Raw genomic sequence first — 1,120,714 nt, forward strand, 5'->3', positions numbered from 1 at the left:
TCTTTAAACATTGTTCAAAGTTTTTATAAAAAGAAAAATATCGATCTTCGGACATAATTTTTTTTCAATAAGTATTTTTCTTTTCACTTCATTCAATTAGTGGTTTATAAAATAGTTCCATTTATTGATTTGTTTGCATGTTAGGCAAATTTAAGAGTTCGACTGATCGTGAAATCCTATTCACTTCTGAAGGAACAAAACACATATTTTTGTTAGATATTAATACACGTTCATGGTTTTGTTATAAACGAATAATCTTAGGCCTCCAAAGTTGACAAATGATCTCGAATTTATTACGATGTAAATCCAATTTTTTGAAATTGCGAAGTACATAAATTTACGACTTTTCCGATTATTTTCCGGAAATGTGACAGATGTAAGATTCGCAATAAAATTGTCTATATCTAAGTCTGTCAAGTGACCCGACAGTTTCCCGTTGTCTTGAAACGATTAAATCTAAACGCAATTAGACTAATTAACATAAATTGATATATGTAATATATTTGCCACTGATAAACAAACCAGTTGGATGCATGTTACAGTCATTTATATGTAAGTATGTATACTCGCAATTTAAGCTTTGGAACAATCATGATAAATACAAAAAGTACATATACATTCACTTCCGTCAAAATTTCTAATGGTATTGCATATATATGATAAAATTTTCACTACGGCCGGTAAACGAGCCTTTTGTATTGTTCCAACTCAGAAAGGAGATTGACATTGTTATTTTACAATTATTTTTTACAATTATTTTACTTTATTAACCAAGAGGTTGTCCAAAGCGTAAAGCATCAAGCAAGCGGAGAAAGGCTCTGAAAAAAAAAACAAAAAAAACAACAACAACAACAACAACAAAACAAGCGCTATAAAACAGTTTTGGTTACAACTGCAGGTAGATATTTAAAAGTACTACACCCTCTCTAGCTAAATCCATGTATTGGTGTCAAAATATAATGATTTTTCAACATCTCAAGTGCAATTTGGGACAATTCCCCAATTTAACCCCCTTCTTCAAGCAATTAATGTTATCTGTTATGAAAATGCGCGTTTTGTGGTTAGCAAATCCGTTGTTTTTCCTGTTGAATACATCAGAAAAATATTTATGAACACTTGAAAACAATTGTCATGAAAATGTTAATTACGACACAGTCAAGTAGCGGACATTACAAAGTTTCCTTCACTAATATTACACCCCAAAAAGTTCGAATCAGCTAGTAATCCAACAAATGCAATCGTGTTATTAATTTATATATGTCGATCTTGTATATAAAAAAAGGTTTCTCCAAGCATACATATAATTGCTCATTCCGGGCTGACCAAATTTTCGAGAGAGAGGCTTATTAACGCGTCCGTTGAGTAGAAGGACCTTGCGTTTAAAGATACAATATAATCTTTACTTTTTACGACCGACGCAGGCAAGTGATGTGGGTGGAAGGAGGTTCATGTCGTACGAAAGTCATCCCTATTGATAACGCCTAGCCTGACTAGATGAGGTGGGTACACAGGAGTTGGGAGGGATTGTTTTTTTTTAAAGTGTTTTGTACTTGTCAGCCAAATAAGGTCTGTACATACGACTTGACGATGGTTTGCACTACCACTATATACGTTAAAGCACACTTGATCGTGTCACGATACTTAGGCTACAACAGTTGTTGGCTATTTACACTTAACGTGAAGCCACTGACTAACTTGACTGTATACCGGATCACTCATGCGCTTGTCTACTCGAGGTTACTAGAGATTCTTAACGGTCTTGGCTATCTTTGGGCGGATCCAGAGATTTTGAAAGGACGGGATTAGTAGAGGGGTTCTAGAAAAGGGGATTCCAGGTTATTATGTAACAAACATTTGATTTTTGGGAGGGGGCTATGGATTTTGTCATGTTTTAGAAAAAAATGATATGTCGCCAGCAATGTGAAAATAAATGTGTGTTTCCCTCCGAAAAATATCCAAACCCAGCAGAAAATCAAATGGCTTCTGCATTATCAGCTTATTAGCTCATTTTTGCCAAAAATAAAAAATCAAGATTAGGGGCATTCATCCCGGAACCCCTCCCCTCGGGTCATCCACTGACTATCCTCGTGCATCACAAATAAGTTCTTTAAGTTCTGACATGTAAGAACACCTTTTGTATGGTGGAGCCAAGCTTTGTGCTAGCTGACTGAAATATTCAGTCTGAGAGTGTCGTACAATCGGAGCTCGACAGAAGCACTGGTCTACTCCACACAGGAAGTCCCAATGTGGTTCTTCGAATCGTTCTCTTTCTCTGATAGTCGTTGAGATACGATATTCAACTAAATAGTATTATATTCAACTTCATACACCCTGACAACATAGATTTAAACTATAGTCCAATTATTTAGGCTTTTGGGGTCCGTTCGCCCGTCTGTCATGCTTTATCATTAAGGGTTGCGTTGATGCTATTTTTATACCTACATTTACTGGAAGGTGACATCATCATAAACTCGTTAATCTTCTGAACTTGTGTTTCAGGCCAGAAAGTACTGATACAATCTCCGGGACGTGCAGTTGTCGAAGTAGTTCGTTTTTGTTTGTTGGTTGGGCATGCATTTTGAGGATTTTTAGAGTTTTTTTTCAGAGCAATATTACGTGCCTTTTCACATCACATGCATGTGTAGAGGTACTTGGCTCTTGATATGCATCAGGGGCAAGTCCAGACCCTTTGAAAAGGAGGGGTCCCAGCCAGGGTTCCTCAAAAAAGGGGTGCTAGGACATTATTTTCCTTTTTTGTCATTTTTACACATGAAAATGACAAATAAATTTTCAATAAGAAGGAGGGGTGCCAATCTCCTGCACCCTCGCACTGAATCCGCCACTGTGCATGTCCATACTTCGTTGAAAATGATATATTTCATAATCCTGGATCAAGCCGTCTAGCCGGATCTAGGTCCATGGGCATATTGAAAAATGTCGAATGAAATAGCAGCAAGATTTGCCAGAAAAAAATAAAAACATCAATTTGACTCCAAAATTAAGGAATGCAAATCAGATTTGCTGCTTTTTTGTTCAAGTGATATGTAAGTGTGGATGAACAACTCCAGGACTGATAACTCAATCAAAAGCACAATGGTCGAAAATTATTCAAATATACCTACTTTCCACAAAGTAGTAGAATTCAAATCAATGGTATAAAGAAGAACCCTCTTGAAAAAAAAATAAAATCAGTTTTTTCTAAGTCGTACATGTAAACAAGGACACACCTTGATACGACTTTTTGTGAAATCGCTTACTGATTACATAATTCGTCTTCCCTGTGAACAGGTTAGATGTGTGTAGTTTTTTCTCGTTTGCCTTCCATCGTCTGTTAGAAAAACTCAGTAGTTTTCTTCTCCATCTACTTTCCAATTAGGACGTAACCATTACCTTTCTTGATTAAGCAATACTAATAGGCGGAATATCGGACCATGTAGTGGCGGTTCCAGAAATTCCGAAAGAGTGTACCAGCTACCCTAAGGAATCCGCTCTGTTGATTTCCATTTTTCCTATGAATTTTTATGTGATCAAGTACTTTTTAGCATAAAATGGGCGGCTTGGGTCCGACTATACCATGTATATTTTTCTTGGTTACTGGGAGCACAGGCAACATTAATAGGTGTATCATGCCTTCTGGATGGACGAATCGATACATGCGCATAACTTTAGCTTGCAATGTATAGCATATTGGGTGCCAGGCTATCATTCATTTCAGATGAACTTGATAGGAAGATTTTAAAAACTTGTGATACATTCTGACGAAATAAGCTGTGACAAGAGGCTTATAACAATAAGATCTACGTGACAATAAACGGCATTACACCCCAAAATTTAAAACTTTTCCCACGTGATAAATATAAATGACGTAAGTAAAAAAATTTGACAAAAAGAAAAGCAATATAAGAAAAAAGCATTGAAATTTTCTATAAAAATGAAGACAGATTTCGTAGCACATTTACATTACAGTAGTGTAACATAAAATCACACTTCACCAGAAATGTATTTGGTAAAATATCAAGGTATACTAGTATGTATTTTGCTGAAGTTAAATATTCTAAAACGTGTACATATGAATAAATAGTGAAATTCGTTTTCTTTTTGGTGCAAATGGTGGTCTGTATGTTAATACAAGGAATAAAATCAGAAGGATGGTTTCAACTGCTAAAAACAAAACAAAACAAAACAAGTTGTCGAAATTTTGCTGACTTTGTTATATTTTCATGTGAATCAAGGTTGTGAATGAAAGCTCGAACACTTGACTTTTGAAGCTATATATCATTATCTTGTTATTTAATAATTAAACAAATCGCGGCAAATTTTAGCTTAATATGAAATTACATTTATCTAACAGTATATTTTTAAACTTGAATGTCGAATTATCTTCCTTGGAAAATATTCATATTAATTAGCATCAATTCGCAATCCCCTTTCCCCAATTTGTATATGCATTATGCTCGTTTTAGTCAAGGAAACCTAACTTCTTGATTCGCTTCTTTCCTCAAATCATTTAACACCGGTAATTATTTCTGTTAACAAGTTGTATCTGGTCAACTATTTGTATCTACATTATAATAAACAAAATATATGCAGTTGTATCAATAATTTTCTTCTTCTTTATAGTCAATCCTTTTTTATTTTAGGAAAATGTATAAATATACGAATTTCTAAAATAATTATACATCAACTTGACATTCAATATTTGAATAAAAAAACCAAATGAATACATTTAAGCTGCATGTTTGTCCAGAACTGAGTGCTATCTTTCATTCGGTATTTTCTCACGAAGTAGTCCCAGTATCCTAAGATAAAAGTATTTATTACTCCACCACAAATTGAAATAGTATTGTTGTGTATAATTAAACCCATTGTTTATCATTCAGATCGAGGCTTTATTAAGATAGAGTATCGCAAAGTTTGGGCTAGCCACAAATGAAGAAATACAAAATTTTTCTCGTTCTAAAGATAACAAATTGTAGATCTGAGGATTTACTAGAATATGAAAGAATTGTTATCAAGCAAATTAGGAAGTTTTTCTGTCTCTAAATGTAGTATTAAATATTTAGTCGGTTGTTTATCAAGTTTTGTTAAAATCCTATGTGTAAATAAATTCGTTTCTAAGTTTTAAGATAATTATTACGTTTGAGCGTTCCTTTTGATTTCAATCAGATGTTTTGGAGAAATGTGTTTGTTTCTATTTTTATCTTTATTTACATAATTATTTTACTTCTTTCAAACGCTATAGGATGTTTAAAAAGTCGTTCAACAAATGTCATTTTTATAGTTGATGCAGTATTTGCTCAAGAAATCGATCTTTGTTTAAGGGGGCGGACCTGAGTTGTCAGTAATAAGATGTTGGTTTCTGATTGGTTGAATTATCAGGAGTAATTAGACTGTTAGCCTATTATCGCCTTCTGTAACATTACGAGAAGAAAGAAAACGACATCCCACAAAACATACATTTATCTACAATTGTATTTATCAGTGTTAAAAACATTTAACTTTTGACTTTATTTGTGCGTGCAGTTGCATCCATAGTTTAAAGAATTTTTATGGATCCAGCTTTGGCCCACAAAGTTGAACACCTAAGATCGCCGCCGCAAGCTCATTCTAGCCACGGAACTACCCCCGGGACAATCAGCCTAGCCCACGGGACGATGTTGCCAGCTCTAAATCTCAACAGCAGTCTTATGAACAAACTTCATAAACCGACTTCTTACAGTTCTCCGCCACCAGTAGCAAACAATCCGGACAATAATGTGTGCAAGCTTATAGACTACCGTGGGGCAAAAATTGCTGCTTTTGTCGTGGAGGGTCGGGAGCTTATTTGTCTCCCTCAAGCTTTTGAACTTTTCCTGAAACATCTAGTTGGAGGACTTCACACAGTGTATACAAAGCTAAAGAGGCTCGATATTACTCCTGTCGTGTGCAACGTAGAACAAGTGAGGATCCTAAGAGGCCTAGGGGCTATACAGCCTGGGGTCAATCGATGCAAACTCATCTCTTGTAAAGAATTTGACGTACTTTATGAAGATTGCACAAACTCCAGGTACGTGTATATTTTATTCAATCAATTACTTCTATGTACACTTTTGCTATATGTATATAATGTAAACAAATCATACTGTTTTCTTCCTTCTTCAAATTTCAACCACCACACCATTTAATATGAATACCAACTACATTTCAAAGAAAAACAATCTAGTGAAAATCAATGAAATTATAAAAGTATTCGATCTATATTGTTTGTGTATATGTGTTCAAGTTTCAGTTAATCTCTGTTTATTTCAAGATAGTCCAATAAATAAATCTCATTGTATTGCAGTCCATTTGGTTATTTACAGTTGATACCTGTTAGATATTTTGTAAACAAATCCAGAAAATGTCAACAAAAATCTAACAAATGTTTATTTGAAACAAAGAAAGTGATAAAAAAAAAAAAATACGTGTGGTCGTTCAGCTCCATAAAAAGATCTAATCGATATTTAGTGTTTAATTGAGGTTAGAAATCCGTTAAACTGATTTTTAGCTTAAAGACATGATCATATGATTTTAATAAAAACTGTCAAGTCATATCAATCTACATCTTTGCATATTTTAAAATTCATAAGTTACGAAAGCAAACGGTGTTTATATTGTTTCATTTACTGCCTTATTCTGACGGTCCGTGGCCTCCAGTTGGGTTTCATATGGAAGACTCAAGTATCCATATGGACCAGTCTCGTTAAAATAGATAAAGAGGCACTTTAAACTAACAATCAATAGAATTGACAATTGTACTCTTATTGCATATGATAACTAATACCAAGTACCAAGATGTCCTTCACAGCGTGGGTAGGTCAGAAATATTTGGTAGGGGGTCCCTGTTCCGGTGAAGTGTCAAATTTATACCCATATCGTATAATTTCCCGCTGCCACAATTTGCCTTTCATGATATCGAACGAAGCAGTGTCAAATGTCAAATTATGTATAATTAATACATTTCCTCGTAATTGGCAATATATAGATACGAAAAATATTTATTTCTAATTTATGATAAATTTTATCGGTCTAATACAAAATGAAATGGCCTAACTTATCTATCAATGAATTCTTATCATATATTAAGCTCAATATATCTAATCTTTCAATAAACAGACAAATTTTTATAGAAACAACGACTTTTCTTGCTAATAAATCTTAAATACGAGTTTGCATTATTTGTGAAAAGAATAGAAAGATAGCCCTAGAACTTAGTAATTGAAAAGTTAACTTTTAATTTATTGCAATAGGTTTTAAAGGTTTCTAGGGATTTTGTGACTTAAACTCACAAAACAAGAATTTTAAGCCCAATAAATTTGCACAAGTGTTTGCGCATTGCGTTATAATTTTGTCTTACGTTTGTAAATACAAATATGTGAAGTGTTAATTACTTTAGAATGACATTTTTCAAATTCGCTTTTATCTCGATGATGAACATCTTCGTTTGCCAATATGTGCAGAAATTTGAAAGTTAATGTAGTTGCAAATACATTGTAGTACGATTCTGTTAGTTTTTAATGTTTTTTTTTTCAAAATTCCTGCAATAATCAATCTATATATTCATATCATTTTGTCTCAGGACTGTTGGGATTGCGAGCTACACCGATATTCATTTTTAACAATGAAGAAATCATGAGCTTGAATTCTAAATGTGTATTTGATATAATTTGCATCAAATGAATACAAATTTACCAATGAATTAGAATTAAATAAATATTGCAGCTGATTTAAACTGATTCTGTTAAATTCAAATATTAGAATTCGAAACAAACTTCTAGGCATTGTATGACTTTTCCACATGGGTAAAGATAAGCTTTGCATTTGTAAATAAACTTTTAATAAATTTCCAACCGATTCAAATTAAATTTAATACGGACAATTTGCTTCTCAATTTAATTCGGTTCACGAGAATCCTATACGTTGAAATGATTGATACAAATACAGCTACTTTTCTATAAATCTGAATTTAATGTCTATTTGATCTTGTCAGCGGTAATTTCGCTTCCTCCAAGTTTTAAGGCCTGCCATGGCGGTCATGAATATTCAATAGTAACAGTGTTTGTATTTTTCATTCGCAATAATAGTAATGATAAAAAAGAATTCTACAAATTACGAAAGGTCACAAAAATGGTTACATATAGAATGTAACATTAAACCCAACTTCGTTCTTTAGAGTGCCATTTTCCTTTATTTGATGTCAAAGTACTGATTATTCGTTGGAGGACTGCGATTTTGTGTGAATTTGCACGGACATGCTTCGAGACGCTGATTTTCTCTTCAATTTTTATGTCTTAAGTACTGGACGAATTATCGCCTACCTAATGTTAGTTTCAACTTCGAGTTTATAATAAGATTACAGGTGCACTTGACTCGCGAAGTAATGTACCTGTGCAAAAACTTATCACTGGGATATCGAATATTATTGCAGAACGTGAAAACAACTAATTAAACCAAAACATATATTTACAAATTGTTTTATTTATGGTGTGAACACACATCCAAGAAATCATTAATTTAGGCATTAATTCTTATTTTTACGTTATCACGTAGAATTTATTTCTTGCACCTTGATTTTATCAGGATAAGAACAGAGGATCTGAATTGCTGTACAATAAAACAGATTATGAATCACCTTCCTAATGATTCTTTATCATTTACGATTATTAAGCGTCAATACGCCATATTTCTTTAATAATTCTTATCGAAATTAGAACCTATATAGCCGCTTGCATCGTGCCAAATTGTAACTTTTCTCCTCATAAACAAACGATTCGGACCGACCTCTCGATACCCTTGAATCATTTTCTTATATTTACTCCGTATATTTCCTGACAATTAAACAATTATCATTCCGTTACCATAGCAACACTTCTAATTGGCATTTTTATACCAAAATTAAATAATTTGCACGAAAATATACATCGTTTGAAATACTAGGCCTGGAAGAGTTTCGGTGATAGATTCTATATGAATTCCATCCTTAATTTATCTTCTTAACATATTAAGAAAGATAGTAGGTAATTTATTTAAGAAGTTAGTCTTCTTTATGTTACAAATGTCATTGCAAAAATATGTCCGGTAATCCCGGATAAAGATAAACTCGATTGCGCTATCATAACAACCATATTGAAGCAAGTGACTTCTAATGATTAAATTTATCTGTTTCCTTTGTCATTTAATATCTAAATTTGTACCAAAGAATTGGAATCGCATTGATTTACAATCATTTTTCTGATAACCGTATGATTTGGAATGATCTTAGATTTGAGACCCCCCAAGGATGGGAACCAAAAACCGAAAAGATAGAAGCTACCGCACTTGTCAAAATTGAAAAGTAATCATTCAAATTTATCCAATACTTAGGATTTGAATAAATCCATTTTCTCTCTGTAATATTGACGGCAGATAAGACATATTAATTCATTTTGACATATCAAAAATTGTGATTTTAAAATTAGGTTCAATATTTGACCATTTGACAAAATGGATTAGGGTACGCAATTGATTTTCTCCTAAGTCTCGTAAGTGTAAGATCATGCGTGTTTTCTTACTACAAACCACAGACTTTTTAATGAATGTTGCAAGAATTGCGAAACAAAAAGCGGTGATTGTTTTAACTACAATCAAATTTTAGTATGCACCGAGAGAGTGGAAGGATACGGTTGACTCAGCCAGTTCGTCAAGGATAAACTGTCAGGAAAAGTTGTCTTGTTACTTTTATGTTTTTAAAGTGATATTGGTTAATGGCAAGGTAAAGGCAGAGGCTGCCGGGAGGGGGGGGGAGCATGGTCCGACCTCTTAAAACCCCTTCACTTGAAAAGTTGGTGCAAAATTTGGTTAAAATGATAGCCAGAAAACCTCTTTCAAATCTTTCGATTGAACACAGTTGAGGGATTCCTTATTGTTCCCCATACAAGGCCTCTTATGCGTTCAAATGATAGGATACACAATTCTAACAAACATAAGCAAAGAGGGACGAAATGCTGGCAGTGTATCTGTTTTTAGTAAACTTGATCTTGCCTCTTTTTCTGTGTTTATTTAACTTTCGTTTGTAGCCTTAATTATGCATTTTGCACAATGTTAGGTTCAACGGTAAGTATTTTAGAAATAATTCACATTGGCGGATCCAGAGGGGGTGCTGGGGGTTTGCACCCCCTCTTGGAAATTTTGTCATTGTCATTTATAGAATTGACAAAAACGGGCAAATAATGTTCTAGCACCCCACTTTTCTAAGGAACCTCGGCTGGCACCCCTAAATTTCAAAGTGTCTGCTTCCGACCCTGATTCATGGAAGTGATTTTCATGTCCATTTTGTCAGTAAGAAATATCCACACAGTTTTTCGAACTGTACTGCAGGTCGACTAAATTTTCCCGTTTCTCCCCTCGGTAAACGTTTTATCGTAGCTATAGAGGAAAATTATGACCCACTCAAGAACACTTCATTGAATAGAAATATCAAATTTTAACAAATTTGTCGAGAAGAGGTATTGTTTTGATAACAGAATGTGAACAATTGATAAAGTGCATTTTCTAGTTGACAAACTTCGATTTGAATTGTAGACTACTCGTATTTTTTATATTTTTTCCTTATTTTGGAGACCAAACTGTGTGATTTTCGCTTCTCCAAGGTATTTACTTAAAGTATTCGCTCTGGGATCGGATAATGATATGAATCGAGGCGCAGCCGAGTTTACCGACGGGACAATTGTGCTACAACAGAAAAAGGGGTGTCATGATGGCCATCGAACTTAATACTGTCTGCATGCTTTTGTAAGTGGCTGTCTTTCTATAAATATGAAAAAAAACTTAAAAAATCACACGAAAGTTATCTTATCTACGAAGTTTTCAGGTAGATGTATCTTAAACAGTGAACTTTAGTACAGAAAAATGTTAGTTCTTTTGTCGTTTATGGAATACATCTTTATAACACCTCCAATTTGAATGTCTAGTCAAATTTGACACATTTATTTGTTGCGTAACTAAATGCTTTCTAATTTATCACTGAAATGTACAAATGAAATCTTTTATTTAAATGACTGCAATCAAATAAGATTTGAAATAATTCAATACGATTATTAAGAAAATGTCTCCATCTCCCGAGAAGAAGCAATTACCGCGCACAGGATGGGATCGTTGAGCGGAAGCGGTACGATCGTCTGCTAAGAATCGTCGAAATGTTAATCCAAAAAAATTAGTCGGACAAAGAATGTTTGAAAAGAATAAATAAAAACATTGAGTCACATTTTCATCAATTTCGCCACCTTTTATGCATTTGTACAATAAATTGTGTCGAAAAATTAATTTGTATCATAATAAATTGCGTTCTTGATTCAAAATTATTTGACTATCTGCCAGTCTTTAACATGTTCAAATGTAGAATGACAAACGAACAATACATTGAACTATAGAAACAAGAGACGCTTTGATTGAATTCTGACTGAAAGTGTCTAATGTTAAGAAAATATATATTTTGATGGTTTCTTAAAAGGAATATTAATTTGAATTAAGCCATAAACAATTTGTTTTGCATTCTTGGTCAGTTTTCTAGTAGGTATAGTTCTGGGTGTATCCGGAAAGATGTCCCCTTTTTGCACCCGAAGCCAACAAAGTTACATAGGTTCAGGGTTACAAAAAAAAAGATTACAGAAAATTGACGATTCAATATTCTTGCACATCATATGTAGGTTATTTTCGCCAATGAACTTATTTCACAACTGCAGCAGGTACGTTTAATCATATAATACTGCGCATAGCGTATGGACATTTTGTTTCTCACAGTAATGTATGATCTTCGTATTTCAAAGTATACCAAAACTGGACCTCGTTTGACAGGCAGATTTGAAAACTGAAATGTCTAGGAAAAGGTATTTATAAACGTAAAAAGATGTCATTTATAACCGTATTTATATTTCAATGCAAAATTTCACATGGTTTCAAAAAACACCATCTGAGCTGCGACAGTATTTTAATAAAACACTCCAAAAATTCATTTAAATGAGGTCTTCTTTTTCTAATATTTATCTCTGTAAAATTTATTGTCATAAAAAATTACAACCTATGCTTTAAAGATGACACTTTTTGTAATTTAAAATAACATTAACAATTTGAATGCATAGATGTGAAACGTTCTTTTGTTAGAGATGCGAATAAATTTATCGGATGAAAAAGATGAATTTTAAAAAGAATAAATTTGGAACAAATAAACAGTGACCTTTTCTATGGACATGGACATTTTTCTTTTTTAGAGATGACAATAGACTATGTCATTTTCTGTCATCTGCAGTAACCGTTGCATCTGTGCCCTTTCGGGGCACAGAGTTCACCCATAACAATGCCAAGTTGTAAGATTACTAGATAAATATCAGTCTCGAGTACCCCTTTACAAAAGAGCATGCCATTTTATATTTCATCCTATTCAAATATTTGGTCACATTCAACTGAAACTTGAGTCCCACCTGCATTAAAATCAAAGTTATTTTTCTGGTCTCGTTTTCTGAGATGCATTTTAAGGGGACAGATGTTCGTAAAGAGATAATTTTTATTTCTTTAAAAGACACCACTGACAATTTAAACACCGAAAGAAAAAAGTTCCCACGAAATAGCCTTTAGCCAAATTATAGGGTGGACCATGGAGAAATATGAAGACTTTTATAATTCTATGAAACATTATCTCATATTGTTTCACGAGCCTACAAGCAAACTTTCATTATCAAGCGCCATGGATGGTCACAAGTGGTTACAACTTTTAATTGGAAAAATGGCAAGCTTTTCGGCAAAGCATGTCATATGTTCCTTAATGCTGTGTTAAAACGCTTCCTTTTGAAAGAAAAATGACGGAACATTTATCTAAGAAAAAGAGTACTCATTGGAACCAAGATTCCAGCTGTAATCAAAAGAATATTTTCAAGGGTGTAGACTGGACGAGGAAATAGACACACATAACAAAAAGCATGAAATAACCGAAATAAAACGCACAAAGAAACAACAGTAAATGAAAAAAACTGGACTGTAAAAACTAAGAGCATGGACCAGATGCACTGGTAGGGTAAAAGTTTCTAAGACAGCATATGTTGATCCAGGGGGCGTCTGGATATATTAGCCCTACAAGTAATGCCAATGCAAATTTTACAAATTTAATACGTTTACAATTTGACTCTACGAATATACATATAAATGATATATAAACATATTGAATGTTAAGATTGAGGTTCGATTAAAATTTTTGTCTCAAAAGCCCCTCCCTTGAGTGATTGCTATTATAAAGAGACGATCGTTCACTTTAAGTGACATTCATGTTTACTGTTTTTATAATCAAATATAATAAGGAAATTTAAAATGATATCTAAACCAAATCAATTTCTTTTTGTTTATCTACATAATAAAAACAAGACAGCGCAAGCCTTCGTGATTTAATTTGATGTAAATACCGCTTAATTCTTTATTTGCATAAATAGTTGAAGCCCGGTGTTTTCTTTGAACGTTTGCCTCTTCAACGCGTTCAAATAGAATGAGTTATCCGGAAAGGGTAAGAATAAACATCGGGTTGTCTACCATTAAACAAAAAAACAATCCTCATAATGGGTATAGGAAGAACACAAAAGCATAATTAAATACAAAACGTTTTGATATATAGAGTTCTCTTATTGCACTGTTTACTTAGAAGTCACGAAACGGTAACCCTCCTTAGCTAAACGGAAACTTTACCATGCCTTTCCGTATTCGACTCAATTTGACAGTGTCCTGTGCATGTCCGTTTCTAAGTTAAACATAATTAGATTTGTATCTATTCACTACTATTCTCAATAAATTTATCACTTTCTCTTATTTGCGCAACAATAAAATGTAACTTTCGTGCTACCGTAAGTTTTTCTCTATGTACACTTGGTTGATTTTTTTTGTCATGGCTATGTCCACGTAATTTAGTGGCGATGGTAGGATTACCACGTAAGATCACATATGTTTCGAAGTCAAGTTACAATCGGTAGAAACATGATAGATGCATTATTTGTTATACAAATAATTTTATTTGTATTTATAAAATGAATTTATTCATACCATGTAAATTGAATCAGATTGTTATCATTTAATTGTGTGAAAAGTCTAAATAGTCGCATGTGCATTTCGCAGCCAAGCAGAGATCTTTATTCTTTGTCTGAGTGGTTTTTATTTAGAGAATATTCATTTGTTTTGTGTCAAATTTTGCGCCAGAATTGATACTTCTGGTTAACAAACGAATGATAAACAAATAAATCGCGAATCAATTTACCCAAACTGTTTCAATCATTATTCCAATTCATATCGAATTTCTATCTTAATTAGCTTTAGTTGTATTTAATCAAATTATTCAACAGAAACAACAGGTTTTTACAAGTTATAAATATTTGAAAGATTGACAGTTGATCCTTTGTTAATATTTTGTCAATTTTCTGCACACGTGGTACGAAAAGGTTTGAGTTTCCAGGGGTGTTTTGAGAGACTTTGAAAGAAGGATCCTAACTACTATTCGCTCATTTATTTCGAAGATTTTGCACGAAATTAATAAAAGAAATAAATCAAAAGGGGAGGAGTCCAACCTCCGGACGGCCACTGGTTTCAAGGGGTTCTCAATTATCCTACTACTTTTTCTACTATCTACACATGCGAATTGCTTATAAAGCTACAATCATCGCCTGGCAAATTCTATAACGCAGTCATCCCACTTCACAAAACATATAAGCCATGTAATTTGAAATTCTAAAAAAAAATTATTCTATCTTCTCTTTGAATTAGACATAATCCATTAGGTAAGTCTGTAGAATTAGAAGAAAAACACTAACATCGAGATAAGGTGTAACAAAATTGAGTCATATAACTGGATCCGTTGAAACATCTTTACTCAAACCTCTTCTGAAGGAACTTATGCCGTCAGAATCAAAATTATTTTTTTTAATAAATCAAAAATCGTACACAAGCCAGCTTCTGTCGACGACTTCAAGGAATAAGATGCAGTGACAACGATTTTTACATTTCTTCACCTCAAGCTTCGTTTAATTTAGCCTTCCTAATAAAACCGATCCTGCTATTATTATTCCCGAGATTATTAATGCAAGGATCTCCCAACGAATAGAGTCGAAATATTTTTTTTCGTTATTTTGTTATATCTTTTGAATTATTTATAGGTACCATTTGTAAATCACGATCTCATCCGCCGACCTTATAACTTCTTCCTGATTTTGTACTTATCAATCTGCTAGGTAAATAGTCTTGTTATCCAGAATATGATTTTTTTTAAGGACACACACATGCGCAGCACTTTCCGGTGTACTAATTTTCATAAACGGAGTGGTTAGAGCCGATGTGTAAAAACTTTAAGGCAGCGAACATATCTGTGCTCTGAAGATTGCATAATCTGACATTATCACAAGGACAAGCTAGCCTGTAAATACGATTTATATGGTGGTTGTTGTTTGCTATCACTGTTCCATACTCTTTTTTTAACCTTCTGCTTTTTTGATGAATTGCTATGGTTTTTGATATGACCGCAAAAAAGTCTTTTCATGTGTCAAAAAAGTTAATTTACTTGTAATCGCAATCCAAATTCAGAGTTTTATCATGCTTGGATGGTGTGCCCATATGTGCTTAATTGTTCAGGGTTCGACCTCTTCGATCGTATCAAGCTGCGCCCTGTGAAGCTTTTTAAAATATATTTTCTAAAATTATTTTTTTCTCTCTATTCAATGTTTTGTTGTTATAAACTGGCTGTCTATAAAGTTTTGTTTTGATTCTGACGGCAGAAGTTCCTTCAGAGGTAGCATGGACATTTCTGCTGACTAAACTTCTACTAAAAATTTGTTAAAACCGTGAAAATTTCAACTTCGAATTCGGAATATCGGGTGACATTGTAAATAAATAATAATAAAAAAGAAAGTATCGATTCCCAAAAACAAAAATTAGGATGGCCAACAATAAAAGTACTGTTTTTAAAATAGGATGCACTTAATAATTTGAAATCCGACAGCTGAATTAACGATCCTATTTTTTCGTAGAAACATAATAGTTTTGGATATACCGCAAATGACTAAATCTCCTATTACAATACATCATATCTTTGTTAATAAAATTCAACATTTGTGTTATTCAAAACTGTCGAATTTATCTTTAAATTAGTGGTATAATTTATGGTATTTAATTGAAAGATTTCTATCGTTGAACTGATACTATTTGGGTGTATCCGAATTTTATTTCGAATCCAATTAGAAATCCTTGTGAGGAACGCTAAGAAAAATACCATGAGGTCGAAAGTTCATAAATTTGACGAGTCGAATGTTTTTACATATGTATATTTCTTTAGAAGGGGCATCGTTTTTCACCGTTTTAAAAGAAGAGCTCATTCTGTTTTATGGTTTGAAATGATTTAAAAATCAATTACAAAGAATTGAGAAAAATTTCGACACAGATCCGATTTCAGAATCTAAAAAAGCGGGTATTTGTTTATTGTCGGAACAAAAAGAGGCATAAATAGGTGTAAAGCGGTCAAATAAACATACTGTTTTATTTTTTATGAGTGTCACTTCGGTACAAAGTCAACTGTCACCATTCATAAAATTAAAACTTAAGATATAATTCACTGCGAAGAACTAGACTCGGATTTCTAACGAAAGGGGAGATAATTCCGACGACAGTTGATCTGATTTAAAGTTAATTGCGACTGCACTAAGATTGGGCGTATTATTTCTCAGTATTAAAATTTGCCTTTATTTATTACTTCAGATAAGAAATTCATTCATCGCAAAACGTTATGTAACCGATAACTTAAATTTAATGGCCCCATCAGTATTATTTTACTTTAGTAAAAGGTACATTATTCCATTTCATATCAACAAGTTCAACGTCCATCTACAGTGGCGGAACCATTGCAAATAAAAAAAATTGCAAATAGGGTCCTAGCATCCCTTTTTTTCCCCGAGCAACCTCGACTGGTACCCCTCCTTTTCAAAGTGTCTGGATTCGCCTCTGATTTGCTTGTTCATACATCAAAATTTAGTTTTTAGATAGGCTAAAATCACATATTGCGAGAAAGATGAAGATAGTTTTGGGTTAATCACGATCGCTATGGTACATGGTTATATCAAATTCAAGATTAATTGCCTATGGACAGTGTAAAATAAGTGAGGGGGGGGGGCGAAGGCCGGGAAGCGCAAATTAGGAGAATGGGAACTGAGAGTCAAGTGTGAGCGACTTTTTTTATATTATTGTTTTAAAACTGATGTAGGGGTGGGTTGGGAATGGAAGAGGTCAAGGGAAGTGCGAATGTTTTACCCCCTTTGTTTCACATCCGCCGCATATCGCTCTTGATGATTATAAGGTACTCGATATAAATACCCCCTTTAGGAAAATGTTAGTGGGTTTTTCGGAACAGCGTTATACAGAATTATGTTACATATGAATATTTCTTGGCTATCACACTAGATTGATAGCACAATCACTTACCTGGCACCTGACTCGATCAGATAAAAAGAAAATGGTTCTTTTTTGTTGTTTCTCCCATTTGAAATATTCAAATATTTATCATATGTGCAAGCGTCTGCATACGATGTGTATCTTTTAACATTTGAAAGCTGCAAAGTTTTCATTTGGGGTCAAACCCTCCTTGTAATAGCAATCTTAATTACATATTTTATACTAATTCAATAAGTATTTTGCATCTGTGACAAAAGATACCGATTTATTTATGGTAATTTTGGATAGGCTATCGAATGGATTTAAGCGACAAGAGGCGGTGTCGAATTAATAATGCGTGCGGGCAGACAAGGAGATGATTGCTCCGTTTTGCAAGTTTGAATCACGTTGAATATTTTCATTCACCATTACAATAAAATTAAACATTCAAATCAAATCCCAGAATGCTCGATGGAATACAATTATCTTCCCACAAAGGGTTTTCAGACAAAAGAATTTCAATTTTCAAAAAGTAAACTTATACTTTTTAAATGAGCATTTTTAAGTGTTACAATCTTATTGACAATAATTGGAGCCCTATTTGACGAACAGAATTAACTACCAGAACGTGTCTTGTGATAATGTTGCTCTCTCCGATTGTAACATTTGTTAAAATGTCCATTGTAATGCAGATACGAAAACGTGGCTTGACACCTGCTGCTTAAAAAAGTTGTGACTTTTTTCTTTAGCTGTCTCTCCCTCTGTATTTGCGACTTTTTTTTTAAATGAAGTATGTCCTGACATTTTAAACATTTGAAATTTACGAGACCAAGAGGATATTAGCAGCAAATCAGAATGATTATCTGTAAATCTGGGCTTGATTGCTAAAAAATTATCAATTAACTTATTGAAATCGAGAAATTTCGTATTAAGATATTGGTAGTGGTTACTTCACAAGTTCAAATCCTTCCTTTCTCGACTATAAGGCTATCTTGCTATCATCAACAGTTCAAAGTTCATTGCAAGAATGGATTAAAACTAGAACTTTATGCATTATTTAATGAGCAGCTATTTGAACCATTCAGCATTTGAAATGAAATTGTTAATGTGACAAAGATGCACGAGAAGCTGGGATGTATTATGCCAATACATTCGAAGAGAGGTCAATAGCCCATGTTATATGACTATCATTATGTGCATTTATCAAATATTGTCTGTACATTAATAAGTTTAAATGCATTTGAAAATAATGTCAACGCTAACTTTCTATTACTTTAATAGAAAAATGACACTTCTTTTGCAGGCGCGGATCCACGTATTTAAAAAAAAAGAGCTTCCTATGCTATTATTTACTCAGTTTTATAAAAAAAAACTTTGCTCAAAAGTATTAACTTTTTTTAAATAAGGTTATTTATTTTTTCAATGAATTCTAACCTCCGGAATCCAAAGACACGCGCTGCAGTTTGTTTAGTAAAATCTTGCAGTTTAAGAGTGAACATGGCTGAGAAAATGGTGAGATTCGCTGGAACTGATCATATGCGTATAGGGTCAGTTTAAGTTCCATTGCGAATCGATGCTTCAATTTTCCTTATTTAAAAGAAACTTTTTTAAAATCCAATCAAAATTTAATGCATTGAAATTTTCATAGTTTTATTTCTTTACAGTCCCCAGTCTTTTGTATCCTCCATCAAAACTAGTCGGACAATCAGTCCAGACACATGATGTAATATGATTAAGGTAGAGCTGTTTGTTTGTTAGAGGCTATACTTTGCAAAACAGAGTGTTTCACCTTAAGAAAATGTAGCATCGAATTTTCTTCGTTTCTGTTCAAGAAATCTTGCAAGCTGCAAACATCGTCAATCCTCTCAGAAAATGCAAGATTCTTACAAACTCTGGGAAAATTGAATGATATTATGATGACGTTATCCAATGGTAAAACGACAGTTGATTTGTAATTATGTCTGAGAATTACGAAAGGTCTGTCAGCAGCAGTTGGTGACAGAGGAAACGAACGTCTGCTGCTGCATGGAGCTTGGAAATCTTGATTGTAAAACTTTGTGGTGCTGTTCATATGGAATCCATTATTCTGCACATTTTTTCTTCGCCAAAAAACTATGCAAAGTTAAACTTTCGTCAGTTGTACAAAAATTTAAATCCCATGTATTTTTGTGAACTACATGTATATTTGCCTGCATACCTAGTTAACATTAGTCTTATTGAGCATTTTGGTATAGAGATGGAACTGTAAGGTCCCATATTCTTTAGCCAAAAAATTGTCAGTGTTAACTGGGACACATCAGGGTGTTTCACCAATCTTCTAACCAGGAACTATTTTTCAAGGATTGTTCTTCACCCCACAAAACATACATGTATACTAGTAACTATGTGAGTCCATCATTTCCACTTTGGTAGAGTAGTCCCGTAATCTCTTAACTACTTGAAACAAATTCATTTGAAAGGTCTAAAATGGCTTAAGTGTCAAGAAATGAGTTCCATGACTTTTAACTCTCATGTGGAGTCTCACATAAAATGCAATCTTCCATTACAACAAGACAAATAAAGACAGTATTTATCTTCCAAATTTAGCTGTAAAGGTTTAAAATAATCATGAAATGTTTTATATTTTATTTACTTTATAATGTAAATAAAACATAACCCACATTTTATTGGAATTTATTTGAATTTATTCAAATTTGAATAAATCATCCTCTGACTTTTCAAGTAATTTAACTTATTTGCTCAACATAAACATCTAAATGGCACCAGAATTAAAGCTTCTTTGATGTTTCACTAATTGTGGTGTACCTTACTGACAAATGTTGAATTTATGGAATCCTTGGACAAACTACAAATAGTTCTTCAGTAAATAATATGGCATATACTTCAGACAACTCCTTCTAGGTAATAAATTAATGAGATTTATGCTGAAGCAGGTTGTAATGACATTCTTGAAGTGTTTGACTGGAGTACACCTTAAAAAAGCAAAGAAATGCATTATTTGGCTTTGATGTAAATAGAAAAATCCATCTTGTAGAGTTGTATATATTCCTGCATTTTAACATAAGGTCAAGCTTAAAAAAGTAACTAAATTCTATTAGTTTATACAGTAAAACCTGTCAAAACCAGGCCCTGATGAATCTATAAACTGTCAAAACCAGGTCCTGATGAATCTGTAAACCTGTCAAAACCAGTTCCTGATGAATCTATAGACCTGTCAAAACCAGGCCCTGATGAATCTATAAACCTGTCAAAACCAGGCCCTGATGAATCTATAAACCTGTCAAAACCAGGTCCTGACGAATCTAAAAACCTGTCAAAACCAGGCCCTGAAGAATCTAAAAACCTGCAAAACCGGGTCCTGATGAATCTAAAAACCTGTCAAACAAGGCCCTGACACATCTAAAAACATGTCAAACCAGGCTCTGACAAATCTAAAACCATGTCAAATTAGGCCTTGATGAAACTAAAAACCTGTTAAACCAGGTTTTGATAAATCTAAAAACCTATCTATTCCAGACACTTTAATATGAAGTCCCTTTGTATCAGATTAAATGTATTTTGAACCATGGTAGACCAATCACCAAAAAGGATTTGGTTTAGACAGGTTTCACTGTATCTATAATTTTTTTCAATCCCATTGCTTTGTTGGCCTGTATGTTTAATACCATTAAATTTTATTTTTTTATCACATTTTAAATCTAGTAGATAAGAGTACTTTAAATGCACTCCATAAAAGAAAACTTGACAAAAATGGCACTGTAGAAAATGAAAGATCTTCTTGTAGTGTGAAATAATTGTATCAGGTTCCATTTTCTTAATTTTGCTTCTTTGATAACTTAGTGAGTTAAATTTTATATCTTTTCTTACAGTGCCAGACCAGGAAGACCCCCAAAACGTAGCCCCTCCATCCATGCCAGCCCAGATACATTGGAGAAGCTAAAGAAGAGTCGATTAGACACTGATTTCCAGTATGATCCAAGAATATTTGGTAAGTTACAAGAAACAGCTATTTGTAAGCCTGGCCTAAAGCTTGAAATATGGCAATACCTTATACTAAGTTATAGACATACATGTACAGTATGTTTTTTGCAGTTGATTGGTTATTATAGGTTGAGGCCATAACCAATAAAATCCTTGTTTGACATGTAAGCTTTTTTTTTTATTTTGGTGGAAGGAATATTTTTTATTTGACCTTTTTAGGCTTTTTAGATGCCACATGCTCATCCATAGCCATTCTTTGATTCATTTCTCATTTTCTATTTTCTATTATGGCGGTAAAAATATGAAAAAAAAATAGTCTTATTATTAGAAATATACATATAAACATATCTAATTTCAAAAGCTCTATTGTTGAAAAAGCATATGCAACATTGCTGAAACTATGATTTTTAAACAAAATGCAAAAATAAATGGTCTACAGCATTTGTTTATATAAAATTAATAAATTTTTGACAGTTTGAACTGAGGTATAAATTTTGTTGCAAATCTACGCTCATTCTGCATTGTTTTGAGCTAATTATCCATATGAATAAAATCAAACAATTTTGACAGTAAATGTAAATTTATCCTATTCTAATCTAAATACCTCCCAGCAAATACATAATATCTCATTAACACTGAATCATTTTGTAATAGAGCGCACCCTTCAATTATTGGCATCTTGTCATTTGTGTAAACAATAGAAGTCAAACGCTCCTTTATAGTTTAATTGAAAGTGTATTTTTCATTTGAAATATCACAAATGGATACAAATAACTTTCTCTCTATTAGATATATTTCTTGCGTTTAATGTATATTTAATTAGCAAATTTTTGGTATGAATTTGGTTTTATGTAAATAAGTGAATTCTTGCTCAAAGGAAATGGATGTGTTTATTAGGGTTTGAATAATACAGCTACTTGCAGCTGTTTGCTGAAGAGCTTCGTCTTTTTCATTCTAATTTTACAATATTACAATGTGCCTTTTTCATTTCAAATGATTATTTCATCACATTTTGTTTATTGAGGAGTGAGTCCTCTTCATTCTGATTCTACAATATTGCATTGTGCCACTTTTCATTGCCAATTTAGCATCATTTGGTTGAAGGGTAATCATTTAATCATAAATCAGTCTATCAACTATTAATGCCTCTATTGAAAACTGTAATGTCTTTTTTCTTGACCAAAGGGAGATAACTACCATTAATGGAGAGATAACTCTTCCTGCTGATATCAGAATGTCAGTGTGCTTTTCAAAAACTTTAAAGAAGAAAAAAAAAAGAACATTTTAGATTTTTAGAGTAATCTATGAACAATATTGGCAATTTCTTCTCAGTACAAAGAATTTCCCTTCTCCTTTCTTCTTTAACCTTCAAAGGTAATTCTAGTAAGTATTGCAAAAGAAACAATATTGTAGCAAAGTTTTCTTGTATATTGGTCTTGTTTATTTTTAATTAAGAAACATCGTGTGAAGATGAGGAAACACAATTCTTATGTAACTAAAATACAAATTGTGAATTATTTTTTGACATTTAAATCTGAAAGATTGGACACCTGTTCTAAAGCCATGAAATTATATAATCTGTTTGAACAAATTCAAACATCATTTTCCAAACTTTCTAGAAATCAATTCGATTTTATAAAGGTAAGTGGCAGAAAAGCTAAGTGGTAGAAATTAAAATATTTAAGGATAGGCCAATCATTGATATGGAAAGAAGTCCACTTAAAGTTTTGGATTGGTGTCTCGCTGGTAAGTCCTAACTTTGTCCAGTCTTGGAACTTGTCTTTAGCCAGGCAGTGTCTTGTGGGACAAAATCACTAAAGACATGGCCTTGGGGGAAAACAGTCTCTGTGTCCCAAAGAATTTATGTGAGTGAATTTCTTCAATGAAAGGCTTTAATTTTCAAAGAAAATGCTTGCTTTTGAAGCAGTGCTCCATTGTAAAGGGAGATAATATTGACTCAAGAGAGACAATTATTCATACTTGTCATCAAGTCACAAAGTGACCATCCTTCCAAGTCATACTTACACTATTCATAAATGTCAATTTTCTTCTTCTTTCTTATAAAAATAAAGCATTTGACAAATAAACCAATTCCGACATGTCCCGCCACATTTCTGAATCAGAAAACTGCATAGATTGATACATCTTGTATGGACCTAATTCAAAAATACAATCTGTGGTAGAACTTATCATAACAAATGTAATAAATTTTTCTGCTACACTTGAAGTGGATTAGATTTCTGGGTGTTTATAAAGAGGGGAGTGTTGTTTATCAGAACTGAAGTAATTGGCTGGTAGATTGTTAGACAGATTTGATTGAAATTTGTGGTGACAGCTCTATTAACATCAACTGACCTGGGTTTCTTTGTTTGTATGCACATCTGAGGCTATCCAGTTGATTCATTGACAAATTTAAAACAATGGAATGAACTCATGATTTGTAATTAATTGAGTATTTCCTCTGCGAAAATGAGACACTTTTCCTAAAGGTCAAAAAGAGAAAATGATTTCTTCCATATTGTGGTAAATTTAAGGTGTGTAGCAAACATAATTGCTTAGACTGTCTCCTTTTCAAATATATAGTTTCCTTCATATATTTTTCACTCAAATTTTACATTTTGGGTGAAACATTAGGTCAAAGGTTAGGGTCAAAAGAAATAATTTTGCTATAATAATTCAGTTGTGCAGTCTCTGCTTCATATAAAACACTGTTTTTTTTGGTTAAAAACAACTTCTTGAATACAATTCATTTCTATTTCTGCAGGGTCAAAGTTCATATAAAAAACTATGTACCATTCTGTTTCAAAACTTTTATTTACTTTTATGAAATAAAGCATGTGCACTGAATTTACCTCTATAAATATTTTGCCCTTGACAATTTTTTGCTTGCACTGCAAACAAAATATCAGAACATGGAGGAGAACAAATTAATGTGAGTAGAAAAACAAACAATTACACGAAAACTTCAAAGTCGTGAAACAATTTTAAAAAATTGAAAAAGTGTTAAAGGAAAAGTTTAGCTTATTATAGAAAATTGCTACGACTAATTACAAAATGCTTATCAAAAGCTTATCAAATCAAATGGAATTTTGGTTCTAATTTCGTGCTATAATTCGTAAGTAATTTCGGGATAAGATAACTTGAATTATTGTAGAATAAGTTAAGAGATTGTATTACTAACATTTATGCATGAGTTAATGATAATTTGTTCATTTTGTATAAATAATTATGGGACCTGATTGATAGAGCAGATCTGTAATGATTTATATCAATCTGATTATGTTTCAGGCTCCATGCACCCAGTTGACTCATAATATATTACAAGATGTTTGCTAAACTCGTTAAAATATTGAATTTGTACGGTGCAAATTAGCTCTTAAATGCATCACCCTACTATTTGGTTGAAAGAGGTACGTCAACACTTGTATGTCCATCTGTCTGTCTGACTCTCTATGCACGTCACACCAATCAGATGAGTTAAAAATTCTAGATAAGTGATGGAAATGGGAAAATTAGCAAGATCTAAGCTAAAGTTGTTTGCAGAATTTAGATGATACATTTTCTTTGAAAGGCAAAACTTGTCAATGAACTTGCTTTGAACTGAACCAGTTCGTTAAACATAGGTCATTTTTTTTACCAAATTACTGTTTTTGCTGTTTGTTTTCAAATCATAATTTGTTTGTACATTCAATTATGAATTCTTTCGCTTAAGTAAAAAATTGTTCTTGATCAATGATCATTGGAAGGCACAAACGGAAATGAACATTAAAAATTATCTGAATGAAAAATATCGTTAACTAATGAAGTACATTTGATTTTTATCTTAAGAAGTAATTAGACGTTTTCTAAGATAAGCCTGGGGTTATTCCGTCCACATCCACAAGTTTAGTCACATTTGAAGAGTCAAGCGATGCATATGAATCAAAGAAAAACCTATAATTATGAGTTTTGAACAAGAATGTGTGTGTTTAAGTGTTTTTACAAAAATCATTCTTTCGTAAGTTTCTTAATTAACCTTGAATTGGCAAACAAGTTCTTACAACTTAATGTTGTGTTGTCACAGACCAGTTGGCAGAAATAATGTACAATGTATTTCAATTTTTTTGTTTGTAAAGTTTTACCTAATGGCATTTCTGTTACATTGGCTAAGATGTTAAAGTTAAGCCTGGTACACACGGTACAATTTGTCTTCGATACAAAAATCACACATCCTTCTTGATATACCTGGATTTATACAGATACAGTATGATGGGATTGAAGTAATAACAAAGTTACTGAACTGATAAACTCTAGGTTATAGTCAAAAGGAAAGTCCTTATAACGTATTAAGTACCATTCTGTGTAAGAATCAGGCAATGGGTGGCACATTATTTTCCCCAATTTAGTCATTTTTGCCTAAAATATATTCTGTACACGTAGAAAACAACCAAAACTGAAGCATCTGTGACATAGATATTTTTTTACTACTTATATGATGGTTTGATGTGGTGGTTATCTGGTATAATTCATTGGTTAATGCTATAAAATCTGTTTTTTCCTTCATGTACTACACCTTATATACATTTTGCCCGATTCTTAAACTTGGTACTGGCATTTCCGATGTGTAGGTGTATATGTTTGTGTATGAACGTCTTGATGTTCCAAAAAATACTAATCTAAAAGTTTGACTGAGGTTTATTGCTCTACGAAAAGCTGTCACGTTACAAAGAAAGTTGTACATTAATAACTATTGGGCCTTGGTGGCCTGGTGGGCAAGAAGATGGACTTGACAGCACCGTTGGTTCAAGCTGAACATGTGTCAAGGATACCAGGCACCTCCGTAAGCCCAGAGATTTCATAGATTTTATGGTTAAAATGCTAGGTGTTTCACCCCAAAGAGCCTGGAAACTATAATTTGGATGTTTAGAAGCTTTATAGAGCTTATGTTAATTATTTAACTTAACAAGCATGGGCAATCACCAATGTTAAATATAAGTTACTGCTACCTTTATAGATGCAGATCCAAGATAAGAGGTTGGGGGGTGGGGGTGTAAAAACAATCAGTTGCCAAGCAGAATATGGTTCAAAATTTTGTGGGTCAAATTTTAGGGAAAATCATGATTTTGTACTGAAAATGTTAAATAGAAGATTTTTTGGAGGTAAATTTGTGTAATAACCATACTGCATGCAATATGTTACATTTTTTTCTATTTTTAAAAGTGAGGGAATGTCCCATCTGCCCCCACCCCCTGAATTTATATTTTACAAATCCTCTAGCCCACCTACTGAAAACTATGCAATATACTAATTAAAAGAATGACAAAGTGCTCAAGAATTTAAACAGTGTGCATATGTCAATTTCTGCTTTGAAATATATGACTAAGAATGCATCACAACAAACAATCATTTAATAATTTGCACTGATAATGAAAATCTGCACAAAAAGATAAAAAGAATTTTTTTTCGTAAATAATATGATCACGGAAAACAGATGTGCATTCAGATATGTGCTGCTCTTATGTCAAATTTATTTGCCCTCATCTTTCAAACGTTGTAATAAAATAATTGATAAAAGAAATTCTATATTTTTCGAGATTTTTATTTGTCCATTGAAACATCTTGTATTGTCAAATTGGCAAAATGAACCCAGATTAAACTAAAATACCTTCTTTTTTATTTGTTTTAGTGAGAAACATATTGCGGTCACCACAGTTTTATTGAAATGTTCTTATAAAAATAGCACCAATTACTCTTTTGATGAAAATGATTATTCAGTTTTATGTAATTGGGGAACATGTTATGCTGATTCTTTCCTTTATCCAATATAACTCTTTTTATGATGTAAACAGATGACAATGCGAGTGCCTTGAGTGGTTTTTGATATATTTGTACGACTGACTGGTAGAAAGGAGTTATTATTTCTCATTGTAAATCTATTTTCCCCTTGCTGCACCAGTGAATGCGTTCTTTTATCCAAAAAAATTTGCTTTTGAAGAATGGAAAGGGGAGGTAACCCCAAAATATTGGTTTTGCATGAAACAATCTGAATCATTTTTTAACTCCTCTGACATCTTGGATTATGAGGTACATCTTGGTAATTCATAATTTTTTTATCATTGACAGAAGGCATATTTGTTGGTTTTGTATTTATCAGCTGACTTTTTTGGCTTGGTAATTATCAGCTGCCTTTTTTGGTTTGGTAATTATCAGCTGCCTTTTTTGGTTTTGTAATTATCAGCTGACTTTTTTTTTGATTTTGTAGCTATTTGCCAACTTTTTTGGGTTTGTATCTTTTAGCTGACTTCCCATTGTACAAAAAAAAGCAAAGAGTTTGACCCTCCAGTTTAAATCTAACAAAGAATTTTTGGGAAGAATTAACAAATTGCAAAGGTTGGCACACAAAGGAATTTTATTTTCAATAGCTTTTTTATATGAAAATTAAAAATTAATATGTGTTCAATATTCATTTCTCTTTAGGAGTCTTATTGAGTCTTATTGAGTCTTATTCAGGTCTACAATGCTAAGAAAACTGATTGGATAAAATTTGAATTGAATTTGAATTTGAGAGAAAACTTACATTTAGATTCTTATAAAACTGGGCCCTGAGTTTTTGAATGTCATTTCATGCTGGTGACTTTTCTATTTTCAGGCAATGAATACACTTTTTGATAGGCATGCAATACTTTTCATTTTACTTTAATTAACTGATGGTGGAAAAGACATCTTTTTCAATTTTTTTCTATTTCTCTGATTTAATTGCACAAATCTTGGAAAACCACAAAAGTTGGATGAAGTATCACCAGATTTGAACAACAGATTAATTCTACATCCATTAAGAAAATTACTAATTATTTGAATGCAATCACAGTTTCTGTTAATCAGTGTTCTTTTACATTTTTCTTTCATGTTACAATTCATTTGTCACACAGAAATGTCACCAGTTATTGGCATGCAGAAGTTACTTCCCTTTATGTTGCTTAAAATATGAAGAAGCATTGGATGGATGGATGTTTTTGAGTTATTTTATCTTTATTGCAGCATATATACTTAAAAATTGTAGATTCTGTGCTCTTCAAAATAGTCATGAAATCATGAGATAAATTGAAAATTGCATCAAGGAAAATTAACATGTCAATAATGTTAAACAAAACAGTTGATGCTGGCTTGTGCTCACTGCAAATACTCTTAAAGGGAGTTGTGCTTTTTATGTTAATGTTTATTTGTTAGCTTTTCAATGACCAATTTCACAATGTCTGTCTGTTTGTTACACTGTATCTCCCCTTAAGAGAGTGTCAATTTCATTATTTTTGTTTGTTTGTTGAGTTATCTCCCCTTAAGAGAGTGTCAATTTCAAGTTTTTACATTGTCAATCAATTCATTTTAGTTTCTCTATGACCAGATTGTGATAATATTGCCTTTTTGTATTGTAATCAATTACAAAATAACAACATTTTAATCTAAATGAAGAGATTAAACAGTAATTTCCAACGGAAATAAACATATGAGATTTCTTTCATAGAATCAATGTTTTTTGCAAATGATGAAAATTGAGTGCATAAATTTTACATTTATAGGAAATGATTTGTGAAAAATTGACGTACGGGGATTTTGACATTTCATTATATTAGATTATAGGAAAATCAGCGGATGTGTTTCAGCAGAGATTTACAATAAATATGTTATTTGAAAGCATTATTCCTAATTTCTGCTGTCAAAAGCCTTTACTGAATTATTTTACAATAAAATTTCCAAATTTTCATTTCCTCTTCAGGAGGAAATGGGAGTTATACGTAAAAATTATGACATTGTAACTTAGAGAAAAACTCAATAAAGAGAAAACAAATGACATATTTATAATTACATATTAAATCCATTTTTCATTCTTTGGCGTAACATTAATGCTAAAAAAATTGATAGCTTTTTGAAATGACACTCAGTGTTGATTCTGTACTGTTAAAATATTGCTTACTTTTGATTAACAGTTATTCAATAGTTTTTAATTTAATGCAATAAAACTGAGACTTGTGTTTTTTGGGGGGTTGAAAATAAATTAAAGTCATAAATCTTCTGGCAAATAAAATATACAGTTACAGCATCAAAGTGCTTGATCAGGTGCAGAGTAGATAAGGAAAGTATAAACGTAGTAGAGACCTTATGCTAGTTTATTTCTTCAATATGGCAATTTTGAATTTCAGGTCACAGGAAGAAGTTACTTTCACTAGATTTTTATTTATGATTAAAAAAAATTACTCAACAAATTAAAAAGCAAATCCACAAATTTCCAAATAATTTCTGTTGTAATGGGGCCAATTCAATTTATTGTGTAAAATTACAAAAAGTAAAACATTTTAAGCAATATCTGAAGATGTCTTCAGTAGCTAAATCTGAGCCATGGATGCAGGAGTTGGAATCCCTTTTTCGTTGGAAAATTTTGACCAAAAATTGAAAAAAAATGAGCACACAACACCCTGGAACCCTCCCCTTTCAAAATCTGGAGCTGTGCCTGTGTCTTTATTCTTACATTGCAACAAATGCATTTAGGTCAAAAATAAAGATTGAGTTATCTTTACGGACAAGGTCATACTTCATGTTTTAAACTTACAACTAGCAGATATGTTAATAAAACCAAAAATTATATTTAGGTAAAATAAAAATGTAGACATTAAAAAAAAAAAAACACCTTATTTTGATTTTAGAGATTTCATTCCCTTTAAGTATACATGTGCATGTATTCTTCAGTTAATTTTTGTGTAAAAAGAATACAATTTTACAGCAGAGGCTAATTACATGTCAATACACGAGTGCAAATTTCTGGTAATTGGCGCATGTGTACAACCTCTTGGGTTATCTTGATGCTTGATTATGACATTGTAGCTGAATGAAGTTATATCACCGGAAACAGCGAAGCACCACAATGCACCCAATAACTTGTACCTGTCTTTAGTTTATTTGGCCAATTTCTCTTATTACATATCATGTCAGCCTGTCAGAATCGATGTGTTTTTCTGATGATTGACATTTTATTTCTTTTGGAAATGTAATGCACCTGTAATTGCCCATGGAATTGGCACCATCTGCAACATGGTATGCTGATATGGAATGGAATGTAATAGGGGTTTGAATAAAGAAAGTTGAGTTAAATTTGTAAGGTTACAAAATAAAAAATTAGCATGCGCCCTGTAGAAAATTTTTCCTAAAAGACTGAAATAAGCATATATGTTAGAACTACTATATATCTTGTGGTGGGATCCATCTTAATAGAGCTCAGTTAAATAAATTCTAATGAATATAAAGACATGTCAAATTTCAAAGAAGACAAATTTACTAAGTAGACAAAATTTATTATATTTGATAGCAAAAAAAGACCTTAAAATGTCAAAAAGCAAAAATAAACAAAACAAAAAACACAAACCCCCTCCCTAAAAACCTCAAGGTCTAAGTCACTAGCTCTGTATGCCACACAGGATCTTATTATCCATCATAGTGGCAAATGTGAAAAAAGCTCCTTAAAGACCCCAAAGAAAAAAAAAAAAGAACAGCATGTTCATAAATTGTTATGAGAGGATGGATAGATATTTTTCATGAAAACTCACATCAAATATAATTATCAATATATTTCAACATAATTTCTTTCATCAGGTCATTTTTCTTATAAATGATACTTTTTTTTTTCAAATCAGCATATTCTTTATATTATCTTCATTCAGTTCTTTTTGCATGTCATATATTTTCATTGTTTTGTGTTAAATATTACCTTTCTCCAAATTAATTCCATTGTTTTATCATTGAAATGGATTACTTTCAGCAATACTAATGTTTGGTTTAAAAAGAATATATCGTAACATTATTTCCATTCTAGAGGCCCATGCTGTAGATTACAGTATTCCTTTGCACTTCATCAATTCTTTGCATGCATAAGATGAAAATAATTTTGTTTGTTTTATTGTTTGGTAAAGTTTACTGAGTTTTGAAGCCTTCTGATAATCATTTAGTTTCTACTTTTACATCAGCGCTTACGAAAGTTTCTATAATTTGCTTGTATGATGTCTTTTTGGAGGTTCGAAATGTGTATACTTGCAACTAATATTCAATTATTGCGTGCAGATTTAGAGAATTTATTCAACAAGGCACTTTGCATAAATCACAATTTTCTCCTCTTTTACAATTATAAATTTATAGAAGTTAAGTATTTGAAATGAAAACTTTTAATTGAGACGGAAATCATTTGATTGAATGTAATCAACACTGATATGTACGTCTTAAGTTTTTTTTAGTTTTACTGATTTGAAATGATCACGCACTTGAAAATTCCTCCGCACCTATTTGATGTGCACTTGCATCGACAAAACTCTTGAACAAAATCGTCTTAAGTTGTTAGTGTACACATGAACAAAAAAGAAACATGACAAATAAATCGTTGAATTAAAGAAATATCGGAATCAATCTTTTCCCTATAAAACTGTGGACCATTTGTTAGTATGAGATATTTTATCTCAAGTGTTTCTAATTTGACAAACACCTAAGTGCAGCCTCTTTAGTAAGTTCAGTGGGTTCCATTTTTATAACTTTAATAATTTTTTTCAAATATTTACTGTTCATTGGTTTTGCACAAACTTTTTCCTGGTGTGTCAATATTTTGGTGGAAAGTTGATATTGGGTTATCATTGATAATGTTATCCATCTGTAATGAAAAATGAAAAATGAAAACATTTTGTTAATCTGAATATCATGGATTGATCAATGAATTTTAAAACCACACGAAAAATATTTGGGTACTTAAAAGAAGTTAAGAAAGAAGAACCTTTTAGAAAAGGAAGACATAGAGGGTTCTGAGTGAAAAGACAGGGCTCACTTTGGTCAAACCCAATATTAAGAAAAAAAAAACAACTGAAAAAGAGATAAGAATTTTTTGTCTTCTACCCAAGAGCCTTGAATTTAATCTACACATAGGGAGGGTGTTCCAATCAAGAATATCATAATAAGAGGGGGGAGTTTGCAGGTAAAAATTTACTTATTTTTGTCAGAATGTTACACAAGGTTAGCAATATATTCAATAGAGCAAGGTTCCAACCTTTGAACTTTCTTCCTGAATCCATGATTGGATTTCTTCCTAATGTTTACCTCAATCTTTGATCAGATTTCTTTGTTTTGATGTCTTTTTTTGTGTTCTGTTGACTATTTCTTTGTAACCCACATGATTTCTTTGTTTTGATGTCTTTTTACCCTTTGTGTTCTGTTGAGTATTTCTTTGTAACCCACATGGTTTCTTTATTTCTATTTTGAATCTTAATGTCTAATATTGAGGAAATTAATTTAATTAGAAGAATTTAATTTTCTAGTTTTTGTTGCATTTGTATGGGTTCATGAATACTTTGGTTTATCCTCTGCAATTAATTCCCAAATAACAATACACATAAACATTTGGCCTAAAGAATATTTTCCTTTGAGGTAATTACTTGACTGATTTCATGAAACTTTGATATAAGACTATTTCTGTTTTATCTCAAATTTCAGCATTTTTTAACAAAAGTCAAAATGATATAATTTTGACTTACAACAGATATTAGAATTTTATGATTAGATGCAATAATATTACTCTTGTAATCTGTGGGATAAACTAATAATTAATCATGGAAAATCCAAATTGCAGTTCAGAAATTAATGAACTTCTGCATGTGACATCAGAGTTGCATTTTATTTTTTTTTGTTTCTTTGATTTTAGATTTTTAGATTTTTAAAACAGATTTTGAAACAAATTTTGAGTGTAGTTCTTCAAGCAGAGAACTTTTATTAAATTTGCTTTATTTATTTTACAGTATGAGATATATTTATTTCATACATCTATTTTAAGCTGTGTGCTAGTAATTTCTCTACCAATGTGGCCTCTTACATGACTGAACTCTCTTAAAATGTCAAGGATAATATTGATCCAGAAAGTGACCTAAGGAGGTCAAGTCATTAGAAATAAAGTTCAAGGACTTTTGGTGGTTGTTTGATTAAGGTTGAATTGAAAACTATTACATGTATTTTAAGAACACATAACTTAGGCAAAAATGGGGGAAGGGCCAGATAGAAAATTTTAAGTTGAATGTTGATTAAATAGAAAATCACTAGAGCTGCCCCTTTCCTCCATTTGGGAATTTCTTGACCTTGAAATTTATGTCAAAACTGTGTTGTATAATTTTTTGTTGGATTTTTTATTTAAAAAAATGATGCTCATATTCAAGGAAACATTGATTTACAATTGAAAGAGGAAGTCCATGTACTATTGCTAAATTATGTCTCCCCCTCCACTGGTGCGGAGAAATATTGTTTTTGTCCTGTCTGCCATATTTTTGTAAATGCAACTACTCAGAAACTACTGCATTGAATTTCATGACAATTTGTAGGTAATTAGGACATGATATGTAGTTGTGCATATTACAAGGAAGTTTTAATCTGCTGGTTTGTAGGAGTTATACCCTTCAAACTTTTGGACAGAACATGGTGTTAGTAGGGAGAATATGTGTTCATAGGCAAAAACAAACTTTAATTTTTGGCTGATATGTGGCTATTTTTTTTTCAAACTTTGATTTATAGCAATATTGGTTTTATATAACTTGAAGGACTTTGCATAACCACAATAAGGTTATCAAATTATATTGTGTAAATTAGAAGAAAAAACAACACCTAGTTTCATTAACATTGTAAGATATAGAGAAGAATTAAAAGCTAATCTCTTGATGTTTCAAGATGTTTCTGATAATTTGGAATTTTTTTCTCAAATTTAACATGAAATGCTAAAAATTTTTAGCATCTTCATTACTATGAATGCATCTTAATTAAAAAGTTTCTGCACCTGATTGCCGCGGTAATCCAGGACGAAACAGCGTGAAACCTTAAAAATAACACTTATCAAATGACGCAGTAATAGAAATGGAGTAGTAGAAATATATTGAAATTAGTCGATTTAATGAAATTTGTTTTTTGTCTGATCATGAACATTGAAAAAAGGGAAATTTAATTGGTTTCCAAAGCACTGTTTTTTTTCATCGTATCAACGAATAACAGAAGTAAAAGATAATTCTTTCGGATAAAACTTGTCAATTTGAAAATGATAGAGAGAAAGTAACATAAGCTACGTATGGAGGCAATACAAGGTTTTGTAAAGGGGCAAGCCGATTAATTCCGCCAGAAAATGCTAAAAATTGGATTCCATTGCCAGCTATTCAATTCAATTGTGACAATTTGATATCATTAATTTAATAACAATGTACTGTCAAATTGCATTCGTAATGCTTTTAAATTGTCGATTGATGAAATTGATGATTCTCGTTTCCAAATGAAATGTACATTTAATGGGGATTTAATAACATTTGTTCATATTGCAGTTTTTTGTCTGCTGAAAGTTTCTGGCTGATCAAAATAACACGATTTTTTCCCATTTCAATCAATCATTAGGTAATCAATTTCTTAATCTGAATAGTCATGTCAATTTCTCTAATTGAGGTTAAATTCCCCTTTATCAGTGCCTCTTTGGTTGTCAATTTCAGTAATAGGGAATCATATTTGTCATAACACATGTTTTGTGATCGAATCCTTTTCCTAATTCTAGATACCATTTCTCCTGTCAAGGGCAGATAATAGGCATATTGTATCAATCGTAAAAATGACACATTTGATCAATAAATAGTTTACAAACTAAGTTATTAGATTTAATAAAAAGGGAAATATATATCCTTGAGATCAATTCATATGAAATTATTACATTATGAATCTATCGGATTTTGACTTCTTCTCAAATAACAATCGAAGACGGATCAAATTTATCACGGAACAGGTTAGAATTTGGTGATTGTGTTTATTTATTTTCCCTGAAGAGGTCTCGCAATGATATCGTAGGATAAAATAACGGGTTTATTTAAAATGCATTGTCACTGATCTGTTTGACCAGGTTCGTCAATCGTAGGGAATCTTTCAATTTATTCTTATCATATTGTACAAAATCTTCATTTTATTCTTATCGCTTTAAAGTGTTTTATGAGTGAGGATAGGGCTTTAGAGAGATTGACAGTAAAGTCCAGTGAATGCTTGCTTGGATTGTGACAGGATACTTGTAATTGAAATATAATCCAGGTGACATTATTGATACACTTTTTGACTATTGCTAAAAAATACCATCGTCATTGCTGAAAAATGTTACTCCTAGGAATTTTTATACCCCAGCTTTGAAGAAAGGAGAATTGTTTTTTTTTTAATTTATTTTTTTCACTGCTTTTATGTCTTTTGAAGACAAATCTTTGGAACACAACATATACTTTCTAAGTGACTTCAGGAGCAAATCAAGGGGATGGGGGTGGGGGGGGGGTTGCAGTTGGACCTCCCCTTTTTGTTGGACCAGACTTATGGTAAAAATATGTCCAGGGGAGGCAATTGGTCCTAAAACCTACGTTTCATATAAAAAAATCTCAAATTGATAATTATTAGTGGTCAGAATAGTTTTAATTAACTTAAAGAAGGATCTCTATGAATTATTTTATGAAATTGGCCCAGGTCTTAATTTCAAGAAGAAAAAATTTAAGTGTTAAGATTGGAATCTAGGCCAAAATGCTTTCTCAAATCAAAGGGTTCCAAGTCTATGATTCACTGACCTGTAATAGTGATAAATATTTACCTTTCACATAAAATTTTGATGCCATTTATGATACATGTACATTGTACAAGAATGCCAGTATCTTTGATGAAGCTGAAGCTAGGAGATTTTTTGTTATATACTGCTTGGGCAAAAATGGAGGTTAATCTTTTTATTTCTCAACTTTTGTGAAATATACTTTTGTGGGCTTGCACATAGTATTTCTTCCAATGGTGTATAAAGTCAAATATTGATATTTTAATCTGAAGTATTTTTCTCTCTAATTCATTTTAAAAAAATACATCCAATCAAAATTTTCTGCATCTGAGAAATTGGGTTTTCAAATAAAGTTTACACACTTGACTTTTTTCTTTTGAATGATTATTTTAGAAATAGATTTGAAGTTTCAATTGAGTTTAAAAAAATATCAATATAAATGCAGTGCTTTCTATTCTTTCAAGAATAGAAATAAAGAAACAGACAAGACAATCGAAATGAAAATCATTTCAGAAACAATGGAGAAATTGTATTTCACAAAGAGGATCAATTTTCTTTTGTTACATTAGTTGTATGGGATTTATTTATCTACATAAAATCATAGGTTTCTAATGTTGACATTTCTTGCTTTTCACATCTTCTCAACTTTTGTTTTCATTGTATTGATACAGTTTTACAGTATTTTAATATGACAGCAATCGTATTTTACGTCAGGGCGATATCCGCTGTAGCCTTACGATATCAGCCCATTTCCTGTTGGCAGACGTATCGGCAAACATTTCAAAAACAATTGTAATATAGAATCATCAACTTCTGTGTATTCTTATTCCTGATTTTACTTCTAGTTTTTTCATTTTTGTTGATTCCATGAAATTATTATTGTCTAATGACAAAGCCAGTAATTTGGGCTTTAGAATTGGTTTTGGTATTTTAAGGTTTCTTAATGGACAGTAATATCATATTCAATTGTATTTTGTGGTATTTTTTGAATTATATTTTTTTCTGAAATTGACAATGTCTGCTTTGTTTCATATTGAATTACATTTTTTTCTTTCAAATTAAAGACCGTCTGCTTTTGTTTTCCATTCAAGAGAATGGACAAATTCACTCTCCTTGTGATAAAAGGAAGTTATTTGCACTCAGTCGACAGTTCATATATATTGTTATATTGAATGGCTGTGTTTGAGACAATGTGGTTTTAAAAGATTATTTTTACACCCATATGTAACTGAAAAACCTTGATTTAAAAAAAATTAAATATAATTAATATTCTACCAAACTGAACATAATATTCTACTAAACTGAACATGATATTGATTATAATGATGAATTAATTTGTTGGTCAAAGAAGTGTTCTATAGAAAACCCTTGAATAGTCAAAAATGCAGACCCTTAGCCAGAATTTTTTTGGACAGTTTGGAGGTGGTAATTTTAACAAAACTTTCTCAACTTCTATAGTGCTTAGGTAATTTAACAATCTTTTACTTCCAAGGAGAGGGGGTTATTCTAACCCCCTTCACTAAAGGGCTATACACCACAAATGCTTCCCTCCTGAAACTGTTTTAATGATAGGTTTACAAAAGTTATGGAAGTTATTCTTATTTTAGACATCTTTACAATTTTGCTAATTTGATTTTACTTAAGTTATTTAAAAATTCATTTCCAGTAGCAAATTTCAACATTCATTGCTTGTGGAAATGAATACTTCAGATTCAATTTCATTGTTTGTATTTATCCAGGACATGCAGCATTTAAGTGATATTCTTCTTCTTTATCATTCCAGCTGATAGAAAAGCACTCTTCAATGGATTTGCCCATCATCCATATGCCATGGGGCCTCTGCCTTTCATGCCATTCAACAATCATATGCTGTCTCCTCCTGTATCCTTGGCAATGGCCTCTCACCTTGGCTTACGACCTGATGGGGCAATGCTAAAAGAAAGGTCAAGCTCAGATTCAGATGTCATTTCACCAAGGTATGTGAAAACAGAAGGGTGGCTTTAAGTATGGGGAATGAAATGAACTTTGTATTGTATTTGATATAGTCTTGCACAAGAAACATTTCCAAATATTGAGATCTTCATGTTCATTTTATCATCCATTTCATGTTCATGGCCTGAATATAGCTGAAATATTGCTGCTCGGGCATTAAACCCCAACAATCAATCAATCAATCAATCAATCCAAATATTGAAATCGAATGAGCCTTAATATCTTGAAGTAATAATACCTTCAATAGAAATGAAGCACTATCAATACTGCATCAATTCTTTTGTCTAGATTCACTTTTAGAATAACCTTTTATTCCATTTATTTGTATGGTTATTGGGAGTTATATTTTAACAGAAGCCTCTCATTACGATCATACTAGCAGTCAATATAGTATCAGTTGTAGTCAGACCTGACAGACAGTAATCTAGCCCCAATAATACAAACGTGCCATTATTACTATTTATTCCATCACATTGAACAACGTCTGTTTCCCAATGTCATTTTATTTTGCCCATTTCCTGTGTGCTGCTTCAACAAACTTACAATTATTATACAATTTATACTCGTCATGAAAATGTCTTGCCGTTAAGTGGCAGAAAATCAGATCTTCTGAGAGAGATTCTCTGTAAATGATATACATTTACGATATTCGTAATCGGAGAAAATGATCAGGTTTCATTGTCGATCTGTAGAAATTGTCTCCCCTTTCCTGTCACAATTAACATGTTTATGGCAATCATACTTGAGTGATTTTATTTGTCTTTCATAAAGTGGGGATGCATTAAGTTGTGGCTGAGATGGACTCTAAATTACACCAAATTGAATCATTTGTGTCGGGAAGAAAATAGATGTGTTGGAATGATTTGGTTTCATGACAAGTGCAATAATAGTGAGAGTTATTGCATGAGTAGTCTTTTCTAACCAAGGTTTACAACAGCACAAGCACTTAAGGTAGACCTAGGGTAGGGGACACAACTCTTACAAATCATTCAAATGTTTGTATTCACAATTTTTATCAATCTCATGTAATCATCGAAGTAACTTGAACTGATTTCAACTGTTTCAAATGAAAGCTTGATAGGCTTTGGTGAAATTGAATATGATACAAACATATCACTGATTTCAAGAGTTGTTTCAGTTGCACCTGGTTTTTAGTGGAGTCTGAGTTGCTCATTTGCTTTTGTTACTTTGTATGTATGATTTTAGTTACTTTATGTTCTTTGTTGTGTATGTCTGTTTTCCATGTCTGGTCTTTGTCCCAGGATTACATTCTTTTGATTACCGCTATAACATTGGTTCCCTTGATTACTCTTATATTCTGTGAGTGTTGGCTTTATGTCCCATTTGAAATCAAAGTCACAGGTCCATTCATGTTAAGTCAGACATAGAAAACAAACCATTAATTTTGATTATTATATTCCTATAAGTATTTAATTCTCCACATCCTGTGTCTGTCTGTCTGTCTGTCTGTCTGTCTGTCTATCTGTCTGTCTCTCTGCCTGTTTGCCTGTCCATCATGGATATAGAGTATCTCCTTTAATCTTTGAAATAAACTGCAGTCATTGATATTGAATTTAACTTGGCACACTAATTGCAAGCCTGCAAGTCTTCTTTTAGCTTGATTCAGAAACTTTGATTATTTTATTATTTTCTTCATTTGAGCCAACCTCAGATTTAAATGATAGCCCATCCAGTTTATGTATTTCCATGAATTACATGCCTTGAAACCAAATACATAAAATTAATTTCTTCAAAGATGCATAAATTTAGCATGAAACTGATGACACACATTAGAAATAAGAAATTATATCAAAATGCTTAAAAATTACATCGCAAAGACATTAAGTGCCTCCCTGATTCAGATCAGCATATTAAAACCAAAGAATAAAATTCTTTTATTTGTTTGAAGATGGGGAAATAAAGATTTTATTTAAAAGAAAATCATAATCAGTAAATGTGAATGATATTCAATCAGTGGTTAAAAGAGAGATTTTATTATTTCTTTGATTTTAACGACCATCTTACATCATAAGGCCTGTATCATTCAGGTATCTTTTGAAATTAATCTGAAAGAAGGGATAAAACCATTTCATCATGAAAGCATTAATTAGCACAAAACCATTTCTCGAAAATATTATCAAAAGATTCATATGTATCTTTGTGTAATTTATGGAGTAATATTTTGAATTATGACAAATCTTTTGATGCAGGAAGATTTCAAAAGAACCATGATTTTTCCAACAAACTTATTAAGAATATTTGTACTCTAGTTCACAAAGAGGAAAATGTTTTTCTGCACTGAGAAAAAGAAAGCAAAAATAACATGAAATAGAAAAAATGGGTAAGGATTTGTAGTAGAAATAATTATAAAATCTTCCGAGTGATATTTGTTAAAAAACATATGGTATAAATATTCAGCATGACATAATGTCTTTCTGCTAACAGGTTAATAAAATTACATTTATACAGAGATCTTAAGCCGTAATGATTTAAAACATCTTTTCGTAATTATTGTGAATATATTATCTACCGCTGGAAGATGTGATGGCAAGCTTTTTACATCTGAGCTTGAGGGGGTTGGGTGTACTTGGAGGCTGAACTCTTTTCTGTTTAGAATACTGAAAACTACAAGGTTTTTATATATTCCTTTGACTGTTTGAAGAATTGCTCACCTTTTTTGCCCACACAAATATGAAGACAAGATTTTTTGGGAAGATATTTTTAACCTGGGTTTGTTGCATTACACTTAATCACACAAATGTACAAAGATCATTAATGTAAATATCTTATATATGTTAAAATCACAAGTTAATTCTTCGGATGATTTTTGTGAATATTATGTAAATAAAATAAATCTTCATGACCACTACGACAGGTTTTTTGGGGTGGGGTAGGGGAACCATGACTGAATTAATATGTATTTGTTGCTGTCAAAGTACTGATATATGTCCACATTTGAAAGGAGGACTGAGCCTAATTCTAAAAAATTCTGAACTTTAGATTATTTTCATCAAATCTTGACCCAACTGAAAATTGAAATATCTGTACCAAGTCATGACCATGACCTACTGCACTCTACTTTGGTGGTGTGCAGGTAATATCTATTTTGTCAAATTTAATTTGGACTTGACTTGATTAGGGATCAGATTAGTTAAATTTGTTGTTACCCTTATTTTCCACATGTCAGATTATTTAGATTTAAGGAAGTAGACCTGGGGTGAGGGATATAATTCTTGAAATCAGTGAAATGTTTGCATCATATTTGTGGCAAATTTCACTCAAGCCTGTCAAGCTTTCATTTGAAAAAGAATGAAATCAATCCAACTTTCTTTGATGTTTAAATGAGATTGATGTAAAATGCTTTAGACAATTCAGTTGATTTGTTAAGAGTTATGTCCCTACCCTAGGTCTTCCTTCTTAAGATTTGAGGAAAAATTTGCTGATTTTAGGGAGATATTTTATGAACCCAAGGCTATATTAATCTCTCTCGTCATAAACATCTTAAATAAATCATCAGACATAAAATAACATGGATCTATTGGTTTTTCACGTCATTTTTTTTTTCAGAATTAGAGAAGACAGATATGAAGGGGTACCAAAACCAATGAGACCATCTTCACCTTCATATGACCTTGACAACAGAAATTCAGATTATGACAGTAAGTATTTAAACAATTCACTTACTGACTGTACTTAAGCTGTATCTTTTTTCTGATAATAGAATGTAAACCAATTTTTGCTGCTTAGAAAATACCAAAAATCTGGAGTTTCCCATTTTTTTTTGCAGTCTTAAAATGTTTACATTTGGCATTTTCAGATTTTTTCCTTTGTTTATGTTGTTAACTGAAGTCCACAAGTTTTGCTTAAATGACCTACAGGACCATGATTTTTGACCTGTGACCTTTTTAATAAATATTGAAGGTATGAACAGGGATTTTTCTTAAGTACTGAATTCTTTATTTTTTTCAGTAATTAAATGTCAACTTTCCGTTTTTGTTGGATTTCAGATTTGATAATTCAAGATCAGGGAAAAACAATTTCCTAAAAAAAATCAAATAATTTTATAAAAGATTTCAACTTTGATGTGGATAAATACCAAAATTCCATGAATTGTGATGAAATTTTACATTTGCTTGATTTACAAAGAATGAAAACAAATTGTGTATTTTATCAGTTTTGTAGATCTATTAAGGGGTACATATATCATTGAATGTTTTCTCAGAGGTAATAGTATTATTATTAAAGACCCTAACATAATGACAATTTGATAAAGATTTAGCAAATTCAAAGCAGATAGAATCTAAGTAATAAAATAGAAACAGGCATATTTGATTTTCTGCATTTGAAATGTACATTAAGAAGCAATATTGTCCCGATTAGATCCAGTCATAGAAACATTCATAGCTATCATGGGTAATAGCCAAATGAGTTTTTTAATATAAACCACAACATTTTGACACTCTGATTTCGTTAGATATGTGAAAATTGTTTTTTTTTCTTTTCGTTTCTCCCATTACATTACGATTTTTAACAGGTTTAAATTAATGTTTTCTGTTTTCTGTATTGGATTGAATTGTTAGTGAAACGATTTTGATTACTTTTGTTACATATTAACCATCTGTATTTTCCATACTTTTTCATTCCCAGGAACATTAAAAGAATTGAAATAGTTAGATACAATGTCAATAAAAACATAGTTAAAAGTAATTTCTTTTGAAGTTATACAAATTAGAATTTTTCCTTGACTGTTGATTTTGTGCTGTTAACATGTTATGATATTATTTGTGTGATGCCACTTGCTATGGTCTTCAAAGTATGTTTTATTTGTAAAATTCAGGGTCAAAACCAGAAATATTTAAAAAAAAAAAAAAAAAAAAAAAAAATCAGGGGATGGGAAGAGGGGAGGTGGTGGTATTCTAAGCACCCAATTTTTCGGAAGGGAATTCTCTGCCACTGCAATGGAATCCTCCATTCAATGTTAATATCCAATATGATAAATCAGTGATTTTGGTAACTTTAATATGTTGAAAATCTGGATAAAAATAAAAACACACGTTCTCTCCAAAAGTTTATTATAAGTATAAAACAAAAATAATATCCAAGCATCCAACCATAGATATATCTTCTACTCTCATCCTTTTGAAGAAATAGAAAAAACCTACTTATAAGTGTTGAGTACAAAAAAAATTCTCCCTAATGGCGAGGAAATTTTACCCCATGAGAATGGGGAAAACATTTACACTTGATGATAAGTATGGTGAGAACTAAAAGATGGTAAAGAAGAAGTAAGTGGGGAGAATACATTGTATTTACACTTGTCCTTAAGTGTAGTGAGTACAAAAATATAGAGGCAAGTGAGTAATTGGGCAGAATATTGTATAGTGGTGAGTACAGAAAATTTATGTTCATTAAACCGTCGTCACATCATTCCATTAGATATAATCACCTGTATTTGGATTCTTACTTGGAATATTTTTTAACTTTAAATGTTGCTGAATTTTTTCATTTATTTCAGATAATCGACCTTTGAACCTACATATCAATGGCCATGCAAAGGACTTGCCAAATAATAAAAGTGATGATGAAATGGATGATGATGATGATAGATTGACAGATGATGAAAGAGGTGATGAAGGTATGCAAATAGGAAAGAAGATATCAATGATGGGATTCCAAGGTTTTGTGGCTTTTTTGGAGGGGGGTGTAGATGAGCATGATTTGTGCATGTTAAGGCATATTTTAAATGACTGTGTAAGGATTTGCATGACTTGAGGCAAAAAAAAAGGAGGCAGAAAGCAGATGAGATAGAAGTGGGGTGTAATAGCACTAAAAATTAGTTGTAGATATTACATAATGAAAAACTAGAGTATAAAATTACTGACAGACAGGCAGTGAAGAAAAGTATAATGAAGGCTTCAAGAGCAGAGCAAGAAATGATAGCACTATAATTAAGTTCTAGAATGTTATTGAAGTCCATGATCAACAGTTTTTAGTTGAAAGCTATTCATCAAAAATGAACTTTGATCCATATGAAGGGTCTGGTACGGAAAAAGAAAGACTTGTTTAAACTTGAGGAGGTATTTATCAAAAGACTGTAGGTTTGGTACAAGTTTGTTCATCTTTCACTACTTTTTTTAGTTTTAGCATGTGTTCCAATATTAGTCTGTCTTTATGTTATGTAGCAGTCTTTGTAAAAATCATGCAAATTCTGTATTATGTGATACACCCCCAAAAAGGCTACATATTTTTATTTTTGTCATAAAGTTGCTTTATAGATCGATATGATGAAATATATAATTATTCATTCTAACCTGTCTGCTCTTAGGAGATAATCCACATTGGAAATCCAAAAGTTTCTATTATATTTTAGTATCATTTACAGAGTTGCCTCACTTAATTTTGAATTCTACAGTGCAGTCTATATAACTTTTATGTCCTAAGAACAGTTTCTATGAAAAGCCACATAATATTTTCTGTTTACTTAAGCATTTTAAATAAAATACCAAAAAATAAAAATATGAAGGCTTTCCAATCATGTATTACATTTTGCATGATTCTTAGCTGGAGTGCTACTTAAAGATTGAATGGGGCCCTCAGTTTTAAGTTATGTGGTACCAGTCTCAAGACTTTTCTAACAAATAATTGTAGTATTAACAGGAAATGACAAGAGACAGACCAAGATAGTCATAATAAGACTTATGCATGTTAAACTGAACTGTGATGCAATCTCAGAAAAATAGTACTGAGTTATAGTATCGCCAAGTTCAACGAACTAAGGTTCTTAAGTGCACTATATTTAACGCCAACGAGAGAAACAGTAGTGTGTTTTTTGACAGAAGACAACAGTCTTATTAGATCAAAAACTCTAATTATAAAAATCACCGAGATTTGATTAAAAGAAAGCAGTTTTTAAAATGGTTCTAAATCAGATGAGTGCTTTATACTCATTATATGTTGTGTTCCGTCATTTTCTCGCTCCGCAGGATTGAACAAAATAACTCGTCGCCAAATATAACCCAAATGGAATGGTTTCCATTTAAACTATTTTATTGAAACATTCAAATTATAAATTTGAAATCTCTGCATGTAAAATTCTTAGAACACGGCAAGATATATATAATAATATTTGTTAATTATTAGTCTCATGCATTTTTCTGCATCTGTATGACTACTGTAACAGCATGTGCTGTTAATGTTCGTATTATCAAATTGTTATTTTTTAATTTCTATCTGTTCATAGTGAGTATTTATTCAGTTCTTTCTCTGAAGAAAGTATTTGGGCTCACTTTGATACAAATGAGCAGGCACAAGATAAAAAGACATGTTTTAAATCTTCTAATGAGGGAACTCAGTAGGATAGCAGTTTTGTTCTTAAAATCCTCTTTTGGACCACGCTTTCCTCATTAGAACAGCAAAATTATATTTATTTCTCAACAGAAGTTGAAGAAATTGGATTGTAATTACTTTATAAAATCTTCGTTATACAAAATTCAATGTTACAAAATAAGTTAGGAGAATTTACTAATTTTAATGTGTTTTTCACAGACGGAACTCACGTTTTCTAATTTTCTCCTAAACGATCAGTCGCCAGTTTAGAAATGTTGTACTTATTTTGTTGAGTACTTGCTGCCTCGACATTTGAGTTGTAAACTGCCTGTTATTATCCTGTTCACTTATAATTTTCTTTCATTAGGTTTGCTATGATATGTGGCAATGTTTCAGAATGGATTATTTTGATTTTATGGAGAGATTAGCATTAAAGTTCTGTTTAAAATTTGGTAAAAAGGCTGTGATGGTTTTCATTCTTTTTATATTTTAAGGACATTGTTTTTGTAATGATTTAAAAAAAACTTACCTTTTAAGTAATAATTAGTATATTAAGCTGTCAGTCTGTCTGTCTGTGTGTAGATCTAATGGGTGATTATTGGGTCTGCTGATTTTTAATTTTCAAAAAAACATTATTTTTTCATGAAGTAAAATCTGTTTGTTTGTGTCAAATTTTGCTGATTATTTCTTTCTATAAAAAGCACTGATATTTCACAATGATATATGATATATGATGGCTGGTTTTGTCAGTGGTCAAGCAGGTTTCATACCTAATCTCTTTTCATTAAATTTACTTAAGAAGTTATGTTATTCAGTTAGAAATAAAATTGTTTGGAGAAAAATTGTTCTTACATCAGAACCCTGCAGTTCCTCATTCTAAATAGAAGTGCTCCTAAGTTTGGAGAAAAATATGTTTTTACATCATTAGAGTTCTTTTTCATTTCCTTATCACAACTAATTTTATAGAATCTGGTGTAAAATGGTTAGAACTAATGAAATGAGTAGATTGTCTTTTACTGGAGTGTAAATCTAATCCATGATGTTCCTTCCTTGAGGATACTCCGTTGCCATTGTCGCGTAATATTAGCAAATTCAATCATTCACGACAGATAGTAAAAGACATTATCGATAACGAGGAAAAAGCCATGATCGTCAAATTAATAAATCCACAATTAACAGAATAAATTTATGACATGTTATTAGAAGGTCTGTCATTTTCGCGCGGTTGATTTCTCGAAGTGCTTTGAGGGACGACGTTTATGATGACGATTTGATAGGAAAATCATTCAGATGAATAAAATGATTTGTGCATTTGTTATAGAGCTGTTTAGTTCATAATCGGAAAAGTAAATTGGTTAAAAGAAAGATATACCGGGAATAATGATGCCTGATTGGTTTATAGTGTTAGAAACGAATGGAATAGAAAATTAACGGATGATCTTAGCAGAAAATTATATATCTCCAAGCCCTTTACATTATTATAGAACACCTCTGTTATTTTGCCTGAATAGAAGCAAATCATTTTTGAAAGTTGGATACTGATAGTGTGGCATGGATTGGAACAATTTTTCAGACATAATTTAAGTTTGCTATAGTGAGCAGTCATTTTAAGATTTCCTTTTACAATAGTAGGGAGCAGTCCTTTGGGTGTAAGTTGGAATCAAAGGTGTAGGGGCATTAGGCTATAAATATCACCTTAAAAATATCAACTTTGTTGTAATATACAAATTGTTCATTGTGTGGTAAAATTTATAAATATTAGGAAAAAAGAAAGTTTTGTGGCATTATTTCATTTTAATGATGTCTTTTTAATGATGCCTCAATTTTACTTCATATAACAAAAACTGCTAAGAACTGTAAGTTTTTGTTTCAGACAAATTTTCATCAAAAAAAATACATCTACAACTAAGAAAAAACTTCATGTTTTAACAAATGATAAACTCTGGAATAATGAATGTATTCACTAAATATGAATTTGTTTCTAGTTTGTGGACACCATTTTCCTGCCAAAAATATGAACAGAAAGTGACCAAAAAGTACAAAATTGACAGAATATGTGAATTTTGGTCAACTTCAAGCAATTATTTGCTCTTTTAATGCAAGATTTGTCAGAACTATTTTTATTTTCGCATTTGTGATGGATCCATGTCTCCTAATTATCAATTAAACCTTTCTACACTTTATAAATAATTTTAAGTGGTACCAGTATTTTAGGCCTTTGAGAGCCTTTATCGCCCCTTTTCCTTTGTTAAAGGCAGTAGATGCTGGTTTCACAGGATAAAATATCTAGTGTTGTGGTATTATTATTTGCTTCTTATTTTAAAACAAATCTGTTTACATAAATAAAAAAATCATATTAACTCCCCCCCCCCCAACCTCTTTTTTTTACTCTTTTTTTAGTAGTTTTTTAAAAATTACCAAGTTCACTCATGTGTTCACCTATATTGTCCTGCAAAAAATCTTTCATAAACAAACTTTTTTTCTGCTTCAAGGCTATTTCTATTTCTCGCTCTATTTATTTATTTTGACCTTTTTAACTTTAAGAAACAGCAACCCTCAAATAAGTACCTTTAAAAAAAATAAGTTCAACATACATGTATATTGATGTTTTTACAAAGATACTGGAATCAATCCTCATCTTTTCTTGAGAAATAAATGACAAATGAATTCGTAAACAAAAAAGAAAAAGGAAAAGTCAGTTAGAGAGATGAAAACATTAATTCTATATCATATTGCTTCCATATTGTTTTGTTGCAAAAATTTTGAAAGTAATCATTATGTAACATATGCATAAAAGTTGTCATAAATCAGCACATGTTTTATTCTGATTCGTTTTGTTATATTTTTCATTTTTATAATTATGATCTAAGTTAAAACATCTGGGTATTATGTAAAAAGAGAAAAAAAGGTACAAATTGATATGACTCCAAATTTATTTTATCAAGTTAGATAGCTTAGCTTTCAGATTCCAAAGGATATATCTCTGCATGTTGTAATTATTTTATGATTTGTTAAAATCCACCTCCCCCCTTCAAATTTTAGTGGTATGTTAAACATTACTTACAATCTGTCTCAGGTTTGATATAAAAAGGGTTTGAAATTAGCAGGGGCCCATTCAAAAGTTATCCCTTAAATTAAGTGTGGGCTACTAAAATTATACATTTATACATATTGCCAACCAAAAATTTAGCTGTGGTCTAGCTAGACAAAATTTCAGGTTCAAAGTCTGAAATGTTTTACCATTATATCTATAAGAAAATAAAGTGTTGATGATTCTTGAATTGAGAAAGAAATGTTTTCTGACTTTTTCTTGTTTGTTCCAACCAAAGTTGTAGTGAAGAAGACCAAATTATTCCTTGATTATGGAAACTTTCCTGATTTTAGGAGAGTCCGATTACCAATTTCATTGGGATACCAATAAAACAATAACAAGAAACCAGTTGACACTCTCACATTAGGGAGTAAACTCCCTCAAAATTAATGAAAAATTAAGAATCTCCTACATCAAAATGTAAGATTTTTGGGAGGTTATTTGTTACAATTACTTTATTTTCTTTGAAAAATATTTAACAATTTAATTTTTACATAAACAATTTGCTTTTATGTAAAAAAAAACTCCCACAGGAGACAATGTCGGTTTGGAGAATCTCCCACATAAACTGTTTCAAAGATTAAATGGTGTGACTCCCTTTTCACTATGTCTAACTATAAAAGCACCCTCATCACTTTTTAGGGTTATAAAAACAAAAACCGTCCCTTTCTCTCTCACTGATCACCAAGACCAAACATAAGATTTTATGACTAAGCTCTACTTAGAAAATGAAGTAAAGACCCTTTCTTTCCCTCCTAGGAGCTAATGACTCATGGTTTATCGAAAATTTCATACTATTACTCAAAAATTTCAACTTTCAAAAACAAAAATACTCATGTAAAAATTATTTTTCTCAATTCCTCCTTAATATTCGTAATACATTATAAAGTTACTCGGTTCTTTCCATCCATAAATCACGCTGAAAACCATCTTTTTGCATTAAACAATATCGCTTTGCCGAAGTATACAAGTCCTTATACACTTGTGTGATTAGTTTATGTACTCCTTCTTGAGATATCTTGAAAATATTAATAATTGTAAACCAGAGCTTTATTATTCTGATTCAAGAGCTTAATTTGTGCACTTGTGTTTATTATTTTCTTTTTATGTATTTGCAAGTGTTACTTGTCGTAAAGAAAACTTTTAACAGCAGTTTATTTCTTGAAATCTGGTTTTTATCCTATCTTGAATAATATTATGTTGATTTTGAGTTTTGTTGATTTTAAATTGAAAAACCATAAATAAGAAATTTTATTTGGCATGAAATATGATATAGATTCGGGACACATCTTTTGAAATCAAGGAATTAATTGGTAGCAGTGAGGTCATTTGAAGTTTGCATTTAAGGAGGTAGACTTAGGGTTAGGGACACAACTGTTACAAATCATTGGAACATTCGTATTCAACTTTTCACATAAAACTCATGTAAGCATCAAAGTAACTTGGATTAATTTCATTCTGTTTCAGAAGAAAGTTTGATAGGCTTTGGTGAAATTGAATTTGATACAAACAGATCACTGATTTCAAGAGTTATGTCCCTTACCCTAGATCTACCTCCTTAAAATATCGTCCCTGCCTACCCCTAGAAAAGTTTATTTGTTCCTTATAAATGTCCTACAAATTCTTTGCAATTTGTATATTGAATTTTGAATTCTTGTTAACAGAAAACAAAAATCCTTGTTTCGAAAATTTAGAAATTATCCTCCACATCGATTATTTTTGTTTTTGGGGCAGAAATGCATTTCAGGTATTTTCGATATTGAGTAAAATTCAAATAATGTTGCAAAATTTCAATAGTACAGCTGAAAATCATTGCAATAACAATTTATGAGCAATTTTTGTAATAAGAAAAATCATTATAATATTTTTGAACTGATCATTTTATCTTCACAGATCTTGACAACAGCCATGATGATAGTGAAGTTGGCCATCTCAGTGAAAATGAAGATAAAACACCAACACAGCCCAGCAGCTTTTCTAACCCTCTGCTAAATGGCGAGACTGCATCAATATCATCGATAGAGACATTACTCCTCAACATACAAGGCTTACTTAAAGTGGCTGCAGAGAATGCACGTCATCATGAAAGACAACTCAGTTATGAAAAAGGTGAGTTTTTGGAACACAAAAATATGTCAAAAAGTATTTAACAAGAAATGCTTTGAAAAGGTTGTACTGAAGTATGCTGCTCTATTTTGCAGCAAAATCTTAACTTTTGTATAACATAGAATTTTGACCCCAACCCGACCTATCAATATTCAAATAAAAAAGGTGAGGGTTGAAGGGTCAGATGCAAATATAACTAGGTTTCTTATAAAAAATCAGTTTGTCTCATTATATGCAGCCTTACATTTATCTGCTACCCCTCCCCTGAGATTGCACCTCTTTTTAAAATGACCTTCAGCTTTAGTAACTCTTTTGCAAGTTGTTCTAAGAAATTGTCTCCCTTGCTATCATTCATACCGTACGTTGATAGTCATTGATCGCGTAGGTGTGGGATAATTTTGACAAAGGTCAGGATTTTCATGCTTCAGTTTATTATCAAATTTTCTGCCATAAGATTATGAATGAATGTTGTTTATTTGTTTGAAATGAATCAACGAGAAATGAAGAAATTGCACCGATTAACTTGAGATGTGCAAACGATTAAATTTACACATTTTTTGGCAATTGGGTTTTAAATGGCAAATTATAGTATTTGGTAAACATGAGAAAAATTTTATTGTATAAAATCCTCACGTGATACCCTTGTTCAAAACCAATGATCATTTTTTGTTTGAATTGGCATAACAAAAAGTATTATATTAATTTTCTGCATGTATATATTGGATACCAGGGTTTTAAAATTCATGAAATTTTTTTTATAAGGAAATTGTAAGCAAGAAAAATTGATGCTTTGTTGTGTGCACCTAATATTTGTGAAATAAATCCCTGAAAAAATTATTATTAATTGTATTTTGAAATAATTAAATTAACAACTAAGCTTGATGATATTGCAGCTTCAATTTTGTTGCTCCAAGTACTCCACATTAAAATGTAATCATTGAAGAATTAAAAGAAACATTCAGGAAAAAAAATTATAGAGAGGCTTATTGTTTTTCTGCATTTTTTTCAAGAGTTAATACCACATGTATGACAAATTGATCCTAATGAAAATTTTATAAATTTTTCGCCCCATTTATTGTACAGGTGTGCAGATGTCATGAGTTGATGCATCCAAGGTCATTTCATTTTAAATACCACCATTTGTTGTGACACAAGCCTAGCATAAAAAATTATAGAGAGCATACACTGCTAAATTTATAATGTTACCAAATGCTATACTTAACTCTCCTTCAAGTTATTGCAATTTTACAAACATATAGTTTACAATAGCATTTGTTTTGTTCTGTGAGAACTGCTTTTTCTTGAACCGTAAAAAACGTGTTCAATGAACATGTCATAAAATGCAGTAAAATGCGTATAAGAAACATAAAAATTGTATGTTATGGGGGCTATTAGTACTATTTTTCTGATTGTTCTTCATGGTTGAGTGAGTTAGTACTGAATCACCGTGGTATCATTTCAATTCATCCAAATTGTACCACTTTTGTTCAAAAAGAAACTTGTGTATTATCAGCGAATCGTATATTCGTTTGCAATCTGATTCTAATTTTCCAATATTCAGTCGTAGGAAAATTTGACGCTAGACTGATATTTAAAAAGAACATTGGGTACATTCGCGATCGCTATACACTTGAATAAGATTAGCTTCAAGAGTTAAATGCCTCATAAATCAGGGTTTTCTTTATATGTAAATATTTTAATTCTAACGATTAAATTTCATTAACTTCATCAGTCCGATTCTAAGTCTATAATATTGTTTTGCGGTATCTAATTTGCATAATCACTCTGACTTTATTAAATACAGATAAAGTATTATTTCTTGCAATTATGTAAAGTTGTGCATTTTATTCTAAAGATATTTCAGTTAATGATTGAAATGACATTGATTTAAGTAACATACCTGTAAAATTTGATGAGTTTCTGTTGCAAAATTTAATTGATGGTTTGGGAATGTTCGGAATCTGTGAAATTATTCGATTGTCATTCTAAGTACTACCATCGACATCAAAGAGAATTTTGGGATGTTAGACTTGTATTTGTGGATTTAATTTATTTTTCGTATCGTAATTAGCCGTAATTTGATTTGGTATCATAGATTTAGGGATTAATGATTAGCTCTTTTCCGTTTCTTTCATTAAAACCTTTTCACTTTCATTTATTTCATCCAACATTGCAATTGAATATGAAATGAAGCCTGTTTCCTTTTTCTCCTCATAAGCAATGGGAAAAAATACTGAGCATTAAAGGGTAGAAAAGGCTTTAAAAGGACATCGAAATTAAATACAGATCCTTCTAATTAACATGCAGACACAAAATTAATTGAAATTCAGTGCACTGAGATATTGATTTAGTTGATATGTAGCCATGTAAAATGGGGATTAGATATTACCAATTTGTCCAATCAGAGTAATTTTTTTGCGAAAGGACAGCTCCCTTTTGTTACTTTGTATGTATGATTTTAGTTACTTTATGTTCTTTGTTGTGTACTTCTGTTTTCCATGTCTGGTCTTTGTCCCTGGATTACATTCTTTTGATTACTGCTATAACCTTGGTTCCCTTGATTACTCTTTCCCAATAAAGTTGCAATGATTTTTAGTGTTGTAAAGCTGTTAACTTAGCATATTTTGTCTAGCAAACATATTTGCTGGAAACAATTTGTACAGTTTCAAAAAATGATAACATGTAATATAATGTATAATGTAAAAAGTAAATTTTTTTCCACTTACATGCATGTTCACTGCAAAAATAGTGAATATTAGTACACCTTGAAAATTTATGCTGAAACAATAAATTACTAGGAATTTAGAAAGACGGTATACATTACAGTTTATTTTCCATCATTTCATTTTGAATTAGTAAATTTTTTATTTGTTGACTGACAAAAACTCTCTCATAAATATAAAACTTTGGGTAAAATGTATTTCATGGATCTTGTCTCAGTTGAAAGTTCTCATTTTTGGCTGATTTTTCCTTGGCCATCACAAATATCTCCCTTAAACCAAGGTTCATGATAAGTTTAGATAATATGTAAAATAAATATCAAGCAAACATGTGAACAAAATAGTAAAAAAAAATTTCATATTACAAGAATACCAATATCAGAATACAGTATTTCATAAAGCATTTATGTTTCAAACTGAGTGCATATAGATTTGCAGATGATTTGCACTTTTTTTTTATTTCATTGATGTATGTGGAGAAAGTTATTTAGATGCACTTTGTGCAGTAAATAATAGGAAGACAAGTTTCTTTTATGGTTTTGGATTTCCATTAAGTTTTATGCTAAGCGAATTTCAATGATTTAAATTGTTGGAAATATTTTACTTTCAAATAAAACCATTTCGAATACATTTATGTACTCCAGACTGCGAAATGATAAAAAACTAATTTTATTAACTTTTATTTTGATCTCCCCTCAATAAATTATATGCTAATTTAAATTCACATTAAAATAAAATAATTTTGGCTCGAGTTTTGTAACGTGTCATCAATTTCAATTTTATATTTGTTTCATGCTCAGCGTAGCATTAAGAAATAAAAATGAGAATTTATTGAGAAGTCCTGCTGTTCACTGTTATTTTTATCTACTCATTTGCATAATTTAGGAACCTTACATTTTCTCAATTGTTGAAGTCACAAATTCTCAATAAGTTTTATATTTTTATTACTATCATATTTATTTCAGAATATATTTAGATGAAATTTGAGCATTTAATTTATTTGAACAAAATGTATATTATAGTAGTCAAAAATGATTTACGAGTTGGTGATGAATTTCAAGATTTGCTTGACAAAAACATGTTTACTTCAAAAATAACTTTCCTTTCAAAATAGAATGAATTTATAAAAAGAGAAATTAATTTAATTGATTGGAAGTAAAAAATAACACTGGGTGGTCATAAGCCTTAATGGGAAGAGTCAGTGTCTGTCTTCCCAGTTATCATATTTTCATGGGGAGATGAAAAAAAACGATATCATAAACTTTAAGTCAAATTAACATCCATTGAGGAAAGCTTTTTTATGAAAAAAAAAACGTTGTTTAGCTAATAATCTCTCAAAAGCTCAAATGAAGAAATTAATGTCATAAAATCAGCATCTTCTCAAAGCCAAAATGGTGAAATAAATGTCATGAAATTAGCATCCTCTCAAAGCTAGTATGGTGAGGTTTACATTCTCTCAAAGTTAATATGGTGATATTAACATCATCTAACAGCTGATATGGTGATATTAACATCACCTAACAGCTAGTATGGTGATATTAACATCACCTAACAGCTGATATGGTGATATTAACATCACCTAACAGCTAGTATGGTGATATTAACATCACCTAACAGCTGATATGGTGATATTAACATCATCTTAAAGCTAGTAAGGTGAGGTTAACATCATCTTAAAGCTAGTAAGGTGAGGTTAACATCATCTTAAAGCTAGTAAGGTGAGGTTAACATTCTCTCAAAGCTAGCATGGGGAAATAATGATGTGAAATTACATCATTTTGATGCTAATTGGTTGTAAATATTGATAGTTCTTTAAGGGATTTGGGCAAAGATTTATACATGACATTATTTCTTTAAGGGTTTTTACATAACATTAGATCTTTAGGGGTTTTGGGCAAAGATATGTATACAGGACAGTAGTTCATTAAAGCATTTTATACATGACATTAATTCTTTAGGGGTTTTGGGCAAAGATTGTGTACATGACATTAGTTCTTCAAGGGTTTTTGGCAAAGATTGTGTACATGACATTAGTTCTTCAAGGGTTTTGGGCAAAGATTGTGTAGTAGGAGGTTCACAATGGGAATATATAATACAGATTCTGTGAAAGTTTTGTTTAATGTCATTCAGCGGTGTTGGAGGAGTAAATGATAAGAGATGGGGACCCCTATGTGTAATGGGAGGAAGGAAGTACAGACGGAAGGACATCGGATACCCCTATCACTCTATAAAGGAAAGAATGACTGATGATTGTATTTGAAATCTTCAGAACCTGAACAACAAAAACAATGTGAAAAAAATTATCATTTTTTAATGGAATTCAAATGTCATCCTAAGATTAAATATGATCAATGGTGATTGACAATATTTTCATTCATTTGCAAGAATCTCCCTGGAGAGAACAAACTTCCTTACACAACCATTATTTCAAATTAAACCCCTATTTAACTTGGAATCATGAAAAAAAATAATAATTAGTATTTTCAGGTAATGGATTTGATAATGGCACTAGAGATTTCATTTCTGGCTAACATCCGTATGTGAACCACACTGGTAATATAAGAATGGTTTCCTATTTTGATGATTTTGACTTTGGCAGGATGCACGACACTTTATGGAATAATTCGGTAAAATAATTACGCCGTATCATCTCGTATTTAACAATCATATACTTTCCTATTAGAAATGTAAATGAAAAGGCAATCGTTCTAATGATTTAATACTGTAGCACAGTAATAGTTTTGTCTTTGGCTAAATGGAAATTAAAGGGACAAATCTCTATGGACTTCTTGTGTTATTTTAATAATAGGCTTATAGCATGGAAACCATTGTGATATCTCAGCTTGAAGATCGTAGGTTGATGGTTTTATTTGTTGTGCATCACAAATCCAGTCAGTGTTTAGGAAATGAAATATTTAATAATTTCTTCAATGACAGTAAAAGCCGGAAATTTACTGTTCCTTTTTTGTAAAATTTGAGAATTTAAACATGTATTAGGATTAAGTAGCCACATTATATGGTTCTATGACTTGAGTCCTTAAATATACCAGCAAAATTTGACCACAATTTAAGTAGAAAAATGCAAAGAACTTTGAAATAGACTGTAAGATGTGAATTAAGAAATGGACTATAGTAACAAAAATGTTTGTATTGAATAAAAAGTAAAAAAAGTAGAGAAAAAAAGTTTTAATGCAGTTTAATGAGTCAAATTGTCTTTTAGCATATGTGGTCAGAATATCTTATCTACTCTGAACAAAAAAAAATGTCTGTTCAATTCTGAAACTTTGGTGATATTCAAATGGAATAATGACTTCTATACTATAAGGATGATAGGTCAGAGCTTTTATTTCTAATTACTTTTTAATACAGACGAAATCCCATTAGCTTTTTTAACATCAGACTAAAATAAAATAATTTTATACCGATCTTTATGTCAATTCTCATCTTGTTTCTCATCTTCGTCTTGATAGTCCTCGTGTTCCATTGGGTTTTTATGCTCTATGAATGGCCAGTTTTATTCAGTGCTATTTGTCAAAGGGAAATAAAATGGACGTGTCTTTACGATTGATGTCTCCAATCAAATGAATTTTCGTAATCTTACGCTATAGATGATAATTAACATGGTACTATACTGCAATAAGGAATTAGAAAAAGAGGTTTCTTTGGTGACATTTCCTTGTAAACTTGTTGAAGTGCATATGGATTTTAGTGCAAAGACTTATTTTTAACAATTTTCTAGCTTTTTTTAAATATTTTTTTTCATAAAAAGAATATTTACACAAGCATTGCTTTCCTGATGAATTAAAACCCAGAATGTTTGTATACTTCCTACATGGTTGTTGTACAAGAGTAATCAAAGGAACCAAGATTCTAGCAGAAATGAAAAGAATGTAATCCAGGGACAAAGACCAGACATGGAAAACAGACAAACACAACTAAGAACATAAAGTAACTAAAATGATATATACTAAGTAATAAAAGTAAATGAACAACTCGGACTCCACTGAAAACTGGGAGCATGGACCAGGTGCACCAGTAGGGTAAGTGTCCTCTGCTTTTCTAGAAACACCCGCTGAGTTGCTTACAAAAGTCATGTCCATTAGTTATGATGCCACAAAAACTATTTTCCATAATGACAACTTAACTTATGACTGAATTTAAACTTACAATTTTTTTTTGTGAAGGACAATTTTGCAATTAATAAAGTGCCAGATTATGGAGGTTTCACTGTTATGTATGTATTTAGTAAGGGAGATAATTTTAACTTTGTGCTATGATTTGTTCTATAGTGTGCTCAAATAGGCCTAAATAATAGAAAACTATTTGAATTGGGATTTTCTGTTGGATATATACTGTTTTTGATAGGTAGATCTTCTTGTTTTGAAACTGAAATTAGAAACATTCAGATGTTTGAATTGTTTCTTGAAATGGAAAAAAAATTGTACGTCAAATTAGTAGTACAATATGAAAATAAATAGGTTAACAGCATTGAAATGAATGAATGTGTACCACAGTTTTAACTTTCTGGAATAATGAATAGTTCTTGATGTCAAGTATCATTTTATTTGCATAACAAATAATAAATGGTAACTTCATTAGTAAGGACACATCATTGAAACAAATCCACAGATCCAAAAATGACAAAGAAATAAATACAGGAGATTTGTATATTAAATCTAGCAACATAAGGAATTAGAAATATTCCTAGTCAGCAGACGGAAAAATAAATATTCGGATTTGTAAATATAATAGCGTAATAGGGAAATAATGAGGAGATTGATGTTGCAGCATTACGAAGATTTGCGGAATTTACGATGACATTTCCATTTCTATGATCTCCGTTACGAGTTATGAATTCACAGACTGATATGAATGCACAAATCATATTTTTGTGTGTATTTTTGACACAAGTCATTTCTCCATTGTCTGTAATCTTGATTTATGAATGTCATTGTGAAGAGACTTGTATTGTCTGTGATTCTTTTATGATATTTATTCCAATGTATTTAGAATATTAATTTCCTTAGTTTCATGTCAGTTCTTACTATTTCAGATGATAATTCTTTTCACAGTTTAAATAACTTACTTCATGATGCTATTGCTGTGGTTGTTCAGCTAAGAGTTTATCCAGTGCTACAGACTAAATAATTTGTCATTGGCAGATCTAGAGATTCTAGATAAATTCTTGCATTTAATAAACAAAACTTATTAAAAGGGGGGGAGTGGGGTCCGATTCCCTGGATCCAAAACTTTTTATTTTCCTTTTTTTTTTTACTGAATCTTTATGATTAAGCTATAGTTTTTATCTATGCAATCATTATTTTTTGTCATATTCCCTTTTATTTTGTCTGGGGAATATATAATTTAATAATTTTAATTGCAGCTGAATTGAAAATGGAGCTGTTGAGGGAACGAGAGATGAGAGAAGGAGTCGAGAAACAACTAGAGGAGGAAAAGAAATCCAAGGGTAGGATATTCTAAAGGCCCATATGGGGGGACTCCTCCCTCTTTTGGGAAAAAAATTCAGTTCCTTGCTGAGAATTTAAAGATTTATTATAGATTTAAAGCAAACTAAGATATTAAAATATATAAAAAAAACTCCTTAAAAAAGAAGTCTGGCTCAATTTTTTTTTATTTCTTTCATCACCAAGATATATTCTGTAAAATAAGCTGGAGTAGACTTTGGCATTCTTCACAATGGACAAAAGTGGGCTTATAATAGACTTTATGTACAGTAATATAGCTCATTATTATCAAAACAAAAACATTTTACCCTATCTAACCCAACCAAAGTTAGTTTGTCAGGTTAATTCTTCCAGTTTACGTTTGTTCTTCTAGCTGTCCCATTTATTGACTTCCCTTAGTTAAGAATAAAAATGCCTTTAGGAATTATGTAATTTATTTCCATATATATATGATCATAGATACATGTATATTCTGACAAGTGTAAAATGTTGGCCAGATTATATTGTTGAGTCATCAGATAATTTTAATTTATAACTCTCACCAAAAAGAAGCAATTTACTATTTTCTCACAAGAATTTCATTGAAGTGATGTCAATATACATCTCCATGACAACTTTGCTTTTACCCCTCTTGAACATTCAATTTGCCCCATTTTCCTCCACCTCAGTTGAGGGGTTAATTTAGCCCAGGTTTGCCCTTGTTTAAAGCATTCAGCAAACTCAAATTTAATCTTTATCTTCTTAATATGGGTCTTACCTGATAAAAAGTGGAAACTCACTTACCAGAAATCAGCATAATGGTTTTTTTTGGTACCTATTGTAGGCATGATGATCAGGAGGCTGAAGAAGGAAAGAAGAATAAGAAAAAAGTTCCAGGAGAAATTTGAAAAGAATCCATTGTCATCAGAGGTAGTGAAAGAGGTGCAGGAGAGAGGGTCAGCTAGTCCACAGTCTATCAAAAATTGTAATGGCAATGGTAGGTTATTGTCAAAAATTTTCTTGCAATAATCTCAATTTGTGATTTTTTATCACATCAGCCCCTGATTACCCGTGCAGGTCTGGGTGTTAAAAGAATAGGCCTGCAGCAGCGCTAAGCTTGTCGTAAAAGGCGACTAAATAGTGCTCAGAACCATAGCCGGGGGCTAGGGCACTCTGCCCACAGAGCAACTGGGATGTGTGCCCCAGGTGGTGGAATGGGGTACCCCTGGCATGTTACATGCTGGGGTTGTCAGGCTATAATACGGAAAACCTGACCGCAAACCATAGTGGTGTTGGGGAAAGATGCCACGTTCCTTGCACATTAAAGAACCTTACTGTGGTATTTTCCCGGAGTAGGAACCATAGGGCTCCGCCACAGGAAGCTAAATTGCCCGACCCTACCCACCTCTCCCTATTTCCAGTGGCAATCAAAATTTGTCGACCCCATTGTCCTTGTGTCCCATCCCTTTTTATTCATTTCATGTTCATTTTTTCATCCATTTCATGTTCATCGTCTGAATATAGCTGAAATATTGCTGCTTGGGCATTGAACCCCAACAAACAACAACAACATGAACACCAGAGTGTTGAAAGATCTTAAAAGCAGTGACTGAATAGAACAGTTATTGTAATCAATGAAAATTTTGCACCAGTTTTATGGTGGCTATTGCTGTGGTTAAACCTTTAAAGCTAAATTTTACTTTCATGAATATTTTCTTCTAAAAGAACTTCATAAAATGATTTGAGGAATGATAGCAAATTTAAATTTATACAAAAATAGAATGGTTGCAAAAACAACAAGAAAAAAAAGCACAAAAATTTCTTAGTTTGTAGTATGTAAAATTTTATTGTACCTAATCGACATTTTTGTTTTCTATTTACATCTTCTCACCAATACCAGTTACATGTAGCTAAAAACCCCTTTTCTGCTTTACAGAATCCCCAGTTGACAGAGAAACAGACAAAGAAAGTAGTAACTCAGATTCAGAAGCAAAGCATGTGACAGGTAGTTGTATTGATACACTTGTAACGCTCCCTTTGTAGGGTTTAGACAGGTGTCATTGTAGAGAGGTACCTGTCTATTCCATTGCATCTTTGGGTCAGAAAATGATGTCAGATGAGACAGAATATTGGAATCTTGATTTTAATACACATATTCAGACAAGTTAAAGTCCAGATGAAGGACCAACCAAGAATGTCAACTATTAATGCATACAAGAATAATCAGATGTCAGTTTATATTTGTTCTGGACATGGGAATATTCTGGTGTCAGTTTATACTTGTTCTAGACATGGGAATATTCTGGTGTCAGTTTATACTCGTTCTGCACATGCAAATATTCTAGTGTCAGTTTATACTTGTTCTGGACACAGGAATATTCTGGTGTCAGTTTATACTTGTTCTGCACATGCAAATATTTTGGTGTCAGCTTATACCTGTTCTGGACACAGGAATATTCTGGTGTCAGTTTATAATTGTTCTGGACACAGGAATATTGAGATGTCAGTTTATACTTGTTCTAGATACAGGAATATTCTGGTGTCAGTTTATACTAAATTTAGAAATATTTTGGTGTCAGTTTGTACAAGATTATTCAGGTGGTTGATTAGTTAAACATCACATTTTAAACAGTTGTTTATGGAAGAGGACATATAAATACAGGTGTCCTTCTATGTTTGCATGAAGGTGTCCAGCCACACTTGAGTACACAATGCCTCAAAGACTGCATGACAGATTGTGTTCAAATTTTGTAGGATTGTAAGTCACTACTTATTGTTGATCATATTTTGCCTCCATGTCAATTTGACAAATTTTACAGGAGTTGTGGGACTTTTGCATTTTGTCGATGGCGGGGACATTCGGCCATGAGTTGCTTATTACTTTTTTAATGTAAAATTGTCTTGTCATGTAGATTATAGCTTTTATAATTCTCTTATTTCAGAATCACCAGAAAGAAGTTCAAGACCATTATTTGAAAATTTCCTGTCTCATAGCAACAACCCAAACCGCTACCCTTACCTCCCAATGGTGAAGAGTGCAGAAGTGCAATGACTGTATACCTATTAGCAGTGACTTTTGGTGCTGTTATAAAATTCTATTAAGTAACCAGTAGAAAAAAAAGACATTATCTGGTGAAAGGTTGTTGAATGTGTGCTGAACATATTGATAATGTGTTTATGCATGTTGTCCTGGTTATTGACCCTCACATGGTTGAGATGTAAATATATACAGATTAAGATTTAGTGTATGAAGATTACAGACTGGGAACATTCATGCTGAATAATTATAACTCAGCAATCAGTCTTTAATTGGCAAATAACAGTTGAGATGGTCATAAACATGTGAAGTTTCAACAAATATGCCATATAGACAATTATTGAAAGGATTCTTGTATATATTTAAAGCAATAAGTCTTAAAGGGGTTCAAATAAAAATTTGAAGGCCAGTGTTTACCCCAGGTTCGGCATTGTTTAGTTCCCTTTAAGTATGAGCAGAAAAATAAGAGCAAAATTTGTTGTTGTGTACAAGTTAATTATATGTCAGTTTTATTATGTATTACAAGATCTATTGTAAGATAATTTAATTATACTTATATCAGTTATTGATATTGAAAATAAATGTGGTGTCTATATTGCTCCCTCTGAGTTGCTGTTTTTGGAATATATTTGAATTTAAGAATATACCATTCATTGATATTGAAAATAAGCATGGTATTCATTTTACTGGTACTCCCTATGACTTGATGTTTTTGGAAATTAAAAAGAAAAGGCTTTGCATATATAAATATAAAATTTCACCATTTACTGTATCATAATAAATTTTTGTTTAGAAATGATTCTTGATGGCCTTTAATGGTACCAAAATATGATTAGTTTTATATGCAGGAAAAGATAAGATTATAATCATGATAAAGGTTTTTTTTACTCTTAGAAGTAGCTTTTATATGCTGTAAATAACAGTTAAACTATAGTGCAATATGGTGTTTAGATATAAGGTGCTTAGTGACAACAGAAGTTCTTAGAAACTAACATCAATATCATTTTTTTTTAATTTAAGTTTTCTTTTATTTTGATAAGGGCATTTTAAATACAAATCATATGTTTGTCTGCCTGCTATCCACACAGTATGTTAGATGTTTGTAGTTTTTTTCAGTGATATCACTTTGAAACATCAGATTTTAAAGTCAAGAAATATCTTGTTGATAAAAGCAAGTCAAGTTTGACAAAAACGTAGTTTTAATGTAAAAAGGGAGATGATGCTATAATCTTTATGTGTTGCAGGGAGATAACTCCTGGTATTATATGTATGTGTATTTATTTGTACAGAAAGTACACATTCCTCACATATTTGTTCATTATAAACCAATAAAATTGAAATAAAACAATAGTTTAATTTTTTTCAGTTTTTAAAAATATTCTTTTACAAATCAAATGTATGCTTGCCTTTGATAATCCAAATTTACACATCCATACACATCTTAAAGACTTTTTTACAACCATGCACATCTTTAGACTTTTACACATCCATACACATCTATAGACATTTACACATCCATGCACATCTTAAGAAATTTACACATCCATGCACATCTTAAGACTTTTACACATGCATACATGTCTTAAGACCTACACATCCATACATAACTTAAGACTTTTATACATCCATACATTTCCAAGACTTTTACACATGCATACACATCTTAAGACTTTCACATCCATACACATTTTAAGACTTGCCCATCCATACACATTTTATGACTAACACATACATACACATCTTAGGACTTTTACACATACATAGTACACATTGTAAGACTTTTACACATGCATATCTCAAGACATTTACACATCCATATGCATCTTATGACTTGTACACATGCATGCACATCTTCAGACATTCTCATGTTCATACATGCCTATAAACTTTTATACTGGCATAAACATCTTAGGACTATAACACACAAATACTCATCTTAAGACTTTCACACATACAAACACCTCTGAAGAATTTACACATGCATTCATATGTAAGACTTACATAAACATGCACATCTTAAGACTTTTACAGGTACTAACATGTCTTAAGACTTACACATACATACATATGAGTTATACTTGTGGAATATGATTAAGTAAAACCTTAAGTTTGATTATCTCCCCAATTAACAGTTTTTGTCGAAATTTACTGTCAGATTTGATGTCTAAACTTGTTATTGAATTTGATTGAAATCTGTTGAATAATTTAGGAGCATGCATCGTAGATGCACTTACCAGATGTGAACATTAACAAAAAATAAGTGGAATGATCTCCCCTTGATTACCTACCTCCTTCACATACATCAACTTTTGATGCCTAACTTTTCAATACAATTTCATCTCATACTCAGTGATGTTTCGAGACGCTCCAAAATAGAGATTTATTTGAACTATCAACTCTTCGTAGACATCTAAAAAAGGTGCATTTACGTAATTGCATATATTTATAATTAATCCTTTCGGGATAAGTTGCGATAAAGGCGTTTGGAAAATAGCCTATATACCCCGAAACTTTGTTTCTGGACAGAATATAATAATTTCTGATAAAATAACAAATTTTATTTTTATTCCACTGCACTGAGTAATATAATTTGCAAATTTGTCCATATGACAATCCGCAAAAAAAAAAAAAATCCCCATGAAAATATGTAAATGCAACTTGGTTAGTTCCCTTTTCAGAAAGCGCCTTTTTAAAATATATTAAATAGGCCAAATCTTGGCTATGTCACCGCTTTTAATAACATATGTTTGTGTATGCATTATTTTGCATGTAGGTATACCTCCTTTCATTTTAGGAGCACCGCCAAAATCGCACAGATGATACCACATTTTCTGTTTCTCTGGTTTGTAGCCTGTTCTGAGCTTTCTGAACAATCTGCAAACAGAAACAAGGTTTCTGCGTCAGGTGTGATTAGTTATCAAAGCACTGCAGATCACTGTTAGGAGAAATTACATTTGCAATGCTCAAATAAAAAATGTTAAGTTGGCAAAAATAGGATTAATGACAAAATAACAAAATACTTTTTATTGGGGTGCATTCCTTTGTATTTTGGCACATAAAACCAATTAGACTCCAGTTTCAAAGTACGGCGTACTTTTCTATAGCATGTTTCTTGTTCATTTCAAAGATATATTTCAATTTTGTCTGTTCATTCACTATTAAACATTTAATGGTGAAACAAAAGAAACAAATACAATGCAATTAACAGGTAGAACCAGAAACACGTGCCTAGGGTCGATTGGTGCGTTCGCCACTTTTATGTTGGCCCACCTGCATCTCCGACCCGCTTCGGATGATTTAAAAAGGGGACAATTTTAATGTTTGTATACCAGAATCGGGCAATTAAGAAAGACAGTCAGTAAATGAAATCTAATAAATTAAAGTATACTTATTGCAAAGGCAATGAAACAGTTGTGAATTGCTTTTATTCTTGTGAAGACTGAAATACACATCCCGTTAGTGCTATATGGATCCTCTTTTTCTCTAATTTTGTTCCGTTAGTCGAACTTTATTGCAATTTCGTGGTTATTTCAAGAAGGAAACCGAGTTTTGTTAAAGTCGCAATCCAATGGTCGAGGGCGTCACGCCATTATTGACAGCTTCGATCTTGGCCATCATATTACTGTACATGTGTCTATAGTTATCCAGGCGGATATATATCCGTTACATAAATCTGTATATTGCTGGCGCTTTGGCATCAGTTATTGATATCAAATTCCCGCGTGTGATAAAGAACAAAAAACATCGTCGAAGGTTAAAACCCACAGAAACAAAATTCAATTTTGTCCTATTTATAAAGAGTGGGTAGAAGGAGTTAACCTATAAAAACTTAAGCTCAATGAATAAAATATTTAACATAAAAAGATTTAAATGAAATTATTTTGCAATGAGTCTAAAATTCTTTTTATCATGACAAAAATCATATTTAATGATATGATCTGTAAAAACATCTGAAACCAGTAAAAATGGCTGACAAAAGCATTACAATTGAAATTAAAATTTTATGCCATTCATATTATATTTCAATTCTCATTTGGCATCATATTAAAGAAAAATTATAATTTTTACGATTTCTCGTCTGCATTTCGTACAAGATTTCCATAATTAGAAACTTAGTAACTGTCATGTTAAGATGACTCCATGAAAGAGTTGTCTCTCATTACATTCTATATTTCTTTTCATTTAGATTTATTGTAAAATTACACAAGTTGAAATTTCTGATTCCTCACATGATAATTTTGAATAATTATTACACTTTAAGCATATAAATTAACTATATAGGGATTATTTTTCATATGATCCAACATTTAGTCACATAAATTTGCGATTTCTCAGATAACTTTACCATGAGCGTCATATTTTACATAAATTTTCCCTTTTTGTTCATTTATCAACTCGTATATTTTTCTCTCTGATCTGCTCGGACTTATTCACCCCTTTTGGTATACAGGTGGTCTTTTCTTTGATACATGAACCCAAAACTCACAATAACTCGTTGTGTTCTTGTCTTATTTGTGGCATGGTTCCACACATATATAGGCTATAGGGTCTAGGGCCCTAGACTTTGTGCAGGCGATGTTGCCATAGATGTCACAGAAGTACGAGTTCGAGTCCCGCGAGGGAACGACCACAAATTTGCATCGCAAATTTGACAGTTCTAACATCGTTGGGAATTTTTCAGACCTTTCTATAGGTTTATATATCTTCCCTGTATCAATTTGATCCGATGGAGCAGTGTAGCAAATAGAGTCGTCACATTCTGAGATGTATATATATATATATATATATATATATATATATATATATATATATAACGGACAGACAGAGACAGAAATACACCACATCAAATGCCCTGTGGGCTTATCAGTTCAAAAGCTTTATCTTTTAGTGCAATTGACTTCTTGAGCACTTACCGATCCCACAGAAGCTAAAAAAGAAACTCAATAATTACGGACAATTTATAAAGATTGAGAAATTATCAAAATTATCTCTATTTAATTGTGAAGATTGCGATATACGGCGTGCTTTTAAACAGTTTCTGTGTGACAGTTGGCATATAAATTTCTCCTCTGTATTTGAGCTGAGGAAATGAAAGGTAGAAATGTGATAAGAAATAAAAGAAACAGTGACTACAGAATGATAAAATTCAATTAAAATATGTCGTATTCCTTTTATTTATTCACATTTAAATATTTTGATTGAGAAAACGTTCTCGTTACGACTGAGAGAAATTACAAGACAAGCAAGCTTGCCTTCATAATTGAGCACTAGATCTTCCATTCTCAATGATTTTATTGCATTACAAATTGTATGACAACAAATAAATAAAAGTTGCCGGGATTTCAGGTCCATGAACTTCCGATAAAATGGCTTTGATGTTGGGTACTAGTTAATCACAAATCAAACCTGTATTAACGGTAACATTATCCTCTTTGTCAATTGTACATAAATTGTCACAAAAACCATCTTGAACATGAAAAAAATGTTTCACCTGCTTCGCCTACTTAGGTGAGAAGTCGCATATTACACAACGGTTATATATTGTTAATAGCAGTGGCGGATTCAAATGGAAGGGGGGTTCTAGGGTTAACTATAAAAGACCCATTTTTGGAAAATCTTTTTAATTTACAGCACAATCTGGGCGAGATTGAACAAATGGTATCCTTGAAGCCCCTATGGTTAAAAGAGCCATTTTTGGAAAATCTTTTTTAATTTACATCACAATTTGGGCAAAATTGAGCAAATGGTATCCTTGAAGCCCCTTTAACTTTTTACAAATTTCTAGATTTACCCTCCTACCTCCTTGAAGCGCCCCCCTTTTTTCAAATTTCTAAATCAACCTTCCAACCCTTTTCACAAATCTGTTTTAAAGTTGGCTTCAATGGTCAATGCTACAAATTCTAATGTACTGGTTTCGTTAGAAAAAAAAAAGATTAATACTCGATTCGTTTGACGATACGACTTGTATTTTTGGTATATTTCTCACGATATCGTGCGTCCGCCTCTTATTTCTCTCGTTCGCAATCAATTTGGTAAGTTTCAGAGCTAACTCTAACACGACTAAAACATTCAAGTGATGCAACGTTCAAATGCAACTTGCAAACCGTTCAATAGGGGGATAATTTATTATATAAAGACACATTTTTTTCGAGATTTGAACTTTAATATCAAACTGTGATACACGTACAATAAAATTACCGTGTTGTAGTTTTTGCTGTAAGTAATTTCGCATAGAGGCAGTAAATTCTAAGAGGAAGATGCATGTATTGTACTAAAACAAATTGAAATAAATAGCTTAAATACTCAATTCCAACCACATGTCGAATTAGAATTAACAAGTCCATGAGACGAACCGTTCATTGTTTTACCGTCTGTACGACATTTCACGTTTTTCATCAAATTAAACAACTAAAAGGGAAAAAAATCTTATACACGCCTGGCACCATTCTAAAATGTCTCTGATTATACCAATGAGGAATTAATGGTAAATATTTCTACGATTAAATGAACCGAAACGGAAGTGGATCTGGTCGGCCTTCTTTAATTTAATCAATGTATTTTTATGATGAGTTGAAGAGGTACAATTCTTCCAGATTGACTGGCAGTTATCATCAATTATTGTGTCAAACAAACAGAGTATATTAACACATCTTGCAGTTATTTTAATCTATAGAAAAACAAACCGTGCACTTGTAATTATGAGATATGGATTTTTTCTCTCTTTCTTATACGATTTTTGCCTCCTGATCAGAATGCATGGAGTGATGGGTTATCGTACTGAACACATTGGTGTGCATGATGCATGATGGATTGATTTGTCAATATATACTGTATTGCTGTGTTTAAGTTATACTTGCCAGGTTATATTCTTTATCAGACAATAAAGGATAAGAGAGAGCGAGCGAGAGAGAGAGGAGTTGATTTAATTTGCATTTGGAAGTACATATATCAAAATATTGATTGTAAACTTTTTGAAAGAGTTTATAAATGACAAAATTACTCATTTTTCCCCGAACTGCACATGCGTGTATATATATATATATATACAAAGGTCTGAAAAATTCCCAACGATGTTAGAACTGTCAAATTTGCGATGCAAATTTGTGGTCGTTCCCTCCTTGGGACTCGAACTATCTATGGCAACACCGCCTGCATAAAGTCCACCGCCTAGACCACTCGGCCAGCTAGGCTATTAAAATAGAGCTTTTGCAGGCCGGGTCATTCCTCCTCGTAGGACTAATCTAGGGCTGTAACTTCGTACACGATGTATGGTAGTACGGGACAGTAGGTGTTATCATGTAGGATAGATATATCGTGATATTTGTTGTCTATACGCCATAATTAGAATTGTATTGTTAAATCCTCGTTGAACTTTTGCCACGCTGGGTTAAATTCAAAAGTCTTCACTAATGTTTCTAGGGTTACCAATCAATACTACCGTTTGAGTGTATGTTTTACTCATTCTTTTCCAAGTTTTGAACGAAATTAACAAAATTATACAACAAAGGGTGGAGGGGGTCTGATCCCCTGGAAAACCCCTAGATCCACTTAAAATGAAAATATATATTTATTGTTTGATGAAGAGTTCTTAAGTGCACGAGTTTAAGTATGCCATGATGTCTGTATGGACACTTGACCCCTGACCCGAACAATTGTTCGACCTCATTCGACCGCTATCACTTAAACAAGAGTAGCAATAAAAAAAAAAACTTTCTGATTGCTTATTTATAACTACACTTCAAAGAGTTCCTTATCAAAATCTAGATTTTTTTTCATGCTTTGAAAACATCCAAAACAATAAAAAGTATTGTTACTTTTTTCCTCTTTTCTGTTTTTGATGTTTTTATCTAATATCAAATAATTCCACAGAATTGTCACCTTTATCTGCGTTGGATATTTAAGAAGACTGACATTATCTCGGTATGTGATAAACCTGTTCATGAAAAGAGTTTGTTTATGATCAGGGGGGTCTGGTGATGTGTATATTTCATTTCGGGGAAGCAGAAAAATTAAATGCGGAAAAAACTTGCGACACTTCCACATGTATTATTGCACTGCGGAAACTGAAGTCTTATTGAAATTTTAACGTAAGCAAATGGCGATATGAATCACGAGAGCCGGCGTTTTGGATGATATGATTCGAAACCACTATAAAAATCGAAGCTTGCAGTTGTCTAAAATTCTTAGCCTGATATGCTAAAATCTTCCAAGGATTGAAGTACCATGTAAAATTCAAAAATTTTGTCAGACTAAAAGCTGATTAGAAAACTGTGGCGGATCCAGGGTAAGGTGCAAGGGATTGGAACCCTTCCTTTTTATTGGAAAATTTGTCATTTTCATGTGTAAAATTGACTAAAAAATGGCAAATAATGTTCTAGCACCCCCTTTTTCTAAGGAACCTCGGCTTGCGTCTCTCCTTTTCAAAGTGTCTGGATCCGTTCCTAGAATACAATGCTTTTCTCTGAAACCAAATACTTTTCACATAACCAAACTCTTGGAAAAAAATCAAAATCTCTTAAAATGCCATCGCTTTTTGCTTTATTGGAATCCCGTCGCCATGTGTCCCGTGTACTTTAGAACAAAAGTTAACAGTCGAAAATAAAAGAACGCAACCAGCAGGGATCCAGGCAACAAACAATAGAAAAAATACAATTATATTACAGAAGGAAGCAACTTGTCATAATAATTACAAGTGATGCAAAATTCGTCATCTTTTGTTACGATTATAACACTCATATTAACAAGTGTTCCATACGTAAGCGGCTGGAGGTCTTCTGGTCATAAATTCGAACGCAACTATCCAGAACGAAGCGGACCTGATTATGTCATTAAAACCGGAAAGAAACAGCACTTTGATTATTTTTGCATGAGACAAATTATGATGTAGAGAATACAATAAATTATTTAGTGAGTGTTTTATAGGAGCATCAAGTTTTGGCAAGAACTTTGTGACTTTTGTACAATTAATTTACCATTCAGAAGCTAAAATGCACCTCCTTGCTTTTTTATTTCATCTTTATATTAACGTGTCCTGTTTCTTGTACTTAACACGATACCCAGTTCAACAAAATAAAAACCAAAATCAAAATAATTGCATGATAAAACAAGAATCACTAAAAAAGAAACTGAACGAAAGAAAACAACAAAAGCAAAAAAAAATTAGAAACCAAAAACACATCAACACAACAATTAAACAATTAAATCAACAGATTCAAAACACACACACACTTTCAATCAAAACACAGATAAAAAACGTGTATAACAAAAAGAGAACTCGGAGGTTTGTTTAGGTTAAACAAATGTTTACGCGTGCTATATTTATTATTTGTGGTAGCAGTTTTGCTATACGTGCTTGTCGATTCTGCCAAATCTAAAAGTAACCCGTGTAATCCAAAACCGATAAAACCAAAATTATACCGTATCCAGTCGGCTTCTAGAGTCCTGCCATACTAATCGTTATAACTTTTCGAGGAAAATGTGTATATCTACATAGAATAGATCGGCTTGTGCATATCATTATATTGTGATTCCCTGCATCAGACTCATGTTGACATCCCTTTTTAAAAAGAGGCAGGCGCGTAGCTGAGGCCAAATTGAATTGTAGGCAAAATTGCGGCAGGGGGTCTGGGGCCCCCCGGAAGATCCGCGGAGATAGCGTTTTAGAGCATCATTTATGCCTCTCCTGGATGTATTTTATCTCAAAAAAAAAAAAAAAAAAAAAATTGGCAAAATTAAGTGCAGGCAAAAACTTTTTTGCCTAACGGCAGCTACGCGCCTGGGAGGCTACCTAATAGTGTTATGAAACGGGAGACCTTAGGTAAATCTAATGGGGTGTCCCCTGGGGTCACTCAGCCTTTTCTTTTCCGGGATACAAATTTTGATCCGCCGCTAGAAACTTGGGATGCGTTAATGCCGCGACTGAAGACGACGAGGTTCAGAATATCAAGAAATCACTTTTACATATAAGCATTTTGAAGATTAAAATTTTGTACAGGCATTTATTGAACTGATAAAACTTTTAATAATTTTTTTATCTGATATTTTGTAGTCAAGAAGATTGTCAAAGACAACTAACCACAGGTGATGGAAGTTATTATGTCTATTTTTGTTATTATTCTTTTGTATTGTATTGTATTGTAGTGGATTGGATTATATTGGATTGGATTGTAGTGTAGTGTAGTGCAGTGTAATGGATTGTATTGTATTGTATTGTATTGTATTGTAGTGTAGTGTAGTGGATTGGATTGGATTGTAGTGTAGTGTAGTGGATTGTGTTGTATTGTATTGTATTGTAGTGCAGTGTATTAGATTGGATTGTAGTGTAGTGTAGTGTAGTGGATTGGATTGGATTGTAGTGTATTGTATTGTATACTTGATTTCTGTTATATTTATAAATGTGTAATAAGGAATATAAACCAAAGCTTACAATGATTACCTATAAAGAGCAGTCGATGAGTTGAGAGATATTTTAATAAATTCATTTCTTGTAACAAAGATGAAAATCATGATATCATCACACTACAAACTCTGCTTGGACATTTCAAAAACACCTCAATAACAAAGACGACGACGATAACGAAGTTCAGGCGCGGATCCAGGGACGGGCTGCCGGACGTACGCCTCCCCCTTAGAATTGAAAAAAAAATTGGCATAAGATCTTCATTTTTAACACAAAATTTTCTTGAGTTCTATTACCTCCCCCGACCTGAGAGCCTGTATCCGCTCCTGAAGTTTAACCGGACTTCGATTTGGATCATGTCGATGATGACGAAGGAAGGTCTCTTTATACTAGTGGTCAGATAACTAAAGAAGAAATCAGAAAAAAAAAGCCGTATCGAAGCTAAAAAAACTATTTAGCGTTCGAAACTGATGGTATATTGAACGAATATATCAAAAACACTGCCACCAATTTATTGTCAATTTATATCCAACTTTTCAACATTATACTTAATACGGGTTGAGTACCTGACCGGTCTCTGTTGGGAAGGGGCAGGAGATAAACATCATTATCTGTTCTTGTGTCAATAGGAAGAAGTGAAAACCATTCGTCAGAAGTGCATATCTAAATATATCATACTTTAAACTCTACAGGATATGTTAATGCTGAATTGTACTGTAACTTGTCAATTTGAAAAAATATAGGATCCGGTTTTTATAATATGCAAGATCTTGTATATATATATATGTGTGTGTGTATGTGTGTGTGTGTGTGTGGTTGTGTGTGTGTGTGTGTGTGTGTGTGTGTGTATTTGTTGTGCCATCTTCTACACCTGTTTTTTTTCCGTTGTTTATAAATAAAATATTTTTTCATCGTTGTACTATTATTGTACTGTTAAGTGTATTAGTCTATCCACAAGGATCAATTTGTACAAAGCGAAATAACTCTAGTTAAAATGTCTTTCAAAGTTCGCTTATCTAGTACTGAAATGTAACTAAAATTAAAACAATCTCTCATACCTATTTAAATAATATGATTTGTGATATTTGGCGTCCAAATATATTTCTGAATTAATAAATCGTTATATTGGGTACTTGCAATTATACAGCAGAATACTGTATATTATTAGTATTTTAGATCCCCGAGGGCATTTACCAACCCAGTAGTCACACAAACTGAGATTTGCCGTTGCACACAATTCGAAAGCGCTAAAACACAGAGGCTCCGTTCCTTGTTTCAAACACGGGGCTACAGTAACGTAGCTCCTACTATGGTAGAATTTGTTTGTGCTGGATTTGAAATTCGATATTTTTGCGTTTGTATCATTTACAAATTATTCTCGAATCTTGAGCTTCCTACGTATTAGATTCCAATGCTGCTAATGAGAAGTTACTTTTTCAAGTGTTGTACAGCATACCGAAATTTGCAATATTTATTGGATCCAAACCGATATACACAAGTCATTTTAAGTCGACACGTCTAATCTAGACATACATTGTCACCCTAAACCGATACCAAAGACTTGTTGACTACTGTCCAATCTTGACAAATATTGTCATCCTTAGGCGACACCTAAGTTTTAATTTGCCTAATAAGAATCCCAAATATTGCTTAGTCCTGTTTATTTCAGTTCAAAATATATGTGCACAAGTCTTGTTAAGTCCTTTCATGTTTTGTGGTTCCTAGACACCCAAATCTTGCTAAATTCTGTCTTATCTTTTGCAATTATTGTCTGTTCTGAAGTATATATGTATTGATTATTTTACAACTTGACTGACCTTATCTTGACAACTTTTGGTCCTAAGGTATGTCGGTTTCATTCAATCATTAAGTGTGGTCTATTGAACCAGGCAGTAAACAAAAAATCCAAAATTGGATTAACTTGTTTGAAACTTTAAATAAAGTAACAAACTTTTAACGAAACATGATGTGTTCACCCTCTATGTAGTCGTTTGTATCTTTTTAGAAACAGTGTAGTCCGCGATCAATTTCCAACTGTGTCGGCGCAGTCTATTTTTCATGTAAGATAGGAGGACGCGATAATGTGACGACTTTTGTAAACTTATTTCTCTTCCACTACATTCCCCATTCCCAATAGACTCTCACAGCAAACACGAGATTTATTTTTATCTTTGTCGAGCATGACCTCACCATGGCTGTAAACCTAGAAGACCCATCTCATAATAGAAATGTAAATCTTATAGCTTGAAATCGTTTTGAATTACATAACGAATTTTGTCTGTTTGGGAGTTGAAACAATTTGAACATTTTGCTTGAAGGACAGAATAATGACATTATTTTCTCGTACATGTAGAGTTAATAAGTTTAACCAAGAGAGATTTTCCCTTAACTTTCTAATTATGGCCATAGAGATGTGGTAAAAGGATGTTCAGAATGCAGAATTTATACCATTTAGTTATCACTGTCTGACTCTGGGTGCCTAAGATTAAGAAGGATGCCCTGGAGCTGGGATCATGTATAAAAAATGTACATGAATCATGATATCCAATATACTGGAAAAAATGTCACATCAAAAACTATCTGAATCATGAACACCTAACTGTGTGAACTCATTTTATCTCGCAAAAACCAAGCCCCACTTTTTACATAGGAAAAATAACCCTAAAGGAAACCCAACAGACACATAAATGGAATTTAACAGCATAGGAAACATTTAACTATTATGAAATATCTCTGGATTAAATTTGATAGTTTTTATTCTGGGGAAAGTATTTGACACAGGATACTATTGGATGTCACTGACATGTACATTTATAACAAAATTCCAGCCAGCTATTTAAATCTTACTGTTAAAACAGAATAGTGTATTGAAAAAAGATTTACATGTAAACAAAATAATTTAAGGAACCAAGCTATGGAATTGATCCCTTTGCATTTTAAGGGTTTTTTTTTTTTTAATAAATATACTACTGGCACAATATAAAAAGTGAAATATTTCTTGTTAAATAATTGAATTTGTGTCTGAAAGAAATGCATATGACAGGTTTTTCCTAAACCCAGATACCCTCTGCCTTGGATGGACGTAACAATGTTATCTAACACTGTGTATGTAGGGTACTACCTAAATACTGAATTATTTATTTACATATCACATTTTGATTTACTTCTAGTATAAGATGCTAGATTGATAACAAACTATATTGTCAGTAGTGGATGCGTTATGAACTTTGATTTTAAAACTTTTTAGGGAAAGGTGTAGTTAAAAAAAGATTTTTTTTTATTATTTCAATCTTCACTTGGAAAAAGTGAAACCAACCAGTTAGTTTTTTAATTCTCTTTTTATAAAATTTTTAGAAGAAATTTAAGCTGACTGTATTAACATGTTTCTCATATATCATCATTGTATATATTGTAGCTCCGTGATTTTCTACTGCTGTACAACATCTTGACAGAACAATGTTTTGAAAGATGTGTTAAAAGATTCCATAGCAAGAATTTGTCATCAAGCGAAGTAAGAAAACATACAAATGTAAACTGGGATAGAACATAGATGATGGAAAAAAAATAGGATGATAGGTTAATTGAATCTCAAGAATTTTTTTATATCTTGGAAGATATCCTTTTTGAATTTTTAGTTTCTTTGAAAAAATGATATCTTTAGCTGCATATAAAAATGATGACTACAACTACATATGTAAAAATGATTAGTATGGCTACAACTGTTCAAATAATGACTACAAGTGCAATACATAGGTGAAAATGTTGAGTACAGGTATGTATGTAAAAATGTCAACTACGTATGATATAATGTACTAAAAAAATGTTTCTGTTTAGCCACCAAGCAAATTTTAATTATAGGATAGTTAATTTTAAATCATCAGTGATGTCAAATAAACTTACAATAACTGAGTTATGTTACATTTTAGCAGGAGAAAGTGAGTCAGAAAATACACAGAATTTATTCCACATGTGAAATACTGAAATTTATTTCCATGTAGTAGAATATATACATATGTAGAACAGAAATAGTTGCAGTAGTATAGCAATGAATTAAAATCTTATTATTTGAAAGCTGAGTAACTTCATCATGAAACTTATGCACAAGTACATGTGCATATTATAAAATGACCTTTGAATTTTTCTGTGTGTTTGGCACAAACATTCCTTAATGTATATGTCAATATTGCATTCTTGTTTATGCTTTGGCACCAGTATAATATAGTATTATTATATTTTTTATTACATCCATGCTTATTTAAAAGATATGAACATTTATTTTTTTCTATTTCAGAATGAGTGTGCTAACCAGTGTACAGATCGTTATGTGGCTTTTAATCAGAGACTAATGTTTACATTTGTTGAACACCAAAACAAAAAGAACAAAGCTTTAGAAGAAGCAACTTTAGCTGCCATGGGAAAAAGTCCACTTTTACAACAAGGGATGGGAGACAACTCTAGCACTCAACCAAAACAGAAATCCTGATATTGTAATGACTGCAGTTTTTTACAATGTTAGTTCTGAAATATACACCTACACTCAATATATTGATAATTTCTTTTTTAACTGCCTTATGCAAAGTTTGTCTGTTGGTCCATCAGTCAGATTGATTTTATAATCCCATATTCTGTTTATCTGTTCAATATATTCGAATTAACTTCATATATTGAGTAGGCAGCATACTATAGTTGTGCATGGAGCAAGAAAATAGTTGTGGGATGCTTGAAAGGTGAATAACATGCAAAAAAAAACATGTGTTTTATATTAATTGAACTAGAAAGCAGAACAATCCAAAACAACATGAACAGGAAAGAAAAGAAAGCCAACATAGCAAAATTTTGTTCTTTATACTTAAAATGTTCTACTATTTGAAATAATGAAATGACACATTAGAAACAACTTCAATTCCCATACAGTTTTTTGAAGACCACTAGGTTTAATTATCAATATTAGGCCAATCAAAAACAAAATTTTGAACTGTTAACTTAATTGCATTTCCATAGAAGAGAATCTTTAAGATCAAAGGGTAAAATAGGGCATTAATGGAGCATTATTGATTGATACCCTGTCACATAATGGTGAAAAAAATGGGGATGTGAAAATGTTCAACATGGCATGTTGAAGCTACATTTTCGGAATTTGCTGAAAATTGATCTAAAACTGTTATTTTTTATGGTACTAAACAACTAAACAAAATTAAAAAAAAATTATAGTTTCATATTTAAGTTATCATCAGGGAACTGTTGGGGACAGACAGATGGATGGACATACACACAATGTTGCTAAGGGTATTATATAATATATTGCCACATCATTTACCTTTCCAGAACATGCATGCATTGAAAAATCACCGCATCAAGGCCCCCCTCCATTTTGACAAGGTATCCATATAGTTCTTGGTATTTTGTGTTTACATTTCTCCAAAATTTAATAAAATGAAAACAATATTCAGTTAAGGTAAGAAATTATATGGGATCCTTAAAAGGGATTAATGTTTAAAATTTACCTGTACTTGACCTTTTCCAATATAAAATGTTAGTTGAAATATTTTAAATAATGATATTACTTTCGATACAAAATATTTCTGTTTTGTGATATTTTTTTTTATAACATATATTTTTTGTCTGTTTTTCCAATTATTATTATTAAATAAAATTTCAAAACAATAAAGATTAATAAATATTTCACCTAAGTTTTTTTTTTATTAAATTCTTTATTTCATATTTGAAATGAATAAGTTTTAAAAATATTTTTTGCAATAGTAATTTTATCATGCATTTACAAAAAATGATTATAATTGATTATTTTTAATGACAAGATACACAGGCAAAATTATTTCACATGATTTCCACACGAATTTCACATGAATTGAGTAAATAAACTAAGTGACAGAGTTCATGTGAAATTTGGGTGAAAGGAGCCTTCATGTGAAATTCACACAAAATGTTCACATGAAATTTGTGTTTAGGGAATTTTACATGAAAATCATGTTAATTTCACATGAATTTCACGTGAAGCTCGATTAACATGAATTTGATGTGAAAAATATTTGCCAGTGTACACAAAAACATAGTCCAAATGTAATTTCTTTTATATCATTCAACACCTCTTTGATAACAAGTGAATATGTTTCAGGCAATTATTTAGCTCAGTAATATTCTATTATTTCTGCACAAAAAAATTTAGATCCATAATCTTCAATTCAACTGAAGATTGCCTTGAAAAATATTTAGTAGTAAATTTGCATTTAGGGAATTCAGTTCTTGCAGTAACATGTCAAGAAGCATTTGATGTGTTAAGCATGTTCCATATAAGACACTTATCAGTCAAAATCTCCATCCTATCATTTATATTTTACCACTAATAATCAGGAAGTGAAGAACAGTGATTTTAATCAAGTAAAATTGGCAGGAAAATTAAAATTGATAAAAAGTGTCTAGTTTTTGAAAATCTTTTGTACATCAAGAACATGATTTTCTTTGGCTGAAATTGGTTTTATTTGAGTATAATTACAGTGTACATTAAATCTGTTAATATTGTTTTTGAATATAAATGCAAATTATAACTTCGGGAACTGTTAAAAAATTGGGAAAAGGGGGAAAGGGAATAAAATTTGTAAATGTGTGTGAAGTTGGCTACTGTTTAACTATTGATTACAGGTTATACTTCAGAAATCAATGTTATTGATTGACATTCAGTTTATACATATTAGGATATTAATCCAGTTCTAAATATTATAAAAAATGCAGTTTTATATTTTAAATCATGATAAATATGAAATTTTGTTCATGCTACAATTTTCACAAGAATCAAAAACTTCCAGTGCTAACAGTGCTTTGATTTTAGATTTGTAGTTGTGTTGGGCGAGGTAATTTCCAACCGAAATGTGGGAGACTTTTATGACACATGCTGTGCATTTTTGTCGAAAGTTCAAACAGTCACTTCCAAACTACATGCATCATTTCCACTTCAGGTCATTTCCGACAAAGATTTTTAGCCATTCATTATATTAGGATATCCCTGACATTCTGTCCCTATTATTTACCTAAATCAGAAAAGTATCAAGAAATGTATTCAATTGCAGCAAAAGTCAGCTTGCATTGCATATGACACATGGCTCACATGACAAATTGAGCGGAGCAAAAAAAAGTAAAAAAGATGGAAGTTCAAAAGAATTATGTGTCAGTCTAAGTAAGAATGAGGCAATGGGTGGAACATGGTATGAAAAAAACCATCATTTTGATAGTGTAATTTGACTATTTGCACCATAGTAATCAAGAGAAAAAAGACAATATTTTCCATATCATGTTAGTACATTGAGTAATAATTTCATTGAAACACACTGAAAATGAACATTTTAAGGGCAGGTAACTCTTGTCAAAAACCTCATTTTTCTAACATTCTATTGAAAAATTTCTTAGTAACGCCAGTGATGCAGAGATCAAATAATGGTCTTTTCAAGTAAAGAAGGCATCCTTGAGTGATGTTACATTGTCAGATTGGTGGGGTTTTGACATGCATGTTTCTGATTTTTCCCATTTTGCCTGATTCTTACAAACACTTTCACTTAAAACTGTCATGAACGGGAGATATCCATTTGCGCCAGTCACAGGGGCTAGCTCCCACTATCAAATATACAGCCCCATTAGTATCTAACCTAGAAAAGGGTTTTTCCAGTTTTGGGGGTGCCTCGCTTCAACTGTTTTTTTTCGAATAAAATTGAATATATCACTATTTACTGCTCAGCAATCACTTGATATATGATGAATCTAACGAATAAACACAGGTATCACCATCAAATACTTATAATTAAATCAACACAATGATTTGAACATTCAAACTCCATATTTCTACAATCGCTCGGACCAAAAGTGAAACTACTGCAAAACAATATCAGTTTATTTATAACAATCTTTAACGACGCTTTTACTTTAGGACGCTTACCCTACCGGTGCACCTGGTCCATGCTCCCAGTTTTCAGTGGAGTCCCAATTGCTCATTTACTTTTGTTACTTTGTATGTATGATTTTAATTACTTTATGTTCTTTGTTGTTTATATTTATTTTCCATGTCTGGTCTTTGTTCCTGGTTTACACCCTTTTGATTACCGTTATAACCTAGGTTCCATTGATTACTCTTTTACCAATATTTCAAAATTCCTTGCTCCCGCAAAATATACATTGGCAGGTAACCAAGATCACCGAATAAACAAAATGTTGGTGTAGATCTTAGGAGCTTAACAAAATCTACAAAGTTAATAATGTGTTTGTTCGACTTCATTTGCATAGTGAAATTCCCATATCTCTGCTGCGTAGCACAATACTGAGGTGATCAAACTGTCAAACATATCACGTTTTTGATGAGATAAATATAACGTCTTTAAAATGTTTAATAACGACGAAAGAGCTCTTCCTCCCTGTTGAGCAACACGCTTTTGGATAGATTGAAATTTGCCGCTATAATCCAAAAGGAAACCTAGATAGACGAAGGAATTTACAACTTTTAATTCTTCATTATTTAATGTTACCATCTATACATAACTGGTTTCCGTCCATTGCGAAAAATAACTATTTCTGTTTTACTTTTGTTGACGTCTATATGTCACTCTTTGTCCCTGGATTACATTCTTTTGATTTCAACTATAGAATCTTGGTTCCCTTGCTTACTCTTACTACAAAACGAGTGCAGACTATTTAACCGAATTTGAAGAAATTTCGGAGTTTTTCTAAATAGCACAGTGTCGTTCGCAAATAAAATCAAGTATAACAAAGCTTCATTCAATGCGAAAAAAAAACTGGTTATCCCCACCCTGGTAGGAGCGAATGCCACCAGAAATGCCTTTAATAAAAAAAAAATAGAAATAATAGAGGTGGTAAAATATCGCCTTGTTTTACACCAATATAATTAGCAAAATTATCCGATATATTTCCATCACATCTAACACTAAGTTTTACAGAAGAATATATTGTTTGTATCATAGATGTCATGTTACCGCTAATACCAATGCTTATCAGTTTATACCACAATAAACGACGGTTTACACGATCAAAGGCTTTTCAAATGCCTATGAACGCAGTGCATAATTTTTTCATTCCTACTCAATACAGACGTAATTATACCGTGTAGCACGAAGACAGCATCAACTGTTGACTTTTTGGGACGAAAACTAAACTGATTAGCAATTAGAGTGTCATTTCTCTCGGCCCAATCTAGTAAATTTTTATACAAAACACCCATGAAAATCTTTGAAAAAATACCATTTTTAAAAAGTTATTGGCCTATAGTTATTCGGAATATTAAAATGGCCTCCATGGTACATAATATTATGCACACTACCTGTAGAGGTAGACTGACGCAAATATGAGTTCCCAATAAACAAATAAAAAAAGGCTTGTGACTCGAATGATCTACAGATAAGAAAAAATAATTGGCGCAAAAGGACGCTTCCCTGATTTATACGTATGTTTAATTGGGCCTATTAATCCCCTGTTTTGATTGATTGTTGTTTTAAACTAAGGTCTGAAAAATTACTATGTTGGAGAAACACGAACTTAACGCCCTGTAGACCCGTGGTGACCATGTAATATTGGGAAAAATCTGTTCTGACCTTAATAACATGAATGAAAAGGACCCTAAAGCTTTTTGGGACGAATAACTGATTTTTCAACTCTTTATACTTCTATTCCCCATATATACTCCGACTAAAATTCGGATTAAAAACATTATACATCGTTGTTATTAAAAAAAAAGACGGTACACCTAGACATAAATACGTAGTTCTTGGTAGAGATTCCTCATACTTTGAAAAAAAAAATTCCAAATCATCTTCCAAATATACCGAAGATGTTTTCAAAATGCTGAACATATTTGTTCAGTGTGGTAGACGCGTTTTTCAACCAACGGTCGGCATTCCAATGGGAACAAATTGTGCTCCTCTACTTGCTGACATATTTCCCTGATGAGGCTGACTTTACAGCTGATCTGATTAAAAAGAAGGAACATTGTTTAGCTATAGATCATTTAATCAATCTCAGTTTCTGCTATATAGATGAATTATCGTTAAACTATCCTAGTTTTGGGAATTTTAAACATCGCATCCACCCCAAAGAACTTGACATACACTGTGAAGTCAGTCTCATATCTATGCAGACTTTTTGTACCGCGCCAGCCTTCTTGCAGTTAGGCTTCTGGAACAGGGTTAATTTGCAACAAGATTGAAAATTTTATGGTCGTCCCCACGAACTCGTGGATTGTTACAGTGAATCCATCTGCTTCATGAAAATCGTCAGAGTTTTTCTTTTCTCTTTCGTCTACCCCGGACTTGATTTCTGACACTGTATGAGCAATTAACTCGGCGGGTATTTCTAGAAAAGCAGAGGACATTTACCCTTCTGGTGCACCTGGTCCATGCCATGCTCTGAGTTTTTTTTTTAGCGTAGTCCCGAGTTGTTCACTTACTTTCGTTGCTTTGTCAGTATTGTTTTGGTTATTTTGTGTTCATTGTGGTATACATATGTGTCTTTTTTCAATGTCTGGTCTTTGTCCCTGGATTATATTCTTTTGGTTTCCGCAGGAACCTTGGTTTCCTTGATTACTCTTATAACTCCCGGAAAACACTAATAAACTAACATAAAATTATGTAATATTATCAACATATTGACAGTTTATTAAATAATAACTGTTATAAAATACAAAGATAGGCCTCCTCTTTCACCAAATTGTTTGAGCATCAGAAATAATCTATTATAAATGATAATGAATACTGTGTCATCATGATTACGTTTCAAATATGCATGTGCGTGTGGGTTATAAATAATTGTTAATTATAACTGTTGAGGGTAGTTTAATGGTGGTTACTTTATTTTGGATTCTATGCGATCATAAAAAGCGATTGATATATATATTAGCTGTCGACATGGAAACTAATTTGTTTACGGATATATATCCGGTCCCGGTTGAACATTAGACCACTGCCGGTTACGCATGCGTATACGTGTTACGATAGTACGATGAAAACGACAAACCAATGAACGCAAACTAGAATGTTGTCATATTTATTGCCAATCTGCGTTTCATGACAAAAAGAACTTTCAGGGGAACGACACTATTTGATTGGTAAATACTTTTAATGTCTGTATAGTGCTTGCACCCATAAGTGCACATTCCACCTGCTGCTTCAACACTTCTGTCGTACTGGTCCCCTCTCACTTTTGTTGATTATGGACATGTCACATGGTGACATGGTGCATGCCCCGGGGTACCTGGTAGAAAAAAATTACAGGAGTGTTCTTTCGATGGTTTAAACACTGATCCCATTCCAGACAGGTTTTGTTGGAGCAATATTATTCGAAACATACCCCATAAACATGGGACTGGGACTCAGTGGGAGACCGTCAAGTGGGTGAAATTTTATACAGACCCCTTGCCAGAGGAACATATGAATGATGCACAGAATCTTCCAGTAAAACTTATTTTTGTATTGTTTTTGTCAAATAAATCACTTCTCATTCCAGATAAACTTAATAATATGAGAAGGACATATGCCTTCAGTGTGAGCAGAGCATTTAGTAAGTTCCCTTTAGATAAAATGGGTTTCATATCATTTACCTTTATCTCCTGGATATAGTTGAAATATTGCTGCTTAGACTTAAAAAAAAAACAAAAATCAATCAATCATCCTGGCTTAATTTGGTTTAGAATAATTTCCTCAGTGGGAGCCTATAAAAGATATTCCAAGTATTTTGTCATACAGTTTTGGAATCTGCAAAGATCATGTACATTATAGGATTTTTGGAAAATGTTCTAGGAGTTCTGATCAAATAAACTTTTTGAAACGTTTCGTCTAGCAGGTGTTTTGACTACATTATTTCATGGATAGAGATGTAGTGTTTATCTTTGATGAAAGTTTCTCAAGTGATTTCTGGACAAATTTTTATACATTTAAGAGCGACTTTCGGACGCTTATTAATATACACCCCATTCTAGAGTGTCTTATCTGACCCCTTCCAAGACAAGGTGATAAAATAGTACCCCATTTTAGACTATTCAGCTGAATAGGAATCCCATTTGGCAGAACATACCTGGTACCATCTACATGTATATAGTGAGTAACCCTTCCAGGGGGACATACATGTACACATTTGTAGTGTGTGGTTGGCTATACCTACCCCTCCCCAAAACCAAACGGTTTATAGTTTTTCACACACTATGGTTTCCATCATAATGTGATACCTATTAAATGATACATGAGTATGTACAAAATGTGTAAATTGTAAGCGAGCCAAACTCTAGTGCTTGTACTGTAGTCAGCAGTGTTTAAATGAGATTTATTGAGGTGTTTTTTTACAACCTACTTTTTCTAAACAGAACATATTGTCTGTCCTCACACTGCACTATAACTAAAAAAATCACAATCAATGATTTCAAAGTTACTCTTTGCATTGTTCTTTTGAGCTCCCTTTAAATTTTTATTTTAAAATTATAGATTTTTTGCATGGAGTTGTACATGTACATATAGTATGTAACTAACAAAAAAACACTACATTTCATGTACAGTACATTTGTACATACACTGTATATACTTTACATGCACTTTTTATGAGCAACTCAGCGGTTGTTTTTAGAAAAGCAGAGGACGCTTACCCTACCGGTGCACCTGGTCCATGCTCCCAGTTTTTAGTGGAGTCCGAGTTGCTCATTTACTTTTGTTACTTTGTATGTATGATTTTAGTTACTTTATGTTCTTTGTTGTGTATGTCTGTTTTCCATGTCTGGTCTTTGTCCCTGGATTACATTCTTTTGATTACTGCTATAACCTTGGTTCCCTTGATTACTCTTGCATGAAATGTAGTGTTTTCTTGTATTTGGCCAATAACTAAACAGCATTTATATTTATATGTATATATATTTATTGAAACATGAAAATATTAGGAAATTTTCATGTAAGAGTTCTCTGCATACCCTTAAACTTAAGTTATTCCTTATAAGTTATTCATTGTTTTGAAAATTTAAACCACAATAAAAATGTATGTGGACTTTAGAAAACACCCATGAAACATTAACAATACCATCTACATCACAGGCTGTATAGGAAAGCCTTTGCTTTTCTGAAGGATTTTCCATGGGGCAAATTGTATTGTACATGTATTACATGTTACATACTATATACTGTGAAACCTGTCTAAACCAAACCTCAAATAAGCCAAAAATTTCTGTTCAAACCAGACATATTATGAGTAACTTCAAATCAATTTGAACATATTTATACCCCACACAATGAAGTTTCAAAGGTTTTAATGTTTTTAATCTGTCCGTCAGTCCATCTTCAGTTTTTCCAGACATTTTTCAAATGCTTACAGATATTGACATGAATTTTAGTATATGAATTCACCATGAGAAGTTACAAGACAAGTGTGAAGTCGGTTTTGCTACAATGATTTTTACCAAAATTACGGGCCTACATTTGTAGAACTTAACTAAATTCACAGAAATAACCGTTTTTCAGACTTTTTTCTAAACGCTTGCAGATTATGACATGATTTTTGGTGTAAAAGTTCACCATGATAAATTACAGGTCAAGTGTATGTTTTGTTCCGTTATGATGATATTTACTTTGGATTAACTAAAACAAAGAAATCAGAGTTTGGAGTTTGAAACTACCATTCTGAAGAAGAGAATTTAGTAAGAAGATAAAGGTCTAAAGCCTGAAAAGCACTCTTATTCCTTTTTTTTATGGGGTCCTTCTACGTGTATTTCTCTTACGAACAAATTTACTTGAGTATCCAACATTGGGACACGTGGGGTATGTGAGCGCACTCACTAAGGTTGTTTAATTTTAACCTATGAGCATTATCAGGATGACCATTTCACCTTTGTTACCAAGGAGCATGAGCTGTGGTTGATATTTTTGAAGATCAGTTGTAGCTGGAGTTCATTGAGCTAAGAGATGGTTTAATGATCTCACAATCGACCATTGAACGTCTGACCATGAATCAGATTAAAGACTCATTGACTTAAATTTATCACTTATTTACTTTATTGTGATAACTACATATAAAATCATTTCAAGGTAGCGTTGATTTTAAATATACTGCATGGACTACCTATATAAATGCAAGTACATGTAAAGTGCATTTTCTTGCCTCATGTTTTATGATGGTTCTTGACAAAACATGCTTGAAGGATACATAATGTGTATATTTTGGTATATTTACATTGTATGGATAAATTGAAATGTTGAAAATATTGCAATTGCATAAAGTAAGTTCATAACATGTATAAAAACATTTTTTTTCAATATAGAAAACAATTACTGGAAGTAAACAGTTCAACTTCATGTTTAGTCTCTTGTAAATAAAGTCAATCTAAAATAAAATGTTTGCTTTTTGCAGGCAACAAACTGGCCCTTTTACTTCAACACTAGATTTCTTGTTTGCAGTACCTGTGCTTTTGTCTCTTCGAAGCATTTTTATTGTCAATTGTCATAATTATTTTTGTTGAAATTTGTTAGCAAGTCAGGGGTTGAAAATTCCTAAAGCCTGACGCCCTGGACTAAAAAAATTGCACCTCGGACTTGCCGTTTTCCAATGAAATAAGTCCGTCAGCATGGCGAATGTAAAAAATAAAAAACCCTTTTTTGAAAGATTTTGTTGTCATTATTTGGACCATGTATCTCGATCTATTCCCTAACCTATGAATACTATAACTTTATTTTTAGAATGGGTATTCACTAGATCGATCTATTGATTAGTCATCCTCCAGTCAGAATCACACCTGCACTTGATCATACACATTTTTTGACATACTACAAATTTTATAAATCAAGCGCTGGAATGATGAAGATCAAATTTCGTTGATAAACTTTTGAGGAAAATATTGTTGCTCAATTACAATATCATGGTTAAAAAAATGCAGAAATGTAAAGTTGATGACAAGGCATCCGACCTGGAGACGGAATCAATTGACACTGTGTCTTCTTCCCTGCAAACATAGAATTATACATAAGAATATCAGATAACAAAATTGCATTTATATCAGTTGGGACTTGACACAACATTGTTCAGGCTTAGCGTACAAAAGATGAAAAGTCCAGGGCTCAGGTCTTCCCAAAAAAATTGTCAACCCGTGCAAGTGCAATGTATTGTTTAAAATTTATAAGCAAATATGTACATGTATCTGTTTGACAAAGCAATTTTAACATGCATGGCCACAAATCTTAAATACATATGTGTATGTCTAAAATAAGTTAATGATGCATTTTTGAAAGTGTACAGTATTTATTTTTATGCAGATCAGTTAGAAATATTTTAACTTTCTTTTTAAGCATGCGACTATAAATACATATAATTTTAGTGATTTCTGAAGATTTTTTCAGCTACTTTGATATGATGTGCTCAAGATTTCTTTTGTTACAAATTAAGAACTGTACCTGAAGTTTCATCATAGTATGTACAATGTACATTCAATTGCATGCATGTACATTCATACATTTCAAGTAATCAGTTTTGAAAAGTATTTTTAAGTAAACAGAATTACATCATTTAACCAGACATACAATGTACAATCCAAAGTCTATTGTTAACACTTGTTCTCTATTTGAAACCACTCATCGTTTAAAATTTACATTGAAACCTGGCTAACAGGAGATGATGTTTACAATTTTATTTTTTGAACCTTGTCCTGATAAGTTGATGAAAATTCTACTTGCCCAAATTGAAATCTAGGTTGTCCTTAAGGAGGTAGGCCTAGGGTAAAAGAAATAACTCTTGAAATCAGTGATATGTTTGTATCACATTCAATTTCAACAGAGCTTATCAAGCTTTCATTTGAAACAGAATGAAATCAATCCAAGTTACTTTGATGTTTATATGAGATTAATGTTAAATGTCCAATGATTTGTAAGAGTTATGTCCCTTACCTTAGGTTCACCTCCATAGTAAATGAATGTTGAAAAATGACTAAAATATGCTTCACAGTCCTCCAGGCAAATATGATTTACTTGTCTGAATGATAATTGTACTGGTCCCGGGCAATAACGTCATACCCCTGTCTAAACCAACCTCTGTTTGGACTGAAGGATTTGTTAGGGTAAGGTTGACAGGGATTGAATTTCAGAATTTTTTCCACTAGCTAAATTTAGCAAATACTGAAATTTCCACTTGCTAAATTTCATTTTTTGGGATATTTCTGGACTTTACCTATATGACATATAGAATTCCACTTGCAAATTTTAGCAAGTGAGCCAATATGGTCATAAAATGTTAAGAGTAGGCACAGGAATACTTTTTAATAGGGTAGATAGGGTAGCAGAAAACAGACATTATATATTTTTTGCTTACATGAAGGGACTTAACATGTGATAGTGATTAACCCAGGGTTCAGTTCTAAAAGGTTTCACTGTAAAATGCTAAACCTAATCCTTTTGTATGATACAGCTTAAATATGATGAACAATATTCTATTCATAATGCACCGTGACATCATAACGTATGTTTGTACTGCAAACATTGAACATACATGTACATGAATATTTGAACTGTAAACTAATGCACTGATTACAGACTGAATTCTATATGATATATTGTGCATGTTAGACGCTAAGGTTGCTCGCACGCATGATACCCACGTACATACACACGATAGACGTATGCTCATATTTCGCGTTGAAACGCATGATAGACAAACGAGGAAAAATAATAATATTGACATATAATGAAGACAGAAAAAATAGAAAATAAAATTAATGAAATTATATTAATTAATAATAGCAAAAAATAACAGTTAATCAAGGAAATAATCAAAGTATAAAAATAAACAAATGCATCTATCGTGCATTTAAACAAACTCAAAACGATGTGTAAACGCACAATAAACGATGCACAAACGCTAAAAATGGGAAACTTGAATGTCTCAAGGAGTGTATGTAATGTAGTCACAATTATAATATTTAGGAACATTAGTATTTTAAAAGTACACTGTACTGTACAAAATGTACATGTACATTTGACCATGTACATGTACTTTACCTAACATGAGAGTGACTGATTAGAAATATGCATGTAGTATGACAGCTTCAGCATGATTGTACATTGTGTACAACTAGTACAATACTGTTGTCTATTAAAGTTTCCCTTTATGGTATTGATACCATTTTGCTTCAGTGTTATATGAAGTGTTATGATCTAGTTTTCTACATGTATAAAAACTCAATATGAGGTCAGGATTATGTATATTCATCTAAGTCTATGCAGGCTTCCTGGTAGGCTTGTACTTTTACCTTTTTAAGATTTTAAAAGATTTTTATGAAAGATGAAAAATGCACATACCGTATTTTGGTGTGTATAGTGCACATTTATGTATTGTGTGCAGTGCAATTTTGAATGTCTAAAGTTTTTTAGACTAAGGTTGCAGTAAAATTTTGTAAGACACAAAAATTGATATTTTGCACTTGATCGGTAAATTTATTTACCTTAATGCGTTATTTCCTATGAAAATGTGAAGGAAAGAAACTTCCATGCAGACTAAAACATCATGTAAACATCAGTAGCTAAATAAATTGGATAATTTTAATTTCGAAGCATGATAAAATTGACACAGGATGTATGAAATGGATTAAACAAAATTGAAAGTCAGGAAAATCAGACATTTCCGGTTTTGGTTGTAACTCAAGTTTCAAAATTTTTCATTTAAAAACATACTTTTAAGAAAGAAAATTGTAAGAAACAACCAAAATAAGTATCAGAATAATCATTTTCAGCTGTAAAACCATTTGATAAGGAGGGTTTGACAAAAAAGGAATGAGTTACTTTTTGGTTTTTAGTTGTTTCATATTATTTTCTAACCATTCTTCATAGAAGGAAATATTGTACAACCTTTGTTTGAAACATTTTGGTTTTAGATAAGTTTTGAAGACCTCATGATCAGTGTAAAGAACTACATATCCTCACATACCATTACATAATTAGGATGAGAATAGCATTTTTATCGTAATTTGTACATCACATCTGTGCCCAGTTTATAGTTATTGTAGTGTGTTTGATCATTTGCAGAAGGTAAAGTCCATTTACACACATAATTCCTGACAGCAAAGAAAAAAATACAGTTGTCTCTTGATCTTTCCATTTCTTATTTTTTCCCAATTTTATTTTTGCGAGGAAAAATTTCCAATTGTTTGAATGGGGGACCCAGTTGAAAAAAGTCAAAATCATCCCTGGGCTAGTCATTGAGTATTTTGAAGGGAAGGACTGCAAACATGTGTATACAATGTACATTGTACACGTGAGCAATGTACTTTGTCAGTGTTGAACTAAAGTAGGTTATGTATAGCAAAGGATTAAATTGCGAAGCAGAAATTTATTTTCCTGTCCTTATATTGCCATTGGTCAAAATATTGAAAAAAAATTTACGTTCAGCCGCACACAATCAGGTTCCATTAATTTTGAACAAAGTTTATAAGTACATGTAACTTGTTTTTGGCAAAAAGTTCCTTTATGTTACATTTTAGGACTCAATCAGTTATTGGACATGCATGCACAGTTGAATAAAAAGAATGGATGTCTTCTGTCTAAATGGTGTACACAAAAGTACAAAATGTACATGTTTATTTATGTTTAGTACTCTTCCTTATGAAATACATGTACTGGTATTTTTTGTTATGAAAAAGCCCTCAAGTTGTAGACATTTAAACAAGTGGAAAATTACAGATATACATTTGTACATACCATAAATTTGATTTAACCGTGAAATGTAATTTAATTCTTTTAGAAGTACCTGTAATATACGCACTAGTGCTTGAACTAGCTTATTTCCAGAATCGTTCACTATGTATTACAATTAAGTGGAATATTTTTTTCAAAGAACTGATTTTGTTTCAGTGGAGTGTAATTTTTCATCACTCTGGTAAGATTGATAGCTGTCATCTTTGTTGTTATACTTGAATGGAACCCTTCTGCACTTACTTTTATAGCATACATGTACAAATGTACATGTATGACTGAGACTGGGTCGAAGTGGGTTTCATATTCTGTCTGTGACTCACTGTTCTATACTAGCATGGCATGCACATGCATTTGGGAACCAACTGCTACAGGGTATCATATTTTTGCATGTCATAGGTCTGCAACATACTGTTCTATACTTGCATTGCATTTTTCATCCTGGTGAGGTTGTTGTCTCTTACTTATTCACCATATCCATTCTCTTAATGTGTACATTAGGAAACTGACCAAGACAGGGATTTTCATCTGTGATTTACTATTCTATACATGCATAGCATACATGTACATGTTACATTAGAGGACTGACTGATGACAGGGTTTAATGTTACTGTGGGTCATATTTTTTTCATTTGTGACTCAATTACCGTTCTGTACTAGCATAGCTTAACTGTACATTGTAAGGAACCAACTGAGACAGTATCACTTGGTGTCACATTTTTAATCCTAAACTGTAACCATTGTTCACTTGCTTGAATAGCATATATGTATATACACATGTACATGTATGTACTTGTATTAGAAAAGATGAAAAAATGAATATGATCGATTAACCATGCGAGATATACATGTACATGTAATCAATACCTATTTGATACTCCTTTCTCTTTACATTTGATCTTAATTTGCTTAATTTGCAGATATTCAGTTTGCTGACAGGGATATTCAGAAAAGTTTTTTATAGGTAAAATTTTGTATTTCTGCAGTATTTGTCAAAGCTTATTTATCGTCTGAATATAGCTGAAATATTGCTGCTCGGACATTAAACCCCAACAAACAAACAAACATCAAAGCTTATTTGTTATTTAAGTACTTACATGTACCAACTTAAAATATTACAGTAGTTTGTGTAGACTGTCTGGGACAATGTACATGTATATGTATATGTAATTTCTCTCTCAGGTTATTGTTGTAAAACAAATGTTAGATTTTTTTTAGTTATTGCTTAGAGATGGTTATGACATTAATGCCCAGGTCTGTATTCAGTTGTACAATGGGGGTTTGGGGGGGGAATTACAACAACACCTCTAAATAAAACAGTAAGTTAAAAATGAGCTTACAATGAAGCACTTTTTGTTAAAGTTGGGAAAATTTATCTGATTAACTCCTTTTTGAAATACTCTAAATTTTTCTGGCTATGTGCCTGTTGTGTGTTATGAATGTCTTAACAAGTGCCAGTCTGTTCATGTATCTTTGACCTGGCTTGCTGTGATTCCAGTTACCATGGCAAACATTTCAAAACCTGCCATTGGTCTGTATACATGTGCATGTAACATATAGAAGTTAAAGGGAGGTAATCACTTTAAATGTGCCTACATGTAAGTCTGTTGCATAGTAAAAAACTGACAATGCACGGGTCTATAGTAAATTTACAGTGCTTGAAAAAGAGAAGAGCACATTTCATTGGTCAAAAGTGGCATTCTTAACTTTGAAGTAGCTGAACTTTTTCTTTGGCATCCCCCCAAAAAAGTAAAGGACATTATCAAAAATGGACTCGTATCAAATTAAGTTTCTTATACTTTCAAATAGCCTAGTGTTCATGTGTTTAAACATGTACATTACATATTTATCTTTTTTTTTGTTTTTTTCTGCTTAAATGTCTGTATAGTTCCCATTCAAAGCACCGTGCATAGAGGTGAAAGAAAAAGTTCTTGGCATACCTCCCATTATTGGTTTAGAAAAATTAGAATTCAGATGTTAGGATCAGTTTTACGCAATGTAAATAAACTTATTTATTGGTATTTAAATGTAGCATAGAAGGCGGATTGTAGTAGAAATACTATATTCGGGTACATTTCAAACAAAGAGTCCACCTTTTGAAGTTGTCACCGACTTTTGGAAAAATCCAGACTTTTAAGTTTTTACATGTAATTTATTGCCACTATCTAGAGTCTTCAAATCACAAACTCAAGGTCACCAGTTTCTTTTGAATGTAAGATAACCTATTGTATGGGTAACTCAATGATCTTATAGCCTTAGGTGAAACAACATTTATATGTCGAGTTAATGTGCATTAGGGAGCATACATTTATGGTTAATTTCCTAATAAAGAATTTAATTTAGTTTTTTTAGCCTCTTGCAACCTTACAAGTACAAAAGGGGGTTTAAATTTAAATAGCTTGGGGTGCAAATTGACAAATTGAAGTAGGGTACATTGCATTGTTTATACATGTACATGTAGTTGCCATTATTATTCAAGATCCATACAATTGTCCAATTGTACTTTTTTACCAGTTAAGAAATTTTTATGAAAAAGAGGTTGTCCTTTGGCCGGTGAGTAATTTCTCATAATCCTTATTTAAGAGAACAATTAAGTACAATGACCTTCATTGACTTAAATGGGTAAGAATTTGTGTTATAAACAGATACAAGTAAATGTATTGCGTAAAAATGGAAAATGAAAGACAAATAAGGAAGTTGCAGTTGTCAAGGAAGGAAAGACAGTGATTCAAATCTTTGAACAAACAATGGATTCAGCATCAAGTGTCCTGGTTGTTTTGTTGGCCAGTAATATAAGATCTGAAACTGTTGGCTGTTAGCCATATTTTTCATATTGACAGATTTTATGAAATTGATGCACGATATCAGGACCGATTATGCAGGTTTGTTATAAGTAAATTAAGTTTGTGAACTCTGTTCTTTACTTATACATGAACATGTACCTGTACAAGTGTACATGTAAACAAAACCTTCCATGTTCATTAAAAGACATAAGAATTGCTTCACTGTAGCACTAGCACTGCATTTTGATCATTTTAAGGGCTGATTAATTTGCTGTATCTTTCCAACTGCCTTCATATATAAAGTCTTTGGTCTGAAAGATTCATCATAAAAAAAAGAAGGTTTTGGTGGGATATACATGTATTGCATTGGTATATGAACTACAGAAAATTTGCCAAATTATTGAAAATAAACATGGTGAAACCTTTTCAGCCAATTCAGGACATGGCCTTAATCATTGATGCAAAGTCACACAATAACTTTGCTATTTTGTCCAAATATGACATATTGAAATGTTAATATGCATTTATTTATTAGCCTTATGGAGTCTACATATGTATATTAGGTGTAAAGGTTTGTTTAGGAATTTAAATTCATTGTTTGTATTATACACTGAAAAGGGTCAGTATTTGGAGTGGTGCTTTGGTAATTCAATAGAATTATTGCCAATATAAAAGGGATTAATTAATTGCTGATTAATGACATTATATACATGTACAGCAATTAGTTTCTACTGTAATTACAAACTGTACTGTACTGTAAGTTGTACACAGTTATTGGTCTGACTGAGTATTAGAAAGTAATTAGAAAGGTACTAACATCTAACTGGAATAGTATACCTACACATTTCTTTTTTTTGGTGATCATTGTACATATGTACTCAGCAGAGAAAATAGTTGGTACACAGTGTACATACTATACAGTAAGTGTGAAAGTACTTTTATTTGTGGGTATCAATTTTCATGGTTAAGGGAAAGACATCAATTTGTATGTTCTTGAATTTGTATAAGTAAAATAAGTTTATACTGCTGGACACTGTGATTGAACAGATTGTACTGATATCCAAAATCTTTTCTTAATTCCAGACTTTATCATAAGTCTAATTCAAAAATAGTGTTTTTTTGAAAGCTATTTTATAGAAGTTTTATGATTAAAAAAAATGTCTTCCATTGGCAGAAAAAGAGGGAACTTTGACCCCAAAAATAGAAAAAAAAAATCAACAGTTTTGCTATGACTTCGCTCACATTTTTATTTGGAAAAATGGTAGACATAACTTGTAAAAAAGTCAGTTTATAGCTCTACCATTGTTTTAAAGGGATGATAGTTTAAATAGTTTCATTATTGTTTCCTGTGGGGAAAAATAACAGCAGTAACTTTCTACCTTCAGTAATGTCACTATTGAATGCCAAACTACTTTGTATAATTCAGTCATGAAGGGAAGCATATACTCACTTTGTTCTTTTTTTTCTTTTTCTTTGTTTTTAAAGATTTATACATGTACATATATGTACCATTAATGATGTCCAAATGTTGGCATTAATGAAAAATATTGGTACATGTTTTAGTAGAATTTAGTACAACTACATACTAGATATGGGAAATTCTAGAAAGGGGATCTATTTATTAATTGGACAAGTTAATTGGTCTGTAATATAAGATAATCATCAAATGATATATTGTCAATTTTCAGTATAGTACACTGCATCATGTTAATATGAATACTTGATTGTGTTTCATTTTATTGATGGGGTTTTGACTATGACAAAAGTACATGTACAGGTACAGGTAGAATATCCTGTAATTGTAATGGAGAGATTTTCACTATTTTGGAGTTTTAATTGACTATTGATAACTCTGTTAGTTATACAATAATAGGTAATTACATGTTACCAGTTAAAACATGTTATATAAACAAGATCTTTTTGTGTTGAGGATTGTATGTGTGTACAGCTGTATGTATGAAAAACATTTTAGGCAGAACATTAATACATTGTATTAATTTATGGATGTAGGATTTAATGTCGGAGTGAAAACATGGTAAAGGACTGATTTGACTGTCTTAATACACTATATATTTTTGGGAAGATGTTTTACTTGTACATACATGTACTTGATTATTTTTTTTATATATTTAGCTTGAATTTTTTCATCATTGGTTGTCAGTATGTACTGGTATAAATTTAAGAAGCATTTTTGTCTCACAAACTTAATTTTTATTAAACATTATCTACATATACAATCTACCAATGTATATGAAGAATGATTTTATCTTGAATATTCAACTCAACAGGTATGGATCCATTGGTGGGGAGTGTTCTGTGGGTTTGGTAATTGAACCCTCCCTTTTTTTTATATTTGTATTTTATTTTGCATACGTTTACAGTAATGGTCAAATGGTGTTCTGAAACCCTCTCCTTATATATTTTTATGCATTACAACCATTTTCTAAAAAAAAACAAATGTGGATCTGTTTATGCTGAATATTTGAACATTGTCCAACTGAGCACTGTAAGACACTTTCTAAGTTATTCTTATGGTAAAAAATGAATACTAAACACTCCTGTGCAAGTTTTCAAGTTATTGTTCTTTTTATATTTTCAGGTTAAACTCAACTGCCAGAATTATTGGATAGACGCCAAGATGATTCCTCAGATTCTGCGATCAGAACGTAACTTATGCTGCCTATTCTTCCTTCTGGTGTTTAGCTACTATATTTCTATGGATATATTATTGTACATTTCAATACAAGACTCGACATTTACCGATCAGACGCGGGGCGAGAGTTATTCAGTATTCCATCCACTCAGTGCTAAACTTGTGATGAGTGATCACACTAATCATTACTTCATGGTTCCAACCACCGAATATTTTGACGAATTGACACGGTTCAGTAAAGTTTTCTTTTTCATTACGCCGAACATGGTGACGATTCTTCACTTCATTCTTGCACTAGTTGCTGCCAAATTTGCGTCATCAGAAAATTTAAGAGATAGGAGAATTGGCGTTTTGATTTATGAATTCCGAATTTGGTTGGACAGTCTTGACGGAGTTATTTATAGAAGTCATGCAAATGACCCAGTATATAAATCTAATAAATCAACTCTGGGTTATTACATGGACACAACCTTAGATGTGTTGGGAGGTTTTGCCTTTAATGTTGGGGTATTGTTTTACTTATTCAAATGTGCGCCACTTGTTAGCAAAGCGCAAGAATACATTCTTCCATGTTGTAAACAGGCTTTGATGCCATTAAGTGAAAATGGAAATGGGAACGGGAATGGTGAAAAATTTGTTAAACCAAGCAAACGATTTATATTTTGGAAGTGTTGGTGTTTCGGGTTCCAGATATTCATTGCCTCTGGTTCCTGGGATAGACGTACTGAACAGATGGGAGAAGTTTTAGAAACAAAACTGAAAAATGATTCTCAAACAGTAAGTTTAGCCCTTCAGTTTTGGTTTGGATGAAAATGGCATGGAAAAGAGCACATAGAATTTATTTTACACCACATATATCTGACTTTATTTGGAATCTTCACATGTATTCTATGCTGCAATCATTCTATCCAATCCAATACTTTAACCAGATGTCTACAAGTGACAAGTCACTGATTTAACCTTAAAGCAACCATTTCTGGTGCATCACAATCAAAACTCTTATTTCAGTGGAAATGATAATTTATGGTGGTAGAGGTATATTGTAATGAACGTGTGTACATAATTGTGTGATTCAGATTAGAAGGGGCCATGCATCTTTTATCACATTCTAAATATAACTGAAAATGTCCCATTAGAATCAGGAACTGTAGAACATGTACATGTAGAATAGTAAAGAATAGTCCATTGAAAATATAGTGTTAGAGAATAGCCTATTCTCAAAATTGTAATGGCAAATCGCACGTCAATGTACAGTTTGTAAATGTACAAAAATGTAAATACAATGTACATGTAGGTTCAGTACACTATGGAGTAATGTCAAATTCTACATGTAAAGTTAAAGGTATTTCACAACTTGTCCTTTATTTGTAACACAGTAATAGGTAGTTAATTAATTATTTAAGGAAAAATTGATTTTCTTTGAGACATTTATTGCTTGATGCAAATATTGTCATTTGGTATTTGTTGTAATATAATAATGAATATTTATTTCAGTTTGACATCATCTAAGGTTTAAATGATACTTGATTGATTTTGAAATTTTAAATGTATTTTTGAACATGTTGGAATGAATGGCCCAAAAGAGCAGGCTTTACAAATATCAAAGTTGGATATAAAGGATCACAGCAGCAGTATTCAATATTTGTCATGGATTTTATTACATAACCAGCTGATTTGCTACATGTACCAAATGTAGTTACAAAATGTCATGGTTTATTCAGTATTTGCTCTTTATGTTCATATACATTCATGTACATGTAGTGCAGACATTTGTACATGAATGTACAGGATGTTTATTTTAATATACAGTAAACCATAATATGTACTTTAGTACATTACTCATTCACAATGAGTACTTGTATATAAATTTTATAAAAAATTGTTTAAACCTACACTGAGTAATATGTACATGTACAATATGTGCATGGTACATACATGTATGTTCAAAAGTACTAACTGGTACATGTATTACACCTTTTGTACATGTGCAAGATGCTTACATGTACATGTATATTATATCTACATGTACAATGTACACTGTACTTGTTTGGTACATTTAAGTTCCAGAAAAATATATGTTAAAATGTACATTGTATAGTATTAAAAGGTTTATCCTACAGTGTATACAAAAGACCATTGTGGTATTCTTATTTTGTATTATTTTCTGCAGGCATTACAGACTTCCATGTTGCATTCGTTCAGTACCTGGTTAGTCATGTATTTATGGAGACTGTGTGATGGACAGTCCATTTTCCAAGTATTCTTGGTTGTCATTTTTATGGATAAAGTTTGGGTAAGATATTCAGAAACTTAACACCACAGAAAGTACAAGACTGAAATGTGGTCCCTTGATATTTTGAATGACTTGAAAAGAAGAAATTTTTCTTCTTTAAACTTCATTCTCAACTGCTGTCACAAAATGTAAATGGAGACAAACTGATTAAATCAATACTTTGTTTTTTTCTGTCATATTAAAGAAAGGGTGGAACAACACTTTCAAATATACCAGTACAATGTACATGTACTATGAAAAAAATATAAGGTACAATATAGCTTTTGCTGGCCGGGTCATTCCTCCTGGTAGGATTTATCTAGGGCTGTAACTAAGTACACGATGTATGGGACAGCTCATCTTGTTTTTATTATGTAGGATAGAGGATCAAATTAAAGATACATGTCACAACAAATCAATATTATTATTAAGTCATAGAATGTGATCCAGCTGTATAGCGAATAGAGTCGTCATGTTCTGGGGATTGTACTTCTCAAAACAGTTTCGGACTTTCCGTAAATGCACAAGAAGAAAATATATTTACATGTACACAACTGTTCATACTTGTATTCTAAAATATGTATTAGAATAATTATGTGTACACATTTTAATCATTTTATGACGAGAAAGTTAACATGTTCATGTAATTTCAAAATGAAATGGTGTGCTTAGTGTATACTTCTTTCTGTACAGTCTGATACTTCATAACATCTTAGATTTCTCAGTTGAAAAATATATCTTGGAAATTGGAACACATATTATATCTGCATTACCTTGGCAAAAAAATTTATGTGAAGTTATTTTACAATTGGAAATGGATTTTTGGACCTATTCTAATATAATGTGCTTCAAAGGTCTTAAGACCACAGCCATTGTAATACTTTGTTCAACATTTAACCAATGTGTGTCTATTACATGTATGTTCATGAGTCTTATTTCTGATGTCATAGATATATGTATGTTTTACCCACCTTGCAACATAGTTTTCTTCCGTAATGGACGTCATTTCATTCAACACATATGATGTATGCTGCTTCTTTTTTTTAAATATAAAGAAATCAGTCCTATTAGAATCCAAATAAATTATGGAAAAATCTCATTATCATTGTTTAACCATGAACTAGCCATTTATGTCAATTTTTAACCCCTATCTAACACTCAGGGTAAAATAATGTAATATAAGTGGCCAGCTGGAGGTAAAATGCAGTTTCCATGATTTATTTCTTCAACAATTTTTGTAAAAAATGCCCATGGAGCCTCAATATATCATTTTTACATTGAAACTTGCAACATAACATACATTTGCAATGTAAAATGCACTATTTCGTAATGTGGGAGAGGTGTGAAGTTTGCACATCTTATATTGAAAATATTTTACAAAATACCATAAAGTATGTGAAATTAGTACATAAAAGTCACATGAACTCATTTTATTTTGTCTTTGTAACATATAAATATGCTGTTTATATTTTTCAGGAGTTTATTAACTTCGTGCAGTACGTCGGTTATGTAGTTTTATTATCTGTGAATGTTATAACAGTCCTTCATATAAACCATGTAAGTAGATGTCTTCATCCAGATAAATAATAGCTTCTCATCATGAGATGGAATACAGAATTTTAAGCCAAAGCATTGAAATCCTTGTAATTTATCTATTGAGATGGGAAAATTTAGGTTGTCAACTAGTAAGAATAGCCTTTGTAAGGCATTGAAATCCTGAAATTAAAATTATTGAGATTGGAGAAATAAAGTTATTCTCATGTCAAAGTGAAAGACACTGTTTCTTTAATGACTGGTTCAGAAATATTTATTCAGAATAGATTTTTTGGATGACATGAAGAGACTTACTGGTTAGAATGTCAATTTCTCCTAGAGTTCAATCTGTCAAGGTTTACTTAGATAATGTTATAAGAGTGGTTTTAATAGCTACCAGCCTGACAAAGAAAAAATTGTGTTGAGAAAGTATGTTTTTTATTTGGGCTTGTAAAACTTATCTACTACAAAATGTACTTACTTTCAAGAAACAGTGTTTAGATACACCATTTTTACACAATAGTTAGGTTATCAAAATACTGTACTTGGGTATCAAGTCTGCCTTTTTAAATGTATGGACTGTTACTCTGATAACTAGCTAGGTAGGAATTCTCAGTGTGGGTAAATAGCTTTGAAAATGGTGTAAGTTTGGTGTAAGAGTTCAATAAAAAAGGAAAAAAATAGCAATTTTGTTAATATTTCCAGTGATTTCCATTGAAAAAAAAATCTTAGTACATTCCAATTTGGGAAAAATGTTGAAATATTAAACAAACTGGTAAATTTGAAAGACAGTTATATTTCATCATACAGCTACCGACATGAATCCCTAAATTGACATTTTTCTAAACAAAAGATGAAAATTAAATGAATTTTGGAGTTTTTTAATAAGTAAAAATAGAAAATAATAACCTTATGTAGTTAGCCCTGACTGGACATATCATATTTAAAAAAAAATCAATAGTAGGATTTAGGGATTTTTAGGGACACAGCCTCACTTTGGCACTTCAGGAGGAAGCCCTAGGGTAAGGGTCACAACTCTTACATATCATTGGAATGTTTGGATTCACTATTTTACATCAATCTAATATAAGCATCAAAGTAACTCACTGATTTCATTCTGTTTCGAAATTTAATATGATACAAACATATCACTGATTTCAAGAGTTATGTCTCTTACCCTAGGTCAACCTCCTTAATTCATGCATAGAAAAATCTCTGTAATTTTACTTCTTGTTTCAGATAAAGTCAGTCATTGGGATGAAATAGTTCATTGACAGATGAATGAGATACAAGAACAGTCTACCTTACCACATATAGAACTGCTTGTGATAACTAGACATGGTCAACTTTCATATTGAATTATCAAAGCAGCATGTTTAAATCAACTCGTCATATTGTGTGAAAGTTGGCGGTGACTGTGATGCAAGAATTACAAATGTATTTTCATTTTGAATTGTGGCGTATCTAATATTATCTCCCTTTATCTGGTATATCTTTTGTAAAAGATTTGGGAATTTCTAGAAGTTATTGCAATTGATATTCAGAATTTATTGCACTATTTATTCAGATATTTTTCAACTTCTTTTATTCAGGAGAAAAAAATTTTCTTGGGTAATACAGATATGTATATCAATATTTTTACCATTTGCAGAAATGGGATTTTTAAACCAAATCTTAAATTGTAAGATGACATTTTAGTTATTGAAAAATAAGAGTAAAATCCACTAACAGAAAGTTCAAAGTTGGCTTAATTTACCGAATATGGCCAAAATCTAAATGTATTTGTTTAAGCACGAATAGCCCATAGAAGATTTTACCTTTATCTTCTCATACTTAAATATTGAAGAAATTTCAAGCTTACTTTTATTGAAAAAGTTTTTTTTTTTTTTTTTTCTGAAAGCAAAAGAGAAGACATGATAAGAGCTAGTTTTGCCCCAGTCTTAAAATCTTAAAACGTACAGTTAATGGTTACAATACCTTGACTATAAACTAAGGTTATATAGAAATTATTTTTAAAATGGTTACTTAGCAACAAAAAAGAAAAGATAATAAAGTTTTGATTCTCTTAATAGAAACTTTTTCGGAATGCATTTAAATTGGCTGGAGTTGGGCTTAAAATGATTTTTTGGTGATAACATGAGAAGGTACCCTGTTTCTATATTTTTTTTTAACATTTGTTTATAGTCAAGGTATGTCTTTGTTGCTTAGCAATAAGAACGGGAACGTAATGACACATGGACCCTCCTTTAAAGAAATCACTTGCCTATTAAAGCATAACATGGTTGTTTTTTTTTCTGGTTTACCCTGTGTGAACAAGAGTTATTCCCCTTTGCCCATGGTGCACTGTCTTTGTATGTTGAGATAGTCAGATATTCATCCATGTATTTGAGAATCATATTCTAGTCTGTCAGATTCTGTCCAATGTAAATACATATAACTTATAGTGAAAGATTTTAGAATTTGTCTATAGAGAATTATTTTAGATTGTGTATTTTATTGTTATTCTGGTATTGTTTTTTTGAAGTTATTAGTTAAGAATAATTGCTTCTTTTTTTTAAAAGCGTGTTGTTAAATTTACACTCAGATATACCGTGAAGATACTTATATTTATGGTTTTGTCAATTTTTCATTACTCAGTGTTCACAATGAACCATACCAGTTGGAACAGTTCATGGGGGAGATTCTCTGCTATTGTTACTGTCTCATTAGGAGATTTTTTTTTACATAAAAGCAAATGTTTGGTTTAAAAATTCAATTATGTAGTAATTTTTACAAAAAAAGATAGTAATTGCCACAAACCACTTTTTTTCATTGATTTTTTTAGATTCTCTCGCCCTCTAAATGAGGGTTAATAGAAATGTAATGAACCAGTAGTCTGAAGCCTTAAACTAGTAAACATGATGTTCGGCCTGTAATAAATTAACTTACAGGCGGGTAATATCTTCACAGTTGAGACCTGTGGATCAAAAAAAGTTTACTGTGAAGACTGATTACTTTCCTTGATTTTGAACCAGTGGATTTTAGTAGTTTTTTAGTTCCTGATGAATACTTTTTAAAATTTATCAGGAAAAACTGACTTTGTTAATGCTGAACTGTGGAAATCACATAAATCAGTACCCCATGAAAAAAAAAATCTTCTACAGCACATTTAGTTATTGAATAAATGTTTACTAAGTTATGCAGTGAAAGATGTTCAATTTACTAGTTGCTATGGTAATTTAATTAAATAGTGCATTTTAAGTACTAAGTTCATACAAAAATCTCACTAAATTCATGTACATTGTACATGTATCATAATTACTAATCATTTTAAAATTTTTCCTTTTGTAGAATTTTGATTAGTTGTGATTTGATGAAGTTGTGTACTTGTACAAATCGTTTTAACTTAGTCAATTCATTGTTTTAATATATCCTCATTTTCTATCATAAACATATTAATTTTCATGGATTCTGTCATGTAAATAAACATGTATCTGCTGTTATCAATTTTCGGAGTTTCAAAATGTGATTAGCCTTATATAGTTTTAAAAATGACTAAAGTAATACTAGTTTTCATGTTGATTTATATGTACCATCTCTGAAAATAGCGAAAATTAGTACACCACGAAAATTAATATGTTAATTGTAAGTAGTCAGTTGTTTGATTAGTTGATCAGTTAATCAATTATTTGTTCACTTAAGTAGCACTCCAGATAAGAATCATGCAAAATGTGATACATGGTTGGAAAGCATACATATCTTTATTATTGATATTTTGTTTAAAATGTTATAGTTAACAGAAAGTAACATGTGGCTTTTTATGTAACCCTTGTTCATAGAAGATAAAAATTACATAGATTATATTGTAGAATTCAAAATTAAGGGAGACAACTCTGTAAATGACATTAAAATTTGATAGGAACTGTTGAATTTTCGATGTGAGTTATTTCCTAAGGGAAGGCAGATTGGAATGAATAATTATACATTTCATCATATAGACCTACGAAGCAACTTATTAATAAAAATAAAAGTATGTATCCTTTTTCGAGTGTATCACATGTGACAGAATTCTTCATGATTCTTACAAAGACTGCTACTTAATTTTATCACTTATTAATGTGTAAGTACATCTTCAAATACATGAACATCTACATCTGTATCACTATATTTTTACCACCAAGTGTAGTCTTTTATAGCTGAAGAACTTGCCGATGGTTTTCATTTCAACGGATTAAAATCTACTTAGCCAGCACCAAAGATATTAATATTCACATAACGAACAACAGGAAAGCTCAAACTACAATGTATTAACAAGTATAATAACTTTCTTGCTCTTACTAAAAAAGAGTTCCATTTTCTGTTTTTATGGCAGAGTGAAGAGTATTTGTGATTAGATGCTAATGAATACACCAGATGATATTATTTTTAGTCAGTGTTCTGAGAAAAAGTTCTTTACAAGTTATGATTTCCAAACTTAATTTGTAGATATATTTATGTAAATATGCATCATTCAGATTAATTTAACTTTTTGTTTTTGTAATAATCAGGCAGAATTTTGAAAATTCATGAACATGCTTGTTGAGTATCATTAATCTGACAGTTCTTGATAGGAAAAAATAATTCACTTGAGTAAATTCCTTATGTGAGAAAGGTAATTTTCCCTGAATTCATTAGCACTGCATATCATTAAAATTTATCATATTTCATCCCCCCCATATAATTAATAAATTATACGGCCAGGTGTCAATTTCACAGAAAGTTGTAAGTGTCAAAGTCAGTACGTTTTACCATCAATGACATTGACAGTGTCAAATTGTATTTTTTTTCTGATCATGTTTTACTCACTGCCTGGTTCTTACTAAAACTTGTTCTTAATCAGAATAATGATAATAACCATTGACAGGGATTTTTTCATTTCATTGCAGGGTATATTCGTCATTCCTTTATTGTTGTGCCAGACCTTTGTATATATGTGTAGTGTCACAGTATATTTTTATGCCATATTTACCTAAGCTTTATTTTGAGATACTGAGTTAGAATACTACAGCTCTTATGAATCTTGTCATTTTCATGTCTCTGTGGTGATAATTTTTTTTAAAAACAAAGCTGCCCCATTTTTTTTTTTTATCAGCTTAACATAGGAATGCATTTACCATGCTGTGTTTCAGAAAATCACTTTAAATTTTGATAAAGAAAATTTCTTCGCCAGTAACTTTGGAAGCCTTCATGAACATGATTTTGCAATTCAGTCACACTTTTACTCCCTTTTTACAGGAGTGACAGGTTAGTCTCATCAATTTTACAGGTTTTATCCCTGTTTTGAGCAGGATTTGCTGTAGTCTGTAAGCAGCTCCTTTAAAATGGTTGTTCATTTTTTTGCTCACTCTCACCACACACAAACTGAAATTAGTAAGATCCACCAGTGCTGTAGTGTAGGCTTTATTTGGTTGGATAACATGTTACTGTAAGCATAATACTTTTCACAAAGTATTATTGTTTTGCTTTTTTTTATTGTAAACAAATATGTATTAAAAGTATAACCTACAAATTAGATATTACAATATGGATAACTAAACCACTTTCCATAACTGCAAACATTTGTATATGTGAAACAGTGAATATGTTAATGTGACTTGAGTCAGTAAAAGTGAATATGCTCACAGTTCATTGTAGCTTTTCTATTTAGAGTTCAGTAATATATATGTTTTGTTATGATTTATTGTTGATTATGAAATAAGCTTTTTGTACAATGGCAATATAATACCATTTACTGTAGTTTGTGTTTTATCATTGATTGTTAAGGGTCAAGCTAGAGTTCAAAGTTCATAATATGGATTGTTAGAATTTCAGATACTACAAATATTGATATAGTTAATGTTTTTTTTGTTTGTTATTGTTTTTTAACTATTGTTTTTAAACATAACACATAAGCCTCAATTTGTATCTTGATTTATCAGGGGATGACTACTGTAAAAGAAGCATTGTTTGTGGGATATCAATTTTCCTGGTTTTTGTGTGCTTTGTAAACTTTAACTATGAAATTAGATTCCAAATGAAATTTCCTATTCATTTATTAGATGGAGTTGTCAAATCCATGAATTCAAGAATCTACCAACTAAAAGGTTTTCCCTAAACCACAAAAATTGGCACCCACAACAAAAGCACTTTCAATATATTTTAATGTTTGGGCAAACTTCTTCACATCTGTGGCAAATGACCCAAAATATTTTCTTGTTGCTATGTTATACTTTACTTTACTTATATATAGTTATCTAAACCATTGCTTCCTTTTATACTTTGTGAATGAGTGAATGACCAAAATGTGGTTATGAGAGCCAAGATTCCAAGGATTTCAAGACTGAATGGAACTTACTCTGTGTAGAAGTTAAATCTCCAAGCATTCTTGGCACAAATAACTATATTTTGGTTATTCGCAATAACTAATTGGATCTCCAAACATTCTTGCCACAAGTAATTAAATTTTGGTTATTCACAAGAACTAATTGGATCTCCAAACATTCTCGCCATGAGTAATTAAATTTTGGTTATTTACAATAAATGGATCTCCAAACATTCTCGCCACCAGTAATTAAATTTTGGTTATTCACAATAACTAAATGGTTACAGGTATCCTATTTACGACATAGATTTTCTCAATAATTAATTGTTATTAATTGGCTTATTGATATACTGAATCACCAGTTACGTCAAATTTAAGATCGTAGAGCGAATATACAGAGATTATTTAACATGAAAATTATTGCAATTTTGAACACATTTTACATGTAAATTAATGCCATTTTTAACACCCGTAACATTGTCAAGTTTGCTGTTATCTGTATAATAATATGGAAGTAATAAACAGCTTTCTGAATACAATAAAAATCAAATAAACTAAATATCAACACAAAAGTTATCTTCTCTACATAGTATATTGATTGAAAGTCTGTTGAAGGTGATATGAACCATGGGCAGATTCAGGGATTTTGGAAAGTGGGTGCCAGGCTGTCTTTTGCACATTTTTGCCCTAATTTAATATAATTTACCAACCTCATTATGTACTCCCCCATGGTCAGCCAATAATGTTTTCTTCTATAACAGTAACCTCAATTTAAAAGAGTTTGTTACTATGAAAATAAGTTTCCAAATCCATTCTATAAGGACTTCATGAATGAAAGCAATATTATTTCTGAGTTTGAAATTTGCACAAATGATGTTTATATCTAAAGTCTGTGCTGTGTTTTGACAGTGTACTACGATTTTTGAGTCAGTCAAATTAAAATTAGACTATTGTTTCATTCGGTCACTGCAGGTAGGATCTATCAACATTCTATTGTATTTTCTGTTCAGACGACCTTTTCAGAGTCCTCTGGTTTTTCCCTTTGAATAATGCTTTCAAAATCATCCAAAATGAATTCTGATTGGCTGATTAGAAAGTTCATTAGAACAGAAAGTAGAATGGAGTATTGTTATATCTACATGCAGTGACTGAATGGAACAATTGATAAGTCTAATTTGATAAGTTTGACGTAATGTGGAAGTATTGTTCATTGATTTTCCAAATTTATGTATGTTTGATGGTTTGACAAAGTATTTTTCATACAGTGTAAATTGTCATACTTGGATGTTACACTAATTTATGGCCAAATTGGGTATTATCTCCCCCGCCTTTTCAAGAGTAGGTATATAAAATTGATCCCATCTTTTAATGTTTAATTCAGTTAAATTTACACAGATGAAAACTCCATTGATAAGGACAATGGTAATTAGGTTAGTATGTCAAAGGTCAAGGTCATTTGTAATTTGGTCATTATAAAGGCCATTTCCCAACGTTTCTGACCAAAAGTAGAGAAATTTGACAGATGTTTCAATTGTATGAAATTCTGATTGATATCAGAAGAAAATATATTCTTATTTTTCATAAAAGGATTTTTTAAGAAGAATCAAATTTCGGGAAAGTACAAACAGCTGTTAGCAACAAAATATCATTTAAATTGCATCTATTGAATTTTGCACTCTTTCACTTGAATGTTTCTCAAGACAGCACTTTTTCAAACATTACAATTTACGGTTTTTATTTTCTAAACCTATTTCTAGCACCTCATTATGCTGTAGTTTGACTTGTAGCTTTTTCAGATGGCCTAATAACAACATTGATTTCACTTGAGCATATAGTTTTTCTGTAAACATTGTACTGAGCAAGTTGGCCCAAGTCCTTTTTAATTTGAAAATAACTTCCTTATTGTTTTGCAAAAACCATGAAGAAATGTGATTCATGGCTAACAGCACAGAAATCTATGATTTTTTTCCTGCTTTTATTTCTATGGTTTTAGGTATTTTATTCAATTTCTTTGTGTATTGTACCTATCTGCCTAACTAAAATGGTATTGCCTTATTTGTTGTGAAGACAAAAGCTTTAAATCATTGTGTCTTCTAAAACTTCTGCTGCATCTATTCATATTAAAAGATTATTTATACACGAATTAAATTGTTAGTTATTTCAATTTCTCCGCCTATTTTTGACACAACACACACCCATGTACCTAGATGACTCCCAACTGAATGCATTTTATTACTAGAATACTTCTTTTTATTTCCTTTCTTTATTCTCCAGTATCTATATCACTATTTGTGTCTCTGAATGATGACACGCTTACTTGTGAGCTAACACATTAAAAAATCCGACTATCTAAATAAGTCTGCCACATACTGCAGGTATAAAAATAAACCATTTTATTTCTAAAGGGTAATGAACAGAAATTCTTTTAAAATCAGATTTTCATCCGAGTTTTTGGCAAACACATTCTACCATCATACGAGCTCTGAAACCCTTTACCGAAAAAAAAATCATAAAATAAAGTTTCCCATTACCCCCATTTCTTAGCCTAATTGTAAGAGTGCTCAGGGAAATGTGAACAAATTAAAGCACCTCAGTGAGCGCGCTCACTTATTCCACGCGTCCCCATGTTGGATACTCAAGTAAATTTGTTCTTAAGAGAAATACATGTAGAAGGACCCCTATAAAAAAGGAATAAGAGTGTTTTTTTAGGCTTTAGACCTTTATCTTCTAACTAAATTCTGTTACTCAGAATGGTAGTTTCTAACTCTACACTGATTTGTTTTTAGTTCTAGTTAATCCAAAGTAAATTTCATCGTAGCGGAACAAAACGTACACTTGACCTGTAACTTATCATGGTGAACTTGTATACCAAAAATCATGTCAATATCTGCAAGCGTTTAGAAAAAAAAATCCGGAAAACTGTTATTTCTGTGAATTTTGTTACGTTCAAGGCCCGTTAAAGTCATCAGAGCGGAATGAAACGTGAACTTTACCTGTAACTTATCATGGTGAACTTATATACCAAAAATCATGTCAATATTTGCAAGCGTTTAGGAAAAAAGTCTGGAAAACTGAAGATGGACTGACGGACTGACAGACGGGTCAAAAACATTATACCCTTCGCAACTTTGTTGCATGGGGTATAAAAATGGAAGCCATGTGCTTTTGACACTTTCTTTTTGCTTGGCATGTGTTCAATCCATTTAGTGGCTTTTGATATAAAATAGGTCATCACATGCCATGCTTAAAAAAAGACAAAAAGCACGTGGTTATTTATATTCAAATGGCTATTAGTTAAACTTAGTCACTCCTACAAAATATTGTGGACGTTTTAATTGATAATTATGCATTAGGGGTAATGGAAAACTTCTTTATTTCTAGATGAAAGTTCTGGATAAATGTTTTATGAGTCCGTATGATATTGAAAATGTGTTGGTCATTTAAAAAAAAAAATAGATAAAAATCTGATTTTTAAAGATTTTCTTACAATCCTATAAAAATCAGATGGACTTTACAGAAGTATAAATATTGATTGATTAATTGTAGCTTCGCGTTCTATGGTCTATATTTCAAATAATTCTGGACGAGTTAGAATTAGCAATCGTACAGACCCTGTTTGATACTTGTCCGAAACCGAGTCGGATAATTAAAAGGGAGAACGGGAGCGGGACATACGGTATGCGCTTTTGTCAGCTGTTTACTTTTGATAGCACTAACAAGATTGAAATGCACGTAAACAGATAGACTAGACACGCAGAAGCTACAGCCCAACACACCACAACAAGTGTTTTAAAGAGTCTTAATAGTTTCCATGATATTTTCACTACTATGAGTTCGTTTCATTCAGAAACTATACCAATATTGATGCTCTATTAGTCCACATGACTGACCGAAGGCAGGTATTGAACACAAAAAAGGCCACATTTTTTTAATGTTTGAACTTGATAATTTTAGGGCATCTCTTCTGTATCGGGAGAACTGTATCCGGTTGAATCTATATACTTTCTTTTATTTCGTCACAGAACCAGATAAAACAAGACGATTATCCCAGAGATATTACAAGATTATCTAATTAAACATTCTTTACATTTCTGCCTTAATCAAACAATTATAACTTCATTTGGGGTCAAGAAGTCATGTTGATACTGAGGAAAATAAAAATTCCATACCACATGTACCGCACTTACCGGATCTTCAGTATCAACCTACTCCCCGGGTAACCTCGGCATTTGTATCTTTATAATTGAGATGGTAATACACATCATATACACCAGGAGCTTATGAACTGTCCCTATCAGTTCTTTAATACATGTTCATGTTTTGTTTGTTTCATTTTCAAATAGAAGTGATGGCTCCTTAAAAATCTCTTGTATGGCAGTGTGACCTGCATTTTGCGGTGTGTTCATATCTTTATTTGTTGGAATATTCAGAGTTTTTAGAGTAGTTTGCACTGTAGTATGCAGTTTGTGAAGTAATCTAAAATTTCGGATTGAAAAAAAATATGTGCATGACCCGAATGTCAGGGAATTAGAGATATACGCATAGTTACTATTGGGAACGTTTGAAGTAATGTTTTACCGACAATAATCTCACTGTTCTCGACAGTTGTACCGTGTATTGAAACGGTTTCACTGAAACGCAAGTAAATGTCTTTTAGACCGCTCAGAAATTAAGACCGACTTCAGGACCAAGTCAAAGACATTAGAACTTTCAATTCGATCTGCCTAAAGCGCTAAAGATTTGGTAGCGGAGAAGGAAGCCGGAAGTAGCAATATGAATGCAACGAAACTTTTAGTAGTTGTTTCATTCTTTGGCATGACTCTAGTACAATCTTCAAAAGGTAAGTATTTAATGGTCTTCATTATGGTTGATGGACTAACCCACGATTTAACAGTAATTATTACAACGAATGAAAATAATAAATCCAAAAAGTGGAAATTCTTTTTCAGTAGAATCATAGACCTGTAATTAAATTTAATTACAGGTATATGGTAAAATCCATGTATGGAAGAGAAAAAAACTAATATAATTGTGTTTTCGGTGAATTTACATTTGATTATAAAGCGTTCTTAGACTACCGGTATATCAAAAAAAAAAACCACAAAATTTTATCAAAATAAATACTTCATATTTGAGTGCAATAAATGCTTTTAACTTGCCTTTTATGGTTTTATTCTGAAATACTAATCTCGTACTTTTACTCCGTGTACAAATTAAAAGTCATGTGCTTTTTTCTCTAATTGGCTGCATGTTTGCGTCTCTGAGAAAACTACATGATATATTTCAAACAACAAAAACGAGTAAGTTTTCATATAATTATGTTAATACTTTCATGTAAAGATAAATATAATTTTTATCATTTTCATTAACATTTTTTTGTCACCGGGAAAATCCTTCCTGGTTGTGATATGTTTTGAGTTTTATAATTCTTTGATGGACACCGTTGGTTGGAAAGGTGTAGATTTATAACACGAGGAAACTATTCAATTCGTCAGAGGTTTTTACACTTTGCATTAGTTTTAACTTGAAACGCGCAACTAGACCAGATTCTGTAACAAAACAAAAAAAAAAAAAAAACAAAAACAAAAACAAATAAACAAAAAAAACAAAAAAAAAAAACCAAAAACAAATTAAACAAAACAAAACAGAACACCTATCCTCCCGAAGCAGCTGGTTTATTGTTTTTTTTAAGAATAAGGTCAAAGTTCGGTTGGGTTGTTCATTTCCTTTTTTTTATGTTTCAATTCTGTATGTTGTTCATGGTTTCAGACTCCTATTTTACAACACGTCTGTCCATTGCATTACAGTTGAATGTCTTTTTGCACTTTTCAACTTAGCGTCATGCATACCTAGTATTCGGTCATTTCGATATACTTAAAAGATTTTTTAATTTGGAGTTAATACGATTTTCCGTGTTTTTTTCACAGACATTTACTTTGGTATTTGAAGACACGTGCGCAATATATTTTAAAAGAAAAAGTTCAGTTCTTGTTCTAAGTGCCAAAGTACGACAAACACACAAAAGAAAACCAAAAAAAAAAAAAAAAAAAAAAAAGAGAAAAAAAAGAGACATTGAACACAATAATTATAACTTTTGAAGAAATTATATTAGAGTTGTTTCACTTTGGAAATTTAGATGATATAAAATTGCGTCATGTTCTGAACTTTTTACCTGGAGATAAGAAAAGTTGAATAATGGTTTAATCTAACATTTCCATCGGAAGTGTCCGTACCTATTAAGTCAGGACCATTGCCGTGGTCCGGTTTCACCTTAGTATTGCTATTTTCACTATAAACGAGAGTTAACTGTTCAGCAATTTTGTTATTACCTTTCCTTGACAATCGAAACATAAAATTTACGCTATACACAGGTTTGAATAGTAATTTGTAAAATGGATTCTACTAACCCATTTTGGTAGAAAAATATTGTCATATTTACCAGAGCTTTTCGGTATAGTCAGAATGTGCGAGTACTTGAACTATATTTTCTGGTGTTGCGAGTATGTGAAGTTTTTGTGAAGCTTTATGGGTATACCTTTTAGAGCTAATAATTTAGCTGTTTGACTTCAACGTATCCCAACGTATACAGAGTCACTTGAATATGGTAATCACAATTTTGAAGGCGTTAGAATTGTTACACTTCGGATTTTAATGTGTTTTCATCTGTTGCTTGATTTTAAGGATATATCAGAATTTGAACTTGTTTTCCTTTTCAACTCTGAGTACTCTTTCAACTAACTTGACCCTCAAAGAGCAACAAGACGGTGTCTTGGAAGAAGCATACAGGAACTGATCACTTCAGTGCTGGAATCTGTAAGAATTGACAGTTCGTTTGTCTTAGAAGTGTCAGAAAATGCAGAAAATCAAGTTCAAAATTACAATTGAATGATGGGGGAAAAGTCAGTTATTTCCCTTTTATGTTGAAATTGCAATGTCTTTCATATAATTCATACCTCAAATTACCTTTAGAATTAAAGTTAAAACAAAAAGAAATGCCATTTCTGCTTTTCAGATATCATTTTGAACAAAGTTTGCAAGGAGAGACTTGTTTGTATTTCAATTTACCATGATTCACCCAATGCCTAATTCTTAGGGAGAGTAAACCACCTCGGGTAATTTAGTGGGATTCGAGCTGTTGGTTTATCTGTGTGTAATATGTATCTCCTTTATGTTGTATGATTTGTCCTGTGTTGTCATTTTGATGTTTTATTTTGATTTTCTTCGCTACAGTCTAATTCTTAGTCCAAATTTCTTCTGACCCTGCAACCTGCAACATATCAATATCCAAATAAAAAAAGAGGAGGGTTTCAGGGTCAGAGGAAATTCGGACTATCTAATTACTTTACCTGTTTCTGATGAAATTACTCTAGAGTTATTTTCCCGTGTCTAAAAATAATAGATAGATGGTTTTATTCGATTAAATATAAACAGAAAACAATACTGCATAAATACACATAAATCAATAACAGGATAAATCAGTGGTGATAAAAGGAAAATCACGAGAACTAGGATTCAAACGATCGATTATTTGATATAAAAAAAGAACATAGACTAGACAAATAAAATACACTAACACACACAACAAAAACATGAAAAACACAAAAATGACATACACATGAAAACAAAAGTAAATGAGCAATCCAGACTCCACTAAAAACCGGGACCAGCTGCACTGGTAGACTAAGCGTACTCTGCTTTTCTAGAAATACTCGCCGGGTTGCTCATAAAATATGACGTCCAGAGTATACGAAAGAAAGAAATCTATGACACGGTGAACCAATCATGTTTTCATGTGCAGACGGATACTCCATGACGATCATCGAGATCATGATGACGACCATATAACTATTGTAGTGGTGACTCTGATATTTGACTAAGATATTCCAGAAGCCTTTATTGTAACGAAGAAGTCTAGCACAGTACAGACAGTCCGCGTAGCCATAGTCACCAACACATAGAATACATAAATGTATAAAGATATTAAAAAGTGTATAATATTTTTTCAGTGAAACTTCTTGAAAGCTGCAGGTCAGACGACGAATGCCCCAAGTTTTCGAAGTGCCGAGAGCGAGGATGTGATAGAACGATTTGTCTTTGTGACGACGGGAAGATGCCATCACAGGGTGATAACGCCACATGTGTCGAAAGTAAGTGCAATTAAAACCACTTTATTTTATCGTAAATTTCCAACTTGATATAACGGGTGTATATAATATTGATACTAATTGGCATATGACACTAATATATTCTGAGACTTATATGCCTGTATCGGAGACTGATATTTGTTTTTTATCTAATATTTGAATGAATAAAAAAATAACAAATTATCATATTTTTCTTATTACAATACCCATTCAATTAAGCGAGGTATCCTAATACCAATTATTTTAATTTGCATATTTAAAATAGTGGATTTCTACACCAAAAAGGTCAGACGAATATATTTTGGTAAACTCCAATTTTCTGTTACAAAAAAGTTAATTTTCTGGTCAACTTAATACCGCATCAATCTTCATATTTTTGACTCTCCATTAATCATCATGATACATTCATGAAATACTTCGTAGTGTCCTAAATGAACTCAAAGTGCCCTCAACCTTTAGTAAAGTGAATTAAATTTCATTCATTCCAAAATAATGTGCCCGGAGATTAAAAAGATGAAGATTGATACAGCATTAAGAAAGTTTCCTATATTTACAAACAATCAATTACTCGGCATTTAAACAGTCCCGGATGACAAGAGATTAGCGGATTAATTTCACCTTGAGAACTTGCGTACATCCGTTATCAAAAGAGAGTTCTTCAATCTAGAGAACGGAACAGTATCCGAATCAGACACCCGAAATGTAAATAAAGACACACACGCAAATCCTGAGATTGACAAACTTTACTAAACTTTGTGGCCGGCTTTCCTAAAAATTGCACTAAAGAATAAAATTGTGTGTTTTGAAACAAAATTTGAGGATTAAGGTCTTCGAAATTAGTTCTTGAAATCCTTTCAAGATCTAGCAAGACACTTGAAGATCTAAATTTTTCCCATGTCAATTAAGTTTGAACCAGTTTAACTAAAAAACAAAATGCGATTCGTATAACCATTTCATGGACCAAGGTCGATTTGGTGCTTCACGTTTTTTATATGATCCAAACAGCATCACGTGAGTTTGGTGTCACATGATTCCACGCCGAGATTTCATGTACGCACGTCATCCATTATTCTGGCTTTCGTTGTATATATCAAGTTGTGTTTCAGGGTGTTGAAATAAGACATTATGTCATCAATACTCATATTTGATAGTGATGTGCCTGTGAACAATATGCATTATTTTCAGCTTTGTAGGAACAGTTGCATGCGTTATATGCAACAAAGCAAGAAAGTAATAAATTTTATAACCGAAACAAGACATTTTGATTTACAATTACGATTGTACCATCACTTTCTTCAGTTCGAAACAATTTGTTCATCATCATTCAGTTTTGTTGAATTTTGAAATTCTCAGTCCCGAAATTCAACCGGATACTATATAGTGCTAAATAAAATTGATAAAAAAACTTGTGTATTCGATATTTTTTTTATCTTTCAATATCCGGATGGTATTTACCATTACGTAATTTTTTTTGACGAATTTAGTTCAATTATAAGGCACATTCAAGGAAAGAAGAATTCACGATTTTGCCTGCGGATTGAAGATTGTTTTTTTTGCTTGTCATTTGGGTTGATGTAGGAAATAAAGATTCAGCATAATAATAAACCCGAAATTGCCATGGTTTAGTATGTAAATGTACATTATTTTACCGATTGGTCAAAATAGTTTGAAGTATATTTCATGTAAAATGAAATTATTTTATACCCTTTAAAAAATCCATCCACGTAAATTCATGTGAAATTTGCTTATTTGTGTTATATTTTAAAGGTCTTTCTTCAAATTGTTTAAAAAAATTGTGTTTACATCCGATCCGCATTTGCTTATGACCTGTAATGTTATAATTTCAGTTGCTGAAATCGGTGAACAATGCAGTCGCACGAGGCGATGCCGAGGGCTCTATAGCCGATGTAATGACACGAACATGTGTGTCTGTAATAATGGTTACACTCCGATAAAAGTTCTTGGCATTACTTACTGCAAACAAAACCCAGTCTTTGAGACAAAGCCACAATTGTTAGGACAGGAATGTGACGACCAGAACAACATCTGTTCAGACTCCTTCCTGACAACTATGTGTAGGAATGGCATATGTCATTGTATAGCAGGCTACAGAGCAGCCAACAAAACGGAAGTGAATATGTATCCGTTTCGTCTCCTACAATGCGTACCAGAAACATTTACTATAGGTATGCGAAATAATCAAAACACTGAAGTTTTATTTCATATTGTATTTTTCCCGTTTTTCCATTTAAATTGGTATTTCGATTCTTTGATAAAAGATAAGACGGTAAATAAAGACGAATATGATAAAGCCGACTCTCACATTGAAATTTGTTCTTTCCTGAATATTTTACAATATTTCACATCGATCATTTGAAAAAAGATACCCACGAATTCAAAAAAGTATGATAACCTTTTTCAATAACTGAAACAGACAAACAAAGAAGGTAAAAAAACGAAATTAGTCAACAAAAAAATAAGGTTTTGACCTTTCATTTTACTTGAAATAGCTATATATATCATGAAGTGTAATCATTTAAGAGGGTGTCCAGGGAAAAAAAACCAGGCAGTGGGTGGACCATGTCAAATTTTGTATTAGAAAAAAAACGTGTTGACTCATTTCATATCACAGATGCATCCTTGAATATTGGTTTTGGAATAACTGCAACGGTAAAAGAGAATACATTACATAAAAAGCATTAAATTCATTGAAAAGGGAATATAACTCTTTAATTTGAGCATATTTGGTTGTTTTGTCAGGGAACTTTAAAATCTTTTTCTGAGCAATCCATTGTCGATTTAAAACAAACTTTATTCTTTTTGGCATGTATGTGGTATATACATTAAATAAGAAAAAAAAATAGTGGACTAAAATTTGCCCTGTGCCACTCATATCTTAGGATCTGCCTGATTTTTACATGGACAGCCTCTTAAAATGAAATCGTCGGTCGCAGTACACCTATTTTGATTTTTTTTTCTTTCCTTTCAGATAAACCATTTCCTCCAAGTTTATGCATTCAGGGTAAATATTCAATTCTTTCGACTCTTGCCAACACAAATTATTGATCATGTGTGCGTTTAACATACTTGTTTCTATTTGTTCGTCTGTAAGATCTCAGTTGAAAAAGGAAGGATTTTTTTTTATGATTTCCCTATGAAAACACCTGTTGATAACACAAAAGGCATGCACGTTTCTCGATGATTAATGACACATAATAAAAAATGCTTTCCATGATTTGATAAGAATTAGTAATGAAGTAAATAGAATTTTTAGCAAAAATAGTAATTTTTATTGACAGTAGAACGCCGAAGTCCATAACGACTTTTTTTTTTTATAAAAGCTTTGCTGTTAATTACAAACGTCGGTATTTTAGTGTAAATCTTTAACAAAAATGTTTCTGATTTAATTACATGTGTTGGAAACTATTTGCAATTCATTCGGTTTAAGCAACAAACCAACAAACAATATAAAGAAACTGACATTTGATCTGATTTTTTAACTATTAAAGCCTATTTATCTTTGCATATATGTTTTTAATTATAGTTCAACTAACGACCGAATCAGCTCAACAATCTACCTCAATTACGCCAGTTATAACTAAGCAATTTCATTCATCCGTCTCCAAGTCAACACCAATATCGTTTTCATCATTAGTTACTACGACATTTATTTCGTCGACTTCCTACATGTTGACTTCGTCTACATCATCGGAAGCATTTAAACCATCGTCCTATAATCTGTTGACGTCTCCATCATCAACGGTTTCAGAGATGTCATCGTCTTTTGTGTCATCAGAATCGTTTAAACTTCCAATAGCACCAACTACAACGACAGATGTCATCGGTTCGGAATTAGAATCTACTTCCTTATCAGCTCAACAATCACTTCTGCTTTTATCATCATCATTTAACTTATCATTGTCATCATCATCATCATCATCATCATCATCATCATCATCATCATCATCATCATCATCATCTTCAACATCATTGTCTTCGTCGTTGTCATTGTCATTGTCATTGTCATCAACAATGTCAAAGTCACTACAAACAACCAATTATTTACCAATAAATGTTCAAAATAAATATTCCGTGACATTGGTAATGCACGAGAGTATTCCATTTTCGCTAGAGACGTTGAGACAATATTCGTCAGAGCAACCAGTTTTGAATTCCATTTACTCATCTATGACAACTGCAAGTTTAACTAAACCAGAAAGCTCTCTTGTTTTGTCGAAAACATTATCACCAAATGCGTCATCACCAATCTCTGAGACTAAACCTGTATCGTCTGCGTCAACATTTGCAGCGCATTCTGCGTCAACAAAACTGACAGGGGTAACAACGGCGACACAAATTGAACCCTCTATCTCGTTTGATATTAACCAATCTTTAAAACGCACGGTAACATCAAATTTTATAAGCATTACGGCAAAAAGCAAATCATCAATATTTATAGAACCCTCAAAGACTGTAATTGAAAGCACACCAACGATGCCAGAGAATTCTATTGAAAGATCTAATACATTTAATGGCATCTCAGTATTTCCCTCAAGAACTGTAACAGATCCTATCATAAATTCAGTTGGCCATACAAAAATCGCAACACAGTCCACAAAGGCTGTCATAACAGCAACACTACCACTGATAACAAAGCACATATCAACAACGCTGATGAGTTCAAAGATCGTTCCATCAACGCATTTGATTTATTCATATACAGCTAATACAATATCAGATGGACCAACAACAGTATCCAGTTCACCTCCTATAACAGGTTCACCACCAACCACATTGACATCTACAAAAAAATCCACTGGAGTAGTTGGTATGTATGACTAAAAAACGGCTTATGATTATATGCCGGTGAAATAACATTTGTTTCAACATTTCACTTGAAGGAGGTAGACTTAGGGTAAGGGACACAACTCTTACAAATCACTGGAATGTGTGTATTCAGCATTTTACATCAATCTTATGTAAGCATCAAAGTAACTTGGACTGATTTCATTCAGTTCCAAATGAAAGCTTGAAAGACTTTAGTGAAATTGAATGTGATACCAACATATCACTGATTTTATGAGTTATGTTCCTTACCCCAGGTCTACCTCCTTAATTGTTAAAATTAAGTATTTTGACATCCACAAGAATTGGAATTATTTCTTTCCTTTATATCTTCAGCATTGTACTGGTTAACTGAAATATGTATTAATAAGTTCATGAAATTGTTTCTAAACACTACTGGTTAATGAAATCCGTTGAAATACCGAAACATTAAAACTCTTACATATAGTAAACAGTAGTTATTCGCCAACACAGTTGTGTAGATAGTTTTTATTTGCAATATTTGTTTTCTTCTCTAATTATGACAGTATCAGATGGTGAATCATGTAATATAACACATACCTGTCCAGAACACGGTGTCTGTGAGAAAGATAAATGCGGACAACACAGATGTCGCTGTCAAATAGGATACAGACCGGAGAGAAACAGAAAATCTTATGCAGCACGTAAGTGGTCATGTCTACTTCGATAGCATGGTGTGGAATAGGTACACTGGAATATAAATGTTTATTTTCGTGCATCTGTCTCTATGTCCGTTCGTCATCACTTTCATATATCAGTTTCTTTGGGTCTGAAGAGAATATTTTTCTCGTTTTACAGCTGTCACCTTTCTCTGTATACAAAGGTAATAACAGAATTACTGAACTCGAACTCATAATAAAAAGTCGGGAAGCAAGGTACAAAGAGCAATCAAGGGAACCAAGATTCTAGCGGAATTCAAAAGAATATAATCCACCGACAAAGACCATTTGGGAGCATGGTCCAGGTGCACCGGTAAAATGAGTGACCTCTGCTTTTCTAGAAATACCCACTGAGTTGCTCATAAAAAGTGTTGGTCAGGGGCAAACGAAAGTAGAAAGGAAACATTTGACACGTTGAGAAAATCGTTCTCATGGTGCAGATTATACACCGTTACGATCCTTTTTCTGTCGTGATGATTTCAATCTTCGAGCAACATAACACTGTTCCAGAAGCCTAACTGTAAGAAATAGAGCGCGATACAAAAAAGTCTGCGTATTTACGACAAGCTCTGGCATAACGTATGAGTCGTGATATGAAAACTCTATACGCAGGTGCTAAAGGGAAGTTGCTACAGATGAAAGGAAAGTTGACTATACGAAATATAGCAACATAACAAATTTGCAAAATTGAGGATAAACACGTAATTGATTGGTAAATCTGTTTCCATAAAAAAGTTTTTTTTTCGTTGAAAAATATTAAAATTGAATGTAATAGTGACAACTCATGTGCGGAGATATATTCAATTATCTGTTTACTACATTTACTTTTTAGTAAACATTTAAGGGAAGAGTGATTCTTGCGGAAATCAAAGGAATGTTGTGCAGGGACAAAGACCAGAAATAGAAAACAGACATACACAACAAAAAACATAAAATAACAGAAATAACACATACAAAGTAACAAAAGTAAATGAGGAACTCGGAATCCACTAAAAACTGGAGAAGAATGTATAAGTGCCACCTCATGTACCAGAACCTTTCTCTGTAGACTAGTATTAATTTAAAAATGTAAATGTTGGCACTTCATATTTTTCCATATTTTTTTTCTAGTGAAGAACCTTGGGGAAGTGTGTGATAACGATATCTCGTGTATTGGACCTTTTGCTGTATGTAGTGATGGTATCTGTACTTGCAGAGAAAATTACGTCAGGAGCTCAAATGGCCTCTGGTGCACGCATGAATCTGCCTGGTTTATTAAATTTCCTCTTCTCGGTGACAAATGCATGTCATTCTTCGCAGAATGTTTCCACATCTTGGAACAAGAATGTAAAAAAGGAACTTGTATTTGTAAGGACGGACTAAGGGAGGCATCAAAGTACGACCTCAATATCAGTGTCTCAGGTTTTTATCAATGCCGGAATGTTTCAGTTGACATAGGTAAGTGAAGCCCATATTTAAACAAGAAATAAGTTTGACATAAGGTTTATAACCTCCTTTTGTAAATAGATTGAATATATTCAAAGTTCTGCTATTAGAAACTTTTTTTTGCAGTAAATATCACATTATATTAAAATAGAAAATAAAACCTATTTGAGTTTATAATAATATGTTTGTATGTAGACAAATGTTGAGCATTTTATTGATGAACGTAATGTGTTCAGCATTATCAAATAAACAAAAATAGTACTAACATCTACAACATCAACAAATGCTAATAGTAATATGTTTCACATATAAAACCATGTCTCTTTCAGGTTCAAGAGAACCGCGAAATTGTGAAGATAATAATGAGGACGACGTTTCTGACCCACAGTATAACACAGCCATCAAAAGTAAGATAGTACCCAGAAATAAGTACCTGATAATGAATATGAAAATTGTTTTCCTGTAGAAAAACGAAGTAAAACAAAGTTAAACAAATGAAACGGACAAAGAGAACTAGGGTAATTCCACAGCAGATAAAGAGAACGAGGGTAATTCTACAACAGATAAAGAGAACGAGGGAATTCTACAACAGATAGAGAGAACGAGGGTAATTCCACAACTGATAGAGAGAACGAGGGTATTTCCCCAACAGATAGAGAGAACGAGGGTAATTCCACAACAGATAGAGAGAACGAGGGTAATTCCACAACAGATAGAGAGAACGAGAGTAATTCCACAAATTGAGATGCAGACAGAGCAGCTAGTAACAAAAGAGGAAAAAAAATAAATGAACAATAAAATTGAAGTTGAAGACAAAACTACATTTATGTCATGTTATTAAGTATAAGTTTCTGTAAGAATCAAGCATTAGGTGAAAATCACATTGTATGAAAAAAACCCATCACTTTGAAAGTGTAAATGATAGTGACTATTTGCATTATCAGAATTAAGGATAAAAGACAAGTTTTTCCACATCATTTTGGTAAATTAGGTTATAATCACTGTAAATGGCAAATAACTTTCAAAACCCTCATTTTTCTGATATATTTTGTTTAAAAATGTCTGAAAAAATCCGGTGGTGCAGAGATCAAATAGTGGTCTTTTCAAACAGAGAAATTATCATCGAGTGAATTATATTGTTAGGTTGGTTTTGATTTGATTCCCATTTAGCCTGATTTTTACAAAGACTTAAATTTTTACCATTGTTTATTTTTGAGACCATCGAACAGAAGCAGTTACAATACCACTCTTACCATAATCTACCATTCAAATAATATTTCCAGGAATCCATAAAATGCAGGGTATAATATTTGGTGTGATTGCTGGTATTGTTCTAGTTATTTGTTGCATTATCGGTGGGATCTGTTACGTAAGATACCAGAAAAGGTAATTGAATTTTATTTTGACGGTATTCAAAGCTTTCCATTCAGCTTCGTAGATATGATTGAATTTATTCAAATTGAAGGTATGAAAATTTGCATATGGTAGAATTTTAGGAATAATGTTAACGTATTAATTTTCGCAGTGTTCTTATTTTTGCCTTTTTTATGGTGGACAGAAAAGCGCGAAAAATAGTTCCCACAAAATTGTTTCTTAACACTATCTAATGCTCATAACTTTTTGAAACCGCGGAAATTGATACTTGCAAATATGCTCACCTGACAGAATCCGCAAAAATTAACCACCGCGAAGATTAATACGTTTATATTAAATTGCAAAGAAGTGTTAGCCGTCTTAAGATGACAGCTTTCATACTAACTGGTTTAGATACACAGTCATATTTGGCGCTTTCACTGTGATCAATTCTTAGAGTTTAACATGAGTATAAAGTTCTTACTCTTGCTGAAAGTTAAATGAAAAGTATTTGCAGTATTGTGAAACAAGAATCATTGAAACATACTTTATCACATATTTCTTCTTTTAATTTTATTTTAATTACAGCCACGTGGTTAAAGATATGACTAGCGACAATGGATCAGAAGTTTCATTTGATCGGCAATCTAGTGGAAAATATTCTTTTAGACTTCCACGACCGTTTTTACATTATGTAAAAGACTGGGAAACGTCAGACCAAATGTCATATGCGAATTCAGCGTTCATGGCTGACGGTGACCTTCAAAAAAACGAAGATAATGATATACCAAATGGTGACCGGACGTTAAGGAGCAGCCGAAGCATTACACTTCCGGATTCTGATACAGAGGGTTATAATAGACCTAGTGAACGGAACAGGACAATTTCGTCTTCTACTGTAGAAGCAGATTTAAGTGATGTGGATTTCATTAGCAACGGCGAATCGCCATTACCTCCTAGAACAAATAGAACAAATGAAGTTAACATAGATCCGGAAAATGTAGAAGTCTGAAGTTAGACTTTTGCGCCATAAATACATTTGTTACGACTACAGACGATAACGATATCGTCGAACACAGTTGTCGAGACGAAGTGATCAATCGAATTCACTTGGTTTAAGTGTACATCTGACAATTTTGTACAATCTCGGAGATGCCCTAGGATTATATAGGCGAACATTAACAAAATCACGTGGTCAGCACAATAGTTTCATTTAAAATGACTATATAATATCAAAGTACTATAATTGACTTTCTATAGCAGAACAATCTATAGTTATTTACATGCTTTTCAGTTTATTTTTGTTTTTGTTATTGTATAATCAGGATTATTGTGTGTTGTCGGTTTTGTACAAATAGATTAGTTTACAACTACAAAAGGTATTCAAATGTTAATTTTTTTCACCGATGTTAATGCATGATGTCTACTTTTTGCCTCGATTGTTTACTGGAAGGGTTCTAGCCTCGAATACTGGAGGTTCAGGGTTTATCAACAACCGAATCATAGGAAGTCACTGCTTTGCCACCATGCTTGCGGTATAAGGAGAGTGACAACTGGTTGGTTTGGGGTCAGAATAATGTGTCCGATTCGAGTGATATGCCTGTCTGTCTGTACTACAGGCGTTTTTTTTCTTTTAGCTAACAAAGCAGAAGTCCGGCCAAGCGTGTTAGACTATTGCAAAGCAGGATTTGATCGTTTGATTTAACGCTCTCGTTCTGACATATCTACCATAGGGCGTTATACCACAATCAATCAATCAATCAATCAATCAATCAATCAATCAATCAATCATATATTAAATGGTATACAGACATTCCCAGTTACATGGAAGACATATAACAAAATCACCCTCCTCTTGCTTAAATAGATCTAAAGTCAAGTGTTTTGACAAGATAATCTTTATTGAAAGAGTAATCGAGGGAAGCAAAATTCTAGTGGAAATCAAAAGAATGTGACGAAGGGACAAAGACCAGACATTGAAAACAGACAAACACAACAAAGAACATAAAATAACCGAAACAATATACAAAAAGTAACAAAAGTAAATGAGCAACTGGGACTTCACTCAAAACTAGGAGCCTGGACCAGGTGCACTGGTAGGGTAAGCATCCTATACTTTTCTAGAAACGCCCGCCAGGTTGGTCATAAAATTGACTACGATGTTGTTTAAAACCCTTTGTAGGCAATATTGACAAGGCGCAAATGTAGAAGTCATCAATAACCATTCATTTCGCGCTTCTTAATATATTTTACATTTTGGATCCTTTTTACTTCACCGCAGGGCCATGTGAGCTATTGCCATCATGTGTCCGTCGTCGCCCATAAACTTTTTCAAACATATTCTCCTCTGAAACGTGTTGTAATTTGCTTTTAACTATGTTTTTTGGCAATTGACAACAGTAAATTAACATAACCAGGAATTACTATGGTTAATACAAATTGTCTTATGATAGTTTATTTTTATGGTTAATCAAAATCATGATCAGTATATACTAGCGCAACTATCATTATCAATTATAACAATCATGTGCAAAAACATGCATAACGTATCATCATCATCATCATCATCATCATCATGAATTCAAAGAACGGTAGAAGATTATAGAGAGAATATTGAAGGGAAAGTTTCAATACCCAAGAAGCATCTTAGACAAGGCAGCAATAGGAAGAACAACAGACAAACAACACAAAATTTATCAACAGACCACACTAAACATTTCTAAGCTTAATTTGATTTTAAAAACTGTGTTTTTATAGACTGTTACTATCCCAAATATTTCATTTTTAAAGTCTTCATGAATTGTATCGAACCTCCTCTTGATCAGCTGATATCGCGGAAAAAACTTAGGCAAGGGAACTGTCGTATTTATCTAAGACGCTGTTCTCATTTATTTTATAGCCCTCGGCAAATTAATATGTACTGAATATTACATGTCAAAATCTGTATCGCATGCTATATCAACACGAGACTCCTATATCATCCCAACTGCCACCGGCCCTCGGATGATATAGGTCGAGGGTTGATACAGCATGTGTTACAGATTTTGACATGAAATGTTCATTATATCATATATTTTAACCATACTTCAAGTTTGGTCTGTAAAGAGGTGCAATATAGGGTATACGATATAGGTCTGGAGGTTTGATATAGGGTATGCGATGTAGGGTAGACGATATAGGATTTAAACAAACACTTATAATGCATATATACAAAAAAAGTTTTATTTTAATCTAAATATCAATAGGATAATTACTTGGAAAGAGTGAATAACCAGAATATGATCACGAGTGCCGAAGAACGCCCGTCTAGATTTAACGACTGTGCGGAACATGTTCCTTTGACGAGTTAAATCTTAATGCGTTCTTGGCACGAGTGATCATATTTTGGTTATTCACGATAACCAATTGATTATCCTATTTATTATATAGATTTCCTGCATTATTCATTGTTATTTTCAACATAAATTTACAATTTAGTGAACGGCGGATTGATATTCGTGTTGTGACATTTTGCAGGAGAAAGCGCGACAGTGAAATTACCGAATTTATTTCACAATGTGAATTATCGAAAAAAATCTACACTGGGAACATTCGATAAAACACTGCTATCTATCTAATAAATGATAATATTTTATTAGTAAAACGAATTTATAAAATGTTATTGTAATCATTCACGCATTATATTTTTCAAGAACCGTTTAAAAAAATGTTAATTACGTTAAAGCTGCTAAAATTAAAGACAATGTGAGGTAATTCTTCATATATGTACATTGTACTTTATTTTCTATAAATGTCTTTTGGTTGAAACAATTTGATTAAAGGTTACTCCTGGAAAATTATGAACAGCATACCCATATTTGCAGTATTTTTGTAAGAGATATAGTTACCTGCAAATCTGATACTGACAATACCATGTGGAATATATCGACAAGCGTGAAGGCGAGTGGAGATATTCCATTTATGATACTATCAGTATCAAAACCAAAGAACAATTATTCTATATCTCTTAGACTTCTGTCAACAAAATCAGAGAAAAAAAGTACAGATTACCGATAAAAGTTTTTTTTGTAGTTAGATCTACTTAGAAATATATGTAACTAATTTGAGTTGTGAATCTTTGCTCGTTGAATGTGGAGACGGTTGAAACACGTGACAGAGAAATAAACCACTATTGAAATTTGTGAAATACAGTGATTACATTGTTTATCCAACTATGTACAATACATCTTCAATTAGAATGACCTCTGGATAAATATAAAGTTCATTTCCTGAAGCTCACGGCTACGCAGTCTTTCAGCCTTGAGTAACAATATTCATATGTAAACATGCTATCAATTCACAGAGTTTTCTCAACAGCGATTGCTTAGTAAAGAGTAAATATCGTCCTTGACATTAAAAAGTAAATAAAGTCTTCGACATTAAATGACAAACTATTATGTCTTCTGTTCAACTTTTAAATGATGAAACATTTGAAATCTATGTATAACGTTATTTGTAGTCTGTTACTGTTTTTCTCTTCGTAACGTAATACGATGAAAACGTTTTTATTGCTACAATAAAATAACAAAAATGATAGCAAAAAACCCCAGTAATAATGCTCTAACAATATACACATGACTTAACAAAGGCACTTATCAGTGCAATAAAACTGCTTTCAATTAATCAGCCATCGGAATGTCACTGATATTTGTCCACTAATCTTCGTTATAAAGAATCAATTTCGATTCATTACTATCTTCAATTTCCTTTAGAACCTCCAGCAAGTCCATCTTCTCTATACATTTTTGTAAGAAACAAACAATCACATCATTTAATAGGAACGCTGGGATGATGTCTACCATAAAAAAAGAAATATATTTCTTCATTTAACACTGGTCAATAGTCTTACTGATCGAGGGCTTCATATATGTTATTGCTTTGGACTAATGCTCAGCATAAACATGTCGTGGTCACTAAAAGTGTCATTAGTGTTTGAGTTGATTCGTAATATAGATGTAACGATACGATATAAAGCCTTGTCTACAAAGGAAATTAAAGCAGTATATAGAGAAACATGAGTCTGCAGTGAAAATATCGTATTATGTGGTTTTTAATCATTTGTGGTTTATTTTGTAAAGTTATAGTTTACTGTGAAAGTACTTTAATTGGTGGGTACCAATTTTCGTGGATTAGGGGAGTAACACAAGTTCATGGATTCTTGAATTCGTGGTTTTTAGGTTTTTAGTATCCAGATCGATGGAAATCTCTTTTTCGACGAGAACTAAATTTTTGTTTGGTCTATCCACGGAAAACACGAATTGATACACCACGAATAATAATAATTTCACAGTAGTATATTTCAGTAGAGTAGCTTGGCTTCCGATTTAAAACTGAATTTTCTGTGAATTTTGGTTCTGCTGTTTCACCTTTCAACAATTCCCGCGAAAATCGAATCCAACGTAAAAGAGTAAACATTTTTGCGGCCTACGTTGGTCAACATTGTCTACAATAATTTAGAATAGGTAGACACCGAACTTTGTAATGAGTAGTTAAAATAAACAATGACTTATTACTATACAGCTATGATAAATATTGAGCAGAAGTTTTCCAACACTATCTTCGCACAGGAAAACATAATTACTTATTATTTAGTCCTACATCTTATTTATAGAAGTTTGTCATGTACATAATGACAAATAAAATATATATTTATACCATAAAATTAATTATAAAAGAGGTATCAGTATACAATTTTACCAACATTTACCATTCACTAAAATATTGAGATTATTTTGTTTTGCCGAATTTATTTACTCTACTTAATACTTGTTGGGATTCAAGGAAACGCGAAATGGTTCTATTTCCAAAAATCAACTACGTATATCGTTTTTAAGGTCAATGGTAATTTCATACTCAACAACAAAATGGATTACTGCGACTTTAACTTCTTCAAATAGCTTTTGGAAAAATATGTTTTACGCTAAACATAAAATACTCGAATAGTAAATGTAATTCAATTGATTAGTAACAGATTTTTCCATATCATAACGTTGGAAAATTAAAATGGAAAATACTGTCCTTGACATCAACTAATGTACATCAACATTTACACAACAGTAAATCGTCCTTGATTTTAACGGTAAGTATAGTAAAAAATGCCTACTCTTAATAAAAAAAGTGGTTAATTTTGTATAACCGATGTTGTACCATTTTGAAATTAAGTTGCATTGTTAAAAGTATCGGCCAGGAATCTTTGTCCAAACAAATGCAAGGAACGTAGAAATACAACAGATATATTTGTGCTTTGATTAATCATGGTAGCAAGACTGAAGGCTTGCAACAATAACTGTCCAAATCTGTAGGCATGCAACAATAGCTGTCCAAATCTGTAGGTATGCAACAATAGCTGTCCAAATTTGTACAGGTTGGTCATTACATACCTACCTAATCATCTTCGTACTGTCAATTCAATACACACGGCCTTCACTGAGGATCGCCATCTCTGTCAACTGCCACATTTTGAATTTGACCCCATGTCCACCCACTCTTTCATATCTTTTTTCTACAGATTGCTTCAGCCATATTTCTTCAGGTCGATCTCCGCTTCTTATACTCGTTGATGTCCATCTCATTGCAGTTTTTTGTTGGTTCCATCATGGTTACCTGCATAATACAGATCCAACGTCTGTTCTTCATCATCACTGGTACTGCTTCTTTTGATTGACTTCTTGCCACTGATGGTATTTTACCAGAATATTTGGAGTATTCTTCTAAGACGTCCTGTTTAAAAGACGTCTAGATTTGTTATAAGATTTTTGGTGGTCGACCTTCCAGGATCAAGACTAGTTCAATAGAACTCCAAGGATGTTACGCTTGGAAATTCTGACCGTTGTTTTGATGGTAATAAACATGTAAGTCATTAGCAAGAGGAAAAACAGGATCAGTATAGGAGACTGTTAATTTTTGCATCATCTAGTTTTGCTTAATGGTTTGTTGTTTTATATCTTACCATTCACTAATTGAAATTTTATATAAATTGTGAATGGAATGGAGATAAGCTCTTCTCAACAAGGTTGATCTTAGACGTTATCTGCATATTCAATCAATCAATCAATCAATTCCTTATTATTATATAAATTGATATTTTCTTTGAAATTTAATCTGAACCACTCCTTCACCCCAGCATCACATTTGTGGAGAGAATTTTTCTAATTTCCTTTAGGATGCAATCACTGGTTACTGTCACGCGATAAATGGAGTCGACATGTCCGGTTATATCTTTTGCAAATTAAATCCGATTTAATTTGTTCTTCATCATTTGTTTCTTCTTTTTATTTGTTAGCGATTATTTTTATAGCGAGACTTGGTAAAACAATTTCAAAGGTGAAATCAGTGTTTTAGAAAGAATAAACGGCGTGCAAGAAATACATCGACCAATTAAATTACCATTTCACATGATTACTTATTGAATTGTATTTCTTTTTTTAAAAAGGGCTTTTCATGCTTTAATATAAAATATATAAAATATATTGTTTTTCCATATAAGCAACTTAATAGAAATAAAAAATGGGGTACACACTTTGGTCCCAGTTTATCTAAGGGTTTCTAATGATATAAACGAGTCTGCGTGTTCTAATATAGAAAAACAAAAATTAGTTATTTTTGTCATCATTCTCTCGTAAACCACATCTAAAGAAATGTTAAGATTTCAGGATACCTAAGTTCATCCGGTGTATTTGGAGCATGTTTTTTGCTTTTCGGTGTGCACGTGTTGATTCATTCGTGTTTTATGTTTTTTGAAGTATTGTAATTTCCGTGTTGCAGTATTATGTAGTCGAAGGCCCCCTGCCTTTGCACCCCAGTTTACATGACCACCTTACAAAGCACCCCTTCTTGTCATGTTGTGATTGGAAAATGTTTTGCATACTTAATATTTACTAAAGTTAATTAGTAAAAGCACCAGTGTCATCAATTTTAATAATTTGTAACTGTTTCTGATATTTCTCAGCAATTCAGTCGTATAGTACGATGTTTAAGGATTAATTCTACCTGTCAGTACGAGGTTATTTGTTGTTAAAAATATTATTCAGCTTTAAACACATTCACAGAAGTCAAAGTTTAACAAATTGACGAACAACGGTCTCAAAGTAAACAATATCTGAATGAAATCATAAATTAGTGCCTAATTTATCATTATCACACAATTTATTTAATTTCCTGTTTTGCAGACAACACGACACCATTAGTCGATGTAAGACTATAAAATCAAAATTATCTTCTTTCAGTTTTTATTGTTTATATAAATCAAAATGCCGCTGTGACATTTTATGAAAGTACGAAAATAAAAGTTGTAAAAAACAAGCAATTTTCTAGAAGACGAGGAATATGCTGAGGAAAAACTTCAGTTATGCAATAATACAACAATATAACACTATTTAATGGGGAGATGAACAAATTATCAAAATAATTTTCTTTTATTTTAAAAAGGAAATGCAAGACTTTTTAAAAAAAATGTCGGTTGATGTAAGTGTAATTAAAACATGTGATTTAGTATATAGATGTACAAATAAATCTTCAAATATGTATATGTAACAGTCGGAAACATCGTATTAAAAAACTTGAATGTAAAAAGATAATCACTAATTCCAAATTGCCAGGGGCACAATCCCCAACACTGAAGGGTAATCATAAAACCCACTGATAAAATCTAGGCAGTAGTGAAAGGTAATGGCCAAAAGGAAAGTCCGTATAACAAATGGAAATATCAGTATGAAAAACACCATAATGGTCCGATTTGGTACAGGCATTACAAAAGATTGGTTTAACCAGGATTTATAGCACATTAAAACTAAGTAACAAAATGACATAAAAACCCTACAAAATCAGACGATTCGACATATGTATTGTTGTCTTTTTATAACAGTTGTGATGACGTAAACACAATAAGAGTTATATTATTAAGATGTAGATCTTAGGTAATCCGATTTAAATAGTTTCTTTGAAATAAAATATTCAAATTGAAATATGAAATATTGTCTTCCATAAGACAGTAGCACATGCCAGTGTTTTAACTCCATAACCTTTTAGACTCGAGAAATTTGTTTTTATAATTCCTTATGATGTTCCATTCTTAAGTTTTCATGTTTTAGCTGTGATTGGCATATCACTATATTTATGATATAACTATGACCATCATTTTTTTCCGTCATGCAGAAAATGAACAGTTGGTAGATCGTTAGATGTATCATGTTGTGCTCAGCAATTACTTGGAAAACTTTTTTTTAATAATAGTACTTTGTTTGTAGTTTTGTATATGAATAGTTCTTCAAATAACATTTTTTATGTACGAAAAAGTGAATTTTGGGTTCTTTGCATGGCTGAAAATTTCACCCTTTTTGCTATTTATGAAAATAAAAGCAATATAATAGAAAAATAATATAAAAATCGTTTTTAATCCTGTATACTAATAATGCCTAAATTAATTTGACTTAATATTCAGTTGTTTATTTGAATATTATGTAAAAATACCGTCCAAAACCAGATGTGCTTCAGATTACCAAAATATCAATTTTTGGACCGCTCTAGATTTCTTACATTCAGGCTTCTGAAACAGGGTTACATCCCGACTTAAAAACATTATACATCGTTGTTTTTCCAAAAAAGATACACCACCTAGATATAAATATATAGTTCTTGGTAGAGATTCCTCATACTTTGTAAGAAATAATTCCAAGTCATCCTCCAAATATACAGAGGAAGATGTTTACAAAATGCTGGAATTTTTAATCGACAACATATTTGTCCAGTGTGGTGGACGTGTTTTTCAACAAACGGTCGGCATTCCAATGGGAACAAATTGTGCTCCTTTACTTGCTGACCTATTCCTTCACTCTTATGAGGCTGACTTTATAGCTAATCTGATCAGAAAGAAAGAATATCATTTGGCTAGATCCTTCAATCTCAGTTTCCGCTATATAGATGACGTATTATCTTTAAACAATCCTAATTTCGGGGATTTGATACATCGCATCTACCCAAAAGAACTTGAGATAAAGGATACTACAGACACTGTGAAGTCAGCCTCATATCTTGACCTACACTTAGAAATCGAAGCTATTGACCACACTTTACGACAAATGTGATTACTTTTCATTCAGAATTGTTAACTTTCCTTTCCTTTCATCTGTGGCAACATCCCTTCGACTCCTGCGTATGAAGTGTTCATATCACAACTCATACGTTATGCCAGAGCTTGCCGGGACTACGCAGACGTTTTGTATCGCGCTAGAACTCTAACAAATAGGCTTCTGGAACAGAGTTATGTTGCTACAAGATTGACGTCATCACTACAGTTTTACTAAAGTTTTATGGTCGTCATCATGAACTCGTGGATCGTTATGGTGTATCCATCAGCACCATGAAAACTGATGTATTCAACGGGTCATAGTTTTCCTTTCCTCGTTTTACCCCGGACTTAACTTTTTATGAGCAACTCGGCGGGTGTTTCTAGAAATGCAGAGGACGCTTACCCTACCGGTGCACCTGGTCCATGCTCCCTGTTTTTAGTGCAGTCCGAGTTGCTCATTTACTTTTGTTACTTTGTATGTATGATTTTAGTTACTTTATGTTCTTTGTTGTGTATGTCTGTTTTCCATGTCTGGTCTTTGTCCCTGGATTTACATTCTTTTGATTACCGCTATAACCTTGGTTCCCTTGATTATTCATTGCTACTAGATAGAAGTAATCAATACAGAAGATTTATGGTCGTCATCATGAACTCTTGGACTTGCCTTTTTATGAGCAACTCGACGGGTGTTTCTGGGAAGGCAGAGGACGCTTACCCTACAGGGCACCTAGTCCATGCTTCCAGTTTTTAGTGGAGTCCGAGTTGCTCATTTACTTTTGTTACTTTGTATGTATGATTTTAGTTACTTTATGTTCTTTGTTGTGTATGTCTGTTTTCCACGTCTGGTCTTTGTTCCTGGATTACATTCTTTTGATTACCGCTATAATCTTGGTTTACTTGATTTTCTTGGAGTCCTTATTGTTCAAAAGTTGCACCGGGGATTTTATTTTAAATTTGTTAGAAGAATTATTGCATGTGCAGTATGAATGACATTATTAACAACTTTTAAGACAACTTAATTGTGAGAAAATGTCTGGAGTACTCTACTACTTTTATTAGGTTGAATTCTATTGAATAATATTTCCATTAATACTTATGCCACAATTTAAGTTCTTTTCAATGACAAAATACTATGATTTATGCAGTATTTGTTGTATACAAAGGTATTTGTAATTCAATCTTCTGTGCAGAGGGTACATTCGCTAATTCAAAGCTTTACACCTCTGCCACACCAGTGTTAAACCTCCCTCCATTTATACAAATAAGTGCATAATAGCTTCGCAGATCAGTAATGAGTATTGGTTATGCCCTGTAGTTTTGTTTTCGTATCCTGCTTATAAGCTAGCGGAGTGATACGTAGTAAACCAGGAAGCGGTCACAGGTCTGCGGAGGAGATTACTTGTAATCCAACTTTCACACCTACTATAAATATGTACTATATCACTTATACTGGTTCTGAGGTTACACAGTGGACTCATTTACACTACTAAAATGTATTTAAACTTATCACCGACTGTCTAATAAGTTCTTGAAAGAATATACAAGGAAACCCAGATTCTAACGGAAATCAAAAGAATGTAATCTAGGGATAAAGACCAGACATGGAAAACAGACAAACAGAGCAAAAAACATGAATTTAACAATTAAAGTTTCAATTAAATGAATGGAGAAGTACATTTGTTTATTTGGGTAAAAATAAGGAAAAACAAGCTAGTAGCTTAGACCATACTCATGTTTAATATTATCTATATATATAACTTAATTTCGCCTGGTTTTGGTGGACATGGGTTCATGGGCGACTGCTAATTTCGCCTGGTTTGGTGGACATGGGTTCATGGGCAACTGCTACTTTCGCCTGGTTTAGTGGACATGGGTTCATGGGCAACTGCTAATTTCGCCTGGTTTGGTGGACATGGGTTCATGGGCAACTGCTAATTTCGCCTGGTTTGGTGGACATGGGTAAGCGAATGTTAAAAAGTAATTGTGGAAATTACAAAAGAATTCACAAAAAAGAAATAAAATAAAATAAAATAAAAAAAATAAATATAAAATTTCAAAAGATATAGTCTAACTAAAAATAATAAGTTTATATTTTTATTATTCCTTTGTATTTTATGATAAAAAATGTTTTTGTTAGTGTGTATACAATGATATGGACTGGTCTTGCATTTAAAAACTTGCTGAAGATGCTATATGCATCATTCCTATCTTGCGTTAATTCTCTCCACTGAATTAAAAAAAAAAAAGAAATTCAGCAATATCAAATATGAAACGATCGTTTGATGTAAATTTTATGATGGTTTACTTGTAACGAATAAGAACTTATAACATAAAGATTATAGACAAAATGTTCCAATACCATGCAAACAATGTATATAGGGTTTTAGAAGATTCATCACTTCATTTTCAGATTCAATCTGATTAACATGATATTGTAAGAGCACCAACACAATAAAATATGCATAAAGGACTATTTATTAACTCAATAAGAGTAACTTTAATCCCTTCAGATTAAAAAAAAGTTTTTTTTTCGCTAAACTACTACGTTGACATAATGAAATATTATTACCACACAAACGTTAAAGGCAATCAAATTTGTTTTCTAAAAGCAATACGGAATTTCAGATATTTAAGATGTTTGAGACTTTTCAGAAGTTTCAGATACCTGAGATGTGTCAGACATCAGAGACCTAGATATCTCAGAGACATCAGAGACCTAGATATCTCAGATGACACTCCATAAGTTTGTGTTCCTTTTTTCTAATATCGAAATATTTTTATCTATCAAAACATATTCAAATGTATCCACAAGCAAACATCCAACTTAAATAAATGATTAAAATAGAACGGATTTTGTGAAACGTTACAAATGTACTATGGTATAAACTAAATACATAATTGTAAATTCTTTCAGAAAGGTCTTCAACAAGTGTAAGTTCACCTTTTACTAAACTATTAAAGGCCCAGACAACAAATGTAATAAAATCTACCCACATAGAAAACCATTCTAAGAATTGTGTGTTATGTTTCAGTCTCTAATCTATGAAATGGCAACTTTGGTTTTGTTCATTGTATGTTAATCTGAAAGAAGTGTTGAAAGCATTGAGCAGGAATCGAATGGTTACGAAGATGGATACCAATCATCAATTTGTAGAAGATGCACTTATATATTCGAATTAATTCAATAAAAATATCAGAAATCAATTGAAATTGTGCAATTTATTTAAGAAAAAGGATTCATTTTACATTCAGCAAGATTAATTAAACATATTTATTTTACGTTGTGACAGCAAGCCAATTTACAAGTTTAAATGGATTGCATACTATATTGTATTACTGATATTGACGTGATCTCAGATTTCAATCTCAAGGCCTTATATATACAATATAAGAATATTGGCGAAAAATACAGCAAGTATTTGTATAAGGTTGCACTCTATAGAAGGGCCAATGCAGATAATTTTATGTCAGTGTGTTGAAACAAAGTGAAACTAAGACACTGAAACACACAAAACCAACCTTTTTGTCCGACTTTTAACATTAAAACTGTCAGTAAAAGAAATTATGAACTGTTGAGAATTAGCCATCTGGTACAAAGAAGATAGATGATAGATAACCAAATGTAGTGAGGTCCTGAATCTATCCATATAGCTCAAAGCATGCATTTCTCTTTACACCTCTTCAAAAATATTGCTTTTCCGCACTCGGCGGATGTTTCAAGAAAAGCAGAGAAGGCCTACCCTACCGTTGCACCTGGTCCATGCTTCCCGTTTTTAGTGGAGTCCGAGTCGCTCATTTACTTTTGTTCTTTGTACGTATTATTTTAGTTACTTTATGTTCTTTGTAGTGTTTGTCTGTCTTTGTATCTGGATTTTATGCTTTTGATTTCCCCTAGAATCTTGGTTCCCTTGATTATTTTCTCATACACAAAACTCTTTGATTTGTAAGTTTTTCAAAATGCTAGTAAATAACAGTGTACCTCAATTGCATCTGTATATAGCAACCTCCGACGTAGGACCGGAACAGAATGATATGTGTTGTACGGAATGCAGGGGGCTTCATAGTAAACTTGGATAATGATGGGTGTTGCCTTATTGGTGAAAATGTACATAAATACAGCAAAGCTGTATTCTACACATTGTTTTTGTATACAAAACGGTGGTTCAAGGAAAACAATGTTATGTCATATAGAACTTGTGATAACAAAACGGAGCAATAAAATATCTGTTCATATTAACATTGAATTTCTCTTGAGTGATCTGTATAGGATTTGGCCAATTTATTACTGAAATATGCATAATTCCAAAAATAAAAATGATTTTTCCCAGAGAGGCGATAAACTTGTCTTGATTTAGAGAATACACATTATGGCAATTGATCTGCACGAACATCCCCGACGAAATATCCATATAATTAAATCTTTTGTTAGAAAGAGTAACCAAGGGAACCAAGATTCCGGCGAAAATCAAAAGAATGCAACCCAGAAACATAGACTTGACATGGAAAACAAACATACACAAAAAAGAGCATAAAATAACCAAAACAGACAACAAAAGTAAATGAGCAACATGGACTCGTTAGCCCTAAATATATATATTTAATAAGGTTAACGCATTGGTCTTAAGAGGGTATATAGGGAAGGCCAAGGTAGTTAATGAAAAATACCAAATTCAAAGGATAAAATATACCCTCTACCACCCATTGTCTACTATACATGATAAATATGTTGTCGTACCAGCAGACAAAGCCCAAAACAACATTGTTTTTGTCTGCAAAACGTTTTATATCCAATGTTTATTATCAGAGGTAGACGTAGATAAATCTGTGCTATCCTCTTTTGGTCTCTCTACCAAGGACGATGATTGTGATTTACCGTCTATGTACTGGATTCCTAAACTTCACAAGAATCCATACAAACAACGTTTCATAGCTGGATCTGCAAAATGTACCACCAAACCTCTTTCAAGACTTTTAACTTCTATACTCACAACTGTCAAAGAGGGTCTACAGTCCTACCACAACACTTGTTACTCCCGTAGTGGTATTAATTCAATGTGGATCCTGAAAAATTCAGAAGATCTATTGGAGACAATCAGTTCAAGACTATTATCTGAATATAATAGCATTAAAACCTATGATTTTTCAACACTGTATACTTCCATTCCCCATACTCAGTTAAAATCCCGACTTAAAAACATTATACATCGTTGTTTTTCCAAAAAAGATGGTACACCTAGATACAAATATATAGTTCTTGGTAGAGATTCCTCATACTTTGTAAGAAATAATTCCAAATCATCTTCCAAATATACAGAGGAAGATGTTCACAAAATGCTGGAATTTTTAATCGACAACATATTTGTCCAGTGTGGTGGACGTGTTTTTCAACAAACGGTCGGCATTCCAATGGGAACAAATTGTGCTCCTTTACTAGCTGACCTATTCTTTCACTCTTATGAGGCTGACTTTATAGCTAATCTGATCAGAAAGAAAGAACATTGTTTGGCTAGATCCTTCAATCTCAGTTTCCGCTATATAGATGACGTGTTATCTTTAAACAATCCTAATTTCGGGAATTTGATACATCGCATCTACCCAAAGGAACTTGAGATAAAAGATACTACAGACACTGTGAAGTCAGCCTCATATCTTGACCTACACTTAGAAATCGATGGTAAAGGAAAACTATTGACCAAACTTTACGACAAACGTGATGACTTTTCATTCAGAATTGTCAACTTTCCTATCATCAAAAATAGGCTTCTGGAACAGGGTTATGTTGCTACAAGATTGAAGTCATCACTACAGAAATTTTATGGTCGTCATCATGAACTCGTGGATCGTTATGGTGTATCCATCAGCACCATGAAAACTGATTTATTCAACGGGTCATAGTTTTCCTTTCCTCGTTTGTCTACCCTGGACTTGACTTTTTATGAGCAACTCGGCGGTTGTTTCTAGAAAAGCAGAGGACGCTTACCCTACCGGTACACCTGGTCCATGCTCCCTGTTTTTAGTGCAGTCCGAGTTGCTCATTTACTTTTGTTACTTTGTATTTATGATTTTAGTTATTTTATGTTCTTTGTAGTGTATGTCTGTTTTCCATGTTTGGTCTTTGTCCCTGGATTACATTCTTTTGATTACCGCTATAACCTTGGTTCCCTTTATTACTCATCCACATCAAAGGATATGCCTGGTTTCTATATGGATACTCTCTTAGTGTTAAATGAAAAAATATCTTTTGAAAAGTGTTCAGTCATTCTTTTCCTCCCCCTTGTTATAAACGTATCTACCACCATTAAACAAATCTGTTAAAAAATTGTTTTCATACTTATTTGTTATACATGTACGTGTATATAATGATATAATCTTATCCTCCAGTTTTTTTTACCGATCTCTCATCAAACGCATACTCAAACGATTTTTTTTTCAATTATACTGTCACATTGCGTGTTTCATGATGGAGGAAAATTTTATTGAAGTAGAAAAAAAGTTTGAACTTTAGATCATCTTGAGGATTTGTCTGTTTTAACCACTTTAAAATATCTTTGAATTCAATATGAGAAAACTCATTTCCTTTTTGAAAGGTCTACACGTTTAAGACTAGGGCCATCATATATAACTTAATGGTTATTGATGGAAGTAAACGTCGAATGCTTTGCTAAGCATTCCATGAAATTATCCAATCCATATACGTTTTTATTTTACCTTTAGATGAAAAGGAGAATAACCCTATTTGACCTTGTCATGGTGTTTTCCCAGAATACTTTTTTGTCACCGTTAACTCATCTTCAAATATGGCATGTTCTGTTGTGCCATATGAATATACATTTCGTCAACTTGCAATTTTTTCACCGCCTTTAAAAATTTGTATAACATTAGTATTTCAGTTGGTGTATTTTTGCAAGAAAAAATAATCCAGGGGACCAAGATTCGTGTGATATTCCAAAGATATATTGCAACGATAAAGACTAGATACGGAAAATAGACACAACAAAGAACATGAAGTAACCAAAATGATGAGTACAAAGAAAAAATAATAAACTGTACTCCACTTAAACTCGGAACATGGACTGAGTTCATCGGTAGAGTAAGTGTCCTCTGCTTTTCTATAAATACCGCCGAGTTGCTCAGAAATTGTGACGACGTCCTGGGTAGACGAAAGACGAAAAGAAAGGTAAACTGCGACACAGATGGATACACCGTAACGATCCACGAGTTCATGATGACTACCATCAAACCTCTGTAGTGATGACTTCAATCTTGTAGCAACAGAGCCTTTTTTCAAATGCCTATTTGCAAGAAATCTAGCACGGTACAGAAGGTCCACGTAGTTTCTGCAAACTCTGGTATACCCTTTAATTTATGATATAAAACTTCATACACGGGTGCTGAAGGGATGTTGCCATAGATGAAAAGAAAGCGAAAATACAGAATAAAAATAATCATATTTGTTGTTTCATTTGGTAAGGAGTTTTCTTTTCCCATTAATCTCTAAGTGAAGGTCAAGGTATGAGGCTGACTTCGTAGTGTCTGCAGAGTCGTTTATCTAAAATTCTTTGAGGGAGATTCGATGTATAAAATTTTCGATTTTGTTTGAAGACGAAACCACCTCTATATGCCATAAACTGAGATCAAAGGATTGATGGAATATATCAGCGAGTAGGGAGCGCATTTTGTTCCAATGGAAAGTCCGCCACACTGGACAAATATGAGTCGGTGATGTATTATTTGTACATTAAGGAGATGATCTGGAATCGGTTGTACTTAACAAAATGTTAAGAATCTCTGCCGAGTACTACGTATTTGTATCAAGATGTTCAATCGTTCTTAGAGTAATAAAAGAATGCTTATCTATCGGTTCATACAACCAATGCTTCTGAAACGAGTTTGGTCGGTTTAAATGTGATACAGTTTTGTCTGGCATTGTCGTTGTTGTTATTCAGTATCAGTCACCATTTTCGTCGCTTCATTTTCGTATTTGGATCTCCTTAAAACATTTATTTTATTAGTGCCATTTATTCTGGTGCGAAGATATTGTCTTGGGTACCTCATGAATTCAATTTTCTAGCTATTATGAAAGAGATGTAAATCTTTTGGCTTCCTTATAGTTTCCACAAATTTAAACATCACAAATGCATTCAACCAATAATAAAGTAAAAAAAGTGTACATACTTGGTATTTCGTCTGCAAACGAGCTCATAGTTTTGTTTTGCAAACACGCAGCCACTTTTTTCTAAGTTATAGCTAATGTATACATGAATATTTATATTATGTCATATATGGAGAGATATACAAAGTATTGCTTCGAGAACTTAAATCATTTAATTGTTAAAAAATAATTGATTATCATCAAATTCTAGAACTAGACCATCTTAATTTTAGTAATAAAAGCAGATTCATTACAATAAAAGTACAAACAATTTGATATTTTTACGAGTTCGCGTTTGTAATTTTCTGTAAGTCATATTTGGTAACTTTTCCTCGTGTCATGACAATTTTAAAAGATTCACATCTATCCCCAAAAACATGGGACGACCTACTTTCCTTTAACTAATGATGCATCTCGCATAGGAACACTGAACCTAAAAATAGTTAGGTAAGATAAAGGGGTATTTTCGTTTATATCTTTTTCCGGTCATCTTATTTATTGAAAAGTGCAGCTCTGTCATTTAAAAAAAACTTATTGGCCTATTTTTGTGATCTTGATGACTTTACAAAGACAAAATATTTACTAGTAGTTACAGAATTTACACGTCAAAATGACGCCACAAAGTACCGTTTCTATGGGATTTTCATTAAATTATTACCAGATTCGGAGGTTTGCTGATGTTTTTTGATCCTTTACATCGGCCAAATGCTTCTAAAAAGGAAATATGCTGTCATTCATATAATGGTCGTAATAATTGAGTTGCTGAAGAATGTGGCCATAATGTCCTGCATAGAAAAATATTATGAAATCGAGTGTTTTCCTAAATTTGACATTTCCATTTTGGCTCAGTGTTGCACCTGCAATAAAGGATTTTTGGCTAAGTAAGGAAATAGTTAACTAAATATCAAACAGTGTTCCTACTAATTTGACTAATTGAATTTAATACAAATCGAACTTACGTCTTCGAGCTTATATTCTATGCAAAAAAATAAATAATATATGTATGGAATCTCAAATGGAAACATAACTATGCAGTTTTATTGAATATTTCATTATCATTGACAGTTTTTACAGAATATCGAATGGATTGAAATCTTTATTATCACGATTTTAATGGCATATTAAATATTATAGGAAGAACTTATATACAAGAATTTGCAATGAGAATCCTTTAATGAGATGTCAAATATGTCAATGATATGTTATATATAAAACATTACAATATCAACAGATAAGAACAGAAAAAAAAGAAAGAAGTTTAATGAATTCTTCGCAATATTAAAATCGAAAGAGAGTTGGAAACTGCAACAATTTCCGGTAAAAAATTTGGTTTTAACTAAGATTATCGTGCACTAACTAAGACAAAGTACCAAAAGTAACATAAATAACAAATTAATTGAAAGATTACACACAAAAACTAAATGATAAATATATCTCCGGCACAACACTCACCACGTTTTGGATGTAAGGACAAGATGCATAGGTATGGTAAGCATTCTCTGCTTTTATAGAATGATCAACCGAGTTTCTAATATGATTTCAAAAAAGGAATTTTCCGCTTTCTACCCACTAAAATTTGGAAGTAAGGACTAGGTGCACCGATAAGGTAAGAATCATTTGCTTTAATAGAAACATCCACCGAGTCTAGGTTAAAACAAAAGAAGGAAACTACGACATTGTGAGATGGATTTTGACTTTGATTAGCACCGAATTTGTTTCGATAGTAAACTGAATTCAACGATCGGAACACTGTAGTTTCCATTACTATAGGTCATACCTTACTTTACGTGGATATCAATTTAATCATTCATTTCGTTTAAAGCCTTCAAAAAAGATTAACACAGTTATACATAGTTTTTATATTTTGCTTTTCTTATCATTCGATTGGATTGCCATTTACGTGTAGCTACATTAGTTTATATAGAAACAAAAGTTTCAAATAGCAGCTTTTTTTTTAAAAATCAGACAGGAGGTGATTCATGCATGTCAAAACACTTTTATTTCCAATTCAGTAACAATTACATACACCATAACTACTCTTGCCATATTTTTTGTTGCACTTTCGAGATAAAATTGTATAGATTGTGAATGAAATTATCACTTTGCAGTTATCGTTCTTGATTCGGTTTAATTTTGTTGCTTTTACTGGTATACTGCATTGTATAGAGCACAATGTTATGTCTACATACTTATTTTTGCATATAAATAGGTACTGTAAATATGTTGGTTTTCGATGTTGCTAATGTTTTGCAAGTTCCATCAAGTGGACATATACGTGGATATTATCTATGCGGTTTCAACAAATGATATCGTTACATAGTGAGTGTTAAAATCATTTTCGTGGGTACTTTTCTGGTGGTTTTCTGTCCATCGCGAAAATAGCAAAAATGAGAACACCGCCAAAAATCAATTCGTTTACAGTAATTGATCTGGAGCAGAATCTTCTAAATATTTTTACCGTATGCTTCGAAAAAAATAATCAATGTACTTAAATAGGAATATCAGCTCAGGCCAAAATCTCCGTTGAGTAAAATATTTATTTGTCAATTCTGAAGGTGATACTTTAATTGTCAGTCTCTGTAAGAATCAGAAATCGGATGAACCATGGTATGATAAAACCAATCGTTTTGATAGTAAAATTTGACTATTTGCACCAGCAGAATCAATGAAAATATCATATCATATAGGTGCATTGAGTTATAATTTCTTTGAAATGCGCTGGAATAGATCATTTCAATGACTGATGACTCTGCTCTGCCAAAACCTCATTTCTCTAACATTCTATTGAAAAATTTGTGAGCAAAGCCAGTGGTGCAGAGATCAAATGATGGTCTTTTCAAATAAAGAAAGCGTAATTGAGTGAAATTTTATTGTCAGATCAGTGGGGTTGTATGTTTCTGATTTTTCGAATTTTGCCAGATTCTTACAAATACTATCACTTAAGTTGTGTTATGTGTGTACAAAGTTTATATACTTAATTTTTCAGCGGATTACACATCCTTGCCATTATCACATACTTTCTAAACAATAAAATCCATGTAGCTATAAGTTAACAAAAATCCATCTGTCACAAGAAAGTAGACCTAGGATAAGGGACATAACTCTTGAAATCAGTGATATGTTTGTATCATATTTAATTTCACCTAAGTCTTTCAAGCCCTCCTTTGAAACAGAATGAATTCAGTCCAAGTTACTTTGATGCTTACATGCGATTGATGTAAAATAGTAAATACAAACGTTCCAACGATTTGTAAAAGTTGTGTCCCTTACCCTAGGTCGTCTACCTCCTTAAATAACATTATTTTAATTCATTTTATTTTAATTTTGAGAAAAAATATTAAATGTCGGTAAATGATTCAAGACGTGGACCATAATGCGCTTGAAACTATGTTTTAAATCATAAAATTTCAATTTCACATAGAAACATTAGATACAAACGTTTAGAACAAAACATAAATTTCATATAATGTTGGTAAACATTGAACTAAAAACACAAATAAGCTAGTCTGTATGTAAACCCATTTATATGTAATAAAAAAATAAAACCAGTTACCACTTCTTGTTTTTTGTCGAATTGTATACCAGGCTAGGAAATGCGATTTCATACAGTATTTGCATTACCTTTTATCGCAATCTTTAGTGGCGTTGGAAAAATGTATTGAGCTTAATTTTAAGCCAACCGTATGAAATTGATTTGAAACAACAGATTTTACTTGACAAATGTCCGATTGTACTTAAATTTTCTTAAACCTTTTATCATGATTTTCTGTGATTTCACTAAAAACAATTTATCATCAGTAATACAACTCCAGTGTGATTTGTAGATAACCAGTCTTTAATTGCTGCAATTACCATCAAAGAAAGGAGCTCAAACGTAAGACAAATTTATCTGAAACACGCATTTCCTGAAATCAACAGGACATCATTATCATTTATATCACGTTAATTTTCAATTCAACCAATGACAAATTATTTCATTTATATAACAAAACGTCTTTCTTTGAAAAATAAAACCAACGAAAATCGTGACCGATCATTTTTTTAGAAGAACGCTAAAATCCGATAAAAAGAAGATAACGAAACTGTGGTGAAAAAAATAGCAAAGTTCTAAATTTGATATTGTTTTTCTCTAGGGAATGACAATAATGCTTTTGTAACATAATCTGTCTTAAATAAGCCAAAATATATGACGTAACCACTTGACTTTGGCCTTGACCTATTGATCCTTACTAGAATGATTATTTTGATCACAGCTAAACATGTAGACAAAGTCAGGTTTTAATATTTTATCAAATGAACGTGTACTCATTTGCATGAATTATATACCATTGTACATCAACCAATTAATTAAAAATTGTACAAGTGTTTTGAAAGTAAAGGTCACAAGTTTTTTTTTTCTAATTTTGGGAATCGCTGTTTCTCAAAGACTAAGTCACGTGATAAACAAAGTTTAAATGAATAAATGACTTCAATAATTTATTCATAAAGAAGCTAAATGAAAATATTGTTTGATGTAGATAAACAATTTTGATTTATTTAGGTGGATTCTGTGTTTGTTTTCGCGTTATATACATAATTGTAAGGTATCAAACATTATTATTTTTATAATTATTATTTTATGATAATGATAATGATAATTATCATTATTATCAGAATAAAAAAATTGTATATATTGGCTGCAATTGTAGAAATATTTCAAATAAAGCTTAAAACATTTATTAACTTCCAGTCCTTAACAAATATAAGATATGAACGATACAACAAATTAATGTGACAGGGAAATACCTGAGACGCTTCCGAAGAAACAAATATTCATAGTCTAAAATAGTCTCGTAACTGACTGGTCAGACCAATTCCATCCGAAATTTTTGACATCATAAAAAAGTGAAAGTTGAAGTAAATCCACGTGTCGGAAACCCATCTTCGGAAACCAACATTTTGTGGACTCATTTGTATCATGCCATCGGAGCATATTAGAATGACTTTATTCATCAAATCAATTCCTGAGAAGGCCTATTGATGAAACATTACAATTTTAAAACAAGTGAAAGGAAATGAAGTAATGTTTACATGGAAGGAAATGCTATAATTTGACATTTCACAATCAATGCTTTTTCAGATAAAAAAGAACACGGTTAATAGCGAAAAAAGTAACCTATTTTAGGATATAAATATAGTAACAGTTTATCTAAAAGCGCGTTTTATCAAATTATCAAATTATTTAATATCTTGATTCAGACATATTTTTGATTTTGATCTTCCTACATATTTGATTCTAATTGCTGCCGATGAGAGGTTACTCCTTGAAACACGTGTACAGTAAATCGAAATTTGCTACATAAATGATTGGTATTTCTGTATTATATATTACGAAGATGTGTAATGAATATTTAGAATAGTCGGATAAGCTTTAGCTAATAATATATGGCTTCAAATTACAACAACAACAACAACATCAATAACAATAACTATGATAATAATCGTAATTACTCATACAAATACGTTTAAAATAGATGTATACAAATATGTTGCTTTAACGTTTCAATGCAGACAATTACGAAATTCTGAAAATTGAATGCTTAAAATTCCCTGCAAGATCTTCATGTAATTAGTTAAACACCAAAACTTACTGATGTCTAACAAAAATAAAAATATCTAGTAATAGCAAACAATAGATAAAAAATAACCAAGAATATGGTGATATATACACAAAGTAACATAAAAATAAAAACAAAAACAAGCGAGTGTAGCCAGTTAGGAGATTTCATACAAAATTTGTAATATCTTTTATATTTTATTTTTTTTACATTCGATCAAAAATACATTGAGCGTAAATATGAAGTATCAAAAAAGTTGTCATGAATTTTGGCGCGATAATTACAACATACAAACGCTATCTTGGGCTATACTTTTATGCGTTTGATTTCGAAGAAAGCAATATATTATAAAGTCTAAATAATTAGCCATGGTCGGATCTCTGATATTTGTCCACTACTCTTCGTTATAGAGAATCAATTCAGTATCATTACTGTCGGTCATTTCCTTTTAAATCATCCATCCAGCAAGCGTCAATAAATGTCTGGATAGATACTAGTAATCAAAAAGAGTTTATATGGAACTTTTAGAAGAGACTACTCTATCATTTGATTATAGAAATAATACCTCAGGTTATGCTTTGTTCGTTTTTCTTTCATATGGGCAAAGTAGCTAATAGGACTATCAATGAATCTATGTCTATGGAGGGATATATATCTTGAAGGACTATGTATTTTAGTTTTAAGCTAAATTGTAATTAATAGATTTTTTTTTACAGAATCTACAAATTCTCAAAAAATTAAATACGCAAACAAAGATTCATTAGAGTAAAAAAAAAATAAAATCCTTCCTTTAATGACCAAATAAAAAAAATCATACGACTTTTTCAATTTTCAAGCTGTAATTTCTAATTGACTTGATTATGAACTAAGAGGCTTTACCTTTATCCTCAATTATATTCGGAATCGGGTGAAACGAGGTCTAAATTCACGCATAACCTCAAATTAAAGATGTAAAAAGATAACATTTGGCTGATGATTAACTGTGATTCTTCTTGTTTTACGTGTTAATAGAAGTATTTCAAAGCTGCTGAAATTATTTGAATTCTAGGGTGATATCAACGTGTTAGTCTTGTTTGATTTTAAAGAACTGACGGTTGTATTATTAACAAAAATTAGCTTTTCAAGTACAAAAGGAAAAAGATATTTTAGTTATTGAACAACAACAGCAAAATTTTTTCACAAGAGTATTACATGAATTTCACACGATTTTCAACGAAATTTAACAACACAGTTCTTGAAAAAATTCATGTTAATCGAGCATGCATGTAAATGTCACATCAACTTTTCACACAGATGTCATGTCAGGTGAATTTGACGTGAAAATCGCACCAATTCATGTGAAGTTTGCATTAATTACCGTGAAGCTCGATTGACATGTATTTCACGTGAACAACATTTTCTGTGTACAATTAAGATACAGTGATGTGATTGTGGTAATATTGATTTAAAGGCACAATACAGTACTTGTATGCAGAAAACTTCACATAACATTCTTTGTTATATGCGGGATATGAGATTCGGGATGGGGATGAGGATAATGTATGGGGGAATGGATTTTTAATGGGGAGGATGGGGAAATTAGTTTTAAAATATTTACTGATAAGAAAGAGAAACCAAGGGAACCAAGAAATCAAAAGAATATTATCCAGGGACAAAGAACAGAAAATGACAAAAATAATACACACACAGTGACAAAATTAAATATTATCCAGGGACAAAGACAAAGAACAGAAAATAACAAAAATATTACATACAAAGTGACAAAATTAAATATTATCCAGGGACAAAGACCAGACATGGAAAATAGACACACACAGCAAAGAACAGAAAATAACAAAAATAATACATACATAGTGACAAAATCAAATATTATCCAGGGACAAAGACCAGACATGAAAAATAGACAAACACAGCAAATAACATAAAATAACAAAAATAATACAAACAAAGTAAGAAAAGTAAAGGTACATCGGTAGAAAAAGCGTCATCTGCTTTTCTAGAAACACCCGCCAAGTTGCTCATAAAATTTCAAATCTAGGGTAGATGAAAGAGGAAAGGAAAAATAAGTTTTCATGCTGCAGATTGATACACCGTAACGATCCACGAATTTATGATGACGACCATAAAACTTCTGCAGTGATGACGTCGATCTTGTAGCAACATAACCCTCTCCCAGAAGCCTTATTGTAAGTAGTCTAGCGCGATACAAAAAGTATTTGTAGTTACGGCAAGCTCTGGCATAAAGTACGAATTGTGATATGAAAACTCCATACAAAGGTGCTGAAGGGATTTTGCCACAGAACAAAAAATGTATCAAATTAAATTAAAAAAAAAAATCTGCCAACATGTTGGAAAATTATATAAAAAAATGTAAAATTTCATTTGATAATGTAAATATTTGATAAGAAATTTGCAATGCGGATTCTATGGGGGATGAGGATTTTGCTATAGGGAATTGTAAATGAATTTGGGTACAATAGGAATGGTGAATGGTGAGGTGGAATATGGTGTAATAAGGAAGCTGATACCATTACGTACTATAGGCATGATGTGTGGAATTTAAGGCACCACGAATAATTGGATTCATGACGTCAAATTTATTCTTGATATTGTTTAATTTCTTGTTAAACTGAACTACATTTTCATTTTTATTTACAATTTATTTACAATTACAAAGTGAACATTGTTTGTAAATTGGTTGTCGTTATAAAGCTGCTTATACCATTTTGCGCCAGGAAAAATAACTATGTAACCCAGATTTGCAATTTGTTGTATCCCTTTAACCCCTAAACCACATAATCGTACGCCCCATAACGAGAAGAATACATGATAAATCTATCTTTGACATTGTATGGGACACTTAATGTTTGTTTAACCAACATATCTACAATTGGTTATATGTGTCTTTGTATAGTAACCAATAGAATAGATTATAGTTAAGCATTACTAAGAAACTATTCTCGTGATATATATTATTAAATCACAAAAAAGACTAGTCTGTGTGTCTTATTTTATAGCACCTGCCAAACATATAAGTCATTTCCTGTTTTACAGACTTCTCACCAAATTATTCAATGCTACATTTCCAATTTGTAAACATTTATCTTGAAGTTTCTGTTTTTATTGCCAACATTAAACCTCGATATTTCTCTTAAACAGATTCTGCTGACGCCTTATATAATTAAATTTTTTAAAAAATAAACGAACTAAATGGAAGTAGAAAAACATTGCTTACATAAATATATTGCATGATAAATATGTAAACGCATAAATAAGTTTATTTGTACACGACTTTTTTTTCTATAAAACAATATTTAAATAGCTGTAATAAAATGATAAACTATCATAAAAGTCAAAACAAAAAGGATAAAATTTAAATATGATAAACTATTTACAAGGGTCATTTACAGGTGGACTGACACATTGGTAACTATATACTTCCCTTAAAAGGGGTGGGGCAAATAATGATAAATATTTCAAATACAAAACGAAATGCCCATGTGGCGACTACTCATGACGTTCAATAAGATTAGAATATAAAATGAGCACACCAGCCTTGGTTTTAATGCAATAGCAAAATCCTAATCATGTATGTAAGCAGTTATAAAATACAAACAAAAAGGACAAAATAGAAGAAAAAATAAACAAATAAACAAAAAAAAAAAAAAAAAAAACAAAACAAAACACACACACACACACACACACAAATAATTACAAAGAAAAAAAACCGCGCTTAAACTTATTAAAACAAAACCATTATTTTTAAGTCTTAACTCTTAACATTGTTTTTGTCTGCAAAACGTTTTACATCCAATGTTTATTATCAGAGGTAGACGTAGAAAATGCCAGCTGTGATAAGACCTATACTGCTACCACTCTCTTCAAAGAATAGATTGTGGAAAGCCATTAATCTGTGCTATCCTCTTTTGGTCTCTCTACCAAGAACGATGATTGTGATTTACCGCCTATGTACTGGATTCCTAAACTCCACAAGAATCCATACAAACAACGTTATATAGCTGGATCTGCAAAATGTACCACCAAACCTCTTTCAAAACATATAACTTCTATACTCACAGGTGTCAAAGACGGTATGCAGTCCTATCACAACACTTGTTACTCCCGTAGTGATATTAATTCAATGTGGATCATGAAAAATTCGAAAGATCTTTTGGAGACAATCAGTTCAAGACTGTTATCAGAATATATTAGCATTAAATATGATTTTCCAACACTGTATACTTCTATTCCCCATGGTTAAAATCCCGACTTAAAACATCATACATCGCTGATTTTCCAAAAAAGATGGTACACCTAGATACAAATATATAGTTCTTGGTAGAGATTCCTCATACTTTGTAAAAAAATAATTCCTAATCATCTTCCAAATATACAGAAGAGGATGTTTACAAAATGCTAGAATTTTTAATAGACAACGTGTTTGTCCAGTGTGGTGGACGCGTTTTTCAATAAACGGTCGGCATTTCAATAGGAACAAATTGTGCTCCTCTACTTATTGACCTATTCCTTCATTCTTATGAGGCTGACTTTATAGCTGATCTGATTCGAAAGAAACAAATATCTTTTAGGTAGATCTTTTTCCGCTATACAGATGACGTATTATATTTAAACAATCCTAATTTTGGGGATTTGATACATCGTATCTACCCCAAAGAACTTGAGATAAAGGATATTATAGACACTGTAAAGTCAGCCTCATATCTTGACCTACATTAGAAATCAATAGAAAAGGAAAACTATTGACCAAACTTTACGACAAATGTGATGACTTTCCTATTATCTGTGGCAACATCCCTTCAGCACCTGCGTATGGAGTGTTCATATCACAACTTATACGTTATGCCAGAGCTTGCCGAAACTACGCAGACTTTTTGTATCGCGCTAGACTTATAACAAATAGGCTTCCGGAACAGGGTTATGTTGCTACAAGATTGAAGTCATCAAAACACAAGTTTTATGGTCGTCATCATGAACTCGTGGATCGTAACGGTGCATCCATCTGCGCCATGAAACTGATTTGTTCAACGTATCATAGTTTTCCTTTCCTCTTTCGTCTACCCCGGACTTGATTTTTTATGAGCAACGCGGCGGGTACTTCTAGGAAAGCAAAGGACGCTAACCCTACCGGTGCACCTGGTCCATGCTCCAAGATTATGGTGGAGCCCCAGTTGCTCATTTGCTTTTGTTACTTTATATGTATGATTTTAGTTACTTTATGTTCTTTGTTTTGTATGTCTGTTTTCCATGTCCGAACTGTGTCCCTGGATTACATTCTTTTGATTACCGCTATAACTTTGGTTTCCTTGATTACTCTTGCATTGGATTTTGAATTACATTTGTTATTGTTAATATACAGTATAAAGATAATTCAATAAAACATTAACACGGAATTGAAAGATATTTTGAAGCACAAGCAATTAATTTTGTATATTGTATACTAATTCCGCATAAAAACGTTAGACATTCGCCATGTTGTCAAATTGAAACTTTAAGCAAATACAAACACTAGAATATGACAACTTGATTGTTAAGGACTGTCGTAGAAATAGGATAATTAATTGGAAAGAGAAAATAACCAAAATATAATCACGAGTGCCGAAGAACCCTAACTATTTTGGTTATTCATTGTAACCAAGTGATTATCCTATTTATTAAATAGATTCCCTCCGTCATTCGTTGCTATTTTCAACATGAATTTTGAATTTTGTATACGGCGGATTGATATTCGTGCTGTGACATTTTGGCAGGAGAAAGTCCGAGAGTGATATTACAGTTTGAATTATATACACAAAGAACATTCCGTAAATCTCATCTATCTTTAGAATAATAAATAGAATAATCGGTTTCATGAGGTAAACATCAAGTTCTATATATTCAAGTTTAAAAAAAGGAAACAAAATCTATGACTGTTAAGAGAAGTATTCTTATACATTCAATCAACTATAAATTATCGGTGATCGACCAGTTTCACTTCATTCATGGGTCTGTCGAACAGATCAATTTCTGCAGTTATATAACACTGTTGTATAACACCCGATTACTGTTGACTGACTCTCAAATTTAACGTTTTGCACAAATATCTAAAATTAAAAAAAGAGAAAAAAAAATATTGATTTTTCTTTCAAATTTGCTTTTGTTAATTAACCGCAAAACTTAAATTTAAAATTTAATAGTCCGATACGGTTAAATTAAAGTAAATCGTTCGATCGTTATTTTTATACCAGAACCCCGATCAGTCAACAAGCCTAAATCGATTGTCAAACAGGCAACAGACAATATTTAAGAATATGACAGGCGACAATCGCTAGTATCTTTTACTTTATTTTAGTGGAATACAATAATAGTTGAAAGTAAGAGACATCTGGTATGAATTCAACGAAAGTATCAATTGCTTTATTTGATAAAATGAAACGAGATCCGAAGAAATTAAAATCTACGATGTAAATATTTTGTTAAAATGACAAATTCAATATCAGCAAACGCTCTTTTAAACTAATTGAAGTGTTCAACAATTTTGTATTACGTTTTAGTCTTTTTATTACCTCTGAAAAGTACCATAATTCTACACAATCACCTACACTGACGATATGTTCCCTATTTTAAAGTTTTACACCTACCTATGTCACACATTACTTAACGTAGGATCTTTTTTTAAATTAGTACCAAACAACAGAAACAGTTTCGCGGATATGGGATGAGTAGTGCGCATGCCTTGTGTGTTTCTTCACATCCTGAAAAGCAAAGCCTATAAGCTAGCTGAGTGGTTGATAGTTAGTCAAGGACTGATTTGTATTTAGTCAGGGAGTAAATTCTTAGTTAGTCAGGAAGCGGTTGTAGCTATGCAAATAAGATAACTTTCAGGCAGTTTAATCGTTCCAAATACTTCTTTTCTTTCTGATGATAATGGTTAGAAATCATCGTATAAAAATCGATTGAACATATAGCAAGTTGGTTGTATAAGTCAGTAATATATTAACGTTAATTGAAAAGAGACATTTATTTCAGATTTAAACGACCTATTTCTTTAATGTTTTGTACAGTTAATGCAGTAAATTGGAAATGGCGTAGTCTTGAATTGCAAATTACTACAATTTATGTTTCAAGAGGAAAGCCTTGTCAGTTATCATATTTTATCTTTTGTTTTTAACAAGATTTATACAAAGATCAATTGTGTGTTTCAACTTGACTTGCGAGTTTTCCGGTAGCAGCGACGTAAGCTAGATATTATCGTTTCTAAGCGTCAGTCGACCGTGCACTCTAAGTTCAGTGATCAATTAAAGCGTTCTTTTTACAAGAAATCCGAATTAATTATCTGCTTTTATTTTTGCTTTATAAAAATACTTTCCATGAACAATTATTTCAAAATTATCAAAAGTACAGACGAAATATTTTGAAACTTATCACAATGGTTTACAACTTAACCAATCAACAACCACTGACAGATGACCCAGTGGGATGCACTAAAAAGTTAAGTTGCTTTTGGCAAAAATAAAATCGAACTTTCTGAAGATGAAATTACTTACTCCGACCGGTATTAATTGATAATTGATTTCATAATATCCAGGGACTGATTATAAATAATTGTAAGAAGTTTTAAGTGGTTTGTATATAATAATGTCAACATTATTATTTTCTACAATGGCAACATAAGGAACATCAAATTTTATATTTTATAGTCGTTATTTGCAAATTATAAGTGTAGGCAGATGCTTTGCTAAAAATGGATTCACATTTAAATCTAGACTTTTTATTTTACTTAACTACTTTGAAGCTTCTACACAACTCTCGTTATTCTAAACTACTTTTATTTCTGCTTGCATTCTTAGTAGACAAAAAACACACACACAAAAAAATAATCAATAGTATTATTAAAGATATAATTACTTTAGTGTATTATAAAAGAGTATTCAAGGGAACCAAGGTTATAGCGGTATGCATGGATGAATTGGCTTTAAATACATAAATGTCTTGAAATATTTCGCTGACAGGATTTTTGGAAACACTTATTTATTTGAACACACATCTATGTCAGATACATTGCATCTAGCAGAAGGTTTTCAATAGATTTCAATATCAAATGTCAGTCTCTGCAATAATAAATCAGTAAAACATGGTATGAACAAAAACGCCACTTTGAAAACTTAATTTGACTATTTGCACCATCAGAATCAAGACAAAAGACAATTTATCATAACAAGTGATAATTGAGTAATAATTTCATTGAAATGGACTAAGAATGGACATTTCAATGATAAATCCAACCTCATTTTTCTATCTTTCTATTGAAAAATTCCTGACCAAATCCATTGATACAGGGAATGAATTATTGTCTTTTCAAAAAAAGAAAGCATCCTTGAAATTTTGGTTATTTTATGTTCTTTGTTGTGTATGTAAATTTATTTCTACTATTAGTTATCCCATGGATTATATTCTTTTCGATTACCCGATTCGCTGTGTTCCTTAAACAGTTAATTTGTTCAGTACATTAAGACGTTAAATAGAGGAAGAAAATGAATAGTAGGTTTTTACATTTATAATTGATTTATTTTCATACCTTTGAATCTTACCCAATAAAAATACACTACATATTCGTTACTTAAACCTCTCTGAGGAGCAATAAACGCCGAAAAATGGTTATTTGTCATCTATCAAGCGATATCTTAAATATCATCATTTTTCTTTTAATTGGCACATTTGAGCAAGTAACTTCAAATCTACTTTTTTCGTGTATTGATTTGTTTTAGATACAACAGCGATTTTAAGTTTAATTCGTCTTGATATAAAATTTTCTATAAAAAATAAAATACTACTTGTCCAGAGTTTATCACTGTATAAAATCAGATTATCAACTTACAAATTAGACTATATTTTAGTTTAGTTCGATTTCGAAGTGGTAGCGTTTACATATGCTTTTTTTGTTGACAAGGCAACTGTAGTCATATTTGTTGACAATATTTCAAGGAATTCAAACAGATGTAAAAAAAAAATCGTCACCCCTGAGGCCATTGAAGGCATACAACCAATCATAATATATAAGATATATGCTTATGATATTGGAAGTACAAGTGACCTGTCCGAACTAAACGCTAAATAATTCGAAATTCTGTCGAAAGCAGACACCTTTTTAAGGAGGTAGACCTAGTGTAAGGGACATAACCCATGAAGTCAGTGATATGTTTGTATCATATTCAATTTCACCAAAGGCTATCAAGCTTACAAATGACACAGAATGAAATCAGTCAAAGTTACTTTGATGCTTACATGATATTGATGTAAAATGGTGAATACAAACGTTCCGATGATTTGTAAGAATTGTGTCCCTTACCCTAGGTCTACCTCCTTAAATGAACTGTATTTTATACCTTGATATACAGTACTAATTTGAAAGTATTTGAAAGATGTATTTAGTCCCATTTAATTAGGAAGATTGTTATAGTTATTTTTTTCCATTTTCTACTTTTAAAATAGTAAACTTACTCCATGAAGTCTTGGCATTCAGTTTATGCCCAACATGAGTCCCCAATTTGCTCTACTTCGTTAAAAAATCTTCAGGAATCGCAAAAAGGACTCTGTTACTTATTGTTAGACCAATTTTGTATGAATTATGTCTAATAAGAAATGAAATCATGGGAATCATTTGCAGACCGGTAATCAAAAAGTACATAATCCATGGGTAATAACTATACAAAGAAAATAGACACACACAACTAAGAAAACGAAATGATCAAAATAACACGTACATAGTAAAAAGGGTAAATGAGCAATCTAGACTGCACTTAACACTGAGAACATGGAACGGCCAGGTACACTTGTAGGGTAAGCGTCTTCTGTTTTTCAAGTAGTGAAAACAAATTTAATCTGCAAATAGAGGTGCACAATAAATGCAAACCTACAAACAGAACGTAAAACCCGAAAAGTAAAATCCCATAAACCTTATTTAATTGGAGCACGTTAACTAAGCAGAGACTCAGTAAAGTGAAAAAATCAACATTTTTTTTCTATCATGACTATGGTGGTAAAGAAAAAAAATGAAAACGGTACAATTTGTACAACGACAAACAACTTTTATCTCATTTAAGAACGAAATTATTGTTTTGCCTTTTATATTCTTATGGCCAGGTTAAAGATAGCTTTTAATCAAGTCGTTCAAAAGGAAAATGATTCCATGGATTTACCATCACAGGATTTCATTGCACTTGCTAATGGGTTCTTCCTTTTCAAACATTAATTTGAACCGTCGTAGATCATTTAGATCCAATTTTAGTAAGTAGAATCCTTTTAATTTAGGTATAATTTATTGTAAACTGAGTTAAGTGCATTGGGTTTAATGAAAGAATTTAAACATTGTACATTTCTTATTTAACGGTTTAAACGAACTAATTATATGAACAACACGCTAATAAGATTTAAAACATCAAATCAGGCATTTTTATTTTTTAAAATGTTTCCTATGAAATGAGAATTAAAACAGTAATCAATGTCGAAAGAAACGAAACTGTTTTTGTCTCGTTCTTCCTATACTTTTTACTCTTATACTGTTTTTGTTAAGATAAGGCAATGGGTGGCACATCATTTTTCTCAAGTTGGTCTTTTTGCCTCAAATATATTCAATGCATCTAGAAAAGTAATTCAAATTTATCCTTAGGCATCTGTGACGTAGATATTATTTGACAGCTTATGTAGTGGAAAAGTGCTGGGAAATCTTCTCGCCATTTTCCCCATTGCCTTTTAGCAAAAATTTACCTATCAATATCCAAAGAAAACCAAACTTTACAATCAATTTGAAGCTTGTTTCTGGAATTTAAACAAGTGAACAAATGAAAGCTTGATAGGCTTTGGTGAAATTGAATATGCTACAAACATATCACGGAAAATGTCCTTAAACGGGCTCTGCTCTCATAGAAGGATCTGTTAACTTGAGTGCAACCTGAAAAAAATGATTAAACATATTAGATTGTTTAGATAATAAGTTACACACCGTAATTCTATATGTTCTCTGTACTGTATAAAATGCAATTATGGCTTTGACATTTTTATTTATTTGCCTTGTGGTTACAAATGCCATTTATTGACCAAACTTTACGACAAACGTGATGACTCTTCATTCAAAGTTGTCAACTTTCCTTTCAGCAATTGTAACACCCTGCGTATGGAGTGTTCATATCACAACTCATACGTTATACCAGAGCTTGCCGAAACTACGCAGACTTTTTGTATCGCGCTAGACTTCTAACAAATAGGCTTCTAGAACATGGTTAATATATTGGTACAAGATTGGAGTCATCACAACCGAAGTTTTATGGTCGTCATCATGAACTCGTGGACCGTTACGTTGTATCCATCTCCGCCATGAAAACTTATTTGTTCAACGGGTCATAGTTTTCCTTATCCTTTTTTCGTCTACCCGGACTTTACATGAGTGCAACCTGAAAACAAAAATGATTAAACCCATTAGATTATTTAGATAATAAGTTAAAAACATTACTGACTGTAATTCTATATATTCTCTGAATAGTTTAAAATGCAATTATGGCTTTGGCATTTTTGTTTATTTGCCTTGTGGTTTCAAATGCCCATTTATCATAACCGATTTAAATGAAACGAATTGACATCCGATTGTTTTGAACGTAAAATTAATCCAACTATCTTTGTGTCATCTGTCTAATTTATATAAACATTTACAGAAATGCAATTTTGATTGTAATTTAATTTGTTAGGATTGACAACTTTCAGACTCCAATTACAGAAAGTTTTTTTTTGTGATTGTACAATACTGTCATTTGATAATAACGGTGATTTGATTTACATTTGATAGAAAAGTTAATCTTAAATATTTGTAAATATTTTAGTGTTTCTATATTATCAGAGGAAACAATTACAAAATGATACATAACGATAGAAATTGGCATGCCATATTAACCGACACGTTCAGAATTGTTCAGGAACATTAGCACTAAAAATTCCATGTTCTACGAAGCGGTAGTCGTTCGTTTTCTCTCTTACTAATTGCCAAAAAACAGGCCTTTCGAAATGCATTTTGTTCCCGTTATTTCATCTATGACAATCGGATAACGTTGTGCTAAATAGTTCAAATTTCCACAACTTTGCAAGAGTCTTGCAATTTCTAATGAGGGTTGTCTGCAGCGTCTAGTGTGGGCCAAAAGCTTGTAAAAGTTCAGTTAGTGATGACCGCTGTTAAATACTATATTTTAAATAAACGAAAAAAGAATATTGATACAAGTAGCTCTGAAGTTTATTTTTGATATACAACTTGTAATAAAAATCATGCTATTTTTTAGTTGTTATTTAGTATTGTATTGAATGATTTTAATTGTGGTTAAAACACTTCAAAGTATATACATAGTAAAATCTGTTTGAACAAATATGTTTGAATGTTTACTTTCTTTAAAGGATTGTACGCACATGTAAAATTAATTAGCCGATACCTGCCTCTTATAAACACCTAGATACAAATATATAATTCTTGGTAGAGATTCCTCATACTTTGTAAGAAATAATTCCAAATCATCTTCCAAATATACAGAGGAAGATGTTTACAAAATGCTGGAATTTTTAATTGACAACATATTTGTCCAGTGTGGTGGACGTGTTTTTCAACAAACGGTCGGCATTCCAATGGGAACAAATTGTGCTCCTTTACTTGCTGACCTATTCCTTCACTCTTATGAGGCTGACTTTATAGCTAATCTGATCAGAAAGAAAGAATATCGTTTGGCTAGATCCTTCAGTCTCAGTTTCTGCTATATAGATGATGTATTATCTTTAAACAATCCTAATTTCCGGGATTTGATACATCGCATCTACCCAAAATAACTTGAGATAAAGGATACCACAGACACTGTGAAGTCAGCCTCATATCTTGACCTACACTTAGAAATCGATGGTAAATGAAAACTAATGACCACACTTTACGACAAACGTGATGACTTTTCATTCAGAATTGTTAACTTTCCTTTCATCTGTGGCAACATCCCTTCGGCTCTTGCGTATGGAGTGTTCATATCACAACTCATACGTTATGCCAGAGCTTGCCGAAGCTACTCAGACTTTTTGTATCGCGCTAGAACTCTAACAAATAGGCTTCTGGAACAGAGTTATGTTGCTACAAGATTGAGGTCATCAATACAAAAGTTTTATGGCCGTTATCATGAACTCGTGGATCGTTATGGTGTATCCATCAGCACCATGAAAACTGATTTATTCAACGGGTCATAGTTTTCCTTCCCTCGTTTGTCTACCCCGGATTTGACTTTTTATGAGCAACTCGGCGGGTGTTTCTAGAAGAGCAGAGGACGCTTACCCTACCGGTGCACCTGAGCCATGCTCCCAGTTTTTAGTGGAGTCCGAGTTGCTCATTTACTTTTGTTACTTTGTATGTATGATTTTAGTTATTTTATGTTCTTTGTTGTGTATGTCTGTTTTCCATGTCTGGTCTTTGTCCCTTGATTACATTCTTTTGATTACCGCTATAACCTTAGTTCCCTTGATTACTCCTTGATGACCATGTCGGCGTTATATACCTGGTCCCCATTTTAGCAATACCCGGTCAATGCTTGGGTTATCATTCTTTCCAATTTCAACTAAAAAATATATGGTGACAAGAATTTCGTTCAAATGCAAATATTTTGACTGCATGTGTAGGTCATCGATAGGGTTAATTCATTACATAGGCATTTAGTGATCGGCGACTAAATTTACCCTGGTCAGTATGTTTTAATCATGCGTATAGAAAGTCGCAGTAAATGCCATACGCAGTCACTAAATGACTATATTACTTATAATAACCTGCTTTGCGGTTGCTATATCGACCATGATTTCTTATCACAAGCACTTGATGATTTGAATGCTGTTTTATACACGTACATTATTATACCACATCGTTGGAGTCGGTTTAAGACCGAAAAATCTTCAACTTTGCCTTTGTCGGTGTCGTTTATGTTTTTTAAACAAGGACATTGTTTAGAACGATTTTCATAAAGTTCTACTAGTTAAACAGATGACCCTGTTCAACTAATATAAAGTTTGTTATGTCACCATTTTATGAAAGAAACTAATGAAAATAATTTGATATCTTTTTATCTTTATCCAGTTGACGTTAATTTTCTGCTAGTTATTTCAAACAAAATCGAATGACCTTAAATGAAAATAGCTTTATAATAATTGGACATTTGAGCTTTTGATGCCATCTGTTTTTCTTGCATCTTACACTTATTATCGAATTTGCTATTAACGTCTGGCGTATGATATTGAGTTATGCGTTATCGATCGCGTTCAGTGATCGAAAGTCACGTTATGCACTGTCGTTTAAATGATCGATAGATCGGGTAATGCGCTATCCTTTAGCGATCTATACGTCAGGTAATGCACCATCTTTTTTTAGTGATCTATGAGTTAAGTAACGCTTTATCTAGTTTTAGTGAGTTATCGGTCAGCTAATGGGTTTTTGCAGTGGTTGATCTGACTTTATTGTTTGATATATCAAGTAATGCATAAGCTTTTTTTTAACAAGCTGATTTTCATGGATCTCTCTTAACAATGAATGGACGTGCAAATCCATGTGTGTCCATAATATACATTAACGTACAATTGTTTTCTATCATTATACCAAAAATAAAAAAAAATAAATAAAAAATACAAATTTCCGTTTGAGTAAATGATATATTTAAGTATTGATTTCACATATTTTCCCCATTTTCACGTTTCAGCAATGCACTTTGATTTCGAAGTCCCCTGATTGACTGTTCATTTTGATGCTTCGAATAGTAAATTATTTTGTTGATATTCAAAAAATATTCTAAACATATGCACTCAAATATTGATTCCGCTTATGGATGCTTTTCGACGTTTGAAATCGGTAATTTCCCTTTATACTTGGCGTCTTGTATTTTGTTTCACTTTGCTACCGTTCTAATTTAAGTACCTATCCGTCTAAAACTGAGGTAGGTGACTAAAAACATAGAATTATTTACTTATTCAAGTACAGCACACCTCGATATAGGAAAAAACTGCTGTTTTTGCTTTTTGGCTGATTTTACAGGGAATATAAATGGCGGAAAAATCCGAAAAACAAAAATTATTCTTCAACAATAGAAATTCAGTCTTAATAGATCACTATTTCTACAGGACCTGCCTGAGTGTTACATGAAACTGTATTAAACAACTTAGTATATAAATATTACATGCAATTAGTCTTTGTTTGGCTTGATCAAGCTTGTAGTATGTGTTTACCGAGTTTACTGTACTAGATATATCCTGTTCGCATGAACAAAATTCCTTATGAAATACTCAATTATTTGCATCATTTTCATAATATCACGTCTATACCTCCTAACGATTAATTACCCAAGATTCGGTCCATTAGATAAACATGTTGTGAAATTGCGGTTATCAGGTAACATCTTCAAATCACATCCAGTTTGAACTGGGTTTATTGTTTGGTATTACATTTCTTTTACAGCTATGACAGCAATATAAAATGCATTTAAAATTGATTCTCTTTATTGCAGCTGATTAAATTAGTTAGAATTACCTCGTTGTTGGCATCAATAGATGCTTAGATTATATTATACTTTGTATTTGTGTAACTAATTCACTAGAAAATTATAAGAAACATAACGTAAGTTAGAGCTTTAGATATTATGAGAAGTATAATAATTCATTTTATTGTTATTCATAAAGGGTTTTTTAAACAATGAATAATTAAAACAAATTTCAGACAATTTGATTATCTAATGTTCTAATATAAATATTTTTTTGAAAAAAATGTACGGAATGTTATACATAATTTTGCAAAGTCATCTCCCAAGCAGTTACAATCCCCTTTACGTCTCCAAAACAATTGCTGTTTCTATGGCATTGGTCGTGGTACCCATAAACATTATGGAATGGACCAAAGATATATTCAACATTATATTATGATTGATAATAACCAAAATATAAAGTAACAAGTGTAATCTAGTTAATGCTTATTGATGCTTATATTTTGCGCCTGTCCCAAGTTCTGGTCTCTGTATATCTTGTTTCATTTTCACCTTAAATTTTTTTTTTATCGTACGTGTTGTTCTTTATTGTGATTTGGGGTTTCCGATATTGCCTTGTGCCTTTTTAACCTTCGCTCATAATTGATATTGAAAAAGGATTTTTTTTTTTACATTTAAGCAGACCTCGTTTTGTATGATACACACGAATTGAAGGGTTAAATCAGACAAGAATGACCCTGGCATTCTATTCCTAAAGTACAGTGACATTTCTGAGATCAAATCGTCAAATTAAACACCCCAAATATGGTTAATTTGATTATTTTAATTAAAAAAAAATAAAATAAAAGTTAACATTTTAAAGTACTAATGTAACATTGATAGCAGAATAATTGAGCTGCATTATCGTAAAAAAATGAAAACGGCGTCTTTAGGGTCGGCTCAATGACATCAGATGCCATAACCATAGCATAAAATACGCTATTATATCCTTTCATATTATACGAAATTGATATATGTTTGTAGTCTTTTGTTAAAGTTCTGATGATGTATTGCAGAGGTGACTTTCTCCCACACTCTTTGGGAGATTAATATAGAAAATGTTTAAAATGTAATGCTAAAACACATCTTACCACTTTCAACAAAGGTTGTGAACACTCGGTAATTATATATTTCTTCTATTCCCCATACTCAATTAAAATCCAGACCTAAAATATTATACATCGTTGTTTCTCCACAAATATGGTACAACTAGATATAAGTATATAGTTCTTGATAGAGATTTCTCATACTTTGTAAAAAATAATTCCAAATCAATTTCCAAATGTAAAGAAGAAGTTTTCAAAGTGCTGGAATTTTTTATCGACAACATATTTGTCCAGTGTGGTGGAAACGTTTTTTAACAAACAAACTTTCGGCATTCCAATGGGGACAAATTGAGCTTCTGTATTTGATGACATATTCCTTCACTTATGAGAATAACTTTATAGCTGATATGATTTGAAAGAAATAATATCGCTTAGCTAGATCCTTTGATCTCAGTTTCCGCTATATAGATGACATATGTTTAAACAATTCTAGTTTCGGGGATTTGATACATCGCATCTACCCAAAGAACTTGATAGAGGATACTACAGACACTTTGAAGTAGGTCTTATATCTTGACCTACACTTAGAGATCGATGGTAAAGGGAAACTATTGACCAAACTATACAAATGTTATGACTTACTTATTTACTTCTGTTACTTTGTATGTATCATTTTAGTTACTTTATGTTCTTTGTTGTGATTGTCTGTTTTCCATGTCTGTTTTTTTCCCTGGAGTACATTATTTCCGCTAGAATCATGTTTCCCTTGATTACTCTCAATTGAAAAGTCTAATTGTTGGTCACTACATGTAAATGGTGTTGGAAACTGTTTTCGATCTAAGAGAATGCTGATATACAAATATTAGACAAAATATTGACTGATATGATCATTCACAGTTGTCTTACGAGTCGTACTACCTAACGGATCTCCGCCGCTAATCGCGAGCGAACATATCACATTTTTTAAAACCACATCTTAGTGACACTTTACAACTTGTGTAAAAAAGTACAATAAATGAGTTCTTTCTATCGTTTTTTCTCACTAGTAGCCTTCCGTTTGTGTGTACAATCTACCAAAAACATATACAGTACAACCTATCTAAACCGAAGATTGGTTCAGTAAAGAATATTAACATAATTAGCTAATTAATTCAGAAAACTAATCAAAGAAAGAACAATATGTATTCAAGAAGATTAATTGTTATCAAAGATATAAATGTGAAAAGCAAATGCTCATGAAAAATGTTATAACTTTAAAATTTACAATGTCAAATCAGAAAAATAAATGCACAAATAAATAAGCACAAAAACATACGAAACTACAGACACAATTGGTAACGATATTTTGCTGATCTGTCACGTGTACATTTAGGAGGACGTCCATGAAAATATCAGGCAGATTCTGTGACATATGTGGCACACCATTAATTTTATCCCACTGATTTTTTTGTTTCAATGTAAAGTATACCATATGTATTTCAAAATGCCTAAACACATCTCTATCAAAGCAACCAAATTGTGCTAAAATTAATGAGTTATCTCCCCTTTTTTAATGAATTTTAATGCTTTTCATGTAATTTATTTCTCATTTATTGTGGCAGTTAAACCAAAAGCAACATTTAACTTTGCGAAATGATGCATTCATGATATAAATGGGTGAACATTTTTTTCTAAAACAAAATTTGACATGAACACCCTCTAAATACTTCATCTCTGCTTATCGGTTCTGGACAGTATTTGGGATTTTGATATATATTTTTTAACAACTAGTTTCTTTCCTTCTGATGGAAAAATCTGAAAACCAATCTGTTTGAGTCTGTCATAACAACTTTGGTAGTCAATAATTTAATTAAGCAATGCACAATAGATAGATTGAGTTCACAGAAAGGTTTCCTGTAGTTCCTTTTGAGTTTTAGAAACAAATTACAAAGTATTCACCAAATGTTGTTTTGGCACGCGAAAGATCGGAACACAGACATAGAAGATGGAAAATACATTAGGCATACAGTTCGTAGTAAGAAACATGCAAAACACTTTGATGACTACTAAAACAAGATATCAAAGGAGGCTATTTCTTTATTTGAATTTAAATTTATAACACAAAAAATCTTCCTCTCTTCATAGCTACAATATAGATATGTTAAATTATTTAAAATTCATACACTAACTAATGTATCCAAACATCAGTCGAAATGAAAAAAATCCACTCGTATCAATAATGATAATTTTGGTATGCGGTGCATGTGTTGGCCCGTGCTCCAAGTTTCTAGTGTCCATTGACTTTGTACGTATTATTTTGGTTATTTCATATTCTTTGTGTGCGTCTGTTTTCAATGTCTGGTCTTGGTCCCTGATTTACATTCATTTGGTTTTCGCTAAAATCTAGGTTCCCTTGATTACTATTTAACACATCATCAGCAGAGTTAGACACATTAGAACGCAATTATTTATTCAAAGTGTTCAAAACCATAAATATCGAAATGGAAAGCCAAAGTCATAACAAAGAATGTTTTACAATTAAGAACTGAATTTGTCATTTTTGCTGTTTTAAGGGCGTGTAAAAGCGTTGAGTGTAGCACACAATATCTCAATAAAGCGCATTAGATCTTCATATCTGAAATGTGCGACCGATCTACGAAGATGTGTGCCATTAAACATCACGTGTAAAGCCCATTATCCAATGACATTAGCGCATTTTAATGATATGCACAGTGAATGTTATTACTGTGCAATAAAGTCTCCTATCTCCATCTACGCCATGAAAACTGATTTGTTCAACGTGTCATAATTTTCCTTCCTCTTTCGTCTAACCCAAACTTGACTTTTTATGAGCAAATCGGCGGGTGTTTCTAGAAAAGCAGAGGACGCTTACCCTACCGGTGCACCTAGTCCATGCTCCCACTTTTAGTGGAGTCTGAGTTGCTCATTTGCTTTTGTTACTTTGTATGTATGATTTTAGCTACTCTATATTCTTTGTTGTGTATGTCTGTTTTCAATGTCTGGTCTTTGTCCCTGGATTACATTCTTTTGATCACCGCTATAACTTTGGTTCCCTTGAATACTCTTTAAAGCTTTTGGCAAATAATCTGAAAATTAAATCGAGTCAAACAAAGCTGGCTATTGAGTTTATGAAGACCTTTGATTGCATTTGTTTCACTTGTAATGTAATTGACTCAGTGGTTGCTCAATACAAACTGCCACTCATCTTAATTTTGTTATTTTCGGTATTGGTTTGAAAGAGTAACCTCCCATCAGCATCTTTATAATCAAATTTTTATGAAAGTTTAAATCCAAAAGAAAGATTTTATATAATTAGAACTGCAATCAAAAAAATATACAATAAGAACTTAAAACAGAATTAACGGGAGATAAGAAGGAGACGAGACTGCTTTTAATATTAAAGATACCTGGTAACACCCTATTGGAATACATTCTCCATTTAGGAAGATTTAAATGAAGATATAACTTACATATAAAAAGATGATCTTTTGATATATAAAGAAACCTTTGTTGGACGATATATGAGTTTGATAATTATGATTTTAATGAAATAATAAATTTCAAAATCAATTTGTTCTGTGGATAATTAAAACGTAACGATATTCAAATTTTCTTTGAAGGCATGTTTTATTCAAAAACATTATATAAGATATCTTTTCTTCAAGCTTATAATTGACTTGATACAGCTAACATCTTTAAATCGGACGCCCGAGGGTCCATAAATACAGAGTAAGTTCCATACCCCTGCATGACCTGACTTCTATGAATGCTTTCATTTTGTTAAATTTTGAAACATTTCACGATCAGGGTATAATTACTTTCATAGTTTTCCATTACTTTTCTTGTCAAATAGGTTTCAGGTCACATCTGCCGTAAAAAAAAGATTCTACTGAATAAGCTTTTGAAAATAAAAGTTTATCTTAAATTTAGTAACCCCTTTATCGAGCTTCATCGTGTCTATATTTTGTGTTTATTTTGATAAATTGGGACTCCATAACACTACGCAGTAAAACTGTTAATGTCTTGAATAAGTGATACACCAATGTCAAGTTTGATTGAACCTGATTTAACAGGTTCTGTAAACAGTAAACAATTCCTTGCAGATACAAAAGTAATCAAAATTTCATCATTTCTGAGACAAGCATGCAACATGATGGCAATAATTAGAAGCTACACCTCTCTAACACGCGAGAAGTTTCATGTTACCAAGAAGTAAAATTTGCAGAAACATGCTATCCCGAAATTCGTAACTGTTACTTGATTAAATTCTTCATAAAGAAAGTTCACTTTATGTTGATTCTCTCCTGGCTAAAAATTCATTTGAATATAAATGTGTGATTTATGTACTTTAATTTTGTTTACATTTTGAATTATGTTTTAAGAAAGAGATTCACTTAAACAGACTAAATTGTCGATCGTACATAAAAAGTAACTGATTTATTATTGTACTGCATAAAAAGAAATTTAAACAGCAAAATAAAACAAATTTTAATCACAAAGATGACGTCGACTTACTGGTTATCAATAGAACATTTGTCTGCCAAATTTCGCTTTCGCATGCGCATTTGTCATTTTAAAGATTTGTCAATCCTAATGTATTGATTGCAAATAATCGTATGTAAATTTACCACTGCGCCTGCAATCAATTTATTTTGCGACGTTCAAACCACGATTACCACTTCCAAATACAATATAGTGATGTCATAACTTCATAGGATAAAGGTCCAACGAACATACTGGGTTACTGTAGTCAACAAAAATCTGGCAAAATATTACACCACTGAAGCAACTGGTACCGCAATGGTCCTGACTTGGTACAGACACTTTAAATGAAATGATGGGTAAAACATAGATTTCACAGCGCGCTAAACATCCCTCCATCGCGGCTGACTATACCAGTGGTGATTTAAAAGCATTTGCATGCTTTTGTCATAAGCGGTACATCAGCGGCCATATCAGCACAAAGAACAATTTACAAAAACAATCATTACTTATTGTTTTAGAAGAAACTCAGTATTTTTCAACCAAGGACTGATTAAAAAAAATAATTTGATAAGGAACCTTTTGAGATGCATTTCCTCATACCCCCGATTCAGGAGTCTGTTTATGGCGTTCAAGGAAATCAGTAGTTAGTACTTGCTCTATCGTAGTGAATCAATTATGAAATATGAACACCATATGCAGGAAATTAAGGAATATTGCTGCACAAGTAGAGAAAATTTATGATATTTAAATTAAAATTGTCTCTTTTATCATAAATCTTAGTGCTGAGATTTCCACGTTTGTCAAATACGATATGTAGGTCAAAAAAAAGATAAAAAAAATATTAGGTCTATACACGTAGCCTAGTTATTTATCTATTAAATGTCGAAGAAAATTTTTAAGATTGTAAATGCTGATCTACCTAAGGAATGTATGAATGAATGAATGCATGAATGAATGTGAAGGGTCATTATGTAATTTTCACTTGATGATTACATTTTAGGTATCGACTAGAATTTAAATAAAAAGGGGTTTCGCATGGATATTGTTTGTTTACTCTGCTTAGTTAAGATTATGATATCGACGAAAGATTTCATTTTACCGTTACTGTACATTAACTGATGAGTAGTTTAAACGAACAAAAAAACAAACAAAAAACAAAAAAAAAAAAAAAAAAAAAAAAAAAAACAAAAATAAATGTAAACCCAATTTAAGCAATTGATATTTAACAACGGCACGGTCTCTACATCCAGTCAAAAGAAACAAAAGCACTAAACAAACTAAACTCATCGACTCACATACAACTTACAAGAAACAAAAAAAATATTACAATACATGCAATTAGTCAAAAACGATTATTTTTGCTAGACGAAATTTTCTATCTTAAGTCTAGTTAATGGCTCGAAGCGTCCCAGTGATAGAAAAAAAAATATGTTTAACGTGTAAATAAAAGAAGCCGATATTGTTAATGATTATGTAGCGTCATAATTTATTTGATTTCTTTCGTCAACAATCGAAAAAAGACACACATGCGCATCATATGAACTACATATTGTTTCATGAGTGCCATATGATAATCAGATATATAAGTTAAAAAGTAAACATGGGAACCAAGATTTTAGCGGAAATCAAAAGAAAGTTATCCAGGGAAAACATACATACACAACAGAAACATAATATAACCAAAGTAATACGTACAAAAGTAAATGGGCGACTCGGACTCCATTAAAGACTTTGAGCATTGAACAGGCGCATTGGTAAGGTAAGCATATTTTGCTTTTCTAGAAATAACCACCGACTTGATCATTAAGAAGTCAAGTTCTGGGTAGACGTAAGAGAAAAGGAAAACTATGACACACTGAACAAATCGGTTTTCATGGTGCAGATGGAGACACCGTAACGATCCACGAGCTCATGATGTCGAAAACCTCTGTAGTGATGACTTCAATTTTGAATCAGCAGTACCCTGTCCCAGAAGCCATATTGTAAAAAGTTCAGCGCGGTACAAAAAGTAGATCGAATGAGTTGGGATATCAAAACTCCATAAGCAGTTGCTAAAAGGATGTTGCCACACATGAGAGGACAATTGACAGAATAGAATGAAAAGTCATTGCGTTTGTCGTACGGTTTGGTCAATAGTTTTCCTTTACCATCGATATTTAGGAGTAAGAATTATTTTTAATTTTTGACTTAAGTATGCAAAATAACCAAAGTGGGTCATTTTATGAACATCTGTACAAATATTTGTATATCTGTTGTCATACGATCATTTCTCCGTCATGAATTAACATTAATCCTGATAAATCAATTCTGATCGATTTCGTAGAAATCAAAATGTTATTCATTGTGAATTTATTTAAATTGCCAAATATGGACCAATCAATATTAATGATATCTTAATACCTTGATAGGCGATAAAACACGTATGCCTTAAAAATCAAATCAAATTAAATTACATATTACTATTGTGAATTACAAAAACAATGATCATATATTATCAACCCATTCTCATACATATATGTTCATATGTAAAAGATAATTTATTATAATATGAATCTATCAACATTTTAATACGTGACATATTTGGCTGTAAGCAGATGCTAAACAGTGAAAGTATCTTCTCATTCCGTTGGAAACTGCCTATGAGGATAATAACAGCATCTATCCGATGTGATCATCAAAATGTCTTCAACAAGTGTAGACACATCTTTAAGGCCCCGACAACAAATGAAATAAATCTAAGATAACAGATCAAATAGACTAAAAAGTAAAAGAAAGATACACAAAGACGCATTAATGACTAACATCTTTGAATTGTGGACAGGCGCGTGTCTGTGTTGGGGTTAAACTTTAACTAGTTTTACAATGCTTTAACCACCCCTTTAAGGTCAAAATGAACTGAAACTACAAATCAATACACCATAAAATTAACTCAATGATTCAGCCATTGTCGTCAAGGAATATTTTAACAAAACCGTACAGACGAAATGAGATATTCACTTAAAGGACGCCTGCAGGTACTGAAAGCTAGCTCAGAACATATTAAAAATGACAATACCCTAAAAACTACCAGTACTCAGTGATCGGTCACTACAATTCCGGTGGAATGGATTTGGACGTATAAAGTAAAGTACTTAATAGGCAAGATTTGATGTAGTGTAATTTAAAAGATTACCTAGCTTTTACGTATGGACGCAATGAGGGGTTGAATATCTTTATTTGTGATAATATGCTTCAAAGAATAGATAATTATGTAGAAATTGTACCCTTTTCGATCAAATCCATTAAGAGCAGTTGATAAATCCTACAGATTTTGTTTGAAAGAATAAAATAATTGTTCTTTTAAAAAAGGTAAAAGTGGAAGTATGGAAGTACTTGTTAATTGAGATTTATTTGAATGAACTTTTGTGATATAAAATAGACCTTTTTTATATTCCCGGTCTTAGGTAAAGTTTTTGTTTAAACTTTGAGCAAAAGAAAAGTAACTCTCATACCAGACAGACTGGTTTACTGTCCGATGGGAGCAATGGACAACAGCAGACTTCAAATACAAATATTTGATTTTTTGTAGCAGCTGTAAGTACTTAGACACTTTTAGATAACTTATTTTAAACCATTTAGATACTTATCGAAGTGCAAATATTTACTGTTCTTCCTTTACCCAATGAATTGAAAGACAGTTTGTCGTGCGTTTGTGGGTTTTCCCTTTGACAAAACTTGTTTAAATGGCTTGCATTTCGTGAATATAAAAAAGACAATTGTCAGTTTACCTGTGATTCACCCAATTTCGACAGGTACTAGCATACAAGTGATTGTTATTTGTGAAATCTTGAATTTTAAGTTTTTTTTAAACCACTTTGCCTAAAGGCCGTGCGAGCTATTGTCATCACTCTGCGCCCGTCGTCGTCGGTCGTCGTTAGATATTTTCAAACATCTCCTCCTATATATTAATAAAAAAACATGACCACTGTTACTCAAAATAAAGTTTTTTTTTCGCAAAAACAGTTGAATTTATCAAAATTCTGACATATTGTATTAGTGTTCACCATCCTAAGATGGACCTATGCAGAAATTTCCAAAATGATTCATCACCTTTTTTAGGAGTTATGACCCCGAAAAAGATTTTATTGTTGTTTTTCACATGTACAACTTTGAAAACCTTCTTCTCCAAACCCATGCGACAAAATTTATTTGAAGTTGGCATAATTGTTTCTTAGGGTATCCTGCACAAACTGAAATTAATTTTTTTCATCGTGACTAAAAGAGAACAGAAGGGTCAAAATGCTTTTTCTTACTATTTTTTCTTCTATAGAAGAATGAAAGATGAAAGCTACTCATAAAATAAACATGATATTCTGAGTTGACTGGCAGTATTGAAATTTTTTGTTAGGCGACCATTTTCAAAATGGTCACAAATTGGCTGCCATTTTGAAAATGAGTTACTCGGATTCAAGCGATTTTTTGGTTTCTTAAGGAAACATGGTATTCAAAGTTGAATGGTGATGACGAAAATTTGTTCTGGGCGACTATTTTCAAAATGGCTGCCATTTTCCTGATTATTTGTACACTTGATTTTATTTAAATGGTATTCCGTTTATATAGTAAACTTGGTCTTCTGAGTTGAAGTAATGAGGAAAATATTATATAGCCATGATTTAACTTCATCTTATGTTCTTTTTTCAGCAAATGTATAGTGCGCTATTGTCACCACCTCACAACCGTTGGGATAACAGGGCTTTGGTGCTGCTTCCCATTTTTTTCAAGAGATTCTAAAAACACTTGGAGCGCATTTCAAACAGCTTTCGTGCCTTAGATACTCATTTAAACTTACAGCAATCATCAGTAGATGCTCATTTTCAGCAGTTTTTTAGTCAAATATGGTAACAAAGCATAATACTTTTACTTACTTAATTAATAATACATAGTTTGCCAGGTGAGCGATTCAAACTCTTCCAGAGCCTCTTCTTTACTACAAAAAGCCTTGATTTATTGAATATTTGTTTAAGGTGGTCAAATAAGAAAACAATTGTATTAAAATACTTTTCATATTTATCATTGTTTCCATGACTTTAACACGATTCTAATTTTTCGTTGAAAGCATGTTTCAATATTGCCAAATAATTTTAATCAAAATAGATATTAAAAGGTTTCATACTAAAGTGCCGGCCATCAAATCTCAACCTTTCATTAAATGAATTCTTTGATAGTATTCCTATGGGATTATGCTATAGTACTAAATTGTTTAACTAAGTCAATGACCTTATTCAGAAAACTGCAAGCCGGAAATTTAATCAAAATTCGATAATTTTGATGAAATGATATTTTTTTTGCTTTTTATCATGAGCTCCTTAAAACAAGTGTTTTGAAATTTGTAAGCTGATTAAAATGATGAAACAGCATATAATGCTGTTTAATAAAATATCTAGATAATCGGATTGAAATTGCAACAGATAAATAGCATTTAAATTCGTTAGGAATAAATAAACTATGAAGTATTTCTCCATATGATACCCAGTACCGTGTCTCCATTGTTAATACGTAAACAATTATTTAAATAATCAATTATTCAATATTACTGTCCTGGAATGAAACAAATAAGCATCTCAGTTAATGTTTATAGTTAAACACTTGCTTAGTTTTATAAAATAAATGTTAATTTACAACATGTTTGACGTAATCTCTGAAATGTACGTATACGACTGTGCCATTATTCATACATTCTATTTCTTTCCGGCTCTTTTCTTACGGGATGCATTTTTTGTATGTAATTTGATGCAGGTGTAACCACGTGAGAGGACAAAGTTGGGTGTATATTGGAATTTTGAAGAATACTTATTCTACAGGTTTAATGCTCTAACTAGAATATATATTTTTCATAACTTTTGAGGTTAAGATTTGAGATGAGAGCTAATTATTTGATACAAAATAAGAAAAATCCTAACTTTGTTTTACTGGTTGCAGACTGTTACTGAACATATTTATGTTATCCATATAGGTTACCAGGTTCCATGCTCTAACTAATTTTAACTTCCTATCAGACTGAAATCAGGCTTCCGGTGCTTCTAAAGTCATAGATTAAATTCGTATTGATTTCCAGTATAATGATTTCGTCCTCTAATATCGTAGGTACCTTGTGTTGTTAATGTTTCTAATTGTTGCCTTTTGACGCGTGGTTTATGAAGCATTTTTCTTCATTGTTCTGCTGATCTTTATTGTCAAAATATTCATCTGCAATCTATTCATAGATTTAAAATGTACACATGAAAGATAAATCATATAAAAGTGAGGTGCACATGAAATTCACACAGGCCAAAGATGAAATTTATATAATGTTCACTTGAAGGTCGCTTCACATGTTTTCAGACGGTTGCTTCAGGCGAACATCCTATAAATGCTCAATTGATATGAATTTCACGTGATCTTCAACAAAATATTTTTTGCTCAATTCGGGTGAAAATTGTTTGAAATCTATATGAAAAGATGAAAACAATAGAGTATACCAAAAATAGAATATACCAAACACCTATGAAGTCGGAATATTTACAAATAATGAAACTAATTAATAGCAATCCATTACATATGCTACATATTTGTAAAGCTATATAGATATCATCAGCATAACTCCTACTCAACTTGTCTAGCGACAATTACTTTTTCTGATATTATCATTATACCTAATTAGATTTTCATTTTGATGTACTCAATTAACTTGCAAAAACAAATAAATGAATTATAGGTCATCTAAAAATGCGTCATGAGCCAGTGCTGTGATACAACCTTTTAAGGTAATAACAATCATATTGGAGAAATGCTATGAATTATTCACAGGATAAGCATCTATTTCAATGAATGCATTTTTAAAATATAATAGGATTCTTTTGCAACATAGAGGTTACACTATTTCATCGATATTTTTTATTTCGTTTTGGCGGTCAATAATATTACTCAGAACTTGAATTATCGCGATGATAAAGAGGCGCGCTTGCCGATATCAGTGTAATCATTCGAGATGTTTAAACAAAGTAAGGGCGCGATAAAAATATTAATGGTATTCTTCATTTGTAGCAAATTTCTCGCTTTCTCTGTTACTGTGTACGCAAGATAACTCTACTGATAATGGTAATAGAATAATTCTAGTTAACTGAATACAACCAATCCATACATGTGAAGTGCAAAGGGTGTGATTATCAAAAGAATAATACATTCAGTGAGGCGCAAGTATCTTAAGTACTTACTTGATCACAATGGTGCTAAAAGCCACATAACTGAAAAGGACTAATAATCATTGCTCTATATTTATATTTAGAATGGTACATGAATCCAAAGCAGGAGGGCGTACACAACGTGCTAACAAGAGTGAAATTTTTTAAAACGCCAACATACACACAGACAGTTACTGTTTAGTTCTGCAAAATTAGTCTGTTTATCCCACATTTGCTGGCACAATTGTAAAGTACATCTAACGTACGTTATTCATTATAAATAAATGTCGTAAAATGTATGACTTTATCTATTCTGTAAACTTTTTAATAATGCATTGTGCATTTCATATTACCTTTAATGTGAAACATTCCATTAACAAATGGTTATCATTTAAAAATGAAAAAAAAGCGATGAATAGCCACATGATTACACAGAGCATAAAATCCTATAAGTTAAGTCTATGCATTACAGTTAGTAGAATGAAACCTGTATAAATTTAAAAGTTGTTCGCTTTACTAAGGTGTTAAATAAACCAGAATAGATATAAAGACAGTGTTAAATGTTTCTAAATTAGAGGGGTTTTCAGATGATTTAGACTGGTTAATACAGGTTTTACTGACGCCATAAAAAATAAATAAGTGAATTTGTAGCTTAAATAGTAGTTTAGTGTAAGAAGAAGGGTGATTTAATGTGTAATATTATCCGACGATTAACTTTGATCATAAAGTATTTCTTACTAGTGTGCTTAAGTATCCAATTACGATGGAATATTTTTGACAAAGTTGTTTCAATAAAATGCAAAATACCTTTTAACTGTCACTGAAGGTTTTTAAAAAGTGTCTGTTTTAGATAGGATTATTCAGAGCTCGGTTTTGACAGGTTTCACTGTATTGATTCGGATTTGATTTGATTACTTATTTCTCCATTTACATTTAAAATTCTCCATCTCTTTTAAATTTGGCAACATATAACAAAATACGTCGAGTCAATAAAGCAATAAAGGTAAAAAAAAAACAAAAACAAAAACAAAAAAACAAAAACAAAAAAAAACTAAAAAAAAAACAACAAACAACAAAAACAAAAACAAAAACAAAAAAACAAAACAAAAACAAAAAAACAAAAAACAAAACAAAACAAAAAACAAAACCAAAACCAGACAGTGAGACAATATCAGGTGCACGTTGAAAAGACAAACCTACTTAAACAACGCCAGGGGTATATCCAGATAACCGAGACATTGAGACATTTAGTAGTTACAAGCATAGTAACAGTACTAGCCAATACAGCTTGTTTTAGTTAAAGTGATAGCCGAGTTCTTGGCGACCCTAACACTATAACCAAATTGTATTGATTAAGTAAAATATTGGTCAAACATTTTTGTAAAGTCAGGCTCATATCTTGACCTAAACTTGATGGTAAGGGAAAACTTTTTACTAAACTTTACGACAAGCGTGATGACTTTTCATTCAGAATTGTCAACTTTTCTTTCATCTGTGGCAACATCCCTTCAGCATCTGCGTATTGAGTGTTCATATCACAACTCATACGTTATGCCAAAGCTTGCCGAAACTATGCAGACTTCCTGTATCGCGCAAGACTTCTAACAAATAGGCTTCTAGAACAGGGTTATGTTGCTACAAGATTGAAGTCATTACTACAGAGGTTTTATGGTCGTCATCATGAACTCGTGGATCGTTACGGTTTATCCATCTGCTCCATGAAAACTGATTTGTTCAACGTGTCATAGTTTTCCTTACCTCTTTCAACTTCCTTGACTTTTTATGAGCAACTCGGCGGGTGTTTCAAGAAAAGCAGAGGACGCTTACCCTACCGGTGCACCTGGCTATGCTCACAGTTTTTATTGGAGTTCGAGTTGCTTTTTTACTTTGTTTGTATTATTTTAGTTACTTTATGTTCTTTTTTATGTTTGTTTGTTTTCCATGTCTGGTCTTTGTCCCTGGATTACATTCTTTTGATTACCGCTAGAACATTGGTTCCCTTGATTTGATTACTCTTTCGTGAAGATGTAACCATGTTTATCAATGCAGTTTGAGAAATGAAAGATATCATATGAAATTCTGAAGTCCTTCAATGCTCTTTTGATCACGGTGGTGGTAAAACGGTGACGAACATTTGCCCAACGTCAATGATTTTGGATAATGTTTAAAGATTAAATTAAGTTAAATGAATTGAATCGTCGAATCATTAAAATAGATACAATAACCACAACATGTATGAACCGGAAGTGTAAAAATACCAAGAACGGCTACCTAGACTGTAAAATTAATTCTTTCAAGTATTATGTAATATATAAAATAGTGTTTTGAGTATGACATTTTGTAAAAAACTTTGAATAGTCAATAAATTTACTTCGCAGAGCAAACTCCACGATACTGTATGTTATTTATTTCTTTAAAAATAAAATATCTTTTCCCGACGTAAGCCTTTATTAATAAAGTTATTTTCATGTACAATAACAACGTTTCAAGCCCATAGTTAAGAATATTACAAACTTCTTACTTTAGTTTATATCTGATCAGTGTAGCAATATCTGGTACAACTTTTGTCCTTTGTTAAGACATTATCACATATTTGATATTTCTGTTATCACAATAATTCATCCAGCGCCAATTAATTTGGCTGATTACTTCGTCTAAAGCAATTATATTTCTATTTTGATGTATTTTTAATCATAATGTAAAACTATAGTTTCAGATGATGCAAATTGTCACATATGTGGAAATTGATAAGGAAAAATTTTATTGTCGCGCCACTTAGATAATTTGCCATTTGATATAAGTTTTACGATACTGGGGAGATGGAACAGTGTATGGACTATAGTCCACACTTTTCCTGTAATATTTGTAAATTTGGAACCGTCCTAAAAAAATGGCTAATTGCTTCTAATTTATCTCAATTTATATCAGTTCGAAAATTGTTCATAGCCGGAGTTCAGAAATCTAATATTTTGATCTTGCTGAAATTATATTTCGTTGCGTTACATGAACAAATTGAACAACCACGACGGCCTAGATGTTGCTTTTCATCACTGAGTTTGTTCAAATTGAGCCACAGATTCATTCGTGTTCCATTATTGGTTTGTACCCAATTGTTCACCTCAGATAACGTAAAAGAGGAACAGGAAGTAGAATTAGTGAAAAATATTCGTACCGGTTAAAGGGTAACAAGATGTTGTGCATATTAACATATTTATCTATTGAATTAGCGGCATTATGCAATCGACAATAAAGTACTCATTAATCCATCATAATTAAATTCAGCGTTTTGCAAGCAATTCTAGGCACATTTCCATCTCCTCCTAATGTAAACTTAACAAAATCAAGTGTTTAACCGTAATAAAATGCGAAATCGGGAGTAATTTGACCAGAAGCTCGACAAGAAGAAAGATTTTCAACTGTCATATTTAAACAAGTACTAAGGGAATCTTTAGTAATGTAGATTTGCAATGGCGATAACTGTGTTATTTGTATATCACCGAAGTATGTATTAAAAGCTTTATTCGAATATAATACTATAAAATATAATCGCATTATAATACATTTATATATATAAAAAAAACTTAATTTGTGTCAGACTTGTCTCAAATATCATATTTGATTCGATAGATGGTGCTCACAATATGCTTTCACGCTATCGTTTGTGTTTGATTTCAATACTCTTGACGCGTATCTAATTAGTACAATTGCAGATTCAAAGACTTGTGGACTATTTGACATGGTTATAAAATTAACTGCAGTCTACTGATAATGAGGAAACAAGTATCTGATGAAATGAAACTTGAAATTTCTGATAATTGCTATAGGAAATTAGTTTTTCTCCTTACGGGAAAAGGTGTAATAATATTTTACTAGTGCATGGAAAAGTAAAACTGTAGTGTTTTTACTCTAATGGAAAAAAAACTAATACTGATGAATATTTCTGTTTGTGTATAACAAATTTTGATGTATTTGAATCATAACTAAAACAACAAAGTCAAAGATAAATTGAAACGTGTATAGATAATTGTTCAAGTGAAAATCATGTGAATCGAAGTCTCATTAAATGTCCATGATAATTGACATTCGCAATTTTCGTGAATTTCACGTGAAAGATCAACACCGAAATAATTGCATTTGCATTACAAACTTTATTTGTTCAATTCAGGTGAAAGTAATATTGAATTCGCGTAAACAATATTTTTGAGTAATTCTTGTTTATTTTGTTTTAACTTGAACTTCCTAAATTTGTTGATGAGTGGTTTCTCACTGCAACACGTGTACAGCATACTGACATTTGCAATATTAATATGAGTGGTAGTTGTGTATTTAGCAACAACTGGGTCGTCGCCAGTACTGGTGAACCAAAACTCTCGGTATATTCACTAATCAAGTGGTCAGACCCGGCTCGGTTTTTATAATGGACTATTAATATTTGCAGGATTACAAAATTTAAAAGCGCTATAATACTAAGGCTTCGTTACTTATGCTAGACATGGTAGAACTTCCTGGGTTTTGAATTGGCTTCCAAATTCGATATTTTGTTTTGTTTACTTATTATATACAATTTAATATTGACAGAGTAATCAAGGGAATGTAGGTTCTAGCGGTAATCAACAGAATGTCATCCAGGGACAAAGACCAGACATTGAAAACAGACATACGCAACAAAGAACGTAAAGTAACTACAATAATACATACAAAGTAACAAACGTAAATGAGCAACTCGGACTCCACTAGAAACTGGGAGCATGGACCAAGTGCACCGATAGGGTAAGCATCCTATGCTTTTCTAGAAATACCCACCGAGTTGCTTCTAAAAAGGGGTAGAGGAAAGGAAAACTATGACACGTTAAAAAAATCAGTTTTCATGACGCAGATGAACTAAGTAGTTGGTGTTAATGTTGCTGATGAGAAGTGAACATTCTAAAACACAAGTACAAGTACAGCATTCTATAATTTTCAATACTAATGTGACTTGTATTTTGATCAAATCTATCTGAAAAAGTAAATGAAAATATTTGTAATGAATAAAATCCGAGTTTTTAATTACAAATCTGAGAAATATTTTAAATAATACATGGACTGACAAGTCAACTTGGGGATTCGTTGCTAGATGAAAGTAGCCAATATATGTTGTTGACTTGGTACATGCATTTTAAAGAGAAATGGTGGGTTCAACGAAGTTTCATGGTTAACCAAACCTCCCGATTCAATAATGGCAAATCGAGTTCAATTTTCGTTTAAGTTAGGTACACAAATGTCAAAACTGGTAAGACAATTTTCAACTTTGTGTAAGATTTAGCGACAGTTGTAGTTAAAAACACGGTGGAAATAATCTGCAATAAGATCTTGAAATCGAAAGGAAAACATTTTTTTCAGAAATCAGATAAGGCGTATTTTTTTCGTATCCTTTGTTGATAAGTCAGATGACAAGATCACGATGACATTTTCGAAACTCTACATAATAATTTAAGCTTTAGAATATCTTACTATCTGTGAAAAGTAAACCCAGGATTCTGGAGAAACTGGTATATAGCTGCAAAAACGAGGACAATTAATAACATTGGAAATCAAAATCGTCTCTTTTGTCAAAAAATCTTATGCTGAGGTGACCACTGGTGTCAAATTCGAAAAATTTGGCTGCAAATTAGGCGGAGGAAGCCGTGCCTGTTGTCTTCTCAATTTTCAGCTGTGGAGGAGGGTATATTTACAGGATCCGTTCAGTAAACTTTGTTCATGAATACAACTTGTCAGTATACTTGTTTGTTTCCTACCATTTTTATGTCTAGTGAAAACAACAAACAATTTACTAGGAACAGACAAAATGTGAAGGTTTTTGAATCCTAATCCTTAACGTTGAAGTAAATTGCTTCACAGTGTAAAATAGTTTAACAAAAATAAATTGGTCTTTTATTTGATGTTCATCTGAACTATATGCAAAGCGATGTATACAATATTCGTATGTAAAAAAATTATGTAAAAACACGAAGAATTAATTGACATCCAAATTATTATAAAAGAAATGAAATAAGGTTTTATGTCGAATTACACAAAATTTAAATGTATACAAGAAATAATCAAGGGAACAAAGGTTATAGCGGTAATCATAAGAATGTAATCCAGGGACAAAGACAAGACATGGAAAACAGACATACACAACAAAGAACACGAAGTAACTAAAATCATACATACAAAATAACAAAAGCAAATAAGCAACGCGGACTCCACTAAAACTCGGAGCATGGAGCAGGTGCGCCGGTAGGGAAAAGCAGGCATCATATTTATACCTGAGGTTTATTAACCAACTTTTGGTCATAGGTTTTGCCTAAGATGGACGTAACGTTTTGTTATCAAATTATTACTTTTGTGATAAACTAAAGCACAGGCATATTTCTATATGAGGAATATAATGACCCTCACAAAAATGGAAGACTTTCTTGAACATTCATTATGCACCTGTATTAGAACCTTAAAAAGTCACTTACAAATTACGCATGTCAGTTCCAACAGATCGGTTTTGAAGAATTTGTTTTCCCACCACTCACATGGCGATCAGTTACGTTTTCATGTGATTGATAGATTGTTGCGGTTTAACGCCAGAGCAGCAATGTTTCATATATGTTCTGGTGATGAACATGAAATGAATGATAAAATGAACATGAAGTGATGATGAATTGAAAAATGGGACGGAACACAAGGGTAACGGGGCCGAAAAAATTCGATTGCCCCTGGAAAGAGGTGAGCAGAGTCGGGCAATTTAGCCTCCTGTGGTGGAGCGCAAAGGTTCCTACTATCGAATACCACAGCGGGGTTCTTTTACGTGCTACGAACGTGGCATCTTTCCCAACACGGGGCACCACTATGGTTTGCGGTCAGGTGTTTCGTATTATAGCCTGACAACCCCAGCATGTAACACACCAGGGGTATCCCATTCCACCGCCTGGGGCACATAATCCAGTTGCTCTGTGGGCAGAGCGCCCTAGCCCCCGCCAAGGGTTCAGAGCACTATTTAATCGCCTTTTACGACAAGCTTAGCGCTGCTGCACCCTTTTGACACCCGGACCTGCACCTGTGAAATCAGTTCTTGTAGTTGGTACTATATCTTTCGATGTGTGAAGTCGTAGAACTGTAGAAGAACGCAACATACGAATTGCCCTTAAGGAGGTCGACGTAGGGTAAAGGACATAACTCTTGAAATCAGTGAATTTGACCAAAATATTTCAAGCTTTACTCTGAAACAGAATGAAATCAGTCCAAGTTACTGTGATGATTACATGAGATTGATGTAAAATAATGAATACAAACGTATCAATGGTTTCTAAGAATTCTGTCCCTTACCCTAGGGCTCCCTCTTTAAAGTGTATCTCAGATTGATTTAGAATAAATCAAAATACTTAATCCCAAGGAAAGATAAAAAGACAAACACAAATATAGTTTTTTTTCCAAGTTTGAAGTTGCACTTAAGATATTGAAGCTTACTTTCAAGTCTTTGTACTTGAAGAGGACGGATACAGTAGAGTGCATTCAAGTAAATACTGCCTTATTATGTACGTCGGTAATTATTAATAACAAATAAACCCCCTGTAGACTGACGAATCAATTGCAACATTATTTCTAAATAATTACAATGCGTTTCACTTTCTTTGATGTTTCCATTTCAATATTATATAGAAAATATGTTGCAAAATCTGATTGGCAAAAAAAGTTTAGGCAAATGTAGGAGAAATTTGTTCATGAAAACAAAAAAGATGCTTTTTTAGATATTATTTTGTGCAGGCCCACACCAACAAAAAAAGCAAAACAAAAAAAAAAAAAAAAAAAAAAAAAAAAAACCGCTAACATCATACTATAAACATCTAGAAGCCCCACTTACATTCGCAATAATCAACCATACATTCATATACATAGTCATGTTCTGGAAGGGTAAAGTATACATACAACAAAAGTGTCTATGAACGATGTGCTAGATTTTTCACATTTAAACTTTTCAGCTCTGTAAACCAGGTCACTGCTTGAATTACTACGCATGACACACCTTGCCAATACATTTTACTTTCAAGGATGGAAAAAATTTTCCTAGGCATAATCACTGCCCAACACATGTACAAATGTTCAAATCTATTATCGTTGGAATATACTTACATTCATTAAAATCAGTGTTTACCGTGTATATGGCAAAAAAAGGTTTAAACAGCAAAATTTGCTACGTAGTGGATCGTTTTAGAATCAAGTTTTGATAATCAATGAAAGATTGACTGGTTTGGCTTATGTACACGTATCAGCAGTAAGTTTAATGACCAAGTAAAGGTAAAAGTGTTTATTAATGATTAAATTTGCGCTGATGTTATACTTAAAATTTGAATATCTAAAGCAAACATTTTATATATTTGGTCAGCATGTTAGAGATTTATTTATTTATTATGGTCGGTCATATCATATACGGAATAAAGTACATATAGACTGCAATTCTCAGTAAAAAAAAACAAGCCTTACGCATTCTTTATGTACCCGATGCATGTCATAAACGATCTTAACGGTCATTGTTTAATTAAGTCACATGTAAGGCGTGATGTTAGTTTTACAGTGATGTATTCTTGGAAGCTTTATCGTGTACTTTCTACCTTAAATCACCATCCTTAAAACAATTGACATGATAACTGTTACCTGTAATAAATGGATTGTGCTACGTTCAGGGACAAAGTGCAGGGTAGTTGGATTAAACAAAAAATACTTCGGTAATACTACTGAGTTCATTGCGTGCGATATGTCTGCTTCATAGTTCAGATACCAATTCTAATGTCAAATTTATCCTTGGAATAAATTATTATCCATCTGCATCATGAAAACTGATTTGTTCAACGTGACTTAATATTACTTTCCTCTTTCGTCTATCAAGGACTTTTTATGAGCAACTCGGTGAGTGTTTCTAGAAAGTAGAGGACGCTTACCCTACCGGTGCTCCTGGCCCATGCTCTAGTTTTTATTGTAATCCGAGTTACTCATTTACTTTTGTTACTTTGTATGTATCATTCTTTATTTTGTGTTCTTTGTTGTGTTTGTCTGTTTTTCATGTCTGGTCTTTGCCTCCTAGAATCTTGGTTCTCTTTATTGCTCTTTGATCACTGCTCGGATCTAGCTGAACATGAATACTTTTTCGGACTACCGTAGAGCGGTATATTTTTGCGAAGTTCTTATTCAGGCTAAATTTGTGAAGTTTGTTGAAATGGAAAGATAAAAGCTCGCCAAATATAAGTCCAGATATTTTGCATTTATTTTTCTTTCGCGAAAAATAAATATCGCGTAAATTTTATACCTCTATTCACAGTGAAAATCTAAAAAATTGGCTATACGGTTTAGATCATGTATATTTATCAGTAATTATACTTTGCATGATTTTTTTCTCATCTGCTGGGTTCCCAGTGATTTTTCAACTCATTACACCTCGTTTGTAACTTCGGTTTTGCTTTTTCTTCTTCAAACCATTCAGGAATGAAAGGTTCATCGGTGTACCTGGTCCATGCTCCTAGTTTCTGACGACGTGTGTCTTGCTTATTTGCTTTTGTTACGTAGTTACGTTATTAATTCGTTACAACCGGTGCACCTGCTCCATGCTCCAAGTCCGAGTTGCTCATTTGCTTTGTATGTATTATTTAAGTTCTTTGTTGTGTATATCTGTTTTTCATGTTTGGTCTTTGTTCCTGAATTCTTTTGATTATCGGTAGAACCTTGGTTCCCTTGATTACTCTTTTCCATTTCTGGTATTCATCCTTGAATTATATTCTTTTTATATCTGTTCGAATGTTGGTTCTTTTGATAACTCTTTATTGATAGATATTAAAAAACATTCTTTGTTGCAAATGGAAACAAAAGTCATGAATATTATATGATTTTGCTATTTCAAATAGACTAAAAAGACTTGAATTTGTGATGTACTATTCTACGTGTTACATTTATACAAACATCTTACAGAGGAAAACAAAACATCAGAAAAAAAATATAAAAATTCTAATCACTCCCTGTATTTAATATTAAAACGAACGTAATATGAACAGCAATAGCCTAAATGGAGTTCTTATTTAAGTAGGTATGTCTACTATGAACATAAATAGTTTAGAAATAAACATACTTTGTCTGTATAAATATAAATATGAAAAGGTAAATTCCTTCCAAGTGCACCTGAATATAAAAAAAAATTAATAAATACGAAACGTCAGCAGTAGGATGATTCAATACGCTAAAATTAAAAGACATGGCCTAAACGTGAATACATGAAACAGGAAGATCTATATACACAGTGTACGAACCGTTCTTTCTATTCCGTATTTTAGAATATAAATAGCAAGCTGACGCATCAAGTATTCAAATTGATAAAGGACTGATATACACAAGCCCAGAAAAATATAAATCTATATGTTACAAGGATGAGATCTAATTATCGCTCTTTTTGTTGCTAGCTTTTCACTTGTAGTAACTACTCGTCTATTATTTATGAACCATGCTTACATTTCAAAGCAAAGGAAGGACGCTCATTTACAAATAGTCCCGTCAGAGATATAAATCATCTGTGTGTGATAAAACGCAATCATGATAAAGAATATTTCTCCTGCTATAACCTATATTACCTAGTGTGTTATTCATACACTCAAAACCGGTTTAGGCATCATGCTGCTTCTATTCAGGGATTATGATAATATTACTTAAATAGCATTTTGAGTTATTAACAATTAGAGGCTTTCTTAAAACTCTAAATTTCAACAAAACTATAATATTAATAACATACTATTAATAATCTCCTTTTCGTATGGAACCAAATTGTGCTTTTTCCTACCCACGAAAACCACGAACAAAAGTACTTTCACAGAACTATAAAGTAAAGTGTAACAAAACTGAACCGAAGAGCAAAATGCAATAGTAAAGCGTAAGTTTGACTAAACTTGTTAAAACAAACACCCACATGAATTTCTGACCTGATTCCCTATAGGAAATGTTCATCGTCGCGTAGAACACTGAGACATTTAGCTATGGAAACAAGACCGTTTTAGACAATAGCGAGTCGATTCTGTTGCCAATTTGACTGCAAAAATCTGCGAACCGTAAAAAAAACCAAACAAACAAAAATAAAGAAAAAACGATTGAAGTATGTACACAAACGTGAACTCATGACGTCAGTTCCACACTCGCATGCCGTTACATATTTGTTCGGGTGAAGTAAGTCATCCATTGATTATGCCAGTATGCTACGGTTTTTTTTAAATTGCTGTAGGTATTTTCGTCTATATAAGCGGAAAAAGTTAAGTAATGACGATTCTGGTAGGGGCAATATTAGATGTTAACAGCAGTCATTGAATACAAGTAGTTCAATATGAACGACAAAACATATAATTTATCGATATCAAGGGATTTTATTACACAAGTTGACCTACATCTTTTACCTCTTTATAAGCATACTTAGCAATGAAACGCACTGCTGAATACAAATTAAAATATCAAATAAGATAAGTTACAATACCGTACGAGCCTTGGGTGCATTAACTGGCTGATGCTCTTTATACATTATTATGCAATACTTTATAATGTTAATTGCCAAGGGGTGGCGAAATGCCAATTAATTCATGCAGAGTACTCTCGGTCTACATCATGTATATAGTTCGTCTTTGTTTCGTGTTTTCACGTTTAGGTCATATTTTTGGATTTGGTCTTTATTCAATCCATGTGGACTCGAAAGGAATTTGGCCTTATCATAAACATTTGTCGATCTATAAATGAGGACTTCAGCGATCAGAATCATATAAAATACAAGTGAAATCTCTTATAAGATGCACTCATGATCGCTAGCATATAAGTGATATTCTTCTTTATAAAATGACATTGTATATATTTTGATATAAATGTTCGTTTCTCCTATATATAAATAAAGAATATGATGTCATTCGTTTTGATGGAAGAAAGATTTACAATTGCAATCTCTTTTAACCTCTCTTTGATCCTATCATGATTTGCTGTCACAGAACAGTTATAAACCGTCAGAAACTGTTCTGATCCGCCACACACCTTATCAGGGCCTGTCAGGACTTCAGACAAGCTCTGTCATAATTTGTCATGGGTCCCGACACCTTCCTGTCGGGAACTGTTCTAAGTAGAACAGACACGTGAATTAGAAGAGTTCCTGACAGTCATTAGATCGAGAATACTTCTCTGACTGAATTACATACAGTACATGTATGTGATTACGGAAAAAAAAAGACGTAACACCCGAATCTCGATTCGTACGACGGGAAGGAAGCCCTGCTATGTTTAAACTTGATTTGCTTTTCAATTTTTATCCGCCTTTTATGTATGGCATGTAGTACCAACAAAAATTATTGCCTGTCGTACTTGCTACGCCCCTGACTTTAAAGAATTTGGACTGAATTCTTTTTGATTGCAGATCTAGACACCGGTATGATAAAGATTACCTATATATATTGACATTTTTAAACAGTTTATACAGAAATTTTTGACCTTTATGGAACTTTAAATGTTCACACTTATACAATTTGAAAGAATAGTACATTTTGAAGAATTTTGACCGAAATATATTAGTCGCAGTTACCCACATGGAAGTTATATTACAAAAAGATAGCATTTTAGTCAATAATTTTAGGCTCTCATGGAAATCAAAAGTGCTCGCACTCATACATTTTGCAAGAATAAGATTTTTTTTAAAGAATTTTGACTCAAACAAATGTGTCACAGCCAGCCACATGATAATTATATTGATAAATTTAGCATTTCAGTCATTCTTTTTAGACCCTCAAGCAAATTAAAAGTGTGCGCACTCATACATTTTGCAAGAATATGACATTTTTAAAGAATTTTGACTCAAATTTATATGTCACAGCCGCTATATAATAGCTATATTGAAAACAAATTAGCATTTTAGTCAATAATTTTATCCCTCAAGCAAATTAAAGATGTGCACACTCATATATTTTGCATGAACATGACATTTTTAAAGAATTTTGACTAAAAAAATGTGTCACAGCCACCAAATGATAGTTATATTGAAAAAAATTAGCATTTCAGTCATTATTTTTAGACCCTCAAGGAAATAAAAATTCTCGCACTCATACATTTTGCAAGAATATGACATTTGTAAAGAATTTTGACTCAAATTAATATTTCAGAGCCACTATATGATAGTTATATTGAAAAATTCAGCATTTAATCATTAAGTTTAGACCCTCCTAGAAATTAGAAGAAGTGTGGGAACTCATACATATGCTTGAATATGACATTTTTGAAGAATTTTGACAGAAATGTATGAGTCACAGTCACCCACATGATAGTTATATTGAAAAAATAAGCATTTTAGTCAATAGTTTTATACCCTCATGAAAAATAAAACTGCCCGCACTTATACATTTTGCAGAATTTTTACTGAAATAATGGTGTCACAGTCAAAAATATGAAACTAACATTTTTAGTTTCTACATATAAGACTATGTAGGGAAATTGTGTTATCACTCATATTTGTTGCTAATAGTGTATTTTGAAGAATTTTGACCGAAATATTTAGGTATCAGTCACCCATTTAATGCAAAATTGTCAATTTTAATATTTTTAGAATGATTTTTGACCCTTATGTCATTAAAAGTAGCTTTCATTAAAAAAGTACTTTGTCAATCTTGAACTTCGTGAGTATTACCGAACATCTATAAGTTATTTGTTACGACTTTTACACTTAGAACAGAAACATAGACCTTTAATTTTGTAATTAAATAATTTGATTTAATTAATATCACAGGTGTATGATAGAATGTAAAAAAATATACATGTAAACAATGATAGTTTTTGAACGATGAGTGACTGGACCGTGATCGACGAAAATTGGAACATGAACAACGTTCGAGTGATTATGGGATGATGATCACGACTAGCTCTCTCTATATATATTGGAAATTCAATGTAAATTTTGAAATCAAGATTTGTTTCCTAACTAATCGGGTTAGCTAATTTACATTAGTCACACCGTTTCATTTATTAATCGCGGACTTCCTGTTCTAAATTACGTCACACAGAATAGGAAGATTTAGTGTCAGGAACTGTCCAGGGGTATGACAGTTTAGAACAGCTTTTCGTATTTTCTTTGTCACGACCCAGGACAGTTTCTGTCAGGATCTGTCAGGGAATAGGGCAAAATGTGTCCTGACCCAGGACAGCCTCTTTCAGGATCTGTCAGGATTTCTGTTCTATCTGCTGTCGTAGAACAGAAATCCTGACAGATTCTGAGAGAATTTAAGAGAGGTTAGAAGTGATCGCAACTGTATCAATAACTTATAATTATTTTCGTGAAAATGCAAACTAAACATAGCTTAGAGACTAGAGAAAGATTCCCTTAATCTCTCTTATCAGATACAGTCTCGAAAGTCTTTGCTTTTAAGTGTTATAACATGAACAACTCTGCATACTGGAGAGATAATTATGTCAAAATGATTTCCATATCAAAATATTATCTATTAATATATAACTTGGAAGACTGGTGTTAAGAATGAAAACTACTCTACAGAATTGTAAAAGGAAAATCAAGAAATAGTTATCAAAACATATGCTAATCGAACAATAACGACAAAACAGGGACAATAGACCCACGCAACACTTACGTCATATTTGTTTATTGCAGTTGATTTCATATTAAAGTCAACACATTTTCAACAGCATTCAGGCAAAACGACCAGAAAACGAGGCATTGAATATTACAGAAACTTCCACAGACTAAATAATATAAGTTATGAGTCAACTGGATAATTTATTGGAGAGAGGAAATAACTAGTTGATTATTCTATCAATAAATAGGCATTATCTTTCATTTATTTCAACTTTCAACATATATTTAAAATTTTGAGATCGGTATTTTGATTTTAGTGTTGTGACGTTTTTGGTGGACAAAGTCCGAGGCAGATTGTATCGAATTTTATTTCATAATGTGAATTATTGTAATTTTCTACACAGGGAAGATTCATTAAATCATTTTTTCTGTATTATAATGAACAAAGATGTTTTTGATTTCTTAAAAGTCATATCTTTGCTATTATATTATATGTGTAGGAACTTTATCAAAAGAAATAACCTAAATTGAAATCCTAACAATTTCATTACTGATAGTGCACAAGATGCTGCAAAATATAAATATTGCTTTTTTTAGCAATTAAATGTCTCAAATGAATAGTTTTTAAGAGCAGCCAATGACCAATGATAAAATATCCAATCATTTTATTGTAATCGATTACTGTCAGGACATGTTATCAAATCATCAGACAATTGCATTAATATCAAATATACAATGAATCCGGTCTAAACAGAACCAGGACTGTCGAATTTGTTCGGTTTATACAGATGTTGTGTTTACCCAAGCTCCACGCAGTTGCAGACATTCGTTTCGTCTCATACAATCAGATAACGTTATTTAAAGTCATTAACTATTTCCGGACTTTGCAAGATTCTTGCATTTTCTGAGACGGCTGGCTGCAGCGTCTAGAGTGAATTTCGAAAGTCAGACACTGTATGAAGTTTGCTTGTTTACCTAGGTTCAAACTGAAATATAGGATTAAAAAGTGTTTGATGTAAAGAGGGTTTTTGGTTTGTTAAGGGTTCGATTTCACTGTATTTAGAAGTTAAGTGTAAGTTTTTGTAAGAATCAGATACATTAGGAAAGTCAGAAACATGTCAAACCCAACCGATCTGACAATATATTTTCAATCAAGGATGATCTTTCTATTTGAAAACACCTTTATTTGATCACTGGATTTGCTCAGAAAATTTTCAAAATAATGTGTGAAAAAAAATGATTTTTTGACAGAGTTATCTGCTATTGCAAAGTTAAATTACTCTGCTTTTCTACCTTAAATTAACTTAAATTACCAAAATGAACTGGAAAATCTTTTCTTTTTTCTTTGATTCTGATGATGCAAATAGTAAATTTAAAATTTCAAAATGGTTGTTTTTTCATACCATGTTTCACCTACCGCCTGATTCTTACAACGACTGACAATTTACCTGCAGTTACGTCTAAGATCAGAATTCTACACACCAGCTTCAATTCTATACATTCACGCCGAATTGTTAATCTTAGAGTTTATATTAGTAGTATATCATTGATATAAAAATTTCGTATGAATGAAATTTCTGCTAATGGTAATTTGTTTTACTCCAATATTAGGTACTAATGCATTTTTGTAGCCTCATCAAGGCAGAATATGTAACAGAAACTATGTAATTGTAGAAATTTGAAGTGGATGATTTAAGGTAAATTATTAGTTTATTTATCTGCAACACAACTAGTATGAACTGGAATTTTAGAACAAGACTAGATGTTGACGTTTAGATTAATTACAATAGTTGTCAAATCAACCTGTTTTTTCATATTGAATATATGTTAGGCCAGAAAGTAATAGTCTTGTTTTCTGCTACCAGCAATAAAAACATAGGGTAGGTAGGTTGGGAAATTATTTTATGTTTCAAACACATTTTACATTGAATTAATATGGACACGATCTAGACTTTAACGGTGCTTGAGCCTAAATGGCCATAAACGTTAAGGGTAGGCAAAAAAAATAAAAGAAGGTAGGCTAGCAAGAAACAAGCATATATAAATCCATTTTTAAACATTATTTATGTTAACGAAATTATAAAAGGCAATCTTATATCTGTGATAAATTTTATAATCACTTTTAAAAAGACATAGGGACACATGCAACTATTCTGTCGTACAAAGTAATTCCGATAGTCGACCTAAAATATATAGTTATAAAACGTCTAAATGCTTCTTCAATTTTCATATCAAACAGTAGTGCTTCGTACTAGAGTGTTAAGAATTCAATCTCTTATTTAATGAATTCTTTAATAGCCCTTTCAAGTGCATCAATACACTTAAACGTTTGGCAAGGTCAAACAAGGTCACGTAACTCATTTCAATTAATTGAAAGCGTGAAATTTAATTTAAATGAAACTCTGCTGATCAATGAAGACCCTACGAACCTTACAATAGAAGTTATATTGAAATGATAATATGGTATCGGATAAAGTGATGTTTATGTGTTGAAAACTGTAATGTTAGGGACTGTAACGACACGACTTATAGAAATTAAGCAATATCATAGGTCTAAACTAAGGAAACTTACAAGACAAAACAAAGCTTATGGAAACAGGCAGAGAAAGAGTACACAAAACAAAATAAAATAAAATAAAAAAAATATATATAAATATCAGTTATTTGACAGATAAATGGTAAATAAATCATATAGGTATGGAATCTAGTAAAATATTTATGGAAATTTTTTTTAACAACTTGATATTGATGTTTTATGTTTTGATGCTCTTCTAACCCTTTTTTGAATTCGATTTTATAAACTCTTGCCTAATTTTATGTTAAAAATAAAATAAAAAAAGAAAAAAAAGAAAAAGAAAATGTACAGCTTGCATTTTTCCTCTTTGGATTGCAGATAGATAGAAAGCAATCCTTGAAAAAAAAACAAATATGCACAGCGCGTCAACATACATGTACCCCGAAGATATATACATCATGGTTAATACAACGAAATAAAAGAGTAATAAAACCAAGTTCAATTAGTGAGCCATGATAAAATATCTGATATTTGTCCACTACTTTCTGTAATAAAGAATCAATTCCGACATGTTATAGTGTTCATTTCCTTTTAAATCTACAGGAAGTCCATCATTTCTATCTTCTTTGTAAGAAGCAAATAATCAAGGAAAGAAAAAACATCAGCAGACGACGACAATAAAGTTTTGGATGCGATTTATTTGAGCAGGGTCATATTGCTTATGGACTCGTTTGTTTGCAAAGTTGTTCAATCTGGTTTTGTTGATAAAAATGTTTTAAGAAGTTAAATGTATAAAAGTATACTGGAAGCTAAACCTGATAAAAAGTACACAGACATAATTGTTTTCCTAAATAATAGTATATGCAAAAGAAGATTTTTATAGTTTTTAATTTCCTGATTTCAGACAGCGTTTAGACAGGTTATAAGAGATAACTTATTTCCTTTTTTCATCGTTTGGTTTTATGAAACCTATAAATCAAAGCTCCATAAAAAAAAAACCAAACAAATAAAGAACCAATGTTAAGAAAGAGACACATAATATACCGGTATGATGTTACAAAAATGCCAGCCACAATTCTTGTTTTAGCGTACAATAAAACAACTCCCATCTTTGCTAAGCGTAATACATAGGACAGAAAGCGTAATACATAGGTCAGAAAGCGTAATACATAGGTCAGAAAGCGTAATACATAGGTCAGAAAGCGTAATACATAGGACAGAAAGCGTAATAAAGGCAATATGAAGATCACATATTTGGTGCAAGGGAAAGCTTAAGACGCATTCATGAAAGGAAAATGGTTTTGAGAGGACATGGCGTATATTGAACCAGTGCAACCTGATCCAGAGGATGTTTACCTAAAGACTAGGCTGTAATAACTTATTCAAAACCAGTTATACAAGTAATGTGTAATGCATCATCGGTAAATCTAGTTCTTGAATAAGGACACAATTAGTCTAACTAGACTGCAATGATGCTAAGAACATGAATTAAATGTTACTATAACGCATAATAAGAAAAAGGAGCTCGACGTGTACCTTACTTAGGAAACGTGTATCTAACATCTTGTTAAGAGGATGTCCATGTAAAAATCAGGCAGATCCTATGATATGGGTATTTTATCCCACTGAATTGTTTGTTCCAATGTATTATCATTAGTATGTCAAATAGTATAAAGTTCGTTTTAAATCGACAATGTATAGCTCAGAAATGATTTTAAGGTCCCCCCCCAAACCCCCCCCCCAAAAAAAAACCAATTTTGCTCAAATTAAAGAGTTATCTCCCTTTCTTCAATGACTTTCAATGCTTTTTATGTTATTTATTTCTCTTTAACAATTGCACTTAATTAGAAACCAACATTGAACTTTGGATTTGTGGTATAGAATCGATGATTTTTTTTTTTTAACAAAAGTTGTTATGTGCCATCTACTGACTGTAGACCATGTAAATAATTACATGTAGTGTATCATTGCAGATAAGTTTAGGTTTGGATTTTGAATTTAACTTTATATTGATACACATTTCGAACCTATGTCATAAATATTGGATGTCAGTGCAAAATGAAAATTAAAAGAAATATATCATTTCATTTGGTACCGTGTTTTTTGCAAGATGCATATCAGCTGTGTAAATGAATCGAACATAATTTGAACTGTTTCAAAGGATAAACAGGACAAAACCTTGCCTGGGTAAACATTGTTTAAAAAGAATATTAAACTGAACAGAGCATAAATATAATTTTTTTTCAGGAATTTATCACATCTTTGATTTGTCTACAACTTAGGCTTTGTTTGTAACACTTGAATTGTGTAAAGAAAACCTCCACAAATTAACAATCATTCTAAAAGGCGACACAGTATTTGTTTGAATATTGACTACTTTGCAATGTTAACAATTCTGTGTCAATTTACTTTTCATAAAATACAAAACAAGATATACTTTGGATTATGATGTTAATTTTAAATGAACAAAGTACTATTTAGAAAAGTCATTAGTTAAATAAATTCTATTGTGTTTTTTGTGCGGCAAAACCTGTTTGATGTACAACTTTTGAATGGAAACTTACCAGTTGTATAAAAACATATGATATATATGTTATATATCATTTGTATTGCCAACGCGCAATGAAGGAGTATAAGTTAAAGAGTAAAGCAGTTTTTTTTTCTATTTCAGAGCATAGTTATACAATGAAGAAGTGAAAAAAAGTAAAAGGTTTGTCCTCCATTAACAGGTACAAACCAACTTTCGCTGATTCTATTTCCGGTTCGTTTTGTTCGTCGTCTGGAACGAACCATCGTACAAACCAATAATTGAACACAAATTTACGGTATAAGTTAAATGAACCGTATAATGGTAAGTACCCCTGATTTAGTAATAGTGTATGCATGTCCTGCTCATATACTCTCAAATATTCTATAATGACTTAGAGCTGCACAGAGTTAATTGACACATTTCGTGTGTATATATTGACATCAGCATTCCATCATTAATTGTATCATCCTCTTTTCTAAAACTAGTCATGCACTTTTAAAATAATGTATTCTTATCATCTATAAGGCAGTACGTTCATTTCTAAAGTACATTAGTACTCCACTACCAGCGCTAAAATCATTTAAATTAACAAAAAAGGTGACAATAGACAGCACAGAGCATGTATGCATAAACCCATTGAAATATAAAAAATATGTATCAAATTTTTGGAATGTAGTTACCTTCATCGATATCATCAGAAAACCTCTCGTTTTAGCAGAAAATTCGTAAAGGACATATCTTAGAAAGATCTAGAACAAATGATTATATGATTTTTAAAGTTTGCATTCGAATTTCAAATTTTGAATGGAATGATAATGGTACAGCTTAATATTATATACACGGTTCTTTACAATTTGTCCTTAAGATTTTATGATACATTTGACCCCCATGTAGCTGGTATGCGCGATAATAAAATTATGAACGACCTACTCAGTGTATGAGATATAACAGTTGCCTGTCTTTCTAGATATAATGAGATATGATCGGAAATTTGGAAATGTTCCATATACTTCCATAAATACAATTTCGATAAAATATAAAGGGAATTCAAACGCTGCACAGCTTTAAAACCATTGCTCCAAGTGAATGAATGGTTCATATCCAAACTACGTAAGTGAAGTAAATATGCATATGCAAATTTAAAACTACAATGTTATTTCCACCAAAAGGGCTATAAAATAGTCTTGATCTTTACGCAAAATAAACGTTTTCAAGCCCAGACGTCACGAGACATCCATTTTTTAAGAATAATTGAACATCTGGGTCTAGTTTATAAGAAATAAAATCGTGCTGCACATGCACATCAACAGTTAAACTGTCTACAAAAAAATGGCATACCATTAAAAGAGATATTGATCATTTAAAGATACATAGCAGCAATGGCAGATCCAAAAATTAAAAAAAGGAGGGTGGGGATCCAGACTATCATTTGATCAATTACCCTACCAATTTTGCTTAAAAATTAAACATATTTCCAACAATTGGGGTCCAACTTAAGAAAATTAATCGGCAATTGTAATAGCATTTTCAGTGTTGAAATTTCCAGTTAAATCAGGCAGTTATAAAATTTTGAAATGGACTCGTATGTGCTAATTTTTCTGTGCAGGCTTAGGTGTTATTTCACCGTGGTAAATGCAACATATCATTCCCATTCATATAATATTAAATATCTATTGCTATAATATTGGTTGTAAGAACAATCATTGTTCGCTCTAAAAATAAATACTGATATGTCTCAAATAACATAACAGCAAGGAATATTCAAAGGTACACGGATTCGTGTGAAAACAAAATATATTCCAAGAACAAAAGATTTGACAAGGGAAATACACACACAGAACCATGAAATAACAAACAAATAACACAAAGGAAAAGAAACACAATGTAAATATACAACCCGAACTCACCTTAAACTTGAAACAACATAAACCAGGTGCACATGACGATCCGCGATTTCATTATGACGATCATAAAATTTTTGTACTGATACATGTAACTTTAATCTTGTAGCAACAAAACCTAATTGTAAAAACGAAAAGTCTGAATATTTTCGGCAACGTTTTGCATATCGATTATACGAATACATGTTTTTTTTGATAAATTAATCAAAATTTTGCATTTTTCTTTACAATTACTAATACAAATTCAAATACCTTTCATCTTGCATATATAAAAAATATGAAATGCCGAACCTGAAAAAATGTTGTCTTTAGCTTGTACACACACCAAACACAGGTATTAGTCGTGTAATTGGTTAAAGTCATACCCTGACAACACTCTAAGCCCATGGGATTTAAATGACCTGCAGATATGCATTTATCACTTTACCAATATCTATTGAGTGTAATGTGTTGAAGCTTTAGTATGTTTGATTTTAATTTTTCATTGACGCTATAAATGTCAAGAAAGAAAACTGTCTGATCAATTTATGAGATATATGTATTCTATACAACAGGAAATCATAATTAAGCTAATGTTTGTAGCCAAAGTTACTATTGATTTAGCATACACAAACTACCAAGTGAAGAACTATATGATGCTTAGAAGCATTCTCCAAACAACGAATGACGTTCGAAACTTACTCCAGAGGTTAAAAACAGCCTTGTAAAAAATGGAAGAATCTTGCAAAGTCAAAACAAACGATTGTTTGAATTAAATAATGCTTGTCCGCAGCGGTCTGTAAGGGAGGAGTATTGGACAGGTGGCACTAACAGATCCGGTATACTTAGCATACTTAAATGTCTAGATAACCAATGTAAAAATCACAACACAAACAGTGTCATCTAAGAATATATGACCGTCATTATGTTTCAGCAAAACGTATCTATCTTCATCTATTTTTTTTCAAATGGATATTTATTGAGATATAAAATGATAAAAGAAAATAAGGGTAATATACATTAGATATCCCAGTTATTCTTCAGTAGGAACAGCTTTTTCTCCTTAGTGCTTCATTTTCGAGCACAAAACCATCCCAACATATGTATCGTCGTAACTTAAGGTATTAGATATGTGGGTTTAACAATAATTACATTTTTAAAAATTATTTCTTGATGATTAATAGAAATTGTTTAGAACATATATTGATAATGAAAATCAAACACACAGTATAATTAAGGTTATTTGCGATTCCTAGTCAAGTCTCCAAATTTAACATATGTATAGAATACATGGGTAAAAACAAACAACAACGTAAACCAAATTGTTTTATTTTAGAAAAAAAGAGTTATTTTCTTGAAGCAATTATAAAATATGGACGCTCTCATTCAGTTGTCGTGATTGAAGCATAAAACATGACATAATCCATTTAAATGCTTACATAAAATGTAAGTATGATGAAGATAGTAGCACACAGCATATATCAAGCTTTGAAGTTTATTGTATATCCTTTTAGGTGCACACCTTATCTGAAAAAAAGATAAATAGATGAGATCAGTAATATTAATCAAAATACATAATTGTAAACACCACGTAGGATATCGACAATTTCCTTTGAACAAAAGAGTAATCAAGGGAACAAAAGGTTATAGCGGTAATCAAAAGAATGCAATCCAGGGACAAAGACCAGACATGGAAAAAAGACATACACAACAAAAAACACAAAGCAACTAAAATCATACACACAAAGCAATAAAAGCAAATGAGCAACTCGGACTCCACTAAAAACTTGGAGCATGGACCAGGTGCACAGGTAGGGTAAGCTTCCTCCGCTTTTCTAGAAACACCCGCCGAGTTGCTAATAAAAGGTCAAATCACAAGTAACGTCAAAATTATGACTTCGCTGATAGACTAAAACGTACGATTTGAACGTTTAGACAGAAAATGTAATCGAATCTGTTTTTTTTTTCGACGGCAATACTAAGATCAGTTATAATCAATAATTATGTATATCGTTCTTTCTTATGATTTATCAGATTTCATAAAATGCCCTATAAATATTTCTACCCACACAATCATAACAAAGGAGAACAAGTTAATTCATCTTAATTTCACACTAAGATAATACAAAAAACAGTAATGAAATTCATGATATGACTACGTACCATTATCTCAAACTCCGTCTTCGATTTCCCTGTACCTTATCGTCGCTTGCTCAGCAATCTATGCATTGTCCCTTGAAAATACAGTACCGTGTTATGAGTTTCTACTTATCTGTTCATTAACTGAAATAAATGGGTTTAAATAATGCTTTAGAGTTGTAAAGGAAACAGAAGCTGGCGAAAAATGATAAGGACAATCATTTACAGTATAATTATAAAGAACGGACGAGATTTTCCATACAGAACTTGGGTGCGAGAAAAGAAAGGCGTTACCTGTGAACGTACATATGAGAACAATAAACGCATATTTCTTTAAACAGGATTATATTCGGTCACCAGAAGCTGAAAGTAGCGTTTGAGAAAAGTGAATCGTTATTAACAAGTATTGTTTCATTGAGTTATCATCTAAGAGTAATTTTTCACGGCAGTTTCGAAAATTACTCCATTTATGATCAACCATATATATTATACAAAAAGACCATTTAAACTAAGATATCTTTGTACTACTCATCGTATATCTTGTGTTTAAAGAAAGAAAAATAAGGCATACCTTTATACTGCATATCACGTTGCATAGAACATCCTTTGGAAGCCTGGAAAATAAATGGAAGAACTAAGTTAACAACACCCACAAATGCTATTTGACATTTGATATTTAAATCATTAAATAGCACTGATTAAGATAAACATCTGCATTTACTATTTTGGATTAAAGAACTAACTTTTGAATGTCTCTGACCAAAGCTTTAATACTTTTGTTTGAACTTTGAACCTTTAAATCAAAAGAGATTATATAACCATATTATACAATAAAAAAATCCCTTGTCCACAAAGAATGCTACAATATTTTGTAAATCTAAATTAGAAACAAGAAAATATCAAATGCCTAAAAATTGAGATAAAAATAGTAAGTTGAATTGACATTTTACGCTTACAAAATTAATATTCGTTCGAACAGTCCGTTGATTAATTTCCTGTGTTGGTCTGTAGTTATTGAACATTAAAGCCTGTGGATTTTCAGGAGTATCCTGTCGTAATGTTCTAAATGCACTTATCTGAAATATACAAAGATAATTTACAAACTTATTTTTCCTTACAACGCAACAGTTGCAAAATTGAAATTATTTAGAGTTTTCTTTTTTCAATCTTACTTTTTTTCACATACATTGTTTTTGTTTTTATCTTCATCCTTCTCCATGACTACCTATTCTAATTCATACTTGTTCATATATGTTTTACAAATTCTGGACTTCGTTTTAAAGAATATCAACTCATTACACTGTCATAGGAATGATTCGAAATGTTTTAGAAGAAAACTTTGAAAAGTAAAATGCAGGATAATGTTATATATACAATCTTATAAAGCATGTTAAACCAAAGTCTTCCAAAATATAGTTATATTTGAAAGGCCATAAAAGTTATACACACATGTTTTAAGAATTAAAAAAAAAGACAAAGAATATATATATATATATATATATCGAACACAACTTAAATGTAAAACAGTGTAATCTACCTGTTTTTTATTGATGGAAATAGGTCTATTCATAATAATCCACGTCACCGTTTCATGGCATCCGGGTTGCGTTAAAGAGCCCTCATAAGTCATGAAATGGTGACTGCCAGGTATTAACTTTCCTATATTTAAACTAGTTATGTTGACTTTGTCTCCTGAAAAGAAACTAATAAGCCTAGTACCTAAATATCAACTTAATGTTATTATGAGATATAGGAAAAAAATATTTTGTATTTTATTTTCTTAAAAAAATGGATATGAAAATTGTGAAAAAGGTTTAAAAAGGACAAAAAGAAACTTTTAAAAACTTTAAAGAAAAATACTAACAACACCCCGTAAAAAATTCTATGTAAAGGTTACAAAGTTGTTTTAAATGATCTAACATTACATTCTGATTAATTTCAGATCGTTAAACAGAAATTAAAAGCAATTATTAATGTTGACTCAAGGAGGTAGACCTAGGGTAAGGGACATAACTCTTGAAAAAAGTGATCTTTTCGTATTATATTCAATTTCACCAAAGCTTTTCAAGCTTTCCTAGGAAACAGAATGAAATCAGTCAAAGTTACTTTCATGCTTACATGAGATTGATGTAAAATGGTGAATACAAACGTTCCAAGGATTTGTCCTTTACTATAAAACTACCTCCATAAGGAGACAAGGTGTGGGGTTAATTGAGCGTCTTTCCTGTTATAATACGAAAGCTATGTCACGTACCTTTGTATTGAATATGTTTCATGGAAGACGTCAATTTTGAAATTTCATGCTCTTGATTCTTTTCAGAAACCTTCAAGAAAATTGATCCCTTTAATGCTTCTAAACCTAGTACTTACTTTTCCAATGTATACACAAAATGGACGAGTTCACCAAACCAGTAGTCAGACATGTCTGATCCCGAAACATATCAGATGTCTTTTTCTTATTAATCAAAATTTGCAATCTTAAACATTTCAAAATACCTAAAACTCATATGCTTAATTCCTTGTTTTGTCATGGTAGAACCTCTTGGCGACGAATTAGGCTTCCTATTCTGATATTTTAGTTTTAAGTATTTCAATTAATTTTTGGATTTTGATCTTCATATATATTGTCTTCATTTTTGCAGAATTAAAAACATGGTACTTTTTTATATAAAATTGAGAAAATTCATTGTAACGGGTTTGTGTTTCCCGGTAATGTCAGTTTTAAATAAAGGTCAGTCCGACCCGAAGAAAGAAAGCTACTTAAGTTGTTGTAATATAAAATATAACGTAACTTTGTAATGTAACCTTGGTTCCCTTGATTACTCTTTTGCCTATTCATGTAACATTGTAGCTTAGCTTACCTGGAGAAATATTGCTAGTATAACTATTCCTCGTGAAAAATTTACGGCCTCTGAATAATTAAGATATAAGTCTGAATTATAAAACATCAACTGCATCTGGAACGAAATGACAATGAAAAACTGTATGACGTTCCATTCATCATTTTTTTTTCAAATACTGATACTTTATATTAATTACTAATTAGCTTACTGAGAAAACACCTAACGGATATCGGCCTGGTTTGAAAGAAATGATTATGTGATTGGTACTTTTGTACTTTTAAAGAAAAACAGTTTGTGTACAAACGTAGTGTTCCAATCTTAACTTATTTAGCACAACTTGGTCAAAAAAAAAAAATTCTATTTACAAAATTAATGAAGGTTTAATCTCAGAGATATAATTGAATTTAAAACACAACAAAATAAGATTGTAATGGGGTGATATGTACCTCAGCACTAAAATGTTTCCCATCGACCACGTGTTCCGATCCAAAACTGTCATGACCTCCGAAATGAAATTTAATTTGATGAAGCTTGTAAACGTATGACAGCGGTCCTAATGAAATTAACACTTTACTTGACGTATAGGGTTGAAAGGTCACATCTGTTCCCTTGTTTATAAGGGTACCATTTATCTGAAACGTTAAGTAAATTAATAATAAAACAATACATCTAAATCGTTTTTCTTTGCCTTTTGTGTCCTGTTTTTATTTTTACTTATTTCTCTTATATTCGCTGTATGTCATGTTTTCATTAACTATTGAATTTATAACATGATTACGCTTAACAGCACTCGTACTTATTTTTTTCCAATAAGCAGGTTTATCGAATGCTATGTTAGAAAAAATAGGAGTACAGTATGGTCCATTGAAACCTATGCTTATGTTTAACCACAACTTGATTCAACTCTTGAATGGTACAAACCTCCCATTTACACCACAAAATATCCCCATTCCTCATTAGCCCCATCCCAATTCCCCATAAAATCACCATGGCTTTTATCTTCAAAATATTATACTAAATTAGATTTATCAACTTGAATATTTATAATCCTTGGACATTCAAACTATTGTTTTTTAACTAAATTAAATACATTTTCAAACTTATTTTCCTATTATTACCATTCCTCATCCCCAATATACCACAAATGAAAAGTTTTTCGATACAAGAACTGTAAATATATAACAGAATGAATGAACATAAGTCATTTTAAAATAGGATCTTGCCGTATGGAAGCGTTTAACATCAATTATATCAAATATATTTGGTAATATTGTATGCATTCGAAAATATAATCTATAATAGTGTCCCATTATTGAAATCAGTTCTGAGGTTATCAATTATTAGTTAAAAAAAGAATTTACGTATCGAAAGTTCATTGCTCTTTTGCACCTTCAAGAATATTGTTACGGAAATATAGGATTTTCTACAAAGTTTACCGTCACCTTTATCTTATCAAAATATAAAATAATATATCTTCTCATCCGGGTACTAGAATCAAACAAATTTGTATACTAAAATATTGGATATTGATGAAAATATCGAAGTCTCAAAACAGAAGGCGAAGGGAAATAACATGACCCAAACATGAAAGCAAGAAACAAGGACGATCCATTATCACAATGTAGTTAACAGAACAAAGTACAATTGTATATGTAAAAACAGAAAACAAGAAGTCACTACAAAATCTAAAGCATTAGTGATATAAACTCCCACAAAATGGGTCGAACTAAATGTCTTTAATTTTGTTCCCAACATTATGTAATGTTTCAGAGTTCTCCTTATCATTATCTTCATTTTTTTTAGTGCCAATTCAGGACTTTTGGAGTACAAGCTGCTTCGGTGGTATTATGTCTATTTTGCCAAATTTGTTTCGACTTTACTTGATAATGGATCAGGTTAGTGTTTGGTAATTTTGTTGTTATCCTTATCCGAGAATACATCAGCAGCTATGTCATTTAGTATTACGTTCTTACTCGTTCGTAAAAAGTATGTAAAAGTTTTTACAAGATTGACAACGACTCTTACCGTTTCTCCTGTAATTTTTATTGGTCGTAATCCTGGGTCAAATAGTAAATCCTTTGGTACAATGTTGATAGGAGACTGATTCTTTCCTTTGGAACACAGCAACCAGTTTGTATTAATTTTTCCCCAGTTATGTGGACCTAATAGAAATAACAGAAAATAGGAATGATAAAGCTTCACTGGCAAGCTTATACAATTGTTGGTATCGCTGCGGTATTAACAATGATTTGCAAAAGAACAAAGATATCATAATGTAGAAAAAACCTGCACTTACCTGAAACGCGAGTTCAATTTCTGTTGTTATAATTAGCTATCAGATGACTCTCCAAAACGATATACTCTCATATCATATACAAATACGATGCATTGATACCATTCTTTAACCAGCATTTTATTCAGACCAGGAAAAGCAACAGACAAAGAAAGGTGTTAATCGTAAATGAAACAAAACAGCAAAAATAATTTTATTAATAGTTTTATTAGAACTGTCAACACCATTTTATTGTTTTTAACGAAGTTTAAGAATTGTTGACATCAACGATGAAACCATATTAACAGCCAAATTTGCGAAGAAAAATGGGCTGTGATTCCTGATGAATGTAATCTATGATCGACCTTGGCCGGCAGTTTGATATAATTCGTAACTTTATTTAAACCTTTAATTAGATTTAGTCGTACAATTTATTTTGACGCAAGAAAACAACAGCTGTGACAGACAGACAGACTTAAATGAAGCTCCTTATTAGTTAAAAACCTCCAATTCAGAGTAAAGTATAATTGATCATATGCCTTCTATCCTGAATCCTATACAGTTCATGAAAAATTAATTAATTTCCTGAACATTAAAACAAACTGTGTATCACTTCTTTGTGACATGACATGACATTGATAAAATCAATTCGTCTTCGTCACATGTAATTTTGTGAGAAAATAAAACAAAATGAATTCCTTCAATTTTATATCGGTTCTCTATTATTTGAATACAAGCTTATCTAATGGCTTTTTGTTGCCTGATGCTGACTTAATATGGTGAGAAGGATAGTTATTGTTCGAAAGATCGTACATGGCATTAATCACTAGAGAATGATATTGCATTATCGTAAATAATAATTATGGTGTTACCAGAGTAAGACCACTGACAACGGCTGTCATAATTGTAGCGGAAAACGACTCCATTTAATTACACTTCAAGAGATTTATGTTATAGTATCCTGGTTCCGGGACTACGTTCCAGGGATTAGCTACTAGCAATACACTATCACGATATTTGTATATGTATATTGCGATCGGGAACCAGTCTAATGTTATAGTTAGTTAGTAGTGTCGGTATTAGATTTACAACTGTTTAAACTGAACCCTTCCGACTAACAAGTTATTTGGTTCAGACTGGTGTTCGGTTTGCCTGGGTTGAAAATACATGAAGTAGGTAGACCTAGGGTAAAGGATATAAATCAGTGATATGTTTGTATCATATTCAATTTCACTTAAGCCTTTCAAGCCTTCCCTGGAAACAGAATGAAGTCAGTCTAAGTTTGATGCTTGAAAGCGATAGATGTAAATGGTGAATACAAACGTTCCAATGATTTGTAAGAGTTATGCTCCTTATCATAGGTCTACCTCCTTAAAGTCAGTATAGGGACTTCAAAAAGTGTCTGGGATAGACAGATTTTTTGATAATTCAGGGTTTGGTTTCGACAGGTTTTTCTGTATTTGTTGAGCAAGGTATTATTGCTAGTATCTCTCAAGCTTGGAGAACATAGACTGAGATAATAGAAGTAACTGAACTGAAATTGCCAAATCTCTACGGCTCAAAAATATGTTTTTTTGATAAATCATTAGGACGTGGTGTTGTGACTGATAGAAATACATTGAATAAATAACTTTGACTTCGTGGGTGTTATAGAAGTATAATTAAATACGATATGTCTCGAGACTCAAATAGATGTATGAATACGATTTCGCGGCTCTGATAAAAGTACTTTGAATAATACAATGTCATGATCATGTAATACATGTAAGTACAGCATGAATAAATGACAACAACATGTGGTGGCTATTTCAGAAGTACTTTGAATAAATGACTTCAATTTTTTATTGCTTTCTAAAGTGGGAATGAATCTGTCGAAACAATAATCACTCAACTAATTTTATGTCAATACAAAAATACCAATCATATATATTGCAGATTTTGATATTCAGAACACGTGTTCCAGAAGTAATATAAATATGTAAGGTGATCTAAAACAAAAAATCAATTATAAGAACTTATAACCAAAACTTTTGAAATAGGAAGCCATATCAATCACTGAAATGTCCTACCATGTGGAATACAAGGAATGAAGCCTCGGTGTTTCAGGTTTGAAATTAATTTGTAAGACTTCAAACACTACGAATGCAATTTAGCAGTGTAGTATAAATCAGTCATTTAAATGTATAAAGTGCAACTTAAACCAGAATCCCTTTCTGACTTTAAGACTGGCTTGGTTTAGACAGATGTTCAGTAGACCAAGGTTCAAAATACATTTAAATTGATAGAAACGTGGTTTAAAAATTATGGGTTTAAACATATTATAGACATGTGTAATTGTATATTCACTTGGTTAATTACCCGGTCGTCTGGATGTACTGAAATATTGCTGTTCGGGCGTTAAACCGGAACAATCAATCAATCAATCAATCAATCAATCAATCAATCAGCTTAATTACTCCCTTCCTTTAGAAATGAGATTTGTATCAAGTTTTTAAATGGTATAGGCGGAGTAGCCAAATGAAGCAAGATAACGTGCAGAGTACCAGAGACAAAATGTAAACAAATCAATATAAACGTGTAATATTTTAACGTTACATATAAGTAAAAAAAGTCGTAATGGTTATTTTTGCATTAAAAACAATGAGCAAAAGTTTCAAATAGCATATTTTACAAATGAATAAACTGATTCTAAAGCTGAATATGCATATATCCTCATGTTTATTTTCTAATTGCTCATTTACATGACTGCATTATATACTTTTACACATGAGATAATTCTAAAGCCAATAAAATGTTTTTACCAGTTGATAAGTTAAATGTATTTACCTGATACTCCTTCGTACATCCACCATTCCTGCCAAGGTGAATTACATTCTGAAATCACATTATTTTACCTATAAAACACCATAGCTAGCTTCTGTAAAAAATTGTATACGTATGCAAACTTGAAAAACGTGAAACATAACGTCATTCTTCAATGGGGAAATAGACATTAAAATGATAAACTTAATACTACATATTCAATGTATCATAACTTTACGTTTACTGAAACGTATTTGTTTAGGCAGATTACTAGGTTTTCTTTTTAAAGTACTTACATCTAATCACTAAGCAACACAATCTATATAACACAATAAGATTGATGTAATTCTGGGGAAATGTCTGGCAAGATGTCGTGTTGACCCTTATATAAAAACTCCATTAAGTATTTCAGCAAACATCCTTATATTCAATATATTTCCTCAGTTCATTCACAATTCATTAGATAATTAAAATACCATATGGTTGAATTCTTTTGAAAGATTAACTGATTGAAACAACTTTTAGTGACTTGGCTTTGTATTAGGAAGGATTGACGATTTGACGGTTTTTTTTATATTGAACTGGATAGGTATATTCAATTAACTAGTGACATACTAAAAAGTCGTGCAGGGAGAAAAACGTTTTATTATTCAAAATCAAGCGATAGAAAACGGAGAATACGAAGAATTCCTACTTATTTAAAGTAACTAATGTCATTTGTATAGGAAAATAACGTTATATTTGAAAGACTTTGGTTAAGCAATTAATTGCTGTCTTTGTAGTTCATGTTCATTGAGATCAGAGAAAAACTGACTTAACATTTATTAGTAATTTTGGGGATTCAGACCAAAAGCAGTCAACATTTGAAAATGTAGCTTGTCAAAAAGTGCATTATTCATTGGATTATAAAAGATATTCTTGATAGGATTTTAAAAAAAGATTCAATTGACTTCCTTTTCATAATTACAGAATTAAAGTCAATAATTTTGGGTTTGTGTCTATTTACAAGTTACATTAAGATACTTTTGTACGATTTTACGAATCATGCTATGTGCTACCATGCATTGAAGAATTTTTATTCTATACGTCATACCTTAAAAAAATTGATGATTTTTCCTGATGTTTATGATGAATGATAACTTTATAATATTAATGGTAGAACTTCAACTTTAACCATTTTAAATTCATTTTACATTTTTAATGAACTTTACTCCATTCTTTTAAGTTGTCAGTCTTGTTTCAATGAGAGGATGATCAAAACATTTTTCTGCAGAAAACAGTTCTATAATAATTATTTAAAACAATTATTGGCAATATTTACATAACCAAACAACTATCCAGCCATCTATCTCTCAAGATAAATTAGTCAAGGCAATGTTTCATTTAAAGCATCATTTATATTGATGATGTTCCTCAGAGGACACATAAAAACAATTACATGACATGATTCCTAGTTATCTTGAGGGTTCTATTCGTTGTTTCCTTGCAAAATTGAAACGTTCTTGAATGATGTATTTTCAATAATTCGGAGATATCCGACTGATCAATTGAACTGCTTCACCTGATAAATATACCGTTAGAACGTTTAAAGTTTTTTGGTGTATTGATGTCAAGATGATTTTTAGATATAGGAAACTATTAGTTATTGAATACAGATTTATCAAGTGGAGCACGGTGCATTAAGGTTGCATTAAGAAGTATCTAACTGAACTGGGCCATAGGTATTGTACGTTGTCATCTGACTTGTATTCCTAATTGTGAAATCGCGAGAATCAAAATATCATTAAACACCCAGATTTCTAAAAGAAAATAACTTGACGGAGTCCAAAATAAGAAATTGATATAACGAGCAGCTCTGAACAGGTAATATGGTATCACGATTAACGGAAGACTCAATATTTTTTGTGTTTCGAGATATAATTGGTGAGAATTATCATGACGAGCGTAATGCATAGAATGAAGTGAGCAGTTAACCTATTATACTTTAGGAGTGATCCGGCAAAATATCCCATGATCTAAAAAATTTAAAAAAGATAACTTACCCCCACACAAACAAAATAATAAAAAAACAAAAAAAAAAAAAAAAAACCAAAAGAAAAAAAAAAAAAACCAAACAAAACAAAACAAAATCAAACAAATTAAAACAGTAACAATACAAACAAAACTTAAAACAAAATCAGAAATCGTATAATATAGTACTTGGATTATAGGTAAACCAAAATGTAATGTTTTATTGGTTTCCAGATCAAAGTCGACACAGCTGGCACTTCGATGAAAATACGTGAAATGTAATATAATTAAACTAAAACAAGGGCTACGTACTAGTCATTTAACGCAAAAATAACTTTAAGAATCACAGAGTGAATAGGAGCTTCGAAATAAACCAGTTTTCACTCTTAAATCATATGGAATTCAATGACATTGAATTGTGTTTTCAAGCTGGCATTGAAAGAGGGATATCATGAACTGATCGCGTTATTTTATTATTCTTTAAAATTAATTGAGATATTGGATTATTATTTGAATATATTGCAGGACTCCAATATCTTTGAAAAAACGTCCGTCAGACAACGAACCAAATAGTACCCTACTTGTTAAAAACCATGCCATGGTTTAGGCTTTTATATATTGTAGGGCTATTACTTAACCACTAGATCTTATCAATACCTTTATTTTCACAAAACATGCTATAAGCTACTAATTGTAAACAATACTCAAACCAGTGATGAGAAATTAAAACTAATAAGACAAATAAGCAAAGCAAAGAAAGGAAATATAAAACTCAAGAAAACAAATGAAACTCTTTTTTAGTGAAGTCCAAGACGCTCATTTGCTTTTGTTACTTTGTATGTATGATTTTAGTTACTTTATGTTCTTTGTTGTGTATATCTATTTTCTTTGTCTTTGTCTGGTCTCTTTGTCCTCGGATTACATTCTTTTGATTACCACTATAAGCTTGGTTCCCTTGATTACTCCTAGACATGTGTATGAACTATAAAAGGCTTGACTAATGTTTGCCGATTACCGTAACCACTATCAACTATCATATCCTATTATGCAAAAAAGAAAACCAAAAAACAAAAGTAGATTTTTTTAACAAATTTGACTTACTTTTTCTTATTCTAAAGGTTGATATACAATGGGCCGACCTCAAGTAAGTCTAAAGTATTCTACTTTGCCCGTTTGTAAAATTAATATATTTCATGTATCATCGCACGAAAGTATCAAACTATAATCTTCTAAATATATCTCAAACGAATGAATAACATTGAATAGATATCATTTTATTATGTTATTCATTACTAAAATGAGTCTTACCTGCTACTATAAATAACTTGAATATTAGAAATCCATATGACAATTGAAAATAACACAATGATATATCTATAAGCATTTTACACTAATATACCAAACACTTATCGAGTTAGCACCAAAATGATATAACTTAACCAAGCAGTCAAATAAAACGTAAAGCAGGTATTCACAAATAAGACAACGTTTTCAATTGGATCGATGGTAAACTCAGAGAACCAATCAAAATAGATTTACATAGGTTTTGTCTCGAATATGTTTGGATTTTCATTACGGTTGTCAATTAATTTAATAAGGTAATACACAATACCTAGACTGGGTTCACACAGAGAGGTTTCCTGTCGTTCTTTTTGTTCTTTTTTGTGTTGTAAAAACAAATTATGAAGTATTCATTGAATGAAGTACCAGCACGCAAGCTATTGGAAAGCTGACACGAGAGATGAAAATCGTATTAGTATATCGTTCCCAGTAAGAATTAAGCAGGACAAAATTATGAATGTAAATAAGACTTCAAGGAATACCTGAACAACGTTTCACTCAGCGGGTGTTTTATGAAAAGCAGAATATGAGCATTCTACTGGTGCACCTTGTCCATGATCTCAGTTTCTAATGGTGTCTGAATTTGTACGTGCTATTTTGGTTATTTTTATTTGCTTTGTTACACGTTTCTGTTTTCCCTGTCCAGTTTCTGTCTTTTGATCATTTTATTTTTATTTCCGCTCAAAGTTAGGTTCCCTTGAGTACTTTTTCAAAGCAATATTAACAACACTTCATTACTACAGATGTATTGTTTTACCATAATATACAATTTTTATATAAAGAATTACTTTACAAGCATTTCGTTTCATTTACTGTTCACAATCCAAATCGATGCATACAGATGTCACAGTGGTACGAGTTCGAGTCCCGCGGAGGGAACGACCAAAAATTTGCTTCGCAAAATTTGACAGTTCTGACATCGTTGGGAATTTTTCAGACCCTTCTATAAGTTTACGTATCTTCCTTGTATCAATTTGATCTGATGGAGCAGTGTAGAGAATAGAGTCGCCACATTCTGAGACGTATAATATTTCGCAAAATTTGACAGTTTTATATACTGTGACGTATATTAACAATTTAGAATGGATCTGTTTCAAAGCGTTTTACACGGCTCTTACTATGAGTGAAAGTGTAAAAGAAAAAAATACTATGCTTTCACGGAAGGTGGTCAATTATTGAACTACAATCTAGTTGTATCATCACATTAATGAAATAACATTTATGTTTTCCGAAAGCAATGAAGTATTTTGTATTTCAACTCTTTCATCGATCAACCACCTTTTATTTCATATGATTTAATTTAATTACTTTGTGGTCTGAATTGAAGCTATGAATCGGAAACAATTTCGGTGACTATGCTCATCTGTTTGTACTTAATTTTTAAATTGAAAAAATGAGTAATGTATTTCAGTCTTTGATGCACTTTGATAGAGTAAAATAATTGCAAATAAAGCCTTTTTGATATTCGCGAGCTATAATTGTATCTTGTTCTAGTTTTATAGCATGACATGTTTGTAAAATACAGGTAACTTTTTAAAGTACATGGATGTGTTCGTTAAGGGAAGGTATGGTTAAAATGATGACATGTTTGTAAAATATAGGTAATATTGTAAGAACTTTTAAAAGTACATTGATGTGTTCGTTAAGGGAAGGTATGTTTAAAATGATGACATGTTTGTAAAATACAGGTAACTGTTAAAAGTACATGGATGTGTTCGTTAAGGGAAGGCATGGTTAAAATGATTCGCAAATTGTGAATTTTGGAACTGATCTACAACCGCGAATATTATGTTACGATTTAAGTAGTAGGTTTTTTCAGTTTGTTTACTGTCCAAGTTAATTTTGTGTACGAACCGCCACTATACTTGAAGAACTTGTAGCTTTTAAGTCTCTATCTTTGTAAGAATCATGCAAAATCTGAAAAATGTGATACACCCCAAAAAAGGCTACATATTTTTATTTTTGTAATTAAGTTGTTTTATGGCTCGATACTATGAAATGTGTATTTATTCATTCAAATCTGCCTGCTCTTAGGAGATTATCCACACTGAAAATCCAGTAGATTCCATTGTATTTGAGCACAATTTACAGAGTTATCTCCCTTAATTTTGAAGTCTACAGTGCATTCTATATGATTTTTATCTCCTAAGAGCACGGGTTATATGAAAACTACATATTAATTTCTGTTTACTATGACACTTCAAACAAAATATCAAAAATAAAAATATGTAGGCTTGTTACCCATGAATCACATTTTGCATGATCATTAGCTGGAGTACTACTTAAGTATCTCGCCTCATTGGTTTTTTGTCCTCCTATAATATAAACAGTAAAATCTGTCACTTCACTTCACCACTTTTTGTAGGTAAGTTCGGATTAGACAGGTGTTTGGTCTTACAAGATTCAAAATGCACTTTAATTACTAAAGGGGACTGTACAAAGTGTTTGGTTTAAACAAGTTTTAGAATTTTTCAGGGTTCAGTGCAGGTTTCGCTGTACTTGTATAAAAAACTAGCGTTGCCAACACTAGCTTTATTACGTACTATATCCATCGTTGTTATAGAACTTGCTGGATTTAATTACATCAATTTTGTTATTTCCATTGAAGGTTTCAATTTGTACTCAACAAAATTCTCTAATAGGCAAAAGTAAGAATGCAGTTTTTCTCTCCGACTGAAGTTAGAAATTTTGCATTGAGGTTTAAAGTCTTAGTGATAAGATTGAATAATAAAACAACAAAATATTAGATCTTTCTTACAAATGACTGGTTTGTGCAAACAACATTCTGCATCGTCATCAGGCCATCAAATTTCACGATTTCGGCACATGCATCTTAGGATGGAAGCTTTCTTATTGCTTATATGCTTAAAAGTCTTATATATTTAATATAAATATTAAAAACACCACTTACCACCCTACGAAATGGTAAGGCATATCTTGCTTTTCAAATTAATAATTCATATTGCCTACGAAATTTCACAAAAAAAGATGTTTACGTGAATGTTTTTCGTAGATAATTTCGTATTTTTTGTATTTTTCTTGAAATATAACATTTCATGATGATTTATTTCAAAAGAATCAATAAAAACAACAAAACTTTGCAGAGCTATATTGGAGTACAGATGTACCTTCGAAGTATGTAGATGCAATGAGTCCATATTCGTATAAAGTTTCCTAATAGTTTCAATGCAATTCAAATTTGAGAAAGTTATAAAACTGCTTAGAAAAGATAGTAATACCAAAGGTATACACGGAAGTTATTCTTTGACATTTTTAAGATTACCGAAAGAACAGCACATGAAGAACAATCCGTACACCAATACATAAAAAAACACAAAAAGCAAAAAAAAAAAAACACAAAAGACAAAAAAAACAAAAAAAACAAAACAAAAAACCCAAAACAAAACAAAACAAAACAAAACAAAACAAAAAACAAAAACAAAAACAAAAACATCAACACAGAAAAACAGCATAAACCCCACTAACACTGTAGTGAACTAGAGGGCTCCTGCTTTGTGTCAGATATTCACCGTTGCTGTTCATCGTAGGTCATTTCCAGTGGGGAGGAAAGGCATGTATAGCAATTTGAGGTCGCAAATCAAATTGGAAACATTCGCCCCATATTCTTTAATTTAAATCAGGTCATAGTGACAAATGCAGAACATTTGAAATGTATAGTCCTATCGTTGAGGTGTACGTAGGTTGTTACAGGCGTAATTGTCATAGTCTGAAAAAGTGCCGAATATGTGTTTGCTGTCTTACATTACATTTGCCAAAAATCTACTACAATATCAACATATGATAAGGTTTGGACTGTTTTCGTTCATTCTAACAAATGGTTAGTTCTTATATCAATTGTAAGAAGTTGTAAGAAATCACAAAGTTAATGGACATTTCATATCGTCAACCCGGCTTTATAAACAAATCGAGTGCTAGAAAGGTGAATCAATCGATTGGGATTATTTAAGAAGGTAAACCAAGAGCAATAACACGTCCATAAAAATACATAAACAAGGATAAACAACAGGAAAGATAAAAAATAAAAAAGACACACAAAGACGAACAGCACGAACTTCACCATGATAACCCGGGGAAGGGATGGTGAACTCAGGTCCACCGGAAGAGTGAGCAATTCCAGCATATTGTGAGACTCTTGTCGTGCTGCCTGATAATGAAGTGCATGTAGACAGTTTGTCATAACGAATGAACTAGTCATTCAATTAATATATTATTTATCCTGCCATTCGTAAAATTGCTCTTGCATATTTGTTGTCTTAGGTACCAGTGGAGATTCATGGTGTAGAAAACCCACCGAAAAAATTTTGCTTTTTTTTCAGTTTACGTATGCCATATATTTTACTGAATATAAAATCTGTACTTTTTAGAAAAAAATATACATTTACCTACCTCTAAAATAAATGAAATAAGACAAATTCAAGAACGATAACTTTTGAATAGTGTCAACTGCATACACAATCTATACATTCTTTTATCTCGAACGTACAACAACAGAATGACTGACTATAACTAACACTATGCAGTCAGTAACTGATTCTGAATCAGAAATAAAGTGAAGTCGGTATAGTTTCTCTTTTTACCCTTTGACCTTAGGGACGTTTCTCTATGGAAACGCAAGTCATCTGATCGCAATTCAGTTTCCCGATTGGCCAAATACTGATAACTCACTGGCGTTCGAAAAAAGCCGTATAGAAAATTGAAATCGCGGTGCACGTGCTATTTCATTGAATGAAATGTAGAAGAAAATTAGTAATTAGAACAAAATTTTACTGCTTCGGCTATCTTTTAGATACTACTTCATAGTACTTGTTTCAAATGCATGAATCACCTACTGTCAGATTTTTAATATGGACTTCTACTAAAACACGTGATTATGCTTCCACTACCAAGCTCTTTGTTTATATTAACTGTTCATGATATCATTCTTATAAGATATTTGTTTAATACAGAAGTATACATTTTTTTTCAAACACAGATATTAGTTTTGACAATGCAATAAATCTGATATTAACTCTTTTGACTATTTACAAACTAAAAGAGTCATGAAATTATATTTCTCGAGGGTTAACTTTTATTACCAATGTTCTTTCCATGACGATGTAATTTGTTCAGCAATTTTAAATATTCTTGCATGTTAAGTATATTTCATTGGGCAATTTTCAATGCAATAAAGGATAATAAAAACATTTTCTTCCATAGTAGTTATCCTGTGCCAATTTAAAGTAAATTATTATATGCAAAAACTTTAAATATCAATGCATAAAATCCCAAGGGAAGATAAGGTTAAGCAACGTTTCGATAAAAGAATAAAAACTGAAACAATAACAAAATAAAGCTCAATAGAAGCGGAGAGTACCTTCATCAAAACCTTTATCTAATTTGTAGGAAACACAAAATAAAAAATGGATAAAAAATATATATACAAACAAACAAATAATATCGCATTAACGACGTCCTACATGAAAGACCCTCCGTCAAAAAACAAGGCTTTGAAATATCGCAAAATGGCTAGAAAAGGAGACTATTTTCAAAACCACATTAGTAATTTACTTTCTGATGCAAGCACCTTTTTCATATATTATTTATGGAGGAATAAATTAAAAACTGCAAATCCCATTTACTATCTTGGTTCAAGCTTGAAGTGTGGTGTTTGTTTAATTGGTGGAACGTATAGTCCAATAGATGTAGTTTGTATTGTGGTATCTTTCATTCCAAACCCGTTGTTATAAATAATTTCAGTTAAATTTGAAATACAACGAAAAAAAATCCCTTTGATTTCAATATAAAACTGTTTTCCATTATGAACAAAAAAATGATTTAGTTCAAATGGTTTCAATTTTATTGCCATTAAACGAAAACGGAGGAAATTAAATTAAAACTTGTTTCATAATTCATATGCTTTTTTGCTCTTAAAATTTGAAATAAAAAAAATCAAAGTATGTAGTTTCATGTAAAATGCTTGGTAGATAAGCCACTAACAGGATTAAATGAAATTAACGTTTATATATTAATTACTTTGCGCATATTAACTGCACATATATAAACACCTGCTGTAGATAATACAGTGCCGTCGAATTTCTAATGCATAGGAATATGAGAATAACTTTATTAAATACTGGAAATCAAGACACCATTGATCTTTCTTCTTGAACTTTTTAATATTCGTCATTAAAACTGATGTTGTTTGCTTGTTTAACGTGCCAACTGAAAACAAAAGAATTCTATAATCCGAACAAAAATCGTTTCTCTGTATAGCAACCTTTTGTAAGGTTTTCGTATGTATTTCTAAAATATCTATTGGAAGCAAAAGGAAAAAATAAGAAAACTACATTGTATTTATATAAAACGTGAATAATTTATATAAGTAACAGTGCGCTGACTTGAAATAACACCTATAATCTTAAGACGGATTTTAAAACCATAGGAATTTACAACGCCATACGCAAGCATTTCTTCCGATTAAATTGATATGGTAACATGTTGTTTTTCGCTGTAATAGTCTTTATATATTGTATACCATGTAACGTTTGTGTGGTCAAAAGAACAAATTGTGTCAAACTGTTACGGTATATCAGTGATAGTTAATTTTAATATGGTTTATTTATTTGATTTCCGAAAGGGAAACGTTATATAGTTTTAAGCTTTGCCTACAAATGATAGGACTTATTTCTTCAAAAAAGGCCTTGTTATGGATGTTGTTTCATCCAAAGGGAATACGGGAGACTTCCTATGCCGTGCGTCTGTGTTAAAAATTCCAGTAATAACTTTCTAACTACATATGCATCACTTCTGACAGAACAATTTGAGCTATGCATGATACAGATAATCTGCATATATATATGACGTAACTGACGCTCCACCCTATTTTTTTCGTAATACCAGTTTTAACTTTTTATCTGTTTGCCATTCGCTGTCCATTAAATGCCGATACATGCTTTTGTTCACAAATTTACTCAATCATCATGTAAAAAGGTCAAATGAAGAAAAAAAATTGAAGAGGCAAATAGTTATCACATCTTGAAGATTTGCCAAATTTTTACTACTTCCTGGAGATTTGCGGAGTTACTACCTTCATTTCATGTTGATTTGCAAGATCTCTACCACGACTTTTTGTAGATTTGCCGAATTATTATCATCACTTCTTTTTCAGATTTGCAAAACTGTCACATCTTCCCGCAGATATCACGGACATTTAATCACGACTTTCATAAAGAGATTATGTCGGCCTGTCATGTGTTTAACATTAAAATTTTCAGTATCAATTAAACAATAATGTATTCAAAAATTCATAATTTAATGCATTGTTCTGCTGTCCTTGTCTTTAATTGAAAACTACTCACAACTTCGTGATTATCGTATTTGACTATATATCCCGAAGACCGAGAAATGAATAAGTTGATTTATGTTGACCTTTTTATTTGTCGAAGATTATTGAATATTAGCTACAAGTTAATATTCATATTTAATTAATGCTAATTCAATGTTTAAATGTTTTAATTCAAATGTTTTCGTAAGCAAAATATATTTTAAAAGAAGCTTTCCAAAAGGACCAAACATACCACTATATATTTTGTTAGTACAAAAATACAAACAGTACAACACTTAATAATGTGCGTTAGACATTTGTCTAAATATCAGGTTTATTGACAATAACAACATATCATGGTCTGGTATTTTTTGTCCTGGAATTTTAAAACCAAATTATATCAACTGAATTCAAAATGGCAACTTCTCCATTAATACTAGGATTTATGGCGTAACAATACCGAAGCAAGCTATACAAAATAAATTTGTCTGCTAAAAAAGAACAAGCAAATCAGATGGCTTGTTACAAATGAAATCAAAACTTTGTCTTTAATTTAAATGTCTAAGCAATCCCAATACATTGGGAGTTTTGAACGAGGCGAAACCCTTGATTAAATGTTATGATTAAATGTTTACATACCCCTGTATAAGGCTTGATGTTTGCAGACAATAGACGAAAGATACAAAGTATACATACATAAAAAAAAATAAAAGCCCACGTAGATTTTAAATGTACGACCATGGTCAAAATCCATTTATAAAACAAATTATTAATAATAAAAAACGCAATCAAGAGACAAAGACAAGACAGGAAAGACAGAAAAACACCAAATAAAAAGTAATACGTAAAAAAAAAAACAAAAGAAAGTGAGTAACTCAGACTCAACTAAAAACTTGGAGAATGACCCAGGTGCACCGGAAAGGTAAGCAGCGTCCTCTGTTTTTTTCAGTAACACCCACCGAGTTGCCCATAAAAAGTTAAGTCCGGGATTACAGAAAGAGGAAAGGGAAACTATGACACGTTGAGCAAATCGGTTCTCATATTGCAGATGGATACATCGTAACGATCCATGAGTTCATGGGTTGTGATATGAAAACTCCATACACAGGTGCTGAGGGGATATTGTCAAATAAAAGGAAAGTTGGCAATACGAAACGAAAAGCCATCGCGTTTTTCGTATAGTCAGCATGATAGTTTTCTTTTACCATCGATCTCTAAGTGTAGGTCAAGATATGAGGCTGACTTCACAGTGTCTGCAGTATCCTTTATCTCAAATTCTGGCGAGAGTAAAAGTGTTCAGCATGATTAAATCTATTTTTGGCCAAATTTGGAGAAAATTTGTAGACCAATATTGGAGTTATTGCCCTTTTTATATTTTTGTAAATGATATTACTTTAAAAAAATCTCCTCATCAGAAACTGCATTACAGAGTTCATTGAAAATTAGCATGATTGATTTTTCAGGTATTCTGGACAAAATGAGCATTTGGAATTTTAATCCGTGGAAAAACATGGCTGTCGTTACTAAAAATAGAACGTAAGGGGTCAGACAGCAGTTTTTTGCATTTATCTCCAAAATTGTTAGGTTTAACCAAATTCTGATGATTCATAGTGTTCAACATGACGAGATCTATATGTGGATATGTTTTGGTGAAAATCTGTTTAATCATGGTGGATTTATTGTCTTTTTTGGGCGTTTCTTTGGGTATCCTGCACAAAATGATCGCTTTGATTTTTATCTGTGGAAAACCATGGCAGCTAGTAACTTGAAAACGGTTGAATTTGGCAACTTGTTTTGATTTCAACGAAAATGTTTTGTAACCATGGTGTACATTTTTAAACCCTCAGTTTTACCTAGATAATGCAATATGTTATAGGGGTTTTCCTTTTTAAGTTTTTTTCTTTTGACCATTGAGTAAATTATATCAAGTCGGTAATCTTGTTATTACCCTTCATCCCTTACATCGACACGTATATGTCACTTATACGTCCCCCTAAAAGAGCATACCAAACGCAAACAGTTGCTTTTTTCAAATTCTAGATATGGTCAATTTAAGTTTCTTTGATCGAATTCCTCTTTAGCTTCCGGTTTGAAATGTACAAATTAATATGCCAACTCACCCGTGTACCGGATAGACAATCAAAATTGATTTGTCGGAAATTGAATGTATTTTGAAATATGTTAAGTGTCAGTATATAAAAGAATCAGGCAAAATGGGAAAATCAGAAATATGCATGTCGAACCCCACCGACCTGACAATATGATTTCCTCCAGGATGTTTTCTCTAATTCAAAAAACATTATTGATCTCTGCGTTACTGGATTTGCTCTACAACTTTTCAATGGAACGTTTGTTTTTGGCTGAATTATCTGCTCTTGAAATATTCATTTTCAGTGCATTCAATGAAATTATAACTCAATTTACCAAAATGTTAAGGAAAATCCTTTCTTTTTTGCTTGATATTAATGGTAAAATATAGTCAAATTATAACTTCCAAATGGTCTTTTTTTGCATTTGATACATTGCATCTTATATCAGCCTCATATCTTGACCTACACTTAGAAATCGATGGTAAAGGAAAACTATTGACCAAACTTTACGACAAACGTGATGACTTTTCATTCAAAATTCTCAACTTTCCTTTCATCTGTGGCAACATCCATTCAGCACCTGCGTATGGAGTGTTCATATCACAACTCATACGTTATGCCAGAGCTTGCCGAAACTAGGCAGACCTTTTGTATCGCGCTACAATTATAACAAATATGCTTCTGGAACAGGGTTATGTTGCTAGAAGATTGAAGTCATCACTACAGAAGTTTTATGGCCGTCATCATGAACTCGTGGATCGTTGTGGTATATCCATCTGCGCCATGAAAACTGATTTGTTCCACGTGTCATAGTTTTCCTTTCCTCTTTCGTCTACCCCGGACTTGACTTTTTATGAGCAACTCCGTGGGTGTTTCTACAATTGCAGAGGACGCTTACCCTACCGGTGCACCTGGTCCATGCTCCCAGTTCTTAGTGGAGTCCGAGTTGTTCATTTGCTTTTGTTACTTTGTATGTATGATTTTAGTTACTTTATGTTCTTTGTTGTGTATGTCTGTTTTCCATGTCTGGTCTTTGTCCGTGGATTACATTCTTTTGATTACCGCTATAACCTTGGTTCTCTTGATTACTCTTTCATACTATGTCTCACTCACTGCCTGATTCATACAGGGACTGGCACTTAACACAATATGATAACCATCATTACTGTTCTTCAATGCATATTTTGATACCTGGTGAAACATATCAACTAATTTGTCTTGATTTATCGTCTTGTTATCTTAAAATTGATGTTGTTTCATAATTGATTTCGTAATTGTTCACATGTTTAGATTATAATGGGGTCTTTTGTTCAGGAAATCTACATTAAAAGCCATAATTGAATATTTCTTTTATTGACATAGTTAAACAAATTTATGTTTGAACTGTTAAAAGATACATGTACGATTTTAATATTTTTGTAATCTCTGAAAGGGACAGAAATACAAACACACACGCACTTACACTTCAGCACGAGCACTATGAACTCCTGTAAAAAAACCGGAAGTGACATCAGTTGCTCCGGAAGGGTATGCATGTCCTTCTCCGCCAGCAGAACCCTTCAAATTACAAGAGAGTATAATCCGGTAATAATTTATACTAGTAACAATAACGCAATCCCGCAACACGTGCACTATTGACATAAGGGCGTAGTCTTTTAAATAAGAATCACGTTGCAAACGTGGTAGATAACTTTGAAATTGGCTATTTAATAAGAAAACTCATTTCACGTACTAATACCGTTCTTTATTCAGATGCAAAATCAAAAACAGTCCAAATCTTATCCAGAGTTTTTCAAATGCAATCAGGTTACCCACAGATCTACCACTAAATCGTTGTATTCTTGCAATCAAACTCAGGAAAACCGATACGAACACGATCTGTTTGTTCAGGGAACAAGAACGCACCATTGTTACTCTTGTCGCATTATAAATCTGTACCAGAAGCCTAATTGTAAGAAGTCTAGCATGGTACACAAAAAAGGCCACATAGTTTCGGCAAATTCTGGCATGACATATGAGTTGAGATATGTCAAATCCATCATGGCAGGCACTAAAATGATATTGTCACACATGAAAAGGAACTTGAAAAACGTCAATACATTCCATTGCCTCCTTATATTAAAAAATAATCTTCAGTGTAAGCAAATTTGTTACATTAATGGTGACTTCATTCCAATTTTAGGCATCGTGTGTGATTTTTTGTCTTCATTATTTAATATTGCTTATACATGTATACATCAGCAAAACTTTGAATTAACTGTAACACTAATCTCGATCAAAATCTCTATTGAAAGGAAAAACTATTATTGAATAGAAGGAATAACAGGAATAACAGGAAGTCAAATCAAATAAATTCATTATGATTCTCAATCATATCTTGTGTGATGTTTGATCATAAACGGTTGATAGAATTTGCATTTTCGAACATTTCATTAGTCCCAAGATGCACTATTTCTTTTTAAATTATGAATAATTGTACTATAAAACAATCAACTTATTTGCAGACTTTGACGGTCAGTTAATTTTGCAATAAAAAATTCCTTTTACGTAGATTTTTATCATACATTTTTAATTCTAAATTTCTAGAAACGGTACACTTTAGAAAGTTAACAAAACCTTGATAACGTTTACTTTGCCCCTATGTCAAATTTACTAAGAAATTATTATGCAATAATAAATGATAAAAACGCAAGCATTTTAACAAGCCATATTTAAAGAATCATAAAATATAACATCAATTAAGACAAACAAAGAACGACAAACATAAATTACTGAACGTAAGAAACAAAAACAAATTGTGATGTAAAACGTTTAGTATTACAATACTCATTGATCAATTTAATTTAATTTCATTTCATTTCATGTGTTTTAATTGGTTTCATAAACTAATAATTTGAGATAAAATAAACATTATTTTGTTACATAATAAAGACCAAAATAGCTCAATAATTTTCAAGTATTAGGAACACCAATATAAATATCTATTTTTATAACATCATTGAATCGCTACGTACGGTATTGATGCGCCAAAAAAAAACTATTCATTTTTTTCAAGCCCGAAAATTAAATTTTAATCATAAAAAACATTCAAAATAAATGGAAACTAGATAGTGTATCTTTTGAAAACAAACAAACAAAATTACAAAAGTAAAAAGTAAAAAGGAAGGAGAAAAACCAAACAGATTTATTTGAAGGAGTAATAAGTGTAAAATGTGTATTCGGCAAAATGATATCTAACTTACACCATCTATAATACAGTATCGTAAAAAAGATATTGATAAAAAAAAAACTATAAGACCACAAAGCAAAATGTGAATTATATCTTCTATAAAAGGTCTTTCATTTTTTGTAAATGTCTTAAACTTTATTTTTCATAGCAAAATAATGCTCTTGGTGTGTTTTTGAGCCGTTTGTAATAAAGTAAAAAACAAACTTTTCCCTTATCATCCATGATGACTATGCAAGAATTCAAAACAAAGTAATCAGTGGAAATTTCTTTCACCAATTCTTTTATCAAATGTTTATATCGGGCTTCATAAACATGCAATACATCACAAAATTGTCACAGAAATTTAGAAACATTAATGAGATATCAAATGCAATATGCCTACAAACGTGATTACGTGAACAACGTTAACAAATGGACATTTCTGTTATCACACACAATTTTTAATGTTTGAGGTAAAGGTTGCAGGGTTACTTTAATGCATTACATAACATACATTGAATCGACATCAGTCTCATCTACATAATATCATTCTGGCAGTTATAACAACACATAAATGCACTATGGAATGAATGGCATCTACCAGTTTATGTTTTCTATTAAAAACAATGCACTTCAGATGTAGAACGCTCTGATTATATAGCTTATATAACGATAAATTCAAAAAGGATTCGAATTAGACAGCTTTCACTGTATATCCCTTCAACATTGATCTATTTACCACTTGAGTTCTTCAATCGCCAATTGCAAGTAAAAATTTTCAGTCCGAATATCTACTCATTTTTCCTCCTCAAATGTTCCTTTCCCCTTTACATCATAGATCGAGATGTTAACAAAATTTAAGTAGGAGTCTTAGTAAGAATCATGTAAATTCCGTTATGTGTGATACACACCAAAAAAGGCTGCCCGTGTTTATTTTTCTAAGTTGCTTAATAGGTTCAAATGATGAAATATGGAATTATTCATTCAAACAGTCTTTGTCTAAGGATAAAGTTCACATAAAACATCCAAAATTTCTTTTATACTTCAGTGTCATTTACAGGGTATATTATAAAATACTAAGTACTTAATTTTAACGGCTAAAACCAAGGATTATACGAAAAGCTACGCGTTATTTTCTGTTTATTATATCATTTAAAACAAATAAAAACAAAAAAACAAAAAAAAAACAAACAAACAAACAAACAAACAAAAAGAAAGAAAACAAAACAAAAACCGACACAAACAAAACAAAAACAAACAAACAAACAAAAACAAAAATATGTAAGCTATTCAACCATGTATCACATTGTGCATGATTTTTGGCCGGAGTGCTACTAAAGTATTGTACAACATCTTTTCCCGTCGTTTTCAATAAAGATAACATCTGAGTTTAAGCTATGTGAATTTCTTTGAATTTAAATTATCTTCCATTAATTTAAACCTTAATAAAAATACAAACTCGCATAAATGACTTGCGCTGCATCAGGCTGACTTTATAAGTGAAGAATAATAGCTACTCTTCTAGAGATCTTATTTGGCTTTAATCACCAGAGAATGATGTTGCATTACCGTAAACAATGATTACAGCATTATAAGTTACATTGCTGACATCAGTTGTCATAATTGCGGTGGAAATGGACACTATTTAATACGCTGTTAATAACTTTTGAGGTGATTTATGTGAACAGTATTAATAAAGGCCTTTTGTTTTTGCTAATGTTACATCTCCATAGAGTCCTGTTTGGTACAAAAGAAAAATTCTCTAGAAACTCGTTATTTTGCTGCTTAAGACAATTAATCTGTACAACTGTCAACGACCAATCACGTACAAGACTGCGAGGGAGTGCAATATGACCATGATTTTCATTGAATTATTTAATTAAAAAGCTTAGCTAAGAAACAAGAAAAGACTGACAAAAGAACCTCACCTCCCGAAAATACTACCCTCTTTTAAAGAACAAAATAATTTAAGACAATAGCAAATAGATAGAAAAGAATCATCTTACCATTCCTATGTTACTTTCCATAATACATACTTTTTCCAAGTCATTCCTTATGAAGTACGTGTAGATGACACCAATTTTTTTAAGAAGTTAAAATCAGTTTTATTCCTGCTTGCTGTTATTTTTTTTTAATGTTTAGTTGTTTCTGCCCTTTTCTGTTCTGTTCTTTGTCATTTGAATTTATGGAATTTTAAATCATTCTCTACTAGATTTTTTTTAAAAATAACAAATTGGTGAGTCGATATAAAATAAAGCCAATAACAGTATGAGGGCTTGACTGATATTCTATAAATGGATAAGGTTCTCTACCAAAAGCAAAATGGATGTCATTCGAACCCAAGTCGTTTATCTATTAAGTACTTTTCGCACTGAGATAAACAATTAAGGGAATGTATTTAATCAGTAAACAAAATGATTGTACCGAAAGTGGGCGACGTTCTCGCACATTTAAGACAGGGTTAACAATACTTAGTAAAAACGATGAATAGTAATATTCGATCACCAACAACTGTTCAATTTCTAAATATACTTTAAACACATTATGACGAATCAAACAGAATAATAGAATTATGAATAGTACTTGTTGCTTATGAAGTCGTTTATATGATTTTTAAGACGATATGAAATTAGGAGATGTTGTGTGAATGTCAATGAGACAGTCGTCCACCAAATACCAAGCAACAAACAATAAGACTTCACAGGTCCGTCTGTTTTATTGTTGTATATTACAAGGATAATTTTACAACCCGATAGTAGAAGAATTAAGCAACATAAAATGCATTCCCTTGTTATAAAAATTGACTTGTATAATTTGAACGTAAAGGTATAGTCAATAATCTGTAATTAAGGACTTTGAGAACCTACAATTTTTTTTTAAGTATTCAAGTGATATAGAAGACTTCTTTTAGTGGGGCAAGATTGCTGTCTTTTGATATGAAGCATACATTCAAGATAGATCGTAAAACACATATTACAAAATAAAGAATATCAATTGGCTCGGAGTTAAAATAAACGGTCCAGGTCACTTGGCATACTTTCCAATGAATTACCATTTAATTCTTCTTATTATTGATAAACCTTCCCTTTACGATTGTTGCTTCAAAATTGTTACCGTATGTCTAAATGTCGTGATATGAGAAACTAAACGAAATGAAGGCGCTCATATTTATTTTATTGCATAAATATTTGCACTCGTTTCCGTAGTTTTTTGCTTGTATAATATTATTTCATACTGAACTTGACATACCTTAACCAACAAAATTCAAGACCCTATCTTGTAGCTCATTCTTGGATTCACTATTTTGTTTTATTTTGTGTTTTTGTCTTTATTTTACTAATTTATTGTTCACATCTCCTGTACTGTTTTGGCTACTATTTTACCGATTTTAACTAGAGGCAATTCTATCATTTATAAATAATATGACGTATTAAACCGTAATAGCGGTGGTAGATTAAACGAACTATAAAACCTGGTTTAACTCATTTTTGATTTCGTAAATGCCTGTAACATGTCGGGACCATGGCCAAATTTTTTTCTGATATTATTAGGACTTTCCTTTTGTCCTTTTCCTCTTGACTACTACCTACATTTTATCTGATCGCTAATTTTATCATTACACTTCATAAAGTCAATAATCGCAACACATTTTCAAACCTATGAGCGAGTTGTTCATATTAGCAAAGCATTCAAGTAACCAGAAACATTTTGTTTGGTTTCCGATGCTATAGAACTCTCATGTAATTGTCGTATCACTGTACAACTTATTTACACCTCCTTGACTAATCGAACCTAAAGTACATATGACTTGAAGCTGAAAAATGGTTTGTAATGTAAAAGCAAAATATCGAATTACAATCAGAAGTGTGGTTATGTAATAATAAAATTCCTGTACTAATAAAAACCCACAACATGCTGTCAACAAATGCGCATAAACTGCTTTCAGTGGTTGATCAAAGGAATCACATAAGGAGAGGGGGAGGGGGTTGGGGTACAAAAATCTTTGTTCAAACACATTTTTATGCGTGCATAAGCACACAAAAATATGTTATTTTCATAATTTTCCAAATTCATCAGTGCCATCTCCCAATTTCCCCTATGGCTTCATTTGGAGCTTTGACAAAAGATGTTAGAAGCATCAATGATTAAAAATATGTTATTTTTGCATCCAATGAAAGGGGTTGTAATCATTTAGTCAAATTTAATTTTTGGTATCCAGGCATTGGTGAGCATGTTAAAATATACTTAAGCAATTGAAAGTGAAGCTGTCCTTTAAAATCAAGACTTGTAGACAAAACAATCAGTTTCTTCCATGCAAATGTAGAAACTCTAGAAAATATGTAAAATATGTAAAATATGTAAAATCACTCGTAAAAACTTAAAAGTTTAAAAAATCAATTAGCCATTAAGTGAAAACGAAAACTCTTGTTATAAATATTTGAAATTTGTACTGTAATGCACACACTATTCTGACATATTTAGCTTACATTTATACTTAAAAAGTTATGTAATTAAAGGTAAAAGAATCACGCTTCTGGTTTCAAGTGATTTGCAATGTCCCTCCAAACTAAACTTGTAACAAATATCATGATATTCAAATCCGATTTTCCTCCCTATAAACGCTAGAATATAAGATTGAAAGACAACATTTATTTACATGCATGGAATGAAATTAAATAAATTAAAGCATAAATTTCATTCATGGTAACATGGTTCATGTAAGACGACAAATGCGGTAACTTGTGTTTTACGGTCCAAAATTTGTTTTACTAAACCTGAACATGTGCAAAAACGACAAGCACTCCCTAGAAAGAACATTTTGTTGTGACTGTCATCCAATTTACATTACGGTTGTCATATTAATCAAATTAGGCGTTACACATAGCGTTCATATAATGCTCTGTTTGTTCATTTTTGTATTGTCAATATTAACTATTGAGCATTCATAACTAAACTTGACAAATAGCATGGGTGATGACAATGTTTCTATTGACATATATCAAAATTAATATTACTTCTGCAGGATAACTACTAACTCCTCCATGTCCCCTAGGATAAGGACTTTTCAACAAATTTATTGATGAAATAAAATGAAAATTATCCAAATCGATACCCAAGAATTCAACGTCTTTCCCATTGCATACATTGATATATGTTATAAACAAAAAACCTGGTCGGAACGATTAATCGTAAAGTAAAATGTTTTTTTTTATATAAGCTATCAACAGCTAAACTTTATTTCCTTTGTATTTTTTTCTTTTTTGTATGAATCAATTGAATGAATTATTCAAGCACCGAGATACGGCGATCAAATTTCAGTTTAAATAAGCATAAAAGCTGTGTTATTGGTGGAAAAACGGACAAATTTATATGCTTGGGCTTTATCATATATCAAATAACATTTCACATTTATTTGTTGTGGTAGTTTTTAGAAACAATGTTTCAAGATGGAGTATTTTTATCAATTTCGGCAAATATAAAAAAATGCGTAAATATTAATAAAATAATGATATTAGATAAATGAAGAACAGATATAATCATTCACAGTAGACTGTTACAAGCACAATATTTCTATGAAAGAGTAATCAATGGAACCAAGGTAATAGCGGTAATCAAAAGAATGCAATCCAGGGACAAAGATCAGACATGGAAAACAGACATATACACAACAAAGAACATAAAGTAACTAAAATCATACATACAAAGTAACAAAAGCAAATGAGCAACTCGGACTCCAGTAAAAACTGGGAGCATGGATCTAGTGCACCTGTAGGGTAAGCGTTCTCTGCTTTTCTAGAAACACCCGCCGAGTTGCTCATAAGAAGTTAAGTCCGCGGTAGACAAACGAGGAAGGGAAAACTATGACCCGTTGAATAAATCAGTTTTCATGGTGCAGATGGATACACCACAACGATCCCCGAATATGAATAAATAGCGTTTGATTTTGATAGTGACTTAATCATGGTTCATATCAGGTGAGCCTACTTGGGCGAGCCCTGATCAGGTGAGCCTGCTTGGGCGAGCCCGGATATTAACCGCGATAGTCACTATCTAAAACAAAATGTAATTTATTTCTTTTATCAGTAATTTGCTATTTATAGAAGAAAATCGTGATCGTTATATGAAAAATGTTAAAGATTTTACACAAAAGCATAAATTAAATGGGGAATGTATTTTTCATATGACCACTGATCGTCATGATCTTTATACTGTCCGGTCAAAATTTAGCATGGGTGTCAGTTGATGAATCGATATAACAAATGAAGGTTGGCATGCCACAAGGTTAATTTGTTAATATCTGTTATGCATTACAATCAGGATTATTTTAAGGATTATATAAATTCTACAATGGTGAGATACAACATTGCTAGTTCTCTTCAAAATAAAGTCACCCTTGTGTAATAAGAATAGCTGAAGTCCAACGGATGATAAACATTATTTGAGTTATCTGGTTACCATCCATGTACAATGATTTATTTTAAAATAGTATTTTATTGTAACTTATTTACAAGAAGTGATTAAAATTAGCTACATAGCTCGTAATTATTTCTCTTCAGCCCGCCCTAGAGCAGACGATTTACATGTACATGTAAAAAAGCAACAAATCTTCATTGTGGCTTAAGAAAGTATACCGTATTGATTTATTATACCATTCCAAGATAAGTTTTAAAGAGATTTGTGATATTTTTTGTACATGTACCGTATTTTCTTTTGTTAATTTTACATAAAACTGTTTACAGTAACGGTTGCAAGTACGAATTTTCCTGTCATTGCAAAGTCATAGTAAAAATGTAATCTCCCTAAAAAGGGGTCTCTTAGCGGGTAATTGGCGCATACTTATTGCAAACTGACCCGATATTTTTTGTATGAAATCAGGTTGTCGATCAAAGCATTATCAGCATGTACACATCAAAGGAATTTTGCTCAAATTACCGATAAAACACTTTATCTGTCACTGAAAAAACTACTTTGTCTCACAAAAGAGTACTCAAGGGCACCCAGAATTTAGCGGAAGTCAACAGAATGTGATCCAGGGAAAAAGACCAGACATGGAATACACTCACACAAAACGAAGAACATAAATAACAAAAACAGTGCATGCAAAGTGAAAAAAAGTAAATGAAGAACGGGTACTCCGCAAAAACTGGAAGCATGGACCAAGTACATCGGTAGGGTAAGCGTCCTCTGCTTTTCGAAACACCCCCGAGTTTCTCATAAAAGTAAAGTCTAGGGTAGACGAAAGAGGAAAGAAAAACTATGACACGGAGAACAAATAATTTCTCATGGTGCAGATAGATACCTCGTAACGGTCGACTAGTTCATGATGAAAACCATAAAACTTATGTATTGCTGACTTTAATCTTGTAGCAACATAACCCTGTTCCAGAAGTCTAATTTAAGAAGTCTAGCGCGGTACAAAAAGTCCAACAAGATATGGCATTAGGCATGAGTTGTGATACGAAAACTCCATACGCGGGTGTTAAAGGAATTTTACCACAGATAAAAGGACAATAGTTGACAATACGGAATGAAAAATCATTGCGCTTATCATATAGTTTTGTCAGAGAGTAATCAAGGGAACCAAGATTATAGCGATAATCCAGACATGGTAAACAGACATACACAACAAAGAACATAAAGTAACTAAAATCATACATACAAAATAACAAAAGCAAATGAGCAACTGGGAGCATGGACCTGGTACACCTCTAAGGTAAGCATCCTCTGCTTTTCTTTGAAACACCCGCCGAGTCAGAGTGTTGTGACAGTCAAAGAAACGTCAATGCTTTTTGGGTAGAGGAATTAAAACCATGTCCGTTATTTTTTGTTTTGTTTTTGCATTGAGGTTGACAAGGCGTGTCTAACTTTTTCATTAAATGTTGCAATATTTGGCACAAAATATTAGCCTTAGCGATTTAATGTCAAAATCAACACTTAATATGATTTGATGCTTCAAGTGTTTCTCTGACAATGTTTCTTTCTGTTTGGCAACTTATTATGATGTCAGGAGGAACATAATTGTTTTTTTTGTATCAGATATGAATGAATCGGAATATATCCTAAAAGTTTCCTGATCGACTAGATTATCAACATATGAAACAGATTTTATCCTCAATTTAAAATGCTTTCTTTTGTAAGTTAGGTAATTGAAACTATATCAGTAAATTAAAACCAACATTCATTTTTTGACAAAACATGAGTTAGTGGTCTTTTATGGTTACAAATCTTTTGGAAACAACATTTGGCATTTGCCACCAACTGCTCCTGTCTTCCATGGATACTCGCTTAACGTAAAAAAATGTCGAACTTCACGAAAAGTAAAGGCTGATATCCTTAGTATATAATATGCGTAACTCAAAAAGTTAGATATAAATGCGATTTAATATCATATTTATAGCGGATATTTATTTATCGACAATATCAGACATTTCGTGCAAGACTACAGTTATTAATCGTATGTTCAAAGATGTTGTTTGACGAAAAAGACCGTTACGGCGATCATTTACTTTGGATTTTTCAGATCAAACAATTGCTTCTGTACATTCTATAACCAGGAAATTGTTTTCTGTCGTTTCCTTCCGTGACAGTTAAGTAATGTAATTCAAACAACAAATCGTATTTCAATTGGTTTACGCTTCTTAAACTTGCACATGGGGTGGATTTTATTCTAAATTTCGCACGCAATGCAACGTAAAGATTATATCATTGAAATGAAGGCATGGTTTTCATTATTTTGAAGTGTTTTCTGATAAAGATAATCAGAAACATTTCAAAAGAAATAAGAATTTATATTACTTTTCGTCAATGCTGTGTTAAGATATTGTCGGCCTAATAAAGTTTTTAAGGGCTACACAAAATGATTTAATTTACATTGCCACAGGTTTTGCTCATGAAAACCATGAGCAATGTAAATGTATGTTATAACACACGATTCGAACTGATGTATGGTTGACATATGTATAGATTATCATAAGATCCTGGCACTTGATCACAATAACAAAAACTGTGTTTGATATATGATCAATAATCCCTTTATCGTTGATTTAAGTGTGATTGCCTGTATTCTTTTGTTTACAATGTTTTATCAAATGATTTAACACAGCCGCAAATTTTGTCACAGGTCGGTGACCAGTGGCTTTTGTTGCTATTCTGTGATATAGAATTTTTGTTTCGTATTCGGTTTGGGATATTTGCTGCTCATGTTCATACATTTTTTCAGATTTTCGGACTCCTCTGGTTTCATCCTTTTCAATGGATTGATATGATCAACCATACTACTACAAAATCTCTGGAAATCCAGAAAAAATCCTTTTCATGCCAAAATTTCAAATGCTTATATATAAAAAATAAGCACACTGACTCATATTTTTTCTCACTTATATTGTTTTAACATGAAAGATCTTAAAAGAAATCACAACCCTATATTTCATATTCATTTAACTTCCTGATTGATTCATTAAGGGTTCTTAGGTTGCCCTTGGTTTTTTTCACAATCAGGTAGAACTGTCGTCTAATCTGGGTTCCTGGTCAATACCATTAGCGAAACAAAGAATCGCTAATAATATAGACTCAGATCAACAGCGATACAGCGATGGATATGCACAATTTATTATTATTTTAAATTAACTTCATTCTTGTGCATTTGTATAAAAAAGATATGAAAAGTAATTTGAAAGAATTACTTAAACACATTTCCTAAAGTATTAGGACGTTTAAAAGTAAGTAAATGAGTCATATATACACCCAGACAATCAAAAGACAGAATACGTCACTGGTGACCCGGAGTAATATTTGAAAGAAACTTTGAACGAAAAAACTACCCGGGCATCTAGGTTAGGTTGTTGCCTCGTTGATACACTTCCTGTATCTACTTTTTGTTATATCTTATAAATTAATAGTATTTTATGTTCTCACAACGACGTTTACTTCCTGTTTGGTTTGCAGATATTTGAGTGGTTTATTGCCCGTCTTTCTCAGTGATAGTCTTCCTCTTCTTAATATCTTACCTCGAACAACATATACAGGAGAAGAAATTTCTGCCTTGATTTTGAGTGCTAAAAGATCGGAAATCGATGAATTCATACTTCACATTAAAAACTTTAACAACACTATGTTCTTCATGAGACCCAACTTTCACAGTGTAATTTATGTAGCATTTAAATGGCCTACGTCTCTCATACAAAAACTATTTTGATAACGTGATTGGATTGCCGATTGTACAGATACAATTATTTGTGGCAGTTTTAACATGCAATCATCACCGTATGAACTTTATACTTCTTAAATAATTTAATATTTTTCTTTAAAAAAGACGGCATCTGTCGAACTGTTTGGGTAAAGTAAATGAAAAAGGTGGGCACGAAATCTCATTATTCATCACAATGAACAGTTGTAGTAATGTCAGTAACTTTCAATGAAGTACTTTTTTAATAGCAATACTGTCGTTCTTTATCTAATTGTCCATATACCGACTATCCTTTCTCTTTCTAAAGCAAACAAACAATAAAAAAGCTACCACACGTAATCACTACCTCACTACCAAAAATTGTAAGACAGTTAGAATATAACGATTTTATATATATTTTTTTTATTTAAAAAAAACAAAAACAAAACCGAAACAAAAAAAAAACAAAACAAAACAAAAAACAAAACAAAACAAAACACACAGCAAAAATAAAACAAAAAAAACAAAAAAAACCCCAAAAAACCCATAAACCAAAACCAAAAACAAAGAACCCAAAACCAAAGGAAACAACATAAAAAACACAAAATGATACGTTGTCGTTGCTTTTATGAAGTTTACGTTCAAATTGTCTTTACCTGTATCATGAGAAACACAGTTTAAAACTATGATATTAGTATCTATGTTTATGTTTGCGAAGGGACACAAGATGTAGGCAATTCATAAACAAAACAACTATATGTAACTAAGTCAATCTCAAATATAAAGACATTATGGTTTGAGTTTTTTCTTACGTATCAGTCCATATAAAATGCAGACAGTGTCAATGGTAAAGAGATTCAAGGTGTAGAAAAACCCACCAAACAGACAAAGGTTTTTTTCAGTATACATGTGCAATATTTTTTACATCACAATAATTATTTCCTTATTCAGATCTGCACTTTTGAGAAAAACATACATTCATCTCCCACTGAAATCAACCAAATCAAGAGCGATAACTCTTGCAAAGGGACAATTTCATGTTCAATATAAAGGATTTTTATCTGAAAAGCACAATGAACAAATGAAAATCTAAGACTGATTATGTGACGAGAAACGTATACTGAACAAGAAATAAAAGTGAGTTTGATGGGTTCTCAGCATGAATCACCTTCTGTCTGATTTTTATTAAGATTGCTACACGATGTACTTAAATTTATTATTTAATATTACTCTACCTGAAACGGTCTAAAGTTAAACAAACAAAGTTATTCTGTAACAAAATCTATTTTTTTTTATATCAGATTTAAAAATATATAAATATATAAATTAAGGTTTCTACAAAAGTTTATATGATTTAGAATATTATTCAAATGAAAGAGGCACAAGCTTTAATAAGATGTTAATCAAGAACTCAGTAAATCAAACCAGATAAATCTGCTCAAAATCAATTTAGAAAACAATTTGCACTGATGTTACGTTATGAAGTAATTGTTACATATCTGAATTACACTGCGTTTAACCGGAAGTGATTTTAAGATGTTACCCGATAACAACAATTCTGAGAAATGTATCTAATGGACCGAATGCTTTATTGGTCTGTAAACAGAAAAATAACAAACCTGTCAATAATATACATACATATATACATATATATATATATTCAACGTCTCAGAATGTGACGACTCTATTCGCTGCACTGATCCATCGGATCAAATTGATACGGTGAAGATAATGTAAACTTATATAAGGGTCTGAAAAATTCCCAACGATGTTCGAACTATCAAATTTGTGAAGCGAATTTTTGGTCGTTCACTCCGATTGACTTGAACTCGTACCGCTGTGAAATCTATTGCAACACCGCTTGCACCAAGTCCGGCGCCCTAGACCACTCGGCCAGCTAGGCTATATAAAATTATAGCTTTCGCTGGTGGGGTCATTCCTCCTCGTAGGATTAATCTAGGGCTGTAACTTAGTACACGACGTATGGAAGTACGTGACAGTTCATCTAGGTGTTATTATGTAGGATAGAGGATAAAATTAACGATACACGTCACAACAATTCAATATTATACAACGTTTCAGAATGTGATGGCTCTATTCGCTACACTGATTCATCGGATCAAATTGATACAGGGAAAATAATGTAAACTTTCAAGTTAACGCCCTTAAATAATTGTCAAGGCGCGACAAAAATAAACATGGAGGTACACGTGTTATAGTGTTAGGCTTACCCCTACTCCTACAGCAATGTTGACATTGGATAGCAACCTTAATCGATTTAAACATACCCCATATTATACAAAACCACGTCCATTATAACTGAGACAATTGCGACAAATTCGGATGGTCGGAAGGACAAGGGGATTCCAATATACCACCCACTCTTTGACAGTTTTGACGGGGTTAAAATCTTATTATTTAACTATAGCAAGTGATAACATTTTCTATTAAAATTATAACATAATAGTTCAACTTTGAATTTTTTTCCTTCCGTCACTTTTGTTGTCTATATTCTATTTGTTGTGTAATGGAACAAATGTATACATGGTTCAATAATTAAACGAATCTGTAAAAACATCTGTATAAAAATTGTTCGGCCCTCAATTGTACTGTAGCCTCGGGATGACACTAAGTCCGATATGATTTCGTCATGTATTTATAACTGAAGTTGTATTATACCTGAGCTCTATGATACTAGGATAGTACAGGCAAAAGTGTACTTTCATAAACGATTATTAAAACGATTATACTATTTTGTTCATAACCACTAATTAATAAGTACTTTTGTTGTTGGTTGAAAGAACAAGCTTCAGCATTTTTAAATTAAGCTGAGATGAAACAAAATAGAATTGCTGATATTGTAAGTTATTTTTATATTACGCGACATCATATTGTAAAGGATTTTTTTTTATATCAAACAAAAATAAAAAGTTCGAAATCAAATTTTATTTACTTGTCAACAGCGTAATGTTTCTAATTTAAATAGTTATTTAAACTTTAAGATCATCGCCATATTGAACATTGGCCTATACTCTTTTGATTTTAACATCTTCAGCAAGATATGCCATGGATGTTACCTCTAGTTTGTTCATAAATCTATGTTCTATCCATGTTGTATTATAAGATTATAAAATAGTCTTTTTTGTATTATGTAAAAAAGGTCGTATTCGGTCTGACAGTTGTATTGAACCGAGGCTTCGTCAAGGCCTTAATACGACTATTCAATGCCCAATATGGTTTCTCTAGTCCTGAAGATATCATACAAGCACCAATCAGAAAAATAAATAAACATATAGAACCTGATCGTAATGCGCATGTTCTTCCGTATTTATCTTATTTTTCCGTATTGAGCATATTAGTTCATATATGTTGGTGCAATAATTGTGTTTACTTCTTTCTTTCAGTATTAAATTAAGTCATTGCATACACATTTCACTCAGTTGGTTAACAATGCTAAGTAATTACTTTTATTGACAGAACTACTCTCTACTGGATAAATCCTCTGCCAATTCGTATAAAGTATTCACTGGACAGTATTAAAAGTATTAAAAGGACACTTTTATCATATGCGTATAGTATAGTTTTTCTTCAAACGTTCTTTAGGCTGAAAGTCTTGTATCCATAAAAACTGTAATAATTCAATAACACACACACACGCTAATTAATAATGTCACATAAATTCTATTTAAATATGGCTAGGCGTAAAAACATCTAAATAACAAAACAGAGAAGGGAAATGATCATTGTTAAGAATACCCATCCATTTACAATACCCCCCTCAAAGCTATCAGATTTAACATGGGTTTTTCGGGATTGTTTTGCCATTAGGTAGGGAAAAATCATATGAAATAACAATTGACCAAAAAGGTCTTTGGATACGTGTTGTCTTCTTGCTGAATCTGTTTCTTTTTCAAACAATTCTGTTCTAAAATTGAGATATAAAAATGCAATAGTACACTTTGGCTCCCTTAGTGCAACATACCCATGAAACAAAGTTTTAGTTTGTCATGAATGGAGTGAATTTATTACATGTAAGACTGTTTATAACATACTTCAACGAAAAATCTGTTTACGTGTCACCCAAATTTTTAATTAGTGCGTGCTCTTTTTCTGTGAATATTTTGGACTAAGACTAGAGTTAGTTACGAAAAGATTACAAAATAATGACTAGAACAAAACATTGAAAAGCATTACAGTCATGGACCAAATTAGTATTTAAGTACCATCTCCTGTAAAATTCAGACATTGTCTATATCAAAGTGATATATAGTAAAGAAAAACCCATCGAACAAATGATAACTTTTCAATCTACATATGCTATATTTTTGAGTAACAATTGCCCTGTCTATATTCATTTCTGTACCTTTGAGAAAATCATACATTAATCTCCCACTAAAATAAACCAAATCAAGAACAATAAATTTTGCTTGAAGAGTGCCAAATGCATGTGCAATCTAATTTTTCTCAAAAGCGCGTCAACCATATGAAAAAACTATGACTGGTTATGTGGTCAGTAAATGTTCCTGAACAAGAAATAAAATAGATTTCGTTGGGTTTTTGACATGCATGAATCACCTCCTGTCTGATTTTTTTTATAAAGACAGCTTCTTCAGCAAGACAAAAACTTGTTTCAGATAATTAAGAGTACAATTTGGGTTATTAAAATACTTATATATTGAATGATGAACTTAACATTTTAGTTTTCTTGCATGATATACTTTGAAATACTTATTACGTCAGAATAAGATCCTGCTAAGTTTCATTTTACTAAAATCACATAACTTAATTCACTTTCTTTTTATTGTGTAGGAGGTTAATAAATGAAGTACAAAAACATTGAAAAAATAAGAATAAGAACACTGTGGTCCAAAGCAGACAATAAAATCATTTACAACTTGTAAAGGGGAAATCGACATCATTTTCGTTATTAAATAAAGCAACACAGTCGTATACAAAAAGGAACTGAATGACAGAATGACATCTGAAACTTAAGATAACATCTAACTAATTTACTCCGAATTTCAGGACATCAATAATAAAATGATGGATTGTGTTGTAATTGGAATGGCTCATGTTTCCCAATTATTTATCTCAAATGTATAAAAATTTGATAAAACGTTTAGATAGACCATTTATTTTGGAGAATTAATCTGCTAATACAGTAATAGTCAGTAATATATCGAATAAACTTTTTTTTTCTATTGGAAAAAATGCATGTAGTAAGTACAGTTAGCAGTTGATCATTAGTACGTTATATAGTATAGGCTCTTATTAACCATGGCAAAAAAATTAAAGAAAATATATTATTACTGTACTTATTTTTGGCGATTTATTTATTTTCATATTAAGTAATTAATCGCTTAAAAATTAATAAGTTCTAACGAATATGCAAAGAGTAATCAAGGGAAACAAGATTAAAGTGGAAATTAAAAGAGCGCAATCCAGGGACTAAGACCAGGCTGGGAAACTAGACACATGAACAAAAACATAAAATAACCAAAAACAAAAACAAAAACAAATCCAAAACAAACAAAAACAAAAAGAAAAAAAACAAAAAACAAAAAAACAAAAAAAAAACAAAAAAAAACAAAAACAAAAAACAAAAACAAAAACAAAAACAAAATACGTAGAAAGGAACGAAGGAAAATTAGCAACACCTTAACGATCCACAAGTTCATAATGACGACCATAATACCATCATAACCCTGTTCCAGAAGCTAGATTTAAGACGTCTAGCGGGGTTTAAACAGCATTTATTGTGTTATACTGGAGTAAGGCATGAGACATTCTTCCAAGACTTGTCTGGGAATATAGTGTTGGCACAAGGTTTGCAGGATCACATTTCACACTCATAGTGCTGGTTAACTATCCTTGTGCTTGTTTAAAACACATAAAAAGAATAAATTGTTTTTAAACGTTTTTTTTTAACAAACTCCTGTGCCAGAAGCCTAATTGTAAAAAGACCGCATAGTTTCGGCATGTTCGTGCATAACATATGAGTTTTGATATAAAAACTCCATACGCCGGTGCGGAAGGGATATTGCCACAGATGAAAAGGAAGTTGACAATACGGAACGAAAAGTCGTCGCGATTGTCGTATAGTGTGGTCAATATTGTTTCCTTTCCTATCGATCGAAATTTAGCGTTTATCATATTGTAACTTTCAACATAATGGAACACTTAAGTACTCGCAAAAAGCACAAAAATCACTAATTGCGAAAATAAACACTCGCGTAACTAAGTAAAACTACAGTAGAAATTTTAAATACCAATGAGAAATTAACAATTATTTTTTTTCGACGCAGTCTGTATATTTTCGCGTTGTACCCCTTAACCTTAAAGACGCTTTTCCATGGAAATGTAAGTCATCTGATCACAATTCTGTTTCCCGATTCCCTTTTACTGCGTCGGCCCTCTTTATTTTTTAAGATAGTACTTGTTTTTACTTTTTTCTGCAAAAAGTATACTCGAATATGCTAATGAGCGTTTGGAATATATTTAAATTGAGAATTATGTAACATGGAAACACAATAGGTGTTCATTATATTTTTGTTTATTTCTTTATACTTAGTCTTATTAGAACTAAAATATGTCACAAATGATAAATGACAAATTACATTTGAAATGATATACTAAGAAGCAACAATGTGTAATTCGATAAATTAGGGTTAAATCATAAAAAAATTAAATTGAATGTTGAGAAGGAAAAGTGATTTCTTATAATGAAATTAATCATAATTATAAATACCTTAATCTCTGATAAACAAAATGTCGGTCAATCAGATACCCTAAACCGAGACAAAAACCATATTACTGAACTACAAGGCAACTGTCAAAACGAAAGGTAAACAGGTAAAGTCATGTAAATCGCCGGAAAGTGAATATAAACGCATAAGGCCTGACTTGAAATAACCAAGGTAGTACAGCGCACTGAACCTTCTGCTTCCGGTAGATTTGAATGCATTAGTTGAATACAAAATGTTGTATAACATGTAATGATTATATCAACCCTGCAATTAAAGCAATACCGAGCAGGAAATAAGTAATGGGTGTTATCAAACGTTTCCGTAAGTTTTTGAAAACTTCCTTTCCAGTTTATAGTCGTTTTTTTCTTTAATGGCGATCCTTTCATCTGTTTACAAATACTTTTGCTAATCATCGTAAAAGGAGCGGTATCTTTTAGTTTGATTTTATAAACAGTAGTGTTTCTTTTCATCACAAAAAATACACGACTAGTCTAAAGAATTTTTAAAGTGAAGGACTAAACTTGATAAAAGGGTGTCTTTTACAAAATTTAGTCCTTCACTTTAGAAAAATGTTCAGATAGCTTTGTTTGATTTCTTAACTTGTTAAACGGTTAGTCATTTATATTACTCTCTTATTGTAATATAATGATACATGGCAAAATCCGTATCGCATGCCGTATCGACCACAAAAGATACCAATACATGTATTAGACAAGGGGGGCCGCAGGCCCGAGGGGTAAATATTAATCGAGTGTTGATGCGGCATGCGAAACCAATTTTGTCATGTATTGTTCTGTATATCATATATTTTAAAAGGTAAAAAAAGCATTTTTGTCAAATCAAGTATTCCTGCTTGTGAGATCAATGAAAATGCAAATTAGAATGGGGTTAAGTACATATATGTTCTTGAACGGTTTTGTTGTATTTAAGCTTCTTGACAAGTTCATATGCTATATTTTGATGACTTCTCTATATATTTTACAATTTCTTGAGCTATAAGCCATTTGCGATGTTTTACTGAATAAACAGAATGCTTACTGTACCAATGTGAATTGCTGGTAGTCCCTCATTTATTATTTTATGTTTCTCCATATTAAAGATTTTATTTGCGTTACTTTAAGTGTCGTCTGCTCCTGATAGTACCCCACCCTGAGAGACGTCGGATGATAAAGAACGAAGGATTTTGAAAGGGATGCGATATGGGTATGCGGTACAGGGTAAATGTACTGCCTTAATAAGACGCAGTCAGTCTAAACCAAATTTATTGATGCTTGTTACCAACAAAAAGCGGTGAAGAACTACAAAACAAAAATAAAATGCAATGTAGTACAATTCACAAAAATAAACTCACATATATCAATCAAAAATACATGAAAACCCTTAAATGGTGTATGAATAATAAATCAAAAATAATTTCAATACATATAAAAAGAGTATTAAACATCATGTAGAACCTTGTAGAACCATATTAATTCCATTTTACGCCAAAAAATATTTTTATTGATATCAAAATTGAGTTATAACTGACGTCAAATTGTTTGCGTGTACAAACGTAAAAGAGTAATCAAGGGAACCCAAGTTATAGCGGTAATTAAAAGAATGTAATCCAGGGACAAAGACCAGACGTGGAAAACAGACATACACAACAAAGAACATAAAGTAACTAAAATCATACATACAAAGTAACAAAAGCAAATGAGCAACTGGGACTCCACTAAAGACTGGGAGCATGGACCAGGTGCACCGTAAACAATCGTTTCCTACGATTAATTATCAATATATAATGTGTGCAAATAATATATAAAGTTTCTATAAAATGTTAAAAATAAGTAACTTACGTTGCGGCCAGCCTTAGCTCACAAAATTAATGAAAATATTCCTTGCGAGATTTGACATTGCCCTTGATCTTATAATAACAAAAGTCCTATAACTCTAGAAAAAGTGTCTATGGAGCGCATGAAAAACATGAAACTCATAAACGTCAGAAAATTAATTTCAAGGGGAAAAAATGATGAAAACAAGTTTCTAAAGTCTTAAAATAAATGGAAAAAAATACTTAAGCATAGAAATATATATTTCAACGTTTATATCGACCAAAGTTTTAATAACTAAATGTGTACTTCCACTGTTCCAGTACACTCCCCGCATGATATCATTACTTTGATATCATTCCTAAGAATCTAAGAAGTTCTGTTACTGGTCGAATGTATGTTGTTGGTTGTCCTTCACGAATTACACGGATTTCGGTCTTACGAACTTTACCGTCATCATTAAGAAATGTTACAATTCCCATAGGCCATTCACTACGAATGAGTGATTTGTCCCTTATTAATACAACGTCACCTTCCTTGATATTAGGTGTGTCGGACTTCCACTTTCTCCTTGACTGGATACTACTTAAGTATTCACGACACCATCTTGTCCAAAACATATCTGAGAATACCATCACACGTTTCCATTCAGCACGCAACAAGTCTTTCTGATCAAGGTCACCAATTACATCTGTACGATCAGAAGTATTCGTCTTCTGAGTAAGAAGTATTCCTGGAGATAATACAAAGGGATTGAAACTGGTACAATTGGCCTGTGGTTCACAATACTACAAACTTCGGCCATGAAAGTTATTAAAACATCATGAGTCAAGTATCTAAGTATCTAAAAGAATCGAGTCCAATATCCTTCAGTTCACCCCAATAAGTCTTTCCCATGCCCCTTCCATATGTTGGGGTGGATTGAAGATTCAAACGGCTCGATAGTTTGTTAGATAGTTCCTGACTGTATCGTCCTCAACGTTTATCGCATCTACTTGAAGAGCCTCAGTGGTACCCACAAAATTGGTGCCACAGTCCGACCTAAATGAACTAACTTTACCCCTGATAGCAACAAAGCGTCTCACAGCATTAATAAACGCACTTGATGATAATTCTTCTACCACCTCGATGTGGATGGCACATGTACTGAGGCATGTGAAAACAATTGCCCATCTCTTAGCGTTGGCAACTCCTCCACGGGTCTTTCTATGAACAACTGTCCAGAGTTCGAAGGCATCGACACCTACACTTGTGAAAGGTGGAGATAGTTCTACTCTTTCCTTTGGGAGATCTGCCATAATTTGATACTGTATTGTTCCTCGGAGTTTACGACAGTGAACACAATGATGAATCACTGATGACACGATTTGTTTCATGCCAACGATCCAGTATTCTGCTACACGTAGAGCGCCTTCCGTAAGGTGACTCCCTTGATGCTTAACTTGAGCGTGAATGTGTCTAACTAAAAGTCTTGTTATATGACAATGTCCTGGTAGAATCAATGGATTCTTTTCACTATATGGTATATTAGCTTTGTTCAGCCGTCCTCCTACTCGGAGTAATCCTCGTTCGTCTATGAAAGGATCCAATGATGATAAAATATTTGACTTCGGAATGTGTTGTCCATTCTGAATACATTCTACTTCTGTTTCATAAACTTCTCTTTGTGCAACTTTCACTAAATAAATCTCAGCTTTGTCTTGAGATTTCAATGTATCTGAAGTGTCACTATCACGTTTAATCCATGTCTTTGAATGCGCACACCTTATCAGATAAGATATACCCTTGACGAGCCTATTCCACTCTGAAAACTTATCGAACGTAGACGAAAAGACTGTTAAATGTCATAACCACGTCTTTATTTGAAGTTTTAACTACTAATACAAGAGGTCGCACGTCCTTTTCTGACTCTGAATCGACAAATGAAGAATAGTCCTCTTGATCGTCAATGTTCTGTTGTCTATCCAGGAATCTACACGTTACTTGTACCCAACTACTAGAGCTCAAGTCGTCTGACGACACCGATCTTGTACCGATATCTGCAGGATTTATAGAAGTAGGAACATAGTTTCATTGCTTTCTTTTCGTATAAAATATTTCTCTACTTTGAAAAACTCTACCAGCGGAGAAGATGTGTTACAACTATGGTAATCTACTTGTGAGGGAATCTTGGAAGATTTGATGGAGTTTAGAAAGCGTAGTCGTCGCAAACAAAACCTTTCACATTTAACATTTTTTTTTTAAATTTGAATTTCTCAGCAAAAAGATTTATGAGTTTTATGCTGAGGAAGGATATCTGTTATCCGAAATATTCAATTTAAATTTTACCATTTTCTGGTGATGTTAAACATATTTAGACGTTTATATATATATATATATATATATATATTATAATCAAGTCTAAACTACATCTAGAATCGATGCGTGGTTGCAAATTTGCGATGCAAATTTGGTCGCTCCCTCAGCGGGATTCGAACCCCTTCTCTTCTCTGACAGTCCAACGCTCTAGACCACTTGGCCAACTTGGCTATATATAAATATAGCTTTCGTTAACCGAGTGATACTTCCTCGTAAGTAAATCTAGAGCGCGAACATTAGCACATGATGAAACTGAACAGGACAACCTCTGATGGTATCGAGTAAGACAATACAGGAGCTGTAACAGTATACAAATACAGCCACACCAAGTACATATAAGAAGTCTAATGGGTTGAGGCAACTCTACCATCTTACTTGCTAGTACATTACTATGTAGATACATAGCAAGCACGGGGGGGATCAACATAGTATGTTAATACAAAGATGCATATATGCATCGCAAATTTGACAGTTCTAACATCGTTGGGAATTTTTCAGACCTTTCTATACGTTTACATATCTTCCCTGTATCAATTTGATCCGATGAAGCAGTGTAGAGAATAGAGTCGTCACATTCTGAGACGTTGTATATATATATATATATATATATAAAGGTCTGAAAAATTCCCACGATGTTAGAACTGTCAAATTTGCGATGCAAATTTTTCGTCGTTCCCTCCGCGGGATTCGAACTCGTACCGCTGTGACATCTATGGCAACACCTCCTGAACAAAGTCCAGCGCCCTAGACCACTCGGCCAGCTAGGCTATATATATATATAGGTCACATTCTGAGACGTATTCAGAATCAATGTGAGGTTGCAAATTTACGATGCGAATTTGCGATGCAAATGTGGTCGCTCCCTCAGAATACATATATATATTCTATGTGCAGCTTCTCGAATCTTAAAGATGATATCACTGCATTTTCATGTTTAGATATTGGTGATGGAACAAAAATTCATCCCTAAGTATAGCATATAATTTTGTTCAAAAATAAAGAACGATTTAAAGCCAAGATGACATTGACCTTATTTTGTAATCATTACTCATATGTTACATTTAGCAGTTGCTATTTCGATCAAAACAGGTTTTAAATTGTCAAGGGAAAGTTGAACACAGGTGATCAAACTTTCTATCAGAGACGATATATTTTAAGATAAACTAGATTTTAGTGTGTTATTTTACAACATAATTGTGCTGATCAATATAGTAACCTAGTTTGTTTTGGTGATACCATCCATGTTGTCGCCAGATGAGTTAATGTTAGCTCTGATAGATAATTTGTACGTTTGAGATAATATCTATGTCATTATAAGTAGCAGTCTTTATAAATATCACACAGAAGTGCTTCATACATGTCAAAATTCCACAAAGTTCTTCACTTTCATTCAGTCATTGTGTTCTTACATTTGAGCTCGAATTTTATAGATTGTACATGAAATTACAAGTACAAGATGTCGCTAACAATATTACCGACTTAAAAGGGTTTGAACAACATCTAATGATAATAACTATTATTGTTTTGAGAGTGGTCTTTCTTAAAACGGGGTTGATTAAAGAGGGAGACGGTTTTCTAAATATATATATATATATAAAAACATTTTAGACACTCTTCACGTTGACGTACTCCCAAACAGTTAGAGTGAGGAAACGCTGTCGGACCCACATGGGGTCTGGGAGTAGGTCAGAGCGTCAACACAGCAGCCCAGCCGCTAGTAGGACATAATCTGAACGAGTTCGTCGGTCAGGTATCCCGAAGGCTGGGCTCCTCCACCAACACCAGTTGGTTCTACTAACCCACTAGCATCGACCTTGAAAGGCCTGTATTGGTATTCAAGGTCGTTAAAAAATCCCAATCATCATCGTCATCATCATCTAAAAATTCAGAAATGACCATATTTGCGTAAAAAATGTGGTGTATGTAGATAGAAAAAGCATTGTTTGGTGGGTTTTCTCCACCCTTAAAACACCTTCTCAATTTTATATGGAGAGGTACTTCATATGCTCCCGAAGGAAGCGTAAATGGCTGTATTATCAACTGGATTCTGCATACTTACGGACAGAAAAAGCATCAATATTCGGTTTCTGCATGTAAAATCCGGAGCTGAAGAGCAGTATAATGGCAGCTTTATTTTCGTATACTTAGTAAATGCGATTGAGAGCAACACAAGTCAAGGAAACATAAACTAGCTTCGATGATTAAATAGAAATCGAATCTGAGCTTTTTCCAAGACAGGGATGGTCAAAACATGGCACACGAATGTTTACGAAAATGACGTTATCAATACCAGACAATTCGACCCAAAGTCATTTCGGACCATGACAACCCACTGTTTTTTACCAAAGCTGGACATTTCAGCCCATACGTATTTCAGACCATGGAAATAGGACAATGTATAAGGACAAAAAAAAAACCGTATATCATGACAGCTTTAACCAATTTTGAAGTTAATAATAACAGGGCTGATAAATATTATTAAAGAACTTAGTTATTTTAATTCATACGTAATTTTTTCCTGAGCGTTCGAGGTTTCACCTTTCTCCTATTAAGATAATGTCAAATGTCGTAACGTCTTTGTTACGAGTTTTATTTAGGTCATACAAATACTGTATCACATGCCGTATCAACACGAGACTCCTATATCACCCTAGGTCCCCAAGTCAACGGTTGATTATAGGTCGAGGGTTGATATACTGCATGGGATACAGAGTTTGACATTTCATGCTCATTATATCTGCTATGATCATATATTTTAACTATACTTCAAGTGTGTTCTGTGGAAGGGTGTGATATAGGGTGAACGATATAGGGTTCAAACAATTACTTATAATGCATTTACAAAAATGGTATCTTCTAATCTAAATATATGATATAAATTTGTATCACTGCAGTAAATTAACATGATCAGCCATTGTCTTGTTCCGACACGCTTCATTAAAAAGGGTCAAATCGTCTTTGACGTAGTTGATAAACTGAATTGGTTATGAAATATTATTCATGATATATGTGTTGTGACGTACATGTGTATCACCGGTAGAGATCGAACTGATAAAATATAACGTGAATTGACCATGATACGGCCGTCTGCTCTTTTTAAAAATATAAGATGAACTCCAAAAGCCTATGATTTTGTCGATAAGGGAAGAACAAATATGGGGAGATAAATTTCTTTTTTCTGTTATCTTTACTCCATTGTAGGGAAAAATAGCAACTGTCTGTACTTATATCTGTATAGTTTAATCACTTATGCATTGTGTTTCTTCCTTGAAATCACTTCTTTGATCCAGTACTTCATTTTCTATTTATCGTTTAACGAGTTCTCTGTAATTGGCAATCATTTTAGAATCAAAGTTCTCTAGCAAACACTACCAAAAGTATTAAAGCGTACAGAAAAGTACTAAAAATTTATGAAAATATGAGGGATTTCGAACTGTTGACCTTTACGTGTTAAATCAAAATGGCGAAAACGCTTTCTGGTGTCGCACAGTGAGAAAAAATAATGTTTGGACAACATCTAATACTTATATCTATTATATCTATTCAATTTCAAATACCGTTTTAATTCCTGTGAATATGACCATTACCCCTGTGTAAAATGTAGAATAATATTGCTGAGTTGAAAGAAGTAGTATGCATTTCCTATAACTGTTTGTTTAACAAATCAAAACGACCTAGTTCCAGATATGATACCAGTAACTGTATACACCGTTTCAACCAAACTAAAAATATAATACTAAAAACGGGAAATTTACAGTTGAGTATCTATTATACATTATGGTCATCACGTGGTTCCAATAATTGGTCTAGACTGTTTTTTCTGTAGGCGTTACAAAGCAATTATATTAGTCTTGCATGTTTGGGCCCATGAAAAGCCATGTTCCAGACATGTATTTTTTCATTCGCGTGAAAAAAAGTTTTCTGTCAAAACTTCAGACTAAATAAAGGTCAAGATTTATCTCTGCGTGTCTGGAAGCGGTCAATTAAAATCATTGCCGCCCAAATGAGATGAACTATACATCATTTTCATTATTAAGGAAAGCAATGAATTAGCAGACTACAGGATCCGAATGACAGAGTGACATCCGAGATTCCAGGAAACATTAAGTCAATTTAGTCCCATCTCGGGGTTTTTCATAATAAAATGATGGATTCATTTGTAATTAGTGCTCCTCATATTACCTAGTTAATTAACAACAAATGTTGTAAAGCTGGATAAAAATGGCGAGAGGTATTATTTGATGGTGAAGTACTGGTACTATTTTGAAAGTACCATAGTACCTTGAACGGTTTGATTAATCGATTGATTTTAAGCAATTGTTTATTCAAAATCTAAGTATTTCATATGACGCTGTTTTTTTCTTCCACTGTTTCACTGTTTCACTCTCTACATGCACATGCGTATAACACGGATTTTCATGTTTCTTCAAAGTCGTAATGTTAGTCATAGTTTCAACTACGTAGTAATTTAAATTCCGTGCGTTTTAGAACATCAAATTTTCCCGATGAAGTCGGATATAATTACTGCCTTTAACCATAACAACAATAATTTACGTGAAGAGTGGAGGTTAACAGTTCTCAAGGTTAGTAAAAGAATGGTCTTTTGTGACAAGCACAGTACAGTGCTACAAAAAAAGTTAATTTGTAAGTACCCTTTCATGTCTGTTATAAAACGTGTGCAGACTGATTCTTTGATTGAACATTCTAATCGTTTCCTTCTTTGCGTGTTAACATAACATTGCTCCTAGTAACTGTCCACAGATTGCGTGTTAAATCTGAATATGATCTGATATTGATGAAAAATTGACGACCTTTGGCGCCTTAGTGCAATTATTATCAAATATATTATCCGTTCACTCCAATTTCCTTCATTTAAAAATAGTAGATACATGATGTTTACATCTGTAACACTGTTTTATTGATTTTTCCTAAAAAGATGTAAACATTTCAGTTAGTCTATTCACAGTTAATCTTGGTTTCGATTTAACCATATTCAACAAAATTCTCGAAAAAAAACCCAACCCCCCCCCAAAAAAAAAAAAAAAAACCAACCAAAAAAAAAAAAAAAAAACAACAGAAACAGAAACATTAGACTTCAAGGTTAACATCTGAGTTGACAAAGCTCCACCAAGCAGCAGACTCAGTGGTGTAAGAGATAAGAGATGGGTCCCCTTATGCACAAATGACGGTCCATGTCTTGATATGTAGAACCCCAAAATTAGTTGGCATCAAAATCTTAAATTGGAGTAGCACAATGGGAACATGTAATAAAGATTCTGAGAGTTTCATTCAATTACATTCAGTAGTGTAGGAGTAACGGTTTAGAGATGTACCCCCCCACCCCGTGTAATTGAAGGAAGCCCAGACGGACACCTCTTTCACTATACAAATGTACCCCCTATAAAAAATCAGATGTTAAAACAACTGTAATAAGTGCTTTGTCATTTAGCTATAGGTAATAATAAACTTCTTTTGTGAGATTTCTCATGTCAAACAATCGTCATATTTCAAGTAACATACATTTAATTACTATTGTTTTACATATATTATGCAATACACAAATAAAGTGCTGAAAATCAGGCAACATTCATACTACAGTGATAAAAACAAAATACAGTCTTAGTGGTATGAAGGATATTTCCGGTTACCAGTTCCTTTATTGGAATAAGAATTCATCAGCTAGTAATACTTTGAGTAGGTAATGTGATGGCTACCATAAAACTGACAAAAAAGGAGTGGGATGATGTCATGCGGCTAATGATACAAACAGCTGATAAAGTACTGTTTTTATTTACAGAACACAAGTTACTACATTAGGAAAAATTCAAGCAATGATGTGGGTAAATAAAATAATAGAAAAAAAAGAACCGATACAGTAAATAAAATAGAAAAAAAAAGAACCGATACAGTAAAATGCAACAAAATGTTAATACAAATTAATGAAGAGTTGTTTTTTTTAAATCTTAGTAGTAATATGAAACCGATGTCATCTGACTGAAATAGCTAATATTTTAATCTGGCTATTGGAAGTCACTGATATTTGAGTGATGAAAGTATACGTAGTCATAATCACATGTTTGCTTTAATCATATCTACCAGTAAAATGAAATATTAGCTGTAACCTACAAGAAATTATACTTGACAAATGACATGAAAATAAAATGTGGGTCAGAGACAAAAATGGCTGAATTTTGTTAAACAGGAAGTAGATGTCGGACAGGCCTGAAATCGGATCCCATGATATTTACGTTACAGACCACCAATTCAACCAATGGGCATTTGGTACGCAAAAAATAGTCCTGCGCAGAAATTACCCGTTCCTCATGTGAAAAAAGTTCTCATCTTATTTAAAAAATTTAAACAGTTTCTGAAAGGAAAAACATTTCTGTACATTTTATAGGTGCATTTTGCTTCTTGTGATGTGAAGCCTAATCTCCATAATCGTTCTAAATATACTCCTATCTTGTGAAAACACTGGGATTTCCCATGCTATTTATAGACCCTTCACTTCCGGCGACCAGTACTGCACTGCAAGTCCGCTAACCCCACATGCCATTCTGAGGATTGTGAGTTGACATATGTAGAATCATGCTGATGTATAGTCCTCTGCAGGTTAAAGTTAAGGTAAAGTCCAGAGAAGCCATTGAATATTGTGAAATTAGCATAGAAGCCTATGGGAAGTCGAATTAGTGGTTTCTAGCCTTAATGGGACTTGTACCCGATGCTGGATACCAAATATTAAGAGGCTGTGATTAGTATTTGTTGAGAAAAGTGTAAGGAAAATATTTTTCCTGCCTGCCTAACTGCTGACCAGCATTCACCAGACTTCAACCCAATTTTTACCAAGTAAAATTCAACCAAAAAATCAACGACAATGCAGGAAAAAATAAAGAGACAAAAAGAAAAACGCTGCTAAGAAAACAGACTAAATTAAACGTAGGTTAAGAAACATTTTTTGTTAACTATGAAAAGCACATTTCTTCCTGGAAATCAATGTTGGTGATTTTTCCTTATTACCTGTATTCTTGATTTGTGGATTTATTTACACAATCAAAGTTTTCAGCTGAAGCTTAACATTCCATTGGTAATTAAAATTCACAGTTAAACTATGTCAAGGAAAACTACAGAATGGGGCACCCCGACAGTATTTTTTTTATCAATCATCAGGGGAGGTAATCCTACTCGCCTATTAAAATAATTCTTTAAAGAAGACAAAAATATGCTATATATTGACCTTTATTCAGAAATTCTTTTTTGGAAAATGCTTGTATTTGTGGTAAAAAACATCACATTTCTTTTGTTCAATTTATTTTGTATCAAGAGAATAATTTGGTGATTATTTTATGTAATTTTTAACAACAAGTCAGTATTGTTTTGAGAAATGTTTTTGCTTCCATTTTAAATTATCAATAATAATTGGAAACTTATGAAATTTAATACAGTACCTGAACTGATCCGTGCCACAGAAATTGTGACTGGTCATCGATCAGTTTCCAATCAGTCATCGATACGTCAAACCGATCCATTAAACTGTAAATCGCATCATGTGACCACAGAGCGGTCACTGTATTTTATGTTTTTTGTTGTTTTCTTTGTCAATTTTACACATATTTACATGATGCAATAGATTTAAACATCAATTTATATTTTTACTTCACAATTCATTTGTTTTAAACAGATCATCCCTCATTTTACATAACAAAAAACTGCCATCAGATCGGTCACCAGTCATCAGTTATTGATCCATTAGGGTCAGCAATTCGTCAAATCGTTGTACGGATCGGTTCAAGGACTGTATATTATGGCAATTCACCAAAACAAATTAAATATAGATTTTGTACTTTTTTTTTATCTTTGTAAGCTTTACATTGCGTTTCAATCCTTACTGTAAATTTTTCATTTCATAAATGAATGTAATAATATTTTTTTTCATATTTATTCAATATAAAGTAAGGAAATCAATGTCTGAAAAATAAATTTGAATTGAAACACTTGTAACTATATATTTTATTTATATTAATAGCACTATAAAAGTTATGCCTTAAATTGTACACGAGTTACTATCACAAATGAATTTTCAATCAGATGTATGAGAAAATTATGAATTTGAAGAAACTGAGAAATGGTGCCAAACCAATATAGAACAATACTGTTCTTTACAAAGTTGTTACACAGTTCAACTCATCAAACCATTTTTTTTTTATATAAATTATGTAAAGAAACCATTTTCATAAAGTGATGAAGTAGGAAAAAATATCCATGTCAAATGATACTGAAGAAAGAATGATACAGTTAACTAAAAAAAAAAACAAAAAAACAACAAAAGTCTGGCTTCAGATCAGCAAATCTTATGTTTATGTTCAAATAGCTTAAAAATTCCAATAATTCTGGAACAAAATGGAACAAAGAGTAACTTATCATTATGTAACAGTTGAAAGTGTGGCATTTTCAAATTATAATCAAAAGTTGAAAATCTGAACATGAAAGGTGAAATTTATATACATTGTCCTACATGATGCACAAATTATCTAAAATATAAACACAAGTTAAAATATAGTGACTAGACATGCTCAAAGACAACAAACACACAAATACATTTAATTGTTCCCAGTTTCCATGACAACCTACAAAAGGAATAACTAATTTCATTCCTCCTTCTCCTCTTTAAAATATGTGCCGGATTGTTTTTGGATTTTTTACTTCTAGATTATCATTTTCAAATCATGTAAAATGATATATATATATATATATATATATATATATATATATATATATATATATATATATATAAAAAGATTGAAAGACTCACACTTTGCAATACACTGGTTTTAAATTCTTTCATTTTAACAATCATTTAAAATTTTCAATCAAACAAATTTTTTATAATTTGGTACACAAAATGTTCTTTTCAGATAAATAAAGAAAAAAAATTAGAACAATACACTTGACTATAATTTGTATAAATACATAATTTAAATATGTATAAGTGAGTTTAGATAGAGAGGTCTGTGACTCAGTAATTTTGGCACATCAGTACAAAATTTCATTAAAATCACATTTCAATAATGCCAGTATAGACAATATTCATTATACAACCTCTTCTTTTCATAATAATAAACCAACAAGCACCAAAAATATTTCTACATTAAATATAAATTCCATCATTTTCAACACAGCCGACTTAAAAAATTCTGTTCATAAAAAAATATTCCTTCAAAATTTCATTATTTGATTGTCTCCCCTTACCACACTGAAGGAGCTTCAAAATAATCCATTCAGTCAAAAAGATGTTTGTTTCTTGCTACCTAAGAAAGTCTGCATTTTGTTCAAGTGCTTCATTGCTCTAATTCACAATGTGCTGGAGTCTGGGGTTTTAGGAGCATCTTCAACCGTCACAACCTTGTCCAATGAACTTGTCAGGGTGTTCAAGGTCATTATCTGAGTATTGACAGGTCCAAGGTCAAGGTCAAGTCCAAACAACACAAACACACCTGCATAAAATAAACATTATCTAATGGTAATTGACCTTTTTATTGTGTTAACATACACAAGTGAAATAAATGGTGGCATAGCAAGTTCATAATTATAGAGATTTCAAAGATTCCATCAAAATAAATATACTTGCAATGAATAAATTGTGATTTTGGATACAAATGCTCAATGTTTTATATGAAAAATAACTTTCTTCATGCTTTGGGAAATCAATACATCAAAAAACAGTCTGTCCACTGAGAAAATATACTGTGAAAGTACTCTAATTTGTGGATAACAATTTTCATGGATTAGGGAAGAATCACAAGTTTGTGGATTCTAGAATTTGTGGTTTTGAGGCTTCCAGTTTACATATCAATTGGATTCTCCTTTTTGTTAGGAACCAAATTTCAAGGTTTGGCCTACCCATGAAAACCGAAAAAATTGGTACCCCACAAACAATAGTACTTCCACAGTAGTAAAATTTAATGCACAACAAAAAATTACATGTCCCTCCCCCAATAATCTTAAAGAGAAGGAATCTAAGCATGTACTGTATTTTGATGAGTATAATGCACACGTTTTTCCATAGAATACATTTCCAGAGCACAGGGTGGGTATTATGCATCAATATATAATTTTTGTATGAGAAAAGAGATCATGTAATGTAAACAAACCAATGGAAATGAAATGATACTGAAAAAAAATCCATCTTAAAGTATTGAATTTTAAATGACATTTTCTTCAAATCATGTTTGAATGTTTTTTTTAATCATCTTTCAGACAGTATATCGTTCTTATAAAACACTGTACTTTTGATCTTCTCTTGTGATCAGAAAAGTTGGGTATAAGTATGCTATTCTTTTTTTCAAGTGCTTTGAATCCTATAAAAAAGGTCACATACTTTTATTTTTTTATGTTGGCTCGAGGCATTTCATCAATGGAATGGACAATCATTTTTCATATGAATAATTCTAATAGCAGGTATCTAAGGTGATAGTTACAATAAAATGTGTTTGCAAAATCAGAATTGTCTCCCTTTACAATAAAAAAATGACTGCATTTCAATAGTTTTTTTTCAGCAACTAGAAGAAAGATTATATGAAACATTTGACAAGATTTACTGAAACTCTCATGACATTTTATTCCCCTAAAAAGATCTTTCAATGCTTTGCATAATTCTTACATGGACAGCTACTTAAGGTCACTGATACCAACCTGATGCTTTTTCAGCTTGGTAAGCACAGTAAATGTTCAGTAAAGACAAAATGTCTTCTTCATTTACTTGTCCAAATATATCATTGGGCCATAAAGACCTGAAAAAGAAAAAGTGTGCAATAAATATAAATACTTTGTATTGAATTTTAAAATTATGACTATATCAATGATTAACTGTCAAAGAGTTAAGGAAATTCCAGAATGGGGTAAGGTTAATTAAACAAACTTTTTTTTAAAACTTTCAGCGATCTTATTTGATTTTAATTCCATTTTTAACAGTGTTTTAACACTTTCATACCTCTAAAGAGATGGGATTGGGGATTGATGTAGCACTACAAACCCTTGGTTACAGGCCTGCAAAATCTACAGAAGCATTTACTTACTGTAATCTCAGAAATTATTTTTCCATTCTTTTAAATTTGTAAAACATAAAATTGCTCAACAAAGATCTTTCTTCATTTGACATATCCCAACATAGAGCATCCAATAGGACATTAAATGATATCCAGCTATGTTTATAGTTGATTTTGTGGGTAAAATCAACTATAAACAGTGTTTTCTTTTTGTAAATAATCAAATCAAATTGAAATTTCAACTTTATCTGTATTTAATGATACTCAGTAACTATACAAAGTTTGAAAAAGATCTTTCAAAATATTTTAAAATTGTTATCTAGAAATGGTGAGGGGATATGCATAAGACTGGAGGGATGGAGGGTATCACATTATACCTGGCCAATTCGTGTAGTGCAGAATAAAAACTACAAATCACTCTTTGAATAAAACTGCAATAATTAACAATTTCTTATTTCTAATACATATATTTACCTAAATGACCTCATTAGTTACCAGCCTTAACCTATATTTATGTAAATGACCTCATAGGTTGCACAGCCCTGACCTATTTTTAGCTAAATGACCTCAACAGTTGCAAGCCTTGACCTATATTTACCAAAATGACCTCATTAGTTGCACAACCTTGACCTATATTTACCTAAATGACCTCATTAGTTGTACAGCCTTGACATACTGTTGACCAGATATATACTCCAACAGACTTTTAACAGCCTCTTGTTTTGTGACAGGTTTAGTTGAGTCAATATTTATTGGTGACACTTGTCCATTTTCTAGTTCATCCAATGCATGATTGAGTTCCTCTTTTAGAGAACACAACTGCAGGGACATATCTGACACCTTAAAAAAGAATGAAAAAAATAAATACACAGCTGTGCTGAAGCAGATGATATGCCAAACCAACTTCTTCAATATTCAATTGTTCAAAAACTCTAAAGTGTACACAAGCATATACGTTTCTAGTGTGCAATGTTGTACATTGATAAATTGATATAAAAGATGTGTACATGAAGTAGATTGACTGATTCGAAGACATTTGGTGTGTTATAACACTTTTGAGGAATTTCCCTTTCAATTATACATAGCACTGCCATAAAAAACTTAGGATTCATGCAAGATAAAATAATGATCCTTAACTTCAACATATTCAACATTGGTTTAATCAGAAGTAGCATAACATAATAATGTCAGTTTGAACTTAAAAAAAATTACTCAGGCTCCTGTGACATTTTCTGTCAAGACCTTTCCTGCCACTTTAAATTAGTCCACTTTCTGCCAGGGAACTAATGCATGCATCACATGGGATTTTCTTACATGGCAAGTTACAGTTTACATTCAAATACTTAAATTAAGGAACTTACATTTAAAGAGCCTCTAATTCATCTAAATATATCCATTTAGCATCTTACCTGTGGAGAGCTACCCAATGATTTAAATATATCCATCAGTTTCACATAATTATCAAACAGCAGTATCAGTTGAAATATTAACCGATACAATCTACGACACAAGTCCAATTTCTAAAAGAAATAAACAAAATATTCATATTCCTATGGATTACTTTAAAATAATGATTTTGTATTTTAAGGCTGTTTACAATAAATTAAGGAAACTTCAAGTTACATGTGGAAACCATGCTAATAGACATATTAACACTTGTGGAAGCCTTTGACAAAAATAATACATTTTCCCATTGTTTTTGTACTGAATTCTCCTTAAACTTAAAGATAAACGACGTCACTATTTAAAATTACATTGTTTCATTGATGTCAAAAGGTTATTCAGAGACATATCTGGGGTCATTTGGAGCAAACTGACAATTGTGAATTCATGTATTGTCACTGATATCTTGAAGATAATTCTATTAATGGGATCCAATTTACTTCAAGATTTGTCAAAATTAAAAAAAAAACTCATACCAGAAAATTCATAACGAGATTTCATGCTTATTGAGCTAATCAAGGGGAGTTAAGACATACCTGGTCCTCACTACAAACAGCTGTTAGTGTACCACCATCACCAAGTGACTGTTGTTTAATGGTAGATTTGATTGTTTCCAAACTCTAAAAAAAAACCAATAAAATTTTCTTTTATAAAACAAAATAAACATTTCACAGTCAAATAAAATAAAAGTTAGGATGTCACACTCTAATTTGACTGGTTAATCAAAGAAATTCAAATTAACCAGAAGCCATTTATGGAAATGCAAGTCTGTTTACTGAAAGGGAAAAATCCATATATTGCAAATGAAATGTCTTAAAATATGCAATTTTCAATATTCACAATGCCCAGGATCGTTAAGAAGAAGATTTTATGTAAATAAAGAAGATTGCAGCATAACTTTCTAAGTAATTCAATTGATGGCAAATGTAAAGTGTCACAAATCTACGCTTCCTAGATTTTGAAGCGCCAAATTTTTTCGAAAGAATAATCAACCTTTGCGACATTCCATTCCTTACCCTAGCTATTGAATATGTTTAAACATCAACATACTGCCCAGTATGCAAGAAGAAAGTACATGTATTTAAGTAGCACTCCAGCTAAGAATCATACAAAATGTGATTCCTGGTTGGAAAGCCTACATATTCTTATTTCTGATGTTTTAAATGAAATATTAGAATAAACAGAAACTAACATGTGGCTTTTCATATAACCCTTGTCATACAAGATAAAAATATATAGAACATACTTTAGAATTCAAAATTAAGGGAAATAACTCAGTAAATGACACTAAAATACAATAGAAACTGATGAATTTTCCAAGCAGATTATCTCCTAAGAGCAGACAGATTGGAATGAATTATTATACACTCATCATAAGCAACTTAATAACAAAAATAAAAATATGTATCCTTTTTTTTGGTGTATCACATTTTACAGAATTTGCATGCTTTTTACAAAGACTGCTACTTAACAAACACCATAACCAAGTATGAATAGCTTTTAAAATAAGTACTTAACAAAGGAAGAAAAAACATTGATTTGTTTTCAGATACCACTCCATACAAGAAACAGACAGGTTCATATGGGTACATTGAAAAGTATTCATCTAATAAAAGTAGTAAAAAAGAAGATTTAGAATGGATTCTCACAGCCTTTTTCTTAAGTGGAGAAATACATAAATTCTATACCTGTTCTGCTTGGTCCTTTCTCAGACAATAGGTATCTAAACATTCCTGTATCTCTAACAAACTAAACTTGTGCTTCTCTATTACACGACTTCCTGTCAGCTGATATGAGAGGAATAAAAAGAGATTAAAGTGAGAATGATCTGTGTGAATTATCATAAAAGTACATCTTATTTCTCACTTTTGAGCCAAAGGTATTTTTAGTAATTTTAGATTTCTTTAAGTCAACCATAATTGAGAAAAAACATGATGTTTGTAATGTTGCATTCTAATACAACATGCACTTTTTATGAGCAACTTGGCAGGTGTTTCTAGAAAAGCAAAGGACGCTTACCCTACCAGTGCACCTGGTCCATGCTCCCAGTTTTTAGTGGAGTCCGAGTTGCTCATGTACTTTTGTTACTTTGTATGTATGATTTTAGTTACTTTATGTTCTTTGTTGTGTATGTCTGTATTCCATGTCTGGCCTTTGTCCCTGGATTACATTCTTTTGATTACTGCCATAACCTTGGTTCCCTTGATTACTCCTTCAAAGCTTTTTAGACCACATCCATGGTAAAAAAGTGATAAACATATGACCAACATTTCGAGCAAACCACATGAATTAAATGCTGTGTCAATTAAAAAAAATATGAAGAAACCAGTCCTATTAAGAATTAAATAAATCATGGAAACTATTGCTTGGGGTTAAATAATGAGACATAATGGCCACCTTGTGCTAAAATAATGATAGAATGGAGTGTCTCTGATTTATTTTCTAATTAAAACACCGCAAAAAAATACAAGTCTAGGAGATTTCTAACACCCTTGGGTAAGATTTTAATGTTTCTATGCTTAGGTAACTGCTGTCGATTTCACAAAAAGTCATAAGTGTAAAGTTGATCGTAAATACTGACGTCACAACCTAAAATAGTGTTGTGATGTCATAATTTACGATCAATTTCATACTTACGACCTTTTGTGAAATCGACGCCTGAGATTTCTCTATCTACAACTCTCTGTGGTGTTAAATTTGGACTTTTTAACTTTTTTAAGAGATTGCACATCATCCAATCAAGTAGAACAAAGAATATTTTACAACATTTAGATTTGGCTTATTAAATCACATCAATCAAATTTAGCTGCCACTAAGAAACTAGCTTCAGAAAATGTAGGCCACTATATCTTTGCCATATTCTCAATAACAGCTAGTTGAAAATCCATAAGAAACAATTAAAACATCCAGTGGGAGGAAATATGTTTGAGATGAAAATTTTCTTTATCATTAAAAATAGTGGAAAAAAGGAAAGTCCCAAAAACAGGAAGTTCATATTAGATGGTAACCAAAATCCCTATCAATGTTTTTCCTTATATCTATATAAAGTCACATACTAAGTTTGAAATCAATCTGTTTTGGTGACGAAAATTTGGATTGACAAAATCACGATAATGACAGATTAACAGACAAACAGGGTGATTTCAATACCACCACTGGTTGAGTGGAGGTAAAACAAATTATTATACTTCAATACTTATTTTACTGTATAAAAGTATTACAATAATTTGCTGTTTCATTCTTTTACGTCGTCTAGAAAACTATTTCCGCTCCTGGTCTAATAGTTTTGACTATTTTCCCTCTACGGTAAATTTCACAATCAATTTCCAAGACTTTTTTTGTCTCATTCATGTCATTGGTTTAAATCAAATGATGTCATGGGAGAGAACTCAGGCGTTTTGAAAGAAGGAGGTTAAATACTGCAACCGCAGAAGACAACAACAAAATGTCTGAGGGATGTAGGTTTGTTACCCTAGTTTTCAGTATAATAAAACACTTATTAACTGGATATGAGGGTAATAGCAGTTTTATTGTCCCCTCTGTACTAACTTTTGTCTGCGGACAATAGTTAGTACCTCTGGGACAATAAAACCACTATTACCCTCAAACCCAGTCAATAAGTGTATTTTATTGTACTTAATGTCTTCCGTATAATTCATCAACACAGTTTTTACACTTTTGGTTTCTTTTCAACTATTATTGGTATATTTATGATATATGTGGCTTTCTGAACAATATTCAGCTTAGAAGGTTGACAGAAAATTTTTCACTTTTACCTGATTGTTTTGCATTATACTTAGTGAAGTCTATACCTAAATTACTTACTGTCTCACTGTCACAGAAGAAGAAAGGACATTCCATATGAACGAACATCTGATCCAAAACCTGTCGTAAACTTGTTAAGAAAACTATATAAACTATTTGTCTCTAAAATCACATAAGCATGAAATCTGTGAGTGATGGTTCATTACTGAAACCCCAGCTTTCAATCACGATATAAGGAAAATAAACAAACAGGTAAACAGGAAGTTGTTGTCAAATGTTTCCTAAAATGGAACCCCCTACATGGCATACCTAATGAAGAATATGTAAAAATTTCAAGCTGCTGTTATGAGTAGTTGCTATGAAATGTGTAAAGAAAAATTCTAACTTTTCAAAAATATAAAGCAAAAACAAAGTCCTTGGTAAACAGGAAGTTGCTGTCCCTTTTTTCCCAAAAATGTGTTAAAATATCAAGCTGCAGTGATGAGTAGTTGCTGAGAAAACTGGGATGGAAAAAATTGTTATGGACACAGAGAAACATGGGCAAGAGTAAAACAGTACACCCCTCTCCTTTGGAGTGGGGGTATAACAGTATAATTATGTTATTAGCAAGGATATTCAGCTGTGTGGCAATATGTCTGAGGGAGTCTGTCTTTGCTATATAATAACAGGCTTCCTTTGTCATTGTATCCAGCCTTCGTCTCAGTTCCTGTAAATGCAAAAAAAACAATAAACATATTTGAGTGTGTGGCATTGGTCCTCACCATGTACATGTATAAAATATAAGTCCACTGAGTGCAACTTTAAATCAGGTCTTTCATACAATCTAAAGGCATCTTGAATTCAATATTGAAAATACCATTCTCTCCAGAAGAAGCTGAGAAATCTGTCAGGAAAATTTCCATTATACTGCACCTAAAAACTGTGAAGTCAATTGATAAACAGTAAGTAGATGACCCACAAACCTGATAAGGGGAGAAACATTACAAGTCATAATGAGAGAGCAAAAAACAAATATCTAAGCATTCTCTCCAAAAGAAGCTGAGAAATCTGTTACAATAAAAGTGTAAAGGACAGACCAATGGACAAGGTGATTGTAATATAGCCCCACTCTAATGAGTGGGGAATAATAATATGGATGGTGTTGCTTTGCTAACTTTATTACAAAAGGTCTCAGGCTTTAAGTCCTGAATCTGGTTTCATAGAATAATAGAGATTTTCCTCAAGATCATTCTAAACTCAAACTGCTTGAAATATCATGTTTGAGAAAAAAATTCAAGGATTTGAGAAAAAATTTTTCATGAAAACTTGACAGCGCTTTAGCTACATTTACATTGTATATGCAACATTGCTCTCACCATAAAATCAAAATTTTTCATACCAAAAATCAAGAATTCTTAAATATCTAAGTTTCAGGGAATCTATGGAATCTACCATATACAACTTTTGAAAAATATTGATGGTGTTCACACTCAGTAATCATGATACATGTACATGAAGTCAACTTACCTTGTACAACTTAGGAAATATATGAGTAGTATTCAGTGTCAAAAGAGCAGACGATTCTGACATCACTTTTGAAACATGTGTTCTCCATGTTTCCTCCACCTCATCAGTTTGTATAGTTAAGTACATAAAGGTTGTCTGAATCTGTGCGAAGCCAGGTGATGTTGCAGTGGAGCTGAGCTCAATCTGTTCCATGTCACTGTCAGAACTGGCGATACTTTGTCTACAAGTGTCATTAATTAACTGACAATCATTTAACATTCGTTGGCATATTATTTTATATGGATTTCAGGATGAGAATGGCTGATTTTTTGGTAGACCCTACTTCAAACTGGTACAAAATCTAAGGCAGGCTTTAAGGTCCCATAACTCATGGCAGCAATAACATGCAGCAAGGAACTACACCTAAATTTAACACAAGGAAGTGGTGCAGTCGGAATTACTGTAAACACAGTGATTTGGTGATTGCTTATTTTCATACATTTTGGTTTTTACAGGTTTTGTTTTTGCTGTTTTGAAAAATAATTACTGTTTCAAAGAGAAATAATAAAAAAAAATTTGTGGGTACTATTTTATAACCTTATTTCTTGATTGCTAAAATGGGAAAATAGTACACCACAAAAATTATTAAATTTACAGGCTAAGACAGGAGACAATCTACATTGAACATGTTGGTATTCATATTTGTCTGTTGTCTTCTTGCTCTGGCTTTCTGTGAATCACCAAAATAGTGAAAAGCAGTATACTGCAACAGCTGGTACCTTTACAGCATATAACTGGGAAATCACTTACGTTGAACATGTTGATATACTTGTCCGTCTGCTGTCTTCTTGCCCTGGTGATCTGTGAGTGATGATAATAGATGTTACAAGAGGCAGCTTAGGTATCCCATCATCCGCTGATGGCTAAAAATAGAATGAGGTAAATGTTGTGAAATGCAACTATTTACAGTGAAACCATTCTAAACTGAACCATGAATAATAAAAAGCTGCCTAAAGTGGACACTTTTTGAAGTTTTTTTATTATATCAGTTTAAATGCATTTTGAACCTTGCTAAACCAGCAATCTGTCTCAGCTAAACACACCTTACAGTCCAAAAGAGATTAATAAGTTTCAATGTATACAATGTATATACATAGATAATAACAGTGCACTGACTTGACATAAAACTGATATACAGATGAGGCTTAGAACCTCGCCATGCCGAGTATTTTCACCACTTAAGAAGAATTTGTATATCAATGTTTTTGTCACTGTTATTGTCTTTATACTGCAACAAAATTTTAAATGAAAAATGACCTCTTGAGCAAGGAAAACATACATATTTTTCCAGGCGGGCAATATAATGGCAACTTCAAAATAATGTAACCTTCATGATGTCACAACAGCAAAGTTATATTCATTCAGTGACTGTATATCAATTGTAAGTATAAGGTCAAAGCATTTTGAATGCTCAAATAGAACAGTTGTAGTATAAATATATATTGCAAGCCGTTGCCTTTTTAAAGTTGAACATCATATCATCATTAATTTGAATAATTTTCCACATCATGGACCTACACATGTTACAAAATAATATTGCATAACTCACAAAATAAAATTAGTAAACATCATAATTTCTTCTCGACTTAACAAGGAGGCCAACTTTTTAAAAAAATGTCTAGCCCTTGACTTTTTAAATTTCAGTGACATATCTTCCCTGCTTTCTACAGATTTCACCTTTGAACTTTGCCCTATCAAACAAACCTCGGTGTCGACAATTTTCTCTTCTTGTAGACTGATACTGTCAGCAGGTGAGACAGGTGATTCGGCAAGACTCATTGCTCCAAGTAACTTCAAATCTGGTACGCTGCCAAAATGTGGATGCCCCCTATTATCAGTTGGTGTCATCTGCAGTGAGTGTCGTCTGCTGTCAGTTGACATGAAGAAATCATTATCCTGAAATTAGAAGATAAAGTATGTTTCATATGGTAATTACACTGCTTTATTGAAAAGCTTGTAATATCTAATGCACTGGGAAACCTATCTCAAATCTGTCTAAACCAGACACTTTTTAATGTCCTGAATCTCGGTAAACTAAACACCTGTCTTAACCTATCAAATCCTAAAGTCCAACAGAAGTTTGCTTTAGACAGGATTTAATGTATTGGATTTTAGAGAGATGATAGTGAAATCATTGTGCATAATAAATAACATGACATCATGTGATGTCTGCTAAAAACGTTTAAGACAAAATGTGAAATCTACCAAACTATTTAAGAAACTCAAAAGTTCTTTTTCAATGGACTGTGAACACATTGCATTAAAGTTTAATCAAGCTTCAGAATATTGAAACAATCTTTCAAGAATAAATTTTACTTTCAAAAAATCATTTACAAAAAGGCAGTCTCTTACTGAAGATTCACAATGTCATATCTCAGACATGAAGAAATATTTAAATAAAAGTACTAAAAATAAGAAGTGCATAATATATTCATGTGAGTTTTCAAAGGTCTGTGAAATAAGTTAAGAGAAGCTATAAAAATTAACTTAACAAAAATAAAGATGAAAAAATATCCATGTAAGGACATATTCAACTGATTCAAATGGATATGAGGTTTTATCAGATTAACATCCTTATGCTTGTTAAATGATTAAGACATTTTTTGTTATTACAAGTATCATGTTATGTCCCTTTATTTACATTCTAATAATTCCCCTTGCATTAAGTTATGAACCATGTGATATAATTGTTTCACAGAGTTATTTCCCTTGTAATGAGTTATGAGTCATGTGATATATAGTTTCACAGAGTTATTTCCCTTGTACAGTATGTTCCCTTTTTTTACAGTGAGTGAATCAGACCCAAATTATGTAAATAAAGCATATTTAAATTCTGTCATGTTACTCCATTCTAATTTTGTTGGTGTTTGCCATGTTATACATGTATGTCCTTGTTGCATTTAACACATTTATGGTAAGACTGTGCCCCCTTTTGCTGTGTTTTTAAAGTTTGATATCTCCGAAATACAAGACAATGAAATAATGAAAAAATGGGGCATTAAAGATACCCCCATACTATGGTGAAAAAAAGGAGGTACCAAAATGTGAAAAATTGCCTAACTTGAAAGAACATTTTGGATTTTGCTGAAAGAGTAATCAAGGGAGCCAAGGTTATAGCGAAAATTGAACTCTACCTGTACTTTATGGTACTAAACTACCGTGCAAAGTGTCATAAAAAAAAATGTCATAGATATGTTCTCAAGTTACCATTTGGAAACTGTCTTGGAATGGACACTCTGACAGATGAACAGAGGATGGTGGAAAAACATGTTTTTGGAAGAAAAACAAAATACCTTGCCACTAAATGTGGGAGTTTTCTTCCAAAGAGAAAAATGTTGAAAAAATAATCTGCCTAGAGTTGATAGAGATAATGAATGACATTAGAGTGGACAAAAGCTGCATACTCTAATTTATAAGATGAGGTTATAAAATTGTGATAATTTTTAAAAAAACACTTCATACATACACATCCTGAAAAATGTAAATTACCCATCTCAAGGATATGAACTCTATACTGTAAGCACCAAGTACACATATTCTATGCAAAAAATCAACACAATGCACAAAACCTATTTGTGCACTGAATGTAAGTTGAATGAAATAACATTCTACAAATAAGAAATTCATTTCAAATTTTTACATTATAAAATATAAGACAAATTAGACAGATCTTAATAAAAATACACCAAAACTGTGATAAAAACTTATATACATGTATTGATAAAATGTGATGCACAGTTAACATTTCAAAAGAGACAAATATTCTAAAAAAGTACACATTTCAGGAGGTATAAAATTAATGCATAACTTCAAATTCACTGTCAAGTTTTATATGCATTAAAATCGTTACCTCATAGAAGTGTATGTATTACGAAAACTGTCCTGAAAGTACCACAACATAAGTGTCTTTTTTAAGTTTAAACTTGTACATTGTTTCATAAATGTAAATCTTAGTGTATCATTCATTTTGCATTCACAATATGTAGTTCTTTCAACTATATCATGTAAACATTTTATTTTAAAACTTGCAATTTTTTATATCATTTACCTGATATTGTTTCCCTTTCAAAATACATGTATTTTTGACATTTTAAGTCTAAAAAGGATAAGTGTATGAATACTATATACAAACCTTGAAATTAAGTGCTCATAAAATTGTATATGCAAAATAATTCCGAGTATATTGTAAAATAGTCTACATACAGTACAGTACTTGTAAGGAGTGAGCTTTCCTTGTTATGGGAGATTGTTAATTCTTTATTGAAGGTGAGGAAAGGACAGTGAGGAATAGTGATAAAGGCAATATGTATTATCTGTGAATGTAAAAAAAACCCAAAATTCGTGCATGCTTCAATTCAAAATGTATCAATTTCTCCACTATTTAATATGCACTTTGTAAGTATCTGTGGGTTTTTGGACATGCCATATGAATGCTTAGTACAAAAAAACAGTATAACGAACTATTAACAAGAAATATTTTTTTGTAATGATGAGACAAAAAACATGAACTTAGGGGATGGTGAAACTGGGAAACTCTCTCCATGGGAGTATTGTACTGGTTATTCCACCCTCATAATAAAAGTTCATGCATATGGGCAAAGAATGAAAATAATAAAAATTAACACAATTCACTTTGTGTAATATCTAATTTGAAATTGAGAAAATGGCTAATGTAACTTTATCCAACATAACTGTCTTGTCTTTGTTCCTGGATTACATTTTTTTATTTCTGCTAGGTTCCCCTGATTACTCTTTAATACTATAGTTTCATCCCTTGGCTCTTTCTGCTGGTGGTGTGGGAATTTATTAGAAAGCTTTCTAGCCATCTTGGTAGGACACCATGTCAAATGATCAGACAAAGGGAGCAATTAAGTATTTAAGAGGCTGTCCATGTAAAAATCAGGCAGATCCTATGATATGAGAGGCACAGGGTAAATATCAGGTCACCTTTGTTTTTGGTTCCAATGTTTTGTTTATATCATATGTATGTCAAAAAGTATAAAGTTTGTTTTGAATTGACAATTGATGGCTCAGAAAATGATTTTAAAGTTCCATAAACAAGAGGCTCCCAGCAGCCTGAATCGCTCACCTTCTTGAATTTTGCCTTTCAAAGGCAATAAATTAGACAAAAAGTTTCCCAACAATTTTGACTAAAGAAGTCTTTGGTAAGACTATCATAAGATCTTTTCAACAATTGAAAGTTTCTTTTAATCTATCATAGTTTTCAAGATATTTTAACTGAAAACTATTAAAAAAAAAGTCATTTTTCCCCTTTCAAGGGCAATAACTCTTTCAAGGAGTCTGAAGACTTTTGTAGTCCTAAAAATAAGGATCATTTCAGCTATTGAAAAAATTGTATAAACTTAATGGTTTAGGAGATATATATGTGAAAAACTACTGTCTGACCCCTATGTTCTATTTTTAGTAATGGCAGCAATGTTTTTCAACGAATAAAAAATCCCACCACCAGTTCTATGCAGTATACCCCAAGGAACATTCATACCCAGTTTGGTTTCAATTGTTCAAGTAGTGTCAGAGGAGAAGATTTTGGAAAGAAATAATATTAAAAATAGCAAAAATCATTGAAAAAAGGCAATAACTCCAACATAGCTTAATGGATTAAAAAAAATGTGACCAGAGATATATCTCATCATGCTGAACACTTTTACCCATGTCATAATTCAGCTAAACCTAACAGTTTAGGAGATATATGTGAAAAACTACTGTCTGACCCCTACATTCTGTTTTTAGTAACGGTGGCCATGTTTTTTGAAAAATCATAAATCCCCACCACAATTCTATGCAGGATACCCCAAGGAACATTCATACTAAGTTTGGTTTCAACTGGTCAAGTAGTGTCAGAGGAGAAGATTTTGGAAAGAACTAAAGGGCCATAACTCCTACATGACTTAACATATTAAAACCAAACGTTGACCAGAGATAGATGTAATCATGCTGAACACTTTTACCCACTTCAGAATTCAGCTAAATTTAACGGTTTAGGAGATATATGTGAAAAATTACTGTCTGACCCTATGTCCTATATTTAGTAACAGCAGCCATGTTTTTAATGAATCAAAAATCCCCACATCAGTTCTACGCAGGATACCCCAAGGAACATTCAAACCAAGTTTGGTTTCAATTAGTCAAGAAGTTTCAGAGGAGAAGAGTTTTGTATACTTGTTAACGACGACGGACGATGACGACGACAGACGCCAAGTGATGGCAATAGCTCACATGGCCTTTGCTCAGGTGAGCTAAAAAGCAACCAAATTTTGCTAACATTGCTAAAACCAAAGAGTTATCTCCCTTTTGCAATGCATTTCAATGATTTCTATGTAATTTATTTCTCCTTAACCATTGCAATTAATCAAAAACCAACAGTCAACTTTGAAAAAGGATGCATTTGTGATATAAATGGGTAAAAATTTTTGGAAAACAAAATTTTTCATGTGCCACCCACTGCCTGATTTTTGCCTGGACACCCTCAAAAATGACATTTCAAAATTTGAAATAGAAGTGTACTGTGGTAATTTGTACAAATTGAGTTCAATGTGGATGGGCTAGAAAAAATAAACAAAAACAAATTTCCAATGATTGTAGTGAAAGTTGAAAATACATAGTATTTGTTATCCAACTAACCTTCTCCCTGAGTTAACCTCTTAGAAGATAAATTTTGTATATATTATTTTTTTTACTTATTTTTCTTAAATCCAAAATAATTCCGAATTCAAATAACATCTTGTTATAATAATGCAAAAAAAACAACCATATTCTATAAGAATGAATTAAATGTTAATTCTAAATTGAACATAATTACATTGATAAATGAAATTACAGACACGTTGTAGCTGAGAAAGTAACACTGTAACCAAAAAAAAAATAATTAGAGGTTAACAGTTAAAGCTGACATCATTATTATTGAGATTAAAAATACAACTCAAATTAATTCAAATCAAAGATTTAGAGATGTTAAAAATAAGCTATTATGGTTTTGTAGTCAATGCAAACATTATAGGAGAACAAAAATTAACATATATATATAAAAGCATTATTTGACACCAAGGGGATTTCCTTAAAACGAAGACTTGAGGCGTGATATTTTGCTGAACCTAGCATGATAGTCCATCCCAAGTGTAAGCTAATCTTTCTGAAGCGTTTTTTGGCCTAGTCATCTAAAAACATTTCTAAACATCCTAGATTTTCCTTCATATTCGAGTATTAGGTAAATTTGATCTTTTTTTTTAATTTCAAACCCATATTTTTTTTTTGAAATCTCTTAAAATTTGATATCTTAAATGCAATGTTGAAATTATTCAAACTATAACTGTAATTTAAAAGCTGATTTATAAAAAAAATTAATATACTTTAGATATTTATGATCTTGGTCTGGATGGTCATAGCTTGTGATAGAGCAGTTTAGCATTTGTTCAAGAAATTGTTGAAATATATACACATATCTTAACATTCAAAAGCACCCGTTTTTTCCCCTTTTTTAATCACCTATAAAAATCTACATTATATAATATGCACAGTTTTGAACAAAAAAAAAATCTTTTCCTCCAAAAGTTGAACACCTTGAGACAAAAATTGAAATTTTGTTTTACATGTTATGAAAAAGAATATAGCAACATAGAGTTATTTACCATTTCATTCTCATGATATAGAGTTATATCCCTTTAAAGATATAAAGAAAACATACGACGTTATTCCCCTTGTATTAAATCATTGCAAAGTGATACATAATATAGGAGTTATTTCCCCTCTACAATATCGTCTCCTTTTTACAGTGAGTAATGTGACAGGAGAAAGGACAGTTAGAAGCAGTTTGTGTTAGTTCTCTTACCTTACACAGAGAATCCTTTATTAGATATAAAGTTATAAAGGGTTAATCTAGGAACATAAAGCAGTTAAAGATATAGTACAGACCTAAGCAAAGGTCAGGCAAGCTGATATTTTTGTGTTAAGGTAAATTTCATTACTTTACATCTTTTGATTAATTATGATTTTGTATATTTCCTGCAATTCTTCTAATGTAAGATTCTATAATAAAAATACTTTACCTGTTGATTTTCCAGGATAAAATATAAATTTAGAAACAAGCAGATGTCATACATACTAGTTGAGGTGTTAAAAACTGTATACACTACCAATCATGTGTTTATTTTTTACATTTCTACTTTTCATGATGAGAACAATTGACAATTGACCATTTGAACAGACCCTGCTTTGTACAAGTCGGACATGCTAACTTTTGTGCTACCTCAAAGAAGCAGCAGGTAGACACATTAATCTGATTCCATGCCGATTAGACATCCTTCTATTCCAATGCCATGGCTTGGCAAAGAAGCAATGACTACCAATTTTTAAAAGTCCTTGGTGTGACTATGCTGGGGATCCAACCTACAACCTCCCTCATTCCAAGCAAGCATACTACCCTAAGACAAAGGAGGTGGTTGGAACCATAAGTCTGGAACCCTAAATATAATGTGCATTAAAATATAAATTAACCTGCCTATTTTGCAGTTTTGTTAAATTTTATGGAAATCATGTACTGTATTCAAGAATTTTCCATTATTTTTTGGCAAAATTATCAAATTAGCTTCAAAGGAGAAAATAAAACCTTTGCTTGACTCTTTGGTAGACCTGTATTATACCTTTGCATATCAATATCATATAAAACTCTGATGGTATCAAACACAGCTAAAGAAACACATTCTCAGGTAATTTAAAGGTGCGTGTGGTTAGCCAAGCACCAGTGTTGAAGCAAGTAAACATAGCAGGGCCTGATTTCATAAAACATCATCAAAATCTTCCTCAACTCAAATACTGACCAATCAAATTGGTAGATTTAAAAAATTAAGATAAAACTCAGAAATTTGAGAAAACTTTAAATTAGAAACATTTTACAAACCAGACCCTGATATTAAAATGTCCCTTAACCAGAAAAACAGAATTAAGAAATTAGACAATAATATTTAGAAAGAAATCATACACCAAAGAAAATACATTAAAACACAAGTTTATCTTAAAACTAAACAGATTTTCTAATACATATAATCTACATCTACTACAAAATTTTGAACTACAGGATAATATTATAAGAAACATTTCTGGGGCTACAACAATATGCTTAACTTGTGCTTTAACAAAACTCAAGGCTCAAATCTATTATATGGGATTGCAAGACTAAAACATGCCAAAACTGCCATTTGTTTAACAAAAATGCATAAAACTATTATAAAAATTATTTTTGCTTCAGTGGCAGATTCAGGGAGTGGGGGTTCAAGAGGTTAGAATCCTCCCCACCTTTCTTGAAAAATGTTGTTAATTCTGTGTATTAAGTAGCTGTCTTTGTAAGAATCATGCAAAATCTGAAAAATGTGATACACCCCAAAAAAGGCTACATATTTTTATTATTGTAATTAAGTTGTTTTATGGGTTTATATTATGAAATGTGTAATTATTCATTCAAATCTGTCTGCCCTTAGGAGATAATCAACACTGAAAATCAAACAGATTCAGTTGTATTTGAATGTTATTTACAGAGTTATCTCTCTTAACTTTGAAATCTATAGTACTTCTATATAATTTTTATATCCTAACAGCACAGGCTATATGAAAAACTGAATGTTAATTTCTGTTTACTATGGCAATTTAAACAAAATATCCAAAATAAAAATATGTAGGCTTTCAAACCATGAATCAAATTTTGCATGATTCTTAGTAGGAATTCTTCTTAACTTTTGGGACAAAAATCACCAACAGTAGCCCAGAAGCTTCAAACTGTGGATCCACCACCGGTAGCTTCATCCTTACTTATTCCTAACAAATGAAAACTTTAATATTTCCTAATCAAATGAAAGTTTGAGTCAATACTTGTCAATCAAACGTTTTAATCAATAGTAAAAACATAAGTAAATACAAACCTCTGAGTCATTCAGCTCGTTGTCAAGGAAATCAAATCCTTTGATTGTCAAGTTGATGTCATTGACATTTGGATCATTATCACCTGAAAAAAAAATTAAACGAATAACAAGAGGCTGTCAAATTAACAGTAAACCAGATTTTCAACAGAGAAAGTCCTTATTTCTGTAACAAAAATGAAACAATACATCCAAATTTAAAAAGAATCTGCCAAATAAATGCATTGACAAGGGACAAAATTTCTAGTTTTGCAACAAATATCGCCACAACTTGGAAACAACATTAGCAATATTTGTAAAACCCAAACTTGATCTCCATTTCATCAGAACAACACATCAAAATTTACAAAAGAATTAATCAAATACTTTAATTGTTGCATGGACAAGTCTCTGTTCTTGGAACATAATTGCGCCCACTAGGAAACAACCAAAGTGATATTGAAAATCAAACATGACTTTCACAGGAAACAACATACTGGTATTCAAATTTTATAATATCTGCAAAATGCTTTTCAAGTTATTGCATGGACAATCTTTGGCAGTTGATTGCCGAACATCAACAGCAATGCTCACTAACTTGATACTCCCACTCCCCCATTTGATAAGATGCACCTTTTAACCTCCATATCGATTTGATCAAAATCCAAAATAGAAGGTGCACAATGGGAACATGCAATTCTGTGAAAGTTTCATTCAATTCCAATCAGTGGTATAGAAGGAGTAATGGAAGGAAAGACAGACCGTCAGAAGGAAGGATGGAAGGACAACCTATCACTTGCAAAGTGGGGGGGGTATGAAAACATGAAGGACTTAATCATGAGGAGCATGGTCAAAATTCATGGAGGATGTTGATTCTAAAATGTTCCAAGGAATTTGTGGAGGGAGACCCTGAATCATTGGGTAGGCAGGAGTTCAAATTTACTTTTAATTGTTCACAGGGAAGTTATGGATGGAGACTTAGAAAGGATGGGTAGACAGGGGTTCAAATTTACTTTCAACAGTCAAAGGACTTGGACTTTTCCAACTTGAGAAAAATCAAAGTCCTCCATAGAATGTAAATGAAATGGTTGAAGGCTCTAAACATAATTTAATAAAATTTCAAAGGTCCTGTATCATAAAATGAGGGTCCTGAACCTTGGACAATGGTAAACTTACTTGACATAATCCATTTCGTCCCATGGGATAATAGCGCCCAATGGGATAATAGCGCCCAATGGGATAATAGCGTCCCATGGGATAATAGCGTCCCATGGGATAATAGCGCAACTTGGGATAATAGCGCCCCATGGGATAATAGCGCCCCATGGGATAATAGCGCCCCATGGGATAATAGCGCAACTTCAATTTCTGTCCATTTTTCCTATCCATTGTTGATATTGTCAACCTTTTTTCAAAACTACCCAATATGAAAAGAATTATACTTACTAGAGTTGGCATCTGGCAGTGAAGTTTCTTCTCCACTGGAGACAACACTGTGTTGGTGGTCTAATGTGTCACTTGACTGACTGAATATTACCTACAATAAAAAAAAGGGAACGAATATGGTGAAACTTAACAAATGCACCGGCTTTTGATCTAAATCTAAAATAGTAAATACTTTCAGAGATTACCAAAAGTTTTACAGGAAGAAAGTGATGTTCTAATCGATTGATTGATTATGTTGACCCATGGATATTTTATCTACATGTACATACATTTTAGGACCTGAATCTTTGGTTGGCTCTCAGATTGGTATTATTTGTACACTCAGAGACAAATGCCTAATGGAAACAAAACCTTGAATCATTTTTTTATCCTTGATTTTTAAACTTGCTATATATCAGTTATATAAACTTACTGAAAATATGAAAACTGCACTCTTACATTTGGTAGCATTTAATATTAGTGATAAATTTACATTATTCAGGACATGGATGCATGTGTATTAATTTGATTATCGTCTTCCAATCTCACAGAATATAAATTTAGCTAAATGAACATAAATCCATCTATTTCAAGGGACACAACTCCTCAACAATAAATGCAATATTCACCATATTCACATTTTAATAATGTTATTTGTTTACTTTCTAAGATATATTTAACCTTATACGGACTGTCTAACTTTCAATCAAGAGCATGAGGTCACGATTTAGAAAGTGATATATCTATGTTCTTTTCTTTTATTCCACATGAATCCAATGAATACGGCTCATCATATACCTGTCTAGTTGAGTGTAGGTTTTAAAACAAAAATGATTAGAATTGGCAAACTGAACAATTGCAGTAAAAAACCCTTTTGCACCAAGCACAGGGACTTTGGTCTAGAAAAGCTGGAGAAAAGAGGGGTGTATTAGCATTTTATACCATCACCATAGAAACCAAATGTTTATACCTTGTTGATTATTGTATCCTTATATTGCAGCAAAAATTACAAATAATAAATAAGTATATAATTAATATGATGTTTGTATTACATAAACATGATTGTTAGGTAACTACCCATGTAAGAATCATGCAGGGGTGGGTTATGAGTCAAATGAATCACTCATACTTTTATTGAAATCCACTTTAAGGAGTCATATAATCTGCCTTCAGGTAGAATAACATATTTTATTGAAATCCATCAAGGGAAATCATATATCACTTTCTTACAAAAGGGAGATAACTCAGATTTGCATTACATTCAATCACGTTTTATGTAATTTTCTCCTATCTATAACTATAAGGCTCCAAACAAAACCATTGTGTTCTCAACTAGCTAACCACAAAAAAAAAAAAAAAAAAATGAAATTAATGAATCATTTAATCCAATTTTGCATGACACTTAGGCAGACAGATACCTTATTTATTTTAGGATGACTGGACACAGAAAAGTAAGCACATGTATAAAGATATAATACTTTTCAAAGGTACTGATAGTACAAATTTTGCTGAGGAAACATTCAATTTTGTAGTTTTAGAACAAAAACTGATTCCATGGCTTTAGGAACAATCTTTTTTTTTTTTTCCAACATTCAGAAAATATATGACTTTAGGCTTTCTCTATGAGGGACAGAGCTATAATTACATTTAAGTTTATTGAAAGTGCAGTTATGTTGTTGATATTTCTGCAGTGATATGCAAGACTTCCTATTACACAAGATGTACGTCTGTGTTAAAATAATCACATCCTAACTGCATATTACAGTACTGACAGAAAGATTTTGAGTTTTTCATGTTTTGAAAGAGGATCTACATATGAAGGACACAGCTAACACTCTGCCCCTATTATTCTAATTTAGGATGACTTCATTAATAATGACTATCCATGAAATCCCCAAGGATCATTTCAGCTTTCACAGAACTAGCGTGTGTTGGGTACAAATTGTCATGGTTTAAGATTTTTGCCGTTTTACTATAAAGCAGTTTTTTTTCTATTTATCATTTACGAATAATAATAAATCTTAAAAGCTGCTTAAAAAGGAGGTCAAATTATGTCATGACCCTATGTACCTGAGATCAAACTGATATGTACTTTTCTCAGTTTGCATAGAGCGAAACTATGTTCTGATAATACTTACAGATGGACTCTTAGGAAGTTTCTTCTGTCCATAGCATGTCAACAAATCAGCCAATCTCTCTCTTACACGACTCTGAAATACATGCACTGGTACATAAATTGAAAAAAAAAGAAGAATATTACATACTTGTGGATAAGCATACACATACCTGATGAAAGCAAGTCAAACCAACAATGAGAGACCTTCAGTACATTTTGATGTTCCTTCTTTTTTTTTATCTTGAGGCCAACTTAAAATATTTTCTTATGTGCTTCCTCGTTTCTTTTTTGAAGTGCCTCACAACCAATTCTTACTGCCATATCAATAAAGTGAAAACAAAAACTGAACACCTCCAAGATAATTTTTCTGGCAAAAAAAAGAGAGAAAAAAAACTTGAAAAAAAACCTGCATAAATCACAAGAAAATAAAAGGTAATAAGATAGACCTTCCTTCCTCACAGTGGTTTTCATGAAAAAATGACCTGACAAACAATAAATTTACTTTGAATGGCCTATTTAATGTAACAAACCTTTAAATTTAGTCGATTTTTCTCACTAAAATAATTAATGAAAAGGTTTGTAATACGCTGAAAATTAAAACTTATCTTTAATTCATGCTTCAGTTACTCCTAAGAGGATGCTAAAGATGAGATAGCAATATGAAATGGGTACAGACAGACATACATAGATAGTACTGCTAAAATGTCATTTAACAAGCTCATATCCATTTGTATATGAAAAACAACATTAAAGTCCCTTGAAATCATTTAAAGCAAACCTGTGAAGCTTGGGGTCTTCTCCAGTTGGACTCAACATCAATATGACTGGATCCCTTCCTAGTTGGTGACAATGGGGGACCAGTTTCTGCAGCTTCAGGAATACTGACAAATTTTTGTCCAATAACAGACAAATTGGAGAGGTCTACATTAAAGTCTAATGTTCTGCCTGATATAAAGAAATATGTCATATGATTACATGATTATTTGAATATAGGTCAAGAACAATGACTACTGATTACATGCCTAGTGTGTGATGGGTAATGAGCACCAAATAAGGATAAACCATATACATGACTTTAAGTAAGGGCTACTACTAAAATTTCTGGGTTTAAAAGAGGCCCTGCTTTGTATCTCATGATGGTACCTTATTACTCATTTTCTTTATATAGCAGGAAGTGAATTGTCCAATGATCTCTGTGCAATAAATTTTTATGATTCACCCGTGAAATTCAATCTCACAAAATTTTTTTTCTTGTGATATTAACTGCATTTGATGTCAACTGATTTGGAATATGAATCTGTCAATTACTAAATTTAATATTAATTAAAAAATGACAATAAATTATTACATCTACACAATAGATGGGATAATCAACTGATTATTGTAAACCACCAATATACATGTATAATAACTAGTACTGAGAATTCTATGTGACTATACTCATGCACAGAGCCAACTTATTAAATATTGTTGTTCTTCAGCACTTGTAATCAGTATTTGGCTACTTTGTCTTTGGTCACTTTTTTGCAATTAGTTACCCTATTCTTTTTGCAATATCCACAAATAAAATATGTAAACAATTAGGAAGTTGAGCTAACCTGGAAGTTCCTTCTTGGTGAATATTTCAGCCTCTGCAAATGATGTATGTGTAACATAGGTACTGCTCATTTCCCCTAGGCCAAGGTTAGGAGGAGCAGCTGCCAGGGTTGAGGATCTGGTCACAGCAAGTTTCAGAATCTTTAAAGCATCCTTCCAATGGGAAGTCTTAAGAAGAGAAAGACATATATGTCAAAATAAAAGAAAGTATATCTATCTAAACCAATTGTATTTTAATGGAATCAGTTATAAACCTACATGTAATGTGGTTAAACCAACTAGAAAAATGAGGAGTGGGCTCATGAAAAGGCTCCCACTTCACTTAATCTTAAAACAAGATCAAGATATTACATGGTATTTCACAGGATAATGTTTTGACCATTTACCTGTAACCTGGAATGGTGAGACACACAATTCAAGTCATCATGAAGAAGATATATAACAAATATCTCTCCAATACAACCTAAAAAATCTGTTATAGAAAAGTGAAACAGATGGACGAATTGACAGATGAGGTGAATGCTATATTTATCTCCCATTGAAGGCTTTAAATAATAATAATCTTACACGTACCTATGTATGATGTCTCACCTTCTTAAATAGTTTTATAAAATCAATTAAGTAGTTTAAGGGAAGTTAGGGGTTCAAGGATTGATCATAAACTTAGTTTGATTATCTCCCTTCGATATTTACTTTAAGCACATCTTCAAATGATTCCTTGCCCTTCCAATAAAGTTTTGTCAAAATCCATTAAGGAGTTGTGCAATGTTGTGCATACCAAAAATGCAGATGAATGAATGAAGAGAGGCTTGTTTTAGACATTTTTGGTAAACAGTCTTGATAGTAAGTGCTATAAGGTCCTCTGATAACTAATACAATCTTTACTATTGTAATATTAAAAAATACATGACAGATTTTTTTTTTCAGTTCTAGTGATACTACACAGTCTTGTCCTGAAGCAAACAATATGCTTCCCCTTTTCAAGATTTAATGTCCTATTTTTATAAGAAATTTCAGCAAACAATTGAAAACAAAAGGGCTTTGCTTCCAGGAATAAATAGCATACTGAAATAATAAAAAAGATGTTAAACTCAGTCAGTTTTTTGTGAAGACATGTTGATGGTGAAAATTCAGCAGTACATGAATACCATAATTAGTCTATCAAATGCTAGAATACTGACCTGGACATGACGACAGACTGTCCTGAACAGCTCTGAGTTGAGTATCATACAAGGGTTATTTAGTTCTATATAATGGACCATACAATGCAGAATTTGGAATACCGATCGTTGGTAGGCAGAGGGTCCTTTCTCTAAAACCTGTTAATAATAAATAATATATACATGTAGTGTATAAAGACATGAGTTTCAAGAAAAATCTCAAATTCAGAATTTCCTAAAATATTTGAATTTATCCTTGAACTTCTAAAAATAAGCGATTGGTCTATTAAAAGTCTAATTAAGTTGAAGAAGATTAAAGAAAAACTGTTCAATTTTCTCCATTTGGAGTCCTAAAACAGTATTTAAATTCCTTCATGCACATCTACATATAACATGTATAATGGCAAATCTTCCTATAAAATTTCTCAAGTGCTTTAGGAAGAGTTGCTCTTACAAGAAATATGGACTGACAGAAAGACATATAGGATGATTCCTAAACGCTGTATAAAAATTACTTCTTCCAGTGATTTTTCTATATTTGTATTAGAGCTGAAATAAGACTGTTACCCAATGCCAATAACAGGAACATTTTCTAAAATTTTTTCCCTTAAAGTCCCCAAATCTTGCTTTTGATTTTTTTCAATAGACATCTCAAGTCTTAGCTCACCAAATAAGATAAAAGTTTTTCTTTTTTCTACCTTTAATAAAATTCCAAAGTCACTTTTCCCTCCTTCGTACCCTTTTGTTACAAAAGGTATCAATTGTGGGGTTCATGTTACCATCTCTTTGATGAATTACAATTGTCTTACAAATTTCCATGCTTGTTTTATACATTTTTTTAATGATGTTTTTTTAAATTGAAAGGCACAGGCACCTTTTAAAAAAGACTGAAAAATCAATGTCTTTCATTGCTTTACTTATGGAACAAACTACATGCATTTATACTAAGCATCGCATGTGAGGCTAACAATAGTCATTCAGTCAAACTGGAATAGGTATCAGACAGGCCCACAGAAATGGGTCAGAGAAGTGAATTCAAAGTGAAAGTAGCCATTTAATTGGTTTATAATTAAAATATGCAGTTCACAAAGAAAAAAAATTAAATTATTTATTATTTTTTAAATGGACAACTGTTTTACCTATCCATCTCGTCCCTTTCAGCAATCATCCCTTTTTCCCTTTTATCAATGACATCACAAAGGTAAAAAAAAAAAAATGTATAAGTGCCATGTTCGATTGTAGGCTGTGCCTAACTCATATTACTATGAAAGCGTTGACAGAAATTATGGACTTATCATCACCTGAATGACTCTTTCATTAAGCTGTACTTAAATATTTCTTACAAAAATGACAACAATGTAAGCCTGACTCTTAGGCAAATATTTTCTTACCTCAACTAGAAATGACAATAAAGTAAGACTGGTATAGGAGTAAACATCGAGAAGATATTTGACAACACACTTAGTCCACTGGAAACTATCTTTACCAAAGGTCCCGTGACTATAAAGGGACATCACTGTACCAAGATTGTCTAATCTTTCGGATTTTTGTGAACACACCTACAAAAAAAATTGAAGTAAATTTTTTTTAAAAAGCAGAGGTAATGAAATCACTTTTTGGTACCTAAATCCTTAATGATAAGTGAAGAACATACTATAAATCGTGAAAAATTGCAGCAATTTTAATTTCCCTATTGTTGTGGCATGACCTGTAACTAGAAAATTAAAGCATCAAAATTTTTTTTCTCACAAGAACATTACAATACAATTTGAGAAAGGGTTACAAATAATAATAGAGAAAAAGTGAATGACTAAAATTTGATCATGAGTTCTCAATAACACCCAGATTCAACAAGTTTAAATTTAATGTGTTCTTTGGCATATTATTATATTTTTGTTATTGACGCTATAACCAATTTATTGTCCTATTTATCATATAGATTTGATCCGAAATTTATTTGTATTTTCAACATTAAATTCAAAATTTGTGATCAATGGATTAATATTCAGGTTGTGACCTTTTGGTGTAAGAAAGTGTGAGAGTGAAAGAACAGAATTTATTTCATATGTGAATTTCCCAAATTTGTTTATGGGGAACACTCTATAAATCACTGCTACATGTAGATATATAAAAATAATCATTAATCATTACCAATTCTTTAGCCTATTTAAAGTTTTGCATCAATGATTGGTATATTACTGCCCACTTTTTCTAGGCATTTGTGGACAGCATGAACTTTACTTTTGAATGGATAAACATAATTTTTATTGGCATTTTCAGGTCAGAAATTAATTCTGAAAATAAAGCTTACTTGGGCAATATGATCAGCTGTATCCCTGCACTCAGGTGTCAAATTCTCATAGTTTTGTACCAAGAGGGGTAACAATGATATTACATTGACAGGGAAACCTAAAAATAGACATTATGTAAGAATATACAATAAAGTATCAGTCATGATTTTGTCATAAAAGTACACATTTAAATGCATTCAGCAACTAAAATCAAAGGAATAAGGTATAAATTAAACATGTTAAAGTAAATAATTCTCACATTGGAAACCAAGATATTTACTCTCTAAGGTCTTCTACTGCATACAATGAACATCACAGGACTTTTTATAGACTCTTTTACTCACTGAAATTACCATTTGCGGCATACCACAAGAGACTGTACTTACCAAACTATATGTGGAGTCAAACCCATGGGATCAAGTCATTAATAGTTAGAGAAAAAAATTGTTTATCATTAATGAGAGCCTAATACTTAAAAGTATCAATTTTCATAGTGTATTAATTTTCGGTATTTTCACGGTAAACGTTAATAATGCGAAAAACAGTACCCATGAAATTGATTTTTAACACTTCATAAACCTCATTGTAGGGGTGTTATAAGACTTAACTCACTAAGATTGTCTGTACATCTACCAAAATGGTGTAACAAGACTTAATCCACCAAGATTGTCTGTGGGGTTCACCATAGGGTTGTACATAAGACTTATCTTACTAAGATTGTCTGTGGAGTTTGCCAAAGGGATATGAGACTTAACACACCAAAATTTTCTTTGGGGTTTACCATAGAGATATAATAAGAATTAACTCACCAAAAATGTGGTGGGTGTCTAGCCCACCTAGATTGTCTGTGGGGTTCAACATAGGGATGCTATAAGAAATGAACTCACCTAGATACCAGCAAAAAGACTTAACTCACCAAGATTGTCTGTGGGGTCCACCACAGGGGCTGATATTGAGACAATTAGTCTTGAGACTAGAGACCAGGTCACTTCAAAGGTGACAGTAGAAGTAAAACCCTGAAAAACATAAAAACAAAATGTTAGAACTTATTATAAAGAGCTTTTACTAAAGAGTCATACACAAGGTATTTCATATGCAAAAGTATATAATGATGTACATTGATTGGATGATTAATTTATTTTAGTATTAGATCCTTGGGCAGATTATTCATGAAATTAAGGACAGAGATTTGTCTATCAATTGAATACACCCAGCTTTGTAATAATCTGACCTGCTGAGACAGATTTTTATTGTGCTAGCTCACAGGAGCAAAGCACGAATGAAAGCATATCACTCAGACACTATATTCTGACTTAAAAAAAACTCGCGGTTTTATCTCCTATATGTCACTGGTGCAGAGGCAGTGACTAATTACTGAGCATTGCATGCGAGGCTACTGATTTATGTCAAGCCAACCTGAATAGGTATCAGACAAGCCTGCAGAAATGGGACAGGGAAGTCAATTCAAAGTGAAAGTAGCCTTTAAATTCAAATTAAAATTATAAATGGGCAACTGTTTACCTATCCTTTTCTCATTATCGGCATTACTTTACACAATGTGTTTGTCAAGGTGGCCACCATGTTGCCGAGGTAATGCATTACAATGTTCTGATAGGCACCTTCAGCTATTGTTCCTTTTTGCAATGACTTAACAAACATAATAAAAATGTCAGTGTGATGCTAGATTGTTTGCTGTGTCCAATTTATATGAATTTGATAAGTCTTTGTGTGACTCAGTCAGGGAATCAACCAAAAACCTCCCAGAGTCATAGGGGTGACGTTACTATGTGTAGAATGTATACTGGTCAGTGAAACAAACAAGACAACAGAATGATATCTTCCCACCTTTAACAGCAGTGTCTGTACACCAGGGAAGTTTGTCCATTTCAGCTGTTGTTGTATTTTCTCTAATCTCTCCCTACAATCTGGTCTCTCTGGCTGTAAATGCTTCAGAATCTGCAGTTCAAAAATGGTGTAGACCATCTTTTCAGATTGGATATACGAGTAAGAAGATTACTTCTCTTTTATATCATTTTCTATTTCAGCAAACATGTGAACCTTTGAAACAGTTCATGTCTGAGAATTCTCCCAACTGAAACTGTCTCATACCGGAGATTTCTATGAAAAGGCAATTTTTTTTTTATGTAAACATTCAATAATTTAGTAATTTTTAACTAAAATATATTAATTTTAACTAAAAATCTTCAACAAATCTTCCATGTTTATATGAAGGAGGAAAACAATTATTTTTCTTAGACAATATGAAGAGGATGTTTTTTTTCATGGTTCAGAGCCAGAAAAAATGATGAGGAGAATGCTCTCTTACGTTTATTATATTGACATGGCAATACAAAGAGGTAATGAGGTGCCTGAAGGAGGGCCTGAGAACAAAGTTAATATATATAAAGTTCGCCTAACATATTGAGCTTACCTTATCCAACAACCTGACAGCCAATGAGAATTCATATTCATAATCTGACTCGAGCAAAGTGACAGCAATCCAAAACATCTGAGACACAATCGTCAACTTATCCTCATTCCCTGCCTGGTCCATATTTCTCAATGACTGAGCACTTCTTGATCTTGTCATACTGAGGCGGAACCGACTCTCAACATCAGTACTGCTACGGAGTCGTAGATCATCTGACAGTCAAAGAAATAGATAGCATCTAAATTTAGCAGAACAATTAAATTGTTTGGTAGTTTATTATTAAACTCATAATTTTGTCACTTTTTTACAGCAAAACATCTTAAAGAGTAGTAACTAAAACAGGTTACATGCAAGATGATTTAAGTACTCCTCCGTCTAAGAATCAGGCAAAACATGTATAAGGTGTGGCACATGAAGAAAAAATACACAGTGATTTTATTGCATTAACCAAGTATTCAAACCAGATAACCTCCAGAAATAACCATCAAAGTGTTTTTAAAATTTGCCTTTTCAAGATATTGATAGGTTAAATTTAGTTGAAATGGTGGGAAAATTTTCCCGCACTTTTTCCTTTTATAAACAGTCAAAAAATATCTGTCACATATGCTTCAGAATAAATTTAAATACCATTTCAGTTGTTTGTTAGATGTATTGAATATATTTGAGGCAAAAAAGACTAAATTCAGAAATATGATGTGCCACCCATTGCCTGATTCTTACACAGAATGGTACTTAAATTCTTATTGAAAGTTGACTAAAAGTTGGCAGCATAGAAACAATTAAATATACTGAAATCTTTCATTGATTATAGTTGAGATTTGTCTGTAAATTGTATAAACATTTTTTTCACACTGAAAAGTTTTCAAAGGCATTGACTTAATGCATGAAAAGGTTATTCTAATGAACTATTCATTGTTACAACTCATTGGAAAATGTAATAAATTTCAGGGTATAAGTTCTACAATTAACTGCTTCAATTTATTTATGCATGTTTTAATTTTTTAAGAAGTTCATTAGACGTATTTGTACTTTCATTTTGTATTTTCACAAATCAATTCAGCTGATTTTAATTTTGGATTTGTCTACATCAATCTCCATTTGACAACAGCAATTATAACCATTTACAATCTCTAATAAAGTGACAAATATTAACTTCATTTGCCACCATCAAATCCTCCATTGGTGCTATAAACCTTCAAATATACATTGGTTTTCACCTTTAGTTTATTCTTTAATGTTACTTAAGTATATAGGAGCAAATGTTTTGCTGTACCTGTGTATAATGATGTTTTTGGGCTAGCTACAACCTGTCCTGTGGAACATGTATGAGGGTTTACTTGTAGTTCATTGAAGACCAACCGGTGGCTCTGTGCTGACATTTGCATCCCTGTGGGGTTTTTGTCTCTTTGACATATACACCATACCTATTCTCATTATATGTAATAGTTTAAAATCTCCTTAGCAGAAAGGTATATCAGAACTTACAAGGTTTAGCTCTATGGGCTGGTGGTCCAGCCACAGAATAACTGGTACTTCTAGCATGGTGATGGACATCTTGTCTTGGGCCAAGGACAGAGGATCTCTTATTTATTCCCTCGCCTACTTGGTCCTTTGCCAGGTTCGGTGTAGATTTAAATATCTCCTTCATGATGTCAAATGACCTCACCTCAAGGTCAAGGTTATCTACTGCTGATTCCAAGGTCAACATAATCTCTGTTACATAACCCTGTGATAGTAAAGGTCAAGGTAAATAAGCCAGATGTTTTGCAAACATATTAGTGTTAAGTCCACTTTATGAAAAACAAAGGCAGCAATTTTTTGTTTGTGGCAACCCAACAAGTGTGCAAGTACTATTCTTTGTAGGGTACAATGTAATATCAATAGAAGAGAAAGTCCTCATAATCGTAATCTATTTAAATTTAAACTATGACCTGTGCCACTGTGGGTCAGATTTCTGCCTGACAAAAAATGATCTGCTGCAAATTACAAGATGGAAGTTAAACACATGGGTTAAGTTGGTTCCTAGTCTACTTGGACCTGTTAAGTGTCATACACAACCTGAACACATCCATGCAACCAAAATCGTGATCCATCATTGATCACTGATCAGTTTCCGATCAGTCACTGAACCGTCAAACCTATCCATTTAACTGGTGATTCCATCACATAACCACAGAGCAGTCAATATATATTACAGAATCTGTTCTTTCAGTTCTCAATTTTTATACATATTTACATAATGCAATAGATTTAAACATCAATTAGTTACTTTTACTTTACATTTGTTTTATTTTTAACAAATTACAAGAAGTTAAATATATATAAATCCTTGCAATATACAATATGGGGATTTAAAATCTTAAAATTTAAGGTAAATTTATTATGGTAATATTGGATGAGTTTCAATAGAAATTCTTAAATATACAAAAACCGATCATCAGTCATTTTACATAACAATACTGTGATCAGGTTGGTCACAGGTCACCAGTTATCAATCCATCAGAGTTCAATCAATCAGTCATTGGTCCGTCGTTGTGAGGCTCGGTTCAGGGACTGTATCAGTTGTTAAGGCCTTTCTAGCTTAATTGCTGCTTATAACTTTGTCGCCTTGTAACTCCTTCCTTATATTATTACCTGCATATCATTTCCTTGTTAAACCTTCGTTATATTGTAACCTGCACATCATTTCCTTGTTACACTTTCGTTATATTATTACCTGTATATCATCTCCTTGTTACACCTTCCTTATAATATTATCTGCATATCATATCCTTGTTACACCTTCCTTATATTATTACCTGCATATCATCTCCTTGTTACACCTTCCTTATATTATTACCTGCATATCATCTCCTTGTTACACCTTTCTCATTACTATTACCTGCATATCATTTCCTTGTTACACCTTCCTCATATTATAACCTGCATATCATTTCCTTGTTACACCTTCGTTATATTATTACCGGCATATCATCTCCTTGTTACATCTTCCTCATACTATTACCTGCATATCATTTCCTTGTTACACCTTCGTTATATTATTACCTGCATATCATCTCCTTGTTACACCTTCCTCATACTATTACCTGCATATCATCTCCTCTTTACACCTTCCTCATATTATAACCTGCATATCATTTCCTTGTTACACCTTCCTCATATTATTACCTGCATATCATCTCCTTGTTCAGCCACTGTTTCTACCAGTCTAGACAATATATCAGCCAACACTTGGGTTGATGGTCTGATCTTTAATGCTCTCAATACCTACAAAATAAGTTTATTGGTATACAAAAGCAAAAAAAAAAAAAAAATAATGGCATCCACTGGTCTAATTGATTTCTTTTTTTTTTAATCAGTATTAAACATCAATACTGTTTAAGATCTTTAAATGGACAAACTATGTGTGATAACAAAAAATGTTCTACAAGCAGACCTTAAGGCAAAAATTAACAAAACACATTAAATCTAAACCAGTTTCTCTGTTTTCTTTATGAATAATTTTCTTTTTAAGATCCTTTTTTTTCTAATATTTATACCTTATTTTCTTTTTCACAAATGTTCTCATTATTTGCGTATGCTTATATTCTTTTCGGGTCTATTTAAACAGTACACATCATGTCTGTTTTCATTTAAGAAGTCTAATTTTGGTTTTAATGTCTACTATTTAATATTTTTTTCCAGTTTTGCGAGAATGCCTAGCTGGTGTTCAAAGTTAGTGTCTAGTTCTCAGGTCATTTTTCAGGTTAACAATTCTTTCTACATTATTAATGACCCAAAAGTCATGACGGAGCTTTTCAATATGGTTCTTATATACACATGTGAAGAACTGGGAAACTCAGATCCAGAAATTTGGAAAATTTGGCCAAAAGTTAAGACATCAGAATAGAAGGTTTTAAAAAGTTTTTTTTTTCAGTTATACTCTTAATTTTCTGATTGAAGTTATCAGAATTTTTTGCACACAGAAGCAATGTTGCTAGAATTACAACCCATAATCTGTCAATTAATTACTGTGAAAGTATTATTATTTGTGGGGAACCATTTTTTGAGGTTTTGTGGGTTTCGTCAACCACAAAATTCGGTTCCTAATGAATAGGACACTTTCCATTCCTTTGTATGATAAAGTTGCCAAATACATGAATTCCAGAATCTACGAACTGATAATTTTCCACTAAACCACGAAAATTCTTATCCACGAGTAAAAGTACTTTCAAAGTACTCTATATGACACTATTTTTCACATTATAACAGTACACTTGTTCATTTGCCTTAAAATTTTAAATTAAACAAGAGATTTAACTCTCCAGGCTTCACATATGTATTTATAGACAGAAAAATGAATAGCAAGGTGCTTATTTAGTTTCACCTGATATCTCTTCAAGGCATTACATCATAAAAATACAATGTACCTGAAATGATCGACCAGCATAATGCCGTGATGAACAAGATAGGGCCACTTGGAGAGCAACTTGTGACCAACGCTGCTCCACAAATGCTTTTGGTGACAATTCTTGGAAATATCTGATGATAAGCTTCAAGAAATATTCCACTTGTACAGCACTCAGTGTGTTCAGTGTACGGGGAGTGATGTCTTCACAGCTCCATAATGGCCTGCCTCGCCTGGCGAAAAAATGGAGAAAATTGTATACAGAATGAAATTTGTTTAAATGATAGTTAACAACATCTTTGAGATTCTTTGGTCAATGACTGCTTGAACACATGTCTTTAGAAAGATTTTGAAATTTTTTAACAAGCCTAGCTATGCAATTAGAATTGATCATCATGGAAAAATTCCTGGGTGGTCTACGATAACAAAACCTTCTATTACTTGCAATGTACTGACTTAAAAGTCCAAACATTCTTTTTTTTTAACAGGAATACTTATATGTCAAGATTCAATCCAAAACATAATTTTTTAGAATCCAAAATTATCTGGTGTCAATAATACAAAATCATGCATGTGTAAAGCTGATTGTATGTATTAAGGTCACAATAAAGAATTGATGAGGCAGTGGATATGGGTGGTAACATCCCCTATCTTCCACTCCCAACTCCCAACCCCCTTTCCCCAAATTTTATTAGCCACCCTTCCCCAATCTCCCATCTCTCACTCCCCCCCAAAAAAAACAAAAAACAAAAAACCAAAAAAAAACAAACAAACAAAAATGACAAAACAAAAAAAAAGTTCTTATGGATGCCATTGAGGAATATGAAAGAAAATGGATTAAACGAGAACAAGAAGACATTGATTCTCTGTCAGAGTGGTTAAAGGCCGTGAAGTTTCTAATTTTGAAACAAATGGAAGTTTTAAGTAGGTCAATGAGAGCCATGGCTACATTGGTTTTCAAAGACCCCGATGTAGAAAAAAACATTGAATACTATACATGACAAATATGTAGTCGTACCAGCAGTTACCTATATCTAACTAATTGTTTTGACCTTGTGACCTTTGACCTTATGCTTAGACAGGGCTCACTGTACCTTATTTCCATAAAATCAAGAATAGCTTTAACAACTTCTTCTACAGACTGAAGCAGTTCTGGGTCACTGGGGTGTTCAATGGGTGTGGCTACATCAGGGATCATTGTCTGGCTACTGTCCACAGATATCATAGACCGTAACATCACCTCTTCTCCTTGGCCCTCTATAAAATATCATTACTAGCTGATAAAAGATAGTATTAAAATAGTTTTTCAATATAAAAGCATATGTAACAGGACCCCCCCCTAAAAAAATATGTAAAGTTGCACACCTTATCCTGTCAGGTATATCTCAACTCTTTCTATGTAGCAAAAATGTGGTAATTCTCACTAAACAGGAAATAAATATCAGACAGTCTGGGTGGTGACAGTAAACTTTTGTGAAGTAATAACCATCTCCTGTTAAACAATATTCAAAATGAAATTAACTCAATAACTTTCTTAACAAACCTATAGCTCCAGGAATGTCCCGGTCTTCCGCTATAAGAGTCAGTGTGTCTGTTATATTACTCCGATACTGCAACAATGTTCTAGCGACATTCTCATTATCCTGGGCTGCCAGCAGCATGAGATTCTCTAAAAGTTTCTTACAATGCTCATAAACCAAAGCCCTCATGTGATCTAGACCTGTAAAAGGAAAAATGTTTTCAAGTAAATCATGTGATATTGGTAGAAATTGTTTTATCATGTCCAGGGGTGGATGCAAGATTCCTGAGTTAAGGGAGTGTAATTAGAATTAGTGGCCAAATCAAGTGAGCCAATATTTCATGTATAAAAGATACTTTATTCCAATTTTATTGAATCAGAGCCTGGTACCATTAATATACAACTTTATATCACATTCACAGCCTGAAACTACTGGCAATGACCTGGAAAATTCTTTGCATTAATGTACAAACATTTCTCAAATGAAAAAGTTAAATTGAACTGCAAGGTTTTCAAAACAATAACTATTTTCCTTACAGCTGTCTAAATTTGTTTGTAAAATATAACAGTAATTAAAATCCTAGAAAAGACATAGTAGTTATTTTCAAAACTTAGCTTAAAAATTTAACTATTTGAATAATTAAGTTTTTTTGAGGCAATACATGTACACGAATCTAACATGATGGAAACTTGAATGCAACATGGGCTACACCTTTCAAAAAAAAAAAATGTACGTAAAAAGGTTTCCAAATCTACTAATGTAGTATTCATTAATTCTAGGCAGCTGTTTCATGCATTTAAGGTCCATCAACAGGGGTGTAGCCCCTGGTATGGCAGAAACAGCTAACCCTGTACCAATAATTTTTGTTGATATGGCATGTCGTATCTAAAATTTCTGTCAATTTTTTTTTTTTCAAATAAGGCATTATGACTGCCTCCAAGAACCTCCTGGCAGGGCTTTATTCTCCTAACTAATCCAGAAACTTACATCTACATGTAGTTCCTGTCCTGCTTTGTACTTGTCATACACATTGCACAGCGTGACAGCCGGTAAAAGCAACAGCCAATGGGAGCCATGTAACACTCTGATACATATAATAATCTGACTCTGAACCAATTATTTGTTATAAAGTGAGAAATAAGTCAAAAGTATGATTATTTAAAGAGGGCCTCAAATATATTTGGACCAGTACAAGTCATTCCCATTTTAGGAGCTCCTAAAATAGTTTTGGACCTTAACTGGCCTAAAAGGGGACCACTCATCAGATTTCTAGTGAATTCACTATATGATTGACCAAAATATTTTAGTATAAAGGGCCACTTTCTCAGATCTGTTTTAACCTTGGTGTCAGAAGTGAGTTGAAGTATTTGAATATCAGCTCACTGGTTTAAACCTTTGAAAACTCTTGAATTAACATATATATCCCAGTGTAATAATATGGTAAAATTGAATTTAATTATTTTCAAAATTGCACTTTTTTCAGTTAAATATGAAGACTAAATATCAAATTTCCAACAAATCAAAGTATATACCACAAATTAAAAATTGTTTTATTAAGTATTGTATACAAGGGAGGTGAATTATTATAAGACATTTGAAATAAAAAACCAAAGTGTCGTTAGCAGTGGGAGTTTTTGATTCTTGTGAGAACTTGAAAGATTATATGATATAAAATAAAAATATAATCATACATCTGCACTTCCCCTATTAACAAGAACTGTGTTTTTCCTAATATATATAAACTGAATATCAATTAAAAACAATTTCTGGAGTAAAAACTGTAATTGATATTTAAACTATATTCAACTTCACACGCATCTACTAATTTTGTCCTGTTTCACCTTTTCCCCAATTTTTTAAACCTGTCCATCAGTGAATTTGCAATCAGGTTCAAAAGTATTATCCTACACTATAATTATACTCAAATGAACCTAATTTCAGTTAAGAAAATAATTTCCTTGATTAAAATATAAAGATCTTTAAAACTAAATACATTTTATCAATTTGAATTTACCTGCCAATTTTACTTGGTTAAAATGACTGCTCTTCACTTGATGTTTATTAATCATAAAATATTGATGATAGGATGGGGATTTTGACTGATAATTGTATTAAATGGAACATGCTTGGCATATTTAATGCTTCTTGGCACATTATTGCAAGAACTTCATTCCCAAAAATGCTGATTTATTACCAAACATCCAAAAAGGAGTCCCTCAAATCTTCATTTAATTTGAGGACTAGATCTTTTTTTCATTTGCAGAAATAATAGGATTTCATTTGCAGAAATAACAGAATATTATTGAGATGAGTTATAATCAAAAACATATCTACAGGTTATAAAAGATGTAATTAATGATATAAAATGAATTACATTTGGACTACATTTTTGTGTAGTTTTCAGATACAGCAGGGAAGTTCCAGGCATGAATTAGCAACATAAGGTATTTTGATAAATCAAAAACCCCAAAAAGTTTGGCTAAGCTAAAAGAATATAGTATGCTATACCTCATTTCAGACTGATAATTTAAACTGACCAACCTACGCATTGATTAGCTAAAAAAATCAGTAAGTAAAAATTCACACTGTCATAAATTGCCTGAAGTTTTAAAATGGTTTCCCAACAATAAGTATCAAAAACACACATCTACTACATATATTTTTTAAAGAAAAATTGAAATATTTACAGGATTTGAGGTAAATTACTGTTCTTTATTTCAAGAGATATCTAACTAAAATTGTTAGCAAGACCAGTTGGATGAAACTTTTTTGATTGGAACTAATCAGCAATTTCCAATTACCTTAAAAATGACGTTGGATTTCTTCTTGACTGATTTTCCACCACACGGCACTAAAATTTGTAGTTTAGATATCACTACGTAGAAAAAAAAGAACTACAACCCTTCACATTCTGGTATGAAGTGAGAAGTTAGATATAAAGTAATGGTAAAAAATTCAAAAAGTTCAAATATAACTTTAGAATAGGATCGAACAAAAATCCAGGCAGATTCTTCCACCTAAGGTATAATGGCTTTTCTCCTGCGTTATGAGATAGCCTGAGTAATTCTGGGTAACTCATTTTAAGATGAACTCCACATAAGAATCATACAAAATGTGATCCATAGTTGGAAACCTACATATTTTTTATTTTTGATATTTTGTTTAAAATGTCATGCTAAACAGAAAGTAGTATGTTGCTTTTCATATAACCCTTGTTCATAGGAGATAAAAAGTATATAGAATGTACTGTAGAATTCAAAATTAAGGGAGATGACACTAAAATACAATATAAACTATAGGACTTTCCATGTTGATTATCTCCATAGAGCAGGCAAATTGGAATGAATAATTATACATTTCTTCATATAGACCTATAAAGCAACTTAATAACAAAAATAAAAATACGTAGCCTTTTTTCAGGTGTATCATATTTTACAGAATTTGCATGATTCTTACAAAGACTGCTACTTAATCTAGTTGGTATTCAGATATAAGTGTAAGTAAACTTTTTCCATGGAAGTTAGATGTACTTAGTCTTTGAGGTAATAAAACATTTTTAAGTAGGAAGCATGTCAATTCACGCTCCAAAAAGTAAATGGCGCCCACGTCGGCGTGGGTATCTGTATTCTTTCCTCTTCTAACTACTTGTGACTGACTATCAGCACACCGATCTCAATAACTAAAAAATTACATAATTAGGTAATTTGTCACTTTGAATTGTAAAAGCTTTGAATGCATCAATTTTTGGCAAAATTCTATTGTCTTATAGGTTTGATAGTGTCATCAATTTCAGGTTTATACCTATACAATGTGTAAATGTGTAAAATGATATCCATTGAAAATTAAAATAATATGAAATTTTCAAAATTAAAATTTTTAAAATCTTTGCAATAAAATAATTCTTTCAATGTACTAGACCTCAAATTAAAAGAAAGAGGGATAACTCTATTTCAATCATTTAACAAACACTTTTATGGGTATCTAGTATTGGTTCTTGAGTACTGTAAACATGTTAACTTTTGCAATACACTAATTTTTGCTATTTTCATAGAGGACAGATAAGCACAAAAAATAGGCAGACCCAAAAACACCTGAAGAAGGGATCTAACATCTGAAGTAAATAGGATCGGGAAGACATGGGGAAAAATAAAGATGTTCGCTAAAGACAATGACAGTCTGACAGGAAGAAGTGGAGAGCAGCAGAGATCACACTATGTTCTCCATTGGATGAAGAGGACAACAGCAGAGATCATGCTATGTTCTCCATTGGATGAAGAGGACAACAGCAGAGATCACGCTATGTTCCCTATTGGAAGAAGAGGAGAGCAGTAGAGATCACCCTATGTACCCCATTGGATGAATGAAGTGGAGGGCAGAAGAGATCACCCTACATGTACGTTCTCCATTGGATGAAGAGGAGGGCAGCAGAGATCACCTTATGTTCCCCATGGAATAAAGTAGATTAAGTCAGGTAAGTAACTTCTACAAACCTAAGAATATTAGATGTAACATTAAGGGAAGATGTGCCGACCAGTCGATCTCCAATCCGTCCAGTACCAGATCAGTCAGGAACATTACCGCCATGTTACTTCTATAATGATAAGTGGAACAAATTCTAAAAAAGCAAGCTAAGATTCATAAATAATTACTTTATTCATAATTATAATTACATAAAAAAATCTTGCCCAACTTTTCAGCTCTCATTTTCTACTGTAATCCAAATTATTTTCATGAATAATTAATTTTTTGCTACTTTTGCAAAAAAGAAAAAATTGTGAAAATGAATAAATCAATGTGATACTCAGTAGTCTTTCTGAAATAAATCAATGTGATACTCGTAGTCTTTCTGAAATAAAATACATCTTTAAGAGAGTGTAAGATGGAAAACTCTATATTTGCTGAATTAAATGAACAGAGATGAAGGCTTACAGTCCTTAAACCGATCCACGCAATGATTTGACGGATCGATGACCGTTGACTGATTGATCGCTGACGGATTGATGACCGGTGACCGACCTGATTGCAGTTTTGTTATGTAAAATGACTTAAGATCTGTTTTAAATTAAAAAATGTAAAAAAAAAAGTATAAATTAATGTTTTATATCTATTACATTATGTAAATATGTGGAAAATTAATAAAGAAAACAAGAAAAACAGTAAAATACATTGACTGCTATGTGATACAATCAGCAGTTAAATGGATCGGTTTGATGGATCGATTACTGACCGGAAACTGATTGGTGATCAATGACCGATGGCAATCTTTGTTGCACGGATCGGTTCAGGTACTATAACTAATATTCATTTCTTAGTGAAAACAAATCAATATTTGAATATACAACAAGCATACATACATGCTAGAGAAAAAGATTAGAAAAGACATTTAATTGTGTTTTTTTTTTAAATTCATTGCTATGAAATTAAGGCATTAATGGAACATAATGGGGAAAAAGGGGGTGGCAAAATGTAGCAAAGGCCTAACTCCAAAACTACATTTTTGAATTTACTGAAAGTTGAACTTACTGGTACATGTAATCTGCATTCCATGATAAAAAACAACTGTGCAAATTTAAAAAAAAATAGTTCATTGGTCCATTCTCAAGTTATCATCTGGAAACAGTCAGGGACAAATTAATGTAGAAATGAGCAAGGTTTTGAATGGTATCACATAATACCTGGACACTCCATGTGTATAAAATGGTAATGAGTCACCCTTAAAAGAGATAGCAGATGACCTGAAAACAAAGAAATCATTTTCAGCTGGTCTTAGCTAGTTGTCAGAAGAGTATGCCACACATGTCTGTTTAATTATTAGAGGAAGAAAGCTTACCTATGAAATCCTGGAGTTGGTGGAAGATTCTCTGGTAGATAGTCAGTCAGGGGGGCAAAGTATCCTCCATAAGCAGGCATGGGGAGGGGGTATGGTTGTGGTGTCTCACTCCTCCTGGCCTCCCTGGCTGGGGATGTCATGTGGAGATCTACATCTTCTTCAATAAGGAAAAACAAAACAATTACAGGCACCAAAAACCAGGTTTAGTGTCGATGAAAAAAACCCAATAGATTTGTATTACAACAGAAAATTCAAGACTTTAATCAATAAATATTTCAAAATTTAATAATACATCCTCTGTTTTAAAAAAATCTGTCAAAATAGACCAAAATAGATCAAAATTACTGGAACATATAATAGTGCTGTTAGAGTGAAACAAAACGAAAATGAAAATATTACATTATACCTCAGTACATATTATCTAGAGTAAATCAAGAATAATCAATTACTGAAAACAGCCTTGATGGTTTTATTTACCCATTCAACCTTTTTTTCTTTGTTTTTTTTCTCTCCCATTGTCCCTGGCTTATCAAAGTACAGATGTTTGTTGGGTTTATACAGTATACATTTGTTGAACAGTCATGATGGGGACAGTATACAGTTGTTGAATGGTCATGAGGGGAACAGTATACATTTGTTGAACAGTCATGAGGGGAACAGTATACAGTTGTTGAATGGTCATGAGGGGAACAGTATACATTTGTTGAATGGTCATGAGAGGAACAGTATACATTTGTTGAATGGTCATGAGAGGAACAGTATACATTTGTTGAATGGTCATGAAGGGAACAGTATACAGTTGTTGAATGGTCACAAGGGGAACAGTACACATTTATTGAATGGTCACGAGGTAAACAGTATACATTGGTTGAATAGTCACAATGTGAACAGTATACATTTGTTGAATGGTCATGAGGTGAACAGTACACAGTTGTTGAATGGTCAAGAGGGAAACAGTATACATTTGTTGAATGGTCATGAGTGGAACAGTATACATCTGTTGAATGGTCACGAGGGGAATAGTATACATTTGTTGAATGGTCATGAAGAGAACAGTAAATTTATAACCCTGAGGTACCTTATATTACCCAAGGCAATACCAAAGGTTATAGTTGGTATTAGGAGGTAATCAATTGACTATTTCCCGAATGAACAGTGAACAAATGTAATATTAAACTGAACCATAATAATGCTTCCATAATACTTGAGAAAATGTTGAGCGACCATGATTGATTAACGTTGTCTGATCATGCTGCATTAGATTTTGACGTTGTTCAAGAATAAACCCTAAGATCATCTGAACTTTAATTAGCCAATGAGAATAAATGAGGAAAAATTTGTGAAACAGGATTACAGTACAATTACCCCAGTCAGTAATAAAAACTGTTGAGCAGGTAAACGGAGCTATCAAGGTTTTTTGGAGTAACTAGTTCAAAAAAATGTTACACTTGATTTACTGTAAAAAAATAAACACTGAAGTATAATGTGTTAGCGGAACCAAGTTCTGCATATGAGTTAAATCTTAATGCATTCCTGGTACAAGTGATCAAATTTTGGTTATTCAAGATAACCAACTGATTAACCTATTCATTAAATAGATTTCCTCCATTACTTGTTGTTATTTTCAACATAAATTTTAAATATTGTGAACCAAGGATTGATATCAAAGTTGTGACGTGGGAGAAACTGTGAGAGGGATATTACCAAATTTATTTCACAGTGTGAATTATCAATTTTTTGTACACTAAGAACATTCGGTTAATCACTGCCATCTATATGATAATAAATTGATTACCCCCTGGTACCAAAGAGTAATCAAGGGAACCAAGGTTATAGCAGTAATCAAAAGAATGTAATCCAGGCATGGAAAACAGACATATACAACAAAGAACATAAAGTAACTAAAATCATACATACAAAGTAACAAAAGTAAATGAGCAACTCGGACTCCACTAAAAACTGGGAGCATGGACCAGGTGCACCGGTAGGGTAAGCGTCTTCTGCTTTTCTAGAAACACCTGCCGAGTTACTCATAAAAAATCAAGTCCGGGGTAGATAAACGATGAAAGAAAAACTATGACCCGTTGAATAAATCAGTTTTCATGGTGCAGATAGATACACCATAAACGATCCACGAGTTCATGATGACGACCATAAAACTTCTGTAATGATGACTTCAATCTTGTAGCAACATAACCAGAAGCCTATTTGATAGAGTTCTAGTGCGATACCAACTATAGCCTTCAGCATTGCCTCGGGTAACAGTAGGTACCTCACAGTTATAAATTTATTGTTTACAATACTGTAAATTGGAATATTTTGGTTGTAGTTTTATTTCGGTTTATTTGGATGCTCTTTTAAGAGTGCCAAAATTAAACACACCAGATGGAAAATTATCCCAATTCACGGTAGCCTTTATGAATATTGCAGTAATTCTGAATGAACCCATTACAAATAAAAGGTAAAAACTATTTTCCTATGAGGAACAAAAGTTATGATGGTCTTAACAATAAAAAAAAAAAGGAATCTGCAGTAACTTAACCACAAGGAACAAAAAGATGCAATGACCTTACCCATGAGGAACTCAAAATGTAATGACCTAACCGATTAGGAACTAAAAATGTAATGACCTTACCCATATGGAGCTAAAGATATAACGAACTTTACCCATAAGGAAATAAAGATATAACGACCTTACCCATTAGGAACTCAAAATGTAATGACCTTACCGATTAGGAACTAAAAATGTAATGACCTTACCCATTAGGAACTAAAGATATAACAACCTTACCCATTAGGAACTGAAAATGTAATGACCTTACCGATTAGGAACTGAAAATGTAATGACCTTACCCATTAAGAACTAAATATAAAATGATCTCACCCATTAAGAACTAATATATATAATGACCTTACCCATTAAGAACTAAAGATATAATAATCTTACCCAAAAGGAATTGATCTTGTGTCGAATCAGAGCTAGAATTACTTCTGATGGACATGGTAGAATCTGTCAAAATTGTACTGGAATAATAATAAAAAAAAATCATAATTTGTCATCACAACTTGATTATTTTTCTTGCTTATATGTTCACAACAAAATCTATAGATTAGGTTGATTTTCATCTTTTCTGAATTGTTTTACATCATTTACTTTGGAGCCTTTTACAGCTCACTTTATGGTATGGGTTTTGCCCATCATTGAAGACCATGAGGTGACTTGTAGTAGTTGAATTGTTCGTTGCTTGGCTTTTTATGGCCGACTATCTCATTGACAATCATACCACATCTCCTATTTCTAGATAATACCACTGAAGGATTAATAGTGCTTTCTTATGATTATGTATCAACATTTTTGAAACATTTAAAAAACCCAAGGTTGTTGTCTTGCAAGATTTCACTTCAAGCATGGTTCCAAACATTTTGAAAAGGGGGAAGGTCCAGTAAAATCAAAGATTTCAAAGCAGATGTCTTGCTAGAAGCTGAATTATTTTACTTTTCCAAAGGACCTGACTTTACCAAAGTTTTAGTGGGGGTTTATTACTCTTCCAGAGAACCTAATTTTACCAAAGTTTTTAGTAGGGTTTTCTACTCTACCAGAGCACATAATTTTATCAAAGTATTTTAGTGGGGTTTTCTCATTCTTCCAGAGCACCTACGTTTACCAAAGTTTTTTAGTGGAGTTTTCTACTCTACCAGAGCACCTAATTTTATCAAAGTATTTTAATATGTTTTTCTTATTCTTCCAGAGCACCTTAGTTTACCAAAGTTTTTAGTGGGGTTTTCTTACTCTTCTAGAGCACCTGAGCATTCCAAATCTTGAGTAGTTTTTTTTTACTCTTCCAGAGCATATAAGTTCATCATTTGTATTATTAAGGTTTTTCTTACTATTCCAGAACACATTTCGGAAACAAACCACCTACCTCTCACTAGGAACATCAGTCTCATTTGCACTGTGCCGTTTAGTATGTAATGTCCCTTTCTCCAATGGAGTGTCTGTCTGATTGACAAGTTTTTCGTCATCAGTTGTATTTGAAGCTACTGTAGATCGTTTCTGATGTGACAGCCTGAAGTATGGGGGAGTTTGGGTTCGCTCTATTGTCATGTTCAGTGTTTCGACTGTCTGTAACTCATTCATGAGTTCATCAACCAATCTCTCTGGTTTTGCCCTACCAAGGTATGTTATTATTCTCTTTGCCTGCAAACAAATATCAAACTTATCATGCTATCATGTGACAGCAATCAACCAATTATAATTATCATTTAAATTTTCTATACATTTTCTGGCAAAGCTGATTTGAATGCATATTTATCACTTATTATATAATCAAGAAGTAATAGAAACATTTTTCAAAATTTTCAATGTCCTTGAAAAATCCTTGTATTGCACATGGTAGATTTTGTTTGAATGATTTGACTTCCTTTATTAATTGTTTTGTTGTGAAGACTTTTGGTAGTTATTCATATTAAATCTGAACTTCCATACTTTCAAATTAGTACTTGAAAAAAAAATATATTCTAACAATTATCCAGTAGCCTGCCGGGACATTATCATTTTTTTTTTCACTTACATATTGCATGAGTTCTGAAGCAGCCATGTTTGTTATGATTACAAGATAATGTATGACGACACGCAGATTATTTGGCCAGCACACAACCAAAGCTGACCACAGATCTTCAAGCTCTCGAGGATGGTCATCTCCATACTGTGAATAAAAAACAAGATGTTTACTAACAAAAAGTATAGTGAGAATTTGAGAATTCACACATGATTACACTGGTGTTTTTCTCAAACCCATTGATACAAAGGCTCTACAAAATCTCAAAGAGAGGTGAATGTCCTAAGAGTAATCAAGGAAACCAAGATTCTAGCTGAAATCAAAAGAATGTAATCCAGAGGACCAGACATGGAAAACAGACACACACAACAAAGAATATAAAATAACCAAAATAATATGTACAAAGCAACAAAAGTAAATGAGCAACTCAGACTCCACTAAAAACTGGGAGCATGAACCAGGTGCAATGGTAGGGTATGCGTGCTAATTCAGGAACTAGTTTGGTATGGTCTTTTCCTGTTTTGTAGATTTAGCAAAACGAGCAACTATAATTGTAAATTCTACACTGAAATACATGCTTGAAAGTGCCCTCTTGTATTTTGTGAAAAAATACTATAGCCCTCATCCTATGGGTATTCCACAACTCACTTGTTCCTCTCTTATTTAAAACTAATACTCATATGTACATGTATACAACATGGCCAATCACTACAAGATTACATGCATGTAGCTAATAAAATGTTTGCCTCTAATTTATAACAGAACACATTTTGTTCCATTAATTCAGGTAAGTAATTTTTAAAACATAATTTTTATGTTACCTTAACAGTCAGGTAAAACATGTTGTTAAGAACCATCTTAGTTCCCTCTGGTGAACCCCACCCCTCTCCTTTCAATGGAGGTTTGAAACTATCAGGTTGGTTGTCATGGAGACGAATCAGGAAATTGCTCAAGGGAGAGGATTGTGGGAGTGATGGATCAACCAGCTCCATATTGTGTAACCATGGCAACAAGTTTCTCAACAGAATCTGCCTTACTGCTGATTTTGCAGTTTGGAATCTGTGGGTAATTTCTACAAATAAAAATAAAATGTATGCAACTCAGTGCTTAATTTGTATCATACATCCCAAACAAATTGCAACAAATGTTTTCATATGTTTCAAAACATATGGAGATATATATATTTTGTACCTACAAAATGACATGGAAACAAATGTTTCTCAAATAATATAAAACCCATACTTTTTCTATTAAGATGTATAATTACCAAATGATTTTTACTTATTTTTCAAATATGTTAGTCCTTAACATATATTTTTGATGGCCGCCCTAAACATATGAAAAACACATGATAAACATATGTTGCAATTTTTCCTGTATAATAAAATTCAGACTTTTCTTGTGGCTAAGGAAATTTCTTATGCTGACAATCAATAACTAGAATCAACTGATTCTGGGGTAGTTTGAAAATAACTGAAACAATACTTAAGTATAAAAATTTGAACATCATAAATACTTTTTTCTGCTGTATAGTAATGATAATTAAAAGAAAATGATGTAAGTTTGTGTATTGCATTAGAAACTCTTACAAAACACAGATTGATTTCCAGAGCCTACAGCAAATCAATATTTGGCAGTATCCCCTCATTCAAAGTATTTTTTTTCTAATGTGTGTAACCAGAACTCCCCAAACAGTGTTGATAGTTCATTTGCTGAACTTTACAACCACTAAGAAAAATGGAAATTGCAAAATTTACCTGCACCATAGTGTATTTACCTGAAAAAATTGGCATAGTCAGTTCAGGATGGAGTCTAGCCAGTTGGTCAGAGAGATACATCTGTGAATGACAGTATGACACTGACAACAGGATGTCATTAAGTGGCATCCTCTGTTGATGTTCTTCAGAAGGATCACATGTAAATATTGGTTCTTCTTGGAAAAATCGAGTGTCCAACAAATGGAGCAATTGTACCGCTGTGTCATGAGTCTGCATTCTAGGGCTACCAACATTCAACAGGGCAAGATTCAACATGGCAACATGGTCACATGGATATTCTCTGGTCTGAAACACGGCAGCTAGAGCATTGAAGCACCCGTCCGCAACTTCATTAGCACCTGTGTAGCACCTGTCAATCACCCAGTCCAGCAAGCCCTGAGTGTCTGGATTGAAGTCCAGTAACAAGACAACAGTCTCCTTTGCTAGGTCATAAATCTGTGTATAAAAACGTGGAAAAAGATTATTAAAATACTTAAAGAACTGGATACTTAATAAATCTACAAATGTCAAATGTACACAGTCCAGTCCAAATTTTTTTATTAATATAATATCAAAACAACAGACAAAATTCTGGGACATAATAAAATTCAAGATCATTTTCATACAAATTTTCAAATTCATTGTTCTTTGGAAAGTTGACACAATATTGTAACTTTTCAAATTCTGCGAAAAAATCAAAATTCAATACTTTTATGTATTCTTCTTTTCATTCATTTTTTGTTGTTTTTTTTCAGTTATTTAGGCCATTCAAGTATAATTCCTAAGCTCTAAGGCTATTTTTCATTAGAACTGACGAGGGAAGAGAACATTTTCTCCTTCATTTCCCCTAGGATTAGTTTTTTTTTAAATTGTTCATGGCAGACAAGAATGGGTAATGAAAAAAAAAAATTGCAGACATGGTAAAATTTGTTCTTTGTACTTAAAATTTTCTTCATTTCATTCAAGAAATAATACATGGCACTCAACGTCAATTTTCGATACAGTTTTTTTCTAACACCATTAAGTTGTTTGTATTTGACCAATCAGGAAACAGAATCAGGATCAGGTGACTTGCATTTCCATTGAAGAGCATCTTTAAGGTTAAAGGGAAAAAAGCCAAACTTTACCGAATGTGTCACAAAAAACAATAGAACCTATGAACATTAAAAACTATATTTAATTGGCTATGAGACAAATAGTAACATGTTTTAAGTGATAAAATATAAAACTGTGTCAGTGCTGTGCAGCTTCGTACTCTTCTACTAGGCACAGGCAATTAGCAATTAATAAAATCATAAGTTCACATACAATGTTTTTACATTTTATTTAAGTTTGATACAGTGATCTCATCTTTAAAAAAAGTGAAGGTTTGCAGTAATTGAAAAATAGATGAAAAATATCTAAACAAGTCTGTAAAGCCATTAATTTCATGCACTTCGAACTTTTCAAATACTGAAGGTTTGCTTTATCTTTATGCATGTGACCTGTTAACCTTGGAGAATGGTTATGCAGGAGATCTCCCACATTTGAACTATTTTATGTGGGAGATTTTGTGTGACAATTTTTTTTCCCCCTAAAACTATAAGACACTCAAACAAAACATTAAACAAAGTAAACACAAAACAGTAAGAAAAGCTTTATTCACCCTACCGGTGCACCTGGTCCATGCTCCCAGTTTTTAGTGGAGTACGAGTTGCTCATTTACTTTTGTTACTTTGTATGTATGATTTTAGTTACTTTATGTTCTTTGTTGTGTATGTCTATTTTCCATGTCTGGTCTTTGTCCCTGGATTACATTCTTTTGATTACCGCTATAATTTGATTCCCTTGATTAATCTTTCAAAAGGGTAACTTTTCATGAAATGATGCACAATTCTGGGGAGGTATGTGCACTTATTCATCTTCCGATCTTTTGGTGGGATATTATTCAAAAAAAAAATTAATGGAAGCTGTATAATACAAGACAAATCTTTATGAAGTAGGAATTTTCAGCCTTCAAAGGAAAAGGCACACTCTTTGTAGGAGAAACTAATCTCAAATGTGGGAGTCTCCCTCAAAATGTGATAGGGTTAACAGGTAAGGGTAGGACAATGTAGCTTCAGGACTATGAAGGATTTGACTCATGTCATAAAAAACAAGTGCTTACCAATTTACTTATTATCACATTTAATGATGAAAAAATTCTGTGTATGAACTTGTTTCAATTTATAAGTATAGAATAATAGTTTCTTTCGATTTGATACTGACGATATTGTAATTGAAAGTAATTCTTGTTCTGTGTATCAGTAATCGAATAATTGCCTTTTTAATCATTTTAAAGTACAATTAGAAAAAAAAGCTAGTATTTTGACTACAAACTGTTGGTGCATTACGTCATTTTCATTAAAAAAATCAAATAGGTCTGATGATGTCAAAATCACTCTGAATGTTTTGACAGATATTTTCAAATATCTGGTCATGTATTAGAGATAAAACAATGTCTGTCAATAAGATCAAAGGAAAAAAGTACAGATTACTGATAAATAGCAATACCATATTAACATGAACTTAAGCAGCACTCCAGCTAAGAATCATGCAAAATAAGAAACATGGTTGGAAAGCCTACATATTTTTGTTTTTGATATCTTGTTTAAAATGCTTTAGTAAACAGAAATTAACATTTGGTTTTTCATATAACTCATGCTCATATGAAAAGTAAGGGAGATAACTCTGCAAATGACACTCAAATACAATAGAATCTATTGGATTTTCAATGTTGATTATCTCCTAAGAGCAGGTAGATTCGAATGAATAATTACACATTTCATAATATAGACCCATAAAACAACTTCATTACAGAAATAAAAAATATGTAGCCTTTTTTGGGGCATATCACATTTTCCAGATTTTGCATGATTCTGTCAAAGACAGATACTTAAATCATCTAAGGAAATGAAATAGCGAAAGAAAAAAAAAACCTGAATGTGAATGGAAAACACTGAAACACAAATTGATGTGACAGGAAAACCTGGACAAGCCAATTGACATAACACATAGACTTACATGACTGTTCCACAAACGCTGCATCAATATTAAGCAATAAATTAGTCAAACTTCACAAATTAGGGCTTTAATTAAAAGCTATTCATAAAAAAAATATGGAAAGCTTCAAAATGACAGAGAAATAAAAAAAAAAAACGGTTCACCATTGCAGTTATTGTATCTTTTCCCAATTAATCAGAATGGTACCATAAGAGAGAAAAATATGAAAAATTATCCATGCACAAAATTTTTATTTTATTTATTTTGTTGTGATTGCTGATCTGAAAACTGAACAATCGAGTGCACATGTACTTACAGGTCAACATTAACAGAACGAAACATTTTCAACATGTGAGTTAAAATGCGAATAGGCCTAAGGAGAATTGGATTCTCCCATGAAATCAGTAGAAAACATGGGATATGGCTGGAAATCTCTCGAAGTCAAAACGTCATGTGCATTTTAAATCACTGGCTCAGCATGGGAGAAAACGATTTTTACTACTCCGTAAGTTTCAAAAATATTTGTTGATTGTGCTTATAGCCATTTAACTACATCAAAATTGCTGAAAATTTTGATATCTTATTTGAGGTTTTGTTGTAAGGCATACCTGAAATCTTTATTCTAAAACAATAGTTATTGTACAACTGAATTATGTAACTTAACACTTTAAGGTACATATTCCACAATTAAAATTGATGGGTGCTGCTGTCTGAGCAGGACAAGCTTTACTATTCTGGAACACTCCAGTCTTAGTGGGGATCATATTGCAAGTGTTTCAGTCTTCTTTTTCATATCTTCAGTTTTTATGTTTATGTATTTAATCTGTTATCTATGTTGTGTATGTGGATCATCAAGTCTTTGAATTGTACATGTATAAAGTTGTATTTGAAACTTTCCTATAATCACTTTCAATATTTTGGTCACAAATAACTGTTCATCGTTACTACTAATGAATAGCCAGTAAACTCATTTTGTGCTAACTGAATACAGCATAGATTTGCATATTATTTTTTTCATTTCATAATAAAAAACTAAACACCTGCCCTGACTTAGAACTTGAACTCAAGATTCCAAACCACAAAAATCTATGTTTACTAATAGTGACCTTGACTTTTGACCTCCTGATCATAAAATCAGTAAGTTATGTATTTGTCACTTGAACATCCACATGAAAAATTTTACTTTAGTTCCATCACAACAAGTTTGTTGTTGAAGGAACCTAATACAGTAAAGCTTTCTAAACCAAACCCTGAATAAAGAAAAAAAACTTGTCTAAACTGAACTCTGAATAAAAAAAAACCTGTATAAACTGAACTCGGAATAAACAAAAAAACCTGTATAAACTGAACCCCGAATAAGCAAAAAAACTGTATAAACTGAACCCTGAATAAACAAAAAAACCTGTATAAACCAAACATTGAATAATCCATAAACCTGTCTAAACTAAACATTGAATAATCCATAAACCTGTCTAAACTAAACATTGATTGATCCATAAACCTGACTCAAACCCTGAATAATTCAAATCTTGTCTTAAACAAACAATGAATTATCCAGTCCTATCTTAACCAAATCTTGAATAATCCATAAACTTATCTGAACCTAACCTTTAATAATCCACAGTCCTGTCATAACGGAACACCTCTTGTAACAATAAAGTGGGGTACATAAGAGAATAGTATATTCTAATATAATATAGAGTCTTATTACAAACCTTGCTTTATTTCAAAGACAATCCATGCACAAAATTCTAAAATACATGTACATGTATCTAAACTGAACTGAAAAGCTGAGACAAGAAAAACACATGCAAATATTGAAGCTACAAAGTAATAGCTAAGCTAAAATAAACTAGCTAAATATCAACTGAAAAGAAACTAAAAGTAAAGTATACAAAAACAGAAACTGAAAACAGACCATGCAAAAATGATCATGGTGTGCAGTTTGTATGGAAATGTCTGATCATGGAAAACTAAATTTGACACAACTATCTAGAGCAAGCATATCTTAAGATCATCGGCACAAATTGAACTAATGCACTGCATTTTAAGTAAAATCTGGAAAATACAATCCAGGACAGATCTGGGAATTTTGAAAAGGGGGGTTCCAGGCTATTGTTTGCTAATTTTTGTCAAAATTTTGCATGAAAATCGACAAAATGAAACACATTTTGGTGTGATTGTCTTTATCTCAAAATCATAATGAAAGTTAAGATTTCAACATTGGAAGTTAAAGTAGACACCATTTTCATGCTTTTCAAAAATGTACATGAACATCATAACAGAGAGGACTGAGCTTTTATTTCTCGCCAATAGGGACAATAATCCCTTAAGATTAACTCTAGTTGTTTGCTGATCAAATCTACTGCTCCAATTTTAAAGAGAAAAGCAAAAGCAAATTTGTAAATGGAATGCATTTCAATTTAAACAAATTAACATCTACTAAAAATGCAGTGCATAGCTTGAGATACCAAGGACATGCATTCCCACAATGCATTGGTAATAATTATTACATTCACTGCACACCATAAAAAGTGACCTTACCTCTTCTTTAATCTATGGGAAGCAATGTGGGTCATGAAAACAATTGATAGATGAAACATTAAATGAATTTCAATTCATGAATCCAATTCATGCTTACAACATGATTTTACAGTCTTTAATTTACTGTTTTGAGAATCTATTTTATTTAATTAAATAGTTTAGTTTTTTTAAGCAAAATTCATAACTGTAGATTTTCATTTGACCGTTTGACCTTTTGTACCACCATCTACTGATGTACTAATTTTCTCCTCCATAGCTATTAGCAAATATTTACATGTTAGTATATTATTAATAATGAGAGCAAATATAATTGCTACCAGTAAATTTCCCCAAAACATGTAATTAATATCTTGTTAGTAAAGACCAAGAGCCATATAAAAATACATTCCTTAACCCTTACATTACTAAGAAACAACACATTTTATTGGCTAACCTACCCTGTCGTCATGGGAACTAAGTAACATGTCCAGCCATTGGTAAATATAACCATCATCATTTAGACCATTAGGGTCAAAAACTGGACCACAACATAAAACAGCTGACATAGCTCTAACTGCAGAGAGCTCTAATTCTGTGCAGCTTTCATCTTTGGCAGGTCTGAATAAAAAGGAAACACATGTAAATGTTTTTTTTTAAGGTGGAGGACACTAAGGCAGTTATAGACAATTTGAGTTTTAAATAGCTTCATTTTATAAATTTTCCTGTACTTTTTCAAAGTAGAATGCAACATAAATTTAGTGGCAAATATCTTCTTATCCTGACTTTCACTTTCCATAGCTAAAAAACATGGTCTATTAGACATTGTTTGGGGGGAGGGGGAGGGGGGTTCATAACAAAACTAATTACATAAATAGCAGTGATTTACTAAAAGTTTCCTGTGTACAAAATAATTGAATTATCCACACTATGAAATAAATTTGGTAATTCCACTCTCACATTTTTTCCTGCAAAAATAGTAATCTGCTTATCACTAAATTCAAAAACTTATGTTGATAATAGCAATTAATTATGGAGAAAATCTGTACGATAAATAGGATAATCAAGTCCCATGAGTAACCACAATATAATAAGCCAAGATAGCATTAAGAACAAACAAGTTCTGCACACTTGTTTAAATCTAGGTTTTCTCCATCACTTGTGATCATATTTTGGTAATTCACTCTTTTCAAGTATCTATTCTACTAATATTTGGGGGATAAGAAGCATGAATCACTAACTCTGAGCATTTGCATGATTCTTAGCTTGAATTATACGTGAAAGTGTGAAAGGTAAACCCCTGTTACATTTTCCTATCTTCTTTATCATTGTTTTTAACATTTTTATTTAAAATGAAGATTATGAAGATTAAAACAGGACAATTCAAATTTAAAAAAAAAGACCATGTATGTAACTTTGATATTTTCAATTTGGTATTATCCAAACAGATCTAATTATACAGTGAAACCTTCCAAAACCAAAGCCACTATTGGACTTTTAATTTGGTTTGCTGTAGACAAGTGTTCCATTTACTAAGGTTCAAAATAGGTCTCAGTATCGTATTAATTTTCCCATAGACTTCTATAGTGAAGTGCATATTTTTAGGATTTTTTTAAAAATATGTAAATTGATTCAATAAAACTTTCACTTATGTAGCATTTCTAAGGACATGTGAAAAAATAATTTCCCGCAAAGAAAATAGGGTGAGTCCACGAAGATTGGACAGAAAAGTACTCTTGAACTATAAATAGCCATTTTCCCTACTTTCACTTTCGTTTTGCACTCACCAAACCAACCTTTTCAGTGGAACATTTTTATGATATTATGTTAGATTTTCTTTTAAAAAAGTTCTTCATCTTACAGTGTGATGTTTGCTCTATTTTTTAAGTCATTGTTCATGTCTTTTGACAAAACATTAGTTTGTAGAGAGGCAAAAAGAAAATGCACTATATTTTTATGGCATCCATGTTTTGACGTACACCCGCTCAGGGATATGCAATACGATACTGGTACCAATACATAAAAGGTAAGACTTTATAAAGTATCTGGTTCAGACAGGTTTTTTGATTATTCAGGGTTCATTTTCTTCATAGAATATCAGAATACTATTTCAAAAGCTATTACAAATTAAGGAGGTAAACCTAGGGTAAGGGACACAACTCTTAAAAATCATTGTAACGTTTGTATTCAGCATATTACATCAATCTTATGTAAGCATCTAATTAACTTGGATACATTTTATTCTGCTTCAAATGAAAGCTTGAGAGGGTTTGGTGAAATTGAATATGATACAAACATATCACTGATATCATGAGTTATGTCCCTTACCCTAGGTCTACCTCCTTAAAATCTGTGTGAAAAAAGATTGATACCAGAAACCGTAAATAAAAATAGCGTGAAAATGTCTTGGTTTACAGTAGTAGAACCAAATATACTATTGAATGTAATCCATCACTACACATTAACATATTTACAAAAATTTATCGCAATACCTAGAGGCATTTAGAAAAGTGTCTGGAAAATATAAATGAGAGACAGACAGACAGACTGACACACTGAGTCAAAACATATAGATCCCTTCCACCAAGTCAGTACGAGAACAATAAAAATCTCAAATGGTATGACCAGTCGAAGGATACACTGAATCAAGTTCTTTCATACCAATATTACTACTATGAACAGGAATTCAGACAAGTAGTTACCGAAAAAACATACATAAACATGATAAAAAAAATTGTTTACCTTCTATCAATGGTATCTCCAATTGTATGGCTAAACTTTCCACTCCAGTTGGCAAACAGATGAAACAGACTGTATCGCAGGTCTCTCGTTAGTAAAGTTCTTTTATATTCCACTACAAATTTATAAATATTGCAATAAGAAAAAAATTTTCTCCATTCAAAAGAAGTAGTTAAAATGCAGCAGGGATAATTAGTTTTCCTTATGAGGATCTCACCCTCCATTTCAGTACAAGTCTTTATAAAATTCAGACAGGAGGTGATTTATAAGTGGCAAAAACCTAACAAAGTCACTTTTATTTCTTATTCAGGAATATTTACAGACCACATAACCAATCTTAGTCTGTCAATCCGTTGTTGCACTTTTAAGATAAAAATTTTGCAACAGTTATTGTTATTTACATGAACCAATCAACAGTCATTTTACTTAACAAAACTGTGATCAGATCCATCACCAGTCAGCGGTCATTGATCCGTCAAATATATGCACGGATCATTTTGGCTTGTAATCATAAGATAGCCATATTTTTGAAAAAAAAAAAAAAAAACATATGATAACTATACAATAATCACATGATAATTGAAACATATGGTTATAATATCACACTCATTTCATAGGGTTATCATATGTTGCAAGCCATATGATTTTAATGTGTGGCACTTATGGCTTCGTAACTCATCATGCTCATGAAAAAACATTGTATGTTTTCTTGTAGATAAATTAATATTTTGAAAGTATTTATACCCATGTTATATTTGTGGGTATCAATTTTTGTTGTTATGGGAAAAAGTATAAGTTTGTGGATTCTTGAAATCATGGTTTGAATGATACTGTTATACAATTTACAGAAAATAATAATTTTTGTTAAGAATCATATTTCGCTGTTTATCTTACCCATGAAATGCACGAAAAACAATAGTACTTTCACAGTAGATAAAAGCACTCAATACTGAAATAACTTACTTGGAGTGTTGGATATTAGTTGTCTAATAAATCTGCTAAAATGAAGTCGGATATCTTGCAGGACTGGAAGATCTTTATCACTCTCGCTCTCTAAATACTGTCTGGCTCCGTCAATATATTCTACAAATGTCTTGTTCAGGGAATTCTCATGCTTGTCTATTACAAAATCACTGGCAAAAATAGAAATTATAATTTGATAGAAATTCCTTAATGACTGAACAGAAATAAATAGACGAAAATGTAGACATGGGCAGATGACAGTTGAAGTCATAAAATACAACCAAATTTCAATCATGCAAGCTTATACAAGGTTTAAAAGTATATTTTAAATAAACAAACAATTTTACTAAACAGAGCTGGATACACAAAAACCCAAACAAAGACCAAGTTGAATAAAACAAAAAAAGAGACACATTAGAGCTAACAGCACCATTAATTCAAGTAGAAGTGGGGCATTAAATGATAACCTGCCATGTCGCAAAAAAATTTTTTGGGTCAAAACAACTTAAAAAGGCCATAACTGTTGTGTAAACAATCTAATTAAACTGAACTTTGAACTTGATCTGTATTTTATGATACTCAATAACTAAGTTTGAAAAAGATTCTTCAATATCGTTTTTAAGTTATCATCTGGAAACTTTCAGCTGTTAAACCAACCAACAATCAGACAACTTTGTGGATGGTCTCAAAACTGTTGGTGAACCAAGCTAATGTAGAAGGGTGAACAGTTTTTTTTTTTGTAAAACACTTATCATTGCCCATTGAAATTTCAGTCCAGAATAGGAGAAAGAAAGTGTTTGAAAGGTGGAGGTGTATGTCAATAGTAAGCAGACATTTCACTTTGGTGATGACTATAAAACTTAAGACTGATAACTTAAATCTATTGGCAATATATCCTTGTCCCAGTATGAAATGAGAGACAAAGAACAAAAACAAAATCCAAATATATGTATTTAGAAGCAGGTATGTTCACAAAGGATAGGAAAGTTGACAATCAGAAAATCAGTCAGTGTGATTGACTTACAGTTTAGTTAAAAACTGCTTTTCTCTTATTTTATCAAAATCTAGGATTTAAATTCTTAACATGCTTAAGGAAGGTAAACTTAAAAAGATATGTAATTTAATTTTAATTTTTTTGTTCAATGATACCTTTGGGCAAATGTTTTATGAGATGCAATAAGTTCAAACACATGAGCCAACTGAACGCGAATGATGTCTTTCTTTCTGCGTCGCTTAACATTCTCCTGTTTCCTCTCAACAGCTTCTTTTAAATATGGAACCAGTTCTTCAACTAAATCCCTGTAATAATAAAAACAGACTTTGACTACAGACTTTTGTTATTATTATGCTTCTTTCTAGGGGACAAATATAGAATTATAACACTGTGAAGTACTTTTATTCCTAGGCATCAATTTATGCGGTTTAGGGAAAAAATATCAGTTACTCAATTCTTGAATCGTGAATTTGACAACTCCATCATACAGATGAAAAGGCAATTTCCTTTTCCGTTAGGAACTAAAAATTTCATGGTTTACTGAAGTCACAAAAACCACACAAACTGGTATCCCATGAACAATGATACATCTTTCACAGTACCAGCCAAAAAGGTAGCAATAAACAACACATAAATATAAACATACATTACGACATTATTTAACTAATGACACTGAAGAGATATATAAATATACATATAACTAGTCTTTGCATGTATTTAAGACTTCAAAAAATTGTGAAGAAGTTATATCTGAAAATTCACAAAAAAAATCAATATCAGTTTAGCATTTAAAATAAAGGACAAAACTAGAAAAACTAACTTGATACCCCCTACTCCCCCTATTTAATAGCATGCCCCTATTGGCCTTCATATCAATTTGGATCAGAATCTTAAAATAGGAGGTACACAATGGGAATATGACATTAAACTTCTGTGAAAGTTCATTCAATTCCATTCAATGGTATAAGAGGAGTAAAGGATAAGAGATCTGGTCCCCCCTGTGTCCTGGATGGCAGGAAGATGAACTGACACCCCTATCACTAATACCCCATCTTTGCAAGTGTGTGTGGGGGGTGGGGGTTAGAATAACAAAATATGTTATGTAAACAATTTAATTGGGTCCTATGTAAACATTAACATAAAATTAAGTATAAAATCAATGTATTGAAAAAATTACATTTCTCACAACAGTGAAGCAGTTCCTATACAAAAATATTTTCAATATTCTGATCTTGAGACTAAATTCCTGTCATTATAGAGGACAAAATCCTCGTAACAGTAATCTATATGAATTTAACCTATGACCGTAGATTCAATGAGGGTCTCATTTCAGTCTAACAGAAAGTGATCTGCTGTCTTAATATGTAAGATAAAATACGGGACAACTCAGCTTGTGGACAAATTATCTAAAGTCAATTAGCATGATTATGACCTAAGACCACATCCAATTAAAAATAAGTGACAAATCTGTGGATCAGGCTATCTAGCTTATAACTTCATCCTCTTACAGGTTACATCTGTCTCATTTATAAACTGTACATACTTAAATACAGCTGGATTAGTGTATCCAAGACCATTGACAATAGTATCCCTCATGTCCGAGATTTCACATTTGAGTAGCGGTACGATCAGGTGAAACAACCCTAAGGCTGTAGCTCCGTTCTGTTTACTCTCAACTTTGTCGGAAGTATTGCTCTCTGGTGAAGACCTGAAAGAACAAGACAAATACATGTCTGGAGTCTGGACCTGCATCACCATCATATAAAGTGGAACCCTGAATAATCTGAATAACTGTCTAAACCAAACCTTGAGAAATCTGAAACCTGTCTAAATCAGACACTTTACAAAATCCCTTTTTATCAATTTAAATGTATGGTGACCATGGTAAACCAAACACCTGTCTAAACCAAACTAATTTTATTCAATGTCCAAAAGGGGTCGATTTAGACTCTTCAATATGTATATAAACACTAAGCATGTTAAAACACTAAAGAAATGTACTAATCTAATGATAGCAAATAAAATCTACACATACTGATATAGTTAACATACTGAACTGTTTTGAACCAGGTTTTCTTAAATTCACCCAACGTGAAAGAGTGAAAGTGGTAGTATTAACTATAACTGCAGTGTACTTACGCTGGATCCGGAGATGCACATCGGAGAGGAGCAATAACATCTCTTTGAGCTACAGCACAGGCTAATATTACATAGTTCTGCCATAACTGCATGTGCATGTCTTTCTCTGATGCTGGTTTCTTACTTGAGGTTCCAGATCTCAACAAAGATGAGGTGCGATATTCACTCATCATTGTCCTGTTTGAAGGAAAGAATAATCTTAATTTTCGACATAGAGAGTTATATGTACCTTCAATCAGCACAAATATGTCTTTCCTTTGAGCAAAGATTTTTATTGGGATCAAACAGAGAAACATAACTTTTTATCCTTGATTTAAACCTTTAGATATTTCCTCTGCATAATTCTAACAGCATTTGAAATGTTTTGTGGACTTTTGATATTATATTGGATTTTATATTGGAGCATGGATAAATTACTAAGAGTTTAAAAAAAAACACACTTTAAAAAAAAATCCATATTTATAAATAAGGTTTTTTTACGGTAGATATTATCTTATTTTTAAATTTAGATCTCAAACTTACGTTGGGTCAACCATGGAAAACAGACTGTTTAACCTTGAATACACAATGGGCCATGCAGCTCCAACAGCATGGGGGCACATTGTCATCCCAAACTCATTAGACACAAAAGTGGCTAAACAGTGGTTCCATGGATCAACTTTGGCAAACATGGGAATAGAATGTTCCTCCAACTTCTTGTCATGTGATGTTGGGTTCCAAATGGAAGCTGATCTATCAATGACCCAGGCAAGGTCAATGTTGGCAGATGTCAATACTATAGGCTGTATTAAATAAAGGAAGATATAGAACACTGATAGAGGCAAAAAAAACCAAAAAATTCAAATGAATATGATACAAAATTGTGAGTAAACCCAACAAAAGGGAGGAGAATCTCATCCACCTCTCTGGATTTTTTGTCAACTATCACTCATATATATATATAATATGGAGTAGTCATTGACCATAAGCGAGCACAGCATTTCGTTTTGACCAATATAAGGTTTATCTATAAATGACAAATAGTTGTAGGCACATGCATAAACAGAATTAAGTCAACAGAGGACATTGCCCATTAGTTTTTAGTATCATTAAAATATCTGAATTATCATTGAAATATATAAAATACATATGGGTGTTTAGTAAAGCAAATGTATTATTTGTTCATTTACCTAAAATTCTGGTACTTTAATATTATTAGTCTTCAGAACTGAGTTGAGGACGAAATAAAAAGGGACGACACTGACTTTCTCATAACGTAAACATTGTATGTATTTCCAATCCTCTTTTACTTTTAAAGATTTTCAGATGGTCAAGAAATCATTTTAGTTCTTAAAATAATTATCAGGGATACTTATTACTATTTTACATTCTATATGCGACATATCACTTCCTGACAATGAATGTTTGTTCTCATCATTCTGCACCTGCTAACTTCTATATGCATGTTGCCCTAGAGCTCTCTGCTCTTGCTGCTGCTTTGCCGCAGTAGAGCTATGCACGCAATTACTTCATTTTAATTTGTCATGTAAGCATGCAATGTGGTGATGTTATTACTTGTAAATTCAAAAGACTTCCTAAGGGTGTTTTTCTTAAGTTCTATCCATTTTGTAATATATTCATGCAAATAAATATGTTCAAACTAAACAAAAAAGAAATTTCTTTTTTATCAAAATTATCAAAACAAACTTCCAATAGAAATTTCAGAAAAAAATTCTCAAAGCCTTTATTATACAATGTGTAGACAGATGAACAGACAGAAAACAGTACTCCACGATATGCCCATTCTTTTCATGTACCTTTTCCGTAGCAGGTAGAGATGATAAAAGTCTTTTGACAACTTCTGGACAGGCTTTATCTATCACTTCTAGTAAACAAGGTTCATTACTGCATACACCCTGAAATATTTATTGACTTAAATAGCAGTCTTTATAAATATCAGGCAGGAGTTGCTTCATGCATTTAAAAAAAAAAATCAATAATCATATTCAGAAACATTTACAGACCACATAAACAGCCTTAGTTTGTACAGACCACATGACCAGTCTTAGTTTGTACAGACCACACGACCAGTCTTAGTTTGTCATTCACTTATTGTACTTTTGAGATTAAAACTATACAGATTATACATGATATTTGTGATTGTCAGCATGATTGTCTTGACTTGGTTAACATGAAAGAGTAAACATGGGAACGAAGATTCTAGCAAAAATCACAAGAATGTAATCCAGGGACAAAGACCAGACATGGAAAACAAACAGACACAACAAAGAACAAATGAAGGGCTATTTATGCAAATGTATTGTCTTCTTCAAAATACAGACCTGTATGTAGAAAAGACTATAGTTACATAAAAATTATGGCATACATAGACTGACAAAGCATCACTTGTTTGGCAGATTTTTCTGAACAGGTTGAGAGACCCACTGTATGTAATCCAATTAAGATTTATAATATTTTCTATTTGTATTGAATGCAAAAATTGTAATTTGGTGTATACATAACAATTAAATTAAACACTTATAAAAAATTTATTTCTTTTCCTAATTCAAAATGGAAAATCAAGTTAAATCACCTAAGAGTATTTTTTTTCTTTTTTAAAAAGAATTCAATAATGTTCTAATATAACAAACCTGGGCAGCTGAAGCAAAAAATATATTTCTGACTTCCTTCAGAAGATGAAGAGCTAGTTTTCTTGTGACCACTCTGTTACTACACAACAGAACAATAGCTAAACCTTCAACTTCATGTAAAACTCCCAAGTTGGCAGGCTCAAGTCGATTAATTATTATATTGTTGTCTGTTGAAGGTTTATCCTGAAAAAAGGCAGAGTAGATCAAAATATGCTAATAACAGACCCAACAATGCCGCTTGTAGCCAAATGTCTCAAAAACTGGTGAAATGTCAAACATACAGAAAAATGTTTTAGTATTTGTTTGTATTCAGCATTTTACACCAATCTCACATATCAATCAAAGTAAGATGGACGGATTTCATTCTGTTTCAAATGAAAGCTTGATAGGCTTTTTAGAAATTGAATATAATACAAACATATGACTGATTTTAAGAGTTATGTCCTTTACCCTAAGTCTACCTCCTTAAAACTATTGTTATAATGACTGTAAGCTTTATACAAGGTCAAACAAGGTCAAAAAATCATAAAAAAAACTTACTGGATTTTTATTACAAGAGATGTTAGCAATAAACTGCAGTTGCATTTAAAACATATAATGTTCTAAAATATTGTTCTTTATACAAATATGAAGAAAAGTTTGTTTAATTCAATGCATTAAGCAATTGTAAAGTCCAATGTTGGATGTATAATCTCATGACATTAATAGAACAGACTATAGATTTACAGTCAACAAGTTTATTCAACCAAAGTTGCAATTTTAATACACTGTAGCTGAAAGTATATAAATATTTGTATGAGTGAGTTTACCTTGCTAGAATTGACATTAGATTTCCATTGAACCAGTAACTGCATTATGAGTCGTACTGTACTGTCTAAAATCTGGGTCTGTGTGTCTGTAATCTCTTTTTGCACAAAGCTCACAAAGCCTGAAAGGTTATTGTTAATTTTGCTAACTATATTTCTATTTCTATAAAAGCGATATCAGATATTTTAAATCAAAAGATTAACACTAAAAATATGGTTAGAATAATTCATGAAAAAACTGCTGTTAAGCCTACACTCCTTCATTTAGTGATATAGTGATAAAATTATGATTATTTGGAAATAATAATAATAAAAAAAAACACAGGCAGGAAATGAAAAACAAAAGTTAAATTGAATTTATTCAGGGTTTTTTAAGATACTGTATAATGCAAATGAAGTCATATCAGCAATATTCAAATTTTAAAATAAACATGCAACTTATAGCCATGTGTTCCCTGCCACCTAAAAAAGTTGAAGAGCAAAAGTCCCATAACTTCTGTAAAATTTATTGAATCAAAATGGTAGCTAATTATTATCAACTACAAATGGTGACTAACAATCCTACATAATTTGTACAAATTTTGTCAATCAGTTTCTGAGGAGTTGCAACCAAAGCAAGGCATGTAAGATCATTGTGGCAAAATTTCATATCTCTATTTATTTAGCATTTATTTCATGTGTCAGCCTCTTTAAGAAACAGGCAATGGATGTAACATGATGTGAAAAAACCCAATGTTTGAAAGTGAAATTTGATTATCAGAATCAAGGAAAAAAGACAAGATTTTGATATCATTTTGGTAAACTGAGTTTTAATTACAAAATGTGCATTGAAATGCACAGAAATGAACATTCATGGGCAGATACCTCTGTCAAAGATCTAATTTTTCTCACCTTCTATTGAAAAAAATTCTGCACAAATCCAGTGATGCAAAGATCAAATAGTGGTATATTCAAACAGAGAAATCATCTATTGGAGAAATAGTATTGTCAGATCAGTAGGTTTTAGACATTCATGTTTGCTTGATTCTTACAGAGAATTATACTCCATAAGTTCATATTAGTCAAAGAAAGATTTTAAATTTGTAGAATCAATAAATCCGGTATAAAGCCTTTTTAATATTTTTTACCTGAAATAACATGTTCCCTCCAAACATTTGATTCCAGCATCAGGTTCTGTAAAGCTTGAAAAGCATGTCTGTAAAATTGAGTACAAACAAGAAATGGGTAAACTTAGGAGTAAAAAGGACAAAAATTTCCATCTGAATACATACTAATATTGCATAATTCGTTATTCTGTACATTTGTTTCAAGGTGCAGCCTTAAAACTAACTTGTAAACAAGAAGTACTTAAAATAAAAAAAATAGGAAGCCAAATCTTTAAATGAGAAATATTACAATTGCTTTCCAAATGTATAAGATCTCTGATTTCTTCATAACCACTGTTCAGATCTTGATAAAACTTGAAACATCCATCTATTTCCCCGACTTCTGCACAGTCAAATGCCAAGATAAGATACCTAATTAATTTGTATAAAGTTACCACATACCCTTTAAGTTCCTCATCCATATGGACTGTTAGCCTGGTTAGTAATTCTATCAGCTCTTGGCTCGTCATACCATCTGGTATCAGTCTAGGAATGGCTGCCACACATGTTCTAAATAACTCTATTTTGGCTTTTCTGTCCCCACTGTAAATATAAATCATATTCAATATGAAAAAAATAAATCTTAGGTCAATAATGTCTTTAACTACAACATTAATAGTGTATATTGACACTATGGTTAATGAAAAATTGATATGTAACCAAGAAAACAGTCATACATTACGTAATGCTCTTTGGAAAGATTTACTGAAAAAGTCACGCTTAAAATTATAGGATACTTAGTTGGAAAGATTGAATAACCAAAATATAATCAAGGAAGGAAGGATGTTTGGACAGACAAATACTCCTATTACAATATACCCCTACCTTGTAAGAGCAATCATTTCAGCATTTAAGTGTCAGTCTCTGTAAGAATCATGCATTCTGTGAAACATGGTATTAAAAAAACACATCATTTTGAAAGTTTAATTTTTCAGAATATTTACACCATAAAAATCAGGAAAACAGATAAAATTTGGTAAATTGAGATCTAATTACATTGAAATGCACTGAAAATGCAAAAACCTCATTTTTCTAACAATCTATTGAAAATTTTCTTAGCAAATCCAGTGAAGCAGAGATCAAATAATGGTCTTTTCAAAGAGAGAAATCATTCATGAAAGAAATCATACTGTCAGATTGGTGACTTTTTGACATGCATGTTTCTGATATTTCCCATTTTGCCTGATTCTTACAGAGACTTACACTTAAAATGGGGAAGCAAATTCCTTCTTTATATATTCCCTTGACTATTTAAATAGGTTAAGGGATGGAAATTGAAAATAAATATACAATTAATATAAATCCTAGTTACAGTCCCTGAACCGATTCGTGCAACGATTTGATGGATCGATGACTGTTGACTGATTGATCACTGACGGACCGATGACCGATCTGATCGCAGTTTTGTTATGTAAAATGACGTTAGATCTATTTGAAATAAAAGAAATGTAAAATAAAAATATGAATTGATATTTAAATCTATTACATTATGTAAATATGTGTAAAATTGACAAAGAAAACAATAAAAACCGTAAAATACAGTGACTGCTCTGTGGTCACTTGATGCAATCACTGGTTAAATGGATTCGTTTGACGAATCGTTGACTGACTGGAAACTGATCGGTGACCAATGACTGATCACAATTTTTGTTGCACGGATTGGTTCAGGTACTGTATGGCATCTGATATTCTGTCTCAGAAGGGATTCATCCATCAGTTACTTGACAGACACAGACTCTTACTACATACATGACATATGTACATACAGTCGACTCTCGTTGTCTCGAACTCGGATGACTCGAAATTTCGGTTAAGTCGAAATTTTGTCGAAGTCCGGAAAAAAATGCCTATTTGTCTATGTTATTTTACTTCTTTTTAGTCGAAACTGGATGAGTCGAAATTTCGGTTTTCTCGAAGTAAAAATTAAGTCCCTTCAATGAATTTCCTTGTAAAAGTCAATGGTTATCTCGAACTAATTAGGGTAAATTACATGTCAAAGTGTCAAATCATTTTACCTGTCGAGGCCCTGTGTCACCATTAATTAGTTTATTACACCTTTCGATGATGATTTTGATTTGATGACTTGTTACCTGTATTTCTATAATTAATAAAACTATGAAATATTTTATTAATGCAATTAGATTTCTTTTATTTAATGATCAAAGACCATTGTCGGCATTTGTGTTTTTGACAAGATGTCTACGCTTGGGTGTGTATAAAATAATTACCGTTATCCGAACTCAATGGGTCGTTAAAATAAGATTGTTGTTATTAAAATCTTGATGTTTTATTAATTACAATTTTAAACAAACATATACGCTTGTGGATGAATAGCAATTGGCCAAGCGGATCTTGAACATTTTCGGCGTTTCTGTGAAAGCAAAGGATTTAATGTTTTTACTTGATTTGAGAAAATTAATGAGATTTCATATAAAAATGGTATCAATGTGGCTTTTGGTATGCCTTTCAGAATGTCTTCTGATGATACTGTTACACGTGATCTTGGTGAAGGACCCGGGCCTAGTCTCGGGGGGATAGCCAATATTACAAATGCTGATCAAACCAGTGAAGGACCCGGGGTAAAACCCGGGGGGATAGCTGGTTCGGCAGTAGCAGGTAAAGGTATAAAAAGAAAGTTAGATGCTAAGTCAAAGTACAAACAATAACAAAAATAATTTACGACAACCCAGTATACACAGAATATGTAACCGGATCCAGTTGTACTTATTTTGTCATTCTCGTCCATGGTTATCTCCCCTTTCTGCTGCTCGAACTTCATTGATTTCGTTAAGTCGAACTTCGGTTGAGTCGAACTTTTCTCCTGGTCCCTCCAATTTCGAGATAACGAGAGTCAACTGTATTTTGTATGTCCCTACATCCTGTTGACTGATCCTGGGACTAAAGAATTACAAAAAAAATATATAATTATTTCCTACACATACGAATTGCAGCTTGCAAGATAAGACTTACGACATAAGTTCCTCAGGTTCTTTACTGCTATTCTCAGATTTGGTCATCAAGAACTGTCTTCCAACCTGAAGATCTAGTGCTCTCAAGATGGAATCAAAAGCCTTCAGTATGTGGGGGTAATACTGAGCTAAACCAATGACCTTAGCAGTTGGCTCTGAGAGCATCTTGTTGAGGAAAGTTCTTTTAACTCGCACAGTACTTCCAGAAGGAAGAATTGGTTGAGACTGTGGCATGGGTGGATCTCCATCCTTTTGTTGCAGACTGTCTGCTATAACCAAGAATGCTCGAAGCCCAATACTCATTCTCTGTAAAGATAATGAAATGTAAAGGACTCCTTCATTTCATCATATATGTACTTCAGTATTTATTTTCTCTATTTATCAAGTGTATGTTTTAGCAAATTATTCCAAAAGACCTTGACTGTTTACCTGGTTATTAGTTTTATTAATGATGACTGAGGGAACAATGCATTTATACTCATTTCACCTTTTTCTTTCTCTGATTCTAAATTGGCTCCAATATTAGCAAGTACCCCGGGATAATTAATCAATTGACTCCAGCAATAGCAAGTACCCTGGGATAATTAATCCACTATTCCTGACATAACAATTCAACAAATGCATAATTCTTACAGCACATCCCCAAAGTAAATCAATCCCAAATAATATCTTATATGGTTTTGTAAAACAAAAACAGGTCCAGTCCCACAAGGTAAATAGCATGCTAAAACTAATTTGTTCTATACAGAATCCTAATCGAGAACAAACAGACATACAGACATAAAGATTCAAGAGCACCCAAAAAGGGTTCAAAAACTAAGTCTTTATAAAACTCAGACAGGAGGTGATTCATGCATGTCAAAAACCTATTGAATTCAGTTTTATTTTTAGTAACAGATCACATAACCAGTCTTAGTTTTTCATTTGGTTGTTGCACTTTTGAGATAAAAATTATATAGATTGTACATGAAATTGTTACTTTGCAAGAGTTATTGTTCTTGATTTTGTTTGATTTGGTTGGTTTAGTTGGAGATAAATGTACGATTTTCTCAAAAGTGCAGATCTGGATACAGAAATAATTATCATTATGAGAAAATATAGCATATGTAGACTGAAAAAGCATTGTTTGTTTGGTGGGTTTTTCTACACCATGAATCACTTTACCATTAATATTGGTAGTGTCTGAATTTTATATGGACTGGTACTTAAATACTAACTATTTTACAAATACAGACCTCAGGTGTAAGTCCAACTTTTGCTTGTCTGCCAACACAGAGTAGGTCAAATATTATCTCCTTCATTGCAAAGTCAAGCCTCTCCTGGAAAATAAATAAAAGGAAATCAAATTTCTTATTGTTTTTTTTTAATCAGCATATGACATATTTTCATACCTCCTATAAATTGAATCTCATGGAAGACACACACACTAACTCACTTTCACTAAAAATATTGCTTTCCTAATAAATTAGCACTTGCTTGTATGCATAATGAAATAACAAATTATAAATTATACATGTATTTAAGTTGAGCTAAAATTAATATCTTTGTTTACTGGGTTTCATTGTATTTAAAACACCATTATAAACAACTCACTTCCCAATTCCATTGTCATATCAATGAAATAAATGTGAAAAGACCTTCCACATCATTTTACAATACTTAGTATAAGCAATGCATCTCAACACTGTTTTAGGACAATTAAGGAAGTAGACCTAAGGTAAAGGACTCCTAAATCAGTGATATGTTTGTATCACATTCAATTTTACCAAAGCCTATCAAGCTTTAATTTGAAACAGAATGAAATCAGTTCAAGTTACTTTGATGCTTAAATGAGATTGATGTAAAATGCTGAATACAAACGTTTCAATAATTTGTATGAGTTGTGCCCCTTACACTATGTCTACCTCCTTAAAAAGCAAAAAATTTCCTCTCTCAATTATTTCATGACAAGTAGCCTCACCCAAGTTTTCCATAAGATTTCCCAAATTTTCCTGAGAATATTCAGAGGTTACTAATTTCCAGCCAAATAATTGGTATATATGTGAGCTGAGGATGAATTAGAAATTCTTAATATCAGATAATTTTTTTGGAAACAGGGTCCTAGAACCAGGCAAATAATAATAAATGACAAATATATTTCATACCTTAGCAATAAATTGAATAATTTTGACGAAGAAGTTCAGAGGAACATCTCGTGGCATCACCATCTTTGAACCTCGAGGAAATAGACTGCTGACAATGCTCTGTAGTCTACTGTGAGTTGCTGTGTTACTTTCACACTTTATACGAACCATGTATACCCTGAAATAATCAAACAAATGAAACTTTTGCTCTTTCAGTGAGTTTGGGGATATACTGTAACAGTATTATTGTTTGTGGGGTACCAGTTATGCATGGTTTTTATGGGTTTGGAAAACCATGGATTTAGATTCCCAATGAAATAAATGTCCCTATACATTTGTACAACTGAGTTGTCAAATCCACAAGTTTAAGAATCTATGAACGAAGGTTTTTTTTTTTTTATTTATTAAACCATGAAAGTTGTACCCACAAATAATAGAGTACTCACAGTATGATGTAATTTGTCAAATATTCTTTGTTCTTGTATTTTTGAATAAGTGGATATACCAAAAGTTCACATTTGTTAATGAAAACTTAACCTTTTGTTGAAAATAAGAATTTGTGGTTTAAGTTAGCTATAAATACCATGAAAATTGTGACTATGAAATATAGCTGTTCCATGGTATTCTAAAGCATCCCTAAAAATTCAATCAGCTTTGATATCTTAACTTTAAAAAAAATGAACATTGCATTGTACTTCATACTTTTCTCATTGTAAAAAATAAGACTTGAATGCACATATAAGTAAATGAATGATCTAAAAATTACATTAAGAAATTTCTTACATATCTGAAATCCCAATTTGGGGTCTTAAATGACAAGTTAATGCAAGAAACAATTTATTTATGCCACCATCTTACCATAATAGCCTATGTAGAGAATCCAGGGCAATTCTGGACATTTTTGTGTCTTTAGACCTCAGCTGGGATAAACACACTGTCAGAAAATATGGCCAATTCTGTAGGAAGAACTGCTTCTGACTGACACACAATAAACAGGTTACTAACGGAAACATGTGCTGGAAAAATGAATGATACATATAAGGCTAAAATGACAACTAACAATATTTTCCCTGGTCATTTATGAAAGCTGAATTCAAGTTTCAAATTACATAAATGTGCATACCCATTGCAGATAGTTTTTTGTTTTGTTCATGTAGATCATGAGGCATTACCATAGTCTAAAACTCTGGACCTTACACAATTGTTGATTTTAAATAGAATATGTCATTTAGATAAAAGTCAATCATGCATGCACCCATTACACTTAAAGTCCCTGTTTTTGGGCATCATTCTATAATATATAAATCATATATAATTAAAATATATAAATTTCTATAAAAATCAACATTTGCAATGACCAAATAGTGTTTAATATGAAGTTAAACATTCTCCTTAGATGATTCTAAAAGAATTTAATACACATTGCTATAAAAAGCAGAACTATGAACATATGATCCAAAAAAGACCCTTTCAAGGTGGAGAAACTGTGGAAGTATTTAATTTGCGGATACCAATTTTAGGGGATTCTTAAATTCATGGTTTTGAGGTTTCCAGTATACACATCAATGGAAATCTCCTTTTCATTGGGATCCTAATTTCGCTTATCCATGAAAAACCATGAAAATTGATACCGCACAAACAATAGTACTTTCACAGTAACTGGCAGGAAAAATGTATACTAGAAATGTATTCTAGCTTTGAAAATAACAGTGGAGAAGGTTTGCTGACCCCAAACTTTGTATAAGAATCTAACAGAATTTCAGATAAAAATAATTGTTCTTACACATAACTATAAAAAACTTAAGACCCAATTTTTCAAATCGTCAAACAATATAAAAAAATCACCATACCTATATGTACCTGTATAAAGTCTATATTTAATGAAATCATGAAATGAGATTATTCAGGGTGCAGTTCATGAACTCAGAACATTTGGCTCTTTTCTGGTGAAACAAGCCCATATAATATGAGAAAAATACTTCTCTATGAGTTCCAACAAATTCAATCATCTCTCAACTAGTAGTGTAAATACTGATAATTTAATGTGCAAGTGTTTTGATCTTGACAAATGATTTGATTGAATCTATGGTAATGTGATCAGAATAAATTGCTATGCTTTAAGACATCACAAATCAGTTTGAAAGAATTTGAACTTCAATTGTAAATTACGATGTTTTAAGAAATAAGAAAAAGAGTGTCTTATGTACAATTCTAATGGATGAACAGAATTCTCCAATCTTGACAGTTCAATGATGACATTTTAAGGAGGTAGACCTAAGGTAAGGGATACTACTCTTACAAATCATTGGAATGTTTGTGTTCAGTATTTTACATCAATCTTATTGAAGCATCAAAGTGATTTGGATTGATTTCATTCTGCTTCAAATGAAAGCTTGACAGGCTTTGGTGAAATTGAATATGATACAAACATATCAATGATTTCAAGACTTATGACCCTTACCCTAGGGTCATCCTCCTTAAGACTGTGCTTCAGCTTGTGCTAAAATCACTGTTATTTATCTATCTTGATTGCAGAAATTGATATTCCGTTTGATTCGATGTGAGAACCTAAATACAGAAAACCATTTATAACATCTTGATTTTTAAAATAAAATATGAGATAAGAAAAAGAAATGTCACCTCTTTTAGGTAGCTAAAACAGAGAGAATTACTATATCAACTCTATACAGAAGATTGACAAAAATTATTATGATCACTTACAAAGTTGTGTTTTTTCTTCATTGTCATGTCAACAGTTTGGGTATACAGAGAATCTACAAGGTTCTTTAAAACTGGAACATTCACCTCATTCTTAGCAGCCTGCAAACAAAAGTATTTTATCATATTCACTTCCATGGGAAACTTTAGCCATCTGAGTTCAGTATTCCTTTCAACAAAGCAACGTAACTGTAAACTTAGATGTTAGTTATGACATCAAAATAGATCAAAGTACTGTGACATCATAATTTACAACTTATTTTACTCTAACAATTTTTTGTGAATAGGGCTGCAGGATCCTAAAAAAAAACAAAAAAAAAACAGAAGTTACTGTACATGTATATTTGACATGAAATGAAAATTTTCAATAATGTCAATATTACGGAGATCCTGATAAGTTATGCAAAAATCGACACTGCTAGTTCTATTTATTGTTATATCATATATGTGATATTCCTTGAAACTCAGATTGGGAGATTTTTCAGTTTTTTTTGTTAGGAGTTAAGACCTTTGAACGGCAGCATGGGTAGGTTATAAATTAACAAGATGTTGCATACCTCATTCTATATACAATACAATAGTTTCAGAATACACATAATAAGGATAATGATAATTTCAAGAAACATATGTAAAATTAACAAAATGGAGTAATATAACACAAGATTAATTAGACAAACTGTAAGCAAGGCCCACTTGGTGATACTATCTGATTCCCTTCGAAAATACCATACAGGATACCTCATCAATTTAAGCATTCAGATGGGAAAACAAAACGGGAGGTGCAAAATAGCATCATGTAATAAAGAATCTGAAAGTTTCATCAAATTCTATTTTGTTGCGGAGTTGCGGATTAGAATAAGGGATGAAAGGAGAAATGAATAAAAGGACTAACTAATTGGATGGACACCATGATCACTATATACCTCATGCTTTTTAAGTGTAAGGAAGGGGGGGGTATAAAATATACAGACATAGGATTACAGATTCTACTGTAGAGATTCCAATGTATAAGAGTTTTTACTGTATTTTTATACTCACAGCTGCTACTGGTAGGAGGATATCAACAAACAACTGGGCTAAAGCATGTTTAATATCTCTGTCCTTGACCTCCAAGAAGTAATGAGCAAGTTCATGTAAGAAAGAAACGCAGGCTTCGAAATCTTCAATGGGGTGCATCTACAAAGTCACATAAAATATTAGTCACATGTAACTGCTACAGCATCAAGAACACATCAAACTTATCTTCAAAATCACAAAACAATGATTGGCATAGATAAAATTCTGCAGTCAATTTCACAAAAAGTCTTAAGTGAAAATTTAATCTAAAGTTATGACATTACAATGCTATTTTCTGTCATGACATCATAACTTACTTCTATCTTTACATTTCGAAGTTTTTGTGAAATCAACCATTGACTACATTTTGTTGCTGTTATTATAACTATTTTGCCATAACTCAACTGACAAAAAAAAAAGAATAATGAATAAGTGAACAATAGCAAAGTTTAACTGATGTGGAGACTTCAAAAGACTTTGATTGGAATTACCATCGAATTTAAGAATATTCTAAGTGTTCTTTTAAGTATTGTGATGCCCTATCTAGTTCTTTGTTCCAAACAAAATAACAGAAGTCACCCATAGAAAAGTTTGAGAAATCCAAGCATACTGTTCACATATTATTTTTTGCAGTGTATTAATCTTTGCTGTTTACGTGGTGGAAAGAAAAAGTGCCAAAATTGGTAACTGCAAAATAAGTTTTAACACTATATAATGCATATCATTTCTTGACATTTCCAAAAATATATGCAGGGTTATATCACCACTAGACAAAATATACAAGAATTATCGACCCTGAAAATTAAAAAGTTTACAGTATCTTCCACAATTATAATGGAGAATATATTGGTATTTAAAAGCATGCTTGAGAAATTCAGGGTCTAGTTTCATAAAACATCTCAAATTGAGATTTTCCTCCAAGCCTTCCTCAACTAAAATTTCGACTAATCAGATCCCTTTAAAGTTGAAGATTTAATGAAAAACAAAAAAATAAAAATAAAAACTTGAGGAAATTCTCAACATGAGATTTATTTATGAAACCCAGGCCAGGTGTTCAAGCCATCTGAGTTCAAGTGAGTGAATTAAGTCTGAATATTTTTATTTTAAGACCTCACCTTAACCTTGAAATACTTGAGTCCAGTCAGTAGACTTATTATACTTTGAGCTGTGTAGGGAGTTTGGTCTCGAATCTTCAACTCTCGTAATTCTAAATTGAAATGTTTCTTTACTGCTTGGAACCTATAGATCAAGAAAAAAAATAAAATATAAAAATAAAAGAATAGTGCTCCATGTATTCCACAGACCTTGCCATCGTAATTCTAAATTGAAATGTTTCTTTACTGCTTGGAACCTACAGATCAAGAAAAAAAATAAAATATAAAAATAAAAGAATAGTGCTCCATGCATTCCACAGACCTTGCCAATCAATTTTGAATTATAATAAAAGAACATGAGAACAAGTATAAAATAAAAAAAAATAAATCAGTTTTAAGGTGAACAGGTGATAAGTCATATCTGAAATTCAGCATGATTTACACCATTGGAAACACAACAATCATATTCACAGAAAACCAGAATACAGTTTATTACAACGAAATGTAGTACCTGTAGTTGCAGTATATATAGACAAATCACAATTTATTCCTATAATTATCCCAATACCTGGACAATGTCAGAACTCCAATCACTTCGGCATACAGGTCACTTATAATGCTGATGTTTCCAGAATTAGGGTTTGTCTGAATACTACAAAAACAAAACAAATAGTATAGAACAAATAAGTCTGAGAATACTGTTTTCAGTAATTTCTATTTATGTTAGTTAGAAGAAATTTGGATTGGTAATTTTAATTACAGATTCTAGTTAAAGGAAATGTTACATATTTTGTTTGCAATTAGAACTTGTGGTTTGACTAAACAAGGTAAGTAGAACTTGTTTTTTTGAATAACCAGGTCAAGGGAAGTAGAATTTGTGGTTTGACAAAACAAGGTAAGTACAACTTGTTGTTTGAATAACCAAGTCAAGGGAAGTAGAATTTGTGGTTTGACAAAACAAGAAAAGTAGAACTTGTGGTTTGACCATACCAAGGCAGTAAAATTTGAGGTTTGACAAAACTTGTGGTTTGTTTAAACCAGGGAAGTAGTATTTTTGGTTGGACTAAACAAAGACAGCAACAAAAACAGTTCTCTACAAAAATACTTCCTCTGCATCTGTCAAAACAGGAACTTATTCTCCAAAAGCCAATATACAAGTATATGTACATGAAGAACAGCTTTCAACTGAGTTATCGAATTTAGAAATGTGCTATATAAATATATTGGTAAAAGCCAAATGGGCATTATGCTATAATGTACAAAAAAATCTTTATGCTTCATTATATAGACAAAATTTTTATGCCACAACTTATATGAAAAGCTTTATGCTATAACAACTCAGGAAAATTTTAGTATAATTTTAGAGAAATGTTATGCCTGTTAATACAACTACATCAATGTTATCATAATTATACATGAATAATTACAATATATTGTAAACCAAATTGTTTTTGCTAATTCTCTATTAAGCAAAAGTAAATAATGAAAATATATGGTTGCCAATTATTATGAATTAGATGCAAAAATAAAAAGCAGCAAATTTGATTTGATGAAAAAAAAATATATATATATGTATCTGTGATAATTATTTAGTTAAATGTAACTCTTCTCATTTTTCTTTTGGTTAATCTAAGTTTTCCTCATTATATGATGGTCATGCGGGCTAATAAGAGCTTTCCTTTAAAGCTTTGGTCAAGTAAAAAGTATTGGCAACTTTTTTCTTTTACATTTTTCATACTGCCTGATTTTTTTCAATTTCAGGCAACTGCCATTATAGGCAATTTCCAATAAAAACATACATCAAATCAACTGTCACAAATAAACAGAATAATGCCATGTTTGAATATCTCAACAGAACTTTGCATCTTGCTCTATGGAGCTTACTATTTTCTATCTCGACTTCAAAACAGTAATTCTGTATTTATGCCCACAGATACAATAACAGAACAGAAGTTTAAAGGATTACAGACATTATTCTGTTTGAAGCTTACTTGTCTCTGTATTTGAAATGTTTGAAAGCCTGTGCTATGACATGTTGTACAAGATCATCATGACCTGGGTGGAAATTCAACTGAAAAAGACAACAGATTCATAAAACAGGAATATACACTAAAAGAACTAGCATAAAACCCTGTATGGTTGGTGCAAATATATAGTCCATGATACACAATTTTCTAGTTGGTATGGCAGTCATAATGGAAGTTTGATCTTTAAGCATACATATATCTATCAAACAAGTACATACATCTCCACTACAGTTATAAGGTGTTATTCAAATGTTGATTACTCAATAAAAAATACAAAATTGACCTTACCATATTTTTCCAAAAAGCTATGTCTATATTAAATGATTTTTTTATATGTAACGGCACAATACAAACCTGATTTTAGGAGGTCAACAAACAAAGGGGGAAATTGGCAAAATCAGAAGTAAATATACAGTAAAAAAAGGAATCGTAACAGTACAGTGCATATTTGAAATAGCAGAATTCCGCTAAAAAAAACAGACAAAAATCGCCCCTGACATTAAAATTACTAACAATTTAGTGAAAACAACATACTGTTGTTACAATATTGATTTTTATATTCATACAGATTGGCTTTCTCAGCTGTGAAATGATTTTTTAAAAGGTAAAATATACTTCGTTCCAGCCTTGAGAGACTTTGGTTAATACATGTTTCACTTTCTTACCTTAGCTAATACTTCAATCAGAACCAAACAGTAAACAAACTCTACAGCAAGCTTTCAAAAGGAAAAAAAATAATACATGTACAATAATTTCTAGAAACCGATTCTTTTTAACAGGTATTTTTCTGCTAATTTGATAAAAATGTTAAACAGTTTAACTGTGAAAAATGACTAATTGTTAAACCTTTGATGTTGTACTACTTAAAAAAAAAACTACAGGTTGTTACGAAAGGAAATGTTACCAAATGTCAGTAGTGTTGGGTACTTCACACCAAGCATCTCATGCAAGGCTAACAGTGTTCTAGGATTTTTTGGCCAACTTGACTTACCACGGGAAAGTGGCCTCCTAAAAATGACTTACCCGGACTTTAAATGAACTTACCCATATTGAAAGTAACATTTCAAAGACAAAATATGTGTCATATGATTTGGTAACAAGTGCAATCATTTCTAAGAAGCAGATAATATGATGTATTTTTAGCCTAACACTAGATGTTCAATCAAAAACGAATAGGTATTACGGAAGTGAATTCAAAATGAAAGTAGCCTTTAAATGTATTTATAATTAAAATATGCAATTCAAAAAACAAAAAAATATGGCGAGAAAACTTTCTGGTTAACCAAAGATATGAATTAAAACAGTTTCTAAATAATCTGTAACTTACATCTCTTCTTTCAACCAAAAAGTCTTTACTTCTGAAAAAGAACAGACATTACGGAAGTAGATCTAGGGTAAGATACATAACTCTTAAAATCAGTGGTATGTTTGTATCATATTCAATTTCTTGTACATGTAGCAACGTAACACAGTTCCAGAATAATATGCATAAAATAGATATGATACTATGATTTAGTTATGTTAATGTAACTGAATACCAAATATGGCTGACATACACTATGCACAAGTGGTTCATATTAAACTGATGTAATTAGAAAACTTAACATTAAAATCTTAACATGGACACCAACAGTGCTATAAAAGAAACACATTAGTCTTGCTTTCTACATCTGTTAGATGAGGCAAAAAACTTTAAAAAAAACATCTAAAGTCCCCAGATAAACAATAAATGGTATATTTGGTTTATAACCAATAATTTTGGTAGAAAAAATTCCTTCATTGGGAGCTAAATCAAGTAAAAATGCATTATATGTCTTAACCTAATACTGCATTAACAGGGAACCTGAATAAACCAGACATTTTTTTAAGTTTAAATACATTTTGCACCTCTGTATACCAATCCCTTATCTTAACAAGAATAAATCTTCAGTCCCAAGAATTCTTGGTATTATAAATTCCACTGTTTAATAAAGTAGACTGAAATACATGATTACTGTTTTGGGAGACGCTTTACAAGTTTTACAAGTTAATATTGTATTTCAACTAATATCCAGGAACACAGGAGAATAAATGATTAAGACAGATTTATGGTTAATTCCGGGTTAAGTAAGAGTGTATTCAGGGTTTAGTATTACCATATTCAAGAGTATATACAATATTATACAATGGATCAGTATGACTGTATTCAGGGTTCCAGTAAGACCCCATTCAGTGTTCCCTAAGACTGTAAGGCCATATTTAGGGTTTTGGTAAGACTGCATTCAGGGTTTTGGTAAAACCATATTCAGGATTCGGTAAGACTGTACTCAAGGTTTGGTAAGACCTTATTCAGGTTTTCTGTAAGACAGTATTCCTGGTTTCATAAAACAATATTCCGGGTCTGGTTAGACTTTACATTTTGTGTATTTAGTGTAAGACCGTATAAATGAAATTTCAATCCTGTTACTCATTGTTTTCATTTTTTAAAGTCTACTAAAAACCCATAATGTGAACTGCGATTAATCAAATTTCCAGTGTCTGTTTGTCTGTCTTACCCTTTACTTCTATGCCTTTGTCGGACTCCCCCCTCATCTTGAAGCATCTGCTTATCAAACCAGGCAAACAAATTCCTCAGCAGAGATGGTAGAGTCTGCTCAGCTACACTGCCTAAGGCATTCAGTAACTGATAAATATAAAACTCAAATTATGTTATCTGCTCAGCTACAGTTCCTAAGGCATTCAGGAACCGATACTTAGTGAGCACAAAGTAAGCTCAACAGCAATGTGTGTGTTTGTGAAAATAGTATTTTTGAGATGGTCCCCAGTGATGGCTATCAACCTAACCAGAATACATTCGATAGTTAGCAATAACAGCCTTAAAATGAAAGTTCCGCAGCAAGAAATTCAATAATGTAAACTCACCAGGGTCAATAAACAAAAATAGATCAGAAATATTTTAATCATTGAAAATATACAGTCATTTACAATGCATTCCTTTTTCCTACTTCATGAAATATTCATGGAAAAGTTCAGATAAGGTTGCATGCACTGACAAGTGTACTTATGCGTCTCTTCCCTGTTCCACTTTCTGTTTAAGAACTTAACCTGCCTTGGAACAAATATAGCCCTGACTGAATTTTTCAAATCAAAGCATAACTAGGGAAAGCAATTACATTTGAAATTTTTTTCTATAGGAAATGTACATGCCTACATCATGTAATTTGACCTAGTCCAGTACTATTTCCTGTTTCATTCTTTTCTTCAAACTTCTGATTATTTCCCAATATTCATTAATTGAGGTTATGGAAATATAATATGAAGAGATACCTGATCAAAATGAGGATCTTCTCCCCTTTGCAGTGACTTTGTTAAAGACTTCTCCTAAAATAAAAATGAAGAGAATGTGTAACTACATTTAGCAATTGTTTGTACTTTAAGCAGGTCAAGACACATTACAATGTATATAGACCTTATAACTTGATATAGATTAAGGAGGAAGTCTGAGGTCAATATCACTTTACAGTCCTATTAAGAACACAGACCAAGTAAAAAGTCTATTATAACTGTTAAACTGCACATGAAAGAATACAATGTATCTTTCAACATGCTCTATAAATCTGCAATTAGGGCTGTAACAATACACCTATCTCATGATAGGATACGTATCGTGATACAAGGGTGACGATACGATACATGTATCAAATTGTACCTTGACCCAAAGTATGGTGATACATCGATATTGTGATGAATCATTTCATCCTATCTCCAGTATTCTTCATTGGAATGACGTAAATTACAGAAAATTTAAAATGCAATGCTTCTTATCATATTGATACCATCTTATCATCTAATTAAATATTATAGTGTTTACTGCATTTTTGGCAATTTGCAATTAACCTCAAAACATAAAGGGCAATTACCATAAAAATCAATAACAACCTTCCTATCATGGTTTGGGACATTAACAGTAAAATTTAGTAAAGATCAACCAAATGGTATTCACATTATAGCATGACAATCATGTACACTATCAATGGATGACGGCATGGACAACAACATTGCCGTAACTTTTACAGTCCCGTAAAAAAAAAGTTTAACATCTATTTAGGGACAATTGATAAAAAGGAGAAAAGGAAAGGGTTGCCACCTAGCTACATGTAAAATGGTTTGTGGAAAACATTATATTACCCGATATACATACATGTATGTTCAGTAGATGACCAGTAATGAATCATCTCCTTTAAGACATCCAAAAATGTGCAGGCTGGACTCTATTTGTTGCATATGTTTAAAAAGTAGTTGAGAAATTAAGTTGCTTTTAAGACTATAGACTATAGACAGTCTTCGCTATTTTTTCTACTAAAAGTTTACAAATTTAATAAATCTTAATTGAATATATGTATTTTCTTTCAGCTTGAACCAGACAGGTATTTGAAGCATGAAAATTGGCCTCTAGCCTGTACCTAGTGAATACACTGCATAGATATCTAGCTCCTCATAATAATAATTAAGAAGTTGGATTTTTGAACTGGTTTAATGCCATTATCTGAAGACTTTCAGCACCGCTTTAATCAGACAAAGAAATCTTACTATATCTCCGAAATTTTTGGGCGCTTCTAATTGTTACTTCATTTGAGATGTTTTGTGAATTGAGAAAATCACAGCTTGCCAAATTTAAGTGTAGATATTATATATACATATTATTTAATTCCATTAAATCTGCATATGTGTAAAATAATGACCATGAAAATTTAATACCCCTTTTCAAAGAGCAAATCATGAAATTTGACACCCCCGAAAATTACTGCTGTACAACAGGAAAAAAATTCACCTCTTTTTATTTTTATACATACCAAAGCTTCCCCAAGAACTTGTTCTATTTTCTTTTCTGCCAAACCACAAAATTCTAAAAATAATGTCCCCAAGATGTATTCTCCTGGTTTCTTGCCAAAATCCTCATTTCTGTTGCCATGACCCACATTTTCATGTCTCCATGGAAACCTAATTACAGCAGTGTCAATATCTTTCTCCATGGCTTCAAAACTACCTGTAAATTTAAATAAGGAAATCACCATAAGAAATGTCACAATATGTTGCTTTTGACCAATCAGATTTGTTGCAATGCAACAAAATCACACAAAAACAAACAGCAATGGTAAAATTTTGATATCACACATTGCATATCACAATAATTTCATTTCATTTATAACAACTTTTCTCAATGGTCAGTTCTCTTAGAACAAACCATGTTATTTTGTATAACCCGACTTGGTACTATAATGCTGTTTACATCAATTGGTCCACACTCTTCAATTCAAATAATCCCAGAAAAAATACTGGTGATGTTTTAATTAGAGTTCATAATATCACTAGAAATCAAATTATAAGGAATGTATCAAATTTTCGAACAGATTATACTCCATAACCTGGTTTGGGCAACTAAATCAGATATCTTCTGAAGGAACCATGGAACAAAGCCTGCTTTAAACTAGAATCATACTTAAAAAATAGATCATGATGCTGAGGCTCATATTGGGTATCATTTCAAAATGCTTCACAAATTCATACTGACTGTGGAAACCAGAAGCGTAATTTGACATGTCGATTTTAGCATATATAATTAGGTCTGATTTTTAAATATTATATTATAATATATAATGTAGACAAGAGGAGACACCTAAGAAAATAAATGAATTAAAATCTTTTAAGTATTACACATACCTTTCTCCTCTTTCAAGGCCATGTCTTCATCACACTATTTCTAAATAACCTACATATTGGACACACATATGTTCCATGTATCACATTGCTGTAAACGTTGGCCTAAAATACCAGTAGAACAAATAAAAGCACATTCTTCAATTATATAAAATGTGTTTCATAGTGTTCTCAATCAGCCATTAGGACTTTGTTTTGCCTTGGTATGATCCTTACTCTTTGGCACTATGCTATAATTTTGGAGAATAGCCTCTAATAAAAAGAGCTGTATGCTAGCATGCACTATAATTTTTCATATTTATGGGTAAGTATAAATACATTGATATGTACAGGGCTCAAGCTACTTGAGAAAAACAGGGAGAAGTGACTTCTCTTTAAGAGAGAGACACTAGGGAGAAGTGGGAATGAACAGGGAGAAGTGGATGAATATGCTCATCATTTACTAATGCTTTTTTAAAATATGTTACTTAAATGTACACAGTATAAGTAAGCATAATGTATAAACATTTAGGCAGTCCAATCTTAAGCAGAGTTGTAAATTTACACATACATTTGTACAGTACAGTTAATTAATCAACCACGTGGCCTATAGGGTATGTAAGTCTAGTCATGTGACCACATGACTTCATGAAAATGGGTCTTTGTCTACCATTCAAAAGCATGGAGATTTGTCATTTAGAGAGTGTTAAATTCAGTGTTGAGGGCAAAACATCTTTCTGCATAAAAATACCGATAATAAATAAAAAATATCTATTTCTACATGATAAATATTTAAGAAAACACATCAAATTGAAGATTTTACATTGCTGTACAGTGTTTCGAGTACCCGGAAGTAAACAATAAAATGTAGATCGATCTCGTAAATTCCGGTAAAGAAAATGAAACTAGAATAAGACTTACATACCCTATTTCATTGGAAAAAACTCCATATTTTCGATTTTTCAGTGTGTTGTGTTCTTAAAATTCTTTTCCATATGTCATTAGGTTGTCTTAAGTGAACAGTCAAGGAAAAAAGAAATTATTGATGTAAAAAAAAAAACAGACAGTTACATGCAAGATCATGCTACAAGTAGGTATATCCTCAATCTTTGACCTACATGCAGTTGACATCAGACAGCAACTAAAATCACTTACATTATGGACATGTACGCCCAATGTACATACCACAACTGAAATCACAATTTTCAGTGGAAGTGTGAGTTTGGTTTTTTACTTTGTTTTACACATTATTAACCAACTACCCAAAATATGTTAAAATATGTCAAAAACTGACCAATTGATATGAACTCAAACCGGGCATCTATACAGGGTTGATATGAAAAAAGAAGGCCAATATGGATCAAACCAGGGCCAAAATGACATCATAACTTCCGGTCGTTTGACACCGCCATTCTGAGTTAGAATTGGATTTAATGAACTGTGATCACCAGGACTAAAAGCTGCAGAAAAATAAAAAAATCTTCCATTTTTGTACAAAAAGGATATTTCAGACTGAATAATGCAAATAAACCTACATGTTCTTGGTAAAACACGAAAACAATTGTTCTACAAATCGTATAGTTAAGTTAGTTAATAAAATTGTAATTAATTATATATTGGCCGTGTTATAGGTTTCGGTCAATCATATTGGCCTCGACATCCGTATAGGCCCTCGGCGATGCCTCGGGATCAAGAAGACCGCCTTGACCAATATGACAGACCTCAAACCTATAACAGGGCCAATATGAAATTACATATTTATTAACATATAGTATTGACTAACATTCGAATACTAGCCTAAATATGATCAAAATGCCAATACAATACAAAATACAAAAGTGTGTCGATAAAGAATTATGTCATCTAATAAGGCTTTTACCTATATAACTGAACTTACAACATAAAATATCATTAACCTTAAAATGAATCACTCAGCCTACTTGAACTCTGGATACTACTGTAATTAAGTTGCACTCCAGGTAAGAATCATGCAAAATGTGATACACGGTTTGAAAGCCTACATATTTTTTTTTTTTATATTTTTTAAAATGCTTAAGTAAACAGAAAATAACAAAAGGATTTTCATAGAACCCATGTTCATAAGATATAAATTGTATAGAATTCAACATTAAGGGAGATAACTCCGTAAATGACACTGAAACACAATAGAAACTAATGAATTTTCAATGCGATTTATATCCCAGACAGACTGGAAAGATTGATTATACATTTCATCATTCTTACAAAGACTGATACTTAATTTCAATAAAATAGTGATAATACATGGTGCAACATGGAGAGATAACCACAGATGTTGAACAGTTGGTCATACAAAAATTAGAATGACTGATCACCAAGATAGTGGTACACCTCTTTAGAGTGGTAGCCAATAATATTATCATTTCTTAAGATTTTTTACAAATTCTTTTGGGAAGTTGTTTGGCATAACCTACAATTAAAAAAAATAATTTGGGAATATCTCTTCCAATAAAAAAATAAATTGTGGGTTACCACTGTCAAAGTGGTGCACTGCTATGTCAATGATCAGTCATGGTATGTCTCTTTCTGTACTGTACCACAAAACAGTTCTTTGATATGTGTGTTTGTTTTCCATGTCTGCAAACCTGCCAACTTTTGAAAATCCCCATGGGGGTTTTTATGCAGGATAACATGTAAACCAATATTTTCGGAACATATTTTGCAAACTGCATGGGTTTTACTGTAGTAATGTATTAATGAGACAATCACTATAGCATTAAAGGGTCTTTTTTCAAATGAACATGTGCATGCACTGTAACTGTAACTGATTGAAGTTTGTAAGCCCCCCTTTTTTGGGTTGGACTCCTCCAAACCTGATTAAAATTCTTAAGTTTTATCAATTAAAATTTTAAAAAAAATGAGAAATTTTTATTGACATTCAAATTCATTTCTTATCTTTGAAAAAAAACATTGAGCTCTTAGTTGAAGTGTTAAAGTTTTGAACTTGAAGTGACGGTACAGCTAATTTTTTGGCCAAGATAAGCCTAGCTTGGATTGTGGGACAGTATGATGTTGAACAGTTTCTCCAGAGGTAGAAGGGAACTTGGGCAACTCTTAATTTTCATTAAATGCAAACCTTGAGGTACAGTATACGAGGAAATGAAACAAATAATCAAGAATGTTGCAACTGAATTTCCAAAATCATCACTATTTAAAAGGAATAGTATTTCTTTTAACTATTGAAAACAAAAGTTTTGGGAAAAATACTGCACTGTTGAAATTACAGAAAATGTGAAGACTGTAGGGGAGGTTACAACTCATTTTGTATTTTAAAATTTGTTCACATATGTGGTTCTACAAATTTGAGACCTGTTAAAATGACAGTATTGTCAAATTATTTGTGGAGTAGAAATCAAAATTTGGAAAATGATTGGAAGATCATAAAATATTGGTAGATCCAATCAGGATTCATTTTCTAATTGTCAAACCCTGATCAGCTGACTACTCCTCTAAAATTATTTACCTGTCACAAAACTTACCCTTACCTGTTTAGACAGCAATTAACACCTTTTGTCACATTTATGACTCTTCTAATTAAAGAAATTAGATTGAGACACAAATTTAAGGGTTTGATTTGCGAGTTTTTAGGTATATTTGACAACATCAGGTTTCAGGTCAAATTTGACCTGTACAATCGTGTTAGCGGGACAAATGGTCAAAATTGTGAAAATATGATTAAATCGTGTATGTTGGCAGTTATGTGTCTGGTCTGGTTTTGTCCCTGGATTACATGTACATTCTTTTAATTTTCGCTAAAATCTTGGTTCCCTTGATTACTCTTTGTGAGTGTAATTGATTGGGAAAATTTTTTTCCGGCACATACCTTTTTGATGAGAAATTAGTGAATGTTAAAGATGTGCATCAGTAAATAAATTTAATCGAATGAAAAAACAGATGTTCTACAAAAAAAAATGGAACTTCAGAAAAAATGCCAATTTATTCTACGTATATTTTGTACCCCATTTCTTCCCGAGATGAGATAACAATTAACTACAGTGATTCTTTGAGACATCATTATACATTGACCATAATTTTCACAGACCTATTTTCCCCCCCCCGTCAGGATCCATAGAAGCTTCAGAAATATTAAAAATGCATGCTTTACAAAACGTTTAAATAATGCATGTTATTTTTCAAAAAAGCTACTTCAGGTTGGAAGGATATTGAGAAAACCCTGCAACCAAAACTGTACACAGTACAGTTATTCTGGTAATTTTACAAATATTTGGAATTTCCTGTGCCGTCTCCCAATTACACATGTGTTACTAATGTTGGACGAAAAATTCCTAAACAAACTTGGAAAAAAATGTCTCAAAACTCTACTAAATATAATCCCTTTTAGGATTCGGTGCTGGAGATATTTTTTTTGGTTTGACCACAACTGATGTTGGTGGTCAAAACAGAAAATAGTGGTCAAACCAAAAAAATATCTCCAGCGCCGAATCCCCTAAGGGATTATACTATATAATGCTTTTTTCAGAGACTTGTTCGTGCACAGGTTTTCTATAAAAGATTTTTTACCTCCTGTCCTCGGTCATAGTCAAAGCCTACTTCGTATAAAATATATATATATATATAATTTGTGAAAGAACTATACTGACACGTCGAAGAAATTCGTCAATCTTATAACTGGTAAAAATTATCAGAAAATGGAAACCGGAAATGTTATTTTAATAAAGGTACATAACTCTTCTTCGAACGAATAGCATATCACCATGTGATATGTTTTCTTGACAAAGCACTTAAACGGACACAAAAAAAGAACTGTTTTAAAATGTTTTCTTATACTTCTTTCTTTCTTTGTAAACTATAAAAAAACCTTGATTCAAGTAAGATGACTTACGAATAAGGGAGCAACCACGTGATATTTTCTAGTAGGATTGCTAGATCCCATATCTCTACGATAGGGCCTCTACTTTAACCCCGTGGTAACTTAATTCAGAGGAAGAGGCGTGCCAAATATTAGTCCGAATTTCCTCTGACCCTGCAACCATCCTCTTTTTTATTTGGATATTGATATGTCGGGTTGGGTTCAGAACGATGTGCCATACAAAAAGTTTTAGCGGTACCGCGGAGTATCGCCCTTCAATCGCTTGTAACGACTTTCAAGTTGAAATTGTGCATGTCACACCTACCTAGTTCGATTCCGGAATCATTTTCCCGTATGCTGATACCAAATTTGCTGGAAAAATTACATTTATTATTGAAGTTTCGATAATTTTCCACGAGAGACCCTGTTTTGTTGACATTTTGAGCCGTATTAGAGAGTAGGCGGGGCTTGTTAATTTTGGAACGGAAGGGTAGCGGGCACGTAATTTTTCAGCGAAATTTTGAAATATTCTGTTAGATTCCGGTTTTAAAAATCGTTTCTGCCCCGTTCCGTTCCAAAGGTAACAAGCTCGGCCTACTCTCTATTACGGTTAATGCCATACCAATTTTTTGGCGCTTCAATTTTGTTTCCATACTATGCATACTCCATATATATATACTTAATGTAAATGCTTGGTAAGACACGTTACTGAGATAGCAAGTATAATCGATCTCAAAGCAAGCATATGTGAGTATAATCGTCTAGCTCGATGACATCTTATTCCGCATTGTCAACTTTTCTATCATCTGTGGCTAAGTCCCTATATATTCGTATGAATTTCAAATCAAAACTAATACGTTATGCAAGACCTTGCCATAGCTACGCAGATTTGTTTTGTACAGTGCTAGATTTCTTACTATATAAGGCTTCTGGAAAAGCGTTGTGCTCATTACTACCATTTCATAGTTTTCCTCTTTTGTCTGCTATGGGAATGACGTTTTATGACCAACTTGACGGATGTTTTTAGAAAAGCAGAGGACGCTTACCCGCCGCTACCAATGCACCTGATCCATGCTCCAAATTTCTAGTGAAGGACAGGTTGCTCATCAACTTCTGTTTCTATGTGGGTGTAATTTTGGACCCAACAAAATGCATTAGCATGTGTTTTTTTCCTATTCACCAGCTATTTTGTGGTTTATTACTTCGATATTTTGATTACTCAGTGTGTTCTCTTACTTCACAATGAAATGCGTCAAGATATGCAAACTTCCTGTCACTTGTAAGAAAGTAAAAATGGTGAATAGAATTTAAATAGATGCAAATTAAAGTTTGACGCCAGGCATCTCGTCGCCGCAGATCACTTGTAGATATTTTGTTGAACCATGTCGAAGTCAAATTATGTCAATAATTAAATAATAGTCTTTGTAAGAATCATGCAAATTCTGTATTATGTGATACACCACCAAACAAGGCTACACATTTTTATCTTTGTTATTAATTTGCTTGATAGGTCTATATGATGACATGTATAATTATTCATTCCAATCTGTCTGCTCATAGGAGATAATTCACATTGAAAATCCGGCAGTTTCTTTAGTAATTAAGTGTCATTTACAGAGTTTTGAATTCTTCAGTGCATTCTATATACCTTTTATCTCCTATGAAAAGCCACGTGATTCTTACTGTTTACTTTGACATTTTAAACAAATATCAAAAAATAAAAATAAAAGAAGGCTTTCAAACCATGAATCACATTTTGCATGATTCTTATCTGCAGTGTTACTTAACAAATTATTTTACTTTAAACGATCAAAACTGTCATGCCATGAAAACTGTTTTATTTTGACTATCGTTTAGTTTGTCAAACGTCTTCATTCGTTGAGATTATTTATGTTGTTCCGGTTTGAAAATAAGTGCAGCCGATATTCCTACTTGTATCTTTTCCACCTCTGTTCACTGAATGACTTGTATTAAAAACTAAAAAGGAAAAAAACTAGTTCATAGCTACACACCAGTTTGTTTGTTTGCTTTTCGTACATTACAAGTTTGTATCTATCATATGGTGTCCGGATAAATTTCTGCAGCATTTATTCATTGTGCAAATGTGCTGAATTTCAATATATTTCCAATGTATATGTGGTTTCTGTTGTTACATCTTTCTTTCTTAAGCAACGAGCATCGTATATATGACTTTATTATTGATAACTTATATAAAGTATTACTGACGAATCAAGGTATTCAAATTTCCTTCTTCACAGAGATAGGCATACAATTCCAAAAATCCTAATGGCTCAATCAGCTTTACAAAACTGCGAAATTTGTGTTATTACCCCTGGATTGTACCACTGCCAGCAGTGTGACCAACTCTTTTGTCACAGTTGCAAGATTGAACACTTAAGATCAAACTTAGCAAAGAATCATATATTTCGGACTGACGAAGAAATAAGCAAGGAATCAAATTTGTACTGTAAACAACACGACGAACTTTTTATTTTCGAATGTCTGCAGTGTAACGCCGAAGGTTGCAAAATATGTGCCTTAGAATCACACAATGGTCACAAGATTTCTGAATTGTCTAAATATCATGCAAAATTATTAAATGTTGTAAATGAAAAAATAAAGCAAAAACTACAATCAATACAGTCAAATACAGAGAAATTAGAAAAAGAAACCTGTAGCTACCAACAAGGAGCCGCTACAGCTATTCGCTCAATAACTGACGAGGGAGATCGCTTGAAACAACTTATTGAGATAATGGTCGAGGATCTCATTGAAAGGATAAATAAATACGAATCAAGACAGATGAAGTTATTGAATAAGGTCATGGAGGACCGTAAAAGAGACGGGGGTAATTTAAAAAATATAATCAGCAAATGCAAACCTTTCAACAAACCTATCAGCTAGATGTTCACGATGAAACAAGAGAATGAATCAACTGAGTTCAGATGTTGAAAAAGTTACAGTATGTACAGATCCTACCGTCCATTGAAAAAGTGACGTACCGACCCCAACAAAGAGAGGCGTCATTTCTGATCTGTTTGGATCCTTTGATATAAGCTTGGTTCAAGTCATTGAAATGAAATTTTAGAATAAAAAGCCAGTGGGAAAACAAATGCGCTCTATGACCTATTGACAATATTCAGTTTTGTTTGATACCCTTTCTTCTGTACTTCACACAGGCTTTTTTATATTCAAACACAATTATATAGTATCTTAGCCTTCTAATGATCCCAAGTAATAAATATTCGAACTTTTCCAAGACCAATTAGGTGAAAAATTGCCACTCCTACCCATGAGAAGAATACCTTAACATGGAACAATATGTTAAGCGAAATAATGGTACCTCATACCCACTCAAATTTCCATAAAAAACCCACAATTCCTGTATTTTAGATTAGCATTTTCAAAGTGGCGTTGGATGCATATATGCCAGTCATTTATCGTAGCTGCTTCTTTGAAACCTTATCCTTTTATGTATAAAGATAATGATAGCAAACAAAAGCAAATGTTCTTAAAACTCTGATACCTTAAACAGAAATATACAATTTACGTTCTAAAATGCTTGAAAATCTGTTTTTCTCAAATGTCCCTTGTCTAACCCCGAATAATATCATATTTTATTTTCCCTTTTTATGGAATCTTGCAGTATTCCAAATTTTAAAATACGCAAAACACCGAGGCTTCATTCCTTGCATTGCATATGGTAGAACCTCTCGGTGATGGATTTGGCTTCCTTTTTCGATACTGTTGGTTATGAGTACTTCTTGTATACAACTAATACTTTGATTGTGATCTTCCTACATATGTGATTTAAATGCTGCTGATGAGAGGTTTTTGAAACACGTGTACAGCATATCGAAATTTACAATATATAAAACTAGTATTTTTGTATTTAAGAACCGCTGGGTCGATACCACTGCTGCTGGACCTGAGGTCTCCGAAGGTATTCACCAACCTAGAAGTCAGACTTGTCTGACCCCGAATAATATCATATTTTATTTTCCCTATTTATGGAATCTTGCAGTAATCAAAATTTTAAAATACGATAAACAACGAGGCTTCATTCCTTGCATTGCATATGGTAGAACCTCTCGGTGATGGATTTGGCATCCTTTTTCGATATTGTTGGTTATGAGTACTTCTTGTATACAACTAATATTTTGATTATAATCTTCCTACATATTTGATTTTGATGCTGATGAGAGGTTACTCATTGAAACACGTATACAGCATATCGAAATTTACAATATATAAAACTGGTATTTTTGTATTTAATATTTTGTCTTCTTCGGGACAATAAAGCAAATTTGACTGACGATATGATTGATACATGATCTGGCATAATAAATATAGTATAGGCAATGTGTACTATTTGTGTATGCTATAAACGATCATTTTCTTCCACACTGGGGTAGATTATAGTGGTTAAGGGGTACCATTCTTTCGCCAAATGGCCATGAAAACGTTTAATTGTGCATTGTCTTGGCTCATTAGAAAGGTAAGTTGCTCCATAAATATATTTGAATACACAAAAGCTTGTTCAAAGTATGTAACTTGAAAACACAACACCCATTACATGTGAGATGGAAGAACATATGAAATTCCGAAAATTCCCCATTTTATGAAAAACTCATTACTGTCGGCTTCAAACTGAAATATACTCGCCTGAAATAAGAACATATTTTTAATATAAAACACAAGTACCCAACATGTCTTTTTTGCATCGATTATATGCTTAAAATTAACATTTTGGTTCAAGTTGAGGTATTCTTCTCATGGGCAGTGTTGGCAATTTTTCACCTAATTGGTCTTGGAAAAGTTCCAATATTTATTACTAGGGCTCATTAGAACACTAAGAAACTATATAATTGTGTTTGAATATGCACAAGCTTGTTTTAAGTGCAGTATTTGTTGATTTGTTGAAGCAGAATCTATGTATGTTTCTTTCTGATTTCGTATTAAAGATATAACATCGATATAATTGGCCAAACCATACGTCTTTTATCAGTTTTTTTGGTTTAAAAAAACGGGAAAACGTCATGAATATTTATATATGAACATATGCTAAATAATACCTTTTTGAAAGGGAGCCATCGCCACGATTACTGAGACCCTGCCATAACAAATTGGCCATAGTCGATCATTCAAAAGTGTAGTTATCTGTTGTTGATACTGCCAGATTGCTACAAATGCGAAAGGGTTAATGTGGATATCCATCAGAACAATTTGTATAAGTGTCTGAATCAGAATTCTTTCATTGTAAATGAATAGATTTGAAAACACTGGTATTCGCTTAAGCAAGAATCATGGACATACACTTACACCTAGTATATATATATATATATATATATATATATATATATATATATATATATATATATAGAGAGAGAGAGAGAGAGAGAGAGAGAGAGAGAGAGAGAGAGAACGGGTATTGTTAACCTTAAAATTCACAATTTTAACCTAAAAACAAAAGAGTAAATAATTTCAGAGATCATCACAAGTTCTTCAAAAAATCAACACACCTATCAGTAATACATTCAAAGCCCGACAACAGATATCATAATTCACTGTAAATTATGAACGAAAACAATTCTTCAATCCAAAATTAAAAAGTAGTATAACGGCCATTAGACGCATTCATGATCAGCATTTCGTGACATTGGACGGGAGCATGACATTTGCGGTAGAGTTAAAGTAGTTTTAAAAGGCCTTAAAAATTTCCCTTTAATGTCAGATAAAAATGAAAACACCAAACAAGCATACCATGAAAATGAGTCAATAATGCATTTGTATATATATATATAAGTCTAAAAGATTGTACAACGATACCGATAGAGATGTTAACACACTATAATAAAGCATTTGTGGACTTAAAATTTTGCCCATTATATACTATTAACATCTCTATCGGTATCGTTGTACAATCCTTTAGACTTATATAATTATTTTTGTTTGGGCTGCATCGTCATGACTGGACGATCCTATACCCATTAAGTTTGCTGGTTGGCAGATTCCTTTAGACTTTATATATATATAATCGATATATGTATACACATTATTAGTTAATTTTCAAATGTACATAGGTCCTTTAGATACATATATGTTCAATTGGTCTTAGTTTAAACCCAGCTTTACTTGTGGTATTCTACTTCCCTATTTGGTTGAAATTTTCCATGACGTTTAGTTGTATGTAAGTTCTGGCGAATAGCCGAATAGCGGTATGTATTTAAAGTTTCTGTTCTTCATTTTAATTACATAGTTTATTTTTTGAAACAAATACTCAGTTTAGTTAATTATATTGTTTCGGTTTGCATTAACATAATACAGCATGAGCTTATGTTTGACTTACTACTCACTTATAACGCTAGCAGCACGTTACAAACAATTATAGTTTGATCGTACATAGTTGGCCAATCCTTTATAGTGTAAGGCACATTTTCTAATTTTAGATTGAGTTGATAGATGTGATTATCCATTAATCTTTGTTTTTAATTGAAGATATGTTGCTCTTTCTTTGGGTTTTCTATAAACTACCGATTTGTATGCAAATGTATCTTATGAATGAATTTAGGATACATTTCTCAAACTGTTCCAAATCAGCCAGTAAAAGTTTGCTTCCCTGCTTTTTGGAAATTTCCAGTGACGTATAGATCTCATTGAAATTGCTTCATTGCAGTTTTCAAGGAGTAGCTGCAACCTCTCTTAGCATTGATGGGGAGTTTGTCTCTTCCCGATATGTATTGATGGGGAGTTTGGAAAACATTCGCAGCTTATATAAATATTTGTTTATTTATTTTTATTTGATTCAAACATTTACAAAAAAAAAATAGATATATAAATATAATCTTGATAAGTATTCCAGAACATGCAATAGAGTCCCAGTTGAATTCCATATAGTTGGTCATTTCGTTATAGTTTTTCCTTTACAAAATACATGTTCATTTTGTAATGAACTTTTATATTGAATAAATCGGGGTAATTATCTTATACATACATTATAGTTCTTTATTTGTTTGTTTGAATTAGTTCATTTGTTTTTGTTTTTATCTATTTTATTTACTATAAATTACGAATTTGCATGCAAATGTACGTAAAAAAAATATACAAATGCCTATTCAAATCAAACTGTAATAATTCTTTTTTTTACTTCCCTGTCTAATGAGAATTTCACAGGACGTATAGTTACAATTAAAATCGCTTCATTTTAAAGCTTATTGTTTGATCTTTGGAATGTTCGGAATGATTTTTATCATAGTTTGTTTGTTTTTTTTTAATATATTTATTTATCGATTATAACACTTATATCGTTGTGTTGTTACAACAATACATTGAAAATGTGTATTTTGTTTTCAAGTTTTTTGTTTTTTTTTTGTATTTGGTTGTTTTTGTTTGTTTGTTTGTTTGTTTTTTTTTTCATATCAAGCATTTCCAGATACATACATATATTGCTAGTTTATAAAAAATTGTAATTATCGATTTGTACACAAACTTTACATATCTATTCGTAGGTTCTTTAAATAGTTTCAATGATCTAGATTTTAACATACCTATGATATTCTTCTTACCTCCCTTGTCGTTGGAATGTCCTATGACGTATAGGTCGAATGACTTACACAGACGTAACATTGATTTATATAGTAATGCTAATTTGGATAGACACAAAACATGCGACCAGGTTGAAGCACGATCATTCGAAACATGCACACGAACCACACAATACACGAAAGCCACACGAAACACGTCGCACGAAGCACGATAAACGAATGATCGTGTTCGCCGGAAGTATTCTTTTCAGGAATTGGTATATTTTGAAATCTAACTTACAAAACGAAACTAATAATACTTTATGATATACAGTGTACGTGTTCGTCGTATTGTGTTGATTTTTAACATATTGCATGTAATTTCATATAAATGTAAATTATGCTTTGATAAACACATTCGATATACACAATTTTTAAAATGTTTAATACATCGTACATTGCGAAAACATTGTCATTGGTCTGGAAGTATGAAAATGTTTTGAAAGTTCTTAAGGTTGAAAAATATTTCTTAAAAAAAATAGTTGATAAAGTTTTTTTTACGATACAATCCTATTGCTCTGCATATGAAACCGATATTTTAATGTGTGAAATGTCCATATTTGTTGAATTTGGAACATTGTCATAAAAGTACTGTATTTTGAAATAATTAAGCTATTTTAAATAATGCGATACCATCTTACTTGTCTGAAAAAAAAAACCCCAAAAAAACATTATTGGCATAAAAAATGTCCATGTTCATTTTACATTGTACATTGCGTAAACATTTTCACTGGTCTTTGAGTATAAAAATATTGAAATTTTATCACATTAATGTTGTTATACTCAATTTTTAGATAAAGGGTATTTTTGACATGCAATACCATCTTACTGCTTTAAATATGAAAAGAAAGTTTTTTTTTCAGTAAAAAAAAATGTCTGTATTTGTTGCATGTGAATCACAAGAATAACAATCTTAAAATTTCATAAAATATTGGTAAAAAGTACTCTTTTTTAAATAATTAAGCTATTTTAACTAATGCGATACCATCTAATTAGTCTAAAAAATAACATTGCATTGTTGGTATGAAGTAGGTCTATTTTATTAAACATGGTGCATTTTCACTGGTCTCCAAGTAGTTTTCGAAATTTCAATAAATGTGGGTAAAATATACTTAATTTTTAGATACTAGAGTATGTTTGATTAATCTGATACCATAGAAATGCTTTCAAAATGAAAATAAAGTAATTTTAATGTGGAAGAATGTCCATATTGTCCATACAATGTTGTATATAGATAATTGAAAACACATTTTCCTTCTTCCAGGAGAAAAAAATGTGATAAAGTATTGGTAGAATGCACTCTGTTTTTTTTTAAATTAAGCTTTATAAAAAATTGTGATATTCATTTACTTAAAAAAGAAAAAAAATAGCATTGTCGATGTACACAAATGTCCATTTTTATTGTACATGGTACAATGTGAAAACATTTTCACTGCTCATAGAATAAGGAAATATTTGAAAAATCATAAATTTGGGGTAAACAATACTCAATTTTCAGATAATAGGGTATTTTTGGCTTATGCATTACCATCGTATTGCTCTAAATATGAAAAGAAAGTAATCTTTTTATGTGATAAATATCCATATTTGTTGCATAAAGATCATTGGGAACACATTTCCCTTGTTCCAGGAGAATAAAAATACACAAATTTCTAGAAGTACTGGTAGAAAGTATTATTTTTTTAAAAAATAATTTAACTATTTTAACTAATGTGATGCCATCTTATTAATCTAAAAAAGATAAAATTGCATTGTTGATATGAAAAATGTCAATTTTATTATATATGGTACATTGCAAAATCATTTTCCCTGGTCTGGGAGTATGAAAATATTAAAATTTCCTAAAATTTGTGTAAAATATACTCAATTTTTTTGATAATAGAGTATTTTTGACTTTTGCGATACCAACTTATTGCTTTAAATATTAAAAGAAAGTAGTTTTAATGTGAATTGTGAAAAATGTCTATATTAATTGTATATGGATCATTTGGAACACATTTTCCTGTTTAAGGAGAAAAAAGACACAAATTTCATTTGGTATTGGTGAAAACTACTCTATTTTGAAATAATTGCAATATTTTAACTAATGTGATACCATTTCATTAGTCTATCAAAGAAATATTGCACTGTTGTATGAAAATTGTCCATTTTTGTAATATGTGGTACATTGCAAAAACATTTGAAAAAATTAAAATTTCATAAAATTGGGGTAAAATATACTCAATATTCAGATAAAAGAGTAATTTTGGCTTATGCATTACCATATTTGTGCTCTAAATATTAAAAGAAAGTAATTGTATGTGAAAAATGTCCATACTTGTTCCATATAGATCATTGAGAACACATTTTCCCTGTTCAAGGAGAATAAAAATACGAAATTTCTAAAAGTATTGGTATAATGTACTCTTTTTTTTTAAATTATTAAGCTTTATTTTAACTAATTTGATACCATCTTATTTACCTAAAAAAGAAAACATGGTATTGATGATGTTTAAATGTCCTTTGTTATTGTACATGGTGCAATGTGAAACTGGTCTTGAAATAAGAAAATATTTAAATTTTATAAATTTGGGGTAAAATTTACTTAATGTTTTGATAATTTTTGACTAAAGTGATACATACAATCTAATTGCTCTAAATATAAAAGATAGTAATTTTAATGTGAAAAATGTCATGTCCGTATTTGCTGTATAAGGATCATTTGGAACACATTTCCCTTGTTTCAGGAGAATAAACGTACAGAAATTTCAAAAAGTGTTGGTACAAAGTACTCATGATTTTGAAAATAATTGAGCTATTTTTACTAATGTGATAACATCTTTTGCATTTTTGATATGACAAAGGTCCATTTTTATTTACCTGGTGAATTGCGAAAACACGAACCCACGCTGCACGATCTCACGAAATATGCACACGTAGCACACGATACACACACACACGCTAAAATGGGAATGTTACACGTTTCAGGAGGTGTAAATGTATTTGACTATAGGACAGCGTAATTCTAAACATGTGTTGTCAGCATTGTTTTCAACCTCAAACATTTTGCTTCATGTTTTCGGGGTAGGGATGGGGACGTTTCACCTAATTGGAATTTACAAAATTCAAATATTTATTACTTGGGCTTATATGAAAGCAAAGATACTACTGTAAATTTATTTGAATATACAAATGCTTGTTGAAATATTGCAATCGAATAATATGCGTCTTACATGTAAAATTGAAGAAAACACATAACATTTCGAAAAAAGTATAAAATGTACATTTATCAGTCAAAAATCACAAAATTCTCATTTTAAGATGAATAAAAAAAGTACACGCACAAAGTGTTTTGTGTTTTGTCTATGGATGATATTAAGCTTCAACTTAGGTTGCCTTATAGATAAGAAGAAATGTTCGTTCTGCCCCGTGTATTTTCAGACTATTTTCGTTTAAATGTAGTATATCAGGTGGAAGGGATAATATATAAGACAAATCAAGGGAAACAATTTTATAGCGGTGATGAAAATAATGTAATCCAGGGACAAAGACCAGACAAGTAAAACAGACATACATAACAAAGAACATTGAGTAACTAAAATCATACATACAAAGTCACAAAAGCAAATGAACAACTCGGACTTCACTATGAGTTGTAATATGAACATGTCATACGCAGGTGCTGAAGGGAGGTTGCCACAGATGAAAGGAAAGTTGACAATTCTGAATGAAAAGTCGTTACGTTTGTCGTAGTGTTTGGTCAATAGTATTTCTTTACCATTGATTTCTAAGTGTAGGTCAAGATATGAGGCTGACTTCACAGTGTAGTATCCTTTATCTCAAGTTCTTTTGGGTAGATGAAATGTATCAAATCCCCGAAATTAGGATTGTTTAAAGATAATACGTCATCTGTATAGCGGAAACTGAGATTAAAAGATGTAGCTAAACGATATTCTTTCTTTCGGATCAGATCAATTATAAAGTCAGTCTCATAAGAGTGAAGGAAAAGGTTAGGAAGTAAAGGAGCACAATTTGTTCCCATTGGAATACCGACTTTTGATAATAGTCTTAAACTGATTGTCTCAAAAAATCTTTCGAATTTTTCAGGATCCACATTGAATAAATACCATTACGGGAGTGGCACAATTTGTTCCCAAGGGAATACCGACCGTTTGTTGAAAAACACGTCCACCACACTGGACAAATATGTTGTCGATTAAAAATTCCTGTATTTTGTAAACATCTTCCTCTGTATATTAGGAAGATGATTTGGGATTATTTCTTACAAAGTATGAGAAATCTCTACCAAGAACTATATATTTGTATCTAGGTGTACCATCTTAAAAAAACAACCATGTATAAAGTAGGGATTTTAACTGAGTATAGGAATAGACGTATACAGTGTTGAAAAATAATAGGTTTTAATGCTGTTATATTCTGATAATAGTCTTGAACTGATTGTCTCCAAAAGATCATTCGAATTTTTCAGGATCCACATTCAATTAATACCACTACGGAAGTAACAAATGTTGTGGTAGGACTTTAGACCCTCTTTGACAGTTGTGAGTATTGAAGTTAAAATATGTTCAAATATGTCCAAACTTAAACAACGTACACACTTAATTCAAAATGTATATATTTACTTATAACTACATGTTTTCTTCATTGTCAAAATTAAGCAAAGCGCACATTTTCAGAGGCACCAATATAATATTTTGTTTCTATATCGTATTATCTGGACGAAAACATGTTATTGTTTATAATAGTGGTCAGTAGTTTGATATACAAGTAATCAAGTGATTGTGTAAAAAGTGAAAGAGTAATTAAGGGAACCAAGGTTATAGCGCCAATCAAAAGAATGTAATCCAGGGACAAAGACCAGACATGGAAAACAGACATATACAACAAAGAACATAAAGTAACTAAAATCATACATACAAAGTAACAAAATTAAACGAGCAACTCGGACTCCATTAAAAACTGGGAGCATGGACCAGGTGCACCGGTAGGGTAAGCGTCCTCTGCTTTCCTCGAAACACCCGCGCCGATTTGCTCATAAAAAGTCAAGTCCGGGGTAGACAAACGAGGAAAGAAAAACTATGACCCGTTGAATAAATCAGTTTTCATGGTGCTGATGGATACACCATAACGATCCACGAGTTCATGATGACGACCATAAAACTTCTGTAGTGATGACTTCAATCTTGTAGCAACATAACTCTGTTCTAGAAGCCTATTTGTTAGAGTTCTAGCGCGATAATAGATTCCTAGTACAATAAGTAGGAACTTTCCTGTATGTTTAATACCGATATTACCAACATGGTCAAGACATTAAAATTCATTACAAATAATACGTTGTCATTTCCGTATAACTTAAAAGGATACTTAAAAGGCAGAAACATAATTTTTTAAGAAAAAAAAATGTAATTATTTGAATAATGAAGTTTTACTGTGCATGCTCATAATAAAAATATAAACCCCTTATGTCAAAGCTATTTTTATATGTGTTTTTTTTATTATTATTCATGAACAACAGATTGTACTGGTTCGTAGTTATGAGTTTTGTTATATTACTACTTATATGTATGATTAGTTGTAAATTGTTATTTTAACAATTACAAACAACAAAAAAAAACAATAAAAAAAATTATTATTTTTTTTTTGAAATTAAAAAAGAATAAAAAAAAAAAAATAATAATAATAAATGTGTTGTATTCTTCCATATTCATTCAGAAATGTTGTGATCCCTTAGGTGCCAAGCTTACATTTGATTTAAGCTAGATACTGGATATATCATTTTTTGGGTTTTTTTTGCTCCAAATTCAGTACAAAAACTATTATCCTTTGTTAATTTTGTAAAATTATATATATTGTATATATATATATTTTTTATTTACCCATTTTTTTATCAGTGAAAGACAGACTTGTTGCTATTTATTCAAAGACTGTAGCTGTTTTGTTTGTACTGTTTGGTGGGGTTGTCCTTAACGCATTGTCTTTCCGAAAAGGTATCTAGTACAAGGGCTGGGTACAACTTCAATTCCATTTTCAGGTAAAGGGGTTTCCTCAACTTTTTCGAATTGTTTAAATGCATATAAAACTCCAATACATTAAGGTTCTTCAATGAACGACAATTGATGTAATCCCAGAGTCTGAATGGCAATTATATTCAACATTATTTTTTACAGGACTATTGAGATAAGCAATGGCCCAAATAGCTTCTAAAACATGTGAAATCTGTGTCAGTGCTCCAGGTCAGTATCACTGTCAGCAGTGTGAGCAACTGTTCTGCAATAACTGTAAAGTTGGACACCTTAGATCAAAGTTGGCAAAGGATCATACATTCGTGACTGGAGGGGAAATTAACAAAGATGTAAAACTGAACTGTGGACAACATAAGGAACTTTTCATTTACCAGTGTATGCAGTGCAAAACACAAATATGCAGAATTTGTGCTGTAAAATCTCATAAAGGTCACGATATATCGGATTTGTCTGAATACACCGAAAACCTCCGACAGAACGTGATAACAGTTGTAGAGAATAAGATGAGGAACTTGCACTTTAATGCAAACCATATTGAGAAGGGAATCAGTCAGTACAGACAGGAAGTCAAAACTGCTATTCAAGCCATCACTGAAGAAGGGAATAAACTTAAGCTACTTATCGATAGAAAGGTTGATGAACTCATTCAACAGGTCAAACAACATGAATCAGGACAGATGAAGCTATTGATCAATAGGCAGAATGACTTAAAAAGAGATATCGACAATTTAAACAAGTACAACATTCAAGAAGGGTAGTCATGATGAAACATTACACCAGCAAATGAATCAACTAAAATTAGACGTTGAAGCGTTAACAGAGCAACTCCTAACCATGCCCACATTGTCCTACCAACCCAAACAAAGAAATGAGGATGACATTTCCAAGTCGTTTGGATTGCTGGATATGAGGTTAGTTAAACTAGAAAATTAAGAAAGAGTAATCAAGGGAACCAAGGTTATAGCTGTTGAGTGCTTTGGAAAACATTAATTATTAACCAGTTTGTTATCGTATTATAAACTACAGCATCCTTATCAGTTAACACTTCCAAATTATAATGACAGTTTCAATGGTGTGTCCCAGTTGTTTATGAATGAATTATGCTGGGGGTTAAGTTAGGGTTAGATTATTTCTTGTCTGTTTTGCTATAGTCTGCAAATGTACTGATTAGACTTTAGTTTTATATAAACCATGTAACCAACAAGTTGTGTTGTTATAAACTGAAATACATCACAATAGCGGTTATCAAATGAATGTGAATGTAATCCAGCGACAAAGACCAGACAAGGACAACAGACATACACAACAAAGAATACAAAGCAACTAAAATCACATACACAAAGTAACAAAAGCAAATGAGCAACTCGGATTCCACTACAAACTTGGAGCATGGACCAGGTGCATCGGTAGAATAAGTGAATAAGTGTCCTCTGCTTTTCTAGAAACACCCGACGATTTGCTAATAAAAAGCCAAGTCCGGGGTAAAAGGAAGAGGAAAGGAAGACTAAGACATCTTGAACACATCAGTGTTCATGGCGCTGGTGGATACACCGTTACGATCCACGAGTTTGTGGTAGCAACATAATCCTGCTCCAAAAGCCTTTTTTTAATAATTATAGTGCGATAAAAAAATCTGCCTAATCTTGGCAAACTCTGGCATAACGTATGAGTTGTGATATGAACACGTCATACGGAGGTTCTGAAGGAATGTTGCCTTAGATGAAAAGAAAGTTTACAATTGTCAATGAAAAGTCATCATGTTAGTCGTAATGTTTGGTCAATAGGTTTCCTTTACCATCGATTCCTACGTGTAAGGGTCGAAATATGAGGCTGACTTCACAGTGTCTGTAGTATCCTTTATCTCAAGTTCTTTGGGGTAGATGCGATGTATCAAATCCTAAACATTAAAATTGTCTAAAGATAATACGACATCTATAAAGCGAAAACTAAGATTAAATGATATAGCTAAGCGATATTCTCTCTTTCGGATCAGATCAGTTATAAAGTCAGCCTCATAAGAATGAAGGAATAGGTCAGCAAGTAAAGGAGCACAATTTGTTCCCATTTAAATGCCGACCGTTTGTAGAAAAACGCGTCCACCACACTGAACACATATGTTGTCGATTAAAAATTCCAGCAGTTAGTAAACATCTTCCTCTGTAGATCCAAATCCAGCTATGTAACGTTGTTTTTATGGATTTTTATGGAGTTTAGGAAGTTAAGGAATCCAGTACATAGACGGTAAATCACAGTCATGGTCTTTGGTAACGAGACCAAAAGAGGATAGCACAGATTTATGGTTTTCCATAATTTCTTCTTTCAAAAGTGTGGTAGCAGTATAGGTCTTATCTCCGCTATTATTTTCTTGGTCTAACTCTGTTAATAAATATTGGATGTAAAACGTTTGTTTCAGACAAAAACAATATTGTTTTGGGCTGCTTTGTCTGCTGGTAGGCAAATAAAAACTTGCGAGGATTATAAAAAAAAATCCTAACTAATATTGTATTTTTTTTTATCAATTTCAGTGTGCAGAATCTGTGTGATTTAAAACTTTATATTATATATCTAAACTGAAATATAGTATCTTTAATAGTTGCACAAAAGGTCTCATACATTTCACGAGTATAACATTTAAAACAAATTATATTCGAGTATATGTATACTGCACTCTTTATTTGTAAGCATTTGTCCATCACACAATAATGTTATACCTTATTTCATATGAAGTCTTCAACGTGTTCATGTTTTGTCTTATTACTGATTGATCTCTATCATTATTCCCTTGTGATCGCACCAGTCGTAATGCTGCTAGCCTTAATGACACTATTGAATATATTTTGTGGTCCTACATGGCTTTATTTTGATCTCTATTTAAATTTTCCCGTTACATGGTGAATAACCAAACCTTGTTTGTGTGTTATGTATTAATACTTTGGCTACCAATTTTTTTTATCGACTCGTAGTTGGATATTTGGGATTTAAACATGTGATTACAAAGTATCGATCACCCCTATGCCATATGCTAAGATACTTATAAATAGCTATGGTTAGTGTTTAGGGCTTTGTATTTATGAAAACACTGCAAAGCTTATTATGTATACCGCTTTCATTTACACTGTTCATGAAAACTCTAAAAAAGTTTGACTCACTTGCGAAAATGTCTAACATTCACAACTGGCTATAAACGTATGAATATCAAATATCAAGGATAAAAATCGTCAGGACCTATGTGTCTTAAAAACTAATTATTAATTCTGTGTTCTTTACAGAAATATGTCTAAATCAGCCGATGAAAAATCACCTCTTCAACAAAACCCGTACGTATTACATTTATTGTTTAATGTTTTTTTTACATTTGTTGTCCATGTTTGTTTGATTTGTATGTTTTTTATTCCGTTTTTTTTTTTGTATTCACACGACAAGAACTATGGTCTCACTCACCATATCCCTGTAAAATAACTTATGAGTTACACAATCTCAAATTTGCCCTTGATGTGTGCATTGTTAGTGCATAATGCCTGTATGTGTTTATGTTGGTCGAGAATGGTTTATCTGACAGTTTATATTTAACGTTATTTACCACACATATGTATAGGTATTGTGGACTTTCAGTTTCATATCGTTTCTACATTTGTTGACAATTGTTTAAAGAGTAATCAAGGGAATCCACATTCTAGCGGAAATAAAAAAAAAGTAAACCAGGGACACAGACCAAAAGTGGAAAACAGAAACAAACAAAACATAGAAATGAATGAACCAAATTAACACATACAAAAAAAAAACAATATCAAATGAGCAACAAAAGCTCCTCTAAAAACTGGATGCATTGACAAGATGAACCGTTATGGTAAGCGTCCTTCACTGATGTAGATATACCCTCCGAGTTTCCATAAAATGTCAAATACGTGGTTGAAATTGATCATACTTTCTATATGCTGGTTTGAAAACAAATCCTTACGGTCCCGTCATCGTAGCTGAATGGACGTTTTTCTTTCCATAATAAACAGTGCTTTGCACAATGAACGCTACAGATTTTAACGTATGTGCAAGGCACGTAAAGCAAAACTTGGTATTTCAAGAATGTTACAAATATACAAGATGGGCCCAAAGTAACAAACATCCATTTCTTTGCAGTTTTTCGTTTGATTTTGATACATTTAGACCCATTGAAGCACAATCGTCATAAGAAATAGGCAGAAAAAAAAAACACATGTATTCCGAGAATGTTTTAGGTGTTTGTGAGAAAATAGTAAATACAACAATGAAATGGTTTGTGCTCACTATAATTTATTGTTTTTAGGACCAAACAAAGTGGGAAATATCTTTACAGATGTCACGTTTGCAGGTATGTTTGTGGTTCATTTCTTGTTTTTCATTGGGCTACCATCGATATGAAAAATAAGAAAATAATTTTTTGCATTTTATTTCTTTAATGTCCGTCTAGCATTATAGTGCAGTGTAACCGATGTTCATTGAACAACAGACGAAGACAATGACAGAATACACGTTACATTTTATAAAACTTAATTTTGTGAAAGAACAAAAATGTATTGCATTTGTAATGATTATGTTAAAATCAACATTAAAAATAATAATAAAAAAAAAACATATGTATTTCAATATTAATGATTTTAGTACAATATTCTTGTTATTACTCAAACTAAATTTTAATGATTTATTTTAGATTCATCAAAATTCGTTTGGCAGTTACAAATCGATCACAAAATATTAGTTCTTGTCATTGGTAAATCCAAACATTGCAATACAGACAATTTACGCTTGATAATCCCATATGCATAAAATATGGTGTGAATCGTTTATCGTTTATTGCCAATGTGTAAATCGTAAATGTTACATAGTACACCGCAGGAAGATAATTTATGCGACTTGAGTAAAAAGTTATAGATAAAAAAAAAAGCGACTAGCGTATAACCTTTATATTTGGCAATTGCCTGAATCAGAAAAAAACTTGCAATGAACATTCATTGGTATCAGAGTAACGGAAATGATCGCTGCGACTGTTTTTGATTTGTTTCCTGTCTGAAACAATTGTTCTTCTTGTTTTGGATGTAATTAACATCGCCATATAGTCGTATTATGCGGCTTCAGAAATAATCCAGTTGGCAATCAGGCGTCGTATTCGTGATATTTGAAAATGTAGGTGAGTTCTCAAAGTTTACTACAGTCAAAGTTTTTTTTCTCCATTTTTACGCCTATAAATTTTAGATAATATAATTGGCATGTGTTGTTTGATTTAAATATACTTTTACTTGAATAATATAATATTGAAATGGCTTTTCTATTTCAGTACAGAACAACGATCAGAGTAAGTACCATACTATAATGTAGGGTCAATTTATACACAAAATATATATAACTTATTACTGCTTGTTGAGTTGCACTTTTTTAAAAATATTTATCTTTTAAAACGAATGTTTTTGAATTTTAGTCTAGGTTTACATATTTTTTTATCTTCGCATAAACAATTTGAAAGAAAGGTTTCGATATCATTATATCCAAACTTTACGTTAAAACACTGACATTATTGCAGCTTCGTAAACATGTCTAACAATTCAAAAAACCTTACAGAATTTCGATGTATATTGTTTTGAATGAATTATTTCAACAAACTCAGATAGCTGTGTGTCAAAATTTAATGTCCATAGATAGCACAATTCTTAACTCTATACAGAACAGTTTTCATTAAGGCATGGATGCTATTCATTATTTTGACCTTATAACAATATTGTTTATTATTGCAAAGATAAAACAAAATCACAAATTTAGTTCCTCTATCTTAGTATTGTGTAGTTGATTCATTTAGTCAAAATATGATACAAAAGATGATTTTTGAATTGCAATAGTGCCTGTTTATTTTTGTCAAAAACATACCTACTGTGAATAATATTGAACTAGACTAAAATGCATTGTACTTCAGACAAGAGTTAAAGATTTTGTTCCAGGAATTCAAATTAATTTGGTATATATATTTTTGTCATTTCAAAATGTTGAAAATGTACACTTTTTTTCTTATGTCCATATTTTGTTTACATTTAAGGCGCAAGGCATGCTAAAAGAATCAGATAAAAATATGCATGCTGATAAGTGTAGATCAAAGAAAAATAAATAATATGCACAGAATAACCTTTTGGGCGCTTTTTAGAACAAACAGCGCCACCTTTGTAAGACGCCCAAATAGCCCGTAATTATTCAAATTCATGTTATTTTCTTAATGATAATATTATTTGAATACATGAAATTAATTCTAGTTTAATAAGCTTGTAGCAGATGGCTGTTTTTTAATACCTGAAACAAAATATAGTGTTCCATATTGATGATTTTATATCTTACCTGTTTTTCCTTCAAAGTATTACATAATTTGATCTTGGGAGTTGTTCATTGGAATGCGTATTAGATCTTTTTGTTGCAAGAGAATTTATTCTCCTTTGTTACTTTTTGTTTTATATTTTAATAAAGATATTATAATGGCACATTCCAATACTACATTTATTCAGTTCCTTTTTTGACTTCTAATGTCATGTTTGTTAAGGCATTACAAATATTTTGATTATAATTCAGTAAAAAGGAATGAGTTAGACTCAAGTTTTAGTAATAATTGTGTTTGTAGTTAAATCAATATATTACAGTCCTTGAACTGTAATATATTGATTTAACTACACGATTCCCATTTTAGTGTTATTGCAACGTATTTCGTGCATTTACACATCGTTTGGGGTTTGTTTAAACGTACGATAAACGCTTTCCTATAAACGCACGATATAATCGTATGTTTAATTATGTACATTGATTATCCCCTTATTCAGCTATCATTTTTATAAGCATAAAATCAGATATAAAACATAACTGATATCATATGAAGATATGCTACTTACAAAGAGTGGATATTATCCACAATGTGATATGCACAAATAGTATTAAAGCAGATCCACAAAGTGTCAATCAGTGACAATTTTTGCCAATATCTTCATTTAGATCAATAGGAAGTTAATTAAATTTTATTATATAAACTTTCAAAATTTATCTGAATACTTTGACGATTGATAAAATTTTAGTGCTTTTGTTCAAGTAATGCAATATTGTTATTAAGCTGTACGACTTAGCCATGTTGAATATTGCATGCGTGGGCAGTCTAAATATCACGATATTGAATAGTTTATCGACACTTATTATATAAACCGAATATGCATAATTTAATATTTGGCTGTTTTTAGATAACATTAACTGCATCGCACAACACTATTTACAATTACATTGATAGTATTACTTGCATTGGCAGTTTTAATATTATAGCAAATATATAACCTTTTTTTTTTTTCTTTTCTGTTTTTACCAAAAACTAGGGTAAGTTATATTTTTCAACGCCAATTTATTTTCAAATATGTTTGTCTAAACGGCTTCATATAAGTTTCTTTGAATGAAGAGAGTCACGTTTTTGAAATTTAAAACAAATTAAAAATATATGTATGTACGCAGGCTTTGTCTACCGCAATACACTACTTACAATTAGGCTTATGGAACATGGGTATGTTACTATACGATTGAAGTCATCACTACATAAGTTTAACAGTCGTCATCATGAACTCATGGATCATTACGATACATCCATCTGCACAATGAGACCTGATTTGATCAATGTGTCAAATTGAAGTTTTCCTTTCTTCTTTCGTCAACCATGAACATTTTTATGAGCAACTTCGCGGATATTTTTGATAATTTGAACAATAGATCCTTTAAATGTAAATGAGTAAAAACTTTTGCCCAATATTTTCATTCAGATCAATATGAACTTAGCTTAATTTTAAATAATTTTAATATATGAATTTTGAAATATGAATACTTTGACGATAATTACATGTTAACGCTTAAGTACTTTTTTTTAAAGACATACAATTGTGTCATTGTCATTTACCCTTACCCAATGTCGTATTGCACGGATCGTATCAATTGAGATTGCTTTTTTTTTCTTATTTGTTGTTGTTGAGCATTCTCTGTTAGCATAAAGCACACAATTAAATACGGTATCCAACAAAAATGTTAAAATAATGATGACTGTTTGACTTGTTTTGCTGGTTGACAAAATATATAACAATTTCCTATTAATAATACACGCAACGTGGACACTCCTATGAATAACACACTCAACATGGACACTCCTATTAACAATATACTCAACATGGACACACATTTTAATAATACACGCAACGAGGACACTCCCATTAATAATACACTCAGTGTTGAAACCCCTCTTAATAATACACTGACCGAGGACATTCCTATTAAAAATATACACAGCATTCAAACCCCTCTTAATAATACACTGACCGCGGACACTCCTATTAATAATATACACAACGTGGACACTGTTTTTATTAATACACTCATCGTGGACACACTTGTTAATAACACACTGAACGAGGACACACTTGTTCATAATACACTGACCGCGGACACTCCTATTAATAATATACACAGCATTGAAACCTCTACTAACAATACACTGAACGAGGACACCGTATTAATAATAAACTCAACGAGGACACCCATCTTAATAATATACTCAACGTGGACACTCCTATGGGGAATACACTCAACGAGGACATCCTTGTTAATAATACATTGAACGAAGACACCCCTATGAATAATATGCGCAACGTAGACACTCCTACTAATAACACACAGCGTTGAAACCCCTATTAATAATACACTGAACATGAACACCCCTTTTAATCACTTAAACCACGTTGCTAGTTATATGATTATTTTCCAAGTAAATAAAGGAATTTTGTTGCATCTATATACAGCAGTATATGTATGTTATTGACTATTTATGCTGTGGTTTGTTGTATCGTGACTTTTTATAACGTGTGTGACTTAAGACAACCATATCTGCCATAAATGTATGCGCTTTTATTATAGCTAAATACATATCAATAAAAGTATCATGGAAGTTGTTATACACCCTAATTTTTAAACTGTTTAGTTAAAGATTGTGTAACCATAAATAAGTTTACACACATTCTTACGTATATACAATGATTTTATGCTGAAGTTTTGTTCTACCTGGTGTTACGTTCAAATTTTGACGGTAATTTTATAAATAATTTCGAAAATTTAAACAGAAACTTTTAGTTTGAAAAATAAAGATACCGGTAAGAATTACATTCGCCGTATCATTGCCAAATATATCAATTGTGTTTTTATTGGCTCCAAAAATGAATCCTTTAAAAAACAAATTAACTTTGCAGTTGCACAAAACCATTGTTTTTCTTAGACATTTTCAATGTGTTTAATAAATTCTGTTGGACGTGTCTTAACTGATATTTTTATATTCATTATATCTAAAAGGCATACAATTGTCACCCAGTAGATGATTCGATATTGCATCTTTTGAAGACTGACTAAAATGCTAAGAAAGTGTAGCAAGGATGTACATGTTTTCAATGGGGAATACTTAAAATAAGAATATAAGGATCATTTAATATGCAAAACATGTTACTGAAATTTCCTACAGACTCCCTGCTCAACTCATATCCAGGTTTTCGTTTGTTTTTATTACTTTCGATAATCTGTAATTTGTTTTTGCATCAGTTGCCATAAATATCTCTATATAGTGATATTTCTAGTAGTTTCGAACCATCGGAATGCAATAATTTATGCAATAGCACTAATGATTAAAAATGATTTAATTTAACAGGGTCGTAAAACTATTAACTGGTTATGTTTCCGTATTTTTAGTTGAATCTTTACGATCTAAGTCAAGTGCATTGTTCATATTCTGATGTAAATATCTCATTCATAAATGATGCCTTGTTTCATGTAAAATCATGTAATCCTTAGATCATTTTCACAGAACAGGAGTTTTTTTTTATACTTTGTTTCTACATATACTGCTTACTTCTGTAGACATTCTGTTGAGAAGATGATATATATCGTAACGTTTTTGTTCTCCCATTATTATGTTATGGCAGTGGTTATACATTGACAATTTGCAACATAAATGTAAGCAAACCGTAGACAGAAATTCGAGAAAAGTGAAATATATAACACTAATAATCAGCGATTTCTAACTTTTATACAAATAGACACTCGCAAGATTAAAGATTGAGTCTGAGTTAATGTTCTCTCTCCCAACTCGTTTAGAATATAGTATACATATCCCAGCTATTAATTTAGAAAACTAAATGTATTTTGTCATATTAGAGCGATTATAATTCATAGTTAAATAATATCACAATCTGCTACAGGTTTACCATAGTAATGTATGTGTTTGACGTTGATGGATTTTTTTAAAAGTGACAAGCATTTTTGTGGTACTTCATCATTAACAACAGTGCGTTTCTTAATTATACAATCGTTATTTATAGATGTTTTATGTTTGATTAAAAGAAAATAAAAAAGAAAAAAATGAATTTTGACGACAATTGAAATACTTTTTGATATAACAATTTGTTTAAAATCGATATTTGATTATGCAGAACTGCAATGAACTATAGCATGATTAACATTATACTTAATTACATCCTTACTTCTTCGCAAATCATAGTGAATTAATACCACTTCCCTAACAAATATATCAAACAAAGACCAATGCCGTTCTGCGATTTCCGTTTATTATATATACAGATTGTATTCAGTTACCTCTTTTCACAATAGTAAGACGTTAGATGAATACATTGAGTTATTTACGTGTTGATCAAGTCTATGTCAAAAGAGCTATAGACCCACAGAATAATTGATATAATGCGTAGAAAATCAAAGGGAATGATATGAGTTTAAACATTCATATCAAAAAATTGTCAGCTTCGAAAAAGATAAAAAGATAAATCTCAACACCATAGTATGTAAATTACATATAGTTTTAGTATTATATGATAGAAATCAAATCTGGGATAAATCCTACACGTTTTGATATGGCGTTAATGTTTGATAATGTCATTATTATGAGTGACAACTTTTGCCCAATATCTTCAATCAGATCAATATTAACTTAGCTTAAAATATTATTAATTATAATTAATTTAGATATATGAACTTTGAAATGTGAAAACTTTGACGATGGTTAACGTTTTAGTACTTTAGTACTTTTGTGTTCAAGTAAAACACTCGTATCATTATGCCTAACGACTGCCCAATGTTGTATTGCATGCGTCGTGGAAATATGTTGTACATGCAACGTGATTGCGTTTTTGTTCTTGAGGATTCTGTATTAGCATAAACCTCAATGAAATACACATAATAGTTGTCAATAACGTTTATTGTCTTTGTCAATACTGTTCTTCTGTGGGCAGTCTAAATATGACGACATTGTCCAGTGTATCGACAACTATTATATAAGTAAGTTTGACTATACAAATGAACCGAAAATGGATTATTTAACATTTGGCTGCTTTAAGATAGCATTAACTGGTGTGCTTTAAACAACTATAGCTTTATGGACTGAAAACACAGTGAAAAGAAGGTAATGGTTCACAACAAGGATTTTAAAAACATTTTAAAAGGCAATAATAAAATAACAATAATTGTACAGAAACTACTGTATGTTCTTTTTTATATGGAAGATGATGTCCTAATAATTCATATTAACCAGTTATTAAATATGTTCAAATGAAAAAAATAAACAACTATAAAAAATACTTACTCAGGTACGGATTAGTCGATAACTGTTAGAAGATTATCTTACTAGATAAAAATGTAAAACTTTTTAACTGGTATCTTACATTCGTTATTTTCATGGGAAATGTCACTTAACCATTTGCATCTGCTTCCGGTTTTGAATTGAAAGAAAACAAACATAAAATATCAATCTCTTTTTTATTTGTTTTTTTTTAATTTCTAGATGACCTCCTTCACCATTTCACACCACATAATAATTTAATTATCAAACGAAATGATTAATAATTATAGTCATACTTCATCAATTTAGAAATAATACTTATTTACTGGAATGAAACTTGGCATCTTTAACCAGTAATATAAGTCTGTCTCTTCATGTGGTTGTTCCTGATGCCATGTGATGTAATCATGTTTGTGATAGAAAAACTTATATATCAACCGTAAACGTTTATTCCTTTCTCATAACTAAATAAATAGCACTACAATTTGCAAGATACACCTGAATTTTTTTAACAGAGTTGTCTGAAAAATTTTAACAAATTTCAGCCCATACAAGCATCATTCATTATAAGAAATAATCAAATGACTTTATTTCAAGCAAGCAGTAGTACCACTGCATTTTTTCTGCAATTATTTCTGAAAAAAAGCAAAACTTGATACAAATTTAAATGCTTATGAATCATAATTAACTGTATTACCAGTCAACTTTCCGGAGACATTAAAGTAACGACACTAATGAGAAAAGGGATATTCGAGTACGTTTAGTATGCAGCGACTTCACATTTGGTGTAAAGTTGATATGTTTAAGAGATTGCATGTTTATACACGTACAATTTGAACTTTCTTAAGCATTTGTTTTATAAAGGTACACGAGGTATCATATATATATATATATATATATATATATATATATATATATATATATATAAAGGTAATATTTTTATGTTCCTTATTTCCTTATTTGTTTTGACCAGCAAATACATATTGCAGAACTGAAAAGCGGCTTTAAAGAATCTTTAATAGCGATAATGGTTTTATTCTATTGATTCTCAATACACATTGCACTTGTTTATTAATCATCAGCTAATGTCTTTTTTTTTAAATAAACTATTGCTTTTTTGGACTAAAACAACACTTCAACCAACCTTATTCAAACACGGATTAGTCGATTATTGTAAAATAATAATCTTACTTAATAATACTAGTCAAATGTAACACTTTTTAACTGGTACTTTACACCAAATTGCGATTCAGATCCTTTTTAAATATACCTTCCGGAGCGGAACGGGAGTATTTGAACGTCCAACGTATTTTAGCGTTGACCATCGGAGATCAGCGCGACCCTCGCACTTCGGCGTCCTATTTACTGAAACTGCTCTTGACAATTCTTAACGACATATATTGAATTTGCACTGAACTGCCACTGAAATTCCACTGAAACTCATAAAACTACTGAAATTAAGTTTTTTTTGAGTTTTCAGTAGATGTTAACAAGGAAATGGCGAATGCAGTAAAAAAATATCGGCAACTAATGAACAGGAACATTACATTTTTTAATGTGTTGTATGTTTGACTATACAATTAAACCGAAAATGGACGTTTTAATATTTGGCTGCTTTTAGATAACATTAACTATTGTGTCTTTTTTAATCAAATAAACTTTACCATAGTACATTTTTTTGTACTAAGTTCAGCATCATCATTCAAGGAATACATGAATATAACACTTACTTTAAGGGGTCCATAATTTTCATTAATATAAGGCAATTATAAATATTAGCATTTTTTTTCCATGTTGCCTAATATTTGCAAAAACAAAATGATTTAATATCTAAATACTAGAAAATAATTTGTGTGCAAAACCGTTCCCATAGAAGCCAACTTTTGATGTTTACCTCATCCACTCCAAGGTAACTTTAGTTGTCTTCTATGGACTTGTTTCCATTGAAACCATTAACTCAGATATTATAATCTGATGATTTTAGTATATGTTAACATTTTTTTCCACTTGATGGTAATGAAACATTATTTAAATGTATAAAAGATATCAAAAGACTAGTATACATTTAAAATAGTATGCATTTTGCCATGGTAATCATATTGAAGGAAATGTTGTCTTCAAATAAATAAATAGCACTGTAATTTTCTAACTACAATTCTGTTACATATTGATAGATGTCAGTGTTTTATTGTGTACTTGATTCATTCGCTAAAAGTTTTGATATAGTAGCGAATTACTGCTTCGTAGCAACAGATAACTGCTGTCACGTTTTAATTTTAAATCTTAAAGAAAACATTTCTCTTATTTATAGCATGTGATAATACCCCTCCATTTTGTTGCTGAACCTGTTTTCAATAATTCCAACCAATAAATTGTAAAGAAATGTCAACGAAAATTCCGTGTATATATAAAGTATAAATTATTTCATCAAAAAGGAAAGGAAAGAGAATCTTGTAGTTCATTCATGTGAATTTTCATTGAATCGTTCGTTGTATCAAGTCATGTTTATTATATTTATAAAACATTATTTAAAAAAAGTGTTCACGGAACCTGGGCATTCATTTCTTTTGGTTTATTTATGGGTTATTTACATTAAGAATTGTTTTTAGACTTGAATTTCTAATAATTTTCTAGAATATTTTTCGTTAGAAAATGATGTTGTGTTCAACTCAAACCAAAATAGTATGACAACTGCATCAACAAAAATGCAATCATATGAAAACCAATACATAAAAGAGTCTTGTCTATTTGGTGATAAATTAAACTGAAGTAGATATTGCCTTCAAAGCACAATAATAAAATAATCTAAGGAACGATCAAGAATTAAAAACTGCGCGAAAGCAAATACAGCACAAAGCCGCGAAAATTATGATTCCATAGGGATAGTTGGCCGCTTAACAATCAGCATCTGCAATAGAATACATTTTAACGTTCGTCCGTGTATGAAGTCACCAGTTGTTTCGGCAGAACAACGCATGAAACGTCACAATTAAAATTGAGGAAAGTTAAAACATGCATGTTTAACCTATTATGACGAATGTTAGATAAGACAAAACAACAACCTTTGACACACTTCTAAACTTGACATTTTTTTTCAAATTTGGCATACAGGTAATATTATTTATAGTACATAAATAATTTCTGCTCATTGTGTCCAAATAAAACATTGGTATTCTTGAACCTTACTCAATGCTTCAGAGGATATTGAATACGTTGAAATGCATTAAAATATGATATTTGTGTGATATACTTGTGTATTTGTGTGTACATGTAGAAATTAAGAGGTCATGGAATAAGAGGAAAACGACAATATTTCAACCTGCATGTAACAATTATTAATGTAAGTTTAAAACAGAAATCTAATATTCTTTTTTTTAATTTACATATCCAGTTCATATCACACTACGATATTTAAGAGTAAAATGGGACAATTTGTCCTGAAAAAATCGCGGGAAATTTCGAAGTAAAATGAAATAAGAGTCTAAATCTTATCTGCTGTACAAACAGTTAATGTAATATGTAACTGAATACTACACACCAGTTTGACATAAAGAGCCATAATTTGGACTGACAAACAGTTTAGCCAATTTGTGATAATTAACACTTTGGATCAGAAATGAGATGGAGTAGATGCAGTTTTATTTTTATGTCACTTTAAAACGTAATAATTGTCTGCGTTATCCAGCATGTACATATTGCAGAACTGACAAACCATTTTCTGATCAAGCATCTCGGTCTGATAAGAAAAAAAATATTATAAAATCAAAGTAAAGTATCTCAAACATATATTAAAAAGATATGTAAATCAATCCCCTAAAAAATGAAAACTGTCATTAAGACCAGATTTTGGTATTAAATTTCCGATATTCATTTAGTCAAATGTCAAGAACAAACAAATACAAACTGTAAAAGGCTTACAGTTAAGCATACAATTCAGCGTCTTATGCAATAAGCAGATTGTTGGAAACATGAATTTGACAATGTCATAGTTCATAAAACTAAATTCCAATACCTTTGGAAATGAGTTGTATTTGTTTAATTAGATAAACATATCTGTCTGATTCCTCCTAAGGATTGAACTACAACCTATTTACGTTTATGTTGATCTTTATTTTGTTCCTCAATATTTATTTTCACTTGTTGGGTTAAGCATAGTTTCTAGTTAGCTATTTACTGCATATTTAAAATAAGTTAATATATAATTTATATATATGAAGAAGCAGTTACCTTTCTTCTTATATATAGTCAGTAGGAACTTATATTTTTTTTTATCTGTTCACCTTGTGTTTCGGATATCAATTAGGTCAAGATGACCAAGGACGTACATCTTCATCAGGTACCCTGCCTTTTCCTATCGATATAGTCAAATATATTTTATTTTGACAGAGAGTATTTCATCAATTTATAAATAATACTGATTTACCGAAGTATCGATGCTTTGCATCTATGTAATATAATGTGTTCTTGTTTCCTCATCTTGTTATAACTGTATAACAGCGTATTTTAAGGTATATACGGGTTTGATATTTTACAAGAAATGCCACAGAAATGTGAAATCAGGCACAAGACATTTGCATTTAATTGACTGTTGAGTTCAAGGACGTGTGTTCTTTGTTGTTGTTGTCGTTTTTTTTTTTTTTTTTTTTTTGTTTCCTTGATTTATGTATGTATTCATGATAATTTGTATTGTGTCCAACAATTGTGCTATAGAAACAGTTTTTCAATCAATTCGTGTTCTGTTCTCACTATGTTTTACCGTTTACCATATCTTTTATTTATATAAAGATATTAATGAGATTTATTTTACAAACAAGTTATAACATGTCAATATCTGTTGCTTTATTGGTTAGGATCCTAATTACTCAGATATCATAAATTCATGGTTGAGATAGTTGTAATAATAATACACCGATAGGCTATGTTAGGCTACGGTCGTAATTAAAAATACCAGTCTATCAAAAGTGTTTCATTTTCAGTGTCATGCTTAATACATTTTTTTAAATTCCAAACAGTAAAGAAAATGCATCCATAGGTATGTCTTAACCAACAAAATATATTTGTTTACTTGCTTTTTTTTCTCTGTGTTTGTTTGTTTGTTTTTTTTTCTCTGTGTTTATTTCTTTTGTTTTTGTAGATATATTATGTCTCAGTGTAAACATTTCCACCATAGAGATGTCATTTTTCCTTAATTAGAAAAGAAGATAGCGATTTCATTTCAAAACTAATGTTTTAATGAATAGATATTGATACTAAGGATAATGCACTGATCCTGTTAAGTAACATACCACTAATTCAACCAATGACCTTTTAGAATGTACTTCAAAATAGTCCTACACTAGTTTTAATGTACTTGTGTTATGTTGCTGCGGAAAAATGCACATCAGATCTAAACAAGTGAGCTTTTGTTTTGCAGAAAATTACATTCTCTTCATTTTGTATGAGTTCTGCATTGAAAAACCCCCTTTTAAAAAAATGGAGGGGGCTTCCCATTCTATTGTTTACGGATTGTCTTCTAGGAGCCAGTGTAACACTGCAAGGTAGTAAACCCCATATAATATGTTCAGGGCTATTAGTGTTAACATGCAGCTTTTAGGCGATAGATAGTCTTCTTCAGGTTAAACTTAAGATAAAAGATCCATAACACACTGAACTTAGTGAAAGTAGCATTGGAGGCTATGGGAAGTGACATTAGTGGTTTATAGCGTTTGTCACTTTTTGGTCCGAAATTTTAAACTAAACCTTTCACTTATTATTAATTACAAATCTATATTAGTATCAAGCATCCGGGAGTACGCCTACATTTTGTTGCTATGTACGCTGAAGGCCATTAGGGAAATCTTTATAAAATGGTTCATTTCGTCTTACCTAGTAATAACTATTATGTTCATTATCCAATATATAACAATGGCTATTCATCAAACCTGTGTATCCATTTCTTTTTGTTTACTAGTAATTCATATATTTAGATAACAATATATTTTCCAAATTTAGTTTCTCAATACTTGTCAATTGTTAAAGCATTTCAGAGTATTTTGAAGATGTTAAAGAGTAATCAAGGAAACCAAAGTTATAGAGGTAATCAAAAGACCAGACATGGAAAACAGACCTACACAACAAAGAACATAAAGTAACCAAAATCATACATGCAAAGTAACAAAAGCAAATGAGCGATTCGGACTCCACCAAAAAAACTGGGAGCATGGACAATTTTGAATGAAAAGTCATCACGTTTGTCGTAAAGTTTGTTTGGTCAATAGTTTTCCTTTACCATCGATTTCTAAGTGTAGGTCAAGATATGAGGCTGACCTTACAGTGTCTGTAGTATCCTTTATTTCAAGTTCTTTCGGATCAAATCAGCTATAAAGTCAGCCTATAAGAGTGAAGAAATAGGTCAGCAAGTAAAGAAGGGTAATTTGTTCCCATTGGAATGTCGACCGTTTGTTGAAAAATACGCCCACCACACTGGACAAATATGTTGTCGATTAAAAATTCCAGCATTTTGTAAACATCTTCCTCTGTATATTTGGAAGATGATTTGGAATTATTTCTTACAATGTATGAGGAATCTATTCCAAGAACTATATATTTGTATCTAAGTGTACCATCTTTTTTGAAAAAAAACGACGATGTATAACATTTTTAAGTCGGAATTTTAACTGAGTATGGGGAATAGAAGTATACAGTGTTGACAAATAATAGGTTTTAATGCTTTTATATTCTGGTAATAGTCTTCAAAAAATCTTATTATTAAAAAAAATATTAAACAATACATTTAAACAATTCTTATCATGATTAAAATTTCATAAACACTTAAAGCGATTGACCATCAAGTAATGTATATTACTTATAACTGAAAAAAGTATATACTTCTAAACAGACTCCAATGAATCACAAAATACGAAGTGTCCGATATCCTTCCAGGCTTTCAGCTGACTAACATCAAATATATACTTAGTATATAAACTTACTCCCTTGACCAGTTGCAACGATGTCTGTATATTAAAATGATTTGACCGTTATCAAAAATGTCTATATTGAACGTGCTATATAGTCATTGATAACGTGCGTAGAAAATCAAATGGATCGATTGGTGTTTACCAAAGTTTCTATATGAACAAAATGGTAAAATAGTTCCGACGGAATGTTGATAGATATCAGCGTCTTTATTAGGTGCGAATTAGTTCAATATTCCACAACACGTTATGCAAAATCATGCTTTTGTTCGGTGTACATCTGTTTTTAAAGTCATTCAATTTGTAGCAATACGGGTAATTTTTTTTTTAAATTATTCTGTATTTTTCCGACGCAGTCAGTATTGCTTTGCTCTTCCACTCTTTAGCCTTAAGGACGCTCTTCTATGGAAACGCAAGTCACCTGATCGCAGGTCTTATTCCCGATTTGCCAAATACTGATAACTTAGTGGCGTTCGAAAATTTGGAATAGCGTTCGTAAAAATCTTTATTGGAACCTTAAAAATTGCGTGGGGTGTTCGTTTCTTGAAAGAAGTGTCGAAACTTAGAAGTAAAACAGAACACAATTTGACAGCGTCGGCTATCTTTTTTAAAGATAGTGTTTGTTTTTACTTATATTCATAATTGTGAACAGTTACCCCATAAAATGGTGATTATCTATTAGACAACAAATGCTTATAATTTATTTGTTGATAACCTTAGATCAAATCATGATATAGGGAGAAATATTGTGATACAATTACCATTTCATAATTTGTCATGTAATGGTCAGTTTATTTCAACGCAGATCTATAATTTCCATTTTGTTGTTCGGCCGTGGACGGTACATTTTGGTATTTTATTTTAAAACATAATTTCACGAATGGTTGTAATAACTTTGTTCTAGCAAAGAAAAAATATGTGAATTATTTGCATATATATAGAAGTAGATTATTATCCTGAAAATACTTGAAAACACAAAGAATACATTTCATTATGTTTAGTTCTACTATTTATTAATTATGCACCTGATTTAAGTGAAAGTAAACGATATAAGCAATATTTCACGTGTATTATAACAGACATGGTATATTTTACAATGGCGAGAAATTTTAGTAGTGTTTATATTAAAATTAGTAATACTACCAATTTACTCGTGGAATGTGTTTATACACGTAACAGGCCATTACAATTTACAGAAAGTGCTGCCTGTTTTCTTTTAATGGTAAACTCAAGATGATGTCAAATCAATTCATATTTTCCGATTGTAGCAAATTTTCAGATAAAACCCATCTTAGGCAATAATGTATATAGTATCACAGATGTTATTCTGGGTCGGGTAAAATTGCAAAACATTGACTAGAATTGATTTGAAACATTTCAAGAATGAATTCAAAATGATAAAGGAAAACTTGTTTCGCCGATAGTCGTATCTGATTTTTATCTCCAGAAATGAATAGAAATATAAGGTAAAAAAGGGGATGTTTTCATTGTCTAACAAAACATATGTAAATCAGGGGCATTCTAATACCAATGTCTTGAAATGCCAAATTAAAACGAAAACAGTAGCACTTAAAATATTAGATTGGGTTCAAATATGAAGAAATCGGGTATATTTTTAATTTACAAAGAAAACTGATTTTTCCTGATGGGACGTCTGCTGTCATCTTGGCACAAAAAATGGGTTCTTATTTAAGTATGTGTCTGATTCCTATTTAACAACACGCTATTGATTGAAATTAGACCTGATATGTTAATTCTGTTTGAAACAATCACATAATATGACAAAAGTATTTGATAAGAATTTGATTAAAAATGTTGTAATTTAAAGCTTTAAACTTTGCATACTCAGTGTTATTTTTTTTGTGTGCTTTTTTGAGTGTGCGGAACAAATTACACACACTCTAAGCATTTTTCGCCACTCGTGACCATATTTTCCTTTTTCACTACATGTAGTTATTTAAAATATTAATCATGTTATTGTTTTGGTTACTTTGTGTGTTATTTTCGGAGTTATTAAAGGCAACACGTGGCATCTATTACAGTAATGGATGAATGTCGCCTCGTGCTGCTGTTCATGGTATCATGACATATTATAACGTTTGTGATGTATGACAGATAAAACGTAAACGTAAATGCTTTTCTTATAACTTATTGCAAAGAAGTACTACCAGTATCTAGTAAAGATGTGATAAACCCGATTTTTTGGAGGCATTTTTAAAATTTATAAATAGTGAAACCAATAATAGTGAATATAATGTTGATCGCCCTTTAGTTTTTATCATTTATTATATATCCTATAACTAGATATTTCAATGTGATTTCTTTATCATGATAAATGATATTATATATGTATCAAAATAAATTGACTGCCCAGCTATTTATGCAGGTTTTCTGTTGTTTGTAATATATTGCTGATTAATTTCCCCCTGCACATTCTAAACTATAGCACTTTATGATGTTTATAAAAGTAAAACTATTATTTTGTTCAAAATAACCGAACTTGACTTCCCTTTCCAATCTCTGATACCTATATATTTAGCTTTTTTTTTTAAATTTTTATCAGGCATTTATATAATAATTTTTTCTATTTCTCCGTAATTGTTTCCGTTAAAGGTGTAAATTAATTAATGGTGCATGACTTTTAATTGAGCGGTAATATAAGATAAACTGGAATGTTAGTTTCTGTATACTGGGTATTTTACAGGGACAATTATTATTATTGTTTTAATGCACACAAGTAATAAATAAATACAGACATGAAATTCACTACCTCTCCGTAATTGTTTCCGTTAATGGTGTAAATCAATAAATGGTGCATGACTCTTGATTGAGTTTTAGTCTAATTTGAGACAGACAATGTTTTTTATTTATTTTATATTTATATTTATCTTTTATATTGAAAAAAAATATATAAGAAAATTGAGCTTTGTGACTAGATATGATTGCTTTCAAGTAAGGAAGTATCACAGGAAAGCAATTATTGCATGTACATAATTATGAATCATTGCAAAACATAGTTTACTCAAACTTGGATGTAATGTATTCAGTTTGTTGATAGCGACATACTGAATAACGTATTTTTTTTTTGTGTTCTCAGATTCAATATGTAATAATACATATTAAAATTTAAACGTATGATGATAAAAAAAATGTCGATAGCCCAATAGTTCTTTTCATAATTAATTTTGATTAACTTTTCTCGTACTTTGCATCAAAACTTATTGACTGCAAACCCAAATTCATAAAAAGAGCTGGTAATAATCAACAGTTTTACAAATTATGCAAATCGCTGAGGGATGTATTCGCCATTTATGTAGGTTTTTTTTCTGTTATTGGTAATATATGGCTGAATAATTTCCACCTACACATTCTTAGCCTATTGCACTTTAGGCTGCTGATGACAGTAAGGCTATCATCTTGTTCAAAATAACCTAACAATGTCGTTCAATTTTACTATTAAAAATGATTGGAAAATTATCCCTTCTAAATGTTTGAACAAATTATCTTTAATTAAACTTACGTTCGCTAAAAAGAAAAAGTGTGGCAAAACGAACGTTAAAACTAACGATATTTTACTTTGTATTGACTGGTTCCTTCTTCCATGATTTGAGTAAGATATTTGGCTTGTTCAAATTTCTTTTCCTCAATTTAGTGTGTCTTATTCATATGTATTATTCCCAAAATATATCCCTAGATTTGGTGAATTTGATGTAATCGTAGTCGTCATGTTTCGTGTTATAGCTTACCTACTCCTTCTGTTTCTTCTTTCTTTATTAGTTAATAAGTTGACGAAGATTTCTAGGTTTAGAACAGTGCCGATATCATCCTTAGTTTAAAAAAAAATAGAGTTGTATCGTTTGCTACTTGAGTTATACAACGATTTCCATTTTTTAATTGAATTTGTATTTCCTGATTATCATTATTGACGTGCTAAATTTTCTGCCGCCATTACAAAAATGAGGGATTATCACGAATATCCTTGGCGGATCCCTCTGATAGTAGTAGGAGGCGCGGATAGCCACTGCAAAATACAGTACTATTTATATTTGAAGATACGTTTCGTATCCAACTGATATATCGTTCATTGAAACAAAGATGAGACAGAGTATGCTATGAAATATTTCATTCTGGCGTGTCGAACGTTCCAGAAAAAAAATGAACAATTCAGTTTTTTTTTCATTGAAATCCTCTGTGTTATGGATTATATCTTGTATGTGTCATAAATTAAATTCAATCAACTAGCTTTTAACATACCCCGTTAGATTTGAATTTATGGTTATGTTTGGCAATGGCTTGATTATTGAGGGAGGTATAACATTTTGTAGATAGAATGATAGATAAAAATGATATGGGTGTATAGCATTATAGTACAGTTGGGTCATTTTTTCTTACATATTAAATATATAGCAGACTTTGTATATGTGAAAAGGCGGGTTCTGTTATAGTATCAATGATTAAACATTTTTTTTCCAACAGATTACTGATTTTGGGCAAACATTCTTGTAAAATTGATATTAATTCCGTCTAGCCCTGAATTGTTGTCCAATTTTAAATTTCTATGTCTTCGTTTAATTCAGCCTTTTCGATCTGACAATCACAGTTTACTATCTTACATGTCGATTTAGTTGCACTGATATAGTTGTAAACTTGATCATCTTCTATTTAGCACCCAAACTACCATAGAACCATGCATTATGTGCTACAAGGGGGGACTTATATTTTCAGCTGGAATCTTTCTCTGTTACGAGCAATGGAGTATTTCAGAATAGTAATGCAGATTTTCCAGGTTGTCTTATAATATTGAAATTGAAAAATAGAGAACAGGATACAAGTCAGGTGTATAAATATTTTATTACCATACATTTTAAAAAAGATCATAAAATCTTATTCATTGTTGGCAGCAGATAACACCACATGGTACTGCAAAGGTAAAGTATAGTACAAACTAATTTTAGAATCAAAAAAGTGAACACTCTTGTTCCTGACATTGATTCTCTGTCAAAGTGGTTAAAGGCCGTGATGTCTTTAATTTTGAAACGAATGAAAGTTTTAAGTAGGTCAATGAGTGCCAAGGCTACATCAGTTTTCAAAGACCCCGATGTAGCAAAAAAATTGTCTACTATACATGACAAAAATGTTGTCTTACCAGCAGACAAAGCCCAAAACAACATTGTGTCTGTCTGCAAAACGTTTTACATCCAATGTTTATTATCAGAGGTAGAAGTAGAATATAATAGCAGTGACAAGACCTATACTGCGACCACTCTTTCCAAAGAAGAGATTGTGGAAAAGCATAAATCTGTGCTATCCTCTTTTTGGTCTCTCTGCCAAGGACGATGATTGTGATTGACCGTTTATGTACTGCATTCCTAAACTCCACAAGAATCCATACAATCAACGTTTCGTAGCTGGATGTGCAATATGTACCACCAAGCCTCTTTCACAACTTTTAACTTCTATACTCACAACTGTCAAAGAGGGTCTGCAGTCCTTCCACAACACTTATTACTCCCGTATCAATTGGTATCAATTGAATGTGGATCCTGAAAAATTCGAAAGATCTTATGGAGACAATCAGTTCAATGCTATTATCTGAATATAATAGCATTAAAACCTATGATTTGTCAACACTGTATACTTCTATTCCCCATACTCAGTTAAAATCCCGACTTAAACACATTCTACATCGTAGTTTTCTCCGAAAAAAATGGTCACCTAGATACATATAAATAGTTCTTGGTAGAGATTCCTCATACTTTGTAAGAAATAATTCCAAATCATCTTCAAAATACATGAGGAAGATGTTTACAAAATGCTGGAATTTTTAATCGACAATATATTTGTCCAGTGTCGTGGACGTGTTTTTCAACCCACGGTGGGCATTCCAATGGAAACAAATTGTGCTCCTTTACTTGCTGACCTATTCCTTCACTCTAACGAGGCTGACTTTATAGCTAATCTGATCAGAAAGAAAGAATATCGTTTGGCTAGATCCTTTAATTTCAGTTTCCGCTATACAGATGACGTATTATCTTTAAACAATCCTAATTTCGGAGATTTGATACATCGCATCTACCCAAACGAACGTGAGATAAAGGATACAATAGCCACTGTGAAGTAAGCCTCATATCTTGACCTACACTTAGAAATCGATGGTAAAGTAAAAGTATTGACCAAACTATACGAACGTGATGACTTTGCATTCAGAATTGTCAACTTTCCTTTCATCTGTGACAACATCCCTTCGGCACCTGCGTATGGAGTGGTCATATCACAACACATACGTTATGCCAGAGCTTGTAGAAACTACGCAGATTTTTGTATCGCGCTCGAACTCTTACTGGAAGAGGGTTATTTTGCTACAAGATTGAAGTCATCACTACAGAAGGCGGATGTTTCTTGAAAAGCAAAGGACGCTTACCCTAGCGGAGCACCTGGTTCATTTGCTTTTGTTACTTTGTATGTATGATTTTAGTTAATTTATGTTCTTTGTTGTGTAGGTCTGTTTTCTATGTCTGGTCTTTGTCCCTGGATTACATTCTTTTGATTTCTGCTATAACCTTGGTTCCCTTGATTACTCTTGTATATCTAACGCAGACATGAAAATGATGAAATTTTGCGTTTTTCAGACAACGGTAAAAACACATCATTTCTTCATAACACAAAATACAATTCAAACAAATCACTAAATATCATGGACTTATCATTTGGGGTTCATGTTTAAATTAACTTGTCAGAAAACTTAATGTACAGTTTGTGACGCCATCCCTGTTGTCAACGCTGCGAAAAAAGCAAAACCCACGTCTCGCCTTCTGCAACTTTTTATGTAGGCTAGACCAAAATCAAAGCATGGTAAAGGAATTTATAAAAGTTCTGCGTCACTTGTTTTCCAATTTCCAATGTGTTCATTATAATGTTAACATATTCTTTCCTTAATAAAATGTTTACACTAAGATTATAGCAGACAAAAGGGGTTGCCCATGCACATCAAAGTTGGCGTTTTTGGTCTGCAAGGTATCAAGTTATCATGGAATGACAATTTCCATTACAGATCAATAACTTCATTGTAACAAGTAGTTGGATTTAAGTTAAAATTTACAAACAAATGCACAAATGAAGGAGGAAAAATGAAGCCTATTACATTTTAATAAAGAAAACCCTTTTTTCTAAATTTCAAATAAATATGTACAATGTAAACCATTAACGTACATGTATGTGTAAAAATCCATATTTGTACTGAGTTTAGTTTTTTTTAAAATATTTTGTTCTGTACAGATAATTTCAGGACAACAAACCAATACACTGACAGACAGACTAAGTGAAAACTATAGGTCACAGCATCCGTGGTGTGAGGTCCTAAATAATGCAAAAAAATGTATATTGTTTCATAACACAATTCAAGTCAATCATGTTTTTGTGATGATTGTGACATTTCAATTATCTACTGGTACATGAAATTGGTCAAGATATGTAGACAAAATCTTATCAGTTAAGTTAGACATGTTCTCCTGCATTTCTAAACTATTTCATGCAACATATTCCTTAGTTCAAGGTCATTTACAGTGTCAATTTCTTATGCCATAAAATCTTCAACACGGGGGATGTCCTGCATTGAATGTTGCCTAGATATAAAACTTGCAAACGAGCTTTTAATTCGGCTAACAGATAGCCATTTTTGTGAGGAAAACATTTTTGATCTATTATCCACTCTTTGCTTCCTTAACCTCTCACAAATCTCATCATAACGTGGGTGCTTCCCTATTCTTTCACCTTCATCATAAATGTTTTTTCAAGAAAGTTTTAACTTGGGAGAAAAACGAATTGCTTGACGGGTTTTCTTTAAAGGCCATCTTTCATCAACAGTATCCTCTTTGAAACATGAAATACAAGATTGTTCAAGATATACAAAAAAACTACTGTTTGACCTGTACGTTCTATTTTTAGTATTTTTTTCAACGAATAAAACATCTCGTTATCAGTTCTATGCAGGATACTCCAAGAAACATCCATAAAACGTTTGGTTTTAATTAGTCAAGTAGTTTTAGAGAAGAAGAGTTTCGTGTAATTGTTAACGACGAGAGAGACAGACGACGACGACGGGCAACGACTATAGCTGAGAATGTGAACTTTAAAATCATATTTGTAAATTACTACAAAAATGTTCTGCAGACGACAATGGATGTCAAGTGATAGAAATAGCTCACATGACCTTTGTCCATGTGACCTAATAACACCCACTGACCCTAACAATGTATCTTACACATCTTTTGGTATCCAATTTTTAAGAATATGTCTACTCACATGTTGCACAATTCCCAAATTGAAGATTGTAACCTTCTACCGCAGAGAGCTTGCAAACTTCATCAGTTGTAAGACAAATTTTCTTAGTTGGTGGGGCATCTAAACGGTAAAACAACTCACCGAGTGATTGTACCATCAAATACAGTAAAAAATAGACAAAATGTAATAAGCAATACTAATCAAATAAACCTTTTGAATGATATTTATATTATTTCAGCTACATAGGAATTATCACTTTTCATGGATATCCTAAGTCATGAAATTGCATGTACATGTAGGATTTTAAAAAAAAAAATAAGACCTGCCCTGATGTAACTCAGAGATATGGACCTTACCCTAAATCTTAACTTAAGCAAGTCTTGGTTATTTGACCTTATTCCGGATTCTGGTTCCTACTGAAGTTGAATATCATGGACTAGAATTAGCTGAGATATGGACTCAAACAAAAACCATATTGTATATTCAGTGCTACTGAACAAACCCAGGGGGATCTATGTATAAAAACACTCTCACGAAATATGTTAAGCTTCTGAAGGAAAAATGATCTTCCAAGCCTCCCACTGAAAGTCAAATGGTTAAGAGTTATTTTTGCTGGAGGCAAATTTTACTGCTTATCTTCATGTTTATTTAATCTTTATTATCATATATCAATGGTTATTAACATCCATGTTTGTATAGTATATATAAATTGTCTCTATAAAATAGTTTCATTTTCGTTGATGAAAAGAATTTTTTCACATGCACTTATTTACATACATACATACCATCCTTAGTATTAAAATCCTCATTTTCTTCTTTGAACTTAGATACAACTTTGCTGTGTTCTTCTCTACAACCTCTGCGTATACCTGTAAAGTAGTGATCAAAGTTAAGATTTTTAAATGAAAAAAAAAATAAGAAGAAGAAGTTTGTAACAAGAAAACTTTGTTATACATTAGAGAAATTGTGGCATTTTTACAGAGAAAGTTATTACTTACGTAGTTGTTTTTGTTTAAGTCTGTATATCTACAACTGTAAGTTTTACTGACTTTGCAAAGGGCTTGAAAGATTTTCACACTAAAAGTCTGTGAGCAAAGCCCACTATATATGATACCACAACCCTTACATGTTATCTTATAATGTAAGAGTCATTTAGATCTAAATCCAAAATAGAGAGGTAAAAATTTACATTATGTTAAAGTTTCATGAAATTTTATTCAGTTGTCAAAATGTCACGACTAAGGGATGGTAACCCATAGCCCGCCCCTAGCTGATGTATCTAGGTATATTTGTACAAATATCTAAATTATGTAACAAAGGTTCTGTGAACATTTCATGACATTTCATTCAGAAATCAAAAAATACAACAAAAACATCTATACAGCAGACTAAGGGTAGTTTTGGATAAGGGATGGTAACCATCCTTACTAAATAATGGCAAAGTCCATGTTTTACTATGGGAAACCCCGTATATCATTCAAATCAAAATCAAGGAGGTGCACATTTACATAATCTAACAAAGTTTCATGAAATTTCGTTCAGTAGTTCATGAGTTGTGGATTAGAGATGGGCACCATCAAATGTTACGAACTGACTGACAGACAAACACTTAATTACTGTATAACACCCACTTTTCAAGGGAGAGGTACTTCAAATACATGTATTTTAAGGCACATTTGAAATTAAGTTTGTTTTCTAGAGAAGATTATTTTATGAAAATGGGCAAATCTTTATTTTCAACATGAATATTGATTGTATAACATGTATTATAAGATTATGAAAATGGTTGCCCTGAAAATAACCGAAATAATCTTGTTGATATAACTATATTTTGTATGTAAGGCATTAGACGACCGGCCACTTTGGTTCCGTAAAAACACATTTCTTTTGCACATCCAAAATTGTCATAGATAGATGAAAAGTCACTTACATTGATTGAATGGCATGTCGGTGATTTTACCTCGAATACAATTTTCTTCAGCACTGTAAGCATGTACAAATGTTATAAGGATCTTGACACCTAATAGTCACATCACTTTAAGAGGTTAGACAATTATAGCATTGAGACGAGAATCATTTTCATTTTTTTTTTGTATTTGAGTTTGATTACCCATATACAAGGTTTTCTGCAGCAGGAGCAGGTTAACCCAAACCTAATTTTGTCCATACTTGTAATATATTTTTGGTGGGGCAAATTCGATATGGTAGGGAGAAACATTATTTTAAATGGTCTTGTTGCTACCTTTTTTCTTTTTATCAAAATCAATATGGAGAAAAAGGACTACATTTGGACTTATTCTTCTGCAAAGAAAAAAATACCCCCCTTTTTTCCTCAAATCAAATGTTTGTCCTTAAATGTTGCTTCATTTATTATAATCTTACCTTCACCAACTAAAACTGTACATTTCTAGTACAAATAAATTTCTACTGCCTTGGCGTAGGATATCCCTCTGTCAGCTTTTCGTTTGGACTCTCCATGAAGTGGGTGTTTGCATTTTGACGAATGGCATTTCTAGTACAGTCCAAATGTATCAAGATGCAATTGGCATACTTTGACATGTGTATAGTTAGTTGGATCAATATAAACATGATAAAGTCCAACACGAGCTAATATCAAAGAGGATTCAGTTATGTGGCTATTTGTTTGTTCTGATGCATTTATGGATCTGAGGCGTGCATAAACACTTTTGTTACAATCACTAAGTCGTATGTAAAAATCTTTGTCATTTTAGTGTGTTGATAAACTGCATGGATAACTGTCATGAATACTTAGAATACACTTGTTTACATATGTAGCCATATGCTATGACTAGATAAATATATATTCATGTATTCTTTATCATCCCTCTGTCTGTGTGTCTAGTCCAGATGTTATTCTTGTTTTCATAGTTACAGAAATGGAGAGTTACGCAAGGGGAAATTACTCCTTCATATTTTGTACTTATTTTCAGCAACATTTTTGCACTGGTACTAAATGTTTAATTTATTTATTAGCAATAAATTTTATTAAGAATATGATTAGCACCAACATATGTGCATTTTCGTCATGATATATCATAATTAGGGTAAATTTGAGACTAGTTTACAGACTGGAAAGCAGATTTTTCAGAAATTTTTCCAATAATTTGGTACTTAAAGAAAAATAAACAGCATCAACAATTGTCACAATGCAACTGTATTAGAATAAGATGGTAGTTGTTTATGAAGGAAAAGATCGGACTAATTATTGCCTCAAAATAATGTGTTTCTGTAAAGCTAAAAGTATGAAATCGCTGAGATATATATTAGAAATAGGGGTTCTTAAATGGTCACTATAGTGGCATATATAAAAGCCCAGTTCAAATTTGTTTGTATGGTATGAAAGAACCTATTTTCTAAAAGTTTCATTCCAAAAATAAAACAAAGATACGGTCCAATTGAAGTTTTAAGCTTTTAATGGATAAGAGTTTAAAGGATATTTAAAATAGGCCAATTTAAGCCATTTTTAATCAGTTGTTATGGAAACAGGACCATCAGATAGATTTTTTCTGGGTTGAATATTGACGAATAGTTCATACTGCTTGTAGAGAAGAATGCATGTCAAGTGAAAATACAATTTTCATTAAACAGTTTTTGGATCTACGTATATCATATTTTAACAAAATAAGCAGAAAAAAGTACGGGAAATCATGTCAATCTAAACATGGCGCTGTAACACCTATACTAAGAGCACACAAAAAATCTGGATTGTTTATGTTCATACCCATATAATCATATTAACAAATAAAATAAAATCCATTGACCTATCATGTGGACCCATTTGTAATGCTTTTGCATGGTTTTATGGTAGATTGGTGTTAATCAGAAGTATACAGATTTTATCAAAATTACGTTTTTCAATTAAGTATTTCTGGCTGATCAATTGCTTATTTTTCCTTTTAGTGTTTTTAACCTTTAAGATGTGTTTTCTCTCCTTTTTCTAACCCTACGATATATTTGTTATTTGGTTTCTCCCTTTTCAAACCATTCTGTTCTTGATTTTATTTATGCACCCCTAGTTTGTGATGTTTTCTAATTCTTTTTAACACTCTTCCAAGCTTTAACATTCGTTTGTTGTTTTCTTCGACTTAACCAGACAATAATTTATTCACAAGTTTTAAACTTTTATTTGCATCATATCTCATAACAAGCAAAGCTCAAATCTGCTTGATTTTAACTCCGTTCTAAGGTTTTTAATTAGAAATGTCTACCATTTTGACGAAAACCGTCGTCAACGAACGTAACTAAACGAACCTAGCCATAGGAAAACCTTTCTGCGACCAACCGTGAAAAAACGGATGAAATTATTCATGATAAGTGCAGATAAAAATCGTTTAACAATTCACATCTATTTCACAGTTCGTATATTTATTGGTGATCAACAATATTAACACGATTTTTGCACCATATGCTTGAATCTCATATTCATGGGGAAGGGGTGTCCAGAGATTAAAACAAAGGAGGGTCTGTCGGAGATAAAGCTAGATACAAGGCCATTAATTTCTCGTCTTTTCATTTATAACTATTTAGCTATAGTCTGTAGCGCGAGAATTAACAACCCGATTGTCGTTGGAATGGATACAGGCTTAAGTGCAAATATATATATACATATTTCAACTTGAATGTTTTGGACAAATTTCATATTTTGGACGATTTTGTAGTAGATTGATTATGTCAGAGTATGGAATAAAGCACATGTTTATTTACCACGGGATATGTTTTCCCTTTCCTTGAAAATTTGCAGAATCTACAACGCAACTAAAAGCAAATGTACTTGAAATGTCACTTTTTTAAAGCCCAATGACAACGTGATTGCTCCGCTACGTATGTCGTGATTTCGTATTGAAAATAAACGTGAGTCTAAAGTTTATATGTTAGGAATAAGATTGGAGTTGAATTACGGTATTGTTATTGTTCCTGCATCTATAAACAACACACACACACACACAATTATAATTGAAGTACGAAAAATAAACACAGAAAATGCTAGATCGCCCTAATATGAAATGACTTTTCAAAAGTAAAAAATATCTTATGTCTTTTTTTTTCTTTTTTTTTGTTTGATATGACGACGCCTCACATTATGTTTTTTTGTTTTTTCTTAGAGTTTCGTTAAAACAAAACTGTAAGAAAATTAGATGAAAATAAAGAAATAATGAGCATGAACTAACAACTAAAAGTTACCGTTTCCACCCCTTTATTTTATTATTTCTTCGTTTATGAACGAAAGGTACGTATAAAGTTAAAACTCGGTCTTCAGTCTAATGAATAAAATATCACGTTTGTAAAGGCATTACAAATATTTTGATTATAATTCAGTAAAAAGGAATGAGTTAAACGTAAGTTTTAGTTATGATTTTTTTTGAAGTTAATTCAATATATTACAGTCCTTGAACTGTAGTATATTGATTTAACTACACGTTTTTCATTTTAGCGTTATTGCAACGTATTTCGTGCATTTACATATCGTTTGGGGTTTTTTAAATGTACGATAAACGCTTTCCTATAAACGCACGATATAATCGTTTGTTAAATTATGTACATTTGATTATTCCCTTATTCAGCTATCATTTTTATCTGCATAAAATCAAATATAAAACATAACTGATATCATATGAAGATATGCTACTTACAAAGAATGGACATTATCCACAATGTGATGTGCACAAATAGTATTAAAGCAGATCCACAAAGTGTCAATCAGTGACAATTTTTGACCAATATCTTCATTTAGATCAATAGGAAGTTAATTAAATTTGATTATATAAACTTTCAAATTTTATCTGAATACTTTGACGATTGATAAAATTTTAGTGTTTTTTTTCAAGTAATGCAATATTGCTATTATGCTGTACGACTAAGCCATGTTGTATTTTGCATGCGTGGGCAGTCTAAATATCAACATATTGAATAGTTTATCTACACTTATTATTTAAACCGAATATGCATAATTTAATATTTGGCTGTTTTTAGATAACATTAACTGCATCGCACAACACTATTTACAATTACATTGATAGTATTACTTGCATTGGGCAGTTTTAATATTATAGCAAATATATAACCTTTTTTTTTTCTTTTCTTTTTTTTTTGAACAAAAACTAGGGTAAATCATGTTTTTCAACGCCAATTTATTTTCAAATATGATTGTCTAAACGGCTTCATATAAGTTTCTTCGAATGAAGAAAGTCACGTTTTTGATATTGAAAACAAATTGAAAAAAAATATATGTATGTACGCAGGCTTTTTCTACCGCACTACACTACTTACAATTAGGCTTATGGAACATGGGTATGTTACTATACGATTGAAGTCATCACTACATAAGTTTAACTGTCGTCATCATGAACTCATGGATCCTTACGATGCATCCATCTGCACCATGAGACCTGATTTGATCAATGTGCCAAATTGAAGTTTTCCTTTCTTCTTTCGTCGACCATGAACATTTTTATGAGCAACTTCGCTGATAATTTTCGAAAGGCAGCGGACGCTTACCCTACCTGTGTACCTGTTACATGTTCCGTGTCTTTAAAGGAACACAAGTTGCTCCTTTAGTTTTATTTCTTTGTATTCATTACTTTGGTTCAGTTATGTTCTTTGTTGTGTATGTCTTTTGTCCATGCTTGTCTTTCATATCAGCCTAGATTTATACTTAACTTAAAGCATTTTAGTAATGATTGTATTTGTTGTTAACACAATTTATTACAATCCTGAAACTGATATGAGCGTTTGTGTATATTGCGTTTGTCGAGCGTTTATAATATGTTTAGGGGTCGTGCACTTAGGACACCTAAGGATATCACGAAATGTAGATTGCATATTTGAAGCATTTCTTCTTTTATGCTAAGGTTAAGCTACGGTTCGTTTTAAAAGTTAAAATAAGCATAAGATCAGATATAAAACATAACTGATATCGTGTGAGGATATACAAGCTTACAAAGACTGGATACTATCAACAATATGATACGCACAGATAGTCTGAAAAATAGATCCTTTAAACGTAAATGAGTAAAAACGTTTGCCCAATATTTTCATTCAGATCAATATGAACTTAGCTTAATTTTAAATAATTTTAATATATGAATTTTGAAATGTGAATACTTTGACGATAATTACGTGTTAACGCTTAAGTACCTTTTTTTAAAGAAATACAATTGTGTCATTGTCATTTACCCCTACCCAATATCGTATTGCACGCATCGAAGAAATTGTACATACAATGTGATTGTTTTTTTTTTTTTTTTTTGTTGAGCATTCTCTGTTAGCATAAAGCACACAATTAAATACGGTATCCAACAAAAATGTTAAAATAATAATGACTGTTTGACTTGTTTTGCTGGTTGACAAAATATATGACAATTTCCTATTAACAATACACTGAACAAGGACACTCCTATGAATAACACACTCAACATGGACACTCATTTTAATAATACACGCAACGAGGACCCTCCTATTTATAATATACACAACATGGAAACCTCTAATACACTGAACAAGGACACCCCTATTAATAATAAACTCAACGAGGACACCCATCTTAATAATATACTCAACGTGGACACCCATCTTAATAATATACTCAACGTGGACACTCCTATGGGGAATATACTCAACGATGACACCCTTGTTAATAATACATTGAACGAAGACACCCCAGTGAATAATATACGCAACGTAGACACTCCTACTAATAACACACAGCGTTGAAACCCCTATTAATAATACACTGAACATGAACACCCCTTTTAATCACTTAAACCACGTTGCTAGTTATATATTTATTTTCCAAGTTAATAAAGGAATTTTGTTGCATCTATATACAGCAGTATATGTATGTTATTGCCTATGTATGCTGTGATTTGTTGTATCGTGACTTTTTATAACGTGTGTGACTTAAGACAACCATATCTGCCATAAATGTATGCGCTTTTATTATAGCTCAATTCAAATCAATAAAAGTATCATGGAAGTTGTTATACACCCTAACTGTTAAACTGTTTAGTCAAAGATTGTGTAACCATAAATAAGTTTACACACATTCTTACGTATATACAATGATTTGATGCTGAAGTTTTGTTCTACTTAGTGTTACGTTCAAATTTTAACGGTAATTTTATAAATAATTTCGAAAATTTAAACAGAAACTTTTAGTTTGAAAAATAAAGATACCCGTTATAATTATATTCGCCGTATCATTGCCAAATATATCATTTGTGTTTTTATTGGTTCCAACAATGAATCTTTACAACAAAATAACTTTGCAATTGCACAAAACCATTGTTTTTCTTAGACATTTTCAATGTGTTTAATAAATTCTGTTGGACGTGTCTTAACTGATACTTTTATATTCATTATATCTAAAAGGCATACAATTGTCACCAGATAGATGATTCGATATTGCATTTTATGGAGACTGAATAAAATGCTAAGAAAGTGTTACAAGGATGTACATGTTTTAAATGGGGAATACTTAAAATAGGAATATAAGGATAATTTAACATGCAAAATATGTTACTGAAATTTCCTACAGACTCCCTGCTCAACTCATATCCAGGTTTTCGTTTGTTTTTATGACTTTCGATAATCTGTAATTTGTTTTTGCATTAGTTGCTATAAACATATCTATATAGTGATGTTTCTAGTAGTTTCGAACCAACGGAATGCAATAATTTATGCAACAGCACTAATGATTAAAAATGATTTAATTTTATCAGGGTCTTAAAACTATTAACTGGTAATGTTTCCTTATTTTAGTTGAATCTTTACGATCTAAGTTAAGTGCATCGTTCATATCTCTCGTTAGTATCACATTTCCTAGTTCTTGCTTCATTATAAAAGGAGTATTACGTTCTCGTTCTTTATTTGGCGCATACATATTTACAAATGAGAATATTGTATTTTCTATTTCAACATTGACTAAAATAACTATTCCTTCGTCTATGAATTGATCTATCAATTTGTTGTCTGTACTAGTGTCAATATTTTAACTCCACGACCACCGGTAGTAGATTTTTATATACATAGAAGTAACCTGTAATTTCAAACAATCAATACATAACTTTCATGAACAGATGTTTATAATAACTATCTAGTCATATTCTGATGTAAATATCTCATTCATAAATGATGCCTTGTTTCATGTAAAATTATGTAATCGTTAGATCATTTTCACGTAGCGGGAGTCTTTTTGATACTTTGTTTCTACATATTGTGTTTACTTCTGTAGACATTCTGTTGAGAAGATGATATATATTGTAACGTTTTTGTCCTCCCATTCTTGTGTTATGGCAATTGTTATATATTGACAATAGGCAACATAAATGTAAGCAAACCGTAGGCAGAAATTCGACATACGTGAAATATATAACACTAATAATCAGCGATTTCTAACTTTTATACAAATAGACACTCGCAAGATGAAAGAGTGGGTCTGAGTTAATGTTCTCTCTCCCAACTCGTTTAGAATATAGTATACATATCCCAGCAATTAATTTAGAACACTAAATGTATTTTGTCATATTAGAGCGATTATAATTCATAGTTAAATAATATAAAATTCTGCCACAGGTTTACCATAGTAATGTATGTGTTTGACGTTGATGGATTTTTTTAAAAGTGACAAGCATTTTTGTGGTACTTCATCATTAACAACAGTGCGTTTATTAATTATACAATCGTTATTTATAGATGTTTTATGTTTGATTAAAAGAAAATAAAAATAAAAAAAAATGAATTTTGACGACAATTGAAATACCTTTTGATATATATATATATTCTTGAAACTAGACATTTTCCTGAACTTTGAGTAAAATGTGCAATAGTACCTATTTTTAAGAAGGGTGATGCTAATGACCCGGGAAATTACAGAGGCATATCGCTGGTGTCAAACTTAGGTAAACTGTTTACTTCTATAATAAATGCAAGACTTACTAAGTGGAGTGAAGAATATAGTGTACTCACTGATGTGCAGTTTGGATTTAGACCGGGGTATGGTACCCACGATGCAATATTTGCTCTACATTCCATCGTATCTAAATCTTTAAGAAACAAAAAAAGGTTGTATTGTTGTTTCATTGACTACAAAAAAGCCTTTGATAGTGTTAACCATTCAAAATTATGGCTCAAATTATCTAGATCAGGTATAACTGGTAAATTGTTAGATTTAATCAAATCCATGTATGCAAAATTGAAGTCATGTGCTAAACATAACGGTACTTTTTCCGAATTCTTTGAGTGTAATTTCGGCTTAATGCAAGGGGAGTCTTTATCACCTTTTTTATATGCACTGTATGTAAACGATATTGAAATAGAATTGATAAAACAAGATTGTATTCCATACGAGTTGCAAGCTCTTAGTCTATATCTACTAATGTATGCTGATGATACAGTGATTTTTAGCGAAAGTAAAGAAGAGTTGCAAAAAATGATTGATGTCATTAATACATGTTCAAACCAATACAACTTGTATGTTCAATTATTAAAGACTAAAATTGTCGTGTTTAGACATCGAGGTATTGTCAAGACTGAAGAAAAATGGTTCATAGATAGAAAACCTATTGAAATATGTGATGAATTTGTATATCTTGGAATTATGTTGAAATATAATGGTAATTTTACTGAAAGTCAAAAATTATTGTCTGATCAAGGACGGAAAGCTGTTTATCATTTATTCAGCAAGGTACACGATGACTATTTCAACACAGAGACAATGTTGTCCTTATTTGATACATATGTAACACCTATTTTGAATTACGGTAGTGAGGTATGGGGTAATCACAAAGCTTTAGATATAGAAACACTCCATTTGCATTATTTGAAAAGAGTTTTAAACGTAAAGAAAAGTACTACGAATTATATGGTATATTTTGAATTGGGCAGAGTCCCTCTATATATAAGTAGATACTGTAAAATGATGAAATGTTGGATAAAACTTTTAAAAACAGAAAATTGTGTGTTGAAAGGTTGTTCTAATGAAATGTTAGCTTCCAGTTATGGAAAGCCAAATCATAAGATGAACTGGTCATGTAGAATAAGAGAGCTATAATATATAATATATAACGACGATTATTCATCAAACATGTATATCAATTTTCTTTTGTTTACTAGTAATTTATATATCTAGATAACAAAAATCTTTCAAAATTTAATGTATTATTACTTGTAAAGTGTTTATACTTCATTGATATTGTCTTAAAATATTTTAGAGTATTTTGAAAATGTTCAAAAAATTATTTAACAACGTATTTTAACAATTCTTATCACGATTAAAATTTCATTAACACTAAAAGCGACTGACCATCAAGTAATGTATGCCACTTAAAACTGAAAAGTACATACTGCTAAGCATACTTCAATGATTCACAAAATACGAAGTGTCCGATACTCTTACAGGCTTTAAGTTGGCTAACACCAAATATATACATAATTCTATGTAAAATTACTCCCTTGACCAGCTGCAATGATGTCAGTATATTAAAATGAGTTAACCGTTATCAAATATGTCTATATTGAATGTGCTTTTGAGTAATTAATAAAGTGCGTAGAACATCAAATAGATCGATTGGTGAAAATAAGAAAGAAATGATGTTACTTATACTTGAAAAGTATATACTTCTTATCAAAGGCCAATATGATTCACAAAATACAGTGTCTAATATCCTTCCTGGCTTTCAGTTGACTAACACCAAATATATACATTCTATATAAAATTACTTCCTTGACCATCTGCAATGATGCCAGTATAGTACAATGAGGTATCAAATATGTCCATATTGAATGTACTATAGAGTCAGTGATAACGTTCGTACGTGCGTAGAAAATCAAATGGATCGATTGGTGTTTAGCAAAAGGTAAATATGAACGAAATAGAAAAATAGCTTCAAATGAATATTGATAGATATCAGTGCCTTTATGAGATTACGAATGAGCAGTATTCTACAACACGTTACGCAGAATCATATTTTAGTTCGGTGAACATCTGTTTTTAACGTCATTCTTTTTGCAGTAATACAGCTACTTATTTGATTTTATTCCGTATTTTCCGTAGCAGTCGGTATAGCTTCGCTTTTTACCCTTTGACCTTAGTGGAAATCGCTATGAAAACCTTTGTTTGAATGACGTAGTTATCGTCGTATAATATCGAGTTATTTATGTTCCAATAGTCTAGCCCTTTTATATCTTTCTTTTAAACATTGAATTAGTAGAGACACTGGTAATTCATCTGTTGAATTGGTCATTATTGGTCTTGTATCGCGAGATTCAAGGTTTTGTATAAAATTTATTTCAACAAAAATTATTTCAATTCGACAAGCTTAAATTATTTGATTGTATGAGTGTCTTAAGACCAGTAACGGGTTATGCTTTCGTATTTTTATGTCTTAAATCTTAACGTTCTGGGTCAAGTGTATGGCTCATATATCCCGCTAGTATCAAATTCCCTTTTGTGTTTACGTTAATAGAACTGCTTGTTTGCTTTGAAAAAAAAATATCATATTCTCTTTCTTTATTTGGCACATAAATATTAACTAATGGGTGGATTGTATGTTTGATTTCAAAATTGACTAAATTGTTTTCCTTTTCCGTCAATTTGTAGTCTATACTATTTTCAGTCAATATTGCAACTTCTCGACCAGCGCTAATAGATTGTTATACATAATGAAGTGGAATTTCAAACAATCAATTCATTACTTTTATAAAGAGTTGTTTCTAATAACTATCTGGTCATATTCAGATGTAAATATCGTATTCGTTAATAAAGGATGTCTTGTTTTATGTAAGAACCTGTAATTGTTAAATAGTTTTTGCAGACCAGGAGCCTTTCGAATATGTTTTGATATACATATATTACTTACTTCTGTAGACATTTTGTAGAGAACATGATATCTATCGTAAAGTTTCTGTTCTCCCATTGTAATAAATATGATTATTGTTATATATTAATATATTGTAGCATAAATTTAAACAAACGGTAGGCAGAAATTCAACAAACTTGACATATATAACACTAATAATCAGCGATTTCTAATTGTTATACAAATAGACACTCGTAGGATAAGACATTGAGTCAATGTACTCTCTCCCAACTCGTTTAGAATATATGATACATATCTGAACTATTTATTTAAAAGACTAAATGTATTTTGTCATATTGGAGGGGTTATAATTCATAGTTATATAATGATTGTTTTAAAAAGGGATACAAATTTTGTTGTATGAGACAATTGGCACTTGGTTATTAACAACATTGCGTTGATTAATTATACAAAGAAAACTGCATTTCGAAAGACAATTGAAATATCTTGAGATAAACCAGTTGTTGATTTTGATATTTGAGTATACAGAACCGCGATGAACAATAACAGAATAAACATAATTAAATTAAATGCTTACTTCTTCACAAATCTTAGCGAATAAATACCACTTCCCCTGCAAATATTTAAAACAAAAACTATATATCGTTCTACGATAACCGTTAATAAAATAATTCATATTGGTATTAACTTACCTCTTTTCACAAAAATAAGTCCTTAGATGAATAGAATGGGTTGTTTAGCACGTATTGAACAAATCTGTGTCAAAAAAGCTATAGACCGATATAATAATATATAATGCGTAGACATTTAAGGACAATGATATGAGTTTAAACATGAACATCTTAACATGGTCAAACAAACAACTAAAAAAAATGATAAATTTCATCCCCATAGTATGTCAATTATGCATAGTTTTAGTATAATATAATAGAAAACAAATCTGAGATAAATCTAACACATTTTCTATATCGCATTTTGTTTTTTGAATGTCACTATTATCTTAAGCGGTCATGTCGTTATTGTGTAGAATTTTTGATGTTTCGTTTTTTTATCAAGTATAAAGCATATTGATTTGCTTCATGTTGGCATTGGCTGGATATGTCATTTAGTCGGTATATTTATTTATTTATCGAAAAGATTCAAGTATAAACGTAGTGATTATTGCAAGAATGCAATTACCATTGATAGTATTACTTGAATTGAGCAGTTTTAATATCATATTAAAAATATAATCGTTTTCCTTTTTCTGTTTTACAGCTACTATGGGTAAGTAATATTATCAAGTTTTTGATATTTGTTAGAAATTAAATATATATATATATATATATATATATATATATATATATATATATATATATATATATATATATATATATATATATATATATATATATATATATATATATGCAGGCTTTTTGTACTGCACTACACCACTTACAATTACGTTTCTGGAACATGGATATATTGCTACAAGATTGTAGTCATCACTACATAAATTTTACAGCCGTCATCATGATTGATTGATTGTTGGGTTTTAACGTCCAAGCAGCAATATTTCAGCTATATTCAGACAATGTACATGAAATGGATGATAAAATGAAATGAATGATGATGAAATGAAAACAAAAGGATGGGACACAAGGAAAATAGGGTCAACAAATTTAGATTGCCAGTAGAAAAAGAGAGGGATGGCTAAGGTCGGGCAATTTAACCTCCTGTGGCGAAGCACAAAGGTTCCTACTCCTATCGAATACTTCAGCAGGGTTCTTTAACGTTTCTTTAAGAAATGTGACATCTTTCCCAACACAGTGCACCACTACGGTTTGCGGTCATGTTTTCCATGTTATAGCCTGACAACCCCAGGATGTAACACGCCAGGGGTACCCCATTCCACAACTTGGGGGCACACATCCCAGTTGCTATTTTGGGAAAGCGCCTGGCCCCCGGCTAGGTTTCTGAGCAGTATTTAGTCGCCTTTTACGACAAGCTTAGCGCTGCTACAGGCCTATTCTTTCAAAACCCGGACCTGCACGGGGCACCGTCATCATGAACTCGTGGATCGTTACGATGCATCCATCTGCACCAAGAGAACTGATTTGATCAATGTGTCAAATTGAAGTTTACATTCATCTTTCGTCGACCCTGGACTTTGTTTATGAGCAACTCTGCGGATATTTTTTGAGAAGCAGCGGACGCTTACATTACCGGTATATCTTTTTGTGCTCCGTGTTTTTAAAGGAGTACAATTTGCTCCTTTACTATTATTACTTTGTATTTACCACTTTTGTTTAAGTTATGTTCTTCGTTGTGTATGTCTTTGTCCATGCTTGTCTTTGTTCATGGATTAAATTAGATTTTCTTTAGAATATTAGTTTTCTTGATTACTGTCTTATACTAAGCATACATATTAACAAGATTTCGGTACTGTTGCTAATGTGTACATAAATTCAGCCCCTGATTTAAGTGAAAGTATAATAGATGGGACAAATGTTCTCTCTCCCAACTCGTTTAGAATATAGTATACATATCCCAGCTATTAATTTAGAAAACTAAATGTATTTTGTCATATTAGAGCGATTATAATTCATAGTTAAATAATATAAAATTCTGCCACAGGTTTACCATAGTAATGTATGTGTTTGACGTTGATGGATTTTTTTAAAAGTGACAAGCATTTTTGTGGTACTTCATCATTAACAACAGTGCGTTTATTAATTATACAATCGTCATTTATAGCTGTTTTATGTTTGATTAAAAGAAAATAAAAATATAAAAAAAAAAAGAATTTTGACGACAATTGAAATACCTTTTGATATATATATATTCTTGAAACTAGACATTTTCCTTAACTTTGAGTAAAATTTGCAATAGTACCTATTTTTAAGAAGGGTGATGCTAATGACCCGGGAAATTACAGAGGCATATCGCTGGTGTCAAACTTAGGTAAACTGTTTACTTCTATAATAAATGCAAGACTTACTAAGTGGAGTGAAGAATATAGTGTACTCAATGATGTGCAGTTTGGATTTAGACCGGGGTATGGTACCCACGACGCAATATTTGCTCTACATTCCATCGTATCTAAATCTTTAAGAAACAAAAAAAGGTTGTATTGTTGTTTCATTGACTACAAAAAAAGCCTTTGATAGTGTTAACCATTCAAAATTATGGCTCAAATTATCTAGATTAGGTATAACTGGTAAATTGTTAGATTTAATCAAATCCATGTATGCAAAATTGAAGTCATGTGCTAAACATAACGGTACTTTTTCCGAATTCTTTGAGTGTAATTTCGGCTTAATGCAAGGGGAGTCTTTATCACCTTTTTTATATGCACTGTATGTAAACGATATTGAAATAGAATTGATAAAACAAGATTGTATTTCATACGAGTTGCAAGCTCTTAGTCTATATCTACTAATGTATGTTGATGATACAGTGATTTTTAGCGAAAGTAAAGAAGAGTTGCAAAAAATGATTGATGTCATCAATACATGTTCAAACCAATACTACTTGTATGTTAATTTATTAAAGACTAAAATTGTGGTATTTAGACATCGAGGTATTGTCAAGACTGAAGAAAAATGGTTCATAGATAGAAAACCTATTGAAATATGTGATGAATTTGTATATCTTGGAATTATGTTGAAATATAATGGTAATTTTACTGAAAGTCAAAAATTATTGTCTGATCAAGGACGGAAAGCTGTTTATCATTTATTCAGCAAGGTACACGATGACTATTTCAACACAGAGACAATGTTGTCCTTATTTGATACATATGTAACACCTATTTTGAATTACGGTAGTGAGGTATGGGGTAATCACAAAGCTTTAGATATAGAAACACTCCATTTGCATTATTTGAAAAGAGTTTTAAACGTAAAGAAAAGTACTACGAATTATATGGTATATTTTGAATTGGGCAGAGTCCCTCTATATATAAGTAGATACTGTAAAATGATGAAAAATTGGATAAAACTTTTAAAAACAGAAAATTGTGTGTTGAAAGGTTGTTATAATGAAATGTTAGCTTCCAGTTATGGAAAGCCAAATCATAAGATGAACTGGTCATGTAGAATAAGAGAGCTATAATATATAATATATAACGACGATTATTCATCAAACATGTATATCAATTTTCTTTTGTTTACTAGTAATTTATATATCTAGATAACAAAAATCTTTCAAAATTTAATGTATTATTACTTGTAAAGTGTTTATACTTCATTGATATTGTCTTAAAATATTTTAGAGTATTTTGAAAATGTTCAAAAAATTATTTAACAACGTATTTTAACAATTCTTATCACGATTAAAATTTCATTAACACTAAAAGCGACTGACCATCAAATAATGTATGCCACTTAAAATTGAAAAGTACATACTGCTAAGCATACTTCAATGATTCACAAAATACGAAGTGTCCGATACCCTTACAGGCTTTAAGTTGGCTAACACCAAATATATACATAATTCTATGTAAAATTACTCCCTTGACCAGCTGCAATGATGTCAGTATATTAAAATGAGTAAACCGTTATCAAATATGTCTATATTGAATGTGCTTTTGAGTCATTAATAAAGTGCGTAGAACATCAAATAGATCGATTGGTGAAAATATGAAAGAAATGATGTTATTTATACTTGAAAAGTATATACTTCTTATCAAAGGCCAATATGATTCACAAAATAAAAAGTGTCTAATATCCTTCCTGGCTTTCAGTTGACTAACACCAAATATATACATTCTATATAAAATTACTTCCTTGACCAACTGCAATGATGCCAGTATAGTACAATGAGGTATCAAATATGTCCATATTGAATGTACTATAGAGTCATTGATAACGTGCGTACGTGCATAGAAAATCAAATGGATCGATTGGTGTTTAGCAAAAGGTAAATATGAACGAAATAGAAAAATAGCTTCAAATGAATATTGATAGATATCAGTGCCTTTATGAGGTTACGAATGAGCAGTATTCTACAACACGTTACGCAGAATCATATTTTAGTTCGGTGAACATCTGTTTTTAACGTCATTCTTTTTGCAGTAATACAGCTACTTATTTGATTTTATTCCGTATTTTCCGTAGCAGTCGGTATAGCTTCGCTTTTTACCCTTTGACCTTAGTGGAAATCGCTATGAAAACCTTTGTTTGAATGACGTAGTTATCGTCGTATAATATCGAGTTATTTATGTTCCAATAGTCTAGCCCTTTTATATCTTTCTTTTAAACATTGAATTTGTAGAGACACTGGTAATTCATCTGTTGAATTGGTCATTATTGGTCTTATATCGCGAGATTCAAGGTTTTGTATAAAATAGATTTCAACAAAAATTATTTCAATTCGACAAGCTTAAATTATTTGAGTGTATGAGTGTCCTAAGACCATTAACGGGTTATGCTTTCGTATTTTTATGTCTTAAATCTTAACGTTCTGGGTCAAGTATATGGCTCATATATCCCGCTAGTATCAAATTCCCTTTTGTGTTTACGTTAATAGAACTGCTTGTTTGCTTTGAAAAAAAAATTATCATATTCTCTTTCTTTATTTGGCACATAAATATTAACTAATGGGTAGATTGTATGTTTGATTTCAAAATTGACTAAATTGTTTTCCTTTTCCGTCAATTTGTAGTCTATACTATTTTCAGTCAATATTGCAACTTCTCGACCAGCGCTAATAGATTGTTATACATAATGAAGTGGAATTTCAAACAATCAATTCATTACTTTTATAAAGAGTTGTTTCTAATAACTATCTGGTCATATTCAGATGTAAATATCGTATTAATAAAGGATGTATTGTTTTATGTAAGAACCTGTAATTGTTAAATAGTTTTTGCAGACCAGGATCCTTTCTAATATGTTTTGATCTACATATATTACTTACTTCTGTAGACATTTTGTAGAGAACATGATATCTATCGTAAAGTTTCTGTTCTCCCATTGTAATAAATATGATTATTGTTATATATTAATATATTGTAGCATAAATTTAAACAAACGGTGGGCAGAAATTCGACAAACTTGACATATGTAACACTAATAATCAGCGATTTCTATTGTTATACAAATAGACACTCGTAAGATAAGACATTGAGTCAATGTACTCTCTCCCAACTCGTTTAGAATATATGATACATATCTCAACTATTTATTTAAAAAGACTAAATGTATTTCGTCATATTAGAGGGATTATAATTCATAGTTGTATAATGATTTTTTTAAAAAGGGATACAAATTTTGTTGTATGAGACAATTGGCACTTGGTCATTAACAACAGTGCGTTGATTTATTATACAAAGAAAACTGCATTTCGAAAGACAATTGAAATATCTTGAGATAAACCAGTTGTTGATTTTGATATTTGAGTATACAGAACCGCGATGAACAATAACAGAATAAACATAATTAAATTAAATGCTTACTTCTTCACAAATCTTAGCGAATAAATACCACTTCCCCTACAAATATTTAAAACAAGACCTATATATCGTTCTACGATAACCGTTAATAAAATAATTCATATTGGTATTAACTTACCCCTTTTAACAAAAATAAGTCCTTAGATGAATATATGGGTTGTTTAGCACGTATTGAACAAATCTGTGTCAAAAAAGCTATAGACCGATATAATAATATATAATGCGTAGACATTTAAGGACGATGATATGAGTATGTAAATTATGCATAGTTTTAGTATAATATAAGAGAAAACAAATCTGAGATAAATCTTACACATTTCCTATATCGCATTTTGTTTTTGAATGTCACTATTATCTTAAGCGGTCATGTCGTTATTGTGTAGAATTTTTGATGTTTCGTTTTTTTATCAAGTATAAAGCATATTGATTTGCTTCATGTTGGCATTGGCTGGATATGTCATTTAGTCGGTATATTTATTTATTTATCGAAAAGATTCAAGTATAAACGTAGTGATTAATGCAAGAATGCAATTACCATTGATAGTATTACTTGTATTGAGCAGTTTTAATATCATATTAAATAAATAATCGTTTTATGGGTAAGTAATATTATAAAGTTTTTGATATTTATAACAAATTAAATATATATATATATATACGCAGGCTTTTTCTACCGCACTACACTACTTACAATTACTTACAATTAGGCTTATGGAACATGGGTATGTTACTATACGATTGAAGTCATCACTACATAAGTTTAACAGTCGTCATCATGAACTCATGGATCGTTACGATGCATCCATCTGCAGCATGAGTCCTGATTTGATCAATGTGTCAAATTGAAGTTTTCCTTTCATCTTTCGTCGAACATGGACTTTTTTATGAGCAATTTCGTGGATATTGTTCGAAAGGCAGCGGACGCTTACCTTACCTGTGTACCTGTTTCATGCTCCGTGTCTTTAAAGGAGCACAAGTTGCTCTTTTAGTTTTATTTCTTTGTATTTATCACTTTGGTTAAGTTATGTTCTTCGTTGTGCATGTCTTTTGTCCATGCTTGTCTCTCATATAAGCCTAGTTTTATACTTAACTTAAAGCATTTTAGTAATGACTGTATTTGTAGTTTAATGTGCATTTACACATCCTTTTGGGATCGTTTAATTGGGCAATAACGATAAAAAAACGATATAATCGTTTGTTTAAACGCCTGATTGTTCACTTGCGTACATTAATGTATTCATCTATCCTGCGTATATTTTTATATATTTTTGCTTTAATTATTTATATATTTTTTTCGATTTTATATTTGTTCGTTGCTTGTCAATCTTTATTAATGTTATAGTTCGTCTATCGTTGTTTTAAACGCACGTTGGAAGCGTCCGTTCATCGCACGTTTAACGCACGATATGAGCGTTTGTGTATAGTGCGCTATGTTGAGGGGTCGTGCACTTAGGACATCTATCACGAAATGTAGATTGCATATTTGAAGCATTTCTTCTTTTACGCTAAGGTTAAGCTACGTTTCGTTTTAAAAGTTACAATGAGCATAAGATCCGATTTAAAACATAACTGATATCGTGTGAGGATATACAAGCTTACATAAACTGGATACTATCAGCAATGTGATACGCACAGATGGTTTGAAAACTAGATCCTTTAAATGTAAATGAATAAAAACATATGCCCAATATTTTCATTCAGATCAATATGAACTTAGTTTAATTTTAAATAATTTTAATATATGAATTTTGAAATGTGAATACTTTGACGAAGATTACATGTTAACGCTTAAGCACCTGTTTAAAGAAATACAATTGTATCATTGTGCTTTATCCCTACCGAATGTCGTATTGCTTGCATCGTGGAAATATATTGTACATACAATCTGTACAATCTCAACGTGGAAACTCCCATGACTAATACACTGAACGAGGACACCCTTATTAATAATTCACTCAACGTGGACACCCTTGTTAATAATACACTAAACAGAATACCCTTGTTAATGATCCACGCAACGAGTACACCCCTATTAATAATATACTCAACGTGGACACTCCTATGAATAATACACTCAACGTGGACACTCCTATGAATAATACATTCAACGTGGACACTCCTATGAATAATACATTCAAGGTGGACACTCCTATGAATAATACACTCAACGTGGACACTCCTATGAATAATACATTCAACGTGGACACTCCTATGAATAATACATTCAACGTGGACACTCCTATGAGTAATACACTCAACGTGGACACCCTTGTTAATAATATACTGAACGTGGACACCCTTGTTAATAATACACTGAATGTGGATACCCTTGTTAATAATATACTGAACGTGGACACCCTTGTTAATAATACACTGAACGTGGACACCCTTGTTAATAATATACTGAACGTGGACACCCTTGTTAATAATACACTGAACGTGGACACCCTTGTTAATAATACACTGAACGTGGATACCCTTGTTAATAATACACTGAACGTGGATACCCTTGTTAATAATACACTGAACGTGGATACCCTTGTTAATGATACACTCAACTTCTATTAAAATACAAATAAATAGAAGTATCACCTAAATTGTTCGTATAACGAAATACAAATCAATAAAAGTATCATGTTAGTAGTTCTACATCCTGATTTTTAAACTGTTAAGTCAAATATTGTGTAACCATAAATAATTTTACACAAATTCTTACATATATACAATGATTGGATGCTGAAGTTTTGTTGTATTATAAAGCTCGAACTTTAACAGAAACCCTGATAAAAAACGATATTTCACATCAAACTTTACCCGTAATTTAACAAAAAAAGACAAAAATTTAAAAAGAAACCTTTAGTCTTGAATAATAAAGATACCCGTAAGAATTATATTTGCCGTATCATTGCTAAATATTTGATTTGTGTTTTATTGACTCTTTTTTAATGACTCTTTAAAACAAATTAACTTTGCAATTGTTTTTCTTAGACATTTTAAATGTGTTTACTAAATTCTGTTGGTCGTGTCTTAACTGATATTTGTATACTCATTATCTCCAACGGCATACAGTTGTTACCCAATAACTGATTCGATATTGCATCTTTTGAAGACTGAATGAAATGCTAAGAAAGTGTAGCAAGTATGTACATGTTTTAAATGGGGAATATTTAAAATTGTCTTTATGGCCTTGATCTCTTTTCAATGGCTTAAGAATCATTTTTTTACAATATAATATGAATGTAGATTAACTATTTTCAATAAAAAAAAAATACGTATATTGTATTAGTTTGGAATTGTCCTAACGAAAGTCATGAATACCCATGAACCGACCATCCGTTATAGCTTAATACATATCAATACAAGTATGATGTAAGGTGTTCTACACCCTAATGTTTAAACTGTTAAGTCAAATATTGTGTAAACATAAATAAGTTTACACAAATTCTTACGTGTATACAATGATTTGATGCTGAAGTTTTGTTGTATTTGATAAAAAAGAAATTTTAAATTTTATTTGATAAATAAAGAAATACGTATAGCTAAATGCAAATCAATACAAGTATCATGTAAGGTGAAATTCATTATCACTAATGGCATACAGTTGTTACCCAATAGCTTATTCGATATTGCATATTTCGAAGACTAAAATGCGAAGAAAGTGTAACATATACTTTTCAAGTCAAACCCGGGATAAACGAGGAAAAGAAAAATATGACCCGTTGAATAAATAAGTTTTTATGGTGCAGATGGATACTCCATAACGATCCACAAGTTCATGATGACGATCATATAATTTCTGTAGTGAGGACTTCATTCTTGTACCAAAATAACCCTGTTCCAGAAGCTTATTTGTTAGCGTACTAGCGCGAAATAAAAAAGTCTCCATAGTTTCAGCAAGGTCTGGCATATGAGTTGTGGTTCGAACACTAGCAGGTGCTGAATGGATGTTGCCACAGATGAAAGGAAAGTTGACAATTTTTAATGAAAAGTCATCACGTTTGTCGTAAAGTTTGGTCAACAGTTTTCGATTTCTAAGTGTAGGTCAAGATATGAGGCTGACTTCAAAGTGTCTGTAGTAACCTTTATCTCAAATATTCTTTGGGGTAAATGCGATGTATCAGATCCCCAAAATTAGGATAGTTTAAAGATAATACGTCATCTATATAGCGGAAACTGAGATTAAAGGATATAGCCAAATGATATCTTAATTTCTGATCAGATCAGCTATAAAGTCAGCCTCATAAGAGTGAACAAATAGGTCAGCTAATAAAGAAGCACAATCTGTCCCATTGGAATGCCGACCGTTTGCTGAAAAACACGTCCACCACTCTGGACAAATATGTTTTCGATTAAAAATTCCACTATTTTGTAAACATGTTCATCTGTATATTTGAAAGATGATTTAGAATTATTTCTTACAAAGTATGAGAAAACTCTACCAGGAACTATATATTTGTATCTAGGTGCACCATCGTTTTTGGAAAGAAAACAACGATGTATAATGTTTTAAAGTAAGGGTTTTAGCTGAGTATGGGGAAAAGAAGTATACAGTGTTGAAAAATCATAGGTTTTAATGCCATTATATACAGATAACTGAACTGATTGTCTCCAAAAGATCTTTCGAATTTTTCGGGATCCAAATTGAATTAATACCACTACGGGAGTAACACGTGTTGCGGTAGGTTATTGTATTTTTGATTTCAACATCGACTAAAATAATTACTCCTTCGTCTATGAATTGATCTATCAATTTGTTGTCTGTACTATTGTCAGCCAATATTTTAACTCCACGACCAGCAGTAGTAGATTTTTATATACATAGAAGTAACCTGTAATTTTAAACAATCAATACATAACTTTTATGAAGAGATGCTTATAACAACTATCTAGTCATATTCTGATGTAAATATCTTATTCATTAATAAATGATGCCTTGTTTCATGTAAAATCATGTAATCGTTAGATCATTTTCACATAACAGGAGTCTTTTTGATACTTTGTTTCTACATATATTGCTTACTTCTGTAGACATTCTGTTGAGAAGTTGATATATATCGTAACGTTTTTGTTCTCCCATTATTATGTTATGACAATTGTTATATATATTGACATCTTGCTACATAATTGTAAGCAAATGGTAACTAGAAATTCGTCAAACTTTACATATATAACACTAATAATCAGCGATTTCTGACTTTTATACAAATAGAAATTCGCAAGATAAAATATTGAGTCTGAGTTAATGTTCTCTCTCCCAATTCGTTTAGAATATGTTATACATATCCCAGCTATTAATTTAGAAAACTAAATGTATTTTGTCATATTAGAGCGGTTATAATTTATAGTTAAATAATATCAAAATCAGCTGCAGGTTTACCATAATACTGTACATGTTTGGCGTTTATAGATTGTTTAAAAGTGACAGACATTTTGTTGTAGGAGACAATTAGTACTTCGTTATTAACAACAGTGCGTTGATTAATTATACAATCGTTATTTATGAATATTTCATATTTGATTAAAAGAAAATTAAAAGGTTAAAAATGCATATTGACAACAATTGAAATACTTTTTGATAAAACAATTTGTTTAAAGTCGATATCTGATTATGCCGAACTGCGATGAACTATAGCATATATAACATTAGTGAATAAATGTCATATTCATGTTAATATTAGTATATATAAGTTCATATTTTGAAATTGGGCATGCTATTAAAATAAATTCCTTTTAATCTGAATGAAAGATATTGGGCAAAAAAAAGTTGTCACTCATTTACATTTTATTCAAGAATGATGTCATCACAAAATAAGTTCAATGGTCGACATCGTGAACTCGTTGGTCGTTACGGTGCATCAATCTGTACCATAAAACTTGTTTGATCAATGTTTCACAGTTGTCCTTTCATCTATTGTTTACCATGGACTTTGCATGAGCAACTGGACGTTTATTTCTAGAAAAACAGCGGACGCTTGTCCTGCCGGTGCTAGTTTTTCACGCTCCAAAATAAACATTTGATATATAAGGAAAAAACCTAAACTTAATCTCTCTTTCTTTTTCACGGTAGCAGAAACTTGTATTTAATTCCGTTTGTTCTTGGCATATTAAACATATAAGCCAAGTTTTATACTTATCTAAATGCATTTAAATAATGATTTTGTTTGTAAAAAAATCAATTCATTACATTCCTTGAAACTGTAAGAAATGATCAGTTCACTAGGAGAATTGAATTTAGCGTTCTTGCATTACTCATCGTGCATTTACACACCCATTTTGGTTCGTTTAAAAGCTCGATACTAACATTCGTTTAAACGCACAATAAAACCGTTTGATTGCGGACATAAATTTATTCCTTTATTCAGCTATTATTTTTATATTTTTTTTTTTGCTTCAATGACTTTTGTATTTTCATATTTGTTTTCTATTGTAATTGTTTTCACTACTTGTCAATCTTGTTTTTTTTTGTTCGTCTGTCTTCGGTTTAAACGCACGGTGGAACTGATATCGTGTGAAGATATGCAAGCTTACATAGACTGGATGTCAATCACAGTGTGATATGCACAACTGGTTTGAAAATTAAATAAATAAAATGTAAATGAGTGAAAACTTTTTTGCCTAATATCTTTCATTCAGATTAAAATGAATTTATTTTAATAACATGCAAAATTTTAATATATGAACTTATATATACTAGTATTAACATGAATATGACATTTTGTTAATTTGTTTTATGTTTTACAAATGAACCAAACATGGAATATTTAATATTTGACCCATTAAATTGGAGAAAGAATGATTTTATTTGCATGATTTGTTTGGGGGGAGCGGAAATTTTTCTTCAAAATTTGCATTACCTCGCTTCGCTTGGCATTTGATCTTAACCTGAAATCCATGACCCATCACGTTAATACTTTTTTTCTGAAAATGGCTTAGGTAAAGGGTATTCAGAGAATACAAAACAAAACAAAACAATACAAAAAAAAAGAAACAAATGAACAAAATCAAATAAAAATGCAGCTAAATAGGACTGATGTAATCTTGTTCGTTGTTGGTCAAGTAATATACGCTAATAACCCCTGAAGTTTGTACTTGAGATTCCTTTTCCCAATGTTTTTGTTATCTTGAATGATTCCGATGACTATTAGATATGTATTATAATTTGGATGAAAGAAGAACACATTATCTTCATAGACACATGAAAGCAATTATATACTTTATTCAAATATACAAATATAGCAATTAAATATAAGTAAAGAATTAAAGACTTTTAAATATGGTTCAATCAATTTTCCTTATAAATTTCAAGTAATGTGCACCTTTTGCAACTGTTTTTGCAAAAAAAGAATAATTCACATTTTAAAAATTCAAATACACTAAGTTTTATGTATTATCTTTAAACAATCCTATTTTCGGGGATTTGATACATCGCATCTACCCCAAAGAACTTTAAAGATAATACGTCATCTATATAGCCCTTCTTCACTATATCCCTATGCAATAGCTTGTCTTTTAATTCGTTCAATTTTGCTATTTATTTTTTTTTGTTGAAAATTTTGCTTTCTAAATTGTTTAGTAAATTATCTGAAATTATACTAACGTTCGGTAGATAGGAAAATTGACCTAAAACCAAAGTTTGAACTATGGATATGTTACTTAATATTGACTGGTTTCTTTTTGCTATGATTTGTGTAGGATGTTTGGCTTTTTCAATTTTTTTTTCATAAAATTAATCGGTCGCATTTATCTTTATCATCTCCAAAATTCTTCCTTCGAATCTTCACGGGTTATTTCGTGACTCTGATGTCATCAGCGTCGTCTTTGCTGTGTTTTAGCTTATCTATCCATACTCCTTTGTTTTCTTTATTCATCTTAAGACCAGAAAAGTTATCGGCGATATTTGTGATAGTTTCAGTAGAGTTTTGCACTGACAACAAGATATAAATGAGTCATATACACCGGTTTGACACAAATAAACACTTTTCAATTTAGATAAAAAGCTAACATATAGAAGATACAAGTGTTTTTATTTCATATTTTTTAATATCGGGCTATATATTTGTTAAGTTCCCCAAGATGATATTGCAAAAATATTTGGGGCATACATATTTACCAATGACAATATTGTATTTTGGATTTCAACAATGACTAAAATAACTATTCCTTCGTCTATGAATTGATCTATCAATTTGTTGTCTGTAGTATTGTCAGCCAATATTTTAACTCCACGACCAGCAGTAGTAGATTTTTATATACATAGAAGTAACCTGTAATTTCAAACAATCAATACATAACTTTCATGAAGAGATGTTTATAATAACTATCTACTCATGTTCTGATGTAAATATCTCATTCATTAATAAATGATGCCTTGTTTCATGTAAAATCATGTAATTGTTCGATCATTTTACATAACAGGAGTCTTTTTGATACTATGTTTCTACATATATTGCTTACTTCTGTAGACATTCTGTTGAGAAGATGATATATATCGTAACGTTTTTGTTCTCCCATTATTATGTTATGACAATTGTTATATATTGACATCTAGCGACATAAATGTAATCAAATGGTAGCTAGAAATTCGTCAAACTTTACATACATAGCACTAATCATCAGCGATTTCTAACATTTATACAATTAGACACTCGATAAATAAAATATTGAGTCTGAGTTAATGTTCTCTCTCCCAACTCGTTTAGAATATATTATACATATCCCAGCTATTAATTCAGAAAACTAAATGTATTTTATCATATTAGAGCGGTTATAATTCATAGTTAAATAATATCAAAATCTGCTACAGGTTTACCATAATACTGTACATGTTTGGCGTTTATAGTTGTTTAAAAGTGACATCATTTTGTTGTAGGAGACAATTAGTACTTCGTTATTAACAACAGTGCGTTTAGTTATTATACAATCGATATTTATGAATGTTTCATGTTTGATTAAAAGAAAATTTAAAGAAAAAAAATGCATATTGACCACAATTGAAATAATTTTTGATATAACAATTTGTTTAAAATCGATATTTGATTATGCAGAACTGCGATGAACTATAGCTTAATTAAAATTATACTTAATTACATGCTTATTTCTACACAAATCTTAGTGAATAAATACCACTTCCCTAACAAATATATAAAACAAAGACCAGATATCGTTCTACGATAACCATGAATTGAATATATACAGATTGTATTCAATTACCTCTGTTAGCAATAGTAAGATGTTGGATGAATACATTGGGTTGTTTCGTCCGTATTTAACATGTCTATGTCAAATAAGCAGTACACCGCCAATATAAATTATATAATGCGTAGAATATCAAAGGGAATGCTATGAGTTGAAACATTAATATTCCAAAATGGTCAAATATCTTCGAAAAAGATAGAAAGATAAATCTCAGCACAATAGTGTGTAAATTACATATAGTTTTAGTGTAATATGATAGAAAACAAATCTGGGATAAATCCTTTGTTTTTTTGATATGACGTTTATGTTTTATAATGTCATTATTTTCTTAAGCAGTCATCTCGTTATTCTGTAGATTTTTTTTAAAACCGCATTTCTGTTAAATTATCGAAAAGAAGAAAGTATAGATTCAAGTTATAAACGTAGTGATTAATGTTAAAACAACAATGACCATCGATTTTTTTTCTTTTTTCTTTTTTGTTTTTGTTTTTATCATTATTATTTTACAGCGACATTGTGTAAGCAGCATCATTTTAACTGTATTTTTTTTTCAAAAATAATTGTGTAGACGGCTTTATATCAGGTTGTTCGAATGAAACGAGTCAGATCAAGTTAAAAATAATTATATGCACAAACTTTTTGTTCCGTCTTACAATTCTTACAATTAAGCTTCTGGAACGGGGTTATGTTACTACAAGATTGAAGTCATCACTAAATAAGTTTAATGGTCGACATCGTGAACTCGTTGATCGTTACGATGCATCAATCTGTACCATAAAACTGGTTTGATCACTGTTTCACAGTTTTCCTTTCATCTATTGTTTACCATGGACTTTGTATGAGCAACTGGACGTATATTTCTAGAAAAGCAGCGGACGCTTGTCCCACCGGTGCAATTTTTTCACGCTCCAAAATGAACATATTATATATAAGGAAAAAACCTAAACTTAATCTCTCTTTCTTTTTCACGGTAGCAGAAACTTGTATTTAATTCCGTTTGTTCTTGGCATATTAAACATATAAGCCAAGTTTTATACTTATCTAAATGCATTTAAATAATGATTTTGTTTGTAAAAAAATCAATTTATTACATTCCTTGAAACTGTAATAAATGATCAGTGCACTAGGGAAATTGACTTTAGCGTTCTTGCATTACTCATCGTGCATTTACATACCCGTTTGGGTTCGTTTAAAAGCTCGATACTAGCATTCGTTTAAACGCACAATAAAATCGTTTGATTACTTGTGAACATAAATTTATTCTTTTAGTCAGTTTTTATTTTTATATTTTTTTTGCTTCAATTACTTTTGTATTTTCATATTTGTTTTCTATTGTAATTGTGTTCACTACTTGTCAATCTTATTAGTTTAGTTCGTCTGTCTTGGGTTTAAACGAACTGTGGAAGCGTCCGTTTATTGTGCGTTTTAATACATGATTCGAGCGTTTATGTGTCGTGCATTTGGTGTGCCTTTACAATATGTTTAGGTGTCGTGCGCGGGAACACGCGTATTACTGAATGTAGATAGCACATCTGAAGCGTGTCTTTTTATACGCTGAAGTTAAACTACGTTTAGTTTTGAAAGTTACAATAAGCATTAGATCAGATTTTAAACATAACTGATATCGTGCGAAGATATGCAAGCTTACAAAGACTGGATGTCATCCACACTGTGATATGCACAACTAGTTTGACAAATAGATAAATAAAATGTAAATGAGTGACAACAATCTTTCATTAAGATGAAAAGGAATTTATTTTAATAACATGCACAATTTTAATATATGAACTTATATATACCAATATTAACATGAATATGACATTTTGTTAATTTGTTTTATGTTTGACAAATGAACCAAACATGGAATATTTAATATTTGGCCCATTAAATTGGAGGAAAAATGGAGGGGAATTTTCGATCAAAATTTGCATTACCTCACTTCGCTTGGCAGTTGATCTTAACCTGAAATCCTTGACCCATTATGTTAATACTTTTTCTAAAAATGGCTTAGATAAAGGGTATTCAGGGAATACAAAACAAAACAAAACAATACAAACCAAAAAAAAAAAAAAAGAAACAAACGAACAAAATCAAACAAAACTGTAGCTAAGTAGGACTGATGTAATATTGTTCGTTGTTGGTCAAGTAATTTACGCTAATTACCGCTGAAGTTTGTACTTGAGATTCCTTTTCTCAATGTTATTGTTATTTTAAATGATCCCGCTGACTATTAGATATGTATTATAATTGGGAAGAGAGAGAAGTATCTAATATATTTACAGACAGATAAAAGCAAACGACATATATACTTCAAATATACAAATATAGCAATTAAATATAAGTCAAGAATTAAAGACTTAAATATGGTTCAATCAATTTCCTTTATAATGTTCAAATGATGTGCACCTTTTGCAATTGTTTTTGGAAAGAAAGAAGAATTCACATTTTAATTTTTTTTTTGTTTTGGTAGTTTTAGAAAATTAGATTAAAATAAAGAAATAATGAGCGTTAATTAACAATTACAGTTTCCTCCCCTTTATTTCATTATTTCTTCCTTTATGAACGAAAGATGCGTATGAAGTTGAAACTCGATTTTCAGTCTAATGAATACAATGTCCTGTTTGTAAAAGCATTACAGATATTTTGATTATAATTCAGTAAATAGGAATGAGTTAGAGTTACGTTTTAGTCATTATTGTGTTTATAGTTAAATCAATACATCACGGTCCTTGAAACGTCCACGTTACAAAGAGTGGATATTATTCACAATGTGATATGCACAACTAGTATAAAAGCAGATCCACAAGATGTCAATCAGTGACAACTTTTGACCAATATCTTCATTCATATCAAGAGGAAGTTAACTAAATTTTATCATATAAACTTTCAAATTGTATCTGAACATGTGAATACTTTGACGATTGATAAAATTTTAGTGCTTTTTCAAGTAAAGCAATATTGTTATTATGCTGTACGACTTAGCCATGTTGTATATTGCATGCGTGGGCAGTCTAAATATCACGATATTGACCAGTTTATTGACACTTATTATATAAGTATGTTTGATTGTACATTGCATTTCGCAGTTTTTAGATAACATTAACTGCACCGCACAGCACTATTTACAATTACATTGATGGTATTAGTTGTATTGAGTTTTAATATTGTAGCAAATATATGACCGTTTTTTTTTTTTTTTTTTGTTTTATTTTACCATGAACTAGGGTAAGTTACATTATTCCAACGCCAATTAATTTTCAAAGATGATTGTCTAGACGGCTTCATATAAGAAAGTCATGTTTTTGATATTTAGAACAAAGTAAAAAAATATATCAACGCAGGCTTTTTCATGGGTATGTTACTATACGACTGAAGTCATAACTACATAAGTTTAACAGTCGTCATCATGACCTCATGGATCGTTACGATGCATCCACCTGCACCATGAGACCTGATTTGATCAATGTGTCAAATTGAAGTTTTCCTTTCATTTTTTGTCGACCATGGACTTTTTGATGAGCAATTTTGCGGATTTTTTTCAAAATGCAGCGGACGCTGACCCTACCTGTGTACCTGTTTCATGATCTGTGTCTGTAAAGGAACACAATGGGTCCTTTAGTTTTATTACTGTGTATTTATCACTTTGGTTAAGTTATGTTCTTTGTTTTGTATGTCTTTTGTTCATGCTTGTCTTTCATATAGGCATAGTTTTATACTTAACCTAAAGCATTTTAGTAATGATTGTGTTTGTAATTAACACAATTTATTACAATCCTTGAAACTATAATAAAAATCAGTGTACCACGAGAACAGATTTTAGCATTCTTGTATCGTTTAATGTGCATTTACACATTCTTTTGGGATCGTTTAATTGGCCACAAAACGCACGATATAATCGTATGTTTAAACGCATGATTGTTTACTTGTGTACATTAATGTATTCCTCTATCCAGCTAATATTTTTATATAGTTTTGCTTTAATTATTTTTATATTATAAGCATAAGATCAGATATAAAACATAACTGACATTGTGTGACGATATACAAGCTTACATAAAGTGGATATTATCAAAAATGTGATACGCACAACTAGTTTGAAAAAAAAGATCCATTAAATGCAAATGAGTAAAAACGTTTGCCCAATATCTACATTCAGATCAATATGAACTTTGCTTATTTTTTAAATAACTTTAATATATAACTTTGAAATGTGAATACTTTGACGATTATTACATGTTAACGCTAAAGTACCCTTTTTTTTTTAAGAAATACAATTGTATCATTGTGCTTTACCCTTATCTAATGTCGTATTGCATGCATCGTAGAAATATATTGAACATTCTCTCTGTTAGCATAAAGCAAATAATTAAATACGGTATCCAAAAAACAGTCATTCAAGTTTTTCTTAGAATATATATGTATATTTGTTTTACTTAGGTCTACTGTTTACAATAAAAGTAAGAAGAACATTTTGTTACATGCAATTTGTTTTATTTCATATCAGTAAAAATTAGTAAATTAGTAATTTTAATCGGATGAAACCTTTGCACGTGGTACTAATTAACATACAGTATAAAGTTTTACCAATCAACATCATAATGTGATAATGCCTCGTTACGAATTAAGAATTACATTCCCTCATTTAAACGCATTCATAATCAGTTGTCAATATCAATATGCAGAAACACGATTTGCATGGCTTTTTGAAAAAACAAAATCGAGGATATGGTTCCGCAATGAAGTAAACGTAATGACTGTCAATATTGTGATATTTAGACTGCCCATAGGACAGTGGTATTGGCAGCGATAATGACCGAGCCGTAGGACAGCGGTATTGTCTGTCAATTCCGCTCTCCCGTGGACAGTTTAAATATCACGATTTCGACCAGTTTATCGACACTTATTATATAAGTATGTTAGACAATACAAATACCGAAAATGGAGTATTTAATATTTAGCTGCTTTAAGATACCATTAACTAGTGTGCTTTAAAAACAAACTATAGCTATTTTGGACTGGAAACATACTGACAAGTAGGTAATGGTTCACAACAAGGATTTTTAAGAACATTTTAACAGGCAGTAATAGAAAAGTGTACAGAAACTACTGTCTGATATATATGTAAGATCATGCATTATTAATTCATATCAACATATAATTAGATATATTCACATTGAAAAAAAAAACAACAACTATAAACAATACTTCCTCAGATACAGATAAGTCGATTACTGTAGAAATATTATCTTACTAGATAAAAATGTAAAACTTTTTAACTGGTAACTTACATTCGTTATTTTTATGGGAAGTTTCTCTAAACAAAACTTAGTTATCAAATGAAATGATTGATATTTATATTCATACTTCATCAATTTGTTTACCGGAATATGAATACTTAGCATCTTTAACCAGTAATATACTCATCTCCCTTCATGCTGATGTTCGTGATGCCGTAACATGTAATTACGTCTGTGATAGAAAACTTACATATAAACGGTACAAAGCACTACATGTAACAAGTTAAGTAGTGATACACCTGACTTATTTTTTCAACAAAACTTTCTGAAACAATTATAATAAATTTCAGCCCATATAGGCATAAATGATCATAGGAAAAAATCAAATGAAATTATTTCAAGCAAGTACCAGTACCGCTGCATTTTTCTGCATTTTTTTCCGAATAAAAATAGCACGCATTTAAGTGTTTATGAATCATAATTAATTGTATGACTAGTCAACTTTCCGGAGACATTAAAGTATATCTCCTCCATTTTTTAATCGATTTATTAATGCGTTTCATTTAACCTTAAAGTTAACACATGGGAATGGTTATCTACTTAATTTTGTTGAATTTCTTGTAATTGAAAACAACTGAATTCATATTCAATATATTAAGTAAACGTTCATCTTGCAATAATCGGAGGATTGTTAGCTAGATCAGTTTAAGTGCCTATATACGATATCAAGTAAAATTAAAATTTTGCAATTCATTTTAACCAATGTTTAAAATATATATGTAATCGCATATTTATAGTCCTACCTTTATTATGACACTGATAAGAAAAGCGGTTTCCTGCATTGGTTTGAATATATACATTTTAAGCAATGAACTGCAGTCTGATCTTCGTCTGTTATGCATCCTGTTATAACTGTTTAACAGTGTATTTTAAAGCATTTACGGGTTTGACAATTTACAAGCTGGAAATGCCACAGAAATTTAAAACCATGCACTCTACGTTTGCCTTTAATTAACTGTTGATTTTATGGACGTGTTTTTTTTTTTTTTTGATTTTATTTTTTTTCAAACAGTAACGAAAATGCATCCATAGATATGTCTTAACTAACAAAAGTTAAAAGCATGAATCCTCTTAATCATTTAAATAAGCAGATTAAAAGTGTAACTGCGGATAAATTCAAAAGAACAGAATCATTACTGATATGAAAAAAAAGGGAAGAAGCTAGATTTAGAAATCAAAGGTAATGCTATGCTACATTTCAAGGTCATATAATGAGCCGACATGAAAATGTTTGTTTTTTATAAAAAAAAAAAAAAAAAAAAACAAAAAAAACAAAAAAAAAAAAAAAACATGCATTGTCCTTATGGCCTTGATCTTTTTTTACAACGAAATATATTTGTTTACTTGTTTTTCGTTTGATTGTTTGTTTGTTTTTATCTCTGGGTTTGTTTGTTTTGTTTTTGTATTTATAGTATTTCTCAGTATAAACAGTTCCACCATAGGTGTCATCTTTCTTCAATTAGAAGATAGCGATTTGATTTCAAAACTAATGTTTTAGTGAATAAGTATTGATACAAAGGATATAGTGCACTGATCTCTTTAGGTTGCATACCACTATTCCAAGCAATGAGCTTTTAGAACGTACTTCTAAATAGTCCTACGCTAGTTTTAGTGCACTTGTGTTATGTTGCTGTGGCAAAAGTGCACATCATATCCATATAAGTGAGCTTGTGTTTTGCAGAAGATCATATTTTCTTCATTTCTACATAAAATTGTCACTGTAACGTACTGAATTAAATATTTTTATGAGTTCTGCATGAAGACCCCTTTCTATAAAATGGAGGGGATTTCCCATTCCACTCCTATTGTCTTCTAGGAGCAAGTGTCACTTTGCAAGGTTGTAACCCCACATAACATTGTCAGGGCTATTAGTTTAAACATGCAGATTTTAGGTGATACATAGTCATCTTCAGATAAACTTAAGGTAAAAGATCCGTAACACATTGAGCTTAGTGAAATTAGCATTTGAGCCTATTGGAGTGACATTATTCGTTTGTACCCTAAAAGCATTGTTTACTCCTATGGGAAGTTACACTAGTAGTTTGTAGCCTAAAAGTAATCTTTAATGCTTCGTATTCAAAGATAGATTCTGTCACTTTTTGTCGCGAAATTTTCATCATGATTAAAATTTCATAAAAACTAAAAGCGATTGACCATCAAAGGCCAATATGATTCACAAAATACGAAGTGTCCAATATCCTTCCTGGCTTTTAGTTGACTAACACCAAATATATACATTCTATATAAAATTACTTCCTTGACCAACTGCAATGCCGTCAGTATATTAAAATGAGTTATCAAATATGTCTATATTGAATGTGCTATAGAGTCATTGATAACGTGCGTAGAAAATCAAATGGATCGATTTGTGTTTAGCAAAGTTTATATATGAACGAAATGGAAAAATAGCTTCAAATGGATATTGATAGATATCAGTGCCTTTATGAGGTTACGAATAAGCAGTATTCTACAACAGTTTACGCAGAATCATATTTTAGTTCGGTGAACATCTGTTTTTAACGTCTTTCTTTTTGCAGTAATACAGCTACTTATTTGATTTTATTCCGTATTTTTCCGTAGCAGTCGGTATAGCTTCGCTTTTTACCCCTTGACCTTAGTGGAAATCGCTATGAAAACCTTTGTTTGAATGACGTAGTTATCGTCGTATAGTATCGAGTTATTTATGTTCCAATAGTCTAGCCCTTTTATATCTTTCTTTTATACATTGAATTTGTAGAGACACTGGTAATTCATCTGTTGAATTGGTCATTATTGGTCTTATATCGCGAGATTCAAGGTTTTGTATAAAATTTATTTCAACAAAAATTATTTCAATTCGACAAGCTTAAATTATTTGATTGCATTAGTGTCTTAAGACCATTAACGGGTTATGCTTTCGTATTTTTATGTCTTAAATCTTAACGTTCTGGGTCAAGTGTATGGCTCATATATCCCGCTAGTATCAAATTCCCTTTTGTGTTTACGTTAATAGAACTGCTTGTTTGCTTTGAAAAAAAAATATCATATTCTCTTTCTTTATTTGGCACATAAATATTAACTAATGGGTAGATTGTATGTTTGATTTCAAAATTGACTAAATTGTTTTCCTTTTCCGTCAATTTGTAGTCTATACTATTTTCAGTCAATATTGCAACTTCTCGACCAGCGCTAATAGATTGTTATACATAATGAAGTGGAATTTCAAACAATCAATTCATTACTTTTATAAAGAGTTGTTTCTAATAACTATCTGGTCATATTCAGATGTAAATATCGTATTCGTTAATAAAGGATGTCTTGTTTTATGTAAGAACCTGTAATTGTTAAATAGTTTTTGCAGACCAGGAGCCTTTCTAATATGTTTTGATATACATATATTACTTACTTCTGTAGACATTTTGTAGAGAACATGATATATATCGTAAAGATTCCGTTCTCCCATTGTAATGGATATGATTATTGTTATATATTAATATATTGTAGCATAAATTTAAACAAACGGTAGGCAGAAATTCGACAAACTTGACATATATAACACTAATAATCAGCGATTTCTAATTGTTATACAAATAGACACTCGTAGGATAAGACATTGAGTCAATGTACTCTCACCCAACTCGTTTAGAATATATGATACATATCTCAACTATTTATTTAAAAGACTAAATGTATTTTGTCATATTAGAGGGGTTATAATTCATAGTTATATAATGATTTTTTTAAAAAGGGATACAAATTTTGTTGTATGAGACAATTGGCACTTGGTCATTAACAACAGTGCGTTGATTAATTATACAAAGAAAACTGCATTTCGAAAGACAATTAAAATATCTTGAGATAAACCAGTTGTTGATTTTGATATTTGAGTATACAGAACCGCGATGAACAATAACAGAATAAACATAATTAAATTAAATGCTTACTTCTTCACAAATCTTAGCGAATAAATACCACTTCCCCTGCAAATATTTAAAACAAAAACTATATATCGTTCTACAATAACCGTTTATAAAATTATTCATATTGGTATTAACTTACCTCTTTTAACAAAAATAAGTCCTTAGATGAATAGAATGGGTTGTTTACCACGTATTGAACAAATCTGTGTCAAAAAAGCTATAGACCGATATAATAATATATAATGCGTAGACATTTAAGGACAATGATATGAGTTTAAACATTAACATCTTAACATGGTCAAACAAACAACTAAAATAAATGATAAATTTCATCCCCATAGTATGTCAATTATGCATAGTTTTAGTATAATATAATAGAAAACAAATCTGAGATAAATCTAACACATTTTCTATATCGCATTTTGTTTTTTGAATGTCACTATTATCTTAAGCGGTCATGTCGTTATTGTGTAGAATTTTTGATGTTTCGTTTTTTTATCAAGTATAAAGCATATTGATTTGCTTCATGTTGGCATTGGCTGGATATGTCATTTAGTCGGTATATGTATTTATTTATCGAAAAGTAAAGATTCAAGTATAAACGTAGTGATTAATGCAAGAATGCAATTACCATTGATAGTATTACTTGTATTGAGCAGTTTTAATATCATATTAAATATATAATCGTTTTCCTTTTTCTGTTTTACAGCGAATATGGGTAAGTAATATTATCAAGTTTTTGATATTTATTAGAAATTAGATATATATATATACATATATATATATATGAATATCCCTCCGCGGGACTCGAACTCGTACCGCTGTGACATCTATGGCAACACCGCCTGCACTAAGTCCAGCGCCCTAGACCACTCAGCGGTGTTGCCATAGAGTTCGAGTCCCGCGGAGGGAACGACCGAAAATTTGTTTCGCACATATGACAGTTCTGACATACTTGGGAATTTTTCAGACCGTTCTTTAAGTTTACGGTATATTTCCTGTATCAATTTGATCCGATGGAGCAGTGTAGCGAATAGAGTTGTCACATTCTGAGACGTTGTATAATATTGATTTGTTGTGACATGCATCATTAATTTGATCCTCTACCTACATAATAACACCTAGATGAACTGTCCCGTACTACCATACATCGTGTACTACGATACAGCCCTAGATTAATCCTACGAGGAGGTATGACCCGGCCAGCGAAAGCTATATTTTTATATTGTCTAGCTGGCCGAGTTGTCTAGTGGCTGGACTTAGTGCAGGCGGTGTTGCCATAGATGTCACAGCGGTACGAGTTCGAGTCCCGCGGAGGGAACGACCAAAAATTTGCTTCGCAAATTTGACAGTTCTAACATCGTTGGGAATTTTCAGACCCATATATATATATATATATATATATATATATATATATATATATATATATATATATATATATATATATATATATATTTAACAACGTATTTAAACAATTATTTCAATGATTAAAATTTCATAAATACTTAAAGCGATCGACCATCAAGTAATATATGTTACTTATAATTGAAAAGTATATATTTCTAAGCAGACTCTAATGATTCACAAAATACGAAGTGTCCGATATCCTTCCATAATTTTAGTTGACTAACACCAAATATATACATAATTCCATATAAAATTACTCCTTTGACCAGTTAAAATGACGTCAGTATATTAAAATGAATTAACCGTTATCAAATATGTCTATATTGAATGTGCTATAGAGTAATTGATAACGTGCGTAGAAAATCAAATGGATCCTTTGGCAAAGTTCAAATATGAACAAAATGGTAAAATAGCTTCAAATGAATGTTGATAGATATTAGCTTCTTTATGGGGTTACGAATGGCTTCGATATTCCACAACACGTTATGCAGAATCGTACTTTAGTTCAGTGTACATCCGTTTTTAAACGTCATTCTTTTTGCAGTAATACGGCTACTTATTTGATTTTAGTGAATATAATGTTGATGGCCCTTTAGTTTTTATCATTTATTATATATCCTATAACTAGATGTTTCAATGTGATTCCTTTATCATGATAAATGATATTATATATTTATGAAAATAAATTGACTGCCCAGCAATTCATGCAGGTTTTCTGTTGTTTGTAATATATTGCTGATTAATTTCCCCCTGCACATTGTAAACTATAGCACGTTATGCAGTGTGTAAAAGTAAAACTATTATCTTGTTCAAAATAACCGAACTTAATTTCCCTTTTTCAATCTCTGATACCAATATATTTAGCTTTTTTTTGGTTTTTATAAGGTATTTATATAAAAAAATCTATTTCTCCATACTTGCTTCCGTTAAAGGTGTAAATAATTAATGGTCGATGACTTTTGATCGAGCGGTAATGTAAGGTAAACATGCAGGGTATGCAGGGTATACATGTATGCAGGGTATTTTACAGGGAAAATTATTATTATTGTTTTAATACACACAAGTAATAAATAAATACAGACATGAAATTCACTACTTCTCCGTAATTGTTTCCGTTAAAGGTGTAAATTAATCAATGGTGCATGATTCTTAATTGAGTTTTAGTCTAATTTGAGACATGCAATGCTTTTAATTATTTTATATTTATATTTATCTTTTATATTGAAAAATGTATACGAAAATTAAACTTTGTGACTAAATATGGTTGCTTTCAAGTAAGGAAGTATCACAGGAAAGCAATTATTGCATGTACATAATTATGAATCATTGCAAAAGATAGTTTACTCAAACTTGGATGTAATGTATTCAGTTTGTGGATAGCGACATACTGAATAATTTATTTATTTATTTTTGTGTTCTCAGATTTGTTATGTAATAATACGTATAAAAATTGAATCTAATGATGATCAAAAAATGTTGATGGCCCAAAAGTTCTTTTCATAATTAGTTTTGATTAACTTTTCTCGTACATTGCACCAAAACCTATTGACTGCAAACCCAAATTCATAAAAAGAGCTGGTAATAATCAACAGTTTTACAAATTATGCAATTTGCTGAGGGATGTATTTGCCATTTATGTAGGTTTTTTTCTGTTTTCTCCCTCTGTTTCGTCTTTCTTTAGTAGTTATTAAGTTACGTGCTAAATTTTCTGCCGCCATTACAAACATAAGGGATTAACACGAACGTCCGTGGCGGATCACTTTGATAGTAGTAAGAGGCGCGGATAGCCGCTGTAAAATGCAGTACTATCTATATTTGAATATACCTTTCGTATCCAAATGATATATCGTTCATTGAAACAAAGATGAGACAGAGTATAAAATATCCCGTTCTGGCGTGTCGAACGTTCCTGAAAAACTTTTTTCATTGAAATCCCCTGCGTTATGGATTATATATTGTATTTGTCATACATTAAATTAAAATTAGCTTTTAACATACCGAGTTGGATTTGAATTTATGGTTATGTTTGGCAATGGCTTGATTCCTGATGAAGGTATAACATTTTGTAGATAGAATATAAAAGTGATATGGATGTATATCATAATAGTTCAGTTGGGTCATTTTTTTTTAAATAGTAAATATAGCAGACTTTGTCTTTGTGAAAAGGCGGGTTCTTTCATAGTATGATTGATTAAACATTTTTTTCCAACAGATTACTGGTTTTGGGCAAACATTCTTGTAAAATTGATATTAATTCCGTCTAGCCCTGAATTGTTGTCCAATTTTAAATTTCTATGGCTTCTTTTAATTCTGCCATTGCGATCCGACAATCACAGTTTACTATCTTACATGTCGATTTAGTTGCACTGGTATAGTTGAAAAAACTTGATCGTATTCAATTCTACACACAATTTACCATAAAACCATGCATTATGTGCTACAAGAGGTGGGGGGGGGTACTTCAAATCAAAATGAAACTTTGTGATTATTGAAACCTAAGTTATATAAGAATTCGACAAACATATTTCAGCTGGAATCTTTCTCTGTAGGAACCAATAGAGTTTATGCGACAGGGAACCAGTTTTTTCAGAATTGTAATTCAGATTTTCCAGGTTATTTTACAATATTGAAATTTAATAAATAGAGAACAGGATACAAATCAAGTGCATAAACCTTTTATTACCAGACATTTAAAAAAAAGATCATAAAATCTCATCCATTGTTGACAGCAGATAAAACCATATGGTACTGCAAAGGTAAATTATAGTAGAAACTAATTTCAGAATAAAAAAAAAGTGGTCACTCTTGTTCTTGACATTGATTCTCTGTAAAAGTGGTTAAAGGCCGTGAGGTCTTATATTTTGAAACGAATGAAAGTTTTAAGTAGGTCAATGAGTGCCAAGGCTACATAAGTTTTCAAAGACGACGATGTATCAAAACCATTGTCTACAACACATGACAAATATGTTGTGGTACCAGCAGACAAAGCCCAAAATCCCATTGTTTTTGTCTGCAAAACGTTTTACATCCAATGTTTATTATTAGAGGTAGACGTAGAAAATAATAGCAGTGATAAGACCTATACTGCTACCACTCTCTCCAAAGAATGTACCACTAAACCTCTTTCAAAACTTATAACTTCTATACTCACAACTGTCAAAGAGGGTCTGCAGTCCTACTACAACACTTGTTACTCCCGTAGTGGTATCAATTCAATGTGGATCCTGAAAAATTCGAAAGATCTTTTGGAGACAATCAGTTCAAGACTATTATCTGAATATAAAAGCATTAAAACCTATGATTTTTCAACACTGTATACTTTTCCCCATAATCAGTTAAAATTTATTAAAAAAAGATGGTACATCTAGATACAAATATATAATCCTTGGTAGAGATTCCTCATACTTTGTAAGAAATAATTCCAAATCATCTTCCAAATATACAGTGGAAGATGTTTACAAAATGCTGGAATTTTTAATCGACAACATATTTGTCCAGCGTGATGGGCGTGTTTTTCAACAAACGGTCGGCATTCCAATGGGAACAAATTGAGTTCCTTTACTTCTGACCTATTGCTTCACTCTTATGGGCTGACTTTATAACTGATCTGATCAGAAAGAAAGAATATCGTTTGGCTAGATCCTTCAATCTCAGTTTCCGCTGTACAGATGACGTATTATCTTTAAACAATCCTAATTTCGGTGCTTTGATACATCGCATCTACCCAAAAGAACTTGAGATAAAAGATACTATAGATCAGCCTCATATCTTGACCTACACTTAGAAATCGATGGTAAAGGAAAACTATGGACCAAAATTTTAACTTTACGTCAAAGGTGATGACTTTTCATTCAGAAGTGTCAACTTTCCTTTCATCTGTGGCAACATCCCTTCGGCACCTGCGTATGGAGTGCTCATATCACAACTCATACGTTATGCCAGAACTTGCCGAACCTACACAGACTTTTTTATCGGGCTAGAACTCCAATAAATAGGCTTCTGGAACAGGGTTATGTTGCTACAAGATTGAAGTCATCACTACAGAAGTTTTATGGTCGTCATCATGAACTCGTGGATCGTTATGGGGTAACCATCTGCACCATGAAAACTGATTTATTCAACGGGTCATAATTTTCCTTTCCTCGTTTGTCTACCCCGGACTTTTTATTAGCAACTCGGCGGGTGTTTCTAGAAAAGCCAATGACGCTTACCCTACCGGTGCACCTGGTCCATGCTCCTAGTTTTTAGTGGAGTCCGAGTAGCTCATTTGCTTTTATGACTTTGAATGTATGATTTTAGTTACTTTTAAGTCTTTGTTGTGTATGTCTGTTTTCCATATCTGGTCTTTGTCCATGCATTATATTCTTTTAATTTCCACTATAACGGTGGTTCCATTGATTATTCTTGTATATTGAACACAGACATACAAATGATGACATTTTGAGTTTTTTAGACAACGCCAAAAACAAACACAACATTTCTTTATAACACAAAATACAATTCAAACAAATCACTAAATATCATGGACTTATCATAGGGGGTTAATGTTTAAATGAGTTTGTCAGAAAATTTAATGTACAGTTTGTGACGCCATCCCTGTTGTCAACGCTGCCAAAAAAGCAAAACCCATGTCTCGCCTTTTGCAACTTTCCATGCAGGCTAGACCAACATGAAAGCATGGTAAAGGAATTTATAAAAGTGTTGCGTCACTTGTTTTCCAATTTCCAATGTGTTTATTATAATGTTAACATATTCTTTCTTTAATAAAATGTTTACACTAAAATTATAGCAGACAAAAGGGGTTGCCCATGCACACCAAAGCTCGCGGTTTTGGTCTGCCAGGGATCAAGTTATCATGGAGTGACAATTTCCATTATAGATCAATAACTTCGTTGTAACAAGTAGTTGGATTTAAGTTCAAATTCACAAACAAATACACAAGTGAAAGAGGAGAAATGAAGCCTATTACATTTTGATAAAAAACAAACATTTTACAAATTAATATGTACAATGTAAATCACTAACGAACATGTATGTGTAAAAATCCATATTTGTACTGTGTAGTTTTTTTGAAATATTTTGTTCTATACAAAAAATTTCAAGAACAAGAGGCCAATACACTGACAGACAGACTAAGTGAAAAATATAGGTCATAGCATCCTTGGTGTGGGGTCGTAAATAATGCAAAAATGTATATTGTTTTATAACACCAATCAAGTCAATTATGTTTTTGTAATTGTGACATTTCAATTATCTACTTGTACATGAAATTGGTCAAGATATGTAGACAAAATCTTATCGGTTAAGTCAGACATGTTCTCCTGTATTTCTAAACTCTCTATTTCATGCAACACATTCTTTAGTTCAACGTCATTTAAAGTGTCAATTTCTTCTGCCATGAAATCTACAACACGGGGGATGTCCTGCCGTGAATGTTGCCTAGATATAAAACTTGCAAACAAGCTTTTAATTTGACTAGCAGATAGCCATTGTTGTGGGGAAAACATTTTTGATCCATTATCCACTCTTTGTTTCTTTAACCTCTCACAAATCTCATCATAATGTTGGCGCTTCCCTGTTCTTTCTAGAAGAAAGTTTTAACTTGGGAGAAAAACAAATTGTTCGACGGGTTTTCTTTAAAGCCCATCTTTCATCAACAGCGTCTGTTTTGAAACATGAAGTACAAGACTGTTCAAGATATACCCCAAAAAATTACTGTCTGACCCCTACGTTCTACTTTTAGTAACGGCGGCAATGTTTCTCAACAAATCAATACCCCCCACATCAGTTCTATGCAGGGTACCCCAAGAAACATCCATACAAAGTTTGGTTTTAATTAGTCAAGTTGTTTTAGAGAAGAAGAGTTTTGTGTAATTGTTAATGACGAGAAAGACAGACGACGACGACCGGCAACGACCATAGTTGAGAATGTGAACTTTAAAATCATATTTGTAAATTACTAGAAAAAATGTTCTGCAGACGGATGTCAAGCGATAGCAATAGCTCACATGGCGTTTGTCCATGTGAGATAATAACACGCACTGACCCTAACAATGTATCTTACACATCTTTTGGTATCCAATTTTTACAAATATGTCTACTCACATGTTGCACAATTTCCAAGTTGAAGCCATCTACCACAGAGAGGTTGCAAACTTCATCAGTTGTAAGACAAATTTTCTTAGTTGGTGGGGCATCTAAACGGTAAAACAAAGCGCCGAGTGATTGTACCATCAATTACAGTCGAAAATAGACAAAATGTAATTAGCAATACTAAACAAATAAACCTTTTGAATGATATTTATTTTATTACAGCTATGTAGGGATTATCACTATACATGGATGTCCTAAGTCATGAAATTACATGTACATGTTTCATGATATTTTATTCAGTTGTCAAAATGTCACGGCTAAAGGATGGTAACTCCTAGCTCGCCCCTAGCTAATGTATCTAGGTACATTTGTACACATATCTAAATTATGTAACAACAATTCTGTGAACATTTCACGACATTTCATTCAGAAATCAAAAAAATCTATACAGCAGACTAGGGGTAGGTATAGATGAGAGATGGTAACCATCGTTACTAAATAATGGCAAAGTCCATGTTTTATTATGGGAAACACCGTATATCGTTCAAATCAAAATCAAAGAGGTGCACATCTACATAATCTAACACAGTGTCATGATTTGATTCAGTAGTTCAGGAGTTGTGGATTAGAGATGGGCACCATCAATTGTTACGGACTGACTGACAGACAAACACTTAATTACTGTATAACACTCACTTTTCAAGGGAGGGGTATTTCAAATACAAGTATTTTAAGGCACATTTGAAATTAAGTTTGTTTCCTAGAGAACATTATTTTAAGAAAATAGGCAAATCTTTATTTTCAACATGAATATTGATTCCATAAAATGTATCATAAGATTATTAAAATGGTTGCCTTGAAAATAACCAAACAAATCTTGTCGATATAACTTCATTTTGTATGTAAGGCAATAGACGACCTGCCACTTTGGTTCTGTAACAACACATTTTTTTGCACATCCGAAATGGTCATAGATAGACGAAAAGCCTTCTACATTGATTCAATGGCATGTCAGTGATTTTACCTCGAATACAATTTTCATCAGCACTGTAAGCATCTACAAATCTTTTAAGGACCTTGACACCTAATGGTTACATAAGTGTAAGAGTTTAGACAATTTTAGCATTGAGACGAGCATCATTTTTATTATTATTTTTTTTTGTATTTAAGTTTGAGTACCCATATACAAGTTCTTTTCTGCAGCAGGAGCGGGTTAACCAAAACCTAATTTTGTCTATACTTGTAATATATTTTGGTGGGGCGAAATTGACATGATAGGGAGAAACATTATTTTAAATGGTTTTGTGGCTATTTTTTTTTCTTTTTATCAAAATCAATATGGAGAAAAAGGACCATATTTGGACTTATTCTTCTGTAAAGAAAATAAATACCCCTTTTTTTTTTCTCCAACCCCTCAAATCAAATATTTGTCCTTAAATGTTGCTTCATTCATTATAATCTTACCTTTGTCAACTAAAATTGTACATTTCCGGTACAAATACATTTCTACTGCCTTGGTGTAGGATATCGTCCTGTCAGCATTTCGTTTGGACTCTTCATGAAGTGGGTGTTTGCATTTTGACGAATGGCATTTCCAGTACAGTCCAAATGTATCACGATGTAATTGGCATACTTTGGCATGTGTAAAGTTAATTGAATCAATATATAGTCCAACACGAGCTTATATCAAAGAGGATTCAGTTATTTGGCTATTTGTTTGTTCTGATGCATTTATGGATCTGAGGTGTGCATAGACACTTTTATTTGTCACAATCATTAAGTCGTATGTAAAAATCTTTGTCATTTTAATGTGTTGGTAAACTGCATGGTTAACTGTCATGAATACTTATAATACACTTGTTTACATCTGTAGCCATATGCTATGACTAGATAAATATATATTCATGTGTTTTTTTTATCATCCCTCTGTCTGTGTGTCTGGTCCACATGTTGTTCTTGTTTTCATGGTTACAAAAATGGAGAGTTACGCAAGGGGAATAACTTCTTCATAGTTTGTATTTATTTTCAGCAACATTTTTACACTGGTACAAAATGTTTATTTTTATTAGCAATTTTTTCAATAATTTGGTACTAAAAGATATATAAACAGCATCAACAATTGTCACAATGCAACTGTATTTGAATAAGATGATAGTGGTTCATGACGAAAAAGATGGGAAAAATTATTGCCTCAAAATAATGTATTTCTGTGAGGCTATAAGTATGAAATCACTGAAATATATATTAAAAATTGGTGATTTTCAAATGGTTACCATAGTAACATATATAAAAGGCTCAGTTCTAATTTGTTTGAATGGTATGAAAGAACCTATTTTCTAAAAGTGCCATCCCAAAATTTGAAAAAAAATACGGTCCCTTTGAAGTTTTTAAGCTTTTAATGGATAAGAGTTTAAAGGATATTTAAAATAGGCCAATTCAAGCCATTTGTTAATCAGTTGCTATGGAAAAAGGACCATCAGATGGATTTTTTCTGGGTTGAATATTGATGAATAGTTCATACTGATTGTATAGAATAATGCATGTCACGTGAAAATACAATTTTTGTTACACAATTATGGGAATAACATATGTCATATTTTAACAAAATTAGCAGCAAAAAGTACGGGAAATCTTGTCAATATCTAAACATGGCGCTGTAACATCTATACTAAGAGCACAAAACAAAATCTGGATTTTTTATGTTTATACCCATATAATCATATCAACAAAACTTCAATAAAATCAAGTGACCTATCATGTGGACCCATTTGTAATGCTTTTGTGTGGTTTTATGGTAGATTGGGTGTTAATCAGAAGTATACAGATTTCTTCAAAATTAGGTTTTGAATTTAGTATTTCTGGCTGATCAATTGCTAATTTTCCTTTTAGTGTTTTTAATGTTTAAGATGTGTTTCCTCTCCTTTTTCTAACCATACGATATATTTGTTATTTTGTTTCTCCCTGTTCAGACCATTTTTTTATCTTATATATGCACCCCTAGCTTGTGATGTTTTCTTTTTTTTATAATTGGGTTAGCCACACTGTAATCTCTTTAAGTTCTTTTTAGCACTCTTCCAAGATTTAAAATTCGTTTTTTTTGCCTTTTTCGATTTAACCAGACAATAATTTATTCACAAGTTTTTAGCGTTTATTTGAAACATATCTTATAACAAGCGAAGGTCAAATCTGCTTGATTTTAACTCCGTTTTAAGGTTTTCAATTAGAGATGTCTACCAGTTTGACGGAATCCGTCGTCAGCGAACGTAAATAAACGAAACTCGCCATAGCAAAACCTCTTTGCGACAGACCGTGAAAAAAAACGGATGAAATTATTCATGATAAGTGAAGTTAAAAATAGTTAAACAATTCACATCTATTTCAAAGTTCGTATATTTATTGGAGATCAAAAGTATTAACACGGTTTTACACCCTGTGCTTGAATCTCATATTCATAGGGAGGGTGTGTCCAGAGATTAAAAACGGAATGTCAGTCGGAGATAAAGCTAGATACAAAGCCATTAATTTATCGTTTTTTTGTTTTTGTTTGTTTGTTTGTTTTTTTTCTTTTTTTTTCATATTTCATATTTGTATTCAAATAGCAAAGTTTTCCAATAAAAAAGTTTTTCAAACCCTAATCCCCCTTGAGGTTCCACCACTGCGGAAATTAAAAAAAAAATGCATATATTTATTTATAACTATTTAATCATAGATTGTAGAGCTAGAATTATCAACCGATTGTCGTTGGAATGGATACAGGCTTAAATACATTTTATAAATGCATATTTCAACTTGAATGTTTTGGATAAATTTCATATTTTGGACGATTTTATAGTTGATTGGCTATGTCAGAATATGGAATAAAGCACACGTTTATTTACCACGGGATATTTGTCCCTTTCATTGAAAATGTACAGAATCTACAACACAACAGAAAGCAAATGTACATGAAATGTCACTTTTTTTAAAGCCCAATTGCAAGGTGATTGCTCCACTACGTATGTCGTGATTTCGTATTGAAAATAAACGTATGTCTAAAGTATATATTTTAGGAATAAGATTGGAGTTGAGTTACCGCATTGTTATTGTTCCTGCATCTATAAACAACACACAATTATAATTTAAGTACAAAAAAAGTAAACACAGAACTTGCTAGATCGCCCTAAAATGAAATGACTTTTCAAAAGTAAAATTTATCTTATTTTTCTTTTTCTTATTTGATTTGACGAACCTTACATTTCGTTTTCTTTAGAGTTTCGTTTCATAAACAGTTACTTCTTTCCTATAAATACTACATGTACACGTTTGGAAGTCTAAATTCCCAGCTGCCTACATTACATGTTTCCCCGAAAGATATTTGAAATTATTGTTTTCAAACCTCAACTATTCTGAATGCAAAGTGTTCCGAGTTCCTAAATCAAAAATGCCCTTAATTTTAGCACGCTAATCTCACTTTGAATACTAGTAATTAATTATAAGAAAGTCATGAGTATTTTATCTGAATATGTAAATCCATGCAGATTGCTCAGTATAAAAACCACGTGTGATGTGAGGTATTGTATCTGACGCAGATCAAATGGCAACAAATTAAAACAAAACTGTAAGAAAATTAGATGAAAATAAAGAAATAATGTGCGTTAATTAACAACTAAAAGTTTCCGTTTCCTCCCCTTTTTTTCCATTATTTCTTCGTTTATGATCGAAAGGTACGTTAAAACTCGATTTTCAGTCTAATGAATAAAATGTCATGTTTGTTAAGGCATTACAAATATTTTGATTATAATTCAGTAAAAAGGAATGAGTTAGACTCAAGTTTTAGTAATAATTGTGTTTGTAGTTAAATCAATATATTACAGTCCTTGAACTGTAATATATTGATTTAACTACACGATTCCCATTTTAGTGTTATTGCAACGTATTTCGTGCATTTACACATCGTTTGGGGTTTGTTTAAACGTACGATAAACGCTTTCCTATAAACGCACGATATAATCGTATGTTTAATTATGTACATTGATTATCCCCTTATTCAGCTATCATTTTTATAAGCATAAAATCAGATATAAAACATAACTGATATCATATGAAGATATGCTACTGACAAAGAGTGGATATTATCCACAATGTGATATGCACAAATAGTATTAAAGCAGATCCACAAAGTGTCAATCAGTGACAATTTTTGCCAATATCTTCATTTAGATCAATAGGAAGTTAATTAAATTTTATTATATAAACTTTCAAAATTTATCTGAATACTTTGACGATTGATAAAATTTTAGTGCTTTTGTTCAAGTAATGCAATATTGTTATTAAGCTGTACGACTTAGCCATGTTGAATATTGCATGCGTGGGCAGTCTAAATATCACGATATTGAATAGTTTATCGACACTTATTATATAAACCGAATATGCATAATTTAATATTTGGCTGTTTTTAGATAACATTAACTGCATCGCACAACACTATTTACAATTACATTGATAGTATTACTTGCATTGGCAGTTTTAATATTATAGCAAATATATAACCTTTTTTTTTTTTCTTTTCTGTTTGTACCAAAAACTAGGGTAAGTTATATTTTTCAACGCCAATTTATTTTCAAATATGTTTGTCTAAACGGCTTCATATAAGTTTCTTTGAATGAAGAGAGTCACGTTTTTGAAATTTAAAACAAATTAAAAATATATGTATGTACGCAGGCTTTGTCTACCGCAATACACTACTTACAATTAGGCTTATGGAACATGGGTATGTTACTATACGATTGAAGTCATCACTACATAAGTTTAACAGTCGTCATCATGAACTCATGGATCATTACGATACATCCATCTGCACAATGAGACCTGATTTGATCAATGTGTCAAATTGAAGTTTTCCTTTCTTCTTTCGTCAACCATGAACATTTTTATGAGCAACTTCGCGGATATTTTTGATAATTTGAACAATAGATCCTTTAAATGTAAATGAGTAAAAACTTTTGCCCAATATTTTCATTCAGATCAATATGAACTTAGCTTAATTTTAAATAATTTTAATATATGAATTTTGAAATATGAATACTTTGACGATAATTACATGTTAACGCTTAAGTACTTTTTTTTAAAGACATACAATTGTGTCATTGTCATTTACCCTTACCCAATGTCGTATTGCACGGATCGTATCAATTGAGATTGCTTTTTTTTTCTTATTTGTTGTTGTTGAGCATTCTCTGTTAGCATAAAGCACACAATTAAATACGGTATCCAACAAAAATGTTAAAATAATGATGACTGTTTGACTTGTTTTGCTGGTTGACAAAATATATAACAATTTCCTATTAATAATACACGCAACGTGGACACTCCTATGAATAACACACTCAACATGGACACTCCTATTAACAATATACTCAACATGGACACACATTTTAATAATACACGCAACGAGGACACTCCCATTAATAATACACTCAGTGTTGAAACCCCTCTTAATAATACACTGACCGAGGACATTCCTATTAAAAATATACACAGCATTCAAACCCCTCTTAATAATACACTGACCGCGGACACTCCTATTAATAATATACACAACGTGGACACTGTTTTTATTAATACACTCATCGTGGACACACTTGTTAATAACACACTGAACGAGGACACACTTGTTCATAATACACTGACCGCGGACACTCCTATTAATAATATACACAGCATTGAAACCTCTACTAACAATACACTGAACGAGGACACCGTATTAATAATAAACTCAACGAGGACACCCATCTTAATAATATACTCAACGTGGACACTCCTATGGGGAATACACTCAACGAGGACATCCTTGTTAATAATACATTGAACGAAGACACCCCTATGAATAATATGCGCAACGTAGACACTCCTACTAATAACACACAGCGTTGAAACCCCTATTAATAATACACTGAACATGAACACCCCTTTTAATCACTTAAACCACGTTGCTAGTTATATGATTATTTTCCAAGTAAATAAAGGAATTTTGTTGCATCTATATACAGCAGTATATGTATGTTATTGACTATTTATGCTGTGGTTTGTTGTATCGTGACTTTTTATAACGTGTGTGACTTAAGACAACCATATCTGCCATAAATGTATGCGCTTTTATTATAGCTAAATACATATCAATAAAAGTATCATGGAAGTTGTTATACACCCTAATTTTTAAACTGTTTAGTTAAAGATTGTGTAACCATAAATAAGTTTACACACATTCTTACGTATATACAATGATTTTATGCTGAAGTTTTGTTCTACCTGGTGTTACGTTCAAATTTTGACGGTAATTTTATAAATAATTTCGAAAATTTAAACAGAAACTTTTAGTTTGAAAAATAAAGATACCGGTAAGAATTACATTCGCCGTATCATTGCCAAATATATCAATTGTGTTTTTATTGGCTCCAAAAATGAATCCTTTAAAAAACAAATTAACTTTGCAGTTGCACAAAACCATTGTTTTTCTTAGACATTTTCAATGTGTTTAATAAATTCTGTTGGACGTGTCTTAACTGATATTTTTATATTCATTATATCTAAAAGGCATACAATTGTCACCCAGTAGATGATTCGATATTGCATCTTTTGAAGACTGACTAAAATGCTAAGAAAGTGTAGCAAGGATGTACATGTTTTCAATGGGGAATACTTAAAATAAGAATATAAGGATCATTTAATATGCAAAACATGTTACTGAAATTTCCTACAGACTCCCTGCTCAACTCATATCCAGGTTTTCGTTTGTTTTTATTACTTTCGATAATCTGTAATTTGTTTTTGCATCAGTTGCCATAAATATCTCTATATAGTGATATTTCTAGTAGTTTCGAACCATCGGAATGCAATAATTTATGCAATAGCACTAATGATTAAAAATGATTTAATTTAACAGGGTCGTAAAACTATTAACTGGTTATGTTTCCGTATTTTTAGTTGAATCTTTACGATCTAAGTCAAGTGCATTGTTCATATTCTGATGTAAATATCTCATTCATAAATGATGCCTTGTTTCATGTAAAATCATGTAATCCTTAGATCATTTTCACAGAACAGGAGTTTTTTTTTATACTTTGTTTCTACATATACTGCTTACTTCTGTAGACATTCTGTTGAGAAGATGATATATATCGTAACGTTTTTGTTCTCCCATTATTATGTTATGGCAGTGGTTATACATTGACAATTTGCAACATAAATGTAAGCAAACCGTAGACAGAAATTCGAGAAAAGTGAAATATATAACACTAATAATCAGCGATTTCTAACTTTTATACAAATAGACACTCGCAAGATTAAAGATTGAGTCTGAGTTAATGTTCTCTCTCCCAACTCGTTTAGAATATAGTATACATATCCCAGCTATTAATTTAGAAAACTAAATGTATTTTGTCATATTAGAGCGATTATAATTCATAGTTAAATAATATCACAATCTGCTACAGGTTTACCATAGTAATGTATGTGTTTGACGTTGATGGATTTTTTTAAAAGTGACAAGCATTTTTGTGGTACTTCATCATTAACAACAGTGCGTTTCTTAATTATACAATCGTTATTTATAGATGTTTTATGTTTGATTAAAAGAAAATAAAAAAGAAAAAAATGAATTTTGACGACAATTGAAATACTTTTTGATATAACAATTTGTTTAAAATCGATATTTGATTATGCAGAACTGCAATGAACTATAGCATGATTAACATTATACTTAATTACATCCTTACTTCTTCGCAAATCATAGTGAATTAATACCACTTCCCTAACAAATATATCAAACAAAGACCAATGCCGTTCTGCGATTTCCGTTTATTATATATACAGATTGTATTCAGTTACCTCTTTTCACAATAGTAAGACGTTAGATGAATACATTGAGTTATTTACGTGTTGATCAAGTCTATGTCAAAAGAGTTATTGACCCACAGAATAATTTATATAATGCGTAGAAAATCAAAGGGAATGATATGAGTTTAAACATTTATATCAAAAAATTGTCAGCTTCGAAAAAGATAGAAATATAAATCTCAACACCATAGTATGTAAATTACATATAGTTTTAGTGTTATATGATAGAAATCAAATCTGGGATAAATCTTACACGTTTTGATATGGCGTTAATGTTTGATAATGTCATTATTATGAGTGACAACTTTTGCCCAATATCTTCAATCAGATCAATATTAACTTAGCTTAAAATATTATTAATTATAATTAATTTAGATATATGAACTTTGAAATGTGAAAACTTTGACGATGGTTAACGTTTTAGTACTTTAGTACTTTTGTGTTCAAGTAAAACACTCGTATCATTATGCCTAACGACTGCCCAATGTTGTATTGCATGCGTCGTGGAAATATGTTGTACATGCAACGTGATTGCGTTTTTGTTGTTGAGGATTCTGTATTAGCATAAACCTCAATGAAATACACATAATAGTTGTCAATAACGTTTATTGTCTTTGTCAATACTGTTCTTCTGTGGGCAGTCTAAATATGACGACATTGTCCAGTGTATCGACAACTATTATATAAGTAAGTTTGACTATACAAATGAACCGAAAATGGATTATTTAACATTTGGCTGCTTTAAGATAGCATTAACTGGTGTGCTTTAAACAACTATAGCTTTATGGACTGAAAACACAGTGAAAAGAAGGTAATGGTTCACAACAAGGATTTTAAAAACATTTTAAAAGGCAATAATAAAATAACAATAATTGTACAGAAACTACTGTATGTTCTTTTTTATATGGAAGATGATGTCCTAATAATTCATATTAACCAGTTATTAAATATGTTCAAATGAAAAAAATAAACAACTATAAAAAATACTTACTCAGGTACGGATTAGTCGATAACTGTTAGAAGATTATCTTACTAGATAAAAATGTAAAACTTTTTAACTGGTATCTTACATTCGTTATTTTCATGGGAAATGTCACTTAACCATTTGCATCTGCTTCCGGTTTTGAATTGAAAGAAAACAAACATAAAATATCAATCTCTTTTTTATTTGTTTTTTTTTAATTTCTAGATGACCTCCTTCACCATTTCACACCACATAATAATTTAATTATCAAACGAAATGATTAATAATTATAGTCATACTTCATCAATTTAGAAATAATACTTATTTACTGGAATGAAACTTGGCATCTTTAACCAGTAATATAAGTCTGTCTCTTCATGTGGTTGTTCCTGATGCCATGTGATGTAATCATGTTTGTGATAGAAAAACTTATATATCAACCGTAAACGTTTATTCCTTTCTCATAACTAAATAAATAGCACTACAATTTGCAAGATACACCTGAATTTTTTTAACAGAGTTGTCTGAAAAATTTTAACAAATTTCAGCCCATACAAGCATCATTCATTATAAGAAATAATCAAATGACTTTATTTCAAGCAAGCAGTAGTACCACTGCATTTTTTCTGCAATTATTTCTGAAAAAAAGCAAAACTTGATACAAATTTAAATGCTTATGAATCATAATTAACTGTATTACCAGTCAACTTTCCGGAGACATTAAAGTAACGACACTAATGAGAAAAGGGATATTCGAGTACGTTTAGTATGCAGCGACTTCACATTTGGTGTAAAGTTGATATGTTTAAGAGATTGCATGTTTATACACGTACAATTTGAACTTTCTTAAGCATTTGTTTTATAAAGGTACACGAGGTATACATATATATATATATGTATATATATATATATATATATATATATATATATATATATATATATATATATATATATATATATATATATATATATATATATATATATAAAGGTAATATTTTTATGTTCCTTATTTCCTTATTTGTTTTGACCAGCAAATACATATTGCAGAACTGAAAAGCGGCTTTAAAGAATCTTTAATAGCGATAATGGTTTTATTCTATTGATTCTCAATACACATTGCACTTGTTTATTAATCATCAGCTAATGTCTTTTTTTTAAAATAAACTATTGCTTTTTTGGACTAAAACAACACTTCAACCAACCTTATTCAAACACGGATTAGTCGATTATTGTAAAATAATAATCTTACTTAATAATACTAGTCAAATGTAACACTTTTTAACTGGTACTTTACACCAAATTGCGATTCAGATCCTTTTTAAATATACCTTCCGGAGCGGAACGGGAGTATTTGAACGTCCAACGTATTTTAGCGTTGACCATCGGAGATCAGCGCGACCCTCGCACTTCGGCGTCCTATTTACTGAAACTGCTCTTGACAATTCTTAACGACATATATTGAATTTGCACTGAACTGCCACTGAAATTCCACTGAAACTCATAAAACTACTGAAATTAAGTTTTTTTTGAGTTTTCAGTAGATGTTAACAAGGAAATGGCGAATGCAGTAAAAAAATATCGGCAACTAATGAACAGGAACATTACATTTTTTAATGTGTTGTATGTTTGACTATACAATTAAACCGAAAATGGACGTTTTAATATTTGGCTGCTTTTAGATAACATTAACTATTGTGTCTTTTTTAATCAAATAAACTTTACCATAGTACATTTTTTTGTACTAAGTTCAGCATCATCATTCAAGGAATACATGAATATAACACTTACTTTAAGGGGTCCATAATTTTCATTAATATAAGGCAATTATAAATATTAGCATTTTTTTTCCATGTTGCCTAATATTTGCAAAAACAAAATGATTTAATATCTAAATACTAGAAAATAATTTGTGTGCAAAACCGTTCCCATAGAAGCCAACTTTTGATGTTTACCTCATCCACTCCAAGGTAACTTTAGTTGTCTTCTATGGACTTGTTTCCATTGAAACCATTAACTCAGATATTATAATCTGATGATTTTAGTATATGTTAACATTTTTTTCCACTTGATGGTAATGAAACATTATTTAAATGTATAAAAGATATCAAAAGACTAGTATACATTTAAAATAGTATGCATTTTGCCATGGTAATCATATTGAAGGAAATGTTGTCTTCAAATAAATAAATAGCACTGTAATTTTCTAACTACAATTCTGTTACATATTGATAGATGTCAGTGTTTTATTGTGTACTTGATTCATTCGCTAAAAGTTTTGATATAGTAGCGAATTACTGCTTCGTAGCAACAGATAACTGCTGTCACGTTTTAATTTTAAATCTTAAAGAAAACATTTCTCTTATTTATAGCATGTGATAATACCCCTCCATTTTGTTGCTGAACCTGTTTTCAATAATTCCAACCAATAAATTGTAAAGAAATGTCAACGAAAATTCCGTGTATATATAAAGTATAAATTATTTCATCAAAAAGGAAAGGAAAGAGAATCTTGTAGTTCATTCATGTGAATTTTCATTGAATCGTTCGTTGTATCAAGTCATGTTTATTATATTTATAAAACATTATTTAAAAAAAGTGTTCACGGAACCTGGGCATTCATTTCTTTTGGTTTATTTATGGGTTATTTACATTAAGAATTGTTTTTAGACTTGAATTTCTAATAATTTTCTAGAATATTTTTCGTTAGAAAATGATGTTGTGTTCAACTCAAACCAAAATAGTATGACAACTGCATCAACAAAAATGCAATCATATGAAAACCAATACATAAAAGAGTCTTGTCTATTTGGTGATAAATTAAACTGAAGTAGATATTGCCTTCAAAGCACAATAATAAAATAATCTAAGGAACGATCAAGAATTAAAAACTGCGCGAAAGCAAATACAGCACAAAGCCGCGAAAATTATGATTCCATAGGGATAGTTGGCCGCTTAACAATCAGCATCTGCAATAGAATACATTTTAACGTTCGTCCGTGTATGAAGTCACCAGTTGTTTCGGCAGAACAACGCATGAAACGTCACAATTAAAATTGAGGAAAGTTAAAACATGCATGTTTAACCTATTATGACGAATGTTAGATAAGACAAAACAACAACCTTTGACACACTTCTAAACTTGACATTTTTTTTCAAATTTGGCATACAGGTAATATTATTTATAGTACATAAATAATTTCTGCTCATTGTGTCCAAATAAAACATTGGTATTCTTGAACCTTACTCAATGCTTCAGAGGATATTGAATACGTTGAAATGCATTAAAATATGATATTTGTGTGATATACTTGTGTATTTGTGTGTACATGTAGAAATTAAGAGGTCATGGAATAAGAGGAAAACGACAATATTTCAACCTGCATGTAACAATTATTAATGTAAGTTTAAAACAGAAATCTAATATTCTTTTTTTTAATTTACATATCCAGTTCATATCACACTACGATATTTAAGAGTAAAATGGGACAATTTGTCCTGAAAAAATCGCGGGAAATTTCGAAGTAAAATGAAATAAGAGTCTAAATCTTATCTGCTGTACAAACAGTTAATGTAATATGTAACTGAATACTACACACCAGTTTGACATAAAGAGCCATAATTTGGACTGACAAACAGTTTAGCCAATTTGTGATAATTAACACTTTGGATCAGAAATGAGATGGAGTAGATGCAGTTTTATTTTTATGTCACTTTAAAACGTAATAATTGTCTGCGTTATCCAGCATGTACATATTGCAGAACTGACAAACCATTTTCTGATCAAGCATCTCGGTCTGATAAGAAAAAAAATATTATAAAATCAAAGTAAAGTATCTCAAACATATATTAAAAAAGATATGTAAATCAATCCCCTAAAAAATGAAAACTGTCATTAAGACCAGATTTTGGTATTAAATTTCCGATATTCATTTAGTCAAATGTCAAGAACAAACAAATACAAACTGTAAAAGGCTTACAGTTAAGCATACAATTCAGCGTCTTATGCAATAAGCAGATTGTTGGAAACATGAATTTGACAATGTCATAGTTCATAAAACTAAATTCCAATACCTTTGGAAATGAGTTGTATTTGTTTAATTAGATAAACATATCTGTCTGATTCCTCCTAAGGATTGAACTACAACCTATTTACGTTTATGTTGATCTTTATTTTGTTCCTCAATATTTATTTTCACTTGTTGGGTTAAGCATAGTTTCTAGTTAGCTATTTACTGCATATTTAAAATAAGTTAATATATAATTTATATATATGAAGAAGCAGTTACCTTTCTTCTTATATATAGTCAGTAGGAACTTATATTTTTTTTTATCTGTTCACCTTGTGTTTCGGATATCAATTAGGTCAAGATGACCAAGGACGTACATCTTCATCAGGTACCCTGCCTTTTCCTATCGATATAGTCAAATATATTTTATTTTGACAGAGAGTATTTCATCAATTTATAAATAATACTGATTTACCGAAGTATCGATGCTTTGCATCTATGTAATATAATGTGTTCTTGTTTCCTCATCTTGTTATAACTGTATAACAGCGTATTTTAAGGTATATACGGGTTTGATATTTTACAAGAAATGCCACAGAAATGTGAAATCAGGCACAAGACATTTGCATTTAATTGACTGTTGAGTTCAAGGACGTGTGTTCTTTGTTGTTGTTGTCGTTTTTTTTTTTTTTTTTTTTTTTGTTTCCTTGATTTATGTATGTATTCATGATAATTTGTATTGTGTCCAACAATTGTGCTATAGAAACAGTTTTTCAATCAATTCGTGTTCTGTTCTCACTATGTTTTACCGTTTACCATATCTTTTATTTATATAAAGATATTAATGAGATTTATTTTACAAACAAGTTATAACATGTCAATATCTGTTGCTTTATTGGTTAGGATCCTAATTACTCAGATATCATAAATTCATGGTTGAGATAGTTGTAATAATAATACACCGATAGGCTATGTTAGGCTACGGTCGTAATTAAAAATACCAGTCTATCAAAAGTGTTTCATTTTCAGTGTCATGCTTAATACATTTTTTTAAATTCCAAACAGTAAAGAAAATGCATCCATAGGTATGTCTTAACCAACAAAATATATTTGTTTACTTGCTTTTTTTTCTCTGTGTTTGTTTGTTTGTTTTTTTTTCTCTGTGTTTATTTCTTTTGTTTTTGTAGATATATTATGTCTCAGTGTAAACATTTCCACCATAGAGATGTCATTTTTCCTTAATTAGAAAAGAAGATAGCGATTTCATTTCAAAACTAATGTTTTAATGAATAGATATTGATACTAAGGATAATGCACTGATCCTGTTAAGTAACATACCACTAATTCAACCAATGACCTTTTAGAATGTACTTCAAAATAGTCCTACACTAGTTTTAATGTACTTGTGTTATGTTGCTGCGGAAAAATGCACATCAGATCTAAACAAGTGAGCTTTTGTTTTGCAGAAAATTACATTCTCTTCATTTTGTATGAGTTCTGCATTGAAAAACCCCCTTTTAAAAAAATGGAGGGGGCTTCCCATTCTATTGTTTACGGATTGTCTTCTAGGAGCCAGTGTAACACTGCAAGGTAGTAAACCCCATATAATATGTTCAGGGCTATTAGTGTTAACATGCAGCTTTTAGGCGATAGATAGTCTTCTTCAGGTTAAACTTAAGATAAAAGATCCATAACACACTGAACTTAGTGAAAGTAGCATTGGAGGCTATGGGAAGTGACATTAGTGGTTTATAGCGTTTGTCACTTTTTGGTCCGAAATTTTAAACTAAACCTTTCACTTATTATTAATTACAAATCTATATTAGTATCAAGCATCCGGGAGTACGCCTACATTTTGTTGCTATGTACGCTGAAGGCCATTAGGGAAATCTTTATAAAATGGTTCATTTCGTCTTACCTAGTAATAACTATTATGTTCATTATCCAATATATAACAATGGCTATTCATCAAACCTGTGTATCCATTTCTTTTTGTTTACTAGTAATTCATATATTTAGATAACAATATATTTTCCAAATTTAGTTTCTCAATACTTGTCAATTGTTAAAGCATTTCAGAGTATTTTGAAGATGTTAAAGAGTAATCAAGGAAACCAAAGTTATAGAGGTAATCAAAAGACCAGACATGGAAAACAGACCTACACAACAAAGAACATAAAGTAACCAAAATCATACATGCAAAGTAACAAAAGCAAATGAGCGATTCGGACTCCACCAAAAAAACTGGGAGCATGGACAATTTTGAATGAAAAGTCATCACGTTTGTCGTAAAGTTTGTTTGGTCAATAGTTTTCCTTTACCATCGATTTCTAAGTGTAGGTCAAGATATGAGGCTGACCTTACAGTGTCTGTAGTATCCTTTATTTCAAGTTCTTTCGGATCAAATCAGCTATAAAGTCAGCCTATAAGAGTGAAGAAATAGGTCAGCAAGTAAAGAAGGGTAATTTGTTCCCATTGGAATGTCGACCGTTTGTTGAAAAATACGCCCACCACACTGGACAAATATGTTGTCGATTAAAAATTCCAGCATTTTGTAAACATCTTCCTCTGTATATTTGGAAGATGATTTGGAATTATTTCTTACAATGTATGAGGAATCTATTCCAAGAACTATATATTTGTATCTAAGTGTACCATCTTTTTTGAAAAAAAACGACGATGTATAACATTTTTAAGTCGGAATTTTAACTGAGTATGGGGAATAGAAGTATACAGTGTTGACAAATAATAGGTTTTAATGCTTTTATATTCTGGTAATAGTCTTCAAAAAATCTTATTATTAAAAAAAATATTAAACAATACATTTAAACAATTCTTATCATGATTAAAATTTCATAAACACTTAAAGCGATTGACCATCAAGTAATGTATATTACTTATAACTGAAAAAAGTATATACTTCTAAACAGACTCCAATGAATCACAAAATACGAAGTGTCCGATATCCTTCCAGGCTTTCAGCTGACTAACATCAAATATATACTTAGTATATAAACTTACTCCCTTGACCAGTTGCAACGATGTCTGTATATTAAAATGATTTGACCGTTATCAAAAATGTCTATATTGAACGTGCTATATAGTCATTGATAACGTGCGTAGAAAATCAAATGGATCGATTGGTGTTTACCAAAGTTTCTATATGAACAAAATGGTAAAATAGTTCCGACGGAATGTTGATAGATATCAGCGTCTTTATTAGGTGCGAATTAGTTCAATATTCCACAACACGTTATGCAAAATCATGCTTTTGTTCGGTGTACATCTGTTTTTAAAGTCATTCAATTTGTAGCAATACGGGTAATTTTTTTTTTAAATTATTCTGTATTTTTCCGACGCAGTCAGTATTGCTTTGCTCTTCCACTCTTTAGCCTTAAGGACGCTCTTCTATGGAAACGCAAGTCACCTGATCGCAGGTCTTATTCCCGATTTGCCAAATACTGATAACTTAGTGGCGTTCGAAAATTTGGAATAGCGTTCGTAAAAATCTTTATTGGAACCTTAAAAATTGCGTGGGGTGTTCGTTTCTTGAAAGAAGTGTCGAAACTTAGAAGTAAAACAGAACACAATTTGACAGCGTCGGCTATCTTTTTTAAAGATAGTGTTTGTTTTTACTTATATTCATAATTGTGAACAGTTACCCCATAAAATGGTGATTATCTATTAGACAACAAATGCTTATAATTTATTTGTTGATAACCTTAGATCAAATCATGATATAGGGAGAAATATTGTGATACAATTACCATTTCATAATTTGTCATGTAATGGTCAGTTTATTTCAACGCAGATCTATAATTTCCATTTTGTTGTTCGGCCGTGGACGGTACATTTTGGTATTTTATTTTAAAACATAATTTCACGAATGGTTGTAATAACTTTGTTCTAGCAAAGAAAAAATATGTGAATTATTTGCATATATATAGAAGTAGATTATTATCCTGAAAATACTTGAAAACACAAAGAATACATTTCATTATGTTTAGTTCTACTATTTATTAATTATGCACCTGATTTAAGTGAAAGTAAACGATATAAGCAATATTTCACGTGTATTATAACAGACATGGTATATTTTACAATGGCGAGAAATTTTAGTAGTGTTTATATTAAAATTAGTAATACTACCAATTTACTCGTGGAATGTGTTTATACACGTAACAGGCCATTAAAATTTACAGAAAGTGCTGCCTGTTTTCTTTTAATTGTAAACTCAAGATGATGTCAAATCAATTCATATTTTCCGATTGTAGCAAATTTTCGGATAAAACCCATCTTAGGCAATAATGTATATAGTATCACAGATGTTATTCTGGGTCGGATAAAATTGCAAAACATTGACTAGAATTGATTTGAAACATTTCAAGAATGAATTCAAAATGATAAAGGAAAACTTGTTTCGCCGATAGTCGTATCTGATTTTTATCTCCAGAAATGAATAGAAATATAAGGTAAAAAAGGGTATGTTTTCATTGTCTAACAAATTATATGCAAATCAGGGGCATTCTAATACCAATGTCTTGAAATGCCAAATTAAAACGAAAACAGTAGCACTTAAAATATTAGATTGGGTTCAAATATGAAGAAATCGGGTATATTTTTAATTTACAAAGAAAACTGAATTTTCCTGATGGGACGTCTGCTGTCATCTTGTCACAAAAAATGGGTTCTTATTTAAGTATGTGTCTGATTCCTATTTAACTTGGATGTAATGTATTCAGTTTGTTGATAGCGACATACTGAATAATTTATTTTTTGTGTTCTCAGATTCAATATGTAATAATACATATAAAAATTTAAACTTATGATGATCAAAAAAATGTTGATAGCCCAATAGTTCTTTTCATAAATAATTTTGATTAACTTTTCTCGTACTTTGCACCAAAACTTATTGACTGCAAACCCAAATTCATAAAAAGAGCTGGTAATAATCAACAGTTTTACAAATTATGCAATTCGCTGAGGGATGTATTCGCCATTTATGTAGGTTTTTTTTCTGTTGTTGGTAATATGTGGCTGATTAATTTCCACCTACACATTCTTAGCCTATTGCACTTTAGGCTGCTGATGACAGTAAGACTATTATCTTGTTCAAAATAACCTAACAATGTCGTTCAATTTTACTATTAAAAATGAATTTGAAAATGATCTCTTCTAAATGTTTGAATAAATTATCTATAATTAAACTAACGTTCGCTAAAAAGGAAAAGTGTGGCAAAACGAACGTTAAAACTAACGATATTTTACTTTGTATTGACTGGTTCCTTCTTCGATGATTTGAGTAAGATATTTGGCTTGTTCAAATTTCTTTTCCTCAATTTAGTGTGTTTTATTCATATGTATTATTCCCAAAATATATCCCTAGATTTGGTGAATTTGATGTAATCGTAGTCGTCATGTTTCGTGTTATAGCTTACCTACTCCTTCTGTTTCTTCTTTCTTTATTAGTTAATAAGTTGACGAAGATTTCTAGGTTTAGAACGGTGCCGATATCATACTTAGTTTAAAAAATAGAGTTGTATCGTTTGCTACTTGAGTTATACAACGATTTACATTTTTTTAATTGCATTTATATTTCCTGAATATCATTATTGACGTGCTAAATTTTCTGCCGCCATTACAAAAATGAGGGATTATCACGAATATCCTTGGGGGATCCCTTTGATAGTAGTAAGAGGCGCGGATAGCCACTGCAAAATACAGTACTATTTGTATTTGAAGATACGTTTCGTATCCAACTGATATATCGTTCATTGAAACAAAGATGAGACAGAGTATGCTATGAAATATTCCATTCTGGCGTGTCGAACGTTCCAGAAAAAAATTGAACAATTCAGTCTTGTTTTCATTGAAATCCTCTGTGTTATGGATTATATCTTGTATTTGTCATAAATTAAATCCAATCTAGCTTTTAATATACCCCGTTTGATTTGAATTTTTGGTTATGTTTGGCAATGGCTTGATTATTGAGGAAGGTATAACATTTTGTAGATAGAATGATAGATAACAGTGAAATGGGTGTATAGCATTATAGTACAGTTGGGTCATTTTTTCTTACATATTAAATATATAGCAGACTTTGTATATGTGAAAAGGCGGGTTCTGTTATAGTATCAATGATTAAACATTTTTTTTCCAACAGATTACTGATTTTGGGCAAATATTCTTGTAAAATTGATATTAATTCCGTCTAGCCCTGAATTGTTGTCCAATTTAAAATTTCTATGGCTTCTTTTAATTCTGCCTTTGCGATCCGACAATTACAGTTTACTATCTTACTGTTCGATTTAGTTGCACTGATATTGTTGAAAACTTAATCATCTTCTATTTAACACCCAAACTACCATAGAACTATGCATTATGTGCTACAAGGGGGGGGGTGGTCTTATATTTTCAGCTGGAATCTTTCTATGTTAGGAGAAATGGAGTATTTCAGAATAGTAATGCAGATTTTCCAGGTTGTTTTATAATATTGAAATTGAAAAATAGAGAACCGGATACAAGTCAGGTGTATAAATATTTTATTACCATACATTTTAAAAAAAGATCATAAAATTTTATTCATTGTTGACAGCAGATAAAACCACATGGTATTGCAAAGGTAAAGTATAGTACATACTAATTTTAGAATAAAAAAAGTGGACACTCTTGTTCCTGACATTCATTCTCTGTCAAAGTGGTTAAAGGCCGTGATGTCTTTAATTTTGAAACGAATGAAAGTTTTAAGTAGGTCAATGACTGCCAAGGCTACATCAGTTTTCAAAGACCCCGATGTAGCAAAAAATTGTCTACTATACATGACAAAAAATTTGTCGTACCAGCAGACAAAGCCCAAAAAATCATTGTTTCTGTCTGCAAAACGTTTTACATCCAATGTTTATTATCAGAGGTAGATGTAGAAGATAATAGCAGTGATAAGACCTATACTGCGACCACTCTTTCCAAAGAAGAGATTGTGGAAAAGCATAAATCTGTGCTATCCTCTTTTGGTTTCTCTACCAAGGACGATGATGGTGATTGACCGTTTATGTACTGCATTCCTAAAGTCCACAAGAATCCATACAATCAACGTTCCGTAGCTGGATCTGCAAAATGTACCACCAAACCTCTTTCACAGCTTTTAACTTCTATACTCACAACTGTCAAAGAGGGTGTGCAGTCCTTGCACAACACTTGTTACTCCCGTATCAATTTGTATCAATTGAATGTGGATCCCGACAAATTCAAAAGATCTTATGGAGACAATCAGTTCAATGCTATTATCTGAATATAATAGCATTAAAACCTATGATTTGTCAACACTGTATACTTCTATTCCCCATACTCAGTTAAAATTCCGACTTAAACACATTCTACATCGTAGTTTTCTCCGAAAAAAAAGGTCACCTAGATACATATACATAGTTCTTGGTAGAGATTCCTCATACTTTGTAAGAAATAATTCCCAATCATCTTCAAAATACAAAGAGGAAGATGTTTACAGAATGCTGGAATTTTTAATCGACAACATATTTGTCCAGTGTCGTGGACGTGGTTTTTAACAAACGGTCGGCATTCCAATGGAACAAATTGTGCTCCTTTACTTGCGGACCTATTCCTTCACTCTAATGAGGCTGATTTTATAGCTAATCTGATCAGAAAGAAAGAATATCGTTGGGCTAAATCCTTCAATTTCAGTTTCCGCTATACAGATGACGTATTATCTTTAAACAATCCTAATTTCGGAGATTTGATACATCGCATCTACCCAAAAGAACTTGAGACAAAGGATACAGTAGATACTGTGACGTCAGCCTCATATATTGACCTACACTTAGAAATCGATGGTAAAGTAAAACTATTGACCAAACTGTACGAACCTGATGACTTTGCATTCAGAATTGTCAACTTTCCTTTCATCTGTGGCAACATCCCTTCGGCACCTGCGTATGGAGTGGTCATATCACAACACATACGTTATGCCAGAGCTTGTCGAAACTACGCAGACTTTTTGTATTGCGCTCGAACTCTAACAAATATGCTTCTGGAAGAGGGTTATGTTGCTACAAGATTGAAGTCATCACTACAGAAAGCGGGTGTTTCTAGAAAAGCAGAGGTCGCTCACCCTACCGGAGCACCTGGTCCATGCCCCCAGTGCTTTAGTGAAGTCCGAGTTGTTCATTTGCTTTTGTTACTTTGTATGTATGATTTTAGTTAATTTATGTTCTTTGTTGTGTAGGTCTGTTTTCTATGTCTGGTTTTTGTCACCTTCATCATAAATGTTTTTCAAGAAAGTTTTAACTTGGGAGAAAAACGAATTGCTCGACGGGTTTTCTTTAAAGGCCATCTCTCATCAACAGTATCCTCTTTGAAACATGAAATATAAGACTGTTCAAGATATACAAAAAACTACTGTTTGACCTCTACGTTCTATTTTTAGTATTTTTTTTTCAACGAATAAAAAATCTCGTTATCAGTTCTATGCAGGATACTCCAAGAAACATCCATAAAAAGTTTGGTTTTAATTAGTCAGGTAGTTTTAGAGAAGAAGAGTTTCGTGTAATTGTTAATGACGAGAGAGACAGACGACGACGACGACGGGCAACGACTATAGCTGAGAATGTGAACTTTAAAATCATATATGTAAATTACTACAAAAATGTTCTGCAGACGACAATGGATGTCAAGTGATAGAAATAGCCTTTGTCCATGTGACCTAATAACACGCACTGACCCTAACAATGTATCTTACACATCTTTTGGTATCCAATTTTTAAGAATATGTCTACTCACATGTTGCACAATTTTCAAATTGAAGACTGTAACCTTCTAGCACAGAGAGCTTGCAAACTTCATCAGTTGTAAGACAAATTTTCTTAGTTGGTGGAGCATCTAAACGGTAAAACAACGAACCGAGTGATTGTACCATCAATTACAGTCAAAAATAGACAAAATGTAATAAGCAATACTAAACAAATAAACCTTTTGAATGATATTTATTTTATTACAGCTACATAGGAATTATCACTATTCATGGATATCCTAAGTCATGAAATTGCATGTACATGTAGGATTTCAAAAAAATAATACCAGCCCTGATGTAACTCAGAGATATGAACCTTACCCTAAATCTTAACTTAAGCAAGTCTTGGCTATGTGACCTTATTCCGGTATGGATTCTGGTTCCTACTGAAGTTGAATATCATGGACTAGAATTAGCTGAGATATGGACTCAAACAAAAACCATATTGTATATTCAGTGCTACTGAACAAACCCAGGGGGGATCTATGTATAAAAACACTCTCACGAAATATGTTAAGCTTCTGAAGGAAAAATGATCTTCCAAGCCTCCCACTGAAAGTCAAATGGTTAAGAGTTATTTTTGCTGGAGGCAAATTGTACTGCTTATCTTCATGCTTATTTAATCTTTATTATCATATATCAATGGTTATGAACATCCATTTTTGTATAGTATATATAAATTATCTCTATAAAATAGTTTCATTTTCGTTGATGAAAAGAATTGTTTCACATGCACTTATTTACATACATACATACCATCCTTAGTATTAAAATCCTCATTTTCTTCATTGAACTTAGATACAACTTTGCTCTGTTCTTCTCTACAATCTCTGCGCATACCTGTAAAGTAGTTATCAAAGTTAAGATTTTTAACTGAAAAAAAAAATAATAAGAAGTTTGTAATAAGAAAACTTTGTTATATATTAGAGAAATGGTGGCATTTTTACAGAGAAAGTTATTACTTATGTAGTTGTTTTTGGTTAAGTCTGTATATCAACAACTGTAAGTTTTACTGACTTTGCAAGGGGCTTGAAAGATGTTCACACTAAAAGTCTGTGAGCAAAGCCCACTATATATGATACCACAACCCTTACATGTTATCTTATAATGTAAGAGTCATTTAGATCTAAATCTAAAATAGAGAGGTAAAAATTTACATTATGTAAAAGTTTCATGAAATTTTATTCAGTTGTCAAAATGTCACGGCTAAGGGATGATAACCCCTAGCCCGCCCCTAGCTGATGTATCTAGGTATATTTGTACAAATATCTAAATTATGTAACAAAGGTTCTGTGAACATTTCATGACATTTCATTCAGAAATCAAAAAATAAAACAAAAACATCTATACAGCAGACTAAGGGTAGTTTTGGATAAGGGATGGTAACCATCTTTACTAAATAATGGCAAAGTCCATGTTTTACTATGGGAAACCCCGTATATCATTCAAATCAAAATCAAAGAGGTGCACATCTTCTTGATGACATTTCATGAAATTTAGTTCAGTAGTTCAGGAGTTGTGGATTAGAGATGGGCACCATCAAATGTTACGAACTGACTGACACAAACACTTAATTACTGTATAACACCCACTTTTCAAGGGAGAGGTATTTCAAATACATGTATTTTAAGGCACATTTGAAATTAAGTTTGTTTCTTAGAGAAGATTATTTTAAGAAAATATTTTCAACATGAATATTGATTCCATAAAATGTATCATAAGATTATTAAAATGGTTGCCTTGAAAATAACCAAATGACCTACCACTTTGTTTCTGTAACAACAGATTTCTTTTGCACATCCGAAATGGTCATAGATAGACGAAAAGCCTTTTACATTGATTCAATGGCATGTCAGTGATTTTACCTCGAATACAATTTTCATCAGCATTATAAGCATGTACAAATGTTATAAGGATCTTGACACCTAATGGTCACATCACGTTAAGAGTTTAGACAATTATAGCATATACAAGTTTTTCTGCAGCAGGAGCAGGTTAACCCAAACCTAATTTTGTCTATACTTGTAATATATGTTTGGTGGGGCCAATTCGATATTATAGGGAGAAACATTATTTTAAATGGTCTTGTTGCTACTTTTTTTTTTTTATCAAAATCAATATGGAGAAAAAGGACTACATTTGGACTTATTCTTCTGCAAAGAAAAAAAATACCCCCCTTTTTTCCTCCAAACGCTCAATTCAAATATTTGTCCTTAAATGTTGCTTCATTTATTATAATCTTACCTTCACCAACTAAAACTGTACATTTCTAGTACAAATAAATTTCTACTGCCTTGGCGTAGGATATCCCTCTGTCAGCTTTTCGTTTGGACTCTCCATGAAGTGGGTGTTTGCATTTTGACGAATGGCATTTCCAGTACAGTCCAAATGTATCAAGATGCAATTGGCATACTTTGGCATGCGTAAAGTTAGTTGAATCAATATAAACATGATAAAGTCCAACACGAGCTAATATCAAAGAGGATTCAGTTATTTAGCTATTTGTTTGTTCTGATGCATTTATGGATCTGAGGTGTGCATAAACACTTTTGTTACAATCACTAAGTCTTACGTAAAAATCTTTGTCATTTTAGTGTGTTGATAAACTGCATGGATAACTGTCATGAATACTTAGAATACACTTGTTTACATATGTAGCCATATGCTATGACTAGATAAATATATATTCATGTATTCTTTATCATCCCTCTGTCTGTGTTTCTGGTCCAGATGTTATTCTTGTTTTCATAGTTACAGAAATGGAGAGTTACGCAAGGGGAAATAACTCTTTCATATTTTGTACTTATTTCCAGCAACATTTTTACACTGGTACAAAATGTTTAATTTATTTATTAGCAATATATTTTATTAAGAACATGATTAGCACCAACATATATGCATTTTCGTCATGATATACCATAATTAGGGTAAATTTGAGACTAGTTTACAGACTGGAAAGCAGATTTTTCAGAATTTTTTCCAATAATTTGGTACTTAAAGAAAAATAAACAGCATCAACAATTGTCACAATGCAACTGTATTAGAATAAGATGGTAGTTGTTTATGAATGAAAAGATCGGACTAATTATTGCCTCAAAATAATGTGTTTCTATAAAGCTAAAAGAATGAAATCGCTGAAATATATATTAGAAATAGGGGTTCTCAAATGGTTACCATAGTGACATATATAAAAGGCCCAGTTAAAATTTGTTTGTATGGTATGAAAGAACCTATTTTCTAAAAGTTTCATCCCAGAAAGAAAACAAAAATACGGTCCAATTGAAGTTTTAAGCTTTTAATGGATAAGAGTTTAAAGGATATTTAAAATAGGCCAATTCAAGCCATTTTTAATCAGTTGCTATGGAAACAGGACCATCAGATAGATTGTTTCTGGGTTGAATATTGAAGAATAGTTCATACTGCTTGTAGAGAAGAATGCATGTCAAGTGAAAATACATTTTTTATTAAACATGTTTTGGATCAACGTATGTCATATTTTAACAAAATAAGCAGAAAAAAGTACGGGAAATCCTGTCAATCTAAACATGGCGCTGTAACACCAATACTAAGAGCACAAAAAAAAATCTGGATTGTTTATGCTCATACTCATATAATCATATTAACAAAACTTCAATAAAATCCATTGACCTATCATGTGGACCCATTTGTAATGCTTTTGCATGGTTTTATGGTAGATTGGTGTTAATCAGAAGTATACAGATTTCCTCAAAATTACGTTTTTCAATTTAGTATTTCTGGCTGATCAATTGCTTATTTTCCGATATATTTGTTATTTTGTTTCTCCCTTTTCAAACCATTCTGTTCTTGATCTTATTTATGCACCCCTAGCTTGTGATGTTTTCTAGTTCTTTTTAGCACTCTTCCAAGATTTAACATTCGTTTGTTGTTTTCTTCGACTTAACCAGACAATAATTTATTCACAAATTTTTAACTTTTATTTGCAACATATCTCATAACAAGCAAAGCTCAAATCTGCTTGCTTTTAACTCCGTTCTAAGGTTTTCAATTAGAGATGTCTACCATTTTGACGAAACCCGTCGTCAACGATCGTAACTAAACGAAACTAGCCATAGGAAAACCTTTTTGCGACCAACCGGGAAAAAACGGATGAAATTATTCATAATAAGTGCAGATAAAAATTGCTTAACAATTCACATCTATTTCACAGTTCGTATATTTATTGGTGATCAACAATATTAACACGATTTTTGCACCATATGCTTGAATCTCATATTCATAGGGAGGGTGTGTCCAGAGATTAAAACAAAGGAGTGTCTGTCGGAGATAAAGCTAGATACAAGGCAATTAATTTCTCGTCTTTTCATTTAAAACTATTTAATTATAGTCTGTAGCGCAAGAATTATCAACCCGATTGTCGTTGGAATGGATACAGGCTTAAGTGCATTTTATATATACATATTGCAACTTGAATGTTTTGGATTAATTTCATATTTTGGACGATTTTGTAGTTGATTGATTATGTCACAGTATGGACAAAAGCACATGTTTATTTACCACGGGATAGTTTTTCCCTTTCCTTGAAAATTTGCAGAATCTACAACGCAACTAAAAGCAAATGTACTTGAAATGTCACTTTTTTAAAGCCCAGTGGCAACGTGATTGCTCCACTACGTATGTCGTGATTTCGTACTGAAAATAAACGTGGGTCCAAAGTATATATTTTAGAAATAAGATTGGAGTTGAATTACGGTATTGTTATTGTTCCTGCATCTATAAACAACACACACACAATTATAATTGAAGTACGAAAAATAAACACAGAAAATGCTAGATCGCCCTGAAATAAAATGACTTTTCAAAAGTAAAAATTGTCTTATGTTTTTTTTTCTTTTTTTTTTTTGTTTGATTTGACGACGCCTCACATTATGTTTTTTTTTCTTAGAGTTTCGTTAAAACGAAACTGTAAGAAAATTAGATGAAAATAAAGAAATAATGAGCGTTAACTAACAACTAAAAGTTTCCGTTTCCACCCCTTTATTTTATTATTTCTTCGTTTATGAACTAAAGGTAAGTATAAAGTTAAAACTCGGTCTTCAGTCTAATGAATAAAATGTCAAGTTTGTAAAGGCATTACAAATATTTTGATTATAATTCAGTAAAAAGGAATGAGTTAGACTTAAGTTTTAATAATGATTGTGTTTGTAGTTAATTCAATATATTACAGTCCTTGAACTGTAGTATGTTGATTTAACTACACGTTTTCCATTTTAGCGTTATTGCAACGTATTTCGTGCATTTACATATCGTTTGGGGTTTTTTAAATGTACGATAAACGCTTTCCTATAAACGCACGATATAACCGTTTGTTAAATTATGTACATTTGATTATTCCCTTATTCAGCTATCATTTTTATTAGCATAAAATCAAATATAAAACATAACAGATATCATATGAAGATATGCTACTTACAAAGAGTGGATATTATCCACAATGTGATATGCACAAATAGTATTAAAGCAGATCCACAAAGTGTCAATCAGTGACAATTTTGGACAAATATCTTCATTGAGATCAATAGGAAGTTTATTAAATTTTATTATATATACTTTCAAATTTTATCTGAATACTTTGACGATTGATAAAATGTGTTTTTTTTTTCAAGTAATGCAATATTGTTATTATGGTGTACGACTTAGCCATGTTGTATTTTGCATGCGTGGGCAGTCTATCAATGTGTCAAATTGAAGTTTTCCTTTCTTCTTTCGTCGACCATGAACATTTTTTATGAGCAACTTCGCGGATATTTTTCGAAAGGCAGCGGACGCTGACCCTACCTGTGTACCTGTTTCATGTTCCGTGTCTTTAAAGGGACACAAGTTGCTCCTTTAGTTTTATTACTTTGTATTTATCACTTTGGTTAAGTTATGTTCTTTGTTGTGTATGTCTTTTGTCCATGCTTGTCTTTCATATAAGCCTAGTTTTATACTTAACTTAAAGCATTTTAGTAATGATTGTATTTGTTGTTAACACAATTTATTACAATCTTGGAAACTGATATGAGCGTTTGTGTATAGTGCGATTGGCGAGCGTTTATAATATGTTTAGGGGTCGTGCACTTAGGACACCTACGGATATCACGAAATGTAGATTGCATATTTGAAGCATTTCTTCTTTTACGCTAAGGTTAAGCTACGGTTCGTTTTAAAAGTTAAAATAAGCATAAGATCAGATATAAAACATAACTGATATCGTGTGAGGATATACAAGCTTACAAAGACTGGATACTATCAACAATATGATACGCACAGATAGTTTGAAAAATAGATCCGTTAAATGTAAATGAATAAAAACTTTTGCCCAATATTTTCGTTCATGAATTTTGAAATGTGAATACTTTGACGATAATTACATGTTAACGCTTAAGTACCTTTTTTTAAAGAAATACAATTGTGCCATTGTCATTTACCCCTACCCAATGTCGTATTGCATGCATCGTAGAAATTATTCATACAATGTGATTGTTTTTTTTTTCCTTTTTTGTTGTTGTTGAGCATTCTCTGTTAGCATAAAGCACACAATTAAATACGGTATCCAACAAAAATGTTAAAATAATGATGACTGTTTGACTTGTTTTGCTGGTTGACAAAATATATGACAATTTCCTATGAATAACACACTCAACATGGACACTCCTATTAACAATATACTCAACGATATATAATGTTTTTAAGTCGGAATTTTAACTGAGTGTTGGGAATAGAAGTATACAGTGTTGAAAAATCATAGGTTTTAATGCATGCTATTATATTCTGATAGTAGACTTGAACTGATTGTCCCCAAAAGACCTTTAAAAAGAAATTATTTAACAATGTATTTAAACAATTCTTATCATGATTAAAATTGACCATCAAGTAATGTACGTTACTTATAACTGTAAAAGTATATACTTTTAAGCAGACTCCGATGATTCAGAAAATACGAAGTAACGTCAGTGTATTAAAATATGTTAACCGTTATCAAATGTGTCTATATTGAATCTGCTATGGAGTCATTGATAACGTGCGTAGAAAATAAAATGGATGGATTGGTGTTTAGCAAAGTTTATATATGAACAAATTGGTAAAATAGTCTTAAAGGAATGTTGATAGATATCAGCGTCTCCATGATGTTACGAATTAGTTCAATATTCCACAACACGCTACGCAAAATCATGCATTAGTTCGGTGTACATCTGTTTTTAACGTCATTCTCTTTGTAGTATAACGGCTAATGTTTTTATTTTATTCTGTATTTTTCCGACGCAGTCGGTATAGCTTTGCGTTTTTACTCTTTGACCTTAAGGACGCTCTTCAATGAAAACGCAAGTCCCCAGAACGCAGTTCTTATTCCCGATTGGCCAAATACGGATAATTTAGTGGCGTTCAAAATATCTGTATCGAAAATTTGGAATAGCGTTCGAGAAATCTATGTCGAAAATTTGGAATAGCGTTCGTAAAAAAATTTATCGGAACTTTATTTTTTTGTAAGCTCAAGATGAAGAAATCGAGTACATTGTATATTTTTTATTTGAAAGTAAACTGATTTTTCTTCATGGGACGTTTGCTGTCATCTTGTCAGAAAATAATGGGTTCCTATTTAAGTAAGAGTCTTATCCCTACTTACCAATACGCTATTGATTGAAATTAGACATGACATGTTAATTCTGTTTGAAACAATAACATAATATGACAAAAATATTTGATAAGAATCTGATTAAAAATGTTGTAATTTAAAGCTTTAAACTTTGCATACTCAGTGCTATGTTTTTTTTGTGCTTTTTTGTGTGCGGAACAAATTCCACGCACTCTAAAAATTCTTTGCCACTCGTGATCATATTTTCCTTTTTCAATCTATCTAGGTAATTGGAATATTAATCATGTTATTAGGTCGGCTACTTTGTGGTTTTTTTTTTGGGAGTTATAAAAAGCAACACTTGGCATCACTAGTAACGTACATTGAGATATTAGTACTGTAAATAGTATTTCAATTTCCTCAAAAAAAAAAAAAAAAAAAAAAAAAAAAAAAAAAAAATATAATATCAATTTATTTCTCTATCAGACTTGATATGTAATAATATAAATAGTAAAACCTATAATACTGAATATATGGCCCTTTAGTTTTTATCATTTATTATATATATGTTATAACTAGATGTTTCAATGTAATTTCTTTATCATGATAAATAATATTATATATTTTATCAAAATAAATTGACTGACCAGCAATTTATGCAGGTTTTTTGTTGTTGGTAATCTATGGCTGATTAATTTCCCCCGTACATTGCACTTTATGCTGTGTATAAAAGTAAAAGTATAATCTTGTTCGAAATATTTGTTTTTTGTTTTTTGATTTTGTTTTTTGTTTTTTGTTTGTTTTTGTTTTTTGTTTTGTTTTTTTATTAGGTATTTATATGATGCAATTGTCTTGTTTCATTCCGTTACTAAGAACGTTTTCACTTATATTGGCTTACATTTGTCTTGGCTCCTCGTTCTTTTTAATGACGGTCACCATAACTTTAACAGTTTAAATTTCCGAGATTCAGTTTCGATAACCTTTCAATTCACCTTATATTTTTTTTTGCAGACATCTCCGTTTTCGTTTCTAACATCATTTACGTGGAAAATATTACAGTCAATCCATTTTCGAAAAATACGTTTTTGTTTGTTTTTTTTTCAAAATGTAATTTCCTTGTTTTGGATAACAATAATTGTCTAGCACTTCCTAAATTTTTTGTTGTTTTTTGTAAGATTATGACCAGTTATTTTTAGGCAATATTCAATTATATCGGTACAGAAATCTGGGATTCTCTTTTTCTTTTTTAGTTCAATTCTATTTCAGTAATTCTTGATGTCCGTCATGTTGAACCCTTCTTCACTATATCTGCATGCAATGGTTTGTCTATTAATTCGTTCAATTTTGCTATTCATTTTTTAGGAAAATTTTCTCTCTAGATTGTTTAGTAAATTATCTGAAATTATACTAACGTCCGCTAAATAGGACAATTGTGCCACAACCAACGTTTCAACTATTGATATATTACTTATTATTGACTGGATTCTTTTCTCTATGATTTGAGTAAGATGTTTGGTTTTTTACTTTTTTTATAAAATTAGTCGGTCGCATTTATATTCATCATCTCCGAAATTCTTTCTTTGAACCTTCACGGGGTTTTTCGTGAATCTGATGTCATCAACGTTGTCTTTGCAGAAAAAGTTATTGCGCGATATTTATGATCAACTATTTAAATTATAACAATGGATCGATTAAAACTTATACAACATTACTAAAGCAAAGTTAGATATTTTAAAGGTTAATTATTCACTTTTAGTGAAGTAAATTGGAATGAGTCTATTGGTTTTATTGATGGCTACTCTTAGGGAAAAATTCGATTTAAATTTATAATTGAAAAAAAACATATGTTTCTCTAAACAGACTCCAATGATATACATCATTTTCATATACGAAGTGTTCGACTATGTAAACTATGTAAGGTACATTTCACATGAAAACAACGATGTATAATGTTTTAAAGTAGGGGTTTTAGCTGAGTATGGGGAATAGAAGTATACAGTGTTGAAAAATCATAGGTTTTAATGCCATTATTTACAGATAATAGTCTTGAACTGATTGTCTCCAAAAGATCTTTCGAATTTTTCGGGATCCAAATTGAATTAATACAACTACAGGAGTTGTGGTAGGTTATTGTATTTTTGATTTCAATATCGACTGAAATAACTTCCTTTGTCTATGAATTGATCTATCAATTTGTTGTCTGTACTATTGTCAGCCAATAGTTTAACTCCACGACTAGCGATTTTTATATACAAAGAAGTAACCTGTAATTTCAAACAATCAATACATAACTTTTATGAAGAGACGCTTATAACAACTATCTAGTCATATTCAGATGTAAATATCATTCATTAATAAATGATGCCTTGTTTCATGTAAAATCATGTAATCGTTAGATCATTTTCATATAAAAGGAGTCTTTTTGATACTTTTATTTCTACATATATTGCTTACTTCTGTAGACATTCTGTTGAGAAGATGATATATATCGTAACGTTTTTGTTCTCTAATTATTCTGGTATGACAATTGTTATATATATTGACATCTTGCTACATAATTGTTAGCAAATGGTAACTAGAAATTCGTCAAACTTTACATATATAACACTAATAATCAGCGATTTCTAACTGACACTCGCAAGATTGAGTCTGAGTTAATGTTCTATATCCCATTCGTTTAGAATATGTTATACATATCCCAGCTATTAATTTAGAAAACTAAATGTATTTTGTCATATTAGAGCGGTTATAATTCATAGTTAAATAATATCAAAATCTGCTGCAGGTTTACCATAATACTGTATATGTTTGGCGTTTATGGATTGTTTAAAAGTGACATTTTCTTGTAGGAGACAATTGGTACTTCGTTGTTAACAATAGTGCGTTGATTAATTATACAATCGTTATTTATGAATATTTCATGTTTGATTAAAAGAAAATTAAAAGGTTAAAAATGCGTATTGACGACAATTGAGATACTTGTTGATAAAACAATTTGTTTAAAATCGATATCTGATTATGCCGAACTGCGATGAACTATAGCATAATTAACATTAGTGAATACATGTCATATTCATGTTAATATTAGTATATATAAGTTCATATATTAAAATTGTGCATGCTATTAAAATAAATTCCTTTTAATCTGAATGAAAGATATTGGGCAAAAAACGTTGTCACTCATTTACATTTTATTCAAAAATGATGTCATCACTAAATAAGTTTAATGGTCGACATCGTGAACTCCTTGATCGTTACGATGCATCAATCTGTACCATAAAAACTGGTTTGATTAACGTTTTACAGTTTTCCTTTCATCTTTTGTTTACCCTGGACTTGAATTTGTATGAGCAACTGGACGTATTCTTCTAGAAAAGCAGCGGACGCTTGTCCTACCGGTGCAATTTGTTCATGCTCCAAAGTAAACATATTATTTATAAGGAAAAAACCTAAACTGAATCTCTCTTTCTTTTTTACAGTAGCAGAAACTTGTACTTCAGTCCGTTTGTTTTTGGCATATTAAACATATAAGCCAAAATGCATTTACGTACTGATTTTGTTTGTAAAAAAATCAATTTATTACATTCCTTGAAACTGTAATAAATGATCAGTGCACTAGGAGAACTGAAATTAGCGTTCTTGCATTACTCATCGTGTATTTACACACCCATTTGGGTTCGTTTAAAAGCTCGATACCAGCATTTTCGTTTAAACGCACAATAAGATTGTTTGATTGCTTGTGGACATAAATTTATTCCTTTATTTAGCTATTATTTTTATATTTTTTTTTGCTTCAATTACTTTTGTATTTTCATATTTGTTTTCTATTGTAATTGTGTTCACTACTTGTCAATCTTATTTTTTTAGTTCGTCTGTCTTGAGTTTAAACGCACGGTGGAAGCGTCCGTTTATTGTGCGTTTTAATGCATGATTCGAGCGTTTATGTGTCGTGCGTTTGGTGAGCCTTTACAATATGTTTAGGTGTCGTGCGCGGAGACACTAAGCGTATTACTGAATTGAGATAGCACATATGAAGCGTGTCTTTTTATACGCTAAACTAAGTTTAGTTCTAAAAGTTACAATAATCATAAGATCAGATTATAAACATAACCGATATCGTGTGAAGAAATGCAAGCTTACATAGACTGGATGTCAATCACACTGTGATATGCGAAACTGGTTTGAGTAATAGCTTTTGCCTAATAGCTTTCATTCAGATTAAAAGGAATTTATTTTAATAACATGCAAATTTTAATATATGAACATATATATATATATATATATATATATATATATATATATATATATATGAATATCCCTCCGCGGGACTCGAACTCGTACCGCTGTGACATCTATGGCAACACCGCCTGCACTTAGTCCAGCGCCCTAGACCACTCGGCGGTGTTGCCATAGATGTCACAGCGGTACGAGTTCGAGTCCCGCGGAGGGAACGACCGAAAATTTGCTTCGCAAACATGACAGTTCGAACATACTTGGGAATTTTTCAGACCCTTCTTTAAGTTTACGTTATATTTCCTGTATCAATTTGATCCGATGGAGCAGTGTAGCGAATAGAGTTGTCACATTCTGAGACATTGTATAATATTGATTTGTTGTGACATGCATCATTAATTTGATCCTCTAGATCCACCTAGATGAACTGTCCCGTACTACCATACATCGTGTACTAAGTTACAGCCCTAGATTAATCCTACAAGGAGGTATGACCTGGCCAGCGAAAGCTATATTTTTATATTGTCTAGCTGGCCGAGTTGTCTAGTGGCTGGACTTAGTGCAGGCGGTGTTGCCATACATGTCACAGCGGTACGAGTCTACCGCACTACACTACTTACAGTTAGGCTTATGGAACATGGGTATGTTACTATACGATTAAAGGCAGCGGACGCTTTCCTTACCTGCGTACCGTAACTGTTTCATGCTCCGTGTCTTTAATTGAGCACAAGTTGCTCCTTAAGTTTATTACTTTGTATTTATCACTTTGGTTAAGTTATGTTCTTTGTTGTGTTTGTCTTTTGTCCATGCTTGTTTTTCATATAAGCCTAGTTTTACACATCCTTTTGGGATCGTTTAATTGGGCAATAAACGCACGATATAATCGTTTGTTTAAACGCCTGATTGTTTACTTGTGTACATTAATGTATTCCTCTATCCAGCTCATAATTTTATATATTTTTGTTTTAATTATTTTTGTATTTTTTTTCGATTTTCTATTTGTTCATTGCTTGTCAATCTTTATTAATGTTATAGTTCGTCTATCGTTGTTTTAAACACACGTTGGAAGCGTCCGTCCATCTCACATTGAACGCACGGTATGAGTGTTTGTGTATAGTGCGTTTGCTGAGTGTTTATAATATGTTTAGGGGTCGTGTACTTAGGACACCTAAGGAGATCACGTAATGATGATTGCATATTTCAAGCATTTCTTCTTTTACGCTAAGGTTAAGCTACGTTTCGTTTTAAAAGTTACAATAAGCATAAGATCAGATATAAAACATAACTGATATCGTGTGAGGATATACAAGCTTACAAAAACTGGATACTATCAACAATATGATACGCACAGATAGTTTGAAAAATAGATCCTTTAAATGTAAATGCGTAACAACGTTTACCCAATATTTTCATTCAGATCAATATGAATAGAGCTTAATTTTTATTAATTTTAATATATGAATTTTGAAATGTGAATACTTTGTCGGTAATTACATGTTAACTCTTAAGCACCTTTTTTTTTTTAAAGAAATACAATTGTATCATTGTGCTTTACCCTTACCCAATGTATTAACAATACACTGAACGAGGACACCCATCTTAATAATAAACTCAACGTGGACACCCATCTTAATAATATACTCAACGTGGACACTCCTATGGGGAATACACTCAACGAGAACACCCTTGTTAATAATACATTGAACGAAAGACACCCCTATGAATAATATGCGCAACGTAGACACTCCTACTAAAAATACACAGCGTTGAAACCCCTATTAATAATACAATGAACGAGGACAACCCTATTAATTGAACACTGAACATGAACACCCCTTTTAATCACTTAAACCACGTTGCTAGTTATAGTTTCGAAGGAACGAAATGCAATAATTTATGCAGTAGCACTAATGATTAAAAATGATTTAATTTTATCAGGGTCTTAAAACTATAAACTGGTTATGTTTCCGTATTTTAGTTGAATCTTTACGATCTAAGTTAAGTGCATCGTTCATATCTCCCCTTAGTATCACATTTCCTAGTACTTGCTTCCTTATAAAAGGAGTATTACGTTCTTGTTCTTTATTTGGCGCATACATATTTACAAATGAGAATATTATATTTTCTATTTCAACATTGACTAAAATAACTATTCCTTCGTCTATGAATTGATCTATCAATTTGTTGTCTGTACTAGTGTCAGCCAATAGTTCAACTCCACGACCAGCGGTAGTAGATTTCTATATACATAGAAGTAACCTGTAGAACACTAAATGTATTTTGTTATTTTAGAGGGATTATAATTCATAGTTAAATAATATAAAATTCTGCCACAGGTTTACCATGGTAATGTTTGTGTTTGACGTTTATGGATTTTTTTAAAAAGTGACAAGCATTTTTGTGGTACTTCATCATTAACAACAGTGCGTTTATTAATTATACAATCGTTGTTTATAGATGTTTTATGTTTGATTAAAAGAGAATAAAAATATAAAAAAAAGGAATTTTGACGACAATTGAAATACCTTTTGATATAACAATTTGTTTAAAATCGATATTTGATTATGCAGAACTGCAATGAACTATAGCATAATTAACATTGTACTTAATTACATCTTTACTTCTGCGCAAATCATAGTGAATTAATACCACTTCCCTAACAAATATATCAAATAAAGACCGATACGGTTCTACGATTTCCGTTCATTAAATATGTACAGATTGTATTCAGTTACCTCTTTTCATAATAGTAAGACGTTAGATGAATACATTGGGTTATTTAGCCCGTATTGATCAAGTCTATGTCAAAAGAGCTATAGACCCACAGAATAATTTATATAATGCGTAGAAAATAAAGGGAATGATATGAGTTTAACATGTATATCCACACATTGTCAGCTTCGAAAAAGATAGAAAGATAAATCTCAACATCATAGTATGTAAATCACATATAGTTTTAGTATTATATGATAGAAATCAAATCTGGGATAAATCTAACACATGTTTTGATATGGCGTTAATGTTTGATAATGTCATTATTATCTTATGTCGTTATTGTGTACAATTTCTTTTTAAAATCTGTTTTCATCTTTTCATTGTCATATTTACATTTTTCATCATGTATATAGAACATTGATTTGGTTGTAGTTGGCATTAAATGACTATATCATTAAAACAATATTTTTGTTTATCTATAATAAAGTATAGCTTCAAGCATAAACTGACTGTTATTTTTACAGAAGCAGAAACTTGTAGTTAGGTCCGTTTGTTCTTTGGCATATCAAACATATAAGTCTTATACTGAAATTAATACATTTAAGTAATGATTTTGTTTGTAATTAAACCAATGTATTACTGTCCATGAAACTGTAGTAAATAATCAGTGCTCCACGAATACTTATTTAAGCGTTCGTTCTTGTATCCTTCATCGTGCATTTACACATCACTTTTAGTTCGTTCAATTGCTCGATAAACGCACGATAAAATCGTTTGTTCAAACGCGCGACACGAGTTTATTGTTTATTTGTGTACATTAATGTATACCTCTATTCAGAATATTTTTGATATATTTTTGCTTTAATTATTTTTCTATTTTCACTTTTTTTTATATTTTACATTTGTTCATTACTTGTAAATCTTTATTGTTTTATAGTTCGTCTCTCGTTGCTTTAAACGTTTGTTGGAAGCGTCCGTGTATCGCACGTTTGAACGCAAGACAGGAACGTTTTTGTACAGTTCGTTTGGTGAGCGTTTACATTATGTTGAAGGGTCGTGCATTCGGGACACATAAGCTTATCAGGGAATATGCATTGCACATTTGAAGCATTTCGTCTTTTACGCTAAGGTTTCGTTTTAAAAGTTACAATCAGCATAAATTCAGATATGAAACATAACTGATAGCGTGTGACGATATTTAAGCTTACAAAGACTGGATATTATCCACAATGTGATACGCACAGATAGTTTGAAAAATAGATCCATGAAATGTTAATGAGTGACAACTTTTGCCCAATATCTTCAATCAGATTAATATTAACTTAGCTTAATTACAATTAATTTAGATATATGAACTTTGAGATGTGAAAACTTTGACGAAGGTTAACGCTTTAGTACTTTAGTACTTTTGTTTTCAAGTAAAACACTCGTATCATTATGCTTACCGACTGTCCAATGTTGTATTGCATGCGTCGTGGAAATATGTTGTACACACAATGTGATTGCGTTTTTCTTGTTGAGCATTCTGTGTTAGCATAAACCACACAATTAAATATGGTATCCAGAAATGAACAAGCATTCTATTTTTTTTCTGAGAAAAAAATAAATTGTCTTTACAAAAATAGAATATATTTATTTTTACTTTAGTCTTTTTTTAGTAAATGATAGTAAAAAAATATGACATTGTGTTACATTGTTACATCTAATTTGTTTTATTTCAAATCAGTAAAAAATCAATAATTTTGATTGGATAAAACATTTCCATGTGGCTTTAATTAACCAACAGTAGAACTTTTATCAGTCAATATCATAATGCGATAAACCCCGGTTACGAATTTAGAGTAACATTTCCTTATTTAAACGCATTCGTGATCAAGCAGTTTTAAATGTCGTTATGCATAAACAAGAATTGCATGGCTTTCAAAAAAAAATCGAGGATATGGTTCCTCAATGAAAAACACATAAAATTTGTCAATAACGTTTATTGTCTTAGTCAATACTGCTCTTCTGTGGGCAGTCTAAATATGACGACATTGTCCAGTTTATCGACTACTATTATATAAGTATGTTTGACTATACAAATGAACCGAAAATGGACTATTGAACATTTGGCTGCTTTAAGATAGCATTAACTGGTGTGCTTTATTAAATATGTTCAAATGAAAAAAAAATAAACAACTATAAACAATACTTACTCAGATACGGATTAGTCGATTACGGTTAGAAGATTATCTTACTAGATAAAAATGTAAAACTTTTTAACTGGTATCTTATATTCGTTATTTTCATAGGAAATGTCACTAAACCATTTGCATCTGCTTCCGGTTTTGAAATGAAAGAAAACGAACATAAAATATCAATCTCTTTTTTATTTGTTCTTTAATTCCCAACTGATCTCATTGATCATTCTACACCACAAAATAACTTAATTATTAAATGAAATGATTAATAATTATATTCATACTTCATCAATTTATAAATAATACTTATTTACTGGAATCTGAAACTTGGCATCTTTAACCAATAATATAATTCTATCTCTTCATGCGGTCGTTCTTGATGCCGTGTAATGTAATCATGTTTGTGATACTTATCTATAAAGTGTAAACGTTTATCCTTTTCTTATAACTAAATACATAGCACTAAAAATAGCAAGTCAAGCAGTGATACACCTGAATTTTTTTAACAGAGGTTTCTGAAAAATTTTAACAAATTTCAGCCCATACAAGCATAATTGATTATAAGAAATAATCAAATGACTTTATTTCAAGCAAGCAGTAGTACCACTGCATTGTTTCTGCAATTATTTCTGAAAAAAAAGCAAAACTTGATACAAATTTAAATGCTTATGAATCATATTTAATTGTATGTCCAGTCAACTTTCCGGAGACATTAAAGTATATTTCTACCATTTTGAAATCAATTAAATAATGCGCTTGATCTAACCTTGCAACTTTAACACATGGGAATGGTTATCCACCATAATTTTGTATTTCTTGTGAGTAAAAAAAAATACTACATTTATATTCAATATATTGAATAAACATTCGTCTTGCAATAATCGGAGCATTAGTAGCTAGATAATTTTAACTGCGTATATACGACATCAAATAAACGTGAAATGTTGCAATTCATTTTTACCAATGTTTAAATTATATATGTAATCACATATTTCTAGTTCATCATTTATAACGACACTAATGAGAAAAGGGATATTCGAGTACGCTTAGTATGCAGCGTCTTCACATTTGGTGTAAATTCGATATGTTTAAGAGATTGCATGTTTAATCAAAGTAAAGTATCTCAAACAAATATTAAGAAAATATGTATATCAAGTCTTTAGAAACAAAACTTTCATTAAGACCAGATTTTGGTATTAAATTTCTGATATTCATTTAGTCAAATGTAAATATCAGATCCGTTTGAAGCTTTCAAGTGAGTGAATGTATAACACATGTAGTTTTATTATAAAATTAAAGAAAAAAAAAATAAAACAAACTACTGCCCTCCTCCAAAATTTTCAATTATAAATTCTTAATATTTGGAGACCTCCATTGGACAGTATAGACCGACAAGACCTCAAAGGACTGTTTCTGAAGTAGGCATTTCCTTAAAACCTTGTTGTAATGCAACAACATCTTACTAATTTTTCTTTTTTTTCTGTAGAAAATATGAATCAGTCATGACTATTTCTCTTTTTTTTAAATATAAATAGTGTTATCTTTGATGAGACATTTCAAATTGGTGTTTAAAATCAATTCATAGTTTGACTTGTATTGAGTTGTTTACAAAGTAATATTTTATTAAATATCTAGCAATTTTCTTGTTTTTGTCTATATCATATATGGGTACATTTTATAAATAAATCGCCAATTTATGTTCAAGTTTGTTCTATATAGTAATAAAATTACCGAACTGATAAAATCAAGATAGTAGTCAAAAGGACAAGTCTACATGAAAAGTCAGTATAACATATTATTCATAAGGATAAAACCCGGAATATTAGAACACTACCGTATTGGACATACCTTAGTACAGGCATTTCACAATTAAAGGTATATTAAACCAGGTTTAATGGCGCACTAAACGACCCGCTTCCTTCACGATTCGTTATATCCTGAATATTTCAAAACAAGTGGCCAGCATTGTTTTATCCACTGCGAAATTTAAATAAACGATATACTTATATTAATATTGTATCTTAATCATCTTATTATTGTTTGGTTTGTTTTTGTAGATATATTTTATCTCAGTATAAACATTTTCACCACTTGATGTCATTTTTCTTCAATTAGAAGATAGCGATTCGATTTCCAGACTAATGTTTTATTGAATAGATATTGATACACAGAATATAGTGAACTGATCCCTTTACGTTACATACACTGATTCAACCAATGAGGTTTTAGAACCTACTTCAAAATAGTCATATACACAAAATATTTTCAGGACTATTATTGTAAACATGCAGAATTTAGGTGTTATATAGTCTTCCTCGGGTTAAACTTAAGGTAAAAGATACATAACACATTCAACTTAGTGAAATTAGCATTGGAGCCTACGAAAAGCGACATTAGTGGTTTGTAGCCTAAAAGTAATTTTACTGCTTCGTATTCAAAGATAGATTCTGTCACTTTTTGTTGTGAAATTGTAAAGTAAACCTTTCTTTTATTATTAATTATAATCTTTATATAATAGTTCATTTTATCCAACCTACTAATTATTATAATGTTCATTTACCAATATATAACGACGATTATTCATCAAACATGTATATCAATTTTTTTTTGTTTACTAGTAATTTATATATCTAGATAACAAAAATCTTTCAAAATTTAATGTATTATTACTTGTAAAGTATTTATACTTCATTGATATTGTCTTAAAATATTTTAGAGTATTTTGAAAATGTTCAAAAAATTATTTAACAACGTATTTTAACAATTCTTATCACGATTAAAATTTTATTAACACTAAAAGCGACTGACCATCAAGTAATGTATGCCACTTAAAATTGAAAAGTACATACTGCTAAGCATACTTCAATGATTCACAAAAAACGAAGTGTCCGATACCCTTACAGGCTTTAAGTTGGCTAACACCAAATATATACATAATTCTATGTAAAATTACTCCCTTGACCAGCTGCAATGATGTCAGTATATTAAAATGAGTTGACCGTTATCAAATATGTCTATATTGAATGTGCTTTTGAGTCATTAATAAAGTGCGTAGAACATCAAATAGATCGAAAAATATGAAAGAAATGATGTTACTTATACTTGAAAAGTATATACTTCTAATCAAAGGCCAATATGATTCACAAAATACAAAGTGTCCAATATCCTTTCTGGCTTGCAGTTGACTAACACCAAATATATACATTCTATATAAAATTACTTCCTTGACCAACTGCAATGATGCCAGTACAGTAAAATGAGGTATCAAATATGTCCATATTGAATGTACTATAGAGTCATTGATAACGTGCGTACGTGCGTAGAAAATCAAATGGATCGATTGGTGTTTAGCAAAAGGTAAATATGAACGAAATGGAAAAATAGCTTCAAATGAATATTGATAGATATCAGTGCCTTTATGAGGTTACGAATGACCAGTATTCTACAACACGTTACGCAGAATCATATTTTAGTTCGGTGAACATCTGTTTTTAACGTCATTCTTTTTGCAGTAATACAGCTACTTATTTGATTTTATTCCGTATTTTCCGTAGCAGTCGGTATAGCTTCGCTTTTTACCCTTTGACCTTAGTGGAAATCGCTATGAAAACTTTTGTTTGAATGACGTAGTTATCGTCGTATAATATCGAGTTATTTATGTTCCAATAGTCTAGCCCTATTATATCTTTCTTTTAAACATTGAATTTGTAGAGACACTGGTAATTCATCTGTTGAATTGGTCATTATTGGTCTTATATCGCGAGATTCAAGGTTTTGTATAAAATTTATTTCAACAAAAATTATTTCAATTCGACAAGCTTAAATTATTTGATTGTATGAGTGTCTTACGACCATTAACGGGTTATGCTTTCGTATTTTTATGTCTTAAATCTTAACGTTCTGGGTCAAGTGTATGGCACATATATCCCGCTAGTATCAAATTCCCTATTGTGTTTACGTTAATAGAACTGCTTGTTTGCTTTGAAAAAAATATCATATTCTCTTTCTTTATTTGGCACATAAATATTAACTAATGGGTAGATTGTATGTTTGATTTCAAAATTGACTAAATTGTTTTCCTTTTCCGTCAATTTGTAGTCTATACTATTTTCAGTCAATATTGCAACTTCTCGACCAGAGCTAATAGATTGTTATACATAATGAAGTGGAATTTCAAACAATCAATTCATTACTTTTATAAAGAGTTGTTTCTAATAACTATCTGGTCATATTCAGATGTAAATATCGTATTCGTTAATAAAGGATGGCTTGTTTTATGTAAGAACCTGTAATTGTTAAATAGTTTTTGCAGACCAGGAGCCTTTCTAATATGTTTTGATATACATATATTACTTACTTCTGTAGACATTTTGAAGAGAACATGATATCTATCGTAAAGTTTCTGTTCTCCCATTGTAATGAATATAATTATTGTTATATATTAATATATTGTAACATAAATTTAAACAAACGGTAGGCAGAAATTCGACAAACTTGACATATATAACACTAATAATCAGCGATTTCTAATTGTTATACAAATAGACACTCGTAGGATAAGACATTGAGTCAATGTACTCTCTCCCAACTCGTTTAGAATATATGATACATATCTCAACTATTTATTTAAAAGACTAAATGTATTTTGTCATATTAGAGGGGTTATAATTCATAGTTATATAATGATTTTTTTAAAAAGGGATACAAATTTTGTTGTATGAGACAATTGGCACTTGGTCATTAAAAACAGTGCGTTGATTAATTATACAAAGAAAACTGCATTTCGAAAGACAATTGAAATATCTTGAGATAAACCAGTTGTTGATTTTGATATTTGAGTATACAGAACCGCGATGAACAATAACAGAATAAACATGATTAAATTAAATGCTTACTTCTTCACAAATCTTAGCAAATAAATACCACTTCCCCTACAAATATTTAAAACAAGACCTATATATCGTTCTACAATAACCGTTAATAAAATAATTCATATTGGTGTTAACTTACCTCTTTTAACAAAAATAAGTCCTTAGATGAATAGAATGGGTTGTTTAGCACGTATTGAACAAATCTGTGTCAAAAAAGCTATAGACCGATATAATAATATATAATGCGTAGACATTTAAGGACAATGATATGAGTTTAAACATTAACATCTTAACATGGTCAAACAAACAACTAAAAAAAATGATAAATTTCATCCTCATAGTATGTAAATTATGCATAGTTTTAGTATAATATAAGAGAAAACAAATCTGAGATAAATCTAACACATTTTCTATATCGCATTTTGTTTTTTGAATGTCACTATTATCTTAAGCGGTCATGTCGTTATTGTGTAGAATTTTTGATGTTTCGTTTTTTATCAAGTATAAAGCATATTGATTTGCTTCATGTTGGCATTGGCTGGATATGTCATTTAGTCGGTATATTTATTTATTTATCGAAAAGTAAAGATTCAAGTATAAACGTAGTGATTAATGCAAGAATGCAATTACCATTGATATTATTACTTGTATTGAGCAGTTTTAATATCATATTAAATATATAATCGTTTTATGGGTAAGTAATATTATCAAGTTTTCAATATTTTTAACAAATTAAATATATATATATATATATATATATATATATATATATATATATATATATATATATATATATATATATATATATATATATATACGCAGGCTTTTTCTACCGCACTACACTACTTACAATTACTTACAATTAGGCTTATGGAACATGGGTATGTTACTATACGATTGAAGTCATCACTACATAAGTTTAACAGTCGTCATCATGAACTCATGGATCGTTACGATGCATCCATCTGCAGCATGAGTCCTGATTTGATCAATGTGTCAAATTGAAGTTTTCCTTTCATCTTTCGTCGAACATGGACTTTTTTATGAGCAATTTCGTGGATATTGTTCGAAAGGCAGCGGACGCTTACCTTACCTGTGTACCTGTTTCATGCTCCGTGTCTTTAAAGGAGCACAAGTTGCTCCTTTAGTTTTATTTCTTTGTATTTATCACTTTGGTTAAGTTATGTTCTTCGTTGTGCATGTCTTTTGTCCATGCTTGTCTCTCATATAAGCCTAGTTTTATACTTAACTTAAAGCATTTTAGTAATGACTGTATTTGTAGTTTAATGTGCATTTACACATCCTTTTGGGATCGTTTAATTGGGCAATAACGATAAAAAAACGATATAATCGTTTGTTTAAACGCCTGATTGTTCACTTGCGTACATTAATGTATTCATCTATCCTGCGTATATTTTTATATATTTTTGCTTTAATTATTTATATATTTTTTTCGGTTTTATATTTGTTCGTTGCTTGTCAATCTTTATTAATGTTATAGTTCGTCTATCGTTGTTTTAAACGCACGTTGGAAGCGTCCGTTCATCGCACGTTTAACGCACGATATGAGCGTTTGTGTATAGTGCGCTATGTTGAGGGGTCGTGCACTTAGGACATCTATCACGAAATGTAGATTGCATATTTGAAGCATTTCTTCTTTTACGCTAAGGTTAAGCTACGTTTCGTTTTAAAAGTCACAATGAGCATAAGATCCGATTTAAAACATAACTGATATCGTGTGAGGATATACAAGCTTACATAAACTGGATACTATCAGCAATGTGATACGCACAGATGGTTTGAAAACTAGATCCTTTAAATGTAAATGAATAAAAACATATGCCCAATATTTTCATTCAGATCAATATGAACTTAGTTTAATTTTAAATAATTTTAATATATGAATTTTGAAATGTGAATACTTTGACGAAGATTACATGTTAACGCTTAAGCACCTGTTTAAAGAAATACAATTGTATCATTGTGCTTTATCCCTACCGAATGTCGTATTGCATGCATCGTGGAAATAAATTGTACATACAATCTGTACAATCTCAACGTGGAAACTCCCATGACTAATACACTGAACGAGGACACCCTTATTAATAATTCACTCAACGTGGACACCCTTGTTAATAATACACTAAACAGAATACCCTTGTTAATGATCCACGCAACGAGTACACCCCTATTAATAATATACTCAACGTGGACACTCCTATGAATAATACACTCAACGTGGACACTCCTATGAATAATACATTCAACGTGGACACTCCTATGAATAATACATTCAAGGTGGACACTCCTATAAATAATACACTCAACGTGGACACTCCTATGAATAATACATTCAACGTGGACACTCCTATGAATAATACATTCAACGTGGACACTCCTATGAGTAATACACTCAACGTGGACACCCTTGTTAATAATATACTGAACGTGGACACCCTTGTTAATAATACACTGAATGTGGATACCCTTGTTAATAATATACTGAACGTGGACACCCTTGTTAATAATACACTGAACGTGGACACCCTTGTTAATAATATACTGAACGTGGACACCCTTGTTAATAATACACTGAACGTGGACACCCTTGTTAATAATACACTGAACGTGGACACCCTTGTTAATAATACACTGAACGTGGATACCCTTGTTAATAATACACTGAACGTGGATACCCTTGTTAATAATACACTGAACGTGGATACCCTTGTTAATGATACACTGAACGTGGATACCTTTGTTAATGATACACTCAACTTCTATTAAAATACAAATAAATAGAAGTATCACCTAAATTGTTCGTATAACGAAATACAAATCAATAAAAGTATCATGTTAGTAGTTCTACATCCTGATTTTTAAACTGTTAAGTCAAATATTGTGTAACCATAAATAATTTTACACAAATTCTTACATATATACAATGATTGGATGCTGAAGTTTTGTTGTATTATAAAGCTCGAACTTTAACAGAAACCCTGATAAAAAACGATATTTCACATCAAACTTTACCCGTAATTTAACAAAAAAAGACAAAAATTTAAAAAGAAACCTTTAGTCTTGAATAATAAAGATACCCGTAAGAATTATATTCGCCGTATCATTGCTAAATATTTGATTTGTGTTTTATTGACTCTTTTTTAATGACTCTTTAAAACAAATTAACTTTGCAATTGTTTTTCTTAGACATTTTAAATGTGTTTACTAAATTCTGTTGGTCGTGTCTTAACTGATATTTGTATACTCATTATCTCCAACGGCATACAGTTGTTACCCAATAACTGATTCGATATTGCATCTTTTGAAGACTGAATAAAATGTTAAGAAAGTGTAGCAAGTATGTACATGTTTTAAATGGGGAATATTTAAAATTGTCTTTATGGCCTTGATCTCTTTTCAATGGCTTAAGAATCATTTTTTTACAATATAATATGAATGTAGATTAACTATTTTCAATAAAAAAAAATACGTATATTGTATTAGTTTGGAATTGTCCTAACGAAAGTCATGAATACCCATGAACCGACCATCCGTTATAGCTTAATACATATCAATACAAGTATGATGTAAGGTGTTCTACACCCTAATGTTTAAACTGTTAAGTCAAATATTGTGTAAACATAAATAAGTTTACACAAATTCTTACGTGTATACAATGATTTGATGCTGAAGTTTTGTTGTATTTGATAAAAAAGAAATTTTAAATTTTATTTGATAAATAAAGAAATACGTATAGCTAAATGCAAATCAATACAAGTATCATGTAAGGTGAAATTCATTATCACTAATGGCATACAGTTGTTACCCAATAGCTTATTCGATATTGCATATTTCGAAGACTAAAATGCGAAGAAAGTGTAACATATACTTTTCAAGTCAAACCCGGGATAAACGAGGAAAAGAAAAATATGACCCGTTGAATAAATAAGTTTTTATGGTGCAGATGGATACTCCATAACGATCCACAAGTTCATGATGACGATCATATAATTTCTGTAGTGAGGACTTCATTCTTGTACCAAAATAACCCTGTTCCAGAAGCTTATTTGTTAGCGTACTAGCGCGAAATAAAAAAGTCTCCATAGTTTCAGCAAGGTCTGGCATATGAGTTGTGGTTCGAACACTAGCAGGTGCTGAATGGATGTTGCCACAGATGAAAGGAAAGTTGACAATTTTTAATGAAAAGTCATCACGTTTGTCGTAAAGTTTGGTCAACAGTTTTCGATTTCTAAGTGTAGGTCAAGATATGAGGCTGACTTCAAAGTGGCTGTAGTAACCTTTATCTCAAATATTCTTTGGGGTAAATGCGATGTATCAGATCCCCAAAATTAGGATAGTTTAAAGATAATACGTCATCTATATAGCGGAAACTGAGATTAAAGGATATAGCCAAATGGTATCTTAATTTCTGATCAGATCAGCTATAAAGTCAGCCTCATAAGAGTGAACAAATAGGTCAGCTAATAAAGAAGCACAATCTGTTCCCATTGGAATGCCGACCGTTTGCTGAAAAACACGTCCACCACACTGGACAAATATGTTTTCGATTAAAAATTCCACTATTTTGTAAACATGTTCATCTGTATATTTGAAAGATGATTTAGAATTATTTCTTACAAAGTATGAGAAAACTCTACCAGGAACTATATATTTGTATCTAGGTGCACCATCGTTTTTGGAAAGAAAACAACGATGTATAATGTTTTAAAGTAAGGGTTTTAGCTGAGTATGGGGAATAGAAGTATACAGTGTTGAAAAATCATAGGTTTTAATGCCATTATATACAGATAACTGAACTGATTGTCTCCAAAAGATCTTTCGAATTTTTCGGGATCCAAATTGAATTAATACCACTACGGGAGTAACACGTGTTGCGGTAGGTTATTGTATTTTTGATTTCAACATCGACTAAAATAATTACTCCTTCGTCTATGAATTGATCTATCAATTTGTTGTCTGTACTATTGTCAGCCAATATTTTAACTCCACGACCAGCAGTAGTAGATTTTTATATACATAGAAGTAACCTGTAATTTTAAACAATCAATACATAACTTTTATGAAGAGATGCTTATAACAACTATCTAGTCATATTCTGATGTAAATATCTTATTCATTAATAAATGATGCCTTGTTTCATGTAAAATCATGTAATCGTTAGATCATTTTCACATAACAGGAGTCTTTTTGATACTTTGTTTCTACATATATTGCTTACTTCTGTAGACATTCTGTTGAGAAGTTGATATATATCGTAACGTTTTTGTTCTCCCATTATTATGTTATGACAATTGTTATATATATTGACATCTTGCTACATAATTGTAAGCAAATGGTAACTAGAAATTCGTCAAACTTTACATATATAACACTAATAATCAGCGATTTCTGACTTTTATACAAATAGAAATTCGCAAGATAAAATATTGAGTCTGAGTTAATGTTCTCTCTCCCAACTCGTTTAGAATATGTTATACATATCCCAGCTATTAATTTAGAAAACTAAATGTATTTTGTCATATTAGAGCGGTTATAATTTATAGTTAAATAATATCAAAATCAGCTGCAGGTTTACCATAATACTGTACATGTTTGGCGTTTATAGATTGTTTAAAAGTGACAGACATTTTGTTGTAGGAGACAATTAGTACTTCGTTATTAACAACAGTGCGTTGATTAATTATACAATCGTTATTTATGAATATTTCATATTTGATTAAAAGAAAATTAAAAGGTTAAAAAGGCATATTGACAACAATTGAAATACTTTTTGATAAAACAATTTGTTTAAAGTCGATATCTGATTATGCCGAACTGCGATGAACTATAGCATATATAACATTAGTGAATAAATGTCATATTCATGTTAATATTAGTATATATAAGTTCATATTTTGAAATTGGGCATGCTATTAAAATAAATTCCTTTTAATCTGAATGAAAGATATTGGGCAAAAAAAAGTTGTCACTCATTTACATTTTATTCAAGAATGATGTCATCACAAAATAAGTTTAATGGTCGACATCGTGAACTCGTTGGTCGTTACGGTGCATCAATCTGTACCATAAAACTTGTTTGATCAATGTTTCACAGTTGTCCTTTCATCTATTGTTTACCATGGACTTTGCATGAGCAACTGGACGTTTATTTCTAGAAAAACAGCGGACGCTTGTCCTGCCGGTGCTAGTTTTTCACGCTCCAAAATAAACATTTGATATATAAGGAAAAAACCTAAACTTAATCTCTCTTTCTTTTTCACGGTAGCAGAAACTTGTATTTAATTCCGTTTGTTCTTGGCATATTAAACATATAAGCCAAGTTTTATACTTATCTAAATGCATTTAAATAATGATTTTGTTTGTAAAAAAATCAATTCATTACATTCCTTGAAACTGTAAGAAATGATCAGTGCACTAGGAGAATTGAATTTAGCGTTCTTGCATTACTCATCGTGCATTTACACACCCATTTTGGTTCGTTTAAAAGCTCGATACTAACATTCGTTTAAACGCACAATAAAACCGTTTGATTGCGGACATAAATTTATTCCTTTATTCAGCTATTATTTTTATATTTTTTTTTTTGCTTCAATGACTTTTGTATTTTCATATTTGTTTTCTATTGTAATTGTTTTCACTACTTGTCAATCTTGTTTTTTTTTTGTTCGTCTGTCTTCGGTTTAAACGCACGGTGGAACTGATATCGTGTGAAGATATGCAAGCTTACATAGACTGGATGTCAATCACAGTGTGATATGCACAACTGGTTTGAAAATTAAATAAATAAAATGTAAATGAGTGAAAACTTTTTTGCCTAATATCTTTCATTCAGATTAAAATGAATTTATTTTAATAACATGCAAAATTTTAATATATGAACTTATATATACTAGTATTAACATGAATATGACATTTTGTTAATTTGTTTTATGTTTTACAAATGAACCAAACATGGAATATTTAATATTTGACCCATTAAATTGGAGAAAGAATGATTTTATTTGCATGATTTGTTTGGGGGGAGCGGAAATTTTTCTTCAAAATTTGCATTACCTCGCTTCGCTTGGCATTTGATCTTAACCTGAAATCCATGACCCATCACGTTAATACTTTTTTTCTGAAAATGGCTTAGGTAAAGGGTATTCAGAGAATACAAAACAAAACAAAACAATACAAAAAAAAAAGAAACAAATGAACAAAATCAAATAAAAATGCAGCTAAATAGGACTGATGTAATCTTGTTCGTTGTTGGTCAAGTAATATACGCTAATAACCCCTGAAGTTTGTACTTGAGATTCCTTTCTCAATGTTATTGTTATTTTGAATGATTCCGATGACTATTAGATATGTATTATAATTGGGATGAAAGAAGAACAAATTATCTTCATATACACATCAAAGCAATTAGATACTTTATTCAAATATACAAATATACCAGTTGAATATAACTAAAGCCTTAAAGACTTTTAAATATGGTTCAATCAATTTTCTTTATAATGTTCAAGTGATGTGCACCCTTTGCAACTGTTTTTGCAAAGAAATAATAATTCACATTTTAAAAATTCAAATACACTAAGATTTATGTATTATCTTTATACAATCCTATTTTCGGGGATTTGATACATCGCATCTACCCCAAAGAACTTTAAAGATAATACGTCATCTATATAGCCCTTCTTCACTATATCCCTATGCAATAGCTTGTCTTTTAATTCGTTCAATTTTGCTATTTATTTTTTGTTGTTGAAAATTTTGCTTTCTAAATTGTTTAGTAAATTATCTGAAATTATACTAACGTTCGGTAGATAGGAAAATTGACCTAAAACCAAAGTTTGAACTATGGATATGTTACTTAATATTGACTGGTTTCTTTTTGCTATGATTTGTGTAGGATGTTTGGCTTTTTCAATTTTTTTTTCATAAAATTAATCGGTCGCATTTATCTTTATCATCTCCAAAATTCTTCCTTCGAATCTTCACGGGTTATTTCGTGACTCTGATGTCATCAGCGTCGTCTTTGCTGTGTTTTAGCTTATCTATCCATACTCCTTTGTTTTCTTTATTCATCTTAAGACCAGAAAAGTTATCGGCGATATTTGTGATAGTTTCGCTGGCATTTCAGTAGAGTTTTGCACTGACAACAAGATATAAATGAGTCATATACACCGGTTTGACACAAATAAACACTTTTCAATTTAGATAAAAAGCTAACATATAGAAGATACAAGTGTTTTTATTTCATATTTTTTAATATCGGGCTATATATTTGTTAAGTTCCCCAAGATGATATTGCAAAAATATTTGGGGCATACATATTTACCAATGACAATATTGTATTTTGGATTTCAACAATGACTAAAATAACTATTCCTTCGTCTATGAATTGATCTATCAATTTGTTGTCTGTAGTATTGTCAGCCAATATTTTAACTCCACGACCAGCAGTAGTAGATTTTTATATACATAGAAGTAACCTGTAATTTCAAACAATCAATACATAACTTTCATGAAGAGATGTTTATAATAACTATCTACTCATGTTCTGATGTAAATATCTCATTCATTAATAAATGATGCCTTGTTTCATGTAAAATCATGTAATTGTTCGATCATTTTACATAACAGGAGTCTTTTTGATACTATGTTTCTACATATATTGCTTACTTCTGTAGACATGCTGTTGAGAAGATGATATATATCGTAACGTTTTTGTTCTCCCATTATTATGTTATGACAATTGTTATATATTGACATCTAGCGACATAAATGTAATCAAATGGTAGCTAGAAATTCGTCAAACTTTACATACATAGCACTAATCATCAGCGATTTCTAACATTTATACAATTAGACACTCGATAAATAAAATATTGAGTCTGAGTTAATGTTCTCTCTCCCAACTCGTTTAGAATATATTATACATATCCCAGCTATTAATTCAGAAAACTAAATGTATTTTATCATATTAGAGCGGGTATAATTCATAGTTAAATAATATCAAAATCTGCTACAGGTTTACCATAATACTGTACATGTTTGGCGTTTATGGTTGTTTAAAAGTGACATCATTTTTTTGTAGGAGACAATTAGTACTTCGTTATTAACAACAGTGCGTTTAGTTATTATACAATCGATATTTATGAATGTTTCATGTTTGATTAAAAGAAAATTTAAAGAAAAAAAATGCATATTGACCACAATTGAAATAATTTTTGATATAACAATTTGTTTAAAATCGATATTTGATTATGCAGAACTGCGATGAACTATAGCTTAATTAAAATTATACTTAATTACATGCTTATTTCTACACAAATCTTAGTGAATAAATACCACTTCCCTAACAAATATATAAAACAAAGACCAGATATCGTTCTACGATAACCATGAATTGAATATATACAGATTGTATTCAATTACCTCTGTTAGCAATAGTAAGATGTTGGATGAATACATTGGGTTGTTTCGTCCGTATTTAACAGGTCTATGTCAAATAAGCAGTACACCGCCAATATAAATTATATAATGCGTAGAATATCAAAGGGAATGCTATGAGTTGAAACATTAATATTCCAAAATGGTCAAATATCTTCGAAAAAGATAGAAAGATAAATCTCAGCACAATAGTGTGTAAATTACATATAGTTTTAGTGTAATATGATAGAAAACAAATCTGGGATAAATCCTTTGTTTTTTTGATATGACGTTTATGTTTTATAATGTCATTATTTTCTTAAGCAGTCATCTCGTTATTCTGTAGATTTTTTTTAAAACCGCATTTCTGTTAAATTATCGAAAAGAAGAAAGTATAGATTCAAGTTATAAACGAAGTGATTAATGTTAAAACAACAATGACCATCGATTTTTTTTCTTTTTTCTTTTTTGTTTTTGTTTTTATCATTATTATTTTACAGCGACATTGTGTAAGCAGCATCATTTTAACTGTATTTTTTTTTTCAAAAATAATTGTGTAGACGGCTTTATATCAGGTTGTTCGAATGAAACGAGTCAGATCAAGTTAAAAATAATTATATGCACAAACTTTTTGTTCCGTCTTACAATTCTTACAATTAAGCTTCTGGAACGGGGTTATGTTACTACAAGATTGAAGTCATCACTAAATAAGTTTAATGGTCGACATCGTGAACTCGTTGATCGTTACGATGCATCAATCTGTACCATAAAACTGGTTTGATCACTGTTTCACAATTTTCCTTTCATCTATTGTTTACCATGGACTTTGTATGAGCAACTGGACGTGTATTTCTAGAAAAGCAGCGGACGCTTGTCCCACCGGTGCAATTTTTTCACGCTCCAAAATAAACATATTATATATAAGGAAAAACCCTAAACTGAATCTCTCTTTCTTTTTCACGGTAGCAGAAACTTGTACTTAATTCCGTTTGTTCTTGGCATATTAAAACATATAAGCCAAGTTTTATACTTATCTAAATGCATTTAAGTAATGATTTTGTATGTAAAAAAAAATCAATTTATTACATTCCTTGAAACTGTAATAAATGATCAGTGCACTAGGGAAATTGACTTTAGCGTTCTTGCATTACTCATCGTGCATTTACATACCCGTTTGGGTTCGTTTAAAAGCTCGATACTAGCATTCGTTTAAACGCACAATAAAATCGTTTGATTACTTGTGAACATAAATTTATTCTTTTAGTCAGTTTTTATTTTTATATTTGTTTTGCTTCAATTACTTTTGTATTTTCATATTTGTTTTCTATTGTAATTGTGTTCACTACTTGTCAATCTTATTAGTTTAGTTCGTCTGTCTTGGGTTTAAACGCACTGTGGAAGCGTCCGTTTATTGTACGTTTTAATACATGATTCGAGCGTTTATGTGTCGTGCATTTGGTGTGCCTTTACAATATGTTTAAGTGTCGTGCGCGGGAACACTGAAGTGTATTACTGAATGTAGATAGCAAATTTGAAGCGTGTCTTTTTATACGCTAAAGTTAAACTACGTTTAGTTTTAAAAGTTACAATAAGCATAAGATCAGATTTCATAACTGATATCGTGTGAAGATATGCAAGCTTACAAAGACTGGATGTCATCCACACTGTGATATGCACAACTAGTTTGAAAAATAGATAAATAAAATGTAAATGAGTGACAACAATCTTTCATTAAGATGAAAAGGAATTTATTTTAATAACATGCACAATTTTAATATATGAACTTATATATACCAATATTAACATGAATATGACATTTTGTTAATTTGTTTTATGTTTGACAAATGAACCAAACATGGAATATTTAATATTTGGCCCATTAAATTGGAGGAAAAATGGAGGGGAATTTTCGATCAAAATTTGCATTACCTCACTTCGCTTGGCAGTTGATCTTAACCTGAAATCCTTGACCCATTATGTTAATACTTTTTCTGAAAATGGCTTAGATAAAGGGTATTCAGGGTATACAAAACAAAACAAAACAATACAAACCAAAAAAAAAAAAAAAAAACAAACAAACGAACAAAATCAAACAAAACTGCAGCTAAGTAGGACTGATGTAATATTGTTCGTTGTTGGTCAAGTAATTTACGCTAATTACCGCTGAAGTTTGTACTTGAGATTCCTTTTCTCAATGTTATTGTTATTTTAAATGATCCCGCTGACTATTAGATATGTATTATAATTGGGAAGAGAGAGAAGTATCTAATATATTTACAGACAGATAAAAGCAAACGACATATATACTTCAAATATACAAATATAGCAATTAAATATAAGTCAAGAATTAAAGACTTAAATATGGTTCAATCAATTTCCTTTATAATGTTCAAATGATGTGCACCTTTTGCAATTGTTTTTGGAAAGAAAGAAGAATTCACATTTTAATATTTTTTTTTGTTTTGGTAGTTTTAGAAAATTAGATTAAAATAAAGAAATAATGAGCGTTAATTAACAATTACAGTTTCCTCCCCTTTATTTCATTATTTCTTCCTTTATGAACGAAAGATGCGTATGAAGTTGAAACTCGATTTTCAGTCTAATGAATACAATGTCCTGTTTGTAAAAGCATTACAGATATTTTGATTATAATTCAGTAAAAAGGAATGAGTTAGAGTTAAGTTTTAGTCATTATTGTGTTTATAGTTAAATCAATACATCACGGTCCTTGAAACGTCCACGTTACAAAGAGTGGATATTATTCACAATGTGATATGCACAACTAGTATAAAAGCAGATCCACAAGATGTCAATCAGTGACAACTTTTGACCAATATCTTCATTCATATCAAGAGGAAGTTAACTAAATTTTATCATATAAACTTTCAAATTGTATCTGAACATGTGAATACTTTGACGATTGATAAAATTTTAGTGCTTTTTCAAGTAATGCAATATTGTTATTATGCTGTACGACTTAGCCATGTTGTATATTGCATGCGTGGGCAGTCTAAATATCACGATATTGACCAGTTTATTGACACTTATTATATAAGTATGTTTGATTGTACATTGCATTTCGCAGTTTTTAGATAACATTAACTGCACCGCACAGCACTATTTACAATTACATTGATGGTATTAGTTGTATTGAGTTTTAATATTGTAGCAAATATATGACCGTTTTTTTTTTTTGTTGTTTTATTTTACCATGAACTAGGGTAAGTTACATTATTCCAACGCCAATTAATTTTCAAAGATGATTGTCTAGACGGCTTCATATAAGAGAGTCATGTTTTTGATATTTAGAACAAAGTGAAAAAATATATCAACGCAGGCTTTTTCATGGGTATGTTACTATACGACTGAAGTCATAACTACATAAGTTTAACAGTCGTCATCATGACCTCATGGATCGTTACGATGCATCCACCTGCACCATGAGACCTGATTTGATCAATGTGTCAAATTGAAGTTTTCCTTTCATTTTTTGTCGACCATGGACTTTTTGATGAGCAATTTTGCGGATTTTTTTCAAAATGCAGCGGACGCTGACCCTACCTGTGTACCTGTTTCATGATCTGTGTCTGTAAAGGAACACAATGGGTCCTTTAGTTTTATTACTGTGTATTTATTACTTTGGTTAAGTTATGTTCTTTGTTTTGTATGTCTTTTGTCCATGCTTGTCTTTCATATAGGCATAGTTTTATACTTAACCTAAAGCATTTTAGTAATGATTGTGTTTGTAATTAACACAATTTATTACAATCCTTGAAACTATAATAAAAATCAGTGTACCACGAGAACAGATTTTAGCATTCTTGTATCGTTTAATGTGCATTTACACATTCTTTTGGGATCGTTTAATTGGCCACAAAACGCACGATATAATCGTATGTTTAAACGCATGATTGTTTACTTGTGTACATTAATGTATTCCTCTATCCAGCTAATATTTTTATATAGTTTTGCTTTAATTATTTTTATATTATAAGCATAAGATCAGATATAAAACATAACTGACATTGTGTGACGATATATAAGCTTACATAAAGTGGATATTATCAAAAATGTGATACGCACAACTAGTTTGAAAAAAAAGATCCATTAAATGCAAATGAGTAAAAACGTTTGCCCAATATCTACATTCAGATCAATATGAACTTTGCTTATTTTTTAAATAACTTTAATATATAACTTTGAAATGTGAATACTTTGACGATTATTACATGTTAACGCTAAAGTACCCTTTTTTTTAAGAAATACAATTGTATCATTGTGCTTTACCCTTATCTAATGTCGTATTGCATGCATCGTAGAAATATATTGAACATTCTCTCTGTTAGCATAAAGCAAATAATTAAATACGGTATCCAAAAAACAGTCATTCAAGTTTTTCTTAGAATATATATGTATATTTGTTTTACTTAGGTCTACTGTTTACAATAAAAGTAAGAAGAACATTTTGTTACATGCAATTTGTTTTATTTCATATCAGTAAAAATTAGTAAATTAGTAATTTTAATCGGATGAAACCTTTGCACGTGGTACTAATTAACATACAGTATAAAGTTTTACCAATCAACATCATAATGTGATAATGCCTCGTTACGAATTAAGAATTACATTCCCTCATTTAAACGCATTCATAATCAGTTGTCAATATCAATATGCAGAAACACGATTTGCATGGCTTGGTGAAAAAACAAAATCGAGGATATGGTTCCGCAATGAAGTAAACGTAATGACTGTCAATATTGTGATATTTAGACTGCCCATAGGACAGTGGTATTGGCAGCGATAATGACCGAGCCGTAGGACAGCGGTATTGTCTGTCAATTCCGCTCTCCCGTGGACAGTTTAAATATCACGATTTCGACCAGTTTATCGACACTTATTATATAAGTATGTTAGACAATACAAATACCGAAAATGGAGTATTTAATATTTAGCTGCTTTAAGATACCATTAACTAGTGTGCTTTAAAAACAAACTATAGCTATTTTGGACTGGAAACATACTGACAAGTAGGTAATGGTTCACAACAAGGATTTTTAAGAACATTTTAACAGGCAGTAATAGAAAAGTGTACAGAAACTACTGTCTGATATATATGTAAGATCATGCATTATTAATTCATATCAACATATAATTAGATATATTCACATTGAAAAAAAAACAACAACTATAAACAATACTTCCTCAGATACGGATAAGTCGATTACTGTAGAAATATTATCTTACTAGATAAAAATGTAAAACTTTTTAACTGGTAACTTACATTCGTTATTTTTATGGGAAGTTTCTCTAAACAAAACTTAGTTATCAAATGAAATGATTGATATTTATATTCATACTTCATCAATTTGTTTACCGGAATATGAATACTTAGCATCTTTAACCAGTAATATACTCATCTCCCTTCATGCTGATGTTCGTGATGCCGTAACATGTAATTACGTCTGTGATAGAAAACTTACATATAAACGGTACAAAGCACTACATGTAACAAGTTAAGTAGTGATACACCTGACTTATTTTTTCAACAAAACTTTCTGAAACAATTATAATAAATTTCAGCCCATATAGGCATAAATGATCATAGGAAAAAATCAAATGAAATTATTTCAAGCAAGTACCAGTACCGCTGCATTTTTCTGCATTTTTTTCCGAATAAAAATAGCACGCATTTAAGTGTTTATGAATCATAATTAATTGTATGACTAGTCAACTTTCCGGAGACATTAAAGTATATCTCCTCCATTTTTTAATCGATTTATTAATGCGTTTCATTTAACCTTAAAGTTAACACATGGGAATGGTTATCTACTTTAATTTTGTTGAATTTCTTGTAATTGAAAACAACTGAATTCATATTCAATATATTAAGTAAACGTTCATCTTGCAATAATCGGAGGATTGTTAGCTAGATCAGTTTAAGTGCCTATATACGACATCAAGTAAAATTAAAATTTTGCAATTCATTTTAACCAATGTTTAAAATATATATGTAATCGCATATTTATAGTCCTACCTTTATTATGACACTGATAAGAAAAGCGGTTTCCTGCATTGGTTTGAATATATACATTTTAAGCAATGAACTGCAGTCTGATCTTCGTCTGTTATGCATCCTGTTATAACTGTTTAACAGTGTATTTTAAAGCATTTACGGGTTTGACAATTTACAAGCTGGAAATGCCACAGAAATTTAAAACCATGCACTCTACGTTTGCCTTTAATTAACTGTTGATTTTATGGACGTGTTTTTTTTTTTTTTTTGATTTTATTTTTTTTCAAACAGTAACGAAAATGCATCCATAGATATGTCTTAACTAACAAAAGTTAAAAGCATGAATCCTCTTAATCATTTAAATAAGCAGATTAAAAGTGTAACTGCGGATAAATTCAAAAGAACAGAATCATTACTGATATGAACAAAAAGGGAAGAAGCTAGATTTAGAAATCAAAGGTAATGCTATGCTACATTTCAAGGTCATATAATGAGCCGACATGAAAATGTTTGTTTTTTATAAAAAAAAAAACAAAAAAAACAAAAAAAACAAAAAAAACATGCATTGTCCTTATGGCCTTGATCTTTTTTTACAACGAAATATATTTGTTTACTTGTTTTTCGTTTGATTGTTTGTTTGTTTTTATCTCTGGGTTTGTTTGTTTTGTTTTTGTATTTATAGTATTTCTCAGTATAAACAGTTCCACCATAGGTGTCATCTTTCTTCAATTAGAAGATAGCGATTTGATTTCAAAACTAATGTTTTAGTGAATAAGTATTGATACAAAGGATATAGTGCACTGATCTCTTTAGGTTGCATACCACTATTCCAAGCAATGAGCTTTTAGAACGTACTTCTAAATAGTCCTACGCTAGTTTTAGTGCACTTGTGTTATGTTACTGTGGAAAAAGTGCACATCATATCCATATAAGTGAGCTTGTGTTTTGCAGAAGATCATATTTTCTTCATTTCTACATAAAATTGTCACTGTAACGTACTGAATTAAATATTTTTATGAGTTCTGCATGAAGACCCCTTTCTATAAAATGGAGGGGATTTCCCATTCCACTCCTATTGTCTTCTAGGAGCAAGTGTCACTTTGCAAGGTTGTAACCCCACATAACATTGTCAGGGCTATTAGTTTAAACATGCAGATTTTAGGTGATACATAGTCATCTTCAGATAAACTTAAGGTAAAAGATCCGTAACACATTGAGCTTAGTGAAATTAGCATTTGAGCCTATTGGAGTGACATTATTCGTTTGTACCCTAAAAGCATTGTTTACTCCTATGGGAAGTTACACTAGTAGTTTGTAGCCTAAAAGTAATCTTTAATGCTTCGTATTCAAAGATAGATTCTGTCACTTTTTGTCGCGAAATTTTCATCATGATTAAAATTTCATAAAAACTAAAAGCGATTGACCATCAAAGGCCAATATGATTCACAAAATACGAAGTGTCCAATATCCTTCCTGGCTTTTAGTTGACTAACACCAAATATATACATTCTATATAAAATTACTTCCTTGACCAACTGCAATGCCGTCAGTATATTAAAATGAGTTATCAAATATGTCTATATTGAATGTGCTATAGAGTCATTGATAACGTGCGTAGAAAATCAAATGGATCGATTTGTGTTTAGCAAAGTTTATATATGAACGAAATGGAAAAATAGCTTCAAATGGATATTGATAGATATCAGTGCCTTTATGAGGTTACGAATAAGCAGTATTCTACAACAGTTTACGCAGAATCATATTTTAGTTCGGTGAACATCTGTTTTTAACGTCTTTCTTTTTGCAGTAATACAGCTACTTATTTGATTTTATTCCGTATTTTTCCGTAGCAGTCGGTATAGCTTCGCTTTTTACCCCTTGACCTTAGTGGAAATCGCTATGGAAACCTTTGTTTGAATGACGTAGTTATCGTCGTATAGTATCGAGTTATTTATGTTCCAATAGTCTAGCCCTTTTATATCTTTCTTTTATACATTGAATTTGTAGAGACACTGGTAATTCATCTGTTGAATTGGTCATTATTGGTCTTATATCGCGAGATTCAAGGTTTTGTATAAAATTTATTTCAACAAAAATTATTTCAATTCGACAAGCTTAAATTATTTGATTGTATGAGTGTCTTAAGACCATTAACGGGTTATGCTTTCGTATTTTTATGTCTTAAATCTTAACGTTCTGGGTCAAGTGTATGGCTCATATATCCCGCTAGTATCAAATTCCCTTTTGTGTTTACGTTAATAGAACTGCTTGTTTGCTTTGAAAAAAAAATATCATATTCTCTTTCTTTATTTGGCACATAAATATTAACTAATGGGTAGATTGTATGTTTGATTTCAAAATTGACTAAATTGTTTTCCTTTTCCGTCAATTTGTAGTCTATACTATTTTCAGTCAATATTGCAACTTCTCGACCAGCGCTAATAGATTGTTATACATAATGAAGTGGAATTTCAAACAATCAATTCATTACTTTTATAAAGAGTTGTTTCTAATAACTATCTGGTCATATTCAGATGTAAATATCGTATTCGTTAATAAAGGATGTCTTGTTTTATGTAAGAACCTGTAATTGTTAAATAGTTTTTGCAGACCAGGAGCCTTTCTAATATGTTTTGATATACATATATTACTTACTTCTGTAGACATTTTGTAGAGAACATGATATATATCGTAAAGATTCCGTTCTCCCATTGTAATGGATATGATTATTGTTATATATTAATATATTGTAGCATAAATTTAAACAAACGGTAGGCAGAAATTCGACAAACTTGACATATATAACACTAATAATCAGCGATTTCTAATTGTTATACAAATAGACACTCGTAGGATAAGACATTGAGTCAATGTACTCTCACCCAACTCGTTTAGAATATATGATACATATCTCAACTATTTATTTAAAAGACTAAATGTATTTTGTCATATTAGAGGGGTTATAATTCATAGTTATATAATGATTTTTTTAAAAAGGGATACAAATTTTGTTGTATGAGACAATTGGCACTTGGTCATTAACAACAGTGCGTTGATTAATTATACAAAGAAAACTGCATTTCGAAAGACAATTAAAATATCTTGAGATAAACCAGTTGTTGATTTTGATATTTGAGTATACAGAACCGCGATGAACAATAACAGAATAAACATAATTAAATTAAATGCTTACTTCTTCACAAATCTTAGCGAATAAATACCACTTCCCCTGCAAATATTTAAAACAAAAACTATATATCGTTCTACAATAACCGTTTATAAAATTATTCATATTGGTATTAACTTACCTCTTTTAACAAAAATAAGTCCTTAGATGAATAGAATGGGTTGTTTACCACGTATTGAACAAATCTGTGTCAAAAAAGCTATAGACCGATATAATAATATATAATGCGTAGACATTTAAGGACAATGATATGAGTTTAAACATTAACATCTTAACATGGTCAAACAAACAACTAAAAAAATGATAAATTTCATCCCCATAGTATGTCAATTATGCATAGTTTTAGTATAATATAATAGAAAACAAATCTGAGATAAATCTAACACATTTTCTATATCGCATTTTGTTTTTGAATGTCACTATTATCTTAAGCGGTCATGTCGTTATTGTATAGAATTTTTGATGTTTCGTTTTTTTATCAAGTATAAAGCATATTGATTTGCTTCATGTTGGCATTGGCTGGATATGTCATTTAGTCGGTATATTTATTTATTTATCGAAAAGATTCAAGTATAAACGTAGTGATTAATGCAAGAATGCAATTACCATTGATAGTATTACTTGAATTGAGCAGTTTTAATATCATATTAAATATATAATAGTTTTCCTTTTCTGTTTTACAGCGGCTTAAGGTAAGTAATATTATTTTAACGCCAATTTATTTTCAAACATTATTGTCTAGACGGCTTCATATAAGTTTGTTCGAATGAAGAAAATATATATATGCAGGTTTTTTGTACTGCACTACACCACTTACAATTACGTTTCTGGAACATGGATATATTGCTACAAGATTGTAGTCATCACTACATAAATTTTACAGCCGTCATAATGATTGATTGATTGTTGGGGTTTAACGTCCGAGCAACCATATTTCAGCTATATTCAGACAATGAACATGAAATGGATGATAAAATGAACATGAATGATGATGAAATGAAAACAAAAGGATGGGACACAAGGAAAATAGGGTCAACAAATTTAGATTGCCACTAGAAAAAGAGAGGGATGGCTAAGGTCGGGCAATTTAACCTCTTGTGGCGAAGTTCGTTTATCGTTGCTTTGAACTCACGTTAGAACCGTCCGTTTTTCGCAAGTTCGAACGCTCGATATGTGCGTTTATGTATAGTGGGTTTGCTAGGCGCTTATAATATGTTTAGGGGTCGTGCACTGTGGACACCAAAGCTTAACATAGAATGGGGATTGTACATTTGAAGTATTTCTTCTTTTACTTTAAAGTTGAGCTACGTTTTATTAGTTACAATAAGCATAAGATCAGATATATAACATCACTGATATCGTTTGAGGATGTACAAGCTTACAATGACTGGACACTATCCACAATGTGATACGCATAAATAGTTTGAACAAATAGGTCCATTGAATGTAAATGAATGATAACCTTTGCCCAATATTTTCATTACAATCAATATGAACTTAGCTTAACTACAATTAATTTAATATATGAACTTTCAAATGTGAATACAACGACGATGTTAAGGATTTAGTAATTGTTTTCTTTTTTCAAGAATCACAATCGTATCATGATACCCCTACCCAATTTTGTATCGCATGCATCGTGGAAATATGTACAACATACAATGTGATTTTGTTTTTGTTGAACATTCTCTAATAGCATAAAACACACAATTAAATACGGTGTCTAAAAATAAACAAGCATTTACGTTGAGAAAAAAATTAAATTGTACTTACAAAAAAAAAAAAAAAAAAATAGAAATGCCTTTTTTGACTTTGGTCTACTGTTCACAATAATAGTAACAAGAATATGACATTTTGTTATACATGCAATTTGTTTCATATCAGTACAAAATCGGTAATTACAATTGGATGAAACCTTTGCACGTGGTATCAATTAACCGACAGTATAAAGTTTTACCAGTCAATATCATGATGTGATAATGCCTGTTTACGAATTTAGAGTTACGCCCCATTTATTTAAACGCATTCGTGACCAAGCAGTTGTCAATGTAAATATGTTGAAACGCGAATTGCATTGCTTTCTGAAAAAAAAATCGAGGATGTGGTTCCTCAATGAAATTAACATAATAGTTAACAATATCGTGATACTTAGACAGTGGTATTGTCTTAGTCTCCTGTGGGCAGTCTAAATATCACGATATTGACTAGTTTATTGACTATTATATAAATATGTTTGACTATACAAATGAACCGAAAATGGACTATTTAATATTTGGCTGCTTTCAAATAGCATTAACTAGTGTGCTTTAAACAATTATAGCTTTATGGACTGATAACACGTTGAGAAGTAGGTAATGGTTCACAACAAAGATTTTAAGAACAATTTAGAAGACAACAATAGAAAAGTGTACAGAAACTACTATCTGTTCTTTTTTATATGTGTAAGATGATGTCTTATTAATTCATATTAACCAATAATAAGATATATTCATATAAAAACGACTATAAACAATACTTACTCAGATACGGATTAGTCGATTACTGTAAAAAAGATTATCGTACTAGATAATAATTTTAAACTTTTCAACTAGTATCATGTATCTTACATATCTTAAAAATAATACTTGTTTACTGAAATCTGAATACTTGACATCTTTAACAAGTATTACAATTCTGTCTCTTTATGCAGTTGTTTGTGATGCCGCGTTATGCAATCATAATTGTGGTGGATAACTTACATATGAAGCGTAAACGTTAATCTTTTTGCTTCTAACTAAGTACAAAGCACTACAGGTAACAAGTCAAGAAGTGTTACACCACAATTTTTTTCAAAAGAAATTTATGAAACAATTTTAACAAATTTCAGCCCTTAAAATTAATTATCAGAAAAAATCAAATCACTTTATTTCAATCAAGTATTAGTACCGCTGCATTTCTCGGCAATTATTTCTGAAAAAAAGTAAAATTTGACACAAATATATGTGCATAAAAAGCATGATTAACAGTATTCCCGGAGACATTAAAGTATATTTCTACCATTCTGAAATCGATTAAATATTTCTCTTCATCTAACCTTACAACTTTAACTCATTTGAATGGTTATCTACCTTAATTTTATTGCATTTCTTGTCATTGGAAACAACTACATTTATTTTCAATATATTGAAAGAACATTCTTGTAATAAACCAAGCGATGATAGCTAAATCAGTTTAACTGCCTATTTACGACATAAAACAAACGTGAAATTTGGCAATTCATTATAATCAATGTTTAAATTACATTTGCAGTTACATATTTCAAGTGCATCATTTATAACGACAGTAAAGGGAAAAATGATATTCTGTGCTGAATTGAATGTATACGTTTATTAATAATGAAAATGTGTGCAGTCTATTCTTCGTTCTTTCATCTTGCTGTAACTGATTAATGCCCTTTTTAATGTACTTACGGATTTCATATTCTACAGTACAGTATGTAATTGGCACAGAAACGTGAAACGATTCACTCTACATTTGCATTTGATTTACTGTTGACTGAGTTCAAGGCCGTTCCGTTCTTTTTTTTCTATCATGTATGTATTCGTGATAATGTGTTATTGTGTCCATCGTTTGTGCTATAGCAACAGTTTGCCAATCAAGCAATGTTCTGTTTTTATTTTGTTTTACTTGTAACCTTTCTTATTTATATATTAAGATAAATTGGTTTTATTTTACAACCTAGTTATTAAATGTTAATTTCTTTTGTTTTTTTTTTTTTTTTGTTTTTTTTTTGTTTTGTTTTTGTTTTGTTTTTTTTGTTTGTTTTTGTTTGTTTTTTGTTGTTGTTTTCTTTGATTTAAAATGTTTTATTTCAAAGAAAAAATCAATACATGATATGACAATGTAGTAAGTAAACACAAGGATTCGGAAATAATACATATGGCTTATGCTAATCCGTCTCCAAATAAAGGACAAAATTTATCGTAATACATTAAGAAGCATGCTCTGGAATTTTTACTAATACATGTACTATATGTGTAATGAATTTGGAAAGGGTTAACTTATTGAGGAAGTATTAATTACAGAAAAAAAAATTATAAGGAGAAAAAAATGAATTAAAGAGAAGACAAAAATTATAAAATAAAATAGTTGAAATGCACTCAAATGATACATGTAGCATGTATACAATTTAAATTTTTAAGCGTTTACAAATCGTTTACTCTCTATAATACAGGATTTCACCTCCTGAAAAAGTTCAATATTTTGATCTGTTGATAGAGCATCAAACCCATTTAGGAGAATATCAATGTCAAACTGAAAATTCAAAGTGTGAATAGTGGTACGTCCAGTAGATCAGAATAAATATTACATTCAAGTAATAAATGGCTGTTTGACTCAATTCGTCCGCAAACATGGTTTGGGCTACCCACGAGGTTTGGGCTACCCACGAGGTTACGCCTGAAAAGGTGTTCGTTGAGTGACATATTGTTTATTTGCAACCTGGTGTGGAAAACTGACCTAACCTGCTTCCAATATTATAATAAACTGGCCGTCAGCCGTCAACATCTAAACGCGCTTTGAAGATATGTAATAATCTGGAATTGCACATTTTGATCGGAAGGTTGTTCCCAAATCGCATAGTGGACGGCAGAATATAGTTCGAATACAATGATGCTCTTATTCCTATCTCTAATATATTATTAGATTGACGGGTCAAATGGTTATGGATGTTAACCCGCGCGTTTGGTACAAGGGTACTTAAATGTTCGGTTGTGTAACCATTTATCATTGTATAAAACATCAAAAGCTTGTGCTTTCGCCTTCTATCCGCGAGCTTGTCCCATCCGGTTTCTCGATATAGGCTGTCTGCGAATTCTAGAATAGGTCTGATGAAATATATGTACATCTCTTCCAAATTGAAACGGTCGAGAACCAAACGTACACGCCGAAGTACATTGATCCTCGAATACGCCTTTTTAACAATATTATCAATATGATCATGCCATGAACCATCGTCCAAAATGTAAACCTCTAAATGCTTGTGATTAAAGACCTTATGATACAAAATTATTCATCTGTAGAGCAGGGTGAGCCTGTATGACATGTTCACGTGATACTAACACCGTTCCGTCTTTTGAGAATTAAACCGTACAAGCCACCTTGAAGCCCACTGGTGGATTTTTTTTTCAATATCACTATTCAATGCTAATACCACGTCCTCTGGAGGCTCCACTAAAAAGTAAAGACTAGGGTCATCGGCAAATAAGTTAATATAAGCTTCGATATCGTTTATTAAATTGAGGAATAATAAAGGACCAAGTATAGATCCCTGCAGAACCCCAGCTTTCACTGGTTTCCAACCAGAAAATAAACCGCCGTTTAAAACAACGCGTTGCAGTCGATCCGTTAAGTAACGACGAAACCATCGTAATAGGCGTCATTTTAATTCATACGTTTGTACCTTAAATACTAATCCGTTATGTGAAACACGATCAAATGCCTTAGATATGTCACAAAAGACAACACGAACTTCCTTACCGTGATCCAAGACTTTCCCAAACGAATTAGAAATGTCAATTAACTGATTTACAGCCGAATCACCATGCGTAAAGCTAGATCCTAGATTGGTGCTGATTGATGATCCGATTTTCTCTCAGGTAAGAATTCACATGCTTGTATACGCAACGTTCCATACATTTTAATATGTTACTGAGTGATAATGTTTAGTCTCTCGCACGTTCCCGTTCTTGGAATCGTTACGATAGCTCTTTTCCATATAGTGGGAAAGAACGACTTCGAGAGCGATAAGTTGAAAAATCTACAATTCGGAAAACGCGGTCTTTAAAAGTCTCGGATTGACAAGATCGGGACCAGATGCCTTACCAGTATGAAGGTTTTTGAGTACCTCTTCTACCTCAGATTCGATAATAACAATTTTGGTAAGCTCGTTATCACTAATGATAGGATTAGGGAAATGAGCGTGAGAGTCATTCAGTTCCCTTTGAAGAACAAAATAATCGTTAAATTCGTCCGCTTTAGCCGTCTCATCGGTAATGAGGCTACCATTTTTCAATAACGGTGGAATTCTAACTTGTCGTTCCTTCGTACCAGATATTTGGTAGTATTTATGCCACCATGTCTTCGTAAATGGATAGTTTGTTTCAACTTGTCTACAAGTTAATCATGATAGCTCTGTTCGGCCTTCCGCCCTTGTAAGGTTACTCAATTCCGTACACGTCTGAATTTTACCCAGTCGCTCGCGTTATCTGTACGTCGTGCTTTAGAGTGCAAGCATTTCTTTTTACGGATAAGTCTCTTTAAATCGTTTGTCAGCCATCTTAGGTCCGCCTTCTGCATTGTCGCCAGTTTATTTGAAATCGACTCGCCAGCCGAACCCAAGATGACTTTTGAAAAATTGGAAACTATTTGGTAGATATCGTCCGACAAGAACACGCGGTCCCAGTAAGTATCTGATAATAATTGCCTGTATTTATCATAATCACCTTTGTCATACAACCAAATTCTACGCTTGAATGAATGATGAGTTGTTTTTTGGCGAATTTAGTATCCCAATAATGGGACAGGGATATCTAATCTGGTATAATATGGGAGGACCCATCCCTGTTTAGGCAACAAAATCTATGCTACTTGTGACAATTAAATCAATGACAGACGATGAGTTTTCAGTAAAATTTGAGAGGGGCCATTAATCATGAATTCTTAGCTGTATGTAGTACAAATATGATTCATTCTTGGGTTGGGATTTTCCTGGTTATCATTAAAATCGTCAGTTAATACGACGTAGTCACAAGAGACATCATTGACGGCTAATTCCATGGAATGTTTTATTTTACTCCATACCTCGTTACTAATATGAGGCAGAACGTACAAAGTCCCATATAAAACGTTTTTGATACGGATATTTAATAAACTTTGTACATTCAAATAAAGAAACGACAATGAGTTAGATAATAATTCATTAATGTGTGAAAACTCTGAAGCATTGCTATCAGATATGGAAATACTATCCCCAGATTTGTTATAATGACCAAAAAGGGCTTGGATTGAATTCCAACCCAGACATAAGACGCAACATATTTATTATCAGTAACAGTAGTTAATGTGATTGTAGCTCAATTCTGAATGTAACAATAACACACGTCATGGGTAAAGTATCAAGCTTGAAAAGCGCAAAAAGATTAATACGTATCACATCTAAAAATAACAGGTTCTGTGTATTGTATTTAATGGATATATTAAAGAGACCAACTCTCATTTTATATTGCTCATTACCGTCACCCATAATTATGTCACACTCGTTAGGTACATGTGAACGGAATGAGAGTGGGATAAACATATAAATACAAAGATAATAAATGGATGCAATTTTGATAATTGGTATAATACAATGTATTTCATAAAAAAATATGTAAGTAGGAGATTTGGACATGATATAAGTCAAACAAATGGGAAAGAATAAGAAAACAAATATTTACAATTGTCGTTACTGCGTTTAGACGCATTCTATAGCTTAAATGTGAAACATAGTGTATCGTGTTAACAATCGATCTATGATGATACTTATTTTTTGCAAGATATAACCAACACAGGTACACTTGAGATTTGTTCAATTGGTACAAAGTAACCGTAAAAACAAGGGGGATAAAATCATTTTAATAACGATCGTTAAGGCTAGACTAACGTTACGAAATCAAAATCAAATCGTGTCAAAATAATTTGTAGATCAATCCGTTTCGCTTGAGCGACGAAATATACCATGAAAACAAGGTGTAGTTTAGGATTCTAATAACTCAGATATTATAAATTGATGTATTTAACTGTTGATATATTGACATTGATACTGCTAGATTTTATATTACGTGAAAGTCGTAGTTACACATTCAAGGGAAATAAAAATGTTGAAAATGATTTCCATTTTTATTTCACATTGCAGTGTCAAATTTAATGCAATTTTCAATTCCAAACAGTACAAAAAATACATAGATATGTGTTAACTATTAAAGGTTAATAGTAATGCCTTTACACAAGAAATTTTATTATGATATTCATTTTTTTTAATATTTTTTTTAATCTATCAACATTGAAGTGCAAAATTGAGACTAATGTATTTTCCTAAACATATAATTGTGCACGTAGCGGCGATATTGAAACACGCGCCTGGCGACCTCGGATATATTGACATGTGACAGATAAGTGTGAATATATAGAGTACGCTTAGTATGCAGCGAATTTGCATTTGGTGTAAATGTGATATGTTTAAGACATTGCATGATTATACACGTACAATTTGACCTTGCTTAAGCATTTGTTTTACAAAGGAACACGATGCATCATCATAGATATTTGAAGGTAATGGACAATATGCCAAAATTGAGGTATTTTCGCTCAGAAAGAAAAAAAAAAGTTAATTCAGAATTTGAAAGTGATTTTTAAATACCCCCCCCCCCCACACACACACACATGAATACACGAATACAAGACCTACTTAAAGGGGGCCATAATTGTAATTATTATTGTAAGGCAATTATAATTATTAGCATAAATCATGTTTTTTTCCCATTTTGACTGATATTGGCAAAATCTTACAATTAATATTAAAATAACAGAAAATAGTATATGTGCAAACCCCTTCCCACAGAAACCAACTTCTGGTGTTTACCTCACCCACCAGAAGGTAACTTTTGCTGTCTTCAATGGACCTGTTTCCATTGAAGCCATTAACTCAGATATTATAAACTGATGATTTTAGTATATGTTAACTTTTTTTGTTCAACTTGATGGGAATGAAATATTATTTAAATGTGTAAAAGATATCCAAAAATTCATAGTATGCATTTTGCCATGGTTATCATATTAAAGGAAATGTTGTCTTCAAATAAAAAAAAAATACCGTGGTGATTTTCTAACAACACTTCCGTTACATATTGATAGATGTCTGTATTTTATTGTGTACTTGATTCATTCGCTAAAAGTCATGTTATAGCAGCGAAGTACTGCTTCGCAGCAACGGATAACAGTCGTCACTTTTTACTTATAAATCTTAAAGAAAACTTTTTTATTATTGAGAGCATGTAAAAATACACCTCCATGTTGTTGCTTAACTTGTGTTCATTAATTCCAACTAAAAACAGTTACAAAATGTCTACGAAAACTTTTATATATCAAGTATAAATTATTTTTTATTAATCAAAGGGAAGGAAATCTTATAGTTCATTAATATGAATTTTCATTGAATCGGTCGTTGCATCCTACCGAGTCATGAGTATTATGTTTATAAAACAGTATTTAAAAACAAAGTGTTCAAGAACCTGGGCATCCATTTCCTTGTCTTCACAAAAGATTCAAAAGATTAAGCAAAGTTAGTTACATCTGAAGCAAAATGTGTTTTTTTTTTATTCTTATATTTTGTCAAGTAAATTGGAATCTATGGGTTATTTACATTAAAAATTGTTTTTAAACTTGAATTTCTAATAATTTTCTAGCAAGATATTTTTCGTTAAAAGAGGATGTTGTGTTCAACTTAAACCAAAATAACATGACAGTTGCATTAACACAAAATGCTATTATATAAAAAAATAAATAAAATAGGGTTGTCTATTTGGTGATGAATTTAGTAGTTTTAGAACTAATTGATAAGTCAAAACGTCGATTAGCACAAATATTGACATGTTTATCAAGCTTAATTAAACTAAAGTGAATATTGTCTTTAAAGCACATAAAAAAATAATCCAAGGAATGAGCAGGTATTAAAACCTGAGCAAAAGCAAATACAGCACAAAAACCGCGAAAATTATGAATCCACAGGAATAGTTGGCCGCTTGACATTCGGCATCTGCTATAGCATACATTTTAGCGTTCGTCCGTCTATGAAGCCACCAGTTTTGTTTTCGGGAGAGCAATGCATAAAATGTCACAATTAAAATTGAGGAAAGTTGAAAAAGCATGTTCAACCTATTTTGACGAATGTTAGATACGACAAACCAACAACCTTTGACGTTTATCTAAAATTGTACACCATTTTGACATTTTTTTTTTCAAATTTGGCATACAGGTAGTCTTATTTATAGTATATAAATAATTTCTTCTCATTGTGTACAAATAAAACATTGGTATTCTCGAATCCTAACAAGTGTTTTAGAGGATATCAAATAAGCCGAAATGCAATAAAAGATGATATGTGTGTGATATACTTGTGTATTTGTGTTTAAATGTAGAAATTAAGAGGTCATGAAAAAAGAGAAAACAAATATAATATTTCAACCTGGACGATTAAACTTTATGAAACAATAATTAATATCACTTTAAAACAAAAACATAGTATTTCTTTCTTTTAAATTTACATATCCAGTTCATATCACGTTACGATATTTAAAATGGAATTGGGCAATGAGTCCTGAAAAAATCGCGGGAAAGTTCAATGTAAAATGAAAAAAATTCTCTATATATTTATATACATGTATCTAAAATCAGCAGATCCCGTACACAACAGACATTTGTAACCCAACAGGTGAAAACTTTATATATGTATATTTTTCTTTGTATTGCATGTGTTGCTTGCGCTAAATAATGAACTCACTGGACAAGATTTATACAAAGCATATGGATTTCCTTTTATCTACAAATATAAATTATTGTTTCTATTAGTTTTGTATTTAATCTTAATTAACATATGTATTTTATTTTATTTTTTTCATATTTAATAAAACTCAATACCAATGCCTTTCGAAATGAGTTGTATTTGTTTAATTAGATAAACACATCTCTCTAATTCCTCCTATGATTAAGGATTGAACTACAACATATTTACGTTTATGTTGATTCTTATTATGTTCCATAATATTTATTTTCACTTGCTGGGTTAAACAGAGTTTTTAATTAGCTATTTGCTGCATTTTTCAAATAAGTTTAAGGAGTTTATTGTCTATTTTATTTATTAATTTTCCCTACACACGATTTCGTTAATGATGCTATTCCTTCTGTAATTGATCAATTTACTCATAAGAAGAAGTGGTTACATCTTTTTTTTTATATTTAGTCAGTAGGAACTTATATTTTTTTCTGTTCACTTTGTGTTTCGGATATCATTTAGGTCAAGATGACCAAGGACATACATCTTCAATAGGTACTCTCCCTTTTCATATCGATACAGTCAAATATATTTTATTTCGACAGAGAGTACTTCATCAATTTATAAATAATACTGATTTACCGAAGTATGAATACTTTGCATTTATATAGAGTAATATGTTCTGGTCTCTTCATGCTGTTGGTTATACCGTGATGTGGAATATCGATTATCATGGAAAACCTACAAATAAACCATAAACGTTAATCCTTCTCTTTTATTTTTTTGCAAATATTTCTGAAAAAAAAATACACGAACTTTAGTGCAAAGAAAGCATAATTAATTGTATGAAAAATCAAATGGCAGGAGACTTTGAAGTACATTTCGACCAATTTCTATCAATTAAAAATTTCGCTTCATCAAACCTTGCATGTTTAACACATGGATTTGGTTATCTACCTTAATTATGTTGCATTTCGTGTCATTTGAAACAACTGCATTGATATTCATGATATTGAGTAAACATTTGTCTTGCAAAAGTCGGAGCATTGTTAGCTAGATCAGTTTAACTGCCTATATACGACATCAAAAAATCATGAAATTTGCAATTCATTTTAACCAATGTTTAAAATATATATGCAATCACATATTTCGTCCATCCTCTAAAATGACACTAATGAAAAAAGGTAATTTCTTTATTGCTTTAAATATGAACATTTTTAGCAATGAACAGTACTGAAGTCTGGTCTTCCTCTTTTACGCATCTTGTTATAACCGATTAACAGCGTATTTTAAGGCATTTTCGCGTTCGATATTTAACAAGCTGTTTTTTCCACAGAAATGTGAAACCATGCACTCCACATTCGCATTTAATTTACTGTTGATTTCAAAAGGAAGTGTGGTTTTTTGTCTTGTTTTTTATTGTTTTTTTTTTATTCGTGTGTGTATTCATGATTATTTGTATTGTGACAAACAGTTGTGCTATAGCAACAGTTTTCCAATCAAAACATGTTCTGTTCTCACTATATTTTGATGTTTACCATATCTTTTATTTATATAAAGATATAAAGATATTATTTAGATTGATTTTTTCAAAACAAGTTACAACATGTGAATTTCTCTTGCTTTACTGGTAAGGCTCCGAATAACTCAGATATCATAAATTCATGGTTGAGATGATTTTGATAATAATACACCTATAATTTATATTTTACATTGGGTTATGGTTGTCATTAAACATGCAAGTGTATCAAAGGGTTGACATTTTTTTCATTTCGTAGTGTCAGGTGTCATGCATTTTTTTCAATTCCAAACAGTAAAGAAAATGCATCCATAGAAATAAGACAACTTAAAAGCAATGTCATTACACAATTTTTTTTCTATATGTTATTAGTTTTTTATTATTCCCTTTATGAATAAATTTGGAGGGGAAAATGGACACTGTCAACATTTCCATGAAAATGCCAAGTTTTAATTTTTTCAACGACATATTTTATGAATCCTCGTAATCATTTCAATAAGCAGGTTAAACAGTAACTGCGAAGAAATTCAAAAGAATAATGATAAAAAACCAAAAAAAAAAAACAAAACAATAAAACAAAACAAAACAAAAAAAAAACAAAAAAAAAACAATAAAACAAAACAAAACAAAAAAAAAGTAAAAATAGAATTAAAAAATATATCAATGGTAATATTTTGCTATATTTAAAGGTCATATAAAGAGCCGACAAGAAAATGTGTTACCATGTATTGTCTTCATAGTCTTGGTCTTTTTTTTAGAACGAAATATATTTGTTTATTTCTTTTTGTTTATTTTGTTCTCGGTTTTTTTTAACCATAGATGTTATTTTTCTTCAATTAGAAGATAGCGATTTGATTTTCAAACTAATGTTTTATTTAATAGATATTGATGCAAAGGATATAGTGCACTGATCCCGTTAGGTTACATACCGCTAATTCAACCAATGAGCTTTTAGAACGTACTTCAAAATAGTCATATACAGAGAATTCTATTTTCTTCAGTTCTGCATAAAATGGTCACTGTGTCTTACTGAATTAAATATTTTTGATGAGTCCTGCATGAAGACCCCTTTTCATGTTTATTGTTTACTCATTGTCTTCTACGAGACAGTGTCACACTGCAAGGTAGTAAACCCCACATAATATTGTCAGGGCTATTAGTGTAAACATGCAGTTTTTCAGGATAACCTTAAGGTGAAAGATCCATAACACATTACCTTAGTATTAATTAAAGTATAATGAGTAAAGTTTTGATATAATTATTTTTTTAAGAATTGTTCATGCATTGATCACTTTATTTCAACACAAATCTTACAATATCTTTATCTTTTTTTCAGCCTTTATAGGTAAGTTTTGATATTATAATATTATTTTATTGTCAAGCATACTTTCATCAATGATTTTAATGGGTTAGTTTTACCAAAGAAATATATATTAAGCAATTGCATGTCAAGAAGAAAATTGATATTTTAAAAATACTTTCATACAAACCATTCCACATTTATTTACTTATTCTGCTTCTGATTTAAATAAAGGTAAACTATATAAGGCACATTTCATATGTATAATTTAATGGAAAATGTCTCGTTTTGATAGCATGTGATACACATCCGTTTTGTTGCTGAACCTGTCTTCAATTATTTCAACTAATAGACTGTAAAATGATGTCTACGAAAACTCCGTGTATATATTATGTATAACTTATTTCATATAAATCAAAGGGAAGGAAATCTTGTAGTTCATTAATGTGAAGTTTTATTGAATCGTTCGTTGCATCCTACCCAGTCATGCTTATTATGTTTAATTGGCAATTAAATGCTCATTGTGTACAAATAAAACTTTGGTATTCTTGAATCTTACTAAATGTTTTAGAGAATATCAAATAGCTAAAATGCAATGAAGGATGGTATGTGTGTGATATACTTATGTCTTTGTATGCACATGTAGAAATTAAGAAGTCATGAAATAGGAGAAAACTTGAATATTTCAACCTGGACGATTACACTACATGTAAGAATACATGTAATCAATATAAGTTTAAAAACATACAATTAAGTGCAATGAAAGCATAATTAATTGTATGAAAAATCAACTGGCCAGAGACATTGAAAGGTATTTCTACCATTTCATTTCATCAAACCTTGCAATTTTAATACATAGGATAGGTTATCTACTTTAATTATGTTGCATTTCTTGTCATTTGAAACAACTGCATTTATATCCATGATATTGAGTAAACATTCATCTTGCAAAAATCGGAGCATTGGTATCTAGATCAGTTTAACGGTCTATAAACGACATTAAACAAATATGAAATTTTGCAATTAACAGCGAATTTTAAGGTATTAAGGGGTTCGACATTTTGCAAGCTGTTAATGCCACAGAAACGTGAAACCATGCATTTGCATTTAATTTACTGTCGATTTCAAGAACTTTTTTTTGTTTTTTTTTATTAATTTATATATTCATGATAATGTGTATTGTGTCCTACAGTTGTGCTATAGTAACTGTTTTCCAATCAAACAATGTTCTATTTTCACTATATTTTACTGTTTATCTTTTATTTATATAAAGATATTATTTAGATTCATTTCACAAACAAGTTATTCCATGTCAATTTCTCTTGCTTTGTTTGTTAGGATACTAATAACTCAGCTTTATAAATTCATGTTGAGATAGTTGAAAATGGGTTCCCATTTGTTTTTTTTTTTCTTTTTGCAGTGTCATGTTTAATGCATTTGTTAATTAACAGTAACTAGAATGCATCTTTAGATATGTGTAACAAAAGTAACTAACAAAAGTTAAAAGCAATGTCACTGCACAAGATTTGTTTATGTGCTATTACTTTTATTTTTTTTTATTTTGCCAAATTTGAAGGGGAAAATGGACACTATCAACATTTTCGGGAAAAAATGACAAGTTTTACTATTTTTCTACGCCACATTTCATGAATCATCTTAATCATATAATTAAACAGGTTAAAACAGTAACTGTCGATGAATTGAAAAGAACAATACAAAAAAAAAAAAAAAAAAAAAAAAAAAAACACAAACAAACAAAAAATAACAAAAACAAAATTAGACATCAAAGGTAATATTATGCTACATTTTTAGGTTAAATAAAGAGTCGACATGAAAATGTGTGTTGTTATAATCATGCATTTTCTTTATGGCCTTGATCATTTTTTACAACAAAATATATGTTTTTGTCTGTTTTCCCTTTGTTTGTTTGTTTTGTTTTTGAAGATATATTGTATACCCATTTCCACCATAGATGTCATTTTTCTTCGATAAGAAGATAGCGATTTGATTTCCAAACTAATGTTGTATTGAATAGATATTCATACAAAGGATATAATGCACTCATCCCGTTAGGTTACATACCAATTTAACCAATGATGTTTTAGAACATACTTCAAAAAAGTCCTAAACTAGTATTAATGCACTTGTGTTATGTTGCTGTGCAAACAGTGCATATCGGATCTACAAAAGTGTGATTGTGTTTTGCAAAGAATTATATTTTCTTCATTTCTACATAGAATTATCACTGTAATTTACTGAATTAAATATTTTTCCAAGAGTTCTGCATGAAGACCCTTTTTTATGAAATGGAGGGAAATTCCCACTCTATTGTCCACTCATTGTCTTCTAGGAGCCATTGTCAAACTGCAAGGTAGTAAACCCCACATAATATTGTCAGGGCTATTAGTGTAAACATGCAGTTTTTAGGTATATATACAGTATTCTTCAGGTTATAATTAAGGTAAAAGATCAATAACACATTGAACGTAGTAAAATTAGCATTGGAGCCTATAGGAAGTTACACTAGTGGTTTGTAGCCTAAAAGTATTCTTTACTGCTTCATATTCAAAGATAGATTATGTCACTTTTTGTTGCTAAATTTTAAACTAAACCTTTCTCTTATTATTAATTACAAATTAATATTAGTATCAAGCATTCGGAGGTACATCTACATTTTGTTGCATTGTAGTCTGAAGGCCATTAGATAAATCTTTACATATAAGTTCATTTCATCATACCTAGTAATGTTTTGTTTATATTCATTAACCAATACATAACAAAGATTATTCATCAAACATGTGTATCCATTTTCTTTTGTTTACTAGTAATTCATATATCTAGATAACAAATCTTGAAAAAAATAGTTTATTAATACTAGTCGTCAATTGTTTATACCTCATCGACTTTGTCTAAAAATATTTTAGAGTATTTTTAAAATATATATATATATTTAACAACGTATTTAAACAATTCTAATCATGAGTAATATTTCATAAACACTGAAAGCGATTGACCATCAAGTAATGTATATTACTTATAATTGAAAAGTATATACTTCTAAGCAGACTCCAATTATTCACAAAATACGAAGTGTCCGACATCCTTCCAGGCTTTTAGTTGACTAACACCAAATATATACATAATTCCATATAAAATTACTCCTTTAACCAGCTAAAATGACGTCATTATATTAAAATGAGTTTACTGTTACCAAATATGTCCATATTGAATGTACTATAGAGTCATAGATAACGTGCGTAGAAAATCAAATGGATCGTTTGGCAAAGTTCAAATATGAACAAAATGGTAAAATAGCTTCAAGTGAATGTTTATAGATATTAGCTTCTTAATGAGGTTACGAATGAGTTCGATATTCCACAACACGTTACGCAGAATTGTACTTTAGTTCAGTGTACATCCGTTTTTAAAAGGCAATCTGTTTGCAGTAATACGGCTTCTTATTTGATTTTAGTGAATATAATGTTGATGGCCCTTTAGTTTGTATCATTTATTATATATCCTATAACTAGATGTTTCAATGTGATTTCTTTATCATGATAAATGATACTAAATATTTATGAAAATAAATTGACTGCCCAGCAATTTATGCATGTTTTCTTTTGTTTGTAATATATTGCTGATTAATTTCCTCCCCCTGCATTTTCTAAACTATAGTACTTTATGCTGTGTATAAAAGTAAAACTATTATCTTGTTCCAAATAACCGAACTTGATTTCCCTGTTCAATCTCTGATACTAATATGTTTAGCTTTTTTTTGTTTTATAAGGTATTTATATAATAAAATTTTCTATTTCTCCGTAATTGTTTCCGTTAAAGGTGTAAATAATTAATGGTGCATGAATTTTGATCGAGCGGTAATGTAAGGTAAACTGGAATGTTAGTTCCTGTATACAGGGTATTTTATTATTATTGTTTTAATGCACACAAGTAATAAATAAATACAGACATGAAATTCACTACTTCTCCGTAATTGTTTCCGTTAAAGGTGTAAATTAAATAATGGTGCATGACTCTTAATTGAGTTTTAGTCTAATTTGAGACAGACAATGCTTTTATTTATTTTATATTTATATTTATCTTTTATATTGAAAAAATATATAAGAAAATTGAGCTTTGTGACTAAATATGGTTGCTTTCAAGTAAGGAAGTATCACAGGAAAGCAATTATTGCATGTACATAATTATGAATCATTGCAAAATATAGTTTACTCAAACTTTGATCTAATGTATTCAGTTTGTGGACAGCGGCATACTGAATAATTTAGTTATTTTTTTTTTGTGTTCTCAGATTTGTTATGAAACATAACTGATAGCGTGTGACGATATTTAAGCTTACAAAGACTGGATATTATCCACAATATAATACACACAAATAAAAAAAAATCAATAAAATGTTAATGAGTGACAACTTTTGTCCAATATCTTCAATCAGATCAATATTAACTTAGCTTAATTACAATTAATTTAGGTATATGAACTTTGAAATGTGAAAACTTTGACGATAGTTAACGCTTTAGTACTTTGGTACTTTTGTTTTCAAGGAAAACACTCGTATCATTATGCTTAACGACTGTCCAATGTTGTATTGCATGCGTCGTGGAAATATGATGTACATACAATGTGATTGCGTTGTTGTTGTTCAGCATTCTGTGTTAGCATAAACCACACAATGAAATATGGTATTCAGAAATGAACAAGCATTCTATTTTTTGTTCTGAGAAAAAAATAAATTGAATTGTCTTTACAAAAAATAGAGTATTTATTTTTACTTTGGTCTTTTTTCACAATGATAGTAAAAAATAAGACATTTTGTTACATTGTTACATGCAATTTGTTTTATTTCATATCAGTAAAAAATCAGTAATTTTAATTGGATAAAACATTTCCATGTGGTTTTAATTAACCAACAGTATAACGTTTTACAAGTCAATATCATAATGCGATAAACCCCGGTTACGGATTTAGAGTAACAATCCCTTATTTAAACGCATTCGTGATCAAGCAGTTTTAAATGTCATTATGCAGAAACAAGATTTGCATGGCTTTCAAAAAAAAATCGAGGATATGGTTCCTCAATGAAATAAACATAATAGTTGTCAATAACGTTTATTGTCTTAGTCAATACTGCTCTTCTGTTGGCAGTCTAAATATCACGACATTGTCCAGTTTATCGACAACTATTATATAAGTATGTTTGACTATACAAATGAACCGAAAATGGACTATTTAACATTTGGCTGCTTTAAGATAGCATTAATTGGTGTGCCTTAAACAACTATAGCTTTATGGACTGAAAACACAGTAATGGTTCAACAAGGATTTTAAGAACATTTTAAAAGGCCATAATAAAATAACAATAAGTGTACAGAAACTACAGTATGTTCCTTTTTATATGTAAGATGATGTCTTATTAATTCATATTAACCAGTAATTAAATATGTTCAAATGAAAAAAAAATAAACAACTATAAACAATACTTACTCAGATACGGATTAGTCGATTACGGTTAGAAGATTATATTACTAGATAAAAATGTAAAACTTTTTAACTGGTATCTTACATTCGTTATTTTCATGGGAAATGTCACTAAACCATTTGCATTTGCTTCCGGTTTTGAATTGAAAGAACACGAACATAAAATATCAATCTCTTTTTTTATTTGTTCTTTAATTCCCAAATGATCACCTTCACCATTCCACACCACAACATAACTTAATTATCAAATGAAATAATTAATAATTATATTCAAACTTCATCAATTTATAAATAATACTTATTTACTGGAATCTGAATACTTGGCATCTTTAACCAGTAATATAATTCTGTCTCTTCATGCGGTTGTTCGTGATGCCGTGTAATGTAATCATGTTTGAGATGGAAAAACTTATATATAAAGCGTAAACGTTTATCCTTTTCTTATAACTAAATACATAGCACTAAAATTAGCAAGTCAAGCAGTGATACACCTGATTTTTTTCAACAGAAGTTCTGAAAGAAGTTCAACAAATTTCAGCCCATACAAGCATAATTGATTATAAGAAAAAATCAAATGACTTCATTTCAATCAAACATTGGTACCGCTGCATTTTTTCTGCAATTAATTTTGAAAAAAAAACAAAACTTGATACAAATTTAAATGCTTATGAATCATATTTAACTGTATGACCAGTCAACTTTCCGGAGACATTAAAGTATATTTCTACCATTTTGAAATCAATTAAATAATGCGCTTGATCTAACCTTGTAACTTTAACACATGGAAATGGTTATCCACCATAATTTTGTTTTATTTCTTGTGAGTGAAAAAAAAAACTACATTGATATTCAATATATTGAATAAACATTCGTCTTGCAATAATCGGAGCATTGGTAGGTAGATCATTTTAACTGCGTATATACGACATCAAATAAACGTTAAATGTTGCAATTCATTTTTACCCATGTTTAAATTATATATGTAATCACATATTTCTAGTTTATCATTTATAACAACACTAATGAGAAAAGGGATATTCGAGTACGCTTAGTATGCAGCGTCTTCACATTTGATGTAAATTCGATATATTTAAGAGATTGCATGTTTAATCAAAGTAAAGTGGCCAGCATTGTTTTATCCACAGCGAAATTTAAATAAACAATATACTTATATTAATATTATATCTTAATCATCTTATTATTGTTTGGTTTGTTTTTGTAGATATATTATGTCTCAGTATAAACATTTTCACCACTTGATGTCATTTTTCTTCAATTAGAAGATAGCGATTCGATTTCCAGACTAATGTTTTATTGAATAGATATTGATACACAGAATATAGTGAATGATCCCTTTACGTTACATACCACTGATTCAACCAATGAGGTTTTAGCACCTACTTCAAAATAGTCATATACACATAATATTTTCAGGACTTTTAGTGTAAACATGCAGATTTTAGGTGCTACATAGTCTTCCTCGGGTTAAACTTAAGGTAAAAGATACATAACACATTCAACTTAGTGAAATTAGCATTGGAGCCTACGAAAAGCGACATTAGTGGTTTGTAGCCTAAAGGTATTTTTACTGCTTCGTATTCAAAGAAAGATTCTGTCACTTTTTGTTGTGAAATTGTAAAGTGAACCTTTCTTTTATTATTAATTACAATCTTTATATAATAGTTGATTTTATCCTACCTAGTAATTATTATAATGTTCATTTACCAATATATAACGACGATTATTCATCAAACATGTGTATCAATTTTCTTTTGTTTACTAGTAATTCATATATCTAGATCACAAAAATCTTTCAAAATTTAATGTATTATTACTTGTAAAGTGTTTATACTTCATCGATATTGTCTAGAAATATTTTAGAGTATTTTGAAAATGTTCAAAAAATTATTGAACAACGTATTTTAACAATTCTTATCACGATTAAAATTTCATCAACACTAAAAGCGACTGACCATCAAGTAATGTATGCTACTTGAAATTGAAAAGTACATACTGCTAAGCAAACTTCAATGATTCACAAAATACGAAGTGTCCGATACCCTTACAGGCTTTAAGTTGGCTAACACCAAATATATACATAATTCTATGTAAAATTACTCCCTTGACCAGCTGCAATGATGTCAGTATATTAAAATGAGTTAACCGTTATCAAATATGTCTATATTGAAAGTGCTTTTGAGTCAATAATAAAGTGCGTAGAACATCAAATAGATCGATTGGTGTAAATATGAAAGAAATGATGTTACTTATACTTGAAAAGTATATACTTCTAATCAAAGGCCAATATGATTCACAAAATAAAAAGTGTCCAATATCCTTCCTGGCTTTCAGTTGACTAACACCAAATATATACATTCTATATAAAATTACTTCCTTGACCAACTGCAATGATGCCAGTATATTAAAATAAGGTATCAAATATGTCTATATTGAATGTGCTATAGAGTCATTGATAACGTGCGTAGAAAATCAAATGGATCGATTGGTGTTTAGCAAAAGGTAGATATGAACGAAATGGAAAAATAGCTTCAAATGAATATTGATAGATATCAGTGCCTTTATGAGGTTACGAATGACCAGTATTCTACAACACAATATGCAGAATCATATTTTAGTTCGGTGAACATCTGTTTTTAATGTCATTCTTTTTGCAGTAATACAGCTACTTATTTGATTTTATTCCGTATTTTCCGTAGCAGTCGGTATAGCTTCGCTTTTTACCCTTTGACCTTAGTGGAAATCGCTATTAAAACCTTTGTTTGAATGATATAATTATCGTCGTATAATATCGAGTTATGTATGTTCCAATAATCTAGCCCTTTTATATCTTTCTTTTAAACATTGAATTTGTAGAGACACTGGTAATTCATCTGTTGAATTGATCATTATTGGTCTTATATCGCGAGATTCAAGGTTTTGTATAAAATTTATTTCAACAAAAATTATTTCAATTCGACAAGCTAAATTATTTGATTGTATCAGTGTCTTAAGACCATTAGCGGGTTATGCTTTCGTATTTTTATGTTTTAAATCTTAACGTTCTGGGTCAAGTGTATGGCTCATATATCCCGCTAGTATCAAATTCCCTATTGTGTTTACGTTAAAAGAACTGCTTGTTTGCTTTGAAAAAATATCATATTCTCTTTCTTTATTTGGCACATAAATATTAACTAATGGGTAGATTGTATGTTTGATTTCAAAATTGACTAAATTGTTTTCCTTTTCTATCAATTTGTAGTCTATACTATTTTCAGTCAATATTGCAACTTCTCGACCAGCGCTAATAGATTGTTATACATAATGAAGTGGAATTTCAAACAATCAATTCATTACTTTTATAAAGAGTTGTTTCTAATAACTATCTGGTCATATTCAGATGTAAATATCGTATTCGTTAATAAAGGATGTCTTGTTTTATGTAAGAACCTGTAATTGTTAAATAGTTTTTGCAGACCAGGATCCTTTCTAATATGTTTTGATCTACATATATTACTTACTTCTGTAGACATTTTGTAGAGAACATGATATCTATCGTAAAGTTTCTGTTCTCCCATTGTAATGAATATGATTATTGTTATATATTAATATATTGTAGCATAAATTTAAACAAACGGTAGGCAGAAATTCGACAAACTTGACATATGTAACACTAATAATCAGCGATTTCTATTGTTATACAAATAGACACTCGTAGGATAAGACATTGAGTCAATGTACTCTCTCCCAACTCGTTTAGAATATATGATACATATCTCAACTATTTATTTAAAAGACTGAATGTATTTCGTCATATTAGATGGATTATAATTCATAGTTATATAATGATTTTTTTTTAAAAAGGGATACAAATTTTGTTGTATGAGACAATTGGCACTTGGTCATTAACAACAGTGCGTTGATTTATTATACAAAGAAAACTGCATTTCGAAAGACAATTGAAATATCTTGAGATAAACCAGTTGTTGATTTTGATATTTGAGTATACAGAACCGCGATGAACAATAACAGAATAAACATAATTAAATTAAATGCTTACTTCTTCACAAATCTTAGCGAATAAATACCACTACCCCTACAAATATTTAAAACAAGACCTATATATCGTTCTACGATAACCGTTAATAAAATAATTCATATTGGTATTAACTTACCTCTTTTAACAAAAATAAGTCCTTAGATGAATATATGGGTTGTTTAGCACGTATTGAACAAATCTGTGTCAAAAAAGCTATAGACCGATATAATAATATATAATGCGTAGACATTTAAGGACGATGATATGAGTATGTAAATTATGCATAGTTTTAGTATAATATAAGAGAAAACAAATCTGAGATAAATCTAACACATTTTCTATATCGCATTTTGTTTTTGAATGTCACTATTATCTTAAGCGGTCATGTCGTTATTGTGTAGAATTTTTGATGTTTCGTTTTTTTATCAAGTATAAAGCATATTGATTTGCTTCACGTTGGCATTGGCTGGATATGTCATTTAGTCGGTATATTTATTTATTTATCGAAAAGATTCAAGTATAAACGTAGTGATTAATGCAAGAATGCAATTACCATTGATATTATTACTTGTATTGAGCAGTTTTAATATCATATTAAATATATAATCGTTTTATGGGTAAGTAATATTATCAAGTTTTTGATATTTTTAACAAATTAAATATATATATATATACGCAGGCTTTTTCTACCGCACTACACTACTTACAATTACTTACAATTAGGCTTATGGAACATGGGTATGTTACTATACGATTGAAGTCATCACTACATAAGTTTAACAGTCGTCATCATGAACTCATGGATCGTTACGATGCATCCATCTGCAGCATGAGTCCTGATTTGATCAATGTGTCAAATTGAAGTTTTCCTTTCATCTTTCGTCGAACATGGACTTTTTTATGAGCAATTTCGTGGATATTGTTCGAAAGGCAGCGGACGCTTACCTTACCTGTGTACCTGTTTCATGCTCCGTGTCTTTAAAGGAGCACAAGTTGCTCCTTTAGTTTTATTTCTTTGTATTTATCACTTTGGTTAAGTTATGTTCTTCGTTGTGCATGTCTTTTGTCCATGCTTGTCTTTCATATAAGCCTAGTTTTATACTTAACTTAAAGCATTTTAGTAATGACTGTATTTGTAGTTGTATCTTGTATCGTTTAATGTGCATTTACACATCCTTTTGGGATCGTTTAATTGGGCAAAAACGATAAAAAAACGATATAATCGTTTGTTTAAACGCCTGATTGTTCACTTGCGTACATTAATGTATTCATCTATCCTGCGTATATTTTTATATATTTTTGCTTTAATTATTTATATATTTTTTTCGATTTTATATTTGTTCGTTGCTTGTCAATCTTTATTAATGTTATAGTTCGTCTATCGTTGTTTTAAACGCACGTTGGAAGCGTCCGTTCATCGCACGTTTAACGCACGATATGAGCGTTTGTGTATAGTGCGCTATGTTGAGGGGTCGTGCACTTAGGACACCTATCACGAAATGTAGATTGCATATTTGAAGCATTTCTTCTTTTACGCTAAGGTTAAGCTACGTTTCGTTTTAAAAGTTACAATGAGCATAAGATCCGATTTAAAACATAACTGATATCGTGTGAGGATATACAAGCTTACATAAACTGGATACTATCAGCAATGTGATACGCACAGATGGTTTGAAAACTATGAATTTTGAAATGTGAATACTTTGACGAAGATTACATGTTAACGCTTAAGCACCTGTTTAAAGAAATACAATTGTATCATTGTGCTTTATCCCTACCGAATGTCGTATTGCATGCATCGTGGAAATATATTGTACATACAATCTGATTGTTTTTTCTCTCACTCCTATGAATAATACACTCAACGTGGAAACTCCCATGACTAATACACTGAACGAGGACACCCTTGTTAATAATTCACTCAACGTGGACACCCTTGTTAATAATACACTAAACAGGATACCCTTGTTAATGATCCACGCAACGAGTACACCCCTATTAATAATATACTCAACGTGGACACTCCTATGAATAATACACTCAACGTGGACACTCCTATGAATAATACATTCAACGTGGACACTCCTATGAATAATACATTCAAGGTGGACACTCCTATGAATAATACACTCAACGTGGACACTCCTATGAATAATACATTCAACGTGGACACTCCTATGAGTAATACACTCAACGTGGACACCCTTGTTAATAATACACTGAACGTGGATACCATTGTTAATAATACACTGAACGTGGATACCCTTGTTAATGATACACTGAACGTGGACACCCTTGTTAATAATATACTGAACGTGGATACCCTTGTTAATAATATACTGAACGTGGATACCCTTGTTAATAATACACTGAACGAGGATACCCTTGTTAATAATATACTGAACGTGGATACCCTTGTTAATAATACACTGAACGTGGACACCCTTGTTAATAGTACACTGAACGTGGACACCCTTGTTAATAATACACTGAACGTGGATACCCTTGTTAATAATACACTGAACGTGGATACCCTTGTTAATGATACACTGAACGTGGATACCCTTGTTAATGATACACTGAACGTGGACACCCTTGTTAATAATACACTGAACGTGGACACCCTTGTTAATAATATACTGAACGTGGATACCCTTGTTAATAATACACTGAACGTGGATACCCTTGTTAATAATACACTGAACGTGGACACCCTTGTTAATAATACACTGAACGTGGACACCCTTGTTAATAATACACTGAACGTGGATACCCTTGTTAATAATATACTGAACGTGGATACCCTTGTTAATAATACACTGAACGAGGATACCCTTGTTAATAATATACTGAACGTGGATACCCTTGTTAATAATACACTGAACGTGGACACCCTTGTTAATAGTACACTGAACGTGGACACCCTTGTTAATAATACACTGAACGTGGATACCCTTGTTAATAATACACTGAACGTGGATACCCTTGTTAATGATACACTGAACGTGGATACCCTTGTTAATGATACACTGAACGTGGACACCCTTGTTAATAATACACTGAACGTGGACACCCTTGTTAATAATACACTGAACGTGGATACCCTTGTTAATAATACACTGAACGTGGATACCCTTGTTAATAATACACTGAACGTGGACACCCTTGTTAATAATATTTCACATCAAAGTTCACCCGTTATTTAACAAAAAAAGCCAAAAATTTAAAAAGAAACCTTTAGTCTTGAATAATAAAGATACCCGTAAGAATTACACTCGCCGTATCATTGCTAAATATTTGATTTGTGCTTTATTGACTCTTTTTTAATGACTCTTTAAAACAAATTAACTTTGCAATTGTTTTTCTAAGACATTTTAAATGTGTTTACAAAATTCTGTTGGTCGTGTCTTAACTGATATCTGTATATTCATTATCTCTAATGGCATACGGTTGTTTCCCAATAGCTGATTCGATATTGCATTTTTTGAAGACTGAATAAAATGCTAAGAAAGTGTAGCAAGTATATACATGTTTTAAATGGGGAATATTTAAAATTGTCTTTATGGCCTTGATCTTTTTTCAATGGCTTAAGAATCATTTTTTTACAATATAATATGAATGTAGATTAATAGTTAATCTACATTCATATTATATTGTAAAAAAAAATACAATACACGTGTTTTTCAATAAAAAACATACGTGTATTGTATTATTTTGGAATTGCCCTAACAAAAGTCATGAAATACCCATGAACCGACCATCCGTTAGAGCTTAATACATATCAATAGAAGTATGATGGAAGGTGTTCTACACCCTAATGTTTAAACTGTTAAGTCAAATATTGTGTAAACATAAATAAGTTTACACAAATTCTTACGTGTATACAATAATTTGATGCTGAAGTTTTGTTGCATTTGATAAAAAAGAAATTTTAAATTTTATTTGATAAATAAATACGTATAGCTAAATACAAATCAATACAAGTATCATGTAAGGTGAAATGAAGATACCCGTAAAAATTATATTCTCCGAATCATTGCTAAATATTGGAATTGTGTTTTTATTGGTTCCGACATTGACTCTTTTTTAATGAATCTTTAAAATAGATTAACTTTGCAACTGCATGAAACGATTGTTTTTATTAGACATTTTAATGTGTTTACTAAATTGTAGTTGACAATTTTGAATGAAAAGTCATCACGTTTTTCGTAAAGTTTGGTCAACAGTTTTCGATATCTAAGTGTAGGTCAAGATATGAGGCTGACTTCAAAGTGTCTGTAGTAACCTTTATCTCAAATATTCTTTGGGGTAGATGCGATGTATCAGATCCCCAAAATTAGGATAGTTTAAAGCTATATAGCGGAAACTGAGATTAAAGGATATAGCCAAATGGTATTCTTTCTTTCTGATCAGATCAGCTATAAAGTCAGCCTCATAAGAGTGAACGAATAGGTCAGCTAATAAAGAAGCACAATCTGTTCCCATTTGAATGCCGACCGTTTGCTAAAAAACACGTCCACCACACTGGACAAATATGTTTTCGATTAAAAATTCCACTATTTTGTAAACATGTTCATCTGTATATTTGGAAGATGATTTGGAATTATTTCTTACAAAGTATGAGAAATCTCTACCAGGAACTATATATTTGTATCTAGGTGCACCATCGTTTTTGGAAAGAAAACAACGATGTATAATGTTTTAAAGTAGGGGTTTTAGCTGAGTATGGGGAATAGAAGTATACAGTGTTGAAAAATCATAGGTTTTAATGCCATTATATACAGATAATAGTCTTGAACTGATTGTCTCCAAAAGATCTTTCGAATTTTTCGGGATCCAAATTGAGTTAATACCAGTACGGGAGTAACAAATGTTGTGGTAGGTTATTGTGTTTTTGATTTCAACATCGACTAAAATAACTATTCCTTTGTCTATGAATTGATCTATCAATTTGTTGTCTGTACTAGTGTCAGCCAATATTTTAACTCCATGACCAGCGGTAGTAGATTTTTATATACATAGAAGTAACCTGTAATTTTAAACAATCAATACATAACATTTATGAAGAGATGCTTATAACAACTATCTAGTCATATTCTGATGTAAATATCTTATTCATTAATAAATGATGCCTTGTTTCATGTAAAATCATGTAATCGTTAGATCATTTTCACATAACAGGAGTCTTTTTGATACTTTGTTTCTACATATATTGCTTACTTCTGTAGACATTCTGTTGAGAAGTTGATATATATCGTAACGTTTTTGTTCTCCCATTATTCTGTTATGACAATTGTTATATATATTGACATCTTGCTACATAATTGTAAGCAAATGGTAACTAGAAATTCGTCAAACTTTACATATATAACACTAATAATCAACTTTTTTGCCTAATATCTTTCATTCAGATTAAAATGAATTTATTTTAATAACATGCAAAATTTTAATATATGAACTTATATATACTAGTATTAACATTGGGATGAAAGACGAACAAAATATCTTCATAGACACATCAAAGCAATTAGATACTTTATTCAAATATACAAATATAGCAATTGAATATAACTAAAGCCTTAAAGACTTAAATATGGTTCAATAAATTTTCGTTATAATGTTCAAGTGATGTGCACCCTTTGCAACTGTTTTTGCAATGAAAGAATAATTCACATTTTAAAAATTCAAATACATTAAGTTTTACGTATTATCTTTAAACAATCCTATTTTCGGGGATTTGATACATCGCATCTACCCAAAGAACTTTAAAGATAATACGTCATCTATATAGCCCTTCTTCACTATATCCGTATGCAATAGCTTGTCTTTTAATGCGTTCAATTTTGCTATTTATTATTTTACTTTCTAAATTGTTTAGTAAATTATCTGAAATTATACTAACGTTCGGTAGATAGGAAAATTGACCTAAAACCAAAGTTTGAACTATGGATATGTTACTTATTATTGACTGGTTTCTTTTCGCTATGATTTGAGTAGGATGTTTGGCTTTTTCAATTTCTTTTTCATAAAATTAATCGGTCGCATTTATCTTTATCATCTCCAAAATTCTTCCTTCGAACTTTCACGAGTTATTTCGTGAATCTGATGTCATCAACGTCGTCTTTGCTGTGTTTTAGCTTACTTATCCATACTCCTTTGTTTTCTTTATTCATCTTAAGACCAGAAAAGTTATCGGCGATATTTTTGATAGTTTCGCTGGCATTTCAGTAGAGTTTTGCACTGATAACAAGATATAAATGAGTCATATATACCGGTTTGACACAAATAAGCACTTTTCCAATTTAGATAAAAAGCTAACGTATAGAAGATACAGTGTTTTTATTTCATATTTGTTAATATCGGGCTATATATTTGTTAAGTTTCTGAAGAAAATATTGCAAAAATATTCCCTTTTAAATTATAACAATGGATCGGTTAAAAATTATATAACACTATATCTGTATGCAATGGCTTGTATTTTAATTCGTTCAATTTTGCTATTCATTTTTTTAGGAAAATTTCCCTTTCTTAATTGTTTAGTAAATTATCTGAAATTATACTAACGTTTGCTAAATGGGAAAATAAGGCTAAAACCAACGTTTTAACTATTGATATGTTACTAATTATTGACTGGAATCTTTTCTCTACGATTTGAGTAGGATGTTTGGCGTTTTCAATTTTTTTTTCATAAAATCAGTCGGTCGCATTTATATTCATCATTTCCGAAATTCTTCCCTTGAACCTTCACGGGGTTTTTCGTGAATCTTATGTCATCAACGTCGTCTCTGCAGAAAAGTTATCGGGCGATATTTATGATCAACTATTTGGCCTTAAGTTGTAACTTGTTTATTTTTGTATTTCTTTTTGTCTATCCGAGATAGTTTCACCGGAATTTCAGTAGAGTGTACCACTGATAACAAGATATAAATGAATCTTATACACCGGTTTGACACAAATATGCATTGCTTAGGAATGATTAGGGCTTAAGGTAGAAGTTCACTTTTTCACTTTAGATAAAAAGCTGACATATAAAAGATGCAGTGTTTATTTATTTATATTTTTTTCATATTCGTTAATATCGGGCTAACTATTTGTTACGTCCCTCAAGAAGATATTGCAAATTATTGTTTGATATTTCCCCTTTTAAATTATAACACTGATTCGGTCAAAACTTATACAACATTACTTAACCAAAGTTAGATATCTTAAAGGTTAATTAAGAGTTACGAAATGTCCGATATCTTTCTAAGAATTCATAGAAAAATTGTATATCAAATTACTCGCTAGACCAGCTACAATGACGTCAGTATATTAACATGAGTTAACCGTTATCAAATGTGTCTATATGGAATGTGCGAAAATAATCAAATAGATCGGTTGGTGTTTAGCAAGGTTTAAACATGGACAAAATAATATAATAGCTTCAAATGGATGATGATAGACATCAGAACCTTTATAAGATTACAACTGATTTCAATATATCACACAATGTTACAGAATCATACTTTAGTTCAGTGCACAGCTGTTTTTAATGTCATTCTTTTCTTTAGCAGTAATGCCGCTACTGATTTGTTTTATTCTGTATGTTTGGTGATCAGTTATCCCATAAATTGTTATTTATTCATTTGACACAAAATGCACATATTTTTTTTTTCATTTGCTGATTACCTTTCCATGGAATAATCACTTTTTTAACACAAATCTTACAATATTTTTATCTTTTTGTCAGCCTTATCAGGTAAGTTTTGATATTCTAATATTTTTTTTTCAAGCATACTTTCATCAATGATTTTAATGGGTTTGTTTTATCAAAGAAATGTATATTAAATAATTGCATGTTAGAAGAAAATTGTAATTTTAAAAATATGTGCTTAAAAATGAATCCATTCCAACGTTTATTCACTTATTAATTCTGCACCTGATTTAAATGAAAGTGGCCTATATAAGATACATTCCACATGTATTATTACTTAATGGAAAAAGAATCACAAAAAGCAAACATATATTGTTTATTCTACAACGGAGGTAGGTTGCATTTTCTTCTTTTTCGTTATGTTTCGGATATTCTATACACACACATTTATTTATGTAAGTAAATGTATGTTAGTAGATTAACATATTTACAAAATAGTTAATACGACAGATATAAGTTCATCATTCTTTACCTGTTGCAATTTGCGCAGTAGATGGAAGAACCTGTCTTCATGAATTAATATTAAAATTATTCATGCATTATACAACCATTTATTCGTGGAAGGTGTTTTTACCTGTAAAGTTAAATGTTTTGTTTTAAAATTAATAATTGTTACATAATTAGAACAAACATGAAACATAATTATGGTAATCGCGGTGTCCCAGATAATACAAATGTTACATGTCTCTTCTTAAAAAAAAACAACTCAAGTATTATAAATAGAATATAAATCTTTAATCATTATTTTTTCCATACGGAAAATAACCCAAAAAAATGTCGTTTAATTTGTCCCATGTCAGAGCAATAAGAATAAACACAAATGGAATAATAAATATCCACAGCGTAAAGATAAAACACACTGTTTTTAATAATTACTGGTATTTGAACTGAAATCACATAGCAGAACAACAAATGGTAGACAATGAGGATTTTTAAGAAGATTGGTACATGCAGATAGTACTGTCTGTGCATTTTTTTTTTTGATAAATGTAAAAAAATCACATTGACCAACAACAGGAAATGGTCAAATAAAAACGCATTTCAGACTATGATTATAACACTCATGATATTCTGGCTATAATAAATTTGCAAATTTTTGACTGAAGGTATTCTAACATTCATTTAATCAGCTTCGTTTCTAGGAAACGTTAAAATGTTAAGTATAAAGAGTATATTTTCAGGTCCTTACATAACATATATATAACGTAGCTACAGCAATGGCATTCTAATGCCGCGTGTCTTGAAATTTTACATACAAATTTGTGTAAGAAAAGGATAACTCAACCTTAAATCTTTCCACACTAAATATAATGTTTGACTAAAAATACTAAGTTATATAAAATATACTTTTTCATAATTATATCAATATAACCGTTCGTTCAATAGTTAAGCAGAATATAACTGTATAATTAAATGAAAGCTATTGTAGTCTTTTTTTTTTACATCATCAGTTTATTGATCTGGGTTGTAATTAAGGTTCATACTGGTTTAGTGAAGTCTTCGTAATTACACTCAACGAGGACACCCCTTTTTATCACTTAAACGATGTTGCTAATTATATGATTATTTTCCAAGTTATTAAAGAAATTTGTTGCATCTATATATAGCAGTACGTGTATGTTATTGACTCTTTATGCTGTGGTTTGTTGTATAGTGAATTGTTATAACGTGTGTGACTTAATACAATCATATCTACCGTAAATGTATGCGCTTTTCTTTTTGCTAAATACAAATCAATGAAAGTGTCATGTAAGTTGTTGTACACCCTAATTTTTGAACTGTTAAGTCAAAGATTGTGTAAACATAAATAAGTTTACACAAATTATTACGTATATACAATGATTTGCTGAAGTTTTGTTGTACTTAGTGTTACTTGATAAAGAACGAAATTGCACATTAAAGTTAAACGGTAGTTTAATAAATAAAGCTCGAAAATTTAAACAGAAACCTTTAGTCTTGAAAAATGAAGATACCCGTAAGAGTTATATTCTCCGAATCATTGCTAAATATTGGAATTGTGTTTTATTGGTTCCGACATTGACTCTTTTTTCAATGAATCTTTAAAACAAATTAACTTTGCAATTGCACGAAAACATTGTTTTTCTTAGACATTTTTCATGTGTTTACTTAATTCTGTTGCACGTGTCTTAACTGATATTTTCATAGTCATTATCACTAATGGCATACAGTTGTTTCCCAATAGCTGGTTCGATATTGCATATTCTGAAGACTGACTAAAATGCTTAGAAAGTGTAGCAAGGATGTACATTTTTAAATTTGGAATACTTGAAATAAGAATATAAGGATCATTTAATATGCAAAACATGTTACTGAAATTTCCTACAGTCACCCTGCTCAACTCATATCACGGTTTTCGTTTGTTTTTTTATTACTTGCGAAAATATGTTATTTGTTTTTGCATCAGCTGCCTTAAATGCGGCTTTATAGTGATGTTTCGAACCAACGAAATAATGTATGTAATAGCACTAATGATTAAAAATTTGAATTTATCAGGGTCTTACAACTATTAACTGGATTTGTTTCCGTTTTTTTGTAATTAAATCTTAACGATCTAGGTCAAGTGCATCGTTCATATATCCCGCTAGTATCACCTTTCCTATTACGTCATCGTCAAATTACTTGCTTTCTTAAAAACAGAGTATTACGTTCTCGTTCTTTATTTGGGGCATACATATTTACCAATGAGAATATTGTATTTTGGATTTCAACAATGACTAAAATAATTATTCCTTTGTCTATGAATTGATCTATCAATTTGTTGTCTGTACTAGTGTCAGCCAATATTTTAACTCCACGACTAGGTAGTAGATTTTTATATACATAGAAGTAACCTGTAATTTCAAACAATCAAAACATAACTTTCATGAAGAGATGTTTATAATAACTATCTAGTCATATTCAGATGTAAATATCTCATTCATTAATAAATGATGCCTTGTCTCATGTAAAATCATGTAATCGTTAGATCATTTTCACACAACAGGAGTCTTTTTGATACTTTGTTTCTACATATATTGCTTACTTCTGTAGACATTCTGTTGAGAAGATGATATATATCGTAACGTTTTTGTTCTCCCATTATTATGTTATGACAAGTGTTATATATTGACATCTAGCGACATAAATGTAATCAAATGGCAGCTAGAATTCGTCAAACATTACATACATAGCACTAATCATCAGCGATTTCTAACATTTATACAATTAGACACTCGATAAATAAAATATTGAGTCTGAGTTAATGTTCCCTCTCCCAACTCGTTTAGAATATATTATACATATCCCAGCTATTAATTTAGAAAACTAAATGTATTTTATCTTATTAGAGCGGTTATAATTCAGAATTAAATAATATCAAACTCTGCTACAGGTTTACCATAATACTGTACATGTTTGGCGTTTATGGTTGTTTAAAAGTGACAGCATTTTGTTGTAGGAGACAATTGGTACTTCGTTATTAACAACAGTGCTTTGATTTATTATACAATCGATATTTATGAATGTTTCATGTTTGAGTAAAAGAAAATTTAAAGGAAAAAATTCATATTGACCAAAATTGAAATAAGTTTTGATATAACAATTTGTTTAAAATCGATATTTGATTATGCAGAACTGCGATGAACTATAGCATAATTAAAATTATACTTAATTACATGCTTATTTCTTCACAAATCTTGGTGAATAAATACCACTTCCCTAACAAATATTTAAAACAAAGACCATATATCGTTCTACGATAACCATGAATTAAATATATACAGATTGTATTCAATTACTTCTTTTTACAATCGTAAGACGTTGGATGAATACATTGGGTTGTTTCATCCGTATTTTACAGGTCTATGTCAAACAAGCAGTACACCGAGAAAATAATTTATATAATGCGTAGAATATCAAAGTGAATGCTATGAGTTGAAACATTAATATCCCAAAATGGTCAAATATCTTCGAAAAAGATAGAAAGATAAATCTCAGCACAATAGTGTGTAAATTACATATAGTTTTATTTTAATATGATAGAAAACAAATCTGGGATAAATCCTTTGTTTTTTGATATTACGTTTATGTTTTATAACGTCATTATTATCTTAAGCAGTCATGTCGTTATTCTGTACATTTTATTTGAAAACCGCATTTCTGTTAAATTATCGAAAAGAGGAAAGTATAGATTCAAGTTATAAACGTAGGGATTAATGTTAAAAAACAATGACTATCTTTTTTTTTGTTTTGTTTTTTTTTTCGTTTTTGTTTTTATCATTATTATTTTACAGCGACATTGTGTAAGAGCATCATTTTAACTGTATTTTTTTTTCAAAAATAATTGTGTAGACGGCTTCATATCAGTTTGTTCAAATGAATCGAGTCAGATCAAGTTTTTCATATTAAGAACAAGTTAAAAATAATTATATGCACAGACTTTTTGTTCCGTCTTACAATTCTTACAATTAAGCTTCTGAAACGGGGTTATGTTACTACAAGATTGAAGTCATCACTAAATAAGTTTAATGGTCGACATCGTGAACTCGTTGATCGTTACGATGCATCAATCTGTACCATAAAACTGGTTTGATCAATGTTTCACAGTTTTCCTTTCATCTATTGTTTACCATGGACTTGTATTTGTATGAGCAACTGGACGTGTATTTCTAGAAAAGCAGCGGACGCTTGTCCTGCCGTTGCATTTTTTTTTCACGCTCTAAAATAAACATATTATATATAAGGAAAATACCTAAACTTAATCTAAGTTTTATACTTATCTAAATGCATTTAAGTAATGATTTTGTTTGTAAAAAAATCAATTTATTACATTCCTTGAAACTGTAATAAATGATCAGTGCAGTAGGAGAATTGAATGTAGCGTTCTTGCATTCCTCATCGTGCATTTACACACCCATTTGGGTTCATTTAAAAGCTCGATACTAGCATTCGTTTAAACGCACAATAAAATCGTTTGATTACTTGTGAACATAAATTTATTCCTTTATTCTGCTATTATTTTTATATTTTTTTGCTTCAATTACTTTTGTATTTTCATATTTGTTTTCGACTGTGATTGTGTTCACTACTTGTCAATCTTATTATTTGAGTTCGTCTGTCTTTTTAGCGTCCGTTTATTGTACGTTTTAATGCTTGATTCGAGCGTTTATGTGTCGTGCGTTTGGTGTGCCTTTACAATATGTTTAGGTGTCGTGCGCGGGGACACTGAAGTGTATTACTGAATGTAGATAGCAAATTTGAAGCGTGTCTTTTTATACGCTAAAGTTAAACTACGTTTAGTTTTAAAAGTTACAATAAGCATAAGATCAGACTTTAAACATAACTGATATCGTATGAAGATATGCAAGCTTACAAAGACTGGATGTCATCCACAGTGTGATATGCACAACTAGTTTGAAAAATAGATAAATAAAATGTAAATGAGTAACAACAATATTTCATTAAGATGAAAAGGAATTTATTTTAATAACATACAAAATTTTAATATATGAACTTATATATACTAATATTAACATGAATATGACATTTTGTTAATTTGTTTTATGTTTGACAAATGAACCAAACATGGAATATTTAATATTTGGCCCATTAAATTGGAGGAAGAATGATTTTATTTGCATGATTTTTTTTGCCGTGGGAGGGGGAATTTTTCATCAAAATTTGCATTACCTCACTTCGCTTGGCAGTTGATGTTAACCTGAAATCCTTGACCCACCACGTTAATACTTTTCTGAAAATGGCTTAGATAAAGGGTATTCAGGGAATACAAAACAAAACAAAACAATACAAAAAAAAAAGAAAGAAACAAACGAACAAAATCAAACAAAAATGCAGCTAAGTAGGACTGATGTAATCTTGTTCGTTGTTGGTCAAGCTAAGCTGCGCTAATAACCGCTGAAGTTTGTACTTGAGATTCCTTTTCTCTTACTAGATAAAAACTTGTAACTTACATTCGTTATTTGTATGGGAAGTTTCTCTAAACAAAACTTAATTATCAAATGAAATGATTGATATTTATATTCATACTTCATCAATGTGTTTACCGGAATATGAATACTTAGCATTTTTAACCAGTAATATACTCATCTCCCTTCATGCTGATGTTCGTGATACCGTTACATTTAATTACGTCTGTGATAGAAAACTTACATATAAACCGTACAAAGCACTACATGTAACAAGTTAAGTAGTTAAGTAAAACTTTCTGAAACAATTATAACAAATTTCAGCCCATACAGGCATAAATAATCATAGGAAAAATCAAATGAAATTATTTCAAGCAAGTACCAGTACCGCTGCATTTTTTTGCAATTATTTCTGAATAAAAATAGCACGAATTTAAGTGCTTATGAATCAAAATTAACTGTATGACTAGTCAACTTTCCGGAGACATTAAAGTATATTTCTACCATTTTTTAATCGATTTATTAATGCGCTTTATTTAACCTTCACGTTAACACATGGGAATGATTATCTACTTTAATTTTGTTGAATTTCTTATGACCATTAACGGGTTATGCTTTCGTATTTTTATGTCTTAAATCTTAACGTTCTGGGTCAAGTGTATGGCTCTTATATCCCGCTAGTATCAAATTCCCTATTGTGTTTACGTTAAAAGAACTGCTTGTTTGCTTTGAAAAAAATATCATATTCTCTTTCTTTATTTGGCACATAAATATTAACTAATGGGTAGATTGTATGTTTGATTTCAAAATTGACTAATTTGTTTTCCATTTCCGTCAATTTGTAGTCTATACTATTTTCAGTCAATATTGCAACTTCTCGATCAGCGCTTATAGATTGTTATTCACAATGAAGTGGATTTTCAAACAATCAATTCATTACTTTTATAAAGAGTTGTTTCTAATAACTATCTGGTCATATTCAGATGTAAATATCGTATTCGTTAATAAAGGAGGTTTTGTTTTATGTAAGAACCTGTAATTGTTAAATAGTTTTTGCAGACCAGGAGCCTTTCTAATATGTTTTGATCTACATATATTACTTACTTCTGTAGACATTTTGTAGAGAACATGATACATATCTTAACGTTTCTGTTCTCCCATTGAACCGCGATGAACAATAACAGAATAAACATAACATTAAATGCTTACTTCTTCACAAATCTTAGCGAATAAATACCACTTCCCCTACAAATATTTAAAACAAAAACCATATATCGTTCTACAATAACCGTTAATAAAATAGTTCATATTGGTATTAACTTACCTCTTTTAACAAAAATAAGTCGTTAGATGAATACAATGGGTTGTTTAGCCCGTATTGAACAAGTCTATGTCAAAAAAGCTATAGACCGATATAATAATATATAATGCGTAGACAATTAAGGAAAATGATATGAGTTTAAACATTAACATCTTAACATGGTCAAACAGCTTCCAAAAAAAATGATAAATTTCATCCCCATAGTATGTAAATTATGTATAGTTTTAATATAATATAATAGAAAACAAATCTGAGATAAATCTAACACATTTTCTATATCGCATTTTGTTTTTTGAATGTCACTATTATCTTAAGCGGTCATGTCGTTATTGTGTAGAATTTTTGATGTTTCGTTTTTTTATCAAGTATAAAGCGTATTGATTTGCTTCATGTTGGCATTGGCTGGATATGTCATTTAGTCGGTATATTTATTTATTTATCGAAAAGATTCAAGTATAAACGTAGTGATTAATGCAAGAATGCAATTAACATTGATAGTATTACTTGTATTTAGCAGTTTTAATATCATATTAAATATATAATCGTTTTCCTTTTTCTGTTTTACAGCGACATTGGGTAAGTAATATTATTTTAACGCTAATTTATTTTCAAACATAATTGTCTAGACGGCTTCATATAAGTTTGTTCAACAATATGATACGCACAGATAGTTTGAAAAATAGATCCTTTAAATGTAAATGCGTAACAACGTTTACCCAATATTTTCATTCAGATCAATATGAATAAAGCTTAATTTTTATTAATTTTAATATATGAATTTTGAAATGTGAATACTTTGTCGGTAATTACATGTTAACTCTTAAGCACCTTTTTTTAAAGAAATACAAATGTATCATTGTGCTTTACCCTTACCCAATGTATTAACAATACACTGAACGAGGACACCCCTATTAATAATAAACTCAACGAGGACACCCATCTTAATATATACTCAACGAGGACACCCATCTTAATAATATACTCAACGTGGACACTCCTATGGGGAATACACTCAACGAGGACACCCTTGTTAATAATACATTGAACGAAAGACACCCCTATGAATAATATGCGCAACGTAGACACTTCTACTAAAAATACACAGCGTTGAAACCCCTATTAATAATACAATGAACGAGGACAACCCTATTAATTGAACACTGAACATGAACACCCCTTTTAATCACTTAAACCACGTTGCTAGTTATATGATTATGTAGTTTCGAAGCAACGAAATGCAATAATTTATGCAGTAGCACTAATGATTAAAAATGATTTAATTTTATCAGGGTCTTAAAACTATAAACTGGTTATGTTTCCGTATTTTAGTTGAATCTTTACGATCTAAGTTAAGTGCATCGTTCATATCTTCCCTTAGTATCACATTTCCTAGTACTTGCTTCCTTATAAAAGGAGTATTACGTTCTTGTTCTTTATTTGGCGCATACATATTTACAAATGAGAATATTGTATTTTCTATTTCAACATTGACTAAAATAACTATTCCTTCGTCTATGAATTGATCTATCCATTTGTTGTCTGTACTAGTGTCAGCCAATAGTTTAACTCCACGACCAGCGGTAGTAGATTTTTACATACATAGAAGTAACCTGTAATTTCAAACAATCAATATATAACTTTCATGACGAGTAGTTTATAATAACTATCTAGTCATATTCTGATGTAAATATCTCATTCATAAATGATGCCTTGTTTCATGTAAAATTATGTAATCGTTAGATCATTTTCACATAGCAGGAGACTTTTTGATACTTTGTTTCTACATATTTTGTTTACTTCTGTAGACATTCTGTTGAGAAAATGATATATATTGTAACGTTTTTTGTAATCCCATTATTATGTTATGGCAATTGTTATATATTGACAATATGCAACATAAATGTAAGCAAACCGTAGGCAGAAATTCGACAAACGTGAAATATATAACACTAATAATCAGCGATTTCTAACTTTTATACAAATAGACACTCGCAAGATGAACGATTGAGTCTGAGTTAATGTTCATTTTCCCAACTCGTTTAGAATATAGTATAAATATCCCAGCTATTAATTTAGAACACTAAATGTATTTTGTTATTTTAGAGGGATTATAATTCATAGTTAAATAATATAAAGTTCTGTCACAGGTTTACCATGGTAATGTTTGTGTTTGACGTTTATGGATTTTTTTTAAAAGTGACAAGCATTTTTGTGGTACTTCATCATTAGGAACAGTGCGTTTATTAATTATACAATCGTTGTTTATAGATGTTTTATGTTTGATTAAAAGAGAATAAAAATATAAAAAAAAGGAATTTTGACGACAATTGAAATACCTTTTGATATAACAATTTGTTTAAAATCGATATTTGATTATGCAGAACTGCAATGAACTATAGCATAATTAACATTGTACCTAATTACATCTTTACTTCTGCGCAAATCATAGTGAATTAATACCACTTCCCTATCAAATATATCAAATAAAGACCGATACGGTTCTACGATTTCCGTTCATTAAATATGTACAGATTGTCTTCAGTTACCTCTTTTCATAATAGTAAGACGTTAGATGAATACATTGGGTTATTTAGCCCGTATTGATCAAGTCTATGTCAAAAGAGCTATAGACCCACAGAATAATTTATATAATGCGTAGAAAATCAAAGGGAATGATATGAGTTTAACATGTATATCCACAAATTGTCAGCTTCGAAAAAGATAGAAAGATAAATCTCAACATCATAGTATGTAAATCACATATAGGTTTAGTATTATATGATAGAAATCAAATCTGGGATAAATCTAACACATGTTTTGATATGACGTTAATGTTTGATAATGTCATTATTATCTTATGTCGTTATTGTGTACAATTTCTTTTTAAAATCTGTTTTCATCTTTTCATTGTCATATTTACATTGTTCATCATGTATATAGAACATTGATTTGATTGTAGTTGGCATTAAATGACTATATCATTAAAACAATATTTTTGTTTATCTATAATAAAGTATAGCTTCAAGCATAAACTGACTGTTATTTGTACAGAAGCAGAAACTTGTAGTTAGGTCCGTTTGTTCTTTGGCATATCAAACATATAAGTCTTATACTGAAATTAATACATTTAAGTAATGATTTTGTTTGTAATTAAACCAATGTATTACTGTCCATGAAACTGTAGTAAATAATCAGTGCTCCACGAATACTTATTTAAGCGTTCGTTCTTGTATCCTTCATCGTGCATTTACACATCACTTTTAGTTCGTTCAATTGCTCGATAAACGCACGATAAAATCGTTTGTTTAAACGCGCGACATGAGTTTATTGTTTATTTGTGTACATTAATGTATACCTCTATTCAGAATATTTTTGATATATTTTTGCTTTAATTATTTTTCTATTTTCATTTTTTTTCTATTTTACATTTGTTCATTACTTGTAAATCTTTATTGTTTTATAGTTCGTCTCTCGTTGCTTTAAACGCTTGTTGGAAGCGTCCGTGTATCGCACGTTTGAACGCAAGATAGGAACGTTTTTGTACAGTTCGTTTGGTGAGCGTTTACATTATGTTGAAGGGTCGTGCATTGGGGATACGTAAGCTTATTAGGGAATGTGCATTGCACATTTGAAGCATTTCTTCTTTTACGCTAATGTTTCGTTTTAAAAGTTACAATCAGCATAAATTCAGATATGAAACATAACTGATAGCGTGTGACGATATTTAAGCTTACAAAGACTGGATATTATCCACAATGTGATATGCACAAATAGTTTGAAAAATAGATCCATGAAATGTTAATGAGTGACAACTTTTGCCCAATATCTTCAATCAGATTAATATTAACTTAGCTTAATTACAATTAATTGAGATATATGAACTTTGAAATGTGAAAACTTTGACGAAGGTTAACGCTTTAGTACTTTAGTACTTTTGTTTTCAGGTAAAACACTCGTATCATTATGCTTACCGACTGTCCAATGTTGTATTGCATGCGTCGTGGAAATATTTTGTACACACAATGTGATTGCGTTTTTGTTGTTGAGCATTCTGTGTTAGCATAAACCACACAATTAAATATGGTATCCAAAAATGAACAAGCATTCTATTTTTTTTCTGAGAAAAAAATAAATTGTCTTTACAAAAATAGAATATATTTATTTTTACTTTGGTCTTTTTTTAGTAAATGATAGTAAAAAAATATGACATTGTGTTACATTGTTACATCTAATTTGTTTTATTTCAAATCAGTAAAAAATCAGTAATTTTGATTGGATAAAACATTTCCATGTGGCTTTAATTAACCAACAGTAGAACGTTTTATCAGTCAATATCATAATGCGATAAACCCCGGTTACGAATTTAGAGTAACATTTCCTTATTTAAACGCATTCGTGATCAAGCAGTTTTAAATGTCGTTATGCATAAACAAGAATTGCATGGGTTTCAAAAAAAAAATCGAGGATATGGTTCCTCAATGAAAAACACATAAAATTTGTCAATAACGTTTATTGTCTTAGTCAATACTGCTCTTCTGTGGGCAGTCTAAATATGACGACATTGTCCAGTTTATCGACTACTATTATATAAGTATGTTTGACTATACAAATGAACCGAAAATGGACTATTTAACATTTGGCTGCTTTAAGATAGCATCAACTGGTGTGCTTTATTAAATATGTTCAAATGAAAAAAAAATAAACAACTATAAACAATACTTACTCAGATACGGATTAGTCGATTACGGTTAGAAGATTATCTTACTAGATAAAAATGTAAAACTTTTTAACTGGTATCTTATATTCGTTATTTTCATGGGAAATGTCACTAAACCATTTGCATCTGCTTCCGGTTTTGAAATGAAAGAAAACGAACATAAAATATCAATCTCTTTTTTATTTGTTCTTTAATTCCCAACTGATCTCATTGATCATTCTACACCACAAAATAACTTAATTATCAAATGAAATGATTAATAATTATATTCATACTTCATCAATTTATAAATAATACTTATTTACTGGAATCTGAAACTTGGCATCTTTAACCAATAATATAATTCTATCTCTTCATGCGGTCGTTCTTGATGCCGTGTAATGTAATCATGTTTGTGATACTTATCTATAAAGTGTAAACGTTTATCCTTTTCCTTATAACTAAATACATAGCACTAAAAATAGCAAGTCAAGCAGTGATACACCTGAATTTTTTTAACAGAGGTTTCTGAAAAATTTTAACAAATTTCAGCCCATACAAGCATAATTGATTATAAGAAATAATCAAATGACTTTATTTCAAGCAAGCAGTAGTACCACTGCATTGTTTCTGCAATTATTTCTGAAAAAAAAGCAAAACTTGATACAAATTTAAATGCTTATGAATCATATTTAATTGTATGTCCAGTCAACTTTCCGGAGACATTAAAGTATATTTCTACCATTTTGAAATCAATTAAATAATGCGCTTGATCTAACCTTGCAACTTTAACACATGGGAATGGTTATCCACCATAATTTTGTATTTCTTGTGAGTAAAAAAAAATACTACATTTATATTCAATATATTGAATAAACATTCGTCTTGCAATAATCGGAGCATTATTAGCTAGATAATTTTAACTGCGTATATACGACATCAAATAAACGTGAAATGTTGCAATTCATTTTTACCAATGTTTAAATTATATATGTAATCACATATTTCTAGTTCATCATTTATAACGACACTAATGAGAAAAGGGATATTCGAGTACGCTTAGTATGCAGCGTCTTCACATTTGGTGTAAATTCGATATGTTTAAGAGATTGCATGTTTAATCAAAGTAAAGTATCTCAAACAAATATTAAGAAAATATGTATATCAAGTCTTTAGAAACAAAACTTTCATTAAGACCAGATTTTGGTATTAAATTTCTGATATTCATTTAGTCAAATGTAAACATCAGATCCGTTTGAAGCTTTCAAGTGAGTGAATGTATAACACATGTAGTTTTATTATAAAATTAAAGAAAAAAAATAAAACAAACTACTGCCCTCCTCCAAAATTTTCAATTATAAATTCTTAATATTTGGAGACCTCCATTGGACAGTATAGACCGACAAGACCTCAAAGGACTGTTTCTGAAGTAGGCATTTCCTTAAAACTTTGTTGTAATGCAACAACATCTTACTAATTTTTCTTTTTTTTCTGTAGAAAATATGAATCAGTCATGACTATTTCTCTTTTTTTTAAAACATAAATAGTGTTATCTTTGATGAGACATTTCAAATTGGTGTTTAAAATCAATTCATAGTTTGACTTGTATTGAGCTGTTTACAAAGTAATATTTTATTAAATATCTAGCAATTTTCTTGTTTTTGTCTATATCATATATGGGTACATTTTATAAATAAATCGCCAATTTATGTTCAAGTTTGTTCTATATAGTAATAAAATTACCGAACTGATAAAATCAAGATAGTAGTCAAAAGGACAAGTCTACATGAAAAGTCAGTATAACATATTATTCATAAGGATAAAACCCGGAATATTAGAACACTACCGTATTGGACATACCTTAGTACAGGCATTTCACAATTAAAGGTATATTAAACCAGGTTTAATGGCGCACTAAACGACCCGCTTCCTTCACGATTCGTTATATCCTGAATATTTCAAAACAAGTGGCCAGCATTGTTTTATCCACTGCAAAATTTAAATAAACAATATACTTATATCAATATTGTATCTTAATCATCTTATTATTGTTTGGTTTGTTTTTGTAGATATATTATATCTCAGTATAAACATTTTCACCACTTGATGTCATTTTTCTTCAATTAGAAGATGGCGATTCGATTTCCAGACTAATGTTTTATTGAATAGATATTGATACACATAATATAGTGAACTGATCCCTTTACGTTACATACACTGATTCAACCAATGAGGTTTTAGAACCTACTTCAAAATAGTCATATACACAAAATATTTTCAGGACTATTATTGTAAACATGCAGAATTTAGGTGTTATATAGTCTTCCTCGGGTTAAACTTAAGGTAAAAGATACATAACACATTCAACTTAGTGAAATTAGCATTGGAGCCTACGAAAAGCGACATTAGTGGTTTGTAGCCTAAAAGTAATTTTACTGCTTCGTATTCAAAGATAGATTCTGTCACTTTTTGTTGTGAAATTGTAAAGTAAACCTTTCTTTTATTATTAATTATAATCTTTATATAATAGTTCATTTTATCCAACCTACTAATTATTATAATGTTCATTTACCAATATATAACGACGATTATTCATCAAACATGTATATCAATTTTCTTTTGTTTACTAGTAATTTATATATCTAGATAACAAAAATCTTTCAAAATTTAATGTATTATTACTTGTAAAGTGTTTATACTTCATTGATATTGTCTTAAAATATTTTAGAGTATTTTGAAAATGTTCAAAAAATTATTTAACAACGTATTTTAACAATTCTTATCACGATTAAAATTTTATTAACACTAAAAGCGACTGACCATCAAGTAATGTATGCCACTTAAAATTGAAAAGTACATACTGCTAAGCATACTTCAATGATTCACAAAATACGAAGTGTCCGATACCCTTACAGGCTTTAAGTTGGCTAACACCAAATATATACATAATTCTATGTAAAATTACTCCCTTGACCAGCTGCAATGATGTCAGTATATTAAAATGAGTTAACCGTTATTAAATATGTCTATATTGAATGTGCTTTTGAGTCATTAATAAAGTGCGTAGAACATCAAATAGATCGAAAAATATGAAAGAAATGATGTTACTTATACTTGAAAAGTATATACTTCTAATCAAAGGCCAATATGATTCACAAAATACAAAGTGTCCAATATCCTTTCTGGCTTTCAGTTGACTAACACCAAATATATACATTCTATATAAAATTACTTCCTTGACCAACTGCAATGATGCCAGTACAGTAAAATGAGGTATCAAATATGTCCATATTGAATGTACTATAGAGTCATTGATAACGTGCGTACGTGCGTAGAAAATCAAATGGATCGATTGGTGTTTAGCAAAAGGTAAATATGAACGAAATGGAAAAATAGCTTCAAATGAATATTGATAGATATCAGTGCCTTTATGAGGTTACGAATGACCAGTATTCTACAACACGTTACGCAGAATCATATTTTAGTTCGGTGAACATCTGTTTTTAACGTCATTCTTTTTGCAGTAATACAGCTACTTATTTGATTTTATTCCGTATTTTCCGTAGCAGTCGGTATAGCTTCGCTTTTTACCCTTGGACCTTAGTGGAAATCGCTATGAAAACTTTTGTTTGAATGACGTAGTTATCGTCGTATAATATCGAGTTATTTATGTTCCAATAGTCTAGCCCTTTTATATCTTTCTTTTAAACATTGAATTTGTAGAGACACTGGTAATTCATCTGTTGAATTGGTCATTATTGGTCTTATATCGCGAGATTCAAGGTTTTGTATAAAATTTATTTCAACAAAAATTATTTCAATTCGACAAGCTTAAATTATTTGATTGTATGAGTGTCTTAAGACCATTAACGGGTTATGCTTTCGTATTTTTATGTCTTAAATCTTAACGTTCTGGGTCAAGTGTATGGCTCATATATCCCGCTAGTATCAAATTCCCTATTGTGTTTACGTTAATAGAACTGCTTGTTTGCTTTGAAAAAAAATATCATATTCTCTTTCTTTATTTGGCACATAAATATTAACTAATGGGTAGATTGTATGTTTGATTTCAAAATTGACTAAATTGTTTTCCTTTTCCGTCAATTTGTAGTCTATACTATTTTCAGTCAATATTGCAACTTCTCGACCAGCGCTAATAGATTGTTATACACAATGAAGTGGAATTTCAAACAATCAATTCATTACTTTTATAAAGAGTTGTTTCTAATAACTATCTGGTCATATTCAGATGTAAATATCGTATTCGTTAATAAAGGATGTCTTCTTTTATGTAAGAACCTGTAATTGTTAAATAGTTTTTGCAGACCAGGAGCCTTTCTAATATGTTTTGATATACATATATTACTTACTTCTGTAGACATTTTGAAGAGAACATGATATCTATCGTAAAGTTTCTGTTCTCCCATTGTAATGAATATAATTATTGTTATATATTAATATATTGTAACATAAATTTAAACAAACGGTAGGCAGAAATTCGACAAACTTGACATATATAACACTAATAATCAGCGATTTCTAATTGTTATACAAATAGACACTCGTAGGATAAGACATTGAGTCAATGTACTCTCTCCCAAATCGTTTAGAATATATGATACATATCTCAACTATTTATTTAAAAGACTAAATGTATTTTGTCATATTAGAGGGGTTATAATTCATAGTTATATAATGATTTTTTTAAAAAGGGATACAAATTTTGTTGTATGAGACAATTGGCACTTGGTCATTAAAAAAAGTGCGTTGATTAATTATACAAAGAAAACTGCATTTCGAAAGACAATTGAAATATCTTGAGATAAACCAGTTGTTGATTTTGATATTTGAGTATACAGAACCGCGATGAACAATAACAGAATAAACATGATTAAATTAAATGCTTACTTCTTCACAAATCTTAGCGAATAAATACCACTTCCCCTACAAATATTTAAAACAAGACCTATATATCGTTCTACGATAACCGTTAATAAAATAATTCATATTGGTATTAACTTACCTCTTTTAACAAAAATAAGTCCTTAGATGAATAGAATGGGTTGTTTAGCACGTATTGAACAAATCTGTGTCAAAAAAGCTATAGACCGATATAATAATATATAATGCGTAGACATTTAAGGACAATGATATGAGTTTAAACATTAACATCTTAACATGGTCAAACAAACAACTAAAAAAAAAATGATAAATTTCATCCCCATAGTATGTAAATTATGCATAGTTTTAGTATAATATAAGAGAAAACAAATCTGAGATAAATCTAACACATTTTCTATATCGCATTTTGTTTTTGAATGTCACTATTATCTTAAGCGGTCATGTCGTTATTGTGTAGAATGTTTGATGTTTCGTTTTTTTATCAAGTATAAAGCATATTGATTTGCTTCATGTTGGCATTGGCTGGATATGTCATTTAGTCGGTATATTTATTTATTTATCGAAAAGATTCAAGTATAAACGTAGTGATTAATGCAAGAATGCAATTACCATTGATAGTATTACTTGTATTGAGCAGTTTTAATATCATATTAAATATATAATCGTTTTCCTTTTTCTGTTTTACAGCGGCATTGGGTAAGTAATATTATTTTAACGCTAATTTATTTTCAAACATAATTGTCTAGACGGCTTCATATAAGTTTGTTCGAATGAAGAAAGTTAAAGCAAGTTTTTGATATTTATAACAAATATATTTGCGATGCAAATTTTTCGTCGCTCTCTCCGCGGGGCTCGAACTCGTACTGTTGTGACATCTATGGCAACACCGCATGCACTAAGTCCAGCGCCCTAGACCACAAAGTGCACTAAGTTGCTGGACTTAGTGCAGGCGGTGTTGCCATAGATGTCAGAACGGTACGAGTTTGAGCCCCGCGGAGGGAGCGACCAAAAATTTGCATCGCAAATTTGACAGTTCTTACATCGTTGGGAATTTTTCAGACCTTTCTATACGTTTATGTATCTTCCCTGTATCAATTTGATCGGATGGAGCAGTGTATCGAATAGAGTCGTTACATTATGAGACGTTTGTTTATATATATATATATATATATATATATATATTTATATATATATATACATATATATATATATATGAATATCCCTCCGCGGGACTCGAACTCGTACCGCTGTGACATCTATGGCAACACCGCCTGCACTAAGTCCAGCGCCCTAGACCACTCGGCGGTGTTGCCATATATGTCACAGCGGTACGAGTTCGAGTCCCGCGGAGGGAACGACCGAAAATTTGCTTCGCAAACATGACAGTTCTAACATACTTGGGAATTTTTCAGACCCTTCATTAAGTTTACGTTATATTTCCTGTATCAATTTGATCCGATGGAGCAGTGTAGCGAATAATTTGATCCTCTAGATCCACCTAGATGAACTGTCCCGTACTACCATACATCGTGTACTAAGTTACAGCCCTAGATTAATCCTACGAGGAGGTATGACCTGGCCAGCGAAAGCTATATTTTTATATTGTCTAGCTGGCCGAGTTGTCTAGTGGCTGGACTTAGTGCAGGCGGTGTTGCCATACATGTCACAGCGGTACGAGTTCGAGTCTACCGCACTACACTACTTACAGTTAGGCTTATGGAACATGGGTATGTTACTATACGATTAAAGGCAGCGGACGCTTTCCATACCTGCGTACCGTAACTGTTTCATGCTCCGTGTCTTTAATTGAGCACAAATTGCTCCTTAAGTTTATTACTTTGTATTTATCACTGTGGTTAAGTTATGTTCTTTGTTGTGTTTGTCTTTTGTCCATGCTTGTTTTTCATATAAGCCTAGTTTTACACATCCTTTTGGGATCGTTTAATTGGGCAATAAACGCACGATATAATCGTTTGTTTATACGCCTGATTGTTTACTTGCGTACATTAATGTATTCCTCTATCCAGCTCATAATTTTATATATTTTTGCTTTAATTATCTTTGTATTTTTTTTTATTTTCTATTTGTTCATTGCTTGTCAATCTTTAATAATGTTATAGTTCGTCTATCGTTGTTTTAAACACACGTTGGAAGCGTCCGTTCGTCTCACGTTGAACGCACGATATGAGCGTTTGTGTATGATGCGTTTGGTGAGTGTTTATAATATGTTTAGGGGTCGTGCACTTAGGACACCTAAGGATATCACGAAATGAAGATTGCATATTTGAAGCATTTCTTATCTTACGCTAACGTTAAGCTACGTTTCGTTTAAAAAGTTACAATAAGCATAAGATCAGATATAAAACAAAACTGATATCGTGTGAGGATATACAAGCTTACAAAGACTGGATACTATCAACAATGTGATACGCACAGATAGTTTGAAGAATAGATCCTTTAAATGTAAATGCGTAACAACGTTTACCCAATATTTTCATTCAGATCAATATGAATAGAGCTTAATTTTTATTAATTTTAATATATGAATTTTGAAATGTGAATACTTTGTCGGTAATTACATGTTAACTCTTAAGCACCTTTTTTTTTTAAAGAAATACAATTGTATCATTGTGCTTTACCCTTACCCAATGTATTAACAATACACTGAACGAGGACACCCATCTTAATAATAAACTCAACGTGGACACCCATCTTAATAATATACTCAACGTGGACACTCCTATGGGGAATACACTCAACGAGAACACCCTTGTTAATAATACATTGAACGAAAGACACCCCTATGAATAATATGCGCAACGTAGACACTCCTACTAAAAGTACACAGCGTTGAAACCCCTATTAATAATACAATGAACGAGGACAACCCTATTAATTGAACACTTAACATGAACACCCCATTTAATCACTTAAACCACGTTGCTAGTTATAGTTTCGAAGCAACGAAATGCAATAATTTATGCAGTAGCACTAATGATTAAAAATGATTTAATTTTATCAGGGTCTTAAAACTATAAACTGGTTATGTTTCCGTATTTTAGTTGAATCTTTACGATCTAAGTTAAGTGCATCGTTCATATCTCCCCTTAGTATCACATTTCCTAGTACTTGCTTCCTTATAAAAGGAGTATTACGTTCTTGTTCTTTATTTGGCGCATACATATTTACAAATGAGAATATTGTATTTTCTATTTCAACATTGACTAAAATAACTATTCCTTCGTCTATGAATTGATCTATCAATTTGTTGTCTGTACTAGTGTCAGCCAATAGTTTAACTCCACGACCAGCGGTAGTAGATTTTTATATACATAGAAGTAACCTGTAGAACACTAAATGTATTTTGTTATTTTAGAGGGATTATAATTCATAGTTAAATAATATAAAATTCTGCCACAGGTTTACCATGGTAATGTTTGTGTTTGACGTTTATGGATTTTTTTTAAAAGTGACAAGCATTTTTGTGGTACTTCATCATTAACAACAGTGCGTTTATTAATTATACTATCGTTGTTTATAGATGTTTTATGTTTGATTAAAAGAGAATAAAAATATAAAAAAAAGGAATTTTGACGACAATTGAAATACCTTTTGATATAACAATTTGTTTAAAATCGATATTTGATTATGCAGAACTGCAATGAACTATAGCATAATTAACATTGTACTTAGTTACATCTTTACTTCTGCGCAAATCATAGTGAATTAATACCACTTCCCTAACAAATATATCAAATAAAGACCGATACGGTTCTACGATTTCCGTTCATTAAATATGTACAGATTGTATTCAGTTACCTCTTTTCATAATAGTAAGACGTTAGATGAATACATTGGGTTATTTAGCCCGTATTGATCAAGTCTATGTCAAAAGAGCTATAGACCCACAGAATAATTTATATAATGCGTAGAAAATCAAAGGGAATGATATGAGTTTAACATGTATATTCACAAATTGTCAGCTTCGAAAAAGATAGAAAGATAAATCTCAACATCATAGTATGTAAATCACATATAGTTTTAGTATTATATGATAGAAATCAAATCTGGGATAAATCTGACACATGTTTTGATATGGCGTTAATGTTTGATAATGTCATTATTATCTTATGTCGTTATTGTGTACAATTTCTTTTTAAAATCTGTTTTCATCTTTTCATTGTCATATTTACATTTTTCATTATGTATATAGAACATTGATTTGGTTGTAGTTGGCATTAAATGACTATATCATTAAAACAATATTTTTGTTTATCTATAATAAAGTATAGCTTCAAGCATAAACTGACTGTTATTTTTACAGAAGCAGAAACTTGTAGTTAGGTCCGTTTGTTCTTTGGCATATCAAACATATAAGTCTTATACTGAAATTAATACATTTAAGTAATGATTTTGTTTGTAATTAAACCAATGTATTACTGTCCATGAAACTGTAGTAAATAATCAGTGCTCCACGAATACTTATTTAAGCGTTCGTTCTTGTATCCTTCATCGTGCATTTACACATCACTTTTAGTTCGTTCAATTGTTCGATAAACGCACTATAAAATCGTTTGTTCAAACGCGCGACATGAGTTTATTGTTTATTTGTGTACATTAATGTATACCTCTATTCAGAATATTTTTGATATATTTTTGCTTTAATTATTTTTCTATTTTCACTTTTTTTTTTTATATTTTACATTTGTTCATTACTTGTAAATCTTTATTGTTTTATAGTTCGTCTCTCGTTGCTTTAAACGCTTGTTGGAAGCGTCCGTGTATCGCACGTTTGAACGCAAGATAGGAACGTTTTTGTACAGTTCGTTTGGTGAGCGTTTACATTATGTTGAAGGGTCGTGCATTGGGGATACGTAAGCTTATTAGGGAATGTGCATTGCACATTTGAAGCATTTCTTCTTTTACGCTAATGTTTCGTTTTAAAAGTTACAATCAGCATAAATTCAGATATGAAACATAACTGATATCATGTGACGATATTTAAGCTTACAAAGACTGGATATTATCCACAATGTGATATGCACAAATAGTTTGAAAAATAGATCCATGAAATGTTAATGAGTGACAACTTTTGCCCAATATCTTCAATCAGATTAATATTAACTTAGCTTAATTACAATTAATTTAGATATATGAACTTTGAGATGTGAAAACTTTGACGAAGGTTAACGCTTTAGTACTTTAGTACTTTTGTTTTCAAGTAAAACACTCATATCATTATGCTTAACGACTGTCCAATGTTGTATTGCATGCGTCGTGGAAATATGTTGTACATACAATGTGATTGCGTTTTTTTTTTTTTTTTTGTTGAGCATTCTGTGTTAGCATAAACCACACAATTAAATATGGTATCCAAAAATGAACAAGCATTCTATTTTTTTTTCTGAGAAAAAAATAAATTGTCTTTACAAAAATAGAATATATTTATTTTTACTTTGGTCTTTTTTTCACAATGATAGTAAAACATATGACATTTTGTTGCATTGTTACATGCAATTTGTTTTATTTCATATCAGTAAAAAATCAGTAATTTTGATTGGATAAAACATTTCCATGTGGTTTTAATTAACCAACAGTATAACGTTTTATCAGTCAATATCATAATGCGATAAACCCCGGTTACGAATTTAGAGTAACATTTCCTTATTTAAACGCATTCGTGATCGGGCAGTTTTAAATGTCATTATGCAGATACAAGATTTGCATGGCTTTCAAAAAAAAATCGAGGATATGGTTCCTCAATGAAATACACATAATAGTTGTCAATAACGTTTATTGTCTTAGTCTAAATATGACAACATTTTCCACTTTATCGACTACTATTATGTAAGTATGTTTGACTATACAAATGAACCGAAAATGGACTATTTAACATTTGGCTGCTTTAAGATAGCATTAATTGTTGTGTTGTAAAGAACTATAGCTTTATGGACTGAAAACACATTGAAAAGAAGGTAATGGTTCACAACAAGGATTTTTTTAGAACATTTTAAAAGACAATAATAAAATAACAATAATTGTACAGAAACTACAATATGTTCTTTTTTATATGTAAGATGATGTCTTATTAATTCATATTAACCAGTTATTAAATATGTTCAAATGAAAAAAATAAACAACTATAAACCATACTTACTCAGATACGGATTAGTCGATTACGGTTAGAAGATTATCTTAATAGATAAAAATGTAAAACTTTTTAACTGGTATCTTACATTCGTTATTTTCATGGGAAATGTCACTAAACCATTTTCATCTGCTTCCGGTTTTGAAATGAAAGAAAACGAACATAAAATATCAATCTCCTTTTTATTTGTTTTTTAATTCCTAAATGACCTCCTTCACCATTTTACACCACAAAATAACTTAATTATCAAATGAAATGATTAATAATTATATTCATACTTCATCAATTTATAAATAGTACTTATTTACTGGAATCTGAAACTTGGCATCTTTAACCAATAATACAATTCTGTCTCTCCATGCGGTCGTTCTTGATGCCGTGTAATGTAATCATGTTTGTGATGGAAAAGCTTATATATAACGCGTAAACGTTTATCCTTTTCTTATAACTAAATACATAGCACTACAATTAGCAAGTCAAGCAGTGATACACCTGAATTTTATTAACAGAGGTTTCTGAAAAATTTTAACAAATTTCAGCCCATACAAGCATAATTGATTATAAGAAATAATCAAATGACTTTATTTCAAGCAAGCAGTGCATTTTTTCTGCAATTATTTCTGAAAAAAAAGCAAAACTTGATACAAATTTAAATGCGTATGCATCATATTTAACTGTATGACCAGTCAACTTTCCGGAGACATTAAAGTATATTTCTACCATTTTGAAATCAACTAAATAATGCGCTTGATCTAACTTTGCAACTTTAACACATGAGAATGGTTATCCACCATAATTTTGTTGTATTTCTTATGAGTGGAAAAAAAAACTACATTTATATTCAATATTTTGAATAAACATTCATCTTGCAATAATCGGAGCATTGGTAGCTAGATCATTTTAACTGCGTATATACGACATCAAAAAAACGTGAAATGTTGCAATTCATTTTTACCAATGTTTAAAGTATATATGTAATCACATATTTCTAGTTCATCATTTATAACGACACTAATGAGAAAAAGGGATATTCGAGTACGCTTAGTATGCAGCGTCTTCACATTTGATGTAAATTCGATAAGTTTAAGAGATTGCATGTTTAATCAAAGTAAAGTATCTCAAACAAATATTAAGAAAATATGTATATCAAGCCTTTAAAAACAAAACTTTCATTAAGACCAGATTTTGGTATTAAATTTCTGATATTCATTTAGTCAAATGTAAATATCAGATCCGTTTGAAGCTTTCAAGTGAGTGAATGTATAATACATGTAGTTTTATTATAAAATTAAAGAAAAAAAAATAAAAGAAACTACTGCCCTCCTCAAAAATTTTCGATTATAAATTCTTAATATTTCTAGACCTTCATTGGACAGTATAGACCGACAAGACCTCAAAGGACTGTTTCTGAAGTAGGCATTTCCTTAAAACCTTGTTGTAATGCAACAACATCTTACTAATTTTTCTTTTTTGTTTCTGTAGAAAATATGAATCAGTCATGACTATTTCTCTTTTTTTTTTAAATATAAATAGTGTTATCTTTGATGAGACATTTCAAATTGTTGATTAATCTCAATACATAATTTGACTTGTATTGAGCTTTTTACAAAGTAATATTTTATTAAATATCTAGCAATTTTCTTGTTTTTATCTATATCATATATGGGTACATTTTATAAATAAATCCCAAATTTATGTTCAATTTTTGTCTATATAGTAATAAAATCACCGAACTGATAAAATCAAGATAGTAGTCAAAAGGACAAGTCTACATGAAAAGTCTGTATATTAAACTGAGATAACCCGTTATCAAATATGTCTATATTGAAAGTGGTTTTGAGTCATTGATAAAGTGCGTAAAACATCAAATAAAATGATTGGTGTAAATATGAACAAAATGATAAAATAGCTTCAAATAAATGTTGATAAATATTAGCGCCTTTATGAGGTTACGAATGAGCAGTATTCTACAACACGTTACGCAGAATCATATTTTAGTTCGGTGTACATCTGTTTTTAACGTCATTCTTTTTGCAGTAATACATCTACTTATTTGATTTTATTCTGTATTTTTCCGGTAGCAGTCGGTATAGCTTCGCTTTTTACCCTTTGACCTTAGTGGAAATCGCTATGAAAACCTTTGTTTGAATGATGTAGTTATCGTCGTATAATATTGAGATATTTATGTTCCAATAGTCTAGCCCTTTTGTATCTTTCTTTTAAAGATTGAATTGTTAGAGACACTGGTAATTCATCTGTTGAATTGGTCATTATTGGTCTTATATCTTTCTTTTAAAGATTGAATTGTTAGAGACTGCCAGACGACTTGATTATTATAGGTCTTATGTCGCCAGATTTAAAGTTTTGTATAAAATTTGTATCAACATTTTATTTTCCAATTCGACAAGCTTAAATTATTTGATTGTATCAGGGTCTTAAGACTATTAACGGGTTGTGTTTTCGTATTTTTATGAGTTGAATCTGAACGTTCTGGATCAAGTGTATGGTTTATATATCCAGCTAGTATCACATTTCCTTTTGTGTTTACGTTAATACGACTGCTTGTTTGCTTTAAAAAATAGTATCATATTTTCTTTCTTAATTTGGCACATAAATATATACTAAAGTGTAGATAATATTTTCGACTTCAAAATTGATTAAAATAATTCTTCCTTTTCCGTCAATTTGTAGTCTATACTATTGTCAGTCAATATTGCAGCTCTATTGATTGTTATACATATTGAATTGCAATTTCAAACAATCTATTCATTAATTTTATAAAGAGTTTTTTTTTATAAGAACTGTCTCGTCATATTCAGATGTAAATATTGTATTCGTAAATAAAGGATGTTTTGTTCTATGTAAGAACCTGTAATTGTTTAATCGTTTTCTCAGACCAGGGACAATTCTAACATGTTTTGTTCTACATATATTACTTACTTCTGTAGCCATTCTGTTGAGAAGATGATATATATCGCAACGTTTTTGTTCTCCTATTGTAATGAATATGACTGTTGTTATGTATCAACATCTTGCAACATAAATTTAAGCAAACGGTAGGCAGCAATTCGACAAATTTGGCATATATAACACTAATAATCAGCGATTTCTTACTTTTATACAAATAGACACTCACAAGATAAGAGATTGAGTCTAAGCCAATGTTGTCTCTCCCAACTCGTGTAGAATATATGATACATACTCCAACTATATATTTAGAAATCTAAATGTATTTTGTCATATTAGAATGATTATAATTCATAATTAAATAATATCAAAGTCTGTTAGAGATTTACCATAATACTTTATGTGTTTGACGTTTAGGAATTTTTTAAAGTGATAAACATTTTGTTGTAAGAGACAATACATTACCATTATTATTCGTCATTAACAACAATGCGTTGATTAATTATACAATCCTTATTTATGGGTGTTTTTATTTTTGATAAAAAGAAAATAACAAGCAGAAAACTGTATTAAGAAGGACAATTTAAATACCTAGTGATTAAACCATTTGGCGATTTTGATATTTGATTATGCGATGAACAATAATATAATTAACATTATATTACATTGCATGCTTACTTCTTCACAAACCTTAGTGAATAAATACTATTTCACCCACAAATATATAAAACAAAGATCATATATCGTTATACGATAACCGTTAATAAAAGAAATTCATATTGATATTCAATTGCCTATTTTAACAAAAGTAAGACGTTAAATGAAGACAGCGGGTTGTTTAGCCCGTATTGAACAAGCGTGTGTCGAATGAGCTATAAACCGATATGATAATATATATAATCAAATAAAATAGAGGACGCTTACCCTACCGGTGACCTGGTCCATGCTCCCAGTTTTTAATGGAGTCCGAGTTGATCATATACTTTTGTTATTTTGTATGTATGAATTTAGTTACTTTATTTTCTTTGTTGTGTATGTCTGTTTTCCATGTCTGGTCTTTGACCCTGGATTGCATTCTTTTGATTACCGCTATAACCTTGGTTCCTTTGATTACTCTTTTAAATATTAACATCCAAACATGGTCAAATATCTTTTAACAAAAATGATAATTGTCATCCCCATAGTGTGTAAATTATGTATAATTTTATTGTAATATAATAGAAAACAAATCTGAAACAAATCTTACACATTTTTTATATCGCATTTTATGTTTTAATGTCTTTATTATCTTAAGCAGTCATGTCGTTATTGTGTAGACATTTTTATGTTTTTATTGTTTATCAAGCATACAGGATATTGATTTGTTTCATGTTGGCGTTGGATGAATATGTCATTTAGTCTGTATATACATTTATTTATTGAAAAGTAAAGATACAAATATAAACGTAGTGATTAATGTAAGAATGCAATTACCTTTGATAGTCTTACTTGTATTGAGCAATTGTAATATCATAGTAAATATATGAATGTTTTCTTCTTTTTTACAGCTACCGAGGGTAAGTAATACTATTTGAACGCCAATTCATTTTCAAATAGATTTGTCTAGACGGCTTCATATAAGTTTGTTCGAATGAAGAAAGTCAAATCAAGTTTTTGATATTGAGAACAAATTAAAATATGTATATATACATATATACGCAAGCCTTTTGTACCGCACTACACCACTTACAATTAGGCTTCTGGAAAATAGGTATGTTGCTACAAGATCGAAGTCATCACTTCATAAATTTAACAGTGGTTATGAACTCGTAGATCGTAACGGTGCATCCATCTGCACCGTGAGAACTTATTTGATCAATGTGTCAAATTGAAGTTTCCCTTTCATCTTTCGTCGACCCTGGACTTTTTTTTATAAGCAACTCCGCGGATATCTTATCTAACATTCGTCAAAATAGGTTGAACATGCCTTTCCAACTTTCCTAAATTTTAATTGTGACGTTTTATGCATTGCTCTCCCGAAACAACTGGTGACTTCATAGACGGACGAACGCTAAAATGTATGCTATTGCAGATGCCGAATGTCAAGCGGCCAACTACTCCTGATAGCTTTTTTGTTAATTCAGTTGTCATGCTATTTTAGTTTAAGTTTAACACAAGATCATCTTTTAAAGAAAAATATCTTGCTAGAAAATTATTAGAAATTCAAGTTTAAAAACAAATTTTATGTAAATAACTGATTGATTCCAATTTACTTGACTGAATATAAGAAAAACATTTTGCTTCAGATGTGAATTACTTTGCTTTAGGTTTTGGATCATTTGTAAACACATGGAAATGGATGCCCAGGTTCCGTGAACATTTTTTTTAAATAATGTTTTATAAACATAATAAACATGGCTTGATACAACGAACGATTCAATGAAAATTCATATGAATGAACTACAAGATTTCCTTTCCTTTCATTTTTATGAAATAATAGATACTTTATATATACACGGAATTTCCGTAGACATTTTAAGCAGATGAATCAAATACAGAATGAAACACTGAAATCTATCTATCTATTTCACTCAAATCAGGGGCTGAATTCATGCACACATTAGCAACATCGCCGAAATCTGGTTAGTATGTACGTTTAGTATAAGACATGTAACAATGATTCTAATAGAATTTAATCCTTGAACAAAGACAAGCATGGACAAAAGATATACACAAAAAAAAAAGACATAACTTAACCGAAGTGATAAATACAAAGTAATGAAAGTAAAGAAGCAACTTGTACTCCTATAAAAAACAGGGAGCATGAAAAAGGTATACCAGTAATGCAAGCGTCCGATGCATGTCAAACAAATATCCGCGGAGTTGCTTATAAAAAAAAGTCCAGGGTCGACGAAAGATGAAAGGGAAACTTCAATTTGACACATTGATCAAATAAGTTCTCACGGTGCAGATGGATGCACCGTTACGATCTACGAGTTCATGATAACCACTGTTAAATTTATGAAGTGATGACTTCGATCTTGTAGCAACATACACATTTTCCAGAAGCCTAATTGTAAGTGGTGTAGTGCGGTACAAAAGGCTTGCGTATATATGTATATATACATATTTTAATTTGTTCTCAATATCAAAAACTTGATTTGACTTTCTTCATTCGAACAAACTTATATGAAGCCGTCTAGACAAATCTATTTGAAAATGAATTGGCGTTCAAATAGTATTACTTACCCTCGGTAGCTGTAAAAAAGAAGAAAACACTCATATATTTACTATGATATTACAATTGCTCAATACAAGTAAGACTATCAAAGGTAATTGCATTCTTACATTAATCACTACGTTTATATTTGTATCTTTACTTTTCGATAAATAAATGTATATACAGACTAAATGACATATTCATCCAACGCCAACATGAAACAAATCAATATCCTGTATGCTTGATAAACAATAAAAACATAAAAATGTCTACACAATAACGACATGACTGCTTAAGATAATAATGACATTAAAACATAAAATGCGATATAAAAAATGTGTAAGATTTGTTTCAGATTTGTTTTCTATTATATTACACTAAAATTATACATAATTTACACACTATGGGGATGCCAATTATCATTTTTGTTCGAAGATATTTGACCATGTTTGGATGTTAATATTTAAAAGAGTAATCAAAGGAACCAAGGTTATAGCGGTAATCAAAAGAATGTAATCCAGGGTCAAAGACCAGACATGGAAAACAGACATACACAACAAAGAAAATAAAGTAACTAAATTCATACATACAAAATAACAAAAGTATATGATCAACTCGGACTCCATTAAAAACTGGGAGCATGGACCAGGTCACCGGTAGGGTAAGCGTCCTCTATTTTATTTGATTATATATATTATCATATCGGTTTATAGCTCATTCGACACACGCTTGTTCAATACGGGCTAAACAACCCGCTGTCTTCATTTAACGTCTTACTTTTGTTAAAATAGGCAATTGAATATCAATATGAATTTCTTTTATTAACGGTTATCGTATAACGATATATGATCTTTGTTTTATATATTTGTGGGTGAAATAGTATTTATTCACTAAGGTTTGTGAAGAAGTAAGCATAAAATTTAATATAATGTTAATTATATTATTGTTCATCGCATAATCAAATATCAAAATCGCCAAATGTTGCTTGTCTATCGTTCGTTTGAACGCATGATGCACACGTTCGTCTACCGTGCCTTTAAATGCATGCTAGCAGCCTTCGTTTGTCATGGGTTTAAACGTACGATAGGAGCGTTTGCTGATCGTGCGTTTTGGTGCTCGTTTAGCGTGCGTTTGGGTATCGTGCGTACGAGAAACCTAAACGTCTCAAGGAATGCAAATTTCGATCACAATGAATAGCTATGTACCTTTTTACCATCAATTTTTCCGACTTTTTTTCTATCATGAGATTTCATGGATTAATACAGAAATATAATTTAATACTGACGTGATTTATTACAACAGTTTAAGTAACAGTGGACAAACTCAAAATATTTTTTTAAATGTATGTATTGGTTTGATTCATTGAAATATGTCGAAAAAATTTAAATGATGACGTCACTGGGTCAGTGATCTACTATGAGTTAAACCTTCAAACTATCATCTTAACACAAGTGGTCAGACATTAAAGTTAATATTATAAAGATTGTGATAAGAGACACAATTGCATAAAATATGCATTTAATACCATGTTTTGATGTCAACCATTAAATATGACAACTAAAATGTTTGAATACACCCAAACTCGTGAATCATAAAATGTATATATGTAATGTCATCATTTAAAAGAAGGGTTAACGCTTTAATTTAGGTAACGAAGAAAATAAGGGACATTGGAAGTACTATGTGTTCTTTTCATTTGCTTTTGTTACTTTTCCATTTTCGTTTTCCATTTCTGGTCTTTGTCCCTGGAGTACACTCTTTTCATTACCGCTATAACATTGGTTCCCTTGATTACTCTTCTAGACAGAATAATAGAAGAATGATATGTTGTTTCTTGTTCCGATGGGTCCTTCTTTTTGTCACACAATACTTAATACTCAATACTTTGTATTACCATAAAAAAAAGAATGTTGAACTTAACTAAAATGACAAAATTTTCTCAATACTTACTAACTCCGTTTTGCGCTGAAAACAAAAAAAAATAGAACGTAGATAATTCCAATATTGAAGCCATGTATGGATATAAATTCAGGATTACAATATTTAAAAAAGGAGGTAGAAATGTTTAAAGTGGATAAATATCTATGGATAATTGTCACTCAATGGAAAAACCTTTGAAAGTGAGTATCATTGAAATGAAACCATATTAATAATCTAATAAGATATAACAAAACAAAACAAAACAAAACAATAACAATACAAAAAACCCATTAACGAAAGAGTAAAGTTGTAAGATCTTGTATGATCGGTCATGTCGGTCAGTCCATTAAGATGTGTACCCGCCCGTGGTATAAAATACAAAACTGGCTTACAGGTAGTATTATTTATAGTATATAAATAATTTCTGCTCATTGTGTACAAATAAAACATTGGTATTCTCGAAACCTAATAAGTGTTTTTGAGGTTATCAAGTAAGCCGAAATGCAATAAAAGATGATATGTGTGTGATATACTTGTGTATTTGTGTTTACATGTAGAAATTAAGAGGTCATGAAATAAGAGAAAAAATATAATATTTCAACCTGGACGATTAAACTTCATGTAACACTAATTACTATAACTTTAAAACAGAAATATACTATTTCTTTCTTTTAAATTTACATATCCAGTTCATATCACGTTACGATATTTAAAAATGGAATTGGTCAATGGGTCCTGAAAAAATCGCGGGAAATTTGAAAAGTAAAATGAAAAAAGAGTCTAAATGTTATTTGCTGTGCAAATTAGAAATGTTTTTTCTCTATATATTTATATACATGTATCTAAAATCAGCAGATCCCGTACACAACAGACATTTGTAACCCAACGGGTGAAAACTTTATATATATTTTTTCTTTAACATTAAGAATAATAAGAATTTTCTTGGAAATATATGTATAACAACAATCAACAAAAATCTTATCTGGACAATTGTAACATTTTTAAGAATAATTTTAGGAATAAAATTAATTTACAATTTCTACATATATCCTTAGTTTTAAGGATATGTTGCATGATTATTTCTCAAGCAGTTCGGAGTGGCGATAATATATGTTACAAACAATGCAATTTCGGTAATTTTCGAACTCGCCAGTGAGATTTTAAAATCAATACTTTCTACATCCCAATGCATTATATGTGTTTGATAAAACATTTAATTCTTCTTTTTTTATGGGAAAAGGCATTGGACAACGGGAAATAAGTCGATGTAATGGGGGATAGAGCAATGGAGAATGAGGCTTTAGGGAATAGGGGATGGGGCAATATATCGAGAATACCAATGTTTTATTTGTACACAATGAGCAGAAATTATTTATATACTATTAAATATTATTATATATATATAAAAATTTTGTCATTTTAGTTAAGTTCAACATTCTTTTTTTTATGGTAATACAAAGTATTGAGTATTAAGTATTGTGTGACAAAAAGAAGGACCCATCGGAACAAGAAACAACATATCATTCTTCTATTATTCTGTCTAGAAGAGTAATCAAGGGAACCAATGTTATAGCGGTAATGAAAAGAGTGTACTCCAGGGACAAAGACCAGAAATGGGAAACGAAAATGGAAAAGTAACAAAAGCAAATGAAAAGAACACATAGTACTTCCAATGTCCCTTATTTTCTTCGTTACCTAAGTTAAAGCGTTAAACCTTCTTTTAAATGATGACATTACATATATACATTTTATGATTCACGAGTTTGGGTGTATTCAAACATTTTAGTTGTCATATTTAATGGTTGACATCAAAACATGGTATTAAATGCATATTTTATGCAATTGTGTCTCTTATCACAATCTTTATAATATTAACTTTAATGTCTGACCACTTGTGTTAAGATGATAGTTTGAAGGTTTAACTCATAGTAGATCACTGACCCAGTGACGTCATCATTTAAATTTTTTCGACATATTTCAATGAATCAAACCAATACATACATTTAACAAAATATTTTGAGTTTGTCCACTGTTACTTAAACTGTTGTAATAAATCACGTCAGTATTAAATTATATTTCTGTATTAATCCATGAAATCTCATGATAGAAAAAAAGTCGGAAAAATTGATGGTAAAAAGGTACATAGCTATTCATTGTGATCGAAATTTGCATTCCTTGAGACGTTTAGGTTTCTCGTTCGCACGATACCCAAACGCAAGCTAAACGCGCACCAACACACACGATCAACAAACGCTCCTATCGTACGTTTAAACGCATGACAGACGAAGGCTCCTAGCATGCATTTAAAGGCACGATAGACGAACGTGTGCATCATGCGTTCAAACGAACGTTAGACAAGCAAAGAAAAAAAATAATATTAACAAATAATGAAGAAAGAAAAAATAACAAAATAAAAGTTTATGAAATAACAAAAGCAAAAATAATAATAATAATAATGAAAAAAAAAAAAAACCCAACAGTTTAATAAAAAAAAAACAGCATAATCGTCTAAATAATAGTCAACAATCACTCTTACGGGGTGAATAAATAAAATAAACGTCTAAATATGTTTAACATCACCAGAAGATGGTAAAATTTAAATTAAATATTTCGGATAACAGATATCCTTCCTCAGCATAAAAACTCATAAAACTATATGAGCATAAAACTCACAAAACTTAACGAGCATAAAACTTTTACACATATTTAGACGTTATATATTTATATATTTATATATATATAAAGGTAATATTTTTATGTTCCTTATTTCCAATATTTGTTTTGACCAGCATATACATATTGCAGAACTGAAAAGCGGCTTTAAAGAATTTTTTATAGCGATAATGGTTTTATTCTATTGATTCTCAATACACATTGCACTTGTTTATTAATCATCTGCTAATGTCTTTTTTTAAAATAAACTATTGCTTTTTTGGACTAAAACAACACTTCATCCAACCTTATTCAAACACGGATTAGTCGATTATTGTAAAATAATAATCTTACTTAATAATACTAGTCAAATGTAACCCCTTTTAACTGGTACTTTACATCAAATTGCGATTCAGATCCTTTTTAAATATACCTTCCGGAGCGGAACGGGAGTATTTGAACGTCCAACGTATTTTAGCGTTGACCATCGGAGATCAGCGCGACCCTCGCACTTCGGCGTCCTATTTACTGAAACTGCTCTTGACAATTCTTAACGACATATATTGAATTTGCACTGAACTGCCACTGAAATTCCACTGAAACTCATAAAACTACTGAAATTAAGTTTTTTTGAGTTTTCAGTAGATGTTAACAAGGAAATGGCCAATTCAGTAAAAAAAAAATCGGCAACTAATGAACAGGAATAATACATTTTGTTAATGTGTTGTATGTTTGACTATACAATTAAACTGAAAATGGACGTTTTAATATTTTGCTGCTTTTAGATAACATTAACTACTGTGTCTTTTTTAATCAAATAAACTTTACCATAGTACATTTTTTTGTGCTAAGTTCAGCATCATCATTCAAGGAATACATGCATATAACACTAAATTTAAGGGGTCCATAATTTTTTCATTAATATAAGGCAATTATAAATATTAGCATTTTTTTTTTCCATGTTGCCTAATATTTGCAAAAAAAAAATGATTTAATATCTAAATAACAGAAAATAATTTGTGTGCAAACCCCTTCCCATAGAAGCCAACTTTTAGTATTTATCTCATCCACTCCAAGGTAACTTTAGTTGTCTTCAATGGACTTGTTTCCATTGAAGCCATTAACTCAGATATTATAATCTGATGATTTTAGTATATGTTAACTTTTTTGTTCCACTTGATGGTATTGAAACATTATTTAAATGTATAAAAGATATTAACAGACTAGTATACATATAAAATAGTATACATTTTGCCATGGTAACCATATTGAAGGAAATGTTATCTTCAAATAAATAAATAGCACTGTAATTTTCTAACTACAATTCTGTTACATATTGATAGATGTCAGTGTTTTATTGTGTACTTGATTCATTCGCTTTTTTTGATATAGTTTTGATATAATAGCGAATTACTGTTTCGTAGCAACGGATAACTGCTGTCACGTTTTAATTTTAAATCTTAAAGAAAACATTTCTCTTATTTATAGCATGTGATAATACCCCTCCATTTTGTTGCTGAACCTGTCTTCAATAATATAAACCAATAAACTGTAAAAAATGTCTACGAAAACTCCGTGTATATATAAAGTATAAATTATTTCATAAAAATGAAAGGAAAGGAAATCGTGTAGTTCATTCATGTGAATTTTCATTGAATCGTTCGTTGTATCAAGTCATGTTTATTATATTTATAAAACATTATTTAAAAAAAAGTGTTCACGGAACCTGGGCATTCATTTCTTTTGGTTTATTTATGGGTTATTTACATTAAGAATTGTTTTTAGACTTGAATTTCGAATAATTTTCTAGTAAAATATTTTTCGTTAGAAAATGATGTTGTGTTCAACTCAAACCAAAATAGTATGACAACTGCATTAACAAAAATGCAATCATATAAAAACCAATACATAAAAGAGGCTTGTCTATTTGGTGATAAATTTAGTGGTTTTTAGAAATAATTGTTACGTCAATACGTCGATTAACACAAAATATTGACTTGTTTATCAAGCTAAATTAAACTGAAGTAGATATTGCCTTCAAAGCACAATAATAATAATCTAAGGATTGATCAAGAATTAAAAACTGCGCGAAAGCAAATACAGCAGAAAGCCGCAAAAATTATGATTCCACAGGGATAGTTGGCCGCTTAACATTCGGCATCTGCAATAGAATACATTTTAACGTTCGTCCGTGTATGAAGTCACCAGTTGTTTCGGCAGAACAACGCATGAACCGTCACAATTAAAATTGAGGAAAGTTAAAACAAGCATGTTCAACCTATTTTGACGAATGTAAGATAAGACAAAACAACAACCTGTGACACACTTCTAAACTTGTACAGCAATCTGACATTTTTTTGTTCAAATTTGGCATACAGGTAGTATTATTTATAGTACATAAATAATTTCTGCTCATTGTGTCCAAATAAAACATTGGTATTCTTGAACCTTACTTAATGCTTCAGAGGATATTGAATAAGTTGAAATGCATTTAAATATGATATTTATGTGATATACTTGTGTATTTGTGTGTACATGTAGAAATTAAGAGGACATGAAATAAGAGGAAAACTACAATATTTCAACCTGCACGGTTAAACTTCATGTAACAATAATTAATGTAAGTTCAAAACAGAAATCTAATATTCTTTTTTTTTTAAATTTACATATCCAGTTCATATCACGTTACGATATTTAAGAGTAAAATGGGACAATGAGTCCTGAAAACATTGCGGGAAATTTCGAAGTAAAATAAGAGTCTAAATCTTATCTGCTGTACAAACAGTTAATGTTATATATAACTGAAGAAGCAGTTACCTTTCTTCTTATATATAGTCAGTAGGAACTTATATTTTTTTATCTGTTCACCTTGTGTTTCGGATATCATTTAGGTCAAGATGACCAAGGACGTACATCTTCATCAGGTACCCTACCTTTTCCTATCGATAGAGTCTAATATATTTTATTTTGACAGAGAGTACTTCATCAATTTATAAATAATACTGATTTACCGAAGTATCGATGCTTTGCATCTATATACTATAATATGTTCTTGATTCCTCATCTTGTTATAACTGTATAACAGCGTATTTTAAGGTATATACAGGTTTGATATTTTACAAGAAATGCCACAGAAATGTGAAATCATGCACAAGATATTTGCATTTAATTGACTGTTGAGTTCAAGGACGTGTGTTTTTTGTTGTTGTTGTTGTTGTTTTTTGTTTTGTTTCTTTGATTTATGTATGTATTCATGATAATTTGTATTGTGTCCAACAATTGTGCTATAGAAACAGTTTTCCAATCAATTCGTGTTCTGTTCTTACTATGTTTTACCGTTTATAATATCTTTTATTTATATAAAGATATTAATAAGATTTATTTTACAAACAAGTTATAACTTGTCAATTTCCGTTGCTTTATTGGTTAGGATCCTAATTACTCAGATATTATAAATTCATGGTTGAGATAGTTGTAATAATAATACACCGATAACTTATGTTAGGCTACGGTCGTAATTAAAAATATCAGTCTATCAAAAGTGTTGAAAATGGGTTCCCAATTTTGTTTCATTTTCAGTGTTATGCTTAATACATTTTTTTTTAAAATTCCAAACAGTAAAGAAAATGCATTCATAGGTATGTCTTAACCAACAAAATAAATGTGTTTACTTGCTTTTTTTTCTCTGTGTTTGTTTGTTTGTTTTGTTCTCTGCTTTTATTTGTTTTGTTTTGTTTTTGTAGATATATTATGTCTCAGTGTAAACATTTCCACTATAGAGATGTCATTTTTCTTTAATTAGAAGAGAAGATATTGATTTCATTTCCAAACTAATGTTTTAATGAATAGATATTGATACTAAGGATAAAATGCACTGATCCTGTTAGGTAACATACCACTAATTCAACCAATGATCTTTTAGAATGTACTTCAAAATAGTCCTACACTAATTTTATTGTACTTGTGTTATGTTGCTGCGGAAAAGTGCACATCAGATCTATACAAGTGAGCTTTTGTTTTGCAGAAAATTATATTTTCTTCGTTTCTACATAAAATTGTCACTGTAACTTACTGAATTAAATATTTGTATGAGTTCTGCATGAAGAACCTTCTTTTTAAAAAAAAAATGGAGGGGGCTTCCCATTCTATTGTTTACGGATTGTCTTCTAGGAGCCAGTGTCACACTGCAAGGTAGTAAACCCCATATAATATTTTCAGGGCTATTAGTGTTAACATGCAGCTTTTAGGTGATAGATAGTCTTCTTCAGGTTAAACTTAAGATAAAAGATCCATAACACACTGAACTTAGTGAAAGTAGCATTGGAGCATATGGGAAGTGACATTCGTGGTTTATAGCGTTTGTCACTTTTTGGTCCGAAATTTTAAAGTAAACCTTTCATTTATTATTAATTACAAATTTATATTAGTATCAAGCATCCGGGAGTACGCCTACATTTTGTTACATTGTACGCTGAAGGCCATTAGGGAAATCTTTATAAAATGGTTTATTTCATCCTACCTAGTAATAACTACTATGTTCATTATCCAATATATAATAATGGCTATTCATCAGACCTGTGTATCCATTCCTTTTTGTTTACTAGTAATTCATATATCTAGATAACAATATATTTTCCAAACTTAGTTTTCAAACTTGTCAATTGTTAAAACATTTCAGAGTATTTTGAAGATGTTAAAGAGTAATCAAGGAAACCAAGGTTGTAGAGGTAATCAAAAGACCAAAAAACATATATATAAACCGTAAACGTTTATCCTTTTCTTATAACTAATTACATAACACTAAAATTAGCAAGTCAAGCAGTGATACACCCGATGTTTTTCAACAGAGGTTTCTGAAATAATTTTAATAAATTTTAGCCCATACAAGCATAATTGATTATAAGAAATAATCAAATGACTTTATTTCAAGCAAGCAGTAGTACCACTGCATTTTTTTCTGCAATTATTTCTGAAAAAAGCAAAACTTGACACAAATTTAAATGCTTATGAATCATAATTAACTGTATGGCCAGTCAACTTTCCGGAGACATTAAAGCATATTTCTACCATTTCGAAATCTATTCAATAATGCGCTTTATCTAACCGTGCAATTTTAATATATTTAAATGGTTATCTACCTTAAGTTTGTTGCATTTCTGGTGATTGGAAAAAAAAATACATTCATATTCAACATATTAAATAAATATACATCTTGTAATAATCGGAGCATTGGTAGCTAGATCAGATAAACTGCCTATATACGACATCAAATACACGTAACATTTTGCAATTCATGTTTACCAATGTTTAAATTATATATGTAATCAAATATTTCTAGTTTATCATTTATAACGACACTGATGAGAAAGGGGATATTCTGCGTTGATTTGAATGTATACATTTTTCAGGAATAAAAATGTGTGCATCTTATCTTTGTTACGCATATTGCTATAACTAATTGACGGCCTTTTTAAGGCACTAACGGGTTTGATATCCTATAGTACAATATGCAGTTGTCACAGAAACGTGAAACCATGCACTCTACATTTGCATTTGATTTACTGTTGATTGACCTCAAGGCCGTGCCGTTCTTTTTTTCTCTCTATTATTTATGTATTCGTGATAATTTGTTATTGTGTCTATAGAAATTGACCAAATGTTACCACAAATGTGATGACTTTTCATTCAGAATTGTCAACTTTCCTTTCATCTGTGGCAACATTTCTTCAGCTCCTGCGTATGGAGTGCTCTACTATTCCCCATACTCAGTTAAAATTTATTCCACAAAAGATGGTACACCTAGATACAAATAAATAGTTCTCGGTAGAGATTCCTCATACTTTGTAAGAAACAATTCCAAATTATCTTCCAAATATACAGTGGAAGATGTTTACAAAATGCTGGAATTTTTAATCGACAACATATTTGTCCAGTGGGATGGACGTGTTTTTCAACAAACGGTCGGCATTCCAATAGGAACAAATTGTGTTCCTTTAATTGCTGACCTATTCCTTCACTCTATGAGGCTGACTTTATAGCTGATCTGATCAGAAAGAAATAATATCGTTTGGCTAGATCCTTCAATCTCAGTTTCTGCTATATAGATGACGTATTATCTTTAAACAATCCTAATTTCGGAGATTTGATACATCGCATCTACCCAAAAGAACTTGAGATAAAAGATGCTATAGACACTGTGAAGTCAGCCTCATATCTTGACCTACACTTAGAAATCGATGGTAAAGGAAAACTATGGACCAAACTTTACGTCAAACGTGATGACTTTTCATTCAGATGTGTCAACTTTCCTTTCATTTGTGGCAACATACCTTCCGCACCTGCGTATGGAGTGCTCATATCCCAACTCCTACGTTATGCCAGACCTTGCCGAAACTACGCAGACTTTTTTTTATCGGGCTAGAACTCTAACAAATAGGCATCTGGAACAGGGTTATGTTGCTACAAGATTGAAGTCATCATTACAGAAGTTTTATGGTCGTCATCATGAACTCGTGGATCGTTATGATGTATCCAGCTGCACCATTAAAACTGATTTATTCAACGGGTCACAGTTTTCCTTTCCTCGTTTGCCCACCCTGGACTTTTTATTAGTAACTCGGTGGTTGTTTCTAGAAAAGTAGAGGACGCTAACCCTACCGGTGCACCGGGTCCATGCTCCCAGTTTTTAGTGGAGTCCGAGTTGCTCATTTGCTTGTCTGGTCTTTTTCCCTGGATTACATCCTTTTAATTACCACTATAACCGTGGTTCTCTTGATTACTTTTGTATATTTAACACAGATATGAAAATGATGAAATTTTGCGTTTTTCAGACAACGTAAAAAAAAAAACACATCATTTCTTCATAACACAAAATACAATTCAAACAAATCACTAAATATCATGGACTTATCATAGGGGGTTCATGTTTAAATGAGCTTATCAGAAAACTTAATTTACAGTTGTGACGCCATCCCTGTTGTCAGCGCTGCCAGAAAAGCAAAACCCACGTCTCGCCTTCTGCAACATTTCATGCAGGCTAGACCAAAATTAAAGCATGGTAATGGAGTTTATAAAAGTGCTGCGTCACTTGTGTTCCAATTTCCAATGTGTTTATTATAATGTTAACATATTCTTTCTTTAATAAAATGTCCATGCACACCACAGTTTGCGGTTTTGGTCTGCCCGGTATCAAGTTATCATGGAGTGACAATTTCCATTACAGATCAATAACTTCTTTGTAACAAGCAGTTGGATTTAAGTTAAAATTCACAAACAAATACACAAGTGAAAGAGGAGAAATGCAGCCTATTACATTTTGATAAAAACAAACCTTTTTGCAAATTAATATGTACAATGTAAATCATTAACGAACATGTATGTGTAAAAATCCATATTTGTACTGTGTAGTTTTTTTTAAATATTTTGTTCTACAGAAAAAAATTCAAGAACAACAGACCAATACACTGACAGACAGACTAAGTGAAAAATATAGGTCACAGCATCCTTGGTGTGGGGTTGTAAATAATGCAAAAATGTATATTGTTTTATAACACCATTCAAGTCAATTATGTTTTTGTGATTGTGACACTTCAGTTATCTATTTGTACATGAAATTAGTCAAGATATGTAGACAAAATCTTATCAGTTAAGTCATACATGTTCTCCTGTATTTCTAAACTCTCTATTTCATGCAACACATTCTTTAGTTCAAGGTCATTTATAGTGTCAATTTCTTCTGCCATGAAATCTGCAACAAGGGAGATGTCCTGCCTTGAATGTTGCCTAGATATAAAACTTGTAAACAAGCTTTTAATTTGACTAACAGATAGCCATTTTTGTGGGGAAAACATTTTGATCCATTATCCACTCTTTGCTTCTTTAACCTCTCACAAATCTCATCATAATGTGGGCGCTTCCCTGTTCTTTAACCTTCATCATAAATGTCTTTTAAGAAAGTTTTAACTTGGGAGAAAAACAAATTGTTCGACGGGTTTTATTTAAAGCCTATCTTTCATCGACAGCATCGGCTTTGAAACATGAATACAAGACTGTTCAAGATATAACCAAAAAAAAAAAAAACTACTGTCTGACCCCTACGTTCTACTTTTAGTAACGGCGATAATGTTTATCAACGAATCAAAACTCTCCACATCAGTTCTATACAGGATACCCTATCATCCGTAAGAAACATCCGTACAAGGTTTGGTTTTAATTAGTCAAGTAGTTTTAGAGAAGAAGAGTTTTGTGTAATTGTTAATGATGAGAAAGACAGACGACGACGACAGGCAACGACCATAGCTGAAAACTTTAAAATCATATTTGTAAATTACTACAAAATGTTCTGCAGACGGATGTCAAGTGATAGCAATAGCTCACATGGCCTTTGTCCATTTGAGCTAATAACACACACTGACCCTAACAATGTATTTTACACATCTTTTGGTATCCAATTTTTTAAAAATATGTCTATTCACATGTTGCACAATTTCCAAGTTGAAGCCATCTACCACAGAGAGCTTGCATCAGTTGTAAGACAAATTTTCTTTGTTGGTGGGGCATCTAAACGGTAAAACAAAGCACCGAGTGATTGTACCATCAATTACAGTCAAAAATAGACAAAATGTAATTAGCAATACTAAACAAATAAACCTTTTCAATGACATTTATTTTATTACGTAGGGATTATCACTATTCATGGATGTCCTTAGTCAAGAAATTACATGTACATGTTTCATGAAATTTTATTCAGTTGTCAAAATGTCTTGGCTAAGGGATGATAACACCTAGCCCGCTCCTAGCTAATGTATCTAGGTACATTTGTACACATATCTAAATTATGTAACAAAGATTCTGTGAACATTTCATAGCATTTCATTCAGAAATTAAAAAAAAAAATCAAAAACATCTATACAGCAGACAAGGGGTAGTTTTAGATAAGAGATGATAACCATCTTTACTAAATAATGGCAAAGTCCATGTTTTACTATGGGAAACACCGTATATCATTCAAATCAAAATCAAAGAGGTGCACATCTACATAATCTAACAAAGTTTCATGAAATTTGATTCAGTAGTTCAGGAGTTGTGGATTAGAGATGGGCACCATCAATTGTTACGGACTGACTGACAGACAAACACTTAATTACTGTATAACACCCACTTTTCAAGGGAAAGATATTTCAAATATATGTATTTTAAGGCAAATTTGAAATTAAGTTTGTTTCCTAGAGAACATTATTTTAAGAAAATAGGCAAATCTTTATTTTCAACATGAATATTGATTCCATAAAATGTATCATAAGATTATTAAAATGGTTGCCTTGAAAATAACCAAACAAATCTTGTCGATATAACTACATTGTGTTTGTAAGGCAATAGACGACCTGCCACTTTGGTTCTGTAACAACACATTTCTTTTGCACATCCGAAATGGTCATAGATAGACGAAAAGCCTTTTACATTGATTCAATGGCATGTCAGTGATTTAACCTCGAATACAATTTTCATCAGTACTGTAAGCATCTACAAATCGTTTAAAGACCTTGACACCTAATGGTTACATAAGTGTAAGAGTTTAGACAATTTTAGCATTGAGACGAGCATCATTTTTATTATTATTTATTTTTGTATTTAAGTTTGATGACCCATATACAAGTTCTTTTCTGCAGCAGGAGCGGGTTAACCCAAACCTAATTTTGTCTATACTTGTAATATATTTTGGTGGGGCGAAATTGACATGATAGGGAGAAACATTATTTTAAATGGTCTTGTGGCTATTTTTTTTTTTTTTTTATCAAAATCAATATGGAGAAAAAGGACCATATTTGGACTTATTCTTCTGCAAAGAAAATAAATACCCCCTTTTTCTCCAACCTCTGAAATCAAATTTTACATTAGTCAACTAAAACTGTACATTTCCGGTACAAATACATTTCTACTGCCTTGGTGTAGGATATTGCCCTGTCAGCATTTCGTTTGGACTCCTCATGAAGTGGGTGTTTGCATTTTGACGAACGGCATTTCCAGTACAGTCTAAATGTATCACGATGCAATTGGCATACTTTGGCATGTGTAAAGTTAATTGAATCAATATATAGTCCAACACGAGCTTATATCAAAGAGGATTCAGTTATTTGGCTATATGTTTGTTCTGATGCATTTATGGATCTGAGGTGTGCATAGACACTTTTGTTTGTTACAATCACTAAGTCGTATGTAAAAATCTTTGTCGTATATAGTGTGTTGATAAACTGCATGGTTAACTGTCATGAATACTTATAATACACTTGTTTACATCTGTAGCCATATGCTATGACTAGGTAAATATATATTCATGTGTTTTTTTATCATCCCTCTGTCTGTGTGTCTGGTCCAGATGTTGTTCTTGTTTTCATGGTTACAAAAATGGAGTTACGCAAGGGGAATAACTCCTTCATAGTTTGTATTTATTTTCAGCAACATTTTTACGCTAGTACAAAATGTTTAATTTTATTAGCATTTTTTTCAATAATTTGGTACTTAAAGATATATAAACAGCATCAACAATTGTCACAATGCAACTGTATTTGAATAAGATGATAGTTGTTCATGACGAAAAAGATGGGAATAATTATTGCGTCAAAATAATGTATTTCTGTAAGACTAAAAGTATGAAATCACTGAAATATATATTAAAAATTGGTGATTTTCAAATGGTTACCATAGTAACATATATAAAAGGCTCAGTTCAAATTTGTTTGAATGGTATGAAAGAACCTATTTTCTAAAAGTGTCATCCCAAAAATTGAAAAAAAAATACGGTCCCTTTGAAGTTTTTAAGCTTTTAATGGATAAGAGTTTAAAGGATATTCAAAATTGGCCAATTCAAGCCATTTGTTAATCAGTTGCTATGGAAACAGGACCATCAGATGGATTTTTTCTGGGTTGAATATTGATGAATAGTTCATACTGATTGTATAGAACAATGCATGTCACGTGAAAATACAATTTTTGTTACACAATTATGGGAACAACATATGTCATATTTTAACAAAATTAGCAGAAAAAAGTACGGGAAATCTTGTCAATCTAAACATGGCGCTGTAACATCTATACTAAGAGCACAAAACAAAATCTGGATTTTTTATGTTTATACCCATATAATCATATAAACAAAACAATAAAATCAATTGACCTATCATGTGGACCCATTTGTAATGCTTTTGCGTGGTTTTATGGTAGATTGGGTGTAAATCAGAAGTATACAGATTTCTTCAAAATTAGGTTTTGAATTTAGTATTTCTGGCTGATCAATTGCTAATTTTCCTTTTAGTGTTTTTAATGTTTAAGATGTGTTTTCTCTCCTTTTTCTAACCAAACGATAAATTTGTTATTTTGTGTCTCCCTGTTCAAACCATTCTGTTTTTGATCTTATATATGCACCCCTAGCTTGTCTACCAGTTTGACGGAATCCGTCGTCAGCGAACGTAAATAAACGAAACTCGCCATAGCAAAACTTTTTTGCGACAGACCTTAAAAAAAACGGATGAAATTATTCATGAGTGAAGTTAGAAATATTTAAACAATTCACATCAATTTCAAAGTTCGTATATTTATTGGAGATCAACAGTATTAATACGGTTTTACACCCTATGCTTGAATCTCATATTAATAGGGAGGGTCTGTCCAGAGATTAAAAAAAGAATGTCAGTCGGAGATAAAGCTAGATACAGGGCCATTAATTTATCGCTTTTTTTTTTTTTTTTTTTTTTTTTTTTTTTCATATTTCATATTTGTATTCAAATAGCAAAGTTGTCCAATAAAAAAGTTTTTCAAACGCTAATCCCCCTTGAGGTTCCGCCACTGCGGAAATAAAAAAAAAATTCATATATTTATTTATAACTATTTAATTATAGACTGTAGCGCTAGAATTATCAACCCAATTGTCATTAACTTTTTAATGTTTTGGATAAATTTCATATTTTGGACGATTTTATAGTTGATTGGTTACGTCAGAATATAGAATAAAGCACACGTTTATTTACCACGGGATATTTGTCCCTTTCATTGAAAATGTGCAGAATCTACAACGCAACTAAAAGCAAATGTACATGAAATGTCACTTTTTTTAAAACCAAATGGAAAGGTGATTGCTCCACTACGTATGTCGTGATTTCATATTGAAAATTAACCTATGTCTAAAGTATATATTTTAGAAATAAGATTGGAGTTGAGTTACCGTATTGTTAGTGTTCCTGCATCTATAAACAACACACAATGATAATTGAAGTACGAAAAAGTAAACACAGAACTTGCTAGATCGCCCTAAAATGAAATGACTTTTCAAAAGTAAAATTTATCTTATTTTTCTTTTTCTTATTTGATTTGACGAACCTTACATTTTGTTTTCTTTAGAGTTTCGTTTCATAAACATTACTTCTTTCCTATAAATACTACATGTACACGTTTGTAAGTCTAAATCCCCAGCTGCCTACATTACATGTTTCCCCGAAAGATATTTGAAATTATTGTTTTCAAACCTCAACTACTCTGAATGCAAAGTGTTCTGAGTTCCTAAATCAAAAATGCCCTTGATTTTAGCACGCTAACCTCACTTTGAATACTAGTAAGTAATTATAAGAAAGTCATGAGTATTTTATCTGAATATGTAAATCCATGCAGATTGCTCAGCATACAAACCACGTGTGATGTGAGGTATTGTATCTAGCGCGGATCAAATTTCCTATAAACGCACGATATAACCGTTTGTTAAATTATGTACATTTGATTATTCCCTTATTCAGCTATCATTTTTATCTGCATAAAATCAAATATAAAACATAACTGATATCATATGAAGATATGCTACTTACAAAGAATGGATATTATCCACAATGTGATGTGCACAAATAGTATTAAAGCAGATCCACAAAGTGTCAATCAGTGACAATTTGTGACCAATATCTTCATTTCGATCAATAGGAAGTTAATTAAATTTGATTATATAAACTTTCAAATTTTATCTGAATACTTTGACGATTGATAAAATTTTAGTGTTTTTCTTTTCAAGTAATGCAATATTGCTATTATGCTATACGACTAAGCCATGTTGTATTTTGCATGCGTGGGCAGTCTAAATATCAACATATTGAATAGTTTATCTACACTTATTATTTAAACCGAATATGCATAATTTAATATTTGGCTGTTTTTAGATAACATTAACTGCATTGCACAACACTATTTACAATTACATTGATAGTATTACTTGCATTGGGCAGTTTTAATATTATAGCAAATATATAACCTTTTTTTTTTTCTTTTCTTTTTTTTTTTGAACAAAAACTAGGGTAAATCATGTTTTTCAACGCCAATTTATTTTCAAATATGATTGTCTAAACGGCTTCATATAAGTTTCTTCGAATGAAGAAAGTCACGTTTTTGATATTGAAAACAAATTGAAAAAAAAATATATGTATGTACGCAGGCTTTTTCTACCGCACTACACTACTTACAATTAGGCTTATGGAACATGGGTATGTTACTATACGATTGAAGTCATCACTACATAAGTTTAACTGTCGTCATCATGAACTCATGGATCCTTACGATGCATCCATCTGCACCATGAGACCTGATTTGATCAATGTGCCAAATTGAAGTTTTCCTTTCTTCTTTCGTCGACCATGAACATTTTTATGAGCAACTTCGCTGATAATTTTCGAAAGGCAGCGGACGCTTACCCTACCTGTGTACCTGTTACATGTTCCGTGTCTTTAAAGGAACACAAGTTGCTCCTTTAGTTTTATTTCTTTGTATTCATTACTTTGGTTCAGTTATGTTCTTTGTTGTGTATGTCTTTTGTCCATGCTTGTCTTTCATATCAGCCTAGATTTATACTTAACTTAAAGCATTTTAGTAATGATTGTATTTGTTGTTAACACAATTTATTACAATCCTGAAACTGATATGAGCGTTTGTGTATATTGCGTTTGGCGAGCGTTTATAATATGTTTAGGGGTCGTGCACTTAGGACACCTAAGGATATCATTACATGTAGATTGCATATTTGAAGCATTTCTTCTTTTACGCTAAGGTTAAGTTACGGTTCGTTTTAAAAGTTAAAATAAGCATAAGATCAGATATAAAACATAACTGATATCGTGTGAGGATATACAAGCTTACAAAGACTGGATACTATCAACAATGTGGTACGCACAGATAGTTTGAAAAATAGATCCTTTAAACGTAAATGAGTAAAAACGTTTGCCCAATATTTTCATTCAGATCAATATGAACTTAGCAAAATTTTAAATAATTTTAATATATGAATTTTGAAATGTGAATACTTTGACGATAATTACGTGTTAACGCTTAAGTACCTTTTTTTTAAAGAAATACAATTGTGTCATTGTCATTTACCCCTACCCAATGTCGTATTGCACGCATCGAAGAAATTGTACATACAATGTGATTGTTTTTTTTTTTTTTTTGTTGAGCATTCTCTGTTAGCATAAAGCACACAATTAAATACGGTATCCAACAAAAATGTTAAAATAATAATGACTGTTTGACTTGTTTTGCTGGTTGACAAAATATATGACAATTTCCTATTAACAATACACTGAACAAGGACACTCCTATGAATAACACACTCAACATGGACACTCATTATAATAATACACGCAACGAGGACCCTCCTATTTATAATATACACAACATGGAAACCTCTAATACACTGAACAAGGACACCCCTATTAATAATAAACTCAACGAGGACACCCATCTTAATAATATACTCAACGTGGACACCCACCTTAATAATATACTCAACGTGGACACTCCTATGGGGAATATACTCAACGAGGACACCCTTGTTAATAATACATTGAACGAAGACACCCCAGTGAATAATATACGCAACGTAGACACTCCTACTAATAACACACAGCGTTGAAACCCCTATTAATAATACACTGAACATGAACACCCCTTTTAATCACTTAAACCACGTTGCTAGTTATATATTTATTTTCCAAGTTAATAAAGGAATTTTGTTGCATCTATATACAGCAGTATATGTATGTTATTGCCTATTTATGCTGTGATTTGTTGTATCGTGACTTTTTATAACGTGTGTGACTTAAGACAACCATATCTGCCATAAATGTATGCGCTTTTATTATAGCTAAATACAAATCAATAAAAGTATCATGGAAGTTGTTATACAACCTAACTGTTAAACTGTTTAGTCAAAGATTGTGTAACCATAAATAAGTTTACACACATTCTTACGTATATACAATGATTTGATGCTGAAGTTTTGTTCTACTTAGTGTTACGTTCAAATTTTAACGGTAATTTTATAAATAATTTCGAAAATTTAAACAGAAACTTTTAGTTTGAAAAATAAAGATACCCGTAATAATTATATTCGCCGTATCATTGCCAAATATATCATTTGTGTTTTTATTGGTTCCAACAATGAATCTTTACAACAAAATAACTTTGCAATTGCACAAAACCATTGTTTTTCTTAGGCATTTTCAATGTGTTTAATAAATTCTGTTGGACGTGTCTTAACTGATACTTTTATATTCATTATATCTAAAAGGCATACAATTGTCACCAGATAGATGATTCGATATTGCATTTTATGGAGACTGAATAAAATGCTAAGAAAGTGTTACAAGGATGTACATGTTTTAAATGGGGAATACTTAAAATAGGAATATAAGGATAATTTAACATGCAAAATGTGTTACTGAAATTTCCTACAGACTCCCTGCTCAACTCATATCCAGGTTTTCGTTTGTTTTTATTACTTTCGATAATCTGTAATTTGTTTTTGCATTAGTTGCTATAAACATATCTATATAGTGATGTTTCTAGTAGTTTCGAACCAACGGAATGCAATAATTTATGCAACAGCACTAATGATTAAAAATGATTTAATTTTATCAGGGTCTTAAAACTATTAACTGGTAATGTTTCCGTATTTTAGTTGAATCTTTACGATCTAAGTTAAGTGCATCGTTCATATCTCTCGTTAGTATCACATTTCCTGGTACTTGCTTCATTATAAAAGGAGTATTACGTTCTCGTTCTTTATTTGGCGCATACATATTTACAAATGAGAATATTGTATTTTCTATTTCAACATTGACTAAAATAACTATTCCTTCGTCTATGAATTGATCTATCAATTTGTTGTTTGTACTAGTGTCAGCCAATATTTTAACTCCACGACCACCGGTAGTAGATTTTTATATACATAGAAGTAACCTGTAATTTCAAACAATCAATACATAACTTTCATGAACTGATGTTTATAATAACTATCTAGTCATATTCTGATGTAAATATCTCATTCATAAATGATGCCTTGTTTCATGTAAAATTATGTAATCGTTAGATCATTTTCACGTAGCGGGAGTCTTTTTGATACTTTGTTTCTACATATTGTGTTTACTTCTGTAGACATTCTGTTGAGAAGATGATATATATTGTAACGTTTTTGTCCTCCCATTCTTGTGTTATGGCAATTGTTATATATTGACAATAGGCAACATACATGTAAGCAAACCGTAGGCAGAAATTCGACATACGTGAAATATATAACACTAATAATCAGCGATTTCTAACTTTTATACAAATAGACACTCGCAAGATGAAAGATTGAGTCTGAGTTAATGTTCTCTCTCCCAACTCGTTTAGAATATAGTATACATATCCCAGCAATTAATTTAGAAAACTAAATGTATTTTGTCATATTAGAGCGATTATAATTCATAGTTAAATAATATAAAATTCTGCCACAGGTTTACCATAGTAATGTATGTGTTTGACGTTGATGGATTTTTTTAAAAGTGACAAGCATTTTTGTGGTACTTCATCATTAACAACAGTGCGTTTATTAATTATACAATCGTTATTTATAGATGTTTTATGTTTGATTAAAAGAAAATAAAAATAAAAAAAAAAATGAATTTTGACGACAATTGAAATACCTTTTGATATATATATATTCTTGAAACTAGACATTTTCCTGAACTTTGAGTAAAATGTGCAATAGTAACTATTTTTAAGAAGGGTGATGCTAATGACCCGGGAAATTACAGAGGCATATCGCTGGCGTCAAACTTAGGTAAACTGTTTACTTCTATAATAAATGCAAGACTTACTAAGTGGAGTGAAGAATATAGTGTACTCACTGATGTGCAGTTTGGATTTAGACCGGGGTATGGTACCCACGACGCAATATTTGCTCTACATTCCATCGTATCTAAATCTTTAAGAAACAAAAAAAGGTTGTATTGTTGTTTCATTGACTACAAAAAAGCCTTTGATAGTGTTAACCATTCACAATTATGGCTCAAATTATCTAGATCAGGTATAACTGGTAAATTGTTAGATTTAATCAAATCCATGTATGCAAAATTGAAGTCGTGTGCTAAACATAACGGTACTTTTTCCGAATTCTTTGAGTGTAATTTCGGCTAAATGCAAGGGGAGTCTTTATCACCTTTTTTATATGCACTGTATGTAAACGATATTGAAATAGAATTGATAAAACAAGATTGTATTCCATACGAGTTGCAAGCTCTTAGTCTATATCTACTAATGTATGCTGATGATACAGTGATGTTTAGCGAAAGTAAAGAAGAGTTGCAAAAAATGATTGATGTCATTAATACATGTTCAAACCAATACAACTTGTATGTTCAATTATTAAAGACTAAAATTGTCGTGTTTAGACATCGAGGTATTGTCAAGACTGAAGAAAAATGGTTCCTAGATAGAAAACCTATTGAAATATGTGATGAATTTGTATATCTTGGAATTATGTTGAAATATAATGGTAATTTTACTGAAAGTCAAAAATTATTGTCTGATCAAGGACGGAAAGCTGTTTATCATTTATTCAGCAAGGTACACGATGACTATTTCAACACAGAGACAATGTTGTCCTTATTTGATACATATGCAACACCTATTTTGAATTACGGTAGTGAGGTATGGGGTAATCACAAAGCTTTAGATATAGAAACACTCCATTTGCATTATTTGAAAAGAGTTTTAAACGTAAAGAAAAGTACTACGAATTATATGGTATATTTTGAATTGGGCAGAGTCCCTCTATATATAAGTAGATACTGTAAAATGATGAAATGTTGGATAAAACTTTTAAAAACAGAAAATTGTGTGTTGAAAGGTTGTTCTAATGAAATGTTAGCTTCCAGTTATGGAAAGCCAAATCATAAGATGAACTGGTCATGTAGAATAAGAGAGCTATAATATATAATATATAACGACGATTATTCATCAAACATGTATATCAATTTTCTTTTGTTTACTAGTAATTTATATATCTAGATAACAAAAATCTTTCAAAATTTAATGTATTATTACTTGTAAAGTGTTTATACTTCATTGATATTGTCTTAAAATATTTTAGAGTATTTTGAAAATGTTAAAAAAATTATTTAACAACGTATTTTAACAATTCTTATCACGATTAAAATTTCATTAACACTAAAAGCGACTGACCATCAAGTAATGTATGCCACTTAAAATTGAAAAGTACATACTGCTGAGCATACGTCAATGATTCACAAAATACGAAGTGTCCGATACTCTTACAGGCTTTAAGTTGGCTAACACCAAATATATACATAATTATATGTAAAATTACTCCCTTGACCAGCTGCAATGATGTCAGTATATTAAAATGAGTTAACCGTTATCAAATATGTCTATATTGAATGTGCTTTTGAGTCATTAATAAAGTGCGTAGAACATCAAATAGATCGATTGGTGAAAATAAGAAAGAAATGATGTTACTTATACTTGAAAAGTATATACTTCTTACCAAAGGCCAATATGATTCACAAAATACAGTGTCTAATATCCTTCCTGGCTTTCAGTTGACTAACACCAAATATATACATTCTATATAAAATTACTTCCTTGACCATCTGCAATGATGCCAGTATAGTAAAATGAGGTATCAAATATGTCCATATTGAATGTACTATAGAGTCGGTGATAACGTTCGTACGTGCGTAGAAAATCAAATGGATCGATTGGTGTTTAGCAAAAGGTAAATATGAACGAAATAGAAAAATAGCTTCAAATGAATATTGATAGATATCAGTGCCTTTATGAGATTACGAATGAGCAGTATTCTACAACACGTTACGCAGAATCATATTTTAGTTCGGTGAACATCTGTTTTTAACGTCATTCTTTTTGCAGTAATACAGCTACTTATTTGATTTTATTCCGTATTTTCCGTAGCAGTCGGTATAGCTTCGCTTTTTACCCTTTGACCTTAGTGGAAATCGCTATGAAAACCTTTGTTTGAATGACGTAGTTATCGTCGTATAATATCGAGTTATTTATGTTCCAATAGTCTAGCCCTTTTATATCTTTCTTTTAAACATTGAATTTGTAGAGACACTGGTAATTCATCTGTTGAATTGGTCATTATTGGTCTTGTATCGCGAGATTCAAGGTTTTGTATAAAATTTATTTCAACAAAAATTATTTTAATTCGAAAAGCTTAAATTATTTGATTGTATGAGTGTCTTAAGACCAGTAACGGGTTATGCTTTCGTATTTTTATGTCTTAAATCTTAACGTTCTGGGTCAAGTGTATGACTCATATATCCCGCTAGTATCAAATTCCCTTTTGTGTTTACGTTAATAGAACTGCTTGTTTGCTTTGAAAAAAAATATCATATTCTCTTTCTTTATTTGGCACATAAATATTAACTAATGGGTAGATTGTATGTTTGATTACAAAATTGACTAAATTGTTTTCCTTTTCCGTCAATTTGTAGTCTATACTATTTTCAGTCAATATTGCAACTTCCCGACCAGCGCTAATAGATTGTTATACATAATGAAGTGAAATTTCAAACAATCAATTCATTACTTTTATAAAGAGTTGTTTCTAATAACTATCTGGTCATATTCAGATGTAAATATCGTATTCGTTAATAAAGGATGTCTTGTTTTATGTAAGAACCTGTAATTGTTAAATAGTTTTTGCAGACCAGGAGCCTTTCGAATATGTTTTGATATACATATATTACTTACTTCTGTAGACATTTTGTAGAGAACATGATATTTATCGTAAAGTTTCTGTTCTCCCATTGTAATGAATATGATTATTGTTATATATTAATATATTGTAGCATAAATTTAAACAAACGGTAGGCAGAAATTCAACAAACTTGACATATATAACACTAATAATCAGCGATTTCTAATTGTTATACAAATAGACACTCGTAGGATAAGACATTGAGTCAATGTACTCTCTCCCAACTCGTTTACAATATATGATACATATCTGAACTATTTATTTAAAAGACAAAATGTATTTTGTCATATTGGAGGGGTTATAATTCATAGTTATATAATGATTGTTTTAAAAAGGGATACAAATTTTGTTGTATGAGACAATTGGCACTTGGTCATTAACAACATTGCGTTGATTAATTATACAAAGAAAACTGCATTTCGAAAGACAATTGAAATATCTTGAGATAAACCAGTTGTTGATTTTGATATTTGAGTATACAGAACCGCGATGAACAATAACAGAATAAACATAATTAAATTAAATGCTTACTTCTTCACAAATCTTAGCGAATAAATACCACTTCCCCTGCAAATATTTAAAACAAAAACTATATATCGTTCTACGATAACCGTTAATAAAATAATTCATATTGGTATTAACTTACCTCTTTTCACAAAAATAAGTCCTTAGATGAATAGAATGGGTTGTTTAGCACGTATTGAACAAATCTGTGTCAAAAAAGCTATAGACCGATATAATAATATATAATGCGTAGACATTTAAGGACAATGATATGAGTTTAAACATTAACATCTTAACATGGTCAAACAAACAACTAAAAAAAATGATAAATTTCATCCCCATAGTATGTCAATTATGCATAGTTTTAGTATAATATAATAGAAAACAAATCTGAGATAAATCTAACACATTTTCTATATCGCATTTTGTTTTTTGAATGTCACTATTATCTTAAGCGGTCATGTCGTTATTGTGTAGAATTTTTGATGTTTCGTTTTTTTATCAAGTATAAAGCATATTGATTTGCTTCATGTTGGCATTGGCTGGATATGTCATTTAGTCGGTATATTTATTTATTTATCGAAAAGTAAAGATTCAAGTATAAACGTAGTGATTAATGCAAGAATGCAATTACCATTGATAGTATTACTTGTATTGAGCAGTTTTAATATCATATTAAATATATAATCGTTTTCCTTTTTCTGTTTTACAGCAACAATCGGTAAGTAATATTATTTTAACGCTAATTTATTTTCAAACATAATTGTCTAGACGGCTTCATATAAGTTTGTTCGAATGAAGAAAGTTAAAGCAAGTTTTTGATATTTATAACAAATATATTTGCGATGCAAATTTTTCGTCGCTCCCTCCGCGGGGCTCGAACTCGTACTGTTGTGACATCTATGGCAACACTGCATGCACTAAGTCCAGCGCCCTAGACCACAAAGTGCACTAAGTTGCTGGAGTTAGTGCAGGCGGTGTTGCTATAGATGTCAGAACGGTACGAGTTTGAGCCCCGCGGGGGGAGCGACCAAAAATTTGCATCGCAAATTTGACAGTTCTTACATCGTTGGGAATTTTTCAGACCTTTCTATACGTTTATGTATCTTCCCTGTATCAATTTGATCGGATGGAGCAGTGTATCGAATAGAGTCGTTACATTCTGAGACGTTTGTATATATATATATATATATATATATATATATATGAATATCCCTCCGCGAGACTCGAACTCGTACCGCTGTGACATCTATGGCAACACCGCTTGCACTAAGTCCAGTGCCCTAGACCACTCGGCGGAGTTGCCATAGATGTCACAGCGGTACGAGTTCGAGTCCCGCGGAGGGAACGACCGAAAATTTGCTTCGCAAACATGACAGTTCTAACATACTTGGGAATTTTTCAGACCCTTCTTTAAGTTTACGTTATATTTCCTGTATCAATTTGATCCGATGGAGCAGTGTAGCGAATAGAGTTGTCACATTCTGAGACATTGTATAATATTGATTTGTTGTGACATGCATCATTAATTTGATCCTCTAGATCCACCTAGATGATCTGTCCCGTACTACCATACATCGTGTACTAAGTTACAGCCCTAGATTAATCCTACGAGGAGGTATGACCTGGCCAGCGAAAGCTATATTTTTATATTGTCTAGCTGGCCGAGTTGTCTAGTGGCTGGACTTAGTGCAGGCGGTGTTGCCATACATGTCACAGCGGTACGAGTTCGAGTCTACCGCACTACACTACTTACAGTTAGGCTTATGGAACATGGGTATGTTACTATACGATTAAAGGCAGCGGACGCTATCCTTACCTGTGTACCGAAACTGTTTCATGCTCCGTGTCTTTAATTGAGCACAAGTTGCTCCTTAAGTTTATTACTTTGTATTTATCACTTTGGTTAAGTTATGTTCTTTGTTGTGTTTGTCTTTTGTCCATGCTTGTTTTTCATATAAGCCTAGTTTTACACATCCTTTTGGGATCGTTTAATTGGACAATAAACGCACGATATAATCGTTTGTTTAAACGCCTGATTGTTTACTTGTGTACATTAATGTATTCCTCTATCCAGCTCATAATTTTATGTATTTTTGTTTTAATTATTTTTGTATTTTTTTTCGATTTTCTATTTGTTCATTGCTTGTCAATCTTTATTAATGTTATAGTTCGTCTATCGTTGTTTTAAACACACGTTGGAAGCGTCCGTCCATCTCACATTGAACGCACGGTATGAGGGTTTGTGTATAGTGCGTTTGCTGAGTGTTTATAATATGTTTAGGGGTCGTGTACTTAGGACACCTAAGAAGATCACGTAATGAAGATTGCATATTTCAAGCATTTCTTCTTTTACGCTAAGGTTAAGCTACGTTTCGTTTTAAAAGTTACAATAAGCATAAGATCAGATATAAAACATAACTGATATCGTGCGAGGATATACAAGCTTACAAAGATAGGATACTATCTACAATGTGATACGCACAAATAGTTTGAAAAATAGATCCTTTAAATGTAAATGCGTAACAACGTTTACCCAATATTTTCATTCAGATCAATATGAATAGAGCTTAATTTTTATTAATTTTAATATATGAATTTTGAAATGTGAATACTTTGTCGGTAATTACATGTTAACTTTTAAGCACCTTTTTTTTTAAGAAATACAATTGTATCATTGTGCTTTACCCTTACCCAATGTATTAACAATACACTGAACGAGGACACCCCTATTAATAATAAACTCAACGAGGACACCCATCTTAATAATATACTCAACGAGGACACTCCTATGGGGAATACACTCAACGAGGACACCCTTGTTAATAATACATTGAACGAAAGACACCCCTATGAATAATATGCGCAACGTAGACACTCCTACTAAAAATACACAGCGTTGAAACCCCTATTAATAATACAATGAACGAGGACAACCCTATTAATTGAACACTGAACATTAACACCCCTTTTAATCACTTAAACCACGTTGCTAGTTATATGATTATGTAGTTTCGAAGCAACGAAATGCAATAATTTATGCAGTAGCACTAATGATTAAAAATGATTTAATTTTATCAGGGTCTTAAAACTATAAACTGGTTATGTTTCCGTATTTTAGTTGAATCTTTACGATCTAAGTTAAGTGCATCGTTCATATCTTCCCTTAGTATCACATTTCCTAGTACTTGCTTCCTTATAAAAGGAGTATTACGTTCTTGTTCTTTATTTGGCGCATACATATTTACAAATGAGAATATTGTATTTTCTGTTTCAACATTGACTAAAATAACTATTCCTTCGTCTATGAATTGATCTATCAATTTGTTGTCTGTACTAGTGTCAGCCAATAGTTTAACTCCACGACCAGCGGTAGTAGATTTTTATATACATAGAAGTAACCTGTAGAACACTAAATGTATTTTGTTATTTTAGAGGGATTATAATTCATTGTTAAATAATATAAAATTCTGCCACAGGTTTACCATGGTAATGTTTGTGTTTGACGTTTATGGATTTTTTTTAAAAGTGACAAGCATTTTTGTGGTACTTCATCATTAACAACAGTGCGTTTATTAATTATACACTCGTTGTTTATAGATGTTTTATGTTTGATTAAAAGAGAATAAAAATATAAAAAAAAAGGAATTTTGACGACAATTGAAATACCTTTTGATATAACAATTTGTTTAAAATCGATATTTGATTATGCAGAACTGCAATGAACTATAGCATAATTAACATTGTACTTAATTACATCTTTACTTCTGCGCAAATCATAGTGAATTAATACCACTTCCCTAACAAATATATCAAATAAAGACCGATACGGTTCTACGATTTCCGTTCATTAAATATGTAGAGATTGTATTCAGTTACCTCTTTTCATAATAGTAAGACGTTAGATGAATACATTGGGTTATTTAGCCCGTATTGATCAAGTCTATGTCAAAAGAGCTATAGACCCACAGAATAATTTATATAATGCGTAGAAAATCAAAGGGAATGATATGAGTTTAACATGTATATCCACAAATTGTCAGCTTCGAAAAAGATAGAAAGATAAATCTCAACATCATAGTATGTAAATCACATATAGTTTTAGTATTATATGATAGAAATCAAATCTGGGATAAATCTAACACATGTTTTGATATGGCGTTAATGTTTGATAATGTCATTATTATCTTATGTCATTATTGTGTACAATTTCTTTTTAAAATCTGTTTTCATCTTTTCATTGTCATATTTACATTGTTCATCATGTATATAGAACATTGATTTGGTTGTAGTTGGCATTAAATGACTATATCATTAAAACAATATTTTTGTTTATCTATAATAAAGTATAGCTTCAAGCATAAACTGACTGTTATTTTTACAGAAGCAGAAACTTGTAGTTAGGTCCGTTTTTTCTTTGGCATATCAAACATATAAGTCTTATACTGAAATTAATACATTTAAGTAATGATTTTGTTTGTAATTAAACCAATGTATTACTGTCCATGAAACTGTAGTAAATAATCAGTGCTCCACGAATACTTATTTAAGCGTTCGTTCTTGCATCCTTCATCGTGCATTTACACATCACTTTTAGTTCGTTCAATTGCTCGATAAACGCACGATAAAATCGTTTGTTCAAACGCGCGACATGAGTTTATTGTTTATTTGTGTACATTAATGTATACCTCTATTCAGAATATTTTTGATATATTTTTGCTTTAATTATTTTTCTATTTTCACTTTTTTTTTATATTTTACATTTGTTCATTACTTGTAAATCTTTATTGTTTTATAGTTCGTCTCTCGTTGCTTTAAACGCTTGTTGGAAGCGTCCGTGTATCGCACGTTTGAACGCAAGATAGGAACGTTTTTGTACAGTTCGTTTGGTGAGCGTTTACATTATGTTGAAGGGTCATGCATTGGGGATACGTAAGCTTATTAGGGAATGTGCATTGCACATTTGAAGCATTTCTTCTTTTACGCTAATGTTTCGTTTTAAAAGTTACAATCAGCATAAATTCAGATATGAAACATAACTGATAGCGTGTGAGGATATTTAAGCTTACAAAGACTGGATATTATCCACAATGTGATATGCACAGACAGTTTGAAAAATAGATCCATGAAATGTTAATGAGTGACAACTTTTGCCCAATATCTTCAATCAGATTAATATAAACTTAGCTTAATTACAATTAGTTGAGATATATGAACTTTGAAATGTGAAAACTTTGACGAAGGTTAACGCTTTAGTACTTTAGTACTTTTGTTTTCAAGTAAAACACTCATATCATTATGCTTAACGACTGTCCAATGTTGTATTGCATGCGTCGTGGAAATATATTGTACATACAATGTGATTGCGTTTTTGTTGTTGAGCATTCTGTGTTAGCATAAACCACACAATTAAATATGGTATCCAAAAATGAACAAGCATTCTATTTTTTTTCTGAGAAAAAAATAAATTGTCTTTACAAAAATAGAATATATTTATTTTTACTTTGGTCTTTTTTTAGTAAATGATAGTAAAAAAATATGACATTGTGTTACATTGTTACATCTAATTTGTTTTATTTCAAATCAGTAAAAAATCAGTAATTTTGATTGGATAAAACATTTCCATGTGGCTTTAATTAACCAACAGTATAACGTTTTATCAGTCAATATCATAATGCGATAAACCCCGGTTACGAATTTAGAGTAACATTTCCTTATTTAAACACATTCGTGATCAAGCAGTTTTAAATGTCGTTATGCATAAACAAGAATTGCACGGCTTTCAAACAAAAATCGAGGATATGGTTCCTCAATGAAAAACACATAATATTTGTCAATAACGTTTATTGTCTTAGTCAATACTGCTCTTCTGTGGGCAGTCTAAATATGACGACATTGTCCAGTTTATCGACTACTATTATATAAGTATGTTTGACTATACAAATGAACCGAAAATGGACTATTTAACATTTGGCTGCTTTAAGATAGCATTAACTGGTGTGCTTTATTAAATATGTTCAAATGAAAAAAAAATAAACAACTATAAACAATACTTACTCAGATACGGATTAGTCGATTACGGTTAGAAGATTATCTTACTAGATAAAAATGTAAAACTTTTTAACTGGTATCTTATATTCGTTATTTTCATGGGAAATGTCACTAAACCATTTGCATCTGCTTCCGGTTTTGAAATGAAAGAAAACGAACATAAAATATCAATCTCTTTTTTATTTGTTCTTTAATTCCCAACTGATCTCATTGATCATTCTACACCACAAAATAACTTAATTATCAAATGAAATGATTAATAATTATATTCATACTTCATCAATTTATAAATAATACTTATTTACTGGAATCTGAAACTTGGCATCTTTAACCAATAATATAATTCTATCTCTTCATGCGGTCGTTCTTGATGCCGTGTGATGTAATCATGTTTGTGATACTTATCTATAAAGTGTAAACGTTTATCCTTTTCTTATAACTAAATACATAGCACTAAAAATAGCAAGTCAAGCAGTGATACACCTGAATTTTTTTAACAGAGGTTTCTGAAAAATTTTAACAAATTTCAGCCCATACAAGCATAATTGATTATAAGAAATAATCAAATGACTTTATTTCAAGCAAGCAGTAGTACCACTGCATTGTTTCTGCAATTATTTCTGAAAAAAAAGCAAAACTTGATACAAATTTAAATGCTTATGAATCATATTTAATTGTATGTCCAGTCAACTTTCCGGAGACATTAAAGTATATTTCTACCATTTTGAAATCAATTAAATAATGCGCTTGATCTAACCTTGCAACTTTAACACATGGGAATGGTTATCCACCATAATTTTGTATTTCTTGTGAGTAAAAAAAAATACTACATTTATATTCAATATATTGAATAAACATTCGTCTTGCAATAATCGGAGCATTAGTAGCTAGATAATTTTAACTGCGTATATACGACATCAAATAAACGTGAAATGTTGCAATTCATTTTTACCAATGTTTAAATTATATATGTAATCACATATTTCTAGTTCATCATTTATAACGACACTAATGAGAAAAGGGATATTCGAGTACGCTTAGTATGCAGCGTCTTCACATTTGGTGTAAATTCGATATGTTTAAGAGATTGCATGTTTAATCAAAGTAAAGTATCTCAAACAAATATTAAGAAAATATGTATATCAAGTCTTTAGAAACAAAACTTTCATTAAGACCAGATTTTGGTATTAAATTTCTGATATTCATTTAGTCAAATGTAAATATCAGATCCGTTTGAAGCTTTCAAGTGAGTGAATGTATAACACATGTAGTTTTATTATAAAATTAAAGAAAAAAAATAAAACAAACTACTGCCCTCCTCCAAAATTTTCAATTATAAATTCTTAATATTTGGAGACCTCCATTGGACAGTATAGACCGACAAGACCTCAAAGGACTGTTTCTGAAGTAGGCATTTCCTTAAAACCTTGTTGTAATGCAACAACATCTTACTATTTTTTCTTTTTTTTCTGTAGAAAATATGAATCAGTCATGACTATTTCTCTTTTTTTTTTTAAATATAAATAGTGTTATCTTTGATGAGACATTTCAAATTGGTGTTTAAAATCAATTCATAGTTTGACTTGTATTGAGCTGTTTACAAAGTAATATTTTATTAAATATCTAGCAATTTTCTTGTTTTTGTCTATATCATATATGGGTACATTTTATAAATAAATCGCCAATTTATGTTCAAGTTTGTTCTATATAGTAATAAAATTACCGAACTGATAAAATCAAGATAGTAGTCAAAAGGACAAGTCTACATTAAAAGTCAGTATAACATATTATTCATAAGGATAAAACCCGGAATATTAGAACACTACCGCATTGGACATACCTTAGTACAGGCATTTCACAATTAAAGGTAGATTAAACCAGGTTTAATGGCGCACTAAATGTCCCACTTCCTTCACGATTCGTTATATCCTGAATATTTCCACATAAGTGGCCAGCATTGTTTTATCCACTGCAAAATTTAAATAAACGATATACTTATATTAATATTATATCTTAATCATCTTATTATTGTTTGGTTTGTTTTTGTAGATATATTATGTCTCAGTATAAACATTTTCACCACTTGATGTCATTTTTCTTCAATTAGAAGATAGCGATTCGATTTCCAGACTAATGTTTTATTGAATAGATATTGATACACAGAATATAGTGAACTGATCCCTTTACGTTACATACACTGATTCAACCAATGAGGTTTTAGAACCTACTTCAAAATAGTCATATACACATAATATTTTCAGGACTATTATTGTAAACATGCAGAATTTAGGTGTTATATAGTCTTCCTCGGGTTAAACTTAAGGTAAAAGATACATAACACATTCAACTTAGTGAAATTAGCATTGGAGCCTACGAAAAGCGACATTAGTGGTTTGTAGCCTAAAAATAAATTTACTGCTTCGTATTCAAAGATAGATTCTGTCACTTTTTGTTGTGAAATTGTAAAGTAAACCTTTCTTTTATTATTAATTACAATCTTTATATAATAGTTCATTTTATCCAACCTACTAATTATTATAATGTTCATTTACCAATATATAACGACGATTATTCATCAAACATGTATATCAATTTTCTTTTGTTTACTAGTAATTTATATATCTAGATAACAAAAATCTTTCAAAATTTAATGTATTATTACTTGTAAAGTGTTTATACTTCATTGATATTGTCTTAAAATATTTTAGAGTATTTTGAAAATGTTCAAAAAATTATTTAACAACGTATTTTAACAATTCTTATCACGATTAAAATTTCATTAACACTAAAAGCGACTGACCATCAAGTAATGTATGCCACTTAAAATTGAAAAGTACATACTGCTAAGCATACTTCAATGATTCACAAAATACGAAGTGTCCGATACCCTTACAGGCTTTAAGTTGGCTAACACCAAATATATACATAATTCTATGTAAAATTACTCCCTTGACCAGCTGCAATGATGTCAGTATATTAAAATGAGTTAACCGTTATCAAATATGTCTATATTGAATGTGCTTTTGAGTCATTAATAAAGTGCGTAGAACATCAAATAGATCGATTGGTGAAAATATGAAAGAAATGATGTTACTTATACTTGAAAAGTATATACTTCTAATCAAAGGCCAATATGATTCACAAAATACAAAGTGTCCAATATCCTTTCTGGCTTTCAGTTGACTAACACCAAATATATACATTCTATATAAAATTACTTCCTTGACCAACTGCAATGATGCCAGTACAGTAAAATGAGGTATCAAATATGTCCATATTGAATGTACTATAGAGTCATTGATAACGTGCGTACGTGCGTAGAAAATCAAATGGATCGATTGGTGTTTAGCAAAAGGTAACTGGTATCTTACATTCGTTACTTTCATGGGAAATGTCACTAAACCATTTGCATCTGCTTCCGGTTTAAATTTGAAAAAAAAAACGAACATAAAATATCAATCTCTTTTTTATTTGTTCTTTAATTCCTAAATGACTTCCTTCACCATTTCACACCACAAAATAACTTAATTATCAAATGAAATTATTAATAATTATATTCATACTTCATCAATTTATAAATAGTACTTGTGTACTGAAATCTGAACACTTGGCATCTTTAACCAGTAATATAATTCTGTCTCTTCATGCGGTTGTTCCTGGTGCCGTGTAATGTAATCATGTTTGTGATGGAAAAACTTATATATAAACCGTAAACGCTTATCCTTTTCTTATAACTAAATACATAGCACTAAGATTAGCAAGTCAAGCAGTGATACACCTGATTTTTTTAACAGAGGTTTCTGAAAACAATTTTAACCAATTTCAGCCCATACAAGCATAATTGATTATAAGAAATAATCAAATGACTTTATTTCAAGCAAGCAGTAGTACCACTGCATTTTTTTTCTGCAATTATTTCTGAAGAAAAATAGCAAAACTTGATACAAATTTAAATGCTTATGAATCATAATTAACTGTATGACCAGTCAAGTTTCCGGAGACATTAAAATATATTTCTACTATTTTGAAATAAATTAAATAATGCGCTTGATCTAACCTTGCAACTTTCACACACGGGAATGGTTATCCACCACAACTTTCACACACGGGAATGGTTATCCACCACAACTTTCACACACGGGAATGGTTATCCACCACAACTTTCACACAAGGGAATGGTTATCCACCATAACTTTGTTGTATTTCTTGTGAGTGGAAAAAAACTACATTGATATTCTATATTGAATAAACATTCATCTTGCAATAATCGGAGCATTGGTAGCTAGATCAGTTTAATTGCGTATATACGACATCAAATGAACGTGAAATGTTGCAATTCATTTTTACCAATGTTTAAATTATATCTGTAATCACATATTGCTAGTTCATCATTTATAACGACATTAATGAGAAAAGGGATATTCTGTGCTGATTTGAATGTACACATTTTTCAGGAATAAAAATGTGTGCAGTCTAATCTTCGTTTGTTACGGATATTCCTATAACTAATTAACGGCCTTTTTAAGGCACTTACGGCTTTAATATTCTACATTATCAAATGTAATTGTCACAGAAACGTGAAACCATTCACTCTACATTTGCATTTGATTTACTGTTGATTGACCTCAAGTCCGTGCCGTTCTTTTTTTATATTATGTATGTATTCGTGATATTTTTTTTAATTTACAAACTTGTTATTACATGTCAATTTCTTTTGGTTTTTGTTTAGGATTCTAATAACTCAGATATTATAAATTGGTGTATTAAACTGTTATGATATTGATATTGATACTGCTAAATTTTATATGACGTGAAAGTCGTACTTACATAATAAAGGGAAATACAAAATGTTGAAAATGATTTCCATTTTTATTTCATCTTGCAGTGTCATGTTTGATACATTTTTAATATAAACAGTACAGAAAATACATAGATATGTGTTAACTATCCAAAGTTGATAGTAATGCCTTTGAACAAGAAATTTTACTATAAGTAGTTTTATGTATTTATTTATTTATTTACGTATATTTGATTCTATGAAAATTGATAATATTGCATTTTCTAAAACATATAATTGTTCACATAGCGGTGATATTGAAACAAGCGCCTGGCGACCTCAGATATGTTGAAATGAGACGAATACGTGTGAAAATATAGTTGCGATAGCAGAGTACGCTTAATATGCAGCGACCTTACATTTGGTGTAAATTTGATATGTTTAAGAGATTGCATGTTTATACACGTACAATTTGAACTTTCTTAAGCATTTGTTTTATAAAGGTACACGAGTATATTTGAAGTAGATGAACAATATGCAAAAATGGAGGAATATATAATCTGACGATTTTAGTATATGTTAACTTTTTTGTTCCACTTGATGGAAAATATAATTAAAGGAATTTTTGTTTCAATTGAATAAATATTGTGATTTTCTAACTACAGTTCCGTTATATATTAATATATGTCATTGTTTCATACTGTATTTGAATTCGCTTACAATTTTGATTAAAAACATAAATAAAAGAGTCAGCTATTTTGTGATAAATTTAGTGGTTTTAGAACTTATTGTTTTATATCGGATACTTCGATGAGCACAAACTATTGACGTGTTTATAATGCTTTATTAAACTGAAGTGAATACTGTCTTCAAAGCATAATAAACATGATCCAAGGGACGATCAAGAATTAAAAAATGCGCGCAAGCAAATACAAAATATACAAATCATATAGAGTACCCTTTCTCTACAAATATATATTATTATTATTGGTCCTATTAGTTTGTTTTGCATTTAATCTGACATAACACAGTATATCAGTAAAACAGCCCAATGACATACCCTATGTATTGCAGTTTGTCCTTTTTTTTCCTCAAAAACTGAAAGTCATTAACTAAAACAAATCATAAATCGATAAACGTGAGTCGTTGCTTTATTTATCAGTAGTAACTTGCGGTGAAATATCTGTCGTAATGTAATATTTTTTTTTATTTATTATTGTCCCTCTTGGATAGTCTTTACAGTATATCAGTAAAACACCCCAATGACAATATGCGACTGAATACTACATACCGGTTTGACACAAAGAGCCATAATTTGGACTGACAAACAGTTTAACCAATTTGTGATAATTAACACTTTGGATCAGAAATGAGATGGAGTAGATGCAGTTTTAGTTTTTACTAAACTTTGAATCCTAATAATAGTTTGCGATATCCGACAAGTACATATTGCAGAACTGGCAAACGATTTTCAGATCGTGCATCTCGGTCTGATCACAAACAAAAACCACTATTATAAAATCATTTAAAATATAAAGTAAAGTATCTCAAACAAATATTAAGAAAATATGTATATCAAATCTTTAAAAAAAAACAAAACTTTCATTAAGACCAGATTTTGGTATTAAATTTCTGATATTCATTTAGTCAAATGTAAATATCAGATCCTTTTGAAGCTGTCAAGTGAGTGAATGTATAATACATGTAGTTTTATTATACAATTAAAGAAGAAAAATGAAACAAACTACTGCCCTCCTCCAAAATTTTCGATTGAAAATTCTTAATATTTGGAGACTTTAATTGGACAGTATAGACCGACAAGACCTCAAAGGACTGTTTCTGAAGTAGACATTTCCTTAAAACCTTGTTGTAATGCAACAACATCTTACTAATTTTTTTCTGTAGAAAATATGAATCTTTTTTTAAATATAAATAGTGTTATCTTTGATGAGACATTTCAAATTGGTGATTAATTTGAATTCATAGTTGACTTGTATTGAGCTGTTTACAAAGTAATATTTTATTAAATATCTAGCAATTTTCTTGTTTTTATCTATATCATATATGGATACATTTTATAAATAAATCGCCAATGGCGCACTAGAGGACCCGCTTCCTTCACGTTTCGTTATATCCTGAATATTTCCACATAAGTGGCCAACATTGTTTTATCCACTGCAAAATTTAAATAAACGATATACTTATATTAATATTGTATCTTAATCATCTTATTAAAAAAAAACAAACAAACAAACAAAAGAACAAATTAAAAAACCAAACAAAAGCAACACAAAATAAATAAATAAATAAATAAATAAATAAATAAATAAACTAGATTTAGAAATCAAAGGTACTTTTTTGCTACCTTTCAAAGTCATATAATGAGCCGACACGAAAATGTGCGTTGTTACAAACATGCATTGTATTTATGGCCTTGATCTTGTTTTACAACGAAATATATTTGTTAACTTGTTTTTGTTTGTTTTTTGTGTTTTTTTCTGTGTTTGCTTTGTTTTTGTAGATATATTATGTCTCGGTATAAACATTTTCACCATAGATGTCATTTTTCTTCAATTAGAAGATAGCAATTTGATTTCCAGACTAATGTTTTATTTAATAGATATTAATACAAAGGATATAGTGAACTGATCCCTTTACGTTACATACCACTAATTCTACCAATGAGCTTTTAGAACGTACCTCAATATAGTCCTACACTAGCTTTAGTGCACTTGTGCAAAAGAACCCCACATAATATTGTCAGGGCTTTTAGTGTAAACATGCAGATTTTAGGTCTTATATAGTCTTCCTCGGGTGAGAAATTGTAAAGTGAACCTTTCTCTTATTATTAATTACAATTTAATATTAGAATCTAGCATCCGGAGGTACACTTACATTTTGTTGCATCGTACGCAGAAGGCCATTAAGGAAATCTTTATATAATAGTTCATTTTGTCTTACCTGGCAATTATTATAATGTTCATTAACCAATATATAACAATGATTATCCATCTAACCTGTGTATCAATTTTCTTTTGTTTACTTGTCATTCATATATCTAGATAACAAAATCTTTCAAATTTTAGTGTATTAATACTTGTAAAGTGTTTATACTTCATCGATATTGTCTAAACATATTTTAGAGTATTTTGAAAATGTTCAAAAAATTATTTAACAACGTATTTTAACAATTCTTATCACGATTAAAATCTTATAAACACTAAAAGCGATTGACCATCAAGTAATGTATGCTGGTTAAAATTGAAAAGTACGTACTGCTAAGCAGACTCCAATGATTCACAAAATACGAATTGTCCGATACCCTTACAGGCTTTAAGTTGGCTAACACCAAATATATACATAATTCTATGTAAAATTACTCCCTTGACCAGCTGCAATGATATCAGTATATTAAAATGAGTTAACCCGTTATCAAATATGTCTATATTGAAAGTGCTTTTGAGTCATTGATAAAGTGCGTAGAACATTAAATAGAACGATTGGTGTAAATATGCATGAAATGATTAAATAGCTTCAAATAAATGTTGAAAAATATTAGCGCCTTTATGAGGTAACGAATGTGTTCAATGTTTCACAACACGTTACTCAGAATCATATTTTAGTTCGGTGAACATCTGTTTTTAACGTCATTTTTTTGCAGTAATACAGCTACTTATTTGATTTTATTCCGTATTTTTCCGGAGCAGTTGGTATAGCTTCGCTTGTTACCCTTTGACCTTAGTGGAAATCGCTATAAAAACCTTTGTTTCAATGACGTAGTTATCGTCGTGTAATATCGAGTTATTTATGTTCCAATAGTCTAGCCCTTTTATATCTTTCTTTTAAAGATTGAATTTTTAGAGACTGCCAGACGATCTGTCGACTTGATTATTATTGGTCTTATGTCGCGAGATTTAAAGTTTTGTATAAAATGTGTATCAACATTTTTTTTTAATTCGACAAGCTTAAATTATTTGATTGTACAAGGGTCTTAAGACTATTGACGGGATATGTTTTCGTATTTTTATGAGTTGAATCTAAACGTTCTTGGTCAAGTGCATGGTTCATATATCCCGCTAGTATCAAATTTCCTATTGTGTTTACGTTAATACAACTGCTTATCTGCTTTAAAAAAGTATCATATTCTCTTTCTTTATTTGGCATATATTTACCAATGATTAGATAATGTTTTCGATTTCAAAAATTGACTAAAATAATTCTTCCTTTTCTGTCAATTTGTAGTCTTCACTATCGTCAGTCAATATTGCAGCTCCTCTATCAGCGCTAATAGATTGTTACACATATTGAAGTGGAATTTCAAACAATCTATTCATTACTTTTATAAAGAGTTTTTTTTTTTTTTCTAATAACTATCTCGTCATATTCAGATGTAAATATCGTATTCGTTAATAAAGGATGTCTTGTTTTATGTAAGAACCTGTAATTGTTTAATCGTTTTCTCAGACCAGGGACAATTCTAACATGTTTTGTTCTACATATATTACTTACTTCTGTAGACATTCTGTAGAGTAGATGATATATATCGCAACGTTTTTGTACTCCTATTGTAATGAATATGACTATTGTTATATATCAACATCTTGCAACATAAATTTAAGCAAACGGTAGACAGCAATTCGACAAATTGGGCATATATAACACTAATAATCAGCGTTTCTAACTTTTATACAAATAGACACTCACAAGATAAGAGATTGAGTCTATGCCAATGTCCTCTCTCCCAAATCGTGTAGAATATATGATACATACTCCAACTATATATTTAGAAAACTAAATGTATTTTGTCATATTAGAATGATTATAATTCATAATTAAATAATATCAAAGTCTGTTAGAGATTTACCATAATACTTTATGTGTTTGACTTTTAGGATTTTTTTTAAAAGTGATAAACATTTTGTTGTAAGAGACAATTCATTACCATTATTATTCGTCATTAACAACAATGCGTTGATTAACTATATAATCCTTATTTATGGATGTTTTGATGTTTGATAAAAAGAACATAAAATGCAGAAAACTGCATTATGAAGGACAATTTGAATACCTTGTGATTAAACAATTTGTCGATTTTGATATTTGATTATGCGATGAACAATAATATAATTAACATTATATTACATTGCATGCTTACTTCTTCACAAACCTTAGTGAATAAATATTATTTTCCCCACAAATATATAAAACAAAGATCATATATCGTTCAACGATAACAGTTAATAAAAGAAATTCATATTGGTATCCAATTGCCTATTTTAACAAAAGACGTTAAATGAAGACAGCGGGTTGTTTAACCCGTATTGAACAAGCGTGTGTCAAATGAGCTATAGACCGATATAATAATATATATAATCAAATAGAATAGAGGACGCTTACCCTACCGGTGCACCTGGTCCATCTCCCAGTTTTTTAGTGGAGTCCGAGTTGCTCATTTACTTTTGTTATTTTGTATGTGTTTTTATGTTTTAATGTCATTATTATCTTAAGCAGTCATGTCGTTATTGTGTAGACATTTTTATGTTTTTATTGTTTATCAAGCATACAGGATATTGATTTGTTCCATGTTGGCGTTAGATGAATATGTCATTTAGTCTGTATATACATGTATTTATCGAAAAGTAAAGATACAAGTATAAACGTAGTGATTAATGTAAGAATGCAATTACCTTTGATAGTCTTACTTGTATTGAGCAGTTGTAATATCATAGTAAATATATAAATGTTTTCTTCTTTTTTTATATATATATATGATTCTATGGAAATTGATGGGCAACTGGAGAATATTGCGTTTTCTAAAACATATACTTGTTCACATAGCGGTGATTTTGAAACAATCGCCCGGCGACTTCAGATATGTTGAAATGAAGCGGATACGTGTGAAAATATAGTTGCGATAGCAGAGTACGCTTAGTATGCAGCGACTTTACATTTGGTGTAAATTTGATTTGTTTAAGAGATTGCATGTTTATACACGTACAATTTGAACTTTCTTAAGCATTTGTTTTATAAAGGTACACGAGGTATTATATATATATTTGAAGTAGATGAACAATATGCAAAAAATGATGAATTTTTGCTCCATACATGAATTAAAAAAAAAAGACAATTAAAAATGTCATAGTGATTTTAGATACTAGATATAATTTGACAATTTTAGTATATGTTAACTTTTTTGTTCCCCTTGATGGAAATGAAATATAATTCAAACGTATAATTGATATCCAAGTAGTCACAGTCTGCATGTTGCCATGGTAATCATATTAAAGGAAATTTTCTTGTCAAATGAATAAATATCATTGTGATTTTCTAACTACAGTTCTGTTATATATTTGAATTCGCTTAAAATAAATAAAAGAGTCTTAGCTATTTTGTGATAAATTTAGTGGTTTTAGAACTAATTGTTAAATCGGATACTTCGATGAGCATAATTTATTGACGTGTTTATAATGCTTAATTAAACTGAAGTGAATATTGTCTTCAAAGCACAATAAACATAATCCAAGGGACGATCAAGAATTACAAAATAATGCGCGCAAGCAAATACAAAATATACAAAGCATATAGAGTACCCTTTCTCTACAAATATATATTATCATTATTGTTCCCATTAGTTTGTTTTCCATTTAATCTGACATACCCTATGTATTGCAGTTTGTCCTTTTTGTTCTTCAAAAACTGAAAGTCATTATCTAAAACAAATCATAAATGGATAAACGTGAGTCGTTGATTTTCTTATCAATAGTAACTTGCGGTGAAATATCTGTCGTAATGTAATTTTTTTTTATCTATTTTGTATCTCTTGGATAGTCTTTACAGTATATCAGTAAAACACCCCAATGACAATATGCGACTGAATACTACACACCGGTTTGACACAAAGAGCCATAATTTGGACTGACAAACAGTATAACCAATTTGTGATAATTAACACTTTGGATCAGAAATGAGATGGAGTAGATGCAGTTTTATTTTTTACGTAACTTTGAGTCCTAGCAATTGTTTGCGATATCCAGCAAGTAAACATTGAAGAACTGGCAAACGATTTTCTGATCGTGCATCTCGGTTTGATCACAAACAAAAACCACTATTATAGAATCAAAGTAAAGTATCTCAAACAAATATTAAGAAAATATGTATATCAAGCCTTAAAAATACAAAACTTTCATTAAGACCAGATTTTGGTATTAAATTTCTGATATTCATTTAGTCAAATGTAAATATCAGATCCGTTTGAAGCCTTCAAGTGAGTGAATGTACAATACATGTAGTTTTATTATCAAATTAAAGAAAAAAATAAAACAAACTACTGCCCTCCTCCAAAATTTTCGATTGAAAATTCTTAATATTTGGAGACTTTAATTGGACAGTATAGACCGACAAGACCTCAAAGGACTGTTTCTGAAGTAGGCATTTCCTTAAAACCTTGTTGTAATGCAACAACATCTTACTAATTTTTCTCTTTTTTTTCTGTAGAAAATATGAATCAGTCATGACTATTTCTCTTTTTTTTAAATATAAATAGTGTTATCTTTGATGAGACATTTCAAATTGGTGATTAATCTCAATTCATAGTTTGACTTGTATTGAGCTGTTTATAAAGTAATATTTTATTAAATATCTAGCAATTTTCTTGTTTTTATCTATATCATATATGGGTACATTTTATAAATAAATCGCCAATTTATGTTCAAGTTTGTTCTATATAGTAATAAAATCACCGAACTGATAAAATCAAGATAGTAGTCAAAAGAACAAGTCTACATAATTAATACTTAATATTGTATCTTAATCATCTTATTAAAAAACAAACAAACAAAACAAACAAACAAAAAACAAATTAAAAAAAAACAAAAGCAACAAAAATAAATAAATAAATAAACAAACAAACAAAAACAGTAAAAAGCTTACCATTCAGTGTCTTATGAAATCTTAATAAAAACAAATAAACACACAAACAAACAAAAACAAGAACAAAAAGCAACAAAAAATAATAAACAAACAAAAACTGTAAAAACCTTACAGTTAAGCTTATAATTCAATGTCGTATGCATTAAGCAGACTTTTGGAAATATGAAATCTGTAATATTCATGTTTTGATGGGTTTTTTTTATTACAAATCAATCAAAGCATGAATTTTACAGATTTCATATTTCATATATCTCAATACCAATGCTTTTGCGAAATGAGTTGTATTTGTTTAATTAGATAAACACATCTGCCTAATTTCTCCTATGATTAAGAATCAAACTACAACATATTTACGTTTATGTTGATTCTTATTTTGTTCCATAATATTTATTTTCACTTTTTGGGTGAAACAGAGTTTCTAGTTAGCTATTTGCTGCACATTTCAAATACGTTTTAGGAGTTTATTGTCTGTTTTATTTATTAATTTACTCTACATTTCGTTAATGATGTTATTCCCTCTGTAATGTACAATCCACTCATAAAAAGAAGCATTTACCTCTCTTATATTTAGTCAGTAGGAACTTATATTTTTAATTCTGTTCACTTTGTGTTCTGGATGTTATTTAGGTAGGTCAAGAGGACCTAAGACGTACATCTTCATCAGGTACTCTAGCTTCTCATAGCCATAGAGTCACATATATTTTATTTTGACAGAGAGTACTTCATCAATTTCTGAAAAAAAAATACCAATTTACCAACGTATGGATATTTTGCGTCTATATTCAGTGATATGTTCTTGTCTCTTTATGCTGTTGGTGATACTGTGATAGACTGTAAACGTTGATCATTCTCTTATAACTTACCCAAAGCATTACACATAACAAGTAAAGTAGTGCCCCACCTGTATTTTCATCAGGTCTTCGTCTGTTACGCATCTTGTTATAAGCGATTAACAGCTTATCTTGAGGTATTTACGGGTTCGATATTTTACAAGCTGTTAATGCCACAGAAACATGGAACCATACAATCTACATTTGCATTTAATTTACTTTGGTCCATGACGTGTTTTTTTGTCTTTAATTCATGTATGGAGTCATGATAATTTGTATTGTATCCAACAGTTGTCCTATAGTAACATTTTGCCAATCAAACGATGTTCTGTTCTCATTATATTTTACTGTGTACCATATCTTTTATTGATATAAACATATAATTTAGATTTTTCTTTTACAAACAAGTTATACTATTTCAATTTCTCTTGCTTTATTGGTTAAGATCCAAATAACTCAGATATTACAAATTCATAGTTGAGATAGTTGTGATGATAATACACCTATAATTTATATTAATTCTAAACTGTAAAGAAAATGAATCCATAGATATGTCTTAACTAACAAAAGTAAACAGCATGTCAAATTCACAAACATTTTTTTCTATGTGCTATTACTTTTAATTTCTTTTTTTTATTTTGACAAATTTGAAGGGAAAAATGGTCACTATTAACATTTTCAAGAAAATGAGAAGCTTTACAATTTTTCAACGACACATTGCATGAATCCTCGTTATCATTTTAATAAGTAGATTAAAACAGTAACTTCTGATAAATTCAAATTCAACCCCACCCCCCCCCCCCCAAACAAAAAATAGATTTAGAAATCAAAGGTAATATTTGGCTACATTTCAAAGTCATATAATGAGCCGACACAAAAATTTGTGTTGTTACAAACATGCATTCTATTTATGGCCTTGATCTTGTTTTACCACAAAATATATTTGTTAACTTGTTTTTGTTTGTTTTTTGTGTTTCTTTCTGTGTTTGCTTTGTACTTGTAGATATATTATGTCTCAGTATAAACATTTTCACCGGTTGATGTCATTTTTCTTCAATTAGAAGATAGCGATTTGATTTCCAGAGTAATGTTTTATTGAATAGATATTGATACACAGAATATAGTGAATTGATCCCTTTACGTTACATACCACTAATTCAACCAATGAGCTTTTAGAACGTACTTCAATATAGTCCTACACTAGGTTAAGTGCACTTGTGCTATGTTGCTGTGGAAAAAGTGCACATGAGATCAATACACGTGAGCTTGTGTTTTGCAGGAATTATATTTATTTCATTTCTACATAAAATGGTTACTGCAACTTACTGAATTAAATATTTTGTATGAGCACTGCATGAAGACCCTTTTTTATGAAATGGAGGGGATTTCCCATGCCATTTTTAATCATTGACTTCTAGGAGTCAGTGTCACAATGCAAGGTAGTAAACCCCAAATAATATTTTCAGGGCTTTTAGTGTAAACATGCAGATTTTAGGTGTTACATAGTCTTCCTCGGGTTAAACTTCAGGTAACAGATCCATAACACATTGAACTTAGTGTACTTAGCATTGGAAAAGCGACATTACTGGTTTGTAGTCAGAAAGTAATTTTTACTGCTTCGTATTCAAAGATAGATTATGTCACTTTGTGTTGCGAAATTGTAAAGTGAACCTTTCTCTTATTATTAATTACAATTTAATATTAGTATCAAGCATCCGGAGTACACCTACATTTTGTTTCATTGTACGCTGAAGGCCATTAGAGAAATCTTTATATAATAGTTCATTTCATCATACCTTGTAAAAATTATGTTCATTAACCAATGTATAACAATGATTATTCATCAAACCTGTGTATCCATTTTCTTTTGTTTACTAGTAATTCATATATCTAGATAACAAAATCTTTCAAAATTTAGTGTATTAATACTTGCAAAGTGTTTATACTTCATCGATATTGTCTAAATATATTTTAGAGTATTTTGAAGATGTTCAAAAAATTACTTAACAACGTATTTTAACAATTCTTATCACGATTAAAATTTCATCAACACTAAAAGCGATTGACCATCAAGTAATGTATGCTACTTAAAATTGAAAAGTACATAATGCTAAGCAGACTCCAATGATTCAAAAAATACGAAGTGTCCGATACAGGCTTTAAGTTGGCTAACACCAAATATATACATAATTCTCTATGAATTACTCCCTTGACTAGCTGCAATGATGTTGATAAATATTAGCGCCTTTATGAGGTAACGAATGTGTTCAATGTTCCACAACAGTTTACGCAGAATCATATTTTACTCTCCCTTTTCATATTGATACAGTCAAATATATTTTTTGTTTTGACAGAGAGTACTTCATCAATTTATAAATAATACTGATTTACCGAAGTATGAATAGTTTGCATTTATATAGAGTAATATGTTCTTGTCTCTTCATGCTGTTGGTGATATCGTGATGTGGAATAACGATTATCATGGAAAACCTACAAATATACCGGAAACGTTAATCCTTAACTAAACACAATGTATTACACGTAACAAGTAAAGTAGTGATACACATACATTTTTTTTTCTGCAGATTTTTCTCGGATAATTTTTAACAAATTTCAGGCCATTGACTATAATCAAAATCAAACGACTTTGTTTCAGGCAAGTAGTAGTACCGCTATAGTACCGCTATAGTACCTCCATAGTAACGCTATAGTACCGCTATAGTACAGCTATAGTACCTCTATAGTACCACTATAGTACCGCTGTAGTACCGCTATAGTACCGCTATAGTACCTCCATAGTAACGCTATAGTACCGCTATAGTACAGCTATAGTACCGCTATAGTACCGCTATAGTACAGCTATAGTACAGCTATAGTACCGCTATAGTACCTCCATAGTAACGCTATAGTACCGCTATAGTACAGCTATAGTACCGCTACAGTACCGCTATAGTACAGCTATAGTACCGCTATAGTACCTCCATAGTAACGCTATAGTACCGCTATAGTACAGCTATAGTACCGCTACAGTACCGCTATAGTACAGCTATAGTACCGCTATAATACAGCTATTGTACCGCTATAGTACCGCTATAGGACAGCTATTGTACAGCTATAGTACCGCTATAGTACCGCTATAGTACCGTTATAGTACAGCTATAGTACCGCTATAGTACCAATATATTTTTTGCAAATATTTCTGAAAAAAATACACAAAGTAGTGAAATTTCAGGCCATTGACTATAATCAAAATCAAACGACTTAATTTCAAGCAAGAAGTAGTACAGCTATAGTACCGCTACAGTACCACTATAGTATCTCTTTAGTACCGCTATAGTACCGCTATAGTACCACTATAATATCTCTTTAGTACCGCTATAGTACCGCTACAGTACCACTATAATATCTCTTTAGTACCGCTATAGTACCGCTATAGTACCTCTTTAGTACCGCTATAGTACCGCTGTAGTACCGCTACAGTACCACTATAGTACAGCTATAGTACCGCTATAGTACCGCTATAGAACCGCTATAGTACTGCTATAGTACCGCTATAGTACAGCTATAGCACCGCTATAGTACAGCTATAGTACCGCTATAGTACCGCTGCTGTACCGCTATAGTACCGCTATATTACAGCTATAGTACCGCTATAGTACCTCTTTAGTACCGCTATAGTACCGCTTTAGTACCGCTATAGTACCTCTATAGTACCGCCATAGTACCGCTATAGTACCACTATAGTACCGCTATAGTACCACTATAGTACCGCTATGGTACCGCTATAGTACCTCTATAGTACCGCTATATTTTTTGCAAATTTTTCTGAAAAAAATACACAAAGTTTAGTGCAGAGAAAGCATAATTAATTGTACGAAAATACAAATGGCCGGAGACTTTGAAGTATATTTCGACCATTTTCTATGAATTAAAAATTTTGCTTCATCAAACCTTGCAACGTTAACACATGGATTTGGTTATCTACCTTAATATGATGCATTTCTTGCCATTTGAAACAACTGCATTGATATTCATAATATTGAGTAAACATTTATCTTGCAAAAGTCGGAGCATTGTTAGCTAGATCAGTTTAACTGCCTATATACGACATCAAATAATCATGAAATTTGCAATTCATTTTAACTTATGTCTAAAATATATATGTAATCACATATTTCAAGTCCATCCTCTATAATGACACTAATGAGAAAAGAGGTTTTCTATGTTGCATTGTATATGAACATTTTAGCAATGAACCGTACTGCAGTCTGGTCTTCCTCTGTTTACGCATCTTGCTATAACCGATTAACAGCGTATTTTAAGGCATCTACGCGTTATTTCTCTTATAACTTAACACAAAGCATTACACGTAACAAGTAAAGTAGTGCCCAAACCTGTATTTTCATCAGGTCTTCGTCTGTTACGCATCTTGTTATAAGGGATTAACAGATTATTTTGAGGTATTTACGGGTTCCATATTTTACAAGCTGTTAATACCACAGAAACGTGAAACCATGCACTCTACATTCGCATTTAATTTACTGTTGATTTCAAGGAAGTGTGTTTTTTTTTGTTATGTTTTTTGTTTTGAACAAAAGACAGGAACTATATATTTGTATCTAGGTGTACCATCTTTTTCTTTAAAAAAAAACGACGATGTATAATGTTTTCAAGTCGGAATTTTAACTGAGTATGGGGAATAGAAGTAAACAGTGTTGAAAAATCATAGGTTTTAATGCTTTATATTCTGATAATAGTCTTGAACAGATTGTCTCCACAAGATCTTTAAAAAAACATTTAACAATGTATTTAAACAATTCTTTTCATGATTAATATTTCATAAACATTAAGCGCGATTGACCATCAAGTAATTTATGTTACTTATAACTGAAAAATGTATATACTTCTAAGCACACTCCAATGATTCACAAAATACGAAGTGTCCAATATCCTTCCAGGCTTTGAGCTGACTAACACAAAATATATTCATAATTCTATATAAAATTACTCCCTTGACAAGCTGCAATGATGTCAGTATATTGAAATGAGTTAACCGTTATCCAATATGTCTATATTGAACGTGCTATAGAGTCATTGATAACGTGCGATTTATCCATTGATAAATGGTTCGATTGGTGTTTACCAAAGTTTATATATGAACAAAATGGTAAAATAGTTTTAATGGTATGTTGATAGATATCAGCTTCTTTATGAGGTTACGAAATAGTTCAATATTCCACAACACGTTACGCAAAATCATACTTTAGTTCGTAGTACATCTGTTTTTAACGTTATTCTCTTAGCAGTAATACGGCTATTTTTTTTAATTTTATTTTCTATTTTTTTCCGATGCAGTCGGTGTAGCTTCGCTTGTTTACTCTTTGACCTTAAGGACGCTCTTCTATGGAAACGCAAGTCACCTGATCGCAGTTCTTATTTCCGTTTGGCCAAATACTGATAACTTAGTGGCGTTAAAAAACTCTGTATTGAAACTTTGCATTGGCGTTGGGAAAAAACTTTATTGGAACCTTAAAAATTGAGTGGCATGCGTTATTTTGTTAAAAGAAATGTAGAATTTTAGAAGTAAAAAAGAACATAATTTTACAGCGTCGGCTATCTTTTTTTTAAAGATAGTGCTTGTTTTTACTTATATTCATAATTGTGAACAATTACCCGATAAAATGGTGATTATTGATTAGACAATATGATAACAAATATTTTATAAGAATCTGATTAAAAATGACGTAATTCAAAGCTTTAAACTTTCTGTGGCTGATTAATTCTCTCCGTACATTGCACTTTATGCTGTGTATAAAAGTAAAACTATTATCTAGTTCAAAATAACCAAACTTAAATTCTCTTTTCCAATTTTTGACATCAATATTTTTAGCTTTTTGTTTTTTTGTTTTTTGTTTTTGTTTTTCATTAGGTATTTATATAATAAAATTGTCTTATTTCATTCCGTTTCTAAGAACGTTTTCACTTTTATTGGCTTATGTTTTTCTTGGCTCCTCGTTCTTTTTAAAGACGGTCACCACAACTTTGTTTTACCCTCCTTAACAGTTTAAATTCCCTACATTCATTTTCGATAACCTTTCAATTTACCTAATATATATATAAGGTTTGTTTGTTTGTTTTTTTATGTTAATAAGTAATTTGCTTGTTGGACAACATCAATTGTCTATTACTTCTTTAAATTTTGTTGTTTTTTTTTTAAGGTTAAGACCAGTTATTTTAGCCAATTTTTAATTATATCGGTACAGAAATCTGGGATTATCTTTTTAGTTCAATTCTATTTCAGTAATTCTTGATGTCCGTCTTGTTGAACCCTTCTTCACTATATCTGTATGCAATGACTTGTCTTTTAATTCGTTCAATTTTGCTATTCATTTTTTTTAGGAAATTTCCCTTTCTAAATTGTTTAGTAAATTATCTGAAATTATACTAACGTTCGCTAAATAGGAAAATTGTGTTAAAACCAACCTTTCAACTATTAATATGTTACTAATTATTGACTGGATTCTTTTCTCTATGATTTGAGTAGGATGTTTGGCTTTTTCATTTTTTTTTCCATAAAATAAGTCGGTCGCATTTATATTCATCTTTTCCGAAATTCTTCCCTCAAACCTTCACGGGGTTTTTCCGTGAATCTGATGTCATCAACGTCGTCTTTGCAGAAAAGTTATCGGGCGATATTTATGATCAACTATTTGGCGTTTTTTTTTTTGTATTTCTTTTTGTCTATCCGAGATAGTTCCACCGGCATTAGTAGAGTGTTGCACTGATAACAAGATATAAATGAATCTTTTACACCGGTTTGACACAAATAAGCATTGGTTAGGAATGATTCGGGCTCAAGATAGAAGTTCAATTTACCAATTGAGAAAAAAGGCTGACATATAAAAGATGCAGTGTTTATTTATTTATATTTTTTTTCATATTAGTTAATATCGGACTATTTGTTACATCCCTCAAGAAGATATTGCAAATTAATGTTTGATATTTCTCCTTTTAAATTATAACAATGACCGGTTAAAACTTATACATCATTACTTAACCAAAGTTAGATATCTTAAAGGTTAATTAAGAGAAGTGTTTATTCAATTTTAGTGAAGTAAATTGGAATGAGTCCATTGTTTTATTGATGGCTACTCTTAGGGAAAAATGGAATTTAAACTTATAATTGAAAAAAAATATGTTTCTCTAAACAGACTCCAATGATACACATCATTTTAATATACGAAGTGTTCGATATCTGTCCTGGAATTCCGTTAACTCACAATATAATAGAATAGAAATAGAAAAAAAGTGTATACCAAACTACTCTCTTGACCAGCTAAAATGATGTCAGTAGATTAAAATGAGTTAACCGTTATCAAATGTGTCGATATTGAATGTGATATAGAGTCATTGATAATTTGCGTAAAGAATCAAATGGATCGGTTTGTGTTTAGCAAGGTTTAAACATGGACAAAATAGTATAATAGCTTCAAATGATGTTGATAGACATCACCACCTTTATAAGATTACTACTGAGTTCACAACACGTTACACAGAACCATACCTTAGTTCGGTGCACAACTGTTTTAAATGTCATTCTTATCATTAGCAGTAATGCCGCTACTGATCTGATTTTATTCTGTATGTTTTAGTTAAATTAAAAATGGTGATCATTTATCCTATAAATTGTTGTTTATTCATTTGACATAAATGCAAATATTTTTTTATGTCATTTGCTGATTACATGAGTATTAATTAAAGTTTAATGAGTAAAATTTTGATATAATTATTTTCTGTTAAGAACTGTTTATTCAATGTTTATCTCAACACAAATCTTACAATATCTTTACCTTTTGTTTTTTTTCAGATTTCTCGGGTAAGTTTTGATATTATATTATAAAATTATTTTATTTTCAAGCATACTTTCATGAATGATTTTAATGGGTTTGTTTTATCAAAGAAATGTATATTAAGTTATTGCATGTTAGACGAAAATTGTAATTTTAGAAATATGTGCTTACAAAAAGAATCCATTCCAACATACACTAATGTATTTTCTTAAACATATAATTGTGCACGTGGCGGCGATATTGAAACACGCGCCTGGCGACCTCGGATATGTTGACATGTGACAGATACGTGTGAATATATAGAGTACGCCAAGTATGCAGCGACTATGCATTTGGTGTAAATGTAATATGTTTGAGACATTGCATGATTATACACGCACGATTTGAACTTTCTTGAGCATTTGCTTTATAAAGCAACACAAGGTATCATCATAGGTATTTGAAGGTAATGAACAATATGCCAAAATTGAGGTATTTTTGCTCCATACAAAAAGAAAAAAAAAGTTAGAATCAGAATTTGATAGTGACTTTTAAATACCCCCCCCCCCCAGACACACACACACACACACCCACACACACACGTGAATACATGAATACAAGACCTACTTAAAGGGGCCATAATTTTAATTATTATTATAAGGCAGTTATAATTATTAGCATAAATCTTGTTTGTTCCCCATTTTGTCTAATATTGGCAAAAACTTACATTTGATATCAAAATAACAGAAAATAGTATATGTGCAAACCCCTTCCCACAGAATCCAACTTCTGGTTTTTAACTCATCCACCAGAAGGTAACTTTTGCTGTCTTCAATTGACTTGTTTCCATTGTAGCCATTAACTCAGATATTATAATCTGATGATATTAGTATATGTTAACTTTTTTTGTTCAACTTGATGGGAATGAAATATTATTTAAATGTTTAAAAGATATCCAAAAATTCATAGTATGCATTTTGCCATGGTAATCATATTAAAAGAAATGTTGTCTTCAAATAAAAAAACAATAGCGTTGTGTTCAACTTAAACCAAAATATCATGACAGCTGCATTAACACAAAATGCTATTATATAAAAAAATAAATAAAATAGGATTGTCTATTTGGTGATGAATTTAGTAGTTTTAGAACTAATTGATAAGTCAAAACGTCGATTAGCACAAACTATTGACATGTTTATCAAGCTTAATTAAACGGAAGTGAATATTGTCTTTAAAGCACATACAAAAATAATCCAAGGAATGATCAGGAATTAAAACCTGCGCGAAAGCAAATACAGCACAAAAACCGCGAAAATTATGAATCCACAGGAATAGTTGGCCGCTTGACATTCGGCATCTGCAATATCATGCATTTAAGCGTTCGTCCGTCTATCAAGTCACCAGTTGTTTCGGGAGAGCAATGCATAAAACGTCACAATTAAAATTGAGGAAAGTTGAAAAGGCATGTTCAACCTATCTTGACGAAAGTTAGAAAAGACAAACCAACAACCTTTGACGTATATCTAAAATTGTACACCATTTTGACATTTTTTTTGAAATTGGCATACAGTGTTTTTTATAGTATATAAATAATTTCTGCTCATTGTGTGCAAATAAAACATTGGTATTTTCGAATCCTAATAAGTGTTTTAGAGAATATCAAATAAGCCGAAATGCAATAAAAGATGATATGTGTGTGATATACTTGTGTATTTGTGTTTCCATATAGAAATTAAGAGGTCATGAAAAAAGAGAAAAAAAATATAATATTTCAACCTGGACGATTAAACTGCATGTAACAATAATTAATATAACTTTAAAACAAAAATATACTATTTCTTTCTTTTACATTTACATATCCAGGTCATACCACGTTACCATATTTAAAAATGGAATTGGGCAATGAGTCCTGAAAAAATCGCGGGAAATTTCAAAGTAAAATGAAAAAAGAGTCTAAATCTTATCTGCTGTACAAATTAAAAAAAACAATTTTCTATCTATTTATATACTTTATATATATTTCTTCTTTATATTGCATGTGTTGCTTGCGCTCAATAATGAACTCACTGAACAAGATTTATACAAAACATATGGATTTTCTTTTATCTACAAATATAAATTATCGTTCCTATTAGTTTTGTACTTAATCGTAATTAACATATGTATTTCAAATTTGTTTTTTTTTTCATATTTCATAAAACTCAATACCAATGCCTTTCGAAATGAGTTGTATTTGTTTAATTAGATAAACACACCTGTCTTATTCCTCCTATGATTAAGGATTGAACTACAACATATTTACGTTGATGTTGATTCTTTTTTTGCTTCGTAATATTTATTTTCACTTGCTGGGTGAAACAGAGTTTCTAGTTAGCTATTTGCTGCACAGTTCAAATAAGTTTTAGGAGTTTATTGTCTGTTTTATTTATTAATTTACTCTACACACGATTTAGTTAATGATGTTATTCCCTCTGTAATGTTCAATCCACTCATAAGAAGAAGCATTTACCTCTCTTATATTTAGTCAGTAGGAACTTATATTTTTAATTCTGTTCACTTTGTGTTTTGGATGTTATTTAGGTCAAGATGACCTAAGACGTACATTTTTATCAGGTACTCTAGCTTCTGATAGCGATAGAGTCACATATATTTTATTTTGACAGAGAGTACTTCATCAATTTCTGAAAAAAAATACCAATTTACCCAAGTATGAATATTTTGCATCTATATTCAGTAATATGTTCTTGTCTCTTCATGCTGTTGGTGATACCGTGATGTGAAATAAGGATTATCATGGAAAACTTACATATAGACTGTAAACGTTAATCCTTCTCTTATAACTTAACACAAAGCATTACACGTTACAAGTAAAGTAGTGCCCCACCTGTATTTTCATCACGTCTTCATCTTGTTATAAGCGATTAACAGCTTATCTTGAGGTATTTACGGGTTCGATACAAGCTGTTAATGCCACAGAAGCAGGGAACCATGCAATCTACATTTGCATTTAATTTACATTGGTCCAAGGACGTGTTTTTTTGTCTTTAATTCATGTATGTAGTCATGATAATTTGTATTGTATCCAACAGTTGTCCTATAGTTACATTTTGCCAATCAAACGATGTTCTGTTCCCATTATATTTTACTGTGTACCATATCTTTTATTGATATAAACATATAATTTAGATTTTTCTTTTACAAACAAGTTATACTATTTCAATTTCTCTTGCTTTATTGGTTAAGATCCAAATAACTCATATATTATAAATTCATAGTTGAGATAGTTGTGATAATAATACACCTATAATTTATATTAATTCCAAACAGTAAAGAAAATGAATCCATAGATATGTCTTAACTAACAAAAGTAAACAGCATGTCAATGCACAATTTTTTTTTCTATATGTATTACTTTTAATTTCTTTTTTTTATTTTGACAAATTTGAAGGGAAAAATGGTCACTATCAACATTTTCAAGAAAATGAGAATCTTTACAATTTTTCAACGACACACTTGATGAATCCTCGTAATCATTTTAATAAGTAGATTAAAACAGTAACTTCTGATGAATTCAAAAGAACCCCCCCCTAAAAAAAAACAAAACAAAACAAAACAAAACAAAAACAAACAAAAACAAAAACAAAAAAAAAAACAAAAAAAAAAAAAAAACAAACAAACTTAGAAATCAAAGGTCATATTTTGCTACATTTCAGTCATATAATTAGCCGACACGAAAATGTGTGTTGTTACAAACATGCATTGTATTTATGGCCTTGATCTTGTTTTACAACGAAATATATTTGTTAACTTGTTTTTGTTTGTTTTTGTGTTTATTTCTGTGTTTGCTTTGTACTTGTAGATATATTATGTCTCAGTATAAACATTTTCACCACTTGATGTCATTTTTCTTCAATTAGAAGATAGCGATTTGATTTCCAAACTAATGTTATATTGAATAAATATTGATACAAAGGATATAGCGAACTGATCCCTTTACGTTACATACCACTAATTCTACCGATGAGGTTTTAGAACGTACTTCAATATAGTCCTACACTAGGTTAAGTGCACTTGTGTTATGTTGCTGTGGAAAAAAGTGCACATGAGATCAATACACGTGAGCTTGTGTTTTGCAGGAATTATATTTATTTCATTACTACATAAAATGGTCACTGCAACTTAGTGAATTAAATATTTTGTATGAGCACTGCATGAAGACCATTTTTTTATGAAATAGAGGGGATTTCCCATGCCATTTTTAATCATTGTCTTCTAGGAGTCAGTGTTACAATGCAAGGTAGTAAACCCCAAATAATATTTTCAGGGCTTTTAGTGTAAACATGCAGATTTTAGGTGTTACATAGTCTTCCTCGGGTTAAACTTCAGGTAACAGATCCATAACACATTGAACTTAGTGTACTTAGCATTGGAAAAGCGACATTACTGGTTTGTAGTCAGAAAGTAATTTTTACTGCTTCGTATTCAAAGATAGATTATGTCACTTTGTGTTGCGAAATTGTAAAGTGAACCTTTCTCTTATTATTAATTACAATTTAATATTAGTATCAAGCATCCGGAGGTACACCTACATTTTGTTTCATTGTACGCTGAAGGCCATTAGAGAAATCTTTATATAATAGTTCATTTCATCATACCTAGTATTGTGTATTATGTTCATTAACCAATATATAACAATGATTATTCATCAAACTTGTGTATCCATTTTCTTTTGTTTACTATTATATCTAGATAACAAAATCTTTCAAAATTTAGTGTATTAATACTTGTAAAGTGTTTATACTTCATCGATATTGTCTAAACATATTTCAGAGTATTTTGAAGATGTTCAAAATATTATTTAACAACGTATTTTAACAATTCTTATCACGATTAAAATTTCATAAACACTAAAAGCGATTGACCATCAAGTAATGTATGCTACTTAAAATAAGCAGACTCCAATGATTCATAAATACGAAGTGTCCGATACCCTTACAGGCTGTAAGTTGTCTAATACCAAATATATACATAATTCTCTATGAATTACTCCATTGACCAGCTGCAATGATGTTGACAAATATTAGCGCCTTTATGAGGTAACGAATGTGTTCAATGTTCGACAACAGTTTACGCAGAATCATATTTTACTCTCCCTTTTCATATCGATACAGTCAAATATATTTTATTTTGACAGAGAGTACTTCATTAATTTATAAATAATACTGATTTACCGAAGTATGAATACTTTGCATTTATATAGAGTAATATGTTCTTGTCTCTTCATGCTGTTGGTGATACCGTGATGTGGAATAACGATTATCATGGAAAACCTACAAATATACCGGAAACGTTAATCCTTCTCTTATAACTAAACACAAAGTATTACACGTAACAAGTAAAAAGTAGTGACCCACCTGTAATCAAAATCAAACGGCTTTATTTCAAGCAAGAAGTAGAACCGCTATAGTACCACTATAGTACAGCTATATTACAGCTATAGTACCGCTATAGTACAGCTATAGTACCACTACTGTACCGCTATAGTACAGCTAAAGTACCGCTAAAGTACCTCTATAGTACCTCTTTAGTACCGCTATAGTACCGCTACACTACCACTATAGTACCGCTATAGTACCGCTATACTACCACTACTGTACCTCTTTAGTACCGCTATAGTACCGCTATAGTACCTCTATAGTACCTCTTTAGTACCGCTATAGTACCGCTACACTACCACTATAGTACCTCTATAGTACCTCTTTAGTACCGCTATAGTACCGCTACACTACCACTATAGTACCGCTATAGTACCGCTATACTACCACTACTGTACCTCTTTAGTACCGCTATAGTACCGCTATAGTACCTCTATAGTACCTCTTTAGTACCGCTATAGTACCGCTACACTACCACTATAGTACCGCTATAGTACCTCTTTAGTACCGCTATAGTACCGCTATATTTTTTGCAAATATTTCTGAAAAAAATACACAAAGTTTAGTGCAGAAAAAAGCATAATTAATTGTACGAAAAATCAAATGGCCGGGACTTTGAAGTATATTTCGACCATTTTCTATTAATTAAAAAGTTTGCTTCATCAAACCTTGCAACGTTAACACATGGATTTGGTTATCTACCTTAATATGATGCATTTCTTGCCATTTGAAACAACTGCATTGATATTCATAATATTGAGTAAACATTTATCTTGCAAAAGTCGGAGCATTGTTAGCTAGATCAGTTTAACTGCCTATATACGACATCAAATAATCATGAAATTTGCAATTCATTTTAACCAATTTTTAAAATATATATGTAATCACATATTTCAAGTCCATCCTCTATAATGACACTAATGAGAAAAGAGGTTTTCTATGTTGCTTTGAATATGAACATTTTTAGCAATGAACCGTACTGCAGTCTGGTCTTCCTCTGTTACGCATTTTGCTATAACCGATTAACAGCGTATTTTAAGGAATTTACGCGTTCCATATTTTACAAGCTGTTAATACCACAGAAATGTGAAACCATGCACTCTACATTCGCATTTAATTTACTGTTGATTTCAAGGAAGTGTGTTTTTTTTTCTTTTTTTTTTTTTTTTTTTTTGAACAAAAGACAAGAACCATATATTTGTATCTAGGTGTACCATCTTTTTCTTTTTAAAACAAAAAAAAAAAAAAAAAACGACGATGTATTATGTTTTCAGGTCGGAATTTTAACTGAGTATGGGGAATAGAAGTAAACAGTGTTGAAAAATCATAGGTTTTAATGCTTTATATTCTGATAATAGTCTTGAACTGATTGTCTCCACAAGATCTTTAAAAAAAACATTTAACAATGTATTTAAACAATTCTTTTCATGATTAAAATTTCATAAACATTAAGCGCGATTGACCATCAAGTAATTTATGTTACTTATAACTGAAAAATGTATATACTTCTAAGCACACTCCAATGATTCACAAAATACGAATTGTCCAATATCCTTCCAGGCTTTGAGCTGACTAACACAAAATATATTCATAATTCTATATAAAATTACTCTCTTGACAAACTGCAATGATGTCAGTATATTAAAATGAGTTAACCGTTATCCAATTTGTCTATATTGAACGTGCTATAGAGTCATTGATAACGTGCGATTTATCCATTGATAAATGGATCGATTGGTGTTTACCAAAGTTTATATATGAACAAAATGGTAAAATAGTTTTAATGGAATGTTGATAGATATCAGCTTCTTTATGAGGTTACGAAATAGTTCAATATTTCACAACACGTTACGCAAAATCATACTTTAGTTCGTAGTACATCTGTTTTTAACGTTATTCTCTTAGCAGTAATAAGGCTATTTTTTTAAATTTTATTCTCTATTTTTTCTGACGCAGTCGGTATACCTTCGCTTGTTTACTCTTTGACCATTAGGACGCTCTTCTATGGAAACGCAAGTCACCTGATCGCAGTTCTTCTTTTCGATTGGCCAAATAATGATAACTTAGTGGCGTTCAAAAACTCTGTATTGAAATTTTGGATTGGCGATGGGAAAAAACTTTATTGGAACCTTAAAAATTGCTTGTGATGTGTTATTTTGTTACAAGAAATGTAGAATTTTAGAAGTAAAAAAGAACATAATTGTACAGCGTCGGCTATCTTTTTTTAAAGATAGTGCTTGTTTTTACTTATATTCATAATTGTGAACAATTACCCCATAAAATGGTGATTATTGATTAGACGATATGATAAAAAATATTGTATAAGAATCTGATTAAAAATGATGTAATTCAAAGCTTTAAACTTTCCACTCAGTGTTATGTTTTTTGTGCTTTTAGAATATCAATTTGTTTTTGCTATCGGACTTGATTTATAATAATATAGTGAAACCTATAATACTGAATATATGGCCTTTTAGTTATTATCATTTATTATATATATGTTATATTATAACTAGATGTTTCAATGGAATTTCTCTATCGTGGTAAATAATATTATGTATTTTATCAAAATAAATTGACTGACCAGCAATTAATGCAGGTTTTCTGTTGTTGGTCTGATTAATTTCCCCGTACATTGCACTTTATGCTGTGTATAAAAGTAAAACTATTATCTAGTTCAAAATAACTAAAATAATTCCCTTTTCCAATTTTTGACATCAATATTTTTAGCTTTTTTTTTTTTTTGTTTTTTGTTTTTTGTTTTTTTTGTTTTTTTATTAGGTATTTATATAATAAAATTGTCTTGTTTCATTCCGTTTCTAAGAACGTTTTCACTTTTATTGGCTTATGTTTTTCTTGGCTCCTCGTTCTTTTTAAAGACGGTCACCACAACTTTGTTTTACCCTCCTTAACAGTTTAAATTTCCTACATTCATTTTCGATAACCTTTCAATGTACCTAATATATATATATATAAGGTTTGTTTGTTTGTTTTTTATGTTAATAAGTAATTTGCTTGTTGGACAACATCAATTGTCTATTACTTCTTTAAATTTTGTTTGTTTTTTTTAAGGTTAAGACCAGTTATTTTAGCCAATTTTTAATTATATCGGTACAGAAATCTGGGATTATCTTTTCAGTTCAATTCTATTTCAGTAATTATTGATGTCCGTCTTGTTGAACCCTTCTTCACTATATCTGTATGCAATGACTTGTCTTTTAATTCGTTCAATTTTGCTGTTCATTTTTTTAGGAAATTTTCCTTTCTAAATTGTTTAGTGAATTATCTAAAATTATACTAACGTTCGCTAAATAGGAAAATTGTGTTAAAACCAACCTTTCAACTATTAATATGTTACTAATTATTGACTGGATTCTTTTCTCTATGATTTGAGTAGGATGTTTGGCTTTTTCATTTTTTTCCATAAAATTAGTCGGTCGCATTTATATGCATCATTTACGAAATTCTTCCCTCAAACCTTCACGGGGTTTTCCGTGAATGTGATGTCATCAACGTCGTCTTTGCAGAAAAGTTATCGGGCGATATTTATGATCAACTATTTGGCGTTTTTTTTTTTGTATTTCTTTTTGCCTATCTGAGATAGTTGCACCGGCATTTCAGTAGAGTGTTGCACTGATAACAAGATATAAATGAATATTATACACCGGTTTGACACAAATACGCATTGTTTAGGAATGATTCGGGCTCAAGATAGAAGTTCAATTTACCAATTTAGATAAAAAGATGACATATAAAAGATGCAGCGTTTATTTATTTATATTTTTTTTCATATTAGTTAATATCGGACTATTTGTTACATCCTTCAAGAAGATATTGCAAATTAATGTTTGATATTTCCCCTTTTAAATTATAACAATGGATCGGTTAAAACTTATACATCATTACTTAACCAAAGTTAGATATCTTAAAGGTTAATTAAGAGAAGTGTTTATTCAATTTTAGTGAAGTAAATTGGAATGAGTCCATTGGTTTTATTGATGGCTATTCGTAGGGAAAAATGGGATTTAAACTTATAATTGAAAAAAATATGTTTCTCTAAACAGACTCCAATGATACACATCATTTTAATATACGAAGTGTTCGATATCTGTCTTGGAATTCCGTTAACTCACACAAGAAATAGAAAAAAAAGTGTCTACCAAACTACTCTCTTGAGCAGCTAAAATGATGTCAGTAGATTAAAATGAGTTAACCGTTATCAAATGTGTCTATATTGAATGTGATATAGAGTCATTGATAATGTGCGTAAAGAATCAAATGGATCGGTTTGTGTTTAGCAAGGTTTAAACAGGGACAAAATAGTATAATAGCTTCAAATAATGTTGATAGACATTACCACCTTTATAAGATTACTACTGAGTTCACAACACGTTACACAGAATCATACCTTAGTTCGGTGCACAACTGTTTTTAATGTCATTCTTTTCATTAGCAGTAATGCCGCTACAGATTTGATTTTATTCTGTATGTTTTAGTTAAATTAAAAATGGTGATCATTTATCCTTTAAATTGTTGTTTATTCATTTGACATAAATGCAAATATTTTTTTATGTCATTTGCTGATTACATGAGTATTAATTAAAGTTTAATGAGTAAAATTTTGATATAATTATGTTTTGTTAAGAACTGTTTATTCAATGTTTATCTCAACACAAATCTTACAATATCTTTACCTTTTGTTTTTTTTCAGATTTCTCGGGTAAGTTTTGATATTATATTATAAAATTATTTTATTTTCAAGCATACTTTCATGAATGATTTTAATGGGTTTGTTTTATCGAAGAAATGTATATTAAGTAATTGCATGTTAGACGAAAATTATAATTTTAGAAATATGTGCTTACAAAATGAATCCATTCCAACTTATATTTACTTAAATATGTGCTAAGTAATTGCATGTCTAGAAGAAAATTGTTATTTTAAACATACGTTCAATTTTTATTTACTTATTTATTTTGCACCTGATTTAAATGAATGTAATCTATGTAAGGTGCATTTCACATGTATCATTTGATGGAAAATGAATCATAAAAAGCAACCATACATGATTTATTTTACAACGGCGATAGGTTGTATTTTCTTCCTTTTCGTTATGTTTCGGATATTACTAAAGTATTATAAATAAAATATAAATCTTTAATCATTTTTTTCATAATGAAAATAACCCAAAAAAAGTGTCATTAATTTATCCCATGTTTGACCGTTAAGAATAAACACAAATGGAATAATAAATATTCACAGCTTTAAGATAAAACACACTGTTTAAATAATTACGGGTATTTGAACTGGAACCACACAGTAGAACAACAAATGGTTGATATCTAGGACTTTTAAGGATATTTGTACATGTTTAAGTGCATAATGATGAATGCGCAAATAGTACTGTCTGTCCTTTATTTTTTATAAATGTAACATGAGTTAATTCATATTGACCAATAATAAGAAATGGTCGAATAAAAACTTATTTCAAACTATGATTTATAGCACTTATGATATTCTGGGTATGATAAATTTGCACCATTTTGACTGAAGTTATTTTAACATTCAAGAATGAATATTTATTAATGAAGTAAAACAAGTTTGTTTTATTTTAATCAGCTTTGTTTCTAGGAAACGTTTAAATGTTAAGCATAAAGAATATATTTTCAGAACCTTAGATAATATATATATATATAAAAGGCTAAAGCAATGACATTCTATTGCCGCGTGTTTTGGAATTTTACTTAAGAATTTGTCTAAGTAAAGCATAATCCAAGCTTTAATCTTTCCACACTAAATATTATGTTTGACTAAAACATTGAGTTATATGAAATCTACTTTTTTATAAAGTTATGATCATTATCTCAATATATCCATTCGTTCAATAGTTAGGCAGAATATACCTGTATAATTAAATGAAATAAATTGTTTTTTCTTCTTACGTCTTCTGTTTATCGATCCGGGTTGTAATTAAGTTTCATACTGATTAGTGAAGTCTTCGTAATTACACAAAACAAACAATCATTATTTAACCTTGTTTTATGCAATTAATATGACCGCAAACATAGATGTGTTTTAGGTATTGATGAAAGTTTTACAAAATGAACACATGTTAAAAAAGGATGGGTGTTTTACTAGTTCTGCTGATTGACAAAATAATATTAAAATACACTCAAAGAGGACCCCCTTTTAATCACTTCAACCAAGTTGCCAATTAGGTACACTCAACGTGGACAACCCTTTTAATCACTTAAACCATGCTGCTAATTATATGATTATTTTCCAAGTTAGTGAATAAATTTGTTGCATCTCTATATAGTAGTACATGTATGTTATTGACTCTTTATGCTGTGGTTTGTTGTATCGTGAACTTTTATAACTTATATTTACTTAAATATGTGCTAAGTAATTGCATGTCTAGAAGAAAATTGTTATTTTAAACATACGTTCAATTTTTATTTACTTATTTATTTTGCACCTGATTTAAATGAATGTAATCTATGTAAGGTGCATTTCACATGTATCATTTGATGGAAAATGAATCATAAAAAGCAACCATACATGATTTAATTTACAACGGCGATAGGTTGTATTCTCTTCCTTTTCGTTATGTTTCGGATATTACTAAAGTATTATAAATAAAATATAAATCTTTAATCATTTTTTTCATAATGAAAATAACCCAAAAAAGTGTCATTAATTTATCCCATGTTTGACCGTTAAGAATAAACACAAATGGAATAATAAATATTCACAGCTTTAAGATAAAACACACTGTTTAAATAATTACGGGTATTTGAACTGGAACCACACAGTAGAACAACAAATGGTTGATATCTAGGACTTTTAAGGATATTTGTACATGTTTAAGTGCATAATGATGAATGCGCAAATAGTACTGTCTGTCCTTTATTTTTTATAAATGTAACATGAGTTAATTCATATTGACCAATAATAAGAAATGGTCGAATAAAAACTTATTTCAAACTATGATTTATAGCACTTATGATATTCTGGGTATGATAAATTTGCACCATTTTGACTGAAGTTATTTTAACATTCAAGAATGAATATTTATTAATGAAGTAAAACAAGTTTGTTTTATTTTAATCAGCTTTGTTTCTAGGAAACGTTTAAATGTTAAGCATAAAGAATATATTTTCAGAACCTTAGATAATATATATATATATAAAAGGCTAAAGCAATGACATTCTATTGCCGCGTGTTTTGGAATTTTACTTAAGAATTTGTCTAAGTAAAGCATAATCCAAGCTTTAATCTTTCCACACTAAATATTATGTTTGACTAAAACATTGAGTTATATGAAATCTACTTTTTTATAAAGTTATGATCATTATCTCAATATATCCATTCGTTCAATAGTTAGGCAGAATATAACTGTATAATTAAATGAAATAAATTGTTTTTTCTTCTTACGTCTTCTGTTTATCGATCCGGGTTGTAATTAAGTTTCATACTGATTAGTGAAGTCTTCGTAATTACACAAAACAAACAATCATTATTTAACCTTGTTTTATGCAATTAATATGACCGCAAACATAGATGTGTTTTAGGTATTGATGAAAGTTTTACAAAATGAACACATGTTAAAAAAGGATGGGTGTTTTACTAGTTCTGCTGATTGACAAAATAATATTAAAATACACTCAAAGAGGACCCCCTTTTAATCACTTCAACCAAGTTGCCAATTAGGTACACTCAACGTGGACAACCCTTTTAATCACTTAAACCATGCTGCTAATTATATGATTATTTTCCAAGTTAGTGAATAAATTTGTTGCATCTCTATATAGTAGTACATGTATGTTATTGACTCTTTATGCTGTGGTTTGTTGTATCGTGAACTTTTATAACGTGTGTGACTTAAGACAAACATGTCTACCGTAAATGTATGCGTTTTTCTTATAACTAAAAACAAATCAATAAAAGTATCATGTTAGTAGTTCTACACCCCCTTGATTTTTAAACTGTTATGTCAAATATTGTGTAACATAAATAATTTTACACAAATATATACGTATATACAATTATTGGATGCTGAAGTTTTGTTGTACTTAGTGTTACTTGATAAAAAAACAAATTTTACATCCAAGTTCAACGGTAATTTAATAAATAAAGCTCGAATATTTAAACAGAAACTTTTAGTCTTGAAAACTATAGATACTCATAAGAATTATATTCGCCGTATCATTGCCAAATATTTAAATTCTATTTTTATTTCTTCCAACATTGACTCTTTTTTAATGAATCTTCAAAACAAATTAACAGTGCAATTCCACGAAACCACTGTTTTTCTCAGACATTTTAAATGTGTTTACTAAATTATGTTGGACGTGTCTTAACTGATATTTTTATATTCATTATCTCTAAAGGCACACAGTTGTTACCCAATAGCTGTTTCGATATCTTTCGAAGACTAAAATGCTAAGAAAGTGTAACATCTACATGTTTTAAATGTATAATATTTAAAATAAGAATATAAGGATCATTTAATATGCGAAACATGTTACTGCAATTTCCTACAGTCTCCTTGATCAAACTCATATCCAGGCAATAATGTATGCAGTAGTACTAATAATTAAAAGATTTTTAATTTTATCAGGGTCTTAAAACTATTAACAGTTTATATTTCCGTATTTTTTTAGTTCAATCTTTACGATCTAGGTCAAGTGCATCGTTCATATCCCAAGCTAGTATCACATTTCCTATTATGTTTTCGTTAATGAAATTTCATGCTTTTAAAAAAAAAGTGTTTTACGTTCTCGTTCTTCATTTGGCGCATACATATTTACTAATGAGAGAGTAATCAAAGGAACCAAGATTATAGCGGTAATATAAAGTACGCAATCCAGGACAAAGACCCGACATGGAAAACAGACATACACAACAAAGAACATAAAGTAACTGAAATCATACATACAAGGGAACAAAAACAAATGAGTAACTCGGACATTAAAAACTGGGAGCATGGACCAGGTCCACCGGTACGGTAAGCGTCCTCTGTTGTTATAGACACACCCGCCGAGTTGCTCATAAAAGTCAAGTCCGGGGTACAAAAACGAGGGAAGGAAAACTATGACCCGTTAAATAAATCAGTTTTCATGGTGTAGATGGATACACCATAACGATCCACGAGTTCATGATGACGACCATAGAACTTTTGTAGTTATGACTTCAATCTTGTAGCAACATAACCCTGTTCCAGAAGCCTTAGAGTTCTAGTGCGATACAAAAAGTCTGCGTAGTTTCGGCAAGCTCTGGCATAATGTATGAGTTGTGATACGAACACTCCATACGCAGGTGCTGAAGGGATGTTGCCACAGATGAAAGGAAAGTTGACAATTCTGAATGAAAAGTCATCACGTTTGTCGTAAAGTTTGGTCAATAGCTTTTCTTTACCATCGTTTTCTAAGTGTAGGTCAATATATGAGGCTGAGTTCACAGTGTCTGAAGTATCCTTCATATCAAGTTCTTTTGGGTAGTTGCCATGTATCAAATCCCCGAAATTAGGATTGCTTAAAGATAATACGTCATCTATATAGCAGAAACTGGGATTGAAGTCATGACTATTTCTCTTTTTTGAAATATAGATAATGTTATCTTTGATGAGACATTCCAAATTATTTTATGATCATGAATAAGGACGAAAATGAGACAAGTGAAAATCTGTCTTTTACTACTTAATTTGAATTGTTTGATATCCCAGTACATTTAATTGGATAAATATTTGGTGATTAATCTCAATTCATAGTTTGGCTTGTATTCAGCTGTTTACAAAGTAATATTTTATAAAAGATCTAACGATTTTATTGTTTTTTTATCTATATCATATATGGATGCATTTTATAGTTAAAACGCCCATTTATCTTCAAGTTTATTCTATATAATAATACAATCACCAAACTGATGAAATCAAGATAGTAGTCAAAAGGACAAGTGTACATAACCCGGAATATTAGAACACTTCGGCATTTACTTAGTACAGGCATTTCATAATAAAAGGTAGATTAAACCAGGTTTTAATAGCTCACTAAACGTCACGCGTCCATCGCGATTCATCATTTCCTGAATATTTCAACACAAGTGAGTAGCATTTTTTATCTACTGCAAAATTGAAATAAGCGATCTAATTATATTAATATTTTATCTTAATCATTTTTATCCGAAAAACAAACAAACAAACAAACAAACAAAGCAAAGCACAAAAAAACAAAACAAACTAAAAAAAATTGAAAACTGTCAAAGGCGTCCAGTTAATTTTATAAATCAGTGTCCTATAAACATGTGTGGAGTTATATTACAAAGAACCACATTGAGACTTATTTTGCCATTTCTTTAACTTGTTTTTTTTTTGTTTTTGTTTTTTTCGTTCCAGACAGGGTGTTTTTTTGTAAATATTGTGTTGTTAGTATCAATGACTCAGTTGTTATATTTTTATTCGTAACTGAAGCAAAGTCGTTTTCTTGGGTTTTCATTCCCTTTCCCAATATTTATGTTTGTATATGGTAATAAATTCATCAGTGACGCACGTTTCTGTATAAATTATATTTTTATAGATATATATTATATATTTTATTTTGACATGTGCTACTAAGTGTATATATTTTTTTTTCTAGTAATCGTATATTTATAAATGTTTGAAGTTCGAATAATAAAAACTATTCCTAATAATGTGTTTGAAATGGAGGTGCTATAAAACAAACATTTAATGTTTACCACATTTAATACATATCTCGAACAATTAAGCACTTCTCCTTATCTCTAATTGGCATGAAATGCTACTGACAAATAGTCACAAATAATTAGTGTTTAAAGAACAAATTGTGAACTTAGATGCTTCAATCCATAATAATCGTGAAATCATAAAGATTCTTGTAATTTCTTCCTATAAATGAACAACGAATTGGAAAAAAAAATGCTGACAAAGAAACTGTGTCCACAATCAGTAAAAACAATATGCAGTGAATACATTCAGTATTATATAATTAAGCATATATAGAAATATAACGTTGTTTGTTTTGTGAAGACATGGTTTTCTGAATAACGTTATGTACGCAGATTAAAATGATGTTTTCAATTATAAGCAGTATTGGTTTAATGACAGGGCACAAATGTGTCAATATATAAATGAAGTAATGCAACAAAACAGTCATTGTCTCATTATAATAATTTTTTACTACGTCGTTTTGAATAGTTGTAATGTTGATATTGTAAGTCATAACATATTGCCCCTTTACTTTTGCAGCCGTGTAATTGCACATTTCCTAACATAGAAACTTTAGAAAATTATAAATGTATATAAATTCGTATGTTTACACATTTCTACATGTTTAGTCGATTTTGGACAAAACACAATATGTATTTGTCAGTATTAGTTTATTACTTCATATTGGAATATAGTGATACATAAATGGACATATATATGTTTATTGGACAAATTGTCTAATTTAGCATTTTTTTTTTTTATAAATTTTCGTTTATCATCATTTTTACGCACTGTAATAAAAATTAATTAACATTTAATGTCAGTTTCGCCTGTTTATGTTTTTGGAGAAGTATTAATCTATCGATACATGGTATATTTATCGTATTTTCCCTATTGGTATATTTGTTAAAACTTCCATTAAACAAGAAACGAAAAGTATCAAGTACAAGTACAAGTGACAAGTATCTTAACGCCCTGCAAGTACTTTTTATAATTCGTATGTGATATGTTATTTGTTTATAATTTAGTTTTATACGTAGTGTTTCTTTTTACCTTCAAATATCGTGTTGTGTATTTATCTTAAATGATCAGTACATATTTGTTCCCAGATACGCATAGTATTAGATATACATGTAATATCTCGTTTTATTGACCATTTTAGGGATTGTAAAAAGTGTGGGTAAGTTCGTTAACGAAACAGATGTGTAGCTTTACTGAACTATGTGTATACAATGAATGCTTTATTGAGTACATTTGGTTATAGACCAACTAAGATTAGGTGAAATGAACACGTATAACAGATCTGAACTGTTTGAATTATTTCCTCTAACAAGACTTTTTTTAGACAAGTAAAACAAATATCTTTTATTTACATTCCTTTGTTTTGATACGTATTATATTTTGCTAATAATTGATCCTTATCTTGTTTAAGGAAAAGAACATGGCATGATTATATACAAGAAAAAAGGTAAAACAAAGCAGTAGAATATACGAGAATAAAGGAAAAACAAAGCAGTAGATCAGTGATCATTTAAATGTTTAAATGTTACCAACACAGATGACACTAGATAGTATCAGATGATTCAAACATTGTATATATGTGTGTAGTATAATAGTGATGTGTGTTATTGGGATAATGGACCTCGTTCCGTGTTATTATATATATTTCTGTCTTCTTTTATTTAGGAAATTACAATTGACAATCAAATAAAATACATTGAGTTTATTTCACTTATTGTCACACTGAGTTAAACATTGTGGAGTCAATCTTGCTTACATTGATTAATCGGTCAGAAAAAAAAAGACTTTGTATTATGTTGATTATTCATATGAGATTTTGGAGAAACAGGTAAAGATATAAATAAGTAATATATATATATAATACTTTTTTTCAATTTTTTTCCCTTATATTTTGTGTCGGTGTAATTACACAACATTGTTGTTTATTTTTTTATATCCGAAATAAAAAGAATACTCATTTTTCTGTAAGAAGACAGTTTCATGTTCTTTTAATCTATTAAGTTACAGATTGTTTTTGTTGACCGAGCTAGTGATTAATGTTTTGTAATAACGAATGTGTTAATACTTCAAAGATAATTTGTTTTGTTTATTGTACAAGAAAAAAAATGTTTGAAAAATAGACACCTTTTGTCTATACCAATTAATATTATTAAATTTAAAGAAAAACAAATTAAAATAGTAAATAAACATAACATGAAATTACTTATGACAGATTTGTGTTGTTGTAGTTCGTGTATTGACCCGATTTGTATGATTTTGGTTGTTTTTTTTTTTTTTTGTTTTTTGTCAAATTTATTTTTTTAACAACTAGTGAATATAAGTATTAGTGAATACTTTTAATCTATATATCTTTTATTTTATTGATAAATATAAACAAAAGTTTGTATATTTGACGTAAAGAGATAAGACAACAATTGCACCTGAGACACAAAAAAAAAACATCCAAATGGATATAGATATGTGTATAAAAATATGAAAAAAATTGTTGCATTTTTTTAATATGTATTAACTTTATTGTCCCAATTATTTAGAAAAATCAAATTTTCAATAAAATCAAAACGAGATGTGTTTATTACTTGTTGCACTAAAGCGAGTTATATGATGTTATTTCATGCTCCCAGTTTTTGGTGGAGTCCGAGTTGCTCTTTTACTTTTGTTACTTTGTATGTATGATTTTAGTTATTTAATGTTCTTTGTTGTGTATGTCTGTTTTCCATGTCTGGTTTTTGTCCCTGGGTTACATTTTTTGATTACCGCTATAACCTTGGTTCCCTTGATTACTCTTACCAAACACATTGTTTAAAGGTCAGCTTTATTTACCAGTATCATAAGGCAGATCTTGTATAACATTTGCAATGAACGAACAGTCACAATCAAATCAACTGATGGGCATCAGTACAAGACAACCAGAAAAAAAGGGGGAGAGTATTTAATCTCATTATCGTCACAAAATTAGAAGGAGAAGAAGCTGAATTTAGTTATTAAGCATCACAAACAAATTGTTCAATTAGTATTATTACGCATTCCATGCCTTATGGTAAATCTAAACCCAAACAGCACAAAAAAACATCAGATGAAATATGAACTGCTGATAAAACTTTAGAATAAAACGTTGAAAGTTCACAATTGTATTACACGATGTTTGAACATCAATAACTTCACTGTGTCAATGAAACGGTTCCCCGTTCCAGGTAAAAGCTTTATAGTGCAATGAATGACTATGCATAATACATTTCAAGTCGGTAATTTCAAGAATAATAATATTTCGATTTTATGGCAATTTGATAGCAAAAAAGGACTAGTAACTGTTACAAATTCATTATCTATAAGTGAATCAAATTCAGGTCGGTAAAATATTTGTGGCCAGTGCATTGTAAAAAAATACAAGTGCTATATATTTCTTTTACAAACGCCATTTTCACTACATCTATGTGGTAACATAAATCATAACATAAATCAATGTAAGGATTGGTTATTAATTTCTTTTAAATTTGTCAACTTCCTTTAGAATATAAGCTATTTCAAACCAATACACTACGTGTAATTGTGCTTAGTTATACTTTCTGATAAAGATACGAGAGGCGGAAATTGGTCAGTGGTGTATATGTTTGTTTAAGAATTGAACGTTTTTGTTAATAAATAAATAAATGCAAGTAGACAAAATGAAAGGAAATCCTTAAATACAAAATATTAAAATTTAGCGCGCACACACACACACACAGACACACACACACACGCACACACGTCCCAAAAATGGAATGTTTAAGAGATTTACTTTGGTTTACAACTATATTCTCATACAACGAATTTCATTAGTCGTGTGTTTATGGATTTTGGTAACTTGATATAACCTCTCTCTTTGAAAATTTGTGGACACGTTGATAACGTTTTTAATGAATAAAACTCATCTAAAAAAGAAGAACGAAGAAAAATGGATAACGAATTTTCTAAAGTACTCCAACAACCAGGATTTATGTAATGAAAATGTGATAATTGGGAATTATTGTCTCGTGCTCAAGGGTTAATTCTGAGCTGCTTTTAGTTATAAACCTTCATTTCCTTTATCCAAAGCTTCATATTATTCCATGAATTCTTATACAGTTGCATGACAAATAGTTAGTCTGCTTGAAACAGGCTACGTAATAATTGCTGAAAGCGCTGTAATTTAAAAGTTAAGCGGAATAAAGTGGATCAGGAAAATAAAGAATATGAAGTTTTAAATTTGGTTTAATTTCTTTGTATTTTTGTTTCCTTTCTTACAGATAGCTACCATTTTTTACGGTAAAGATTATTTAATTAGAACTTTTTTTTCTGTTGGAGTACCTACAGTATTACTTTTTCGTAACCTCGCTCCTCATTCGTCAATGTGTACAAAAATGGTAATATGTAGTCACCGTTTCCGAATCGTTTGATAATAAGCATTGACATCTCTAAAACAGAGACACGTTAACTCTTCTCATATGACAATACATATATATATTGTTGATACATCCATAAATGTGTTAGGTTCCGAAAGCTGTCTTTTAAAATATACTCCCGCTACATTTGTTTAGGTGACTGTATACCTTAAATTTATATATAGGAACCAAAATTGCCGATGACCATATTTTTAATAGTAGAAAACAAATCAATACTTACGATCGTTAAATACAAAACAAGCCCATGTATCGCCTAACATTAAGCAAAAGCCTGGCGAGAATATAACGATAAATAAACATGTACTAATAATTTTCAATCGTCATTGAAAAAGAAAAATCAAAGTCCTTATGTACTGAATTAATTTACATTGACTTTTTTTAGTTGCCTTAAAAAGCCAAGAACAGAGACTGACTTTTTGGTTATTAAAACATTTCAACCATTATTGTATGGTAATACTGTAAAGTTCCAACATTGTTGTCCCAACTTATACAACGGAGGCAATTACTCACACTTGTACACAATATTCATACTTTGGTAGTGACTTAAGCGTATGATTTTGAAAGTATACAATCTGAGTTTTATTTTGACCACATTTGAACAATACATACTCAGATAATCCATTTACAATGCATTATTCAAGAATAAGTATGTATAAGTACTACTTAGTAGGGTGACCATTTGATGTACTAGTGAATATCGAGACCTTTGCTTTGGTATACTTTATAATTATGTCCCTTTGTATTTTTCTATGTTCATGAAAATCGCCATTTTATTTTGTTTTCAACTAATTTCATTGATGAAAAAAATAGTTTCACCAATTTTGTGTTGTGTATTCTTTTAAAGGATCAGGACACATTTGTTCCAAGATACACATCGTATCAGATATGCATATAATACTTTTTCTCGTAAGTTCGTTTAGAGTACAGATGTATACCTTTACTGAACTACATCGAACATTTTATTGTGTACGTTTTATTATAGACTATGGCCAGTACGATTAAGTGAAATAAACACATAAAACAGATTAGAACTAATTGAATTATTTGCTTCAAATTAAATGGTGTTTCAGGACAAGTAAAACATATATATCATAAACTCATTTAATTAAAAAAAGGCTTTTTGAGACATTTCATTTAAACATTTTGAAAAAAAGTAGCGAGAAATGTAGTAAAGAAAAAATACAACACTTAACATACATATACACTGGTCCTTGTGACACATACGGTACTATTATAATAAATCGGAGTATAATAAATAATAGTGTGAGTTAAAAAAACACACACAAGCAAACGTAAAATAACATTTAAGACTGAAAAATGCCAATGTTCAATACAGACATGATATTATGAACAGTTTTTTTTTATTCTGCATTGATATATATATCAAACAACACAATTTTTAAATAAGATACGTTATGATCAAACCCATTAGGCTATAGGCAAGTTGAATAATTACGAAAATGCCATGTTTTTCGTCAAAAAGTTATGCAAATACATGCGTATGATTTAAATATGTGCACAATCCTTGTAATATGTATCCCCATCCTATTATACAATTGACCCACTCCCATTTGTTATAACGTTGCGTACGTTGTTGGTGTCACATACGACTGAACCGGGGGCTGGTTAGGAAAACTTAAATGTTGCTGTTAGAGTGTGGAGTTGTCAAAGGAAATATAGATATTAAAATGTTCGAAAATGGTTATTGTTTAAGAATTGTTATCATAAATCTTTGAAAGATGCCATTAATTGTGGATGAAAACAATAGTCGATCACAGCAACGTCCATTTTCATATGTGGACGGATAACATTAAGAAATGCCTGCTTCACATTTCACCAATATATCTAAGTTGTTTCTTGATGTATTATCATTAGACAAACTTTTTTTATGGAAAGAGCAATTTGTGTTTTTCAGGACGTAATAATAAGCGTATTACAATATTACAAATGTCTCCCCTTTGATGTGGACAATGCAATAATAGAAATAAATCTATTTGAAGACAAAATGTTGACATTTTTGTCTTTAAATTATGCGAAAAGCTTTTTTTTAATCGGGTCTTTTATTAAATATTTTGACAATTTATTACCTTACCACAATGAACATATATAAATTTTCAATCACTCTTTTTGTTAAAAGCCTTCTTGTCCGTATTTCAATTATATCACAAATCTTAATCTTTTCGACGTTGGCCATTGGCTACTTTCTTGCTTACGGTTGTAAAATATAACAACGAATAGTAGTTTTTACCAAAGTATATTCTCGCTTAAAAGACTATATAATTATTCAGAATATCATGTATATTCTAAAAATAATGAGTTTTATTGTCTAATAGTAGATAATTACGCACGTATGTTGTGATGTCACGTTGTCTTTTTCCCAACGTTTTCTTTACTTTGCGTGCTAGCCAGTCTTTATCAAAAGCTTCTTTTGTTAGCTTTGAGTGAACTTATAACTATGAACTTCACATGTATATAAGCTGCAGTTAGTATATTCTAAAAATAATGGTACTTGGTGAAACATGTATCTTAGTGCAGCATTTTGTTTGTGTCTGACCAAAATGTCACAACATCTAGAATTAGTATTTTATTTATTCACGCGTACAGCATGTGAAATTCGAAAGAATTGTTCAAAAAGGGAAATGGTGTTAAGTAGATTTCTTCATATACTAAAAAAAGTTTTAATCCTCTATGATTTTATCATTTATCAATTTTTTCTTTGGCTTAACAAATGGGTTAAACACTCCGTGAGACGTCCACGTTTCCCATTTCGTTCGTGCATCGTCTATCGTGTGTTTACACGTCGTTTTGCGTTCGTTTAAACGCACGATAAACGCACGTTAGAAGCGTTCATTTAAACGCACGATAAAAGCGTTCGTTTATCGTACGTTTAAATGCTCGATAGGAGTGTTCGTTTAAACGCATGATAGAAGAGTTCGTTTATCGTGCGTTTGGTGAGCGTTTGGCGATCGTTTAGGTTTCGTGCTTGAGGAAACCTAAACGCCTAAAGGAGTGTATATATATGTAAAACCGTGTCTAACAAATTTGTCACAAAGCACAGTTTTGACGCTTCCAAAATAACGTTCTGTTTTGCGACATACAAACTCTTTTAACGTCAATTTTAAAAACAATAAAAAATATTGAAGAGGTACGAACCTAGATTAAATTAATATGACTGTGGATGTAAGGATTAAAGAAAAAATACGATTTTTGCGAATCTTATCAAATAATGAAACAAATGTTGAAAAGTAAACAGGAAAAAGAAAGCCCTTCCTCTTGCGCGCACTCCTGTCTGTTCATATGCAATGATGTCTGGATGAAATCGGGATCAACGTGTCTTCATCAAAGTATTTTGAAGTGTGTAGACACGCGCTTGCACCTTCGCTAGTGAAATATTGTAAAATCAACGTATTTCCTGATCGTCTTAATTACCTTTTGACAATTATTTTAGCTATAATATATAATAAGCTGTAAAGATATTACAACATAATTTTTTTTTTAATTATTGTTCAAATCGGACCAAAAAAAATTATTCCAGTGTGGCTTTTTTGACCCCTTATAACTCGAAAACAGTAAGAGATATCCGAAATGTGATTGTAAAATGCAGGCAGGATTGTTCATGAGGAATCCAATGATAAATCCAATGAAATAAAAAATTTCGAAAAAAAAAAAAAAAAGTTATGAAAATGTTTGTAGGCGTTGCCCCTATAATTTTCAAATGGTCCAAACACATAAAATATTTTGTTTATTTGTTTACCAGAATTAAATAAAGGACGCTTACTCTATCGGTGCACCTGGTCAATGCTCCCAGTTTTTAGTGGAGTCCGAGTTGCTCATTTGCTTTTGTTACTTTGTATGTATGATTTTAGTTACTTTATGATCTTGCTGTGTATGTCTGTTTTCGATGTCAGGTCTTCGTCCCTGGATTACATTCTTTTGATTACAGCTATCACCTTGGTTCCCTTGATTACTCATCAAAAATAGAATATAATAAAAATTGAGAAAAAAAAACAATCTACATGGGTTTTACCCTTTTTGGCCCCGTTTTTGAAAGGGGCAGGGGCAACACAGTCCGAATTAAATAGGAATATTCTTAGTTGTAAAATCATATCAACATTTCATAACCATTCGTCAACCACAACTGAAGTTATCGCACGGAAACGAAGTGTCCCCAGACCACGACGACGACAAAGCGGACGACGACGAAGCGGACAACGACGTCGCCGCCGACAACGAGGACTGCACCATAACATTATACTACCGCAAGTTTTTTTTTTCGTCGTAAAATAAAAACGGGAGATTTCGCTTTCAAATATTCCCGAAGAGGGAGCTTTGCCAATGTTTTGATTTCTCAAAATGTTTAGCAATGTTTTATGTTTGGCATCAAACCTTAGAATTCCGAAACAAGTACATGTATTCGGAAATATCAACATACATGTCGTGCGTGTTATTTTGTGTAAAAACAAATATCAACATACATGTCGTGCGTGTTATTTTGTGTAAAAAAAATAATAAACACACTTCTTTTTACATGTAACAATTATAGAACAATGTACGTCGCAATACAAAATAGAATCGATTTCGACGTTACCAAATATGACACCAACACCGCACGCTACGTCTATGCATTTAGCTTTAGTTTGTGCTTTTTGTAGTTGGCTGCAAGTAAGTAACAGATAACACCTTATGAACAAAGTTCAACCCCACCACATATCTTGCACCTGTCTAAATTATAAGAAATAGACAATTTTATTCTACGGTGATATTAAAGTTTAGGTTCTGATATGTTGCAATTTTAGTGTAATTGCAATTTTGCTGAATCAGCATGTTTAATTGTTACATAGAATTGAAGGCTTTGCACGTGTGTCGGTAATAATTCACAACTATTGCTATTTGTTAATTTTCAATCGTTAAACACTGAAGAGATTTTACAGACATTTGACTATTATATGTATTTACATATTTCAACAATAATTAAATATCGAGTTGTGGGTGCCATTTTCCTATCTTACTGCAAATTCCACGATAAATGAAAAAAATGCAATGGTTGATATTTTCATCCCGGTGAGGTTGTTGTCTCTTTAACATACACACCATACCTATTTTCGTTATATGTATTATTGTATAAATGATGATAAGTTTGGTAAGGTCTTTTACTCCCTCCCCCTTTTAATTTATGTGTTTTTGTTTTCTTTTAATTCAATACAGTATTATGCACGTTCATACTACGATGGTGAATTTACCAATAAATTTGGAATCAATGCCTCTATAAAGGTTTATACACTTAGAAAACACAACAATCCATGAGTATATATTCAAAGATAGTTCACTGTATCGACGCTAGTGCATACCAAACATTGAAAACGAACAAGATTTTTGAATAGCATTCCATTTACAATGTAACATATACGGATTTTTCATCAATGAAAGATATGATGAAAAACATACACTCACCTTGCTGGGACCAAAGGGTATATTGATATAGAAGGTATTGCTTTGTTGTCTACCTTTTCAATAAATTCGTTTGAAATGTAGCAGACCGTTCCTAATATTTAAACATAAACAAACATGCTTGACGAAACCAAACGAATACTTGATAACAATAAGAGAAAGTGATGGCATTTGCTCGTTTCTGGAAAGTTTCTTTAGCTTTAATTGCGTTTTGTTCTCGACACTGACACAAAGTTGTTATGAGTGCGTTTATAAAACGTTGGACACCCGTTTATGTATATTGCAAGGACAAAAGTGTTAAGTGGTATACCGGTAACTATCATTATATAAGTATGATGTGATTGTTAATGGTTAGAGATTACAAAGGGCAGTTGTTGCGCCGATCTATGAGGGTATGGAAAATGGGTGTGTAATTTACATGCACATGAGAGAACGTAAAAGTCTCTTTAAAATAAAAAAAAAATGTATCGTCCATGATAAAAGTGGAGTGGAAGCAGATGACTGAAAAAAAAAAAAGAAAAAAAAACTTGTGAAACGCACATTCTTCCAAACAAAAACCGCGGGCGTATTGTCTGCCCTGAACAGGTTTGTTGATAAAGGTTACCAATTTCAATTATTTGATTATTCTTTGAACCTTATTTTACAAATAGAGATATTAGTCCCCTAAATGCATTACCACATAAAAAAAAAACTGTCTTTTTTGACATTGTATGACATCACATTTTGTCTTTGTAGTACTTATTGTCACTACTCCAAATCAAGTTTGCTGGAAATATGAAACTAAAACTTTTGATGATAATTGCATTCTTCAATATATTCTGAGCTTTTTTTTTTCACTAACTGTGAAACTTTTAAGTGGATATCCCAGCTTGTCTATATGGTGTATATTTAGGTATTCCACCAGCTGTATAAATGATTGAACAGTATGGCGTGTTTATTTGTTGTTTCCGTTCATTTGTTTTATCTGTCATTCTGCTACAATTATGTATGAAGTCCTTAAAAGGCTTTGAGACCACAATTGTGGTTGATTTTCGATTGCTATATGAGCAAAACGATATTGGGTGTGGCTAATGTGTGTGTGAATACTGCCCACTTTGAATGATATAAACAAACACACGAAACATGTTGATGTGTAACAGATGTTTTCATTCATTTCATGAATAAACATCAAACACATATTTCATCAAAAATATTAAACTTTATGTTTTAGAAAAGTTATATTATATTCCTGAAAAATCACTTACACACGTACACGGTAGCATGGCCACGCGTGTAATCATGTACGAAAACAGACAAAAACAATCGTCGATGAATGAAACATTGTACATGTCCATATTTAGTACACCGCGACAGTATTATGCAAACAACTATTGTCATATCTAACATCCTTCTACTTTCTGTAAAAGTACTTTAATACATAGATCAGGGAAGAAACAGAAGTTCATGGATTCCTGAATTCGTGGTTTTGAGGTTTTCAGTACACACATCAATGGAAATCTACTACTCGTTGGGAACTAAATTTCGTGAAATTTCCTGCCTAAGAAAACCACGAAAATTGGTACCACGAATAATAGTACTTTCACAGTAATTCACTTTTTCCTTCATAATATATAATACAAAGGACTAGTTCTTATTTTCACTGATAAACGACCATTTCAAGAGACAATACGAAAAGTGTACAGCCAAAAAATGACAAATATGGGAGTGTAGGTTTATTATTAAAGGTCACGAAAATGTTGTCCTATTAAAAACAAAATTAATCACAGAAACTCGAGTTTGTCATTAATTCACTATGGACTGACAATTTATCGGTATTTACCAAAAATATCAGTAAATTAATGATAAACTAGTGTTTTGTGATTTATTTCTTAATTAGTCTTCTAAGGTGTGTATATATATTCTTTGTAGGATCCTCCCAGGGTACTGGCACGTTTCTCCCAGTTTCCTTGTTATGGTCATCAAAACATGCCGTGGTAAACACATAAAAACCAATACACATCAATCAGAACTTTATAGATCTGGTATAAGCCTTTATGAGGATGCTGCTTATATTCATTCGTAGGGTTTCATTGTTTACATTTAATGGTTTTGGACAAGAATGATGTCTAGCTTGTTAAGGTTTAGTGTATCCTGGCGATGTCTTTACACTTACACCTCGACTTTTTATTTTTATATTAGCATTGCTGCTTGGAAGATTAATAGTATCTACAAACTATTGTTTTCAGGTGAAGTAAGATGAATTTCCATTGTACGTTGTTGCTTTTATTTGTACCTGTGGATTTGAATTCGTTTATTCTGCTGTATAAATGTCATCATACTTCCTTTAAAAAAAACTAATTGAATAATACAGGGCTACACGTGCTACAAACTTTCATTTATGAAGAGTAATATCATTGAATGCAAAATTGGGCAAAGGATAATTAAGCCAATTGCAGCATGCTTCTTTTGCCATTCGAGCTATTTGTGTCATAAATGCAGTATCTATAAGCTTCTATAAGGATTTTCCTTATATCATTTGAAATTTAATAAGTTAACTTTTCTAATTTACTCTTTGGTACAAAAATTGTAAGGTTGTGTCGTGTGATATGCTCAAATATCAAATCTTTATTAAAACCTTTTCTATTGTTCGGTTCTCTGAAAATGAAAGTGTTTATTTTTACTAACCTTTACCAAATGGAAGAGCTTAAACGAGCTTATCCACGGAAAACCCTTATATTATAAAGAACATGCTTGAAACATTAAGAGTAATCACACATCTACAATCATTTGAAAGGATGCTTTGAACTTTGTTTGAAGGATTATTGCCTTCATGGAAAATGAACCATCAAATAAAATGAATTCAAATCTATTGAAATTGAGGAGTCATATACTACGAAATGATATATTTATGAACAAAAGAAGAATGTTAGTTTAAACGCAATTAAACAAATATGCACAACTTTAAAAGCAAAAATGCATGTTGAAAAGGCTCATATTTTACAGTAATACCCAAACCTTTACACTCAATATTTCATATTATGATATCCAATATGCAGTTTAATCCTGTAATAAAACACATTACCTATGACCAGTATGCAGGTCACCTTTACATAAAGTTGTTCAGTTGTCAGTGTATTCCAATCAATGGTAATTAAATCAAATTAATAGTATAAACGTAAACGTATACTTTGTAGTTTTATCTTGATATGTCATACAAACCTTTCAATTGACAGTGTTAAATAAATCTATGTCACGTCGTGGTAATTTAACTGAAAGTTCCGATGGAAATAATGTTAATGATGATTAGGAAATTCTGAAATTATTTTCCGGCTTTTCACACCAGTCACGAAAATCGAACACTGTAACGGAAGTTGCAACGGTTTAAAAGGTCAGTGATAATATTCAAATGGAGGCTACACCGGTTGTAACTGATGTCACAGAAGGTGAGAAATCGACAGATAAAGTCTATGTTAAAAAGTGTAAAAAACACTTCTGAGGGAAAAGCAGCCAGTGCTAGAAAAAGGGAGGTCGAAAATAATAAAAAAGATGGGAAAGCTTCATCAGGTAGTAGAGATGTGGTCAGCCTCACAACCTAGAAGTGTTTCGAACAAAAACACATAAACTCAAATAGAACAAGCCGATTTATTAACATCACTAATTGATTGGTTGACAGATACTTTAAAGACTACATTTGTCAGAAATTCGAAGGAAAAAATAAGTACGTTCGAGAAAATTGAGGACAAGAAGCTGTAACACAAATGAATTATTTTGTTGATAATGACTCCTCTTATGATGACGAGCCAGATCATACTCAGAATTTTAATATTTTTAGTGATGAAACAGAACAGAACAGGTGGTTTTTGATCCAGATGAAAATTATTTCGATTACGAACTTCCCGTGATTTTTTAAAGGGGATGATAAATTTGGACAGAATACCAGTGATTCTATTTCTAGAGAGTGAGAATTTTTGTGCAAGGAAAGCTGACATCGCTCCCATTACTAAGTATTTGAAGATATTTTCAAATTGTAATAGTCTCGTAGTACCTTCTGTTAACCCCTGAAGTGTAGCAATACCTAGATAGAAGGTCTAGGTCAGCTGACTTGGGTCTCCAGACTATACAGAAACTTTAAGTGTATGGTATGATACCAGTGTTAATGAAAGCTGAAAATCTCAAATCAAAAACTGGAGATATTAAACAGATGAGATGTGTCTAAAGCTATTACTATTATTTTTAATGTTCATTTGGAACTTTCTGTTACGAGGAAGATGAGTCTTAAACCATTCAAAGATAAAAAAAAAGTTTCATCAGTTCTGCAACCACAATGAAGAGATAGGTATCAATCTTTTTGGAGATGATATAGGAAAGAAATTGAATCATATTAATGAGGCAAAAATATCTCAAGTGTAAGAGTAAGAGGCAGAGGATATGGCCAATATCATACACAGTAGCAGAACAGTTTTTTGTTAAGAAGAAAAGACGAACTCCGTCAAAATTATCAGTCAAAGAACACAATTCGCAAGAGACAGAGGCCAAAGCAGGTTTACATGCAGTCAAAAGAAAATAGTTTTAAAGGTGAGAAAATGTATCAAGTGTAAAAATACAACAGGCAATTTGAAGATTTTTTTCTTTAAATGTAATAACGTTACAAGTGATAAATGGGTGTTATCAAGTGTAAAAGGATATAAAATTGAGTTTGACAATTGTCCACATCAAACTAAAACTGTGCCTCCCAATTCAAATGATGCTGAAAAAGTTTCGATTCAGAAAAAGGTAACTGACATGTTGAGTAAAGGAACAATCATGAGGTACTTCAAGAAGAAAATTAATTTATTTCTAATATTTTTTGGTAAAAAAAATTGAAAGTACAGACCAGTTATAAATTTGAAAAAAAAACAAATGAGTTTATCTCTTATCATTTTAAACAAGAGGATTTAGATGTTATCCTTAAAGGAATAAAAAGGGACAGTTATTTTACTTCTTTAGATTTAACTGACACCTTTTGTGTCGATTGCAATGGATGAGACTGCTAAAAATATTTAAAATTTATTTTGAATGATGAGCTTTAACTTTTCCAATGTCTTCTTTTTGGCCAGGCATCTTCGTCTCGCGTTTTCACTACAGTGCTCAAAGTTCCCTTGATTACTCTCTTACATAGATGACTCATTGGTACAGGCAGATGGTTATGGATGTAGTGTCCAAATTACAGGGTAGGTCAAATCATTTATTGAATCTGTTGGCGCTCATATCAATTATGGAAAATCGAATTTTATTATACCTCAGATTATTATCTTTTTAGGATATATTATTGATTCAATTCTGTTCAAAGTTTTTCTACCAAATGATAAGATACAGAAAATTATTGAAATGTCAACATTGATTTTAAGGAATTCAAAAGTGTTGATAAGAGATGTAGCAAAGCTTATAGGGTTATATTATAGTGCCCGGTATGCTATAACAAATGCTCATCTTTTTCATAGGTATTTGGATATTGCTAAACCTCAAGCTTTATAAGATTCAAACAATGATTACATTTTTTATGTCCCTAACTGATAGGAGTAAAGACGAAATGCAATGGTTTTCTCTGTGTTAACATATTAATGGAGTTCATATCCAAATGAAATCAGATAGTTCTACAGGTAGCTATATAAATAATCAAGGTGGTTCAGTGTTATTTGTGTTAGAAATTACTAAATACATTTGATTTTGATGTATAAATAAAAAAAAATATTTATATCTGCAGTATATTTTCCAGGAAAGGAAAAAGTGGTACCTGATAATTTATCAAGGTGTTTGAAGGATACCTCAGAGTGGAGACTAAAGCTTCAATATTTAGAAAAATATTGACTCATTTTTTTAATATTTTTTGTAGCAGAAATAGATTTGCTTACTTCTAGACCTTTTTGTAAGTTGGTATCCCAGTCCTCATGCTTGGGCGACTGATGCTCTTTCTATTACATTGCGATATATCAATCCATATGTTTTTCTTCCTTTCAGTCAGATTAGCAGAGTTTTGATCAAGATCAAGGAGTACAAGGTAAGAAAAGCAATTAAAAATAGTACCAATGTGGACCACTCAGATGTGGCTTCCAATGGTTTTAGAATCATTTATAGCTTCTTTAATAAAGTTGCCACCGTGCGCGGATTTACTAACATTAGTACACAACAAGCAAAAATGTTCTTTGTTGTGTATGTCTGTTTTCCATGTCTGGTTTTTGTGCCTGGATTATATTCTTTTGAATACCACTATAACCTTGGTTTCCTTGATTACTCTTTCAGGCAAACCAACAAACATTATATTACATTCTTGGAGAAAGTCCACCAATATCCAATATGAACATGTTTGGAGAAAATGGTATTGTGGTGTCATAAACGACAGCCTGATTCCCTTGCTTCACATATGAGTTTGTTTTTTGATTATTTATCCGTGTTATTTCAAGAGGGAAAGTCTTACAGCTGTATTAATTCACATAAATCTGCAATATTATCAGACACAGGCAATGATACTTTTCAAACAAATATTACTCGGAGTGGCGATAATACATGTAAACGATGCAAATATTGCGTGATTTCGGTTATTCTCGAACTCGCCGGCGAGATTCTAAAATTAATATTGATTGCACAATACTTTCTACATCCTAATGCATTAAATGTGTTTGATAAAACATTTACTTTACTTTTTTTCTTTTCGGAATGGGAGAAGGCATCTGACAACGGAAAATAAGTCGATGCAATGGGGGATGGAGCAATGGGGAATGGGGCTATGGGGAATGGGGTATGGGGCAATAGGGAACGGGGGATGGTGCAATGAGGTATGGGGCAAGTGGAAAGTTTATCTTATACAGGGACTGTATTTAATTTCATTCTGAAGCATCTGTGACGTAAATATTTGTTAACTGCTTATATAGAGAAAGAGTGGAAAAATTTTCCGTAGTGCATTTCAGCTAAATTTGACCTATCAATATCTTAAAAAAAATAAATTACAAACACTTTGATGGTTATTTCTCGTGGTTATCATGTATAATTAATTGGTCAATGCAATAAAATCTCTGCGTTTTTTTTCCTGTATGTGCTACGCCTTATATACATTTTGCCCGATTCTTATACGAATTTTTCTTGAATTGTTAATGTTATTTACCACGCATGGAAAATGGTTAAAGACCAAATTCAAAAGAGAAAAACAAATATGTAAAAAAGGGACAGCAAATATGTTATGAATTGATTATCTGGTAACCTACCAATGCAATGTATTTCAGTGGTCATAACATGAAGTGGTAAAACATGTTTTGTCACAATCATACTGTATAAATAATTCTGCTTCATTATATATTGAAGAAATCATACAATTCGACATTTTGCACGTTACTTTCTATATAAGATATACATAGTATATCTCTAGTGGAACTAAATAAATTGTGCGAGATAATTCATTTAGTTTTGTGCCCAAATGTACAAAATTTGCAACAAAGAAGGGGGTCCCAATCCTCGTAAACTCCCTTAATCCGCTGCGATTTTTTTCAACAAGCAAAATAGCTCATCGTTTTTTTTTTTTTGTTTTTTTTTTTTTTTTGTTTTTGTTTTTGTTTTTGTTTTTTGTTTTTGTTTTGTTTTTTGTTTTGTTTCTTTTTGGTTTGGCTTTTTTTTTTTTATTTTTTTTTTGGGGGGGGGGTTTAAAATACAAACACAAATGTTTCAATCAATGCATTATGTGTCTATGACAAATACATTTTGTCTAACACAACGGTAAAAAAATATAGCATCAGTCATTTTTTTGTCAATATTACCAAAATGAAATGTTTATGTAGAACTATGTCAACACTTTTTAGGTTGGGTTAGCCAAAAAAAATGTCGATGTCAACGCTTTTAATGTTGAGTTAGAAAAAAAACTTTTTCCAGTGCAGTAGACAAAATGTGTCTAACGCATATAAGCATTGTGTTAGACTTTTTGTGTCCTTCTCAACACTAAATTTGCTTTGATTTTTTTAAGGCAACCTACTTTTGTGTCGACTCTGACAAATTGTGTTTTTAATGAAGTTGATATGGTCAAAATGTGACCAAGCAAAACGAAATAATCGTTTAAGTAGTCTATATTTGTATTCCTCAATAATATGTTGACTGTACATGGTCACTATATTAAATGTTTCAGCCAGCAGTTACATACTTTTAAGGCTTAATATTTATGTACGTGTACATACTTGTCACTGGCGTTCTAATTATGAAATGAAAAATCACACAACCTGTTTAACATGATTTTCGATGAACCCGAGAATCAGATTAAAAGATGGCAGGTAGATTATGGCCATTAGACTAATACACAAGTGAATCACGTTTAATTAACAAATACAGGTGATAATCAAACTAGATGCTATGTTATTTACGGGTACACACGGAATTTTACCGGAATTACATACGTTGAACACGATTGGGATTATTACATGTACATGTTGTAGTTACTATCGGTAGTTAATCTAAAAATTATTTTTATATTGTTTATATCTCTTTTCTTATCTGTCCAGAGACAGAATTAGTGATCTCGGGTATTTATAACCTCGTCTAAATACTAACATTGTCTAAAACTATCCAGAGATAATCAAACACTAGTATTATACTCAGTCAGAATCTGAGCCGTAGCAAAAACATATTCATAACAAATAATAACAGTATATATCTGGTCCTGTTCTTCTAATTCAAAAAGGCTTCTAATGCGTTTACCGATTTCCTCCATACATGTAATAGACAATTTTTTCTTGTATTAACAGCGCAAAAAATGAAGACTAATCTGAGTAATCAAGTTCTGACAAGTGGCAAAAATATACTGAAAGAGTCCATCTCTCAAAATCTAATAGACTGGCCATTGAATTAAGAAATTCTCAACGTTATAAGTTGTACAGTATATTGCCATAAATGAAAATACAAAGTCGTTTGATTTTTTTTAACAGAATTACCGAATTCCAGTCAGCTTTTAACCCTTCATATATGTTGGTAATATAGGTTTAAGGGGTGTGATTAAACACCACTCAGGTGTATTGAATACACCTATGACTTATAAAAGAAAAAGAGATCAAAACATTTAAATACTTTAAGTCCCTTGTGCTGGCGGTTTTGGCGTCCTTAACAATCCTAGCTTGCGTTTGAATCTTACCGTGGCAAATTCTAGACTACAACAAATGATGAAATTTATATTGCAATGAGCACATTTCTTGTTTGGTTAACTGTTTAATTATCCAAAAACTAGTATAAAAAATCTGTGCTTCGTTTCACCAATATAATAAATGTCATAACGTTTTTGTTATTATAAGATACATTGTGTTAAGTTAATTGAAGACTGCCTACATCCTTACCAACTTACCCGAATACTATTGTCAAGCAAAGAAGGCGGCTGCAACCTTTTACTACTGGTTTTTTTTTAATTTGTTTGTTTTTGTTTTGTTTTGTTTTCGTTTTTGTATTGTTTTGTTTTTTTTTTAATTTTTTTTCTTTTGGTTTTGTTTTGGTTTTGTTTTTTGATTTGTTTTTGTTTTGTTTTGTTTTGTTTTTGTTTGTTTTGTTTTTTTTTGTCTTTGTTTTAGTTTTTTATTATTATTTTTTTCTCGTTTGTTTCAAAGCGTCTGCGAAGGCCGTTTTTGTTTATGTTTTTGTTTTTTGTTTTTTTTGCAAGTCAAGAGGCATCTATTTGAAAAAGTTATTTTTTTCTGTTTTCGGTGCAAGAATGCCACGCCAATGCGTCAATACTTCATTTCAACCAATCAAAATCAATGAAAATGCATTTTAATTCATTGATTAATATGAATAAATAAACAAATGTTCGCATAAAATTTAATTTCTTTGTAAGAGCTGTTCTAGTAGTGGTTAGTATTTGTTGGACAACAAATCACAATTAAAATTGTTCTAAAATGTAGTAACAATTGTCTAATACGATTGATGGTTCTTTCACTGTGATCAAAAAGTATAAACTACTGTAAGATAATCATCTTTTTGTTCAACAAAAGAGCTGTCTGCATGTCTCACCAAACTGCAGTGAAGGAAGGAAAACAATAGTGTGAAACTGTTTACGAGCATAGGCGTAGTAATCATATTTGAATTTTGCGAAACTTTTAGTTGATCTAAAATTTGTATTATTTGTTGAAGTTAACTTTATTTAAACTTTTGACTTTTCAATATTATATATAACATTGCCACACAATAAATAAAAAATCTTTCTAAAGGGAATCATCCACAAAGTTTTAAATGCAAGAATGGCAATTTTTACATTTAATTTTATTTAAGGCTACAACTCTACATATTATACCACAACACTAAATTAATTTCCCTGATTATAAAATGAAGTCCTCAAAAGGCTTTGAAATCACAAGATTGCCACATAAGAAGAACGCATTACAATTAGATTGATTTGTGTCTGTGTAACCTACCTTCGACGAATATAGTGGGAATATTAGGATATTGTAAGGCACCAAAAACTGTCCTATTAGAATCGAAATTAATCACGATAACTCAATTTCATCATCGTTTACAAGGCTGGACCTCGATATTGATATTCAAACCATCGCTATTGGTAATTTTTTTTTTTAAATGACCAGTCGTTGTAAAACAGTAATAAAATTGAGCTTCCTTTATTTGTTATTTACATGTACCACACTATACAAAACAATTGTGAACTAAATACTTTTGTTCATTGCGCAAACAATGAGTTCAAAACTAGCGGAAAGGAACGTCAAAGTTTTAAAAGACGGATAAAATAAAGCAATGAAAACCAAATACAACAAAATAGGAAACATTGTCTGTGTTACGCAAACCTTGTTTACCTTGATTATTAATAAAAATATGGCATTGTTAATCTTCCTCTTTTTAAAGATAAGTCGATTTTGGTATCGGCCATTTTCTTCAATGTGTTAAATATTATTCTGCAAAGGATGCATTTTCTGCCAATACTGCATGTGCAATATTGTTAATCGATATTTGGCAGTTATTTTCAGAATAACTTGGGAACTACGTATTGCCTTTAGAACTGTAAACAATATGACGACCTCCGTGTCGATGTCGCTGAGAAAATTAGTCATACATTTGTTTCTGCATGTAATATTTCTCCTAACTGGAAATAATAATTTGAATATTGAAATCGTGACTTGTTTTATGTGATGTATAAATAAATGGTATTTTTGTGTTATTTTGTAACCGTATGCTGGTCTATCCCTCTCTTTATGCATTCCACTGCAGACGACCGGCAGTCGTCCAAAAATATCTTCCGACAGTGAAACGGAACCTGTATCGCAATTTAACATGGACTGGACGCTGACGTTGAACATCCAGAATCTTAATGTTTATATGCATCTACCGCCAAATTCGCGTGCGTAATGATCCATGTGTAAAACAATTCATTTATATTATTGTGATAGGTGATTTTCACGATATAAAATTCAAAATAAATCATAAATTTACGAACTCATTTCAGCGCCCATTGTCAACCATTTCTTCATAAAAGTGCGTCGCCGGTTTCGCAAAAGAAGAAATACGGATCATTTTTCGGCATTAAATCACAAAGAAAATATTTTTTCTTAAATACTTTTAAAGTCATTAACATTTATAAAATATATGCAGATTACAAACACATATAGCATTTTCTCCAGAATGTATTATTTTGAAATGAATGGGCAGACTCGCACGGATTTGCATACCCATACCGTCGCTAACATATTACTCCACGCTGCGTCAATAAAGGCGCAATATAGGTGCTTTTTGTAAACCACGGAAAAAGGCAGTTTTATAGAAAAGACTAAAACCAATATTGTTTTTATTTGCAGGATAAGCACAATACAAAACCACTGTCCTAGCATATCGGCAATATGGGTTACTCGGCGCGAAACGGGGGTAAATCGCTCCCCAAAGCCTCGTGAAACCCCCGTTTCTTGGCCTCACTCCCATATTTTCGATATGCTAGGATACTGAATTTGTATTGTATCTTTATTAGTTAAACAATAAAATTTCTGAATAAAATTATACATTGAAATATTGATTAATTGATAATTGTTAAATTCATAATGACAGAAATGGGAAACCGTTCAGGACAAGGATGATTGAACAATTGACTGAAATCATACAGACATTCACCCTATTACACTCTAAAGGAATTTAAGCGTTTTCGGACTTATTTTCATTGGAAAAGTGCTACTAACAAAGACACATTGGACATAAAAAGAATGCGTCCACGCTTAAAGCCAAAAGACATTGTCAGCATCATTAATGTCAAGAAATGCACGCAATGTCAGACATATCTTGACTGATAGACAAATCGTGCTTTACTATATGTTATAACAATATATTCAACAGCTTTAAATAATGCGTTATTTCACATATAATTGGACTGTAAACATACTTTCCAGGTTGATAAAGTTCTAAATTAACTGAACGTTTTGAGAATTTAAGACATGATAAAACATGAAACTTAATTAGAAGTCACTAATAAAATATGTCAAGTGATTTGAATAAAACAACACCTTTTTTACTGACATGGTATTTTATTTTAAGTTTTTATTTAGAAAAAAACACAATAACTATTCATTTACTTGATTTAAATATACAAATTCAGTTTGAATTAATATTTGAGCTTCATCCATTTTTCAAGTTCACTCCATACATAGGTTTTATGGCAAGTTCACTCAATACATAGGTTTTATGGCAAGTTCACTCAATACATAGGTTTTTGTTCACACTAACATATGTTTATGCCAAGTTAAAAAATAAAACTTCTGAATAAAATTATACATTGAAATATTGATTAATTGATAATTGTTAAATTCATAATGACAGAAATGGGGAAAATATGTCAGAAAATATGTCAAGTGATTTGGATAAAACAACATCTTTTTACTGACATGGTATTTTATTTTAAGTTTTTATTTAGAAAAAAAAAAAAAACAATAACTATTCATTTACTTGATTTAAAAATACAAATTCAGTTTGAATTAATATTTGAGCTGCATCCATCTATAACTTTTATGTCAAGATCACTCAATATATTTTGTATGACAAGTTCACTCAAAACATAGTTTTTAAGAAAAGTTTACTCCATACATACGTTTTATGCCGTCATTCCATACAAAGGTTTTTTTTTCAAGTTCACTCCATACATAGGTTTTATGACAAGTTCACTCAAAACATAGTTTTCAGGAAAAGTTTACTCCATACATACGTTTTATGCCGTCATTCCACACAAAGGTTTGTTTTTTTTCAAGTTCACTCCATACATAGGTTTTATGGTAAGTTCACTCAAAACATAGCTTTTAAGAAAAGTTTACTCCATACATACGTTTTATGCCGTCATTCCATACAAAGGTTTTTTCAAGTTCACTCCATACGTAGGTTTTATGGCAAGTCCACTCAATACATAGGTTTTTGTTAAGTTCACACTAACATATGTTGTATGCGAAGTTCACACTATACATATGTTTTATGCCAAGTTCCTTTTATGCATAGGTCATATGTCGACACTCATTGCTTAGTTGTCAAATATATTAATTTTCAAATCATTATGAAGTTACAAGTCTTTTTTATCAATCCTACACAATTACATGCATTGATATACCAATATGTATCACCTTTTCTCCACAAAGCCGATGCCATGTGTCTTTCCTCCTGCAAAATAGTAGTATTTTGTTACTTTAACGACAATATAAAACTACATTGATATTATACAGGGATATTAAAGTTCATTGAAAATAACAACCTAGTAAACTACATTTGTTTTTCAATCATGATATCTGTTGTTGGTACCTTCTGTGTACTTTTCTCGGTATGTACCATTATTACCATTATATCTCAACACAAAATATTGATGTTGCCACATGTATGTTTCATGTCTCCGGTGCACTCCTGTCTCTGTTTAATATTGAAAAAAAGTTTTACGAAACAAATTGAATAAAACAAGTGACAATTTCAGTGCTAATTTGGTCGTATAATTACATTCAAGTTGATCACCGGGTTTTTTTTTTTTTTTTTTTTTTTTTTGCTTATATGTTCTTCGTTGTGTATGTGTCTGTTTTCCATGTCTCATCTTTGTCCCTGAATCGCTTATCGCAGATACATTGCAGCTCTGTCAAAAACTGTTTTTCTAACATTCTATATACAAATTCTGAACAAATCCAGTGATGCAGAGATTAATTAATGGTCTTTTCAAATAGAGAAAGCATCCTTGAGTGAAATTATGTTGTAACATTGGTACGTTTTTAACATGCATGGGTCTGATTTTTCCCATTTTGCCTGATCGTACTTAGAAAGAAAATATTCATCCTTAACAGGTGAAAACATGTGTGAAATAATTAATTTTATTGTAGAGTGCTGTATACGCGAAGCCACTGTAAAAATGAATCAGTAGCGTAAATATACTCACCCACAACGTTTACAATCCCTAAAAACAAAACGATTTCTGATTATAGATATTATTTATTATTACTGATTATAATTTTTTTTTTAAGATAATTTAAGATAAGTTTCCTCGTTTGCCTATCCCGGGCTTGTCTTTTATGAGCAACTCGGCGGGTGTTTTTAGAAAAGCAAAGGGCGCTTGTCCTACCGGTGCACCTAGTCCATGCTCCCAGTTTTTAGTGGAGTCCGAGTTGCTCATTTGCTTTTGTTATTTTGTATGTATGATTTTAGTTACTTGATGTTCTTTGATGTGTATGTTTATTTTCCATGTCTGGTCTTTGTCCCTGGATTACCTTGGTTCCCTTGATTACCCTTACACAAATGAGAAAAAACATCAGCTGGGTATAGTTCGTTTTTCTCCTGGTTTATTACGATTATTCTTTTAAATACACAAATATAGTTTTTCTTTCAGCGTAATTCACAACTGATTGGTCAATGATTTTCAGATACATAACCATGAAAAAAATACTTTTCATGTTTGTGATTTTTACGTACGGCAATGTATCAATGAAATGCTACTTAGGTGTAAAATCGTTTGTTCTTTACAATATTCGTTAATTGTGTATATGAACAAAGTGGATTATCAATTGTATATTTAGTGTGGGTTTTTTTTTTTGTTGTTGTTATTGATGACGTATGTATATAATATGTTTAGATAAGCAAACAATGTGAACTAAAATTCCGAAAACAGATACGAGGCAAATTGGAAGACAAAATAATTAAAGATGATAGCAAAATGTACTCACAGTCTTTCGCCGAGTCTTAAACGAGAAATGAAAGCATTCAGTTGACAACTTTGTCAATGGTCTATTTAGTAGTCCCTTGATTATATTGGAAAATTTGTTACAATTGGTAGAAATACTTATACATTTGAACACTTACATCTACGTGGTATTCTATTTGTAGTAAAGATCAAGATAATATTTTGTTAGTGTACAAACTTTTGGCATTTACTCACAGATAGTTTTTAATTGTGAGCAGGTTTTGTGAATTAACGATTCACAAAATGTACAATGCCAAGAAGTTGGTTAGGCGAGCTTTACTTGGTCAAACATTTTAAAGAAAGCCTGGTGATTTAAATTCTAATGGTTAAATTTTAAAAAAATTAAGTCTTATTCCTTCATCAAAGCCATATCTAGTTTGAAAATATTTTAATGGCGTACTGCAAATGGCGGACTTTAATGACGTAAGAGTACTAAGTTAGTTTAAGGATAACACTTTGCCCTGATGAGAAATAAGCAGTCAAATTTTTTTTACACTGAACTAAACAACACGTTTATAAAGCCATGCATATATATATGAGATCGTGATACCATGTCTATCAACAAGTACCCATTACACGATATATAGTACTTCACTGCAGAAAAAAGCGCGGTAATTCAGTCAGAAAGGGGATATACCGCAATTCACGGCAAAGTGGTCAATTCCAAGGTCTACGCGATCTAAAATCACATTTTAAAAGTTGGTATTTGACAATCAGTGTCAAGAATTAAACGATGATTGATATTCTGGTCATTTCGACATTTATTTGGCAGCCAAAAATTAAATAGCGTATTACAATAACTTAATACGTTAGTTTTAGATGTATTTTAACAAAGGCAACGACAAAATGGTTCACAGCAGAATATCATTGAAAGCAATTTAAAATTATCATTGGAATTTCCAGGTGCTATTTTTTAACGACAAGGTATCTTCTAGAATATTTTTTTTTTCAATTGCTTAACCATAGAAAATATCCGAATAATTAATGAATTGTTCGCTTCTGGCTTATACATGTTCCTAATATGCATGTACAGTATATATGAAACGGCTAAAACATATCTGCATTATCTTGATGTTCTCTTTTGTGGGTAAACGAAAACTTTATAAGTGTTTCATATTAATTTAGAAAAAAACAGTTGGTCATAATGATATTATTGCAGATATTATAACTATATTAATACTTACAAAATGTAGCTAAAAAAAAGAAACAATCATTACTTCACTTTAAAAATAATAACCATCAAATCATACAAAATGTTGAATTAAATAGTCTATCAATTTTGTAGTTCTTTGTTTGTTTGTTTGTTTTATAAATGTTGTTGTTTTGTTTGTTTTCTCTTTTTCTTCATTTTTTATTCACATTTTGGGGTCTAAATTAAGTATGCTATATCCCAATTAGATATATTTGTCAGTATTAAACGGTGTTTTAAATAAACACACTAGATGTTCGTTTGCTTTGTTTTGTTTTTTTTTTTTTCGTTTTTTTTTTTGTTTTTTTTTTTTTTGTTTTTTTTTTGTTTTTTTTCTTTTCTGTTTTTTGTTTTTTTTTTCTTATATTTTGTATATATTTATATTCAAATATTGTGTCATGACAAAACAGTTAACTATTGTATATTCACAAATCAGTTTAAATATTCAAATATAAAAATTATTTATGTTTGATTTGTATGAAACAACAATGGTTTAAAATATTTACCTTCGACGTGGATTTTTACTGGAATAAAGAAACAGTATGTTCAATTAGAAAATGGCATAGGGATTATAATGAAACCGGATATAAATACAAATTACTGTAGCCTTTTATGAATTAATAAACTATCGTATATGATATTTAGATCCCGGATTATAGATTACTCTTCTACTTTCGTAGAAACTGTAGAAGTTAAACTCGATAGTAAATGTTCGAGGGTTGTTTTAATATATTATAATATTAAGCATATTTCCTTTTCTTCTTCAAATATAGACTGTTAGTTCATTTCTGTATACAATTACATTAAGATTCATATATTCTAAAGAAAACGCTATCAATAAAATTTGAATATTTTACCATAATGTCGCCATGCAGATTTTTAGTTGAAAAATAATACGGAAATCAATCAACATGAAAAAAAAAAACAGAACCATTTAAGTGTTCAACGGTCTGAGACGGTATAATTGAAAGCAATCAATCAAGATTTTATTGTAACTATGGGAAGTTTCTGTTTATATTTGTAAAACCATATCATACAATGGCAAAAGAGTCCATCAAAAGAAAGAGACCGCTATTCCAAAATTATACTTTAAGGGCATCACTTGGGTAAATAAGTATTTAAGTAGATTAAATGCCTTTTGCTTGATTTTAAAAGCTAATAACACGCCAAAATAAATGTGCGCATTTTCTGTGATCGGGGGAAATAATTTTATAATATAAACACAAATTTAAAAGATACAAAAATACACTACTTTTCGAGTTTCAAATGTAAAATTTCTAAGGATCAACTACATTGGTTTTTCGGAAACTGCATTCTGAAAGAAATGTTCATGCTTTACGCAAGGATGTTAAGGTACTTTCGTGTATGTTTTGTAAGGGGGAGACAACTCTGTCATGACGTCAATTGGTAACCATAGAAACGGCTACGCCATTACCCTCGCTTCGTTCATAAAATGGTGTTTTATTTCAATATTTTACGGGTCTTTATAGCTTTGGTTTTGTTTGCATTCGGTAGAAATAAATGTACTCTTTTTAGTTTTGCGTGTTAGATGAAAGAAAACTCTATTTAATAGTGAACATATGTCATTTTGTGAATGTGCATATAATTAGTCGTGGGCGGAGCTTTTTACATTATATGGAAAACGACGTTGGCGAGAAGCTTGAAAATTTTCTGTCAGCTGTTTGCCCGTTGTTCGAGAAAAGGAAGGAGAAAACAACGCTATATCGTAATCTCACATCTATTCCAATGTACCAACGTATGGGATGATAACTGCAGGTGATGTTTATATACTGTTGTTATAGATTTAGTATTATTTTTGCTCATACACGTTACTTGGCCTTGGGTCAAAATTAAAATCATGCATATTCTATTTGGCTATAGCTCAGGAAATTTCAAATACTGGTTGAATCATAGAAATATAGTGTCCAATTGTACATGTACCTGTAACTACATGTATTGCTAACTGTCTTATATGTTCTCTGTGACCATTCACTGTGTTAACAAAGCAATATTTTTTGCTTTTTTGTATCCATGCAGACTATAGCCACTTCACTTAATGTCACAATGACATGTTTAATTTCAATAATTGACATTTATAATTGGTCATTTTATCTCCAGTGGTGGGTTGGCAAAATGTACTGACCCCTTTTTTATAGAAATTTTAGCCAATGTTATGTGCCTACAGTATTTATAATTTTCTTAATTTACAAAATAGAGAATGAATAAGTATTTCTCATCACCTGCTGTTAAACGTGGGAAAAAATCTGACTTCTTAGTTTCAATAATCCAATGAAGAAAGAAATGTCAGTTTTATTGTCAAAATTATACTTGAGTGTCAGAATGATATTCATTTCATATTGAATGATTGTATGACATATAAAATTTGATGCCAATATTTTTTTGTTTTGGTTCAAATGTGTTCAAAATTGGAGAAAATCTAGCAATTGTTATGTGCTGACAATATGTATAATTGTTTTTATGAACAGGTTAAAGATTAAAAGGCATTTCACATCAGCTTCTTAGAAAAGTCATTGAAATCCTAAATTGCATTATTCATTTTATTATCCTACTGCCCGATTTGACATAATTTGGAACTGCTTATCTGAATTTGTTGATACTTTGTACATATTAAATGAAATTGATTCCTCAAGCATTTTACATGTAACTTCATGCATGAAATTGCATGTATAATGTATTATGAATGAATTTATGTGCAGTACTTAGTCTGAAATTGTAGGTAGAATGCTTGAGGAATGAATTTATGTTCAGTACTAGGTATGAAAATGCATGTAGAATTCATGAGGAATGAATTTAGGTGCAATAGAAAGTAAAAAAAAATGCATGTTGAATGCATGAGGAATGAATTTCTGTGCAGCACAGGGTAAGAAATGGCAAGCAGAATGCATGAGGAAGGAATTTATGTGCAGTGTAGAGTAAGAAATGGCAAGCAGAATGCACGAGGAAGTAATTTATGTGCAGTACTAAGTATGAAACTGCATGTAGAATGCCTGAGGAAAGAGTTTTTGTACAGTGTAGAGTAAAAAATTGGACGTTGAATGCATGAGGAATGAATTTATGTGCATTACAGGGTATGAAGTGGCATGTAGAATGCATGAGGAATGAATTTATGTGCAGTTATAACTATGAAACTGCATGTAGAATTCTTGACAAATAAATTTATGTGCAGTAGAGAGTAAAATATTGCATGTAGAATGCATGACAGTTGAATTTATGTGCAGTACAGGGCATGAAGTGGCATGTGGAATGCATGAGGAATGAATGTATGTGCAGTTTGAAGTATGAAACTGCATGTAGAATGCCTGAAGATTGAATGTATGTGCAGTAGAGAGTAAACAATTGCATGTTGAATGCTTGAGGAATGAATTTATGTGCAGAAGAGAGTAAAGAGAGTAAAAAAATGCATGTTGAATGCATGAGAGTTGAATTTCTGTGCAGTACAAGGTATGAAATGGCATGTAGAATGCATGAGAGATGAATTTATGTGCAGTACTAAGTATGAAACTGCATGTAGAATGCCTGAGGAATGAATTTATGTGCAGTAATGGGTATATAGTTGCATGTAAAATGCATTTAGGGATAAATTATAAGCAGTTATGAGAATTTATTGTTCATAGAATGCTTGAGGAATGAATTTCTTTGCAGTACAAAGGTATAATGCATGAGGAATGAATGTATTTGTAGCACGGGATATGAAATGGCATATAGAATGCATGAGGAATGAATAAATGTTCAGTACAAAGTATGAAATTGCATGTAGAATTCTTGAGGAATGAATTTTTCAATTGTTTTGAAACTGGCAAAGTATTATCAAGTTTAATACTATATTGCTCAAGTCAGTAGTTCAGGTTTAAGTCTTTAAACAGGCAGAGAGAAAAAACAACATAACGAAATGTTTTTAAATGTGGGTGTATGTAATATCTTAGCAACTATTACAGACAAATAGAAAAATTAGATCTGTATGTATTTGTAACATTTTCTGCAAAACCTTACAAATCTGAACACTATATGTAAAAATGTGATCCCTATTTTATGAATGCATAATATTGCAAGTGATTCATTTTATTTCTTTTACATTTGAGGTTGCACCAACAATTTTGGTTGGTTCTGGCTTATAGCACCAATAATTTACTATGAATGAATCAACAAAATAATGGCTAGTTTATGGAAAGCTGTTTTGACCCATATAATAATATGATATCAAGAGTATTTAATGTGTGAATATACATGTACATGAATGACAAATGAAGTTCCTGTTGATGACCACCAAATAAGAAATCTTTGTGTTTATAATAAGATAAAGTGTGAGGAGAAATTGAGTGAAAGAGCCAATGGTAAAGAAGATATTGGTACTTACAATGTATACATAGACAATTACACATCATGTATAGAACATCAGTGTACGTGTAGATACATGCATTGACAACAATAAACAGAAAGATTATGCGTGCTTTCAAAATATGGTGAAAATAAAGATTATTTGCTTGAATTCTTAAAATCTATTGAAGTGTCCTCAAATGGACATGGATTCAAAAATAAAATTGTTTCGAATATTACAGATATTACAGGTCAATCAAGTACTGTAACATATGTAAATGAATGGTTTTTAAACGTAGTATCATTCAAGTAACTAAAACATGTTGCTTCCAAAGCGGTATTCATCACAAACAAGTTCACGAAAATGGACTCTAGGAGTAAAATAATGAATCCAAAGGAAAAAAATACTATTTTCCAAGTGAGCCTTACACCATTCCCTTGTGTCAAGGTTTTCTCCTTCGCAAGCAATTTGAATATTGAAATATTTCTTGTAGATTGTGAGAATTTATAATTCAAAGGAAAAAAGAATCTTTTTTTTCACCTGAACTTTTACAATTTTTTTTTTTTTTTTTTTTTTTTTTCGTGAATGGGCAAGTCCAAACACAAAAATTACTTTCATTTGTTTCTTCTTTACAAAAACAACTCGTATCTCTTCCAAGTTTGTATTAATTTAGGCATAAACAACACTTTATCAAATCACCAAGAAAATGTAGACAATAATATGGTTGATGTACATGTTATTGGCTAAAGTGGTGGAGAGCACAAAGAATGTGTCACATAACGACATGAATAACAATGTAATGTTATGGCTATGTTTAAAAAATAGCAAGGCAAATGAACCTAACTCTTTTTAACTATAATTTCCATACATGTAGCTGAATAATAGGTGCATGTTATTGTTTTTTCTAAGTCGTTTTGATCTGATCGTATATCCATACATGTTTTTGCAGGATGAACATGATATATGTTTCTGTCTGATGAAATGACTAGTAACTTCTAAATTATAGTAAAACATTGCATGTCTGACCACAAGGAAGGATGTTGAAAAAATACAGAAAGCTAGCTTTAAATGATCAAAATGAGAAATTTCAACACCAAACAGAAGCTTGCATCAATTGCTAATTGTGTTACAGATGGCGCAGTCAGAAAATTCAAAGTTCATTTAGCGTTTGAATGGATAGTACGTACATGTATACGCTGTAAGTGCCCAAACAAAACTAAGTGTCGGGTAAAATGGCATTAATTCTGATCGGAGCGTGTCAAACATTTTTTTTTGGGGGGGTCAAAACTGGTGGAAAATCAAGTTTTCACACTAAAATATACATTTTTCCAAAAAAAAAACAAAATGAAACAAAAACACAATAACAACAAAAAAGAAACGGGGGTGCGAACGTTCCCTCCGAATTTACTACTGCGTGATTCAAGAGACAGATCCACAAATCTTGGGTCTCGCAAGGCAAACCCAGACAAGTTACTAAAATTAAAATGCTTGAGGTAAAATCGGCTTTACTTTCCAATTTACATTATATTCTTATATTCAATTGTTCTTTTTATTTTCATTGTATCATTAAAGATAATGATGGGTGATAATAAGATACATTACGTATGAGTCGCTTTATAGTTCCGCTAGTTTGCAGTAATTACCATTCTCCTATCAATAATCCTTTGCCTAAACGTTGGATATTTATCTGATTATAAGGTACATGTACTTGCATCAAAACACGCGCTTCATAGGCGTAAACATTTTAACTAGAATAGTCGTAAACATTCTAGGGAGTGACGTAACGCGAAATAAATCGACTGAAAGATATTTGACCAGATATACACACGTTGGTTATACCCCTAGTTGTACGAGATAAGCCTTAGCTATAAAACACTTGTAACTTAATTTTATTGTGATAATTATTAATTTTAAAAGAAGCAGAGTAGGGGTGTGGGCTGAAGTCCCCTTAGCTCCCCAGGTAAATCCGCCACTGCTAAGCACTAAAATAGTACTATAATGGAGAAAAACAGGATAGGGTATGTATTAAATGCTAAAATTGCATAAAAAACGAGTCAGACATGCGTTCCAAAGCTTTTTTGGGTTGAATAAATAAAAAATCCGATTTTTTTTCCCAAAAAGTAAAAAAATAAATAAATAAATAACTATATCCTGTCCTTGAGTGCCTGTGGAATGGTACTTTGAACAGTCCCTGCGTAAAAGTAGACTCGACTTTGTAATATTGAAGATTATTTCATTTCATAATTAGTTCATTAAAATTATATTGTTTTAATTTAATATTTTAATAAAATGAGAACAAAGTGTTTTAAAATTAAAACTTATTAATTAACCAGTAGTTCCACGTCCATATTTTCTCGGCAGTTAACGTCATGTCGTCATCAGTACAATGCGGAATGTCCATTCCATTCTCTTCCGTAGTCCGATTTTGATATTACATTACTATTGTCATTCTTTTGAACGTTTTGATTTACGTCATCTATTACGATTGGAACTAATTAAATGATGCCACTCTATTTTGATCCAAAAGGACAGGAGGAAGAGCTAAATAGACTCACTAGATTTATGGTGGGATCGATAGCGGAAATTTAAATGTTTTTTTTTAAATTGCTGTGACTAATTTACCTTAACTTTTTAACAAATAGAAGAAAGCAAATGAAGTGCAATCTTGATGAAATTTGTAAAAAGAAAAACACTGCTTTGACCAAAATTTAAATATGTGTACGATCTCAGGTCACAGCACTTTTTGGATAGTGTAAAGTATGTCAGAATGGGCTGTGGTTGGCTTCCTCTGTATATTTTGAAGTTTCTGACATTTTATGAAGAAGGCATGTTTTGGTCACGTGATTCATTTCTATTTCAGGAATGTTGAAATTTTTTCATAAAGAATCGATGGACTGATATCGTAGAATATGTACATATGTAGTTTTTGTATGAAAAATAAATGTCAAATAGGGGATTTTATTTGGAGGTTGAAACATACTTAAGATTGAACAGGATTTTTGTCGTTTTTTTTTCTGGAAACTTAACATCGTTGCGTGAAGATTAATCAAGGGAACCAAGGTTATAGCAGCAATCAAAAGAATGCAATCCAGGGACAAAGACCAGGCATGGAAAACAGACATACACAACAAAGAACATAAAGTAACCAAAATCATACATACAAAGTAACAAAAGCAAATGAGCAACTCGGACTCCAATAAGCATGGACCAGGTACACCGGTAGGGTAAGCGTCTTTTGCTTTTCTAGAAACACCCGCCGAGTTGCTCATAACAAGTCAAGTCCGGGGTAGACAAACGAGGAAAGGAAAACTATGTTTCGTTTCATGGTGCAGATGGATACATCATAACGATCCACGAGTTCATGATGACGACCATAAAACTTCTGTAGTGATGACTTGTAGCAACATACCTCTGTTCCAGAAGCCTATTTGTTAGAGTTCTAGCGCGACACAAAAAGTCTGCGTAGTTTCGGCAAGCTCTGGCATAACGTATGAGTTGTGATATGAACACTCCATACACAGGTTGCCACAGACGAAAGGAAAGTTGACAATTTTGAATGAAAAGTCATCACGTTTGTGGTAAAGTTTGGTCAATAGTGTTACTTTACCGTCGATTTCTAAGTGTAGGTCAAGATATGAGGCTGACTTCACAGTGTCTGTAGTATCCTTTATCTCAAGTTCTTTGGAGTAGATGCAATGTACCAAATCCCCAAAATTAGGATTGTTTAAAGATAATACGTCATCTATATAGCGGAAACTGAGATTCAACGATTTAGCCAAACGATATTCTTTCTTTCCGATCAAATCAGTTAGAAAGACAGCCTCATACGAGTGAAGGAATCAGTCAGCAAGTAAAGGAGTTAAATTTGTTTCCATTGGAATGCCGATCGTTTGTTGAAAAATACGTCCACCACACTGGACAAATATGTTGCCGATTAGAAGTTCCAGGATTTTGTAATCATCTTCCTCTGTATATTTGGAAGATGATTTGGAATTATTTCTTACAAAGTATGAGGAATCTCTACCAAGAACTATATATTTGTATCTAGGTGTACCATCTTTTTCGGAAGAAACAACAAAGTATAATGTTTTTAAGTCTGTATTTTAACTGAGTATGGGGAATAGAAGTATACAGTGTTGAAATATCATAGGTTTTAATGCTATTATATTCAAATAATAGTCTTGAACTGATTGTCTCCTAAAGATCTTTCGAATTTTTCAGGATCCACATTGAATTAATACTACTACGGGAGTAACAAGTGTTGTGGTAGGACTACAGACCCTCTTTGACAGTTGTGAGTATAGAAGTTAAAAGTTTTGAAAGAGGTTTGGTGGTACATTTTGCAGATCCAGCTATGAAACGTTGTCTGTATGAATTCTTGTGGAGTTTAGGAATCCAGTACATAGACGGTACATCACAATCATCGTCCTTGGTAGAGACAGATTTATGGTTTTCCACAATCTCTTCTTTGGAGAGTGTGGTAGCAGTATAGGTCTCGTCACTGCTATTATTTTGTATGTCTACTTCTTATAATAAACATTGGATGTAAAACGTTTTATAGACAAAAACAATGTTGTTTTGTGCTTTGTCTGCTGGTATGACAAATACTTGTCATGTATAGTAGACAATGTTTTTGCTACATCGGGGTCTTTGAGAACTGATGTAGCCTTGGCACTCATTTACCTACTTAAAACTTTCATTCGTTTCAAAATTAAAGATCTCGCGGCCTGTAACCACTGTGATAGTGAATCAATGTCTTCTTGTTCTCTTTTCATCCATTTTCTTGCATAGTCCACGACGGCATCCATAAGAACTTTAAAGTTAAAATTCCAATTTATGGAGCATGGTTCACTATACTTGGGACCTTTAGAAACGATATTATGCAGAGATTCGTTTTCGACGATGGTTAAATCTCCCGTAACGACGTGACCAGAAGCACCATATTTGAATGGAGAGTTTTTGCAAGAACAGTCAGGTGGTTTGGCCTTGAACTCCTCAATCTCGAGGTTCTGCAATAGCCTTTTATAATTGAAAATTTTGGATGAAATGGGTGAAGTATAGGAATAGGAAATAATTGGTATGAATTTGTCTTTGAAATATGGGGGAATTTTGTTGGTAATGTATACGTTAGAACGTATACGTTAAGAAACGTATTGCTGATAGGTTGCATCAAAACCTATTATACAATCAGTTCACAAAATTAAAAGACTTATAGAACACGTATTGTTCTTTTTAACAAGGAAGATTCAGATACATTAAAACATTAGTTTGTTCAAATCCTTATGTAACATATGCATCATTAACTAGAATCCAAATAACATTTCAGGTTTATCAACCCCAAAAAGAGGGGACTCCTTCCATAGTAAACATTGTACTTACTCAGAACGCTGTTTATTGCTGGAATAGAAAGAGGTTGTTTCAAGTAAATCAAGAGTAATAAAGTCGACTAATCGCAATTTTAAAAGCAAACATCTTATTATTTTTTACAATTTAATAATACAATTGCTCTGATATCATTTATATAATAATATAACATAAATGGATATTTTACTGAGCGTATTTTTTTTTCAAACGGATTCTTAAACTGTAATTACGCATAAATAATTCTTAATAAACATTAAATTCAGAATCTGTGAAATTATTTCTTTCCAAAAATGTGACCACATTGCAGATGGAACATTTTCATCACTTTATATGAATTTTGAAATCACAAACTGGGAATAATATAAAGTATTTTAATATAAAAATCGACAGTTGTATTACATTTATACATCTGTACCATTCAAACAATAATATGCCAGTTTTCAATAAAATTATTTGAGTGATTGTTATATTTTTGAGGTATCGTTAGTTTGGTAACTTGTTTAATATGTCCATAAGAGTATCATTGTTGTGCTTACTGAGGAAGTTTAAGTTATGTGTAAACATTTGTAAGAATCGGGAAAAAATTGGGAAAGCAGAAACATGTACACAAAACATACCGATCTTAAAATAAGATTTCTATTATTTTTTTCTATATAATAAGGCCATTATTTGATCTCTGAGTCACTGAATCTGTTTTCAATAGAATGTTAAGAAATGAAATTTTTGAGTGAGTAATCTGCCCTTGAAATGTTGATTTCATTGCGTTTCAATTAAATTAGATCTCAATTTACCATGATATGGAAGGTCTCCTATTTCCTTGGTTCTGATGGTGCAAATACTAAAATTACAGTGTAAAAATGATGTTTGTTTATACCATGATTTAACCTCTGGCTGATTCTTACAGAGATTGATACTTGAAATATAAGCTCAACAAATATTAACATTAGAAAAAAAATGATGCTGTAATGATTGAATTTAAGAAAACTACAGACATACTTCCTTTCCATGAACAAGAATGTAAATCAAAGCGAGCAATTTACAATATTTGTTTTTCATAATAATTGTCCGTAAAGGAGGTTAAACTTTCATTGTCAGTTAACAGTTAATAAAAGAAGAATGAAAATATGAAATTGATATGTCCAAAACAGCAAATGTAAATGCTCACGTATAACTTAAATCAACATCAGTAAATAACGTTTAATTTAATTCTTAATATTTTTTTCATTTATTTACTATTTATAATTTTTACCATAATTATTTTTAAGACTTTACCCACCACGCTTTGTTCATTTTAATTTTTATTTACAATATTGTTTGATATTATCTGCCACTTTCTGAAAACAACAGTGAACAAGGGAACCAAGATTCTAGTGGAAATCAATAGAATGCAATACAGGGACAAACATCACACATGGAAAACAGACATACACAACAAAGAAAATAAAGTAACCAAAATAAAGCCTACAAAGTGACAAAGGTAAATGAGCAACTCGACTCCACCAAAAACTGGAAGCATGGACCAGGTGTACCGGTAGGGTAAGCGTCCTCTGCTCTTTTTGAAACCCCAACCTAGTTGATCATAAAAGTCAATAGTTTTTTTTACCATCGATCTCTAAGTGTAGGTCAAGATATGAGGCTGACTTCACATTGTCTGTAGTATCCTTTATTTGAAGTTCTTTTGGGTAGGTGCGATGAATAAATTCTCAAAAAGTTAAACGATATTACCTAATCTATATAGATGAAAGTGGGAAATAGAAGTATAAAAAGTATAGAAATCATAGCTTTCAATGCGTTTGTAATCTAATAATAAATTAAACGTTTTAAAAGAGGTTTTGTGGTACATTTTAAAGATCCAGATATGTAGCGTTGTTAGTTTAGATTATTTTGGAGTTTAGGAATCCAGTACATGTACGGTAGATCATAATCATCGTCTTTTGTAGAAAGGCCAAAATAAGATAGCACATATTTATGGTTTTCCACTATCTCTTCTTTGGAGGGTGTGGTGGCAGTATAGATTTTATTGTGGCCTTTTTACTTCTATCTTGAGATTTAGCAATAGACTTTTATAGTTAGAAATGTTGGATGCAATACGAAGTATAAAGTAAAGTATAGGAAAATGAAATAATCGGTATTGATTTGTCTTTGAAATAAGGGGCAATTTTGTTCATGACATTTTTGTAATGGCGGATGTCTGCCCAATTCAATACATCAATACCTTTGTTGACAAATGGCTTTGGAAGCAATGATATTTTTATTTTTATCTTGACCTTTAACATCAAATTGTTTAAAGAGTAATCAAGGGAACCAAGGTTATAGCGGTAATCAAAAGAATGTAATCCAGGGACAAAGACCCGACATGGAAAACAGACATACACAACAAAGAACATAAAGTAACTAAAATCATACATACAAAGTATCAAAAGTAAATGAGCAACTCGGACTCCACTAAAAACTGGAAGCATGGACCAGGTGCACCGGGAGGGTAGGCGTCCTCTGCTTTTCTCACCCACCGAGTTGCTCATAAAAAGTGAAGTCTGGGGTAGACAAACGAGGAAAGGACAAATATGACCCGCTAAATAAATCAGTTTTCATGGTGCAAATGGATACACCATAACGATCCATGAGTTCATGATGACGACCATAGAACTTCTGTAGTGATGACTTCAATCTTGTAACAACATAACCCTTTCCAGAAGCCTATTTGTTAGAGTTCTAGTGCGATCCAAAAAGTCTGTGGTAACCAATATAAAAATATTAAGGTAGGTTCAGAAACAGGAATTTCAAGACTTGATGTGTAAAAGGAGCACAGTAGAGTGAGAGATATAGTTTACAGTCTAGTTCAAATGTGATGAAGTCCGAGATGTTTTTGTATGAAAGGAAAGATGACCATCTTTGGAAACATTACGCATCTTAGGTGATGCAAAGTGGCGATGGCCATGACCCCTTATCCGTCTTAGATTTTTGTTAAATAAATTCATCACATTTATGATATTATTATAATGGCTTGAAAGGTTTCCTATTCTTTTGATGTTTTCATTGCACACGTAAGATATTGCAGTACCTAGTCTGCGGTCCTAGTATTCTTCTCTTTCCCTACGATAGTTTTTACTTAAGCCAGGAATGTTCGTTGGGGGGTATTAAAATTTTGCATATTTCACTATTTTAATTCCACATTTTGATATATATTAGATATTTTGTACATTATGGATTAGTAGACTGACTGTGTGATTGAGTAAACTTTGTTTGAATTGTCGGGGCACCAACCATACCAGATGTTAGAATGCTAGTAGTGCTCATACTCATATGTTAAAATCTGAAATAGGCCGAATCGACATAATGAATAGTCACTCATTATTGAATTATAATTTATAGTGTATATGAAACAAGCAATGGAAGTCTCGTAACGGGAACGTGGGTATAAAGACGATGCCATCTGCATATTGTTAAATGGAAGCACTATTGATTTTAGTGTTAGCTTTCATATAATGAGTTATTTTCTACAGTTTCCGCCTTAGACCTAAAACAGTGACTTATATTTGATATTCAACATATTTTCTCAGGGAAGAAGAAATAAAGACGACATAAGATTTTAACAAAGGATATCCTTTTAATATATTCCCTTACAAATTAACAGTGAATAATCTGAATAGGAAAAACAATGGCACCATGATTCGAAATCAAAGAAGACAATCCAAGGATTGGCAGTTGATACTGGTCTCCTCATCACTCATTGATCTGACGAAGGCCGTAAGTCCGTAAATTTAAAAGTTTTTTTTTTTTTTTTTTTTTTACGTTTTATTTATATTTCATTTGTATGAAGTTCCAATGTACCTTTAAAACGTGGCTATTGTTCACTTAGCCATTATTCTTATTTACGTTTAATTCGGACCACTTTATAACATATATTGTTTTTATTTGTTACTAAACACGGAGATAGAAACACACAACAAAGTATATATTCCGATGCAGAGTAACTATTTGGTTCATAATATGCATAGAGTTAGCAATAAAAGTACACGTATAGGAAAAAGGCATGTGAAGGTACAGTACCTGAACCGGTCCGTGCAACACAAATTGCGATCGATCGCTCATCGATTCACGATCAGTTTCCGGTCAGTCGTCGATCCGTCATACCGATCCCTTTAATTGGTGATCGCATCACATGACCACAGAGCGGTCGATGTATTTTACCGGACTTTTGTTTTTGTTTGTTTGTTTGTTTTGTTTTGTCTTGTTTTTGTTTTTGTTTTTGTTTTTGTTTTCTTTTTTTTTGTCAATTTTACATATATTTGCATAATGTTATATATTTAAACATCAATTTATACTTTTATTTGTCATTTCTTTTATTTAAAACTGATCTTACGTCATTTTAAATAACAAAAATGCGATCAGAACGGTCATCGATCATCGATCCGTCAGCGATCAATCAGTCAATGGTCATCGATCCGTCAAATTGTTGCGTGGATCGGTTCACGGACTGTATGTAATTTAAGAATAGGGGTATTGATTGGGGAAAATGAACAAACTTGATTCAACGTACGTTCGACATAAGAATTAAACAATTATAATGTAATTGCTGACGTTACACGCTTTCTGATTGGATAAATATTTTGTCCATCACCTCATGGACCAAATTGTTATGTGTGACAGTGACTTGCTGATTTACCCGTTTTAAAACTTTGATACCAAAAGTAAATTATTAGGAGTGACTGTTATATTTTTGATCTATTGAAAACTATTTCAATGGCCGTTGTGCACATTTTAAAATATTAGTAAGCAGCATGCGATTGAAATATTTCAACAAAAACCGAAAAATTTAAGAAACCATAATCCTAAAGAATCAACATATATGTATATCAAGGCGGTAATATAATAATACCATTACGATAAATTCGAACGAGATAATAATGGAGAGGGGCCAATGGGGATATAATGAGGAAATTTTTACCATTCAAGGGCTGCATCAGATATTACTCGTTTGACAAAATCAACATATCTCATATAAATACATACGGTTTATTTCCAGTTGTATCATTGTTAGTCTGCTTTTGTATTTTACTGAAATGAAATATACTTCAGATTTACAAAACAAAAACGTATTTATGTAAATTCGAGTAAATAAAAAATTAATTCATATTTTTTTTTAAATTCAGATCTCGTTTGGATAGCTAAAAAATATTACCCTCAATAAACGACAATAATTAATTCTACTGTTTATTTTTTTTTTCTGTTTAGAGTCTATCTTTTATCATATTTTATGATAAACCAACCTCGTATCGATAGATCCAAATAATTTAGAAATTGAGACATTATTTGCTTCTTTAGGTCTATACATCAGCCTGGTCACTGATGGTAAGCCCATTACTGTTAGCTTTTCAACATCTAATTTTAATTGACTCATTTGCTTGTTCAATTCGTGGTCTTCAGTATTATCTTGAATGGTTTTCAGTACCTGTTTGTAGTTTTGTTTCTTTTCAAGTTCTGTATTGAAGTCTTCCTGCATACTGGTCAATGTTTTCAACTGCCTCGATTCATAGACCTTGACCTTTTTAACGAGTTCCTCAACCTTTCTATCAATCAATTGTTTTAAACGATTCCCTTCTTCCATGATTGCGTTTATGGCAAATTTTGCTTCATTTTGTTTCTGGTTAGTTCCTTTTTCAAGTTGGTTTACGCTCTTCTGTAGTTTCCCCATTTTTGTTTCTATAATTTCGTTTACATCAATTCGCAACTTTTCAGAATATCCTGCCAAATCTGACACTTTGTGCCCGTTATGATTTTTTACGACACAAATTCTGCAAACTTGTGTATCACACTGGAGGCACTGGTAGATAAACAATTCGTTATGTTGTTGACAGTTCAATTTTACATGTTTTCTTATATTGTCACCAGACCCGAAGGTGTGATTCTTTGTCATATTTGATCTAAGGTGTCCTACTTTGCAGTTCTGGCAAAAGAGTTGGTCACACTGCTGACACAGATATCGACCCGAAGCACTTACACAAATATCACATGTTTTAGAAGCCATCTGAGCCATCGTGTATCTAAAAATTCCTGTAAAATATGACGTGACATATAAATATTTTCAAATATATATTAATAAGAAATCAACCATTTTTTTTTAAAGAAGAGGTTTCATGGAAAGACAGACGAAAAGATGGCCACAAGATAATATCAAAGTACTCAGCTTAGTTTATGATGATTATTTTATTACCCTCATCGAACGTATTCAATTTTGCATGGCCGTCCTTTATTTTGAAGTTTTCTGAAGCTTATGGCACCAAGGTTTTAGCGAAAAGCAAAATAATGCTATCCAGGAACAAAGATCAGACGGAGAAACAGACGAACGCAACAAAGAATAAATATAAACAAAACAATACATACAAAGTAACAAAAGTAACTGAGCAACCCGCATCCCACTGAAAAATGGGAGCATGTACCAGATGCACAGGTGGGGTACGCGCCTGCTTTCTAAAGAAAACCCGCCGAGTTGTTAATGAAGTCAAGTCTAGAGTAGACGGAATAAGAAAGAAAAACTATGAACAAATTCTCATTGTACAGATGGATACAAACTTTAGTTCAACGAATACATAATGACGACCATAAAAGTTTTGCAGTGACGACTTCAATCCTGTAGCAACTTAAACCTGTTCCAGTAGCCTAATTGTAAGAAAAAAAGTCTGTGTAGTTACGCAAAATATAGAATAAAGACTCCATTCGAAGATGCTGAAGGGATGTTCCACAAATATTTGACAATGCGGCATAAAAAGTCATCGCGTTTGTCGTATAGTATAGAAATCTATTTCAATCAACATCTGTTTATCAAATTCCATGTTGAGAGTTTCTATTATAATTAATGATGTATGAAATCAATTAAAAAAAAAAAAAAACTTCAATTGACGTGTTATGAGTTTCAAATACACATTGCTAACTTCAACAAATACTATTATATGTACTTTTTAGAACTCGAAATGAAACAGGATGTATAAAAACGTATTGTACGCTTTTCAAATACATAATCTAGAAGAAAATATACATACATGCGAAACATAACATGGCCTTAACTGGATAATATGTTTAGTAATTAAGTAGTTTTAGGGAGTCACAATGTTTGTTTATGTTTTAGTATAAGAATGAATTTTTTTTTCTTAAATGATAATTTACTATTAAAAAAAACTAGACAACAAGACGAAAAAAAAATTCGATATTTTTTATCAAAATCAACATGTTTCCGTTTCCGTTAGAAACAATCTCAGAAAAATACACTTTTTATCTTTTAACGTTCTACGCGACACAGTAATATGACAACACGACTCAAACAGTTTTTTTACCAAAACGGGCTGGTCAGAATAGCTTTCCAGTATTTCAGATAGCAAAAATAAATAGCGAGATTATCACTGTTTTCAACTCACCCAAAATTAAATTGCTATGACGATCATGAAATCTTTTATGTATGTGTCGTATTTAACGTGCAGTTGTGCATACGTGAAAATCGGATCACACAGCCGTGATAATGAGACAATCAATATTTAGTGACTAATCTGTATTACATGAATCATATGTTGTTATTGATTTTCTAACAACATTTCAAAAATGTGACCTCAGGTTGAACCTAGAACAATTTCCACTGTTTGCTCATGATAATTCAACTTTTCACGTTTTTTTTAAACTGCAAATTGTTTAACTATTTTACAAAATTGACACCAAGCTCCTCAAATCATCAATTGATTCCCGGAGAAGTCAATGACTGGTGTGTGTGTGTGTGTGTGTGTGTGTGTGTGTGTGTGTGTGTTCGCGTAAGAAAGATAATTCATGTTTGGCAAATTTTCCGAATTTTTAATATTGTTTTAATCTAATGCTCCATCATTTTGAAACAATAAATAGAACAATACTAAACCATTTCCATGAAAGGTCTTGTTCATAAAGATAATCGATCCAAAATTTATAAAGTGATGAATATCAAACTCTCAATTCACTCTGGACAAAATATTACATTACATATCATTCGTCTTAACACTTTCTGCATTTTAATCATAAAGAAACGATCAATAATATACGGTCACCCGATGATTATATGACAACATAATTGAATAATACTGTTTATATCTTCAAAGTAATACATATATAGATGTTTTGATACATGAACTGTAAAACATACCTTTTATATGTTTTCTATGCAATATCTAGGTGAAAATGTAGAAATCATGGTTCGGATACAATTATACGTCATGGAAGATTCCTTTTAGAAAGGGAAGTAGAATGTTACTACTAAATATGATTTAAACTAAAATCTATTGAATGTTTTAAAGGTCATTCGTACATTAGAACTTTACATTAAAATTATTTACACAAGTATTGATCATGAATATTCATTTAAATACTTATTAAAGGTTTAAGGTAAGCGGTCTGTGTCTATTCAAATAGATCAAATGTAAACAATTATATTTATTCAGTGAATATCCAATACTGAATCTCAATACATAACATTCATTCCCTATTTTTATTTCATGTCCAAAGTCAGTATGTTATACATACCTCCTAATAAACGTATTATGTTAGATATAAGAACCTTTTTGATCTGCAACACGTATCCATCGAAAAGGGATACTAAGTAAAATCTAAGTTAAATTGAATATCTCTTGGAATGTATAATTAATTATGTGTGAACAGACATCTGGTTTACAAGGGTTTTAAAATTAATAAATTAAAATAAAATAAATTCCATTTTTATGAAAGGATTTGAAAAAAGTGTCTGGTTTAGAGAGGTTTTCGGTTTATTCAGGGTTTGATTTGGACAGGTTACACTGTATTTGTATTATACAGCGATGAATCCGAGTGTGCTTGTGTATATGTTATTTACTTACACTTTGAATCATTTAAAATTCAGTAGTATTGTTTAATTTCGGACAATGATTTTCTTATCACTAATATATAAGATTTCCCTTAAAACGCGTTGGATTGTTGATGTATTTAACAATTGGAAGCTGTTTGACCGCATTACCAATACAACTTTTGAGAAAAGTCAGTGAATTGAACCGAGTATCACAGTTGAAGGACTAATACTAAAATTACAACCGTATCCAAAAATATTATATTAACCCAAAGACCAAATCTCTTATAAAAACAAATTATGAGATAAAAAGTAAAATAAAAATAACTCTATATCACTTATATAAAGTACAAGAAATCCAACATCATGGTATATGTTGCACCTGAATTGACTGGATGTGTGAATCATTTTCTATGAATAGTAATATAATAATGAACAAACTCTTGAATTATTTTGAAATTACTAGTCCAGATGTAAATTAGTGTATTGAATGAAAGAGCGATAACGAAGCATCATGTTAAGAATTGCAATTCAATTTGGAAAACGCTGACTTAATCACTTACATCTAGCAGTAGTATGCACATCATTTGGGAAATCAAATATCTAGCAGGTAAAAAATTGTCAAAATGTAGATCAATTGTTCCTATGTTAAGGTCCTACGTCGTATATTTAAAATCAATACACCAGCTATAAATTATGAACAGAAAATGAACACATAAACAGGTAGGTTTAGAACGGAAACAAGGTATTTATATATATAGCTACAAAAAATATTTCGTACACATTTTGTTTTACTGTTTAACAGCAAATTAAGCAAAATAATCTATTGACTGTTGCAATGTACATGTTGAACGAAATCCTGTTACCTAATGTCCTCATATAATTGTAGGTGTAAAACAAAAAGTAAACATATACAGATGAAACTAATGTTTTGTCAACACAAAATATATGTTACTGGCTGAAAATAAGAAATTTAATAGAAATGAAATATGCGAATTTCCTTTATATACATACTTTTGAGTGTCCATTCCATTATTTCTCAAAATGTTCTAAGTATAAACTGCATTTTAAATTGTTTTTTCAAAGTATATTGCATTTGAAATATGTTTTTATCTAAACAAAGTTAAAAAACAATATCGCTTACCCCTTGACGTAAATTCTCCCTAAATATGTGGATATCCCTATTAACTTCAATATCATAAATCCTTTATATTGCAAAACATTAATCCAATTAAAACGATATATTTTTTTTACGATTTTTTTATTCTATACATTGCAAAAATTAAATGAAATCGTTTAAAATTGGATAGTTTTACAATGTTTACTTGTAAAATCTCGTTTAGTTGAATATAACCATATTTTGCATTTCATACAAATAGAATATATTTGAATGAGATCTCATGTCTGTAAAATAAAATATCAGATGCGTAGTTCTTTGGCATTTGCAAAACTGACATTTTATGAGTAAAATTTGCTAGTTTCCTTCACTAGTAGACAGTTTGGCGAGTGTTCCTCACTAGAGGACAGCTTGGCGAGTGTTCCACACTAGATTACAGCTTGGCGAGAGTCCCTCACTAGAAGTCAGCTTGGTGAGTGTCTCTCCCTAGATGACAGCTTGGTGAGGATCTCTCACTAGATGACAGCTTGGCAAGTGTCCCTAACTAGAGAAAAGGTCGCTTACGATCAATGTCACCAGATTTTAGTGGAGTTTAGATTGCTCATTATTTTTTTTTCATTTTTTATCATTACTTTTTCTCTCATTTCCTAGTTTTTTTTTTGTTTTGTGTTGTTTCAAATTATTTTTGTATGGTGTTATGTATGTAATTTTCCCTATCTTGTCTTCATCTTTTGAGTATATTCATTTCAATTCGATCAAATACCTGTTCCTTTAATTACTTTTATATCTGCTTTATATTTTATGGGTAACATGTTAGAGTAGAGAAGCTTTGGATCAATATTTCTAATGCAACTCCAAAATGCTCTTTTATTGTTGTTTACGTCTTTATATCTCTCTGTTTAACATCTTCCTTCCTCTATAAACAGACTTGTTGGCAATTTGTAAGTTTTTAAGTTTTTTTTCAATTTGACTGAAAAGCAATAGAAATGACGTAGCATGTGCCAAAGTTGCACGGAGAGACAATTTTTTGAGTTGAAGCATGTGTATTGCAGGAGAAGTGAAATTTACAAGAAGAACCATTAATCCAGGAAAATAAAGTGATATGGTTGCTTTCAAGGAGTAATCTAGGGAACCAAGGTTATATCGGTAATCAAACAATGTAATCCAGGGACAAAGACCAGACATGGAAAACAGACATACACAACAAAGAACATAGAGTAACTAAAATCATACATACAAAGTAACAAAATCAAATGAGCAACTCAGACTCCACTAAAAACTGGGAGCATGGACCAGGTGCACCGGTAGGGTAAGCGTCCTCTGCTTTTCTAGAAAAAAACCGCCTAGCTGCTCTTTAAAAGTGAAGTCCGGGGAGGAAAGGAAAACTATAACACGTAGAACAAATAAGTTTTCATGGTGCTGATGCACGGAGTTGCACGGAGAGACAATTTTTTGAGTTGAAGCATGTGTATTGCAGGAGAAGTGAAATTTACAAGAAGAACCATTAATCCAGGAAAATAAAGTGATATGGTTGCTTTCAAGGAGTAATCTAGGGAACCAAGGTTATATCGGTAATCAAACAATGTAATCCAGGGACAAAGACCAGACATGGAAAACAGACATACACAACAAAGAACATAGAGTAACTAAAATCATACATACAAAGTAACAAAATCAAATGAGCAACTCAGACTCCACTAAAAACTGGGAGCATGGACCAGGTGCACCGGTAGGGTAAGCGTCCTCTGCTTTTCTAGAAAAAAACCGCCTAGCTGCTCTTTAAAAGTGAAGTCCGGGGAGGAAAGGAAAACTATAACACGTAGAACAAATAAGTTTTCATGGTGCTGATGGAGACACCATAACGATCCACGAATTCATGATGACGGCCATAAAACTTTTGTAGTGATTACTTCAATCTTGTTGCAACATAACCCTGCTCAAGAAGCCTATTTGTTAGAATACAAAAAGTCTGCGTAGACTCGGCAAGCTCTGGCATAACGTATGAGTTGTGATATAAACACTCCATACGCAGCTGCTGAAGGGATGTTGCCACAGATGAAGGGAAAGTTGACAATTTTGAATGAAAATTCATCACGTTTGTCGTAAAAATTGGTCAATAGTTTTCCGGTACAACACATGTTCTTGATGTAGCCTTGCTTTTTGTGTTGGTTTGTTTGTATATTTTTTTTTTCGTGGTATTTATTGTGTGTCATGGTCACGGTATATATCAATTGGTGATGATAATAAACAGATATTCGTGGTGTGAAACAAAGTTACATGTATATATTACATAAAATCTAACATATCTAAAGTAATGATGGAATATTTGATATGGATAAAATCAGTGTGATGATTTCTGAAAAAAAAATAGTGGAAAAATATAAACTTCGAAGTCATTTTTAAGTTTTGAAGAATCCAAATTTAAAGTGCAGACCTGAGATGAAGAGAAAAATTGCATTTTGACATTCCAATACACATTGTTTTTAGTATAGATTTTGAGTTTTAGTTTGTCGTGTGGTACTTTTTTTTGTTGTAGTTTGACTGAAAGTGTGAGAGAAAACCAAGATTCTAGCGGAAGGCAAAAGAATTTAATCCATGTACAAAGACCAGACAGGGAAAACAAGCACACAAAACAAAGAACATTTTAGTTTTTTGTTTGTTTGTTTGCTATTTGGCAGAAAGCTTGTAAGATATATATATTTTCAAACAAAAAACAGCTTTTTTGGTCACACGTGTTTATATTTCATTATGAAATAACTGAATTGCAATATAAAATGTAGGATTTGTTTTCAATTTCCATTAACCGTTGCCATATTGAAATTTCATATCTCGGATATAAAAAACTACTCCTCCGTTGCTATTAAAAATGATGCGAAATTAGGGGAACAAGCTTTATTCTAGTTTTCATTCAATACCAAATTCAAAACTACTGAGTTAATACTTCCTATTATAATTTCCTTAATTTAATACTTTTTTATGTGTACGAGGTGGAAATATCTGTCAATCATTATTTGTGTTAGAAGTATGCTCCATAAACCTATCCCGATAGGTAGACCTAGGGTAAGGAACTCAACTCTTACAAATCATTTTTTTAGCGTTTGTAAACAGTATTTTATTTCAATCTCATGAAAGCATCAAAGTAACTTGGACTGATTTCAAATGAAAGTTTTAGACTTCAGTGAAATTGAATACGATACAAATATATCACTGATTTCAAGAGTTATTTCCATTACCCTCCTTAGATGCGTACGGGAAATACCAGAGAACAATAATACATGTTCAGGTTAAGACAACAGCATGCTGACGATGACACTTGTTTAATAATATTCTAAGCTTGATTCGGGCAAAACATAATTTTTACATTTTTTTTATTAAAAATAAGATTTTTTATACCTGATGATAAACTGACAATCCAGCATATGGAATCATAAAATATAAAGGACTGTCTTAGCCATGTGAATAAAAAGAGGAGCGAATAAAAACAGTATTCAATATCAATATGCATGTTGATAGAACTGACAAGCGGCGATAGTGATTGAAAAACCTGAAAGATATCTCTGTCATGGAGTTGCACGAACATCCAGCTTGAAAGTTACAAAATGTGTCAACTGTCCTTGTTATTAGCCCACTACAGCCAAGTCATAGTTCAGTAGTTCGTTAAGACTCTGTTGGTACAGTACCTTTCTTCGGTACATTTCCCATTTTGCTAGGTATGAAGCATTGGGGTAATTGGGACTTTAGTAGGACTTCTGGGGAATCAGTATTAGTCAACCATATATTTATAGTAAACTCTCTATCAAGGACGATGATTGTGATTTACCGTCTATGTACTGGATTCCTAAACTTCACAAGAATCCATACAAACATCGTTTCATAGCTGGATCTGCAAAATGTACCACCAAACCTCTTTCAAAACTTTTAACTTCTATACTCACAACTGTCAAAGAGGGTCTACAATCCTATTACAACACTTGTTACTCCCGAAGTGGTATTAATTCAATGTGGATCCTGAAAAATGCGAAAGATCTTTTGGAGACAATCAGCTCAAGACTATTATCTGAATATAATAGCATTAAAACCTATGATTTTTCAACACTGTATACTTCTATTCCCCATACTCAGTTAAATCCCGACTTAAAAACATTATACATCGTTGTTTTTCCAAAAAAAGATGGTACACTTAGATACAAATATATAGTTCTTGGTAGAGATTTCTCATACTTTGTAAGAAATAATTCCAAATCATCTTCCAAATATACAGAGGAAGATGTTTACAAAATGCTGGAATTTTTAATCGACAACATATTTGTCCAGTGTGGTGGACGTGTTTTTCAACAAATGGTCGGCATTCGAATGGGAACAAATTGTGCTCCTTTACTTGCTGACCTATTCCTTTACTCTTATGAGGCTGACTTTATACCCAAAAGAACTTGAGATTAAGGATACTACAGACACTGTGAAGTCGGCCTCATATCTTGACCTACACTTAGAAGTCGATGGTAAAGGAAAACTATTGACCAAACTTTACGACAAACGTGATGACTTTTCATTCAGATTTGTCAACTCTCCTTTCATCTGTGGCAACATTCCTTCGGCTCCTGCGTATGGAGTGTTCATATCACAACTCATACGTTATTCCAGAGCTTGCCAAAACTACGCAGACCTTTTGTATCGCGCTAGAACTCTAACAAAAAGGCTTCTGGAACAGAGTTATGATGCTACAAGATTGAAGTCATTACTACAGACGTTTTATGAACTCGTGGATCGTTATGGTGTATCCATCAGCACCATGAAAACTTATTTATTCAACGGGTAATAGTTTTCTTTCCCTCATTTGTCTACCCCGGACTTGACTTTTTATGAGCAACTCGGCGGGTGTTTCAAGAAAAGCAGAGGACGTATGTATGATTTTAGTTACTTTATTTTCTTTGTTGTGTATATCTGTTTTCCATGTCTGGTCCCTGGATTACATTCTTTTGATTACCGCTATAACCTTGGTTCCCTTGATTACTCTTTAAATAGGTCAAATTTAAGTTGCATTGTTTTCTGTGTTTAAGTCATCCCCCGTATTTTACTAGAGTAAAAGTAGGACCTGGGTCAACTAGAAAGTCATACAATCTCACTAGTAAATCAACATGGAGTTAATGGCAAGTTCCAATAATTCATTGTTTCATTATACTCACTATACAACTGACATTATACAGTGACAACATAATACTCTAACTGTTGCCGCAATTTTATGTTTGCATTCTTGGAATTAAGAATAGTATTGCAAACATAAACTGTCGTCAATATTTATCTGTGCAAAAGTCGATTGATCGCAGATACCGCGGAAAAAAAGGCGCAAAACATTCCGGGTTTTTTAGATGTTGCAAATAACTTTTTAAGTATTAGTTTTAAATAAAATTTCACAGTGCTTGTAGTATTGACATAGACATTATTATTAAGTCATCAAACTTGCAAAGGATTTGTGTCCAAGGTATAAATGTGGTAAATATACACAACGTAACAAGGACCGCCCATTTTTTTGATAAACAATATATTACATAGTGAAGGCCAGTGACAATGGAAATGAATGATACCTTTTTTCCAATTTAGTATATGAGAAAGATATTTTATTTTTGTTCTTCAGTAAACCCCATTTTTGTTTCTTTTCTGATTTTTCCCCCGCACTTTCAAAAGTGGTGGGGCTAGGGTAAAAATTAAGCACATCTGTCCATTTTATTCAAACACGCTATAAAATGGACACAAAATGCCACATGAACCTATGTTTTGAAAGTTGCAAAAAGAAAAATAGGCTTTTGAACTTTTAAGTGCAATATATAAAACTTTTTTTTTTTCTTTTTTTTTTCTTTTTAATTTCTAAAGATTTATTAAATATTGATTCACAAGAAGCACAAGTTAAAATATAAGTTTGCACTGATAGCAATGAGAGTTATTTTACTGAATTTATTCCTATTGAAGGTGTGTAGTTTTCAGAAATTGATTAATTTGTCTTCTCTTACATAACTTTGCGGCATTGTACTTGATTTCTCTCACATAACTTTGCGGCATTGTACTTGAGTTTCTAGGAAAGAGAATAAACCAGAGTTTTCAGGCTGTCTTTAATGTAGATTTCCATCTTTATTGTTGTGAGTCGTATTTTTGCTTATTTAAATATATCTAAATATTTTCCAATACCTAATATATTTTTTAATTCTTATAAGGGCATCAACAACACCCTTATTGATCTCTCAAACTCTAAAGAACCGTTGAAGGAACACATAGTGAAACTATTCGAACAGAAAACTAAACTAAAAAATCTCGATTTCATAATATGCCCATTGTATTGATACATGTAATATAACGAGAGTAGGTATGGTGAATATGTCAAAAACACAGCAACTCGACCGAAATAAAAATGTGTACAACGAAAAGCTAACAATGGTCTTCAATGAACGACTCGAAAACCTTAACGGCACAGGACATGCTGTAGCTGGCTTAAAACACCATTATAGTTGCCACTATATACTCAAGTAACTTATAAATAAAATAAAAGTGAAAACGAAACAACCTTTGTTTTCTTATCGTTATTGATAGATTGTCACTTTACAAGAGATGTAGACCCCACAGAATTGAGATATGTGTGACCATTTGAAATTCACCAGTGTAAGCTGTGTCACATCTTCCAATGACGCGTATACTATCTTTGGGGAATAGGTATCGTTTTAGTTAAGTACCGACCATTACAGTGCTAGATTATGCTGGACTAACATGGTTTAAAATGCATAGACTGTTGAAAAGTACTGCTTAAGAGATAGTCTTTTATTAAATGAAATCCTTCAAACTAGATATAGCCAAATGCTTATATCTTTTGTGATAAGGAAACAATTATTAAGTTCATGATATTACAACAGAAAACATTTTAAATCCTACCTTAAATTAATTTTCAAAGATGTTCATTTGTTCCAAGTTTCATAAAATCTGACACTTTGCGTGCAATCATAGAGAAACCAGTTGTTCGTGACAGGCGATAAAGTTTTTAATCTTAATCTGAAAAAAACATATTCCGAATTCCCAGTTCAAAAATCCGATGTACTACCATTGTACATATGTCGGGTTGAAGTAATACAGAAAGGATTATTTGATGTCATAAAGTTGGTTTTTTATACATATATATGGAAGAATTATTGTTTTGGCATTTGCGAGTACAAATATTAATATACTAGTCAATGAAGCGAATATTCTGCTTGTACTGTGATAAAGACAAAATTTTATGCGAAAAATAACGAGGTGAATTCTTTGCAAACCATACTGTTATTGGTTGAAAAATAAAACAATCGAAAAGTGTTCGTTTCACAATAATATTTTCGTTATCCGATTCAAACCATATTGTTATTTATAAATACTAGTATATTCCAAGGTACCGACAATTCTACTGCAGGAGAAGCTTTCAAATCCTGTTTTTGAAACATAAAAGCAGAAGAATGTAAACATTTTCAAAATACTGAGGTAATTAAAATAATGTGGTCTAATATTTAGTTTCTTGTACTGTTAAAACTGGAGACGTTGACGAAAACAATCAATGTCCAAACGTTGCAATAAAGATAGGAGGAACTCAGTTTTCACATTATTGATATCAAAATCTCATTTCATTTGAAATCTTCAAGTAATGTTTTGGCTCGATGTTAATATCTATTGCGTGATTTATTGCTTGTTGATATCAACTCCAAGATCAAATCTAAAAAAAAACAATTGGTAATTGTTGTTTTATTTTTCTTTATTGTGTGTATTTGAGTACCTTAATCTAATTGATGTACTACGTTTACATCATGATAACAATTTCGCCCTATCGTTAATATTGTATGACAAGTATCGCAGAGCTGCATTATTTTTGCTAGATAATTACCGGATTATACTCATTTGCAATATGACGAGTGGAACTGGCTGGGGTAGGACATGTATGATCTTCCGAAGCCCCTGCTGCCATGATGTCATTTCTTTGATTCGGTTCGTTCCATTTTGTACGGTATTATGACGAAGGACAAAATATATTTTTATGGCGTATAGCTCGGGTAATGTCTTAAATTCCCAGGTCAAATAACTTCTGAATATCTGCATTTTTATGTAAATCTCTATTGGTATATTGATGTTAAGAACTTTGCTTTTTGTGGGTAATTCGTTTTAGGATAACCCATGTATGATATCTAGTGAGAGGTTGATTTATCCTATTCCAATATTTTGCGTTCAATTCACATTTAGTATACAACAGTATACTCACAGTTAGGATATTTGGTTCTTTGATTCTTAGTGTATGGTACACGTGTATCTAGTCCAAACTCTCCTACTTCTGTTTTGTACGTATAGAAGAAATTGAAAATCGCAGAATGTCCAAAGAAGCAATTACCATTCAAAACTTGAAACATGTATCAATAAAAGCCACAAAAATAACGGCCAATCCCACATGAATGTATCAAACATACATGCGGAATCACACTTTTTTGTATACTAAAATAGTTAAAGCATTTCGAATTCAATTACCCTTTTAGTAACACATAACAATATTTCCTTTCTATATAACACCTTACAGCATTAATTCCCTGAAGGCTGGGAATAAATCAAAATTATGACCTCATTTACTAAGAACTAATGCCTCAAAGTATTTGTTTCCCAATATGTATACACTTTACTTCTTTTTGAAATGTTTTTCTGTTTTAGTTACCATTAATGGTTAAAACAACTTTTTTACGCTTTTACAGAAAAAAAGAACATTAAATTTTAAATCTTTCTGTTACATGTTGGTCCAGGCCTTTGTTGGACATAGTCAGAGTTGCAAGATATGTAGAATTGTACACATAAAAAAATATTTACTATATTTATTTTCAAATCAGTAAAACAACATAACAGTCTGACGACAAGAAACCCTCAAGAAATATGTTGTTCAAAAAAAGTCAAAAAAGTAAAAAAAAATCAATGTAAAGCCATTAAGATGACTATGTATCTACAAATCTATATAACGTTTAGACATAGTCAATTATATAGTTGTCACAGGGAGCACAGAATCCCATCGAAAAGACGATGATTTTTCGGTTGGAAGGTATGTACATAACTAAAGTCCTTTTTGAATAAAGGTCTGTATTTAAGAGAAAATCGAATTAAAATTTCCTCCAAATCAAATTAACCACAAAAAAATTGAAGAATAATAATTCCCGCCAAGTATCAACTTCATGCATAATATTTCTCATTTGTATCACAGAAGTGCAATATTCAAAGAAAATCTACAACTGATTATGTGGTTTGTAATTGTAAACTACCATACTGGTAATCAGACTTGACAAAAATCTAGTGTCATGTTTTAACACTATGTGTATATGTAGCAAACATATGAAAAACAAAAAACAATGAATCACAGTGTATATTTATTATAAGAAGAACTACAGACTCATTCTTTCGTCAGACACCGTAAGAAAAGAAATATTCTATTTTCTATATCATGTTTTCTATTAACCATTCCATACAATATGTATATGTTTTAAAACGCAACAACGGGAGTTCGAAAAAGATATCAAGCTTTGTTTCCAGTAAAATATTTCTTTTATTATTTTCAAAACGCAGACTGTGATCATGCCTATATACATCATTCTATGCACTATAATTGGTTGTAAAGTGTCTGGAAAAGATAGATAAATCAACTGCATGGTCATTGCCCATGTATCAAAGTAAGGATACAAATCCTGTTAGAGATCAAACATCTACATGTATATGCCTTTTTTTTTATCAAAATAAAAAAATTATTCTTTTGCATCAACTCTGTAATATGACTGAAAATAAAAACGTATGTTTGTTGCACATTGTTTACATTTTAAAATAAAAAACAATGTCCCTTATGTAACACAAAACTAAGTTTCTGCACGTATTTCGTGACAAAACCATTGTTAATTAAATGGGCAGAACAGTAAAGTTAAATACCGAACATAAATTATTTAAAGTCAACCACGAGTGTATAGGAAAAACTCTGCTTCTGAAATACTAATTTTTAACGAAAGTTTAAAAGGGGTCAACTCATCAGAGATCTACTTTCTGAAAATGATTTACATAACCATTAAGAACACATTTAAGGCAAATCTTGACTGCAAGGTCTAAAGCGTTTGATGGTTATACATTTTACGTGTACATGTAATGCCAATTCAGTATTTCATGCAATGTAGAATGCAAGAAAACACAGCCATTATTGCTTCCCAAAACAAAGAGACTGCCATAGAATGATTTTAAAAAAATAAGGTACACAACATGTAGTTACTGAAAGTACAAGTTATGGTTTTAGTTATATCTCAGTTTTCCATTTCAATAATTGTTATCATTTTAAATGATCAACGTGATTATGTAAGACGGCAGAAATAAGTCCGAAATGTCAATTTATCTTATGCAAAGTGTCAGTCGAGGTTATTATACATCAAATTGAATACATGTAGACTGTGTAATTGTTATGATTTAATAGTCCCTGATAACTAGAGTATCCCATAAATGTTTGTCATAATAACCATGAAGTCACCCTCTTTGATGTAGGCATTAATCCCACTCGTTCTCTCTCCCGGAATCTATAATTTAAGAGCATGCACATCATAAAATATAAGTGTAGAAAGATTAGATGTCATGTGCGAAAAAGGGGAAATATAATTGCATGTTGTATGGTCTTAGCGAATAAACACGTGAACTTTTTCCTATTTTTTGTTGGAAAATATAGTATGACTACGTTAGAAGTCAAATTAAACCACGGTACTTGAAAGCTGTTATGTCATATCTATATTTAAGCAGAGGACCGGTATAATCAATTTGGTAGTAAGTAAAAATAACTAGCACTTCGGATATAGGTTTTCTTTCTTTTTTTCCTTTTTGACAATGAAACTGCAGATTGACGACATTGCAAAAACAGACGAGTTGTTCAATGATTCATTCGTATCACAGACGAAATTGAACGAACTAAATATTCGACTACCGAACTTCACGAAAAAGGACCATTTATTTTAAAATATATCAATTTCTGGAAATGACGATGAAGATATTTTGAAATGTTTAAATACTAGCAAAGCTACTGATCCTGATTTGATAATCACCTGGGTTCTAAAAGAAACATCATCAGATTGCTTCGTTTCCGAATAATTGGAAACAGGCACATGTAAGCTCCGTGTTCAAAAATGGGAATCCCAGTGAAGTATTATATTGCAAACACATTTCCCTGCTTTGCATCATTTCAAAATGTATGGAACGTTGTGTTTATAAATATAGACACATTTTTCTTTTAGATCATAATGTTATTACTCCTAACCAGTCGGGCTCCACTCGTGGTGACTCAGCGATTAACCAATTTGAACTATTATAAAATAGTTCGGTAGAGCATCAAACCAAGGGAGGAAGTTCGTGCAGTATTTTATCAAAGCCTTTGACCGTGTTTGGTATTGGGTTATTATTTAAGCTAGAAAAAGCCATAGAATTTCTGGCAATTTATTAAATAGGGTTAAAAATTACCTCACATCTAGGAGACTGAGAGTAGTTCTTAACGGGAAAATAAATGCCGGTGTTCCACAGGGTTCTATTTTTGGGACCGCTTATCTTTTTGATGTTTATAAATGACAATGTGGATAAAAAATCGATGCATCTATTAAATTATTGCTGACGATACAAGTCTTTATCTAGAGATAGAAAATACAGCTGAATCAGCAAAAATACTGAGTAGGAATATCTCTGAAATTACCAATGGTCAGAAAAATGGCAGGTAAACGTAGTCAATGGTCATTTCGCGTAAAGAAATCAAACCACTTCACTTGCCGTTGACAATGAATCAACATGTCATACAAGAGGTTACTAGTCATAAGCACCTGGGCGTTATAATATCGAACAATGTATTATGGCACGATCATTTGATTATATCGTTAAAAAATCAAATAAGCGACTAAACATAATTAGAAAATTCAAATTCTCTGTCAAAATATACACTTGGCAGAGAATATATATGAGTTTTATTTGACCTATTTTGGAATATTGGGATGTAATCTGGGATTGGCACAACCAGTCTATCATCTGAAAGGTTGAAAACAATTAACTGGATTCTGCAAGAATTGTAACTACAAAACTTACCTGAATCGATAGAATATATAAGTAGACTGGTTGGGAAAAACTTTCCGTAAGACTTGAACGGCATAGATTATTATTACTTCCAAAGATGTTGACAAATAATACGCCATCTTATCTACGTGATATTATACCAAACTTAAGCACAGATCGACATACCCATAGCACGTGTCAATTTCAGAATAAAACTGATATCCGTACCTGCACAAATCTTAATTCAGAATATTTCGTACCGTCCTCCATTAAATTATGGAATAAATATCCTCATTGTATAAGCGATTCCAGATCCTTGAACATGTTTAAACATAACTTACGAAGTTTTGATAAGAATGTCCTACCTATTATCATATCGAATCAAGAATGGGACAGATTTATTATACTAGACTACAAATGAAGTGTAGCTTTTTAAATGAACATCTTTTTTTCTCACAACCTAGTGGATGTACCGAATGGCGTTTGCGGGAGAAGTAAATCAATCTCACATTTCTTATTACATTGTAATATATATATCGAGAAGATCGCAGTGAAATACTATTTTACCTAAATTTACCATTTATGTTAAATACCGATAGTCTACTTTTTGGTTCTGATTAGATGACTGATGATCAAAATAAGCAAGATTTATCACGGTGTAGAAACTTGCAACTTGATTACTTTCATTATATTTTTTTTTCTTTTTCAAATTAATTTTTGACCATTTCCTTATAAAAATTGTTAACAGTATTAAATTATGTTATTAAGAGCATGAAATCTTCGTATTATATCTTTTGTCAATATTGCGGAATATGGACTTGTAAAAGCCGTGAAGCTTGTTTCCAGATCTTGTCAGATTATTTTGAAACTTGTGGCGAGGATTTTAATTGTATCTAAGTCTTTTATTTTCACTAATTAATTGTTCATATTATTGTTTTGACTACTTGTTTTACCGAATTTTGAGTGGTAGCAAATTTATACTAGTAATCTGAGTTAAAATATACTGTAAATAATTAACCTTTGTCGAATCAAGAGGTGTAGCGCCATTAAATTTGGTTTAACCCACTTTTACTTCGTAATACATGTACAGTCATCACCATGACGGCAGTCTACAACCTTCCATTTTTTTTTATCTTGATATTGCTATTTGTTATAAGACTTTCTCTTTCACGTTTCCTTTTTGACTTCTGCCTAGATTTTATCAGTTAGGTAATTTAGCTATTCCCTTCAATTTCAAGATTTTAACATCATGTATCCTATCCGGTCTGCAAATAACTCTTAGCTACTCGCTAACATTAGCCACTTGCAACGAATATGAAAAAAAAATTGCTTTGACATGTAAAATTTTTCAATCACAAATATCCAAAAATCTTTTCTTAATTCATCTTCGTAAATAGCTCGCAAACCACTCAAATAAGCTATTCCTAAGGCATAACTTACTTACCGTAAGAACTTGAAAAGCATTTGCAAGAATTATATGGTATGCAATTCTATACAATTGTTCTTGATTCATTTACGAATGATTGCGTGAAGTTCATTACCGTTCGTGAAATACTCACAACTATACAAAAAAACATAGTTAAATTATCGTACAGTATTCGTTAATTATCCGTAAAAGCTTATATCAAATCGTACCAATTCGCACTGCAAATGCATTTATTCATAACAATATCGTATGAATTCGTGAATGCTTGTATTTATTCGCAATGGATTATGAACTATGATTGTAAATACATCGCATTTCATACATAACCAATCGAAAATCACTTGCACTCGTAAAATTCGCAAAGGTTTGTGTTAGTTTGTTCAATCTTGTAAATTTACGAGATTTATAAGGGTTAATTAAAAGGATTCGTGTTAAGACCGCCGGACTAATGTACCCATTTTTACACCGGAAATTTGAATCTCATACATCTCGAAAACTGCTGATAAAAATGATATCTAGGTTCTTTGAGCCGTCCCGAGTTATAATCTGCGGCTTAATCGGCAATTTGAGCTACGTATTGGCCGCCTTTTTCTAAATGGCTGTCACGTGCACTTCGTTCATAAATTTCAATCAATCCGATTTTGATGAAAATTGATACTTATGTCCTTTAGGTCGTCCCAATTAAGAATCTGCTGCTCAATCAGCAATTTGAGTTAGGTATAGGCCATCATTTTCAAAATGGCCGCCACTGCGGTCGAAAATTTTAATTTGTTTGATTTTTATGAACATTGAAATATAGGTTTTTTAAATCATCCATATTAAAAAATCTGCGGCTCAATCGATAATTTCAACTACGTATTGACTGACATTTTTAAAATGGCCACCTACACTATTAAAAATTCAAAGTTGTTCGATTTTGTTGAAATTTGCTATCCAGATTCTTTACGCTGCCTAGATTAATAATAAACAGTTCAATTGACAGTATTTTTCTCAAAAGACAGACCAGGAAACGGAAGGCGACTTCTACACGTTTCGTGGAATCGTAAATTTTAATTTCACTTTTTGTTCTTTCAGCCTTCTGTAGCCGCAACAATTGATTTGTTTTTTTAAGTTCAAGTATTTGGTTCTAATAATTAGAACCAGCTGCTTGCAAACACTTACAGCATATCGAATGCAATTTGTATATGATACATATATATGATAGATATTTTGTATGCAACGGAAACTTGGAAAAAATGTTGAACTCAGACGCGGTTTCATCAATAAAAACACATCAAATAACTTTACACACCAACCAATGTATTGACTGATTTCAAGGAAGAGATGTGATAATGATATCAGCAATTGATTAAGAAATTAAACATTTAACCATTTAAAGGTAAAAAAAAAATCAAATGCGATAGAATAATTTAAATCAATCAAAATTGAAATTAAAATCCTTTATTATATCAATTCACTGGCAGAATTGATATCGCAAAAGTTGTCTTGATACTTTGTAGATGTCATTTCTTTCCTTTGTGGAGACAGTTAGTCTTCTTTTTCATGTATCTATATCTGTACAAATATATATGTTTTGTCATTGTAAATATCATCGTTGTTATTTGCTCAGTTGATGTCAAAGTAGGCTCAGTCGTAGTTGTTGTGGTTTCAGTTGTCGTCATTATAGGTTCAATAGTCGTCGTTATTGGTTCAGTTGTCGTCGGTATAGGTTCAGTAGTCGTTGTTGTAGGCTCATTTGTGGTGGTTGTGGGTTCACTTGTGGTCGTTGTGGGTTCAGTAGACGTTGTCATAGGTTCAGTAGATGTCGTTGATTCAGAATGACACTCTTTTGTCGTTTCGTTACATTGGCAAACTTTATATGCATCACGAATTTGGGGAAGAATATCATTGGACCCTAGAATAGCACAGTACAAAATAAAGAGTATGTCACACTCTCTTTCACCTTGCATTTAGGTAGTCAATTTGATTTAAAATTTAAACGTTTTTTTTTTATTCGCGACTTATCTTACCTATGTGAACTGAAATTTGTTATTACATTATGTTTAAGTAGGGATTTCTTCATCATACCATGAAATGTTATTTCAATTGACCTTCACAACTTACAATATACATCATAGGTACATAAAGTGCTATAGCAATTTCACCCTGCTTTACCTTGCCTTTGAAGAAGAGTGTATTCAACAGTTGTCGGGGGGGGGGGGTTTACCGCCTTACAAAGTTCGCACCTCTCGTCAGGAGATTTTGAGAAGCAAATGCAGTAAAGTACCGCAAAGTTGTAGGAGAAATGTGTGGTAAGCCGGTGGTAATATCTGTTGAATTATACAAATACAAGTGTAGTAAGTGCAATAAAGTAACAGTCGAAAAAAAAGGCGTTCGGTTAACACCGCTTTACATTTCATTTAAACTGATATTAAGGAAGATATACCATTTGTCTTTTTTCCTTGTCAGAATTAAGGTCTGGTAGTAGCGATCAATTAATACGCCGAACGTAGTTTTGTTAAAAACAGTTTACTTTTTACAAACAAGCCTGTTCACTTTTAAGTATGCATATAAAGGAAGTTATTGTTTACCAATATAATTTCCCCATAGAAAGCAGTGCAATGATAGCTTGCATTAAATTTTCATATTCCACTTTTAGCAAATAATGTCAGGATTTGTGACGCTTTCTGTGAAAAACATTCAAGTAAAAAGACCGAATTATATTGCCATACAAAAAAATCTTATTTAAAAAAAGTCTTATTGCATGAAAACTGGGAAATGTTATCCCTTGTAGATTGTATATTGCACTCGTTAACTCGTGCAATATAACATTTTACTCGATATTATATTCCCCAGTATGTATATATTTTATTCTATTACCACACTGTCCAGCGAGATAGGAAAGCTCCACGGCAAGATGCACGTGCTACTCGGGATAATATTTCCAGGTATTTGTGTAAAACCCTAAATCACTATTGTGTAATTTCTTGAAATACAATTTATTCTTGACTTCAATAAAAATATACATCTTATTACCCCACACTGTCGAGCGAGTGTGGACAGCTCCACGGCAAATGCATGTGCTACTTGGGGTTATATTTCCAAGGATGTATGTAATAACCCTATCATCATTGTATAATTTGTTGAAATTTTAGCGTAATACTTTTTTAATAAAAAAAAATGTATATATCTCATCTCCACAATCTCCAGCCAGAGTAGAAAGCTCCGCGGCAAAATGCACGTGCAAGTACAGGGGTACAGAATTATGAGAACAAAACTTTTCTACTAGAAAATGTTGTTTCTCGGGGAGATTGCTACATACCAAGACGTGATTCATTCCAATATATATTTTAAGAAATAAAAATATGTCATGAACGATGTTTCAAATCACATATTGTGTGTAAGTGGCTGTTGTCCTTCTCTTGACCAGCATGTCAATTAAAATACAGTTGACATTAATATATGGGGAGCATTTCAAAACTTTATCTCGGGTATGTTATTTTGGCATTCTCAGCAAATGATACAACGATACAAACAAACAAGAAAAAATCATCTAGTATTTGACACCACATTAATGTAACTTTCTCATATCAAGGTGATGATATATCTAAAAACTTGCCTAGTTCCATAGATTTGTGTCTAGTCAGAGGAGACCTTGCGGTGAAAATTAGTCTATTTTTGTTGAAGATCAATAATAAACCTAAAATGAATTTAGTCTTCATTCTTGAAAATTCTGATAACATCGCAGCACCTTTCTATTGTGACATCAACTTTTTGACGTAACTTAATCGACCAATCATGAAAAATTGAATAATTATTTGAAGATAGAAACAATTTATTTGGGAATCTATGTTAGCAAAATAAATTACATAATCAATTCGTTATCGTGACTACTATGTAACCAAAATGTAACAACTCGTACCGGAGACGCTTGACGTAACTTATGTTTGGGAACATTAATCGACCAATCATAAAAATTGAATAATTATTTGAAGATAGAAACAATATTTTGGGGAAATCTATGTTAGCGAAATAAATTACATAATCAATTCGTTATCGTGACTACTAAGTAACCAAAATGTAACAACTCGTGCCGAAGACGCTTGAAGAATTAATAACTTGAAACTCTAACTTTTACTAGTAAATTGATAGCAGTAGTTATTTTTCACATATCCTAGAAAAAAAAGCCATTTTCGTTTTTAAAGGAGGTAGAGCTACGGTAAGGGACACAACGCTTAAAAAACATTGGAACGTTTGTAATCGGCATTTTACATCAATCGTATGTGAGCATCTAATTAAATTGGATTCATTTTATTCTGCTTCAAATGAAAGCTTGAGAGTCTTTGGTGAAATTGAATCAAATACAAACGTATCACTGATTTCAAGAGTTATGTTCTTTGCCCTAGGTCTACCTCCTTAAAGGAAAATAACATAAAAAACAAGAAAACGTGATTGGCGGTCTCATTAGGGAAAGGATTAAAAGTAATTGCTTATATAGGGAAAACTAAATTGGACCTATCAATTTCATATAGAGGCAGACTAAACAAACACTTTGATAGTAATTTCTTGAGGTTATGAGGTATAAATGCTTGGATAATACAAAAATATCACTGTGTTTCTTTCTTCGCGTGTCACATCTTATATACATTCTTAGAAATAGAAGCACGTCAGTGGTTTGAAATAGGTTATTAATAAGTACTTACCAAAGCTGATATTAATCCTATGTTTAAAATTTTGCCTTCTGGTGTCTATTCCTCCAATGTGACAGTAACCAGTCTGTCAGCTTGGAAAATTGCAGCCCTTTGTTTCAACTCGGCGGGTTTTTTCTAGAAAACAGAGGATGCTAACCCTACCGGTGCACCTGGTCCATGCCCCCCGGTTTTTTTTTGTTTTTTTTTTTTTGTTTTTTGTTTTGTTTAGAGTCCGAGTTGCTCATTTACTTTTGTTACTTTGTATGTATGATTTTAGTTACTATATGTTCTTTGTTGTGTTTGTCTGTTTTCCATGTCTGGTCTTTGTCCCTGGATTACATTCTTTTGATTACCGCTAAAACCTTGGTTCCCTTGATTACTCTTTCAACTTTGGAAAACGAAATAACAGCGGAAATGTGAAAATAATTATTTAATAAAAACATATGATTTTCTGTATTACCAATGTATATTCTAAACTTCAGCTTTCGACTTTGAAAGATATAACCAAAACAGAAGTTTGCATTGATGATTTTGTTTACTTTTAAAAACACTTATTATGCCTACCTTGTAAAATATAGAAAATGTATAAATTTGACGATAATCTGGTTAATCTAATACACAATCTCATTACACCGTCCACTTGTATTAGTTGTTCATAGTATGTGGCACTTAAAAAAATCAACATTTATTATATTAGTAATGTTATGAAGTTGTGGTTAGGTTTGCAGGCCTATACTGAGGTAATTTCTATTCTTTTCGTTTATTTTTATGTTTTTTTTAATCTAGTCAGTCTAATGGATTGAATACGCAATAAGGAACATTTACACATAGTTATAATACTGTCTTTTTAACAATAGCATGATTCCCATGAAAGTGTTAATAACCAAAATATGATCACGACTGCCGAAGAACGCCTAGACGGGAGAAAGTGCGAAAGTTATAAATTTACAAGCAACAGTTGCGAAAAGTGGCCCAGAAGGAACGAGTTGTAATATTTACCGGATTCCCACATTTCTGAAAACGGGACCTCAAATTCCAAAAAGTTTGCAGTCATATAAAAATTGTGACGAAGCAATGGAGAGCAGTTGGTAACTCCGTTCAACTAAGCGTTCAGTAGTAGGTTTTTTATTATGTTTATTATTATTAACTCTTGTGAAGTTAAAACTGTACTTGAAACTCTTTACTGGTACAAATATAAAGAAAGAATCACTCAAAACCCATCCTACACGTTAGGGTTAACCAATATGAAGTAGCGTTTGCCAAATACTACAAAATTGAAGGACACTCTAACTCTTTTTCACATATACACCCTAGCGAAAATAAGTATTGATTGTACCCATTATGGATGTCAGATATGCCTTTGTGACATATTTCATGCAAGTGACAAACCAAGTATTCTGTTTACATTTTTACATTAAATTGTAGTTCAATCATACAGTTCTTGAATCAATTTGATTTATTTTCAGTTAAGCTAAATTTCTCGCTCAATTTACTGGATTATATATCATTTCACAGAACCTCAAAACCCATTAGAGTATGGCATACTTAAGTTAACATATCACTACAATAACTAGACCATTCAATAATCAGTGAAAAATTGGGTTTAATTTCATGCTTTTATCTTATTTAATTGCCTTATGACTAATTAGTTTAGAGGTTTAGTTCATGGCATGATGTACACTTATGTGTTTTGAGGTCCAAGAATGTTATGCTAAACACTAATGTGTTTAGAGGTTTAGCCAGGGTCATGTTATATACTAATAGGTTAAGAGGTTCAGTTAATGCCACGTCCAACACTAATGGGTTTGGAGGTTTAGGTAATGTCATGCAATACACTAATAGGTTTATAGGTTAAGTTAATGTCATGCCATACATTAATGGATTTAAAGATTTAGCCAGTGTCATGCTATACAATAAAATATTGTCAGGTTAAGTTAATTTCATGTTATACAATAATGAGTTAAAACGGTCAGCTAATGTCATGTCATACACTTATTGGTTTACATGTTTAGTTAATGTCATGCCATACACTAATGGGTTTAGAGGTTAAGTTAATGCCATGTTATACATTAATCGGTTTATAGGTTTGGTTAATATCGGGCCATACGCTTATGGGTTTAGAAGTTCAGTTAATGTCATGCCAAACACTGATGGGTTTGAGGTGCAGTTCTTGACATGCCAGAATGATAGGAATGTGCCTCAATTAGTTATTAGATTATGTTGAATTTCATGCACGATTGACTACAGTGTAGTATATATATATATAATAGGCTGGAAAATGTTTCATGCAAGTAAACGGACTACGAACGGCACCATATACCACTATGCTTGACAGGACCATTGTGGTATGACCAAAGGTGATTATGCCAGTCGGTGGTTGGCCTGAAGCTATCCAAGATGAACTCTGTAAATCCGCAGGGAGAATACATCCTACAGATTAAAAGTTTTCATAAACGATCCAGTAAGCTTTATTATAGTAAAAACGAATAAAGGACACAGATTCAGCCGAACTTTCTTTTGACAAAAAGGAAACCTTTAAATTATTTATAATACAAAAAAGCATGTTATAACAATGTTTCATTAAATATTTATTGAACACATGAATAACTTTTTATCAAATGATTTGTTAACTATTATAGACGCAAACATTCCGTTTTTATCTCTTTCATTACAATTATAAAATATAGATATACCTTAAAAAGTCATTCGAACTTTTTTACATCTACATAACTTAGTAATATAATATTAATAGTAATATAATTATGAATTATTTTATAGATATAATTTCTTGGTAATTTTTGTTTTCTATAAACTTTTGGTAAAAGTATAGGGGAACGAAGCAGCACTAAACCAAAATGAATTTGTAAAGAATTAGAAAATAAACGACGTCAATCAGAAATCATACACCTGTCAACCAATAGAGTAAAAAGGTATTTTTGATGTTTTTCTTTCCTCTGTCGGATTCCCAGGACTTTACTTTTTTATAAGCAACTTGGTGGGTGTTTCTAGAAAAGCAGAGGACGCTAACCCTACAGGTGCACCTGTTCCATGCTCCCAGGTTTTAATAGTCCGAGTTACTCATTTGCTTTTGTTACTTTGTATGTATTATTTTAGTTACTTGATGTTCTTGTTGTGTATTTTTTTTTCCATGTCTGGTCGCTGGATTACATTCTTTTGATTACCGCTAGAAATTTGGCTCCCTTTATTACCCTTTGACGAGCAAAAGATATATATATATATATATATATATATATATATAAACGTCTCAGAATGTGACGACTCTATTCACTGCACTGCTCCATCGGATCAAATTGATACAGGGAAGATATGTAAACATATAGAAAGGTCTGAAAAATTCCCAACGATGTTAGAACTGTCAAATTTGCAATATAAATGTTTGGTCGTTCCCTCCGCGGGACTCGAACTGCTGTGACATCTATGGCAACACCGCCTGCACAAAATCCAGCGCCCTAGACCACTCGGCCAGCTAGGCTATATAAAAATATAGCTTTTGCTGGCCGGGTCATTCCTCCTCTAAGGATTAATCTAGGGCTGTAACTTAGTACATGATGTATGGTAGTTCGGGACAGTCCGTTTAGATGTTATTATGTAGGATAGAGGATCAAATTAATGATGCATGTCACAACAAATCAATATTATACAAACGTCTCAGAATGTGACGACTCTATTCACTACACTGCTCCATCGGATCAAATTGATACAGGGAAGATATGTAAACGATAATTATATATATAGAAGGGTCTGAAAAATTCCCAACGATGTTAGAACTGTCAAATTTGCGAAGCAAATTTTTTTCGTTCCCTCCGCTGGACTCGAACTCGTACCGCTGTAACATCACGAGTCCCGCGGACGGAACGACAAAAATATATACGCCAGTTTTTTTGTACTGCAATGCACTATTTACAATTAGGCTTCTGGAACATGGTTATGTTGCTACAAGATTGAAGTCTATATAAGTTTTACAGTCGTCATCATTAACTGGTGGATCATTACGATGCATTCATCTGCACCATGAGAACAGATTTTATCTATGTGTCAAATTGAAGTTTTCATTTTTTCTTTCGTCGACCCTTGACTTTTTTATGAGCATCCCCGCGGATATTTTTTTTAAAGCAGCGGACGCTTACCTTACCGGTGTACCTGTTTCATGTTCCGTGTTTTAAAAGAAGTACAAGTTTCTCCTTTACTTTTAGTACTTTGTATTTATCAGTTTGGTTAAGTTATGTCCTTTGGTGTGCACGTCTTTTATACATGTTAGTATTTGCAAATGGATTAAATTCTTTTGATTTTCTATAGAATCCTGGTTACCTTGATTACTGTCTTATACTAAACCTCCGCTGCCTTGCGGCTACACCCCTCGAAAGGAAAAGGCTTCAGGAGACAACCTCATGGAAAATCCAGAACTATGAATCTGTAACTTCCTACCTGTACTACCAGGATCAGAACTTCTGTTCAGAAGCTACGGGTGAGGTAACCCCGACAGACCACAACACCGAGCAGGAACAGCCAAAATGACACTTAAAACCATGAACAAACGATTTGGTGCTCGCCCTGTCAGGTCCCACCAAGGCAGGTACAGTGCCGGGCTCTCAAAGGAGCCCAACCAATGCTACTTGAGGTATCTTAGTTTTGTCTTATAGAGTCAGGGGACAAGGACAAACAAGGAGAGCTACTGACCATATAAAGATCAAACCGAAAAGAAAAGAGCAACCACATAGTAATATCGTGCAGTGGAATGCTGAAGGGGTATCAAACAAGTGAGAAGGACTTCAACGCTTCTTATTGAAAACAATGTGAACATCTGTTGTATTGAAGAAACACATCTGCAAAAGGATACCAAGTCTTCAGGAGTGATAGGAAGGAAAGAAAGAAAGGTGGTGTAATGACTCTTGGAAGAAACAATAGTAATGCCTTAGAGACAACAAAGTTTATGAAGGAAGCAGAATACATTGAAACAAAAGAAACTAATGGGAAAAGCTCGTGTAACATAGCACACGTCTACTGTCCCAAAGATAAGAAACTGTCATTAGACACCATACAAATACCAGACGGTTCATTCCTCATAGTAGGTGATTTCAACAGCCAATCACAAATTTGGGAATATAATACCATGGACAAAAGAAGGGAGACAATAGAAAACCTGCAGGATGAAAACCACCTTATCCTTGCAAACGACGCCACTGACGCGCCTACTTTTTATTCTCGTCGATGACATACAACCATCACATCAGATCTAGCTTTCTGTACTGACGATATAAACCAACACATCAGTATAAAAGGTATGTGACCATCTAGGAGGCAGTGATCATTGACATGTCATGACATCCACTGCAGAAATAACAGCATCTGAGTAGGCTCAGCTACCAAGATGGAATTACAAGAAGGCAAATAGGACTATGTTTCAAGCTAAACCAGATGAACTTACAAGGGACATAGAAATAGAAGAAAAGAATATTAACAATGTGGTGAAAGCATTCAACTGTTGTATTAAAGACAGCAAAGGAAAGTATACCAAGAGGTGTAAGAAAGGACACAAGCTGGTCCAGTGAGATACAGGCATCACACAGGGTATTCACAAGGGCAAGGGATGATGCAACAAAGATTAAATGTCAAAGAAAAGGGTGGGGAGAGAAAACATCATCTATGGATATGGAAAAGGATTAAAAACAAAATTTGAAACTTGACAAAAGCACTGGATGGTTAGGGAAGCAAAGGTGAAAAGATCACGCTAGAAGTTGAAGGAGAAACAACCACAGGGAAAGTGGCAGCAAATGAATTTGCTAAAGTCTATGAGAAAGAAAGCAACACTGACATACCACCATCACGGAAAAAAGAAGTAAAAACTGAATTGAAAGATCAAAGGTGCCAACACATTAACTTATGCAGAGAAATATCATCATGTTTCACATGAAGGCAGTCATCAGAAAAATTAAAATGAGAAAAGCACCAGGTCCAGATAACATCACTAATGAAAACACCTTGGCACTTTAGCATTATCAACTGTGCTAGAGATTCTCAACCTGAGCTGGAGACAAGGTCACGTCCCTCAATGTTGGAAAGAAGCCATAATGATGCCAATACTGAAGAGGGGATATAACAAGTCGAAAGCCTCAAGTTACCGCCCAATTAGCCTAACAAGCAGGTGCTGTAATTAATGGAGCGTATAATCAACGAGCGCCTACAGACATACCCTGAATCGGAGAACATTCTTGGTCATGTCAGAAGATCAGACAAAACATCTATCTCAAGTAGTCGAGGATGTTTTTCAATAAAAACAAATAACGCTAGTTGTCTTTGTAGATCTTCATAGAGCATTTGACAAAGTTTGAAGAGATGACCTTCTTGTGAAACTTCTTAGATTTGGAGTAAGTGGAAGAATTTACAAATGGACCAATTCATATCTGTACAAAAGAAGGGCAAGAGTACTCGCAGATGGGAAGCATGGCCGAAAAATACTTCTAAAACAAGGTGTAACACAGGGAGAAGTTTAAAGTAAAATTTGAGGGATTTTTAATCATTTGTTCTAAGCTGCATGTGGTACAAATATGATTCATTCTCGAATTGGGGTTTTCATGGTTTTCATTAAAATCATCAGTTAATAAGACATAATCACAAGAGACATCATTGACGGTTGATTCCACAGAATGTTTTATTTTACTCCATACCTCGTTACTACTATGAGGCGGAACGTACAAAGTTCCATATAAAACGTTTTTGTCACGGATTTTTAACTGAACCAATATAACCTCAAGGTCTAAACCAGGGCGCCTAACGGCGTTAATGTCGTCCTTGACATACACTATAGGTTCTGTAGAATCATCTCTGTCAGACTGTTTAACCATGTTTCTGTAAAAGACAATATGTCAAACTCACTATATTCTGCTAATATCATGTCTAATTTGGGTAATAAACTTCATTCAAATGTAGAAACGACACTGAGTTAGATAATAATTCATAAATGTGTGAAAACTCTGAAGCATCGCTATCAGATATGGAAATACTATCCCCAGATTCGCTTTCATGACCAAAAGGGCCTGGATTGAATTCCAACCCAGACATAAGAAGCGACATCTCTATTACCAATAACAGTAGAACTGTTAATACATATCACATCTAATAATAACAGGTCCTGTGCTCTATTGTGTTTAGTGGATATATTAAAGAAACCCACTCTGATTCTATATTGCTCAATACCCATAATTATGTCACACTTGTCAGTACAGGTGAACGGAATGAGAGTGGGATAAACATAAAGCTGATGGATACATTCAAATACAAAGATCATAAATGGGTGCAATTTTGATAATTTCTATAATACAATGCATTTCATCAAAAATATGTAAGTAGGAAATGTGTCAAGTAAGTGGGAAAGAATAAAAAAAACAAATATTTACAATGGTTTTTCCTGCGTTTAGACGCATTGTTTAGGTTGAATGTGAAAAAAAGTTGATCGTGTTAAAAATTGATCCACAATTATATTTATTTGTTTGCAAGATTTAACCTACACAGGTACACTTGAGATAAGTTCAATTAGTACGAAGTAACCGTAAAAGCATGTGGGATAAAATCATTATAATAACGATCGTGAAGACTAGACTAACGTTATGAAATAACGAATAAGATCTTGTCAAAATAATTTGTAGATCAATCGGTGTCTCTTGACCGAAGAAATAAACTATGAAAACAAGCTGTAATTTAGGTTTTTAATCATATTGTATTAAATTGTTGTAATGTTGATTTTGATACTGCTAGATTGTATACTACGTTAAAGTCGTAGTTACACATTCAAGGGAAATAAAAAAAAATGTTGAAAATTATTTCCATTTTTAGTTCATCTTGCAGTATCATGTTAAATGCAATTTTCAATTCCAAACAGTACAGAAAATACATATATATGGGTTAGCTATCAAAAGTTTATCGTAATGTCTTTGCACAATAAATATGTAGCGATTTCGCATTTTATGTAAATGTGATATGTTTAAGACATTGCTTATTTATTCAGGTACAATTTGAACTTTCTTAAAAAATTTTTTTCAACGTAACACGAGTTATCATCATAGATATTTGAAGTTGATGAACAATATGCCAGAATTGGGGTATTTTTGCTCTATACAAAAATAAAAACAAAAGCCAAATCAAAATTTGATAGTGATTTTTACATACCCCCACCCCCACACACAAATACACCTCACCATAGTACTAAGGCAAGGAACACATGAATATAGCACTTACTCAAAAAGGAGCCAGAATTTTCATTATTATTATTAGGCAATTATAATTATTAGCATAATTCTTGTTTTGTTCCCCATTTTGCATAATACTTGCAAAAACTTACATTTACGTTTGGTATGTGTGCAAATCCCATCCCACAGAAGACAACTTTTGGTTTTTACCTCATCCACGAGAAGATAACTTTTGTTGTTTTCGATGGACTTGTTCCATTGAAGCCATTAACTTAGATATTATAACCTAATGATTTTAGTATATGTTAATTTGTTTGTTCCAGTTGATGAAAATGAAATATTATTCAAATGTATAAAAGATATTCAAAATGTCATAGTATGCATTTTGCCATGGTAATCATATTAAAGGAAGTATTGTCTTCAAATGATTCAATAACGTTGTGATTTTCTAACTACTCCTCCGTTATATATCGATAGATGTCAGTGTTTAATTGTGTACTAGATTCATTCGCTTAAAGTTTTGATATAGTAGCAAAGTATTCCTTTGTAGCTACTGAAAACTGCTGTCACTTTTTACAGTTTAATCTTAAAGTAAACCTGTCTCGTTTTGATAGCATGTGATACACATCCGTTTTGTTGCTGAACCTGTCTTCAATTATTTCAACTAATAGACTGTAAAATGATGTCTACGAAAACTCCGTGTATATATTATGTATAACTTATTTCATATAAATCAAAGGGAAGGAAATCTTGTAGTTCATTAATGTGAAGTTTTATTGAATCGCTCGTTGCATCCTACCCAGTCATGTTTATTATGTTTAATTGGCAATTAAATGCTCATTGTGTACAAATAAAACTTTGGTATTCTTGAATCTTACTAAATGTTTTAGAGAATATCAAATAGCTAAAATGCAATGAAGGATGGTATGTGTGTGATATACTTATGTCTTTGTATGCACATGTAGAAATTAAGAAGTCATGAAATAGGAGAAAACTAGAATATTTCAACCTGGACGATTACACTACATGTAAGAATACATGTAATCAATATAAGTTTAAAAACATACAATTTAGTGCAATGAAAGCATAATTAATTGTATGAAAAATCAACTGGCCAGAGACATTGAAGTGTATTTCTACCATTTCGTTTCATCAAACCTTGCAATTTTAATACATAGGATAGGTTATCTACTTTAATTATGTTGCATTTCTTGTCATTTGAAACAACTGCATTTATATCCATGATATTGAGTAAACATTCATCTTGCAAAAATCGGAGCATTGGTATCTAGATCAGTTTAACGGTCTATAAACGACATCAAACAAATATGAAATTTTGCAATTAACAGCGAATTTTAAGGTATTAACGGGTTCGATATTTTGCAAGCTGTTAATGCCACAGAAACGTGAAACCATGCATTTGCATTTAATTTACTGTCGATTTCAAGGACTTTTTTGTTTGTTTTTTTTTTATTAATTTATATATTCATGATAATGTGTATTGTGTCCTACAGTTGTCCTATAGTAACTGTTTTCCAATCAAACAATGTTCTATTTTCACTATATTTTACTGTTTATCTTTTATTTATATAAAGATATTATGTAGATTCATTTCACAAACAAGTTATTCCATGTCAATTTCTCTTGTTTTATTTGTTAGGATACGAATAACTCAGCTTTATAAATTCATGTTGAGATAGTTGAAAATGGGTTCCCATTTGTTTTTTTTTTCTTTTTGCAGTGTCATGTTTAATGCATTTGTTAATTCACAGTAACTAGAATGCATCTATAGATATGTGTAACAAAAGTAACTAACAAAAGTTAAAAGCAATGTCACTGCACAAGATTTGTTTATGTGCTATTACTTTTATTTTTTTTTTATTTTGCCAAATTTGAAGGGGAAAATGGACACTATCAACATTTTCGGGAAAAATGACAAGTTTTACTATTTTTCTACGCCACATTTCATGAATCCTCTTAATCATATAATTAAACAGGTTAAAACAGTAACTGTCGATGAATTGAAAAGAACAAAACAAAAAACAAAACAAAAAAAAAAAACACAAACAAACAAACAAACAAAAAATAACAAAAACAAAATTAGACATCAAAGGTAATATTATGCTACATTTTTAGGTTAAATAAAGAGTCGACATGAAAATGTGTGTTGTTATAATCATGCATTTTCTTTATGGCCTTGATCATTTTTTACAACAAAATATATGTTTTCACTTGTTTTTGTGTGTTTTCCCTGTGTTTGTTTGTTTTGTTTTTGAAGATATATTGTATACCCATTTCCACCATAGATGTCATTTTTCTTCGATAAGAAGATAGCGATTTGATTTCCAAACTAATGTTGTATTGAATAGATATTCATACAAAGGATATAATGCACTCATCCCGTTAGGTTACATACCAATTTAACCAATGATGTTTTAGAACATACTTCAAAAAAGTCCTAAACTAGTATTAATGCACTTGTGTTATGTTGCTGTGCAAACAGTGCATATCGGATCTACAAAAGTGTGATTGTGTTTTGCAAAGAATTATATTTTCTTCATTTCTACATAGAATTATCACTGTAATTTACTGAATTAAATATTTTTTCAAGAGTTCTGCATGAAGACCCTTTTTTATGAAATGGAGGGAAATTCCCACTCTATTGTCCACTCATTGTCTTCTAGGAGCCATTGTCAAACTGCGAGGTAGTAAACCCCACATAATATTGTCAGGGCTATTAGTGTAAACATGCAGTTTTTCAGGATAAACTTAAGGTGAAAGATCCGTAACACATTACCTTAGTATTAATTAAAGAATAATGAGTAAAGTTTTGATATAATTATTTTTTTAAGAATTGTTCATGCATTGATCACTTTATTTCAACACAAGTCTTACAATATCTTTATCTTTTTTTCAGCCTTTATAGGTAAGTTTTGATATTATAATATTATTTTATTGTCAAGCATACTTTCATCAATGATTTTAATGGGTTAGTTTTACCAAAGAAATATATATTAAGCAATTGCATGTCAAGAAGAAAATTGATATTTTAAAAATACGTTCATACCAACCATTCCACATTTATTTACTTATTCTGCTTCTGATTTAAATAAAAGTAAACTATATAAGGCACATTTCATATGTATAATTTAATGGAAAATGAATCATAAAAAACAACAATACATTATTCATTTTACAACGGAGGTAGGTTGTAATTACTTTTTTTTTCGTTATGTTTCGGATGTTCTTTACAGACACATTTATTTATTTAAGTAAGTCCTTCCTAATAATAATTATTATGTTCATTAACGAATATATAACAATGATTATTCATCAAACCTGTGTATACATTTTCTTTGGTTTACTAGTAATCCATATATCTAGTTAACAATATCTTTCCAAATTTTGTTTCTTAATACTTGTCAATTGTCCATACATCATCGACTTTGTCTAAAAACATTTCACAGTATTTTGAAGATGTTAACAATATTATTTAACAACGTATTTAAACAATTCTTATCATGATTAAAATTTCATAAAAACTTAAAGCGATTGACCATCAAGTAATGTATGTTACTTATAATTGAAAAAATATATACTTCTAAGCAGACTCCTATGATCCCCCCCCCAAAAAAAAACAAAAAACAAAAAACAAAAAAACAAATATATACAGTATATCAGATCATTCATCGATCTATCAACTCGATCCGTATAACTGGCAACTAGCCTCCTATTTCATCACATGACGGCTGAACAGTGACTACATTTTATTTTTACGGGTTCTTTCATTTCGGTTTTTCATTTTTACTCATACTTGGTAAATGGCTTAGAAATCAAATTATTTTTTTTTAGAATAGAATATGAATGTAGATAAACTATTTTCAATAAAAAATAATACTTATATTGTATTATTTTGGAATTTTCCAAACGAAAATCATGAAATGTACATGAACCGACCATCCGTTAGTTTACGTGACAGAAATATGATCAGATCGTTCATCGGTCATCGGTTATTGGAACGTTAGCGATTATTCAATCGGCAGACATCGATAAATATTTGCGCAGATCGTATTAAGAACAGTATTGTTCATGATAACATATTTCACCTGCTCATTCCGAGAGGAAAAAGAGTTATAATGTACACACTTCAATACAAAAATCTGTTTTTCTTTGATGTCTAACTGAACCCCAAAAACATCGCACATAATGTAACTGTATTATCAAATGAAATGAACAATTATTATATTCTTACTTCATCAGTTTATAAACCTGGGTTGTAATTAAGGTCATACTGTTTTAGTGAAGTCTTTGTAACTATACAAAACAAACAACCATTATTTAACCTTGTTTTATGCAATTAATATGATCGAAAACATCGATGTGTTTTAGGTGCTGATGAAAGTTATACTAAATGAACAAATGTTAAAAAAGGGATGGGTGTTTTACTGGTTTTGCGAAATTGACAAAATTATTTTAAGAGTACACTCAACGAGGACACCCCTTTTAATAATACACTGAACAACAGTAATACGAGCATGTGTTTGACTTTTTATGACGTGCTTGACTTTAAGACTAATATATCAACCGTAAACGCATGCCCGTTTCTGATAACTTAATACAAATCAATAGAAGTATCATGCAATTAGTTAAATATACACCATAATTGTTTTTGTAGAATTATATGCCCATGTGTGTAGCGTTGTTTTAGACTTCAATGAACAGAATATTTTTATCGCCGGTAAACCGCTTGGTCAAAGATTTGTGACCATAAATTAGTTTACACAATTCTTTGGTACATCGAATGATTTGATGCTGAGCTTTTGTTCCACTTAGTGATACTTGATAAAAATGATATTTCACATCCAAGTTACGGTAATGTCATAAATAAATCGTGAATATTTAAACAGAAATCTTTTAGTTTTGATAAATAATACAACCATAAGAATTATCTTCGCCGTATCATTACTAGATATTTGGATTTAAACGAGTTTGTGTGCGCTCAAATCTCCTTTATCTTCGGTAATTGGTGCATACATAAAACAATAGAAGTAACTGTAAAAATCTGTTGAATTCGGAATTATCCCTTGAGATCGATACACAAAACAAACTATTAACACATAGAGCAAAAGACAACAACTTGAATGTATTTCGAAAGTGTACTCGATGTTTCTTTACGCTAGTTGAAAATCGAAAAGCAACTGATTAGCACACCCGGTTTTCTCAGATTGATTCAATTTGACAGGCAGCACATCCCGTAAATTGTGATGTCAGTTTGTGTTATGTAATAGAAATAACTCTATATTAAAATTGTCATACAAAATTCAAAACAGATTTTTTTTTTAAGTTTATAAATTTGTTTTAGTGTAATATACATACATTGTTTGTTAATGCAAAAAAGATTGGAAATGAAAGTTATAATAAGAATGTCTTAAATTTATAAAAATAATATTTATTTTGATGAATATTAGATAAGACAAATAACTGAAATTGTACAACAATTTAACACTTGTTTTCAAATTTGGCATACATATAGTAGTATTCATTGTATATTAATTATTTCTGCTACAAATCAAGCATTGTTATTCTGTCATTTTACTTAATGATTTAGAGAATATATATAAAGCTATTTCATAACAACAATTGTTGTCAAAGCTAAAACGATATTATAGTTTCAACATTCTCTCCTGAATATTTTAAAAGCTAACAGGTTTTCTTTCAGTCACTTATATTATTTAAAACAGTTGCTTGATTGCGTTCAACCACAAAAAAAAGACATATCTATAAATAATGATTTTGCTGTTATTTAGGGAATGTAGTAAAACACTGCATACAAACCTGTCATCATACTTTTGTTTTTTGTCGTGTTGTACCTGTCTAGATAACTTGGATACATCAAAGATTAAATAACATGCCCATGTTCAACAAATGTGAATTTATTTTTCACTAACACCAACTGAACACCTTGGGATAATTCAATGTTAACAAAATGATGGAAACTATTTTCATTTCAGATATGGCAGACACCTGTAAGTATTCTTTGTTTTAACTTATTGATTCAACTGTTGACTTAACTGTTTCAACATATCTGTTTAAGTTCGCTTAATTACAATATATTTCTCAGGTGTAGTACATTATCATCGAGCAATACAAAGTTTCGTATATAACTTACTGCAATATATACATCATTAAAATGCAACATGTTTGTATCAATTTGTATGATTTGTTAATGCTTGAATAATCTACCGAGGCAAACTGGTGGGAATGTACCTACAACTAAATATTTCTAAAATGTATTGTATTGGTTTTAAGAAAAGTTGATATGATAAACCGAAAAACTTTGATACATAATTGAAAATCTACAGCACAACATTTGTTTTCAAATATTTGTAATTTAAAAGAATATGCATTTTTAATTTTCATTGCAATTTATACATATATTATCAAAAAGGATCTTGATTTATATTATTTATTCAGAGTGCATAGTATTTTGAATACAGGCCAAAAAGACAACAGACCAACAAAAGGATTTTTTTTTTCAATAACATAAACAAGTTTAATACAACGAATAAGTGTCTTCATTTATACAAAAACATGTAAAGTAAGGCAAAATGATTTCGTATATTTAAATTACTTCCCAAAGACTGATAGAATACTTACTCAACTAACTCGGTAACCTTTGGACAAATAAGAACGAACGAATCTGATTATCATAAATTACTATATGTAGTTGATTTCGAATGTATTCTTTACACAATGTTGTACATGTTTTGGAATACGACCGGGACATGCTATTTACACTAGCTCATCTTAGTTGGTATACATCCAATAAAATACTTATATCCACTGTTCTAGGTATTGTAAAAAATGCGAGTAAGTATATCTTCAGTACTAATATATTGCTTAGATATGTTTACAATGGAATGATTATGTAAAAGCAATACTTATTGAATAAGTACTTCATATGCTGTTTTGTTACGGACAGTATAGCTTTAATTAAGTAAGTGCAGTAAATACTCAAAACAGATATAAACATTTTAAATATTTAGCTTCAAAGTAAATATTGCTTCAGAGACACTATCACAGATATACATACTTCAAAAAGATTCTTTGAGATATCCATGAATGAAGATACATTATACACTTGAAATGCATATATAGTGACTGCTTATTCGGAGTATAATACGAAACAGTCGAAATATGTTTTTCATATTCATGTTGTGAGCTTTGAAGGTGCATAAAAAGTTTCTCATTTCTTATGTATTTTCAATCTCCTATTTACATGGTTGTTGTTTTTGTTTTTGTTTGTTTGTTTTGTTTTTGTTTTTTTTTCTTGCTCTTTTGATTTCTGCTAAGATTTGTGTTTGACAATATTTTAGGAACAACGCATGGCATGATTTATCCTAGAGGAAACAATGCAGTAGATCATTAACCATTGATATGTTTGATTGTTCACAACAGAGATGACTATTTATAGAAGACAGTAGAAGATTATTCTAACATTGTGTATATTTGTGTGATTATAGTGTTATGTATAGTTTGGAACTAATCGGCCATGTTATGAACAACGCATGGCATGATTTATCCTAGAGGAAACAATGCAGTAGATCAATAACCATTGATTATAGTGTTATGTAGAGTTAGGAACTAATCAGCAATGTTATGTTATATTGGAAATATATAATTGAACTTGTATGATTTAAGGTAAAACATGTCCGCGTTAGTTGTTTTATTAAATCTAGTTCTATTTTCATCATAATTAACACCAATCTGTTACGTTAATTTGGATAATTCTCGGATTTATAATGAGACACACTATTCACTTGATTTACTTCAAAATTGTATCTTTCTTTTTTTTTTTTTTTTTTTTTTTTTTTTTTTGACAAAAACAAGTTCTTATTCAACACACATTTACTCGGTAATAAGGTGTTTTCATTTAATTGAAATGAAATACTGTTTAACAGTTAATAAACCTCAGTGACGCGACTGTGTGTTTCAACAATACACCGTCTATTATCTTACGATTATTTTTTCACCAGCATCAATAGTTAAAACATCATACTTCAAAGATAACAATGTCAAAGAAACAAACTAACCGACATATATCAGTAAAAGAACATATTTTCAAAAGCAAAAAGCTTATTATACCAGTTGGTTAGTTTTGTCGATACGAAAGAGGAAGGATGAGAAGCAGGCATTTGTACAAACTGAATACAGTATACATAAAATACGAACTAATAAATGACTAAACGAACATACTGGCTAATTAAACGTTGTCTTATAGACAGAAAATTATGCAACGTGTAAGGCAGTCTTTCCGTATTCTTTTTTCTTAAATATGGAATTTCAGTTACTTATTTTACTCTCATAAAATAAAATAAATACATAACTTACATTTACTGACACTAAATTAAAAAAAAAAACCACGACAAACAAATAAACACCTTAAACTGTAAAAACAGTAGGGACGATTCACATACAAAACGCAGACAACATAACTAACTATAATTAAATGAAAACAGAAGACACCTAAGCCTGATCACAAACATTTATCTACTATAAATATGAACCCTCCAACAAAAAATTCGAAATTGATGTAATTTGTACTAGATAATGCATTAATGGTTCATACTGTATGCCAGAGCTTGCCGAAACTACGCTGACTTTTTTTATTTATCGCGCTAGAATTCTACCAAATAGGCTTCTGAAACAAGATTTTGTTGCTACAAGATTGAAGTCATCACTACAGTTTTATGGTCGTCATCATGAACTCGTGGATCGTTATGGTGTATCCATCAGCACCATGAAAACTGATTTATTCAACGGGTCATAGTTTTCCGTTCCTCGTTTGTCTACCCCGGACTTGACTTTTTTATGAGCAACTCGGCGGGAGTTTCTACGCGTGCGTGGTAAGGAGAAATGTCATAAATTGTCATATTTTCATCACCGAAAAGAAGCTACTTCATTTATCATATGTTTTCCTTGGTGGTATATTTCCTTGGTGGTATATTTGTTTAAACATCCATTTAAGAAGAAATGGAAAGTTATTGGGAAAAAAATACAACTTGATCAACTTATATGCCATGTGTGTGTGTCAAATATCTTAACGTCTTGTAAATGCAAATAACAAAGACTTTTTATTATAATTCGTATGTGATATAGAATTTGTTTACAATTTAGGTTTAAACGTAATGTTTTTGCTTCAAAACCTGTATTATGTATTTTTATTAAATGATCAAAATATGTTCCAAGATATTCAAAGTATTAAATATACAACGGGACATCGTTGGGAATTTTTCAGACCTTTCTATATGTTTACGTTACCTTCCCTGTATCAATTTGATCCGATGGACCAGTGTAGCAAATAGAGTCGTCACATTCTGAGACGTTGTATAATATTGATTTGTTGTGACATGCATCATTAACTTGATCCTCTATCCTACATAATAAAACCTAGATGAATTGTCCCGTACTACCATACATCGTGTACTAAGTTACAGTCCTAGATTAATCCTACGAGGAGGAATGACCCGACCAGCGAAAGCTATATTTTTATATAGCCTAGCTGGCCGAGTGGTATAGGGCGATGGATTCAGTGCAGGCGGTGTTCCATAGATGTCACCGCGGTACGAGTTCGAGTCCCGCGGAGAGATGTACCAAAAAATTGCATCGCAAATTTGACAGTTCTAACATCGTCGTGAATTTTTCAGACCCTTCTGTAAGTTTACGTTATCTACCCAGTATCAATTTGATCCGATGGAGCAGTGAAGTGAATAGAGTCGTCACATTCTGAGACGTTGTATATATATATTCTTTTCTCTTTTTTCAATATTGCAAGATAAAGAGTTCGATGAGCCCAAAATTGCGTTTTGAAATATGAAAGATTGTCAGTTTAGTGTTCCTTATATAAAGTTATAAGAAAATATACTATTTTTTTTTTAAATCCTGAAAAATCCCTACATATTCCATATGGTATGTAGTAAAATATTGATTTTGATATGATTCGATTATCTCAAAATCAAGTTCACTATCTATGTTTTTGCATTAAAATCCAAAAGTATGTACATTCAGCGTGATCTTCGAATAATGTATTTACTAAATATTAGGTCTATAAACACTGTCTATAAACTTAATTCAATCTTGTTTCTATTTGTAATTCTGTAACTGCATTCATTTATTACTATTGAAATAATTCTAAAGATATAAAACATTAATGACACTTTGTAAATGTTTGATGAACAATGGTTAACTTAAAGAGATAAGACAAAAAATGTTCTTTTTCATAGTTACAGTGTGTTTTATTTTAAAATGATTTAAGACATCCTTATGCCTTCTCCATCTTAGTTAAAAGTAATTCACACACAAAAACTCAATCCCATCTTTAGGCCGTGCTTCCCATGTGGCAATAAAATGATAATAATAATGTTTAAGAATCAGAGAAAATGATACTCCTGAAATCAGTTTAATTTGCTTTTACTTGAGGCTGTAATTTAAGATCTAATTTCGTACGTGTATTTCAACGTTAAAGTTTTATCTGAAATGTTACACATAATAACCCTCCTTCGTATACAGTATAGGTAATATCATGTATGATCATATATCAAAGTCTAGATTAAACCCACAATATATCTTATTCAAGTTCAATTAATTGAAACATATTGGAGGAGTTTCAGTTATTTACATGTAGGTGTATTTTATTTTCACAGTTTTTGTAACAATGCTGATACTACAGAAAGAGATAGGAAATATTTCAGCAAGTGATGACGTATATGATTTTATTTAACATAAACAGAGAACCACACATTACAATAGACAGACATAACTTCAAACTCCCTTGAAAATAAATTAATTATGAAATGTAGTCAAACCAATTTTAAACATTACTAGAACTATTAAAGATATAGCATCGATATAATTTAATGGCAAAACCATACGTCGGTTATCAGACTATAAATTTTTTTTTTCGTTTTAAAAAAACCGGGAAAACGTCATGAATATTTATATATGAACATATTCTAAATAATACCTTGTCGAAAAGAAGCCATCGCGACGATTACTGAGATTGACCCTGCCATAACAAATTGGCCATGGTCGATCATTCAAAAGTGTAGTTATCTGTTGCAGATTGCTACAAATACGAATGGGTAAATGTGGATATCCAACAGAACAATTTGTATAAATGTCTGAATGAAAATGGTTTCATTGCAATGAATATATTTGAAGTTTTGATTGATATAATATATAGTTCAGTAATAAAACATGTGTCGGTTTCTGGTCACTAGTATTCACTTAAGCAAGAATCATGGACATACACTAACACCTAGCATACTAACACACACACACACATATATTTATATATATATATATATATAAAGAACGGATATTGTTAACCATAAAATAAATTCAATAAATCAACATACCTATCAGTAATACATTCAAAGCCTGACAACATATAGCATAATTCACTGTAAACAATGAAGGAGAACAATTCTTCAATCCCAAACTAAAAGTAGTATAACGGCCATTAGACGCATCCATGACCAGCATTTCGTGACATTGGACGGAAGCATGACATTTGCGGTAGTGTTAAAGTAGTTTTTAAAGGCCTTGAAAATCCCCCAAACAAACATACCATGAAAATCATTCAATAATACATTTGTATATATTTATATGTGTATACGTATTGCAGTAAATGGCATTCTTACATGTATACAGGTAACTGATGTAAATCAATACATTATCTGCACGAGGAAGCGCATCAAATGAAATATTTAAAATGTGAAAACTGTAAACAACGGTAGGTTTGTTTATGCCAATATTTTTTTTAAATGGTATCTTTATTGAATGTATTATCATTTGTTTTATTCCTCTGTAACGTAATTTATGAATCAACTGTCAAAAACTTAAAATTAAAACAAAAACAAACAAACAAACAAAAAAACAAACTTTTTTTTTTAATTTGACTACAGGCTATTTGTCAACCAACAACAGATACAACTGTGCCGTTCTCTTTTGATCTTCAAATCATTACACGGGATGAATATGTCTTTTACAGTAAAAATGTAGAAGAGTTTACTAGATTTACCCTAAAGTTGTCGTCAAACGTCGGTATAGAAATCTAACAAAACCGATTTCATATTAAAACCTTAGTTTGCAATAAAGATCTATACATGTAAGTATACATTACAGAGTGATGTTTAGTACTATGTATACAGTAGATATATCATGTTTCAAAATGAATTTAAATGGGTTATACATACACTGTTATTTTTAACCTTTATCAATTTATTATTGATTGTCGGATATGTGCGTACACAGTTCAAGTTATAATCCAAAATTACGTATTTCTAACACCTATGGTTTTTAATTGACATCATTCAAGTGGGTTGATCTCACACTATTTATTTTTAGATTTTGATTACAATATATCGATATGTGTATACACAGTTTCATTTATACTTCCTTTGTACATTGGTTCTTTAGATACATTTATATGCAATTGGTCTTAGTTTAAACCCACCTTTACCTGTGGTATTCTACTTCCCTATCTGGGTGAAATTTTCCATGACGTTTAATTGTATCAAAGTCGTAGTTCCTGGCAAGATATTACACAAAAGCAGTATGTATTTAAAGTATTTTATATACAGTTTCTTACTTCTCTTTGTACATAATGGTATTTTTTTTAAACAAATACTCTACTTAGTTCATTATCTTGTTTAGTTTTACATTGACATGATACAGCATGAATTTATGTTAAATTTACCACTCACTTTAACATTAAATAAAATACTAGTTTGGTCATATATAGCCGGCCAATTCTGTATGGTGAAATAGTCCCTATACACTTACAAAAATGCATACACACTGTGTAATTTAAAACTTAATGGATTAATATTAACCTAGTTGTGTTTGTTTGTCGATGATAAAATGAATATAACGATAAATGTGCAATAGAAGCATTCGTTTAAACGCACGATAAGAGCGTTCGGTTGAACGCATGATTTGAGCATTCGTTCTTAAACGCACGATACAAGCAATCGCTTAAACGCACGCTAGAAGGCTTTGTTTATTTTTATACTTTGATTATTTCCTTCATTCAAATGTTATTTATATTTGTTTTTGCTATTATTAATTTATATATTTTCATTTATTTTTTTGCGTGCGTTTGGATGTGGTGCGTGCGGGAAACCTGAACCTCTCAAGGAGTGTATCAAATCCATTACAGTGTAAATTGTATTACACAGACCGGTAAAAAAATAGAAAATGTCAAAACCGTACATCGTTTATGCTTCCTTGAAGTCTGTTTTAACTAATTCAAATAATACGTAATCGATCAATGTAGAAAGTCCCTTCATTACGAGATGCTTTATAGTACTTTCTTTCCTCTTTCGTCTACCCAAACTTGACTTTTATGAACAACTGGGCATTTCTAGAAAGGGAGAAGATACTTACCCTACCGGTGCACCTGGTCCATGCCCCTTGTTTTTAGGGGAGTCCGAGTTGCTCATTTGCTTTTGTTACTTTGCTTGTATGTTCTGTGTTATGTATGCCTGTATTCCATGTCTGGCTTTTGTCCCTGGATTCCATTCTTTTGATTACTGCTATAACCTAGGTTCCCTTGATTATTCTTTTCCAGTCAGAAACATTATGAAAGCAAAAACTGAGAATCCATATAACAGAAATCGTTGTAAAATATCTTTTGCACTTGTATTTATTTTTGATTTTATCTATTTGCAATGTGTCTTCTCCATATTCTGATATTCTCTGTTCGGTAATAAAATAAAATGAACTTTGCATTTGTATAAAGTATGTTCAAAGTTGGAACTTGAATATCGTAAACGTTTGTTCAAAAGTATATGTCTCTGCTAATAAGTTCATGTATTCTCCAATGTCAAAATTATACACGGCACACATATTAAGGGTATCATTAACGATTTTAAAAACAAGAGTTTCAAATGAACGTGTAAAAGGTGAAATGTACAAAAAAAAATTAAAATTCATTACAAATTGGCTTTGGTAACCCTAACTGTTTTGCTTTTTCGCCGTAGTCACTTCGATATAACTTAAAGATGAGGTGTATATAGTACTTTTGTAATAACATTTTTTTTTTCTATTTAAAAGAAGAACAAAATAATAAAGGGCGATAACTAAAAAAGATAGATTCACAAAGCAAACACGTTTTGTATGAAGTCGTTGATGCCAAAACAGTATTTTTTTTTCATTTATTTAAGACCAATATAATTTTTAAAGTTTCAATAAAAGCAAAGAAATATAACATCACGATATAACGATGCCCTTTTTGTTGGCATTTGTTTTTCGTTTCGAAAACACAGTGTTATCTAGAATGGATATTGTCAGTCGTATCCTTATACACCTAGCAGATAAAAAGATATCCCTATCTATAATTGTATATATACTCACCAGAACGATAAATTTGCGTTGGTGAAAATAAAAGTTTTTCATTTTGTGAAACAGGACTGTTAATGCGTTAACAACCGTCAAATCCGTAACGCATAGTTTTAGTGCATTGGTTGTGTAAGCTAAGGTATCCCATTAGAGTGTCATATATTCTTGTGGCCAAATCCACTGAAAACATTAGAGAATAAGAATTATAGTTACACTAACCAAAATGATATTATTATACCACCCCATGTGGGATACAGTAATTATGATATTCATGATAATAGAAATAACAACAATCGTAACAGAACAGTTACCTACAATTGACTGTGTATGACATATTTTATGCATTGCATATTACCGATGTAGATGCATATTCTTTAAATAACTACCATTGGTCTAAAATTAAATCATTTTGCCAATGAGATTTATTTGACTTCCCTGTCTGGCGTATATCTAACACCAACGTTACTTCATTATTAAGACATTGGTCAACATAAGGCCAATGGGTAGGTATTTTGAATATGTTACTATCTGGTGGTGTGTCTCATGTTTTATACATAATAATATAAATAAAATAGTTTCGTTTTCGGTTTACAACAATCATGATTTATACAAAACTTGTCACATTGATACATCAACACTGCTCAAAGTTTATGTGAACAGTGTTGTAAGCTGAAAAAAAGTAAAGTCATTCATCTTTGTATACATGTACTTTAAACACCATTTATGATAATTGAAATTGATTCCAAAACAGAAGAGGTAAATCCGTTGTTGAAGGTCAGATATTCATATCATGTGTCATAAAATTTTCTTAACCAAAATACCCAGGTTTTACATTCAATTACCTTCCCCATGTGGTGCAAAGGTACATTTCCCCAGTTTAACACTTCCAATATTGAAATTTGATAGAGAACATATCAGCTTGTGCTTAATAGATGATATAGTTATGTAGAGGTGTATATTTTCATGATAATTAGTAGTAATAAATTGTTGGTTTCCTTAACGAGCTAATTATTTACTAAAAATGAATACTAGTACGTATACTTTGTTAATTTTGTAATATTGATTTACACACATTTATTCTTTGTTTTATATCAAATTCCCAACGATGTTAGAACTGTTAAATTTGCGACTCGTACCGCTGTGACACCTATGGTAACACCGCCTGCACAAAGTCCAGCGCCATAGATCATTGGGCTAGATAAGCTGTATATAAATATAGGAGGGCCTGAAAAATTCCCAACGATATTAAAACTGTCAAAGTTGCGAAGCAAATTTGTTGGCCGTTCCCTTCGCTACAGTGAATAGAGTCGTCACATTCTGAGACGTTGTATAATATTGATTTGTTGTGACATGCATCATTAATTTGATCCTCTATCCTACAGAATAACACCTAGATGAACAGTCCCGTACTACCACATATCGTGTACTAATTTACAGCCCTAGATAATTCTACGAGGAGGAATGACCCGGCCAGCCAAAGCTATATTTTAATATAGCCTAGCTGGCCGAGTGGTCTAGGGCGCTGGACTTAGTGCAGGAAGTGTTGTCATAGATCTCACAACGGTACGAGTTCGAATGAATGACCAAAAACTTTGCTTCGCAAATTTGACAGTTCTAACATCGTTGGGAATTTTTCAGGCCCTTCTATAAGTTAACGTTATCTTCCCTGTATCAATTTGATCCGATGGAGCAGTGTAGCGAATAGAGTCGTCACATTCTGAGACGTTGTGTATATATTAAAATAGCTAGTTACAACTTCAATTTAATTTTAAGTAAGACAGTTTCCTTTGCTACTATATTCTTTTGAATGTATATACAATTCTATCTGTCATCAACTTGAGGCTCATCAATAAACGATACTAAAGGAAATTTATGTGACCCATCAGTCGTAATAGCAATTACTTTCTACATTCATTTTTACAGGACTATTGAGATAAGCAATGGCTCAAATAGCTTCTAAAACATGTGAAATTTGTGTCAGTGCTCCAGGTCAGTATCACTGTCAGCAGTGTGAGCAAATGTTCTGTAATAACTGTAAAGTAGGACACCTAAGATCAAAGTTGGCAAAGAATCACACATTCGTGACCGGAGAGGAAATCGACAAAGAAGTAACACTGATCTGTGGACAACATAAAGAACTTTTCATTTACCAGTGTCTTCAGTGCGATACACAAATCTGCAAAATGTGTGCCATAAAGACTCATAAAGGCCACGATATTTCTGAATTGTCAGAATATACCGAAGACCTTCAGAAGAACGTGAGGACAGCTATTGAGGATAAGATGCAGATTTTGCAGTTAAATGCAAACCATATTGAGACGGGAACCAGTCAGTACAGACTGGAAGTCAAAACCGCTATTCATACCATCACTGAAGAAGGGAATCGACTTAAACAACTTATCGATAGAAAGGTTGATGAACTCATTCAACAGGTAAAAAAACACGAAACGGAACAGATGAAGAAATTGACCAGTATGCAGAATGACTTAAAAAATAATATCGACAATGTAAAAAAGTACAAGCAACAACTTGAAACGTTCCAAAAAGGTTGTCACGATGAAACAATAAACAAGCAAATAAAGCAACTAAAATTAGATGTTGAAACGTTAACAGATCAACTCCCAACCATGCCCACATTGTCCTACAACCCTAAACAAAGATATGACGAAGCCATTACTGATTTGTTTGGAATTTTGGATATGAGGTTAGTTAATTAGCAAATTAAAAAATAGGGATACGATTTACCGAGACAAGTTATTTTTTAAATGCTTTATTACATGCGTTACAAGAGCACAATCTTCCATTTAATGTGGTCCAATTCATTGAATATATTCTGCACTCTGTCTGTGTAAGTTTTTGTCCACAACCCAATGATGTTATACTTCATCTCATATGATGGCTTCAACTTGTGCATGTTTTGTCTTATTGCTGATTGATCTTTACCCTCATCACACCAGTCGTAATGCTGCTAGCCTCAATTGCACTAATGAATATACTTTGTTGTGTTACATTGTCTCCATTGGCTTTATTTTTATCTCCTTTTAAACTTCCGCGTTTCATGATGAATAACCAAAACTTGTTTGTGTGTTATTTAACGTTATATTTGTTATTTACCACACATATGTATAGGTATTGATTACTTGTTTTAGTAATTTGTATACACGCTGTAAGTTAGGAAAGTTGTAGACTTTCAGCTTCATTTCGTGCTTATATTTGGTGACAATTTTTAAGAATAATCAAGGGAAAAAACTTTCTAGCGTAAATAAAAAAAAATAAACAAGGGACAAAGACCAAAAGTGGAAAACAGAAGCACAAAAAACATAGAAATGAATCAACCAAATTAACACATACAAAGAAATAATAGCAAATGAACAACAAGGGCTCCTCTAAAAACTGGATGCATTGACAAGATGAACCGGTATGGTAAGCGTCCTTTACTATGTAGACATACCCTCCGAGTTGCCCAAGCACAATGGACACTACTGATTTTAACGTATGTGCAAGGTACGTAAAGCAAAAATTGGTATTTCAAGAATGTTACAAATATACAAGATGGGCCTAAAGTAACACACATCCATTTTTTTAGTCCTTCGTTTGATTTTGATACATTTAGACCCATTGAAGCACAATCGTCATAAGAAATAGGCAGAAAAAAAACACATGTATTCCGCACACATGTTTTAGGTGTTAGTGAGAAAATAATAAATACAACAATGAAATGGTTTGTGCTCACTATAAATTATTGATTTTAGGACCAAACAAAGTGGGAAATATCTTTACATATGTACAGTTTGCAGGTATGTTTGTGTTTTATGTATTGTTTTTCATTGGGCTACCATCGATATGAAAAATAAGAAAATAATTTTTTGCATTTTATTTCTTTAATGTCAGTCTAGCATTATAATGCAGTGTAACCGATGTAAGTCGTCGTATTCGTGATATTTGAAAATGTAGATGAGTTCTCAAAGTTTACTAAAGTGAAGGTTTTTTTTTTTTTCATTTTTACGCGTATAAATTTTAGAGAATATAATCGGCATGTGTTGTCTGATTTACATATACTTTTACTTGAATAATGTAATATTGAAATGGCTTTTCTATTTCAGGACAGAACAACGATCAGAGTAAGTACCATACTATAATGTAGGGTCAATTTATATACAAAACATATATAACTTACTACTGCTTGTTGAGTTGCACTTTTTTAAAAATATTTATCTTTTAAAACGAATGTTTTCGAATTTTAGTCTCGGTTTACATGTTTTTTTATTCGCATAAACAATATGAAAAAAGGTTTCGATATCATTATATCCAAACTTTACGTTAAAACACTGACATTATTGCAGCTTCGTAAACATGTCTAACAATTCAAAAAACCTTACAGAATTTCGATGTATATTGTTTTAAATGAATTATTTCAACAAACTCAGATAGCTGTGTGTGTCAAAACTTAATGTCCATAGATAACAAAATTCTTAACTCTATACAGAACAGTTTTCATTAAGGCATGGATGCTATTCATTATTTTGACCTTATAACAATATTATTTATTATTGCAAAGATAAAACAAAATCACAAATTTAATTCCTCTATTTTAGTATTGTGTAGTTGATTCATTTAGTCAAAATATGATACAAAAGATGATTTTATAATTGCAATAGTGCCTGTTTATTTTTGTCAAAAACATACCTACTGTGAATACTATTGAACTAGACTAAAATGCATTGTACTTCAAACAAGAGTTTACTGATTTTGTTCCAGGAATTCAAATTAATTTGGTATATATTTTTTTCATTTCAAAATGTTGAAAATGTACACTTTTGTTCTTATGTCCATATTTTGTTTACATTTAAAGCGCAAGGCAAGCTAAAATAATCAAATAAAAATGTGCATGCTGATAACCTTTTGGGTGCTTTTTAGAACAAACAGCGCCATCTTTGTAAGACCCACAAATAGCCCGTAATTGTTCAAATTCATGTTATTTTCTTAATGATAATATCATTTGAATACATGAAATTAATTCTAGTTTAATAAGCTTGTAGCAGATAGCTGTTTTTTTAATACCTGAAACAAAATATAGTGTTCCATATTAATGATTTTATATGTTACCTGTTTTTCCTTCAAAGTAACATAATTTGATCTTGGGAGTTGTTCATTGGAATGCGTATTAGATCTTTTTTGCAATATATTTTGTTTGATATCTTTTATATTTTAATAAGGATATTATAATGACACATTCAAATACTACATTTATTTAGTTTCTTTTTTGACTTCTAATTGTTATTTCAATTGTTTAACTCAACAATATACTTTGTATTCAGTGAAAGACTCTGACTTTAATGAAAACAAAAAATATGCTGATTTTTACACATTTATCTTACTAGTTATTGTTTGCATAGCAGTTTCATACAAATACAATAACAAAAGGACTGGATAAAAAATTGCAAGGATTTTAAATTTGCATAATTTTAACATTTCTTTTTTTTATGTTGATTGCCATGGATACAGTACCTGTATGGGATAAACTTCCCATTTTATGGGGTATGAGGCAATGGGGAATGTGGCATTGGGAATGAGGTAAATAAATAGGGCAATAGGAATGGGGCGAGAGAATAATTTGTTTGGTCAATCTAACAAATTGTTCTGCCTTTTTCCGCTAGCAACCTACCTATCATAATTCTATGACAGCAATTAAAATAATTTTTAAACAAGCTTGTTTTAAAGTCATTTTTAATTATTACAGGTGTCGCAGTTCATTATTCATTGCCATTTAGAAAAAAATATATATTAACCGGAAGTACATTTGTACAATATTTAATTTCTGGTCGTTATAGATTGAAAACGTTCGCGTTCACACGATTTCTAAACGTGAATAATTTTTGAAAAATTTATACTGAAATGACTTTGTGTCAGAGACTATTAAGGATATTTCAAATGCATGCAATCATTCAATTTGCAAATTTGCAATTTGGTCTGAAATATATGTATCACAGCCATAATAATGATTTAGACATTTTTAACCTTTTTTTACAATAATTATAGACTAATAGGTTTATTAAAAATGTTCGCAGACATACCCTTTGCAGGAAATATGAAATGTTGAAGGTTTTTGACTGTAATATGAGTGTCGCAACAACCATCTGGATACAAAGAGTAATCAAGGAAACCAAGGTTATAGCGATAATAAAAAAAAATATAATCCAGGGACAAAGACCAGACATGGAAAACAGACATACACAACAAAGAACATAACGTAACTAAAATCATACATACAAAGTAACAAAAGCAAATGAGCAATATTGCCATTTTCAATATTTTTAACAATAATTTTGGACCATTATTGAAACTAAAATTGTTCGTACCCTTACAATCTGAGGAGATATATCATTTTCGAGAAATTTTGCTTATTTTGACAATTTTAACATTTTAAACAATAATATAAGACCATTAAAGATATTTTAAGTGTATGTAATCATTTAATTTGCAAAACAATATCGTATTTTCAAGAATTTTGTTTCAAAAATATTTATAACAACAATCAACAAAAATCTTATCTGGACAACTTTAACATTCTTAAGAATAATTTTAGGAATAAAATTCATTTACAATTTCTGCATATATCCTTAGTTTTAAGGATATGTTGCATGATTATTTCTCATGCAGTTCGGAGTGGCGATAATATATGTTACAAACAATGCAATTTCGGTAATTTTCGAACTCGCCAGTGAGATTCTAAAATCAATACTTTCTTCATCCCAATGCATTATATATGTTTGATAAAACATTTACTTCTTCTTTTTGGAATGGGAAAAGGCAACGGACAACGGGAAATAAGTCGATGTAATGGGGGATAGAGCAATGGAGATTGAGGTGTTAGGGAATAGGGGATGGGGTAATGAGGGATGGGCTATGGGGAATTGGGCATGGGGCAATGGGGAATGAGGGATTGAGCAATGGGTAAGGGGTAAGTTGGAAGTTTATTCCATACAGGGGCTGTAATCTTCCATAACATCAATATTTTATTATATGTTGTATGAAAATTTTACAAATAAAAAAAACAAACAAAAAACAAAAGAGTTTACATATGCACACGCTCTATCAGAATATGTAGAGCTATATCTAGTCATAAGTGTGTCATGATAATTTTCTGCCCTTGGAATGTTGCACATTTTGTCAAAATATGGCTGCTGCTTTGAGAGAAAAATTGGTTGCCGTTACAAAATGTGTTTTTTTTTATATAAAGACCTTAAAGACCTGAATTTTTAGATGTGTGCATTTTACAATAGATAGCCAAGAAGGTATCAAATGTCTTCATTGAAATCCTAACCATGGTATCCGATTATATGTAAATTGGTCAGTTGTGTATATATAAATTTGTAAAAAAGTTTATATCTTGTTGGTGTTCTGGAATTTGCTAATTGACTTCAACAATATGTCTGTGTAGACGTGTTACTTCCGGGTATTTTTAAATTCAGTCGGAAACGTCAAGACCTTACCAGAACATGTTGTTTAAGACATAACAAATAGTATAATATATATAAAACCATATGAAAACGATATTGATTATATTACTAGTACTTTTAAAAAACACTTAGTAGAAATTGATATATTGCCAAGATAACATCTTAGTTATAACACTTGTAAGGTGTAATTTTTTTCATGTTTTTATCTAAAGTGAAGATAATAATCATACAAAACCGAACAAATGTGAAAAATTCTTAATAAAATACGTAAAATCATTCACCTGTATGTATGTTTTCAAGCATTGAATCCAATTTCATAATGCAACTATCGTTTCTCACCAAGAACAAAAGTTGTGAAAACCGCTGAGAATATTATTATTATTTTTTTGGTGTGTGCGTACATTTTTGCGTGAGTATTTTCAGATGGGTTCTGAATTATCTTTGATTACTCTTGATGTAAGTTGTCACGGATTTTCGCACCTGTATTTCAAACTACCCTTCAAAGTACCAAATGTTTTTTTTCGAAACAGTTCTATACATATTTGCCTTTTTATGTAACATTATTATTTTTTTTCATGTAGTATCCCGTTCGATGGTAGACCTTTGCGATTTCCTAATTCAAATTTTGCTTTGGTAATTTTTTTTTTACATTTTGCTCAATACTATGCACCTGTTGCAAGGTTACTTCCTAAAGCACGCGCAAAGCATATCATAATTTAAAATATTAATATTCGATTTGCAGTTTTGTATTTTATACCACGGGCGGGTACACATCTTAATGGACTGACCGACATGACCGATCATACAAGATCTTACAACTTTACTCTTTCTTTAATGGATTTTTTGTATTGTTATTGTTTTGTTTTGTTTTGTTTTTTTTTTGTTATATCTTATTAGTTTATTAATATGGTTTCATTTCATTGATATTTAGTTTCAAAGGTTTTTCTATTGAGTGACAATTATCCATAGATATTTATCCACTTTAAACATTTCTACCTCCTTTTTTAAATATTGTAATCCTGAATTTATATCCATACATGGCTTCAATATTGGAATTATCTAAGTTCTTTTTTTTTTGTTTTCAGCGAAGAACCGTATTAGTAAGTATTGAGAATTTTTTGTCATTTTAGTGAAGTTCAACATTCTTTTTTTTATGGTAATACAAAGTATTGAGTATTAAGTATTGTGTGACAAAAAGAAGGACCCATCGGAACAAGAAACAACATATCATTCTTCTATCATTCTGTCTAGAAGAGTAATCAAGGGAACCAATGTTATAGCGGTAATGAAAAGAGTGTACTCAAGGGACAAAGACCAGACATGGAAAACGAAAATGGAAAAGTAACAAAAGCAAATGAAAAGAACACATAGTACTTCCAATGTCCCTTACTTTCTTCGTTACCTAAGTTAAAGCGTTAACCCTTCTTTTAAATGATGACATTACATATATACATTTTATGATTCACGAGTTTGGGTGTATTCAAACATTTTAGTTGTCATATTTAATGGTTGACATCAAAACATGGTATTAAATGCATATTTTATGCAATTGTGTCTCTTATCACAATCTTTATAATATTAACTTTAATGTCTGACCACTTGTGTTAAGATGATAGTTTGAAGGTTTAACTCATAGTAGATCACTGACCCAGTGACGTCATCATTTAATTTTTTCGACATATTTCAATGAATCAAACCAATACATACATTTAAAAAAAATATTTTGAGTTTGTCCACTGTTACTTAAACTGTTGTAATAAATCACGTCAGTATTAAATTATATTTTTGTATTAATCCATGAAATCTCATGATAGAAAAAAAGTCGGAAAAATTGATGGTAAAAAGGTACATAGCTATTCGTTTAGATCGAAATTTGCATTCCTTGAGACGTTTAGGTTTCTCGTACGCGCGATACCCAAATGCACGCTAAACGCGCACCAAAACGCACGATCAACAAACGCTCCTATCGTACGTTTAAATCCATGGCAAACGATAGACGAACGTGTGCATCAGGCGTTCAAACGAACGATAGACAAGCAAAGAAAATAATAATATTAACAAATAATGAAGAAAGAAAAAAATAAAAAAATAAAAGTTTATGAAATAACAAAAGCAATAATAATAATAATAATAATAATAAACCAACAGTTTAATAAAAAAACAGCATAATCGTCTAAATAATAATCAACAATCACTCTTACGGGGTGATGGATCGTTAAAAACGATGCGAAACATAACAATAAATAAAATAAACGTCTTAATATGTTTAACATCACCAGATGATGGTAAAATTTAAATTGATATCCTTCCTCAGCATAAAACTCATAAAACTATATGAGCATAAAACTCACAAAACTTTTACACATATTTAGACGTTTTTATATATATTTTTATGTTCCTTATTTCCTTATTTGGTTTGACCAGCAAATACATATTGCAGAACTGAAAAGCGGCTTTAAAGAATCTTTAATAGCGATAATGGTTTTATTCTATTGATTCTCAATACACATTGCACTTGTTTATTAATCATCAGCTAATGTCTTTTTTTAAATAAACTATAGCTTTTTTGGACTAAAACAACACTTCAACCAACCTTATTCAAACACGGATTAGTCGATTATTGTAAAATAATAATCTTACTTAATAATACTAGTCAAATGTAACACTTTTTAACTGGTACTTTACACCAAATTGCGATTCAGATCCTTTTTAAATATACCTTCCGGAGCGGAACGGGAATATTTGAACGTCCAACGTATTTTAGCGTTGACCATCGGAGATCAGCGCGACCCTCGCACTTCGGCGTCCTATTTACTGAAACTGCTCTTGACAATTCTTAACGACATATATTGAATTTGCACTGAACTGCCACTGAAATTCCACTGAAACTCATAAAACTACTGAAATTAAGTTTTTTTTGAGTTTTCAGTAGATGTTAACAAGGAAATGGCGAATTCAGTAAAAAAAAATATCGGCAACTAATGAACAGGAACATTACATTTTTTAATGTGTTGTATGTTTGACTATGCAATTAAACCGAAAATGGACGTTTTAATATTTGGCTGCTTTTAGATAACATTAACTATTGTGTCTTTTTTAATCAAATAAACTTTACCATAGTACATTTTTTTGTACTAAGTTCAGCATCATCATTCAAGGAATACATGAATATAACACTTACTTTAAGGGGTTCATAATTTTCATTAATATAAGGCAATTATAAATATTAGAATTTTTTTCTATGTTGCCTAATATTTGCAAAAACAAAATGATTTAATATCTAAATACCAGAAAATAATTTGTGTGCAAAACCGTATTTACCTCATCCACTCCAAGGTAACTTTAGTTGTCTTCAATGGACTTGTTTCCATTGAAGCCATTAACTCAGATATTATAATCTGATGATTTTAGTATATGTTAACATTTTGTTCCACTTGATGGTATTGAAACATTATTTAAATGTATAAAAGATATCAAAAGACTAGTATACATTTAAAATAGTATGCATTTTGCCATGGTAATCATATTGAAGGAAATGTTGTCTTCAAATAAATACATAGCACTGTAATTTTCTAACTACAATTATGTTACATATTGATAGATGTCAGTGTTTTATTGTGTACTTGATTCATTCGCTAAAAGTTTTGATATAGTAGCGAATTACTGCTTCGTAGCAACAGATAACTGCTGTCACGTTTTAATTTTAAATCTTAAAGAAAACATTTCTCTTATTTATAGCATGTGATAATACCCCTCCATTTTGTTGCTGAACCTGTTTTCAATAATTCCAACCAATATACTGTAAAAGAATGTCCACGAAAACTCCGTGTATATATAAAGTATAATTTTTTTTCATAAAAATGAAAGGAAAGGGAATCTTGTAGTTCATTCATGTGAATTTTCATTGAATCGTTCGTTGTATCAAGTCATGTTTATTATATTTATAAAACATTATTTAAAAAAATGTGTTCATGGAACCTGGGCATTCATTTCTTTTGGTTTATTTATGGGTTATTTACATTAAGAATTGTTTTTATACTTGAATTTCTAATAATTTTCTAGTAAAATATTTTTCGTTAGAAAATGATGTTGTGTTCAACTCAAACCAAAATAGTATGACAACTGCATTAACAAAAATGCAATCATATAAACACCAATACATAAAAGAGGCTTGTCTATTTGGTGATAAATTTAGTGATTTTTAGAAATAATTGTCAGGTCAATACGTGCATTAACACAAAATATTGACTTGTTTATCAAGCTAAATTAAACTCAAGTAGATATTGCCTTCAAAGCACAATAATAATAATCTAAGGAACGATCAAGAATTAAAAACTGCGCGAATGCAAACACAACACAAAGCTGCAAAAAGTATGATTCCACATGGATAGTTGGCCGCTTAATTTCTGCTCATTGTGTCCAAATAAAACATTAGTTTTCTTGAACCTTACTAAATGCTTCAGAGGATATTGAATATGTTGAAATGCATTAAAATATGATATTTATGTGATCTACCTGTGTATTTGTGTGTACATGTAGAAATTAAGAGGTCATGGAATAAGAGGAAAACTACAATATTTCTCTGTGTTTGTTTGCTTGTTTTTTTTTCTCTGTGTTTATTTGTTTTGTTTTTGTAGATATATTATGTCTCGGTGTAAACATTTCCACCATAGCGATGTCATTTTTCTTTAATTAGAAGAGAAGATAGCGATTTCATTTCCAAACTAATGTTTTAATGAATAGATATTGATACTAAGGATATAATGCACTGATCCTGTTAGGTAAAAAATCCACTAATTCCACCAATGACCTTTTAGAATGTACTTCAAAATAGTCCTACACTAATTTTATTGTACTTGTGTTATGTTGCTGCGGAAAAGTGCACATCAGATCTATACAAGTGAGCTTTTGTTTTGCAGAAAATTATATTTTCTTCGTTTCTACATAAAATTGTAACTGTAACTTACTGAATTAAATATTTGTATGAGTTCTGCATGAAGAACCCCCTTTTTTATAAAAAAAAAAAAAAATGGAGGGGGATTCCCATTCTATTGTTTACGGATTGTCTTCTAGGAGCCAGTGTCACACTGCAAAGGTAGTGAACCCCATATAATATTTTCAGGGCTATTAGTGTTAACATGCAGCTTTTAGGTGATAGATAGTCTTCTTCAGGTTAAACTTAAAATAAAAGATCCATAACTTAGTGAAAGTAGCATCGGAGCCTATGGGAAGTGACATTAGTGGTTTATAGCGTTTGTCACTTTTTGGTCCGAAATTTTAAAGTAAACCTTTCACTTATTATTAATTGCAAATTTATATTAGTATCAAGCATCCGGGAGTACGCATACATTTTGTTGCATTGTACGCTGAAGGCCATTAGGGAAATCTTTATAAAATGGTTTATTTCATCCTACCTAGTAATAACTATTATGTTCATTATCCAATATATAACTATGGCTATTCATCAAACCTGTGTATCCATTTCTTTTTGTTTACTAGTAATTCATATATTTAGATAACAATATATTTTCCAAACTTAGTTTCTCAATACTTGTCAATTGTTAAAACATTTCAGAGTATTTTGAAGATGTTAAAGAGTAATCAAGGAAACCAAGGTTATAGAGGTAATCAAAAGACCAGACATGGAAAACAGACCTACACAACTAAGAACATAAGATAACCAAAATCATACATGCAAGGTAACAAAAGCAAATGAGCAATTCGGACTCCACCAAAAAAACTTGGAGCATGGACAATTTTGAATGAAAAGTCATCACGTTTGTCGTAAAGTTTGTTTGGTCAATAGTTTTCCTTTACCGTCGATTTGTAAGTGTAGGTCAAGATATGAGGCTGACCTTACAGTGTCTGTAGTATCCTTTATCTCAAGTTCTTTGTGGTAGATGCGAGGTATCAATCCCCGACATTAGGATTGTTTAAAGATAATACGTCCGCTATATAGCAGAAACTGAGATTAAAGGATCTAGCCAATTGATATTTTTTTTCTTTCGGATCAAATCAGCCATAAAGTCAGCCTATAAGAATGGAGAAATAGGTCAGCAAGTAAAGGAGGATAATTTGTTTCCATTGGAATGTCGACCGTTTGTTGAAAAATACACCCACCACACTGGACAAATATGTTGTCGATTAAAAATTCCAGCATTTTGTAAACATCTTCCTCTGTAAATTTGAAAGATGATTTGGAATTATTTCTTACAATGTATGAGGAATCTATTCCAAGAACTATATATTTGTATCTAAGTGTACCATCTTTTTTGGAAAAAAACGACGATGTATAACGTTTTTAAGTCGGAATTTTAACTCAGTATGGGGAATAGAAGTATACAGTGTTGACAAATCATAGGTTTTAATGCTTTTATATTCTGGTAATAGTCTTGAACTGATTGTCTCCAAAAAATCTTATTATTAAGAAATTATTTAACAATACATTTAAACAATTCTTATCATAATTAAAATTTCATAAACACTTAAAGCGATTGACCATCAAGTAATGTATATTACTTATAACTGAAAAAGTATATACTTCTAAAAAGACTCCAATGAATCACAAAATACGAAGTGTCCGATATCCTTCCAGGCTTTCAGCTGACTAACACTAAATATATACTTAGTACATAAACTTACTCCCTTGACCAGCTGCAACGATGTCAGTATATTAAAATGATTTGACCGTTATTAAAAATGTCTATATTGAACGTTCTATATAGTCATTGATAACGTGCGTAGAAAATCAAATGGATCGATTGGTGTTTACCAAAGTTTATATATGAACAAAATGGTAAAATAGTTTCGAAGGAATGTTGATAGATATCAGCGTCTTTATTAGGTACGAATTAGTTCAATATTCCACAACACGTTATGCAAAATCATGCTTTAGTTCGGTGTACATCTGTTTTTAAAGTCATTCCCTTTGTAGTAATACGGGTAATTTTTAAAAATTTTATTCTGTGTTTTTCCGACGCAGTTAGTATTGCTTCGCTCTTTCACTCTTTAGCCTTAAGGACGCTCTTCTATGGAAACGCAAGTCACCTGATCGCAGGTCTTATTCCCGATTTGCCAAATACTGATAACTTAGTGGCTTTCGAAAATTTGGAATAGTGTTCGTTAAAAAAACTTTATTGGAACCTTAAAAATTGCGTGGCACGTGTTCGTTTCTTGAAAGAAGTGTAGAAACTTAGAAGTAAAACAGAACTCAATTTGACAGCGTCGGCTATCTTTTTTAAAGATAGTGGTTGTTTTTACTTATATCCATAATTGTGAACAGTTACCCCATAAAATGGTGATTATCTATTAGACAACAAATGCTTATAATTTATTTGTTGATAACCTTAGATCAAATCATGATATAGGGAGAAATATTGTGATACAACTACCATTTCATAATTTGTCATGCAATGGTCAGTTTATTTCAACGCAGATCTATAATTTCCATTTTGTTGTTCAGCCGTGGACGGTACATTTTGGTATTTTTGCATCATTTTATTTTAAAACATAATTTCAAGAATGGTTGTAATAACTTTGTTCTAGCTAAGAAAAAATATGTGAATTATTTGCATATATATAGAAGTAGATTATTATCCTAAAAATACTTGAAAACACAAAGAAAACATTTCATTATGTTTAGTTCTACTATTTATTAAGTGTGCACCTGATTTAAGTGGAAGTAAACGATATAAGCCATATTTCACGTGTATAATAACAGACATGGTATATTTTACAATGGAGACAAATTTTCGTCGTGTTTATTTTAAAATTAGTAATACTACCAATTTACTCGTGGAATATATTTATACACGTAACAGGCCATTACAATTTACAGAAAGTGCTGCCTGTTTTCTTTTAATGGTAAACTCAAGATGATGTCAAATCAATTCATATTTTCCGATTGTAGCAAATTTTCAGATAAAACCCATCTTAGGCAATAATGTATATAGTATCACAGATGTTATTCTGGGTCGGATAAAATTGCAAAACATTGACTAGAATTGATTTGAAACATTTCAAGAATGAATTCAAAATGATAAAGGAAAACTTGTTTCGCCGATAGTCGTATCTGATTTTTATCTCCAGAAATGAATAGAAATATAAGGTAAAAAAGGGTATGTTTTCATTGTCTAACAAATTATATGCAAATCAGGGGCATTCTAATACCAATGTCTTGAAATGCCAAATTAAAACGAAAACAGTAGCACTTAAAATATTAGATTGGGTTCAAATATGAAGAAATCGGGTATATTTTTAATTTACAAAGAAAACTGATTTTTCCTCATGGGACGTCTGCTGTCATCTTGTCACAAAAAAATGGGTTCTTATTTAAGTATGTGTCTGATTCCTATTTAACAACACGCTATTGATTGAAATTAGACCTGATATGTTAATTCTGTTTGAAACAATTACATAATATGACAAAAGTATTTGATAAGAATTTGATCGAAAATGTTGTAATTTAAAGCTTAAAACTTTGCATACTCAGTGTTATTTTTTTTGGGGTCCTTTTTTGAGTGTGCGGAACAAATTACGCACACTCTAAACATTCTTAGCTACTGGTGACCATATTTTCCTTTTTCACTCCATCTAGTTATTTAAAATATTAATCATGTTATTGTTGTGCCTACTTTGTGTGTTATTTTCGGAGTTATTAAAGGCAATACTTGGCATCTATTACAGTAATGGATGAATGTCGCCTCGTGCTGCTGTTCATGGTACCTTGACATATAATAACATTTGTGATGTATGACTTACAGATAAAACGTAAACGTAAATGCTTTTCTTATAACTTATTGCAAAGAAGTACTACCAGTATCTAGTAAAGATATGATAAACCCGATTTTTTTTTAGGCATTTTTAAAATTTATAAATAGTGAAACCAATAATAGTGAATATAATGTTGATCGCCCTTTAGTTTTTATCATTTATTATATATCCTGTAACTAGATATTTCAATGTGATTTCTTTATCATGATAAATGATATTATATATGTATCAAAATAAATTGACTGCCCAGCTATTTAGGCAGGTTTTCTGTTGTTTGTAATATATTGCTGATTAATTTCCCCCTGCACATTCTAAACTATAGCTCTTTATGATGTGTATAAAAGTAAAACTATTATTTTGTTCAAAATAACCGAACTTGATTTCCCTTTCCAATCTCTGATACCTATATATTTAGCTTTTTCAAAATTTTGTTATCAGGCATTTATATAATAAAATTTTCTATTTCTCCGTAATTGTTTCCGTTAAAGGTGTAAATTAATTAATGGTGCATGACTTTTAATATAGCGGTAATATAAGATAAACTGGAATGTTATTTTCTGTATACTGGTAATTTTACAGGGACAATTATTATTATTGTTTTAATGCACACAAGTAATAAATAAATACAGACATGAAATTCACTACCTCTCCGTAATTGTTTCCGTTAATGGTGTAAATTAATTAATGGTGCATGACTCTTGATTGCGTTTTAGTCTAATTTGAGACAGACAATGTTTTTATTTATTTTATATTTATATGTATCTTTTATATTGAAAAAATATATAAGAAAATTGAGCTTTGTGACTAAATATGATTGATTTCAAGTAAGGAAGTATTACAGGAAAGCAATTATTGCATGTACATAATTATGAATCATTGCAACACATAGTTTACTCAAACTTGGATGTAATGTATTCAGTTTGTTGATGGGACATACTGAATAATTTTTTTTTGTGTTCGCAGATTCAATATGTAATAATACATATAAAAATTTAAACTTACGATGATAAAAAAAATGTTGATAGCCCAATAGTTCTTTTCATAATTAATTTTGATTAACTTTTCTCGTACTTTGCACCAAAACTTATTGACTGCAAACCCAAATTCATAAAAAGAGCTGGTAATAATCAACAGTTTTACAAATTATGCAATTCGCTGAGGGATGTATTCGCCATTTATGTAGGTTTTTTTTCTGTTATTGGTAATATATGGCTGAATAATTTCCACCTACACATTTTTAGCCTATTGCACTGTAGGCTGCTGATGACAGTAAGGCTATCATCTTGTTCAAAATAACCTAACAATGTCGTTCAATTTTACTATTAAAAAATAATTGGAAAATTATCCTTTCTAAATGTTTGAATAAATTATCTTTAATTAAACTAACGTTCGCTAAAAAGAAAAAAAGTGCGGCAAAACGAACGTTAAATCTAACGATATTTTACTTTGTACTGACTGGTTCCTTCTTCCATGATTTGAGTAAGATATTTGGCTTGTTCAAATTTCTTTTCCTCAATTTAGTGTGTCTTATTCATATGTATTATTCCCAAAATATATCCCTAGATTTGGTGAATTTGATGTAATCGTAGTCGTCATGTTTCGTGTTATAGCTTACCTACTCCTTCTGTTTCTTCTGTCTTTATTAGTTAATAAGTTGACGAAGATTTCTAGGTTTAGAACGGTGCCGATATCATCCTTGGTTTAAAAAAATACAGTTGTATCGTTTGCTACTTGAGTTATACAATGATTTCCAATTTTTAATTGCATTTATATTTCCTGATTATCATTATTGACGTGCTAAATTTTCTGCCGCCATTACAAAAATGAGGGATTATCAAGAATATCCTTGGCGGATCCCTCTAATAGTAGTAAGAGGCGCGGATAGCCACTGCAAAATACAGTACTTTTTATATTTGAAGATACGTTTCGTAACCAACTGATATATCGTTCATTGAAACAAAGATGAGACAGAGTATGCTATGAAATATTCCATTCTGGCGTGTCGAACGTTCCAGAAAAAAATTGAACAATTCAGTGTTTTTTTTTTCATTGAAATCCTCTGTGTTATGGATTATATCTTGTATGTGTCATAAATTAAATCCAATCAACTAGCTTTTAACATACCCCGTTTGATTTGAATTTATGGTTATGTTTGGCAATGGCTTGATTATTAAGGAAGGTATAACATTTTGTAGATAGAATGATAGATAAAAGTGATATGGGTGTATAGCATTATAGTACAGTTGGGTCATTTTTTCTTACTTATTAAATATATAGCAGACTTTGTATATGTGAAAAGGCGGGTTCTGTTATAGTATCAATGATTAAACATTTTTTTTCCAACAAATTACTGATTTTGGGCAAACATTCTTGTAAAATTGATATTAATTCCGTCTAGCCCTGAATTGTTGTCCAATTTTAAATTTCTATGTCTTCGTTTAATTCTGCCTTTGCGATCTGACAATCACAGTTTACTATCTTACATGTCGATTTAGTTGCACTGATATAATTGAAAACTTGATCATCTTCTATTTAACACCCAAACTACCATAGAACCATGCATTATGTGCTACAAGGGGGACTTATATTTTCAGCTGGAAACTTTCTCTGTTACGAGCAATGGAGTATTTCAGAATAGTAATGCAGATTTTCCAGGTTGTTTTATAATATTGAAATTGAAAAATAGAGAACAGGATACAAGTCAGGTGTATAAATATTTTATTACCATACATTTTAAAAAAGATCATAAAATCTTATTCATTGTTGGCAGCAGATAAAACCACATGGTACTGCAAAGGTAAAGTATAGTACAAACTAATTTTAGGATAAAAAACGTGGACACTCTTGTTCCTGACATTGATTCTCTGTCAAAGTGGTTAAAGGCCGTGATGTCTTTAATTTTGAAACGAATGAAAGTTTTAAGTAGGTCAATGAGTGCCAAGGCTACATCAGTTTTCAAAGACCCCGATGTAGCAAAAAATTGTCTACTATACATGACAAAAATTTTGTCGTACCAGCATACAAAGCCCAAAACAACATTGTTTCTGTCTGCAAAACGTTTTACATCCAATGTTTATTATCAGAGGTAGATGTAGACGATAATAGTAGTGACAAGACCTATACTGCGACCACTCTTTCCAAAGAAGAGATTGTGATAAAACATAAATCTGTGCTATCCTCTTTTGGTCTCTCTACCAAGGACGATGATTGTGATTGACCGTTTATGTACTGAATTCCTAAACTCCACAAGAATCCATACAATCAACGTTTCGTAGCTGGATCTGCAAAATGTACCACCAAACCTCTTTCACAACTTTTAACTTCTATACTCACAACTGTCAAAGAGGGTCTGCAGTCCTTCCACAACACTTGTTACTCCCGTATCAATTGGTATCAATTGAATGTGGATCCTGAAAAATTCCAAAGATCTTATGGAGACAATCAGTTCAATGCTATTATCTGAATATAATAGCATTTAAACCTATGATTTGTCAACACTGTATACTTCTATTCCCCATACTCAGTTAAAATCCCGACTTAAACACATTCTACATCGTAGTTTTCTCCGAAAAAAAATGGTCACCTAGATACATATAAATAGTTCTTGGAAGAGATTCCTCATACTTTGTAAGAAATAATTCCCAATCATCTTCAAAATACATGAGGAAGATGTTTACAAAATGCTGGAATTTTTAATCGACAATATATTTGTCCAGTGTCGTGGACGTGTTTTTCAACCAATGGTGGGCATTCCAATGGGAACAAATTGTGCTCCTTTACTTGCGGACCTATTCCTTCACTCTAATGAGGCTGACTTTATAGCTAATCTGATCAGAAAGAAAGAATATCGTTTGGCTAGATCCTTTAATTTCAGTTTCCGCTATACAGATGACGTATTATCTTTAAACAATCCTAATTTCGGAGATTTGATACAACGCATCTACCCAAAAGAACGTGATATAAAGGATACAATAGACACTGTGAATTAAGCCTCATATCTTGACCTACACTTAGAAATCGATGGTAAAGTAAAAGTATTGACCAAACTATACGAACGTGATGACTTTGCATTTAGATTTGTCAACTTTCCTTTCATCTGTGGCAACATCCCTTCGGCACCTGCGTATGGAGTGGTCATATCACAACACATACGTTATGCCAGAGCTTGTCGAAACTACGCAGACTTTTTGTATCGCGCTCGAATTCTAACTGGAAGAGGGTTATTTTGCTACAAGATTGAAGTCATCACTACAGAAGGCGGGTGTTTCTAGAAAAGCAAAGGACGCTTACCCTACCGGGGCAACTGGTTCATTTGGTTTTGTTACTTTGTATGTATGATTTTAGTTAATTTATGTTCTTTGTTGTGTAGGTCTGTTTTCTATGTCTGGTCTTTGTCCCTGGATTACATTCTTTTGATTACCGCTATAACCTTGGTTCCCCTGATTACTCTTGTATATCTAACACAGACATGAAAATGATGAAATTTTGCGTTTTTCAGACAACGCTAAAAACATATCATTTCTTCATAACACAAAATACAATTCAAACAAATCACTAAATATCATGGACTTATCATTTAGGGTACATGTTTAAATGAACTTGTCAGAAAACTTAATGTACAGTTTGTGACGCCATCCCTGTTGTCAACGCTGCGAAAAAAGCAAAACCCACGTCTCGCCTTCTGCAACTTTTCTTGTAGGCTATACCAAAATCAAAGCATGGTAAAGGAATTTATAAAAGTTCTGCGTCACTTGTTTTCCTATTTCCAATGTGTTCATTATAATGTTAACATATTCTTTCCTTAATAAAATGTTTACACTAAGATTATAGCAGACAAAAGGGGTTGCCCATGCACAAGGTATCAAGTTATCATGGAGTGACAATTTCCATTACAGATCAATAACTTCATTGTAACAAGTAGTTGGATTTAAGTTAAAATTCACAAACAAATGCACAAATGAAGGGGGAAAAATGAAGCCTATTACATTTTGATAAAGATAAAGAAAACCCTTTTTTCTGAATTTCAAATAAATATGTACAATGTAAATCATTAACGTACATGTATGTGTAAAAATCCATATTTGTACTGAGTTTAATTTTTTTTTTGAAATATTTTGTTCTACACAGATAATTTCAGGACAACAAAACAATACACTGACAGACAGACTAAGTGAAAACTATAGGTCACAGCATCCGTGGTGTGAGGTCCTAAATAATGCAAAAAATGTATATTGTTTCATAACACAATTCAAGTCAATCATGTTTTTGTGATGATTGTGACATTTCAATTATCTACTGGTACATGAAATTGGTCAAGATATGTAGACAAAATCTTATCAGTTAAGTCAGACATGTTCTCCTGCATTTCTAAACCATTTCATGCAACATATTCCTTAGTTCAAGGTCATTTACAGTGTCAATTTCTTCTGCCATAAAATCTGCAACACGGGGGATGTCCTGCATTGAATGTTGCCTAGATATAAAACTTGCAAACGAGCTTTTAATTCGGCTAACAGATAGCCATTTTTGTGAGGAAAACATTTTTGATCTATTATCCACTCTTTGCTTCCTTAACCTCTCACAAATCTTATCATAACGTGGGCGCTTCCCTATTCTTTTACCTTCATCATAAATGTTTTTCAAGAAAGTTTTAACTTGGGAGAAAAACGAATTGCTTGACGGGTTTTCTTTAAAGGCCATCTTTCATCAACAGTATCCTCTTTGAAACATGAAATACAAGATTGTTTAAGATATACAAAAAAACTACTGTTTGACCTCTAGGTTCTATTTTTAGTATTTTTTTCAACGAATAAAAAATCCCGTTATCAGTTCTATGCAGGATACTCCAAGAAACACCCATAAAACGTTTGGTTTTAATTATTTAAGTAGTTTTAGAGAAGAAGAGTTTCGTGTAATTGTTAATGACGAGAGAGACAGACGACGACGACGGACAACGACTATAGCTGAGAATGTGAACTTTAAAATCATATTTGTAAATTACTACAAAAATGTTCTGCAGACGACAATGGATGTCAAGTGATAGAAATAGCTCACATGACCTTTGTCCATGTGACCTAATAACACCCACTGACCCTAACAATGTATCTTACACATCTTTTGGTATCCAATTTTTACAAATATGTCTACTCACATGTTGCACAATTTCCAAATTGAAGACTGTAACCTTCTACCGCAGAGAGCTTGCAAACTTCATCAGTTGTAAGACAAATTTTCTTAGTTGGTGGGGCATCTAAACGGTAAAACAACTCACCGAGTGATTGTACCATCAATTACAGTCAAAAATAGAAAAAAATGTAATAAGCAATACTAAACAAATAAACCTTTTGAATGATATTTATATTATTTCAGCTAAATCTAAAATAGAGAGGTAAAAAATTACATTATGTAAAAGTTTCATGAAATTTTATTCAGTTGTCAAAATGTCACGGCTAAGGGATGGTAACCCCTAGCCTGTCCCTAGCTGATGTATCTAGGTATATTTGTACAAATATCTAAATTATGGAACAAAGGTTCTGTGAACATTTCATAAAATTTCATTCAGAAATCAAAAAATAAAACAAAAACATCTATACAGCAGACTAAAGGTAGTTTTGGATAAGGGATGGTAACCATCCTTACTAAATAATGGCAAAGTCCATGTTTTACTATGGGAAACCCCGTATATCATTCAAATCAAAATCAAGGAGGTGCACATTTACATAATCTAACAAAGTTTCATGAAATTTCGTTCAGTAGTTCAGGAGTTGTGGATTAGAGATGGGCACCATCAAATGTTACGAACTGACTGACAGACAAACACTTAATTACTGTATAACACCCACTTTTCAAGGGAGAGGTATTTCAAATACATGTATTTTAAGGCACAATTGAAATTAAGTTTGTTTCCTAGAGAAGATTATTTTAAGAAAATGGGCAAATCTTTATTTTCAACATGAATATTGATTCTATAACATGTATTATAAGATTATGAAAATGGTTGCCTTGAAAATTACCGAAATAGTCTTGTTGATATAACTATATTTTGTATGTAAGGCATTAGACGACCTGCCACTTTGGTTCCGTAAAAACACATTTCTTTTGCACATCCAAAATTGTCATAGATAGATGAAAAGTCACTTACATTGGTTGAATGGCATGTCGGTGATTTTACCTCGAATACAATTTTCTTCAGCACTGTAAGCATGTACAAATGTTATAAGGATCTTGACACCTAATGGTCACATCACGTTAAGAGGTTAGACAATTATAGCATTGAGACGAGCATCATTTTCATTTTTTTTTTGTATTTGAGTTTGATTACCCATATACAAGTTTTTCTGCAGCAGGAGCAGGTTAACCCAAACCTAATTTTGTCTATACTTGTAATATATTTTTGGTGGGGGGAATTCGATATGGTAGGGAGAAACATTATTTTAAATGGTCTTGTTGCTACTTTTTTTTTTATCAAAATCAATGTGGAGAAAAAGGACTACATTTGGACTTATTCTTCTGCAAAGAAAACAAATACCCCCCTTTTTTCCTCCAACCCCCTCAAATCAAATATTTGTCCTTAAATGTTGCTTCATTTATTATAATCTTACCTTCACCAACTAAAACTGTACATTTCTAGTACAAATAAATTTCTACTGCCTTGGCGTAGGATATCCCTCTGTCAGCTTTTCGTTTGGACTCTCACGAATGGCATTTCTAGTGCAGTCCAAATGTATCAAGATGCAATTGGCATACTTTGACATATGTATAGTTAGTTGGATCAATATAAACATGATTAAGTCCAACACGAGCTAATATCAAAGAGGATTCAGTTATGTGGCTATTTGTTTGTTCTGATGCATTTATGGATCTGAGGCGTGCATAAACACTTTTGCTACAATCACTAAGTCGTATGTAAAAATCTTTGTCATTTTAGTGTGTTGATAAACTGCATGGATAACTGTCATGAATACTTAGAATACACTTGTTTACATATGTAGCCATATGCTATGACTAGATAAATATATATTCATGTATTCTTTATCATCCCTCTGTCTGTGTGTCTAGTCCAGATGCTATTCTTGTTTTCATAGTTACAGAAATGGAGAGTTACGCAAGGGGAAATAACTCCTTCATATTTTGTACTTATTTTCAGCAACATTTTTGCACTGGTACAAAATGTTTAATTAATTTATTAGCAATAAATTTTATTAAGAATATGAGAAGCACCAACATATGTGCATTTTCGTCATGATATACCATAATTAGGGTAAATTTGAGACTAGTTTACAGACTGGAAAGCAGATTTTTCAGAAATTTTTCCAATAATTTGGTACTTAAAGAAAAATAAACAGCATCAACAATTGTCACAATGCAACTGTATTAGAATAAGATGGTAGTTGTTTATGAAGGAAAAGATCGGACTAATTATTGCCTCAAAATAATGTGTTTCGGTAAAGCTAAAAGTATGAAATCGCTGAGATATATATTAGAAATAGGGGTTCTAAAATGGTCACCATAGTGGCATATATAAAAGCCCAGTTCAAATTTGTTTGTATGGTATGAAAGAACCTATTTTCTAAAAGTTTCATTCCAAAAATAAAACAAAGATACGGTCCAATTGAAGTTTTAAGCTTTTAATGGATAAGAGTTTAAAGGATATTTAAAATAGGCCAATTTAAGCCATTTTTAATCAGTTGTTATGGAAACAGGACCATCAGATAGATTTTTTCTGGGTTGAATATTGACGAATAGTTCATACTGCTTGTAGAGAAGAATGCATGTCAAGTGAAAATACAATTTTCATTAAACAGTTTTTGGATCTACGTATATCATTGTGTAACAAAATAAGCAGAAAAAAGTACGGGAAATCTTGTCAATCTAAACATGGCGCTGTAACACCTATACTAAGAGCACACAAAAAATCTGGATTGTTTATGTTCATACCCATATAATCATATTAACAAATAAAATAAAATCCATTGACCTATCATGTGGACCCATTTGTAATGCTTTTGCATGGTTTTATGGTAGATTGGTGTTAATCAGAAGTATACAGATTTCTTAAAAATTACGTTTTTCAATTAAGTATTTCTGGCTGATCAATTGCTTATTTTTCCTTTTAGTGTTTTTAACCTTTAAGATGTGTTTTCTCTCCTTTTTCTAACCCAACGATATATTTGTTATTTTGTTTCTCCCTTTTCAAACCATTCTGTTCTTGATTTTATTTATGCACCCCTAGCTTGTGATGTTTTCTAGTTCTTTTTAGCACTCTTCCAAGCTTTAACATTTCGTTTGTTGTTTTCTTCGACTTAACCAGACAATAATTTATTCACAAGTTTTTAACTTTTATTTGCATCATATGTCATAACAAGCAAAGCTCAAATCTGCTTGATTTTAACTCCGTTCTAACGTAACTAAACGAAACTAGCCATAGGAAAACCTTTTTGCGACCAACCGTGAAAAAAACGGATGAAATTATTCATGATAAGTGCAGATAAAAATCGTTTAACAATTCACATCTATTTCACAGTTCGTACATTTATTGGTGATCAACAATATTAACACGATTTTTGCACCATATGCTTGAATCTCATATTCATGGGGAGGGTGTGTCCAGAGATTAAAACAAAGGAGGGTCTGTCGGAGATAAAGCTAGATACAAGGCCATTAATTTCTCGTCTTTTCATTTATAACTATTTAGCTATAGTCTGTAGCGCTAGAATTAACAACCCGATTGTCGTTGGAATGGATACAGGCTTAAGTGCATTTTATATATACATATTTCAACTTGAATGTTTTGGACAAATTTCATATTTTGGACGATTTTATAGTAGATTGATTATGTCGGAGTATGGAATAAAGCACATATTCATTTACCACGGGATATTTTTTCCCTTTCCTTGAAAATTTGCAGAATCTACAACGCAACTAAAAGCAAATGTACTTGAAATGTCACTTTTTTAAAGCCCAATGGCAACGTGATTGCTCCACTACGTATGTCGTGATTTCGTATTGAAAATAAACGTGGGTCTGAAGTATATATGTTGATTGGAGTTGAATTACGGTATTGTTATTGTTCCTGCATCTATAAACAACACACACACACACAATTATAATTGAAGTACGAAAAATAAACACAGAAAATGCTAGATCGCCCTAAAATAAAATGACTTTTCAAAAGTAAAAAAATATCTTATGTTTTTTTTTCTTTATTTTTTTGTTTGACGACGCCTCACATTATATTTTTTTTTCTTAGAGTTTCGTTAAAACAAAACTGTAAGAAAATTAGATGAAAAAAAAAAGAAATAATGAGCGTGAACTAACAACTCAAAGTTACCGTTTCCACCCCTTTATTTTATTATTTCTTCGTTTATGAACGAAAGGTACGTTTAAAGTTAAAACTCGGTCTTCAGTCTAATGAATAAAATGTCAAGTTTGTAAAGGCATTACAAATATTTTGATTATAATTCAGTAAAAAGGAATGAGTTAAACTTAAGTTTTAGTTATGATTGTGTTTGTAGTTAATTCAATATATTACAGTCCTTGAACTGTAGTATATTGATTTAACTACACGTTTTTCATTTTAGCGTTATTGCAACGTATTTTGTGCATTTACATATCGTTTGGGGTTTTTTAAATGTACGATAAACGCTTTCCTATAGACGCACGATATAATCGTTTGTTAAATTATGTACATTTGATTATTCCCTTATTCAGCTATCATTTTTATCAGCATAAAATCAAATATAAAACATAACTGATATCATATGAAGATATGCTACTTACAAAGAATGGATATTATCCACAATGTGATGTGCACAAATAGTATTAAAGCAGATCCACAAAGTGTCAATCAGTGACAATTTTTGACCAATATCTTCATTTAGATCAATAGGAAGTTAATTAAATTTTATCATATAAACTTTCAAATTTTATCTGAATACTTTGACGATTGATAAAATTTTAGTGTTTTTTTTTTTCAAGTAATGCAATATTGCTATTATGCTGTACGACTAAGCCATGTTGTATTTTGCATGCGTGGGCAGTCTAAATATCACCATATTGAATAGTTTATCTACACTTATTTTTTAAACTGAATATGCATAATTTAATATTTGGCTGTTTTTAGATAACATTAACTGCATCGCACAACACTATTTACAATTACATTGATAGTATTACTTGCATTGGGCAGTTTTAATATTATAGCAAATATATAAGCTTTTTTTTTCTTCTCTTTTTTGTTTAACAAAAACTAGTGTAAATCATGTTTTTCAACGCCAATTTATTTTCAAATATGATTGTCTAAACGGCTTCATATAAGTTTCTTCGAATGAAGAAAGTCACGTTTTTGATATTGAAAACAAATTGAAAACAAAATATATGTATGTACGCAGGCTTTTTCTACCGCACTACACTACTTACAATTAGGCTTATGGAACATGGGTATGTTACTATCCGATTGAAGTCATCACTACATAAGTTTAACAGTCGTCATCATGAACTCATGGATCCTTACGATGCATCCATCTGCACCATGAGACCTGATTTGATCAATGTGCCAAATTGAAGTTTTCCTTTCTTCTTTCGTCGACCATGAACATTTTTATGAGCAACTTCGCTGATAATTTTCGAAAGGCAGCGGACGCTTACCCTACCTGTGTACCTGTTACATGTTCTGTGTCTTTAAAGGAACACAAGTTGCTCCTTTAGTTTTATTTCTTTGTATTCATCACTTTGGTTCAGTTATGTTCTTTGTTGTGTATGTCTTTTGTCCATGCTTGTCTTTCATATCAGGCTAGATTTATACTTAACTTAAAGCATTTTAATAATGATTGTATTTGTTGTTAACACAATTTATTACAATTCTGGAAACTGATATGAGCGTTTGTGTATATTGCGTTTGGCGAGCGTTTATAATATGTTTAGGGGTCGTGCACTTAGGACACCTAAGGATATCACGAAATGTAGATTGCATATTTGAAGCATTTCTTCTTTTACGCTAAGGTTAAGCTACGTTTCGTTTTAAAAGTTACAATCAGCATAAGATCAGATATAAAACATAACTGATATCGTGTGAGGATAAACAAACTTACAAAGACTGGATACTATCAACAATATGATACGCACAGATAGTTTGGAAAATAGATCCTTTAAATGTAAATGAGTGACAACTTTTGCCCAATATTTTCATTCAGATCAATATGAACTTAGCTTAATTTTAAATAATTTTAATATATGAATTTTGAAATGTGAATACTTTGACGATAATTACATGTTAACTCTTAAGTACCTTTTTTTTTAAAGAAATACAATTGTATCATTGTGCTTTACCCTTACCCAATGTCGTATTGCATGCATCGTAGAAATTGTACATACAATGTGATTGTTTTTTTTTCTTTTTTGTTGTTGTTGAGCATTCTCTGTTAGCATAAAGCACACAATTAAATACGATATCCAACAAAAATGTTAAAATAATGATGACTGTTTGACTTGTTTTGCTGGTTGACAAAATATATGACAATTTCCTATGAATAACACACTCAACATGGACACTCCTATTAACAATATACTCAACGTGGACACTGTTTTTTTTAATTATACACTGAACGAGGACACTCCTATATACACTCAACGTGGACACTCCTATATACACTCAACGAGGACACACTTGTTAACAATACACTCAACGAGAACACCCATCTTAATAATATACTCAACTAGGACACTCCTATGGAGAATACACTGAACGAGGACACCCCTTTGAATAATATACGCAACGAGGACACTCATATTAACAATACACTGGGCGAGGACACTCCTATTAATAATATAGACAACGAGGACACCCCTATGAATAATAAACGCAATAATACACTGAACGTGGATACCCTTGTTAATAATACACTGAACGAGGACACCCTTGTTAATAATACACTGAACGTGGATACCCTTGTTAATAATACACTGAACGTGGATACCCTTGTTAATAATACACTGAACGTGGATACCCTTGTTAATAATACACTGAACGAGGACACCCTTGTTAATAATAAACTGAACGTGGATACCCTTGTTAATAATACACTGAACGAGGACACCCTTGTTAATAATACACTGAACGTGGATACCCTTGTTAATAATACACTGAACGTGGACACCCTTGTTAATAATACACTGAACGTGGACACCCTTGTTAATAATACACTGAACGTGGATACCCTTGTTAATAATACACTCAACTTCTATTAAAATACAAATCAATAGAAGTATCACCTAAATTGTTCTTATAACGAAATACAAATCAATAAAAGTATCATGTTAGTAGTTCTACACCCTGATTTTTAAACTGTTAAGTCAAAGATTGTGTAACATAAATAATTTTACAAAAATATATGCGTATATACAATGATTGGATGCTGAAGTTTTGTTGTACTTGGTGTTACTTGATAAAAATCGAATTTTACATCAACGTTCAACGGTAATTTAATAAGTAAAGCTCGAAAATTTAAACAGAAACTTTTAGTCTTGACAACTGCAGATACCCATAAGAATTATATTCGCCGTATCATTGCCAAATATTTGAATTCTGCTTTTATTTGTTCCAATATTGACTATAATAGCTGATTCGATATCTTTCGAAGACTAAAATGCTAAGAAATGGGTAATATATACATGTTTTAAATGTATAATATTTAAAATAAGAATATAAGGATCATTTAATATGCGAAACATGTTACTGAAATTTCCTACAGTCTCCCTGATCAAACTCATATCCAGGCAATAATGTATGCAATAGTACTAATGATTAAAAGATTTTTAATTTTATCAGGGTCTTAAAACTATTAACTGCTTATGTTTCCGTATTTTTTTAGTTCAATCTTTACGATCTAGTCAAGTGCATCGTTCATATCCCCCGCTAGTATCACATTCCTTATTATGTTTTCGTCAATGAAATTACTTTCTTTCTTAAAAAAGGGTTTGACGTTCTCGTTCTTCATTTGGCGCATACATTGTTACTAATGAGAGAGAGTAATCAAGGGAACCAAGGTTATAGCGGTAATAATAAGAATGCAATCCAGGGACAAAGACCAGACATGGAAAACAAACATACACAACAAAGAACATAAAGTAACTAAATCATACATACAAAGTAACAAAAGAAAATGAGAAACTCGGACTCCACTAAAAAAAATGGGAAGATGGACCAGGTGCACCGGTAGGGTAAGCGTCCTCTGCTTTTCTAGAAACACCTGGCGAGTTGCTCATAAAAAGTCAAGTCCGGTATAAACGAGGAAAAGAAAACTATGACTGTTGAATAAATAAGTTTTTATGCTGCAGACGAATACTCCATAACGATCCAAAAATTCATGATGACGATCATAACATTTCTGTAGTGATGACTTCAATCTTGTGGCAACATAACCCTGTTCCAGAAGCTTATTTGTTAGAGTTCCAGCGCGAAATAAAAAAAAGTCTTCGTAGTTTCGGCAAGGTCTGGCATAACGTATGAGTTGTGGTATGAACATTAGCAGGTGCTGAATGGATGTTGCCACAGATGGAAGGAAATTTGACAATTTTGAATGGAAAGTTATCACGTTTGGCGTAAAGTTTGGTCAACAGTTTTCCTTTACCATCAATTTCTAAGTGTAGGACAAGATATGAAGCTGACTTAACAGTGTCTATAGTAACCTTTATCTCACGTTCTGTGGGGTAGATGCGATGTATCAAATCCCCGAAATTAGGATTGTTTAAAGACGATACGTCATATATATAGAGGAAACTGAGATTAAAAGATCTAGCCAAACGATATTTCTTTCGGATCAGATCAGCTATAAAGTCAGCCTCATAAGAGTGAAGGAATAGGTCAGCTAGTAAAGGAGCACAATCTGTTCCCATTGGAATGCCGACCTTTTGTTGAAAAACTCGTCCACTACACTGGACAAATATGTTTCCGATTAAAAATTCCACTATTTTGTAAACATCTTCATCTATATATTTGGAAGATGATTTGGAATTATTTTTTACAAAGTATGAGAAATCTCTACCAGGAACTATATATTTGTATCTAGGTGCACCATCTTTTTTTGGAAAGAAAACAACGATGTATTTTTTTTTAAGAAGGGATGTTACCTGAGTTTGGAGGATAGAAGTATACAGTGTTGAAAAATCATAGGTTTTAATGCTATTATATTCAGATAATTGTCTTGAACTGATTGTCTCCAAAAGATCTTTCGAATTTTTCAGGATCCATATTGAATTAATACCACTACGAGAGTAACAAGTGTTGCGGTAGGTTATTGTATTTTTGATTTCAACATTGACTAAAATAAGTATTTCTTTGTCTATAAATTGATCTATCAATTTGTTGTCAGCCAATATTTTAACTCCACGACTAGCGGTAGTAGATTTTTATATACATAGAAGTAACCTGTAATTTCAAACAATCAATACATAACTTTCATGAAGAGATGTCTATAATAACTACCTAGTCATATTCAGATGTAAATATCTTATTCATAAATAAATGATGCCTTGTTTCATGTAAAATTATGTAATCGTTAGATAATTTTCACGTAACAGGAGTCTTTTTGATACTTTGTTTCTACATATATTGCTTACTTCTGTAGACATTCTGTTGAGAAGATGATATATATCGTAACGTTTTTCTTCTTTTGTTTTGTTAGTACTGTTTTGTTTTGTTTTGTATTCCCTAAATACCCTTTATCTAAGCCATACTCAGAACAGTATCAATGTGATGGGTCAAGGATTTCAGGTTAAGATCAACGCCAAGCGAAGTGAGGTAATGCATATTTTGATGAAAAATTCCCCCTTCCCCCCAAAAAAAATCATACAAATAAAATCATTCTTCCACCAATTTAATGGGCCAAATATTAAATATTCTATGTTTGGTTCATTTGTTATTAAAATAAATTCCTTATAATCTTAATGAAAGATTGTTGTCACTCATTTACATTTTATTTATCTATTTTTTTTAGAACTAGTTGTGCATATCACACTGTGGATGACATCCAGTCTTTGTAAGCTTGCATATCTTCACACAATATCAGTTATGTTTAAAATCTGATCTTATGCTTATTGTAACTTTTAAAACTAAACGTAGTTTAACTTTAGCGTATAAAAAGACACACTTCAAATTTGCTATCTACATTCAGTAATACACTTCAGTGTCCCCGCGCACGACACCTAAACGTATTGTAAAGGCACACCAAACGCACGACACATAAACGCTCATGCATTAAAACGTACAATAAACGGACGCTCTTTTTAGACATTTTTAGTGGAGTCTGAAGTGCTCATTTGCTTTTGTTACTTCGTATGCAGGATTTTAGTTACTTTATGTTCTTTTTTGTGTATGGCTGTTTTCTATGTCTGGTCTTTGTCCCTGGAATACATTCTTTTGATTATCGCTATAACCTTGGGTCCCTTGATTACTCTTTCAAGTAATGCAATATTGTTTTTATACTGTAGGACTTAGCCATGTAGTATATTGCATGCGTGGCAGTGTAAATATCACGATATTGACCAGTTTATCGACACTTATTATACAAGTATTTTGACTATACATATGAATCGAATATGGATAATTCAATATTTGTTTGTTTTTAGATAACATTAACTGCACCGCTCAACACTATTTACTTGTATTTCGCGGTTTTAATGTTATAGCAAATATATAACCCTTTTTTTGTTTTATTTAACGACGAACTATCTTAAGTTATATTATTTCAACGGCAATTTATTTTCAAATATGATTGTCTAGACGGCTTCATATAAGTTTCCTCGAATGAAGAGAGTCACGTTTTTGATATTGAAAACAAATTAAAAATATATGTATGTACGCAGGCTTTGTCTACCGCAATACACTACTTACAATTAGGCTTATGGAACATGGGTATGTTACTATACGATTGAAGTCATCACTACATAAGTTTAACTCTCGTCATCATGAACTCATGGATCCTTACGATGCATCCATCTGCACAATGAGACCAGATTTGATCAATGTGTCAAACTGGAGTTTTCCTTTCTTCTTTCGTCGACCATGAACATTTTTATGAGCAACTTCGCGGATAGTTTTCGAGAGGCAGCGGACGCTTACCTTACCGGCGTACCTGTTTCATGCTCCGTGTCTTTAAAGGAACACAAGTTGCTCCTTTAGTTTTATTTCTTTGTATTTATCACTTTGGTTCAGTTATGTTCTTTGTTGTAGATGTCTTTTGTCCATGCTTGTCTTTCATATAAGTCTAGTTTTATACTTAACTTAAAGCATTTTAATAATGATTGTATTTGTTGTTAACACAATTTATTACAATCCTGGAAACTGATATGAGCGTTTGTGTATAGTGAGTTTGGCGAGCGTTTATAATATGTTTAGGGGTCGTGCATTTAGGACACCTAAGGATATCACGAAATGAAGATTGCATATTTGAAGCATTTCTTCTTTTACGCTAAGGTTAAGCTACGTTTCGTTTTAAAAGTTACAATCAGCATAAGATCAGATATAAAACATAACTGATATCGTGTGAGGATAAACAAACTTACAAAGACTGGATACTATCAACAATGTGATACGCACAGATAGTCTGAAAAATAGATCCTTTAAACGTAAATGAGTAAAAACGTTTGCCCAATATTTTCATTCAGATCAATATGAACTTAGCTTAATTTTAAATAATTTTAATATATGAATTTTGAAATGTGAATACTTTGACGATAATTACGTGTTAACGCTTAAGTACCTTTTTTTAAAGAAATACAATTGTGTCATTGTCATTTACCCCTACCCAATGTCGTATTGCACGCATCGTAGAAATTGTACATACAATGTGATTGTTTTTTTTTTTTTTTTTTTTTTTTTTGTTGAGCATTCTCTGTTAGCATAAAGCACACAATTAAATACGGTATCCAACAAAAATGTTAAAATAATAATGACTGTTTGACTTGTTTTGCTGGTTGACAAAATATATGACAATTTCCTATTAACAATACACTGAACAAGGACACTCCTATGAATAACACACTCAACATGGACACTCATTTTAATAATACACGCAACGAGGACCCTCCTATTTATAATATACACAACATGGAAACCTCTAATACACTGAACAAGGACACCCCTATTAATAATAAACTCAACGAGGACACCCATCTAAATAATATACTCAACGTGGACACTCCTATGGGGAATACACTCAACGAGAACACCCTTGTTAATAATACATTGAACGAAGACACCCCTATGAATAATATGCGCAACGTAGACACTCCTACTAATAACACACAGCGTTGAAACCCCTATTAATAATACACTAAACATGAACACCCCTTTTAATCACTTAAACCACGTTGCTAGTTATATGATTATTTTCCAAGTAAATAAAGGAATTTTGTTGCATCTATATACAGCAGTATATGTATGTTATTGCCTATTTATGCTGTGGTTAGTTGTATCGTGACTTTTTATAACGTGTGTGACTTAAGACAACCATATCTGCCATAAATGTATGTGCTTTTATTATAGCTAAATACAAATCAATAAAAGTATCATGGAAGTTGTTATACACCCTAACTGTTAAACTGTTTAGTCAAAGATTGTGTAACCATAAATAAGTTTACATAAATTCTTACGTATATACAATGATTCGATGCTGAAGTCTTGTTCTACTTGATGTTACGTTCAAATTTTAACGGTAATTTTATAAATAATTTCGAAAATTTAAACAGAAACTTTTAGTTTGAAAAATAAAGATACCCGTAATAATTATATTCGCCGTATCATTGCCAAATATATCATTTGTGTTTTTATTGGTTCCAACAATGAATCTTTAAAACAAAATAACTTTGCAATTGCACAAAACCATTGTTTTTCTTAGACATTTTCAATGTGTTTAATAAATTCTGTTGGACGTGTCTTAACTGATACTTTTATATTCATTATATCTAAAAGGCATACAATTGTCACCAGATAGATGATTCGATATTGCATTTTATGAAGACTGAATAAAATGCTAAGAAAGTGTTACAAGGATGTACATGTTTTAAATGGGGAATACTTAAAATAAGAACATAAGGATAATTTAACATGCAAAATATGTTACTGAAATTTCCTACAGACTCCCTGCTCAACTCATATCCATGTTTTCGTTTGTTTTTATTACTTTCGATAATCTGTAATTTGTTTTTGCATCAGTTGCTATACACATATCTATATAGTGATGTTTCTAGTAGTTTCAAACCAACGGAATGCAATAATTTATGCAACAGCACTAATGATTAAAAATGATTTAATTTTATCAGAGTCTTAAAACTATTAACTGGTAATGTTTCCGTATTTTTGTTGAATCTTTACGATCTAAGTTAAGTGCATCGTTCATATCTCTCGTTAGTATCACATTTCCTAGTACTTGCTTCATTATAAAAGGAGTATTACGTTCTCGTTCTTTATTTGGCGCATACATATTTACAAATGAGAATATTGTATTTTCTATTTCAACATTGACTAAAATAACTATTCCTTCGTCTATGAATTGATCTATCAATTTGTTGTCTGTACTAGTGTCAGCCAATATTTTAACTCCACGACCACCGGTAGTAGATTTTTATATACATAGAAGTAACCTGTAATTTCAAACAATCAATACATAACTTTCATGAAGAGATGTTTATAATAACTATCTAGTCATATTCTGATGTAAATATCTCATTCATAAATGATGCCTTGTTTCATGTAAAATTATGTAATCGTTAGATCATTTTCACGTAGCGGGAGTCTTTTTGATACTTTGTTTCTACATATTTTGTTTATTTCTGTAGACATTCTGTTGAGAAGATGATATATATCGTAACGTTTTTGTCCTCCCATTATTATGTTATGGCAATTGTTATATATTGACAATAGGCAACATAAATGTAAGCAAACCGTAGGCAGAAATTCGACATACGTGAAATATATAACACTAATAATCAGCGATTTCTAACTTTTATACAAATAGACACTCGCAAGATGAAAGATTGAGTCTGAGTTAATGTTCTCTCTCCCAACTCGTTTAGAATATAGTATACATATCCCAGCAATTAATTTAGAACACTGAATGTATTTTGTCATATTAGAGCGATTATAATTCATAGTTAAATAATATAAAATTCTGCCACAGGTTTACCATAGTAATGTATGTGTTTGACGTTGATGGATTTTTTTAAAAGTGACAAGCATTTTTGTGGTACTTCATCATTAACAACAGTGCGTTTATTAATTATACAATCGTTATTTATAGATGTTTTATGTTTGATTAAAAGAAAATAAAAATAAAAAAAAATGAATTTTGACGACAATTGAAATACCTTTTGATATATATATATTCTTGAAACAAGACATTTTCCTGAACTTTGAGTAAAATGTGCAATAGTACCTATTTTTAAGAAGGGTGATGCTAATGACCCGGGAAATTACAGAGGCATATCGCTGGTGTCAAACTTAGGTAAACTGTTTACTTCTATAATAAATGCAAGACTTACTAAGTGGAGTGAAGAATATAGTGTACTCACTGATGTGCAGTTTGGATTTAGACCGGGGTATGGTACCCACGACGCAATATTTGCTCTACATTCCATCGTATCTAAATCTTTAAGAAACAAAAAAAGGTTGTATTGTTGTTTCATTGACTACAAAAAAGCCTTTGATAGTGTTAACCATTCAAAATTATGGCTCAAATTATCTAGATCAGGTATAACTGGTAAATTGTTAGATTTAATCAAATCCATGTATGCAAAATTGAAGTCATGTGCTAAACATAACGGTACTTTTTTCCGAATTCTTTGAGTGTAATTTCGGCTTAATGCAAGGGGAGTCTTTATCACCTTTTTTATATGCACTGTATGTAAACGATATTGAAATAGAATTGATAAAACAAGATTGTATTCCATACGAGTTGCAAGCTCTTAGTCTATATCTACTAATGTATGGTGATGATACAGTGATTTTTAGCGAAAGTAAAGAAGAGTTGCAAAAAATGATTGATGTCATTAATACATGTTCAAACAAATACAACTTGTATGTTAAATTATTAAAGACTAAAATTGTCGTGTTTAGACATCGAGGTATTGTCAAGACTGAAGAACAACGGTTCATAGATAGAAAACCTATTGAAATATGTGATGAATTTGTATATCTTGGAATTATGTTGAAATATAATGGTAATTTTACTGAAAGTCAAAAATTATTGTCTGATCAAGGACGAAAAGCTGTTTATCATTTATTCAGCAAGGTACACAATGACTATTTCAACACAGAGACAATGTTGTCCTTATTTGATACATATATAACACCTATTTTGAATTACGGTAGTGAGGTATGGGGTAATCACAAAGCTTTAGATATAGAAACACTCCATTTGCATTATTTGAAAAGAGTTTTAAATGTAAAGAAAAGTACTACGAATTATATGGTATATTTTGAATTGGGCAGAGTCCCTCTATATATAAGTAGATACTGTAAAATGATGAAATGTTGGATAAAACTTTTAAAAACAGAAAATTGTGTGTTGAAAGGTTGTTATAATGAAATGTTAGCTTCCAGTTATGGAAAGCCAAATCATAAGATGAACTGGTCATGTAGAATAAGAGAGCTATAATATATAATATATAACGACGATTATTCATCAAACATGTATATCAATTTTCTTTTGTTTACTAGTAATTTATATATCTAGATAACAAAAATCTTTCAAAATTTAATGTATTATTACTTGTAAAGTGTTTATACTTCATTGATATTGTCTTAAAATATTTTAGAGTATTTTGAAAATGTTCAAAACATTATTTAACAACGTATTTTAACAATTCTTATCACGATTAAAATTTCATTAACACTAAAAGCGACTGACCATCAAGTAATGTATGCCACTTAAAATTGAAAAGTACATACTGCTAAGCATACTTCAATGATTCACAAAATACGAAGTGTCCGATACCCTTACAGGCTTTAAGTTGGCTAACACCAAATATATACATAATTCTATGTAAAATTACTCCCTTGACCAGCTGCAATGATGTCAGTATATTAAAATGAGTTAACCGTTATCAAATATGTCTATATTGAATGTGCTTTTGAGTCATTAATAAAGTGCGTAGAACATCAAATAGATCGATTGGTGAAAATATGAAAGAAATGATGTTACTTATACTTGAAAAGTATATACTTCTTATCAAAGGCCAATATGATTCACAAAATACAGTGTCTAATATCCTTCCTGGCTTTCAGTTGACTAACACCAAATATATACATTCTATATAAAATTACTTCCTTGACCATCTGCAATGATGCCAGTATAGTAAAATGAGGTATCAAATATGTCCATATTGAATGTACTATAGAGTCAGTGATAACGTTCGTACGTGCGTAGAAAATCAAATGGATCGATTGGTGTTTAGCAAAAGGTAAATATGAACGAAATAGAAAAATAGCTTCAAATGAATATTGATAGATATCAGTGCCTTAATGAGATTACGAATGAGCAGTATTCTACAACACGTTACACAGAATCATATTTTAGTTCGGTGAACATCTGTTTTTAACGTCATTCTTTTTGCAGTAATACAGCTACTTATTTGATTTTATTTCGTATTTTCCGTAGCAGTCGGTATAGCTTCGCTTTTTACCCTTTGACCTTAGTGGAAATCGCTATAAAAACCTTTGTTTGAATGACGTAGTTATCGTCGTATAATATCGAGTTATTTATGTTCCAATAGTCTAGCCCTTTTATATCTTTCTTTTAAACATTGAATTTGTAGAGACACTGGTAATTCATCTGTTGAATTGGTCATTATTGGTCTTATATCGCGAGATTCAAGGTTTTGTATAAAATTTATTTCAACAAAAATTATTTCAATTCGACAAGCTTAAATTATTTGATTGTATGAGTGTCCTAAGACCATTAACGGGTTATGCTTTCGTATTTTTATGTCTTAAATCTTAACGTTCTGGGTCAAGTGTATGGCTCATATATCCCGCTAGTAGCAAATTCCCTTTGGTGTTTACGTTAATAGAACTGCTTGTTTGCTTTAAAAAAAATATCATATTCTCTTTCTTTATTTGGCACATTAATATTAACTAATGGGTAGATTGTATGTTTGATTTCAAAATTGACTAAATTGTTTTCCTTTTCCGTCAATTTGTAGTCTATACTATTTTCAGTCAATATTGCAACTTCTCGACCAGCGCTAATAGATTGTTATACATAATGAAGTGGAATTTCAAACAATCAATTCATTACTTTTATAAAGAGTTGTTTCTAATAACTATCTGGTCATATTCAGATGTAAATATCGTATTCGTTAATAAAGGATGTCTTGCTTTATGTAAGAACCTGTAATTGTTAAATAGTTTTTGCAGACCAGGAGCCTTTCTAATATGTTTTGATATACATATATTACTTACTTCTGTAGACATTTTGAAGAGAACATGATATCTATCGTAAAGTTTCTGTTCTCCCATTGTAATGAATATAATTATTGTTATATATTAATATATTGTAACATAAATTTAAACAAACGGTAGGCAGAAATTCGACAAACTTGACATATATAACACTAATAATAAGCGATTTCTAATTGTTATACAAATAGACACTCGTAGGATAAGACATTGAGTCAATGTACTCTCTCCCAACTCGTTTAGAATATATGATACATATCTCAACTATTTATTTAAAAGACTAAATGTATTTTGTCATATTAGAGGGGTTATAATTCATAGTTATATAATGATTTTTTTTAAAAAGGGATACAAATTTTGTTGTATGAGACAATTGGCACTTGGTCATTAAAAACAGTGCGTTGATTAATTATACAAAGAAAACTGCATTTCGATAGACAATTGAAATATCTTGAGATAAACCAGTTGTTGATTTTGATATTTGAGTATACAGAACCGCGATGAACAATAACAGAATAAACATGATTAAATTAAATGCTTACTTCTTCACACATCTTAGCGAATAAATACCACTTCCCCTACAAATATTTAAAACAAGACCTATATATCGTTCTACGATAACCGTTAATAAAATAATTCATATTGGTATTAACTTACCTCTTTTAACAAAAATAAGTCCTTAGATGAATAGAATGGGTTGTTTAGCACGTATTGAACAAATCTGTGTCAAAAAAGCTATAGACCGATATAATAATATATAATGCGTAGACATTTAAGGACAATGATATGAGTTTAAACATTAACATCTTAACATGGTCAAACAAACAACTAAAAAAAATGATAAATTTCATCCCCATAGTATGTAAATTATGCATAGTTTTAGTATAATATAAGAGATAACAAATCTGAGATAAATCTAACACATTTTCTATATCGCATTTTGTTTTTGAATGTCACTATTATCTTAAGCGGTCATGTCGTTATTGTGTAGAATTTTTGATGTTTCGTTTTTTTATCAAGTATAAAGCATATTGATTTGCTTCACGTTGGCATTGGCTGGATATGTCATTTAGTCGGTATATTTATTTATTTATCGAAAAGTAAAGATTCAAGTATAAACGTAGTGATTAATGCAAGAATGCAATTAACATTGATAGTATTACTTGTATTGAGCAGTTTTAATATCATATTAAATATATAATCGTTTTCCTTTTTCTGTTTTACAGCTACTGTGGGTAAGTAATATTATCAAGTTTTTGATATTTATTAGAAATTATATATATATATGCAGGCTTTTTGTACTGCACTACACCACTTACAATTACGTTTCTGGAACATGGATATATTGCTACAAGATTGTAGTCATCACTACATAAATTTTACAGCCGTCATCATGATTGATTGATTGTTGGATTTTAACGTCCAAGCAGCAATATTTCAGCTATATTCAGACAATGTACATGAAATGGATGATAAAATGAAATGAATGATGATGAAATGAAAACAAAAGGATGGGACACAAGGAAAATAGGGTCAACAAATTTAGATTGCCAGTAGAAAAAGAGAGGGATGGCTAAGGTCGGGCAATTTAACCTCCTGTGGCGAAGCACAAAGGTTCCTACTCCTATCGAATACTTCAGCAGGGTTCTTTAACGTTTCTTTAAGAAATGTGACATCTTTCCCAACACAGTGCACCACTACGGTTTGCGGTCATGTTTTCCATGTTATAGCCTGACAACCCCAAGATGTAACACGCCAGGGGTACCCCATTCCACAACTTGGGGGCACACATCCCAGTTGCTATTTTGGGAAAGCGCCTAGCCCCCGGCTAGGTTTCTGAGCAGTATTTAGTCGCCTTTTACGACAAGCTTAGCGCTGCTACAGGCCTATTCTTTCAAAACCCGGACCTGCACGGGGCACCGTCATCATGAACTCGTGGATCGTTACGATGCATCCATCTGCACCAAGAGAACTGATTTGATCAATGTGTCAAATTGAAGTTTACATTCATCTTTCGTCGACCCTGGACTTTGTTTATGAGCAACTCTGCGGATATTTTTTGAGAAGCAGCGGACGCTTACATTACCGGTATATCTTTTTTGTGCTCCGTGTTTTTAAAGGAGTACAATTTGCTCCTTTACTATTATTACTTTGTATTTACCACTTTTTTTTAAGTTATGTTCTTTGTTGTGTATGTCTTTGTCCATGCTTGTCTTTGTTCATGGATTAAATTAGATTTTCTTTAGAATATTAGTTTTCTTGATTACTGTCTTATACTAAGCATACATATTAACAAGATTTCGGTACTGTTGCTAATGTGTACATAAATTCAGCCCCTGATTTAAGTGAAAGTATAATAGATGGGACAAATGTTCTCTCTCCCAACTCGTTTAGAATATAGTATACATATCCCAGCTATTAAATTAGAAAACTAAATGTATTTTGTCATATTAGAGCGATTATAATTCATAGTTAAATAATATAAAATTCTGCCACAGGTCTACCATAGTAATGTATGTGTTTGACGTTGATGGATTTTTTTAAAAGTGACAAGCATTTTTGTGGTACTTCATCATTAACAACAGTGCGTTTATTAATTATACAATCGTCATTTATAGCTGTTTTATGTTTGATTAAAAGAAAATAAAAATATAAAAAAAAAAGAATTTTGACGACAATTGAAATACCTTTTGATATATATATATTCTTGAAACTAGACATTTTCCTGAACTTTGAGTAAAATTTGCAATAGTACCTATTTTTAAGAAGGGTGATGCTAATGACCCGGGAAATTACAGAGGCATATCGCTGGTGTCAAACTTAGGTAAACTGTTTACTTCTATAATAAATGCAAGACTTACTAAGTGGAGTGAAGAATATAGTGTACTCAATGATGTGCAGTTTGGATTTAGACCGGGGTATGGTACCCACGACGCAATATTTGCTCTACATTCCATCGTATCTAAATCTTTAAGAAACAAAAAAAGGTTGTATTGTTGTTTCATTGACTACAAAAAAAGCCTTTGATAGTGTTAACCATTCAAAATTATGGCTCAAATTATCTAGATCAGGTATAACTGGTAAATTGTTAGATTTAATCAAATCCATGTATGCAAAATTGAAGTCATGTGCTAAACATAACGGTACTTTTTCCGAATTCTTTGAGTGTAATTTCGGCTTAATGCAAGGGGAGTCTTTATCACCTTTTTTATATGCACTGTATGTAAACGATATTGAAATAGAATTGATAAAACAAGATTGTATTTCATACGAGTTGCAAGCTCTTAGTCTATATCTACTAATGTATGTTGATGATACAGTGATTTTTAGCGAAAGTAAAGAAGAGTTGCAAAAAATGATTGATGTCATCAATACATGTTCAAACCAATAAAACTTGTATGTTAATTTATTAAAGACTAAAATTGTGGTATTTAGACATCGAGGTATTGTCAAGACTGAAGAAAAATGGTTCATAGATAGAAAACCTATTGAAATATGTGATGAATTTGTATATCTTGGAATTATGTTGAAATATAATGGTAATTTTACTGAAAGTCAAAAATTATTGTCTGATCAAGGACGGAAAGCTGTTTATCATTTATTCAGCAAGGTACACGATGACTATTTCAACACAGAGACAATGTTGTCCTTATTTGATACATATGTAACACCTATTTTGAATTACGGTAGTGAGGTATGGGGTAATCACAAAGCTTTAGATATAGAAACACTCCATTTGCATTATTTGAAAAGAGTTTTAAACGTAAAGAAAAGTACTACGAATTATATGGTATATTTTGAATTGGGCAGAGTCCCTCTATATATAAGTAGATACTGTAAAATGATGAAATATTGGATAAAACTTTTAAAAACAGAAAATTGTGTGTTGAAAGGTTGTTATAATGAAATGTTAGCTTCCAGTTATGGAAAGCCAAATCATAAGATGAACTGGTCATGTAGAATAAGAGAGCTATAATATATAATATATAACGACGATTATTCATCAAACATGTATATCAATTTTCTTTTGTTTACTAGTAATTTATATATCTAGATAACAAAAATCTTTCAAAATTTAATGTATTATTACTTGTAAAGTGTTTATACTTCATTGATATTGTCTTAAAATATTTTAGAGTATTTTGAAAATGTTCAAAAAATTATTTAACAACGTATTTTAACAATTCTTATCACGATTAAAATTTCATTAACACTAAAAGCGACTGACCATCAAGTAATGTATGCCACTTAAAATTGAAAAGTACATCCTGCTAAGCATACTTCAATGATTCACAAAATACGAAGTGTCCGATACCCTTACAGGCTTTAAGTTGGCTAACACCAAATATATACATAATTCTATGTAAAATTACTCCCTTGACCAGCTGCAATGATGTCAGTATATTAAAATGAGTAAACCGTTATCAAATATGTCTATATTGAATGTGCTTTTGAGTCATTAATAAAGTGCGTAGAACATCAAATAGATCGATTGGTGAAAATATGAAAGAAATGATGTTACTTATACTTGAAAAGTATATACGTCTTATCAAAGGCCAATATGATTCACAAAATAAAAAGTGTCTAATATCCTTCCTGGCTTTCAGTTGACTAACACCAAATATATACATTCTATATAAAATTACTTCCTTGACCATCTGCAATGATGCCAGTATAGTACAATGAGGTATCAAATATGTCCATATTGAATGTACTATAGAGTCAGTGATAACGTTCGTACGTGCGTAGAAAATCAAATGGATCGATTGGTGTTTAGCAAAAGGTAAATATGAACGAAATAGAAAAATAGCTTCAAATGAATATTGATAGATATCAGTGCCTTTATGAGATTACGAATGAGCAGTATTCTACAACACGTTACGCAGAATCATATTTTAGTTCGGTGAACATCTGTTTTTAACGTCATTCTTTTTGCAGTAATACAGCTACTTATTTGATTTTATTCCGTATTTTCCGTAGCAGTCGGTATAGCTTCGCTTTTTACCCTTTGACCTTAGTGGAAATCGCTATGAAAACCTTTGTTTGAATGACGTAGTTATCGTCGTATAATATCGAGTTATTTATGTTCCAATAGTCTAGCCCTTTTATATCTTTCTTTTAAACATTGAATTAGTAGAGACACTGGTAATTCATCTGTTGAATTGGTCATTATTGGTCTTGTATCGCGAGATTCAAGGTTTTGTATAAAATTTATTTCAACAAAAATTATTTCAATTCGACAAGCTTAAATTATTTGATTGTATGAGTGTCTTAAGACCAGTAACGGGTTATGCTTTCGTATTTTTATGTCTTAAATCTTAACGTTCTGGGTCAAGTGTATGGCTCATATATCCCGCTAGTATCAAATTCCCTTTTGTGTTTACGTTAATAGAAATGCTTGTTTGCTTTGAAAAAAAAATATCATATTCTCTTTCTTTATTTGGCACATAAATATTAACTAATGGGTAGATTGTATGTTTGATTTCAAAATTGACTAAATTGTTTTCCTTTTCCGTCAATTTGTAGTCTATACTATTTTCAGTCAATATTGCAACTTCTCGACCAGCGCTAATAGATTGTTATACATAATGAAGTGGAATTTCAAACAATCAAATAAATCGTATATCGTAAATTAAATATCGTATTCGTTAATAAAGGATGTCTTGTTTTATGTAAGAACCTGTAATTGTTAAATAGTTTTTGCAGACCAGGAGCCTTTCGAATATGTTTTGATATACATATATTACTTACTTCTGTAGACATTTTGTAGAGAACATGATATCTATCGTAAAGTTTCTGTTCTCCCATTGTAATGAATATGATTATTGTTATATATTAATATATTGTAGCATAAATTTAAACAAACGGTAGGCAGAAATTCAACAAACTTGACATATATAACACTAATAATCAACGATTTCTAATTGTTATACAAATAGACACTCGTAGGATAAGACATTGAGTCAATGTACTCTCTCCCAACTCGTTTAGAATATATGATACATATCTGAACTATTTATTTAAAAGACTAAATGTATTTTGTCATATTGGAGGGGTTATAATTCATAGTTATATAATGATTGTTTTAAAAAGGGATACAAATTTTGTTGTATGAGACAATTGGCACTTGGTCATTAACAACATCGCGTTGATTAATTATACAAAGAAAACTGTATTTCGAAAGACAATTGAAATATCTTGAGATAAACCAGTTGTTGATTTTGATATTTGAGTATACAGAACCGCGATGAACAATAACAGAATAAACATGATTAAATTAAATGCTTACTTCTTCACAAATCTTAGCGAATAAATACCACTTCCCCTGCAAATATTTAAAACAAAAACTATATATCGTTCTACGATAACCGTTAATAAAATAATTCATATTGGTATTAACTTACCTCTTTTCACAAAAATAAGTCCTTAGATGAATAGAATGGGTTGTTTAGCACGTATTGAACAAATCTGTGTCAAAAAAGCTATAGACCGATATAATAATATATAATGCGTAGACATTTAAGGACAATGATATGAGTTTAAACATTAACATCTTAACATGGTCAAACAAACAACTAAAAAAAATGATAAATTTCATCCCCATAGTATGTCAATTATGCATAGTTTTAGTATAATATAATAGAAAACAAATCTGAGATAAATCTAACACATTTTCTATATCGCATTTTGTTTTTTGAATGTCACTATTATCTTAAGCGGTCATGTCGTTATTGTGTAGAATTTTTGATGTTTCGTTTTTTTATCAAGTATAAAGCATATTGATTTGCTTCATGTTGGCATTGGCTGGATATGTCATTTAGTCGGTATATTTATTTATTTATCGAAAAGTAAAGATTCAAGTATAAACGTAGTGATTAATGCAAGAATGCAATTAACATTGATAGTATTACTTGTATTTAGCAGTTTTAATATCATATTAAATATATAATCGTTTTCCTTTTTCTGTTTTACAGCGACATTGGGTAAGTAATATTATTTTAACGCTAATTTATTTTCAAACATAATTGTCTAGACGGCTTCATATAAGTTTGTTCAACAATATGATACGCACAGATAGTTTGAAAAATAGATCCTTTAAATGTAAATGCGTAACAACGTTTACCCAATATTTTCATTCAGATCAATATGAATAAAGCTTAATTTTTATTAATTTTAATATATGAATTTTGAAATGTGAATACTTTGTCGGTAATTACATGTTAACTCTTAAGCACCTTTTTTTAAAGAAATACAAATGTATCATTGTGCTTTACCCTTACCCAATGTATTAACAATACACTGAACGAGGACACCCCTATTAATAATAAACTCAACGAGGACACCCATCTTAATATATACTCAACGAGGACACCCATCTTAATAATATACTCAACGTGGACACTCCTATGGGGAATACACTCAACGAGGACACCCTTGTTAATAATACATTGAACGAAAGACACCCCTATGAATAATATGCGCAACGTAGACACTTCTACTAAAAATACACAGCGTTGAAACCCCTATTAATAATACAATGAACGAGGACAACCCTATTAATTGAACACTGAACATGAACACCCCTTTTAATCACTTAAACCACGTTGCTAGTTATATGATTATGTAGTTTCGAAGCAACGAAATGCAATAATTTATGCAGTAGCACTAATGATTAAAAATGATTTAATTTTATCAGGGTCTTAAAACTATAAACTGGTTATGTTTCCGTATTTTAGTTGAATCTTTACGATCTAAGTTAAGTGCATCGTTCATATCTTCCCTTAGTATCACATTTCCTAGTACTTGCTTCCTTATAAAAGGAGTATTACGTTCTTGTTCTTTATTTGGCGCATACATATTTACAAATGAGAATATTGTATTTTCTATTTCAACATTGACTAAAATAACTATTCCTTCGTCTATGAATTGATCTATCCATTTGTTGTCTGTACTAGTGTCAGCCAATAGTTTAACTCCACGACCAGCGGTAGTAGATTTTTACATACATAGAAGTAACCTGTAATTTCAAACAATCAATATATAACTTTCATGACGAGTAGTTTATAATAACTATCTAGTCATATTCTGATGTAAATATCTCATTCATAAATGATGCCTTGTTTCATGTAAAATTATGTAATCGTTAGATCATTTTCACATAGCAGGAGACTTTTTGATACTTTGTTTCTACATATTTTGTTTACTTCTGTAGACATTCTGTTGAGAAAATGATATATATTGTAACGTTTTTTGTAATCCCATTATTATGTTATGGCAATTGTTATATATTGACAATATGCAACATAAATGTAAGCAAACCGTAGGCAGAAATTCGACAAACGTGAAATATATAACACTAATAATCAGCGATTTCTAACTTTTATACAAATAGACACTCGCAAGATGAACGATTGAGTCTGAGTTAATGTTCATTTTCCCAACTCGTTTAGAATATAGTATAAATATCCCAGCTATTAATTTAGAACACTAAATGTATTTTGTTATTTTAGAGGGATTATAATTCATAGTTAAATAATATAAAGTTCTGTCACAGGTTTACCATGGTAATGTTTGTGTTTGACGTTTATGGATTTTTTTTAAAAGTGACAAGCATTTTTGTGGTACTTCATCATTAAGAACAGTGCGTTTATTAATTATACAATCGTTGTTTATAGATGTTTTATGTTTGATTAAAAGAGAATAAAAATATAAAAAAAAGGAATTTTGACGACAATTGAAATACCTTTTGATATAACAATTTGTTTAAAATCGATATTTGATTATGCAGAACTGCAATGAACTATAGCATAATTAACATTGTACCTAATTACATCTTTACTTCTGCGCAAATCATAGTGAATTAATACCACTTCCCTATCAAATATATCAAATAAAGACCGATACGGTTCTACGATTTCCGTTCATTAAATATGTACAGATTGTCTTCAGTTACCTCTTTTCATAATAGTAAGACGTTAGATGAATACATTGGGTTATTTAGCCCGTATTGATCAAGTCTATGTCAAAAGAGCTATAGACCCACAGAATAATTTATATAATGCGTAGAAAATCAAAGGGAATGATATGAGTTTAACATGTATATCCACAAATTGTCAGCTTCGAAAAAGATAGAAAGATAAATCTCAACATCATAGTATGTAAATCACATATAGGTTTAGTATTATATGATAGAAATCAAATCTGGGATAAATCTAACACATGTTTTGATATGACGTTAATGTTTGATAATGTCATTATTATCTTATGTCGTTATTGTGTACAATTTCTTTTTAAAATCTGTTTTCATCTTTTCATTGTCATATTTACATTGTTCATCATGTATATAGAACATTGATTTGATTGTAGTTGGCATTAAATGACTATATCATTAAAACAATATTTTTGTTTATCTATAATAAAGTATAGCTTCAAGCATAAACTGACTGTTATTTGTACAGAAGCAGAAACTTGTAGTTAGGTCCGTTTGTTCTTTGGCATATCAAACATATAAGTCTTATACTGAAATTAATACATTTAAGTAATGATTTTGTTTGTAATTAAACCAATGTATTACTGTCCATGAAACTGTAGTAAATAATCAGTGCTCCACGAATACTTATTTAAGCGTTCGTTCTTGTATCCTTCATCGTGCATTTACACATCACTTTTAGTTCGTTCAATTGCTCGATAAACGCACGATAAAATCGTTTGTTTAAACGCGCGACATGAGTTTATTGTTTATTTGTGTACATTAATGTATACCTCTATTCAGAATATTTTTGATATATTTTTGCTTTAATTATTTTTCTATTTTCATTTTTTTTCTATTTTACATTTGTTCATTACTTGTAAATCTTTATTGTTTTATAGTTCGTCTCTCGTTGCTTTAAACGCTTGTTGGAAGCGTCCGTGTATCGCACGTTTGAACGCAAGATAGGAACGTTTTTGTACAGTTCGTTTGGTGAGCGTTTACATTATGTTGAAGGGTCGTGCATTGGGGATACGTAAGCTTATTAGGGAATGTGCATTGCACATTTGAAGCATTTCTTCTTTTACGCTAATGTTTCGTTTTAAAAGTTACAATCAGCATAAATTCAGATATGAAACATAACTGATAGCGTGTGACGATATTTAAGCTTACAAAGACTGGATATTATCCACAATGTGATATGCACAAATAGTTTGAAAAATAGATCCATGAAATGTTAATGAGTGACAACTTTTGCCCAATATCTTCAATCAGATTAATATTAACTTAGCTTAATTACAATTAATTGAGATATATGAACTTTGAAATGTGAAAACTTTGACGAAGGTTAACGCTTTAGTACTTTAGTACTTTTGTTTTCAGGTAAAACACTCGTATCATTATGCTTACCGACTGTCCAATGTTGTATTGCATGCGTCGTGGAAATATTTTGTACACACAATGTGATTGCGTTTTTGTTGTTGAGCATTCTGTGTTAGCATAAACCACACAATTAAATATGGTATCCAAAAATGAACAAGCATTCTATTTTTTTTCTGAGAAAAAAATAAATTGTCTTTACAAAAATAGAATATATTTATTTTTACTTTGGTCTTTTTTTAGTAAATGATAGTAAAAAAATATGACATTGTGTTACATTGTTACATCTAATTTGTTTTATTTCAAATCAGTAAAAAATCAGTAATTTTGATTGGATAAAACATTTCCATGTGGCTTTAATTAACCAACAGTAGAACGTTTTATCAGTCAATATCATAATGCGATAAACCCCGGTTACGAATTTAGAGTAACATTTCCTTATTTAAACGCATTCGTGATCAAGCAGTTTTAAATGTCGTTATGCATAAACAAGAATTGCATGGGTTTCAAAAAAAAAATCGAGGATATGGTTCCTCAATGAAAAACACATAAAATTTGTCAATAACGTTTATTGTCTTAGTCAATACTGCTCTTCTGTGGGCAGTCTAAATATGACGACATTGTCCAGTTTATCGACTACTATTATATAAGTATGTTTGACTATACAAATGAACCGAAAATGGACTATTTAACATTTGGCTGCTTTAAGATAGCATCAACTGGTGTGCTTTATTAAATATGTTCAAATGAAAAAAAAATAAACAACTATAAACAATACTTACTCAGATACGGATTAGTCGATTACGGTTAGAAGATTATCTTACTAGATAAAAATGTAAAACTTTTTAACTGGTATCTTATATTCGTTATTTTCATGGGAAATGTCACTAAACCATTTGCATCTGCTTCCGGTTTTGAAATGAAAGAAAACGAACATAAAATATCAATCTCTTTTTTATTTGTTCTTTAATTCCCAACTGATCTCATTGATCATTCTACACCACAAAATAACTTAATTATCAAATGAAATGATTAATAATTATATTCATACTTCATCAATTTATAAATAATACTTATTTACTGGAATCTGAAACTTGGCATCTTTAACCAATAATATAATTCTATCTCTTCATGCGGTCGTTCTTGATGCCGTGTAATGTAATCATGTTTGTGATACTTATCTATAAAGTGTAAACGTTTATCCTTTTCCTTATAACTAAATACATAGCACTAAAAATAGCAAGTCAAGCAGTGATACACCTGAATTTTTTTAACAGAGGTTTCTGAAAAATTTTAACAAATTTCAGCCCATACAAGCATAATTGATTATAAGAAATAATCAAATGACTTTATTTCAAGCAAGCAGTAGTACCACTGCATTGTTTCTGCAATTATTTCTGAAAAAAAAGCAAAACTTGATACAAATTTAAATGCTTATGAATCATATTTAATTGTATGTCCAGTCAACTTTCCGGAGACATTAAAGTATATTTCTACCATTTTGAAATCAATTAAATAATGCGCTTGATCTAACCTTGCAACTTTAACACATGGGAATGGTTATCCACCATAATTTTGTATTTCTTGTGAGTAAAAAAAAATACTACATTTATATTCAATATATTGAATAAACATTCGTCTTGCAATAATCGGAGCATTATTAGCTAGATAATTTTAACTGCGTATATACGACATCAAATAAACGTGAAATGTTGCAATTCATTTTTACCAATGTTTAAATTATATATGTAATCACATATTTCTAGTTCATCATTTATAACGACACTAATGAGAAAAGGGATATTCGAGTACGCTTAGTATGCAGCGTCTTCACATTTGGTGTAAATTCGATATGTTTAAGAGATTGCATGTTTAATCAAAGTAAAGTATCTCAAACAAATATTAAGAAAATATGTATATCAAGTCTTTAGAAACAAAACTTTCATTAAGACCAGATTTTGGTATTAAATTTCTGATATTCATTTAGTCAAATGTAAACATCAGATCCGTTTGAAGCTTTCAAGTGAGTGAATGTATAACACATGTAGTTTTATTATAAAATTAAAGAAAAAAAATAAAACAAACTACTGCCCTCCTCCAAAATTTTCAATTATAAATTCTTAATATTTGGAGACCTCCATTGGACAGTATAGACCGACAAGACCTCAAAGGACTGTTTCTGAAGTAGGCATTTCCTTAAAACTTTGTTGTAATGCAACAACATCTTACTAATTTTTCTTTTTTTTCTGTAGAAAATATGAATCAGTCATGACTATTTCTCTTTTTTTTAAAACATAAATAGTGTTATCTTTGATGAGACATTTCAAATTGGTGTTTAAAATCAATTCATAGTTTGACTTGTATTGAGCTGTTTACAAAGTAATATTTTATTAAATATCTAGCAATTTTCTTGTTTTTGTCTATATCATATATGGGTACATTTTATAAATAAATCGCCAATTTATGTTCAAGTTTGTTCTATATAGTAATAAAATTACCGAACTGATAAAATCAAGATAGTAGTCAAAAGGACAAGTCTACATGAAAAGTCAGTATAACATATTATTCATAAGGATAAAACCCGGAATATTAGAACACTACCGTATTGGACATACCTTAGTACAGGCATTTCACAATTAAAGGTATATTAAACCAGGTTTAATGGCGCACTAAACGACCCGCTTCCTTCACGATTCGTTATATCCTGAATATTTCAAAACAAGTGGCCAGCATTGTTTTATCCACTGCAAAATTTAAATAAACAATATACTTATATCAATATTGTATCTTAATCATCTTATTATTGTTTGGTTTGTTTTTGTAGATATATTATATCTCAGTATAAACATTTTCACCACTTGATGTCATTTTTCTTCAATTAGAAGATGGCGATTCGATTTCCAGACTAATGTTTTATTGAATAGATATTGATACACATAATATAGTGAACTGATCCCTTTACGTTACATACACTGATTCAACCAATGAGGTTTTAGAACCTACTTCAAAATAGTCATATACACAAAATATTTTCAGGACTATTATTGTAAACATGCAGAATTTAGGTGTTATATAGTCTTCCTCGGGTTAAACTTAAGGTAAAAGATACATAACACATTCAACTTAGTGAAATTAGCATTGGAGCCTACGAAAAGCGACATTAGTGGTTTGTAGCCTAAAAGTAATTTTACTGCTTCGTATTCAAAGATAGATTCTGTCACTTTTTGTTGTGAAATTGTAAAGTAAACCTTTCTTTTATTATTAATTATAATCTTTATATAATAGTTCATTTTATCCAACCTACTAATTATTATAATGTTCATTTACCAATATATAACGACGATTATTCATCAAACATGTATATCAATTTTCTTTTGTTTACTAGTAATTTATATATCTAGATAACAAAAATCTTTCAAAATTTAATGTATTATTACTTGTAAAGTGTTTATACTTCATTGATATTGTCTTAAAATATTTTAGAGTATTTTGAAAATGTTCAAAAAATTATTTAACAACGTATTTTAACAATTCTTATCACGATTAAAATTTTATTAACACTAAAAGCGACTGACCATCAAGTAATGTATGCCACTTAAAATTGAAAAGTACATACTGCTAAGCATACTTCAATGATTCACAAAATACGAAGTGTCCGATACCCTTACAGGCTTTAAGTTGGCTAACACCAAATATATACATAATTCTATGTAAAATTACTCCCTTGACCAGCTGCAATGATGTCAGTATATTAAAATGAGTTAACCGTTATTAAATATGTCTATATTGAATGTGCTTTTGAGTCATTAATAAAGTGCGTAGAACATCAAATAGATCGAAAAATATGAAAGAAATGATGTTACTTATACTTGAAAAGTATATACTTCTAATCAAAGGCCAATATGATTCACAAAATACAAAGTGTCCAATATCCTTTCTGGCTTTCAGTTGACTAACACCAAATATATACATTCTATATAAAATTACTTCCTTGACCAACTGCAATGATGCCAGTACAGTAAAATGAGGTATCAAATATGTCCATATTGAATGTACTATAGAGTCATTGATAACGTGCGTACGTGCGTAGAAAATCAAATGGATCGATTGGTGTTTAGCAAAAGGTAAATATGAACGAAATGGAAAAATAGCTTCAAATGAATATTGATAGATATCAGTGCCTTTATGAGGTTACGAATGACCAGTATTCTACAACACGTTACGCAGAATCATATTTTAGTTCGGTGAACATCTGTTTTTAACGTCATTCTTTTTGCAGTAATACAGCTACTTATTTGATTTTATTCCGTATTTTCCGTAGCAGTCGGTATAGCTTCGCTTTTTACCCTTGGACCTTAGTGGAAATCGCTATGAAAACTTTTGTTTGAATGACGTAGTTATCGTCGTATAATATCGAGTTATTTATGTTCCAATAGTCTAGCCCTTTTATATCTTTCTTTTAAACATTGAATTTGTAGAGACACTGGTAATTCATCTGTTGAATTGGTCATTATTGGTCTTATATCGCGAGATTCAAGGTTTTGTATAAAATTTATTTCAACAAAAATTATTTCAATTCGACAAGCTTAAATTATTTGATTGTATGAGTGTCTTAAGACCATTAACGGGTTATGCTTTCGTATTTTTATGTCTTAAATCTTAACGTTCTGGGTCAAGTGTATGGCTCATATATCCCGCTAGTATCAAATTCCCTATTGTGTTTACGTTAATAGAACTGCTTGTTTGCTTTGAAAAAAAATATCATATTCTCTTTCTTTATTTGGCACATAAATATTAACTAATGGGTAGATTGTATGTTTGATTTCAAAATTGACTAAATTGTTTTCCTTTTCCGTCAATTTGTAGTCTATACTATTTTCAGTCAATATTGCAACTTCTCGACCAGCGCTAATAGATTGTTATACACAATGAAGTGGAATTTCAAACAATCAATTCATTACTTTTATAAAGAGTTGTTTCTAATAACTATCTGGTCATATTCAGATGTAAATATCGTATTCGTTAATAAAGGATGTCTTCTTTTATGTAAGAACCTGTAATTGTTAAATAGTTTTTGCAGACCAGGAGCCTTTCTAATATGTTTTGATATACATATATTACTTACTTCTGTAGACATTTTGAAGAGAACATGATATCTATCGTAAAGTTTCTGTTCTCCCATTGTAATGAATATAATTATTGTTATATATTAATATATTGTAACATAAATTTAAACAAACGGTAGGCAGAAATTCGACAAACTTGACATATATAACACTAATAATCAGCGATTTCTAATTGTTATACAAATAGACACTCGTAGGATAAGACATTGAGTCAATGTACTCTCTCCCAAATCGTTTAGAATATATGATACATATCTCAACTATTTATTTAAAAGACTAAATGTATTTTGTCATATTAGAGGGGTTATAATTCATAGTTATATAATGATTTTTTTAAAAAGGGATACAAATTTTGTTGTATGAGACAATTGGCACTTGGTCATTAAAAAAAGTGCGTTGATTAATTATACAAAGAAAACTGCATTTCGAAAGACAATTGAAATATCTTGAGATAAACCAGTTGTTGATTTTGATATTTGAGTATACAGAACCGCGATGAACAATAACAGAATAAACATGATTAAATTAAATGCTTACTTCTTCACAAATCTTAGCGAATAAATACCACTTCCCCTACAAATATTTAAAACAAGACCTATATATCGTTCTACGATAACCGTTAATAAAATAATTCATATTGGTATTAACTTACCTCTTTTAACAAAAATAAGTCCTTAGATGAATAGAATGGGTTGTTTAGCACGTATTGAACAAATCTGTGTCAAAAAAGCTATAGACCGATATAATAATATATAATGCGTAGACATTTAAGGACAATGATATGAGTTTAAACATTAACATCTTAACATGGTCAAACAAACAACTAAAAAAAAAATGATAAATTTCATCCCCATAGTATGTAAATTATGCATAGTTTTAGTATAATATAAGAGAAAACAAATCTGAGATAAATCTAACACATTTTCTATATCGCATTTTGTTTTTGAATGTCACTATTATCTTAAGCGGTCATGTCGTTATTGTGTAGAATTTTTGATGTTTTCGTTTTTTATCAAGTATAAAGCATATTGATTTGCTTCACGTTGGCATTGGCTGGATATGTCATTTAGTCGGTATATTTATTTATTTATCGAAAAGATTCAAGTATAAACGTAGTGATTAATGCAAGAATGCAATTACCATTGATAGTATTACTTGTATTGAGCAGTTTTAATATCATATTAAATATATAATCGTTTTATGGGTAAGTAATATTATCAAGTTTTCAATATTTTTAACAAATTAAATATATATATATATATATATATATATACGCAGGCTTTTTCTACCGCACTACACTACTTACAATTACTTACAATTAGGCTTATGGAACATGGGTATGTTACTATACGATTGAAGTCATCACTACATAAGTTTAACAGTCGTCATCATGAACTCATGGATCGTTACGATGCATCCATCTGCAGCATGAGTCCTGATTTGATCAATGTGTCAAATTGAAGTTTTCCTTTCATCTTTCGTCGAACATGGACTTTTTTATGAGCAATTTCGTGGATATTGTTCGAAAGGCAGCGGACGCTTACCTTACCTGTGTACCTGTTTCATGCTCCGTGTCTTTAAAGGAGCACAAGTTGCTCCTTTAGTTTTATTTCTTTGTATTTATCACTTTGGTTAAGTTATGTTCTTCGTTGTGCATGTCTTTTGTCCATGCTTGTCTCTCATATAAGCCTAGTTTTATACTTAACTTAAAGCATTTTAGTAATGACTGTATTTGTAGTTTAATGTGCATTTACACATCCTTTTGGGATCGTTTAATTGGGCAATAACGATAAAAAAACGATATAATCGTTTGTTTAAACGCCTGATTGTTCACTTGCGTACATTAATGTATTCATCTATCCTGCGTATATTTTTATATATTTTTGCTTTAATTATTTATATATTTTTTTCGATTTTATATTTGTTCGTTGCTTGTCAATCTTTATTAATGTTATAGTTCGTCTATCGTTGTTTTAAACGCACGTTGGAAGCGTCCGTTCATCGCACGTTTAACGCACGATATGAGCGTTTGTGTATAGTGCGCTATGTTGAGGGGTCGTGCACTTAGGACATCTATCACGAAATGTAGATTGCATATTTGAAGCATTTCTTCTTTTACGCTAAGGTTAAGCTACGTTTCGTTTTAAAAGTCACAATGAGCATAAGATCCGATTTAAAACATAACTGATATCGTGTGAGGATATACAAGCTTACATAAACTGGATACTATCAGCAATGTGATACGCACAGATGGTTTGAAAACTAGATCCTTTAAATGTAAATGAATAAAAACATATGCCCAATATTTTCATTCAGATCAATATGAACTTAGTTTAATTTTAAATAATTTTAATATATGAATTTTGAAATGTGAATACTTTGACGAAGATTACATGTTAACGCTTAAGCACCTGTTTAAAGAAATACAATTGTATCATTGTGCTTTATCCCTACCGAATGTCGTATTGCATGCATCGTGGAAATAAATTGTACATACAATCTGTACAATCTCAACGTGGAAACTCCCATGGCTAATACACTGAACGAGGACACCCTTATTAATAATTCACTCAACGTGGACACCCTTGTTAATAATACACTAAACAGAATACCCTTGTTAATGATCCACGCAACGAGTACACCCCTATTAATAATATACTCAACGTGGACACTCCTATGAATAATACACTCAACGTGGACACTCCTATGAATAATACATTCAACGTGGACACTCCTATGAATAATACATTCAAGGTGGACACTCCTATAAATAATACACTCAACGTGGACACTCCTATGAATAATACATTCAACGTGGACACTCCTATGAATAATACATTCAACGTGGACACTCCTATGAGTAATACACTCAACGTGGACACCCTTGTTAATAATATACTGAACGTGGACACCCTTGTTAATAATACACTGAATGTGGATACCCTTGTTAATAATATACTGAACGTGGACACCCTTGTTAATAATACACTGAACGTGGACACCCTTGTTAATAATATACTGAACGTGGACACCCTTGTTAATAATACACTGAACGTGGACACCCTTGTTAATAATACACTGAACGTGGACACCCTTGTTAATAATACACTGAACGTGGATACCCTTGTTAATAATACACTGAACGTGGATACCCTTGTTAATGATACACTGAACGTGGATACCCTTGTTAATGATACACTGAACGTGGATACCCTTGTTAATGATACACTCAACTTCTATTAAAATACAAATAAATAGAAGTATCACCTAAATTGTTCGTATAACGAAATACAAATCAATAAAAGTATCATGTTAGTAGTTCTACATCCTGATTTTTAAACTGTTAAGTCAAATATTGTGTAACCATAAATAATTTTACACAAATTCTTACATATATACAATGATTGGATGCTGAAGTTTTGTTGTATTATAAAGCTCGAACTTTAACAGAAACCCTGATAAAAAACGATATTTCACATCAAACTTTACCCGTAATTTAACAAAAAAAGACAAAAATTTAAAAAGAAACCTTTAGGCTTGAATAATAAAGATACCCGTAAGAATTATATTCGCCGTATCATTGCTAAATATTTGATTTGTGTTTTATTGACTCTTTTTTAATGACTCTTTAAAACAAATTAACTTTGCAATTGTTTTTCTTAGACATTTTAAATGTGTTTACTAAATTCTGTTGGTCGTGTCTTAACTGATATTTGTATACTCATTATCTCCAACGGCATACAGTTGTTACCCAATAACTGATTCGATATTGCATCTTTTGAAGACTGAATAAAATGCTAAGAAAGTGTAGCAAGTATGTACATGTTTTAAATGGGGAATATTTAAAATTGTCTTTATGGCCTTGATCTCTTTTCAATGGCTTAAGAATCATTTTTTTACAATATAATATGAATGTAGATTAACTATTTTCAATAAAAAAAAATACGTATATTGTATTAGTTTGGAATTGTCCTAACGAAAGTCATGAATACCCATGAACCGACCATCCGTTATAGCTTAATACATATCAATACAAGTATGATGTAAGGTGTTCTACACCCTAATGTTTAAACTGTTAAGTCAAATATTGTGTAAACATAAATAAGTTTACACAAATTCTTACGTGTATACAATGATTTGATGCTGAAGTTTTGTTGTATTTGATAAAAAAGAAATTTTAAATTTTATTTGATAAATAAAGAAATACGTATAGCTAAATGCAAATCAATACAAGTATCATGTAAGGTGAAATTCATTATCACTAATGGCATACAGTTGTTACCCAATAGCTTATTCGATATTGCATATTTCGAAGACTAAAATGCGAAGAAAGTGTAACATATACTTTTCAAGTCAAACCCGGGATAAACGAGGAAAAGAAAAATATGACCCGTTGAATAAATAAGTTTTTATGGTGCAGATGGATACTCCATAACGATCCACAAGTTCATGATGACGATCATATAATTTCTGTAGTGAGGACTTCATTCTTGTACCAAAATAACCCTGTTCCAGAAGCTTATTTGTTAGCGTACTAGCGCGAAATAAAAAAGTCTCCATAGTTTCAGCAAGGTCTGGCATATGAGTTGTGGTTCGAACACTAGCAGGTGCTGAATGGATGTTGCCACAGATGAAAGGAAAGTTGACAATTTTTAATGAAAAGTCATCACGTTTGTCGTAAAGTTTGGTCAACAGTTTTCGATTTCTAAGTGTAGGTCAAGATATGAGGCTGACTTCAAAGTGTCTGTAGTAACCTTTATCTCAAATATTCTTTGGGGTAAATGCGATGTATCAGATCCCCAAAATTAGGATAGTTTAAAGATAATACGTCATCTATATAGCGGAAACTGAGATTAAAGGATATAGCCAAATGGTATCTTAATTTCTGATCAGATCAGCTATAAAGTCAGCCTCATAAGAGTGAACAAATAGGTCAGCTAATAAAGAAGCACAATCTGTTCCCATTGGAATGCCGACCGTTTGCTGAAAAACACGTCCACCACACTGGACAAATATGTTTTCGATTAAAAATTCCACTATTTTGTAAACATGTTCATCTGTATATTTGAAAGATGATTTAGAATTATTTCTTACAAAGTATGAGAAAACTCTACCAGGAACTATATATTTGTATCTAGGTGCACCATCGTTTTTGGAAAGAAAACAACGATGTATAATGTTTTAAAGTAAGGGTTTTAGCTGAGTATGGGGAATAGAAGTATACAGTGTTGAAAAATCATAGGTTTTAATGCCATTATATACAGATAACTGAACTGATTGTCTCCAAAAGATCTTTCGAATTTTTCGGGATCCAAATTGAATTAATACCACTACGGGAGTAACACGTGTTGCGGTAGGTTATTGTATTTTTGATTTCAACATCGACTAAAATAATTACTCCTTCGTCTATGAATTGATCTATCAATTTGTTGTCTGTACTATTGTCAGCCAATATTTTAACTCCACGACCAGCAGTAGTAGATTTTTATATACATAGAAGTAACCTGTAATTTTAAACAATCAATACATAACTTTTATGAAGAGATGCTTATAACAACTATCTAGTCATATTCTGATGTAAATATCTTATTCATTAATAAATGATGCCTTGTTTCATGTAAAATCATGTAATCGTTAGATCATTTTCACATAACAGGAGTCTTTTTGATACTTTGTTTCTACATATATTGCTTACTTCTGTAGACATTCTGTTGAGAAGTTGATATATATCGTAACGTTTTTGTTCTCCCATTATTATGTTATGACAATTGTTATATATATTGACATCTTGCTACATAATTGTAAGCAAATGGTAACTAGAAATTCGTCAAACTTTACATATATAACACTAATAATCAGCGATTTCTGACTTTTATACAAATAGAAATTCGCAAGATAAAATATTGAGTCTGAGTTAATGTTCTCTCTCCCAACTCGTTTAGAATATGTTATACATATCCCAGCTATTAATTTAGAAAACTAAATGTATTTTGTCATATTAGAGCGGTTATAATTTATAGTTAAATAATATCAAAATCAGCTGCAGGTTTACCATAATACTGTACATGTTTGGCGTTTATAGATTGTTTAAAAGTGACAGACATTTTGTTGTAGGAGACAATTAGTACTTCGTTATTAACAACAGTGCGTTGATTAATTATACAATCGTTATTTATGAATATTTCATATTTGATTAAAAGAAAATTAAAAGGTTAAAAATGCATATTGACAACAATTGAAATACTTTTTGATAAAACAATTTGTTTAAAGTCGATATCTGATTATGCCGAACTGCGATGAACTATAGCATATATAACATTAGTGAATAAATGTCATATTCATGTTAATATTAGTATATATAAGTTCATATTTTGAAATTGGGCATGCTATTAAAATAAATTCCTTTTAATCTGAATGAAAGATATTGGGCAAAAAAAAGTTGTCACTCATTTACATTTTATTCAAGAATGATGTCATCACAAAATAAGTTTAATGGTCGACATCGTGAACTCGTTGGTCGTTACGGTGCATCAATCTGTACCATAAAACTTGTTTGATCAATGTTTCACAGTTGTCCTTTCATCTATTGTTTACCATGGACTTTGCATGAGCAACTGGACGTTTATTTCTAGAAAAACAGCGGACGCTTGTCCTGCCGGTGCTAGTTTTTCACGCTCCAAAATAAACATTTGATATATAAGGAAAAAACCTAAACTTAATCTCTCTTTCTTTTTCACGGTAGCAGAAACTTGTATTTAATTCCGTTTGTTCTTGGCATATTAAACATATAAGCCAAGTTTTATACTTATCTAAATGCATTTAAATAATGATTTTGTTTGTAAAAAAATCAATTCATTACATTCCTTGAAACTGTAAGAAATGATCAGTGCACTAGGAGAATTGAATTTAGCGTTCTTGCATTACTCATCGTGCATTTACACACCCATTTTGGTTCGTTTAAAAGCTCGATACTAACATTCGTTTAAACGCACAATAAAACCGTTTGATTGCGGACATAAATTTATTCCTTTATTCAGCTATTATTTTTATATTTTTTTTTTTGCTTCAATGACTTTTGTATTTTCATATTTGTTTTCTATTGTAATTGTTTTCACTACTTGTCAATCTTGTTTTTTTTTTGTTCGTCTGTCTTCGGTTTAAACGCACGGTGGAACTGATATCGTGTGAAGATATGCAAGCTTACATAGACTGGATGTCAATCACAGTGTGATATGCACAACTGGTTTGAAAATTAAATAAATAAAATGTAAATGAGTGAAAACTTTTTTGCCTAATATCTTTCATTCAGATTAAAATGAATTTATTTTAATAACATGCAAAATTTTAATATATGAACTTATATATACTAGTATTAACATGAATATGACATTTTGTTAATTTGTTTTATGTTTTACAAATGAACCAAACATGGAATATTTAATATTTGACCCATTAAATTGGAGAAAGAATGATTTTATTTGCATGATTTGTTTGGGGGGAGCGGAAATTTTTCTTCAAAATTTGCATTACCTCGCTTCGCTTGGCATTTGATCTTAACCTGAAATCCATGACCCATCACGTTAATACCTTTTTTCTGAAAATGGCTTAGGTAAAGGGTATTCAGAGAATACAAAACAAAACAAAACAATACAAAAAAAAAGAAACAAATGAACAAAATCAAATAAAAATGCAGCTAAATAGGACTGATGTAATCTTGTTCGTTGTTGGTCAAGTAATATACGCTAATAACCCCTGAAGTTTGTACTTGAGATTCCTTTCTCAATGTTATTATTATTTTGAATGATTCCGATGACTATTAGATATGTATTATAATTGGGATGAAAGAAGAACAAATTATCTTCATATACACATCAAAGCAATTAGATACTTTATTCAAATATACAAATATACCAGTTGAATATAACTAAAGCCTTAAAGACTTTTAAATATGGTTCAATCAATTTTCTTTATAATGTTCAAGTGATGTGCACCCTTTGCAACTGTTTTTGCAAAGAAATAATAATTCACATTTTAAAAATTCAAATACACTAAGATTTATGTATTATCTTTATACAATCCTATTTTCGGGGATTTGATACATCGCATCTACCCCAAAGAACTTTAAAGATAATACGTCATCTATATAGCCCTTCTTCACTATATCCCTATGCAATAGCTTGTCTTTTAATTCGTTCAATTTTGCTATTTATTTTTTTTTGTTGAAAATTTTGCTTTCTAAATTGTTTAGTAAATTATCTGAAATTATACTAACGTTCGGTAGATAGGAAAATTGACCTAAAACCAAAGTTTGAACTATGGATATGTTACTTAATATTGACTGGTTTCTTTTTGCTATGATTTGTGTAGGATGTTTGGCTTTTTCAATTTTTTTTTCATAAAATTAATCGGTCGCATTTATCTTTATCATCTCCAAAATTCTTCCTTCGAATCTTCACGGGTTATTTCGTGACTCTGATGTCATCAGCGTCGTCTTTGCTGTGTTTTAGCTTATCTATCCATACTCCTTTGTTTTCTTTATTCATCTTAAGACCAGAAAAGTTATCGGCGATATTTGTGATAGTTTCGCTGGCATTTCAGTAGAGTTTTGCACTGACAACAAGATATAAATGAGTCATATACACCGGTTTGACACAAATAAACACTTTTCAATTTAGATAAAAAGCTAACATATAGAAGATACAAGTGTTTTTATTTCATATTTTTTAATATCGGGCTATATATTTGTTAAGTTCCCCAAGATGATATTGCAAAAATATTTGGGGCATACATATTTACCAATGACAATATTGTATTTTGGATTTCAACAATGACTAAAATAACTATTCCTTCGTCTATGAATTGATCTATCAATTTGTTGTCTGTAGTATTGTCAGCCAATATTTTAACTCCACGACCAGCAGTAGTAGATTTTTATATACATAGAAGTAACCTGTAATTTCAAACAATCAATACATAACTTTCATGAAGAGATGTTTATAATAACTATCTACTCATGTTCTGATGTAAATATCTCATTCATTAATAAATGATGCCTTGTTTCATGTAAAATCATGTAATTGTTCGATCATTTTACATAACAGGAGTCTTTTTGATACTATGTTTCTACATATATTGCTTACTTCTGTAGACATTCTGTTGAGAAGATGATATATATCGTAACGTTTTTGTTCTCCCATTATTATGTTATGACAATTGTTATATATTGACATCTAGCGACATAAATGTAATCAAATGGTAGCTAGAAATTCGTCAAACTTTACATACATAGCACTAATCATCAGCGATTTCTAACATTTATACAATTAGACACTCGATAAATAAAATATTGAGTCTGAGTTAATGTTCTCTCTCCCAACTCGTTTAGAATATATTATACATATCCCAGCTATTAATTCAGAAAACTAAATGTATTTTATCATATTAGAGCGGGTATAATTCATAGTTAAATAATATCAAAATCTGCTACAGGTTTACCATAATACTGTACATGTTTGGCGTTTATGGTTGTTTAAAAGTGACATCATTTTTTTGTAGGAGACAATTAGTACTTCGTTATTAACAACAGTGCGTTTAGTTATTATACAATCGATATTTATGAATGTTTCATGTTTGATTAAAAGAAAATTTAAAGAAAAAAAATGCATATTGACCACAATTGAAATAATTTTTGATATAACAATTTGTTTAAAATCGATATTTGATTATGCAGAACTGCGATGAACTGTAGCTTAATTAAAATTATACTTAATTACATGCTTATTTCTACACAAATCTTAGTGAATAAATACCACTTCCCTAACAAATATATAAAACAAAGACCAGATATCGTTCTACGATAACCATGAATTGAATATATACAGATTGTATTCAATTACCTCTGTTAGCAATAGTAAGATGTTGGATGAATACATTGGGTTGTTTCGTCCGTATTTAACAGGTCTATGTCAAATAAGCAGTACACCGCCAATATAAATTATATAATGCGTAGAATATCAAAGGGAATGCTATGAGTTGAAACATTAATATTCCAAAATGGTCAAATATCTTCGAAAAAGATAGAAAGATAAATCTCAGCACAATAGTGTGTAAATTACATATAGTTTTAGTGTAATATGATAGAAAACAAATCTGGGATAAATCCTTTGTTTTTTTGATATGACGTTTATGTTTTATAATGTCATTATTTTCTTAAGCAGTCATCTCGTTATTCTGTAGATTTTTTTTAAAACCGCATTTCTGTTAAATTATCGAAAAGAAGAAAGTATAGATTCAAGTTATAAACGAAGTGATTAATGTTAAAACAACAATGACCATCGATTTTTTTTCTTTTTTCTTTTTTCTTTTTGTTTTTATCATTATTATTTTACAGCGACATTGTGTAAGCAGCATCATTTTAACTGTATTTTTTTTTTCAAAAATAATTGTGTAGACGGCTTTATATCAGGTTGTTCGAATGAAACGAGTCAGATCAAGTTAAAAATAATTATATGCACAAATTTTTTGTTCCGTCTTACAATTCTTACAATTAAGCTTCTGGAACGGGGTTATGTTACTACAAGATTGAAGTCATCACTAAATAAGTTTAATGGTCGACATCGTGAACTCGTTGATCGTTACGATGCATCAATCTGTACCATAAAACTGGTTTGATCACTGTTTCACAATTTTCCTTTCATCTATTGTTTACCATGGACTTTGTATGAGCAACTGGACGTGTATTTCTAGAAAAGCAGCGGACGCTTGTCCCACCGGTGCAATTTTTTCACGCTCCAAAATAAACATATTATATATAAGGAAAAACCCTAAACTGAATCTCTCTTTCTTTTTCACGGTAGCAGAAACTTGTACTTAATTCCGTTTGTTCTTGGCATATTAAAACATATAAGCCAAGTTTTATACTTATCTAAATGCATTTAAGTAATGATTTTGTATGTAAAAAAAAATCAATTTATTACATTCCTTGAAACTGTAATAAATGATCAGTGCACTAGGGAAATTGACTTTAGCGTTCTTGCATTACTCATCGTGCATTTACATACCCGTTTGGGTTCGTTTAAAAGCTCGATACTAGCATTCGTTTAAACGCACAATAAAATCGTTTGATTACTTGTGAACATAAATTTATTCTTTTAGTCAGTTTTTATTTTTATATTTTTTTTGCTTCAATTACTTTTGTATTTTCATATTTGTTTTCTATTGTAATTGTGTTCACTACTTGTCAATCTTATTAGTTTAGTTCGTCTGTCTTGGGTTTAAACGCACTGTGGAAGCGTCCGTTTATTGTACGTTTTAATACATGATTCGAGCGTTTATGTGTCGTGCATTTGGTGTGCCTTTACAATATGTTTAAGTGTCGTGCGCGGGAACACTGAAGTGTATTACTGAATGTAGATAGCAAATTTGAAGCGTGTCTTTTTATACGCTAAAGTTAAACTACGTTTAGTTTTAAAAGTTACAATAAGCATAAGATCAGATTTCATAACTGATATCGTGTGAAGATATGCAAGCTTACAAAGACTGGATGTCATCCACACTGTGATATGCACAACTAGTTTGAAAAATAGATAAATAAAATGTAAATGAGTGACAACAATCTTTCATTAAGATGAAAAGGAATTTATTTTAATAACATGCACAATTTTAATATATGAACTTATATATACCAATATTAACATGAATATGACATTTTGTTAATTTGTTTTATGTTTGACAAATGAACCAAACATGGAATATTTAATATTTGGCCCATTAAATTGGAGGAAAAATGGAGGGGAATTTTCGATCAAAATTTGCATTACCTCACTTCGCTTGGCAGTTGATCTTAACCTGAAATCCTTGACCCATTATGTTAATACTTTTTCTGAAAATGGCTTAGATAAAGGGTATTCAGGGAATACAAAACAAAACAAAACAATACAAACCAAAAAAAAAAAGAAACAAACGAACAAAATCAAACAAAACTGCAGCTAAGTAGGACTGATGTAATATTGTTCGTTGTTGGTCAAGTAATTTACGCTAATTACCGCTGAAGTTTGTACTTGAGATTCCTTTTCTCAATGTTATTGTTATTTTAAATGATCCCGCTGACTATTAGATATGTATTATAATTGGGAAGAGAGAGAAGTATCTAATATATTTACAGACAGATAAAAGCAAACGACATATATACTTCAAATATACAAATATAGCAATTAAATATAAGTCAAGAATTAAAGACTTAAATATGGTTCAATCAATTTCCTTTATAATGTTCAAATGATGTGCACCTTTTGCAATTGTTTTTGGAAAGAAAGAAGAATTCACATTTTAATTTTTTTTTTGTTTTGGTAGTTTTAGAAAATTAGATTAAAATAAAGAAATAATGAGCGTTAATTAACAATTACAGTTTCCTCCCCTTTATTTCATTATTTCTTCCTTTATGAACGAAAGATGCGTATGAAGTTGAAACTCGATTTTCAGTCTAATGAATACAATGTCCTGTTTGTAAAAGCATTACAGATATTTTGATTATAATTCAGTAAAAAGGAATGAGTTAGAGTTAAGTTTTAGTCATTATTGTGTTTATAGTTAAATCAATACATCACGGTCCTTGAAACGTCCACGTTACAAAGAGTGGATATTATTCACAATGTGATATGCACAACTAGTATAAAAGCAGATCCACAAGATGTCAATCAGTGACAACTTTTGACCAATATCTTCATTCATATCAAGAGGAAGTTAACTAAATTTTATCATATAAACTTTCAAATTGTATCTGAACATGTGAATACTTTGACGATTGATAAAATTTTAGTGCTTTTTCAAGTAATGCAATATTGTTATTATGCTGTACGACTTAGCCATGTTGTATATTGCATGCGTGGGCAGTCTAAATATCACGATATTGACCAGTTTATTGACACTTATTATATAAGTATGTTTGATTGTACATTGCATTTCGCAGTTTTTAGATAACATTAACTGCACCGCACAGCACTATTTACAATTACATTGATGGTATTAGTTGTATTGAGTTTTAATATTGTAGCAAATATATGACCTTTTTTTTTTTTTTGTTTTATTTTACCATGAACTAGGGTAAGTTACATTATTCCAACGCCAATTAATTTTCAAAGATGATTGTCTAGACGGCTTCATATAAGAGAGTCATGTTTTTGATATTTAGAACAAAGTGAAAAAATATATCAACGCAGGCTTTTTCATGGGTATGTTACTATACGACTGAAGTCATAACTACATAAGTTTAACAGTCGTCATCATGACCTCATGGATCGTTACGATGCATCCACCTGCACCATGAGACCTGATTTGATCAATGTGTCAAATTGAAGTTTTCCTTTCATTTTTTGTCGACCATGGACTTTTTGATGAGCAATTTTGCGGATTTTTTTCAAAATGCAGCGGACGCTGACCCTACCTGTGTACCTGTTTCATGATCTGTGTCTGTAAAGGAACACAATGGGTCCTTTAGTTTTATTACTGTGTATTTATTACTTTGGTTAAGTTATGTTCTTTGTTTTGTATGTCTTTTGTCCATGCTTGTCTTTCATATAGGCATAGTTTTATACTTAACCTAAAGCATTTTAGTAATGATTGTGTTTGTAATTAACACAATTTATTACAATCCTTGAAACTATAATAAAAATCAGTGTACCACGAGAACAGATTTTAGCATTCTTGTATCGTTTAATGTGCATTTACACATTCTTTTGGGATCGTTTAATTGGCCACAAAACGCACGATATAATCGTATGTTTAAACGCATGATTGTTTACTTGTGTACATTAATGTATTCCTCTATCCAGCTAATATTTTTATATAGTTTTGCTTTAATTATTTTTATATTATAAGCATAAGATCAGATATAAAACATAACTGACATTGTGTGACGATATATAAGCTTACATAAAGTGGATATTATCAAAAATGTGATACGCACAACTAGTTTGAAAAAAAAGATCCATTAAATGCAAATGAGTAAAAACGTTTGCCCAATATCTACATTCAGATCAATATGAACTTTGCTTATTTTTTAAATAACTTTAATATATAACTTTGAAATGTGAATACTTTGACGATTATTACATGTTAACGCTAAAGTACCCCTTTTTTTTAAGAAATACAATTGTATCATTGTGCTTTACCCTTATCTAATGTCGTATTGCATGCATCGTAGAAATATATTGAACATTCTCTCTGTTAGCATAAAGCAAATAATTAAATACGGTATCCAAAAAACAGTCATTCAAGTTTTTCTTAGAATATATATGTATATTTGTTTTACTTAGGTCTACTGTTTACAATAAAAGTAAGAAGAACATTTTGTTACATGCAATTTGTTTTATTTCATATCAGTAAAAATTAGTAAATTAGTAATTTTAATCGGATGAAACCTTTGCACGTGGTACTAATTAACATACAGTATAAAGTTTTACCAATCAACATCATAATGTGATAATGCCTCGTTACGAATTAAGAATTACATTCCCTCATTTAAACGCATTCATAATCAGTTGTCAATATCAATATGCAGAAACACGATTTGCATGGCTTGGTGAAAAAACAAAATCGAGGATATGGTTCCGCAATGAAGTAAACGTAATGACTGTCAATATTGTGATATTTAGACTGCCCATAGGACAGTGGTATTGGCAGCGATAATGACCGAGCCGTAGGACAGCGGTATTGTCTGTCAATTCCGCTCTCCCGTGGACAGTTTAAATATCACGATTTCGACCAGTTTATCGACACTTATTATATAAGTATGTTAGACAATACAAATACCGAAAATGGAGTATTTAATATTTAGCTGCTTTAAGATACCATTAACTAGTGTGCTTTAAAAACAAACTATAGCTATTTTGGACTGGAAACATACTGACAAGTAGGTAATGGTTCACAACAAGGATTTTTAAGAACATTTTAACAGGCAGTAATAGAAAAGTGTACAGAAACTACTGTCTGATATATATGTAAGATCATGCATTATTAATTCATATCAACATATAATTAGATATATTCACATTGAAAAAAAAAACAACAACTGTAAACAATACTTCCTCAGATACAGATAAGTCGATTACTGTAGAAATATTATCTTACTAGATAAAAATGTAAAACTTTTTAACTGGTAACTTACATTCGTTATTTTTATGGGAAGTTTCTCTAAACAAAACTTAGTTATCAAATGAAATGATTGATATTTATATTCATACTTCATCAATTTGTTTACCGGAATATGAATACTTAGCATCTTTAACCAGTAATATACTCATCTCCCTTCATGCTGATGTTCGTGATGCCGTAACATGTAATTACGTCTGTGATAGAAAACTTACATATAAACGGTACAAAGCACTACATGTAACAAGTTAAGTAGTGATACACCTGACTTATTTTTTCAACAAAACTTTCTGAAACAATTATAATAAATTTCAGCCCATATAGGCATAAATGATCATAGGAAAAAATCAAATGAAATTATTTCAAGCAAGTACCAGTACCGCTGCATTTTTCTGCATTTTTTTCCGAATAAAAATAGCACGCATTTAAGTGTTTATGAATCATAATTAATTGTATGACTAGTCAACTTTCCGGAGACATTAAAGTATATCTCCTCCATTTTTTAATCGATTTATTAATGCGTTTCATTTAACCTTAAAGTTAACACATGGGAATGGTTATCTACTTTAATTTTGTTGAATTTCTTGTAATTGAAAACAACTGAATTCATATTCAATATATTAAGTAAACGTTCATCTTGCAATAATCGGAGGATTGTTAGCTAGATCAGTTTAAGTGCCTATATACGACATCAAGTAAAATTAAAATTTTGCAATTCATTTTAACCAATGTTTAAAATATATATGTAATCGCATATTTATAGTCCTACCTTTATTATGACACTGATAAGAAAAGCGGTTTCCTGCATTGGTTTGAATATATACATTTTAAGCAATGAACTGCAGTCTGATCTTCGTCTGTTATGCATCCTGTTATAACTGTTTAACAGTGTATTTTAAAGCATTTACGGGTTTGACAATTTACAAGCTGGAAATGCCACAGAAATTTAAAACCATGCACTCTACGTTTGCCTTTAATTAACTGTTGATTTTATGGACGTGTTTTTTTTTTTTTTATTTTATTTTTTTTCAAACAGTAACGAAAATGCATCCATAGATATGTCTTAACTAACAAAAGTTAAAAGCATGAATCCTCTTAATCATTTAAATAAGCAGATTAAAAGTGTAACTGCGGATAAATTCAAAAGAACAGAATCATTACTGATATGAAAAAAAAGGGAAGAAGCTAGATTTAGAAATCAAAGGTAATGCTATGCTACATTTCAAGGTCATATAATGAGCCGACATGAAAATGTTTGTTTTTTATAAAAAAAAAAACAAAAAAAACAAAAAAAACAAAAAAAACATGCATTGTCCTTATGGCCTTGATCTTTTTTACAACGAAATATATTTGTTTACTTGTTTTTCGTTTGATTGTTTGTTTGTTTTTATCTCTGGGTTTGTTTGTTTTGTTTTTGTATTTATAGTATTTCTCAGTATAAACAGTTCCACCATAGGTGTCATCTTTCTTCAATTAGAAGATAGCGATTTGATTTCAAAACTAATGTTTTAGTGAATAAGTATTGATACAAAGGATATAGTGCACTGATCTCTTTAGGTTGCATACCACTATTCCAAGCAATGAGCTTTTAGAACGTACTTCTAAATAGTCCTACGCTAGTTTTAGTGCACTTGTGTTATGTTACTGTGGAAAAAGTGCACATCATATCCATATAAGTGAGCTTGTGTTTTGCAGAAGATCATATTTTCTTCATTTCTACATAAAATTGTCACTGTAACGTACTGAATTAAATATTTTTATGAGTTCTGCATGAAGACCCCTTTCTATAAAATGGAGGGGATTTCCCATTCCACTCCTATTGTCTTCTAGGAGCAAGTGTCACTTTGCAAGGTTGTAACCCCACATAACATTGTCAGGGCTATTAGTTTAAACATGCAGATTTTAGGTGATACATAGTCATCTTCAGATAAACTTAAGGTAAAAGATCCGTAACACATTGAGCTTAGTGAAATTAGCATTTGAGCCTATTGGAGTGACATTATTCGTTTGTACCCTAAAAGCATTGTTTACTCCTATGGGAAGTTACACTAGTAGTTTGTAGCCTAAAAGTAATCTTTAATGCTTCGTATTCAGAGATAGATTCTGTCACTTTTTGTCGCGAAATTTTCATCATGATTAAAATTTCATAAAAACTAAAAGCGATTGACCATCAAAGGCCAATATGATTCACAAAATACGAAGTGTCCAATATCCTTCCTGGCTTTTAGTTGACTAACACCAAATATATACATTCTATATAAAATTACTTCCTTGACCAACTGCAATGCCGTCAGTATATTAAAATGAGTTATCAAATATGTCTATATTGAATGTGCTATAGAGTCATTGATAACGTGCGTAGAAAATCAAATGGATCGATTTGTGTTTAGCAAAGTTTATATATGAACGAAATGGAAAAAATAGCTTCAAATGGATATTGATAGATATCAGTGCCTTTATGAGGTTACGAATAAGCAGTATTCTACAACAGTTTACGCAGAATCATATTTTAGTTCGGTGAACATCTGTTTTTAACGTCTTTCTTTTTGCAGTAATACAGCTACTTATTTGATTTTATTCCGTATTTTTCCGTAGCAGTCGGTATAGCTTCGCTTTTTACCCCTTGACCTTAGTGGAAATCGCTATGGAAACCTTTGTTTGAATGACGTAGTTATCGTCGTATAGTATCGAGTTATTTATGTTCCAATAGTCTAGCCCTTTTATATCTTTCTTTTATACATTGAATTTGTAGAGACACTGGTAATTCATCTGTTGAATTGGTCATTATTGGTCTTATATCGCGAGATTCAAGGTTTTGTATAAAATTTATTTCAACAAAAATTATTTCAATTCGACAAGCTTAAATTATTTGATTGTATGAGTGTCTTAAGACCATTAACGGGTTATGCTTTCGTATTTTTATGTCTTAAATCTTAACGTTCTGGGTCAAGTGTATGGCTCATATATCCCGCTAGTATCAAATTCCCTTTTGTGTTTACGTTAATAGAACTGCTTGTTTGCTTTGAAAAAAAAATAGCATATTCTCTTTCTTTATTTGGCACATAAATATTAACTAATGGGTAGATTGTATGTTTGATTTCAAAATTGACTAAATTGTTTTCCTTTTCCGTCAATTTGTAGTCTATACTATTTTCAGTCAATATTGCAACTTCTCGACCAGCGCTAATAGATTGTTATACATAATGAAGTGGAATTTCAAACAATCAATTCATTACTTTTATAAAGAGTTGTTTCTAATAACTATCTGGTCATATTCAGATGTAAATATCGTATTCGTTAATAAAGGATGTCTTGTTTTATGTAAGAACCTGTAATTGTTAAATAGTTTTTGCAGACCAGGAGCCTTTCTAATATGTTTTGATATACATATATTACTTACTTCTGTAGACATTTTGTAGAGAACATGATATATATCGTAAAGATTCCGTTCTCCCATTGTAATGGATATGATTATTGTTATATATTAATATATTGTAGCATAAATTTAAACAAACGGTAGGCAGAAATTCGACAAACTTGACATATATAACACTAATAATCAGCGATTTCTAATTGTTATACAAATAGACACTCGTAGGATAAGACATTGAGTCAATGTACTCTCACCCAACTCGTTTAGAATATATGATACATATCTCAACTATTTATTTAAAAGACTAAATGTATTTTGTCATATTAGAGGGGTTATAATTCATAGTTATATAATGATTTTTTTAAAAAGGGATACAAATTTTGTTGTATGAGACAATTGGCACTTGGTCATTAACAACAGTGCGTTGATTAATTATACAAAGAAAACTGCATTTCGAAAGACAATTAAAATATCTTGAGATAAACCAGTTGTTGATTTTGATATTTGAGTATACAGAACCGCGATGAACAATAACAGAATAAACATAATTAAATTAAATGCTTACTTCTTCACAAATCTTAGCGAATAAATACCACTTCCCCTGCAAATATTTAAAACAAAAACTATATATCGTTCTACAATAACCGTTTATAAAATTATTCATATTGGTATTAACTTACCTCTTTTAACAAAAATAAGTCCTTAGATGAATAGAATGGGTTGTTTACCACGTATTGAACAAATCTGTGTCAAAAAAGCTATAGACCGATATAATAATATATAATGCGTAGACATTTAAGGACAATGATATGAGTTTAAACATTAACATCTTAACATGGTCAAACAAACAACTAAAAAAATGATAAATTTCATCCCCATAGTATGTCAATTATGCATAGTTTTAGTATAATATAATAGAAAACAAATCTGAGATAAATCTAACACATTTTCTATATCGCATTTTGTTTTTTGAATGTCACTATTATCTTAAGCGGTCATGTCGTTATTGTGTAGAATTTTTGATGTTTCGTTTTTTTATCAGGTATAAAGCATATTGATTTGCTTCATGTTGGCATTGGCTGGATATGTCATTTAGTCGGTATATTTATTTATTTATCGAAAAGATTCAAGTATAAACGTAGTGATTAATGCAAGAATGCAATTACCATTGATAGTATTACTTGTATTGAGCAGTTTTAATATCATATTAAATATATAATCGTTTTATGGGTAAGTAATATTATAAAGTTTTTGATATTTATAACAAATTAAATATATATATATATATATATATATATATATATATATATATATATATATATATGTGAAGTAGATGAATAATATGCAAAAATTGAGGAATTTTTGCTCCATACATCAATTAAAAAAAAAATTCAAAATTTCATAGTGATTTTAGATACTAGATATAATCTGACGATTTTAGTATATGTTCACTTTTTTTGTTCCACTTGATGGAAATGAAATATAATTCAAATGTATAAAGGGTATTCAAGAAGTCACAGTCTGCATGTTGCCATGGTAATCATATTAAAGAAAATTTTCACTTCAAATGAATAAATATCATTGTGATTTTCTAACTACAGTTCCGTTATATATTAATAGATGTCATTGTATCATGGTGTATTGGATTCATTCGCTTTAAATTTTGATAAAACAAAATAAATAAAAGAGTCTTAGCTATTTGGTGATAAATTTAGTGGTTTTATAACTAATTGTTAAATCGGATACTTCGATGAGCACAAACTATTGACGTGTTTATAATGCTTAATTAATCTGAAGTGAATATTGTCTTCAAAGCACGATAAACATAATCCAAGGTACGATCAAGAATTAAAAAATAATGCGCGCAAGCAAATACAAAATATACAAAGCATATAGAGTACCCTTTCTCTACAAATATATATTATCATTATTGTTCCCATTAGTTTGTTTTCCATTTAATCTGACATACCCTATGTATTGCAGTTTGTCCTTTTTTCCTCAAAAACTGACAGTCATTAACTAAAACAAATCATAAATCGATAAACGTGAGTCGTTGATTTATTTATCAGTAGTAACTTGCGGTGAAATATCTGTCTTAATGTAATATTTTTTTTTATTTATTATTTTCCCTCTTGGATAGTCTTTACAGTATATTAGTAAAACACCCCAATGACAATATGCGACTGAATACTACACACCGGTTTGACACAAAGAGCCATAATTTGGACTGACAAACAGTTTAACAAATTTGTGATAATTATTACTTTGGATCAGAAATGAGATGGAGTAGATGCAGTTTTATTTTTTACTAAACATTGAATCCTAATAATTGTTTGCGATATCCAGCAAGTACACATTGCAGAACTGGCAAACGATTTTCCGATCGTGCATCTCGGTCTGATCACAAACAAAAACCACTATTATAACATCATTTAATATATGAAGTAAAGTATCTCAAACAAATATTAAGAAAATATGTATATCAAACCTTTAAAAAACAAAACTTTCATTAAGACCAGATTTTGGAATTAAATTTCTGATATTCATTTAGTCAAATGTAAATATCAGATCCTTTTGAAGCTGGCAGGTGAGTGAATGTATAATGCATGTAGTGTTATTATAAAATTAAAGAAAAAAAAATGAAACAAACTACTGCCTTCCTCCAAAATTTTCGATTGAAAATTCTTAATATTTGGAGACCTCCATTGGACAGTATAGACCGACAAGACCTCAAAGGACTGTTTCTGAAGTAGGCATTTCCTGAAAACCTTGTTGTAATGCAACAAAATCTTACTAATTTTTCTTTTTTTTTCTGTAGAAAATATGAATCTTTTTTTAAAATATAAATAGTGTTATCTTTGATGAGACATTTCAAATCGGTGATTAATTTCAATTCATAGTTGACTTGCATTGAGCTGTTTACAAAGTAATATTTTATTAAATATCTAGCAATTTTCTTGTTTTATTTATATCATATATGGGTACATTTTATAAATAAATCGCCAATTTATGTCCAAGTTTGTTCTATATAGTAATAAAATCATCGAACTGATAAAATCAAGATAGTAGTCAAAAGGACAAATCTACATGAAAAGTCAGTATAACGTATTATTCATAAGGATAAAACCCGGAATATTAGAACACTACCGCATTGGACATACCTTAGTACAGGCATTTCACAATTAAAGGTAGATTAAACGAAGTTTAATAGCGCGCTAAACGTCCCACTTCCTTCACGATTCGTTATATCCTGAATATTTCAACACAAATGGCCAGAATTGTTTTATCCACTGCAAAATTTAAATAAACGATATACTTATATTAATATTGTATCTTAATCATCTTATTAAAAAAAAACAATCAAACAAAAAAACAAATTAAAAAAAAACAAACAAAAGCAACACAAAATAAATAAATAAATAAATAAATAAATAAACCAGATTTAGAAATCAAAGGTAATATTTTGCTACCTTCAAACTCATATAATGAGCCGACACGGAAATGTGTGTTGTTACAAACATGCATTGTATTTATGGCCTTGATCTTGTTTTGCAACGAAATATATTTGTTAACTTGTTTTTGTTTGTTTTTTTGTGTTTCTTTCTGTGTTTGCTTTGTACTTGTAGATATATTATATCTCAGTATAAACATTTTCACCACTTGATGTCATTTTTCTTCAATTAGAAGATAGCGATTTGATTTCCAGACTAATGTTTTATTTAATAGATATTGATACAAAGGATATAGTGAACTGATCCCTTTACGTTACATACCACTAATTCTACCGATGAGGTTTTAGAACGTACTTCAATATAGTCCTACACTAGTTTTAGTTTTGAATTTGCTTAAAATTTTGATAAAAAAATAAATATGTATGAGTACTGCATGAAGACCCTTTTTTATCAAATGGAGGGGATTTCCCATTCCATTTTTTAATCATTGTCTTTTAGGAGTCAGTGTCACAATGCAGGGTAGTAAACCCCACATAATATTTTCAGGGCTTTTAGTGTAAACATGCAGATTTTAGGTGTTATATAGTCTTCCTCGGGTTAAACTTAGGGTAACAGATCCATAACACATTGAACTTAGTGAAATTAGCATTGGAGCCTACGAAAAGCGACATTAGTGGTTTGTAGCCTATAAGTAATTTCGTATTCGAAGATAGATTCTGTCACTTTTTGTTGCGAAATTGTAAAATGAACCTTTCTCTTATTATTAATTACAATTTAATATTAGAATCAAGCTTCTGGAGGTACACCTACATTTTGTTGCATCGTACGCTGAAGGCCATTAAGGAAATCTTTATATAATAGTTCATTTTATCTTAATTAGCAATTATTATAATGTTCCTTAACCAATATATAACAATGATTATTCATCTAACCTGTGTATCAATTTTCTTTTGTTTACTTGTCATTCATATATCTAGATAACAAAATGTTTCAAAATTTAGTGTATTAATACTTGTAAAGTGTTTATACTTCATCGATACTGTCTAAAAATATTTTAGAGTATTTTGAAAATGTTCAATAATTATTTAACAACGTATTTTAACAATTCTTATCACGATTAAAATTTTATGAACGCTAAAAGCGATTGACCATCAAGTAATGTATGCTTGAAAATTGAAAAGTACATACTGCTAAGCAGACTCCAATGATTCACAAAATACGAATTGTCCGATACCCTTACAGGCTTTAAGTTGGCTAACACCAAATATATACATAATTCTATGTAAAATTACTCCCTTGACCAGCTGCAATGATGTCAGTATATTAAAATGAGTTAACCCGTTATCAAATATGTCTATATTGAAAGTGCTTTTGAGTCATTGATAAAGTGCGTAGAACATTAAATAGAACGATTGGTGTAAATATGCACAAAATGATAAAATAGCTTCAAATAAATGTTGATAAATATTAACGCCTTTACGTGGTAACGAATGTGTTCAATGTTCCACAACACGTTACGCAGAATCATATTATTTCGGTGAACATCTGTTTTTAATGTCATTCTTTTTGCAGTAATACAGCTACTTATTTGATTTTATTCCGTATTTTTCCGTAGCAGTCGGTATAGCTTCGCTTTTTACCCTTTGACCTTAGTGGAAATTGCTATAAAAACCTTTGTTTGAATGATGTAGTTATCGTCGTATAATATCGAGTTATTTATGTTCCAATAGTCTAGCCCTTTTATATCTTTCTTTTAAAGTTTTAATTTTCAGAGGCTGCCAGACGATCTGTCGACTTGATTAATATTGGTCTTATGTCGCGAGATTTAAAGTTTTGTATAAAATTTGTATCAACATTTTTTTTTCAATTCGACAAGCTTAAATTATTTGATTATATCAGGGTCTTAAGAATATTAACGGGATATGTTTTCGTATTTTTATGAGTTGAATCTCAACGTTCTGGGTCAACTGCATGGTTCATATATCCCGCTAGTATCAAATTTCCTATTGTGTTTACGTTAATACAACTGCTCATCTGCTTTAAAAAAAGTATCATATTCTCTTTCTTTATTTGGCACATAAATATTTACAAATGATTAGATAATGTTTTCGATTTCAAAATTGACTAAAATAATTCTTCCTTTTCTGTCAATTTGTAGTCTATACTATTGGCAGTCAATATTGCAGCGCCTCGATCAGCGCTAATAGATTGTTATAAATATTGAAGTGGAATTTCAAACAATCTATTCATTACTTTTATAAAGAGTTTTTTTTTCTTCTAATAACCATCTCGTCATATTGAGATGTAAATATCGTATTCGTTAATAAAGAATGTCTTGTTTTATGTAAGAACCTGTAATTGTTAAATAGTTTTTGCAGACCAGGAGCCTTTCTAACATGTTTTGTTCTACATATATTACTTACTTCTGTAGACATTCTGTTGAGAAGATGATATAAATCGCAACGTTTTTGTTCTCCTATTGTAATGAATATGACTATTGTTATATATTAACATCTTTCAACATAAATATAAGCAAATGGCAGGCAGCAATTCGACAAATTTGGCATATATAACACTAATAATCAGTGATTTCTAACTTTTATACAAATAGACACTCACAAGATAAGAGATTGATCCTAAGCCAATGTTCACTCTCCCAAATCGTGTGGAATATATGATACATATCCCAACTATATATTTAGAAAACTAAATGTATTTTGTCATATTAGAGTGATAATAATTCATAATTAAATAAAATCAAAGTCTGTTAGTGATTTACCAAAATACTTCATGTGTTTAACGTTTAGAAATTTAAAAAAAATGATAAACATGGTGTTGTAAGAGACAATACATTACCATTATTATTCGTCATTAACAACAATGCATGGATTAACTATACAATCCTTATTTATGGATGTTTTGATGTTTGATAAAAATAACACTGCATTATGAAGGAAAATTCGAATACCTTGTGATTAAACCATTTGTCGACTTTGATATTTGATTACGCGATGAACAATAATATAATTAACATTATATTAAATTGCATGCTTATTTCTTCACAAGCCTTAGTGAATAAATACTATTTCACCCACAAATATATAAAACAAAGATTATATATCGTTCTACGATAACCGTTAATAAAAGAAATTCATATTGGTATTAAATTGCCTATTTTAACAAAATACGTTAAATGAAGACAGCGGGTTATTTAGCCCGTATTGGTCAAGCGTGTATCGAATGAGCTATAGACCGATATGATAATATATATAATCAAATAAAATAGAGGACGCTTACCCTACCGGTGCACCTGGTACGTGCTCCCAGTTTTTAGTGGAGTCCGAGTTGCCCATTTACTTTTGTTATTTTGTATGTATGAATTTAGTTACTTTATGTTCTTTGTTGTGTATGTCTGTTTTTCATGTCTGGTCTTTGTCCCTTGATTACATTCTTTTGATTACCGCTATAACCTTGGTTCCCTTGATTACTCCTTTAAAGATTAACATCCAAACATGGTCAAACAGCTTCGAACAGAATTGATAATTTTCATCTCCATAGTGTTTAAATTATGTATAATTTTAGTGAAATATAATAGAAAACAAATCTGAGACAAATATTACACATTTGTTATATCGCATTTTATGTTTTAATGACATTATCTTAAGCAGTGATGTCGTTATTGTGTAGTCTTTTTTTATGTTTTTTATTGTTTATCAAGCATACAGGATATTGATTTGTTTCATGTTGGCGTTAGATGAATATGTCATTTAGTCTGTATATACATTTATTTATCGATAAGTAAAGATACAAGTATAAACGTAGTGATAAATGTAAGAATGCAATTACCTTTGATAGTCTTACTTGTATAGAGTAGTTGTAATATCATAGTAAATATATTAATGTTTTCTTCTTCTTTTTACAGCTACTCAAGGTAAGTAATATTATTTTAACGCCAATTTATTTTCAAATAGATTTGTCTAGACGGCTTCATATAAGTTTGTTCGAATGAAGAAAGTCAAATCAATTTTTTGATATTTAAAAGAAATTAATATATATATACGCAAGCCTTTTGTACCGCACTACACCACTTAAAATTAGGCATCTGGAACATGGGTATGTTGCTACAAGATTGAAGTCATCACTTCATAAATTTAACAGTGGTTATCATGAACTCGAGGATCGTAACGATGCATCCATCTGCACCGTGAGAACTGATTTGATCAATGCGTCAAATTGAAGTTTCCCTTTCATCTTTCGTCGACCCTGGACTTTTTTTATTAGCAAATCTGCGAATATTTGTTTGACATGCATCGGACGCTTACATTACCGGTATACCTGTTTCATGCTCCGTGTTTTTATAGGAGTACAAGTTGCTTCTTTACTTTTATTACTTTGTATTTATCATTTCGGTTAAGTTATGTCCTTTTTTGTGTATATCTTTTGTCCATGCTTGTCATTGTTTAAGGATTAAATTCTATTGATTTTTTTATAGAATAATTGTTACATGTCTTATACTAAACGTACATACTAACAAGATTTCGGCGATGTTCCTAATGTGTGTATGAATTCAGCCCCTGAATTGAGTAAAATAGATATATAGTTTTCAGTGTTCCATTCTGTATTTGATTCATCCGCTTAATGTTATGATATACTAGCGAAGTACTGCTTCGTAGCAATGGATAACTGATGTCACCTTTTACTGTTAAATATTAATGTAAAATCTTTCTCTTATTAATAGCATGTGAAAATACACCTCCATTTTGTTGCTGAACCTGTCTTCATTAATTTCAACAAATAAACTTTAAACAAAATGTCTACGGAAACTCCGTGTATATATAAAGTATATATTATTTCATATAAATCAAAATGTTTTTTTTTTATTCTTATATTCAGTCAAGTAAATTGGAATCAATCAGTTATTTACATTAAAATTTGTTTTTAAACTTGAATTTCTAATAATTTTCTAGCAATATATTTTTCGTTAAAAGAATATGTTGTGTTCAACTTAAACCAAAATAGCATGACAACTGCATTAACAAAAATGCTATCATATATAAAATAAATAAAAGAGGCTGGTCTATTTGGGGATAAATTTAGTAGTTTTAGAACTAATTGATAAGTCAAAACGTCGATTTCCACAAACTATTGACGTGTTTATCAAGCTTAATTAAACTGAAGTGAATATTGTCTTCAAAGCACGTAAAAAATAATCCAAGGAACGATCAAGAATTAAAACCTGCGCGAAAGCAAATACAGCACAACAACCATGAACCCACAGGAGTAGTTGGCAGCCTGACATTCGGCATCTGCAATAGCATACATTTTAGCGTTCGTCCGCCTATGAAGTCACCAGTTGTTTCGGGAGAGCAATACATAAAACGTCACAATTAAAATTGAGGAAAGTTGAAAAGGCATGTTCAACATATTTTTAGGAATGTTAGATAAGACAGACCAACAACCTTTGATGTATATCTAAAATTGTATATCATTTTGACATTTTTTTTCAAATTTGGCATACAGGTAGTGTTATTTATAGTATATAAATAATTTCTGCTTATTGTGTACACATAAAACATTGGTATTCTCGAAACCCAATAAGTGTTTTTGAGGATATCAAGTACGCCGAAATGCAATAAAAGATTGATAATCTTTACAGTGTACCAATAAAACACTCTAATGACAATATACAACTGAATACTACACACGGGTTTGACACAAAAAGCCATAATTTGAATTGACAAGCAGTTTAGCAAACATTTGATAATTAACACTTTGGATCAGACATGAGACGGAGTAGATTCAGTTTTATTTTTATGTCACTTTAAATCCGAATGATTGCTTGCGTTATCCAGCAAGTACATATTGCAGAACTGACAAAAGCTTATAATTCAGTGTCCTTTGAAATAAGCAGACATTTGGAAATATGAAATATGTACAAGTCATGTTTTGATGGCTTTGTTATAACAAATTAATAAAGAGATGAATTTTACAGATTTCATATTTCATGAAACTCAATACCAATGTCTTTCGAAATGAGTTGTATTTGTTTAATAAGATAAACACATCTGTCTAATTCCTCCTATGATTAAGGATTGAACTACAACATATTTACGTTGATATTGATTCTTATTTTGTTCCATAATATTTATTTCCACTTTCTGGGTTAAACAGAGTTTCTAGGTATTTGCAGCATATTTCAAATAAGTTTAAGGAGTTTATGGTCTATTTTATTTATTAATTTTCTCTACACACGATTTCGTTAATGAAGCTATTCCTTCTGTAATTGTTTAATTTACTCATAAGAAGAAGTAGTTACATCTCTGTTTATATTTAGTCAGTAGGAACTTATATTTTTATCTGTTCACCTTGTGTTTTGGATATTATTTAGGTCAAGATGACCAGGACGTACATCTTCATTAGGTACTCTCTCTTTTCATATCGATAGAGCCAAATATATTTTATTTTGACAGAGAGTACTTCATCAATTTATAAATAATACTGATTTACCAAAGTATGAATACTTTGCATGTATATACAGTACTATGTTCTTGTCTCTTCATGCTGTTGGTGATACCGTGATGTGGAATAATGTTTATCATGGAAAACCTAAATATAAACCGTAAACGTTAATCTTTCTTTTATAACTAAACACAAAGTATTACACATAACAAGTAAAATAGTGATACAAATACATTTTTTTTCTGCAGATTTTTCTGGGACAAATTTTAACAACTTTCAGGCCATTGAGTATAATCAAAATCAAACGACTTTATTTCAAGCAAGAAGTAGTACCGCTATAGTACCGCTATAGTACCACTATAGTATCGCGATAGTACCGCTATAGTACCTCTATAGTACCACTATAGTACTGCTATAGTACAGCTATAGTACCGCTATACTACCACTATAGTACCGCTATAGTACAGCTATAGTACCTCTATAGTACAGCTATAGTACCGCTATAGTACCGCCAAAGTACCGCTGTAGTACCGCTATAGTACCGCTATAGTACCACTATAGTACCGCTATAGTACAGCTATAATACCTCTATAGTACCGCTATAGTACCGCTATAGTACCGCTATAGTACAGCTATAGTACCGCTATAGTACAGCCATAGTACCGCCATAGTACCGCTATAGAACCACTATAGTACCGCTATAGTACCGCTATAGAACCACTATAGTACCGCTATAGTACAGCTATAGTACCGCTATAGTACCGCCATAGTACCGCTATAGTACCGCTATAGAACCACTAAAGTACAGCTATAGTACCGCTATAGTACCGCTATAGTACAGCTATAGTACCGCCATACTACCGCTATAGTACCGCTACAGAACCGCTATAGTTCCGCTTTAGTACACCTATAGTATCGCTATAGTACCGCTATAGTACAGCTATAGTACCGCTATAGAACCACTATAGTACCGCTATAGTACATCTATAGTACCGCTATAGTAACGCTATAGTACCGCTATATTTTTTGCAAATATTTCTGAAAAAAAATACACAAAGTTTAGTGCAGAGAAAGCATAATTAATTGTATGAAAAATCAAATGGCCGAGACTTTGAAGTATATTTCGACCATTTTCTATCAATTAAAAATTTTGCTTCATCAAACCTTGCAACGTTAACACATGGATTTGGTTATCTACCTTAATATGATGCATTTCTTGCCATTTGAAACAACTGCGTTGATATTCATAGTATTGAGTAAACATTTATCTTGCAAAAGTCGGAGCATTGTTTGCTAGATCAGTTTAACTGCCTATATACGACATCAAATAATCATGAAATTTGCAATTCATTTTAACTAATGTCTTAAATATATATGTAATCACATATTTCAAGTCCATCCTCTATAATGACACTAATGAGAAAAGAGGTTTTCTATGTTGCTTTGAACATGAACATTTTTAGCAATGAACCGTACTGCAGTCTGTTCTTCCTCTGTTACGCATCTTGCTATAACCGATTAACAGCGTATTTTAAGGCATTTACGCGTTCCATATTTTACAAGCTGTTAATACCACAGAAACGTGAAACCATGCACTCTACATTCGCATTTAATTTACTGTTGATTTCAAGGAAGTGTGTGTGTGTGTTTTTTTTTTTTTGTTTTGAACAAAAGACAAGAACTATATATTTGTATCTAGGTGTACCATTTTTTTTTTAAAACGACGATGTATAATGTTTTCAAGTCGGAATTTTAACTGAGTATGGGGAATAGAAGTAAACAGTGTTGAAAAATCATAGGTTTTAATGCTTTATATTCTGATAATAGTCTTGAACTGATTGTCTCCACAAGATCTTAAAAAACATTTAACAATGTATTTAAACAATTCTTTTCATGATTAAAATTTCCAAAAACATTAAGCGCGATTGACCATCAAGTAATTTATGTTACTTATAACTGAAAAATGTATATACTTCTAAGCACTCTCCAATGATTCACAAAATACGAAGTGTCCAATATCCTTCCAGGCTTTCAGCTGACTAACACAAAATATATTCATAATTCTATATAAAAGTACTCCCTTGACAAGCAGCATTGATGTCAGTATATTAAAATGAGTTAACCGTTATCCAATTTGTCTATATTGAACGTGCTATAGAGTCATTGATAACGTGCGCAGAAAATCAAATGGATCGATTGGTATTTACATATGAATAACATATATAAGTTTATATATGAACAAAATGGTAAAATAGTTTTAATGGAATGTTGATAGATATCAGCTTCTTTATGAGGTTACGAAATAGTTCAATATTCCACAACACGTTATGCAAAATCATGCTTTAGTTCGGTGTACATCTGTTTTTAAAGTCATCCTCTTTGTAGTAATACGGCTAATTTTTAAAAAAAAATATTCTGTATTTTTCCGACGCAGTCAGTATTGCTTCGCTTTTTCACTCTTTAGCCTTAAGGACGCTCTTCTATGGAAACGCAAGTCACCTGATCGCAGGTTTTATTCCCGATTTGCCAAATACTGATAACTCAGTGGCGTTCGAAAATTTGGAATAACGTTCGTAAAAAAACTTTATCGGAACCTTAAAAATTGCGTGGCACGTGTTCGTTTCTTGAAAGAAGTGTAGAAAATTAGAAGTAAAAAAGAACACAATTTGACAGCGTCGGCTATCTTTTTTAAAGATAGTTTTTGTTTTTACTTATATTCATACTTGTGAACAGTTGCCCCACAAAATGGTGATTATCTATTAGACAACAAATGCTTATAATTTATTTGTTAATAACCTTAGATCAAATCATGATATAGGGAGAAATATTGTGATACAACTACCATTTCATAATTTGTCATGTAATGGTCAGTTTATTTCAACGCAGATCTATAATTTCCATTTTGTTGTTCAGCCGTGGACGGTACATTTTGGTATTTTTGCATCATTTTATTTTAAAACATAATTTCACGAATGGTTGTAATAACTTTGTTCTAGCAAAGAAAAAATATGTGAATCATTTGCATATATATAGAAGTAGATTATTATCCTGAAAATACTTGAAAACACAAAGAAAACATTTCATTATGTTTAGTTCTACTATTTATGAAGTGTGCACCTGATTTAAGTGAAAGTAGACGATATAAGCCACGTGTATTATAACAGACATGGTATATTCTACAATGGAGACAAATTTTCGTCTTGTTTATATTAAAATTAGTAATACTACCAATTTACTCGTGGAATGTGTTTATACACGCAACAGGCCATTAAAATTTACAGAAAGTGCTGCCTGTTTTCTTTTAATGGTAAACTCAAGATGATGTCAAATCAATTCATATTTTCCGATTGTAGCAAATTTTCAGATAAAACCCATCTTAGGTAATAATGTATATAGTATCACAGATGCTATTCTGGGTCGGATAAAATTGCAAAACATTTACTAAAATTGATTATAAACATTTCAAGAATGAATTCAAAATGATAAAGGAAAACTTGTTTCGCCGATAGTCGTATCTGATTTTTATCTCCAGAAATGAATAGAAATATAAGGTAAAAAAGGGTATGTTTTCATTGTCTAACAAATTATATGCAAATCAGGGGCATTCTAATACCAATGTCTTGAAATGCCAAATTAAAACGAAAACAGTAGCACTTAAAATATTAGATTGGGTTCAAATATGAAGAAATCGGGTATATTTTTAATTTACAAAGAAAATTTATTTTTCCTCATGGGACGTCTGCTGTCATGTCACAAAAAAAAATGGGTTCTTATTTTACTATGTGTCTGATTCCTATTTAACAACACGCTATTGATTGAAAGTAGACCTGATATGTTAATTCTGTTTGAAACAATTACATAATATGACAAAAGAATTTGATAAGAATTTGATTAAAAATGTTGTAATTTAAAGCTTTAAACTTTGCATACTCAGTGTTTTTTTTTTTTTTTTTTTTTTTTTTTTTTTGTGCTTTTTTGAGTGTGCGGAACAAATTACGCACACTGTAAACATTCTTTGCTACTCGTGACCATATTTTACTTTTTCACTCCATCTAGGTATTTAAAATATTAATCATGTTATTGTTTTGGTTACTTTGTGTGCTATTTTCGGAGTTATTAAAGGCAATACTTGGCATCTATTACAGTAATGGATGAATGTCGCCTCGTGCTGCTGTTCATGGTACCATGACATGTAATAACATTTGTGATGTATGACTTACAGATAAAACGTAAACGTAAATGCTTTTCTTATAACTTATTGCAAAGAAGTACTACCAGTATCTAGTAAAGATGTGATAAACCCGATTTTTTTTAGGCATTTTTAAAATTTATAAATAGTGAAACCAATAATAGTGAATATAATGTTGATCGCCCTTTAGTTTTTATCATTTATTATATGCCCAAAAACTAGATATTTCAATGTGATTTCTTTATCATGATAAATGATATTATATATCTATCAAAATAAATTGACTGCCCAGCTATTTAGGCAGGTTTTCTGTTGTTTGTAATATATTGCTGATTAATTTCCCCCTGCACATTCTAAACTATAGCACTTTATGATGTGGATAAAAGTAAAACTATTATTTTGTTCAAAATAACCGAACTTGATTTCCCTTTCCAATCTCTGATACCTATATATTTAGCTTTTTTTAAAAATTTTTATCAGGCATTTATATAATAAAATTTCTATTTCTCCGTAATTGTTTCCGTTAAAGGTGTAAATTAATTAATGGTGCATGACTTTTAATTGAGCGGTAATATAAGATAAACTGGAATGTTAGTTCCTGTATACTGGGTATTTTACAGGGACAATTATTATTATTGTTTTAATGCACACAAGTAATAAATAAATACAGACATGAAATTCACTACCTCTCCGTAATTGTTCCCGTTAATGGTGTAAATCAATTAATGGTGCATGACTCTTGATTGAGTTTTAGTCTAATTTGAGACAGACAATGTTTTTTTTTATTTTATATTTATATTTATCTTTTATATTGAAAAAAAATATATAAGAAAATTGAGTTTTGTGACTAAATATGATTGTTTCAAGTAAGGAAGTATCACAGGAAAGCAATTATTGCATGTACATAATTATGAATCATTGCAAAACATAGTTTACTCAAACTTAGATGTAATGTATTCAGTTTGTTGATAGCGACATACTGAATAATTTTTTTTTTGTGTTCTCAGATTCAATATGTAATAATACATATAAAAAATTAAACTTATGATGATCAAAAAAATGTTGATTGCCCAATAGTTCTTTTCATAATTAATTTTGATTAACTTTTCTCGTACTTTGCACGAAAACTTATTGACTGCAAACCCAAATTAATAAAAAGAGCTGGCAATAATCAACAGTTTTACAAATTATGCAATTCGCTGAGGGATGTATTCGCCATTTATATAGGTTTTTGTCTGTTGTTGGTAATATATGGCTGAATAATTTCTACCTACACATTCTTAGCCTATTGCACTTTAGGCTGCTTATGACAGTAAGGCTATCATCTTGTTCAAAATAACCTAACAATGTCGTTCAATTTTACTATTAAAAAAGAATAGGAAAATTATCCCTTCTAAATGTTTTGAATAAATTATCTTTAATTAAACTAACGTTCGCTAAAAAGGAAAAGTGTGGCAAAACGAACGTTTAAACTATCGATACTTTACTTTGTATAGACTGATTCCTTCTTCCATGATTTGAGTAAGATATTTCGTTTGTTCAAATTTACTTTTCTCAATTTAGTGTGTCTTATTCATATTTATTATTCCCGAAATATATCCCTAGATTTGGTGAATTTGATGTAATCGTAGTCGTCATGTTTCGTGTTATAGCTTACCTACTCCTTCTGTTTCTTCTTTCTTTATTAGTTAATAAGTTGACGAAGATTTCTAGGTTTAGAACGGTGCCGATATCATCCTTAGTTGAAAAAAAATAGAGTTGTATCGTTTGCTACAACGAAGTTATACAACGATTTCCATTTTTTAATTGTATTTATATTTCCTGATTATCATTATTGACGTGCTAAATTTTCTGCCGCCATTACAAAAATGAGGGATTATCACGAATATCCTTGGCGGATCCCTTTGATAATAGTAAGAGGCGCGGATAGCCACTGCAAAATACAGTACTATTTATATTTGAAGATACGTTTCGTATCCAACTGATATATCGTTCATTGAAACAAAGATGAGACAGAGTATGCTATGAAATATTCCATTCTGGCGTGTCGAACGTTCCAGAAAAAAATTGAACAATTCAATCTTTTTTTCATTGAAATCCTCTGTGTTATGGATTGTATCTTGTATTTGTCATAAATTAAATCCAATCAACTAGCTTTTAACATACCCCGTTTGATTTGAATTTATGGTTATGTTTGGCAATGGCTTGATTATTGAGGAAGGTATAACATTTTGTAGATAGAATGATAGATAAAAGTGATATGGGTGTATAGCATTATAGCACAGTTGGGTCATTTTTTCTTACATATTAAATATATAGCAGACTTTGTATATGTGAAAAGGCGGGTTCTGTTATAGTATCAATGATTAAACCTTTTTTTTTTCCGACAGATTACTGATTTTGGGCAAACATTCTTGTAAAATTGATATTAATTCCGTCCAGCCCTGAATTGTAGTCCAATTTTAAATTTCTATGTCTTTGTTTAATTCTGCCTTTGCGATCTGACAATCACAGTTTACTATCTTACATGTCGATTTAGTTGCACTGATATAGTTGAAAACTTGATTATTTTCTATGTAACACCCAAACTACCATAGAATCATGCATTATGTGCTACAAGGGGGGGGTCTTATATTTTCAGCTGGAATCTTTCTCTGTTAGGAGCAATGGAGTATTTCAGAATAGTAATGCAGATTTTCCAGGTTGTTTTATAATATTGAAATTGAAAAATAGAGAACAGGATACAAGTCAGGTGTATAAATATTTTATTACCATACATTTTAAAAAAGATCATAAAATCTTATTCATTGTTGGCAGCAGATAAAACCACATGGTACTGCAAAGGTAAAGTATAGTACAAACTAATTTCAGAATAAACAAAAGTGGACACTCTTGTTCCTGACATTGATTCTCTGTCAAAGTGGTTAAAGGCCGTGATGTCTTTAATTTTGAAACGAATGAAAGTTTTAAGTAGGTCAATGAGTGCCAAGGCTACATCAGGGTTCAAGACCCCGATGTAGCAAAAAATTGTTTACTATACATGAAAAAAAATTTGTCGTACCAGCAGACAAAGCCCAAAACAACATTGTTTCTGTCTGCAAAACGTTTTACATCCAATGTTTATTATCAGAGGTAGATGTAGAAGATAATAGCAGTGATAAGACCTATACTGCGACCACTCTTTCCAAAGAAGAGATTGTGGAAAAGCATAAATCTGTGCTATTCTCTTTTGGTCTCTCTACCAAAGACGATGATTGTGATTGACAGTTTATGTACTGCATTCCTAAACTCCACAAGAATCCATACAATCAACGTTTCGTAGCTGGATCTGCAAAATGTACCACCAAACCTCTTTCACAACTTTTAACTTCTATACTCACAACTGTCAAAGAGGGTCTGCAGTCCTTGCACAACACTTGTTACTCCCGTATCAATTGGTATCAATTGAATGTGGATCCTGAAAAATTCGAAAGATCTTATGGAGACAATCAGTTCAATGCTATTATCTGAATATAATAGCATTAAAACCTATGATATGTCAACACTGTATATTTCTATTCCCCATACTCAGTTAAAATCCCGACTTAAACACATTCTACATCGTAGTTTTCTCCGAAAAAAAAGGTCACCTAGATACATATAAATAGAACTTGGTAGAGATTCCTCATACTTTGTAAGAAATAATTCCCAATCATCTTCAAAATACACAGAGGAAGATGTTTACAAAATGCTGGAATTTTTAATCGACAACATATTTGTCCAGTGTCGTGGACGTGTTTTTCAACAAACGGTCGGCATTCCAATGGGAACAAATTGTGCTCCTTTACTTGCGGACCTATTCCTTCACTCTAATGAGGCTGACTTTATAGCTAATCCGATCAGAAAGAAAGAATATCGTTTGGCTAGATCCCAAGAAGTCAGTCTCATATCTTGACCTACACTTAGAAATCGATGGTAAAGTAAAACTATTGACCAAACTATACGAACGTGATGACTTTGCATTCAGTATTGTCAACTTTCCTTTCATAAGTGGTAACATCCCTTCGGCACCTGCGTATGGAGTGGTGATATCACAACACATACGTTATGCAGAGCTTGTCGAAACTACGCAGACTTTTTGTATCGCGCTCGAACTCTAACAAATAGGCTTCTGGAAGAGGGTTATGTTGCTACAAGATTGAAGTCATCACTACAGAAGGCGGGTGTTTCTAGAAAAGCAGAGGACGCTTACCCTACCGGAGCACCTGGTCCCTGCCCCCAGTGCTTTAGTGAAGTCCGAGTTGTTCATTTGCTTTTGTTACTTTGTATGTATGATTTTAGTTAATTTATGTTCTTTGTTGTGTAGGTCTGTTTTCTAAGTCTGGTTTTTGTCCCTGGATTACATTCTTTTGATTACCGCCATAACCTTGGTTCCCTTGATTACTCTTGTATATCTAACACAGACATGAAAATGATGAAATTTTGCGTTTTTCAGACAACGCTAAAAACACATCATTTCTTCATAACACGAAATACAATTCAAACAAATCACTAAATATCATGGACTTATCATTTGGAGTTCATGTTTAAATGAACTTGTCAGAAAACTTAATGTACAGTTTGTGACGCCATCCCTGTTATCAACGCTGCGAAAAAAACAAAACCCACGTCTCGCTTTCTGCAACTTTTCAAGTAGGCTAGACAAAAATCAAAGCATGGTGAACGAATTTGTAAAAGTTCTGCGTCACTTGTTTTCCAATTTCCAATGTGTTCATTATAATGTTAACATATTCTTTCATACATATGTATGTGTAAAAATCCATATTTGTATTGAGTTTAGTTTTTTTTTTTGAAATATTTTGTTCTACACAGACAATTTCAGGACAACAAACTAATACACTGACAGACGGACTAAGTGAAAACTATAGGTCACAGCATCCGTGGTGTGAGGTCCTAAATAATGCAAAAAATGTATATTGTTTCATAACAAAATTTAAGTCAATCATGTTTTTGTGATTGTGACATTTCAATTATCTACTGGTACATGAAATTGGTCAAGATATGTAGACAAAATCTTATCAGTTAAGTCAGACATGTTCTCCTGCATTTCTAAACTATTTCATGCAACATATTCCTTAGTTCAAGGTCATTTACAGTGTCAATTTCTTCTGTCATAAAATCTGCAACACGGGGGATGTCCTGCATTGAATGTTGCCTAGATATAAAACTTGCAAACGAGCTTTTAATTCGGCTAACAGATAGCCATTTTTGGGGGGAAAACATTTTTGATCCATTATCCACTCTTTGCTTCCTTAACCTCTCACAAATCTCATCATAACGTGGGCGCTTCCCTGTTCTTTCACCTTCATCATAAATGTTTTTCAAGAAAGTTTTAACTTGGGAGAAAAACGAATTGCTCGACGGGTTTTCTTTAAAGGCCATCTCTAATCAACAGTATCTTCTTTGAAACATGAAATACATGACTGTTCAAGATATACAAAAAAACTACTGTTTGACCTCTACGTTCTACTTTTAGTATTTTTTTTCAACGAATACAAAATCCTGTTATCAGTTCTATGCATGATACTCCAAGGAACATCCATAAAAAGTTTGGTTTTAATTAGTCAAGTAGTTTTAGAGAAGAAGAGTTTCGTGTAATTGTTAATGACGAGAGAGACAGACGACGACGACGACGGGCAACGACTATAGCTGAGAATGTGAACTTTAAAATCATATTTGTAAATTACTACAAAAATGTTCTGCAGACGACAATGGATGTCAAGTTATAGACATAGCTCACATGGCCTTTGTCCATGTGACCTAATAACACGTACTGACCCTAACAATGTATCTTATACATCTTTTGGTATCCAATTTTTAAGAATATGTCTACTCACATGTTGCACAATTTCCAAATTGAAGACTGTAACCTTCTACCACAGAGAGCTTGCAAACTTCATCAGTTGTAAGACAAATTTTCTTAGTTGGTGGGGCATCTAAACGGCAAAACAACGCACCGAGTGATTGTACCATCAATTACAGTCAAAAATAGACAAAATGTAATAAGCAATACTAAACAAATAAACCATTTGAATGATATTTATTTTATTACAGCTACATAGGAATTATCACTATTCATGGATGTCCTAAGTCATGAAATTGCATGTACATGTAGGATTTCAAAAAAAATAAAACCAGCCCTGATGTAATTCAGAGATATGTCCTTACCCTAAATCTTAACTTAAGCAAGTCTTGGCTATGTGACCTTATTCCGGTATGGATTCTGGTTCCTACTGAAGTTGAATATCATGGACTAGAATTAGCTGAGATATGGACTCAACCAAAAACCATATTGTATATTCAGTGCTACTGAAGAAACCCAGGGGGAATCTATGTATGAAAACACTCTTACGAAATATGTTAAGCTTCTGAAGGAAAAATGATCTTCGAAGCCTCCCACTGAAAGTCAAATGGTTAAGAGTTATTTTTGCTGGAGGCAGATTTTACTGCTTATCTTCATGTTTATTTAATCTTTATTATCATATACCAATGGTTATGAACATCCATTTTTGTATAGTATATATAAATTATCTCTATAAAATAGTTTCATTTTCGTTGATGAAAAGAATTTTTTCACATGCACTTATTTACATACATACATACCATCCTTAGTATTAAAATCCTCATTTTCTTCATTGAACTTAGATACAACTTTGCTGTGTTCTTCTCTACAACCTCTGCGTATACCTGTAAAGTAGTTATCAAAGTTAAGATTTTCGATTGAAAAAAAAAAAAAAATAAGAAGAAGAAGTTTGTAACAAGAAAACTTTGTTATACATTAAAGAAATGGTGGCATTTTTACAGAGAAAGTTATTACTTACGTAGTTGTTTTTGTTTAAGTCTGTATATCAACAACTGTAAGTTTTACTGACTTTGCAAGGGGTTTGAAAGATTTTCACATTAAAAGTCTGTGAGCAAAGCCCACTATATATGATACCACAACCCTTACATGTTATCTTATAATGTAAGAGTCATTTAGATCTAAATCTAAAATAGAGAGGTAAAAATTTACATTATGTAAAAGTTTCATGAAATTTTATTCAGTTGTCCAAATGTCACGGCTAAGGGATGATAACCCCTAGTCCGCCCCTAGCTGATGTATCTAGGTATATTTGTACAAATAACTAAATTATGTAACAAAAGTTTTGTGAACATTTCATGACATTTCATTCAGAAATCAAAAAATAAAACAAAAACATATATACAGCAGACTAAGGATAGTTTTGGATAAGGGATGGTAACCATCCTTACTAAATAATGGCAAAGTCCATGTTTTACTATGGGAAACCCCGTATATCATTCAAATCAAAATCAAAGAGGTGCACGTCTACATAATCTAACAAAGTTTCTTGAAATTTGGTTCAGTAGTTCAGGAGTTGTGGATTAGAGACGGGCACTATCAAATGTTAAGAACTGACTGACAGACAAACACTTAATTACTGTATAACACCCACTTTTGAAGGGAGAGGTATTTCAAATACATGTATTTTAGGGCACATTTGAAATTGAGTTTGTTTCCTAGAGAAGATTATTTTAAGAAAAAAGACAAATCTTTATTTTTAACATGAATATTGATTCTATAACATGTATAATAAGATTATGAAAATGGTTGCCATGAAAATAACCGAAAGAATCTTCTTGATATAACTATATTTTGTATGTAAGGCAATAGACGACCTGCCACTTTGGTTCCGTAAAAACACATTTCTTTTGCACAGCCGAAATTGTCATAGATAGATGAAAAGTCACTTACATTGATTGAATGGCATGTCGATGATTTTACCTCGAATACAATTTTCTTCAGCACTGTAAGCATGTACAAATGTTATAAGGATCTTGACACCTATGGTCACATCACTTTAAGAGTTTAAACAATTATAGCATTGAGACGAGCATCATTTTCATTTTTTTTGTATTTGAGTTTGATTACCCATATACAAGTTTTTCTGCAGCAGGAGCAGGTTAACCCAAACCTAATTTTGGGGCCAATTCGATATGGTAGGGAGAAACATTATTTTAAATGGTCTTGTTGCTATTTTTTTTTAATCAAAATCAATATGGAGAAAAAGGGCTACATTTGGACTTATTCTTCTGCCAAGAAAAAAAAATACCCTCCTTTTTTCCTCCAAACGCTCAAATCAAATGTTTGTCCTTAAATGTTGCTTCATTTATTATAATCTTACCTTCACAACTAAAACTGTACATTTCTAGTACAAATAAATTTCTACTGCCTTGGCGTAGGATATTCCTCTGTCAGCTTTTCGTTTGGACTCTCAATGAAGTGGGTGTTTACATTTTGACATTTTGGCATTTCCAGTACAGTCCAAATGTATCAAGATGCAATTGGCATACTTTGGCATATGTAAAGTTAGTTGAATCAATATAAACATGATAAAGTCCAACACGAGCTATTATCAAAGAGGATTCAGTTATTTGGCTTTTTGTTTGTTCTGATGCATTTATGGATCTGAGGTGTGCATAAACATTTTTGTTACAATCACCAAGTCGTATGTAAAAATCTTTGTCATTTTAGTGTGTTGATAAACTGCATGTATAACTGTCATGAATACTTAGAATACACTTGTTTACATATGTAGCCATACGCTATGACTAGATAAATATATATTAATGTATTCTTTATCATCCCTCTGTCTGTGTGTCTGGTCCAGATGTTATTCTTGTTTTCATAGTTACAGAAATGGAGAGTTACGCAAGGGGAAATAACTCCTTCATATTTTGTACTTATTTTCAGCAACATTTTTACACTGGTACAAAATGTTTAATTTATTTATTAGCAATATATTTGATTAAGAATATGATTAGCACCAACGTATATGCATTTTCGTCATGATATACCATAATTAGGGTAAATTTGAGACTAGTTTACAGACTGGAAAGCAGATTTTTCAGAAATGTTTCCAATAATTTGGTACTTAAAGAAAAATAAACAGCATCAACAATTGTCACAATGCAACTGTATTAGAATGAGATGGTAGTTGTTTATGAAGGAAAAGATCGGACTAATTATTGCCTTAAAATAATGTGTTTCTGTAAAGCTAAAAGTATGAAATCGCTGAAATATATATTAGAAATAGGGGTTCTCAAATGGGTACCATAGTGACATATATAAAAGGCCCAGTTCAAATTTGTTTGTATGGTATGAAAGAACCTATTTTCTAAACGTTTCATCCCAAAAATAAAACAAAAATACGGTCCAATTGAAGTTTTAAGCTTTTAATGGATAAGAGTTTAAAGGATATTTAAAATAGGCCAATTCAAGCGATTTTTAATCAGTTGCTATGGAAGCAGGACCATCAGATAGATTTTTTCTGGGTTGAATATTGAAGAATAGTTCATACTGCTTGTAGAGAAGAATGCATGTCAAGTGAAAATACAATTTTCATTAAACAGTTTTTGGATCAACGTATGTCATATTTTAACAAAATAAGCAGGAAAAAAGTACGGGAAATCTTGTCAATCTAAAAATGGTGCCGTAACACCTATACTAAGAGCACAAAAAAAAATCTGGATTGTTTATGCTCATACCCATATAATCAAATTAACAAAACTTCAATAAAATCCATTGACCTATCATGTGGACCCATATGTAATGCTTTTGCATGGTTTTAAGGTAGATTGGTTTGTTGTTTTCTTCGACTTAACCAGACAATAATTTATTCACAAGTTTTTAACTTTTATTTGCAACATATCTCATAACAAGCAAAGCTCAAATCTGCTTGATTTTAACTCCGTTCTAAGGTTTTCAATTAGAGATGTCTACCATTTTGACGAAACCCGTCGTCAACGAACATAACTAAACGAAACTAGCCATAGGAAAACCTTTTTTGCGACCAACCGTGAAAAAAAACGGATGAAATTATTCATGATAAGTGCAGATAAAAATCGTTTAACAATTCACATCTATTTCACAGTTCGTATATTTATTGGTGATCAACAATTTTAACACGTTTTTTGCGACATATGCTTGAATCTCATATTCATAGGGAGGTTGTTGTCCAGAGATTAAAACAAAGGAGGGTCTGTCGGATATAAAGCTAGATACAAGGCCATTAATTTCTCGTCTTTTCATTTATAACTATTTAGTTTTAGTCTGTAGCGCTAGAATTATCAACCCGATTGTCTTTGGAATGAATACAGGCTTAAGTGCATTTTATATATACATATTTCAATTTGAATGTTTTGGACAAATTTCATATTTTTGGACGATTTTGTAGTTGATTGATTATGTCAGAGTATGGAATAAAGCACATGTTTATTTAACACGGGATAGTTTTTCCTTTTCCTTGAAAATTTGCAGAATCTACAACGCAACTAAAAGCAAATGTACTTGAAATGTCACTTTTTTAAAGCGCAATGACAACGTGATTGCTCCACTACGTATGTCGTGATTTGGTATTGAAAATAAACGTGGGTCTAAAGTATATATTTTAGGAATAAGATTGGAGTTGAATTACGGTATTGTTATTGTTCCTGCATCTATAAACAACACACACAATTATAATTGAAGTACGAAAAATAAACACAGAAAATGCTAGATCGCCCTAAAATGAAATGATTTTTCAAAAGTAAAAATTATCTTATGTTTTTGTTTTTTTGTTTTTTGTTTTTTTTTTTTTGTTTGATTTGACGGCGCCTCACATTATGTTTTTTTAGAGTTTCGTTAAAACAAAACTGTAAGAAAATTAGAAGAAAATATAGAAATAATGAGCGTTAACTAACAACTAAAAGAGTCCGTTTCCACCCCTTTATTTTATTATTTCTTCCTTTTTGAACAAAAGGTACGTATAAAGTTAAAACTCGGTCTTCAGTCTAATGAATTAAATGTCAAGTTTGTAAAGGCATTACAAATATTTTGATTATAATTCAGTAAAAAGGAATGAGTTAGACTTAAGTTTTAGTATTGATTGTGTTTGTAGTTAATTCAATATATTACAGTCCTTGAACTGTAGTATATTGATTTAACTACACGTTTTCCATTTTAGCGTTAATGTAACGTATTTCTTGCATTTACATATCGTTTGGGTTTTTTTAAATGTACGATAAACGCTTTCCTATAAACGCACGATATAACCGTTTGTTAAATTATGTACATTTGATTATTCCCTTATTCAGCTATCATTTTTATCAGCATAAAATCAAATATAAAACATAACTGATATCATATGAAGATATGCTACTTACAAAGAGTGGATATTATCCACAATGTGATATGCACAAATAGTATTAAAGCAGATCCACAAAGTGTCAATCAGTGACAATTTTTGACCAATATCTTCATTTAGATCAATAGGAAGTTACTTAAATTTTATTATATAAACTTTCAAATTTTATCTGAATACTTTCACGATTGATAAAATTTTAGTGTTTTTTTTTTGTTCAAGTAATGCAATATTGTTATTATGCTGTACGACTTAGCCATGTTGTATTTTGCATGCGTGGGCATTCTAAATATCACGATATTGAATAGTTTATCTACACTTATTATATAAACCGAATATGCATAATTTAATATTTGGCTGTTTTTAGATAACATTAACTGCATCGCACAACACTATTTACAATTACATTGATAGTATTACTTGCATTGGGCAGTTTTAATATTATAGCAAATATATAACCTTTTTTTTCTTTTTTTTTTCTTTTTCTTTTACCAAAAACTAGGGTAAGTTATATTTTTCAACGCCAATTTATTTTCAAATTTGATTGTCTAAACGGCCACATATAAGTTTCTTCGAATGAAGAGAGTCACGTTTTTGATATTGAAAACAAATTAAAAATATATGTATGTACGCAGGCTTTTTCTACCACACTACAGTACTTACAATTAGGCTTATGGAACATGGGTATGTTACTATACGATTGAAGTCATCACTACATAAGTTTAACAGTCGTCATCATGAACTCATGGATCCTTACGATGCATCCATCTGCACCATGAGACCTGATTTGATCAATGTGTCAAATTGAAGTTTTCCTTTCTTCTTTCGTCTACCATGAAATTTTTTATGAGCAACTTCGCGGATATTTTTCGAAAGGCAGCGGACGCTGACCCTACCTGTGTACCTGTTTCATGCTCCGTGTCTTTAAGGGGACACAAGTTGCTCCTTTAGTTTTATTTCTTTGTATTTATCACTTTGGTTCAGTTATGTTCTTTGTTGTGTATGTCTTTTGTCCATGCTTGTCTTTCATATAAGCCTAGTTTTATACTTATCTTAAAGCATTTTAATAATGGTTGTATTTGTTGTTAACACAATTTATTATAATCCTGGAAACTGATATGAGCGTTTGTGTATAGTGCGTTTGGCGAGCGTTTATAATATGTTTAGGGGTCGTGCACTTAGGACACCTAAGGATATCACGACATGTAGATTGCATATTTGAAGCATTTCGTCTTTTACTCTAAGGTTAAGCTACGTTTCGTTTTAAAAGTTAAAATAAGCATAAGATCAGATATAAAACATAACTGATATCGTGTGAGGACATACAAGCTTACAAAGACTGGATACTATCAACAATGTGATACGCACAGACAGTTTGAAAAATAGATCCTTTAAATGTAAATGAGTAAAAACTGTTGCCCAATATGTTCAATCAGATCAATATGAACTTAGCTTAATTTTATATGAATTTTGAAATATGAATATTTGACGATAATTACATGTTAACGCTTAAGTACCTTTTTTAAAGAAATTCAATTGTGTTATTGTCATTTACCCCTATCCAGTGTCGTATTGCACGCATCGTATAAATTGTGCATACAATTTGATTGGTTTTTTTTTTTGTTTTTCTTTTTTGTTGTTGTTGAGCATTCTCTGTTAGCATAAAGCACACAATTAAATAAGGTATCCAACAAAAATGTTAAAATAATGACGACTGTTTGACTTGTTTTGCTGGTTGACAAAATATATGACAATTTCCTATTAATAATACACGCAACATGGACACTCCTATGAATAACACACTCAACATGGACACTCCTTTTAACAATGTACTCAACATGGACACTCATTTTAATAATACACTCAGCGATGAAACCCCTCTTAATAATACACCCACCGAGGACACTCCTATTAACAATATACACAACGTGGACACTGTTTTTAATAATGCACTCAACGAGGACACACTTGTTAATAACACACTGAACGAGGACACACTTGTTCATAATACACTGACCGCGGACACTCCTATTAATAATGCACACAGCATTGAAACCTCTACTAACAATACACTGAACGAGGACACCGTATTAATAATAAACTCAATGAGGACACCCATCTTAATAATATACTCAACGTGGACACTCCTATGGGGAATACACTCAACGAGGACACCCTTGTTAATAATACATTGAACGACGTTGCTAGTTATATGATTATTTTCCAAGTAAATAAAGGAATTTTGTTGCATCTATATACAGCAGTATATGTATGTTATTGACTGCATATGCTGTGGTTTGTTGTATCGTGACTTTTTATAACGTGTGTGACTTAAGACAACCATATCTGCCATAAATGTATGCGCTATTATTATAGCTAAATACAAATCAATAAAAGTATTATGGAAGTTGTTATACACCCTAATTTTTAAACTGTTTAGTTAAAGATTGTGTAACCATAAATAAGTTTACACACATTCTTACGTAATACAATGATTTTATGCTGAAGTTTTGTTCTACTTGGTGTTACGTTCAAATTTTAACGGTAATTCTATAAATATAAAAATATAAAATATAATAAGAAAATTTAGACAGAAACTTTTAGTTTGAAAAATTAAGATACCTGTAAGAATTATATTCGCCGTATCATTGCCAAATATATCAATTGTGTTTTTATTGGCTCCAAAAATGAATCCTTCAAACAAATTAACTTTGCAGTTGCACAAAACCATTGTTTTTCTTAGACATTTTCAATGTGTTTAATAAATTCTGTTGGACGTGTCTTAACTGATATTTTTTATATTCATTATATCTAAAAGGCATACAATTTTCACCCAATAGATGATTCGAAATTGCATCTTTTGAAGACTGACTCAAATGCTAAGAAAGTGTAGCAAGGATGTACAAGTTTTAAATGGGGAATACTAAAAATAAGAATATAAGGATCATTTAATATGCAAGACATGTTACTGAAATTTCCTACAGACTCCCTGCTCAACTCATATCCAGGTTTTCGTTTGTTTTTATTACTTTCGATAATCTGTATTTTGTTTTTGCATCAGTTGCCATCAACATCTCTATAAAGTGATGTTTCTAGTAGTTTCGAACCAACGGAATGCAATAATTTATGCAATAGCACTAATGAGTGAAAATGATTTAATTTAACAGGGTCGTAAAACTATTAACTGGTTATGTTTCCGTATTTTTAGTTGAATCTTTACGATCTAAGTCAAATGCATTATTCATATTCTGATGTAAATATCTCATTCATAAATGATGCCTTGTTTCATGTAAAATTATAATCGTTAGATTATTTTCACAGAATAGGAGTCTTTTTGATACTTTGTTTCTACATATACTGCTTACTTCTGTAGACATTATGTTGAGAAGATGACATATATCGTAACGTTTTTGTTCTCCCATTATTATGTTATGGCAATTGTTATACATTGACAATTTGCAACATAAATGTAAGCAAACCGTAGACAGAAATTCGAGAAACGTTAAATATATAACACTAATAATCAGCGATTTCTAACTTTTATACAAATAGACACTCGCAAGATTAAAGATTGAGTCTGAGTTAACATTCTCTCTCCCTACTCGTTTAAAATATAGTATACATATCCCAGCTATTAATTTAGAAAACTAAATGTATTTTGTCATATTAGAGCGATTATAATTCATAGTTAAATAATATCACAATCTGCTACAGGTTTACCATAGTAATGTATGTGTTTGACGTTGATGGATTTTTTTAAAAGTGACAAGCATTTTTGTGGTACTTCATCATTAACAACAGTGCGTTTCTTAATTATACAATCGTTATTTATAGATATTTTATGTTTGATTAAAAGAAAATAAAAAAGAAAAAAATGAATTTGACGACAATTGAAATACTTGTTTATATAACAATTTGTTTAAAATCGATATTTGATTATGCAGAACTGCAATGAACTATAGCATGATTAACATTATACTTAATTACATCCTTACTTCTTCGCAAATCATAGTGAATTAATACCACTTCCCTTACAAATATATCAAACAAAGACCGATGGCGTTCTACGATTTCCGTTAATTATATATACAGATTGTATTCAGTTACCTCTTTTCACAATAGTAAGACGTTAGATGAATACATTGGGTTATTTAGCCCGTATTGATCAAGTCTATGTCAAAAGAACTATAAACCCACAGAACAATTAATATAATGCGTAGAAAATCAAAAGGGAATGCTATGAGTTTAAACATTTATATCAAAAAATTGTCAGCTTCGAAAAAGATAGAAAGATAAATCTCAACACCGTAGTATGTAAATTACATATAGTTTTAGTATTATATGATAGAAATCAAATCACGGATAAATCTTACACGTTTTGATATGGCGTTAATGTTTGATAATGTCATTATTATGAGTGACAACTTTTGCCCAATATCTTCAATCAGATCAATATTAACTTAGCTTAATTACAATTAATTGAGATATATGAACTTTGAAATGTGAAAACTTTGACGATGGTTAACGTTTTAGTACTATAGTACTTTTGTGTTCAAGTAAAACAATCGTATCATTATGCTTAACGACTGTCCAATGTTGTATTGCATGCGTCGTGGAAATATGTTGTACATGCAATGTGATTGCGTTTTTGTTGTTGAGCATTCTGTGTTAGCATAAACCACGTGGTTTTAATTAACCAACAGTATAACGTTTTACCAGTCAATATCATAATGCGATAAACCCCGGTTACGAATTTAGAGTAACATTCCCTTATTTAAACGCATTCATGATCAAGCAGTTTTAAATGTCATTATGCAGAAACAAGACTTGCAGGACTTTCAAAAAAAAATCGAGGATATGGTTCCTCAATGAAATACACATAATAGTTGTCAATAACGTTTATTGTCTTAGTCAATACTGCTCTTCTGTGCGCAGTCTAAATATGACGACATTGTCCAGTTTATTGACAACTATTATATAAGTATGTTTGACTATACAAAGGAACCGAAAATGGACTATTTAACATTTGGCTGCTTTAAGATAGCATTAACTGGTGTGCTTTAAACAACTATAGCTTTATGGACTGAAAACACAGTGAAAATAAGGTAATGGTTCAACAAGGATTTTAAGAACATTTTAAAAGGCAATAATAAAATAACAATAAGTGTACAGAAACTACAGTATGTTCCTTTTTATATGTAAGATGATGTCTTATTAATTCATATTAACCAGTTATTAAATATATTCAAAGGAAAATAAACAACTATAAACAATACTTACTCAGATACGGATTAGTCGATTATGGTTAGAAGATTATCTTACTAGATAAAAATGTAAAACTTTTTAACTGGTATCTTACATTCGTTATTTTCATGGGAAATGTCACTAAACCATTTGCATCTGCTTCCGGTTTTGAATTGCAAGAAAACGAACATAAAATATCAATCTCTTTTTTATTTGTTTTTTAATTCCTAAATGACCTCCTTCACCATTTTACACCACAAAATAACTTAATTATCAAATGAAATGATTAATAATTATATTCATACTTCATCAATTTATAACTAATACTTATTTACTGGAATCTAAAACTTGGCATCTTTAACCAGTAATATAATTCTGTCTCTCCATGCCTTTCTTCGTGATGCCGTGTAATGTAATCATGTTTGTGATGGAAAAAGTTATTTATAAACCGTAAACGTTTATCCTTTTCTTATAACTAATTACATAGCACTAAAATTAGCAAGTCAAGCAGTGATACACCTGATTTTTTTTAACAGAGGTTTCTGAAAACAATTTTAACCAATTTCAGCCCATACAAGCATAATTGATTATAAGAAATAATCAAATGACTTTATTTCAAGCAAGCAGTAGTACCACTGCATTTTTTTCTGCAATTATTTCTGAAGAAAAATAGCAAAACTTGATACAAATTTAAATGCTTATGAATCATAATTAACTGTATGACCAGTCAAGTTTCCGGAGACATTAAAATATATTTCTACCATTTTGAAATAAATTAAATAATGGGCTTGATCTAACCTTGCAACTTTCACACACGGGAATGGCTATCCACCATAATTTTGTTGTATTTCTTGTGAGTGGAAAAAAACTACATTTATATTCTATATTGAATAAACATTCATCTTGCAATAATCGGAGCATTGGTAGCTAGATCAGTTTAATTGCGTATATACGACATCAAATGAACGTGAAATGTTGCAATTCATTTTTACCAATGTTTAAATTATATATGTAATCACATATTGCTAGTTCATCATTTATAACGACATTAATGAGAAAAGGGATATTCTGTGCTGATTTGAATGTACACATTTTTCAGGAATAAAAATGTGTGCAGTCTAATCTTCGTTTGTTACGGATATACCTATAACTAATTAACGGCCTTTTTTAAGGCACTTACGGCTTTAATATTCTACATTATCAAATGTAATTGTCACAGAAACGTGAAACCATTCACTCTATATTTGCATTTGATTTACTGTTGATTGACCTCAAGTCCGTGCCGTTCTTTTTTTTATATTATGTATGTATTCGTGATATTTTTTTTAATTTACAAACTAGTTATTACATGTCAATTTCTTTTGGTTTTTGTTTAGGATTCTAATAACTCAGATATTATAAATTGGTGTATTAAACTGTTATGATATTGATATTGATACTGCTAAATTTTATATGACGTGAAAGTCGTACTTACATAATAAAGGGAAATACAAAATGTTGAAAATGATTCCCATTTTTATTTCATCTTGCAGTATCATGTTTGATACATTTTTAATATAAACAGTACAGAAAATACATAGATATGTGTTAACTATCCAAAGTTGATAGTAATGCCTTTGCACAAGAAATTTTACTATAAGTAGTTTTATTTATTTATTTATTTATTTACGTATATTTGATTCTATGAAAATTGATAATATTGCATTTTCTAAAACATATAATTGTTCACATAGCGGTGATATTGAAACAAGCGCCTGGCGACCTCAGATATGTTGAAATGAGACGGATACGTGTGAAAATATAGTTGCGATAGCAGAGTACGCTTAGTATGCAGCGACCTTACATTTGGTGTAAATTTGATATGTTTAAGAGATTGCATGTTTATACACGTACAATTTGAACTTTCTTAAGCATTTGTTTTATAAAGGTACACGAGTATATTTGAAGTAGATGAACAATATGCAAAAATGGAGGAATATATAATCTGACGATTTTAGTATATGTTAACTTTTTTGTTCCACTTGATGGAAAATATAATTAAAGGAATTTTTGTTTCAATTGAATAAATATTGTGATTTTCTAACTACAGTTCCGTTATATATTAATATATGTCATTGTTTCATACTGTATTTGAATTCGCTTACAATTTTGATTAAAAACATAAATAAAAGAGTCAGCTATTTTGTGATAAATTTAGTGGTTTTAGAACTTATTGTTTTATATCGGATACTTCGATGAGCACTAACTATTGACGTGTTTATAATGCTTTATTAAACTGAAGTGAATACTGTCTTCAAAGCATAATAAACATAATCCAAGGGACGATCAAGAATTAAAAAATGCGCGCAAGCAAATACAAAATATACAAATCATATAGAGTACCCTTTCTCTACAAATATATATTATCATTATTGTTCCTATTAGTTTGTTTTGCATTTAATCTGACATAACACAGTATATCAGTAAAACACCCCAATGACATACCCTATGTATTGCAGTTTGTCTTTTTTTTCCTCAAAAACTGAAAGTCATTAACTAAAACAAATCATAAATCGATAAACGTGAGTCGTTGCTTTATTTATCAGTAGTAACTTGCGGTGAAATATCTGTCGTAATGTAATATTTTTTTTTATTTATTATTGTCCCTCTTGGATAGTCTTTACAGTATATCAGTAAAACACCCCAATGACAATATGCGACTGAATACTACACACCGGTTTGACACAAAGAGCCATAATTTGGACTGACAAACAGTTTAACCAATTTGTGATAATTAACACTTTGGATCAGAAATGAGATGGAGTAGATGCAGTTTTAGTTTTTACTAAACTTTGAATCCTAATAATAGTTTGCGATATCCGACAAGTACATATTGCAGAACTGGCAAACGATTTTCAGATCGTGCATCTCGGTCTGATCACAAACAAAAACCACTATTATAAAATCATTTAAAATATAAAGTAAAGTATCTCAAACAAATATTAAGAAAATATGTATATCAAATCTTTAAAAAACACAACTTTCATTAAGACCAGATTTTGGTATTAAATTTCTGATATTTATTTAGTCAAATGTAAATATCAGATCCTTTTGAAGCTGTCAAGTGAGTGAATGTATAATACATGTAGTTTTATTATAAAATTAAAGAAGAAAAATGAAACAAACTACTGCCCTCCTCCAAAATTTTCGATTGAAAATTCTTAATATTTGGAGACTTTAATTGGACAGTATAGACCGACAAGACCTCAAAGGACTGTTTCTGAAGTAGGCATTTCCTTAAAATCTTGTTGTTATGCAACAACATCTTACTAATTTTTTTCCTGTAGAAAATATGAATCTTTTTTTAAATATAAATAGTGTTATCTTTGATGAGACATTTCAAATCGGTGATTAATTTGAATTCATAGTTGACTTGTATTAAGCTGTTTACAAAGTAATATTTTATTAAATATCTAGCAATTTTCTTGTTTTTATCTATATCATATATGGATACATTTTATAAATAAATCGCCAATGGCGCACTAGAGGACCCGCTTCCTTCACGATTCGTTATATCCTGAATATTTCCACATAAGTGGCCAGCATTGTTTTATCCACTGCAAAATTTAAATAAACGATATACTTATATTATTATTGTATCTTAATCATCTTATTAAAAAAACAAACAAACAAACAAACAAAAGAACAAATTAAAAAACCAAAAAAAAGCAACACAAAATAAATAAATAAATAAATAAACTAGATTTAGAAATCAAAGGTACTATTTTGCTACCTTTCAAAGTCATATAATGAGCCGACACGAAAATATGTGTTGTTACATACATGCATTGTATTTATGGCCTTGATCTTGTTTTACAACGAAATATATTTGTTAACTTGTTTTTGTTTGTTTTTTGTGTTTCTTTCTGTGTTTGCTTTGTACTTGTAGATATATTATGTCTCAGTATAAACATTTTCACCACTTGATGTCAATTTTTATTAATGTTTTATTGAATAGATATTGATACAAAGGATATAGTGAACTGATCCCTTTACGTTACATACCACTAATTCTACCAATGAGGTTTTAGAACGTACTTCAATATAGTCCTACACTAGCTTAAGTGCACTAGTGATATTTTGCTGTGGAAAAAATGAACATGAGATCAATACACGTGAGCTTGTGTTTTGCAGGAATTATATTTATTTCATTTCTACATAAAATGGTCACTGCAACTTACTGAATTAAATATTTTGTATGAGTACTGCATGAAGACCCTTTTTTATGAAATGGAAGGGATTTCCCATGCCATTTTTTAATCATTGTCTTCTAGGAGTCAGTGTCAAAATGCAAGGTAGTAAACACCACTTAATATTTTCAGGGCTTTTAGTGTAAACATGCAGATTTTAGGTGTTATATAGTCTTCCTCGGGTTAAACGTAAGGTAAAAGAACCATAACACATTGAACTTGGTGAATTGGCATTGGAGCCTACGAAAAGCGACATTAGTGGTTTGTAGCCTAAAAGTAATTTTTACTGCTTTGTATTCAAAGAAAGATTCTGTCACTTTTTGTTGAGAAATTGTAAAGTGAACCTTTCTCTTATTATTAATTACAATTTAATATTAGTATCAAGCATCCGGAGGTACACCTACATTTTGTTGCATTGTACGCTGAAGGCAATTAGAGAAATCTTTATATAATAGTTCATTTCATCATACCTAGTAAAAATTATGTTTATTGACCAATATATAACAATGATTATTCATCAAACCTTTGTATCCATTTTCTTTTGTTTACTAGTAATTCATATATCTAGATAACAAAATCTTTTAAAATTTAGTGTTTTAATACTTGTAAAGTGTTTATACTTCATCGATATTGTCTAAAAATATTCTAGAGTATTTTGAAGATGTTCAAAAAATTATTTAACAACGTATTTTAACAATTCTTATCACGATAAAAATTTCATAAACACTAAAAGCGATTGACCATCAAGTAATGTATGCTACTTAAAATAAGCAGACTCCAATGATTCACAAAATACGAAGTGTCCGATACCCTTACAGGCTTTAAGTTGGCTAACACCAAATATATACATAATTCTCTATGAATTACTCCCTTCACCAGCTGCAATGATGTTGATAAATATTAGCGCCTTTATGAGGTAACGAATGTGTTAATGTGTTCAGTGTTCCACAACAGTTTACACAGGATCATATTTTACTCTCCCTTTTCATATCGATACAGTCAAATATATTTTATTTTGACAGAGAGTACTTCATCAATTTATAAATAATACTGATTTACCGAAGTATGAATACTTTGCATTTATATAGAGTAATATGTTCTTGTCTCTTCATGTTGTTGGTGATACCGAGATGTGGAATAACGATTATCGTGGAAAACTTACAAATATATCGGAAACGTTAATCCTTCTCTTATAACTAAACACAAAGTATTACACGTAACAAGTAAAGTAGTGATACAAATACATTTTTTTCTGCAGATTTTTCTGGGACAAATTTTAACAACTTTCAGGCCATTGACTATAATCAAAATCAAACGACTTTATTTCAAGCAAGTAGTAGTACAGCTATAGTACCGCTATAGTACAGCTATAGTACCGCTATAGTGCAGCTATAGTACCACTATAGTACCGCCATAGTACCGCTGTAGTACCGCTATAGTACAGCTATAGTACCGCCATAGTACAGCTATAGTACCGCTATAGTACAGCTATAGTACCGCTATAGTACCACTATAGTACCGCTGTAGTACCGTCATAGTACCACTATAGTACCGCTATAGTACCTCTATAGTACCACTATACTACCACTATAGTACAGCTATAGTACAGCTATAGTACCGCTATAGTACAGCTATAGTACAGCTATAGTACCACTATAGTACCGCTATAGTATCGCGATAGTACCGCTATAGTACCGCTATAGTACAGCAATAGTACCACTATAGTACCGCTATAGTACCACTATTATACCGCTATAGTACCGCTATAGTACCGCTATATTTTTTGCAAATATTTCTGAAAAAAATACACAAAGTTTAGTGCAGAGAAAGCATAATTAATTGTATGAAAAATCAAATGGCCGAGACTTTGAAGTATATTTCGACCATTTTCTATCAATTAAAAATTTTCCTTCATCAAAACTTGCAACGTTAACACATGGATTTGGTTATCTACCTTCATATGAATCATTTATTGCCATTTGAAACAATTGCATTGATATTCATAATATTGAGTAAACATTTATCTTGTAAAAGTCGGAGCATTGTTAGCTAGATCAGTTTAACTGCCTATATACGACATCAAATATTCATGAAATTTGCAATTCATTTTAACTAATGTCTAAAATATATATGTAATCACATATTTCAAGTCCATCCTCCATAATGACACTAATGAGAAAAGAGGTTTTCTATGTTGCTTTGAATATGAACATTTTTAGCAATGAACCGTACTGCAGTCTGGTCTTCCTCTGTTACGCATCTTGCTATAACCGATTGACAGCGTATTTTAAGGCAATTACGCGTTCCATATTTTACAAGCTGTTAATACCACAGAAACGTGAAACCATGCACTCTACATTCGCATTTAATTTACTGTTGATTTCAAGAAAGTGTGTTTTTTTTTCTTTTTTTTTTGTTTTTGTTTTGAACAAAAGACAAGAACAATATATTTGTATCTAGGTGTACCATCTTTTTCTTTTTCTTTTTTTTTTTGAAAAAAACGACGATGTATAATGTTTTCAAGTCGGAATTTTAACTGAGTATGGGCAATAGAAGTAAACCGTGTTGAAAAATCATAGGTTTTAATGATTTATATTCTGATAATAGTCTTGAACTGATTGTCTCCACAAGATCTTTAAAAAAACATTTAACAATGTACAATGACTAACACAAAATATGTATTCATAATTCTATATAAAATTACTCCCTTGACAAGCTGCAATGATGTCAGTATATTAAAATGAGTTAACCGTTATCCAATTTGTCTATATTGAACGTGCTATAGAGTCATTAATAACGTGCTATTTATCCATTGATAAATGGATCGATTGGTGTTTACCAAAGTTTATATATGAACAAAATGGTAAAATAGTTTTAATGGAATATTGATAGATATCAGCTTCTTTATGAGGTTACGAAATAGTTCAATATTCCACAACACGTTATGCAAAATCATACTTTAGTTCGTAGTACATCTGTTCTTAACGTTATTCTCTTAGCAGTAATACGGCTATTTTTTTTTAAATTTTATTCTCTATTTTTTCCGACGCAGTCGGTATAGCTTCGCTTGTTTACTCTTTGACCTTAAGGACGCTCTTCTATAGAAACGCAAGTCACCTGATCGCAGTTCTTATTTCCGATTGGCCAAATACTGATAACTTAGTGGCGTTCAAAAACTCTGTATTGAAACTTTGGATTGGCGTTGGGAAAAAACTTTATTGGAACCTTAAAAAGTGCGTGGCATGTGTTATTTTGTTAAAAGAAATGTAGAATTTTAGAAGTAAAAAAGAGCATAATTGTACAGCGTCGGCTATCTTTTTTTAAAGATAGTGCTTGTTTTTACATATATTCATAATTGTGAACAATTACCCCATGAAATGGTGATTATTGATTAGACAATATGATAAAAAATATTGTATAAGAATCTGATTAAAAATGATGTAATTCAAAGCTTTAAACTTTCCATACTCAGTGTTATGTTTTTTTGTGCTTTTAGAATATCAATTTATTTATCTATCAGACTTGATTTGTAATAATATAATGAAACCTGTAATACGGAATATATGGCCCTTTAGTTTTTATCATTTATTATATATATGTTATTACTAGATGTTTCAATGGAATTTCTCTATCGTGATAAATAATATTATATATTTTATCAAAATAAATTTACTGACCAGCAATTTATGCAGGTTTTCTGTTGTTGGTAATCTATGGCTGATTAATTTCCCCCGTACATTGCACTTTATGCTGTGTATAAAAGTAAAACTATTATCTAGTTCAAAATAACCAAACTTAAATTCCCTTTTCCAATTTTTGACATCAATATTTTTAGCTTTTTTTTTTTTTGTTTTTGTTTTTTTATTAGGTATTTATATAATAAAATTGTCTTGTTTTATTCCGTTTCTAAGAACGTTTTCACTTTTATTGGCTTATGTTTTTCTTGGCTCCTCGTTCTTTTTAAAGACGGTCACCACAACTTTGTTTTACCCTCCTTAACAGTTTAAATTTCCTACATTCATTTTCGATAACCTTTCAATTTACCTAATATATATATAAGGTTTGTTTGTTTGTTTTTATTTTAATATGTAATTTACTTGTTGGACAACATCAATTGTCTATTACTTCCTTAAATTTTGTTTGTTTTTTAAGGTTAAGACCAGTTATTTTAGCCAATTTTTAATTATATCGGTACAGAAATCTGGGATTATCTTTTTAGTTCAATTCTATTTCAGTAATTCTTGATGTCTTGTTGAACCCTTCTTCACTATATCTGTATGCAATGGCTTGTCTTTTAATTCGTTCAATTTTGCTATTCATTTTTTTTAGGAAATTTCCCTTTCTAAATTGTTTAGTAAATTATCTGAAATTATACTAACGTTCGCTAAATAGGAAAATTGTGCTAAAAGCAACGTTTCAACTATTAATATGTATTAATATGTTACTAATTATTGGATTATTATGGATTCTTTTCTCTATGATTTGAGTAGGATGTTTGGCTTTTTCATTTTTTTTCCATAAAATTAGTCGGTCGCATTTATATTCATCATTTCCGAAATTCTTCCCTCAAACCTTCACGGGATTTTCCGTGAATCTGATGTCATTAACGTCGTCTTTGCAGAAAAAGTTATCGGGCGATATTTATGATCAACTATTTGGCGTTATTTTTGTATTTCTTTTTGTCTATCCGAGATAGTTGCACCGGCATTTCAGTAGAGTGTTGCAATGATAACAAGATATAAATGAATCTTATACACCGGTTTGACACAAATAAGCATTGGTTAGGAATGATTCGGGCTCAAGATAGAAGTTCAATTTACCAATTTAGATAAAAAGCTGACATATAAAAGATGCAGTGTTTATTTATTTATATTTTTTTCATATTAGTTAATATCGGACTATTTGTTACGTCCCTCAAGAAGATATTGCAAATTAATGTTTGATATTTCCCTTTTTAAATTATAACAATGGATCGGTTAAAACTTATACAACATTACTTAACCAAAGTTAGATATCTTAAAGGTTAATTAAGAGAAGTGTTTATTCAATTTTAGTGAAGTAAATTGGAATGAGTCCATTGGTTTTATTGATGGCTACTCTTCGGGAAAAATGGGATTTAAACTTATAATTGAAAAAAAATATGTTTCTCTAAACAGAATCCAATGATACACATCATTTTAATATACGAAGTGTTCGATATCTTTCTTGGAATTCCGTTGACTCACACAAGAAATAGAAAAAAAGTGTATACCAAACAACTCTCTTGACCAGCTAAAATGATGTCAGTAAATTAAAATGAGTTAACTGTTATCAAATGTGTCTATATTGAATGTGATATAGAGTCATTGATAATGTGCGTAAAGAATCAAATGGATCGGTTTGTGTTTAGCAAGGTTAAAACATGGACAAAATAGTATAATAGCTTCAAATGATGTTGATAGACATCACCACCTTTATAAGGTAATGCCGCTACAGATTTGATTTTATTCTGTATGTTTTAGGTAAATTGAAGATGGTGATCAGTTATCCTATAAATTGTTGTTTATTCATTCGACATAAATGCAAATATTTTTTATGTCATTTGCTGATTACCTGAGTATTAATTAAAGTTTAATGAGTAAAATTTTGATATAATTATTTTTTGTTAAGAACTGTTAATATATTTACTTATTTACTTAAATATATGCTAAGTAATTGCATGTCTAGAAGAAAATTGTTATTTTAAACATACGTCCTACTTTTACTTTTATTCTGCACCTGATTTAAATGAAAGTAAACTATGTAAGGTACATTTCACATGTATCATTTAATGGAAAATAAATCATAAAAAGCAATCATACATGGTTTATTTTACAACGGCGATAGGTTGTATTTTCTTCCTTTTCGTTACGTTTCGGATATTCTATACATACACATTTACTGATGTAAGTAAATGTATGTTAGTAGATTAACACCTTTACAAAATAGTTAATGTGATAGATATAAATTCATCATCTTTTACCTGTTGCACTTTGAGCAGTAGATGGAAGAATTTGTCTTCATGAATTAATGTTAAAATTATTCATGCATTGTACAACCATCTTATTCGTTGAAGGTGTTTTTACCTGTATAGTTAAGTGTTTCGTTTTAAAATCAATAATTATTACATAATTAACACAAACATGAAACATAATTATGGTAATCGCGGTGTCTATGAAAATACAAATCTTACATTTTTGTTCTAAAAAACAACTAAAGTATTATAAATAAAATATAAATCTTTAATCATTTTTTTCATAATGAAAATAACTCCAAAAAATGTCATTAATTTATCCCATGTTTGACCGTTAAGACTAAACACAAATGGAATAATAAATATTCATAGCTTTAAGATAAAACACACTGTTTAAATAATTACTGGTATTTGAACTGGAACCACACAGTAGAACAACAAATGGTTGACATCTAGGACTTTTAAGGACATTTGTACATGTTTAAGTGCACAATGATGAATGTGCAGAAAGTACTGTCTGTCCTTTATTTTTTTATAAATATAACATGAGTTAATTCATATTGACCAATAATAGGTAATGGTCGAATAAAAACTTATTTCAAACTATGATTTATAGCACTTATGATATTCTGGGTATGATAAATTTGCACCATTTTTGACTGAAGTTATTTTAACATTCAAGAATGAATATTTAATAATGAAGTAAAACAAGTTTGTTTTTTTTTTATTCAGCTTTGTTTCTAGGAAACGTTTAAATGTTAAGCATAAAGAATATATTTTCAGAACCTTAGTGGCTAAAGCAATGACATTCTAATGCCGCGTGTTTTGGAATTTTACTAAAGAATTTGTCTAAGTAAAGCATAATTCAAGCTTTAATCTTTCCACACTAAATATTATGTTTGACTCAAACACTGAGTTATATGAAATCTACTTTTTATAAAGTTATGATCATTATCTCAATATATCCATTCGTTCAATAGTTAGGCAGAATATAACTGTATAATTAAATGAAATAAATTGTTTTTTCTTCTTACGTCTTCTGTTTATCGATCCGGGTTGTAATTAAGTTTCATACTGATTTAGTGAAGTCTTCGTAATTACACAAAACAATCATTATTTAACCTTGTTTTATGCAATTATTATGACCGCAAACATAAATGTGTTTTAGGTATTGATGAAAGTTTTACCAAATGAACAAATGTTAATGTGTTTTCCTGGTTCTGCTGATTGACAAAATAATATTAAAATACACTCAAAGAGGACCCTCTTTTAATCACTTAAACCAAGTTGCCAATTAGGTACACTCAACGTGGACACCCCTTTTAATCACTTAAACCATGCTGCTAATTATATCATTATTTTCCAAGTTAGTGAATAAATTTGTTGCATCTATATATAGTAGTACATGTATGTTATTGACTCTTTATGCTGTGGTTTGTTGTATCGTGAACTTTTATAACGTGTGTGACTTAAGACAAACATGTCTACCGTAAATGTATGCGCTTTTCTTATAATTAAACACAAATCAATAAAAGTATCATGTTAGTAGTTCTACACCCCCTTGATTTTTAAACTGTTAAGTCAAATATTGTGTAACATAAATAATTTTACACAAATATATACGTATATACAATTATTGGATGCTGAAGTTTTGTTGTACTTGGTGTTACTTGATAAAAAAAGAATTTTACATCCAAGTTCAACGGTAATTTAATACATAAAGCTCGAATATTTAAACAGAAACTTTTAATCTTGAAAACTATAGATACCCATAAGAATTATATTTGCCGTATCATTGCCAAATATTTGAATTCTGTTTTTATTTGTTCCATCATTGACTCTTTTTTTTAATGAATCTTCAAAACAAATAAACATTGCAATTGCACGAAACCACTGTTTTTCTCAGACATTTTAAATGTTTACTAAATTATGTTGGACGTGCCTTAACTGAAATTTTTATATTCATTATCTTTGATGGCATACAGTTGTTACCCAATAGCTGATTCGATATCTTTCGAAGACTAAAATGCTAAGAAAGTGTAATATCTACATGTTTTAAATGTATAATATCTAAAATAAGAATATAAGGATCATTTAATATGCGAAACATGTTACTGCAATTTCCTACAGTCTCCCTGATAAAACTCATATCCAGGCAATAATGTATGCAGTAGTACTAATAATTAAAAGATATTTAATTTTATCAGGGTCTTAAAACTATTAACTGGTTATATTTCCGTATTTTTTTATTTCAATCTTTACGATCTAGGTTAAGTGCATCGTTCATATCCCAAGCTAGTATCACATTTCCTATTATGTTTTCGTCAATGGAATTTCATTCTTTTTTTAAAAAAAAGGGGGGTTACGTTCTCGTTCTTCATTTGGCGCATACATATTTACTAATGAGAGAGTAATCAAGGGAACCAAGGTTATAGCGGTAATAATAGGAATGCAATCCAGGGACAAAGACCAGACATGGAAAACAGACATACACAACAAAGAAATAACGTAACTAAATCATACATACAAAGTAACAAAAGGAAATGAGCAACTCGGACGCCACTAAAAAATGGAAACATGGACCAGGTACACCGGTATGGTAAGCGTCATCTGCTTTTCTAGAAACACCCGCCGAGTTGCTCATAAAAAGTGAAGTCCGGGATAAACGAGGGAAAAAAACTATGACCTGTTGAATAGATAAGTATTTATGCTGCAAGTGGATACTCCATAACGATCCACAAGTTTATGATGACGACCATAAAATTTCTGTAATGATGACTTCAATCTTGTAGCAACATAACCCTGTTCCAGACGCTTATTTGTTCTAGCGCGAAATAAAAAAGTCTCCTAGTTTCGGCAAGATCTGGCATAACGTATGAGTTGTGGTATAAACACTAGCAGGTGCTGAATGGATGTTGCCACAGATGAAAGGAAAGTTGACAATTTTGAATGAAAAGTTATCACGTTTGTCGTAAAGTCAGCAGTTTTCCTTTACCATCAATTTCTAAGTGTAGGACAAGATATGAGGCTGACTTCACAGTGTCTATAGTAACCTTTCTCTCAAGTTCTTTGGGGTAGATGAGATGTATCAAATCCCCGAAATTAGGATTGTTTAAAGATAATTCGTCATCTATATAGCGGAAACTGAGATTAAAGGATCTAGCCAAACGATATTTCTTTCGGATCAGATCAGCTATAAAGTCAGCCTCATAAGAGTGAACGAATAGGTCAGCTAGTGAAGGAGCACAATCTGTTCCCATTGGAATGGCGACCGTTTGTTGAAAAAAAAACACGTCCACCACACTGGACAAATATGTTTTCGATTAAAAATTCCACTATTTTGTAAACGTCAGTATATTTGGAAGATGATTTGGAATTTTTTCTTACAAAGTATGAGGAATCTCTACCAGGAACTTTATATTCGTATCTAGGTGCACCATCTTTTTTGGAAAGAAAACAACGATGTATGTTTTTTAGTAGGGGTTTTAGCTGAGTATGGGGAATAGAAGTATACAGTGTTGAAAAATTATAGGTTTTAATGCTATTATAGTCATGTAATAGTCTTGAACTGATTGTCTCCAAAAGATCTTTCGAATTTTTCAGGATCCAAATTTAATTAAAACCACTACGGGAGTAACAAGTGTCGCGGTAGGTTATTGTACTTTGGATTTCAACATTGACTAAAATAATTATTTCTTCGTCTATGAATTGATCTATCAATTTGTTGTTTGTACTATTGTCAGCCAATATTTTTATATACATAGAAGTAACCTGTAATTCCAAACAATCAATACATAACTTTTATGAAGAGATGCTTATAACAACTATGTAGTCATATTCAGATGTAAATATCTTATTCATTAATAAATGATGCATTGTTTCATGTAATCGTTAGATCATTTTCACATTACAGGAGTCTTTTTGATACTTTGTTTCTACATATATTGCTTACTTCTGTAGACATTCTATTGAGAAGATGATATATATCGTGACGTTTTTGTTCTCCCATTTTTATGTTATGACAATTGTTATATATTGACATCTTGCAACGTAAATGTAAGCAAATGGTAGCCAAAAAATCGTCTAATCAGCGATTTCATGCTTATTTCTTCACAAATCTTAGTGAATAAATACCACTTCCCTAACAAATATATAAAACAAAGACCAGATATCGTTCTAAGATAACCATGAATTAAAAATATACAGATTGTATTCAATTACCTCTGTTAACAATAGTAAGACGTTGGATGAATACATTGGGTGGTTTCGTCGGTATTGAACAGGTCTATGTCAAAAAAGCAGTACACCGACAAAATAATTTATATAATGCGTAGAATATCAAAGGGAATGCTATGAGTTGAAACATTATTATCCCAAAATGGTCAAATATCTTCGAAAAAGATAGAAAGATAAATCTCAGCACAATAGTGTGTAAATTATATATAATTTTAGTATAATATGATTGAAAACAAATCTATGATAAATCTAACACATGTTTTGATATGACGTTTATGTTTTATAACATCATTATTATCTTAAGCAGTCATGCCGATTTTTTTTAAAACCGCATATCTGTTAAATTATCGAAAAGAGGAAAGTATAGATTCAAGTTATAAATGTAGTGATTAATGTTAAAATACAATGACCATCGATCTTTTTGTTTTTTTGTTTTTTGTTTTTTTGTTTTTTTTTTGTTTTTTTTTTTTTTGTTATCATTATTATTTTACAGCGACATTGTGTAAGCAACATCATTTTAACGGTATTTTTTTTTCAAAAATAATTGTGTAGACGGCTTTATATCAGTTTGTTCGAATGAAACGAGTCAAATCAAGTTTTTCATAAAAAAATTATATGCACAGACTTTTTGTTCCGTCTTACATTCTTACAATTAAGCTTCTGGAACGGGGTTATGTTACTACAAAAATGAAGTCATCACTAAATAAGTTCAATGGTCGACATCGTGAACTTGTTGATCGTTACGATGCATCAATATGTACCATATAATGGGTTTGATTAATGTTTCACAGTTTTCCTTTCATCTATTGTTTACCCTGGACATGAATATGTATGAGCAACTGGACGTGTATTTCTAGAAAAGCAGCGGACGCTTGTCCTACCGGTGCAATGTTTCACTCTCCAAAATAAACATATTATATATAACGAAAAACATCTAAACTGAATCTCTCTTTCTTTTTTATGGTAGCAGAAACTTGTACTTAATTCCGTTTGTTCTTGGCATATTAAACATATAAGCCAAGTTTTATACTTATCTAAATGCATTTAAGTAATGATTTTGTTTGTAAAAAAAATCAATTTATTACATTCCTTGAAACTGTAATAAATAATCAGTGCACTAGGAGAACTGATTTTAGCGTTCTTGCATTACTCATCGTGCATTTAAACACCCATTTGGGTTCGTTTAAAAGCTCGATACTAGCATTCGTTTAAACGCACAATAAAATCGTTTGATTACTTGTGTACATAAAAATATTCCTTTATTCAGCTATTATTTTTATATTTGTTTTTGTTGCTTCAATTACTTTTGTATTTTCATATTTGTTTTCTATTATATTTGTGTTCACTACTTCTCAATCTTATTATTTGAGTTCGTCTGTCTTGGGTTTAAACGCACGATAGAAGCATCCGTTTATTGTGTGTTTTAATGCACGATTCGAGCGTTTATGTGTCGTGTGTTTGGAGAGCCTTTACAATATGTTTAGGTGTCGTGCGCGGGGACACTACGTTTAGTTGTAAAAGTTACAATAAGCATAAGATCAGATTTTAAATATAACTGATATCGTGTGAAGATATGCAAGCTTACCTAGACTGAATGTCATCCACAGTGTGATATGCACAACTGGTTTGAAAAAAATAGATAAATAAAATGTAAGTAAGTGACAACTTTTGCCCAATATCTTTCATTCAGTTTAAAAGGAATTTATTTTAATAGCATGCACAATTTCAATATATGAACTTAATTTGTTTTAAGGTTGACAAATGAGCCAGACATGGACTATTTAATATTTGGTTGCCCATTTATTTATTTATTTATTTTATTTTTTTATTTATTTATTTTATTGTTTTTGGGGGGGAGGGGGGCTGGCCAAATTTAATATTTTGCCCATTACATTGGGGGAAGAATAATTTTATGTGCATGATTTTTTTTTTTTTTGGGGGGGGGTGGGAGGAATCTTCATCAAAATTCGCATTACATCGCTTCGCTTGGCAGTTGATCTTAACCTGAAATCCTTGAGCGATCACGTTAATACTTTTTTTTGAAAATGGCTTAGGTAAAGGGTACTCAGAGAATACAAAACAAAACAAAACAATACAAAAAAGAAACAAACGAACAAAATCAAACAAAAAATGCAGCTAGGTAGGACTGATGTAATCTTGTTCGTTGTTGGTCAAGTAATTTACGCTGATAACCGCTGATGTTTGTACTTGAGATTCCTTTTCCCAATGTTTTTGTTATCTTGAATGATTCCGATGACTATTAGATATGTATTATAATTTGGATGAAAGAAGAACACATTATCTTCATAGACACATGAAAGTTACAATAAGCATAAGATCAGATTTTAAACATAACTGATATCGTGTGAAGATATGCAAGCCTACATAGACTGGGTGTCATCCACAGTGTGATATGCACAACTAGTTAAAAAAAATAGATATAAAAAATGTAAATAAGTGACAACTTTTGCCCAATATCTCCATACAGATTAAAAGGAATTTAGCTTAATAATATGCACAATTTTAATATATAAAGTTATATATACTAAAAGTAACATGATTCTGATATTTTGTTAATTTGTAGGATGTTTGACTAATGAACCAGACATGGAATATTTCATATTTGGCTGCGCATCGATGGTATTTAGTAGTTTTTTTTTGTTTTTTGTTTTTTTTTTTTGTTTTTTTTCTTTTTCTTTTTCTTTTTTTTTTTTCAGCACACTGAAAAGTAGATAATGGTTCATAACAAGGATTTTTAAAAACATTTTAAGGGCATTAATGTAGAAATGAACAAAACTTTTGTCTCTTTTTTATATGTAAGATGGTGTCTTTTTATTATATTAACCAATAATTAGAACTATTCACATAAGGAACCAACTTTAAACAATGCTTTCAATTCAAATACGGATTAGTCGATTACAGTGAACAGATAATCTCACTAAATAATATTAGTCAAATATGAGACATTTAAACTGGTATCTTACATTATGTTTTTTATGGGAAATAACTTTAAACAACGTGCACATATTTCCGGTTTTGTGAAGGGAAACAATATGTTAACTCCTTTTTGTAGTTTTTCGTTGAATGCAAACTGACCTCCTTGACCATTCCTCACCACGAGTTATCAAATGAAATGATATTATTATATTCACATTTTATAAATGATAAATAATACTGGTTAACTGAAATCTGAATACTTTATACAGTAATATATATTTGTCTCCTCGTGCTGTTGCTCTTGATACCGTGACATGTAATGACAGTTGTGGTAGAAGACTAACATGTAAACCATATTACAACTAAATACAAAGCACTACAATCAGCAAGTCAAGATGTGATACACCTGGATTTTTTAACAGAAGTTTCCGAAACAATTTTTAAAAATTTCACCCACTAAAAGTATAATTTATTATAAGAAAATAAATCAAATGATTTTATTTCAAGCAAGCAGTAGTACCGCTGCATTTTGTCTGCAATTATTTCTGAAAATAATAAGAAAACTTGACATAAATTTAAGTGCATATAAACCATAATTAATTGTACGAACTGTCAACTTTCCGGAGAAATTTAAGTATATCTAAACCATTTTGAAATCGATTAAATATAGCGCTTCATCTAACCTTATAACTTTAACATATGCAAATGGTTATCTACCTTAATTTTATTGCATTTCTTGTCGTTGGAAACAATTACATTTATATTCAATAAAATGAGTAAACATGCATCTTGCAATAATCGGAGCAATGGTAGCTGGATCAGTTTAACTGCCTGTATACGACATCAAATAAACGTGAAATTTGTAATTCATTTTAACAATATTTTAAATTATATATGCAATCACATATTTTAGTCCATCCTTTACAACGACAGTAAATAATAAAGGGGTTTTCTGTGCTGATTTGAATGTACACGTTTTTTCAACAATGCCAATGTGTGCAGTCTAGTCTTCGTTCGTTACGCATCTTGCTGTAACTGATTAACGGCCTTTTTAAAGGTACTTACGGGTTTGATATTCTACAGTACAAGATGTAATTGGCAAAAAAAACGTGAAATCGTTCAATCTACATTTGCATTTGGATTACTCTTGATTGACTTCAAGGCTGTTATGTTTGTTTTTTTTTTCTATTATGTATGTATTCGTGATAATTTTTATTATCAAACGGTTTGCCAATCAAACCGTGTTCTTTTTTTACTTTATTTTACTTTTGTCTTTTTTTTATTTATATATCAGGATATCAATTAGTTTTATTTTACAAACTAGTTATTACATGTCAATTTCTTTTGGTTTTTGTTTAGGATTCTAAAAACTCCGATATTACAAATTGGTGTATTAAACTGTTGTGATATTGATATTGATACTCCTAGATATTATATTACGTTAAAGTCGTAATTACTCATTCAAGGAAAATGAATATGTTGACAATGATTTCCATTTTTATTTCATCTTGTAGTGTCATGTTTAATGCAATTTTCAATTCCAAACAGTGTAGAAAATAAAATAGATATATCATAACTATCAAAAGTCAATAGTAATGTCTTTGCACAAGAAATTATAGTATAAGTTATTTTATTTATTTATTTATTGTATTTATTTTTATTTTTTTTTGATTCTATGACAATTGATTGGCAAATGGAGACTATTGTATTTTCTAAAACATATAATTGTTCACATAGAGGCGATATTGAAACAAGTGCCTGGCGGCCTCAGATATGTTGACATGTGACGGACACAAATGAATGGTTGCGATAGCAGGGTACGCTTAGTATGCAGCGACTTTGCATTTGGTGTAAATGTGCTATGTAAAATTTGAAATTTCTTGAGCATTTGTTTTATACAGAAACACGAGGTATAATCATATATATTTGGAGTAGATGAACAATATGCCACAATTGAGGTATTTTACTCCATATAAAAATTGAAAAAAAAGTTAATTCAAACTTTGATAGTGATTTTTACATACTCCCCCCTCACACACACATACACACACACACACACAAAAATATACTTCACCATAGTACTAAATACAGCATCATCATTAAAGGAATACAGGAATATAACACTTACTTAAAGGGGGCCATTATTTTCATTATAATTATAAGGCAATTATAATTATTAGCATAATTTTTGGGTTTTTTTTGTTTTTTTGTTTTTTTTTTTGTTTTTTTTGTTTGTTTGTTTTCTTTTGTTTTTGTTTTTGTTTTTTTTTTCATTTTGCCTAATATTTGCAAAAACTTACATTTGATATCTAAAATAACAGAAAATACTATGTGTGCAAACTCCTTGCCATAGAGGACAACTTATGGTATTTACCTTACCCACCTGAAGGTAAATTTTGCTGTCCTCAGTGGACTTGCTTCCATGGAAATCATCTACTCAGATATTATTATCTGACGATTATAGTATATTTTAACTTTTTTTGTTCCGCTTGATGGAAATGAAATATAATTCAAATGTATAAAAGATATCCAAGAAGTCACAGTATGCATTTTGTCATGGTAATCATACTAAAGCAAATTTTCTTCTGAAATGAATAAATGTCATTGTTATTTTCTAACTACAGTTCCGTTGATAGATGTCAGTGTTTCATTGTGTCTTTGATTCATTCATTGATACAGTAGCGAAGCTTCGTAGCAACGGATTACTTCTGTCACTTTTTACTGTTAAATCGTAAAGAACACCTTTCTCTTATTGATAGCATGTGATAATACACATCTGTTTTGTTGCTGAACCTGTCTTCAATTATTTCATCTAATAAACCGTAAAAAATGTTAACGAAAATTCCGTGTATATATAAAGTATAACTTATTTCATAGAAATCAAATGGCAGGAAATCGTGTAGTTTATTAATGTGAATTTTCATTGAATTGTTCGTTGGACCCTACCCAGCTTATTATGTTTATAAATCAGTATTTTACAACAAGTGTTCATTAAACCCGTGCATCCATTTCCTTGCTTTTTTACAAATGATTCAAACCAAAACAACATGACCTCTGCATTAACAAAAATGTCATCCAATCAGAAAATGAAATAAAAGAGGCTTGGTTATTCAGTGATAAATTCAGTGGTTTTAGTACGAATTGTTAAGTCAATACGTCGATTAGCACAAACTATTGACGTTTTTATCAAGCTTATTTAAACTGAAGTGAAAATTGTCTTCAAAGCATATTATAAAATAATCCAAGGAAGGATGAAGAATTAAAAACTGCGCTAAAGCAAATACGGAAAAAAACCACGAAAATTATGACTCCATAGGAATAGTTGGCCGCTTGACACTCGGCAAGTGCAATAGCATACAATTTAGCTTTCGTCCTTCTATGAAATCACCAGTTGTTTCATTTACATTTAACATTACTGTTAAAAGTGAGAAAAGTTAAAATAAGCATGTTCAACCTATTTTGACGAATGTTAGATACGACAAACCAACAACTTTTGATGCATATCTAGAATTGTACACCAATTTGACATTTTTTTTTCAAATTTGGCATACATGTATTATTATTTATTGTAAATAAATAATTTCTGCTCAATGTGTACAAATAAAACATTGGAATTCTTGAATCTTACTAAATGTTTTAGAGGATATCAAATAAGCCGAAATGCAAAAAAAGATGATATGTCACTTTAAATCGTAATGATTTTCTCATCATGCATCTCATTCTGATCACACAAAAAAAAAAACACTATTATAAATTAAAAGTAAAGTATCTCAAACATATATTAAGAAAATATGTATCTCAAGCCCCTTAAAAAAACTTTGATTAAGAGCAGATTTTGGTATAAAATTTCCGATATTCATTTAGTCAAATGTAAATATCTGATCCGTTTTTAAGCTTTCAAATGTGTGTATGTTAATACATGTAGTTTTATTATAAAAATTAAAATAAAAAAGTAATAAAACAAACTAATACCCTCCTCCAAAATTCTCGATTGAAAATTCCTAATATTTTGAGATCTCGATTGGACAGTATAGACCGAAAGGACCACAAAGGACTGTTTCTGAGGTAGGCATTTCCTTAAAACCGTGTTGTAATGGAACAACATCTTACTGATTTGTTCAAATTTTTACTACAATGTTCTATTTTTAATGGAAGTCAAATGAATGACACCATCTAGTTCAGGCAGTGAAAGTGGTTTGTATACGAAAGTTGTTGACTATTAGTTTAATGTTTATATTCATACATGTAATACTATTAAAATCATTATGTAGTTGCGTACAATTTGTAAATGTTCAATTGGACTAATTTAAAAACACACTTATAACAGGGGTAAACTTATTATGAAATATTAGTTAAAAGTGAACTGAAACTAATATTCTACTTTAAATGGGGTCCTTTTGGTGAAATATCAGAAATTTCTTTTTTTTTCTTTTTTTTTTCTGTAGAAGGAGTAAACAAGGGAACCAAAGTTATAGCGGTAATCTAAAGAATGTAGTCCAGGGACAAAGACCCGACATGGAAAACAGACATACACAACAAAGAACATACAGTAACTAAAATCATACATACAAAGTAACAAAAGCAAATGAGCAACTAGGACTCCACTAACAACTGGGAGCATGGACCAGGTGCACCGGTAGGATAAGCGTCCTCTGCTTTTCTATGAAACACCCGCCGCGTTGCTCATAAAAAGTCAAATCCGGGGTAGACAATCGAGGGAAGGAAAACTATGACCCGTTGAATAAATCAGTTTCCATGGTACAGATGGATACACCATAGCGATCCACGAGTTTATGATGACGACCATAGAACTTTTGTAGTGATGACTTCAATCGTGTAGCAACATAACCCTGTTCCAGAAGCCTTAGAGTTCTTGTGCGATACAAAAAGTCGGCGTAGTTTCGACAAGCTCTGGCATAATGTATGAGTTGTGATACGAACACTCCATACGCAGGTGCTGAAGGGATGTTGCCACAGATGAAAGGAAAGTTGACAATTCTGAATGAAAAGTCATCACGTTTGTCGTAAAGTTTGGTCAATGGCTTTTTTTTACCATCGTTGTCTAAGTGTAGGTCAAGATATGAGGCTGAGTTCACAGTGTCTGAAGTGTCCTTTATATCAAGTTCTTTTGGGTAGATGCGATGTATCAAATCCCGAAATTAGGATTGTTTAAAGATAATACGTCATATATATAGCGGAAACCGAGATTGAAGCCATGACTATTTCTCTTTTTTTTAATATAAATAATGTTATCTTTGATGAGACATTCCAAATTATTTTATGATCATGAATAAGGACGAAAATGAGACAAGTGAAAATCTGTCTTTTACTACTTAATTTGAATTGTTTGATATCCCAGTACATTTAATTGGATAAATATTTGGTGATTAATCTCAATTCATAGTTTGGCTTGTATTCAGCTGTTTACAAAGTAATATTTTATAAAAGATCTAACGATTTTGTTGTTTTTATCTATATCATATATGGGTGCATTTTATAGTTAAAACGCCCATTTATCTTCAAGTTTATTCTATATAATAATACAATCACCAAACTGATGAAATCAAGATAGTAGTCAAAAGGACAAGTGTACATAAAAAGTCAATAGCACAAATATTAATTATATGGACAAAACCCGGAATATTAGAACACTTCGGCATTTGACCTACCTTAGTACAGGCATTTCATAATAAAAGGTAGATTAAACCAGGTTTTAATAGCACACTAAACGTCCCGCTTTCATCGCGATTCATTATTTCCTGAATATTTCTTCACAAGTGAGTAGCATTTTTTATCTACTGCAAAATTGAAATAAGCGATCTAATTATATTAATATTTTATCTTAATCATTTTTATCCGAAAAAACAAACAAACAAACAAACAAAGCAAAGCACAAAAAAAAAACAAACAAACAAACTAAAAAAAATTGAAAACTGTAAAAGGCTTCCAGTTAAGTTTATAATTCAGTGTCTTATAAACATGTGTGGAGTTATATTACAAAGAACCACATTGAGACTTATTTTGCCATTCCTTTAACTTGTTTTTTTTTTTTTTTTCGTTCCAGCATGGGTGTTATGATGTAAGTATTGTGTTGTTAGTATCAATGACTCAGTTGTTATATTTTCATTCGTTACTGAAGCAAAGTCGTTTTCTTGTGTTTTCATTCCCTTTCCCAATATTTATGTTTGTATATGGTAATAACTTCATCAGTGACGCACGTTTCTGTATAATTTATATTTTTATAGATATATATTATATATTTAATTTTGACATGTGCTACTAAGTGTATATATTTTTTTTTCTAGTAATCGTATATTTATAAATGTTTGAAGTTCGAATAATAAAAACTATTCCTAATAATGTGTTTGAAATGGAGGTGCTATAAAACAAACATTTAATGTTTACCACATTTAATACATATCTCGAACAATTAAGCACTTCTCCTTATCTCTAATTGGCATGAAATGCTACTGACAAATAGTCACAAATAATTAGTGTTTAAAGAACAAATTGTGAACTTGGATGCTTCAATCCATAATAATCGTGAAATCATAAAGATTCCTGTAATTTCTTCCTATAAATGAACAACGGATTGAAAAAAAGATGCTGAAAAAGAAACTATGTCCACAACCAGTACAAATAATATGCAGTGAATACATTCAGTATTATACAATTAAGCATATATAGAAATATAACGTTGTTTGTTTGGTGAAGACATGGTTTTCTGAATAACGTTATGTACGCAGATTAAAATGATGTTTTCAATTATAAGCAGTATTGGTTTAATGACAGGGCACAAATGTGTCACTATATAAATGCAGTAATGCAACAAAACAGTCATTGTCTCATTATTATAATTTTTACTACGTTTTGAATATTTGTAATGTTGATATTGTAAGTCATAACATATTGCCCCTTTACTTTTGCAGCAGTGTAATTGCACATTTCCTAACATAGAAACTTTAGAAAATTATAAATGTATATAAATTCGTATGTTTACACATTTCTACATGTCTAGTCGATTTTGGACAAAACACTATATGTATTTGTCAGTATTAGTTTATCACTTCATATTGGAATATAGTGATACATAAAGGGACAAATATATGTTTATTGGACAAATTGTCTAATTTAGCATTTTTTTTTTTTTACAAATTTTCGTTTATCATCATTTTTACGCACTGTAATAAAAAGTCATTGACATTTAATGTCAGTTTCGCCTGTTTATGTTTTTGGAGAAGTATTAATCTATCGATACATGGTATATTTATCGTATTTTCCTTATTGGTATATTTGTTAAAACTTCCATTAAACAAGAAACGAAAAGTATCAAGTACAAGTACAAGTGACAAGTATCTTAACGCCCTGCAAGTACTTTTTATAATTCGTATGTGATATGTTATTTGTTTATAATTTAGTTTTATACGTAGTGTTTCTTTTTCCCTTCAAATATCGTGTTGTGTATTTATCTTAAATGATCAGTACATATTCATTCCCAGATACGCATAGTATTAGATATACATGTAATAACTCGTTTTATTGACCATTTTAGGGATTGTAAAAAGTGTGGGTAAGTTCGTTAACAAAACAGATGTGTAGCTTTACTGAACTATGTGTATACAATGAATGCTTTATTGAGTACATTTGGTTATAGAACATCATAGATTAGGTGAAATGAACACGTATAACAGATCTGAACTGTTTGAATTATTTCCTCTAACAAGACCTTTTTTAGACAAGTAAAACAAATATCTTTTATTTACATTCTTTTGTTTTGATACGTATTATATTTTGCTAATACTTGATCGTTATCTTGTTTTAGGGAAATAACATGGCATAATCATATACAAGAATAAAGGTAAATCAAAGCAGTAGATCAGTGATCATTTAAATGTTTAAATGTTACCAACACAGATGACACTAGATAGTATCAGATGATTCAAACATTGTATATATGTGTGTAGTATAATAGTGATGTGTGTTATTGGGATAATGGATTTCGTTCCGTGTTATTATATATATTTCTGTCTTCTTTTATTTAGGAAATTACAATTGACAATAACATAAAATACATTGAGTTTATTTCACTTATTGTCATACTGAGTTAAACATTGTGGAGTCAATCTTGCTCACATTGATTAATCGGTCAGAAAAAAAAAGACTTTGTATTATGTTGATTATTCATATGAGATTTTGGAGAAACAGATAAAGATATAAATAAGTAAAATATATATAAAATACTTTTTTTTCAATTTTTTCCCTTATATTTTGTGTCCGTGTAATTACACAACATTGTTGTTGATATTTTTATATCCGAAATAAAAAGAATACTCATTTTTCTGTAAGAACACTATTTCATGTTCTTTTAATCTATTAAGTTACAGATTGTTTTTGTTGACCGAGCTAGTGATTAATGTTTTGTAATAACGAATGTGTTAAATACTTCAAAGATAATTTCTTTTGTTTATTGTACAAGAAAAAAAAATGTTTGAAAAATAGACACCTTTTGTCTATACCAATTAATATTATTAAATTTAATGAAAAAAAAAAAAAAATAGTAAATAAACATAACATGAAATTACTTATGACAGATTTGTGTTGGTGTAGTTCGTGTATTGACCCGATTTGTATGATTTTGTTTTTTTTTTTTTTTTTTTTTTTTTTTTTTGTCAAATTTATTTTTTTTAACAACTAGTGAATATAAGTATTAGTGAATACTTTTAGTCTATATGTTTTTTATTTTATTGATAATCATAAACAAAAGTTTGTATATTTCTGGGGCGGGTGATTCAAAATTTGTGCATTTAGATAACTCTTCCAAATCTGTAACAATCAAATTTCTTCAGTCTTGTGGTCTTAATGTCACTTTGATAGACAATATTTCAAACTAAATACATTTATAACAAGTTAAGCAAATCCAAATATCTAACACATTACTAAATCTAATGCCGCTTGGTGAATGTTTGATTAACAATGATTGACGTAAAGAGATAAGACAACAATTGCACCTGAGACACAAAAAAAAAAAAACACATCCAAATGGATATAGATATGTGTATAAAAATATGAAGAAATTGTTACATTTTTTTCAATATGTATTAACTTTATTGTCCCAATTATTTAGAAAAATCAAATTTTCAATAAAATCAAAACGAGGTGTGTTTATTACTTGTTGCACTAAAACGAGTTATATGATGTTATTTCATGCTCCCAGTTTTTGGTGGAGTCCGAGTTGCTCATTTACTTTTGTTACTTTGTATGATTTTAGTTATTTAATGTTCTTTGTTGTGTATGTCTGTTTTCCATGTCTGGTTTTTGTCCCTGGATTACATTTTTTGATTACCGCTATAACCTTGGTTCCCTTGATTACTCTTACCAAACAAATTGTTTAAAGGTTAGCTTTATTTACCAGTATCATAAGGCAGATCTTGTATAACATTTGCAATGAACGAACAAAGTCACAATCAAATCAACTGATGGGCAACAGTACAAGACAACCAGAAAAAAAGGTGGAAAGTATTTAATCTCATTATCGTCACAAAATTAGAAGGAGAAGAAGCTGAATTTAGTTATTAAGCATCACAAACAAATTGTTCAATTATTATTATTACGCGTTCCATGCCTTATGGTAAATCTAAACGCAAACAGCACAAAAAACATCAGATGAAATATGAACTGCTGATAAAACTTTAGAATAAAACGTTGAAAGTTCACAAATGTATTACACGATATATGAACATCAATAACTTCACTGTGTCAATGAAACGGTTCCCCGTTCCAGATAAAAGCTTTATAGTGCAATGAATGACTGTGCATGGTACATTTCAATTCGGTAATTTCAAGAATAATAATATTTTGATTTTATGGCAATTTGATAGCAAAAAAGGACTAGTAACTGTTACAAATTCATTATCTGTAAGTGAATCAAATTCAGGTCTGTAAAATATTTGTGGTCAGTGCATTGTAAAAAAAAAACAAGTGCTATATATTTCTTTTGCAAACGCCATTTTCACTACATCTATGTGGTAACATAAATCATAACATAAATCAATGTAAGATTTGGTTATTAATTTCTTTTAAATTTGTCAACTTCCTTTAGAATATAAGCTATTTCAAACCAATACACTACGTGCAATTGTGCTTAGTTATACTTTCTGATAAAGATACGACAGGCGGAAATTGGTCAGTGGTATATATGTTTGTTTAAGAATTGAACGTTTTTGTTAATAAATAAATAAATGCAAGTAGATGAAATGAAAGGAAATCCTTAAATACAAAATATTAAAATTTAGCACACACACACACACACATACGTGCAATAGTATGAAAGTGGGGACACACGATTTTTGGTATGTAATTGGGTACTCACATTTCTAAGGCCACTGAATAATTAAAATTTTGTAAGTGGCTTTTATAGGTTATATGACAATTGATTGGCACGTCGGAATCAACATAGTTATACTTGAATCTACATGATAAACAGTATGACAATGGGACATTATTTTTCACATTGAGGACATTAGCACACATGATCAAATGGGGACTTTTTCACACTGAGGTCATTGACACACATGGTCAAATGGGGACTTTTTCACACTGAGGACATTAGCACACATGGTCAAAAGGAGACTTTTTCACACTGAGCACATGTGACAACCACGATCAAATTGGCTCCGTTGGACACATACTCATTTCAGTGTATTATGGCTTCACTACCCACTCATCGATTCAGCGCAAGTTTTGGTCATCATTGATACAGCGCAACATTTTATGTTTGTCCGACTATCTTACAAACAAAACAAGAAAAAGACTACATTATCACTACAGATGTTGCTTTTTTTTCCACAAAAGTAAGGGAACTCTTCTCTGTTTTGTTATTCCATGTTTTGTATTCAGTACCGATCTAATGAGTTAAGCCCCTTTTCAATTCAGTGTTATTGTTTGTTCTAATGTTGTACTGTTGTACCACTGTCCCAGGTTAGGGGAGGGTTGAGCGCTCACAAACATGTTTAACCCCGCCATATACCTTATGTGCCTGTCCCAAGCCAAGAACCTGTAGTCCAGCGGTTGTCGTTGGTTGCCATTTGTCATAAATGTTTTTCGTTCATTGTTATTGACTTAAATTAGACCGTTCGTTTTCACTTTTGAATTGTTTCACATTTTGTTATCTCGGGGCCTTTTATAGCTTACCGTACGGTATTGGTTTCGCTCATTGTTGAAGGCCGTGCAGTGACCTGTAGCTGTTTACTGTTTGTTCTTTCTTTAGTGGGAAGTTGTCTCATTGGCGATCTTACCACATCTTCTTTTTTACAAAGTTGTATCTGTTATTCAAAATATTTGAAATTGAATAAATTATTTATTTATAATTAATATAAATATTAGATTTATTTATAAGAATAAAATAAAGACATGAATGATAAAAAAAGTCAATTTTTCAAGCAGATAAATACTCTTCCATTGCAAATATGCTTAAACTTATCTCCATGTTGATGAGTTTAGGGAAAGATTAGTTAATGTAGTTGCAGATAAAAAAAAACAGAAAAAAAGATATAATAAATACAATTTAAGTTATCTATAGCGATACAACATACAGGTTTCAGTTTTAAGTAATTTGTGGTACAGGGGGTCCAGCATATCTTGTGACAAAAAAAGAGCGTCATCTGCAATAAATATGGTCGTGTGTATTTTGTATTTAAATACTTTTAAACGAAACTAGGGGAATGCAAATGATGGCGTCCTTTATTGTCAGGCACAATTGTAGTTGCAGATGAAGAAAACAGAAAATTCGTTTAAAAAAGGGATTAACTTCAAACGGCGATCTACCTGCCTGCAAGATGTTTGATTCATAGATAGTGTCTTGCTAGGTGTTTGTCTCATATATAATGGTAATACAGCAGTATTGCGAGAGGTTACATAAAAATTATATAAAGCATACCTATTGGAGGTGTTTGATGGACATTTTGGGATTAAATTGTTAAGAGAAGTAACAAGTTAATAAAATAATTAAATACAAGTTAATGTAGGGTAAAATTAATTTATTATATGATTGTATTTTTTCTTTGCTCTGATTGGCTGTAATTACCTTGAAAAGTATTGAGTATGTCCAATGTCTACCTAAAAATCGCCTTGCAGATAACGAGGACTGTAATTTATTTGTCAACCCGGTTTGCATAAAAATGGAACAAAAAAATCCAAATCATTCTTAAAATAAAACAGCCAATCAAAAATCACCTCGGCGGTAACGTCACTAACATGGACTGTAATGTCAACCCGGTTTGGATAAAAATAGATCAAAAACACCAAATCATTCTTAACATACAACAACCATTCAAATTTTATGACATTTTAAGAACTGTTGATACAATATGAACTTACCGGTACCTTCATCTAGAACTGGACATTTTAATTTCCCAAGTCAGCATTTAACAAATGTTCAAACATTACAATCAATTTCAATCTTAGAAAATGAATCTGGCCAGACTTGCCTATTAAAATCCATGTTCTTTGATTATTATTTATTATTTCTTTGCCATTGTGAAGGGAAAAACCATATAATAAAACAATCATTGACTCTTAAATAGGAGCTGGGTTTATCAACCCTCAAAAAGAAATATTAACCTCGACTTCGGCTCGGTTAATATTACTTTTGTTAAGTTGTTAAATCCCCGTAGTAACCCATATAAGAGTCAATAATTGTATAATAGTAATTAGAGTTAGGGTAAACATAAAATTTATAGAGTTAAATAAGTGTTAGAGTAAAAATTAAAGGTTTAAGAAGGGGTTAGTGTGGGTAAAAGTTAAAGGGTTAGGTAAAGAGTTGTGGTTAAAGTTAGGGTTAATGGGCAGGGTCAGGATTAGAGTAGATGTATTGTGTACATGAAAGGGAAATAATTGAAATGGGGAATTTATCAATACGTTTACGGTATGAGTATCAAAGAGTTGGGGTATAGTTTGGGTTAAGGTACAGGCACGTGAAATAAAAAGAATGGAAATGGGAGAATATAGGTACATGATTTTCAAGGATTTTGAGTCATTAAACATTCTTTTTACAATGAAATCCTGGGTTTGACATTATGCTTAGCTATATTTTTGTATAACTTGTGCACCCAACATCATCATTATCATACTTCCTCCATCCATTCATCCATCCATCCATCATTATATGATCAATCAATCAATCGGAACCTGCACTTATCATCACATGGACTATGGACGAATATTAAATAAACCAAGATACTAAAGTAATTTATTTATTCAAATCATGTGTTTTCATGTGTCTCAGTTTTCCACATGTATTGCACGAATAAGGTTTTTCCCCGATGTATGACCATGCCACACTTTTGACAAGTATACGGATTCTCACCAGTATGTATTCTCATGTGGCGATCCCAATGGTTAAATTGTTTGTTTTTTTGTCCACATTGGTCACACATGTAAGACTTTTAATCAGAGTACGTTCCCATGGACTCGTTGTCTGAAATCCTGTTCGCATACTGAACATGTATAAGGTTTGATACCAGTATGTGTTCTCATGTATTTGTAGATCGTCTGTCCGACTAAATGTTTTGCCACATACTTCACATTGACATGGTTTATCGATTTGTTTGTGTTCTCATCAGCACGCACAAGTTACACTTTTAATCAGGGTGGACAGGGTAGAGGGAGACAGGGAGAACGGAGATAGGGGAGGGAGAGTGGAGAGAGGGGGATAAAGGAGAGAAGGGGAGGGAGAATGCAGAGAGTGGGAGGAAAATGCAGAGAGGGGGAGGAGAATGAATAGAGGGGAAGAGAGTTGAGAGAGGGGGGATAAAGGAGAGAAGGGGAAGAATGGAGAGAGTCTCTGTTCTTGGCCCCTTGATGTTCCTTATATATATTAACGACATTGGAGAAACCTTGTTGTCGCTAACTAGACTTTTAACTGACGATACTTCACTTGGATATTCCAGTAGCGAAAAAGTAGTTAACTACGACTTAAGCGAATTAAATTCTTGATCTAAGAAATGGCTAATGTCATTTAACCCGGATAAAACTGAAATCATGGTATTTTCAAACCTAATAATCCCTAATGATTTTGAATACACTTAATAGGAGGACATTTTCCCACGATGCAAAGTGGGATGAGCATATTGACAAAATTGAAAATAGTGCACATAAGCAACTTGGTATACTACGAAAGTTTAAATTTATTATGAGTAGACAAAATCTACATAAGATCTATATTGTATATATTCGTCCACTTCTCGAATACGCATGTGAAAATTGGGACAATTGCAATCTTGGAGACACTCAGAGACTTGAGAAGATCCAGCTTGAATTATTGTCACTGGGTTACCAATATTTACTCCGGTAAACTATCTTTATCGTGAAACCGAATCGGAAACTTTAGAAACTAGACGGAAATGGAGAAAGCTACAATTGTTTTTTAATATAAATAAACATGAAGCTCCAGAATATCTATGCGACCTTCTTCCACCCTCCATCCAAAGTACAACGACTTGTCCACTTAGAAATGGATATGACCTAACTGTACCCTTTTTGACTCTCTCACAGGTAATTCTTTTCCCCATCGACAGTCAAAGAATGGAACTAGATGAACTACGACTTTTTGACTTTTTGACTTTTGAACCTGTTCGGAATGTCGCTGAGATTTCTAAGTTTAAACGGGCAATTCGAGATGAAGATGACAGAGTCTCCGTTCCTAAGTTATACGAATTCGGTCCAAGAAAATATAATACTATTCTAACTCAACTTAGATGTGGAGCTTCCTTCCTAAACTTTGATCTCTTTAAAACAACCCTAAATGTTCTTGTGATGCACCGGTTGAAGATGTAAAACACTTTTCCTTTGATTGTGAAAACTATTCAGAAATTATAACTTCTTTACTTGGTATATTATCAGTCTTCAGAGTTCCCCTAAATGTTAAATTATTTACTGATGGTAATCAAAATCTCACATATCAACAAAATTGTGACGTCTTCAAGGAGGTCTATAAATTTATTCAATCATCTAAACGATTCCTTTGAGTTTAAATATATTATTGGATCATGTTGGGCTGCACGCCTGTCCCATTGATGTTCACGTGTGATCGCCAAACCAACCTATCATTCGATGTTTTCCTCCCCCTTTTTCCTGTTACATGTATTTTCCTACATATTTTATGTATATTGAAGTATTGACTTGAATTATGTATGCTCTCTGTTTAATTTAACTTGTCGGAAATTTACAAATACAAAAGGAGAAGACTCTATAAGTTAGGATTATTGTGACCTTTAATTATAATATCTATTCTATTGTATATGTTATCAAAACTTGTGTCTCATCCTTGAGCAAATAAAATAATTCTAATTCTAATGGAGAGAGGGGAGGGAGAGTGGATATAATGGAGGGAGAAAGGAGAAATGGGGAGGGAGAAAGGAGAAAATGGAAGGGAGAGGGGAGAAAATCACTGCTTCCCACTATACATTGTAACTCCTGTTTTAATTTCAATCATGTGTTGAGCTTTTGACTTTTACCGCCATTTTAACATGGAGTTAATAGTGACTTCAGAGAAATTCCTACCTATTAATTTATTTTATTTACATGTACATCGTTTGTGAAGCTATAATAAAGCTATGACGGAGGTACATGAAACATGAAACAACGAATTGTTTTCCTTGTTCCCCTGAAATTCGTTATAGCCGAGTTTTTTCTGTACATCGTTCATGGAACTAAAGTAAAGCTTTGTGAAGCTAGAATTAAGCTATGACGGAGGTTTATGATACATGTACGTTGTTTTGACGGAGATTTATGATACATGCACATCGCTTGAGAAGCTAAGATAAAGCTTTAACGGAGGGTTATGAAACATTTACATCGTTTGTGGAACTAAAGTAAAGCTTTGACAGAGGTTTATGATACATGTACATCGTTTGATTAAAGTAACGCTTTGATGGATGTATATGTTAAATGTACATCGTTTGTGCAGCTAATATAAAGCTTTGACGGAGCCTTATTATACATGTTGGGGAACTAAAATAAAACTTTGACACAGGTTTATTATACATGTACATCGTTTGTAAAACTTAAATAAAGCTTTGAGGGAGGTTCCAAGTTCCAGCGTTGCTTGAAGTTGAGGGTATCTGATACACACGCAAAAATGAGGACATTTTCACACCGAGGACACACGATGTTAGAATATTGACGCACTGACAATTGCGACATTTTTACAACGAGCACATGTACAGCAATGATGTTTAGGGAACATGACTGTGTAAAATGAACGTTACTATAAGGTAAACCACAATGAATAACTCAGAACATGTGTTATGTATGCCTAACATTCCTAAAAAAGCATAGGAACCTTTCCTGGAAGCGCATGATACATGTGCATCGTGAATTTAAAATAAATTTGTTCGTTTTAAACGTTTGTGAAACCCAAATAACGCTTTTTTGGTACATGTTACATGTAAATCGTTTGTGAAGCTAAAATAAAGCTTTGACGGTGGTTTATGATATATGTATATCGGTTGTGAAGCTAAAATACAGCTTGACGTAGGGAAACTATACATGAAAATCATTTGCAAAGCTAAAATAAAGTTTTGTCGGAAATTTATGATAGTGAAGCTAAAATAAAGCTTGACGTAGGTACATGTATACTATACATGAAAATCATTTGCGAAGCTACAATAAAGTTTTGTCGGAGATTTATGATAGTGAAGCTAAAATAAAGCTTGACGTAGGTATACTATATACATGAAAATCATTTCCGAAGCTTAGATAAAGTTTTGATGGAGGTTTATTATACATTTACATGTACATCGGTTGTGAGGCTAAAATAAAGATTTGACGGAGGTTTATGATACATGTACATCGTTTGGGGAACTAAAATAAAGCTTTGACAGAGGTTTATGGTACATGTACATCGGTTGTGAAGCTAAAATAAAGCTTTGACAGAGGTTTATAATACAAGTACATCGGTTGTGAAGCTAAAATAAAGCTTGACATAGGTATACTATGCATGAACATCATTTGCTAAGCTAAAATAAAGATTTGACGGAGGTTTTTTATGCATGTACATCAGTTGTGAAGCTAAAATAAAGATTTGCCATGAACATCGTTTGGGCTTGAACGAATAGCTTTGATGGATGTATGAATCTGTGCAATCCTATCCATTGCCTATATTATATGATACATGTACATCGCTTGTGAAACTAAAATAAATCTTTGACGGAGGTTTATGATACATGTAAATCGGTTGTGAAGCTAAAATAAAGCTTTGACGGAAGTTAATATACATGAACATCGTTTGGGCTTGGACGAATAGCTAAAATAAAGCTTTGATGGATGTATATATCTGTGCAATCATATCCATTGCCTATATTATATGATACATGTACATCGTTTTGTAAAACTTAGATAAAGCTTTGGCGGAGGTTCCAAGTTCCAGTGTTGCTTGAAGTTGAGGGTATCTGATACACACGCAAAAATGAGGACTTTTCACACCGAGGACACACGATGTTAGAATATTGACAGACTGACAATTGCAACAATTTTACAACGAGCACATGTACGGCAATGATGTTAAGGGAACATGACTGTGTAAATGAACGTTACTATTAGGTAAACCACAATGAAGAACTCCGAACAAGTGTTATGTATGCCTAACATTCCTAAAAAAACATAAGAACCATTCCCGGATGCACAAGATACACGTGCATCGTAAAGCTAAAATAAATTCGTTCGTTTAAATCGTTTGTGAAACCCGAATAACGTTTTTTTGGTACATGTTACATGTACATTGGTTGTGAAGCTAACATAAAGCTTGACGTAGGTATACTATACATGAAAATCATTTGCGAAGCTAAAAAAAGCTTTGGCAGAGGTTTATGCTGCATGTACATCGGTTGTGAAGCTGAAGCTAAAATAAAGCTTTGACGGAGGTTTTTTATGCATGTACATCGGTTGTGAAGCTAAAATAAAGATTTGACATGAACATCGTTTGGGCTTGAACGAATAGCTTTGATGGATGTATGAATCTGTGCAATCCTATCCATTGCCTATATTATATGATACATGTACATCATTTGTAAAACTTAAATAAAGCTTTGACGGAGGTTCCAAGTTCCAGTGTTGCTTGAAGTTGAGGGTATCTGATACACACGCAAAAATGAGGACATTTTCACACCGAGGACACACGATGTTAGAATATTGACAGACTGACAATTGCGACATTTTAACAACGAGCACATGTACGGCAATGATGTTTAGGGAACATGACTGTGTAAATGAACGTTACCATACATGAAAATCATTTTAAAAGCTAAAATAATGCTTTGACGGAGGCGCATGATACATGTGCATCGTGAACCTAAAATAAATTCGTTCATTTAAATCGTTTGTGAAACCCAAATAACGCTTTTTTGTACATGTTACATATACATCGTTTGTGAAGCTACAATAAAGCGTGGACAGAGGTTTATGATACATGTACATCGTTTGTAAAGCTACAATAAAGTTTTGACATAGGTTTAAGATACATGCACAGATGTCCGACAAACTAGGAAATAAATCCCGCCATATCGGGACCACCACTTGAAGCTGTATACAAAATTTCAGAATCCGACGATTAATAGTCTCTAAGAAAACTATTACGAAAACTGACCATTGACCCAATGGGAGAAAAAATAAAGAAATGGAGCAATCGCACACGAAAGCGAACCCCCTCGCCCATTAACATTATTTTCAATATAAACTTTAACCTAAGTCATTCATGCAGAAAATGTAGGTCAAGGTGACCTATTTTTGGTATTGATGTTGGTTACTACCATAGATATATCCACTGACCTAATATGAACCCTATACAACTTGTACATGTAGTTGCTGAGATATGGACCTTAACCAAAACTTTAACCTGACAGTACCATACTACTATGGTATGGTACCTACTAACAACAAACAAAACACTATATCAGCTGGTTTTGCCAAAGCATCGCCCATTTTGGAGCAAGAAGTGATTTTGATGTTTATCAAGAATTCGGCTCATGTGTATGCTAGGGGCCATCTTGGTCTTGTTTGAGGGTGTGAACATTTCGTTCATTGTTGAAGGCCCTTAGACAACATCAAGATGCAGAACAGGAATAAAGGCCCTGTTCCTTGATAATTGGACTTTAACTTGTATTTTATGTGCCTTGCTGTCACATGTACATTCACTCCATATCCTCTCCTTTTTTCTAATGGCAGTGGCTACAGTTACCTGGATTTACCTAGAAAAGTAACAATAACATTTTTTTTATTGTTACCTGAGAGTCTATTTCGAGAACGGTTACCGGACACGGAGCTGAAACAGGTAACAATAACATATTATTTAGTTATTCTTACCTAGTACCGTTATTGTTACCTGAAATTGAAATCGAACAGAAAGGACTAGACCTATTTCAGTTAAAATTAATATGACAGCTTTAGTAAAAATGCTGTATTTTTTACATAAAAATATATTATAGCATAGAACCAATATTACACTAACCATGTTCAGCTGAAGTTTCTGTAATGACTTGTAAGGTAAAGTAAAGAATGATGTTGAAACATAGTTAAAGGAATACCAAGATGCTAATTTTGTGGAACTTTATAAAAGAAGTTCAACAAAAATAGAAAAGGCAAAAACAAAAAAAGGAAATAATAAGTATCAGGAGTTAAATTTAGTATTTGGATCTGGATGTGGTTACGGTTTTTCTCGTGAACATTTATCTATTAGATAAATTATGTATAAATTCTATGCATGATTTATAAATATTTTCATGCACAAAGTATGTTGAATTTTCATCGTGACTTCCGTCTTATTCAACCTGTATACCAAAGCAGGTGCCCAGGTACAATTTACATTTCGGATGAGCTCCTTATTCCAAATTATACCTATTAAAAATACAACCACTCAGGCATAAGGGGCGAAACCGTTACAATACATGTATGTAGAACTTGCCACACAACCCATTTCCTTAGAATTTACATGTTGCCGAGTGTCAATGTTAAAAAATATCAGGTAACAATAACCAAATAATATCTTATTGTTACCCGTTTCAGGTCTGTGTCCGGTAACCGTTCCCGAATTAGTCTCTCAGGTAACAATAAGAAATTTCTTATTGTTACTTTTCCAGGTAACTCTATCCTGTGCCTTTGCTATATCCCCTCCCCAATTTGGTTGGCTTGGGGATAATTCAAATGGGAAGTAGATGTCCGACAGACTCAAAATCGAATCCAACCTTATGGTACCACTATCGGAGGCTGCATACAAAATTTCAGAACGCTACAATTAATAGTGATTAGTCTCCGAGAAAACTGTTACGAAAGTTTGATCACTGACGGACACAAGGACGTCCAGACCAGTAAAAACATTATACCCTTCACAACTTTGTTGCGTGGGGTTTAAATATATATACTCACCAAGTTCCAGTGTTGCTTGAAGTTGGGGATATCTGATACACACGCAAAAATGAAGACATTTTCACACTAAGGACAAACAATGTTTTGGGCCCAGGACAGTGCAAATGAACATTACCAAGAAGTACAGAACTCAGAACAAGTGATATGTATGCCTAACAATCCTAAATAAAAAAAAACCCATAGGTACCTGTCCATGACACATGTACATCGTGAAGCTAAAATAAATTAAGCTTTGTCAGATGTGTATGATACATGTGTTTGTGAAGCTAAAATAGAGCTTTGACAGAGATATATGACACATTACGTTGTTTGTGAAACCAAAATAAAGCTGACAGAGGTTTATGATGCATGTACATGTATATTGTCAATGAAATTACATTGAAGCTTTGCAGGAGGTTTGAAGTACATGTAGATTGGTGGTTTCTTTAATCTCTAACTCTGAAGGATAAATTAACGGAATTCCTCTAAATTCGGTGATTGATGAACAGACATAATCCAATTAAATGTGTGTCAAAAAACTGTTGCATACAAATAAGTCAGGTAAGTCATATATGAACTAAAAAATTTAATAATAAAATTCTTTAAACATGAACAAGCTTACATACATGTATTATAATTTCTTCATTAGTAACAAATATAAACTCTAATTTCATATTTTAAAAGCAACAAATATAAACTCTAATTTCATAATTAGCAACAAATATAAACTCTAATTTCATAATTAGCAGCAAATATAAACAATATAAACTCCGAATTCATATACAGAGACTAAGATAAACCTTATTTCAGATAGAAATCATTATATTAAATTCTAAAATACACATGTAACTCCTTTTGGGACTGTTGAGATATGTATATTTATCATAAGCCATGTATGTTTGGTGTGCAATAGTAAACCTTAATGGTCTATCTTGGCGTTTGTACTAAAATTATTATTACATGAAAAAGTCCTTGCTTAGTTATCTCCTCAGTCCTGTATACAATAACCAAAATTATTCATCAGGAAATTGGAATCAAATTTGAATGTTATCAGTATGTTTAAAAACTTCAGAAATTTTATTGGAATTCAGTAAAAAATAATACAAGAATTGCAACAATAAAAACAATAACTGATGTTTTTCAGTATGTACATTCCTAGATATAGATGATGCATTCAATCCTAAAAAAACATCTCAGATTTAGTCATCAGCAAGCAGATCATGATATGATTACAGCATCATTGTCGTGCAATTGATAAGGAGTATGGTCAGGTTTAATTAAGATTTTATAAATAAAGCCGCCATTAAATGGATTGTTACCATTCACGAAAAAAATATATCATTAAAAAATAATTTTGTGATATTGTGTGGTGATAGAATAATGTCAATAATGAAGATCTATTAAACCAAATAGTTTTTTTAAACATAGAAAAATAAACATATAATTTTCATTATTATCGTATTTAAATTCAATATTTGCGAAAATTACTTTGATAATTTTAAATCAATCCATCAAAACGATTAAATCAAATTTATTTCTATTTTCAAATATTAAAGCTTCTTTGCGCACCAAATTAAATATAAAATTATCTGATCAATACAAAATATATTTTGTGTGTATCGTCCTTAAAATTATGCAAGAAATATAGCTTTATAACGACTTTAATTCTAAACATTGTATGATAAAATTGTAAAAATAAATTTAAAAATACTCAAATGGTCCATCTAAGTATGTCCACTCCTTATCGGGTACACAACAGTGAGGATGTCTCTAACAGAACACTATAAAATAAGTATGCTTCCAGTACTTAGAATAATATTCACCACACAAATATGATTGACAATGTAATATGTTTGCCACAATAATACATCTGATTTTTATTCATTTTTAGCAACTTTTTGGCATTTTTAAAATGGTAAGAAATAATGTGTTGTTACATTTTCATTTTAATAGAGAATCCGCTGCAAAAATCCCAACAAAATAAAGGAAAAGTTATGTTGCTTTATGTCCCTTTATTCTCTTTCTTCTAAAAAATATAGATAGAAAAATGCATAACAGTTCTAACTAGTGGGTGTGTCTGTAAGCCACGAATGGCCCTCTCGTCATACATGTTGTAGGTACATATAAAAGCCAAAACATGGACTTTACTGAAGTATCTCAATCTTAAAATGTATGTCACAGTGACCTTATTCCTAGTGGGCTGTGCCATACCACCCAAGACACATCTACTGGAGAAATATCATGACCCTAGTACATATAGTACCAAAGATATGGACCTAAACCAAGAACTTAACCAAAGTTTTATGGACGTGCAGACGGAGAAGGGTATAACAATGTATGTTTGTTATACATGTACATGTATTAGTCACTTCATTTGTATAGAGTAAAGTAATGCAACTATTTTTGTTACTTTTTGTAACTTTCTGTCCATGGAAACAATTTTGTTTCTCACAAAGTCTTTAACCATCCTCCATGTTCTTTTTCGCAATACATCATTTGTTTCCAGAAGTTGTTCACATTCACGATTTCCTGGCAATCTTTTCACAGCAAGATGTTTCCTGAAGGCAGTCTCCACACACCTTTTTTCTTCCTTGGTCCATGTATGTCTTTGTCCATTTTTTTTCCCTGTAAGAAATGATATTGTGTTTTATCTGAACTAGAGGGTCCATACAGATGACTTCATTTTATCAATCAACAACCATAAAAATTACAATGTAACAATTCTCAAAGAGACAATTTAATATCTATGGATACCAAGTCTTTAAAATGCATAGATTTTTTGGGAAATATACATGTAAGTGATTTTATTATTTAACTAGTTGCTGTTACACCATTATGGAAGTCCAAATAAGCTGAGCTATTTAAAAAGGTGATTATAAAAATAATTCCCATTTTAACTATCTTTAGCCTGGCAACCATTTTGGTTGGATTGATTGATTGATTGTTGGTGTTTTACGTCCGAGCAACACTATATACCGTAGGTTATATCAAGGCGATGAACATGAAAGGGTGATAAAATGAACATAAAATAATAATGAATGAAATGGGATGGGTTTGAATGGGACACATGGAAATGCAATTTTGATTGCCACTGGAAAAAAGGGGAGATGGGTAGGCATACCGTGGGGCGGTCCAAAAAGGTACATGCCTGAATTGTGCCACTCCTCAGACACGTTGGCCCACTATGATCCACGGTCAGGCTTTCTGTATTATGACCTGACAACTCCCGCACACAAGGCCTACCCTATTTAGCCACCAAGAGTACACACCTTGATTGCTCTATGGGCTGAGCACTGCTGCTGACCTATTCTACACCCGCCTCTGCATAGGGTCATTTTGGTTGGAGATGGTGTCTATGCGACACACTTTCGAAAGGGGTCCACCCAAAAACAATTCCGCAAGTATGATCCCAATTGACAACACAACTATCTGATATGCCTTACCAACTGGTACAACATGTTTAAAGTCTTCCACTTCATCTTCATCATCATCCTTATCATAGACTTTTCGTCTAATAGCTGGAGATGGTCTCCAATCTTCATCATTATCATCATCATAATCATCCACTTGATTACAATAACTTGACTGTAAACCTATCAATACATATAAATTCTTGTTTCTTCAAATTGCTATTTGAAAATTATGTAATTTCTCCTGCTGATGAAGTAAAATTTTCATATTTAAAGACAAATTTAGTAAACTTTTAAATGAATTGATGTTTGGTTGTTTAATGTTTTCATGTTGTCTGCTTCTCTGTTTTGTTTTTTTACACCTTACTAGTAACTGATTTCATCTATCCTCTGACCATTAGGTATGAAAAGTACAATTGGTACCTCTTAGCCTCTATTATACTCAACTATGTTTGGTTCAAAATTTAAGTTTTACAAAGCAATTGAAAACATGGTAAAATGTATCATACGGCATTTAAAATATTCGGATCAATAATACTTTTGACCAATTTTGCACAATTGTGCAAATCTGGTCCTCAAAAGTGAGTGAGTGATTGTTGTTTTATGTCCTACCATCACTATATTTATTTGATCGCAGCAGGTCTGAACGCTGTACGTTGGGGGACCAATATGGATAGTCTACTGTGTTTTGTCACATTCGGCCTATGGTGGACTAAGTCAACACTTTTGTCACATGTGTCCCATGGTGGACTTACTATATTCTTACACTTTTATCTCTTTAATGGATTCCTTGGTAGCAGCTTTGAAATTGGTATTTACAGCCCCTTTGAACCCAATTGACTTCATTGGACATCTGCCAAAATATGACTGGTAAAAAATCTGGGACAGAAGCTATTTATTGGGTCATTTTATTAAAATGTAGGGCAGAATGCTACCTAAAAGCTACCTACAGAGGTATTGAAAGCAACAGGCCATTTCTGAAAAAAAAGCCATAATTATTAATTTTTTGTCAGAAAATTCTGTGCAATGTTCCCCCCAAATACCGCAAGACGATCGCACGGCAGGCACACAACGACTGCTGATGAAGTGTAAATGAGCCCTTAGTCAGGAAGTAGCTGCCAGAGAGATTTTAACCAACATATCAAACAAGCATTAAATCTGAAGTGGCTGTGGTAAGTAGTTGCTGAGAAATCCTTCGTGTTTCGGTCACATGCAGGTGGAAGGACAGGCTGAGGTAAGCAGTATACACCAACAAAACTTTTGAACAAGTCAAACATACCATATTGTTTTGAATGAGATTCCATTACATGTAAAGCAGTTGAACCATAATCATCATCATCATCATCAACCAAACAAGACTCCATCGAATCAGATGAGCCACCATCATCATGATTCTTTAAATCAAATGGGTCATCATCCTCTTCTTCATCTGGAAAACACCAATTAAAATTCCATATTATATGTCTAGAAAATTCATCACTAAAAATGTAAAAGTAGACATAGAGCCATCAATGGATAGCATATGCAGCCTGCTACACCTGTAAATTACCCCCAAAAAATCATCAGACATGTCGGGGTGGTGCATCATGCAGACTGAGGACATTAGGTTGTGTATCATCTGAACTGAGGACATTAGGTTGTGTATCATCTGAACTGAGGACATTAGGCGGTGTATCATCTGAACTGAGGACATTAGGTTGTGTATCATCTGAACTGAGGACATTAGGTGGTGTATCATCTGAACTGAGGACATTAGGTTGTGTATCATCCAGACTGAGGATATTAGGTGGTGTATCATCCGGACGGAGATTGGGTGGTGTATCATCTGGACTGAGGACATTAGGCGGTGTATCATCTGAACTGAGGACATTAGGTTGTGTATCATCCAGACTGAGGACATTAGGTGGTGTATCATCCGGACTGAGGACATTAGGTGGTGTATCATCTGGACTGAGGACATTGGGTGTTTAAATTTCATTTGAATTGGTCAAAGCATACTGCATTATCTTATGACATAGAAATTTCTGGTGGACTGTCAGATTGACGTCCAATTTTTCGGCAACAATTCAAAATCAAAAGACTTCTTTCTATATATAGTGATAATTACTGTTGGGTACATTTAAATCATCAAGGCATTCATCAGTTATCGTACCACACAGAAAAATGTGATTGACAGACAAACATAGTGATTACTGCTGGGCATGCCATCATTCGTGGTGGGCCCTAATTACTGCCCTTTTCCTGTCGAAACAGAATGAAAAGAAATTGCTCCAAAATTATTTCCTTTGATAATCAGAAAATATGCTCAGTGTAATAATACTGATCTACCTTAAGGCAAATAACTTTGGCAATTCCAGTCATACCTGTAGTGTTTTGTTGTGGTTTCTTCTTGTTTGAGTAGACATGTCTTTTCTTTGGAATGGAATCTTTGGAGCGAATTTCAAAACCTGTAACAGTTAGAAGAGCTTCACAGTATATATTTTATTTCTGAAGACAATCTTTTCTTTACCATCAAAAGTGATAATTTCTTGGTATTTCCTGATGGTCAAACATTTATATATTAGCTCTTTAATTCTGACAGCCAAGATTCTATAGAATAAAAAAAATGATCAACTGCTAACAATGAAATTTTCACTCATCATTTGTCCTATTTCAGTTTAGGCCATTATAAAATAATTCCTAGATTCTCATTGGGACGGAAGGAGATGAGAATCTAGGATATTTCTTATATTGGCCTTATCTGTCAATAATGTGATAATGTCCTTTGCATGTTCATTGTATTAAAATTCGTATCAAGTCAAAATATTCAATAATATTGAGTGGTATTTAATTCCTAATTCTCTTGCATTAGGGTTTGAACAATTAAACATGAATCTCATTACCAAAGCACGACCTATTTTTCATGTCCGAAATAAATGCATCTCTGTGTATCTCTGTGAATTAACATCTGATTGCTGTTGAATTGGTTACCAATTTGCAGCTGAATTTGGTACGACTTACTACTATGACCCCCCTCCCCCAATAAGAATCATGTTTTTATTAGCAACTACATAATAATTTCAAGAGAGGACTACCAAATATTGCATGATAATGCATCCAGCTCATGCATTCACTTTTAAGTTCGCTTCAACGAAAGTTGAGGAAGAACTACTGGGATACCCACTGATTCCAAATGCATGTCCGCATACACGAACATCCACGATACATGTCCCTGATTAAAGTTTAGGTCCAACCTCATATTTCAGTAACTATAAGTGGTAGGATCTTGTAACCTTGTATACAGATGCACCTTAAGTATAGGCCAGCATCCAGGTAAAATTAGGTCACTCTGACCTACATTTTACACATCAGTGAACTTGGTTAAAGTTTAGGTCCAACCTTATATCTCAGTAACTATTTATAAGTGGTATGATCTTGTAACCTTGTATACCCTGGCAAAACTAGGTCACTCTCACCTACATTTTACTCATCAGTGAACTTGGTTAAAGTTTAGGTCCAACCTCACACCTCAGCAACTATAAGTGGTAGGATCTTGTAACCTTGCATACTGATGCACCATGGAGGGTAGGTCAGCATCCAAGCAAAATTATACATTGCAAATCATTGTGCCGTAACGAGGCAAACTTTGTAATCGTTGATTACCTAGTATGTTTAATGTATATGGTTGCATTTAAATTTTTAACATCTTTTCATCACAGGTGGTCTCTTTTATCTGTCAGGATTAGAAAGTTATAACAAATCCAAGGCAACAAGTTGATGTCGGAGCACAAAAAAGTGTGTATTCAGTGATATTAATCCTTAAATCTTCCGGCTGTTTTAAAGAAAATTTTAAACCTACCTCTTATTCCATCTGTCTGATTTTTTCTTCTCCATGCTCTTCCTCTTTCCTTTGGAGTCTCTCTTCCTCTTCCTTCCTTGCTTGCAACTGGGCTTTGGTAGCAGCAACCTACAATTGATATAAAATACATAAATGATCATAATTATTACTAGCCAATGAAATAATTACCTTTGGACAATAGATGACCTTGAGAGCTGTGGGTATTTATCTCGTCTTCTTTTCTCCTAAGATAATTCTCTTTATTGGTTTCCGCAATGTAAAAAAAACTGGTCAAAGATAGAAAAACACGAATATCATTAAAAAGGAAGTAAATCTCACCATATGGGACCCAAACTGAGACTGCACACAAAATTTCAAAACCTTACAACTAATACATGTATTTGTTTCCCCAACTGCCCATTATTCACCATATTATATTTCACTTTCATGAAATAAGGGTAATAATTAGACAGCAAAGGAATTTTCAATGTAATTTCTAACTATTAAAATATCATTCAATGTGTCTTAAAAGACACAATTTTAAATGAATATGATATGATATTACCATAGCTGTCTTCTGTTTTTCTCTTTCTCGTTTCTCCTTGTCTAAATCATCAATGGTTATAACGTTGACGGCAGCCATCTTGGGTTCTATGTCAACCTCCACCTGGTATTCTGGACTAGGTTCTTCTGCATCTTCACCTGCAATAAGTTAAAAGGTCAGGGGAACAAGGTTATGACAATACACTCTTATATCCATAGACTGGGGGGTTACAACAATTAAAAAATGTTTCTACATACATGACAGATGGCAATGCAAGTCTTGTTCTAGAAAAAACATGAACAATAGAAGTATCAATGCTGACCTACCATTCCTGATGCATCCATACACAAGGTTAGATGATCCTACCATGTATAGTTGCTATCATTATTAATTTTATGTCAGTGAATTCTGTGCAATGTTCCCCCGAACACCGCAAGACGATCGCACGGCAGGCACACAAAGACTGCTGATGAAGTATAAATGAGCCCTTAGTCAGTAAACAGGAAGTAGCTGCCAGAGAGATTTTAAATTCGGTCACCAACATATCAAACTAGCACTAAATCTGAAGTGGCTGTGGTAATTAGTTGCTGAGAAATCCTTCGTGTTTCAGTCACGTACAGGTGGAAGGATAGGCTGAGGTAAAGCAGTATACACTGACAAAAATTTTGAACAAGTCAAACATACCATATTGTTTTGAATGAGATTCCATGTAAAGCAGTTGAACCATCATCATCATCATCATTATCAACCAAACAAGACTCCATCGAATCAGATGAGCCACCATCATCATGATTCTTTAAATCAAATGGGTCATCATCCTCTTCTTCATCTAGAAAACACCAATTAAAATTCCATATTATATGTCTAGAAAATTCATCACTAAAAATGTAATATGAGGAAGGTGCAACCTGAAATGCTCCCAAAGATATTCTTATAAAAACCTTTTATTGGTATTTTGTTATAGCCGGTTATACTCGACGTCCTGCTTGCGCTTAATACAGAGGAAGATTACTATCACAATGATGTCATGATTGACGCTGATCCGTCAAAAATGAAAGTAGAAAACCCCGATACAATGTGCATGCAGAACAGGACATTGAAGGAAAACTACTCATAGTATTCATAATTTAATGACATTTCTACGATTATCGCTCCCTTCGGGAGCATAAAAGTAGACATAGAGCCATTAATGGATAGCATATGCAGTCTGCTGCACCTGTATATTAGCCCCCAAAATCATCAGAACAAAATCAACATCCTTAAATATGTTTTGTTTTGGTTATGTTCAACTTTAATTGAGCTGATACACAATTATGAAGAGTACATTTTTGCATCAGATTTAGCCTTTTTATAAATGGTGAGTGACACAAGTAATTATAAGTATATGGAATTTTTCATCATCAATCATTTCAAATTTGACCAATATTTTAATATTTGATGTTCAAATGTTTCTTTAAAAGAACAATTTCTTCATTTCTTTACAAAGTTAGAGTACAACTAGATGGAGCGATCCAGGAATAGAAAATGCCGCCAGCACACAAGTTTTTGGTAAACAGGAAGTAGATGAGCTATGGCCATAAAATTGCTTACAATGTATAGTAATATACATGTAGTATGAAGACTTCTGTAAAGTTTTCAGCCTCTCAGGCTCTGCTCTATGCAGTTCCTGAAAAAAGTGTTACAGAAATGTTGTGTGACGCAGGATGATGCATGGTTCCTAAGTGATCCTTATATGTCCAAACATAATAATAAGCAAACTGAAAGTGTCTCCAAGACACGGATGTCTCGCTCGGCACATATTTGTCCCCCAAGACTGTTGGCATAAAAAGAATACACACAGAAATAAAATAATAAAATACATAATACACAAAATGATATAACAAAGAAAGTAGCATATGCATAGCAAGGGTAGTAAAATCAAATAAAATAAAGCAGGCTAAGCTAAGTTTATACGTGTATAAGCATAAACAGACTCGTCAAGACAGCATAGACTGCATACAAAATTTCAAAATCCTACAACCAATAGGTGACCTAATTTCACCTTGATGCTGACCTACAACCCCTGATGTATGCAAATACATCCACCATTTTTAGTTCCTGAGATATGAACTCTGACATAAACTTGAATGTATACTTGCACGCGGAAGTAGACACAGGGGGTTCGCCAATAGTTCTCCTTCAACTTCGTTGAGACAAACTCAAAAAAACAAGTTTCATGAAGATTGGTGAAGTCACTTCAAGGTTATAGACTGGACACAAATTTTGCAGATGGACGGATAGACAAAGTGATTCCTATATACAACCAAACTTTGATGGCAGGGGTATAAATTCAATAGTACCTGATGCCTCCAAAAAAGTTTGTCTGGGTCATCCCCGTAGTCATATCGCAATTCTTCCCCTAAGGGTATATCCCTGCTGGCAAACAGGCACAACCTAGGATACTGGTTAAATATCTTTAATTTCATCTTGGTATTGCACATGGAAGTGCCATTTTCAGCATCATTCACGAATTTACACAAATGGTTGGATTCTGATCCATCAATCCTAGAAAAAAGGAACTTTAATTTTACAACAATAAATCTGTGAAAGAGTCACTGGCAGGACTAGCGACACCCCCCTCTGTCTTGTATTATCATGAGAAAAATTGGCTAAAGGCAATAAGTATGTAATCTGAAAGTAGATAACCAACAGACCTGAAAATAAAATCCATGATATGGGACCTAATATGGACAAAATGTATGGATGCAGCATATGAAACATAAAAAGCTATTGATAATATTGTTACAAAAAATTTCAATATATTGGTCCTAATTGCTACAATATTGTCGAAAAACAGGAAGACGACTGACAGACCCAAAATAGGTAAATCTGCATACCAAATTATATCAAGATGCTGTGGTAGGTAGTTGCTTCAAAAACTTTTAACAAACATTTTCAGTATTGGCTCTAAAGGACACGGAATTGTATTGGTGGGTAGGAACAGCAGATCTGAAAACTAGATGGTGAAATCCAGAGGAATAGCATATATTTCTGCAGCTAAAACTTTTACAAACAGGAAGTAGATGATCATGGAGCATAAAAATGTTTTACACGATACAATACCACATGTATAATAGATTTAGTACTATAGACTGCTGTAGTATAATTTCAAGCAGTTCAGCAACTAAACTATTTTCCTATACATTAAATGTGAAAAATTTCTAGGAAAATTGTTTATGCCTGATCATGCTGATGTAGACTAGGTTTTTATACTCACCAGTATGATTTGTTATTATAAACCTATCCGAATAGAAAGTTATGCTTTTTCCAGTCTTTTGCGGTGAGTTCTTCCTGTCTTTTCTACCTCCGAAATGTTCCAGCAAAAACTCTCCTTTTAAGAAAGATTTTGTTGTAAAAACACCAAAACCTAGAAAAAAAACCACAAAAGATGAGACAAACGCCTGTTTTAAAGTATAATATCTAAAAAAACAAGTGTTAACAAGAACAGATTCTAGGACCCCTGCCAGATGAAAAAAATCTAAGCCGGCTCATTAAACAAAAAGATGTCCGACAGACCCAAAAAAAGAATCCCAACCAATGGGACCCCTACTTGAGGCTGCATACAAAATTGTAGAAGCCTACAATTAATAGTTTCTGACAAAAAATAAAAACGAATCCCACCATATGAGACCACTACCTGAGGCTGTATACAAAATTTCCGAATCCTACCATTAGCTTCTGAGAAAACTGTTATGAAAATTTTCCATTGACCCTATGGAAGAAAAATGGAGCAGTTGCCCGGACAGCAAATCCCCTCACCCATTTTTGATTATATTATTTTGAGAGCAATATTATTCCCTAAAATGTAAAATCTAGATCAAGGTGAATATATTAACTTTAGTAGAGATGTTGGCTATTACTCAAGATGTATCCACTATCCAATTATCATTCCTTTACCACTTGTACTTGCTGAGATATGGGCATTAACGAAAACTTTAACCCAAGTCACTTATGCATAAAATGTAGGCCAAGGTGACCTAATTCGGTATGGATGTTGGTTACTACCCAAGATGCATCCACTAATCAAATATCATCCCTCTACTACTTTTAGTTGCTGAGATATGGACCTTAACCGAAACTTTAACCTGACCATTACTCACATATGTACACACAAACCAAACTCTATAAATGACTATAAATGGGATAAAAATGACTAAGTCGTAAAACAAGAAGAAGATGTGCGACAGCATCAGGGTTTGAAATTACCACTCGCCCACTAGCATTTGGCCCCTAAAATTTTCTGTGGGCGGGGGCTTTAACAATCTTTGACTCCCAATATTTTTAGGAAATATGGTTTGCACAAAGCATGCGCAGTATTTGATCATGATTTAACAAAATTCCACTGAAAAATGTAAAATTTATCTAGAATCTTGGTCCAGATGTTGGTAAGATACGGAATTATAATGAATAGATAAAATACAAGTTGTCTTTGTTGTGTTGCCTGAAACAAGGCAATCCCAGTCCCAATATCAAAATTTCACAGGGTCCTCGAATATATTCAAGCATTGCTATCGACTACTCAAGTATTGAAATTAGCATGTTTTGACATTCCCAAATATTGCATTCAATTATTCCATTACACATTCCTCTCATCTATCATCAAAGCAATTGATTTTCAATTATAATCGATCATTGGGACAACACAAGCAAATACAACTGAACTCAACAGACTGTTGGAGGATGTACTATTTGTTCATGGAAGATGATTACATTTACTACAACTTACTTACCTATACATTTACTTATAATTTTTTTTTCAAATCCGTCTTTGTCGAGCCCCATCTCACACCAAAATTAGGCGTCACTATCCGGACTTGTTCTTCCATGTCTTCTACTAATCTATATTAAAAATGCATAGAAAAGAAGATCTGTAATAACCATGATTCAACTCAGCATACCATACCTAGATATACAATTTACATGTAATAACTGGAAAAAAACCCTAGAAATCGGACGAAGTCGGGAAGGCCCTGTTCGTAAAAAGTCCAAGTTTTAACCCAAAATATTTGATGGATTTGCACAAATTTTTAATATGCAAATCTTCAAATGGTACTTAGTGACTGTGTAGAGTTTCAGCTCTGCACTGGGTTGTACGGAACTTAATGAAAAATTTAAGGACACATTAATGACAAAATTGTTACATCTGATTGGCTAATGATGAGTTAATGACAAATTAATGAAGTCATTAGAGTTTCGTACAACCGGATGCTGTACTTTGCATAGTTCTCTTAGTTTTAGTGTTCACATGAAATTGTGGACAGACGGACAAAGTGAATACTATAGGGCGCAGCATTTTCAAAAAAAAAATGTGAACAAATAATCTCCCCTAGAATTCTTCAGGCTTGTCAATATCATCCTTTCATACATCACACATGTACACAAATGTATTTATTTAGATAAGTTATACATGTCATGCATGTTATAAGCATTGGTTATTAGCATATTAAAAAAATAGCGAAATCTCGTTTCAACCTTATGTCTATTTTAATGTTGAAGACATTGAACACTTTCTGTTGAAATTGTGAAAATTTCAATAACATTAGACAAGAACATCTCAGAGACACTATAGTCTGTAGTCAATATGATGATAAATACACATGTAAGTGTACAAAATATTATGAATAGATTGGACTTACCAGTACTGTTTCTGAGAAATCTACTTAAAATGAAGGTTTTTCAAACATGTCAAAAGGTAAATCTTTCATGAATGAATGAGCCAACCAATCAAGCAACCAGCAGCCAACCAACCATAAAACTATACATGTAGGCTATGTCTAATTTCTTCAGATGAGACAAAAACATTAACTTACCAGCTTTGAGGGGGAGGGTTTATAAATATAACACAGATTGTAAGATTATAACTGTTTATTACTAAACTTCAATCTTGAATAACAATACAGTAGCATCAGCGGCAAATAGGCACTTCAGGAGACTTCATGCAAATTTCAATCACTGGCATGCAAAAAAAACATTGCCGTTACGTTTTTCAAATGCACAATTTTTCATACCTAGCGCAACCACTGTCTTTCACTAGTACCTGAGAAATGGTACTAAACGGAGTGGCTCAAGTGGAAAATGTTGGTCAAAGTGACCTTATTATTACTGGTGAACCTTGTAGTACTTCCCACATGTGAATCTAAACACAACAAACTTTAACAGACATTATATGTGTACATGTACAAGGTTACAACAACGTACTTTTTGCTTGAATGCTGGCTTATTCTGGCTTACTCTGCAAGGACCAAGGTGCATCATTATACTAAGTTTCAACATCCTACCATTTATAGTCGTGAGATACACTATGAGCTCAGATCTAAAACTAAACCAAGTACACTGATAGTAAAATGTATGTCAGAGTGACCTACTTTTGCATGGATGCTGATTTACTCTCCAAGATACTTCAACATACAAGGTTACAACATCACACCTGTTAACCTCTGGAAGCATGTAAGAGGGAGATCTCCCACTTTGCCATTCATCTATGAGGGAGATTTTGCGTAGCGACCCTTTTTCGTCAAAACTTTTCATGTTATATAGAAATAACCATACCAGTACATGTATTATGAAATAAGGTAAGTTAACCTTTTTGAAGAATATATTTTAAATGCTAATATAATTTAATTAAATAATTGAATTAGATGAGCATTTAAAATCTATTAATCCATATAATGTACACAATTTCAGTTAAATTACCTATTACACCTATATTTGACTTAATTAAGGGTTGTACCAAGAAGACAATTCACTGGATTATGTCTGTAAATTGGAAGTTATTGGCAAAAGATAAGTTAGAGGGAGATTTTGGGGAAGAAATATGTGTAAGAGGGAGATTTATGTCTCCCTCGTGGGAGACTTACTCTAAGGGGAGAAATGACTGCTAAGAGGAAGTCTCCCTCTTAATGTGGGAGGGTTAACAGGTATTCAACATGCTACACCACTTATAGTTGGTGAGATCCGAGCTCGGACCCAACAGTTAACATGGGAATGACAAGGGTACTCCAATAGTTCAACATCAACTTTGTTAAGGCAATCTAACAATGTCAGAAATGCATTGTTGTCTATACTTACAGCATGTTTTCCTCTTGAGATGGCTGACATCTCTGAAATTCACAAAATGTAGTTCAGTCATGTGCTTCTACAATCTACTAGAAGAAAAAAAACCAATCTAATTATTGATTACAAAGGTCATCTCATTATGCAGCATATTATTTAAGAAACAATTTATGTCTGTCATATTTTATTGGTCTTTAAACATGAATATTTAATCCCGAGCGGTAGCGAGGGCGTTAAATCTCATGAATATATTACCTACCCATGTTTAAATACCAATAAAAATGGCAGACATAAATTATTTCGATTCTAATAGGACAAACAAACATATTTTAAGGTCTGAAGCGGAGCCTGACAGCCATTATATTCAAGTTTCAAGTCTTGGAGCGACGCTTCTGTTTTTTAAAATAACATGAAAACAACTTAATAATTTTTATATTTAGTGAACAAAAAAAAAGAATAAAAATAACGACCATTTTACATGAAAGGTTCAGATGACAGATGGAACTTTTTTCCAAATTCGGAGCATGGGCATAGACGGGTCCACATAGGGAAGTAATGGGCGTACGCTTCAACTTTGATGAGAAAATTTTTATTTATTTAACACAAAATTTAATTTTTTTTTTCGGAAACTGCAGACAAAAACGTAAAATAACACATTTTTAGATGATTTTTCTCATGATGATTTCGCTCCCTCTTTGAAAAACCCTGCACCCGCCCCTGCGGAGTCAGACATAATAGGCACGTATGGCCATATGACGTGAAAGACTGCTGGTGTTTTGTGAAACAACATCTGGAATATTATACGTACAACTCTTTTCTTCTCTCAACGACATGACTGTCGCCATCTTTTTTTTCAAAATCAACGCATGCGCAATAACATTTTGTGTAAAAGTTTTTGTTGCGGGAAATGGCAAAATATGGTAGACACGTACACCTTCGTTGTACATTGACAGATGACGGACTGCAAGTGAGACCCTGTTATTTTTTTAGTTTTTTATATGTTTTGTAGGAAAATAAGTGATTTTATGATTTTTTCTGCAGAATCAAACTGAGGACGTCCTCAGTTGTAAGTGGAGTCCTCAAATAAAGGTGTGTATACTTATCCGAGTCCTCAATGACATACTGGGAGCAACACACACACACACACACACACACACACACACACACACGTCCCAAAAGTGGAATGTTTACAACTATATTCTTATACAACGAAATTCATTAGTCGTGTGTTTATGGATTTTGGTAACTTGATATAACCTCTCTCTTTGAAAATTTGTGGACACGTTGATAACGTTTTTAATGAATAAAACTGATCTGAAAAAGAAAAACGAAGAAAAATGGATAACGAATTTTCTAAAGTACTCCAACAACCAGGATTTATGAAATGAAAATGTGATAATTGGGAATTATTGTCTCGTGCTCAAGGGTTAATTCTGAGCTGCTTTTAGTTATAAACCTTCATTTCCTTTATCCAAAGCTTCAAATGATTCCATGAATGCTCATACAGTTGCATGACAAATAGTTAGTCTGTTTGAAACAGGCTACGTAATCATTGCTGAAAGCGCTGTAATTCAAAAGTTAACCGAAAAAAAATGGATCAGGAAAATAAAGAATATGAAGTGTTAAATTTGGTTAAATTTCTTTGTATTTGTTTTTCCTTTCTTACAGATGACTACCATTTTTTACGGTAAAGATTATTTAATTAAAACTTTTTTTTCTGTTGGAGTACCTACAGTATTACTTTTTCGTAACCTCGCTCCCCATTCTTCAATGTGTACAAAAATGGTAATATGTAGTCACCGTTTCCGAATCGTTTGATAATAAGCATTGACATCTCTAAAACAGAGACACGTTAACTCTTCTCATAGGACAATAAATATATATTGTTGATACATCCATAAATGTGTTAGGTTCCGAAAGCTGTCTTTTAAAATATACTCCCACTACATTTTGTTAGGTGACCGTACACCTTACATTTATATATAGGAACCTAAATTGCCGATGACCATATTTTTAATAGTATAAAACAAATCACTATTTACGATCGTTAAATACAAAACAAGCCCATGTATCGCCTAACATTAAGCAAAAGCCTGGCGAGAATATAACGATAAATAAACATGTACTAATAATTTCCAATCGTCATTGAAAAAGAAAAATCAAAGTCCTTTTGTACTGAATTAATTTACATTGACTTTTTTCAGTTGCCTTAAAAAGACTGACTTCTTGGTTATTAAAACATTTCAACCATTATTGTATGGTAATACTGTAAAGTTCCAACATTGTTGTCCCAACTTATACAACGGAGGCAATTACTCACACTTGTACACAATATTCATACTTTTGTAGTGACTTAAGCGTATGATTTTTAAAGTATACAATCTGAGTTTTATTTTGACCACATTTGAACAATACATACTCAGATAATCCATTTACAATGCATTATTCAAGAATAAGTATGTATAAGTACTACTCAGTAGGGTGACCATTTGATGTAGTAGTGACTATCGAGACTTTTGCTTTGGGATACTTTATAATTATGTCCCTTTGAATTTTCCTATGTTCATGAAAATCGCCATTTTATTTTGTTTTCAACTAATTTCATTGATGAAAAAAATAGTTTCACCAATTTTGTGTTGTGTATTCTTTTAAAGGATCAGGACATATTTGTTCCAAGATACACATCGTATCAGATATGCATATAATACTTTTTCTCGTAAGTTCGTTTAGAGTACAGATGTATACCTTTACTGAACTACATCGAACATTTTATTGTGTACGTTTTATTATAGACTATGGCCAGTATGATTAAGTGAAATAAACACATAAAACAGATTAGAACTAATTGAGTTATTTGCTTCAAATTAAATGGTGTTTCAGGACAAGTAAAACATATATATCATACACACATTTATTTAAAAAAAAGGCTTTTTGAGACATTTCATTTAAACATTTTGAAAAAAAGTAGCGAGAAATGTAGTAAAGAAAAAATACAACACTTAACATACATATACACTGGTCCTTGTGACACATACGGTACTATTATAATAAATCGGAGTATAATAAATAATAGTGTGAGTTAAAAAAAAAACACACACAAGCAAACGTAAAATAACATTTAAGACTGAAAAATGCCAATGTTCAATACAGACATGATATTATGAACAGTTTTTTTTTATTATTCTGCATTGATATATATATCAAACAACACAATTTTTAAATAAGATACGTTATGATCAAACCCATTAGGCTATAGGCAAGTTGAATAATTACGAAAATGCCATGTTTTTCGTCAAAAAGTTATGCAAATACATGCGTATGATTTAAATATGTGCACAATCCTTGTAATATGTATCCCCATCCTATTATACAATTGACCCACTCCCATTTGTTATAACGTTGCGTACGTTGTTGGTGTCACATACGACTGAACCGGGGGCTGGTTAGGAAAAAGTTAAATGTTGCTGTTAGAGTGTGGAGTTGTCAAAGGAAATATAGATATTAAAATGTTCGAAAATGGTTATTGTTTAAGAATTGTTATCATAAATCTTTGAAAGATGCCATTAATTGTGGATGAAAACAATAGTCGATCACAACAACGTCCATTTTCATATGTGGACGGATAACATTAAGAAATGCCTGCTTCACATTTCACCAATATATCTAAGTTGTTTCTTGATGTATTATCATTAGACAAACTTTTTTATGGAAAGAGCAATTTGTGTTTTTCAGGACGTAATAATAAGCGTATTACAATATTACAAATGTCTCCCCTTTGATGTGGACAATGCAATAATAGAAATAAATCTATTTGAAGACAAAATGTTGACATTTTTGTCTTTAAATTATGCGAAAAGCTTTTTTTTTATCGGGTCTTTTATTAAATATTTTGACAATGTATTACCTTACCACAATGAACATATATAAAATGTTCAATCACTCTTTTTGTTAAAAGCCTTCTTGTCCGTATTTCAATTATATCACAAATCTTAATCTTTTCGACGCTGGCCATTGGCTACTTTCTTGCTTACGGTTGTAAAATATAACAACGAATAGTATTTTTTACCAAAGTATATTCTCGCTTAAAAGACTATATAATTATTCAGAATATCATGTATATTCTAAAAATAATGAGTTTTATTGTCTAATAGTAGATAATTACGCACGTATGTTGTGATGTCACGTTGTCTTTTTCCCAACGTTTTCTTCACTTTGCGTGCTAGCCAGTCTTTATCAAAAGCTTCTTTTGTTAGCTTTGAGTGAACTTATAACTATGAACTTTTGAGATTTACATGTATATAAGCTGCAGTTAGTATATTCTAAAAATAATGGTACTTGGTGAAACATGTATCTTAGCGCAGCATTTTGTCTGTGTCTGACCAAAATGTCACAACATCTAGAATTGGTATTTTATTTATTCACGCGTACAGCATGTGAAATTCGAAAGAATTGTTCAAAAAGGGAAATGGTGTTAAGTAGATTTCTTCATATACTAAAAAAAGTTTTAATCCTCTATGATTTTATCTTTTATCAATTTTTTCTTTGGCTTAACAAATGGGTTAAACACTCCGTGAGACGTCCACGTTTCCCATTTCGTTCGTGCATCGTCTATCGTGTGTTTACACGTCGTTTTGCGTTCGTTTAAACGCACGATAAACGCACGTTAGAAGCGTTCATTTAAACGCACGATAAACGCACGTTAGAAGCGTTCATTTAAACGCACGATAAAAGCGTTCGTTTATCGTACGTTTAAATGCTCGATAGGAGTGTTCGTTTAAACGCATGATAGAAGAGTTCGTTTATCGTGCGTTTGGTGAGCGTTTGGCGATCGTTTAGGTTTCGTGCTTGAGGAAACCTAAACGCCTCAAGGAGTGTATATATATGTAAAACCGTGTCTAACAAATATATCACAAAGCACAGTTTTGACGCTTCCAAAATAACGTTCTGTTTTGCGACATACAAACTCTTTTAACGTCAATTTTAAAAACAATAAAAAATATTGAAGAGGTACGAACCTAGATTAAATTAATATGACTGTGGATGTAAGGATTAAAGAAAAAATACGATTTTTGCGAATCTTATCAAATAATGAAAGAAATATTGAAAAGTAAACAGGAAAAAGAAAGCCCTTCCTCTTGCGCGCACTCCTGTCTGTTCATATGCAATGATGTCCGGATGAAATCGGGATCAACGTGTCTTCATCAAAGTATTTTGAAGTTTGTAGACACGCGCTTACACCTTCGCTAGTGAAATATTGTAAAAGCACCACATATCTTGCACCTGTCTAAATTATAAGAAACAGACAATTTTATTCTACGGTGATATTAAAGTTTAGGTTCTGATATGTTGCAATTTTAGTGTAATTGCAATTTTGCTGAATCAGCATGTTTAATTGTTACATAGAATTGAAGGCTTTGCGCGTGTGTCGGTAATAATTCACAACTATTGCTATTTGTTAATTTTCAATCGTTAAACACTGAAGAGATTTTACAGACATTTGACTATTATATGTATTTACATATTTCAACAATAATTAAATATCGAGTTGTGGGTGCCATTTTCCTATCTTACTGCAAATTCCACGATAAATGAAAAAAATGCAATGGTTGATATTTTCATCCCGGTGAGGTTGTTGTCTCTTTAACATACACACCATACCTATTTTCGTTATATGTATTATTGTATAAATGATGATAAGTTTGGTAAGGTCTTTTACTCCCTCCCCCTTTTAATTTATGTGTTTTTGTTTTCTTTTAATTCAATACAGTATTATGCACGTTCATACTACGATGGTGAATTTACAAATAAATTTGGAATCAATGCCTCTATAAAGGTTTATACACGTAGAAAACACAACAATCCATGAGTATATATTCAAAGATAGTTCACTGTATCGACGCTAGTGCATACCAAACATTGAAAACGAACAAGATTTTTGAATAGCCTTCCATTTACAATGAAACATATACGGATTTTTCATCAATGAAAGATATGATGAAAAACATACACTCACTTTGTTGGGACCAAAGGGTATACTGATATAGAAGGTATTGCTTTGTTGTCTACCTTTTCAATAAATTCGTTTGAAATGTAGCAGACCGTTCCTAATATTTAAACATAAACAAACATGCTTGACGAAACCAAACGAATACTTGATAACAATAAGAGAAAGTAATGGCATTTGCTCGTTTCTGGAAAGTTTCTTTATCTTTAATTGCGTTTTGTTCTCGACACTGACAGAAAGTTGTTATGAGTGCGTTTATAAAACGTTGGACACCCGTTTATGTATATTGCAAGGACAAAAGTGTTAAGTGGTATACCGGTAACTATCATTATATAAGTATGATGTGATTGTTAATGGTTAGAGATTACAAAGGGCAGTTGTCGCGCCGATCTATGAGGGTATGGAAAATGGGTGTGTAATTTACATGCACATGAGAGAACGTAAAAGTCTCTTTAAAATAAAAAAAAATGTATCGTCCATGATAAAAGTGGAGTGGAAGCAGATGACTGAAAAAAAAAAGAAAAAAAAATTGTGAAACGCACATTCTTCCAAACAAAAACCGCGGGCGTATTGTCTGCCCTGAACAGGTTTGTTGATAAAGGTTACCAATTTCAATTATTTGATTATTCTTTGAACCTTATTTTACAAATAGAGATATTAGTCCCCTAAATGCATTACCACATAAAAAAACTGTCTTTTTTGACATTGTATGACATCACATTTTGTCTTTGTAGTACTTATTTTCACTACTCCAAATCAAGTTTGCTGGAAATATGAAACTAAAACTTTTGATGATAATTGCATTCTTCAATATATTCTGAGCTTTTTTTTTCACTAACTGTGAAACTTTTAAGTGGATATCCCAGCTTGTCTATATGGTGTATATTTAGGTATTCCACCAGCTGTATAAATGATTGAACAGTATGGCGTGTTTATTTGTTGTTTCCGTTCATTTTTTTTATCTTTCATTTTGCTACAATTATGTATGAAGTCTTTGAGACCACAATTGTGGTTGATTTTCGATTGCTATATGAGCAAAACGATATTGGGTGTGGCTAATGTGTGTGTGAATACTGCCCACTTTGAATGATATAAACAAACACACGAAACATGTTGATGTGTAACAGATGTTTTCATTCATTTCATGAATAAACATCAAACACATATTTCATCAAAAATATTAAACTTTATGTTTTAGAAAAGTTATATTATATTCCTGAAAAATCACTTACACACGTACACGGTAGCATGGCCACGCGCGTAATCATGTACGAAAACAGACAAAAACAATCGTCGATGAATGAAACATTGTACATGTCCATATTTAGTACACCGCGACATTATTATGCAAACAACTATTGTCATATCTAACATCCTTCTACTTTCTGTAAAAGTACTTTAATACATAGATCAGGGAAGAAACAGAAGTTCATGGATTCCTGAATTCGTGGTTTTGAGGTTTTCAGTACACACATCAATGGAAATCTACTATTCGTTGGGAACTAAATTTCGTGAAATTTCCTGCCTAAGAAAACCACAAAAATTGGTACCACGAATAATAGTACTTTCACAGTAATTCACTCTTTCCTTCATAATATATAATACAAAGGACTAGTTCTTATTTTCACTGATAAACGACCATTTCAAGAGACAATACGAAAAGTGTACAGCCAAATAATGACAAATATGGGAGTGTAAGTTTATTATTAAAGGTCACGAAAATGTTGTCCTATTAAAAACAAAATTAATCACAGAAACTTGAGTTTGTCATTAATTCACTATGGACTGACAATTTATCGGTATTTACCAAAAATATTAGTAAATTAATGATAAACTAGTGTTTCGTGATTTATTTCTTAATTAGTCTTCTAAGGTGTGTATATATATTCTTTGTAGGATCCTCCCAGGGTACTGGCACGTTTCTCCCAGTTTCCTTGTTATGGTCATCAAAACATGGCGTGGTAAACACATAAAAACCAATACACATCAATCAGAACTTTATAGATCTGGTATAAGCCTTTATGAGGATGCTGCTTATATTCATTCGTAGAGTTTCATTGTTTACATTTAATGATTTTGGACAAGAATGATGTCTAGCTTGTTAAGGTTTAGTGTATCCTGGCGATGTCTTTACACTTACACCTCGACTTTTTATTTTTATATTAGCATTGCTGCTTGGAAGATTAATAGTATCTACAAACTATTGTTTTCAGGTGAAGTAAGATGAATTTCCATTGTACGTTGTTGCTTTTATTTGTACCTGTGGATTTGAATTCGTTTATTCTGCTGTATAAATGTGATCATACTTCCTTTAAAAAAAACTAATTGAATAATACAGGGCTACACGTGCTACAAACTTTCATTTATGAAGAGTAATATCATTGAATGCAAAATTGGCCAAAGGATAATTAAGCCAATTGCAGCATGCTTCTTTTGCCATTCGAGCTATTTGTGTCATAAATCCAGTATCTATAAGCTTCTATAAGGATTTTCCTTATATCATTTGAAATTTAATAAGTTAACTTTTCTAATTTACTCTTTGGTACAAAAATTGTAAGGTTGTGTCGTGTGACATGCTCAAATATCAAATCTTTATTAAAACCTTTTCTATTGTTCGGTTCTCTGAAAATGAAAGTGTTTATTTTTACTAACCTTTACCAAATGGAGAGCTTAAACGAGCTTATTCGAGGAAAACCCTTATATTATAAAGAACATGCTTGAAACATTAAGAGTAATCACACATCTACAATCATTTGAAAGTATGCTTTCAACTTTGTTTGAAGGATTATTGCCTTCATGGAAAATGAACCATCAAATAAAATGAATTCAAATCTATTGAAATTGAGGAGACATATACTACGAAATGATATATTTATGAACAAAAGAAGAATGTTAGTTTAAACGTAATTAAACAAATATGCACAACTTTAAAAGCAAAAATGCATGGTGAAAAGGGATTCATATTTTATAGTAATACCCAAACCTTTACACTCAATATTTCATATTATGATATCCAATATGCAGTTTAATCCTGTAACAAAACACATTACCTATGACCAGTATGCAGGTCACCTTTACATAAAGTTGTTCAGTTGTCAGTGTATTCCAATCAATGGTAATTAAATCAAACTTTGTAGTTTTATCTTGATATGTCATACAAACCTTTCAATTGACAGTGTTAAATAAATCTATGTCACGTCGTGGTAATTTAACTGAAAGTTCCGATGGAAATAATGTTAATGATGATTAGGAAATTCTGAAATTATTTTCCGGCTTTTCACACCAGTCACGAAAATCGAACACTGCAAGGGAAGTTGCAACAGTTTAAAAGGTCAGTGATAATATTCAAATGGAGGCTACACCGGTATGATACCAGTGTTAATGAAAGCGGAAAATCTCAAATCAAAAACTGGAGATTTTAAACAGATGAGATGTGTCTAAAGCTATTACTATTATTTTTAATGTTCATTTGGAACTTTTTGTCACGAGGAAGATGAGTCTTAAACCATTCAAAGATACCAAAAAAGTTTCATCAGTTCTGCAACCACAATGAAGAGATAGGTATCAATCTTTTTGGAGATGATATAGGAAAGAAATTGAATCATATTAATGAGGCAAAAAAGTTAAACAAAAATATCTCAAGTGTAAGAGTAAGAGGCAGAGGATATGGCCAATATCATACACAACAGCAGAACAGTTTTTTTGTTAAGAAGAAGAGACGAATGCCGTCAAAATTATCAGTCAAAGAACACAATTCGCAAGAGACAGAGGCCAAAGCAGGTTTACATGCAGTCAAAAGAAAAAGTTTTAAAGGTGAGAAAATGTATCAAGTGTAAAAATACAACAGGTAATTTGAAGAATGTTTTCTTTAAATGTAATAACGTTACAACTGATAAATGGGTGTTATCAACTGTAAAAGAATATAAAACTGAGTTTGAAAAATGTCCACATCAAACTAAAACTGTGCCTCCCAATTCAAATGATGCTGAAAAAGTTTCGATTCAGAAAGAGGTAAATGACATGTTGAGTAAAGGAACAATCATGAGGTACTTCAAGAAGAAAATTAATTTATTTCTAATATTTTTTTGGTAAAAAAATTGAAAGTACAGATCAGTTATAAATTTGAAAAAAAAACAAATGAGTTTGTCTCTTATCATTTTAAACAAGAGAATTTAGATGTTATCCTTAAAGGAATAAAAAGGGACAGTTATTTTACTTCTTTAGATTTAATTGACACCTTTTTTTCGATTGCAATAGATGAGACTGCTAGAAAATTTTTAAAATTTATTTTGAATGATGAGCTTTAACTTTTCCAATGTCTTCTTTTTGGCCAGGCATCTTCGTCTCGCGTTTTCACTACAGTGCTCAAAGTTCCCTTGATTACTCTCTTACATAGATGACTCATTGGTACAGGCAGGTGGTTATGGATGTAGTGTCCAAATTACAGGGTAGGTCAAATCATTTATTGAACCTGTTGGCGCTCATATCAATTATGGAAAATCGGATTTTATTATACCTCAGATAATTATCTTTTTAGGATATATTATTGATTCAATTCTGTTCAAAGTTTTTCTACCAAATGATAAGATACAGAAAATTATTGAAATGTCAACATTGATTTTAAGGAATTCAAAAGTGTTAATAAGAGATGTAGCAAAGCTTATAGGGTTATATTCTAGTGTCCGGTATGCCATAACAAATGCTCATCTTTTTCATAGGTATTTGGATATTGTTGAAACTCAAGCCTTATAAGATTCAAACAATGATTACATTTTTTATGTCCTTAACTGATAGGAGTAAAGACAAAATGCAATGGTGGCTAGACAACATTTAATTAGAAAATGATAGAGCTATAAAAAGAGAGTCTTCTAGTCATTATCTGCACTCCGATGCATCCATGGATGGCTGGGGTGTTTTTGGAAAGTCATTTTCTACTCAAGGTCGCTGGAATCGACAAGAGTAGAAAATGAATGCATTTAAATGTATTCGAACTAAAAACTGTTTTATTTGGTCTGATTTCTCTGTGTTAACATATGAATGGAGTTCATATCCAAATAAAATCAGATAGTTCTACAGGTACTATATAAATAATCAAGGTGGTTCAGTGTTATCTGTGTTAGAAATTACTAAATACATTTGATTTTGATGTATAAATAAAAGAAACTATTTATATCTGCAGTATATTTTCCAGGAAAGGAAAAAGTGGTACCTGATAATTTATCAAGGTGTTTGAAAGATACCTCAGAGTGGAGACTGAAGCTTCAATATTTAGAAAAATATGACTCATTTGTTTAATATTTTTTGTAGCAGAAATAGATTTGTTTACTTCTAGACCTGTTTGTAAGTTGATATCCCAGTCCTCATGCTTGGGCTACTGATGCTCTTTCAATTACATTGCGATTTATCAATCCATATATTTTTCTTCCTTTCAGTCAGATCAGCAGAGTTTTGATCAAGATCAAGGAGTACAAGGTAAGAAAAGCAATTATAATAGTACCAATGTGGACCACTCAGATGTGGCTTCCAATAGTTTTAGAATCATTTATAGCTTCTCTTATAAAGTTGCCACCGTGCTCGGATTTACTAACATTAGTACACAACAAGCAAAAATGTTCTTTGTTGTGTATATCTGTTTTCCATGTCTGGTTTTTGTGCCTGGATTATATTCTTTTGAATACCACTATAACCTTGGTTTCCTTGATTACTCTTTCAGGCAAACAAACAAACATTATATTTCATTCTTGAAAAAAGTCCACCAATATCCAATATGAATATGTTTGGAGAAAATGGTATTGTGGTGTCATAAACGACAGCCTGATTCCCTTGCTTCACATATGAGTTTGTTTTTAGATTATTTATCCGTCTTATTTCAAGAGGGAAAGTCTTACAGCTATATTAATTCACATAAATCTGCAATATTATCAGACACTGACAATGAGTGGGATCGATAGTTTTCAAACAAATATTACGGCGAGATTCTAAAATTAATATTGATTGCACAAAACTTTCTACATCCTAATGCATTATATGTGTTTGATAAAACATTTACTTTACTTTTTTTTTTCTTTTCGGAATGGGAGAAGGCATTGGACAACGGAAAATAAGTCGATGCAATGGGGGATGGAGCAATGGGGAATGGGGCTATGGGGAATGGGGTATGGGGCAATAGGGAACGGGGGATGGGGCAATGAGGTATGGGCAAGTGGAAAGTTTATCTTATACAGGGACTGAAGCATCTGTGACGTAAATATTTGTTAACTGCTTATATAGAGAAAGAGTGTAGGAAAATTTTCCGTAGTGCATTTCAGCTAAATTTGACCTATCAATATCTTTAAAAAAATTACAAACACTTTCATGGTTATTTCTCGTGGTTATCATGTATAATTAATTGGTCAATGCAATAAAATCTCTGCGTTTTTTTTTCCTGTATGTGCTACGCCTTATATACATTTTTCCCGATTCTTAGACGAAAAAGTACTTAATAATCAACTGAAATCATAGAGACGTTCATTCCATTGAATCCTTTAAAGAATTCCAACCATTTTCGGACTTGTTTAGATAAACAAATGTTGTTTCCCCATGTTTATCTACTATTTAGTAGTCATTGATATTTACAGCAGTCATGTACAGGTGTATTTCACTTTTATTCCTGTTCTTGAATTGTTAATGTTATTTACCACGCATGGAAAATGGTTAAAGACTAAATTCAAAAGAGAAAAACAAATATGTAAAAAAAGAGACAGCAAATATGTTATGAATTGATTATCTGGTAACCTACCAATGCAATGTATTTCAGTGGTCATAATATGAAGTGGTAAAACATGTTTTGTCACAATCATACTGTATAAATAATTCTGCTTCATTATATATTGAAGAAATCATACAATTCGACATTTTGCACGTTACTTTCTATATAAGATATACATAGTATATCTCTAGTGCAACTAAATAAATTGTGCGAGATATTTCGTTTAGTTTTTTGCCCAACTGTACAAATTAACCATCCACCGTCGTTTTTTTGTTTTTTTGTTTTTTTGTTTTTTTTGTTTTTGTTTTTGTTTTTTTTTTTGTTTTTGTTTTTGTTTTTTTTGTTTTGTTTTTTGTTTTTTGTTTTTTGTTTTTTTTTTTTTTTTTTGGGGGGGGGTTGACTATACAAACAAAAATGTTTCAATCAATGCATTGTGTGTCTATGACAAATACATTTTGTCTAACACAACGGTAAAAAAATATAGCATCAGTCATTTTTTGGTCAATATTACCAAAATGAAATGTTTATGTAGAACTATGTCAACACTTTTTAGGTTTAGCCAAAAAAAATGTCGATGTCAACGCTTTTAATGTTGAGTTAGACAAAAAATGTATTCCATCTTTTTCCATTGCGGTAGACAAAATGTGTCTAACGCATATAAGCATAGTGTTAGACTTTTTGTGTCCTTCTCAACACTAAATTTGCTTTGATTTTTTTAAGGCAACCTACTTTTGTGTCGACTCTGACAAATTGTGTTTTTAATGAAGTTGATATGGTCAAAATATGACTAAGCAAAACGAAAAAAGCGTTTAAGTAGTCTATATTTGTATTCATCAATAATATGTTGACTGTACATGGTCACTACATTAAATATTCCAGCTAGCAGTTACATTCTTTTAAGGCTTAATATTTATGTACGTGTACATACTTGTCACTGGCGTTCTAATTATGAAATGAAAAATCACGCAACCTGTTTAACATGATTTTCGATGAACCCGAGAATCAGATTAAAAGATCTCAGGTAGATTATGGCAATCAGACTAATAAACAAGTGAATCACGTTTAATTAACAAATACAGGTGATAATCAAACTAGATGCTATGTTATTTACGGGTACACACGAAATTTTACCGGAATTACATACGTTGAACACGATTGGGATTATTACATGTACATGCTGTAGTTACTATCGGTAGTTAATCTAAACATTATTTTTATATTGTTTATACCTCTTTTGTTATCTGTCCAGAGACAGAATTAGTGATCTCGGGTATTTATAACCTCGTCTTAAAAATATCATTGTCTAAAAATATCCAGAGATAATCAAATACTAGTATTATACTCAGTCAGAATCTGAGCCGTAGCAAAAACATATTCATAACAAATAATAACAGTATATATCTGGTCCTGTTCTTCTAATTCAAAAAGGCTTCTAATGCGTTTCCGATTTCCTCCATACATGTAATAGACACATTTTTCTTGTATTAACACCGCAAAAAATGAAGACTAATCTGAGGAATCAAGTGGCAAAAATATACTGAAAGAGTCCATCGCTCAAAATCTAATAGTCTGGCCATTCGATTAAGAAATTATCCTCATTCTCAACGTTACAAGTTGTACAGTATATTGCCATAAATGAAAATACAAAGTCGTTTGATTTTTTTTAACAGAATTACCGAATTCCAGTCAGCGTTTAACCCTTCATATATGTTGGTATTATAGGTTAAAGGGGTGTGATTAAACATTATGTATTGAATACACCTATGACTTATAAAAGAAAAAGACATCAAAACATTTAAATACATGCAAGTCCCTTGTGCTGGCGGTTTTGGCGTCCTTAACAATCATAGCTTGCGTTTGAATCTTACCGTGGCAAATTCTAGACTACAGCAAATGATGAAATTTATTTTGCAATGAGCACATTTCTTGTTTTGTTAACTGTTTAATTATCCGAAAACTAGTACCAAAAATATGTGCTTCGTTTCACCAATAAAATAAATGCCATAACGTTTTTGTTATTATAAAATATATTGTGTTAAGTTAATTGAAGACTGCCTACATCCTTACCAACTTACCCGAATACTATTGTCAAGCAAAGAAGGCGGCTGCAACCTTTTACTACTAGTTTTTTTTTTTAATTTGTTTGTTTTTGTTTTGTTTTGTTTTGTTTTTGTTTTGTTTTGTTTTGTTTTGTTTATTTTTTTTTGTTTGGGTTTTGTCTTGGTTTTGTTTTTTGTTTTGTTTTTGTTTTGTTTTGTTTTGTTTTGTTTTTTGTTTGTTTGTTTGTTTTTTTTGTCTTTGTTTTAGTTTTTTTATGATTATTTTTTTCTCGTTTGTTTCAAAGCGTCTGCGAAGGTTGTTTTTGTTTTTTTTCTTGTAAGTCAAGAGGCATCTATTTGAAAAAGTTATTTTTTTCTGTTTTCGGTGCAAGAATGCCACGCCAATGCGTCCATACTTCATCTCAACCAATCAAAATCAATGAAAATGCATTTTAATTCATTGATTAATATAGGTATTTTCGCATAAAATTTATTTCTTTGTAAGAGCTGTTCTAGTAGTGTTTAGTATTTGTTGGACAACAAATCACAATTAAAATTGTTCTAAAATGTAGTAACAATTGTCTAATACGATTGATGGTTCTTTCACTGTGATCAAATAGTGTAAATTACTGTAAGATAATCATCTATTTGTTCAACAAAAGAGCTGTCTGCACGTCTCACCAAACTTGTGTCTGCAGTGAAGGAAGGGAAACAATACTGTGAAACTATTTACGAGCATAGGCGTAGTAATCATATTTGGATTTGCGAAACTTTTAAGTGATCTAAAATTTTTATTATTTGTTGAAGTTAACTTTATTTAAACTTTTGACTTTTCAATATTATATATAACATTGCCACACAATAAATCAAAAATCCTTCTAAAGGGAATCATCCACAAAGTTTTAAATGCAAGAATGGCAATTTTTACATTTAATTTTATTTAAGGCTACAACTCTACATATTATACCACAACAATAAATTTCCCTGATTATAAAATGAAGTCCTCAAAAGGCTTTGAAATCACAAGATTGCCACATAAAAAGAACGCATTACAATTGGCTTGATTTGTGTCTGTGTAACTTACCTCCGACGAATATAGTGGGAATATTAGGATATTGTAAGGCACCAAAATCTGTCGTATTAGAATCGAAATTAATCATGATAACTCAATTTAATCATCGTTTACAAGGCTGGACGTCGATATTGACATTCAAACCATCGCTATTGGTAAAATATTTTTTTTAAAAATGACCAGTCCGTTGTAAAACAGTAATAAAATTGAGCTTCTTTTATTTGTTATTTACATGTACCCCACTATACAAAACAATTGTGAACTAAATACTTTTGTTCATTGCGCAAACAAATTAGTTCAAAACTAGCGAAAAGGAACGTCAAAGTTTTAAAAGACGGATAAAATTAAGCAATGAAAACCAAATACAACAAAATAGGAAAGGATCCATTGTCTGCCAATACTGCATGTGCAATATTGTAAATCGATATTTGGCAGTTATTTTCAGAATAACTTGGGAACTACGTATTGCCTTTAGAACTGTAAACAATATGGCGACCTCCGTGTCGATGTCGCTGAGAAAATTAGTCATACATTTGTTTCTGCATGTAATATTTCTCCAACTGGAAAAAATTATTTGAATATTGAAATCGTGACTTGTTTTATGTGATGTATGAATAAATGGTATTTTTGTGTTATTTTGTAACCGTATGCTGGTCTATCCCTCTCTTTATGCATTCCACTGCAGACGACCGGCAGTCGTCCAAAAATATCTTCCGACAGTGAAACGGAATCTGTATCGCCATTTAACATGGACTGGACGCTGACGTTGAACATCCAGAATCTTAATGTTTATATGCATCTACCGCCAAATTCCTTGCATGACTAACATGCTTCGTGGCGTAATGATCCATGTGTAAAACAATTCATTTTTGTGATAGGTGATTTTCACGATATAAAATTCAAAATAAATCATAAATTTACGAACTCATTTCAGCGCCCATTGTCAACCATTTCTTCATAAAAGTGCGTCGCCGGTTTCGCAAAAAAAGAAATACCTCAGCCACGCAACCGTTTTTTTCGGCATTAAATCACAAAGAAAATATTTTTTCTTAAATACTTTTAAAGTCATTAACATTTATAAAATATATGCAGATTACAAACACATATAGCATTTTCTCCAGAATGTATTATTTTAAAATGAATGGGCAGACTCGCACGGATTTGCATACCCATACCGTCGCTAACATATTACTCCACGCTGCGTCAATAAAGGCGCAATATAGGTACTTTTTGTAAACCACGGAAAAGGCAGTTTTATAGAAAAGACTAAAACCAATATTGTTTTTTCTTTGCAGGATAAGCACAATACAAAACCACTGTCCTAGCATATCGGCAATATGGGTTACTCGGCGCGAAACGGGGGTAAATCGCTCCCCAAAGCCTCGTGAAACCCCCGTTTCTTGGCCTCACTCCCATATTTTAGATATGCTAGGATACTGAATGTGTATTGTATCTTTATTAGTTAAACAATTAAATTTCTGAATAAAATTATACATTGAAATATTGATTAATTGATAATTGTTAAATTTATAATGACAGAAATGGGAAACCGTTCAGGACAAGGATGATTCAATAATTGACTGAAATCATACAGACATTCACCCTATTACACTCTAAAGGAATTTAAGCGTTTTCGGACTTATTTTCATTGGAAAAGTGCTACTAACAAAGAAACATTGGACATAAAAAGAAATGCGTCCACGTTTAAAGCCAAAAGACATTGTCGGCATCATTAATGTCAAGAAATGCACGCAATGCCAGACATATCTTGACTGATAGACAAATCAATACTTTACTATATGTTATAACAATATATTCAACAGTTTTAAATAATGCGTTATTTCACATATAATTGGACTGTAAACATACTTTCCATGTTGATAAAGTTCTAAATTAATTGAACGTTTTGAGAATTTAAGACATGATAAAACATGAAACTTAATTAGTAGTCACTAATAAAATATGTCAAGTGATTTGAATAAAACAACACCTTTTTTACTGACATGGTATTCTATTTTAAGTTTTTATTTAGAACAGAACACAATAACTATTCATTTACTTGATTTAAATATACAAATTCAGTTTGAATTAATATTTGAGCTGCATCCATCTATAACTTTTATGTCAAGATCACTCAATATATTTTGTATGACAAGTTCACTCAAAACATTGTTTTTAGGAAAAGTTTACTCCATACATACGTTTTATGCCGTCATTCCCTACAAAGGTTTTTTTTTCTTTTTTTTTTTTCATGTTCACTCCATACACAGGTTTTATGACAAGTTCACTCAAAACATAGTTTTTAGGAAAAGTTTACTCCATACATACGTTTTATGCCGTCATTCCCTACAAAGGTTTTTTTTTCAAATTCACTCTATACACAGGTTTTATGACAAGTTCACTCAAAACATAGTTTTTAGGAAAAGTTTACTCCATACATACGTTTTATGCCGTCATTCCATACAAAGGTTTTTTTTTTTCAAGTTCACTCCATACATAGGTTTTATGGTAAGTTCACTCAAAACATAGCTTTTAAGAAAAGTTTACTCCATACATATGTTTTATGCCGTCATTCCATACAAAGGTTTTTTCAAGTTCACTCAATACATAGGTTCTTGTTAAGTTCACACTAACATATGTTGTATGCGAAGTTCACACTATACATATGTTTTATGCCAAGTTCCTTTTATGCATAGGTCATATGTCGACACTCATTGCTTAGTTGTCAAATATATTAATTTTCAAATCATTATAAAGATACAAGTCTTTTTTTATCAATCCTTCTCAATTACATGCATTGATATACCAATATGTATCACCTGTTCTCCACAAAGCCGATGCCATGTGTCTTTCCTCCTGCAAAATAGTAGTATTTTGTTACTTTAACGACAATATAAAACTACATTGATATTATACAGGGATTTTTAAATAGAGAAAGCATCCTTGAGTGAAATTATACTGTAAGATCGGTAAGTTTTTAACATGCATGGGTCTGATTTTTCCCATTTTGCCTGATCGTACTTAGAAAGAAAATATTCATCCTTAACAGGTGAAAACATGTCTGAAATAATTAATTTTATTGTACAGTGCTGTATACGCGAAGCCACTGTAAACATAAATCAGTAGCGTAAATATACTCACCCACAACGTTTACAATCCCTAAAAACAAAACGATTTCTGATTATAGATATTATTTATTATTACTGATTATAATTTTTTTTAAGATAATTTAAGATAAGTTTCCTCGTTTGCCTATCCCGGACTTTACTTTTATGAGCAACTCGGCGGGTGTTTTTAGAAAAGCAAAGGGCGCTTGTCCTACCGGTGCACCTAGTCCATGCTCCCAGTTTTTAGTGGAGTCCGAGTTGCTCATTTGCTTTTGTTATTTTGTATGTATGATTTTAGTTACTTGATGTTCTTTGATGTGTATTTTTATTTTCCATGTCTGGTCTTTGTCCCTGGATTACCTTGGAATGAGAAAAACATCAGCTGGATATAGTTCGTTTTTCCCCTGGTTTATTACGGTTATTCTTTTAAATACACAAATATAGTTTTTCTTTCAGCGTAATTTACAACTGATTGGTCAATGATTTTCAGATACATAACCATGAAAAAAATACTTTTCATGTTTGTGATTTTTACGTACGGCAATGTATCAATGAAATGCTACTTAGGTGTAAAATCGTTTGTTCTTTATAATATTCGTTAATTGTGTATATGAACAAAGTGGATGATCAATTGTATATTTAGTGTGTTTTTTTTTTTTTTTGTTGTTGTTATTGATGACGTATGTATATAATATGTTTAGATAAGCAAACAATGTGAACTAAAATTCCGAAAACACATATGAGGCAAATTGGAAGACAAAATAATTAAGGATGATAGCAAAATGTACTCACAGTCTTTCGCTGAGTCTTAAACGAGAAATGAAAGCATTCAGTTGACAACTTTGTCAATGGTCTATTTAGTAGTCCCTTGATTATATTGGAAAATTTGTTACAATTGGTACAAATACTTATAAATATGAACACTTACATCTACGTGGTATTCTATTTGTAGTAAAGATCAAGATAATATTTTGTTAGTGTACAAACTTTTGGCATTTACTCACAGATAGTTTTTAATTGTGAGCAGGTTTTGTGAATTAACGATTCACAAAACGTGCAATGCCAAGAAGTTGGTTAAGCGAGCTTTACTTGGTCAAACATTTAAAACAAGCCTGGTGATTTAAATTCTAATGGATAAATTTAAAAAAAATAAGTCTTATTTCTTCATCAAAGCCATATTTAGTTTGAAAATATTTTAATGGCGTACTGCAAATGGTGGACTTTAATGACGTAAGAGTACTAAGCTAGTTTAGGGATAACACTTTGCCCTGATGAGAAATAAGCAGTCAAATCTTTTTTACACTGAACTAAACAACATGTTTATAAAGCCATACATATATATGAGATCGTGATACCATGTCTATTAACAAGTACCCATTACACGATATATAGTACTTCACTGCAGAAAAAAGCGCGGTAATTCAGTCAGAAAGGGGATATACCGCAACTCACGGCAACGTGGTCAATTCCAAGGTCTACGCGATCTAAAATCACATTTTAAAAGTTGGTATTTGACAATCAGTGTCAAGAATTAAACGATAAATGATATTCTGGTCATTTCGACATTTATTTGGCAGCCAAAAATTAAATAGCGTATTACAATAACTTAATACGTTAGTTTTAGATCTTTTTTAACAAAGGTAACGACAAAATGGTTCACAGCAGAATATCCTTGAAAGCAACTTAAAATTATCATTGGAATTTTCAGGTGCTATTTTTTAACGACAAGGTCTCTTCTAGAATATTTATTTTTTCAATTGCTTAACCATAGAAAACATCCGAATAATTAATGACTTGTTCGCTTCTGGCTTATAAATGTTCCTAATATGCATGTACAGTATATATGAAACGGCTAAAACATATCTGCATTATCTTGATGTTCTCTTTTGTGGGTAAACGAAAACTTTATAAGTGTTCTCATATTAATTTAGAAAAAAAAAACAGTTGGTCATAATGATATTATTGCAGATATTATAACTATATTAATACTTACAAAATGTAGCTGAAAAAAAGAAACAAACATTACTTCACTTTAAAAAAAGAATCATCAAATCATACAAAATGGTCAACGGTTGAATTAAATAGTCTATCAGTTTTGTAGTTCTTTGTTTGTTTGTTTGTTTTGTAAATGTTGTTGTTTTGTTTGTTTTCTCTTTTTCTTCATTTTTTCTTCACATTTTGGGGTCTAAATTAAGTATGCTATATCCCAATTAGATATATTTGTCAGTATTAAACGGTGTTTTAAATAAACACACTAGATGTTCGTTTGCTTTGTTTTGTTTTTTTTTTTTTTCGTTTTGTTTTTTTTTTTTTCGTTTTGTTTTTTTTTTTTGGTTTTTTTTTTCTTTTCTGTTTTTTTTTCTTATATTTTGTATATATTTATATTCAAATATTGTGTCATGACAAAACAGTTAACGTTTATGTTAGTCATGATTAACTGCTACAATTCGATTGTAAGTTTTGATACATAATATGGGAACAACGGTAATACGTCCTTTTTCATTCGAACCTCTTCAAAATCACAAACGTAGTTGTAATCATGAGTCGCCATGTTATTTCCTGATTCATTCTGATCATGAAAACAAATGACAATTAAATGTGGTTCTATGATTTCAAATAAACATACTACTGAACATTATAGAAATCAAATTATTACATATCTATGAACTATTGTATATTCACAAATCAGTTTAAATATTTAAATATAAAAATTATTTATATTTGATTTGTATGAAACAACAATGGCTTAAAATATTTACCTTCGACGTGGATTTTTACTGGAATAAAGAAACAGTATGTTCAATTAGAAAATGGCATAGGGATTATAATGAAACCGGATATAAATACAAATTACTGTAGTCTTTGATGAATTAATAAACAATCGTATATGATATTTAGATCCCGGATTATAGATTACTCTTCTACTTTCGTAGAAACTGTAGAAGTTAAACTCGATAGTAAATGTTCGAGGGTTGTTTTAATAAATTATAATATTAAGCATATTTCCTTTTCTTCTTCAAATATAGACAGTTAGTTCATTTATGTATACAATTACATTAAGATTCATATATTCTAAAGAAACCGCTATCAATAAAATTTGAATATTTTACCATAATGTCGCCATGCAGATTTTTAGTTGAAAAATAAAACGGAAATCAACCAACATGAAAAAAACCCAGAACCATTTAAGTGTTCAACGGTCTGAGACGGTATAATTGAAAGCAATTAATCAAGATTTTATTGTAACTATGGGAAGTTTCTGTTATTTGTATTTGTATTTGTAACACCATATCATAGGGTGGCAAAAGAGTCCATCAAAAGAAAGAGACCGCTATTCTAAAATTATACTTTGAGGGCATCACTTGGGTAAATAAGTATTTAAGTAGATTAAATGCCTTTTGCTTGATTTTAAAAGCTAATAACACGCCAAAATAAATGTGCGCATTTACTGTGATCAGGGGAAATAATTTTATAATATAAACACAAATTTAAAAGATACAAAAATACACTACTTTTCGAGTTTCAAATGTAAAACGATTCTAAGGATCAACTACATTGGTTTTTCGGAAACTGCATTCTGAAGGAAATGTTCATGCTTTACGCAAGGATGTTAAGGTACTTTCGTGTATGTTTTGTAAGGGGGAGACAACTCTGTCATGACGTCGATTGGTAACCACAGAATGGCTACGCCATTACCCTTGCTTCGTTCATAAAATGGTGTCTTTTCAATATTTTACGGTTCTTTATAGCTTTGGTTTCGTTTGCATTCGGTAGAAATAAATGTACTCGTTTTAATATTGCGTGTTAGATGAAAGAAAAGTGTATTTCAAGGTGAAAATATATCGTTTGTGAATGCGCATATCATTAGTCTTGGGCGGAACTTTTTACCTTATATGGAAAACGACGTTGGCGAGAAGCTTGAAAAATTTCTGTCAGCTGTTTGCTCGTTGCTTGAGAAAAGGAAGAAGAAAACAACACTATACGACGTAATATCACATCTAGTCCAATGTACCAACGTATGGGATGATAGCTGCAGGTGATGTTTGTATACTGTGGTTATCGATTTAGTATTTTTTTTCTCATACGCTCACTTGGCCTTGGGTCAAAATTGAAATTATGCATATTCTATTGGCATATAGCTCTGGAAATTTCAAATACTGATTGAATCATAGAAATATAGCGTCCAATTTTACATGTACCTGTAACTACACGTATTACTAACTGTCTTATATGTTCTCTGTGACCATTCACTGTGTTAACAAAGCAGTATTTTTGCTTTCTTGTATCCATGCAGGCTATAGCCATTTCACTTAATGTCACAATGACATGTTTAATTTCAATAATTGATATTTATAATTGGTCATTTTTTCTCCAGTGGTGGGTTGGCAAAATGTACTTGGACCCCCTTTTTATAGAAATTTTAGCTAATGTTATGTGCGTACAGTATTTATAATTTTCTTAATGTACAAAATAAAGAATGAAGAAGTATTTCTCATCACGTGCTGTAAAATGTGGAAAAAAATCTGACTTCTTAGTTTCAATAATCCAATAAAGAAAGAAATGTCAGTTTTATTGTCAAAATTATATTTGAGTTTCAGACTGATATACATTTCATAGTGAATAATTGTATGACATATAAAATTTGATGCCAATATCTTTTTTTTCTTTTTGGTTCAGATGTGTTCGAAATTTGAGAAAATCTAGCAATTGTTATGTGCTGACTATATGTATAATTGTTTTTATGAACAGGTTAAAGATTAAAAGGCATTTCACATCAGCTTCTTAGAAAAGTCATTGAAATCCTAAATTGCATTATTCATTTTATTATCCTATTGCCCGATTTGACATAATTTGGAACTGCTTATCTGAATTAGTTGATACTTTGTACATATTAAATCAAATTGATTCCTCAAGCATTTTACATGTAACTTCATGCATGAAATTGCATGTATAATGCATTATGAATGAATTTATGTGCAGTACTTAGTCTGAAATTGTAGGTAGAATGCTTGAGGAATGAATTTATATTCAGTACTAGGTATGAAAATGCATGTAGAATGCTTGAGGAATGAATTTAGGTGCAATAGAAAGTAAAAAAATTGCATGTCGAATGCCTGAGGAATGAATTTCTGTGCAGCACAGGGTAAGAAATGGCAAGCAGAATGCATGAGGAAGAAATTTATGTGAGTACTAAGTATGAAACTGCATGTAGAATGCCTGAGGAAAGAATTTTTGTGCAGTGTAGAGTAAAAAAAATGCACGTTGAATGCATGAGGAATGAATTAATGTGCAGTACAAGGTATGAAGTGGCATGTAGAATGCATGAGGAATGAATTTATGTGCAGTTATAACTATGAAACTGCATGTAGAATTCTTGACGAATAAATTTATGTGCAGTAGAGAGTAAAATATTGCATGTTGAATGCATGAGAGTTGAATTTCTGTGCAGTAAAGGGTATGAAGTGGCATGTAGAATGCATGAGGAATGAATTTATGTGCAGTACTAAGTATGAAACTACATGTAGAATGCCTGAAGAATGAATTTATGTGCAGAAGAGAATAAAAAAAATGCATGTTGAATGCACGAAGAATGAATTTATGTGCAGAAAAGAGTAAAGAGAGTATAAAATTGCATGTTGAATGCATGAGAGTTGAATTTTTGTGCAGTACAAGGTATGAAATGGCATGTAGAATGCATGAGAGATGAATTTATGTGCAGTACTAAGTATGAAACTGCATGTAGAATGCCTGAGGAATAAATTTATGTGCAGTAATGGATATAAAGTTGCATGTAAGATGCATTAAGGGATAAATTATAAGCAGTTATGAGAATGTATTGTTCATAGAATGCTTGAGGAATGAATTTCCTTGCAGTACAAAGGTATAATGCATGAGGAATGAATGTATTTGTAGCACAGGATATGAAATGGCATATAGAATGCATGGGGAATGAATAAATGTTCAGTACAAAGTATGAAATTGCATGTAGAATTCTTGAGGAATGAATTTTTCAATTGTTTTGAAACTGGCAAAGTATTATCAAGTTTAATACTATATTGCTCATGTCAGTAGTTCAGGTTTAAGTCTTTAAACAGGCAGAGAGAAAACAAAACATAAGGAAATGTTTTTAAATGTGGGTGTATGTAATATCGTAGCAACTATTACAGACAAATAGAAAAATTAGATCTGTATGTATTTGTAACATTTTCTGCGAAACCTTACAAATCTGAACACTATATGTAAAAATGTGATCCCTATTTTATAAATGCATAATATTGAAAGTGATTCATTTTATTTCTTTTACATTTGAGATTGCACCAAACATTTTGGTTGGTTCTGGCTTATAGCACCAATAATTTATTATGAATGAATCAACAAAATAATGGCTAGTTTATGGAAAGCTGTTTTGACCCATATAATAACATGATATCAAGAGTATTTAATGTGTGAATATACATGCACATGAATGACAAATGAAGTATACCCAAAGTTCCTGTTGATGACCACCAAAAAAAGAAATCTCTGTGTTTATAATAAGATAAAGTGTGAGGAGAAATTGAGTGAAAGAGCCAATTGTAAAGAAGATGTTGGTACTTACAATGTATACATAGACAATTACACATCATGTATAGAACATCTATGTACGTGTAGATACATGCATTGACAAAAATAAACAGAAAGATTATGCGTGCTTTCAAAATATGGTGAAAATAAAGATTATTTGCTGAATTCTTAAAATCTATTGAAGTGTCCTCAAATGGACATGGATTCAAAAATAAAATTGTTTCGAATATTACAGATATTACAGGTCAATCAAGTACTGTAACATATGTAAATGAATGGTTTTTAAACGTAGTATCATTCAAGTAACTAAAACATGTTGCTTCCAAAGCGGTATTCATCACAAACAAGTTCACGAAAATTGACTCTAGGAGTAAAATAATGAATCCAAAGGAAACAAATTACTATTTTTTCAAGTGAGCCTTACACCATTCCCTTGTGTCAAGGTTTTCTCCTTCGCAAGCAATTTGAATATTGAAATATTTCTTGTAGATTGTGAGAATTTATAATTCAAAGGAAAAAAGAATCTTTTTTTTCATCTAAACTTTTACATTTTTTTTTTGTGAATGGGCAAGTCCAAACACAAAAATTACTTTCATTTGTTTCTTCTTTACAAAAACAACTCGTATCTCTTCCAAGTTTGTATTAATTTAGGCATAAACAACACTTTATCAAATCACCAAGAAAATGTAGCCAATAATATGGTTGATGTACATATTATTGGCTAAAGTGGTTGAGAGCACAAAGAATGTGTCACATAACGACATGAATAACAATGTAGATTAATAATAGGTGCATGTTATTGTTTTTTCTAAGTCGTTTTGATCTGATCGTATATCCATACATGTTTTTGCAGGATGAACATGATATATGTTTCTGTCTGATGAAATGACTAGTAACTTCTAAATTATAGTTAAACATTGCATGTCTGACCACAAGGAAGGATGTTGAAAAATACAGAAAGATAGCTTTAAATGATCAAAATGGGAAATTTCAACACCAAACAGAAGCTTGCATCAATTGCTAATTGTGTTACAGATGTCGCAGTCAGAAAATTCAAAGTTCATTGAGCGTTTGAATGGATATTACGTACATGTATACGCTGTAAGTGCCCAAACAAAACTAAGTGTCGGGTAAAATGGCATTAATTCTGATCGGAGCGTGTCAAACAATTTGTTTTGTTTTTTTGTTTTTTTTTTGTTTTTTTTTTTTTTTTTTTTGGGGGGGGGTCAAAAATGGTGGAAAATCAAGTTTTCACACTAAAATATACATTTTTCAAAAAAAAAAAAAAAAAGAAACAAAAACACAATAACAACAAAAAAAGAAACGGGGGTGCGAACGTTCCCTCCGAATTTACTAACTGCGTGATTCAAGAGACAGATCCACCAATCTTGGGTCTCGCAAGGCAAACCCAGACAAGTTACTAAAATTAAAATGCTTGATGTAAAATCGGCTTTACTTTCCAATTTACATTATATTCTTATCTTCAATTGTTCTTTTTATTTTCATTGTATCATTAAAGATAATGATGGGTGATAATAAGATACATTACGTATGAGTCGCTTTATAGTTCCGCTAGTTTGCAGTAATTACCATTCTCCTATCAATAATTCTTTGCCTAAACGTTGGATATTTATCTGATTATAAGGTACATGTACTTGCATCAAAACACGCGCTTCATAGGCGTAAACATTCTAACTAGAATAGTCGTAAACATTCTAGGGAGTGACGTAACGCGAAATAAATCGACTGAAAGATATTTGACCAGATATACACACGTTGGTTTTACCCCTAGTTGTACGAGATAAGCCTTAGCTATAAAACACTTGTAACTTAATTTTATTGTGATAATTATTAATTTTAAAAGAAGCAGAGTAGGGGTGTGGGCTGAAGTCCCCTTAGCTCCCCAGGTAAATCCGCCACTGCTAAGCACTAAAATAGTACTATAATGGAGAAAAACAGGATAGGGTATGTATTAAATGCTAAAATTGCATAAAAAACGAGTCAGACATGCGTTCCAAAGCTTTTTTGGGTTGAATAAATAAAAAATCCGATTTTTTTTCCAAAAAAGTAAAAAAAAAAAAAAATAAATAACTAAATCCTGTCCTTGAGTGCCTGTGGAATGGTACTTTGAACAGTCCCTGCGTAAAAGTAGACTCGACTTTGTAATATTGAAGATTATTTCATTTCATAATTAGTTCATTAAAATTATATTGTTTAAATTTAATATTTTAATAAAATGAGAACAAAGTGTTTTAAAATTAAAACTTATTAATTAACCAGTAGTTCCACGTCCATATTTTCTCGGCAGTTAACGTCATGTCGTCATCAGTACAATGCGGAATGTCCATTCCATTCTCTTCCGTAGTCCGATTTTGATATTACATTACTATTGTCATTCTTTTGAACGTTTTGATTTACGTCATCTATTACGATTGGAACTAATTAAATGATGCCACTCTATTTTGATCCAAAAGGACAGGAGGAAGAGCTAAATAGACTCACTAGATTTATGGTGGGATCGATAGCGGAAATTTAAATGTTTTTTTTTTTTTAAATTGCTGTGACTAATTTACCTTAACTTTTTAACAAATAGAAAAAAGCAAATGAAGTGCAATCTTGATGAAATTTGTAAAAAGAAAAACACTGCTTTGGACCAAAATTTAAATATGTGTACGATCTCAGGTCACAGCACTTTTTGGATAGTGTAAAGTAACTTAAACATGTCAGAATGGGCTGTGGTTGGCTTCCTCTGTATATTTTGAAGTTTCTGACATTTTATGAAGAAGGCATGTTTTGGTCACGTGATTCATTTCTATTTCAGGAATGTTGAAATTTTTTCATAAAGAATCGATGGACTGATATCGTAGAATATGTACATATGTAGTTTTTGTATGAAAAATAAATGTCAAATAGAGGATTTTATTTGGAGGTTGAAACATACTTAAGATTGAACAGGATTTTTGTCGTTTTTTTTCTGGAACCTTAACATCGTTGCGTGAAGAGTAATCAAGGGAACCAAGGTTATAGCAGCAATCAAAAGAATGCAATCCAGGGACAAAGACCAGACATGGAAAACAGACATACACAACAAAGAACATAAAGTAACCAAAATCATACATACAAAGTAACAAAAGCAAATGAGCAACTCGGACTCCAATAAGCATGGACCAGGTGCACCGGTAGGGTAAGCGTCTTTTGCTTTTCTAGAAACACCCGCCGAGTTGCTCATAACAAGTCAAGTCCGGGGTAGACAAACGAGGAAAGGAAAACTATGTTTCGTTTCATGGTGCAGATGGATACATCATAACGTTCCACGAGTTCATGATGACGACCATAAAACTTCTGTAGTGATGACTTGTAGCAACATACCTCTGTTCCAGAACCCTATTTGTTAGAGTTCTAGCGCGACACAAAAAGTCTGCGTAGTTTCGGCAAGCTCTGGCATAACGTATGAGTTGTGATATGAACACTCCATACACAGGTTGCCACAGACGAAAGGAAAGTTGACAATTTTGAATGAAAAGTCATCACGTTTGTGGTAAAGTTTGGTCAATAGTGTTCCTTTACCGTCGATTTCTAAGTGTAGGTCAAGATATGAGGCTGACTTCACAGTGTCTGTAGTATCCTTTATCTCAAGTTCTTTGGAGTAGATGCAATGTACCAAATCCCCAAAATTAGGATTGTTTAAAGATAATACGTCATCTATATAGCGGAAACTGAGATTCAACGATTTAGCCAAACGATATTCTTTCTTTCGGATCAAATCAGTTAGAAAGACAGCCTCATACGAGTGAAGGAATCAATCAGCAAGTAAAGGAGTTAAATTTGTTTCCATTGGAATGCCGATCGTTTGTTGAAAAATACGTCCACCACACTGGACAAATATGTTGCCGATTAGAAGTTCCAGGATTTTGTAATCATCTTTCTCTGTATATTTGGAAGATGATTTGGAATTATTTCTTACAAAGTATGAGGAATCTCTACCAAGAACTATATATTTGTATCTAGGTGTACCATCTTTTTCGGAAGAAACAACAAAGTATAATGTTTTTAAGTCTGGATTTTAACTGAGTATGGGGAATAGAAGTATACAGTGTTGAAATATCATAGGTTTTAATGCTATTATATTCAAATAATAGTCTTGAACTGATTGTCTCCTAAAGATCTTTCGAATTTTTCAGGATCCACATTGAATTAATACTACTACGGGAGTAACAAGTGTTGTGGTAGGACTGCAGACCCTCTTTGACAGTTGTGAGTATAGAAGTTAAAAGTTTTGAAAGAGGTTTGGTGGTACATTTTGCAGATCCAGCTATGAAACGTTGTCTGTATGAATTCGTGTGGAGTTTAGGAATCCAGTACATAGACGGTACATCACAATCATCGTCCTTGGTAGAGACAGATTTATGGTTTTCCACAATCTCTTCTTTGGAGAGTGTGGTAGCAGTATAGGTCTCGTCACTGCTATTATTTTGTATGTCTACCTCTTATAATAAACATTGGATGTAAAACGTTTTATAGACAAAAACAATGTTGCTTTGTGCTTTGTCTGCTGGTATGACAAATACTTGTCATGTATAGTAGACAATGTTTTTGCTACATCGGGGTCTTTGAGAACTGATGTAGCCTTGGCACTCATTTACCTACTTAAAACTTTCATTCGTTTCAAAATTAAAGATCTCGCGGCCTGTAACCACTGTGATAGTGAATCAATGTCTTCTTGTTCTCTTTTTATCCATTTTCTTGCATAGTCCACGACGGCATCCATAAGAACTTTAAAGTTAAAATTCCAATTTATGGAGCATGGTTCACTATACTTGGGACCTTTAGAAACGATATTATGCAGAGATTCGTTTTCGATGATGGTTAAATCTCCCGTAACGACGTGACCAGAAGGACCATATTTGAATGGAGAGTTTTTGCAAGAACAGTCAGGTGGTTTGGCCTTGAACTCCTCAATCTCGAGGTTCTGCAATAGCCTTTTATAATTGAAAATTTTGGATGCAATGGGTGAAGTATAGGAATAGGAAATAATTGGTATGAATTTGTCTTTGAAATATGGGGGAATTTTGTTGGTAATGTATACGTTAGAACGTATACGTTAAGAAACGTATTGCTGATAGGTTGCATCAAAACCTATTATACAATCAGTTCACAAAATTAAAAGACTTATAGAACACGTATTGTTCTTTTTAACAAGGAAGATTCAGATACATTAAAACATTAGTTTGTTCAAATCCTTATGTAACATATGCATCATTAACTAGAATCCAAATAACATTTCAGGTTTATCAACCCCACAAAGAGGGGACTCCTTCCATAGTAAACATTGTACTTACTCAGAACGCTGTTTATTGCTGGAATAGAAAGAGGTTGTTTCAAGTTAATCAAGAGTAATAAAGTCGACTAATCGCAATTTTAAAAGCAAACATCTTATTATTTTTTAAAATTTAATAATACAATTGCTCTGATATCATTTATATAATAATATAACATAAATGGATATTTTACTGAGCGTATTTTTTTTCAAACTTAAACTTAAACTGTAATTACGCATAAATAATTCTTAATAAACATTAAATTCAGAATCTGTGAAATTATTTCTTTCCAAAGATGTGACCACATTGCAGATGGAACATTTTCATCACTTTATATGAATTTTGAAATCACAAACTGGGAATAATATAAAGTATTTTAATATAAAAATCGACAGTTGTATTACATTTATACATCTGTACCATTCAAACAATAATATGCCAGTTTTCAATAAAATTATTTGAGTGATTGTTACATTTTTGAGGTATCGTTAGTTTGGTAACTTGTTTAATATGTCCATAAGAGTATCATTGTTGTGCTTACTGAGGAAGTTTAAGTTATGTGTAAACATTTGTAAGAATCGGGGAAAAATTGGGAAAGCAGAAACATGTACACAAAACATACCGATCTTAAAATAAGATTTCTATTATTTTTTTCTATATAATAAGGCCATTATTTGATCTCTGAGTCACTGAATCTGTTTTCAATAGAATGTTAAGAAATGAAATTTTTGAGTGAGTAATCTGCCCTTGAAATGTTGATTTCATTGCGTTTCAATTAAATTAGATCTCAATTTACCATTATATGGAAGGTCTCCTATTTCCTTGGTTCTGATGGTGCAAATACTAAAATTACAGTGTAAAAATGATGTTTGTTTATACCATGATTTAACCTCTGGCTGATTCTTACAGAGATTGATACTTGAAATATAAGCTCAACAAATATTAACATTAGAAAAAAATGATGCTGTAATGATTGAATTTTAGAAAACTACAGACATACTTCCTTTCCATGAACAAGAATGTAAATCAAAGCGAGTAATTTAAAATATTTGTTTTTCATAATAATTGTCTGTAAAGGAGGTTAAACTTTCATTGTCAGTTAACAGTTAATAAAAGAAGAATGAAAATATGAAATTGATATGTCCAAAACAGCAAATGTAAATGCTCACGTATAACTTAAATCAACATTAGTAAATAACGTTTAATTTAATTCTTAATATTTTTTTCATTTATTTATTATTTATAATTTTTACCATAATTATTTTTAAGACTTTATCCACCACGCTTTGTTCATTTTAATTTTTATTTACAATATTGTTTGATATTATCTGCCACTTTCTGAAAACAACAGTGAACAAGGGAACCAAGATTCTAGTGGAAATCAATAGAATGCAATACAGGGACAAACACCACACATGGAAAACAGACATACACAACAAAGAAAATAAAGTAACGAAAATAAAGCCTACAAAGTGACAAAGGTAAATGAGCAACTCGACTCCACCAAAAACTGGAAGCATGGACCAGGTGTACCGGTAGGGTAAGCGTCCTCTGCTCTTTTTGAAACCCCAACCTAGTTGATCATAAAAGTCAATAGTTTTTTTTTTACCATCGATCTCTAAGTGTAGGTCAAGATATGAGGCTGACTTCACATTGTCTGTAGTATCCTTTATTTGAAGTTCTTTTGGGTAGGTGCGATGAATAAATTCTCAAAAAGTTAAACGATAATACCTAATCTATATAGATGAAAGTGGGAAATAGAAGTATAAAAAGTATAGAAATCATAGCTTTCAATGCGTTTGTAATCTAATAATAAATTAAACGTTTTAAAAGAGGTTTTGTGGTACATTTTAAAGATCCAGATATGTAGCGTTGTTAGTTTAGATTATTTTGGAGTTTAGGAATCCAGTACATGCACGGTAGATCATAATCATCGTCTTTGGTAGAAAGGCCAAAATAAGATAGCACATATTTATGGTTTTCCACTATCTCTTCTTTGGAGGGTGTGGTGGCAGTATAGATTTTATTCTGGCCTTTTTACTTCTATCTTGAGATTTAGCAATAGACTTTTATAGTTAGTAATGTTGGATGCAATACGAAGTATAAAGTAAAGTATAGGAAAATGAAATAATCGGTATTGATTTGTCTTTGAAATAAGGGGCAATTTTGTTCATGACATTTTTGTAATGGCGGATGTCTGCCCAATTCAATACATCAATACCTTTGTTGACAAATGGCTTTGGAAGCAATGATATTTTTATTTTTATCTTGACCTTTAACATCAAATTGTTGAAAGAGTAATCAAGGGAACCAAGGTTATAGCGGTAATCAAAAGAATGTAATCCAGGGACAAAGACCCGACATGGAAAACAGACATACACAACAAAGAACATAAAGTAACTAAAATCATACATACAAAGTAACAAAAGTAAATGAGCAACTCGGACTCCACTAAAAACTGGGAGCATGGACCAGGTGCACCGGTAGGGTAGGCGTCCTCTGCTTTTCTCACCCGCCGAGTTGCTCATAAAAAGTGAAGTCTGGGGTAGACAAACGAGGAAAGGACAAATATGACCCGCTAAATAAATCAGTTTTCATGGTGCAAATGGATACACCATAACGATCCATGAGTTCATGATGACGACCATAGAACTTCATAGAACTTCTGTAGTGATGACTTCAATCTTGTAACAACATAACCCTTTCCAGAAGCCTATTTGTTAGAGTTCTAGTGCGATCCAAAAAGTCTGTGGTAACCAATATAAAAATATTAAGGTAGGTTCAGAAACAGGAATTTCAAGACTTGATGTGTAAAAGGAGCACAGTAGAATGAGAGATATAGTTTACAGTCTAGTTCAATTGTGATGAAGTCCGAGATGTTTTTGTATGAAAGGAAAGATGACCATCTTTGGAAACATTACGCATCTTAGGTGATGTAAAGTGGCGATGGCCATGACCCCTTATCCGTCTTAGATTTTTGTTAAATAAATTCATCACATTTATGATAGTATTATAATGGCTTGAAAGGTTTCCTATTCTTTTGATGTTGTCATTGCACACGTAAGATATTGCAGTACCTATTCTGCGGTCCTAGTATTCCTCTCTTTCCCTACGATAGTTTTTACTTAAGCCAGGAATGTTCGTTGGGGGGTATTAAAATTTTGCATATTTCACTATTTTAATTCCACATTTTGATATATATTAGATATTTTGTACATTATGGATTAGTAGACTGACTGTGTGATTGAGTAAACTTTGTTTGAATTGTCGGGGCACCAACCATACCAGATGTTAGAATGCTAGTAGTACAATAAAACGATGACGAACAACATTGTACTATATCAAAATGTGGAATTAAAATTGCAAAACATGCAAAATTCTAATGACCGAATCAATAAATAACTTGTTAATGGAATATTTTTTCTTATTTTGTAGAATTAAAACAAATGATTTTTTTCTTTGATTAGTTATGTTCACTTTTTGAAAAATAAATAGGTACAACTATTGAACTAATATACACGAAAACGCGTTTAATATCTTATAAAATTATGTGTCAATGAATTTATCAATTTCCCCTCTAAGATTGGCAAATACACAAACATTTTGATCTTAAGTATCAACTTTTAGTTCTTATTCAGAAACCGGTATAGATCACATAATCTGTCTACGTTATTTATTCGGGCGTTGTGCTTTTCAGATAAAATTAATATAAACTGAAATTAGAACTTGGCAAAGTTATCGATCGTGATTTTGTATGATTTGGTTGATTTCAGTTTTTAGATTAAAACGAAGTTTCTCAACAGTACAGAACTAAATACAGAAAAGGCTATTGCCACAAAATATATAGCAAATATTGACCAAAATATCTTTTGTTCTGTAAATTTTTCTACACAATGAATCATAGGCATTGTCTCAATGTTGTATGGAATGGTACTTAAAATGTTACACATAAATTTACCTGCAACTAGTGCATCTGTATCTGTATTTTCCAATCTGTTCTTTCCTACAATAACAATATAAAAAAATGAAACATTTAGAGCTTTCCTCCATATACAGTACAGTAAACTTTTCAAACGTTAGAGATACTATCTGCACTTTTTATATTGTTATATGAATCTATTAATGTTTTATTCATTCATAGCCCACCCTGGTCATTATCTATATGTGTAGGCCGAAGAATAATAGGATATTTATTTGAAAAGAACGAGTTGTTAAAATATGATCACGAGTACAGAGTCCAATGCTTAACGAATGTGCGGGTCTCTTCTGCGCATAATTGAAATCTTAAGGCGTTCTTGGCAAAAAAATCGCTTTTTATTTACAGGTAGGCTATTACTTTTCTGCGAACGATTTCACTTCAATTAACATTGTTCAAGCCTTAAACACACGTGACTCGAGAAGTCGATTTCACGATTCAAGCAATTGCTCCACTTTCTATTTCAAAAATAAGAATTAAACAAGCCTGCTCATACTCATATGTTAAAATCTGAAATATGCCGAATCGACATAATGAATAGTCACTCATTATTGAATTATAATTTATAGTGTATATGAAACAAGCAATGGAAGTCTCGTAACGGGAGCGTGGGTATAAAGACGATGCCATCTGCATATTGTTAAATGGAAGCACTATTGATTTTAGTGTTAGCTTTCATATAATGGGGATATACTATCCCTGAGTTATTTTCTACAGTTTCCGCCTTAGACCTAAAACAGTGACTTATATTTGATATTCAACATATTTTCTCAGGGAAGAAGAAATAAAGACGACATAAGATTTTAACCTTTTAATATATTCCCTTACAAATTAATAGTGAATAATCTGAATAGGAAAACAATGGCACCATGATTCGAAATCCAAGAAAACAATCCAAGGTTTGGCAGTTGATACTTTTCTCCTCAACACTCTTTGATCTGACGAAGGCCGTAAGTCCGTAAATTTAAAAGTCCGTGCAACACAAATTGCGATCGATCGAACATCGATCAACGATCAGTTTCCGGTCAGTCGTCGATCCGTCATACCGATCCCTTTAATTGGTGATCGCATCACATGACCACAGAGCGGTCAATGTATTTTACCGGACTTTTGTTTTTGTTTTTGTTTGTTTGTTTGTTTTGTTTTGTCTTGTTTTTGTTTTTGTTTTTTTTTTCTTTTTTTGTCAATTTTACATATATTTGCATAATGTTATATATTTAAACATCAATTTATACTTTTATTTGTCATTTCTTTTATTTAAAACTGATCTTACGTCATTTTAAATAACAAAAATGCGATCAGAACGGTCATCGATCATCGATCCGTCAGCGATCAATCAGGCAATGGTCATCGATCCGTCAAATTGTTGCGTGGATCGGTTCACGGACTGTATGTAAATTAAGAATAGCGGTATTGATTGGGGAAAATGAACAAACTTGATTCAACGTACGTTCGACATAAGAATTAAACAATTATAATGTAATTGCTGACCTTACACGCTTTCTGATTGGATAAATATTTTGTCCATCACCTCATGGACCAAATTGTGTTGTGTGACAGTGACTTGCTGATTTACCCGTTTTAAAACTTTGATACCAAAAGTAAATTATTAGGAGTGACTGTTATATTTTTTGATCTATTGAAAATTATTTCAATGACCGTTGCGCACATTTTAAAATATTAGTAAGCAGCATGCAATTGAGATATTTCATCAAAAACCGAAAAATTTAAGAAACCATAATCCTCAAGAATCAACATATATATACATCAAGGCGGTAATATAATAATACCATTACGATAAATTCGAACGAGATAATAATGGAGAGGGGCCAATGGGGATATAATGAGGAAATTTTTACCATTCAAGGGCTGCATCAGATATTACTCGTTTGACAAAATCAACATATCTCATATAAATACATATGGTTTATTTCCAGTTGTATCATTGTTAGTCTGCTTTTGTATTTTACTGAAATGAAATATACTTCAGATTTACAAAACAAAAAAGTATTTATGTAAATTCGAGTAAATAAAAAATTAATTCATATTTTTTTTTAATTCAGATCTCGTTTGGATAGCTAAAAAATATTACCCTCAATAAACGACAATAATTAATTTTACTGCTTATTTTTTTTTCTATTTAGAGTCTACCTTTTATCATAATTTATGGTAAACCAACCTCGTATCGATAGATCCAAATAATTTAGAAATTGAGACATTATTTGCTTCTTTAGGTCTATACATCAGCCTGGTCACTGATGGTAAGCCCATTACTGTTAGCTATTCAACATCTAATTTTAATTGACTCATTTGCTTGTTCAATTCGTGGTCTTCAGTATTATCTTGAATGGTTTTCAGTACCTGTTTGTAGTTTTGTATCTTTTCAAGTTCTGTATTGAAGTCTTCCTGCATACTGGTCAATGTTTTCAACTGCCTGGATTCATAGACCTTGACCTTTTTAACGAGTTCCTCAACCTTTCTATCAATCAATTGTTTTAAACGATTCCCTTCTTCCATGATTGCGTTTATGGCAAATTTTGCTTCATTTTGTTTCTGGTTAGTTCCTTTTTCAAGTTAGTTTACGCTCTTCTGTAGTTTCCCCATCTTTGTTTCTATAATTTCGTTTACATCAATTCGCAACTTTTCAGAATATCCTGCCAAATCTGACACTTTGTGCCCGTTATGATTTTTTACGACACAAATTCTGCAAACTTGTGTATCACACTGGAGGCACTGGTAGATAAACAATTCGTTATGTTGTTGACAGTTCAATTTTACATGTTTTCTTATATTGTCACCAGACCCGAAGGTGTGATTCTTTGTTATATTTGATCTAAGGTGTCCTACTTTGCAGTTCTGGCAAAAGAGTTGGTCACACTGCTGACACAGATATCGACCCGAAGCACTTACACAAATATCACATGTTTTAGAAGCCATCTGAGCCATCGTGTATCTAAATATTCCTGTAAAATATGACGTGACATATAAATATTTTCAAATATATATTAATTAGAAATCAACCATTATTTCAATTGACCTTCACAACTTACAATATACATCATAGGTACATAAAGTGCTATAGCAATTTCACCTTGCTTTACCTTGCCTTTGAAGAAGAGTGTATTCAACAGTTGTCGGGGGGGGGGGGGTAGTAATAAATAATAAAGTAACAGTCGAAAAAAAGGCGTTCGGTTAACACCGCTTTACATTTCATTTAAACTGATATTAAGGAAGATATACCATTTGTCTTTTTTCCTTGTCAGAATTAAGGTCTGGTAGTAGCGATCAATTAATATGCCGAACGTAGTTTTGTTAAAAACAGTTTACTTTTTACAAACAAGCCTGTTCACTTTTAAGTATGCATATAAAGGAAGTTATTGTTTACCAATATAATTTCCCCATAGAAAGCAGTGCAATGACAGCTTGCATTAAATTTTCATATTCCACTTTTAGCAAATAATGTCAGGATTTGTGACACTTTCTGTGAAAAACATTCAAGTAAAAAGACCGAGTTATATTGCCATACAAAAAAATCTTATTTAAAAAAAAGTCTTATTGCATGAAAACTGGGAAATGTTATCCCTTGTAGATTGTATATTGCACTCGTTAACTCGTGCAATATAACATTTTACTCGATATTATATCCCCCAGTATGTATATATTTTATTCTATTACCACACTGTCCAGCGAGATAGGAAAGCTCCACGGCAAGATGCACGTGCTACTCGGGATAATATTTCCAGGTATTTGTGTAAAACCCTAAATCACTATTGTGTAATTTCTTGAAATACAATTTATTCTTGACTTCAATAAAAATATATATCTTATTACCCCACACTGTCGAGCGAGTGTGGACAGCTCCACGGCAAATACATGTGCTACTTGGGGTTATATTTCCAAGGATGTATGTAATAACCCTATCATCATTGTATAATTTGTTGAAATTTTAGCGTAATACTTTTTTAATAAAAAAAATGTCTATATCTCATCTCCACAATGTCCAGCGAGAGTAGAAAGCTCCGCGGCAAAATGCACGTGCAAGTACAGGGGTACAGAATTATGAGAACAAAACTTTTCTACTAGAAAATGTTGTTTCTCGGGGAGATTGCTACATACCAAGACGTGATTCATTCCAATATATATTTTAAGAAATAAAAATATGTCATGAACGATGTTTCAAATCACATATTGTGTGTAAGTGGCTGTTGTCCTTCTCTTGACCAGCATGTCAATTTAAATACAGTTGACATTAATATATGGGGAGCATTTCAAAACTTTATCTCGGGTATGTTATTTTGGCATTCTCAGCAAATGATACAACGATACAAACAAACAAGAAAAAATCATCTAATATTTGACACCACATTAATGTAACTTTCTCATATCAAGGTGATGATATATCTAAAAACTTGTCTAGTTCCATAGATTTGTGTCTAGTCAGAGGAGACCTTGCGGTGAAAATTAGTCTAATTTTGTTGAAGATCAATAATAAACCTAAAATGAATTTAGTCTTCATTCTTGAAAATTCTGATAACATCGCAGCACCTTTCTATTGTGACATCAACTTTTTGACGTAACTTCATCGACCAATCATAAAAAATTGAATAATTATTTGAAGATAGAAACAATTTATTTGGGAATCTATGTTAGCAAAATAAATTACATAATCAATTCGTTATCGTGACTACTATGTAACCAAAATGTAACAACTCGTACCGGAGACGCTTGACGTAACTTATGTTTGGGAACATTAATCGACCAATCATAAAAATTGAATAATTATTTGAAGATAGAAACAATATTTTGGGGAAATCTATGTTAGCGAAATAAATTACATAATCAATTCGTTATCGTGACTACTAAGTAACCAAAATGTAACAACTCGTGCCGAAGACGCTTGAAGAATTAATAACTTGAAACTCTAACTTTTACTAGTAAATTGATAGCAGTAGTTATTTTTTCCACATATCCTAGAAAAAAAAGCCATTTTCGTTTTTAAAGGAGGTAGAGCTACGGTAAGAGACACAACGCTTAAAAAACATTGGAACGTTTGTAATCGGCATTTTACATCAATCGTATGTGAGTATCTAATTAAATTGGATTCATTTTATTCTGCTTCAAATGAAAGCTTGAGAGTCTTTGGTGAAATTGAATCAAATACAAACGTATCACTGATTTCAAGAGTTATGTTCCTTGCCCTAGGTCTACCTCCTTAAAGGAAAATAACATAAAAAACAAGAAAACGTGGTTGGCGGTCTCATTAGGGAAAGGATTAAAAGTAATTGCTTATATAGGGAAAACTAAATTGGACCTATCAATTTCATATAGAGGCAGACTAAACAAACACTTTGATAGTAATTTCTTGAGGTTATGAGGTATAAATGCTTGGATAATACAAAAATATCACTGTGTTTCTTTCTTCGCGTGTCACATCTTATATACATTCTTAGACATAGAAGCACGTCAGTGGTTTGAAATAGGTTATTAATAAGTACTTACCAAAGCTGATATTAATCCTATGTTTAAAATTTTGCCTTCTGGTGTCTATTCCTTCAATGTGACAGTAACCAGTCTGTCAGCTTGGAAAATTGCAGCCCTTTGTTTCAACTCGGCGGGTTTTTTTCTAGAAAAGCAGAGGATGCTAACCCTACCGGTGCACTTGGTCCATGCCCCCCGGTTTTTTTTTTTTTTTTTTGTTTTTTTTTTTGTTTTTTGTTTTGTTTAGAGTCCGAGTTGCTCATTTACTTTTGTTACTTTGTATGTATGATTTTAGTTACTATATGTTCTTTGTTGTGTTTGTCTGTTTTCCATGTCTGGTCTTTGTCCCTGGATTACATTCTTTTGATTACCGCTAAAACCTTGGTTCCCTTGATTACTCTTTCAACTTTGGAAACTTCGGAAATGTGAAAATAATTATTTAATAAAAACATATGATTTTCTGTATTACCAATGTATATTCTAAACTTCAGCTTTCGACTTTGAAAGATATAACCAAAACAGAAGTTTGCATTGATGATTTTGTTTACTTTTAAAACACTTATTATGCCTACCTTGTAAAATATAGAAAATGTATAAATTTAACGATAATCTGGTTAATCTAATACACAATCTCATTACACCGTCCACTTGTATTAGTTGTTCATAGTAGGTGGCACTTAAAAAAATCAACATTTATTATATTAGTAATGTTATGAAGTTGTGGTTAGGTTTGCAGGCCTATACTGAGGTAATTTCTATTCTTTTCGTTTATTTTTATGGTTTTTTTTTAATCTAGTCAGTCTAATGGATTGTATACGCAATATGGAACATTTACACATAGTTATAATACTGTCTTTTTAACAATAGCATGATTCCCATGAAAGTGTTAATAACCAAAATATGATCACGACTGCCGAAGAACGCCTAGACGGGAGAAAGTGCGAAAGTTATAAATTTACAAGCAACAGTTGCGAAAAGTGGCCCAGAAGGAACGAGTTGTAATATTTACCGGATTCCCACATTTCTGAAAACGGGACCTCAAATTCCAAAAAGTTTGCGGTCATATAAAAATTGTGACGAAGCAATGGAGAGCAGTTGGTAACTCCGTTCAACTAAGCGTTCAGTAGTAGGTTTTTTATTATGTTTATTATTATTAACTCTTGTGAAGTTAAAACTGTACTTGAAACTCTTTACTGGTACAAATATAAAGAAAGAATCACTCAAAACCCATCCTACACGTTAGGGTTAACCAATATGAAGTAGCGTTTGCCAAATACTACAAAATTGAAGGACACTCTAACTCTTTTTCACATATACACCCTAGCGAAAATAAGTATTGATTGTACCCATTATGGATGTCAGATATGCCTTTGTGACATATTTCATGCAAGTGACAAACCAAGTATTCTGTTTACATTTTTACATTAAATTGTAGTTCAATCATACAGTTCTTGAATCAATTTGATTTATTTTCAGTTAAGGTAAATTTCTCGCTCAATTTACTGGATTATATATCATTTCACAGAACCTCAAAACCCATTAGAGTATGGCATACTTAAGTTAACATATCAATACAATAACTAGACCATTCAATAATCAGTGAAAAATTGGGTTTAATTTCATGCTTTTATCTTATTTAATTGCCTTATGACTAATTAGTTTAGAGGTTTAGTTCATGGCATGATGTACACTTATGTGTTTTGAGGTCCAAGAATGTTATGCTAAACACTAATGTGTTTAGAGGTTTAGCCAGGGTCATGCTATATACTAATAGGTTAAGAGGTTCAGTTAATGCCACGTCCAACACTAATGGGTTTGGAGGTTTAGGTAATGTCATGCAATACACTAATAGGTTTATAGGTTAAGTTAATGTCATGCCATACATTAATGGATTTAAAGATTTAGTCAGTGTCATGCTATACAATAAAATATTGTCAGGTTAAGTTAATTTCATGTTATACAATAATGAGTTAAAAGGTTCAGCTAATGTCATGTCATACACTTATTGGTTTACATGTTTAGTTAATGTCATGCCATACACTAATGGGTTTAGAGGTTAAGTTAATGCCATGTTATACATTAATCGGTTTATAGGTTTGGTTAATGTCGGGCCATACGCTTATGGGTTTAGAAGTTCAGTTAATGTCATGCCAAACACTGATTGGTTTGAGGTGCAGTTCTTGAGATGCCAGAATGATAGGAATGTGCCTCAATTAGTTATTAGATTATGTTGAATTTCATGCAAGATTGACTACAGTGTAGTATATATATATAATAGGCTGGAAAATGTTTCATGCAAGTAAACGGACTACGAACGGCACCATATACCACTATGCTTGACAGGACCATTGTGGTATGACCAAAGGTGATTATGCCAGTCGGTGGTTGGCCTGAAGCTATCCAAGATGAACTCTGTAAATCCGCAGGGAGAATACATCCTACAGATTAAAAGTTTTCATAAACGATCCAGTAAGCTTTATTATAGTAAAAACGAATAAAGGACACAGATTTAGCCGAACTTTCTTTTGACAAAAAGGAAACCTTTAAATTATTTATAATACAAAAAAGCATGTTATAACAATGTTTCATTAAATATTTATTGAACACATGAATAACTTTTTATCAAATAGACGCAAACATTCCGTTTTTATCTTCTTTCATTACAATTATAAAATATAGATATACCTTAAAAAGTCATTCGAACTTTTTTACATCTACATAACTTAGTAATATAATATTAATAGTAATATAATTATGAATTATTTTATAGATATAATTTCTTGGTAATTTTTGTTTTCTATAAACTTTTGGTAAAAGTATAGGGGAACGAAGCAGCACTAAACCAAAATGAATTTGTAAAGAATTAGAAAATAAACGACGTCAATCAGAAATCATACACCTGTCAACCAATAGAGTAAAAAGGTATTTTTGATGTTTTTCTTTCCTCTGTCGGATTCCCAGGACTTTACTTTTTTATAAGCAACTTGGTGGGTGTTTCTAGAAAAGCAGAGGACGCTAACCCTACAGGTGCACCTGTTCCATGCTCCCAGGTTTTAATAGTCCGAGTTACTCATTTGCTTTTGTTACTTTGTATGTATTATTTTAGTTACTTGATGTTCTTGTTGTGTATTTTTTTTTTCCATGTCTGGTCGCTGGATTACATTCTTTTGATTACCGCTAGAAATTTGGCTCCCTTTATTACCCTTTGACGAGCAAAAGATATATATATATATATATATATATATATATATATATATATATATATATAATCGTCTCAGAATATGACGACTCTATTCACTGCACTGCTCCATCGGATCAAATTGATACAGGGAACATATGTAAACATATAGAAAGGTCTGAAAAATTCCCAACGATGTTAGAACTGTCAAATTTGCGATACAAATGTTTGGTCGTTCCCTCCGCGGGACTCGAACTGCGGTGACATCTATGGCAACACCGCCTGCACAAAATCCAGCGCCCTAGACCACTCGGCCAGCTAGGCTATATAAAAATATAGCTTTTGCTGGCCGGGTCATTCCTCCTCTAAGGATTAATCTAGGGCTGTAACTTAGTACATGATGTATGGTAGTTCGGGACAGTCCATTTAGATGTTATCATGTAGGATAGAGGATCAAATTAATGATGCATGTCACAACAAATCAATATTATACAAACGTCTCAGAATTTGACGACTCTATTCACTACACTGCTCCATCGGATCAAATTGATACAGGGAAGATATGTAAACGATAATTATATATATAGAAGGGTCTGAAAAATTCCCAACGATGTTAGAACTGTCAAATTTGCGAAGCAAATTTTTTTCGATCCCTCCGCTGGACTCGAACTCGTACCGCTGTAACATCACGAGTCCCGCGGACGGAACGACAAAAATATATACGCCAGTTTTTTTTGTACTGCAATGCACTACTTAAAATTAGGCTTCTGGAACATGGTTATGTTGCTACAAGATTGAAGTCTTCACTATATAAGTTTTACAGTCGTCATCATTAACTGGTGGATCATTACGATGCATTCATCTGCACCATGAGAACAGATTTTATCAATGTGTCAAATTGAAGTTTTCATTTTTTCTTTCGTCGACCCTTGACTTTTTTATGAGCATCCCCGCGGATATTTTTTTTAAAGCAGCGGACGCTTACCTTACCGGTGTACCTGTTTCATGTTCCGTGTTTTAAAAGAAGTACAAGTTGCTCCTTTACTTTTAGTACTTTGTATTTATCAGTTTGGTTAAGTTATGTCCTTTGGTGTGCACGTCTTTTATACATGTTAGTATTTGCAAATGGATTAAATTCTTTTGATTTTCTATAGAATCCTGGTTACCTTGATTACTGTCTTATACTAAACCTCCGCTGCCTTGCGGCTACACCCCTCGAAAGGAAAAGGCTTCAGGAGACAACCTCATGGAAAATCCAGAACTATGAATCTGTAACTTCCTACCTGTACTACCAGGATCAGAACTTCTGTTCAGAAGCTACGGGTGAGGTAACCCCGACAGACCACAACACCGAGCAGGAACAGCCAAAATGACACTTAAAACCATGAACAAACGATTTGGTGCTCGCCCTGTCAGGTCCCACCAAGGCAGGTACAGTGCCGGGCTCTCAAAGGAGCCCAACCAATGCTACTTGAGGTATCTTAGTTTTGTCTTATAGAGTCAGGGGACAAGGACAAACAAGGAGAGCTACTGACCATATAAAGATCAAACCGAAAAGAAAAGAGCAACCACATATTAATATCGTGCAGTGGAATGCTGAAGGGGTATCAAACAAGTGAGAAGGACTTCAACGCTTCTTATTGAAAACAATGTGAACATCTGTTGTATTGAAGAAACACATCTGCAAAAGGATACCAAGTCTTCAAGAGTGATAGGAAGGAAAGAAAGAAAGGTGGTGTAATGACTCTTGGAAGAAACAATAGTAATGCCTTAGAGACAACAAAGTTTATGAAGGAAGCAGAATACATTGAAACCAAAGAAACTAATGGGAAAAGCTCGTGTAACATAGCACACGTCTACTGTCCCAATGATAAGAAACTGTCATTAGACACCATACAAATACCAGACGGTTCATTCCTCATAGTAGGTGATTTCAACAGCCAATCACAAATTTGGGAATATAATATCATGGAAAAAAGAAGGGAGACAATAGAAAACCTGCAGGATGAAAACCACCTTATCCTTGCAAACGACGCCACTGACGCGCCTACTTTTTATTCTCGTCGATGACATACAACCATCACATCAGATCTAGCTCTCTGTACTGACGATATAAACCAACACATCAGTATAAAAGGTATGTGGCCATCTAGGAGGCAGTGATCATTGACATGTCATGACATCCACTGCAGAAATAACAGCATCTGAGTAGGCTCAGCTACCAAGATGGAATTACAAGAAGGCAAATAGGACTATGTTTCAAGCTAAACCAGATGAACTTACAAGGGACATAGAAATAGAAGAAAAGAATATTAACAATGTGGTGAAAGCATTCAACTGTTGTATTAAAGACAGCAAAGGAAAGTATACCAAGAGGTGTAAGAAAGGACACAAGCTGGTCCAGTGAGATACAGGCATCACACAGGGTATTCACAAGGGCAAGGGATGATGCAACAAAGATTAAATGTCAAAGAAAAGGGTGGGGAGAGAAAACATCATCTATGGATATGGAAAAGGATTAAAAACAAAATTTGAAACTTGACAAAAGCACTGAATGGTTAAGGGAAGCAAAGGTGAAAAGATCACGCTAGAAGTTGAAGGAGAAACAACCACAGGGAAAGTGGCAGCAAATGAATTTGCTAAAGTCTATGAGAAAGAAAGCAACACTGACATACCACCATCACGGAAAAAAGAAGTAAAAACTGAATTGAAAGATCAAAGGTGCCAACACATTAACTTATGCAGAGAAATATCATCATGTTTCACATGAAGGCAGTCATCAGAAAAATTAAAATGAGAAAAGCACCAGGTCCAGATAACATCACCAATGAAAACACCTTGGCACTTTAGCATTATCAACTGTGCTAGAGATTCTCAACCTGAGCTGGAGACAAGGTCACGTCCCTCAATGTTGGAAAGAAGCCATAATGATGCCAATACTGAAGAGGGGATATAACAAGTCGAAAGCCTCAAGTTACCGCCCAATTAGCCTAACAAGCAGGTGCTGTAATTAATGGAGCGTATAATCAACGAGCGCCTACAGACATACCCTGAATCGGAGAACATTCTTGGTCATGTCAGAAGATCAGACAAAACATCTATCTCAAGTAGTCGAGGATGTGTTTCAATAAAAACAAATAACGCTAGCTGTCTTTGTAGATCTTCATAGAGCATTTGACAAAGTTTGAAGAGATGACCTTCTTGTGAAACTTCTTAGATTTGGAGTAAGTGGAAGAATTTACAAATGGACCAATTCATATCTGTACAAGAGAAGGGCAAGAGTACTCGCAGATGGGAAGCATGGCCGAAAAATACTTCTAAAACAAGGTGTAACACAGGGAGAAGTTTAAAGTAAAATTTGAGGGATTTTTAATCATTTGTTCTAAGCTGCATGTGGTACAAATATGATTCATTCTCGAATTGGGGTTTTCATGGTTTTCATTAAAATCATCAGTTAATAAGACATAATCACAAGAGACATCATTGACGGTTGATTCCACAGAATGTTTTATTTTACTCCATACCTCGTTACTACTATGAGGCGGAACGTAAAAAGTTCCATATACAACGTTTTTGTCACGGATTTTTAACTGAACCAATATAACCTCAAGGTCTAAACCAGGGCGCCTGACGGCGTTAATGTCGTCCTTGACATACACTATAGGTTCTGTAGAATCATCCCTGTCAGACTGTTTAACCATGTTTCTGTAAAAGACAATATGTCAAACTCACTATATTCTGCTAATATCATGTATAATTTGGGTAATAAACTTTGTACATTCAAATGTAGAAACGACACTGAGTTAGATAATAATTCATAAATGTGTGAAAACTCTGAAGCATCGCTATCAGATATGGAAATACTATCCCCAGATTCGCTTTCATGACCAAAAGGGCCTGGATTGAATTCCAACCCAGACATAAGAAGCGACATCTCTAATACCAATAACAGTAGAACTGTTAATACATATCACATCTAATAATAACAGGCCCTGTGCTCTATTGTGTTTAATGGATATATTAAAGAAACCCACTCTGATTCTATATTGCTCAATACCCATAATTATGTCACACTTGTCAGTACAGGTGAACGGAATGAGAGTGGGATAAACATAAAGCTGATGGATACATTCAAATACAAAGATCATAAATGGGTGCAATTTTGATAATTTCTATAATACAATGCATTTCATCAAAAGTATGTAAGTAGGAAATGTGTCAAGTAAGTGGGAAAGAATTAAAAAAAAACAAATATTTACAATGGTTTTTCCTGCGTTTAGACGCATTGTTTAGGTTGAATGTGAAAAAAAGTTGATCGTGTTAAAAATTGATCCACAATTATATTTATTTGTTTGCAAGATTTAACCTACACAGGTACACTTGAGATAAGTTCAATTAGTACGAAGTAACCGTAAAAGCATGTGGGATAAAATCATTATAATAACGATCGTGAAGACTAGACTAACGTTATGAAATAACGAATAAGATCTTGTCAAAATAATTTGTAGATCAATCGGTGTCTCTTGACCGAAGAAATAAACTATGAAAACAAGCTGTAATTTAGGTTTTTAATCATATTGTATTAAATTGTTGTAATGTTGATTTTGATACTGCTAGATTGTATACTACGTTAAAGTCGTAGTTACACATTCAAGGGAAATAAAAAAAAATGTTGAAAAATTATTTCCATTTTTATTTCATCTTGCAGTGTCATGTTAAATGCAATTTTCAATTCCAAACAGTACAGAAAATACATATATATGGGTTAGCTATCAAAAGTTTATCGTAATGTCTTTGCACAATAAATATGTAGCGATTTCGCATTTTATGTAAATGTGATATGTTTAAGACATTTCTTATTTATACAGGTACAATTTGAACTTTCTTAAAAAATTGTTTTCAACGTAACACGAGTTATCATCATAGATATTTGAAGTTGATGAACAATATGCCAGAATTGGGGTATTTTTGCTCTATACAAAAATAAAAACAAAAGCCAAATCAAAATTTGATAGTGATTTTTACATACCCCCACCCCCACACACAAATACACCTCACCATAGTACTAAGGCAAGGAATACATGAATATAGCACTTACTCAAAAGGGAGCCAGAATTTTCATTATTATTAGGCAATTATAATAATTAACATAATTCTTGTTTTGTTCCCCATTTTGCATAATACTTGCAAAAACTTACATTTACGTTTGCTATGTGTGCAAATCCCATCCCACAGAAGACAACTTTTGGTTTTTACCTCATCCACGAGAAGGTAACTTTTGTTGTTTTCGATGGACTTGTTCCATTGAAGCCATTAACTTAGATATTATAACCTAATGATTTTAGTATATGTTAATTTGTTTGTTCCAGTTGATGAAAATGAAATATTATTCAAATGTATAAAATATATTCAAAATGTCATAGTATGCATTTTGCCATGGTAATCATATTAAAGGAAGTATTGTCTTCAAATGATTCAATAACGTTGTGATTTTCTAACTACTCCTCCATTATATATCGATAGATGTCAGTGTTTAATTGTGTACTAGATTCATTCGCTTAAAGTTTTGATATAGTAGCAAAGTATTCCTTTGTAGCTACTGAAAACTCCGTGTATATATTATGTATAACTTATTTCATATAAATCAAAGGGAAGGAAATCTTGTTGTTCATTAATGTGAAGTTTTATTGAATCGCTCGTTGCATCCTACCCAGTCATGTTTATTATGTTTAATTGGCAATTAAATGCTCATTGTGTACAAATAAAACTTTGGTATTCTTGAATCTTACTAAATGTTTTAGAGAATATCAAATAGCTAAAATGCAATGAAGGATGGTATGTATGTGATATACTTATGTCTTTGTATGCACATGTAGAAATTAAGAAGTCATGAAATAGGAGAAAACTAGAATATTTCAACCTGGACGATTACACTACATGTAAGAATACATGTAATCAATATAAGTTTAAAAACATACAATTTAGTGCAATGAAAGCATAATTAATTGTATGAAAAGTCAACTGGCCAGAGACATTGAAGTGTATTTCTACCATTTCGTTTCATCAAACCTTGCAATTTTAATACATAGGATAGGTTATCTACTTTAATTATGTTGCATTTCTTGTCATTTGAAACAACTGCATTTATATCCATGATATTGAATAAACATTCATCTTGCAAAAATCGGAGCATTGGTATCTAGATCAGTTTAACGGTCTATAAACAACATCAAACAAATATGAAATTTTGCAATTAACAGCGAATTTTAAGGTATTAACGGGTTCGATATTTTGCAAGCTGTTAATGCCACAGAAACGTGAAACCATGCATTTGCATTTAATTTACTGTCGATTTCAAGGACTTTTTTTTTGTTTTTGTTTTTTATTAATTTATATATTCATGATAATGTGTATTGTGTCCTACAGTTGTGCTATAGTAACTGTTTTCCAATCAAACAATGTTCTATTTTCACTATATTTTACTGTTTATCTTTTATTTATATAAAGATATTATTTAGATTCATTTCACAAACAAGTTATTCCATGTCAATTTCTCTTGCTTTGTTTGTTAGGATACTAATAACTCAGCTTTATAAATTTATGTTGAGATAGTTGAAAATGGGTTCCCATTTTTTTTTGTTTTCTTTTTGCAGTGTCATGTTTAATGCATTTGTTAATTCACAGTAACTAGAATGCATCTATAGATATGTGTAATAAAAGTAACTAACAAAAGTTAAAAGCAATGTCACTGCACAAGATTTGTTTATGTGCTATTACTTTTATTTTTTTTTTATTTTGCCAAATTTGAAGGGGAAAATGGACACTGTCAACATTTTCGGGAAAAAATGACAAGTTTTACTATTTTTCTACGCCACATTTCATGAATCCTCTTAATCATATAATTAAACAGGTTAAAACAGTAACTGTCGATGAATTGAAAAGAACAAAACAAAAAACAAAAAAAAACACAAACAAACAAACAAACAAAAAATAACAAAAACAAAATTAGACATCAAAGGTAATATTATGCTACATTTTTAGGTTAAATAAAGAGTCGACATGAAAATGTGTGTTGTTATAATCATGCATTTTCTTCATGGCCTTGATCATTTTTTACAACAAAATATATGTTTCACTTGTTTTTGTGTGTTTTACCTGTGTTTGTTTGTTTTGTTTTTGAAGATATATTGTATACCCATTTCCACCATAGATGTCATTTTTCTTCGATAAGAAGATAGCGATTTGATTTCCAAACTAATGTTGTATTGAATAGATATTCATACAAAGGATATAATGCACTCATCCCGTTAGGTTACATACCAATTTAACCAATGATGTTTTAGAACATACTTCAAAAAAGTCCTAAACTAGTATTAATGCACTTGTGTTATGTTGCTGTGCAAACAGTGCATATAGGATCTACAAAAGTGTGATTGTGTTTTGCAAAGAATTATATTTTCTTCATTTCTACATAGAATTATCACTGTAATTTACTGAATTAAATATTTTTCCAAGAGTTCTGCATGAAGACCCTTTTTTATGAAATGGAGGGAAATTCCCACTCTATTGTCCACTCATTGTCTTTTAGGAGCCATTGTCAAACTGCAAGGTAGTAAACCCCACATAATATTGTCAGGGCTATTAGTGTAAACATGCAGTTTTTCAGGATAAACTTAAGGTGAAAGATCCATAACACATTACCTTAGTATTAATTAAAGTATAATGAGTAAAGTTTTGATATAATTATTTTTTTAAGAATTGTTCATGCATTGATCACTTTATTTCAACACAAGTCTTACAATATCTTTATCTTTTTTTCAGCCTTTATAGGTAAGTTTTGATATTATAATATTATTTTATTGTCAAGCATACTTTCATCAATGATTTTAATGGGTTAGTTTTACCAAAGAAATATATATTAAGCAATTGCATGTCAAGAAGAAAATTGATATTTTAAAAATACGTTCATACCAACCATTCCACATTTATTTACTTATTCTGCTTCTGATTTAAATAAAAGTAAACTATATAAGGCACATTTCATATGTATAATTTAATGGAAAATGAATCATAACAAAAACAACAATACATTATTCATTTTACAACGGAGGTAATTACTTTTTTTTCGTTATGTTTCGGATGTTCTTTACAGACACATTTATTTATTTAAGTAAGTCCTTCCTAATAATAATTATTATGTTCATTAACGAATATATAACAATGATTATTCATCAAACCTGTGTATACATTTTCTTTGGTTTACTAGTAATCCATATATCTAGTTAACAATATCTTTCCAAATTTTGTTTCTTAATACTTGTCAATTGTCCATACATCATCGACTTTGTCTAAAAACATTTCACAGTATTTTGAAGATGTTAACAATATTATTTAACAACGTATTTAAACAATTCTTATCATGATTAAAATTTCATAAAAACGTAAAGCGATTGACCATCAAGTAATGTATGTTACTTATAATTGAAAAATATATACTTCTAAGCAGACTCCTATGATCCCCCCCCAAAAAAAAAAACAAAAAACAAAAAACAAAAAAAAACAAATATATACAGTATATCAGATCATTCATCGATCTATCAACTCGATCCGTATAACTGGCAATTAGCCTCCTATTTCATCACATGACGGCTGAACAGTGACTACATTTTATTTTTACGGGTTCTCTCATTTCGGTTTTTCATTTTTACTCATACTTGGTAAATGGCTTAGAAATCAAATTATTTTTTTTAGAATAGAATATGAATGTAGATAAACTATTTTCAATAAAAAATAATACTTATATTGTATTATTTTGGAATTTTCCAAACGAAAATCATGAAATGTACATGAACCGACCATCCGTTAGTTTACGTGACAGAAATATGATCAGATCGTTCATCGGTCATCGGTTATTGGAACGTTAGCGATTATTCAATCGGCAGACATCGATAAATATTTGCGCAGATCGTATTAAGAACAGTATTGTTCATGATAACATATTTCACCTGCTCATTCCAAGTTGGAAAAAGAGTCATAATGTACACACTTCAATACAAAAATCTGTTTTTCTTTGATGCCTAACTGAACCCCAAAAACATCGCACATAATGTAACTGTATTATCAAATGAAATGAACAATTATTATATTCTTACTTCATCAGTTTATTAACCTGGGTTGTAATTAAGGTCATACTGGTTTAGTGAAGTCTTCGTAACTATACAAAACAAACAACCATTATTTAACCTTGTTTTATGCAATTAATATGATCGAAAACATCGATGTGTTTTAGGTGCTGATGAAAGTTATACTAAATGAACAAATGTTAAAAAAGGGATGGGTGTTTTACTGGTTTTGCGAAATTGACAAAATTATTTTAAGAGTACACTCAACCAGGACACCCCTTTTAATAATACACTGAACAACAGTAATACGAGCATGTGTTTGACTCTTTATGACGTGCTTGACTTTAAGACTAATATATCAACCGTAAACGCATGCCCGTTTCTGATAACTTAATACAAATCAATAGAAGTATCATGCAATTAGTTAAATATACACCATAATTGTTTTTGTAGAATTATATGTCCATGTGTGTAGCGTTGTTTTAGACTTCAATGAACAGAATATTTTTATCGCCGGTAAACCGCTTGGTCAAAGATTTGTGACCATAAATTAGTTTACACAATTCTTTGGTACATCGAATGATTTGATGCTGAGCTTTTGTTCCACTTAGTGATACTTGATAAAAAACGATATTTCACATCCAAGTTACGGTAATGTCATAAATAAATCGTGAATATTTAAACAGAAATCTTTTAGTTTTGATAAATAATACAACCATAAGAATTATCTTCGCCGTATCATTACTAGATATTTGGATTTAAACGAGTTTGTGTGCGCTCAAATCTCCTTTATCTTCGGTAATTGGTGCATACATAAAACAATAGAAGTAACTGTAAAAATCTGTTGAATTCGGAATTATCCCTTGAGATCGATACACAAAACAAACTATTAACACATAGAGCAAAAGACAACAACTTGAATGTATTTCGAAAGTGTACTCGATGTTTCTTTAAATGTTAGGTCTATAAACACTGTCTATTAACTTAATTCAATCTTGTTTCTATTTGTAATTCTGTAACTGCATTCATTTATTACAACTGAAATAATTCTAAAGATATAAAACATTAATGACACTTTGTAAATGTTTGATGAACAATGGTTAACTTAAAGAGATAAGACAAAAAATGTTCTTTTCACATAGGGAAATAAAAACAACTCCCGAAAGGTTACAAATATTTGTATAAAACCATAAATACATAATTCGTTTTTGAAATACATGTTTAGTTAATATTCTTGTCACAATTATTTAGAGATAGAAGATATTAAATAAATTAAAAACAAAATTTAGTTATTACTAACTGTTACGCGGTAAAGCGATTTCTACGGCTAGCCCATTTAAGGCATTGATAAAATCGAGTTTTCACGATTTATTTTGATTCTAAAAGGATAGTTACGGTGTGTTTTATTTTTACTTAATTTAAGACATCCTTATACTTTTGCCATCTTAGTTAAAAGTAATTCACACACAACCAAATCAATCCCAACTTAAGCCCGTGCTTCCCATGTGGCAATAAAATAATAACAATGATTTTTAGAATCAGGAAAAATCACAGTCCTGAAATGAGTTTTATTTGCTTTACTTGAGGTTGTAATTGAAGATCTAATTTCTTACGTTTATTTCAACGTTAAAGTTTTATCTGTAATACACATAATAACCCTCCTTCGTATACAGTATAGGTAATATCATGTATGATCATATATCAAAGTCTAGATTACACCCACAATATATCTTATTCAAGTAGTTTAATTGAAACATATTGGAATAGTTTTAGTTATTTACAGGCAGGTGTATTTTTTTTTTCATATTTTTTGTAACAATACTGATAATCCAGAATGAGATAGGACACATTTCAGCAATTGATGACGTATATAATTCTATTTAAACATAAAGAGAGAACCACACATTACAATAGACAGATACATATTCAAACTCCCTTGAGAATAAATTTGTTATGAAATGTAGTCAAACCAATTTTAAACATTACTAGAACTATTAAAGATATAGCATCGATATAATTTAATGGCAAAACCATACGTCGGTTATCAGACTATAAAATTTTGTTTTTCGTTTTAAAAAAACCGGGAAAACGTCATGAATATTTATATATGAACATATTCTAAATAATACCTTGTCGAAAAGAAGCCATCGCGACGATTACTGAGATTGACCCTGCCATAACAAATTGGCCATGGTCGATCATTCAAAAGTGTAGTTATCTGTTGCAGATTGCTACAAATACGAATGGGTAAATGTGGATATCCAACAGAACAATTTGTATAAATGTCTGAATGAAAATTGTTTCATTGCAATGAATATATTTGAAGTTTTGATTGATATAATAATTAGTTCAGTAATAAAACATGTGTCGTTTTCTGGTCACTAGTATTCACTTAAGCAAGAATCATGGACATACACTAACACCTAGCATACTAACACACACACACACACACACACATATATATTTATATATATATATATAAAGAACGGATATTGTTAACCATAAAATAAATTCAATAAATCAACATACCTATCAGTAATACATTCAAAGCCCGACAACATATAACATAATTCACTGTAAACAATGAAGGAGAACAATTCTTCAATCCCAAACTAAAAGTAATATAACGGCCATTAGACGCATCCATGACCAGCATTTCGTGACATTGGACGGAAGCATGACATTTGCGGTAGTGTTAAAGTAGTTTTTAAAGGCCTTGAAAATCCCCCAAAAATGAAAACACCAAACAAACATACCATGAAAATCATTCAATAATACATTTGTATATATTTATATGTTTATACGGATTACAGCAAATGACATTCTTACATGTATACAGGTAAGTGATGTAAATCAAAACAAACATTCTCTGCACGAGGAACGCATCAAGTGAAATATTACAAATGTGAAAACTGTAAAACAACGTTAGGTTTGTTTATGCCAAGGTTTTTTTAATTTTTTTAAAAAATTATTAAATGTATTATTATTTCTTTTATTCCTCCGAAACGTTATTTATGAATCAACTGTTAAAAACCTAAAATTAAAGAAACAAACAAAAACAAAACAAACTTTTTTTTTCAATTTCACTACAAGCAATTTGTCAGCCAACAACAGATAAAACTGCCGTCCTCTTTCGATCTTCAAATCATTACACGGGATGAATATATCTTTCACAGTTAAAATGTAGAAAAGTTTACTAGATTTATCCTCAAGTTGTCCTCAAACGTCGGTAAAGAATTCTAACAAAACCGATTTCATATTTAAACCTTATTTTGCAATAAAGATCTACACGTGTAACTGTACATTACAAAGTGTTGTTTTGTACTGTGTATACAGTGGACATATCATGTTATAAAATGAATTTAAATGGGTTATACATACACTGCTATTTTTAACCTTTATCAATTACATTATTGATTGTCGGATATGTGCGTACACAGTGTCAGTTATAATCCAAAAGTACATATTCCTAACTCCTACAAATAAAGTCGTTTGGTTTTTAATTGACATCATTCAAATGGGTTGAACTCACGCTATTTATTTTAGATTTTGATTACAACATATCGATATACGTATACACATTATCATGTATACATCCAATGTACATGGGTTCATTAGATACATTTATGTTCAATTGGTCTTATTTTTAACTCAACTTTACCTGTGGTATTCTACTTCCCTATCTGGTTGGAATTTTCCATGACGTTTAATTGTATCAAAGTCGTAGTTCCTGGCTAGATATTACACAAAAGCAGTATGTATTTAAAGTATTTTATATAAAGTTTCTCCCTTCTCTTTTTGTACATAATGGCGTTTTTTAAACACATACTCTACTTAGTTCATTATCTTGTTTATAGTCGGCGTCACATAAATAACATACTGTTAAAATTTTAATAAAAATATTTTCTACGACTTTATTGACACCTACCGTCGTTTAAATTGTCTTAAATGACTTGCTCATTCGTTTAGCCAAACGGCTTCTCCCTAAACATTGAATCGTTACATTCCGGTCATATTTTAATTCTAGGTGGCAATATTTACATTGTAAAAAGTCGGCCATGTTTACAGTGATCGGGTTGCTAGGAGATGTTGTTTACGTTTAAATGGTTTGTCCAAAAACCGAAGAACCCAGAATGCAATTCGGCGTTATTTCGGATATCTCGGATTTATTTTACGCGAACAACGTACAATACCGAGAAGTTGATCAAGCAGACGATTGTCACCGGAGTTCGACGGGAACTTACGCACTTCGTTTGTAAACAAATCGTCCCGTAAAAACCAACATGGCGGATATTAGTATGGGATTTTCCCGTAAGGATTTGTTACGCATGATTTAAGCTAATAAGCGACTTGTTTTTGAGAAGCTGTTTGGCTAAACGAATGAGCAAGTCATTTAAGACAATTTAAAAGACGGTTGGTGTCAATAAAGTCATAGAAAATATTTTTATTCAAATTTTAACAGTATGTTATTTATGTCACGCCGAGTTTAGTTTTACATTGACATGATACAGCATGAATTTATGTTGAATTTACCACTCACTTCAACGTTAAATAAAATACCAGTTTGGTGATATATAGCTGGCCAATTCTGTATGGTGAAATAGTCCCTATACACTTACAAAAATGCATACGCATTGTGTAATTTAAGATTTAATGGATTAATCTTAACCTAGTTGTATTTGTTTGTCGATGATAAAATGAATAAAAAGATAAACGTGCAATAGAAGCGTTCGTTTAAACGCACGATAAGAGCGTTCAGTTGAACGCATGATTGGAGTGTTTGTTTTTAAACACACGATACGAGCATTCGTTTAAAAGTACCACAGAAGCCTTTGTTTATGTTTGTACTCCGATTATTTCCTTGATTCAATTGTTATTTATATATGTTTTGCTATTATTAATTTATATATTTTCATTTATTTTTTTAGCGTGCGTTTGGGTTTCGTGAGTGCGGGAAACCTAAACCTCTCAAGGAGTGTATCAAGTACATTACAGTGTAACTTGTCTTAAACAGACCCAGAAAAAGATAGAAAATGTCAAAATCGTACATCGTCTATGATTCCTTGAAGTCTGTTTTAACTAATTCAGATAATGCGTAAATCGATCAATTTAGAAAGTCCGTTGATTACGAGATGTTTTATGGTACTTTCTTTCCTCTTTCGTCTACCCCAACTTGACTTTTATGAACAACAGGGCGGGTGTTTCTAGAAAAGCAGAAGATCCTTACCCTATCGGAGCACCTGGTCCATGCCCCTAGTTTTTAGGGGATTCGGAGTTGCTCATTTGCTTTTGTTACTTTGCCTGTATGTTCTGTGTAATGTATGCCTGTTTTTCATGTCTGGCTTTTGTCCCTGGTGTGCATTCTTTTGATTACCGCTATAAACTTGGTTCCCTTGATTATTCTTTTCCAGTCAGAAACAATATGGAAGACTGAGAATCCATATATAAAGGAATCGTTATAAAATATCTTTTGCACTTGTATTTATTTTTGATTTTATCTATTTGCAATGTGTCTTCTCCATATTCGGATATTCTCTGTTCGGTCATAAAATAAAATGCATTTGTATAAAATATGTTCAAAGTTGGAACTTGAATATCGTAAACGTTTGTTCAAAAATATATGTCTCTGCTAATAAGTTCATGTATTCTCCAATGTCAAAATTATACACGGCACACATATTAAGGGTATCATTAACGATTTTAAAGAACAAGAGTTTCAAATGAACGTGTAAAGGGTGAAATGTACAAAAAAAATTAAAATTCATTACAAATTGGCTTTGGTAACCCTAACAGTTTTGCCTTTTCGCCGTAGTCACTTCCATATAACTTAAAGATGAGGTGTATATAGTAGTTTTGTAATAACATTTTTTCTATTTAAAAAAAGAACAAAATAATAAAGGGCGATAACTAAAAAAGATAGATTCACAAAGCAAACACGTTCTGTATGAAGTCGTTTATGCCAAAACAGTATTTTTTTTCCTTTATTTAAGGCCAATATATTTTTCAAAGTTTCAATAAAAGCAAAGAAATATAACATCACGATATAACGATGCTCTTTTAGTTGGGATTTGTTTTTCGTTTCGAAAACACAGTGTTATCTAGAATGGATATTGTCAGTCGTATCCTTATACACCTAGCAGATAAAAAGATATCCCTATCTATAATTGTATATATACTCACCAGAACGATAAATTTGCGTTGGGGAAAATAAAAGTTTTTCATTTTGTGAAACAGGATTGTTAATGCGTTAACAACCGTCAAATCCGTAACGTATAGTTTTAGTGCATTGGTTGTGTAAGCTAAGGTATCCCATTAGAGTGTCATATATTCTTGTAGCCAAATCCACTTAAAACATTAGAGAATAAGAATTATAGTTACACTAACCAAAATGATATTATTATACCACCCCATGTGGGATACAGTAATTATGATATTCATGATAATAGAAATAACAACAATCGTAACAGAACAGTTACCTACAATTGACTGTGTATGACATATTTTATGCATTGCATATTACCGATGTAGATGCATATTCTTTAAATAACTACCATTGGTCTAAATTTAAATCATTTTGCCAATGAGATTTATTTGACTTCCCTGTCTGGCGTATATCTAACACCAACGTTACTTCATTATTAAGACATTGGTCAACATAAGGCCAATGGGTAGGTATTTTGAATATGTTACTATCTGGTGGTGTGTCTCATGTTTTATACATAATAATATAAATAAAATAGTTTCGTTTTTGGTTTACAACAATCATGATTTATACAAAACTTGTCACATTGATACATCAACACTGCTCAAAGTTTATGTGAACAGTGTTGTAAGCTGAAAAAAAAGTAAAGTCATTCATCTTTGTATACATGTACTTTAAACACCATTTATGATAATTGAAATTGATTCCAAAACAGAAGAGGTAAATCCGTTGTTGAAGGTCAGATATTCATATCATGTGTCATAAAATTTTCTTAACCAAAATACCCAGGTTTTACATTCAATTACCTTCCCCATGTGGTGCAAAGGTACATTTCCCCAGTTTAACACTTCCAATATTGAAATTTCATAGAGAAAATCTTCTGGAACATATCAGCTTGTGCTTAATAGATGATATAGTTATGTAGAGGTGTATATTTTCATGATAATTAGTAGTAATAAATTGTTGGTTTCCTTAACGAGCTAATTATTTACTAAAAATGAATACTAGTACGTATACTTTGTTAATTTTGTAATATTGATTTACACACATTTATTCTTTGTTTTATATCAAATTCCCAACGATGTTAGAACTGTTAAATTTGCGACTCGTACCGCTGTGACACCTATGGTAACACCGCCTGCACAAAGTCCAGTGCCATAGATCATTGGGCTAGATAGGCTGTATATAAATATAGGAGGGCCTGAAAAATTCCCAACGATATTAAAACTGTCAAAGTTGCGAAGCAAATTTGTTGGCCGTTCCCTTCTCTACAGTGAATAGAGTCGTCACATTCTGAAACGTTGTATAATATTGATTTGTTGTGACATGCATCATTAATTTGATCCTCTATCCTACAGAATAACACCTAGATGAACAGTCCCGTACTACCACATATCGTGTAATAATTTAAAGCCCTAGATAATTCTACGAGGAGGAATGACCCGGCCAGCCAAAGCTATATTTTAATATAGCCTAGCTGGCCGAGTGGTCTAGGGCGCTGGACTTAGTGCAGGAAGTGTTGTCATAGATCTCACAACGGTACGAGTTCGAGGGAATGACCAAAAACTTTGCTTTGCAAATTTGACAGTTCTAACATCGTTGGGAATTTTTCAGGCCCTTCTATAAGTTAACGTTATCTTCCCTGTATCAATTTGATCCGATGGAGCAGTGTAGCGAATAGAGTCGTCACATTCTGAGACGTTGTATATATATTAAAATAGCTAGTTACAACTTCAATTTGATTTTAAGTAAGATAGTTGCCTTTGCTAATATATGCTTTTGAATTTATGTACAACTCAATTTGTCATAAACTGAATGATGAACATCAATGAACGATACTACAGAAAATTTATGTGACCCACCAGTCGTACTGGGAATTACTTTCTACATTCATTTTTACAGGACTATTGAGATAAGCAATGGCTCAAATAGCTTCTAAAACATGTGAAATTTGTGTCAGTGCCCCAGGTGAGTATCACTGTCAGCAGTGTGAGCAAATGTTCTGCAATAACTGTAAAGTAGGACACCTTAGATCGAAGTCGGCAAGGAGTCATACATTCGTGACCGGAGAGGAAATCGACAAAGAAGTAACACTGATCTGTGGACAACATAAAGAACTTTTCATTTACCACTGTCTTCAGTGCGATACACAAATCTGCAAAATGTGTGTCGTAAAGACTCATAAAGGCCACGATATTTCTGAATTGTCAGAATATACCGAAAACCTTCAGAAGAACGTGAGGACAGCTATTGAGGATAAGATACAGATTTTGCAGTTAAATGCAAACCGTATTGAGAAGGGAACCAGTCAGTACAGACTCGAAGTCAAAACCGCTATTTTTACCATCACTGAAGAAGGCAATCGACTTAAACAACTTATCGATAGAAAGGTTGATGAACTTATTCAACAGGTAAAAAAACACGAATCGGAACAGATGACGAAATTGACCACTATGCAGAACGACTTAGAAAAAGATATTGACAATGTAAAAAAGTACAAGCAACAACTTGAAACCTTCCAAAGAGGTTGTCACGATGAAACAATAAACAAGCAAATAAAGCAACTAAAATTAGATGTTGAAACGTTAACAGATCAACTCCCAACCATGCCCACATTGTCCTACAACCCTAAACAAAGATATGAAGAAGCCATTACTGATTTGTTTGGAATTTTGGATATGAGGTTAGTTAATTAGCAAATTAAAAAATAGGGGTACGATTTACCGAAACAAGTTATTTTTTAAATGCTTTATGGTTACATGCGTTACTAAGAGCACCATCTTCCATTTTATGTGGTCGAATTCATTGAATATATTCTGCATTCTGTCTGTGTAAGTTTTTGTCCACAACCCAATGATGTTATACTTCATCTCATATGATGGCTTCAACTTGTCAATGTTTTGTCTTATTGCTGATTGATCTTTATCCTCATCAACCAGTCGTAATGCTGCTAGCCTCAATGGCACTAATGAATATACTTAGTTGTGTAACATTGTCTCCATTGGCTTTATTTTGATCTCATTTTAAACTTCCGCGTTTCATGATGAATAACCAAAACTTGTTTGTGTGTTATTTAACGTTATATTTGTTATTTACCACACATATGTATAGGTATTGATTACTTGTTTTAGTAATTTGTACACACGCTGTAAGTTAGGAAAGTTGTAGACTTTCAGCTTCATTTCGTGCTTATATTTGGTGACAATTTTTAAGAATAATCAAGGGAAAAAACTTTCTAGCGTAAATAAAAAAAAATAAACAAGGGACAAAGACCAAAAGTGGAAAACAGAAGCACAAAAAACATAGAAATGAATCAACCAAATTAACACATACAAAGAAATAATAGCAAATGAACAACAAGGGCTCCTCTAAAAACTGGATGCATTGAAAAGATGAACCGGTATGGTAAGCGTCCTTTACTTGTGTAGACATACCCTCCGAGTTGTCCAAGCACAATGGACACTACTGATTTTAACGTATGTGCAAGGTACGTAAAGAAAAAAAATTGGTATTTCAAGAATTTTACAAATATACAAGATGGGCCTAAAGTAACACACATCCATTTTTTTTCAGTCCTTCGTTTGATTTTGATACATTTAGACCCATTGAAGCACAATAGTCATAAGAAATAGGCAGAAAAAAACACATGTATTCCGCACATGTTTTAGGTGTTAGTGAAAAAATCATAAATACAACAATGAAATGGTTTGTGCTCACTATAAATTATTGTTTTTAGGACCACACAAAGTGGGAAATATCTTTACAGATGTAGAGATTGCAGGTATGTTTGTGTTTCATGTATTGTTTTTCATTGGGCTACCATCAATATGAAAAATAAGAAAATATTTTTTGCATTTTATTTTTTTAATGTCAGTCTAGCATTATATTGCAGTGTAACCGATGTAAGTCGTCGTATTCGTGATATTTGAAAATGTAGATGAGTTCTCAAAGTTTACTAAAGTGAAGGTTTTTTTTTTTTTTTCATTTTTACGCGTATAAATTTTAGAGAATATAATGGCATGTGTTGTTTGATTTAAATATACTTTTACTTGAATAATGTAATATTGAAATGGCTTTTCTATTTCAGGACAGAACAACGATTAGAGTAAGTACCATACTATAATGTAGGGTCAATTTACATACAAAACATATATAATTTACTACTGCTTGTTGGGTTGCACTTTTTTAAAAATATTTCTCTTTTAAAACAAATGTTTTCGAATTTTAGTCTCGGTTTACATGTTTTTTTTATTCGCATAAACAATATGAAAGAAAGGTTTCGATATCATTATATCCAAACTTTACGTTAAAACACTGACATTATTGCAGCTTCGTAAACATGTCTAACAATTAAAAAAACCTTACAGAATTTCGATGTATATTGTTTTAAATGAATTATTTCAACAAACTCAGATAGCTGTGTGTGTCAAAACTTAATGTCCATAGATAACAAAATTCTTAACTCTATACAGAACAGTTTTCATTAAGGCATGGATGCTATTCATTATTTTGACCTTATAACAATATTATTTATTATTGCAAAGATAAAACAAAATCACAAATTTAATTCCTCTATTTTAGTATTGTGTAGTTGATTCATTTAGTCAAAATATGATACAAAAGATGATTTTAGAATTGCAATAGTGCCTGTTTATTTTTGTCAAAAACATACCTACTGTGAATAATATTGAACTAGACTAAAATGCATTGTACTTCAAACAAGAGTTTCATGATTTTGTTCCAGGAATTCAAATTAATTTGGTATATATATTTTTTTCATTTCAAAATGTTGAAAATGTACACTTTTTTTCTTATGTCCATATTTTGTTTACATTTAAGGCGCAAGGCATGCTAAAAGAATCAAATAAAAATGTGCATGCTGATAAGTGTAGGCCACAGAAAAAAAAATATGCACAGAATATCCTTTTGAGTGCTTTTTAGAACAAACAGCTCCATCTTTGTAAGACCCACAAATAGCCCGTAATTGTTCAAATTCATGTTATTTTCTTAATGATAATATTATTTGAATACATGAAATTAATTCTAGTTTAATAAGCTTGTAGCAGATAGCTGTTTTTTTAATACCTGAAACAAAATATAGTGTTCCATATTAATGATTTTATATGTTACCTGTTTTTTTCCTTCAAAGTAACATAATTTGATCTTGGGAGTTTTTTAATGGAATGCGTATTAGATTTTTTTTTTTGCAAGATATTTTGTTTTATATCTTTTATATTTTAATAAAGATATTATAATGGCACATTCCAATACTACATTTATTCAGTTCCTTTTTTGACTTCTAATTGTTATTTCAATTGCTTAACTCAACAACATACTTTGTATTCAGTGAAAGACTCTGACTTTAATGAAAACAAAAACATGCACATTTTTACACATTTATCTTACTAGTTATTGTTTGCATAGCAGTTTCATACAAATACAATAATGAAAGGACTGGATCAAAAATCGCAAGGATTTAAAATTTGCATAATTTTAGCATTTTTTTTTATTTATGTTGATTGCCATGGATACAGTACCTGTATGGGATAAACTTCCCATTTTATGGGGTATGAGGCAATGGGGAATGTGGTATTGGGAAAATAAATAGGGCAATAGGAATGGGGCCAGAGAATAATTTGTTTGGTCAATCTAACAAATTGTTCTGCCTTTTTCCGCTAGCAACCAACCTATCATAATTCTATGACAACAATTAAAATAATTTTTAAACAAGCTTGTTTTAAAGTCATTTTTAATTATTACAGGTGTCACAATTCATTATTCATTGTCATTTAAAAAAAAATAACCGGAAGTACATTTGTTCAATATTTATTTTCTTGTCGTTATAGATTGAAAAAGTTCGCGTTTACACGATTTCTAAACGTGAATCATTTTTGAAAAAAAATATACTGAAATGACTTTGTGTCAGAGACTATTAAGGATATTTCAAATGCATGCAATCATTCAATTTGCAAATTTGCAATTTGGTCTGAAATATATGTATCACAGCCATAATAATGATCTAGACAATTTTAACCTTTTTTTACAATAATTTTAGACTAATAGGTATATTAAAAATGTTCGCACACATACCCTTTGCAGGAAATATGTCATTTTGAAGATTTTTGACTGTAATATGAGTGTCGCAACCACCATCTGGATACAAAGAGTAATCAAGGGGGCCAAGGTTATAGCGGTAATCAAAAGAATATAATCCAGGGACAAAGACCAGACATGGAAAACAGGCATACAAAACAAAGAACATAAAGTAACTAAAATCATACGTATAAAGTAACAAAAGTAAATGAGCAATATTGCCATTTTCAATATTTTTAACAATAATTTTGGACCATTATTGAAACTAAAATTGTTCGTACCCTTACAATCTGAGGAGATATGTTATTTTCGAGACATTTTGCTTATTTTGACAATTTTAACATTTTAAACAATAATATAAGACCATTAAGGATATGTTTAGTGTATGTAATCATTTAATTTGCAAAAAAATATCTTATTTTCAAGAATTTTGTTTGCAAAATATTTATAACAACAATCAACAAAAATCTTATCTGGACAATTTTAACATTCTTAAGAATAGTTTTAGGAATAAAATTCATTTACAGTTTCTACATATATCCTTAGGTTTAAGGATATGTTGCATGATTATTTCTCATGTAGTTCGGAGTGGCGATAATATATGTTACAAACAATGCAATTTCGGTAATTTTCGAACTCGCCAGTGAGATTCTAAAATCAATACTTTCTTCATCCCAATGCATTATATATGTTTGATAAAACATTTACTTCTTCTTTTTGGAATGGGAAAAGGCATCGGACAACGGGAGATAAGTCGATGTAATGGAGTATACAGCAATGGAGAATGAGGCGTTAGGGAATAGGGGATGGGGTAATGAGGGATTGGCTATGGGGAATTGGGCATGGGGCAATGGGGAATGAGGGATGGGGCGATGGGGTATGAGGTAAGTTGGAAGTTTATCCCATGCAGGGGCTGCAATCTTTCGTAACATCAATATTTTATTATATGTTGTATGATGATTTTACAAATAAAAAACAAACAAAAAACAAAAGAGTTTACATACGCACACACTCTATCAGAATATGTAGAGCTATATCTAGTCATAAGTGTGTCATGATGATTTTCTGCCCTTGGAATGTTGCACATTTTGTCAAAATATGGCCGATGCTTTGAGAGAAAATTGGTTGCCGTTACAAAATGTGTTTTCTTATATAAGGACCTTAAAGACCTGGATTTTTAGATGTGTGCATTATACAATAGATAGCCAAGAAGATATCAAATGTCTTCATTGAAATCCTAACCATGGTATCCGGTTATATGTAAATTGTTCAGTTGTGTATATATAAATTTGTATAACAGTTTATATCTTGTTGGTGTTCTGGAATTTGCTAATTGACTTCAACAATATGTCTGTGTAGACGTGTTACTTCCGGGTATTTTTAAATTCAGTCGGAAACGTCAAGACCTTACCAGAACATGTTGTTTAAGACATAACAAATAGTATAATATATATAAAACCATGTGAAAATGATATTGATTATATTACTAGTACTTTTAAAAAAACACTTAGTAGAAATTGATATATTGCCAAGATAACATCTTCGTTATAACACTTGTAAGGTGTAACTTTTTTCATGTTTTTATCTAAAGTGAAGATAATAATCATACAAAACCGAACAAATGTGAAAAATTCTTAATAAAATACGTAAAATCATTCACCTGTATGCATGTTTTCAAGCATTGAATCTAATTTCATAATGCAACTATCGTTTCTCACCAAGAACAAAAGTTGTGAAAACCGCTGAGAATATTATTATTTTTTTTTTTTGGTGTGTGCGTACATTTTTGCGTGAGTATTTTCAGATGGGTTCTGAATCGTCTTTGATTACTCTTGATGTAAGTTGTCACGGATTTTTGCACCTGTATTTCAAACTACCCTTCAAAGTACCAAATGTTTATTTTCGAAACAGTTCTATACATATTGGCATTTTTATGTAACATTATTATTTTTTTCATGTAGTATCCCGTTCGATGGTACCTAATTCAAATTTTGCTTTTGTAAAATTTCTTTTACATTTTGCTCAGTACTATGCACCTGTTGCAAGGTTACTTCCTAAAGCACGCGCAAAGCATATCAGAATTTAAAATATTAATATTCGATTTGCAGTTTTGTATTTTGTATCACGGACGGGTACACATCTTAATGGACTGACCGACATGACCGATCATACAAGATATTACAACTTTACTCTTTCTTTAATGGGTGTTTTGTATTGTTATTGCTTTGTTTTGTTTTCTGTTATATCTTATTAGATTATTAATATGGTTTAATTTCATTGATATTCACTTTCAAAGGTTTTTCCATTGAGTGACAATTATCCATAGATATTTATCCACTTTAAACATTTCTACCTCCTTTTTTAAATATTGTAATCCTGAATTTATATCCATACATGGCTTCAATATTGGAATTATCTACGTTCTATTTTTTGTTTTCAGCGAAAAACCGTATGAGTAAGTATTGAGAAATTTTTATCATTTTAGTTAAGTTCAACATTCTTTTTTTATGGTAATACAAAGTATTGAGTATTAAGTATTGTGTGACAAAAAGAAGGACCCATCGGAACAAGAAACAACATATCATTCTTCTATCATTCTGTCTAGAAGAGTAATCAAGGGAACCAATGTTATAGCGGTAATGAAAAGAGTGTACTCCAGGGACAAAGACCAGAAATGGAAAACGAAAATGGAAAAGTAACAAAAGCAAATGAAAAGAACACATAGTACTTCCAATGTCCCTTACTTTTTTCGTTACCTAAGTTAAAGCGTTAGACCGTCTTTTAAATGATGACATTACATATATACATTTTATGATTCACGAGTTTGGGTGTATTCAAACATTTTAGTTGTCATATTTAATGGTTGACATCAAAACATGGTATTAAATGCATATTTTATGCAATTGTGTCTCTTATCACAATCTTTATAATATTAACTCTAATGTCTGACCACTTGTGTTAAGATGATAGTTTGAAGGATTAACTCATAGTAGACCCGGTGACGTCATCATTTAAATTTTTTCGACATATTTCAATGAATCAAACCAATACATACATTTAAAGAAATATTTTGAGTTTGTCCACTGTTACTTAAACTGTTGTAATAAATCGCGTCAGTATTAAATTATATTTCTGTATTAATCCATGAAATCTCATGATAGAAAAAAAGTCGGAAAAATTGATGGTAAAAAGGTACATAGCTATTCAATGTGATCGAAATTTGCATTCCTTGTGACGTTTAGGTTTCTCGTACGCACGATACCCAAACGCACGCTAGACGCGCACTATCAACAAATGCTCCTATCGTACGTTTAAACCCATGACAAACGAAGGCTCCATTTAAAGGCACGATAGATGAACGTGTGCATCATGCGTTCAAACGAACGATAGACAAGCAAAGAAAAATAATAATATTAGCAAATAATGAAGAAAGAAACAAAATAACAAAATAAAAGTTTATGAAATAACAAAAGCAAAAAAAAAATAATAATAAAAAAAAGCAATAGTTTAATAAAAAAAAACAGCACATATATATATAAAGCCTAGCTGGCCGATTGGTCTAGGGCGCTGGACTTTGTGCAGGCAGTGTTGCCATAGATGTCACTGCAGTGCGAGTTCGAGTCCCGCGGAGGGAACGACCAAAAATTTGCATCGCAAATTTGACAGTTCTAACATCGTTGGGAATTTTTCTGACATTTCTATACGTTTATATATCTTCCTTGTATCAATTTGATCCGATGGAGCAGTGTAGCAAATAGAGTCGTCACATTCTGAGACGTTCTATATATATAGCGGCTTTAAAGAATCTTTAATAGCGATAATGGTTTTATTCTATTGATTCTCAATACACATTACACTTGTTTACTAATCATCAGCTAATGTCTTTTTTTAAAAAAAAAACTTGCTTTTTTGGACTAAAACAACACTTCAACCAAGCTTATTCAAATACGGATTAGTCGATTATTGTAAAATAATAATCTTACTTTATAATACTAGTCAAATGTAACACTTTTTAACTGGTACTTTACACCAAATTGCGATTCAGATCCTTTTTAAATATGCCTTCCGGAGCGGAACGGGAGTATTTGAACGTCCAACGTATTTCAGCGTTGACCATCGCAGATCAGCGCGACCCTCGCACTTCGGCGTTCTATTTACTGAAACTGCTCTTGACAATTCTTAACGACATATATTGAATTTGCACTGAACTGCCACTGAAATTCCACTGAAACTCATAAAACTACTGAAATTAAGCTTGTTAAGAGTTTTCAGTAGATGTTTTCAGTAAAAAAAAAATCGGCAACTAATGAACAGGAACATTACATTTTGTTAATGTGTTGTATGTTTGACTATACAATTAAACCGAAAATGGCTGCTTTTAGATAACATTAACTATTGTGTCTTTTTTACCATAGTACATTTTTTTTGTACTAAGTTCAGCATCATCATTCAAGGAATACATGAATATAACATTTACTTTAAGGGGTCCATAATTGTCATTATTAATATAAGGCAACTATAAATATTAGCATTATTTTTTCCATGTTGCCTAATATTTGCAAAAAAAAAAAAAAAGATTTAATATCTAAATAACAGAAAATAATTTGTAGGCAAACCCCTTCCCATAGAAGCCAACTTTTGGTGTTTACCTCATCCACTTCAAGGTAACTTTAGTTGTCTTCAATGGACTTGTTTCCATTGAAGCCATTAACTCAGATATTATAATCTGATGATTTTAGTATATGTTAACTTTTTTTGTTCCACTTGATGGTAATGAAACATTACTTAAATGTATAAAAGATATCAAAAGACTAGTATACATATAAAACAGTATACATTTTGCCATGATAACCATATTGAAGGAAATGTTGTCTTCAAATAAATAAATAGCACTGTAATTTTCTAACTACAATTCTGTTACATATTGATAGATGTCAGTGTTTTATTGTGTACTTGATTCATTCGCTAAAAGTTTTGATATAGCAGCGAATTACTGCTTCGTAACAACAGATAACTGCTGTCACGTTTTAATTTTAAATCTTAAAGAAAACATTTCTCTTATTTATAGCATGTGATAATACCCCTCCATTTTGTTGCTGAACCTGTTTTCAATAATTCCAACCAATATACTGTAAAAAAATGTCTACGAAAACTCCGTGTATATATAAAGTATAAATTATTTCATAAAAATGAAAGGAAAGGGAATCTTGTAGTTCATTCATGTGAATTTTCATTGAATCGTTCGTTGTATCAAGTCATGTTTATTATATTTATAAAACATTATTTAAAAAAAAGTGTTCATGGAACCTGGGCATTCATTTCTTTTGGTTTATTTATGGGTTATTTACATTAAGAATTGTTTTTAGACTTGAATTTCTAATAATTTTCTAGTAAAATATTTTTCGTTAGAAAATGATGTTGTGTTCAACTCAAACCAAAATACTATGACAACTGCATTAACAAAAAATGCAATCATATAAAAACCAATACATAAAAGAGGCTTGTCTATTTGGTGATAAATTTAGTGGTTTTCAGAAATAATTGTCAGGTCAATACGTGCATTAACACAAAATATTGACTTGTTTATCAAGCTAAATTAAACTCAAGTAGATATTGCCTTCAAAGCACAATAATAATAATCTAAGGAACGATCAGGAATTAAAAACTGCGCGAAAGCAAATACAACACAAAGCTGCAAAAATTATGATTCCACATGGATAGTTGGCCGCTTAATTTCTGCTCATTGTGTCCAAATAAAACATTAGTTTTCTTGAACCTTACTAAATGCTTCAGGGGATATTGAATAAGTTGAAATGCATTAAAATATGATATTTATGTGATCTACTTGTGTATTTGTGTGTACATGTAGAAATTAAGAGGTCATGGAATAAGAGGAAAACTACAATATTTCTCTGTGTTTGTTTGCTTGGTTTTTTTTCTCTGTGTTTATTTGTTTTGTTTTTGTAGATATATTATGTCTCGGTGTAAACATTTCCACCATAGAGATGTCATTTTTCTTTAATTAGAAGAGAAGATAGCGATTTCATTTCCAAACTAATGTTTTAATGGATAGATATTGATACTAAGGATATAATGCACTGATCCTGTTATGTAAAAAATCCACTAATTCCACCAATGACCTTTAAGAATGTACTTCAAAATAGTCCTACACTAATTTTGTTGTACTTGTGTTATGTTGCTGCGGAAAAGTGCACATCAGATCTATACAAGTGAGCTTTTGTTTTGCAGAAAATTATATTTTCTTCGTTTCTACATAAAATTGTCACTGTAACTTACTGAATTAAATATTTGTATGAGTTCTGCATGAAGAACCCTCTTTTTTATAAAAAAAAAATGGAGGGGGCTTCCCATTCTATTGTTTACGGATTGTCTTCTAGGAGCCAGTGTCACACTGCAAGGGTAGTGAACCCCATATAATTTTTCAGGGCTATTAGTGTTAACATGCAGCTTTTAGGTGATAGATAGTCTTCTTCAGGTTAAACTTAAAATAAAAGATCCATAACTTAGTGAAAGTAGCATTGGAGCCTATGGGAAGTGACATTAGTGGTTTATAGCGTTTGTCACTTTTTGTCCGAAATTTTAAAGTAAACCTTTCACTTATTATTAATTGCAAATTTATACTAGTATCAAGCATCCGGGAGTACGCATACATTTTATTGCATTGTACGCTGAAGGCCATTAGGGAAATCTTTATAAAATGGTTTATTTCATCCTACCTAGTAATAACTATTATGTTCATTATCCAATATATAACAATGGCTATTCATCAAACCTGTGTATCCATTTCTTTTTGTTAACTAGTAATTCATATATTTAGATAACAATATATTTTCCAAACTTAGTTTCTCAATACTTGTCAATTGTTAAAACATTTCAGAGTATTTTGAAGATGTTAAAGAGTAATCAAGGAAACCAAGGTTATAGAGGTAATCAAAAGACCAGACATGGAAAACAGACCTACACAACTAAGAACAAAAGATAACCAAAATCGTACACGCAAGGTAACAAAAGCAAATGAGCAATTCGGACTCCACCAAAAAAACTGGGAGCATGGACAATTTTGAATGAAAAGTCATCACGTTTGTCGTAAAGTTTGTTTGGTCAATAGTTTTCCTTTACCGTCGATTTCTAAGTGTAGGTCAAGATATGAGGCTGACCTTACAGTGTCTGTAGTATCCTTTATCTCAAGTTCTTTGTGGTAGATGCGAGGTATTAAATCCCCGACATTAGGATTGTTTAAAGATAATACGTCCGCTATATAGCAGAAACTGAGATTAAAGGATCTAGCCAATTGATATTTTTTCTTTCGGATCAAATCAGCCATAAAGTCAGCCTATAAGAGTGAAGAAATAGGTCAGCAAGTAAAGGAGGATTATTTGTTTCCATTGGAATGTCGACCGTTTGTTGAAAAATACACCCACCACACTGGACAAATATGTTGTCGATTAAAAATTCCAGCATTTTGTAAACATCTTCCTCTGTAAATTTGAAAGATGATTTGGAATTATTTCTTACAATGTATGAGGAATCTATTCCAAGAACTATATATTTGTATCTAAGTGTACCATCTTTTTTTGGAAAAAAACGACGATGTATAACGTTTTTAAGTCGGAATTTTAACTGAGTATGGGGAATAGAAGTATACAGTGTTGACAAATCATAGGTTTTAATGCTTTTATATTCTGGTAATAGTCTTGAACTGATTGTCTCCAAAAAATCTTATTATTAAAAAATTATTTAACAATACATTTAAACAATTCTTATCATAATTAAAATTTCATAAACACTTAAAAAAAAAAATACTGAAGAAAGTATATACTTCTAAAAAGACTCCAATGAATCACAAAATACGAAGTGTCCGATATCCTTCCAGGCTTTCAGCTGACTAACACCAAATATATACTTAGTATATAACCTTACTCCCTTGACCACCTGCAACGATGTCAGTATATTAAAATGATTTGACCGTTATCAAAAATGTCTATATTGAACGTGCTATATAGTCATTGATAACGTGCGTAGAAAATCAAATGGATCGATTGGTGTTTATATATGAACAAAATGGTAAAGTAGTTTCGAAGGAATGTTGATAGATATCAGCGTCTTTTTTAGGTACGAATTAGTTCAATATTCCACAACACGTTATGCAAAATCATGCTTTAGTTCGATGAACATCTGTTTTTAAAGTCATTCCCTTTGTAGTAATACGGGTAATGTTTAAAAATTTTATTCTGTGTTTTTCCGACGCAGTCAGTATTGCTTCGCTCTTTCACTCTTTAGCCTTAAGGACGCTCTTCTATGGAAACGCAAGTCACCTGATCGCAGGTCTTATTCCCGATTTGCCAAATACTGATAACTTAGTGGCGTTCGAAAATTTGGAATAGCGTTCGTTCAAACAACTTTATTGGAACCTTAAAAACTGCATGGCACGTGTTCGTTTCTTGAAAGAAGTGTAGAAACTTAGAAGTAAAACAGAACTCAATTTGACAGCGTCGGGTATCTTTTTTAAAGATAGTGATTGTTTTTACTTATCTCCATAATTGAGAACAGTTACCCCATAAAATTGTGATTATCTATTAGACAACAAATGCTTATAATTTATTTGTTGATAACCTTAGATCAAATCATGATATAGGGAGAAATATTGTGATACAACTACCATTTCATAATTTGTCATGCAATGGTCAGTTTATTTCAACTCAGATCTATAATTTCTATTTTGTTGTTCAGCCGTGGACGGTACATTTTGGTATTTTTGCATCATTTTATTTTAAAACATAATTTCACGAATGGTTGTAATAACTTTGTTCTAGCAAAGAAAACGTATGTGACTTATTTGCATATATATAGAAGTAGATTATTATCCTGAAAATACTTGAAAACACAAAGAAAACATTTCATTATGTTTAGTTCTACTATTTATTAAGTGTGCACCTGATTTAAGTGGAAGTAAACGATATAAGCCATATTTCACGTGTATTATAACAGACATGGTATATTTTACAATGGAGACAAATTTTCGTCGAGTTTATTTTAAAATCAGTAATACTACCAATTTACTCGTGGAATGTGTTTATACACGTAACAGGCCATTACAATTTACAGAAAGTGCTGCCTGTTTTCTTTTAATGGTAAACTCAAGATGATGTCAAATCAATTCATATTTTCCGATTGTAGCAAATTTTCAGATAAAACCCATTTTAGGCAATAATGTATATAGTATCACAGATGTTATTCTGGGTCGGATAAAATTGCAAAACATTGACTAGAATTGATTTGAAACATTTCAAGAATGAATTCAAAATGATAAAGTATGTGTCTGATTCCTATTTAACAACACGCTATTGATTGAACGTAGACCTGATATGTTAATTCTGTTTGAAACAATTACATAATATGACAAAAGTATTTGATAAGAATTTGATTAAATATGTTGTAATTTAAAACTTTAAACTTTGCATACTCAGTGTTATTTTTTTTTTGTGCTTTTTTGAGTGTGCGGAACAAATTACGCACACTCTAAACATTCTTTGCTACTCGTGACCATATTTTCCTTTTTCACTCCATCTAGTTATTTAAAATATTAATCATGTTATTCTTTTGGTTACTTTGTGTGTTATTTTCGGAGTTATTAGAGGCAATACTTGGCATCTATTACAGTAATGGATGAATGTCGCCTCGTGCTGCTGTTCATGGTACCATGACATATAATAACATTTGTGATGTATGACTTACAGATAAAACGTAAACGTAAATGCTTTTCTTATAACTTATTGCAAAGAAGTACTACCAGTATCTAGTAAAGATATGATAAACCCGATTTTTCTGGAGGCATTTTTAAAATTTATAAATAGTGAAACCAATAATAGTGAATATAACGTTGATCGCCCTTTAGTTTTTATCATTTATTATATATCCTATAACTAGATATTTCAATGTAATTTCTTTATCATGATAAATGATATTATATATGTAGCAAAATACATTGACTGCCCAGCTATTTATGCAGATTTTCTGTTGTTTGTAATATATTACTGATTAATTTCCCTCTGCACATTCTAAACTATAGCACTTTATGATGTGTATAAAAGTAAAACTATTATTTTGTTCAAAATAACCGAACTTGATTTCCCTTTCCAATCTCTGATACCTATATATTTAGCTTTTTTTAAAATTTTTTATCAGGCATTTATATAATAAAATTTTCTACTTCTCCGTAATTGTTTCCGCTAAAGGTGTAAATTAATTAATGGTGCATGACTTTTGATTGAGCGGTAATATAAGATAAACTGGAATGTTAGTTCCTGTATACTGAGTATTTTACAGGGACAATTATTATTATTGTTTTAATGCACACAAGTCATAAATAAATACAGACATAAAATTCACTACCTCTCCTTAATTGTTTCCGTTAATGGTGTAAATTAATTAATGGTGCATGACCCTTGATTGAGTTTTAGTCTAATTTGAGACAGACAATGTATTTATTTAATTTATATTTATATTTATTTTTTATATTGAAAAAAATATATAAGAAAATTGAGATTTGTGACTAAATATGGTTGCTTTCAAGTAAGGCAGTATCACAGGAAAGCAATTATTGCACGTACATAATTATGAATCATTGCAAGATATAGTTTACTCAAACTTGGATGTAATGTATTCAGTTTGTTGATAGCGACATACTGAATAATTTATTTTTTTATGTGTTCTCAGATTCAATATGTAATAATACATATAAACATTTAAACTTATGGTGATCAAAAAAATGTTGATAGCCCAATAGTTCTTTTCATAATTAATTTTGATTAACTTTTCTCGTACTTTGAACCAAAACTTATTGACTGCAAACCCATATTCATAACAAGAGCTGGTAATAATCAACAGTTTTACAAATTATGCAATTCGCTGAGGAATGTATTCGCCATTTATGTAGGTTTTTTACTGTTGTTGGTAATATATGGCTGATTAATATCCACCTACAAATTCTAACCTTATTGCACTTTAGGCTGTTTATAACAGTAAAACTATTATCTTGTTCAAAATAACCTAACAATGTCGTTCAATTTTACTATTAAAAATGAATTTGAAAATGATCCCTTCTAAATGTTTGAATAAATTATCTATAATTAAACTAACGTTCGCTAAAAAGGAAAAGTGTGGCAAAACGAACGTTAAAACTAATGATATTTTACTTGTTATGACTGGTTCCTTCTTCCATGATTTGAGTAAGATATTTGGCTTGTTCAAATTTCTTTTCCTCAATTTAGTGTGTCTTATTCATATGTATTATTCCCAAAATATATCCCTAGATTTGGTGAATTTGATGTAATCGTAGTCGTCATGTTCCGTGTTATAGCTTACCTACTCCTTCTGTTTCTTCTTTCTTTATTAGTTAATAAGTTGACGAAGATTTCTAGGTTTAGAACGGTGCCGATATCATACTTAGTTTAAAAAATAGAGTTGTATCGTTTGCTACTTGAGTTATACAACGATTTACATTTTTTTAATTGCATTTATATTTCCTGATTATCATTATTGACGTGCTAAATTTTCTGCCGCCATTACAAAAATGAGGGATTATCACGAATATCCTTGGCGGATCCCTTTGATAGTAGTAAGAGGCGCGGATAGCCACTGCAAAATACAGTACTATTTATATTTGAAGATACGTTTCGTATCCAACTGATATATCGTTCATTGAAACAAAGATGAGACAGAGTATGCTATGAAATATTCCAATCTGGCGTGTCGAACGTTCCAGAAAAAAAATGAACAATTCAGTCTTTTTTTCATTGAAATCCTCTGTGTTATGGATTATATCTTGTATTTGTCATAAATTAAATCCAATCAACTAGCTTTTAATATACCCCGTTTGATTTGAATTTTTGGTTATGTTTGGCAATGGCTTGATTATTGAGGAAGGTATAACATTTTGTAGATAGAATGATAGATAACAGTGAAATGGGTGTATAGCATTATAGTACAGTTGGGTCATTTTTTCTTACATATTAAATATATAGCAGACTTTGTATATGTGAAAAGGCGGGTTCTGTTATAGTATCAATGATTAAACATTTTTTTCCAACAGATTACTGATTTTGAGCAAATATTCTTGTAAAATTGATATTAATTCCGTCTAGCCCTGAATTGTTGTCCAATTTTAAATTTCTATGTCTTCGTTTAATTCTGACTTTGCGATCTGACAATCGCAGTTTACTATCTCACATGTCGATTTAGTTGCACTGGTATAGTTGAAAACTTAATCATCTTCTATTTAACACCCAAACTACCCTAGAACCATGCATTATGTGCTACAAGGGGGTGGGGGGGGTGGGGGGGGGTCTTATATTTTCAGCTGGAATCTTTCTCCGTTAGGAGAAATGGAGTATTTCAGAATAGTAATGCAGATTTTCCAGGTTGTTTTATAATATTGAAATTGAAAAATAGAGAACCGGATACAAGTCGGGTGTATAAATATTTCATTACCATACATTTTAAAAAAAGATCATAAAATTTTATTCATTGTTGACAGCAGATAAAACCACATGGTACTGCAAAGGTAAAGTATAGTACATACTAATTTTAGAATAAAAAAAGTGGACACTCTTGTTCCTGACATTCATTCTCTGTCAAAGTGGTTAAAGGCCGTGATGTCTTTAATTTTGAAACGAATGAAAGTTTTATTTAGGTCAATGACTGCCAAGGCTACATCAGTTTTCAAAGATCCCGATGTAGCAAAAAAATTGTCTACTATACATGACAAAAATGTTGTCGTACCAGCAGACAAAGCCCAAAACATCATTGTTTCTGTCTGCAAAACGTTTTACATACAATGTTTATTATCAGAGGTAGATATAGAAGATAATAGCAGTGATAAGACCTATACTGCGACTACTCTTTCCAAAGAAGAGATTGTGGAAAAGCATAAATCTGTGCTATCCTCTTTTGGTTTCTCTACCAAGGACGATGATTGTGATTGACCGTTTATGTACTGCATTCCTAAAGTCCACAAGAATCCATACAATCAACGTTTCGTAGCTGGATCTGCAAAATTTACAGCCAAACCTCTTTCACAACCTTTAACTTCTATACTCACAACTGTCAAAGAGGATCTGCAGTCCTTCCACAACACTTGTTACTCCCGTATCAATTTGTATCAATTGAATATGGATCCTGACAAATTCAAAAGATCTTATGGAGACAATCAGTTCAATGCTATTATCTGAATATAATAACATTAAAACATATGATTTGTCAACACTGTATACTTCTATTCCCCATACTCAGTTAAAATTCCGACTTAAACAATACTACATCGTAGTTTTCTCCGAAAAAAAAGGTCACCTAGATACATATAAATAGTTCTTGGTAGAGATTCCTCATACTTTGTAAGAAATAATTCCCAATCATCTTCAAAATACACAGAGGAAGATGTTTACAAAATGCTGGAATTTTTAATCGACAACATATTTGTCCAGTGTCGTGGACGTGTTTTTCAACAAACGGTCGACATTCCAATGGGAACAAATTGTGCTCCTTTACTTGCGGACCTATTCCTTCACTCTAATGAGGCTGACTTTATAGCTAATCTGATCAGAAAGAAAGAATATCGTTTGGCTAGATCCTTCAATTTTCAGTTTCCGCTATACAGATGACGTATTATCTTTAAACAATCCTAATTTCGGGGATTTGATACATCGCATCTACCCAAAAGAACTTGAGATAAAGGATACAGTAGATACTGTGACGTCAGCCTCATATCTTGACCTACACTTAGAAATCGATGGTAAAGTAAAACTGTACGAACGCGATGACTTTGCATTCAGAATTGTCAACTTTCCTTTCATCAGTGGCAACATCCCTTCGGCACCTGCGTATGGAGTGGTCATATCACAACACATACGTTATGCCAGAGCTTGTGGAAACTACGCAGACTTTTTTATCGCGCCCGAACTCTAACAAATAGGCTTCTGGAAGAGGGTTATGTTGCTACAAGATTGAAGTCATCACTACAGAAAGCGGGTGTTTCTAGAAAAGCAGAGGACGCTTACCCCACCGGAGCACCTGGTCAATGCCCCCTGTGCTTTAGTGAAGTCCGAGTTGTTCATTTGTTTCTGTTACTTTGTATGTATGATTTTAGTTAATTTATGTTCTTTGTTGTGTAGGTCTGTTTTCTATGTCTGGTTTTTGTCACCTTCATCATAAATGTTTTTCAAGAAAGTTTTAACTTGGGAGAAAAACGAATTGCTCGAAGGGTTTTCTTTAAAGGCCATCTCTCATCAACAGTATCCTCTTTGAAACATGAAATATAAGACTGTTCAAGATATACAAAAAACTACTGTTTGACCTCTACGTTCTATTTTTAGTATTTTTTTTAACGAATAAAAAATCTCGTTATCAGTTCTATGCAGGATACTCCAAGAAACACCCATAAAAAGTTTGGTTTTAATTAGTCAGGTAGTTTTAGAGAAGAAGAGTTTCGTGTAATTGTTAATGACGAGAGAGACAGACGACGACGACGGGCAACGACTATAGCTGAGAATGTGAACTTTAAAATCATATTTGTAAATTACTACAAAAATGTTCTGCAGAAGACAATGGATGTCAAGTGATAGAAATAGCTCACGGCCTGACCCTAACAATGTATCTTACACATCTTTTGGTATCCAATTTTTAAGAATATGTCTACTCACATGTTGCACAATTTCCAAATTGAAGACTGTAACCTTCTACCACAGAGAGCTTGCAAACTTCATCAGTTGTAAGACAAATTTTCGTAGTTGGTGGGGCATCTAAAAGGTAAAACAACGCACCGAGTGATTGTACCATTAATTACAGTCAAAAATAGACAAAATGTAATAAGCAATACTAAACAAATAAACTTTTTGAATGATATTTATTTTATTACAGCTACATAGGAATTATCACTATTCATGGATATCCTAAGTCATGAAATTGCATGTACATGTAGGATTTCAAATAAATAAGACCAGCCCTGATGTAACTCAGAGATATGAACCTTACCCTAAATCTTAACTTAAGCAAGTCTTGGCTATGTTACCTTATTCCGGTATGGATTCTGGTTCCTACTGAAGTTGAATATCATGGACTAGAATTAGCCGAGATATGGACTCAAACAAAAACCATATTGTATATTCAGTGCTACTGAACAAACCCAGGGGGGATCTATATAGGTCAAATGGTTAAGAGTTATTTTTGCTGGAGGCAAATTTTACTGCTTATCTTCATGTTTATTTAATGTTTATTATCATATATCAATGGTTATGAACATCCATTTTTGTATAGTATATATAAATTATCGCTATAAAATAGTTTCATTTTCGTTGATGAAAAGAATTTTTTTCACATGCAGTTATTTACATACATACATACCATCCTTAGTATTAAAATCCTCATTTTCTTCATTGAACTTAGATACAACTTTGCTGTGTTCTTCTCTACAACCTCTGCGTATACCTGTAAAGTAGTTATCAAAGTTAAGATTTTTAAATGAAAAAAAAAATAATAAGAAGAAGTTTGTAACAAGAAAACTTTGTTATACATTAGAGAAATGGTGGCATTTTTACAGAGAAAGTTATTACTTATGTAGTTGTCTTTGGTTAAGTCTGTATATCAACAACTGTAAGTTTTACTGACTTTGCAAGGGGCTTGAAAGATGTTCACACTAAAAGTCTGTGAGCAAAGCCCACTATATATGATACCACAACCCTTACATGTTATCTTATAATGTAAGAGTCATTTAGATCTAAATTTAAAATAGAGAGGTAAAAATTTACATTATGTAAAAGTTTCATGAAATTTTATTCAGTTGTCAAAATGTCACGGCTAAGGGATGATAACCCCTAGCCCGCCCCTAGCTGATGTATCTAGGTATATTTGTACAAATATCTAAATTATGTAACAAAGATTCTGTGAACATTTCATGACATTTCATTCAGAAATCAAAAAATAAAAAAAAAAACATCTATACAGCAGACAAAGGGTAGTTTTGGATAAGGGATGGTAACCATCCTTACTAAATAATGGCACAGTCCATGTTTTACTATGGGAAACCCCGTATATCATTCAAATCAAAATCAAAGAGGTGCACATCTACATAATCTAACAAAGTTTCATGAAATTTGGTTCAGTAGTTCAGGAGTTGTGGATTAGAGATGGGCACCATCAAATGTTACGAACTGACTGACAGACAAACACTTAATTACTGTATAACACCCACTTTTCAAGGGAGAGATATTTCAAATACATGTATTTTAAGGCACATTTGAAATTAAGTTTGTTTCCTAGAGAAGATTATTTTAAGAAAATAGGCAAATCTTTATTTTCAACATGAATATTGATTCCATAAAAATGCATCATAAGATTATTAAAATGGTTACCTTGAAAATAACCAAAACAAATCTTGTCGATATAACTACATTTTGTATGTAGGCAATAGACGACCTGCCACTTTGGTTCTGTAACAACACATTTCTTTTGCACATCCGAAATGGTCATAGATAGACGAAAAGCCTTTTACATTGATTCAATGGCATGTCAGTGATTTTACCTCGAATACAATTTTCATCAGTATTGTAAGCATGTACACATGTTATAAGGATCTTGACACCTAATGGTCACATCACGTTAAGAGTTGAGACAATTATAGCATTGAGACGAGCATCATTTTCATTTTTGTTGTATTTGAGTTTGATTACCCATATACAAGTTTTTCTGCAGCAGGAGCAGGTTAACCCAAACCTAATTTTGTCTATACTTGTAATATATGTTTGGTGGGGCCAATTCGACATGGTAGGGAGAAACATTATTTTAAATGGCCTTGTTACTATTTTTTTTTATCAAAATCAATATGGAGAAAAAGGACTACATTTGGACTTATTCTTCTGCAAAGAAAAAAAAATACCCCCCTTTTTTCCTCCAACCGCTCAAATCATATATTTGTCCTTAAATGTTGCTTCATTTATTATAATTTTACCTTCACCAACTAAAACTGTACATTTCTAGTACAAATAAATTTCTACTGCCTTGGCGTAGGATATCCCTCTCTCAGCTTTTCGTTTGGACTCTCCATGAAGTGGGTGTTTGCATTTTGACGAATGGCATTTCCAGTACAGTCCAAATGTATCAAGATGCAATTGGCATACTTTAGCATGCGTAAAGTTAGTTGAATCAATATAAACATGATAAAGTCCAACACGAGCTTATATCAAAGAAGATTCAGTTATTTAGCTATTTGTTTGTTCTGATACATTTATGGATCTGAGGTGTGCATAAACACTTTTGTTACAATCACTAAGTCTTATGTCATTTTATTGTGTTGATAAACTGCATGGATAACTGTCATGAATACTTAGAATACACTTGTTTACATATGTAGCCATATGCTATGACTAGATAAATATATATTCGTGTATTCTTTATCATCCCTCTGTCTGTGTTTCTGGTCCAGATGTTATTCTTGTTTTCATAGTTACAGAAATGGAGAGTTACGCAAGGGGAAATAACTCTTTCATATTTTGTACTTATTTTCAGCAACATTTTTACACTGGTACAAAATGTTTAATTTATTTATTAGCAATATATTTTATTAAAAATATGATTAGCACCAACATATATGCATTTTGGTCATGATATACCATAATTAGGGTAAATTTGAGACTAGTTTACAAACTGGAAGGCAGATTTTTCAGATTTTTTTCCAATAATTTGGTACTTAAAGAAAAATAAACAGCATCAACAATTGTCACAATGCAACTGTATTAGAATAAGATGGTAGTTGTTTATGAATGAAAAGATCGGACTAATTATTTCCTCAAAATAATGTGTTTCTATAAAGCTAAAAGAATGAAATCGCTGAAATATATATTAGAAATAGGGGTTCTCAAATGGTTACCATAGTGACATATATAAAAGGCCCAGTTCAAATTTGTTTGTATGGTATGAAAGAACCTATTTTCTAAAAGTTTCATCCCAAAAATAAATCAAAAATACGGTCCAATTGAAGTTTTAAGCTTTTAATGGATAAGAGTTTAAAGGATATTTAAAATAGGCCAATTCAAGCCATTTTTAATCAGTTGCTATGGAAACAGGACCATCAGATAGATTTTTTCTGGGTTGAATATTGAATAATAGTCATACTGCTTGTAGAGAAGAATGCATGTCAAGTGAAAATACAATTTTTATTAAACATGTTTTGGATCAACGTATGTCATATTTTAACGAAATAAGCAGAAAAAAGTACGGGAAATCTTGTCAATCTAAACATGGCGCTGTAACACCAATACTAAGAGCGCAAAAAAAAAAATCTGGATTGTTTATGCTCATACCCATATAATCATATTAACAAAACTTCAATAAAATCCATTGACCTATCATGTGGACCCATTTGTAATGCTTTTGCATGGTTTTATGGTAGATTGGTGTTAATCAGAAGTATACAGATTTCCTCAAAATTACGTTTTTCAATTAAGTATTTCTGGCTGATCAATTGCTTATTTTCCTTTTAGTGTTTTTAACCTTTAAGATGTGTTTTCTCTCCTTTTTCTAACCCTGCGATATATTTGTTATTTTGTTTCTCCCTTTTCAAACCATTCTGTTCTTGATCTTATTTATGCTCCCCTAGCTTGTGATGTTTTCTAGTTCTTTTTAGCACTCTTCCAAGATTTAACATTCGTTTGTTGTTTTCTTCGACTTAACCAGACAATAATTTATTCAAAAGTTTTTAACTTTTATTTACAACATATCTCATAACAAGCAAAGCTCAAATCTGCTTGCTTTTAACTCCGTTCTAAGGTTTTCAATTAGAGATGTCTACCATTTTGACGAAACCCGTCGTCAATGAACGTAACTAAACGAAACTAGCCATAAGAAAACCTTTTTGCGACCAACCGTGAAAAAACGGATGGAATTATTCATAATAAGTGCAGATAAAAATTGTTTAACAATTCACATCTATTTCACAGTTCGTATATTTATTGGTGATCAACAATATTAACACGATTTTTGCATCATATGCTTGAATCTCATATTCATAGGGAGGGTGTGTCCAGAGATTAAAACAAAGGAGGGTCTGTCGGAGATAAAGCTAGATACAAGGCCATTAATTTCTCGTCTTTTCATTTATAACTATTTAATTATAGTCGGTAGCGCTAGAATGATCAACCCGATTGTCGTTGGAATGGATACAGGCTTAAGTGCATTTTACATATACATATTTTAACTTTAATGGTTTGAATAAATTTCATATTTTGGACGATTTTGTAGTTGATTGGTTATGTCAGAATATGGAATAACGCACATGTTCATTTACCACGGGATGTTTTTCCCTTTCATTGAAGATTTGCAGAATCTACAACGCCACTGAAAGCAAATGTACTTGAAATGACACTTTTTAAAGCCCAATGGCAACGTGAGTGCTCCACTACGTATGTCGTGATTTCGTATTGAAAATAAACGGGTGTATAAAGTATATATTTTAGGAATAAGATTGGAGTTGAGTTACGGTATTGTTATTGTTCCTGCATCTATAAACAACAGACACACAATTATAATTGAAGTACGAAAAATAAACACAGAAAATGCTAGATCGCCCTAAAATAAAATGACTTTTCAAAAGTAAAAAATGTCTTATGTATTTTTTTTTTGGTTTTTTTGTTTTTTGTTTGATTTGACGACGCCTCACATTATGTTTTTTTTCTTAGAGTTTCGTTAAAACAAAACTGTAAGAAAATTAGATGAAAATAAAGAAATAATGAGCGTTAACTAACAACTAAAGGTTTCCGTTTCCACCCCTTTATTTTATTATTTCTACGTTTATGAACGAAAGGTACGTATAAAGTTAAAACTCGGTTTCAGTCTAGCGAATAAAATATCATGTTTGTAAAGGCATTACAAATATTTCGATTATAATTCAGTAAAAAGGAATGAGTTAGACTTAGGTTTTAGTAATGATTGTGTTTGTAGTTAATTCAATATATTACAGTTCTTGAACTGTAGTATGTTCATTTAACTACACTTTTTCCATTTTAGCGTTATTGCAACGTATTTCGTGCATTTACATATCGTTTGGGGTTTTTTAAATGTACGATAAACGCTTTCCTATAACCGCACGATATAACCGTTTGTTAAATTATGTACATTTGATTATTCCCTTATTCAGCTATCATTTTTATCAGCATAAAATCAAATATAAAGCATAACAGATATCATATGAAGATATGCTACTTACAAAGAGTTGATATTATCCACAATGTGATATGCACAAATAGTATTAAAGCAGATCCACAAAGTGTCAATCAGTGACAATTTTTGACAAATATCTTCATTTAGATCAATAGGAAGTTTATTAAATTTTATTATATAAACTTTCAAATTTTATCTGAATACTTTGACGATTGATAAAATGTTAGTGTTTTTTTTTTTTTTTTTTTTCAAGTAATGCAATATTGTTATTATGGTGTACGACTTAGCCATGTTGTATTTTGCATGCGTGGGCACTCTATCAATGTGTCAAATTGAAGTTTTCCTTTCTTCTTTCGTCGACCATGAACATTTTTATGAGCAACTTCGCGGATATTTTTCGAAAGGCAGCGGACGCTGACCCTACCTGTGTACCTGTTTCATGCTCCGTGTCTTTAAAGGGACAAAAGTTGCTCCTTTAGTTTTATTACTTTGTATTTATCACTTTGGTTAAGTTATGTTCTTTGTTGTGTATGTCTTTTGTCCATGCTTGTCTTTCATATAAGCCTAGTTTTATACTTAACTTAAAGCATTTTAGTAATGCTTGTATTTGTTCTTAACACAATTTATTACAATCCTGGAAACTGATATGAGCGTTTGTGTATAGTGCGTTTGGCGAGCGTTTATAATATGTTTAGGGGTCGTGCACTTAGGACACCTAAGGATATCACGATATGTAGATTGCATATTTGAAGCATTTCTTCTTTTACGCTAAGGTTAAGCTACGGTTCGTTTTAAAAGTTAAAATACGCATAAGATCAGATATAAAACATAACTGATATCGTGTGACGATATACAAGCTTACAAAGACTGGATACTATCAACAATGTGATACGCACAGATAGTTTGAAAAATAGATCCTTTAAATGTAAATGAGTAAAAACTTTTGCCCAATATTTTCGTTCATGAATGTTGAAATGTGAATACTTTGACGATAATTACATGTTAACGCTTAAGTACCTTTTTTTTTTAAAGAAATACAATTGTGTCATTTACCCCTACCCAATGTATTGCATGCATCGTAGAAATTGTACATACAATGTGATTGTTTTTTTTTCTTTTTTGTTGTTGTTGAGCATTCTCTGTTAGCATAAAGCACACAATTAAATACGGTATCCAACAAAAATGTTAAAATAATGATGACTGTTTGACTTGTTTTGCTGGTTGACAAAATATATGACAATTTCCTATTAACAATACACGCACCGTGGACACTCCTATGAATAACACACTCAACATGGACACTCCTATTAACAATATACTCAACATGGACACTCATTTTAATGATACACGCAATAATATGCACAGCATTGAAACCCCTCTTAATAATACACTGACCGAGGACACTCCCATTAATAATATACACAACGTGGACACTGTTTTTATTAATACACTCATCGAGGACACACTTGTTAATAACACACTGAACGAGGACACCCTTGTTCATAATACACTCAACGTAGACACTCCTACTAATAACACACAGCGTTGAAACCCCTATTAATAATACACTGAACATGAACACCCCTTTTAATAACTTAAACCACGTTGCTAGTTATATGATTATTTTCCAAGTAAATGAAGGAATTTTGTTGCATCTATATACAGCAGTATATGTATGTTATTGGCTCTTTATGCTGTGGTTTGTTGTATCGTGACTTTTTATAACGTGTGTAACTTAAGACAACCATATCTGCCATAAATGTATGCACTTTTATTATAGCTAAATACAAATCAAAAAAAGTATTATGGAAGTTGTTATACACCCTAATTTCTAAACTGTTTAGTAAAATATTGTGTAAACATAAACAAGTTTACGCACATTCGTACGTATATACAATGATTTTATGCTGAAGTTTTGTTCTACTTGATGTTACGTTCAAATTTTAACGGTAATTTTATAAATAATTTCGACAATTTAAACAGAAACTTTTAGTTCGAAAAATAAAGATACCCGTAAGAATTATATTCGCCGTATCATTGTCAAATATATCAATTCGTTTTTATTGGTTCCAAAAATGAATCCTTGAAACAAATTAACTTTGCAATTGCACAAAACCATTGTTTTTCTTAGACATTTTCAATGTGTTTAATAAATTCTGTTGGACGTGTCTTAACTAATATTTTTATATTCATTATATTTAAAAGGCATACAATTTTCACCCAATAGATGATTCGAAATTGCATCTTTTGAAGACTGACTCAAATGCTAAGAAAGTGTAGCAAGGATGCACATGTTTTAAATGGGGAATACTTATATTAAGAATATAAGGATCATGTTACTGAAATGTCCTACAGACTCCCTGCTCAACTCATATCCAGGTTTTCGTTTGTTTTTATTACTTTCGATAATCTGTAATTTGTTTTTGCATCATTTGCCATAAACATCTCTATATATTGATGTTTCTAGTAGTTTCGAACCAACGAAATGCAATAATTTATGCAATACGTAAAACTATTAACTGGTTATGTTTCCGTATTTTTAGTTGAATCTTTACGATCTAAGTCAAATGCATTATTCATATTCTGATGTAAATATCTCATTCATAAATGATGCCTTGTTTCATGTAAAAATCGTGTAATCGTTAGATCATTTTCACATAACAGGAGTCTTTTTGATACTTTGTTTCTACATATATTGCTTACTTCTGTAGACATTCTGTTGAGAAGATGATATATATCGTAACGTTTTTGTTCTCCCATTATTATGTTATGGCAATTGTTATACATTGACAATTTGCAACATAAATGTAAGCAAATCGTAGACAGAAATTCGAGAAACGAGAAATATATAACATAAATAGTCAGCGATTTCTAACTTTTATGCAAACAGACACTCGTAAGATTAAAGATTGAGTCTGAGTTAATGTTCTCTCTCCCAACTCATTTAGAATATGGTATACATATCCCAGCTATTAATTTAGAAAACTAAATGTATTTTGTCATATTAGCGCGATTATAATTCATAGTTAAATAATATCACAATCTGCTACAGGTATACCATAGTAATGTATGTGTTTGACGTTGATGGATTTTTTTATAAGTGACACGCATTTTTGTGGTACTTCATCATTAACAACAGTGCGTTTATTTATTATACAATCGTTATTTATAGATGTTCTATGTTTGATTAAAAGAAAAGAAAAAAGAAAAAAAGAATTTTGACGACAATTGAAATACTTTCTGATATAACAATTTGTTTAAAATCGATATTTGATTCTGCAGAACTGCAATGAACTATAGCATGATTAACATTATACTTAATTGCATCCTTACTTCTTCGCAAATCATAGTGAATTAATACCACTTCCCTAACAATTATATCAAAGAAAGACCGATACTGTTCTGCGGTTTCCGTTTATTATATATACAGATTGTATTCAGTTACCTCTTTTCATAATAGTAAGACGTTAGATGAATACATTGGGTTATTTAGCCCGTATTGACCAAGTCTATATCAAAAGAGCTATAGACCCACAGAACAATTGATATAAGGCGTAGAAAATCAAAGGAAATGATATGAGTTTAAACATTTATATCAAAAATTGTCAGCTTCGAAAAAGATAGAAAGATAAATCTCAACACCATAGTATGTAAATTACATACAGTTTTAGTATTATATGATAGAAATCAAATCTGGGGTAAATCTTACACGTTTTGATATGACGTTAATGTTTGATAATGTCATTATTATGAGTGACAACTTTTGCCCAATATCTTCAATCAGATCAATATTAACTTAGCTTAATTACAATTAATTTAGATATATGAACTTTGAAATGTGAAAATTTTGACGATGGTTAACGTTTTAGTACTTTAGTACTTTTGTGTTCAAGTAAAACACTCGTATCATTATGCTTAACGACTGTCCAATGTTGTATTGCATTCGTCGTGGAAATATGTTGTACATGCAATGTGATTGCGTTTTTTGTTGTTGAGCATTCTGTGTTAGCATAAACCACACGTTTAAATATGGTATCCAAAAATGAACAAGCATTCTATTTTTTTGCTGAGAAAAAAATAAATAGTCTGTACAAAAATAGAATATATTTATTTTAACTTTGGCCTTTTTTCTTACAATGATAGTAAAAAATATGACATTTTGTTACACTGTTACATACAATTTGTTTTATTTCATATCAGTAAAAAATCAGCAATTTTAATTGGATAAAACATTTTTATGTGGTTTTAATTAACCAACAGTATAACGTTTTACCAGTCAATATCATAATGTGATAAACCCCGGTTACGAATTTAGAGTAACATTCCCTTATTTAAACGCATTCGAGATCAAACAGTTTCAAATGTCATTATGCAGAAACAAGCCTTGCATGGCTTTCAAAAAAATCGAGGATATGGTTTTTACATTTGGCTGCTTTAACTGGTGTGCTTTAAACAACTATAGCTTTATGGACTGAAACACAGTGAAAAGAAGGTAATGGTTCACAACAAGGATTTTTAAGAACATTTTAAAAGGCAATAATAAAATAACAATAATTGTACAGAAACTACTGTATGTTCTTTTTTATATGTAAGATGATGTCTTAATAATTCATATTAACCAGTTATTAAATATGTTCAAATGAAAAAAAATAAACAATACTTACTCAGATACGGATTAGTCGATTACTCTTAGAAGATTATCTTACTAGATAAAAATGTAAAACTTTTTAACTGGTATCTTACATTCGTTATTTTCATGTAAAATGTCACTAAACCAATTGTATTTGCTTCCGGTTTTGAATTGAAAGAAAACGAACATAAAATATTAATCTCTTGTTTTATTTGTTCTTTAATTCCTAAATGACCTCCTTCACCATTTCACAACCCAAAATAACTTAATTATCAAAGGAAATGATAAATAATTATATTTATACTTCATCAATTTATAAATAATACTTATTTACTGGAATCTGGTACTTGGCATCTTTAACCAGTAATATAATTCTGTCTCTGCATGCTGTTGTTCGTGATGCCATTTAATGTAATCATGTTTGTGATGGAAAAACGTATATATAAAGCGTAAACGTTTATCCCTTCCCTTTCTTATAACTAAATACATTGCACTAAAATAAGCAAGTCAAGCAGTGATACACCTGAATTCTTTTAACAGAGGTTTCTGAAAAAAAAATCAACCCGTACAAACATAATTGATTGTAAGAAATAATCAAATGACTTTATTTCAAGCAAGCAGTTGTACCACTTCGTTTTTCTGCAATTATTTCTGAAAAAAAAGCAAAACTTGATACAAATTCAAATGCTTATGAATCATAATTAACTGTATGACCAGTCAACTTTCCGGAGACATTTAAGTATATTTCTACCATTTTGAAATCCATTAAATAATGCGCTTTATCTAACCTTGCAATTTTAACACATGGGAATGGTAAAGAAATAGGTCACCAAGTAAAGGAGCATAATTTGTTCCCATTGGAATGCCGAACGTTTGTTGGAAAAATACGCCCACCACACTGGACAAATATGTTGTCGATTGAAAATTCCAGTATTTTATAAACATCTTCCTCTGTGTATTTGGAAGATGGTTTGGAATTATTTCTTACAAAGTATGATGAATCTCTACCAAGAACTATATATTTGTATCTAGGTGTACCATCTTTTCCTGAAAAAAAAAATCAACGATATATAATGTTTTTAAGTCGGAATTTTAACTGAGTGTTGGGAATAGAAGTATACAGTGTTGAAAAATCATAGGTTTTAATGCATGCTATTATATTCTGATAATAGACTTGAACTGATTGTCCCCAAAAAGACCTTTAAAAATTATTTAACAATGTATTTAAACAATTCTTATCATGATTAAAATTGACCATCAAGTAATGTATGTTACTTATAACTGAAAAAGTATATAGTTTTAAGCAGACTCCGATGATTCAGAAAATACAAAGTAACGTCAGTGTATTAAAATAAGTTAACCGTTATCAAATGTGTCTATATTGAATCTGCTATGGAGTCATTGATAACGTGTGTAGAAAATCAAATGGATTGATTGGTGTTTAGCAAAGTTTATATATGAACAAATTGGTAAAATAGTATTAAAAGAATGTTGATAGATATCAGCGTCTTCATGAGGTTACGAATTAGTTCAATATTCCACAACACGCTACACAAAATCATGCATTAGTTCGGTGTACATCTGTTTTTAACGTCATTCTCTTTGTAGTATAACGGTTAATGTTTTTATTTTATTCTGTGTTTTTCCGACGCAGTCGGTAGAGCTTTGCTTTTTCACTCTTTGACCTTAAGGACGCTCTTCTATGAAAACGCAAGTCACCAGAACGCAGTTCTTATTCCCGATTGGCCAAATACGGATAACTTAGTGGCGTTCAAAAAATCTGTATCAAAAATTTGGAATAGCGTTCGAGAAATCTATGTCGAAAATTTAGAAGTGCGTTCGTAAAAAAAAATTATCGGAACTTTATTTTTTTGTAAGCTCAAGATGAAGAAATCGAGTACATTTTTTTATTTCAAAGTAAATTGATTTTTTTCATGGGACGTTTGCTGTCATTTTGTCAGAAAATAATGGGTTCCAATTTAAGTAAGTGTCTTATCCCTATTTACCAATACGCTATTGATTGAAATTAGACATGACATGTTAATTCTGTTTGAAAAAAATAACATAATATGACAAAAATATTTGATAAGAATCTGATTAAAAATGTTGTAATTCAACGCTTTAAACTTTGCATACTCAGTGCTATGTTGTTTTTTTTTTTTTGTGCTTTTTTGTGTGTGGAACAAATTCCATGCACTCTAAACATTCTTTGCCACTCGTGATCATATTTTCCTTTTTCAATCTATCTAGGTAATTGGAATATTAATCATGTTATTAGGTCGGCTACTTTGTGTTTTTTTTTCGGAGTTATAAAAAGCAACATTTGGCATCACTTGTAACGTACATTGAGATATTAGTACTGTAAATAGTATTTCAATTTCCTAAAAAAAAAAAAAAAAAAAAAAAAAATATATAATATCATTTTTTTTTGCTATCAGACTTGATTTGTAATAATATAAATAGTAAAACCTATAATACTGAATATATGGCCCTTTAGTTTTTGTCATTTATTATATATATGTTATAACTAGATGTTTCAATGGAATTTCTCTATCGTGATAAATAATATTATATATTTTATCAAAATAAATTTACTGACCAGCAATTTATGCAGGTTTTCTGTTGTTGGTAGGCTTGCATTTTTCTTGGCTCCTCGTTCTTTTTAAAGACGGTCACCATGACTTTATTTTATTCTTTTTAACAGTTTAAATTTCCGAGATTCAGTTTCGATAATCTTTCAATTTACCGAATATCTTTGTTTGCAGACATCTCCGTTTTCGTTTATAACATCATTTACGTGGAAAATATTACAGTCAATCCATTTTCGAAAAATAAGTTTTTGTTTGTTTGTTTGTTTGTTTTTATTTCAAAATGTAATTTCCTTGTTGGACAACATTAATTGTCTAGCACTTCCTTAATTTTTTGTTGTTTTTGTAAGATTATGACCAGTTATTTTTAGGCAATATTTAATTATATCAGTACAGAAATCTGGGGTTCTCTTTTTTAGTTCAATTCTATTTCAGTAATTCTTGATGTCCGTCATGTTGAACCCTTCTTCACTATATCTGTATGCAATGGTTTGTCTATTAATTCGTTCAATTTTGCTATTCATCTTTTAGGAAATTATACTAACGTCCGCTAAATAGGACAATTGTGCCACAACCAACGTTATAACTATTGTTATGTTACTTATTATCGACTGGATTCTTTTCTCTATGATTTGAGTAAGATGTTTGGTTTTTTAATTTTTTTTTTATAACATTAGTCGGTCGCATTTATATTGATCATTCCCGAAATTCTTTCTTTGAACCTTCACGGGGTTTTTCGTGAATCTGATGTCATCAACGTTGTCTTTGCAGAAAAAAAGTTATTGCGCAATAGTTATGATCAACTATTTAAATTATAACAAAGGATCGATTAAAACTTATACAACATTACTAAAGCAAAGTTAGACATATTAAAGGTTAATTATTCACTTTTATTGTTTTTATTTTAAAGTTATTGGGCGATATTTATGATCAACTATTTGGCGTTAAGTTGTAAATATCTTTTTTTAATTTTTTTTTTCGTCTATCCAAGATAGTTTCACCGGCATTTCAGTAGATTGAGGTAGGGCTTAAGGTAGAAGTTCACCTTTCCAAATTAGATAAAAAGCTGACATATAGAAGATGCAGTGTTGATTCATTTTTTTTTATATTCGTTAGTATCGGGCTAACCATTTGTAACGTGCCTCAAGAAGTTATTGCCAAATATTGTTTTATAATTCCCCTTTTAAATTATAACAATGGATCGATTAAAACTTATACAACATTACTAAAGCAAAGTTAGACATCTTAAAGGTTAATTATTCACTTTTAGTGAAGTAAATTGGAATGAGTCTATTGGTTTTATTGATGGCTACTCTTTGGGAAAAATTCGATTTAAACTTGTAATTGAAAAAAAATATGTTTCTCTAAACAGACTCCAATGATATACATCATTTTCATATACGAAGTGTTCGAATTCCGTTGACTCACACAAGAAATAGAAAAAAGGGTATACCAAAACTACTCCCTTGACCAGCCAGCTAAAATGATGTCAGTAGATTAAAATGAGTTAACCGTTATCAAATGTGTCTACATTGAATGTGATATAGAGTCATTGATAATGTGCGTAAAGAATCAAAAGATTACGATTAACTTCACAACACGTTAAGCATAATCATAACTTAGTTCGATGCACAACTGTTTTCAGTGTCATTCTTTTCATTTGCAGTAATGCCGGTACTGATTTGATTTTATTCTGTATGTTTTAGTTAAATTAAAAATGGTGATCAATTATCCTATGAATTGTTGTTTATTCATTTGACATAAATGCACATATTGTTTTTATGTCATTTGCTGATTACCTGAGTATGAAATAAATTTTAATGAGTAAAATTTGATATAATTATTTTTTTTTGTTACGAACTGTTTATTGAATCTTTATCTAAACACAAATCTTACAATATCTTTACCTTTTTTTCAGCGTTTTCAGGTAGGTTTTGATATTATAATATTATTTTTATTACTTTCATCAATGATTTCAATGGTTTTTTTTAGAAAAGAAATATATGTTAAGTAATTGCATGTCTAAAAGAAAATTTTATTTAAAAAATGAAACATATATTTTACTTATTAATTCTGAAGATGATTTAAATGAAAGTAAACTATGTAAGGTACATTTCACATCTATCATTTGATGGAAAATGAATCATAAAAGCAATCATACATGGTTTATTTTACAACGGAGGTAGGTTGTATTTTCTTCTCTTCGTGATATTTCGGATATTCTATACATACACATTTATTGATGTAAGTAAATGTATGTTAGTAGATTAACACCTTTACAAAATAGCTAATGTGATAGATATAAGTTCATCATTTTTTACCTGTTGCACTTTGAGCAGTAGATGGAAGAATCTGTCTTCATGAATTAATGTTAGAATTATTCATGCATTGTACAAACATTTTATTCGTGGAAGGTGTTTTTACCTGTAAAGTTAAGTGTTTCGTTTTAAAATTAATAATTTTTACATAATTAAAACAAACATGAAACATAACTATGGTAATCGCGGTGTCTATGAAAATACAAATCTTACATTTGTGTTCTAAAACAAACAACTAAAGTATTAAAAATAAAATATAAATCTTTAATCATTTTTTTCATAATGAAAATAACCAAAAAAATGTCGTTAATTTATCCCATGTTTGACCGTTAAGAATAAATACAAATGGAATAATGAATATTCACAGCTTTAAGATAAAACACACTGTTTAAATAATTACTGGTATTTGAACTGATATCACACAGTAGTACAAGAAATGGTTTACAACTAGGACTTTTAAGGATATTTGTATATGTTAAAAGTGCATAATGATGAATGTGCAGATAGTACTGTCTGTCCTTTATTTTTTTATAAATGTAACACGAGTCAATTTATATTGACCAAGGATAGGAAATGGTCGAATAAAACTTATTTCAAACTATGATTTATAACACTTATGATATTCTCTGTATGATAAATTTGCAACAACTTATTTTAACATTCAAGAGTGAATATTTAATAATGAAGTAAAACAAGTTTTTTAATCAGCATTGTTTCTAGGAAACGTTTAAATGCTAAGTATAAATAGTATATTTTCAGAACCTTACATAATATATATATAAAGTAGCTAAAGAAATGACATTATAATGCCACGTGTTGTGGAATTTTACTTAAGAATTTATCTAAGTAAAGCATAATTCAAGCTTTAATTGTTCCACACTAAATATTATGTTTGACTGAAACACTGCTTTATGTGAAATCTACCTTTTTATAAAGTTATGATCATTATCTCAATATTTCTGTTCGTTCAATAGTTAGGCAGAATATAACCGTATAATTAAATGAAAGAAATTGTTTTTTCTTCTTACGTCATCAGTTTATCGATCCGGGTTGTAATTAAGTTTCATACTGGTTAAGTAAAGTCTTCGTAATTACACAAAACAAACAATCATTATCTAACCTTGTTTCATGCAATTAATATGACCGCAAACATAAATGTGTTTTAGGTGTTGATGAAAGTTTTACCAAATTCAAATGTTAAAAAAAGGACGGGTGTTTTACTGGTTTTGCTGATTGACAAAATAATATTAAAAATACACTCAATGAGGACCCCCTTTTAATCACTTAAACCACATTGTTTAATTAAATACATTCAAAGAGGACACTCCTTTTAATCACTTAAACCACATTGTTTAATTAAATACATTCAAAGAGGACACTCATTTTAATCACTTTAACCAAGTTGCCAATTAGATACACTCAACGTGGACACCCCTTTTAATCACTTAAACCATGTTGCTAATTATATTATTATTTTCCAATTTATCAAATAAATTTGCTGCATCTATATATAGTAGTACATGTATGTTATTGACTCTTTCTGCTGTGGTTTGTTGTATCGTGAACTTTTATAACGTGTGTGACTTAAGACAAACATGTCTACCGTAAATGTATGCGTTTTTCTTATAACGAAATACAAATCAATAAAAGTATCATGTTAGTAGTTCTGCACCCTGATTTTGAAACTGTTAAGTCAAAGATTGTGTAACCATAAATAATTTTACACAAATTCTTACATATATACAATGATTGGATGCTGAAGTTTTGTTGTATTATAAAGCTCGAACTTAAACAGAAACCTTGATAAAAAACGAAATTTCACATCAAAGTTTACCCGTAATTTAACAAAAAAAGCCAAAAATTTAAACAGAAACCTTTAGTCTTGAAAAATAAAGATACCCGTAAGAATTATATTCGCCGTATCATTGCTAAATATTTGATTTGTGTTTTATTGACTCTTTTTTAATGACTTTTTAAAACAAATTAACTTTGCAATTGTTTCTCTTAGACATTTTAAATGTGTTTACTAAATTCTGTTGGTCGTGTCTTAACTGATATTTGTATATTCATTATCTCTAATGGCATACAGTTGTTACCCAATAGCTGATTCGATATTGCATCTTTTGAAGACTAAATAAAATGCTAAGAAAGTGTTCAAAGTATGTACATGTTTTAAATGGGGAATATTTAAAATTGTCTTTATGGCCTTGATCTCTTTTTAATGGCTTAAGAATCATTTTTTTACGATATGATATGAATGTAGATTAACTATTTCCAATAACAAAAATACGTATATTGTATTTTTTTTGAAATTTTCCTAACGAAAGTCATGAACCGACCATCCGTTGTAGCTAAATACATATCAATACAAGTATAATGTAAGGTGTTCTACACCCTAATGTTTAAACTGTTAAGTCAAATATTGTGTAAACATAAATAAGTTTACACAAATTCTTACGTGTATACAATTATTTGATGCTGAAGTTTGGTTGTATTTGATAAAAAAAGAAATTTTAAATTTTATTTGATAAATAAAGAAATACGTATAGCTAAATACAAATCAATACAAGTATCATGTAAGGTGAAATGAAGATACCGGTAAGAATTATATTCTCTAAATCATTGCTAAATATTGGAATTGTGTTTTTATTGGTTCCGAAATTGACTCTTTTTTTAATGAATCTTTAAAACAAATTAAAAAAAAATAAAACTAAAACCTTACCAAATATTTTGAATCTTTAAAACAGATTAACTTTGCAATTGCATGAAACGATTGTTTTTCTTAAACATTTTCATGTGTTTACTAAATTCTGTTGGACATGTCGTAACTGATATTTTTATATTCATTATCACTAATGGCATACAGTTGTTACCCAATAGCTTATTCGATATTGCATATTTCGAAGACAAAAATACTAAGAAAGTGTAACATATACATTTCAAGTCAAGTCCGGGATAAACGAGGAAAAGAAAAATATGACCCGTTGAATAAAGAAGTTTTATGGTGCAGATGGATACTCCATAACGATCCACAAGTTCATGATGACGATCATATAATTTCTGTAGTAATGACTTCATCCTTGTAGCAACATAACCCTGTTCCAGAAGCTTATTTGTTAGCGTTCTAGCGCGAAATAAAAAAGTCTCCATAGTTTCAGCAAGGTCTGGCATAACGTATGAGTTGTGGTACGAACACTAGCAGGTGCTGAATGGATGTTGCCACAGATGAAAGGAAAGTTGACAATTTTGAATGAAAAGTCATCACGTTTGTCGTAAAGTTTGGTCAACAGTTTTCCTTTACCATCGATTTCTAAGTGTAGGTCAAGATATGAGGCTGACTTCAAAGTGTCTGTAGTAACCTTTATCACAAATTCTTTGGGGTAGATGCGATGTATTAGATCCCCGAAATTAGGATTGTTTAAAGATATTACGTCATCTATATAGCAAAAACTGAGATTGAAGGATATAGCCAAATGGTATTCTTTCTTTCTGATCAGATGAGCTATAAAGTCAGCCTCATAAGAGTGAACGAATAGGTCAGCCTGGAAGGAGCACAATCTGTTCCCATTGGAATGCCGACCGTTTGCTGAAAAACACGTCCACCACACTGGACAAATATGTTTTCGGTTAAAAATTCCACTATTTGTAAACATCTTCATCTGTATATTTGGAAGATGATTTGGAAAAAAAGTTTAAAAGTGACAGACATTTTCTAGTAGGAGACAATTGGTACTTCGTTATTAACAACAGTGCGTTGACTAATTATACAATCGTTATTTATGAAAGTTTCATGTTTGATTAAAAGAAACTTAAAAAAGATAAAAATGCATACTGACGACAATTGAAATACTTTTTGATAAAACAATTTGTTCAAAATCGATATCGATTATGCAGAACTGCGATGTACTATAGCATAATTAACATTATACTTAATTACATGCTTATTTCTTTACAAATCTTAGTGAATAAATACCACTACCCTAACAAATATATAAAACAAAGACCCGATATCGTTCTACAATAATCATGAATTAAATATATACAGATTGCATTAAAGTACTTCTTTTTACAATGATAAGACGTTGGATGAATACATTTGGTTATTTCGTCGCTATTGAACAAGTCTATGTCACACGAGAAATACACCGACAAAATAATTGATATAATGCGTAGAATATCAAAGAGAATGCTATGCTTTTAAACATTAATATCCCAAAATGGTCAAATATCTTCGGAAAAGATAAATCTCAGAACAGAAGTGTGTACATTACATATGGTAATAGTATAATATGAAAGAAAACAAGTCTGGGATAAATCTAACACATGTTTTGATATGATGTCATTGAACGTCATTTATAGTGTCATTATTATTTTAAGCAGTAATGTCGTTTTTGTGTAGATTTAAAAAAAAAAGTTTTTGATCTTTTCATTGTCATATTTACACTGTTTATCAAGTACAAAGGACATTGATTTAATTGAAGTTGGCATTGAATGGATATGTCATTAAAACCGCATTTCTATTTAATCATCGAAAAGTAAAAAAATATAGATTCAAGTATAAACGTAGTGATTAATGTTAATGTTAAAATACAATCGATAGTTTTACTTATATTGATCAGTGTTAATATCTTAGTTAATGTATATACATATATATATATATATATAGATATATAGATATATATATATATATATATATAGATATATATATATATTTTGAACATGAGAATTGTACAGCGACATTGTGTAGCAGCATCATTTTAACGGTAATTTGTTTTTCAAAAAATATTGTGTAGACGGCTTTATATCAGTTCGTTCGCATTAAACGAGTCAAATCAAGTTTTTCATAAAAAAAAATTATATGAAGACTTTTTGTTCATCTAGCAATTCTTACAATTAAGCTTCTGGAACGGGGTTAATTTGCTACAAGATTGAAGTCATCACTAAATAAGTTTAATGATCGACATCGTGAACTCGTTGATCGTTACAATGCATCAATCTGTACCATAAAACTGGTTTGATCAATGTTTCACAGTTTTCTGTTCATCTATTGTTTACCATGGACTTGAATTGTATAAGCAACTGGACGTGTATTTCTAGAAAAGCAGCGGACGCTTGTCCTGCCGGTGTATTTTTTTTCACGCTCCAAAGTAAACATATTATATATAAGGAAAATACCTAAACTTAATCTCACTTTCTGTTTTATGGTAGCAAAAACTTGTACTTAAGTCCGTTTGTTCTTCGCATATTAAACATATAAGCCAAGTTTTATACTTATCTAAATGCATTTAAGTAATGATTTTTTTTGTAAAAAAATCAATTTATTACATTCCTTGAACCTGTAATAAATGATCAGTGCACTAGGAGAATTGAATTTAGCGTTCTTGCATTACTCATCGTGCATGTACACACCCATTTGGGTTCGTTTAAAAACTCGACACTAGCATTCGTTTAAAGGCACAATAAAATCGTTCGATTACTTGTGAACCTAAATTTATTCCCTTATTCTGCTAATATTATTATATTTTTTTTTGCTTCAATTACTTTTGTATTTTCATATTTGTTTTCTATTGTAATGGTGTTCATTACTTGTCAATCTTATTATTTTAGTTCGTCTATCTTGGGTTTAAACGAACGATGGAAGCGTCCGTTTATTGTACTTTTAATGCATGAGCGTTTATGTGTCGTGCGTTTGGTGTGCCTTTACAATATGTTTAGGTGTCGTGCGCGGGGACACTGAAGTGTATTACTGAATGTAGATGGCAAATTTGAAGTGTGTCTTTTTATACGCTAAAGTTAAGCTACGTTTAGTTTTAAAAGTTACAAAAAGCATAAGATCAGATTTTAAACATAACTGATATTGATAAATAAAATGTAAATGAGTGACAGCAATCTTTCATTAAGATTAAAAGGAAATTATTTTAATAACATGTAAAATTTTAATATATGAGCTTATATATACCAATATTAACATGAATATGACATTTTGTTAATTTGTGTTATGTTTGACAAATGAACCAAACATGGACTATTTAATATTTTGCCCATTAAATTGGAGGAAGAATGATTTTATTTGCATGATTTTTTTGGGGGGAAGGGGGAATTTTTCATCAAAATTTGCATTACCTCACTTCGCTTAGTGTTGATCTTAACCTGACAAACTTGACCCATCACGTTAATACTTTTCTGAATATGGCTTAGATAAAGGGTATCCAGGGAATACAAAACAAAACAAAACAATACAAAAAAAAAAAGAAACAAACGAACAAAATCAAACAAAAATGCAGCTAAGTAGGACTGATGTAATCTTGTTCATTGTTGGTCAAGCTAAGCTGCGCTAATAACAGCTGAAGTTTGTACTTGAGATTCCTTTTCTCAATGTTATTGTTATTTTGAATGATCCCGCTGACTATTAGATATGTATTATAATTGGGAAGAGATAGAAATACCTAATATATTTACAGAGAGATAAAAGCAAACGACATATATACTTCAAATATACAAAGAGTAATCAAGGGAACCAAGGCTACAGCGGCAATCAAAAGAATGCAATCCAGGGACAAAGACCAGACATGGAAAACAGACATACACAACAAAGAACATAAAGCAACTAAAATCATACATACAAAGTAACAAAAGTAAATGAGCTACTCGGACTCCACTAAAACTTGGGAGCATGGACCAGGTGCACCGGTAGGGTAAGCGTCCTCTGCTTTTCTAGAAACATCCGCCGAGTTGCTGATAAAAAGTAAATATAGCAATTAAATATAAGTAAAGAATAAAATTTAAATATGGTTCAATTAATTTCCTGTATAATATTCAAATGATGTGCCCCTTCTGCAGCTGTTTTTGGAAAGAAAGAAGAATTCACATTTTATTTTTTTTTTAATTTTTTATGGTAGTTTTGGAAAATTAGATTAAAATATAGACATAATGAGCGTTAATTAACAATAACCAGTTTCCTCCCCTTTATTTAATTATTTCTTCGTTTATGAACGAAATATACGTATGCAGTTGAAACTCGATTTTCAGTCTAATGAATACAATGTCCTGTTTGCAAAGGCATTACAAATATTTTGATTATAATTCAGTAAAAAGGAATGAGTTAGAGTTAAGTTTTAGTCATTATTGTGTTTATAGTTAAATCAATACATCACAGTCCTTGAAACGTTCACGTTACAAAGAGTGGATATTATTCACAATGTGATATGCACAATTAATGTAAAAGCAGATCCACAAAATGTAAATCAGTGACAACTTTTGACCAATATCTTCATTCATATCAAGAGGACGTTAATTATATTTTATTATATAAACTTTCAAATTGTATATGAACATGTTAATACTTTGACGATTGATAAACTTTTAGTGCTTTTTTCAAGTAATGCAATATTGTTATTATGCAGTACGACTTAGCCATGTTATATATTGCATTCGTGGGCAGTCTAAATATCACGATATTGACCAGTTTATTGACACTTATTATATAAGTATGTTTGACTATACATATGAACCGAATATGGATAATTTAATATTTGGCTGTTTTTAGATAACATTAACTGCACCGCACAACACTATTTACAATTACATTGATGGCATTAGTTGTATTGGGCAGTTTTAATATTTTAGCAAATATATAACCGTTTTTTTCTTCTTTTGTTTTATTTTACCGTGAACTATGGTAGGTTACATTATTCCAACGCCAATTAATTTTCAAATATGATTGTCTAGACTGCTTATGATAAGTTTGTTCGAATGAAGAGTGTCATGTTTTTGATATTTAGAACAAACTAAAAAAATATATCAACGCAGGCTTTTTCTACCGCACTACACTACTTACAATTAGGCTTATGGAACATGGGTATGTTACTATACGACTGAAGTCATCACTACATAAGTTTAACAGTCGTCTTCATGACCTCATGGATCGTTACGATGCATCCACCTGCACCATGAGACCTGATTTGATCAATGTGTCAAATTGAAGTTTTCCTTTCATCTTTCGTCGACCATGGACTTTTTGATGAGGAATTTCGCGGATATTTTTCCGAAGGCAGCGGAACGCTTACCTTACCTGTATACCTGTTTCATGCGCCGTGTCTTTAAAGGAACACAATGGGTCCGTTAGTTTTATTACTGTATATTTATCACTTTGGTTAAGTTATATTCTTTGTTGTGTATGTCTTTTGTCCATGCTTGTCTTTCATATACGCATAGTTTTATACTTAACCTAAAGCATTTTTGTAAAGATTCTGTTTGTAATTAACACAATTTATTACAATCCTTGAAACTGTAATAAATAATCAGTGCACCACGAGAACAGATTTTAGCGTTCTTGTATCGTTTAATGTGCATTTACACATCCTTTTGGGATCGTTTAATTGGGCAAAAAAACGCACGATATAATCGTTTGTTTAAACGCATGATTGTTTACTTGTGTACATTAATGTATTCCTCTATCCAGCTAATATTTTTATATATTTTTCCTTTAATTATTTTTTATATTTTAAACATAAGATCAGATATAAAACATAACTGATATCGTGTGACGATATACAAGCTTACATAAAGTGGATATTATCAAAAATGTGATACGCACAACTAGTTTGAAAAAAAGATCCATTAAATGCAAACGAGTAAAAACTTTTGCCTAATATCTACATTCAGATCAATATGAACTTAGCTTAATTTTAAATAACTTAAATATATGAACTTTGAAATGTGAATACTTTGACGATGAGTACATGTGAACGCTAAATTACCTTTTTAAAGAAATACAATTGTATCATTGTGCTTTACCCCTACCCACGTCGTATTGCTTGCATCGTAGAAATATATTGTACATACAATGTGATTTTTTTTTTGTTTTTGTTTTTTTATTTATTTATTTTTTTTTGTTTTGAGCATTCTCTGTTAGCATAAAGCAAATGATTAAATACTGTATCCAAAAATGAACAGACATTCAAGTTTTTCTTAGAATATATATGTATATTTGTTTTACTTTGGTCTACTGTTTACAAGAAAAGTAAGAAGAACATTTTGTTACATGCAATTTGTTTTATTTCATATCAGTAAAAAATTAGTAAATTAGTAATTTTAATTGGATAAAACCTTTGCACGTGGTACTAATTAACCTACAGTATAAAGTTTTACCAGTCAACATCATAATGTGATAATGCCCGGTTACGAATTAAGAATTACATCCCCTTATTTAAACGCATTCATGATCAGTTGTCAGTATTAATATGCAGAACCACGATTTGCATGGCTTTCTGAAAAAAAAATCGAGGATCTGGTTCCGCAATGAAGTAAACATAATGACTGTCAATATCGTGATATTTAGACTGCCCATAGGACAGTGGTATTGACAGCGATAATGACCGAACCGTAGGACAGCGGTATTGTCTGTCAATTCCGCTCTCCCGTGGGCAGTCTAAATATCAGGATTTCGACACTTTATCGACACTTATTATATAAGTATGTTTGACAATACAAAGACCGAAAATGGAGTATTCAGTATTTCGCTGCTTTAAGATAGAATTAACTAGTGTGGTTTAAAAAAACTATAGCTATTTTGGACTGAAAAAACACTGACAAGTAGGTAATGACTCACAACAAGGATTTTTAAGAACATTTTAACAGGCAGTAATAGAAACGTGTACAGAAACTACTGTCTTATATATATGTAAGATCATGCATTATTAATTCGTATCAACGTATAATTAGATATATTCACATTAAAAAACAACTATAAACAATACTTCCTCAGAAACGGATTAGTCGATTACTGTAGAAAGATTATCTTACTAGATAAAAATGTAAAACATTTTAACTGGTAACTTACATTCGTTATTTTTATGGGAAGTTTCTCTAAACAATAACTCAATTATCAAATGAAATGATTGATATTTATATTCATACTTCATCAATTTGTTTACCGGAATATGAATACTTAGCATTTTTAACAAGTAATATACTCATCTCCCTTCATGCTGATGTTCGTGATACCGTTACATGTAATTACGTCTGTGATAGAAAACTTACATATAAACCAAACCGTACAAAGCACTACATGTAACAAGTTAAGTAGTGATACACCTGATTTATTTTTTCAACATAACTTTCTGAAACAATTATAACAAATTTCAGCCCATACAGGCATAAATGATCATGGGAAAAATCATATGAAATTATTTCAAGCAAGTACCAGTACCGCTGCATTTTTCAGCAATTATTTCTGAATAAATATAGCACGACTTTAAGTGCTTATGAATCACAATTAACTGTATGACTAGTCAACTTTCCGGAGACATTAAAGTATATTTCTACCATTTCTTAATCGATTTATTAATGCGCTTCATTTAACCTTAACGTTAACACATGGGAATGGTTATCTACTTTAATTTTGTTGAATTTCTTGTAATTGGAAACAACTGAATTGATATTCAATATATTAAGTAAACATTCATCTTGCAATAATCGGAGCATTGTTAGCTAGATCAGTTTAAGTGCCTATATACGACATCAAATAAACTTGAAATTTTGCAATTCATTTTAACCAATGTTTAAAATATATATGTAATCACATATTTATAGTCCTACCTTTATTATGACACTAATGAGAAAAGGGGTTTTCTGCATTGGTTTGAATATATACATTTTTAGCAATGAACTGCAGTCTGATCTTCGTCTGTTACGCATCCTGTTATATCTGTTTAACAGCGTATTTTATAGTATTTACGGGTTTGACATTATACATGCTGGTAATGCCACAGAAATTTGAAACCATGCACTCTACGTTTGCATTTAATTAACTGTTGATTTCATGAACGTGTTTTTTTTATTATTATTATTATTTTTTATTTATTTTGTGTTCAAACAGTAAAGAAAATGCATCCATAGATATGTTAAACTAACAAAAGTTAAAAGCAATGTCGTCGCGCAAGAATTTTTATCTATGTGTTCTTGCCTTTTATTTTTTTTTTTATTATTTTGACAAATTTGAAGGGGACAATTAACTTTTTCAAGAAAAAAACAAGTTTTACAATTTTTCAACGACACATTTCATGAATCCTCTTAATCATGTAAATAAGCTGATTACAAGTGTAACTGCGGATAAATTCAAAAGAACAAAATAGAAAAGGGGAAAGAAGCTAGATTTAGAAATCAAAGGTAATGTTATGCTACATTTCAAGGTCATATAAAGAACCGACATGAAAATGTGTGTTTTGTTAAAAACATGCATTGTCTTTATGGCGTTGATCTTTTTTTTACAACGAAATGTATTTGTTTACTTGTATTTTGTTTGTTTGTTTTTATCTCTGTATTTGTTTGTTTTGTGTTTTGTATTTATAGTATTTCTCAGTATAAACAGTTCCACCATAGGTGTCATCTTTCTTCAATTAGAAGATAGCGATTTGATTTAAAAACTAATGTTTTAGTGAATAAATATTGATATAAAGGATACAGTGCACTGGTCCCATTAGGTTGCATACCACTAATCCAAGCAATGAGCTTTTATAACGTACTTCTATAGAGTCATTGATAATGTGCGTAGAAAATCAAATGGATCGATTGGTGTTTAGCAATAATAGCTTCAAATGAATATTAATATATATTAGCGTCTTTATGAGGTTACGAATGAGCAGTATTCTACAACACGTTATGCAGAATCATATTTTAGTTCGGTGAACATCTGTTTTTAACGTCATTCTTTTTGCAGTAATACAGCTACTTATTTGATTTTATTCCGTATTTTTCCGTAGCAGTCGGTATAGCTTCGCTTTATGCCCTTTGACCTTAGTGGAAATCGCTATTAAAACCTTTGTTTGAATGATGTAATTATCGTTGTATAATATCGAGTTATGTATGTTCCAATAATCTAGCCCTTTTATATCTTTCTTTTAAACATTGAATTTGTAGAGACACTGGTAATTCATCTGTTGAATTGATCATTATTGGTCTTATATCGCGAGATTCAAAGTTTTATATAAAATTTATTTCAACAACAATTATTTCAATTCGACAAGCTTAAATTAGTTGATTGTATCAGTGTCTTAAGACCATTAACGGGTTATGCTTTAGTATTTTTATGTCTTAAATCTTAACGTTCTGGGTCAAGTGTATGGCTCTTATATCCCGCTAGTATCAAATTCCCTATTGTGTTTAAGTTAATAGAACTGCTCGTTTGGTTTGAAAAAAAATATCATATTCTCTTTCTTTATTTGGCACATAAATATTAACTAATGGGTAGATTGTATGTTTGATTTCAAAATTGACTAAATTGTTTTCCTTTTCCGTCAATTTGTAGTCAATACTATTTTCAGTCAATATTGCAACTTCTCGACCAGCGCTAATAGATTGTTATACATAATGAAGTGGAATTTCAAACAATCAATTCATTACTTTTATAAAGAGTTGTTTCTAATAACTATCTGGTCATATTCAGATGTAAATATCGTATTCGTTAATAAAGGATGTCTTGTTTTATGTAAGAACCTGTAATTGTTAAATAGTTTTTGCAGACCAGGATCCTTTCTAATATGTTTTGATCTACATATATTACTTACTTCTGTAGACATTTTGTAGAGAACATGATATATATCGTAAAGATTCTGTTCTCCCATTGTAATGACTATGATTATTGTTATATATTAACATATTGTAGCATAAATTTAAACAAACGGTAGGCAGAAATTCGACAAACTTGACATATATAACACTAATAATCAGAGATTTCTAATTGTTATACAAATAGACACTCGTAGGATAAGAGATTGAGTCAATGTACTCTCTCCCAACTAGTTTAGAATATATGATACATATCTCAACTATTTATTTAAAAGACTAAATGTATTTTGTCATAATAGAGGGGTTATAATTCAAAGTTATATAATGATTTTTTTTAAAAAGGGATAACAATTTTGTTGTATGAGACAATTGGCACTTGGTCATTAACAACAGTGCGTTGATTAATTATACAAAGAAAACTGCATTTCGAAGGACAATTGAAATATCTTGAGATAAACCAGTTGTTGATTTTGATATTTGAGTATACAGAACCGCGATGAACAATAACAGAATAAACATAATTAAATTAAATGCTTACTTCTTCACAAATCTTAGCGAATAAATACCACTACCCCTACAAATATTTAAAACAAAATCTATATATCGTTCTACGATAACCGTTAATAAAATAGTTCATATTGGTATTAACTTACCTCTTTTAACAAAAATAAGTCGTTAGATGAATACAGTGGGTTGTTTAGCCCGTATTGAACAAATCTGTGTCAAAAAAGCTATAGACCGATAAAATTATATACAATGCGTAGACAATCAAGGACAATGATATGAGTTTAAACATTAACATCTTAACATGGTCAAACAGCTTAAAAAATGATAAATTTCATCCCCACAGTATGTAAATTATGCATAGTTTTAGTATAATATAATTGAAAACAAATCTGAGATAAATCTAACACATTTTCTATATCGCATTTTGTTTTTTGAATGTCACTATTATCTTAAGCGGTCATGTCGTTATTGTGTAGAATCTTTGATGTTTTCGTTTTTTTGATTAAGTATAAAGCATATTGATTTGCTTCATTTTGGCATTGGCTGGATATGTCATTTAGTCTGTATGTTTATTTATTTACCGAAAAGTAAAGATTCAAGTATAAACGTAGTGATTAATGCAAGAATGCAATTACCATTGATAGTATTACTTGTATTGAGCAGTTTTAATATCATATTAAATATATAATAGTTTTCCTTTTCTGTTTTACAGCCGCTTAGGGTAAGTAATATTATTTTAACGCCAATTTATTTTCAAACATTATTGTCTAGACGGCTTCATATAAGTTCGTTCGAATGGAGAAAATATATATATGCAGGTTTTTTGTACTGCACTACACCACTTACAATTACGTTTCTGGAACATGGATATATTGCTACAAGATTGTAGTCATCACTACATAAATTTTACAGCCGTCATCATGATTGATTGATTGTTGGGGTTTAACGTCCGAGCAACCATATTTCAGCTATATTCAGACAATGAACATGAAATGGATGATAAAATGAACATGAATGATGATGAAATGAAAACAAAAGGATGGGACACAAGGAAAATAGGGTCAACAAATTTATATTGCCACTAGAAAAAGAGAGGGATGGCTAAGGTCGGGCAATTTAACCTCTTGTGGCGAAGTTCGTTTATCGTTGCTTTGAACTCACGTTAGAACCGTCCGTTTTTCGCAAGTTCGAACGCTCGATATGAGCGTTTATGTATAGTGGGTTTGCTAGGCGCTTATAATATGTTTAGGGGTCGTGCACTGTGGACACCAAAGCTTAACATAGAATGGGGATTGTACATTTGAAGTATTTCTTCTTTTACTTTAAAGTTGAGCTACGTTTTATTAGTTACAACAAGCATAAGATCAGATATATAACATCACTGATATCGTTTGAGGATGTACAAGGTTACAAAGACTGGACACTATCCACAATGTGATACGCATAAATAGTTTGAACAAATAGGTCCATTGAATGTAAATGAATGATAACCTTTGCCCAATATTTTCATTACGATCAATATGAACTTAGCTTAACTACAATTAATTTAATATATGAACTTTCAAATGTGAATACAACGACGATGTTAAGGATTTAGTAATTGTTTTCTTTTTTCAAGAATCACAATCGTATCATGATGCTTTACCCCTACCCAATTTTGTGTTGCATGCATCGTGGAAATATGTACAACATACAATGTGATTTTTTTTGTTGAACAATCTCTAATAGCATAAAACACACAATTAAATACGGTGTCCAAAAATAAACAAGCATTTACGTTGAGAAAAAAATAAATTGTCCTTACAAAAATAAAATAGAAATGCCTTTTTTGACTTCGGTCTACTGTTCACATTAATAGTAACAAGAATCTAACATTTTGTTATAAATGCAATTTGTTCTATTTCATATCAGTACAACATCAGTAATTTCAATTGGATAAAACTTTTGCACGTGGTATAAATTAACTTACAGTATACAGTTTTACCAGTCAATATCATGATGTCATAATGCCTGTTTACGAATTTAGAGTTACGCCCCATTTATTTAAACGCATTCGTGACCAAGCAGTTGTCAATTTAAATATACTGAAACGCGAATTGCATTGCTTTCTGAAAAAAAATCGAGGATGTGGTTCCTCAATGAAATTAACATAATAGTTAACAATATCGTGATATTTAGACAGTGGTATTGTCTTAGTCAGTACTGCTCTCCTGTGGGCAGTCTAAAGATCACGATATTGACTAGTTTATTGATTATTATATAAGTTTTTTTGACCATACAAATGAACCGAAAATGAAATGGACTATTTAATATTTGACTGCTTTAAGAAAGCATTAACTAGTGTGCTTTAAACAACTATAGCTTTTTGGACTGAAAACACACTAAAAAGTAGGTAAGGGTTTACAGCAAATATTTTAAAAAAACATTTTAAAAGACAATAATAGAAAAGTGTACAGAAACTACTGTCTGTTCTTTTTTATATATGTAAGATGATGTCTTATTTATTCATATCAACCAATAATTAAATACATTTACATAACAAATACAACAATAAACAATAATTACTCAGATACGGATTAGTCAGTTTATGTAAAAAGATTATCTTACTAGATAATAATTTTAAACTTTTCAACTAGTATCATGTATCTTACATATCTTAAAAATAATACTTGTTTACTGAAATCTGAATACTTGACATCTTTAACAAGTATTACAATTCTGTCTCTTTATGCAGTTGTTTGTGATGCCGCGTTATGCAATCATAATTGTGGTGGATAACTTACATATGAAGCGTAAACGTTAATCTTTTGCTTCTAACTAAGTACAAAGCACTACAGGTAACAAGTCAAGAAGTGTTACACCACAATTTTTTTCAAAAGAAATTTATGAAACAATTTTAACAAATTTCAGCCCTTAAAATTAATTATCAGAAAAAATCAAATCACTTTATTTCAATCAAGTATTAGTACCGCTGCATTTCTCGGCAATTATTTCTGAAAAAAAGCAAAACTTGACACAAATATAAGTGCATATAAAGCATGATTAAATGTATGACCAGTCAACTTCCTGGAGACATTAAAGTATATTTCTACCATTCTGAAATCGTTTAAATATTTCGCTTCATCCAACCTTTTTCAACTTTAACTCATTTAAATGGCTATCTACCTTAATTTTATTGCATTTCTTGTCATTGGAAACAACTACATTTATTTTCAATATATTGTAAGAACATTCTTGTAATAAACCAAGCAATGATAGCTAAATCAGTTTAACTGCCTATTTACGACATAAAACAAACGTGAAATTTGGCAATTCATTATAATCATTGTTTAAATTACATTTGCAATCACATATTTTAAGTGCATCATTTATAACGACAGTAAAGGGAAAAATGATATTCTGTGCTGAATTGAATGTACACGTTTTTTAACAATGAAAATGTGTGCAGTCTATTCTTCGTTCGTTCATCTTGCTATAACTGATTAACGGCCTTTTTAATGTACTTACGGATTTCATATTCTCCAGTACAGTATGTAATTGTCACAGAAACGTGAAGCCATGCACTCTATATTTGCATTTGATTTACTGTTGATTGACTTCAAAGCCGTGCCGTTCTTTTTTTTCTAACATGCATGTATTCGTGATAATGTGTTATTGTGTCCAACGTTTGTGCTATAGCAACAGTTTGCCAATCAAACAATGTCCTGTTCTTATTTTGTTTTACTTGTAACCTTTCTTATTTATATATTAAGATAAATTGGTTTTATTTTACCACCTAGTTATTAAATCTCAATTTCTTTTGTTTTTTTTTTTTGTTTTGTTTTGTTTTGTTTTGTTTTTGTTTTGTTTTTGTTTGTTTTTGTTTGTTTTTTGTTGTTGTTTTCTTTGATTTAAAATGTTTTATTTCAAAGAAAAAATCAATACATGATATGACAATGTAGTAAGTAAACACAAGAATTCGGAAATAATACATATGGCTTATGCTAATCCGTCTCCAAATAAAGGACAAAATTTATCGTAATACATTAAGAAGCATGCTCTGGAATTTTTACTAATACATGTACTATATGTGTAATGAATTTGGAAAGGGTTAACTTATTGAGGAAGTATTAATTACAGAAAAAAAAATTATAAGGAGAAAAAAATGAATTAAAGAGAAGACAAAAATTATAAAATAAAATAGTTGAAATGCACTCAAATGATACATGTAGCATGTATACAATTTAAATTTTGAAGCGTTTACAAATCGTTTACTCTCTATAATACAGGATTTCACCTCCTGAAAAAGTTCAATATTTTGATCTGTTGATAGAGCATCAGACCCATTTAGGAGAATTTAAATGTCAAACTGAAAATTCAAAGTCTGAATAGTGGTACGTCCAGTAGATCAGAATAAATATTACATTTAAGTAAGAAATGGCTGTTTGACTCAATTCGTCTGCAAACACAGATTGGGCTACCCACGAGGTTACGCCTGAACAGGTGTTCGTTGAGTGAAATACTGTTTATTTGTAACCTGGTGTGCAAAACTGACCTAACCTGCTTCCAATATTATAATATACTGGCCGTCAGCGCTCGTTCGAAACATCTAAACGCGCTTTGAAAATATGTAATGATCTGGAATTGCGCATTTTGATCGGAAGGTTGTTCCCAAATCACATAGTGGACGGCAGGAAATAGTTCGAATACAAGGATACTCTTATTCCTATCTCTAATATGTCATTAGATCGACGGGTAAAATGGTTATGGATGTTAACCCGCGCGTTTGGTACAAGGGTACTTAAATATTCGGTGGTGTAACCATTTATCATTGTGTAAAACTTCAAAAGCTTGTGCTTTCGCATTCTATCCGCGAGTTTGTCCCATCCGGTTTCTCGATATAGGCTGTCTGCGAATTCTAGAATAGGTCTGATGAAATACATGTACATCTCTTCCAAATTGAAACGGTCGAGAACCAAACGTACACGCCGAAGTACATTGATCCTCGAATACGCCTTTTTAACTATATAATCAATATGATCATGCCATGAACCATCGTCCAAAATGTAAACCCATAAATGCATTTGATTAAAGACCTTATGAAGATCGAAATTATTCATCTGTAGAGCAGGGTGAGCCTGTATGACATGTTCACGTGATACTAACACCGTTCCGTCTTTTGAGAATTAAACCGTACAAGCCACCTTGAAGCCCACTGGTGGATTTTTTTTTCAATATCACTATTCAATGCTAATACCACGTCCTCTGGAGGCTCCACTAAAAAGTAAAGACTAGGGTCATTGGGAAATAAGTTAATATAAGCTTCGATATCGTTTATTAAATTGAAGAATAATAAAGGACCAAGTATAGATCCCTGCAGAACCCCAGCTTTCACTGGTTACCAACCAGAAAATAAACCGCCGTTTAAAACAACGCGTTGCAGTCGATCCGTTAAGTAACGACGAAACCATCGTAATAGGCGTCATTTTAATTCATACGTTTGTACCTTAAATACTAATCCGTTATGTGAAACACGATCAAATGCCTTAGATATGTCACAAAGGCCAATACGAACTTCCTTACCGAGATCCAAGGCTTTCCCAAACGAATTACAAATGTCAATTAACTGACTTACAGCCGAATCGCCATGCCTAAAGCTAGATCCTAGATTGGTGCTGATTGATGATCCGATTTTCTCTCAGGTAAGAATTCACATGCTTGTATACGCAACGTTCCATACATTTTGATGTGTTACTGAGCGATAATGTTTATTCTCTCGCACGTTCCCGTTCTTGGAAACGTTACGATAGCTCTTTTCCATATAGTGGGAAAGAAAGACTTCGAGAGCGATGAAAAATCTACAATTCGGAAAACGCGGTCTTTAAAAGTCTCGGATTGACAAGATCAGGTCCAGATGCTTACCAGTATTTAGGTTTTTGAGTACCTCTTCTACCTCGGATTCGATAACAACAATTTTGGTAAGCTCGTTATCACTAATAGGATTGGGGAAAATAAGCGTGATAGTCATTCAGTTCCCTTTGAAGAACAAAATAATCGTTAAATTCGTCCGCTTTAGCCGTCTAATCGGTAATGAGGCTACCATTTTTCAATAACGGTGGAATTCCAACTTGTCGTTCCTTCGTACCAGATATTTGGTAGTATTTATGCCACCATGTCTTCGTAAATGGATAGTTTTGTTTCAACTTGTCTACAAGTTAATCTTGATAGCTTTATTCGGCCTTCCGCACTTGTAAGGTTACTAAATTCCGTACATGTCTGAATTTTACCCAGTCGCTCGCGTTATCTGTACGACGTGCTTTAGAGTGTAAGCATTTCTTTTTACGATAAGTCTCTTTAAATCGTTCGTCAGCCATCTTCGGTCCGCCTCCCGAATTGTCGCCAGTTTATTTGAAATCGACTCGCCAGCCGAACCCAAGATGACATTTGAAAATTCGGAAACTATTTGGTAGATATCGTCCGACAGGAACACGCGGTCCCAGTAAGTATCTGATAATAATTGCCTGTATTTATCATAATCACCTTTGTCATACAACCAAATTCTACGCTTGAATGAATGATGGGTTGGTTTTGGCGAATTTAGTATCCCAACAATGGGACAGGGATATCTAATCTGGTCTAATATGGGAGGACCCATCCCAGTGTAAGCAACAAAATCTATGCTACTTGTGACAATTAAATCAATGAGAGACGATGATTTTCAGTAAAATTTGAGAGGAATCATGATTTATTAGCTGTATGTAGTACAAATATGATTCATTATTGGGTTGGGATTTTCCTGGTTATCATTAAAATTGTCAGTTAATACGACGTAGTCACCAGAGACATCATTGACGGCTAATTCCATGGAATGTTTTATTTTACTCCATACCTCGTTACTAATATGAGGCAGAACGTACAAAGTCCCATATAAAACGTTTTTGATACGGATATTTAATAAACTTTGTACATTCAAATATAGAAACGACAATGAGTTAGATAATAATTCATTAATGTTTGAAAACTGTGTGAAGCATTGCTATCAGATATGGAAATACTATCCCCAGATTTGTTATAATGATCAAAAAGGGCCTGGATTGAATTCCAACCCAGACATAAGACGCGACATCTCTATTATCAGTAACAGTAGTTAATGTGATTGTATCTCAATTCTGAATGTAACAATAACACACATGTCATGGGTAAAGAATCAAGCTTGAAAAGCGCAAAAAGATTAATACATATCACATCTAAAAATAACAGGTTCTGTGTATTGTATTCAATGGATATATTAAAGAGACCAACTCTCATTTTATATTGCTCATTACCGTTACCCATAATTATGTCACACTTGTTAGGTACAGGTAAACGGAATGAGAGTGGGATAAACATATAAATACAAAGATAATAAATGGATGCAATTTTGATAATGGGTATAATACAATGTATTTCATAAAAAAATATGTAAGTAGGAGATTTGTACATGATATAAGTCAAACAAATGGGAAAGAATAAGAAAACAAATATTTACAAGTGTCGTTACTGCGTTTAGACGCATTGTATAGCTTAAATGTGAAACATAGTTGATCGTGTTAACAATTGATCTATGATGATACTTATTTTATGCAAGATTTAACCAACATAGGTACACTTGAGATATGTTCAATTGATACAAAGTAACCGTAAAAACAAGGGGGATAAAATCATTTTAATAACGATCGTGAAGGCTAGACTAACGTTATGAAATCAAAATCAAATCGTGTCAAAATAATTTGTAGATCAATTCGTTTCGCTCGAGCGAAGAAATATACTATGAAAACAAGGTGTAGTTTAGGATTCTAATAACTCAGATATTATAAATTGATGTATTTAACTGTTGAGATATTGACATTGATACTGCTAGATTTTATATTATGTGAAAGTCGTAGTTACACATTGAAGGGAAATTAAAATGTTGAAAATGATTTCCATTTTTATTTCATATTGCAGTGTCAAATTTAATGCAATTTTCAATTCCAAACAGTACAGAAAAAACATAGATATGTGTTAACTATTAAAGGTTAATAGTAATGCCTTTACACAAGAAATTTTAGTATAAGTTATTTCATTTAGATATTCATTTTTTTTATTCTATCAAAATTGAAGGGCAAAATTGAGACTAATGTATTTTCTTAAACGTATAATTGTGCTCGTGGCGGCGATATTGAAACACGCGCCTGGTGACCTCGGATATGTTGACATGTGACAGATACGTGTGAATATATAGAGTACGCCAAGTATGCAGCGAATTTGCATTTGGTGTAAATGTGATATGTTTAAGACATTGCATGATTATACGCGTACAATTTGACCTTGCTTAAGCATTTGTTTTACAAAGGAACACGATGCATCATCATAGATATTTGAAGGTAATGAACAATATGCCAAAGTTGAGGTATTTTCGCTCCATACAAAAAGAAAAAAAAGTTAATTCAGAATTTGATAGTGATTTTTAAATACCCCCCCCCCAGGACACACACACACATGAATACATGACTACAAGACCTACTTAAAGGGGGCCATAATTTTAATTATTATTATAAGGCAATTATAATTATTAGCATAAATCTTGTTTTTTTCCCCATTTTGTCTAATATTGGCAAAAACTTACATTTGATATCAAAATAACAGAAAATAGTATATGTGCAAATCTCTCCCCACAGAATCCAACTTCTGGTGTTTACCTCATTCACAAGAAGGTAACTTTTGCTGTCTTCAATTGACTTGTTTCCATTGAAGCCTTTAACTCAGATATTATAATCTGATGATTTTAGTATATGTTAACTTTTTTTGGTCAACTTGATGGGAATGAAATATTATTTAAATGTGTAAAAGATATCCAAAAATTCATAGTATGCATTTTGCCATGGTAATCATATTAAAGGAAATGTTGTCTTCAAATAAAAAAAAAATACCGTGGTGATTTTCTAACAACACTTCCGTTACATATTGATAGATGTCTGTATTTTATTGTGTACTTGATTCATTCGCTAAAAGTCATGTTATAGCAGCGAAGTACTGCTTCGCAGCAACGGATAACAGTCGTCACTTTTTACTTATAAATCTTAAAGAAAACTTTTTTATTATTGATAGCATATAAAAATACACCTCCATTTTGTTGCTTAACTTGTCTTCATTAATTTCAACTAAAAAACAGTTAAAAAATTCTACGAAAACTTTTATATATAAAGTAGAAATTATTTCATATAAATTAAAGGGAAGGAAATCTTATAGTTCATTAATATGAATTTTCATTGAATCGGTCGTTGCATCATAACGAGTCATGAATATTATGTTTATAAAACAGTATTCAAAAAACAAAGTGTTCACGGAACCTGGGCATCCATTTCCTTGTCTTCACAAAAGATTCAGAAGATTAACCAAAGTAAGTTACATTTGAAGCAAAATGTTTCTTTTTTTTATTATTATTCTTATATTTTGTCAAGTAAATTGGAATTTATGGGTTATTTACATTAACAATTGTTTTTCAACTTGAATTTCTAATAATTTTCTAGCAAGATATTTTTCGTTAAAAGAGGATGTTGTGTTCAACTTAAACCAAAATAACATGACAGCTGCATTAACACAAAATGCTATTATATAAAAAATAAATAAAATAGGCTTGTCTATTCGGTGATGAATTTAGAAGTTTTAGAACTAATTGATAAGTCAAAACGTCGATTAGCACAAATATTGACATGTTTATCAAGCTTAATTAAACTAAAGTGAATATTGTCTTTAAAGCACATAAAAAAAATAATCCAAGGAATGAGCAGGTATTAAAACCTGAGCAAAAGCAAATACAGCACAAAAACCGCGAAAGTTATGAATCCACAGGAATAGTTGGCCGCTTGACATTTGGCATCTGCAATAGCATGCATTTTAGCGTTCGTCCGTCTATCAAGTCACCAGTTGTTTCGGGAGAGCAATGCATAAAACGTCACAATTAAAATTGAGGAAAGTTGAAAAGGCATGTTCAACCTATTTTGACGAATGTTAGAAAAGACAAACCAACAACCTTTGACGTATATCTAAAATTATACACCATTTTGACTTTTTTTTTTCAAATTGGCATACAGATAGTGTTTTTTTATAGTATATAAATAATTTCTGAGCATTGTATACAAATAAAACATTGGCATTCTCGAATCCTAAGAAGTATTTTAGAGGATATCAAATAAGCCGAAATGCAATAAAAGATGATATGTGTGTGATATACTTGTGTATTTGTGTTTAAATGTAGAAATTAAGAGGTCATGAAAAAAGAGAAAACAAATATAATATTTCAACCTGGACGATTAAACTTTATGAAACAATAATTAATATCACTTTAAAACAAAAACATAGTATTTCTTTCTTTTAAATTTACATATCCAGTTCATATCACGTTACGATATTTAAAAATGGAATTGGGCAATGAGTCCTGAAAAATTCGCGGGAAAGTTCAATGTAAAATGAAAAAAATTCTCTATGTATTCATATACATGTATCAGCAGATCCCGTACACAAAAGGCATTTGTAACCCAACGGGTGAAAACTTTATATATATTTTTCTTTGTATTGCATGTGTTGCTTGCGCTAAATATTGAACTCACTGAACAAGATTTATACAAAGCATACGGATTACCCTTTCTCTACAAATATAAATTATTGTTCCTATTAGTTTTGTATTTAATCTTAATTAACATATGTCTTTTATTTTATTTTTTTCATATTTAATAAAACTCAATACCAATGCTTTTCGAAATGATTTGTATTTGTTTAATTAGATAAACACATCTCTCTAATTCCTCCTATGATTAAGGATTGAACTACAACATATTTACGTTTACGTTGATTCTTATTATGTTCCATAATATTTATTTTCACTTGCTGGGTTAAACAGAGTTTTTAATTAGCTATTTGCTGAATTTTTCAAATAAGTTTAAGGAGTTTATTGTCTATTTTAATTATTAATTTTCTCTACACACGATTTCGTTAATGATGCTATTCCTTCTGTAATTGATCAATTTACTCATAAGAAGAAGTGGTTACATCTTTTTTTTATATTTAGTCAGTAGGAACTTATATTTTTTCTGTTCACTTTGTGTTTCGGATATCATTTAGGTCAAGATGACCAAGGACATACATCTTCAATAGGTACTCTCCCTTTTCATATCGATACAGTCAAATATATTTTATGTCGACAGAGAGTACTTCATCAATTTATAAATAATACTGATTTACCGAAGTATGAATACTTTGCATTTATATAGAGTAATATGTTCTGGTCTCTTCATGCTGTTGGTGATACCGTGATGTGGAATAACGATTATCATGGAAAACCTACAAATAAACCGTAAACGTTAATCCTTCTCTTTTATTTTTTGCAAATATTTCTGAAAAAAAAATACATAAATTTTAGTGCAAAGAAAGCATAATTAATTGTATGAAAAATCAAATGGCCGGAGACTTTGAAGTACATTTCGACCATTTTCCATCAATTAAAAATTTCGCTTCATCAAACCTTGCAACTTCAACACATGGATTTGGTTATCTACCTTAATTGTGTTCCATTTCTTATCATTTGAAACAACTGCATTGATATTCATGATATTGTGTCATTTATCTTGCAAAAGTCGGAGCATTGGTAGCTAGATCAGTTTAACTGCCTATATACGACATCAAATAATCATGACATTTGCAATTCATTTTAACCAATGTTTAAAATATATATGTAATCACATATTTCAAGTCCATCCTCTTGAATGACACTAATAAGAAAAGGTGTTTTCTTTGTTGCTTTGAATATGAACATTTTTAGCAATGAACAGTACTGCACTCTGGTCTTCCCCTGTTACGCGTCTTGTTATAACCGATTAACAGCGTATTTTAAGGCATTTGCGCGTTCGATATTTTACAACTGTTAATAACACAGAAATGTGAAATAATGCACTCTATATTCGCATTTAATTCACTGTTGATTTCAAGGAAGTGTGGTATTTTGTTTTGTTTTGTTTTGTCTTTTGTTGTTTCTTTTATTAGTGTGTGTATTCATGATTATTTGTATTGTGACCAACAGTTGTGCTATAGCAACAGTTTTCCAATCAAAACATGTTCTGTTCTCACTATATTTTGCTGTTTGCCACATCTTTTATTTATATAAAGATATAAAGATTTTATTTAGATTGATTTTTTCAAAACAAGTTACAACATGTGAATTTCTCTTGCTTTACTGGTAAGGTTCCGAATAACTCAGATATCATAAATTCATGGTTGAGATGATTTTGATAATAATACACCTATAATTTATATTTTACATTGGGTTATGGTTGTCATTAAACATGCAAGTGTATCAAAGGGTTGACATTTTTTTTCATTTCGTAGTGTCAGGTGTCATGCATTTTTTTCAATTCCAAACAGTAAAGAAAATGCATCCATAGAAATAAGACAACTTAAAAGCAATGTCATTACACAATTTTTTTTCTATATGTTATTAGTTTTTTATTATTCCCTTTATGGATAAATTTGAAGGGAAAAATGGACACTATCAACATTTCCATGAAACTGCCAAGTTTTAAAATTTTTCAACGACATATTTCATGAATCTTCTTAATCACTTAAATAAGCAGGCTAAACAGTAACTGCGGATAAATTCAAAAGAATAATGATAAAAAACCAAAAAAAAAAAAAAAAAAAAAAACAATAAAACAAAACAAAACAAAAAAAAAACAAAAAAAAAACAATAAAACAAAACAAAACAAAAAAAAAAGTAAAAATAGAATTAAAAAAAATTTCAATGGTAATATTTTGCTATATTTAAAGGTCATATAAAGAGCCGACAAGAAAATGTGTTACCATGTATTGTCTTCATAGTCTTGGTCTTTTTTTAGAACGAAATATATTTGTTTATTTCTTTTTGTTTATTTTGTTCTCTGTTTTTTTTTTCACCATAGATGTTATTTTTCTTCAATTAGAAGATAGCGATTTGATTTTCAAACTAATGTTTTATTTAATAGATATTGATGCAAAGGATATAGTGCACTGATCCCGTTAGGTTACATACCGCTAATTCAACCAATGAACTTTTAGAACGTACTTCAAAATAGTCATATACAGAGAATTCTATTTTCTTCAGTTCTGCATAAAATGGTCACTGTGTCTTACTGAATTAAATATTTTTGATGAGTCCTGCATGAAGACCCCTTTTCATGTTTATTGTTTACTCATTGTCTTCTAGGAGACAGTGTCACACTGCAAGGTAGTAAACCCCACATAATATTGTCAGGGCTATTAGTGTTAACATGCAGCTTTTAGGTATATATACAGTATTCTTCAGGTTATAATTAAGGTAAAAGATCAAAAACACATTGAACGTAGTAAAATTAGCATTGGAGCCTATAGGAAGTTACACTAGTGGTTTGTAGCCTAAAAGTATTCTTTACTGCTTCATATTCAAAGAGAGATTATGTCACTTTTTGTTGCTAAATTTTAAACTAAACCTTTCTCTTATTATTAATTACAAATTAATATTAGTATCAAGCATTCGGAGGTACATCTACATTTTGTTGCATTGTAGTCTGAAGGCCATTAGATAAATCTTTACATATAAGTTCATTTCATCATACCTAGTAATGTTTTGTTTATATTCATTAACCAATACATAACAAAGATTATTCATCAAACATGTGTATCCATTTTCTTTTGTTTACTAGTAATTCATATATCTAGATAACAAATCTTGAAAAAATTAGTTTATTAATACTAGTCGTCAATTGTTTATACCTCATCGACTTTGTCTAAAAATATTTTAGAGTATTTTAAAAAAAATATATATATATTTAACCACGTATTTAAACGATTCTTATTAAGAGTAATATTTCATAAACGCTAAAAGCGATTGACAATCAAGTAATGAATGTTACTTATAATTAAAAATTATATACTTCTAAGCAGATTCCAATGATTCACAAAATACGAAGTGTCCGATATCCTTCCATACTTTTAGTTGACTAACACCAAATATATACATAATTCCATATAAAATTACTCCTTTGACCAGCTAAAATGACGTCAGTATATTAAAATGAGTTAACCGTTATCAAATATGTCTATATCGAATGTGCTATAGAGTCATTGATAACGTGCGTAGAAAATCAAATGGATCCTTTGGCAAAGTTCAAATATGAACAAACTGGTAAAATAGCTTCAAATGAATGTTGATAGATATTAGCTTCTTTATGAGGTTACGAATGAGTTCGATATTCCACAACACGTTACGCAGAATCGTACTTTTGTTCAGTGTACATCCGTTTTTAAAAGTCATTCTTTTTTGCTGTAATACGGCTACTTATTTGATTTTAGTGAATACAATGTTGATGGCCCTTTAGTTTTTATCATTTATTATATATCCTATAACTAGATGTTTCAATGTGATCCTTTATCATGATAAATGATATTAAATATTTATGAAAATAAATTGACTGCCCAGCAATTCATGCAGGTTTTCTGTTGTTTGTATTATATCGCTGATTAATTTCCCCCCTGCACATTCTGAACTATAGCACTTTATGCTGTGTGTAAAAGTAAAACTATTATCTTGTTCAAAATAACCGAACTTGATTTCCCTTTTCCAATCTCTGATACCAATATATTTAGCTTTTTTTGTTTTTATAAGGTATTTATATAATAAAAGTTTCTATTTCTCAGTAATTACTTCCGTTAAAGGTGTAAATAATTAATGGTGCATGACTTTTGATTGAGCGGTAATGTAAGGAAAACTGGAATGTTAGTTCCTGTATGCAGGGTATTTTACAGGGGAAATTATTATTATTGTTTTAATGCACACAAGTAATAAATAAATACAGACATGAAACTCACTACCTCTCCGTAATTGTTTCCGTTAATGGCGGAAATTAATTAATGGTGCATGACTCTTTATTGAGTTTTAGTCTAATTTGAGACAGACAATGTTTTTATTCATTTTATATTTATATTTATCTTTTATATTGAAAAAAATATAAGAAAATTGAGCTTTGTGACTAAATATGATTGCTTTCAAGTAAGGAAGTATCACAGGAAAGCAATTATTGCATGTACATAATTATGAATCATTGCAAAATATAGTTTACTCAAACTTTGATCTAATGTATTCAGTTTGTGGACAGCGGCATACTGAATAATTTATTTATTTTTTTTTTTTGTGTTCTCAGATTTGTTATGAAACATAACTGATAGCGTGTGACGATATTTAAGCTTACAAAGACTGGATATTATCCACAATATAATACACACAAATAAAAAAAATCAATAAAATGTTAATGAGTGACAACTTTTGCCCAATATTTTCAATCAGATCAATATTAACTTAGCTTAATTACAATTAATTTAGATATATGAACTTTGAAATGTGAAAACTTTGACGATGGTTAACGCTTTAGTACTTTAGTACTTTTGTTTTCAAGTAAAACACTCGTATCATTATGCTTAACGATTGTCCAATGTTGTATTGCATGCGTCGTGGAAATATGTTGTACATACAATGTGATTGAGTTTTTGTTGTTGAGCATTCTGTGTTAGTATAAACCACACAATGAAATATGGTATCCAAAAATGAACAAGCATTCTATTTTTTTTCTGAGAAAAAAATGAATTGAATTGTCTTTACAAAAATAGAATATTGATTTTTACTTTGGTCTTTTTTTCACAATGATAGTAAAAATTAAGACATTTTGTTACATTGTTATATGCAATTTGTTTTATTTTATATCAGTAAAAAACTCAGTAATTTTAATTGGATAAAACATTTCCATGTGGTTTTAATTAACCAACAGTATAACGTTTTACCAGTCAATATCATAATGCGATAAACCCCGGTTACGAATTTAGAGTAACATTCCCTTTTTTAAACGCATTCGTGATCAATCAGTTTTAAATATCATTATGCAGAAACAAGATTTGCATGGCTTTAAAAAAAATCGAGGATATGGTTCCTCAATGAAATACACATAATAGTTGTCAATAACGTTTATTGTCCTAGTCAATACTGCTCTTCTGTGCGCAGTCTAAATATGACGACATTGTCCAGTTTATCGACTACTATTATATAAGTAAGTTTGACTATACAAAGGAACCGAAAATGGACTATTTTACATTTGGCTTTAAGATAGCATTACCTAGTGTGCTTTATACAACTATAGCTTTATGGACTGAAAACACAGTGAAAATAAGGTAATGGTTCAACAAGGATTTTAAGAACATTTTAAAAGGCCATAATTAAATAACAATAACTGTACAGAAACTACAGTATGTTCCTTTTTATATGTAAGATGATTTCTTATTAATTCATCTTAACCAGTTATTAAATATGTTCAAATGAAAAAAATAAACAACTGTAAACAATACTTACTCAGATACGGATTAGTCGATTACTGTTAGAAGATTATCTTACTAGATAAAAATGTAAAACTTTTTAACTGGTATCTTACATTCGTTATTTTCATGGGAAATGTCACTAAATCATTTGCATTTGCTTCCGGTTTTGAATTGAAAGAACACGGACATAAAATATCAATCTCTTTTTTTTTATTTGTTCTTTAATTCCTAAATGACCTCCTTCACCATTTCACACCACAAAATAACTTAATTATCAAATGAAATGATTAATAATTATATTTATACTTCATCAATTTATAAATAATACTTATTTACTGAAATCTGAAACTTGGCATCTTTAACCAGTACTATAATTCTATCTCTTCATGCGGTTGTTTCTGATGCCGTGTAATGTAATAATGTTTGTGATGGAAAAACTTATATATAAACAGTAAACGTTTATCCTTTTCTTATAACTAAATACATAGCACTAAAATTAGCAAGTCAAGCAGTGATACATCTGAATTTTTAACAGAGGTTTCTGAAAATTTTTTTAACAAATTTCAGCCCATACAAGCATAATTGATTATAAGAAATAATCAAATGACTTTATTTCAAGCAAGCAGTAGTACCACTGCATTTTTCTGCAATTATTTCTGAAAAAAAAAAACAAAACTTGATACAAATTTAATTGCTTACGAATGATAATTAACTGTATGACCAGTCAACTTTCCGAAGACATTTAAGTATATTTCTACCATTTTGAAATCAATTAAATAATGCGATTGATCTAACCTTGCAACACAAGGAAATGGTTATCCACCATAATTTTGTTGTATTTCTTGCGAGTGGAAAAACAAACTACATTTATATTCAATATATTTAATAAACATTCATCTTGCAATAATCGGAGCATTGGTAGCTAGATCAGTTTAACTGCCTATATACGACATCAAATAGACATGACATTTTGCAATTAATTTTAACCAATGTTAAAATTATATATGTAATCACATATTTCTAGTTCATCATTTATAACGACACTAATGAGAAAAGGGATATTCTGTGCTGATTTGAATGTACACATTTTTCAGGAATAAAAATGTGTGCAGTCTAATCTTCGTTTGTTACGGATATTCCTATAACTTATTAACGGCCTTTTTAAGGCACTTACGGGTTTGCTATTCTGCAATATAAAATGTAATTGTCAAAGAAAAGTGAAACCACTCACTCTACATTTGCATTTGATTTCCTGTTGATTGACTTCAAGGCCGTGCCGTTCTTTTTTTCTATTATGTATGCATTCGTGATAATTTGTTATTGTGTCCAAAGGTTGCGCCACAGCAACATTTTATCAATCAATCTGTTCTTATTTCCCTTTACTGTAACCTTTTATATTTATATATCGAGATATTATTTAGTTTTATTTTATTTAGTTATTACATGTCAATTTATTTTGGTTTTTGTTTAGGATTCTAATAACTCAGATATTATGAATTGATGTATTAAACTGTTATGATATTGATATTGATGCTGCTAAATTTTATATTACGTGAAAGTCATAGTTACATATTAAAGGAAAATAAAAAATGTTGAAAATGATTTCCATTTTTATTTCATCTTGCAGTGTCATGTTTAATACATTTTTAATTCTAAACAGTACAGAAAATACATAGATATGTGTTAAATATCCAAAGTTAATAGTAATGCTTTTACACAAGAAATTTTACTATAAGTAGTTTTATTTATTTATTTATATATATTTATATATATATATTTTTGATTCTATGAAAAGTGATGGGCAAATGGAGAATTTTGCATTTCCTAAAACATATAGTTGTTCACATAGCAGCGATTATGAAACAAGCACCTGGCGACCTCAGATATGTTGACATGAGACGGATACGTGTGAAAATATAGTTGCGATAGCAGAGTACGCTTAGTATGCACCGACTTTACATTTGGTGTAAATTTGATATGTTTAAGAGATTGCATGTTTATACACGTACAATTTGAACTTTCGTAAGCATTTGTTTTATAAAGGCACACGAGGTATCTGCTCCATACATCAATTAAAAAAAAAATCAAAATTTCATCGTGAGTTTAGATTTCATTCGCTTTAAATTTTGATTAAAAAAAAAAACTAATTGTTAAATCGGATACTTCGAAGAGCACAAACTATTAACGTGTTTATAATGCTTAATTAAACTGAAGTGAATATTGTCTTCAAAGCACAATAAACATTATCCAAGGGACGATCAAGAATTAAAAATTGCGCGCGAGCAAATACAAAATATACAAATCATATAGAGTACCCTTTCTCTACAAATATATATCATTATTATTGTTCCTATTCGTTTTTTTTCCATTTAATCTGACATAACACAATATATCAGTAAAACACCCCAATGACATACCCTATGTATTGCAGTTTGTCCTTTTTTTGTCCTCAAAAACTGAAAGTCATTTACGAAAACAAATCATAAATCGATAAACGTGAGTCGTTGATTTTCTTATTAATTGTAACTTGCAGTGAAATATCTGTCGTAATGTAATATTTTTTTTTTATCTATTTTGTCCCTCTTGGATAGTCTTTACAGTATATCAGTAAAACACCCCAATGACAATATGCGACTGAATACTACACAGCGGTTTGACACAAAGAGCCATAATTTGGACTGACAAACAGTTTAACCAATTTGTGATAATTAACACTTTGGATCAAAAATGAGATGGAGTAGATGCAGTTTTATTTTTTACTAAACTTTGAATCCTAATAATTATAATAATTATTTGCGATATCCACCAAGAACATATCGCAGAACTGGCAAACGATTTTCTGATCGTGCATCTCGGTCTGATCACAAACAAAAACCACTATTATAAAATCAAAGTAAAGTATCTCAAACAAATATTAAGAAAATACGTATATAAAACCTTTAAAAAACAAAACTTTCATTAAGACCAGATTGTGGTATTAAATTTCTGATATTCATTTAGTCAATTGTAAATATCAGATCCGTTTGAAGCTTTCAAGTGAGTGAATGTATAATACATGTAGTTTTATTATAAAATTAAAGAAAAAAAAAACTACTGCCTTCCTCCAATATTTTCGATTGGATATTCTTAATATTTTGATACCTCCATTGGACAGTATAGACCGACAAGACCTCAAAGGACTTTTTCTGAAGTAGGCATTTCCTTAAAACCTTGTAGTAATGCAACAACATCTTACTAATATTTCTTCTTTTTCTGTAGAAAATATGAATCAGTCATGACTATTTCTCTTTATTTATATAAAAAGTGTTATCTTTAATGAGACATTTCAAATTGGTGATTAATCTCAATTCATAGTTTGACTTGTATTGAGCTGTTTCCAAAGTAAAATTTTATTAAATATCTAGCAATTTTCTCGTTTTTTTCTATATCATATATGGGTACATTTTATAAATAAATCGCCAATTTATGTTCAAGTTTGTTCTATATAATAATAAAATCACCAAACAGACACACAAACAAACAAATTAAAAAAAAAAAAAAACAAAAGCAACAAAAAATAAATAAACTAGATTTAGAAATCAAAGGTAACATTGACACGAAAATGTGTGTTGTTACAAACATGCATTGTATTTATGGCCTTGATCTTGTTTTACAACATAATATATTTGTTAACTTGTTTTTGTTTTTGTTTTTTTTTCTGTGTTTGCTTTGTTTTTGTAGATATATTATGTCTCATTTTCACCATAGATGTCATTTTTCTTCAATTAGAAGATAGCAATTTGATTTCCAGACTAATGTTTTATTGAATAGATATTGATACAAAGGATAAAGCGAACTGATCCCTTTACGTTACATACCACTAATTGTACCAATGAGGTTTTAGAACGTACTTCAATATAGTCCTACACTAGTTTTAGTGCGCTTGTGTCACAATGCAAGGTAGTAAACCCCACATAATATTTTCAGGACTATTAGTGTAAACATGCAGATTTTAGGTGTTATATAGTCTTCCTTGGGTTAAACTTAAGGTAAAAGATCCATAACACATTGAACTTAGTGAAATTAGCATTGGAGCCTACGAAAAGTGACATTAGTGGTTTGTAGCCTAAAAGGAATTTTTATTGCTTTGTATTCAAAGATAGATTCTGTCACTTTTTGTTGAGAAATTGTAAAATGAACCTTTCTCTTATTATTATGAATTACAATTTAATATTAGTACCAAGCATCCGGAGGTACACCTACATTTTGTTGCATTGTACGCTGAAGGCCATTAAGGAAATCTTTATATAATAGTTCATTTTATCCTACTAGTAATTATTATAATGTTCATTAACCAATATATAGCAATGATTATTCATCAAACATGTGTATCAATTTTCTTTTGTTTACTAGTAATTCATATATCTAGATAACAAAATCTTTTAAAATTTAGGGTATTGATACTTGTAAAGTGTTTACACTTCATTGATATTGTCTAAAAATATTTTAGAGTATATTGAAGATGTTCAAAAAATTAGTTAACAACGTATTTTACAATTCTTATCATGATGAAAATTTCATAAACACTAAAAGCGATTGACCATCAGGTAATGTATGCTACTTAAAATTGAAAAGTACATACTGCTAAGCATACTTCAATGATTCACAACATACGAAGTGTCCGATACCCTTACAGGCTTTCAGTTGGCTAACACCAAATATATACATAATTCTAAGTAAAATTACTCCCTTGACCAGCTTCAATGACGTCAGTTTATTAAAATGAGTTAACTCTTTATCAAATATGTCTATATTGAAAGTGCTATTGAGTCATTGATAAAGTGCGTAGAACATCAAATAGATCGATTGGTGTAAAAATGAACGAAATGATAAAATAGCTTCAAATAAATGTTGATAGGTATCAGCGCCTTTATGAAGTTCCGAATGGGTTCAATATTCCACAACAGTTACGCAGAATCATATTTTAGTTCGGTGAACATCTGTTTTTAACGTCATTCTTTTTGCAGTAATACATCTACTTATTTGATTTTATTCTGTATGTTTCCGGTAGCAGTCGGTATAGCTTCGCTTTTTACCCTTTGACCTTAGTGGAAATCGCTATGAAAACTTTTGTTTGAATGATGTAGTTATCGTCGTATAATATCGAGATATTTATGTTCCAATAGTCTAGCCCTTTTATATCTTTCTTTTAAAGATTGAATTGTGAGAGACTGATTATTATAGGTCTTATGTCGCCAGATTTAAAGTTTTGTATAAAATTTGTATCAACATTTTATTTTCCAATTCGACAAGCTTAAATTATTTGATTGTATCAGGGTCTTAAGACTATTAACGGGATATGTTTTCGTATTTTTTATGAGTTGAATCTAAACGTTCTGGGTCAAGTGCATGGTTCATATATCCCGCTAGTATCAAATTTCCTATTGTGCTTACGTTAATAAAACTGCTTATCTGCTTTAAAAAAGTATCATATTCTCTTTCTTGGCACATAAATATTTACTAATGATAAGATAATGTTTTCGATTTCAAAATAAACCTTTTGAATGATATTTATATTATTTCAGCTACATAGGAATTATCATTATTCATGGATATCCTAAGTCATGAAATTGCATGTACATGTAGGATTTCAAAAAAAATAACACCAGCCCTGATGTAACTCAGAGATATGGACCTTACCCTAAATCTTAACTTAAGCAAGTCTTGGTTATGTGACCTTATTCCGGATTCTGGTTCCTACTGAAGTTGAATATCATGGACTAGAATTAGCTGAGATATGGACTCAAACAAAAACCATATTGTATATTCAGTGCTACTGAACAAACCCAGGGGGGGATCTATGTATAAAAACACTCTCACGAAATATGTTAAGCTTCTGAAGGAAAAATGATCTTCCAAGCCTCCCACTGAAAGTCAAATGGTTAAGAGTTATTTTTGCTGGAGGCAAATTTTACTGCTTATCTTCATGTTTATTTAATCTTTATTATCATATATCAATGGTTATGAACATCCATTTTTGTATAGTATATATAAAGTGTCTCTATAAAATAGTTTCATTTTCGTTGATGAAAAGAATCTTTTTTCACATGCACTTATTTACATACATACATACCATCCTTAGTATTAAAATCCTCATTTTCTTCATTGAACTTAGATACAACTTTGCTGTGTTCTTCTCTACAACCTCTGCGTATACCTGTAAAGTAGTTATCAAAGTTAAGATTTTTAAATGAAAAAAATAATAATAAGAAGAAGTTTGTAACAAGGAAACTGTGTTATACATTAAAGAAATGGTGGCATTTTTACAGAGAAAGTTATTACTTACGTAGTTGTTTTTGTTTAAGTCTGTATATCAACAACTGTAAGTTTTACTGAGTTTGCAAAGGGCTTGAAAGATTTTCACACTAAAATTCTGTGAGCAAAGCCCATTATATATGATACCACAACCCTTACATGTTATCTTATAATGTAAGAGTCATTTAGATCTAAATGTAAAATAGAGAGGTAAAAATGTACATTATGTAAAAGTTTCATGAAATTTTATTCAGTTGTCAAAATGTCACGACTAAGGGATGATAACCCCTAGCCCGCCCCTAGCTGATGTATCTAGGTATATTTGTACAAATATCTAAAGTATGTAACAAAGGTTCTGTGAACATTTCATGACATTTCATTCAGAAATCAAAAAATAAAACAAAAACATCTATACAGCAGAATAAGGGTAGTTTTGGATAAGGGATGGTAACCATCCTTACTAATTAATGGCAAAGTCCATGTTTTACTATGGGAAACCCCGTATATCATTCAAATCAAAATCAAGGAGGTGCACATTTACATAACCTAACAAAGTTTCATGAAATTTCGTTCAGTAGTTCAGGAGTTGTGGATTAGAGATGGGCACCATCAAATGTTGCGAACTGACTGACAGGCAAACACTTAATTACTGTATAACACCCACTTTTCAAGGGAGAGGTATTTCAAATACATGTATTTTAAGGCACATTTGAAATTAGGTTTGTTTCCTAGAGAAGATTATTTTAAGAAAATGGGCAAATCTTTATTTTCAACATGAATATTGATTCTATAACATGTATCATAAGATTATGAAAATGGTTGCCTTGAAAATAACCGAAATAATCTTGTTGATATAACTATATTTTGTATGTAAGGCAGTAGACGACCTGCCACTTTGGTTCCGTAAAAACACATTTCTTTTGCACATCCGAAATTGTCATAGATAGATGAAAAGTCACTTACATTGATTGAATGTCATGTCGGTGATTTTACCTCGAATACAATTTTCTTCAGCACTGTAAGCATGTACAAATGTTATAAGGATCTTGACACCTAATGGTCACATCACTTTAAGAGGTTAGACAATTACAGCATTGAGACGAGCATCATTTTCATTTTTTTTTTTGTATTTGAGTTTGATTACCCATATACAAGTTTTTCTGCAGCAGGAGCAGGTTAACCCAAACCTGATTTTGTCTATACTTGTAATATATTTTTGGTGAGGCGAATTCGATATGGTAGGGAGAAAAAATATGTTAAATGGTCTTGTTCCTACTTTTTTTTTTTTATCAAAATCAATATGGAGAAAAAGGACTACATTTGGACTTATTCTTCTGCAAAGAAAAAAAATACCCCCCTTTTTTCCTCCAACCGCTCAAATCAAATGTTTGTCCTTAAATGTTGCTTCATTTATTATAATCTTACCTTCTCTAACTAAAACTGTACATTTCTAGTACAAATAAATTTCTACTGTCTTGGCGTAGGATATCCCTCTGTCAGCTTTTCGTTTGGACTCTCCATGAAGTGGGTGTTTGCATTTTGACGAATGGCATTTCTAGTACAGTCCAAATGTATCAAGATGCAATTGGCATACTTTGACATGTGTATAGTTATTTGGATCAATATAAACATGATAAAGTCCAACACGAGCTAATATCAAAGAGGATTCAGTTATTTGGCTATTTGTTTGTTCTGATGCATTTATGGATCTGAGGTGTGCATAAACACTTTTGTTACAATCACTAAGTCGTATGTAAAAATCTTTGTCATTTTAGTGTGTTGATAAACTGCATGGATAACTGTCATGAATACTTAGAATACACTTGTTTACATATGTAGCCATATGCTATGACTAGATAAATATATATTCATGTATTCTTTATCATCCCTCTGTCTGTGTGTCTAGTCCAGATGTTATTCTTGTTTTCATAGTCACAGAAATGGAGAGTTACGCAAGGGGAAATAACTCCTTCATATTTTGTACTTATTTTCAGCAACATTTTTACACTGGTACAAAATGTTTAATTTATTTATTAGCAATATATTTTATTAAAAATATGATTAGCACCAACATATATGCATTTTGGTCATGATATACCATAATTAGGGTAAATTTGAGACTAGTTTACAGACTGGAAAGCAGATTTTTCAGAAATTTTTCCAATAATTTGGTACTTAAAGAAAAATAAACAGCATCAACAATTGTCACAATGCAACTGTATTAGAATAAGATGGTAGTTGTTTATGAAAGAAAAGATCGGACTTATTATTGCCTCAAAATAATGTGTTTCTGTAAAGCTAAAAGTATGAAATCGCTGAGATATATATTAGAAATAGGGGTTCTCAAATGGTCACCATAGTGGCATATATAAAAGCCCAGTTCAAATTTGTTTGTTTGGTATGAAAGAACCTATTTTCTAAAAGTTTCATTCCAAAAATGAAACAAAAATACGGTCCAATTGAAGTTTTGAGCTTTTAATGGATAAGAGTTTAAAGGATATTTAAAATAGGCCAACTCAAGCCATTTTTAATCAGTTGCTATGGAAACAGGACCATCAGATAGATTTTTTCTGGGTTGAATATTGACGAATAGTTCATACTGCTTGTGGAGAAGAATGCATGTCAAGTGAAAATACAATTTTCATTAAACAGTTTTTGGATCTACGTATATCATATTTTAACAAAATAAGCAGAAAAAAGTACGGGAAATCTTGTCAATCTAAACATGGCGCTGTAACACCTATACTAAGAGCACACAAAAAATCTGGATTGTTTATGTTCATACCCATATAATCATATTAACAAATCAAATAAAATCCATTGACCTATTATGTGGACCCATTTTTAATGCTTTTGCGTGGTTTTATGGTAGATTGGTGTTAATCAGAAGTATACAGATTTCCTCAAAATTACGTTTTTCAATTAAGTATTTCTGGCTGATCAATTGCTTATTTTTTTTTTAGTAACCTTTAAGATGTGTTTTCTCTCCTTTTTCTAACCCTACGATATATTTGTTATTTTGTTTCTTCCTTTTCAAACCATTCTGTTCTTGATCTTATTTATGCACCCCTAGCTTGTGATGTTTTCTAGTTCTTTTTAGCACTCTTCCAAGCTTTAACATTCGTTTGTTGTTTTCTTCGACTTAACCAGACAATAATTTATTCACAAGTTTTTAACTTTTATTTGCATCATATCTCATAACAAGCAAAGCTCAAATCTGCTTGATTTTAACTCCGTTCTAAGGTTTTTAATTAGAGATGTCTACCATTTTGACGAAACCCGTCGTCAACGAACGTAACTAAACGTAACTAGCCATAGGAAAACCGTTTTGCGACCAACCGTGAAAAAACGGATAAAATTATTCATGATAAGTGCAGATAAAAATTGTTTAACAATTCATATCTATTTCACAGTTCGTATATTTATTGGTGATCAACAATATTAACACGATTTTTGCGCCATATGCTTGAATCTCATATTCATGGGGAGGGTGTGTCCAGAGATTAAAACAAAGGAGGGTCTGTCGGAGATAAAGCTAGATACAAGGCCATTAATTTCTCGTCTTTTCATTTATAACTATTTAGCTATAGTCTGTAGCGCTAGAATTAACAACCCGATTGTCGTTGGAATGGATACAGGCTTAAGTGCATTTTATATATACATATTTCAACTTGAATGTTTTGGACCAATTTCATATTTTGGACGATTTTGTGGTAGAATGATTATGTCAGAGTATGGAATGAAGCACATGTTTATTTACCACGGGGTATTTTTTCCCTTTCCTTGAAAATTTGCAGAATCTACAACGCAACTAAAAGCAAATGTACTTGAAATGTCACTTTTTTTAAAGCCCAATGGCAACGTGATTGCTCCACTACGTATGTCGTGATTTCGTATTGAAAATAAACGTGGGTCTAAAGTATATATGTTAGGAATAAGATTGGAGTTGAATTACGGTATTGTTATTGTTCCTGCATCTATAAACAACACACACACACACAATTATAATTGAAGTACGAAAAATAAACACAGAAAATGCTAGATCGCCCTAAAATGAAATGACTTTTCAAAAGTAAAAAATATCTTATGTTTTTTTTTCTTTTTTTTGTTTGATTTGACGACGCCTCACATTATTTTTTTTTTCTTAGAGTTTCGTTAAAACAAAACTGTAAGAAAATTAGATGAAAATAAAGAAATAATGAGCGTGAACTAACAACTAAAAGTTTCCGTTTCCACCCCTTTATTTTATTATTTCTTCGTTTATGAACGAAAGGTACGTACAAAGTTAAAACTCGGTCTTCAGTCTAATGAATAAAATGTCAAATTTGTAAAGGCATTACAAATATTTTGATTATAATTCAGTAAAAAGGAATGAGTTAAACTTAAGTTTTAGTAATGATTGTGTTTGTAGTTAATTCAATATATTACAGTCCTTGAACTGTAGTATATTGATTTAACTACACGTTTTTCATTTTAGCGTTATTGCAACGTATTTCGTGCATTTACATATCGTTTGGTTTTTTTTAAATGTACGATAAACGCATTCCTATAAACGCACGATATAATCGTTTGTTGAATTATGTACATTTGATTATTCCATTATTCAGCTATCATTCTTATCAGCATAAAATCAAATATAAAACATAACTGATATCATATGAAGATATGCTACTTACAAAGAATGGATATTATCCACAATGTGATATGCACAAATAGTATTAAAGCAGATCCACAAAGTGTCAATCAGTGACAATTTTTGACCAATATCTTCATTTAGATCAATAGGAAGTTAATTAAATTTTATTATATAAACTTTCAAATTTTATCTGAATACTTTGACGATTGATAAACTTTTAGTGTTTTTTTTTCAAGTAATGCAATATTGCTATTATGCTGTACGACTAAGCCATGTTGTATTTTGCATGCGTGGGCAGTCTAAATATCACCATATTGAATAGTTTATCTACACTTATTATTTAAACCGAATATGCATAATTTAATATTTGGCTGTTTTTAGATAACATTAACTGCATCGCACAACACTATTTACAATTACATTGATAGTATTACTTGCATTGGGCAGTTTTAATATTATAGCAAATATATAACCTTTTTTTTTTCTTTTCTTTTTTTTTGAACAAAAACTAGGGTAAATCATATTTTTCAACGCCAATTTATTTTCAAATATGATTGTCTAAACGGCTTCATATAAGTTTCTTCGAATGAAGAGAGTCACGTTTTTGATATTGAAAAGACATTGAAAAAAAATATATGTATGTACGCAGTCTTTTTCTACCGCACTACACTACTTACAATTAGCCTTATGGAACATGGGTATGTTACTATACGATTGAAGTCATCACTACATAAGTTTAACAGTCGTCATCATGAACTCATGGATCCTTACGATGCATCCATCTGCACCATGAGACCTGATTTGATCAATGTGCCAAATTGAAGTTTTCCTTTCTTCTTTCGTCGATCATGAACATTTTTATGAGCAACTTCGCGGATATTTTTCGAAAGGCAGCGGACTCTGACCCTACCTGTGTACCTGTTACATGTTCCGTGTCTTTAAAGGAACACAAGTTGCTCCTTTAGTTGTATTTCTTTGTATTTATCACTTTGGTAAAGTTATGTTCTTTGTTGTGTATGTCTTTTGTCCATCCTTGTCTTTCATATCAGCCTAGATTTATACTTAACTTAAAGCATTTTAGTAATGATTGTATAACACACTCAACATCGACACTCCTATTAACAATACACTGACCGAGGACACTCCTATGAATAACACACTCAACATGGACACTCCTATTAACAATATACACAACGTGGACACTGTTTTTAATAATACACTCAACGAGGACACACTTGTTAATAATATACTGAACGAGGACACCCATCTTAATAATATACTCAACGTGGACACTCCTATGGAGAATACACTCAACAAGGACACCCTTGTTAATAATACATTGAACGAAGACACCCTATGAATAATATGCGCAACGTAGACACTCCTACTAATAACAAACAGCGTTGAAACCCCTATTAATAATACACTGAACATGAACACCCCTTTTAATCACTTAAACCACGTTGCTAGTTATATATTTATTTTCCAAGTTAATAAAGGAATTTTGTTGCATCTATATACAGCAGTATATGTATGTTATTGCCTATTTATGCTGTGGTTTGTTGTATCGTGACTTTTTATAACGTGTGTGACTTAAGACAACCATATCTGCCATAAATGTATGCGCTTTTATTATAGCTAAATACAAATCAATAAACGTATCATGGAAGTTGTTATACACCCTAACTGTTAAACTGTTTAGTCAAAGATTGTGATTAAATAAGTTTACACACATTCTTACGTATATACAATGATTTGATGCTGAAGTTTTGTTCTACTTAGTGTTACGTTCAAATTTTAACGGTAATTTTATAAATAATTTCGAAAATTTAAACAGAAACTTTTAGTTTGAAAAATAAAGATACCCGTAATAATTATATTCGCCGTATCATTGCCAAATATATCAATTGTGTTTTTATTGGTTCCAACAATGAATCTTTAAAACAAAATAACTTTGCAATTGCACAAAACCATTGTTTTTCTTAGACATTTTCAATGTGTATAATAAATTATGTCGGATGTGTCTTAACTGATACTTTTATATTCATTATATCTAAAAAGCATACAATTGTCACCAGATAGATGATTCGATATTGCATTTTATGAAGACTGAATAAAATGCTAAGAAAGTGTTACAAGGATGTACATGTTTTAAATGGGGAACACTTAAAATAAGAATATAAGGATAATTTAATATGCAAAATAGGTTACTGAAATTTCCTACAGACTCCCTGCTCAACTCATATCCAGGTTTTCGTTTGTTTTTATTACTTTCGATAATCTGTAATTTGTCTTTGCATCAGTTGCTATAAACATCTCTATATAGTGATGTTTCTAGTAGTTTCGAACCAACGGAATGCAATAATTTATGCAACAGCACTAATGATTAAAAATGATTTAATTTTGTCAGGGTCTTAAAACTATTAACTGGTAATGTTTCTGTATTTTAGTTGAATCTTTACGATCTAATTTAAGTGCATCGTTCATATCTCTCGTTAGTATCACATTTCCTAGTACTTGCTTCATTATAAAAGGAGTATTACGTTCTCGTTCTTTATTTGGCGCATACATATTTACAAATGAGAATATTGTATTTTCTATTTCAACATTGACTAAAATAACTATTCCTTCGTCTATGAATTGATCTATCAATTTGTTGTCTGTACTAGTGTCAGCCAATATTTTAACTCCACGACCACCGGTAGTAGATTTTTATATACATAGAAGTAACCTGTAATTTCAAACAATCAATACATAACTTTCATGAAGAGATGTTTATAATAACTATCTAGTCATATTCTGATGTAAATATCTCATTCATAAATGATGCCTTGTTTCATGTAAAATTATGTAATCGTTAGATCATTTTCACGTAGCGGGAGTCTTTTTGATACTTTGTTTCTACATATTTTGTTTACTTCTGTAGACATTCTGTTGAGAAGATGATATATATCGTAACGTTTTTGTCCTCCCATTATTATGTTATGGTAATTGTTATAAATTGACAATAGGCAACATAAATGTAAGCAAACCGTAGGCAGAAATTCGACAAACGTGAAATATATAACACTAATAATCAGCGATTTCTAACTTTTATACAAATAGACACTCGCAAGATGAAAGATTGAGTCTGAGTTAATGTTCTCTCTCCAAACTCGTTTAGAATATAGTATACATATCCCAGCTATTAATTTAGAAAACTAAATGTATTTTGTCATATTAGAGCGATTATAATTCATAGTTAAATAATATAAAATTCTGCCACAGGTTTACCATAGTAATGTATGTGTTTGACGTTGATGGATTTTTTTAAAAGTGACAAGCATTTTTGTGGTACTTCATCATTAACAACAGTGCGTTTATTAATTATACAATCGTTATTTATAGATGTTTTATGTTTGATTAAAAGAAAATAAAAATAAAAAAATGAATTTTGACGACAATTGAAATACCTTTTGATATATATATATATTCTTGAAACTAGACATTTTCCTGAACTTTGGGTAAAATGTGCAATAGTACCTATTTTTAAGAAGGGTGATGCTAATGACCCGGGAAATTACAGAGGCATATCGCTGGTGTCAAACTTAGGTAAACTGTTTACTTCTATAATAAATGCAAGACTTACTAAGTGGAGTGAAGAATATAGTGTACTCACTGATGTGCAGTTTGGATTTAGACTGGGGTATGGTACCCACGACGCAATATTGCTCTACATTCCATCGTATCTAAATTTTTAAGAAACAAAAAAAGGTTGTATTGTTGTTTCATTGACTACAAAAAAGCCTTTGATAGTGTTAACCATTCAAAATTATGGCTCAAATTATCTAGATCAGGTATAACTGGTAAATTGTTAGATTTAATCAAATCCATGTATGCAAAATTGAAGTCATGTGCTAAACATAACGGTACTTTTTCCGAATTCTTTGAGTGTAATTTCGGCTTAATGCAAGGGGAGTCTTTATCACCTATTTTATATGCACTGTATGTAAACGATATTGAAATAGAATTGATAAAACAATATTGTTTTCCATACGAGTTGCAGGCTCTTAGTCTATATCTACTAATGTATGCTGATGATACAGTGATTTTTAGCGAAAGTAAAGAAGAGTTGCAAAAATGATTGATGTCATTATTACATGTTCAAACCAATACAACTTCTATGTTAATTTATTAAAGACTACAATTGTCGTATTTAGACATCGAGGTATTGTCAAGACTGAAGAAAAATGGTTCATAGATAGAAAACCTATTGAAATCTGTGATGAATTTGTATATCTTGGAATTATGTTGAAATATAATGGTAATTTTACTGAAAGTCAAAAATTATTGTCTGATCAAGGACGGAAAGCTGTTTATCATTTATTCAGCAAGGTACACGATGACTATTTCAACACAGAGACAATGTTGTCCTTATTTGATACATATGTAACACCTATTTTGAATTACGGTAGTGAGGTATGGGGTAATCACAAAGCTTTACATATAAAAACACTCCATTTGCATTATTTGAAAAGAGTTTTAAACGTAAAGAAAAGTACTACGAATTATATGGTATATTTTGAATTGGGCAGAGTCCCTCTATATATAAGTAGATACTGTAAAATGATGAAATATTGGATAAAACTTTTAAAAACAGAAAATTGTGTGTTGAAAGGTTGTTATAATGAAATGTTAGCTTCCAGTTATGGAAAGCCAAATCATAAGATGAACTGGTCATGTAGAATAAGAGAGCTATAATATATAATATATAACGACGATTATTCATCAAACATGTATATCAATTTTCTTTTGTTTACTAGTATTTTATATATCTAGATAACAAAAATCTTTAAAAATTTAATGTATTATTACTTGTAAAGTGTTTATACTTCATTGATATTGTCTTAAAATATTTTAGAGTATTTTGAAAATGTTCAAAAAATTATTTAACGACGTATTTTAACAATTCTTATCACGATTAAAATTTCATTAACACTAAAAGCGACTGACCATCAAATAATGTATGCCACTTAAAATTGAAAAGTACATACTGCTAAGCATACTTCAATGATTCACAAAATACGAAGTGTCCGATACCCTTACAGGCTTTAAGTTGGCTAACACCAAATATATACATAATTCTATGTAAAATTACTCCCTTGACCAGCTGCAATGATGTCAGTATATTAAAATGAGTTAACTGTTATCAAATATGTCTATATTGAATGTGATTTTGAGTCATTAATAAAGTGCGTAGAACATCAAATAGATCGATTGGTTAAAATATGAAAGAAATGATGTTACTTATACTTGAAAAGTATATACTTCTTATCAAAGGCCAATATGATTCACAAAATACAAAGTGTCTAATATCCTTCCTGGCTTTCAATTGACTAACACCAAATATATACATTCTATATAAAATTACTTCCTTGACCAACTGCAATGATGCCAGTATAGTAAAATGAGGTATCAAATATGTCCATATTGAATGTACTATAGAGTCATTGATAATGTGCGTACGTGCGTAGAAAATCAAATGGATCGATTGGTGTTTAGCAAAAGGTAAATATGAACGAAATAGAAAAATAGCTTCAAATGAATATTGATAGATATCAGTGCCTTTATGAGGTTACGAATGAGCAGTATTCTACAACACGTTACGCAGAATCATATTTTAGTTCGGTGAACATCTGTTTTTAACGTCATTCTGTTTGAAGTAATACAGCTACTTATTTGATTTTATTCCGTATTTTCCGTAGCAGTCGGTATAGCTTCGCTTTTTACCCTTTGACCTTAGTGGAAATCGCTATGAAAACTTTTGTTTGAATGACGTAGTTATCGTCGTGTAATATCGAGTTATTTATGTTCCAATAGTCTAGCCCTTTTATATCTTTCTTTTAAACATTGAATTTGTAGAGACACTGGTAATTCATCTGTTGAATTGGTCATTATTGGTCTTATATCGCGAGATTCAAGGTTTTGTATAAAATTTATTTCAACAAAAATTATTTCAATTCGACAAGCTTAAATTATTTGATTGTGTGAGTGTCTTAAGACCATTAACGGGTTATGCTTTCGTATTTTTATGTCTTAAATCTTAACGTTCTGGGTCAAGTGTATGGCTCATATATCCCGCTAGTATCAAATTCCCTATTGTGTTTACGTTAATAAAACTGCTTGTTTGCTTTGAAAAAATATCATATTCTCTTTCTTTATTTGGCACATAAATATTAACTAATGGGTAGATTGTATGTTTGATTTCAAAATTGACTAAATTGTTTTCCTTTTCCGTCAATTTGTAGTCTATACTATTTTCAGTCAATATTGCAACTTCTCGACCAGCGCTAATAGATTGTTATACATAATGAAGTGGAATTTCAAACAATCAATTCATTACTTTTATAAAGAGTTGTTTCTAATAACTATCTGGTCATATTCAGATGTAAATATCGTATTCGTTAATAAAGGATGTCTTGTTTTATGTAAGAACCTGTAATTGTTAAATAGTTTTTGCAGACCAGGAGCCTTTCTAATATGTTTTGATATACATATATTACTTACTTCTGTAGACATTTTGAAGAGAACATGATATCTATCGTAAAGATTCTGTTCTCCCATTGTAATGACTATGATTATTGTTATATATTAACATATTGTAACATAAATTTAAACAAACGGTAGGCAGAAATTCGACAAACTTGACATATATAACACTAATAATCAGCGATTTCTAATTGTTATACAAATAGACACTCGTAGGATAAGACATGCAGTCAATGTACTCTCTCCCAACTCGTTTAGAATATATGATACATATCTCAACTATTTATTTAAAAGACTAAATGTATTTTGTCATATTAGAGGGGTTATAATTCATAGTTATATAATGATTTTTTTAAAAAGGGATACCAATTGTGTTGTATGAGACAATTGGCACTTGGTCATTAAAAACAGTGCGTTGATTAATTATACAAAGAAAACTGCATTTCGAAAGACAATTGAAATATCTTGAGATAAACCAGTTGTTGATTTTGATATTTGAGTATACAGAACCGCGATGAACAATAACAGAATAAACATGATTAAATTAAATGCTTACTTCTTCACAAATCTTAGCGAATAAATACCACTTCCCCTACAAATATTTAAAACAAGACCTAGATATCGTTCTACGATAACCGTTAATAAAATAATTCATATTGGTATTAACTTACCTCTTTTAACAAAAATAAGTCGTTAGATGAATACAATGGGTTGTTTAGCACGTATTGAACAAATCTGTGTCAAAAAAGCTATAGACCGATATAATAATATATAATGCGTAGACATTTAAGGACAATGATATGAGTTTAAACATTAACATCTTAACATGGTCAAACAAACAACTATAAAAATATGATAAATTTCATCCCCATAGTATGTAAATTATGCATAGTTTTAGTATAATATAAGAGAAAACAAATCTGAGATAAATCTAACACATTTTCTATATCGCATTTTGTTTTTGAATGTCACTATTATCTTAAGCGGTCATGTCGTTATTGTGTAGAATTTTTGATGTTTCGTTTTTTTATCAAGTATAAAGCATATTGATTTGCTTCATGTTGGCATTGGCTGGATATGTCATTTAGTCGGTATATTTATTTATTTATCGAAAAGTAAAGATTCAAGTATAAACGTAGTGATTAATGCAAGAATGCAATTACCATTGATAGTATTACTTGTATTGAGCAGTTTTAATATCATATTAAATATATAATCGTTTTATGGGTAAGTAATATTATAAAGTTTTTGATATTTATAACAAATTAAATATATATATATATACGCAGGCTTTTTCTACCGCACTACACTACTTACAATTACTTACAATTAGGCTTATGGAACATGGGTATGTTACTATACGATTGAAGTCATCACTACATAAGTTTAACAGTCGTCATCATGAACTCATGGATCGTTACGATGCATCCATCTGCAGCATGAGGCCTGATTTGATCAATGTGTCAAATTGAAGTTTTCCTTTCATCTTTCGTCGAACATGGACTTTTTTATGAGCAATTTCGTGGATATTGTTCGAAAGGCAGCGGACGCTTACCTTACCTGTGTACCTGTTTCATGCTCCGTCTTTAAAGGAGCACAAGTTGCTCCTTTAGTTTTATTTCTTTGTATTTATCACTTTGGTTGAGTTATGTTCTTCGTTGTGCATGTCTTTTGTCCATGCTTGTCTTTCATATAAGCCTAGTTTTATACTTAACTTAAAGCATTTTAGTAATGAGTGTATTTGTAGTTGTATCTTGTATCGTTTAATGTGCATTTACACATCCTTTTGGGATCGTTTAATTGGGCAATAACGATAAAAAAAGATATAATCGTTTGTTTAAACGCCTGATTGTTTACTTGCGTACATTAATGTATTCATCTATCCTGCGTATATTTTTATATATTTCTGCTTTAATTATTTATATATTTTTTTCGATTTTATATTTGTTCGTTGCTTGTCAATCTTTATTAATGTTATAGTTCGTCTATCGTTGTTTTAAACGCACGTTGGAAGCGTCCGTTCATCGCACGTTTAACGCACGATATGAGCGTTTGTGTATAGTGCGCTATGTTGAGGTGTCGTGCACTTAGGACACCTATCACGAAATGTAGATTGCATATTTGAAGCATTTCTTCTTTTACGCTAAGGTTAAGCTACGTTTCGTTTTAAAAGTTAGAATGAGCATAAGATCAGATTTAAAACATAACTGATATCATGTGAGGATATACAAGCTTACATAAACTGGATACTATCAGCAATGTGATACGCACAGATGGTTTGAAAACTAAATCCTTTAAATGTAAATGAATAAAAACATTTGCCCAATATTTTCATTCAGATCAATATGAACTTAGTTTAATTTTAAATAATTTTAATATATGAATTTTGAAATGTGAATACTTTGACGAAGATTACATGTTAACGCTTAAGCACCTGTTTAAAGAAATACAATTGTATCATTGTGCTTTATCCCTACCGAATGTCGTATTGCATGCATCGTGGAAATATATTGTAGATACAATCTGATTGTTTTTTCTCTAACTCCTATGAATAATACACTCAACGTGGAAACTCCCATGACTAATACACTGAACGAGGACACCCTTGTTAATAATTCACTCAACGTGGACACCCTTGTTAATAATACACTAAACAGGATACCCTTGTTAATGATCCACGCAACGAGTACACCCCTATTAATAATATACTCAACGTGGACACTCCTATGAATAATACACTCAACGTGGACACCCATATGAATAATACACTCAACGTGGACACCCATATGAATAATACATTCAACGTGGACACTCCTATGAATAATACACTCAACGTGGACACTCCTATGAATAATACACTCAACGTGGACACCCATATGAATAATACATTCAACGTGGACACTCCTATGAATAATACACTCAACGTGGACACTCCTATGAATAATACATTCAACGTGGACACTCCTATGAATAATACATTCAACGTGGACACTCCTATGAATAATACACTCAACGTGGACACTCCTATGAATAATACATTCAACGTGGACACTCATATGAATAATACATTCAACGTGGACACTCCTATGAGTAATACACTGAACGTGGATACCCTTGTTAATAATACACTGAACGTGGACACCCTTGTTAATAATACACTGAACGTGGATACCCTTGTTAATAATACACTGAACGTGGATACCCTTGTTAATAATACACTGAACGTGGACACCCTTGTTAATAATACACTGAACGTGGATACCCTTGTTAATAATACACTGAACGTGGATACCCTTGTTAATAATACACTGAACGTGGATACCCTTGTTAATAATACACTGAACGTGGATACCCTTGTTAATAATACACTGAACGTGGATACCCTTGTTAATAATACACTGAACGTGGATACCCTTGTTAATGATATATTGAACGTGGATACCCTTGTTAATAATACACTGAACGTGGATACCCTTGTTAATAATACACTGAACGTGGATACCCTTGTTAATGATACACTGAACGTGGATACCCTTGTTAATGATACACTGAACGTGGATACCCTTGTTAATGATACACTGAACGTGGATACCCTTGTTAATGATACACTGAACGTGGATACCCTTGTTAATGATACATTCAACTTCTATTAAAATACAAATAAATAGAAGTATCACCTAAATTGTTCTTATAACGAAATACAAATCAATAAAAGTATCATGTTAGTAGTTCTACACCCTGATTTTTAAACTGTTAAGTCAAAGATTGTGTAACCATAAATAATTTTACACAAATTCTTACATATATACAATGATTGGATGCTGAAGTTTTGTTGTATTATAAAGCTCGAATTTAAACAGAAACCTTGATAAAAACGATATTTCACATCAAAGTTCACCCGTTATTTAACAAAAAAAGCCAAAAATTTAAAAAGAAACCTTTAGTCTTGAATAATAAAGATACCCGTAAGAATTATATTCGCCGTATCATTCCTAAATATTTGATTTGTGTTTTATTGACTCTTTTTTAATGACTCTTTAAAACAAATTAACTTTGCAATTGTTTTTCTTAGATATTTTAAATGTATTTACTAAATTCTGTTGGTCGTGTCTTAACTGATATTTGTATATTCATTATCTCTAATGGCATACAGTTGTTATCCAATAACTGATTCGATATTGCATTTTTTGAAGACTGAATAAAATGCTAAGAAAGTGTAGCAAGTATGTACATGTTTTAAATGGGGAATACTTTAAAATTGTCTTTATGGCCTTGATCTCTTTTCAATGGCTTAAGAATCATTTTTTTACAATATAATATGAATGTAGATTAACTATTTTCAATAAAAAAAATACGTATATTGTATTATTTTGGAATTGTCCTAACAAAAGTCATGAAATACCCATGAACCGACCATCCGTTATAGCTTAATACATATCAATAGAAGTATGATGGAAGGTGTTCTACACCCTAATGTTTAAACTGTTAAGTCAAATATTGTGTAAACATAAATAAGTTTACACAAATTCTTACGTGGATACAATGATTTGATGCTGAAGTTTTGTTGTATTTGATAAAAAAGAAATTTAAAATTTTATTTGATAAATAAAAAAATACGTATAACTAAATACAAATCAATACAAGTATCATGTAAGGTGAAATGAAGATACCCGTAAAAATTATATTCTCCGAATCATTGCTAAATATTGGAATTGTGTTTTTATTGGTTCCGACATTGACTCTTTTTTTAATGAATCTCTAAAACAGATTAACTTTACAATTGCATGAAACGATTGTTTTTCTTAGACATTTTAATGTGTTTACTAAATTCTAGTTGACAATTTTGAATGAAAAGTCATCACGTTTTTCGTAAAGTTTGGTCAACAGTTTTCGATTTCTAAGTGTAGGTCAAGATATGAGGCTGACTTCAAAGTGTCTGTAGTAACCTTTATCTCAAATATTCTTTGGGGTAGATGCGATGTATCAGATCCCCAAAATTAGGATAGTTTAAAGATAATACGTCATCTATATAGCGGAAACTGAGATTAAAGGATATAGCAAAATGGTATTCTTTCTTTCTGATCAGATCAGCTATAAAGTCAGCCTCATAAGAGTGAACGAATAGGTCAGCTAATAAAGAAGCACAATCTGTTCCCATTTGAATGCCGACCGTTTGCTAAAAAACACGTCCACCACACTGGACAAATATGTTTTCGATTAAAAATTCCACTATTTTGTAAACATGTTCATCTGTATATTTGGAAGATGATTTGGAATTATTTCTTACAAAGTATGAGAAATCTCTACCAGGAACTATATATTTGTATCTAGGTGCACCATCGTTTTTGGAAAGAAAACAACGATGTATAATGTTTTAAAGTAGGGGTTTTAGCTGAGTATGGGGAAAAGAAGTATACAGTGTTGAAAAATCATAGGTTTTAATGCCATTATATACAGATAATAGTCTTGAACTGATTGTCTCCAAAAGATCTTTCGAATTTTTCGGGATCCAAATTGAATTAATACCACTACGGGAGTAACAAGTGTTGTGGTAGGTTATTGTGTTTTTGATTTCAACATCGACTAAAATAACTATTCCTTTGTCTATGAATTGATCTATCAATTTGTTGTCTGTACTAGTGTCAGCCAATATTTTAACTCCATGACCAGCGGTAGTAGATTTTTATATACATAGAAGTAACCTGTAATTTTAAACAATTAATACATAACTTTTATGAAGAGATGCTTATAACAACTATCTAGTCATATTCTGATGTAAATATCTTATTCATTAATAAATGATGCCTTGTTTCATGTAAAATCATGTAATCGTTAGATCATTTTCACATAACAGGAGTCTTTTTGATACTTTGTTTCTACATATATTGCTTACTTCTGTAGACATTCTGTTGAGAAGTTGATATATATCGTAACGTTTTTGTTCTCCCATTTTTACGTTATGACAATTGTTATATATTGTAATCTTGCAACATAAATGTAAGCAAATGATAGCTGGAAATTCGTCTAACTTTAAATATATAACACTAATTATCAGCGATTTCATGCTTATTTCTTCACAAATCTTAGTGAATAAATACCACTTCCCTAACAAATATATAAAACAAAGACCAGATATCGTTCTACGATAGCCATGAATTAAATATATACAGATTGTATTCAATTACCGCTGTTAACAATAGTAAGACGTTGGATGAATACATTGGGTGGTTTCGTCGGTACTGAACAGGTCTATGTCAAAAAAGCAGAAAACCGACAAAATAATTTATATGATGCGTAGAATATCAAAGGGAATGATATGAGTTGAAACATTAATATCCCAAAATGGTCAAATATCTTCGAAAAAGATAGAAAGATAAATCTCAGCACATTAGTGTGTAAATTATATATGATTTTAGTATAATATGATTGAAAACAAATCTGGGATAAATCTTTTGTGTTTTGATATTACGTTTATGTTTTATAATGTCATTACTATCTTAAGCAGTCATGTCGTTATTCTGTAGATTTTTTTAAAACTGCATTTCTGTTAAATTATCGAAAAGAGGAAAGCACAGATTCAGGTTATAAATGTAGTGATTACTGTTAAAATACAATGACCATCGATCTTTTTGTTTTTTTTTGTGTTTTTTGTTTTTTTTTTATCATTATTATTTTACAGCGACATTGTGTAAGCAGCATCATTTTAACGGTATTTTTTTTCAAAAATAATTGTGTAGACGGCTTTATATCAGTTTGTTCGAATGAAACGAGTCAAATCAAGTTTTTTCATAAAAAAAATATATGCACAGACTTTTTGTTCCGTCTTACAATTCTTACAATTAAGCTTCTGGAACAGGGTTATGTTACTACAAAATTGAAGTCATCACTAAATAAGTTTAATGGTCGACATCGTGAAATTGTTGATCGTTACGATGCATCAATCTGTACCATATTATTGGTTTGATTAATGTTTCAAAGTTTTCCTTTCATCTATTGTTTACCCTGGACTTGAATATGTATGAGCAACTGGACGTGTATTTCTAGAAAAAGCAGCGGACGCTTGTCCTACCGGTGCATTTTTTCACGCTCCAAAATAAACATATTATATATAACGAAAAAAACTCAAACTGAATCTCTCTTTCTTTTTTACGGTAGCAGAAACTTATCTAAATGCATTTAAGTAATGATTTTGTTTGTAAAAAAATCAATTTATTACATTCCTTGAAACTGTAATAAATAATCAGTGCACTAGGAGAAATGATTTTAGCGTTCTTGCATTACTCATCGTGCATTTAAACAGCCAGATTTTAAACATAACTGATATCGTGTGAAGATATGCAAGCTTACATAGACTGGATGTCATCCACAGTGTGATATGCAAAACTGGTTTGAAAAATAGATAAATGAAATGTAAATAAGTGGCAACGTTTGCCCAATATCTTTCATTCAGTTTAAAAGGAATTTGTTTTAATAGCATGCACAATTCTAATGAACTTAATTTGTTTTACGGTTGACAAATGAGCCAGACATGGAATATTTAATATTTGGCTGCGCATTTATTTATTTATTTTTTTATTTTTATTATTTATTTATTTTATTTTATTTTTTTTTTTTGGGGGGGGGGGGTGGCCAAATTTAATATTTTGCCCATTACATTGGGGGAAGAATAATTTTATTTAAAAGATTTTTTTTGGGGGGTGGGAGGAATCTTCATCAAAATTTGCATTACATCGCTTCGCTTGGCAGTTGATCTTACCCTGAAATCCTTGACCTTTCACGTTAATACTTTTTCTGAAAATGGCTTAGGTAAAGGGTATTCAGAGAATACAAAACAAAACAATACAATACAAAAAAGAAACAAACGAACAAAATCCAACAAAAATGCAGCTAGGTAGGACTGATGTAATCTTTTTCGTTGTTGGTCAAGTAATTTACGCTAATAACCGCTGAAGTTTGTACTTGAGATTCCTTTTCTCAATGTTATTGTTATTTGGAATGGTTCCGATGACTATTAGATATGTATTATAATTGGGATGAAAGAAGAACACATTATCTTCATAGACACATGAAATTTACAATAATCATAAGCTCAGATTTTTAAACATAACTGATATCGTGTGAAGATATGCAAGCCTACATAGACGGGATGTCATCCACAGTGTGATATGCACAACTAGTTAGAAAAATAGATATAAGAAATGTAAATAATTGACAACTTTTGCCTTATATCTTCATACAGATTAAAAGGAATTTAGCTTAATAACATGCACAATTTTAATATATAAAGTTATATGTACTAATAGTAACATGACTCTAACATTTTGTTAATTTGTCGGATGTTTGACTAATGAACCAAACATGGAATATTTAATTTTTGGCTGCGCATCGATGGTATTCAGTAGTTTTTTTGTTTTTTTTTTCGTTTTTGTTTTCTTTTTCTTTTTTTTTTTGCAGCACACTGAAAAGTAGATAATGGTTCATAACAAGGATTTTTAAAACCATTTTAAGGGCATTAATGTAGAAATGAACAAAACTACTGTCTCTTTGTTATATGTAAGATGGTGTCTTTTTATTATATTAACCAATAATTAGAACTATTCACATAAGGAACCAACTATAAACAATACTTTCAATTTGAATACGAATTAGTCGATTACAGTGAACAGATAATCTCACTAAGTAATATTAGTCAAATATAGGACGTTAAAACTGGTATCTTACATTATGTTTTTTATGGGAAATAACTTTAAACAACGTGGACATATTTCCGGTGTTGTGAAGGGAATCAATATGTTAACTCCTTTGTGTAGTTTTTCGTTGAATCCAAACTGACATGCTTGACCACAAGTTATCAAATGGAATGATATAATTATATTAACATTTTTTAAATGATAAATAATACTGGTTAACTGAAATCTGAATACTTTATACAGTAATATATATTTGTCTCCTCGTGCTGTTGTTCTTGATACCGTAACATGTAATGACAGTTGTGGTGGAAGACTAACATGTAAACCATTTTACTAAATACTAAATACTAAACTAAATACAAAGCACTACAACCAGCAAGTCAAGATGTGATACACCTGGATTTTTTAACAGACGTTTCCAAAACAATTTTAAAAAAATTCACCTCATAAAAGCATAACTGATTATAAGAAAAAAATCAAATGATTTTATTTCAAGCAAGCAGTGGTACGGCTGCATTTTGTCTGCAATTATTTCTGAAAATAATAGGAAAACTCGACATAAAGTTAAGTGCATATAAACCATAATTAATTGTATGAGCTGGCAACTTTCCGGAGACATTTAAGTGTATTTCTACCATTTTTAAATCGAATAAATATAGCACTTCATCTAACCTTGTAACTTTAACACATACAAATGGTTATCTACCTTAATTTTATTGCATTTCTTGTCATTGGAAACAATTACATTTATATTCAATATAATGAGTAAACATTCATCTTACAATAATCGGAGCAATGGTAGCTGGATCAGTTTAACTGCCTGTATACGATATCAAATAAACATGAAATTTGCAATTCATTTTAACACATTTTTAAATTATATATGCAATCACATATTTAGTCCATCCTTTACAACGACAGTAAAGAGTAAAAGGGTTTTCTGTGCTGATTTGAATGTACACGTTTTTTCAACAAAGCGAGTGTGTGCAGTCTAGTCTTCGTTCGTTACGCATCTTGCTGTAACTGATTAACGGCCTTTTTAAAGGTAAATACGGGTTTGATATTCTACAGTACAAGATCTAATTGTCACAAAAACGTGAAATCGTTCAATCTACATTTGCATTTGGATTACTCTTGATTGACTTCAAGGCCGTGACTTTTTTTTTCTATTATGTATGTATTGGTGAAAATGTTTATTTGCCAATCAAACCGTGTTCTTTTCTTACTTTCTTTTACTTTTAACCTTTTTTTATTCATATATCAGGATATCAATTGGTTTTATTTTACAAACTAGTTATTACATGTCAATTTCTTTTGGTTTTTGTTTAGGATTCTAATAACTCAAATATTATAAATAGATGTATTTAACTGTTGTTATATTGATATGAATACTGCTAGATTTTATATTACATCAAAGTCGTAGTTACTCATTCAAGGAAAATGAATATGTTGACAATAATTTCCATTTTTATTTCATCTTGCAGTGTCAGGTTTAATGCAATTATCAATTCCAAACAGTGTAGAAAATACCTAGATATATCTTACCTATCAAAAGTCAATAGTAATGTCTTTGCACAAGAAATTATAGTATAAGTTATTTTATTTATTTATTTATGTATTTATTTATTTATTTATTTATTTATTTTTAATTTTGATTTTATGAAAATTGATTGGCAAATGGAGACTATTGCATTTCCTAAAACATATAATTGTTCACATAGAGGCGATATTGAAACAAGTGCCTGGCGACCTCAGATATGTTGACATGTGACGGACACAAATGAATGGTTGCGATAGCAGGGTACGCTTAGTATGCAGCGACTTTGCATTTAGTGTAAATGTGATATGTTTAAGACATTGCATGATTATACATGTAAAATTTGAAATTTCTTGAGGATTTGTTTTATAAAGAAGCACGAGGTATAATCATATATATTTGGAGTAGATGAACAATATGCCACAATTGAGGTATTTTACTCCATACAAAAATAAAAAAAAATTAATTCAAACTTTGATAGTGATTTTTACATACTCCCCCCCCCCACACACACACACACACTTCACCATAGTACTAAATACAGCATCATCATTAAAGGAATACAGGAATATAACACTTACTTAAAGGGGGCCATAATTTTCATTATAATTATAAAGCAATTATAATTAATAACATAATTTTTGTTTTTTTTGTTTTTGTTTTTTTTGTTTTTGTTTGTTTTTGTTTTTTGTTTTGTTTTTTGTTTTTTGTTTTTGTTTTTTTTTTTCATTTTGCCTAATATTTGCAAAAACTTACATTTGATATCTAAAATAACAGAAAATACTATGTGTGCAAACTCCTTGCCATAGAGGACAACTTATGGTATTTACCTTACCCACCTGAAGGTATATTTTGCTGTCCTCAGTGGACTTGATTCCATGGAAATCATCTACTCATATATTATTTCTGCTCAATGTGTACACGTAAAACATTGGAATTCTTGAATCTTACTAAATGTATTAGAGGATATCAAATAAGCCGAAATGCAATAAAGGATGATATGTGTGTGATATACTTGTGTATTTGTGTATACATGTAGAAATTAAGAGGTCATAAAATGAGAGAAAAACAACAATATTTCAACCTGGACGGTTAACCTTCATGTAACAATATTTAATATAAGTTAAAACAGAAATCTACTATTTCTTTCTTTTAAATTTACATATCCAGTTCATATAACGTTACGATATTTAGGAGTTGAATGGGACAATGTATCCTGAAAAAATCGTGGGGAATTTCACAGTAAAATGAAAAAAAGTCTACATCTTATCTGCTTTACAAATTAGAAATGTATTTTTCTCTATGTGTTTATATACATGTATCTAAAAACAGTATATCCCATACACAACAGACATTTGTATGACTAACCCAATGGTTGAAAACCTTATATTTTTCTCTGTATTGCATGTGTTGCTTGCGGTAAATAATGAACTCACTGAACAATATTTATACAACGCATACGGATTACCTTTTCTCTACAAATATAAATTATTGTTCCTACTAGTATGTTTTGCATTTAATCTTAATTTCTCTATGTATCGTAATTCGTCTTTTTTTTTCCTAAGGACTGAAAGTCATAATGTAACTTGCGGTCACATATCTGTCGTAGTGTAATATGTTTTTCATTTTTTACTTTTTTGTCCCTCTTGGATAGTCTTTACAGTAATAGTAAAACACTGTAATGACAATATATAACTGAATACTACACACCGGTTTGACACAAAAAGCCATAATTTGGATTGACAAACAGTTCAGCCAACATTTGATAATTTACACTGTGGATGAAACATGAGATGGAGTAGATGCAGTTTTATTTTTATGTCACTTTAAATCGTAATGATTTTCTGATCATGCATCTCGGTCTGATCACAAAAAAAAAACCACTATTATAAATTAAAAGTAAAGTATCTCAAATAAATATTAGGAAAATATGTATTTCAAGCCCCTTAAAAAAACTTTAATAAGAGCAGATTTTGGTATAAAATCTCCGATATTCATTTAGTCAAATGTAAATATCTGATCCTTTTTTAAGCTTTCAAATGAGTGTATGTTAATACATGTAGTTTTATTATAAAAATTAAAATAAAAAAGTAATAAAACAAACTATTGCCCTCCTCCAAAATTCTCTATTGAAAATTCCTATTATTTTGAGATCTCCATTTGACAGTATAGACTGACAATACCTCAAAGGACTGTTTCTGAGGTAGGCATTTCCTTTAAACCTTGTTGTAATGGAACAACATCTTACTGATTTGTTTAAATATTTACTACAACGTTCTATATTAGTTTAATGTTTATATTCATACATGTAATACTATTAAAATCATTATATAGTTGCGTACAATTTGTAAATGTTCAATTAGACTAATTTAAAAACACACTTATAACAGGGATGAACTTATTATGAAATATTAGTTAAAAGTGAACTGAAACTAACATTCTACTTTAAATGGAGTCCTTTTGGTGAAATATCAGAAATTTCATTTTTTTTCTTTAAATTTTTTTTTCTGTAGAAGGAGTAATCAAGGGAACCAAGGTTATAGTGGTAATCAAAATAATGTAATCCAGGGACAAAGACCCGACATGGAAAACAGACATACACAACAAAGAACATACAGTAAATAAAATCATACATACAAAGTAAAAAAAGCAAATGAGCAACTCGGACTCCACTAAAAACTGGGAGCATGGACTAGGTGCACCGGTAGGACAAGCGCCCTTTGCTTGTCAATATATAAATGAAGTAATGCAACAAAACAATCATTGTCTCATTATTATAATTTTTTACTACGTCGTTTTGAATAGTTGTAATGTTGATATTGTAAGTCATAACATATTGCCCCTTTACTTTTGCAGCAGTGTAATTGCACATTTCCTAACATAGAAAATTATAAATGTATATAAATTCGTATGTTTACACATTTCTACATGTTTAGTCGATTTTGGACAAAACACAATATGTATTTGTCAGTATTAGTTTATTACTTCATATTGGAATATAGTGATACATAAATGGACATATATATGTTTATTGGACAAATTGTCTAATTTAGCATTTTTTTTTTATAAATTGTCGTTTATCATCATTTTTACGCACTGTAATAAAAATTAATTAACATTTAATGTCAGTTTCGCTTGTTTATGTTTTTGGAGAAGTATTAATCTATCGATACATGGTATATTTATCGTATTTTCCTTATTGGTATATTTGTTAAAACTTCCATTAAACAAGAAACGAAAAATATCAAGTACAAGTACAAGTGACAAGTATCTTAACGCCCTGCAAGTACTTTTTATAATTCGTATGTGATATGTTATTTGTTTATAATTTAGTTTTATACGTAGTGTTTCTTTTTACCTTCAAATATCGTGTTGTGTATTTATCTTAAATGATCAGTACATATTTGTTCCCAGATACGCATAGTATTAGATATACATGTAATATCTCGTTTTATTGACCATTTTAGGGATTGTAAAAAGTGTGGGTAAGTTCGTTAACGAAACAGATGTGTAGCTTTACTGAACTATGTGTATACAATGAATGCTTTATTGAGTACATTTGGTTATAGACCAACTAAGATTAGGTGAAATGAACACGTATAACAGATCTGAACTGTTTGAATTATTTCCTCTAACAAGACTTTTTTTAGACAAGTAAAACAAATATCTTTTATTTACATTCCTTTGTTTTGATACGTATTATATTTTGCTAATAATTGATCCTTATCTTGTTTTAGGAAAAGAACATGGCATGATTATATACGAGAAAAAAAGGTAAAACAAAGCAGTAGAATATACGAGAATAAAGGAAAAACAAAGCAGTAGATCAGTGATCATTTAAATGTTTAAATGTTACCAGTATCAGATGATTCAAACATTGTATATATGTGTGTAGTATAATAGTGATGTGTGTTATTGGGATAATGGACCTCGTTCCGTGTTATTATATATATTTCTGTCTTCTTTTATTTAGGAAATTACAATTGACAATCAAATAAAATACATTGAGTTTATTTCACTTATTGTCACACTGAGTTAAACATTGTGGAGTCAATCTTGCTTACATTGATTAATCGGTCAGAAAAAAAAGACTTTGTATTATGTTGATTATTCATATGAGATTTTGGAGAAACAGATAAAGATATAAATAAGTAATATATATATATAATACTTTTTTTTTCAATTTTTTTCCCTTATATTTTGTGTCCGTGTAATTACACAACATTGTTGTTTATATTTTTATATCCGAAATAAAAAGAATACTCATTTTTCTGTAAGAAGACTATTTCATGTTCTTTTAATCTATTAAGTTACAGATTGTTTTTGTTGACCGAGCTAGTGATTAATGTTTTGTAATAACGAATGTGTTAATACTTCAAAGATAATTTGTTTTGTTTATTGTACAAGAAAACAAATGTTTGAAAAATAGACACCTTTTGTCTATACCAATTAATATTATTAAATTTAATGAAAAAAAAATTAAAATAGTAAATAAACATAACATGAAATTACTTATGACAGATTTGTGTTGTTGTAGTTCGTGTATTGACCCGATTTGTATGATTTTGGTTGTTTTTTTTTTGTTTTTTTTTTGTTTTTTGTCAAATTTATTTTTTTAACAACTAGTGAATATAAGTATTAGTGAATACTTTTAATCTATATATCTTTTATTTTATTGATAAATATAAACAAAAGTTTGTATATTTCTGGGACGGGTGATTCAAAATATGTACATTTAAATAACTGTTCCAAATCTATAACAATCAAATCAGTCTTGTGGTCTTAATGTCACTTTGATAGACAATATTTCAAACTAAATACATTTATAACAAGTTAAGCAAATCCAAATATCTAACACATTACTAAATCTAATGCCGCTTGGTAAATGTTTGATTAACAATGATTGACGTAAAGAGAAAAGACAACAATTGCACCTGAGACACAAAAAAAAAAAAAACACATCCAAATGGATATAGATATGTGTATAAAAATATGAAAAAAATTGTTGCATTTTTTCAATATGTATTAACTTTATTGTCCCAATTATTTAGAAAAAATCAAATTTTCAATAAAATCAAAACGAGATGTGTTTATTACTTGTTGCACTAAAGCGAGTTATATGATGTTATTTCATGCTCCCAGTTTTTGGTGGAGTCCGAGTTGCTCTTTTACTTTTGTTACTTTGTATGTATGATTTTAGTTATTTAATGTTCTTTGTTGTGTATGTCTGTTTTCCATGTCTGGTTTTTGTCCCTGGGTTACATTTTTTGATTACCGCTATAACCTTGGTTCCCTTGATTACTCTTACCAAACACATTGTTTAAAGGTCAGCTTTATTTACCAGTATCATAAGGCAGATCTTGTATAACATTTGCAATGAACGAACAGTCACAATCAAATCAACTGATGGGCATCAGTACAAGACAACTAGAAAAAAAAGGGGGAGAGTATTTAATCTCATTATCGTCACAAAATTAGAAGGAGAAGAAGCTGAATTTAGTTATTAAGCATCACAAACAAATTGTTCAATTAGTAGTATTACGCATTCCATGCCTTATGGTAAATCTAAACGCAAACAGCACAAAAAAACATCAGATGAAATATGAACTGCTGATAAAACTTTAGAATAAAACGTTGAAAGTTCACAAATGTATTACACGATGTATGAACATCAATAACTTCACTGTGTCAATGAAACGGTTCCCCGTTCCAGGTAAAAGCTTTATAGTGCAATGAATGACTATGCATAATACATTTCAAGTCGGTAATTTCAAGAATAATAATATTTCGATTTGGTAATTTGATAGCAAAAAAGGACTAGTAACTGTTACAAATTCATTATCTATAAGTGAATCAAATTCAGGTCGGTAAAATATTTGTGGCCAGTGCATTGTAAAAAAATACAAGTGCTATATATTTCTTTTACAAACGCCATTTTCACTACATCTATGTGGTAACATAAATCATAACATAAATCAATGTAAGGATTGGTTATTAATTTCTTTTAAATTTGTCAACTTCCTTTAGAATGTAAGCTATTTCAAACCAATACACTACGTGTAATTGTGCTTAGTTATACTTTCTGATAAAGATACGAGAGGCGGAAATTGGTCAGTGGTGTATATGTTTGTTTAAGAATTGAACGTTTTTGTTAATAAGTAAATAAATGCAAGTAGACAAAATGAAAGGAAATCCTTAAATACAAAATATTAAAATTTAGCGCGCACACACACACACACACACACACGCACACACGTCCCAAAAATGGAATGTTTTAGAGACTTACTTTGGTTTACAACTATATTCTTATACAACGAATTTCATTAGTCGTGTGTTTATGGATTTTGGTAACTTGATATAACCTCTCTCTTTGAAAATTTGTGGACACGTTGATAACGTTTTTAATGAATAAAACTCATCTAAAAAAGAAGAACGAAGAAAAATGGATAACGAATTTTCTAAAGTACTCCAACAACCAGGATTTATGTAATGAAAATGTGATAATTGGGAATTATTGTCTCGTGCTCAAGGGTTAATTCTGAGCTGCTTTTAGTTATAAACCTTCATTTCCTTTATCCAAAGCTTCATATTATTCCATGAATGCTTATACAGTTGCATGACAAATAGTTAGTCTGTTTGAAACAGGCTACGTAATAATTGCTGAAAGCGCTGTAATTTAAAAGTTAAGCGGAATAAACTGGATCAGGAAAATAAAGAATATGAAGTTTTAAATTTGGTTTAATTTCTTTGTATTTTTGTTTCCTTTCTTACAGATAGCTACCATTTTTTACGGTAAAGATTATTTAATTAGAACTTTTTTTTCTGTTGGAGTACCTACAGTATTACTTTTTCGTAACCTCGCTCCTCATTCGTCAATGTGTACAAAAATGGTAATATGTAGTCACCGTTTCCGAATCGTTTGATAATAAGCATTGACATCTCTAAAACAGAGACACGTTAACTCTTCTCATAGGACAATACATATATATATTGTTGATACATCCATAAATGTGTTAGGTTCCGAAAGCTGTCTTTTAAAATATACTCCCGCTACATTTGTTTAGGTGACTGTATACCTTACATTTATATATAGGAACCTAAATTGCCGATGACCATATTTTTAATAGTAGAAAACAAATCACTACTTACGATCGTTAAATACAAAACAAGCCTATGTATCGCCTAACATTAAGCAAAAGCCTGGCGAGAATATAACGATAAATAAACATGTACTAATAATTTTCAATCGTCATTGAAAAAGAAAAATCAAAGTCCTTATGTACTGAATTAATTTACATTGATTTTTTTAGTTGCCTTAAAAAGCCAAGAACAGAGACTGACTTTTTGGTTATTAAAACATTTCAACCATTATTGTATGGTAATACTGTAAAGTTCCAACATTGTTGTCCCAACTTATACAACGGAGGCAATTACTCACACTTGTACACAATATTCATACTTTGGTAGTGACTTAAGCGTATGATTTTTAAAGTATACAATCTGAGTTTTATTTTGACCACATTTGAACAATACATACTCAGATAATCCATTTACAATGCATTATTCAAGAATAAGTATGTATAAGTACTACTTAGTAGGGTGACCATTTGATGTACTAGTGAATATCGAGACCTTTGCTTTGGTATACTTTATGATTATGTCCCTTTGTATTTTTCTATGTTCATGAAAATCGCCATTTTATTTTGTTTTCAACTAATTTCATTGATGAAAAAAATAGTTTCACCAATTTTGTGTTGTGTATTCTTTTAAAGGATCAGGACACATTTGTTCCAAGATACACATCGTATCAGATATGCATATAATACTTTTTCTCGTAAGTTCGTTTAGAGTACAGATGTATACCTTTACTGAACTACATCGAACATTTTATTGTGTACGTTTTATTATAGACTATGGCCAGTACGATTAAGTGAAATAAACACATAAAACAGATTAGAACTAATTGAATGATTTGCTTCAAATTAAATGGTGTTTCAGGACAAGTAAAAAATATATATCATTAACACATTTATTTAAAAAAAAGGCTTTTTGAGACATTTCATTTAAACATTTTGAAAAAAAGTAGCGAGAAATGTAGTAAAGAAAAAATACAACACTTAACATACATATATACACTGGTCCTTGTGACACATACGGTACTATTATAATAAATCGGAGTATAATAAATAATAGTGTGAGTTAAAAAAAACACACACAAGCAAACGTAAAATAACATTTAAGACTGAAAAATGCCAATGTTCAATACAGACATGATATTATGAACAGTTTTTTTTATTCTGCATTGATATATATATCAAACAACACAATTTTTAAATAAGATACGTTATGATCAAACCCATTAGGCTATAGGCAAGTTGAATAATTACGAAAATGCCGTGTTTTTCGTCAAAGAGTTATGCAAATACATGCGTATGATTTAAATATGTGCACAGTCCTTGTTATATATATATCCCCATCCTATTATACAATTGACCCACTGCCATTTGTTATAACGTTGCATACGTTGTTGGTGTCACATACGACTGAACCGGGGGCTGGTTAGGAAAACTTAAATGTTGCTGTTAGAGTGTGGAGTTATCAAAGGAAATATAGAATATTAAAATGTTCGAAAATGGTTATTGTTTTAGGATTGTAATCATAAATCTTTGAAAGATGCCATTAATTGTGGATGAAAACAATAGTCGATCACAACAACATCCATTTTCATATGTGGACGGATAACATTAAGAAATGCCTGCTTCACATTTCACCAATATATCTAAGTTGTTTCTTGATGTATTTGCATTAGACAAACTTTTGTTTTGTGTTTTTCAGGACGTAATAATAAGCGTATTACAATATTACAAATGTCTCCCCTTTGATGTGGACAATGCAATAATAGAAATAAATCTATTTGAAGACAAAATGTTGACATTTTTGTCTTTAAATTATGCGAAAAGCTTTTTTTTAATCGGGTCTTTTATTAAATATTTTGATAATTTATTACCTTACCACAATGAACATATATAAAATGTTCTCACTCTTTTTGTTAAAAGCCTTCTTGTCCGTATTTCAATTATATCACAAATCTTAATCTTTTCGACGTTTGGCCATTGGCTACTTTCTTGCTTACGGTTGTAAAATATAACAACGAATAGTATTTTTTACCAAAGTATATTCTCGCTTAAAAGACTATATAATTATTCAGAATATCATGTATATTCTAAAAATAATGAGTTTTATTGTCTAATAGTAGATAATTACGCACGTATGTTGTGATGTCACGTTGTCTTTTTCCCAACGTTTTCTTCACTTTGCGTGCTAGCCAGTCTTTATCAAAAGCTTCTTTTGTTAGCTTTGAGTGAACTTATAACTATGAACTTTTGAGATTTACATGTATATAAGCTGCAGTTAGTATATTCTAAAAATAATGGTACTTGGTGAAACATGTATCTTAGCGCAGCATTTTGTCTGTGTCTGACCAAAATGTCACAACATCTAGAATTGGTATTTTATTTATTCACGCGTACAGCATGTGAAATTCGACGGAATTGTTCAAAAAGGGAAATGGTGTTAAGTAGATTTCTTCATATACCAAAAAAAGTTTTAATCCTCTATGATTTTATCATTTATCATTTTTTTCTTTGGCTTAACAAATGGGTTAAACACTCCGTGAGACGTCCACGTTTCCCATTTCGTTCGTGCATCGTTTATTGTGTGTTTACACGTCGTTTTGCGTTCGTTTAAACGCACGATAAACGCACGTTAGAAGCGTTCATTTCAACGCACGATAAAAGCGTTCGTTTATCGTACGTTTAAATGCTCGATAGGAGTGTTCGTTTAAACGCATGATAGAAGAGTTCGTTTATCGTGCGTTTGGTGAGCGTTTGGCGATCGTTTAGGTTTCGTGCTTGAGGAAACCTAAACGCCTCAAGGAGTGTATATATATGTAAAACCGTGTCTAACAAATATGTCACAAAGCGCAGTTTTGACGCTTCCAAAATAACGTTCTGTTTTGCGACATACAAACTCTTTTAACGTCAATTTTAAAAACAATAAAAAATATTGAAGAGGTACGAACCTGGATTAAATTAATATGACTGTGGATGTAAGGTTTAAAGAAAAAATACGATTTTTGCGAATCTTATCAAATAATGAAAGAAATATTGAAAAGTAAACAGGAAAAAGAAAGCCCTTCCTCTTGCGCGCACTCCTGTCTGTTCATATGCAATGATGTCCGGATGAAATCGGGATCAACGTGTCTTCATCAAAGTATTTTGAAGTGTGTAGACACGCGCTTACACCTTCGCTAGTGAAATATTGTAAAAGCACCACATATCTTGCACCTGTCTAAATTATAAGAAACAGACAATTTTATTCTACGGTGATATTAAAGTTTAGGTTCTGATATGTTGCAATTTTAGTGTAATTGCAATTTTGCTGAATCAGCATGTTTAATTGTTACATAGAATTGAAGGCTTTGCGCGTGTGTCGGTAATAATTCACAACTATTGCTATTTGTTAATTTTCAATCGTTAAACACTGAAGAGATTTTACAGACATTTGACTATTATATGTATTTACATATTTCAACAATAATTAAATATCGAGTTGTGGGTGCCATTTTCCTATCTTACTGCAAATTCCACGATAAATGAAAAAAATGCATTGGTTGATATTTTCATCCCGGTGAGGTTGTTGTCTCTTCAACATACACACCATACCTATTTTCGTTATATGTATTATTGTATAAATGATGATAAGTTTGGTAAGGTCTTTTACTCCCTCCCCTTTTAATTTATGTGATTCTTTTAATTCAATACAGTATTATGCACGTTCATACTACGATGGTGAATTTACAAATAAATTTGGAATCAATGCCTCTATAAAGGTTTATACACGTAGAAAACACAACAATCCATGAGTATATATTCAAAGATAGTTCACTGTATCGACGCTAGTGCATACCAAACATTGAAAACGAACAAGATTTTTGAATAGCCTTCCATTTACAATGTAACATATACGGATTTTTCATCAATGAAAGATATGATGAAAAACATACACTCACCTTGCTGGGACCAAAGGGTATACTGATATAGAAGGTATTGCTTTGTTGTCTACCTTTTCAATAAATTCGTTTGAAATGTAGCAGACCGTTCCTAATATTTAAACATAAACGAACATGCTTGACGAAACCAAACGAATACTTGATAACAATAAGAGAAAGTGATGGCATTTGCTCGTTTCTGGAAAGTTTCTTTAGCTTTAATTGCGTTTTGTTCTCGACACTGACACAAAGTTGTTATGAGTGCGTTTATAAAACGTTGGACACCCGTTTATGTATATTGCAAGGACAAAAGTGTTAAGTGGTATACCGGTAACTATCATTATATAAGTATGATGTGATTGTTAATGGTTAGAGATTACAAAGGGCAGTTGTTGCGCCGATCTATGAGGGTATGGAAAATGGGTGTGTAATTTACATGCACATGAGAGAACGTAAAAGTCTCTTTAAAATAAAAAAAAATGTATCGTCCATGATAAAAGTGGAGTGGAAGCAGATGACTGAAAAAAAAGAAAGAAAAAAAACTTGTGAAACGCACATTCTTCCAAACAAAAACCGCGGGCGTATTGTCTGCCCTGAACAGGTTTGTTGATAAAGGTTACCAATTTCAATTATTTGATTATTCTTTGAACCTTATTTTACAAATAGAGATATTAGTCCCCTAAATGCATTCCCACATAAACATAGACATTGTATGACATCACATTTTGTCTTTGTAGTACTTATTGTCACTACTCCAAATCAAGTTTGCTGGAAATATGAAACTAAAACTTTTGATGATAATTGCATTCTTCAATATATTCTGAGCTTTTTTTTCACTAACTGAAACTTTTAAGTGGATATCCCAGCTTGTCTATATGGTGTATATTTAGGTATTCCACCAGCTGTATAAATGATTGAACAGTATGGCGTGTTTATTTGTTGGTTCCGTTCATTTGTTTTATCATTCATTCTGCTACAATTATGTATGAAGTCCTTAAAAGGCTTTGAGACCACAATTGTGGTTAATTTTCGATTGGTATATGAGCAAAACGATATTGGGTGTGGCTAATGTGTGTGTGAATACTTGAATGATATAAACAAACGCACGAAACATGTTGATGTGTAACAGATGTTTTCATTCATTTCATGAATAAACATCAAACACATATTTCATCAAAAATATTAAACTTTATGTTTTAGAAAAGTTATATTATATTCCTGAAAAATCACTTACACACGTACACGGTAGCATGGCCACGCGCGTAATCATGTACGAAAACAGACAAAAACAATCGTCGATGAATGAAACATTGTACATGTCCATATTAAGTACACCGCGACATTATTATGCAAACAACTATTGTCATATCTAACATCCTTCTACTTTCTGTAAAAGTACTTTAATACGTGGATCAGGGAAGAACCAGAAGTTCATGGATTCCTGAATTTGTGGTTTTGAGGTTTTCAGTACACACATCAATGGAAATCTACTATTCGTTGGGAATTAAATTTCGTGAAATTTCCTGCCTAAGAAAACTACGAAAATTGGTACCACGAATAATAGTACTTTCACAGTAATTCACTCTTTCCTTCATAATATATAATACAAAGGACTAGTTCTTATTTTCACTGATAAACGACCATTTCAAGAGACAATACGAAAAGTGTACAGCCAAAAAATGACAAATATTGGAGTGTAAGTTTATTATTAAAGGTCACGAAAATGTTGTCCTATTAAAAACAAAATTAATCACAGAAACTCGAGTTTGTCATTAATTCACTATGGACTGACAATTTATCGGTATTTACCAAAAATATTAGTAAATTAATGATAAACTAGTGTTTCGTGATTTATTTCTTAATTAGTCTTCTAAGGTGTCGTATATATATTCTTTGTAGGATTCTCCCAGGATCCTTGTTATGGTCATCAAAACATGCTGTGGTAAACACATAAAAACCAATACACATCAATCAGAACTTTATAGATCTGGTATAAGCCTTTATGAGGATGCTGCTTATATTCATTTGTAGAGTTTCATTGTTTACATTTAATGGTTTTGAACAAGAATGTTGTCTAGCTTGTTAAGGTTTAGTGTATCCTGGCGATGTCTTTACACTTACACCTCGACTTTTTATTTTTATATTAGCATTGCTGCTTGGAAGATTAATAGTATCTACAAACTATTGTTTTCAGGTGAAGTAAGATGAATTTCCATTGTACGTTGTTGCTTTTATTTGTACCTGTGGATTTGAATTCGTTTATTCTGCTGTATAAATGTCATCATACTTCCTTTAAAAAAAACTAATTGAATAATACAGGGCTACACGTGCTACAAACTTTCATTTATGAAGAGTAATATCATTGAATGCAAAATTGGGCAAAGGATAATTAAGCCAATTGCAGCATGCTTTTTTTGCCATTCGAGCTATTTGTGTCATAAATGCAGTATCAATAAGCTTCTATAAGGATTTTCCTTATATCATTTGAAATTTAATAAGTTAACGTTTCTAATTTACTCTTTGGTACAAAAATTGTAAGGTTGTGTCGTGTGATATGCTCAAATATCAAATCTTTATTAAAACCTTTTCTATTGTTCGGTTCTCTGAAAATGAAAGTGTTTATTTTTACTAACCTTTACCAAATGGAAGAGCTTAAACGAGCTTATCCACGGAAAACCCTTATATTATAAAGAACATGCTTGAAACATTAAGAGTAATCACACATCTACAATCATTTGAAAGGATGCTTTGAACTTTGTTTGAAGGATTATTGCCTTCATGGAAAATGAACCATCAAATAAAATGAATTCAAATCTATTGAAATTGAGGAGTCATATACTACGAAATGATATATTTATGAACAAAAGAAGAATGTTAGTTTAAACGCAATTAAACAAATATGCACAACTTTGAAAGCAAAAATGCATGTTGAAAAGGCTCATATTTTACAGTAATACCCAAACCTTTACACTCAATATTTCATATTATGATATCCAATATGCAGTTTAATCCTGTAATAAAACACATTACCTATGACCAGTATGCAGGTCACCTTTACATAAAGTTGTTCAGTTGTCAGTGTATTCCAATCAATGGTAATTAAATCAAATTAATAGTATAAACGTAAACATATATTTTGTAGTTTTATCTTGATATGTCATACAAACCGTTCAATTGACAGTGTTAAATAAATCTATGTCACGTCGTGGTAATTTAACTGAAAGTTCCGATGGAAATAATGTTAATGATGATTAGGAAATTCTGAAATTAATTTCTGGCTTTTCACACCAGTCACGAAAATCGAACACTGCAACGGAAGTTGCAACGATTTAAAAGTTCAGTGATAATATTCAAATGGAGGCCACACCGGTTGTAACTGATGTCACAGAAGGTGAGAAATCGACAGATAAAGTCTATGTTAAAAAGTGTAAAAAACACTTCTGAGGGAAAAGCAGCCAGTGCTAGAAAAAGGGAGGTCGAAAATAATAAAAAAGATGGGAAAGCTTCATCAGTAGTAGAGATGTGGTCAGCCTCACAACCTAGAAGTGTTTCGAACAAAAACACATAAACTCAAATAGAACAAGCCGATTTATTAACATCACTAATTGATTGGTTGACAGATACTTTAAAGACTACATTTGTCAGAAATTCGAAGGAAAAAATAAGTACGTTCGAGAAAATTGAGGACAAGAAGCTGTAACACAAATGAATTATTTTGTTGATAATGACTCCTCTTATGATGACGAGCCAGATCATACTCAGAATTTTAATATTTTTAGTGATGAAACAGAACAGAACAGGTGGTTTTTGATCCAGATGAAAATTATTTCGATTACGAACTTCCCGTGATTTTTTAAAGGGGATGATAAATTTGGACAGAATACCAGTGATTCTATTTCTAGAGAGTGAGAATTTTTGTGAAAGGAAAGCTGACATCGCTCCCATTACTAAGTATTTGAAGATATTTTCAAATTGTAATAGTCTCGTAGTACCTTCTGTTAACCCCTGAAGTGTAGCAATACCTAGAGAGAAGGTCTAGGTCAGCTGACTTGGGTCTCCAGACTATACAGAAACTTTAAGTGTATGGTATGATACCAGTGTTAATGAAAACTGAAAATCTCAAATCAAAAACTGGAGATATTAAACAGATGAGAGATAATGTGTCTAAAGCTATTACTATTATTTTTAATGTTCATTTGGAACTTTCTGTCACAAGGAAGATGAGTCTTAAACCATTCAAAGATAAAAAAAAAAGTTTCATCAGTTCTGCAACCACAATGAAGAAATAGGTATCAATCTTTTTGGAGATGATATAGGAAAGAAATTGAATCATATTAATGAGGCAAAAAAGTTAAACAAAAATATCTCAAGTGTAAGAGTAAGAGGCAGAGGATATGGTCAATATCATACACAGCAGCAGAACAGTTTTTTGTTAAGAAGAAGAGACGAATGCCGTCAAAATTATCAGTCAAAGAACACAATTCGCAAGAGACAGAGGCCAAAGCAGGTTTACATGCAGTCAAAAGAAAAAGTTTTAAAGGTGAGAAAATGTATCAAGTGTAAAAATACAACAGGTAATTTGAAGAACTGATAAATGGGTGTTATCAACTGTAAAAGAATATAAAATTGAGTTTGAAAAATGTCCACATCAAACTAAAACTGTGCCTCCCAATTCAAATGATGCTGAAAAAGTTTCGATTCAGAAAGAGGTAAATGACATGTTGAGTAAAGGAACAATCATGAGGTACTTCAAGAAGAAAATTAATTTATTTTTAATATTTTTTTGGTAAAAAAATTGAAAGTACAGACCAGTTATAAATTTGAAAAAAAAAACAAATGAGTTTGTCTCTTATCATTTTAAACAAGAGAATTTAGATGTTATCCTTAAAGGAATAAAAAGGGACAGTTATTTTACTTCTTTAGATTTAATTGACACCTTTTTTTCGATTGCAATAGATGAGACTGCTAGAAAATTTTTAAAATTTATTTTGAATGATGAGCTTTAACTTTTCCAATGTCTTCTTTTTGGCCAGGCATCTTCGTCTCGCGTTTTCACTACAGTGCTCAAAGTTCCCTTGATTACTCTCTTACATAGATGACTCATTGGTACAGGCAGGTGGTTATGGATGTAGTGTCCAAATTACAGGGTAGGTCAAATCATTTATTGAACCTGTTGGCGCTCATATCAATTATGGAAAATCGGATTTTATTATACCTCAGATAATTATCTTTTTAGGATATATTATTGATTCAATTCTGTTCAAAGTTTTTCTACCAAATGATAAGATACAGAAAATTATTGAAATGTCAACATTGATTTTAAGGAATTCAAAAGTGTTAATAAGAGATGTAGCAAAGCTTATAGGGTTATATTCTAGTGTCCGGTATGCCATAACAAATGCTCATCTTTTTCATAGGTATTTGGATATTGTTGACACTCAAGCCTTATAAGATTCAAACAATGATTACATTTTTTATGTCCTTAACTGATAGGAGTAAAGACAAAATGCAATGGTGGCTAGACAACATTTAATTAGAAAATGATAGAGCTATAAAAAGAGAGTCTTCTAGTCATTATCTGCACTCCGATGCATCCATGGATGGCTGGGGTGTTTTTGGAAAGTCGTTTTCTACTCAAGGTCGCTGGAATCGACAAGAGTAGAAAATGAATGCATTTAAATGTATTCGAACTAAAAACTGTTTTATTTGGTCTGATTTCTCTGTGTTAACATATGAATGGAGTTCATATCCAAATAAAATCAGATAGTTCTACAGGTACTATATAAATAATCAAGGTGGTTCAGTGTTATCTGTGTTAGAAATTACTAAATACATTTGATTTTGATGTATAAATAAAAGAAACTATTTATATCTGCAGTATATTTTCCAGGAAAGGAAAAAGTGGTACCTGATAATTTATCAAGGTGTTTGAAAGATACCTCAGAGTGGAGACTGAAGCTTCAATATTTAGAAAAATATGACTCATTTGTTTAATATTTTTTGTAGCAGAAATAGATTTGTTTACTTCTAGACCTGTTTGTAAGTTGATATCCCAGTCCTCATGCTTGGGCTACTGATGTTCTTTCAATTACATTGCGATTGGCTTCCAATAGTTTTAGCTTCTCTAATAAAGTTGCCACCGTGCGCGGATTTACTAACATTAGTACACAACAAGCAAAAATGTTCTTTGTTGTGTATATCTGTTTTCCATGTCTGGTTTTTGTGCCTGGATTATATTCTTTTGAATACCACTATAACCTTGGTTTCCTTGATTACTCTTTCAGGCAAACAAACAAACATTATATTTCATTCTTGAAAAAAGTCCACCAATATCCAATATGAATATGTTTGGAGAAAATGGTATTGTGGTGTCATAAACGACAGCCTGATTCCCTTGCTTCACATATGAGTTTGTTTTTAGATTATTTATCCGTCTTATTTCAAGAGGGAAAGTCTTACAGCTATATTAATTCACATAAATCTGCAATATTATCAGACACTGACAATGAGTGGGATCGATAGTTTTCAAACAAATATTACGGCGAGATTCTAAAATTAATATTGATTGCACAAAACTTTCTACATCCTAATGCATTATATGTGTTTGATAAAACATTTACTTTACTTTTTTTTTCTTTTCGGAATGGGAGAAGGCATTGGACAACGGAAAATAAGTCGATGCAATGGGGGATGGAGCAATGGGGAATGGGGCTATGGGGAATGGGGTATGGGGCAATAGGGAACGGGGGATGGGGCAATGAGGTATGGGCAAGTGGAAAGTTTATCTTATACAGGGACTGTATTTAATTTCATTCTGAAGCATCTGTGACGTAAATATTTGTTAACTGTTTATATAGAGAAAGAGTGTGGGAAAATTTTCCGTAGTGCATTTCAGCTAAATTTGACCTATCAATATCTTTAAAAAAATTACAAACACTTTCATGGTTATTTCTCGTGGTTATCATGTATAATTAATTGGTCAATGCAATAAAATCTCTGCGTTTTTTTTTCCTGTATGTGCTACGCCTTATATACATTTTTCCCGATTCTTAGACGAAAAAGTACTTAATAATCAACTGAAATCATAGAGACGTTCATTCCATTGAATCCTTTAAAGAATTCCAACCATTTTCGGACTTGTTTAGATAAACAAATGTTGTTTCCCCATGTTTATCTACTATTTAGTAGTCATTGATATTTACAGCAGGCATGTACAGGTGTATTTCACTTTTATTCCTTTTCTTGAATTGTTAATGTTATTTACCACGCATGGAAAATGGTTAAAGACTAAATTCAAAAGAGAAAAACAAATATGTAAAAAAAGAGACAGCAAATATGTTATGAATTGATTATCTGGTAACCTACCAATGCAATGTATTTCAGTGGTCATAATATGAAGTGGTAAAACATGTTTTGTCACAATCATACTGTATAAATAATTCTGCTTCATTATATATTGAAGAAATCATACAATTCGACATTTTGCGCGTTACTTTCTATATAAGATATTCATAGTATATCTCTAGTGCAACTAAATAAATTGTGCGAGATATTTCGTTTAGTTTTTTGCCCAACTGTACAAATTAACCATCCACCGTCGTTTTTTTTTTTTTTTTTTTTTTTTGTTTTTTTTTTTTTTTTTTTTTTTTTTTTTTTTTGGGGGGGGGTTGACTATACAAACAAAAATGTTTCAATCAATGCATTGTGTGTCTATGACAAATACATTTTGTCTAACACAACGGTAAAAAAATATAGCATCAGTCATTTTTTTGGTCAATATTACCAAAATGAAATGTTTATGTAGAACTATGTCAACACTTTTTAGGTTTAGCCAAAAAAAAATGTCGATGTCAACGCTTTTAATGTTGAGTTAGACAAAAAATGTATTCAATCTTTTTCCAGTGCGGTAGACAAAATGTGTCTAACGCATATAAGCATTGTGTTAGACTTTTTGTGTCCTTCTCAACACTAAATTTGCTTTGATTTTTTTAAGGCAACCTACTTTTGTGTCGACTCTGACAAATTGTGTTTTTAATGAAGTTGATATGGTCAAAATATGACTAAGCAAAACGAAAAAAGCGTTTAAGTAGTCTATATTTGTATTCATCAATAATATGTTGACTGTACATGGTCACTACATTAAATATTCCACCTAGCAGTTACATACTTTTAAGGCTTAATATTTATGTACGTGTACATACTTGTCACTGGCGTTCTAATTATGAAATGAAAAATCACGCAACCTGTTTAACATGATTTTCGATGAACCCGAGAATCAGATTAAAAGATCTCAGGTAGATTATGGCAATCAGACTAATAAACAAGTGAATCGCGTTTAATTAACAAATACAGGTGATAATCAAACTAGATGCTATGTTATTTACGGGTACACACGGAATTTTACCGGAATTACATACGTTGAACACGATTGGGATTATTACATGTACATGCTGTAGTTACTATCGGTAGTTAATCTAAACATTATTTTTATATTGTTTATACCTCTTTTGTTATCTGTCCAGAGACAGAATTAGTGATCTCGGGTATTTATAACCTCGTCTTAAAAATATCATTGTCTAAAAATATCCAGAGATAATCAAATACTAGTATTATACTCAGTCAGAATCTGAGCCGTAGCAAAAACATATTCATAACAAATAATAACAGTATATATCTGGTCCTGTTCTTCTAATTCAAAAAGGCTTCTAATGCGTTTCCGATTTCCTCCATACATGTAATAGACACATTTTTCTTGTATTAACAGCCGCAAAAAATGAAGACTAATCTGAGGAATCAAGTGGCAAAAATATACTGAAAGAGTCCATCGCTCAAAATCTAATAGTCTGGCCATTCGATTAAGAAATTATCCTCATTCTCAACGTTATAAGTTGTACAGTATATTGCCATAAATGAAAATACAAAGTCGTTTGATTTTTTTTAACAGAATTACCGAATTCCAGTCAGCGTTTAACCCTTCATATATGTTGGTATTATAGGTTAAAGGGGTGTGATTAAACATTATGTATTGAATACACCTATGACTTATAAAAGAAAAAGACATCAAAACATTTAAATACTTGCAAGTCCCTTGTGCTGGCGGTTTTGGCGTCCTTAACAATCATAGCTTGCGTTTGAATCTTACCGTGGCAAATTCTAGACTACAGCAAATGATGAAATTTATTTTGCAATGAGCACATTTCTTGTTTTGTTAACTGTTTAATTATCCGAAAACTAGTACCAAAAATATGTGCTTCGTTTCACCAATAAAATAAATGTCATAACGTTTTTGTTATTATAAAATATATTGTGTTAAGTTAATTGAAGACTGCCTACATCCTTACCAACTTACCCGAATACTATTGTCAAGCAAAGAAGGCGGCTGCAACCTTTTACTACTAGTTTTTTTTTTAATTTGTTTGTTTTTGTTTTGTTTTGTTTTGTTTTTGTTTTGTTTTGTTTTGTTTTGTTTATTTTTTTTTTGTTTGGGTTTTGTCTTGGTTTTGTTTTTTGTTTTGTTTTTGTTTTGTTTTGTTTTGTTTTTTGTTTGTTTGTTTGTTTTTTTTTGTCTTTGTTTTAGTTTTTTTATGATTATTTTTTTCTCGTTTGTTTCAAAGCGTCTGCGAAGGTTGTTTTTGTTTTTTTTCTTGCAAGTCAAGAGGCATCTATTTGAAAAAGTTATTTTTTTCTGTTTTCGGTGCAAGAATGCCACGCCAATGCGTCCATACTTCATCTCAACCAATCAAAATCAATGAAAATGCATTTTAATTCATTGATTAATATAGGTATTTTCGCATAAAATTTATTTCTTTGTAAGAGCTGTTCTAGTAGTGTTTAGTATTTGTTGGACAACAAATCACAATTAAAATTGTTCTAAAATGTAGTAACAATTGTCTAATACGATTGATGGTTCTTTCACTGTGATCAAATAGTGTAAATTACTGTAAGATAATCATCTATTTGTTCAACAAAAGAGCTGTCTGCACGTCTCACCAAACTTGTGTCTGCAGTGAAGGAAGGGAAACAATACTGTGAAACTATTTACGAGCATAGGCGTAGTAATCATATTTGGATTTGCGAAACTTTTAAGTGATCTAAAATTTTTATTATTTGTTGAAGTTAACTTTATTTAAACTTTTGACTTTTCAATATTATATATAACATTGCCACACAATAAATCAAAAATCCTTCTAAAGGGAATCATCCACAAAGTTTTAAATGCAAGAATGGCAATTTTTATATTTAATTTTATTTAAGGCTACAACTCTACATATTATACCACAACAATAAATTTCCCTGGTTATAAAATGAAGTCCTCAAAAGGCTTTGAAATCACAAGATTGCCACATAAAAAGAACGCATTACAATTGGCTTGATTTGTGTCTGTGTAACTTACCTCCGACGAATATAGTGGGAATATTAGGATATTGTAAGGCACCAAAATCTGTCGTATTAGAATCGAAATTAATCATGATAACTCAATTTAATCATCGTTTACAAGGCTGGACGTCGATATTGATATTCAAACCATCGCTATTGGTAAAATATTTTTTTTAAAAATGACCAGTCCGTTGTAAAACAGTAATAAAATTGAGCTTCTTTTATTTGTTATTTACATGTACCCCACTATACAAAACAATTGTGAACTAAATACTTTTGTTCATTGCGCAAACAAATTAGTTCAAAACTAGCGGAAAGGAACGTCAAAGTTTTAAAAGACGGATAAAATTAAGCAATGAAAACCAAATACAACAAAATAGGAAAGGATCCATTGTCTGCCAATACTGCATGTGCAATATTGTAAATCGATATTTGGCAGTTATTTTCAGAATAACTTGGGAACTACGTATTGCCTTTAGAACTGTAAACAATATGGCGACCTCCGTGTCGATGTCGCTGAGAAAATTAGTCATACATTTGTTTCTGCATGTAATATTTCTCCAACTGGAAAAAATTATTTGAATATTGAAATCGTGACTTGTTTTATGTGATGTATAAATAAATGGTATTTTTGTGTTATTTTGTAACCGTATGCTGGTCTATCCCTCTCTTTATGCATTCCACTGCAGACGACCGGCAGTCGTCCAAAAATATCTTCCGACAGTGAAACGGAATCTGTATCGCCATTTAACATGGACTGGACGCTGACGTTGAACATCCAGAATCTTAATGTTTATATGCATCTACCGCCAAATTCCTTGCATGACTAACATGCTTCGTGGCGTAATGATCCATGTGTAAAACAATTCATTTTTGTGATAGGTGATTTTCACGATATAAAATTCAAAATAAATCATAAATTTACGAACTCATTTCAGCGCCCATTGTCAACCATTTCTTCATAAAAGTGCGTCGCCGGTTTCGCAAAAAAAGAAATACCTCAGCCACGCAACCGTTTTTTTTTCGGCATTAAATCACAAAGAAAATATTTTTTTCTTAAATACTTTTAAAGTCATTAACATTTATAAAATATATGCAGATTACAAACACATATAGCATTTTCTTCAGAATGTATTATTTTAAAATGAATGGGCAGACTCGCACGGATTTGCATACCCATACCGTCGCTAACATATTACTCCACGCTGCGTCAATAAAGGCGCAATATAGGTACTTTTTGTAAACCACGGAAAAGGCAGTTTTATAGAAAAGACTAAAACCAATATTGTTTTTTCTTTGCAGGATAAGCACAATACAAAACCACTGTCCTAGCATATCGGCAATATGGGTTACTCGGCGCGAAACGGGGGTAAATCGCTCCCCAAAGCCTCGTGAAACCCCCGTTTCTTGGCCTCACTCCCATATTTTAGATATGCTAGGATACTGAATGTGTATTGTATCTTTATTAGTTAAACAATTAAATTTCTGAATAAAATTATACATTGAAATATTGATTAATTGATAATTGTTAAATTTATAATGACAGAAATGGGAAACCGTTCAGGACAAGGATGATTGAATAATTGACTGAAATCATACAGACATTCACCCTATTACACTCTAAAGGAATTTAAGCGTTTTCGGACTTATTTTCATTGGAAAAGTGCTACTAACAAAGAAACATTGGACATAAAAAGAAATGCGTCCACGTTTAAAGCCAAAAGACATTGTCGGCATCATTAATGTCAAGAAATGCACGCAATGCCAGACATATCTTGACTGATAGACAAATCAATACTTTACTATATGTTATAACAATATATTCAACAGCTTTAAATAATGCGTTATTTCACATATAATTGGACTGTAAACATACTTTCCATGTTGATAAAGTTCTAAATTAATTGAACGTTTTGAGAATTTAAGACATGATAAAACATGAAACTTAATTAGTAGTCACTAATAAAATATGTCAAGTGATTTGAATAAAACAACACCTTTTTTACTGACATGGTATTCTATTTTAAGTTTTTATTTAGAACAGAACACAATAACTATTCATTTACTTGATTTAAATATACAAATTCAGTTTGAATTAATATTTGAGCTGCATCCATCTATAACTTTTATGTCAAGATCACTCAATATATTTTGTATGACAAGTTCACTCAATATATTTTGTATGACAAGTTCACTCAAAACATAGTTTTTAAGAAAGGTTTACTCCATACATACGTTTTATGCCGTCATTCCATACAAAGGTTGTTTTTTTTTTTTTTTCAAGTTCACTCCATACATAGGTTTTATGACAAGTTCACTCAAAACATAGTTTTTAGGAAAAGTTTACTCCATATATACGTTTTATGCCGTCATTCCCTACAAAGGTTTTTTTTTCAAGTTCACTCCATACATAGGTTTTATGGTAAGTTCACTCAAAACATAGCTTTTAAGAAAAGTTTACTCCATACATATGTTTTATGCCGTCATTCCATACAAAGGTTTTTTCAAGTTCACTCAATACATAGGTTCTTGTTAAGTTCACACTAACATATGTTGTATGCGAAGTTCACACTATACATATGTTTTATGCCAAGTTCCTTTTATGCATAGGTCATATGTCGACACTCATTGCTTAGTTGTCAAATATATTAATTTTCAAATCATTATAAAGATACAAGTCTTTTTTTATCAATCCTACTCAATTACATGCATTGATATACCAATATGTATCACCTATTCTCCACAAAGCCGATGCCATGTGTCTTTCCTCCTGCAAAATAGTAGTATTTTGTTACTTTAACGACAATATAAAACTACATTGATATCATACAGGGATTAATTAATGGTCTTTTTAAATAGAGAAAGCATCCTTGAGTGAAATTATACTGTAAGATCGGTAAGTTTTTAACATGCATGGGTCTGATTTTTCCCATTTTGCCTGATCGTACTTAGAAAGAAAATATTCATCCTTAACAGGTGAAAACATGTCTGAAATAATTAATTTTATTGTACAGTGCTGTATACGCGAAGCCACTGTAAACATAAATCAGTAGCGTAAATATACTCACCCACAACGTTTACAATCCCTAAAAACAAAACGATTTCTGATTATAGATATTATTTATTATTACTGATTATAATTTTTTTTAAGATAATTTAAGATAAGTTTCCTCGTTTGCCTATCCCGGACTTTACTTTTATGAGCAACTCGGCGGGTGTTTTTAGAAAAGCAAAGGGCGCTTGTCCTACCGGTGCACCTAGTCCATGCTCCCAGTTTTTAGTGGAGTCCGAGTTGCTCATTTGCTTTTGTTATTTTGTATGTATGATTTTAGTTACTTGATGTTCTTTGATGTGTATGTTTATTTTCCATGTCTGGTCTTTGTCCCTGGATTACCTTGGAATGAGAAAAACATCAGCTGGATATAGTTCGTTTTTCCCCTGGTTTATTACGGTTATTCTTTTAAATACACAAATATAGTTTTTCTTTCAGCGTAATTTACAACTGATTGGTCAATGATTTTCAGATACATAACCATGAAAAAAATACTTTTCATGTTTGTGATTTTTACGTACGGCAATGTATCAATGAAATGCTACTTAGGTGTAAAATCGTTTGTTCTTTATAATATTCGTTAATTGTGTATATGAACAAAGTGGATTATCAATTGTATATTTAGTGTGTTTTTTTTTTTTTTTTTTTTGTTGTTGTTATTGATGACGTATGTATATAATATGTTTAGATAAGCAAACAATGTGAACTAAAATTCCGAAAACACATATGAGGCAAATTGGAAGACAAAATAATTAAGGATGATAGCAAAATGTACTCACAGTCTTTCGCCGAGTCTTAAACGAGAAATGAAAGCATTCAGTTGACAACTTTGTCAATGGTCTATTTAGTAGTCCCTTGATTATATTGGAAAATTTGTTACAATTGGTACAAATACTTATAAATATGAACACTTACATCTACGTGGTATTCTATTTGTAGTAAAGATCAAGATAATATTTTGTTAGTGTACAAACTTTTGGCATTTACTCACAGATAGTTTTTAATTGTGAGCAGGTTTTGTGAATTAACGATTCACAAAACGTACAATGCCAAAAAGTTGGTTAGGCGAACTTCACTTGGTCAAACATTTAAAAAAAAGCCTGGTGATTTAAATTCTAATGGATAAATTTTAAAAAATTAAGTCTTATTCCTTCATCAAAGCCATATTTAGTTTAAAAATATTTTAATGGCGTACTGCAAATGGCGGACTTTAATGACGTAAGAGTACTAAGTTAGTTTAGGGATGACACTTTGCCCTGATGAGAAATAAGCAGTCAAATCTGTTTTACACTGAACTAAACAACATGTTCAAAAATCCATACATATATATGAGATCGTGATACCATGTCTATCAACAAATACCCATTACACGATATATAGTACTTCACTGCAGAAAAAAGCGCGGTAATTCAGTCAGAAAGGGGATATACCGCAACTCACGGCAAAGTGGTCAATTCCAAGGTCTACGCGATCTAAAATCACATTTTAAAAGTTGGTATTTGACAATCAGTGTCAAGAATTAAACGATAAATGATATTCTGGTCATTTCGACATTTATTTGGCAGCCAAAAATTAAATAGCGTATTACAATAACTTAATACGTTAGTTTTAGATCTTTTTTAACAAAGGTAACGACAAAATGGTTCACAGCAGAATATCCTTGAAAGCAACTTAAAATTATCATTGGAATTTTCAGGTGCTATTTTTGAACGACAAGGTATCTTCTAGAATATTTATTTTTTCAATTGCTTAACCATAGAAAACATCCGAATAATTAATGACTTGTTCGCTTCTGGCTTATAAATGTTCCTAATATGCATGTACAGTATATATGAAACGGCTAAAACATATCTGCATTATCTTGATGTTCTCTTTTGTGGGTAAACGAAAACTTTATAAGTGTTCTCATATTAATTTAGAAAAAAAAAACAGTTGGTCATAATGATATTATTGCAGATATAATAACTATATTAATACTTACAAAATGTAGCTGAAAAAAAGAAACAAACATTACTTCACTTTAAAAAAAGAATCATCAAATCATACAAAATGGTCAACGGTTGAATTAAATAGTCTATCAGTTTTGTAGTTCTTTGTTTGTTTGTTTGTTTTGTAAATGTTGTTGTTTTGTTTGTTTTCTCTTTTTCTTCATTTTTCTTCACATTTTGGGGTCTAAATTAAGTATGCTATACCCCAATTAGATATATTTGACAGCATTAAACGGTGTTTTAAATAAACACACTAGATGTTCGTTTGCTTTGTTTTGTTTTGTTTTTTTTTCGTTTTGTTTTTTTGTTTTTTTTTCTGTTTTTTGGGTTTTTTTTCTTATATTTTGTATATATTTATATTCAAATATTGTGTCATGACAAAACAGTTAACGTTTATGTTAGTCATGATTAACTGCTACAATTCGATTGTAAGTTTTGATACATAATATGGGGAACAACGATAATACGTCCTTTTTCATTCGAACCACTTCAAAATCACAAACGTAGTTGTAATCATGAGTCGCCATATTATTTCCTGATTCATTCTGATCATGAAAACAAATGACAATAAAATGTTGTTCTATGATTTCAAATAAACATACTACTGAACATTATAGAAATCAAATTATTACATATCTATGAACTATTGTATATTCACAAATCAGTTTAAATATTTAAATATAAAAATTATTTATGTTTGATTTGTATGAAACAACAATGGCTTAAAATATTTACCTTCGACGTGGATTTTTACTGGAATAAAGAAACAGTATGTACAGTTAGAAAATGGCATAGGGATTATAATGAAACCGGATATAAATACAAATTACTGTAGCCTTTTATGAATTAATAAACAATCGTATATGATATTTAGATCCCGGATTATAGATTACTCTTCTACTTTCGTAGAAACTGTAGAAGTTAAACTCGATAGTAAATGTTCGAGGGTTGTTTTAATATATTATAATATTAAGCATATTTCCTTTTCTTCTTCAAATATAGACTGTTAGTTCATTTCTGTATACAATTACATTAAGATTTATATATTCTAAAGAAACCGCTATCAATAAAATTTGAATATTTTACCATAATGTCGCCATGCAGATTTTTAGTTAAAAAATAATACGGAAATCAATCAACATGAAAAAAAAAAAACAGAACCATTTAAGTGTTCAACGGTCTGAGACGGTATAATTGAAAGCAATTAATCAAGATTTTATTGTAACTATGGGAAGTTTCTGTTTATATTTGTAAAACCATATCATACAATGGCAAAAGAGTCCATCAAAAGAAAGAGACCGCTATTCCAAAATTATACTTTGAGGGCATCACTTGGGTAAATAAGTATTTAAGTAGATTAAATGCCTTTTGCTTGATTTTAAAAGCTAATAACACGCCAAAATAAATGTGCGCATTTTCTGTGATCAGGGGAAATAATTTTATAATATAAACACAAATTTAAAAGATACAAAAATACACTACTTTTCGAGTTTCAAATGTAAAACGTTTCTAAGGATCAACTACATTGGTTTTTCGGAAACTGCATTCTGAAAGAAATGTTCATGCTTTACGCAAGGATGTTAAGGTACTTTCGTGTATGTTTTGTAAGGGGGAGACAACTCTGTCATGACGTCGATTGGTAACCATAGAAAGGCTACGCCATTACCCTTGCCTCGTTCATAAAATGGTGTCTTTTCAATATTTTACGGTTCTTTATAGCTTTGGTTTCGTTTGCATTCGGTAGAAATAAATGAACTCTTTTTAATATTGCGTGTTAGATGAAAGAAAAGTCTATTTCAAGGTGAAAATATATCGTTTTGTGAATGCGCATACCATTAGTCTTGGGCGGAACTTTTTACCTTATATGGAAAACGACGTTGGCGAGAAGCTTGAAAATTTTCTGTCAGCTGTTTGCTCGTTGCTTGAGAAAAGGAAGAAGAAAACAACGCTATACGACGTAATCTCACATCTATTCCAATGTACCAACGTATGGGATGATAGCTGCAGGTGATGTTTGTATACTGTGGCTATCGATTTAGTATTATTTTTCTCATACGCTCATTTGGCCTTGGGTCAAAATTGAAATTATGCATATTCTATTGGCATATAGCTCTGGAAATTTCAAATACTGATTGAAGCATAGAAATATAGCGTCCAATTTTACATGTACCTGTAACTACATGTATTGCTAACTGTCTTATATGTTCTCTGTGACCATTCACTGTGTTAACAAAGCAGTATTTTTTGCTTTCTTGTATCCATGCAGGCTATAGCCACTTCACTTAATGTCACAATGTTTAATTTCAATAATTGATATTTATAATTGGTCAATTTTTCTCCAGAGGTGGGTTGGCAAAATGTACTTGGACCCCCTTTTTATAGAAATTTTAGCTAATGTTATGTGCGTACAGTATTTATAATTTTCTTAATGTACAAAATAAAGAATGAAGAAGTATTTCTCATCACCTGCTGTAAAATGTGGAAAAAAATCTGACTTCTTAGTTTCAATAATCCAATGAAGAAATGTCAGTTTTATTGTCAAAATTATATTTGAGTGTCAGAATGATATACATTTCATAGTGAATAATTGTATGACATATAATATTTGATGCCAATATCTTTTTTTTTCTTTTTGGTTCAAAAACTGGAGAAAATGTAAAATGCATGAGGAATGAATGTATGTGTAGTTATAACTATGAAACTGCATGTAGAATTCTTGACGAATAAATTTATGTGCAGTAGAGAGGAAAATATTGCATGTTGAATGCATGAGAGTTGAATTTCTGTGCAGTAAAGGGTATGAAGTGGCATGTAGAATGCATGAGGAATGAATTTATGTGCAGTACTAAATATGAAACTACATGTAGAATGCCTGAAGAATGAATTTATGTGCAGAAGAAAGTAAAAAAATGCACGTTGAATGCACGAGGAATGAATTTATGTGCAGCAGAGAGTAAAGAGAGTAAAAAAAAAATGCATATTAAATACATGAGAGTTGAATTTCTGTGCAGTACAAGGTATGAAATGGCATGTAGAATGCATGAGAGATGAATTTATGTGCAGTACTAAGTATGAAACTGCATGTAGAATGCCTGAGGAATGAATTTCTGTGCAGTAATGTATATAGTTGCATGTAAAATGCATTAAGGGATAAATTATAAGCAGTTATGAGAATGTATTATTAATAGAATGCTTGAGGAATGAATTTCCTTGCAGTACAAAGGTATAATGCATGAGGAATGAATATATTTGTAGCACATGATATGAAATGGCATATAGAATGCATGAGGAATGAATAAATGTTCAGTACAAAGTATGAAATTGCATGTAGAATTCTTGAGGAATGAATTTTTCAATTGTTTTGAAACTGGCAAAGTATTATCAAGTTTAATACTATATTGCTCAAGTCAGTAGTTCAGGTTTAAGTCTTTAAACAGGCAGAGAGAAAAAAAACATAAGGAAATGTTTTTAAATGTGGGTGTATGTAATATCTTAGCAACTATTACAGACAAATAGAAAAATTAGATCTGTATGTATTCGTAACATTTTCTGCAAAACCTTACAAATCTGAACACTATATGCAAAAATGTGATCCCTATTTTATAAATGCATAATATTGAAAGTGATTCATTTTATTTCTTTTACATTTGAGGTTGCACCAAAAATTTTGCTTGGTTCTGGCTTATAGCACCAATAATTTATTATGAATGAATCAACAAAATAATTGCTAGTTTAAGGAAAGCTGTTTTGACCCATATAATAACATGATATCAAGAGTTTTTAATGTGTGAATATACATGTACATGAATGACAAATGAAGTATACCCAAAGTTCCTCTTGATGACCACCAATAAATTAATCTCTGTGTTTATAATAAGATAAAGTGTGAGGAGAAATTGAGTGAAAGAGCCAATTGTAAAGAAGATATTGGTACTTACAATGTATACATAGACAATTACACATCATGTATAGAACATCTATGTACGTGTAGATACATGCATTGACAAAAATAAACAGAAAGATTATGCGTGCTTTCAAAATATGGTGAAAATAAAGATTATTTGCTTGAATTCTTAAAATCTATTGAAGTGTCCTCAAATGGACATGGATTCAAAAATAAAATTGTTTCGAATATTACAGATATTACAGGTCAATCAAGTACTGTAACATATGTAAATGAATGGTTTTTAAACGTAGTATCATTCAAGTAACTAAAACATGTTGCTTCCAAAGCGATATTCATCACAAACAAGTTCACGAAAATTGACTCTAGGAGTAAAATAATGAATCCAAAGGAAAAAAAATACTATTTTTAAAGTGAGCCTTACACCATTCCCTTGTGTCAAGGTTTTCTCCTTCGCAAGCAATTTGAATATTGATATATTTCTTGTAGATTGTGAGAATTTATAATTCAAAGGGAAAAAGAATCTTTTTTTTTTTATCTGAACTTTTACAATTTTTTTTTTTTTTTGTGAATGGGCAAGTCCAAACACAAAAAATTACTTTCATTTGTTTCTTCTTTACACAAACAACTCGTATCTCTTCCAAGTTTGTATTAATTTAGGCATAAACAACACTTTATCAAATCACCAAGAAAATGTAGCCAATAATATGGTTGATGTACATGTTATTGGCTAAAGTGGTTGAGAGCACAAAGAATGTGTCACATAACGACATGAATAACAATGTAATGTTATGGCTATGTTTAAAAACTAGCCAGGCAAATGAACCTACCTCTTTTTAACTATAATTTCCATACATGTAGATGAATTATAGGTGCATGTTACTGTTTTTTCTAAGTCGTTTTGATCTGATCGTATATCCATACATGTTTTTTGCAGGATGAACATGATATATGTTTCTGTCTGATGAAAGGACTAGTAACTTCTAAATTATAGTTAAACATTGCAAGTCTGACAACAAGGAAGGATGTTGAAAAAATACAGAAAGCTAGCTTTAAATGATCCAAATGGGAAATTTCAACACCAAACAGAAGCTTGCATCAATTGCTAATTGTGTTACAGATGGCGCAGTCAGAAAATTCAAAGTTCATTTAGCGTTTGAATGGATAGTACGTACATGTATACGCTGTAAGTGCCCAAACAAAACTAAGTGTCGGGTAAAATTGCATTAATTCTGATCGGAGCGTGTCAAACATTTTTTTTTTTGGAGGGGGGGTCAAAACTGGTGGAAAATCAAGTTTTCACACTAAAATATACATTTTTCAAAACAAAACAAAACAAAACAAAACAAAAACACAATAACAACAAAAAAGAAACGGGGGTGCGAACGTTCCCTTCGAATTTACTACTGCGTGATTCAAGAGACAGATCCACCAATCTTGGGTCTCGCAAGGCAAACCCAGACAAGTTACTAAAATTAAAATGCTTGATGTAAAATCGGCTTTACTTTCCAATTTACATTATATTCTTATCTTCAATTGTTCTTTTTATTTTCATCGTATCATTAAAGATAATGATGGGTGATAATAAGATACATTACGTATGAGTCGCTTTATAGTTCCGCTAGTTTGCAGTAATTACCATTCTCCTATCAATAATCCTTTGCCTAAACGTTGGATATTTATCTGATTATAAGGTGCATGTACTTGCATCAAAACACGCGCTTCATAGGCGTAAACATTCTAACTAGAATAGTCGTAGAAAACATGCTAGGGGGTGACGTGACGCAAAATAAATCGACTGAAAGATATTTGACCAGATATACACACGTTGGGTGTTAATTGGTTTTACCCCTAGTTGTACGAGATAGGCCTTAGCTATAAAACACTTGTAACTTAATTTTATTGTGATAACTATTAATTTTAAAAGAAGCAGAGTAGGGGTGTGGGCTGAAGTCCCCTTAGCTCCCCAGGTAAATCCGCCACTGCTAAACACTAAAATAGTACTATAATGGAGAAAAACAGGCTAGGGTATGTATTAAATGCTAAAATTGTATACAAATGAGTCACACATGCGTTCCAAGGCTTTTTTGGGTTGAATAAATAAAAAATCCGATTTTTTGTTCCAAAAAGTTAAAAAAAATAAATAAATAACTATATCCTGTCCTTGAGTGCCTGTGGAATGGTACTTTGAACAGTCCCTGCGAAAAAGTAGACTCGACTTTGTAATATTGAATATTATTTCATTTCATAATTAGTTCATTAAAATTATATTGTTTTAATTTAATATTTTAATAAAATGAGAACAAAGTGTTTTAAAATTGAAACTTATTAATTAACCAGTAGTGCTACGTCCATATTTTCTCGGCAGTTAACGTCATGTCGTCATCAGTACAATGCGGAATGTCCATTCCATTCTCTTCCGTAGTCCGATTTTGATATTACATTACTATTGTCATTCTTTTGAACGTTTTGATTTACGTCATCCATTACGATTTGAACTAATTAAATGATGCCACTCTATTTTGATCCAAAAGCACAGGAGGAAGAGCTTAATAGACTCACTAGATTTATGGTGGGATCGATAGCGGAAATTCAAATGTTTTTTTTTTAAATTGCTGTGACTAATTTACCTTAACTTTTTAACAAATAGAAAAAAGCAAATGAAGTGCAAGCTTGATGAAATTTGTAAAAAAAATAACACTGCTTTGGACCAAAATTTAAATATGTGTGCGATCGTAGGTCACCGCACTTTTTGAACAGTGCAAAGTAAAAAATAAATGTCAAATAAAGGATTTATTTGGAGGTTGAAACATACTTAAGATTGAAAAGGATTTTTGTCGTTTTTTTTCTGGAAGAGTTATCAAGGGAACCAAGGTTATAGCAGCAATCAACAGAATGCAATCCAGATATGGAAAACAGACATACACAACAAAGAACATAAAGTAACCAAAATTATACATACAAGGTAACAAAAGCAAATGAGCAACTCGGACTCCAATAAAACCGGGGAGCATGGACCAGGTGCACCGGTAGGGTAAGCGTCCTTTGCTTTTCTAGAAACACCTGCCGAGTTGCTCATAAAAAGTCAAGTCCGGGTAGACAAACGAGGAAAGGAAAACTATGTTTCGTTTCATGGTGCAGATGGATACATCATAACGATCAACGAGTTCATGATGATGACCATAAAACTTCTGTAGTGATGACTTGTAGCAAGATACCTCTGTTCCAGAAGCCTAATTGTTAGAGTTCTAGCGCGATGCAAAAAGTCTACGTAGTTTCGGCAAGCTCTGGCATAACGTATGAGTTTTCATATGAACACTCCATACGCAGGTTGCCACAGATGAAAGGAAAGTTGACAATTTTGAATGAAAAGTCATCACGTTTGTGGTAAAGTTTGGTCAATAGTGTTCCTTTACCGTCGATTTCTAAGTGTAGATCAAGATATGAGGCTGACTTCACAATGTCTGTAGTATCCTTTTTTAAGTTCTTTTGGGTAGATGCAATATACCAAATCCCCGAAATTAGGATTGTTTAAAGATAATACGTCATCTATATAGCGGAAACTGAGATTCAACGATTTAGCCAAACGATATTCTTTCTTTCGGATCAAATCAGTTATAAAGTCAGCCTCATAAAAGTGAAGGAATCGGTCAGCAAGTAAAGGAGTTAAATTTGTTCCCATTGGAATGCCGACTGTTTGTTGAAAAATAAGTCCACCACACTGGACAAATATGTTGCCGATTAGAAATTCCAGCATTTTATGATCATCTTCCTCTGTATATTTGGAAGATGATTTGGAATTATTTGTTACAAAGTATGAGGAATCTCTACCAAGAACGATATATTTGTATCTAGGTGTACCATCTTTTTAGGAAGAAACAACAATGTATAATGTTTTTAAGTCTGGATTTTAACTGAGTATAGGGAATAGAAGTATACAGTGTTGAAATATCATAGGTTTTAATGCTATAATATTCAAATAATAGTCTTGAACTGATTGTCTCCAAAAGATCTTTCGAATTTTTGAGGATCCACATTGAATAAATACTACTACGGGAGTAACAAGTGTTGTGGTAGGACTGCAGACCCTCTTTGACAGTTGTGAGTATAGAAGTTAAAAGTTTTGAAAGAGGTTTGGTGGTACATTGTGCAGATTCAGCTATGAAACGTTGTTTGTATGAATTCTTGTGGAGTTTAGGAATCCAGTACATAGACGGTAAATCATAATCATCGTCCTTGGTAGAGACAGATTTATGGTTTTCCACAATCTCTTCTTTGGAGAGTGTGGTAGCAGTACAGGTCTCGTCACTGCTATTATTGTGTATGTCTACTTCTTATAATAAGCATTGGATGTAAAACGTTTTGTAGACAAAAACAATGTTGTTTTATGCTTGGTCTGCTGGAACGACAACATACTTGTCATGTATAGTAGACAATGTTTTTGCTACATCGGGGTCTTTGAGAACTGATGTAGCCTTGGCACTCATCGACCTACTTAAAACTTTCATTCGTTTCAAAATCAAAGACCTCACGGCCTGTAACCACTGTGATAGTGAATCAATGTCTTCTTGTTCTCTTTTTATCCATTTTCTTGCATAGTCCACGACGGCATCCATAAGAACTTTAAAGTTAAAATTCCAATTTATGGAGCGTGGTTCACTATACTTGGGACCTTTAGAAACGATATTATGCAGAGATTCGTTTTCGATGATGGTTAAATCTCCCGTAACGACGTGACCAGAAGGACTATGTTTGAATGGAGAGTTTTTGCAAGAACAGTCAGGTGGTTTGGCCTTGAAGTCCTCAATCTCGAGGTTCTGCAATAGCCTTTTATATTTGAAAATTTTGGATGCAATGGGTGAAGTATAGGAATATGAAATAATTGGTATGAATTTGTCTTTGAAATATGGGGGAATTTTGTTGGTAATGTATACGTTAGAATGTATACGTTAAGAAACGTATTGCTGATAGATTGCATCAAAACCTATTATACAATCAGTTCACAAAATTAAAAGACTTAAAGAACAAGTATTGTTCTTTTTAACAAGGAGGATTCAGATACATTAAAACATTAGTTTGTATAACATATGCATCATTAACTAGAATCCAAATAACATTTCAGGTTAATCAACCCCACATACAGGGGACTCCTTCCATAATAAACATTGTACTTACTCAGAACGCTGTTTATTGCTGGAATAGAAAGAGGTTGTCTTAAGTAAATCCACAGTAATAAAGTCGACTAATCGCAATTTCAAAAGCAAACATCTTATTAATTTTTAAAATTTAATAATACAATTGCTCTGATATCATTTATATAATAATATAACATAAATGGATATTTTACTGAGCGTATTTTTTTTTCAAACGGATTCTTAAACTGTAATTACGCATAAATAATTCTTAATAAACATTAAATTCAAAATCTGTGAAATTATTTCTTTCCAAAGATGTGACCACATTGCACATGGAACATTTCTATCACTTTATATGAATTTTGAAATCACAAACTGGGACAGTTGTATTACATTTGTACATTTGTACCAATTAAACAATAATATGCCAGTTTTCAATAAAATTGTTTGAGGTATCGTTAGTTTGCTAACTTGTTTAATATGTCCACAAGAGTATTGTTTTGCTTACTGAGGAAATTAAAGTTATGTGTAAACATTTGTAAGAATCGGGAAAAATTTGGGAAAGCAGAAACATGTACACAAAACATACCGATCTTAAAATAACATTTCTATTATTTTTGTCTACATAATAAGGCCATTATTTGATTTCTGAATCACTGAATCTGTTTTCAATAGAATGTTAAGAAATGAAATTTTTGAGTGAGTAATCTGCCCTTGAAATGTTGATTTCATTGCGTTTCAATTAAATTAGATCTCAATTTACCATGATATGGAAGGTCTCCTATTCCCTTTGTTCTGATGATGCAAATACTTAAATTACAGTGTAAAAATGGTGTTTGTTTATACCATGATTTAACTTCTGGCTGATTCTTACAGAGATTGATACTTGAAATATAAGCTCAACAAATATTAACATTAGAAAAAAATGATGCTGTAATGATTGAATTTTAGAAGACAACAGACATACTTCCTTTCCATGAACAAGAATGTAAATCAAAGCGAGCAATTTACAATATTTGTTTTTCATAATAATTGTCTGTAAAGGAGGTTTAACTTTCATTGTCAGTTAACAGTTAATAAAAGAAGAATGAAAATACGAAATTGATATGTCCAAAAAAGCAAATGTAAATGCTCACGTATAACTTAAATCTACATCAGTAAATAACATTTAATTTAATTCTTAATATTTTTTTTCATTTATTTATTATTTATAATTTTTATCATAATAATTTTTTAGACTTTATCCACCACGCTTTGTTCATTTTAATTGTTATTTACAATATTGTTTGATATTATCTGCCACTTTCTGAAAACAACAGTGAACAAGGGAACCAAGATTCTAGTGGAAATCAATAGAATGCAATAGAGGGACAAACACCGCACATGGAAAACAGACATACACAACAAAGAAAATAAAGTAACCAAAATAAAACCTACAAAGTGACAAAGGTAAATCAGCAACTCGACTCCACCAAAAACTGGAAGCATGGACCAGGTGTACCGGTAGGTAAGCGTCTTCTGCTCTTTTTGAAACCCCAACCTAGTTGATCATAAAAGTCAATAGTTTTTTTTACCATCGATCTCTAAGTGTAGGTCAAGATATGAGGCTGACTTCACATTGTCTGTAGTATCCTTTATCTGAAGTTCTTTTGGGTAGGTGCGATGAATAAATTCTCAAAAAGTTAAACGATAATACGTCATCTATATAGATGAAAGTGGGAAATAGAAGTATAAAAAGTATAGAAATCATAGCTTTCAATGCTTTTGTAATCTAATAATAAATTAAACGTTTTAAAAGAGGTTTTGTGGTACATTTTGCAGATTCAGATATGTAGCGTTGTTAGTATAGATTCTTTTGGAGTTTAGGAATCCAGTACATGTACAGTAGATTATAATCATCGTCTTTGGTAGAAAGGCCAAAATAAGATAGCACATATTTATGGTTTTCCACTATCTCTTCTTTGGAGGGTGTGGTGGCAGTATAGATTTTATTTTGGCTTTTTTACTTCTATCTTGAGATTTAGCAATAGACTTTTATAGTTAGAAATGTTGGATGCAATACGAAGTATAAAGTAAAGTATAGGAAAATGAAATAATCGGTATTGATTTGTCTTTGAAATAAGGGGGAATTTTGTTCATGACATTTTTGTAATGGCGGATATCTGCCCAATTCAATACATCAATACCTTTGTTGACAAATGGCATTGGAAGCAATGATCTTTTTAGTTTTATCTTGACCTTTAACATCAAATTGTTTAAAGAGTAATCAAGGGAACCAAGGTTATAGCGGTAATCAAAAGAATGTAATCCAGGGACAAAGACCCGACATGAAAAACAGACATACACAACAAAGAACATAAAGTAACTAAAATCATACATACAAAGTAACAAAAGTAAATGAGCAACTCGGACTCCACTAAAAACTGGGAGCATGGACCAGGTGCACCGGTAGGGTAGGCGTCCTCTGCTTTTCTCACCCGCCGAGTTGCTCATAAAAAGTCAAGTCCGGGGTAGACAAACGAGGAAAGGAAAACTATGACCCGCTAAATAAATAAGTTTTCATGGTGCAGATGGATACACCATAACGATCCATGAGTTCATGATGACGACCATAGAACTTCTGTAGTGATGACTTCATTCTTGTAACAACATAACCCTGTTCCAGAAGCCTATTTGTTAGAGTTCTAATGCGATACAAAAAGTCTGTGGTAACCAATATAAAAATATTAAGGTAGGTTCAGAAACAGGAATGTCAAGACTTGATGTGTAAAAGGAGCACAGTGGAGTGAGAGGTACAGTTTACAATCTAGTTCAAATGTGATGAAGTCCGAGATGTTTTTGTATGAAAGGAAAGAAGACCATCTTTGGAGACATTACGCATCTTAGGTGATGTAAAGTGGTGATGGCCATGACCCCTTATCCGTCTTAGATTTTTGTTAAATAAATTCATCACATTTATGATATTGTTATAATGGCTTGAAAGGTTTCCTATTCTTTTGATGTTGTCATTGCACACGTGAGATATTGCAGTACCTAGTCTGCGGTCCTAGTATTCCTCTCTTTCCCTACGATAGTTTTTACTTTAGCCAGGAATGTTCGTTGGGTGGTAATTTTTATTTTCAAGAATACTAACTTTCATTGATAGGATTAAATGATCCTCTTGATTTAAAGGTTGATAAAAATTCGGGAATTAAGTGGTATTAATTCCCTGATGATGACCACACATTCGTTTATTAAATCGCTCTTGTTTTACTGATATACACTGGACCGGTAAAAGTTGTATTAATCCGTAGTTCGTCGATTTGCAACTTAAGTCATCATGACTTTCTGAGAGAAAGGTTTTGTTCGTAAGGGTACCAGTGAAGACAGAGTAGGTTATTAAAATTTTGCATGTTTTACTATTTTAATTCCACATTTTGATATATATCTAATCCACATTTTGATATATATTAGATATTTTGTACTTTATGGATTAGTAGACTGACTGTGTGATTGAGTAAACTTTGTTTGAATTGTCGGGGCACCAACCATACCAGATGTTAGAATGCTAGTAGTACAATAAAACGATGACGAACAACATTGTACTATATCAAAATGTGGAATTAAAATTGCAAAAACATGCAAAATTCTAATGACCGAATCAATAAATAACTTGTTAATGGAATATTTTTCTTATTTTGTAGAATTAAAACAACTGATTTTTTTTCTTTGATTAGTTATATTTATATTCACTTTATGAAAAATAAATAGGTACAACTATTGAACTAATATACACGAAAAAGCTTTTAATACCTTATAAAATTATATGTCAATGAATTTATCAATTTCCCCTCTAGGATTGGCAAATACACACATATTTTGAACTTAAGTATCAACTTTTATTTCTTATTCAGAAACCGGTATAGATCACATAATCTGTCTAGGTTATTTATTCGGGCGTTGTGCTTTTCAGATAAAATTAATATAAATTGAAATTAGAACTTAGCAAAGTTATATCGATCTTGATTTTGTATGATTTGGTTGATTTCAGTTTTTAGATAAAAACGAAGTTTCTCAACAGTACAGAACTAAATACAGAAAAGACTATTGCCACAAAATATGTAGCAAATATTGACCAAAATATCTTTTGTTCTGTAGATTTTTCTACACAATGAATCATAGGCATTGTCTCAATTTTGTATGGAATGGTACTTAAAATGTTACATATAAATTTACCTGCAACTAGTGCATCTGTATCTGTATTTTCCAATCTGTTCTTTCCTACAATAAAAATATAAAAAAAAAATGAAACATTTCGAGCTTTCCTCCATATACAATACAGTAAACTTTTCAAACGTTAGAGATACTATCTGCACCTTTTATATTGTTATATGAATCTATTAATGTTTTATTCATTCATAGCCCACCCTGGTCATTATCTATATGTGTAGGCCGAAGAATAATAGGATATTTATTTGAAAAGAACGAGTTGTTAAAATATGATCACGAGTACAGAGTCCAATGCTTAACGAATGTGCGGGTCTCTTCTGCGCATAATTGAAATCTTAAGGCGTTCTTGGCAAAAAAATCGCTTTTTATTTACAGGTAGGCTATTACTTTTCCGCGAACGATTTCACTTCAATTTACATTGTTCAAGCCTTAAACACACGTGACTCGAGAAGTCGATTTCACGATTCAAGCTATTGCTCCACTTTCTATTTCAAAAATAAGAATTAAACAAGCCTGGTCATACTCATATGTTAAAATCTGAAATATGCCGAATCGACATAATGAATAGTCAATCATTATTGAATTATAATTTATAGTGTATATGAAACAAGCAATGGAAGTCTCGTAACGGGAACGTGGGTATAAAGACGATGCCATCTGCATATTGTTAAATAAAGGCATTATTGATTTTAGTGTTAGCTTTCATATAATGGGAATATACTATCCCTTAGTTATTTTCTACAGTTTCCGCCTTAGACCTAAAACAGTGATTTATATTTGATATTCAACATATTTTCTCAGGGAAGAAGAAATAAAGACGACATAAGATTTTAACAAAGGATATCCTTTTAATATATTCCCTTACAAACTAATAGTGAATAATCTGAATAGGAAAAACAATGGCACCATGATTCGAAATCAAAGAAAACAATCCAATGATTGGCAGTTGATACTTTTTTCCTCAACACTCTTTGATCTGACGAAGGCCGTAAGTCCGTAAATTTAAAAGTTTTTTTTTTTTTTTGTTTTTGTTTACGTTTTATTTATATATCATTTGTATGAAGTTCCAATGTACCTTTAAAACGTGGCTATTGTTCACTTAGCCATTATTCTTATTTACGTTTAATTCGAACCACGTTACAACATATATTGTTTTTATTTGTTACTAAACACGGAGATAGAAACACACAACAAAGTGTATATTCCGATACAGAGTAACTATTTGGTTCATTATATGCATAGATTTAGCAATAAAAGTACACGTATAAGAAAAAGGCATGTGAAGGTATAGTACCTGAACCCGTCCGTGCAACACAAATTGCGATCGATCGATCATCGATCAACGATCAGTTTCCGGTCAGTCGTCGATCCGTCATACCGATCCATTTAATTGGTGATCGCATCACATGACCATAGAGCGGTCAATGTATTTTACCGGACTTTTGTTTTTGTTTTTGTTTGTTTGTTTGTTTTGTTTTGTCTTGTTTTTGTTTTTGTTTTTGTTTTTTTTTTTCTTTTTTTTGTCAATTTTACATATATTTGCATAATGTTATATATCTAAACATCAATTTATACTTTTATTTGTCATATCTTTTATTTAAAACTGATCTTACGTCATTTTAAATAACAAAAATGCGATCAGAACGGTCATCGATCATCGATCCGTCAGCGATCAATCAGTCAATGGTCATCGATCCGTCAAATTGTTGCATGGATCGGTTCACGGACTGTATGTAAATTAAAAATAGGGGTATTGAGTGCGGAAAATGAACAAACTTGATTCAACGTACGTTCGACATAAGAATTAAACAATTATTATGTAATTGCTGACGTTACACGCTTTCTGATTAGATAAATATTATGTCCATCACCTCATGGACAAAATTGTGTTGTGTGACAGTGACTTGCTGATTTACCCGTTTTAAAACTTTGATACCAAAAGTAAATTATTAGGAGTGACTGTTAAATTTTTTGATCTATTGAAAATTATTTCAATGACCGTTGTGCACATTTTAAAATATTAATAAGCAGCATGCAATTGAGATATTGCATCAAAAACCGAAAAATATAAGTCATTCCTTAAGAAACCATAATCCTCAAGAATCACCATATATATTTACATCAAGGCGGTAATATAATAATACCATTACGATAAATTCGAACGAGATAATAATGGAGAGGGGCCAATGGGGATATAATGAGGAAATTTTTACCATTCAAGGGCTGCATCAGATATTACTCGTTTGACAAAATCAACATATCTCTTATAAATACATACGGTTTATTTCCAGTTGTATCATTGTTAGTCTGCTTTTGTATTTTACTGAAATGAAATATACTTCAGATTTACAAAACAAAAACGTATTTATGTAAATTCGAGTAAATAAAAAATTAATTCATATTTTTTTTAAATTCAGATCTCGTTTGGATAGCTAAAAAATATTACCCTCAATAAACGACAATAATTAATTCTACTGTTTATTTTTTTTCTATTTAGAGTCTACCTTTTATCATAATTTATGATAAACCAACCTTGTATCGATAGATCCAAATAATTTAGAAATTGAGACATTATTTGCTTCTTTAGGTCTATACATCAGCCTGATCACTGATGGTAAGCCCATTACTGTTAGCTTTTCAACATCTAATTTTAATTTACTCATTTGCTTGTTCAATTCGTGGTCTTCAGTATTATCTTGAATGGTTTTCAGTACCTGTTTGTAGTTTTGTATTTTTTCAAGTTCTGTATTGAAGTCTTCCTGCATACTGGTCAATGTTTTCAACTGCCTGGATTCATAGACCTTGACATTTTTAACGAGTTCCTCAACCTTTCTATCAATCAATTGTTTTAAACGATTCCCTTCTTCCATGATTGCGTTTATGGCAAATTTTGCTTCATTTTGTTTCTGGTTAGTTCCTTTTTTAAGTTGGTTTACGCTCTTCTGCAGTTTCCCCATTTTTGTTTCTATAATTTCGTTTACATCAATTCGCAACTTTTCAGAATATCCTGCCAAATCTGACACTTTGTGCCCGTTATGATTTTTTACGACACAAATTCTGCAAACTTGTGTATCACACTGGAGGCACTGGTAGATAAACAATTCGTTATGTTGTTGACAATTCAATTTTACATGTTTTCTTATATTGTCACCAGACCCGAAGGTATGATTCTTTGTCATATTTGATCTAAGGTGTCCTACTTTGCAGTTCTGGCAAAAGAGTTGGTCACACTGCTGACACAGATATCGACCCGAAGCACTTACACAAATATCACATGTTTTAGAAGCCATCTGAGCCATCGTGTATCTAAACATTCCTGTAAAATATGATGTGACATATAAATATTTTCAAATATATATTAATAAGAAATCAACCATTTTTTTTTTTAAAGAAGAGGTTTCATGGAAAGACAGACGAAAAGATGGCCACAAGATAATATCAAAGTACTCAGCTTAGTTTATGATGATTATTTTATCACCCTCATCGAACGTATTCAATTTTGCATGGCCGTCCTTTATTTTGAAGTTTTCTGAAGCTTATGGCACCAAGGTTTTAGCGAAAAGCAAAATAATGCTATCCAGGAACAAAGATCAGACGGGGAAACAGACGAACGCAACAAAGAATAAATATAAACAAAACAATACATACAAAGTAATAAAAGTAACTGAGCAACCCGCATCCCACTGAAAATTGGGAGCATGTACCAGATGCACAGGTGGGGTACGCGCCTGCTTTCTAAAAAAAAACCCGCCGAGTTGCTAATGAAGTCAAGTCTGGAGTAGACGGAAGAAGAAAGAAATACTATGAACAAATTCTCATTGTACAGATGGATACAAACTTTAGATCAACGAGTACATGATGACGACCATAAAAGTTTTGCAGTGACGACTTCAATCCTATAGCAACTTAAACCTGTTCCAGTAGCCTAATTGTAAGAAAAAAGTCTGTGTAGTTACGCAAAATATAGAATAAAGACTCCATTCGAAGGTGCTGAAGGGATGTTCTACAAATATTTGACAATGCGGCATAAAAAGTCATCGCGTTTGTCTTATAGTATAGAAATCTATTTCAATCAACATCTGTTTATCAACTTCCATATTGAGAGTTTCTATTATAATTAATGATGTATGAAATCAATTTAAAAAAAAACTTCAATTGACGTGTTATGAGTTTCAAATACCCATTGCTAACTTCAACAAATACTATTATATGTACTTTTTAGAACTCGAAATGAAACAGGATGTATAAAAACGTATTGTACGCTGTTCAAATACATAATCTAGAAGAAAATATACATATATACGAAACAAAACATGGCCTTAACTGGATAATATGCTTAGTAATTAAGTAAATCTGAATTTAATGTGTGACGTCACAAGTAGTTTTAGGGAGACACAATGTTTGTTTATGTTTTAGTATAAGAATGAATTTTTGTTTCTTAAATGATAATTTACTATTAAAAAAACTAGTCAACAAAACGAAAAAAAATTCAATATTTTTTATCAAAATCAACATGTTTCCGTTTCCGTTAGAAACAATCTCAGAAAAATACACTTTTTATCTTTTAACGTTCTACGCGACACAGTAATATGACAACACGATTCAAACAGTTTCTTGACCAAAACGGGCTGGTCAGAATAGCTTTCCAGTATTTCAGATAGCAAAAATAAATAGCGAGATTATCACTGTTTTCAACTCACCCAAAATTAAGTTGCTATGACGATCATGAAATCTTTTATGTATATGTCGTATTTAACGTGCAGTTGTGCATACGTGAAAATCGTATCACACAGCCGTGATATTGAGACAATCAATATTTAGTGACTAATCTGTATTACATGAATCACATATGTTGTTATTGATTTTCTAACAACATTTAAAAAATGTGACCTCAGGTTGAACCTAGAACCATTTCCACTGTTTGCTCATGATAATTCAACTTTCCACGTTTTTCTTTAAACTGCAAATTGTTTAACTATTTTACAAAATTGACACCAAGCTCCTCAAATCATCAATTGATTCCCGGAGAAGTCAATGACTGGTGTGTGTGTGTGTGTGTGTGTGTGTGTGTGTGTGTGTGTGTGTGTGCGTTCGCGTAAGAAAGATAATTCATGTTTGGCAAATTTTCCGAATTTTTAATATTGTTTTAATCTAATGCTCCATCATTTTGAAACAATAAATAGAACAATACTAAACCATTTCCATGAAAGGTCTTGTACATAAAGATAATCGATCCAAAATTTATAAAGTGATGAATATCAAACTCTCAATTCACTCTGGACAAAATATTACATTACATATCATTCGTCTTAACACTTTCTGCATTTTAATCATAAAGAAACGATCAATAATATACGGTCACCCGATGATTATATGACAACATAATTGAATAATACTGTTTATATCTTCAAAGTAATACATATATAGATGTTTTGATACATGAACTGTAAAACATACATTTTATATGTTTTCTATACAATATCTAGGTGAAAATGTAGAAATCATGGTTCGGATACAATTATACGTCATGGAAGATTCCTTTCAGAAAGGGAAGTAGAATGTTACTACTAAATATGATTTAAACTAAAATCTATTGAATGTTTTAAAGGTCATTCGTACATTAGAACTTTACACTTAAATTATTTACACAAGTATTGATCATGAATATTCATTTAAATACTTATTAAAGGTTTAAGGTAAGCGGTCTGTGTCTATTCAAATAGATCAAATGTAAACAATTATGTTTATTCAGTGAATATCCAATACTGAATCTCAATACATAACACTCATTCCCTATTTTTATTTCATGTCCAGAGTCAGTATGTTATACATACCTCCTAATAAACGTATTATGTTAGATATAAGAACCTTTTTGATCTGCAATACGTATCCATCGAAAAGGGATACTAAGTAAAATCTAAGTTAAATTGAATATCTCTTGGAATGTATAATTAATTATGTGTGAACAGACATCCGGTTTACAAGGGTTTTAAAATTAATAAATTAAAATAAAATAAATTCCATTTTTATGAAGGGATTTGAAAAAAGTGTCTGGTTTAGAGAGGTTTTCGGTTTATTCAGGGTTTGATTTGGACAGGTTACACTGTATCTGTATTATACAGCGATTAATCCGAGTGTGCATGTGTATATGTTATTTACTTACACTTTGAATCATTTAAAATTCAGTAGTATTGTTTCATTTCGGACAATGATTTTCTTATCACTAATATATAAGATTTACCTTAAAACGCGTTGGATTTTTCATGTATTTAACAATTGGAAGCTGTTTGACTGCATTACCAATACAACTTTTGAGAAAAGTCAATGAATTGAACCGAGTACCACAGTTGAAGGACTAATACTAAAATTACAACCGTATCCAAAAATATTATCTTAACCCAAAGACCAAATCTCTTATAAAAACAAATTATGAGATAAAAAGTAAAATAAAAACATTACTCTATATCACTTATATACAGTACAAGAAATCCAACATCATGGTATATGTTGCACCTAAATTGACTGGATGTGTGAATCATTTTCTATGAATAGTAATATAATAATGAACAAACTCTTGAATTATTTTGAAATTACTAGTCCAGATGTAAATTAGTGTATTGAATGAAAGAGCGATAACGAAGCATCATATTAAGAATTGCAATTCAATTTGGAAAACGCTGACTTAATCACTTACATCTAGCAGTAGTATGCACATCATTTGGGAAGTCAAATATCTAGCAGGTAAAAAATTGTCAAAATTTAGATCAATTGTTCCTATGTTAAGGTCCTACGTCGTATATTTAAAATCAATATACCAGCTATAAATTATGAACAGAAAATGAACACATAAACAGGTAGGTTTAGAACGGAAACAAGGTATTTATATATATATAGCTAGAAAAAAATATTTCGTACACATTTTGTTTTACTGTTTAACAGCAAATTAAGCAAAATAATCTATTGACTGCTGCAATGTACATGTTGAACGAAATCCTGTTACCTAATGTACTCATATAATTGTAGGTGTAAATCAAAAAGTAAACATATACAGATGATACTAATGTTTTGTCAACACAAAATATATGCTATTGGCTGAAAATAAGAAATATAATAGAAATGAAATATGCAAATTTCCTTTATATACATACTTTTGAGTGTCCATTCCATTATTTCTCAAAATGTTATAAGCATAAACTGCATTTTAAATTGTTTTTCAAAGTATATTGCATTTGAAATATGTTTTTATCTAAACAAAGTTTAAAAACAATATCGCTTACCCCTTGACATAAATTCTCTCTAAATATGTGGATATCCCTATTAACAATATCCTAAACCCTTTATATTGCAAAAAATTAATCCAATTAAAACGATATTTTTTTTTTTACGATTTTTCTATTCTATACATTGCCAAAATTAAATGAAATCGCTTAAAATTGGATAGTTTTACAATGTTTACTTGTAAAATCTCGTTTAGTTGAATATAACCTTATTTTGCATTTCATACAAATAGAATATATTTGAATGAGTTCACATGCCTGTAAAATAAAATATCAGATGCGTGGTTCTTTGGCATTTGCAAAACTGACATTTTATGAGTAAAATTTGCTAGTGTCCTTCACTAGTAGACAGTTTGGCGAGTGTTCCTCACTAGAGGACAGCTTGGCGCGTGTTCCACACTAGATTACAGCTTGGCGAGAGTCCCTCACTAGAAGTCACCTTGGTGAGTGTCTCTCCCTAGATGACAGCTTGGTGAGGATCTCTTACTAGATGACAGCTTGGCAAGTGTCCCTAACTAGAGAAAAGGTCGCTTACGATCAATGTTACCAAATTTTATTGGAGTTTAGGTTGCTCATTATTTTTTTTTCATTTCTTATCATTACCTTTTCTCTCATTTCCTAGTTTTGTTTTGTTTTGTGTTGTTTCAAATTATTTTTGTATGGTGTTATGTATGTAATTTTCCCTATCTTGTCTTCATCTTTTGAATATATTCATTTCAATTCGATCAAATACTGGTTCCTTTAATTACTTTTATATCTGCTTTATATTTTATGGGTAACATGTTAGAGTAGAGAAGCTTTGGATCAATATTTCTAATGCAACTCCAAAATGCTTTTTTATTGTTGTTTACGTCTTTATATCTCTCTGTTTAAGATCTTCCTTCCTCTATAAACAGACTTGTTGGCAATTTGTAAGTTTTTAAGTTTTTTCAATTTGACTGAATAGCAATAAAAATGACGTAGCATGTGCCAAAGTTGCACGGAGAGACAATTTTTTGAGTTGAAGCATGTGTATTGCAGGAAAAGTGAAATTTATAAGAAGAACCATTAATCCAGGGAAAAAAAGTGATATGGTTGGTTTCAATGAGTAATCAAGGGAACCAAAGTCATAGCGGTAATCAAAACAATGTAATCCAGGGACAAAGACCAGACATGAAAAACAGACATACACAACAAAGAACATAAAGTAACTAAAATCATACATACAAAGTAACAAAATCAAATGAGCAACTCGGACTCCACTAAAAAACTGGGAGCATGGACCAGGTGCACCGGTAGGGTAAGCGTCCTCTGCTTTTCTAGAAAAAAACCCGCCTAGCTGCTCTTTAAAAGTGAAGTCCGGGGAGGAAAGGAAAACTATAACACGTAGAACAAATAAGTTTTCATGGTGCTGATGGAGACACCATAACGATCCACGAATTCATGATGACGGCCATAAAACTTTTGTAGTGATTACTTCAATCTTGTTGCAACATAACCCTGCTCAAGAAGCCTATTTGTTAGAATACAGAAAGTCTGTGTAGACTCGGCAAGCTCTGGCATAACGTATGAGTTGTGATATAAACACTCCATACGCAGCTGCTGAAGGGATGTTGCCACAGATGAAAGGAAAGTTGACAGTTTTGAATGAAAATTCATCACGTTTGTCGTAAAAATTGGTCAATAGTTTTCCGGTACAACACATGCTCTTGATGTAGCCTTGCTTTTTGTGTTGGTTTGTTTGTATGTTTTTTTTTCTAGGTATTTATTGTGTGTCATGGTCACGGTATATATCAATTGGTGATGATAATAAACAGATATTCGTGGTGTGAAACAAAGTTACATGTATATATTACATAGAATCTAACATATCTAAAGTAATGATGGAATGTTTGATATGGATAAAATCAGTGTGATGATTTCTGAAAAAAAAAATAGTGGAAAAATATAAACTTCGAAGTCATTTTTAAGTTTTGAAGAATCCAAATTTAAAGTGCAGACCTGAGATGAAGAGAAAAATTGCATTTTGACATTCCAATACACATTGTTTTTAGTATAGATTTTGAGTTTTAGTTTGTCGTGTGGTCCTTTTTTTTTTTGTTGTAGTTTGACTGAAAGTGTGAGAGAAAACCAAGATTCTAGCGGAAGGCAAAAGAATTTAATCCATGTACAAAGACCAGACAGGGAAAACAAGCACACAAAACAAAGAACATTTTAGTTTTTTGTTTGTTTGTTTGCTATTTGGCAGAAAGCTTGTAAGATATATATTTTCAAACAAAAAAAACAGCGTTTTTGGTCACACGTGTTTATATTTCATTATGAAATAACTGAATTGCAATATAAAATGTAGGATTTGTTTTCAATTTCCATTAACCGTTGCCATATTGAAATTTCATATCTCGGATATAAAAAACTACTCTTCCGTTGCTATAAAAACTGATGCGAAATTAGGGGAACAAGCTTTATTCTAGTTTTCATTCAATACCAAATTCAAAACTACTGAGTTAATACTTCCTATTATAATTTCCTTAATTTAATACTTTTTTATGTATACGAGGTGGAAATATCTGTCAATCATTTGTGTTAGAAGTATGCTCCATAAACCTATCCCGATAGGTAGACCTAGGGTAAGAAACTCAACTGTTACAAATCATTTTTTTAGCGTTTGTAAACAGTATTTTACATCAATCTCATGAAAGCATCAAAGTAACTTGGACTGATTTCAAATGAAAGTTTTAGACTTCAGTGAAATTGAATACGATACAAATATATCACTGATTTCAAGAGTTATTTCCATTACCCTCCTTAGATGCGTACGGTAAATACCAGAGAACAATAATACATGTTCAGGTTAAGACAACAGCATGTTTAATATTATTCTAAGCTTGATTCGGGCAAAACATAATTTTTACATTTTTTTATTAAAAATAAGATTTTTTATACCTGTTGATAAACTGACAATCCAGCATATGGAATCATAAAATATAAAGGACTGTCTTAGCCATGTGAATAAAAAGAGGAGCGAATAAAAGCAGTATTCAATATCAATATGCATGTTGATAGAACTGACAAGCGGCGATAGTGATTGAAAAACCTGAAAGATATCTCTGTCATGGAGTTGCACGAACATCCAGCTTGAAAGTTACAAAATGTGTCAACTGTCCTTGTTATTAGCCCACTACAGCCAAGTCATAGTTCAGTAGTTCGTTAAGACTCTGTTGGTACAGTACCTTTCTTCGGTACATTTCCCATTTTGCTAGGTATGAAGCATTGGGGTAATTGGGACTTTGGTAGGACTTCTGGGGAATCAGTATTAGTCAACCATATATTTATAGTAAACTCTCTATCAAGGACGATGATTGTGATTTACCGTCTATGTACTGGATTCCTAAACTTCACAAGAATCCATACAAACGTCGTTTCATAGCTGGATCTGCAAAATGTACCACCAAACCTCTTTCAAAACTTTTAACTTCTATACTCACAACTGTCAAAGAGGGTCTACAATCCTACTACAACACTTGTTACTCCCGAAGTGGTATTAATTCAATGTGGATCCTGAAAAATGCGAAAGATCTTTTGGAGAAAATCAGTTCAAGACTATTATCTGAATATAATAGCATTAAAACCTATTATTTTTCAACACTGTATAATTTTATTCCCCATACTCAGTTAAAATCCCGACTTAAAAACATTATACATCGTTGTTTTTCCAAAAAAAGATGGTACACCTAGATACAAATATATAGTTCTTGGTAGAGATTCCTCATACTTTGTAAGAAATAATTCCAAATCATCTTCCAAATATACAGAGGAAGATGTTTACAAAATGCTGGAATTTTTAATCGACAACATATTTGTCCAGTCTGGTGTACGTGTTTTTCAACAAACGGTCGGCATTCGAATGGGAACAAATTGTGCTCCTTTACTTGATGACCTATTCCTTTACTCTTATGAGGCTGACTTTATACCCAAAAGAACTTGAGATAAAGGATACTACAGACACTGTGAAGTCAGCCTCATATCTTGACCTACACTTAGAAATCGATGGTAAAGGAAAACTATTGACCAAACTTTACGACAAACGTGATGACTTTTCATTCAGATTTGTCAACTCTCCTTTCATCTGTGGCAACATCCCTTCAGCTCCTGCGTATGGAATGTTCATATCACATTTCATACGTTATTCCAGAGCTTGCCAAAACTACGCAAACCTTTTGTATCGCGCTAGAACTCTAACAAAAAGGCTTCTGGAACGGAGTTATGATGCTACAAGATTGAAGTCATCACTACAGAAGTTTTATGAACTCGTGGATCGTTATGGTGTATCCATCAGCACCATGAAAACTTATTATTCAACGGGTAATAGTTTTCCTTCCCTCGTTTGTCTACGCCGGACTTCACTTTTTATGAGCAACTCGGCGGGTGTTTCTAGAAAAGCAGAGGACGCTTACCCTACCGGTGCACCTGGTCCATGCTCCCAGTTTTTAGTGGAGTCCGAATTGCTCATTTACTTTTGTTACTTTGTATGTATGATTTTAGTTACTTTATTTTCTTTGTTGTGTATATCTGTTTTCCATGTCTGGTCCCTGGATTACATTCTTTTGATTACCGCTATAACCTTGGTTCCCTTGATTAATCTTTAAATAGGTCAAATTTAAGTTGCATTGTTTGCTGTGTTTCAGTCATCCCCCGTATTTTACTAGAGTAAAAATAGGACCTGGGTCAACTAGAAAGTCATACAATCTCACTAGTAAATCAACATGGAGTTAATGGCAAGTTCCAATAATTCATTCTAAAAAGCGTGAGATGAAGGCCCGTTGTTCGCTTGTTTCAATAGTTTCATTATACTCACTATACAACTGACATTATACAGTGACAACATAATACTCTAACTGTTGCCGCAGTTTTATGTTTGCATTCTTGGAATTAAGAATAGTATTGCAAACATAAACTGTCGTCAATATTTATCTGTGCAAAAGTCGATTGATCGCAGATACCGCGGAAAAAAAGGTGCAAAACATTCCGGGTTTTCCAGATGTTGCAATAACTTTATAAGTATTAGTTTTAAATAAAATTTCACAGTGCTTGTAGTATTGACATAGACATTATTATTAAGTTATCAAACTTGCAAAGGATTTGTGTCCAAGGTATAAATGTGGTAAATATGGACAACGTAACAAGGACCGCCCATTTTTTAAAAAAAACAATATATTACAAAGTGAAGGCCAGTGACAATGGAAATGAATGATACCTTTTTTCCAATTTAATATATGAGAAAGATATTTTATTTTTGTTCTTCAGTAAACTCCATTTTTTTTTCTTTTCTGATTTTTCCCCCGCACTTTCAAAAGTGGTGGGGCTAGGGTAAAAATTCAGCACATCTGTCCATTTAATTCAAACACGCTATATAATGGACACAAACACGTGAACCTATGTTTTGAAAGTTGCAAAAAGAAAAATAGGCTTTTGAACCTTTAAGTGCAATAGATAAAACTTTTTTTTTTTTTTTTTATTTATTTATTTCTAAAGATTTATTAAATATTGATTCACAAGAAGCACAAGTTAAAACATAAGTTTGCACTGAAGGCAATGAGAGTTATTTTACTGAATTTATTCCTATTGAAGGTGTGTAGTTTTCAGAAATCGATTAATTTGTCTTCTCTTACATAACTTTGCGGCACTGTACTTGAGTTTCTAGGGAAAAGAATAAACCAGAGTTTTCAGGCTGTCTTTAATGTAGATTTCCATCTTTATTGTTGCGAGTCGTATTTTTGCTTATTTAAATATATCTAAATATTTTCCAATACCTAATATTTTTTATTTTATTCTTATAATGGCATCCCAAACACCCTTATTGATCTCTCAAACTCTAAAGAACCGTTGAAGGAACACATAGTGAAACTATTCGAACAGAAAACTAAACTAAAAAATCTCGATTTCATAATATGCCCATTGTATTGATACATGTAATATAACGAGAGTAGGTATGGTGAATATGTCAAAGACACAGCAACTCGACCGAAATAAAAATGTGTACAACGAAAAGCTAACAATGGTCTTCAATGAACGACTCGAAAACCTTAACAGCACAGGACATGCTGTAGCTGGCTTAAAACACCATTATAGTTGCCACTTGATACTCAAGTAACTTAAAAATAAAATAAAAGTGAAAACGAAACAGCAATTGCTTTCTTATCGTTATTGATAGATTGTCAATTTACAAGAGATGTAGACCCCACAGAATTGAGATATGTGTGACCATTTGAAATTCACCAGTGTAAGCTGTGTCACTAGTTAAGTCCATCTTCCTATGACGAGTATACTATCGGTAGGAAAAGGTATCGTTTTGATTAAGTACCGACCATTACAGTGCTTTATTATGCTGGACTAACATGGTTTAAAATGCATGGACTGTTGAAAAGTACTGTTTAAGAGATAGTCTTTTATTAAATCAAATCCTTCAAACTAGATATAGCCAAATGCTTATATCTTTTGTGATAAGGAAACAATTATTAAGTTCATGATATTACAACAGAAAACATTTTAAATCCTACCTTAAATTAATTTTCAAAGATGTTCATTTGTTCCAAGTTTCATAAAATCTGACACTTTGCGTGCAATCATAAAGAAATCAGTTGTTCGTGATAGGCGATAAAGTTTTTAATCTTAATCTGAAAAAAAAACATATTCCGAATTCCCAGTTCAACAATCCGATGTACTACCATTGTACATATGTCGGGTTGAAGTAATACAGAAAAGATTATTTGGTGTCATAAAGTTGGTTTTTTATACATATATATGGAAGAATTATTGTTTTGGCATTTGCGAGTACAAATATTAATATACTAGTCAATGAAGCGAATATTCTGCTTGTACTGTGATCAAGACAAAATTTTATGCGAAAAATAACGAGGTGAATTCTTTGCAAACCATACTGTCATTGGTTGAAAAATAAAACAATCATAGTCGAAAAGTGTTCGTTTCACAATAATATTTTTATTATCCGATTCAAACCATATTGTTATTTATAAATACTAGTATATTCCAATGTACCGACAATTCTACTGCAGGAGAAGCTTTCAAATCCTGTTCTTGAAACATAAAAGCAGAAGAATGTAAACATTTTCAAAATACTGAGGTAATTAAAATAATGTGGTCTAATATTTAGTTTCTTTTACTGTTAAAACTGGAGACGTTGACGAAAACAATCAATGTCCAAACGTTGCAATAAAGAATGGAGGAACTCAGTTTTCACATTATTGATATCAAAATCTCATTTCATTTGAAATCTTCAAGTAATGTTTTGGCTCGATGTTAATATCTATTGCGTGATTTATTGCTTGTTGATATCAACTCCAAGATCAAATCTAAAAAAAAACAATTGGTAATTTTTTTTTTATTTTTCTTTATTGTCTGTATTTGAGTACCTTAATCTAATTGATGTACTACGTTTACATCATGATAACAATTTCGCCCTATCGTTAATATTGTATGACAAGTATCGCAGAGCTGCATTATTTTTGCTAGATAATTACCGGATTATACTCATTTGCAATATGACGAGTGGAACTGGCTGGGGTAGGACATGTATGATCTTCCGAAGCCCCTGCTGCCATGATGTCATTTCTTTGATTCGGTTCGTTCCATTTTGTACGGTATTATGACGAAGGACAAAATATATTTTTATGGCGTATAGCTCGGGTAATGTCTTAAATTCCCAGGTCAAATAACTTCTGAATATCTGCATTTTTATGTAAATCTCTATTGGTATATTGATGTTAAGAACTTTGCTTTTTGTGGGTAATTCGTTTTAGGATAACCCATGTATGATATCTAGTGAGAGGTTGATTTATCCTATTCCAATATTTTGCGTTCAATTCACATTTAGTATACAACAGTATACTCACAGTTAGGATATTTGGTTCTTTGATTCTTAGTGTATGGTACACGTGTATCTAGTCCAAACTCTCCTACTTCTGTTTTGTACGTATAGAAGAAATTGAAAATCGCAGAATGTCCAAAGAAGCAATTACCATTCAAAACTTGAAACATGTATCAATAAAAGCCACAAAAATAACGGCCAATCCCACATGAATGTATCAAACATACATGCGGAATCACACTTTTTTGTATACTAAAATAGTTAAAGCATTTCGAATTCAATTACCCTTTTAGTAACACATAACAATATTTCCTTTCTATATAACACCATACAGCATTAATTCCCTGAAGGCTGGGAATAAATCAAAATTATGACCTCATTTACTAAGAACTAATGCCTCAAAGTATTTGTTTCCCAATATGTATACACTTTACTTCTTTTTGAAATGTTTTTCTGTTTTAGTTACCATTAATGGTTAAAACAACTTTTTTACGCTTTTACAGAAAAAAAGAACATTAAATTTTAAATCTTTCTGTTACATGTTGGTCCAGGCCTTTGTTGGACATAGTCAGAGTTGCAAGATATGTAGAATTGTACACATAAAAAAATATTTACTATATTTATTTTCAAATCAGTAAAACAACATAACAGTCTGACGACAACAAGAAACCCTAAAGAAATATGTTGTTCAAAAAAAGACAAAAAAGTAAAAAAAAATCAATGTAAAGCCATTAAGATGACTATGTATCTACAAATCTATATAAAGTTTAGACATAGTCAATTATATTGTTGTCACAGGGAGCACAGAATCCCATCGAAAAGACGATGATTTTTCGGTTGGAAGGTATGTACGTAACTAAAGTCCTTTATGAATAAAGATCTGTATTTAAGAGAAAATCGAATTAAAATTTCCTCCAAATCAAATTAACCAAAAACAAAATCGAAGAATAATAATTCCCACCAAGTATCAACTTCATGCACAATATATCTCATTTGTATCACAAAAGTGCAATATTCAAATGAAAATCTACAACTGATTATGTGGTTTGTAATGGTAAACTACCATATTGGTAATCAGACCTTACAAAAATGTACAGTGTCATGTTTTAACACTGTGTGTATATGTAGCAAACATATGAAAAACAAAAACAATGAATCCAATCACAGTGTATATTTATTATAAGAAGTTAATTTTTGATAACTACAGACTCATTCTTTCGTCAGACACCGTATGAAAAGAAATATTCTATTTTCTATATCATGTTTTCTATTAACCATTCCATACAATATGTATATGTTTTAAAACGCAACAACGGGAGTTCGAAAAAGATATCAAACTTTGTTTCCAGTAAAATATTTCTTTTATTATTTTCAAAACGCAGACTGTGATTATGACTATATACATCATTCTATGCACTATAATTGGTTGTAAAGTGTCTGGAAAAGATAGATAAATCAACTACATGGCCATTGCCCATATATTATAGTAAGGATACAAATCCTGTTAAAACTCAAACATCTACATGTATATGGGGGTTTTTTTTTATCAAAATAACAAAAAATATTCTTTTGCATCAACTCTGCAATATGACTGAAAATAAAAACGTATGTTTGTTGCACATTGTTTACATTTTAAAATAAAAAACAATGTCCCTTATGTAACACAAAACTAAGTTTCTGCACGTATTTCGTGACAAAATTATTGCTAATTAAATGGGCAGAACAGTAAAGTTAAATACCGAACATAAATTATTTAAAGTCAACCACGAGTGTATAGGAAAAACTCTGCTTCTGAAATACTAATGTTTAACGAAAGTTTAAAAGGGGTCAACTCATCAGAGATCTACTTTCTGAAAATGATTTACATAGCCATTAAGGTCACATTTAAGGCAAATCTTGACTGCAAGGTCTAAAGCGTTTGATGGTTATACATTTTACGTGTACATGTAATGCCATTTCAGTATTTCATGCAATGTAGAATGCAAGAAAACACAGCCATTATTGCTTCCCAAAACAAAGAGACTGCCATAGAATGATTTAAAAAAATAAGGTACACAACCTGTAGTTACTGAAAGCACAAGTTATGGTTTTAGTTATATCTCAGTTTTCCATTTCAATAATTGTTATCATTTTAAATGATCAACGTGATTATGTAAGACGGCAGAAATAAGTCCGAAATGTCAATTTATCTTATGCAAAGTGTCAGTTGAGGTTTAGCGTCAAACAGACTACTATAAACACAAAACTCACAGATTCAAGTTATTGTACATCAAATTGAATACATGTAGACTGTGTAATTGTTATGATTTAATAGTCCCTGATAACTAGAGTATCCCATAATGTTTGTCATAATAACCATGAAGTCACCCTCTTTGATGTAGGCATTAATCCCACTCGTTCTTTCTCCCGGAATCTATAATTTAAGAGCATGCACATCATAAAATATAAGTGTAGAAAGATTAGATGTCATGTGCGAAAAAGGGGAAAAATAATTGCATGTTGTATGGTCTTAGCGAATAAACACGTGAACTCTTTCCTATTTTTTGTTGGAAAATATAGTATGACTACGTTATTTAAGCAGAGGATCGGTATAATCAATTGGTAGTAAGTAAAAATAACTAGCACTTCGGATATAGGTTTTCTTTCTTTTTTTCCTTTTTGACAATGAAACTGCAGATTGACGACATTGCAAAAACAGACGAGTTGTTCAATGATTCGTTCGTATCGCAAACGAAATTGAACGAACTAAATATTCGACAACCGAACTTTACGAAAAATGACCATTTATTTTAAAATATATCAATTTCTGGAAATGACGATGAAGATATTTTGAAATGTTTAAATACTAGCAAAGCTACTGATCCTGATTTGATAATCACCTGGGTTCTAAAAGAAACATCATCAGATTGCTTCGTTTCCGAATAATTGGAAACAGGCACATGTAAGCTCCGTGTTCAAAAATGGGAATCCCAGTGAAGTATTATATTACAGACACATTTCCCTGCTTTGCATCATTTCAAAATGTATGGAACGTTGTGTTTTTTAAATATAGACACATTTTTCTTTTAGATCATAATGTTATTACCCCTAACCAGTCGGGCTCCACTCGTGGTGACTCAGCGATTAACCAATTTGAACTATTATAAAAAAGTTCGGTAGAGCATCAAACACAGGGAGGAAGTTCGTGCACTATTTTACGATATTATCAAAGCCTTTGACCGTGTTTGGTATTGGGTTATTATTTAAGCTAGAAAAAGCCATAGAATTTCTAGCAATTTATTAAATAGGGTTAAAAATTACCTCACATCTAGGAGACTGAGAGTAGTTCTTAACGGGAAAATAAATGCCGGTGTTCCACAGGGTTCTATTTTTGGGACCGCTTATCTTTTTGATATTTATAAATGACATTGTGGATAAAAATCGATGCATCTATTAAATTATTGCTGACGATACAAGTCTTTATCTAGAGATAGAAAATGCAGCTGAATCAGCAGAGATACTGAGTAGGAATATCTATGAAATTACCAATGGTCAGAAAAATGGTAGGTCATTAAATTATGGAATAAATATCCTCATTGTATAAGCGATTCCAGATCCTTGAACATGTTTAAACATAACTTACGAAGTTTTGATAAGAATGTCCTACCTATTATCATATTGAATCAAGAATGGGACAGATTTATTATAGTAGACTACAAATGAATTGTAGCTTTTTAAATGAACATCTCACAACCTAGTGGATGTACCGAATAGCGTTTGCGGGAGAAGTAAATCAATCTCACATTTCTCATTACATTGTAATATATATATCGAGAAGATCGCAGTGAAATACTATTTTACCTAAATTTACCATTTATGTTAAATACCGATAGTCTACTTTTTGGTTCTGATTAGATGACTGATGATCAAAATAAGCAAGATTTATCACGGTATAGAAACTTGCAACTTGATTACTTTCATTATATTTTTTTTTTTTTCTTTTTCAAATTAATTTTTGACCATGTCCTTATAAAAATTGTTAACAGTATTAAATTATGTTATTAAGAGCATGAAATCTTCGTATTATATCTTTTGTCAATATTGCGGAATATGGACTTGTAAAAGCCCTGAAGCTTGTTACCAGATCTTGTCAGATTATTTTGAAACTTGTGGCTAGGATTTTAATTGTATCTAAGTCTTTTATTTTCACTAATTAATTGTTCATATTATTGTTTTGACTACTTGTTTTACCGAATTTTGACTGGTAGCAAATTTAAACTAGTGATCTGCGTTAAAATATACCGTAAATAATTAACCTTTGTCGAATCAAGAGGTGTAGCGCTATTAAATTTGGTTTAACCCACTTTTACTTCGTAATACATGTACAGTCCTCACCATGACGGCGGTCTACAACCTTCCATTTTTTTTAATCTTGATATTGCTATTTGTTATAAGACTTTCTCTTTCACGTTTCCTTTTTGACTTCTGCCTAGATTTTATCAGTTAGGTAATTTAGTTATTCCCTTCGATTCCTTTCCGGTCTGATATAAATAAAGATGGCTATCTAATACTGGTTCAAATAAAGTCCACAGGAGATCAGTCGTTTTAACTATGGTCTCTTTTGTTGTACAACAAATGTCCTTATTACTTTTTTATAGCTTTGTTTTGTTTTGTTTTGTTTTGTTTTGTTTTTCAATCCATGACCTTTGTTGGATTTTTTCAACCTGGACAAGAAATCGCATGAAAATGCGTTCATGTAACACTAGCGCTCGTTTGTTGTTTTTGATAGTCAATCAATGTTTGTAAACTGCATAAATGTAAACAAATAATTTGTCAAATACTCCTTCACATACGCAAATCGTTCTTACGTATCCTAACAAATATTCAGTGTATTATTTCCTCAGCGTTTGCAAATAACTCTTAGCTACTCGTTAACATTAGCAGCCACTTGCAACGAATATGAACAAAAAAATATTTTGACATGTAAAATTTTTCAATCACAAAAATCTTTTCTTAATTCATCTTCGTAAATAACTCGCAAACCACTCAAATAAGCTATTCCTAAGGCATAACTTACTTACCGTAAGAACTTGAAAAGCATTTGCAAGAATTATTTGGTATGCAATTCTATACGATTGTTCTTGATTCATTTACGAATGAATGCGTGAAGTTCATTACCGTTCGTGAAATACTCACAACTATACAAAAAAAAACCTAGTTAAATTATCGTACAGTATTCGTTAATTATCCGTACAAGCTTATATCAAATCGTACTAATTCGCGTTGCAAATGCATTTATTCATAATAATATCGTATGAATTCGTGAATGTTCGTATTTATTCGCAGTGAATTATGAACTATGATTGTAAATACATCGCATTTCATACATAACCAATCGAAAATCACTTGCAATTGACTCGTAAAATTCGCAAAGGTTTGTGTTAGTTTGTTCAATCTTGTAAATTTAGGAGATTCATAAGGGTTAATTAAAAAGATTCGTGTGAAGACCGCCGGACTAATGTACCCATTTTTACACCGGAAATTTGAATCTCATACATCTCGAAAACTGCTGATCAAAATTTGTCCCAACTTGTTATAAATATGAATCTCAATGGTCAAAACAAAATCCCGTAAAAATTCGCGAGCGTTCGAGTTACCATTTCCAAATGACCGCCAACGCGGTCAAAAATTAAATTTTGTCTAATTTTGATGAGAAATGACATCTAGGTTCTTTGAGCCGTCCCGAGTTATAATCTGCGGCTTAATCGGCAATTTGAGCTACGTATTGGCCGCCTTTTTCTAAATGGCTGTCACGTGCACTTCGTTCAAAAATTTCAATTGATCGGATTTTGATGAAAATTGATATTTATGTTCTTTAGGTCGTCCCAATTAAGAATCTGCTGCTCAATCAGCAATTTGAGTTAGGTATAGGCCACCATTTTCAAAATGGCCGCCACTGCGGTCGAAAATTTTAATTTGTTTGATTTTTATGAACATTGAAATATAGGTTTTTTAAGTCATCCATATTAAAAAATCTGCGGCTCAATCGATAATTTCAACTACGTATTGACTGCCATTTTTAAAATGGCCACCTACATTGTTAAAAATTCAAAGTTGTTCGATTTTGTTGAAATTTGCTATCCAGATTCTTTACGCTGCCTTCGTGGAAGCGTAAATTTTAATTTCACTTTTTGTTCTTTCAGCCTTCTGTAGCCGCAAAAAATGATTTGATTTTTTTTAAGTTCAAGTATTTGGTTCTAATAATTAGAACCAGCTGCTTGAAAACACTTACAGCATATCGAATGCAATTTGTATATGATACATTTATATGATAGATATTTTGTATACAACAGAAACTTGGAAAAATTGTTGAACCCAGAAACGGTTTCATCAATAAAAACACATCAAATAACTTTACAGTCCAACCAATGTATTGACTGATTTCAGGGAAGAGATGTGATAATGATATCAGCAATTGATTAAGAAATTAAACAGTTAACCATTTAAAGGTAAAAAAAAAACAAATGCGATAGAATATTTTAAATCAATCAAAATTGAAATTAAAATCCTTTATTATATCAATCCACTGGCAGAATTGATATCGCAAAAGTTGTCTTGGTACTTTGTAGATGTCATTTCTTTCCTTTGGGGAGACAGTTAGTCTTCTTTTTCATGTATGTATATCTGTACAAATATTTATGTTTTGTCATTGTAAATATCATCGTTGTTATTTGCTCAGTTGATGTCACAGTAGGCTCAGTCGTAGTTGTTGTGGTTTCAGTTGTCGTCATTATAGGATCAGTAGTCGTCGTTATTGGTACAGTTGTCGTCGGTATAGGTTCAGTAGTCGTTGTTGTAGGTTCATTTGTGGTGGTTGTGGGTTCACTTGTGGTCGTTGTGGGTTCAGTAGACGTTGTCATAGGTTCAGTAGATGTCGTTGGTTCAGAATGACACTCTTTTGTCGTTTCGTTACATTGACAAACTTTATACACATCACGAATTTGGGGAAGAATATCATTGGTCCCTAGAATAGCACAGCACAAAATAAAGACTATGTCACACTCTCTTTCACCTTGCATTTAGGTAGTCAATTTGATTTAAAGTTTAAACGTTTTTTTTTATTCGCGACTTATCTTACCTATGTGAACTGAAATTTGTTTTTACATTATGTTTAAGTGGGGATTTCTTCATCATACCATGAAATGTTATTTCAATTGACCTTCACAACTTACAATATACATCATAGGTACATAAAGTGCTATAGCAATTTCACCCTGCTTTACCTTGCCTTTGAAGAAGAGTGTATTCACCAATTGTCGGGGGTTTTACCGCCTTACAAAGTTCGCACCTCTCGTCAGGAGGTTTCTGAGAAGCAAATGCAGTAAAGTACCGCAGATTTGTAGGAGAAATGTGTGGTAAGCCGGTGGATATATCTGTTAAATTATACAAATGTTATAATAAGTGTAGTAAGTGCAATAAAGTAACAGTCGAAAAGAAAGGCGTTCGGTTAAAACCGCTTTACATTTCATTTAAACTGATATTAAGGAAGACATACCATTTGTCTTTTTTCCTTGTCAGAATTACGGTCTGCTAGTAGCGATCAATTAATACGCCGAACGTAGTTTTGTTAAAAACAGTTTACTTTTCACCAACAAGCCTGTTCACTTTTAAATATGCATATAAAGGAAGTTATTGTTTACCAATATAATTTCCTCTTGGAAAGCAGTGCAATGACAGCTTGCAATAAATTTTCATATTCCACTTTTAGCAAATAATGTCGGGATTTGTGACGCTTTCTGTGAAAAACATTCAAGTAAAAAGATCGAATTATATTGCCATACAAAAAAGTCTTATTTCAAAAAAAGTCTTATTGCATGAAAACTGGGAAAAGTGATCCCTTGTAGAATGTTTATTGCACTCGTTAACTCGTGCAATGTAACATTTTACTCGATATTATATTCCCCAGTATGTATGTATTTTATTCTATTACCACACTGTCCAGCGAGAGTGGAAAGCTCTACGGCAAGATGCACGTGCTACTCGGGATAATATTTCCAGGTATTTATGTAAAAACCCTGAATCACTATTGTGTAATTTGTTGAAATAAAATTTATTCTTGACTTCAATAAAAATATATATCTTATTGCCCCACACTGTCCAACGAGTGTGGAGAGCTCCACGGCAAAATGCATGTGCTACTCGGGATTATATTTCCAAAGATTTATGTAATAACCCTATCATCAATGTATAATTTGTTGAAATGTTAGCGTAATACTTGATTTCATGAAAAAAAAATATATATATATTTCATCTCCACAATGTCCAGCGAGAGTAGAAAGCTCCGCGGCAAAATACACGTGCAAGTACAGGGGTACAGAATTATGAGAACAAATCCTTTCTACTAGAAAATGTTGTTTCTCGGGGAGATTGCTACATAGCAAGAAGTGATTCATTCCAATATATATTTTAAGAAATAAAAATATGTCCTGAACGATGTTTCAAATCACATATTGTGTGTAAGTGGCTATTGTCCTTCTTTTGACCAGATGTCAATTTGAAAACAGTTGACATTAATATATGGGGAGCATTTCAAAACTTTATCTCGGGTATGTTTATTTTGGCATTCTCAGCAAATGATACAACGATACAAACAAACCAGAAAAAATCATCTAATATTTGACGCCACATTAAGGTGACTTTCTCATATCAAGGTGATGCTATATCTAAAAACTTTTCTAGTTACACAGATTTGTGTCTAGTCAGAGGAGACCTATTTTTGTTGAAGGTCCATGATAAACCTAAAATGAATTTAGTCTTCATTCTTGAAAATTCTGATGTCATAACATCGCAGCACCTTTCTATTGTGACATCAACTTTTTGACGTAACTTATGTTTGGGAACATTAATCGACCAATCATAAAAATTGAATAATTATTTGAAGATAGAAACAATTTATTTGGGAGATCTATGTTAGCGAAATAAATTACATAATCAATTCGTTATCGTGACTACTAAGTAACCAAAATGTAAAAACTCGTGCCAAAGACGCTTGAAGAATTATTAATAATTTAAAAATCTAACTTTTACTAGTAAATTGATAGCAGTAGTTATTTTTCACATATCCTGGAAACAAGCCATTTTCGTTTTTAAAGGAGGTAGAGCTACGGTAAGGGACACTCTTAAAAATCATTGGAACGTTTGTAATCGGCATTTTACACCAATCGTATGTGAGCATCTAATTAACTTGGATTCATTTTATTCTGCTTCAAATGAAAGCTTGAGAGTCTTTGGTGAAATTGAATCAAATACAAACGTATCACTGATTTCAAGAGTTATGTTCCTTGCCCTAGGTCTACCTCCTTAAAGGAATATAACATAAAAAAAAACAAGAAAACTTGGTTGGCGGTCTCATTAGGGAAAGGATTAAAAGTAATTGCTTATATAGGGAAAACTAAATTGAACCTATCAATTTCATATAGAGGCAGACTTAACAAACACTTTGATAGTAATTTCTTGAGGTTATGAGTTATAAATGCTTGGATAATACAAAAATATCACTGTGTTTCTTTCTTCATGTGTCACATCTTATATACATTCTTTGACATAGAAGCACGTCAGTGGTTTGAAATAGGTTATTAATAAGTACTTACCAAAGCTGATATTAATCCTATGTCTAACATTTTGCCTTCTGGTGTCTATTGCTCCAATGTGACAGTAACCAGTCTGTCAGCTTGGAAAATTACAGCCCTTTGTTTCAACTCGGCGGGTTTTTTCTAGAAAAGCAGAGGATGCTAACCCTACCGGTGCACCTGGTCCATGCCCCCCGGTTTTTTTTGTTTGTTTTTTTTTTTTTTTTGTTTAGAGTCCGAGTTGCTCATTTACTTTTGTTACTTTGTATGTATGATTTTAGTTACTATATGTTCTTTGGTTTGTTTGTCTGTTTTCCATGTCTGGTCTTTGTCCCTGGATTACATTCTTTTGATTACCGCTAAAACCTTGGTTCCCTTGATTACTCTTTCAACTTTGGAAAACGAAATAACATCGGAAATGTGAAAATAATTATTTAACAAAAACATATGATTTTCTGTATTACCAATGTATATTCCAAACTTCAGCTTTCGACTTTGAAAGATATAACCAAAACAAAAGTTTGCATTGATGATTTTGTTTACTTTCAAAAAACACTTATTATGCCTACCTTGTAAAATATAGAAAATGTATAAATTTGACGATAATCTGGTTAATCTAATACACAATCTCATTACACCGTCCACTTGTATTAGTTGTTCATAGTAGGTGGCACTTAAAAAAAATCAACATTTATTATATTAGTAATGTTATGAAGTTGTGGTTAGGTTTGCAGGCCTATACTGAGGTAATTTCTATTCTTTTCGTTTATTTTTATGGTTTTTTTTTTAATCTAGTCAGTCTAATGGATTGTATACGCAATATGGAACATTTACACATAGTTATAATACTGTCTTTTTAACAATAGCATGATTCCCATGAAAGTGTTAATAACCAAAATATGATCACGACTGCCGAAGAACGCCTAGACGGGAGAAGGTGCGAAAGAGAAATTACTCAATTTATTTGACAGTTTTACATTGGAACATTCAGAAGTTATAAATTTACAAGCAACAGTTGCGAAAAGTGGCCCAGAAGGAACGAGTTGTAATATTTACCGGATTCCCACATTTCTGAAAACGGGACCTCAAATTCCAAAAAGTTTGCAGTCATATAAAAATTGTGACGAAGCAATGGAGAGCAGTTGTTGTTTTTTTTTTTTTTTTTTTTTTTTTTTTTTTTTTTTTGTTTTGTTTTGTTTTGTTTTTTTTTCTACTGAGCATTATCAGTCTACCAGGAGAACAAAATATCCCGTATTATATTCCTCCATTTCGAACTGACGTACATGACCCGTCAACCTAGTAGTTTATTATCATTTTAGGGAAGAGTTGGTAACTCCGTTCAACTAAGCGTTCAGTAGTAGTTTTTTTATTATGTTTATTATTATTAACTCTTGTGAAGTTAAAACTGTACCTGAAACTCTTTACTGGTACAAATATAAAGAAAGAATCACTCAAAATCCATCCTACACGTTAGGGTTAACCAATGTGAAGTAGCGTTTGCCAAATACTACAAAATTGAATGGACACTTTAACTCTTTTTCACATATACACCCTAGCGGAAATAAGTATTGATTGTACCCATTATGGATGTCAGATATGCCTTTGTGACATATTTTATGCAAGTGACAAACCAAGTATTATGTTTACATTTTTACATTAAATTGTAGTTCAATCATACAGTTCTTGAATCAATTTGATTTATTTTCAGTTAAGCTAAATTTCTCGCTCAATTTACTGGATTATATATCATTTCACAGAACCTCAAAACCCATTAGAGTATGGCATAGTTAAGTTAACATATCACTACAATAACTAGACCATTCAATAATCAGTGAAAAATTGGGTTTAATTTCATGCTTTTATCTTATTTAATTGCCTTATGACTAATTAGTTTAGAGGTTTAGTTCATGGCATGCTATACACTAATGTGTTTTGAGGTCCAAGAATGTTATGCTAAACATTAATGTGTTTAGAGGTTTAGCCAGGGTCATGCTATATACTAATAGGTTTAGAGGTTCAGTTAATGTCACGTCCAACACTAATGGGTTTGGAGGTTTAGGTAATGTCATGCAATACACTAATAGGTTTATAGGTTAAGTTAATGTCGTGTCATACATTAATGGATTTAAAGATTTAGTCAGTGTCATGCTATACAATAAAGTATTGTCAGGTTAAGTTAATTTCATGTTATACAATAATGAGTTAAAAGGTTCAGCTAATGTCATGTCATACACTTATTGATTTACATGTTTAGTTAATGTCATGCCATACACTAATGGGTTTAGAGGTTAAGTTAATGCCATGTTATATACTAATCGGTTTATAGGTTTGGTTAATGTCGGGCCATACGCTTATGGGTTTGGAAGTTCAGTTAATGTCATGCCAAACACTGATGGGTTTGAGGTGCAGTTCTTGACATGCCAGAATGATAGGAGTGTGCCTCAATTAGTTATTAGATTATATTGAATTTCATGCAAGATTGACTACAGTGTAGTATTTATTGTGTTACCTGAATATATATATATCGTAGGCTGGAAAATGTTTTATGCAAGTAAACGGACTAAGAACGGCACCATATACCTCTATGCTTGACAGGACCATTGTGGTAGGACCAAAGGTGATTATGCCAGTCGGTGGTTGGCCTGAAGCTATCCAAGATGAACTCTGTAAATCCGCAGGGAGAATACATCCTACAGATTAAACGTTTTCATAAACGATCCAGTAAGCTTTATTATAGTAAAAACGAATAAAGGACACAAATTTAGACGAACTTTCTTTTGACAAAAAGGAAACGTTTAAATTATTTATAATACAAAAAAGCATGTTATAACAATATTTCATTAAATATTTATTGAACACATGAATAACTTTTTATCAAATAATTTTTAACTATTATAGACGCAAACATTCCGTTTTTATCTCTTTCATTACAATTATAAATTATAGATATACCTTAAAAAGTCATTCGAACTTTTTACATCTACATAACTTAATAATATAATATTACATTGGTGAATTATTTTATAGATATAATTTCTTGGTTTTTTATAAACTTTTGATAAAAGTATAGGGGAACGAAGCAGCACTAAACCAAAATGAATATATAGGCTATATAAAAACATAGCTTTCGCTGGCCGGGTCATTCCTCCTCGTAGGATTAATCTAGGGCTGTAACTTAGTACACGATGTATGGTAGTACATTCATTTAGATGTTATTATGTAGGATAGAGGATCAAATCGAAAAAAAAGAAATCAGAACTGATCGAAAGGGAACATAGATGCTTCAGGTGTTGAGGCCATGTGTATAGACGGGTAAATGTATCAGGCAGCTCTTCGCTGGAAACGAACTGCAGGAAACGGGATACACATTTGGCAACGCTTAACACATGGCGAGCTTAACACATGGCGACGACAGAGTTCATCAAATAAGAAAAATCATTTTATTGAATTATATATAGTGCATATTGATCGATGTGAAGATAAGGGCAAATTAATTTCTGCTAATGGCATTCCAATAAAGGTCGAATTTTACCGCACGAAGTCCAGCACTTTCTACCACTTTTCTACAAAACACCCGAAAAATACCCGAAGAGTTGTTCATAAAATAGTCAAGTCCCAGGAAGTAAGAGGAAAAGAAAACTATGACACGAACAATTCGGTTCTCGTAGTGCAGATGGATACACGAGCTCATGATAACGACAATAAAATTTCTTGCGTGATGACTTCAATCTTGTAGCAACATAACCCTATTGCAGAAGCCTTATTGTTAAAAGTCTAACACGGTACAAATGTTTGCTTAGTTACAGCAATAACGTTGAGTTGTAATATGAAAACTCCAAACGCAGGTACTGAAGGGATGAAAGGAAAGTTGACAATACGGAATGTGAAAAATCATAAAACTAAGAACAAAAGTTCTAGCTAAATGATCTTCCTTCCTTTGGACCAGATCAGCTATAAAGTCAGTCCCATTAGAGTAAAATAATATCTCAACTAGTAGAGGAGCACAATCTGTACCTATTGGAATGCCGTCCGTTTGTTGAAAAACACGTCCACCACACTGGACATAAATCTTGCTGATACAAATTCTAGCATTTTGAAAACATTTGTCTTTGGTGTATTTTGGATATGATTTGGAATCGTTTTTTACTCAGTATATGGAAATATGGAATCTCTACCAGAAATACATATTTGTATCTAGGTGTACCGTCAGAGTATTTGGAATAGAAGAGTTGAAAAATCATAGTATTTATGCTATTGTATTCTGATAATAATTTTGAATTTAGAATTTTCAGAAGATCTTTCGAATTTTCAAGATCCACTTTAAAAGTAATACCATCACGAGTGTAACAAGTATGATGGTAAGACTGGAGACCCACTTTGACAGCTGTTAGTATAGAAGTTAAAGGTTTTGAAAGAGGTTTGATGATACATATTGCAGATTCATCCAAGTAATGGTTACTTTCATAAATAGGAAAGGCTGCTAATAACTTATAACTAGTTGTACAAGTAACAAACTTGATTTGTGTGATCTGAATACAGTAAAAACTACCATAATGTAAAAAATATAATCATGGGAAATAAGATTATAGCGGAATCAATGGAAACAAGATCCCAGGTGCAAAAACATAGCATATGCAAACTGGATAAAAAATGTTCTGAAAATGAATCACCTCTACCATTGGTGATGTCTGAATTTTATAAGGAATGGTAACAAAATGAATAACCGGATTCAGGGTATGTGTAGTATAGAAGTATTTAAAAAACAGCACAAAAAGACTGACTACACAAAAACCTAATAGACTGCATAAAAAGGGGCGGATCGCACACAAATAGGAAAAAATTACACAAAAAGGGACCAACCGCATGACACGAATAACAGATCACAAAAATATAAATTAAACAAATGCTATAGTCCCATCTTAGTGCAGGCATAACAACAGTGAACTAGTTGGTTTATCACACGCCCACAGTCATGAGCCCTTACCTTTTGGAAACATAATAGCATCGCCAGAATTTTGTAATAATTCCTCTTGTCATATTGTTCAATTGTTTTAAGAATATAGTAGATGTGCACAAATATTAATTACATGATATGCATCGTAAAAACAAAAATAAACTTTTTATTGAGTCAACACAGTATGTGACAACAAAACAAAACATAATAAGTGACGACAAAACAGAGAAAAACAATGGAGTTAACATAAAGCTATCAACAAAAACAAAATAAAAACCAGAGAATCCATATAATAGGCGACGAAACAAAAACATTAAGAAGGCAGACCTAGGGTAAGGGACATAACTCATGAAATCAGTGATATGTTTGCATCATACTCAATTCCACCAAAGCCTCTCAAGCGTTCTTTTGAAGCAGAATAAAATGAATCCAAGTTAATGAGATTCTTAAATAAGATTGATGTAAAATGCTGAATACAAACGTTCCAATGATTTTTAAGAGTTGTGCCCCTTACCCTAGGTTTACTTCCTAAATCAAAGAGTCAACACAATAGCTGACAACAAAACAATTGAAAAACTTTTGGAGTCAACGTCATAGGCGATGACAAAAAATATTAACTCATGATTCACCATATTAACTCAATAGCTATTCTAATAATCATCGACAAAACAAATAAATTACTCAGGATTCGACATGATAGGCGAACACAAATTAAAATAATTCAGAAGTCAACATAAAAGGCGATAACAAAACAAAAAACTAATGAATTCAATGTAATAGGCGATGACAAATATTTATCACAGGATACACCTTAATCAGAAGAAAAAAACGCCAAAAATAATGAATTTAGGAGTCAACATAATTGTCAACGCCAACATCAAGTCATCTCCTTTACCAAAAAAGTATATAATTACCTTACATTCTTTGAGACGTTAAGGTTTCCCGCACAAACGATACCTAAACGCACGCTAAACGAATGATCCTATCGTGCTTTTAAACGAACGATCCTATCGTTTAAACGCACGATAAACGAACGCTCACAGCATGCGTTTAAAAGCACGATAAACGAACGTTCACAGCATGCGTTTAAACGCACGATAGACGAACGATGAACAATAATAATTTTAACAAATAATGACGATCAGAAAAAATGGAATTAGTAAATGAATAAAAATATTCAAATAATAGCAAATGAGTAAAAAATAACAGTTGAATAATGGAAATAATCAAAGTTAAAAAATAAAAAAAAGCTTCTATCGTGCGTTCATCGTGCGTTTAAACGAACAGAAAACGATATGTAAACGCACGATAAACGATGCTAAAATGGGAAACGGGAATGTTTCAAGAAGTGTAACAAGTAAGGCAAGACATTATAACAAAAAAAACATTAATTCAGGAGTTTATATAATAGACGACAACATATGAATTGCATATATTAAGTTAACGTTTAATTCGATCACGGAAAAAAAATACAAAATAAATGATTACCTTGGATGATTGCAAAATGAGTCATATACACAGCAAAAAGAATTCGAATCTCTGTTTGTATGATCATTTTGTACCTTCAGTTCTGTAAAGAATCGAGTGCAATGAAAATGAATCGACTTTTATTCATATTCATAGCATTTTGAATTAAAACGGTGAATTATTCATATTATTGATAAACATATGTTACCAAAGATTTTCTTTTTACTTTTATGCAGTTGAGTGGAGTTCGATGTACAAGAAACCTTTTGCTTTTTCTGAAAAATTGTTTATTAAAATCAAAGAAAAATTACTTTATTTGGTTAGTTCAACTTGTCATAGTTTTACTTTCCTCTTTCGTCTACCTCGGACTTGATTTTTGTTTTTATGAGCAAATTGGTGTTCTTAGAAAAGCAGAGGACGCTTACCCTACCGGTGCACCTGGTTCATGCTCATATTTTTATAAGATTCGGAGTTGCTCATTTACTTTTTTTGACTTTGTATGTATAATTTTAGTATTTTATGTTCTCTGTTGTGTTTGTTTGTTAACCATGTCTGGTTTTTGTCACTTGATTGCATTCCGTTGGTTTTCGCTTGATTCCTGGTTTCCGCTAGGTTCTTGATTCCCTTCATTACTCTTCAAAGCCTTTGTACATGGTGAACAAATTTGCAGACACCCTTTTTTGTTTGTAAAAGTTGCAGGTTTGCTGTAATTGTTGCAATTTAAAATAAAATAAGTAGAAAGCTCCTAATTAGTGGTTCACGATCTTTAACGTCTTCTTTCCGATCAGGCAGAACTTGACTTGTATTGTCGATCTGTTCACGTTCATTTATCTCGCTTGACAGTGTTATGGGGGTTACTCTGGCTCGATCAAATCAGTCTCGTCACATTATTTTTATACGGATGATCGGTGATAAACATTTTAAAAACAACTCTCCAAATATGGTGTCAAGAATTAATACTACACATTTCAAATTTTGAGCACAGAGCAGTATTCGCAGCTAGCTTTCTTTCCTTATCCGTCATTACGTAGAAAAAAAAATTGTTTAAAAGATTGAATTCAGACATGAACATATTTTCGATTATTTGAAATAACAGAATTAATTCTTTATTTTTTACTGTTATTGCCAGTAGTTCTATTTAAAAGGGGTTGTTAATACTGATTTTTTTTCTTTCTTTTTTTGGCACTTAGATCATTTGTGGAAAAACCAATATCTTTAATGTTTAATCTGACTCAAGGAAAAATGACAAGATTTTCATTATCACTTTGAAAAAATTGAATTACTTGTTCCAATGTATTGAAAATGAATATTTCCAGGGCAGATTACTCTGTCAAAAAACTTATTTTTCGAACTTTTTATTGAAAACAAATTGAATAAATCCAATGCTGCGGAGATCAAATAGTCCTACCGGTGCACCTGGTCCATGCTTCCAGTTTTTAGTGGAGTCAGAGTTTTATTATTTTGGTTCTTTTATGATATTTGTTGTTTCTATAAGCACGAATAGTTATACGGGTATTTAAATTTTATTTGTCTATGGAAATTACAAATCAGAGTGTAAATGTGTTTATATTAGTTTTAAATATGTGTCTAATTGTTAAGGAGAATTGTCATTTTCCCAGGGGATCCCTGATAAGTTTAATTGTCACAGGATCAAACATAATAAAATTGTCTTTAAAAACAGATTTCATATGTGTTCTAACGTTGCTAGTGAGCGTATACCCTGTACTTCAATACAAAACATCGAGATGAGTGGTATAATTGTAGTTTGTCGATGCCTCTGAGATAGTGGACCATAGTTCCTTAATATTTCAGGCTTGTCTGGCCCGAATTATATCATGTATTTTTTAACCTAAATTTTCTGTACAACATATGTAAAATTTAAAAAAGAGGCTTCATTTCTTGCACTGCAAGGAACCTCTCGATGTTGAATTTGACTTTATTTTAAGTACTTCTGGTATACATTAAAATTTTTCCTATGTAAACGTACATGTATTTTGGTACGATGTTAATGAGAAGTTGCATTTTAAATTATATTTACTGCATGCCGAAATGCAATATAAATATGAGTGGTATTTTTGTTCATTAAAACTATCGATAATTTGTCCATTTCAACAAATTTCATTCAAATCATTGGTTCGCTCTGTTTAATAATTCAAAAAAGAAGACAACATTTGTACATCTTTTCTTTCATATCACGACTGTCAGAAGCATTAAATAATCAGTTATGCGAGAACGTTTATTATATTTGATTTTTTAGCTATTTGTTTTTAAGCATTAACCATCTTCAGCCAATGAAGTTGCTCTTCCCTTAGACTGGTTCCCGATCGCAATATTCAGTATGTTACACATATACAAATCCTCGTGAGAGTGTATTGCTAGTAGCTAATACCTGGAACGTAGTCCCGAGAACCAGGACATTCTTCCCTATATTCATTTTTCCCTTTCCAATCATATTTATTCTAACTTTGTTCTCATCTTCACTTTTCATGCTTTTGTTTGTTTTTTTTTGTTTTTTGGGGTTTTTTTTTGTTTTTTTTTTTTTTGTTTTTTGTTTGTTTTTTTTTAATTTATTTAGTTATTAACTATTACATATTAATATTTGGAATTTTAGTTTATATATCTGGCCATTAAATCCAAATAGATACACGTACTAATGCAACCTTTGAAGCTTGTGACAACCTCAAGATTGTTTACCTCTTTATGGATAGATTACGATAATATCATATAACCTGGCTACTGACCGGAGTTGTGGGTACTCGGTAATATCGGCTATGTATTTTGACGTATTAAGACAACATGCAAAGAAAACAGTTGATAAAACAATGTAAATGTGCAAACTCTTGAGTTTTCAAAAGCTTGAATCTGTAACAATCTGGCGAAATTTAAAAATAATTAATACACAAAGATTTAACAATAAGTGCACATAGTTTATTGTCTACTGAAGACGAATTGACAGTCTGTTCTTTTTAGAAGTGTCAGATGATGCAGAGAAGGGAATTCAGATTTACAATTTAATGAGAGAGTGAGAGTGGGTTACCATCATCTGCCTTTGATGATGAAATCGTAATGCATTTTATATAATTAATACCTCGCAATACTGCCACTTAAATGATATTAAATGTGGTTTCCAGATTTCATCAGTTTTGAATTTTGAATAAGATTTCGTGAAAAGCTTTTTTTTTGTTTAGTTTAGTTCATTTTTTTTTTCAATTTGATTCACCGTAAGACTGATTATTACAGAGATTAGCATTGAACCGCTTACTATTATTTTTCTACTTACGCTTTGTCATAGTGTAGATCTGTCTAGAAATGTATGTAAGTTTTAACACTGTTTTTATTGCAAATCAGTTTTAAGTTATATTTCACTAATAATTCATATGTAATTAAAAAATCCTAACCCACTAGGCCAGATATTGATTGATCAGACAGTAACTTACTCTTCCATTTTATGATCTTGGGATAACCTTTTGTATATATATACATTCTATGCAGGTGGGTAAGCATTTTATTTTTTGTACAAGATCATAAATTAAGATCTCAGTAGTATGTTATAATTGGCTAATTACGCTCACCGATATTCAAGAAGAGGTTCGGTGGAGCATTTTGCAGATCCAGCTATGTAACGTTGTTCGTATGGATTCTTGTGGAGTTTAGGAACCCAGTACATGGACGGTACATCACAATCATTGACTAAAGGAAGATACACAGATTTATGGTTTCCACTATCTCATTTTCGACGATGTATAAATCTCCCATTACGTACATGTATCTAATTTCCCAAGATATTTTTTACTTTCATTGCCTCATATATTTAAACTAAACATTTAAACAATGTTGTATAATTGTAAAAAAATTAAATAGAACATAAAACCAAAAAAAAAGTGAAGATACGAACAAAATTAGAATAAAAGATAAGTACAAGGGAAATATGATTATGCGGAAAAACAATTTCATTGGTTTAAGATATATTACGACTAAAGGAAAATAGTTTTTAAAAAGCTAACAAAAAGTTACAGTATTTTCTCGCATAACTGATTATATTAACGATAATGTATTTATAATTAGAGAAATTTTCAAAGCATTTACGCCGCTAATACACTGGATGAGTAATCAAGGAAACCAAGATTCTAGCAGATATCAAAAGGATGTAAATCCATGGACAAAGACCAGACAGAGAAAAATAACACACAATAAAGGGCATAAAATTACCTAACTAATACATACAAAAGCAAAAGAAAGTAAGCTCTGACTCCAATAAAACATGGGAACATGGACCGGTAGGGTAAGCGTCATCTGATTTTCTAGAAACAACCGCCGAGTTGCTCATAAAATTTCCATTTCCAGCACGTTTCCGATTTCAAGGTAGCATTTAAAATTTGAAACAAATCAATTTTCACCAGCAGTGTTTTCTGTTTAATCAAACATTAGAAAGGTCAACACCATGTCAAAATGCCCTTTTTCACAAATGCATATGGACGCAAATAACACATTTAGGAGACTTTCGGTACAACACAAAGACTATAAATATAGTAATTTCTCATACACACCGTTGATTTCAACAACCATTAAACACTTGTTACCTTTAAAGAAATATCTTTTTTGTAACCTGGGTTTCATTCAAACTAATAATAATTCAGATGTTTATATTGATTTGCTCAATTTACTCACTATATTGAAAAGACAAAAGAATAATTTCAAACCCTAATTAAAATTATCATAGCCATTTTCATAATAACACTTGGATATGTAATATATTTGTCAAATGTAATTATCATATGTAAGACAATTTTATCCCCTTTTTCCCTTATCCATTCCATTCCTTGACTTTAATATCAGATAAAACAGTCATACATAACATCGTGGAAGTTGTGTATTGTTAAAGTGCAAAAGCTTTGGTAACACGTTTATTATATTGTAGACTTATGCACATCTGTGAATAACATTAATATTTGCATATTCATTGTATATCAATCGATTGAAACTATTCTTAGTGGCAATACCTTATTTGGCGTCATTAAATGTACATCTAGTACAAATGACCTTGACCTTTTACCTTTAAATTACAAAACCAAAACTTCGTTTAATTTTCAATGAGTATTGATATATTTCAGTTTCGTTAAATATTATCAAGACCGATAAATGTTTTAAGTGAAATTATTTTCTAAAGATTTATGGGGTGTTACTCTAGGCTCTATATTTGTGAAGGGGACAAATGAAAAACTCTTTAAGACTGACGGGACTATACTGTAAACTCCGTCTCTTTAAAATGAACGACTTTTTGTCAAGAAATTCTACAAATATGAACTGACTTTCAGAATTAATTTCCATCAAATCTTGATTACGGTCTATAATTACAATCCTTGACCTTGAATGTACCAACTTTGATACAAAATTATCCTGTATTACCTATCTGAAAAGTATCAAATTAGCGGGTTTTATTTTTGTCATTTTTTGTACACCGCAAAAATAAGTTCTTTAACACTATTTCGCTGTATCTCCAAACAAAGGTGTTTTGGATCCAGTTAATGCTTGCATGTGATAAGACCGATGGGGGCCGCGAGCTGACATTTTATCATCCCGGTTTGGTTGCTGTTTCTTAAGGATACAAGAGCGCAATTATTTGTAATGCATTTTCCATAGGGTACCTATGTAGTTTGAAAATTAATTTCAAGAAAACCACACAAATTAGCAGAAAATGGGTTTTAGTTCCTAAAACTAGAAAAGCATACTTTTTATATGCACAAAAAAAAGTATATGGTCATGCGGCAAAAGTTGACCTAAATTTCAGCTGTTATGGACTCAATCCAAATTCAGCACAAAATACAGTGCAAAAAAATGAAGCACCTAGATTTCATTTATGAGAAATCATTTCATTGCTATAATATTTTATTAACTTGTTCCAAAATAAAATCAATCATAAATGGGTAAACTTTGAAATGAAAATAAATTTCAAGCCATATCCAACCAATCAGGTACCACCTTCTATTCAGCGCTCAGTACCATGTCGGGGTAAAAAAGTTCCCGGTAGAATGTAAACAAATAATTGCGCATTTGTATCCTATAGAAATATGAAGCAGTTAAGAATCAGTTCTCAAGTTCGCATTTATAAAGCACATCTTATTACAAGTACAGAAACCAAGTTAGGTGAAAATCCGTTAAAGTTTAGTCGAGATATTCCCTTTTTAGGTTGGAGTGCGAGTTTGCGGCCAGTGCTGAAAAATTTCCACAGAAAGCAAAAATAAAAAATTAAAAATGGAAAAACTTCTTATTAAAATATCTTAGAAATTATTATGACTAATGTTTTCCAATACTTTAAGCAATACTCCTTTTATGCATGTACAAGTTAAAATCTAAATTTATTAAGGGTAGAATCTACCCTTCTAATAGTAAAAATACAAAAAAAATGGCAAAAAGTTGGAAATTTTCCTTAAAACTTTCTAAATTAAGTGAAATGAAGATGCATTTTCTAACTTTATCATGTAATTTGTAATTGTTGGTGATAAGAGGTACCAGAATGACAGCAACAAATTTTGTTTGTCATTATGATAACTATAGAAGAGCCATAAGATCATCAAATGGCATCTTTGAAGAATTTTATATGTTTGAAGGGGGCACCTGTTGTTTATCCTGTAAATGGTGCAAAGACTGAACTTTTCACACCAATTTGTACTGCAAAACAAAGGTATAAAATAAACTTGCATCAGAGCACACCAACATTTATCAAAGCTAAATTAACAGAGTCAACATTTCAAATTTATAAAATGTCAGGATTCAAAAAAGGAAATAAATACACATTTAAATCTGGAAATTTACCTCACAACAAAGCAAGGACTAAACTTTCAACAGTGAAAAGTGACTTAGAAACATCTAAATACATTAGACTTCCAAGGAAAACTCATGAACTGGTTGTTAATGATCCATACACTGATCCTGAGGAGAAGGTAGAGCGGTCCAGTCGTGCGGCTAAGTTACTGCGACAAAAATCTAAATCTGTTCCTGTTGCTAGGAAATCTAAGAAAGGAGCTAAAAAAGAAAAAATGTAGGGCATGTAATAATAAATAACGTAATTAACTTACAATCAAACAGTTTATTAATGTAGATTTAAAAAAAAAATAAAAAATATATGCCATATGTGCACAATTTTCAAACTATTGGGATGTTTTTTCCTTAAAACTTGCAAATTTATTTCCAAGAACACAAATTCGTGCACTTTGTATAGTAATTAACCTTTATTTAAGTTATAAAGTAGGAAAAAATCAATTAGATATCAGCCAAATATACATAAATGCTCCATTAAAAAAATATTAAAATTAAGGGGGAGATAACTCTAAATTGCATTTGAATATAGAAATAACTATAGTGTTAGTAGGACATTAAATATGGTTTCTTTTTTTAATTTTCAGGTTGAATTCTGATTCATACAGAGTGCTGTGCCTTTACAAGTCAGAAAACATGTGGAATTGCGCATGTAGAGAGCATATGATGAAAAGTCCAGACTGTGGTGGTATTTTACCATACGATTTGGACAAAGAAGAAAAAAGAGGTTTCTCATCAAGATTTCGACTTATTTGCGCATCGTGTAAATACTTTTCGAAGATGTATACACAGTATGAGGAACTTGAAACCGGCAGACCGGGTAGAAAACCCTCAAAACTAACAACTGGTGTACTAGTTGGCCTGAGTCAGACTCCTATTGGTCCTACAAGCTTGCGCAAAATCTTTCTAAGTGGCAATATTTCAACTCCAGCAGCCCCTAGCCTGCAAAGAAGGACAAATAAAGTATATAAAAACATTGTACAAGTTGTAAAAAAAAAGACATGAAAAGAAGAAAGGAAGAATTAGTCGAAATAAACCGCCTCCGAGGAAAGAAAAATTCGAGATGTATCAGTGGTCAAATGGATGGCATGTACAGCAACAGACCCTACTCAGAAATTGGACGCACACCGTTCCAACCGGCTAATCAGGTTGTGTATACATCAGCTGAAAATGTAACAAAAAAACATAATATTGTTAATTTGGTTGACGAAAATAAGCTCTGTTCAGAGCATTCTTCACTAGATGTTGATTTTGACTCAGGCCAACTCCACTCTAAATGTACTGATGAATGCAGTGCTAATATTCCAATGGTGAAGAGCATTGGTGATGAATATGCATGGGCCAGGGAGTGTCTTGAAGACCTTTTAAAAGACAACATAGAAGTAGACTCTTTAGTTACTTACCCAGACAGTTCAGCTTACAGAGCTGCAGTTGATTTGTATGAGGAGGGGAAATCAAAACCTGAGCCTCAGCATTTCATGGATACCAGGCATTTGTCGGAAAATATGCGGAAAAGTGTGAAAAAAGACAAAAGTCTCCTAAAAATCATACCGGCACGGACACAAAAGCAACGCTAAAAGCTACTGAATAATTTTGCAATAGACTTAACTGAAAGGTGCAATTCTGAACTTGCTGTATGTACTAAGCAATTTGGAGGAAATTTTAAAAGAGTTTAATCAAAGATGTCTCATACAGTTGATGCAGTTATCCGGTGCTACATGGGAAAACATGACTTATGCAAGAAATATTCTTTTGTATGTGGCAAGAGTGGGTGGCTCAAGAGGAGAAGTCTACCACCAAAGACATTCAAAATCATGCATACCCATGAAAACATGGATTTTATTCGTATCGCAGTAAAAAAGCGCCTCGGACCAAAAGCACTTGAGAAGACCAGGCTTAATATGAACACTAACTTTGTCGAGGGTGTGAATCGTAGCATAAGGCGTTCCTTACCTTCAAATGTAACGTACAAAAAGAACTATTCTGGAAGGGCACACTCAACCATCCATAGTGTAAATCTTGGTCCAGGTGAATCCATCCTTGAGTTGTGCAGTGCCTTATACTGTGGCATTCCAGTTGGGAGTACAGCTTACCAGGCTCTGAAAAGTGTGCAGAAATTAGACATTTTACAAAAGCAGCATAAGCAAACAATGGAAAACAAGAAATATAGAAGTGAAAAACGTGAAAAACTGGACAAACTGTATGAAAAATTAAGTGAAATTATTGCGTACGAGAAAAACTTGCAACTGAAAAGTGAAAAAGAGCAGAAACCTTCTTCTCGAAACAAACACACAGACCATTCCTACAGTGTAAAAAGCAAGAAAAGGAGAATTTCTGTTAGAAAATAGTTTTTATATTAATAACATTACATATTAAACAATATGGTTTGTGTGATTTTGAGCAGAGGCCTTGACTTTTGCAGTGAATTCTCTCCTGGTTAAACTCATGTTGTTCTATGGCTATGTGGTCTGGATTGACACACAATTTCTCATGGCAGATATGGCTGCACTCTTTGTCATTAAAAGATTTTTGAAAGTCATCCCTTGTGATCCTATGCCTTATCATGTAGGAAGGCCTGTGTGCAATCTCCCTATTGCCCTCTCCATCAGGCCATTTCACTACTTGGACCCCATAACCTGACTTGGACTTCCGTGCCCCTATCAATTCAATGCATCCCTTACCATTACCCATTGAAATAGCCTTTTTGAAAACTTTTTCTCAATATCAGCCCAAAAAGCATCCATTTAAAAAAAAATGATCAAAGTCACCACAGAGTTTGCAGGAAAGCTAAGCACCAAAAAAACAGGGATGAAGAAAAAAAGGAATGTGAAAGTACACATTCTCTATAGGATACAAGAGCGCAATTATTTGTAATGAATTTTCCATAGGGTACCTATGTAGTTTGAAAATTAATTTCAAGATAACCACACAAATTAGCAGAAAATGGGTTTCAGTTCCTAAAACTAGAAAAACATACTTTTTATTTGCACAAAAAAAAGGTATATGGTCATACGGCAAAAGTTGACCTAAAATTCAGTTGTTATGGACTCTTGAAAATTCAGCACAAAATACACTGCAAAAAGATGAAGCACCTAGATTTCATTTATGAGAAATCATTTCAACCCTATAACATTTTATTAATTATTACCAAAATAAAATCGATCATAAATGGGTAAGCTTTGAAATGAAAATACATTTCAAGCCATATCCAACCAATCAGGTACCACCTTGTATTCAGTACTCAGTACAATGTTGGGGTAAAAAATTTCCCAGTAGAATGTAAACAAATAATTGCGCATTTGTATCCTGAACATGTTTACCATATTCAATCTCGTTATTGTCTCAATATTTGTCCTGACATTTATTTTTGTCGCTTCTTTCCTATACTAAGAAATATTTAATCTTGAGGATGTCGTAAACTTCCAGAATTGCAATGTATATGTATTTAATTTCCTAAGGTAAACTTGACTTTAATGGCTTCATAAAAACTTTCAAACATTTAGGTATAGTTTAAATTTCAATGAATATTGATATATTTTAGTTTCGTTTCGTTAAATATAAGCAAGACCAACAAATGTTTGTGAAGGGGACAAATGGAAAATACTAAATTTAGAATGATGGGCCGATACTGTAAGCTCTGTATTTTTAAAATGGACGACTGTTTGTCAAGAAACTCTACAAATATGAACTGACTGTCAGAATTAATTTCCATCAAATCTTGATTTCGGCCTATTTTATAATAAAAATTTTGGCCTTGCATGCACCATATTGATATAAAATCATAATGTATTACCTAACTGAAAAAAAATCATGTAGGGTATCATTAAAAGGGAGATCATTTACAACTTAAAAAGAGCGTTCATATCTTATATCGAAGAAAAACCTGGATATAGTAACTAGATAGTATACCATGTGTCCTTTGCGACGGAGGTGATGTTTTTTGTGTTTAAAATTCCATTAAAAGGTTAAAATAGCCGTTATGTAAATATACCTATCACATCTTTAAATGTGCTATATATCATGGGTAGTAGAATATGTAAATAGCTAGATATCTCAATCGAAACTTTACATGCAACTGACAATGCTTTTTACAACAAACAAGGCTATTCCACGGTGCATTCGTGTTGTTGGAAATGGATGACGGAGTAAAACAATTAAAGAAGGTGTCCGTGCAAAAACCAGGCAGTGGGTGACACTTGGCACATTTTGCTTTCAAAAACAATTTTCATTCATTTCATATCACAAATGTAACTTTTCACAAAAGTGAAGTTGGTTTTTGAATATCTGTCATGATTAAGGAGAAATAAATAACAAAGAAAGCATTGAAATTCTTTCTTAAATGAATATAACTCTTTATTTTGTGCAAAATTTTGTTACTTCTTAGAAAACTTTAAATCACTTTCTGAACCATCCATTGTCGATTGAAAACGATCTTTGGCATACATTCTTTTTTATGATATAAACATTACATTAATTGGAACAATAAATTCACTGGGATAACATTAAGGTTGTGCCACCCGTATCATATGATTTGCATAATATTTAAATGAACAGCCGCTTAAATATTAAAAGCATATATCATATATACAAAAACAAACAGTATACTTGACTTCAATGCCTACATATTTAAATGAAAATTCCAAACATTTAAACATACATGTAGTAGTAAGAAACTAAATAAAATGAAAAACATAAAAAATAAAAAGGTGAAGATGAGAACAAAATAAGAATACAAGATAAGTGAAGGGGGAAATATGAATTTGCGGAAGTACAACTTCAATGATCTAAAATAGATTATGATTAAAGGAAAATAGTTTTAAAAAAAAACAACAAAAAACTACAGTATTTTCTCGCATTCTGATTATAATAACGGTAATATATTTCTGATTAGGGGAACGTTCAAAGTATTTACGTCATTGGTGAACTGGAATACACGTGTGCGATTTCGAGGAAACATTTGAAATTTGGAATAAATCAATTGTCACCAGCATAGTTTTCTGTTTAGACAAACATAAGGAAAGTCACACCATGTCAATATCTTTTACACAAATGCAAATGGGTACAAGTGAATGAATAAAAAAATATAATATTAAGGAGACTTCCGGTAACAAAAAGACTATAACTAAAAAGACCTGTCTCATCCGAACTTTAATTGAACCAATATTAAAAAGCTATATTTTTTAAGTATCAGACTGGAGATTAATCATGCATAAAAACACTAAAAATTCACTTTTATACAGCTTCAGACCACGTGATTAGCTCTAGATTGTCATTCGAATATTGCCCCTGTGGGATAAAAATGAGATACACTGTGCAAGAAGTTAATGCTTCACGAGAATTATCGTTCTTTTATCCTTTTATTTTATTTTATTTTTTTTTCTCTTAAATATAAATCTTAATTCAGAATTGACTGTAGGAACGAACATACATTGCAACCAAAAAAAAAAAAGAAACGCATATTTGATGGATTGTCGTGCTCCTTGTTTTACCTAAACCACTGACAATGATATAATGTTATATAGATTTGTAGATTTTTACCTTGTTCTTTTATTATTATTATTATATGTTATAATATTTTTTGTTATGGTCTATCCTAGATTTTCCAAAAATTCTATTTTGTATAATCTTACACCTACTATACCTGCAAAAATAAATAAGATGGAACACGTGAACTTTATGTGAAAGAAATTTAGTACTTAAACTTATGATTTAATACATAAGAACAATACGAATATATAATGCCCTTTAAATTCTAAAATTGTTTAATATTGTTTATCTTTAGCTTGTTGGATTGTCCCACACAGTGCCAGAACACAAGGTGACATTGTCCCACACAGTGCCAGAAAACAAGGTGACATTGTTCTTATTTTGAATTTAAACAAATACACTTTCTCTACTTAAGCTTAAAAAAAGAAAAAAAAGTGTAATCAATAATAGAAATAGGAAAACGGGACGATTACAATATTAAAGCTGAATTCCTAAGTTCGTTATTTTGGTGTCAATATGGAAAAAAATGAATGCATCTAGACCTTGGTCGTGTATAAATATATCTTTGTATTCTTCTTGAAAAGTATAAATATTTCTTTTCGTTTTGAAATGTCAAGCTACTACAAAATAAGTGAAAATTAACAATATTGCCGTAATTTGTCATTTACAAGAAATAGAAATCTATTCGAGCCACTAAGTGTCTGATTTAATGGCAGTCTGACAGGAATTTACCTGCTATGCAATTGCGGAAATTACAATATTGGACAACCTGTCACAAAGTCAAGCTTTACTAACTCTTCTAACATTATATCTAAGATTCTTGACATATCAATCAATGCGATCTCCTTGGCTTAACACTTCGTCTTCTTGCAACTTTTACATGCATCATATTAGAAAATAGTAATCTGTTCAATGCGTAGATTCAGGATTTTATTTCTGCTTAAAATATAGAACAACTCGGGTCGCAGATATATGCTGATTTAGGTGTCACCCAACAAATGATAACTTAAGGCCTCTCAAGTTTTAACAGCATCATTTTACTGGCAACACCTGCCTCATATTACCTTTTAGACTTTTTGAGAAGTAATTTTTAATTGCTTAATCTATGTTTTAATATTATACAACATAAGACATTATTTGCACGTGATTTCACTGTTTATAATCTATAGCATACAGCTGTGTCCACTGTGGGCCGCAAACATAGATGCTTGTTACTATTTAATGAAAACAAAAATAGGGATAGGGTTATTGAACTCAAATTTTGTTTTCACATGTATGTGTTTTACTTCATGGTATATTTGTCGGTGTTTGGTGGCCTTGATTTATATAAATCACTGTCCATATAAAATGGCACTGCCTATGGTAGATGTGATTCATGGTTTAGAAAAGTAGAAAAACCAACCAAACAAACGAAGCTTTTAAGAACAACAGATGCTATATTGTATGTAACGGTAGCCATTTCAGTACTTTTCAGAACTGCATTTTTAAAACTCCATGCATTCATCTCCCACTGACATCTACCAAATCATACCAAAGTAAGAACGATACATCTTGCAAAGTGCCAATTACATACACAATCTATATTATATTTACTTCGAAAATGCAAAAACCGAATGACGAACTAAGACCGGTTATGGTATCTATAATTATTTTCTAATAAGTAAAATAAAAACGAATCTGGTTGTATTTTTTTTTTCATACATGAATCACCTCCTGTCTAATTTGTATAAAAAAAACTGCTCCTTAAATTGTTATTTTTTCTCGTATTTAATGGGGGCTTGCTCTTTATATATTTTGTATTCGACGTGATAATAACGAAAACGTAAAAAGTAAATATCCTAACTGTAGGTATAAAAATAGTTACTAAGTATAAATATGGCACAAACATATTGAAATAAAATATATATACTTCTTACATAGACTTACTAAATATCCGACACGGGTAATTAAAAAAACATATTATCCACAAAAAAGAAATTCAAATTACTTCACATAAATACATCAATAAGGACCTACAAACAAACAAAATACACAAAAAAATTATTCAGAAGCTATTTAACCTGGGAACTGAAGACTTTGCCATTAGGCCTTAGCCCTTTAAAATATTGGTTTCGTCACAACCACTTTTTAAACCTTGGCATTTATGAAATGTACAATAAAATAATATTAATAAAGACCCAGTTGTAACAATTCTTAAATCGTTTTATTTCAAATAAAGCGCCTCCCTGCAGGAAATAAGACGTGTCTGTTCTATGCAGTTATTTTCGTCCTTTCCTCAGGCATTTCTGTTTCTTCTGTAAGTACCTGTACCAGTACATATTCTTGTATTGATACAAATATCTTCGTTTAGTAGTGTTACGTGTTGTTATTGTAGTGGTAAACTCCGTTCTCGTCGTAGTGGGTTGCGTTGTCGTTGACGGTTCAGTTGTTGTCGTAGTAGACTCCATTGTTGGACTGATTATTGTAGCTAAAATATGTGTATCATTGGTATTTAAATGTCTAAATATAGTTTGAATACTTACAATGTCAGCACACAAAAAACCCCGATTCGTCAGTATTTGGAAGAGTTATCAAGGGAACCAAGAATATAGCGGTAATCAAAAGAATTTAATCCAGGGACAAAGACCAAATATGGAAAACAGACATACACAACAAAGAACACTGAGTAACTAAAATCATACATACAAAGTAACAAAAGCAAATGAGCAACTCGGACTACTAAAACCTGGGAGCATGGAAAAGGTGCACCTGTAGGGTAGGCGCCCTCTGCTTTTCTAGAAACACCCGCCGAGTTGCTTTAAGAAGAATCAAATATGTCAAAATCAACAACATGGTCTAAACGTGAACATATTAAACAAACAAGATGATCTACGTACACAACGTAGCGAACAAAACGTAGGAATAAAATATATGATACATAAAACTGAAGATAAAGGAAACGAGAACAAAAGTACTAGTAATATTAACTCCAAATAAAAAACGGGAGTGACAACATGTGCTCCGTACAAGGGTACGCTTGTCCTGCTTGGTCAGTGACAACCGTCATATTGCAAGAGTGAAATCCGGAAAAAGTCTGGCAATAGTAATGCAGCTCCGGGACACGTATCATACAATATTCACACTATGGCGAAATTGTTCATTTCAATTAAGTATCAAGTTGTAAGCGTAGTAGTAAACTTTTTACAGATATCAGATATTTACAAAATTAGATTAAGGAAATAAACAAACCCCATTTAACATTATCTTTTTTTTTCGAAATCGCCGGAATTTGATCTTAAAATCGATATAACAAAAGAATAAAGCATGCAATTAAAATGTGCTTAAACTTTACTTAAAGATTTTCCACAAAGATTTGATATCACGAATTTGGAAAGCTGAAATGATCCCTTCTCCATTGCAGAGGTTTAGCTTAACATTGCATATTTTACATCAATAAACCAGTTTTTCATGTTCATTATATATCAGACCATTAAATGTTAAATGGTCTATAAAGAACTTACTTGTAGGTATCTCAGATGTTGTTGGAAAATGTTTACAATCTTCTGCTTTTGTGTTACAAGAACAAGATGTGAAATCTTCACCGGCAGTAGAATCGTTCGTGCCTTGACATATACATATTTGAATCAATAAATAATGTAATCGGAAAACACAGTCATTTTATGAATAAATGCGATTCTTCAGACAGATATGTTGTTAGGCGTCGTTGCTCAATCATTGGTCATTATATTCTACTGTATTACGGAACATTTTGATTTGTCTTATCAAATATTTCTGTGAATTAAAATATGGTTGTAATTGGATAAATCGTAAAATAGTCCTGTCAAATTATATGCTTTCTATTCTGATTGTTTTTCTTTTTATGAATTCACCACATAACTGTATAGTAATATACCTATCACACTAGATATGAAATATTTGAATCTATCTAGGTTGTAGGCATTGATCTCATAATAGTATCTCTAAAGCAATTCTTTTCAAGACGTGTATGCATCTAAAACCTTGTTAACCCGGATTACTCTGGCACTGTAATGATCGATACTTAATTACAGCGATACCTTTTCTCCTGAGGATAGTATACTCAGTATCGTTAGGAGGACTTGAAGCCTGGCATAACTGACATGTATCGTTTGGAAAAGGTGCCCTGGAGAGTTCAAATGGCCACAAATATCTCAATTGTTTGGGCCTAACATCTCTAAGAAGTGGTCGATCTATTAATTACACAAAAAACACAAATGCATATGAATAAAAATATAGAAAATATCCGTGTACATAACTTAAATGAAAGTATAATGAAATCGAGAATTTTACGGTTTTCTAGTTAATCTACTTTTTTTCAGAATGGTGAAAAAGGCGCCAAATACATTAGCGGAAATGAGACACACAACAATATGGATAGAAATACACACTTGAGGAAGCCTCAAAGCTCTATTATAACCCTCTTTACCATAAAAAGAATAACTTAAGTACAATCCCGCAAATCAGTAAAAGTAGACAATGAGTCACTCAAGCATATCTTTCGTAAATACGTTTATTTTTCACTCGGAGGAGTTACTCTGGTATATTTTGACGGGGATGTGCATTTTTTGAATGGAAGATGTACCTATGTGAGCTTAAGCCCAGATTAATATACTAACATCCATGCCTGAAATCAATCAACACCTAAATATATGTTCAAAGTCATAATCAGTAACTGAATCTATGCGAACAATTTACTAATTCATTTTTGATGTATCTAATGAATACGAGTCGTGGAGCAATCGTGCTACGAGTCGTGTCGTGGAGCAAGCGTGTTGTATTTCGTGTGATGTCATTTTATTTAAAATTGTCACAATTAAAAGCGTCTTTTACGACAAGAATGCATCTGTGTTTTATCAGTTTTAACTAATATTCACAGATATTACTGGTACAGCAAATTGTAGATTTCTACAATGGAGCTCTAACCGAGCGAGCCGAATATGCTCGTCGATTAACTTATATAGTGTTACAAACCCCAATGCGATATCGTACATTTCATTAATGTTGCATTTAATTCCATATATGTTTGTTTTATGTGAAACATTAAAAAGTTATGGCAGATTTTTCGAATATTTTCTTCGTAGGAGGCATATGCCAACCGCTGGTCTGTGTAATGCGTTTATCAGTTCGGTGGTTCTTTATTACCCTTTATTCAATATCACGTTATTCAAATCTCAATTGCATATCAGAGAATCAATATCATGTTAGACCGGATTAAACATACCAAACCGATCAATATCATGTCAAATTGGACAAACCATATCAGACCGGTCATTATCATTTCAGACCGGACAAAACATATCAGACCGATACATTGCATATCGTATCACATCGAATGATATCACCCGATTAACTGATAATTTTGACAGTTGAAAAAGTGTTTCGAACCATACTTAAAAATACTGGAAAATAATCGGATGTGGAATAACAAATTTCGTTGTAGAAAATGAGACAGAGATAACATTTTATTTTTTTTGTTCGTTAAATTGAAAAACATATACACGTATTGTCAAGAAGAAATACCCACTGTTAAGAAAGGCAATATTCAAAATTCCTTAGAATATTAGCTAACATCCAGTAAAATCACAACATCTTTCATCTATCCCGGACTTGACTTTTTATGAGAAACTTGGCGGGTGTTTCTAGAAAAGCAGAAGACGCTTACCCAACCGGTGCACCTGGTCCATGCTCCCAGTTTTTAATGGAGTCCAAGTTGCTCATTGTGCTTTTGTTACTTTTTATGTATGATTTTAGTTACTTTATGTTCTTTGTTGTGTATGTCTGTTTTCCATGTCTGGTCTTTGTCCCTGGATTACATTCTTCTGATTATTCTAAACATTTGATGTATTACCTGCCAAAATATAAAAGTAGTACAGATCCGTTGTTATCTTCTTAAGTCTAAAACACAGTACTAGTCTCCTGCTTTCGTCTGTTGCTACATCATGAAAGTTGTCGCTGTATATAGAAAAATAATACGTAGCCAAAAACACTTACAAAAGATACAGATAAGTTGTTGTCTTTGTAAGACCCCCCCCCCCCCAAAAAAAAAAAAAAAGGCTACATATTTTTATTTCTGTAATTAAGTTGTTATATGTGTCTTTATTATTGAAATGTGTAATTATTCATTCAAATCTACCTGCTCTTAGGAGATAATTAATATTGAAAATCCAATAGATTCTATTATATTTTAGTGTCATTTACAGAGTTATCTCCCTTAATTTTTACATCTACAGTGTATTCTTTATAATTTTTATCTCTTTATGAACACGGAGTTTATGTAAAACTGAACGTTAATTTCTGTTTACTATGGCCATTTAAACAAAATATCAAAAAAATATGTAAGCTTTTTACCCATGAATCACATTGTGTATGATTCTTAGCTGGAGTGCTACTAAATAGAAGTTATATTACCCTCTTTTAACCAGAGCCTAAACAACATACCATATACTGTTATGTTGAAGATCAAGTAAAGCTGATTTTGTTAATCCCTTTCAATATTAACGATTGTTTGGTACAAGATGTATTTACGTATGTGTATTTTACAAACATTACTAAAATATAGCTAGATGAAAATCACCACATGTAACCTAATGATACAGTTTAATGCCTATTAAATTGTTTAGCACATTTTCTACGAAAAGGTAAAAAAACAGGATATCTGTATTATTGCTTTAAGTGTTCTTCGCAATCATTCTAAAAGCAACAAAAATATTACATGCATTTCCCGGGCAGAAAATATTTGCTAATGATAGGTAAATATAGGGCGCATGTCAAAGTGTTTTTTTTTTCTTTTTTCTTAAAAATGTGTTCATTATGAATATGCGACTAATTTATACTAACTTCCCATTTCTCCCACTTCATGCCCAATTGAAATGAAATGGAAAGTGTACAGGTACTGTACCATTATATTGATATTTCATTTTTTCATAAGACTCGACTGTAGTGGGCTCATTGTAAGGAAATAACTTTGTTACTTTTATGTTGATAGTTCGTCCAACTCCAACGCAGGGAGTATATTTTTTTTAGGTTTTTAAAGTCATCATAGCCTCATAAATACATATACTGACGCTGAATACTGCTTTTCGTCACGCCTAGACTTTTTTGAATTTTCGTTCAACAGTTCCAAAGCTAAGACATTCCTTTAGATGTTTTGATTACACATGTTGCATTGACAGTTTTTCAAAGGTAAATCACACCTTAATAATGTTAAAATATACGATAAGAAAGTAAATTGCATATTTCAAGCTTAGAATAATAATGAACATGTTTCGTCCCTGTATTGTCTTGTTTTTACCTGAACACGTAGATATTATTCTCTGGTATTTCCCTCACGCAATCTAGCTCCTTGAAATCACCTTGTACCCAAATTATCCCCCGCTTTATTTTAAAAGTAGTAAATTCGATTTCTCCCGTCGGTTCTTCACCTGTGGCTACCCATATTGAGTTTTGTATATCCTTCGGTAGTGTACAGTCTAAATACAAAACATGAAAAGAAAATTATAATATCAATGCTCATTATGACTATTCTCTTGTTAAAAAAGGATCTAAAGAGATTCGTACCGAAAGACGACAATTGTGCTCTTCATTTTACACTAAGAATCCACAAATGTATTTTAAGTTTAAGAAGAGTTTGTCTTAAACCAAAAGTAACATCTTTGTATCTAAGGAACATACATTGCGTATGTTTGTCATTTTGTGGGTTGTAAACAAGAACTGAAGAATGGACTACTGATATTGAGTTTTGATACTTTCTAAGAGATTATACAAGTAACGTTCGATATAAGAGACAAAACCGCACACTGTTTTTGTTAAATAGCAGTCCACATAAGAATCATGCAAAATGTGATTCATGGAATGAAAGCCTACATATTTTTATTTTTGATATTTTGTTTAAAATTGCAAAGTAAACTAAAAGGAATATGTAGCTTTTCATATAACCCTTATTCATAGGAGATAAAAATCATATAGAATATATTGTAGAATTCAAACCAGGGGGGGGGCACTCTGTAAATGACACTAAATATGATAGGAACTATTGTATCTTTCATGTGGACTATCTTCTAAGGGCACACAGATTGGAATGTTTAATTATACATTCCATCATATAGACCAATAAAGCAACTTGATACCAAAAATTAAATCATGTAGCCTTTTTCAGATGTATCACATTTTTTCAGAATTTGTATGAATCTTATAAAGACTGCTACTAAATGTTATAAAACCTGATTTAACCTATCTTTTATGTCAGATATGCCTCGACAAAGTCAGGACCAATGCAATGGTTTTCAACTTCCGGTTTTTACGTGGAAATTGTCGTTTGCACTACGGACTTTCCTTTTATTGCTACTTTTGACTATTGCCTGAAGTAACTTAGTTATATTATTTATAAACGAAAACAAAGTCACGACTCACCTACAGTTTGTTATTGATTCCACAAAACCGTTTTGCTTATTTAACGCATATTTGAACAAATATATTTACCATTGATTTTAATCGTGAGCTATCTACAAGTAATGTTAGTTAAAGTTTCCTCAATAAATTTGTAACTTTTAAATTCTTCTTTCTTAATAGTTTTAGGTCCCTCGATGACTTCAAAATGTGCAAACCGTTAAAGTCCTTAAACAATAATCACTACATTTAAATACGTTTTCTAAATAGTGGGGAAGTTACTGTTTGGAACGCCCAGGCACTATTTTAGAAGAACGAAAGTAAAGAAATAAAAGTGGATGGAACACATGGGAAAAGTCAAATAAGGGTAACAAAAAAATTACCGAACACTTATCCGATCCATTATCAAGTCCAAAAATAATCTGACAAAATACACACTACATCACATAGTAGCTGGTAGCGCAATGGTTCCGACTTGTTACATCCATTTCAAACGGACGGATGGGTTAAAGCTATGTTTTTCGGAGCGCCAAACCTTGGTTCCCTGATTACTCTTTAATTTCTAGAACATTGTTAAACGATCATCGCAACTTACACTTTTTAAATTAAATGCCGAATTCATAGGTCTTTTGAGTCTCTCATCTAGAGCTTAGCACGATTTATTAAGCTGTGTAAAACTTTCAACATGAAACAAAAGAACATGGAACGCGGCTAGTACAACACAATACGTACAAATGCTATCCTTAAATGTAAAACAACGGAAAAGTTGTTTTTGTAAAAACAATTGATGTAGAAATCTGTTAAAGAAATTACAAAATAATTTTACAGAAAACTGTTCACGCCATGCCGACACGTTGTTTTCAACCCTTCTGGATCAAAGATCAACTCTAATCCTATACTCCCCATGATGTAAAAAGGAAGGTTTGTGGGCCAATTTGTTTAGAATTGCAGCATTCCTTAAAATAAAAAGATTTTAAAAATCACACAAATTGTTGAAATAATTTACCTTGCAGCTTTGTAAATTGTGGCATACACAAAAGAAAAAAAAGAAACACCTTCCACTGTTTGTCCATCTTGTATTGCTCCTTGCGAGTAACTAATATTTTATAAAAAGATCCAGTGATGTGTTATGATTTTTGATTGATTTTCCGCTGTTTCATTTCACCACGCCTATCGATGTATTAATTTTGTAAAATTGTAAATTTACGATAAAGGTTCCTCCCAACGTAGAAGATACGACAGTAGATTGGAATGATGATTGCAGTCATTATGTTATGGTTTTTATGCATATGGTCTTTCAGCATGTTCTTTTGAAGTAGATTTAAAAGAATAATGAAGGGAACCATGGTTATAGCGGTAATCAATAGAATGCAATCCAGGTACAAAGACCAGATATGGAAAACAGACACATATACAACAAAGAACATGAAGCAACTAAAATCGTACATACAAAGTAACAAAAGCAAATGAGCAAACTCTGTAAAAGATTATTAGTAACAATGTTAATTATTTAAAAATGCATATTTCCCGTTGATAATATCTAATGGGTTTCCTTGAGTAAAATGCATTTTTCTCTCTTTTTAATATCTCACACAGGTCGGTCGTATATGACTGATATACAGTGGTAATATATAGTAAACGTATACTCTCCCTATACCCAATTGCTCTGTGACTGTAATATATCATGCATTTTTCACAAAATTTGCTTTGTATGCCTTAATAAGCCGATCTAATGGACCAGCTAAGAAGTAGCATGGGAACGGGACTGATATAACATGTAATGTTGAAATTATATTCGATATTTTTTCGTATGTTTTCAAAAGAGGCATTCATATTTATATCAGGTCGCCCGACAGACTAGGAATGAATTTATATGGCTACAAGATGACCCTTTTTATCCAAATAAGCATCTCCAAAGCAATTGCAATTATTTAACTTGGATTACGCTGGGTTGTGGTAAGATAGCAATGCCAATCGTGTACACCTTAAATAAATCAGAAAAATATGACAAAACTTTACAAAATTCATGGCATAATGGAAAGTGAATGACCATCAGTTGGATAACCAGAAGCCCTGTGTAGGAATATATCTAATCTCAAATGGTTGCTGAGGAAGTGGCGTTTTTCAATAATTTGTCGGAAATTGTTTTTCACGAATTCGGAAGATTTAACTTGTTAAATATATAAATTATTACTGTTATAGCCACCTTCACTGCCCATTACAGCTAATGAGAACAGGTAGGAACAAATTGAGAGTAAACTGGTAGAAAAATTCATTGTTTACAGAAAGTTAAGCAAATAAAGCTCAGTTTTTTTTCTTTGGTAAAAATCGAAGCGACAATGTTTCGTTAGTCAACAGAGGATTATATTCTATGTAAATCTATTATTTCCGAGAGGAAACATTTTGTACTTATTTGAAATCTTTTTTTTCACGAAAATTTATTATTATCTATCCGTCATCGACACAACTTATTTCCTTCCTTTCTGTAAGGATTGCCTCTCCTAAAATATATTGTCCTTTTAGTACCTGACTTCTCAACGTAGACAGTTCTCTGTTACTGTTCATTCTGATTCTATAGAATATCAAACATGGTATGTAATTTAAAGAGGTAGACCTAGGCGTGTAAGGGACACGAGTCTTACAAATCATTGGAACGTTTGTATTCCGTACTTGACATTAATATCATGTAAGCATCAAAGTAACTTGGATTGATTTCATTCTGTTTCAAATGAAAGCGTGATAGGCTTTGGTGAAATTGAATATGATACAAACATATCACTGATTTCAAGAGTTATGTCCATAACCTATGTCTACATCCCTAAGTAAAGAATCAACAAATTCTTCTAATAAACTAGAGACTTTTATTTAGGGATAATTTATGAGTGTAGAAAATTAGACAAATCGTAAAATATGATTCAAATGTGGAATAGCTTCAAATATAACCGTTAAACAACTGATAAGACTCTCATTATATCAATTATTCGTTGTCTTAAAAGATGATTAAACAAATTAAGATATCAGGGTGTCGACCGAAATGTAAAGCAGACGGCCCTGGTCAGCAGAAAGAAAAGCAATACCATATCGTCTTCATTAACATAGTTAAGGTAACACCTGAACGATTGTTGTGACAGCATTTACTCCAGAGAAGACTACAAAAAAGATGCATGCTTAACACCGAAAACAACAGGTCCGAAGTGATGATAACACAGCGATGCTGAAAAACTAAACACTAAGTTTAGCTGATATTGTCATTTTAACTTGGCGATTTTACTATAAAATGACATTTAGAAAATGAATCCACCAACTCATCGAGTTTTGAATGACTCATAAAATATTCCTTTTTATGTATAAACCATTACGAATTCAAAAAAAATATATCAGGATAGGTTTTCTTGAAGAATAAAACGAACGCGTTTAATGCTTCACAATTTTTTCCGCCAAGTATAAAAAATATTTAATTGAGGAAATTGTAATAGGAAAAGCAATCTCATTGGTTTTTGTCTAAAATAAACAGTATAAATTAACATAAATTGTGTTTAGTACTGCATTAATTTTCTTTTTTTATCTTTATTGTAAATCATCGACGTGTAAGCTGCTAAAGCCTGGCATTCACATTTTAATACGACTTCAAATAACAGTCTGAGACAATTGAAATCGAAAAAAATATCTTTACATTGGAATTCAAGTACATGTATAATTATAAAAAAATCGACAGTTATCAACTAAAGAATCGAAAACCTGTATGACAAATAACGTTGCTTTTTAAGCTAAATTATGAATTTATAGCTTTGTGTTGGAAAATGGTAGTTTTTGCAAAAAATCAAAACAAAACAAAACAAAATATAATGTGACTCCTTGGATCGAGATAAGTAAAATCTAACTGTTCTCGTTGAGAAAGAGTAATCAAGGGATCCAAGGTTATAGTGGTAATGAAAAGAATGTAATCCAGGGACTAAGACCAGACATGGAAAACAGACATACACAACAAAAAACATAAAGTAACTAAAATCATACATACAAAGTAACAAAAGCAAATGAGCAACTCGAACTCCACTAAAAACTGGGAGCATGGACCAGGATGCACCGGTAGGGTAAGCGTCCTCTGCTTTTCTAGAAATACCCGCCGAGTTGCTCATAAGAAGTCAAGTCCGCGGTAGACAAACGAGGAAAGGAAAACTATGACTCGTTGAATAAATCAGTTTTCATGGTGCAGATGGATACACCATAACGATCCACGAGTTCATGATGACGACCATAAAACTTCTGTAGTGATGACTTCAACCTTGTAGTAACATAACCCTGTTCCAGAAGCCTATCTGCTAGAGTTCTAGCGCGATATAAAAAGTCTGCGTAGTTTCGGCAAACTCTGGCATAACGTATGAGTTGTGATATGAACACTCCATACGCAGGTACCGAAGGGATGGTGCCACAGATGAAGGGAAAGTTGACAATTCTGCATGAAAAGTCATCACGTTTGTCGTAAAGTTCGATCAATAGTTTTCCTTTACCATCGATTTCTACGTGTAGGTCAAGATATGAAGCTTACTTCACAGTGTCTGTAGTAACTTTCAACATGAAACAAAAGAACATGGAACGCGGCTAGTACAACACAATACGTACAAATGCTATCCTTAAATGTAAAACAACGGAAAAGTTGTTTTTGTAAAAACAATTGATGTAGAAATCTGTTAAAGAAATTACAAAATAATTTTACAGAAAACTGTTCACGCCATGCCGACACGTTGTTTTCAACCCTTCTGGATCAAAGATCAACTCTAATCCTATACTCCCCATGATGTAAAAAGGAAGGTTTGTGGGCCAATTTGTTTAGAATTGCAGCATTCCTTAAAATAAAAAGATTTTAAAAATCACACAAATTGTTGAAATAATTTACCTTGCAGCTTTGTAAATTGTGGCATACACAAAAGAAAAAAAAGAAACACCTTCCACTGTTTGTCCATCTTGTATTGCTCCTTGCGAGTAACTAATATTTTATAAAAAGATCCAGTGATGTGTTATGATTTTTGATTGATTTTCCGCTGTTTCATTTCACCACGCCTATCGATGTATTAATTTTGTAAAATTGTAAATTTACGATAAAGGTTCCTCCCAACGTAGAAGATACGACAGTAGATTGGAATGATGATTGCAGTCATTATGTTATGGTTTTTATGCATATGGTCTTTCAGCATGTTCTTTTGAAGTAGATTTAAAAGAATAATGAAGGGAACCATGGTTATAGCGGTAATCAATAGAATGCAATCCAGGTACAAAGACCAGATATGGAAAACAGACACATATACAACAAAGAACATGAAGCAACTAAAATCGTACATACAAAGTAACAAAAGCAAATGAGCAAACTCTGTAAAAGATTATTAGTAACAATGTTAATTATTTAAAAATGCATATTTCCCGTTGATAATATCTAATGGGTTTCCTTGAGTAAAATGCATTTTTCTCTCTTTTTAATATCTCACACAGGTCGGTCGTATATGACTGATATACAGTGGTAATATATAGTAAACGTATACTCTCCCTATACCCAATTGCTCTGTGACTGTAATATATCATGCATTTTTCACAAAATTTGCTTTGTATGCCTTAATAAGCCGATCTAATGGACCAGCTAAGAAGTAGCATGGGAACGGGACTGATATAACATGTAATGTTGAAATTATATTCGATATTTTTTCGTATGTTTTCAAAAGAGGCATTCATATTTATATCAGGTCGCCCGACAGACTAGGAATGAATTTATATGGCTACAAGATGACCCTTTTTATCCAAATAAGCATCTCCAAAGCAATTGCAATTATTTAACTTGGATTACGCTGGGTTGTGGTAAGATAGCAATGCCAATCGTGTACACCTTAAATAAATCAGAAAAATATGACAAAACTTTACAAAATTCATGGCATAATGGAAAGTGAATGACCATCAGTTGGATAACCAGAAGCCCTGTGTAGGAATATATCTAATCTCAAATGGTTGCTGAGGAAGTGGCGTTTTTCAATAATTTGTCGGAAATTGTTTTTCACGAATTCGGAAGATTTAACTTGTTAAATATATAAATTATTACTGTTATAGCCACCTTCACTGCCCATTACAGCTAATGAGAACAGGTAGGAACAAATTGAGAGTAAACTGGTAGAAAAATTCATTGTTTACAGAAAGTTAAGCAAATAAAGCTCAGTTTTTTTTCTTTGGTAAAAATCGAAGCGACAATGTTTCGTTAGTCAACAGAGGATTATATTCTATGTAAATCTATTATTTCCGAGAGGAAACATTTTGTACTTATTTGAAATCTTTTTTTTTTCACGAAAATTTATTATTATCTATCCGTCATCGACACAACTTATTTCCTTCCTTTCTGTAAGGATTGCCTCTCCTAAAATATATTGTCCTTTTAGTACCTGACTTCTCAACGTAGACAGTTCTCTGTTACTGTTCATTCTGATTCTATAGAATATCAAACATGGTATGTAATTTAAAGAGGTAGACCTAGGCGTGTAAGGGACACGAGTCTTACAAATCATTGGAACGTTTGTATTCCGTACTTGACATCAATATCATGTAAGCATCAAAGTAACTTGGATTGATTTCATTCTGTTTCAAATGAAAGCGTGATAGGCTTTGGTGAAATTGAATATGATACAAACATATCACTGATTTCAAGAGTTATGTCCATAACCTATGTCTACATCCCTAAGTAAAGAATCAACAAATTCTTCTAATAAACTAGAGACTTTTATTTAGGGATAATTTATGAGTGTAGAAAATTAGACAAATCGTAAAATATGATTCAAATGTGGAATAGCTTCAAATATAACCGTTAAACAACTGATAAGACTCTCATTATATCAATTATTCGTTGTCTTAAAAGATGATTAAACAAATTAAGATATCAGGGTGTCGACCGAAATGTAAAGCAGACGGCCCTGGTCAGCAGAAAGAAAAGCAATACCATATCGTCTTCATTAACATAGTTAAGGTAACACCTGAACGATTGTTGTGACAGCATTTACTCCAGAGAAGACTACAAAAAAGATGCATGCTTAACACCGAAAACAACAGGTCCGAAGTGATGATAACACAGCGATGCTGAAAAACTAAACACTAAGTTTAGCTGATATTGTCATTTTAACTTGGCGATTTTACTATAAAATGACATTTAGAAAATGAATCCACCAACTCATCGAGTTTTGAATGACTCATAAAATATTCCTTTTTATGTATAAACCATTACGAATTCAAAAAAAATATATCAGGATAGGTTTTCTTGAAGAATAAAACGAACGCGTTTAATGCTTCACAATTTTTTCCGCCAAGTATAAAAAATATTTAATTGAGGAAATTGTAATAGGAAAAGCAATCTCATTGGTTTTTGTCTAAAATAAACAGTATAAATTAACATAAATTGTGTTTAGTACTGCATTAATTTTCTTTTTTTATCTTTATTGTAAATCATCGACGTGTAAGCTGCTAAAGCCTGGCATTCACATTTTAATACGACTTCAAATAACAGTCTGAGACAATTGAAATCGAAAAAAATATCTTTACATTGGAATTCAAGTACATGTATAATTATAAAAAAATCGACAGTTATCAACTAAAGAATCGAAAACCTGTATGACAAATAACGTTGCTTTTTAAGCTAAATTATGAATTTATAGCTTTGTGTTGGAAAATGGTAGTTTTTGCAAAAAATCAAAACAAAACAAAACAAAATATAATGTGACTCCTTGGATCGAGATAAGTAAAATCTAACTGTTCTCGTTGAGAAAGAGTAATCAAGGGATCCAAGGTTATAGTGGTAATGAAAAGAATGTAATCCAGGGACTAAGACCAGACATGGAAAACAGACATACACAACAAAAAACATAAAGTAACTAAAATCATACATACAAAGTAACAAAAGCAAATGAGCAACTCGAACTCCACTAAAAACTGGGAGCATGGACCAGGATGCACCGGTAGGGTAAGCGTCCTCTGCTTTTCTAGAAATACCCGCCGAGTTGCTCATAAGAAGTCAAGTCCGCGGTAGACAAACGAGGAAAGGAAAACTATGACTCGTTGAATAAATCAGTTTTCATGGTGCAGATGGATACACCATAACGATCCACGAGTTCATGATGACGACCATAAAACTTCTGTAGTGATGACTTCAACCTTGTAGTAACATAACCCTGTTCCAGAAGCCTATCTGCTAGAGTTCTAGCGCGATATAAAAAGTCTGCGTAGTTTCGGCAAACTCTGGCATAACGTATGAGTTGTGATATGAACACTCCATACGCAGGTACCGAAGGGATGGTGCCACAGATGAAGGGAAAGTTGACAATTCTGCATGAAAAGTCATCACGTTTGTCGTAAAGTTCGATCAATAGTTTTCCTTTACCATCGATTTCTACGTGTAGGTCAAGATATGAAGCTTACTTCACAGTGTCTGTAGTATCCTTTATCTCAAGTTCTTTTGGGTAGATGCGATGTATCAAATCCCCGAAATTAGGATTGTTTAAAGATAATACGTCATCTATATAGCGGAAACTGAGATTGAAGGATCTAGCCAAACGATATTCTTTTTCCTGATCAGATCAGCTATAAAGCCAGCCTCATAAGAGTGAAGGAGTAGGTCAGCAAGTAAAGGAGCACAATTTGTTCCCATTGGAATGCCGACCGTTTGTTGAAAAACACGTCCACCACACTGGACAAATATGTTGTCGATTAAAAATTCCAGCATTTTGTAAACATCTTCCTCTGTATATTTGGAAGATGATTTGGAATTATTTCTTATAAAGTATGAGGAATCTCTACCAAGAACTATATATTTGTATTTAGGTGAACCGTCTTTTTTTGAAAAACAACGATGTATAATTTTTTTTAAGTCGGGATTTTAACTGAGTATGGGGAATAGAAGTATACAGCGTTGACAAATCATAGGTTTTAATGCTATTATATTCAGATAAAAGTCTTGAACTGATTGTCTCCAAAAGATCGTTCGAATTTTTCAGAATCCACATTAAATTAATACCAGTACGGGAATAACAAGTTTTGTGGTAAGACTGCAGACCCTCTTTGACAGTTGTGAGTTTAGAAGTTAAGTTTTGAAAGAGGTTTGGTGGTACATTTTGCAGATCCAGCTATGAAACGTTGTTTGTATGGATTCTTGTGGAGTTTAGGAATCCAGTACATAGACGGTAATCACAATCATCGTCCTTGGTAGAGAGACCAAATGAGGATAGCATAGATTTATTATTTTCCACAATCTCTTCTTTGGAGAGAGTGATAGCAGTATATTTCTAATCACTGCTATTATTTTCTACGTCTACCTCTGATAATAAACATTGGAAGTAGAACGTTTTGCAGACAAAAACAATGTTGTTTTGGGCTTTGTCTGCTGGTACGACAACATATTTGGCATGTATAGTAGACAATGTTTTTCCTACATCGGGGTCTTTGAAAACTGATGTAGCCTTGGCACTCATCGACCTACTTCATTCGTTTCAAGATTAAAGACCTCGCAGCCTTTAACCACTCTGACAGAGAATCAGTCTTCTTGTTCTCGTTTTATCCATTTTCTTGCACAGTCCTCGACGGCATCCATAAGAAATTTAAAATTATAATTCCAATTTATGGAGTGTGGTTCACGGTACTTGGGACCTTTAGAAAGGATATTACGCAGAGATTCGTTTTCGATAATGGTTAAATCCCCCGTAACGAAAATAGCAAACTCTAGGACTTTTTAACGATTCTGTGATTTATTATAGAATATTTATTAACCTTACATACACCAAAGATTCCGCCATTTTTTTTCAAGACGTGGATGTCATTATGTCGATATGTTTTTCTTTGCCGCCCTATCAATATCTTACGTGTCACGCGGACGATCTGATATAGATCAAATGCTTAGCTTTAAAGAGTGGATGACTTTAAAGCATAAAGTTTAGACATCAGGTCTAATATACTTCCTTTACCTATAATTCTTTTTGACAGATAATTAGTCTTGTTTGGTTAATAAGAATCAGGTGTTGTGTGTGTGTGTGTGTGTGTTATAGTCGTTCAATTTGAAAGATCAAAAGTTTAAAATGAATATTTAGACCCTGGATTTGTTCCTTTTATTGTACTTTGAATATGCAAAGAAATCTCTACATGAGTATTACATGACATATATACACATTACTTTTGTTTGTCTTCCACGGGGATATAGGAGAATAGGTAATGTGAATATGACAAGGGGACAACAACCCCACTGGAATGAAAATGTCAGCCCAAGGCCACCCATTGGTCTTCAATGAACGACGAAGAAACCCTCACACCACAGGGCGGGCTGTAGCTGGCCCCAAAACATCATTATACACAGGTACAGCGAAAGAGTTGCCCCTATATACTCAAGTAACATACAAATAAAGTAAGTGAAGGGTGAAAACGAAATAAAACATACTGAGGCCAGAAATTTCACAAGAATATTCCACATGAATATTAAAAGACACACATCACTACAACTTATGTGTCTCCTGTGTGTATTTGAAATGTTATTGTATATATTTATTCCTTGTAACATATTTCAATCATATAATAAAACTATTTATGGTCATGTTTTAATGCAACTTTTTACTGACTTCCTCAGAAAACAATTCATAGTTGTTTTGATATAGTTGTTTTGAAAACTGATTTAAGGAGGTAGAACTAGATTAAGGGACATAACTCATACACATCAATGGAACGTTTGTGTGAAGTATATAGCATCAGTTTAATATAAGCATCAACGTAACTTGGCTTGATTTCATTCTGTATCAAGTAAACTCTTGATAGGCTTTGGTGAAATTGAATATGATACAAACATATCACTGATTTAAAGAGTTATTTCCCTTACCCTAGGTCTAGCTTCTTAAAACGAGCACATGCAATAAGCATGTCTGTCTTGTTCACGCTGTAGATTTCAATTCCCTTGGGAGCACATACTCGGGTTATTTCTAGAAGCATATGTACACTAAGGTCTAACTGTATCACGGTAGTTAATTGTTTTCTAGACTAAGGAAGTAAAGGCCTCTAAAATTTGTCTAAAATTAGTACAACATTTTATCTTTAAATGAATTAAACTCATTTTCTTTAATACTCAATAACTGCTTACCAAAATGTGAGTTAAATGTATGTGCTTAAAACATTTTCCCATTGTAGCACTGTATTGAAAAGAATATTCTCTAAAAGTAACTCTATAAAAAATCTTCCAATTCAAACGGTAAGGGTGCACTTCAACAACTTAATTCTAATTTCAGCTTCATCCATTTTGGCAGCAATTTTTCGAACATGACCAGAGACAAAATTGAATGGCGGAAAAATCAATCTATAATTAAAGTTAGACCTATTAATTATTCAAAGGGAAACAAACCGTGGATTCTGAACTGTACAAAACGTAGAATGGAGTGTTGTTAGATCCTATAAGCAGTGACTGAATGCATAAACAATTGATAGATATAATTTTAATTACATTAGGCGAAAATCACGTAAAATTTCAAGTTTGTCCATAATTTTCCTGTCCTTAAGCGAGCCTGACAAATATGTGTATTCAAAGTTTTCATTTGGCCCCTAGTCAAGGCACATGTCAATATATCATACCATGTTCTTGATCTAGCAATATAAAGTGGGATCCACGATACAGTGTGAACAGAATATACAGTTAATTTTTCAATTTTGTTTCAAGGTTCAAGTACACGTAATCATTGACAACTTCATCGAGTTACTGAAAATACAACATTTGAATATCGATCTTCTCCACAAGTTCCGGCATAACAGTTCATGATAGTGTATGTTTGTTCCTTTGGAACAAAGCAGCTAATGATAGCGCTTTAGGTATAAAGTCTGTATGTGTTGTTTCGTTTTTTTGTTTTCACTTTTAATTTGTTTTTTATGTTACTTGAGCGGTATATAGGGGCAACTCTTTCACTATAACTGTGTACAGTGATGTTTTGGGGCCAGCTGCAGCCTGCCCTGTGGAATGATAATTTTTACCTATCTTCACTTAGAGCGAAACATGTGACATCGATGTGGCTTGCTCCCGCTATCAAATATGCGGCCCTACTAGTATAAAACTTATAAAAGGGTGATCCCACATATTGGGTGCCTCACTTAAACTCAATTTGTTTGCTCAGCAGTCATTTGACAAATGATGAATCTGGTGAATAAACACAGGTATCACCATCAAATACTTCTAATTAAATCAGCACAATGATTTGAACGTTCACACTCCATATTTCTAAAATCGCTTGGACTGAAAGTGAAACTTCTGCCACCTGAAAGCTGGAGTCAGCTGGTCTTAAAATATGTTTACAAGTAGTCAATTCCACTGTGGTATGGTTCTAGGGAAAAATGAGTATTTGTAACAATATTTTGAAGCGAAAATGTGTCTGTGTGTGGTTGAGCTTGTCGAGTTCGAGGGTCTGAAGGTAATAAAACTGATTAGAACTGCTACTAACTGGTGTATGACTATACAAAATATAATGATCCGTGTCTTTACTCTGCGTTGTTGAAATGTAGGCCAGTGTAGTGAATGTAACATATCAGTTACACTGCTGGTATTGTGATACCGGTAACAGACGTACCTAGCTGCTCGCCGCTGGACCATCTCTAGGTTTGGCAGAGCTCATAACCCAGCTGTGTTAGAGTCCCAAACAAAACATGCATATTCCAGTTTGGGCGGACAAGAGTCTGGTATCCCCCCACGACTTAATTTTTATATTATGCGTTTTAAGATTTCGTTTTAGTAAGCCTGTATGTGAAAGAAAAGCTAATATCCAGTTGAATGTTTCATTTTGGATCCCATAGTAGTTAAGTTTGTATAATAGTCTTTGATGAGGAACTTTGTCAAAGGCTTTGGCAAAGTCAATTCTGATTAAATCTGTTTGTATGTTTTAGTTTGAGTTTGATGCGAGTTCTTGTACACAGGGGTGGATTCAGGCGGGGCGTTGTGCGACCCCAATAATTTGCGAAGCATTGGTTGTCAGGGGTAGATTTAGGCAGTTTTAGGTTGAAACTTTAATTTCTTGCTAAATTTACCACAAAAGATATCTACATTGCACCCACTTTAGAAGAATATTTAAAACATATAACCTCAAAAAATGAATTTTAACTGTGCGCCCCCCTCCAATCTAAAATCCTTGATCCGTCCCTGGTAAATGTACAAATGATAAATGATAGTAACTGAGTCTCACAAGATCTAGAGTGTCTGAATCTATGTAACTCGTACAGTATGTTATTTTTTTCTATGTGACTAAGCGTGAGTTTAGTGACTATTAGCTCCATGATTTTACAGCTGATTCAAGTGAGATAGGGCGGTAATTTACAGCTATCTATTTTTCTCTTTTTTTATGTAGGGGCAACATTTGCATGTTTCCATTCAGAAAGTGTGATGCCGGTTTGTAGTGATTTTAGGAAAATGATGGCAAGAATGATGCTGTACTTTCGTCAAGTTTTTTTTTAGGATGTTACGTTGTCTAGTCCGCTAGATTTATGAGGATTGATTTTATGCAAGATTTTTTAAATGCCAGCTGTAGTGGTATTAAGTAATAGAATTTTAGGGTGTGGACTTGTACCTTTATCTGGATTATTATCTGATGTTTCTGTTATATAGACCGACTGGATTTGGTCTTTCAATATGTCTGCATTTTATTTTATTTCGACATCCAGTTGTCCATCTCTTTTTAAGGGAGCAACTCCACTATTGTGCGATCTTATGGATTTGATGAAGGAGAACAGTTTTTTTTTTAGGCTTTCACTGAGTATTGTACGTAATTGTGGTCTGTGTCATTTATTGGAAGATCATTTTTTCTATGTATGAATTGTATGGTTGTCTTTGTTCTTTTTGTACACCTTGTTTTAATTTTCTATATTTATCACGGTATTTTTTTTACTTAAAATACAGCATGTTTCTTATGTTTATAAGCTTTCTTTGTTGACGTGTAAGACGGTATTTATAAGGTAAGCATTTTTGTGGGATGTTTTCTTTGATTGACTTATAGTCAAATTGTTTTGTTTTGTTTTGTTTTTGTTTTTTTAATAAAATATACATCTACCAAAGTAGATTTATGTTGAAATACTAGGCAGAAACTATAGACTAAGTTATAAAAATCTCAAGGAAATCAATATGTCTGCCATCCAGCTCAGCAAACTCAAAGAGAATAATACTCACATTCCAAAGGAAACCCCAAAGAGAATTTTAAAGTACATGCGACCTGAATAGACCAATAAATAAAAGAGAAATAAAGAGTTCTATAAATAGCTCATTAGCTGATAGGTAAATCCATCAGGCACGAGACCGCAATTAATTTTCAAGTGCATTTCAATATACACATTTGAGCAGATTAAAAAAATTCCACCGGCGCAAACTGAATAAAACTTCTCTGGCCTAAAGATATGTACAAACAGGATTTTATATATAAATTGTAGAAAATTTTACCATCATTTTCTGAAATTAATACATATAATTCGGAGATGGGGTAAACATGACAAATGAACTGAGTTAATAAAAGTCCTAAATTTTAACCTTATTCCACTGAACCAAATCACAACTTTTAGTCAGAATTGATTAATGAAAAAAAATCCCATGTAATTTTAACCTATTTTCTACCAATTAGAGGCAAAACTTCAGCAAATAAGTTTCCAGTAAAAATATGAAAAAATGTGGAAGGTACCTACTACCAAAGTTGGAACTATATTCAACGAAAACGAAGGGGAATTAATTGTGTTCTCGTACCTATTAGATCAATAAATGTGCCCAATTTGAATAAAAACTGCACTCATGTCAAGATGAACCTTTTTTGACTTCAAGTACAAAGTTTCATCATGATTAGTTGAAAAATATATAAGTTATAGCAAATTTAGTATCAGTGGTACATTGCATGACTCGCATGTCCAATGGTCGAAGGAAATAAGGCCCCTCTAAAATGTACATCTTTTTTTTTAAATGAAATATGTTTGTGATTTTTTACATTGGTTGCATCATATTATGTGTATTTGATGCGATAAAGTTCAGTTTACTCAAGTTCCAGCTGCTTTAAGGCCAAAAATTGGGTTTTTATACATGCGGCCATGGTCAATGCACTTTTAGACCATGTATAGGGGTACACATATGAAAACTCATTTTATGATGCTGACAATGACTTAAATTGATCAACTTCAAACATAAAGTGGTCTACACATATCTAATGTACATTGAAAACAATAAGAAGCGGTTTCAAAGCTAAAACTGTCACTCCAGATCAATTTAATCCAGACCTGTACAGAGCTTGTTCAAGTGCGATTGTGTACGATATTAAAAGTTAGCCTTTATTTGGGTTTTGAATGATGAAAAATCTGAAACAAATGTAAGATAATGTAAGGTTCTAAGCTTATCAGGTACATAAGCAGACAGTCAGCTGTATTTTTCCAGTTTTTCTACAAAAAAATTCATTTTTGAAACCTTATAGTGTATGCGGAACTCTAAAATTAGGTGTTTTTGAGACATCACAAGGTATATACATGTAGTGACTTACATTAGATGCATGAATATCAATGGAATGAATATATTAGGTTTTTTTCACATTATTTATATTATTTACTAGCAAATACAAAAGATTCAGACCAATAAAACACATATCTGTGATTTTATAGATCCTAAGACAAGGCTGTGAAAACCCCTGATTTTGCCATATTTCATTGACTGGGTTCATAAAAATTACACTAAATTGTCAGATTTCTGCCTAAACCTTGTTCATAAAGTATGTTTTTTATTGATTTGATGTTCCTAGTGTATAGTTAGAGGAGAAAAACTCAAAGCTGTACAATATTTTCCCCACTGGTTTATATTTCATACCTAGCACCTTAGCAAAAGTGCAATTTCAATGGAAAATCCCATAGAAACCATATTTTTTATTTTAATTTCAGAAAATAGAGAATAAAGGGCCAAAATCTTATTATTTCATGTAGATTTACTGAATTCTTGAATATAAACACCTAATTACCCCCAGCAAATACTAGCAAATACAATTTCTGATACCCTGGCAACCCCCTTATTAGGCACGAGACCGCAATTAATTTTTAAGTGCATTTCAATATACACATTTGAGCAGATTAAAAAAATTCCACCGGCGCAAACTGAATAAAACTTCTCTGGCCTAAAGATATGTACAAACAGGATTTTATATATAAATTGTAGAAAATTTTACCATCATTTTCTGAAATTAATACATATAATTCGGAGATGGGGTAAACATGACAAATGAACTGAGTTGAAAGTCCTAAATTTTAACCTTCTTCCACTGAACCAAATCACAACTTTTAGTCAGAATTGATTAATGAAAAAAAATCCCATGTAATTTTAACCTATTTTCTACCAATTAGAGGCAAAACTTCAGTAAATAAGTTTCCAGTAAAAATATGAAAAAAATGTGGAAGGTACCTACTACCAAAGTTGGAACTATATTCAACGAAAACCAAGGGGAATTGATTGTGTTCTCGTACCATCAGTCAAAGTAAATGATTATCAATTACATTGATACAAGTAACAACATGTATACATTTTAATATAAATGTGAGTAAGTTTTAATAAACATATAAACCATTCATTTATTAATCTCAAATCATACATCATATAATAAATAAAATACAATACAAAAAGATATAGAAAGAGTAACATTAAATGAATATTATATCCACAGTCAATTCCTGGTTAAATTCCACTCTGCCACAATACCTGCCAACTTTTGAAGCCCCATGGTTTTTTTTACGCAGGACAACGTGTGAACAGACATTTTTCGGGACAATTTTGCTAACTGAATGAGTATTACTGTAGTTATGCATGAATGAGACAACGCCTATAGCATTAAAAGGCCTTTTTCAGTTGAATATCATGTGCATGCGCTTTACTATATTGAAGTTTGTAAGCCCCTTTTTTTCCGTCGCTTCAAAATTTCATCACGATATATGTAGGTTATCT

The 1,120,714-nt window shown here is 31.3% G+C and overlaps 16 protein-coding genes, 5 long non-coding RNA genes and 3 pseudogenes across 60 annotated transcripts; 13 read left to right on the forward strand and 11 right to left on the reverse strand.

Moving 5' to 3' along the window:
* Positions 1-419: 419 nt before the first annotated feature.
* On the forward strand, positions 420-63,068 carry LOC148605662 (dachshund homolog 1-like). The gene is made up of 11 exons (XM_088548884.1): positions 420-552; positions 5,524-6,046; positions 21,306-21,424; positions 37,788-37,980; positions 41,564-41,655; positions 43,512-43,631; positions 50,307-50,522; positions 58,623-58,706; positions 59,528-59,680; positions 60,620-60,688; positions 61,626-63,068. Exons 2-11 carry the CDS (start codon positions 5,550-5,552, stop codon positions 61,733-61,735), a joined length of 1,653 nt encoding a protein of 550 aa, XP_088405010.1. The 5' UTR covers positions 420-552; positions 5,524-5,549; the 3' UTR covers positions 61,736-63,068.
* Positions 63,069-74,233: 11,165 nt separating this feature from the next.
* On the forward strand, positions 74,234-76,660 carry LOC148605663 (mitochondrial import inner membrane translocase subunit Tim9-like). The gene is made up of 3 exons (XM_088550630.1): positions 74,234-74,349; positions 75,535-75,630; positions 76,411-76,660. Exons 1-3 carry the CDS (start codon positions 74,311-74,313, stop codon positions 76,600-76,602), a joined length of 327 nt encoding a protein of 108 aa, XP_088406756.1. The 5' UTR covers positions 74,234-74,310; the 3' UTR covers positions 76,603-76,660.
* A 6,426-nt stretch (positions 76,661-83,086) lies between these two features.
* Positions 83,087-108,537, forward strand: LOC148605664 (ceramide phosphoethanolamine synthase-like). Of its 6 annotated transcripts, XM_088547859.1 has the most exons (6): positions 83,104-83,232; positions 91,750-91,793; positions 96,212-97,042; positions 98,436-98,558; positions 100,014-100,094; positions 101,310-108,537. In XM_088547859.1, exons 3-6 carry the CDS (start codon positions 96,251-96,253, stop codon positions 101,334-101,336), a joined length of 1,023 nt encoding a protein of 340 aa, XP_088403985.1. In that variant the 5' UTR covers positions 83,104-83,232; positions 91,750-91,793; positions 96,212-96,250; the 3' UTR covers positions 101,337-108,537. The 6 variants fall into 6 exon arrangements, with proteins under 6 accessions (XP_088403986.1, XP_088403985.1, XP_088403987.1 ...); XM_088547860.1 differs by lacking the exon at positions 91,750-91,793 and having other exon boundaries at positions 83,087-83,232; XM_088547861.1 differs by lacking the exons at positions 83,104-83,232; positions 91,750-91,793 and adding an exon at positions 83,636-83,684.
* A 7,847-nt stretch (positions 108,538-116,384) lies between these two features.
* LOC148605665 (uncharacterized) lies at positions 116,385-124,156 on the forward strand. Of its 2 annotated transcripts, XM_088550464.1 has the most exons (8): positions 116,385-116,719; positions 117,523-117,555; positions 118,078-119,361; positions 119,906-120,043; positions 121,169-121,495; positions 121,813-121,890; positions 122,767-122,869; positions 123,425-124,156. In XM_088550464.1, the coding sequence occupies exons 1-8, from the start codon at positions 116,455-116,457 to the stop codon at positions 123,846-123,848; spliced, it is 2,652 nt and encodes an 883-aa protein (XP_088406590.1). In that variant the 5' UTR covers positions 116,385-116,454; the 3' UTR covers positions 123,849-124,156. The 2 variants fall into 2 exon arrangements, with proteins under 2 accessions (XP_088406590.1, XP_088406591.1); XM_088550465.1 differs by lacking the exon at positions 117,523-117,555.
* A 73,649-nt stretch (positions 124,157-197,805) lies between these two features.
* On the reverse strand, positions 197,806-245,839 carry LOC148605666 (carbonic anhydrase-related protein 10-like). Of its 3 annotated transcripts, none has more exons than XR_015916043.1 (11): positions 209,867-209,997; positions 206,573-206,620; positions 203,500-203,636; positions 201,921-202,106; positions 201,493-201,588; positions 200,886-200,955; positions 200,169-200,323; positions 199,588-199,707; positions 199,203-199,245; positions 198,656-198,775; positions 197,806-198,019 (listed from the first exon to the last, which is right to left on the reverse strand). XR_015916043.1 is itself a non-coding variant. In XM_088549756.1 (11 exons), exons 1-10 carry the CDS (start codon positions 245,692-245,694, stop codon positions 198,692-198,694), a joined length of 924 nt encoding a protein of 307 aa, XP_088405882.1. In that variant the 5' UTR covers positions 245,695-245,839; the 3' UTR covers positions 197,806-198,019; positions 198,656-198,691. The 3 variants fall into 3 exon arrangements, 2 of the variants coding, with proteins under 2 accessions (XP_088405882.1, XP_088405881.1); XM_088549756.1 differs by lacking the exon at positions 209,867-209,997 and adding an exon at positions 245,661-245,839 and having other exon boundaries at positions 198,656-198,726; XM_088549755.1 differs by having other exon boundaries at positions 198,656-198,726.
* LOC148605667 (uncharacterized) lies at positions 221,043-239,549 on the reverse strand. The gene is made up of 2 exons (XR_015916044.1): positions 239,435-239,549; positions 221,043-221,363 (listed from the first exon to the last, which is right to left on the reverse strand). It is a non-coding gene; the product is annotated as an uncharacterized LOC148605667 (long non-coding RNA).
* Positions 245,840-249,372: 3,533 nt separating the features above from the next.
* Positions 249,373-339,712, reverse strand: LOC148605668 (protein furry-like). Of its 10 annotated transcripts, XM_088550456.1 has the most exons (66): positions 339,554-339,692; positions 336,149-336,183; positions 335,018-335,119; positions 334,150-334,343; positions 332,624-332,677; positions 331,852-331,979; positions 330,645-330,675; positions 329,983-330,033; positions 329,282-329,361; positions 327,859-327,942; positions 327,312-327,435; positions 326,179-326,316; positions 325,144-325,242; positions 323,281-323,438; positions 322,444-322,600; positions 321,535-321,618; positions 320,301-320,605; positions 317,733-317,873; positions 317,313-317,380; positions 316,189-316,307; positions 315,380-315,562; positions 314,546-314,644; positions 313,272-313,531; positions 312,750-312,926; positions 312,154-312,318; positions 310,766-310,915; positions 309,617-309,786; positions 308,657-308,768; positions 306,376-306,535; positions 303,416-303,433; positions 300,394-300,829; positions 299,438-299,688; positions 298,629-298,763; positions 297,981-298,255; positions 297,005-297,081; positions 294,058-294,214; positions 292,718-292,818; positions 288,251-288,427; positions 287,802-287,964; positions 286,730-286,940; positions 285,489-285,587; positions 283,806-284,046; positions 282,321-282,532; positions 281,735-281,845; positions 280,806-280,905; positions 279,910-280,007; positions 278,990-279,157; positions 277,620-277,757; positions 276,441-276,606; positions 275,621-275,787; positions 274,865-274,936; positions 273,697-273,714; positions 272,748-272,838; positions 271,326-271,408; positions 269,243-269,257; positions 263,101-263,292; positions 262,147-262,259; positions 261,358-261,577; positions 260,467-260,557; positions 259,912-259,976; positions 257,775-257,873; positions 256,623-256,706; positions 256,053-256,163; positions 255,284-255,483; positions 254,291-254,388; positions 249,373-253,092 (listed from the first exon to the last, which is right to left on the reverse strand). In XM_088550456.1, exons 3-66 carry the CDS (start codon positions 335,037-335,039, stop codon positions 252,950-252,952), a joined length of 8,709 nt encoding a protein of 2,902 aa, XP_088406582.1. In that variant the 5' UTR covers positions 335,040-335,119; positions 336,149-336,183; positions 339,554-339,692; the 3' UTR covers positions 249,373-252,949. The 10 variants fall into 10 exon arrangements, with proteins under 10 accessions (XP_088406582.1, XP_088406581.1, XP_088406580.1 ...); XM_088550455.1 differs by lacking the exon at positions 336,149-336,183 and having other exon boundaries at positions 339,634-339,712; XM_088550454.1 differs by lacking the exon at positions 336,149-336,183 and having other exon boundaries at positions 339,554-339,686.
* Positions 339,713-342,128: 2,416 nt separating this feature from the next.
* LOC148605669 (E3 ubiquitin-protein ligase TRIM33-like) lies at positions 342,129-342,746 on the forward strand. Its single transcript, XM_088547608.1, has one exon. The coding sequence runs from the start codon at positions 342,129-342,131 to the stop codon at positions 342,744-342,746; it is 618 nt and encodes a 205-aa protein (XP_088403734.1).
* A 3,209-nt stretch (positions 342,747-345,955) lies between these two features.
* Positions 345,956-923,301, forward strand: LOC148605670 (transcription intermediary factor 1-beta-like). Of its 5 annotated transcripts, XM_088548567.1 has the most exons (7): positions 345,975-346,060; positions 353,593-354,359; positions 356,718-356,765; positions 357,749-357,793; positions 358,757-358,774; positions 617,968-617,985; positions 618,238-619,390. In XM_088548567.1, exons 2-7 carry the CDS (start codon positions 354,232-354,234, stop codon positions 618,275-618,277), a joined length of 297 nt encoding a protein of 98 aa, XP_088404693.1. In that variant the 5' UTR covers positions 345,975-346,060; positions 353,593-354,231; the 3' UTR covers positions 618,278-619,390. The 5 variants fall into 5 exon arrangements, with proteins under 5 accessions (XP_088404689.1, XP_088404693.1, XP_088404694.1 ...); XM_088548568.1 differs by lacking the exons at positions 358,757-358,774; positions 617,968-617,985; positions 618,238-619,390 and adding an exon at positions 923,260-923,301; XM_088548565.1 differs by lacking the exons at positions 356,718-356,765; positions 357,749-357,793; positions 358,757-358,774; positions 617,968-617,985; positions 618,238-619,390 and adding an exon at positions 351,894-351,966 and having other exon boundaries at positions 345,985-346,060; positions 353,593-354,351.
* LOC148605671 (uncharacterized) lies at positions 630,103-631,081 on the forward strand (annotated as a pseudogene).
* On the reverse strand, positions 639,295-642,253 carry LOC148605672 (uncharacterized). Its single transcript, XR_015916143.1, has 2 exons — positions 641,055-642,253; positions 639,295-640,300 (listed from the first exon to the last, which is right to left on the reverse strand). It is a non-coding gene; the product is annotated as an uncharacterized LOC148605672 (long non-coding RNA).
* Positions 651,227-661,026, reverse strand: LOC148605673 (uncharacterized). Its single transcript, XM_088550170.1, has 5 exons — positions 660,900-661,026; positions 658,012-658,795; positions 657,755-657,799; positions 652,757-652,774; positions 651,227-652,396 (listed from the first exon to the last, which is right to left on the reverse strand). The coding sequence occupies exons 2-5, from the start codon at positions 658,776-658,778 to the stop codon at positions 652,057-652,059; spliced, it is 1,170 nt and encodes a 389-aa protein (XP_088406296.1). The 5' UTR covers positions 658,779-658,795; positions 660,900-661,026; the 3' UTR covers positions 651,227-652,056.
* Positions 694,861-696,967, forward strand: LOC148605674 (uncharacterized). The gene is made up of 3 exons (XR_015916176.1): positions 694,861-695,095; positions 695,922-695,939; positions 696,446-696,967. It is a non-coding gene; the product is annotated as an uncharacterized LOC148605674 (long non-coding RNA).
* Positions 700,819-930,056, forward strand: LOC148605675 (transcription intermediary factor 1-beta-like). 4 transcript variants are annotated; one of them, XM_088548558.1, is made up of 7 exons: positions 700,849-700,863; positions 701,550-701,685; positions 705,396-706,176; positions 707,225-707,269; positions 707,576-707,593; positions 927,706-927,720; positions 929,876-929,948. In XM_088548558.1, the coding sequence occupies exons 3-7, from the start codon at positions 705,413-705,415 to the stop codon at positions 929,931-929,933; spliced, it is 900 nt and encodes a 299-aa protein (XP_088404684.1). In that variant the 5' UTR covers positions 700,849-700,863; positions 701,550-701,685; positions 705,396-705,412; the 3' UTR covers positions 929,934-929,948. The 4 variants fall into 4 exon arrangements, with proteins under 4 accessions (XP_088404685.1, XP_088404684.1, XP_088404686.1 ...); XM_088548559.1 differs by lacking the exon at positions 701,550-701,685 and having other exon boundaries at positions 700,819-700,863; positions 929,876-930,056; XM_088548560.1 differs by lacking the exons at positions 700,849-700,863; positions 927,706-927,720; positions 929,876-929,948 and adding exons at positions 712,018-712,032; positions 832,660-834,272 and having other exon boundaries at positions 701,535-701,685.
* LOC148605676 (uncharacterized) lies at positions 846,073-852,845 on the reverse strand. The gene is made up of 4 exons (XM_088548541.1): positions 852,750-852,845; positions 850,191-850,340; positions 848,945-849,094; positions 846,073-848,126 (listed from the first exon to the last, which is right to left on the reverse strand). The coding sequence occupies exons 2-4, from the start codon at positions 850,273-850,275 to the stop codon at positions 847,867-847,869; spliced, it is 495 nt and encodes a 164-aa protein (XP_088404667.1). The 5' UTR covers positions 850,276-850,340; positions 852,750-852,845; the 3' UTR covers positions 846,073-847,866.
* On the reverse strand, positions 852,332-861,247 carry LOC148605677 (uncharacterized). Of its 5 annotated transcripts, none has more exons than XM_088548545.1 (6): positions 861,173-861,247; positions 860,380-860,453; positions 858,042-858,150; positions 856,529-856,678; positions 853,957-854,101; positions 853,310-853,430 (listed from the first exon to the last, which is right to left on the reverse strand). In XM_088548545.1, exons 3-6 carry the CDS (start codon positions 858,091-858,093, stop codon positions 853,427-853,429), a joined length of 351 nt encoding a protein of 116 aa, XP_088404671.1. In that variant the 5' UTR covers positions 858,094-858,150; positions 860,380-860,453; positions 861,173-861,247; the 3' UTR covers positions 853,310-853,426. The 5 variants fall into 5 exon arrangements, with proteins under 5 accessions (XP_088404673.1, XP_088404671.1, XP_088404670.1 ...); XM_088548544.1 differs by having other exon boundaries at positions 860,380-860,456; positions 861,173-861,244; XM_088548547.1 differs by lacking the exons at positions 858,042-858,150; positions 860,380-860,453; positions 861,173-861,247 and adding exons at positions 852,332-852,857; positions 855,612-855,816 and having other exon boundaries at positions 853,294-853,430; positions 856,529-856,667.
* On the reverse strand, positions 878,069-898,158 carry LOC148605678 (uncharacterized). Of its 9 annotated transcripts, XR_015916029.1 has the most exons (6): positions 897,372-897,425; positions 895,175-895,219; positions 891,238-891,255; positions 883,223-883,284; positions 882,094-882,111; positions 878,069-881,336 (listed from the first exon to the last, which is right to left on the reverse strand). It is a non-coding gene; the product is annotated as an uncharacterized LOC148605678 (long non-coding RNA). The 9 variants fall into 9 exon arrangements; XR_015916025.1 differs by lacking the exons at positions 883,223-883,284; positions 897,372-897,425 and adding an exon at positions 897,554-898,158; XR_015916027.1 differs by lacking the exon at positions 883,223-883,284 and having other exon boundaries at positions 897,372-898,158.
* LOC148605679 (E3 ubiquitin-protein ligase TRIM33-like) lies at positions 916,588-923,101 on the forward strand. Its single transcript, XM_088550034.1, has 4 exons — positions 916,588-916,724; positions 921,075-921,855; positions 922,909-922,953; positions 923,065-923,101. Exons 2-4 carry the CDS (start codon positions 921,092-921,094, stop codon positions 923,099-923,101), a joined length of 846 nt encoding a protein of 281 aa, XP_088406160.1. The 5' UTR covers positions 916,588-916,724; positions 921,075-921,091.
* An 82,128-nt stretch (positions 930,057-1,012,184) lies between the features above and the next one.
* LOC148605680 (uncharacterized) lies at positions 1,012,185-1,017,239 on the forward strand. The gene is made up of 2 exons (XR_015915878.1): positions 1,012,185-1,015,639; positions 1,015,892-1,017,239. It is a non-coding gene; the product is annotated as an uncharacterized LOC148605680 (long non-coding RNA).
* Positions 1,017,240-1,026,778: 9,539 nt separating this feature from the next.
* Positions 1,026,779-1,027,795, forward strand: LOC148605681 (uncharacterized; annotated as a pseudogene).
* Positions 1,027,796-1,035,843: 8,048 nt separating this feature from the next.
* Positions 1,035,844-1,057,445, reverse strand: LOC148605682 (uncharacterized). Of its 4 annotated transcripts, XM_088549365.1 has the most exons (8): positions 1,057,327-1,057,445; positions 1,054,402-1,055,185; positions 1,054,148-1,054,192; positions 1,051,876-1,051,920; positions 1,047,701-1,047,718; positions 1,039,357-1,039,374; positions 1,036,650-1,038,623; positions 1,035,844-1,036,351 (listed from the first exon to the last, which is right to left on the reverse strand). In XM_088549365.1, exons 2-7 carry the CDS (start codon positions 1,055,181-1,055,183, stop codon positions 1,038,611-1,038,613), a joined length of 921 nt encoding a protein of 306 aa, XP_088405491.1. In that variant the 5' UTR covers positions 1,055,184-1,055,185; positions 1,057,327-1,057,445; the 3' UTR covers positions 1,035,844-1,036,351; positions 1,036,650-1,038,610. The 4 variants fall into 4 exon arrangements, with proteins under 4 accessions (XP_088405491.1, XP_088405487.1, XP_088405489.1 ...); XM_088549361.1 differs by lacking the exons at positions 1,035,844-1,036,351; positions 1,036,650-1,038,623 and adding an exon at positions 1,049,098-1,049,200 and having other exon boundaries at positions 1,039,348-1,039,374; XM_088549362.1 differs by lacking the exons at positions 1,035,844-1,036,351; positions 1,036,650-1,038,623; positions 1,039,357-1,039,374 and adding exons at positions 1,040,522-1,040,542; positions 1,049,098-1,049,200.
* Positions 1,057,446-1,073,543: 16,098 nt separating this feature from the next.
* LOC148605683 (uncharacterized) lies at positions 1,073,544-1,083,182 on the reverse strand. Its single transcript, XM_088548562.1, has 5 exons — positions 1,083,061-1,083,182; positions 1,079,128-1,079,308; positions 1,077,188-1,077,291; positions 1,074,273-1,074,422; positions 1,073,544-1,074,013 (listed from the first exon to the last, which is right to left on the reverse strand). The coding sequence occupies exons 1-5, from the start codon at positions 1,083,125-1,083,127 to the stop codon at positions 1,073,622-1,073,624; spliced, it is 894 nt and encodes a 297-aa protein (XP_088404688.1). The 5' UTR covers positions 1,083,128-1,083,182; the 3' UTR covers positions 1,073,544-1,073,621.
* Positions 1,083,183-1,089,614: 6,432 nt separating this feature from the next.
* On the forward strand, positions 1,089,615-1,092,701 carry LOC148605684 (uncharacterized; annotated as a pseudogene).
* Positions 1,092,702-1,097,523: 4,822 nt separating this feature from the next.
* On the reverse strand, positions 1,097,524-1,104,870 carry LOC148605685 (uncharacterized). The gene is made up of 6 exons (XM_088548910.1): positions 1,104,752-1,104,870; positions 1,102,652-1,102,829; positions 1,101,209-1,101,312; positions 1,099,398-1,099,550; positions 1,098,843-1,098,944; positions 1,097,524-1,097,809 (listed from the first exon to the last, which is right to left on the reverse strand). The coding sequence occupies exons 1-6, from the start codon at positions 1,104,816-1,104,818 to the stop codon at positions 1,097,601-1,097,603; spliced, it is 813 nt and encodes a 270-aa protein (XP_088405036.1). The 5' UTR covers positions 1,104,819-1,104,870; the 3' UTR covers positions 1,097,524-1,097,600.
* Positions 1,104,871-1,120,714: the final 15,844 nt, after the last annotated feature.

The sequence above is a fragment of the Perna viridis genome, chromosome 10 (assembly GCF_037379345.1).
Source record: "Perna viridis isolate PV_CMFRI_1.1 ecotype Kerala chromosome 10, ASM3737934v1, whole genome shotgun sequence".
Taxonomy (NCBI): Eukaryota; Metazoa; Mollusca; class Bivalvia; order Mytilida; family Mytilidae; genus Perna; species Perna viridis.

What these genes read in the sequence shown, in the direction of transcription:
- LOC148605662 (XM_088548884.1), top strand. Translation starts at nt 5,550, where the DNA reads ATGGATCCAGCTTTGGCCCACAAAGTTGAACACCTAAGATCGCCGCCG. An exon ending in TCAGATGTCATTTCACCAAG is followed by an intron (nt 37,981 to 41,563) that starts GTATGTGAAAAC and finishes TTTTTTTTTCAG; the next exon opens with AATTAGAGAAGACAGATATG. An exon ending in ACAACTCAGTTATGAAAAAG is followed by an intron (nt 50,523 to 58,622) that starts GTGAGTTTTTGG and finishes TTTTAATTGCAG; the next exon opens with CTGAATTGAAAATGGAGCTG.
- LOC148605663 (XM_088550630.1), top strand. Translation starts at nt 74,311, where the DNA reads ATGGCTGTAAACCTAGAAGACCCATCTCATAATAGAAAT. An exon ending in ACCCATCTCATAATAGAAAT is followed by an intron (nt 74,350 to 75,534) that starts GTAAATCTTATA and finishes TATATATTGTAG; the next exon opens with CTCCGTGATTTTCTACTGCT. An exon ending in AGAATTTGTCATCAAGCGAA is followed by an intron (nt 75,631 to 76,410) that starts GTAAGAAAACAT and finishes TTTCTATTTCAG; the next exon opens with AATGAGTGTGCTAACCAGTG.
- LOC148605664 (XM_088547855.1), top strand. An exon ending in TGAAAAATGATTCTCAAACA is followed by an intron (nt 97,043 to 98,435) that starts GTAAGTTTAGCC and finishes TATTTTCTGCAG; the next exon opens with GCATTACAGACTTCCATGTT. An exon ending in TTTTTATGGATAAAGTTTGG is followed by an intron (nt 98,559 to 100,013) that starts GTAAGATATTCA and finishes TATATTTTTCAG; the next exon opens with GAGTTTATTAACTTCGTGCA.
- LOC148605665 (XM_088550464.1), top strand. Translation starts at nt 116,455, where the DNA reads ATGTGTGTCTGTAATAATGGTTACACTCCGATAAAAGTTCTTGGCATT. An exon ending in TCCAAGTTTATGCATTCAGG is followed by an intron (nt 117,556 to 118,077) that starts GTAAATATTCAA and finishes TTTTAATTATAG; the next exon opens with TTCAACTAACGACCGAATCA. An exon ending in CAGAAAATCTTATGCAGCAC is followed by an intron (nt 120,044 to 121,168) that starts GTAAGTGGTCAT and finishes TTTTTTTTCTAG; the next exon opens with TGAAGAACCTTGGGGAAGTG.
- LOC148605666 (XM_088549755.1), bottom strand. Translation starts at nt 209,942, where the DNA reads ATGCTTATAGATATATCATTGTGTTATTTTCAATTGTCATATGGATTT. An exon ending in GGAAACATTTTAGTGCTGAG is followed by an intron (nt 201,589 to 201,920) that starts GTACATATCACC and finishes ATTTCGTTCCAG; the next exon opens with ATGCAGTTGATGTTTTATAA. An exon ending in ACGTGATATGCAGTATAAAG is followed by an intron (nt 198,727 to 199,202) that starts GTATGCCTTATT and finishes TGTATTTTCAAG; the next exon opens with GGACAATGCATAGATTGCTG.
- LOC148605668 (XM_088550455.1), bottom strand. Translation starts at nt 335,039, where the DNA reads ATGGCCTTGAAAGAGGAGAAAG. An exon ending in TTTTGGTTGAAAGAAGAGAT is followed by an intron (nt 330,034 to 330,644) that starts GTAAGTTACAGA and finishes TCCTTTTGAAAG; the next exon opens with CTTGCTGTAGAGTTTGTTTA. An exon ending in TCTTCTGTGACAGTGAGACA is followed by an intron (nt 257,874 to 259,911) that starts GTAAGTAATTTA and finishes CTCTCATATCAG; the next exon opens with CTGACAGGAAGTCGTGTAAT.
- LOC148605669 (XM_088547608.1), top strand. Translation starts at nt 342,129, where the DNA reads ATGGCTCAATCAGCTTTACAAAACTGCGAAATTTGTGTTATTACCCCT.
- LOC148605670 (XM_088548563.1), top strand. Translation starts at nt 353,610, where the DNA reads ATGGCCCAAATAGCTTCTAAAACATGTGAAATCTGTGTCAGTGCTCCA.
- LOC148605673 (XM_088550170.1), bottom strand. Translation starts at nt 658,778, where the DNA reads ATGGCTCAGATGGCTTCTAAAACATGTGATATTTGTGTAAGTGCTTCG. An exon ending in TTTGGATCTATCGATACGAG is followed by an intron (nt 657,800 to 658,011) that starts GTTGGTTTATCA and finishes ATTTCATTTCAG; the next exon opens with TAAAATACAAAAGCAGACTA.
- LOC148605675 (XM_088548559.1), top strand. Translation starts at nt 705,413, where the DNA reads ATGGCTCAAATAGCTTCTAAAACATGTGAAATTTGTGTCAGTGCTCCA. An exon ending in TTTGGAATTTTGGATATGAG is followed by an intron (nt 706,177 to 707,224) that starts GTTAGTTAATTA and finishes TATTGATTTTAG; the next exon opens with GACCAAACAAAGTGGGAAAT.
- LOC148605676 (XM_088548541.1), bottom strand. Translation starts at nt 850,275, where the DNA reads ATGGAGTCTTGTTTGGTTGATGATGATGATGATGATTATGGTTCAACT. An exon ending in ATCTCATTCAAAACAATATG is followed by an intron (nt 849,095 to 850,190) that starts GTATGTTTGACT and finishes ATGTATTGATAG; the next exon opens with GTTTACAGTCAAGTTATTGT. An exon ending in TAAACATGTTGTACCAGTTG is followed by an intron (nt 848,127 to 848,944) that starts GTAAGGCATATC and finishes CATTTCTTACAG; the next exon opens with GGAAAAAAAATGGACAAAGA.
- LOC148605677 (XM_088548543.1), bottom strand. Translation starts at nt 855,752, where the DNA reads ATGTGCAATACCAAGATGAAATTAAAGATATTTAACCAGTATCCTAGG. An exon ending in AACTTTTTTGGAGGCATCAG is followed by an intron (nt 854,939 to 855,611) that starts GTACTATTGAAT and finishes CACTTTTTTCAG; the next exon opens with GAACTGCATAGAGCAGAGCC. An exon ending in CATGTATATTACTATACATT is followed by an intron (nt 854,102 to 854,862) that starts GTAAGCAATTTT and finishes GGTGTTTTCTAG; the next exon opens with ATGAAGAAGAGGATGATGAC.
- LOC148605679 (XM_088550034.1), top strand. Translation starts at nt 921,092, where the DNA reads ATGGCTCAAATAGCTTCTAAAACATGTGAAATTTGTGTCAGTGCCCCA. An exon ending in TTTGGAATTTTGGATATGAG is followed by an intron (nt 921,856 to 922,908) that starts GTTAGTTAATTA and finishes TATTGTTTTTAG; the next exon opens with GACCACACAAAGTGGGAAAT. An exon ending in TACAGATGTAGAGATTGCAG is followed by an intron (nt 922,954 to 923,064) that starts GTATGTTTGTGT and finishes ATTATATTGCAG; the next exon opens with TGTAACCGATGTAAGTCGTC.
- LOC148605682 (XM_088549361.1), bottom strand. Translation starts at nt 1,055,183, where the DNA reads ATGTTTAGATACACGATGGCTCAGATGGCTTCTAAAACATGTGATATT. An exon ending in TTTGGATCTATCGATACAAG is followed by an intron (nt 1,054,193 to 1,054,401) that starts GTTGGTTTATCA and finishes ATTTCATTTCAG; the next exon opens with TAAAATACAAAAGCAGACTA. An exon ending in TACAGATGCACTAGTTGCAG is followed by an intron (nt 1,049,201 to 1,051,875) that starts GTAAATTTATAT and finishes ATGATCAACTAG; the next exon opens with GTTGGGGTTTCAAAAAGAGC.
- LOC148605683 (XM_088548562.1), bottom strand. Translation starts at nt 1,083,127, where the DNA reads ATGATCATACAAACAGAGATTCGAATTCTTTTTGCTGTGTATATGACT. An exon ending in TCATTTTGCAATCATCCAAG is followed by an intron (nt 1,079,309 to 1,083,060) that starts GTAATCATTTAT and finishes TTTAATCTGTAG; the next exon opens with GATGTATTCTCCCTGCGGAT. An exon ending in CATTTTCTATATTTTACAAG is followed by an intron (nt 1,074,423 to 1,077,187) that starts GTAGGCATAATA and finishes ATAATTTAACAG; the next exon opens with ATATATCCACCGGCTTACCA.
- LOC148605685 (XM_088548910.1), bottom strand. Translation starts at nt 1,104,818, where the DNA reads ATGGACAAACAGTGGAAGGTGTTTCTTTTTTTTCTTTTGTGTATGCCA. An exon ending in ACAATTTACAAAGCTGCAAG is followed by an intron (nt 1,102,830 to 1,104,751) that starts GTAAATTATTTC and finishes TTTTGTATTTAG; the next exon opens with ACTGTACACTACCGAAGGAT. An exon ending in AATAATATCTACGTGTTCAG is followed by an intron (nt 1,101,313 to 1,102,651) that starts GTAAAAACAAGA and finishes TTCTATATACAG; the next exon opens with CGACAACTTTCATGATGTAG.